Source organism: Panthera tigris, chromosome A1 (genome assembly GCF_018350195.1).
Source record: "Panthera tigris isolate Pti1 chromosome A1, P.tigris_Pti1_mat1.1, whole genome shotgun sequence".
Taxonomy (NCBI): Eukaryota; Metazoa; Chordata; class Mammalia; order Carnivora; family Felidae; genus Panthera; species Panthera tigris.
The window spans coordinates 132,506,429-133,659,861 of NC_056660.1; the positions used below are offsets into that span (position 1 = coordinate 132,506,429).

Below are 1,153,433 nucleotides of genomic sequence, written 5' to 3' on the forward strand. Positions count from 1 at the left end.
AGCAGACACAGAATCTGAGGCAGGTTCCAGGCTCTGAGCTGCCAGCACAGAGCCTGCTGTGGGGCTGGAACTCACACACCACAAGATCATGACCTGAGCAAAAGTCAGGGGCTCATCCGACTGAGCCATCCAGGTGCCCCCACTTAAAGATTCTTAAATTTTGTATGCTACCATTGCAAGGAGGTGAAACATACAAAATATACTACTCTTGGTGCATTTTGGTGCCACTGCCTCGATTCCTGCTAAGTTGCCAGCAGTTTAACCTTGTATTGCTTTTACATCCTCAGTGCAAGTGTCAACGAAGTGAAAAAGGTCAACAGAGTCTTAGCATTATATTGTAAATTGTTTTGACCTTGCGGACCCACTGAAAGGGCCTTGAGTACCCTCAGGGTTCTGGGGATGGCATTTTGGGAGCAGCTGCCTTCGTTTCACATACTTGGTTGTCCCTCATTAGGTTGCAAGTTCCATGTGGACTGTCCGTAACTGTCTTTTACGTGCCCTTGTCTAACAGTGTCTGGTATGTAATGCTCAATAAATATTAATGTTTATATAAATATTGTAAATAAATAAATATCTGCGAAATGAGCGAATAAATGGCAAGTTATAAACAACCACTGCAGAGCCTTCATCTTACTGCCTCCTTTCTTAATTCAATCGGAACTTAAAGGTTGTGTAAATTTTTCCAAGTTGTTTTTAATTAGGACGCCGGCCAATGTTTTCAACAGTTGGGCGGTTTCAATAGTTGGGGCGGGGAAGCCGCCTGTACGTGATCATGACCGGCGATAGTTTAGCCAAGCATTAATCTGTGATGCCCGAGAGGCATTCCTCCTTCACCGCCCCAGACCGGCAGGCCAGGCCTCTTGGTTCCCCAGTTCTACCTAGGGTTAAAGACGGGAAAGACCTGGGTCTCCCCAATTACGCGAGCACAGAAATGTATTCAGTTGAAGCGAGGGGGGATGGGGAAACCCATAAAAATTCTGACGAAGACAAGACTAACAGGAGCTACGGCCTCGGGCACCCGGGAGCCCCAGGCTACAGCCTCCGCGGACCCGCCGGGTTGCCGGGGCGACGCTTCCGGCAGGCGCGCGCAGCCCTGGGAGCAGAGGAGTTGCGGAATGGGTGGCTAGACCTGCCCGCCTCCGTGAATTCGCCAGCGGGAGCGCGCGCGTGGCCGCGCGTACTTCGCTTTCCCGGCTCCGTCGCTGACGCGTCGTAGACGTTGGGGAGCGGGAGACAGCAGCAAGCGGGTCGGGATGAACCCCGGCGGCGGCTTCGGGTTGGCTTTAGGCTTCGGCCTCACCCCTACGGCGGTGATTCAGGTGACCAATCTGTCGTCGGCGGTGACCAGCGAGCAGATGCGTACGCTTTTTTCCTTCGTAGGAGAAATAGAGGAGCTGCGGCTCTACCCCCCGGAGTAAGTGCTCGAGCTTGGCTGGGGGAGGGGCGCGGGCGCCATAGAGACCTCGGGCACCGAGGCGTTGGGGAGAGCGCGGACGGGGGCGCGCCGTGCCCGTCACGTGATCTCCCGGGTTTACCTTGGTGCCCATGTTTGATTAGGGCACCCCGGCGCTGGGGCCCTGCGGTTCTGCTCTCCTTGTTAGTCTGACTTTGGGGGTTAACCTCTGCACCGAACCGTTACTGAGAATGTAGAGAAGTTGTTTATTTTCGTGCCTCCCCGATTTGTGGTCTCCGCTGGGTCCTCGTATTCAGTGTCTCTCCTTTTTCCTTTTTCTTCCCGAACTTAAGATGGCCGCAGGTGGGCCCGGAATAGTCCTCATGGCAAACGCCTGTTAGCGTTCTTGTAATGTAAAAATCGCGGAGACCGCGCCGGACGAACTGTCCCACTTGTTAGGGCTTTAGTGTCAGGCCGTTGTGCTGATTAGAAAGCCTGCGGTTGATGACAACTTGGAATTAGGGCTACCATTTGTTCTCTAGGGTGGTGTTCACAAATTCAGCATCTTCTTGTCTAATCTGACCGAGCCCATCCATGTTGTTAAAGATCATGTCTTTTCGCCCTTTTGGCAGCAGATTAAAATTTCCGCTTTGAAGGTCACACTGTCCTAAGCCTTTCAGAGAAAGTATTAGTCGGTGAAGGATTATCCCTGGTGTATGCTCTAAAAGTCTAGATCTTTATTGGCATTTAGAGCTTGCGGCCAATTCCCAAGTATGTATTTTGAAGTAAGATTTCCCTTGTATAGTACTGTGTACTCACAAAATTTGTAAGGGTTTACGGGTTCACATTCTTACACGCATAAACTTTTTTTTTTTAATGGTAGAGCTTAGAATTTTAAAATAGTATTTTGTTCATTGTTTCAAAATCCTTTGAAGGAAGGACTAGTAGTTGCCCAGGATTTCTTTCTTTCAAAAAAATTGGCTTTGACTTTTTCGTTCATTTCATAATGATGCACGTAGACCTATTTTTCTTTCGGTTTCTATGTGTAAGTATATCGCATAGCTACGGTATAAGATATTAGTAAAAGTTGGTATTTGGATTTAAATTTAAATTTTACTTTTTAAAGTTACTCTCTTTTTGTTTTGAAATATTTAATGCAAACTAAAAAGTTGAACGAATAACACCCACGTTTCCTTTACCTGTATTCTTTCTTTACCGGTTGATTTTTTTCTCTGTCTCCCCCTCTAGCTGTCTGCACCCTCTACACTTCCTCTTTCTTCCCATCTTTTTCAAAGTAGTTGCAGACCGCATGATTATTTTTTTCTCAACACTTAAGTCTCTCTCTTCAGAACAGGTACATTCTCCTACATTACCACAATACTATTAACGTGTCTAAGAAATTTAACATTGGTATATATAACAAGGAGTTCATATTTAAATTTAACCAATTATTATAATCATTTTTTTTCTTTTTCTTTTTTTGGTCTAGAATATAATTGGAAACCACCACTGCATTTAGTTGCTACCTCCTTTAATCTAGAACAGTCCCCTGTTGCTTTTAAAAAATATTCCGTAACAGTGATATTTTGTTTTGTAGTTTGTTTTGTAGAATGATGCATAATCTGGGTTTATATAGATTGTTTCAGATTAGATTGTTTATATTGATTAGATTCAGAGAATACATTTTTTGTTCAAGAATACTTCATCATAAGTGCATGCACATACATATTTATTGACTAGCTGTGGCATATATGGCTTGAATATCTTATTTAACTTTTGAAAATGATTTCTGCTATCTTTTCATTTAAGCATTCAGAACATTTCTTAATAACTGAGAAGTACTTGGAGGAGTGCTGTAGCCTTAGGAGTTGGATTCGAGCACTAAAATTTTGTACATGAACCCTTGTAAACTAACCTTGCTTTCAAGGTTGTGGTAATAAGTTGTCTCATAGGTAGAAGAAATAGTTCACAATGCCAACATAGGATCACTTTCATTGTTAAAACCAGGGTTAGGGTGGCAATATGCTGCCAGTTATAATGTGACCTTAGTAATGGGCTGTTTATTGAAATTAGATTTTCATTACTTGGAGTTTAAAAGTCAAAAAGAATAAAAAGCTTTTAAACATGGTGGAGTTAGTGTGTCACAAACTGTGATACATTTTGCAAAATTGTAACCTAAATATGACACATATGGGCCAGGAAAAATTCTTCAGTTTTTCCTTAAGTGCAGTCCCTTCCTGCTTTTCAAAAATATTGCCATGATTTAACAGTGTGTTTTCTGCTCTATAATGAAGTTGTCATAACCTAGTCTTTATATTAAAGATATATTTGTAGATTTGAGCTAAAATGGATAACATTGCAATAGTAGTAGTATTGAAGACAGATATGATTGTTTTGCAGTCTCTTGGAAACTGTATTTTATGATTAATGTTTGGAAGCTGAGTTAGTATTTCATTTGTTTTAAATTTGGAAATATATTTAATAGAATGGGAAAATCGTTTCTCATTAACATTTTAAGAATTAAGTTGCTAATATGACAATTCAGATTTTAAATCTGACTTTTTTGGAATGAGGCAGTGATTCAGTTTTTTAATTTTTAAACATTGAGAATTAGTGTAAATATTCATTGTACATCTTTAAAATTCTCAATTGTGATCCTTTTTTGTGCAGCCGGCTGATAAATATCCAGAATTTTTTTTTAGCTTGTTGCACAACAAATGAATATCACGTCATGAACACCTTTTTATGGCAGTAAAAAATTTTTTTGTAGTTTTTTTTCAGTAACCTTTTTTTTATTAGGTATAACATACATACAGAAAAGTGAATGGATAAACATGCAGCTTGATGAATTTTCACAAAGCGAACATACCTGTGTAATCAGCATCCACATCAGGCTTATCTGCACCCTAGAAGTTTCCCATTGTCCCCTCCAAGTGACTAACCCCCAAAGGGTAATCCTATCCTGATTTTCAACACCATTTCTAACAACATCAACACCTATGTTGATTTTTTTGCTTACTGGTTTTCTTCACTTCTGTGGTCTTCAAAAATAGTAAAAAGCAAGGGAAAATGTGTTAACTACTTATTTAGTTAAAAAAAAAATAGAATCAGTATAGTCATTTTATGAGACATAGAGAAAAAGAAACGCCACTTAAGATCTTGCCATCCTATCAAAACCTCTCTTCATTTCCATGTATTTGCCTGCAATCCTTTTTATATGTGCTTATTTTAATGTAGTGTAATAGAATGATTTATACACTGATAGTAAACTTTTTCATTCAATGTGTAATAAGCATTTTTCATATTATTGTGTCTTATTTATAGTAATAACATTTTAAAGTCTGTAATTATGTCTTGTGTGTTTTTGAAATTCTATCACTGGATATATTGGTCACTTTTTTGGTGTTTTGAGTTTGTGGATTTTAGCTAGAAATGTGTATTTTTGATTGTCCACAGTGATTGGAGTGCCTTCTGGCATTTGATGGGCAAGTGTCAGTAATTCATAAGAAAATCTTAACATAAGGAAAAATTGTGCCATCCAAAGTACCGCTGTAGTCCTACTGGGAAATCCTGTTATAAATTATGTGTCAGTTAATATTTTTATATATAAGTCCATGTACTTTGTCCATGCTTTGGATTATATCCTTTTTGATCTAACAATACTGGGTATATTATACCACATTGACTTTTAAAAAATTGTAGAGTGCCATTACCTGTTTAATGAAAAATAAAATAACCAGTTAGGGCCCACAAAATTTGATGCTCAAAAAAGTTGGTTCTGTAATTTATGCATTAAACTCCTAGTCAGAAATTTCTGATTTTTTGGAAAAATGATTGTAGAAAGTTTTGCATTTGAAAAAAGAAACAAAATTGGATTCAGCAAATGAGGTTAAAGTAAAATCTTCTATACTTGGATACTGGTACTTTGTTCAGAAGCATACACTTAGAACAAATGGAATATGTAACATCCTTTTAAACATTAAAAATTAATTAAATTTAAGCTTGGGTGACTTGGTTGAGTGTCCGACTCTTGTTTTCAGCTCAGGTCATGATCCTAGGGTCGTGGGATCGAACCCTCAGAGGCTTTATTGTCCCTAGTTCTCTCTCTCTCCCTCAAATTAAAAAAAAAATTTTTTTTAATTAAATAAAATTAAAATTCTAGGTCCAAATTACATTTATCTATTTATTTTTGTAAAGTTTATTTATTTTTGAGAGAGAAAGAGCACGTGCAAGCAAGTGGGGTAAGGGCAGAGAGAGAGGGAGACTGGAGACAGAGAATCCCAAGCAAGTTCGGTGCTGTCAGCACAGTCCAATGCTGGGCTCTGAACTCATCAACTGTGAGATCATGACCTGAGCCAAAATCAGGAGTTGGATGTTTAGCCAACTGAGTCACTCTGGAGCCTCCAAAATTACGTTTAAAAATAATAATTCTATTTAATTAAAAAACTAAGTCTATTTAAAAGTTTACATTTATTAGAATGAAAGATATAATTATAAAAATTGGAAACAATGACTTATAAATACACATTTGTTGAGAAATTCATCATGTGTATTTAGACTTGCCACTGTATTGTATTTTAGATTATAATGTTCAAAATTAAAGTGTTAACTGTAAGCTGAACTTTATTTTGTATTTTTAGAAAGGTAATTGGAGATGAAGATACAGAGAACTTCTTAGAGCACTGTGTAAACCATACCTAGGTATCCACATTCCTATGATAATATTGGGTCAGAACAGATCAACCTTTTCAACCCACTTCCTGGGCTTCTCAAATCTTGGTAATGGTAGCCTATCCTAACGTGTAGCTGCTTTACTAACCAGTGTCCTATTTCCTACTCCTCTAGATGTTTTAAATTTGAAGCGATGTGGTTTTAAGTAGGAGTATCGGAAAGTGCGTTTTTAGTTTTCAACAGTGACCATTTAGGTTTCCATTCTCTCATAAAAGGACCTGTCAGTTTAGGCATGTCATCTCACTGGCAGTTTGTTAGGCTTTTGCAGATTTCAGTGCTAAAAGAGAGTGTGCTTGTAATTGCTAGGGCTTTAGTAGCTCATTATAATTATATTGTTTTTTGTGTGTGTGTGAGGGGGGTGGTTTGCAAAAGACAGAAACACTGCTACCCAGTCTGGCTCAAGTAGAGGTAAAATTATTAAAAAGATGGATATATCTCTAAATTAAAATAAGTAGGCCTCATGGGAACTGGGACTGGGAACCAGAAAGATACCAGCATCCAAGGTGATTATCTGCCTCTTCTCACAGGCTTTATTGTCCGCTCAGTTTGTTTCTGTGTATCTGCTCTATTTTCTTTGCGGACTTATTTTGTACTTGGTCATCTGGCATCTGGCCCAAGCCCTGATTCTAAGTGACTTTTCATCCCAAGAGAGAGAATCTCATTGTTGCAAGTTCATTTGATCAAGCCATCCAAATGATAAGCTATTGGTTAGCCAGTGAAATGGGCCTTTGTGTCATGTGACTAATCAACTGTGACTAGAGGCCTCCCAAAATCTGATGAGGGTTTCATCTAAGGAAACTGCTAAGGCCTGTGCTGAAAGTGTATAGAATGTCTTGGTAGCACATATAAGGGGGGGTGGGGGGGCACCTACCTAATCACTTTGTTATCTTAAAATGGCTTTCTAGAAGATTTGTAAACTTGAGCCTTGAATAAAAGTGAAATTACCATTCAAAAAGGAGAGGTAGAATATCATAGGCAAATGGAACAACACGTGCAAAGATGGCCCAGATATTCAGAATGTGTTCTGGAAACCACACATATTTCTAATGCCTGGATTTTGGGGTGAATTTATATGATAAAGCAATAACAGAAGCATGTCTTTGAGGAAATTTAAGCAGTGTGGAATGACATGACAAAATTTAGGGTTTAGAAAGATCACTCTGGCAGCTTTTGTGAAGACCATTATTAAGTAGTTCAGATTGGAGTCATTGTGATTTTTTTTAGGAGCCATTGTAATAATCTGGGTGAGAAATGATGAGGGCCTGAATTAAGGCCTTGATAATGACAGTGTTAAAGGGATTAATGTGTACAAATATATGGGATGCAGTCTTCACAGGACTTTATGAAGAAGAAGAAGAAGAGTGAGGGTCAAGTATGGAAACAACCCCCAAATCTCAGTAGTTTTGTAAAAACAGCTTATTTTTAATGCTAAGCTTGCAGAGTAGGGAACTCTATTCATTGTGGTTGCTCACTCTGAGATGAAGCTGATGTAGCAGCCACCCATTTCTTGAATGTGGCTGGTCACTGTGGCAGAGGAAAAGAGCCAAGCGGTGGCCCTTAAAGCTCCTGAATGTCGATTCTGCTCATATTTAATTGGCCAAAACAAGTTGCATAGCCACACTTAACTTCAGGGAACAAAGACATGGATTTTTACCATGTAGTCAGAAGAGATTTGGAAATGTTTAGGGAACTGTACTAATGATGGTTACATTTAGTGACTCCAGATTCATAACATGGGTAATACAGTGATGTTTTTAACTGAGAGATGAAGTATAGGACAGGGACCAGGATTGGTGAGAAAGAGGGATGATGAATTTATTTTAGACCCAGTAAGTTTTGGGGGATGGGCCCTGTGACCATCACTGTGCAGTATTCCAGCAAGCACCTAGATCTGGGAGTCTAAAGCTCAAGAAAAGCTTCAATTGGAGATTGGGTAATGTAAAGGTGAGTTAAGTCTAGAGGTGAATGTTTTTACCTAGTGACAAATTCATAAAGTGCTGGTCTTAGTTGTTTGGAGGTTGGGGTAGTCATTGTTGGAGAGTGCCTGTGGAAGCCTGAATTGGATAGGCTTAGATAGGAGTGAATTGGGTTGGGTTGGGTGAGAAAGAGGTAGTTTGATTTTGTTAACTTGTATTACCCTGTTTATGTCAATAGTATAAATAGTTTCAAGTTCTAAATGCAAATGTGTTATCACAGTATTTTATTAATAGCATTAATATGTGTGTTTAACCATTGTCAAGATGGATATGTTGCTTTATGTAAAAGATTTTTTTTTAATTTTGAAAACGGCTTCTATTTGTGGAATTGCTAATTAAATAGTACATTAAGATGCTTTAAAATTCTATATTAGTTGAATGAATAAGGTTGCATGAGATTTGGATTTAGATGATTAGACTTAGACTGAAGTCCCATTTTTGCCGTTTACTCAGGTTAGGATTATGGTCAACTTCTGTGATCTCTTTTGTAAAGTAAATGCCTTACTGCACAACGCAAATATGATATTTTTCAAATGGTCTATTTGTTTATTTTTTAATGTTTATTTATTTTTGAGAGAGAGAGACACACACAATGCAAGTGCAGGAGGGACAGAGAGAGAGAGACAGAGTCTGAAGCAGGCCCCAGGCTCTGAGCTGTCACCACAGAGCCTGATGCGGGGCTCAAACCCACGAGATGTGAGATCATGACCTGGGCTGAAGTCGGATGCTTAACCGACTGAGCCACCCAGGAGCCCCTGGTCTCTCCTGTTTTAGTGTGAAATATCTTAATGCTTTAAAGGACTGTATATATTATATATTAGGTATATATTTAGCTTTGGTGGCTTTTGTCCTTGCTAAAGACAGTTTTAGACTTTAATTGAACATAATCGTGGACAGATTGACACATCACTGAGATATTTTGGAATCTAAAAAGATGGATTCATATTCTGGAAAAACTGCTTTCATCTGGGCTGTGTCTGGTTTGCCAGACTGAACTGAATCTGATAGGATTTAGAAGGGTCTATGCTTTTCTGGGTATAAAATATGTAAAATTTTGTTTGTAAAATCTTTTGTCTGGAAAATCGCAATGCTGCCTAGGATAAAGCAGTGTAGTATATGCAAAACACCTTAATTTTCATACCATGATGTCTGTCTGTAAGATTCTGGTGAAGTTTTTAGTTAAAAGGGTTGGAAATGGTTACAAAATTTGAAGTCTTGAGGATTGGGGCTTCTATAAAGTGATTGTGCCTATTGATGATGTACTGGTTGAACATTTTTGGATTAAATCAACTGTTTTCATGTTTCACTCTGATTAAGTACTCATTAATTTACATGTCAAGTTTTTACCGATGAGGTGATAGGCCTTCCTAAATTGCTGTCAGCCTTTGCAGGCAAATTACCATTAAAAGACTAAATTTTGCCTGGTGCAGCCACTCCAGACAGCAGTATGGAGGTTCCTCAAAAAGTTAAAAATAGAACTTCCCTACCATCCAGCAGTTGCACTACTAGGTATTTACCCAAAGAATACAAAAATACTGATTCAGAGGGGGTACATGCACCTCGATGTTTATAGCCAAATTACGGAGATAGCACAAATGTCCCATCGACTGGTGAATGGACAAAGAAGACACACACACACACACACACACACACACACACACACACACAGTGGAATATTACTCGGCATAAGAAAGAATGAAATCTTGCCATTTGCAATGAAACGGATGGAGCTAAAGAGTCTTATGCTGGGCGTATTAAGTCAGAGAAAGACAAATACTTTGTGATTTCACTCATATGTGGAATTTAAGAAACAGAACAAATGAGCAAAGGGAAAAAGAGACAAACCAGGAAACAGACTCTTAACTACAGAGAACAAACTAATGGTTACCAGAGGGGCTGTGGGTGAGGGGATGGGTTAAATAGGTGATGGGGATTAAGGAGTGCACTTGCTGTGATGGGCACTACCAGGTGATGTATGGAAGTGTTGAATCACTATATTGTAAACTTGAAACTAGTACTACACTGTATGTTTACTGGAATTTGAATAAAAACTTTAAAAAGGCTAAGTTTTCATGTCTTAATGAAGACATTAATGAAAGACATTTTCATGTCTTAATGATTCTTAGCAGTCACAATTCTTGTCTTGATTATGTAAGACTGTGTAAAGATCTGAGAAAGAAATTTCAAATGAAAATGACAAAATCAGCCAAATGTTTATTAGTCCAATTGTTTTTCTTTTTATTTTGCAGCAACACACCTCTTGCTTTTTCTTCCAAAGTATGTTATGTTAAGTTTCGTGACCCATCAAGTGTTGGCGTGGCCCAGCATCTAACTAACACGGTTTTTATTGACAGAGCTCTGATAGTTGTACCTTGTGCAGAAGGTTGGTATCTTATTTGTTTTTTTTCTATTATTGTAATCTCTGTCCTGTGTGTTACTACCTTTGGCTTTCCTAGAAATTGGTAGGTAGATAGTACTCTGTTGTGTGTGTGTGCGTGTGTGTATGAATGAAATTTGGAGAAGGAAATAATTTTTACCTAATAATAAAATATATTAAAATGGTTGACTTATTACTTTTATATGCTTGAGATTTAATAGCCAAACATTTAAAAATTTCATGAATTACTTGGCTTCTCTGGTTTGCTTTTGTTTTTTGTAGTTAATTTGCAAGTTGTAAACGAAGGTTTCTGAAATTAAAATATTAGGGTGGTAGGGGAAATTATTTTTAATATGTAAGTAAGTGAGCATTTGCCCCTATATATACAATATTAATTGTATTACATAAATAAAAGCTATGCATTTTGCCAAATTGGGGATAAATGGTATTTGTAAGAAAAATATTCATAATTTAATCTCTGACGTATCCTCGTAAGGTAATTCACCTTGTTACTGGGACCATTATTTTATATTCAGTGTGACTGCTGTGCAACTGAAATTTATGTTTTTATTTTAATGGCTTGCTTTTCTTGGAGGGTAGGTTGGGTAATTGAAGAAAAATAATGGAAAGTAATTTTCCAAGGCCTCCATCAAGGAAATAGATGTTGAAGATGGGAACAAGGCCAAAGCCTTACAGAGCTAATTATTACTAATACTTATTTTTTAGTAACTTCTATTTACAGAGTCATTCACATATAATAGGCTGTGTTGAATTTGACAGTTCTAGTGTGTGATTAACTTTTATTCAGAGTACAGATTATGGCATGTGTACATGGATTTTAGAATAGGTTATTATAATTTAAATGTCTTTAAAACTTGTTTTCACTAGCGGATGGTAAATGTTTTACAACATAAAAAATTTACCTGGAACAATTTAATGAACTTTCATATGTCATGTTTTAAAAACAACCTCTTTTAGAAACCAGGTTAATATTAAAATAACCTAGTATATGGTAAACATTGCTGTGCTTCGAAAGTTTTATACTTATTTCAGAATGCCTATTCTGGGATGTCAAAAACATTATAGTTAGATAGAGTGAGTTCCATTCTGTTGGTTTTGAAGTCCCAGAATAGCACATTCTGTATTTTTTCAGATAAATTTGAAAGTCTTTTCCCATGCCTGGGGGTTAGAATGGAGTAGGGGGAATAAAATGGGTTAAAGGTAATTATTTGCTGAATCCCCATCCTTACCTGTTGATCTGTAAGTGGACCGTGAGCCCACAGTTGGAGAGCAAGGTGAGAAAGCTGGTAATGGTTTAGTTGTGCATATCAAGTTCCTATCAGTTTCATGCCAGGTAAACTGCACGGGAAAAAAGAAATTAGTATATTAATTGGGAATATTAATCATATCTGAAAATTATGCCATCACCAGCACAGGACCTTGTATTATGTTAGCTCATTACTGAATTGGAAGGAAGAATACTTACCAGTGTTGCTTCGTTGGAACCTTGCTATATTCCATTGATTTTTTTCATCTATTTGAGAAGCCCAGACCGTTATTTGTCATAAGTTTTCAAGGTTATGGGTGTGTAAGAGGTTCCCTTTTTTTGTTTGTTTTGCTTAATAAAGATTAATAAATACAAATTTATTATAATAGCCCTTGAGTATTACTAGTGTTGCCATTTTGAGACCATTTCACTGGTTTTGAGCATGAAAGTTTAGTTGTATTTTAGAGCACTGACTGATAAAATAATTGGTATTAGAGAAGCATTCAGATACACATTTTTCACTAGTTTAACTAAATACCACAGAATGACTTTATAGAAACTGAGCTATGTTACAGTGAGCTGTCAAAGATCTGATTATGTGCTGCAAGCAAAGTTATGATGTATTGTTATACTAAAAGAGTAGCAAAGTGAGTTTGAAGTAAACCAAAGTGAAGAGTTCCCGTGGAGTAAGTTCTCTTAGAGGAGATGGGTGCTGTAAACATTCTTGTGTCAAACTTTACTGACTGCATTCTTTCTTTGATGTTACAGAAACAGCATTATGAAAGAAATGAGAAAACCATAGAAACAGTTTTAAGAAAATTTTTTCAGTTTCTTTGAATTTGCTGTTTTTGTAATGCAGACAGTTTTGTAACAAGCTCCTAAAGCTGTATAAGTAATGTTTGGTGTGTAAGTTTCATACAGAGTAAGCATTAACTATTGTTAATGAAACATGCCATTTCAAAATAAAATATACTTTCATTATACTTGTCCAAATATGACCTTTTTGTTGTTGCGTGCATCTCAGATTTCTTTTTTATAAATGTTAACACTTAGAAAAAGATAAGGTCAAACATAACAAGGGTGTCAAGCCTAATCATCAGTCGTAACTTTATGTCCACATTTTCTGGTAGATGGATTTTGACTATTAATTTGGTTTTGTATGTTTTCTCTATGTGATATTTGTGCATTATTAGATGACTAGACTGGCCAAGGCAGACCTGTTACACTTGCCTGAGTTAGGCATTGTTTGCCATGCCACTAAACCTGCCGTCAAGTGAAACCTTCATTGGGGAAATGAGATCGGAGTCTGAACCGCAGAAGATGGACGCCCTGTCTCTGTTTTTTATTGTTTTACTTTAATTTCATTTCTTTTTCTTTATTTTGTCCCTTTTTTTTGTTTTTGTTTTTGTTTTTGTTTTTGTTTTGTTAAATCTCTTTCACTTTAACTTGTGAGCTGGTTTTCCAGTTCTTTGTAAATGGTATTCCATTAAGGGTTCATAACATTGCTTTGCAGATTATATTGGGAGATGATTAGCAGAGCTCAAGCTTACGATAAAGTAAATTTTCATAGTAAACTAGGATACAGTGTTGTGAAGCTCAGTGAGTCTTAATTGGTATTATAGACTGCACAGGTACATTTTGTTCTCAAAACACTAAAACACTGGTAGAATTGTTAGGAACATTTTGTGATCTCATTGCAACATTTTTGCAGTTTTTCTCCCAAATCTACATCTTTCATAAAAACCAACTGATAGCTTTTAATTTTCATCCTTCCCCCTAGAATTTTAAGCATACAAAATCCTCAAGGAAAATAAGTAAATTTCTTAGAAAATAACTTAATTCCTTGACTTATAAAGACTTTTACTTGCCTGCATGGGGAATGGATATTTGAGAAGCTTGAAAACTTACTTTCATGTATGTTTCTCTGCTTGAATTTTTTGAAAAATTTTCATATGTTACCAGCTTCTAAATGGAATCTGAGGATTAGGATTAGTACTTAATTTTAATACCGTGAGAGCTCTTTTTCCTCTCAGTTGTCTTTGAGGAGTATAGTTTGGGAAAAATGCTAAATGCTTGTTTGCTTTATACTTTTATATACTCTGATAGTATTTGGAAGGTAATTTTGATAGAATTCTGTCTTGGAAGTTAAGCAATGGGACTTTTTTCTTCAAGGATCTTTAATGGTAATTAGAATTAAGACGTGCCTATTTATGGTTAGACTTAATATTTATAGTAGTTTATTACTACTGTGATAGGCAGGGAGAGTCAGACAACCTATTGATAAGTGAGTCTTTGTAATATTAAGTATTCAACTTTTAGCCTGTGTTGAATACGTTGTGTAGTTTTACTATACTGTCTTGTAGACACTTATGCTTATTTAATTGACAAGTAATTCTAAATTGGGAACATTAACAGATTGAAACTGTTTATTTGTTTTTTGGGTGCACACATTAGGGTAATGAAGCATAAGATTTACACTGTGGAACCTCAATTGATTTATCAAGATGTGTTCAGGTTTTATAAGCATTTGAAAAATAATACGTAAAATGGGTCCGGTAGTAATATAAATAGCTTAGTATATATGTGGGTATACAGATACGTGTATTAATACCAATAACATAAAATAAATTCTTGTTATTTCATGTCTTCAGTAAGGCCTACCTACATTTTATTTATATTTATGCATGTTTAAAAAATTCTTTGCTTGTGCAGAATTTACATGAAATAAAAAGATAACTGTTTTTGAAATTAGTACATTAATGGAGACTTACATGTGCAAAATTTAGGGAAAAGGCGTTTGTTAAAGCTAATCAAATGTAATTTTTCTGTTATAACAAAGGTGTAACCATTATTTAAAGCAAAATTTAAAAGCTGTCTTGAATTCGATCCATGTTTAGAGGTATATGCAGATAATATTGTTTAGAGATTTATCCTGCACATCTGGTTGTTTTAAATAGAATTTCTTCCTCTAAAATCCAGCATGGTGCTTTTGAAACGTACTCCATATGCTATTTCCAATTTAGTGTGACTCTGTACACTGTTTTAAATTATTTTTGAAGACTCCATAATGGAAGTGTATAGCCAACTACCACATAATTATAAGTAGTTCTTCTAAAATTGATATCTGTAGTCAGATTTTTAAGAACTATTTTAGTGGGGGCGGTAAGAGAGAGGACACAGTGGGAAAACGTGTGAAAGTTGCAGTTCTTATCAAAATTAATTGGTTAGAATTTAATAGTTAAATACAGCAAATTGAACTTATTTTAGAGTAGATTTTTCATTAATTGTAGGGATTTTTTTCTTAGTGTCTAAGAATATTTTAGTGTTTTTGTTGTTATTTTTATTAGGCAGTTAAGATACTTACAAGCAAGACATTTAGGCATTAACCACCCCTCTTCAGACAAGGATACATAAATTGGTTCTAAAAGTCAGGAGTTTAAGAAGTTTCCTGAGACTAGGGAACTTTTATTGACTAGGGAACTTTTATTGTTAGGAATTCTCAAAAATTTTAAGTTTCCCAAGGCATATTCTTTGAAATTGGATTCTTTTAGGCGTCTCTGACCTAGTTGGTGAGATGTCTTCTTAACTGGATGGGTGTAGGCTTCCTTTTAAATTGAAGCTGATTGCTTGCAGTAGGCTTTTGTTTTTTTCTGTCTACTTGAAAGTGAATGGAATTTATTGGGAGGTTATTAAAATTGTTTGCATCACCAGTAGGTAGGTTTAGTAACCAGGATAGGGGCACCCATTAAGGAACAAATTTCAATTCGCACATATTTGTTTTTCCTTTTCTTTTTTTTGACTAATTTGGTTATTTGCCATTTCTGGGGATTAAACTTTAAAAAATGTTCTTCTTTTCTGTATCTGATGTTCTGTGTGCTATTAGTGATGCAGCCAACACGAACGGTTGTCATGTGTAACACAACTTTCGATCACCGCGAAAACACCGTCCTGGGAAAGCGTCCATGCTTGATATCGTTTGGTTCATGAACATTAAGTTTCCAGTACAGGTGACCCATAGCTCAAAGTGTTAAATAATTGTCTACATTATTCAATTTTTAAAATAATATTCCATTATTGAGATTGTTAGTCTTTGAAGTTTTGCTCACTTTTATTTTTCCTAGTAGAGCAGGATAAAAGGAAAGACTTAAGTTCTTATTTATTTCTTTATACAGATCTGATAGATAGATTCATTTATTATTATTATTTTTTAAGTGCAAGGGTAATTGTAAAGTCATAGTGTAAAGTTTGTGTGGTGTTTCTGCTTTCCATAATGTTTGGAACTTGCCTCTGCAGGTAAAATTCCAGAGGAATCCAAAGCTCTCTCTTTATTGGCTCCTGCTCCAACCATGACAAGTCTCATGCCTGGTGCAGGCTTGCTTCCCATTCCGACCCCAAATCCCTTGACTACAGTAAGTATTACACACCCTTTTTTGAAACGGATTTATGTTTACTTGTGTAATTAGCTGAATAAAGAGCTTAGAAAATTATTTCTGTTTAAAACTTTTTTTAAATGAAAAGGATTCAGAATGTCTACTTAAACCACCACCCCCCCCCCCCCGTTATCACTGACAGTTTAAACTGACTTTCGGAATTACTTCTGAAGTAATTGGCATTCATTTAAATTTGAGAACTAAATAGATTATTCATTAGAAAATCAGTTATTGACACTTAGCATTTTAGATCACATGGGGAATTGGAAAATCTAGGTAACTGTATTCCCCATTTCATGAAGACTAAATCTATTAAAGTAAAATAAAATGACCCATAGCTTTGTAACAGGAAAAAAACCTCTGAGAAACATTTGTCTGATACTGAGAAAATGTAACAAGATAAAAACATGGCAGAAATATTTTTTTCATTAACTGTGTACAATTAAATAGGAATTTATTACTGTTTTTGTAATTTCTAGGAGGGGTTAAAAAAGATTTTGCTGCTACTGGGCTCTTGGTTTTTTGTTTTTGTTTTTGTTTTTGTTTTTAGAGTGAGAGAAAGAGAACATGTGCATGAGGGTGGGAGACAGTGCAGAGGGCGAGAGAGAGAAAATCTCCAGAAGTCTCCATGCTCAGCACAGGGCTTGATTCCACTACCCTGGAATCGTGACCTAAGCCTAAATCAAGGCTCACTTGCTCAACCAATTGAACCACCCAGGTGCTCCTGGGCTCTTGGTTTTTATGTAAAAGATTCCAGTCATATTTAATTTAAAGAAGGGTCATTTTTCTTCAAAAATTAATGGAAGCCAAAATATAAAATTCACCTTAATTGCAAGTTGTATCTTAGCTTTGTGGTTTTAGATTATTAGGGGATGAACTAATACTAGCTTTATGATAGTAATTTTTTTTTTAAATACTTCTTTTCTTTCTTATTTTTAAAAATTTTGAGTAATCACTTCACCCAGCGTGGGGCTTGAACTCACATCCCAGAGATCAAGAGTTGCATACTCCACCAACTGAACTACAAACCGCCCCCCCCCCCCCCCCATCTCTTTTTAAAGTAAGCTTTGCCCCTGTTGTGCTTGAACTCATGACGTGGAGATCAAGGGTAGCAGGCTCTACTGACTGTATCAACTAGGTGTCTTGGGATGGTAGTTTGTTTACTCAGGTTATAAAAGTGGTCTCTGAAACTTTGAAATGCACAATTTTAGTTCTTGTTTGCATAAGATTGTTCTGCTGGAGACCTGCATTGTGATCCGTGGTGGGAAAATGCTTTTTTTTAAAAAAATGTTTATTTATTTTTGGGAGGGAGAGAGACAGAGCATGAGCAGGGGAGGGGCATAGAGAGAGGGAGACACAGAATCCGAAGCAGGCTCCAGGCTCTGAGCTGTCAGCACAGAGCCCGACGCGGGGCTCAAACCCACACACTATGAGATCATGATCTGAGCCAGTCAGATGCTTAACTGTCTGAGCCACCCAGACACCCAGGAAAATGCTTTTTTTTAAAAAAAAAAAAATTTTTTTTTTTAAACATTTATTCATTTTTGAGAGGCAGAGAGAAACAGAGCATGAGCGGGGAAGGGGCAGAGAGAGAAGGAGACACAGAATCCGAAGCAGGCTCCAGGTTCTGAGCGGTCAGCACAGAGCCCAATGCGGGGCTCTAACTCACGAACTGCGAGATCATGACCTGAGCCGAAGTCAGACGGTCAACCAACTGAGCCACCCACGCGCCCCCCGGGAAAATGCTTTTTAATAGAACATCTGATCATTTGAGTTGGGCTTTTTAGAAATTTTTTAGAAAATTTTAATTTGGTTATTTTGTGGTATATTTTACCATATAAATTTCCGGATCACTACCTTTTTCTCAGACAATATTGTCTTCTTATCTTGAAAATTCTTAGGGTTTATTTAGCAATAGCCTAAAGTTTTTATTTAATTTGTTGCCTTGAGAGGAAATGGTTTTCTCTTATTTCAGCTGTAGATATCTATTACTTTGAAATTTAGTTTATGAAGAACATATTGAGTGAGAAAACAGGGAAGTGGCCCATTATGACTTGGTGCTTGCTTACCTCGCTGACTTTTTTTTCTACCTGTTTTCCTGGCTTACTTTATATTGGCCATATTAGTTTTGTTGTTTCTTGGATGTTACAAGCATATTTTTGCCTTAGGACTTTTGTACTTCTGTATTCATCTCTGCCTAGAATATTTCGTCTTCAGGGAGACCATAGTTTCTATGTCAGAAAGCAGAAGTGTTACATCAGGAATCTAGATCATCTTTACCCCATCAAAGACCAAAAGGGTAAATACTTCGGTTTCTTAGACCAGAGCTGGAAAGTAGACTAATAAAAAGAAGGGTAATTTTATTGTTACAGAGCATCCACATTCAACAGAACTTTCTGCTGTGCTGGAAATGCCTGTATCTGTACTATTGAATGTGGTAGCCACTAGTAATACGGGGTTGTTGAGCACTTGAATCGTGGCTCTTGTGACTGAGGCTCTGAATTTTAATTAAAATTCAAACAGCTGTGTGTGATTAGTGACAGCCCTATTAAATAGCATAGGTATATGCAGAATGGTATAGTAAAAAGAGACAGAAAAATGTTCCTAAAGAACTGAATGATCTTTAAATTTGAGAAACAAAGGGGTTGGATTAGATGCTTTGGAAAAGCCCATTCCAAGTCTTTGTATATAGTGTCCCAGTGGAGAAAATTTGCAGATCAAGGACATTGACAACTGGAAAGGCCTGTTTAACGCTTTAAATCCATGCAAAACTAATAAATAATAAGACCCATATTTGTTATTTAACTTAATGGGATGTAGTAATTCTTTTGCACAGTAAAAGAAATTTAATGTTATGCTCAAACATCTTTGTACCTTATACAATAGAAGACAAGGGGTGAGGGGAAAAAAGGAGTGTCAGTACAGAAGCAAACATGGAGAAAAACTAGGCTCAGATGGTGGTAGTCTTGATTCATAGAGATCACTCACTCACTCTGAACTAAGATATTTTGTACAACTTTATGATAACTTGAAATGGTAATGCTGAGCAATAAATCTAACATCTGTTAGCAAGATACCACAGATTATAGTATGTGCTACGAAGAACAAAACAGTGATATTGTAGAGAGTAAATGAAGCTTTATATAAAGTCAGGGAAAGCCTCTTAGAGGGGATCAGTGACATGATGCCTGAAGGATTTGACTGGCAGAAGCTGGGAGAAGAGTGTTTTGGCAGAAGGAATGCCAAATGAAATGCATCAGGTGGGAAAAACTTGTGTTTTCAATGAATAAATAGAATGGCAGTCCGTATAGCTGAAGCTTTGTAAAATGGGGGTGGTGGAAGTATATGTTGTGAGATTTTGGAGAGAGAGATAGGGTACTGATTATAGGGCTTTTTGGCCATGGAAAGGAGTTTGAATTTTATTCTAAAGATAATTAGAAGCCATTGGTTAGTTTTAAGCAGGGTAAGACATGACTTTGACATGTTTTAAGAAGATGATACACAGGCCACTTGACAAGTGTAAGTGATAATTGTTTCATCAACTTACATTTTCACCTTTAGGAAGTCTTGTTCTTTGGTATTTGCTTAATCTTAGTTTGTAACAATATACAGTCAGTGCTCAAAATTTTCTTAAATTGCATAAATGGAAAGTTGTAGTGTTTTTTTCCCCCTTGAAATGTCTTCACATTTTTCTGCAGAATTTTCCATTTTCAAACTTTGGGATCTTTTCTTTTCTAATTTAAGTTCACATTAAAAACATGTTCCTTGGGGCACCTGGGTGGCTCAGTTGATTAAGTGTACCACTCTTCGTTTCAGCTCAGGTATGATTCTGCAGTTTCGTGAGTTCAGGCCCCATATTGGGCTCTGTGCTGGCAACATGGAGCCTGCTTGGGATTCTCGCTCTCTGCCCCTCCCCCATTCACGCTGTCTCTGTATCTCAAATAAATTTAAAAAAACTTCCTTAATGCTTGAACTAAAAACTGAATTTAATTATGTTACGAAAGATCATCCAAAGGTTTTTTTCTGTTCCTACCAGAGTATAAGTAAGTTTAATATTTTCAATTTCTTTTCTTAGGTAAACTTTGTACCTGTTTTAGTTTTAGTCTTATATAGTGGTTCCCTGCCTTTACCACTTGGTAGCTCAATAGCTTTGGGAAAATCATTAACTTCTGTAAGTCCTTTTATTTGTGAAATTGGCATAATATTCATATCTATCTTCTAGGGTTAGCAAAAGTTAGGAGCCATGATTATTAACTATTAGGAACTTAGTCACTGTTGCTGAATGCCCAGGATGCACTTGATTCTCAATATTTGTGAATTCTGTGCTTGTGAATTCACCAACTAGCTAAAATATGTTTGAAACCTCAAAATCAGTACATGGCGGAACATTGCTTGATATGTTCATTTTCAGCTAAGTTCAAACAGCAGTACCCTGCCTTCTTGTCTTACCTGTAATGCTGTAATATTTTTTGTGTATTTTTTTTGCTGATTTTGCTTTTTAAGCTAGTACCCAAGTATTGAAGTGCTGTCTCATGTTCCTGAGGGGCTGGAAGGCTGTGATGGGCCTTACGGAGAAAACCCAGGCATTAGATAAGGTTCATTGAAGCACTGGTTGATAGTGCTTCTGGCTGTGAGTTCAATGTTAATGAATCAGCATTATATATTACATTAGGTGTCTTTAACTAGAAACACATAAAACAAGATAATGCAGTTATTGGTGATGAAACTGTGACCAGAAGCTTTCAGGAACCTAGCCCTGTATTTTCCCTAGGAGTGATAACATATTCAATAATCCAGTTCATGGCAACTTCATAGTACATAACTACTGTGAAAATGAGAATTGACTGTTCATTTTTAGTCTCAAGTTTGAAAGTATTTAAAATACCCAGATAAGAATTATGTTGTATTTCTGGGGTGTTTTGGTGGCTCAGTCAGTTAAGTGTCTGGCTTTGGCTCAGGTCATGATCTTGTGGTTAATGAGTTTGAGCCCCACGTCAGGCTCTGTACCCACAGCTCAGAGCCTGCAGCCTGCTTTGGAGTGTGTGTCTCCCTCTCTCTCTCTCTGCCCTTCCCTGATTGCAATCTGTCTCTCTCTCTCTCAAAAATAAATAAACATTAAAGACATTTTTATGTCTTTAAAAAAAAGAATTAGGTTACATTTCTAATTGTACATAGAACTTCTGTGACCTCACTTTCAATAATTTAGACACACACCTGGACTCCCTAGTCACTTTCCATTCTTGTTGAGTTGATTGTTTCTTTTTAAGATTAAAGAGTGGTAATGTTTGATGCTAATAGAAAATATGTGTGATTTTTTTGTTTGTTTGTTTGTTTGTTTTTTTGTAGTTGGGTGTTTCCCTTAGCAGTTTGGGAGCTATACCAGCAGCAGCACTAGACCCCAACATTGCAACACTTGGAGAGATACCACAGCCACCGCTTATGGGAAATGTGGATCCTTCCAAAATTGATGAAATTAGGAGAACAGTCTACGTTGGCAATTTGAATTCCCAGGTAACTAATTTAAGAAGAAAGTGAGTGGTAGGACCTCTTAATCTTTTCCCATTCTTAAAAGTCCTACCGATTGATAAAATAATATTTACCTAATTTTTAAAAAAGAGTATACTTTATTAAAGCGTGACTTTGTTTCTTCAGACAACGACAGCTGATCAACTTCTTGAATTTTTTAAACAAGTTGGAGAAGTGAAGTTTGTGCGGATGGCAGGTGATGAGACTCAGCCAACTCGGTTTGCTTTTGTGGAATTTGCAGACCAAAATTCTGTACCAAGGGCCCTTGCTTTTAATGGAGTTATGTTTGGAGACAGGCCACTGAAGTAAGAAACCCTAAACAAAGAAATTTTAATGATTTTGGAAAAACTTAAAGTATTGCTGATATAATTAAGGCCTTTTTTTTTTCTTTTTAATAGTAATTGGCAATTTGTGGAAAGGAAGACTTTGTGTTAAGTATAAATGAAATACATGGGTTACTTACCATTTTAGTCTTTAAAGTTATATTTCACAATGTCTTATTTTCTATTTTATAAGATCTGATTTGATGTTAACATTATTTATATGCTTCGTGTAATGATTGTAGGTCTTTTTCTATAAGCTATAATAAGATTGGTTTTGCTTTATAACTAGACTTACAGATGATTTAACATAGAGTTGAACTTAGGTAATACAGTAATGAGAATTTTGGTAAGTCCAAGATCCCATGAAGAAAATAGTATTAAATATTTAGAAATGCTTTAAATCATACATTTTGAGTTTTAATATTTTCTGATATTCTTGTTTGCAAAATGAAAAGTTGGTGTAGACTTTACATGTTCAAGACCAGAAATTCTATTTCATGCAGATTATTGAGGCAACAGTTTTATCTGAACTTCGTAGGTAATTGCATTAGTTATACAGCTTGATCACGATTCAGGTATGAAAGGATAAAAATCTCTTTCTAGTGAATGCTTGTCTTCTCAATGTGAAAGGGGTAAAGCGAGACTCACCAAATTCATTTATGTGCATCAGAGAAACCACTGTAACCTGCTAGGGAAGAGTTTTATCAGGTGCTTCCCACGTTCAAAGTTATAGCTGACTCACCCATGGTTCACAGTTGATTAAAATTGTGCACATAATACACAGCTTCCCCTTCAACCTCCTGGGGTGCAGAGCTATCAACAAAATCTTGTAAGACGAGAAATGATTCATTTTAATATTGGTGTTAGCATTTTAATTTATTATAATTCTAAGTTGTGTGGAAAAGCACTTGTCCTGGTATATTGAAGTTGTTAAAGAAATCAACTAGGGTTCAGTTTTTCCTTCTTTTTTTCCTTGCTTTTGACTTTGTTAGCAAGAGGTAAGGATGGGTGATAACGAGAAGAATTATGGTTTTGATGTTGGTTTTGGTTATTCTGTATTTAGCTGTATTGTTCTTAGTGTGCTTTCAAGCTGTCCTCACATGTAAATCTTTGTATCATGTAAACATTTGTTTTATGTTTTGTAAAATATGGTGTGTATTTGTGATATGCTAATATTTTTAATTTAGAATTAATCACTCCAACAATGCAATAGTAAAACCCCCTGAGATGACACCTCAGGCTGCAGCTAAGGAGTTAGAAGAAGTAATGAAGCGAGTGCGAGAGGCTCAGTCATTTATCTCAGCAGCCATTGAACCAGGTAAGGCAATAGTGTTGTTATATAGGTCACACTTTAAGATCAGAGAATCGTAGAACTGGAAGGAATTTTAGAAATTATCTTGGTTAGTCCCTTCATTTTACAAGAAGACTGAAACTCGAGAAAGAGTAAGTGACTTACTAGTGTCTAAGGTCAAAGAACTGCTTAGCCCAAATGTGTTTTCCCTTGATACTGAATTTTAAGGCACATTAGCTTGAGTTAATCAGTTCTTTATATTTTCATAGCACAGTTAGTGCTCAAAACTGATTTACTTAAAGCAAGGTATAAATGTTATTGTGAAGCTAAAAACAAGAACAAATACACTTAAAATGTTCTAATTGAGAAGATTCACTTTCCTTCAAAGTTTTAATTTTAAAAATAGGAAAGAGAACCCATGATTCAGAAAAAACACAGGGACTGTTTTAGCAAGATAAAAAGGAACACCTACTGAGACTTTGTTGCTTTTACTAAAAGTTAAAAATCCAAGCAAAAATGTGTAGGTGGTTTACAGTTGAGCACATTTTCTAAATTAGCACTCAGAATTTAAGCTTCACTCTAGCAAAATAAATGGAGAGAAGATTTACAGTCACTGTCCTAGGAATTACAGACATGTTATAATCGTACGTTATGGCAGCAACAAAATACTACGAACAGCTGTTTATAATCATCTGGTTTATATGTACTGCTGCAGGGTGGCTGCACTCAACGAGTTTATGCAATGACTTTCTTGGATGTTTCTGAAGGATAATTGCACAGGAGGAGGATGTACAGAGAGTAGGCCCCTTGCACTATATGTGGTACATTCCACTTGTGCCTGATTATTAACTGGGATCTTTAATTGTTCTGAGCTTACACTGCAAAGTGGTTTTTTCCTCCCAGAGTCTGGAAAGAGCAATGAAAGAAAAGGCGGTCGATCTCGTTCCCACACTCGCTCAAAATCCAGGTCTAGTTCAAAATCCCATTCTAGACGAAAAAGATCACAGTCAAAACACAGGTGAGAACTTCTGCTATCATCTTACAAAGTTTTGTTGTCTTGTATTTAAAATAGTTAAGATTTTCTGAGTTTTTCTTTAAATATCAGAATTTAGAAACTTCAGCGGAGTTCAGGAATTATGGTTCCAATTAAATGTTTCTTTAATTATAATACTGTAGTTAAGAATGAAATTTTATCTAATCAGTGTATAATTTTTATGATCTCAACTAATTTTCAGTTTTAGAAGTTGGTTTTCTTTTGTAAGGTGCTCTAATCCTGAATTTTCTACGACTAGACCAGCCTTCATACAGAACCGGCAGAAACTTTTCATTCTTTTTATTGAGAAAAGGGAACTCCACCCAACCCCCTGTCTTCTCAAGGCTTGGGGTATAGAACTTCAGATCTTGGTTTCCAGTAGTTACCTATCTCTGGTCCCATGCGTCAAATGGGGTGCTTCACATTTTTGGTAACATTGATGGTAAGAGCCTTCTGCACCCACTTTGGGAGCTGAAACACAGGAGTAACTTGGCAGCTGTAGCTCCAGCTGTTATGCTTCAACTCTGTTTCTTTTCTATTTATCTTACTTTTTGTTTTTGATGTTTCTTTATTTTGAGAGAGAGAGAATGTGTGCGTGTGAGTAGGGAGGCATAGAGAGAAAGAAGAATCCCAAGCAGGCCCTGCGCTGTCAGTGGGTAGTGCATAGAGTGGTTTGATCCCACAACCGTGAGCTCATGACCTGAGCCAAAATCAAGGGTTGGATGTTTAACTGACTGAGCCACCCAGCTGTCCGTATTTATCTTACTTTTGAGTACAGTTCTATCCTTTTAATTTTCTTTATTAAAAAAAATTCTGTTTCATTGTATTTAGTCCAGAGTGGACCTCAGAATGTACTCATAACTTGTGACAGCATCTTGATTGGAAGTGTCCTAAAGAATCGTGGCCAAAGTGATAACTTCTATTGTCTTCTTTAAGATACGGAGGGAGGTGATATTGAAATGTGAAATCGTATATAATGGATCCTAATTACGTGTTATATGTGCGTGCATGCTGCAGTCTAAAGAGAAGGGGTAGAGGAAGGTGTGTGTGTGTCTGTGCTGTGGTATTAGAGGAGGAGGAGGGCTCGAGGGGAGGGAAAAAAGGAAACCAGTATGTGGTATGTTGAACCTCATTAGCAAGCTCAGTTTAGTCTGTTTTTCTACGATACCAAGGAAATTAAAGCAATGAAATGGAAAAAAAAATATGATGTTCTTTGTTTGACTCTAGTGAACTATTCTTCTAGCTATTTACTCGTATATACTTTTCTGTTATTAGTTTGTAAAATCTTGTTGGGGATATGGTTTTACTGTTTCCCTTCAAGGCCTTTCAGCAAGGCAAGTTCAGATCCAAGTGAAGGAAGTTGTGTCACGTACAAGAAACAAGGCAGTGCCACAGGAGCCAGAGTTGGAGAAGGAAAGTGGTACAGAAACAGTGGTACTAGGTTGTGGATATTTCTGCAGGTTGACAGGCTGTGATGAAGGTAAAGGAGTTACAGGAAATACAGAATTGAGCTGAAGAGTAATTACTTTTTTTCTGAAGAAAAAAAGAGACCCAAGACCTGAATCTCATTTTGTGTTGATGACAAGAGGTGTGCTCCAAGTCTGATACCTTCATGGTTTTCTAAGGTTGGAAAAAAGCAAAACTTGATTAACATTTGTTTCCTTGATGAGGTCTGTGAATTCAGATTTATCTGTTGGAGTATATTATTTAATTCTGTTTTAAGGTGCTTGGTCTTATTTTAGGTTAGGTATATTTGGATATTTTCCCTTTCCAAGGGTTAGTGGGAGAAGGATTATTCAGTCTAAAATGAAATTTATGAAATAAATATTTAAAGTAATTTGTTAATTGTTCTTAATTCGTGAGAATGCTTTCCTGTAGGTCTGACTACATAGCAATAGAAATTGCTTGGGGTTTTTTTTGTATTTTTTTAAATGTTTATTTTTGAGAGAGAGAGAGTGGGGGGAGGGGCAGAGAGAGAGGGAGACACAGAATTTGAAGCAGACTCCAGGCTCTGAGCTGTCAGCACAGAGCCCAATGTGGGGCTTGAACTCAGGAGCTGTGAGATGGTGATCTGAGTCAAAGTCGGATGCTTACCCTACTGAGCCACCCTGAATTACTGGGTAATTTCAGGTGTTCCAGAAATTGCTTGTTCTTGACATATACATGCACATATATATATATATACCTACCACTCACATAGATTTATTTTATAAATTTGTACTATTTTTATATATGTAGAACCACATGTGACCTTTACTGAGCTCATAAAGAAATACAAAAGAAGATAGGTTCTTTTTAAGGGGACAAAAAAAATTCCTTACTCAGAAACATTTGACTTACGGATCTTGATATGGAGGAACCTACTCCTGTTGCCACTTCCCTGGTAGGGGAGGAGGGGGATGGTAGGCATTTCTTGGCTTCCCCTCCCCTGCTAGTTGGATTTGATACCAACCTCAGCTCTGGCTCTCCCCCACTAAACTTAATAGCAGGAGTGTGAGTTTAGAATCCTTTGCTTTTGAAGGCCTACCCTCTTCCACTTTCTCAGCATTCTCAGATGCTTCTAGAGCCTTCCTCCCCACCAACACCCCTGCGCCCCTATCCTTTCCCTGTTCCTTCCCCTTTTATAATAGGAGGTAGGAAGGAGTTTTTTGTCACTTTGACCTTCATGAGTAACCTTGACAGACCAGCATGGGAACTCTTAAGACATTTTATAGTATTTTAATGGGAAACAGCGGACTTAGAGTTGAACTTTGATGAGACATAATGGTAAGTTGCCCTGTATTTGCAGTTTAATTATAAATGCAGTTTTGTATTTTATGCTAAAATAAGATCTCCTAATGATCACTGAAGTTTTTATCTGTGGTTAGATTAGATTTGCTTTTGACTTGAAGCTTTTAGCGATCCTAATCAGAACACTTCTTGTAGGTGACTAGTGGGTGAGATAGGGACTTGAAAGTATTTAATGTCAAAATTAAAATACTACAGTAATTACTCTTGGGACTTTCAAACTCTGAGGACCATAGGGTAAGATATGAAGCCACGTGAACAGTGTTTTTTAAATTAATTTTTACTTACTAAGGCTACACCTAATTTTTTAAAAGGTGTTTCTTTGTTTAAGGTTGGAAAGCAGTGTTGGAGGAAAACAAAATTACTATGTATATTTTCAGTAAGATTAACTAGAACAGAAATGTTAAGACTTTCAATTAAGTATATAGAAGCAAAGGCCTTATAAAATATTACCATTATGTGGATTCCTATAAATGGATTAAAAAAGTTTTCAGTTTTGCCTTAATATCTAGTACTTGACTATTAGTAATAAAGATGTCTACAAATTGTGACTTACCTTCTTGTATCAAAAATGTGGTATGAAGATGAACGTATAATTTTAAAGCAATATAATAGATGAGCAATTCAGTTGAGAATTAGCTATTAGAAAACAAATTTTAACTAACTGAAAAATGTGTTTAAAAAACAAGATTTCATTAATGGAAAATAGGAGATTTTTCTGGTTTTTTAGCATACCACAAACATTTAACTGTATGTATTTTATAGATCTTTGTTTTTAATTCCTGAAAACATGACTATCAAGATGAATTTTAATTGTATAAAGCATATTTGTGGAAGTTTATATGATGTCCTTGGAATATATAAAGATAGAAAGTTTTCACTTATGTTAATTATTAATAGTGATGTTATTGAGCGTTAAGGATCTTAAGCATTTACTCTGTGCCAGACTGCTAGGCAGTCTTCCGTGTATCATCTGACTCAGTCCTCATGACAGCCATAGGTGATGTAGGTATGATTTTGACTTCTAACTTTATAGACGAAGAAACTAGGCTTAGGGTAATGACTAGCCGGAGTTCTCAGAGCCAGCTAGTGTGTGGCACAGCTGTGTCAGAGCCGGATTGTTTCACTCCAAAGCTGGTGAGTCTTATCACTTTGTTATTTAAGTCGTGTGCATTCAGTTTTGTTATATTTTAATACATAGTTGCTAAGATATGACATTATGAGAAAAGTCACGTCACATAAGTAAGATTTCAGTGGGAAGAAGGGGCCTAGAGAATTTCAGAATTGGAGTAAGAGTTAATTATTTTTCCTTCAAGAATTCCAGTAATAAAGGTTTCTTTTAATAGCTGTGTTTATGTAGTTATAAAATCAAGGTCTTGCGAATCCAACATTTAATTATATATAGCTTTAACTCATGAGTGATGTTTACTTTCCTGTCACACTAGCAGCATAATTAGCACTGTGCATCCTTAATACATTCTTAGTATATGTTATGACAAACCTTTCACAGCCATTTAGAGAAACCATTCAGGCATACAACCACTGTTTCTTGTCGGACTTTAACCACAAGCTGTCCTGTTCCATGTAAGTCAAGAGTTAAATTTAATTTATGCTATAAAAACTTGTTCTGTGAGAGCAGTCCTATAATAATTGATATGTAATAATTAGCAAAGGAAAGCCAAAAGCCACACTTGGATATACCAGCTTCAGTCTGACATAGAAGAGAACTTAATTTCTTTCTCTGTCTCTGTGTTCTGGATAATGAACTATTTGGTAAAGTTGCCAATAAATAATTTATTTCAAATAATCTAAAACATTTCATAATAGAGAATTTTAAAATACCGATAAATACTGTTGGGATTGGTTTAAAATTTTTCTTACCTGAAAGACATCTTTAATTTTTAAAAACAAATTCTAAGAGTAAGTTTTGACGTTCCAACAACTTGTTTTTCTTTAGGAGTAGATCCCATAATAGATCACGTTCAAGACAAAAAGACAGACGTAGGTCTAAGAGCCCACATAAAAAGCGCTCTAAATCAAGGGAGAGACGGAAGTCACGGAGTCGTTCACGTTCACGGTGAGTTTTGGGGAAGTTAGTGTTAATTTTTTTATGGCTTCATTTGTTAAAAAATTACTGTGGTTTAGGTTTTTAATGGGAGACATGCAACTTATTTCTGATTGTTTTAGTAGTGATTAATATTGATTGCCATTGATTTGAGTCTAATGATCAGAATGACTCTTGAGGTTTCTAAAATACTTAATTGAGCCTGATAATTGTTTCATTTAGCAGCTTCATGTGCACCTGGGTTATATAGAAATTATTATGTAATGTATTCTAAGCTAGTATAAATTGTTTTGTGTTGATAATTGTTGAGGACAGAGAGGGAGGTCCTTTTTGGGGAGTAGAATAATTTTAGTTGTGAATTTATTTATTTATTTTTGTTTTTAAAGGGACAAGAGAAAAGACACCCGAGAAAAGATCAAGGAAAAGGAAAGAGTGAAAGAAAAAGATAGAGAAAAGGAAAGGGAAAAAGAGAGAGACAGGGAGAAGGAACGTGAAAAAGAAAAGGAACGGGGTAAAAACAAAGATAAAGACCGGGAAAAGGACCGGGATAAAGACAAGGAAAAAGACAGAGAGAGAGAGCGGGAAAAAGAGCATGAAAAGGAGCGAGACAAGGAAAAGGAAAAGGAGCAGGACAAAGAAAAGGAACGGGACAAGGACAGATCCAAAGAGATAGATGAGAAAAGAAAGAAGGATAAAAAATCCAGAACACCACCCAGAAGTTACAATGCGTCAAGAAGATCTCGTAGTTCCAGCAGGTTTGATAATGCTTAAAATTTTTACTGGTGACAAATGAAAACGTAAATTATTCCATGCAAGAGAAAACAGTCCAATAATACGAGAACATTTCCTTCTAATTGCAGAGTAAACATTTCTCTCTTAGAGCATTTGCCACAGTGTTGAATCTGTGAGGAGAAAGATAACGATAATCGGGCAAAATGATCTGAAAAGTTTTAACTGTTGTTTGTAATCCACTGTTTTAACCCTGGTGGTGGCAGTGGCTGCTATTGCTTATTTTCTTGGAGGATGAGGTAGCAAGGGCGAGTTTTTTCTTTCTTTCTTTTTCTTTCTTTCTTTCTTTCTTTCTTTCTTTCTTTCTTTCTTTCAAATAGGGAAGAATCGATCTCAGACTTCTATATTTCTTTGGAATGATATGGTAAATTTAATATGCAAAATGATTACTAAAATTGCAATTTTAGTCCTTTTTGTCTTTTTAATTTTTACTGCTCTCTTTTCTTGAGTGAGTGCATGATGTTTAAATTTTGGTTTTCGTTTATCTGTCAATTTTAAGGTTTTGCTTTTTTCTTAGAGATTGTTCCCTCTATTAATAAGTACACTGCCACCAGGTGGCAGCAGGTTGCCATAGTAACAGCTGCAAAAAAGAGGACCTTCCTTGATTCAAGATTATCTAAACCTGTATCCATTACTCCAGAGGATAATACCATAACTGATAAACGGAGGTTCCTAACTTGTGTTAAGCTAGATATTAAAAATACATGTGTTAGCCAGTGTTATGTATACTTTAAATGTGGTTTTGCATAGAAAATAATTGGAGATGAATGTATATTTCCTGTTTTTATTAACTTTAGGCTGTTCTTAATACCAGTCTTTGGTTAGGTAATACAAGATAATTGCAGGCATTTATTGAATGCCTTACCATATACCAGATTTTGTCTCAGCACAGTTTGTCATGACCTACCTTATTTAATCTTCACAGTAAGTCTGTGAAAAGACTGTTACTATCATGGTTTCAAAATATGAAGAAATTGAAGCTTAGGGGAAATTCTCCATCTGCTCTGCACTTTCATATTAGAAGTACAGTAGCTCTTTTCTCTTCTTTTTAGGAGGTTAAGTTTAGTTGAGAGTTCTATAACCAGTACTTGGTACCTGCTTTTAAAAACTGCCTCAGAAGGATGAAGTTGAGAGCAGCAGTCTATGTTCAAATGGGGCTTATAATAGATGGCTGCCATATTTTGGCACACTGGACCTCTAACTGAAGAATAACTTGGCCTCATTGCTGTGGATACCAGTTGAGCCTCACAACTGCCGCTCCACTGCACAGTGATTTTATTGTCACATATTCTGTCGTGTTTATGTGGTCATTTAGTCACTGCCCTTTGTAACACAAATACTGTTTTGATTCCTTTTAAATTCAGTTGCATTTACTTTTTTGTTGACTTTGAAATGTTTAATTTTTTCAGGGGCCATTTTAAGTTGCTTGACATTCAAGAAAGTTCAGATATTCACATTCCTTCTTAAATATATTCTTAACTAGCCACTGGGGCCTGGAGAATAAACGCTGACTGACATCCGTTTCTAAAGGTTCAGAAGTGTGGAATGTTTCATGCTTTCACAAGAGCTTGGCGAAGAGTTACAGTTTGTTAGCTTTTAGCGTTTTTCTGTTTCTCATGTGCTCTGAATTGTTGAGTACACAGGAAACATTTTAACTGCTCAGAAAAAGAGTGTGCTTGGTATTTTTATTTTCAAGATTGTCCCCTAATCTGCATTTTTTAAAAAAATTTTGATGTTTCAGCAGAAAATATTTATTGACACTGGGTTTGTGTGAGAGACTGTACTTGGTGCTTTACAAGTATTATCCTAAATCCTCATCACAGCACCACAAGGCATGAGTTATTAACTCCGTTTTCCAGTTGGAAAAATTGAGACTCAGATTATGTAATATGACCCTAGTTATGCAGCTGATAAGGTGTGGAACCAAAGTTTCAATCTAAGTCTAACCAACTACAGTTACTCAAACTACAGCTGACTGCTTTTTTTCTCAACAAATTGACACTCTAGATTGCTGTCTTTCCAGCCTTAGCTCTCAATGACATCAGGTATTAGTCATTAGATGTCCACCTGTACATAGTGCTTCTTGAGTGAAGACTTAAACTGGTCAGAGTAGAATCATTTTGTGTAAACAAGTAAGATACACTGACATTCTCATGCTGTGAGATAAGTACCTCCCGTACTTGTGCTGAGCTGTTAAGACATGGCATTAACTGAATGGAATATCGTTACCTAATTTTCACTTTAGTCAGGACGTGTAATTTTGGGGCGTCATGGAACTAAAATTGGGTAATGGATGAGAGAGCCTTAGGTAGAATTGGAATTGTGTTTCCAAAGGTCTTGAGGTTTTTTTTAAACATCTGTATCTACCATATCTGAGCATTATCTAGTTTTTTTTATATTTTATAATGATAGATGTTGGCAAAATGTTTTATTAGCCTAGAATCTTCTTGCTGAAGTGGTATGGAGGACTTGAATTCTAGGGGATTTGGTTCTTTCACCTATATGGCCTAATAGTCAGGGCTTCTTGTGAGATAGATCGTTAGACATATTAATTGTAATTAGTATGTTCCCCTATCTTATCCCCTGAATTATGGACATCTTGAAATTCATTGTTTCTCATTTGGCCAGGTTTTCAATGAAGTAATTTTGAATATGCATCATTTGCTAACAAGTTAAGCAAAATAGTTTTTAATAATACTAAACAATGTTAATCAAGGTAGTAATTTTTTATTTCATATTTAAACCCCAGGCTTTAACTGTTTTACTTTTGTCCTAGCAACTTGTGCACTCAGTTTTAAATGAATAGAGTAATAAAATGGTAGGAAGTTGGAGGGTAAAACAATTTCTCTGTAAAGGGAATTAATGTAAATACTTTTTTAGAGACATTCTAAATGCTCAGATCTGATAAGTTCACTTTTTACAAGCCAACTTAATCTTTTAGTTCTTGAAAAGGGCCTATTACCTTGTTAAGAAATAATCCACAGTGGGGCAGCGAGGAGCTAGAAGCATGACAGAGGATCTGGATACATAAAAAATGTTTTAGATGCTGAGGAAGAACCTATTTGAGAGAATCAGAAACATCTAGTATTCTTTCTATTTAGGAAATTATTGTTCACATAAACCAGATGAAAAGGTCTTCTACCTTTTCTATTATGAAATCTTAGAACGTATTTTCCATGTCTATAAAATTGCTCAGAATTTGACCTGCACTGAAATGAGATAACATGAGTTTAAACTAACCTTTTAAGAATACTGTTCACTTGAGAGCATTAAGGATTCTTTTGCTTTTGTATATTTGAATTGTCCTGTATTTCAATTGCTATATTTTTAAATGACATATTTTCATCTTTCAGGGAAAGGCGTAGGAGGAGAAGCAGGAGTTCTTCCAGATCACCAAGAACATCAAAAACTGTAAAAAGGAAATCTTCTAGGTCTCCATCCCCTAGGGGGTAGGTTGAAAGCATGTGCTAAATCCAAGGACTGAAGTGGGGGAAGAGAAATTTTCTTTTTAATCTATTTTTAAACTTGATTTATTTATTTTTATTTTTTTTAATGTTTTATTTATTTTTGAGAGAGACAGAGTGTGAGTGGGGGAGGGGCAGAGAGAGAGAGAGGGAGACACAGAATCCAAAGCAGGCTCCAGGTTCTGAGCTGTCAGCACAGAGCCTGACGTGGGGCTCGAACCCGCGAGCTGTGAGTTCATGACCTGAGCTGAAATTGGACACTCAACTGACTGAGCCACCCAGGTGCCCCTGTTTTTATTTTTTTAAGGCTTATTTATAGAGAAAGAACATTAGCAGGTGGGGGGCAGAGAGAGGGAGAAAGACAACAGGAACAGAGGAGGGCACAGAGGGAGAGAAAGAGAACACAGGCAAGGGAGGGACAGAGAGTGGGGGGGGGGGGCAGAGAGAATCCCAAGCAGACCCCATGTGGGGCTCAAACCCACAAACCTTGATGAGATCATGACCTGAGCTGAAGTCAAGAGTCGAATGTTTAACCAACTGAGCCACCCAGGTGCCCCCATTTTTAAACTTTCTATTTTGAATGAGTAATGTTTTATACATTTTCATGTTTCAGAAATCACAACAGTATAAAAAGTTATTCATCAATAGGCCTTAACTTCACCTTTGCACTCATCTACTCTCTCCCCATAAGTAATGACTTCACTTTTTTGTATTGTAGATCCTTTCAGTTTTGTGTATAGGTATACAGTATGGAAATAGTTTTTTTCCATATTTCTTTCATAAAAGGTAGTACAAAATACACACTGTCGCTCCCTTGCTTTTTGTTACCCAACTACCTGGAGATCTTTACATATTCATCGGAATGTTGCTTTGTTCTTTTTAACAACTGCGTGGACTCCAACTATGTGGCAGTAACGTGGTTTTATTTAACCATCCTGTGGTAGAATGGGTTTTCTTAATTTTCCTATTGTAAATGATACAGTACTGTAATGAATAGCTTTGAACTTACTTTGTCCTGTGCAGGTGCATGGGAAAATTCCAGAAGTGGTATTATTGTGTCCGAGATGAGGCATGTTTGATTTTGAGGAGCATTTCTGTACTGCCTTCCAAAAGGATTGGCAGCAGTTTGCACTTTAACCGGCTGTGTATGAGAGTACCTGTTTTCCTATAGCTACAACATACTATATTATTAAAGTTGTGGATTTTTGTCTGGCAGATAGATGAGAAACGGTACCAGTATCTAGTAATTCTAGTTGCATGTCTTTTAAGAGTGAAGGTGACCATGTCTTTATATATTTGAAGGCCATTTTTATTTCCTGTGAGTTGTTTGTGTACGTAGGCCGTTTTTCTATGGGATCTGGTTTTTGTTTGTTTTCAAAATTTTCTTATTTCCAGAGCTGTTTTTTGTGTTCTTTTTTTTTCTTCTTCTTTTTTTTAGCTCTACCCCCATTGTGAGGCTTCAACTCCTGGCCCCTGAGATCAAGGGATGCTCTTCTGACTGAGCCAGCCAGGTGCCCCTGTATTAGGGAGATTATTCCTTAGTAATTTGATACCAGGTCTCATTCCTAGTTTGTCATTTGTTATCAGAAATTACTTACGAGACTTGATTATACAAGTTCTTGATTTTTTTTTTAAGTTTATTTTGATAGAGCGTGTGAGCACGAGTGGAGGAGGGGAAGAGAGAGAGGGAGACCAGAGAGAATTCCAAACAGGTTCCACGCTCAGCACAGAGCCTGACTCGGGGCTCAAACTCAGTAACTATGAGATCTTGACCTGAGCCAGAATCAAGAGTCGGATGTGTAATTGACTGAGCCACCCAAGTGCTTAAAGTTTTTGATTTTTATATGATTTCTCAAGTTTTTTCTTTTTTTTCTATTTTTAAAAAATGTTTATTTATTTTTGAGGGGGGAGGGAGGGAGGGAGGGAGGGAGGGAGGGAGGGAGGGAGGAAGAGGTTTGAAGCAGGCTCCATGCTGACAGCAGAGAGCCTGATGTGGGGCTTGAACTCACAAGCTGCGAGATCATAACCTGAGCTGAGGTTGGACACTTAACTGACTGAGCCACCCAGGCGCTCCCCCCACTGCCCCGCCCCAACCTTTTTTTAAAGTAAACTCTGTACCTAGCGTGGGGCTCAAAACTCAAAACCCGGAGATTGAGAGTTGCATGTTTTACTCACTGAGCCAGACAGTGCCCCTCAAGTGTTTGCTTTTATGACTTCTGGATTTTGAGTTATAAAGTTAGAAAGGTCTTTCCTAGAGAATCCCTGCCCCCAATTGTTCCTTTTCATACTTTATGGTTTTAGTTTTTGCATTCAGGTAAGGTTTCCTATTGATCAATACCATTTCTTAAAAACTCAGCTTTTCTTTTTTTTTTCTTTGTTTTTTTAATGTTTGTTTATCTTGAGAGAAAGCGTGCATGTGTGTGAGCTGGGGGAAGGACAGAGGGGGGAGAGAGAATCCCAAGCAGGCTCCATGCTGTCAGCACTGAGCCCGATGTGTAGCTTGATCTCAACACAGGACTGGGCTGGATCTCATGAACCGTGAGGTCATAACCTGAATGGAAATCAAGAGTTGGATGCTAAACTGGCTGAGCCTACCAGGTGCTCCAAAAACTTAAATTTTCCAACACTAATTTGATATGTTGCCTTTTCAGGTACTGAGTGTTTCTATTTGTGTTTGGGTCTGTTTCTGGACCTTCTCTGGAGTGGTTTGATGATTCATGCCAGTGCCCCATGATTTTTATTATTCGGTTTGTGTAATATTTTTTTAACATTTAGTAGGGTCGATTCTCCTCCACACTTCTGCTGTTTTTTTGAGCTTTCTTGACCATTCTTGTGTGTTTTTCCATTTGAACATAAGAGTCAGTTGTTGAGGTTCTAAAAGTAAACTCTGGTGATGATGTGAATTATAGTTGCATTAAATTTCTTTCTTTCTTCCTTCCTTCCTGCCTGCCTGCCTTCTTTTCTTTTCTCTTTTCTTTTCTTTTCTTTTCTTTTCTTTTCTTTTCTTTTCTTTCTCATATTTGTTACTTTTTTCTTCCCACTTAAATTCAATTTAGTTAACACATAGTGTATTGGTTTCAGGAATAGAATTTAGTGATTCATTACTTACATACCATGCTCAGTGCTCATCACAAGTGCCCTCCTTATGCCTATCATCCATTTAGCCCATCCCCCACCCACCTTGCTTATCAACCCTCAGTTTGTTTTCTGTCTTTAAAAGAGTCTCTCTTGGGGCGCCTGGGTGGCTCAGTCGGTTAGGCGTCCAACTTCGGCTCAGGTCATGATCTCACGGTCCGCGAGTTTGAGCCCTGCGTCGGGCTCTGTGCTGACAGCTCAGAGCCTGGAGCCCGTTTCAGATTCTGTGTCTCCCTCTCTCTCTGCCCCTCCCCTGTTCATGCTCCGTCTCTCTCTGTCTCAAAAATAAATAAACGTTAAAAAAAAAAAAAAAAAAAGAGTCTCTTATGGGGGTGCCTAGGTGGCTCAATTGGTCAAGCATCCAACTTTAGCTCAGGTCATGATCTCATGGTTCATGAGTTTGAGTCCCACATTATACTCTATACTGACTGTGGAATGTGCTTGGGATTCTCACTCTACCCTTTCTCTTTGCCCCTCCCTCACACACTCTCTCTCTCTCTCTCTCTCTCTCTCTCCCTCTCTCCAAATAAACAAATAAACTTAAAAAAAAAGTTAAAAAAAATTTAATCATTAAAAAAAGTCTCCTGGTTTGCCTCCCTTTGTATTATTATTTTTCCATCCTTCCCCCATGTTCATCTTTTTGTTTCTTAGATTCTACATATGACTGAAATCATATGGTACTTGTCTTTCTCTGACTTATTTCGCTTCGTGTAATACACTCTAGTTCACTCCGTCCACGTCATTGCAAGTGGCAAGATTTTATTCTTTTTGATCGCTGATTGTATATATATGCCACATCTTTATCCATTTATCAGTCGATGGACGTTTGGACTCTTTCCATAATTTGGCTGTTGTTGGTAATGCTGCTGTAAACATTGGGGTGCATGTGCTCATTTGAATCAACATTTTTGTATCCTTTGGGTAAGTAAATACCTAGTAGTCCAATTGCTTGGTCACAGGGTAGTTTATTTTTAACTTTGTGAAGAACTTCCATACTATCTGAGTAGCTGCACCAGTTTGCATTCCCACCAGCAGTGTAAGAGGGTTACCCTTTCTGCACATCCTTGCCAATATCTGTTGTGTCCTGAGTTGTTAATTTTAGCCATTCTGACAGATGTGAGGTGGTGTCTCATTATGGTTTTGATCTAAATTTCCCTGGTGATAAGTGATGTTCAGCATTTTTTTCATGTGTCTGTTAGGCATTTGTATGTCTTCTTTGGAGAATCTTCTTTGATAAGTTATCAGTTCTTTATAGATTTTGGATACTAGCCCTTTATTTAATATGTCATTTGCAAATATCTTCTCCCATTTTGTCAGTTGCCTCTTAGTTTTGTTGATGGTTTTCTTCGCTATGCAGAAGCTTTTTATTTGATGAGGTCAATCATCAAAAGTCAGCACTGAGCCCGATGTGTAGCTTGATCTCAACACAGGACTGGGCTGGATCTCATGAACCGTGAGGTCATAACCTGAGTGGAAATCAGAAGTTAGATGCCTAACCCACTGAACCAATTGTTCATTTTTGCTTCTGTTTCCTTTGTCTCTGGAGACATGTTAAGTAACACCTTGCTACAGCCGAGGTCAGAGAGGTTTACTTCCTGTGTTCTCTTCTAGGATTTTGTTCCTGTGTTACATTTAGGTCTTGGGTCCATTTTGAATTTATTTTTGTGTGTGGTGTAAGAAAGTGGTCTAGGTTCATTCTTCTGCTTGTTGCTGTCCAGTTTTCCCAGCACCATTTGTTAAAGAGCTTCTTTTTTTTCCATCAGATATTTTTCCCTGCTTTGTTGAAGATTAGTTGACCATATAGTTTTGGGTCCATTTGTGGGTTCTTTATTTTGTTCCATTGATCTGTATGTCTCTTTTTATGCGAGTACCATACTGTCCTGATAATTACAGCTTTGTAATACAAGTTGTGGTCTGGAATTGTGGTGCCTCCTGCTTTGTTTTTCCTTTTCTTTCTTTCTTTTTTTAAAAAAAAATTTTAATGTTTATTTATTTTTGAGAGCGGGAGAGAGCACTAGCCGGGAAGGGACAGAGAGAGACAGCTCCAAAGCAGGCTCTGCTGTCAGCACAGAACCTGATGTGGGGCTTGAACTCATGCACTGTGAGATCATGACCTGAGCGGAAGTCAGATGCCTAACCCACTGAACCACCCAGACGCCTCTTTTTTTTCTTTTTCTTTTTAAAAAAGTTTGTTTGTTTATTTATTTATTGAAAGAGAGAATCTCAAGTAGGCTCCATGCTGTCAGCACCGAGCCCAGTATGGGGCTCGATCACCACCTGAACCAAAACTAAGAGTCAGAAGCTTAACTGCCTGAGCCACCCAGGCACCCCTTGCTTTTCTTTTTCAATATTACTTTGGCTGTTTAGGGTCTTACCAGGTTTCATACAAATTTTAGAATTATTTGTTCTAGCTCTGTGAAAAATGCTGGCGTTATTTTGATAGGGATTGCATTGAATGTGTAGATTGGTTTGGGTAATACAGATATTTTAACAGTATTTGCTCTTCCAATCCATGAGCATGGAGTATTTTTCCACTCCTTTGTGTCGTCTTCATCTTTTTTCATAAGTGTTCTGTAGTTTTTAGAGTACAGATCTTTGACTTCTTTGGTTAGGTTTATTCCTAGGTATCTTAAGGTTTTTGGTGCAGTCGTAAATGTCATCTACTCCTTGATTTCTCTTTCTCTTGCTTCATTATTGGTGTATAGAAATGCAGCATTTCTGTTTGTTGATTTTATATCCCGCGACATTGCTGAATTCGTGTTTTGGCAGAGTCTTTCTGGTTTTCTACATAGCGTATCATGTTGTCTGTCAAGAGTGAAAGTTTGACTTCCTCCTTGCTGATGTGGATGCATTTTATTTCTTTTTGTTGTCTGATTGCTGAGGCTAGGACTTCAAGTACTATGTTGAACAACAGTGGTGAGAGTGGACATCCCTGTGTGTTCCTGACCTTAGGGGAAAAGCACTTAGTTTTCCCCATTGAAGATGGTATTAGCTGTGGGTCTATATGACTTTTGTGATGTTGAGGTATGTTCCTTCTATCTCTACTTTCTTGAGGGTTTTTATCAGGAAAGAATGCTGTATTTTGTTAAATACTTTTTTTTGTATATTTTGAGATGATTGTATGGTCCTTATCCTTTTATTTATGTGGTGTATCACATTGATTGATTTGTGGATATTAAACCACCACTGCAGCCCAGGAATAAATCCCACTTGATTGTGGTGAATAATTCTCTTAATGTATTGTTGGATTCGATTTGGTAGTATCTTTTTGAGAATTTTTGCATCGATGTTCATCAGGGATATTGCTCTAATTCTCCTTTTTAGTGGGCAACAGTTGGATTAACTTTATTAACTTAGAAGAAATTTATAGATTTATTAATAAATAAAGCCTTACGATGGTGAGTCTATCCAGGAACATGGTATATATTTCTACTTATTTAAATCCTTTTTTTTTTTTTAATTTTTAAAATTTTATTTTTAAGATAGAGCAAGCAGGGGAAGGGCAGAAAGAGAGGAGGACAGAGGATCCAAAGCAGGTTAGGTGCTCACAGCACAGAACCTGATGCGGGGCTTGAACTCCGGAACCGAACCATGAGATCATGACCTCATCTGATGTCGGACGCTTACCTGACTGAGCCACCCAGGCGACACTAAATCGTCCTTAGTATTTTTTAGGAGTGCTTCAGTGTTCGTGTCATACAGATTTTATGCACCTTCTGTGTTAATGAGGTCTTTTGTTGTTAATGAGGTCTTTTCTTTCATTATGTCCTCTAATTGGATGTTTTGTGCAAATGAAGGTTATTGATTTCTGTATATTTATTTTTCATCCCATCACCTTAATAATTGGTCAGAGTTTTTCAGTTGGTTTTCTGTGGTTTTCTTGGTATGGAACAGAGAAATTGACAAACTTTGCCAGAGTGTGAAGAGGGGCATGTTTCTCAGCAGGTGTCTTGTGTTTATTTGCTTGTGGGTTATTGTTTTTAGGTGAGAATAATGGAAAGCATAGGATACTATAGTTGTGGGTCATATAAATGTATTTTTAATACTTTGCTCATATAAATTAAAACTTTACTATTATGAACTCAAATAAGACAAAAAGATGGGTTCACAAAGTCATTCCCTCCTCATTTCTTCTACCTTGCGTCCTATCCACCTTCTGTAAGTGATCCATTGTTTTTATCCTTGTGTTTCTTTTGCAAAATTAAGTAGATCTATCTTAGGATTTCTCCTTCAGAATAGACAGCATATACAATATATATACTGTGTGTGAGTGTGACTGTATGTAGCCCCACTTAAACTTTGGGTGTGTGTTTTTTTTTAATTGAGAAATAACCCAAATATCATAAAATTCACTTGTTTAAATGTGCAATTCATTGGTTTTTAGTTAGGTTCACAGTAGTGTCCATGACTAGTCTGACTTACTGTGTCTGTGGATTTGCCAGGTCTGGACATTTCATATATGGACTCATGCAGTACATGTAGTGTTTTGTTTCTGGCTTCTTTGACTAAATGTAATGTTTTCAAGGTTCATGTTTTACCTTGTATCAATACTTCTTTCCATATGTGAGCAATATTCCATTGTGTGGATGAAGCTGCGTTTTATTTATCCATTCTTTAGTTGATGAACTTCTTCGTATTGTTTCTGTGTTTTAGCTGTTAAGAGTAGCTGCTATGGGGGCGCCTGGGTGGCCCAGTCGGTTGAGTGTCTGACTTCAGCTCAGGTCATGATTTCGCAGTTTGTGAGTTCAAGCCCTGTGTCGGGCTCTGTGCTGACGCTCAGAGTCTGGAGCCTGCTTCAGATTCAATGTCTCCTCCTCTTTGCCCCTCCCATGCTCATTCTCTGTCTCTCAATAATAAACGTTAAGAAAAAAAAAAAAGCTGCTATGAACATTCATGTACAAGTTTTTGTGTGGATATATGGTTGCATTTCTCTGGGATACCTGTCTGGGAGCGGTAATTGCTGAATCCTGTGGTACTCTCTCATTATCTTGTTGAGTAACTGCCAGACTGTTTTCACACATTTACCTTCCCAACAGCGATGTGCAAGGGCTCCAGTTTCTCCACGTATTCACCAACACTTGTTATTGTCTGCTTCTGATTATAGTCATTCTACAAGAGTGTAGTAGCATCTCATTGTGGTTTTGATTTGCATTTTTCTAATGAATGGTGATGTTGAGCATCTTCTTGTGTGCTTAATTGACCATCTCTACCTTTGGAGACCTGTCTTTGCAAGCTTTTTGCCCATTTCATATTGGGTTATTTGTATTATTTATTTATTTTTTTTTAGTGTTTTATTTATTTTTGAGAGAGAGAGACAATGTGAGTGGGAGAGTGCCAGAGAGAGAGAGAGAGAGACACAGAATCCGAAGCAGGCTCCAGGCTCTAATTGTAGTTCTTTAAATTCATTTCTCCTATACCAGATAAATGATTTGCAAATATTTCCCCTATTTTGTGGGTTGTCTTTTCACATGCCTAAAGTTTGTAATTTTGATGAAGACAGATTTATCTATTTTTTCCTTTTGTTGTCTTTGCTTCTGGTGTCATGTCCAAGCAATCACTGCCAAATCCAGTGTCATGAAGATTTTCTCCTATGTTTTCATCCAAGAGTTTTATGGTTTTAGCATCTACATTTAAGTGTTTGATCCAAGCTTTTTGAATCAAAAAAACTTTGACTCAGGTTTTTAATATAGTATAAGATAATGGTCCATCCTCGTTCTTAATGCAGGAGGATATCCATATCCAGTTTTCCCAGTACCATTTGTTGAAAAGATTGTCCTTTCCCCATTAAATGGGTTTGGCATCTATGTCAGAAATCATTTGAGCCGTATATGTGGAAGTTTATTTCTGGAGTTTCTGCTGTATTCCATGGGTTTATTTTCAGTCCTTATGTAATACTACACTGCTTTGGTTACTGTACCTTTTGTGTAGTAGGTTTTGAAGTTCGGAAAAGCTTTGACCTTTGTTCTTTTTAAGATCGTTTTGTTGATTTGATGTCCTTTAAGATAGTACATGAATTTTAGGATGGGTTTTTCTATTTCTGGTAACAACAGCAATGGGATTTTGATAGGGGTTGCATTGAATCTGTAGGTGGCTTTGGACACTGTTGTCATCTTAACAGTATTTAAATCTTCCAGTCCATAAACATGGATATTTATTTATTTGTCTTCATTTCTTTCAGCACATTTTTTGCCTTCTTGGTTCAATTTATTCCTAAGAATTTTATGCAGTTTAATGTGGTTGTTCCTTTGACATTTAAGAATTATGTAGAAAGATATACTATGTGGAGTTGCACACATATATTTTATTGTACCTGAAGTTTTAGTTATGGTTAAAAATCTTTCTTTTTGGGGCGCCTGGGTGGCTCATTCGGTTGAGTGTCCAGCTTCGGCTCAGGTCATGATCTCACAGTTTGTGAGTTCGAGCCCCGTGTCGGGCTCTGAGCTGACAGCTCAGAGCCTGGAGCCTGTTTCGGATTCTGTGTCTCCCTCTGTCTCTGCTCCTCCCCCACTCGTGCTCTGTCTCTCTCTCTCTCTCTCTCTCTCTCTCAAAAATAAATAAAACATTAAAAAAAAAAAATCTTTACCCAGTTAGTAAAGAAGTTCACCCATGTTTTCTTCTAGCAGCTGCATTTTATTTTAAAAATTTAGGTCTCTGATCCATTTGGACTTATTTATATATTATGGAATGAGATAGGAGATGTAGATCCAGTTTTAGCACTTACCAGATAATAATCCAATTGTCTCCAAACCTTTTACTGACAAAAGATCATCTTTTCTTCAATGATTTGAGATGCCACCCTTGTTAAACTAAATTTTCGTATGTATTTAGATCTATTTGCTAAGTATCTTTGTTTTCCTGGTCTTTGTCTTTATTTTTATTTATTTATTTTTTAAAGTTTATTTATTTATTTCAAGGGAGAGAGGGGAGCACAGGGGGCGGGGGGAGAGAATCCCAAGCAGGCTCTGCACTGCCAGCACAGAACCCGATGCAGGGCTTGAACTCATAAACTGTAAAGTCATGACCTGAGCCGAAATCAAGAGTCAGGCACTCAGCCAACTGAGCCACCCAGGCGCCCCCTGTTTGTCTTTATTTTTAAACTATTCATAGTTAGGAGAAAAAAGCTTAGAGTTCCCTATTAAGGTTGATATTTTAAAGTAGAAGGTATTATACCTCTGCTCTGAGTTTTTTTTTTTCTCTCTAATTCTAAAGGTATATTATTTTTATACATGGAACTTGTTCCTTTAGTCTTCTTTTAACTTTCATCTTGAATCGGTGGGTGTCCTTTTAATGGTGAATGATGAGGGCAGTGCACAGTAGGTTGTTTGAAGTCTGAAGTTTTGCTAGTAGTCATTCAACCCTCCATGGGAGCTACCTCTAATTCTTTATCCTTTTCATTCCTGTCTGTTGATTCATTTTTTTGCTTTGAAAAAGTAGGTAAAAAAACCACTATATTTTGTTTTATTTTAATCTCATTACGGCAGATAAATTAATCTTGAACTAAGAAATTGAAAAAACTAAATTGTGTTTTATGTGAACACATGGTGGCCTCTGTGTATCTTTAAAAAGCTAATTGGGGTATGGGGTGGAGTAGGTGGGGTTATAACATCCGTTTGTATTACTTGGTCAAACCAGGTTACTGATACGCTTATTTACAACGTATTAGTGTTAGATAAGGCTGTTTTGTCAACAGCATGGTAGGTCTTTAATTTCTTATTCACTGGCATATATTCTCAATATTCTTATAGCAGAAATAAGAAGGATAAAAAGAGAGAAAAAGAAAGGGACCACATCAGTGAAAGAAGAGAGAGAGAACGTTCAACCTCTACAAGAAAGAGTTCTAATGACCGAGATGGAAAGGAAAAGTTGGAGAAGAATAATACTTCACTTAAAGTAAGGAACAGTCATTCAGTGTTTAGGCTTTGAATAATTAATAATTGATATTGTTATTTTTATACAGAACTAGTTTCAGGCCAAAAACTTCTTGAGAGCTATAGTATCTTGTATGTTTTTGGTATTCTTTAATGTTCAATTGATAACTTTTTTAAGCTGAAGTTTTGAAGGGATGAGGTACGAGCTAACTGAAACTCAGACAAATGCATTCCTTATTTTAGAGAGTCCTAGACTGGCATACAAAAAGACTGTCTATAGGTAACGTAGATTTGATTTTTTATATAAGGTTTCTGATTGGGGCCATTTTCCTCAGAATATATCTGTTTCCTGTGAAATACATTTGTTTCAGCAAATTTGACAAAACTTTTTTCATCATTGGTTTTATAATGTATACTGAAATTAGGTTTGTTGAATTAGAATAATCAATGGAAAAGCAAATTCTACCAAGTTGGTTTTTTTGGATAAATATTTAACTACTTTTGAATTACATTAATTCTTTTGTTATACCAGTAAGTGTATTTGTATTTGGAAATGAATTATGAGCTCTGGAGCTTTCATGTTCTGGTTTTATTTACGCTTATATTCATAGAGATTTAGTATCATTGTCAAAAATATTGATACTGTCTCTTGAGCATCACCGTGTGTCAGGCATTGTTCCACATGTTCTCACGTAATTCTCCTTTAACTAAGGGCAGAATTGGACTGTTCTTAAGCAGTCTTTGCTAGGATGAATTGTGATTTCCTTTTCTACAGTCTCTGAATTTTGCTTCTTTGGTATGCAGATTACAAATCTATCCTGGCATCTTTGGCACCTATTTAACTCTTTCAACAGATCTGTCCCACTTTTTCAATTAAGTAACATTTTTTGAACACTTAAACTTTCTCAACTATTTTATTCTAATTTACAATTTCCAGAGGACATACTGATACATGTTTGTGTATCTTATTTATCTGAAAAGATAATGGGAGAAAATACTGTTTTATTAAGCTCACTGAAGTACATATACTTTAGCCATAACCAGATGTAATAGCAGACAATATTAAGTGTACAACTTAATATTCATTGTAGGAGAAGGAACACAATAAAGAACCAGATTCAAGTGTGGGCAAAGAAGTAGATGACAAGGATGCACCAAGGACTGAGGAAAACAAAGTCCAGCAAAATGGGAATTGTCAGCCAAATGAAGAAAACCTCTCTACCAAAACAGAAGCAGTGTAGGACTGACAGATGCACCTCTAAACACACGCTGGAATAAAATCCAAAGCTATTAATTCTTCCAACAAGATGTTATACAGTGAAGAAATCCAGTTGAGTATGAAGATATGAACTAACAGCTTTTCTAGTTGTTAGGTGACTTTGTGGCCATCTTGTTACTGAGTAAGAAAATAAAGCATGGACATCGTGAAAATAACAGGTGTTACCCAAACTCCTCATCTTCTACAATTTGTGCATTTCCATGGTGGCTGACACACTTGTCATGTGGTTTGTTAGTGTTTGCCAAGAACCATTGCAAATAAATGGGACGTCAAAGATCCAAATTTGTACTGTCCACAGAGACTGGAGATAAGCATTGGAGGCTCTTTTAAAAAATGGTTGTTACTGAATTTTGTATTGTTTTACTTTTTTTTTTTTTTTTTTTAATTTCAGTATATACAGATTTGATGATGTGCTTGAAATCGGTGCAAATATATACACACCCTTGTAAGTGCAGAGTATGTAAGAAGTTTTAACATTTACTTCACAGGATTTACGGTGGTTGTGTTAAATTCTCACTATTGTGTTTTCTTTTGCTCACTGTTTAGGACAACAGTTTTTTGTTAAAATAGTTTTACAGACTAAAATTGCTTAAATAAGTGGATTAACAAACAACTGACAATGCATGCTACTGTTCTCTTTCAAAAGGAAGAGCAACTGTATTGAATACTAATAATAATGGATTAGTATTCAGCGTTTAGAATCATTGGGTCTCCTCACAAAGTAAGCATTTCCTTTTGAACTTTTGTTGACATTTCCAAGCTTATTATGAATAATATTGCAGTGTGTGTTGTCAGCTGTAGGTGGCAAAGGTGCCATTATAAAAAGAAAACTGGGTTTTCAAAACGGGCTATGGGAGCACAAGCTGAAGCTTTAGTGCCTTCTACAATGTGGTATACTGTTTTCTAGAATTTTATATGTGCTAGTCATTCTCAATTCATACGGAACTTAGATGGATATTTCATTCACTCCCATAGAGAAAGTGTCCAAAATAGTGTGTCAGAGAAGAGCTTCTTACATAGCTCACCTAACATGAGGGAAGTCCTGCTTTTAAGAATGACTTCAGAGCTTAAAACAACAATGCAGTTTTGGGACCATCAGTTTTATACTGTGATAATTGAATATGAAGCATGTTCTTACTTTACTTAAATCAGAGCGAACACTTTCGTTGTCTCCATTGGATGGCCTTAATTATTACCTCTTAATCATCTTCTCGTAAGTGATGTGCAGAAATTATATGTAAAAGAGAACACGTGAGATTATTTGTTTTAAGGATGTGTTTACTTGAGTTTAAAATATAGGTCATCCGTTACTCTTAGGCTCACTTTTTGCAGGAAGTATGCAAGTAGTAAAATGACAACATTGCTAATATTTTCCCCAAAGCCATAACTCATAATTTCAGAAATCTTTTCATTATTGTTATATTCCCCCAAAAGTTATACCTTTCAATTAGCATGTTATTAAAAAAAATCAAGTATAATTATTTTAATGCAATCTAATACAATCAAATTACTCCGTTGCCTTACCTCATGGGAAGAGTTACTTATAGATTTAAAAAGCTGAGTAGCACATCAGTTACTTGGTTTCAACTTGAGTTTTCTTTTAATGTTCATACTATTGAAACTTAAGTATTTGATAGAAAATGGAAAGAATTGCCCTTATTGCAAGTAATGAAGCCTGGTTTGATTATGAAGCTGCTTAATTACTCTTCATGTGTTCAGAATTACTGTGTTTTTTTTTCCTTTTTGTCACCGTGTACATTAAAATTTTTGAAAATGCTTTACTATGTAAAGTATAGATGGTCATTTTAATCGTTCAACCACATACGGTTGGCTGGTAAACAGCTTATTCTGATACAAGAATGCTTGGGTGCATATGGAAAGATTGTGAGTGTGTGTCCTGCATCAACAGCTGTCTTATTTATAATATGTTGTAGAATAGAGCAAATGTTTGAATCTTTGTTATTTTTAGTACCATTTCTCTAATAAAGCTAAGTATTTTAGAGGAGAGTATTTGTTTATGCATTTCGAAACAGCATCTTAGTTTATCATGTCTGTCTTGTTTTAGTTGGCATAGAAATTGTTTCAATGTGGAGAAAACATGTTTGTGTGGTGTTTTGAGTTATTTCTTGTACTCTGGACTCAATGTTTCCTTTGTTGGCAGTTAATATAATTAGGTTCCTGCTACTAATTATTTTTCTTGCTGATGATATTCAGTTAAAATAATACTTCTTTTGAAAGACACTGATTTGTAAAAGGAGGACATGAATAGGAATATAGGAGATCCAGAGAGAATGAAACATGTTCTTAAATGTGTTTATGGAAGCAAAGTTTTCTAGGGTCTGGAGGTATTGGAGTGAGTGTGTGTGAGAGAGAGAGATTGAGAGAGAGGGAGAGGGAGAGAGGGATAGGTTTTCTTTTCTTTGTTCACTTATAGGAGCCTGGTAGGTTTCCATTTATTTGTTACTTTCTTTCAAGGTATTTTGTTTTTTCTTTAAGACTATTCTTTTTCATCCCAGGTAGATGTCAGGAAAACTTGAGGTAAGGCCAAGAAGACAGTAATTTTATACTTGATCCCTTTTTTAATTACGTTTTTTTTTAGCTTGATTATACAGAGAGTACATTCTGTTCCTTAATTGTGGTTGCTATTTATCATTCTAGACAAATTCTGTTGATCCTCCTGTTTCTTTTCGCAGTGCATGATGAATTATTTATATTAAGGTGGACCTTTATAATGTGACCAGTTTTATGTGTGAAAACAAGTATAAATCCTTAACTTCTGCAGTTGACTCTGTATTATTTCTCCATCTAGTCTAATTTATAATTGCAAACACTAGTCAACTTGTGATTTTGTTTAGAATTCTTACATTCAATAGTTTCAATCTATGCCATGTTGATCTTCAGAAGTGTCAGAGGCTTAAATTTTGACATGCTTAAAAGAAAAATTCAAGTTTACAATCCTTTCTTGTCAAGAAAGTAACTTCATTTGTGATATTATTTGCAGGACCTCATTCATTGCTATATATATGTTGCTATCTTTATCTTAAAACTTTAAAAAGTCTTTAAATCAGCCCTGAAGATACTATTTAATTTTAAGAATTACAATATGTAGTAATAGGCCCTTAATCATTTAAAAAAATCTATTAGAAGTAATATGATTTGATAAAATCATATTTTTATGATTAGTCTTTTTAGTGGTTGACTTAGCTATTAGTATGAATCCTTTTGGAAGGATGCATTAAATAACATTTCAGTGCATTATTTCTTACGTTTTCACTAAAAGATAGTATCTGATTTTAACGGACTGGGTTATGAAGTAGAGCAGTGTCCACAAAGTATGTTCCTTATATGTTTAACTATTTTTTCTTTTCACTACCTACATACTTAGTATCCTCACGTTTATTTAGGTAGTGTAATAATTCATGTAAAATGGTTTATTTTCAAATTTCAAAAGTTAGGGCTCTTAAAAGGGCTAAATTAGATTTCTGGAAGCAGTAGCAAGTATAGTGTAATATAAAGTCTTCTAAAATAAAATTGACTTCCTTACCTAATTTTGGGTCTGTGGGTGAGTTTTTCTTAAATACGCTCTTATTGGTGATTTTGCCTGAAGATTGATACCTTATTTTAAAAACAAAAGCTAAAGCTATTGATGGTTTTTTGGTCCATATTCAGTTAGGTTGGTAGTAAGTAATAATTACATTTCTTTCCATTCTATTTTAAGGTATTTTTGTATTTCCTAGCAAGTAATTTATCATAATAATTAGTTTATATCTAAGATAACATTTCTTGATATATTGTTTTTAAACACAGGGTTTTAGTTTGTTTCCTGATTTTTAAATTAACTTTGTATGTAGCTAACATTTTAATTTTGAAAATTGCCAACTTGTGGGAAACTTCACATATTTTACTGCTAAAATTTATTTCCCTGGGATTGGAATGGAATAGTAGTTCTCTCCATTCTTAACTTTCTTTTGCTAGATAATTTCTTGACTCTATGTGCAAGTTCAAATTTATGAAAATCATGCTGAAAGAATTAGAATTGAAGAGATGGAGTTCCATCAACTTGAGGCAGCGTGGTAGGCAACGAATGGTTGGGGGGGCAATCTGCAGAACTCCCTGATTTCCACAGAAGATTACATCTGGGTGTATTGTGTCGTTGTATAGGTAGTTCAGTTTAATAGTTAAATATTCTTCTTCTTAATCTTACAATAGTGTTCTTTACATGATGCTATGGGTTATCAAGGGAAGAGTTTAACATGTAAACATAAGATGCTGCATAGGTCGTGTATATTTATGTGAGTAGGGCTACTTCTAAGTGGTACTAGTAAAGATTTATCAAATGATGCTGCTATTGTGTTGCTATATTTTTAATAAAATGAAAATCTTAAAATCTCACCACTGTTGAGTAGTAATTTCACTTATTTCTGAGACATTTATTTACCTATTTATGACTTATTTTTTATAACTGAAAGGTGGTAATGGGCTCTTCTAGGGGTGTGTCGTATCTTTCTGGTTTTGGTTTATAAGTGTTGTGCTAGCCCAACAGGATGATGTGGAAAATGTTCCCTCATCTTCAGTTCTCTGAAGGACTTTGTATCAAATTGTCATTACTTCTTCCATAAATGTTAGGTAGAATTTCACAATAAAGCTAACCTGAGTCTGGAATTTCCTTCTCACATTACAAATCAATTTGAAAAGTAGATTTAGGATTATTTATGTTTTTTCTTCTTCTTCTTCTTGAGTAAGCTTTGGTGTTTGTGCATCTTCAAAGGAATTTGTTGTCCAGTCTATTCCAAGTCTGTTCTAACTTGTCAAATCTATTGGCATAAAGTTCATGGAATCTCATTCCTAATATTGTTAATATGTTTTTTTTTAAATCTGTTTATTGATTTAAAATAAGTCAGATTTTGCTTTCATCAGATTTCCTCTGTTGTTTTTCTGCTTTTTATTTCACTGATTTCTGCTCTTTGTTATTTCTTCTGCTTATTTCAGAATTTATGTATTTCTTCTGCTTATTTCAGAATTATTTATTTATTGCTCTTTCCTAAGTTTAAGTTTTTTTAAGTTTTTTTTTTTTTTTTTAAGAGAGAGCATGAGCAGGGGAGGGGCAGAGAGAGAGAGAGAGAGAGAGCGAGAGAGGAGACAGAATCTAAAGCAGGCTCCAGGCTCTGAGCTGTCAGCACAGAGCCCAACACGGGGCTCAAACTCAAGGACTGAGATCATGACCTGAGCTGAAATTGGATGCTTAACTGACCGAGCCACCCAGGTGCCTCAATAACTTGTGGTTTTTAGGTGGTTTTAGGTTTTATTGTGTGTGAATTGTAATTTGTCATAGTCTAGTTTAAATTTTTTTTTTTTTAACGTTTATTTATTTTTGAGACAGAGCATGAACGGGGGAGGGTCAGAGAGAGGGAGACACAGAATCTGAAACAGGCTCCAGGCTCTGAGCTGTCAGCACAGAGCCCGACGCGGGGCTCGAACTCATGGACCGCGAGATCATGACCTGAGCTGAAGTCGGCCGCTTAACCGACTGAGCCACCCAGGCACCTCAATGTCCTAGTCTAGTCTAAAGTGTGAGCTCTTTTTCTAGTTTAAAGTGTGAGCTGGAGTCACTGACTTGAGACCTTCTTTTCTGATACAGGTATTTTAATGCTGTGAATTTCCCTCTAAGTACTGCTTAGGTACATTCAACAAATTTTGACATAGTGTGTCTTTGTTTTTGTTCAATTCAGAACACTTAATTTCCCATTTGGCGTTGTCTTTGATCCATGGGTTATTTTCAATGTGTGTTCAAATATTTGGGCATTTCCACGGATCTTTGTTAGTGACTCCTAACTTAATTCCATTTTGGTTAGTAAATAGTTTGTATGATTTGATTCCTTTTAAATTTTCTAAGACGTTCTTTATGGCTTACAGCGTATCTTCTTAAGTGTTCCATATGCACTTGTTAAGAATGTATCATATTCTTTTTGAGTGAAATAATCTGTAATGCCAGTTAGGTCATGTTGACTGATGGTTTTGTTGTTCTTATCTTCTATGTCCTTACTGATTTTCTGTCATTGCTAATTTTTAAGGTTGGGGTCTTGAAATTCCTTGATAGATTGTGGATTTTGTCTTTTTTTTTTTTTAGTTCTTTCATGTAGTTCTTTCTGATTTTGCTTTTGTATTTTGAAACTCTTAAGAGCTCATGAATGTTTGGGATTGTTAATGTGCTCATGTTGAATTGACATATCATTATTTAGTTGTCCTTTTATTCCTGGTAATATTCTTTGCTTCAAAATCTTCTTGTTAGGTTAATCCTAGCAGGAATTTTTTAAAAATTTCACATTAGCATAGTATTATCTTTTCCTATCCTTTTACTCCAGACCTGTTTGTGTTTATATATTTTAAGTGTGCATTTTGTGGGCAGCATAGATTTTGGTTTTGCCTTTTTATTTAAAAAAAAAAAATTCTTTTAAATGTTTATTTTATTTTTAGAGAGATGGAGGGAGGGAGAGAGTGGGGGAGGAGCACACAGAGGGAGACACAGAATCCGAAGCAGGCTCCAGGCTCCAAGCCATCAGCACAGAGCCCGACGCGGGGCTCAAACCCATGAACCGTGAGATCATGCCCTAAGCTGAAGTTGGACACTTAACCGACTGAGCCACCCAGGCACCGTTTGCCTTTTTCTTTTTTAATCCAGTCTCCCTATGCCTTAGTTGGGAGTGTTCAAACCAGTTGCATTCAATGTGAATATTGGTGTCATTATAATTAATTCTACCATCTTAAGTTTTTGTCCCCCTTTTTATCTGCCTTCTTTTGGACTACTTGAATATTTGTTATTACTCCATTTCATCGTTTTTGTTGTCTTCTTAGCTACAGTAACTTGTGATTTCTTTAAATAATTTTTTTTAATGTTTATTTTAGAGAGAGAGAGAGAGACAGAATCTGAAGTAGGCTTCAGGCTCTGAGCTGTTAGCACAGAGCCTGACTCAGGGCTCAAACTGATGAAGGGTGAGATCACAACTTGAGTTGAAGTCGGACGCTTAACCAACCGAGCCACCCAGGTGCCTCAATAACTTGTGATTTTTAGGTGGTTTTAGGGTTTATTGTGTGTGAATTGTAATTTGTCATAGTCTATTCTTAAGTAATATGCCACTTCATTTATAGTGTAAGAACTTTGCAATAATGCTTTTCTATTTTTCCTACTTGCAGTTTGTGCTTTTTTTGTTAGGCATTTTACTTCATACATGTGTTAAAGTCCCCACAATACACTGTTAACAAGTTTTGATTAAACAATTTTAAAGAGATTTTGAAGAAGGGAAAAGTCTCAGATATTTACCTATCTACTTAGAATTTATGGTGTTCTTCATTTCTTTGTGTAGATCCAGGGTTCTACTTGGTACTGTTTTCCTTCTGCCTGGGACGTCTTTTAACATTTCTTACAGTTCAGGTCCGCTGGTAATGGATTCTCTCACCTTTTTCAGGCTGAAGTTTTTATTTCAACTTAATATTTTAAAAGATATTTTTGCTGGGTATCGACTTCTACAGTGACTGTTTTTTCCTTTTCACTTTCCACTGTCCACTGGTTTACTTTGTTTGCAGCAAGAGCTCTACTATTGTTATTGTTCCTCTACCCAGAAAGTAGCCTTTTTCTTGTGATCACTTTTTTTTTTTTATGCAGTTTATTTTCAAGTAATCTCTACACCCATTGTGGGATTGAACTCAGGATCCTGACATCAAGCATCACATGCTCTTCTGACTGAGCCAGCAGGTGTCCCTTCCTGTGACCACCTTTAGGATTTTCGCCTTTCATTGGTTTTAATCAGTTTATATGCCTTGGTATTGTTTTTTTTTTATGTTTAAGTGCTTGCGGTTCCTTGTGCTTCTTGGGTCTGCATGTTTTGAGTTTTAAGTTTGGAAAATTTTTAATCATTTCTTCAAAAACGATTTCTTTCTCCTCCCCTCTTTGTAGTCTCCTATTAATGTCTGTTGTCCCGTGAAGTTGTCCCACTGCTTGCATCAGTCTTTTTTTTCAGCTGTGTGTGTGTGTGTGAGAAGAGAGAGAGAGAGAGAGAGAGACTTTGGATACTTCTATTGCTATATCTCTTGCTATATATTTTCTGTAGAGTCGAATCTGTTCATTTTATCTAAGTATATCTATTTCAAAATAACCTCAAGCAACTTTATATCTTCCATGTCTCTTCTACATATTTAAATGTAATTTAAGCATATGAAAGTGGAAGTCTGCTGTTAGCCTTTCTAACCTTATTTGGCTCCATACTTTTTACTGATTCTGTCTATTATTCTCTACAAAAAATTTTGATCAGAGTCTTGGAAAAGATCCATGCAAGTGATGGGTCCTGAAGCTTAAACTTTATTATTTTCACAGTAAATCCATCTTAGGGCCTATTTAAGAAAAGAGGAAGGACAAGATCTCAAATGGAGGTTTCATTCCAGCCTCATTAGACTGTGCCATGTGCAACGTGGCCAGTGACACCCGATTAAGGAAATAGTATTTACAAAGAGTTATTATTTCTTGATGGATCATAAAAGCTCATTTGCTTAAAGGTTCAGTGATGCCACTCAGCCAGGAGCTTGGACCCAGTGGACCTCCTGTGCTCCAGGGTCAGGCAGCCTGGTCTACCAATAGCCCCAGGAACACCCTGGGGGTTGGGGCATCGTAGAAGTCTCACTTTACAAGTACCACATGAGCTGAATCTGTGGTACATGTTTTTGTTTTTCTTGTCCTAATTTCAAGCGCCTACTAGCTTCATGGTGTAAGAACAAGCTAATGTCAGAAACTTGAGTAGAGGTTAATCTGAATACATCTTAATCAGGGTAATGTGATTATAAAACATTACAAAACTAACCATGTAAGGTACAACCAGCAACTCAGATTGTTGGCATGATAGAGTATGGCGATAGAAGCACCACTGGAATTTTGAAATTCTACAGCCAGTCTGTTTGATTTCAGAGTTCTCTAGGTTCCTATGTGTGTAGGCTCTATCCGTTCTTAAGAATAAGTGATAGTAAACAGTGAGCAGTTAATAGCAATAATAATTATATTCTGAAACTGCTTTCTCTGAAACAAGGAATCTGGCAGCTTCTTACAGAAACTTTGAAATCCAGGGAGGTTGTTCAGGGCTGCTGCTGCTGTGAGCCTCTTTGTTGCCTTTGTGTGAATTAGGAAAAGGTGCTGCTTCTGGGTGATGTAAACTCATGGACGCTTGGCTTGGCAAATGGGGCTCAGATGAGTTCAGCCTCCCTTGTTTCCGAGACTGGGCATTCCTGTGCAATAAACAGACTACACAATTGTCTGTGAGGCACCAGTGACTGGAGGTGGCTCCAACAAGTCTCCCTGCAGCCACAACATCTGGCTGGCTTGTTCGGCAGGTAGAGGCACTGAGATCAGCGAGACATTTCTTGGTGTAAAAAAGGATAAAAGCCTGACTGTGAAATCCTGAGCCAATATAAATATGCTGCAGAGGAATAAGAAAAGGTTCACATATAACACTATTTTAGAGCTTGAAAGGATTTGGGAAATGATATGGTTCTTCCTTTCTTGCTCTTTAATGGATGGGAATCCCAAAGCTCAGAGGAAATGAGTAGCCCCACGTTGACCGGTACAAAGTAGCAGAGTCTGGCCAGGGCCATCAGCAATTTCCTATCCTATCCAATGTTTAATTACTATTTTTAATGGTACATTAAAACCCATCTCAAAAATGCAGATAAAAAGATAAGTTTTCTGATTCAATGAGTAAAACTCCCAAACATCATCATATACAGTATTTGGAAAAACACAGTTTTCATTTCCGTAAAATCATGGCTTCTGGCAGTAATAATTCCATTACTCTTGATGAACCAACTGAGACTTCCGAGTTAATGCAATTTGTGTTCGAAGATGTCCTAAAAGGCTGATGTAACTTCATTATCCGCGCATGACTGTTAAAAGTACTACCGCTATTAAGCGATGAGAACGTCTTCTAACATGACTGTAATAGGATTTTCTGTTCTTTCAGGTCAGGTGGCAAAAGTTTAATGAGCAATTTAATTGCTTGAAGAATTCAATATGTCTTATTTTTTGCTTCAGGGGTTGGGTAACATTGGTTCAGATGAGATATGAGAGTTTTTACCTTCGGGGAAGAAAACCGCCTTAGAAATCATGTCTAGGTTTTCCAGATCCTATATTGGGCCTAACTTCACTCCTTACTAATTACTCTTCATAAAATCTACAAAACTTGGAGCTACATTTCATTTTAAAAATTACTCACTTTAGTCGAGTGAGAGTCAACCACCACAAACTGGGTGGCTTAAGACAACAGGAAACCATCCTCTCAGAGCTCTAGTTCAGAGGCCAAGGGTCTGAGACCAAGGTGTTCTCAGCGCCATGCTCCCTCTGAAGGCTCCAGGGGAGAATCTGTCCCAGGCCTTTCTTTTAGCTTCTGGTGCTGCTGGCAATCCTGGACTTCCTTGGCTGATTGATACGTCACTCCAGGCTCTGTTCCGTTGTCATATGCCATTCTCCCTCTAAGTGCCCTGAGTCTCCTCTTTTAAGGACACTAGTCCCATTGGAGTAAGCGTCCTGATTAGTCCAGTATGACCTCATCTTAACTAATTATATCTTCAGCAACCCTATGTGTGACTAAGGTCACATCCACAGGGGTTAGGAAATGAACATATCTTTTGGGGGGGATATAATTCTACATACTACAGCATGCAACCTTACTCCTATGAATACAAAAACACTAAGTAGTTATTAATTACCTTTCTGTGGGGCTCTTTGAGTCAGGTGAAGGTGGGGTGTGAGGAATCCTCTTTTACATCAATCATTCTTGTCCTCACAAAGCTTATGGAAAAACTGATGATAAATAAATCACTTACGTATATAAGTCATAGTAGGTATTCATCAGAAAAAAAATAGATCTGTATAGGACACAGTTCACATAATGTGGTCAGGGGAGGCCTGAGGATATACATGTGAACTGGAAAAGGTTGAAATGAGCCAGTGATGGGAAAGGCAAGGAGAAAAACGTTCCAGGTGGAGGCAACAGCAAATACTAAGGCTCCAGGATGGGAAAGAGCTCAAAACTCCAGGTCCTGAAGGAACAAAGAGGGGAGATGAGAGAAGAGGAGATCGAAGATGTAGGCGGGGTCTTAACCTGATGGGTGATACCTGCCTCCCCAGTTTTTTTGTCCGCAACACTGCAGCTTAGAAATATGGGTACATAGATGTATATGTACACACGCACACACACACACAAGTGTATGGTAAAAAGAAGTTTTTAGTTACATTTTGGAGATGGCATCTCAGGATGCTAATGTATCATTTTAAAGCCATGAGAAATAGGTGAGATTTGAGGAAAGAGAGTAAAGGAGGAGAGTGGGAGCAAGCCTTAAACTGAGGCCAAACCAGGCAATCACTAAGTGTGTTAGTCACATTATTTTGTGCCTACCAGAGCGCACAGCGCCAATGCTACAGGGTGTAGTGAGCCGAGACTTGGCATCCCAGCAGAGCAGCATGTGAATTCTAACCCTGATTTGTCCTAGCTGTGTGACTGGAGCAAGTCCTTAATCTCTCTGAACCGCTGTTTCCATATCTTTAAAGTGGGATCAGTATTACCTACTTCACAGAGTAGGTTGTAGGTAGGCTTCACTCAGTACTTGTTGGTTTCCTTTCCCTTTCCCCCTGGGCATGTATTTCAGGGCTTGGACGATGGGGGAAGCAGAGAGGGCAAAAGAAAAAGGTGCTTTAAAGCAACTTGAACTTATTTAGTGCCTTGCTTAACGCCATACAAATATCACATTATATATGATGTAGATATATAATTTAGTAGGTTGAGGGCTTCTTCTGTTGAGGAAATATGTGTTCCTTTGAATCGGGAGACCCCAATCTGTTGCCACGTGGGCCAGTCTCCTCTTCTGTATGCCATATGCCTGCTGGCATTCTTTTAAAAAAAAAATTTTTTTTTTAATGTTTATTTCTGAGACAGAGAATGAGCGGGGGAGGGGCAGAGAGAGAGAGGGAGACACAGAACCCGAAGCAAGCTCCAGGCTCTGAGCTGTCAGCACAGAGCCCGACGTAGGGCTCAAACTCACAAACCATGAGATCATGACCTGAACCAAAGTCGGTTGCTCAACCAACTGAGCCATCCAGGTGCCCGTATGCATTTTCATTTTATTGTGAGCTCTTTTTTTATTAAAAAAATTTTTTTAATGTTTTTATTTTTGAGGGAGAGGGACACAAAGTGAGAGCAGGGGAGGGGCAGAGAGAGAGGGAGACACAGAATCTGAAGCAGGCTCCAGGCTCTGAGCTGTCAGCACAGAGCCCGAAGTGGGGCTTGAACCCCTGAATTACGAAATCATGACCTGAGCCAAAGTATGACACTTAACCCACTGAGCCACCCAGGTGCCCCAGAGATAAGCTATTTCAAAGGGTAAGTGGCTAGTGTAAACAAGGGCACCAGGAGCTGATTCTGGAATTTTCCTCTTTTCTCCTGAGTTTCAGTAATCCAAAGTGTCTCCTAAAAATCCATCTTGCAGGCCCAGGATGATGTCTTCGGATGTTAAGCTGCTGAAATCAAAACCACAGAGATTATCAGTTAAATAAAAGCAAGTTTCCTCTGCTTGTTTCAAGCTGAATAGCTCTCAACCCAGTGTGCCTCCTGTGAGTGTGTACGTGTGTGTGTGCGTGTGTGCTGAAGGGCTTCTCTGAGGTAAAGTGAAGTTCATGAGCCGAGACGGAGCTGAGCTGTCCAAATTGGTTTCAGCTGAGGGCCTTTGTTAGTGGAGGCCACGCTCCTGCTATCCGTCTTGTTATTTTTTTCATTTTCTCTCTGAATTCATTTCTTGAGCTTGGGGCCTCAAAAATAACAAGCTTTTAAAATGACTGAGTATGCTCTCAGGCTCCACAGAGCCCAGCACCGCCTGCTTTGTGAAGCAGGACTCTGGGTCCTGTTTTCCAGACAAGTCCAGTAGAACAGTGGGAGGGGCCCATGTCTGTTAGCGCTCTCAGCTGGAGGAGGAGGGAAATGAAGGTCAGGAGGGCAGGAAAGGCGTAGGGAAATGCTCATAAGTAATGCCTAAATTCTCAAGCATTGTCTTTATTATTTATTTATTCAACATTTATTCATTTTTTGAGAGAGAAAGAGCACAAGCAGGGAGGGGCAGACAGAGAGGCAGACACAGAAGCAGAAGCAGACTCCAGGCTCCAAGCTGTCAGCTCAGAGCCCGATGTGGGGCTTGAACTCACAAACCGTGAGATTATGACCTGAGCTGAAGTCGGTCGCTCAACTGACTGAGCCATCCAGTCTCCTGTCAAGCGTTCTTGAGCAGTCTTCACATTGTACTGAAGTTTGAAATTGCTGGGCACATCCTTTTTGGTAATGGATTCCTCTTAGGTTCTTGCTCATTCTCTCTGGGACCACGGGATAGGCACCTGTGGGAAACTGCCAGACACTCAGCCAGGCATGGCCTCCTAAGAGGGTTTTGTCTTCCTTAAGGTCTGCCCCACCACAATTTGCTCTAGACCAGAGTCAGAGTCAGAGTGAAGCACAGCCGGGCGCAGAGGAAATATCGCCCTTGCGCAAACAATTGCCGCAACAAGGTCCTGAAGTGTCTGGATCTGGGTGCTGTGTGTGGACAGAGTGTGAAGGGTTGAACTGGGGCTGGGGAAAAATTACTGATGGGGGAGCCCCTTCTGGCAAAGACATCTAGGCGAGTCTCGGTGGGCTGCTGGCTTGCTCTTTTGTTTTTTTCTCACCTTTATTTTTAATTTTTATTTCTTTTAATTTGGAGAGACAGAGAGAGAGAGAGCGTGCGCAAATGGGGGAAAGGGGCAAAGGGAGAGAGAGAGAGACTCTCAAGCAGGCTCCATGCTTAGCGGTGCTCCATCCCACGACTCTGGGATCATGACCTGTGCCAAAATCAAGAGTTGGATGCTCAACTGATTGAGCCACCCCGGCGCCCCATGGCTCGCTTTTTAAGACAAGGACAGAGTGGTGGCCTACGGTTAACCAGCTGCAAAGCAGAGCTGCCTGAGCAGAGTTGAGCAGAGTGCTGAGCAAGGGCTCCAGAGCTCGGGGGCCAGGGGTGTTAGAAGGGATTTATTTGGTGAGGCCAGAGGACGTGCCCCCAACTATGTTCCTTGAGAGAACTCAAGAGCACGCCCTTCACCAAGCTGATGAAGGCGTGTGCTGGGGAGGAGGGGCTGGGCATTCCTGAGAAGCTCAGGGAAGGCTGCAGGTGACCTGCTTCCACCAAACTGGCCCCTCCAGTATCACTGGGGATGATAGAGTCACCAAATGGCAGACGTGAAGTGGATGGAACTAACCTAATAGGCAGGGGAAAGTCAACGCTGGTTTATAATGATAAAGACCATAGAGAGGTGCTTTAACACCCAAGAGTCGAAGTTATAAAGTGAATGTTCTCTTCTTTCTCTGCAAATCACTGTTGACAGTCTGGTGCTTGTGCTTCCGTGACAACCTGGAGGAAGCTGGCTTGTGGAGGGAGTAAGTGAGGCCGACACCCATTGGTGAGTACAGCTGAGGGAAGGGGACAGAGACAAATGGAAGGTATTTTTAGTGCTTAGGTCCAATCATACCTGAGGCTGGCAGCAGCCCTGGGAGTTCCAGTTATGAGAGCCTATGAAGTCCCTTCATTTGTGACTCAGCTAATTTGAATTCGGTTTCAGCTCCTTTCATTGGAAGAGTCCCCTCCTGATGCAGGCCATATCCCTTTTTACATCCCACGTTCCCTTCTCCTTCTTTCTTTCTTTCTTTTTAAATGTTTATTTATTTTGAGAGAGAGAAAGAGACAGCGTGAGTGGAGGAGGGACACAGAGAGAGACACAGAATCCGAAGCAGGCTTCAGGTTCTGAGCTGTCAGCACAGAGCCCAATGCAGGGCTTGAACCCACAAACTGTGAGATCATGACCTGATCCAAAGTCGGATGCTTAACCGACAGAGCCACCGAGGCGTCCCTCTCCTTTAAATATATATGCTGGGGGTGCCTGGGTGGCTCAGTCAGTTAGGCATCCGACTGCAGCTTTGGTCATGATCTCATGCTTCCTGGGTTCCAGTTCTGCATCAGACTCCCCGCTCTCAGTGCAGAACCCACTTTAGATCCTCTGTCCCCCTCTCTCTGCCCTTCCCCCACTTTCTCTCTCTCTCTCTCTCAAATAAACATATATATATATATATATATACATACATACATATACCCTGTGTGTTCTAGGCACACCCTGCTCCCCACGACTTGGCCCCTTTCCTGTGTCCTTGCCTTCTCAACGTGGAATATTATCTGCTCCCCATCCTCTCCGATCCCATTTCTCCAAGTCCAAATCCACTTCCACAATGCCCAACGCAATGGGTCTCCTCCATGAAAAGTTCTCTCAGATATTGTCTTAAGCTGCGTGGCCTGCTATAACAAAATATCACAGACTGGGTGACTTATAAAAACAGAAATTTGGGGCGCCTGGGTGGCTCAGTCAGTTAAGCGTCCAACTCTTGGTTTCAGCTCAGGTCATGATCTCGTTCATGAGTTCAAGCCCCACATTGTGCACTGTGTGTGGAGCCTACTTGGGATTCTCTCCCTCCCTCTCTCTCTACCCCTCCCCTGCTTTCTCTCTCTCTCTCTCTCTCTCTCTCTCTCTCAAAATAAGTAAATAAACATTAAAAAAAAAACCCTAGAAATTTATTTCTCACAGTTCTAGAGGCTAGGAAGTCCAAGATCAAGGTGCTGACATGGGCTGGTATAGGCTCTCTTCCCAGTTCCTAACTGATATCTTCTCATTGTATCTTTACTTGGTAGAAGAGGCTGGGGTCTCTCTGCAGCCTGATTTAAAAGGGCGATAATCCCACTTAGGAGCGCTCCACCCTTATGGCTTAAGTCCCACCACCTAATACCATCATCTTTGTGGGATAGGATTTCAACATAGGAATTGGGATGGGCACATTCAGAGCACAGTAGATATTATAGTTAAATGGTTAGATACTGTTCCTTTCTGTGGGCTCTGCAGCTTGGTCTAAAACATTTCAAAGTAACAAGCACGTATGGTGATCAGAGAGCTGTGGTCTTTCAGAAGTGGATACACTGTGCTCTTGTGCAGGACCTGCCCACAGAGCCCCAAGACGAAACAAGCATCACACCATTTATCATAAAAATTGATTTTTCTCCACAATGTATTGCTAAGATATATCCATCTTACTTTGAACTTGGAATGTGCTGCAGCACAAAAATCACAATAAGCATTTAGCAGCAAGGTCAGTCGAAGGTATTGATGCTCAGAAACATAAATTGTTTCACTCTGATCTTAGAATCAAGAATGGTTCTTGGTTTGCACAAAACTCTCTCCAGGTTTGCACAAAACTCTCTCCAACTATCTCAGCCTTTTTGTTGAACATTATTTGGGAGGAGGCTTAAGGGCCATAGTCAAGACCCACGAGTTCACAAACCTTTTTTTACTGGCTTGTACTAATTTTGGATTCATGAGTTGAACTCAATATCAAAATATAGCAAACCAGCCCAGTTTTGTCAGCTATAGAATTAGAATATTCAAGAAGAGGCACGAGGGCGCCTGGGTGGCTGGGTTGGGCATCTGACTCTTGGTTTCAGCTCAGGTCATGATCTCGCAGTTTATGAATTTGAGCCCCCCGTTGGGCTTTGTGCCCCTGGAGCCTGCTTCCGATTCTGTGTCTCCCTCTCTCTCTGCCCCTCCCCCGCTTGCACTCTGTCTCTCTCTCAAAAATAAATAAACATTAAACAAAATCTTAAAAAAAAAAGAGTTGGTTGCTTAATCGCCTGAGCCATCCAGGTGCCCCAATGATGTTCTTATTCTAATATCACCACCACACAAGTCCCTTTACCTTCCTCCCCCTGTGCTGTAATGATCTATATGACATCTGCATCCAACAAAATCTCATCAGACAATGTTACAATTTTTGTGTTCAACTGCCATATATATTTTAAAGAACTCAAGAGGAGAATAATAGTCTATTATATTTGCCATCTTGTTTCCATTCCTTTGTTTCCTTTTGGTATTATTTCCCCACTGTTAGAACAACTTAATGAATTCTCTTAGTTTCTCTTAGTGTGAGAATGCCTTCTCTCCTGAGAGATGTTACCCTGGATATAGAATCCTGACAGTTCTAGCGGCATCTGGGTGGCTCAGTTGGTTAAGTGTCTGACTTTGGCTCAGGTCATGATCTCATGCTTCATGAGTTCAGGCCCCACCTTGGGCTCCAAGCTGACGGCATGGAGCCTGCTTGGGATTCTCTCTCTTTCTCTCTCTCTCTGCCCCTCCCGTGTTCTGTCTCTCTCAAAATACATTAAAAAGAAAAAAAATTAAAAAAAAATCTATAGATATAAAAAAAGAACCCTGATGGTTTTTTTCTTTCAGACTTCCAAAATATTGCCCTCTTCTTTCCAGTCTCCAGGGCCTTGGAGAAGTCTGCACTTACTCAAGACATTTTCTTTGCCTTTAGTTTCCAGCAGCTTGATTATGATGCGTCTGGCTGGTTTTTTCGGGTTCATCCCATTGGAGTTGCTGACCTTCTTGAATCGGTAGGTTTGTGTCTTTCACCAAATTCAGGAAATGTTCAGCTATTGTTTCTTCAAAAAAAATTCTTTTATAGCCTACTCTATTCCTCTCCTCCTGTGACTCTGATGACATGAATGCTTTTAGACCTTTTGGTATTTCGTCTTTTATTCTCTTTGTTGCTCTAATTGTATAATTTCTACTGGCATGTTCTTACGTGCACTGGCCCTTTCCTCTGTCATCTCCATTCTGCCAATAAGCCCATTCCATGAGTTTTGTTTGTTTGTTTGAGATTTTCCATTTGGCTCTTCTTCCTGTCTTCTATTTCTTTGCTGATACTTTCTTTTGTTCATTTCAAGAATGATCATCCTCCTGGGTGCAGGAATTCTGTGATAGCTGTTGTAAAGTCTAAATCGGATAATTCCAACGTCTATTTTGTTTTTGTTTTGGTATTGAGTTGTATGAGTTCTTTCTATATTTTGGATGTTATCCCCTTATTAAAGATATCATTTGTTGGGGCACCTGGGTGGTTCGGTTGGTTAAGCATCCGACTCTTGGTTTCGGCTCAGGTCATGATCTCTTGGGTTCAAGCCCTGCATCGGGTTCAGCGCTGACAGTGTAGAGCCTGCTTGGGATTCTCTGTGCCCTCTTCTCCGCTCTTCCCCCACTCACACACACTCTCTCTCTCTTTCAAAAATAAATAAATAAACTAAACAAAAAAGATACCATTGGCAAATGTCTTCTCCCCTTCAGTAGGTTGCCTTTCCATTTTGTTGATGGTTTCCTTCCCTGCACACAAAAGCTTTTTAGTTTGATGTAGTCCCTAGTCTGAGGAGATGGATCCTGAAAAGTGTTGGTAAGGCTGATGTCCAAGAGATTACAGGCTGCAAGTTCTCAAGCAGCATTTTGTGGGATGTGGTTTCAATGCCGGTTCATTTTCAAACCTTTGCAGGGCTATTTAGATCTGTCCCGTGTGTGTGCCATCAGCCTGACACTTGGGTGGTGGTTTATCTCATAGCGCAGCTCTCCAAGTCGTTGTTATGCTGGTTAGGATTAAGTCCGTGCATGGGCAGCTTGGCAGTAAGTCCAGGGGTCATCAAGAGCTCAATGGGACTGATTTTCCAAGCTCCTTTCTCTCTGTGACTCCTTCAGTTCTTGCCAGTTCCCCGGGGAGTCTTCTATCCGCTATTTCCCACAGAAAGCTGTGGCTTTATTTACCTTGCTCTAAGTGCACGCCCCCAAGTGTGTTAGCCTAATAGACTGAGCACTGAGTAGAGACACAAGAGATAAAAAAGCAATGGAATCTGCTCTGTTCGTTTGGGAATACAGCTCTCTGATTACAGAAGAAGTTTCTCCCCCAGAGTTTTAGGTGTCTGCAGACTGCTTTTGCCAATACTATCGCTACCAAGAGACTCCATTTACTGCTCCTAGAGCCGGCTGTCTGCTGGATGGACTGTGGCTCCTCCTCCGGCAACCCCCGCCCCCCCACACCTCCGCATGCAGGCAAGGGCATGCAGGAGTGAAGCCAAATGGTAAGCTCTCTGCTGGTTCAGGGATTCTTCAAAGGCTGATCTTCTTCCCCAGCCCTCCTGCTACTCTATCAGATCGCTGGGCCTGGAGTTATGTCCAGGTTTAGTAACTGCATTCTGTGGGGGAGAGACAGGGGTGGACCGCCTATCCTATTTACCCCAGATCTGCAACCCTACTATTCAGAGATAGTAGGGTGTTTTCTTTGTGTGTTTTCTTTGTGAACATACACACGAAATTGGAACCACACCCTGTGTATAGTTTAGTAGTTTAGTTTTTACAATATCATTGTGAGACTTTCCCCAAATATTAACATAGGAGTAAAATATTTTAAATCTGATTTCAAAGTGTTACGTACTTATTGTTGAAATACTGGGTAAAGGAGAAAATCATAAACAATAAAATAAAAAGGATGTGCAGTCCCACCACCAGAAAGAACTGTGAACATTTTGATGTATGCCCTTCCAGGCTTCTAAATACTTTCTGGATATAAATTAATGTACACACTACTTTGAGACTTTTTTTTGAACTTGCTAACACTGAATATTTTCCATACTTCTTCAGCACATTTTGAAGGGCTGTGTTGTAATCCATTACATGGATGTACCAGAATATATCCTAATGTATTTAAATAACCAGAATTCGTTGTAAATTTAAGTTGATCATACTTTTTCTTAGCATTCATAGAAATGACTCTTTTTGTGCATCTCTGTTTTTGTCCTTAGGATAAATCCTAGCATATTATTTCTAGGCCAGACGTTTTACACATGTTGCCAAGTTGTCCTTGGAAGAGATCATACCTATTTAGAATATTAACATACCCCTACACTTATGCCAAATTAGTTATCACCATTTAAATATATATTCTAGGGGTGCCTGGGTGATTCAGCTGGTTGAGCGCTGACTTTGGCTCTGGTCATGATATCACAATTCTTGGGTTTGAGCCCTGCATTGGGCTCTGTGCTGACAGCTCAGAGCCTGGAGCCTGCTTCAGAATCTGTGCCTCCCTCTCTCTCTGCCCTTCCCCTGCTCCTGCTCTGTCTCTGTCTCTCTCAAAAAAAATAAAATAAAAAAATAAAAATAAATAAAAATACATATATATTCTAATTTGATAGGTTAACATAGGCTATTAATCAATTCCATTTCATTACTATTTTGTGTATACTATTGAAAATATTTTATGATTGAATAATATTTCACAATGTGATGGAACATTCTTTTATAATTGGACATTTTTTTGTAATATTCTACATAATTGTCCCACAAATTTGTGTCTCTATCTTTATCGATAACATTGGTGTTATCTAATGTTGGTATATTTGTATCTGTCATCTACCTAGCGTAGCTTTTCCTACAGCTCTCTTTACTGTAGATTTACTGAATGAGCTTATTGGGTCAAAGATTATTCAATTTTTCCCTTTTATATATGTAAATATATATATATATGAGAGTAAAATGTTATTATTTTATATATAATATATATAAAAAGAGAGAAAGAGAAGCTGGGGGAGTGAGAAAAAGAGAAAGAGAGAAGCCTGGAGGCTATTTCTTTTAAAAATTTTTTTTAAACCTTTATTTATTTTTGAGAGAGAGAGAGTACAAGCAGGGGAGGGGCAGAGAGAGAGGGAGACACAGAATCCAAAGCAGGCTCCAGGCTCTGAGCTGTCAGTATAGATACCAACACGGGGCTCGAATCCAAGAACTGTGAGATCATGACTTGAGCTGAAGTCAGATGCTCAACCCACTGAGCCACCCAGGCGCCCCAAGGCTATTTCAAAATCTAGCCTTGGGCATGGTGTCTTGGGTCATTACAGTAGCAGTGGCTTCAGGGAGAGAAGAATGTAGGTGTGTCTGGAATATAGAGCCCATATGATTTCCCCATACACCGGATGTGGGGGTGGTGAGTCGGTCTCCACAGGGTGGACAGAGAGACCTTTCTACAGTGTAAATTTCAAGAGTAAACAGCCTAAAACCCTTCAAGAGCTCCCCCTCATTCACCAAGAATAAATGTCAAGGTTAAACTTTAACAGAAACATTCTGGGCCCTCCATAATCCAGCCCGAAGCTGTTGTCATCTCGCCATTTTGTGTTTTACACCCTAGTCACAATCAAACATTGACCTCTCCCCTGTCTCTCTACACCCTGTATGAGGCAGCGCCTGCATTTTTTTCCTTCTAAAGTCTTTCCCAATTCTTGGTATGTTAGTTTCCTGTTCCTCCTGAGGAAACTGACACAAATCTTGTGGTTTAAAACAACAGAAATGTGTCCTCTCGTGGTTCTGGAGGCCAGTCCTAATCAAGGTGTTGGCAGGGCTTTGCTCCCTCTGGGGGTTCAGGGGGTGGGGGTGGGAGGACTTTTCCTTCACTTTCTAACTTTTAGTGACTCTCGCCGTTCCAAGGCTGGGTGCCTCATCCAATTTCCTCTGTCCTCACTTGGCCTTCTTTTCTGTGTGTGACACATCTCCCTCTGCCTCCTTTTTACAAGGATGCTTATGATCAGAGTTTGGGCACAGTAGGATAATCCAGGGTAATCCCCCACATCCAGATCCTTAACTCAATCCCATCTTTGAAGACCCTTCTTCCTTATATGGTGGCATTTCCAGGTCTCAGGGGTTGGGGCCTGCCATCTTTGAATAGCCATTGGCTACACTTGTTGGAGGCCCTTAGTGAGGTGAGTTCTGGCACGGAGTTCCTTCCTCTGCAGCGCTTACACACTCGCTCTTATGACCCGTTTTCCAGTGGGTGTTCGGACACAGGTGTTCCCTCTACACTTCGCTCCTCAAAACCGGGTATCGTGCCCAATTACCGATCACTGTTTTTCTCATCACAGCTGATGGTCAGGGCACAGTGATGGGTGAGTGAACGAAGATTCATGCAGCAGGGTCTGTAACTGCTATGTGCTCTTGAGACTTAATCATCTTAGGAAAATTAAAGTAGGATTGGATTCCTCAGACATCTGCTCAGTGGCTTTCCTGTTTTCTTTTCATGTCCAGCTGTTGTATTAGATTATCTCCACTCAACAAACCTGCTCAGTCTGGCCTTGGGCCCAGTTATAGCCCTTGATAAACATAGCTATTGCTGGATAGAAGGAGAATATATGTTGTCCTTTAACTGGTATATGGAATCTAGAATTTAGTATTTTTTTTTAATTAAAAAATATTTATTTATTTTTGAGAGAGAGAGAGAGAGAGTCGAAGTGCAAGTGTGGGAGGGGTAGACAAAGAGGGAGACACAGAATCTGAAGCAAACTCCAGGCTCAGAGCTGGAACTCATGAATTGTGAGATCATGACCTGAGCTGAAGTCAGATGCTTAACCGACTGAGCCACTCAGGCACCCCTAGAATTTAGTATCTTTGAGGTTATCCGGGTGCTAAGGAGGCTGGTCATGGTGCCTATTTAGAACATCAGATCTCAAGATTATATGTGAGGGTAGCAGGACATCCCAACAATGACCCTTCCTGTGTTATGTAGGTAATCATGGTATTGTGTCAGAAGGCAAGTAGGCCTGTTAGGACATTACTTGGAAGTTACTTTGACCTTGCTTATAAAAAAATCTGTGCATTCTTCTATTTGTGTTAGGATTTAGCTGGGGCATTGGCTTACATGGTGTGTCACATGAGGTCAAAATAATCTCCCAAGTTTCTACTTGCCAAATTGTTTCTGATTTTATTTACATTTCCCAGGACTTAGTCACACATGGCTACGAGGAGAATAGGTTCTTGTGGCTAAAAAGCGAATCAGTGTCATTCTTTTGCAACAGGTTTTGTCAACCCCCAAAAGGCACAGTATTTGATTTTCTTCCTTGAAAATTAGTTTCCTATCCTTTTCTCTCTCTGTTCCTTCGATTATTGTGAGCGATATTTGCAGACAACAGTGCCCTACTTTGCTATATTTAAGTAAGTCAAATTTATTATTGACCTATTTTGACACAGACCAGACACACTTCAACATGACGCTAGTTGAAAGCATATGTTTTTAAGATCCCTATGGGGCAAACTGCATCACATTTTAAAATTCTTGAGCAAAGTCTGGGTAAATGGAATGATAAATTTCCCCAGCTGTTACAGAAATGCAATGATTTGTATTAAGAATCTGCCTGAATGCAGAGTCCTGAATGAACTCTGTCTTTTTACTTATGTCCTTCCTTGTGTACTCGCAGCTTGTCCCCAGTGCCCCTTAGGCAGCCCAAGCCCAAGGAACCCGGATCTCACTTTTATCAATGAGAAAATCCTAAATGTGTTGACAATGAGACATCCGGTAGAGAAATTGAAATTGAAGAGGAGAGGGGAAATGGAGGAGAGCTGTAGGAAAGCTCTTTCAGCTGGGTTCACCTGGGTCCCTTTAAACTTGCTGTCACTTCTGACATTTTTGCAGTGACTGTCACTAAAACAGGCATCATGGGCTGTGCTCTGCCTCTTGCTGTGTGTGAAAGGGCGGGGAAGGGCAGGAAAGCAGCGTGCTCAGTCGGAGGAGGGGGCAGGGCGGGGAGGAGCTGGGTAACAAAGAGCTGCCTGAGAGCCCAGGGCACCCAGGTGGTTTGGCAGTAAACAAGGGCCTGCTGTTGGCATGTATTCGCTGGGATCCTCTGCTGTTACCGCCGCCGGGTAGTGGCGCTCATTGCCTGCAGGTGCCTTTAGAGCCTCCCCCACACCCCCACGGAGGCTGGGCCTCTCAGACCTGCCAGCACTGGAGGCTCTTACCTGGCTCCCAGCACTCGCCCAGCCAGGCCCTCCTCAGGGGAGCTCTGTGGTGGGTTAAAATGAGGAATTTCTCCAGTGAGACGTTTGCATTTATTTTATTTTTTAATTATTTATTTATTTTTTAAATTTATTTTTCCTAATATGAAATTTATTGTCAAATTGGTTCCTATACAAAACCCAGTGCTCATCCCAACAGGTGCCCTCCTCAATGCCCATCATCCACCGCCCCCTCCCTCCCACCGCCTGTCAACCCTCAGTTTGTTCTCAGTTTTTAAGAGTCTCTTATGTTTTTGCTCCCTCCCTCTCTAACCTTTTTTTCCTTCCCCTCCCCCATGGTCTTCAATTAAGTTTCTCAGGATCCACATAGAGTGAAAACATATGGTATCTGTCTTTCCCTGTGTGACTTATTTCACTTAGCATAACCCTCTCCAGTTCCATCCACGTTGCTACAAAAGGCCATATTTCATTCTTTCTCATTGCCAAGTAGTATTCCATTGAATATATAAACCACATCTTTATCCATTCATCAGTTGATGGACATTTAGGCTCTTTCCATAATTTGGCTACTGTTGAAAGTGCTGCTATAAACATTGGTGTACAAGTGCCCCTAGGCATCAGCACTCCTGTATCCCTTGGGTAAATTCCTAGCAGTGCTATTGCTGGGTCATAGGGTAGGTGTATTTTTAATTTTTTGAGGAACCTCCACACTGTTTTCCAGAGTGGCTGCACCAGTTTGCATTCCCACCAACAGTGCAAGAGGGTTTTCCGTTTCTCCACATCCTCGCCAGCATCTATAGTCTCCTGATTTGTTCATTTTAGCCACTCTGACTGGAGTGAGGTGATATCTGAGTGTGGTTTGGATTTGTATTTCCCTGATGAGGAGCGATGTTGAGCATCTTTTCATGTGTCTGTTGGCCATCCGGATGTCTTCTTTAGAGAAGTGTCTATTCATGTCTTCTGCCCATTTCGTCAATGGATTATTTGTTTTTCGGGTGTGGAGTTTGATGAGTTCTTTATAGATTTTGGATACTAACCTTTTATCTGATAAGTCATTTGCATATATCTTTTCCCATTCCATCAGTTGCCTTTTAGTTTTGTTGATTGTTTCCTTTGCTGTGCAGAAGCTTTTTATCTTCATGAGGTTCCAATAGTTCATTTTTGCTTTTAATTCCCTTGCCTTTGGAGATGTGTTGAGCAAGAAACTGCTGCAGCTGAGGTCAAAGAGGTTGTTGCCTGCTTTCTCCTCGAGGATTTTGATAGTTTCCCGTCTCACATTTAGGTCTTTCATCCATTTTGAGTTTATTTTTGTGAATGGTGTAAAAAAGTGGTCAACATTCATTCTTCTACATGTTGCTGTCCAGTTCTCCCAGCACCATTTGTTAAAGAGACTGTCTTTTCTCCATTGGATATTCTTTCCTGCCGTGTCAAAGATTAGTTGGCCATACTTTTGTGGGTCTAATTATGGGGTTTCTATTCTATTACATTGGTCTATGTGTCTTTTTCTGTGCCAATACCATGCTGTCTTGATGATTACAGCTTTGTAGTAAAGGGTAAAGTCCGGGATTGTGATGCCTCCCACTTTTGTCTTCTTCAAAATTACTTTGGCTATCCGGAGTCTTTTGTGGTTCCATACACATTTTAGGATTTCTTGTTCTACCTTCGAGAAGAATACTGGTGGTGCAATTTTGATTGGGATTGCATTGAATGTGTAGATAGCTTTGGGTAGTATTGACATTTTAACAATATTTATTCTTCCAATCCATGAGCATGGAATGATTTTCCATTTCTTTGTATCTTCTTCAATTTCCTTCATAAGCTTTCTATAGTTTTCAGCATACAGATCTTTTACATCTTTGGTTAGGTTTATTCCTAGGTATTTTATGCTTCTTGGTGCAATTGTGAATGGGATCAGTTTCTTTATTTGTCTTTCTGTTGCTTCATTGTTAGTGTATAAGAATGCAACTGATTTCTGTACATTGATTTTGTATCCTGCGACTTTGCTGAATTCATGTATCAGTTGTAGCAGACTTTGGGTGGAGTCTATCGGGTTTTCCATGTATAATATCATGTCATATGCAAAAAGTGAAAGCTTGACTTCATCTTTGCCAATTTTGATATCTTTGATTTCCTTTTGTTGTCTGATTGCTGATTCTAGGACTTCCAACACTATGTTAAACAACAGCGGTGAGAGTGGACATCCCTGTCATGTTCCTGATCTCATGGGGAAAGCTCTCAGTTTTTCCCCATTGAGGATGATATTAGCTGTGGGCTTGTCATAAATGGCTTTTAAGTATGTTACTTCTGTCCCCACTTTCTTGAGGATTTTTATTAAGAAAGGATGCTGAATTTTGTCAAATGCCTTTTCTGCATCGATTGACAGGATCAGATGGTTCTTATCTTTTCTTTTATTAATGTGATGTATCACATTGATTGATTTGCGAATATTGAACCAGCCCTGCAGCCCAGGAATGAATCCCACTTAATCATGGTGAATAATTCTTTTCATATGCTGTTGAATTCTATTTGCTAGTATCTTGTTGAGAATTTTTGCATCCATATTCATTGGGGATATTGGCCTGTAGTTCTCTTTTTTTGCTGGGTCTCTGTCTGGTTGAGGAATCCAAGGAATGCTGGCTTCATAGAATGACTCTGGAAGTTTTCCTTCCCTTTCTATTTTTTGGAACAGGTTGAGAAGGATAGGTATTATCTCTACTTTAAATGTCTGGTAGAATTCCCCAGGGAAGCCATCTGTTCCTGGACTCTTATTTGTTGGAGATTTTTGATAACTGATTCAATTTCTTCGCTGGTTATGGGTCTGTTCAAGTTTTCTATTTCTTCCCATTTGAGTTTTGGAAGTGTGTGGGTGCTTAGGAATTTGTCCATTTCTTCCAGGTTGTCCAGTTTGTTGGCATATAATTTTTTATAGTATTCCCTGATAATTGATGGTATTTCTGAGTGATTGGTTATAACAATTCCATTTTCATTCATGATTTTATCTAATAGGGTCATCTCCCTTTTCTTTTTGAGAAGCCTGGCTAGAGGTTTATCAATTTTGTTTATTTTTTCAAAAAACCAACTCTTGGTTTCGTTGATCTGCTCTACAGTTTTTTTAGATTCTATATTGTTTATTTCTGCTCTGATCTTTATTATTTCTCTTTTTCTGCTGGGTTTGGGGTGTCTTTGCTGTTCTGCTTCTATTTCCTTTAGGTGTGCTGTTAGATTTTGTATTTGGGATTTTTCTTGTTTCTTGAGATAAGCCTGGATTGCAATGTATTTTTCTCTCAGGACTGCCTTCACTGCATCCCAAAGCATTTGGATTGTTGTATTTTCATCTTCATTTGTTTCCATATATTTTAAAATTTCTTCTCTAATTGCCTGGTTGACCCATTCATTCTTTAGTAGGGTGTTCTTTAACCTCCATGCTTTTGGAGGTTTTTCCAGAATTTTTCCTGTGGTTGATTTCAAGTTTCATAGCTTTGTGGTCTGAAAGTGTGCATGGTATGATCTCAATTCTTTTATGCTTGTTAAGGGCTGTTTTGTGACCCAGTATGTGATCTATCTTGGAGAATGTTCCATGTGCACTTGAGAAGAAAGTATATTCTGTTGCTTTGGCATGCAGAGTTCTAAATATATCTGTCAAGTCCATCTGATCCAGTGTATCATTCAGGGCCCTTGTTTCTTTATTGATCCTGTGTCTAGATGATCTATCCAATGTTGTAAGTGGAGTATTAAAGTCCCCTGCAATTACCACATTCTTATCAATAAGGTTGCTTATGTTTGTGATTAATTGTTTTATATATTTGGGGACTCCCTTATTCGGTGCTTAGACATTTATAATTGTTAGCTCTTCCTGATGGAGAGACCCTGTAATTATTATATAATGCCCTTCTTCATCTCTTGTTACAGCCTTTAATTTAAAGTCTAGTTTGTCTGATATAAGTATGGCTACTCCAGCTTTCTTTTGGCTTCCAGTAGCATGATAGATCGTTCTCCATCCCCTCACTTTCAATCTGAAGGTGTCCTCAGGTCTAAAATGAGTGTCTTGTAGGCAGCAAATAGATGGGTCTTGTTTTTTTTTTTTTTTTTTTATCCATTCTGATACCCTATGTCTTTTGGTTGGAGCATTTAGTCCGTTTACATTCAGTGTTATTGAAAGATATGGGTTTAGAGTCATTGTGATGTCTGTAGGTTTCATGCTTGTAGTGATGTCTCTCATACTTTGTGGTCCTTGCAACATTTCACTCACAGAATCCCATTTAGGATCTCTTGTTGGGCTGGTTTAGTGGTGATTAATTCCTTCAGTTTTTGTTTGGGAAGACCTTTATCTCTCCTTCTTTTCTGAATGACAGACTTGCTGGATAAAGGATTCTCGGCTGCATATTTTTTTCTGTTCATCACATTGAAGATTTCCTGCCATTCCTTTCTGGCCTGCCAAGGTTCAGTAGATAGGTCTGCCAGTAGTCTTATGGGTCCCCCTTTATAAGTTAGAACCTGTTTATCCCTAGCTGCTTTCAGAATTTTCTCTTTATCCTTGTATTTTACCAGTTTCACTATGATATGCTGTGCAGAAGATCGATTCAAGTTATGTCTGAAGGGAGTTCTCTGTGCCTCTTGGATTTCAATGCCTTTTTCCTTCCCCAGATCAGGGAGGTGCTCAGCTATGATTTTTCAAGTACACCTTCAGTCCCTTTCTCTCTCTCTTCCTCTTCTGGAATTCCTATGATATGGATATTGTTCCGTTTGATTGCATCACTTAGTTCTCTAATTTTCCCCTCATACTCCTGGATTTTTTTATCTCTCTTTTTCTCAGCTTCCTCTTTTTCCATAATTTTATCTTCTAATTCACCTATTCTCTCCTCTGCCTCTTCAATCTGAGCTGTGGTTGCCTCCATTTTATTTTATGCCTCATTTATAGCATTTTTTAGCTCCTCATGACTATTTCTTTGTCCCTTGATCTCTGTAGCAATAGATACTCTGCTGTCCTCTATACTTTTTTCAAGCCCAGCAATTAATTTTATGACTATTATTCTAAATTCTTGTTCCATTATATTGCTTAAATCGTTCTTTTTTAAGTTTATTTTTTATTTTTTAAAATTTACATCCAAATTAGTTAGTATATAGTGAAGCAATGATTTCAGTAGATTCCTTAATGCCTCTTACCCATTTAGCCCATCCCCCTCCCACAACCCCTTGAGCCACCCTCAGTTTGTTCTCCATATTTATGAGTCTTTTTGTTTTGTCCCCCTCCATGTTTTTATATTATTTTTGTTTCCCTTCCCTTATGTTCATCTGTTTTGTCTCTTAAAGTCTTCATATGAGTGAAGTCATGATTTTTGTCTTTCTCTGACTAATTTCACTTAGCATAATACCCTCCAGTTCTATCCACGTAGTTGCAAATGGCAAGATTTCATCCTTTTTGATTGCTGAGTAATACCCCGTTGTATATACATATACCACATCTTCTTTATCCATTCATCCATCGATGGACATTTGGGCTCTTTCCATACTTTGGCTATTGTTGATAGTGCTGCTATAAACATGGGGGTCATGTGTCCCTTCGAAACAGCACACCTGTATCCCGTGGATAAATGCCTAGTAGTGCAATTGCTGGGTCGTAGGGTATTTCTATTTTTAGCTTTTTGAGAAACCTCCATACTGTGTTCCAGAGTGGCTGCACCAGCTTGCATTCCCACCAACAATGCAAAAGAGAATCTCTTTCTCAGCATCCTCGCCAACATCTGTTATTGTCTGAGTTGTTAATGTTAGTCATTCTGACAGGTGTAAGGTGGTATCTCATTGTGGTTTTGATTTGTAGTTCCCTGATGATGAGTGATGTGGAGCATTTTTTCATGTGTCGGTTGGCCTTCTGGATGTCTTCTTTGGAGAAGTGTCTATTCATGTCTTTTGCCCATTTCTTCACTGGATTATTTGTTTTTTGGGTGTTGAGTTTGATAAGTTCTTTTTAGATTTTGGATACTAACCCTTTATCGGATATGTCATTTGCAAATATCTTCTCCCATTCTGTCAGTTGCCTTTTAGTTTTGCTGATAATTTCCTTCGCTGTGCAGAAGCTTTTTATTTTGATGAGGTCCCAGTAGTTCATTTTTGCTTTTGTTTCCCTTGCCTCTGGAGATGTGTTGAGTAAGAAATTGCTGCGGGCAAGATCAAAGAGGTTTTGCCTGCTTTCTCCTCGAGGAGATGGCTTCCTGTCTCACATGGAGGTCTTTCATCCACTCTGAGTTTATTTTTGTGTTTGGTGTAAGAAAGTGGTCCAGGTTCATTCTCCTGCCTGTCACTGTCCAGTTTTCCCAGCACCACTTGCTGAAGAGACTGTCTTTATTCCATTGGATATTCTTTCCTGCTTTGTCAAAGATTAGTTGCCCATACATTTGTGGGTCCATTTCTGGGTTCTCTATTCTATTCCATTGATCTGAGTGTCTGTTCTTGTGCCAGTACCATACTGTCTTGATTACAGCTTTGTAGTATAGCTTGAAGTCTGAGATTGTGATGCCTCCTGCTTTGGTTTTCTTTTTCAAGATTGCTTTGGCTATTCGGGGTCTTTTCTGGTTCCATACAAATTTTAGGATTATTTGTTCTAGCTCTGGGAAGAATGCTGGTGTTACTTTTAAAAAAAATTTTTTTTTTTAACGTTTATTTATTTTTGAGACAGACAGAACATGAACGGGGGAGGGTCAGAGAGAGAGAGGGAGACACAGAATCTGAAACAGGCTCCAGGCTCTGAGCTGTCAGCACAGAGCCCGATGCAGGGCTTGAACTCACGAACTGCAAGATCATGACCTGAGCTGAAGTCGGACGATTTAACCGACTGAGCCACCCAGGCACCCCGAATGCTGGTGTTACTTTGATAGGGATCACGTTGAATATGTGGGTATAGTGAATATTTGGGTAGTATCAACATTTTAACAATATTTGTTCTTGCTATCCAGGAGCATAGAATCTTTTTCCATTTTTTCTGTGTTCTTCAATTCTTTCATCAGCTTTCTATAGTTTTCAGTGTGTAGATTTTTCACCTCTTTGGTTAGATTTATTCGTAGGTATTTTATGGTTTTTGGTGCAACTGTAAATGGGATTGAGTCCTTGATTTCTCTTTCTGTTGCTTCATTGTTGGTGTATAGGAATGCAACTGATTTCTGTGCATTGGTTTTATATCCTGCAACTTTGCTGAATTCATGAATTAGTTCTAGCAGTTTTTTGGTGGAATCTTTTGGGTTTTCCATATAGAATATCATGTCATCTGTGAAGAGTGAAAGTTTGACCTCCTCCTGGCTGATTTGGTGCCTTTTATTTCTTTGTGTTGTCTGATTGCAGAGGCTAAGACTTCCAATACTATGTTGAATAACAGTGGCAAGAGTGGACATCCCTGTATTGTTCCTGACCTGAGGGGGAAAGCTCTCAGTGTTTCTCCAGTGAGGATGATATTAGCGTTGGGTTGCTCATATATGGCTTTTATGATCTTGAGGTCTGATCCTTCTATCTCTGCTTTCTTGAGGGTTTTTATCAGGAAAGGATGCTGTATTTTGTCAAATGCTTTCTCTGCATCTCTTGAGAGGATCATATGGTTCTTGTCCTTTCTTTTATTGATGTGATGAATCACATTAATTGTTTTGCATATATTGAACCAGCCCTGCATCCCACGTATAAATCCCACTTGGTCGTGGTGAATAATTTTTTTAATGTATTGTTGGATCCAGCTGGCTAATATCTTGTTGAGGATTTTTGCATCCATGTTCATCAGAGAAATTGGTCTATAGTTCTCCTTTTTAGTGGGGTCTCTGTCTGGTTTTGGAATCAGGGTAATGCTGGCTTCATAGAAAGAGTTTGGAAGTTTTCCTTCCATTTCTATTTTTTGGAACAGTTTCAAGAGAATAGGTGTTAACTCTTCCTTAAATGTTTGGTAGAATTCCCCTGGAAAGCCATCTGGCCCTGGACTCTTGTGTTTTGGCAGATATTTGATTACTAATTCGATTTCCTTACTGTTTATGGGTCTGTTCAAATTTTCTATTTCTTCCTGTTTCAGTTTGGGTAGTGTATATGTTTCTAGGAATTTGTCCATTTCTTCCAGATTGCCCATTTTATTGGCATATAATTGCTCATAATATTCTCTTATTATTGTTTTTATTTCTGTTGTGTTGGTTTTTATTTCTCCTCTTTTATTCTTGATTTTACTTATTTGGGTCCTTTCCTTTTTCTTCTTGATCAAACTGGCTAGTGGTTTATCAGTTTTGTTTACTCTTTCAAAGAACCAGCTTCTGGTTTCATTGATCTGTTCTACTGTTTTTTTGGTTTCGATTGCATTAATTTCTGCTCTAATCTTTATTATTTCCTGTCTTCTGCTGGTTTGGGGCTTTTTTGCTTTTGTTTTTTTTTTTTTTTTTTTTTTTTTTTTTGCTGTTCTTTTTCCAGCTCCTTAAGGCGTAAGGTTAGGTTGTGTATCTGAGATCTTTCTTCTTTCTTTAGGAAGGCCTGGCTTGCTATATATGCAGCCTTTGCTGCGTCCCAGAGGTTTTGGGTTGTGGTGCTATCATTTTCATTGACTTCCATATACTTTTTAATTTCTTCTTTAACTGCTTGGTTAGCCCATTCATTCTTTAGTAGGATGTTCTTCAGTCTCTGAGTATTTGTTACCTTTCCAAATATTTTCTTGTGGTTGATTTTGAGTTTCATAGTTTTGTGGTCTGAGAATATGCACGGTATGATCTCGATCTTTTTGTACTTACTTAGGGCTGATTTGTGTCCCAGTATATGATCTATTCTGGAGAATGTTCCATGTGCACTGTAGAAGAATGTATATTCTGTTGCTTTAGGATGAAATGTTCTGAATATATCTGTTAAGTCCATCTGGTCCAATGTGTCATTCAAAGCCATTGTTTCCTTGTTGATTTTTTGATTAGATGATCTGTCCATTGCTGTGAGTGGGTGTTGAAGTCTCCTACTATTATGGTATTACTATCGATGAGTTTCTTTATGTTTGTGATTAATTGATTTATATATTTGGGTGTCCCACATTTGGCACATAAATGTTTACAATTGTTAGGTCTTCTTGGTCTATAGACCCCTTGATTATGATATAATGCCTTTCTGCATCTCTTGATACAGTCTTTATTTTAAAGTCTAGATTATCTGATAGAAGTATGGCTACTCTGGCTTTCTTTTGTTTACCATTAGCATGATAGATGTTTCTCCATCCCCTTATTTTCAATCTGTAGGTGTCTTTAGGTCTAAAGTGGGTCTCTTGTAAACAGCATATGGATGGGTCTTGTTTTCTTATCCATTCTGTTACCCTATGTCTTTTGATTGGAGCATTGAGTCCATTGATGTTTAGAGTGAGTACTGAAAGATATGAATTTATTGCCATTGTGATGCTTGTAGAGTTAGAGTTTCTGGTGGTGTTCTCTCGTCCTTTCTATTTTTTTTTTTTTTAATTTTTTTTAACGTTTATTTTTGAGACAGAGAGAGACAGAGCATGAACGGGGGAGGGGCAGAGAGAGAGGGAGACACAGAATTTGAAACAGGCTCCAGACTCTGAGCTGTCAGCACAGAGCCCGACGCGGGGCTCGAACTCACGGACCGCGAGATCATGACCTGAGCCGAAGTCGGCCGCTTAACCGACTGAGCCACCCAGGCGCCCCTCGTCCTTTCTAATCCTTTGTTGCTTTTGATGTAAAAAAAAAAAAAAAAAAAAAAAAAAAAAAAATATATATATATATATATATATATATAAAATTTCATCTTTTCTCCCCTCAGAGAGTCACCCTTAATATTTCTTGCAGGGCTGGTTTAGTGGTCACAAACTCCTTTAAGTTTTGTTTGTCTGGGAAACTTTTTCTCTCTCCTTCTATTTTGAATGACAGCCTTGCTGGATAAAGAATTCTTGGCTGCATATTTTTCTGATTTAGCACACTGAATATATCCCGCCACTCCTTTCTGGTCTGCCAGGTTTCTGTGGATAGGTTTGCTGCAAATCTGATCTGTCTTCCCTTGTAGGTTAGGGACTTTTTTTCCCTTGCTGCTTTCATGATTCTCTCCTTGCCTATTTTGTGAATTTGGCTATGATATGCCTTGTTGATGGTCAGTTTTTGTTGAATCTTATGGGAGTCCTCTGTGCCTCCTGGATTTTGATGTCTAAGTCTTTCCCCAGGTTAGGTAAGTTTTCTGCTATGATTTGCTCACATAACCCTTCTACCCCTATTTCCCTCTCTTCCTCCTCTGGGACCCCTATGATTCTTATGTTGTTCCTTTTTAATGAGTCATTGATTGCTCTAATTCTTAAATCATGCTCTTTTGCCTTAATCTCCCTCTTTTTCTCTGCTTCGTTATTCTGTATAAGTTTGTCCTCTATATCGCTGATTCTCTGTTCTGCCTCGTACATCCTTGCCGCCACTGCATCCATCTGTGATTGCAGCTCAGTTATAGCATTTTTAATTTCATTCTGGCTATTTTTTACTTTTTTCATCCCTGCATAAAGGGATTCTAATCTATTTTTGACTCCAGCTATTATTATTATCGTGATTCTAAATTCTGGTTCAGACATCTTGCTTGTGTCTGTGTTGGTTAAATACCTGGCTGTCGTTTCTTCATGCTCTTTTTTTGGGGGTGAATTCCTTCGTTTTGTCATTTTGAAGGGAGAAAAGGAATTAATGAGGTAGAAAAATTGAAATTAAAAAAATTAAAATTAAAAAAATATTAAATTTAAAAATTAGGGGCACCTGGGTGGCTCAGTCAGTTGAGCGTCCAACTTCAGCTCAGGTCATGATCTCGTGGTCTGTGAGTTCAAGCCCCGCGTTGGGCTCTGGGCTGACAGCTCAGAGCCTGGAGCCTGCTTCATATTCTGGGTCTCCCTCTCTCTCTCTCTGCCCTCTCCCACCCATTCTGTCTCTCTCTGTCGCTCAAACATAAATAAACACTAAAAAAAATAAAATAAAATAAAATAAAATTAAATTAAATTAAAAATACACCCACACAAAAATCGAATAGGTGATGCTAGATCCCAGGTGTGTTTTGGTCTGGGTGTGGAAAGTGGTTTGACAGATTACAGAAAAAAATCAAACAAACGAAAAAAGGGGGGGGGGAGAGAAAAAAAAAGGAAATCGTTTGAGAATTTGAAAAATGAATACACTAAAGTAAACTAAAATACACAAAAGTAGAGAATATAGTAGAAAAAATTATAGAAAAATATTTTTAATAAAAATTAAAAAGAAATATGAATTTTTTCATTTTCTGTATTTAAGAAAAATGAAAAAGAGAAAAAAGGTAAAAAAAGAAAAATGGAAAAGACAAAAAAAAAGAAATCATTTGAAAATTTGAGAAAGTGAATACACTGCAGTAGACTGAAATAAAATGATGGGAGTAAGATAGAATTTGAAAAAATTTTCTTAAAAGCAAAAAATATAGTAATAAAAATTAAATAAAAATATTTTTAAAGGAAATTGAAAGTAAAAATGAAGTTGTTCTCTTTCTGCATTCAAGAAAATGAAAAGGAATGAAAAAGAGAAAAAAAGAAAAAAAGGAAATTGTTTGAAAATTTGAAAAGGTGAGTACACTGAAGTAGACTAAAATAAAATGATGGAAGTAAAGTAGAATTTGAAAAAATTTACACAAAAGTAAAAAATATAGTAATAAAAATTAAAGACAGATATTTTTAATAAAAATTGAAAATAAAAATGAGTTTTTTCTCTTTCTGTATTTAAGAAAATAAAAGAATTGTAAAAGAGAAAAAGGAGGAAGAGAGGAAGAAAAATCAAAGAGATGAGTCTGCTAACAGATTGAAGTAGGACTGAAATTGCTTCTTTTTCCCCTAGAGGTCAGTCCAGGTACCTCTTTATAGTCCATAAATTAAGCCCGCGGTGAGGTTTGTGTTCTTGAAGAGTGAAGTTGGCCCAGTTGGGCGGGGCTCAGTGTAACAGCTCTGCTCTCCCCTAGATGGCGCTGCTAGCCTACTGGGGTGGATTGTGGCAGTGGTCGTTGGTGCACATGCGCGGGAGTGGTGAAAAATGGCGTCACCCAGCTACCCACTGTATTCTCTCAGATCAGCAGTCGCGCACCGGTCCTCTGTCTTCAGCTCTCGTCCACTCCCCGCTTTTCCACTTTCTGTTAACAGGCCCCAGGCAGTACCTCTCTCCCAAGTTTCGTCTCAGATGCGGCTGTTTTCCCTGGTCCCTTACTTCTGAAGGACTTCGGCTTTGACCCACTCCGCCCCTCTGCGGGAGGGTCTCACCGAGCGATGGCCGAATGAGCAATGGCCTGATGTCGGCTGCACCCAGGAACGCCCGCTGGACCCTGCTGTTGCCCATGCCCTGAGATTGCAGCCATGTGCCAGCCCGCCCCCCCAAAAAAATCACGAGACAGTGTAGCCTCAGCGTTTCAGGGACCATGGAAAATCGCAACCCACATCTGGCACCAGCCTTCACCCTCAACAATCTTGCCCCAGCACCAGTGAATGTGGCTGCCTTCCGGGGTCTGCTGGGACCAGGTGGCTTCAACAGTCTCTACCAAATGTCCTTCCTGCAGTGGAACCACTTTTCCCCGTGTGGCCCGAGAACCTCCCGGATCCCACTCTGTTCCTGGGGATTCACCTTTCCCGCCAGAGCACAGCCAGGTATCGAGCTGTGGAGTTGCAGCCTTTGCGCTCCCCTTGTTTACAGTCTTAATGGAATTTAAACCCTCTCCTTTCTCCTTTCTCCCTTTTTAGTTTAGTCCCTGGGGCTGCCTCCAATTTTCCACTTTCTCTCCAGCTGCTTTTGGGGAGGGGTGCTTTTCCCATATGCTCCCCGCCTCCCCAGTCTCCGTCCTCTCTCCACCTGCAAAAGCGGTTCCCACCTTTCGGGGCTTCTTGCTCCTCAGGTTCAGTTCTTTGTGTCACCTGCTGAACTCTGTGGTTCAGGTTGTGCAGATTGTTGTGTTAATCTTCCAATCGGTTTTCTAGGTGTGTAGGATGGGTTAGTGTTGGTCTGGCTGTATTTCATGGACGCGAGACACACAAAAAGCTTCCATGCTGTTTCGCCATCTTGGCTCCTCCTCTTAAATCGTTTTTGATCACTTCATTAGCTGTTGCTACTTCCTGGAGTTTCCTTTGAGGAGAGTTCTTCCGTTTCATCATCTTGGGTAGTCCCTGGGGTGGCGCGGAACTGCAGGGCACTTCCCCTGTGCTGTCTGGAGTAACTTGTGTTGGTGGGCGGGGCCGTGGTCAGACCCGATGTCTGTCCCCAGCCCACCGCTGGGGCCACAGTCAGACTGGTGTGTACCTTATCTTTCCCTCTCCCAGGGGCAGGACTCACTGTGGAGTGGTGTGGCCCCTGTTTGGGCTACTTGGACACTGCCAGGCTTGTGGTGCTGCTCCCATGGGATCTGGCGTATTAGCCGCGGTGGATCCGCAAGGTGCACAGGAATGGGAGGGGCAGGCTTAGCTCACTTTGCCGTCAGTGGTCCCCTGTGGGAGGTGCCATGCAGAACCGGGAGGGAGGCAGACCCCTCGGAAGGATGGATCCACAGAAGCACAGGGTTGGGTGTTTGCGCGTTGCAAGCAAGTTCGGTGATGGGAACTGGTTCCCTTTGGGATTTTGGCTGGGGGATGGGCGAGGGAGATGGTGCTGGCCAGTGCCTATGTTCCCGCTGAGCTGAGCTCTGTCTTCCAGGGCTCAACACCTCTCCCTCCCGGTGTCCTCTCGCCCTCCCCACTCTCCGAGAGCAGAGCTGTTGACTTTTAACATTCCAGATGTTAAGTCCCACTGGCTGTCAGAACTCACTCCGTCCGGCCCCTCCGCTTTTGCAAGCCAGACTCTGGGGGCTCTGCCTTGCCTGGCATGCTGCCCCTCCACCGCCCCGGCTCCCTCCCGCCAGTCCATGTAGCGCGCACCGCCTCTCCACCCTTCCTACCCTCTTCTGTGGGTGTCTCATCTATGCTTGGCTCCTGAGAGTCTGTTCTGCTAGTCTTCTGGTGGTTTTCTGGGTTATTTAGGCAGATGTGGGTGGAATCTAAGTGACGGGCAGGAGGAGGTGAGTCCAGTGTCTTCCTACGCCGCCATCTCCCCAAATTCCCGAGACATTTGCATTTTAACAATGAACATAAATCTGATTTTTACTATTATTTTGTAAATATTGTTGCTGAAGTATAACGTCCATACAACAAAGTACCCAAGCGTTAAGTGTATAGCCTGAATTCTTACGAGGTAAAGTCACAACCCAGATCAAGGCTATTATGTTAGCAGCAACTTGTGCCATGTCTGGGTCACCCTGTTGTCAAAGGTAACTGCCCTTCTGATTTCTGTAACCACAGGTGAGTTTTGCCCATGTTCAATGGCTTTATAAGGTATATAATTTTTGGGAATCTGGTTTCATTGTTCAACATTATGTCTGTTAGAGTTATGAATGTTACTGCTAGTCGTGTTATTCTTTTTCCTTCCTTTTCCTTTCATTTCATTCTATAGTACTCAATTTTGTGAAAAAAAAAAAAAAACCTCATGGTTTATTCACTGTATTGTTGATGAACATGTGGGTTGATTTTGGCTGCTATGAATATACCTCTATGAATATCCTTACAAATGTTCTTTTTTTTTTCTTTGAATAAATTAGTTTATTTAGTTTTTTTTTTTCAATATATGAAATTTACTGTCAGATTGGTTTCCATACAACACCAGTGCTCATCCCAAAATGTGCCCTCCTCAATACCCATCACCCACCCTCCCCTCCCTCCCACCCCCCATCAACCCTCAGTTTGTTCTCAGTTTTTAAGAGTCTCTTATGCTTTGGCTCTCTCCCACTCTAACCTCTTTTTTTTTTTTTTCCTTCTCCTCCCCCATGGGTTTCTGTTAAGTTTACAGATGTTCTTTCATATACATGTGTGCAATGGTTTTGGGGATACATCTAGGAGTGGAATTGCTGGGTCATAGAGTGTGTATATGTTCATTGGACTCATAATGGACAATTCCCTGTGTAGTTCTCTACCCAGTGACATTCTCACCAGCAATATCAGTCCCAGAAACTCCCACCTCACTAATTTGGGGGATTGTCAGGTGTTACCAATTGGTTTGTTTTAATTTTCTCCACTCTGCTGGGTAGGTAATGGTGTCTCATCATAGCTTGAATTTGCATTTCCATGGCTACTAGATGTTGTTGAGCATCTTTAATAGTCTTATTGGCCATTTCTGTATTCTCTTTTCTGGAGTGTCTGTGCAGTAGACAATAGATTTCTGTGGATGGTCTGTGTACTCCCATATCACATATATTAAAAACATATATATACTATATATTAGATATATATAGTTAATTTTTTAAAGTTTTTTTAAACATTTTTATTTGGAGAGAGAGAGAGAGAGAGAGAGAGCAAGTGAGTAGGGGAGGAGCAGAGAGAGAGGAAGATAGAGAATCCCAACCAGGTTTCACTGAGCACAGAGCCCGAGGTGGGGCTTGAAGTTAAGAATTGTGAGATCATGACCTGAACCAAAATCAAGACTTGGGTGCTTAACCAAGTGAGCCACTCAGGTACCCCTATACAGTTAATAATTTTAAAGCATAATTGGGATAATGTAGCACATGCTAGTGACATATTGAAAGTTGGCTCCAATTCTTGATCTCTCCATTTATTCAGAACATTTGCAGTATGATTTTCCAAATCTTTTATCAAGAGGCAGTATCAGTCTTTGCTGGCCTTGTGACAGGTTTTGGCCAATACAATGCAGTGGAAGTTCTGATGTGAGGCCTCGAGAAGCCCATGTATTTCCATTCTCTCTCCACTCCTGCCTTCTCCATGATAATAAACCAAGGCTGGTCTGATGCAGAATGAGTGAGTGTAGGAACCTCAGCTGGTAGCCAGCAATCTAAGGTAGTCCTTGCCTTAATAAGGTAGTCCTGTCCTTAATGAGGTACTCCTTATTAAAGGAAAAATAACCAAATTTGGTAGATGAACATAGTATTATATTATAATTTGTATTCTTGATTACTAGTAAAGTTGAACATTAAAGATGTATTTAATAGCTCTCGTTCATATCCTTTGCATAGTTTCTCTTGAGGTTTTCCTCTATTTGCAGAGCTTTTTATATAGGAAGGATATTAACTCTGTGTTGCGTGCAGAAAATTTGTTTTTGAGTTTGTTGTTTTCCCCCAAAGTTTATTTATGGTATCTCTATATTAAAAAGTTTTAAATTTTTATTTAGTTACATTATTTTAGTTACATGTACTAATATTTTCCTTTATAAATTATTTCCTTTTGTGCAGTACTAAGAAAAATAGTCCCATTTCTAAGATTATATAGTTAAATACCTATTATCTATTAAAGAACATAAATATTCTAAGGACTAAATCTCTAATTGTGGAATATGGCTGTTTGGTAGGTGTTAAGTAAGATAATTGGGACAGGGAACCAATACTAATTATGATGCTTTTATGTGCCAGTGACAGAAACTCTGCTTCAAATTAGTTAAAAATAAAGACAGATTTTGTTTCACATAATAAGTTCAGAAGTATGACAGAGTCAAAAAAATGTTAAGTCAGCAACTCAATGGATTTGTTGGCACAGACCCAGTTTTTTTCCATCGTGCCACATTGCCGTTTGTGGGATGCTGGCTTTGTCTTCGTGTGGTTTTTTCATGGCTGCAGTATGGCTGCCATTTAGCCAAAGGACAACAGATTTCCTTGTTTTTTCCAAGAGTATCTCTCCACATTGAATATAGGCCCCTCCCTTCAGTATAACTGGGTAGTCTAAGGTCAGGTGCTCACGCATGGACCTTGATTGTAGAATGCCAGTCAAGGTTTCTCTTATTTCTATCAGGACTCTCCTTTGGGAGCTAGAAATTGGACGATTAAATATATAACATAATTGAGGTTCGGATAGAAAGGAGGAAAGAGGGGAAGGGTATTGGACAGGTCACCGACAGCCGTCACTCTAGGCCCTTCTAGGCATACCTTAAATTGGATACCATTTCTCAACGTGTAGCCTGAAAAAATTTTGTAGCCATTTTCAATGTAGTCTAAAATAATGATCAAGTTTGGATTCAGCTCAACCTTGATTTGGATTGAGGCTCTGCTTTTTATCATCTGTAGCATCTGCTGTAGCTTATTCAACTTCTCTAAGCCTTTAGGTTCCCCATCTGTAAAATATGAATAACAGCTATCTTGTTTGGTGCATACTAAGTCCTTAATAAATGGTATTTATCATTATGACCACTCATAAATCAGTTCAAAATTCCAATTTCCTTTGCTCTTTTTTGTCTCAACAAGACATTTGAGTCCATTCATGTTTAATGAGCTTTAGCTTACTTTGAGGCCAGTTTTATTTATTGATTTTTTTTTTTAAGGTTTTATTTTTAAATTTTTTTTTTTTAACATTTATTTATTTTTGAGACAGAGAGAGACAGAGCATGAACAGGGGAGGGTCAGAGAGAGGGAGACACAGAATCTGAAACAGGCTCCAGGCTCTGAGCTGTCTGCACAGACCTGACGCGGGGCTCGAACTCACATCCCTCACGGACCGCGAGATCATGACCTGAGCTGAATTCGGCTGCTTAACTGACTGAGCCACCCAGGCGCCCCTAAGGTTTTATTTTTAAGTACTCTCTGAACCAATTGTGGGGCTCAAACTCACATCCTGGAGATTAAGAGTTGCATGCTTTAGGGACTGAACCAGCCAGGCGCCCTGAGGCCAGTTTTAAACACTGACCTGGCTTTTTTTCTTTCTGATAACACTCCCGTTTGCCCTTCCACTAGCCTTCTCTTTCTCCTGTACACTCATGAGTTTGGGCGTTTTCTGCACTTTATACACAAATGGCCTTGATCCCACCCTTCCTACCCCCCCACCATTGAATTATGGCTGACTTAACATTTTGAGGGTTAGCATTTACAAAAAGATGATTCTGTCTGTGGTGACACTGCCAACTCCCCAACACGCATTAAATCATCCTTGGGTTTTATAATAAAAACCAACTGCCTTTTCTCATTTGAAACTAATGTAAGCAGAGTTCTTTAATTTATCTTCCCTCATGCTTATCAGGTGAAGCCAAGCTCCTCTCAGGCATCGCCTGTGTGTGTGTGTGTGTGTGTGTGTGTGTGTGTGTGTATGCTGTCTTTCCCCTAACAGGATACAAAGCATTCTATTGTTCTGACCGTGAAGAATGGGTCTCAGAGGTAGGAAGACCGAGAAGCAGAAAGCCTCCTTGTGCTTTCAGTCTGGGGTGATGAACTGGGGCCTCCGTGCACACGGCAGATCAATCAGCACTAACGCTTGGGTCAGGACCAAGTCGGTGTTTCTGCAGCCGGCAGCCATGATGGCCTGGTCTTGAGCTAAGGCAGTGTTGCTTTCCCTTTTAGTGATAGGAGTGACTGCCTCCTCATTTATCCAAACACTGCATGAACCATGTGGACCTCCAGAACATGCCACAACAGAGTTATGTGTCGTGATTGTTACTCATGGGTTACTTTTACCCAAAGACAATGTGACACCCCCAATATCTTCAGAAGCATTTGGATATTCTTGCCATTGTTGTGTTTATTTTTTCTCAAGGGAGCTTCCCCATTAGGCCATAAGATTGGAAGGTGCTACCAACTCATAATTAAGCATATAGGCTCAAATCAGCCTACCCATGTTACTAGTTGTATAACTTTTCGCAAGTTAATTAACCTCTCTGAGTTGTACTTTTCCCATATGTACAAAGAAGAGAACAATAGCCACTTGTGATATCATAGAAAACTACTTAGTCTTTGTCCTAGGTTGCTGGCATAGAGCTCCAAAAACCCTTGTAATCTGCTGAGTGATAAGAGTGTTCAAGTGCCTTTTATTCTAATGAAATGACTCTTCATGGGCCCTTAGATAGTTTCATGATGGGGGCCAGTCTCCAGAAAGACTAAGGCTTGAATAGAGGATTGGAAATCTTACCCCACCTCTTGACTTCTAGAGCAGGGCAATGGGGGCTGGGAGAGGGGTTAGAGATTGAGTTGAGTCACCAATGGCCAATGATTTCATCATGTCTGTGTAATGGAACCTCCGTCTAAACAATGGGGTTCAGACTCTTCGTCTGGCTGTTGATTTGTATCCTTTATAATAAACTGGTAATACTAAATAAAGTGTCTTCCTGAGTTCTGTGAGCTGTTCTAGCAAATTATTGAAACTGAAATGAGGAGCTGAAAACTCCTGAAATTTGCAGCTATGTTAGACAGAGAGTGGGTACCCTGGGCACCCAGTACTCGCAACCTGCAGTCTTGTGGGGCAGAGCCCATAAACCTGTGGGGTCTGATGTTAACTCCCAGGAGTTAGTGTCAGAATTGAACTGAATTGTGGAACACCCAGTTGATGCTGGAGTGTTGGAGAGCTGGTAAATGGTGTGGAAAAAGCCCACACATTTGATGTCAGAAGTGTTGTGAGTAAAAGCAGCTCCTACCACTGAAGAGGTAATACTGAAAAGTGTCAAGCCTGGGGCCTGACTCACAGTAAACTCCTAACAAGTGTTAGTGTTGATAAGGGTTAGAATTATTATTATTTTTTTAGCCACAATGAGAACAATTCATGAACAGATTATACCTGCTTGTTCACTTGGGAATTACTGTCTTATTTCATCTTTCCCAATTGTATAGTTGACTTTTGTTCAAACATTCAGCATATCATCCATTTCTTGACTCTATGTTTTGAAGACTAGTCACCACTACTCATTTCTTTGTGGGATGGCATTGACACTTGTTTGTTTTTTTTTAAAGCAATTTCTACATCCAGTGTCAGGCTTGAGCCCATGACCCCAAAATCAAGAGTCACATATTCCACCGACTGAGCCAGCCAGGCACGCTGGCATTGATACTTTCAAATGAGTATGGAGAAATACATCTTTGTAGGTTAATAGAGAAAAGCAGCATTTTGAATCAGCTAAAAGCCTTTTTGTTTGTTTGTAATGTCTATTTTCCTCTCTGAGTTTGTCTTCTAGAGAAAGAGCTCAGGTTTGATGCTCTCTTCTCCCGCGGCTGGCATGTGGTTTTCTGTGTCGGACACTCCCTGCACCGGGAAGGGCTGAGAGGCAAGCCTGGGCAGGGGTAAGAGGGTAGCACTTAGTCTTTTCTGGGTCTCGCTGGACCATAGGGACAAAGTGTGTATGTGCAGAGGCTGGCTGGCGTCATCACGTGGTGTTGAAGATCCAGGCGCGGCCTGCCTGAACACCTTAAGACAATGAAACTGCATTCGGCATGTGGCCTGCATAATTGATCTCATCCTGTGTGCTCTGGGATGAAATTAAGTGGTGGCTTGTTTGTGTCTCTGAAACTTCCAGAGGGCCTTCAATTTGGCTGGCTTGTGTTCTGCTTGCACAGTAGCTTTGCAGAGCGCACATTTCTGGGAAGGCTGGACAGAGGTGGAGGACCTGTGGGGCGGAGTCTTCAGCCTGGTGTTGGTGGGAGCCTTCATCCAGAATGGGGTCCAGTCCTCTGCTTCTCTGTGCGGTCAGGAGGATGTAACTCCGCGGCCCTGCTGAGAAGGCAGCTCCACACAGTTGTGGAGATGTGCCTGGTGGGAGGTGGGGAGGTGGGGAAGGTTTTCCTGCTACATGTCACTCAGAGGCTATGGCTGAGGTCTCTCCTGTCATGGACAGGATCTCCTTCCTTCTGTACTCTGTCCCCAAGGCCAGCAAGAGGCACTGACTTGCCTCGGTCCTGCAGGGCCAGGACTTGGAGGAGAGCTCATGGATGGCTTGTGCTTGGGGAGCATCTTGAAGTGCCGGGGCTGAGGGCTATGGACGTCTAGAGCAGGGCTCTCCAGCCACCATGTACTTGTGCACCACGTGGAGTTCTTGTTAGAACATGGCTTCTGCCCCAGTAAGTCTGGGAGAAAGTCCGAGATGCTGTGTTTGTCACCAGTTCCCTTGTGTTGCTGCTGGTGGTTCTGGGACTACACTGATAGGTAAGGGTCCAGAGCAGAGGGTCTCAGGCAGGGGTGGGGGCACCCAGCAGCAGCGGCACCCACGAACCCACTACAAGTGCAAATGCATGCATTTGATCCCAGTTGCACTGAAACAGGGATTCTAGATGTGGGCCCACAATCTGCATTTTAAGAAGCCCAGCAGGTGATTCTGATGTTTGCTCAACTTTGAGAACCGCTGGTCTGGGGTATGGGCCCACTTTACCATTCTGATATCACCAATGCATGTTTTCTCAGAACAACAGAGGGGAAGCTTTTAGAATATTCATGTGTCTTTGCAATAGCTAGGTTGGAATAGAAAGTCTCTTGAACAGGTCACATTTAACCATGCCCCATGTTACTGCCTGCATATGGCTCTTGCCATGTGGTTAGTAGCCGTGAATAAAGAGGGGGAAAAAAAGAAATACCTGTAGTTACAAAAGAATTCCTTGTTCACTTTTGAAAACTCATAGAATACTGAACACTATAACCGCGGAAGTGAAGTTTCTTATCTTTTGTCTCTCATTTCCTGTGGGAAGTAACCATGGCTGACAACTTGCCATGTAATATAAACCCCTGCTTTTTTTTACACAGCTAAAGACCTGCACACAAATACATTATGGAGGGTCCTTTTTTTTTTTTTTAGGGTGGGAGAATGTTCTTTTCATTTTTTTCCTCTAAATATAATTGTTAAGTTAGCTAACATACAGTGTATACAGTGTGCTCTTGGCTTCAGTCGATTCCCATGATTCATCGCTTACATGCAATATCCAGTGCTCATGCCAGCAAGTGCCCTCTTCAATGCCCATCACCCATTTCCTCTTCTCTCCCATCCCCACATCCACCCTGAGTTTGTTCTCTGTATTTAAGAGTCTGTTAGGGTTTGCCTCCCTGTCTGTTTGAAACTATTTTTTCCCTTTTCCTTCCCCCATGGTCTTCTGTTAAGTTTCTCAAATTCCACATATGAGTGAAAACATATGATATCTGTTTTTCTCTGACTGACTTATTTCACTTAGCATAATACCCTCCAGTTCCATCCACATTGTTGCAAATGGCAAGATTTCATTCTTTCTCATTGCCAAGTAGTTTTCCATTGTATATATAAACCACATCTTCTTTAGCCATTCCTCAGTTGGGCTCTTTGCATAATGTGGCTATTGTTGGTAGCACTGCTATAAATATTGGGGTACGTGTGCCTGGAGGGTCCTTTTTTAAATACAAAAATTAGCGTGTCCTACACACTGTTCTCCAATTTGTTTATTGCAGCTCACCTTCTTCCACAGGTGTGTGGAGTTTTCTGAAAATCTTGGGCCAGAAGGGAGCCATTTCTGTGACCCCATGTTGATGTGGAGGTAGCCTGCCAGGGCTCTGCCCCACAGAGGGCTCTGGATGGGGAGCAGGGCGTGAAGGTTCCTCTGCTTCGGGAGAGCTGCATTCTGTCTGAGGTGTCTCCTGCCTCTGCATGTTGCCCCAGAGAGGGGTGTTGGGAATGTGCATGCTTCACTATCTGCTTCTCCTCCCTCTGTCCTTCTTCCCATACCCATCTGTTGGGAAGGACAAACCTATCTCTTCTTCTTCCTGTTTAATAAGATCCATTCTGGACTCATCTCAAGTGCATTCTGCACTGTGAAAGAAACCTGATCTGAATTGGCTAGCTGGGATCCTAATAAAGAAGCAATGACTGTTCGGCCTGGTAGCAATCCCTCTGGTTAGTTTGAACGTAAACAGATGGCATACATTGTGCTGGACAGACTAGAGGAAGAGGCTCTAGGCTGAGCTGCAAGAAGTGACTCCCAGAACAACCCTGCAGAATTAGCCCAAGGGTGCTGCTGCTTCAGCTGGGATATTCAGGAAACCTCTGCCTCAGGTGCAGGACCACTTGGCCTCAGCTAGCACCACTCCAGCAAAACGTGTCCCTGTGTTCTGCCACCGAGGATTTGTGTGTCTCCTGTGGTGTGTCTGTTTGATGGAACCCTGGTAACAGGGTGGGGGGGGGCGGTGCTGAGATCTAAGGAGATCAGGAGAATGAGTCTTGCTTTCCAGCCTGTATGTTCAGCAAGGCAACTGGGGGGTAGAATGATAATGCCTGAGACGATCTTCAGTATCTACAACAGAACAGCTGATGACTAGGTAAAAAAAAAGGATGAAATTCTGTTGGCTTAATACTCCCCTGTTACTGTTATCATTGGAATTCCACAGCTACCGTGTCCTTAATCCTCATGGGTTTAAACTTTTCTAAAACTCTTACAATCTCTGATACTTAAGGGATGTGTCCTTTCATTGTCCTCCACAGATGCTCATTGCTGACATCTGCAGGCCAGAGCTAGGTGCTAAGGGAAAACTCAAAATGAAAACAGCGATGCCTGGGCCCCAGGGGATGTGCAGTCAAGTGGGACTCAGAGGGGCTACCTGCTAGTAGTAACAGGCACTAGTGAGCAATCACAATGTACAATTGAGTGGCTGTTGTGTACACATCATCTCATTGATGCCTCAGCACAGTGCTGCCAGATAAAGATTATTTGTCCCTTTGGATAGATGAGCATTGTGAATTTCAAAGGGGTTGGGTAATTGATCCAGGTCACAGCTGACGTGGGCGGACTGGAATTTGAACCCAGAACTGGTTTCAGTCAAAGTTGATGCACTTTTCACTGTATCCCACAGCTTCTACTACTTGGAACACAAGGACACATTCAGTCTAATTGCATTTTTACAGATTTGAACCAGGGTTAGCAAAGTATGGCCCATGGGTCAAATGCAATCTGTTAAACTTTTTTTTTTTTTTTTTGTAAATAGAATTTTTTGGAGCACAACTATGCCTATGTGTTTATTGTATAAGGCTGCTTTTATGTTACAGTAGCAGAGATGGGTAGTTAAGACAGAGTCTGAATAGCCTGAAAAGCATGAAATATTTACTATCTGGCCTTTTATAGAGTTTGCCCTGATTTAAACAATTCCAAGAAGACTCCTGTTTATCCTTCATCTTTATCTTTTTTAAACTGTATTTATTTATTTTTGGAGACAGAGACAGAGAGTGAGTGAGCAAGTGGGGGAGAGACAGAGAGAAAGGCGGACAGAGGATCTGAAGAAGGGTCCATGCTGTCAGCACAGAGCCCGATGTGGGGCTTGAACCCACACACCATGAGATCATGCTTAACCAACTGAGCCACCCAGGTGCCCCTATCCTTATCTTTAAATTAAGGGCACAGCAGACTCCTCATTTGCGGACTTAACATTTGTTTGTGTCTATTTGTGAGCTCGCCCAGGCATGCCTTATGTGAAACTGGGAAGTTTATTAGTGATAACTAAGTGTTCAAGCCCCAGTTCTGCCCCTAACTTGCTCTGTGTCCTTTGAGAAACTACTTTATCTGCCTAAATCTGTTTGTTCTCGTTTATCCATTCACTGGTTCACAAATATTTATTGAGTACCTACTAAGTGCCACTGACCTATGTGTTGAAGACCTAGCAGAAGGAAACAAAGCTCTGCCTTGCTGGAGTTGGCATTCCACCAGGTGGAGGCAGACACTAAGGAAAGAAGGAAAGTTTATAGCATGAAGATGACAATAAGTATCATGAAGGAAAACAGCAAGAGAGGGGGACAGGGCGGGGAGAGAGGGTATAGAAGGGCCACAGTTTTAAATTGGGTGGTCAGGGAAGCCCTCGATGAGAAGGTGATCTGATTAAAGACCAGAGGAACAAGGAAAGGAAGTGACCAATGAGGAAACATTCCCGGCTGAGGTGAGAGAAAGAGCAAGAGCCCAAGGTAGAAGTGGGTCTGGTATATTGGAGAGGTAGCAAGGAGGTCAGAGCGAGTGGAGCAGAATAGACAAATGGGTGCACCATGGAAGGAGGTCCAAGACGTGTGGGCTACCCTCACCTCTCACGTCTTTGAAGTTACTGTGAGGGCTTTGGCTTTTACTTTTAATGTGACAGGAATCCAGGGATGCCTGGGCGACTAGTCAGTTGAGCGTCCAACTGCAGCTCAGGCCATGATCTCATGGTTTGTGAGTTTGAGCCCTGCACCTGTGCCGACAGCTCAGAGCCTGGAGCCTGCTTCGGATTCTGTCTCTGTCTCTCTTTGCCCCTCCCCAGCTCATGCTCTGTCTCTCTCTCAAAAATAAATAAAACATTAATGTGGCAGGATGCCAGTGGAGAGCTTTTGAGGAGAGAAGGCCATAACCTGTTGTATGCCTTAAATGGTCTACTTGGTATCACTGTGCTGAGAAGACATTGGAGGCAAGAAGGGTCACCAAGAGCAGAACAGTGGGACCACTTGAGTGAGAGAAGATGGGGGTGCCCATCACAGCAGTCGTGGTGAGGTGGTGAGATTTGGGTGGATTCTGGAAATATTTTAAGGTAGATCCACCAGGATTTCTTAACAGACTGGATGTGGGGTTTGAGAAAGATTCAAGTTTTCAGTCCACACACCAGGAAGCGTGGGGCTGCCAAGTTTGAGATGGCCATTAGATAAGTGGGGATATTGAAGAGGCAGTTGGATATATGAATGAAATACTTGAAATCTATGTTGTGGAGGAGATGCTGTTAATGGAAATGATGAGGTCCAGGGTGTGACCACAGGAGTGAGTAGCTTAGGTCAGGTGGAGGACAAGAGCTTTAGGATGTGAAAAGGCAGCATATTGGCAAGACTGTCCATGAAGATATTGAAAGCACTGTTGGAGAAATTAACAGTGAGCCAAGAGCGAAAATCGTACAGGAATGAGAGGAGATGTTGGGGCTCAGTAGATGACTATAACCAGGAGGGATAGTGGGTGGGAATGGTGTGATGCCATAAAATCAAAGCCAGGGGTGGAGGGTGTCGAAAGAAGAAAGGTCTAGAAGTGGCAGTGAGGAGCGGATGACAGTTACTGCATCTTCACTCCAGTGTTTTAAGGGGTGTGAGGGAGAAAACAGCCACCACTTGAAAGGGCTGCAGGCGAAACAATATTCTCAGGTTTTAGTCAGAGCAAGAGATGAAGGAGATGGTCCCAGAGGAAGCTGAGAACAGTAGAGATTTCCCTGAGGACTCTAATGTGACCCAGCAGGTGCAGTAGAGATTTCGGAGGCTTGGGCTCAGTGATGGTGGGAGAGAGGATCCAAAAGGTGAATTCCAGATGCTCCAGGGCCCTGGCCTTCCTGCCACGTGCAGTGGCTGCTGCAGCAGGAGAAAGAACCTGTGGTCACAGGCAAAGGGTGGTGGCCAGGTGTGAGTAGCTGGGGGAAACAGGGGTGGGGGGGTGGGGCGTGCATGCTGCTGGAACCTGCCGAATCCTGGGACTCCCTCTTGGCTCCTGCTAACCAAGGTGCCACGGCTGAGGGAATAGGTCTTTCTTGGGGTATAGAGTGCTTTCCTGTCTCCCACCATCGGAGGCAAGGAGGTCACAGTCAGAAACAGAAGAAACTCAGTGTAGTTTAGGAAAAAGAGAGTTTGCTGGCAGATTGCTTGTGAGCTCCAAGGTGGCCTGGACCTCTGCAGCGGGAGCTCACGGCTCCTCTTTTGGGTCTGCCGCTAAGACTCTGCAACCAAATTTGAGTCTCCCTTGCTCTCAGGTCAAATTTGGGATTTTGACTGGCTTAAATGACTGAATCAGGGGGTACAAGGGTGTTTCCAGGGGAGCCACCTCACTGGACTGTGGGGCAAAGATGGGGGCATTCAAAGAGATGAGAAAATGAATATGATCAGTAGAGACTCTTGCTGAAGTGTCTCATTCATTAAACTTAAAATTCTCATCTATCAAGTGTGGGATGCTGATAGTATTTGTCTCATTCAGTTGATGTGAAGATTAAATGAGCTGATGTATAGACAACATTCAGCACAGTGCCCAGTACCCAGTTGGCACTCCACACATGGTTGCTGTCATTTCTAACATCATGGCGTCTAATGATTTGTCATTGTACTGAGGGACCAATTTGACTTGTTCCTACTGTAAGTGAACCATTCAGGTGTAGAAATCTGGGGAGAAGGCATGTGTGTGCTGGGCAGGATGGGCACCCTGGGGTCTGGCTAGGTCCCCAGCAGGACTCCCAGCAATGGACATTGACATTTCAATGTGGCTTTGTTGTTCTTTACATGAGTCTGAAAGAGCATTGTGTTTCTCATTGTATTTTATTGCTTTTTATTGAGGAATCATATCCTATAGAGACTTGCTTGAACGTGGGGACCCCTGATGGTCTGGGGACTCATTCCCAGCTAATGCCAAGGGTCTCTGTGGGTCTCCTCTTGGTGCCGACTGCTACTGGCTGCCATGGCAGCCCCTTCATCTCCCTGACCTTCACAGCTGACCTCCACTAGCTTGCTTTTGTTTGGTTTCTCACTCAGTTTCTATTAGGACAGATCTTGAATGTGAGCAGCCATGCATTCACCCTTTGGATAAGAATTTTAGTTCTTTTATTTAGTTATTTAGGATTTATTGGCTTATATATCTATCTGAGCGCTTTTGGATGAATGTGGGCACAATGCATAGGTGTGCCCTCTATTGTGTGCTTTAAAGAGATCATAAATGTATTGATGGAAGCTGTGTGATAAGAAAAATGTGGTGTGTGCTGGAATAATTTTGGTTCCTACTGAGAAATCCCGAGGATGCTTAAGTGCACTGAGTCTGTAATGTATTATTGGAAAGGAGACTATTATAATTCAGATCACAGTGATTTGCAGCTACTGCAAGGTCACTGAGACCCATTCTGTGATCTCCTCTCAGATGTCTCAGGTAGCAGAGAATGCTAAGCTGTGGATATCAAATACTGATTTTTCTGATTTCTTGCTTTATTGCTGTGGATTTTGCTGTAAAACATGGGCACAATTTTGGGGAAATAAACTGCTGTGGAATTGAGGAGCAAAAGTCCCAAGGCATTTTTGACATGAGTCATAAATAATGCACAGTTGTAACTCGGGGAATATATGATAATAAAAATTCTCTGGGTATATTACTGATGACATTATTTGATCAGTTTATTCCAATGTATCCTATCAGATGTCTGAAAAAAGTAGATAAGTGACCATAGACAGGTGTTTTAAAATAGATGATTTAAAAAACATTGGAGTTTTTATGCCTACCCTCTAGTGACACACAAAATTTCTGAAGCCAAGTGACTTTTCCTCATTATTATGAATGACAAATGATGAGCTTCACATAAAATTTCTTATCAGGACTCGTATTCGATTACAGCTGTTTTTGAATGGGGCATGAAATATACTGGTCGGTCCTCTTTAGAATATCATAGTATTTTGTCACTTTACTGTCTCCTGTTTTGAAGGATTTCACGACAAAGCACATACTTTATTACTTTACGTGGATTTTAAAGATACATGGTGAAACCCTGCATTATTATTATAAAAGGAAGTCAGTTGATTCAATTTGATTCTTGGAACAGGAAAATTTTTAAAGTTATCTTAAGTTATCAACTAAGTTGCGAAGAACCGTCTTCAAAAAAAATTTTTTTTGTTTATTTATTTTTGGCAGAGAGAGAGAGAGAGAGAGAGAGAGAGAGAGCAAGCATGAGCGGGGGAGGGGCAGAGAGAGAGCGAGACACAGAATCCGAAGCAGGCTCCAGGCTCTGAGTTGTCAGCACAGAGCCTGACGCAGGGCTCGAACTCACGGACTGTGAGATCATGACCTGAGCCGAAGTCGGACGCTCAACCAACTGAGCCACCCGGGCGCCCCAACAAAGAACCATCTTTTTATTGATAGAGCAATCCATTAGGGTAAACATGATATACACACTGAATTTTATATAGGAGAAAAGATTTTGATTGTCACAGACCATAAAATGTGGTGCCCAGAGTCACCAATTAACTTAATGCTACACTGAAAAATAAATTGTGAACCTGCTTTATTCCCTCTTCCATGGCTCTGTGTTAGATCCCGTTTCTCACCCATGTTGGGTCATGATGATTTGAACAGCTCCTGGGCCTCAGTGGGGTGACTTACCAAGCAGTTCTCCCCCAAGGCATCAAGAGAGAATGGAGAGTGTTTATAAATGTGTATTTGGGGCAAGATCCAGCCCTGGAATCAGGATGCCCCTTCACAAGTGAGCCAGACCAGTTTTGCTATTACTTATCAAAGCTGCTGCCAGTGGCCAGACCGAGATTACAATAACCCTGGGCATTGAGCAACCATTTGGCCCCAAGCAGAGATCCCAGTACACCCCCCAAGAAGAGAATGTGGATTAACTTAACATCTAACTCTGAGCTCCTGCCCCAAGAAGACAGTTGCTGTTTGTGTGAGTCTAGGTGTCCCTTTCCCAAAGCAAGGTATTTTAATCCCCATGGAATAGTTGGTATCTACATGGAGAGCTTCAAGGCAATTGCTTTCATTTTTTCCAGTTGACTCTTTCATCTCTCTGCCTTTACACAGACTCTTCCATCTGCCTGGAACACCTGTCTCACCAGCCCTTCTCCTGGCTAATTTCTATTTGTCATTCAGAGCTTGGGTTAGAGGCCTCTTCCCTAGGGTCACCGACCTGGCTTAGATGCATGGCTAGCCCTCTGTACTTCTGCTAGTGAAGCCCTTCCCACTCCACATTGGAATTTTGGTTTGAATCACTATGTCCAATGCTAGGCTATACATTTTTTCTTGGTACTTTAAAAAATTGTTTCTGTTTTCTATTTAAATCTTTAATTTATATTGATTTCCTCTGGTGTAAAGTATGAAGTAGAGATCTAGCTTAAGGAAGAATCCTTCCCTTAATCCTTTCCTTACCTACATCAAGAGGATCACTACATACTCATTCAGTACTTATTGAGGGACCACAATGTATCAGCCACAGTAGTTGATGCTGGGGAGAAGTGCATGATATATGGCTCCTGACCTCAAGAAGCTCACATTCAGTGGGAAAAGACCTAACTGCAAGCAATCATTAGACCACACGAAAGTGCCATTTTTGTAGGTCAAGAATGATCAAATATTGAGTTTTTCATGTAGTTGAAACCAATACAAAATAAATGCACTGTCTTACCTTGACTTTCTCTGAACATGGAGCCCCGAGATAGATACGTGCAGTTTATTTGGAAATGATTCAAGGGGGCATACTAAGGGGGGGACCAGGGGAGTGAAATGGGAAAGGAGACAAAGTCAGTACACAAGGATGCTTTTGGAGTTGGCCACTGCTGCAGCTGCTGGTGCTCAGTCCACTGGAACTTCTTTTTTTTTTTTTTTTAAGTTTTTTTTTTTTTTTTAATGTTTATTCATTTTTGAGAGAGAGAGAAAGAGCCAGAGCATGAGTGGGGAAGGGGCAGAGAGAGAGAGGGAGACACAGAATCTGAAGCAGGCTCCAGGCTCTGAGCCGTCAGCACAGAGCCTAACGTGGGGCTCGAGCCCACAAACTGAGATCGTGACCTGAGCTGAAGTCAGATGCCCAACCGACTGAGCCACCCAGGCACCCTAGTCCACTGGAACTTCTAAGGGACTTGATGAAATGTGAGTCCGAAAGGCCTGCACAGGTGATGAGAAGGGAGTACCCACGAGAAGGGAGTAGCCCTGAGGTGTTTGACTCCCTGAATTTCTTCCATTTGGCCCATGTGTATATCTAGTGGGTTTCTGTGGGTGTTCCATTCTTGGCTTTAGAGAAGGCCCGGGCCAGGCAGTGAGAAGCCAGCAGTTTGTTGTTTCTACTACAAACAACAGTAGTGGTATATCTAAAGAGGAGTGGTGAATTCTGTGGAGGTTTGGCTGGGAGGGAGAAGGGCTTAGCGACTAGAGAAACAGAAGAGGGGAGGGTTGAGCTGAGCCTCCAGGACTCCTGGGTGCCCCCCCCCAGGTTGAAGGGGGCTGGTATTGGGCATTCCAGGTAGAGGGAGCCATGTGGGCATAAGCTCAGAGGCACAAAACATGCTATATTTGGAGAATGTGAAGCAGATATGGCTGGATTATAAAGCTTGGGGGTGTCAGGGGGGATGTGGCTGGAGAGACAGGCAGGGGTTAGATCAAGAAGCTGACTGGGAGTTGTATTCCTTTTCTTGGGTGACCATAACAAAATGGTAGAAACAGGAGAACTTGAACAAGAGAAACATATTTTCTCTGGGTTCTGGAGGCCACAAGTTCAAGATCGAGGTGTTGACAGGCTCGGTTCCTTCTGAGGCATGGGAGGGAGCATCTGCTCTGGGCCTCTCCCCTAGCTTCCGGTGATTTGCTGTCAGTCTCTGGCATTCTTCTGTCATAGAACCATCACCCCCATCTTTGCCTCTGTCTTCACATGCCTATCTTCAAATGTCCTTTTTTTTTTTTTTTTAAACGTTTATTTATTTTTGAGACAGAGAGAGACAGAGCATGAACGGGGGAGGGTCACAGAGAGAGGGAGACACAGAATCTGAAACAGGCTCCAGGCTCTGAGCTGTCAGCACAGAGCCCGACGCGGGGCTCGAACTCACGGACTGCGAGATCATGACCTGAGCCAAAGTCGGATGCTTAACCGACCAAGACACCCAGGCACCCCCAAATGTCCTTTTTTTAATAAAGATACCGGTCATACTGAATTAGCACCTACCTTAATTATTTCATTTAAAAAAAATGTTCTTTTTTAATGTTTTTATTTATTGTGAGAGAGAGTGTGACACAGCGTGAGTGGGGAGAAGCAGACAGAGAGGGAGATGCAGAATCTGAAACAGGCTCCAGGTTCTAAGCTGTCGGACACAGGGCTAGAACTCAAAAACTGTGAGATCATGACCTGAGCCAAAGTCAAATGCTGAACTGGTTTAGTCCCCCAGGTGCCCCTAGTGATCTCATTTTAACTTGATTATCTCTCTAAAGATCCTATTTCAAAAATGAGGTTATGTTTTGAGGTACTGTTAACATTTCAACATATGAATTTGGGAGAGGGGCAGAAATCAATCCATAATAGGAGGGAAATAAGAAAATGTGTTGGGAATCAGAAGTTGAACTGAGTAGCCTCTCCTGAGCTCTGCTAAGATATTGCATCCCATCTCCCCACACTTTGCTTTGGGCCCCAGGGGCTAAGTGCCACTTCCTATACTTGGACTGTTTGCCTCCCCAAACTGCTGAGTTCAGCATCGGACAGCATTTACATGGGGCTGGATATTTGAACAAAGGGCTTAAATGTCTTTAAACATCTGAATTTGCAACATCTTTCCCAGGCTAGATCACTTTGTTTCAAATTTCATCCCTTGGAGTTGTCATAACCCTTTTATTAGAATTTGTGTGTATGTCTGTGTTGTTAAAGAAGGCTGGTGTTAGCGGGCCCAGGTGGCTTAGTCAGCTAAGTGTCAGACTCTTGGTTTTGACTCAGGTCACGATCTCGGTGGTTTATGAGATTGAGCCCTGTGTCGGGCTCCGAGCTGACAATGCGGAGCCCGTTTGGGATTCTCTGTCTCCCTCTCTCTCTGCCTCTTCACCACTTGTGCTGTCTCTGTCTCTTTCAAAATAAATAAATAAACTTAAGAGAGAACAAAAAAGAAGGCTGGTGTTAATGAGCTTGGACTTGATTGGGTAGGAACTGAGGAGATATCGAAGAGTTTTCAGGCAAGAATGACATGACAAAATTAGTGTTTTTAAAGGATCATCCTGGAAAAAAAAATAAAAGATCATTCTAAAAGCAGGATGAAGAAGGAATTTGAAGAAATCAAAACTGGAGGCAGGGCCCAGGATTATGACTCAGACTATCATTCAGGTGAGGAACAATCAGAGTGTAAATAAACTAAGTCATGGGTGCATGGTAGGTGCCCCCCGGAATTTTCAAAATACCCGTGTTCAAACCCCACCTCAGACCAACTAAACCACAGTCTTTGGAAGTAGGACCCAGACACTGGCCAGTTTTATAAATGCTCTCTAGGTGATTCCAGTGTGATGTCAAGGCTGTCTGTGAACCAGTGCCCTTAGGCAAGGCAATGGCAAAGGTTAATAGCAGATGGAGTTAAGAGATCCTAAGGAAGTAGAACCACAGGTTTTGGCAACCAGTTCAGTGCAAGACTGATGGGCAGGACAAATATGGAGGGTGAGTCTGATGTTCTTGCTTAATTGAGCACTACTATGGCTACCAGATATACATTATCAATTTCTAAAGAATTAGAATATTCTTTTTAAGCTTATTTATTTTGAGAGAGAGAGTGAGCAGAGGGAGGGGCAGAGAGAGGGAGAGAGAGGATCCCAAGCAGGCTCTGCACTGTCAGCATGAGCCCGACACGGGGCTTGATTGCAGAAACTGTGAGATCCTGACTCGAGCCGATATCAAGAGTCGGACGCTTAACCAACTAAAACCACCCCCAGCGCCCCAAGAATTAGAATGTTTTGAGGTACACTAACACCAAAATTATATTAAATGTGATTATGGGATGCCTGGGTGGCTTAGTCAGTTGAGTGTTCCACTTTGGCTTAGGTCATGATCTCATGTTTCGTGAATATGAGCCCTGTGTTGGGCTTTGTGCTGACATCTTGGAGCCTGGAGCCTGCTTCAGATTCTGTGTCTCCCTTTCTCTCTGCCCCTCCCCCTTTCACACTCTGTCTCTGTGTCTCTTGCCCAAGATTGAATAAACATTAAAAACAAAACATTGAAAAACCCCACAAAACAAACAAAAACAAAAGACAAATGTGATTTAATTTTTGATTCAGAAGGCATTTGGGATTTTCCATAATCTGTATGGGATTGTTATGTGTGTAACTGAGTTTCTCTACAACACTACACTAGATGTCCATGTAGAAGAAGGATTGGAGCACAGACTACTGCCATCACCATTTTCCTGTGGTGCCTTTCACTTGCCTTACTGTCCCCCTCAGAAACCTTTAGTGACCCACCAGTGTTTACATAATAAATTCCACATTCCTTCCCTGGAATTCAAAACCCAGTGCTTCCACCCATCCCTTAAGTAAACCCATTGCTCAAACTGTTTTCTGTAGGTTTTAGAATATTTTACTATAAATTAGTATCAGTATTGGGTATGTGATATGCAACAGGCACTGTTTGAGGCATTTAAATCTATATTCTTCCTAGTTCTTCTAACAACACTGTATGGTTGGTTGGCTTTATCAACTCTCTTACATGTGAGGAAACTTAGGCTCAGCAATGTTATGCAGCACCCCCTAACTTCAGCTGGTTAGTAAATAGCAGAACTGGATTTGAACCCATGACTGTAGCTCATATTATTACTGCCCCACCACACCTTCCTCTTCACTGTGAGTGTTCCAGCCTCTGCCATTTTGCACATGCTGTTATTTCTTTGTGATGTGCCCTTCCTCCAGGTGTGTGCTGGTACGTGTTTCACAACTGGCTTTCTCACTGAACTTCTGCCACGAGTATTGGTTGACATTTTTATTTACATCAATAAGGGTTTCAGAACTTCACTGTTCATCAATGGCATGAGGGACTTTGCTGAATTACATAACCATTCTCAAGTGCTGGAATATTTCTTCAATTTTTTGGTGCCATTCACAATGTGACAACTACCAACATGTTTTTTTTAAAAAGATTTTATTTTTAAGGAATCTCTACAACCAATGCAGAGCTCAAACTCACGACCCCAAGATCAAGAGTTGCTCATTCTTCCAAGCAAGCCAGCTAGGCACCCCCCAATGTGAAATATATATATAAACTTAAAAAAAATGTTTATTGATTTGTGAGAGAGAGAGAGAGTGTGAGCGAGGAGACAGAGCATCTGACACAGGCCCCAGGCTCTGAGCTGTCAACACAGAGTCCAAAATGGGGCTTGAACCCATGAACTGTGAGATCATGACCTGAACTCAAGTTGGACGCTTAACCAACTGAACCACCCAGGCGTCCCTAAAAAATTTTTTTTCTTAAAGTTTATTTATTTATTTTGAGAGAGTCAAAGCATGAGTGGAGGAGGGGCAGAGAGAGGGAGAGAGAGAGAATCCCAATGAGGCTCCCCACTGCTAGCACAGAGCACAGGGCTCAGACTCCCAAAACTGTGAGATAATGACCTGAGCCAAAACCAAGAGTCAGATGCTTAACCAACTGAGCTACTCAGGTGCCCCTACATACCATAATGTGTGTGTGTGTGTGTGTGTGTGTGTGTGTGTGTGTGTGTATTTTTTTTTTTTTTAAGCAGGCTTCATACCCAGTGCAGAGCTCAATGTGGGGCTTGAACTCATGACCATGAGATCAAGATCTGAGCTGAGACCAAGAGTTGCACACTTAACCAACTGAGCCACCCAGGTACCACCAACATGACATATTTTAAAGCTGAATCTATGTTATTAAGATTTTCCCATGACTTTCTTAGGTCTAAACAACCAGTGGAACAATAGATCAAGCCCTAATTCATAGCATTGCAGATTTCTGCTATGTAAATGCTCCCAGCATGGAAGAAATTTGGAAAAGATGTACAGTAGCACATTATATGATATTATTATATATATTATGTATATAATAGATATTAATGCCATATATTATTGTGTAGCATATCCACCATATAGATGCAATAGATGTAAATAACCTGAAGAGCAGAGATTACAGTGAAATAATTAAGAAGCCATGGGTTCTGAGTGTTTAGGTAATATATAATATTAAATTAAAAATACAAATTATGAAATATTTAATTGTAAGACTTTATAAGTTAGTTTTTAGTAATGGCTGCATTTAACAACTGGCTGACAATATTCCTGAAAAATGTAGCAACCAGATCTCACGAGATAGCGCAAGCTGGCTCCCACACACCCCTGCTGTTCCTCCTTACCAGTGACTCAAATTCAACTCAATCCGCAAGGTCCGGCCAAAACCCCAGCTTGCTCTAAGACCTTCCAAGTACACCATCAGGTCTTTCTTTGCATAAATCCTTCAGTCCTTTTAGTTGATACCTGTCCTTAACACCTATCTGACACCATTATTCAATTCTGTCTTTTATTTTTAGAGGCTCTGTTGCATCAACACTATGGTCAACTCTCTGAGGGCAGGGGGCTTGCTTTGTACCTTTGCACTTTCTGAAAATAGTTGGCATAATCTTCACACATGAGGTACTTGATATTATGCTGTTAATTTAGTTGCTTTCTGGATAAATTAGCTATGTGCAGTTCTATCCTCTCCATTTGTCCCCATCTCCTAAAGATGAGCACAGAAAAAGCAAATGGGAGTCTATTGTATTTGCATAGATCAGACATCAGTGACTTTAGAGGTTGCAAAACTCACTTAGTGTGACCTTGGCACACACTGTTCACATCTCCAGACTCTCTTTCTTTGAAAAGATCATCCTTTGGCCCTCAGAGCCCTGGGCAGCCCACATCCAAGCATCATTACCGTATGGCGTTACTTGCCTCCCCTGAGTCACCTCATCCTTTTCTTATGCAGGGGCTCTGTCTACCTGTTGAATTTTGAATGAAAATCCAATGAACAGAAGCTCTGCACTGAATTCTATATTTTGTTCCTTGCTGTGCTTCCATGAATATAAAACACCAAGACAAAGGGGAGAGTCAGCAGGTAGAGATCAACACTATCCATATTTAATGGAAAGAGAGCCTGGCTTCATAGATGGGAAAAACCATGTTAGAAGAAGGCCGAGTTCGGTAACTTGTCCGTGCTTGCTGAGCCTCTGGCAAAAAAAGGAGTATATATCTTATTACAAATTTTCATGAGTTGTAGTACCATCATTTTAACTCCTAAGGAGAAAAAAACCCAAACAAGTAAGGGATTAAATAATGATTGGTAATCAGGAAACTTCTTTCACGTACAATGGAGTACAAAAGTAGGGACAGGGATCTACATCTTTCACCAAGAATTTAAGCTCTCTGTGACTGGGCTGGCCCAGTGCCCACCAGTTTCTCTCTTTAGGAGGTAGACACTGGAACACCCAGTCTCCATCCTCTACCAGAAAGTCACAGGTTGTAAGGCAGAAATGCTGGAGATAGTGGTCTCCCTACCTGTCACTGGGTGTGTGGTTCCCACTGTGAAAACCACAGTGGCTCTTGGCAAGGCTCTCCCAGTGAAAGCATATCTCAGCAGTTTCTTCTCTGGTTCTCTATGGTTTTCAACATCTTTCTCAGGAAACTCCTCTGTCGGCAACATGGTCAGTAGCAGTAGCTTCAGTTACAGCACCTGTAGCTCTCAATAGCTGTGCCTTCCAGAATCCTTTTCAGGGCTCCTGGGATCTCTCCTGGGTCTCAAGACTCTCCAGGAGATGCCACATCTCTTTGCAGCTGGGCAGACGCCATCACTTTTTCTGCATTAAATATATAAATAGGGGCACCTGAGTGACTCAGTTGATTACGTCTCTGACTCTTGATATTGGCTCAGGTCATGGTCTCACATTTCCTGAGATCGAGCCCCACATGGGGCTCCTTTTGCACTAGACATAGGAACATTAATGAAAATCTTCTAGAAAGATCCGGAAGCTCCCAACCTACACTCGGTAGGACAATGGGCTGCTTCTTGTACACACTTCTGCCTCCTCATTTAACTAGTTGCTCATTGACTCATTCAACCACCCACTCAATATTTGTTGAATACCTACTATGTGCCTGGCATGGAGAGTTAGAAATAGTGCTCCTTTTCAAGGTGCTCACCGTCTAATAATAATTGTTACTGTTATGTCAACAACAACTGAAAATACTTATAGAATGCTTAGTATGTGCCATTCCTCAATACCATTAGGTATTGAGGTATACCATTAGGTATACCATTAGGTATACTCTCATTCTTCCCCACTTGCAAGTGAGAAACCAAGGCACAGAGCTCCCCGTGTTCACACAGCTAGACAAATAAATAGACACTGACTACTTCATGTCATAGCCCGGTGATGGAGAGAAGTCCCTGGGCAGACTGTATATTCACAAGTCAGTTGTGATTCAAACATAACTTGCTATATACTCATACCCTTTCCTAATTCTAGGATTTTCCAGAGGTAATGTCATTTAAAAAAGAAAAAATAAGGGTGCTTGGATGGCATAGTCAGCCGTCTGACTTCTGCTCAGGTCATGATCTCCCAGTGTGAGTGGTGTGAGATTGAGCCCTAGTTTGGGCTCTGTGCCAAATGGTAGCCTGCTTGGGATGCTCACTCTCTCTCTCTCTCTCTCTCTCTCTCTCTGCTCCTCCACTCATGCATGCGCTTTTTCTCAAAATAAATAAATTAAAAAAAAAAGAAAAAAAATATTTTTAAGAGAAACTAACAGGAAATCAATAACAATAAAATGAGAAAATCCTCATCTAAAATGGAAAAAAACCTTCAGTTTTAAGATTGGCATGACCTTTAACCTACAGGTGTCTTTAGTCATTCGGGCAAAGTTCAACCCCATTTCTGGAGAAATGGTCTTTATAGGCTGAATTAGAAAGAGTCTGAGAGATCTGTGATTGTTAAGGAGCTCTCAGGAAACCTTCTCAAAGTAGAAAAGGTGAGGCACATGGAGCCCCTCTCCTTGCGCCTGGGAGAAAGCCTTCTGGTGGGGGGTGGGGTGGGGGGGGGAACTCCTGGAGCAGCAAGGCTGCTCTCACACTGTGCATCTGCAGAGCTGCACCTCCCACCAGTGTGCCAAGTTAATCTAGCAGCTCTTTGAAGGTGAAGCGATGCCAGATCTCCTTGTGCTAGGCTTTTAAGGACTGAAAGAGGGCATTTGAACATAAATCAGATGACCCACAGTTTGAGAGGCTTAATCAATGCACGCTCTGGCTATAGCCACATGATACCACATCCCTCATCGGCTCTATCAATTCAGAGAGGAAGAAAAGTCAGTACAGTGCAACCCCCCGCTAAGTTTCATGAGATTGGAAGAAGTCCTTACACTGATCTCCTCAGCCAGTGGTTTTCCTGTCATGTAGCAATGACAGCCCATAGTTGGTTTCTGTCTTTTGGGTGATAATCTGCTTTGAAGATTAGCTAAGAACACTTGCTCTGAGAGCTGAATCCTCCTGGTGGTTATTTTTCCACACTAGTTGGGGGCATGACAGAAGTTTCTCCTGTTGGCAAGAACAGAAGATGATGCCAAAAGGAAAGAGTTTAATGAGCTCTTGGCAGTGATTGTGCACTTATTTTTAGAAGAAGAGCATTACATTCCAGTGTGGTTTTGCAAAGCAATAATTCTTTGTTGTCTTCTTCATAGCCATACTTTTCCTGACTGTGGGGAGACAGCGACAGTAAATCACTTTAAGTAATACAGGACATTTAATGAAAATTTTTTGTTTGATGCTAAGAGATTGGAGGAGGCTTTGCCAATTATTTTTTTGCTTTTATTTCTTCAAATATTCTCTCTTTTTCTCTCTCTCTCTCCTCCTTCTGGGACTCCCATTGTGCATCTGTTGGTATGATTGATGGCGCTCAACAGGCTTCTTAGATTTTTTTCATTTCATTATTTTTTCTTTCATTTTCTTGGACTGGATATTCTCAATGGACTTATCTTCAAGTAGTAACATTTTAATTCCAGTTACTGTAATTTTCAACTCCAGAATTTCTATTTGGTTCCTTTTAATAATTTCTCTCTTTATTGATATTGTCCGTTTGGTCAGACACTGTTCTCACGATTTCCTTTAGCTCTTTGAACATATTTAAAATAGCTGATTTAAAATCTTTTTCTAGTAACTCCAGTATCTGGACTTCTTCAGAGACAGTTTCTATTGAGTGTGTTCCCCCCCGTGTATGGACCATAATTTCTTGTTTTCCTACAGTTTTTTTTAAGTTTATTTATTTTGAGAGAAAGAGAGAGAGAGAGGCAGGGAGGGAGAGAAAATCCCAAGCAGGCTCCATGCTGTCAGCACAGAGGCCAATGAAGGGCTTGATCTCATGAACGATGAGATCATGACCTGAGCTGAAATCAAGAGTTGGATGCTTAACTGACTGAGCCACCCAGGTGCCCCCATATCACCCAACTTCTATTTATTTATTAAAAATGCTTTTTAAGGTTTATTTTATTTTTGAGAGACAGTGCGAGACGGACCCAGAGCACCAGCGGGGGAGGGGCATGGAGAGGGAGACACAGGATCCGAAGCAGGCTCCAGGCTCTGAGCTGTCAGTACAGAGCCTGACATGGGGCTTGACCTTATAGACTGCAAGATCATGACCTGAGCTGAAGTCGGGCACTTAACCAACTGAGCCACCCAGGCGCCCCAACAACTTTTAAATGAAAACTGGATATTGATGGCATTATAATGTATGACTCTGGAAGTAAGATTCTCCATCTTCCCCAGAGTTTGTTGTTTCTGCTTGTTTTCATTGTTTGTTTTCTAGTGACTTTTTTGGCCCAGAGTTTAAGTCTATATTTTTGTCTTTTGTGACCACTGAAGTTTCTTTTCTGTTAGCCTCGTGATCAGTTAATGAGTGCATACAGATTTCATTGAAAGTTTGGAAATCGCATATCTCCTATTTTTGCATAGGGGTTGTCTGTGGGTGTTGGGATCCACCTTCAGTACTCAGCCCAGAAGTTTGTAAGTCTGCCTGAGTCTTCACTTCCTGTGTGTGTGCAGAGTTCAGGTCAGCCAGGAATGAGGGCATAAGGCCTTCTCAGGTCTTTCGTGAATATGTGCACAGTCTCGTTTATGTATGTGGCTTTCCAGATTACCAGGAACATGTTGGAACTTTTCAAAGCCCTTTTGCCCCAAGTGTATTATTTCCCAGACTTTCCTCCATGCTTTTTTTCATTTCATTTCATTTTTTTTTTAGTTTTATGTATGTATGTATGTATGTATGTAATTAAGTAATCTCTACTCCCCAGCATGGGACTTGAACTTATGACCCTGAGATCAAGAGTCACTTGTGACTGAACCAGCCAGGTGCCCCTCCTCCATGCTTTTTAATCTATTGTTCGTTCCAATTGTGAATTGTAGATGTTTTTACAACATTTATAATCATAACATTGTAAGTATTTTTGACAAATGCCCCTTGGATAGTGGTTATCTTGCTGGGGGTGTTCCAGTAAGTGAGAAAAGCATGCCCTTTGAGCTGGTCTTTCAGGGAAGCACAGGACAGATCAACTGAGGACAGTTCTTGGCAAAAGAGAGTCATTCTGCTCCCTCTGGTATCAGTACTGATACTGGGAATGAGGGCTGTTACTTTCAAGGCAACTGTTAAGCTGAGGACAAGTCAACGGGACTAGGGTAAATTAAAATGCCCCAGAGCTCACTGTTCTTACAGAGATTCAGCCTTTTTTCTTGATTAAGTGCCCCCAAAGTTGTAGCAAGCTATTGGTTCGTTTACAGGGTTCCAGAGAAAGTCGATTCTGACAATTTTTGCCAGTGTTTAAGTTGCTCTTACGGAGGAGTGGACTTTTGCAGTTTCTTACTCTGACATTGTCACTGGCACCACCTTGCCTGTTTTTCTCCCAGGGTTGTTGGACCTTATTCTTGTATTCTTAGAAGTTCTTTCTCTATTACAGATATTAATACCCCATGATCTTGTCTATAAATAGTTTTGCCCAGTTCATCTTTTGGTATTTTACTTTGTTCATGGTGCTTTGGCCTATGCAAAAGGTTTGATTATTCTATTATCAAATGTACTAATCTTTTCTCTTATGGATTTGAGTCATAGTGAGGAAAATTGACCCTCTCTCTAATTCTAGATCTGTTTACCGATGTTTTCTTATGGTATTTATATAGATTTAAGTTTTACATGTAAATCTTTAATCCATTTAACAGTGTGTAGTGTGAGAAATGGATCCAATTTTATCTTTTTCAGATAGCTAGTCAGTTACACTCTTAGCGTGTATCTTTCCCCTGTGCACTTAGGCCTATATCTGAATTTTCTGTTCTATTGCATTGGTTTCTCTAGTCATGTGCCACCGCTTAAAGAGGCTTTATTTTATATAAGCTAGTTTCCTGTCCTGCTCACATTATTTTTCTTTTATTTAGGTTCCCCCAACCTGGCTATTATTTATTTTTCTTCCCAGGAAACTTTATAGTACACTTAGTTTGTGCCAGACAAAAATTCTAATGATATTTTACATTGGGGTTGTGTTAAACTTATGTATTACCTTCATGGTAACTGATATGCCAAAACATGCTGTATTTCTCTACTTTTTCAGATCAACTTTTGGGACTTAAGGGAGTGCTTTGTAGCTTCTCTCATACAGATTTTGGGCATTTCTTAAGTTTGCACCTATGTGTTCATGGATTGGAAGGACACATACTGTTAAAATGTTGATACTACCCAAAGTGGTATCTACATATTCAGTGCAATCCCTATGAAAATAATTACCAGCATTCATCACAGAGCTGGAACGAACAATCCTAAAATATGTATGTAACCAGAAAAGACCCCAAATAGAGAAAGCAATCCTGAAAAAGAAAACCAAAGCTGGAGGCATCACAATCCCAGACATCAAGATGTATTACAAAGTGGTGATCATCAAGACAGTATGGTACTGGCCCCAAAACAGACACTCAGGTCAGTGGAACAGAATAGAGAGCGCAGAAATGGACCCACAAATGTATGGCCAACTAATCTTTGACAAAGCAGGAAAGAATATCCAGTGGAATAAAGACAGTCTCTTCAGCAAGTGGTGCTGGGAAAACTGGACAGCGACATGCAGAAAAATGAACCTGGACCACTTTCTTACACCATACACAAAATTAATCTCAAAATGGATGAAAGACTTAAAAAGGAAGCCATCAAAATCCTAGAGGAGAAAGTAGGAAAAAACCTCTTTGGCCTCAGCTGCAGCAACTTCTTACTCAATACATCTCTGGAGGCAAAGGAAACCAAAACAAATATGAACTATTGGGACCTCATCAAAATAAAAAGCTTCTGCCCAGCAAAGGAAACAATCAGCAAAACTAAAAGGCAACCAACGGAATGGGAGAAGATATCGCAAATGACATATCAGATAATGGGTTAGTACCCAAAATTTATAAAGAACTTATCAAACTCAATACCCAAAAAACAATCCAGTGAAGAAATGGGCAAAAGACATGAATAGACACTTCCCCTAAGAAGACATCCAGATGGCCAACCAACATGTGAAAAAATGCTCAACATCACTCATCATCAGGCAAATACAAACCAAAACCACCATGAGATACCACCTCACACCTGTCAGAATGGCTAACATTAACAACTCAGGCAATAACAGATGTTGGCAAGGATGCAGAGAAAGAGGATCTCTTTTGCACTGCTGGTGGGAATACAAACTGGTGCAGCCACTGTGGAAAACAGTGAGGTTCCTCAAAAAGTTAAAAATAGAACTACCCTATGGCCCAGAAATTGCACTACTAGGTATTTATCCAAGGGATATGCTGTTTCAAAGGGGCACATGCACTCTAATGTTTATAGCAGCACTACCGACAATAGTCAAAGTATGGAAAGAGCCCAAATGTCCATTGACGGATGAATGGATAAAAAAGATGTGGGGTGTGTGTGTGTGTGTGTGTGTGTATACACACATGTACACAATGGGGTATTACTCAGAATCAAAAAGAATGAAATCTTGCCATTTGCAGCTACGTGGATGGAACTGGAGGGTATTATGCTAAACAAAATTAGAGAAAGACAAATACATGACTTCACTCATATAAGAACTTTAAGAGACAAAACAGATGAACATAAGGGAAGGGAAGCAAAAATAATAAAAATGAGGGGGACAAAGCATAAGAGACTCTTAAATACAGAGAACAAACTGAGGGCTGCTGGAGGCGTTGTGGGTGGGGAGATGGGCTAAATAGGCAAGGGGCATTAAGGAAGACACTTGTTGGGATGAGCACTAGGTGCTATACATAGGGGATGGATCACTAGAATCTACTCCTGAAATCATTACTGCACTGTGTGCTAATTTGGATGTAAATTAAAAAAAAAAAAGTTTGCACCTATGTATTTTATTTCATATTTTGATATCATAAATGGGCATTCTCTTTCATTCTGCTTCTTTGTATATGTAAAGTCTATTAATTTTGGTTTATTGATTTCATAATCTGCTATTTTATTATTATAAATGATAGTTTTTCCACGAGTTCTTTTGGGTTTTCCAAATATAAAATAATAACAGCCTCTGGGATATCACATTTTGGTGGTTTTGGCAAGGACTGTGAAAACTCCCTGATGACCAAGTTCCGGACATCAATATTTATTAATAAGACCCATACACCAACGTTATCTCTCATGCCTTTCGGTGTTTCTTATGGCATTGCTATGATCTTAGGCCTAAACTAGCCTCTGGAAGAGAATTTAAAAAGTGACATTATCAGGACACTTTGTGTCTACAAATACACATATGTAAACACTCACTCACATACACAGTCTGTTTTGTGTTTGAGAAATGAATGCATGTAGAGAGCTGAAGATGTTCCACCCAATGAGGTTACCAGGTAAATGAGTGTTGAAAATGACCTCACCCCCTCATTACCATTTGCCGAAGCTGGGATAATAACTCCTGAAATTGTGCTAATGCTCTTGACTCTTTCGATGCAATTTTGTGCTTCACATTGTTTTCTTCCTTTTACAATTAATCCTCTGGCACCATGTGGGTGGTGGTGATCTCATTCCAATTTCCCAGAAAACCAGGCTACCCAGGCTAGTCAGCTGGCTAAGGGTGAAGCAGGGATTAGAACTCAGATTTTCCGTGTTAATGTCTATTCTTTCCAACATACTCAAATACCCGCAAACCCTTTTGTTGCTATTAAACCTCATTTCTTACCTTCCCTCAGCGGAATGTGGAACAGCTGCTCAGCATCCCCTATTATAATATCTCTTCATATGTATGAATCCTGCGATTTTGTTCCCTTCCAGCTTCCCCTTCGGCAGGTTAAATCGCCCCGATTCTGTTCCTCGTAGAGTTTATCTCCCACCTCTTTTGTCAGCTTTAACAAAGAGGTTGTGACTCTTGGGTCCCTGCTCAACAGAGCTCTTCCTCATTATTTTGTAACCTTTATACCTCCTTCCAGGGAGAGTTAAATAAAGCCTGTGGATTTTTGATACGAACGTCTGGCAGGCTCGCGCTCACACAGAAAGGTTTCCAGCAAGGCTCACTGATGAAAGCTTCGCTTCAGTGACTGTGGCTCATTCATGGCGGATGAAAGGCAAGAGCTCCTTGGCTCATTCCAAAACCCACAAATGGGGACGGTGCCCACGCAAAGGTCCAAATTCCAGAGAAAGTCCCGTTTTGGCAGGAAGAGATGGGTTGTCATGAGGATATTTAGAAACTAGGAACCGCTGGCTAATTACTTCAGGTGAATAATTCATTTTTTTGGAAAGACACTGTTCTTTCAGCTTGTTAATCGTGTGTAAAAATTATCCTTGACCTAGAATTTCATTATTGCACCTGAGCCAGCCTGAAAATTAGAGAAATTAAATGCCATAAAATAGGAGTAGTAAAAAGGAGAATAAACCTTGAGGGTTAACAGCCAGGCGATGTTCTGGATGTTAAAGCATGAAGCATGTCAGACATGCTTCAGTGGTATTTTAAAAATGACACCAGATTCTACTTCTCTTTCGGGATTCCCAGCTTTTCTTTCTAGCTGCTTCTCTCTGTACCCACAAAGAAGGTGTCAGGTTTGGATGATGGGGGGCACACCATCCATCAACCAAGTTACTCACTTTCCCTTTCTAGGAACGGTAAGTAGCTGTCACTCTCCTTCGGAGAGCATTGATCTGTGAGTCAGGGAAATGGGTTCACGGCTTACACGAGCAGCTGGTGCTTTTTTGTGAAGAAAGTCCCTCTGCAGCTGAGCACCTAGCCCTCCCTTGGATATCCTGGTTGAACTGTCACTGAGCCCTTCAGGAAAATGTAGGAAAGATGGGCTTCTGAAAGGAAGGTGCTCCTCAAGACTAGTGTCATCCCAGATCAAGCAGAGCAAGAGGGAGAGGTTTGAGACAGCTTCTTTCATGTTCCACATCTTAGAGTGAAGATTGTGACTGACACTGATTCCTTATTTGTTTGAAAAGAATTTGGGGGTGCCTGGGTGGCTTGGTTGGTTGGACATCTGACTCTTGATTTTAGCTCAGGTCATGATCCCAGGATTGTGGGATCGAGCACCATGTCGGGCTCCATGCTTAGCGTGGAGCCTGTTTGAGAATTTCTCTCTCTCTTTCTCTCTCTCTTTCTCTGTCTCTTCCTCTGCCTCTCTCCCCCACTCAATCTCTCTCTCTCTCTCTCAAGAGAAAGAAAGAAAGAAAGAAGGAAAGAAAGAAAGAAAGAAGGAAAGAAAGAATTAGGATAATGAATGAGTGCAGAGAACTTTCCAGAAGGGAGAAATGTGGTGAATCAAGGGTAAAGGTGTGAATGATGAGGCTACTTGAGGGCCAAGAGTCTACCTCACCTGGTGCACGGCAGGGCTGACAAGAGAGGTTCTCAGAAGCATGGTGAGTCAGGTGGGGCCTCTGCTGCTTCCTGAGCAGGGAAGGGACATTTATAAATGTGGTGTTTTGGGGAAAGAGTCTGATGGTGGTGTGCAGCATGGTCTGAGGAGCAGCTGTGGGGATGAAGGGAGAGGATGACCCCAGCATCTATCATGAAGGGACTTTGCTCTGACCTGTGACAACAGGAAGTGTGGTGAAGTGGAGGAAAGCGGTCTGGGCAATAAAAGGATGACATTTGAATCCTTGTTCTGCTTTTGACCAGCTGGATAACATTAAGAAGCACTTCCCTGAAGGAGTCAGGGTTTCAAACTGGATGTGGCCTGTGTATCACTTTTCACCCACAGATGTGTCTACACTGGCGAACACAGTGCTGTGGTTTTCATAGTCCCCACCAAGTTTCTCTTGCGTCACACTTTATTTCTGTATTTTTTAATGTTCATTTATTTTTTGAGAAAGAGTGCGTGTACATGTGAATAGGGGAGGAGCAGAGAGAGAGAGAGAGAGAGAGAGAGAGAGAGAGAGAGAGACAGAGAATCCTAAGCAAGCTCCATGCTGTCAGCGCAGAGCCCAACATAGGGCTAGAACCCATGAACCATGAGATCATGACCTAAGCTGAAATTGAGAGTCAGAACACTTAACCAAGTGAGCCACCCAGGCGCCCCTGCTTCACACCTTCACATCACCAGCCTGGCCCCTCTCAGTGTATAACCTCTGCTCCCAATCTTATTAGAACAGGCATTTTTATGTCTGCCTGGTTTGCTGTTGCCTGCTTCAGGTTACAAGTTCTTAGGGTCGGGAAACTATTGAACTTCTTTTCTTCTAGCAGAATGTTAAGGGCAAATTAGTAATTAATAGTTAGGAGTTGATAATATTCAAATATGTAAACATCAACCCTCTTTCCTCCCTTTGCTTCTTCTCTACTTTCTGGGGAAATCTACAGCAGTTAAGAAGCATGATTGGGGACGTATGCTTAGGTTAGATTCCATTTTACCTTTACTTACCCTATTCAGTTTGGACCTTTCATATATTTAGAGCCCTAGACACGTCAGTACCTGTTTAGAAGGAAACTGGTTCTGGCCCCTTTTGTTAATTTAGGACAGTACCTTGGTAATTGTCATAAAGAGCAGACTTAATGTCAAAGCAGTGCAGGAAGGGATCTAGAGATAGTCAGGCTCAATACCTTTTCCAGAAGAAAGAACTGAGACTCAGACAGAGCAAGGGACTTGTTTAGTGCCCCATCTCCATGACTGGAGCCCAGTATACTCTCTGTTGAGTTCCTGGCTTCTTTGGCTCAGTCACATAATATTTGTAAGAGGCTATCTTCTGCTTGGGGCTTGGCTCAAGACATTCATCTAAAGGTAATTAAATCTTTTAGATCGAATATCTATATTGAGTTGTTAAAATTGCATTTAAAAATGGGAGTGGTGATTTTTTTTATAACTTTTTGTAATATTTGTATTTATTTTTGAGAGAGAAAGAGGCATAGAGCTGTCAGCACAGAGCCTGACATGGGGCTCGAACTCACAAACTGCAAGATCATGGCCTGAGCTGAAGTTGGACGCTTAGCCAACTGATCCACCCAGGCGCCCCAGTGATGTATTTTTATAGACCTAAAAAAAATTTGTCCTAGGCTTATATTCCCAAAAGATTTAAGAATGAAGTCACAGAAACCAGATGATTTAAAAAATGTAAAGATTAATTTGATTATCCTACAAGTCCAAGTATTTAAATCATATTTTGAGATCATTATTTCATTATGGTAAATGTTTTTTTCTTCCATTTTATTTTATTATTTAATATGAGTCATTTTATTGTTCTCCAAGGGTATAACTTTTAAATGAGTTAAAATGTTATATCACATTTTCCTTTATAACATGCAATTTAATTATTGTACTTAATTCACTTAAGTGTTCATTTTCAGACTCAATTTGTAAGTGTCTTTCAAGTTACTGGACATAGAACTTCTTTTTCCTCATCATTCTCTTTTCTTTTACTTTTCATTTCCTTTCCCTCTTTGTCATAAAGTAAATTCTTCAGCATTATCTCTTGCTTGCAGGTTTTCACAGTTGTAGCCCATAAGAGCTAGGAGTGACTGGTGAGGTCCTCCTGCCTTGGGGTTCCTGACCTATTGTTGGCTTACACGTGTGAAGCCCTAGATAGGCTTTGGTGGGGAGCTTTTATGGGGACCCTTGAAATTGTGTGTGCAGTTTTGCATTCATGACCATTTCTCTGGGAGGAGGGTCTATAGCTTCATCAAATCCTCAGAGGTATCCTTGACCCTATTAAGTGAGTGTCATTGATGAGAAAAGCAATGCCCAAGAAGAGAAAATAGCTCATCCAGGACCATGTAAATAAGTAGGGACAGACTCAGGGGTACAAACTAGGTCTTCTGACCTCCAGTACAAGGTGTTTCCTGCTGCGTTACAAAAACAGGGTTAGCTTCAGTTAAAAAAAATTTTTTTTTAAATGTTCACTTACTTTTGAGAGTGGGCGTGGGGCAGGGGAGACAGAGTGCGAATGGGAGAGGGGCAGAGAGAGAAGGAGATACAGAATCCAAAGCAGGCTCCAGGCTCTGAGCTGTCACCACAGAACCTGATGTGGGGCTTAAACTCACGAACTATGAGATCATGACCTGAGCTGAAGTCGGACGCTTAACCGACTGAGCCACCTAGGCACCCCTGGCTTAGTTTCAATCTTAATGGAGTAAGTTTATGTACAGTTTTTATGTCTTCTTAAATCTGTATGCCACAGATGCCTAAGGAATTAAAAATAAATTACTAATAAAATCAGAAAAATGAAAACATCTTATTGACCAACCGAGACCAAAATGCTAAGTTGCAAGTATTTGGTTTTCCTTCATAGAAAATTTCGCCTCCTCCCAGTAGGCTGGTATCATATATATCTGAAGACAAAGCGAATGAGGGAGGATGGGGGACAGAGAGAAAGAGGCAGGCAGGGGGTTCATGAGTGTTGGGGGTGTGGGGTGGGGGTAAGCCAGGGAAAGAATAGTAAAAACTTCCAAGTAACCAAGTCCTTTCTCCTCCCTAACTTGTAATGGATGATGGGGCACCCTCCTTTGGGAGAACCCAGAATTTATTGAAATTTCCAAAATACTAGCTCTGCCACTCCTCTAAGTTAGGTAAGTTTATCAAAGTGAGACTTGCAGCCGCTCAACAATTGTCCATAGGGACACTGCTCATCCCTGCAAGAACCTCCATGCACTGAGCACTCTCTCGGGAAGTTTGCCGGCACCAGTCAGCACCATAAATGAAGCTGGAAGAGGACAGTGTTTGAGGAGCACTCTTAGCACCTCTCCTGGAACACTCCTCCCTGACTCCTAACCCTGTTGGGTTCTGAGAGCCCTCCCTTGTGCTGCATGACCTGAGAAGAATCTTCTGTCCTGTTTTCCACGTTTGCTTTGAGTTGTTTGATCAGGTAGTAAAGATTTTAACTTCATTGTCCACATGAATGCAAATGACCAATTATCAACTCCTTCCCAACTCTGATTGTGGCCACCTCATTGATTGTTAACCATGAATGGATTTTCCTTTCTCTTAGAGCAGAGGTGCAGTCTTCAGTATGCAGGGAAAGGTGCCTTTTTTTTCCCCCAGTGGTGATAAAGATGACGGTTTAATCTTTTTTTCTCATGCTCTAATATAATAGAATCGAATCATGCCCAGGCAGTTTAATCATACCTGTCAACATGGTGGCTGTAATTCTGTTTTATTAGCAGTATTTAAAAATCTGCGGAAACTCAGATTACTCAACTGGCCAAACAGCTTGACATCTCTTTCCAAACAACCACAAAAAATTTAAATCAGGTCAAAGGAAAGGAAGGAAGCAAGGATGACAAAGTGACTGAGTCTATGACAGAGACCTTTTGGGCCAGACCGTGTGACTCCCTGCTGCTTGAGAGGGGGCGGGAGGGCCAAAGTCCAGAGAAGCTGCAGAGGGGATGCCATCCCTGAGCCTGGGCCGCTGACCACACACCCTTGAGTGAAATGCTAGTGAGACTTCAGGTTGGTTCCAGGGAGGGTGTTGATGTCAGGTCTGCTCTGGGGCTTTCCAGTCTTTTCTTTGTCCTGCTTTGCTCCCAAGACTGCATGGACCTCAGGGTTATTTGCACCTCCATGGCTGATGTGTTGGGTGGGTTTTGACTCTGACGGGCTCCTGGTCACCCTTTCCTTTGGCCTTGCGAAGTGCAAGTCCTGCTGCTGTACCCCTTCCCTGAATTTGCCATCTTTCTCTAGGCTTTCAGGGACAGGCAGTGATTTCAGGGGCAGGCATCCAATAGATTGGCAAGACTAAGGTCTCAGCAGCAAACAGAGGCATCTCTTTCAACTGTCTGCAATTTAGCAACATTTACTAAGCCTCTGGCTATGGTGGCAACCATATGGTGTCATGTTCTGGAGCATACAGCATTTGGTGGCAGCCTACTATCCTCAAGGGGGGCATAGGGATGAGGTTTTAATACAACAAGACCATGATTTTGCTTGTGGGAAACACCATCTGCCAGCTTCCGTTTCCATCCATAGGTGGAAGGAGCAGGCAGGGTGGTACGTAGCAGGCAAGCTTAAGCACTTGCATTTACTTGGCTAGTGGACTTTGGGTTTGAGTTCAAAAGTTAGGTATCACCCTGTGAACTTGCCACCATACAGATGGCCAGTGTGATATATAAGTAAATCCAAGCACCTGATGGCAGAAACTTCTTTGGCTTCTAGAGGATTTTATGGCAGAAGCTTCTTTGGTGGATTGCCAGAGATTTTTTTTGCATCATTGACATCAAAATTAGATGGAAGGGAATCTTGAACAGCCTGGCAGCAGCAGTGTGTGTGTGTGTGTGTGTGTGTGTGTGTGTGTGTGTGTTTGTGTGTGTGTGTAAGCATGTGAAGAACCTTGGCTTTGATATTGAAAGGAGGCTAGCCTTATAAAATTTCAGGGGCAGCATTTGGGGGAAGGCCAAGAAGTAGTTAAAAAGACTTACGGTTTTTTTTTTACTAAAATATCCACAAATATCCAGTAGAATGTGACCATTTATGCCACCACCCCAAACTAGACAGCCTGGTAACAGAATCTGAGAGGAACTGACAATAATTATAAAGCAGTTGGGATTAGGCTAGGAAAAACTACTCAAGCTCTAGAGTTGTTTCCAAAGCAGACCGTCTTAAAAAAATGTCAAGAGGTACTGCGTATCCCACTACTCTTTATCCTCTCACTCTGAGAACTTTGGTCCTATATAACTTGAAAACGATCAGTTGCATTTTTTTATGTCCCCCTCTTTGAGGATTGAAAAGTACATATTTTTTCCCAGGTGTTTCCTTTATGCACTTTACATATCTAGGCGGAGCTGGAAAATCTAAAAAATCATGTGAGACTGAAGTGTGTTTGTGTGTGTGTGTGTGTATGTGTGTGCACATGCGCATGTGCATGCACACATGTACATATAATAGCACTGTATATTCTGGGAGATGTAGTCTATGTACATATAATAGCACTGTATATTCTGGGAGATGTAGTCTTGTGAATAAAGCACTAGTTTAAGTGTGGGCACCTGGGTGGCTCAGTAGGTTAAGTGTCAGATTTTGACTCACGCATGGTCTTCCAGTTCGTTTCAGTCCCCTGTTGGGCTCTGTGCTGACAGCTCAGGGTCTGGAGCCTGCTTCACATTCTGAGTCTCCCTATCTCTCTGACCCTCCCCAGCTCATGCTCTCTTTCTCTCTCAAAAATAAACATCAGAAAAAAAAAAAGCATTAGTTTAGGAGCAGAGGCAGGAAGCGCATGCTGGGAATTCGAGTCTGTCATGTACTCCATTGGTTCAAGTATGAGAGAATAAGGAAGAAGAGGTACAAATAGATACATCTGCAACAAATCAGTGATCATTAGATGAAAACCCATACAAAGCCAAGAATTAGCCTGGGAGATTGGCATATCACACTGTCTGTTGACAAACTCTGAGGCCAGATAGATGTTTCATTCAAGGAAAAAAGAACAATGACATGGAGCACATGAAAAAAAAATTGTGTGGAGCAATGGAAAGGATATATGATCTGGACGCTCGGAGGAAAAGTATACCTTTAAAAATCATCTCCCACAGAACCCAGAAGAAAATTTCATAAGGTTTTTTGACATTCTTGAAATAGTTCAAGAAGACTTGACCTCTATGAATCAGGAGAGAAAGCCAGAAGTGAAAAAGAGCTGAAATGAAAAGACAGTCGAATAAGATAAAAAGGCAGTTAGATGAATCAAGAGAGGATTGCTCACAGCTGGAATGTCTTTGCAGAATTAACAATTACATTGAAGGCAGCAAAAGCAGAATTGAGGTGACAAAAAGCTGAATTAAAATGTCTCAGTCTTTTTAAAAGGAAATATATTATATGAAATTAACAATAATCTGGATTTTAAAGTCCATATTGTAGTAATAAAAAAACCTGCACGTGAATGGAAGAGAAGAAGGAATGTGCTGAATTTCCTACCTCAAATAGAGGCAACTGAAAAAAATGCAATATTCTCTTGGTTTTGATGGAGAAATATAGGCTGCAGAATTATTTACAGAGGTATTAGATTATTTAGTGCAATAAAAAAAGCTAATTTCCAGAATTCTGGAGAATATAAATCAATACCAACTGAACCAACATAGAATGAAAAAAAAAATCAAGATAGTAAAAAACGTAAAAGTAAATTAACACCATGAAAACCTGGAATACTGTGATGAAAATAAGAAAATCCAGCTCAGTTGCAATAGTAAGTATAAATGGGATAAAATATCCTCAGTAAATGAGGTTGTGTTTCATACTTTGTCAGAAAACAGAATCCAAACTTATGCTATTGAAAAGCAGTAGACTTAAAGTGAAGCAGATAATTAAATGTAAAAGGATGGGTGTAGGTATATCAGATAATTGAAAAAAATTAAAAGCAGGGGATAACGTAAATACAATAAGGTAGAATTTAAACAACCAACGAAATAAGGTTAAATAAGATGGGATCGTTTATATTAATAAAACAAATTATTGTTAAAAATATATAACTGTCATGAACTCTTATGAACCAAATAATATTGCTTCAAAACATACAAATCAAATAATGTTAGAAATAATGTAGAAATAGAATCTGAACAGCATCACTAATAAGGTTACTTATTATATATACATATTCTTTTCAAGTGTCTGTGAAAATATTATTAAAACACCTAAAATAGATCTCAAAGAAAAGTAAATACATTTTCCAAAGACTAAAAGTTAATAAAACAACCAATAATAGGCATTATAAAACAATTTCCTAAATATCTTTGAGGTCAGGTGGAAATAAAGCATTGTCTCAGAGCCTTATTTTTTTTCCTTTTTTTAAAAAAAATATTTATTTATTTTTGAGAGAGAGTGAGAGAGAACACAAGCAGGAGAGGGGCAGAGAGAGGGAGATACAGAATCCGAAACAGGCTCCAGGCTCTGAGCTGTCAGCACAGAGGCTGATGGAGGGCTTGAACCCACGAACTGTGAGATCATTACCTGAGCTGAAGTCAGATGCTTAACTGACCGAGGCTCCCAGGCGCCCCATCCTTATTTTTTCTTGATTAGAATTTTCTACTTCAGAATATTGTGGAGTCTTTTTCTCTTAATATCATTAAGAAAATGCTAGAACAGCCATGTTCTTAGATTGGTTTAAATAAGTCTAAATAAATAAATGTTTAAATGGTTTAAGCAGTCTTATCTGCAAGTGTCTCCTGAGATTTCTAAATGTGTCTTCTAAGTTTACTAGAATGCCCCATCCCCATTAAGAACATTACCGCTTTCAATACAAAACAAAATAAAATGGACAAAACTCAATCTCCCAATCAAACAAAAGAAAAAAACCAGAACAGTGAAAACAAAACAAAATCCAACTGAACACAAACCAACCCTCCAAAAAATACTGAAATACAGCAACACCCTGTCACCACCACCACAACCCCTGTATCCTTGTGATCCCGCATGGTGCAAGAACTTTTTCAAACACACATCTTTTCCAACTCTCCAGTTTGTATGGTGCCACCAGCCCCTGATTGTTGTACTTATTTGCATGACTTACCTGGCCTTATACATTTGGATTTGCAATCCTTGATAAAGTCTAAGAGTTCAAAGAGAGATTCTTATTTTCTTCTTTGAGTGAAAAGCTATTGGGTGGGAGTTTGCACTCAAAGAGTCTGCTGGGGGAGGGGCTGGAGCCATCTTCCAAGTGTAAAATAAGTTCAGATAAAGCCTGCATTGGAAGGGCTGCAGGGAGGCTGTGCCAAAATTCTAAGCAAGTGTGACTGTTCTATCTGGATTGGGAGGTGAGCCAACTACACCTTCCTAAATCAAAACAGAGAAATGGAAGGAAGATTTATGCAGTAATGGGTTACAGATTTATTAGAATGGTCTTAATATTTCCTGTAGGCACTGATATTCTGAGGTTTCTAAATCTATCTTTTGGGTATATTTAGTTCCTAGGTATCCTTGCATTCATTCATTTATATTGGCCTCATTTTTAAAGGATTTGAGGCAATTACTACCAATGGGTAGAGAGCAGTCTGCCCCAGAGACAAGCAAAAAGAGAAGTTTAAGATTGATCATAAAATGGAATAGAATCCAGTTTGCTTTTTTATTAGCACCTGTACCGGGAATTCTAAACAGTATCGGTGATAAAATATTCCTTCTTGTCAAGATGGACAACTCTATCATTTATTTTAAATACAAACAGTATCTGTATCTATTTAAAATAGGTGTTTATATTTATTTTAAATCATGCTTCAAAACTGTGTATCGTTTCCTATAAATTGTAATGTAGTCAGTGTCAGTGCTTCATTTGTAATACAAATTTATTTTCAGTGCAGAACATGTGTGCTATGCCTATAAAATAATGGGTCACATTTCTATAGGACTCAGCCCGTGACTTGCTTAGATAAATTACCTGGGTAAGTTGCCCTTGTCTTCAGACCATTCATCAGCCATCACTGATAGCCTACTCCTAGTTGCTCAGTTTAAGGCAGATGAACTAAGAAATAATAAAATTCTCAGTATATGCTAGTGTTTCAAGCCTGTACTTGTTTTTTTAAAGAAAGACCTTTTAAAAAAAATTTTTTTTAATGTTTGTTTATTTTCGAGAGAGAGACAGAGAGAGACAGAGCACAAGCAGAGGAGGGGCAGAGAGAGAGAGGAGGACCCAGAATCTGAAGCAGGCTCAGGGCTCAGAGCTGTCAGCACAGAGCCTGATGCGGGGCTTGAACTCATGAACCATGAGATCATGACCTGAGCCATAGTCAGACACTTAACCAACTGAGCCATCTGGGTGCCCCTAAAGAAAGACCTTTTGTAAGGTGCTTATTTTTTCAAGTTTATTTTTTATTTATTTTGGGGAGGGGGGCTGCAGAGAGAGAGGGAGAGAGAGAATCCCAAGCAGGCTCTGTGTGCTCTCAGCAGAGTGTGATGAAGGGCTCGATGTCATGAACAGTGAGGTCATGTCCTGAGCCAAAACAAGAGTCAAATGCTCACCTGACTGAGCCACCCAGGTGCCCCTCAAGCCTGCATTTTAAAAAAGTCAGGAAGCATCACCCTAATTTATGTCTTTTTTTTTAAGTTTGCATTTATATCTAGTGATTAGTAGAACCAACATTGTACCACATGTAGACTCAGTGAAATATTGGTTGAATGATTTTTGTTCCTAAAATGGTGCATATCTATAATTTATCATTTGTATGCATTTAATCCATTTTAAATTAGCCCTCAAGCAAATTGCATGTAAATTATCAGCTTTCCTTCATCAGACTGGGATTTTTATCTTCCCTTAAGGTAAGCAAATTTCACCTTTTTGTTAATACAGTACAATCTGTCCTTTAACAATGATGGAATTAAGGGCACCAACCCCTGTGCAGTTGAAAACCCACGTATAACTTTTGATTCTCCCACAACTTAACTACTAATAGCCTAATGCTGACTGAAGAAGTCTTACCCATAGCATAGTCTATTAACACATATTTTGTACCTTATATGTATCACACACTCTATTTGTACAATAAAGTAAGCTAGAGAAAAGAAAATGCTATTAAGAAAATCATAAGGAAGAGATATCTTTACAGTACTGTGCTGTCATTATTATAAAAAATAAAACAAATAAACGGACTCCTGTAATTCAAACTCGTGTTGTTCAAGAGTCAACCATATTTGCTAGGTGTTTTATTTATGCTCTCTCTCTTTGTGAAAGGAAGGTGAAGCCTGTAAACTGAAAGCTTTTTCACTCTTTGATGTTTTGTTATTTTCAAGAGCTAGGAACCAGGCTCCCAGGAAGGCAGGATGATGTAGTCACTTGGCTTGGAAGTACTAGTCATCTGCCTATGTCTCTCTCTCTCTCTCTCTCTCTCTCTCTCTCTCTTTTAAGATAGATAGATAGATAGATAGATAGATTTATTTGTTTATTTATTTATTTATTTATTTATTTATTTAGACAATGAGCAGGGGAGGAGCAGAGAGGGAGGGGGGGGTCAGAGGATCCAAAGCAGGCTCTGTGCTGACAGCAGAGCCCAACATGGGGCTTGAACTCACAACCCACGAGTTTATGACCTGAGCCAAAGTCCAATGCTTAATTGACTGAGTCAGTCAGGCACCCCTGCCTATGTGACTTGGTTAGGAAGGTGTTAAAGTCTTGACTCTTCTTTGGGAAAATTAAGATAAAGTAAACATATTTTAATAAAATGTAGTACATTCTGTACAGCATTGTCTTTGGTTATGGGCCCCAAGGACAGTTTACTTTTCAAGAAAGTTTTCTGGTAGGAAGTGACCTTCTCTGTCCAGGTGGAATATCTGCCTGTTCCTGTGGGCAGTAGTATGTCCATGACAAGATAGGACACCAGGCATGAGTATTTGTGCCACAAGAAGAATAGCGGATGGTCTAGGACTGAAGACGTTGACCCCATCAGTTAGATAAGCTAAAGAGAGGTTTATTCCTTGGCCATAAATTCAGTGCCCTTGTTGTGAGTTGGTCTGTTACCATCAGTCAATGAAAGGGACCTAAGGGGTGCCTGGGTGGCTCAGTTGGTTAAGTGTCTGATGTCGGCTCAGGGGTTGACAGACAGAGGATTGACCGACAAATTTTGGAAAGACCACAAAAGACTGGCATTGGGGTATAAAAATTGCTGATTCTCAGAAGGTGAAAGAGGGCCTCAGAGTTTTCAAGCACCTTTTTAGGGCATAATTATGAATGTGACTCAGTGTATCTAATTATTCTTGCAGATACATTCAAATCCACGACACATTTTCATTGGCCACCTCTCCTTTTTTAATGCTCATGTCAGAGCCCTTAACAACTTGATTCCCCACTGTTTGTGAGCACACAACCAAATGCTCAAGCAAATGGTACAGCAAGGGCTCTATTAAAACTCTTTAACAGCTGGAGCCCTGATGCATCGGTACAGATGTGGACACCTGGCACAGCTGTATCAGTGTGTGCAGGCTGAGAGCCGGCCCTGGGGTAGTGAGGCCTGGGCTGACCTTGGAAACCCAATTCATTCATTCATTTGTTTATGAGAGAGAGAGACAGCAAGTGAGTGAGGGGCAGAGAGAGAAATAATCCCAGGGGAGAGAGAGAGAGACAGAGAGAGAGACAGAGAGAGAGACAGAGAGAGAGACAGAGAGAGAGAGAGAGAGAAGTGGGGCTTGAACTCACGTCCTGTGAGATTATGACCTGAGCTGAAGTCAGATACTTAACTACTGAGCCACCCAGGTGCCCTGAACTTGGAAACTTTAGAATGTCTTTGTTGGTTACTCTACCCCGAAAGACATAGATATGAATAGATATGCACACACACACACACACACACACGCTATCAGAAGTGAAATTTATCAGAATTAGATTAAGAGTCAAACCAAGGCAACAATCTAAAACAGGCACCAAAAGATCATTGGAATGAAAGGGAAATATGATACCTGTTAACTCAGGGCTCCTTTCATAAAGTATAAATTCATTCCTTTTATTGAAATAAACAGTACTCTTAAGTGAAAGTATAAGGCCCTGATCTGATTCTCCTGGGTGCTTCTGTATGGTGCAAGATTCACAGTACAAATACACATTGTACCACCAACTCGGTTACTTACCAGCTCATGATTGCCTGAAGTCTAGATCGAGTTCCACTGAGAAATTGAAAGTGGAGAAACCATGGTGTGTTGCTCTGTACCAGACTTGGTGACAGTGGCCATAGAAATCAGAGATTCCCAGTAGTTTGTCACCAGTACATACTGATGAGATGTCGTAAGTGACTACATGTGTGCTATGAGATATTGTTACATCCAGCCCTAAGGTGTCAGGGCAAGACCTGTGGGGGCAGGAGCCCCTGACTCATCTGGGGCTCCTTGGAGGGTGGCCCAAGTGGGGCAGGGTCTCATGGTTTCCCTTTGGTCCCATTGGGTGGCAAATATGATAAGCAGCAGGCAGCACTCATGAGTGGAGGTTGATGAGCTGAGTGAGGGCAGAGTCCTACCACCCAGAGAACTATGTCAGCAGCCAGCTGTGGAGCATGCTGGTGCCACTCATTGTGGACAAGGGCCTACAGAGTTGTTGGAGAATTTGTGGTTTGATGCCCAAGAAGTAGGTGGTTGGATATAGGGGAGGGGCAGAGATTGGACAAGCTTCCTGTGGGCTTAGTTCCAGGTCCTGCCTCAGCATCAGACTAAGTATATGTATCAGTTTCTTATTGCCACTGTAACACGTTACCAAAAACTTAGTGGCTTAAACAAAAACACAGATTTTATTGTCTTACAGTAGAACAGGTGGTGAGAAGTCTGAGATCGGTTTCACTGGACCAAAATCAAGATGCTGGCAGGGTTGCATTCCTGCTGGAGGCTCTAGCGGAAAATCTGTTTCCTAATTTTTCCAGCTTCCAAAGGTCACTTGCATTCCTTGGCTCATGACGCATCCCTCAATCTTCAAAGCCAACAGCATGGCGTCTTCATTTTTTTTTTAATATGAAATTTATTGTAAAATTGGTTTCCATACAACACCCAGTGCTCATCCCAACAGGTCCCTCCTCAGTGCCCATCACCCACTTTCCCCTCCCCCCACCAACCCTCAGTTTATTCTCAGTTTTTAAGAGTCTCTTATGGTTTGGGTCCTTCCCTCTCTGTAACTTTTGTTTCCCCCCTGCTTGTCCCCCATGGTCTTCTGTTAAGTTTCTCAGGATCCACATAAGAGTGAAAACATATGGTATCTGTCTTTCTCTGTGTGACTTATTTCACTTAGCATAACATTCTCCAGTTCCATCCACCTTGCTACAAAAGGCCATATTTCATTCTTTGTCATTGCCAAGTAGTATTCCATTGTATATGTAAACCACAATTTCTTTATCCATTCATCAGTTGACGGACAGTTAGGCTCTTTCCATAATTTGGCTATTGTTGAAAGTCCTGCTATAAACATTAGGGTACAAGTGCCCCTATGCATCAGCACTCCTGTATCCCTTGGGTAAAGTCATAGGAGTGCTATTGCTGGGTCATAGGGTAGGTGTATTTTTAATTTTTTGAGGAAGCTCCACACTGTTTTCCAGAGTGGCTTCACCAGTTTGCATTCCCACCAACAGTGAAAGAGGGTTGTCGTTTCTCCACATCCTCGCCAGCATCTATAGTGTCCTGATTTGTTCATTTTAGCCACTCTGACTGGTGTGAGGTATTATCTCAGTGTGGTTTTGATTTGTATTTCCCTGATGAGGTGTGACGTTGAACATCTTTCATGTGCCAGTTGGCCATCTGGATGTCTTCTTTAGAGAAGTGTCTATTCATGTCTTCTGCCCATTTCTTCACTGGATTATTTGTTTTTCGGGTGTGGAGTTTGATGAGTTCTTTATACATTTTGGATACTAGCCCTTTGTCCGAATTGTCATTTGCAAATACCTTTTCCCATTCTGTCGGTTGCCTTTTAGTTTTGTTAATTGTTTCCTTTGCAGTGCAGAAGCTTTTTATCTTGATGAGGTCCCAAGAGTTCATTTTTGCTTTTAATTCCCTTGCCTTTGGAGATGTGTCAAATAAGAAATGGCTGCGGCTGAGGTCAGAGAGGTTTTTCCCTCCTTTCTCCTCTAGGGTTTTGATGGTTTCCTGTCTCACATTCAGGTCCTTCATCCATTTAGAGTTTATTTTTGTGAATGGTGTAAGAAAGTGGTCTAGTTTCATTCTTCTGCATGTTGCTGTCCAGTTCTCCCAGCACCATTTGTTAAAGAGACTGTCTTTTTTCCATTGGATATTCTTTCCTGCTTTGTCAAAGATTAGTTGGCCATACTTTTGTGGGTCTAATTCTGGAGTCTCTATTTTATTCCATTGGTCTATGTGTCTGTTTTTGTGCCAATACCACGATTACAACTTTGTAGTAGAGACTAAAAAGTCTGGGATTGTGATACCTCCTGCTTTGGTCTTCTTCTTCAATATTACTTTGGCTATTCAGGGTCTTTTGTGGTTCCATACACATTTTAAGATTTCTTGTTCTAGCTTCAAGAAGAATGCTGGTGCAATTTTGATTGGGATTGCATTGAATGTGTAGATAGCTTTGGGTAGTATTGACATTTTAACAATATTTATTCTTCTAATCCATGAGCATTGAATGTTTTTCCATTTCTTTGTATGTTCTTCAATTTCCTTCATAAGCTTTCTATAGTTTTCAGCATACAGATCTTTTGCATCTTTGGTTAGATTTATTCCTAGGTATTGTATGCTTCTTGGTGCAATTGTGAATGGGATCAGTTTCTTTATTTGTCTTTCTGTTGCTTCATTATTAGCGTATAAGAATGCAACTGATTTCTGTACATTGATTTTGTATCCTGCGACTTTTCTGAATTCATGTATCAGTTGTAGCAGACTTTTGTAACTCCACTTTGGGTGGAGTCTATCGGGTTTTCCACGCATAATATCATGTCATCTGCAAAAAGCGAAAGCTTGACTTCATCTTTGCCAATTTTGATGCCTTTGATTTCCTTTTGTTGTCTGATTGCTTATGCTAGAACTTGCACCACTATGTTAAACAACAGCGGTGAGAGTGGACATCCCTGTCGTGTTCCTGATCTCAGGGGGAAAGCTCTCAGTTTTTCCCATTGAGGATGATATTAGCTGTGGGCTTGTCATAAATGGCTTTTATGACGTTTAAGTATGTTCCTTCTATCCTGACTTTCTCGAGGGTTTTTATTAAGAAAGGATGCTGAATTTTGTCAAATGCTTTTTCTGCATCAATTGACAGGATCATATAGTTCTTATCTTTTCTTTTATTAATGTGATGCATCACATTGATTGATTTGCGAATATTGAACCAGCCCTGCCGCCCAGGAATGAATCCCTCTTGATCATGGTGAATAATTCTTTTTATATGCTGTTGAATTCTCTTTGCTAGTATCTTGTTGAGAATTTTTGCATCCATATTCATTGGGGATATTGGCCTGTAGTTCTCTTTTTTTGCTGGGTCTCTGTCTGGTTTAGGAATCAAAGTAATGCTGGCTTCATAGAATGAGTCTGGAAGTTTTCCTTCCCTTTCTATTTTTTGGAACAGGTTGAGAAGGATAGGTATTATCTCTACTTTAAATGTCTGGTAGAATTCCCCAGGGAAGCCATCTGTTCCTGGACTCTTATTTGTTGGGAGATTTTTGATAACTGATTCAATTTCTTCACTGGTTATGGGTCTGTTCAAGTTTTCTATTTCTTCCCATTTGAGTTTTGGAAGTGTGTGGGTGCTTAGGAATTTGTCCATTTCTTCCAGGTTGTCCAGTTTGTTGGCATATAATTTTTCATAGTATTCCCTGATAATTGCTTGAATTTCTGGGGGATTGGTTGTAATAATTCTATTTTCATTCATGATTTTATCTATTTGGGTAATCTCCCTTTTCTTTTTGAGAAGCCTGGCTAGAAGATCAGATGGACTTGACAGATATATTTAGAACTCTGCATCCCAAAGCAACAAAATATACTTTATTTTCGAGTGCACATGGAACCTTCTCCAAGATAGATCACATACTGGGTCACAAAACAGCTCTTCATAAGTATGAAAGAATTGAGATCATACCATGCACACTTTCAGACCACAATGCTATGAAACTTGAAATCAACCACAGGAAAAATTCTGGAAAACCTCCAAAAGCATGGAGGTTAAAGAACACCCTACTAAAGAATGAATGGGTCAACCAGGCAATTAGAGAAGAAATTTAAAAATATATGGAAACAAATGAAAATGAAAATACAACAATCCAAACGCTTTGGGATGCAGCTAAGGCAGTCCTGAGAGGAAAATACATTGCAATCCCGGCCTAGCTCAAGAAATAAGAAAAATCCAAAATGCAAAATCTAACAGCACACCTAAAGGAAATAGAAGCAGAACAGCAAAGACACCCCAAACCCAGCAGAAGAAGAGAAATAATAAAGGTCAGAGCAGAAATAAACAATATGGAATCTAAAAAAACTGTAGAGCAGGTCAGTGAAACCACGAGTTGATTTTTTGAAAAAATAAACAAAATTGATAAACCTCTAGCCAGGCTTCTCAAAAAGAAAAGGGAGAGGACCCAAACAGCATGGTGTCTTCAAATCTCTCTCTGACTTTGCCCTCAGTTTCTATTGTCATGTCTACTCTGACTCCGACTTCCCTGCCTCCCACTTTTCCTTCTAAGGATGCTTCGGATTACACTGAGTTCACATGTACAACCAGGATCATCCTTCCATCTGAAGACCCTGGACATTAACCACATTTGCAAGGTTCCCTTTGCCCATGTGAAGTAACATATTCACAGGCTCCAGGGACTGCAACACAGACATTTTTGGGGATTTGTTATTCAGTGTGCCACGCAGGTAATGGCTACCTTGTCTGTTTTGCAGCTGATTGGCCCTGAGGGATGACTTTCATGCCCTCCAAGTTAGAGGGTTTTCATTATTTTGGAATGATTATTGTCACTTGGTGTAAAAATCCGTTCTCATGATTAAATACATTTCACTATTTTTTAATGTTTTTTATTTTTATTTTTTATTTTTTATTATTTTTATTTATTTTTTTAATATGAAATTTATTGTCAAATTGGTTTCCATACAACACCCAGTGCTCATCCCAACAGGTGCCCTCCTCAATGCCCATCACCCATCTTCCCCTCCCCCCATCAACCCTCAGTTTATTCTCAGTTTTTAAGAGTCTTTTATGGTTTGCCTCCCTCTCTGTAACTTTTTTTGCCCCTTCCCCTCCCCCATGGTCTTCTGTTAAGTTCCTCAGGATCCACGTAAGAGTGAAAACATATGGTATCTGTCTTTCTCTGTGTGACTTATTTCACTTAGCATAACCCTCTCCAGTTCCATCTATGTTGCTACAAAAGGCCATATTTCACTCCTTGTCTTTGCCAAGTAGTATTCCATTGTATATGTAAACCACAATTTCTTTATCCATTCATCAGTTAATGGACAGTTAGGCTCTTTCCATAATTTGGCTGTTGTTGAAAGTGCTGCTGTAAACATTAGGGTACAAGTGCTCCTATGCATCAGCACTCTTGTATCCCTTGGGTAAATTCCTAGCAGTACTATTGCTGGGTCATAGGGTAGATCTATTTTTAATTTTTTGAGGAACCTCCACACTTCTCCAGAGCAGCTGCACCAGTTTGCATTCCCACCAACAGTGCAAGAGGGTTCTCGTTTCTCCACATCCTCGCCAGCATCTATAGTCTCCTGATTTGTTCATTTTAGCCACTCTGACTGGCATGAGGTGGTATCTCAGTTGTAGCAGTATCTTTCTTGACATATCCCCAAAGGCAAGGGAATTAAAAGCAAAAATGAACTCTTGGGACCTCATCAAGATAAAAAGCTTCTGCACTGCAAAGGAAACAATCAACAAAACTAAAAGGCAACTGACAGAATGGGAAAAGACATTTGCAAATGACAATTCGGACAAAGGGCTAGTATCCAAAATCTTTAAAGAGCTCACCAAACTCCACACCCGAAAAACAAATAATCCAGTGAAGAAATGGGCAGGAGACATGAATAGACACTTCTCTAAAGAAGACATCCAGGTGGCCAACAGGCACATGAAAGATGCTCAACATCACACCTCACCAGGGAAATACAAATACATTTCAATATTATGTTGCCAACAAAAAGAAAGAAGAGTGGTTAGATGTTTTAAGTATAATTTTCAAGTTGTGAATTTTTCGATGGGTATAAAACCTATTTTAAAATTTGTGTTATAATTATATGAACAAAATTTCTCACCGATGTGACTCTCATGCATTTGAAGGGTCATTATTGAAAATTCCTGGTTAGGAATTGTGTATAGCCATTTCAGCCTTAGAATCTAATATAAGATTAGGTTTGTTACCTTCATGAAAACAAGCTCAAGATTCTCATTGAAACGTGTAAAAAAATGTTGGGGGACATTTTAATTCATGTTCAATATTTAACATCTTTGCTAATATTTTATATCTTACTTTTATCATGATTATATATATAAAACAAAGAGACTGTAAGGAGGATTTTACATCAAGTCCCAAAGAGATTATGCTTAAATCTCTCTCATATTACCTCAGCAGGTATTCAGGTAATGATATTATCATTATGTATGGGTGGATAATGTGCAAACGAGCTGGGGAGAATGGTTGTGAGTGACCCCATCCTTTGTGATTGTGTGGGACACAGTTAAAATCGTTTCAAAGGAAAAATTACAAAACAATAGAAATTCCAATACAAGATCAATTGCAATGCTTAGAACGCATAATAAATCCCCTAATTTGGCCATAAAGAAATATTTTACAGCTTTATAACTTTTATTCACAGAACATCAGGTTTTCCCCATTCCTACTAGGAAATGTTGAACAAACTCTTACAGACTATCATTCGAAGGGGTGCCTAACTATTAGTCTTCTGTGGGTGCCTCATATATCTGCCTTTCCAAATCAGTTTTGGAAGTTTCCTGAGATTCATCTTGGTTATAAGATAAATCAATAAGTTCCAAAGATATTGAATCTAATATCTTTGAGTAAATGAATATTTTAGTAAAGATTGTATGGATACATTTATTTTTATTAAGAAACCCAGCAGAAATAACCCATAAGCCCATGTCCTGTAAGGGTGATCCCCATTTCTACCGCTCATGGGCATGGAAGCAGGGAACGGGGTGCTGCCCAGGGAACCCTGGGAGGGAGAGAGCAGGTGTGGGTGACAGGTAGGGATAAATTGTAGGGAGGGAGGTCACGTGGTGGACCTCTGGTCTTCCTCTGCTTTGGGCACATGCCTCTCTCTTCCAGCTCTGTCATCCCCCCACTTCCAGAATCTGGAAACTGGGGCACCGCATGCAGCTTTTGGTCCCACCCCACCTTCTAATGTAAACAGGCAAAGCACAGTCCAGGTAGTTTTCTACCTTGCTTGGAGCTGATGCAACTTTTTTCTAGTTTTCGGTTCTTTTTCTTTACCGCCTTGTCTTATGGTCTATGCCCTGGGCCCCAAGTGGATGGCTCTCTCAGTAACTGAAGTTCTTTCATTCTCTCAGAGACCCAGAAGGCAGATCCCCAAGGGGGTGCATTTCAATACTTGGTTTATAGTAAGCACTTAACAAAAACTTCAGATTGAGTGAGTGGGTAAGTGAAGAGGTGTGTTTTCTGAAACAGATTAGATTACACATTAAATCTTAAGAGAAAGTTAACAGAAGCAGAAACGTAATGGAGGTGAAATCCTTAGGTTTCATTTTCTGGTTCACTTTTTTTAACTTGTACTTTTAGAACTTAATTATCTTATTGAAAAAGTTACTTAGGCTCATTGCATACGTTTTTTTAAGAGTTACAGAAAAGTTTACAGAATAAAATAAAGATTGTTTATAATCTCTTGTCCCAGAAGTAATCACTGCCAACATTGGTGTGTATTTTGCTGGACTTTTTTTTTTTTTACGTACACAGACACACCCCAGACAAAATATACCCACACTAATTTTTTTATACTTTTACAAAAGTGAGATTCTATGATGCTTTTTTAAAGATGGAACTCTTAGCAGTACATATATAACAGTGCATTAAAATGTCATGTTAATATAGATCAATTATCATTCTTATATTTTAAAGGGGTTTAAATATATACACATATAAATAAAAAAATAAAAATAGAAAGAAAATAAATTTAATGTAAATAAATGCATGTATATGTGTGTATATATGTATATATGTGTGTGTGTGTGTGTGTGTACATACATATGTGTATGTATAATACATTAACAAAAGCAAAGAGGCCTAGGCTTTGGCAGAAGTTTCAAAGGGCTGGTGCCTTTTGTTAGGATTCAGAAGACTCATGTTTCAAGGTCCCAATCTCTTGCCTCTTGTTGGGCTTGCCTGAGGCATGGGGGTTCAGAAAGGCTGGGGCATCTCTGGACCTCCCTCCTTTGTGGGCCCTTGAATGAGTTAATTACGTACCTCACACTAGTTATGTACCTCACAGGGTTATTGTGAAGGTTAAGGAGTGTCTGTCACAACTCTGGATGCTAATAGTGATCATCCAGTAAGTGTTAATTCTGTCTCCTTTGAATTCTGAAATGAGAATGATTCATGTCTCTAGGCCTCCTGGGTTTTTTTTTTTTAAGTGAAAAATATCCACTTTATAAATAGATGAACTGAAATGACTGATACACACACACACACACACACACACACATATACATATATAAAATTATTTATTTACTTTGGGGAGAGAGAGAGAGAGGGCATGAGCAGGGGCGGGGCAGAGAGAGAGGGAGACGTAGAATCTGAAGCAGGCTCCAGGCTCCAAGCTGTCAGCACAGAGCCTGATGCGGGGCCCGAACCCACGAACTGCAAGATCATGACCTGAGGGAAAGTAGGAGGCTTGACCAACTAAGCCACCCAGGCGGCCCTGAAATGACTGATATTTTAATAGTTACGTCAGAATGAATAGCGCAAGGCCTCCCCACAGAATCTTGGCCGTTGGCGTGAGGGCAGAGCCCCCCGGGGTGGCCGGCTGTGAGTTCAGTGCAGCAGCGAGGAGGTTTGCCACACCTCTACGTCTTTATTCTCTCCACATCTGCGTAGGCAGTCACTTCTAAAGCTGTCATTTTGTAATATGAAGGGCAGCAAACAATAACTGCTACGTAGCCCACGCTGCTGGGTGAGCCCTGCCTCCAGCTTTTCTTTTGTCTTGAAAGGCTGGAGTCATATGGGGCAGGATAGCCCAGCAACAGGACCAAGGGCACAGGCTTCCTGTGAGCCCCAGCAATACCTGGTTACCCCAGCATTGACGGGCACAAAGACTAAAGTCAGCATCGTTTGTGACAAATATCTAGTAAGCCCCACTCTAGGTTTAATAAATGAGGTGGCAGAAGGTTTTAGGTTAAAAGGCCTAAATCCATTTAACGCCTGGATGGACATCCGAATTAGGTGACAGGTGAGTCACGTGAAAGTCGAAGCAAGAAACGGTCTCTTGCTGAAGTGAATGTTTGCACTGAGATGCTGGTCTCCGGGTCATTTCTTCTACTTTCCAGTCCCCACATTTCTGGGGACGCTGTAGGTGCCCACCTGGTAAATGTTTGTTAATTTATTGTGTTGAGGGTTTTAGAATTACATAAAGCATTTTCTCATTTAGCAATGTGCAAAACAAGGTGTAAGTGTGGTGTATAAAGAGGTCTGCATTTGCGGGTGAGGAAGGAATGTAGAGGATTAAAGACAAACGTGTGTGAGTGGCTTGTTTAGGTGAGGGGCAAGGGTGGCCCCTCCTGACTCCTGGACAGAGGACTCTGCCTTCAAGCCCTGGCACCTCAGTGTTCCCTGAGTGTGTCCACGTCTGGGGAGCCCAGAATGTTGCAGGGCTTCAGTTTGGGCAGAGAATAGCAAAAGCAAAGAGGCCTAGGCTTTGGCAGAAGTTTGCCAAAGGCCTGGTGTCTCTTGCCGTGATTTTTAGACTCTTCTATCCTGGGAGGCAGTGGGAAGAGGGTGGGGAGGGAAAAAAATGATGAGTCCCCTATTCTTCCTTTTCTGTGACTTGGGGATTTCCCGTTTATTTATTCAACAAACACTCCATAGCGCTGGGCCCGGATATAGAAGCACTTCAGGGCATGGCAGGCCCTGCCATGGCCCCCATACTATGTGACTAACACATAGGAGAGGCAGGTGCATAATCAGATGGTTACTATCTGAGGTGGTCATTGACATGGAGGCTGTGGCCTGAAGGATGGTGGAAGATGCGGCACACAGGGCCATCCGGAGGACTTGGGGAGGGTGGGGAGGGAGGAATATTCCGACAGGGGCCCAGGAGGGAGGAAGCAAGCATGGCCTGTTCAGTCAGGGACTCAAGATCCTTCTGCTGGCTAATCTGCACATCTGGAACAGGTGTGGTGGAGGTCAGGAATGGGAGACCAAAGGTGATTCATTTCCTTTCTTACTTTCCTTTTCCCTCCCCTCCCCTCCCCTCCCCTCCCCTCCCCTCCCCTCCATTCCCCTCCCATCTCCTCCCTTCCCCACCTACTTTGAAACCTCTCAGTTTATAGGGACTTCCTCTAGCATGGAAATACGGAGACTCAAAAGGACCAAATAAACACTCCCTCAACCAAGCACTCAGACCCGGAAGATGGCAGTTTACTTTCACCTTGCAGAGTGGTTCTCCAGGGCTTGTATGCATCAGAATTGCCTGGCCGGCTTGTGAAAACAGATTGCAGGACCCACTTCTGGGGTTCCAGTCTCAGTATGTCTGGTGTCAAGCCCACAAATTTGCATTTCTAGCAAATTCCTGGGGTGCTCCTGCTTTTGATGGGTGGACCATTTTAGGGCAATTTGAAATTTTTTGAAAAAAATTTCTTAATGTTCATTTATTTTTGAGAGACAGACAGAGACAGTGTAAGCAGGCGAAGGGCAGAGAGAGAGGGAGACACAGACCCTGAAGCAGGCTCCAGGCTCTGAGCTGTAGGCACAGAGCCTGATGGGGGCTCGAACTCACAAAATGTGAGATCATGATCTGAGCTGAAGTCAGATGCTTAATGGACTGAGCCACCCAGGAGCCCCAGAGCAATTTTAATTTTAAGGCAATTTGCCAGATCCTTGTTAGCCCTGTGCTGGCTTCAGAGATGGAGAAAGAGAGGAGACATGTATAACAAGTATTAAATGGAGAAATGACATGAATAAGACATGAAAGGGCATATGTGAATTGTTGGCGGGTGTTGTGGGGACACAGAGGGTGTCTGTACCTCAGCTTCCTTACCTATAAAATTGGAATAATACCCACCTAATAGGGCTTAAAATTTTTACTAATAGACTTTTTTTTAGAGCAGTTAGGTTTATAGAAAAATTGTACAGAGAAAGTACAGTGAGTTTTCATGTACCTCCTTCTCTCCCCATTTATGTTGTACATTCTACCTGTTTTGACAAATGCATGTTACGTATCCATCATCACTGTAGAGCAGTGTCACCACCCTAAAAATCTCTGATGATTCATGTGTTCGTCCCTCCCCTCCTCTCTCCCTCACAACCACTGATCTGTTTACTGTCTCCACAGTTTTGCCTTTTCCAGAATGGCATACATTTGGAATCCTGTGTGTAAACTTTGCAGACCAGTGTCTTTGATTTAGCAATATGCATCTAAGTTCCTCCAAGTCTTTTCATTGCTTGATAGTTCATTTCTTCTTATCTGAATAGTATTCCATTGTCAGGATGTGCAAGCATGCTTACCCATTCATCTGCAGAGAAACATCTTGATCACTTCCAACTTGTGACATTTATGAATAAAGCTACTATACACATCGTGAGCAGGTTTTTGTGTGGATAAGCTTTCAAGTCATTTGGATAAATACCTAGGAGCATGACTGCTGGAAAATACTGTAAGTCTCTATTAAGCTTTGTAAGAGACTGCCCAACAATCTTCCAAAGTCACTGTACCATTTTGGCTTCCTACCAACAATGAATGAGAGCTCCTTTTTTTTTCACATCCTCACCAGAATTTGGTGTTGTCAGTATTTTGGGTTTTGGCCATTCACAGATAGGGTTTTATAAGGATTGGATAAAATAGTGGATGTAAAGCTCTGAATATGGTGCCTGGGACAGAGGCAGAGCTCAGTATCTAGAAGCTATTCCTGCTGTTTTTCAGTTCTTTTCCTCCTTTCCCCACACCTTTCTGCTTTTCTTGGCTTATTTCAATCCCATGTTTTCTCTGAGGCAGAGCTCTGATCCTTAACCTCTGAAAACCCTCTCCTCTCCTCTCTGCCAGTCTCTCCTCCTTATAACACCTTCTGTCACATCTAATTAGACCTGTGACATCTTCATACTTCCAGAATCACCTTGATGTTGTTGAATTAGTTCTCTAGAGAAACAGAACCAGTAGGGGGTGTGGTGTGAGTGTGTGTGTGTGTGTGTGTGTGTGTGTGTGTGTGTGTGTGTGTTGAGAGAGAGAGAGAAGAGGGGGAGATTTATTTTAAGGAATTGACCAACATGATTACAGAGCCTGGCAGGTCTACAGTCTGCAGGGTGGCCGAGAAGGCTGGAAACCAGGAGAGGAGCCAGTGTTGCAGGTGAAGTCCAGAACCATCTATTGGAATTCCTCCTTGCTTGGGGGAGGTCACTCTTTTTGTTCTATTTATGCCTTCAGCTGGTTAGATGAGGCCCACCCACACTAGGGAAAGTTGTCTCATTCAAAAAACACCTCCACAGAATGTCCACACTGTGCCTAGACTACAGTGTCCACGTACTCATTCATACATGTCTGAGTGTGGCTGTGAAGGTATTTTTTTTTTGGATGAGATTAACATTTAAATCAATAGACTTTGAGTAAAGAAGATTATCTTCCATAATGTGGGTGGGCCTTATCTAATCAGTTGAGGGCCTTAAGGAAGACTGAAATTCCCTGAGGAAGAAGGGAGTCTGCTCCAAACTGCATTTGGATTCAAGCTGCAACGTTAACTCTTCCCTAGGTCTCCAGCATGCTGACCTCCCCTGCAGATTTTGGACTTGGACCCCCATAATTGCATGGGCCAATTCTTAAAGTCATCTCCCCCTCTCTCTCTGTCTCTCTCTCTCTCTCTTTATCTATCTATCTATCTATCTATATCTAAACATACACATACAGATGTGCCCTTCCTATTGTTTCTGTTTCTCTGGAAAACCTTGACTGTTATCCTGTGGTCAGATGGATGTTGGCTCACAAGAAGAGAACTAAAGCAATTAGGGTGATGAATCCTGCCATTGAGAGCAATAACCTGCTGCACATACTGCAGAATCACACATTTTCGGAAATACAAGGGTTCTTGGCAGGAATAATGTGTAGTTGGAAGGAACAAAGACTTAGAATCAGAAAGCCTGGGTTTGAGAGCTCACTCTGCTGTACTTGGTGTGATCTTTGGCGAGCCGGTTAACTTCTCTGAATCTCAGAGATTCTCTGAATCTCATCACTCATTTCTAAAATGATGATAGTTATGTTACCTCCCTGGGTTTTTGGGGCAATTTGATGAGCTACCATTTGTGAATATACCAGTATTTTTATTGAGCTCTACTGTTTGATATTATTAGCGGGGAAGCTTAGACTCAGAGATATTAAGTAATTTATCCAAGATGAGAATGTAAAGCCATTAAGTGTTGTCTTTTTTTCTCAGTGCCCTGTTGGTGGCTCATCAGTGATGATAGATGTAACATTTCCTGAGCAATCACTATGTATGAGAAACTGTGCTAAATGCTTTGTAACCATTTCTCCCCTCAGTGAAACCTTACAGAGTTGGTACTTGTATCAGCTTACACTCAACACGTAACAAATTACCACAAAGTTACTGACTTAAAACAACACCCATTTTTTATCTTAGATTTCTGTAGGTCAGAAGTCTGGGCACAGAATGGGTGGGTCTTCTGCTTAGGGTCCTATAAGCCTAAAATCAAGGTAATAACAGGGCTGGGTTCCTTTCTAGAGGTTCTGGGGAAGAATCTCCTTTGAAGATTCTTCAGGTTGTTTGTTAAATTCAGTTTGTAGCTTATGGGTGTAAGATCGGCATTTTTTTTTTTTTTTTTTTTTTTTTTTTTTTTGCTGACTGTCAGCTAGGAGTTACTCTCAGTGCCACCACATTCCTTGCCACTGACCCTATGGGCAATTCACAACATGGCTGGGGCTTCTTCTTCCAGACCAGCAGAAATGTCTTTGACTTAGTCTTCTGTGGCCAGCTGGAGAAAATGCCGCTTTTAAAGCACTCGTCTGATTAGACCAGGCCCACCGAGATATTCTTCCTTTCTTAAAGTCGGCTGTGCCGTATAACATAACCCGATCATGGGACTGAAATCCATCATATTCACATTCCTGGAGGTCATACAGGGCTCATCCAGGAAGGAGTGTGGGTCTTGGGGCCATCTTGGCATTCTGCCTGTTTATTAACATTTCCATTTTAAAGGTCAAGAAACTGAGGCCAGAAAGATTAAACAAACTGTCCCAGGTTGCAGAGCAGTAAGTGGAAAAGGCAGAAGTCCAAACCCATGCTCATACCCACTCTGTTACACTGTGTCTTGCTGTTACCAAGGCCTTTCCCTGGAGTCCCTTGGGGTTCTTGAGAAACCCCACTCTCCTGACCGTGAGGAGGTCTGTAGTGCTGGGCCTGCCAAATCCCTATTGGAGATGGCTAGCCATGCGTAATTACTAAAGTTTATCTAGTAAACGATACTGTTGTCCTAGAGTGCATTTCTCTTGGTTACTATGATGCCTTAGGTCACTGAAAACATTTTGGAGCCTTTAAACGATGTTGTGAATCCCAGAAATTTCAGGCAACCTGGCTGCTGTGAGAGCTGATTATGTCAAATGGCCTTTTTACTCCTTTTAAAAAATTTTTAAAAATATTTTTTTATTTTTGAGAGAGAGAGAGAAACAGAGTGTGAGTGGGGAAGGGGCAGAGAGACAGGGAGACACAGAAGCCCAAGTGGGCTCCAGGATCCGAGCCATCAGCGCAGAGCCTGATCTCACGAACCATGAGATCGTGACCTGAGCTGAAGTCGGACACTTAACTGAGCCACCCAGGCACCCCAGCCTTTTTACTCTTCTTAAAAAGGTATTGTGCTTCTACACAGGGAAAGCATGTGTCCTCCTGTGCATACAGTTCTCTCCCCTTCCCCCACTCCCACTGATTTCTTTCTTTCTTTTTTTTAAATTCTTTTTTAATGTTTATTTATTATTGAGAGACAGAGAGACAGGGAGACACAGAATCCAAAGCAGGCTCCAGGCTCTGAGCTGTCAGCACAGAGCCCGACACGGGGCTCGAACTCACAAACCGCGAGTCATGACTTGAGCTGAAGTCAGACACTTAACCGACTGAGCCACCCAAGCACCCCTCCCCTGCTGCTTTCAAGGAATCATGGTGAGAATAGCAGGTACGTAGACAGAAATGAAGCCATCTAAGTGGAGCTTATGATTGATGATGCCTCATCACATGGCCATGCACCCGCCATTTGCTGCTTCATGGTCCCTGTGCCCTCCGCTCTGATGGGGCAGGTGTGGACCTGTATGCTGGGGCTGGGATTGTAGGAGGCAGGCTAAGTGGGGTGTTAGTTTCTATAAGGTTGCATCCCTGATGCTCACGGGTGAAATAAGCAGGAACGTATCATGCTTGCATTTTACAATCTTTATTCACTGTTGGCCTCTAGGAGAGATTGACAGGATTGAGTAAAATAATCATAACCACTCACAACATTGGCTTTAGCATCCACTGCCTTGAAGATGATCCTTGAATGGTATGACTTCAGGGCTTTGGCTTGAATTCCTCAGCTTTAGTACAGAAAGCAGGAAAAGTGGGTGTTCTTTGTTTGGAAGTCACAGCCCCCAGGGACGTGGTGTTAGTGTGCAGAGGGGGATGAGCAAGTCTTTCATGGAGACAGGTTCTGGTCTCCTCCGAGAAGCACATTCAGAAGCAAGATGTATGGTTTGTAGCAACCCAACATCTTTCCAAACCAGGTCTAGTACACAGACTTCCTCCAAGATGTCCCCGTCTCACTCCTTGGAAGATGGGCTCAGGGAAAGGAGAGGACAATTCGGACTCTGTTAGCTCAGCAACGCTCTGTGCTTTTGTTGTAGGAATTCCAATAGTGACAAGTGGATTTATTTGCCTTATTTGCCAGGGCGGCTCAAACCACCCAACCGTGCCCTTCTAGCTCCATTGACAGGCATGCAGAGAGGGGTGGGAATGTGGAAAGTGTGAAAGGCCTGCCACAGAAAATGGAAGGCAGGAGGATATGCCTGTGTCTGGGCTAGCCAGCAACGTAAAGGGAGAAGCAAACAACCCTTTTGAGCGCTATTTGAACTCTGTGCGTATGTGTGACTGCCTAATAGGAATGCACTGTGGCTCCCACCCCCTCATGTGTTACCTGCACGATTTCACCCTGGCCTCCTTATAGTTCTGAGCTCCTTCCTCTACTTGGATTTTATGATTCCTGTGCCCAAACACAGGAAATGGTCTTGAACATTCCTATGCTATTTGATATGCTATCATTCTCAATGTAATTCTTTTTTTTTTTTTTTTAATTTTCATTTAAATTCTAGTTAGGTGACATACAGGGCAATATTGGTTTCAGGAGCAGAGCTCAGTGATTCACCACTTACCTATAACACTCAGTGCTCATCCTAATAGGTGTGCTCCTTAGTGCCCGTCGCCCATCTAGCCCCTCCCCCCACCTCCCTCCCTCCATCAGCCCTTGGTTTGTTCTCTGTTGTTAAGAGTCTCTTATGGTTTGTTTCCCCCCTCTTTTCCCCCCTTCCCATGTGTTCATCTGTTTTGTTTCTCCAGTTCCACATATGAGTGAAATCATAGGCTGTTTGTCTTTTTCTGACTGTCCCGATGTAATTCTTAGTGGCATTGGTGAGAAAGTGCCAGATTCACCTTTCCATCTTCTCTTCTCTCCCACGGGGATCGAGGGCTCCACACCACGCTGTCTCCCTGTTGGGTCTGTCCATGCTCTGACAGAAGGAGACTGCAAGTCTCGAGGAGGAAGGAAGGCATCTCTTTGGCTTTGGTAGCGCCTCTGGCTTCAGCGAGTGGCTCCGTGTGACAGCGGGTAGCCGTGGTTCCCGCTATGTTGTGGCAGCTTCAGCACCAGGGGGCATGTGGGCTCCCTGGCTCCCAGCTGCTGGTGGCTTTGGTGGCAGCTTCTCCAACACTGAAACTGAGCGTGAAGGTTCCGTGTAGGAAGTGGCTGCAGCTTTGTGATCTTTGGGTACAGTTCTCTTCTCCTTGGTGCTCCTTCAGCCACATCACACCTTTTCTCTCTGGTTCTCCCAGCTCTTCTACAGCTTCTATAACCAGTGCCCTGCATTTGCTCTTTACCCTCAAAATATCCCCAGGGGTTTCATTTTCCTCAGTGAACACTGATCCATGCAGGCATTTTGTCGAATCCAAGACGTCTTCATTCTGAGCCAGGGGCCCCTATTTGCTTGCTTTTATTCTCTTAGCTTCCAGGTTTAGTTTGACAACTCTGTTGACTCTTCCTTTCATGATTAAGAACCATTAACATTATTATTTCAGGGTTAAATTCCTTTTTTAAGGCAAACAGTCAAGAAAGTGACGAACATGTCAGTAAGCTGTCATAATGAAGCCAGGGAAGAAAGCATAGGGGAGTACACAGTGATAAAAATCTGCTCCTGCCCTCAGTTCTGACATGCCTATAGTCGCAAGGAGGTCAGCCATTAGACAAGCTTTGTTGGAATATGACTGGCTCTGTCAGCCGACTTTATTGCATAGGCAGCTTGAGCTGTTGCCGGTTGCTCTACCAATTTTCCTTAACCTGTATTCTATTTTAAAGTCAGATGGGAAGGGGGATGTGAATATAGTTTACTTGTGAAGAATCCATCAGGGCATTAGTGATGGAGTGGTATTTTTCAAATGTACATGTACATATATTATTTGAAGTACACGTTTCAGATGGGAAAATTTTTTTGAGAGAGAGAGAAAGAGTGAGAGAGAGAATGAGTGGGAGAGAGGAGCTAAGGGGGAGAGAGAGAGAGAGGAGAGAGAATCCCAAGTAGGCTCCCTGCTCAGCACAGAGCCTAACACAGGGCTTGATCCCATCATGTACAGGATGGAATCCAAGTCTCTCCATGACCGGAATCCTAAAGCCTCATCCCTCACCAACTCTCACATGCTCACAGTGTTTCCCGCACAGACAAGTGGTACATACATGATGGGGATTCTGGAAATTTAGTAGGTAGGAGGGTCATGAGATAGGACCAGGAAGACTGTTCTAGCTTTTGTGTGGTTAATGAATTGGAGGAGGCAAGCCTGAAGTGGGGATGGTGGTTTCAACAGCCAAGTGAGAAATAAAAGGCAATGGGGGGCATCTGGGTGGGTCCGTCGGTTAAGCATCTGATACTTGGTTTCAGCTCAGGTCACCATCTCACGCAGTTGTGAGTTGGAGCCCCGCATCAGGCTCCACACTGACAGTGCAGAGCCTGCTTGGGATTCTCTCTCTTTCCCTTGCTCTCTGCCCCTCCCTCATTTGTGCTTTCTCTCTCTCAAAATAAATAAATAAACTTAAAAAAAAAAAGAAATAAAAGGCAAAGAGAGCCTGCACTAAGGCGGGGGCCAAGGGGATATGTTAAAGGAATCAACCGGTGCTGGTGTCTGCCTGGATGTGGAGGGAGCGGGATGGAGGAGGTTGTGAGGGAGGGGAGAGAGAAGGGGCCAAAGAGGGCCCAGAACATCCACTTGGGTGTCCAGGAGGTGACAGTGTCAGTAATTGAGATGGGGAGCCTGGGAGGAGGAGAAACAGGTCTGGACAAGCCCTGTTCTGTGTCCATTGAGGACAAAATGCCTGCAGCACATCTAGGTGGCAGTTTCACTGGCATCCAGGACTATGGGTCCGAAGATCAGGAGAGGGCTGTGGCAGTGAACCCTGGGTAGGATATTTGACATAGGTGGGCAGGAAAGGTCATTTGGAGAAGGAAACATTCAAACAGATACTTGCTGTGAAATCACATGCAATCAGGTACAAATATGTCACACAAATAGCTAGCCCGTTCTCCACCTGTTTTTCCTAATAGCTGTAGAGCCATGGACTGAGGTTGGGAGGAAGTTGTTCACTGACAGGTAAACGCATAACCTCCCCTCTCCTCTTGCAAGTTGTGGGTAGCAATCTGTTCATCTGTGAACTCCAGTGGGGAGTGAGGCTATTGGCCCTGAACTTGAGTGTGTTTGGAGATGGCAAGATGCCCCAGTCTCCTGCAGCTAATACCTCCAGCTTCTCCCTCCCACCCCTGATTCCGGCAGAAAGCGCTCCAGGTCTTCCCTAGGGCTTGGCTCTAGTCTAGATCTGGCCGCAGGGAGCTCCGCTTGGTGCAGATATGCTCCTGAACACTAGGGGGCTCTCTCACGAACTAGACCCATCCCGAAAGGCGTCTGGGGCCAGGTGTCCTCTGAGGATGGTTTACCGCCAGAACGTGATGTAAGGGATTGAAGCATTATATAGCTTATTCAAGCTCAAATTACACTTTTAATTTGATGTAAAAGACACCTCATCCAATAAATTCAATGACAAAGACAAGAACATTTCATAAAAGTCTCATTTCTCTTTTTTACTGATCTTGGTCTTGAATTATTTGTTGAGTGAGTGAATGAATGAATGAGTACTTATGCAAAACCCCAGGAGAATTTTCAGGAAAGGCTGAGAATGGGAAGCAAAGCAACTGCTATTTTCCTGTATTTGAGGCAAATCCCATCAGAGTGTTATTTTCTACTCGAAATGACCCTTGTTCTTGTCACTGCTGATTTATACAGAGTCCTTCACTGGTTTTTTGATAATGAAGCCCTCAAGAAGAAAAGGGTATCTCAGAAACCGAAGCTTGGGACCATTTGTACGCTTTAAGTTTTCAAAGACACATTGGAAGGGTATTCTCTTGCTGCTTCAATGTCAAGGAATATGTTAGACTTGTAAAATGGAGTTTATGTTAGTCAGGATTGGATAAAATAATATAAAAAACCAAGTAAGTCCAATGGGTAATAGGGAGAATGGCTACAATTTCTGGATAAAAAGCGTCTTTTCAAAGTCTTATTTTAAAAGGGAATATGTTGTTCGTTTCTTGTAAGAGGTTGTTCTTTGATGTCACTGTCTCTTTAGCATACTGTCTGCTGAGCCAGGGCTATTCCAGGCAATATGTCTTGGATTATTGGTCCACAAATGCCATATTCTTGCTGCTACAATCATCTATTGAATCCTTAGGAAGTAGGCTGTGTTCAGCACCAATTTATATAAAAATGGACAATAAAACAGGCCTGAAGATGCTCTATTCTTCTCTGTTAATTTTGTTACCGTTTTATGTCATTGAATGTGATTTCTCAAGTCCTGGTTTGTGGGGAAGGGGCAAGTGAAGATGAAAATTGCAAAAATCCACCATGTTTCAACCAATAGGCAAGTTTGGTAAATTCATTGTTTTGCCAGCTTCCAAACAGCCCCCGCGAAAATTTCATACCTGGCACCACTAGATGTCACTAAACAACAAGCTTCTCAGAACAATGACTTGGAAGATTGAACATCCTGCTCCCCTCCTTTCTATTAATATTTTACAACTGTATTTGTACTGTATACATTTTCCACATCATTATTTTGAGTCTTTTACATTTAATGTGACATTCATTCTTAGGAACACAGCTTCATCCTGTTTGACTGCAAGCCCGCTTATTCTTTGGACAGGGATAACTCCTCTAGCCCATCTACTGTGTGGCAAGAGAATTGACATTTCATTTGCTCTGAAACTATGGTGGTATGGTCACGCACGATTCTGTTTTCAACGTTGATACAATGCTTGTTGTCGGATGTGTTTGGGCTGATCAGGTGCAATGTAAAAACTGCAGGCTTGATTGCCTTGTTTATAATTTAGGCTCCTCAAAAAGTGTAAGGCTGTCAGAGATCATTGTGGTCATCAGACAGGGCCACCATGTAAACCATCTGGGGACAGTGAAAAACCCATTCTGGCTTAAAGACCTCTATGGAAAAAGGTCTCTGCTAAAACAAAACCCCTTTCTTTGATGCCCCTTAATTCCTTTATCTTTCTCTAGGCTTTCTTGTCATATTTTCTGTGACAGCTCTCAGGGGACCAAGGCTAGCGAAATTTTCTATGCCTTGGGAATATCTATCCCCATCAGTAATTCAGACAGAAGGAAGGAGAGCTTGTCGTGTGTCCCAGAGGGACCCTTCAATTGTGCATTTGATGTTGACAGCTTTCTTTGTCATGAAGAATGGAATTCCGGGGTGCATAGATCACACGGTCTAATGATAAAACTTTGGAGTTACAGCAGGCTTTGCGATTTACAGAGCTCTTTCACATCTATTACCTCACTTTATCCTCACAACCATCTATTAAGGAAGGCAGGGTGGGTGTTTTATTTCTGTCTCACAGACTAGGAAACAGAAGCTCAGAGAGGTTAAATGGCCAGCCCAAGGTCATCCAGATATAAGGTGGGGTTGTGACACTTAGTTGCATCTCCAGGTTCCTGGGCTCTGACACACCCCTCCCCGACCCCAGGACACCAAGCTGATTCCTGCAGTGACATTGTTAGGGGCAGCAGGAAATGGACTTGTAGCAAGGCTGCTTCTGCAAAGGTGGCAACGAATTGGAGATCTGGTGCTGGAGAACTCAGGGTAAGAGCAGACAAGTCTCTGGTTTCTCTCTTGCCAACTGCCCACCTTCCCATGGCACCTGCCCAGGGCACACCATCATCTGGAAGACTGCTTGACTGGCACTGCTTGCTGGTTCTGCTCTTTAAGAGATATGAAAAAGATGGGGAATGCAGAGGAAGCTGGTAAAAGTACCTCCACAATTGCAAGGTAATTTCGGAAGGAAAGGAGGTCAAGAAATGCAAAACTGAGGAGAACTTGAATATTGTTGTCAAGTCAAAACGCAGACTTACTCTCTCCTTGGAATTTAAGAGGAGGCAGAAAGAAAGGAGTACATAGAGCCTCTGTGGGACCATTTCCTGACTTTCCAGACTGTGGGTGGAGAGCCACAAGGGAGAGGCTCTGGGAGACTTCTTTTCTCAATATCAGGGGTACTGCCTGACTGAACTCCATCTATAAAGCATTTCGTTAACTTGTTGGAAAACATCAGGTAATCACTAAAGTACTCTGTTAATCTGTTGAGTGGTGGCATCCCTTTGCTGATGAATAGAGACTTTGAAAAATACTGCTTAATCAACGGTGACTATGGAGCTAATTTTCAACTGCCTCTGATAATTTGACTGAAAACAGAGCTGAAACTTCCCTCCTCTTAAGCCATAGGATGTTGGAACTGAAGGCACCTGTCTGGTGTTATTTCTGAAAGAGGCCCTAGCCACAGAATCCACGTGTGTGGATTGCAGAGTACCTTGCTTTCAGGGGACAGTCAGAAATGCTAGTCTTTCCATCAGATGCCTAATTGTTTCTAAGATCCACAATGAGTGGCATTTGAGAAACAGGCTGTAATGTTTGCCTTTGCTTTCCAGGGTTGGTTTTGCAGGACTCGCCCCTCAGTTGTCAGTGGTTCTTGACCTTGGCTGTACATTAGAATTGCTTGGTGAGCTTTATAAAATTGCTGATACAGGGGCTCCACCCCCAGATGTTCAGATTTAATCAGTTTGGGGTGGAGCCTGGACCCTGGTATTTTTAATAAGAGCCCTAGATGATCCTAACGTGCAGGTCAGTGTTGAGAACCACCGTGTCACATCACCTCAACCAGAGACACTTCCTTTCCGATGCCCTCCTCACGGGTGTGGGTCACCGATAGTCCTAGTTAGCATAGTTTTCAACTGCATAGTTTTTGTTTCAATGAAAGAAATTTTATCCACATAGCTAAGTGTAAACATCCACTAATCAGTAATTATTCTATTGAAAAGCTTGATCATGGGGCGCCTGGGTGGCGCAGTCGGTTAAGCGTCCGACTTCAGCCAGGTCACGATCTCACGGTCCGTGAGTTCGAGCCCCGCGTCGGGCTCTGGGCTGATGGCTCAGAGCCTGGAGCCTGTTTCCAATTCTGTGTCTCCCTCTCTCTCTGTCCCTCCCCCGTTCATGCTCTGTCTCTCTCTGTCCCAAAAAAATAAAAAAATAAAAACGTTGAAAAGCTTGATCACATTTTAATGCTAAATTGAAATATATAGCATCACCTAGATGTAATTTATTCCTTGATTTAATGTAGTGTTTCTCAAAGTGTATTTCTGACAATTCATATCAGAATCATCTGGGGTGCATGTGAATATGCAGGTTCCCGGGCCCCATTCCAGACCTACCGAATGGAACACTCTGGGTGGAAACCCAGGAATTGCATTTGTGGTAGTTGTTCCAGGGGATATGAGAGAGAGCACCAATGCTTAACTGGTTTTAATCAGTATTAGCCCTATTTGTCCTGAGGGCCTTTAGTAAATGTTAGCTCTTGCAGCGTTCTTTTTTTTTTTTTTGCCTGTTTGTTTGTTTGTTTGTTTGTTTTTGTAATTGCAAGGCTTCTAACCTTGTAGCCTCCCATACTTCTTCATCAGTCTTCATCATAGACTTTTCTGTCTATAGGCTGTTTGCTAATGAGAGGGATGGCCTAATTTAACCTTTCTGGCATTCGTGACCAACTGAAAGTTCTTTGTATCTTTCCTCAATTCTGTCAAAATGCAGAAAAAGAAAGAAAAATAAAGTAGCAGCATGATGTCACTGGCCTGCTTGAAAACCCCACGATTGTCTATTTTCAATTAGCAGTTTCCCTGCTGGCTGGCCTCTAAGTCTTTCCAAGTTTGCTCTGGTATCAGGTATCCAGCTGCTTAGTGTTTCTGGTTTATTTGCATCAAATAGTCCCTTAATAACTATCTCTCTCAGGATCAAACACCTCTGCTTTTTGGCAAAGTTTTCACTCCAGGGTTTAGAGCCAAGCTCTACCCGTGATACTAAAACCCAATTATTACAGCACACAATGTCCTTGTAAAGTAGCTGTAAAATGGTATCGCCATGCACATGAAATCTTTCAGAATCTTGTTTTGATGTTGTCTCTCTCCTGGTTCTGGTATTTCCAACATGAAACAGATTCTGGGTGTCTTCCTTATATCTTTACATCATACTTCTCTAAAAGAAAGCTGCTTTGGATCTAATTCCTAGTTACACTGAAGAATTAATGAGATGACTTCTGATTCAAAGAGTCAAAGTGAACATGTGCTAAGGGACACTATTCCCACATCAAGGATACAGAAATGCCTGAAAAAAAAAATTATTCAAAGTCACGTGAAAGGAAGCCAAGCAGAAATCTTAAAAATGAGAAGTAAACTCATAGAAATAAAAAAAAAAACTCAATAAAAGGGTTATAAAATAGTTTAGACATAGGTAAAGAGAGAATTAATGATTTGGAAGCCAAGATTCAAAGAGGCAATGCCTGAGTATTTTCTAAATATGAATGGATAATGTTCTAGAAAGAAGTCAAAATGCCAAGAATAATTTAGGAAGAAAAAAAATCCTTTAGTAGATTCCACTGTGGTAGAATGGCAGAATATAAAATCCTAAAATTCACGAGAGAGAATTACCTACAAGGCCATGACCATCACACTTGTAGCAGACTTCTCATAGATGTCAAAAAACAGTGGCTACTACTCTGAAACACCAAACCCAGAATTTCATACCCAGCTGTTAAGAACTAATCTAAGCCTATTCAATCACTGCCTTATTCTTTTGATAAATTAAGAGGGCTTCCAGAGATTAGTGGTGAGTGAGGTTCTCTTCTGCATAATCTTACCACCAAGTAGGATGTTATAATGAAAGCAAGTCTCAGACCAAATTCTGCTGCACTCAGAAACCTTTTTGGTAAGCGGGCACACACACAAAAAAACCCATTTTACCTGTTTTTAGAAAATCAAAGAAAATCTAGTTCTGTAGGCTTTAGACATTTCTCCCAATGCCTTGCATAAAATATTCCCTCGAGACAGATGTGATGATTTTCTAGAAGTAGGATATTCTTGTTGGATCCAACGACAGAGTTTTCTATTAAATTGAATGCAGGTCAAAAGGGAGCCCACTGCTCTGTGGGGGGATAAGCTGTTAGGCTGGCCCAGTTCTAAATCCTATCCACGTAGGAGCAGAGGAGGTATCTGTACCATGTTTCTAACCAATCCACATAGCTTGACCACCAATTATTGCAACAATAAAAATTTTTTTTGTAAAATTATGCTAATTACATGCTCTCTATGATTTTAGATAGCAGTATTTCCAGGGCCTCAGGGGAGTGAGACTTCAATGGGATTTTTCACATTCTAATGAACCACTCCTGGAGGGTTTATTATTGATTAGGATACTGCTAATCATAACCAACCAGGACCACAGATTAAAACCAGCATATATTCATAGATATATGTCATGCTATCTTTGCTGGAACATTTTAAAGTAAATTATAGACTGTATAACACCAGGCAAATGATATTTTTAAGAGTTAGGGCAAAACAAGGACATTTTAAACATAAAAGAACTTGGAGAGTTTGCCACTCACAGATGGAAAGAGCTAATACAGGATGTCCTAAAGCAGGAATGCAAATGAGCCTGGAAGGAAGGTATGGGATGCAAGAGTGCAAGAGGAAGACAATAATTTATGTATACGTTTAAGCAAAACTTAACTAAAATTCTGGTTGTAATAACAACAAAGGTTTGAGACTGGGTTCATTTGCAAGGGAAGTTAAAGCAAGCTAATGTTTGTGAGGTGAAATGCAGATATCATATAAATTGGTTTAGTTGTAAAAAATATGTAATTAAGGGGGTCCTGAGTGGCTCAGTGGATTGAGATTCCAATTCTTGACTTCGGCTCAGGTCATGATCTCACAGTTCATGAGTTCAAGCCCTGTGTCGGGCTCTGTGTTGACAGTGCAGAGCTTGCTTGGGATTCTCTCTCTATCTCTTTTTCTCTCTCTGCCCCTCCCCTGCTCATGCTCCGTCACTCTCTCTCTCGCTCTTTCTCTGTCAATAAATAAATAAATAAGCAAACAAACTTAAAAAAATATTTAGTGAGGTATGCATTTTGAAATCTACAAGGGAATCACTAAAAGAATAGAAATAGAAAGCAAGAATTTTAAACCAGGAGTGGAAAACAAAGGACTGTAAATATAAAGTTGTAGAAGAAAAAATGGACTGAAGGACATGCCCCAAAGTCCTGGTAGTGATTCTCTGGGAGTGAAGGTTCTGGGTGAGAGTGCACATCGGGGGATGAGGCTCATGAGAAAAAGAGACAGCAAATGAAATCACTAATTCTGCATGGTGGCAGTATGGACTTCCAAGAATGTTGTTACTTGGTGTTTTGGGGTATTGTTCTGAAGCGAAGTCTTAAAACAGGAAAAACACGTTGCACCTTGGCATTAATGTAGGTGTAAAGCTGGGAGCCCATCAAGGGCTCAGATGAAGGAAGAACGCCACAAAGGCAAGGACCAAGTGTTGTGATTGTTGTATGAAGCTCATAGTAGTTGCTCAATTAGTGCTCTTAGTTGCAGGTTTGACTCTAAATGCTCACCCTCTTTATTCCTGGGCATTTCAACCCCTTTGCACAGCTTTCTTTCTCACAAGGTCCAAGGTTATTCTTGTCATTCTCTGTATTCTTGACCTGCAGTTTCTGCGGTCCCTGACCTGACACCCCTGCAGTGATTAGAGCTCTTTTAGCTCATCGCAGAATGTCAGGCCTTCCTGTGTTTTCACATCGTTGGGGCCAGCGTTGAGGACTGGGAAGATGGAAAGGACAGATCCTCAAAACCTTGCCTTAAAGACCAGCTCCCTGTGCTGGTCAGGACACCTAGGTCAGGATACCTAGCAGGCACCTGAGGTCAGGCTGCCCCCCAGGCAGAGCCGTTTCTGGACCCAGGACACTGAGGCAGCTGAGAACAGACAGTGAAAGGAAGGCCGCATGTTTCTGACAAATTGTCACCTCTGCTGATGGGGTATTTGAGGAGGCACAGCTCCCAGATGCGTTTGCATTTTAACACGTGACTTGGTCCCAGGAACACCTCTAGGATTCAAGACAGCATCTCTTTAAGGTGAGATTTGAGTACCTTGAGTCTAAGGGGCGGGACATCTGTGGCAGGGGCGAGATCATGACTTACAAGTGGGTAGCCCTGGCTTGAACCCCTTCCTGGTCCTGCTGACCCCAGCTGCTAAGTCTTCTCAGAGCAGAGTGCCTTAAGAAGCCCCTGTCCCATTGGCCTCTGTCTTACCCCATCCATGCCACTGTCCCTCTGCTGGCTGTAGGGTTCTGGGACAGAGAGAATTCCTTTCTGGGAGGAGCTGGGTTGGGCAAGAGCCATACAGACTACGTGGATTTGCATCCCTGTCCTGCCACGTACCAGCTGTAGACTTGGGGCAATTACTTAAACTCAGTATATCTCAGTTTCTGCATCTGTGAAATGGGGATAAAAATGGTACCTACCTCATAGTGTTTCTGTGAGGATGAAATGAGTTATTTTATGAGGAGTACTAAGGACTGCTAGCAATTCCTGACACATAATGAGTATGTGTTCATTAAATATATGGAACAGTAGTGTGGAAGTGAATGCCGGGGGGACGGGGGCTCTAAGGAGCAGTGAATCTGATACATAGGGATTTCAATTTGCACTCTGCTACCTACAATCTATGTGCCCTTGGACGAGCCTCTTCAAGTCTCAGTTTATCATTTGTAAAATGGAGATTGTACCTGAACCAAGTGCTTGTGAGAATTAATTGAGATAAGAGATGTAAAATGTCTAGCAGGGTGTTTGTCATACCTAGTAAGTATTCCATAAATGTCTCACTGAAGATTTAACTTGTGTTTTGCATGAGAGATGAGATCAGCGTGGTGAAAGAGAGGCGGCTTTGTCCTTTGGGAGGGATGGGCCAGGGAGAGGAGAGGTGGGGAAGTCATGGGGAAGGGGATGGAGTGCAATGAAGGGATGGAAGGAGCAGATGAGAGCTCTGCTCTCTGAGGACAATCAGTAGCTTTCTTTGGGTGTTGCAACATCGATTGCATTTCAAAAAGGAAAGGAAAAAAATCTGCTTACTCTCGGACAGCATAGCTAGCATGGGACCAAGAGGGCCAGAGGATTCTTACCATGTGAACTGATTCTGCCAGAGAGCTCCTGAGAACTCTGGCGTCTGGGGAACAGCTGGGGAGGGAGAGACAGAACATCAGCTATGAGCTGCTTTCTTGGGAACCCATGCTGTGGGTGGGTATCCTGAGCGAAACTTGACATTGAAGTCAACTGTCTTCCCTCAGACGACCAAGGGCACTGGATCACTGCAGGCTAGATGGGGTCTTAGGCTGGGAATGAACACATTTCAACAACCCCTCTGGTGGCAGCAGGGAAGCAGGATGGGAGCAGACTGGTGCTCTCCTGGATGAGTGTGGAAGGCAGACTGGCTGTTACCTTGAGGCTGTAGTTAGGAAAAATACTGGACTTGTTGCTGTAGGTTACGTGGGTGATTGTGCCAGTTTTTGTTTTGTTTTTTAGAAAAGAGGGAGAGTGAGGCTGCGTGAGAGAACCATGCTCTGAATTAGAGGAGAAGGTCTTTCTTCTTATATCTTTTTGGATGAACAATGAGAGGGTTCTTTAATGTTTCTGGAGTTCAGGAAAAGTGGCTGTTCTGTGACAAGAAATGTAGGAGCCGGACACGTGCCCTTTCTCACACAGCGTTCCTACAACACATATTTGAATTGTTTAAAAAATGTTTATTTGTTTTTGAGAGACAGAGAGAGACAGAGTGTGAGCAGGGAGGAGCAGAGAGAGGGAGACACAGGATCCAAAGCAGGCTCCAGGCTCTGAGGTGTCAGCACAGAGCCTGACGTGGGGCTCGAACTCAAGAACTGTGAGATCATGACCTGAGCTGAAGTTGGACGCTCAACCGACTGAGCCACTGAGGGGCCCGTACAACATGCATCTGTAACCACTTTGAAATTTGTCTTTTACTTCTCCCATTTAATTATCACACCATCTCTGAGAGCCAATATTTCTGTCCATTTTAGAGATAAACTCGAAGGCTGAAGAGGCCCTAGGAACTTGCTCCAGGTCTCATGTGGATGTGGTGCCGTCTGATCCAACATTCCACGTTGTTTCCAGGACCCTATTATCCCCATGAGATTTCACTGTTCTTGGGTGACATGTTCCTTATGTTGGAATTGTGTATAATGGCAGTTCTGTTGTGCAAATTCATTTTCCTGTAGTGCTGGGAGTGTAGGCTGAAGTCCATAAATAATACATAAATTAGTATGTTGAGCTGATTCCTGCCTTTTCTTCTACCAAGCCTTCAGTTCTCCCTGAGATCAATAGAGCTTAAAAGAAAAGAAAAAGCCAACTCAGCTTTTGTGTGGATCCTGGACCTTGCTCTCACACAGAGCCCCTTCCTGGAGTGGAAGCCATGCCTGACAGCTCAGCTTTGTCGTCACTAATGAGTGGGGACGCAATTGTGCATTCAGAATCTAGTAAGGACGAAGCCAGCACACTTGGATCCACACTGCTGATTAAACACAGTTGAAAAGACCTTTCTTTTTGAGGGGATGTTTAAGAGGAGAGGCAGAGAGAGAGGTGTGTGAGCTCTGTCTGTGTGCACAGTGCTTCCTCTGAACCAGGGCTGTGCCAGAGGCTGCCTCACTTTCCGTGGTGGAAAGCAGAGGTGAAATCGCACAGATGAAATAAAACGAAAGATAACCAAAGAAGAAAACAGCAACAACTTAACACAATCAGAAATAACAACAATGTAAGGACCCATTGGTCCCACTCAACGTCGGGAAGAAATGACCCAATGAGAACGTAGAGCTGCTGTCAACCCAAAGGTGGCGCTTTGGTGCAAAAGGTGGGAAAAGGCACTCCCACCGGGCACACATGGTTTTGTGTGGGCTGCATTTCTGGACTCACCCTTCATCCCAGCCCCCTTATGCACGGAGCCGACTCACAGGTGTACCTGGGCCCTGAGTGTCCAGGTTGTATTGTCAGCTTTTCCTTTTCTCAGATTTTTCTCTTTTAAACCAGGCTCAGTAGCTACTATTTTTCTAGAGCTATGAAGCTGCAGCCTCTGACTTGATATGTAGATAAAAGATTTTGCGGGGATAAGAGGTAGAGAGAGCTTTAATGAGAAGAGCTTAGACCATTTTCAAAGGTCCTCCACCATGCACAGAGGGGCCCAGAGCTGGCGGAACATTGGGGACACACAGTGGGTGACACGTGGTGGCAGTGGGCTCTTGCTTGTGCGAAGGCCTTGCTCTGATGAGCAGGGGCAATCGGGAGACTGTTTGAACAGACCAAAGAAAAATATCAAAAGGCAAATTGGAGTCAGGGAGAAAATGAATAGCCCATGATCTCCAAGGGAGATTACAGAGGTAATGACAAAGCAGTCAGGTTTTAGAAGGTGTTGTTATGCCAAGAAAGGTAATTTTGTTCAACTTTTTTTTTTTAAATGGAAAAGAGGATGAAGAGAGCAGAACCAGTTAAATCATCATTGTCAGAAAAAAGATAAATCTTTCATTAGGAAACATTTCTTTGCATGCCCTTTTGACATTGAAGAATATATTTGGTGTAAGGATGTGGGGCTTTATCAAAACTGTAATATGCTAAAATAAACAAAACCACGGTGTTATGTTTTATTGGAGAAGAGCAGCCATAAAAAAAAAAAAAAAGAAACGGAAGAGAACTTTCAAGATTAATGGTGTGTTTTCCCTATAGGAGCTTTGCTCTTTTTAATCATTTTTAAGATCCCTACTCATGGATGTTTGCACATTCAGCAAACACAGTTGTGGATAACGAAAGGGGCTGCCTTGATGCCCTAGAGGTTCAGGTCCAGACTCCTATCTGGAGTCTTTCAGTGCCTGTAAAGCTCCATTCCCTAAGTAGGTTTCTCGTCCCATGCCACTGCTGAGACCTGGCTTCTGTCCTCAGAGGGTCCGCTCACCTCCCCACCACCCTACCGTCCACCTTTTCGATACCCCCAACTTCACCCAGGCACCCACAGGCCCAGCCTGCTTTTCATTCTGGGACCCATGGGAAGGGACACAAGGAGGAGGCAGTCAGCTGCCATACCGGCTGGCACCTGCTGCTTGCGGTGGGCTCCTGCCTTCCTTCTGCCATCACTTCCCTCTCCATGCCTTCCCCAGGCCGGATTGCGAGTTGGCCCAGTATCCTGTACTGGTGTGGTGTCTCACGACCCCTGCCACTGACTTCCCGAAGGCTGTCACAAGTCACCTGTGCACTGTCTTCCCATCTCTTTTGCCGGAGCTCTGCCACTTGGCAGGATCTCACTCATGACCTGGGCTATAGTTGCCTGTTCCCTGCCCATTGTCAGCCTCCTGCTTCTCAGCACACTGTCCACTGACTGCTGGGCTTCCTTCTTGTCTGTAGCTGGGTTCGAGCCTTGTTGTCCGTCCTGTTCTCATGGACAAATAGGTTTCTTGGTGACCAAACCCCTAGTCCCACTAATAAAACTCTACCCCAGTAGAAAGAGTTCATGGTTCATTTTCGAGCTCTGCCGTTAGCACAGCATCTTCTGTGTGCCCGGTCCACTCTCTGGTGGCTTAGGCTCCTCAGCCTCCACTCATTGGTTTTGCTTCACCACGTGTCTCCATTACTCCTGTCGTGAGCTCCTTTATTCCTTCCCCTTCTATGTGGCACATCGTAGCCTGGCTGTCTCTTTTTGTCTCTGTCTCTCCCTTTCCAATTTCTCTCTCTGTCTCTCTATATTTATATAGAGACATATGTAGACATTTTTTTCTTTAATTTTTTAAAATTTATTTTTGAGAGAGCACAAGTGGGGGAGGAGCAGAAAGAGAGGGAGACAGAAGATCTGAAGTGGGCTCAGCGCTGACAGCAGTGAGCCTGGTGTGGGCCTGAAACTCACAAATCACAAGATCGTGACCTGAGCCGTAGTCAGACGCTCAACCACTTGAGCCACACCCAGGAGCCCTTAGACATTTATTGACATATAGTAAAGGCTTGGTTTGCAAGCATAATTCGTTCCAGAAACATGCGTGTCATCCAAAGTACTCGTATATCAAAGCGAATTTCAAGAACCATTGCTCAGCTGTGATCATGTGATGTTTGGCGACACGCACTACTCATAGTGCAAGACCTCGCTCATTTATCAAGTTAAAATGTATTAGAAATGTTTGCTCATCTTGTGGAACGCTCACAGAAGAAGTTACTCCCAATGCAAGATTTTACTGTATAGAGAGAGATATTACGTGCAGACATTTTCATATAGATACTTCTCTAGGGCTGTGGTGAACACTACCACTGGACCCTGCCCAGGTCCTCATTACTGGGCCAGGGAGGCCATCCTCCAGCTGCTGTGAGCACTGCCTGCTTATAGCTACTCCTTTCTCTAGAGCATTTTCCGCTGCTGATACAAGAGCAGGTGCCCCAATTCCCGGGGAGGTCCATAGCTGGTTCCCTTCGTACAAAACTAAACCTTTCCTGAGGTCACATCTTCGCTTAGCCCTTTCCTCTTTTCTATACTTCTTCACTTGCTCCCTCATAGGTTTTCCTTTCAATAAAACACGTGTGTCTGAATCTTTGTCTCAGGCTCTGCTTTTTTCTTTCTTTCTTTCTTTCTTTCTTTCTTTCTTTCTTTCTTTCTTCCTTTCTTCCTTTCTTCCTCTTTCTTTCTTTCTTTCTTTCTTTCTTTCTTTCTTTCTTTCTTTCTTTCTTTCTTTCTTTCTTTCTTTTTTTATGTTTATTTATTTATTTTGAGAGAGAGGGAAAGCAGATGCATTAGCCAGGGGGAGAACCAGAGAGAGACAGAGAGAGAATCCCAGTTTCTGCGCCTTCAGTACGGGGCTTAACACAGGGCTTGATGCCACAAATGTGAGATCATGACCTGTGCCTAAACCCAGTCAGATATTTAATCGACTGGGCCACCCAGGTGCCCCAGCTCTGTTTCTAAGGAATATGACTTAGATAAAAACTCAGTTTACTTCTCTATAAAATGATGTAGGAACCTGGGTTAATGAGCTCGGAGGTTCCTTTCTGTTGTGATAATCCAGAGTTCTTTTGTTATGTATATTCTTACTTCTATTTTGCAAACAGACAAAGCTTAGAAGAAAACTGGTGATAAAAATTGGACTAGCTTATTATTTGTGTAGCTGATTAGACAACTGACAAAAACTAAGGGATGGCTTGGCCAGTTAGATTACAATACTTACTTTGATTGCTTCTGGCAATAGGATTTGAAGAAGTCTAGTCATTTTATTAGCACATATACTAAGTCCATGCAAAGTTCTTGTCTTGCTGAGCCCTGCAGACATTTCAGGATGCTGAGTTCTTGCAGTGTGGACCTAACTAGTCACTTCTACCAGCCTGACTTGTTACCTGTTGACAGGGCAGGCATTTGGAAGTCTCATGTGGTGTTCTTTGCATAGAGCAATTTGTAAGTCATTCAGAGCAATAAGCAGGACGTGTTCCAAATTATTTATATTTAGAAAATGTTCATTGCGCATGTGGCTATTTTCAATCTTGGCTTGGATCATGGAAAATCTGAAGGTGAATTAGATCATCAAAGTTAATGGCACAAACAACCCTGCAGACGAAAGGATCTTTCTCCAAATTAAAACTCTGTAACATAGTTCCTCCAGCACAAGGGTTCTAAGCATCCATTATTTCCCTTTTGTATTCTTGACCATTGTCAAGTAGCCATGAATTGCTTTCACTTAGGAAATCTTGCTAAACTAAGCTACTGCACGGGTGATTTTTGGTTTGGAACTCAAGACCTGACTTCTCTCTTTTATACTGACCTTATGTTGTTAACATGAAAGGACACTCAACACTCAAGTAGGTGACCAGTCCTTTTTTTTTTTTTTTTTTTAGTGAGATAAAATTTAACTAAAAAAGCAAAAATTAGTAACTGTTAATTACTTATTATCACTTATTATTATACTTCATATCACTTTTCACATTGAAAATTTTATAACATACGTTTCCTAAATTTTTTTTAGTGTTTATTTATTTTTGAGAGCAAGCAAGAGTGCGAGTGGGGGGAGGGGCAGAGAGAGAGGGAGACACAGAATGCAAAGCAGGCTTCATGCTCTGAGCTGTCAGCACAGAGCCTGAGGTGGGGCTCAAACCCACAAACTGTGAGATCATGACCTGAGCCAAAGTCAGATGCTCAACCAGCTGAGCCACCCAGGCGCCCAACATTAAACATTTTCTAAAGTAATAGTTGAAACGCTAAAATTCTATTAAAAGTTGCATTACAGATCATACAGAATTATGTATATTTTTCTATTGTTACATTGAGATTTGATGAAATTGTTTAAAAAACACAGGCCAAAATATCCTGTTTAGGTTTTTTTTTTTTGTTCTCGTTTTGTTTTGTTTTTTAAGGTTTCCAAGTAAAATGCAGGACACCCAGTTAAATTTCAATTTCAGTTACAAAACACATATATATATATTTTTTACTATAAATATACCCCAAATGTTGTGTGGGATGTGCACATACTAAAAATAAATCAGTTATTAATTTATCTGGAATTCAAATATAACTGGGATCCTGTATTTGTTAATGTTTATTTATTTTTAATTATTTATGTATTTATTTTAAATTTACATCTAAGTTAGTTAGCATATAGTGAAATAATGACTTCAAGAGTAGAATTCAGTGATTCATCCTCTACACATAATACCCAGCGCTCATCCCAACAAGTATTCTCCTTAATGAGGGGCTGACCAGTCTTAGCCATCAATGGGAGATAATAATCCCCAAAGTGTTCTATGGGAATTGCTTTGGGAGCCCTTGCTTGGCACACCTCCAACAGGGCTCCAAGTCAGCTCCCAGTGTCCCCTGAAATGCACACAATTCACCAAGATTATAGCAACCCTGAATTCAGAAGTAAGTGGTTCTCGGGTGCTTGTTGCTTTACATCTGCACAGTTTTAGGCAGAGACCTTCTGTGGGGCTTGTATTTCCTTGGGCTGCACTTTTAATGCTGATGGCAGTGCTGTGGTAGAAGATGGAAGGACTGTGAAGAATTGATATCTACACAAGGGCTGTATACTGACAACATGACCCTTTGCCAGAGAGAGCCAAGGAGTAGACTGCAAGCTCCTTTTACCCTTTGCTGTGTTTGTCTTTGGTTCCTATTTCTTAAAAAGTTTTTATTATTTTTATTTTTATTTTTGAGACAGAGAGTGTATAAGTGCAGAGAGGGGCAGATGGAGAAGGAGAGAGAGAGAATCTTAAACAGGCTCCATGCTCAGTGCAGAGCCCAACATGGGTCTTGATCTCACGACCCTGGGATCATCACCTAAGCTGAGATCAAGAGTTGGATGCTCAAACAGCTGAGCCACCCAGGCCCTCCAGTTCCTATTCCTCGAATCCAGAGCCATCTGTCTCCCAGGGTCCAGGGTCCAGGACACGTGGTCTGGAATGGTGCAAGGGAGCTAGGACCAGGAGGCAGGCCAACTGTACAGGCCACACTGTACAGGCCAACGTGAGCTTGGCCAAGCCAGTACTTCCCAGGCAGAGATTTCCTCATCTGAAACAGAAGAGGTTGAGGAGAAATGTCCCTTTTAATGAAAAACTTGTGTTGTTTTAGACATGGTAAAGCCCCAGAAATCAAGACCAACTTCCTCATTGATAGATGAAGAAATGGAGCTCAGTCACTTCTCCTAACTCCTGAATCTGTACTCAGAGTCACTTAGCAGTCCAGCTGTCATCACCCTGACTACTTACTGAGCACCTACCAGGTTTGGTGTCTGTGGCCTTGTCACCCACCCTCATCTTTGATGATGTTGGCAACTGCTAGTCAGTTTCAGAGTATAGTTTGAAAGTGGACTTTGAGTCCCGCTGGACAGTTTCTGGCACCCAATTTGCATGCGTTTTTGTGTCTAGTGTGGGTAGAATGGATATGTAAAGAAGAATTAAAATTTTCTTGTGTTCTGGGGCACCTGGGTGGCTCAGTTGGTTGAGAGTCCAACTCTTGCTTTCGGCTAAGGTCATGTTCCCACAGTTGTGGGATTGAGCTCTGCATTGGACTCTGTACTGGGTATGGAGCCTGCTTAAGATTCTCTCTCTCTGCAGCTCTGTTCTGCTCATGTGCTTGCTCTCTCTCTCTCTCTCTCTCTCTCTAGAAAAACAAATTCTAGTTTTCCTAGCTCTTGACACACCTGCAGAAAGGGTAATGGATTTGATATTACAATACTCAGTTGGGGGTTGGGGTGGCTCTGGACATAGACACGCTGGGACCCTTGGCTGTGGGCCTGTGCCCTGCTCAGAGCACAGCATGGTGGTGGCAGAGAGGTTGAGGAGTATGACACCAGATTGGTGATAGAGGGTGTGGAGTGTTTCTCAGCACATTTCTTAGTGATACTGACTTAAAAGGGCTGTGGAGCACTTCCTTCAAAGAGCTTGGTGATTACTCGGCAGGGATGCTGTTGTGAGTTGTCTTCCAGAGGTGAGCTGAAAGAAAGCTTACAGCCCTATGAGGATGGAATTAGAGCACAGGGATCCAGGGGAGAATCATCCCAAAGCCCTTGCTGGGAATCACTTCAGGTATGAGGGTGGGGGCAGAGAAGGAAAGAAAAACAGAAAAACAAACCCAAAGGAAACTTTCATAAGTGAAGCTTTGTAGCATCCCTTGGTGAGTATGTCCCTTTCCGGGCAGAGGGGGGAAAGAGGCTAGCTCCCATTCAGGGCTATACCTTACTTGGGGGAAGATAGCAGGATTTTCCATCAGTAAACTTAGGAATTTTGAGATCCATAAATTCTCCAGAAGAATGGGGAATTGAGTTTGTATTCAAACCGTTGAATAAAAACTTGATTTCCGAGTCTCTTGTGTGGGTTGGGATAAGGATGTCTAGGGTGCCTCACCTGGACAAATGAGTCATGGAAACACCTCATCTATCCCCACCTTTCTTCATCTCAGAAATCCCTCACATGCCAGCTCAGACAGGTGAGTATGCACTTCTTGTTTTAATTCTTCCACTGAAAGGAAACTCATCATAGTATCTCTTGACAGTGGTAGATTTGAACATTCCATTGCGGTACAGGCTTGGTTGGTAGAAACTGCTTCTTGGCACGAAATTAATCATGCCTCCCCTTGGTCATTGTTTTGTTATCTAGATTGCCACGTTCACATTTATTGACTTTGAACATGCTGTCATTCAAATTCCCAAAAAAAGCTATTAGCTCTCAGCCACTTTCACTGTCCCCTCACCAAGGGTTTTCTTTTTCAGTTCATTCTCTTGTTGATCATATATAACAAAGCTCTAGATTGCTTCATATTTGTCTAAATGTTCTCTGCTTTGTTGGTATGAGCTATGGCCTGTCTTCTTTTTTCTCTCTATAGTCGGAGAAGGTCAGTTGTAACACTGGGTTTTTCTGTGTGTGGAGGCTGGGGATCTTCTGAGACTCTCTGAAGCATTTTCTGGTACTGTCTGGCCTGCTCTGTGCCTGGAAACCTATGGTTGCCTAAAGGTGAGGGCTTTTACCAGGTGGAAATAGTTAGATGTTCCCAGTAAGTACAGAAAAACTAGATTGGTAAAGACTGGCCTGTCCTCTTTGAGGATCTGCTTGCTCCCTAGAAGCAGTCTATTTTGTCCCAGACCGTGATTCCCTAAAGCTCAAGGTTACAGCACAAAATTAACTTTGGCCCTTCAGAAGAGTAGATATTGATATTCCTTCCTTCTACCCATCCATCCATCCATGCATCCTTCCATCCATCCATCCATCCCCTCACACATGCATTCATTTATCCACATGTACTGAGCACGGACTACATCACAGGCCATATACTAGGCATGGAGTCAGCACCTGTGAGATGTGGGTTCCTAACCTCTCTTCTCTCTTCTTGAGCCCCACTTCTCTTTGAGAAGCTAGAGGCCCAAAGAAGACTTAAGGAGATACAAGGAGATTCATACAGACACTTAAGAAGATCACAATTGAAAATAAGTTTATAATAAACACTTCCAATTGGGGGACAAAATGGAACATCCTCATTTAAGGACTTTATGGAATCTGAGGCCATGGGGTGGGAATGGGGGTAGGAAACTGGGAGATGGTGAGAAGTAGCAAGCTTCTTTCAAAAAGCACATGCTTGGATCGCCATTTCTCCTTGTACTTAATTGAAGTCAATATACTTAATTTACTTCAATTTACAGAAGAGAGTGAGAGTTCTTCACATTCATTACAATGGGGCCTGGATTTTAAAAAAATTCCCCAAACTGACAGTGTCTTCTCTGCTGTCCTGCCTACTGCAGCATTCAGTAAGCTTCTGTCTCCTTTGCTCTGCCTCAGGTAAATTCTTTCACTACCTGCCACTGGCCTCCACCCAGTTGGGTCGCCCCACATGTGGTGTCTTGTACAGGCAGTCTCTGCTGGGCTGGGACTCTCCCTGGGTGCTCTGGGAGTTTGTGGGGATTTTTCCTCAGTAGACTGACTCTAGTTCTCCTGTGGGAACTGGTTTCCTCCTGCTGAGATTACTCCTTCATGAAGATCCGAAGCCCTAGGGGGAACCAGTGGATGGCGTTTGCCTGAAACGGGGAAGAATTTCCCCTCATGCTCTCGGAGGGATCCTTCCCTCTCCTTTCTCTTTCTGGTCCTTCTGCAGTCTAACCCTAGTACTCCTCAGACAATGAAAGTCTCTGGACAGGGCAGCCCCCCTGTGTGGTCTGAAGCTCTGAGGGTGAGCAGGTCAGACTCCCTGAACTTGTGAGGGTGAAGGAAGGTCTGCTTTCCTCTCCTCTCTCACTCTTTCCCCCCTGAAGTCTCCATTCCCAATGCACGGTATAATTGGTAGCTGAAGCTCGTCCAGGGGGAATTTGCACATGGTATAGACTCGGTTGAGACCCTTCCCTGATGCTGGCTATCCTCTGCCTTGCTTTTATCAGACCACCCTCCTTTTCTCCTTTGTTCCTGTGGATCCAGCTGCCATCTTGATCTACAGGCATAATATGTTACTATGCCTCTGAGTAACTTCCTCCCTCAGGGTCCTTTAAATACAAGGATGATTTTCCTGGAAAGAAACCTGGTCATGGCTATCCTGGCTTCTTCCCTTCTTAGGACCCCTAGCCTCAATACCCATACTAATTATTGGTCCCCTTCCCTTTAATCTCTGTGGCAAATTTATCTCTTTTCTTATCCAAAAATTCCATGTATGACTGATGGTTCAACAAGGATTCTAGCCCATACCATTAGAGTATCCCCTCCCCCTAAATTCCATGGAGCTGACCACCAAGGAGTTTCACTCAAATCACCTATCTGCAAAATGATATAATACCATGCTCTGGTCTGTAACTGCATAGAAACCCTGATGGAATGATGAGTTTAGGTAGGGACAGCATACCCCCTCTGTCCAGTGTGAAGCAGCTACCGAAGATGAGGCCTCCACCAAATGTCAAAGATTTGTCATTGTCGATCTGTCAGGGGGAATGTGGAGGCCCGTTTTAGGCAGTAGACTTGAGCAACGGAGACCTGAGTAAGGCAAAAGGGCTGGTAGTGACCACTGGGCCGAATGTAGGCAGGCTCATCGAACGACCCACCTCAAAATAGTCCTAGGGCCTAGCTGACCCATGGGGCTTCTTGCAACCAGGCATAGGTACCAAAAAAGGAAAGTTCCATTCCTTCTCATACCTTCTTGCTCCCCCACTTAACTATAGCCCCCCATCGCTGCCTCCTGGCAGTCTCTCCTTTGCTGTCCTCCCGCTGCTCTTTTGCAGTATGTTCAATAAATGTCTATCTCCTTAAAAAAAAAAAAAAGCCAAAAACCCAGCTTAGAGCTGATTTGGAGGCGTAGGTCCTTCTGACACTATTTCTGGTCTCGTTCCTGAGATGGATGCAGTTATTTTTACTCTCACCACTCATGGCTTACAGCTCACTGATTCTGATAAATGGGGAGTCTTTTCTTGGCACACCCTGTAGATCAACTTCTGGGACCTTCTCTCCGTTGGGTCTCTGGCTGCTCACAGAGGAGGGACTCTCACAGAAGAAGAGAAGAGAGATTAGTCAGCAGGAACCTGCAGCTTGACTCTGTGCCCCCTACCCACTACCCGGCCATTCTGCAGACCACTGTCTTTAAGTTATGCTCAAATTTTTCCTATTCCTGTGCTCGTGAACATCCAGGGTTCTTCGGCCATGCCAAACCCTCTCTCTCAGGGAAAGTGAGCCTGGGCCAAAGGTGGCAGAGAGCTCACCCCAACCAAAATACTGATAAACTAGAGGGTTGTGCCCAGGGATGCAGGGCACCCAATAGTAATACAACTCATGGTCGGCCGGACACTTTTTTCTTTTTTAATGTTTATTTATTTTTGAGAGAGAGAGTTTGAGCAGGGGAGGTGCAGAGAGAGAGAGGGAGACACAGAACCTGAAGCAGGCTCCAGGCTCTGAGCTGTTAGCACAGAGCCCGATGTGGGGCTTGAACCCACATGTCGTGAAATCATGACCCGAGCCGAAGTCGGATGCTTAATGGACTGAGCCACCGAGGCACCCCATCAGCCGGACACTTCTTAACAGCAGATAGGGAAGCATGATGGGGTTTGCAGCATCTCATCCAGTTTCCTCGCACCAGCTGCTGGAGTCCAGGAGAACACAGCCCTACCTCTGTGCTCTCACTCCTGCTCCCAGAATATGCTCTTTCTTCCCAGTGAAAGTTTCTCGGGTCAAGTTGCCCCAAGTTTTACTTACTCTCGGTCCTGGAGAACCTTGCTCGTTTAGCCTGGTACCTGTCAGTTCTGGGTGGGATTTGCCTGCCTCCAGGAAGACAGGGTTCATCCAGTCCAGCTGAACACTGAGTACATAGTATCTACTTAATGAATGCTGGTTGAATGGAAGGCAGATGGGGCTGAACACAGGGATGGTCTTTGCCACGTAGAATTCTTGAATTCCGGAAATGATTTTCATGGAGGGGAACATTGCCTTGTATATCGAGAATGATGGCCTGGTGCAGATTTATTACTCACTCAGTTACCCACAGAGCAGCTGGGGTGGGTCATGTGGATGAGGAAGTCTGGGGTTGAACAGGAACACCTAGTGTGCCTAGTGTGCCCACACTGTGATATTAGAGGAGCATCAGGGGGTCTGAGCAGCTCAGGAGGCCTCCGAGAAGGGCGTAGGCTGCCTAAAACCCCATCAATCTCAGTAAATGGCAACAGGGCTGGCTGCATAGTTTGCAGGGCCCAGTTCAAAGTGAAAATGCAGAGCCCAGTGTTCAAAAATTACTAAGAATTTCAAGACAACGACAGCAGAACATTAAACTAAGTGTGGGCTGTGTGTGACTGCTCAGGCCACATACCCATGAAGCTGGCTCTGGGTAGGAGTCATCAACTGTCCCATTTCAAAAAAAATTTTTTTTAATGTTTACTTATTTTTTGAGAGAGAGAGAGAGAGAGAGAGAAAATGAATGAATGGGGGAGGGGCAGAGAGAGAGACGCAGAATCCAAAGCAGGCTCCAGGCTCTGAGCTGTCAGCACAGAGCCCAATGTGGGGCCCTATCTCATGAACCATGAGATCATGACCTGAGCAGAAGCTGGACGCTTAACCAACTGAGCCACCCAAGCGCCCCTAAAAAAAATTTTTTTTTAATGTTTATTTATTTTTGAGAGAGAGAGACAGAGAGTGACTGGAAGAGGGGCAGAGAGAGGGAGACAAAGAATCCAAAGCATGCTCCAGGCTCCGAGCTATCAGGACAGAGCCCTGTCCCATTTTTGAAAGTAGCTGAGTCAGGTCCTCTGTGAGGAGGTCCCCTTTTACTATCTTACTGGCCCATTGCATTAAGCCCACTTTTCTCTGGTTCTGGACCCACCATGTTTGTTCGATCTTACTCCCCCCTCCATTGTTAGTTGTTCTCTATAGCTCATAATGCTGTTAGTGTTCATCTAGGTCTACCGTGCCCCTGGGAGAAGTGTTTATGGATGTTATCTCTCTAATCTTTTCAGAAGCACTTGGTGTTGTTTCTACCTCCATTTTCTAGAGACAAAAAGTGATTTGGCTAAGGCCACATAACTGATAAGTGATAGAACCAAGATCACAATGTCTTCAAAAAGCCATGCCCTTTGCATTTACCACCTAGGCTTCAAGGACATCATTGTGTCTTGTTAACTTTTGTGTCATTATAAAATCGGCAATACGTATGTGTGCGTGCGTGTGTATATTCATATTGAAGGCCAGGGTTTGTGACAAGAAAAGCAGACAGAGATGAAACTAGAGATAATTAGGAGTCTCAGCTCCTAGGTAGCACTCTGCTGACATCAGCACAGCGCCATCCTGTGGTTTCTGAGTAACCTGAAAGAAAGGTGGCTGCTGTATACTAGGAGCCCTGGATTTCGGGGCTCCACTGAGGTTAGGGGTTCCCTGACTCAGGCCTGATTTTCATGTCTTCCCACCTCTCACAGGGACAAAGCCAAATGCATTCTCCTGGCTCATCATCTGCCTCAAACTCATCTCTTCTCCAGCTGGGGGTCTGGGCTGACAATGTAGAAACTAAACAACGTGGTATTCTTTCTTTTCCTGAAGACTCAGCCAGAGCAGGTCTGGATCAGCCATCTCTGCTCCTTCCCCAGGGCTTCACCCTGACCTCTGTCAGCCTTCCAGAGGGCCCCTCCCAAGCAGAAGGCAGTCCCAATTGCGTCCATCCCTCCAGGAAAGAGAGGAAAGAGCAAATGAACACCCAAGTAAGGAGATCGTTTTTTAATGATGCCAAAGTTTCCACTTACAAATCTTGAGAGGTGAGAAGGGCATAGGAGGTGAGCGGTATTCTAGGTGAGGCTATTGTGTGTGGCTGAGGCCTTATTTTATGCTTAATTGGATCCCTTTCCTTTGGGGAGCTTGCAGGAAACTGGGAGGGCGGGTTTGGCCAACACTGTAGAATTTATGTAAAATAAAGCCGCATTGCCCTCCTGCCTTTTTTTTTTCCCTCCTGCTCTTTGAAGCAAGACTCACACACACACCTCACCGAGCTTAACACACATACTCCACTGTGAACAGGTATGTGGCCCAACGCCTTTGGCTTGGAACGCTGTTGTCACTTCCCAGGCTCTTCACAGCCTGGACTCTTCATTAGGCCTGGCTCTTGGTGACTTTGGCGTCCTTGCATCCCTCCCGAAGAGCCTCTGCGTCTCTGAGCCGGCCCCCTGATTTAGGAGGCCCGAGGTCACACTCTGCTCTCATCTTCCTTTGTGTGGGATTAGGTTAGTGCATGTGTGAGGCTTGGGATCTTTCTCAGCCAAGCTCCTCTCCCACTGGCTTATGATGACGAATAAATTGAGAGGACTCACAGGGATATTCCGTAGATTCTTACTGTTTGGGGGAAAGGAGTTGTGCTGGCAAATCTCATTTTGAAACCGTCACTTCTATGTCCAGAATATTCAGCAGGACAGGTTTTTACATAAATAATGTGGACAATTGATTGTATGTGCTTGCTGGGCCGAAAGGGATTTCCTCTTTGGAATCACAATTTAAGCGATGAGATTCTGAGAACATTGCAAGCTAACTGGAGTTTCCATTTGGAAGATCCTTTTCTCTTGAGTCCTGCGTGAGCTGGTTCAGGTTGCATGCTGTTTTGCTCATCTCCTTCCGTGTTTAGGAGCAGCAGAGGCAGGAAAAAAACCTGCCCTTCTGATGTTTATTTGACTGTTGAGGCAAATTGTTTGTTTGGTGAAAAGAACAACATCAAAGACCAAGGGTCTCTGAAATATTGCTCTGTGTGTGTGTGTGTGTGTGTGTGTGTGTGTGTGTGAATATAGGAGTATTTTTTGTGTATGTGAGTGTTCACTTGCTTCCATGTGTGATAGAAAATGAGACCTGAATGCCAAGCTAAAAATAAAGAACATTTTATAAAGTATTATTTTCTTTTTTCTTTCCTCCCCCACCCCCCCCAAGGCTGCTACCTTTTACACTTTCTTTGTAGCGCCCGCTGAGGGCCGGTTCCCTGGGTCTGTGCACACTGTTGCATTGTCATGTTTATCTTTCCATATAGAACTGCGCTGGAAAGACAAAAGGGAGGATCAGGTTGCCTGCCTCTGAGGGAAGACAGAAGCCAGCTGAAATGTGAGACTGTGGTTCTGTCTACATGTCTGACTGTAGAGAGTGATTCTAGCCGCTGGCCTCAGTGCTCAGACAGTGCCTCCAAACACAGGCAGGCGTCCACAGGCCATTAGAAAAACCATTTCTCTGGAGTATGGGTCTGCACAGGGAGGATAAGGAAAAGGTGGTAAAAGACTGCCTGAGACTGTAGCCACCAGAGACTGCTGATGAAAATTGTGCATAGCTCAAAGAGCGAATAGCTCTCAGTTTTCAGTGATTGCACTGGATTTTGAAATTAAACCCAGTGGGGAGAACATACCTGCCTGAGCTTCAAGAGAGGCCAGGGGCTTGTGGACTTGAGAGCTGAGAGCATCTATTTTTCAAGCCTTCCCTGCCATGTGCCCAGTCTCAGGATTGGCGATCTCTTGTTAGCCATGCTTTGAGGCAGAGACGAAGCCCATTTTACCCCTCAAGAGGGAGGGAAAAGGGATGGAGGCTCAGGTAGTAAATCACAGCCCCTCTTTGGGTTTGTCCACATCTGGGAGGCTTTAATCCTACTCCTCAGGCTACACTTAGGGGTGACATAAACTGCTGAAAATAAAGACCAGCTCTCAGAAAGCCTTAAAGATTTCCAACTGGATTAGAATTTACCCAGTGCCAAACCAACAGAGGTGCTGGTGGCTTCTTTTTTAGCAAGGGCAGTATTCTAAAGTCAATGTGGAGGGTGAAAATTGCATGTAGCCACAATTGTGCTGGTGAATCCCACAAGTCACTTGCAAGGTAGGCTTCAAGATACTTAGAGCCATCCCGGATAGGAAATGGTCCTTCTCAAAGCAGAGGGCATATATCCCTGCTCCTGTGGAGCTCATTGTGGGGCCTGTGCTCTTTGATACCAGAGGGGAGCTGTTCTCCCCCCTCTCATCCAGCCAAGTGCACATGCTTCAGTTTGTTTAAACTGAATCTGTAGGACGCAGTCTCACTGCACCCATGCGTGGTCCAAAAAATATGCGTTTGCTATGTGTGGAGGAGAAGGGGAGACTGAGAGAGGGATGGAGGGGGGGAGGGAGGGAGAGAGAGAGAGAGAAAGAGAGAAGAAACCTCTCTCTTAATATCCTTAGCCTGAGCTCAGGGAAACTTTGGTTTCACTGTGACATATTTACAGGACCTCTAGCTAACAATAATAGTGAATATATTGCACTGAAAATGTGAGAGGCTCCGGTCTAAGCATTTTCCGTGTTTTAACCCATTCAGTATGTACGGTAACTCTGTAAGGTGAACTTTATTATCCCATTTTATAGGTAGGGAAACAAAGTCTTAGAGCCCATTCACAGCTCTGTTCCTGTGGTAGCTTAAGACGAACATGGCCATCAGGAGCGTGCGGGCAGAGCTCCGGAGAGGAAATGAAACTTCTGGTTTCTTTCACAGGGTGCACTGGGGATGTTGCAACAGGAAGTCCCCCTCTGCCTGGCCTCTGAGGCTCAATGATGCAGCCAGAGTTAGTTGCCTTGCTTCTCCATCTCTGGGCTTTTGCATAGGCTAGTCCCTCTCCTGTCCCTCTCTCCTCTTTTTTTCCCATGGGAGCTTTTACCCATCCCTCCTTGGCTCTTGGAGCTGAATCAGAGTCCCCAACACCTGCCTCACCCCGTCCCACAGCTTCCACCCACTTCGTCTTGTTCCCGGACCACATCCTGAGGTTCTGCAGAACAGGGCTGCTGACTTCTTCCCTGCTCTCTCCCCAGCCCTCAGCACAATGCCTGGCTTACTGTCCTTAGTCAGTGTGCACTGAATGGATGTCAAGTAAGTGAAGAGCTACAGGGCATCACTTCTTATCCAGTTTCTAAAATATAGGCACCTTTCATTTAATATCAATAACTCACTTCCAAAAATCAGATGTTCTGGGGGCACCTGGGTGGCTCAATGGGTTCAGTGTCTGACTCTTGGTTTCGCCTCAAGTCGTGATCTCATGGTCCTGAGATTGAGCCTCATGTAGGATTCTGTACTGAGTGTCGGGCCTGCTTGGGACCGTCTCCCTCCCCCTTTCTCTCTGCCTCTCCCCTGCTTACTCTCTCTGCTTCTCCCCTGCACACACACTCTCTCTCTTTCTCTCAGAATAAATGAATAAACATTAAAAAATTTTAGAAAAATAAGTAAAATTAAAATCAAATGTTGCACATGAACATGCTAACCAGGACCTATTTCATATTATTTAAAATGGGAAAAATTACGCTGTGTTATGCATCATTTCCAAATTCCTAACCAACTTCCTAAAATGTTAACTGAAACATAGCAAAACATCTACATGCAACTAAAAGACTCTCATGTTAGGTTGTAGAATGCTTAAGACATTCCTTCCCAGTCCCAGACTGTTAATGCAGCTGCTGACAAGCAACTTGTTCTGTGTGTAGTAAATCCTCTCTTCCAGTGCCATGGCTTCCCTCCCTGGCTTTATTTTGTTTTCCAAGTGTTGCTTCAACACTTTCCCAAATCTTGGGAGTTTTGTAGAATACAAAGCAAAAATCAGGGCCAATCACCCAGGGCTTCTGGGAATACATTTAGGTCAAGGACACAACAGGCAGAGGTTGGCTCACACAGAGTATGAATTCTTACCAGTGGAATTTGGAATGTAACTTAAATCTTTCCCTACATATTGTTTTGTTAAAAAAATGATGCATTGACTTTCGGAGCTATAAGTAGAATTTTTTTCTAAAATTCCTACATCGCCTGAAAAATATTTTATTTATAGCCAGTACCTGCCTTCCTCCTGTTTTTCCTTTTATTTTTCTTTCCTTCTTTCTTTCAAAGTGATTGATTCTATAAAATGTGGGTACGACGTATGAAGGCATTCAGAATATGCCACTGTAGCATCAGGATTATTTTGAGCAGAAGACATTTAAAAATCCACACATTCGGGAAGAGGCTTTCTCTGCACTCCCCTTACCTGCCTAAAAGCACAACCTTCCAAAAGAATTCAACCATCACAAATTGCCTTTTAGGGGAGGCTTTCCACATTAAGAGGGAAAGAGATGAGAAGTCAACGGTGGGTACGGAAACAGACCTTAGTAAAACAAAACTTACTAGTTTCCCCATATATTTCTCAGTTATTCTCACTATTTATTGACATTTAATAAGACATTAAGATGTATATATGTTCTACATTCTAACCACTTCTTTTTTTTTAATTTTTTTTTTCAAAGTTTTTTATTTATTTTTGGGACAGAGAGAGACATAGCATGAACGGGGGAGGGGCAGAGAGAGAGGGAGACACAGAATCGGAAACAGGCTCCAGGCTCTGAGCCATCAGCCCAGAGCCCGACGCGGGGCTCGAACCCACGGACCGCGAGATCGTGACCTGGCTGAAGTCGGACGCTTAACCGACTGCGCCACCCAGGCGCCCCCATTCTAACCACTTCTTGAGCCACTTTCTTTGTGAGCTCCCACTTAGGTAATTGAATAAACTTTGTCTCTTCTTTTGCTAATCTGTCTTGTGACAGTTTAATTTTCTTGCCACCAAATACTGAACCTAAGAGGGTAGAGGAAAAGTTTTTCCTTCTTCATGCCACAAGTTTTTCCTCCTTGATCCCTGACAATTCTGCAATGCATGCCTCTGTTTTCAAACTTTAGAAAGAGAAAATTTATTGAACAGATGTCATGATATGTCATTGCTTACTATGCCTGAATAGAACAGAGCCCTGTCTTTTCTGAAATTTGCATGAATAGTGATGCCTACATGGTTCACCTGTCAGTCTTCTAGGGGCCCCAAACCTGTGCCCAACTCTGAGGCCATGACCTTGAAGTAGGATCAAATCCTGGTTGAGGAAGCTGCTTGCATGGCTCTTGGGTCCTGGCCATCCTTCTATGTGTCTGTACTATGGAAATACTCAACATTCTTGCTTCATCAGAATTTCTCCATTTGATTAGGACACCCAGACCTTGGTTATAAAAGCTAATATCTTATGATAGCAAAGACACTGATACTGGTTTTTCTCTTCTTTCAACTGGTAATAGAATCCCTGAATTTTAGCTGGGCATAGAACGAAGATACATTGCCCAGCAGATAGGTGTGGCCATATGACTTGTTCTCACCCGCAGAATGTGAATGGAAGTGATGTATGTCACCTCTGGGGTGATATCTTTTGGAAGACAGGAGGTCAAGAAAGATCCTCAACTTCGTCAAATAAGCTGTTTTGTCCAAGATGGGTTCTGTGCAAACTACCAAGAGATCACAGTTGCACAGCTCACCTCTGGTGAAACCAGGAACATGTTCAGCCCAGTGCCTGGAATGAAATAGATCCTCACCAGATACATATGTGTTGAGTGAATAAGTGGATAAATACATGAGTGGAGTACATAGAAATCTAGGTATTCATGATGAAAGGTGGTCATCTTTACTTATTCAGGATAGATGACTTATGAACCAGACTGTCTTAGTTCATCTTTCACTGGCTACTACTGTTACCCATACCTCTCCATTACCTGTATGAGATCCTTCTAGCTTGGTCATGGTAGCACTGTCCTTATTTTGTGGGTCCATCCATGCATGATGCTGATCCTAACTTCTCATAATGTTTAGGGGCCAATAAAGAAATAGAGTTGAAACTAAGACATAATATTTGTGGAATATATTCCACCCTGTTCTATATCATAGCCAGTTTCTTTCTTTTAAAAACTTGTTCCCTGGGGCACCTGGGTGGCTCAATCAGTTAAACATCCAACTTTGGCTCAGGTTGTGATCTCACAGTTTGCGCGTTTGAGCCCCGTGTCAGGTTCTTTGCTGACAACTCAGAGCCTGGAGCCTGCTTCGGATTCTGTGTCTCCCTCTCTCTCTGCCTCTCCCACCCTCCCCTCAAAAATAAAATAAACATTAAAAAAATTTTTTTAAGTTGTTCCCTAATCCCAAGTGTAAATTACCAAGTAAAGGAACAGAAACTCATTCTCTGTGTAGCAAAAGGTAAGTATCATGTCTTGGGGTAACATCCTTTCCCTACACAAGATAAGAATTAGAAGGGCCCTGTTGGAAGCCTACCAGGACCAGGTACCAAGAAGTGAGGGAGCCTTGAGATGTTAATTTCCTTGTACCTGGTGTGGACTGGTTTGAACTTCGCTCTCTATAGAATGAGGCTTTGGGGTGAATAAACCCTCCTGTACAGGGTCTCTAGCCATCCAGGAAGGGAGTTAAGGCTGATATAGTTAACAGAGGCCTCTGAGCAGTTTGCCTACCTCCTTAGCACTCTGTCCTTGGATTTTATCTTTTTTATTTGGAAAAATTATCACAAGGACACGAAGCCTAACAGCATTGATTGTCTTGATAGTTTGTTGATTAAGTCCAGGAGATGCTGGCAAGTAAATTGTCCCTGCCCTCCAGCATGATACAATAATTAACTCTAATACTAACAACGAAAAGTTAATCACAGCATGTGCAAAGCCAGGCTCTCTTTGTCTGCATGCAAAACCTCTTTCCTACCATGTCTTCAAGGTGTTAGCTCTGAGACTTGGAACAGGTTCTTTGAAAAAGAGCCCTTCCTTCCAGTAAAACTGTTCCACATATTATTATTTTAATTTAATTAGGTTTTAAAAAGGTTAGCCATGACATTTTAATAGCTTAAGCTCACATTAATATTCTGAGAATACTGTTTAGCCCAGCCACTTGTGATTCGAAAGGATGTTTTTCCAGAGAAGGAATTGGCTTTTAGGGCAATTACAGAAAAATAGCTTTCATTTGATTAAGATGGGTATCTTGCTATTAAAAGACAGTTATTGAAATAAAATACGTATACAATATTGAAAAATGCTAACCCGTAGCTTGATATTATTTATCTAGGAGAAAGGGAGACTGGGCAGTGTGTTTATGGAGATTATCCCAAAGGCAGCTAATGTCCTTCAGCAATGAGCAAATTAGTGATCTGTGCTAGTGACTTGCCGTGTGTTGTCAACCTAATGTTTTATTTATTTGCCTGAGAGCTGCTGTCTTCATTAGGGAGTTTAGAGAGCAAAGCAAGATGATATTTACTAGCCTGGCAAACTAATAAACTCTGCTCATGTGTCTTCTTTTGCTACTATGGCTAATCGTGGTTTTTCAAGAAATAGCCATTCAATATGCTAATGGATCCTCTGGGAACAGGATTAAACCATAACTTCCTGTAGAAGGAGGCAGCAAGGAACAGGTCATTGTTTCATGTGCGGCTGGCTGACATGTGCCAAGCATTGTGCTTGTTCTGGCGGTAAGGAGATGCTGAGGCCGTGGGCCAGCTCCCCAGACGCTCACAATTAGGGAGCTGGCAGTGATGATACAGCTACCTCTCATTACCCAGTGTAATAGGCGCTATTCTCTCCCAAAAGCAGCACAAGGGACAAATAATTAGTTCAGCTTGGTGGCATTGGAGATGGCTGCAAAAGTAGGGAGGAGCTGGGGCTTGAGGGCTAGAAAAAATTTGCCAGGAGAAGGAGAGGGAAAGTCATGCGAGACCGACTATTGCTTTAACTCCCTGGTTGTCTAAGTGTGGTCTCTGGCCAGCAGCCTCGACATCACCTGGAACTTGTTAGAAATGCACACTCTCAGGCCTCCCACAGGACTGGCTGAATCAGAAAGTTTGTGGGAGAGTCGTGTGTGTTAGCAGTCTGCATTTTAACCAGCTTTCCAGGTGATTCGGAGGCTCACGTAAGTTAACGATGTGCGTATTGATGGCCCCTCCAGTTAACTGTGGAAGTTTGACTTGACCAGAGCTTTGAGTTTGATGGTGGAGTAGGGAAGGGTGGAAAGATGGGGCACCAGGTAACAGCTTGGAAAGGTCAATTGTGATCAATTACAAAGGAAGGATGGGGAGGATATTAATATTTATATTAGCTATCTGTATGTGTGAGTTTTTAAATAATAATGATGGTTCTAGAGCCAGGTAATAAGAACCAACTTGCACAAGCTCAAACAAAGAGAAAATTTATTGAAAAGATACCAGGATATGTCATTGCTCCCCAAGGGAGAATTCAACAACCAAGTCTCAGGAAGAGAGATATTTTTTTCTTTCTCTATTTCGTATTATTTCCTTAGGATAGATTCCCAAATGTAAGATTACTGGTTCAGACAGTGAGCAATTTCATGGCTTCTGATGTAAATGGCCCAACAGCTTCCAAATGGTTGTAGCGCTATTCGGGGCCTCGGGTGTTAAGTGTGAACACCAGTTTCACTGCATTCTTACCAATCTCCACTCTTGTGTTTTTAACTTGATGGGGGGAAATAACATGCCACGATTGTTGCTTGCACTTTGTTATTTACGAAGTCAAATATTTAAAATTGTGCTTATTTGCCAATTGCATGTTTTACTTGAAAAGGATTTTTTGGCCCTTATTTTAGCAGGAGAGTATCTCTGCTCTCCAGGGACTCAGGATAAAAGTATTTCTAGCAAAATAAGGAGGAAATCACACTAGTTTTGGTTGCTATAGAGGCTGTCAGCTTATTACCACTGGCCACACCCTCATTCGCTAGCAGCTGAAATGTCCCCCAAGTCAAGAAACTGGGTCCAAATCTCAGCTCTGCCACTTAATGGTCTTGGGATTTGCTCTCAATTTCTGCACTTCTGTAAGCCCCGGTTCTCTCATCTGGAAAATAGGAATAATCTATATTACCTACCTTCATGATAGTTGGAAGATCACAATGAGGTCAGGTACTTGTAAATGATTGATAAACTATAAAGAACTGTAAAAATGTCGGCTGTCACTATTGTGACATTGGCTTACCTAAGTGAGCAGTGTCTGTGAGGCCTGAGGTCATGCTAGATTTGGCCTTCTGCTGAGGAGCTATAAACAGAAACATACCTGGTCTAATTCAACTTTTTCACTTTTTGCACAAATGGGACTCAATTCGTAGGTGCAAATTCAGGAAAGGCATGGTGATATTTTAGGTATTCTTCCTCTACCAGTGGGTAACAGGCTTCACAGATATGTGGAAGGGCCTGAAGTTTCCTCCCTCCCTTTCTTTCTCTCTACCTTCCTCTCTCCCTTCTTCCCTCCCTTCCTCCCTTCCTTCCTTCCTTCCTTCCTTCCTTCCTCTCTCCCTCCCTTCCCTCCTTCCTTTCTTCCCTCCCTCCCTTCCTCCCTCCCTTCCTTCCTTCCTTCCTTGCTTCCCTTCCTCCTTCCTTCTTTCCTTCCTTCTTTCCTTCCTTCCTTCCTTCTCTCCCTTATTCCTTCCTTCCTTCCCTCCCTCCCTTATTCCTTCCTTCCTTCCTTCCTTCCTTCCTTCCTTCCTTCCTTCCTTCCTTCCCTCCCTTCTTCCTTCCTTCTTTCCTTCCTTCTTTCCTTCCTTCCTTCCTTCCCTCGTTTCTTCCCTCCCTTCCTTCCGCCCTCCATCCCTTCCCTCCTTCCTTCCTTCTTTCTTTCCTTCCTTCCCTCCCTTCTTCCTTCCTTCTTTCCTTCCTTCCTTCCCTCCCTTCTTCTTTCCTTTTTTCCTTCCTTCTTTCCTTCCTTCCATCCTTCCTTCCTTCCTTCCTTCCTTCCTTCCTTCCTTCCTTCCCTCCCTCCCTCCCTCCCTCCCTACATGTGGCAAGCACTAGGAATACACAATAAGCAAGAGCCAACCCAACCCTCACTCTGGTGGAGCTTGCATATTTATGCAGAAAGGAACGCCGGCTGTGTATTCTCATGTTTGACACAGTCCTCAGTAGACTGAACAGTGCTTTACAGTTTGCCATAGCTATGCATGCATTTATGCATCTGGTCCTGCCACCCACATCATCAGGAAGACGGAGAGGCACAATCTTTTGAAGTCGGAGAGGTTAGGTGACTTGCCTAAGGTCATGCAGCAGATTAAGTTGTGGGGCCTGGCTATGTGCCTTTCCCCTGGCACCCAGGTCAATGCCTTTTCCATGGCACCACATTGACCAGCCCTTTTCATTCTCATGTTTACAGTGGGTTAAACTTAGCTCTGCTTTGATGAAGGAATGGAAATGACGGATTCCGCAAGAGAATCCTAGCTCACCTGAAAAGTGGGTTGGCTTCTATTGTGTGAAATGTAGTTTCACATGTAATTAAAAAAAGAAAACCCAGCAGCCAGAAATTAAAAAGCTAAAGAAATAAGAAGTGCTGGGAAGTCTCCAGTGACCTAAAAAGCCAGACAGTGAGGTCAGAGGGGCTGCAGAGTTGGGGAGGGGCCTAGTGGCTCAGCTCCTCTCTCTGAGGGAATATGTCCCCAGCCATCAATGGAATTACAGGAGATAGTTCTGAGGGATAAAGGGAGATAAGTGAGCCTGACAGAAAAGCTTGCAGAAAATGGAACAAAACTAGGAAAAGATGAGATGGGCTAAAAAAAGAAGCTCGGGAACCTGGGTAAGAGAAGCAGCTTGCAATTCCTTGTCTCTCTTCATCGTGGTGGGAGAAAAAAGGTGCAGTGTTCGTTGCCAGCCCAACAGAGGGAAAGGGTCAGTCTGAGACTTGGCCAGCGATGGAAGTTTTACTCCTTCTTGCAAGCCTCTCTGGACATCGTGGCTCTCCAGTGGATGAGTTACTCGCCTGATGGACCCTGGACCCCACAGGACTGTAGATCCCCCAAGGGCTGAGCTGCCATGTTCAGCTTTCAGCACCAGAATGCAGCAGACTGCCCCTGGTAGAGCCAGGTTAGCCAACAGGTATCATATCTGTTTAACATGTTAAGGTCGGGCACCTGGGGGGCTCAGTTGGTTAAGTGTCCAACTTCTGCTCAGGTCATGATCTCGTGGTGATTTGTGAGTTTAAGCCCTGCCTCAGGCTCTGTGCTAACAGCTGGGAGCCTGGAGCCTACTTCAGATTCTGTGTCTCTCTCTCTGCCCCTCCCCTGCTTGCACACAGTGCCTCTCTCTCTCTCCAAAGTAAATAAACATTAAAAAAATATGTTAAGGTCTTCAGAACCTAACTGAGATATTTTTTTGACACAAAATAAGAAATGAATACTTGATATATACCAACTATTTCCTGACTCCCGTGAGGTAAGGAGTAGACTTGGGGAATTAACTCTGGAGCATGAACACACAGATGAAGATGTGGAGCAATTTCCCTATAAATCAGGTCAATGTGAGTTTTTAAAAAATCCAAGTTTCTGAGAAATTGCTTCCTTCTCTGCCTTAATCAGAAGTATGGTTTGATCGTTGGCTCCTAAGTCTGACATGGGCTATATCCTTCTGCCTCTCGGTGGGCACAAATAGCCAGCTCTCTGGCTTTACTTTCTGACACCTGAAGTAGAATACAAGAAAGAACTCTTTTCTGTATCTCCCTCCCTACTCTCCTCTTCCACATTCTCCAGCTTCATCCATACTTTTAGGCTGGAATAATAAGACTTAGAGACTTAGAACTCAGATGTCAGCTGCCTATTAGAGAAATTATCTCTAATTTCTCTAGAGTTTGGGGGCCACTTCCACAGTTGGCAGTCCAGTAGAATGACTTGAGCCTTCCTCTCCTTCTTGGGAGCCATTGTGCCCTCATGTCTCCAGGAGTTGTACGTAGCCTTGTTTCTTCTCTACCTCCAAAGTCCTGATTCTGTTGAATTCTTTTTTAATCTCTTCCTGTCTTTCCTCCTGTACACACTAACTTTTCTGCATATCATATCCCTACATGGGCATATCCCTTTCTCCTCTAGTTCTCCAAGGTAGCCATGCATGTAGGCCATGATGTGCTGTGGTCTTTATTAGAGGACCATGCATATTGAAGCTGGTTACAATGCCATATCACCTAAGAGATGATTAAAAAAAATTTTTTTTATGTTTATTTTTGAGAGACAGAGAGAAAGAGAGACAGAGTGCAAGTGGGGGGAGGGGCAGAGAGAGAGGGAATTCCAGGCTCTGAGCTGTCAGCACAGAGCCGGATGCAGGGCTTGAACTCACAAACTGTGAGATCATGGCCTGAGCAGAAGTCGGACACTTAACCGACTGAACCACCCAGGCGCCCCTACCTAAGAGATGATTTTTTACAAAACTAGAAAGAATTAGATATTAGACACTCCTGTTGTTGGAACTTCTTATTTTTATTGGTCCTGTTCCCTACCATGTTTGCTTTAGTCTTCCACTTTCTTTCTCCTTTCTCACACCTCTCTTTTCCCTCTCCCCAATCACTTTATCCTCCCTTGCAGATCACCTTTGGAAAGTGACTCCCAGGAAGAAGGGGAGATACTGAGCTGAACCAGCCCCAATTACTCCTTTTTTTTTTTTTCCAATTATGGGGCACATTGGGGAGGAATAACTCCCAGGAGAAGGGATGAGAACCAATGTGGAGAAAGGCTAGGAGGATTTGTCATCTTGGGAATTATCCTAAGTCTGTTGAAATTTGTTAGTTTGCCATTCTTTATTCTCAGCCTAGCCAGACTAGCTTTCATATCTAAATGTAAAAACAGTGGCCAAAAAGAGTCTGTGATTTTCAGTGCTTCACTGAACAGATACTTTCATAGAACATTCTCCTTTTGCTTTTTACTGCCACCATTCTTTTTCAGATGTCAGGTGTAACATGCCAACCAGCAGGCATCTTGAACCTTTATTGTTGGCTTTTGTTTTCCTCTTATTTCATGACAGCTATCATTTAAAATCAACATTTATTGAGCACCTAATGATAGCTCTGAGCTAGGAATGGTGGAGTATATGAATGTGATTCAGACATGCTTCCTGTCCTCAAGGAACTCATGATCCGATAGGAAGTAAATATAAGGTTGTGCTATAACTTTTAATGTGCTTCTGAAGACATTATACTGTAACACATAACAAAACAGAAACTCACCTGTTACGGCCAGATTTGCACAGCTAATAAGTGATAGACCAGAATTGGAACCTAGGTTTTCACTCTTGGTCTTATCTCCTTCCTGTTTCCTGTTCCACTCTTGGTGTATCACCCCTGCTGTCAGCACTTTCCAGGAAAGAGAAACGACTATTCTGAAAGGAGTATTCTGAAAATGACTGGATTTGTTCTAGATATAGAGGAAACTCATCAGCTCTTGGGAAAAAGAATATGTTGTGGAAGATAGTAGCTTTCCTCTTTTCCTTTTTTTTTTCTTAAAAGGCAGTGTCCAAAACCATTTCAGCCTCAATATGTCATATCAGGATGATTTTTGGGAGAATTGTACTCCAGGGAATATTTAGTTGTTTTTTTTTTTCTTTTTTTGTTTTTTTCTGGTTACCTAGATGTGAGTTGTTGTTTTCTGAGGGTTCTTTTCCTACTTTTGGGTAGATTTTAAAGCAAATGTTACTTGTTTGAGTTGAATAATTGTTGACATCTCAGAGGTCAATCAGTAAATGTTTACTGAATACATTATTAGGCAAATTATATAATAAAGTCTATTTTGACACAATTCACTATTGTTAAAAGCTTATGTTGATTTCTCCTAGTGTGAGAAAACCCAACAAAGAAGATAAGAAACATGAATGTACAAAGCCTGTGAGGTGGTGCAATCCTAGAAAATAGAGAGGTGGAACACATACTGAGTTACTTTTCAACACCTCCTAAGCCAGGTTTTCATACCACAGCTTTATTTTCTTTATTCAGGGCTTTGTACACTCCAGAACAGCCATCTGCCATTTTGAACTATATGTATGCTTCTGCATCCAGAGCCACAAAACAGAGAAATGGAGATAATCTTTATCATTATTGTGTTGCTGATCTGTCAGCTCCTGAAGACTGCCCTATTTCTGGATCTGCTTCCTCATTGTTGGGTCACATTGATTTGAGGCTTTCAATTATTTGCACAAAAACCAAACCAAATACACTTATCTACCATTTTGGATTGTCTCTTTTCCTGGACTCTCCCATTAGCATAAACAATTGAGAGTTGGATAGTTCTGGGACTCCTGTCTCTGATAGTGCCAAAGTTTTTCTGTGGTGCTGTATACAAATTATCAAAATGTGTGGGGGTCATTTCTCTGCTCTGGTCACAGATACACGTGTGAAAGTTGTGTGTGTATTAAATTGTGGCAAAAACAATTAATGGTGGTTAATATAAATTAACTAGCCCCTGGAATGGTGTCTGGCATAAAATGCTCAGTAAATATTTGTTGACTGTCTGACTATAGGTCTCTGATAAATGTATTTTACATTATTATTTCTTTCTTTAAACTGTCATTATGTTATTAAATACTTGCCCTCATATGGCTTACTGGGTTTAAATATGTCTTATCATATTACTGGGTATTGTTTGATAAATAATAGCATTGTTGTTTGACAATAATAATGATAGTTATCATTTATTATTTTCTACGTGCTAAGATCTGTGATAAGTGTTTAATATATGTTATTTAATTTCATCTTGTTAGATTTCTATAAGGTATTATTATCCCCATTTTATAGATGAGGAAATTGAAGCTGTTGCTTTATGAAAACATTCTTAACTTTAATATATTCAAATTTATGAATCTTTTTATTTAAGAATCATTGTTCTATGTGTCTTCTTTAAGAACTCTTTCCTTACTCTAGGGTGTAAAATACATTCACTTAAATTCTCTTTTAAAAGTTTTAATATTTTGTTTTCGACATGTAAGACTTTAATTTATCTGGAGTTGATTTTTACATTTAAGATGGCTTAGGGGGTCCCTTTTATCTTATTCCATATGGAAAGTTATTTTATTTTTTAGCAGTTTAAAATATATCACCTATATGCAACAATACAAATGAATCTGCAATATGACGGCTAATGATAAGAATAGGTCATGAACCAAGGGTTATAATGAACCAGATTCCTGTCTGTCTGAGGTACTGGGGGGAAGGAAATAAACAAACCCAAGTCTAAAAGCAGTTAAATGACTTGCCCAACCTCACTTGGCAGGGAAAGTGGTGGAACTGGGACTCAGAACCAGTTCATCCAACTCCAGATGCCAAGTTTTCCATTAGACAAGTGGGGCACAGTCAATTCAGAATCTTTCTAGAAACATACCATTCTTTATTAAGGTATGAGCATTTGAGATACGCTATAATTCCTACTGCTAAACCAAATACCATACAAAGTTAGTAGGCTCTAGAACTCACTCCCTTCCTGAATCCCTGAGGTCCATGATGCATTAGTTACCTCCTCTCTCCCCTGCATATTCTTCCTCTGTGTCTTCCAGGTTCCTTTCTAATATGGCATATACTTGAGTTCTTGAGTTTGCTTGGATATACTTGCACCTTTGCATCTTGATCGAAGAAGCGCAAAACCCCCCTTGATCACATCCACATCCCCCTCTCAACACATGAAATATCCTAATATAATTCTCCCCTCTTTGGCTCCCTCTGTACAGAAAGCTGTGTGGGAGCAGGGCCAACTGCCCTATTCACTGTTGCACCTAGTCCCAAGTGCAATGGCCAACATATAGTAGGCCCTCAGTAAATGTTGGTCTAATGAATGAAGAAAGATGATTATGCTTACCTACTTCTCATTCACTGTTTCTAGTTTCTGCCTCACCCCAGTCTTTTAAACGTGTCATGTTTTGTTTTTTTGTGTTTTTTTGTAAACAATAGAAATTTATAATTTTGGATGCTGGAAGTCCAAGATCAAGGTGTCAGCAGGTTTGGGTTTTTCTAAGGCCCCTCTCCTTGACTTGCAGAATGCTGTCTTCTCTCTTTGCCCTCACATGGCCTTTGCTTTGTGTGTGTGCACATTCCTGGTGCCTCTTCCTTTCCTATCCTATTGGATTAGAGCACCACCCTTCCGACTTCATTTCAACTGCATTACCTCTTTAGAGGCTGGATCTCAAAATACAAGCACCCTGAGGATTAGGGCTTCAACAAGACCTTTGAGGAGACACATTTCTGTCCATAACAAAGACTTACTGAGTTACTTACAAATAAGCAATGAATCGGGTTGTTAAAAATGATCCTGATACTTGAGGCTTCAGCAGGGTCCAGTTTGCATTCTGCTATGAAGCCTGGCAGCCATGTATATTCATGTACCTATGGCATCTGGGTTTTTTGGCAGTGTAGCCTCAATTCTTCTATGTGGTGGCGTTGTCAATAAAAGTGCCCCATTTTGAGGTGAGAGATTCAAAGTTACTCTAGATGGGTAGCTGGCGATTTAATAAGCCAGTATTGTTGCCAGGCACACTGTGGCCATGTGTTTCCGTTCTAGTAACTGGGTTCTTGCTTCTTTCCTAGTTAGTAAGCTTCTGCATCTCATTTGGCTTCCAGTAAACAGGTCCCTGCTCAGCCAGTTCCTCAGGCAGGTGTCCAGGGGACATGAGCCCTGCAATGAGCCTTGGTCCTCTTGACTGAGTCCCTGCCACCCCCCCCCACACATGCCCCTGATGTATTTCTGCCTTCAGCCATCAACCAAGAGGCTTCTCTGTGCAGCCCCGAGCCCAGACTCCCTGACACATAGCCTCATTCTTGCCTCCTACTGGGGCTTCCCAGGGAGCTATCTCATATCACTCCAGTCTCTGAATCCTCTCATCTTTTCCTTGCTTGCTCTAATACTGCCGAGCCCCAGAGGGACCCAGCACCCATTTAGGATGTCCTTAGAATCACCTGAGGCAGAACCACTGATCCTCGGATTCTTGTGTTCCATGAAGAATGGAAGGCTGGGTTAGAAAGGCAGGCAAGCAGCAGAGAGGAAAGCCCCAGGAAACTGGCAGTAGCCATGGTGTTGTTCCAGGTCCCACACCCAGATGGGAGGGGAGATTTTATCTCGGTGGGAGTGGGTGACCTGAGCTGAGGAGGGTGTGTGTATGTACTGGGGTGCAGGAATCATATCTTACTTGTCTTTTTATCCCCAACACCTGCTACAGAGCCTGACACAACAGGTGATCAGTAAGTAGCCGTTATGGAATGGCATGAACACATTCTAGCCTAAGCTGTGTCCCCAACACCTCATGACCCTGTGTGGTAATGAACTAGTCAATTCACCTTTGAGCTTTGTCTGTTTAAGTGTAGGTCATAGGGACTTGCATACTGTTGTTTCAAGGATGAAATAATTTAATGCACATGGGAATGTGACATCAGTAGCCTCCAACATTTTCCCTCATGTTCCTCTATTAGTAGGAAGTTTAATATGCATCCCTCTATATCTATATATATCTTTATCTCTCTCTCTCTATATATGTATATAGATAGATGTATATTTATATATATATAACATGCATGTTCTATTATATATTTACATAGTATATGTTTTTAATGAACAAGGCAAACAATAGACATTGTAATATATTCGTTCTGTAACCCATTGAATAATCTTGTATACCCTTGGGGTGTGTTTATCTTACTTTGGATATCATGACTGTAAAGTCTGATATACACATGATACACATGGGGGAAAAGATGAGATGCTGAACTGCTCTTACTCCCAACACTTCTGACATCAAATGCATAGTGTCTTTTCCAACCACGTCAGCTCTCTGACACCAGATGTGTCCCACTGTTCCATTCAATTCTGACATTATCTACCTGGAGTTAATGCCAGATCCTATAAGTTCAGGGCTCAGTCCCACAAGACCGCCCCCACTTTAGATGCCAGTCACAAGCCCCAGATTTTCATTAGTACTTCTGACTAACCAACTGTAAATTCTGGGGGTTCCCACAACTGCCTCCTTAGGCTTGGTAATTTGCTAGAATGACTCACAGAACTCAGGAAAGTTCTTTACTTGCTTGTTTATTATAAAGGATACAACTTAGGAACTTCTAAATGGAAGAGGTGTATAGGGCAAAGTATGGAGGAAGGGATACCTAGCTTCCATGCCCTCTCCAGGTACATCACTTTCCCAGTACCTTGATGTGTTCACCAACTTGGAAACTCTAAATCCCATTGTTTAGTTTTTTTTTTTAATGGAGGTTTTATTACATAGGCATGATTCATGAAATCATTGGTGCATTGGTGATTGAACTCAATCTCCAGCCACTCTTGTCTCCCCAGAGGTGGGGAGGGGGTGGGGACTGAAAGCTCTAACCCTCAGAGTTAGTTCACAGGGTTAGTTCCACAGGCCAACAGCCCCCATTCCTAAACTATCTAGGAGCCCATCAAGGGTCATCTTATTAGCATAACCTCAGACTGGGTTGAAAGGGGCTTGTTATGAATAACAAAAGATGGTCCTATTACCTTTACCATTCAGGAAATTCTGAAGGTCTTAGAAGCTCTGTGTCAGGACCAAGGAAGACCAATATGTATTCCTTATGATATCACAGATGTCTATGAATTGCTGCTCACATTAGCATTTCACTGGCTGAAGAGTAATGCCCATTGCCCATTAAAATTTGTCTGACTCAATAAAATACATCATCTCCATGGTAAAAATACACACCAGTTCCTCCACCCCATAGACTGAGTAAAAATTCTTTCCTTTAGAAATGCTGGTCGTTGGCTCTCAAGCAGAAAAGGTTGCTCACCACTAGGTTAATGTCATTAGTAACCATTTGTGTTTTCAGAGATGTAAATTCTTGGGCTTGTTAAAGCAAAATGCTCCCCAGGGTACTATAAACAGATGTTGTGGAGGCATTATCCATATTAACAGAGAAAACTTCACTCTTCTTTTGCTCCATCAAGGAAGTTACATTGGTAATAAGCCAAGGTCTGCTGATACTTTCATTTAACATGTCCTCACTGAATGTCAGGCACTGGCCTAATCCCTGGAAATGAGAGTACACATGAGTAATATGCGTTTTGCCTTTGTGCAATTGACACATGAGCTGAGGTGAAAGACAACAATAAACACGTGGAACAATTCTGTGGCAAATCCTCTCAATGCTGATATACAGAACTGTAGGGGCAAGGTAGGCACAGAACCTCCTGAGAGTCAAGGAAGCTCCTTGTAGAAGTGTCCCTGTCAGCTCTCTCTGAAGGCTGAGAAGACTTAGGAAGAGGGTGTATAAATGGGCGATGGGACAGAGTGGTGGAAAGCATGGGTGGGGAAGGGTTTGGCAAGCCTGATGGCTGAGAGGAAGCTAGTGTGGTTGGAGAACAGTGAGCTGGGGGAGAGGGGAACAACACACAGTTGGAGCGGAAGACCCTTTGGGCGCCTGGGATGGGGGATGAAGAGAGGTATGGGATAGAAGCAACAAGAAAAAACATAGGCTGATAGTTCCACATTTCATCTTTCTATATTTTCTCCTAGTAAAGTTCTGAACAACCTCTTATACCCCACTTTTAGTCACCCACAACCCCCACCTGCCACCTCGTTGTCCCCAGTGGGGAGCTGGGGCAGGAAAGCAGCAAAGGCAGTTTCTGGAAATGAGTTTTTTTCATGTGAACGTTCCTCAGAGGCTTCCATTGCATGGACAAGATTAGAGTATTATACCGACTGCAAAGAGGAAGAAGCTGCCCAGGTTCTGCTTTGTAATATCAAAATAGGATCTGAATATCAAGACAGTGACAGTGTCTTGAGAGAAAAAGATGTTTTGAGCATTTATGAGCTAAGATCCTGTACTATACAATGGCCAAAAAGGATGGGAGCTTTCTCTACTCACAGAAATGAGGTGTTTCTTAGGCTGCAGGGCAGAGCTGAGGAGCAGATCAGGGTCTGGGCCCCTCACAGAGTGTGGTGACATGGGCTTCCAGAAAAGTGGGAGCAGAAGAGTAAAGAATGAGTCTTAGTTTTCTGTCGGAAGAAATAGTGCCCTCTCTGTACACTTCTTGCACCCTGAAGGACTGGCATGTGGGGGAAAGGGAATGAATCAGGTTGAAAGGAAAGGGGTGTTCTCAGGTCAGAGTGAGTTTTCACTTAAAACAAAGAGGCAGAATGGGTACTGAAAAGGCGAGGATTGGGGGACTTGTTTTTCATGGGCTGTGTCTTCTAGGAAAACTTGGAAGTCAGTCTTGTGACTCCTCTTGTGAGAGGAGATCAGGTCAGGAGAAATGAAGCATAGAGTTGGTACACAAGATAATCAGAGGGATTTAAACATCTAGGTCTGGGACCAGGCTGTGTGGCTTTGAGATGGTGGGTTTATGGGGCAATGAGGCTTCTACCTTCAGTAACCTGGGAAGGACTCAGACTTCCAGGAGGAGCCTTGACCAGAGAAGCAGGGATTCCTATCGGCAACCTCTTATTGAAGGAGTATTTATGAGATTGTGGCCCCTGAGATGGAAATGATGGTGACAGGCTGTGTCAAGTCTTGTATCCTTCAGAGAACCTTATGCTTTATGTGGTCCCTACTAGGCACTTAGAAAGTGTGTAATGAATGAATAAAATTGTGCCTTCACGTTGTGTTAGTTTTCTAGGATTTCTGTACCTGATGGCTTAAACAACAGAATCTTTTCTCACAGTTCTGGAGACCAGAAGTCAAAGATTAAGGTGTCCATAGGGTTGGTTCTCTATGAGGGCCTTGAGGGACAATCTATAGGGGCGGAGGCAGACTACCCCAAGATGGGCCATTCTTGCATGAAGATTATTTTGAGATCCTGTGGGCTAAAGAGAAAATTTTTCCTCTCCCTTAACGATGTAGAAGAATATAAACTGGGAGTCTTTCCCAGAATAAGAGTTATTAGCAGAGCCAAACACTATCTGAGTGGCCCATCTGTATGGCAGGACAAACAACTAATTACCAACAACTAATTACCTACCTTTTCCTTGTTAGTTTGGGATGACATATAGACCTCATTTTGCCTGTCTTTGGAATTTCCATGTGTATGTGGATTCCTCAAATCCATGCTATTAAACCTGATTTTCCCCTGTTAATCTTTCTCATTTCAATGTGAGTCTTAGTCTAGCTAGAAGGACTTTGGAGGGGACAGGAGTTCTTTCTCCCTGTCAGCTCTTTGCCTTCCTCTAGCTTCTGTGGTGTGCCAGTTATCTTTGGCATTTGTTGGCTTGTAGGTACATCACCCTGATCTCTGCTGTCATGTTCAATGGTGTTCTTCCTGTGTCTCTGGCTTCACAAGGTTGTCCTCTTATAATGACACTAGTCATATTGAATTAGGGGCCACCCTACTCCATTGTAGCCTTTTCTTAACTAATTACATCAGCCATGACCCTGTTTCCAAGTAAGGTGACATTCTGAGGTAGTGAGGACTTCAGCATATGAACTTTTTGGAAACACAGTTCAACCCATAAAACCTGTCTTTTTGAAATCTAACCCATTATAGTGTCCCATAAATACCCTGTGAAGTATGACTGAAAGACACTCACTTCTTCCCAGCTCCTCTTCCCCGTCTAACTCCAGGCTGCCATCTACTGCTCTTAGCCCTTGGAGCTGAGTTCACACTTCTCATGTGCAGAAATGTAGCTTTATTAACCTTCCTTTAGCTGTACTGACTTTCTACCTCCAGACACTGTGGTGACTGATGCAGGAAGCTCAGCCAGTCATGTCTGGCTTGGCTCAGTGAAGTGCAGTGATTTCTCAGTTTACTTAGGCTTAAGCTCAGTCAGATGCAGGCGTTTCTCCCTCCCTCCCTCTCCTTAACAAGGCAAAACTGTTAAGGGATGTCATGGTGTAGTGGTCCTTACAAGGTATCTGGATTTGTGCTCACTCTGGGCTGGTGTCCATATCCTCCATGCTGTCTGGTCTTGCTTGTGGGCTTTTGCTGAAAGTCCCTCACTGGTATCCACCAAAGCAGCCCGGGCCCAAGTGTCAGGACCATGCTTCCATCCGTAGCTGCACCTCATCCTCAAGTGTACAATACTCATAAAGCTCTTTCCCTGGAACGTGGGAGAGTTTGGCTGCTCTCCTCTCAGCTGCTGGGGTCTCTAGGACCCTGGAAGGCTGTCTTGGGCACCAGTGGCCCAGATACTTTTATAGTAATTGGAGCTCTCTGGGTTTATCTGCCTGGTTTGCTAGTGTCCCAGAGCTCCAGATAGAAAGTCAGCACCAGCCTCTTTTATGCTGGATTTCCTGAAACCTACTTGAGGGTTCCATTGTCTCTTTTCACAGGACCCACTGTTGGTTGACTGTAATTTCTTATCTATCTTTAGTAGGCTGTAAGCTTCCTGTATACCTTTGTACCCCCTGTATTTAGTATAGTGGCTGGCATATCATAGGTGCTCAGTAAAATAACTGTTGAATGAACGGTTCTCCAGCTATCTTCTGAAAAGAATATATGACATCTAGGGTGGATGATATGTCTTAGGAGTTACAACGTACTGGCTAAATCATGGACTTTGGAGGTAGAACAGACACTTGTCCAGATCCCACCCCTGCCTTTTGCTAATTGTTTCACCTTGGGCAAGTGACTTTTGCTCTATAACCCTTAGCTTTCTCAGACATGTATTAGAAACTCCTTCATAGGCTGAGATTGGCTTTAAATCAGACGATGTACATAAAACATGTAGTATGCTTCCTGCTGCTTAAGTAAGTGCACTATAAATGACTGCTTTTATTATTACTGTGCTTTCATTAGCTTCTGTGAACCCTTCTGAGCTTTCAGATAAAATGATTACTGTGAGCTCTGGAGGAGGGGCCAATGCTGCTTGGCCTCAAATTCACACTTAGATGGTCATGGAGAGTTGGGTTCTTCAAGCTGAGCTTTTGTAAGCTCTGGAAAGGAGGATGTGAGAGCAGCCTCCACCCTCGGTTCCCTGAGAGCAATGGTGATCCTGCGTTTGATGCTTGCATGCCAGCTGGAAGGATGTGTAATTCTGGCAGTGATTCATGTTCACATGTTCAGATAGAGGGATGAAAAAGTTACTGTGTTTGAAACATGAAAACCACTTTTTTTTTTTTCCTTGGAAGGGACCTGATGATGAAATCTGAACTGCAAGTTCCAGAAGCAGCAGAGATAGATCAAGAGATTCTAGAATGTCAGGGAGGAAAAGATGTATTTTCCTGGCAGGAGTTGCTTTTGGAGTTTAGAGTGTAACTTTCTCTGTGACCATTGATCATGTGCTCTAATGACTGTAATGAAACAGGGCGATCTTGCTCCCTTCTCCTATCTCTACTCTCCTCTTGGCCAGTTAAGTTTGGCAAAGACAGTATGGAGTGGGGAAGTGGTGACATCACTGTTTTCTGTCTCTAGGTCTATCTCGAAGACCTGCTCCTATTTTGCACAATTAGGTCTCACTTTGTTGGGGAAATTGTCCAAGGTGCCATTCTATTCCGAGTACTGCACTTTTATTTTTATGAAGGAAATCGAAAGGAATCTAGCAGGTCTGAAGTTGTAGGTGAGTTGGCAAGGAATACCAACATCTTTATTTCTAAAATGCACCAGAGGAAAATAAAATCACCCAGGAATCATACCCACACACCAAAAATCAATCTTACATTCGGAGTGGCATTTACTGGAAGAAGCAGTAAAATAGAAGGCTGAGCTCCAGGTACGCCTTTAACAACTGGCTGCCTTGGTTTTCCTGTTAGTAAAAACAGGGACGATACCAATCCCACTTAAACCATTGTCAGTTAACTAAGCTTGTAATAGCAATAATTGATAATACTGTAGAGTATGTACCAAGGCTGTCTTCACAGGAGCCCTTGGAGGTAGGTTTTACTGCTTCCATTTTACAGGTAGAGGAAACTGAGGCAAAAGAAAATGCAATAATTTGCCCTAGTTTGTGCAGCCAAGCAGTGCAGGATGAGGACTTGGACCCAGGTGGTCTGACCTGGATTTGTCTGGCCCTAACCATATCCTCTTCCTGCTTCCATCACAAAGACCTTCACTGGCCCCTGGCAAGTAGTGTGAGGTTGCCCTCAGTCAAGTGAAACGGAGTGGGTGCTGGAAACGTGCACTTTCTTGATAAGGGAAGCTTTACTCTGTAAGGACCTAAGTCTCATGTGAGCCATTTGATAAAATCTTTCTATAAACATCTCTCTTCTACTCTTAAACAGAGGGTACAAAAAATGTCATAACTGTTTATACCCTAATATATGCAGCCTACCTTGCATACTATGTGCCAAAGCTGTTCCAAGTACTTTGTCTGCATTATTGCACTTGAGTCTCTCATTAACCAGAGAGACAAGCCCGGATATTAACTCTTTTTATCTAATAGTAAACATGAGGCACAGAGAGGTTAAGTGCCTAGCCTTGGGTCACATACCTATGATGGAGCCTGCATTTGAACTCAGGCAGTCTGGCCTCAGAGTCTCTGCTCTTCCTGACCAAGAGTTCTGAATTGCGACCCAGTGGAACATGCAGGGTGGCATGATGGGAATGGGCGTCTTTGTTGCTTCTGATCTCTAAGTCTGTGCCAAGCCCTGTGCTTGGAGCTTTAGGAGCCCCAGCCCACCCATTCTCCTCCATGGGTCTTGCAGTTACATGCAGTGGTAACCTCATTTTATAGCATAAGGAACAAAGACTTAGAGAAGTAACTTGTCCAATAGCACATAGCTAGTTAGTGGCAAAGTTGAGGTTCTAATTCATGTCCATAGTACCCAAGCTCATTCTCTTTCAATACTACAATCTGCCTTTTGAAGCTGGCTCAATAAAAAAGACCTTCAAAGGTGGCTGGTGATTAAATGAGGTTACCCTTCGAGGTATGCCCACTGTAAGCTCCTCTGTGGCTGTTGTCCTGCTCTGCTGTTCCTGCCTTCCCAGTTCCAGGCCCGGGGCTCTCCCTGCAGTTCCCTGGTCACATAGGATGAGCAGGGGCTGAGAGTGCTGCTTGGTGTGATATCCATTTCATCATCAGACAGCCTGCCATCTGGGATGTGGTATCACAGCAGGAAGCACAGAGATTAAATTTGGAGTTTGGTACAGGCATAGGGGTCTAGTCCAAAGGAGTCAGCCGGCTATAAGGCAAGTGGGGACCCAGAGGCAACAACAGCCATCTGAGGCAAGAGTGGGGCCGGACATTGTTAATTACACCACCTCACAAATATTCCACCATGCTTCTTTCATGTTGGTAAAGCCCTCCTCCAATAACAAAGGCCCAAAGTACCAGAAGATCACTTTTCCAGACTCCTTTGCTGCTATAGGTAATCCTAGGACACAGTCCCAGCCACTGAGATGATAGGGGAAGTCCATTGGAAAGATTTTTCTTTTTGATAAAAAGAGTAAGATACACGAAGAAAACTTTCTCTCTCTCTATCCCTTTCTTCCTGTTCTGGATTTTATTGTGTGAGATACTGGTGCTTAGACCTTGTAAGCATAAGGCCCAAGATTGGAATAGAAGGAGAGCAGAGCACCATGCAAGAGCAAGAAAATGGTGACATAGCTGGCCACTACGACCATGCTAGAACCACCTGCCCCTGTATTTTGTGTTCTGTGAAAAAATATGATTAAGCCATTGTTAGTTTTGTATTAAAGCAATGGCGCACTACCTCAGATGGTTTCACTGAATCCTCTGTATCTGTAGCTCCTGTAAATGGCACTGCTGGACCACTGACAGTAACCTCCAGCTACAGCCTGGCAGCTTACAAGGCAGACCTAGAGCAGTGCACCACAGACATCTAGCCCGGGCTCGGGTGAACAAACAGGAAACAGCACCGCCTGGGGAGAGAGGGGAAGGGAATGTCTGATCATACTCTTGGCCTCTCCCTGTTTGAAGGTACTCATGTTCCTTTGCAACTGAGTGAACTATGTTTCAGATTTTTTGGTTAAAACACACTTTTTCCATTTTTGCACCCTCAAAGGTGTGTCAGCTTTTAAGACAGTTTGTTTTTTGGTCACTTCGTTTCGTGGTAATTACTTTGTCTCAGTGTTGATGAGACGGTCTTTTTTTTTTTTAATTTTTAATGTTTATTTATTTTTGAGAGATAGAGTGCGAGTGGGGGAGGGGCAGAGAGAGAGAGAGAGAGAGAGGGAGACACAGAATCCAAAGCAGGCTTCAGGCTCTGAGCTGTCAGTACAGAGCCCGACGCGGGGCTCGAACTCACGAACTGTGAGATCGTGACCTGAGCCGAAGTCAGACGCTCAACTGACTGAGCCACCCAGGTGCCCCTGATGAGACAGTCTTAACCTTGGCTGACAGATATCAGATAACTGTTGCGCAACCAGCCAGTCATCACGAACTGTGAGATCTTTGTCACTTGAACATCTCCTTCCTCCTCCTGGGGTCCATGGCTGCCAGCTGACTATTCAAGAGACAGAACCAGCATTCACTAATTTGGCAGGGTGACCCATACTTATGCCACATTGGTAACATTGAAGGCTGGGACTTGGATGGAAGGGCATTTGCCAGGTGGAGACCCAGAGGCTTGACAGCCTGCATCTGACTGGTCTTTGCTCTCATGTCAGCCTTTGAGCAGGTTGGGGCACAGAGCAGGGGCTCATTACCTGTCTGGGGGACAGACAGATGGGGGGCCCTGGAGGACACTGACTGAGCGAGATGGAGGAGCCCTCCTGCCACATTCACCTCCCACCTCTCACAGCACAAGCGTAGTGCACAGGAACTCAGAAGGCAGAGGTGAAAAGATAAGAAGGTGGGATGGGGAGACGATCTAGGGAGAGTTTAGAAGTCAACAAAATTTAGGAGCTTGAAGCAAATGGCATTTGAAGTTGTGTACTTACTTGGAAGAGAAACCAGGGAGAACAAGTCAGTTAGATGACATGCAGTTGAGACTTTTTCTCACACAAGAGCACCAACTTTGTGAGAGGGTTTTTATCATGAAATGATGATGGGCAAAAGCCTTAAAGGAACCCAGAAAAACCCACTTCATAGGCAGAAAACCAATTCTGGTGAAAACAGAAGACTGGAAAATTATTATTGAAAAGGTGGTTTTTCTGTGGTTAATCACTTCACATCTGAAAGTTGGGTTTTTTTCCATTGATGTAATTAGTGATTACATTTTCTACGGGACATTTTTCATGTCAAGCATACAGTGACTCCAAAGAAGAGGAAGGGGGGAGCTTTGTGGAAACACAAAGAAGTGCTCATGCTAATACAGTGAGGGGTAAAATTGGATTCAGCAGAGGTTCCCTTCTTGTACCGTAAGTTACTCTTAGAGCATCAGCAAGCATGAGCTAATTTTTTAAATGTAGTTGAAACCTTGTGATAACACACCGCTTGGGATGGCCAAGTGATTCGGCTGTGATGGAATTTTATTAGTTCAGTTCAATTCGCTTAATCTCTTTTCCTCCTGCCCTCCCTCTCTATGTCTTCCTCTCTCTCTCCTCTAGTGGGTGTTAGAAAAACTCAGATGAGTAAGACAAAGTCTCTATCCTTATACAGAGAGGGGAGAGTACACCATCATAAGATGATCCAGTGTGGTAAGTATTGTGAAAGGGGTAAGAATAGAATGATGGAGGAACACATAGGAGAGGCCAACAAGATAACCATGGTCAGGACGCTGCTGATACTAATGTTAGTTTCAATGGATGAGTAAAACAAGTGGTCAAAAGTTAACAAAGAGATTCCCAAGGAGAAAGTGAAATAAAGAGAACACATTTGAAGCATTAGCTCCAACGAAGACTTTAGCAGCCACAACCAAGTAAGTAAAACTGTGAGAACTCCTCTCATAAAGCTCACCTCAGACATCATGGCCTCTCTGAAAGCCTTTGGTGAACTGTCCTCAGGGGCTTGGGCATGTTTGAGCATCATAAGCCATTCTCTAGAGTGGGAGTGAATTGTGGAGGTCTCTGGAAGTAGGGAGATGGCACATATCTCCGTAGGTGCCTGGTTAGGACTCCCGGAGATTGGGACCATGGTTCTGTCATAAGCAGCTGGGTGTGCCCCTTTGATGGGGGGTCCTGGCTCCATGCTCAAGTGGCTCTTTTGTATGGGATGTTTAGCCATTCATCTCCAGGTTGTCTACCCACTCTGCTGCTGCTGTTCTCCCTTGACCCTTCTTCTCCCTGCTTCTTGCGTTTGAGCATCCTCAAGGAATTTCTTCTCCAATCTAGGTCTACTTGGCATTTCTTGGGTAGCACCTTTTCTTGACACAGATATGACAGTGTATGTGCCATCAGTCACTCAGTGTCTGCTTTGCCCAGATTGGGGCTGTGGCATGACACAAGAGTAGGTCTCCACTGACTGACTGGTACTGGGGATGAGTTTCCATCGCTGACCATACCCTCAGTCCTGGAACTTCCAAGAGTTCACACCTTGGCTCTGAGGCTAGCTAGACAATAGGATTCCTACATGAATCTACCTTGTGCTGCCAGGTGTGATTCCTCCATAATGTGGCATCACAGTTCACTGCCATTAGGATTTTACTCTCTCAAACTATTACTGCTTTGCAACAACACTGTCATGAAGAAGGATAAACTGTGAGGGCTATTTTTCCAAGCTTGGGGAGTGACTGGCTCTGCTACAGAGGCTCTCAGTCTGCGGGGACAGCAGCTCAGTTTTGCCTCCTCAGATTCTCAGGGCACGGAGAGGCTGCTTAATGCTTTTCTTGCTGTAGCAGACTTCATTTTACTGCTCTCATTCCACTTGTTACAGTTATAGATTGCATTCCTTTTAAGAGTGTTTCTTTTGCATCACACCACCAGTTCTCATTTTCAGAAATGAGGAATAGGAAGCCCCAGGTTAGGGGTCCAGCCCAAGGTCAAATAAGACAAGTCAGTTCCACAAAAACCTTGGTCCCCTGTAACACCTGCCAGCTGGTTCCTGGAAACCCTCTGAGGTTGCAAAGCCAGCCCTCTGGGAAGGTCCATCCCCCACCATGCCCAGTGTCTCTCCTTTAGGTCACTTGGCATTGCTGAAGAAGTAAGATTCCATCTGAGGGTGGTAAGTTTAGTCTCAAAATCACCCTGTAGAGCTACTGAACGTTGGTGATTTTGAAAAGTCCCTTCAGTGTATATGCTAGTGTGTTTATTGTCTATAATAGGTCTCCATCCTTCTGCTTTTGGCCAGGTCTTCCAAGGCAGCATATACCTATTCTGGACCGAGAAGGATATGGGTGATGTTTCTCTAACTTCAGTCTTATGCCCATCTCTCTTATTTTGACTTCATGTCACCCAGACTATTATTTACTGAACTTTTGCTTGGAATCAACTGAAACAATTACAACATAAATGCTCACCTTAATCCGGTCCTAATCAATGACATCTCCGAAATCACATGTTAATTATATTACTTACATTATTCCTAATTAGCATTGAATAAATTCAGAATAGCTATAATAAAATATTTGCTTGTATACAAATTAAATCCTCATACACACCTATAAGCACATATATACCAAGCATACTTTGTAAAACACAGACATAGAGAAGCTTTCAGTGACTAGAATTCCTTCTACCGCACCAGAATCCATTCTATCCAATTGATTCACCTGCACTCAAGATAGGACTTCTGGAGGATTCTCCTTGATGCAACTCCTCCTGATGCTTTATCATTGTAGAAACCAAGGTCACTTTGAGTTTTCACAAATGACTAGACTTCAAACTCCCTTAATTCAACAAGTATTCGAGCACTTATTACGCGCATGGAGCCATGTGAGGTACTATGGTTGGGTCACTCATAGTCCCACATTTAAGCAACCTGTTTTCCCTGTAAAGTTAGAGAACACAATGGCGAAGGAATGCAAAGTCCCATTTACTATGATTTGGTGTCATGCCAGAAACCTCAGATAAGAAGTCTTGACTAGGCTGGAGGTCTAAGGGGGAACTTCTCCCTCCTCTGAAACCTAAACCACTTGATTACCCATAAGTCACATCAGAGGATAGAAAATGAAGCAGATGAGAGTACAGAGAAGAAAAGAGAGAGAACTGACTGGATGGCCAGACTTCCTTGTGCCCATTAATATCTACCATGTGTAGAGAAACCACTGATGGGTGGACTTGGAACATCCTGTGACCTCATTCTCTAGTGTTCTCTAGTCACATCCTGAAATCTCTAGTCTGGAGCACTCTGCAATCCCTGAATGGGGAACAAGAAGAAGGGATAATGGGGAGGCCTGTCTACAGAAAGTGGCATTGAGACAGGTCCATAAAAGGTGAGGATGTTTCCAAATGCATGAGTAGATTTCAAGTTCTATTTTGGGACAGAAATGTTGGTTCTTTCTGCCATCACCTCTGTGGCCAGCCTCCATTCTATATCAAAATACATATTAAGGCCACAAATATCCACAATGGGAAATTATTATGGTAGGGGCCCCTGGAATAATCTCCCCTAAGGCCCAGGTCCCTCCAAGAAAATGTCACTGTGTGATGAGACATTCTTTTGTCACCATTCTGTTCTGTAGAGCAGGAAAAGTGTGTAGCTTTAGCTATAAGCTGGTTGATGCACATTGATTGGAATACTACAGTTTGAGTTGAAGTGTCAGTGCTGCTATGGGCATTTTACTGTGTCATTGTCTTCTAGCTGTATGTATGTTTTGTAAGCCTGAATTTGAAAGTGTCACTAAGCAAGAGTCAGGACCAAACCCAGCTGGTGCTGTTTGAGAAGTCCAGTGCCTGTCCCCCAGGATCAGCCTGAGGAATGAGAACAGCAATGGATCCCTGCCACTGCTTTCACCTTCTGGAATGCTGTAAAATGTTGGAATGGCACCACTGCCCCTTTCTAGAATTTGTATGAATGTAATTCTGCCTAGAGTGGTGGGAAATTATAACTCTGGACTCTCCACTTTATCTAGGGACCCTTCCCGTTCCTCCCCACTCGGTCTGGGGAGATAGAGAGACAGAAGGAAATCTGTCTTGGGTTTTATCCATACTGTGAATCTGGCTCTTTGTTCAAACTCCCATTAATGTAGAAGAAAAAGAACCAGCTTTATTTCTACCATAGGAATGAGTAAATTAGTCCTTAAACAGATAAATGCAACATTGACTCTGCCATCAGGAGAGAATGGATGACTGTTTAAACAACAGAAACAACAAATGGCATATCATAACACTTAGGAAAGACTCAACTGAAAGTTGTCTGCAACCTAGTGATTGCTAAAGGCCATTTGACACATCTGTCACTTGAAAGAGACAGTCTGAGGGACGTGCTCCACATCACTTTCACTACATCCTCTCAGCACGATCTGTATATTAATTCAGGCTTCTAAGAAACAGCACACCAATGCTTTTGAGCTCCCTAAAGAAAGGTCTCACAGGAGTAAAGACTGAGGTGTTAAGCTTTTGAAAGTCCCGAGAGTTGATACAGCAAAGGGTCATTATGCCATTGTTTTAGTATCTTCTGCATGTCTGTTTTTGAAAGTGTCACTCATTATATGATGCATTTCTGAAATTCATTGCTAGGAGACATTGATCTGGTTAGTTTTTTAATTCTCTCAACAAATCTTTATCGAATGTCAATTGTGTGCCAGGCACTGAGCTGGGTATTAAAACATGGGTGAACTAGTATGTTTTCTTTTATTTGATGGAAGCACTATATAATGCAAGGTGTATTCAGTTTTGCTGTATCTGGCAGGGACATCAAACTAAATTGAGCATGCAAGTACATTGACTACTTTTTTCCAGGTACAGCACTTTTTTACTCTTTTCTTTTTATTATTGATGACAACTATAGTATAAAAAAATATATTCTCATTTAAATATTATCCTCTGGTACAGAAAAGTTTATAAGTTGTTTGTTCTTCATCCATCTTCCAATTCTACTCCTAGGCATAATCACCATTAACTGTGTGTTGTGTATCATTCTAGCAACTAAATACGTACAAACACATGGACACACAGAGACACACATTATCTTTCCTTCCAGACACCTTACACACACATACTGACATACCAAGGCAAGGAGATTGGAATGGTCCACTCCAGGTGCAGGTGATAAGGAGGTGCACTGTTAGAAGGGGTTGTAAAAAATAATGAAATCTAAGTCAGTCTATTTTTTTTTATTATATGAAATTTATTGTCAAATTAGTTTCCATACAACACCCAGTGCTCATCCCAAAAGATGCCCTCTTCAATGCCCATCACCCACCCTCCCCTCCCTCCCATCCCCCCCATCAACCCTCAGTTTGTTCTCAGTTTTTAAGAGTCTCTTATGCTTTGGCTCTCTCTCCCACTCTAACCTCTTTTTTTTCTTTTTTTTCCTTCCCCTTCCCCATGGGTTTCTGTTAAGTTTCTCAGGATCCACATAAGAGTGAAAACATATGGTATCTGTCTTTCTCTGTATGGCTTATTTCACTTAGCATAACACTCTCCAGTTCCGTCCACTACAAAGGGCCATATTTCGTTCTTTCTCATTGCCATGTAGTACTCCATTGTGTATATAAACCACAATTTCTTTATCCATTCATCAGTTGATGGACATTTAGGCTTTTTCCACAATTTGGCTATTGTTGAGAGTGCTGCTATAAACATTGGGGTACAAGTGCCCCTATGCATCAGTACTCCTGTATCCCTTGGGTAAATTCCTAGCAGGGCTACTCCTGGGTCATAGGGTAGGTCTATTTTTAAGTTTTTGAGGAACCTTCACACTGTTTTCCAGAGTGGCTGCACCAGTTTGCATTCCCACCAACAGTGCAAGAGGGTTCCCGTTTCTCCACATCCTCTCCAGCATTTATAGTCTCCTGATTTGTTCATTTTGGCCACTCTGACTGGCGTGAGGTGATATCTGAGTGTGGTTTTGATTTGTATTTCCCTGATGAGGAGCGATGTTGAGCATCTTCTCGTGTGCCTGTTGGCCATCTGGATGTCTTCTTGAGAGAAGTGTGTATTCATGTTTTCTGCCCATTTCTTCACTGGATTATTTGTTTTTCAGGTGTGGAGTTTGGTGGGCTCTTTACAGATTTTGGATACTAGCCCTTTGTCCGAATTGTCATTTGCAAATATCTTTTCCCATTCTGTTTGTTGCCTTTTAGTTTTGTTGATTGTTTCCTTTGCTGTGCAGAAGCTTTTTATCTTCATGAGGTCCCAAGAGTTCATTTTTGCTTTTAATTCCCTTGCCTTTGGGGATGTGTCAAGTAAGAAATTGCTGCGGCTGAGGTCAGAGATGTCTTTTCCTGCTTTCTCCTCTAGGGTTTTGATGGTTTCGATGGTTTCCTGTCTCACATTCAGGTCCTTTATCCATTTTGAGTTTATTTTTGTGAATGGTGTGAGAAAGTGGTCTAGTTTCAATCTTCTGCATGTTGCTGTCCAGTTCTCCCAGCACCATTTGTTAAAGAGACTGTCTTTTTTCCATTGGATATTCTTTCCTGCTTTGTCAAAGATGAGTTGGCCATACTTTTGTGGGTCTAGTTCTGGGGTTTCTATTCTATTCCATTGGTCTATGTGTCTGTTTTTGTGCCAATACCATGCTGTCTTGATGATTACAACTTTGTAGTAGAGGCTAAAGTCTGGGATTGTGATGCCTCCTGCTTTGGTCTTCTTCTTCAAAATTACTTTGGCTATTGGGGCCTTTTGTGGTTCCATATGAATTTTAGGATTGCTTGTTCTAGCTTCGAGAAGAAGCTGGTGCAATTTTGATTGGGATTGCATTGAATGTGTAGATAGCTTTGGGTAGTATTGACATTTTAACAATATTTATTATTCCAACCCATGAGCACGGAATGTTTTTCCATTTCTTTATATCTTCTTCAATTTCCTTCATAAGCTTTCTATAGTTTTCAGCATACAGATCTTGTACATCTTTGGTTAGATTTATTCCCAGGTATTTTATGCTTCTTGGTGCAATTGTGAATGGGATCAGTTTCTTTATTTGTCTTTCTGTTGCTTCATTATTAGTATATAAGAATGCAGCTGATACCTGTACATTGATTTTGTATCCTGCAACTTTGCTGAATTCATGCATCAGTTCTAGTAGACTTCTGGTGGAGTCTATCGGATTTTCCATGTATAATATCATGTCATCTGCAAAAAGTGAAAGCTTGAAGTCAGTCTATTTTTATTAGCACCATGCACTAGCAATTCTAAACAATGTCCAGGATAAAATATTCCTCCCATGGGTTGGACTCCTCCATTGCTATAATATTGGACATACGCACATAGGCAAATGCTTATGTATACCATATACATGCAGGCAAATGTATAAATATGTATTTTTATAACATATATTCTTTGCCAAATGCAAATGGAATAGCATTATGCATTATTCTTTTAATACTTTTCTATTGATTTATATTGGACTTCTTTCCACATCATTTCTTACATATCTGATTCTTTCTCAATGACTGTCAAATATTCTGTTATATGAATATATCATATATTTTGTATCCAAGCCCCTTAGTTTTTCACTATTAGCATCAGAAGTAAAGGAGTTCTGCTAATCCAGGCTGATAGTCTTTTCTTTTATTATATAGATTTATCTCATTTACATTTATTTTTATAACATATATTTGTTGCACTTAATTTTATTCCACTATTTATTTGGTTATAGTATATCTATATTTTCTGTTTATATTGTTGCCTTAAATTTGGGTTTTTTTGGGGGGGCCATTTGTTCTGTATGTTCTTTGTTTTGCTTTGTCTTCTCCTACTTCTAATAATAATATTTTAGCTTTGATATATTTAAAGCTCTATTTCTTGTTTTATTAATGTTTGACAGTTTTTACCTCATCAAGAAAGAAGAGGGAAATATATTTTTCATACTTCCTTCTAGCTTCTTCTCCTCATCTTACTTTTTATAATCTTTCACTATTTCCTAGATTTATAACTTATACAGCACTGAGTTCTGGAAAAATAATTAAATAGTCAGTGGTAACTGACAGTCCTTCCATCCATGGCTTTTCTGTTCATGACATGACTGCAAATATTTTTTACACATCTGTGGGTTGGCTGGATTTTGCCATTATGTCTTTTCTTTTTTAAGAAAGGCTCATACTTGACTTCATCTTTGCCAATTTTGATGCCTTTGATTTCATTTTGTTGATTGATTGCTGATTCTAGGGCTTCCAACACTATGTTAAACAACAGTGGTGAGAGTGGACATCCCTGTTGTGCTCCTGATCTCAGGGGGAAAGCTCTCAGTTTTTCCCCATTGAAGATTATATTAGCTGTGGGATTTTCATAAATGGCTTTTATGATGTTTAAGTATTTTCCTTCTCTCCTGACTTTCTCGAGGGTTTTTATTAAGAAAGGATGCTGAATTTTGTCAAATGCTTTTTCTACATCGATTGATAGGATCATATAGTTCTTATCTTTTCTTTTATTAATGTGATGTATCACATTGATTGATTTGCGAATATTGAACCAGCCCTGCAGCCCAGGAATGAATCCCACTTGATCATGGTGAATAATTCTTTTTATATGCTGTTGAATTCGGTTTGTTAGTATCTTGTTGAGAATTTTTGCATCCATATTCATCAGGGATATTGGCCTGTAGTTCTCTTTTTTAGGTGGGTCTCTGTCTGGTTTAGGAATCAAAGTAATGCTGGCTTCATAGAATGAGTCTGGAAGTTTTTCTTCCCTTTCTATTTTTTGGAACAACTTGAGAAGGATAGGTAATATGTCTACTTTAAATGTCTGGTAGAATTCTCCAGGGAAGCCATCTGTTCCTGGACTCTTATTTGTTGGGAGATTTTTGATAACTGATTCCATTTCTTCATTAGTTATGGGTCTGTTCAAATTTTCTATTTCTTCCCATTTGAGTTTTGTCAGTGTGTAGATGTTTAGGAATTTGTACATTTCTTCCAGGTTTTCCATTTTGTTGCCATATAATTTTTCATAGTATTCCCTGATACTTGCTTGTATTTCTGAGGGATTGGTTGTAATAAATCCATTTTCATCCATGATTTTATCTATTTGGGTCCTCTCTCTTTTCTTTTTGAGAATCCTGGCTAGAGGTTTATCAATTTTGTTTATTTTTTCAAAAAAACCAACTCTTGGTTTCAGTGATCTGTTCTGTTTTTGTTTTTTGTGTTTTGGATTCTATATTGTTCATTTCTGCTCTGATCTTTATTATTTCTCTTCTTTTGCTGGGTTCGGGGTATCTTTGCTGTTCTGCTTCTAGTTTCTTTAGGTGTGCTGTTAGATTTTATATTTGGGATTTTTCTTGTTTCTTGAGATAGGCCTGGATTGCAATGTATTTTCCTCTTATGACTGCCTTTGCTGCATCCCTAAGGGTTTGGAGTGTTGTATTTTCATTTTCATTTGTTTGCATATATTTTTAAATTTCTTCTCTAATTGCCTGGTTGACCCATTCTTTAGTCCAAGAATGACCCATTCATTCTTTAGTAGGGTGTTCTTTAACCTCCATTCTTTTGGAGGTTTTCCAGACTTTTTCTTGTGGTTGATTTAAAGTTTCATAGCTTTGCGATCTGAAAGTGTGCATGTCCATCAACTGACGAATGGGTAAAGAAGATGTGGTTTATATATACAATGGAATAGTACTTGGCAATGAGAAAGAATGAAATCTGGCCATTTGCAGCAATGTGGATGGAACTGGAGGGTATTATGCTAAGTGAAATAAGTCAGTCAGAGAAAGACAGATATCATATATTTTCACTCATATGTGGATCTTGAGAAACTTAACAGAAGACCATGGGGGAGGGGAAGGGGAAAAAAAGTTACAGAGAGAGAGAGAGAGGCAAAACATAAGAGACTCTTAAATACTGAGAACAAACTAAGGGTTGATGGGGGGTGAGGGAGAAGGGGAAAGTGGGTGATGGGCATTGAGGAGGGCACTTGTTGGGATGAGCACTGGGTGTTGTATGGAAACCAATTTGACAATAAATTATATTAAAAGAAAAAAGAAGGGCTCATACTTGCTCTTTTACCAGATTTTTTGCATTATTAAAACTGTCTGCTACCTTTAGATATAAGGCATATGTTTCTTGGGCCATACATTTTTCTTATCAGAATTCTGTAGATATTGTTCTACCAATTACTGGCATTGAATGTTAGTACAGAAAGGGCGGAGGTCAGCCATTTTCTCCTTTGGGGGAACATGCTTTTAATTCCTGAATGCCCATAGGATTCTTTTTTCAATTCTTGAACTTATGGATCTCTACTGAGATATGGCTCAAATTTGAGACTGTATTTTCCTTGAACAAAAATTCTATTTTCTGCAGATCTTAATCAATGGTTTTATGTCTTTTATGTCAGAAAAGTTTTCTTTTTGTTATCTTTGAATACTTGTTCTGTCTTCCACTTTAGGAAAATCAGTTATGCACATGACAAACCCCAAGTACTTCACTTCTCTCTGAAGCCAATCTATTATCTAATCTTTTATTTTTAAATTTCTTTTTCATTTATTTTTATATGAATTTTTTAAGCTCTATCTCTACCTTCCTATCCCTGTGTTTTCACTGTTATCTATTCTTGCCACCTGTAATGTGATTTTCATTCCTGCGCTTTTATCGTTATCTAAATTTCTTCCAAAGCTACTTCAATTCATATTTTCTTTCTTTTTACTGTTTCATACTCTAATCTTTGATTCTCTGATTTCTTCTCTTTTCTCTCTGTCTCTCCCCAATACACCTAAGTTCTCTTTCTTTGAAAATAGAGTTAATATTTGAAATATGATTCTCTTCTCTGAAGTGATTCTCTTTCTGAATAGTTTTTTTAAATCTGCTTATCATTTGGTAGGTTTGTTTCTTGTTACCTTTATGTAGGTTCCGGTTTTCATTCTTTGTGCTAATTAGTGAAAGGGATAAGTTAACACAGGAGGGAAGTAATAGGAGGAAGTCTTGAATGTTGATCTGGGGAACATCTTCTCAGAATCCTTCACAGAATTCTCTTCTTCTGCCCCAAGGTCATGTCTTTCCTCAGGTTTTTGCTCTTCCCCATTTGGGGAGAACAGATCTCGCTGATGGAAGGTCACTCTGGCTTAAGGAAGTACTTCCAGCTCCCAACTGATTGCTTAAACATTCTGTATAATAAAAATTCAGTTGAAAAACAAACCTACCCCACACTTAACCACTTCCCTGAGGAATCTAATCTTACTGTTTGTTTTATGTCCTTCTTGATGAAGAATGTATGCATATATAACTCTATTATTCAGTTAGTAGTGTAGTATCCACATGCTTGAGTTTACTCCCTTAACAATATATACTGGATGTTGTTTCGTATTAGCAGATATTAATCTGCTTTACACTTGTTGATAGCTGTAGAGTATTCTTTAAGACTCACACTCAGGACACACTGAATAATTCTGGCTTTCTTAGCACATGATTCCTACTCATCATGAGGACGTTTTTTGTTTTTTGTTTTGATTTTTTTCATTTTTGTTTCTTCCATATGTTCTCCTACCTCATGGCTTGCTTGAGTAGTCAGAATCCCCTGAAGGCCTTGTAAGGGGCAGAAGACAGAGCCAGGACTGATCCTCTTCACTGAAGATGAAAGAGATGGTCATAGTTCTTGCTCAGACCTCTGTCTGTCCAAGCTTAAAGGGCAGGACTGTGTGAAACATGGCTTTGATTATATGATAAAACAGATATTATAATGGGAAAGGAAGTTATGTAAGGGAAAACAGTACTCCAGATATCTTCATTTTCTCTCCAGTGCCCTTTGTACCACAGGAAATGGAAACACAGACGACACCAAAGTGTGTTTTGTTTTGGCCTACCCAGAAGGTTGGCTTATACAGCTGGCTTCACTTTGTACTTAATATGTTTTCCTTAAAAACAATATAGTTCCATCTGAGATTGGGACAAAAGATAAGTTAACAATATCAGATAGATTAAATAAATAAATTCAAGAAGAGTTGAGATAGACCATTGGAAGTTTTAACCTCAGTGAGAGAGGTGGTTAAAACACAAATCTTGGATCTGATCTCCCAACTTTTATTTATTATCTTTTATTCATGAAGGCAAATAGAAACTTCTCCAGGGAGTTATTTGGAATGCTTTCCCTGGTGAGGTAAGGCTCTTTCTTCCCTGTGGTGCTTTCACATGGAGTAGGATTCAGCATAAGCAATCTCCACACAAACCTTCTACATTGTTGCCTCTACATATTGCAGATCTGTTGGTTGTAGTGGGAGTGGGGGAAGGTGGGCACTCTTATTTAAAAAGATCTTTAAAAAAATGTATTAGATGCACTTACTGTACACCTGGTACTGTGCTGAGCATTTTACCTGCATTATCTTATCTAATTTTCCCAAACAACATGATGAAATAGATAAGAGTCTAGGATCAGATTCCAATTCTGCCAGCTCTTAATTCTTGGCAAGATTGTTCAACTTCCCTGCCTGTTTTCTCATGTATGGGGGGATGGGGAGGGATAGTGCCCATCTCCTAGGACAATGTGAGGATTAGAAGTGATGGATGGAGAGCATCCTAGTCAGCACTCACACATTGTCTGATTATATTCATATTATTACTCTTATAAATGAAGAAACAGGGGCCCACAGAGGGAGAGTCTTTTGTCATGTCACCCAGCTATTAACGTGGAGCCTGGCCCCAGACCCTGGTCTGGCTGATTTCAGAGACTGAGCTTTTAAACACAGTGCTGTCTGGATTCTTCATCATGCCCAACATCAAAGCTCAAATTTGGGGCTCAAAGCTCTTTGGGATCCCATGTACTCTAACAACACAAAATGCCTTTGAACTTCCAATAAGAGATGTATTGCTAACAATTATATTCATGTTGAATCCTGGTTTTCCTGCTTCCATAATATGAATAATTTTGTGATTGTGCCTTTCTTTCCTGTTCAGTATTTTCATTCAAAGACTCATAAGCACATTTCGATCCTATTTCACTCTCTGGGATCCGTATTATTCTTTCAGAGTCCTCAACTGTTTACTATAGAATTAAGCCATAGCTACAGTAACTCATAGGAGGAACTCAGTAACCATTTCTTAAATATCAATTGGAATCTCACTAATAGGTGTCCCTTCACCAATTAGTGCATTATTATTCTTATAAGTGTTTTGCTTAGAACAAAAGATTGTTTTCTGTGAGGCCAGGTTGGTATTTATGTAAGAATGTTGTTTTTGTTTTGTTTTTTGGGGAGTGTGCAGTTATATAGACAAGAATAAATATATTGTTATTTAGACACACTATATCTTTTAAAAAAGATAATGCTTCAAATAAAGGGAAGCACAGTTGATTCTCATTTTTGAGGTAATTATATTCTATAAAGTTGTCGCGGACACTGAATTAGTGAATACTGAACTGTCGTTCCTGGAGAAATATGGGGTAGGGTTCTTGTGAGCCTCTGGTCACATTTTCATTAATCGATCAATACATAACCTTGTTTTAGATGTCTTTCTGGTTAAAGGCACCTTATTTAATATATATTGTTGACTTACTAACATTGAATTCGTGGCCAACAGCACTGTAACTCATGCTTGAATGAAGCTTATCTAACACATGTATTTTTTCCTTAGGTCACAGCATAGCCTTCTTGTGGTTAGGAACACTGGACGGCACTTCAGCACTTTTAAACAGTGAAATCACAAATAGAATGCAAAAAAATGTAGCATTAAACCTTCACTTGACCCTTGAACAATGTGGGAGTTAGGGGTGGTGACCCCTCATGCAGCTGAAAATTCATATTTAGCTTTTGACTTCCCCAAAACTTAAATACTTGTAGCCTACTGTTGACTGGAAACCTTACCGATAACATAAACAATCTTTTAGCATATGTATATTATTATATACTGTATTTTTACAATAAAGTAAGGTAGAGAAAAGAAAATGTTGTTAAGAAAGTCTTAAGGAAGAGAAAATACATTTACAGTACTGTATTCATTGAAAAAAATTTGTGTTTAAGCAGACTGCATAGTTCAAACCTGTGTTCTTCAAGGGTTAGGTGTATTATGAAAAGGACACTTGCTTGCAGTGTGACAGCTGAAACAAGAAGGCAGAGTATCACTTGTTCCATCTCAGCAGAGGGAGCGTGTGCACTGGGCAACTTAAAAATTTCACCACTCTGTGCATGTATAGGAATGACAGCATGAGTGCCCCAGGTATTGATTTTGAGGTTACGAACAAATCTTAGCAAGTAGGCAAATTTGCAAATATGCAATCTGCAAATAAGGAAGATTAACTTTATTTTGCTTTCATAATGTCCCTTCTTGATCAGTTCAACTTTTAATTTGGCAACTGTGGTAGATTGATTGCATTAATGGCCTCCATGTTGGTCTCCCACTATCAGGCTCTCTGTTTTGTAACCCTTGGTTCCTTCCTACTTTAATTCTAGGCTTAGCCATGTGACTTTGCTTGGCCAATGAGATGCTCACAAACCAGGTGCAAGCAGAAGCTTGAAAAGCATATGCACATTCCCTCTTTCCCCCTTGCACCCCTGTCACCAACATGAGGACATGCTGGGCTGGCCCATAAGAGGGGTGTGAGACACACATGGAGGAGAGCAGAGTTGTCTCAGACAAGGCCATTTAGACCAGCTGGCCCACTAGCTGACTGTAGATGGAGAAGAAAGCCCAGCTAAGATCAGCCAAACTTGGCTCAGATCCACCAGCACCCAATCTGTAGACCACAGGAAATAATCAATAGTTTTAATTTTAAGCCACTATACTTGGGGGTGATTTGTCATTATCTCACTGCTGCAGGGACTTGAGTATCTTCAGTTTTATCTGCAGACTTTAGCGTTCTAGATCTTCCAGAAGAGCATCATGCAGCCGCTTCACCTGAAGATAAATGCCTGTTGCTCCATCATGTGGGAGGTGAAAAACATCAGTTATTTCAACACAGACCAGAGAAGATAGAAGAGAAATACTGGTAAAGAAGGAAGGGCATTCGTCTGGGGCAGTACTCAGAGTATAGTTTTCACCTCCACTTTCCCATGTCTTGATGTGTAGCTGCCCATTCTCTTCATTTAACTGTGGCTTGGTTAGAATACAACCTGTTTGCTCCCTCTCTCTCTTTTTTTCTCCCAAATTCTTCCACTGGTAAGGGTGGTTATTTTATTTACTTTACACTGAAAGAAAAAAAAAAGGCAGCAAGGGAGAAGGAGGGGTAGAGGTGGAAAGAAGGGAGTGAATTATGTACAGAAAATAATTTCTCTTGTTTCAGCCTCAGAACATGAAGGGAAATTCACAAGGGGTGCAATACATCAATAACTACAGTATAATCCTCTAGAAAAGCTGCTGGCCCCAAGGCATAATAAAAGTTACACTTAAGAATACCATAAACCTTTTAAAAGTCACATTTTGAATCAAAATAATTTCCTTATAAAATATTAATTCTCAAAATGAGTTGTAAAATATGAACACAAAATAGCTGAGGCTATTTTTATTTTTGGCAATAAAGCAAAACTTTCTTAGAGGAAATGACAGCTACTAGAAGGTAGTTCTGAGAGTGAATGAGTGCAAATGAGTGTGAAATTCCTTGGCTTCTGTTCTCTCTTTCAGTCAACGGTCCCTGAACAGGACCCAGGCTCTGCGCTAGGCCCTGCAGGGGACCAGACTTTCCAGAGGAAAGTCTTAAAATACACAAGGAATTCAAAATGCAGTGCCAGGGTAACTCATCCCTCTTGGGTTGTTCTGAACTTATTTCCCAGATCCTGGCTTTTAAAAATGAAAAGATAGATCTGAGATCATGATAAAAATTATAGACAGTTATTTAAAAATGTAGAAAAAAGTCAACTTACTTACTGAAGGACAGCTCTGAGTAGAACTGAAAATTCTGTAACTAACTGACAATTACCTTATGGAAATTTATGCTAATATGGTACTTTACAGTTAATGGTAAAAGGATCAGTTTCCTGATTTATAAATTTCACTGTTGAGATTTTTGGTACGACAGATACTGGTTTTACAGTGTATTCCTGTGATAGCATGGAGTCAGATTCCCTGGGTTCAGGTCTTTACCACTTAACTACCAAAATCTGTAGTTTTAGGTAAATTGTTTAAGTAAATCCTCTCTGTGCCTCAATTTCCTCATCTGTAAAATAGTGACAATATCAGCGGCTTCATATGTTTGCTGTGTGGATTGAATGAGATTGTAGGTCAGTTACTAATAAATATATATGTTCCATCAACTAGGAAACCATCTGGCATTTCCCAAATCCATCCCCTGACCTATCTCCAGTGCTGGTTCCAGGTCTACTGACATTCATGTCCTCCTCTTCTTTTTCCCAGTAACAGGCAAATTTTAGGTGTGATCATTAGAGTCCTTTCCCACCAGGAACACTGCTCTCCTGGCGAAAAGCAAAATCAACACAAATCCTTCCTGATCTGGCTGACTATGCCTAATGCAGCTTCTTGTGTGGGAGACGGGAGGACGCTGGTTATTGAGCAGCTATTCCCAAGCTGCTGCTGGATCCTGTAACACTGCTCTCCTGATTCGAAGCCCTCCCCATCACCTCCTGCCTCAACTTCTCTGCTCATCTGCTACAACCTAGAAATTCCCTCCGGTTCCAGATTTAAGAAATTCCTGCCTTATCAGGGCTGGGCCCTGGTGATGACATTTTCTGGGGCCATTTAAAGTATTCGCTTACATTTCTGTGCTGTACTCGAAAGTAACTGCCCCATAATGCTTCATAAATTTGTGCATTTGTATTTTCCCTACATTAAAACAACCTGCTTATTTACAACTCCAAATCTCTGGGGATTTCCTGCTCAACCCTAGGAAATCCTATGCACCTGGTAGACTTTGACCCCCAAGTAAACTAAATTTCCATCCTTGTTTCCCTCCTACCTCTTTTTCAAATCTAAGTACAGTTCTGGCCCAGAGCCTCAGGCAACTCCCTTTCAGAGTCGTAGACCAACCTCCTGATTGACGGTCAATAGATCAATTCTTATCTCGCCTTATTTCACTCATGCTCTTTTGAGCTGTTGTTACACAAACAACACAGAGTGTGGGGGTCACCAGGGGTAAGGATAATTTAGAGTCACAGGATGAGGTGCAGCTTGGAGAGGCTAAACTTCAGCTGACCCAGCCTCCAGCCATAATTCTACGTCGCCATCCACACTGACCTTCATCAATCTTTTCTCTTCCAATTAGCCCCCTTCCCTAAAGAACAGTGACTTGCTCACAGCTACATGGTGCCCAGTACCAAAGGTGATTAGGAGTTAGGTCTCTAAGTAGTTCTTCCTTGCCCTAGGAAAAAATTCCCCCTGTTTCCAGAAAATGCAGTTTAAAACTAAGCAAACAGAAAATCTAGGAGGGAACATAATGACATTGCTGTGAGACAGAGCCACACATGTAGGATGCTTGTCTGGGGGAGATAAAAAGTATAGAGGAAGACTGAGCTAGACTGTATGACATTATTTAAATAATAATAGTAACAGTGAGGGCTAACATTTACTAAGCATATACAGTATGCCACACATTGTGGCAAGAGGTTGCCATATTTTAGCCCATTTTGATCCCCCTGACAATCTGTTATTCATTAAAAGGCCTATATGCTTGCCATGTGCTCAAGAAATAAAAAAGAATATGGGTGTGACAGCGATAACATTTTCAACAGATTAAGCCAGTGTATTTGAATTTTTCTCCCCATAGTGCCTGGCAGCCATTCTCTCCCCCAGTCTAGCTGAGAAATGGGGATATGACATTGGAAAGTCAAGGATAGAAAGGAAGAGAAAGTGGAAATCCTATTTCTTCCATCCCTGGAGGCTATGGGAGGAAGAGAGGATAAAACAGGGGACTGAGTTTATAAAAATATGTGGGTCCTGACCTGTTTCCTCTGGCCAGAGTCTGGGGGGATATCTGAATGCTTTTTTTTTTTTTTTTAAGTTTATTTATTTATTTTTTAGAGAGAGAGAGAATATCCCAAGCAGGCTGTGTGCTATCAGTGCAGAGTCCCATGTGAGGCTTGAACTCATGAACCATGAGATCATGACCTGAGCTGAAATCAAGAGTCAGACACTTAACTGAGCCACCCAAGAGCCCCTATGTGAATGCTTTTATAGGTAGGGGATGAATGTTATGTGGAGGTGCAAGTTGGTAGCAGAAGAGATGTTGCTGACATATTCTGTTTAGGACTCATGAAGAAGACTTAATTGCAGAATGAACTACAACCTGGGGTTGCTTGGCTGTGGGGCAGAGAGAAGGTCAGAGTGAGAACTCTGGAACCCTGAATAGGAAAACATGGATGCAGCAGTTTCTGTAGGTTAGTGGAGATGGCTGGCTGTCTCCCTACTCTTAATTTCTTTTTTTTCTTAATAGAATTCCAATTTTGGAATAGAAATGCACCCAGTTGAAAGACTATATTGCAGTTAGATATGACCATAGAACTAAATTATGGACAATGAAATGTGAGCAAATGTTTAAGTGAAACTTCTGTGATGGCTTTATAAGGGAGACCAACCCAGCAGGGAGACACTCCCTGTCCTTTCTTCCATTGCTTGGGAGCTGGACACAGTGGCAGGAACTCCAGCTGCCATCCTCTAACATGAGGTTATCTGGAGCATAGAAGCATGCTCAGCAAAGCACAAACATGCAGGAAGCCTAGGTCCCTGGTGATTTCATGGAGCTACAACCCTGGACTGTACTTTTAGGTTTTTTTAAGTGAGATAAGTATAATCCTAAGAGTATTGAGAATCTACTTTGAGTAAAACTGGAGAGACTGGGAACAGGTGGGAGTGAGGAGACAGATCTACAGTGGTTATGGTGAAGCGGAAGTGCAGCTATGAAGTGTGTGACTGGCTTCTGAGTCTGTGGATCAAATGGGAGTCATAGCCAGATTTCAGGAGTTCACAGTCACAGCTCACTCAGCTGGGCTTCTCAGCAGAGAAGGTCCACCAGGCCACGATTTAGCTAAGAGACCTTAGCACAACACAAGAAATAGGCAGAAAAGGGAGACCGGAGGAATTAATAGATATAGGTTGTAGTGCAGAGACATGCACAGGTGCCTATTAATTCTCCAGGGAGCTCTCTAAAGGCCAGCTGTCATGTGGGGAGGACAAACACAAGGAAAATGAAATGCTGGAAGGCTGGCTATTTATCTCTTCTAAGTGTTTAAGTGTAGGATTGAGTTGACTGTCACTAGATTGGATTACATTTTCTTTCTTTCCTTTTTTTTTTTTTTTTTTTTGGCAATAGAAATTGTGAGAAGAATCAGATCAGATTTGGGGGAAAAAAAGATACTAACTACATTTGTTTTGCAGATATGAGTGTAATGCTTGCATTGGCTTTACCACAATATGGGTACTAGTATCCCCATTTCACAGATGAGGAAACTGAAACTTGGAGCAGCTCAATGACTTTAAAGTCATATGGCTATTAATTATGTTCACATTGAATAATTCTATTTTCAATACACTTTAGGTGTAGAGCTCCATGGGCTTCAGTCCAAGAGAAGAAGGACTGATGGCTGCCACAGTCATGGTCTGCTGTTACATGCATTCCATGTCAGATGGTGGTCAAACTAGAACTCATTTTCAGAGCCTCACCAATTTCCAAACTGTTTTTTGCTAGATCATGCAGCATGTAGGAACTGAGTGGTCTGGATCTGACTCCAAAATATACCAGCATACAGACATGAGCCTATCATTCTTGGCTACTGAGACTGTCAATGTATAATTGATTTTTGAGATGAAAGCCAAAAGCTATAGATCCACACATAAAGTGTGAAAACTGAGTCTAATAGATTTAAATGGTACTTATTCATCAGGGTACAGCAGAAAGGAGGTATTAATGGCCAAAACTAAAACACTGATCTTGGATCCTTGAGCAAGTTTTCATGGTTTGTTCAATGTTTCATTTCATTGGTTTGTTCAAATGTATCATTCATTTGTTCAATCATTCATTCATTCATCAGATATTTTTTTGAGAGCCTATATCAAGCCAGGCTCAGAATGAATGAGGCAGAAAATAACTGGCTATGTAGAAGCTGATCTGTCAATGCTCTCCTGTGCTTTTATTAGTCTGCCACTTTTCCTACCTCAAATAACCCAGTTATTCCAGAAAATTGTATTCAACCCCCTAAAATAGAGGCCATCTAAAGCACAAACATCCTGTCAACTAAAATGTCTAGGGTAAGTGAAAAGATGTGAAGAACGTATCTATAGTTCCTCCCAAAGGACTGATATTTTTCATTTCTTAATTTCTGGAGTTTAGTTCTCTAAGCCATTGATAAGATTTATATTTATCATTTATACCTAGCTGTATTTATCTACAAAATTGTTAAATGAACATACCCTTTGACCCAGCAATTCCACATCTAGGAGTTTATCCTTATGGATATACTTGACTATGTGGTGAAATGTAGACACACACACACACACACACACACACACACACACACACACTGTAGCATTGCATAAAATAGTAAAAGTCTGGAAAACACCTAAATGCCCATGCATATGGAACTGATGGAAAAATTATAGCATATAGTGGAATATTCTGCAGCCATTAACAAAAGTGAAGTAGAACTATAGATCTACTGCTATAAATCTACCACGGCATAGTTTAAGAGATGGGAGTATGAATACATACTATTATTTTAAATAATAGTTCACTGGGTGGAAAAATTTATAGAGGGAACCAAAAATTAAAGAGAAGATTTTTTTCCTTATAATTGTTGGAAAACATATGCTAGGTGAAAAACCATGAATTTGTACGATATGCCCTGAAGTGTGTCTGAAATCAAATTGGCTCCCTATAATAATACTGACAGTTACAGTCAGCCACAAGTTTTAGTGCTGATGACATGGTTGAGGTTAGTGCTGATGACATGGTTGAGGTAAGCAAGGTTTAAACCATGAGTCCAGAGATGCGTGGCTGCTGCCATATACTGTGCTTGCTCTTCATTGGATGAGGTGGGAAGGTGTCTGGGAAAATACTGAATAGAGTTTAAAATTTGGAAACCAAGGTATGGAAGGAGACAGGGAGGCACAGTGAAAAGTCATGAGTTGAAGACCCTGGACTTCATGAGGAGGGGTGGAGAGCCCCCTTTCTCACTTCTTTCTTGTTTCTTTAATTTTTTAAAAATGTTTATTTATTTTTGAGAGAGAAAGAGACAGAGTGCAAGTGGGGTAGGGGCAGAGAGAGAGGGAGACACAGAATCCAAAGCAGGTTCCAGGCTCCAAGCTGTCAGCAGAGAGCCCAATGTGGGACTTGAACTCATGAACCGCGAGACTTGGACTCATGAACCACAAGATCATGACCTGAGCTGAAGTCGGACGTTAACTGACTGAACCACCCAGGTGCCCCACTTCTTTCTTGTTTCTTTTCCTGATATTCGGTCGGCAAGGAAGGCTCCGAGGAGAGAGGAGCTGCCCCATCATTCATGTTTGGAGATGAGGAGCTGAGGAAGGGGAAGGAAGAGAAGACAATAGCTCCCTTACCAGTTGCCCTCTGAGAGGGCAGTCTCCCCAGTGTCCTCATGGCGCCAGCCATCTCTGTGTGCCTGACACTTAGGATTCATTAATCATTCCATTGGACAGATTCATGATGGGCCAACAGTTCAGAGTCACCATCTCTCTTATGACTAGAATGTAAACAGAATTAAATATTTGCAAAAGGCAACAGATGGCTACTTAGAATGGTCTCACTTACAGTCATTAAATGGGGTCTTTTGAAACCGAGCACCTGGAATATGGACATTCCCTTTCCAGGAAGGAATTATGAGGTTTGCCACACTATCCAGAGCCTGGTTCCCTATGTTCCTCCAGAGTCCCAAGCAATTTTTCCACAATTCTTTGCACCAGGTCCTGTGTATCTCCTCCCTAGCATTGGTGAATCCACCATGAATCCTGCTTTCTTCCTCTCTCTGTCTCTGTAGCAAAAGGGACTCATCTCATACGGTTGAGATGGGCTGATCTCATTGGTATGCACTAATGTGGGCTGATGCACTAATTGTGAGCTCCAGAGAGTGAAGGCAGGCATGCCAGCTGTGGGGCATCTCTAAGGGACACCTGTTTTGTGATGAGAAGCTTCGGCTGCTTTGGGTGAGCAGAACCATGGGACACGGAGCCAGGAAAAAGGCCAGGGTTCAGAGGTTCTGCCCAATTGCTATCTTCTTAGCATCATAGAATCTTACCACAGGGAAAGATTACAGACACCAGGACTCAATTACATACTCAGTGTTTCATATCTTTGACCTACTCATTCAGCATCTGCTTGCATACTTCTAGTGATGGATATCTCACCACCTAGGAAGGAAGTCCCTTCCATTTTGGATCCCTCTCCTGCTATCATTTAAAATTCATCTCCTTGTGACTTTTAATTGATATATGTTCTACTCATGAAATAATACAGAACAGTTTTTTTCCCAGATGATAACCCTTTAGGTATACAAAAGGAAGAACAAGTTTCCTCCATCTGTCCCCACCCCTGAAGTCTCCTCTAGGCTGTGTATCTTTAGTTTCCTAGACATCTCATTTGGACACACACTGCATTTATCAAGAGTATAAGGGGTATCTGTGTGGCTCAGTCGGTTGAATGTCTGACTCTCGATTTTGGCTTGGGTCATGATCACAGGGTAGTGGTATCGAGCCCTGCGTTGGGCTCTGCACTGAGCAAGGAGCCTGCTTCGGATTCTCTCTCTCTCTCTCTCTCTCTCTCTCTCTCTCTCTCTCCCTCTTCCTCCCTCCCTCCCTCCCTCCCCCTCCCTTTGCCCCTCTCCCCTGCTCATGCTCTCAGTCTCTCTCTAAAATAAAAAAAAGAAAGTGACAGAGTATCATATAGTGGACAAAGCATAGGCCTTGGAGTCAAACAAGGGTTCTGTAACTACATTAATTTCAGAGCTTCAGCATTAAAAAGGTCTCTCATATCCATCGTGTCTCTCAGCACTGTCTCCTCTGTGAATCTGGGACTTTACCCTTGTCTGACAACTTCCAGCCCTAGGAAGAACCTTGCTAGGGGTGATGGTTCATTTTATGTGTCATCTTGATTGAGCCATGGATGTTGAGATATTTGGCCAAATATTATTCTGGGTGTTTCTGTGAGGGTGTTTTTGGAAGGGATTAACACTTAAATCTGTAGACTGAGCAAAGCAAATTGGCCTTCCCAATGTGAGTGGGCCTTATCCAATCGGTTGAAGGCATGAATACAACAAAAAGGCTGACCCTCCCCCCAGTAAGAGAATTATTCTTGACTAACTGCCTTTAGTAGACACGGGCTTTCTTTCTGCCTTCAGACTCCATCTGAAACATTAGCTCTTCCTGGGTCTGAAGACTGCCAGCCTGTAGACTGGACCCATACCATTGGCTTTCCTGGTCCTCAGACCTTCAGACTCTGATGAAAAGAAATCATTAGTTTTCTTGGGTCACTGACTTACAATGCAGATCATGGGACTTGTTTCTATAATCATTTGGTTCAATTTCTTACATCTATCTATCTATCTATCTATCTATCATCTATCTATCTATCTACTAAAATCCTGTTTGTTCTGTTTCTCTGGAGAACCCTGATTGATACTCAGGGGAAGTTGCATTCTACATTGACTGAGAATCATCATTCAATACACTAAAAGAGTGGTGAGCAAACAATGGCTGTTTTTCTTTTTTTCTTTTTTAAGAGAAAGAGAGGGGGCTGGCGGGGGGCGGGGGAGAGAGATAATGAATTGGGGAGGGTCAGAGGGAGAGGGAGAGAAAATCTTAATCAGAGAATCTTAATCCATTTTGGGCATCATGATTGTGAGATTATGACCCAAGCCAAAATCAAGAGTCAGATACTTAATAGACTGAGCCACCCAGGTGCCCCCACTGCCTGTTTTAAATAGAGTTTTACTGCAACACAACCATGTCTATATATCTATATATCTATGTATCTATTTATATCTGTATCTATGTATCTATATATCTATATCTATATCTATATCTATATCTATATCTATATCTATATATGTATATGTATGGCTTCTTTCACATTACAGTGACAGAGGTGAATCATTTTGGCATAAATCATGTCTTCTGCAAAGCCTAAAATATTTATTATCTGGATTTTTCCAGAAAAAAAAAGTTTGCTGACTTTTGTTCTACAATATAGTTGTTTGGTCTACCTTGCCCTTTCATGTTCATTTTCTCTTTTTTGACTTGCTTCTTTTCTTTATTGTCCATCTCTAAAATGTGGGCATGTCCATCTCTGACCTTGGGGCATTTAGCTCCAAGCTGGTTTCTGGCATGTCACTTAGGAGTCACTGCATTAGAGAAGATGAATTATTTCTAGAACCATTTGCTTATTGGTCTAGAATTCCTAGTTCTACCACTATCAACTATAGATCAAATATGAGGAAACAGACTTACAGTAAGCTGAGAGATTGAGGTGAGATGTAAGAAAGAACTTCTCAATGATATTGGTACCTACAGGTATCATTACCTTCTGAATTTCAGGAATTGTACCTAGACAGCCTTGAGATTGGCTCAGGAGTAATCTGCATCATTTAATTCACGTGTGATTCTGTTCTGAGCTGGAAGAATAGATTAGATCTGTGTTTTCCAAAACGTAGTATGGTTTGCATCCAACTAATAGTATATAAGATAATTTTAGATAAGTGGATCAACATTCCTTATTTTAATACTAATATCCTAATTTTAATTATTTTTTTTTCTAATTTTAATTATTAAAGAAATATTCCAATTTTAATGTATATTAGAAAAAAGTATAACTTGACCATCTAAGCTTTAATTTTATGGTGATTAATGCCTAGAAGTGGACTAGATAAAAACTAATCAATATGCAATTGATTTAAAGAAAATAGTAAATAAATAAAATTATAGGTATTATGCAGAAATGGCAAAAATCATCAAGGTGGAACACAAATGAGTGAGGCTGGGGAAATACTGGACTCAGCCAAAGGGCTCCTACCCTCATCTCTTGCTTCTGTGACCTTGATAAGAGTTTCAACATAATATAGGTCTTTGAGGTCTCTTTCTTCCCCACCCCCATTGGAGTGATTGGAGAGATTTGCCTGGCTAATGTGATTTTCTGGTGTTTGGTGCTGAGGCCCTGCAGCCGACCTGGGTAATGAAGAGCTCATCTCCCTGGCAGTAGAGGCAGCTTATCATCTGCGGTAAGGCGAGTGATGCGCGGCGGCTGATGAAGATCGAATGGCCAGGCCTGCAGTGTTATTAATGCCAGCACTGGATCTGTGTGCATCTGCAAGTGGAACAAAGTGAGATGCCCTTCACTTAAGCCCACGAGGACAATGAAAGCCCGCATGCCGCTTGGATGGAAGCCAGAATGGGGCCTGTTGTCAGAGTCAAGAAATTCATCAGAGATCTCTTAGCAAGGACTGAAAAGAAAAAGAAAGATGGATGTGCGTTGCTCAAGTGACAGCAAATGAAAACTTCGTCCCTTGCTCTAGAATGCACTTAGGTCCCTGCTTCTCCAGCAGATTTAGGATACAGAGGCCTGAAAAGGTCCTGTGAATGCCTGTGGTTCTCTGGCCACAGCATGGCCTTTCTCCTGAGCCATGGGCCTGCTTGCATTCTAGGGTCAGACACAAGGGCTCTCAGGACATTTCTGTACAGATGTTAGAATTCTGAACGTGGGGATGTGTTGCCAAAAGAGGATCAAAGTGTGAACACCACTGACAGGGTAAAGTGATAGTTGGGATCCAGATGATAGTAAGATACCTGGTGCAAAGTTTGCAAATTTAAAGGAGTGGGGGTGGTAAGGCAGTTCACATAATTTGAAGTGGGTCAGGTGTGTGTGGCAATGGGAAGTGCTAGAGGTCATGGCATCCTGGGTGCCTGTGCCCCATTTAAAGTGGGCAGCCATTATTTTTTGTTTTTATTAATTTTTAAATTTTGATTTCAGTATAGTTAATATGCAGTGTTATATTAGTTTCAGGTATACAGTGTAGTGATCCAACACTTCCGTACATCACCCAGGGCTCATCATGACAAGTGTGCACCTTAATCCCCATCACTTACTTCATCCATCCCTCCACCCACCTCTGCTCTGGTAACCATCAATTTGCTCTCTGTAACTGAGGTAACTATCTGTTATTTCTCTCAAGTTCTCTATAGTTGAGAGTGTGTTTCTTGGTTTGTGTCTCTCTCACTGTCTTTTTTCCCCCTTTGCTTGTTTGGTTTCTTAAATTCCTCAGATGAGTGAAATCGTATGTTATTTGTCTTTCTCTGACTCACTTATTTGACTTAGCATTATACTCTCTAGCTCTATCCATGTTGTTGCAAATGGTAAGACTTCATCATTTCTTATGGCTGAATAATATGCCGTTAAATATATATATATATATATATATATATACATATATACATATATGTATATATATATATATCTCACATCTTCTTTATCCATCTATCAGTGAACATTTGGGCTGCTTCCATGTCTTGGCTGTTGTAAATAACACCAGCACATTGTTATGAAGAGGGAATCCAGGCCCTTGTTCCTATATCTCCTGAGGTTTCAAGAGAAGCCATATTAAAAAATATATAAAATATCTCAATTAAAAAAATTTTTTTTAAGGAGTAAAGAAAAACAAAACACAAGGCTGATGACACAAAATATGTACATGGCCTACGTGTGGCCTGTGGGTCTCTGTGGTAAACAGAAGGTTGGCACCCCAAGATATCTCTGTCCTAATTTCCAGGACTTGTGAACATGTTATGTTACATGGCAAAGGAGAATCAAGATAACAGATGCAATTAAATTGCTAATCAGCTGAATTTGAGATGAGGAGATTATCTTGGATTATCATGGTGAAGCCAATGTCATCACAGGGGTCCTTAAAATTGGAAGAGGGAGGACAGAAGAGTTGCTGTCCAAGTGATAGGTGTGAGAAAGAATCAGTGCAGTGTTGCTGGTTTTGAGGATGGAAGGAGACTAGGAGCCAAGGACTGGAGGTGGCTTCTGGAAGCTAGAAAGAGTAGATCTGAGACACACAGTTCTGTCTTGGGGGCAGTTTTGGAGCAACGACCCATAGGATTTCTGGGTCAGTAGTAATTAGCTTACCATGGTGGAGATTCCTCAGTGCTCAGCTGTATTTCTCAGTCTCCCTTGCAGCTGGGTTGGGGTCACAGGGCCAATGGGATGTAAGCTCAAGTGATACAGGCTATTTCCAGGCCTGGTGCTTCAATAAACCCAAATGATGTCCAGCTCCTCTCTATCTCTCCTCTTTCTCTTTCTCTTCCCACCACCCCCCCCCCCCCAGCTCCTGCTACTATGGTGACCCTGGAGGCTTTGCATTCTAGATGATATAGTTATGAGATGGAGGAGGGCTGTCCTTCCTGTGTTGTGAACAAGAAATAAACTTTCATTTTGTTGAACCAGTAACATTTTAGGATTGTCTGTAGCAGTGTTACCTGTTACACTTGTTGAACCAGTAACATTTTAGGACTGTCTGTTACCAGTGTTATCATCAAGTATTAAGTCCAAATATGGACCAAATGACATGGGGGAGTGAATGTGGACAGATAAGTGAGTTGGGAACCCAGGAAGGAGTATGTGTGTGATGGTTCAGAGCATAACCCTGATTTCCAGGTGTGACCTATAAACCTCTAATAGGAACAGAGCATATGTATATGGGAAATAGAAGAACACTTTTAAACTTTTAATAGGCATACATTTATTTGATTATACATTAGAAAACATTTTACCCAGTGTGTATGCCCACTCTGTAATTTCACAGATATTTTTTGCTTACGAGTCAACTAGAAGTAGACTTAAAGAAAAATATTAAATAATAAATATGCAAATGATACATGGAAATGGAATAAAACTGTGAAGGTGGCATTTGAATTACTGGAATTTAGGGACTATGAAAGTAGGCCATAGGAAAACAGAGGAGGCTTGGTATATATTTCTGAAAAGAACAGGCAGCTGCCATGGTTTTTGCTATGGGTAAGTCACATATTTAGCTCTAACATTTGAGGACTTAAGGGGGACCTAAAATAACCAGCTTCTTGTTGCCTTTATAATGATGCTTAACTTCCTCAGGCTGGCATTCAAGACCTTCTAGATGTCTAGTATATAACAGTAACTTAACTTGCCAATTTAATTTCTATTGGCCTCTGTCCATGATTCTACCACTTAATTCCACCCACCTTGCAAGCCACAGCTCAAATTCCATTTCCTCCATGAAGTTTTACCTTATTGCCCCCAAGTAAAAATGATCTCACCCTCTTTAAAAGTCTTAGGGTACCTATTCCTGCTAACAACCAGACATACTCTCTTGAAGTAGAGTTATTTGTATAAATGTCTTGCCTTCCCATTTAAATTATAGGCTCTTGGATAAGATTGAACTTATTCTTACAATATTTCTTTGAATCTTTCACCCTTCCAGATAATTTTCAGTAACATACAATCAACATGTTTGTTGTAACTTTTTGTTGTAAAACATCTGTTTCTCATGCTTCAGAGATTTTCAGAGCACAAGCCAAAAATTGCTGGATATAGCAGAATGGAGCTGTACTATGACATGAGGGTGATTTAATGAGCTTTCTGTTTGAAGAAACTTATAGGCTCTAATGAAGATGTCTGTTGGGAGTGCCATGACGCTTGCTAGTACCTCATTTATTCAAAGGGTCATGTTGGTGAAATGCTTTCAGGCAGGATGTTAAAGTAATGGTAAAGTAATGCTGAAACAAATAGACTTCAAAATTAAATAATAAAATTTTAATCTCACTTATATAATAGTGACAGCAAACCAGCTCCTCAACGTGGTTATCCAGGGACCAAGATTCCTTCCATTGTGTGGTTTAGCCATTCTCTCAGTCATGTAATCATCTGCATCCAGTTGGAAGATTATAAAAGAGAAAGAGAAGCAGGTACTCCCACTTTTCAAAAACTGTGGTCAGGAAATCACACACACACATGATTCAAGCTCGCACTCTCTGGGTGAAAACTTGTCACATGGTCATATCTAGATGTCAAGGGGATAGGATAGTAATCCCTAGGTACTTCCTATCACAATCCTTAATTAAGGATTGGAGAGTCTGGGTGGATGACTAACTATCTCTGGCACACAGCTAGGGCTAGCCCATCAGCTGTCTTCCAAGATTGGCCACCACTTAATTTCATTTACAAGAAAATGTGGAAGAGTTTGGGAAATAACAGGAACAACAGATGAAAACGCAGTGGAATAGGGTTACCTGAGAAATATGTAAAGCATAAACAAAACCCATCTGGGTCCCTAAATTCCTGTCTTCATCTTTTAGGAGATGAAGAAAGACCTAGCACCAGTCCTAGCACCCAAGTATGTTGAATTCTGGAATAGGGAAGCATGGTAGAGTGTGGCTCTTCTAACCTGTGTGCTTCTAAGAAGAGTCATTTGGGGATTTTGGCCAACTGGGAGAGCACGGTTGCCAGGCACTTCCATCTGACTGCTGGCCACGCTCCACTGCTTCTGTGACTGCTGGGTATGGGAGAGAAGAACTGATAGCATTCACTGACTTTTAGGGGGAACCCTGTATTTTTTTTTATTGCATTTTCACCTGTTCTCTTCTTTGAACTTGGTGATAATTTGGTTTAATAGGGAATATTACCATTTAATAGACTAGAAAAGTGAGGTGTGGAAATGACCCAAGACCTCACATGAGTGTCTGAGTCAGGACTAGACCCTAAATCTTCTGACTCTATATTCAAGGCCCATTTCATTATGACACAATCTTCCCTCTGGGAAACAGGTGACTTTTGGTAAAAATGTGAAGTAGGTCAGTTCTGTCCTTCAGTCTTCCACGTTTTCTTTTCTGTGACCTTTTGCTCTCTCAAATATCAGTTCCCTAATTTTAATCAAAACTTGCTCTGATCCCTGTGTACTATGCCTCTCCTGGAGGCAGTGGCATTTTTTTCCTAGGCTCAATAGAGATGTGGCTCTATTAGTGGGCATCCTGTGGGAGGACATTGGTGAGCCTGAGGGCCTGTCCCAGTGCCTAGGAAACACAATTAAACATTCGCAGGCTTCATAAAGCCACTCTGGCTTCAGCCACCATTATCGTAACCATCATTACTTGTCAGAGCATAAATCACAGAAGTCAAATTTCATAGCTACGAAGGATTTTAGAAATTACCCAATCCAGCTTTTTATGATTGGGTAATAAATATTTGAGTACTTGAAAAAGCGCTCACTCCCAGTAGTGATCAGAGCAAAGCAATTAAAACAATAAGACAAGGTTTGTCCCTATCAGGTTGGCAAAAACAAAAACATGTCCAGTATTAGCAGGCATGTGGGAAAATTTCGCTCTCTTGTATAGTGTTGTATGAGTGTAGATTAGTAGCAACTTTTGCTGGTACAATAGCACATTTCAAGGCAAAAATTGGATCAGTGAAAAATGAAAAAGCAAAATTTTAAATAGCAAAAAAATTTAAAGCAAAATTAAATTGGCCCACCAATTACATGTGCATGAATCCCTATACCTGTGGAGGTATACAAAGTTATGTGTTCATGAATTATCAAGATTAATTGTAATAATGAAAAAATAAAGAAAATATAAATATATTTTAATAGAGGATGTGTTAAATTCATCAGTGAACATTAATATTGCTGTGCCGTGGGATATTGTGTAGTTATTAAAATTAATGAATTAATTCATTAAAAATAATGAATTAGAAATGTAAAATGGATAACACTTGGCATTTCCTCAGAAAGTTGAACAAAGAGTTACCATATAACCCAGCAGGATAGACCCAAGAGTATTGAAACATATGTTCACATAGACATTCATTTGAGTGTGAATGTTCACAGCAACATTATTCCTACTAGCTAAAAAGTGAAAATAACTCAAACGTCCATCAGCTGATGAATGGGAAAGCAAAAGGTGGTATATTCATACAGTGGAATATAACTCAGCCATAAAAAGGAACGAAAGCATTGATTCATGCTACCTTTATGCTAAGTAAAACATTATGCTGAGTAAAAAAAGCCAGACACAAAAGGCTGCATATTGTATGATTCCATTTATATGAAATGTCCAGAATAGACAAATCCACAGAGATAGAGAAGTAGAATGTTCATTTCTAAGGAATGGGAAGAAGGAAGAAATGGAGAGTAACTAATAATGAATCCAGGGTTTCTTAGGGCAGTGATGAAAATGTTCTGGAATTAGGTAGTGCTGATGGCTGCAAAACCTTGTGAACAATATAGTAAAAGCCACTGAATTGTATACTTAAGAGGATGAATTTTATGTCATGTGAATTATTAAAAGAAAAAGGATGTGTTAGATCTATTCGTCTAAAATACAAAGTTGTCCCTGATACACTGTAGGGTTAAAGAACAAGTGGTTGAACAATATATAGCTTACTTTTATGACATAATATAACATAACAAAACTATATCAGTTATTGTCCAACCAGAAAGATATAAAGCTCTATAAATATTTAAAAGAGAGGGAGTTTAATATAGGACATTTCTTACAAAGGTAAAAATCACCTTTATATTGGAGAGACAAAGTTAAGAGACTGTATTACTAGAGCCCAGGTGCTAGGTCTCTAATGTGGAGGTCTGTTCCATGGGTGGGGGCTGAAGCCATAGAGGAATTAAAACTATCAGAGATGCCAGTGGGAGCAGGGTGAGTGGGGGAAAAATACTTTGGCTTCTCTCTTCCCACCTTCCTATCTTCTCCTATCATCACCTATTGGTCATTTCTACTCAGGAACCAGGAGGAAAGAGAGCCTAAGAAATGTTGTAGCTCCAGAAGTACAGAATAGAGCAACAGAGGAACAGAGAGTGGATATTAAGAAAACAGGCTTAACCTGTATGGTATGTTTCTTTTACGACCTGGCATCCATCTTCTTAGATCTGACACAAGGCACGTGTCATATAAACCAAAGATGTTCTCACTCTCTCAACAAGGGGAGACTCAAGTCCTGTCAGTTGTCATTGTCCATTTCAAGTACATACGTTCTCGTTGATATTATCTTTCCCAAAGGTATCGACGTGGCTTCTCATACTCTGGTGGCTTATTGACTTAATTGTAAAGTTAAACACCACCAACAATTATCCTGAAAGATAGGAGAATATGAAAAAAAAGGAGAAAGAAATAAATAATATAACTAAATATTCAACCATCATTTCTGTAACTGGTCATGAGACCACAGTTGATATTTATCATGGTTGATATTTATCATTCTTCTACCACCCATACCCTCTTGACTTCTGCCTAACTAGCACTCCACTGGATTGGGGGTCTTGTCCTATTGGGGTGACAAAAATCACAATTCCTAGTGGCTCCGACTCTTTAATGGCCACTCCTTTATTGGATTGCTGTATTCTTCTATAGATTTTTATTTGGAAGCACTAATAGGCATCCAAGATTATCCTCTCCAGTGATGGCTTATCTGCCTCCCAATTTCCCCTTGGTTTTCGAAATCAACCCCATTCTCTGTCTGTTGACCCAGTGACAAGAAGAAATGCAAATAACTGGATGGAAGTCTCCCCTTCTTTTTCCCTGTGGAAGCCTTGGAAAAAACTCCAAGATTTCAGGGACAGGAAGAAACCTCTGGAAATGGATATAATAGTGAATGGGACCAGTCCTCACCCCTCAGTTCTCCAGCCCAAGTGTTCTGGCTACAGGGAAAGAGCATAAGCCATTTATTGCAGTGTAAAGCATAAATTGGATCCTATAGGATGGTACCCAAATTCACAGGATGCTGTCTCCCAGCTGGCACTCTGGGTCTGTAACAAACCATTCTATCTGGCCAGCTTCTTCTGGTCAATTGAATTCCATGAGTATGAAGCCATTGTTGCATCCCCTTCACTATAAAATGTATTACTTGCTCAGAATGTATGAAATACCATGTTGATAAATGAGGCATTCCCTAAATCCACGGACATTGGTTCTGACAAATATGCAAAGCTCATTACACCAGGGAAGTCCGAGCATCTTGATGTAATTGAATGTAGGCAGTTGAATCCAAGTTTCTATCAACCAATCAAGGAAACTGTTGGAACTGTTTTCTGCTACATGATTCAGATCATTAAGTCTGGAATCTTGAATAAGTGTGCTCTTATTGACAATTCAGTTTCATCTGATGTTAGTTTTTATTCCTTGGCTGTCACCCATAGAATCTGATTGCACACTTGTTCTCCAGGTTCCCACTGATAAGAATTATCAAGATCTTACTTTTCCTCTGATGTATAAAATATCTTTTCCCAGAGCATTCTTTGTGATTCTGCTTCTAGTGGGATTGATTCCCATTTATGACTCCAGAGGCAACAAGAACTAGTAGGAGTGGGTCTTGAGGAGAACAATATCCCATTGCAAGAAGCTTCCTGGGGTGAGATCATTGCATTTAAGTAGGGGAAATCTTGTTTCCACAGATAGGGGAAGATGGACTGTCTCCACAGAAGAGGGAAGTTGAGAGGGTTTGATGGTTCAAGGTTGTAAGTGTGTCAACCCATCCAAATGTCACCTCTCAAGGGTCAGGATCCCAGTCATTCTCAAATAATGCTCTGACATTAACATATGAGACATGGCTAGATTTCATGTTCAGCTTACAATGTGATTCTGCAACATGTGCAGTTATATTTGGGCCCAAATCTTCACACATGTCTACCTAGTGGCTAATGCAAAGTAAGAGATTCTTTTAAATACACCAAAGTAGCTCATTGGTTCTGTAGCTGTGCCCGAGCTTATAGTTTCCTTCTGTAAGCTCTCAGCACCTTTGGAAGCAGAAGGCCACCTAACAGCTTGTAACCAGTTGAGTGAGGGAGTTATTTGATTTCCCAAAGCCTTGTCTTAACTGGCATAATGTCTCAGGCAAACTTCAGTTGATAATTTAAATAAAGATGTTGCCAAATGCACGCCACATATTACTTCCATTTGCAACAAGATCATCACTATATTCATGTTCTAACAGGTAACAATCCACACCAGAATTCTATTATGAGAATTTGTTTCTTAAAACTACTCCAAGAGCTACATCAGTCAGGAAAATAGAAACTTCTAGAGTTTTTAAAATAGAATGAATTTATGATAAGATAAAGTACTGAACACTACTAAACTGTACACTTAGAAATGGTTAAGATGATTTTATAACTGGGGGCACCTGCGTGGCTCAGTCGGTTAGGGATCCGAATTCAGCTCAGGTCATGATCTTGAGGTCTGGGAGTTCGAGCCCTGCATCTGGCTATGCTGACAGCTCAGAGCCTGGAGCCTGCTTCGGATTTTGTGTCTCCCTCTCTCTGCCCCTTTCCACTGACACTCTCTCTCTCTCTCTCTCTTTCTCAAAATAATAAATAAACATTTAAAAAAGATGATTTTATAAGAGAATCTAATACAGAGAATTGACTTCATGAGATGGAAGAACAGAGAAACAAAAGATTTCGAGCTCATCCAGCAATTAGCAACCATGGGAAGCTGCTACCATCTCTCTGCTAGAGAGACAAGGACAGAAGACAATATTGACAGGTCTTCAGAACTGAAGTCCTACTCTGGGAGCTGAACGTGGTGGGCTTGTCACGTGGGTCCTGAAGCTATGGTTAAGATGCCATAGGAAGCAGAGGGAGGCTTCTTCCTGCCCCCCTCCTTCCAGTCTGCCACCAGTGCCTTCCATTGGCAGAGCTGACAAGATGCCCACAAACAGAGAAGCAGAGCAGAGGAAGGACAAAGAGGCAGTTGACCTGTGTATGTGTAAATGCATAGAAAAAAGTCTGGAAGAAATATAATCCAGTAACAAACTAGACTTTATCTCTCAGAGGGGTGCAGAGACTTGTAGACAGTGCCTCTCGGAGCATCCCCGGCCTATGAAGAGAGCACCCTGTTGGATTGCCAAGGGCAGAGGCCACTCTGGGCGGGCAGACACATTTGGCCAAAAGGAGTGGTGAGTGGGCATGGGCGTCTCCAGTCAAAATGGGTCATGCATGACCCCCTGTCTTCTGTGATCTAGCTCTGGCCCAGGAGGAACAGAGAGTGATGATGGCAAGGCCAAAAGCAGAAGAGAAAGGTGGCTGTGCTTAGTGGTGAGAAGTGGTTTTATGGCTCGGAGAAGAGTGAGTCCAGGAGCGGGTGTAGGGAAGAGGGAGGAGAGGGAAGAGCCCAGTACAGACCCACCACTGTCTGTGTGTCAAATCCCAGCCCATCTGTACTGCTTAGGAAACAAGAAGCGGGGGGGAGGGGGGTAGGACGGCGGGGGGGTCTGGACAGGAGTGTGGATGCCTCACAATATTTGGCCCTCCTTCTATTTGGCTATGTCAGTTCCAACATGTTCATGCCACTGTCTTTTACGGCAATGCAAATCAAATATTCTATTGGGTCAGTGCAGAGCAGTCATTAAGTGGCCTGTCTCGGGGGATTGGATGCATCTCTGTCGTCGAACTGGTGCTTTCCTGTCAAGCAGGCACAACTCTGGCCACAAAGGCACAGTTATTTCATGACCTAGACTCCACCACGGGCAGTGACAGAGGTGTCCTTGTAAACGCCAGTCTTTGCTCTGCATAGATCAGCACTTGGCATTAATTGAATTACGTAAACATTCTTTTTTTTAATGTAATTATGAGGCAATTGCTGATGCAGAATACATCTATTTTTTTCTGGCTCTTTCTCCTCTGTGTTTAAGGGGTCACGGCAAGGTAACCCTCAAATACTTTGCCATCTTGGGAGTGCCCTGAACAGGAAAATTGTCTGAAGAGCAGGAAGGAATCCCCTCACTTTGACAGGTCTGTGGGATCCCTCTAGGGCTTAATTACTCTTGTCCTGTGTTCCTCTGTCGCTGGCCAGGAGCTGAGGTGAGGACAGATACATGGCCTGAATGTGTGCCTTCCCATTATGGCCCCAGTTGAAGGAGAAGGAGCTCGTTGCTGGGCCCCAGGAAGACCCGGGAGGCCTGGCCCAGCCCCCACCCCCCAAACCTGGTGCGGTGGGCCACTGAGGCCTGTCCATCTGCCACACTGCCTTGGTTTTAACGACATTGGTCCATGTGCTGCTGTTGATTCCTAATGATGTGCTCGAGCCCGGCTGGCTGACGTGTTTATTCTGTGGCTGCCAGGCTGGTGGAGACGGGTCTTTCATAAAGAATCACACTCCTTTCAAGTTTAGTTTGCTTTTTGCCCATCATTTGTTTTTGCAAACATTTCGGGATTAATTGAACACTCTTCCCCCTTCCAACCAAAACACATGCTCGCCTTCCCTGTGCAATATGGCAATCTTGGCATTTGAGTATCTGCACTCTTTCATTTCTGAGTCCCCAGTGCTGACAGAAGACTGGTCTCAAGTAACCCCAGGCTGCTGTGGTGGAAAAAATGGTGTTTCATTTAAGATTAGCCTCTTCAGTTTCTGTCTCTGAAAAGCTCATTTTCTATAAATCTAGGCTTGGGTATCTTCAGGCTCACCTCGAGCATGCGACTGCATATCTTTTGCTCGTCTTTTTAATTATAACTATGGGTTTGGAAGCTTCATATAACATGTCATGTTTTGAGTAAGTGAAGAAGGGGAAAAGAGTCAGCTCTGGGCATCTTTAAAAGGTGTCAAGTAAAAATTGTTCTTCTCTGACACTTTTGCTATTAAGACTTGCTGGAAAAAAGGAGCTAGGAATTGAAGTGAATCGTCTTCTTTATTTCTACTATTGCACACCCCATTTAAAAAATAAAGCAAAAAACTATCAACTCCACTATCATCCTCATTCTCCACTCCATCCTGGCTGCTCAGGAAAATCACCTGGAGTGTTTAAAATTTTATGCATGTGTGGTAATCTGAATAATAGCCTCCCAAAGATGGTCGTTTCTAATCCCCAGGGCTGTTACCTTCCTGTGATTAAGTTGAAGGATCTTGAGATGTGAAGACTGTTCTGGGTTATCCTGGTGGGCCCTACATGTAATCCTGAGTGTCTTTAAAAGTAGAAAAGGGGAGCAGGGGAAGAGAATAAGAGGGAGATACAACTACGGAAGAAAAGAACAGAGAGGTGCAACATTGCTGGTTTTGAAGATGAATAAAACAGGCCTCAAGGAGCAAGAAAACAGATTTTCTCTGAAGTCTGTAGAAAGGAAGAGAGCTCTGCTGGCATCTTGATTTTTAGCCCATTGAGGCCCATGTCAGACTTCTGACCTATGGAATTGTGAGATAAATTTGTGTTGTTTCAAGCCATTAAGTTTATGATCATTTGTCACAGCAGCAAGAGAAAACTAATGCATCATGTAAATTCACTGTGGTCTAATCAAGCCTCAATTTGGAGAGGTGATCCCAGGCATCAATAAGTTTTAAAAGCTCTGCAGGTGATTCTCACATGTGGTACGATTGAGCACCAGTGGGTCGCACTGTCTTCATGTCCTTACATTTCTTTGCTCCTCAGTCCCCTGCAATCTGGCTGCTGCTCCCACCACTCATCTGAAACTCTTCTGACACAACTGTCACCTCCTTGTTGACAAATCTAGTGAATACTTCTCCCTCCTTACTTTATTCAACACTCGACACCATTGGCCATTTCCTCGTACTGAGACATGGAGATTCTACTAGAGGATCTTTGGCTTCCCTGATGCCTTTCCTGTTTGCCCTTTTACCTATCTGGTGTTCCCTGTGATTCTCTTCAGCGACTGCTTTTCTTCAGCTCAATCCTTAAGTATTGGTGCTGTGAGGTTTCCATCCTAAAGTCCCATCTCTTCTCACTCACTCTCACTCATGCTCTTCCCAGCGTGTTTCATTTATCACTTTGGCTTCTATAATGATGCATACCTAATCTAAATCTTCTGCCTAAATCTTGTACTTTACTTTCTAAACCATATATTCAAGAGTCTACTTCAAACTCAGTATTCCAACACCAAACTCATTTTCCCCATCTTAATTCCCTTTCTCTGTGTGTGGCCTTCTTATCCATACTGAAATTTAAGCCAAAAACCTGGGAACCATCCTGTCCCCTCCTTTGCCCTCACTTCTTCCTTCCCTAAGTCTAATTAATTACATCTTTCCATTGACTCAGTATCATCCTGACTCAGGCTACTTTGTCTCTTCCTGATTATCACAACAGCCAAAGCCATCTCTCAAAAATGAAAATGTTATAACTCTACATACAACACTTTAACATCTCCTTCATCCTTAGGAATGAACTCCAAGCTTTTCACTCATCTTGGAGACACAGTGTCACCTTGCTCCTGTTTTGCTGTCTAACATCATCTCCTCCCATTCTTGGCCTCTTTATACCTGCCCGCCATCTCTCCAACTCTATGCCACAGCCATTGGACCTACTTTAGTTGCCTAAATGCATCATGCTTCCTCTTGTCCCAGACTTTGCACATACTGGTCTTTCTGCTTTAAACATATTCTTTGCTCACTCCAAGACTAGCCAAATCTTCCTCATGTTTCAGCTTAGCTGTTGCCATGGACTTTTGTCATTTTTGGCTGTATTCAGCCTTTCTTTAGCAATCAAATTGCTTTCTGGATAAGAAACCTTATTTCCTGTGTGTCTCTTTGGTTATACGGTAAAATGAAATGTCTGCCCCCATCACAGAACCAAAAGGGAGTTAACTCTCCTCTCATGGCTGTGGTACAGTCACATAGGTGAACTCTGACCTAAGCTGGTCAATCAGATGCTTTCTTCCAGGACTGTGAATCTTGTATAAATATGAAAGAAACAGGATGAAAGAAACAGGAAGTCCTTCATGCCCCTGGCAGGGCTCTGACTGGACTGTTCTGTTCAGAGACTCTGCCTGGGTTCCTATTTCCAAACTCTTCAAAACTGCCTTGATTTGTCTCCATAAGCCTGCTTCTCTGGCTGCTCCATTGATTCTGCTTGTGTTCAGTAAAACGAACTGTGAGATCATGACCCGAGCCGAAGTGGGATGCTCAACCCACAGAGCCACCCAGGTGTCCCTACATTTCTTTATATTTAAGTTAAAGTTGGCTTCTGGGTTTGTTTGTTTGTTTGTTTGTTTCTATAAAGTATTTTATGTCTCCTTAGCCCTACTATGGGCTCATCTTTATTATAGTAGTTACTATAATGTATTAAAATATCACTGTACTTTTCCGTTTGGCCAAGCAGACCATAAATTTCTTGAGAGCAGGAACAATACTTTGTTCATTAACTGTACACCCAATCCAAGTGCAGTGGCTTATGTATAATAAGCATTTAATAGCAGTTGGGGAATATATGAATGCAATTCATTCTTCGATATGAACAGAATAAATGTGGAAAAGATTCATCGTCTATTGATTTCAATGTTTCCCATACAGGCTATTGCCAGCTTATATATCATCATCAGAAAGTTTAATTAAGGCTTCCTCTGCCAGGTGGCAAAAACATTCAGGTAATTGTGCATTATCTGCACAATGAAAGCCCAAAGCAAAGAAATTAAATCCAAACTAAAAAAACCAAAACAAAGACTTCCCCTTCTGGGTAGCTGGAGAAGACATACTTTTCCCTATGCTACCCACCGCTAAGTACAACACACATTTCTTTTTTTCTTTTTATTTTATTTTTTTATTTTTGGGACAGAGAGAGACAGAGCATGAACGGGGGAGGGGCAGAGAGAGAGAGGGAGACACAGAATCGGAAACAGGCTCCAGGCTCCGAGCCATCAGCCCAGAGCCTGACGCGGGGCTCGAACTCACGGACCGCGAGATCGTGACCTGGCTGAAGTCGGACGCTTAACCGACTGCGCGACCCAGGCGCCCCTACAACACACATTTCTAGGAAAACATCACTAATCATTAGGGAAATGCAAATCAAAATCGCAACAAGATATCACCTCACACCATCAACAAAAAGATAAGAAATAACAAGTGTTGGTAAGGATGTGGAGAAACTGGAATTCTTATGCACTGTTGGTGGGATTGTAAATGAGTGCAGCCAGTATAGAAAACATGGGGAGGTTATTCCAAAAATTGAAGTCAGAACTACCATATGACCCAGAAATTCCACTTCTGAGTATATATCCAAAGGAAACAAAATTACTATCTGAGAGAGATATCTGTACTCCCATAATCCTTGAAGTATTATTCACAATAGCCAAGATGTGAAAACAACCTACTTGTCCATTAATGGAGGAATGGATAAAGAAAATGTGAGATACATGCACACACACACACACACACACACACACACAAGAAAAAGGACATCTTGCCATTTGTGACAACATGGATGGACCTTGAGGGCATGAGCTAAGTGAAATAAGTCACAGAAAGATACTGTATGATTTCCTTATATGTGGAATCAAAAAAAAAACCAAACTCATAGAAACAGAGATCAGATGTGTGTTTGCCAGGGGTGGGGGGGGGCGGGCGGGAAGGGGAGCTGGGGGCTCAGGAAATGGGAAGGTAGCCAAAAGGTACAAACTTCAAATTATAAAATAAATAAGTTCTGGGGATATACCATACACATGATGACTACAGTTAACCATATTGTATTGTATAATTGAAAGTTGCTAAGAGAATAGGTCCTAAAAGTTCTGGTCACAAGAAAAAGAATTATCGTATGAGGTGATTATTGTGATCATTTGACAATGTATACATATATCAAATCATTACATTGTATACCTTAAAATTATACAATGCTTTATGTCGATTATATACCAGCAAAACTGGAAAAACATAAAAATGTAATGGCATACATAAAAATAATGTGTAATTAGTTATTAGGGAAATGAAAAAATGCTGCTGAGGATGTGGAGTGATTAGAATTCTTATACATTGCTGGTGGGAGGGCAAATTGCTGCAATCATTATGGAAAATGGGCAGTTTTAACTAAAGCTAATCATATACATATATTATGACTATAAATAAATGGAGAGACATACCATGTTTGTGGATTGGAAGAATCAACATGATAAAGATGTCAGTTCTCCTCAAACTGATACACAGATTTCAAACAATTTCTATCATAATCCCAGAAAAACTTTTTTTTGGTAGATATAAACGAAATTATTCTAAAGTTAATATGGGAAGGAAAAGAAATTAGAATCGCTAAAACAATTTGGAAAAGAGTAAAGTGAGTGAAAACAGTCTGCATGATTTCAAGATTTACATAACTACAGTAACCAAGATTGTGTGGTATCAGTGGAAGGATAGACCTACAGATAACAGACCCACAGAATAGAGAACTCTTAAATAGACTCACATAAACATGCTCAAATGACTTTGGCAAAGTTTCAGTAGTAATTTAATGAAAGAAATATAGCCTTTTCAACAATGGCATTGGATCTTGGATATTCATGGGCAAAAAAAAAAAAGAAAAAAAAAAGAAAAAAAAAGACTCATCCCAAGTTTTCACACCTTAATATAAAACTTAACTGAAGACACGGATAAATTAAAATTGAGAGCTAGAAAAAGATATGTCATGCAAACAATAACAGAAAGATGGAGTGGCTTTATTAATACCAGACAGGGCAGCCTGGAGAACAAGGATTACTACAAGCAGTAATGGGTCATTATATAATGATAAAAGTATCAATTCACCATGAAGAAATAATTCTAAATGTGTGTTCGGGTTTTGTTGTATGTTGACAAAATAAGTAGTTGGTCATCATTATTAGTTTTAATAGCTTCAGCATTGTAAGCAGAATCTAAAAGAAAACTATCTTTTGATAGCTTTCAAAATGAACTCCTAGTTGTTTCTCAGTCAACGAAACATCTCTTGGAATCACGTATTCTTCTGCCATGATGTAGGGTAGGAATCTTGAGCAAATATGGCAAATGGCTTCTGACAGGCTGGCTCCTGATTTCTGACCCTAAAAGGTATGAGTGTTTGAAGCTATAACTCAAGCCTGGAGTGAGCAATCATAAATGACCTCACACTTATTGCCCTCAGTCCCAGTTTGCAGCATGCTTTTTGCCTTCCAACTTAATGAAAAAAAAAAAAAAATCTATCATCTCTATCTCTATCTCTATCTCTATCTCTATCTCTATCTCTATCTCTATCTCTATCATCTCTATCTCTACATATCTCTATCTAGAAACCAAAGCAATGACCTTAGAAATTCTCTGAACTCCCTGCCTCCACAGCCCCCTCCTTATTGGCAGAAGGAGGCCTTGATGAGTGAGTCTTCACCTGACATGCTGCTAGGAGGCATTTCTTAAGTTTCCTTCCTTCATGGGATGGAGAGTCATTACCTGATTCTGATTCCTTTTGTATTTCCTCACAGGCCAGTCTATTGAGTGGCTTCTGGCCCATCTGCCAAATGTTCCTCTAAATCACAGAACGGAATATATGGAGGAATATCAGTAACCAAAAAGATGTTGGTAGATCGCTGCAATAAAATGAAACCATAAGATGAAATTATTAAGAATAAACACAAGTCAAGTATTTATATATAAGAGATCAGTGTCTTTGTAATGAGCATACAGGAGGCCAGTGTAGGGAACCCCTGAGGAAACTGGCAACATGGTCACTATCTGAGAGGGAAGCTAGTAAAATTCAGCTTAAAATGCACGAGGACAGAGAGCACACATGTACCACACGTACAGACAGACCCACAGACCACCCTTACTCATGACAATCAATGCAACAACCCCCAATAAAATACATGCAAACAGACAGCATGTTAAAAGACTAATATTATGTGGTCAAAGGAATTTATTATATAAATCCAAGTCTGTTTTCATTATTTATATATTTATTAATATATTTCACATTAATTGATATAAATAGAAAAATCATATGTTTATTTCTATGAGTGCTGTAAAGGCTTTTGAGAAAACTCAACATCCATTCTCCACTTTTTAAAAAAAGAGTTTAACAAAATGGGAATCAACAGATTCTCTATTATGCAAAACCCAGTATTATGCATAACAGACAGAGTGGAAGCATTCCTATTGGAATCAGAAACAGAGAAGATACTGCCACTTGTATTATTTCCCATGGTCTGGGGGTATTCTTCAGCACGATTAGAAAAGAGAAAGAAATGAGTGGTTTAAAACTCGAAATAGAGGACATAAAATTACAGTTATTATAGTTATTAGTAGATAACCTAAGTATTTGCCTCAAATATCCAAGGGAGAGTACATTGAAATTCTGTTACTCTCAGGGAATTCTGAACAAAGATAACTGAACAAAGATCACATATGGAAACCACTAGCTTTCACATGTGCAAACTATAATCAATTAGAACAAGAGACCCCAACAACAAACACAAAATATACAAAACACTTAGAAATAGCCTTAACAAGAAATGTACAAGATCTATAGAAAGAAAACTTTCAATACTAGTGAAGATCACAGTAGGACATTTGAGCAAATGAACCATGTATTGAATGAATAGATAGGGAATTTTATCACCATAAAGGTATTAATTCTCCCTAAGATGTCCTAAAATTGTAATACACTTCCAATAAAATATAAATCAGAGGTTTTTTTGGAACTAGGCAAGCTAATTCTAAAATTTATATAGAAAAATAAACAATCCAGGAAAGCCAGGAAAATTCTTTTCTTTTAAAAATTAAAAAAAAATGTTTATTTATTGGGGTGCTGGGGGGGCTCAGTCAGTTAAGCCTCTGACTTCAGCTCAAGTCATGATCTCGGGGTTCACAAGTTCAAGCCCCAGATCAGGCGCTGTGCTGATGGCTGGGAGCCTGGAGCCTGCATCAGATTCTGTGTCTCCCTGTCTCTCTGCCCCCCTCCCTCTCACGCTCTGTCTCTCTCTCTTTCACACGTTTGCACATGTGAATTAATATTTATTAATGTTTATTTATTTTTGGGAGAGAGAGAGAGAGAAAATGCAAGTGGGGAAGGGGCAGAGAGAGGAGGACAGAGGATGGGAAGAGGGCTCTGTGCAGATAGCAGCAAGCCCTATGTGGGGCTCCAAATCAGCAACAGAGATAGATCATGACATGCGCAGAAGTCTGACACTTAACAGACTGAGCCACCCAGGGGCCCTGCTACGAAAATTCTGAAAAACAAAAACAATAGGAGGAGACCGTTTCTGCCAGATATGGAAACAATATTCAAAACTGACACTGAACCTTAAACAGACTAATGGAAAAAAAAAATAGAGAGTCTAGAAATAGACCCTCCACACATGGGGTTTATTGTGTGACAAACATGGCTATTCCAGTCAGTGGTGGGCTGAGTGTTAGCACTCAGCTCCATTCTTAACCTTCCTTGCTCTCATGTGCTGGAAGTCAGTACGCAACATTTACAGACTCCCTCATCATCTTCCCTTGGTTTTCTGTGAATGGGTGGCATTGGTCGGGATGAAGAGGCAAGAGTAAGAAGAAACCAATTTTGTGCTTCCGGTGCCTCTTCTGGTTGTGGTAATACCATCAATGGCAGGCAATTTGGGCTTCCCCAGTATCAGTGAGAGTGGTAGTGGTTTTAAAAACATCCTTAAAGTTTCTGGATTCCTGCTCAGTGTTTTCAGTGAGATTACAAAAACGCAAATGACTGGGTTGCCCACAGTTCAGCAGCAAACATCAACCTGTGGTTTCCAGTCCAGGGCACTGGTGGCTTCATGACCCCTGAGTAATATCCCTTTTCCCTTTGCTTCTTCAGGCCATCAATGTCTTTGTCACTAATTCATTGCATTAAATTTCCCTGTGCTTGAAATCTCCAGAGTGCTTTTGGATTTCCTGGCAGGACACTAAGTGATACACAGAGAAAATAAAAGTATTCAATAAACGATATTGGTGAAAATAGGTAGTCAGCCTCTGAAAAAAAATAATAAATAAGTATGGTTCCCTACATGACATCTTATCAAAATAGGTTTTAGATGAATCAAAGATTTGGATGTAAAAGAAGTTAAGTCGTAAAAGTACAGAAGAAAGCCTAGTGGATTTCAAAAATAATAACCTCAGAGGGAAGATCTTTCTAAGATATTCCAAATTAGAGACATTTGAACAATTTAATTCCATAAAAGATGTTGGCATGCCAGAAAAAAAAATTCCCAGCACAAAGGAAATCAAAAAACAGGAAAAATATTTGCAATGGATATCCACAGACAGACACCAGCACCCCAACAGAAAATTCAACAAAGGTCATGGACAGAAGGTTTGCAGAAAGGATAGATGAATGATTTTTAAACAAATCAGAATTCAGTAGCGAAACCATCTGGTTCTGGGCTTCTGTTTGCAGGGAGGTTTTTAACTGCTGACTCAATCTCTTCAGTCATTGTCAGTGTGTTCAGATTCTTTAGTTCTTCTTGATTCAGTCTGGATAGATTGTGTGTATCCAGGAATTTATCCATTTCTTCCAGGTTGTCCAGTATGTTGGTTTATAGCTGTTCACAGCAGTCTCTGATGATCTGTTTAATTTCTCTGGTGTCAGTGGTAATGTCTTCACTTTCATTTCTGATTTTATTCACTTGGGTCTTTTCCCTTTTTTTTTTTTTTTTGTAGTTACTCTAGTTAAGATGTGACAATTTTGTTTGTCTTGGACGGGGTTGGATGTGTCTATTACCTCGATGATGGTGATGGGATCCTGAGTGTGTGCATACGACCATGAGTGTCTGCAGATGTCCAAACTCCTCACATTGTACACATTAAATATATGCAGTCCTTTGTATATCAATCATACTTCAATGAAGCTGTTGGAAAATACTCAGTCTCATAATAAGTAAATGCACACTAAAATCACAGTAGATACCATTTCCACCTATCAGATTGGCATAACAAACAAAAACAAAACAAAACAAAAAACAAAGCTTGATAATGCACTCTGTTGATTTTAAAATATAACCACAAATTCTTTGATACTCTTTCCCCTATAGAGAGGGAACTTAATTTTCCTCCCTCTGAGGAAAGCCCAATGTCATCTGGTGTTAGTGACTCGCTTGTAATGAACAAAACACAGTAGACATGATGGTTTGAGACTTCTGAGACTAAGTCATGAAAGGTCATGAAAGGCTTGGCTGTTTCCCACTTGCTTTCTCTTTCTTGGGTCCTTGCTCTGGGGAAAGCCAATTGCTGTGTCATGAAGACACTCAAGGAGCCCAATGGAGAAGGTGACATGGCAGAAACTGAGGCATCCTGCCAAGCAGTCAGCAAGGAACCAAGGCTTTCTGTCCATATTCATTGAATGGGATATTTTGGAATTGGATCACTAGGCCCCATTAAGCCTTTGGATGACTGCAGCATTGGCAACAATGTTGTGAGTGGCAGCAAGGCAGAACCACTAAGCTAGGCTCTTCTTACATTTCTGTCTCATAGACACTGTGAAACAATACATGTTCTTTTAAGCCATTAGTTACTGTGGTAATTTGTTACACAGCAATTGCTAACTAATGAACTCACTCGTGAGTGTGTGGGAATTGGCACCCTCATGATTTGCTGGTAGGAATACAAATTGTACAATGCTATAGGGATATATAAGACAATACTAAGTAAAATGAAAATGTAATTTCACATTTAGAAATACATCCAGAGATATACTCACACAGGTGTGAAATGTCAAAAGTTTATTATTTAATAAATCTATGCTTATTTAAGTCCCATTTATTACAGTATTGTTTGTAATGGCAAAGAGTGAAATCTACATGTATGTTGTTATTGGGACTATTTAAACATGATACATCCACATGACAGAATTCTACACAGCTGTTAAAAGGAATAATGTAATTCTATAACAAGGAACAAAACAACACATATGGTACTATTTGTGTGATACAGAAGACGAGAGTATGTATAGATTTTCTTTGAATGGATACGCAAGAGACTGCTAACAGTGGGGATGGGGATCAAGGAGTGCGAGAGAACTTTTTACCATAGGTTCTTTTTGGCTATCTTTAGAAAAAAAAATCTTACCATGTGCATGCATTACCTATTCAAATTATTAAATAATTGGAAAACCAACATAGATGAATGGTCATCCACTTAAGAGATAGTTTCTAAACGTGTAGCTGATGTAGAACTGGAAAACCTTCAGCTACAATCATGAAAGTGGGAGAATATTTTCAAGCCTGGAATCTAACTTCAGAGAATTATAGGCTAAGCCATTGTATTTCCTTCTGTTTAGAGAAAGAATAGATTTATAGGAGGTGAGTAGTCTGCTTCAAGTCTAGCTAAAGAGAAACTGGAGAGCAAAGATTTGTCAATATTTACTCAGACCAAGGGAGAAAGGAAGTATTTAGTAGACATGCATAGTTTAATACTAGGGAGGAATATTTTATATGAGTCAAGCAACATTCAGTTCCCTTGGTTTAGATTCTGTGCTCAACTGAGCAAACTTTCAATTACTAATAATTACTAATTAAGCTTCCCTAGGTTTTTATAAGAGATCCCTTTCATATTAGACACAAGTATTGTTATCCCTATAGCACTGTAGATCTCATTAAAAATTTTAAAAAGGCATTTTAGGTTATTGTATCAATCTTTGAAGAGTTAGATTTGTGTGAATCAGGCCCCACAGCCTCAATAGCAATGGCTGCTCTGACCTGATGAAGTTTCTTGACACACAAAATTGAGGGGCAGCATCCACTTAGGTGCCATCTTCTTCTGTGGCCAGTGGAGTGGCCAGTCTCTCTCTCTTTTGGACAGATGAGTCTCTTATTTTTAAAGATTTTATTTTTTAATTACTCTCTACGTCCAACATGAGGCTTGAACTCACAACCCTGAGATCAAGAGTCACATGCTCCACCGACTGAACCAGCCAGGTGCCCCAGATGAGTCTCCCTTTTTGAAATGTAATAGGGATATACAAAGCAAAAGGGAGAGCATGCCAATAACAGTTCATATGAAAAATCCCTGTGTGATCTGATGGTATGGCCCAGCTAAGAAAAGAAGGTTGAAGGAGAGCTCAGTTCCACAGTTGTCAGAGACCAGATAATGAGAAACCATCAGCTCCTGGGATTCCCTGGTAATTCATTTGGAAAACTTTCACCTTTATAATTTGAGAGGAATATGACCTAATATCCTTGCAGGTTCCCAGAATTTCTGAAGCCATGATAGGATATCATTTGCACTTTAAAACACATGCATAATAAAAGTCACATTGAGATTTGAATACTGGAGTATCAGCTAGGCACAATCACGAGCTAAATGATTTAAATGATGTAAATGTCATACCAACCTGGTAGCATCAATCCAGATTTTTTTTTTTTTGCCATTACCAAAGGACAAATTACTATAAGGTATGTGCCTTTACAGTCATCACGAATAGTTAAAACTGCAAGGGTCAACTTGGTGACTGTCAAAAGTCAACTGTACTTAGCCCAGGTCTGGGCACCTCACTTAAAGAGGATTGCTGAGAGGGTGGGAAGGTTGGACCGGTGTCCACCCAAGCATTTACCCATCCATTCACTTACTCATTTATTTAACTCACATTTGTTGAATATCTCCTATTTGCCAAGTGCTGTAGTAGGTTTTGGGTAGTCTGTTATGGGAACTCTAGATATACTCCCAAAAGAGAAGATTTTAAGGGGACATGGAAGCTATGTGAAGAGGGACGAGGCTCATCTGTGTTCTTCCAGAGGGCACAACTAGAGACAGTGAGTAGCGGATAAAGAGCGTCACACTTGGCATAAACTGCAAATGAACTTTTTGACTTTGGATTGAGGTGACCAACAACGGAATCCACTGCTTTGTAAGACAGTGATCTTCCGGCCAGTCAAGGGAACTGTCAGAGCACAGATACAGAAGGAGGGGCCTGGAAGGACTCAATGAGCTGAGCAAGATCCCAGGGCCCAGCACCCTTGGCACCCGGAATGTGAGTCAGCCCAGCCAGCCCACCCTTATCATGTAGTGATTTAACTTTTAAACTCAAAGCTCCATGATAGGTTGTAATTTATAATTTTGATGAAACACATGCTTCAAGGCTGACATGTGGGAGTGAATCCCTGAGCTAGCAAGCAAATACCCACATCTGAAAGAAACTTTGAAGTTTGAGGCTGGTGGAGTGTGGTCACTGTGGTCAGTGCTTCTGGTAATGAGCAAAAAAGTAGGGGTTCCTATCAGCAATATGAGGTTTCAGATAAATTAGAGTGGCAGTTAAATTCAGGGGTGATGTGGATCCATGATATGAAATTGTTTCATTGAACATTCTACAGTTTTGGCAATCTGCCTCAGAGGTGTGTGGGGATATGTTCAAGAAGGACAAGAATATTTTATACTCATTCAACTATATTCCTCAGTGTCCCTTGATCTTTGTCTGTAAATAATTTGAGCAATACTGGTTATGAAAGAAGGAGAAAGGATCCTTAATAAAAATCTTACCACTCAGGTAAGAAGTATGGGGAAGCAACTTCACAGAGTCTCAGGATCCGTGGCTTCCCTGCAGGTCTGTACAGGAAATGGAAGAATCTGGCTCCATGAGACTTGATATTCCAGGGAGGTGTGCTACAGTACAGGTACATCCAAGCTGTTTCAGCCTTTCTTTTAAGGAACAGGCCTATTCCTGTCATCTCTAGGCCCGAGGGACTGTTTCAATGTGAACAGTTTTTCCCAGGATACCGAAGGCAGTTCAGGCTTAAATACTGAAGACATAGGCAGACTTTCAGGGGATGACCCCAACCTCTTGAGTTTCCCTTTTATAAACGTTCTTAAAGCACAATTCTTGGACCACCAGCATCTGCATCACTGGGGAACTTGTTAGAAATGCAGACTTCCAATCCTCCCCACTCTCTCCCTTCCAGATGTACTGAATCATAAACTCAGGGGGTAGGAGGGGTATTAGCAATTAGTGTTTAACAAGCCCTGCTGGTGATACTGACGAGCGCTAGAGGTGAGGAATGGTAGAAGATGTTCAAGACCAGGAAGGTTGGCTTGGCTTTAATGGTTGGTTTATGTCCAACCTGGTCTGTCCAGGCTCTGTGCCGGGGAGGAGAGTGCTCACGGAAGCCAACAGTGACCCACACCATCTCTATTTGCATCCAGAATCTACTGGGTTTTCTGGCATTTCCTGGAACACAGAACAGTAAATAGAAAATGTTGTTAGAAGCTTTCTGTTTGCAGGCTCCTGGGTGGCTCAGTCACTTAAGCATCTGACTCTTGATTTTGGCTCAGGTCATGATCTCACAGTTTGTGAGAAGGAGCCCTGCATTGGGCTCTGCACTGACAGAGCCTGCTTGGGATTCTCTCTCTCCCTCTTTCTCTGCCCCTCCCCTGCTCACACTTTCTCTCTCTCTCTCTCAAAATAAATACATGAATATTAAAAAAAAAAAGAAGAAGAAGAAGAAGCTTTCTGTTTGGCTCCCTGTGGCCTTGCCAAGGTTGAAGTGGCACCCAGACTATTCACAACTGGAAAATGGAGATGTCAGCACACCCATGATAAGTCCTGACCAGTGATTCATTTTGCAGAAGTGTGCCGAGACCCCCAAGCCAGCTGCTTTTTTGCGTATTTCTACCTGTGAAGCTGTCAACACAGCACTTTTTGCCAGCTCCAGTTTTAGTTGGGAAAGCCAAAGCCCAGCCCTTTATATGATTCATACCTTTTATTACTAGAATTTACCAAATTAAATGTTTCATAACTAGAATTCTCTACTTGTGTGTGTGTGGGGGGGGGTGTGAATGTTGTTCACCTAGTAAATTTTTCAATCATAGTCATTTTCCTCCTCCCTTAGACACTTCCTTCTTGTTTTTCGTCTTTATTGCAGGCTTTGTTTATGTGACAGCTGTTTTACATTGAAATAAACAAGCACCCCACTTCGGGGGGAATAAATGTCAGGAGAACAGCAGGAAGCCTGTTTCTTCCTGTTACATCCTATCCCTGCTGTAAATGTGTATGACCACTAATGACAAGTCCACACCTGGAAGCTAAGAGGTTGCCCACATTTCCCAAAAGAGCCCAGGGATGGGGGAGGTCTGAAGTATAAACCTCCAGTGGACCTTACATAGCAGCGATTGATTCCGCCCACTCTTTGTTTATGTTTTCAGTGTGTTTGTGGAGTCATAAACAGAGACTGCCCAGAGGGAAGGGGAGGCTGAGGAGGAGTGTGGAGAACAGGAGGACTTGCATTTGGGTCTGCAGCCCCTATGGCAACAGGTCCATAATAGAGTGGTTTGTGACGTGGGGGAGAAGTCCCTGACACCGCTGGATCTCACCTGCTTAAAAACATAGACTATTTGTCAGTTCTCAAGTGTCATATTTCCAGGTGGTGCTCTGGTTAGCAGATGGTTAACTGCTTAATGAAGTCTGTTTCTGTTTTTATTGATGGCAGCTGATTTCAGACCTTAACCCTGTAATCTCTGCTCTCTTTCCTACAGTCTGTGGGAAGGAAATAGGAAAGGAAAGGAAAATAAAATACCGAAATGCATAGAGTATGCTCAGAAATTCTAATTTTGGAGTCCTCAGTACATGTTCTGATTAGAAAATGAACCTTATAAATTTAAGATGTGGTTCCCTCTGGTTAGAGAGGGTGGGGGAGGTTCCCTGGCATGCTCTCTCCTGGGTGGGGTTCTGGGGGCCAGATGAGGAGCCGGCCCTAGTTACACTGCTTAATGGATCTGTTATATCTGGGCTTATGGATAAAAGTGGGTCTCTTCCTATAAACCTCTGTCTGGTAGTTAAAGAAAGGGCAATCTTGCATGAATAGAACAATGTGGATTGGCCTTTACCTGGTACACCGACCTCATTCTAGTAGTGTGCGTGTTTTTATACAAAACGTCTGTGCGATAAATAAAGGTCAACAGAGCAGTAGGCAGCCTGCTTCATCCCATTATGTCCTTGTCTCATCACAAACCAGTTTAGCCTCCAGAACTTCCTGACGGTACAAAGCTTTCAGGGTGGCTTTGCCTCAGAACTCTGGGTGGTACGGCTGTCCCACTGCTCTATTGATAGTAATTTTCCTGAACAGCATTCAGGATCCTGGTGGGAGCTGGGGTGGGTGAGATGGTAGCTAAATAGTGGAGCAGAGGCTGACTCAAGTTCTTGAAGGGTCTTGTGCCTGCCCCTACAGGCAGCCCTGACATGGAAACTGCCCCCTTCCAAACAAAATGCGGGAGGTGTGCTGGAGGTGGAGGGCTGGGGGACGGCTGGCAGGGAGTTGGCTGGAGGAAAGATTCATGACAGTATATAGGTATGAAATGGAGGATATTCCTAAAGACATGGAGTCCCCAGAGCACATCAGTGTTTTATGGCTCTCAGTATTCTCCCATGTTAAATCCCATTAGGATGAATCACAGGGGTGGGTCTGAAGGTAACAGGTATTGAACACTTGCTATGTGGTAGGCATTGTTCGTAATACGTTGTGTGCATGGTCTCTTGGAGTCCCTAAAACAATGGATTCTCTCATTTCATCCTCATAATAATCCTCTGATGTAAATAGTCTTATTGCCTGAAATTTCACAGAAGAATGAGTAGAGGTTAAAGAAGGTTCCTGGAGTCACACTGGTGGTTTAAGTGGAGAACCAGGGATTCTAACTCAGATGCTATAAATCCAGACTGTACACTTAACCACCGTGAAGAATCAGTCTCAGACTTCAATGTGCATCCAGATCACTTGGAGATCTTGTTAAAAGCAGAAACTAATTCCACTGGTCTGAAGTAGGGCCTGGGATTCTGTATTTCCTTTTTTTTTTTTTATAACGTTTATTCATTTTTGAGAGACAGAGAGTGTGTGATGGGGGGAGGAATGTGTGTGGGGGTGGGGAGGAAGAAAGGGAGACACAATCCAAAGCAGGCTTCAGGCTCAGAGCTGTCAGCACAGAGCCCGATGTAGCTCTAACTCACCAACAGGGAGATCATGACCTGAGCTAAAGTTGGATGCTTAACCGACTGAGCCACCCAGGTGCCCCTTCTTTTTTTTTTTGAGATAATTTTTTTATTTTTAAGTAATTTCTACTCCCAATGTAACACTCAGACTCACAACCCCAAGGTCAAGAGTCACATGTTCTACCGCCTGAGCCAGCAGGGCACCCCTGAGATTCTGTATTTCTAACAGGCTCCCGAGTGATGCTGGTGCTTAGTGGGCTGCTCCAGGCTTTGGGCCACCCTTAGACAGGAGATAAATGATTTGCCTATGAGCCCAGGGCCTGGACTCCCGTCTCCAGGAACAGCAGCCTGTTTCACATTGCGCCACCCACCCTGGCCACTCTCTTCTCCAGGAAGGAGACTGGAGAAGGTATTTCTGGAATTTCCACTGTGACATTCGTTCCCAGGCTGCAGAGAAAGCCTTGTATCCACGACTGTGCAGCTTCCGCCTCCCTGTTTTCATAACCGTAGGGGCCATAGTGTGCAACAGCAAGAACATAAGAGCCATGCTGCTTAGAGCTGTAGATTCACGTCCTTGATCCCGACCCTCGGCTCTGCCCTTAGAGTCTAAATTCTGTCTTATGGCCACAGAAGACATTTTTGTGTGTCTCTTGTTTGTACTAGTGAAATGGAAACAGTCCTGGATGGGAAGGCAGCGGCTTGAGTTCCATCCCCAATTTACTTCTTCATTTGGTCAGTGATTGGAAGCTAGAAGCTTAGCCTTTCTTCGTCTTCATTTTCTATATTGCTAAATGGGGCTAATAAAACTAATGCCCAATCTGTAGTTTAGGAATACTCCAAAGATTAAGGAACTTGCGTTTATAGAGCAATTTGAGCTCCCTTGGAAATAAGTTCTTATTATGGAAATGTATAAATAATAATATAATTATGGCCCAAATCTGTGAATGCCTTCTGTGGCATTCAGCCATTCATTAGGCTTAATGACCAAGCCTTTCTCTTTGGTTTTAAAAACCTCTCCTCATTACAACATTTCCCTGAAGTAGTCAAAGGAAATGGCCTGCTTGAAATTCACACTCAATTTCACCATCAGTCAAACCCCACTTAAGTGCCAAGACACTGCATTTTTAGAGGATTCCACGTCACCCATCCAGGCTGGAGCAGTGTGTGTGGCTGGGCTTCTAAATGGAAACAGTCAGAAACGGATGCACTCAATGCAGACCGGCTACAATGGAACTCAGACTGTTTCTTTGTTTCCCTGAGAATAGCCCGTCTTTTGGTCAGTTCCCGGCGGGTTCATATTTGCAATCGCCAGTTCTGCGGGCTGCATTACTTGGAACAGCCAAGAGAAAATTCTCTCGGCGGGCATCCAGAGCCTGGGAAGGACGCAGGCTGTGAGAACACGTCTGACAGGCACTTTGAATCTGTTATCCAAAGTGCCACTTCTCACTTGCTCTGCAATACACAGAGAAATTGTTCTTGTCTTAGGGCAAGATTGCTTTATTCTGAAAGGCAGAAGTTCACCTGGCGTATTGTCTGCCAGGGAATCAGGCAATCACGTTGAGACGATATTTTACCTTGTACATGGGCTGTCTTAACCATCTTTCAATCACTTCATTTTACAATCTTATGTTTTACTTCCCCTGTCTCCTGACATACAGCATGGACTTCTCATGCCTTTTCCCATTTGATTTTCATTTGTTCCCCTGTCACATGCATTGTGAAGCGAGGGGTTCACATTGCTGGTGACCAAGATGAGGGTTCAGAAATCATTTATACTGAATGATACATTTAGTATATCATTTATCCACAGCTGGAGCAGGGCTGTGCGAATCCTAGTGCACTCAGAGACCTACAGCATGGATTGGTTTGTTTGTCTCCTTCCAAAGAGATTATCTGTGATTTTCATGTAAAGGGATGAAATGGTGAATGGAGTCCACAGCTCTTCCAGTGACACTTTGTCTAAATAGTCCTTCTCATGCGGACTATCTCCCGAGGCTGCTCATTCTGGTCTGCTTGTCCCATTTGTAGTTTTAGTCTTGCCCTTTCTCTAGGTCCCTTCTGCTTCCCCTTCTCCCTACTTTCTTCTCTTTTTCTTCTTCCAAGTCTTTGCTTTGTACCTGGGAGAGCCACCCATTTTCCTTGCCACTGTACTTAGGATTCTGGTTTCTGAACTGTCTTCCAGTAAATCCCATCACAGAAATCTAGGTGAAATCCACTGTGCCATCCCAACATGGCCACCTCGATTGCCCTCCCCTCTTTTGTTTGCAATCAAATCTTGAATAGTCCAATCAAATCTTGAATAGTCAGAATTGACTGTTACTTTTCCTGGTAGGTTTGAATCCATCATGGTGCTAGAAATATGAGAATATGCCTACAGGGGCTGTGGAAATGAAATCAAACATTTTATAAAGGGCAGAAGTATCATCGCACCCAATCTGAGTTCTGGTTCTGCCTAAATTGGCCAGTGCTGTGCTTTCCTGTTCCTGCCCTGCCCTTTCCAGGGAGGCAGACGGTGAAGGCCCATGGGGAATTTGTTTATTCTAAAGTTCAGTGTGGCCCATTCTTTTTTTTTTTTAAGTTTATTTATTTATTTTGAGAGAGAGAGAGAGAGAGAGAGAGACATTGAGTGTGAGCAGGGGAGGAGCAGAGACAGGAGAGGGAGAGAATCCCAAGCAGGCTCCATGCTGCCATTGCAGAATCACATGCCAGGCCCGAACTCATGAACCATGAGATCATGACCTGAGCTGAAATCACAAGTCAGATGCTTAACTGACTGAGCCACCCAGGGGCCCTGCAGAGTGGTTCATTCTTGCTGGCTGGCCAGAATCTGACTCTTTCTTGAAAAGTTTTCTCAAGTTGCCTGCTTCCTATCACATGGAAACATGGGTTTTACAACCAGCAGGGAGGTTCTTCTTCTTAATGGCTGTTAGACTTTGAGCTTTGTTCCCCCATCTATAAAATGGAAATGATACTATGTGCCACATGGGATTGCTGTGAGGCTAAAACAAAATAATCTATGTGAAATATTTAGTATAGAGTCTGGCATATATTACGGCAATGCTAATTTACTAGTTCAGTCATCAAGTACCTACAAAGTATGGAAATGAGTTCCATTTATGACATAAAAGTCCCCTTGCCCACCCCTCCTCCACAACAGTCCTTCCTAACTATACTGAGCTGCATGAAGTATTCAGTTCACACATCACTCCTCCCTTCTCCATCCCCAGCTTTTGTTTCTGGTCCTGGATACTGATCTTTTCCAACAACCTAGATAGAGCTCGATTTGACTGTATATGATCCAACTCCTGCAAGAAAATATCTCTTTTTTTCTTGACAGTTTTTTTTTTTTGCCTGTAAAGAACCATAATAATCATCATTGTTATTATATGAACAAAAACCCTCTCAAGACTTTTGGGGAGGGCTTGCCTATGTGGCTTTGAAATGCCACATTTATATCCACAAAGAGTTGACATCAAGCAAACAGAATATTTCACATTTTCTTCACATTAAGGGACTTTCTCTCACTTAACTAATTCAGTGCATTTGGTAAAACATATTTTCAAGAGAACTTTTCCAACACTAAAGCCAACTGCTAGATAGTTTATATTTCTTCCTAATAAAAACACTCACGACACTGGCCTGGTTCCTCATTTATATGTTCCTGCTGGTAATATATACTTTAGAGGCACTGTTTCACTTTCAATTTAAGTGCTTTGGATTTTAGGGAATTGAGTTTTGTTTTGTTTTGTTTTGATTATTTTTTTTTTAGGTGGGGGTGGTGTGTGTGTGTGTGTGTGTGTGTGTGTGTGTGTGTGTGTGTTACTGCCTGCCAACCAGTCTGCCTTCTTCCCTGCCTCTCTCCTTTCTTCCTTTATATCCTTTTTTTCTTAAGGCTACTGTTCCCAAATAAATGGATGGTAGTTGTATGCTTCTCAAAGCCTCAGCAAGATTCAGCATCTATTAAACTCCACAAAGTCCTTCTTAATCATTTAAAATATGGATGATTACAGCATGGCCTGATGTCAAGAGACCTGTCCTAGCTCTAAATCAGGTGATTCAGTGGTCAATATACTGACCCTGTACAGGTCATTTGCCCATAGTCACCAAACCCTTGATTTTATTTGACTTACCTAAATCAATTATTTGGCTTCAACAAAGCCAAATAATTTTTGTTTTTTCCATTGGCCATGGCTGTGGAGGCAGCCATTTAGAAAACTATTGAATAGATGTACCAAGAGAATGCTTTTAAACCTGTCTGTCAAAATTAGAGTTAGTGTCAGAACAAGTCAAAATTGCTTTGAATGAAATCCCTGGGTTGGTCATTTTTTTTTATTATTGATTTGATTGCTTTGCTTGATCAAAATACCTATCAAATTGACCAAGTGACCAATTTGACCAATAATGTACACATGACCCTGAATTGACACAGGAGTTTATTCAAAATGGTCACTATAGCAACTACATTTATTCATTCATTTACTCACTCATTCAACACAAATTACTGAGCATCTTTTTCTGTTCTAGGTGTTCTGGGAACTGGGGATGTAATAAGGAACAAAACAGTCCCTGCCCTCATGGAATTACATTCAAGTGGAGATACAGACAATAAGCAAGAAAGTAAACAATCCATTTAGCAATTTTAACATAAAGAAGTGCTCTAAAAAAAAACAAAGCAGGAGATTAGAGAGCAGTAAAGGGGATCATTTAATATTGAATGGTAAGGGGTAGCCAGCCTGGGAAGGTCACGTTTGAGCCAGCCACCTTCAAGTATGGTGAACCCACAAGGCTGTTCTCCTCTCTCAGCCTGCCCACACTTTTCTGGAAGGAAGCCTGGAAATGTAAATTTTTAATCAATTTCTCTATCATGCAAAAGAAACTACTTCTAAGCTGGCCCACCATTCCTGTTTCTCAGAGCTTTCATTTCTGTGGGTTTTTACAAATTGTAGAATATGGTATGGATGAGCAGATTTTTCTGAAAGCCACAGAAAGTATTTTGTGATCTCTTCTTTGTTCATTCAAACATGACTTCTCTCCTTTTATTCCCTTTTTGATTTAAGAGCCCCTTTCATTTTCCCACAAAATAATGGCCACTGTAAACAGAATTTAAGCAAGTACTCAGGCAAAAATCCATTTCAGGAAGTAGAGATGAAACAGTTGTACCACAAATAAAGTCTCTTCCTTCCCAAATCCCGTTTCTCAAATGGCATTTTAGTCAAATCCCCCAAACCTTGCTCCAAAAAAGCAAATGCCTTTGAAATTCTTCTAGTTCCAACCATGAAATGTGTCTTTTGTGAGTTTTTGGTTTCATTTCAAAGATTTTTTTTCCCTCTCTCATTGAAATCCTCTAAATAAAGTATCTGAAGCAGTTGGGATTTTTTCCAGTTTGTTTAGTTGAACTGAAGATGCTAATTGAATTTAGGAGTTTTTCCAAGAAGAGATCATGGCTGCATGAATGCATCATTGCCTGCCCATGTAGATTCAACACGTCTAAAGGAGCAAGAGACTTAGTTCCGTGGGTATAGGGAGGTAGATTTGCCCACGGTCTGGGTTATTCTTCAGAAATAATATTAGCAAATAATATCTATTAGTGATTTTCATATGCCAGCCATTGTACCGAAAACTTTTTAAAACTATGTTTTATAACTCTGCGATTATCCTCATTCTGTAGATAAGGAAACTGAGACACAGAAAAGTTTAGTCACCATCCCAACACAGGTAGAAAGTGGCAGGACCAGGAAGGAATAAATCCCAGGAAGAATGGATGTGAAACCTACCCTCTTAACCTCTTACTCTGCTTCTCATTGGTAATCAGTGAGAGTTTTGGGAGGTAAATAATCAGCCAGTACGCACTAGTGTGACCTTGTAGGTTGATTATGTACTAGCATTCCTCCTGATTGGTTGGTTGATATCCCATTCTGATTGGTTGGTGCCCATACTACATCGATGGTTAAAAACTTTGGTGGCTTTCTATGGTGGCTTTAATCCATTTTCATCATTCTCCAGATAGAGACGGAAAGGTTTTTTATTACATGATATCCCATCAAAGCATCTTGAGGTATTGCCAAAATGGTTGATTTCTGTGATACTGCTTTACCTAGTGTTACTGATCAACCTTCTTTGGTCTTCGTGCATTTCCCCCCACATTTTCTCTCTCTCTGTAGATAGATAGATGTAGATACATATATAATCATATCTCTGTATCTGTCATGGAATATAATGATGGTCTCTGTGGGTCCAACCTTATCTTTTGCCTCAAAGAATACATTCAAATACAATCTCCTGGATAACTTTCAACTGAACTCTATTCATTAAAAATTTTTTTTTTTAATTTTTTAATGAATTAAAAAAATGTTTACTTATTTATTTTGAGAGAGAGCACACGAGGGAGGGAAGGGCAAAAAAAGAAAGGGAGAGAGAGAATCCCAAGCTGGCTCCATGCTGTCAGTGCAGAGCCTAATGTCAGACTCCATCTGACAACTGTGAGATCATGAACTGAGCCAAAATCAAGAGTTAGACATTTAGCTGACTGAGCCACCCAGGCACCCCTTACCTCACTTCATTGACCACTGATACTGAATGATCTATAACTATTTCTATGCTTGTCTTCTCTCCTAAGATACTGACCCTTATTCCAAGCTGTCTATTATATTGCCTCAATAGCTCAAGCTCAACGGGCCCAGAAATAAAGTTCATTATCTTTCCCCCAAATCAGTTCTTTCTACAGTATCCTTCCTCCGTAAATCTCATATTGGTTAATGCCAACATTATCAACCTGACATCCCCAACACTGATACCTGTCTCCGTTACTCACATTCTAGTAATTATCAAGTTTTGTTAATTTTACTTCTGAAATCTCTCAAATCTGAGTTCTTCTCCCCCCTTCAACTTTAATGCAGAGCCCCTCATACCTCCTATCTCTCCTGGATTTCTTTTTAAGTATAATACGCATAAAGGAAACTACACACATCATTAGAGTACAACTGAACATACCCATGTCACCAACATCCAGGTCAAGAAGGTCACTATTACAGCACAACCTTGCCTTCTCCATGGCTGTAGTCCCAGATTCTACTGTTGATGTTCAATCATATCATGGCTCTGATACTTAACAAAATTCAAATATCCAAGGTTGTATAGCATTTTAAGCCATTGTTAGTTTTGTATAGTGTGTGTGAATCATCTAAGAATACAGTTTAGTAAATGTGGAGAGGAAGAGTATGGGCCACTGGGATTGAGAAAAGAGAGTTTATCTGAGGGGTGAATGTTCTGAGAGAGACGTGGTTGGAGATGCCGAACTTGTCTGCCAAAGGCAAGCTGCCTGCCCCATGGCTTTGCAAGAGATGGGCTGCTATGGGAACTAAATAGGGTAACAAGACTCTCTTCCCCTCACATGTTCTGTTCCCTGTTTGGATTCAGTTATTTGTTATAAAACTGGAAGGAGTCAGAAATAATAACAGCAGGAAAAAAAGTCAGAGTGAAACTCATGAGGCCTTCAAAGTCAGAGTGAGACCAAAGAATTGAAAACTCACTTTGGTTAGTTTATCTAATTCAGTTTAGACCAAATTCATTCTCAGCCTCCTAACACATCAAAGTTTGATTCTCTGAATTGAACAGAGTTTGAGGTGAGAGCCTGAAAGATATGTTCCTTACCCTTAATTAGGTCCACAGGAGAAACCTCTCAATGCAAACTTTCTGTAAGTTCATCATGGCTTTTCTGGAAGGGCTCTTTCTTTCACTTTAGGATTGCAGTTTGTACCCTCTGCTAGAGTAAGGCTTTTGACCCTTACTGCTACTGTTCCACCTAGTTAAATAGGTATTTGTTGAGAAAAACTCTATCTTTCTTTATGGCCATTAGAAGAACATTCAGATTTATTTTTGATTTCTAGAAAATAGAGTAATATTACTGGTCAAAAATTGTTTAAAAGGGCCTCCCCTAGGCTAGCATGAATGGAGAGAACAATTGTTAAAATTGTTGCATGCCATGGAGTTATGTCATAATAATTTTTAAGCTCAATTGAATGGTGAGAAGAGATTTTCAGTTGCAATTTTGTTGCTCTCAATTCTACCAGACACTATTCAGTTGCCCTTGAACATGTCAACAAGCAACTCAATTGCCTCCGATTTCTTCAGGAACAATTAGATTGCTCCTGAGTAACTCAACTAGCTCTCACTTTCTCAGAGCTCAGTTGCACAGAAAATGAAGGACATGTGGTTAAAGAAATACTCAGTGGATGTCAGGGAAGAATTCATCAGGTGCCTTCTGCACTGCGAAGTTGTCAAGCTGGGGTTGGCAAAGAAAACACTGAAAGTGCAGTAATGCTTATATACCACTGTGCTCACCACGTGCTGTTCTAGGGAGAAAAGGGGAGGCTAGGTAGAAAGACCATAGTCTTTTACTTCCCTATCTCAATTCTTTTTGTGGTTATTGTCTCTGACTTGGGAGGTGGGGAATCCACTTTCTCTTCTGGATCTATGTAGTCTGTTGGGGGCCTGCGGGGAGGGCATTATCCCAAGTTTTAGAGGTGGAACATATGATCATGGTTTAAGCCAAATTACTGCATCACATTTCCCTGGCCAGAGTGATGGATTCAAGAGATGTATGTGATCCAATCTGATCCAATTAGAATGGAAATCAGCCTTTTAAGAGAGCTTGGCAAAAAGACTCTTGCTTTTTCTGCTATCTAAATAGACTCTTGGTTTTTGTCTACATGAGAGGTTTTAGCTGCTATGTGCACTTAACCACCATAGGGAGAGAGAGAGCTCAAGCTGTCAAAGGTCATCGTGCAGTTTGAGCATTAAGCCAATGCAGCAAGAGGCTCAGCCAAGGGATGGTGAAAAACAGTTAAAATGAATTATTTGATCCCTGAGCCTAATTGTACCTGAAGCCAGCTCTGTACCCCTATATCTTATAGCCCCACACCCAAATTTTTTGTTAATAGATCAGGGTGAAATGCTCAGTAGATCGTGACAAAAATAAATAAATAAATAAAAAGGTTGAGTCTCCAATCTGAATCAAGTCAGAATGAAGAAAATTGAGGCTGGTAGAAAGAGAGCTATAGAACTAGTACAATATTTATGGGGGAAGGGGTGGTTGGATTCTTCCTGTGCATGCTCTTCATTTTCAGGATGATACTCAGCTGGATGAAAATTAAAAACAAAACAAAACAGTAAAGATTTCCAACTGCTTGGCCCCAAGTAACCAACACAGTTCCCAATTTTTTAGTGAATTGATGTGCTGTGTGAGTGACCTGGTCAAATCAAGTAGAAACAGACTTAAGTCTTAAGAATGCAAAATACATAAAAGGTAGCCAACAGCACTGAAGGATCTTAATGTGAAGCAATGGAATGGGATCGAGAACCCTTTATTTCAACCCAAATTGTGGCTTGCCTTGAGAAAGAAAAAGAGCAAGAATTCCATGGAATACAATTTGAAGCAGAAACAACAGAGGGCTTGGTTGCTGAGAACAGCCTGGAGAGACTGTGGGAGAGGCTGATTCTGGGATACAATGTGAGGGCCACAAAGAAAGTCCCTTCTCGGACCTTAAGGTTTTGCCAGGAATTTGGGTCTGTTGAATGTGACAGGCAAAAATGTACTACCCAATAAGAATCTAATAGGAAGCATGAAATTGTGAAGCCATGTTACTTGGCTCCAAATACTGCTAGACGTTTTATATGACAATGACAACCACTAACTTGTATGTGTGTGTGTTTATCTACATACAGATATAGATAAAAATGCCCTTGTCATCATCATCTTTATCATGGTGGGCAATATGAATGATTCCACTCAAATTCTCTTTCTCTTCTTGTTTGCCTTCCGATTCTTCAGATGCTGGAAAGCTACAACCAGTGTTTTGTTAAATAACTCTTAAATTTAAGGTTTTTGAATAGAGGTAGGTTTCTTTAACTAGATGCACCCAAATGAGATTTGAAAGGCAAAAATGATGTGTGGGACACCTTCTGTTTTTGCAGTATTTTGCTGATATCTACACTTGGGGAGGGACTGGATTTCTCTGCAGCAAGATTCCAGTGTCCAGTCACGGCTTCATGGGTATTGAGAGGTAGGTGATCAAATGTCCATTTTTTTTTGTTTTTGTCAGTTCAGATATAGTGGGCCTTGGTATCATCTTAGATCTTCCAGTTGCAGCAGCAGTGACAACTTCCCAATTCCTAGATCCAGTGAGGGTGCTGTTTGGGAAGTCAGCAGTTCCATTTGGAGCTTTGTGAGTCCCTATCTTGGAGACTGAAGCAGCAACTTCCCTGATGGCTGAGTCTGCAAGGTTGTTCTTGGAGGCCCAGCCTATTCCCACTACTCTAAACTTTCTTGTTGCAAACACCTTTGACCCTCTATTATAATCTGTTTCTACTTAAGATACCTAGAGTCATTTCTGTTTATTGACCCTGACTGAGACAATCACCATGATCAAAAGCAATTATGAAGAAAAACTTCACAAAACTCTTTCTCTTCCTTTGAAAAATTCATACACTAAGACAAAGAACAGATACATGCCGAATTAAATGGGATGAAAAGCAAAATTGAAATATTATGTATAGATCAAGGAGGTAGAGAATCAGTGCAGAAAGGCAGAGAATAGAGAAAATGTCTGAATTTGGTGTACAGGCTGAGTGGGATGAGGAGAAATAATTATGACCAGGTAATCCACAAGAAAAAATGAAATTAGATTCTTACCTTACAGCATATACAAAAATTAACTTGAAATGAACCAAATACCTACATGGAAGGCTAAAACTCTGTAATTCTTAGAAGAAACAGGAAAAATTTTCAACATTGGATTTGATAAGGGTTTCATAGACACGGTACCAAAATCACAGGAAACAAAAGGAAAAATAAGTAAGTTGGATTTTATCAGAATTAAGTTTTATGTGTTAATGGACATTATCCAGAGTGAAAAGGCAACCTATGGAATGGGAGAAAAAATTTGCAAGTTGTATCTAATAAGGGATTGATATTGATAATATGTAAAGAACTCCTATAATTCAATTATAAGAAAAAAACTGATTTAAAAATAGACAAAGAACTTGAATAAACATTTCTCCAGAGAAGAAGTACAAATAGCAATAAGCACATGAAAAAATGCTCAACATCACTAATCATTAGTGAATGCAAATCAAAACCACAATGAGCTATCTCCTCACACCCATTTGACTGGCTATTATAAACAACAACAAAAACAACAGAAAACAAGTATAACAAGCATATGGAGAAATTGGAACCCTTGTGCTTTGCTGGTGGGCATTTAACATGGTGAATCCCCTGTGGAAAACAGTATGGTGTTCCTCAGAAAATTAAAAATACAATTATTATATAATGAAGTAATTCCGCTTTTGGGGCATAAACTCAAAATGAATGAAAGCAGGGATTCAAACTCAGACATGCTCATAGTAGAATTATTCACAATAGCCAAAAGGTAGAAGCAACTCAAGTGTGTATTAATGAATGAGTGGATACATAAAATGTGGTATGTGCATACAATGGAATATTATTCAGCCTCAAAAAGGAAGGAAATTCTGACATACACTACAACATGGATGTACTTTGAAGACATTATGTTCAGTGAAAGAAACCAGCCATAAAGGCATGAATGTTGTATGATTCCACTCTTACCAAGTACCTAGAGGAGTCAAATTTATAGAGGCAGAAAATAGAATGGTGGTTGCCAGGGATTGAGGGGAAGGGTAATGGGAGTTCATGTTTAATGGGTACAGAAAATTCTGGAGATGGATAATGGTGATGGTAAATACAATGTGAACGTACTTAGTGCCACAGAATTGTACACATAACGATGGTGAAAATGGTAAATTTTATATGTATTTTACTACATTTTTTTAAAAAAGGAAAAATTTTGAAGATGGGTTTCATTAGAAAATTGTGGAAGAGGGAAATGCCAGGGTGGTGTGTAGAGAAAGGAAGAATTAAGAGGCAGAAAACAAAATAGTGGTAGATATATTTAGGAGGTAGCTTGGGGGTGGGCTTTATTATTTCAGAATTGTCTTGTTTGAGACTCAATTATCACTAAACTTTCAAAAAAGCAATATATGCGTAAACTTCAGTAGTGTTTTTTTAGATGATAACTAATACATTCGCCCAATGTTGATGATACATGTTACACTCAAGGCAGAAATTCATGAATCTCTCATGTCCATTTTGAAATCTCAGGTTTAATTCCACAGTAGGACATTTTAAAATCCATTTTACAGTGTAAAGTAATAATAAGAATAACATTTGGAAACTGACTTGAAGTAATTGTCCAGGTTATCGTGTATTTTTATTGCTCTAATTTGTCTCTGGGACATCATGGTGAAAGTTTGATTCACTTACGGAAGATAATCTGTTAGGAAGAAGTGCCAATGATGTTTGTAAAAGGAGCTGTGTGTTCAGGAATACTTTGATTTCAAAGTAATTAATTCCAAGGGGAACCTTTCTGAGATGAAATAGGGAGGTTATTTGGTCATGAGAGGTTTCATAGTCCTGAAGAAAAAAGGAAGCACAATTCTTTTATTAAATTGACATTGCACCAGGAAAACAGGCTAAAAATGATTGATTGCAAATATAATGTAGGGGATAGAAGCATCTGGTTCAGACATAAATAACAAAGGCTCTTCAACATATGGCACTAATTTGCGTTTATGCCTATGTAATCTCACCTTTTCAAATTGCTCTTTCTCAAGATGGGCTGTTCTGGGAATCAGTGTGGAGCCCTAGCAGGGGAGAACAAGTATCTCCTTGGCCTGTTTCTGAAAGGAAAAGCATTCAGTCTTATTACAGGGACTTGTGGCAGGTGTGTGTTTCTGGCTCCAATTCACCCATAATCACAGCTGCCAACCCAAGACTGGGATAGTATTAATTCTAGTGGCCTTGATTAGAAATCAGACTGCAAGTGCTAAGTGCAGAAGTGCTTCAAGGTTTAATTGAAGCTTAAACTCTCCTTATTTCTAATGCAAAACTGAAAATGGAGCTTTGGCAAAGCTTGAAAACATGGGGCTTTTTAGACCTGCATCTCCATGCCAAAGGGAGTTAGGCTGTATGTAGCTTTAAGCAAACCGCAGAGGACTCAATAGCCCTTTCAAAGTTGGTAGCATTAAGTTGGCCCTTTCATTGGTGACTCATCCAGAAAAGGGGAAGTAAGATTTCCTTACCCTTTTGGGGTATGCTGGTCTTGAGGAATTTGTACTCCCAGACATTGATGTGAGCTCCAGGCCTTGGTCCTCTGCCCTCTGCTCCTAAGAGCTCACTGAATAAGGAAGCAGAAGACATACATTTGCAGAGAAGATGATAGATATTCAGGTGACCTCAGATAATAGAAAATAATTCTGCCTTTGGATTTAACTGTTGAGAAAATGTCCCCTCACTCTCTCAGGAGATGCTACGTTTAAACCTTCCTTCTCTCACTTTTCTGAGAAAAGGGCTCTAACCCCTGCCATGATCCAGAGTGCTTCACTCTCTGCTTGACCCTGATTCAGGACAGCTCAGTTACTCAGCCCATGGCCGTCTGCTGCCATAACCTTCTACGCCATTTCAGGTTGCATCCTTGAGAATAGCAAGTCTTGTTCTTATGAACAGCTATTCTGTTTTCTCCTGGAAGAAACTGTTCAACTTTTTGTGACCCTTTTCTCATAAATCTAATTTTTATATTAAATTTTTCTTGATAAAAACAGTTTCTTTCTGGAGCTGAATGGTTTCTTCCTTGCCTCTAGCCAGCTGCTGACCGTTACTTGGAGTGGAAGTCTGACATGGTGCTCTAAGTGTTTAGGGATAAACATGGAGCTTTACTAACTCCAAATTGTCTTATATAGATTCCTTCTAACTTTTAAAATAAATATATTTTCATTTTTCAGCTCCCTTGCTTTCCATATGAATTTTCTTGACAATAAATTTCCATGTCTTATCTCTTTGCTGGCACAGGAACTTCTATTTCATGTACTGATCTACAGAAACACAGCAATTGACTTAATAGAATTTTTCTCCCTCAGAAATGGCTTGAGTGGGTGTTTCAAGAATGTGTAGATACAACATACAGTTCCTCCATTTTTTTCTCATACTTGAGAAACCTCATTTTGGTGGCTAATAAATTTTAAAATACTGATTTTAGCTCAGATCTTCTAATTAGGTAGCTCATCCCATATTCTAAATTTATCTTCCAAAGATTTGTTATCTCCCTGAAAATCAGTCAGCTGAATAGTAGATGAAAATATGTTTTGGATCCATAACAGTTCCCTGCTGCAAAGAATACAAACAACCAACTGAAATACAAACAAACCACACTTTTATGTCCACAATATTTTTACCTGTAAATGTGATGGTTACTAAAACACCTACATTCCTCCAGGACACTGCTTTTCACAAAGAGTAATACCCATTAGGGTGAGAAGGACTGGGACTGATTTAAAGAACGAAAGATGAATTAAGGAGTATTTGTGCGAAACTCTGTGTGACTAGTCTTATTCTAGAAACTGAACTATATTTACCCAATTTATAAAGTGTGGCCGTTTGCATCTATTTCTGGCAATATTTTGGAAATGCCAAATTATAGCAGCTAGAATTTTCAGACTATAGACTGAAAACACAGTCAAATGCATCTGGTAAACATAACGGCTACTTTTTGTCTTTGGTAGCAAAGGTTGTTGAAAAATCTGCAGGGAGACGGAAGATGGAAGGCTCTGGGCACTTAGTGTTTTCTGCAATGGAGTTGAGAAAGCCAGAAGCAGTTGTCGTCCTGGGAAAGAGGGGGAAAGTGCCTGAAATACACTCAGTCTGCGTTCTTTCATTGTGATGTTTTATGTGATTTAGCTTTATGGAATGAGTTGTTTAAAAAAAAAAAATGTTTGGTGCCAAATCTTTGATTTGACATAATGAAATGAGATCTTTTTTTATGTTTTAAATATTTTAATTTTATTTTTGAGAGAGACAGACAGACAGACAGACAGACAGAACATGAGCAGGGAAGGGGCAGAGACAGGGAGACACAGAATCCGAAGCAGACTCCCAGGGTCCGAGCTGTTGGCACAGAGCCCAATGCTGGGCTCGAACTCATGAACTGTGAGATCATGACGTGAGGCAAAGTCAGATGCTTAACCGACTGAGCCACCCAGGTGCCCCATGAAATGAGTTTTTTTAAAAAGTAAATGTTTTTACAGGAGTTTTAAAGGTTATAAAGATTATCCTTTACCAATGATGGCTCTTCATTCATTTAATAGTATTTGGGGGACTTTATATGTTTACTAGGAGGTAGAGAGAGCACTTTGGCTTTTGTGAGATGTCTAATTCTTTTTTTTTTCTTGTTCTTCTTCTTGTTTTGAAAAAGAGGCACCAAACCATAAGATAGATAATGCGAGCAATATCTAGGCATAGTTTGTATATAGACAGCTTGACAATATGGGAAATACAGGTAAACAAATTAAAACACGACTTAGGTAAATAATCAGTAACAGATGAACCCTGGGGGTAAGTTCTGTTTTCTTTGGCTTTTTGCTTTCCTGCCCCTTTTTAATTCCTCCCAGATTGTCTTTTCTTCCTGTCTTTGCCTGTTAATATTACATGATAGCACAAAACATGAACCTTTAGGAGGCCATACATGATCTCCACCTCAGATCTCTGTGGGACCTAATTTCTGCCACTTATTCTACAATGGTTTGCATTAGAGTTGATGTGACCTAGGTCCTGATTTGACTGGGCTGTCCAGACTAACTGCTTTTCCTAATAGCCCTCTTTATTTAGCATTTGTCCCAGGTTTTTTGTTTTTGTTTTTCACAAAATCTTACAATTAATAATGGTGTTAAAATAAGCCAGGATGGGTTTGGTAGACCTCCATTTTGCACTTCCCTCTTCTTCCCAGGTCTCATCTAGTAGTGTGTGTGATATGCCTGCCCTGAACAGAGTTCTTGTTTTAACACACAGTTAAATATGAATAGGACTAGCAGTAACCCCTCTTTTCCCGAACAGTTTTAGGTACGGTGTCAACTAACATTTCCCTTTCAAAGACAGCAAGCAGGACATTTATTGATAAAAGCAGGTGCTTGGGAATACAAGTAGTGAAGGACAGGCTTGCTCATACCAGCTCATGGTGGTAATGAAAGTGATTGGTGCTGTTGTTCTAGCTGGACACTGGTATACCAGCCAGTGGTGCCACAGCCTCTAGGAGCACGGGTCAAGGGCTCCAGGCCACTGGGCAGGATGGTCAATGGGAAATTGAGAAAATTATAAGTTGTACCACAAATATGTCCAGAAAGCAAGCTGAACGATCCTGCCAGAGTGCCTACAGAGAAGATTGTTGGAATGCTTTTGTTGCCATACTTCTCTCATTTGTCATACGGTCCAAATCAACGTTAGTTTAGTTTATTGTTTGGGAACACTTTTCATTTTGCAAAAAAATCTTGTTATTGCATGAGCTTTATTATTAATGAGCTAAAATCCACATGAAACTCACCACTTCAATGAATTTAAAATGCCTAATTCGTTAGATTTTAGTACATGCACAACGTTGTGCAACCATAAACACCATCTAATTCCAGAACATTTCTATCACCCCTGCTGTTGTCTGGCAGCCATCATTCTACTCTGTGTCTTTATAGATTTGCCTATTCTGGATATTTTAAATACATAGAGTCACAGAATATGAGGGATTTTGTGTCTGGCTTCTTCTATTTAGCATAATGTTTTTCAGGTTCATCCACATTGTAGTATATATCAGTACTTCATTCCTTTTTATAGTTGAATAATATTCCATGGTATAGGTTTACCACATTTTGTTTATTCATTCATCAGTTAATGAACATTTGTGTTGTTACCATTTGGGGGCCATTATAAGTAATGAGCTGTGAACATTTATGTACAGGCATACCTCAGAGATATTACAGGTTTGGTTCCAGACCACTGCAATAAAGTGAATATTACAATGAAGTGAGTCATATAAATTTTTTGGCTTCACAGTACATATAAAAGTTATGTTTACATATATTCTAATATACTCTAGTCTCTTAAGTGTTCAGTAGTACTGTGTCTAAACAAATACACCTATCTTTACTTAAAAAGTACTTAATATTAGGGTGCCTGGCTGACTCCATCAGTAGAGCATTTGACTCTTGAACTCAGGGTCATGAGTTCAAGCCCCACATTGGGCATGGAGCATACTTAAAAAATACTTTGTTATTAAAAAACACTATCATCTGAGCTTTCACCCAGTTGCTATCTTTTTGTTGGTGGGGGGTTCTTGTCTCAGTGTGGATGGTTACTGACTGGTCAGGGTGGTGGTCGCTGAAGGCTGGGATGGCTGTGGGAACTTCTTAAAATAAGACAACAGTGAAGTTTGCCATGTCAGTAGACATGTCCTTTCAAAAATGATTTCTCTGTAGCTTGTGATGCTGTTTGGTAGCATTTTACTCACGGCAGAACTTCTTTGAAAATTGGAGTCAGTCCTCTCAAACTCTCTGCTGCTTTCTCAACCAAGTTTATGTCATATTCTAAATCCTTTGTTGTCATTTCAATAATCTTCACAGCACCTTGCCTGAAGTAGTTTCCACTTTAGGAAATGATTTTCTTTGGGGCACCTGGTTGGCTCAGTCAGCTAAGCATCTGACTTCAGCTCAGTTCATGATCTCACAGTTTGTGAGTTTGAGCCCCGCATCGGGTTCTGTGCTGATGGCTCAGATCCTGCTTTGGATTCTGTGTCTCCCTCTCTCTCTGCCCCTCCTCCACTCTCTCTCTGTCTCTGTCTCTCTCAAAATAAATAAATGAACTTAAAAAAAAAAAAGAAACAACTTTCTTGGCTCATCCATAAGAAACAACTTGTCATCTACTGAGGTTGTGTCAGGAGATTGCAACAAGTCAGTCTCATCTTCAGGCTCCACTTCCAGTTCCAGTTCTCTTGCTGTTTCCACCACATCTGCAGTTACTCTCTTTGCAGAAGTCTTGAACTCCTTCCTCTAAGTCATCCATGAGAGTTGGAATCAGCTTCTCCCAAAGTCCTGTTCATGTGGATATTTTGACCTCTCTACATTAATCGCAAATGTTCTTAATGGCATCTAGAATGGTGAATCCTTTCCAGAAGGTTTTCAACTTATTCTTCCCAGATCCATCACAGGAATCACTATGTATGGCAGCTATAGCCTTATGAAACGAATTTCTTAAATAATAAAACTTGAAAGTCAAAATGACTCTTTGATCTGCAGACTGTAGAATGGATGAAAACACCATTAATCTCCCTGTACATCTCCGTCAGAGCTCTTGGGTGACCAAGTGTATTGTGAACAAACAGTAATATTTTTAAAGGAGTCTTTTTTTCTGAGTAGTAGGTCTCAAGAATGGGCTTAAAATATTCACTAGAACATGTTGTAAATATGCTGTCATCCAGGCATTGTTGTTCCATTTATAGAGCCCAGGCAGAGTAGATTTAGTATTACTTTTAAGAGCCCTGGGATTTTCAGAATCGTGAGTACTGGCTTCAACTTAAAGTCACCAGCTTCATAAACCCCTCACAAGAATGTCAGCTTGTGCGTTGAATCTTTGAAGCTGGGCATTGACTTCTCTAGCTATGAAAGTCCTAGATGGCATCTTCTTCCAATCTGCTTCATCTACACTGAAAATCTGCTGTTTCCTGCGACACCTGGGTGGCCCAGTTAGTTGGGCATCTGACTCTTGTTTTTCGCTCAGTCATGATCTCAGTGTTCATGAGATTGAGTCCTGCATTGGGCTCTGCCCTGACAGCACAGATCCTGCTTGGGATTTTTCTCTCTCCTTGTCTCTCCGCCCCTCCCCTGCACACATGCCCACGCTCTCTCTCTCTCTAAACAAGTAAACTTTTTTTAAAAATTAAAAACAAAGAAAATCTATTTAATGTAGCCACATTGGTTAATGATCTTGGCTCTACCTTCTGGATAACTTGTGCAGTCTCTACATAAACACTTTCTGCTTCACCTTGGCACTTGTATGTTTTGGACTTGGTGTCATTCCTTAAATCACATGAACCAAATTTTGCTAGCTTCAAACTTTTCTTCGGTAGCTTCTTCACCCCTTTCAGTTTTAATAGAATCGAAGAGAGGGCCTTGCTCTAGATTAGGCTTTAGTTTAAGAGAATATTATGATTGGTTTGATCGTCTCCCCAGACCACTTAAATGTTTTTCAAATCAACAGTTAAGTCTGTTTGGCTTTCTTATCATTCATGTGTAAACTGGAGTTAACACTTTTAATTTCCTTCAAGGACTTTTCCTTTTCATTTACCACTTGGCTATTTGGTGCAAGAAACTTAGTTTTAGGCCCATCCTAATGTTTGACATGCCTTCCTCACTAAGCTTAATCATTTCTAGTTTGTGCTTAAAAAAATTTTTTTTTAATGTTTATTCATTTTTTTGAGAGAGTTAGAGCATGAGTGGGGGCAGGGAAGAGAGAGAAGGAGACACAGAATATGAAGCAGACTCCAGGCTCTGAGCTGTCAGCACAGAGCCTGATGCGGGGCTCAAACCCACAAACTGTGAGATCATGATGTGAGCTGAAGTCAGACACTTAACCGACCAAGTCACACAGATACCCTTCTAGTCTGTGCTTCGAAGTGAGAGACGTGTAACTCTCTTTTTCCACTTGAGTACTTAGAAGCCATTGTAGGGTTATTAATGGGCCTAATTTCAGTATTGTTGTGTCTCAGGGAATAGGGAGGCTTGAGGAGGAGAGAGACAGAGGAATAGCAGATTGTTGGAGCAGTTAGAACATATACAACATTTATTAATTAAGTTTACTGTCTTATATGGGTACAGTTCCTGGCACTCCCAAAACAATTACAATAGTAACAACAAAGATCATTGATTATAGATCAGCATAACAAATATAATAATAAAAAGATTTGAAATCTTATGAGAATTACCAATATTTCTACCAATGCTGTTGGAAAAATGGCACCAATGGACTTACTCAAAGCAGGGTTGCCACACACCTTTTTATCTTTTTGTAAAAAAAAAAATGCAGGCATCTGTACAGTGAAACTAGGTATGCCTGTACAAGTAATTGTGTACATATATTTTCTATTCTTGTGAATATATACTTAGGAGTGGAATTGCTGGATCCTATGGTTACTTTCTAAGGAGCTGCCAAACTGGTTTCCAAAGTAGCTCTGCCATTTTATATTCCCACCAGGGTTGTAAGAGAGATCCAACTTCTCTACATCCTCATCAGCACTTATTGTCTGGTATTTGATTTTAGCCATCCTACTGGGTGTGAGCTGGTATTTCATTTTTTCATTTTGATTTGAATTTAGATAATGACTAATGAATTATGTTGAGCATCTTTTCATGTGCATATTGGCCATTTTTGTCTCTTTTGGAGTATTATGTATTAAAATCCTTCACTGGTTTTTAAATTGGGTGGTTTGTCTTTCTATCATTGAACTGTAAGTGTTCATAACATCTCTGGATATTAGACCTGTAACAGATATTTATGAACATTTTCTTCCATTCTGTGGGTTGTCTTCTCACTCTCTTGATAGTGTGCTTTTGTGCACAAATGCTTTTCATTTTGATGAAGCCCATTTTATCTATTCTTTTGTTGTTGTCTTTTTGGTGTCATAGTTAAGAAACCATTGCCTAATCCAAGGTCATGAAGAATTACACAGATTTTCTTATAAGCTTTTATAGTTTTAGCACTTAGATTTAAATTTTTTATCTATTTTGAGTTAATGTTTATTTATGGTGTGATATAATGAACCAAATTCATTCATTCCATGGGGATATCCAGATGTCTCAGCACTGGTGGTTAAAAAAGCTGTTCTTTCTCCAGTGAATGGTCTTGACATCCTTTTCAAAAATCACTTGATCATGGTTATAAGAGTTTATTTCTTGACTCTTTCCTTGTGCCGGTACCATAGTATTTTGAATGCTATAGCTTTGTAGTCTGTTTTGAAACCAGGAAGTGTGAATTTCCTAACTTTGTTCTTTTGCATGGCTGTTTTGGCCAAGGTCCCTGAATAGCCTTTGCTTAATGTTTAGGTATTGATGGGACAGGGATTTCCTTCAATGCCTAGAACCAAAGAAATCACGTAGTCTTTGCAGAGGGGTTTTGTTTGTGTTGGGGAATGCCTTCAATACTTAGTGGGAAATTAACAACCGTGTCTCAGCCTTTACTTCTTGCTTCTGCAGAGACTCAAATTCATTCAAAGGTGAGGGCTTAGAGCCTTCTCAGGCTCTTTCCTGAGCCTGAACACAGCTGAACCAGAGTGTGACCTGGGCATGTATGTGACTTCCTTTGTTCCCTGGGATATGTCAGATCTTTCCTAAGCCCTTACTTTTTAAAAAACATCTTACTCCAAGACTTTCCTCCCAAGCTTTTTGGTTCATCTATCATTTGCTCCAACCGCTACTTAATTGAACCAGGCAATAGAGACTAAAACATTTGCCTGTGAATATTTTCTGCAGAGTCCTTGCTTCCTTGCTTTAGCACAAGATGAGGGTTCCAGTCAGGTCAGATGAAGACAAACCTTTTGAGAAACTCCTCCAGAGAGTACCAGCTAGATCAACTAAGAACAATGTGCAGGCAATGCCTGTCCGTTCTCTCCTCTGCTGTTACCAGGAAGGTAGAAGGTTATTTTCAGGGCTACTGTTGAGCTAGTGACTAGGAAACAAGCACAAAGTGAGGTTACACAAGCTCACTGTTCTTACTGGGATTCAGATAGTTTCTTGAATAAGTGCTTCCTGGGTTGCTGAAAGCCTTTGGTTAATTTTCAATGAGCTCAAAAAGTTGGTTATGTTTTTGCCCGTTTTTTTTGTTGCTTTTATGGAAGAGTGAGCTTTTGAAGTTCCTTATGTCCCTATTTTGTCTAGCAATAAGCTTTTTAAGTGCACATGTTTAATGAAAAATTAAAAACGGAATTTTAGTTTCAAAAAAAAAATCAATGGTAAATGTGTGATGTGAGCAAAAATAATTTTCAGTTTTACCATTCACCATGGGGTCAATGATGACATCTTTGACCACTGAAAAACAGGAGACATGTATTTGCCAAAGAGCTATTAACCTCTACTTGAAAAGTTGATAGTTATTCTAAGAATACCATGTTTAAAGACAGTTTAACATGTATAGCTGCAGAAAGTGTGTTTATACATCACTCTGTGAAGTATGATTTTTCTTTGTATAAAATGATTCTTTCTATAAATTAATTTCTCTCATTTTTAATTGCAAACTCTCTTATGCATATACAAAATAAATGAAGCGATAACTGTCAATGTGTCATGTCCATTAACAAAGAAAAAATTTGCAAATGGATAACTGATGCCTATTTTATGTCCATGACATCAGATGCTTCAGACAAAATCAGCTGAGTTAATACCAATAAGGCTTCATTTTTTACATAAAATTAATGGAGTAAAAGTAAAGGTTTTAGAAGGTTGAATTTGAAATATCTGACATCATAATGAATTTCACTTGTAAATACAGTTCAAAGATTTAACATTGAAGAGAATGATTTGTTTTTGTAGTCACAATACAAATACAAATTTTGGTAAGGCACAGAATCATAGCAATAACATTGTTCTTACTAAATGAGGAAACTATGGAGCAGAAATGTATTTGGAATTGGTTGTATACATGCATAATTCATAATTGTGTATTCAAACAAGCTGCAGTGCCCTACCAATAAAAATAGAAGTTGTAGTTGTTAAGATTTACAAATATTTTTATATATGCAGAAGGAACTGAACTACAAAATTTTTTGTGACAAAGCTGGTGCTGAATTTAGAAAGATATTTCAGTCTGGTTGTATGTGTTTTCTGTCTTTATTGTCCATCATCAAAATTTTAAGCCTTTAGAGAACTACAAATCCACATAAGTGACCTACAGTGGTATTATATTACTTTGTAAATGACTCCTTTAAATCTTGGTTGCATTTCAAATAGTATTTTTAAAATAAAATAGCTTTAATAATAAACAGACAATGTATTTGACAAGTTTTATCCTATAAAATGGTCAAAAAATTACTCTGAACTGAGACAAAAAGGAAGCATATGTGAAAACATGGGGCTCAAATATTTATAACATTTCAATATTAAAAAGTAGAATTAAGGGGGCATCTGGATGGCTCAGTTGGTAGAATGTGTAACTCTTGATCTCACCGTTGTGAGTTCAAAAGCCATGTTGGGCATGAAGCCTAAAAATTAAAAAAAGTAGAATTGAGAATACCTTTCCTTTTAAAACAATTTGCAGTGAGCTTCTCATCTACCTTAACCCCTGTATGGACTGTATTTTATCATCTAAAATTAAAAAAAAATTTTAATGTTTATTTTTTGAGAGAGAGACACACACACAGATCAAGAAGAGGGGTAGAGAGAGACAGAGACACAGAATCCAAAGCAGGCTCCAGCCTCTGAGCTGTCAGCACAGAGCCTGATGCAGGGCTCGAACCCACGAGCCAGGAGATTGTGATCTGAGCTGACATCAGAAGCTTAACTGACTGAGCCACCCAGGCACCCCTCTCATCTAAAATATTATGACCTAGAGAGAAAAGTCAGTTGATAGTGTCAACATTTTCAAATTTAGTAACTATAAATACAGTTTTGAAAATATTACAGTAAAATGTTAGGAGAATTTTAAGACTAATTATGCTAAATAATTACACTTTAAGCTAAAAAGCTTCCATACAATGAAGGAAACCATTAAAATGAAACAGCAACCTACTGAATAGGAGAAAATATTTGTAAATCGTACATCTAATAAGGGGTTAATATCTGAAATGCATAAACAACTCCTACAATTCAACAGCAAAAAAGCAAACAACTCAATTTAAAAATGAGAAGAGGATCTGAATAGACATTTTTTCAAAGAAGACATTTGAAAAGATGTTCAGCCCTATGAATTACTAAGGAGATGCAACTCAGGACCACAGTGAGATATCATCTTACACCAGCCAGAATGGCTAGTATCAAAAAGACAAAAATTAACAAGTGTTAGAGAGGATATGAAGAAAAAGGAGCCCTTGAACCAAGTTGGTGGGATTATAAATCTTTGTAACCACTATGGAAAACAGTGCAAAGAGTCTTCAAAAAATTAAAATTAGAACTACCATGTGATCTAGTTATTCTACTACTGGGTATCCAAAGAAAATGAGAATACTACTCTGAAAAAACCAGATGTTCCCCTATGTTCATGGAAGCATTATTTACAATAGTCAAGGTATAGAAACAGCTTAATTATCCATTCATAGATGAATGGATAAAGAAGATGTGTGTGTGTGTGTGTGTGTGTGTGTGTGTGTGTGTGTGTAATAGTGGAATATTACTGAGTCATGAAAAAGAATTAAATCCTGCCCTTTGGGAAAGCATGCGTGCACCTTGAGAATATTATGCTGAGTGAATTATGTCAAAAGGAAAAAGAAAATACCGTATGATCTCACTTATGTAGAATCTAAAAAAACAACACCCCCAAACAGGAAGAAAGCCCCCCAAAAACAAAGTAAAAACCCAAATGATCAAAACAAAACAACAAAAAGTCATAGATACATAGCACAGATCAGTGGTTACCAAAGGGTCAGGAAGTCAGAGGGATATGCAAAAGAGGTGAAGGGGATTCAACTGGGAGGTGATGGATAGTAACTAGACATTTGGAGATGATCACTTTGTAGCATACACAGATGTTGAATTATAATTTGTGCACCTGAAACTTATATAATAAAAAAGGTATATTCAGAAAGGTAATTGTGACATTATTAGAAACAGATAGGACTAAAAAACTGAGTAAAGTAAATGAAACTGTCCCAGAAATCCTTATGTGATTTTTTAATATTCAGGTAATCAATAAAAGGAATTGTTAAAAATTTAAATTTAAATGTACATGGATATGTAATTTTATTTTGGATACATTAATCTAAATTTTCTTGGAAGTTTTTATATTGGAAAATAATTTGGTTAGAATTTTTTTGTAGATCCACTACTATATCAACTTGTTAATAAACAGTGTCTAAAATTATAATTTTTTTAGAGACTCTTTCACTCTCAGTGATGTCCTCATTTGGATGACAAATTACATAACCCTAATTATAGTATTAATCATGTATCACCATACCTGGACTTCTGGGTTATCATTGTAAATCGATACATTGTGTTATCTCTTATCCTATAAATTCCACCAAAATGACTGTAAGGGAATAAAATGCTTTAAAGCCAGAAAGCTAGATTAGAAGCGCAGAGACACAAAAAATGTGCAATAGCAATAAATTGCTACAAGATTTTAAAGGAGATGGGTGCAGATATCTGATTAAAAAGAGTCCAGAGGCTTCAGCCTAAGTGCCTACTGAGGGGCAAGCCTGTCCTGTGCAGAACCCTGACAGCTGCAGGGCTCATAGGAAGATGGGGTGAGTTGTGGGGCTGAAAACCAGAAGAGAGTCTGAGAGTCTTGACATGCAGTCATTACCAGCCTTTCTCACGTAGAGTTCTGCAAGAGAATTAGGTCCTACAGAGAATAGTTTGAGTGACTAGTTTTTCAGTTCTTCCAAGAATGGCACACAGTGCTATTTAAAAAAAAATTTTTAGTTGTTTATTTTTGAGAGAGACAGAGGGAGACAAAGAGCAAGCACAAGTGGGAGAGGGGCAGAGAGAGAGGGAGACACAGAATCTGAAGTAGGCTTCAGGTTCTGAACCATCAGCATAGGGCCTTGTGCGGGGCTCAAACTCAAAATCATGACCTGAGCTGAAGTCAGACACTTACTGGGAACCAGTAGCCAGGCACCCCAGTTAGTGCTATTTTTATGCATAAGAGAGAAGTTCCTTCATTAACTACAACGGATGTCTTAGTGCATCAGAGCTTGAGTGTCTTGCAGTGTCCAGCTGAGAAGGAACAGCTGGACTCTCCAGGGCTTTCTGTACCCTGAGCAGCCACTACTGAAAACACTGACTTCTCAGGCCCTCTGACTCTTTCTCCACCCAACGACCATATTTATACTTTCTGAGGCAGAAGATTAGAAGATGATTCCTTGGGGAGATTGAAAAGCCACAGAAGAAAGAACTACAAATATTGACAGTGAAACCTAGTCAACAAACCCTGTCAGACCCAGAGTATTTCCAAGCAGCATTTTTGTATCTCTTTCTCATGTAGGAGCAATTGTACTGACCAGAGCTCTCCAGAGGAACAATACCCAGAGATGTGTGTGTGTGTCATGTGTGTAAAGAGATGACTTAAAACAAATTAGTTGACACACACACACACACACACACACACACACCCCACCACAGAGATGAGCAAGTCTCAGGATCTGCAGGGGGACTTAACAAAATGGAGATCCAGAAGGACTAATGGTTTAGTTCCAGTGTGTGTCTGAAGGTCTGAGAACCACGAAAGCCAATGACATAGTTCCCAGCCACAGGCCAGCAGACTCAAAGACCCAGGGAGAACTAATATTTCAGTTGGAGCCCAAAAGCATGAAAGAATGACCTATTACTGGAGGGAAAGTCAAGCCACTTTGTTCTACTCAAATTTTCAACCAGTTTCATACCAAAAGCATGTGATAATTCCTACGACTGAAGGACTACATCTCGAGACATAGAGGGTCCATCAAGTTCACTGCCCAAAGAATAACAATATTTTTTAAAAAGATCCACATCAGTGTATATTAAAGGAGGGAAAAAGCAGGTCACATACAGAAGATCAGGAGTCAAAATGACATCAGGTTTCACATGAGCGTCTAGAAATCTTGAAGGCACTGGAGCCAGACCTTCAAAATCCAAGTAAGAGTGACTATCAGCCTAAAATTCTTAACCCTACCAAATTACCAGTCAAATGTGAGGGTAGAAGAGAGACATTTTCAGACGCTTATATTCCATGCACACTGTCTTAAAAAACAACCAGACGATGTTTTGTAGCAAAATAATGGAGCAAAATAAACAAAATCAAGACAGGAAAGGACAAGGTCCAGGAAATGGATCCCAGGGGAACAGTGAAAGCCTGGGTGTGAACCAGCTCTGAAGGGGAAAAAACCAGGGGATGTCAGGAGGGAAGTTTCCAAGGAAGAAATGGGACCAATAGACGACATGGTGAGGCTGATCTAGTGAAGAAGAACACTGAGAATGATTCTGTAGAACTGTTAGAACTATAGGAAGAATCAGTGAAAGGTATGTGAGAAATTAAGCAAATAGAAAAACAATGAGATCGATGAAAGGAAATTAGACACATTAAGTGGCTGAGCAATACACAGGGTTTATGCATCCATAATCGTTGGCAGATGGACAGTAGAAGGGAGGAACCACAGAGAAATACATATGTTTGTAAAAGAAATATATTCAGCAGTAACTTCCCAGCTCCAGGGGTGCGTCCAGCTCTGTGCTAGGCTAGAGACTGCAGGTGAGGAAGATGTGCCTGCAAGGATCGTGCAGCCCAAAGGGTTAGATGGAAAAGTAATTTTGCTAGTAGGATGTTCCCAGACTTTTCCTCAGCCCTTGCTTACAGGTGTGCCTGGTTCCTTTTTGAATGCCTTGATCTCTTACATGGTTGGCAGTTTACACTTGCAAAATGATTCTTGGATTTTCACTGCAGGGTTCTCATCATTGGGAGCTTCCATTCTTTACCTATTTGTTTACACACCATTAAGTGTTGCATAAAGTGAGGTATTTCTGGAATTCTAAATTTCCTCCCCTGACACGAGAGAGAGAGAGAGAGAGAGAGAGAGAGAGAGAGAGAGAGAACTATATCTTCGAATCTGTAATATGCTCCCTCAATTGTTTCACTGTCCCTTCCCTGCTCTTTACTTATCTTCTGGCAGAAGGTGAAGAAGCTCCTTCAGGCGTGCCGACTTCCTTAAGTCTCTGGTGATACAAGCGTTCCCCCGGCATTCATTCATGTGAAGCAGTCATGATGGGTCTCACAGGGAGGCATATCTGATCCACTTGATTCAGAAACAGGATGAGTGTCCTTCTTGAATACACCATTGGGAGGAGGACTGGTGAGGCCTGACGGTGGATGACATCCTTAGCAAGAGAGAAGGACATTTGGTGAAAGGAAAACACGATAGAATAAAAGCATTCATGCTCTTCTTCAGAGAAGGAAATCTAGAATAACTCTGTCTGGTAGAACTTTCTGTGATGTTGGAAATGTTGTGTGTCATCCAATACCTTAGCGGTGGCTACTGAATACTTGAAATAGGGCTTGTGTATGGGGCCTGGGTGGCTCAGTCAGTTAAGTGTCTGACTTTTGATTCTGGCTCAGATCTTGATCTCGTGGTTGTGGGATCGAGCCCTGCATTGGGTTCTGTGCTTACAGTGTGGAGCCTGCTTGGGACCGTCTCTCTCAAAATAAATAAATAAACTTATAAAAAATGTTCTTCAGAGAGACTAGAAATTTTATCTTTTCTCCCTCCACTCTTTCAGTTCTTATACTAGAGAATTACATGGGTCCAGGTGCCTGTATAGTCACATACTTCCGTCAGTCAGTGTCATTTGTTGGGTCTGTCCTCTGTGCCAAAGTGCAAACTGACACGGTGAGAGGGGTTCCACAGAACGCTGTGCATTCAGATCTTCCTCTCAAGGAACTGCATATGAAAAGAAATGAAAGCATATTCATAGAATAATATAGTGAGAACACATGAATAGAGTAAAATCTCTAGGTACATAATTAATGAAGGTTCATTAAGTAGAGAGATTAAGAGAATTGGGTCACATTAATCAGGGGAAGTTTGTAGGGAATGATCCAAAGCCAGATTTGGAAGGTGAGAGATAGTTTAATGGAATGGCATGGGAATGCCTCCCCCATGGCTTGCCCATCTTGTCTGAGGATAGGCGTGGCTGGGGCTTGTGTATCTAGTGTTACTTGCATTGGTTGTTGGTGTGACTGAAGCAAGATGGCATTACAGTGCAGGCCCTGTTGTGTTGAGTACAGGGGAGGCAGGGGGCAGGGTGGTGCTCTAGGATCCTTCTTTTTGAATGCCAGTTTCCAAGCCTACTTCAGATCAGACAAGGGTACAGATCCTTCTGCAGAACAGAGTCAGGTAGTGTGTTTTGAAACAAATGACTTGCTGAAGAGCAGATCCCCTAGAAAGTGCCAGGAAAGGAAGCAGAGCCCTTGGGGTAGAGTGGCCCCTTGTGGACCACTGGGTGGTAAGGGAGGGTTAGGGATCCAGGAGTTGCCTACAAGGGGTGGGTGGAGGGGTGTTACCCACAGAATGGCTGCTGCTTTCAAGGGGCGGCGATGGGGCTGGGATGGTGGGCGGTGGAGAGGGGCATGAGTTCAGGCAGTTAGGACATGGTGTAGCAAGTCCTGTGGGGGGAGGGAACACACTGGGGCCCCGGTGACAAATTTTGCCGAGGGCACGTGTGAAGACTTCACAGAATTGTGAGTGACATGCGACTTTTGAATTGGGTCCTGAGGACTGTGCGGTGGTTTTCTAGGTGGGAGGGCATATCAGACAGTGGTACAAGCTGGTAAGAAAATGTAGTAGCATGAAAGGGATGATGTGTCCAAGGAGGCTGACTCTTCACTTTGGCGGAAAGGCCCTTCCTCAGGGGCTGGAGAAAGAAGAAAGACATTCTGGTTTCCAGACTCGTATAACTTCAGGAGCAGAGAAAACCCAGCTGCTTCTTCTTCTTCTTCTTCTTCTTCTTCTTCTTCTTCTTCTTCTTCTTCTTCTTCTTCATCTTCTTCTTCTTCTTTTTAATATGAAATTTATTGTCAAATTGGTTTCCATACAACACCCAGTGCTCATCCCAACAGGTGCCCTCCTCCATACCCATCACCCACTTTCCCCTCCCTCCTACCCCCCAACAACCCTCAGTTTATTCTCAGTTTTTAAGAGTCTCTTATGATTTGGCTCCCTCCCTCTCTTTTTTTTTTCTTTCCCCTCCGCTATGGTCTTCTGTCAAGTTTCTCAGGATCCACATAAGAGTGAACACATATGGTATCTTTCTCTGTTATGACTTATTTCACTTAGCATAACCTTCTCCAGTTCCATCCACATTGCTGCAAAAGGCCATATTTCATTCTTTCTCATTGCCAAGTAGTATTCCATTGTATATATAAACCACACCTTCTTTATCCATTCATCAGTTGATGGACATTTGGGCTCTTTCCATACTTTGGCTATTGTTGAGACTGCTGCTATAAACATTGGGGTACAAGTTTGAAAGTGCTGCTATAAACATTGGGGTACAAGTGCCCCTAGGCATCAGCACTCCTGTATCCCTTGGGTAAATTCCTAGCAGTGCTATTGCTGGGTCATAGGGTAGATCTATTTTTAATTTCTTGCGGAACCTCCACACTGTTTTCCAGAGTGGCTGCAGCAGTTTGCATTCCCACCAACAGTGCAAGAGGATGAGAGAACCCAGCTTCTAATTTGTAGGAAATCTGGCAGTGTGCTGTCAATCCAGACTGTGGCAGACTTTCCCGGCCCAACTTAGTGAGCTCTTCAATTATCATTTATAAGGAAAAGAAAAGGATTGAGGGGGTATTTGCAGGTTTAAAGGGACTTAAATACATCTTTTTTTAAAATAGGCAAGACTAAACTATAGTTTTATCACATGGGTGAAAATCTGAAGGAACCAAAAAAGACTTTTCTAAAAATCAGAATGGTAATTACTTTGGGAGAAATCGAAGGGCTTTTGACCAAAGCTTCTGGGGTGGCTAGCACATTTCTGTCTACTGACCTGAATGGTAGTTATAATGGTGTTTGCCTTAATGATTTCACTAAGGTATACATTTATTTTGGGGGGTTTCCTGAATTCCTGGGTGAGAAGTTTTAATGAGTGATGCTTCTCCAAGAGTGAACTGACTTTCCTGCAGAGGTGGGTGTTACAGATGGAAGAGATCTTGCTGGCACCAACCCCAGGTCCATCTTAACTGAGCCAAAGTGACAGGGACAGGCAAGATGGGGCATGCTGACTATGACAGGGATCAGCTGGGCGGCATCCTGGCTGCCCAGAGCTCTGGAGCTGAAGCCATAGTGTGCTTTGCCTGGGGAGCCATTACCTTCCAAACTCACCTTTCCAAAAACAGCAACTTGTATTTAAAAAAAAAAGGGGGGGGAATAACAAACAATATCCAGGACATCAGTTTCTCTTGGCCAAAAAGCCTCAGATCTGTGCATCCTACTTTGGAAGAATAACTTAATTTTAGGTAACTTGGCTTCAAGTATATCCATTCACTCTTCAGTTTGCCTTTAAAAAAATTTTTTTTAATGTTTATTTATTTTTGAGAGAGAGAGACAGAATGTGAGTGGGGGAGGGGCAGAGAGAGAGGGAGACACAGAATCGGAAGCAGGCTCCAGGCTCCAAGCTGTCATGTCAGCACAGAGCCCAACGCGGGGCTCACACTCACGAGCTGTGAGATCATGACCTGAGCCAAAGTCGGATGCTCAACCGACAGAGCCACCCAGGTGCCCCTTCAGTTTGCCTTTTAAGATGGAGATTGATGTGGTCCTGTGGCAGGAAAAAAAAAACCCACCCATGAAAACCCTCTGTTTTTTCCTTTTACTAATAATCTATGCATCGTGCATGCCTGGTGTTAAGTTTCAGATCACATCTCCCAGTTCCTGAGACCCTCACATATGTTTGTTTTGTAGCAAGGAGTTAAGCATCTCACACTGTGGATTCCAGCATGGAATGTACATGACCACAGCTACACTACCGATATTAAACAGGAATAATAATATAGCCATAGGTAATGCGGTTAAACAAATAGGTCTCCAGTTCTTTGTCTTCTTCAAACACCTAATGCAGATGTCTCTCTCTTTATTAGCCGAGTGCTTTGCTTCTCTGTCTGCCCTTCCCCTGGCATTAGTAGAAGCAATGTGTCTTGAAGAGTGCTTTCCCATAAGGAAGGCTGTCAGGCTCTCTTAAATATAAACAAGTGAAAGTAAGGACGGTTTTTGTGCATGTGGTGTTTTTGATACTGGTCCCTGTAGTAATTCAGGCTTACTTGTTTTAATGAGTAAGGTTTGGACCTTGCTCTCCCCATATGTATATTAACTCCTCACACAAAGGCAGGGTGGATATGGTGTGAATAACAAATCAAGGATCAGAGGCTGCAGGTCAATAGGGCCTTCACAGACGAACACTGTTCAATGTTACAGCCAAGGTCAATTGAAACCGTAATGCTGCTTGGCAGAGGGAGACAAGACCAAGAAAGGGCCTTCAAAGTTGTAAAGAGATTAGCTGTCAAGAGTTAACCAGCATGTGTTAGCTATTTTAATAAAAGAGAGCTTGCTTTGTCTCCCAGTTCATGGGTTTAAGCCCTGCATCAGGCTCTGTGCTAACAGCTCAGAGCTTAGAGCCTGCTTCAGATTCTGTGTCTTCCTCTCTCTCTGCCCCTCCCCCACTCATGATCACTTGCTCTCTCTCTCTCAAAAATAAACATTAAAAAAGAGGGCTCACTTTGAATACTTTTCATGCAGAACTCTTATGTAGAATTTGTGGAAGACTAAAATCTCCATTTTGTAAAATCTATTTTCTTTTGGAATGGGTCATTCCAGATAGCCAAGCATTCTGAATAGCCAGATATTCGTCTAGTTAAACACAAAATATTTTTTAAACCATATTGGTTGATAAACTTTCTGGAAAATGTTTTACACAGTCTCCTGAATGGCCAATTGAAAGAATACGCACTTCGGAGGGCAAAAGAGGCAGAATACTCATAGTCCCATTTACTCATTGAGTGTCCTTGGTTAATTATCCGTACTGAGTCTCATTTTCTTAATATGTGAAATGGGTATAATCGCACTATATAGTAAGCATTAAATTAATCGCACTACATTGTAAGTACTCTTCACTATTGGCTTCTCTGAGGCCACCAGCCTGGCTCTAATCTTCCATGTGTTAGGTAAGCATCTGGGAGAACACCAGTACTTAGAAGTGGCACAGAAAGTTTGAAGAATCCTTGATTTGAGAGGTTTTAGAGAAGACTGGGGTGGTTTGTTAAGGCTGGCTCTAATGACTAAGTAGGCAGCATCTCTGTGGTGTGATTGAGAAGGTTGCCCTACCCCCACTCTTCCCCATCTACCTAGAATAATTCGGATGCCTCTTTTGAGATCAGATTTTGATTCTTCAGAAATTTCTTCTTAAACAGAATCTTGGAGGATGTGGCAGACATGACAAATCACCAAAGAGTTAACCCTTGAAACTAGGTCTCACTGCCCAGCTTCAAGGAGTGTCATTAGTTATAGCTTCCAGCAGTTCTGAGAAAGGAATTTCTGTCGTTTGTAAGACATCCAGCCTGTGGCCTTTTGTTATAGCAGTGGAAGGGACTAGGACACTAAGAGTGGGGCAGAGAACTCTACCCGATTGAATGAGGACAAAAAAAAAGGTGGTGAAATTTCCAGGCAGCCAGGAGACAGTTTCAGGAATCGGAGTTGGAGGGAAGGGAGTGGTGCAGGTGAACATGCCTTCCACAGGCTGAGGACTGGAGTTTGAGGGGATCCCCTTAGGGACAGAGACAGGAACAGAAACAGAGGGAGCAAAGGAAGTAGCTGAATAATGCTTTACATAGATGATCTCCAACCTTGCAACAACTCTACAAGTTTGGTACAAAAAAGAAAAAAAATGAGCCTCATAGGAGTCAGGTAACTTGCTCAAGCTAGTGAATGGTGCAGTTCTGTCTGAAAATAGATCCTTTGCATTGAGAAGTCTCCGGAAAGAATGAGATGAAAATTTATTACTTTTTTTTGTCTGCTTGTCATCTTTAGCCTTTGGAAATGGGCTGTCATGTAATTACCTTTCTCATTATGGGGGTGGTGATGGGAAGGGAGGGCCGGGCTTGGGCCAGCCTATCAAGTGACTCAGAATCCTTAGGCCTAGTGAGTTTTCTGGGGAGGCACGTGACCCAAGGGGACCATAGTTTTCAGTGATTGATACGGATGTTCGAGGCCGGGGGGTTCTCTTTCTTTTTACTGGGTTTGGAAGCCAAAAGAGGGTGTAAACCTGGAGCTACTGGGGGCATCTTTCCCATCATATGGAGAAAGCCTGTCTGAGGATAAAGGCTTCATGATGCTAGAATTTGAGGACACTTTATTTTTATCTTTTCTAATTTGAGAACACTTTGGGTACATGAGAAAAATGTATTCTTTTTGATTCCTTGAACTATTTTTGAATCCTCTATTTATTATTGCTGTGTGTTTTGACTAAAACAATGCCAGTTGCCCACATCTATCCTGTTGCTAAAACTGATATTGCCTCTGAAAAGTGTTCAGCTGCTAGTCGAAAACTAATGTGATTTTTTGAAAACAAACATCTGTTTCAAGAAAAGATGGCCTAATATGGTTTACTTCTTAACGAGAGACCAATTATAAACTTGTTTGTGAGTCAAAAATAGCAATTTCTCTTCGATTTGTCAAGTTCCATAATACCTTATTCTGATGTAGGGTATTTTAAAAGAGAAATACCTAATTTTGCAAAAAGTTGAGCATTACAGAAATATAATTGCATTGTGACCATTGGGTAGCCACACCGAGCAGGGTTTCTCAGGGTCTGAGAAAAAATGAAAATGAAGATAGTTTTAAATTCTAAACCTCTCCAAAATGATGTACTTATTTCTGATAAGTTAAAACAGTGTCACCCTTTGCAATTGCTCCTTAAAGTTAGGGAGAAGTAGACATCTGGGAAAATCATCCCAGGAGTTGGTCTGCCTAGGAAATGATCTATTAGTGGCAGTAACACACAGACCCAGGTGTTTCCTACTTTCAGAAAGGGTTTTAGGTGATTCCCTTCAGAGGAACCTATCAATCTGATAACAGTACCTGTTATCAACAGATACTCTGTTATTTTGACAATGGGGAGGTTCAAAGACAAGTCTTAATGACTCAATACAGAATATTACAAAAGAAAGGTGGTTGAATATTAATCTCTACATGGGATGAAGACGCTGTCTTCAAAGCATCAAACCATTTTCTGGTTTGCAGGTGGTTGCTTTTTGCAGTATGTTCACAGAGTGAAGAGAGAAAGAGAGCTAGATCTCTGGTGTCTTATAAGGGTAGTCTCCCATCATGCACACTCCACCCACACGACCTCATCTCAACCTGATTATCACCCACAGGCTCCACCTCCAAATATCATCACATTGAGGGGTGAGGTATCAACATGTGAATTTGGAGGGGAGAGAAACACTCTGTCCATAGCACCATCTCTTGGTAATTCTAAATTTCCTTTGTATATATTGAGACTATGTTGTTAGATGCATATTAGTTAAATTTTTAAAAACATTTTATTTAATTTTTTTCTTTTATCAGAGCATAATGGCCTGTTTTATCCCTAATATTTTGCCTTATTTTGCCTTAAACTTTATTTTGTGTAAGAACAGTATTGTCACCCAACCTTTCTATTAGTATTTTCTTAGCACATCATTTCCATCTTTTTAATCTTTATTTGTTGTTAACTTCTAGGTGTGACTCTTTCTAATAGCTTATAATTGGATTTAAATATTATATTTTTTAAAACACAACCTGAATACTCTTGTCTTTTAAACAGAGAAGTTTAACCCATCTATATTTGATGCAAATTCTTATATATTTAAATGGATTTCTGCCTCTTATTTTGTGTTTTTAATATATTATTCTTTTGCTTTTTTTGTTTCCTTTTCTGACTCCTATTGGATTTCAACTTTTAAAGAAATTAACTTTTCATCCTTTTACTCATTTTGGAAGTTAAACATTTCATTTATATTCTTGTGGGTTTTTTGTCTTTAAAGTTTTTGACATGAACACCTGACTTAAAATCTAAATTATTGTTGGCTGGTATCTTGGTTCCATCCTATTTTAAGAACAGTCAATATCATTTATTATTAAAGCATATTTTTTAAAAAAATGTTTATTTTTGAGAGCACAAGCTGGGGAAGGGAAGAGAGAGAGGGGAACAGAACATCTGAAGCAGGCTCCATGCTGACAGCACAGAGCCCAATGCAGGCTCAAACTCGTGAACCATGAAATCAAGACCTGAGCTAAAGTCAGACACTAAAATGATTGAGCTACCCAGGCACCCCTATTAAAGCATATTTAATTTGCCTACAGAAAATGAGTCTCTGCTCATCATTGCACCCAACTCCTTCTCTGTGGATTCACTTTCCTTCTTTCTGAAGTATGCTTTCCCTTGGTCCTTTCATCGAGGGCTTGTTAGTTGAACACTTTTTCAATATTTGTTTTAAAATATCTTTATTTTGGCCTCATTCTTGAATTATAGTTCCTTTGGGTATACAATTATAGGTTGCCTGTTATTTTCCTTCAGATCTGTGATATGATCATCTTGGATTCTATGTGTTAGTGATGAGAAATGTACTATCTACTGTTCTATTATAGACCGTCTGTTCTCCCTGGTTGTTTATAAAGTTTTTCCCTTGATCCTTGCATTCTGAAATTTCATTACACCGTGATTCAGTGTACTTTATTTAAATTTATTTATATTTAATTTGCTTGGGGCTCAGTATGGTTATTCAGCTTAAGGATCAGTAATTTAAAAATTCAGGAAAATTAGGGGTGCCTGGGTGGCTCAGTCTGTTAAGCATCTGACTTTGGCTCAGGTCATGATCTTGTGGTCTGTGGGTTTGAGCCTGTGTTGGAATCTGCTGACAGCTCAGAGCCTGGAGCCTGACTCACATTCTGTGTCTTCCTCTCTCTTTGCCCCTCTCTTGCTCACACTCTGCCGCTCTCTCTCCTCAAAAATAAATAAACATTAAAATTGTTTTAAAAATCAGGAAAATTAACCTACTCTTGTCTCAGATAATGGCTTTCATCCATTATCTCTAGACAAGTGGTCGGTAAACTATGGTTCATGAACAAATCTGGCCACTGCTTGTGCTTGCCAATAAAGTTTTACTGGAATACAACTACACCTATTTGCTTACCTATTGTTTATGGCTGCTTTTGTACTACAACTGCAGGTTTGAGTACTTGTGACAGAGATTATATGGCCCACAAAGAATAAAAGATTTACCATTTGTAAAAATTTGCCAGTCTCTGCTGTAGATTTTTTTTCCTGGAGCTTATACTGGACATAAGTGGACTTTTCATTCTATCTCTTGGGTCTATTAATGTCTAGTTCTACATTTCTATAACTTTATTTCTCTGTGCTGCATTCCGGGTAATTTTTTTCAAGTTCAGTATTTTTCAGTGTGAAGTTCAGTATGTTGTATTTTGTGTAACGTTTCTGTGAATGTGTATCAGGATTCAGGGCTGGTTAGCTCAGTCTGCCAGGTTTCAAAACCAGAAGTCTGCCTAGCCTGTAAATACAACATGCTAACCCGAGCACTAGTGGCAGTCATCAACAAATAATCTATCTAATCATCTGATGTATTAGAGTTCTCCAGAGAAACAAAACCAATAGGATATTTGTTTGTTTGCTTGTTTGTTTGTTTTATAAATTGTCTCACAAAATTATGGAAGGTGGTTAGTCCAGAATCTGCAGAGTGGGCCTGCAGCCTGGAGATTTGGTGAAGAGTCAGTGTTGCAGTTCAAGTCCAAAGGCAATCTGCTGCAGAATTCCCTCTTGCTCAGGAGCAGTCAGTCTTTTGTTCTTTTCAGGCCTTTAACTGATTGCATGAGGCACACCTACATTTTGGTGGGCAATTTGCTTTACTCAAAGTCCACCAATTTAAATGGTAATCTCGTCCAAAACCACCCTCACAGAAGCATCCATAATAATGTTTGATCAAATAGTGAGCACCATGGTCCAGCCAACTTGACATGCAAACTTAACCATCTCAAGTCCACCTTTTGTCAACTTGGCACCCATATTCATCTTCTTAAATCATGTTTAATCTCCAAATAAAGGTAATAAGGTCAGACTTATGCTTAACATGACACAGCTATCCTGCATGCAATCAAAAATGCACTAACTCTTTCCCCAGAAAATGATGCAAAGTCCATGGTAATGTGTATTCTTCTCTTTGATAACCCGTAACTGAGATATTATGATGTAAAGTTAACAATTATTAAATACTATGATGTAAAGCCAATATATCTTATGTGATAAGGGAATAAGAGAAGAAAGGCAACAAAGACATGTATTATACACACACACAACATTATATGTACACACAAACATATTCATAACGAAGTAAAGAAATTCTCATTTATAGTCCTTGTTTCTTTAACTGGTCACATAATTATAACTGATATTTAGAATATTATCTTTTACTATCCATTCTATCTTCCCTTCACTCTCAGCAAATACCTCATCTAGTCATGGTTCTTGGCTTCGTGGGATGATCCAAATCTTCATTCCTGAGTGATCTGAGCCATTAGTAGTCCTTCTTGGATTAGATTGTTGTAGTTTTCCATTGACTGTAATCACAACACATGGTAACTCTAAGAGATATCCTAAAGGATCTCCTGTATCCCAGGAATTCTTCCTAATCTCCAATGTGGAGTAGCTGTCCAATTTCTCCTTGGTCATCAGGATCAGTTGCCCCAGTCAGATTTCTTTCTTGCTTGTTGATTTAGAGGCCAGAGTAACTGGGTGGCACTCTTCATTTCTAGTTCAGTGCCTAGATCATTATTCAGTGCACAATCATTATTGTGCCTCCTGGTGGAAGTGTTCCTCCTGTGGGAATTAAAACATCTAGATCAGCAGAGCACAAAGTTGTAGAGACAGAAATAAAAAATTTTGCTTATCATTCTCTTCGGGTAATACTAAAAGGTACCATCCCATTTCTATCCCTGATTCTTGGACCTGTGAATTTTGGCGATAAGACAAAAAAATATCCTATATTGGACACTTACACACAGCATGTACAGCCTTTTGGAGAACCTTGCCCCAGCCCCACAAGATAATGCCATCTAGCTGGTGCTGTAACTGAGTCTTCCAAAGGCCATTCCTCTGTTCTATCACGGCAGGTGCTCCAGGATGGTGGGGAATATAGAGAGACGTGGATTTCATGAGGATGGACACATTGCTACATTTCATTTGCTGTGAAGTGATTCCCTTGATCAGAAGCAGTGTTGTGTAGAATACCATGACAGTGGAAGAGGCATTCTATAAGGTCATGGGTGGTAATTTTGGAAGAAGCATTGTCAGCAGGAAGGCAAATATGTATCCAGGGTAACTGTCTCTTTTTTTTTCCTCCTGGAACACAATGTACTAAGTCAAGTCTCCTTTCTAAAACTGTGTATAATCATAAACACAGCTGGTGGACTTGTTGCAGGTACCAGAAATAAACAGGAACTATGGGAAGCCCATGAAAGAATTAACACTATTCAAAAACCAGGAAAAATGTACTAAGTCTACATGATACCACCGAAGTCACAGAAGTATTGAAGCATTCATATTCCAAAAATCAATCTGAGCTACAGAAATGATTAAGTAAAACCTGTACAAATACATACTAATTTCCCCTTGCACTAAACATAGCCATCTTCTAAAAGGAAATACCAGTGACCCGTATTTATAAATGCAAATACTACTTTTAGTCAAAAATCAAAGTCATTTAAAGCAGCTGATGAAAATGCCATTTAAGCCATTACAATGGGCAACAAGATCACAAAATCATTGTCAAAGTAGAAGCTTGTGTGAAGCTTCTATATCATCCCAAGGACTAGTAGACTGGTCAGGCTTCATAGACCTCAGATCATCATTACATCCTCACATTTCAGGGTCCTAGTTCTTTTCTGAGCAACACTGCAACAAAGAAGAAAAAGCTGTGGTAAGGAAAATATACTATACCATGATAAGGATTGGTCTAAAGTGTTAGGTGTAAAAGTTTAGTATTGCTGTATAGATGTAAGCCATTTAGGTCGAGTACCTACTGAATACTTGCATCTGTTAGTGTTTTGTGGGTGACTCTGGGGAAGGACAAGAGACATTAAATACTGTGAGATGCTTCAGCTGAAAAGACTTGGATAGCCAACCATTAAAGCCCAAGATGGTGTGCATCTCAGGGCTCAGTCATGCAGTATCAGCTAGTAAGGAGTACGTGTCTTCTACACAACAGAGCACTGATTAGCAGAAGAGGCGGTGATTGCAGCAGAAAGTGGGGAATTGTGGGGTGCTGACCAGAAGGCTCTCCACCTTTAGTAGCTCACATCTGGAGCTCATCCAGGGCTGAGCTCACATCTGGAAATAGTATATATTATTTGATTCTAATTTGGATAAAATCTTTTGATCATTGAAACCACCAAGTCATTCTGCTGCCTGAAGTAAGAACTTCCTAGGAGGCCTAGCCCTCCTTCCCCTCTTCACTGATAAATGCCATGCGCCATGGGGCTCTTAATCTTTCTTTGTCTATAAGTACGTACCTTTAAGGCCTGGACTGGGCACCCTGGAGCAGGTGGTATAAAGGGTGTGAACGGATAGGATGACAAAGAGGTTCTGCTCTGGGAGCAGCAGATTTCCTCGTGTGTCCTCCTGGCCAGTGCATTCTCCCTAAGTCTGCATTCCAGGCATCCCTGTGCCTGGGACTTTTAGCTGTGCCTCATCCTTTCTGCATCTCCTGTTCTCTGCTTGCTACTTGCTTGACTGCTGAGGTAGGCCTTGTACTTCCAACTCTGTCCATTGTCCTTGATGGCTTTCATGGTTTCTCTGAACTGTGATACCAACAGATCTGTCATATTAGTGGGACTTTGAATCTTAAACACCACTGACACCTGAATGCCCTGGATTATTTCACTGGGGAAACTGGCACAGGAAGATAGTCGTTGAAGTGGTGCCCTCAGGTGCATAGGGCTGGCATTCTGCTCTGCTTGGCCTTTCCATGTGGCTATTCCTCAGAGCCCTGTTCTCAGCCAGCTTCTTTGTCACCTTGACCTAATTTAATCTCATTGACCCCTGTGGCCTCCACCTCCATCTTTTCTCTTATGGATCCCTAGTCCCTCCTTCAGGTTCCAGATGATGAGCTGGCCAGGGACCCAAGTTATAAGCCACACAGGCTCACTCAAGCAAAATGTAAATTACCAAAAATACATTGTGTAGCTCCCAGAGTTGTTGGAAAATCTAAAGAATAAGACTCAGCAAATGGGCTAGAAGAAAGGGAAGCCAAAGTTGAGCAGCATTGTGAGTCTAGGGAGGTCCCTGCTGCCCCAAGTACTGGACACTGCTGTTTGCACCACCAGAGAGCATTTTCCCTTGGAAAATGGGAATTGTTGCTGTCTGCAGAGTGAACATCATTGTCCTTATTTCTTTAAGTTACTCATTCCTAATTCAAAGTCTCAGGTGGGTGCATTTGATTGGCCAAACCTGCATCATGGGTACATATCCTAGGTATAAGGGGGCTGAAAAAGCAAAATCTGACCCTTTAAGATTTTGTACTGGGATGTGAGCTGTCTCTCATTGGGACTCATACAGTGGGGAACTTACCTCTATACAAAGTAGGAAACATGACAATAAAAATGAGGAAAGGGAGAGGAAGGTACGAGAAAGGAAAAAAAAAACCTACCCAGAGACATAGGTCCAATTGCTTTTCAACTGTTCAACTTCATTAGATCTACAAACACCTTGGATTATATTTGAGGTGAAATCTCCATCATTTATCCCAAAATACTCTTTTTCCTTCCACTGTCTTTCCTTTTTTGATATGTAATGGAAATCATTCATCTAGCCACTCAAGCCCCTATACTCAGGGTTATTCTCCCTTCTTAAACCCCCTGGTCATCAAATCCTATGGGCTATATGTTACAAATGCTTCTTAAATCATTGTTTCTTGCATAGATTACACAGGCACGCCCTAAATATTCTTCCAACCTCTACCATCACATCATGGCCCTTGACACCATTGCCACCCCATTTGTGAGATTATTTACTGTCTGCTCCTCCTCATCTCTAGTTCTGCTTTGCTCTGCTCTGTTAATGCTCTCTCTTCAGTCTAAGAGTGGAACAGTGAGAGGACCATCTATAAATAAAAAGAATTAAGTTGTGTGATCACAACTCACATCACCACTCTTGGCCTTTTCTCACTCTGAGGTGAGGAATGTTGGGGAGTGGCAATACTCTTCTGTAAAACCGACTGCCAGGAAAGAGTAAATTGCATAAAAAGGATGCGAGGCCAAGTACATCAAATTTCTTACCAGGCCATGCTGACTTCTCTCGGCTCTGGCATGGTGCTTATTCGTATTGGTCAGCTAGGGATTTGGTAATAACCTCTTAGATAGTGCCCAGAGGACCATACCTTCTAGTATATACCCTTTTATGCCTCTAGCTCATTGAATCTTGGCTGGACTTTTGCTTCCCTTTAACCAATAGAAATTGGCAGAAATGACCTGATGCTAGTCCTGGGACAAAGTCTTAGAAAGACTTGGTAGCTTCTACTTCTGTGCTTTTGGGAAACCTGAGTTGCCATATTCGATCTGTGGTTACCCTACTGGAGAGACCTCGTGGAGAGGTTGTATGGGAAGAGACAGGCTTTGAAATTACTTGGGAAGTTAGAGAGTTTCCAGCTGTATCCAATCTTCCACCTGTCTCCACCAAGGCAACAGTTCTTATGAGGGAGCCAACTCGGATGATCCAGCTTCCTCTTGCCCCCAGATGACTGCAACCCCAGCTGACATCATGTAGAGCAGAACTGCCTCTGAGTCCAGTCAACTCCCTGAATCATGAGAGCAATAAGATGATTGTTGTTTAAATCCACTGTTCTGAAGTGGTTCCTTACACAGCAACAGATAACTGAAACAGGGGTCATTGATTATGTGTGTGGTCTTGTTTAATTATTCATCTAACTGAATTCCACTTCTAGGCATTTAGTACATTTTCCTGTGGGCTAATACTAGCTCTTCAGTGCAGAACTCCTTTAGTTCACTGTCAGCACAGGGCTTTGATTTTTTAAAAGATGGACTCATTCCATGGCCCTTATCGATACTTGAAGCCCAGAAAAGCACACACATGACAAAACTACAAGCTTCAGGCTATAAATTGAATGGGCCAGTGTCCTCCTGCTCTTTTCTCCCTCAGACTTAGAATAGCACAATTACCTTGGCCAGTGAAGATAGTTGTTTAAGACCCTGAAAGAGATAGATCTAAAATTCCTTTGGTGAGAAATAAGAACAATGATAGGAGATGAGGGGCATTTTAATTTGGAGAAATTTGATGAAATAAGAGGGGAATAAAGGAAACCCTCCATATCAAATAATGTGCGTCATGTTTAAAGATGCTATTGTAAGACCCATTGGCAGCAAGGAATGAATCCTGTATTATGTTGATATTATATTCCCCCTGACATAGAATAAGGCTGTCACTGGGGAACAGTTGTCTGACCAGGGACTGTAATTCCTAGCACTCTCTGCACCTACGTGTAGTCCTAGGGCTGGTTCTTGTGAATGGACTGCCAGCAGAAGTGATGTATTACTCTGAGCCCAGGATTTTAAGAAGTCGTTATGCCTTTTCCAGGCTCTCTTTCTACTCGTGCTAGCTGGACATGAATGGCTTCAAGGTTCCAGGGGATGAAAAAACTTCCAAATGGAAGAGACCTCGATGTATGAGTTCCAACAGGGAGGTGAGTGGTTTACCAACTAGGAACACTCACTGTGAAGTGTTACATGGGAGAAACAAATTTTTACTGTGTTTGGGCTTTTAAAAACTTTAGGCTTATTGTTACAACAGGTGGCATTCCCTTGGTGAATGTGGTTGTTCATTCTTTTAATTTTTTTCATAGATGAGACCATTACTAGTTTTGAAATTGTGGGGAATTTAACTCATTTTCCTTAGCCTCTGTTCTCACATCTATAAAATGGGGCTAATGCTGTGTATCTCATTGGATTATTATCATGCTAAATTAGGTATTACAATGTCCCATCTATTACAAATTGTCCTGTACTAAGTGCTTTATAGTTATCAAATCCTTCCAGTAACTATGAAATAAATTCTGTTAGTATCTATGTTTCCTAGGTGAGAAAAGGGAAACTTGGAGGGCTGAAGTTTTTGTCTGATGTTACAAGACTAGTGACTGCAAAACCAGGATTTCAACCAAGGCAGCCTGACTTTAGAGGCCACATGCCTAAGCACTAGACTGCTATCATTAGGCCCAGCACAAAGCCCAACATAATAAATACACAATAAACACAATCTCATTTTCCTTCCACTTCAAGGAAAGAAGCAAGACAAAACCTAATTATCAATATGTATTGATAATACGTATTAATACCTAATATGTATTGTCAATACATATTATTAGTATGTATTTGTGGCTAAGTGTACAACACACACAGACACACACAGAAACTTGTGTGACTTTGCCTTTATCCTCATTTGGTTTGGTGTGTTCAAACGGGAAGCAAACTAGAATTTCCTTGCGGTCACTGCCAATGCTGCCACTAGCACATATAGGCCCTGTCAACTGGGGATGTTATTTTGTGCTCACAGCCCAGCTGCAGCTGCATGGTCAAAAAGACCAGCAAGAACACTGAAGAAATGAATTCCAAAATGACTAATGCATTTTAAAGTTGCTTGTGAAACATTCATGCTATCGACCTGCTGGAGGAACATTGACAGAAAACCCAGCTCCGGATGAACATGACTGCAGGAAGTGGAGGGAAGGCCGGGTCCCTAAAGTCTTTCTTATTTCGCTTATTATACCACATATTTCTTGAAGCAAACTAGTTGCAAGCATCCAATCTGAGCTATAGCTTGGAAATAGACTGACCTTCATAGTTTTGGTCAGGTGGCATTTTATATACGTGAAGTACTTTTTAAAACATTACAAACCATGATAGGAGTGCCAGTGCTTTCTCTAAAGTCATATTAGCTATTATTAGATTGTCTACAGAACCAAGCTCAGAGTGCTTTTTCAAAAAGGTACAGCAATTTCCCCCATTCTAATTGCTGTACCAGGAGTAATTTGTCTTCTGGGGTTTGGAGCTACTGAACTACTTTCTTCTTTTGCCTGAAGTTTTATCAAGGCAATATGCTTAATCAATGTTTGCTGATGTTTATGGTCTAATGCTTACTGACAGCAGGTGCAAAAAAAAAAAAAAAAAAAGTAAATTCCCATCTGCATAAAAATCTTCCTTAAATTCACCCGCATGCTGTTTTGCTGTAATTTTAGCAGACAGGTGATTTTTCATGGCACCTTCATGCGTTGTATCCCCTCCGTGGCTGGCTCCATTTCCCTACCTGCTGTTCCCGGAAGCTGTGCTCTTAGCTCCTTTCAGATTGTCCAATCGGCGTGTTGATGAACTTTCCTTAGTACTTGGTGTTGATGTGCTGGTCCAGGAAATAGACACCCTCCCTGAGTAATTTAGAATCTGTTGCTAATCCATCAGTTAAGCCAAGCTAGAGGTAGGCTATGGAATTGTACCTTTTGGAGAATAGCAGAAACCCTAAAATAGCTTCATTGACCCATAGGATCTATTTCCAATGGTCTACAACGGAAGGGAATTTAACCAAGGGAAGTCCATTAACCTTGATGATAGTCACTTGGCTAATTATCCATCAAGATCTTGGAAATGTGCACCTAACCACAGCCTCCTTGTCATCATTCTTTGTTTACTGAAGCAAGGGAGGTGGCTCACCTTTCTGCTCCCCATTAGAGAAGGGCAGTTTGTAAACTGAAGACAGCAAACAGTGCCCTAGGCAGGTATTTTTTCACTTTGGCATCATTTCAGTTGGCCTTCGATTCTTTTAGGCAAAGGGAATAGTTTGTCATCCATTTCTGCTGAAGAGTAAAGAAAAGGGGGAGGGCTTGGCCTCCTGGAGAGACTCCTCTTGGCCCCTCTGGGTTATCAGTGCCCTCTATCAGCTTGCATGTCTATTCCTGTCCTACCCATATGCAGGATTGTGCTGCAAATCATGCGAGGTCCAATGTAGACCTTAAATTTTAAAGTGTTATATGAAGTTAAGGCATTATTTTACTCTGTAGAAATAAAATTTTAGTGGCACCATGCAAGGACAGCCTTTGAATCTCAGGCAACTATAATAAAGACAGAAGAATGAAACCACAACACTAAGTGACTGTTTAGTTTGCTTGTTCTTAGGGAACTTACACAACTGCCCTAAACAGAAGCACTCCAAAGACTCTCTGAGAATATTATAGTTATATTTAAATGTAACTGAGTTGTTAATACACCACTGCTGTTTCACTACGGCTGCTTTCCTCTCCCCACCATACATTGTTTCTAAAACACTGCACGACAATCATGCTAAATCAGCTTTAAAAAATAAGAAAAAAAAAAAAAGGGATGAAAGAAGAAGATATCAAGCCCCTCTGGGGGTTCAAAGGCTAGACATAAAACGACAAGCAAGTGAGAATTAAACAAAGCTTTGTGAGAGAAATCTCAAAACAAGATGCATCAGAACCAATAGAAATTCAGGATCAATTGTGTCAGCAGATCAAAGACAAGACCTAGCCTAGTGAAGAGCGTTAACTATCATCAGGGGAGATGCATCCTACTTCCTAGAGTGAAATAGACACTTTCCTTCTCTATGGTGATCAGGCTGCTTTTGGGTAAAGATATCCAAATTGAGGAATGCACATACATGTACCCATAGATTGGGGTTAGAAACTGAGAAAAAGGTAAATTAGCTTTGTAAAAAGCATTCTAGAGAGCTCAGATCCTAAAGATTATAGAAGCTAGTGTTGATGTCCTTGTTAAAGGAGTTATCCTACCTAAGCAGGATCTATACCCCATAGGCAGGTATTTTGTAGGAAGCTTTCTTTTCACTGTGCTTCAATGAGTAACCCTTGCTGCTTATCTGGCAGATAAGCAAAAAACCTGTTCCTCAATTTTAATTTAGCAGACTTAAATAAATGCATTGTTGGCTGAGAATCAGGACCATGGAGTGATGGTAGCAGTCATGGTAGAAAGACTTGGCAGGAGTAAACTGCACAGATTTGTCCAGACTCTATTTAGACACCTGCATTAGATGGAGGGTGATAGACTGCCAGTACCCTGCCTGGCTGCCAGGAGTCTATATTCATCTCAGTACTGGAACATTTAAAACAATGCTCAAAATGAACCGTCCTATCCATGCAGTACGAGTGATACATATACCTACAAAAGTAAAAAGCTTACAAGTATAACTATAAAATTGAAGTCCTCTGAATGTTGATCTTTTTGGTTAAGGTAAGAAACAGTACTCTTGTATCAAGATAAGACAAGGGCCCATTTTCTTGATGGCTCATAGTCAATAGTAAAAGAATTGTTGATTCCTAAGGCAAAGGATGGTGTAAACAGAACTAAAGCCTCATGAACAACAAGCGCGATTAAACGGGTGATTCAGACTGCAGCTAAACTTTCATATAGTGGTTATTAAGTAGAATAGAAGAAAATAGGAAAATGGGACAGATTAGCTGTCAACTGAATTTTTGTGTAAACTCTATATGGATTGTGAGAAGGAAATAAATTATTATCACCAAGGGGTACTTGAGAAAACAGACTCCGAGAAGTAAGACCAGCTAACCTGCTCTATGGGACAGACAGGTATGTCTTGGGTGATAATCCTGTTTCTGATTGGTTGGTCACCTCATTGTAACATAGCGCCTCACTGCTGTTAAATATATGTTTGGGGAAAATTTTTTTATAGAGCTAGTCCTGTAAGTCTGTAAATAGGTTGATGTGGAAAATTATGACATTCTAGGCAGCTAGTCTTTCCTCAGCCTTTCTAAAAAATTTCACCATCAATAGAGTTTAAGTAGAGGATGGGTGAGAAACCCTAAGAATTCAGGTAAAACTTGGGCCTCACCTTAGTGTCTTCGCCTTGAACAAAGAGCAAATGGTATTATTATCAGTTAGAATAATTTTTCCTATAGAGAATGTATTCCATTCACAGCAGTCACCTAACACAGTTCTTGCTGAATGAGGATATAAAAGACTTAAATGAATAAATGAGCTAACTGATTCTCAGAGAATTTTAAAATCTCCCAGTCTGATTGTGGCTTTATCTATTGCTCCTCGAAGTGCTTTAAATTTTTGCTTTATATATTTTAACACCATATTATCATATGTATACAAATTTAAAGCAATTTTTTCTTTCTGACGAATTGAACATTTTATCACTATAAGGTGTCACCCCTTATCTCTAATAATGCTTTTTGTCTTAAGACTTACTGTCTTTGACATTAAAATAGTCATGGCATTTTTATTTTGATTAATGTTTGGATGTTCTATATTGTTCCATCGTTTTACTTTTCATATTCTTATATTTTTGATGCTATCTCCTATAAGCATTATATCCACTTGCCTTCTGTAAACCCTGACTGGTTATCTTTGTCTTTGAACTGAGACATTCGGTGAATTTAATGTAATTGTTGTTATATTGGGATTTAAATCTACCCTCCTATTATATTGTTTTTCTTCCCATTCTTTGGCCACTTTGGGGGTTGATTTGAATAGTTTTTGTTGATTATGTTCCTCATCGTACTTCTTCTGATTATCTATTGTTACATAACAAACCACCACTAAGAGTAATGCCCATTTTAGTTTGGTTGTGATGTGAGTTGGGGACTCAGAAGGACCTAGGTGGGCAGCCCTTTCCTGATTTCTGAGATGGTTGTCTGCATCTCATCCCAACTCCATATTTACTGAATAATATTGACAGCTTGAAGTCTGTCTTGGTGGCAGTGTTTATACCATGAAAATTGGCAAATGCTACTATTCAGGGCTTCCTCCTCCTTCCACGGAGAAGTAATGTATAGAACACTATTTTGACCATCGTGTTTAGCAGACAGACCATACAGATCCCTTTGTAGGACCCAGGGAACAATAAGTTCCCACATGGTTTCTGGTTGATGGGGTTAAGGGTCCATTATAGAGGAATCACATAGTAACTGGTTCACTTAGAAGGGTATGACAAATAAAACTGATGTTTCCCTATATACATGTTCCTCAGTCCAGTCATATTGGGGCCAACACTAAAAAAAATTATACCTGCAGGGGAGGGAGTGTATAGCAGAAGCTGATGAACTCTTAAAAACAAATGTATTTTAAGTATTCATAGAAATTAAAGTCAGGGAAGGAAAAGGTAGACAAAATATATCATTTAGAATAAGAATACTTTCATTAAAGAATTAGTAAGTCCTTAGTGATAGTTAAGAGCCCAGAGAAATCAGTACAGTAAATGGTGAGTTGAGTTCCTATTAAAAGACCATATATGGTTTATTTATTGGCTCTAGACAAGGTTTGTACTCTTTTTTTTTTTTTTTTTTTTTTTGCCTCACATACTTGCAAAGTAGGACTGAAAATAGCTTTCACCCACCTTACTGCCTCACAAGTTCCATAGCATGTTGAGGTAATAAATTAGGTTAAAATAGAAGTTCATAAGTATCTGTGAATTACTTTGATTTAGGAAGAAATACCTGTGTGTAGTATATTGTTATATGCATCCAGAGCCCTGCGTCTTCTTTGAGTGGATTCAATTCCTGTAATACCCAATTAGAAAGTCTCATAAGTATATGAAGGAAGTAGATTCTATGGAAAGCCTCACTGAAGCACCATGGGAAACAGCAGAGTGGTTGACTTCCCTCACCCCAACAACATGGCTATCGTCCTAGATTATACAGAAAAAGTCCTATTTTATAGCCACTACCTGTGCAGTGTCTGTTCTGTAGTGAACTCAGGGCTTTTCCTTACTTCTCCTGGGCCTTCGTTACATTAACATTTGAAAACCTATTTTAGGAGGTTGAACTTTAAGCTGCTGTCTCAAGGAACCAGTCATATTACATGTATTTTCTGTTCTGATTCAAAATTACAGAAAAAAGCCAGTTACAAAACAGAAAATATGATCCCAAGTTTACTAAAAACATAGATGTTGTCAAAAATATGGGAGGCTAGGGGCACCTGGGTGGCTTGTCGGTTAAGCGTCTGACTTCAGCTCAGGTCATGATCTCATGGTCCCTGAGTTCAAGCCCCGCATCGGGCTCTGTGCTGACAGCTCAGAGCCTGGAGCCTGTTTCCGATTCTGTGTCTCCCTCTCTCTCTGACCCTCCCCTGTTCATGCTCTGTCTCTCTCTGTCTCAAAAATAAATAAACGTTAAAAAATATGGGAGGCTAGTTTCAAATATTTCTATGATTATTTCAGAGCAGTGGGATTATGGGTGATACTAATTTACACACACACACACACACACACACATATATATATATATATATATATATATATATATATATGGATATCCTAAATTTCAAAAATGAAGATGTATTATCAGAAGAGAACAACGCCCACACAATGCCCCATGTTTATGCCTGGCACCTTTCAGCAGCCCCAGATGCCCTCAGATTCACAAGATAGTACCTTCAGGAAGGAGGGGTAGGCATGTGATTTGATTGTCCATCAGTAGTGTTAAAAATTTCATATCTGAAATGTATTCTGAAAGCATCTCCCATATAATACTCCTCACAGCTCTACAAGAGGCTTTCCCTGAGATGATGAAGTTTTAGGATGAACTGATGCATTGAGTCTCTGTTGACAGTACAGGTTTTCCATCTCCGTGTCTCTTACTTCCTCTTCTGGTTCATGCTGCTTCTTTCCATCCTTAAAATCCTATGGCTTGTGCACACACAGCTTGCCAGCTGGATCAGAGTTATGGCAAACTAAACATTGACATCATCTGGCCAAACCCATAGCCAAGGAAATGAACATGCCTGATATATGTGTGTCCTGATTTACTTTGGAACGCCATTCCACGGCTCACAAAAAAGTCAGTTGTACTTTTTCCATATTGCATCCCAAAACCCACATACTCCTGGCCAAAGGTTAGGCTGTTTTAAGTGGTTGAGGAAAGCCAGAAAAACCTGCCACATCATATGTACTCTGAACTGTCTGATTAGGGAGAGATTATGTATTTGATGCTATGTTTTGAATATTTCAACTCCAGGATTTCCATTGTAGACTGTGTGACTTCACCTGGTTATAATTTGCATTTTACTGAGAGTCAGCAGAGCGCTAACCCCTTAGGAGACATTACCTCATCAATCCTCCCTTAGTCCTTGGGGAGAGATGGGGTCAAGCGTGATAGGGAAGAGAAAGCAGACATCAGGCTTCTCTCTTCACAATGTGACTCAGAGGCATGGACCCTGGTTCAGAGAGGAACATGGACTCCTGAGTCCATGGTGGGGCTCCTGCACCTGTGAGAAGGCATCAGGGAAGTAGCTCCTTTCTTACAGTGAACCCCCTGTTTGTGATCCATACAGTGGATTCAAGGACCTTCTGGTGGTAGTTCTGTTCTTTGTCTCTCTCTTTCCCTACAATTTCTTTAATTTCCCAGCATATCCCAGATCCTTTTAGAGTTTAACTCAAACATATAAACTATCTTATTTTGTCCCCTCAATGTCATTCTGTGTTGTGCATTCTCTTTGTCTAAACTGTAAACTTTTTATGACAGGGATGGTACTTTATGATTTTTGCTGCCCAGCACGGCACAACACCCACCCACCTCTCACTACCTCACCCCTCCTCCCTCTACTCAGCATGGTTCTTCTGACTGCTTAGTGTGTGTCACCCCCTGTAGATTGCAACTTCCTTAAAGGCGGGGAATTTTGGTTCATCTTTGCATCTCAAGTGCCTTGAATGGGGTCTGGTACCTAGGAGGCCTTAGGAATGAATAAGTATTCATGGAAGGAAAGAACGAATATTTGTAGGAGGAGCTCAGTTACAGTGCAGATGTGTGCTTGCTGAGTGACCCAGCACAAGATCACAGTTGACAGCTTTTGGGTGTATAGAGATGGCGAGACTATTTTATTTTATTTTGTTTTGTTTTATTTTTTTAATGTTTGTTTTTGAGAGAGAGAGAGACTGAGAGATGGAGCACAAGCAGGGAAGGGGCAGAGAGAGTAGGAGACACAGAATTTGAAGCAGGCTCCAGGCTCTGAGCTGTCAGCACAGAGCCCGACGTGGGGCTCGAACCATGAACCGTGAGATCATGACTCAAACCAAAGTCAGATGCTCAACTGACTGAGCCACCCAGGCATCCCATGATGAGCCCATTTTAAATAGAGAATAGAGGAAGGAAGCACAGAAATATAAACTGAATGTTGCCTGGCATGGAAGAGGGCTTTTCATTCCAGATGATGTAGAAGAATGGACCATGTAACAGAGGTACTAGGGAGACTAGGTACTAGGGAATAGGACACTGTGCATATGCATAGACTCGAAGAGTCTCAACATTAGCAGGATTCTAGGTGAGTAAACAGGGTTTCAGAGAGATGCAGTAATTTACTTAAAGTGCCACAGCTAAATAATGTCTGAGCTGATTTCTAATCAATACAGCATATTAAATGATCCTTAAGAAATTTTAACTCAGGGGCGCCTGGATGGCTCATTTGGTTGAGCGTTCGACTTCGGCTCAGTTGGTGATCTCGTAGTTGATGAGTTTGAGCCCTGCATTGGGCCTTGCACTGACAACATGGAGCCTGCTTGGAATTCTCTCTCTCTCTCTCTCTCTCTCTCTCTCTCTCTCTCTGCTCCTCCCCAACTCGCATTTTCTCTTTCTCTCTCAAAATAAATAAATAAACTTAAAAAAAAGTTTTAACTTAAAAATATATCTACTAGGGCCCACATCTGGTAAGCTTCCACAGTTTCTCAGAATCCCCAAAGTATCTTAGCTAATTCTATAGTTAGTGATTGTGTAAAATCAAGTGCGGCATTTTGTACAGCTTCTGGTTGTATCCATTCGAATCAAGTTAACCTGGTTTGGGTAAACAAGGCAAACCTTACAGAAAGACAGAAGTTCCAAAAAAATAAGTGAATAAAATTTAAAAAAAGAAGAAGGCAGAAGTTCCTAATATTAAAGAGTACCTAGGTACCAATCCATCTGAGCCAGTAGATGCTAAGAATTGCCTACTGCCTGTGAATGCACGAATAATCACCCTGGCAGGGTGCTCTTCAGGGCCTGCTTTGTGGCTGTCTTTTGAAAAGCTGAGCAGGGATAGAATCAGGTGCTTGCTACCAGGCTGACAGCTTGAGCACTGCTTCCTGATAAGGAGCAGGGCAGGATTGCTGTGCACTTCCCCTGTGTGGGCTCTGAACTAAGGGTAATGATTTCCTTCTCTACTCAGAGCTCATGGTAATCCCTGCCTGTAGCATGTCTTTCTGATCTCCTCTCCTCTAAGGCTGGTCGTGTGAACAGAAAATAACCCTGGAGTGAACCCAAGAGGTTCCCAAACAAAGTAAAACCTCCCTTTCAACAGTTGGAATCAAGTTGATACTCTTTGTGTTAATACACTACTTATACTATGAAAATATTAACTTTGGTATTATAGGTTCATTCTGGAATAGAGTACTAGAAATAAGTCTTTCTTAGTAGGAAAAGTTAGTGCCAAGGGACTGCTCATTACCAACGGTTCCTTGTTCCTTCTCTCTTCTCTGTATTCACTCTTTTATCCTTTTCTCTTGATGCCCCTTTCCTCTTTGCCTTCCCCTCTTCCCCCCTCCCACTTTCCCTTTCCACTCCACTCTCACCTGAGTCTTAGGTCTGCCTGGGACACTCACAGCCACCTGAAGTCTGTCAGCAGCCGGCAGAGAAGTTCCTGGCTTCTCCATTTGTCACAATGTGCTTCAGTAGGGTACTTTCTCTTTATTCAGATAAAATATCCAAGGCCGTGGTCTCCTGTTGCTGCTGTCCCAAATTACCACAAACCCAGTGGCTTAAGACAACACAAATTTATTATCTTATGTGTGGAAGAAAAGAAGTCCTAAAAATCAAAGTATCACCAGGGCTGAGTTCCTTCTGGAAAATCTATCCCTGTGCCTTTGCAGCTTCTAGATGAATTTCTTGCCTTGTGATCCCTTCATCTTCCAAGCCCGTAGTATAGATCTTCAAATTTCTCTCCCTCCCTCTCTCCCTCTCATTCTCTCTCTCTGCTTCCGTCATCACATGATGGCTTCTCTGGCTCTAGCCCTCCTGTTTCCTTCTTATGAGAAGGAAGAATCACATTTGTGATTCTATTGGGTCTACTCAGATAAGCCAGAATAGTCTCCCAGTCTCAAATTCCTTAATCACATCTGGAAACCCTGTTCTGCCTTGCCACATGGACATCTTTGGTGGCCATTATCTTTTCGACCACAGCTATGAAGCCAGTGGCCTCACAGGCAGGTTACTGACTTGAACATTCTCATTTAAAGAACAAGCAGCTTTACATCCTCTTGTGGGAACAAGCTCAGTTTCCGAAAACAAAACAGATGAAACACATGTGTAGGGTCTTGCCAACAGACAAGACTGTAGTTGCCTGTGGGTGAATTTCAGTCTCCAGTGGTTTGGTTTGGGGAAAGATGGAGCAGCAAGTATGGTCAAGCAGAGCTTTGGAATAACCCCGGCTCCGAGTTTGAAATCTAGCTCTCTGGCATCTGCTATAGGATCTTGGGTGTGTTTTCTTAATTATAAGCAGAACTCTGCTTAATTACAAAATGGGTATGGTAATTCTTTCCTCATAGGGTTGGAAGACTAATACAATTATGTATATAATACGCCTGCTATGGCGCCTGGCACATAGAGGATGTTTCATAGAAGTTACTTCCTTTACCTCTTTCTTTGGTGATTCGATTAAAGGTCAAGAATGAAATTGCAATGTGGCCCAAAGTAATTAGGTTGAGAGTAATCAAATAGATGCTGAGCAGTGGAATTTTAAAATAAACTCAGAGGATATACTTACACAATCCAATGGGAACTGACAAAATCTATTTCTTCTCCTCTGGCTTCATTCTAATTATATTTTATGTCTCTAAATTGAATGCGGATATGTAAGGGAAGACTCGACCTGTCTCATGTCTATACCTGAAGAATTGTAGACACATAACAAGTATTTCTCACTCTCAAGTTTCACAGATACACAACATCTGAAGATTCAGTGGGTCTTTAGGAAGCATCCAGAACAACCTCTCAACAAATGTCCTCACTCTTTACTTGTCTTTATTTAAATGCTTTCTGCAATAAGAAGTTCACAACCTTTTGAGATAGTTTGTTGCATTGTTGGCCAATTCTTATTAGAAAGTTCCTCTTGGGGTGCCTAGGTGGCTGAGCCGGTTCAGCGTCCAACTTCAGCCCAGTCATGATCTCACAGTTTGTGGGTTCATGCCACACGTTGGGTTCCATGATGGTGGTGCTTGGGATTCTTACTCTCTCCTCTCTCTCTGCCCCTCCACCATTCATGCTTTTACTCTCTCTCAAAATAAATAAATAAACTTAATAAAATAACAGTCTGACAAAAGCATACACCATGAGCCTTGTCTTTTCTAAGTTAGAATTCCAAGGTTTCTAAAACTTGCTGTCATTTACTATTCTTTTTAGGTCTTTCCAAATCTTATGGTTGCCTTTCTGTTACTGTGCCCTAGTTTATCAATGTCTCCCATAAAATAAGTCATCCAGAGCTAAACAGAGTATTCTAGATGTGGTCAAATTAGTGCACAGTGTGCTGAGACTTTCATTTTTATTGGATCTGGCTGACCTTTCCATTGATGAATTGTAATTTCATCAGTTTTTAAAACATTAGTCTCATAATTCTGTCATTTGCTTTATTCTGAGCTTGCAGTGAATCAATGCTCTATAAACAAGCATGTCTTTTCCCCTATCCTTACTTTCCCCATTGATTTAGTATAGTGTTTGTTGTACAAACAAAATTAAAGAGGTTGGATATATATGAAATAGGTGATCCAGAATCTTACTGTGCCAGCATTTGCAATTTTCAATTGTCCATACTCTTTTTTCCTTAAAATAATTTTTTTTTTATTTGAGAGAGAGAGTGTGAAGAAGGACAGAGAGAGAATCTTAAGCAGCCTCCACACTCAGCATGGAACCTGATGTGGGGCTCAATCCTATGACCCTGCGATCATGACCTGAGCTGAAATGAAGAATTGGATGCTTAACCAGCTGAGCCACCCAGGCGCCCCCGTCCATATTCTTTTTAAGTCCTCACTCATAAACTTCTACAAATTTTATATAGTTTCCAACATTACCTAGAAAAATTTTCATATTCCCACTTTAAAGACTAACATGTTAACAACATTTTCCATGCCGTTACATTATTTTTATACCCAAAAATACATTAAATTCCATAGTAAGATGTACCATATTTACTCAGCCATTCCCTATCTCAGACCTTGAAGTATACATGTACATATACATGAAATGTTTTGCCTTGGCGAGATTTTAACATAGTCCTTGAAATCAATGACTTTTTGGACCCAGATCAGGATTTTATGTTTCTCCATTTTAAATATCCTTCTTTTTAATTTTTATTCCTTGTGCAGATCACTTCTCCAGTCCCTCTGCTCTTAATGTCACCTTTCAAGTCTAAACAAATATTTGAGAGAAGTAAGAATAAGACTTTAGGTTTTAATATCCACACTAATTCTACAATTACTTCATAACCGTGTCGACCGGCAATAGAAGGCTTTGTCATGCCAGCCTAAGAGCTCCTATTTCAGGGGCAGTTAGGAAAACCATCCCTACCCTTAAATGCTCTTTTCTTACTGGCCAGCTGATGCCTGTAATTAATGGAGGCTGAATGGTTAAGTTCCTTGGCCGGGCTCTGGGTTACTTTCACTTACTACATTCCAATCTTGTTATGGAAGGCTCTCAGTGAATACTTAGTAGTAGAAGGAATGAAAAAACATAATTAAAGATAAGACTTAACAATTTAAATCAGCCTGGGGAGATACCGCTTCATTCACACTAATGAGTAAATTGCTGGTATTAGATATTTCCCTGGGCACAGGTTTTACTACAAGAAAGAAAGATTGTGAAGCAGTCTAGTTCTGTTGGAGAGAAGACAGTAATGTTTTGGGACACCTCAAACAGGTACATTATAATCTTGCCCAGGGCCAACCTTGGACTTTACAAACCCAGACTATTAGGGCTGTAAGTAACCACAGAGACTTGGAATTTGTAAGACTCTTGGATACTACCCTCAAATGCATGAGACGTTTTACGGCCTTTTACAATTTTTGACTTACCTGTTTCACTTGGGCTGATGCTACCAAACAAGAGAACTTGCCTTTCGTATTACTACAGAAACATCTAGTTGGGGGAGGGGAGCTGGGAGAACAACGGGAAATAGTAAAGACTTGGTAACATCTATACTGAGCTCTGCTACATCTTTACTCAAGAGCTAACAGGGTACAGATGGTGGATTGATATCCTTTCCTGGTATTCATCATTCAAGTCAAGCCCTGACTTTTGAAAAGGAGTATTAGAGTGACCCACTGTCAGAGTTTGCCTAGGACTTTCCTGGTCCTAATCCTGAAAGTTCCATAGTAAGATGGCTGTGTCCCTTGGCAGTGGCCTTTGGAAGGTAAGGGGAAAGTTCTTCTCTATCTCCCCTTTTTGGGTTGACTGTTAGTTTTGTGTGGTGTGACCTAAGAAGTCGTGCCAAAAGAAACTTCCCTATCCAAACTTGTGTTGTCTACTGATCTGTCAACTTGACTGAGATACCTTTGGAGCCTAAATGATCATTACTAGAAAATTATTTCTAGAGAATCATCCAGAATCATCACAAGTGCTACTGCAGGTTAAGTCATTAGTATTCCCATTCAGATTTGTATGGGTAAGTTTTACAAACCATCACCTAAACAATGTTCTGAAATTAGGGGACAACAGATAGGAATATTTTAATGGGCCAAAGCAATTAGTAAATCAGGGAATGGTGCTCTAGTAGAGGCCTCAGTGGTACTTTCTGTCTGCCCAGGGCAAGAAGAGGCACTGGCTCTCTTGCAAGGAAGTTATCAGTTAATTATAATCCAACTTATAATGTATGTTGACTCTTCTTTAAGTTCCAGAATAGAGATACTCTCCATGTTACCAGCTCAGACTTTGAACATTTACATGATGAGTCAGATGGCGTTTTCCCTCTTAGCACTGCACAGCTTCACTGCCCGTTTTGTGTGGGTCTCATTGATTAGACTAACGTCAGATAACCTCCTGGTGGCCAGCTATGTCTTTCTCTTCTTTTCTCTTTCCCTTCTGTTTTTGCTATTCGTAGACTAATTCATTTCTTCTTCCCTCTACACATACTCTTTGTAACTTCTTCCCTTTTCTTCATTGACAGTTACCTCAGAAAAGTCTTTTTTTAAATATTTTTTTTAATGTTTATTCACTTTTTGAGAGACAGAGACAGAGTGCGAGCAGGGAAGGGCAGAGAGAGAGGGAAACCCAGAATCCAAAGCAGGCTCCAGGCTCTGAACTGTCAGCACAGAGCCCAACACGGGGCCTGAACTCATGAACTGTGAGATATGACCTGAGCCGAAGTTGGACACTCAAGCGACTCAGCCACCCAAGTGCCCTGAAAAGTATTTTTTTTCTTTTGATGTATTATTCCCTTTTCTTCCTTATGTCCCTTTACAAGCATATACATTCCTGTATATGTATGTGTAGACATGAGATTCCATACACACACAGACACACACACACAGGGATATCTATATCCTCACAGCTTGCTCATATATATCTGTTTCAAGTAAGAATGAGGGGCAGGGATATGAAGTTAAATTCAACAAAATAAACACTCAAGCCCTTCTATTTCTAGAGTATTTGAAAGTGCTCAGGAGCTTTTCTTCACAATTTTTATGAAAATCTTTTTTTATTTTTATTTATTTTTTTATTTTTTTATTTTATTTTTGGGACAGAGAGAGACAGAGCATGAACGGGGGAGGGTCAGAGAGAGAGGGAGACACAGAATCAGAAACAGGCTCCAGGCTCTGAGCCATCAGCCCAGAGCCTGACGCGGGGCTCGAACTCACGGACCGCGAGATCGTGACCTGGCTGAAGTCGGACGCTTAACCGACTGCGCCACCCAGGCGCCCCTGAAAATCTTCATCTGCCCCTTTATTCTCTACTATTTAACCAGCTTTTCCTCAAGCAGTAGTACTCAATAGAAATAATTTCCTACTCGTTTTTCCTTCTTTTCTTTTTTTTCCCTTTACTTAAAAAATGATAACCAGCATCATAGCAGCAACTTTTTCCTCTTTTTTGTTGTAAATCTAAGGCATATGCAGCAATATTGCATGTTAAACAAGGTTTTGTGGACTAGGTGGAGATATAAACACCATTTTATTAGGAATGATGAGAAACAGGGAAAGCAGGGGGTGAGGTGACAAATACAATGGGACAAGATGTTTGAGACACTAACAGACACATGCACATTAGGCGTTTGAGATGCGATCCTTTGCTTTTGGAAGCACCTCAGAAATCTAGAGACCTCAAATCTGGCATGGGCTTGAAAATAGAGGGTGGAGGATTGGAGCACCTGGGTGGCTCAGTTGGTTGAGTGTCTGACTGTCGCTCAGGTCATGAGCCCATGGTTTGTGTGTTCAAGCGCTGCGTCGGGCTCTGTGCTGATAGCTCAGAGCCTGGAGCCTGCTTCAGATTCTGTGTATCCCTCTCTCTCTGCACCTCCCCTCACCCCTGCCAAGCTTGTGCTCTGTCTCTCTCTCTCTCAAAAATACATAAACATTTAAAAATTTTAAAAAAAGAAAGAAAGAAAAGAAAATAGAAGAGAGGGCCCCAGTATGTTCTGGCAAGTTCTCTCATATTCCACTCATTCTGGCCTGAGATCATAACGTCTTCCAGACCATAAGGAAAAGGGGTATGTTGGTCTTGCCCTTCCCTGGGGCCCTGGCTGCTGGAGTGAGGAGGGCAGCTCTGGGCCATCTGGGTTCCAACCAATTGATTTAAATCGCATTTGTATGCCAGAGACTTCTTGTATTTTACAAAGGTCTTTTTATTAATTCACATGGCAAACCTGTAAAACGTAGCTATTATCACTATTTTATAGATGCTAAGTAATTTGCCCAAGTTAATAGTATATTTGACTTTTCTTTCTCCCTCAGCTCCAAAGAATCAAAGCCTTGTTGATTTTTGCGTCGGCAGACCACTCATACTCGTTGATTCCTTTTCATTCCACTGTTACCCCTCCCCCCATTCCAGGCCTGGGTCACTTCATGCCTCCACCCCTACAGCCTCCCACCCACCCACCTGTCTCCATCCTGCCTTCAGCTTCAATGTGTCTAAACACCCAAATGTTGCTGCTAGGGTTCACTGTTAGATTCATTGTCATTACACTGCTCTAGCTGTATCATTTTCCTCTTCACACATTCGAGGACATCACCATCCTGCTGCAGGATCGTGACCAAACCCTTCAGCCTGGCATTCAGGGTCTCCTGCAGCATTTTCTCAGCCTACTCTTGCAGACTTAGCTCCCCACACCTGGCCTGACAGTCCAACTCTTCCATTCCTTTTACCTGAAAACTCTTGAACTCCACATTCATACTTCTGCTTATTATGTTTCCCAGCTGAAATTCCACCTCTTCTCCCCTCTACCCATCTCAATCTGTGCAGCTCAGACCTCACCCTTCTGTGAAAAGTCACCCTTAGGGTCTATACCAGCCCTCGAGTATTAATCATGTAGCTCCGACTGACATCTCTGTCATTTCTGTTTAATATTGTTACTTTCCTCTTTATGGTTATGAACTTTTCATGAATTTCCCCATTTTTCATGTTTTTCCAGTTATATAGGCACCTTGGAGGCAAGAATTAGGTTTTCTACTGTTTTGATGTAGCACGATAATATCTTGAAATATTAATCTTTGTGCTTTTGTTTTTCTCTTGTCCTTGCAAGTGACTTTCCCCCTCTCAGGCAGAGGCATCTACATTGCCTTGGGGAGAAAAATAGAAGCAAGAGAAAAATCCAGAAACTCTTCATGTTCCAAGTTTCCTTTTTAACTTCTGAAACAGAGTTTTTGAGACTCAAAAGGGGAATGCTTTCTACTACAGCCAGAGTTTATACCATGACAGTGGAATTGGAAAGAGGGCTGGGCATGTCGCCCATGGTCCACTTGGCACAAGGAGGCCTGCATCTGCCTCAAGACTCTTCTGAGACCTAGTTAAAATGCTCTGTGTAGATACCTTCTACCAATACCGCGATCTGGGACACTCCTAGAAACATGAACCCTGAAGGAGGGTGGAGAGCTTTGATACCCTGGAGGACATGGAGGTGGGAAAGGAAAAACCCAGCCCGGAGACTTGGGAGGACACACATTGGGAAGCTCCTCCCTGTTACCTTGTATCCTGTATCTGTGCTCACCAAGATGGTAGCCACTAGCCACGCATGAGTGTCGAATACTTGAAATGTGGTGTGTGTGACTAAGGAATTGAATTTCAATAACCATGTGTGGCTAGTGGTTACCATATTGAACAGAGCAGTTCTAGAGTGCCTGACCACAGTCTATCTGATTCACGGTGTCTAGCACCATTCCTGATGCATAGTGGGTGCTCAATAAATATTTTTAGTAGGAATTAATGATTCACACATTTTAAAAGTAATACATACATGTTGACCACCAGTTCAAGATAGACCTAAAGTCTCTCGGCTTCAATGTTCTCTGTTCTACTGATCATACAGAAGCTCCTGTGGTTTGGTCCATTTAAAAAGCTTTACAGGAATTGATTTTTCTAGAGGTGTATAATTCCCAAACCATTGACATCAAAAGATAGCTAGCCATTTAGCCTGACAATCCCTCTACTGCTTTGAATCTGAAAGCACCTAGACCAAGCTTGCCAAAGCTTTAAATAACTCTCTCTGTACAACCCTAAAGGGAACTTGGGTAACATACTTTTTCACTCTTCCTGGTTGAGTTCAGTTTTGTTTCCTATTTGTGACCTCATTGTCCCAGTTCTTCCCAGTCTGTGCATAAAGAGATAAAGTCATATTGATATTCAAGTGATAGCAGTGGCTTCAGCCCCTTGCTAGGTCTCTGTGTCCTTATCATGATTTCTACCACCTTATACAAGAACACTCTTGAACCAGGCCTAGCTGCTTGGCCTCAGGACTGCTTCAAGCCCCTGGGGATGTCCAGGTTCCAACATGGAACAGGGCTGATCTTTGCTTTTCTACCTGGTCTCTGAAGCAGCTGCTGATACTCCAAGTCCCAATACAGGTTTCATTTTGTTTTGTTTGTTTTGTTTCAGGGAACATATATCTTTCAGCTTCTGGCTCTTCCCCCTCCTTTGGGGATCCAAACCAGTTCTTTAGCAGAAGGATGAGACTAAATTAAATAATCAACAAATAGCTGTGGATTCTATTATATATAAAAACTAATTTTTTTTTCAGTCAGTACATATTAAATATGCAGCATGCTTACTTCTCAGGCAAGACATCTTCCATGTCTGTCTTCTTTGTGCAGGACACCAGAAACTCGAGTGTCTCAGTTCATGAGAAGATAGAGACCCATAAGGATCACCAGTTATGCCAGCAGCCAGAGGATGAAACTTAGGTGGGGCGCATCTGGGAAGAATTACAAATCATTCCTTGAATCCAAAGGTGATCAAATCTTAGTGTGTATCAGAATCACCTGGAGGGATTATTATAACACAAATTGCTGGGCTCCACCTGCAGAAGGCTCCACCTTGTTATGTAGTAGGTCTTGGGTGGGACCCAAGAATTTGAAGTTCCAACGAGTTCCCAGGTGGTACTCATGCTGGTCTGGAAAACACACTTGGACAACTACTGCCTTCATCATTTGGTGACTAGCTTTCTGGAAAATCAGTGTATGAAAGCCTGACAATTCTCCAACTTCACTTCATCTTAGTTTTCTCTTATTGTAAACCTTAGTCCATAAAGACCTTTCTTGCCTGAATCCAAGAAGACAACAACTTGGACGAGAATTCTCAGTACCTTCATTCTCAGTTCTAAAAAAATTGTTAGTTTTTTTCAGGGTTTCTTTAAGCTCTCAGACATCTTGGTTTGTAGGTGGTAGAAAGCAGTGATTCACTGACAAATCAAGGCATTGAGCAGTTTGAGTAAATCTCTGTAATCTCATGGTAAGGACTTGACTAATTAGGCAGAGCTCTGCTCTATGAGTCTACAGGAATGAGTCCACTGTCAGATGGACATTGTTATCCTAAATTATTCCAGAACAAGATTGGACAATAGGACTCCCATGCTTGTCATAATTTGGGTAAAATTTCCCAAAAGCCGCAAAACGTTTACAAGGTTTAATTAATCCATTAGAAAATTCAGTTATCTTACAGATGTTTTATCCACATGACTTTAAAGGGTCAGCTGGGTAAAATTTTCAGTATCACCAAATGTTTTTGCAACAGGAAAACAAAGCTTCACTTAAAATGTTTTAAGAACCTAGATTTTTCTCTATGCTTAATCACTCTTCTGGTCAATAAATTCTACTTTCCGTGATCAAATGTCACTGTTGCAATTTAAACTCACTTCTTCTTGTTTCTATTTCGTATAGTGCGGGTGAGCACTACTGTTAATTATCTGTTGGTAATTACTCTTAATTTATTTGAAGACAGCTAGTCACTCTTTATCTTTTCCTTTTTCATGCAAAATTACCTCCAACCCTTTAGAAAGCGTACCTCATAGATCCTAATTTCAATCTCCTTAATTTGTTCATAACTGTCCTCTAGACCCTATTTTTCCCAGACCTTTTTTAAAAGCCCAGACCCAGACAGTGAATCCCTGGCTCCCAACGGATGTGCCCTCTTCACGTTGGCCCTGAGGAGTGAAGGTTCCTAATCCTGTGATTCCTGCACTCTCTGCCTTGTTGTGCTAAGTCTCTATCCCATGCAATGGTCGAGCGTCAGGTTTGAGGATCGTGGTGATGTTGCAGAATTCTGTTTTTTTTCCCTAGTCATTTATTTTTTTATTTTTTCAATATATGAAGTTTATTGTCAAATTGGTTTCCATACAACACCCAGTGCTCATCCCAAAAGGTGCCCTCCTCAATACCCATCACCCACCCTCCCCTCCCTCCCACCCCCCATCAACCCTCAGTTTGTTCTCAGTTTCTAAGAGTCTCTTATGCTTTGGCTCTCTTCCACTCTAACCTCTTTTTTTTTTTCCTTCCCCTCCCCCAGAATTCTGTTTTTAATAAGTATTTTTTAAAAATACTTGAATTCAAAGAATCTTTTGGATTTATACAAATTGGTTCCATTTGCCATTAAGTAAAATTAATATTCATTTCAATTAATGAATGCAAATTTGTCTGGTGCATTTTCTTTCCTTTTTTTTTTTTTTTACCGTTTATTCATTTTTGAGAGAGAGACGCGTGTGTGTGAGTAGGAGAGGAATAGAAAGAGAGAGAGAGATAGAGAATCCAAAGCAAGCTCCACACTGTCAGGGGAAAGCCTCATGAAGGACATCAACCCACAAACCATGAGATCATGACCTGAGCCGATTTCAGACACTCAACTGAGCCACCCAGGCACCCCATGTCTGGTGCATTTTTATTGCTGGGTCACTCTGATTTATTTTAAGGTGTTTTTCATAAACAAAAGTGAAGGCAACTCTCATGGGTATATGATTATATATATATATATATATATATATATATATATATATATATATATAAATTGTGAGAAACCTATTGGTCTAGGCTTTTCTCCTAGGGAAAAATCAAGATATAGGTAACAATTGCATTGTCCTTCATCCTAATCCAGCACTACCCCCTAGTCACAGCCTCCTCTCTCCAGCAGGTTCTGTGTGTTTCAAATCCATTGACAGCAGTTAACATTCTTCTGTCATTTTCCTGTTGTGAGAGAACAGGATGCAGAGGAGGTTTCTTCTCACAAGTTACACTTAGATCAACATATGGTCTAAAATGCTTACAACTGGTAACTTCATTTCTGCTTACTCATCTTCGGTGCTATTGTTTCCAATTTTTCTTCTTCATGTATGTATATATTTTGCATTTTCAGAATATATTGATATTACTGTTATTTTAAACAATTACTTTTTGAAAAAGGATTTTTTGAAAGAGAAAATAAAATCCTTTCCTTGTATCTGCATATTTACCATTTCTGGCTCTTTTTATTCCTTTATGCATTTCCATCTGCTATCATCTTCCTTCTGCCTGAACAACTTCCTGTAGCATTGCTTATAATTCGTGTTGGCTGGCAGGGAGCTCTGTTTGTCTGAAATATCTTTAGTTTGCCTTCAGATTTGAGGGTGTCTCATGGGTAACAAATTTTAGATTGCTGCTTTGTTCCTTTCATACTTTAAAGGATGACTTTCCATTGTCTTCTGACTTGCATAGATTCTGACCAGAAGCTTGCTAAAAACTCTTCCTCTTCCTCTTTACATACAATATCTTTTTCCTCTGATTTAAAAATGCATTTCTTTCTCACTGGCTTTAGCAACTTGATTACAATGTGCCTTTCTTTGTGCTTATTCTGCTCTAATTCATTGAGCTTCTTGAGTCTGAGTTTCTAGATTGTATCCAATTTGGGATTTTTTTTCCATTTTTTCTTTTAGTATTTTTTGTTCCTTCTCCCCTTTTTGTCTGAGACTCCAACTGCACATAAATTAGCCCCCTTGACAGCGTCTTGTGTGTCACACCCGCTGTCTTCGTATTCTTCCAGTTAGCTTTCTGTTTCATTTTGGTTATTTTATTCATAATCACTGAACTTTCCTCTTCAGTGTCTAGTCTTCTATTAATCACATGCAATGTATTTTTCATTTCACGTGTTTTTTTTTCTCCTTGAGTCTTTGGATCTTTTTTATATGTTCCTTTTTTCCCCCCATATCATGGTCATGATTTCCTTTACCTTCTTAAACATATGTAGAGTTTTACAACAGCTGTTCTAATGGGTTTTTTGTTTGTTTTTTGTTTTTTGTTTTTAGATTCTTGTCTGCTACTTCACTCTCTGTGTCATTTCTGTGTCTGTTTCTGTTGATTGAATTCTCTCCTGGCTTTAGGTCTTATTTTCTTATTTCTTTGCATGCCTGCTAATTGGTTAATGGATGCTAGATGTTGGTGAATTTTGCATTACTGATGGCTGGATTTTGTGGTATTCCTCCAAATAGTGTTGGATTTTGTTTTGGCGCCCAATTACGTTACTTGGAATTAGTTCAAAGCTTTAGAGAGTCTTCCTTTTAAATTTTATTAGGGTAAGTCCAGAACAGCTTTTAGTATAGGCTGAAGGATATCTGAGGATTCTACTGTTATGTCTTATAGGTTATGATCACTTTCCATTTTTGCTCTGTGTGAACTCTAGAAACTATTTTGCTTACTTCTTCCTGATGGTTATTTCCCTGAATTCATGTAGTTTCTGCTCAGACATGCACAAATTAGTCCTTAGCCAAAGACTCAAGGGGAACCCTCAGATTTTGTGAGCTTTATCTTTGTGCATATAGTTCTCTGTCTCATAAATTCTTACTGCCCTGATTTCCCGAACTATTCTTTCTGTACCTTCACCTTGTAGAGACACTGGACTCGTTTGATTTCCCCTTTGTGCCCTGCAGCCTGGAAGTACTTCCTGGCAGTAAGTAAAACAGTTGTTTACCTGACCTTGTTTGTTTCCCTTCTGTTAGAAATCACAGTCCCTTGATATTTATTGTTTAATGCCTGCGTGGTAAGCAGCTTCTAGGGTGGCCCCCAATAATCTCCACCTTCTGGTATTCATATTTTGTGTGTCCCCCTTCTCATAGGTATGGGCTGGATCTGGATCTAGTGTCCAACCAATAGGATGTGATAAGTATGACAGAATGCCCCTTCTGTGATCACAGAAAGCTACAGAAGACTATGACTTCCTTCTAGCTGGCAGGCTGTCTCTTGCTTGCTTTGATGAAGCCTACATGGCAAAGAACTGAGGACAGCCTCTTGCCAGCAGCCAGAGAAGTGGAGGCCCTAAGTCCACTTGTCCACAAGGAACTGAATCCTGCCAGCAAGCACATGAGCAAGCTTTGAAGTGGATCCTTCTTCCACTCTAGCATTCAGAAAAGGCCACAGCACTGGCCAATACCTCAGCTGTAGCCTTAAGAGATACCCTGAGCTAGAGGCTCATTCTTGGTGTTAGTATTGTGGTAATTTTGTAATAGTTAAACCATGACTGGATTCCTGAAACACAAAAGCTGTGGGATAATAAATGTGTAGTTTTATAAAGCTGGTACATTTGGGGGATAGCTGCTCAGCCATAAATAACTAATATAGTCTGAAAATCATTGTTTCACATATACTGTTTTTGTTCTGCCTTTTAAGGCAGGAAGATAAATTAGGTCTTTGTTACTTCATTATGCTCAGAAAGAAGTACAGATTATTCAAATGAGAATCTCTAGAAGTGTGACCTAGACATCAATAGCACATAAAACTCTTCAGGTGAATATTCCACTACTCAGTATTTACCCAAAGAATATGAAAACACTAATTAATTCCAGAAGCTATAATGCACCCCCTAAATTTACTGCAGCATTATCTACAATAGCCAACTCACGGAAGTAGCCTGTGTCCATCAATCCATGAATGGATAAAGAAGATGTGGTGTACATATACAATGGAATATTACTCAGCCACAAAAAGAATGAAATCTTGCCATGTTCAGCAACACAGATGCATCTAGACAGTATAACGCTAAGTGAAATAAGTCAGTCAGGGAAAGACAAATACCGTACGGTTTCATTCATATGTAGAATTTAAGAAACAAAGCAAACAGAGAAAAAACCAGACAAACCAAAAGATAGACTCTTAACTATAGAGAACAAACTGATGGTTACCAGAGGGAAAGTATGTTGGGGGGGGGGGGCAGGAAATGAATGAAATAGGTGAATTAAGAGCACACTGTGATGGGACACTGAGTAATATACAGAATTTTTGAGTTGCTGTATTTATTATACATCAGAAACTATACTGCAATTAAAATTTAAAAAAGGAAAAAACTTCCAGGTAATTCCAGTATACAGCCAACTATGAAAGCCACTGTCTTAGATTAGTAATTTTTACCTTTTAATGTTCATGTGAATCACTTGAGGATCTTGTTAAAATCAAGTGTTTGATTTAGTAGAAATGGAATGGAACCTGGAATTCTGTCTTTGCACCAAACCCCCAGATCATGCTCCTGGTTTGTGGACTACACTTAGAATAGTAAGGACTTAGATTATTGGGTGCCTTCTGTTTATTCCATCTATGGAGAAACTTGGAACAAATTTCTAGTATCTGTACCAAAGAATATTTGAGTAGCTCTACCCTCCTGTTTAAAAACACCCCTCTTCAGGGGCACCTGGGTGGCTCAGTTGGTTAAGCATCTGACTTCAGCTCAGGTCATTATCATACAGTTTGTGAGTTCAATCCCCGCATTGGGCTCTGTGCTGACAGCTCAGAGCCTGGAGTCTGCTTTGGATTCTGTGTCTCCCTCTCTCTCTCTGCCCCTCCCCGACTTGTGCTCTGTCTCTCTCTCTCTCAAACATAAATAAATGTTTAAAATAAACCCTCTTCATTAGCTGATGTCTCATTCATAAATTCATTACTTCAAAAGATATTTATTTTATATTTCTTGTATGACAACTGCTTTGCTAGATGAATGAGACACAGCACCTTCTTCTCCCCCCACCCCACCCCAGCTCCCTTCTAATCTGAAGCATTCTGTTTAGTGGAAGAAGTAGATAGGTGAGAAAGTATATGACAAAGCAGGTTCATAAGGGCATAGATAGAAGCACAAATTAATTACAAATTCTCTTTTAGGGTGCAGAGTTCAGGAAGGCTTCTAAAAGAGGTGATATTTGAAATTTGGAGTTATGAGTGGCCTTCCTTCCCTGTATGTACGTTGGGCAGCAGCTTTTGAGAGAGCGAATCCTAAAACATTTACTCCTTCGTCCTTTCTCTGCTTGAGAGCCTTTATCTTGGTATCCCTTGCTCTCATGCAAATTGGGTTCCTAGTGGTCCATGCTGAAGTCCACACCCTGAGAGAGACATACAGATTAAGTCCCTTCTGTAGCCCTCACTGTCTTTACCCTCTTTATTTAAGCAAACAAATTTAAGAAATATCTTTATTTTTTCCTCAAGTCAGTTTTATTATGGAAAAGTTTCAACTGCCAAAAACTACCATGTTTCATTTTTATCTCTACTCATTTCTCAGAAGGTGGGATGAGGAGTGGAGTGGATAGACAATGACATGTTTCACATTTATTTTATCCCATAGCTGAGTTCCTGACTTTTCCCTCTAGGGGAATTCCTTGTTGTGAAACTTCTTTCAATGCTGTCCTGAAATATTTCTGATTAACTAATGAAAATAACAGATGAATTTAACTATGTAGAAAACAAAGCAAGAATTTCTAAGCTTTATTCAGATGGGATCATAAGAGATTGTTCGTTTATTTTTTGGAATAACTGGTGCAGTCTAGGCTTATGAACGGAAAACAACAGAGTTTTTCCCCTTGAGGTGGAAAGATCAGTCCCTCAATATTTCTCCACAATTAAAAAAATTTTTCTTAATGTTAATTTATTTTTGAGAGAGAGAAACAGAATGTGAGGAGGGGAGAGGCAGAGAGAGAGAGGGAGGCACAGAATCCGAAGCAGGCTTCAGGCTCTGAGCTGTCAACACAGAGCCTGATGCTAGGCTCAAACTCATGAACTGAGAGATCATGATCTGAGCCAAAGTCAGATGCCACACAGGAGCCCCCACAATTTTTCAATAAATACTGGAGAGAAGAGCAAGACACCATCCTCCTCATAGAACTTGAGGCCCTTTGCCATTATTTTGTATTTGAGTCTACATCAAACTCAGGATCTCTGTTAAAGGTACGGCTAAGGAGACGAGAGCTGGTAAGTGGTCCAGCAGATTCCTTATGTCCACTCACATATTATAAGAGTATTGGAATCATAGAACCAAATAAGAAGCATCCAGGTTTGGCAGATTTATTTTTACCTAGCTGTATGCAGTCACTGGTTGACCCTCCTAAAGTCTAAAGAAAGAATCCAAGTGAATAATTGCTGTTTGATGTCCATAACCCTGATTGTGATCATGATAAAGAGAATAAGTAGGGCAGTGTATCAGTTAGCTTTTGCCGTGTAACAAACCACTTCACAACTTAGTGACTTAAAGCAATAAACATTTATAATTTCTTACTACCCTGTGGTGGTTTTCTGTTTGTTTGTTTGTTTTTTTCTTTCCTTTGGGTTTTATGGGCCACTTCTTACTTAGGTCAGCTTAGCTGAGGCCAGGTAATTTAGGCTGGTGTTGGTCAGATGTCTGAATGATTTAGGAGTGGCTGGGATAGAGCCTCTGTCCATTAGGCCTGTCATCCTCCAGAAGGCTAGCTTGGGCTTGTTCATACAGAAGAGTTCCCAGAGTACAGTAAGAGATGTAAACTCCAATATGCAAGCAGTTTTCAAGCTTCTGCTTGCATCACATTTGCTAATGACCTATTTGCTAGTTACATGGCCACGCCCTGATTCAAACAATGAAGAAATAAATCCACCCTTGATGGGAAGAACAGCAAAGTCCTATTGAAAAGGGCATGCATATAAGGAATTATAATGTATCTAAGGCAGGCACATCTTCTCCTGTTTTCAACACCCTGGTTGAATCATCCCATGCCTCAGTTAGTCCAGGCAGCCATGTAAGTACAAACTGGCCACTAATGGTAATTTTCATAGTTACTTGCTCTTAATCTCCAACCATATACCACTAGGCTTCTTTTGCACCTCTTGTCTTTTGGCAGAAACATCTAATGTCTCTGGCCTCTGCATTAGGCTGGGAAGCCCATCTATGACATAGTCATCAAATGAACCATTCATTAGTGTGTAGGCTAATCCCTAGTTTACGTATCACTGCTCTTGAATTTTTTCATGACCTCTTCAGGTGGATGTAGATGAATTCTTTGCTCTATGGTCTCAGATCTTATTGTTCATAATTCTAGGTTGCCCTGTGATGTCACATAGAAATCTTTTATCTATCACTCCCATTGAGCCATAACGGAAAGGCATCTTGTCACATTCATCTTGGTATTCCTGGTGCTTAGCCCAGGGTCTGGCTCACAGTAGGCATCCGGTAATTGTTGACTGAATATATGATACACAGCCTAAATAAGCTGTACTCGGGGAGTTTATGATTTGGTTGGAAAGACAATACATTTAACAGAAATCAAAATAGATTTCTCTCATGCTGGAAGAAAGGCCTGGGAAACATGTAGAGAATAATATAAATTATATGCTGTAAGAATCAAGAGAAGGGGAAAAAATAGTGCCTGATTCAGTTTGTAGCCTCTTAGCCACCTTAACCCATTCCTTTCCCAACATTAATTTTTGTCTTGCTCTACCACCAGATTTCATCTGTCATCATTTTCCATGGCTCTGGAAACAGCCACTTTGTGTCCTCATCCCCACCCCAAACAAGTTACTTAATTTCTGAAAGTCTCAGTTTCCTCATCTGTTTTCTGAGGATCTGAGAGGATTGAATAAGTTAGGACACCTAAAATCCCTTGGCATGGTGCTCAATAAATGACAGTTTTATTAATGTTCATAATATTGTTATCGTTACTACATTTCCATCTCTGGTCCTGCTTCTGTTGGGCCTTGCTCTTCCCTTCCTTGACTATTAAAATCACCTTCTCAAGACTTTCCCTTAATTCATCCTGTAACTTTCTCTGATTATCTTCTCTCTCTTTTTTAAAAGACTTTATTTATTTTGATAGAGAGAAAGAGAGAGAGGAGAGAGAGAATGAGTAGGGGAGGGGCAGAGGGAGAAGAAGAGAGAGAATCTCAAGCATTCTCCATGCCCAGCATAGAGCCCCCTGCAGGGCTCAATCTCATGACCATGAGATCATGACGTGAACTGAAATCAAAAGTCACATGCTTAAACGACTGAGCCACCCATGTGCCTCTCTTATTATCTTTTCTAAAGGATATATCTGACCCCTTCTTTTATATGCTTTGAAACTTTTTTCCCTTCCCTTTGCCTAAAGAATCAAGTTCAGACTTCTCAGCTTTCCTCCAGCAATACTAGACAATTTTCAGTTCTTTGAATATGCCCTGCTATCTTAAACACCCTTGCTTCGCACAGAGGCAGATTTGCAATGACGACATGAGGCTTATGCTCCAGCCTCTTGTTTGCACAAGTACCTTCCAAAGCTTGGAATGTTCTTCAGGCTTCGGGGAGGAAGGAGCCGCCTAGCTAGGAGCCTGAGCCAAGGAATACTGTTGCATCAGACGGTGGTAGTACTGGGACCACAGTAAGAGCCAGCGTGCTGCCCCCCCCCCACGTCTCCATCTGCCCAGACCTCAGTGACAGTTTGCCCCTGGCAACCTCACTGCGCCTCTACCTTCTCTGTCTTTGACCCCCTGGAGAAGACCTGGACTATGAGCCACTCCACTCTGCTTGGGGGGCATTATGACTCAAGCTCCTCCTTGCATTCCTACCCCAAACCCAGGGTCACCATCAGGGAATGGGGAGCCTCTCAGGCTTTCCTCTGCTTGAGCATGAAGCCATAAAGCAAGTTACAGATGTGGCATGACTGATAACAAAGTTATGAAACCAAAAGAAACTTCTAAAACCATTAGTAACAAAAAACAGATGTCCCTCACTCATACCACAGGAAAGATTGAATTGTCTCCCTGGTCTGTCTGCAGAAAATATAAAATCAGTCAGACTAGGGGGCCAAAATATAGGGGGGGAAAGTATCATAGAAGTGGGTTAGGCAGTTAATTCAGGAATAATAATAACAGCAATAGAACAACATGAATTTGTGATGTTCATGGTATTTAGCAGCTTTTGAAAATTTGAAATTTTATCTACTTTTATATTTGTGAAGTTGCTTTCCTTCTTAATAGAGAACCCAAAATGCATTATTAACTTTAGCTCCCATAAACGGAATCTGCCCCTATAGTACACATGGGTTCCTTGTTTATAAGGTACTTATTTTTTCTGAAGATACAATTCAAATGTTGTCACCTGATATCCCCTTTCCTGCACTATCACTGAACCTTGTACATGTACCATTCCTGCTATACATGCACATTCATCAAAAATCGTTTATTCTCTCCACTTCTTCAAAGCTGGGAGGCTTCTTTGACCCAGGTTTGTGTTCCCTACGCCTAATGCTGTGTCTGTCACATAATTGCTTCATCAACATTGAATACATGAATGAATGAATGAATAGCTGGATAGACTGGACAGGGAGTGGACATAATCACAAGGAGTTTCATGAACATCTGGAATTTGTGTGATACCTTAGATGATTACCATTTAATTTTGAAGTGAAGTATGAACATTCTAGATAGTGATGTCAGCATAAACACAAGACTTATCGGGGGTGGGGAGGGTGGCAGGAAGAAGGGATGACAATAAGGATCTTTCTGGGATGCTGGAAATGTTCTGTCTTGATTATAGTGTTGGCTACCTGAGTCTGTACATGTGCTATCATGTGTTAACATGTGTCAACTGCATATCAAAAGAAAGAAATTTTATGAAATGATAATTTTTAAAATAAAATTTGCCAAGGCCAGACAAAACTGGGTATTTGTGACAGACTATAAGGAAATTAATTTGATTCAAGTCTTTATTATTTACATAATCCAATTTTTAAAATAGAATGAAGCAAATGATTTATATTGGGAAATGGCGGGAGAGAAAACTGAACAGGCACAATGATAGGGCCTTAAGTCAGGACTGATATCTAACTGATCCACTATGTAGCAGAAAGACATGCAGGTTAGGAAATCAATCAGAGATCACAATGAGCTTAGATAACAGAGATGCCATTACAATACAGTGAGAGTCAGAGAGCAGAGACAGATTGAAGGCAAGAGCTGACAAGAATTTAAAAAATTTTTGGATGTAGGGAATGGAGAGACAGTCAAAGAAAACTTTAAGCTTTTGGATGTGCAGAGGAGCAATGAGACTGCTCTTAGGAAACATGGTAGGATTGAAATAGAAAGTGGTTTGTGGGAAGAAGAGAAGGAAGCTGGATGGGGCACCTGGGTGGTTCAGTAGGTTGAGTGACTCTTGCTCTTGGCTCAGGTCATGATGTCATGATTCATGAGATGGATGGAGCCCTGCTTCGGTCTTTGTGCTGATACCATGGAGCCTGCTTGGGATTCTGTCTCTCCCTCTCTTTCTGCCCCTTTCCCGCTCATTCTCTCTCTCTCTCTCTCTCTCTCTCTCTCTCTCTCTCTCTCTCAAAATAAATAAATAAATAAACTTAAAGTAAAATTTAGAAAAGCAAGTCATTCAAGACAGTTCCTTTCTCACTGGAGTACTTATTATGTGCTGGGCTGTGTGCTCAGCACCTCACCTGCCCCACACCTCCTTTAATTCTTCTCAGTAATCCCACGAGGCCCATCCTCTTGTTATCCTCATGTTGGAAGTAAGGAAACTGATGCTCAGAGAACTTAAGTAATTTGCCCAAAGTTATAGCTCAAGTTTTTTTATTTTAATTTTTAAATTTACTTCTTTATATCGAGGTGTGGGGTTGCAGAAAGAGAATCCCAAACAGGATCTGACCTGTCAGGGCTCCAACTCATGAACTGTGAGATTATGACCTGAGCTGAAGTCAGATGCTTAACCAACTGAGCCACCCAGACACCCTTTAAACTCTTTTTTTTTTTTAACTGAAGTCTAGTTGATGTATGGTATTAGATTAGTTTCAGGTGTACAAGAGAGTGATTCAACATTTAAATATATTATGAAATGATCACCATAGTAAGTGTAGTTACCATCTGTCACCATACAAAGTTATGACAATCATATTGACTATACTCCTTATGCTGTACTTTACATACTTGTGACTTTTATAACTGGAAGTTCGTACCTCTTAATCCCCTTCACTTATTTCATCCATCATCCCACCCGCCACCCATTCTAGAAACTACCAGTTTGTTCTCAGTGTTTATAAATCTCTCTTTTGTTCTCTTTGCTCATTGTGGTTTTTAGATTCCACGCATAAGTGAAATCATGCAGTGTTCATCTTTCTCTGATTTATTTCCCTTAGCATAATATTATCTAGTTCTATCTATGTTGTTGCAAATGACAAAATTTCATTCTTTTTTAATGGCTGAGTAGTATTCTGTGTGTATTTGTTTATTGATGGACACTTAGGTTGTTTCTGTATTTTGGCTATTATAAACAATGCTATAAGAAACATGAGGGTGCATATATCTTTTCAAATGAGTATTTTTTGTTCTCTTCAGATGAACATCCTGAAGTAGAACTGCTGGGTCATATGGCATTTGTACTTAATTTTTTTGAGGACCCTCCACACTGTTTTGCATATTTGCTCTACTAATTTACATTTCCACCAACAGTGCGCCAGGCTTTCTCTTTTCTTGACATCCTCCCCAACCCTTGTTATTTCTTATCTTTTTGATACTAGCCATTCTGACAGGTGTGAGGTGGTATCTCATATTTACTTTTGAATACATTTTCCTCGTATTTAGTGATGGTGAGCATCTTTGCATATGTCTGTTGACTCTCTGTATGTCTTTGGAAAAGTGTCTTTTTACATCCTCTGGCCATTTGTTCATCAGATTGATTATTGGTGTTGAGTTGTATAAATTGTTCATGTATTCTGGATACTAACCTCTTATTGGATTTATCATTTGCAAATATATTTTCCCATTCAGTAGATGGCCTTTTTGTTTTGTTGATGCTTTTCTTTGCTATGGAAAAGGTTTTCATTTGGATGTTCCCATTTGTTTATTTTTGCTTTTGTTGCCCTTGCCTGAGGAGGCAGATCCAAAAAGAGTTCTTTGAACTCTTGGAGCCTCTGGATGGCTCAGTCAGTTAAGCATACAACTTTGGCTCAGGTCATGATCTCATGGTTTGTGGGCTCCAGCGTCGCGTAGGGCTCTGTGCTGACAGCTCAGAGCCTGGAGCCTGCTTTGGATTCTGTGTCTCCCTCTCTCTCTGACCCTCCCCCGTTTATTCTCTGTCTCTCTCAAAAATAAATAAACATTTTTTTAAAAATTAAAACAAAAAGAGTCCTTTAAACTCTTAAAGTTGACTAGTACTTCTTGCCTCTCTCCAATAACCTAAAACTACTTTTAGGTCCTATTTGTTTAAAAGTATTATTAAGAAAAAAATGTCTAACGTGGTATACAATGCTTAACAGCATTACTATTACATTACATTACAATTTCAAGTGGCTCTTGTTTACTCTTGTTACTCCATTTTGTACCAACCTTGCTTAGTTTAATGAAGTAGTTTTTATTGTCTTTTATACACACGGTGCATGGTGGAGGCTTTTCGCCGGAACCCAGGTGCTTACAATTTAAATCTTTCTAGAACTGTTTGCATCTCTGTCAAAAGGATCCATTTCCCAGAGTTCTCTGTTGTTGGCTCTTTGGAGATGGAATGCACATTCTGTGCAAAGTATGAATGTGCACTCTTTCTCTCTGGCCCAGGTAGGCTAACCAAAACTATGTCTTGCTTGGCTTCATTTCTCTCGGTATGTGGCTTTCTGCCTTTGCCAAAGCCAAGGATGAGTGAAGCAGTGAGTCACATGAATGATCATTAATGTTTTCTTGACACATTGGAAGGGAACTCACACATGCTTATGTTTCTTTTCTTTTAGCTGATCCTTCTTACATAGAGCAAGAGATCAGGGCAAAAGGATGTGAATCACTTGGAAATGATGAACAGTGGCCTCTGGCCAAGAAAGGGGTATGTCAGGTGTGTGGTTTTTCCAAACCTAAAATATTTGCTTTCAATGCACTTAGCACGGTTATAATTGTAGGGTGTTAAACTCTTAGAAGTGTCATGTCTACCCAGCACTCCACTTGATGATAATAATAAAAAAAATAACAGCTTTATTGATATATAATTTACATACTTACAAAGTGTGTTATCATTCTCACTAATTTAGCCAGTAGTTGTCACTTTCCATTCCTTCTTCCTCCAGCCCTGGCAACCACTAATCTACTTTTTGTCTCCATGGTTTTGCCGACTCTAGATATTTCATATAAATGGAATCATATAATATGTGGTTTTTTGTGACTGGCTTCTTTTCCTTAGCATATTGTTTTCATGTTGTAGCATGTATCAGTAGTGCGTTATTGTTTATGACAGAATAACATTCCATTGTATGGCCATCCCATCTTTTGTTTATTCATTCATTCATTGATGGACATTGAGTTGTTTCCACTTTTTAGCTATTAAGAATAATGCTTCAATGAATACTCGTGTACAGGTTTTTGTGTGGAAATTCTCCTGGATGTAGACCCAAGAGTGGTATTGTTGGGTAATATGGTATCTCTGTTCAGCTGTTTCAGAAACTGGATGTACCATTTTAGATTCCTACCAACAGTGTGTGAGGGCTCCAATATCTTTACATCCTTACCAGCCCTTGTTATATTTGTCTTTTTTATTATGGCCATTCAGTAGTTGTGGAGTAGCACCTCATTATGGTTTTTAATTTTATCATGGTAAAATATACATAACATAAAATATACCGTTCTAACCATTTTTAAGTATACAGTTCAGTGGCATTAAATGCATTCACAATGTCAAGCGACCATCGTCATGGTTCATTTTCAGAACTTTTTCACCATCCCAAACAGAAACTACCCACTAAATAATAACTAATCACTTCCCTCTGTCCCTTCATCATAGTTTTAATTTTTGTTTTCCTAACAGCTAATGTTTTCCTAATGGTTGATCATCCTTTCATATGCTTATTGGCCATTTGTGTATCTTGTTTGGAGATATGTCTGTTCAAATCCTTTACTCATTTGTAAGTTGGGTTATTTGTCTTTTTATTGTCAAGTTATAAGAACTCTCTTATATATTCTGGGTACAAATCCACAAGATATATGATTTCCAATATTTTCTCTGGGCCGTCTTTTGCTTTCTTGGTGGAGAAACCACAAAAGTTTTAAATTTTGAAGAAGTCTCATTTACCTATTTTTTCTTTTGCTGCTTGTGCTTTTGGTGTGGTAGCACAGAAATCATTGCCTAATCCAAGGTCACAAAAATCTACCCTTACATTTTCTTCTAAGAGTTGTATAGTTTTAATTCTTACATATAGACCTATGATCTCTTTTTAGTTAATTTTTGTTTATAGTGTGAAATAGAAATCTGAGTTTATTGTTATATGTGAATATCCAGTTGTCCCGGTACCATTTGTTGAAGACCATTCTTTCCCTTATTGAATTGTCTGACACCATTATAAAAAGTTAATTGATTATAAATGGACTTTCACAATGATTCCATTGATCTACATTCCTGTTCTGCCAGGACCACACTGTCTTGATCATTGCAGCTTTGTAGTAAATGCTGAAATTGGGAAATGTGAGTCCTTCAACTTTGTCCTTTTTCAAAATTGATTTGATTCTTCTGGGTTTCTTGCATTTTCACATGAATTTTATCATCAGTTTGTTAATTTCTGCAAAAAAAAGTCAGTTGGGATTTTGATATGGATTACATTGGATCTATAGATCATTTTATCTAGTAGTATTGCCATCTTAATAATAATATGTCTTTAGATTCATGAAGGTGGGGTATCTTTTCATTTACACAGGTCTTCTTTATTTTTTTTCAGCATTATTTTATAGTTTTCAGCATAGAAATATTGTATTTCTTTTGTTACACTTATTATGAAATATTTCTTTCTTTTTGATGCTATTATAAATGTCACTGTGATCTTAATTTCATTTTTGGATTGTTCTCTGCTAGTGTAAAGAACTATAGTACCCCACCTGCCCTCTTATCTGAAGTTTCATTTTCTGCAGTCAACAGTACTCCAGAAGCAGGTGTTTCTCCTTCTGACCTATCACCAGAAGGTCAGTAGTAATGTGACACTACATCACAATGCTTTTGTCGTTCACCTCACTTCAACTAATCATGTGGGCATTTTATCATTTAACATCATCACAAGAGGAGTGTCGTACAATGTTTTGAGAGAGGCCACATTCGCATCATTTTTAGTAAGCTGTATTGTTATAATTGTTCTATTTTGTTATTGTTGCTATTCTCTTACTGTGGCTAATTTATACACTTTATACGTATAGCAAAAAACAGCATATGTAGGGTTTGGTATTATCTGCAGTTTCAGGCATCCACTTGGAATGTATCCCTCTCAGATAAGGGAGGACTAGTGTACAATTAATTTTTGAATACTGATATTGCACCCTGCAACCTTGCTGAGCTTATTTATTCTGACAGCATTTTTGGCAGATTCTTGAGGATTTTTTATGTATAAGATCAAGTCATCTACCAACAGAAACAGGTCTACTTCTTTTCCAGTCAGGCTGCCTTTTATTTCTTTTTCTTAAATAATTTCACTAGCTCAGTGAGTGTTTCAGATCCAATTCAAGAAGATTCAAAAGAATTTAGAATTTCTTTTGCCAGAAGAGGAAAAGATCAGGAAGGGCAAGACCAAGAATATCTAGGAACCTACTGTCTTGCTAATAAATCTATTTGTTGATCTTCCTATTTCCTCATTTCCCACTTAAGCCATTTCTTCTCTGACCTCCCCATTTAGGAAGCAAAGTATATTTGAGGCAGGGGACTTTTATCTTTTCTTTTAAAATGTGTGTTATTGGAGGGGTGTCTGGCTGGCTCAGTCGGTTAAGCATCTGACTCTTGATCTCAGCTCAGGTCCTGATCTCAGTGTTGTGAGTTCAAGCCCTGTGTTGGGTCCATGCCCAGTATAGAGCCTACAAGAAGGAAGGAAGGAAGGAAGGAAGGAAGGAAGGAAGGAAGGAAGGAAAGACAGAAAGAAAGAGAGAGAGGAAGGAGAGAGAAAGAAAGGGAGAAAGAAAGAAAGAGAGGGAGGGATGGAGAAAGGGAGGAGGGGAGGCAAGAGGGAGGGAGGGAGAAAGAAAGAAAGAAACACAAAAATGTGTGTTTTTTAATATTACCCATATCCTGGTGACCAGCATTCGTTCAGTTCTCTTTTACCCCCTATCTCCTATCTTAACCTAAACCACCATACCGGATACAGAAGGCAAGAAAATGTAAAATTTAAACAGTAGAAACCAATGAACTTGGTTGGGTTGCTTTTCATTTATATGCCTGGACTGGAATCCCCAACCATCAGAATAATGAATATCAGTTTTTCATTTTTGGGTTTCTCACCCTGATTTGGGATATCTCATTTTTTATTTATATTTATTCCCATCTATGTCAATGTTAGGAAATAAACATCCCAACTTGGAGGCTATGTTTACAATTGGGCCTCTTCCACACATACATTATTTAGCCTCCTCATTACCTGGCCAACGTAGAGGATTTAAAGCATCAACATAAATCTGATTTTAATTTTCTCCCAATAAGAGCTGAAAAATATGTCTAATTATAAGGATGCTGTAGAGTAGAATGGGAGAATCCTCAATTCTTGCTAATAACCCTGACAAGTCTGAAATAATGTGTTATTTTTGGAATCACCATATTGCACTTTGAGCTAGTTTTCAGGGAAGGAGCTATACAATAAAGGCAAGAATCACCTGCTACAAGAGCAGTCCTGGGTTCTGGTTCTTCTGCACTTAGCTAGCTGTGTAGCCTTGGCTAAGGTAAGTCGCTTGAGATCTCCAGGCCTGAAATGAAGGGATTAGACTCAAGAATCCCTGCGAGCTCTGACATTCTGTGAACCTTTGATTCACGTGTGCTGCACGCAAGCCGAGTACCATGTCATTTCAAGAGGTACATGACTTTCAGAAAGCAGAGTGTGCATGTGGTGTGATCACAGCTGGCAGGGCAGCAGAGCCTCTTGAAGGAGGGCACGTCTTGGGTTTGATTTTAAGTCTGTACCTATGAGTCTGTACAGTCTTTACCTTCAAAGACCACAGAGGAGGGAGTGACCATATGACAAGATGTCATGAAGTACGTTCTACATGAGAATTGTTTTTTCCAGATTATTATTGTTTTTAATTATTAATGTTTATTTATTTTTGAGAGGGGGGGGAGGGAGAGAGAGGGAGATAGAGGATTCGAAGCAGGACCAGTGATGACAGTATAGTCTGATGCTGGCCTCAAACTCGCAAACTGTGAGATCATGACCCGAGCCAAAGCTGGACACTTAATCAACTGAACCACTTGGGTGCCCCTTTCCAGATAATTCTTAAGAACACAGTTCGTCTAAGCAGAAGGCATTGTAAACTTAAAATTTCCTGAATATTGCTGGCATACAGCCTAGAGATCTTCTCACTGATGTTCCTCAGTCTAATGACCACTCTGAAGTAGGAGCTGATGGGCCAGGTGAGGGTCGCAAGGAAGGGACCATAGCTATGGGCTTAGAACTCCTGCTTACTGTTAGGTAATTGCACATCCCCATTTGCCCAGGACTGTCTGTTACCCCAGATAAATTATTATCTGTTACCCCAGATAAATTATTAATAGGGCCCTTTTCCTCTCTAAATTTCCCTGGTTTAGATAATAAATTATATAATCACCATAAGAGGATATTTATTCCTAGGTCCATTTGCTCAAGCGGGTTTTTTAGTAGTAAAATAATTTAAATGTTATTCAATTAAGTTCCTCACTTGCTTCATTTTCTTGCCTTAATAGCCATATTAGCTTCCATTTATTCACGCAGCACACACTGAGCCAAGATTTTATGTAGGAAATCTTATCCACAGCATCTCAGTAGAGGGAGAATTATTCACCCTCATTACAAATGAGGAAACTGAGGCTCTGAGAGGAAAAGCAGCAGATCCAGGATTTGAACCAAGGTCTATTGGCATCAGAAGTCTTTTGTCATTGTGCCTCTGTGAGTTCAAACAAAAGAATATTTTTAACTTCAAGAAATGAAAATGGTCTCATTTTATTTATTTATTTACTTACTTTTTTTTAGTACTATAAAATCCATTTATTTAAAAAATTCTCCAGGGACCTACATGGCTCAGTCAGTTAAACTTCTGACTCTTGATTTCCACTCAGTTCATGGATCTCATAGTCGTGGGATCAAGCCCACACTGTTCCACGCTGAATGTGGAACCTGCTTGAGATTCTCTCTCTCTCTCTCTCTCTCTCTCTCTCTCTCTTTCTCTCTCTCTCTCCCTCCCTCTGCCCCTACCCTTCTTCCACATATGCGTGCTCTCTCTCTCTCAAAAAAAACCCAAAAAACCCAAGTTAGTTAGATTTATAAGTGAGTTTTGTCACCTTTTAAGGAACACATGGTTTCAGTTTTATATAAATTGTCCCACATGATAGTAAGGATGAAAAGTTCTCTAATTTCTGTTATAATCTTGATAACCTACCTTCCACGACGTGGCTGTTTTTCTACCTCTAGAGGTGCAGTTTGTTCTCTCGGTTCTCATATCAGTTTCTTGGGGGTTCAGAATGATTTGATATTTATCTAGCTGTTCAAGGGACAAGGCAAGCCTCGGATCTCCCTACTCCTCTGCCATCTTAGCTCCTTCTCCTTCACTTGTAATAGATTCAGAATGGTGATAATAAAATGAATGAAGCACTGCTAGGAATTTACCCAAGGGATACAGGAGTGCTGATGCATAGGGGCACTTGTACCCCAATGTTTATAGCAGCACTTTCAACAATAGCCAAATTGTGGAAAGAGACTAAATGTTCATGAACTGATGAATGGATAAAGAAGTTGTGGTTTATATATACAATGGAATACTACTTGGCAATGACGAAGAATGAAATATGGCCTTTTGTAGCAACGTGGATGGAACTGGAGAGTGTTATGCTAAGTGAAATAAGTCATACAAAGAAAGACAGATACCATATGGTTTCACTCTTATGTGGATCCTGAGAAACTTAACAGAAGACCAAGGGGGCGGGCAGAGGGGGAAAAAGTTACAGAGAGGGAAGGAGGCAAACCATAAGAGACTCTTAAAAACTGAGAATAAACTGAGGGTTGATGGGGGGTGAGGGAGAGGGGAAAGTGGGTAATGGGCACTGAGGAGGGCACCTGTTGGGATGAGCACTCGATGTTGTGTGGAAACAAATTTGACAATAAATTTCATATTAAAAAAAAAAAGAATGAAGCACTTCAAATCCTGGCAACAACACTCATTGCGTATTCTCTCTGTTCCTCAGTCTCCCCTTCAGGAAAATGGGGCTGTTAATAGTTCCCACCCCATACAGGTATTGTCAGGATTAAGAGCTAATACATGTAAAGTGCTTAGAACAATGCCTGGCACCGTGAAATCTCTCAATACAAGTTAGTGATTCCATCACCATCACCATCATTATCACCATCATCATTGATAATTGAATGTCTTCGCTATTACAATTTCATTAAGTACAAAATATGTAAGAATTTTATGTTTTTACTGTGTAAACATATGTTTTCCCTCTCCTTATGAACTGATTTATCCTTCTTTGAAAAACTAAAGGGGTCTGTGAAAGTTATAGTCTTCCGATGAAGAATTGGTAGTTAACTATTGACTTGATTCAGCATCATAACGACTGAAAAACCTGGAAAGTCATTGAGAATCATGTAGAAAAAGATTTTCAAGTTGTTCTACTTTTTAAGTAATCTCTCTGCTCAACATGGGACTTAACTCATGACCCAGAGATCAAGAGTCACAGGCACTGTTGACTTGAGCCAGCAAGGCGCCCTGAAAAAATTTTAAAGTTAAAAATAACTTTTTTCTTATTACCCAGATGAATAACATGTTCATTGTTATATAGATTCTTTGTGTGTATTTTTTTTCATATGTAGGTATACATATACGTATCAATGGAAATGAGATTAAACCAAAATAGTTTTGCAGTCTTTTTCCACTTTGCGGGGTATTTTTAACCACTTTCTGTTTCAATAGTACTCATTCCATTTCTAACTATTTTTGGCAGCAGAACTAATTTTCCAAAAGAAACTGATAAAATTGAAGCTTTTGATGTTGAAGCAGGAATGTGAGACCCAGGGCCCCACCTACTTAGGCTCCCATTGGCTTTTATCCTTTCCCACCCTTCACCCAATCACCCTTGAGGCACCACCAAGGAATCCTGAGGCTGTGCCATAATATATTTAACCAGTATCTCTTCATTTAGATTATTTCCAACTTTTTCCTGTTATAAAACACACTGCAGTGAACATCTTTGTAGCTCATCTTGGCACATATGCTTATTTATATATGTATTTTCTTCGGGTGTTTTTTACAAGCAGGAATTCTGGGTCAAAGGATATATGTATTTTAAATCAAATTTTTAATCACTATTGCACAAATTGTCTTTTAGAAAGTCTGTACAAATTAACAGGCTAACCATGGGTATTTTCATAAAAAGGAAAATCCTGGCCAATGTATTGATTAATGGCAAAATCAGAAAATTTACAACCCATGCCAGGTATCTTTAAATTAGTACAGGAAATTAGTACAGGAAGGAAGAAACCTCCCACTCCCAAAAGGATTTCATTCTTAAATGCTTACAGAGAACTTAAAAGCAAAGGCCCTACCCTTATTTTATAGTGAAAATAAAAAATGGGGAAAATTTTGCTCATTCCTATGAACTGGGCTTAGGACAGTTTTAACACAGCAAACACTCTTAAAGTAGGAATCCAAAAGAGCCAAGTAGCCTGAACATCGCTGGCATTTCTATGGACATTGCTGGTAAGACCAGATACATCCTGACCATATCATGTAACTTCACCCAGCTTGATGATCATACATGATGCTTACTGGGTCCTGAGCCCAGGAAGTGGTCTCACTTCAATGTAAGGGAGAGTCCTTGAAAAAGCCATCTAGGACTCCTTCCATAAAATCACTTTTGGCTACCTGAAGGTGCTGTCTTGCTTTTAGTCATCTGCCACATCATCAGCCCTTTAACTCTTAAATGCTATGGTGTTGGTGAAGTCACACTGGGTGGGGACAGCAGCCTTGGGTGGTGTAGCCTTAAAGCATCATCTCATTCAAGTTGGGTAAAATTTTGGCTTGGGGCACCTGGATGGCTTCGTCATTTAAGCATACTACTCTTGGTTTTGGCTCAGGTCATGATCCCAGGGTTGTGGGATTGAGCCCTGTTTGGGGTCCTGTGCTGGGTGTGGAGACTGCTTAAGATTCTGACTCTCTCTATCTTTACACCTCTCCCCTGCTCGCTCTCTCTCTCTCTCTCTCTCTCTCAAAAAAAAAAAAAAAGAGATTGGAGATTGGATTAATTTCTCCAGGAGATTCTTAAGTTTGTTTGTTTGTTTGTTTGCATTGACTATCTTTAAAAACCAGTGAAGTCTCTTATAGATCTCTCTGCAGAGAGAAACTAACTTGTTGAAAAAGTTGGTATGGGGTACCTTGGGTACATAGCAGTGCTATACTTTTCTTTGATTCCTCTTGTTACAGTAGGTTACTAAGAGTCCTTGTATTAGCATTGTGCAAAAATTTGGAAAGTATTTTTAATTAAACCAAGTGAAAGTCTTGCCATAGATAATTTCCTAGGTATAAATGATCCTTTGGTTTCTCTTATGTCATTGCTGTAAAATACTCCCACCTCCAGGCCCCATGCTGCGCCTGGTCGGGGGTACTAAACTAACTGCCTTTCTGAAGACTCAAGGAACATCACATCAACTTGACTCTGCTCTCCTAGAGTGTCAGCACTGGCTGCACACTGGAGTCTCTTGGAGAACTTTACATACAGATACCTGGATCCAGTCCCAGATCTTCTGACATAGTTGGCCCGGGATAGAGCTGGGCATGGGATTATTTTAGGGGCTCCCTAGATAATTCTCATGTGCAGCCAGGATTGAGAATCCAGACTTCTCTGATTTCATAGGTTTGTCTAAGAGTTGGATTGAATGTAAGTCAGTTGGAGGAAGCTGGGAAAAAGAAAAAGAAAGAGATTGGAGGAGAAATAATTTCTCTATTTTAAGAATGTCTGTTTTGCTCTCCTAAAATAAATACTGGGGCAAGATCAGGGTTCTTTGTCATCATCAACTTAACTCCCCTGGAGGGAGGTTGAACATCAGGGCAAAGACATGGGCAGTGTGGGAGGAGGTCATTTGAAATTAGTTATCAGTTTAACATAAGTAACGCCTTCTTACAGCATCATTGCTATATGGCCAGAGTGGGTAGAACTTGGAAATCATTCCAAGCTAAATTCTTGGTAATTCAGAAGAAGGCCTTTATCCTCTGAATCAAGCACTTAATGATTTAATTTGTCTTGGATCTCATTGTGGAGCTCATTACTAAATCCATCAGGACCCAGAGGGTGTCAGAATGATTTAGCAGTCTTATAAATTTCTCTATATTCTCTGGTAATTCTCATCGTATGTTAAATGCTGCAGAATGGCAGGAAGATATAACTTATCAAAATGACTGGGGATGACTTTGAAAACATCTTTTTTTTTTTTTTCCTAGAGGAGAAAAGAGCTGTGGAAAAAAAATCTTTTAAATCCCCAAATTAATATTTAACTAAGTTAGCAGTGAACCTGTTCTCATTCAAGCCCTTGATTGCTTTGTTAGAAGTAATTGCTTATCTCAGTTTGAGAAGCTTGGTTGAAGGAGGTTGGTTACTCCCTTTCATGTCTTATTCATACAAACTTTTTTGTTAAGTTTTTTAAATGCACTTTAGCTCTTAAAATTTTGTGAATTAGATAGGAACCTACAGAAGGGAAGAGGTATGCTTTATTTTTTTTACATCAATATATTACTCCTATTAAAAATAACATTCCCACTAATGTCAAATGGTCTTTTGGTACCTAATGATCTTGACAAGAACAAATACAACTGCGCAGACTTGGAATTGAGAGAGAATGTGGTCATTTATCTGTGGTGCTGTGGGAGAGGCATTTTCCTTTTCAATTTTCTCCCTCCATTTTCTTATTACAATTACTGTTTGGGTTCATTATGACAACTTCCATCATTATGACTTTCCCAGCTCACAAGCTGGAGAAAGATTAATGGTACAAGAAAATAGTCTTTGGCAATAGAGCTACAGCTAGCTGTTAATATAGCAGAAGTACATGAAATCCATTTATAAGATTTATGCTTGTGATGGAGAAAGTGGTATAAGGTCTACCTTATGTTAAGATATAGAACCTGAACTATTGACAGAAAGCATGTACATTTCATGCATTCATTCACTCATTCATTCAACAGATCTTCAGCATCAGTTATCTGTGCATGTCACAAGCTAAGATAGAAACAAACCCTAATCAGACCCAGTCTGAAAGGGATGTGAGGTGAGGAGGATGCACGGGGTCAGGGGGAGGCAGGGAGAAAGGGTTTTGCCCCTTACATGGTTTTGCCCATTCTGAAGGTTAGAATTTTGATTCTCATTATCTGGCAGGAATCCTTGGGTCTAGGTCTATATTAATAGACCTAGATGTTGTTTAACACAAAGCTTAGTTGAGAATAACTCAATCTATAAATGAGACTGCGTACTAATTCATCCTATAGTACACAAGGAATAAAGGCTCTACGGTGAGTCCAATAGGAGTCTCTAATTCCTCCTCACCAAAGAAATTGGTAATCCTTTTATAATTTTCGTGACAGAAGAGTTATGGTCCAGACTGGGCTATTTTCTTCTAATGTAGATGTGTATCTATGTGGTATCTTTTTGTGACGAGTTTGAAGGTGCTGCAGGTCTCTTACTAGTAGCCCCAGAGAGTTATTAGATGTTGTTTCTTCACCTTGGGAGGGAGTGCTCTGGGCCTTGTTTACAAGAGCTCTCCACATGTTCCCTCTGTGGGATTTTCTTTCTCAGCCCTATGGTTTTGGGTGGGGCATTTAAAAAAAGCTTTGAAGCAGAAGAGTCATATCCTACTTTTAGGTCTCACTGTAAATGCCTATGTCATTGCTCAGCGATGGGGAGTTGGGGACAACTGTTGTGCAACGGCATTTAACACCTTCCCCGGTGGAAATACTTTGGGAGTAAGCTCAGAGATGTTGCCCTTAAATCACTTCTTGCTCAGTCTCATATAGGTTATAGTCATTTCCAGCCGGGCCCTGGAAATGCAACAATAAACAGCAGTATCCCTGTCCCCAAGGATTTTAGAGTCCAGTGAGGAAATCAGACAACTGTATAAGTGTATGATCAGTGCTGTGATAGAGGTATGCAGGTGGTGGTGAGCTACTGTGGGATCACAGAGAAAGGTTACTTAATCCTGAAAAGCTAAAAACATTAAAAACTATGTTAAATAGCACAATTGTAAGAAAGTTGATCATTCCAAAATGATCTTTCTCCAAGATTTTATAGTTCTATTTTAAAATATAAAACTGGTCAATCTTGTGCTATGTTTGTCGAGGTCATATCTTGTTATCATTCAATTTCATTAACTCTTAAACGTGAGGTGCATTAGGAGGTAGTCAGGAATGATTTCCTACAAGAATCCTATCAAGGCAGGGGCTTAAGGAAAAAATGACAGTAAACCAGAAAAAAACAAGAAGTGGATAGGAAATGTTCTCTGCAAAGGAAACAGTGCTCACAAAGGCCAGGAGAGAAGAGGTGATGGGTCAGCAAAGTTGGGTCAGTGCTTCCCATGTGGCATTGGGGAAGATAGCTTAGGGCAGAAAAAGAATGAGACTGAAAAGGGGAGCAGAGTGTGATTATGGAGAGCCTTAAGTGCTGAGTAAGGGGTTCAGAGTTTATTTTGAAGACAATGGAGGAGTGGGGGATAATAAAAGCCTTTGAACAGGAATGGGACAAGATCAGAGTTGTATGTTAAATAGAACATTCTCGCAATACCCTGGAGGAGAACTTGAAGGGACAAGGCTGGAGGCAGGAAGACCGAGGGCAGGCTGATGCTATAAACCAGGGAAGGGAAGCTGGTGGCCTAAGCTTAGGCAAGGAGAGTGGTGGAGAGAAAGAACTGAGAAACTAGGCAGATTGTTACTTGAACTAGATTTGGTGACTGGTGAATAAAGGGATGAGGGAGAGGGCAACATCCTCCTTAGGCATGGCCTTCAGCCTATGGTTCCTGAATGTGACAAGAGGAACAGTAAGCATCCACTAGAAGGAAATCAACTATAACAAGCCAAATAAACAGAGATGCTCCCGCCCTTTATCACGAATACCGCAATTTTAATACTTCTACGTTATCCCTTGTCTTTTAAAATTTTATTTGGGGGTGCCTGGGTGGCTCAGTTGGTTAAGCATCTGACTCTTGATATTGGTTCAGCCTGTAAGCTCACTGTCATGAGACTGAGCCCTGTGTCAGACACTGCTGAGCATGGAGCCTGCTTGAAGTTCTCTCTCCCTCTCTCTCTCTCTCTCTCTCTCTCTCTCTCTCTCTCTGCCCCTCCCCCACTCAGGCTCTCTCTCCCTCTGTCTCTTTTTCTCTCAAAATAAATCAACTTTATTTTTTTATTTTTTTTTTTTATTTTTTTTTTTAACGTTTATTTATTTTTGAGACAGAGAGAGATAGAGCATGAACAGGGGAGGGGCAGAGAGAGAGGGAGACACAGAATCGGAAGCAGGCTCCAGGCTCTGAGCCATCAGCCCAGAGCCTGACGCGGGGCTCGAACTCACGGACCGCGAGATCGTGACCTGAGCTGAAGTCGGACGCTTAACCGACTGAGCCACCCAGGCGCCCCAAAATAAATCAACTTTAAAAGTTTGTTAATTGTTTTGCATAAGTAACATAGTCGCATGGTTCAGAAATTAAAAAGCCTCAACAAGGTATACGTTGAAAAGCCTCCTTCCCTCCCTCCCTCCCATTTACTTGTTTCTTGTGTGATATCTCCAGGGACTTTATGCAGATACCAGGAAGTGCAAGCATGTATTATTCCTTTTTTCCACAAAAGCCACCAGCATACTTTACACTGTGATCTGTACCTCGGTCTTTTGTTTTGCTTTGTTTTGCTTTGTTTTGTTTTGTTTTTTAACTGAATAGTATATCCTACATAACTTTCCATATCAATGTAAATGGAGAACAACTCTCTTATTTTTCTATTTATAGGTGTATAGTATTCATGGATATATAGTTGTTTATTAAGCTGGTTCCCTGCTGTGGACACTTGGATTGTTTTCTTGCTATTATGAAAAATGCTTCAGTAAGTATGCATTCATCATTCTGTACTTGGGTGTATGTATCTGTTGAAATGGGCTTGACATATCACAGAGAAAAAGCATTTATAAATTTGTTAATAGAACTAAATTTTTATTTTATTTTATTTAAAGGGAAACTGAAAAAAATTTTAATGTTTATTTATCTTTGAGAGGGGGGGGGGGGACAGATGTGAGTGGGGGAAGGGAACAGAGAGGACGAGACAGAGAATCCGTAACAGGCCCCAGTCTCTGAGCTGTCAGTCCAGAGCCCGACACAGGGGTCAAACTCATGAACCGTGAGATCATGACCTGAGCCAGAATCAGACACCTAACTGACTGAGCTACCCAGGTGCCCTAAAAACACTATATTTTAAAAGTTGATCACTCCAACACAGTCTGGAAACTTTCTTCAAGATACTTTGTATTCATGTATTAAGATATAAACATAAATCACACACTATGTTTGGAGTGGTATCATACTGTTACTGCTCAATTTATTAACACAAAGTGTTAATACTGCTCCACTTAAAAAAATTTTTTTTAATGTTTTTATTTATTTTTGAGACAGAGAGAGACAGAGTATGAGCAGGGGAGGGGCAGAGAGAGAGGGAGACATAGAATCCGAAGCAGGCTACAGGCTCTGAGCTGTCAGCACAGAGCCCGACGCAGGGCTCGAAACCATGGATCGTGAGATCGTGACCTGAGCCGAAGTCAGACGCTTAACCGACTGAGCCACCCAGGCGCCCAATACTGCTCCACTTTATTAACACAAAGTGGCACATATGTTATAGCAAGTTGATAACATGTGAAAGTAATTTGGGATATCCAGTGCTTCACGGAACGTGGACTTGGAGTCCCTGATAGCCTATTTTTTGGTACTAATAAATGGTAGCTTTAAGTCACCATTTTAGGTTTTTTTCCTCATATTCCTTAAAACACCCAACTTTTTAAGAGATAACAGTTCCTTGATGTTTGCAAGTTGTGGGCATGTAAGAGGAGATACATTCATTATATGTTCAATATCTCAAGACTGACTATTGCTAGTATTTTTTAAACCAGGAGCTGATCAAAACAAACAGAAACAAATATAAAAAAATATTTCCTTGGATCTGGGCTGTTTTTATAGATACAAATGAGTTTTAGATAAATGTGTCTGATTTTACATATTTTTGATAGATCTTCTGTGGACACAAGATTGCTTTTCCATTCAAATCTCTGCTGTGTGGAACCCACCTCTAGCTTAGATTTCAGAATGCAATTCCCACGAGGCATATACCTCCCCAAAAGTATATCTGTTCTTTCTACCAGTTGGCATGGGTTTGGGATATTGATATCCTATGAAACAGTGACAGTCTCTCTGCCAGCTGAAGCCACACAACCCTTCCTTTCTGGCAATATCCAAGTCAAGGAACCTTGCCTATCTTAAGTCTAAGTCTGGAATTTGAGCCTGTTGAGTCTGTGGTAGTTTCATTTGCTTTTGATATTTAGTCAGTAGGAAAACTGAGAGGATATTGAATGTCCCTTGGCCTTACTTAGAAGCATAGATACTACTTGGATTATGAATATTCTCAAGACTTTAACAACAGAAGGAAAATGCTGTGGCAAAAAGGGAGGGTTGTCTTTGGTCTTCCTCCATATTGTCTTGCTTATTGTTAACATAAATCCACTGCATCCCTGCAGATCTACTCAACGTGGTGTCTATTGACCATCATTCAGTGCCAACTCGTCTTCCCCACCCCTCTTATTCCAGAAGTTCATATATGTTGTTTCTCGCTATTAAACTGTCCCCTAACTCCCTTGCTCTCCCTGCCATTTTTCTGCTATTGTGTTCTCTCCACAAGACAATGACTCTGCTCTATCTTAGCAATTCATAAACCTTATTATGCTTCAGAATCCCTGGGAGTGCTTGTTAAATCTCAGTCAGGGTTTATAAATCTGCATTTTAATCAGCAGGCTCCACCTGGCTCCCCAGGTGATCCCGACTTGATGAGGAGACCATACTTAGAGCAGCCCTTCACTCTACTGCAGGAGAACAGCACTACTCTTCTGTTAAGGAGACCTGGGTTTAGGTCTACCCCTGCCAGTCCTATGGCTTTGGGTAAGTCACACCAATTCCCCGTGCTTCTACTTCCTCCTCTGAAGCATGGAGACCAAGGAGAGAAATTGCACTGGAGTTCTTCAACTCCTTTGCCCCATTGACTTTCCTTCTCACCTGCTTAGGAAACCCCAACTTGGAGTGGCCTTATCATCTACCTTTGCTTCTGGGCACCCTGGCTATTGAATGAAACTTGAGAAAATCACAGATCCAGGCTGACTGATGCTGCTCACCTGAGCTCGCCACACCGTGAAAACACCACAGTACTCCAGCCACTCTCTTGTTCTGCACAAGGACCGTTCCAAATGTACCTTTCTCTCTTCAAACTTCAGAGGGAGGAAGGGGTTATGAGCTAAGGAATGCAAGAGGCCTCCAGAAGCTAAGAAAGGCAAGGAAACAGATTCTCCCCTACAACCTCACAAAGGAACCAGTCCTGCAAACTTGTTGGGTTATGCTTAGTGAAACTGATTTTGGACATTTGGCCTCTGCACCTACAAGAGAATAAATCTGTTTTGCTTAAAGTCATTAAGTTTGTGGCAATTCATTATAGGAGCAAGAGGAAACAGATGCCACAAAGTGAGATCACTTAGGCAGCATTTGTGAAGAAGTCTCTTGAAAGGTGTTGCCTCTGTGTGGTTTTGTCTTCTACGGATCTACAGACAAGGCGCTGATGCTGCATCTGAGACCACCACTGGGTTGTCCTCAAGACTGGAAACAGGAAGTGCTGGATGTTGAGAGAAGAGCTGGAACCCATTAGACAATGTGTCCTTTGCTATATCTGACCAGAAACACTTTCAGAAAGCAATGGCAGCTTTGTCACTTTTGCCTTCTGAATCTCATAGAAGTTCTTGTTTTGGCCAGCTACAACCCAGATAGGGAACAGAAATCATAGTTCTGGGACGTACAGTTCCCACCTTAACCAAGCTGATACAACACTTTCATCCTGAAATGACCTGATTTTATAGGTTTTCATCTGGGCTTTTCCTCTCACTTACGTTATGGCGAGAGCATTTTCCTGTCATTGAAAATTCTTCCAAACTAATTTGGAAGAAATTCTGATGACCCATAATTTATTTAACCATCCCTCTGTTATTGGTGACTTAGGATGTTTTCTTTTTTTTTTTTATTTTTTCCTGTGTTACTAGTAGTATTGCAGTAACTCTCCGTGCATACAAATCTTTGTCAGTATCTCTGATATTTCCTGGGAATGGATTCCTAGAAGGGGGATTACTGAATTAAAGGAAGTCAATTTCTACAAATTGTGATGATTCCTGCCAAACTGCTCTCCAGAAACGATATATCAGCTTTCACTCCTATTAACTGGGCCCTGGCAAGCATCGAATATTGTGTTTTAAATCCATTCAGAGAGGCACTTCTTGACAATATCTGATGCTGGTGATCATTATAGCTCAAGACTTGGAAGTGAGGTGAGTTGGCCACAATATTCATCTGCAGCTGGCTGGAGAGGCTGGTGACACTTCCTTCCTTTACCTCTGTGGGCACCTGCATCTTCAGGAGCTAGACTCGTGGTGAAAAACAACCTGCTTCGATAGGCAATACGGCACTTTTCAGTCAACAACTTGGGTAAATATACTACTTACAATTAAGTATGACCTGAAGAAATACTAATATAGAAGGAAAACTATTCCTATCTAACAAATAAAGAAACACATTAAGTGAGCACCAATGATTTCTCTAGCTCTAACTAGCAAGTCCCTAACAGATTAATAGTTAGCATTCACTTCCCTGAAGTTTTCAATCATTATTTAGGACATTTTGAAGCATATACATTGTACCAAAAACTAGATTCTGCGTCTAATATGGGAAAAGCATACTCTTTGGTTTACAGTTAAAACACTAAAACACATTACCTGGCTAATTCCCATTGCAAATATTTGAATTAATAAGGATGGTTTTATGGCTATTTTAAATCCTCTTTTTGATTCTCAGCTTTACTGCAACAGAAATGAAAAATAAAACATGATTGCATATTGCTGAAGTGACCCAAGGAGAAAACCTATTACATCAGAGAATTTCGTGCAGGGAGTGATTAAGCAGTCTGTCTACATGTTTTCCCAAATTTGTATTTCAGCTGAAATGTAATGGTTAGATGGATAAGCAGTAATTGGTATATTGAGAAAAGAAATTAATACTGACTTATCTTCTCTCCAAACTGCAAAGTTTATTTTTATATACAATCTCAGAATGCTAATAAAATAATCTAGTTTCCATTTTTTCAAAATTAGAGATGCCTGAATTTGTGATGACAGTTCTGCTTTATGAAAGCCTATTTTAGAGTTATCAGACTGTCTGAAATCTTTAGAGAGTCTCTGCATTAAGTAAGCCAACCAACAAATAACCTCTCAGCAGACAAAATCACAGAAAGCTGAGCTACAAGAACATGGCAGAGATGATGAGCGGTTCTCAGGGTGGTCCCTAAACCAACATCAGAATCACCTTGGAATTGATCAGAAATGCACATTCTCAGGGCCCTGCTCAGACCTATTGGATCTGAAACTCTGGGGAGTAGGACTGGGCAGTTTGTGTCTTAACAAGCCATCTGCTACATGCTGAAGTTTCTTTAAGAGCTACTGATCTAGAATGTTGCTTTCGTTGGGCTGGCAAGGAAGCCAAAGCCCAGAGAGGGCTATTACTCCTTGAATCACAGGAGAAGTTAATGGCATAGTAGGACCAGACTGCCTAGTCTGTAGACAACCTCAATAGTCCTTTACAACATGTGGCTTGTCTGAGATACCCAGTGAGGATGAAAGGGTATTTAGCATGCTCTGCCAGTCAGGCAAACTGTGTGGCAACTTTTTCTAGAAAGGAAAACTTAATGCTACAAGAAGCAACCTATACAAAGCTTAGCTATAAAGAAAATTTACTACTGTGAAACAGCCAACCAAGTCTTCAATGAACTAGATGCATGGACTATTACTATACCTCTTGATTGGATATTTTAATCATAAGTACTAGGGAAATTTCTCTGTTGAGATCACAAAAATTCTCATTGAGGTCTGTATAAAATCTATCCAGTTATCCATCTTGTAAAACATAAAAAATAGTGCGGCTATATGCCTTGAGGGAATTTCTCTGTTCAAATGACCTTATTCATTGGAGGCAGATGAAAAAGTAGGGAACGTTTGCCAAATTACATCTGCATAGTTTATCTCTGTGATTTCTAACGAAAGGGAACTTTTCTAATTTTTTTTTTAACATTTATTTATTTATTTTTGAGACAGAGAGAGACAGAGCATGAACGGGGGAGGGGCAGAGAGAGAGAGAGAGACACAGAATCGGAAGCAGTCTCCAGGCTCTGAGCCATCAGCCCAGAGCCTGACGCGGGGCTCGAACTCACTGACAGCGAGATCGTGACCTGAGCCGAAGTCGGACGCTCAACCGACTGAGCCACCCAGGCGCCCGGAAAGGGAACTTTTCTATTTCTAAAAGGAAACTCTTGATATACTATCAATGGGAAGAGAATATGATGTAACTGATTTTTGTAGTATATTAAGAAACTCATAAATGAAAAGGAAAAGATCAAATAATTTTAACTCATATTTGACCTTATTAAATAATTAAGTTTCTTTTCATTTAATCAAGTTGTGTATCACCAGATGGAAGAAAGGATTTATTTGATTGAAATTCCTTTGCAGTCAGCAAGGACATCTTCAGCATCACAAATATCAAGGATATGATACCTCCATTTCAACAGGTTCCCAGTTCAGCGAGGCTCAAATGATCCATGTGGCATTGTCTTTGCTAAAATATAGGTTTATCTGCACAACATAAATACATATTGAAAATATGCAACACATTAGCAGTTTTCTTGATGTTGTGGACATGACCTATGCCTTAAGAAATATTTAGAGTGAATGCCTATGAAATTCTCATATACATTCAAGAGTACTGCCATAATAATGATGAGACTATGAACAGACCGTTCGCCCAGTCCAATAGAAATAGAAAGTGAAAAAGAAGGAGAAATGGAATGTGAGCCACATATGCAATTTCAAATTTTCTAGTAGCCATTTAAGTACAAAGAAACAGGTGAAATTAATTTTAATAATAATTTGATGTAAGTCAATATATCCAAAATATTATCATTTCAACATGTAATCAATATAAACATTCCTAATGGGATTTTACATTCCTTTTTGTATTCTTTGAAATCCACTGTGTGCTTCATACATACAACACGTGTCATCTTGACGAGCCACATTTTAAGTGCTCAGCTAGTCACAGGGGGCTAGTCACTACAGTATTGGACAACATGGGTATAGACTCAGTAGTCAATTTACCTATTTCTAGATGCTTCCCTTAGCTTACTTTCACCCAAATCCTAACTTCCAAAGTATCAGCCTTACCCTCTGATGTCTGTAAGGGACTCTTTTGAAGTACCTCTTGGTTTCATTCTCTGTTCCTTTTTTCTCCAGTTTCTCCTTAGGTCCTCAGGCTTTAAATGCTAGCCATAAGCTGATAACTCTCACATTTGTGTCTCTACCCTAGACCTCTCTTCTGAGCTCCAGATTCTCATTTCCAACTATATACTCAACATTTCTTCTTGGATATTGAATAAACACCAAAAGTGTGATGTCACTAAAATAGGCACTGACTACCAACCCTAGCATAACCATCGTATTTGCTTCCCCATAAGCTTCCCTCTTGACAGTAAATGGCACTACTGCCTTCACAGTTGTTCAGTTAGATACCTCTCTGTGCCTCACACCCACAGCCCACATCCAATCCTTTAGTCAACTCTGTTGGCTCCACCTCCACAATGAATCTCTATTCAAACTCCTCCCTACCTCCATTGTTATAACCTGAATCCAAGATGCCATCATCTCTCTCTGGATCACTGCAACCAGCTCTTAACCGGTATCTTGCCTATAGTCTGGCCACCATTAAGCCACCAGATTGAGCTTTACAGCATACATCATATCATATGTTCCCCTTGCTTACAACTTCTCCATTGCCAGAGCCCCTGGGTGGCTCAGTCAGTTAAGTATCCGACTCCTGATTTCAGCTCAGATCATGATCTTACTCTTTGTGGGTTTGAACCCCACGTTGGGCTCTGTGCTAGCGTAGAGCCTGCTTGGGATTCTCTCTCTCCCTCTCTCTCTCTGCTCCTCCCCCATTCATGTGGTCTCTGTCGTTCTCTCTCTCAAACTTAAAAAAAAAACTTTAAAAAAATGTTCAACGTCATTAGTCGTTAAGGAAATGCAAGAGAAGCCTACAAAGGAATACTATTTCACATGCTAAAAAGTGTCTATCACAAATAAAACACACAAGAGCAAATGCTGTTGAGTTTGTTGAAAAATGGGAACCCTCATGCCTTACTGTCGAGAATATAAAACGGTACAGTCACTCTGGAAAACAGTTTGCAGTTTCTCGGAATGTTAAACAAAAAACAACCATACCACCTAGCAATTCCACTTCTAGGTATCTGCCCCAGAGGAATGAGAACATTTTTCCACTAAGAGATTTGCATGTAACTATTCATAGCACCATCATTCATAGTAGCTAAAAACTGGAACAACCTACATATTTATTTACAGGTAAATACATAAACAAATGGTAACACATGCATACAGTGGAACACTATTCAGCAATAAAGAGGAGCAAACTACTGACATGTGCTATGGAACCTCAAAAACATGCCAAGTGAAACAAGCAAGACACAAGAAACTATATATTGTATGTTTCCATTTATAGGAAATTTCCAGAAAAGGCAAATTTATTTTATTATTATTACTTTTTAACGTTTTTTTTTATTTTTGAGACAGAGAGAGACAGAGCATGAACGGGGGAGGGACAGAGAGAGGGGGAGACACAGAATGGAAGCAGGCTTCAGGCTCTGAGCCATCAGCCCAGAGCCTGACGCGGGGCTCGAACTCACGGACCGCGAGATTGTGACGGACCGTGAGATCGTGACGGACCGCGAGATCATGACGGACCGCGAGATCGTGACGTGAGCTGAAGTCAGACGCTTAACCGACTGAGCCACCCAGGCGCCCCAAGAAAAGGCAAATTTAAAGAGGCAGAAAGTAGATTAGCAGTCGGAGAGGGCTGAAGGTGGGAACAGGGAATAACTGTAAGTGAGCCATGAAGAATCATACTGGAAATATGGGAATGATCTGAAATTGATTTATGGCAAAAAAATTGATTTATGGTGATGATTGTGTCCTTCAGTTTAAACATTTAAAAATCATTGAATTGCACCCTTGAGATAGGTGAATTTTCTGATATGCAATATGTGCTTGAAAAAAAATGTTTTATAAAAACACAAAAACTTCTCCTTACACTGAGAATAAAACCCAGACTCCTTACTGTGGTCTACAAAGCCCTACGTGATTGACCACTACCCATCCCTCAGACCTCATTTCTTGCTAACCTCCTTTTTCTCATCATACCTCATGTAAATTGGTCCTTTGTTCTACCTCTCTAACATGCCAAGTTCACTGCTGTCTTACTTAAGGTGTTTGTTGCTCTGCTAGTCCCTCAGTTTACATGCCAGCTTCCTTCTCCACACTCAGGACTCAGTTCACAGCACTTCCTCATCTCCACCAGAGCCAAAGCAGAAGCCCTTACTAGTCACAGCCAGAGTTCTGTGCAACATTACTAGTTTCTTGTCTCCACGGCCATGACCAGCACCTGACATTACGTTATCTGCACTTACAGCTGTGCTCTGAATGTGCCCCTTTCCAAATTCATGTGTTGAAATCCTAACCCCCAAAGGTGAAGGTTCTAGGGAGGTGGGGACTTTGGGAGGTGCTTAAATCATGAGGGTGGAGCCCTCATGAGTGGGATTAGTGCCTTTATTGAGGAGGCTCCAGGGAGACCCTTACCCCTTCCACTATGAAGGGCACAGAGAGAAGTCTGTGGTGTAGAAGACCGCAACCACACAGGCACCCTGATTTTTTCCTTCCAATCTCCAGAACTGTGAGAAGTAAATTTTAGCTGTTGATGAGCCACCCAGTCTGTGGTATTTTGTTATAGCAGCACCCACAGACTGATACATGCTTATGACACATGTCAACCACATGTTTCCCCTTGTAAGCCCCCATACTCCCAGTTGAGGGACTTATCCGCCTTTTGGACCCTGTTCAGAACACGACATGCTGACACACAGGAGGCGCTCACTAAGCCAGACCGATTGATTGACTTGCTAAATGTTTGGGTGTTTCATTAAATGCTCTGATCCTCAAATTATTCTTCGGTAAAATAATAGATAATAATTGTATCTATCCTTCTTGTCTCACAAGGCTGTTTGTGAGGGTTAAATCAGAATTATGTGAAGCACTATGGACACAAACCTAACTGTTCTTATTTTTACGAGATCACCTCATGATTCCTTTGGACCATCCGCCTGTTTACATAGTTTGGAGGCAGGAAACTACTGTAAGTGAAAGACTGAGTTAAACACTCTGTGTACTTCAGGGAATGGGAGATACAGCATACAAACAACCATTCTATGCAGTTATCCAAGGAAGCCAATACTCTACTGCCGTGTAAGATAAACAGTGCCCTTTCCTGTCCCCTAATTCCATAAATGAAAGGCGACTTCGTACAACCTCATAGGAAGCCAGTTATTCTGGTGACAATGAGGAATCTGTAGGGAAGTAGGTCTGTTTGCTTGCCCTTTGCCCTTCCCATGTAAAGGGGGACAAGGGCAGATCACTTGCCATATTAGCTAAGAGTGCAAAACCCAAAATTCTACAGATAGGAAACTGGACTTCAAAACTGACTCATTTCACATAAGTTACTAGACAGATATCAGAGGGTAATAACTTCTTGCTGCTGTTTAACTAAGCTGCTAAATATGAAGTTATCCTCAATTCCCCTTCTCTTTCTTTCAGTTTTTCATTCTTTTTCTTTTGTTTTATATATATATATATATATATATATATATATATATATATACACACACACATACACATAGATATATACAATGTAATACATATATACATTATATATGTATATAATAATGTTATATATAGCATTATATATTATATAGTATTACTTAATTGTGTCTATACATTATATATATAATATATATAAAGACTTGATTCACTTAGAGCAGTTTTATGTTCACAGCAGAGTTAAAAGGAAGGTCCAGAGATTTCCCATATAACCCCTGCCCCTACACATGCGTAGCTTACCCCATTATCAACACCCTCACCACAGTGGTATGGCTGTTACAACTGGTGAACCTACACTGACACATCACAATCACCCAAGGCCACAGTTTACATTAGGTTTCACTCTTGGTGTTGTACATGCTATGAGTTCAGACAAAAGTGTAATGACCTGTATCCATCATTGTAGTATCATACACAGTATTTGCACTGCCCTAAAAACCCTTTGTGCTCTGCCTATTCATCCCCTCTGATTTTTTTACTATCTTCAAAGTTTTGCCTTTTCAGAAAGTCATATTGTTTGAATCATACAGTATGTAACCTTTTCAGATTGGCTTCTCTTACTTAGCAATATGCTTTTACATTTCTTCCGTGTCTTTTCATGGCTTGATAACTCCTTCCTTTTTATGAGTAATATCCCATTGCCTGGATGCACCAGAGTGTGCTTATACATTCCCCTGGACATTGAAGGACATCTTGGTTGCTTCCAAGATTTGGCAATTATGAAGAAAGCTGCAATAAACATTCACATAGAGGTCTTTGTGTGAACGTAAATTTCCAACTCCTTTGGGTACATTTCAAGGGATGCAGTTGCTGGATCATATGGTAAGAGTGTGTTTACTTTTGTGAGAAACCATCAAACTGTCTTCCAAAGTGTTTACCGTTTTGTATTTTCACCAGCAGTGAACGAGAGTTTCCATTGCTCCACAACCTCTCCAGCATTTGATGTTGTTACTGCTGTGGGCTTTGGCCACCTAATAGACTTCTAATGGCGTCTCCTTGTCTTTTTCATTTGTATTTCCCTGATGGCCTATGATGCGGGGGTGGGGGGCATCTTTTAACACACTGATTTTCCATCTGTGTATCTTCTTTGGTGGGGTGTCTTCTCAGGTCTTCGGCTCCTTTTTAAATCTGGTTGTTTTTTTTGTTGTTGCTGTTGCTTTTGTTGCATTTGAAGTGTTCTTTGTACATTTTGGATAACAGACCTTTATCAGTTGTGTCTTTTTTTTTTTTTTTACATTTATTTACTTTTGAGAGACAGAGGGAGACAGCCTGAGCAGGGGAGGGCAGAGAGAGAGGGAGACACAGAATTAGAAGCAGGCTCCAGGCTCCGAGCTGTCAGCACAGAGCCCAACGCGGGGCTGGAACCCACGAACCATGAGATCATGACCTGAGCCAAAGTCAGATGCTTAACCGACTGAGCCACCCAGGCGCCCCTCAGATGTGTCTTTTATAAATATTTCTCCCAGTCTCTGGTTGTCTTCTCATTCTCTTGATTTTGTCTTTTGCAGAACTGCAGTGTTACATTTTAATGAAGCCCACCGTGTCAATTGTTTCTTTTGTGGATCATAGATCGTGTCTTTGGTGTTGTTACTGAAAAAGTCATGGTCATACCCAAATTCATCTAGGTTTTCTCCTGTGTTCTAGGAATTTTATATTTTTGCATTTTACATTTAGGTCTGTGATCCATTTTGAGTTGATTTTTGTGAAGGGTATAAGGTCTATACAAGATTCCCTTTTTCACATGTCAGTGTCTAATTGTTCTAGCACTATTTGTTGAAAAGTCTATCTTTGCTCTATTTCTTTTCCTTTCTAAAATGTACATCTTTAGTAGTTTCGTTGAAAGTTCTCTTGAGAATTATTTCAAAAGCAATCAAAATCCTTCTTTCCCTCAGACTAAATACAATTTCCCAACCACCTCAACATTTTAAAACTTTAATCCCCGTATAAATTCTTTAATGCAACAAGAGCTTTTTGCCGTTAAAATTGTCATTTTCTTGTTGCCCTTTAACTCAAATCTTAGTTTTTTAGGAACAAAATAACTCTGCTCAAAATATTTTCCCCTTAAAAATTGAGATTTTGGGGGTGCCTGGGTGGCTCAGTTGGTTGAGTGTCCAACTTCGTCTCAGGTCATGATCTCATGGTTTGTGACTTGTGCTGACAGCTCGAAGCCTGGAGACTGCTTTGGATTCTGTGTCTCCCTCTCTCTCTCTCTCTGCCCCTCCCCTGCTCGCTCTCTCTCTCAAGAATAAATAAACATTTAAAAATTTTTTTAAAAATTGAGATTTTCTAGTGCCTTTTAACATTCAGTGCTTCTAATGTCAATTTGATACCCAATCGATTGTCAATGTACATCATCTCACTCACTCTGGAAACTTTCTCTTGATCCTTGGTACTCTAAAATTTCATCAAGATAGATCTGTTTCAATCCGTTTAGTGTTCTGTGGGTTCTTTCAGTCTGAACACATGTACTTTTATTCAGCTTTGGGAACTTTTCTTACAGTATTTATTTGATGTTTTGTCTCTGCCTTTTTATTATTTTTCCATTTTGGAGTTCCTCCTAAAGCACCCCCACTTTCTTAGTTATAGTTGGTCTCCATGATGTGGGCTGTGGTTTCTTCTACCAATGAGATTACATCATCTTTGTTTTTTCAGGATTTCTTCAAAATTTCTGGAGTACAATAACATACTATTTCTACTTTCCTAGGGCTGATTGTGTGTGTGTGTGTGTGTGTTTCTTGTGATTTGAGGCTGGAGGTTAGAAATACGTGACTAATCTGTCATATCGATCTAGGCTCTGAAATGATTATTTCTATAAGGCTGGAATTTGTCTGCTCACAAGTGGAAGTTCCCTGTTTGAGATTTCACAATGCCTTCCTCAGACAAAATTTTGGAAGAAGTATAATTTTTATGGATACTGAATACAGAAGTTATTCCTTTATTGCTGTGGTTTCATGTAAGTCAGCCATGTCCATTCTAGTCTGCCACACTCCTTCCCAGGTTCTACTTTCTGTTAATGGTTGTGAGTGCTTTCCACATTCTCTTATTTTGTGTGGAATATAAATGCAGTCACCACGAGGAGGCTAGGTTCACCTTTTCATCCTGTAATTCTTGAAGATCTTGAAAAGAGACGGTCTTTAATGTGGTTCAGGGATGGAGGCTTTTTAAAACATGCTGCTTAGAGAATTAACCTTATGTCAGTGACACCTTTCTAAGTTCTAAACATTTTAAGGGGAAGAGAGATCATTAAGGAAAGAAAGAGGTCATGCTTTCTACTCCATAGTCCTGGGAACCAGTCAAAGGAATAATAATGTTCCAGCCAGAGTAATCAGAGCAGATATGGCTAATAGGTTTCAACTTGAATTGAAATAAATGATTGATAGGGGCTGCCTAGAGCACAGCTGTGTTGGAAAAGATTGTGAGGCCACATCTGGGTTCACAGGACAAAGTGTGATTAATGATGTCTGCCATGGTTATGAGAGGAGGTGGTGGTGGTAGCCATGCCATGTATATTTAATCCCTGAATAAGAGTCTTCTGATGAATAGAACTATTCATCCATGAGGGTGCCAGATTGCAGTTAGAAGATTATGGGCATGTTCTGACAGCATGGAGGTAAGATGCTAATGCTATTTGGACTGATTTTATTCAGCTTGTAGTCAGAATGATTTCCTGAGTTAGCAGTGCCAGTAAGTTGGAAAATAAACTGTGTCGTATTTGTACATCTCCTGCTTAGTTCAAACTTAAGCACAGGACCATGATGCATCCCAGTACAGACAGAGATGTGATGTTACACAGAAAATTGGGATAGTAAGCTACTTGGATTCTCATTCTAATAAAATCTTCCTGTGTCCTAAAAGGCAGGGGTGGATCCTTTTTCCTTTTTCTTTTTTGTTGTTTATTTTTCAGAGACAGACAGAGACAGCATGAGTGGGGGAGGGGCAGAGAGAGAGGGAGACACAGAATCCGAAGCAGGCTCCAAGCTCTGAGCTGTCAGCAGAGAGCCCAACGCTGGGCTTGAACTCAAGCCCTGGATCCTTTTTTCATTTGCTTTATTTTATACTTCATTAAGGGGCGCCTGGGTGGCTCTGTCGGTTGAGCGTCCGACTTCGGCTCAGGTCACAGTCTCACAGTTCGTGGGTTTGAGCCCCACATCAGGCTCTGTGCTGACCGCTTGCTTAGAGCCTGGAGCCTGCTTCAGATTCTGTGTCTCCTTCTCTCTCTGCCCCTCCCCCGCATACGCTTTGTCTCACTCTGTTTCTTAAAAATAAATAAATGTAAAAAAAATTTATTTTATACTTCATTCAGTCATTATAGAAAGATATAAAGAAGAGAGTGGTGTTTACCCATGATACTGTCAGAGATAATATTGCTACTATTTGGGTGTAGAACCTTCTAGACTCTCTTCAACGTATATGATTGAAATTAACGGGGTCATAGTGTGCATCCTGTTTTCAGCCTAAATTTCAGCCTCTTTCTAAGTTAATATTATAACTGCATAATAGTATGTAATAGATCATTAATACTTTGTTCGATCTATGTATCATATTTATTTAATCAAGCTTCATAGATTGTCTCTCATACTTTGGTATTGCAAATAACACTTTGGTGAATATCCTTGTACATAAATATTTGTGCACTACTTATTCCCTTAGAATAATTTTCTAGAAGAGTATTTCCTGGGCCAAATTAGTAAATTTTTGTTTTCATTTTAAGAGTTTTGTTACTGTCCTCCAAAAAGGCTAACAATATACTTAATAAATCTTGAAGAGAATGACATAGAAAGCACAATAAAGTTGTTAAGATCACTCCCCCGAATGAAGAGCCTGAACTATTCACCACCCACACAGCCTCTTTTCCTACTTCACGGATGTTTACATCTCTTGATCATAGAGACCGTTACAGTTGGAACTACAGCAGCCGGTTCAGAAGCAGGGAGAAGCGTTCGGGGCCTATGGAGTGGAGCCAGATATGGTCATAGGGAGGGCTTCCTTCCACCCACCAAACAGCTGCACGGTTCCAGCTGTCCCAGGACTGCTGAGCACCCGTGAAGGACTGAGCATTCTTTCCTGTACTTCCTAGAACATGCCAGGCTAATGCTGACACATTATGAAGGTCCCCAGTTACATCCTATTGATTAATCTCTGAGGTTACCTGCAGGCATGCAGAGTTTGGAAGGCTGGCAATTGGAGGGCTGGTGGAGTCTGGAGGAAGACTAGGCTGCTGTTCCTTAAGCGGGGAGGCAGAAAGCTGTCCCTCAGCTGGAGTGAATATTATAGGAAAGTTGGAGTTCATGACTTCCTTCTGAAAAGGCTTGAATTGTTAATGGGTCAGGATGGTGGGTTTTTTTTTTTTTTTTTTTTTTTTTTTTTACCTACATACGTTTTCTTTCTTCATCCCGAGACACAGCTCTTTATCCCATTCCATCATCTTCTTTTTTCTTGAATTTCTTTTTGACCTTTAAGAATCCCCTTTGTCATTTGTGGCACTTGAATGAGTATTTGGTATTGTGAGGAAACACTGGAATAAATAAATCACAGTTAATGACATCAGAAATCATAGTTCAGATTATCTATGACAAGTAGGAAATTAAACTTCAAATAACCTATGCCTACATGGTTTAGGGGAGAAGTTGTTTTTGTTTTATTTTCAAATAATAGCATTACTATTTAGTTATTCCAGCTTCAAAGGTTTCATTCTCCCCATAAATTGTCGTATTGGTGCCTTTCTGAAACTAGAAACCAGAGCAGCTGGGACAACTCCTTCTGCATATTGGAAAACATAGTGAGCTAGAAGGCACAATGGGCGGCTGCTGGCTCACAGGATGTGCAGATGTGTTTCTAGACACACCCAGTCTTAGTAGGTGTCATGAACAGCCAATATCAGTGATAACAGAGCTTAGTTTCAGACCTAGAAAATTCTAGTGGGCAAACACACACACACACACACACACACACACACACACGCACACACACACACCTCCCAGGAGACTAGAAAAAGTCCAATTACTCACATTCCATTTGTTTTTTAAAACCATGCTAATTGTAGAAATTTGTTCTTTCTTTCAAAAATAAAAAGTAAAGAATTTAAGAGTGGGAAAAAACCAAAACAATTGGGGAATCAGAAATATATTGAAATTTATTTCTGGAAATGTTTTGCTCTTCATTGTACTTGGAGAATTGTAAAGATTTTCCTCCGTTTACAAAAGTAGTGCCTATGTGTTCATTGCAGAACATTTGGAAAATATGGAAGTTTTAAAAAAAAATTTTTTTTATGTTTTACTCTATTTTTGAGAGAGGGGGAGGAGGGGCAGAGAGAGAGAGGGAGGCACAAAATGCGAAGCAGGCTCCAGGCTCTGAGCTGTCAGCGTGGAGCCAGACGCGGGGCTCAAACCCACGAACCCTGAGATCATGACCTGAGTCGAAGTCAGACACTCAACAGACTGAGCCACCCAGGTGCCCCTGGAAAATATGGAAGTTTAAAATTACTTGCATTCCACCCACCCAGACACCCTTCACATATAGGCAGTTTTGTTTCCTCTTCTTTGTATCTAAATATGTAAATAAAATTTCTCCTCCTTCGTTATCTTCTTCTAAGTTTGATCAGATTTTTTTATGTACTTTTGATTCCTATTTTCTTCACCCCAAATTTTATCATGAGCAGTTCCTTGACGTTTTTGGTATTTAGTTAGCAATTATTTATTGAGTGCTTACCATGAGTCAGGTATTTTTCCAGGCACTGGAGACATAGCGAAGAAGAAAAGAAACATGGCACTTGTTGTCTTGGACTTTGTAGTCAAATGGGAAGACATGCGGGTAAAAAGCAACTATTATGGAATAAGGTAAGTATCACAATGTGGAATAGAAAATATAGGCCAGTAGCACCTAACTGGAAAGACTTTCTTGAAGAACAGAGCAGACGCCTAAAGGTGGAGAAGGGTTTGCCAGCAAATATGATTGCTTTTATGGCTACATAATATTCCGTAGCATGAACATGCCACTGTTTAACTAGTCTCTCATTGGACAACTAGATTGCATCTGATTCCTTGCCATTATAAATAATAATGAGAAAGTTGCATTTAAGTCTTTGTCAACATTACTGATATTTCCTAGTATCAGATTTCTAGGAATTTCATTACTAGGTGGAAGAAAGCAAGCCTTATGCAATTCCTTGATACATACTGCTAAATTGCTTTTCAGAAAGACTTCTCTACACTCACACCTAGGACATGACATCACCCGTGGGACTACTCTCTCGCTGCGGTTGAATATTAGCATTAGTTTAAAATACCAAATTGATAGTCGAAAAATATATTTTACTGTGCTTTATTTTTTTTAATTACCAGAAAGATGAAACATTCTTTTCTATATGCATTAGCCTTTTGGGTTCTCTTTTAGTATCTCTTTATGCCTTATACTCAAGTTTTCTATGGGAGGTTCATTTTTGTGTATGTTTTGATCTTTGGGAACTATTTTTATATTATGAAGTATTTGGTGTGTGTGTGGGGGGGTGATTTTAGGAATGTTTGCTTTCCAGATGTATCATATTATTCAGATCATTTGTTTCCTGTCACCAAGAATGGAAGTTTATTTACTGAGCATATACACAGAACAAGGTTGGTAGAAAACTATGCACTTGAGCTATCATCTTGCTTTAGAGTCTCCTGTTCCAAGTGAATGACCATGGGAAGCCATCTAAATAAAATGTCAAAATTCCCATACTGGGCAAATATGAAGACAGAAAGGGATTTAAGATAAAAGTGACTCTTTATTTACTGACCTATCTAGGTCCACTGCCTATCTTTACGCACATACAGGGAAAGAAAATGCCTACCTAAAAGTATCTCCCATTTCTGAATGGAGGACGGGTCATGAGTTGTAAGCCCCAGGGCTAGGTCTCTGGGTTTGTCTTGACCACCAAGACAGAGGTTGGTAAGTTGCCCCACCTGGAAGTAGCAGCTGTGGGGCTCAAGAAAAAATTGGACATTTAAAGTAGGTCATTAAAATGTCACACATCATGAAGCTTCAGCCTGGGGCTGAGGACTCAGGGTGGGGACCAAGAGAGTAATACTGGGAATTCTTTATCTACCACAGTGCCCAGGACAGATTCTGCTTTACAGCCTGGATCAGAAAGTCTAATACAATGGTGGTTTAAAAAAGAACTTAGAAATCAGCAAGAGTGCTATATAAATTTTCAATCTGTGACTTAATCCTAACCTAAGAATAACTATAACCCAGATAATTTCTTTCTGCTTCACTTGTTGGCCCTATCCTTGAAATTTTGAAATTCCTTCTTACCAAGCTACACATAGATTTGAATCCTTTTTCAATAAACATGGACTATGATATATAGAGTTTGGTAATGTGCCATTTAACTTGACATCATTTTAAAAACATTTTCCAATTCATTAACTATTCTCCAAACAATGTGACTGTATAGTTTTCCACTAAATAGACCTATCACATTAAGTTGACCATTTTTATTTTATTTATTTCTTTTGTTTCAGGTTTTTATTTAATTTCTAGTTAACATACAGAAAATTGACCCCTTTTTAAACTTTAATTTTTTTACATTCTTTTTTTTTTTTAATGTTTGTTTATTTTTGAGAGAGTGCAAGCAGTGGTGAGGCAGAGAGAGGAAGACAGAGGATCCAAAGGGGGCTCTGTGCTGATGACAGTGAGCCCTATGTGGGGCTTGAACTCACGAACTGAGAGATCATGTCCTGAGCAGGAGTCGAATGCTCAACCAACAGCCATCCAGGTGACCTATCCCATTTTTTAAATTATAATAAATTCTATACTGAACATCTGTGTGAGTACTTGTTTTAAATGCATTTGTGATTATTTTGTTAGGATAAAAATTAAAATTGGGTTAACCTGGAGAATTTTATCCCAGACATTTATATTTTTAAAAAATTGGTGTTATACTGTACATATTTATTGTCACTCAGATGTTTCACTTGGCAAATTGGGAGCATTATTCCATGACATTAAATATTCATTAAAAACATTTTTCTTTAGTGAGCCACCTCGGTGGCTCAGTGAGTTGAGTGTCTGACTCTTGGTCTCAGCTCAGGTCATGATCTCATAGTTTGTGGGTTTGAGCCCCACATCTGGCTCTGCGCTGATAGTGCTGAGCCTGCTTGGAATTCTGTTTCTCCCTCTCTCTCTCTCTCTCTCCCTCCCCCCTTGCTCAAAATAAATTGATAAACTTAAAAAATTTTTTTTTCTTTAGTGGCCGTATGATAGTTCATTTTGTGAATATGCTATCATTTATCATTTTTTAGCCATTCCCTATTATTAAAGAATCCCATTATTTCTACTTTTTTTGGTGTTCTAACATCTTTATATATACATTTTATCTAATTAAGAAAACCGAATAGAATAATGAACTTTGTCATCCTATTATCCAGCTTCAAAGATTATCAGCACATGGCCAATCCTGTTTCACCAGTAACCTTCAAATCCCTATTTCCCCATGGCATATTTTAAAGCAAGTGTCCCAGAACATTTTTGTTTCAGAAGGCATAATAAGAAGGGGATCATTTGTGGCAGGTAACAACTTTACAGGGGGTTTTGTTGTTGGACATTTCTCAATTTTTTAACTCAGTAACTTGTTAGAAAAAATATCAGAAGATTGACAAGAAATAGAAAACAACATGGTTGAAAAACATGGTTCTCAACTAAACACACTGTTCTTAATTTTAGTTTAGTAAATTTGAGGTTATGCCTGAGGGCACAGGAGTCATCACTTGGATTCTCTGGCCACAGGCTGTCTGAGGTAGAGGAAGTAAGCGCTTCTCTTCCTAGATAAACAAGTGTCACCTCTGACTTTTCATTAATGGGAAAAAGAGGAAATGCTGAAAATAGCTGGAAGATGTTTTTACTTTACAACATGTAGAAAATTTTCTGTAAATTCATGGTATGCTTTTAGCACTAAAACTAGCAAGAGAACAGAGTGAAGGGGTGGTTCCTATGAGGAGAAAAATTGTTCACAGTAATCCTCTAGAAAGTCAGTAAGAGGCTTTTTAGAGTGTGGTGTACCGCATACCCACCCACTTTGAGCCATGCGGGGGAGACCAAAGCTATAAACACATCCCTAAAATGTTTTAGTACGTCATAGGTCAGATATCAGTAACAGCTCCCCTTCTTGGAATTCAGCAGAATTATCTCTGCACAGAAAATCGTCCCCTTCTTCCTTATCCACATACTTGGACTTCCTCTAAGAACCTCCTTCCTCACCTTTTGTTACTCAGCAAATATGTGTTGATTACTCACAAGAGATCCAGCAAAAGATGAACTGCTTGCTTTTAAGTCATTTATTTTTTACTGTAAATATTATAACCAAATTACTTTTAGAAGCATAGGACCAATATTTCTCTGGTTCTGTTTTTTCAGTCATCCGTATGCTTCCTTCTTCCCTCATTGACTTTAAGTGCTTCAATTTCTCTTGGAAGCAATCAGATTCAGTCTTCCTGTCTTCTCTTTTTCTTTTTGTTTTCTTGTTTCTGTCTCCCACCATTCATTCATTTTCTCAACTTTGCTGTATTGTTAGGCCACCATCTAAGATGTGATTGGATCTTACCTTCTAATGAAACTCTTTAACTTCTCTTTCTTGTAAAAGTAAAAACAAAAAGCACTGTCAAGAGCGTCTTTCACCCTTGAAATTATTGCTTTGGTTTTCTGCTGGTCGAAAGTTAGCCTAACTCAGGTGACATTATTTTATCTCTTTTTTAATAATCATAGGCTCTAACTAGAAAAGGAAATTTTGATGAGCTTTGCTTTGTAAACCTAGCCCATTTTCAAAGGAGCTTTACGTATGAAACCATGGTTCAGTATTGATTGCTAGATAGAAGCCAGATTTCCTCATAAGAGAGGGAGTTGGAGAGGTGGTAAGATGGAGAAATTTCTCCTAGATTGGGGAAGATTGTTCCCCAATGTAATTGCAGAGGTAGTACATGTCTATATATACATACATATATTTTTTTTCCTCACTCTCTCTCTCAATTTCCACTAAGATTTCTGAAAAAAGAACAGAACAGAAAAAGAACAAGGATATGCTTTAAAAAGAAGAGAGTTAGAACTTGTGGAAAATTGCTTTAGCAGTAGCCTGGAAAAATAGGCAGTTACAGGAATATTCCTTAATCAGAAATAGCCAAAGGTGTGCCAATTGGGGAAAGTGGTCCAGAAGTTTGAAGTTTGATTCTTGGGAACATAAAGAGTTAGTTAATTGTGTTTGAACTCAGGACAAACCCAGGATTAAATTAAGCACTGATTGATTAACAACAAAGATTATGAGAAGGGAGGACATAACTGTATCTAGAATCTTCTATTTCTTTAAATGGCTTCCTACTTATATGTCCTATTTAAATAGCAGTTAGTCATATTAGTAAATATGTGTGCTTGTATGGTTGAATAGTTTTACTTTCATATAAAGAAGTATAATTACTGGGGGAAAATTAGTATTAATTTTTATTTCTCATTTCATAATGCCTATGGGACATTATTTTGGGGGAGCAGCAAAGTCATAACCACCAATAGTTTTCTGACACCTGATCCTGTTTATAGTTTAAATGTTTATATTTTAAGTGCTATTAATGGAATAAAAAGTCCTTTAAAGACTGACCTTGGAAACCCATAGTTACAAATGATAGCAAATGTTAGGCTGACATAGTTGCCTTTTTCATAACAAAAATCATCAGCAATATTTTAAATTATATGATTTGATCCCATACTACGCATAGCCAACATAATTGGGTAATACTTTTGAAATATTATCTGATGCATTTTTTTGGTTCTTGGACAATCTTAGTCCTGTTTTCTTCCCATTGTATCAGTGGCATTTCCTGGTAGGAAGTATTAAATGCAGTATAGAATAAAGTAATTTTCACTTTCAAGAAAGTTATTAAAGTCCAGAGCAAAGAGAGTGGTCTGAAAGCCAAAACATTTTTGATTTTCAAGAGCTCTTAAAGCTCTTATGATAGAATAGGTTTGGAAGAGTCTGAAAATTTGGCTTTGTGTATGACGTTCTATGCCCTAAATTGATATTGTTGACATAATAAGAAATACATAACAGTATGTGTTCTTTTTGGTATAAATTTAGAGAATTTGTACCACAAACTCTAAAATAGCTCCATGTCTACTATGGCCCCGTGGTGGTGGACCAGGAATGACCGAAGGAAATGTCCAGGGTTCTCAGGATTCTGCCTACCATAGTGGAGGATAAGTAAGCAGCTAGGTGGAGAGTAAAGGAGTGATTAGCAGATCGAGAAGGAACAGAGATATTCAGGTTGTGTCGGTCAACAACTAGAGACTGTGAAGGGCTTCAGATGTTAGCAATGGATATAATGAAGGCAGAGTTTCACGTTCAAGATCGGGAAGGATGAGCTACACTTGAGCAGAATCCACTGTGAGCACTGGACACTAGAGGAAGCAGTCTCCCTGCCAGGACCACATATTAGCACCCCTGGAACCTGGACCATTTCTAAGGGAAGTCAAAGAGGAATGAGTAGAATTCTGGATTTTAGCATATACCAAAAAAAAAAAAAAAAAGTTTTAAAATAGAAAAAACTACATTTACATGAATGACGGCAGATTAAATCTGCCATAGGCAGAAATGGGGACCCATCGTTCATTTCAGTTAACAAAAAAATAGTTTTCGCTTTACACGTATGAATCTTATAACTATGTGAAATTCAAATTTGCAACACAAATAATCTCTGTCCACAAAGAGCTTACAACTTTAGAGAGACCTTTACACCTAAAAGTGTTCTCCAATAACAACCCAAGACCAGAGTGAAAGGGGCATCAGAGACATTCCGATTATCTACACGAATGTTACGTTTTTTTCTTATTTGGTCCCTGAAGTGTTTGGCACACCTGACTCCTCCCTGTTTCTTGAAACCGCCACTGGCATTGATCTGGGGATCCAGAGATTTTGCTTTCCTTGCTTTTTCTCTGATCTTTCTTTTCTTTTGAAGGACACTCGTTCTTTGTGTTCCTGCCTGGGTTCTCTGCCTTTTCCACCCCTGTCCCTGGGGAATCTCATCCATGCTTTGGTTTTTCACTACTGTCAATGTGTTCTTGACCCTCAAAGCTCAATCCTCAACCCACTTCTCTCTCTGTTCAGAATCCCAGACGTACATACTCAGTTGTCTCTAGAATAATTTTGCCTCAGTATGCCACAGCCTATGAAAATGATTATTTCCAAACTCATCTCTCTATGACAGAGTGCCTGGCACAAAATAGGTGTTCACATATTTACCGCAGACATCATGTATTATAATTGCCTGTTGTGTTGTCCTTCTCTACCAGATTCTAAATATCTTGAGAGCACAGATAATGTCTTTCTCAAAACCTGTTGCCTCCCCAGCATCCAGCACAGTGTCTATCACTTAGTAGATGCCTCAATGCTTCCTGAATGAAAGAGGATAGAAAATAAATCCTTGGAATTTAAAGAGGGAGAAGTGATCCTAGGACAGAGGTCAGAGAGAATCTATGGGAGCATTCTAATTACTGTTGTTGTATAACAAATGATCCCCAAACATAGTGGCTTAAAACAACCATTTATTTTGCTTCTGATTTGGGAATCAGGAATTGAGCAGGGCTTGGTGGGGCAGTTCTTTCCTAGGTTGACGACCAGGGCAATCATCTGCAGGTTCTGGAATGAATATCCAAGATGTCTCTCTTGACCAGTAATTATGCTAGGGCACAGGTGGGTTGTCAACCAGAGTGCCTAGACATGGCCTCTCCAGCATGGTAGTCTCAGGGTTTTGGGGCTTCTTACTTGGTGCCTGGCTGCCCCTAGAGCAACTATTCTAAGACAAGCAGGTAGAAAGTACAGGCCATTTATCACAGGGTCTTGGAAGGCATGGAGCATTCCATTCCCTCTGTTGTATTCTAATGGTTGAAAGCAAATCCCTAAAGGTCAACCTAGATTGGAGGATAGGGGACCTCTACCCCTCCTCCCAGTGAGAGAATTGTCAAGAACTAGAGGAAATGTTTTAAAGTTGCCATGAGGGAGATTGGATTTTAGTTAAGTTTGGACATATATATAGAATTTGAGTAGTTGTTGGATTTGTATGTGTAGAAAGGAGGCTAAATAAGATTCTATGTACATAGAAACCCAAGGGGACAAGAGTGGAGTAGAGGCTGAGTTATAAACAGTGAATAATCCATTTTGGCATGAGCATAAGGTTTGTGGAAGGAGGTTTGGAGGGTGAACCTGGAAAGAAACTAGGGCCTTGCATGCTAGGCTAAGAATTTTGGCCTTTATCTTATTGACGTGCAAGAGAGTGTGGCATGATCAAAGTGCTATTTCTGGAATATTAATCTGGCATGGGGATATGCACTAAGTTTGAAGGGCTATACTATAAGCTAGGAAATCACCTAGAGGGCTATTGCAGTAATCTCAGAGGTCATGAGGACCTGAGTCAGGGAAGCAGAATTTAACCTGGGGAAGAAGAGATGAATGGGAGAGTTATGGGAAAGAAAAATCAACAAGACTTGATAAACAAATGGCTATGGAAGGGTCTTGACAGCTGGAGTGTTGTGTGATTCTTATAGGGGAAATATAATGTATCTCGGGTCTCCTGTGTTGGTGTTGATCTGAAGAATTCTTTAACACCTAGGAAGGTAACTCTTGCTCCTACATTGGGCACTTAATTGAATAAGTACAATTAAGGGATACCTGGGCAGCTCAGTCAGTTAAGAGTCTGACTCTTCATCTTAGCTCAGGTCTTGATCTCAGGGTTGTAAGTTTGGGTTCTGTGCTGGGCGTGAAACTTACTTTAAAAGTAAATACATACATACATACATAAAATTAATATTCATCCAAGCAGTTTAATACGCAAGATTAAGTTTTGAAATTACAAGCTACAATATTTGGGAGAAAACATCAAGCCGAGGCTTTCAAAATTTCTCCCTTGTCTCTTTTCCCTCCCTGTCACCTGCTTAATAAATATCATACTGAATTCTTGTATTAGATACCACCATAACTGTGAATTCCTCATGTTTTTCTATATGAAGATCACTGAAAAATAAAACCACACACACACACACACACCACAACACAACAATAACAGAAAGCATAACAACAATCAACAATTGAACCTCATACCATCTGGCCTTTTACCCTATTTGAGAAGAGCTGTTGACTTCCCTTGTTGACAATCTATATTTCCATTAGTATGAATGAGCTGAGCTACTGAAATCACTCAATGTTTTTATTTATGGCCTATTCTACAGCTTTCAAATTAAGCTTATATTTGGTATTAGTAGATATTCATTACCTTGTCTAAAGTGCCATTTAAAAAACTGATTGCTTGGGGATTAGATGGCAAAGAAGGGAACATGTCACACTCAGATGCTTCGCCCTATTCATAAAATGTTACAGTTAGACCTTCTCCTCTATTTTGTATACTGCTGCTTCTACCAGTGGACCAGGCAAACTGTCTTTGGATCTTTCTGTTTTAAAACAGTTATCAAGGGGCACCTGGGGGGCTCAGTCAGTGAAGTGTCCAACTCGGCTCAGGTCATGATTTCGTGGTCGGTGAGTTCAAGCCCCATGTTGGACTTTGTGCTGACAGCTCAGAGCCTAGAGCCTGCTTCAGATTCTGTCTCTTTCTCTCTCTGCCCCTCCCCAACTCGTTCTCTCCCTCTCTCTCTTAAAAAATGAATAAACATTAAAAAATTTTAAAACAGTTGTTATCTTGTTGCTTGAGTAAAGCTTTTGCTTTCTGTAAAATAACATGCATGCTGACAGAAAGACATAAATAATGAACCACTAAAGCAACATTCTAGCTAGCTAACACAATTTAAGAGACTTATTTATGCTGGATTTTTTTATTAAAAAAACAGGCAATAAATGGAAAGGGGGAAGAAGCAACCCACTAGACATGTAAAACTAAGAAATAAACAAGTTGTTCCCCACAAAGAACATCCTGTGTACGGATGCCTGTGAGGCTCAGAAATCATTCAGTACTGGAAGCTATAAACCAAGTCTTCTCTGAGGTGATTTCTTCTCCCCAAAGAAGTCGTAACAGGTATATATACAGATCTATAATGCCTTTCTGTTGGGGAAATGAAAGTACTTCCAAAACAATCTCATAACGTTGTGATGGAGGAAATGATGGCAGGTTTTATATTACCCCCATCACACAGGTGATGGAGGCTCTGATAAATGGCATCAGTGACAAAATTACAAATAGATGCTAGGTCTTCTGATGTACAGCCAGGACTTCAGAAGTTAAATGAAAAATGTGTTCCTATTTTGTTCAGCCCTTCCTCATCTTGGAGAGAGAAACTATCTCATTGGTTTTAAACCTTGCTCATTTCTACACAGATAGGTATCCCCCCCACCCCAAGAGAGGCCTCCTGACTCAGATTTAAAAAAATTTTTTTAACGTTTATTTATTTTTGAGACAGAGAGAGACAGAGCATGAACAGGGGAGGAGCAGAGAGAGAGAGGGAGACACAGAATCTGAAACAGGCTCCAGGCTCTGAGCTGTCAGCACAGAGCCCGACGTGGGGCTCGAACTCACAGACCATGAGATCATGGCCTGAGCCGAAGTCGGACGCTTAACTGACCAAGCCACCCAGGCGCCCCTCCTGACTCAGATTTTAAACTTGAATCTTAGATTGCAAAATGATATCACAATTAATAAATGCTAAGATAAAAAAATTAACAAATACTTGGAGGGTTCCCTCCATTTGTGTAACAACAGCTTTATGATCATGAGCTCATCTACCAAATCTTTGGTTACTACAGTTGTTCACTCCTGCTTGGAAGTCATATACCCCTTTGGAAATCTGGTAAAAGCTGTAGGTGACCTTCCCCAGAGAAATGCACATTCACAATTACAAGAACTCTCGAAGCCAGTACTACCTTTGAAAGGTCCATGGATGCCCTGGTTAGGAACCAAATATAGTAGAAAGAGCATAACTTGACCAAGACCTCGAATTAAATCCTAGCACCACCTTACTGTGTGACTTGGAGAAATACTATTTAATTTCTTGGTACTAATTTCTTTATCTGTAAAAATGGGAATTGTACCCTCAAATTGGGCTTATTGAAGAGATTTTAAAAATAATGCATATAAAGCATTTGGTACTGTGTCTGGCATATATTGTGTGCTCAGTGCATAATTCTTTTCCTTTATGAGATAACTAGCAGGGAGATGACTGATGTTTGGAGCAGCCATCCTGAAACTGATAGTCACGCCCACTTCTACCTGATGGCTGCAAACAGCACGCAGGGGACAGATTAGTACAATTAATCAAGAGCTTGAGAGTTTTAAAGTCTGAATCATTGTAGTTTACTCTGTTAGCCAAATCAGTTGATACTCTTCTCACATTATGATGGTTCCTCGGGGTGTGAATTTCATCTTCCCAAGAAAGAATGCACAGCCCCCACCTTTCTGTTTCTTTTGCCCTCAGGGTACAGTCATGTGACTTAGGCTCTGCTAATCAAATGCGCAGACTGAGATGTAGATGCAGAAGTGATTTATGGGAGGAAGCAAGCTGGGGGCAGGGCATCCATTTTGCTGGTGCAGATGGTGGGAGAGGCAGTGTGGTTCTGAAATCAGCAGGAGTGGCAATCCCCTTTCCAGCTGGTTCTGTGTTGAGGTTCTGGGGGTTGATCCTGCACACTCCAGAGCCTGTTTCTTCAGTGCTTCCAAAGACTTTGAGCATTCTGTCTTTTGAGTAAGTCACTTCCTACCTTAACCAGATAGAATGGATTCTCTGGATGGCTTCTGAGAACACTGATTTTCACATACTGCCACGTCCCACCATTTCATTTCATCTTCCTCCCTGCCCAAAGAATTCTTTTGCACAAAGTTTGCAACATGGCTAAGTGCTATAAAAGATCCTAATATTCTTACATAGGAATGGGGTTTCCATATGAATGGAGTTTTCTATAAACAAGGCCACAGACTCTTTCCCACCATGACTAGTGCCCTGAGTCGTATTCTTGGGTTCTTGTAGCTTACATTCACCTTTCCTGCCTTGCCAACAGGCTGGACCAGTGAGAAATCTTAGGCGCTTCTCAAATATTCCATCACCTGATTCACATCACATGCAGGTAGTTCTTATTAGTTTGGCTGTTGTAGGAAGGCAGATAGTTGGGAAGAAACTTCAGTGAGCATGACCATGATAGCGGTTTGAGCTGACGATTTTTAAGCAATTATTATTTTATTAAAATGAGGGACTCTTTAGGAATGAAGCCACTTTATTACATAAATAGATTTTTTTCCCCTCCTCCTAAAATGTTTTGGCTTCTAGTCTTAGACTGAGCAAACTGTAAACACAGAATTTTAGCATAAGTGCTTTAAAGTCATGTGATAGCAATAGTCCCATGCACTTACTCATTAAGTATTTATCATGAACCCTTCTATGTCAGACATGGTGCAAGCTGTTGGCACAAGTAAGGTGCTAGATAAATAACATTCTTTAACCCTCAAGACCCTCATAACCTAGTAGGAAGACAGACAATTCTGACATAGTATGGTGTTAGGATCTATTTCTGCCACAACTGGAAATATTTTTTTTTTTCTGCCAGGTCACTCTTTTTCTCAAGTATTAACCTCCATTAAGAGAGACCCCTATGTATACCTGCAACATTAATGGTTTCCTAAAATCTAATGGAAGGGGTACCCTTATTGAGGTCAGGAATACATGTTGAAGTTTAGTATTATTCATCGCTTTCAATGGCATACAGATGCCTTCTTCCCACCTGGACTGGGTGACCAGAGCACTCAGATCAGCACACCTGTATTTTTTTTAGAGTTCCCTGGTAGCAAGGAGTAGCTAATTTTAGCTAATTCATTAAGAAGAAAGTTTTTTTTTTAAGTTTTTTTATTTGAGAGACAGAGAGAGAGAGACAGAGAGAGAGAACAAGCAGGGGGAAGGGCAGAGAGTGAGGAGAGAGAACATCCCAAGTAGTCTGCCCTCTCAACACAGAGCCCAATGTGGGGCTTGAACTCATGAACTGTGAGATCATGACCTGAGCCAAAATCAAGACTCCAACGCTTAACTGACTGAGCTGCCCAGCTGTCTCTCAGAAAGAAAGAAGTTTTATGGGTAGTTCAGAGAATCAAAGGAAAGGCCAGAGAATAAAACTTGACAAAGTACTGGAACCCCAGCAGCTCTGGACCTAGTTAATGGGAGATAATTGAGAGCTTTGTCCAGACACCACTGTCCTTAAGTTATTCTTCTCAAGATTCAAAGTTCAAGGATATCCAACTCCAGGATTAAGGCCATCAAGGCTGCTCGAAAGGAAATAGGTGATTCTTAAAAATAAATTGGGATGCTCTTACCAAGAGGAGGCAGGAGGGGTATAGGGCAGCCAGATACCAAATATGTCTACCATTATGTTTATGTTCCAAGTATATGGTTCCCATGGCACCAACCATGGATGTTTTCCTGGGCATAGCATTGATGTTGTTACTTACAGTTGTTGCCCTTTACCTCAACTACCCCACACTAGTCCATTTGTTGAGGTCAAGATAGGAAAAAAAAACATTTCCCTTGAGTAGGGAGAAAGGGGTTCGGTGATTGAGGGCTGGAATTGTTCTCTATTTTGGCTGCGATTAGATTCTCCTAGGGACTCTTGCTTTTTAACACTATTTTGTTTAATCTAATTTTAGATTTAAAGAAAAGTTGTAAAAATAGTACAAAGACTTCCCTAATGTCTCTTATCCTGCTTACCCTAAAGATAACAGGTTATATAACCATAATAGAATTATCAAGAAGAGGCATTAACATTGGTGCAATATTATTAACTAAACTACAGACATGATTCAGGTTTCGCCACTTTTTCCACGAATGTTCTTTTTTTTGTTCCAGGATTTTTTCCAGGATCCCACACTGTATTCAGTTGTTACTTTGTTTCTGTAACAGTTGCTCACACTTTATGTTTCATTACCTTATTTCTGTTGAAGAGTACTGATCAGTAATTCTGTACAGTGTACAGAATTGGGGCTTGCCATATTTTCTTATGATTTGCATTTTACATTTTTGTTAAGAGTACCACAAAAATGATGTGTATTATAGCAAGGGGTTCAGAATGTTGATATGTCTTACTATAAATGATATTTAATGAGTAGGTTGAGGGGCGCCTGGGTGGCTCAGTCGGTTAAGCAGCCGACTTCGGCTCAGGTCATGATCTCGCGGTCCATGAGTTCAAGCCCCGCGTCGGGCTCTGTGCTGACAGCTCAGAACCTGGAGCCTGTTTCAGATTCTGTGTCTGCCTCTCTCTGACCCTCCCCCATTCATGCTCTGTCTCTCTCTGTCTCAAAAATAAATAAACGTTAAAAAAAAATTTAAAAAAAACATTAAAAAAAAAGAAAATCTTGGGGATGGGACACCAGTATACTTTAAAGTTCTATAGGTCATTCCAATACACGGCCAGGTTTGAGAACCAAACGGGAACAGTATTTTTGTAGCTTTAATGTGGCTACAAATTCCCCATGAATCTGTTAAGATTCTGATACAGTAGGCCTGGGGTGGGGCCTCAGATTCTGCATCTGTAATAACCTCCTAGGTCGTCTTATTGGCAAACCACACTTTGAGGGGAGAAGGACTAGAACATACTATTTCCTCAAGTACAAAAAGCCTTCAAAGTTAACCCTAAGGTTGCAAACTGGCTCAGGGCTGTGGAAGGAGTTGCTACTTCCTAGGTTAATATTCAGCATCATTTTTATTTTCTAATTAGTTGGGGTTGGTGGTGGAAGGAACTACGTGCCATGCAATGTAGACAGAGTCAAGGAAATTGCTGTAAGAATTGAAAATGGAAAACAGAACCATTTGACTCTGACAGCAAACCACTATAATGAATAAAAATGAGTAAATGTGTTTGTGTGTTTTCTGTTTCCTAAACAGGCAAAGAGTACTGAATAAATCTTTTTGAAAAATGAAGAGTGATAATAAAAGAACATTTCATGCTGAAAGCATAACAAAAAAATCCCAGATGTGAGTATCCATCTTGTCCATCTTGGAAAGACAGATGCAAAAGATTGGAGTCTTCTGTGGGAAATAGGTCACCATTTTGAATTCTGTTTAAACAGAATCCTCAAGGGAACATCATCCTCCGTTCTTTTTGTATATTAGCTCAGGTTTTCCAGCTGTTTCTGGAACATGCATATTCCTGCCCAGCTGCTGAACTATCTTGGTCTCTCCCAAGGTAGTTGTATTCTAAGAGAAGAGGAACAAAGTGGTCCAAAGAGACGCACACTGCCATCAGTCAGGCTTGTTCTAGTCACCTTCTACAGAACCATGCATGTTTGCAGCATAAAATGGCCCTTTGATCTCCAAGTTAGGAACATCTTCAGTAATCCTTAAGTTTTAGTATACTTGAAACTTTCTTGGAATGGAGCTGAAAAAATGCTGATTCCCAGATCTTGGGTGGGGCCAGGGAACCAGCATCCTTTGTTCCCTTGCTTGCCTCCTGGTGATGTGATGCAAATGTTCTACATACAATGCACTGAGAAACCTTGGTCTTAGAGATCAGATCAGCAGCATCCTCCCCTTTTGGTCCATTGTAGGCTTATTTTAACTTGCTAACATAGCTTAGTTTCCCATTCTTCTCAACCTCTAGGTCAGAAACTCCAACAGCTGCAATTCGAGTTATTACTCTTCTGCACTTACACTTTACAGCCATCATTTAAACATTTTCCTACTTATCTTCTGGAACCTTGTACTGTAGCCCTTCCTTTCCTAGAGCCTCAGACACAAATAACAGCCTTAGAAACTGTGGAGCTTTTCCTCCCAGCTGAGTGGTCAGAAACAGCCATGGTCTGTATTATGCTACACCTTCTAGTATAAATTAGAACCCCCCAGCCTAGGCCACTTCAGTACCACCTTTTCACTGGTGTTTATTTTGTCTTGAAATTGCATTTCATTGGTCAAGGATCAGGCACATCCATCATTAATAGTGATAATTTAAAAACCTACCAAAAGTACCATCATCTTCAAAATCCAAAGATAGTATGATATTTAGGAGTTTTTAGTGTCGTGAACAGGAACATATTTACTTGTCGTTTTGCAAAAATGTTTATTTGAAGTTGGTGATGCTCTAATTTCACGTAGGTAAGACAAAGGAGAGTTGATTTCAATTTTATTAAATCCTAACCCTAATCCTTAGGAGGAAGGTCAAAACAATGGGACTGGACTATGGGTGTGATGACTTTTCCTCCAACATTCTCCATCTCAGAGAGACAGAGCATGATATTCACATAGCCTCACCCACAGAGCAGAGACTGGCAGAGACAACAGAGACTCCCAGAGGCAACGTCTCCTGTTACCTAAGAAAACTGAGGCAAGTTTTAATCACTGAACACAATGGACACTTATTCAAGTGCCTGTCCTTGAACCAAGCACTTGGGATCATGTCCAGCACAATGTATGGACACTGATGACCTTGTCCTTTCTAATCTGTAGGCTGGTCTGGTTCTGTCCTAGGAAGCTACGCTATTGGCTCCCTAAGAGTTATGACTAAGTCATTTTTATTTTTCTGGCTCTTGCCCACAGTGACAGGACAGAAAAAAAAAAACATACTTTTATACCTAACATTAGGAGCACTTATGAGATGTGCTTCTGGTGGGGTACTTTCTTTGCCACTGAGGATGATGATTATAATTTATCAGATAAGAAAGGTGAACCACAGGATTCTGGAAAATCAAAACTGATTTTGTTCCAGTGGTTTGGCCATACCTCAGCATTTGTCTCTAGGACTAATTGTGATATTTCAGGGGAATTAGCCTGACTTTCTGATCACCTTCCATTTATAGAATCATCCTTTGAGTTTGCCCATTTCTTTTCTGGAAACTCTCAGCCTGAACCACAGTCATAGTTTCCTTGTGGGGCAGCTGTGGAGATGACTAGGTACACTGATTTCGACTGCATGTGACAGAATGGAGTGTGAAATACATTTAGCTGATCACAAGTAGCATTTTTATTTTCAATAATATAACAAAATTCCAGACTTCATTGCTTATAGGAACTTAGTGTAGATATTATTTTGTGGAATTTTATTTGTATTTGTATTGATATGTGTCACAAGTTACAAAACAGATATGCAGGGTTAAGGTCTAAAAAGTTAGATACTGATCTACCACTTGATTTTGATCTATAGAGGCTAAAAGCACAAACGGTGGGGTCAAACTGCTCAAGTTTGAATCCTGGCTCCATCACTTGCAAGCTGTGTGATTTTGGGCAAATTACTTAACTTTTCTGGGCTATAGTTTCCATACATTTCACACATGTATTATGAGAATAATAATAGTGGCTACCTCATAGGGTTGATGTGAGGATTAAGAAAATTAACATTTGTAAAGTGCTTGAAACACATTGTAAGTGCTTTATAAATGTTTGCAGGGGAAAAACAATCTGTTCTCCACATATCCTTTCATATTCTTTTACATATTGAATCAAGACAACAACATTCCGGCTCTATGGATTTTTGTAATGTAGCATATAAATATGTACTTGAAAAAAGTGGTCTGTTTTGAATTGCATTTTACTGGAATGTGTAAGAGTTCCCCAGAAGCAGACCGCTGGGTTCAAACCCCAGTTCTGTCACTCACTTGCTGTGGGACATTTGGCAAGTTATTTGACCTTGCAGATCCTCAATTTCTTTATCGATAAAGTAGGGCCAATACAGTCTATCATCTTAGGTTGCTGCCAAGGTTAAATGAGACCATCCATAGACAGCGTTTAGGGTTCAAGCAATAATAGCTATCATTTCTCCTGTTAGGAATTCAGATCATGTCATTGCCTCTTCTTTCCCGATGCACTGAGAGGCACCCCCTCCTTCTCTTTCATGTGAATGGTTTGCTTAAGTCCTCATTTCACTTTGGCTGTGGTGAATCAACCACATACGGCCTCGGATAAAGACCAATACTCCCGACTAGAAAAGCAATTGGGAGGCCCAGGGCTGGATCCTGACCACCCCACTGTGCTCTCTCTTCAGCCTTGCTGTCACAACTTAGCCAAGTCACTAGAATTGCCCTTTTGCCTCAGCAGGTACTCACATCCCCGCAGATAATCCTCAAGTGTCACAATGCAAGCCTGACAGCCAGAGTCCTGCTTTGCAGTATGGCTGTCCATGGCAATAGGGTTATGCTATATTTCTTTCCCCTTCATCTTGGGAGGAAACTGATCAGGACAAAGCTTGCTGTCCAATATAATGAAGTGCTTTGTGTGATGTATCACTTGTAAATACCGTGATAGCATAAAAGGGCTCATTAGCTGAAGGGGCTATCAACTGGAGTCCTTCAGTTCTTAAGGATATTGGGCAAAACTGTTCTGATAAAGAGAAATCTGAGATTCTTGAGGATTTGTTCACTGTTTTCCTGTAACTCCTCTGTCCTGCCATGGCACATTGTTCTCATAGCACGACTATAGCTTTACAAAATTAATAATGGAGGTATATTATGCTGCATCAATCTCTTTTTAAAAAAATTTTTTTAACGTTTTATTTATTTTTGACAGAGACAGAGCATGAGTGGGAGAGGGGCAGAGAGAGAGGGAGACACAGAATCCAAAGCAGGCTCCAGGCTCTGAGCTGTCAGCACAGAGCCCTATGCTGGGCTCGAACTCACAGACTGTGAGATCATGACCTGAGCCGAAGTCGTACGCTCAACCGACTGAGCCACCCAGGTGCCCTGCAGCATCAATCTCTTGCTTGACCATAAGCTCCTGAAGGGCAGGGGACCTGTCTTACTCACCTTTGTGCCCCCTGCAAGCACCTGGCACACATCCCAATCACTGTCTGTGGAATTTAATCAGGTTGAATTTATAGCTCAGGTTGAAGTGCCAGAGCTCAGAATAGGGCTGGAGCTGAAGGCACGTTGAGGAATCATTTATCTACCACTGCTGCACCAAATGCTCGCTTCCAAGAAATTTAAGTCACCCAATCACCCTGCAGGATGCATTCTCCAGGACCAGGGAGGGCCTTAAGGCAATTCTTGTGCCTTTGGTGCAAGTTCTTTCTTCTAGTTCTTAGAGGTAAGGAAAGCGAAGCACTTGTTTTTGCATCCTGCTGGTTTAGAATCCAGGGCTAGCAGACAGTCAACTGCAAATTGTAAACTCTTCATGCTGTTTAGCGGGTGTGGAGAGGCAGGCAATGGTTAGCGCCACAGAGCCCTTTCTAGTTCGACTTTGTGTAGGATTGGGCACAGTACTAGGCACATTCTCGTTCCCAATTAAATACAGGGGCATGACTTAAACTTCAAGTTAATAGACAAAAATAAGTAGTTTTTGGAAAACTAACCATGTGTCCAAGCCAGGCACTCTGCTGAAGCTTATATACATACACATAAATATTTGCTCTAATTCTGCCTATAGCCTGACAAGACAGGTATTAATGTAATGTCTCTATTTCCAGCTGAGGAAACTGAGGCCAAACGAGTTTAAACGGAGACACCGTGATTGGAAATCAGGTCTGTTTAGATCCATCCACTCACTATACCACGGAGTTTCCCTCGTTCTCCTCCAGCAGTCTAGTGGGTGCGTGTGTGTGCGTGACTGTGTTTCCTTTTAAATTTCTACTTCTGGTCAGTTTCCTCAATTCTAATTTTTCGAAACAAAGTCCAGTTCTTCTCCAAGGTCTCACCGCCCCCTCAGCCATCTCTCCCTGGCGTTCCAAGGCCGGCCAGCCACTCCTCCGCTAAGTTCGGAGTCCAAGCCTTTGGCTCCGATTCCAGGCTCCAGGTGCCCCCTCCGCCACCGCCTCTCCCCAGTCCCGGGGGCCCCAGCGCTCTGCCGGATCCCTTAGCCCGCGCCTCGCCCCGCCTCCCCTACCTGACGCCCGTGCGGCCGGGGGCGCCGCAGCCTCCGCCCACCGGCGCGCCTGCCCTGCCATTGGCTCCCCTGGCTGCCCGTCTCCTCCGCCGGCCCCGCTCCTGCCCGGAGGCAGGTTTTGCTGGCGAAGCCGCAGTCCCGGCGGCGCGGGCGCAGCTCGCTAGGATTGTGGAGCGTAGAGCGCCGGCTCGAGCTGGCCTGTCCCCGCGCGCGGGAGCCCCGGTCGGCCGCCAAATCTGGGCGGCTGGTAACTTGGCGGCGGGCTCCCGCGGCCGTGCCGCGGCCATGTAGTCGCCGGCGGGGCTCCCCGCAGCCCGGGAGCGGCAGCGAGAGCGAGTCGGAGCCGCGCAGCCCGCAGCTTTCCCTGGAGACGCTGAGTGCCCGCCGCGTCCCCGCTGCCCCTCGGGCTGCACTTTGGGCCCGAGAGGGAAATGGGGGAGAAAGTTTCGGAGGCGCCGGAGCCGGTGCCCCGTGGCTGTAGCGGCCACGGCGCCCGGGCTCCTGCCCCTGCGGTGGCCGCCGCATCCTCGCCTGGCGCTTCCTCGGCCGAGTCCTCCTCGGGCTCAGAAACTCTGTCGGAGGAAGGGGAGCCCGGCGGCTTCTCTCGAGAGCAGCCGCAGCCACCGCCGCCGGGCGGCGCCCTAGGCGCCCCGCCGCCCGCCGCGTGGGCTCCCGCGCGCGTGGTGCTTGAGCTTGGAGTCTGTGCGCCGCCGCCGCAGCTCCGCGGAGGAACCGCGCCGCCCGCGCCGCGGGGCAGCAGCGCGTCCCAGGAGGAGCAGGACGAGGAGGTGGGCCCCGCCTTCCCCCGCTCGCCCCCCTCCGGGTCCCTGCTGTCGGGAGACCTCAGCTCTCCACTCCGCGCGCGGCCCACGGCTGGGCGCCCCGGGGCGTGGAGAGGGGGAGGGACCCCAGGTGCTCGGCCCCGAGCCCGGGGTGATGGCAGTTAGGAGCCTCCCTGTGGGTCATTGACTTCTCATGGCTGTTACCTCCGTGTGTGTGCCTTCATGTGAGGCCTGATCGTGTGCTTTTTATGTCAAAACAGCAAACTCCTTAATGTTTGTGTCTGCTACGGTGGCTCTGTGAATGAGTGATCTGGACGCCCGGCTGGTCCCCACAACTAAGATCTTTTCCGAAGTGGGCGTTGCTTCCCGCCGAAGCTCTCGGGCGGAGAGGGAGTGTGGTGAGGGGATGGGTGTGAGGGGAAGAGACGGTGTGTCTGTCCTGGCGGAAGAGTGGGAGCGGTACCCGTGGAGTTTCACAGGGGCGTGTCAGTGACGCCGGCTCCCCGGGATCACCTGCGAGTGGTTTTGGCTGGTCCCCGCAGCGTCGGTCCTCTGAGAGAGCGGGACTCCGAGCTCTCGGTCGGCGCCACTGTCGTGCACGCCTGCATCTCTCATTCGGACTTGTTCCTGGGTGTCCAGATGCGCGCTGGTTGCCAGACTGGATAGAGAACCCCCGATTTTCTTCCGGGAGACTGTTTCCATCCTGGTCTCCTGGAAGAACGTTCATCCAAAACTTGTGGGTCGCGTCCTGACACATTGAGCGTATGACTTTGGTGTCCTCTAGATAGCTTTCCTTGGCTTTTTTTTTTTTTTTTTTTTTTTTTTTTTGGCAGCGGGTGTGTTGGGGGAGGGCTTTGGAGCACAGTTAGAGAAGCATAAGGTTCTTCATTATCTTTTAGATTGTTTGCTTTGGAGAGTTGTGGCTAAGTCATTTTGTTCAGGCAGGGCTATAAATAAAACATCGTCCTAACATAGAGTCCTTGTGAAGTTAATTCCTCAGTGCCAGAGTCCTATTTTTTCTCCTCCTGGATGGGGTTAGCTTTAGTAGGTAATTGTCTTTATCCCTCAGAATGTGTACGTTGAGGTCAGTGTCCTGCCAGTGGCCCCCAGGGACCTCATTCTGGAGGCAAAGAGTGGATCTGGCACAGGGTGAGGGGAGTGATGTCCTGGCGAGGCAGAGATGGAGCAGTGCTGTTTGGTCGATGGCCAAGCTTCTGGCAGTAACCATGATCGATTTTCCAGTGCCCTGGAGAATTGCAAGGATCCTGGACAGGTGTTTGGAGACTTGCTTTCTGAGGTCTGAGTTATGAGCCTTAGGCAAGTGGTTTCATTCCTCTGAGGTTTGGTTTTATCTGTAGAATGAGGGGTTTGAACCAGGTAACTTCAAGTTAAAGTTCATTTCCACAGAAATACTCTTTTTTGCTGATCAGGAATTTAGGATGGATCATATGTTCAGATTGATCCTAGGGACGGAATGCCAGGAGTTAAGCTGAGTGCCATACCTGCCACAGAACTGTCAGAGTCCCTCAGTGGTTGCATCTCATTTTTAAGATGTCAGGCATGTGCCAGGTGTTTATCCTGTGACATCTGCCTCAACTTTCAAGATGAGCGCACTCGTCATTGGGCAGCTGGGGGTATGCCCTAATTCACTGATTTACTAGTAGATTCTAATTTAGTGTTGTCATTGGTTGAGAAGATGCCCAGTGTTTTCTCTGTAGCTAGGAGAGGTTGCTCTGGGGTAAATGACACAGTCTTGCATATGGGTGGGGCAAGCAAGGAGCTTCTCACTTTTGATCCCAATTCTGTAGCTGATTTATTGCCTGGCCTCATGGTGACAGTGTTTTACTTCCTGGGAAGAGATATAATGATAGCTTATTTCTCAGGCAATGCAGTGAGGACTGGTTGATTGAAACACATTTTGGAAAGTGGAATGACTAAATAACATTGGTCAGTATTTGTGAAATCTCAGAATTGGATGTAAACTGATACAGTATTGCAATTTATTGTGTAACTGACTCTGTGGCAGAGGTTGCTGGAAGTTATCTAGGAGTGGAAATCTTGACTTGGCTGTGAGAATTTTAAAGTGAAACTGTTAACTGTGGAGTTTTTTTTTTTTTCCTCCTCAGGAGCCGAGAAGTGGTAGTCTTGGTGAAAGGCGTTAAAGTCCAGTGTGCATTTTCTGGTTTTACCTGGGTGACGGTATGGTGCAGTGATTTTTAACCTTTTGTGGGATGGTAGGCTTCTTTGAGAATCTAATGTCAGCTCTCCACCGGCTCCTCAGAAAATGCACACAACTACAAGCACCATTCCAGAGGGTTCAGTCAGGAACACTGGGTTGCAAACACAAAGTTTAGTGGGAAGACATGGGTTTGCTTCCCAGCTCTGCCGCATTAACTGGCTGTGGGATTGTGGACCGTTCAATTAATCGTAGCCCCAGTTTTTTCACCTTTAAATGAGAATCACAACAATAGAGTTGTTAGGCATTTTATACCTGCGATTTTATGTAATCCTAGCACACTAATATATAGCATGAAGTGCTAAGTAAATATTAATTTTTCAAGTTCATTGGTGATGAAAATCTTGTGACATGGAAGTACGAACTTGGGCTGGCTTGTTATTTTTATGCGTAATTAACCTGCTACTCTGAGAGAACCTGAGGCTGTGTCTCCTCAGGTTATTTTCATTATATTAGCATAAGCTGGGAAACAGATTTCATTTGAATCAGGTCGTATTATGGCAAGGCACTGTTAGAGTAATGTCCTACTATGGCAAGGTGCTGACTATAATGCATTAAAAGGCTTAAGTGCAATGCATAAAATGGAAAGAGGTTCATTTAGATCTTTAAATTGTTGTGTCTAGCTTGGGAGAGTCATTGTTTTCCAAAGTGTTTTTTTTTTTTTCTTCTCATAATAACTTACTGCATCACTTTTTATTTATTTATTTATTTTTATTTTTTTCTGCATCACTTTTTAAAAAGCACCAAAATTCTAGATGCCTGGGTGGCTCAGTCGGTTAAGCACCCGACTTCTGCTCAGGTCATGATCTCATGGTTTGTGGGTTCCAGCCCCGCCACAGGCTCTGTGCTGACAGCTTAGAGCCTGGAGCCTGCTTCAAATTCTGTGTCTTCTCTCTCTGCCCCTCCACTGCTCATGCTTGATCTCTCTCTCTCAAAAATAAACATTAAAATAAATTAAAAAAAACAGCAAAATTCAAATATGTGGTGTATAATTGCAGTGCTAACTTGTTTTTGGCAACCTTGTTGAAGCTGATTTGAGTATATCAATAGTGTTTGACCTATTATGTATTTTATCTTACTATCAATATTTGTGTGAACTTACTAGGTATCAGAGACTTAAATCAGCCCTTTACACTTTTGTTGCTTAAAAACAATAAGAAGGCAGTGTTTGCATTCTTCTGTATTTAAACACCTGGGAGTTAGAGATGGTGCATATCATGCAGTTAATAAACTGCATCTGACTTCCTCCGCTGCTTCCCTAAGCCTGTGCATTTGGAGTCTGCGGGTGTTGAGGGTTGGTGGCTCTGTCGATCTACAGGCATCTATCTAGATTGGGGGACTGTTCCTGTGACCACATTTCTGAGATTTACTTGTAGGCAACTTTGTCCTGTCTTTTCCCAAAGTACCGTGTGATGACACTAATGAAGTACTCAGGTACCGTTTGCTGTCTATCACTGACCTCCTCGGGGGCAGGGATTTTGTCCTATATGCCTAGCACAGTACCTCTAGTATATTAGTACGGACTCAGTGAGTATATATTGAATGAATGAGGAAAAAAGGACATCTTTGAAAATAGTTATGCGTTTGATTGAACGGTGACTGTGTGTGTTTTCATTTGTTGTGTATGTTGTGAATTATGCCCAGACCTCTAGATCTCTTATCAAAAATACCTCATGGATCCAGGTAAAAAAAATTTTTTTTGATCCAGGTAAATTTTGAACAAAGCTAAATCACTGAGGATCCACTCAAAATACCTTTAAAGGGACTTGTGTATTAAGTCCGCTTTTCACTGTGTCTATTAGAACTTGAAACTTTGAAGGATTCTTAGAATGGCTGAAAAAGAAAAAGCTTAGTGGTTAAAAGGATTTTCAACTCCATATATAAAGTGGCTCATTTATACTCTCCTATACTAAAAGATTTGTTTTATTGACGTACGTTGGGGAACAGTTTCCTGCGTGACAATAGGCACAGTCATGGGATGTCTTTGAACTGTTCTATTGAATGGTGTTTGAGTACTGCTCTTAATAATACCTGGGATGTGTTTGTGGGATTCCTGCACACAGTAGTGATGCAGTACATGAATTTCTGCTGTTCATTGTTTAAGAAAATAAATAGCGAAAAACAACTATGAATTCAGTAAAGCTTTTCATTGAGTTTGAATTTTATTTTATTATTTTTTTAACGCTTATTTATTAGAGAGAGAGAGAGAGAAAGCATGAGCATGGGAGGGGTAGAGAGAGAGGGAGACACAGAATCGGAAGCAGGCTCCAGGCTCTGAGTTGTCAGCACAGAGCCCTACATGGGGCTTGAACTCACAAACCGTGAGATCATGACCTAAGCCGAAGTTGAACGCTCAACCGACTGAGCCACCCAGGCGCCCTGAGTTTGTATTTTATTAATCACAGCAGCTACATAATTTGAACAAAAGCAGTGCATAAATCTTGGTGTATTTATTATTTTATCTCCTTTTTTGACTCACTATTTCGATAAGAGAGTTGAGAAAATCAGTCAACCAATATATATTGCATGAGACTCTAGTGACGTATTGGCCTCAGCATTATGGACATGAAAGTGGATGAGACAAAGATAGTTTGGACCCTACAAAGCTTCTAGTGTAGTTGAGGGAGATGGTCACACAACACACGATTATTAATTAGTTGGTTTCAAAGGAAGTAAATGGAACAGAGGAGCAGGCTGTGAGGGAGTGTATCTATATCATGGAGCTCTCTTAGTCTGGGAAGTAAGAACTGCCTCACTGAGGAGGTGATGTTGAGCTGAGACATAATGGATGAGCGGGGAGATAGCTGGGAGATAACATGGGTAAGAGCCATGCAGGTAGCTGGAGGCCCTAAAGTGGGAGAGAGTATGGTGGGTCTGCGGGTTGTTTGGCATGGAGGAGGGGGGAGCATAACATCAGATGACCCTTGAGAGTGATGCAGCAGCTGGTGCTGAAAGCCGTTGAAGGATTTGAATCGAGATAGTGGTATGGTGAGATTTGTGTTTGGGGAGGGCAGGAAGCATGAAGCCCACCTGTTGGGAACTGCTTGTGTAGCCTGCTTAAATGTTCCAGGATTGGAGCTGATAACCTAGAAGAGGGCATCTTAATAAATGATGTGTACATGGAACAGGGGGCTCCTTCCTGGTAGTTCAAGTGCCCCAGGTAAACACATGGCAAATACTGTAGAAAAAGAATTGAGCTCTCTTCAAGAGAATACCATAGTGTGAATATTAATGCTCCTTTTCACTGTGATGTTGCCTTAAGCCTACTATTTTCTTGAAGGAAAAACTTTATTAATGGGAATGGTGACTGAGAAGAGGGCCTTGGAATAGCTCATTTCCACAGTAAATTACAGAGAAATATTTACCCAAGGTGAATACAAGGGGAAATTGCCCTGAGATTGTATGAGATTCCCTGTCGGTGGGAAGTGTGGTGTTGGTGAGCTAATACACATTATGAGAATCTAGCTTGTTTGCCTGTATCTTCCTAGAGAAGGGCTGATCAGCATCAGAGAACTAAGGATTTTGCCTTTTCCACCTCTGGTCTGAGGTATTCTAGGGAAAGGTCATATTTATATTTTGCCACTGTTTTACAGTTGGTGACAAACCTATGTATTAACTATGTATTACAGTCAGTGATAAAGCTGTGTATTAGATTTAGTGGATACAATGTATGAGTCCCATTGTTTCTCACTTTGTCCCTTGGAGGAAGGTTGTGGAAGAACTATAGTGTGGGGTGCAAACATGATACAGTGTAGAAAGAGCCTTCTCACAATGAGAAGGATCCATAATAGGGTGGCCTGGCATTGAAGAAAACTGAGTGGGTGTGTGTGTGTGTGCGTGCGCATGCGTGCACGCACATGTGTATCTTAAAAGAGATGCTTGTCCTTTTTATACGAAAGAAACCTCATGTCATTTATAATCACATTCTCGTGTTCTGAGTGTTGTCAGGAAGGGGCATGTGCTCCTCTCCTTCATCCCTTCAGGGCTAGCAGCCAGTTTTTCTCTGCCCTGGGTCAGAGTCAGTAGTGCCTGAAGGTACGGACTGATGACACTGAGCCACTTACACGTTGTGTGACTTTGGAAAGGTTTTTAATACTGAGACTGTTTCCTCATCGGTCAAATGGACATGGCAACATTTATTGCAGAGGGTTGTTAGGAGAATTAAGAATTATACTTTATGTGAAGTAGCCAGCATGATGCCTTGCACATAGTATGTATTCCGTAGCAGCATTTGTTATTACTGAGCATGAGGAGCTGGTTTATGCAGAATGGCTATGACATAGCCAGGAATAATTAGAAGCCTAGCGGTCCCTTCCCTGATGGATTATGCTACTAGCATGTTTTGTTGGTAGTCATGACAGGCCCTTTCATTCATGAGTAGGTAGATGTGTAGCACAGTTAATCACTTTTAATTTCATAGAGCATTTCTTATAATGTACTAACAGGAAAGCTTTATGGTGTATGGTTCATTAACCCTTCTATTAAGATATGATCTCTCTTTTACTCATGGAACTTGCTCTTAGTGATCATTTATTAATAATATCCTAAACAACTGTATGAACATGTAAATTACTGGCTTTGCACAGGGATTTAGTTAGAAGGCAGCATGTCAGTTGTATGGTGAGGCTGGTGAGATGATGACCATGCACTTAAGTATCCAAGGTAATGATTTGGAGGCTGAGAAGGGAGTAATAAGACCAATCAAATGATTTTTTGGAAGCCAGCTTTGGTTTATATATGAGTTAGGGTGGAGTGGGGTAAGGCAGGTGGTCCAAGGGCCACCCCAACTTCACAGAGAGGAAATCTATTAGAAGTGTGATTGTACTTTTAAAAGTACAAGAATTAAGATATGTAAATTGTCCCCTGCCTCCCCCCCCTTCTGTTGTGTCCCTTTGGGGCAGTGTAGACATGTCAACCTTTAAGGCAAAAATAAAAACAATCTAGGAGCACTTTTGATAAAATTCAAATGCTACTGCAGGGACTGTACCTCTCACCACCCTGGTGCTCTGTCTTATGAACCTGTTCAGGCTGCTGTTTATACAACTTTGCATTGTTCAGAGATTCTTGTTCTCTTTTATGTCTCTGATATTTTGTCTGATTTCTTGTCTGGTACTGTTCTCTTGGGTTAAAGCAGAACATAACATAAGATTCAACAGAAGTCTTATCCTCCACCGGCTTCTGTGTACTTGTCTCTTTCATTATCTGTCTCCATGAACTCTCACCTGGTTCGTAATTCCTGGGAAGGAAAGGAGAGAAAAGCCTTCCCCCAAAGGGGAAATGTTGGTTCAGGACCGTGGTCAGCGGCACACATACATCAAAGTCACATTTCAATGTATAGAACTTGTATGCAGTTTCTGGTGGTCCCTCCCACTTAATGAGGAGCATTCACTGCTTATTTAATGATTTGAATTCATAACTAGCCACGTGTGTCTGTGAGACAGCCTATGAATTTGTACCCTAGACTTGTACTCTTCTGCCAGCCCATCAATTTCTCTCTTGGACACAGTCGATATAATTTTGATTATGATACTTATTTCCACTGAGCCTTTCAGCCCCAGTGGTTTGTACTGATATTGGGGGCTGAGATGAGGTGGGGATGTGTGTGAGAGAGAGGAAGTACTGTTAGATTGGCTTTCTTTTCTTAACTAATTTCATAGGCTATCATGTGGAAAATGAAAATTTAATTTTATTATTCTTGACGCTGTAATTTAGTGGTATTTTCAGTGGCTGGCAAGCTCACAGGTGCACCCAATTTAGTTTGGGTAGTTGAATGTACGTTAATAATCGCACATTGGGTGTGGGTCCTTTGGCCTCTTAGAGCTTGGTCAGCTACATTTTCGATAAGCTGAGAAGTTAGGTATGTAGGTCGCTCCTGTCTGATAATTTTGTGCCTTTCTGTGTTTTAAAAATAATGCCATCATATCTCTGACTTCTGGTGTTAACATTTGTCATTTAGGCATTTCTTTATGCAGAGGTGGACACACCTTCTGCGATGCAGGAAGGGACCGGGTGCATCATCGGCGGGAGGGAAGTAAAGTAAAATTGAGTTAGAATTGGTTAAAATTTTATGTCACTGAACATGTCATTGAGATGTATATTACAGAAATTACAAATTTAAAATTGCTTCTTAGGGCAGTCATTGCTACCTAAACTACATTAAGGTGTTGAAATGAGATGTAGTGATGATGAAATCTATTTCGTGTATAAAAGGTTAAAGGATTATTTTCACAAACAAGTTCATTATGAATAAATTGGCTCTGTAGGAGTGTTTATAGCTCCTACACATGTAACATAAACTCAAAATCTGCTTTGTTACTCCCATAGTTTTAGCTGGAGTGTTTAGTTGAAATCATCTGAAGCTTAATTGAATTTGTTTGATGCTTATTTGAAGTCATCACCTCAGGCTTGTGGTTTTATTTTTTATTTTTTGAGGTTTATTTATTTATTTTGAGAGACAGAGGAAGCGGGGGAGGGCCAGAAAGGGGGAAAGAGAATCCCTAGCAGGGTCTGAGCAGTGCAGAGCCTGTTGGGGGCTTGAACTCACAAACCGCAAGATCATGAGCTGAGCCGAAACCAAGAGTTAGAGCCTTAACGGATTGAGCTTCCCAGGTGCCCCTTGTTAGGCTTGTTTTAAGAGAGCTGCTCTGGGGATTCTCCGGTGTAGGCAAGATGAGGAGAATGTTTGCTCCAGGCAGAAGGGCAGCCCAAGATGCTTATTTGGAGAAAAAGGACCATTGAGAAGTTTTACCTAGGGAGGAGAACTTCAGTCTCATCTCAAATGAATACAGTACCTATCAGAAAGACTCAAGAAAATGCTGACCTTTCATTTTTGTGGCTCTCTTGTGACTAGTGAGAAGTGCCAGGTAAATTTGGTGCAGTTTTAAAGACTAAGCGAGTGCTGTGTGAGCATGGGAGAGTGATGGAGAATGTGAGGCAAACTGCCTGTCAAATAAGAAAAGACTATCTTCTCTTTGCCTTGTGTTATGGTACTTTAACTTATTCTTTGAAATAGTACTTTTGTAAATTTTATTTAATGTACCACTTAATTTCCTTGGAATTTCTTGGCATTTTGTTCTACGTACACTGATTAGTTATCCGCACAAGCTGTTAACTGCTGGCTAGGAAGAGAAGTACAGTTAGAGTGGTTCTAAGATCTATTAGACTAATTTCAATCTGCAGTGACGGGTGGGTTTTAGGCATGGTGCAGATTCACTATTAGAAGAAAGAAAATGGAAATTACAACTTTGAACTCTTCATTAAGAACAAACAAACCCTTTTGTTTTCATGAGTTGCACTTTGGAAATTAGAACGTTTCCACCTGGAGCAAGCTGAGTGTAACGATTTTAAAATTAGGGAATGAGACCAACTGGGAGGAGTTATGCCAGTAGAGAAGCAACTTGACCATTTGGCAATTTTTTCTTCCCTTTCCTCTGTAGCTTGGCTGCTGGCATTTTAAAAAGGAACATGACAAACCATGTTAGTTGGGAGATTGTAGTAAACCTTTAGTTGAACAGAATATTTGGCGGAAAGGCCTTTCTCGGTTATGGAATTGTATGACTCAAAAAATTTTAAAGCTCTTTTTGCTCTCACTTTTCCCCCTATAACGTCCTGGTTTGGTTTTTCTGCCGTCCTATTCTGTGAACAAGGTACCTTTTTTTTTTTTTTTTTTTTTTTTTTTTAAATCATTTGACATCTTGTTCTGCTTTAGGGCTCTTGCTTTGGGCATCAGTCATCTTTGAAAACCATTGAAGATGTAAAAGTGTTTAAGCGGAGGTAGTGAGGATAAAATTGCATGTAGTCTTGATGAAAGTAGACAATATTTTTTTTAATTTTAAAAGTTGAAGACAGTGGACTATGTTGTACCTCTGAAACTAATGAAACGTGCATCATCTCTCCTTCCATTTAGAAACAAGTGGAAGGTAGCAGCAGAAGTTCTTTTTGTGAGGATTGTGCTGCACCTCTTTGTCTTGGGTTGTGCCAGATCTCATCTATATTGTCAGTATCTGTACAGCACTTAAGTTTGGACAGCATTTTCTGCTATTTCATTGGTTTTCTCCTTCCCATTTTGTACACTTTTTTTGTAGTATAGTTAATAATTGATCTCTCTCCCACTAGATTGTGAGTTCCTCTGAATGGGAACAGTGTCCTGTCTACTCGAATCCCCTCAACAGGGAGAGTGAACAGTGTAGAGTGAACAATAACATGTTGCACAAAATGGTACTTGAGCCATATTATGTGTTAAGACACCATTCTGAGGGCTGTACATGCATTTATTCACTGAACTTTTACCCAGGTCTGTTATTTATTTTTGAGAGAGAGAGAGAGACAGACAGAGAGACAGAGAGACAGAGAGAGTGTGAGCAAGCACAAGCAGGGGAGGGGCAGAGAGAGGGAGACACAGAATGTGAAGCGGGCTCCAGGCTCTGAGCCGTCCGCACAGAGCCTGATGCGGGGCTCCAACCCACGAACCATGAGATCATGACCTGAGCTGAAATCGGACACTTAACGAACTGAGACACCTAGGTGCCCCTACCAAAGTCTTTTAAAATCTAGTAATTTGGTTGGTTTGCACTACCCTGCTGTAGCTGTAGCTCAGTGGCCTTCTCGATGTTAATGGAGGAAAAGGAAGGAACAGGTTCGAGGAGACTGTTGAAGAACAGTGGACCCTTAAGGGTCCCTGTTTGTTCTCTGTGTATCCAAGATCCTAGCACAGAGCCTTTGATGCTCTGCCAAGAATAAATGAATGATCGTTAATGAAAATGCCACTTAGCGGAGGGGTCCCTGTGCCTTTGCCATGAAGAGTTTGGATTAAGTGTCTCTAGAAGTTAAAGTCAGGGCTAGGATTTAAAGCTATGATCTTGGGTTTTAGGTCATCAGTTAATAGGCCAGGAGAGTTTCTACAAATGAAGGTTTTAAACCATAAACCGGCTTTGGGAAACTGAACAATCACAGTTGCAGCAGTAAGCCATTATTGGCCACATGTTTAAAGTCATTATTTTAATTTCTTATGAAATATTGATAGCCAGCCTTAAAACATTAACAGTGATGCTGGGCTGTACTCACTGGTGCTTAGGCAAAAGCTGCTGTCAGTGCATATGTGTTGTGGGAATTCTGGCAATTGTGTAAGTAGTGGCTGAGTGTTAGCTGAGAGTTTGGGAGGTCTGAACACTGTCTTGGCTTGTTACTGGGTGGATTATAGCTTACAAGGTTTTCATGTATGGTGAAGTAAGATGTCCTTTTTAGCTCCAATTTTTTGTTTCCCTCTTACTACAGAAACATGACAATTTTACTGTTGTCATTAGCATGTAATTTGTTCTAAAAGTTTTTTTTTTTTTTTTTTTTTTTTTTTACAAACTTGGTAGGCAAATGTGTTTTCTGATCTGTGGATAGGCACATATTCTTGAAAGGAATTCTCACAAGGATGTTTGCCCATAGATCTTTCCTTTCAGATTATGCTGATTTGAACATACAGAAAAAAAAAAAAGTTTCATGTTCCTCTTTTATTCATCTTTTAAAGTGATTTGGTATGTTTCTGTCATTCATCAGAATAAATTGAGGGTACTACCTCTTATCTCCCAGTCTTGCAGAGGAGTGTAACTCTGGATAACAAGGTCAGTTTTGTTATGTTTGGGCCATGTTTGGGCCACGTGTCCCATCATAAGTTTATCATTCTGATGTCCTAGACCAGCAATTTCTGATTTGATAAAATTCTTTGATTTGAAAAGTTTGTATGGTCTCTGCCTTACCTGGCCGCCAGGGCTCTCTCCTGCACTGTTGTGGATCCTACCTGCCCAGCCTTTGGAGTAGACTATTTTTACTTACTTACTTACTTATTTACTTAAAGACGGTGATATCTCTAGCCTAAGCTGTTAGCCTTAGCTGTCAGGCCTTTTTTCTAAGTTTGTTTGGAAGTCCATTGTTTGGAACTTGGAGTGTGAAGTCCCATAGAGATGGAGTTTTAAAGGGTGATTGGGTTTCCAGCCTATAGAAGTATAATTAACCCCTAGAATGAATGGGATACTGGGGAGGGGCCTCTTTTCCCTATGGTGTTGGGGGCCGTATAGCAGCTTCTGGAGGTGGATGCCTGTGGCACAAGTAATCATTGGTGTTAATTGTCAACATCTGCCCATGTGGCTGATCAGGGCCCTAGTGAGCCAGGGGAGCACTCTCAGCCTGTGCTTTGGGGCTCCTCCTGGAGGTGTGGCAGTGACCTTACTTTGTCTTAAGGACACTGTCATGGATGCCCGAGACTCCTTCACATACTGGGAGCAAATCATCTTAACTAGAAGCAAAATGTCCCCTGGCAGTTTTCAGTTCATTTCTAAGGGGGTAGACATGTGAAGGCCGAGAATATAAGGTAGAAGGTAGTTACCTCAGAAAACCCATCAGAATACCTTTTAAAATAAGCCAAGTACTTTTAATAGAAATAAGGGAAATGGTCTTTTTTTAAAAATTCTGCTGTGCTTTTTCTTTTAGTTTAACACCCATCACAAGAATTACCTAGTTCCTGTAGATGAGGTTTTTAGTAATTGCACATATCCTCCTTCCACTGGGGAACTTGCACATAAATATGTGATTTCTGGGGCCTCTTTCTTTTCTGAACCTGACTCTACAGTGTGAGGAAGGGTGGCTGCATCCCTGCAAGTAGAGGATGTTTGTCTTCCTAATGTCTAGAGCTGCTGGTTTTCTCTCTCCCATGTGTCCACCCTCCTCTCAGGAGAGGGTGACAGCTAGGTTCTGGAATTCGTGCAGCTGGTTCATGTCAAGAGATGGAGAAGGCCCCCAAAGAATCGCTCGCAGCTGAGTTCCACCAGTGGGATGGTTCCATCAGAGATAGTCGGTGGTAATTAAAGAGAAAGTGAAACACGGACTTTAACAAATGATAAATACAGGTTTACCAAGTGATAGGAATAAGCCCTGCTGAGAAATGTCAGGGGGTGCTCACTTTATACTCTTGAAAATCCTGTGATCACGTGGGCACGGTCTTGAATTGTTCAGATACTATTACCTGCGGTTCTTAGGAATTTATTTTGACACTTAAGGACGTCTAAGAATGTAAATTTAATTACTGCTGCTGTTCTGTCCGTGGGCTTGGATGTAAAGTGGCAGATTATATAACAAAATTATCATGAAATTTAAAAAAAATCTTGAACAGACTAATTTGACTTTCGGGGGTGGGGCAGCTTTCCATTTGTGGGTAAAACAGCTGCTCATTTAGGATCTATTAGGAAACTAGGGCCTGTTGTGGTGGTTTGTGGAGGGAGGCTTCTTTTGTTTAATTAAAAAAATTTTTAAATGTCTTATTTATTTTTGAGAGTACAAGCAGGGGAGGGGCAGAGAGTGTGAGACAGAGGATCTGAATCCGGGTCTGCACTGATAGCAGTGAGCCCGACACAGGCTTGAATTAAAAAACCAGGAGATCATGACCTGAGCCCAAGCCAGACTTTGAACCGATTGAGCCACCCAGGTGCCGCAGGGGAGGCTTATTTTAATGTGAACTTGCAGGCTGGGGCTATATTTATTATTCAAGTATAGGAATGGTGCCTCTCTTGCTGTGGCCTATTGGCCAGAAGGGGAGGAAATACGGAGGGGAGGGGGGCTGGATGAATGGATGGACATAGAATCTTGGAATGTCCAAATGTTGTCTTAGTATGTTTTGATAATAGGTGCTGGTGAAGATGCCCTTGGAGATGGGATGTAGGACTCCTGCCTGGTACCTTAGCTGCTGCTGACAATTCTTGTGGTGGGGTTGAGCTGGTGTGCAAGGAGATATTTGTTGAAGCTGCTTCTTGCAAAGCTCTGTAGGAGTTGGCAGGTGGGAGGGAAGGAAAGGATACGCAAAAGAAATTTAAAATATCTGGTCTGTGCCCAAAGCAACACATAGTCAATTTAGGAGACAGCATAAGTGGAGTGAGTTGGTGTGAATGTGCAGTACACTATCGACACGTGAAAATGTGGGTCAGAGTAAGTAATGTCAGTAAGGAGAGCGAAAAAGAACTACAGAATCACCCTGATGGGATTTACCCTAAAGGGTTTTCCTGGTGCCTTGAAGATGGAAATAAGAAGAGGGGATGAGAAGGTTGTACCAGATAAAATAATTTGCCCAACAGATGTGTTCACTAAGAAGGAATAGGAACTGGTAGGTGGTTTTTCCCTCTCCTATGATTCATTCCTTGTGCCCGTGTAATGTAAAATTACTAGTAAAAAACACTACCAGGATGGTAGTTTTCCTTAATACCAGTTTTATTTATAGCTTCATAACTTTCTAATCAAGATTATTTTTGTTTTAAAGATTTATCTTTCCCTAGATAATTAAACAATGTTTGCGACTAATGCTGTTTTAGTCATTGTCTTAAGCAACTTGGTGTTTTTGTTGGTGAGGACAGAGTTCAGGGAGAAAGTAGGTTTGGTAAGAATTTACCAGATAAGCCCTTTTGGGTCCTGTCTCTTGAGGATACCACTTTATTTCCTTGCTTTGGGTTATCTTTTGATTTCTCTTTCCTTGAAATTTGCCAAGTGGAGAGCAATGATGTTTTTGGCTCAGCTGGAGTTTCAGACATTTCCTCAATCTTTCTTTCTTTTTTTTTTTCTTCCTCTTCAAAACGCCCTTGCAAAGCTTGAAGAAGCTCTCGCCCTCTTGGTTTTTGGCAGGAATCATGGCCTGTGTGTGAGTGGGGCTCCTGACATAGCTGAGGATTTGTCCTGGCAACCCGTGATCCAGGAGCTTTTTGAAACTTCTGAGCTATGTGGGCTTGTTTCAAGGCCTCAGTACCCCTTGGTGAACTGGTTTTATGAGGTGGATCCTGTGATTTTATAAGGCAATTTCTGCAGGCTGGTCAGGGGAGCTAGTTGGAGGTGCGGAGGGAAGTGAATCTCCTGCGGATAAAACCTCTCTATAAAACTCAGGGGACTTGATGTCTCCTTCAGGATTCTGTAAGCATGGGAGGAAATTGCTTCTCTAAAGAGTTAGTGATTCTGGTCTACTGGTGTGGGGGACCATGTGTTATATGATGGCTGCTTCCAAAAGCCACACAAACTTAGAAAGCAAGGCAGCAGGGGGGACTGGAGAAAATGAGTGGACTTCAAGAGTGGGGAAAGCTTATAGGAGGTGGTATTAAAATGTGCAAACCAAGGTGGAATGATGAGGGCAGTTGTGCTTTTATAAGGAACATTAAGCTCCCAAATGAACCTTCTCTGAGCTCTGTTCTCTCTTTCCTGGCCCAGCATATCTTCCCCTCACTCTTCCCTCGGGAAAAATACCTAAGCAAGCAGTCTGCGAGGCCCTGGGTGTGTGGCCAGTTCCACTAGACCTTCAAAGATTCTCTGTCACGGTCATTTTTAGCATAACCACAGTGTGTGCTCTGGATTTGTGAAATTTGCAATTACAGCTATGCTATTAATTTTAACTCCAAGAACCATTCACTCTCCTTGCACAGTGCTTGCAGACAGCTGGTCAATGCATGAAATGATAGAGCCAAAGCTCTTCCTCTAAGGTGGAGTTGTCTGGCCTGAAAAATCAAGAAGTTTATTGGCCCTTACTGAAATGATAATTTGGGATCACTGGAAGTCTTTGGCTCTTGAGGAGGGTGATGATAGATCCCCATCTTTGTTTTCTAAGGTTAATCTGTCTTACTAGAGGTTATCTGTGTTGCAGAACAGAAACCCATTCAGGGAGCCCTGGTCTGTCTATTCTTTGAGAAGGTCCTCCTGTTTTTTTGAGCTGGCCGATTTCTTGTGGACCAAAAAGGTGTGGTACTTTGCACACCTCCCACCATGAAGGTGCTTCTTGGAGAGTGTTTTGCGGAGAACGGAAACCTCATTGTCCACCCTCGGGGAGAGGTCTGCTGACCCCTCCAGGTCGGAAGTGGTGGGGTGCTTCTCCTGGGGAATCTGTGTCTGTAGCATCTTCTGCTTTGTTTGTGGGGGGCAGCTGTTGCAAATTAATCTTAAAGTGATTAAAACTGTGTCTTGCTGTGCTTTTTCTCTCCTCTAGTATTTGAAGCAGGAACTGAGGCAGTAGTGATTTCTTGCCTTGCATGTCCTTGCCTGGGAGAAAACTGAAGCAGTTTGAAGTATAGATGCTTCTCAGTCTCTCTATAAAAAGTCTTAATTTACAGAACAGAGAGTGTTGACATGCCTCTTGGGATAGAGGGTGTGTTCCATTGGAGAGAAGGGAGAGAGAAAACAGGCTTTCTTGGAGGGGAAGGGAGCAAGGCTGGTATCCTTGATCGTCTTGTTGGCAGCATTAGGCCAGGGAGAAGGTCGCTGGCCACCGGGTGGGCCTGGGGAGGCTGGATTTTTAGACAGCGGGTTTCCTGCCTTGACAAGGATTCTGGGTGCTACCTGAGGGGCATGGAATCATGGGTGTGTTGGATTTCAGGGCCCTCAGGGTCTGGTTGGCAATGAGGATGCAGTAGCAAGCATGAAAGACTTTGCTTTGTGTGACATGACTTGGAGGGACCAGTTTTTCACCAGAGGCCCTGGACTCAATTAATTTGATTTCAAGAAAATACTTTTTTTTTTTTTTTTGGTATGTCCGACTTCGTGAGTTAAGGTTTTATACCTGCTCTACTCATTAGCAAAACGTTGGTTCCTGTAAGTGTTGTAGCCCCATAAACTTAAAATTTTGTTTCTGCCATTTGTACGATTTTACTAAATATCCCAGTATTATAGTCCAGACCAATAAGACACCTAACGCTTCCTGTCTTTATGCTCAAAGGTCTTGTGCTTCCTTCCAGCCCTCCCCTTTGCTCACCCCCAGCAAGTCGGTGGCTTATGGCGTAGGGTATCATCCACACTGAGCGTGCACTGAGCGTGTTGCATTACAATGTCTTCCTTCGCCAGACCGGGAGCTGCGTGAGAGCAGAGACCCTGTCTTGTTCATCTATGTACTCAAAGCTGCTGCATTCCAATGTGTAGTAAATCTTTGAGTCAATGGGTGTGTGGGAGAAGTTGACTCTGCAGCTCAGGAGAAGTGGAAGCTCTGTGACCAGTGGCAGCAGTGAAAGACTGAATTTCAAGCTAGAGCCTCCTCAGCTTGCCTTGACGATCATGGGTGGTGTAGCATGTCCGTCTCTCATTTATTCTCTGTCCCCATGTCGAGGTGAACAATTGAATTCAAAGAAGAGAGGACTTAAAAACAGGGTTTTTTTGTTTTTAAGTTTTAAATATTGTATTTAAATATTGTATTCAAGTTTTATGTCAGAATTCGTTTCTAGACGTCTGGCCCTGCTGGCCGGCCAGTTGTCACTAATGAGGCAGAACTGCCTGGAATAAGACCAGTTCAGCCTGGCTGAACATCTGAGTCCATTGCCTCCGGGCTCCCGGTTTTCTCCCCTGAGAGTACTGGTCCAGGAGAGGGTGAAGACCAAGGCTTCCTTGGACGTGAACCACTTCATTTCTGGATTGACCAGTTTTGTGAAGCTCCGGGAAAGACAGGGTCTTGCTTTCTCAAGCTCCCAAGATGAGTGGCTGGCAAGGGCTTCGGTGTATTTGGGTGGGGATGCTGTGTCTCCGTCTTCTGAATGGGCAAACGTTTAAAAATGTTTGTGGAAGCAAATTCTGGAAAGAAGACCAAGACTTGATTGTGTAAATAGTTGGTAAATACTGCTCCTTTCTTTCCTTCTACTAATTAATTTCCCTGACAGCTTTCCTGGCAGCTCTTATCCACAATTGGTTGCTGAATTGCAATGCGCAATTATCTGTGTAATAACATGCTATAAAAACATATAAAGCCAGGAAAAAATGGCTTCCACCAAAGAGGCTGAGCCTTGAAAATAGACACCTTGCACATTCACATCTGGACTGAAAAGACAACATCAAATCTGTCGTTAATGATTTAATTGAATTTCTTCTTCCTAAAGGTAAAAGAAAACTTTAAATTTGAGTGTGAGATACTTAAGTTACCTAGAGATAAAATCAGAATCAGTAGCTCATTAAAATATGGGGTTTTCTGTTGCTGTTCTGTGTATTCTATGACAATCTTGAATGTTGAGAATGTATTTCAGTCTAGTACTTATTGAAGGCCTACTAGGTGCTGGGCACTGTGCTGGTGCTTTGCATACATTACATTTTTAATTTTTTGGAATTAAATTTTTTTTAAGTAGAGAGGGACACCTAGGTGGCTCAGTCAGTTAAGCGTCCAACTCCTGCTCAGGTCGTGATCTCAACATCCATGAATTCAAGCCCTGCATGGAGCTCTGTGTTGACAGCTCAGAACATGGAGCCTGCTTTGGATTCTCTGTCTCTCTCTGTCCCTACCCCGCTTGTGCTCTGTCTCTCTCTGAAAAATAAACATTAAACAAATAAAAAAACAAATGAAAAAATAAAACAACGAAGCAAACTTATAAAGGGAGAAAGACCATGCTTGAAAATCTGGGAGCACAATAAGCAAACAGCAGTTGTGGTTGAATAGGGAAGTTGGTGCTATGGCTATATTTGTGGTCTCAACCTGGAGCACATCTGATTCCCCTGTGGAGCTTTCAGATGACAGGGTTCAACTAGGAGATGCTGATTCTGTGTGCTTGTGTCTGTTCAAGGCTGCCAGGTGGTTCTGTGAGTGGCCAGGGGTGTAGGGGCATTGGCTTTGTCCCTGTTGGCTTGTGGAGAAAGATGTGGAGACATTTCCTGAGAGCCTCTTATAAACACGAGCTGTGCTGGATGGTTTGCATGTATCATCCTTTTCATCCTCAGTGGAAGTCCACAAGGTTTAGTCGCCTCATTTTACAGCGGAGGAAACAGGCGTTACAGAGAGCTCACTGTTGGAGCCTGGTCTTGTAGTTAGTGACTGGTACAATTTTTACTTCTCTGTCACCATTCAAGTGTCTAACTTGTGGTATTTGGATTTTTACTGACCTTCAGCTTTGACCCAAGGGCTTTGCATAGAGGACACTGACCATTGTCTTCGGAATAACACCGGATTTGGCATATTTGACTCTCTTTACATTGTTCATGCATATTTTGTAACCTGAAGGTTCCAGGTTGTGTGTGTGTGTGTGTGTGTGTGTGTGTGTACCAATATGAATGTCTATTTACAGAAATGAACACTCCAATTAGCTGGATGTGAGTTTGGATGTTTACCCTGATGATTGTTGAGTAGATCTTCAAATAGCAAGGCAGCTATTAACATGTGTAATTCCCATTAGAATGATTGTGCTTTTCATTTTGTTTAGTAGTGTGAGAATTGCTAGTGAACATTTAACAAAAAGAGAAAGATTTTTTTTACTTAATTTTGTTGAACTGATGACTATTTTGAACTATGAGGAGAGAGGAAATAGAGAAGGAAGCATACCTGTCTGCCTTTGTAGGACATCGGTGTCTTTGTATGATGTCCTAAGTTAGGGAAGCTTTTATGAAAGCACATTCCCTTCATGACAGTGCTCTGAGTGCCAGCCTTTCCTCCCAAGGCAGGCCTGTGACTCATGTGAAGGGTGATAGAGGTAATGAAAATAGTGGCAAGAAATGCAGAGAGGTAGAGAGTAAACACTTGTCTAGTATATTTTTGTAGTCATCTGTTAGTTTTGTTTTTTTTTTTTTTTTAGTTATTTATTTTGGGGGAGACACAGTGAGAGCATGAGCAGGGGAGGGGCAGAGAGAGAGAGAATCCCAATGTAGAGCCTGACTTGGGGCTCGAACACATGAACCATGATTTCACAACCTCAGCCAAAATCAAGAGTTGCACACTTAACTGACTGAGTCACCCATGCGCCCCAGCGTTGTGATTCTCTAACAGAAGTATGACCGTTAGGTGAGAGTAACTTTTATAGGAATAACAATAGTAGTTGGTGTTATACTTGGGAATTAATGGGGTTCCTGCTTCTGAACCTAGAGCCCCTCATTGTGACAGGGGCTCACTGGATTCTGAATTCGGGCTATGCCACCTGTGCAGCTGGGACTTGGTGAGCAGGGCCCCAGGGTGTATGTATTTCACTTCCTCAGAGCTGTCATGTCTTATCAACCTTTCGTTAGCAATATTTTTCCTCCCTGAAAACTCATAAAAATTCATGCTGTAATATCAGTGCCTGCAGGATCCTGTAGAATTTCGTTGAGCTGCTTACACCCTTTTCTCCTAATAGATAATGTTGTTGTGTTCATATACAGGGATACAGATGTGTGCTTATGAATCCATATAGGAGGCTCATGTATATGCCCGAGAATGTTTTCTGAGGGAAATAAACTCATTCCTCCCCCCCACCCTGGTTCAATGTGTCCAAGACAATTGTATGCATATTCTCAAAACATTGGATTCTGGTGAATATTTTAAATTTCATTAACCTTATATATATTTTATCAGATAACTTTCAGCATATCTGTTTATTACCGTAATGATGCTTTGCTTACTTGTGTATCTGGAGAGAAATAAAATGAGTGTACTTAATTTTTTTAATGATAAATTTCTTTATCAAGGTCACCTTTTATGTTAGAAAAGATTTGTAAACTCTTACCAACACTGTGTACATTCTTGTGCCCTTAAATTAAAAAAAAAAAGTGTGTTGTTAGCCTAACGTATTATACCAGAATTTTAGTATTTTAAATATAGGTCATAAATTGCAGGAAACATTTAGGTTATTACTGTTTTCTCCGTTTGATAGAATAGGAGAGGGACAGTATTTAAAAAATAAATGTTACCCTGTAATTTTAGCTCACCGTTACTGAAATAGTTTGTAGGGAGAATCATATGCCATTATGCTTAACTGCGTAATATGAAATCTTGATGAGTATCCAGTGGGTAGCTTGTCCTTTTTTCCGATAAAATCGCTTTTATTATCAAGTGATTATATCCTGTGGGTGTGTATATTTGTGAATGGGGAAAATATGTGCAACTCAACAGTGCTAATTTTCTTCCACCCTAAAACCATATGGTAATAGGCCTGTGAGTACATCTTAAAAGCTTAGTAAAATTTTGAATAAAGTTACATAAGCCTTAACCTTTATTATGGATAAAGAAGTTATCCACAGTTATACTGTGAAATGAGAATGGGGCAGATCAATGTGTAATACTTGGTGTTCTAGCAGGCAGCCCTAACTGATGACCTTTGGAAAAAACAAAATCCTATGTGGTGCTTCTGGTAATAGAGAAGGACTTAGCTCTGTGGCTAGTAATTTCATTTAGGACACATTAATGATGTATAAAATGTGACAACATTTCTATGAACTTTATGACAAAATATTGTTAGTGCTTTTTTCTTGAATCTTTTCTTTATGCCTCTTTGTCCATTCTTTTTTCCTACATCATATGAGGCCAGTTCTGTTTTTATGGGTCCCATTTCCCTCCCCCCTCCCCCCTCCCCCAGGACTCAACACAAGTGATAACTCATTTTGTTAGAATGGTAGCGATCTCAGAAGTGGAGGATTATGACTCCACTTGGGGCTTAATCAGCCTGAGCAGGTGCATTCTAAGGAAGAGAGATACTGTTTTTAATGCAAATGTCCCCCCTTATTCAGAGGAAGGGAGACATGGATAGGAATTGACACAGCAGTTAAGTTGGAATTGTTTCTAAATAGATTGTTTTTTTTTTTTCCCCCTGAATTCTCTGGACACCAGCAGCAGTTTTGTTAATAAATGGAAGTGAAATATAAAGGAAGAGAAGTTGAGGGTGACTGTCTTAATTTTTTGCTCTAAGGGATCACAAAAACTTAAGAAAAATGAAGTCAGAGGCTTACATAAATACAAGAATCCTAAGTGGCATAGCATTCATTTTAGAATGGAATTGGATTTGGGATCCTAGATAAGAGGGGATGGTTATATTACACTGCCCAAAGCCTTTCTGGAAGGCAGCTTAACTTAAAGGGTCTGAGCCTTCACTGTGAGGGTCCAGAATTTTTCCTCTTCTTCCTTTGTCCTGAAGTGTGCTACTGTAGGAGAAGGCAGACAATTTTTTGAATAGTGTGGAGGAACTGTAGTAGGCTGAATAATCTATGGCTCTCTGTTAGGCAAATACATTAACTTTGGATTTTAGACCATATTTTTGACTGAAATGGCATTAGCCATGTTCTCGTTATTAGGAAGTGGTTACTTGAGTGTTTAGAATTATTTATTGCCCTCTATTTTTATGTCACTGATTTTTTTTTTCTGTGCATTTCAAAATAAAAATTATTCAAAGAGAAGTCACCAATGTGTCCTTCCAAACTTAACTATATCCATATATTACTCATTAATTCCTTCCTCCATCTGCTCCAGAAGTTGTTATTGAGCCCTTACTATGCCCTAGGCCCTGGTAGTGGTACTGGGAATACAGTAATAAATAAGTAAAAGTCCATGACCTCTTGCATAGAAGGGAGACCAACAAAACATTAAACAGGTGTTAGAGGGGACATCTGCAAACTTGATCTGTAAGGCTCCAGATAGTAAATATTCTAGGTTTTGTGGGCCAGGTGGCTTCTGTCACAACTACTTGACTCTGGCTTTGTCGTGTGAAAGCTGCCATAGGTTATGTGTATGGGTATGGCTGTGTTCTAGCAAAATGCTATTTACAGAATGAGGTGGTGGGCTAGATTTGGTCCGCAGTCCCTAACTTGCAGACCCTTGTTAGAATGTAAGATGCCTTGAAAAAGAACATGAAAGGGAATCTGGGGTATTGGGTGGGGGCAAGGAGTATTGGCGCTTTTGAGGGGTGGTCAGGGAAGGCCTGGCTGAGAAGGTTACTTAAGAATAAGATGGTGTGCTCAGGCATGTGTGTATCATGACTGTGTATCAGTCATGTCTATCTCTGTATCATGTGTGTGTATGTGCGGAGGATGATCCATACAGACGGAACAGCCGGTATAAAGGCCCTGAGGTAGCAACATACTTGGAGAATTAAAGGGATGGTGAGAAGGCCAGGGTGTTTGTAGCTGAGTGAGTGAGTGAATGATAGAATGGGAGATGAGATGAGATCAGATGCAAAGGTGGGGGCTGAGGGACAGGGCCACAGTGTGATACCTCATCGGGCCTTTACAATTAAAAACATTTTTTTGTATTTGTCACTTGGGTAGTTATTGGAGTGTTTTGAGTAGAAGAGTGAGTTACACATTTTAATTTTAGCAGGATCACTGGCTTCAGGGTGGGCAGTAGACTGTTGGGGAGCTTGAGTGGAAAACTGGCAGACCAGTTAAGAAGGTTATCAAGGTAATCCAGGTGGGAGAAGGTGGTGCTTGGACTAGGCTCCTGGTGCTGCAGGTGGTGAGAAGCAGGCAGGTCTTGGAAGTGCATTGACCCATAGACCAACAGCATTTGCTCATAGACTGGAAAAGGCATACGAGAACTGGAGGAGTTGAAGACCCCACGGTTTTTGGCCAGGTAAACTGGAAGGGTGGGGTATCATTTACCGAGTGGGAAAGATGGCAGAAGGGCAACCAGCTGGACAGCCAGCCTGTACAGCCTGCATTCTAGCTGCACAGAGTCCCTGGCCCGATGTAGTACATAGCCTGAGATTCAGGGCTAAGCACACTTATGTTCGCGTGTACCCTGGGAGCCACCACTGTCCATTTAATAAGGATGCATTATGTGGCTGTCCATGCTAGGGTTTGCTCACAGCCTCCTGTTTGTTGAATTTGTGCTTGATGTTACTGTGGGCTCCTGAGAGTCCTCGGTTTCTAAGGGGCAGGTGAAGATTCCACATACAAATTCTTTGAACTTTTTTTGATTCATAAAGTTGGTAGAAGAAATGGTGATATCCAGTGGATCATGATGCAAGCCCTCATATACAGGGAGGTATGTGGACTGATGTTTGGTGTCTATTTGTGGATTTTGTAAAAGAGTCATGGATTCCACATAATATTGATGGTTCTCACTGTGCTGCTTGGACAGAGTGCAACACCCTCCTGCTCCACTGTTAGTGTGCGTATAAATAACATGTAAAATTCGGTGCCAAGAAGCAATTGAGGACAGTCATGCCTGCTTAGAATGTTCTGTAAATTGTCTGCTGAAACATCTGCGGATTCTTTCATGAGTGCATTGCCAAATTTATAACAGTTAAAGGGCAATAATGATTTGAAGACTGTAAGTGGTGGTTCTTGTTCCTAATAAGGCAGATGCTTTGGCCTTCATCTTATTAGGGAATTATGCCATCAATATTTAAAATGCTCTGCTGTATATTATAGAAGGTATTATGTCCTTTCAAGGGGTGGGGTTGAGATTTCTAGTAGACATATAAGTGCCGATGTCAAGAAGGTCGTCAGATAATTGCTTCTGGAGGTGAGGAAAGATATCAGGTAGGAAAATACATTTGGGAAGTCATTCATGATCCATAAGGTATTGGAACCAGTAGGATTCCTCAGGGAGTTAGCATAGGTAGAAGAGAACCAAATCCTGGGGTACTTTTGGAGCTTATCGGTTAAGAAGATGAATTAAGTAGTAAAGGAGATGAAAATGAATTGCCAAAGACGAGATTGAGGAAGAAAACCAGTGTTGTCCTGGAAACCAAGACAAGATAGTGTCTTGAGGAGGAGGAAGTCTTCAGCCACATCCAGTGATGCTGAAAGATTGGGGAAGGTGAGACAGAGTGTCTGCACCGGCATGGAAATCACTGATAACCTGCATTAGAGTAGGGTGGATAGAGTGGTATATTCATCAGCTTTTTAGATGGATGGCTGCAAGTAATTAAACTAAGCATGTACACTTTGGGCAGCTGTGACCCATATTAGTGATTGCCATTTTTCTTCTAATCCTGTATCATTGTGATTTTAGTATTAGGTAAAGAAAAACAACTTTCTAGAGTGAAATGCAGAGGTTAGTGACTTAAAAAGCTGATTAGGAAGATTTAAAGCTTCTTTTACAAAACGTTGGTCTTTCCCCATTGAGCCATGTGACTTGGGGGTCCTGTAGTCACTACAGTGTCAGTGATTCATACCATGCTCTTGCAGATTTTCTGGTAAGTTGGACAGATTTATTAAATAACCTTCAGCTTCCCTTGGACACGGTGCCATCTGTGCATTTTTTTTTTTTTTAATGTAGACCACAGAGCTATGAAATGCGATTCTTGTCACTAGACCAAAGGTGGGGCACTTGTTGTGCATCTGTTTAATTAAAATCACATGTTGATTATGTACAGTTAGATCATAACATGGTCAGGTTGGATTTCTTCCTATTGCTCTTAGGGGAGTTTTTCCATGTGCTTAGAGGGATGAGTTAATAGATCAGGAAATTGGAGCAAAGGGCAAATTAAAGGGAAAAGGGAAAAACCCTAAAAGTCACGGAGTGGTTTACTATACAAGAACGTATGACAGCAGGTCTATACAACAGCTGGAAGAGGGCCAAAACTTGATTCTGGATTTCGTAGCATTATAGCAGCCTAGGCTAAGAAAGTGGAGCCTTCCTTGGTATTGAGCTCTGAAAAATTTTCCCGTAACATAGGAAGCCTTGAATGATGAGTGCACAAAATCTTTAACAATGTGCATACAATATATGTTCCAGTTAACTAGAATTGCATCTAACATTGAGGGAAAATGGGAAAAACACGATTACATTAGGGGCCCAGACAATGCTGTCATTGGTAGAGAAAACCTGCCTAGTGATATTCCGTGTTGTTAGTTTCAGTTGTCTCTGTGTGTTTTGACAATGGAATACAAGCTGAAGATTTCTTTTAGACATTAAGAAGCCTACTGGGGCATTGTATGTTTGCATGGATAACCGCCAACATGGGGGTGGTGGCGGCGGAAGGCAGGGGGTGACGCAAGAGAGGTCTGTGCTTCTTACCGGAATCCCTTTAGATAAAAACGTCCTTGGCATATAAACAAAAGCTCTCCCTTCCCTCAGATTCCTTCAGAAGGCTGGTCGAAATTCTAGTTTTGATACTGATGGTTTTGGTACAGACTCAAAGGTGAAAGTGTGAAGAAACACACGTCCAGCAAGGTCCTTCATCTGATAGCTGTGTGTTCAGCCCTGTGGTGAGCCTGGCAGAGCTCAGATACATACCCACCTGTGGATCGGCCTCTTTGTAAGCCTTTTTTCTTTCCAATCCTAGCTGTCTACCTTCCTTCAAGTTGTAGCAAATTACTTAAAACATTTCATATTTAACATTATGAACCGTTTCCACCTGGGCCCATTCATATCCCCATTTATCTCAGCAAAAGAATTTCTGATAATGCTTCAGTGTGTTTTACAGCATATGCAGCACCTGCTCTCTGCCGGTCTATCATTGGTTGCTTTGGGTATAACTCGATATTCCCTGTAACACTAGTAGATATTGTCAGGCCACTGAGAATGGTCTGCTCCCTTGTCCCTGCCTCCTGATGGTTACATTTGAATATATTTTTCTTCTTTAATTTTTTTCAACGTTTTTTATTTATTTTTGGGACAGAGAGAGACAGAGCATGAATGGGGGAGGGGCAGAGAGAGAGGGAGACACAGAATCGGAAACAGGCTCCAGGCTCCGAGCCATCAGCCCAGAGCCTGACGCGGGGCTCGAACTCACGGACCGCGAGATCGTGACCTGGCTGAAGTCGGACGCTTAACTGACTGCGCCACCCAGGCGCCCCCATTTGAGTATATTTTAAAGGTTATTTATTTTGAGAGAGACTGTGTGCAAGTGAGTGGGGGAGGGACAGAGAGAGAGAGAGAGAGAGAGAGAGAGAGAGAGAGAGGAGAGAATCCCAAGCAGGCTCCATTCTGTTAGCATGGAGCCTGATGCAGGGCTCATTCCCATGAACTGTGAGACCATGTTCTGAGCCAAAATCAAGAGTCAGATGTTCAACCAACCGAGCCACCCATGTGCCCCTAAATAGGAATATATTTTTATTTACTAACACTTGAATTATTGCCTCAAGTATCATGGATAGAATGGTAAGCTTTTTCAGAATGGGGTGGAGAATTGAACATCAATTTTTAACCTGCTAGGTATGATCTTTTAAAAAAAAAGTTTAGTTTGAGAGAGAGACATTGCGTGCACATGTATGAGTATGGGAGGGGCAGAGAGAGAGAGAGAGAGAGAGAGAGAGAGAGAGAATTCCAACCAGGTTATGCACTGTTAGTGTGGAGCCCGATGTGGGGCTTGAACCCACTAACTGGGAGATCATGACCTGAAGCAAAACCAAGAGTCAGACATTGAAATGACTGAGCCACCCAGGTGCCCCACAGTGTGATGTTTATTGATGAGAAAGGACAGTTTGAGGATGGTAGCTATTCTCTCTGGCCATCATTTGAGTTTTGAGTAAAAGAATTCCCCAGCCCCACCCCATAGCAGTTAAATCCTTTCCTCTGGGGTGGATCCTGGGTACCGCTTAAGTCCCCAGATGATTCTCAAGCACAGCCGGTTTTGAGAACCGCTGCTCAGAATGTAGTGATATCGAACCATAACTGGTTATACGGAGTTGATGGACCCTTAAAGTGATTATTTTTTTTTTCTACATCCTGCATCCTGTTTCCATGAATGTACATAGGAAAAAGATAACAGCTCTACACATTAAGTGAGAAACAGTAGTAATTTGAATTTTCTTATTTTGGCGCGGTTTGGGTAGGACATAGATTGACCTTTATCGCTGTTCCATCTTGAAAAAGAGACGTTGATACAACATGAGCACTACCAACAAAGTTGTAGGGGGAGTTGAGTAAAGATGATAAAACAAATTTGTAAACACTAGCATATATTGAAATTCAAACTAAATATGGAGTTATTTGTATATTAAATCATTTCTGTGAAGGCTCTTTGAGATTATACCTGAAGACCTCATCAACGGGTTTTTAGCACAATATACATACACATTTGGACTATTGGGGCTGTTGATTATTCCAGGATCTCTGTTTCTTCATTCAGCTCAGTTTGCCTCTGTAGAGAGCATCAGAACTTAAAGGGGGAAAAAAACTGGTTCCAGCAAGTAATCTCTCTAAATCTCTGCTTCCTTTTAGATTGCTAAGGCTGCTGACTCAGAGCCAGCATTACAGACAGAGTAACCTTGCTGGACCTTAAAGGTGTTGCATTCGGGAGCAAGAGAAGGTGTGTAGGGCTGTCATCCTCTTACTTAGTACTCTCAGACTGCTCTGCTTTGTTCTGTATTTCTGTAGCTTTCTCCACCCCGCCCTCCCTCGCTTTAATTTGTTGCTTTTAATCTGCCATAGACTTGGAAGTCAAGGGATCAAATTAGATTTGCAGATCAAATAAGAGTAAATAGACGGTCAGTAAGGACCTAAGGACCTTTCTAAAGAATAAAATCTGGGGGTTGCCTGGGTGGCTCAGTTGGTTAAGCATCCGGCTTCGGCTCAGGTCATGATCTCACGGTCCGTGAGTTTGAGCCCCACGTCGGGATCTGTGCTGACAGCTCAGAGCCTGGAGCCTGCTTAGGATTCTGTGTCTCCCCCTCTCTCTGATCCTCCCCCGTTCATGCTCTCTCTCTGTCTCAAAAATAAACATAAAAAAAAAAAAAGAATAAAATCTGGGAATTGCAGGGAGTTGCATCTAGAAAGATGAGTTTGGTTAATTTCCACATGGTGTTGGGGTGGGGGTAAGGAGTATGTAAAGCATTGTAGTGGGGCCTTGGAATGAAAAACATTCTGGAATTTGGAGTTGCCATGTTTTATATATACTTGTATCTATAAATCTGAATCCTGTGTTTCAGGATGAAGTCTTAGTGAGTGTGGGAGACCCAAGTTAGGAGAATGAATATGAAGATTTATTTAATGACTTTTTCATGATAGGTATTGTTCTCCAAGCTTCACATGTAGCAAATCCCCACCCCCATCATGTGCTCTAAAGCGTAACTTCAGATATAAAGCCATTTGGTGATGGTTGGCAATAAGGAGCCAGACTAGTGACAAAGACTAGGAGGGTCCTAGAACAGATCCTTCCCTGGTGCTTCCAGAGGGAACGTGGCTCTGCCACGGCTTTGATCTCAGACTTGGAGCTGCCAGAACTGTGAGAGAATACATTTCTGTTGTTTAAGCCACTATTTTTGTAGTGCTTTGTTACATTGGCCTGAACGGTTTTTCCTGTATTTTTTTTTAAATCTGTATTAGGAAACTAAGTATAAAGTAGCTCTGCTGGAGTGACAGATGTTGGAGGCATTTTTAAAAAACACCAATCCCAATGATGCCATTGATATCATTAGTACAAATGATGGTAGTATTACTGGGGGATGACAGTGGTTGTCCACTTCCCAACACGTCGGTAAGTATACAATGAAGTCTATTTTACATATATGTGTGTTTTACGTATATTTTAAATTTCTGTTGTAAGTGAATTTGAATTCGTTCCCTTAACCAATAATTGATACTAAATTTCCTTGCTTTCTCTTTAGATTACCTGAATTAGTGATCATGCATGCTAATTCCTGGGGTTTGGCAATATACTTGAAAGCTCCAGAATTTTGTTTGACAAGGTCTGTTTTGACCTCCAGGGCCACATATATTTTGCTTTCTATCATACATATAATATTTGAAAAAACTTTTAAAGGACTGTGTACTAGTCTACACTGGATGTCTTTGATGTCCCATGTTCACTGAGGCTTCCCTGTGCATATCACCTAGCACGCACCATTGGGGTTCAGGTACCTTCCTTTGAGAAGCCTGATTCTGGAGCTCTGGATTTCCATTTTCCCTTGTATGGGAAAAACTCTCCAGTTAATTTTTTTTTTTTTGAGGGAAGTATGGCCCTGCCATTTCCATAGTGGCTATTTCCATAGCAGCTGTTTTTTTTTTAATTTTTTTTAATGTTTATTTATTTTTGAGACAGAGAGAGACAGAGCATGAATGGGGGAGGGTCAGAGAGAGGGGGAGGCACAGAATCCGAAGCAGGCTCCAGGTTCTGACCTGTGAGCACAGAGCCCGACTCATGAACTCTGTGAACACAGGCCTGGACTCATGAACTCTGAGATCGTGACCTGAGCCGAAGTCGGACCCTCAACCCACTGAGTTACCCAGGCGCCCCCCCCCTCCCCCCCCCCACCCCCCCTGCCTCCTAGCAGCTGTTTCTGACTTTTGCAGAAAGGTGAGAATGCTTTCTGTTTAGGGACAGGATTCTCTGTACCAGCACCTCCCTCTTTAACACATCACATTTTTGTGTTTGAAGGCAATTGAGGTACCAGGTACTTAATGGAGAATACAATTAGGAATTAACAGCCATTCATTGATGTAATGCTAGATCAGGAGCATAATAGTTACAGAGAATTTTTAAAGAATATGTGGTCAGTCTAGTTTTTGTAATTAAAACTCATTTGTTATCCTCATGCCTTATTTGCACATCATTTGCTCCAATTTACTATATGACCAATTGTATATTGGTCTGAGTTAGATGTTTCCAAAGAGCCCTCGGACATCCTAGTGGATTTTGATGGTGAAAATGTTAAAATTTTAATAATCTAAATAATAATTAAAAAAAATTTCAAATATAGTTCATGGAATTGGAGGCTAGGTTATGTCCACCCTCCCCCCCCCCCCCCCCCCACCAACCAGGGTATCTACTTTATTAAAATTTATTAATATATGAATCTCTGATTCTTATAGTCTGAAATTTGTTGCTGAATCTCTTTAGCTCACCAGACTGAGTTTCTGAAAACCTACTTTAGACCCTTGGAATTGGTTGTTTTTAATAGTCCTTTGGTTGGAAGCTGTCAGCTTATACCCAGACACACTCTTGAGAAAAGTCCCTTGAAACTCTTACTGACAGTAAGGATTGTGTTGCACAGTGGCCTCATTATGAGGACACAAGGGAGCAATTTCTCCCTGGTCTGGGTCCTGAGAGTTGTGTTGCTTTAGAGTCACCAGTTTGTTTGTTTTTTATGAACGTTGCTTTTCATGTAACTGATCTGTTGCTTCCTCTTGTTGCCTAGGAACATTGTAAAAAAGCCTAATTTGTGGCCTTGCTATCTATAGTGCGTAGAACCTCAAATCCTAGGGTGTTGTGTTTCGAGTTTTTGAAAATTAAACTCAGTCTTGGCCTCATTATTTTTAAATAAAAAAAAAATCCTTATCTCTTTTCCCTTCAACTGATTTTTTTTTTTCTTGGAGAAAAATGTACATGCATTGTGAACTGCCTTAAAGTGCTTTTTAGGATCTACATAACCAGGGACAAAATAGTCCTAGGAAGCGCTCAGCGACTGGAAGCACATTCATTGTATTCTTCTCAGCAGTGATTAACAGATGAACAATATTTGATGGAAGCTGTTTGTCCCTCTCTTGTACCCCCTCCCCGTAGGTGAGAGTGTATCCGGGCCGGGCCCAGGGGATGGCCTGAGCAATGGACCTAGACTCTGACCTGTTATCCGGCTAGCCCAACCAAGTCCATGCTTCTGAAACCCAGCCTGAGCCTGTCTGCTTCCCTATCCTAGACGGTGCTCTTCAGTGCTCCCTGTCAGTGGCCCTGCCCCAGCAGTGGTCCACATATCGCGGGACGTGCTGAAAATCCCAGCGTGCCACCAGGATGCAATCGCTGCCAGCCCAGTGTTGTCTTAGAACATCTTGGGGTCTAGGTTCATGGGTGAGAGGTCTGTAGGTTCTTACTCTTACACATCAGTCCTTTTAGGCTGGATTATGCTATAGGTAGAAGCACCACCTGGTCTTCCCAGGGCCATGGGGACAGCCTGAGTAGCCTCTGTTTCCAGGCTTGCTTGTAATGGTTTCCAAGAGGAACAGAGCTCAGGCGGTTTCCATGGGCAGTTAAATGTGCTGATCTGCAAAATGATACATGCCACTTCTGCTCATATCTCCTTTTCTAGAACTTGTTAGTTGGCCTACAACCAGGAAGTGGAGTGCTGTTAATAAGTGCCTAGAAGAGGAGAAAACTGGAAATGTATGGTCAATCGCGTTAATGACGATCGCGCTAAGTACAATCACATTAATGACTATCATGCTAAGTACAGTCACATCAATGACTGTCACACTAAGTTGTGAAATTAGTATGATGTTTTGTTGTTTATATTCCTCTTCCTACCTTTGCTCCCCTCCCTGCCCCCCAAGCCTGCGGGGGGAACCAAACCACTTTTCTAGAATATGTGCTTCAGCAAAACAATGTAAGAAATCAGTAAAGGGATGTGAACTGGAACCAGGTGTGCAGTATTGCAAGTGTATACCAAACGAACTGTCTACTGGTTGAGGATGGGTGTTAGATGGGAAATTAAACTGGTTGAAGCCCATGTGAAACCAGACCTTGCGAAAAGGGAACTTGGTCCATAAGATGGGGGTTCTTAACCCGGAGTCTGGGGAGATGTCTGTAAACTCCCTGAAGTAACCAAAGAACAATGTGTGCCTATGGTGAAAGGAGTCAAGGCTTTCATCAAGTGTTCAAGGGCATATAGGACCATACCTCAGACATAAGGTTAAAAATCACTGCTGTAAGATAAATACAGACCTTAAGTCAGACCAAGCCCTGTGGACTTGGGATGCTAAGCCCAGGCAGGAATTCTTCCCAGGTGACCCCTCTTGCTCTCATTTGGAATGGACACAGGTGAATTTCATAGGCATGGTTATTATAACAGTGCCCAGTACAGGCTGATGGAATATTCCACCAAAGCTAATTCAGGAAAAGCAAGTCCGTGAGGGCCTGGAATGGTACATTTGATGTACGAGCGGTGGCTCTTTGGATGCTAGGTTATGAGCCAAAACTGCTTCTCTGTTGATCTGGCCTAATCTAGATGCAGACCAGCAGAGAAAAGTTGTGTTTTATATCCTTGAGGTTAGGATCCCTGAACCTTGTTTCTTCTCACCCAGCTTTTGACAAGTATTTAGTGGTAAGAGTATTGAGATTGTAATTACTGATGACAGCTGGGGTACTGATTTTCTGTGTTGTATTTTTATTAAGACACGTAGGGTCAGGAAAATACTAAGCAGAAGGCTGTGCTGCCTTGATGTGGAGGTAGCTGAAAGTGTGTCTGGGGAGACGCCCCCAAGATTGTTGTTAGAATTCCCACCTAGAGGTGGTAGTGCTCTGGAAATCCTGATGGCCTTCTAGATTTTGTGTACAGGTATATACTTGAAAAACAAAACAAGACGTGTCTCAGAGTAGACTTACAAATTAGTGGTTTTTCTACCTAATAAATTTTAAGCTTTTTCATGTTAGAAATACTCTACTTCTGTTTTAAGTGATGTCCCATTGTATGAATATATTATAATGAATTTCTTTTTGGATACGTGGATTGTTTTCACTTATTAAAAAAATTATGATTGCACACCATGCTGTGATCATACTGTGACATAAATCGTGGCTCACATGTATGATCTTCCTCTCAGGACAAATTCCAAGAAGTTGCATTGCTGACATAAAGAGTAGATACATTTTGGAGATGTCGGATATGTATGCCATATTGACCTTGAGAAAAGCAATATAATGTTTGAGTATTTTTCTCATATTTTTCTTTTTTGTAATGGTATTATCTTTGTTTAGAATTTGTTAACTTCATAGATGAAAGTATTATCCCATTGTTTGAATTTGAAATTTTTTAATACTTGTGAGGTTGAAAGTTGTGTGTGTGGGAAGATGATTAGTTTTTTTCTCTAACTTGATTATTTATGTCTGTTGACATTTTAATTGGGTCTTTTTCTTACTGGTTTGTAGGAATTGCATATATGATTACAACAAGGATCGTTTCCTGTCAATTTTAGTGACATTAATACATTAATGGGATATATTAACAATTTTAATGTATTTTGAAAATATTTTTCTTATTTTAAAAGTTTATTACATATCTACACCTTTTCTTCTGTTTTCGTCAAATTTTTAGGGATATTTGTTTCTACATCAAAGACTTGAAGGGGCACCTGGGCGGCTCAGTCGGTTCAGCATCCAACGTCAGCTCAGGTTATGGTCTCACCCTTATTGGCCTTACTGCTGTCAGCACAGAGCCCGCTTCGGATCCTCTCTTCTCCTCTCTCTCTCTGCCCCTCCCCACCTCTAAATAAACGAACAAACAAACATTAACAGCCCCTTCCCCCCCAAAAGACTTGAAATTAGCTCCCTAATTAGTTTTATGAATTTTCATGTTGTCCTTACTGTTAAACTGTATGGAAGCTCCTACTCAGGGATTCTTTAACCTTCTGTGTGTTCATGAGCTCCACTGGCAGTCTGGAGAGATGAGTGGTGTTCCAAGGAAGGGGTGGTGGCTGCGATTCACTTAGGCAAATGGGAATGTATGACCTGAAGAGAATTAACAACAACAAAAAAATTACTAAAGCTGACAAAAAGTTCTGTCTCCTTTTTATTGTCACCATGTGCTGCCATTTCTGAGCAAGTCAGAGAATGAATGCTTTTCCCTACCAGGGTGGATCTCTTCTACCTCTTACCCTTTCATTATATCACTAGGATGTGGACCATTGCAAAACTTGAAATGCATAAAACAAAAGAATTACAAAGTAAACCAATTATATTGAGATACAGATGTCAAAATAGTAAAAAAGTATAATATAAGAAAAGATTTGCTTTATTAACGCATTGACAAGTTCTAGCAGTGTGTTTAATAATTCTAATTTCAAGGTACTGAGGAGAGTAAATGAGATTTCAAGAGTTCAAGATACCAAATTATAATGAAATCTGAATATTTCTATTGGTGACAAAATCCCAGGCATTGAAACTCATATTATAGTTTGTAGTCCACCTTGATAGTAGAAAAGCTAAATTTCAGAGGTTGATTGCGGGGGGAGAGGGGGAGGAGAAAAAAAGGTGGAGTTTTATCATCCCAGTTCATGGCTCCCTGAATTCTATATTGGGGTAGCTTGGGGGGTCTACATCCTAAAAGACCCTTTTCTGAATGGGATGCTTAGTGTAGCTTTCATTATAAGGAGTATTTGTCAGCCACATGATACAGTGAAATAAGATCAAGAGTTGGGCTGAATGGTCTGTATTTTTGGTTAGAGAAAATAAAAAAAATCAAAGTTGCCAAGCGAGGTAGAAAGAGATAAGAGATACTCTGTGAGGCTGGGATTCAATCTGCCCATGCCCAGTGAGTAGTGTCCTGCATACAGTGCATTATACTAGCCAGTGCAGGGAGCAGGAAGCAAGGCACAAGGCCTATATCAAAGAGAAGTTAGTATGGTGGGAGGAGGTGACATTTAAGCAGAGACCTGAAGGGATGAGGAAGAGCCAGCCATGTAAAGAATGGGAGACAAGTTTGGTGAAGAGTTTGTAGGCACTGAGAACCACATGAGCTGAGATTATAAGGTAGAGGGAAGACATTGGCACATTTGAGGGTGGGCAGAAGGTCATTGTGGTTTAGCCTTGAAGGGGGGGGCAGGGAGGAGGAGAATTCAATGGAAGAGAGTTGGAGAGGAGGCAGGGCTGATCACAGAGGACCTTTTGGACCTTGAGAGGATCATTAAGTTATGGAAGAAGGCCCTGGTGCATTTCACACTTGAGGGTCATGTGTTCAAATTGGTCTTGAAAAGGACCACTGGATTCTGGGTGATGAATTGTGTGGATGGGGGCATGAAGCTAGGAGGTCGGTGAGGAGGCCATTGAGGTGCCTAAGTGGAGGGAAGTAACACAGGAGATGCAGAAGACGGGACTCAGAGTAGAAAAAGAGGACTTAGACTAACAAGACTGAGTAGCGTGTGTGAGGCAGAGGCAAAAATCAAGGATGATAACTGGTTTTCGCTTGGAGCCTTTGGGTGTCATTTACGGAGACGGTGAAGAGGAACACTTTTGGGGGAAGCAGTAGTTCTTTAAGGTTCTGCTTTGTACATATTTAGGGCACTCGTTAGAAATCCAAGCACGGGGGCCCCAGGGTGGCTCATTCGGTTGAGTGTCCAACTCTTGATTTCAGCTTGGGTCATGATCTCATGGTTCATGACTTTGAGCCCTGCTTCAGGATCTGTGCTGACATGGAGGAGCCTGCTTGGGATTTTCTCTCTCTGTCTCTGTCTCTGTGTTTCTCTCTCAAAAAAAAAAAAAAATTCAAGAACCAAAATTCATAGATAATTGGGTACTTGAGTCTAGAGCTCAGGGGGAAAATTTCTGACTGGAGATAGAAATTTGTAGTCACTAGCATATAAATAGTGCTGAATGGCATAAGAATAGATATGTTATGGGGCACCTGGGTGTCCCTGTCCTATGAGCTTCTGACTCTTGATTTTGGCTCAGATCATGACCAAGGTCTTGGGATCAAGCCCTGCATTGGGCTCTGTATTGAGTGGGGAGCCAGCTTAAGATCCTCTCTCTCCCTCTTCCCCTTTCCCTTGCTCATTTTCTCTTTCTCTCAAAAAAATAAAAATAAAAAAAAAATAAAAGAAAAAGATACTTTGCTAGATAGAAGGCATAGAGGTGACAAGTGGTCCTGGTTTGAATCCAAGGACCTCCAGGAGGTACATGTTTGAGAGAAAGGAAGAGGGAGCAGAGAGATAAGGAAAACCTGGAGAAGATGATGTCTTAGGAGCCAGGGGAGGGTAGTGTTTCAAGGAGGGAATGGTCCATGGGGACTCCTACTGAGAGGCAGCTCATGTTAAAACTGGGAGGAAAAAAAAAAGTTTGGGGTGTGAGGCAAGGGAAGGTAGAAGAAACATACATCTTGTTTTGTAGCTTTGACTTGGGAATGAGCTAAGTGTTTTACATAAATGCAAACCTACGTTAAAATTTAAAAATGATTGTGCCTGTAGTTAATAACGTATTATGCATCTAAAAAGTTAAAAGGGTAAAAACTCATGTGTTCTTAACGCAATAAACAACAAAAACCCTTAAAGATAGAAAAAGTAATTATGTATCCTGCCTTTACAAATTGAATTGTACCTCAGGATACCCGAATGATTGATATTTTACTTTGTAAAAATATTTTAGCCTTTGAATGCAGAAGAATTGCCAGATACAGAATGTGACCATTTTGCATACACTAATAAATTAAAGGATTCAGTAATTATAAATAGCTACTAACGTCACAGAGGCAGTCAGACGTTATGTACTTCTTGATGGAAGTTGATGACACCACCTAGGAGGTATTCTAGCACAAAGGAAAAAGAAAATAAAACCTTGATTCTTTTCGGCTCTGGATCTGCCGTTTTATAAGAAGTACAGGGGAGAGAGGGACCTGTTAAATGACACCACAGGAGTGCAGTCAGCAAAATCTAAACCATGGGAAACTGTATACAGGATGAATGATACTGTTTCTTCAATAAATTGCAATGAATTATAACATGGAGTAGTGAACTAAAAATTGAAGAAATATTTAAAAACGTATCAATCATTTGCAGTGTATCAATGTTATTTGCATCTTTTTCATACGAACTAAACTTTTTATGAAAACTGGGGAAATTGAGCATCCACTAGAAAGTTATTAAACAGTTGCTGTTCATTTTTTTAGATATGATGACATTGTGGTTAGGTTGAAAAAAATACCTTTTAGAGAGAGATACAGAAATTTTCATGGATGTAATGAAATGGAGCCTGGGAAGGTGGGAAGTCATCAGGGACAGAGGAAACTTGAATGACCATGAATTGATAATGGCAGCTGGATCACTGTCTTTTCTATTTTTGTCTAGATTTGGAATTTTCCATTTCTTTAAAAAATGACTATTCTCTATCAAGAATTACTAGATATGATTTTGGTGTTATTATGCATAGTTCTACATTCTGAGAATAGTCAATTTTGAGAGTATTCAGATAAAATCAGTGGCAGAGCACTTAAATGCTTTGAATTGCATTGCACTGTCTCTTACAGTGTCTACTCCCCACTACTCCAAGGAGTTTAGGATGGACATGGCATCACCAATACTTGAAGTACCGTGTTCTGTGGTTTCTATGTTGTTATTACTCATGTAGGTAGGAAGCTGGAAAGAGGAAACACCATGTCCTTAGTTTAAAACTGAACCTATAGATTTGTATGTAAACCATTATGTAAATGAGGATTTCTGAATGAGTACCATTTTATTTCTCTTTTAGTGGACTGAATGATTTTAAAAAATATGTATATTATTATGCACACAGACAAACACACAGTTGACATAGGTTTCTGTAGTGATTTGTGTTCTGGGAGAAAAATGGGTTTTGCTTTGGTCACATATCTGGTATTAGAAAATTAAATATGAGAACACTTAGAAAAAAAGCTACGTGGTAAGTTTTTGTTTGCTACTCCTAAAATGTCAGGGGAAGCATATTTTCTTGGAAGAAGGTACCATTTGGACTCCTAGGAGTGCTGACTTAGGAAGTCTTTGCAGAACTTATCTTATTATTGAGCTAGTATCTGTTGGAACTATTGATTTGCCCTATGTGAGATTGTGTGTTATGATATGCACATCTCCTGTTTACAAAGTTTGTTTCTGAACATTAGTTACAGTCACACGTAAAGTTGAAGATCGTAAAAGGAGTCAAAAGGAGTGAGAATCTAAAAAGTGAAATGAAACCAACTAGATATTTGTGGACTTTAGTGAGAAGTGTTCCTCTGTGTTAAATGTTCTGTTGTGCAGAGGACGGGTACCCCATAATCCATTACCCTCAGACCGGGCATCAGGCCATCAGGCTGCCGTGTTTTGAAATTTTTCTTCGATGATAACTGGGTCTTTTTGATGGTTGTGTTTCGTTCTTTTAAACAGATTTTCCCTTTTGACATACTTTTTGTTTTGCTAGTCAAAATAAGTTTTCTTTCTTTCTTTGTTTTTTTTCTAAACCTATTCCTCTGGGCTCAATCTACCTCAAAAAAAATTAAATTGTATTCCTTCTGTTTAAGTCATCATTAAGTATAAATGCAAATGGAAAATCCATTTACATTCCTAAATTGTTGCTGATGTTTCTAAGGGATTTAATGGAAAAGAAAGAAGAACACGGCTTGATTTTTATTATATTCAAGAGACCCCAATAGCTTTCAGAAGTAGAAAATGAATTTCTACCAAGATTTGTAATACTCACTATTTTCCATGAGTTACTGTGTTCTGTATTCTAGACCCCTTTATGTAAACAAAAGTGTTCATTAAGAAGACTTTTTTTAAGCTATGTATGCACTTTGATTTTTTAAAAATTTTAATGTTTGTTTATTTTTTGAGAGAGGCAGAGCGTAAGCAAGGGAGGGCCAGAGAGAGAGGGAGATACAGAACCCAGAGCAGGCTCCAGGCTTCGCGCTGTCAGCACAGAGCCCGACATGGGGCTCAAACCCACACACCAGATCATGACCTGAGCTGAAGTCGGACGCTTAACCAACTGAGCCACCTAGGTACCCCTGCACTTTGATTTTTAGTACTTAGAGTGTAGTTAATAAACTGTCGGGGAAAACTTCAGTGTGACTTTTTCCTTTTTTCAGATTTGAAAGGAAATATTAAGATTCTGTTAGATAAATGTATGAACAATACCAATAGCTCTTAAATTGTTGGAGTAGTTGCAAACAGCTTTATGTAATAAGGATCTATTGATCAGACTCTAATTTCGCTGAGGCTTATATTTGAACAATATTTAGGAGATTATTGACTATTTATTGCCAGTTTGCATGTAGGTAGAGGAAAGGATGGAAATGGTTATTTAAAAATATTTGTTGTGTCAAAGCATTTTCTGTGGGTGGTCTCTGTTCACATATTCCTACCTTCTTAGTCTAGTCTCTTTGTTTATTAACTTACATTATTGAGAGAGAAATCTCATGGTTCAGTTCAGTTTATGGATTGTGTCTCTCTGACGGAGGTAACTTTGTGGCTTTATTCCTGTTCCAGAATGGGGACATCTTATTGGATAGGGTTGACTTTCAAGGGCTGTAGGTAGGGATGGTCAAGCCTATAGCTGGTAGAATCCAAAGTATCCAGAATCCAATATAGGTCTGGAGCTGTGCAAGAAGGCACAGTTCTAATGAGTTAGTATTCTTTGTTTTAGAAAGCTACATTTGAAGTAATTGATTGCTTTTTAATTGAAATGGAGTAAGATGTCCTGTATAGGACATTCCCTAGTTTTCTGAAATGTACTTGACCATGTTCTAGCCAGGTTCTAACCTCTTAGCAGTAGGCTGGCATGGCCACACTCTTCATTTTGGGAGGTGATTTATCAAAGGGTAGTACATGGATGACTGTATCAGAGGATGGGAACCAGGTGGGACCTTAGAAATCCTCCAGAACGGGGATTATAGGTGGGGATTGATGAGTGGGTTTCAGGGAGGTGGGTGGTGACCCACCTCCCCATACTCACACATGAGTTGTTAAGCATGGGTCTAATTTGGTTTTTTTTGGCAAGAAAAGCTTCTGGGTATTTCATTACAAATGTGACTAGGAAAGGTTAGAATCACTATAAACCCAGCTCTTTGATGTTACAGATGATGAAACTAAGGCCCAGAGAGATGAGAAGCCATAGTTGAAATCATTTTTCTGAGTCATCAGAAAAATCTGGATTAGGATCTACATTTCTGTTACTCCTTGTTCATTGTTTCTACAGACACATTGACTTTATAGATCATTATGTAAAATGTGGCTTCCTAAATTTAGTTCTTTTAGACCGTCAAGTGGAAGGGAAAAAAGTTACACTAGTTTCGCAGAATGAAGAGCAAAGATCATGACTAGGCCAATGTTAGTTTAATATGATGAACACTGAGCTAGGAGTGGTGGACTGTTGGGAGTTACAGGGTATTTATTTCAGTTCGATGCTTTTCAAATACGTGTTCACTATCCCAGCCAGTGGAACATGGTTAGACAAGCTGTTTGATGCTTTCACTAACTTAGTAAATGTCTGCATGTAAAGAGAGACTTGCATGCAGTTTTTTGTCCCAAGTAGTTAAGTGTCTTTTAAAAAAAAAAAAAGTTTTTTTTATGTTTATTTATTTTGAGAGAGAGTCGCATGGGAGGAGCTGAGAGAGAGAAGAGAGAGGGAGAGAAGAGAGAAAGAGAATCCCATGCAGGCTCCACATTTTCATAGTGTGGAACCTGATGCAGGGCTTGAACTCATGAACCATGAGATCATGGCCTGAGCCAAAATCAAGACTCGATTGCTTAACCGACTGAGGTATGTAGGTGCCCCTAGTTAAGAGTCTTGAAAGTGCTCTTGTAGTACTTGCTTAGGGGCCCCTTTATTGTTTAAAAAAGGAAAAGCAAATTAGGTCTAAAGTTATGGTATTTTGTACTAATAAGCCATTTGAAAGTGCTTGGAATTCCCTGGCAACCTTTGCAATTCTGCTTTGAATTTTTCACTTTTCAAATATTGATGACCTTTATTTTGTTCTTCAAATTCTAGTCCATTCCACCTTTCCTCCCCCCTCCTCCTCCTCTGGTAGGACCTTCTTCCCAGATTTGAAATTTTCTCCAACTTGGGTTTTAAAATATTTTGCAGAGAAAAATTTTCTTTATCCTTGTAAGGCTTAACATAATTGTGTTTTTGTCCTATATTGCTAATGCTTTGGTTTTACTCCAGGTTAAAATGTTCTGGAATTGGGATTGATGGCATGGAAATTAAAAGGCATTTGCTAATCATTGAAACAATGTACCTTTTTTTGTACATCTTCCTGCACCTCCTCCCCCACCCTCGCCATTGTTTGATATTCATTCTCTCTACAACATGCAGTGGATAAATCTTAAAAACCCTTCTTTCTGCCATTCAATCAGATATCTGGATAAATGATCTTTTCGGTCATTAATCATTGATAAAGGATATACTTTTTAAAGTGTTCAGTGATAAATCATTTTGACGGTTTTTGGAGCCCAGGATTTATCGAGATGCCACTAGTTATAGGCAGACATCAGAAATTGAATTGTGACTGAACATACTTTTAAACTCTCAGTTATGGGCTCTGATTTTTTTTTTTAATATTAATTTATTTTTGAGGGAGAGAAAGAGAGCACAAGTGGGGGTGAGGGGAGAGAGAGGGAGGGAGGGAGAGGGAGACAGAATCTGAAGCAGGCTCTGAGCTACCCAGGTGCCCCTAGACTCTGATTTTAATCCTTTGTTTCCTTCAGGGCAGAGTCTGTGAGGGTCTCTCAGTGCCAGAAATTAGGTTCAATTGTTACCTTTAGAAATGTGACACTGGGGGCGCCTGGGTGGCTCAGTCGGTTGAGCATCCGACTTCGGCTCAGGTCATGATCTCGCAGTCCGTGAGTTCAGGCCCCGTGTTGGGCTCTGTGCTGACAGCTCAGAGCCTGGAGCCTGTTTCAGATTCTGTGTATCCCTCTCTCTCTGACCCTCCCCTGTTCATGCTCTGTCTCTGTCTCAAAAATAAATAAACATTAAAAAAAAATTTTTTTTTAAAAAGAAATGTGACACTGTAGGGTCGCCTGGGTGGCTCTGTCAGTCGAGCATCCAACTTCGGCTCGGGTCATGATGTCGCGGTTTGTGTGTTCGAGCCCTGCGTGGGGCTCTGTGCTGACAGCTCAGAGCCTGGGGCCTGCTTCGGATTCTGTGCCTCTCTCTCTGCCCCTCCCCCACTCACACTCTGTCTCTGTCTCCTTCAAAAAAAAAAATAAACATTAAAAAAAATTTAAAAATGTGACATTGTATCATTACTTGTCATTTTTGCTTATGTAGAAATAACAAAAAACATGGTGATAAAGCATAAATCCGGGGGACTTGTTCTAAAAAGTTAGTGTTATACTACTTTAGAGAATACAATGTTCATTATCTATTTTCATAGAGATAATGTTAATTTTTTTGTTCATCTGTTTGAACATCAAGTATTAGTCATTCTCCCCCTTTATTTCCCTTTTAACTCCAATTCATGGTTTGCTTATTCCTGAGCTTCACTGGATGACATCATTGGTGCCGTGAGCACTTTATGAAACCATTTATCACAGCTGTAAGAACAGGCCCCATAACTCTAGGATGCTGTAGCCCCAAGCAGCTGCCCAAGCTGACAGAAGCAAATGTCAGACTCGAGATGGACGTCCCAGTTATGTGTCAGGTCTAGGCCTAAAGCCTCTAACATTTGAAAGCTTAGCATTACCAATGTGATTGAAAATTCAAATGATGTTTAATAGAACCTTTAAATAAGGTGTCCAGTCTAGCTGTCTGTCTGAGTCATTCTTAGTAATTTGAAACTTGGATGTTTGCCCTCTATTTACAAATGTAATATAACATTGACTGATTTTTTCCAAGTATACTTAAACTGCCATCGTGAGACTCAGATTTGGGATTATGAATGTCAGTGCTTCCTCAACACATTTGTAAATGATCTTCCTATACTGCATCCCTGGCCAAGTAAGCTGCCTGTTCCTAACTTGTGTCCCCCATTCTCTTCGAAAACACTTGGATGTTTTTTAATAGTTTGTTTCCAGGATCACTTTTTGGGACATCATTTAAATATTTTGTATTTTTATAACAAATTGTAAAATCTTTTTTTTTTTCAAGTCTATTTTTATTTTTCAGAGAGAGCAAGCGGGGGAGGGGTAGAGAGGGAGACGGAATCCCAAACAGGTTCCGTGCTGTCATCGAAGAGCCCAGTGCAGGGCTTGAACTCATGAACCATGCGATGATGACCTGAGCTTAAGTCAAGAGTTGGATGGTTAACCAACTGAGCCATGCAGGTGCCCCACAAATTGTAAAATCTTTAAAGAAATGGTGAGTTGGAAGAGCCCTCTCAAAAACTGGTTATTCAGACCTCTGATTCACCCTCTGTCCCCATTCCTGAACAGCTTCCCTGTGTCCTTGAGTTCAGTACCTAAACAATTTCAAAATGGCTAATAAAACATTTTTACCAAATGACTTAGCTTTTGTTTCTTTGGATTTTTAAAAAAAGTTTAATATCTATTTTTTTCACTTTTATGTATACTGAAGTTTGAAAGTTACCATACATGTTTTGCATAGATCAACCATTCATGAAAGAGAAATTCCATAGAATTATCTGCACTTTTAAAATAAGGAATGAAAGTTGAAATCGTTTAAATAATCTAACTGGCCTAAATGGTATATAGTTTGAGTACTTAGTGTCTGTGTAACCAGGCAAAATTCATATGGCTTAGGGATGATGGGTTTCAGGCTCCCTTACTGTAGCACAGGAAGCAGAGGCCCATTAGATGCTCCCACATGGCTAACTTCTGTGTCTGTTGCCACTGGTGGGCTATAATTGCTTTTTGAGAATTTACTAGACCATTCATTTTTCATGCCTCTGCCTTTGCTATCTTAAACATGAAGGGAAAAGGCTGAGTTTTTGAGTTGAACTTTAGAAATAATACAGGTCAAGGTAGGAATTCGAGCTAAGTCTAATAACCTTCACCTTAATTACACCTGGTAAGACATTTGCATATTGATGTTCTGCACTTTGAGGGAAATGTCTGCCTTTTAGTGGTTAATGTAATGTGTGTGTGTGTGTGTGTGTGTGTGTGTGTGTCTGTGTGTGAGAGAGAGAGAGAGAGAGAGAGACAGAGAGAGAGAATTACACTTAGTATTTACATGCTGTTTCAGAGTTGGTGGCAATGTGGTGACTTTGGCCATAATATTTCTGGAAATCTTAATCCTGACGCTGCTTTTTGTTATAAGTCCATGGCATTTTAAGGAAGCTTTCCTTGGTTATTTTTACTACAGTTTGCTGTGCTATGATTAGAACAAGAAGATCTGGGAAAGTTGAAGTTGACATGGCAGAGATTCAGCTAAGCGGAGAAAATATTTGGTGAAAAAAGAATCAAATATACAGGATACCCGAGAGTAAAGTCCAGCAGAAGCAAGAAAATAAAACAGGGTGCCTGTGTTATGTCTCCTCCACAGTTTATATTTTGGTTTTTATACCAGGAATGCCTTAGGTGTATATTTAAACAGGAGGAGAAAGTAACAGCTTAGTGATTTAACTTACTTTTCTTTTAAAAAATGAAATGATTATATCCTGTCTGTGGCATTCCTATGGAGTTTTTATACAAGTCACTGAAGAAAATGGTCTTGTTAATTTTAATATTTCATTGCAGGCTAACAATCTCAGAAGAAGAGATTGGTGCTTGATGGAAGTGTATCCTGAGATATTTTTAAATGAAAGCCTTGTCAAATATTTTATTTTCCTTCTGTGTTTCGGTATTCAAATTGTCACCTAGTGGGATGACTGTAGTGTAGTTGATTTACCAACGTGGCTAAAATGAAGTTGCTTTTTACCTTATTTGCAGGATAGTCATACGTGTAGAATTAATTCTAAAGCAAAAATCTTACAGTAAGAGTTGTATGAATCGGGACACCCGAAATTAAAAGATTAAGTTTTAGAATACCTTTATTATTTCATTTTTCCAGTTAAAATTGCTTTTCTGGCTGGGTAATTTAGTCATACCTTCCAAATTGTAATAGGGTTTATACTTGGGTTTCAAAAAATATATAAAGAATGTGGTGTTCTCCACGTATGCATGTTCTCTCCGGTTGGGAGTACAGGGTGTTCTTTGCTTTTGTGATGCAGTGTTTCCTGGAAGTCCTGGCTGCAATACTGTGTTAATTCACTTGGATGCCATACCAGTTATATAGACGGTACTTGGGCATAGCTGCTCTTGGGAAATGCTGACTGACCTCGAGCTGCTGAGTTTTGTTTCTGGGACGTGTTCAGGGTTGTCTGGCAGGTACATGGATAAAGCATCAAAGAAGAGGTGGGGACAGTCGCAGTATCAAGGTCTGAGCACAGGTTGGAGCAGAGGCTGTGCTTATCCATGGGGTTGTATAGAATAAGATCTGTACCCTCACTGGGTGTAGGGGGAGCAGCAGTGGGCTGTCCCCTCACCCAGTTGGTGTTTCAGGGCCAGCTCTGCTGCATTTTGATCCAGACGCCTGGCCAGTCCTGCTCACTTTTCCTGCATAATCTTTCTTTGTCCATTCTTGCAGCTTTCCTCATTACTTAGCAGTTAGTTTCTTCTCATTGAACTGTTGGAGTCATCTCAGCTCAGAGGTCACGTCCACTGGGAAGCCTTCTTGGATCCCGTGGACTGGCCTGGGTGCCTCTTCGCTGTGCCCTTGTCCCTTCCCTAGACTGTAATGGCCTGCGAGCTCCCCTGTTCCTCCCACTAGTCTTGAGGGCATCACGTGCTTCTCTCATTTTCAGTGCTAAATCCTCAGCGCCTGGGAGGGCTAAATAAATTCCTGCTCAGTGTGCTTTTCAGGCTGTCCTCCTTATGCTTCCTGAAGTCCTTAGTGCTCCTGGTTCCCTGTGCTGTTGGAGCGTGTCATTTTTCTCCGTTGCTCACTGCTTGCCCATCACCATGTCACTTTCAGGGCCTGTCCCAAGTTAGTGTTTTTGTTTTGTTTTTACATGCCAGCCTTTCCTTGTCTGATAGTCGAATTGAACGAACTCTAGTTTACCATGTGTTTTAGTCACTCATTGCCACAATGATGTGGGATAAGTAACTCTCATAAATCAGCTTATTCAGTCAGGGTTTGTGCTTGGACTTGGGTTCTCTTGGGTGACTGTGGATTGGCTGGTCTAGGCTGGGGGATACTGGTGGCCCTGCCTCGAGCCATGAGTTAGGCTTGGGTATGCTGCATAAGTGTTCGTTTTGGGGTCCCAGGCTGAAATGGGCCAGGAAGCATTTCTAAGGGTGAGAGAATACTAACCCGTTCTCTGGAAGAGAAGGTAAGCCCTGATTGGTAGCATTTGCCCATTTCTGTGGTGTATATACTCCCGTCATGGCTGATTTCAAGCACCCAGTATGACGTCACCAGGAAGAGCTGCCCAAATAGCACACCATTATATGCTATTTCTCATCATACGGGTACAGCAGACAACCTCAAAAACACATGTAATAGTAATAAAGTATTTAGGAAGTTAGGAGGTTCAGTACTTTGGTTTTTAACATAATTTATTTTTAAGTTGATATAACTTAATTTTTATTAGAGGGTTTAACAACTGACCTATAAATTTGTGTGACAGAGAGTGTGAGTGTGCAAGCACCCGAGTGGGGGAGGGGCAAAGAGGAAGAGACAGAATCCCAAACAGGCTCCGCCTGCGAAAATTTAAGTTTCCCCGAGGTTAACACGAATACCTGATGTGCCAGAAAGATCAGAACTGGCACCTTGTCACTTCTCTACACATTCTGTTGGTCAAAGCATGTCTTAGGGCAGAGCTCAAAGTCAGTGGAAGGGGCAGCACACTGTGTCTGGAGGGAGGATGTGCACAGTCACACGGGACAGGGGTGGGACGTAGGGGGCAAAGAGTTGGTGCCTGTGACTCAGTCCACCACACACATTACCTCCTGGCCATGTTACATGTGGCGATGATATCTGTGTTAACCCTCTCTTTGAAAAGTTTAAAGCGTGCTTCTTATGGGAGAACCTGGGATATAAATTCTGTTAGCAGATTTGCTTAACATAATTTTAAGTGCCATACAGTCTAAGAGCTGTAACTCAGGAAAAATTTGGGATTATAAAATGAAATCTTAGTTTTTCTGTATGTTGTGAGGTTTGGTATTTCCTTGTAGATTGCTTCTTTATCATTCAGAATCTTCTTCTATGCTTAGTTTTCTCTAAAGACTTTTGTCTGATATTAATGTTCACTCTTAATCTCCCTTTATATTTTGGCCCTGTGTGTCCCAAGTAGTACTTACACCTTTGTAATATATTTGCTAAAGTTTTTCTTTTCTTTTCTTTTCTTTTTTTTTCTGATGGTTGATTGACTAATTTGGGATATGAATCGTGATTTTCCACTGATGAGTTAATTACATAAATTTCAGATCACTGAAATTTATTAGATAAATATTAGATCATTGGATAAAAATAGATTACTTTTGTGTAAAACAAGGAACTTCTTAGAAGGAGTTTAAAAAAAAGCCCTCTTTACTATTGTGCCAGTTAGAATTAAAAAAAATTTTTTTAAATATTTATTTTTGAGAGAGAGGGCGCATGCACGCGCACAAGTGGGGGAGGGGCAGAGATAGAAGGAGACACAGAATCTGAAGCAGGCTCCTGGCTCTGAGCTGTCAGCACAGAGCCTGACAGGGGGGCTCAAATTCACGAGCCATGAGATCATGACCTGAGTCAAAGTCAGACGCGTAACCAACTGAGGCACCCAGGCGCCCTTAGAATTTTTTTAAACCTTAAATAATATATTTGATGTGCATTTACATCACTGTGTTGTCTCTTGGTGTACAACCAATTATCCCCACATTAGCAACTTAAAATTTGAGCATTTATTATCTTACACTTTCTGGTAATCAGGAATTGGAGTGTGGCTTAGCTAGGTGCCAGGATTTTCATAAGATTACAGTTGAAGTGTCAGCCAGGCCTGTGATCTCACCAGAATCCTAAACCGGAAGGGGAGCCACTTTGTAGCTTATTCACGGACTTGGTGGCAGGATTCAGTACCTGGTGGTTGTTGGACTGAGGGCCTCACTTCCTCACTGGGTTTGGGCCAGAGACCTCTTTCCGTTCCTTGCTACATGGGACTTCTCCATTGGGGATGAAAGTCACAGTCTTTTTATCACATGATCTTGGAAGTAATAACCATGATGTTTGCCACGTTGTCTTCATTAGGAGCCAGTCAGTAGGTCCAGCCCATGTTTAAGGGGATAAATTACACAAGGGGATGAATAGGAGGAGGTGGTGATTGTTGGTGGCTATTTTAGTGGCTTGCTTACAACAACGATATTGTTGTATCTGGCACCCTGTAAAATTCCCACTTTGAAGATACAGAAGTAAGGGATTGGAGAGATTAAATTTTTTGTTTCAAGGCCAGGATGCCAGCATACACTGCGACTGGTTCTTCAGCTTGGAACCTTTTCCCAAAAAACAATGAGGTCTAAGTGATGCTCGGATGCAAACGGCATGAAGGACGTGTTCATTGTACCATATCACCCTGTATGGTGTCATTTATAAAATCAGTATTGCATAGATATGTGTCCTGATGAATGATGGAATACTAATCTTAGTACCACATTCTTAGCTCTTTCTGGTCTTGTTTTCTTTGTATGCATTTCCTTAGCTACAAAAATACGGTATAATATGAGAAACACATTTAAATAGTTTTCGAGTTTGGGGTGCCTGGGTGGCTCAGTTGGGTAAGCGTCCAACTCTTGATCACAGATTGAGCCCTGTATTTGGTTCCATGCTGACAGTGCGGAGCCTGCTTGGGGTTCTGTCTCTTCGTCTTTGCCCCTCCCCGACTTGTGTGCTTGCACGCTCACACACTCTCTCTCTCTTTGAAAATAAATGGAAAAAAAACATAGCTTTCAAGCTTGAAAATCATCTGTCAGCTTAGATAATTTCTATTGCTCCAAGCTTTTAAAAAATGGTTGATCTCCGTTGCCTGAATCAGAACAATAAAGTAATAAAACTAATTCATTGACAAAGCAGTTACAATTAGATTGTCTTTATTTCCAGAAACTCTGATAAAAATCCGTATGTATCCATTTATCTATCTAAATATCCATGGTGCCTAAGAAACAGAATTCAGTCTTGAATGCGGCCTGAGAGATAATGACCTAGTTGTTTGTTTTTTTGACAGATAGTTGGTTCTTTGGTCCTAGTAGGTCTTAAGAGTCTACTTCCCTGAGTGTCTGTCTTTCTTTCTTTCTTTCTTTCTTTCTTTCTTTCTTTCTTTCTTTCTTTCTTAATGATGTGTTTACTTTTGGTGATTTGTTCATAAACTAGGACTGCTTTTCACTTTGTTTCGGTTCTTTGAAACGATTTCTTTAAGGCAAACTTTTATTTTAGGCAAGTATTACCGTTGCTTGCTTCACTCTTTGGAATACCAGCTTTGTCTTGTCAGGGTGGATCCTGATGCTTTGAGAGGCCACGTGGCTCTGTTCTTTAGCACATCTTCTGGGAGTACTGTGTGTAGTACTCTATGGTTGTTCAAAGGGCAGAGCTGTGCTAGACCCATACTAGAGTCTGAGTTGCTCATTCTGAAGATCAACCTCATTGAACTGGTGTCAAGAGTTAACAGTCGGTATAAGGACTGAGAGTTGTCACTAACACTCCTCTTTGGGTCTCATCTCCCAGGGATGTAGTATACATTGATCTGAGGCCAAGAATACATGTTAATTCCTAACCCCACCAAAACCCAGTGATTTCTTCCTTTTGGCTGTTGTTCTCCTTCTCTGTGGTAGAGGTGGCAGTTGTGGGAACTTGGGCGTTTTCAGTATTTGTCACTTGTCTGTTCTCACTGTTGTTGCCCTAGTGACCAACAAATCTTTGTTGGTTTCTTGTCTCTTGTCCTTGGTTTGGTACGTGGTTGACTGTAACTAGTAGGCTAATTTTCTCCCGTTGCCAGCGTCATACTCCGCACCAAACCTGTACAGGTTTTCTTGACCATGACATCAAATATAACAACTTCTTCGTTGCAGTCAGGGCCCTTCCTAACCTGGCATTTGATCCACTGTTTCCAGCTCCCTAGCCACTGTCCTGAGCAGCATGAGTCTGCGGGTCGTTTCTTCACAGGCCAGGTTTATTCACATCTCCTTCCTTGGCTTGTGCTTCGCCAGCTTCCTCTCACTGTGGCATGCCATCTGCTCTCTTTCCCAGCCCGGATTTAATCCATCCACCAAACACCAGCACGGGGGCTTCATCCATGTGACTTTGTCTGATGGCTGTGGTTGTTCATTCAGCTCTTCCAATCCTGATTCCTTTCCTATTGGGTGCTTATAATCTATAGCACACCTTTTCTGTATTTTTCTCATGATAGTGTGTCTTGTGCTTCGAATGAATTGTAAGTTTATGAAATTCTAACCTTCCCAAACAATATGGGTCCTAAATGGTAAGTTCCATAATGGAGGACCCTGTCTGTTGTTGCCCCCCCCCACCCCCATAGGGCCTGACTGAAGCACATAAGCATCTCAGGTTCCATTAAAGGATTCAGCACATGCATAGTGAATACTTTTTGTTTTGCGAGACACTGTACTAGATATTTGTCCTCGATTGATGAATGGATGAATGAAGTGTCTGTCCTCATGGGGCTTGCAGTCTGGTCAGGGAGGCAAGCATTAAATAAATAATGTCGTAAATGCTATGAAGGAAATGGTGTACTGTGTAACGAAGAGTAGGGGGACTTGGCATGGAACTGTCATGAGAGATTCTCTGGGAGATCATGTTTAATAAAGTACTGATGTTAAAGGTCTGTATAAAAAGTAGAAATACAGGATAATTCTCCACTAGGCATCCAGAAGGGAGAGTAGTATCCATTAAACATCCTGGACCGTTAACTCTTTTTGAAAAGACAACCTGAAGGGCGCCTGGGTGGCTCAGTCGGTGGGGCATCTGACTTTAGCTCAAGTCACGATCTCACAGGTTGTGGGCTCAAGCCCTGCATCGGGCTCGGAGCTGCTGTCAGCTCAGAGCCTGGAGCCTGCTTTGGATCCTGTGTCTGCCTTTCATTCTGTCCCTCCCCAACTCATGGTGTGTTTTTCTCTCTCTCTCAAAAATGAATAAACATTGAAAAGATTTAAAAAAAAAATAAAAAGGCAACCTGAGGTGGTTTGATTCTAAAGGACTGTGCTTGCTACGGGGTAGGTAATCTCTCAAGGACTGTGTTTGCTGAGGGGTAGGTAATCTCTCAGGAACTTCGTGAAGGGACTGAGGACCCAGTAATGGTGATGGGGTGGTCAGAGAGGAGAGGAAGGGGACCTGAGGACAAGTGCTGCAGAAGGTGCCTCCTGGCAACTGTTGACAGAGAGAAGAGATGAAGAGGAGAGAGAAAGGTTCAGGCGGCAATGGAGATGGGAAAAAAATTAAAGGTTTAATTGTAGAATTACTCTTTCAGTACAAATTAAGTAGCAGAGGTAGAAATGGATAGAGGAAAGAATAACTTAATCATTGTATCAACATACCATTTTATTGGAACAAATACATTTTCATGTTGCTGGTAGGTGGGTTTATTCACAATTATTTATTTATTTATGTATTTTTTAAAGCCGGAAACCAGATTCAGCAGAGAGACGAGAGAATCACAAAATTAAATGTGGACAGTCTGGATTGCTAGTATGTGCTTTCTCTTGATTTAAGATGTTTAGTGACTAAGCGAATACTTCATGATTTCCTTTCATTTAGTTTTTAAAGGAATTTCTAAACAAATTCTGGTCTGTCCACTTCGTTGCATTGATCTGATGGGTTTTGATGAAAATCTATAGAACGAGTTATAATGGTGTATTTTTCAATAGCAATGATAACCGCTAGTATTTATTGAGTACTTTACTAAATGCTAGGCCTTGAGCTGATTTGTTACTTGATTTAACCTTCACCACCAACAGTCACACTGTGAGGCAGACAATGCTTTCAGTCCTTTGAGTCAGCTCAGACATTTTGCAATATAATTGAAGTTTTGGAACGTTGTTGTTAAACAACTGAAGGCCTAAAACTGCCTTCAGTGTTAGGGTATTAACGATTTCGTTAGAAGATTGCCACGTTTTAAAAATACTCGTCTTAGGGGCGCCTGGATGGCTCAGTCAATCGAGTGTCTGACTCCAGTTCAGGTCATGATCTCACGGTTCATGAGTTTGAGGCCCACATCGGGCTGTCTGCCGTCAGTGCAGAGCCTGCTTTGGGATCCTCTGGCTCCCTCTCTCTCTGACCCTCCCCTGCTAGCGCTTGGTCTCGCTCTTTCAAAAATAAATAAACATTAAAAAATAATAAATAAAAATAAAAATACCTCTTAAATTTAGAAGTCGTGGAACTTTGAGAGAAAAATAGGCTTGAGCATATTGTAGTTGCAGGGGCTGACGGGACCGGGAAGCCAACTGGATTTATTTAAGTTCTGTAGCTAGGTGGTGGCCAAGCTGGAACTAGAATCCAGGAATTTACTTCCCAGTCCATGTTAAAGAAGGTAAAGAGACCATTTTAGACCAAGTTGCTAAGAAGAGCAGTGAGCAGTAAACGTGGATATGAAGAGATGCTCTTTCTAGGAGACAAATTGCCAAAAACTTGATGTGAGGCAACCTTTGGTCCCAAGTTTACTTTTCAGGAAAGCTGCCTTGGTTTGGCTGCAGCCTGCCCTTGCAGCAAATGCTCAAACTAGGGTGTTCTGAGAGAGAATACAAAGAAAGCATTCCCAGTAGTTTCTCGAATCTCAAGGACCTCGTCCCCCACGTCCCAGGTTGGGACACAGGGTGCATCACTTCCCGATTATTCCATACCTCCTCGTGTGTCATAATGCGGTGTGAAGCCCCTGTGGGGTAACATTCGTGATGTGGGATTCGCTCATTAGCAAACAGGCCCAGCCAGCTGAAGTGTGGTATCCCTTTGCTGAGTCCTTTTTTTTTTTTTTTTTTTTTTTTTTAACTTAGGAAATATTTGTGGAAAATTTAAGCCCTTAGAAATTTATTGGCTTTGATAATCCACTAGTGGTGTATGAAAGTTGGGAATGCCATTTTGAAGGAGATGAGTCAAGAGCCAGGTAATGATGAAAGTGGTGCCCATGGCTTATCTGAGGCAAGAAAGGCAGTCTCGGTGAAGGCGGCCACTAATGGGCCAAACGCCTGGAGGTGAGATCTCGGGAGAAGGGGCCATCTGAGGGTAGGGGCCATCTCTGCTATGTACTTAATAATGGGCCCCTGCTCAGGGTTTGTCTTTCTTTTTTAAAAAAACCCTGAAATAGGAATGCTGTCTGTACATTATCTTTCCTAAGCTTTGTCTTCTCTAGCATATTTGCCTCAGAAATGGCCTGTTTGCTTGCTGATGAGTTTGGGAATGTTGTTAAATCCCGCTTCATTATATTCCACATTTAACCCTTTTCCATTTATTCAGTAATTGAAATAGCTTCCTGGGTATGTTCACTCTGTTTAACAGTGGAAAATAAGCTTGTGCGTATCACCCATCAGTCACAGGGTTATCTGGTCTTTTGTAATTGGGGAAGAGGAAGCCCTGAGGAATATTGATGAGAAGACAATGTGGGTGGGAGTCTAGATTGGATTGAAGAAACTCTGATAACCTCGCTTGATGAGGTTCACTGGTTTTTTCCATGTAATGGAGAGGCCATTCTCAGATAGTCTGTTTTATTAGCTAAATGAATGCTTTTTGCATTGCAAGCGCATCTTCTTGCTTATGTGACTTGACTTCATGAAAAAAGAATACCTCTCACTTTTAAAGTACTCAAATGTGTGAGGCTCACATACATTTTATAAATTACTAAATGAAATGTTTTCCTTTTCTAGTGCCTTGGAAAGGAAAAATGCTTTTGTTCATACCTGTGAGATCTAATTCTTGGTTATATAATGCATGTAAGTTCAAATATTGGATATATTGGCTTCATTTTTCCCTAAGCAAAATTGAATTTTGAGAGCTCACCTGTCTTATTTTGCATGGTGGTATCCAATATCTGTTGATTTCATGTATGTATTTTTACAGTTGTAGAGTAAATATTATTTACCATCTTTCTAAGAAGATATGTTAAGGTAAGACCCTTAAAAGAAAAATGTTTGTTCCAGAGGTTTTATAAATTATTTCTACTTTATGGACCAGCTGCTGATCACCTGCATGATACTGATCTGTCTTCACCTTTTATTAATGACTGAATTTATTTGCTATTCGTTATTGTTTGGTATTTGGATGTCCAGCCTGAATCGATAGCCTATCTAGTTTACTGGGTGACAAGCATAGATAAAAATTATTGTTGTCTTAACTGAAGACACTGTCTTACACCAAGAAGAATATCTTCAGTGTCTCTAATAGTTTAGCAATCTGCAGACTGATCACAATCAGACCATGCCCCTATACCCCTTCCCATTCTAATTGTATCCTCATAAAATAAATATAATGCTACCCTCATATTGCCTGGAGAAGAAATTACAGATTCTGTATTAATGTGCTAATATTCTGTTTCTCTCCGATTCAGTAGCAATTTTTTTCTTGAGCATCTTATAACAAAGTGAGGTCGGTATTTGTAGTCTAATTCCCCGTATACATTTCCAGTTAATCGAATTTTGCTTTTGTAAATGTATGGTCCGGAATGAAAGATGCATGTGGAAGTACTATCAGCAAGGGAAGTTTAATTTCCATTCAGCTGGAGTTCGGCTTATTTCTATATGCTCTTTCTTCCTCCTTTGCTGCCTGTCATTTTCCTTGTTAACCATGAACGTGATGGGGAATGTGCCGTGGTTACTGATGGGTATGTGGGTTCTTTGGTCTATCCCAATGTGATAGGACATAGAAACAGTTAAAAAATGGAAACCACTCCCCGCAGAAGATGGCAAAACAGAAAATAAAAGAGGAAGGTAAAAAGTTGAGGGATACTTTGTTTAAAAAAATGTCCGTAGTGCTCTTGTTTGGGGGAGTAAGTTTGTGTTAAACCAGGCAAAGAATGATTGCATTCCTATTCAGTGTCTGCCTGTGGACATTTATCTGCTGGGGACTAGAAAGCTTTGGATGATCACTTTGCATTTTCAGTGCATGGTGCTTTTGCCCTTGCTGCCCCTTGAGAACCAGCTCATCACATATGAAGAGAAGTATTTAAAAAAAAAATTTTTTTTTTAGTGTTTATTTTTGAGGGAGAGACAGAGTATAAGCAGGGGAAGGGTAGAGAGAGAGAGAGGGAGACACAGAATATGAAGCAGGTTCCAGGCTGTGAGGTATCACTACAGAGCCTGACATAGGGCTCAAACCCACAGACCACGAGATCATGACCTGAGTCGAAGCTGGATGCTCAGCTGACCGAGCCACCTAGGCGCCCCTGAAGAGAACTAGTACTTGGAATATCAGTAGTGTATTGGTAGAGCCGGAAAATAGGAATAGATGAATATAAGCTACGTTATTCCACTTTTAAAATTTGCATTATGAAAATACATAGGTTAAATGGTTGGTCTTTAGTCAGAATTGTGAGCATACCCTTGATGGTCCAGCCAACCATTGCAGGTGGGCCTGTCTAGACCAAAACAAAATGTAGTTTCGTTCTGGAGAAAACAAGGGCTCACAAAGACTGGGCTGTTTCCAACAAGATTTTATGTAAGTTTAACTGTTAATTGTAGAACGGTTATGGAGGTTTTTTTTTTTTTTTCTCTTTTTAAATCAATATCAAATTAAAGCTAAGCAAGTGGAATTGTCAAGGCAACAGCTAGCATATAGTCCTTCAAGAAAACGCTGTACTGGAAGAGAACTAGTAACTGATATTTTTAAACTGTACTTGGAGAAAAGTGGTCTTTTGTTTAAAACAAAACAAAACAAAAAGGCATTATGAACCTGCAGGGTATGGTGGGAAAAAGCCTGGTCTTTGAGTCCAGACACTGTGTCTTTTCCAGGTCCATCATTCCCTCATATTTGCATACCCCTTAGTTACCAGACAGCGTGTCCCGGCTCAGAGTGGCAGTAACAAGTAGGAGATTGTACCGCGACAGCTGCATGCAAGGTAGGTAGGTGGGAAAGCTATTCCTGTCTGGTAGCTGGGGAGTAGCCAGGCGGAGACTTGAACTCAAGTCCTCCGATTTCTAATCTGTTACCTGTGATAAACCACATTGCCATGTAGTATCCATCTCATCTGGATGTTGTAGCCTAATCAGACCACGTACATGCAAGCTAATGCTAACAGGCATTTTGAATGGCCCTGACATCCAGGATTAAAAGACGTCTAGGCCAAATGGTGAGCAAAACAACTCTTTATTTTCCCATGCAGATTGTATTTAAAGTCAACTGAGCTTTATATATGTCCTATAGGTTCTAACTTAAATGTTGATTGATTTTCCTATGATATTGGTTATAGTGAATGCCATTATGTAGTCATTGAGTCATGTAGTCATTCAGAAAACTGTGATCAATTATATTTCCATGTTTTTCATAGACTCGAGGGATGCAAAGAGGAAGAAAGCATAGTCTTCATGAGTAGTTTATAGCCCGTAAGAAATACCGAACAGATGATTCTAAGGCTGTATAGGTTATGCTGCAGTAAAGGTATAAATAAAGTCCCTTGGGATAATCTTCAGAGAGACAAGGTATTGGTTCTGGGTCTTACAGGGTCAGCAGGAATTGGTTGGGTGGGAACTGATGGAAGGATGGCCTTGGCATATGGCACCGTGCTTGTGAAGTCAGAGACGTGGTTCATCATTGTGCATTGCTCAGCGTTTGGGAATCACTGTGCAATTTGATGTGTGTGAACAGTAGCCTCTTGCTTCTCCCAAACCAAAGGGCTGTCGGATGGTAAAAGCCAAGCCTCAACTCCTTTCCTGCCTTACAGTGATGAGGACTTATTTAAAGAACATGTAAAAAAAAATTGTTTTTTAATGTTGGTTTTTGAGAGAGAGACAGAGAGACAGAGAGAGAGAGACAGTGCACAAGCAAGGGAAAGGCAGAGAGAGAGAGGGTGACACAGAGTCCAAAGCAGGCTCCAGGCTCTGAGCTGTCAGCACAGAGCCCGATGTGGGTCTTGAGCCCACGATCCGTGAGATCATGACCTGAGCCAAAGTCGGAGGCTTAATTGAGTGATCCACACAGACACACCTAAAGAATATTTTTGAGTGTTTAATGAAACATCACTATGTTGTGTGCAGCACAAATGGAAATTTGTGATAAATGTAGTAAGGCTGGCCTGACTTGCTGATTGTGGTGTAGGAAATACTGTCTTCATGTCACAGGCCAATGGTTTTTGCAAGCTTTGGGAAGGATCTTAATTTTTGAAATTCAGTTGTTTTTGGATGGCAGCAAATAGGTTGGAAATACTTTTTGTAAGTAACTATTTTGTTTATTACCAGGATAGAAGGGATACCATTAAATTTTTTGATTCAGACTCTTGAGTAGTCATGCTTGGATTTCCCAACCCCAGCATGAATTTTTTGAGTTAACTGAGTGAAAGAATATATGTTCTAAACAGTTTAATTTCTCGGGGTCCCTGGGTAGCTGAGTTGGTTAAACATCTGACTTCGGCTCAGGTCACGATCTCACCTTTCTTGAGTTCAAGCCCCACATCGGGCTGTGTGCTGACAGCTCACAGCCTGAAGCCTGCTTGGGATTCTGTGTCTCCCTCTCTCTGTCCTTTCCCCGCTGGCCTTCTGTTTCTCTCCCTCTCCCTCTCCCTTTCTCTCCAAAATGAATAAACATTAAACAAACAAAAAAAAAAAAAAAGAAAAAAAAAAACAGTTTAATTTCTCTAAGCACCAGAGAAGTAGTATCTCAGTACTGTTGCCTGGCTAAAATGTGTAAAATGAGATATTGGTATGTGGTTTGTTTTTATTTTCTAAGTATACCAAGTTATTAAGTTTAAACAAAGCCCTCCTAAAAGATATTACTTTTTTTTAATGTTTATTTTTTAGAGAGTGCTAGTGGGGGAGGGCCAGAGAGAGAGAGGGAGACAGTGCAGGGCTCGAAGTCACAAGTCTCAAGAACATGACCATAGCCAAAGTCTGATGCTTAACCGAATGAGCCACCCAGGTGCCCCAAGGAAAGCCCTGCAAAAAGCCCTTATTTCTTATGATCCTTTAGTCCCCACTAATAACTGTATCAATTAGGATTCAGCTTAGTGTTAAGAGATACAACCTGGAGGGGCACCTGGGTGGCTCAGTCGGTTAACATCTAAGCATCCACCTTCAACTCAGGTCATGATCTTTTGGTTGGTGAGTTCGAACCCCGCTTTGGGCACTATGCTGACAGCTCAGAGCCTGGAGCCTGCTTTCGGTTCGGGGTCTGTCTCTTCCTCTGCCCCTCCCCTGCTCGTGCTCTCTCTCTCAAAAAATAAATAAATGTTAAAGAAAAATTAAAAAAAAAATTGAGATACAACCTGGAACCAGTGGCTTTAACCTAGAAGCTCTGTTTTTCTCCCCGACGGATAAAGCTAGGTGGGCAGTATATACTTAATACAGTGACTCTGGTGTTCCCTCAGGGATCCATACCTTTCTCAGCTTATTGTCCCCATCCTAGGTGTGTGTATGTGCCCTCATGGACCTAGGATGCTTGCTCTTGCTTCAGTATGCCTCTGCATTCCCAGCAGGACAAAGGATATGAGTAACACACATTCCTGCTGTCTGTCTGACTAGAACCTACCGAACCACTTGATTGTTCCTGTCACTTGACAGAAATGTTATATGGACTTTCCTTGTTGCAAAGGAGTCCAGAGAGTGTAGATTTCTTTTTTCTTTAGTGGTGCCTATTGCTGTTCTGAGATAAATCTGGACTTGGCTAGTGAGAAAGAAAAATGACTATCTGGTTGGCAACTGTAATGTATTACCCTACCCAATCTAAGGATCTTCAAGTATGCTTATTCAGAGCCTGGATCTTGTATTCAGAGCTTAGAGATGGAATTAATATTCCTTCCAGCAAGAGGTTGGACCGAAAAAGAAAATGCAAATAAAGCTAAAGTAGACACCTGTATTTGCCTTTAATAAATTGGGAAATCAAACAGGCTACACAAAGAATTTCTTAGTATTTTTAACTGAAGGGTGTGTTCTCAAATATTTAGCAAAATGGAATTCCAAGAGCCAGTGTCAATTTTAGGTTTACCTAGTTTTTATTTGGAAAGCAACAGCAGCAAGTAATAATACTCTCTTTTATAAGCTTGTTTCCCCCTGCCCGCCCCCCCCCCCCACCGAAAATACACTGAATGGTAACTGAATCAAAAGGGAGCCCTCAGTATAGGTGATAGTTTTCATTGGTGGTGATAATCACAGTAGGTCTGTTTGCCCTATACTGTGCATGCTATTCAGGGTACTATTTGACCCTTCAGGCTTTTTTTTTCTTCTTCTTGTTTTAAACACTTAAAATGTATCAGGCACTTTTTTTAGGCTCTAGGGATACAGCAGCGAAGAAAATAGACAAAATTCTCTGCCCTCAGAATTTGTAATTTAGAGTGTTAGGTAAGCTCTTCATAATCTAACAATTGTTTATTTTATTTTAATTTTTTAAAATGTTTTTTATTTTTGAGAGAGAGAGAGAGTGTGAGGAGGGGAAGAGCAGAGAGAGAGTGAGACACAGAATCCAAAGCAGGCTCCAGGCTCTGAGCTGTCAGCACAGAGCCTGAAGTGGGGCTTGAACCGACGAACTGTGAGATCATGACCCAAGCCAAAGTCGGATGCTCAACCGACTCAGGCGCCCCGAAAAGTATTTTTTTCTTCTGACATATTATTCTCTTTCCCTTCTTAGGTCCCTTTACAAGCATATACATTCCTGTATATGTATGTGTAGACATATGATTCCATACACACACAGACACATACACAGATATCTATATCCTCACAGGTTGCTCATATATACCTATTTCAAGTAAAAATGAGATTTTGAAGGAGATTTGAAGCTAAATTCAACAAAATAAACACTCAAGCCCTTCTATTTCTAGAGTATTTGAAATACTCAACTGACTGAGCCAACCAGGCACCCCTGTTTTATTTTAGCGAGAGTATGAGCAGGGTAGAGGGGCAATAGGAGAGAGACAGAGAGAGACAGAGAGAACGTGCCAGAGAGAATTCCAAGCAGGCCCCTTGTCTAGCACTCAACACAATGCAGAGCTTGATCCCATGACCTTGGGATTATGACCTGAGCTGAAATCAAGAATGGGATGTTCAAACAACTGAGGCACCAAGGTGCCCCTGTTTTTTATCCCCCCCCCCTTTCTAAACACTCTTGGGACTTTCACTGACTTTTATTGCCCTTTCATTTTGCTTTTCTTTCTTTTTTCATGTTTGTTTATTTTTGAGAGAGAGACAGAGCACGAGTGGGAGAGGGACACGGAAGAGGGAGACACAGAATCCGAAGTAGGCTCCAGGCTCTGAACGGTCAGCAGAGAGCCCAGCACAGGGCTTGAACCCATGAACCGTGACATCATGACCTGAGCTGAAGTCAGATGCTTAACCGACTGAGCCACTCAGGCGCCCCTCATTTTGTTTTTCTAACTTGAAACTTCTACTGGCTGTATGTGAGACATAGTGGTTAATTAATTGAGTCCTAGTCTTCAATTTCAGAAAGGGAAAACACAGGCAGTCAAAAGTTGTGAGCAGAAAGACATCTTTAGAGTCTGTCAAATCATTTCATTTTAAGCTCTTCATTTCACAGTTGTGTCATGTAAGGTACCTTAATTACAGAATCCTTTTCTTTTCCTAATTAAATATTGTAATACAGTCAAGGATCTTAATTCTTTAGGCATTTCATAATGTGTTCAAGAGCACTTAATATTTTGAACTTAGGGCACATAAAAAGTTGATTTTAAAATTAAAGGGACAGTGGTATTATATAAGAGCTGTAGTCAAGTAATGAGAACGCTGGGCATGCTGGGTGCCTTTATTGCTCCAATCTGTTGAGAGAGAATGAAAAGAAGACATTGGGAAAAAATTTGGGAGACTGTCGATAGTTAGCTCTAGAATGTGCTTTTTAAAAGGAAGTATTTGATCTCTTAAGGATACTTAGTGATAGCTTCTTTAATAATTGTGATCTTTCATTGCTGATCTATTATGTGCCTGTACTTGGGTTGTATGCTGCTTTGGGTACTATGGATTTTCTTTTTTTGTAAATTAAGTCATCAGTCCTAACTAAGATGTGCCTTGTTTGGAATGGTCTTCATCTCTTCATGGAATTTGGCAGGTGCAAATCAGTCCATTAACTTGGTTCTTCATGATACCTTCCTTCAAACACCTGAGTACCTACCACCTGCCAGGCTCTGATTTTTCAGCAGTAAACAAAATAAATGTAATTCCTGCTTTCATGAAGCTTGAAATCTAGAAATGGAAGACAGTTTAGTAAAATAAACACATCATAATGCCAAATGGTGATAACTGCTATGGAGAAAAATAAAGCTGCAGATGAGAAGTGACAGAGGAAGCAACTATTCTTATTTTTTGGTCACTGCTGTGAAGTCTCCATTAGCAGATGATATTTAAATAAATACCCAAAGGGAGTGAGGGAGTGAGTCACATGGCTGTCAGGGGGATAGGATATTTAAGATGAAGGGAACAGAAAATGTAAAAATCCTGAAATGAGAGCATGTGTGACTTTTGATTTGTTCAAGGAACAGCAAGGAGGCCACCATGGCTACCATGCAGTGAGCACGTGACAAGGAAGTAGAAGATGAGCTCAGACAGATAATGTCCAATCATTTAGGGACTTAGGTCCCATTTTAAGAACTTTGCTTTGTATACTGGTTGAGAAGAAAGGCTGATGGGAGGTTTTGAACAAAGGAATGGCTGATACTTTTTAAGCCTTATGGCCAAGATCATGCTCACTGCTGTGGTCATAGATTGTGGGAAGCAAGGTGGAAGCCGGAAGAGAGCAGGTGGGAAGTTATGTCAGTAACACACGTGAGAGAGGATGGTGCTGGACCAGGCTGATGGCAGAAGCCAAGGTGGCGAGTGGTGGTTGCATCCTTCGTGCCTTTGGCAGATCCAAGGATTTGCTCGTGGATTTGGATATAGGGTGTAAGGAAGAGAGGAGATAAACATGCCTCCAAAGTGTGTGGTCCAAGTGATGCAAATAGAATTGCCATTTACCAAGATGTGGAAGATTGCTAGACGAGAAGGTAATAAAATCAAGTTTGATATTGAAGGTAGTGACTTTGAAGGCAGGCTTATGAGACAGTCAAGATGAACATACATCTTGTAGGCAGTGAGAGACAAGAATCTGAAGTTAAGAGGAGAGGTCACAGCTGGGAATACTGACTTGGGAGTTATCAGCCTGTAGGAGGCACTTAAAGACATGGGGGTGAATGATGTCACGAAGGAAGTGAGTGTAGGTAGGGGAGGGAAGGATTAGAAGAAGCTAAGACTTTTCTAAAAACCAAGGGGGAAAATAGATGCACAGGTAGTTCAGGAAATGAACACAAACTTTACCAGTGTGTTCAAGGAATTAAAAGAGAAGATTGAGAATTATGTTAGAAAATGAGATTATAAAAACAAATGGAAATGTTATAACCGGTTAACAAAATAATCAAAATAAAGAACTTAATAGGTTTAATGGAAGATTAGGCTCATTCGAAAAGTTAACCAAACATTCTTACCATATGATCCAGCATTTCACTCCTTGGCATTTTTATACAAAGGAGTTAAACTTAAATCCACACAAATCTCTGCCCTTAGATGTTAATTGCAGCTTTATTCATTATTGCCAAAACTTGGAAGCAACCAGGATGCACTTAAATAGGTGATAGGTAAATAAACTGTGATAGGGCCAGACAATGAAATATTAATCAGCACTACAAAGAAACTGGTTATTAAGTCATGAAAAGACATGGAGGAACCTTAAATGCATATTACTAAGTGAAAGTAACCCATCTGAAATTGTTACGGGTTGTATGATTCTAAGTATATGACATCTGGAAAAGACAAAGTGATGGAAACAGTAAAAACAAAACAAGGGGTATTGTTTTGAGGGGGGGTATTAGGTGAAGCACAGAGGATTTTTAGGGCAATGAAACTACTCTGTATGATGGTATAATAATGGATACATGTCATTCTACATTAGTCCAGACCCATAGACTGTAGAATACCAAGAGTGAGCCCTGATAGAATTTGGATGACCATGATGTGCCAGTGGAGGTTTGTCATTCGGAACAGATGTACCACTCTGATGGGGAATGTTGTTAATGGGGGGAGCTGTGCATGTGTGGTGGACAGGCGCATATGGGAGATCTCTGTATTTCCTCTCAATTTTGCTGTGAACCTAAACTCTTAAAAAAAAAAAAAGGCTCTTAAAAAAAAATAAAGGTAGAGCCAGCCCTATGCAAAATTTTAAAAAGTTGACTGAAAGGTAAGTCCTATGAAGGTCTTCAGACTGAAGCAGTGAAAAGAGCTGAAGAGCTCTATGAAATATGGTGGAAAGATCTAACATAGACATAAGTGGAGTTTAAAAGTAGGGAAAAGGGAAAGTAAAACAGAACAATATTTGAAGAGATACTGACTGAGCATTTTTGAAAACAGGTAAAAGGAATGGGAGAGGAATTGGATGCAATATATCTATATAACATTGTTTTGAGGAGGTTTTTGTTTTTTGTTTTTGTTTTTGTTTTTGTTTTTTTTTGTGAAAGAAGGTAGAGAAATTGGGTGAGGGCAAATTGGACAAACCTGACAAGCAGGTTTTTTCCCCTGCTAGATACTAGAGCATCCTTGTATGCTGATAGGAATGTTCCAGGAAGGAGACAGTTGATATCAGAGAGGGGAGACAGTTGCTTGTATTGTGTCCGTTAGTGGGTAACATTGGCTGGGATCCGTGGCAAGAATAATACCAACATTTCTGAATACCTGCCCCCAAATTTCTATTTGGATTTAAATTACATGATTAACAAGGAAAGTAATCTATTGTTTCTGTAGCTCTGTCATTGATTTGGTCCAGTATGAAGAGCATATTGAAGCAAAATTCTTCTCATGCCTCACTCTGGTGATATACCAAACACCCACACCCCAAATCCTGTTAGGTATTGAGATGCCTACCTAAGATCCTGGGCCTGATCTTTGGTGGCAATATTTGAACTGTAGACTTACTACGAGAGCTGACCTGGCAAACAGACCACTGAGTCTCGAATTACATTCACATATTACTTGTGAAAAAAAAAAAAGGGCAAGTTATTTAACCTCTTGGATCCTCTGTTTCCTCATTGGTAAATTGTGGTGGATGGTACATTACTATCTACTCTGTAGAGTTATTAGGATTATTGAATGAGTTAGTGCATACGCATTCCTAGAATTGCGTCTAATACGTAGGAAATACCTAATAAATGTTTCTTGCTACCGTGTCTGGTTTTAGGAAAACCTGTGGGAAGTGGAAGAATCGTTCTCACAAAAAATACCAATGTCTGGGTTTTACCTTTTATTTAAAAAAAATTTAATGTTTTTTATTTATTTTTTAGGTAGCATGAGTGGGGGAGGGGCCAAGAGACAGAGGAGGACAGAGGATCCAAAGTGGGCTTTGTGCTGGCAGTGGTGAGAGCCCCATGTGGAGTTCCAATGAACTCCCGAACCACAAGATCATGACCTGAGCCGAAGTTGGGCCCTCAACCGACTGAGCCACCCAGGAGCCCCTGGGTTTTATCTTTTAAAGTTCTAATTTATTTGGTCTAGGGTCACTTATTCTAATTTGTAACTGGGGTTACACTAGCCCTGGAAGTCCTTCAGCATATCCCTGCCCTCAAGAAGCTTTTATTAGGCTTAAGTTTGCCAAGACATTTACATATGTGATTTTGGTTGAACTTTTAAAAACTTGGCTCCTATTTTTATTCTGCATGACTTTGACATGTCTGTGACAGTAATTAGGCTTATCTCCACAGACCCCAACTGGCTAGAAAAAGTATGTATCATTCTTGTTTCCCATGTCATATCTGGTAATCTATATTCTGTCTGATTCTTTCATATGGAACTTTGTAGTCTGGGAGAAATTGCAGAAATCACACCAAATGAATTGTGTGACATGCCAAAAATAAAATGGAATATTCATTCCTGCACAGTTGCTTTTTATATGACTTCAAATGTGCAGCCTTTGGGACAATGTTATCACATTGACTCCATTATGGCAAGAAAAGCTAATTTAGTAGAGAAATTGGCTGGAGTGTCTCCTCTAATAGAAATAAACACGAAACCACTTTAGTGTCTCCTCTTTTCAAGGACTGCTGTTTTTTCATAAAATTTACAAGCCCACAGATGGATACAGAAGCCCCTATAACTCATGTACCTGTGACTTCATCATTTTTGAGATTATTTCTCTGGGAATTAACAGTACTAAGAAATGTGGGGCCATTTTAAAATCACAGCTTGCAAATGAAATTTAGTATTACATTTTTGGCATAACTAGTAATAGGGCCAGATGAGTAAATAGACATTGATACTGCAGTGTGGCAAGTGGTGGGGTAAGAATAAAAGCTGGGTTGCATGGGGGAGCAGGTCAGCTCAACGGCGTCCTGCATGATGTTGAGGGTAGCACAGGGAGAGAGGCACCTTGCAGACTAACACCTGCAGGATGAGTAGAGGTAACCAGGTGCACAGGGAAGAGTGAAGTATCGGGGTGGGGGGCACCATCTTTTGGATAAAAGGGAGGAGCATATGTTGGGGGCATGAAATAGTATGGCCTGTGTGAAGTTTGATCATACATATTCATGCCTATCCTGTGTAACCAAGAATGGCTTCACTGTTGACTAAGAAAAATAAACTTATTTGGCTAATCTTTGTGTACAGTCTCCCTACCCGTGGTTAAGACTTACACAAAGGAATGGAATAAGGAAATGTACAGAAGTTTTCATTCATTAGTTGCTTTCCTTTCAGATGGTTTATCTTTCGTACCTAGCTAAGTAGTCCATTGAGAAATGGTGAGTTATTCTCAATATACGTCTGTGATATTACTGCCCATGTCTTTTTCTTCTGTGGGAAACATTCCTAGTTTTGTTGTTCTTTTTTCTTTTCTTTTCTTTTCTTTTCTTTTCTTTTCTTTTCTTTTCTTTTCTTTTCTTTTTTTTTTTTATGAAATTCAGTCCTATTTTAGGATACATGATGATCTTTGCTTCTTACTACATTTATGTTGGCCCTTAGGCTCTTTTCTTTCAAGATGTTATGTGGCCGGCATGAGAGCCCCCAGTACTACTGCCAGCATCAGGCGACGCAGTGACCCTCAGCAGCCACAAATGAATGGTTTATCTCAGATTCTCATCTAGTCGTGCTCTGTCTTTGTTGATGTGGAGTTCCCACTTCACCACTTAAGACCGTCGGTGGATTTTATTCTGTTGCTCATTTTACTGCCCAGACTGAAATCTTGGGAACATTACCTGTGTGGCTAATACTTTGTTCTGTGAAAAGGGATTGCTGCTGCTAATAGCATCTCCAGAAAATGGTGGTTGAATATGATACTCACATTGTCAAAATGCAATTCATTATCACCTGTTTATTGTAGTTTGGAATGGTTGGGGTCACCTCCATTGTTTACCAACACAGAGACCAGTATTTGAAAGAGTTGCATTTTGAGGTTGGCTTTAACAGTCGATAAGTTAATTTTTTCTAATCTATTGAAATTGAGATTGCTTACTTTATTGAATCGCTTCCTGTTCACTATGTATTAAGGAAAATCTTGCACTTGAATTCAAATGAGGAAGGTATAATTCTGTGGGATCAGTGCATTGGCCCATGCCTTTGCACCAAATGCCAGACCATTCAGAGCATCATCAAAGTGGTCCAGTTTGAAACAATTGCATTTTGTCATGAACGCAATTTGGGGTTTCAAGGAAAGAGCTATAGTTAGAACTCTTATATTTTCAGCTTTATATTCTGTAATTAGACATCAATACCCATGGTCAGGAAGCTCACTGTCAATCATTCTGAAGTTTGAATGGATTTTATATTTTTATAGGTACTTTGTATCCTGAGAAAGTTTTCTTTCTTGTTCTTCTGGGTATTAATATCACCTGTATTTAATTACTTGCTTGGGCATTGTAGTTCTCTTGACAGTGGCAAGTACATGAGATGTTTGATACCCAGTCTCCAGGCTTTCCTTGCCCATTTTAGCAAGGGTTTAAAGGATGGCTTTTCTGCTTAGGTTGGTAATTTGTACCTAGTTAAGAAGGACTGGAGTGGATTGTGGGAGATGCTGAGGGCAGGAATATTAGTGGGAACGTAGCAACTTGACCACGTGCCCCAGTAGGGTCTTCCAGAAGAGAATCATCTTCTGTAAATTGGAGGCAGTGATGGTACCGCCCCACAGGATGGTGGTGAAGTCTAAATGTTAATTCATATAAAAGGCTCAGAACAGTGTCTGGAGCATAGGAAGCATGGAAATGTTAAGGGTTATTGGTTTGGTATAATTTTGCTTGAGAGAATTGCCAGGACATCATACTTAACGTCTCAAGAAAACTGTTCATGCTTGTAAAATAGGATTTGCTTAACATTCATAGGTAATAGAAGAAAGACATCGGGAGTAGGAGGAAACCTAGCCTTGGCCCAATTAGATCTCCAGCTACTGGTTGCTCAGCAAGGAGGTACAGCGGTTCTTAGCAGAGATCTTCTGATAGAGAGTGGAGGATTCCAGTGGGGAAGAAATAAGAAAGCTACTCTAGACATGCTGAGGAAAAAAAGAACTGGGGAAGTGTCCAAAGCTCAAAGAATCGGAGCTTAGTGGATATAGCAAGAACACAGCATCTGCAGTGTGAGTTCCTGTGCCTAATCCTCAGTCTGGTGCCTGCCCAGGAATTCAGCTGGAGGAAAGCTGTAGAAGCAGCAGGAGAGAGCTTTCCTCTCATCCAACATCGGTCACATTTCAGGCTTAGTTCTTAGTGAAACTGGTCTCAGAGATACATGGAGAGTTTTCTGAATTTCTAGCCAGGTGTGCTCTGGGACTGGGATATTGCCTGCATACTAGCGATTGAGAAATGTGATGTAGCTTAGTGGTAGGGAGACAGGGTCCAAATTCTTGGTGATATAAAAAGAGAAGATAGCAGTAGGTCTAGTGAAGGTTACCAGTTTTCAGAGGTTCTTTGTGTGCTTGGAGACTGCAAGGCTAAAGCATGCCAGAAGCCGTTTGGGGTGAGGTCACCATTGGGAATGTGGCTGTGGGAGGGAGCTGGTAGAGATAGAATACAAAGCATGGCGTACTGGAACAGGGACTTGAGATTCTCTCCCTGGATTCAGCCCTGGGGGTGGGCATGATGAGCAAAGACCAGAAAAGCACAAGAGAGCCAAGGCTGTCTGGCAGGTTCTTGGGCTGGCAAATCCCACGGGTGAGGAGAGTATGGACTTGGGGCTCGTGGCTGAAGAGTGAAGAGAGATTGTGCACAGTGCCCAGACTGGAGAACAGCAAATTGTTGAGAGTCTGTAGGGCCCTGTGAGCACCAAGGGGAACTGTTTCTGCAGCAAGTGAGCTAGCACAGTGGGGAGCAAGGAGGAAAGAGTTACACTGGTGACCTGTGTCAGGGGGTGCTGGCATCTGAAAGAGTGTGACATTTGAGTTGCATCTTGAATGAAGCATAGAAGTTCACCAGGAGAAAAGGAGGCAGAATTGGAGGACAAAGCTTATCTCTCAACTTGAACTTGAATGTTTGCCCAGCTTTTCGGCAGTAGGGAAAAGCGATAAGAGATGAGCCTGAGAAGCCAGGTTACTGCTGGGACGTGCCAGGCTTTCTAATGCCTTGCTTAAGATGTGGTAGTTTACACTGCAGAATTGGGGTGATTCCCAGTGAAGGTGTGGCAATTAACCTTCTGCACTACTTGGTTAAAATTTTTGTGAGGCTAGTACAGAAGTTGACAGTTCTGTGTGCCCTGGTCTTATTCAATAGGAAGCATAAGAACAAACACTCCAAGGTCAAATATAATATAAATGGCTCTTGGAGTTACTTTGACTTTGAATTAGTCACAGCTCTATTTTTCTCCACTGGTACAAATCACCACTGCTTGGTAATGTATATGTCTAATTAAGATATTTCAATGTTTAATGTGGTGGTTGTAGTTTGTAATAATCTACCAGTCCCTAATTTTTGTCTTAATTTTCTCTTGAATGGATCGATTCTTAGAGAGCTTGTTACAAGTCGAGACTGTGGAAGCCACTTACTGATGAGATCTTATGAACAAGAGCTGTGTGATCATATCTTAGATCAAATATGCTGGTTTAAAAGGAAATTTTTGCTGGAGAAATTCTCAGAAAAACTACTTTTTATTGAAGGTGTATACGAAAAGACTAAGCAAGAGATTTTCTTTTCACTGAGGATTCCAGGCAGGGTATCTCCCCAGAACTAGTGTTGTCTTCTTTATAAGGACATGCACAGAGTCTGTTCCAAAGATGGTGAAAGGCTCCAATGAGGGGATTGGTTAGAGAAGGAAGCGTGAATTTTTTTGTTCTTTTGTAATAAGAAAGGCGAGATAAAGCTGTTACTTGAAAATTTTGGAACAAACCAAAAACATGACTCATGTATTACAGCTTGCCTGGGCCAGTGTCCATTTACACTTGTGTCAGCATAATTATTAATAGTGCCCCCTTTCACTCTAAAGTATACCACTTTGGGAAGAGAAATTATTTTGTCACCTGACCCATATATAAGCCTCCCTCCCTGCTACAACTCTTAGAACATTGTATGTTGCTGGTTTTGTTTTTTTAAATGTCTGTTTATTTTGGGAGACAGGAAGAGCAGGGGAGGGGCAGAGAGAGAATCCTAAGCAGTCTCTGTGCTGTAAGCATATAGCCCAACGTGGGGCTAGATCCCATGAACCATGAGATCATGACCTGAGCCAAAACGAAAAGTTGGACACTTAACCGACTGAACCGCCCATGTATGTTGCTGCTTAATCTTTGACCAAATGTATGAGGCTTTTGTTTTTTGTTTTTATATGTATATATCATTACTTTAATGGTGGGCATGCCATCTCATAGTCTTTTTCACTTAATACTCTTACATTTTTCTACATCACAGTTTTGCCTTTTTTCATTACTATTGTATCAGGAATGCATTCAGCTAAAACTGAACTTATAGTGGCTTATACAATAAAGAATTTGTTGATTTCATTTAGTAAGAGACCTGAAAATTGATCGTCTGGGGCTGGTGTGACTGACTGCTCAGGGATGTTCTTAAAGGTGGAGACCCTGTCTCCCCATGCTGCCATCTTTGGGGTATCGTTTTTATCATCCTGTGGCACGTCAGGCATTGCCCCTGTTTTCCATTGGGAAGATGGGGGAAGGGCTAAGAGCAAAAGAGGCCCTGCCAGCCAGATTTGTCCTTTTGTAGGAATTTTTCTCGAAGACCTATCCAGTAAATTGTGCACCTGTGTTACTGGTTGGAATTGGGTCCCATGCTTACCTCTCACTGCAAGAGTTTGTGGGAAATTTTAAGTTTCTGTAATGTAGGATGACAAGGAAGATGGGACTTGCTTTTGGGTATCCTGTCTACCAAACTCTGTCATGGCTGTGGATAATTACTTGGCTGCAGGAGTCTGGTTGTTGTAATAATTTTTTTCCCAAGAGTTAATTTCTGCCACGCCACTACAAAACCATGTAACATTCATGGCTGAGCAAGGATTAGGAGAGGTTAAATTAAACTCCTTCAAAGAGTGAGGTACAGTGGATCTTACACAATGTCCAACTTAATTTCTTAATTTAATTCTGAAAATAAAGCTGATTCACCAAGTCTTTCAAGAGCGTGTATTTCATTAGCTTAGATTGTGTTAAGCATGACCGATTCTACTTCATGTCATTAAAAATTGGGGAAAAAGGCTGTTCGAGTTTTAAAAGCATCTTGTAATGTCAAATATCTTGGGTTGGCAAACCAACTTTAATGCCTGGCATTTTTAGCTGAGCTGGGAACTCACCAAAGATGTACATGAACATGCTAATTCTTTTAAATCCTTGTCAAGTGCCTTGATTTTGTTTAATGTAAACGCACAGTGTCATTTAGGTAATATCTGGTGCTGCTGTGATTCCAAACCATGTTTAGTCAGTGTTGGATACAAGTGATGAAATGTAATTGACTTCCCTAGCTCCCTTTCCCATTCTCAAAGAAAAACTGTCCCTAACCACTGCCCTTGGGGATCTATAATCTTCTTTTATAAGTTGAAAATTTTGTTGGATGATAGATCGTTCCTTTTTGTCTACTTATCCTTTTATCCCATATTCAATTTTTGTGTTCTCCCCTCTTCTGTAAGCAGTCACTTTAATGTGCATTTTTTATTTGAATGAGCTATTATGAAATATTTTGAGTGTTTGTCTATATTATATATTATATTGCTAGTATTTATACTATTTTCATTTTTAAATATTATTTATCCCCTGGATGATGGAAGAAAGTAAGAGAAAGGAGAAATATCTTAAAATGCATGTAAAATAAATATTTCCTCCTTTTTTTCACTCCACATTGTGTTTCTAAGACCATTTCCATGTTACATACATGTACGTGGAGTCTTTGTGTCTAACTTCTCCCTGAGCTTTATCTACCCCATTTTATTCTCATTGATGGGTAGTTGGGTTGCCTCCTGACCATGTCCGGCATTTTTCTCCTCGTTTGTATTACCCTAAGATGGCATGATGGTTGTCTCGTAGGGCTTTTTTTCATGTGCCATGGACACACTGTCATAGCTTATTTCCTGGCTCATGCTGCCTTGGGAGAGGTGCATTCATCAGGAAGGCAATCAGTGTCATCAGAATGTGGCCTCTCCCAGACCCTGGGGTGGAAAATGGTCTGCTCCCTTTCCTGGCCACCAGAAACAAGGCTCCAATGATCATTTCTCTTTGTGTTGCCTTATAGACCTGTGTGAGAATTTCCATGGGACTTGAACACTGGAGCAGAACTCTTGTGTCATGGGATAATTATATATGTCATTGTATTGAAAATTGTGCCTGCGTGCTCTCTCTAGTGGTCACACCACGTTCATTTCTCTCACCAATTTTGTGAGGTCTTCCCCTCCCCTTACCTAGCTGCCCTTGGTATCTTTCAGCTTCCTGCTATCTGCCAATGTGAGTGACGTAAAGTAGTGTCTCCTGATTTTAATGACCGTTTCTGATTTCCATTCTGTTTGAGCTTGCCATCAAATGTGTGTTTCTCTTCAGTAAGCTGCTGGTTCACATCTTTTGCTCATTTTTCTACTGTACTTCTCTAACTTTTGTTGATTTGTGAAGGTTTCTTGTATATTGTAGAAAAAAATCCTCTGTCAGTTTTATGCCTTTAAAATATCTGTTAACATTTTTTCCACTGTTAATTAACTTATTTTTTCTTGTTTTTGTAGATTGCTAGGCCAGCAACATGGATCTTTGTGTGTGTGTGGGGGGGGGGGGTGGGTGGGTGCGTGCGCGTGCACGCACATGCGTGTGATTTTTTCAAAAAGCTTTTATTGTATCTTAATTTTGAAGAAACATTTCTACTTTACATGTTAAGAAATCACTGTGCCAGAGACATAAATTGCTGTATTTTTATCTGTTGGAACTATAATACTTGAGGGTTTTTAAGATCTGTAGTGTAGTTTAAACCAAATTGAAATAGAAGTTGAAAGTTTAAGCTTCTTTTATAGCTTTCCAGCCTTCCGCTTCATTAGCATAACAAAGCGGTCATTTACATGAAACTGTACCTTGCATTTTTAAATTTAGTTAAAACATTTAAAACAGCATTATATGGTATAAGGCTCTCTGGGATACAGTTATTCTGAAAAAAGTCATGAGATGCAAGTGTATTTATTCAGCTTTGTTTCCCCAACAGAGAACTTGGATGTATAATATAAGAGTGAAAAGTTGACAAGAATGTGGCTAATCATCAAGTCATAGAATATATTTTGCCTTAAACATATGAATGAGTATACTGTGTGGGAATTTTGAGAGTATACACTTGGAAATAAAATTATTAACCTTTGCTGGAAAAAGTGGAATGAGTAATTTCTTTTTTTGAGGAGGGGAGAGGTAATAGCTCTGGAGACAGTAACTGACTTCCTTTTGTATATTTTTAAAAAAATTTTTTTTATTTTTAAGAGAAAGTGCTAGCAGGAGAGAGGAGCAAAGGGAGCGCGAGAGAGAGAGAGAAAGAAAGAGAATCTCACTCAGGTTCCATGCTCAGCACAGAGCCCAATGCCTGGGCTTGGCCCCATGACCCTGGGATCATGATCTGAGCTAAAATCAAGAGTAGGATGCTCAACTGACTGAGCCATCCTAGGTGCCCCTAGCTGGCTTCTTTTCAATATAACCAGGGGCCAACCACCTACTCAGTTCCTTGAGAGAGTTTCTCTGGACCCTTTGGGCAAAGGCATAGATAGAAAACCATTTACTGGCATGTCTGCATGGATTACAAAAGAAGGAAAAATACCAAATTTCTTGTTTGCTTTTGTTTCTTATTAAAGAGAATGATAGGATGATCAGGAACAAATCTGAGTAAGAGGGATTAGACACCTAAGATGAGTGCAACGATAGGACGCAAGTGCTTTTGGTCTCAATGAGTGCAGATTCTTTGATTTGTATGAATTGCTTTCCAGCATCCTGAGAAAACCTCTAGATGGAATTGGTGAAAATAGAGTTCATCCATCTTTCAAAGCTCCGGGGGAGTGAGAATGATGCCAGAAGTAGAGACAGTGGTGTCTAGTTTCCAAAAGGGATAAGAGGTGGATTCCGCCATGTTGGCATGGATTCCAGGCAGAATTCCAGACCGATGACTGAGTAGGTGATCAGGCTGTTAACAGTCATTAAGTCCTTGGTTGTGAACAATAGAATCCAACTCGGGATAACTGAAATACCCGTGGGTCTTATCACAGGATATTGGACGTCTTGAAGGGAAGACTTAGCTGGTCTCAAAATGGCAAACACCACCGGACGGCAAACAGAAAAATAGAGCTAGCCTGTGTACTGAGGGAAGGGAGTTGTTAGAGAGCTGCCGCTGGGACCCCTGCTATCAGACAGTCCCTGCTGCCTGCTGGAGTCTGGACTCTGCCACCAGTATGCATTCTGAATTGCCATTGTTTTCTCTGCCATTTCTTACAAGTTGCAGTCCTAGATAGGTACAGCTGTTTGCTGAACTTTGGTAATTTGTCCATGTTCTAGCTGCCTGGGTTTTGTGAGACTTTGCCTATATTTAGCTTCCTTTTTATCTTCCTTGGAAGGAGGGAGGTTCGCACATCCCCACCAAGTTCGTCTCACTGCAGAACCCTCAGCCGTAGGAAGACTGTTGAGACATGGGAGAGCCAAGAGGAATGACAGATGTTCACTGGAGTAGTGATAGAGAAGGAAAGACCTTGCCTTGGGAACCAGTGTATGAACCCTGAGCCGGTTATAGCAGATGAAACCTACCTTTTTGATGAAGTTCTTTAGTTTTAATGGTACAAAAATTTGTTACTCTGAGTCTTAGGCCTTTGCTGCATGCTCTCCAGAAAAGGCTCATGTTCCAGGCATAAGTGATTGAATACCTCCTCTCTGAGAATGTTGGGTAATGGGAGTGATACCTTGAGGCATCTCAAGGGGGGATCCTCTGGGCTTCTTCATGGCTGGGCCCAGAACATCCGGGGCTGCTCATCAAATCTGCTGTTACAGTTACACGGGAAGGGATAGTGAGTGCATTGGAACAAAGAGCTGAGTCTTTCAAGGTGAAATTTAATAGGGAGTAAATACTACATCTTGTTCTGATGTTCACAAAATCAACTGCATATATGTGATGAATAAAGAAGTCCACACTTGACAACATCACATGTGAAAATGCCTGAGACTTTTTAGCCGAATGGAGGCACTATATAGTCAATATGAGTTGGGTGTCTTTTTTTTTTAAAAAAAGAAAAACGTGACCTTAAAGTGTGCTCATGGAAATAAAGGTCCTTCACAATGGAGACATTTTCCCTATTTTTTTTTTTTTTGTGGATCTGATGACATATGAAGTATTCATTGATTCTTGCCACACACAAGAATGCTTTGGGGACAGAGACTCACCAAAGTGCAAGCAGAGGTTAAAGCATGGTGTTTGAAGGGCACTTAAGGCAGTGAGTCGTTACCTGGGAGACATAGCTGCTGCCTACAAAAGGAGGCAGGTGTCTGGAGGCACCAGTAGGTGGTATAACCACAGAGGACAGAACCGAAACCAGTGGATGTCATTTTCTTTGTAACACCAAGAGCTGGCTATACCTTGAGAAGAAGTAAGTTGCATGTCACTTGTGACCACTAATTGTGACCAGCTAGACTGTTGGGGAAATTAAAACATTTCACCAATATATTTGCCCACATTCCTCTCGCAGACCTTAGGATTCCCTGGTTGTTGAAGTTCCCCAAAGTTCTTTACTCACAATGCTATTCAACAATTTTAATATCCAAATGAGGCTAGTGAAAGGCTCAGAATAGCTTTCAGACCTGGGCATATTAATTCGTCCATAAAGCTGGAAGGGAAGGTCTTAATAAAGAGCAACATGAGACGATAAATATTTGATTTGAAAAGGTAGGATCATAGACCAATCACAGCACTTGCTGAGAGGGAGGTTTTTTCTTAATTGGCACCCGGCTGCCATAACACACGTGGCAAGCTCTTCAAGAAGCTTGTCTTTTTCAGATTTAAGGTGTTTTCCTTTCAACTTTTTATCCTCAAGATGTCAGTATGTTGGAATTGCCTGGCTGATGAAGTAAATTCTAAAGGTAATTGCTAAGGGAGTTTAACTTGCCAGACACCTAGAGACGTCTCTTTCATACTTTGAAAAATATAAACAAGGTGCAAAATAATAGTTCTGTCAAGAAAATTGCATATCGATTCATCATCCAGTGTTGGGAATTGAGCTAAAGAGTTTGTTCCTGAAACATCTTTTTGAAGGTCAGTTCATGAAGAAGCAGCTTTTAGGGTTTTGTATACTTTGTGGCAAGCGCTGATGGCCTTGTTTCTCAATGGACAATTATTGAGGGCCTCCTGCAACCATTGCAACTGGGGAGAGTTCTGGCATAGCTACTCAGATTGGAAATGAAAAGTTTAAGAAGCGGTATTTTCAAGGTTTTTGGCCTTTACGATGCAAACAAGTGCATGTGTCTTCCTCAGCAGTAGTATTTGTTGAGAGAGATTAGCATAAAAGTAGTTAGCTTGCAGCGTGATTTGAAAATTACAGCCTTGTAAAGGATCCCCCAGTTATGATGGCTGGAAACATGCAATCACCAGAAATTGCACTGTAAAGTCTGTACTGATCCCTGGATGAATTGCACTCCTTTGGCACTTCTCCTCTCCATCTCTAACCTCTCTTTTCATGTATTGTTCTGGGATAATGAAAGACTGTCTGAGGGTAAACACTGCCAGCTCTCCATTTTGGATTTAGTCAAAGCTTGTGCATTTGTTTATATATTCAAAATATGGCCAGCAACAGTTAGTAAGAGCTTACTCTGTGTTAGGGCAGCAATGGTGATTAAAAAAATATCTTACCTGAAGCTCTCAGTCTGGTAGAAGAGATGGTAAGGAAATCTGGTCTGTTACTTCTGCTGTGTGAAGGGAGCTTGGGATGCCCGGAGGAGGGGTGTGTGTTTGGGAATATGTTCCCTGGGAAGGGATGCTTGATCCTGGTCTGGAAAGGTAGGTGAAAGTTGGCCAGGCACATGTGGGGGAAGGGTAGCCGCTGGGCGGAGTTCAGAACACATCGGCAGAAGTTTGAAAGAGGAGGGAGAGAGGGCCGGCCAGGGGATGTGAAGGGGAAGCCTGGGGTTTTTGAGCTTCTGGTCGGGACTCTTGTGGTATAGCTCAATCAGAGTCCCTTGATGAACTAGTTAAAAATAGAGATTCCTGGGCCCATTCCCTCCACCGTCCCCTCAGGTCAGAATCTTTGGAGGTAGGACTAGGTCTATTTGATGATGAAGTCTGCCAGAGTTTGAGAACCATCTTCTTTGAGAATTGGCAGCACTGAAAAAAGGCAAGCTGCCGAGTGCCGTGGTCAGATGAGGTCTTACAAAGAGGACTGTAACAGGGGAGGCAGGCTGGAGTTTGTGATTGTTCAGGACAGAGGTGAGGGGAGAGAGAGAAGCTGCAGTGGGGGTGGGGGAAGGGGGAAGGAGACCGATTTGAATCCTATTTAGGAGATAGAATCGACCAGACCTAGTGACCCAGTGCCTATGTCTCAGTTTGGACAGCTGCTCAATTTCTGGTAGCAATCGGGGGGCTTTGTGTTCAGGAAGATACTTCCGGAGCTCTGTTCTGGAAGCATTCATGGTGGCAGATGGAGGCTCAGGGCAGCTGCTATGTGACCATTTGACATCTGTTTTCCTACCTAAGAAAAGAAGCATGTTAGAAGCCCTCTGTGTAGTCCCCACTGAAGATGACGCTTGGTGAGGCTTCCTGTGTCCAGTCGGCATCCTCTCATATCTCTGCATCACTGCTGAAGTTCAGTCAACCTTGTAGTCCTCCAGCAAGCTTGTTGTATGAAAGGCCTCCATAGGTACACCGGTCTAGCTACTCCAAGGAGGCGGAAACTGTAGGCTTTTTGTAAGGTTCTAGGCTTTCCAAAGGTTGCCAGCGTGTATACACCTTCCAGATAATTTACACAGCAGCTGCTTGGCCCAACTCTGGGCAGTACTGTTGCTTGTCTCTGATGATTTGGGGCTGATGGTGGGATTCATCATCCTCCAAAGCCTGCATTTGGAATCACTAAGCTCAGTGCAGACGTCTGCCTTTATATTAACCACACTTGGTATTAGTTGTTACTTTTGTTATGCTTCAGTGTATGAGCTCCCTGGGTGTAAATTATGTCCTCACTCCCATTTGGTGAAGAAGACTGATGTCGTACACCTTGAAGAAAGAAGGGTAACCTTATGTCCTTAATGGAGAACCAGTTTTAATTGTGTGGATTGGGCCTCTGGCATTAGCTTAGAAATGGTGCACCTAAAAGGGAAGAGCAAGCTGGGGAAAGGCTGGGATGCACTTGTGAACCTGGGTCACGTTCCACTTACGGTTTCCTGACTCTTTTCCTCCTGGAAAGACACACTAAATTGAGGCAGAGTTGTGTTGACTCTCTTTTTTTTATAGGATTCACTGGTTGGTAATTTAATTTATTTGGTTGCCTTGGAAGGAAAGACGGGAAGAGCCCGGCAGCAGTTGCTACACCTGTATTCCTTGCTGTCATTCATTGTCCTGCAGGACACCTCCTAACCTCATTGACAGTCCCCTCTGTGCCTGCTGCCAGCAATCCCCCCAGTAGTAATTAAAGAGTGAAGGAGAATGTCACTTCTGCTTCTCCCTGAGAGTTCGTGCTAATAACCACAGATCTGATTTTAGGGCAAGGCCTTTCCCCTCCAGCTTCTTTAAATCCCCTATTAATTCAGACGCTTTATTTACTGAACAAACAAGCCGCGATTTCACAGAGAGTAGTGAACAGACGCTTTACTTCTGGGGGGAGAAGCTCTTTGTGTTATTATGCTCATGCCGAAGCAGAAGACGTTTTCCTTCGTTCTTTGTGGTGTCATTTTAACCACCCCCCCCCTCAAAAAAAAGCATATCTGAAGTAGAAACAAATGAAGACTGCAGTGATGTCCTGGTGGTTTTAATGGAACTTCTGTTTACCGGAATGAGCTCTCAGGAGCCTTCCCTACAGAAGGGAGTCCCCTTGAGTTGGAGCAAAAGCATATGGGACCAAGCTGCTCTGGGGAGCCCCAGGGCATGAGCTTCCCTGGGGCAGTTTTTGATACCCTTCTGTGTGACAGCCAGCTCCTCTGACTCACCACTCCTGCGTTGGTTGTGCCCACAAGGTGGGGTGGGGGTGGGGGGACTTGGCAGAGAGAGTATATATTTGGTTCCATGAAGGTGCTAACCTTGAGAGTTCATGAAACACACTTGTATTGGGCCACCACATTTACCATCACAAAGCACTTCCCACACTCAAAGTCTTCCAGGGCTAGAAGGGACCCTGAGAAATCATTTCCCCTTTTCTCATTTATCGGAAAATGCGGGAGATCCGGAGACATGAAATGACTTGCTCCAGTGTAGTAGTAGTTTCTGAGCCACACAGCGAGGACTTGAACCCTTTCCAGCTCTTTGCCCAGGAGTGCTGGGGCCCATTGAGGAGCGGACTCCTGGGTCTTACCCCAGAAGACGGAGTCACCATCCAGGAGAGGTGGGAGTCAGCAGCCTGCAGTGGAAGCCAGCTTGGCAGGTACTCCCAGCACACTGATGTTGGAGCCCTGCTGAAGGAAGGCCTCACCTGCAGACTTAAGTCCTGAATGTGCCTCTTTGGCCCTACCTGCTTTATATTTGTGCTTCTCACACTACAGGGCTCAGTTTGGCTAACAAGAGGGAATTGCGGGGAGAGTCTGGATGTTCCAGGAATGCGCGGTGATGCTGACAAGTGTGATTATTTAATGCTGACCTACGTGTACCTCTGTCATCTGCCCTCTTCTCCCAAACTGCCTCTTCCTTAAGGGACAACAACAGCAAACTTATTTTCACTTGTCACTGCTTTGCTGCACATCTCTCCTCTTACTGGCATTCTCTACCCCTCCACTAGCTTTACCATCATAAACCCTTTAGTTCAGGATCATTTTGGGGGATGGGTGATGACAGCCAGACCATCAGTTAAGGTAACTCACAAGTAAGCAAAAGGCTGGGATAGCTGAACATTCTAGTATGTGGGTGTGTGTTAACTGCTTTAAAGTGTTTGTGCCAGTGTCTAGGCATTATGTCGTGTCATAAATGTACTCGCTCCATGACCTACATAGAAAGCATCCAGGTTGGATGGGTCTCTTGCCAGTCTCTGTGGTGAAACTTGCACATGGACAGAGTTACAAGGCTGCCCTGTAGATCAGAGCCAAGGGGAGTTGTAGATGGACCCCCACCCCAGAAATGGGTTAGAATGTGTCAGGATGTGCCTGGCCTAACGTGCTTGGTGCCTAAACTGCGGGGGCACCGAGGTTAATTTCATTGGCGTTTTCATTAATCCCATTAAAAAATTTTTTTAAGTGCCCTCATAATCTTGTGAGTCCCCGAAGGACAGCGTGAGGAATCACCTAGACAGTAAATGTCACACGTGAAAGATTCTGTTGGTGCTGACGCTGATAGCAGTGAGTCGCATCAAGAGATAAGCTAAAAACAAAGGTGGGTTCGGTTTACTCAAGGCTCTGGAGTCGACCTGGCTCAAATTCTAGATCTGTTGGACTAGCGTTACAACTGGTAAAAGAGAAAATAGTAAGACCTATCTCTGAGAATTGTTAAATTAGAGAATAGATATACAGAGGTGTATGTTCAGTACAGTGGCTGACATAGAGTAATGAGGAAATAAGTGATAGGAATTGTTATTTTTGCCTGAGAGAGTGCCATTGGTAACAACCTGCTTGATGATATGAAGAGTGAAGGGGGGTGAGAAAAAATGATGACAGGAGTAAACTAAAAAAAAATCTGGATTTTACTTCCTCAAAGGTTGACCTTTGAAGGGGTTGTTTGTTGATATCTCGGTTATTCTTTGGCTGTTCTTTTGGCTGGTAGTCACAGGAAGCCCTGGATGGAATGAAAGATGATGGAAGAGAGGTGGTGGGTTGTCAGAGGAAAGGAGTTCTTGCTACAGGAGACCCAGTGCTCACCTCAGTCAGGAAACAAGATCCTGCTTGTTAGAAATGGGTATTCACTTCTGTCTAATAGATGAGCGGCTACCTCATGTCCGAAAACACAAGCTCCTTTTTCTCTAGGGTTTTATCAGCATCGTTTTGGATCCTATTTAAAAAATTAAACTCCTTAATTTCCCCCCAACTCTAGCTCTGGAAGCTAGCCCTTTAGTATCATGTAGGTTGGAGCAAAACTACCATCAAGATAAGAACCAACATGGGGCACCTGGGTGGCTCAGTCAAATTTCTTTCTTCAGCTCAGGTCATGATATCGCGGTTCCTGAGTTCGAGCACTGCGTCAGGCTCTGTGCTGACAGCTCACAGCCTGGAGCCTGCTTCACATTCTGTGTCTCTCCCTCTCACTGCCCCTTCCCAGCTTGCACTCTGTCTCTGTCTCTCAAAAATAAATAAACATAAAAAAAAAAAAAAGATAACCAACATGAGTGCCCCATTACTGTTCCTTTCCTTTAATACTTATTCAGGTATTTTGGACACTTCGATGCTTTCTACTGCCTGTTGACCACTTATATTGAAAAAGTACATGTAGTCCTGTTTCCCAGATGGAGCTAGCATCTAGTCTCTTAATCTGATAAACACCTGTCTTCAAACTCCTGTTCTTACACGGACTATCCTGTTCTCTATTATTTGACAAAACTTTAAGCCTTTCAGCTTATAGCATTGAGGCTGATGGGTCACCCAATAGTAAGAAGAGAATAGTGTCGCAAAGATGACTAAGTTGATACACCAGCATTTCTGGAGCAGATTTCCTTGGTCATGTTCTGGATAGATGCACATGGCCTGCCTTGGCATCATGAAGGTTGTGCATCCCCAGGGGCTCACCTGAGACTGGGGCTTGGCTTGCCACAGGGTAAGCTAGAGCCCTGTGACATATCTTCCAGCTCTCTTTTCTAGCTCTGAGGGAACCAGTGGGTGGCCTGAGATAATGTAGAAACTGGTATTCATATTGATCTGAGACCAAAATGTACCATTCATGGTGGCAGACAGATTGGAGTGGGGGGTACAGGTTTATGGTGGGAAGACAGGTGTTTTGCCTTAGGAATCATGGAATCGGGGCATATGGCATATGGGTCTTAGGTATTTTTTACTCGAAGTACTAACATGGCAGCCTGTTTTAAAAAAGGCACAGTAGGGTATTGGATGCTCAAGGAAGGTCAGTGAGTTTTGTCCCGTACTTCCGAGGAAAGCCTAGGCAACTTTTGCTCTGCAGGCCTGTTGTACTGTTTTTCCATCCATCTAGGGCACAGATCTGAATGGCCCTCTTCCTGCATGGCCGTCCAGGAACATGAAGGTAGACAATGCAACTGGGGGAACGGACCGTATGGTACAGTTGTCATGGGAAAAACTTAGTTATTTCTTGAATCTTGCAGCTATAACAAGAGTGGTTTTTTTTTTGTTTGTTTGTTTTTTTGGTCTTTTTTAGGTTCTATTCTCGAAGAGCACTAGTTAATAATTCACACACACTTAGCAGTTAAGTAGAAATTTCATTTGAAGCAACACTAGTTTCAATTAAATGTGTTTGGAAATCAGGTTCATAAATTGCTCTGGAAGGAGAGAGGCTGAGAGAGAGAGAGAGAGAGAGAGAGAGAAAGTGTGTGTGTGTGTGTGTGTGTGTGTGTGTGTGTGTGTGTGTGTGTGTGTAAAACTATGTTTTATACATAAACATTTGTCTAAAATTGAGGATTGAAAAATTTCCTAAAGGTCTGGTTGCCAGTCACCTGTCTAATTAGTCATACGTATAAAATGTAACAGTTCCTTTGTCAATTACAAGCAGGTAGAGTTTGCATTTTTATCCCAGTGTTTCTGGAACTGATGAGGTCTGGTAATTTTTGAGGGCTTACAGTAGGAGAGGAAGAGTTAGGAAGGGGGCGGTCATTTTTCTTGACAGTTTAGAAATGCTACAGAGAAGCCGCCTTTGGTGATGGCCGGTCAGCACCTGCTGTGCTCTTGCAGGGATGTAAAAGGGCATGCTGGGAGCCTCTAGGATTCTAGTAGCTCTTACAGTGTAAGAACAGGAACAGATGGGTGTGGGCTGGGGACATGTAACAAAGTTACTCCACACATGGCCACATGAGTTCTATAAAGATAATCTGTTAAATTCTAAAGGACCAGAGAACATAAAACAGAAAGAGCTAAAAGCAGGACAGAGGTGTTAAGAAATAAAATATTTGCCTCGTTGTTTCAGTGGACACACACATAGTTGATCACTTTGCTCTTACTACTTTCCACAGAATTTTTTCTTAAATCATTAATAAGACTAGGGAAGAAAAATCTCCCCACAGAATGATACTGGTTACATAGATGTTTCATAGAAAGAGTCAGATTCACCATAATTTTGTCCTTTGTTGGATCTTGGGGAGCCATGTTTAAGAGATGAAGCTTATCAGACAAGGTTGGGCGTGTCCAGGGTGCTATGGCAGTAGACTGGAGGAGATGGGTCTTATTACTGTGTTCATTACTACAGAAAGAGGATGTACTTTTTATTGAAGTTGGCTTTGGAGGGAAGAGTGATGGTTGTTTCCACCAGAGCATAGAGGTTAAGAATATCAGCATTATTGGGATGCCTGTCTGGCTCAGTTGGTGGGGTAGGTGACTCGTGAATGCATGGCGTTGAGTTTAAGCTCCACACTAGGTTAGAGCTTACTTAAAAAAAAAAAAAAAAAAAAAAAAATCCGGTGTTAGAGTCAGACTACCTAAGTTAAAATCTTGGCTCTGACAATAGTTTTGTGACCTTAGGCTAGCATTAACCTTTTTAAACCTCAGGTTCCGTGTCGATAAAATGGAGATAATAAACTTAACCTCAAAAGGTGGATTTACCATGAACTGAATTGATACATTTAAGTGTTTAGACCAGTATCAGTAAGGTAATCCATGTTCAACAAATGTTAGCCATTATTAGTTGCTACTGTTATTGTTGTATTTTTGGTAAGGCTGTGTATACTTTGAAAAGTACATGGAATTTTTATAGAAATGGTTTTTTCTAAGCAAAGCTGAAAATTCCTAATGAATTTATTAATGTGGAGATTTAAAATAAGATAAACAATTTGTCCCAGAAGTAAAACCTGTTTTATTAAGATTGAAAGGAATGTCTCCAGTTAATGTTTCTCAGCTGTCGCTTGCTAGAACAAGGTTTTCCTCCATTAGCTCCGATGCCACAGTGGAACTTAAAAACATTGTGCAGTATTTCAGGGGCACCTGGGTGGCTCAGTCAGTTAAGCATCCAACTCTTGTTTTTGGCTCAGGTCATGATCTCAGGGTTTGTGGGTTCCAGACCCGTGTCCGGCTCTGCACTGACAGTGCAGATCCTGCTTGGAATTCTCTCTGCTTCTCTCTCTGCCCCTCCCCAGCTCTCTCTCTGTCATGATAAACATTAAAAAAAAAAAAAGTGTATTCCACAATACCAGATTTCCACTTGTATGCCCCATGTTGGATTGCTTCCTTAGCAGCCTGCAATCAACTCCTTGCCTGTGTTTCCACCCCACTCCTATCCCTACATGTTAAGCTCTTTTTAAAAAAAAAAATAGGGGTGCCTAACTGGCTCAGTCGGTTAAGCATCTGACTTTGGCTCAGGTCATGATCTCACGGTTTGTGGGTTCGAGCCCCGCTTTGGGCTCTGAGCTGACCCCTCGGAGCCTGGAGCCTGCTTTGGATTCTGCGTCTGCCTCTCTCTCTGCCCCAGCCCTACTCAGGCTCAGTCTCTCTCTCTCTCTCTCTCAAAAATAAATAAACACTAAAAAGTTTTGTTTGAAAATTACTTCATAAGTTCCACTTTCTCCCTACTCCATTTCACACTGCCTCTGCATCCTCCCCACAGCCTTGTAAGACTTTGTGAGCTCTATGGGCAGAGATAATAGCATGTATGTTTCTGATATTGTCAAATACCTAATTTGGCACCTTATACGGAAAGCATTTAAACAAAATTGAAACAGTACAATATAGCCATCATATTTTACTCTTATTTAGCTAACCTTTTTATTTTTAGTGGTTTTCAGTTGATTGCCATTTGTAAGGGTGAAACTCAAATCTGCAGAGGATGTTCTATTCAAAAAAAGTTATTGGGGCACCTGGGTGGCTCAGTCAGTTAAGTGTCTGACTTCGGCTCAGTTCGTGATCTCAGTCCGTGAGTTCAAGCCCCATGTCCGGTTCTGTGCTGACACCTCAGAGCTGAAGCATGCTTCCAATTCTGTGTCTCCCTCTCTCTCTCTGCCCCTCCCCCTCTCATGCTCTCTCTCTCTCTCTCTCTCTCTCTCTCAAAAATAAACATTAAAAAATTAAAAGAAAATTTTTTTAGTTGGATTGATAAGAGTCCTAACTTCAGTTACCTGTCTGAAGTTGTTACAGTTCGTAACTTTGTCATAACCTTGTTTGGTTCATAACTTTCCTTCTGCTGCTTTTTTTTTTTTTAAGGATAAAGGTGATTTTCAGAAAGACTTTGATCCTCAATTCAGTTGGTATTTTCTGCCATATCTTCAAGTGCTGTAGCAGTTTTCCAGGTGCATATGTACAGCACAGAACATTACCTTGTATGGCATAAACTGTCGGAGTGTCTTTATAGCCAGGTCTTACATCCATGAGAATTGTCAAATTTTTCCACTGTTGGGTAAACCTTTAGCTTGGTTTGGACATTAATGCAGTGTGACTCACGATCCTAAGGTCATGCTAAGTCCATATCCATTTTTAAGCCCAGTTCCCTCTAGGTTCAGATGCCTTTGCCTTGCAGCGCATCTATGCCAAGAAGACCAAAGGGGCCGACCCATTTTCTAAGACCTTGCTACAGTGTTACTGACACTGGGCACATTGGTAAGGGTGGTTGCAGCTTTGACACACTTACTCAAACAGGTATGAAGTAATCTTAGGAATGTTCTGGCAGTCATACCTCCTAGTAGAGCACTCTCTGGAACCAGCTCTGTTCATGGTTTTAGATCAAGTTTTAGACCTGAGCTTTACCAGCCAGGCTAACTCCTCACTATTTTGTAGAGCTGAATTCTTCAGAGGTTAAACGTGCAGGGATGGCCAGGACCCTGTGCTCTGGTGCAAGGGTAAGCACGAAAAGGGGTGCTGGGTCTTTATGTCTTTATTCTGTTACCTCGGACAGGAAAAGTATCAGTCCTTCCACAGACTCTCTTACATGACTGGTGAGTATTGCAGAATCTTTCCCATTGCTTCTGGAATGAGACAAAGAGAAAGGAAGGATTGTTATATCGTAATAGACTACCTTATGGAAAAATGATTCCCGTTCAGGGCAGTGATTGCCTGGTCTGAGAACTAGGATGATTTCTTGGGCCCTTTTAGGTGATGGGAGAGGTGGGAAAGGATCTTGCTTGGACCAAGACTGGCCACCGTGGCCAATAGAACAGATCGAGTGAAGACCTTCCCATGGAAGTCACTCCAGTCACTGAAGAGGAACATTTTGTAAAATTCGGTTTAAAAGGTCTACATTTAAATTTATGTCCCTAACCTTTCCTCATCAGAGTAAAACCACAAAAGAACTTAGTCCCGGCTTTTCAGGCTTCTCAACGTTTATCCTGTCATTGGAAAAAAAATTTGAAAGGAGGATCTGAGAGTCTCTTAGTAGCAGTGTCTTTAAGAGCAGTAACCGCTCTGCTTAAACAGTTTCTTTTTTGCAATTTAAGCTTCAGTGAAAATGAAGACAGTTGGCTACTTTGATCTTAATAAAAATGCTTCATATTCGTGGAGACCATTAATTGTTACTTAGTATTCTTTTCTTCAGACTATCTGCTCTCATGTTGCTTCCTCATTTTATCTTAGGTCTCTGCTGAAATATCTTGTGATCTCTTAGAGGCCAGAATCGATTTGTACCCTAGACAGGATTTCTTTAGTCCCAGGGGAAGAGGAAGGTCGGTTTTCCTTGAAGTACTCGAATTTAGAGCCCCCACTGACAATTCTCCCTTAGTCTCCTCTTGTCGCTCCTTAAGATGAACTCCTTTTACTCTTTTTTTGCTGAGCTTTTCCATTCTCAGAGGCTTCTCTATCTCTTACTGTGCCTTCCTTCTGAAACTTACTACTGTTCTACCTTGCCTGTAAAACTTCAGCCTAGCACCTCACTGTTTGTTTGACCTGCCTGGATCTTAAAAGTTCAAACCGGTTGGGAATTCTAGATCTGCCCTTGACCAGCCTGTGCTAGTTACTTCAAGGTGCTTGTCCCTGAAGTTGTTGAATAACATCTCCAGTGACTATGTAACCTTAGCTCTATATGTCTAATTAAACAGCTCACTTATTATCCTGACAGTCATTAAAAGGTACAGGGTCTGGTACTGTAGTATATTGAACAGTACTACCTGCATGGGAAGCTTAAGTATTACAAGGGGTAACAGCATCTCAAATTATATTCTTCAGATCTTATGGACTAGCAACGTAGATATTTTGGGTTGTTTTCTCACATGATTTGGGTGCATCTAGAATTGGCCTCCTCTGTTGGAAAGCTTTACGTATATTGTAGGCATGTGATATGGAAACTTTCTGGGGCAGTCAGAATCCTGCATTAATCATTATAAGTAATAATTAATCTGTGTGGGGTGATGGAAAAGCTCTGATTTAGGGAAACACTTTTCCTGTTCCCCCACTAACTGGGCATTTGACCTTAGATGAGTCATTTAGATTTTAATGCCTCAGTTTCCTCATTTGTAAAATGTGACCCATGATACCCACCTAGGCTACTTCACAGGGTTACTCATTTGAGGATTAAATAATGAATAAAGAAGCATTTGAAAACCTTGGGAATATTTCATTAGTATAAGGTATTTAGTGCTGGTAATAAGGATGACAATCGGGGAATGAGATTAATTTTTATGTTTCTCATATTATTTCAGAAGCCACATAACCTTTGTTGACAAACTGTAAAAGTTTTATAAATTTTTAAAAAATCTATCTATCTATTTATTTTTTGAGAGAGCAAGCATGGGAGCGAGCATGAGCAGGGGAGGGGCAAAGAAAGAGGGAGGCACAGAATCAGAAACAGGCTCCAGGCTCTGAGGTGTCAGCACAGAGCCGGACACAGGGCTCGAAATCACGGAGCTGTGAGATCATGACCTGAGCTGAAGTTGGATGCTTAACCGACTGAGCCACCCACGCATCCCTATAAGTTTGTTTTCATTTTTTGAAGATGAGAAAGTAGCTGCTGTGGTTGTTTTCTGGTTATTGCTTCCCACCCTTGAGCTAAAATGTCATATGCCATTAACTATCAGTTTTCACAAAATTTTCATACTTCCTTTTCTTTTCTTACTGGGATGTTCAGAAAGATACCTCATTGCTCCCTTCTCTTGCCTTGACTGTGATTACTTCATCCAAGCTGTTGACCCTTTCTGGGCTTTCTTCATGTACTGGTTTGAGTTGTGAAAGAAGAAAATGAAGTTAAAGAATTTCTCTTCCAGTCATGTTTCAGATGGTGACATTTAAGGCAGGCTGACCAATAGAACTTTTGGTGGAGTTGTTTTTACTTAAAATTTTTTTTAATGTTTATTTATTTTTGAGAGAGACAGAGACAGAATGTGAGTGGGGGACGGGCAGAGAGAGAGGGAGACACAGAAGCAGAAGCAGGCTCCAGGCTCTGAGCTGCCAGCACAGAGCCCGACCTGGGGCTTGAACTCCAGGACCATGAGGTCATGACCTAAGCTGAAGTTGGACGCTTAAGCGACTGCACCACCGTTTCTCACCACCTCCACTGTCATAACCCGCACACCGCACCACCTTGTGCGCTAGGGCTCCCAGTGCTGATCTCCCTCTTCGTCCTTCCTGACATCCGTGCCTTTTTTATCAGCTTGTATCTTGTATAAAGCATAAACTAAGTCCTGTCACTCTTCTGCTTAAACCTACCAGTGTCCTCAAAATGCAATTAGGCTAAAACCACACTTACTTTTTTTTGCCACCCCCAGGCCATGCGTGACCCAGCCCTGTTCGCCAGTTTTTGACGCTCCCCCCACCGAAGCCTTGCCGGCTACATTCACCCTCCTGCTTCCATCCTTAGTACCTAGCTCTCGTCTCAGAGTCTTAGAGTTTGCTGTGGTTTCTTCCTTAAAGGCTGTCTGCCTTAGATCTTGTGGTTGTTTTCTCCTCATTATTTAATTCTCAGTCAGAGGTGGACTTCCTCAGAAAAATGTCCTCACCGCCCTAGCTGAAGCAGCACCCCCGTCCCCCCAGCCCTGGCATTCTTGAGCACAGGCCCTACTCGATTGTCTCCAGGGAACCTCCTGTTCTCAGGGGTGTGCCTGGTTTCGCTGATGTTCCTCCATCTCCCTGTACTTGTGCTGGAGTTGTGAAGGCGCTCTGTCTCAGTCACCGACTCCGTCAGCAGCGCCTGTGTCACGGTAGCTGTGCCACAACTGGTTTGGTAGGAACGAACCATTGGACGGTGCAGCTGTGACTGCAGACGGTGTGTGAAGGGGCCGCCTCATTGCTGTTGTGGCGGTCCTTGGTACTGTCCGTAGCCTGGTGTCCTTAGGCCGCTATGGCTGTGACCCTACAGCCATTTCCCTCCCTCCCTCCCTCCCTTGTAGCATATGGTATTAGGGCTGAAATGGAAATGGCCAAGTTTGTGTTTGCTCTAGTGGGAGTGCAGGTAATGATGAATTATAGTTTGAAAAGGAGACTTATTTAAAACAAAAAACATTTTTAATGTTTTTATTTGTTGGAGAGAGAGCATGAGTGGGGAAGGGGCAGGGAGAGAGGGAGACATAGAATCCAAAGCAGGCTCCAGGCTCTGAGCTGAAAACAGAGAGCCAGATACAGGGCTTGAACCTGTGGACTGTGAGATCGTGACCTGAGCAGAAGTCAGATGCTCAACCCACTGAGCCACCCGGGCATCCCTGAAAAGCAGACTTAAACTGCCTTTACATTTGTTAACACCAAGATGGTTGATAGAAATTTGTCTGCTAGTTCATGATGGAAAATCCTGGTAGTTTCTCTTTCATTATCCTAACCTTATACAGATAGTTGTTCTTTGTTTCCTAGTTGATATTTTCCCAATCTTGGTGAAATCCTCTAAGCCTAAGATTTCGGTGTGACCTGCATAAATGTTTTTTGACTTTTGTGTTAATGTTGTGAGAACTTGTCAAAACTGGGCAGCCTGTTAGAATTTTATCAGCCCCGAAGTCACACTGAAGTAGAAAAAAATGGCTTATTGCAAGGCTTTTTTAATAGTTCAAAATATTTATTTATTTTTTTCGTTTTAAACTTCCCAGTGCCATTCTTGTACAGACCATTTAGGAGTATGCCTTTCTAGTTGATTTTTCCTAAAGATTGTCCTGCGTGGAAGTAACTTCTCCGTGTGTTCTTCTGCCTCTGAATATTCAACTGTACTGATGTAAAGAAAGACTGAGAGCAAATGCTTTCCCTGTATGAAATGGGGCTCTGACATATATATATATATATATATGTTGTCCCTGTATTAGGATTTCTGGATAGCATGTACAGATACTTTTGTTTTCTAAAGCAAATTGTTTAATGTGTGTTTGTGGGTTTTTTTGTTTTGTTATTTTTTTTTCTTTGTATTTTTAGTCTTTGTATATTAACATACTGAGAAATAGACCTTTGGAATGATTTAAGACTATAATTAGGAAATATGTTTTTATTTTCTTATTTTTTAAATTTATTTTAGAGAGTGTGAGCAGGGCAGAGGGGAGGGTGGGGGGAAGAGAGAAAAAGAGAGAAAGAAAAAAGAGAGAAAAAGAAAAGAGAGAGAGAGAAAGAAAGAAAGAAAGAAAAGAAGAAAGAAAGAGAAAGAAAGAAAGAAAGAAAGAAAGAAAGAAAGAAAGAAAGAAAGAATGAATCCCAAATTGGCTACATGCTTAGCACAGAGCCCTATGCAGGGCTTGATCCCACATTCCTGGGATCATGACCTGAGCTGAAATCAAGAGTCAAATGCTCAACCAACTGAGCCATGCAGGTGCCTCAGGAAATAAGTTTTTAATTTTTGGTGTTAGATTGTAAATATGGTTTGCCTTTAGTATTTATAATAGAATGAAGTACATGTACTACCTTAATCATTAATGTAATCATTAATATAATTTATTGTTAAAATATTGATTATCATTGCTAATGACTAGTATTATTGAAGTCACTACTAATGTGTCTTTTCATATTTTAGCAGTTGATGATTAAGTTTGAATTGTAGTAAGCGACTCACATTTGGTCAGTACTGCGTAGGTTGGATGTGGATGACTTTGGGGATAAATTCCATGGCTTGCTTTTTTATAAATGTATCTTAAATACATTCTAAGATGGTGGCATTCATGTCGGATGTCTTGTGGTACCTGGCTGTATTTTCTTTTGGTGGTGTTTTGCCTCTGTTCCCATTTATAATCACTAAGGTGCATTCCTAGGTCTCTCTCTGCAGACCCTCTTAGAACTAGTTATTGGTTTCACTCCATGATTTTCTTGCTGGGGTGGATCTCACAGAAGACAAGCCAGTGCGCATTTACTCGTCTAGTTTCCTGTGATCCATTGGACCTTGATTTTCTGATCTTGAGTTTCTTAAGGGCTTAAGGCTACCACTATTTGAATTTAGATGTTTCTTTAGTTAGGGTTTCATTTTAAAGAAAATTTTTACTCTTTTTTTTAGGGCTTGATTTTCAATAAACAGCATAAATGTTGGAAAAAGAAATGGATTTGAAATGGAAGGAATAGGTCAAGTCCTCATGCTGGATTTCACAGCCTTGAGCAAATCGTGTAACTTAATCTCTGCACTCTTACCAGAGGGATGTAGTGGGCGTACCTACCTCATAGGTTGTTGTTAGAATAAAAATTGTATATATGAAAATGCCCCAGAAATACTAGTTTTCACCTCTCAGAGCACCCTACTTTGCCAAAAACTGGACTTGCTCAGTTCAAAACTTTTTAAAAATTAAATTGACATATGGTTCAAAATATACTATATTTGTATTTTCAGTTTGTATTGGCTTTTGTATTCACTTCTATTTGTATTTTATGTATTTTTCTGTTAGTGGGGAAAAAAATTCTTGGTTTAACAAGTTTCATTAAAGGAGGGTTGTTTTCTGCAGGCAACTATGAGTCCTGAATGAGTCTTGCTTTTAGGAGCAGACATTGAACTTTGGTGATTGAAAAATTAGCTCATGAAGATTTGCTCCTTGGCCTTCTGTCTTTCTTCCATCTGGAGGTCTAGCACTGTTGGCTGGATCTTCTGGGAGTGCGTAACTCTCCTGACACAGCATGGAGGTCCTTTATCCCAGGCGCTCTCTCAGCTCTCTGATGTGGGCTTCTCTTTATTGACTTACTCCCACCAAGGACTTATTTAGAATCTTCTATGAGCCAGGCTCCATTCCAGGCTCTGGAGATAGTCTTTCCTCTCACTGACATTCATGTATAGGGGATGAATACCACATAATGACACATGTTGCCATTCAGGTGGAATAAGTGCTGAGGGAAACATAGGGTAGAAGGGGCAGTGAGACACCATGTGTCCGTGAGAAGGGATAGGTTGAGTAAGGAAGGCTTTTTGTCAGGGTAACATTTGAGTGGAGGCCAGAATGAAGTGAGCATGCCAGCTTGTAGGATATTTGTGGCAAGAGCCCTCCAGGCAGAGGAGCAGCAGGTGCAAAAGCCCTGAGGTAGGACTGTGTTTGGGGTAATGGAAGAAAAAGAGGTTGATGTGGATGGAATAGGTAAGCAAGGAGGGACAGAATGGTAAAAAAAGGAGATCAGAAAGGTATCAGGAACCAGGGATGTGGGACCTTGAGGCTACTGTCAAGATTTGGGCTCTTATATTGAGTAGAAGGGAAGCAACTGGATGGTTTTGACATGATATGACTTAAATTGTAGGAGTATCGCTCTGTCTCCTGTGTTGAGAATGGACACCAGGGAAGATGGATGGGAGCAAGGAGGCGAGTTGCAACAGTTGAAGAGAGAAAGGACCATTGGCTTTGACCAAGAGGAAGTAACATGGGGCTGGAAACTGGATGTATTCTGAGAGTAGGCCTGTCAAGATTCGTTCCGATTCGGATGCATGTTCTTGTGAGTTCCCCTCTCGACAAGGTGGCTGGCACAATACGTCACTTCATGTCTCCAGCCTTTCAGGAGAGCGTTTCTCACAAGTGGTCATAGGTCTGGTGAGGGAAGTGTCAGTAGGTCGCCAGCTCTTGAAGCAATCCTTTGGTGCTGTGAGGAAGGTGCTCAGATCCCAGCCAAGAGAGGCAGAAAGAAGATGGCATGGATGTGATCAGCGTTATCTGAAGCTCACTTTGCACAGCATTGATGCCATCAGCAACCTTAAAAATTATTCCTTTAAAAAAAAAAGTCAATAAAATCACTATAATACTGAAGGCATTACTTAGTATTTGAAGGAAGTATAATCATTCTCCTAATAAATGTTCTACATTTTGACAATATCTATGTTTATTAGTTGGATCAGTGATGGGAGGGAGATTGAGGCATAGGATACAGGAGCAGCAAGGTCACAACTTTTTTTTTCCAACCAGCAACCATGATTTCTCAGGGGGAACTCAACAGATAGGTCGCAGTGGAGTGCTGCTGGTGTTTTAACAGCTTGATTTTTTTTTCTTTAAAAACATTTTTTTAACGTTTATTTATTATTGAGAGACAGATACAGAGTGTGAGCAGGGGAGGGGTAGAGAGAGGGGGAAACACAGAATCCGAAGCAGGCTCCAGGCTCTGAGCTGTCAGCACAGAGCCCGATGCGGGGCTCGAACTCACGGACTGTGAGATCATGACCTGAGCCAAAGTCAGTCGCTTAACCAACTGAGCCACCCAGGTGTCCCATATACCATAAAGTCCATACAATGTAAGTGTGCAATTCAGTAAATCACAGTTGTGCAGCCATCACCATAATTTAGTTTTAGATCATTTCTGGAACATCCCTTGTGTCCCCTTGCAGTCACTTCCTGTTCCATCCACCCAGTGAAGTGGTTTTGTTATGCGTAGAAATGTCCAAAGTTCAGAAATAGCCATTCAGTTTGTATATAAAAGATCAAATCAGGAAAAAAAAAAATGGTGTGTTTATCTGTGTTCCAGTTGGAACCCTGATAGCCATCAGAAAATGTGAGCTGCCTGGAAACCCAGAGATGGTAATATTTTGAGTCACAACTTTTATAGGAACTTGAAGCATTAACACATGTGAACACTGTTAGCTTGTCCAAATTTTGTATGAAGTGTAAGAATGGTACAGGTCGATGAGGTTGGTTGCTGTGTTTTTGTAGTCTCCAGGGTGGAAAATGCCAGAAGGCCAAGTGGACTCATTTTTGCCAACACTATAATCTTGTTCCTGGGCTTTGTGATCCAGAATTGATAATTAAGACACAAATTGGAGTGCCTGATTTTTTTTCTTGTAACCATTTATATCTCTTTTATTATGCCATGTCTGTTTGGAGTGTCAGTCATTCTTTAAAAGTGCACTCATTTGGGTTGATTCATTTGTCGATGAGAAAAATAGGTGTAGTATTGAGTACTTCTTAAGTGCCAAGTGTTCAGCTTTAGTTTCCTCACCTGTGAAAAGGGACTCCTAACAATCATCCGCAGGTTGTTACAAAGACTACATTAGGTGATACATAAAACTTAGTCATGGTGTTTAAGAAATAACTGTTGAGGCGGGTCTGGTTGGCTCTGTCAGTTAAGCATCTGACTCTTGATTTCAGCTCAGGTCATGATCTCAAGATTTGTGAGTTGAAGCCCCAAGTAGAGCTCTGTCTGTGCTGACAGTGCTGTGCCTGCTTGGGCTTTCTCTCTCTCTCTCTCTCTGCCCCTCTCCTGCTCATGTACACATACTCTCTCTCTCTCATAATAAATAAATTAACTTAAAGTAACTGTTGAGTGATAGCTTGCCAGTATTCTATTTCCTGTTAATCCTGTCTATAGTACTGTGCCCCAGTTTTTAGCTCTAGGCTGGACTTGGGATTCCCTGCAAGTTCCAGCTTTGCACCTCCTCCCCCATGCTCCCTGCTCTACTTAGCCCTTGTGAAATGCCTGCACAGGTCACCATTGTTCCCAGGCCTCTGCTTTATCCTTGCGTGTCTTTTGTGTCTTCTCTTACTGTGCCTAAGAACCTGGAGCTTTACTGTCCTTTAAACAGACAGTCAGAAGTTTCATATGTTTTCGGGTACTGGGTGCCCTGGAGGAGGGGTCACTTAGCATGAGGGTGTTTTTAGGGCTTTCTGATCTGGGGTCAAGCTGTGAATGATTGGTGTCCTCCAGGACACGGAAACTGCCCTGCATAAGCTTCATGGTTCCTCTGGGGGCCTCGCTCCTAGATGGGGATCCCTTCCAAAATTCTCCAGAAACTCTTTCTGGAGAGTGGATTAGTGGGAGGGGCAGATTTCATGGTTTTTATTTATGTGTGGTAATTTGGAATTCTGCTTGCACAGATTCATTTGAGATCATCTAAAGATTAAATGTACTGTGTGCTGTCTGCATTTCCCCATAGCTTCCTTTTTTTTTTTTCTCTCTCTGTTTTTAATGGGTATAGCACGAGCATGTTCAGAATGATAACGACGGAAACCTCACCGTAATTAAATACATGTGCTGCTTTAGTTCTACAAAAGTCCCAGGTGTGTTTCTAATCTCGGCTCTACTAGTATGTAGGGATTTTTTTTTTTAAAGATGGAAACAAAAGATATAAATGATAAAAACAAAATCTGAGCCAAATACATAATTATACATTCGAATGCTGTGGTATGATTTTGGATGGCAAAGTCAAATAATGTTTCACAGGAATGGTCTCAGGTTCTCTCGAGTCTGCTCTGACACCTCCATTTAAGATGCTATGAAATGAAAACCTTGTTGACTCCAGAATCCTGTTTTCAGCAAGTGTTCTTATAGCCATATGCCTGGCATTTACCATTAAACATTATTTAAAATCTGAGCACTCAGAACCTTGTGACTTACAATCAGAAGACATGTTTCCATGGTTCCCTTGGAATATTCAGTTTGTTGCAATGAGTTAATCAGTGACTCAACAAATATTAATCAGTAAATTCAAAGTCCTTTTCTATATTGTAATTACAACAGTTGACGTTTTTCGGTATGTGCTATGGGTTAGGCAGCCTGTGTACATTATTTTGTGCCCTCTTCTAGCACTTCTCAGGAGCACGTACTGTTGTCCCTAGAATACAGGTGGGGAAGTGAGATGAAGTTAACTTCCCCATGGTCACACAAGCTATAAATGGCAGTATCCAATGCCAAAGCCCCATGGCATTAACATATACTGTACGTTGCATAACAATCAACTGGGAAGTTGATTAATATGAAGATTTCTGGGTGCTGCCCTGAGATTAGACTAGTAAATCTAGCTGCAGCCTAGGAATCTGCAGTTTTAACAGCCTCCCCTGTGATACCAGTTGAGTTGATCCAGGAACTTCCCTGAGAAACAAAAGTCCCCAAAATTGTTTCCATCTTCAATATGACAAAAGACTTTAGGGTAACAGAGAGACCCTCACAATCTAATTTATGCCAGTGATGATGACCATAATCCATTCCCCAGAGTAGAGAGAACTCACTAAAGAGTTCAAGGTGAGTTGGAAGACAGAGCCAAGCCCAAAATACCCCCCTTATTCATAACACTATGTGAAATGGGAAGGTGATTTATAATTTGAAATTTAAATTTATTGTGAAAGGAAATAGCACTTGAGGTTAATAAGACAGGTTATTTTATATATTCTTTTAAGGAATGTTAATTGTCAGGAGTCTTGTCTATAACTACTTTTTACTGAATGATATTCTGCAAACATGGAGAATTTTCTAAGAAAATGTGTATGGATGGATGGAACAGAGAAATAGTAACTTTTTGTTCTTTAAAATGATCAGATGAAGCCCTTGAACCAGTGAGTGATTCATAAACATTCTTCACCTTCTGTTAGTCCATTTCTTTCTTCAGACTAGACATTTGAATAATTGCCATTATGTAAAAAGGGGATTTAGCTCTCTGGGGATGATCCAGCAGACTTTGACTGGGATTTATAAATAGCCGTAGCTGAATTACTCTGTGTCTATTAGATGTTTTGATACAGAACACTTTGCACTTAGGCCTCAGCTGAACATCTAAAAATAGTAGTAATAATAATGCAGTTTCTTCATCGTTTGATGTAAGTCAAAATCTACCAAGGCAGTGCTAGTCTTTGAAAACTCTTGTAATTTTTTTGTTTTACATTAAAATTTTTTTACTGGGGCATGTGGGTGGTTCAGTCTGTTAAGTGTCCAACTCTGGCTTACGTCATGGTCTCACAGTTCATGAGTTTGAGCCTCACATCAGGCTCTGTGCTGACAGCTCAGAGCCTGGAGCCTGCTTCTGATTCTCTCTCTGCCCTACTCTGCTCATGCTTTCCTGCTTTGTCTCTCTCTCTCCCTCTCTCTGTCTCTCTCTGTCTCAAAAATAAATGAACATTAAAAAGAAAACTTTTTTATTAATTGACATACAATGCTATATGAATTTTAGGTGTAACAATGATTGGATATTTATATACGTTATGAAATAGTTGCCAGAATAAGTCTACTAACCATCTGTCACCATACAAAGCTGTTATAGTATTATTGACTATATTCCCTATGACATACATTATATGCCCATGTCTTATTTAATAACTGGAATATTGTACTTCTTCATTCTCTTTACCTATTCTCTCTTCAATCCCCCCATTCCCTTCCTCTCTGGCAACCACCAGTTTCTTCTCTGTATCTAGGAGTCTGTTTCTGTTTTGTTTGTTCCTTGTTTTGTTTTTTAGATTCCACACATAAGTGAAATCATACAGTTTTGGTCTTTCTCGGGCCGACTTATTTCACTGTGTGTAATAACCCATCCATGGTATTGCAAATGACAAGATACCATTCTCAAAGCTGTTGTAATTTGTACTTGAAATTATACCTGCCCTTACTCTGAAAGCTCTGTGGTGCTCCTGAACATTGAGACAATACAACTTTATTTCCTGGGTCTTAATGTGTTTATTTCCCCGTAGGGAGGCCTCCACCTGAAGAGAGCTCAGTCTGTCTTAAGAAGATTCCAGTAAAGGGCCAGAGCTCTTGTGCTCTTGCATTCCAGTTCCTCCTCATGGAGTCCTATGAACTAGCCACTAATGTTGAAAATGTAGAAAAAGTTGATCTTCTGTGGACTGGAAGTAGCGAAATGGCTTGCATCCAATAGGTTCGAGCTTACTGCTCATTTGTGCCAATTTTCAGGCACCTCGTGTGGTGGTGGTGGGAGCTGTGTGTTCCTCATACCTGGGACGGGCTGCAGGTGAGGGAGGATGGCACTTGATGGTTGTATGAGTCTGCCAGAGCTGCCACAACTAAGTGTCAGGGACTTGGGGGCTCCGACAGCAGACATTTATTTCCTCACAGTTCTGGAGGCTAGAAGTTCAAGTTCAACTTGATCTTGGACTCAGATTTTATTCTGAGGGCTTGTAGGTGACCATCTTCTTCCTGTGTCTTCATGTGGTTTCTTCCTCTGTGCTTATCTGTGTCTTAACTTGCTTTTTTTTTTTTTTTCTTTCTCAAGATACCAGGCCTATTGGATTAGATGCTACCTAATGACTTCATTTCACTTTAATTGCCTCTTTGAAGACCCTGTCTCCAAATATAGTCACAATCTCAGGTACTGGGGTTTAGGATTTCATTGTATGAATTTGATGGAGGAAACAATTAAGCTCATAACTGGAAACAAGTTGAGACCCTGGAGTGATAAACATGGAGGGCATATACTGTGGTATATGAGCAGTGCGGTAAAGAGCAGTGCCTTTTAAACTCTCTTTGAAGTCTTTGAACTCTTTGTGTTGACTTCAAAGTGTTGATTTCTTTGCCTAGCATGCCCTCTGTAATGCTCCATGAAATAGTTACTACAAGATCAGAGCCTTTGTTATCATTGGTAATACTAACAGGTACCATTTGAGTGCCCATAAGTGCTAGATCTTTTGTACATCTCACTCCGGTCTTCCCAGAGAAGGGGATGGTTCTGGTAGATCTATTCAACAGATGAGAAGACTGGAATTGAAAGAAATAACTTTTCTGAGTTCACACAACTACCAAGTGAGAGTCAGACCCAGCTGTGCAAAATTTGTCTGAGTTAGTGTCTTGGCTTAACCACTAGCTTGGGTCACACTTAACTCTGTCTGAACTGCAGTTTGTTTTTTCTTGAAAGGTTAATTTTTTTTAATGTTGATCTTTATTTTTGAGACAGAGACAGAGCATGAGCCGGGGAGAGGCAGAGAGAGAGGGAGACACAGAATCAGAAGCAGGCTCCAGGCTCTGAGCTGTCAGCACAGAGCCCGACACAGGGCTTGAACTTGTCAACTGTGAGATCGTGATCCAAGCCAAAGTCGGATGCTCAACCGACTGAGCCTCCCAGGCACCCCTTGAAAGGTTAATTTTTAAGTAATCTCTATAACCAACAGAGGGCTCGCACTCACAACCCCAAGATCAAGGGTTGCTTGCTGTCTTGACTGAGCCAGCCAGATGCCCCTGCACTGAAGTTTCTTGATCGGTGAAGTGGTCTGGGTGTGAATGTCTCCGTCACTGGGTGCCAAAAGATGACAAGAGTCTATGAATGGGCCTCTCAGAGTCTCAGTGAGCCGTGGCTCATGTTGTATTTTGTAGGTAAAGGCAGGATTGCATAATGACACAAACATTGTCTTGTTGGAATGCATCACACCTAACTGACTTCAGCGAGCAGCTTGAATTCTGAACTTTAGTGGCCTTTTCTATAAAAAGGACAGTAGTGACTGGCATGTGGTAGCCAATGTACCCTGTTCTGACTTCCTTTTTAGGACTGACTTTGTGGTTGGCTTTCTGCATCGTCTAAACTTGGCCTTCTGTTTATAAGCGGGAACAGTCATTCTCCCCTAGTCACAATGAACTGCACGTTTGGCGCTTGTTACGGTCTCAGCCGGGTTTTCTGTTGTAAACCCATTTATTAGCCATTAATCATTGAAAACAGTAATGATGACATCCAAAAGAAGTGAGTTTCAGCTTCCATACGTTTCCTTTGACCATAAGTGAATTTATTTCCTGGGGTGGTGGCATTGTTTGAGAAAATAGAAATTTGTGTGTATGTGTGTGGGGGGGACACATTTAAAAATGCTGAAATTTTAAAATAATGTGAAAATGGGATAGGTATTGATTAGAATTTACACTGAGAGATAATTATGGACTGTGCCAGTAGAAAGCATATAATTTTCTCTGTTAAGACCTCAACTGTTTTTCAAAGCTAGGGTTCTCTTTCTTTCATGTCTGTTAATCTTTTCTTTCTAAAAGCACCCACACCATTTTTTTACAGGTGGCTTTTCCATAGAAATTTTCCATGAAATTCTTTAATTTTTCTTTCTCATAAAACTGACACTTTACACTTTTCCAGAAAACCACCAAGAATATCACAGACACCACCCAGACTTAGCCGTTGTTGATGTTTTGCTTTCTTTCAGATATTTTTTTTTCCAGATTCTCCATATCCTGCAGCTTCAGAATCCTTCATTGTTCTGCCTTACAGGTAACAGAGGATGTATTATTTGAGCTTGACCATATTACCTTTAGGGACATTGAAGCCTCAAAGTGCATTTTCAGAGCCAACCTGACATTCTATTGATCTATTTCCTACTGAGTTTTATTTATAGAGCTCATTTTAAGCAATTATATGAACTCATTGAAAATCCAGTGAAATTCAAAAGAATTTAATGGAATTGAGTTGTACAATGTTCATTTTACATGTGAATTTTGGGTTTGAGTGCAGTATTAAGACTAGTCCCATATCAGTGTGTTGATACCAAAACTGACTCACCGGAGAATGGATGTGGGGAAAAAAAGAATGAACAGGGTGTTGACATCTCCACTTTGTGACGTACTAGCTTTGTGATTTCTATCCTCTTCAAGCCTTTTTGGGGACCTATGGGTATTGCAGTAAGGTGATCGTAGACTTTAGAAAATGAAGCATTTCACCAACATTTGGTACCATATAGGCAGGTGGACTGCCAGCTGTTTTAACTGTAGGACTGACTCTTAACTTCCGAAGCTGGCCACCAGATGCCTTCATACCTTTGGCTCTAATATTATAAGAGAAGGAAAAGTGCTGGCCTCTGCTACCTCCCTCCTTATGTTGTTGAAGTCAGGACTTGCCCTCTCTGGAACTGGTGGGACCTATCTCTGCTTTGGTCCTCCTTATAGTGCTTTAGCTTGATCTTCTTCCATGTCTTTCCTGGATTTATTCATTTTGAATTCTAGAAACTGCGACTTCACATTCAGGTTCATTCATATCTGATATGCTTAGAGGAAGCAATGGTTGATGTGTGTGTGTGTGTGTGTGTGTGCGTGTGCGTGTGTGAGATACAGACACACTCTGGATTCACTGTAACTTCTCTACGAAGTTCCTAATCTAATTTTGTTAGTAGTATAAATTAGTAGCTGGAATTGTTGGAAAACAGGGATATGAAACTGTGGACTCTTTTTAGTTGAAAAAACATATTATTTTCCTTCTCTTAGAAACATTGATTTGTTTTTGTTTGTCAGAGACCTCATTCTTCCGGTTTCCTTACCGACTGCTTGGTTATAGCCAGTGGCCTCCTTATCTTTGTTTCTTTCCCTCACAGTGAGAGAACAGCCAAGCTCTGGAATTGCTCCCAAACAAGGCTTCCCCGAGATGGATTTATTTTATGAGTCATTGGATCTGATGATTAAAAAGAAAAAAAACAAAATGTAGTTTAAAAAAAATCCACAAAACTTTTCTTGATGTCTGATATTTGGAGGGAAAAGTATACCCATTACATGTGTATAATTTGGTGAATTTTCTCAAAGTATGTAATCCCCATATACCCACAACCTGTATTAAAAAAGAGACTACTCGGGGCGCCTGGGTGGCTCAGTCAGTTAAGCGTCTGACTTCAGCTCAAGTCATGATCTCTCGCAGTCTGTGAGTTCAAGCCCTGCGTCGGGCTCTGTGCTGACAGCTCAGAGCCTGGAGCCTGCTTCCGATTCTGTGTCTCCCTGTCTCTCTGCCCCTTACCTGCTTGTTCTCTGTCCCTTTCTCTCAAAAATAATAAACATTAAAAAAGTTTAAAAATAATTAAAAAATAAATAAAAAAAAGACTACTCTTCCAGGTGGCCCCCTGCGTCCCTTCAAGTCAGTGCCCCCTGACAGAGATACCTTGGAGCTGTAACCCTGTGCAGTAGTTTGGCTTGTTTTTGCACATCATGTCAATGCCATCACACAATATGCCCTATTGTATCTTGCTTCATTTTCCAAATGTGAAATGTGACATGTGTGGGAATTATGCCTGTTGTTATGTGTAACAACCATGTATCCTTTCCCCTTTCTGTGTGGTATCGTATTGCGTCAATTTCCTATTCCTGTTGTAAGGAAGTATCACAGCGTTGTTTCCAGGGCACAACTTACTCTCATACAGTTCTGCACATCCTAAGTCTGCAGTTTCACTGGGCTAAAGTCAAGGTGCTGGCAGAGCTTCTGGGTTTTGTAGGCTCTCAGGGGAGAATCGGCTTCTTTGTCTTTTCCAGCTTCTCATGGCCACTGGATTCCTTGGGTTGTCAAAGCATGTCACTCCAATACTTGCTTCCTCTTCACGTCACCTCTTCTGTCTTCAACTTTCCCTCTGCTTTCCTCTTAAAAGGACCTGTGTGATTACGTTTAGGGCCCATCTCCACATCCTTAACTTAATCTGCCCCTAAAACATCCTTTTGCTATGTAAGGTAGTAGTCACAGGTTCAAGGAATTAGGGTGTGGAATTTGGGGAAGGGGGCATTTTTCTGACTATCACATCCATTATGTGAAGATATTTATTTTTTCCTTCTGCCATTAATGACCTTTTTGTGTTGTTCATACACACACACACACACACACACACACACTCCATTATGTATGTATCTAGGAGTTGGGTGCATAGTAATGTGTAAGTTCAGCCTTCGGAATCCGAACTAATCAGTTTTTTCAAAATGCTTGTAGCAACTTAAACCCCCTTTGTTTCAGTATTTAACCGATCTGTAGCTCCCATTTTAGACCCTTTGTAAATAATCCAGGATCTTTCAAAGAGTGTTTATGTGAACAGAGTCCTGAGACATACTGTAGGAGAAAAGAAGTACTCAAATAGATATGGGAAATACTGGATCCTGCTAGGAGATGCACTTTGCAAATGAACCATGTTAAAGATTTTAAGCCTAATTTTTGTTTGATTTGTTTCTGAAGTGGGTTTGACTTTGACTCAGTTTCCCTCTGTTGAAATCTCAAAGAAAAAGAGTTCAAGGGAATACTCTGAAAATTCTAAAAGAAAACCATAACTTTTTATTAAACTTGAAAAAAAATGCTTATTTATTTTGAGAGAGCATGCATGAGCAAGGGAGGGTCAGAGAGAGAGAGAAAGTCCCAAGCAGGCTTCACGCTGTCAGTGCAGAGCCCAACAGGGCCTTATCTCATGAACCAGGAGATCATGATCTGAGCCAAAATTAAGAGTTGGCCAGTTAACTGACTGAGCCACCCAGATGCCCCTATTAACCATTTTTGAGAGAGAAGTTTATGGTTCACAGAAGAGTTGGGAGGTAGGTACAGAGATTTCCTCTATGCACCCCGCCCTCACACATGCACATTCTCTTCCATTATCAGCATCCCCTGCCAGAGCAGTATACGTATTTGTTACCATTGATGAACCTACGTCAATACCTCACCTCATGGTCACACCAAATCCATGGTTTACCTTAGGTTCTGTGGGTTTGAACAAATATAACATGACATCCATCATTACAGTATCATGCAGACTGATTTCCCCTAAAAATCCTATGTTCCATCTGTTTTTTCCCACCCCCACCTTCCCCACTTCTGGCAACTGCCGATCTTCTGTCTCTATAGTATAACCTTTTCCAGAATTTCTTATGGCTGGAATCATACAATATAGCCTTTTTGCATGCTTCTTTAACTTAGCAACACGCATGTAAGGTTCTTTTATGTCTTTTCATGGCTTGACAGCCCTTCGCTTTTTAGTGCCAAATAATACTGCACACTCTGGATGTATCCGTTTGCCTACTGAAGGACATCTTGGTTGCTTCCACACTTTGGCAGTTACCGATAAAGCTGCTGTAACTTGCCATGTACAAGTCTTTGTAGGGACATAAGTTTTCAGCTCCTTTGTTTAAATACCAAGGAACATGATCGTTGGACCATATGATAAAAGTATGTTAGTTTTGTAAGATGCTGTCAAACTGTCTACCATGGTGGCTGGGCCATTTTGCATTCCTCCCAGCAACAAGTGATAATCCCTGTTGATCCACATCCTTGTCACATTTCGGTATTGTCAGTGGTTTGGGTTTGGGGCATTCGCATAGGTGTACATGGCAACTCATTTTGTTTTAATTTTCCATTTTCTGGATGGCATAGGATGTGAAGGATCTTTTCATGTGCTTATTTGTATATCTTTTTTGGTGAGGTGGCTATTCAAGTTTTGGGCTGAGTTATTAATCAAGTATTTTGTATTCTTGTTGTGTTTTAAGAGTTCTTCATGTATTTTGGATAACAGTCCTCAGTCAGATATGCCTTTTGCAAATGCTTTCTCCCATTCTGTGGCTTGTCTTCTCATTCTCTTGACGTTGTTTTTTTTTTTTTTTAAATTTTATTTATTTATTTTAAGAGAGGAGGGGGGATAATACAGAGACAGAGAATCCCAAGCAGGCTCCACACTGTCAGTGCAGAGCCCAACAGAGGGCTCGAACTCACAAACTGCAAGATCATGACCTGAGCCGAAACTAAGGGTTGGATGCTTAACAGACTGAGCTGCTCAGGTGCCCCTCCTGATGTTGTTCTTTGCAGAGCAGAAGTTTTTAATTTTAGTCAAGTCCAGCTTATCCCATATTTTTTTCATGAATCACACTTTTGGTATTACATTTAAAAAGCCATTCCTATACCCAAGATCATCTAGGTTATCTCCTGTGTGCTAGTAGTTTTATAGTTTTCTATTTTACAGTTAGGTCCAAGATCTGCTTTGAGTTAATTTTTGTGATCGATGTAAGGTCTGCATCTCAATCCAATTTCTTACGTGCAGATGTTGTTCTGGGACCATTTGCTGAAAAGACTGCCTTTGCCCCATTATGTTGTGTTCCTTTGTCAAAGGTTAATTGGCTATTTATGTGGGTCTGTTGCATCTTTTCTGTCCTGTCTCATGGACCTATTTGTCTGTCCTTTCACCAGTATGCTATGGTCTTGATTACGGTAGCTTCATATTAAGTATGGAAGTCTGGTAGTGTCAGTCTTCCAACTTTGTTCTTTTCTTAAAATTGTGTTCATTACTTTCGATGTTTTGTCTCTCTGTAAAAAGTTTAAAATTACTTGGTCCATATCCACAAAATAATTTTCTGGGAATTTAAATTGGGACTGCCGTGAACCCATAGATCAAACTGGGGAGAACTGATGTCTTGGTAATAATGACTCAGGATGATTATTGCTAAAAAAGTAATGGGAAGTTGTTGTTACACTTTTAGGAGGTAAAACCACTAATTATATTGGAGTACTCTCTCTTTAATGTAAAGACTAGAGAAACCATCAGAAAATGGGTTTCCCTTAGTGTGGCCTGTGATTTGGGGGAAAAATTATTTGTATTAGTGTCATCTTAAGTTTTGCATCAGGAAGCTCATTATAAAAAATAATTTCTACTTCCTGGGAATATTTTTGGTGTGATTGATTCAAAAGTGTTTGTCTTGGCATACTTCTTCTCTGAGTTTCTCCACACATTCCCCTGCCTCTTAAAGGAATATCTTGCTTCTGGTTTATTTTTTCTCTTGGTTGGTTTGTTTAGTTGTGTTTTTCTTGTTTGCACCTCTGGTCTGTAGGGGGAGCTTGGCCATCAGATCCTAAGTGATAAACCCTGAGCTAGAGGGAAGTAAAGGTTTCCATGGTGTGTAGAGTTTCCTGGTGAAGCCTGTACTGAATCCTAAGCTGAGTCCTGAAGGATGAGGACCCAGGATTTGATGGGGGCTTTCTAGCCAGGTAAGGGAGGATGAACAGAAAAGATTCATTTTAGGTGGAAATGCCGCTGTTAAAGAAAGAAAGTTGGCCAGCATTGCTGCCCCCACCCTCACAAAACGAACTGCCTATTTCTGTGGTCTTTTAAACATTTCCTGTTTAAAGAATTATCTTATTAGGTAAAGGACAAAGAATTTTTAATGTTATAAAGTCACAGCTTATGCTCCTGTCCCTGAAGAAAAGCCTCCTTTGGCACTTTAAGCTTTGACTATTTTCTAACACACTGTGAGTGAGAAGCATAACCAATGTATTAGTTTTGACATATGGTTACACCCAGTACAGCCTCAGCCAAGTCGTCTCTGGGGACTATAAAGGCACAGAGTTAAATTTCCCAAGTTGGAAAAGAGGCTTTCAGAAATGAATTTCTCGCTCCACTCTGAGCAACTTCACTGCTATTTCCCTGGGGAGGTTGCTAGGCATTTAATAGATCTCCACGTTAGAAAATTCTTCCAAGCATTTCGGTACGAGGTATTTTTTTGTGTGCGTCCTTGGCCTCTGTTTGGTGTGGTGGAGGCTGCATCTTATCTCCTTTATGCTCCTATTTATGAAAGGTTTTTAGAAGATTATCTCTCCCCATTATCATTGGGATCGTCCTCAGTGTTAGTTGTCTTAGTCATTCCCAGTGAGTCTTAGTGCTGCTGAGATCGAAGGAAGCCATGTGACAGCGGAGTCTGGGCCTGGTTCCCACCCACCTCCACACAGCTGTTACCCTTCCTGCGTCCCTGAGCTCTTGCTGGGGCATGAGGGACTTCGCTTCAGCTGTGACACTGTTTTGTTGTTCTTGGCCATTGCACAGAGGCTCACATCCTGTAGGCTTTAAAAAGTGTCTTTCTTTCAAAGACTCTTTTCAGTACCTGTGGGGTTTATGTGGTATGATACATATGTTGAAAACTAGTTTTTTGTTTGCCAGGGGCATAAAGCATAAGCAAAATGATAAGGGGACATAGTAAAAGGTATTTTTTGAAAGACCTTAAAGTTCACGATTAAGTATGGGTGGTTAAATTACCAAGTCTTCTTGCTCATGAGATCAGACACATGGCCTCTTCTGCGTCCTGGTGTGTTGTTAGTTTAGTAGAGGCTTTTCTTGGTAAAGGCTCTTTAGAAATCTGCTGGACTCGAGGGCCTAGGATGAGCTCAGGCGTCCGGCCTCGGCAGACGATTATAAGCATGACTGGCTCTGTGTGTGGAGTCATGTCAGTCCACACCCCTGAGGTGTGGGATCCCGGCTTTGGCAAAGTCAAATGGTGTAAACATGGCTGCCGTTTGCAGAGAAAGGGGCTGTGGGCTTGGTGGACAACCTTAAAGATACCTACTACAGATTGTCGTATTTGGTAATAATACAGTTTAATTGTTTCCAGAAAGACCACCGTTTGAGCTTTACATGAATTCCTAATCTTCCCAAATTTACATTGATTCTACCTTGTTGCCATAATGCTTTGTTATCTTCATTTTCTCTTCCTCCTCATAATTACCCTGTATATGAGGTCTTGTTCCTTCTCTGTTACTCTCTTTGCCAGTCAGCTTTTCTTCCATGCCTCTTGCTCGACTTCCAGTCGAGTTCTTCCATAAACCTTGTTTTGTTTTTAATACCTTTGTCTTTCCCACGCTTCACCCACCAGCTCTGAACAGCTTCGTCCTTCACAGCGAGTACAGTTCTATCCTGGCATTTTCTAAAAAATAACTAATTTCCAGAATTTTCTGGAGGAAAAACAATGGCTCTTTCTAATACAAAATGGTTGAAGTGAGTTATGGAAGTGAACTGCATGTGTTTGGGATTTTTTTCCTTGGGAAGCTAGGAATCCAAGTATAGTGGCTGTTGCGAGATTGCCTTGCACTAGAGTTTACTACAACCAAGCAGGTACAATCTTGGTTACTTCCTTATGCTTGGCAATTTTCAAAGCTTCCTCAAACCTCCAGAGTTTCAGGGGAGGCTGTAACTAATTCTTTTCTGGGGAAATATAAACCAACTAACTCAATTCCTAATGAGCTTTCTTCCCAGTGGGAAATCACAGTGAAATAAAGCTGGCAAGTTTTTAAAGTTTTCTTTTCCTCCTTAGGTCGGAGAATTTCTTATTTATAAACTATCAGTTCAGTAAATATTAAGACCAAATGTTCAGAGGGTTATATGTTATCCTAAACCTTTTACAAAGTGAGCTGAAATAAAATATTCTTGCCTCACCATTCAGTGTTTTAAAATTTTGTTTTCCCTGTACCATTGAAATTAGGACTAATACCAAGATCTACTACATTGTTAAAACAAAGTGTAATTAAAACACTTTTTTTTCCTATTAGAATATTTGTGTTTTATTTTAGAAAAGTTTGTTATCAAGCTGCCTGAATTTATGTGTAAGTGTTTTTAAGCATTAGCCTTACTTGCCAAATACTTAACTCGCTTGAGGGCAGGAAACAGTTACCTTTATATAGAGATGTTAAATATCAGTGGTAGGAGCAAACATTCCTGTTTTCATAGAATAATAATAATAAGTAGCTAGTGTTGGTTGATCACATAGTATGTGCTTCTGAGGCTAATGGGAAGGACTTTGGAAGTTCATTGTGAAACAGGATCTCAGATACTGGTTAGTGAAAGATGCTTTCTATTTATTTTTGAGAGAGAACGTGAGTGGGGAAGGGGCAGAAAGAGAGAGAGACAGAGGATCCAAAGCGGGTTCTGAGATGACAGCAGAGACCCCAATATGGGGCGGGGGCTTGAGCCCATGAACCCTGAGATCATGACCCTGAGCCAGAGTTGGACAAATAACTAACTGAGCCACTTAGGCGCCCAGAAAGATGTTGTTTAATGTGAGCTTAATAACATTTTTTATCAGGAAAGATATTTTGATTTTTTTTTCAAATGCACTTTTGGCATCTAACAGTATGAGCACTTTATAACTGTATATGATTTGACAATTATGTTATGATTTCTTATTTATAAATTAGATGGATTTATATTTCTTACACTATTACTTTTAGAGTTTCCATGTTAAGGTTGTGCTGGATTTTATAAAATGAAATGAGAACCATTCCTTGATTTTTATTTTTTCTGTTCCATGTAACATTTTAAAAAGCATAAAAATTCTCTTAAGGTTTGATAGTGCCCTCTTGTAAAATGTTGTCAACATTGTCTATTTCCGTACATTTATTGAATTGTGCAGAGTCTACTTCTCGAGTCAATTTTGACAATTTCTATCTTCTTAGGCATCCTCTTCTTCATTGAGCATTACCAATTTCAGCATAAAATCATATATATTCCCTTATACTTGTATTAAATCTCTTTTGTCTCTTTGACTTCTATCCATTTTCTTATTTCCAATGTTGTATAATTGTATTTTCCCTCTTAATGAGCTTTGCAAGAGGTTTCTATATTTTATTGATGTTTTCAAAGAACCAGCTGTTCCACTGCTTATATTCTAATCCCTTAATTTCTGTTTTATCTTTTTAATGTTTCTTTCTTTTGCTTCCCTTAGGTTTATTTGATTTTCTTGTAGCTTATTGAGTTGAATAATTGAAAATTTTATTTTCTTATTTAATAATGAAGATGCTTTTTTAAGGTGACTTATTCTGATCGCCTCTCCCCTCAGACTTTAAATCTTTCCTTCCATCTTCACTCTGAGCTGATGAACTTGATCCCTACATTGATGAGAAAATTGAAACAGAAGAGAGCTTCCAGAGAGTGCCCCACCCAGTGTCTCCACTCCTGTCGTTTCTTCCTGCTCGTTGCTTAGGTAACCATGCATGCTCTTCAGAGAATAGTCCTAATTAACTAATCATGCTCCTGTCTAAGGCCAGTCCCTGTCTAAGTGCCCCCATCCTGTCTCCTCTCGCCTGGTCAGAAGAAACCACCCCAGGTGAGTGAGGGCTTTGAAGGATTGTTGGTTAAGGGTACAAACTTGCAACTGTTGGATAAATAATTTTTTGAGAATCCCATCCACATCACAATCCACATGATTACAGTCAATAATACTACATTATGAACTTAAAAGTTGCCAGGAGATTAGATCTTAATCATACTCGTGGCTGGAAAAAGAAATAATTATGTGTCACAATAGAGGTGTTAGGCAACAGTGGTGGTAATCATATTGCACTGTATAAATGTATCACATCAACATGCTGTACACCTTACACTAGGTTAGATGTCAGTTACATCGCAATTAAAAAAAAGAAACTACCTTATGAATTCTCCGCACTCTTACACCACAGATTTTCCCTCTTCTGTATCATGCTTGACTTCACACAAGCGTGCTACAATAGTTCCATCTCCATAAACCTTCTCTTGCCCTGCTTTCCCACCAGATGTTCACAGTTTCATTGCTATATTGGGCAGCCTCCTCCAAAAAAGTCATTTTTATTCATGGCCTCAAATTCATCTTTTCCTAGTCTCTTGAACCCAGTCTATAAGGCTTTCAGTCCTCTTACATCATAGAGACTATCTTGTCGAGGTTATCAGTTACCCCTGTTGGTCTTTGAGGTACAGTGGTCATTTCTTAGACATCATATGGTATGACAAGTCCTTCCTCTTTGGTCACACGTTTGTCACTTGCCCTCCAGGACATTTCAAACTCTCGGTGGTTCTCTTTTGCTGGTTCTTGATTCTCTGACCTCTTAATGTTGGAGTACCCCAGAGAATATTCTCAGTCCTCTTCTCTTGTCTATTTTTACTCTATTCCTCATGATCTTATGTGATATGATGACTATGACCCATAGACTCATGGCCACAGGATTTACATCTCTAGCCCTGATCTCTCCTACACTCTAGATGCGCATATCCACCTGTCTCTCTGTATGTCTGTTTGAATGTGTGATAGGCATCTCCAAGTTAATGTGTCCCAAACCAAACTTTTCATCTGCTTCTGGATCCTGTTCCATAACTCTTTTTTATCTCACTCAATGGCTGCTTCCTCTTTCCAGTTGCTCAGGCGATGCTGAAATCGTCCTTGGCTGTTTATTTTCTTTTATGGCACATCCACACCATTGGACAATTCTATTGGGTTTACCTTCAAGTACATCCAAGGCTGGTCTCTCCTCCCTTTCTTTACTATCACAACCAGGTCGGAGTCACTACTGTCTGTCTCTGGATGTACTCCTGTGGTCTCTAGATGGTCTCCCAGCTGCCATCACTGCTCACTATGGTCTATCCTCAAAAGAGCAGCCAGAGTGATCCTTTCGAAATGTGAGTCAGATCAACCTGCTTTGCTGCTCACGATTCTGCACTTGACCTACCTTGCCCTCAGAGTGCAAGCCTAAGTCCTTACACATGGCGTGGCCCTCGTTAACCTCTCAGACCTCATCATTTCCTGTTTCTCCCTCCCTCCCTTCTTCCCTCCACTCCACTCCACCCATGTGGCTATCTTGCTCCTCTTGGATGTGCCAGCTGTGTCATTGCCTCGACCCCTTCTGTGACTGCTGCCAGCCTCTAGGAGGCACATTCCCTTCAAGTCTTCACCAAATGTCATCTTCTTTTGAAGCTTACACTGCCCTATTTAAAATTGCCGCCCCTTCCCCCCTTCTCAACCCCATTTACCTCTATTTTTTTTTTTTAATTTTTTTTTTAACGTTTACTTATTTTTGAGACAGAGAGAGACAGAGCATGAACGGGGGAGGGTCAGAGAGAGAGGGAGGCACAGAATCCGAAACAGGCTCCAGGCTCTGAGCGGTCAGCACAGAGCCCGACGCGGGGCTCGAACTCATGGACCGCGAGATCGTGACCTGAGCTGAAGTCGGACGCTCAACCGACTGAGCCACCCAGGCGCCCCTCTATTTTTTAAAATTACTGTTGACATGGTGGTTTTCATCACCTATCAAATTATATAATTTACTGTATTGGTTTATTACCTTCCTCCCTTCCTGGAATATAAATTCTGGGACAGCAGGGATCTTTGTCTTGGTTTTCTCCTAACATTGCCTGATGGCGTGAATGACGCATGGCACATGGTGGAAACTCCTGCATGTTTTTCAAGTGGCTGGTGAATGGAGGCTGTGGTTTGGCCGTGAGAAATACTGGCTGCAGTTCATAAATACTGATGTTCAACGTGTTCATTGTCCTTAGTTCCTTAATAGTTTTCTGGGATTTATAGTGTTGTTCTGAATGGAGAGAGGGAGGTGGTCACACTTGAGATAGTAAGGGGAGGTGACCAAGGAGCAGTGTCCTCCTTACATCCCAGATTAGTGTCTCAGGCACAGGACTGGACAGCTGCTATACATTTTAGCTCAAAAGGGATGTGCATAAGTCAAACAAGTGGTAGAAAAATTACAAAGCAACTTCCCAGCTTTGTTTTTTGTTTTTTAATTTTTTTTAAGTTTATTCTTAGAGAGAGAGAGAAAGAGAGAGAGAGAGAGAGAGAGAGAGAGAGAGAGAGAACATGCACAGAAGGAGCAGAGAGAGAGAGGGAGAGAGCATCCCAAGCAGGATCCACGCTGTACGCACAGAGTCCAACGTGGGGCTTGATCCCACGAACTGCGAGATCATGACCTGAGCTGAAACCAAGCGTCGGAGGCTTAACCAACTGAGCCACCCAGGTTCCCCACAAGTTCCTGGCTTTGTAAATAAAGTCTATTAATGAAATCACTTAATGATGTGATATGAGTAGAGATATGGGTATATTTCTGTCGTATCATGCTGTGACACTTTGCAGATTCTGACAGTAGTTTGTGCTTTCAGTAGACTTGGTTTGGGGAGGTACTACGAATATTCACTTCTTTCTGAACTTCAGTGACATTGAATGAGAAGTTGAGAGAGGCGGTGTCAGGAAATTATGCAGACACCATTAAAAAAATTTTTTTAATGCTTATTTATTTTTGAAAAAGAGGGAGAGAGAGAGTGAGCACTCACACACATGAGAGCGTGCAGGGGAGGGGCAGTCACAGAGGGAGACACAGAATCTGAACCAGGTTCCAGGCCCTGAGCTGTCAGCACAGAGCCTGACACGGGGCTTGAACTCACCAACCGTGAGATCATGACCTGAGCCAAAGTCGGATGCTTAACCAACTGAGCCCCCTAGGCACCGCTCCAGACACCATTTTTAACCACGGAGTTCATGGAAGCCTTTGTCCAAAATGTTGGTTGATCATTTCTGAGTTTTAGAAGATTCTTCCTTCTCTTGCTTATCCAAATGATTTTTCTGAAACACAATGAGATCTCTTTTAGAATTCTTGACTCTGGCTCTCCTGTTAAGTTTGATTTATTAAGTGGATAAGAAATAGCCCCGAGCTGAGTTTGTTTCTCTTCTGTGGAAATGGTAGTGCTATATGCTAGAGTTAGTAAGAAGTTTATCTGTGGCACTGCTGACTTTGCCCTTTCAGAGTACTTCCTTCTAGAATTCCTTAAAAAATGATGTGGAACCTTAGTGAGAAGAAAGATGCTAAATATTCTCCATTTTTGATGATGCATACAAGCAAAAAGAATTTGATAAGGGGAAGCAGAAGCACTTTATACCTTATGAAACACTTGAGCTCTCTTTGTGGCTGGGCAACTTTAGGAAAATGGGAATCTTCAAAGGTGGTACTTGTGTGCTTTTCCCAGGAATGATCTCACATTGATTTTTGTTTTTCCTTTTTAATTAGACGTCTACAGGATATTTTTCTCAACCAGGTCATTTAAGCAGAAAGACCAAATTACTTAAAATCAAATCGGATTTGATGAAAGCATTATGCTTTATGAGGCTGACTTCTCTTAGTCTTCTCTTTAAAAAAACACAAAAAAACTTTGGGAGGAACATTTGGTGATGGTGAAATTTACACCAGGCACACTCTTCCATGAGCCATCTCTGGAACACCTCCCTGCCTTCTCCCTTTGCCAAATCCATGACTAGGCTATTTCTGGGGATGTAGGCTGAAGGGAAAAAGGGATATTTTCAAAGTTTGACTCAAGGATATAAAATGTGTATATATCTATATTATCTTTATATTATTACTATATATATGCTATATATAAATTATATGTAGTATGTATATTACTATATAAATAAATATATATAGAAATTGTCACTTTTAGTGGAATTATTCTCATTTCCCATTGTGATTCCACAGTGGCCCACCTTACTAAGTAAGGTATCATTTTTCCACCTGGCAGATGAAAGTGTTCTTGTTGTTCCCTTTCTCTTTGCCTTTACAGCAGTTACATCAGTGCTTAGTTTTTGATACTTGGTTACAAGTTGTACATTTAAAGGTACACTTGCAAGGTGTGCAGCACAAAACCCAGGGCAGGGTTTTGTGTATTGAGCTGTCTCCCTGGTAAGCCAGGATGTCACAGCCAAAGCAAGTTTTAAACTCAAATGTAGTAAACTATCCAGGTTGAGTTCTGACTGCTAATGATGAGGTAGGGATTTGGGTTTAGGTCATTCTTGCCATAACTTAGAAACTGGAAAGTACATGCATGTATTAGGAAATGAAGAAACCTTTCAAGTCGTGTTACCTTCAGTAATCCCTCTGTAGGCTTATTACCATCCATTTGTTTCTCTTTAAATGTTCCATTTTCTGCTTAGAACATTGAAAAGTGGTTGTTGACTCATTTTTCATCTAAGTCCACCTTGTTCTTCATGAAATATTATGTCATTTTTAAGACAGAGTGCTGTTTCTCTGTTAAGGATTTTACTGTTTTTCTTTTTAAGTTTCTCTCAGTTTTAATTTATATCTTCAGGAGGAAGTGATATGCTTCTCTTATTCAAACATCTATATTAATCTTTCATTTGATATGAAGGAATATTTTTTAAATGGCTTCATATTTCTTTTCTAGCTTCAAGTATTGGTCACAAATTTGTGTTTTAACAGCAATTGCTATAGTACATGTGTGAGCTATAGTTGTAGGCTTCAAGAACATATGCATATTTTACCATTCTCTTTACATTCTTAATCTCATTTTTAAAATGATTATAAATATTGGATGTGCCCATGACTTAGTAGCATGTGAAAGACTCCTTCCCCACAATGGATAAGATGCCTTATGATTCATTTCCTTCTGATGCCTTCAGAGTTTTAATGATTCTAATGTCAACAAGTTAAGAGTGCTGAAGATAAGCATAGTAGTAGATGTTCAGCTTTCTAGCTTTATGCCACTTTAGGGAAGGTATTTTTTTTATAGTATTCACTTTGAAAAGGCAACAGATCCCTAAAAATGTCTTAAATGCCCTGCCCACAGCCCAGGTATGGTGACACTCTAAAATTTCTGCCTTCCTTTCAGTCTGCTAACTGGTCTGCCTAGCCTTAAAGTTTTTTGTGTCCTTGTTTCTACTAAAAGGAAAAGAGTATGAGGCCAATAGACAATGCAGCTTATGTGAGTTTCCGTTTTCACTTTTAAAATGTGAACATTTATTGTGTACTAATTCTGTAGTGGGCACAGCTTTGTAGACGCAAAGTTGAATTTAGTTTTAGTCTTTGTTGTTCATAGTATTTGTTTATTCATTAAACAAGTATTTATTTTAACCTACAGTAGGTTAAAAATATGTTTTATATACTAACATTGTATATGTATGTGCATATATGTAGTATGTATACATATAACTCATTTATATATTGACTTACACGTGACTTAGATAGGGGTAAGGGATAAGCAAAACACCAAAGCTAGTGGAGAGAGCAATGTCAAGGAGTAAATTTAGATAAGGTGGTCAGGGAAGTCAGGGAAGCTCTCAGTGTGAGAAGGTGACATTTGAGCGAAGACCCTGAAGAAGTAGATAAAATCCATCTTGCCTAGTGGAAGAGATAGGCACGCAGGAAATCTAATTTTGATGGAGTAAGAGATCCCACAGACATAGGTGTGTTCAATACCATTCCAAAGTTCCAGGAAGACTCGTTGGGGGAGAAGGCCTCTGAGTGGGGTCTCAGAGGAAGAGCATGAGCAGAGACTCAGCGAGGTCCTGTGAGATCTGATAGCTGCTTGGGGATTCCTACTGAGTAGTGAGAGAGGCTGGAGTGGTAGAAGATGAATTTGGAAGGTGTTTCGGGTTGGTTTAAAGAGCATCAGGTATGCCATGCTGAGGGGCTTTGATTTGATTGTATAGGCACTGGAGGGTTTCAAGCTGGAGAGTGACAGGATCAGATCTACATTTTGAATAGGTGATTCTGGCAAGGACTGGAGCTTGATTTATGGGGAGCATGACAAGATAATGGAGGTCATTTTGGAGGCTTTTGTAATGGTTCTGGTGAGAAATGTTGACCTCACCTGGGAAGTGGTAGGGTGGGGGTGACTGAGGCTTAGGGGTTGTAGAGGTCAGGATATATTTGCCAGGTAATCTCAGTAGAGTTTGTTAGTGGCATATGAGAGGTAAAGGTAACCTACACTAAGAAATATATTTTATAGCACAACGTAGTACACATGGTACAAATATACACCTAATTGATTATAGAACATGTTGGTGAAAAAAGTTTCACGAGTCAGTTTTTTACCTTGGAGTGTGTGGTATATTCTGGTATTTTCCATTTCATTGTATTTTGGTATCTTTAAAATGCTGGCCTTGACTTGCTTAATTGAGTCCACTGATGGGACATGACTCACAGTGTAGAAAACACCTGCACAGGCTTCAGGTTATTTCCTAACAGACAGGTGTCTCCCCCTCTGCTCTGAATTTTTTTAGCATCATAGTGTCAGGTCTGCAGACACCTTCCACTTGGTGGAGAAGGGAGATAGTGTGCTGAGCCAACTGATGACCTCTCAGTAAGACAGTCACAGAGGAACATACAATGTCACCACCAATTGCCTAGAAAATGTATCTTGGCTGATAGGGTGGCTAGTTGTGCTGGAAACATTATATGAGTTTTTGTTATTTTAATGGAGTGAGTGGGGAAGGAAAGGGATGTGATCATTGTTTTTCTACTTTCTTTGCTGCTAACATAGGTGTCCTCATTAAATATAGAATGGCAGAATTTGGAATGCTTCATTTGTGATGTTTGCCTATGAGACCCTGAATTGAGTTCATGTTTGAAACCATTTGTTGGTTTGCACTGACTAAATAACTTGAGTTTTGAAGACTGTAAAATGGGAGATAATACCACCTGCCTGATTTGTTTGTTTCATGAGGATTACATGAGATAACATATAGAAAGTACAGAAAACCCAGGAAACATATTCTAGATAAATGACTACTGTGATTTTCTTCATGTAACTAAAATATTATCAACACAGAACTACTTTGATCATTTTCATTAGCACTAGGAAAGATGTGGAACCTTTCTGAGCTTTATAAATAGAATAAGATAAAATTAAAGTTGGTGTATGCTGAAATTGTTAGGAATGTAAATTTCCCTGAAAAATAGAAATGCATTTCAGTTTTAGAAGGAAAGATATTAAAGTTACTTCCAAGTTGAGATGATTCTATAGGTAGCTTTGGAAAGGTCTTTGTTCATTGCATTAGTGTATCCTGAATTTGCTTAGAATGACTAGAGCTTTCAGACAGTACTAGCATATGACACATACACAGTGTTTATATGTGTATATACATATCACATATGTGTACCTGTATGCATCTATATGTGAATGTACACACATGTATGTTGTATGTCTACATGTACATGTGTATGTATGTATATACGTATTTGCGTGTGTTTATGTATGTGTATACACCCGAATATTTCAATATCTTTGCTGCAGTCCTTTGGTAAGTTTCCATTGCATTTTGGATGGCGAAGCTTAAATTTTTGAATATACAGTATCTTTAAATGATGGGAGGGTCATGGTTGTAAGACATTAGATTTCTCTAGAATAGTGAAAGAATGTAGTTCAATGAACTCACTGGTAGAAGCATGTGGACTTAGGTAGCAGAGCACATCTTCACCAGAAGAATTTTATTGAGACCAATTTTTCCAACACCTTCAAGTAAATTGGAAAAAAAGAAGCTGAAAAGAGCTTATTTCCTTTTGGAAAAAATTGGCAAAATATTCCTTCACACAAGTCGTGATGGCTTTATTTACATCAGTAGGTGATAGATAGAACTGTCTAAAGAAATACCACCTGGAAGTCAGTCCCCAGGATTTGGGTTGAGAGGTGTGGAAAGGGTGAGCTAAGAGAGGAGGAGGAGAGGGGATTGTTGAGTGCTCCCTGGTTCCTGAGTTTCCCGGTGCACCATTTGCCTTTTTGTAGTCTCTCCTCTGTTGTGTAAACACAAGACCATGTTTTGAGTGAAGTTAACTGAAGTAAAAACATAGTATTTAGCTCTTAAATCTGCTTTTTGGAAAAGGGAAAGAAATGGAGCAGCACACAACCGGCCCATTGACAAAGGAGGATAAGAGGAGTGTGTGTTTTATTCCAGTGAGTCCAGTGATCATGCATTTAGGGATATTTAGTTATGCCTTTGGTGTTGCAATCTGAGTAAGAATGGGGGGGGGGCTTATCTGTTACATGAAGGAGTACGTTAAAAATCAGGTGTGAGGGGCTTGCATGTGTGTGAATGTGGATGTTTAAATCACAAAGGAAAAGTGTGAAGGAGCTTTGACTGAAATTGAAGAAATGATGACATTAATTAGCTCTATTCCTTGGAATTCTCTCTATTAACAATTGGGTACAGGGGCGCCTGGGTGGCTCAGTCGGTTGAGCGCCGACTTCGGCTCAGGTCACGATCTCGCGGTCCGTGAGTTCGAGCCCCGCATCGGGCCCCTGGGCTGACAGCTCAGAGCCTGGAGCCTGTTTCAGATTCTGTGTCTCCCTCTCTCTGACCCTCCCCCATTCATGCTCTGTCTCTCTCTGTCTCAAAAATAAATAAACGTTAAAAAAAAAAAAAAAATTAAAAAAAAAAAAAAAAACAATTGGGTACATGTTTTGATTCTTTTACAGTGCATGCCCAGGCATTTGGTCTGCGTGCAGTGTCCTTTTTTTTTCCCCCCATAATGAAACGTATATTAACTATGCAAGCCCTTCATGGAGCAGTGTTTTAATCATTCTCTATTGATTTATACATCACTTCAGTGCTGCCCATCGAGGGCCTCTTCTTCTAAGTCTGCTTTACTCAGATTCTCATTCTCTCTACCTGACTTGCATAATGCTTTGGGACTGTCTTCACATATTTTTTTTTTTTTCCTGTGGGAAGCAGTCATGATTAGGAAGCCACAAAAGGTCAGCTGTATTGTTGCTTTCTCTCAGCTTTCTGAGGTGCAGAGAACAAATAATGGCATTAGAGAAATATTGTCATTGTCCATAACTGATAATGAGTATCAGGACTTATTTAAAATTAATCAGTGCTGAGTTTCGAGCTTTGGCATGAATCTGAATGATTTATTGCAAACTGCTGATGCCAAGAGAATGTTTTGCATTTACCAAAGGAGAGGGGCAGTGACCAGAGGACTGTCCTTGTGCCTGAATTTCTTTCAAGGGGGACATTTTAGGCAGGGCCATGAGCAGCCTTATGAACAGTGTTGTCCTTTGAACCTAGGGTTGCTGCTACAAGCTGGCCAATACAGTTGGGAATATTTCTTTTTTCTTTTGTCTTAATGTTAATTTGAATGAGAGAAGTTGTAGATCTGGCTGATAGGGATGAAGGATGCCTCCATGGACTTGCATAAATAACTCGAATCCCTTGCCCTCCACCTGCAACTTTGAGAATCTCATTTGGATTGAAAGACTGGAGCTTGATTTTACATATGAAGAAAAGTCTGCTCACTTCATTATTATTCATGGTCAAATCCCCAAATCTCCTCCCTGAAGAGATGTATTCTTCCCAGCAAATTAAAACATCCTTTTTTTTTAGAGGCCAAATGATGATGGTGTCAAGTATTGATGAAGATGAATAGGTAATTCTTTTCTCAATTTATACATTCCTTCTCCCCCCCACCTACTGTTCAGGATGGGGCTTGCTCGTTTAAGCCAAGATCCAGTAATTTATTTCCTCTCCCCTCTGTAAGTTGTACGTGTTGTGTTAATCTCCTGGTTAGGTAATGGAGGAAAATATTTGAAAATGTGATAGCTCATTATAAGGGCATTTGACATAGGCATATTTGCTCATGACGGATTGCTGATCGGTGGTAATTTAAAGGGATTCTGAACAGTAGTTAAGGTAGAACATTTTCCTTGCATTAATCAGTTAAGATCAAGATAGCGTAACTTACAGATACCTTTCAAATTCTCTAAGTAAAATGCAGATTTTGCAAGCTGGCTATTAAGTGGGTGTACACATACCTTAGGCTTACCTGTTGTGTTTTTTTCCCTGCTGCTTAATCAAATTATCCTGAAAGAAGACATGGGTGAACAACCTGCCATTTACTTTATGTGTACATACCCTTAAAAAAGGGAATAAAGTTTTTTAAGCACATTGTAGAAAATGAAATCTGGGACTAGACTAGGATGCTGACTTTGAAGAGTGTCATGGCATTGGGAATAGAAACAGATATCACATGTTAATCTAAATAGGTATTGGAACTTTGGGATGTCTGTAGCAGTGTGATGTAGCTACACATATACCTTAAACTATGCATTAGCCCGCCTCTGAAAATTATTGGGGTGGTTATGTTTTCCTTTGTGGGAAAACATCGTGGATGTGCCCCTGGTGAGTAATTGTTGTTTAGAGGCATTTTGGAGCTCCCAAAGAGATGCACGATTGCATAATAACACTTCAGATTCATCATGACATGCTTTATGATAAAGCAGCATTGGGTGCAGCTTTGCAGTATCCGAAGATCAGAGCAGCTGTTATCTGCAGAGCCACTGGGGTGTATCTGTCAGGCGTTTGCATACAGAACAAGGTGTTTCAGTTAATGTGTCATGATAGTTTAATTACATCACCTTTCTTGGGAGTTTGCTTGATTCCTGGTTCAGGAGCATCCAGTGTGATGGCAACCTATCGATTTTTCTTTCTTTAACAGCCTTCACTTCTTATTGTTTGGTTAGGTTGTATCTGCTCATTTCTAAAACATACATAGGGGGAAAAAAACGTGCCCTTCATCCTACTTAACTTCCCTGTGGTATTTAACCTTGTTCTTTAAAATCACCTTGTCCTGGTGTGTGTGTGTGTGTGTGTGTGTGTGTGTGTGTGTGTGTGTGTTTAAGGTTTATTTATTTGCTTTGAGAGAGACAGAGTGTGCACACAGAATTGAGAGAGGTACAAAGAGAAGGAGAGAGAGAACCCCAAGCAGGTTCCACACGGACAGCATGGAGCCTGATGTGGGACTCAAACCCATGAACTGTGAGACATGACCTGAACCAAAATTAAGGGTCAGACACTTAACTGACTGTGTCCCCCAGATGCCCCTACCCTGTCCTTCCCCACCCCAACTCTTTTTAATATGAAAGGTCAGCTTCTCCTCTGGTTTACAGTCTTGGCATTGTCCCCCCTCCTAACCGTTGGTGGTCTCTCTTTCATCTGTATTCCCATTTCACTTATTTCTCTATTGCCACCTTCCAAACGGATTGCTTCTGCCTGATTTCTTTCTAGTTCCTCCTAGTTGGTTATTCACCAGCTTTCTTGACATCATCCATTAGGGTGTCCTGGAGGCATCCTCAATCCAAATTGTTTCAGACCTCTTTTCTTATCTTTCCTCCAAGCCCAAGCTGTCCCCTCTCCTCCCAAATGAGAACTCTGTAGGGATCTGGAACTTCCTTTTGTCCTTTGCCTTCTTTCCAGTCAGGCACGCAGACTTGCCATTTTATTTCCAAAACCTCTGCCAGCCTGCTCTTCCCCCTTTCTGCCAGTGTTGCTCTCACACAGGTCCTGCTTTGTCCACAGCCTTCCTTCCTTGCTGTCCCCCCTCATGGCTTCTTTCACCATCCAGCTCACCTCTTAGACACTGGTTGCTGTTGTCTTTCTGAAGTATGTGCTTGATTTGTTCTCTTTTCTAATTTTTTTTTTCTGTCTTCTGATTGAAAACTATTTGGTTTCCAGTTGCCTTCACGATGCCGCTTGCCCTTGTCATCACTGCATGCAAGAGCATTCACATACGGCTCGTCCCTTCTTTTCCAGCAGCAGTTTACTCTTCTCTGTCCCTACCCCACCTTCTGGCTCCTCGGTACTCCTCATTCCTCCTGCACACCATGCACTTGGAGGCTTCCCCGCTTTGCCTGTGCTGTGGCCCCTGATAGAAAAGCTTTGTTATACCTCCTCGTTCTTGAAACCCTGGCTGGGTCAAGCGGAACTCTTCACTGAATGCTGTTTATTCCTGGAGCGCTTGGCGCACTCGTCCACCCTAGTTCTTGCCACTTTGTGCTGTAGTTATCTACGAAGCTGATATTTTACTGCGGTATCTTAAAGGTGGGGACTGTGCTTGGTGGGCTTTGTACCTCTGGTGCCTGGTCCATGGCAGGTAGGCACTGGTCGATTCGTTGAATGAACAACCGAATGGATACACGCTCTGTTGGTGATTCAGCGTCTCAGTGTGTTGGGACCTGGGAACAGAGCTTGTCTCTTTTTCGATTTGGGTGTTGAGCCATGGCCCATTCTAGCTCAGTAGGAAAAGAAGCAGGTCACGTGGGACCGTGATGGTCTGTGGAGTGAGTTGATGAGCTTTCTTCTGTCTTCTCCCCATCTACATTTTTCCTTTAGTATTGCTGTCATTTGGTTTCAAAAGCTCGTCTTGTGTTTAAAAATGGGAGAATCATTTTTTCTCTTCCCATTGGGAAGTCCTGCTGTTCCCCAAGAGTCCCTTCCTCTGCTTTTTCTTACTGTTGTATCCAGGTCTTTGTTTCATTATGTTTATGTTTTTATGCTTCTTTCGCAGCCATGAATGGCCTGCCAGGTCCATACTTGCTGTATCACAAGCCCATTTGCAATTCCGGTTTCTACAGAGCTGGCAAGCACATCTACCCCAGTTTTTGTTTCAGCAACAAAAAAAGTGGTCTCCTCTTGTCTGGCAAAGCTAGATAATCACATATAAAACATTTTACTAAACATGTCCTTCCACCTGTTCTCTCCTTAAAACACACAAACACACACACACATGCACAGAGAGTTTTGTGATTTTATTTTTACAAATATTAGGTCATAATTGTATTTTTAAATAAAATTTTAAGGGGGAATATCAGAAAATGCACATTGAAATGAGGCTAAGTTAATGCTCTCTGAAATGTTTTTGTTGTATGCCTACTGGATAATAGTCTAAAATGTTTTAGTGAGATGTGTGGTCAAAATTTTCAAAGTTACTGTTATTCAAAAAAAGTTTCTTAATGTTTGTTTATTTTTGAGAGAGCACGAGCAGGGGAGGGACAGAGAGAGAGGGAAACACAGAATCTGAAGCAGGGTCCAGGCTTTGAGCTGTCAGCACAGAGCCTGATGGAGCCTGATGTGGGGCTTGAACCCACAAACATGAGATCATGACCTGAACCAAAGTCAGACACTTAACTGACTGAGCTACCCAGGTGCCCCAAAAGTTACTGTTAAATAGTAATACAAAACAATTAGTTTCTTCAGTATTTTATGAATTGCTTACTTTGTTCATGAATCCTTTTTTTTTTTTAATGGTTATTTATTTTTGAGAGACAGAGACAGAGCGTGAGCAGGGGAGGGGCACAGAGGATGGGAGACATAGAATCTTAAGCAGGCTCCAGGCTCTGAGCTGTCAACAAAGAGCCCAATGCAGGGCTCAAACTCATGAACTGCGAGTCTATGACCTGAGCTGAAGTTGGACGTTTAGCCAACTGAGCCACCAGATGCCCCGTGAATCCTTTTTTCTTCTTCTTTGTTTTTTAAATAATCTCTATGCCCATCTTGGGGCTGGAACTCATGACCCCAAGACCAAGAGTCACATGCTCTACTGACTCAACTAGCCCAATGTCTCTCGGGAACCCTTTTGTGACAAAACCACTCTATCATAGGAGCAGTGCTCTTGGCTCTCTTTTCACCAAATCTTTAAAAAAAAAAAATACATGGTTCAAACTGCTTTTCTCCTCTCTGTATTAAGTCACCTTTTCTTAATGAAAAGCTGGGACTATGTTACCTTATATTTAGTCACACATGTTGTGTAACTCTTGTGTAGTTCCCGTGTGTGTCTTTTATAATTCCCCAATTCCCCAAATTAAACACTTTTTCCATTTTTTAGAGCATTCTGCATGACAAGTAGAATTGTAGACTTTACAGAACCAAAAGGAGGGAGGAAGAAACAGGCTTAGATGATTTATCCAATTCCTTGATTTTTTTTTAGGGGAAGAAGATTGGGCTTTCCAGAAAGGTCCTATTTTTAAGTAGACCTAATCTCCACTCATGAGCCAAAAGGAATTAGGAGGCATGTAATGAAAATGAGTCTCTGGAAAAGATAATATTTGAATGAAAAGCAAAATGGTACCTCATAGCAATAAAGTTATGCCTTTCCCTAAATGCTTAAGATTAAATGCCGCATGACTTTGATATGTGGCTATGGAAAATATGTGGGCTATAAATAAATGAATCATAGATATATATCAAGCACTCCCCCCTCCCCCCGCCCCCGTTTCTCTCCATTGAATTCGTGAAGCCTGAAACATGCCGTATTATTTTAGCACTCTCTTTCTCTGCAGGGCATATATAAATACTAGGAACTCAGTAAATGTTGTTATTGGCTGGTAAGGAAGAATAATCCACAGACCTTCAACTGGGTTGGCAGCTCCTGAGCCACTTGAATCTCACATGGAGTCCAGAATGTTGGGGATTTTATTGTGTGATGGGAGACCATTTCCACATTGCACTAAATTTCTGAATCTTAACTGTTCTGTCTCCTTTGCATCAGTTCACATTCCTTTTTAGTTAGAAGAACTCAGCTGAACACTGTTCATTGGTGAATCTCTGTGTGTTCTGGTTGACTTTTTCCTGAGTATGTTCCTGAGCTCTTCACTTTCTGGAATAGTGCTGTCCAGTAGAGCTCACGGAGAGGGTGAAGTGTGTACTCTGCAATGTCCCCTGTTGTAGTCATTAGTCACAGGTGGCTTTTAAACTCTTGAAATGAGGCTGGGGCAACTGAGGAACTGAATATTTCCTTTGACTTAATTTAAGTTTAGCCAACCACATGTGGTTAGTGGCTGCTCTATTGGACAGCACAGTTCTAGAAGCTTGAAAACACGTCAGTTCGTGTTTCTTTCTGTCCTGTTTTGTAGCTGTGTGTCCTCAGTCTCTCCCCACCCCTTGCAGGGATACGGTTTCTGTCTTTGTTCTCAGGAGTGCTTAGTTCTTTCACCAGATACATCCTGTTAGCATGTGCTTCTCCGCTCTAAAGAACATTCTCTGCCTGGTTCTGAGAACTTGGCTCTTGGAAGACACTGGAGACTATGAGAAAGAAGTTTGAAAACCCCCCCGGTGTCTAGTTCACTTGTCATTCATGTTTTCCTTTTGACAGTATAAATGCAGTTTGTATAGAGAAACTGAACTTATTTAAAAAATGAAAAATTCAAGCGAATCTTTTTTCTTACCAATATCTTAGGCAAAAATTGTTTAAACCATTGAAACTAATGACAAGTGCTCAGCTTGCACTCTTAGGACTATAGAAAATGTTTCTATTCAGAATTAATCATATAAAATAACCACACTTAGTATAAGGATGAGGTTAAAATGCAGGTTTGATAAACTGACATTTCATGCCAATTTTATTTTAGTTCAGTTACTATCACCTGTAAAAAGTGATGCCAGAAATATTAGTAAATGTTACTTTTACATGCACGTATGCGTTTTGTCTTCTGCAATACTGGTATTTGAGAAGACAAAGACAGAAGGTCGGTTTTCAGCTGCCTGGAAGAAAGACAAGGCTAATATCTAACCTCACATATCACATAATAAATTTATTAAAAAATTCTACGTGTTTTTCTTTCCTAGTAGATTATACGGTGTTTACCCTGGGAGCCATAGGCCTGGAGGTTTTGTGGAGAACCTGAAATTATGACCAAATTTTAAAAATTGAATTGTTTATGTATTTATTTGGCGGGAGGAGTTGTAATTTTTATAGAATTCACAAATAGGTTCAGCTCATCCTGATATCACTCAGTCCAGGCCTCATTCCATAGTACCTTAACAGAGAGGAAGCCCTCCATAAATCCTTGTGGAATACCATTGGAAACCATGTCTTTCATAGGAGATACACTGCCTTTTCTCTTTATCAAGGCAGAAGAATCAATGATGACCTTCATTTTTTCACTGCTTCTGACCTTAGCTTTCCATGGTCTCCATGATAGGATGACACGGGACATTTAGTCCTGGAGGAGACAGCAGTGGGAATTGGGGGATCTGGAGAAGGTGATTTTCCCATTTTCCCTGCTTGCTTTCTGTTGAAGCACACTCCAGTGCAAGCCTCAGCACCTTTGTATTGTCCCTTCCTTTCCAGTCCTTATCCAGGGTGTGTGACTTATGTCTTAACCTTTTCTCAGAAGTTCGACCTTGGAATGTTTAATGATATCTCCCGAGTATCACTTATACTCTCCAACTAGGAAAGGGGCGGAAGATGTAAAATGCCAGGAGATGGAGAGTTCTTTTGTAACCATGCCTTGTCTGTTTTTGTTCTTTTGTGTGTGTGAGTCTTGGCTTATGTGTGCTTCCCAGCCTGCTGGTAAACTCACGTGCACACAACTGGAGCTGTATCTCTACTCCGGGCTAGTCACAGAATTATTGTTGAATAAAAGATTAAATGACCCAGAGAATCAATTGTAAGTTCTGAACAGAGGTAGAAAGGCAACAATAACTACTTAGCTATGAAATTGGCAGTGGGTTAGTGTCAGGGGAATGAATCTCTGCGAGAGTTACTCTACTAGAGTCTTTAAGTCTTTCTTGGAAAAAGCTTGAATGTGAATAAAGAAAGATGTAAGTAGCCCTCCCACATTCCTACAGTCAGGTACTGTTAACAGTGGTCCATTCCTTTCTTGGCTGTTCTTCGAGGCTTCTGAGCTGTGCTGCAGTGAAGGGCCTGTCATGGATGGTGGGAGAAAGTAACGAAACTGTTTTTCACACGTGATGCATGGAAGATGGTTGGCAGAGATGCAGATAGCAACAGAGGGAAGTACTCTTCTTAAATATCATAAACAAGAAAACCTACGAGTAGGAACTAGGAAGTGCTATATTTGGTCAAACATGCTTGTGGCCTCTTAATTACATTTGGGCCAGCTGAATCAGTGTGGAGTTCGTTCCATGAGGTCACTGTGAACACATCATTCTTACAGCACTTGTACATGTGTGTCCCCGTGCATGCGCACGCACACACACACACACACACACACACACACAGTCCCCTAGGTCAGAGGATGTTTGACATTGAGTTACCTTTTGCTGTGTAAGAAGTGATCCCCCAAATTCAATTGCTTAGAGAGCAGAACAACACAAAGCCAGACCCAACAGTATTAGGATGTTAGTTAGCATTCTAAAGCTTTCTTTGTTATCCAGGAGCACCCCAGTTGGGCGTTTCTGGCTCAGGGTCATTAGTGAGATTGCAGCCAGGATACAGTCATTGGCAAGACTGCTGGGGGTGGGAGCATCACTGTCAGCTTGAGGGTGCTGTGACTCATGACTCAGGTCTGCCTTCTGACTTTCTGATGGTGGCAAATATTGAGCTACTTTTATGCCTTTCTCATTTGGAGCCGCGTCATCTTTGTGGGCTCTTGATAGTTCCCTTTCCTCTAACTTCTTTGACCTTTTATTTGTAACTTAATTATGTGCCATTGTTGATGATTACATTTTTGTAGTGAGGTACTGTCACTACATAAAATTCTGTAATGTAAGAATCCTGAGAAGGTTTTGTATAGATGGCTTCCCTCTCATTGAAGTCTTGAATTATTGATATCTTCATTGTCATTTTCCTTCTTCTTCTTCTTTTTTTTTTTTTTTTACCTCTTGGTTTTAATTAGCTACAGTGATAAAAGATGCTTTATCATCAAGTAAAAAAATGTCAATTACACTGGGTGATGCGTATAAAGTCATTTCTAAGTTTTCAAAAATGATTCTGAGAGCTGACTTTCCTGTTATTTTCCTATATTCTTAGTCATTTTGGAAATGAGGAAATGGTGCATGGCTTCCCATTCTGGGTGCAATATCATTTATAAGCAACGTCAACGTAAAGTTAATTTTCCCTTCCAGGTAATTTGGTCTTTGCTGTCTGCTGCCAACCTGTTTATCCACATGTGTGTCCTGTTCTTGGAGTTGAGGCCAATTTTTGTTTACTTTCCTTGACTTCTATCCTTGTTGGGACAGGAATTCTTGGACTGACAAGGGGAGAGGGGTATATCAGGAAGAAAGAGCAACAGCGCATACAGAATACCTGGGCCCTTCCTACCCCAGCTCCATGGCATTTTTCACATAGTTCATCCTCCTATCCTATTCCATGAATGGAGGGATTTTAACCTTGCTTCACCCTCCCTTCCCTTCCCTCTCAATAGTGCATCTTTTTTTTTTTTTAAAGTTTGTTTATTTGGAGGGAGAGAGAGAGAGAGGGAGGGAGAATCCCAAGCAGGCTCTGCACTGTCAGTGCAGAGCCCGATGTGGGGCTCGAACCCACCAACTGTGAGATCATGATCTGAGCTGAAATCAAGAGTCGGAGCTTAACCAGATGCCTGTCAGTAGTGCATCTCTTTTACATTTTTTATTTTTTAAATGTTTTTATTTATTTTTGAGAGAGAGACACAGTGTGAACAGGGGAGGAGCAGAGAGAGAGGGAGACAGAATCCGAAGCAGGCTTCAGGCTCCAGGCTGTCAGCACAGAGCCGGATGCGGGGCTCGAACTCACAAACTGTGAGATCATGACCTGAGCCGAAGCCAGATGCTTACCCGACTGAGCCATCCAGGTGCCCCAGTAGTGCATCTCTTAACTCCTTAGGTTACTTACAGCTAGTAATACCCTCAGGTATAAGTAGGCATTTATGTCTGTAACACATGCTATGGGTTGACTGTGTCAAGCCTTTTGCTCAGTTTTGGGGGAGCAGATAAGAGATGAGGATTCAGAGGGGCAGCAGACATAGTAACTAAGAATAGGATTATTTTCTTGTGTAAATGGTAAAATAAAACAATTAGCAAAGCAATCTTGTAATTGTTTTCCTTTGAGCAAGGAGAGTTAATTTCACTTACTTTGGCCATTCTTCCCATTGCGGTTTTTGTTGGTAGCATTTATGGAGGAGTCCTCCTCACTGTCTCGTGTATGCCGCTTTGGAACTTTGTTGTGAATGATTGCTAGGTTTCTTAGTAGTAGTCTCTCTTGAGGGGCTACAATGGGAGCCTACACAATCCACGTATCTGTTTTGGGAATGCTTGGGCAATCCACTCCTTGCTTCCAGGCCTCTGGGGTCCAAGTGTGTGTTTGGGGAGATGGTTGCTTTAGGATTAATCACCCGCATTGTAAATTGTAAAGCATTGTAAGTTGCATTGCATTGTAAAGCATTACATTCTGATGTAAATTCTGTTTTAAGAAATGTTTATTTTTTGAGAGAGGGAGAGAGAGCTTGGAGCTGGGGCAGAGAGGGAGGGAGGGGGGGAGAGACAGAGGGGGAGAATGAATGAATGAATGAATCAATCAATCAATCAATCCCAAGCAGGCTTGATGCTGTCAGCTCAGGGCCCAAAGCGGGGCTCGATCTCACAAACTGTGAGACCATGACCTGTGCTGAAATGAAGAGTTGGATGCTTAAGTGACTAAGCCACCCAGACGCCCCTGATGTAAATTCTTAAAGGAGGCAGAGAAAACAAGGTGGAAGTGTCTGAGAACATAATTGAGGTTGGAAAGAATAGGAAGTTGCTGTATATCTTGTCTCAGGACATTGGATGATGAATTCTGAGGAGCACAGTATAGTAATATGTGCTGATTTAAAATTTTTATTTTGTCTGTTCTGGAGACTCCTTAAGCAGGTCCTGCATTGTGGAATGCCAAAAACTGCATTGTGGAAGTTGTATTTTTCTCCTTTGATATTTTCATGAAGCATCATCTCCCAGAAATAAAGTGAGCACTTTGTGCATTAGTGTCTGGCACGTAGAGACCGTCTGTAAATATTAATTCCCTTTCTCCTTCCTTATTTTGCAAGCTATTTCCTTGCCTCTGTCAGCCTTCCATGGGTCAGTGGATTTGTTTGGAGGCTTTTATAGCATTAGGAGTGGATGGGGTAGGGAAGTTCAGTGAAAACATGGACTATAGAAACAGAGAGTGGAAAAGGAAGCAGGCTCAGTGAAGCCTCTTGCCTCCATCCAGGTGGCCCGCAGCCTGGGCCAGCTACAGCAGGAAAGTCAAGCTGCTGGTCCGTACCTAGGTGCTAGAGCCCATGCTGTCTGTACAAAGGTGGGATGGGAAACAATATAGGAGGACCTTGGGTCTCACAGCTAGCCATGGATCTCCGTCTTCATTGGCCCCTAGCTCAATAGCTTGGCTAAGTCACTTAAGCTCCCTAAGCCTCAGTTTCCTTACCTGTAAAATGGGGATGGAAACAAGACCATGTCAGAAAGTGGTCTTAAAGGTGAGATGAGATCTGTGCTTAAAGCAGATAGCATGGTCCCTGGCATGTGGCAAGAGCTGTGCCTAGCTGGAGGAAGGGTGAGTGGATGGGGACTGTAGGGAAAGGGGACCTTGTCCAGCCACTTTTCTTGCTTTTACTCAGATGTGCTGAGCTCATTCTCACTTAGGGCCCTGATGCGGCTCCCTCCTCTCCATCCCTCAGGTTGCTGTTCATATGGGCCCCTTTCAGTGACATCCTCCTTTCATTGCCCACATGATGCAGTGTCCCACATCCTGTCCCATATCGTGCTGCTGCTTCTTTACAGCCCTAGCCCCCCTGAAGAAGGGGACTTGGCTTTGCTTACTGTTCTCTCCACAGGGCACAGTGCTTGACACATAGTAAATGCTTGGTAAATTTATGGAAGAAATGAGGCACTGGCAAACTTGTTTGGTCAAGGGCCAGAGAGCCAATGTTTGAGGTTTTGAGGGCCACATGGTTTCTGTGGCGACTGTTCAACTCTGCTGTGCCAGGTGGAATGCAGACAGTATGTAAATGAAGCATGGCTGTAGTCCAGTTCACTTTTATTTGGCATGTGGGATATAGTTTGCTGATCCCTGGGATAGCAGTGAACGGTGAAGGGCAGGGACAGACCTTGAGGGCTGTGGTGGTTTGAGCTCGGTGAGAGTTGGGTCCTCTCAGCAGTAGGGTGTGACTGCAGCCATTAGAGGAATATGTGAAATGGGAAGACCAAACCCATAGCCCTGGTGGGCAGGTGCAGCCCGGCTCCTGGGAGCAGGGACAGTACACATGGACGGGAGCTCCACTGATCAGATGAGTCCAGTAGGTGTGGCCTTGTAAGTGAGAGTTCTGCTTCCGTTTGTTGCCAGCTGGCTTTTGTTAATCTTTCTTTCTTTTTTTTTTTTTTTTTTTTTAATTTTTTTTCAACGTTTTTTATTTATTTTTGGGACAGAGAGAGACAGAGCATGAACGGGGGAGGGGCAGAGAGAGAGGGAGACACAGAATCTGAAACAGGCTCCAGGCTCCAAGCCATCAGCCCAGAGCCTGACGCGGGGCTCGAACTCACAGACCGCGAGATCGTGACCTGGCTGAAGTCGGACGCTTAACCGACTGCGCCACCCAGGCGCCCCTGTTAATCTTTCAATAAACACTTACATGGAGGAATTCATTGTTTAAAGTCCCCGTGTAAGGAGAAGAAATCTAATTTACCTACCGATGAGAGCCGTGGACTTTTTTTTGAAAATTTATACAGTGTACTTTCCATGTATTAGGCATGAAGCTATTCCCATAAGCTTGTACATGTAACTTTACAAAGTTTCATCTTCGTGAAAGAACAGGTTACTTTAAAGAAGGTTTGTTCACAGTATAGATTCGATAAGTTAAACGTGCAGGTATTCCCACCTGCTTCTAACATATATTTGCAAACACATCTTCATGAAAGGAGGTGTTACCTGAAACATGCATTATATGCTGTGCAGCTTCACTGAGGTAAGAATAGATCTATTCCCACGTGCTTCTACACGTACATTTACAAACATATCAGTGAAAGAAGATGTTACTTGAATGAGGGTTTATACATAACAGTGTAGTTTCAGTGAGGTAAGTGTACAGCTTTTCCCATATGCTTTTACCCATATGTGTAGAAACTTAATGAAAGAAGATGATACGAGAACTGTAGATTTTTTTGAAAGGAGGCACTGACTCCACCTGTGGAGGGGTTGCTCTGTTCTCAGGTAGATTTCAAACCCAGACATGAAAGTTGCCTTAACTTGCATGTCCTTGACTCCAGTCTTTAGATCCACGTGTGTTCAATGCAGAGCCCTTCTCCCTTCTGCCTGTGAGTCTCTGGCAAGAGTGGAGAAATAAAGACCTGGGATGTGGCAGCCAGGCTGGGTCAGATGCTGACTATGAAGTTGCTTCCTGGGTTCATTGGCCAAGTCAATTTCAGACATGGTCAGATATCCGTGTGTGCGTGCTTTCCTAGGTGGGGACCGCTTGGCACTCTAGCTTGTCAGGAGCTTCCTGGGAGTTCTTGTGTATTGCCTGGTTTTGTTTTTGTTCTTCGATGGGAAGAGAGAATTGCTTCCTTTTTTTTTTTTTTTTTTTTTGGCTCACATTAGCTATATTTAAAATAGTAGTTTTAGAATTATTGTTTACAGACCAGGTTAAAAAAAAAAAAAAACAAAACCTGATGAAACTCAGACCTTTTCAGCCCTTCTTGGTTGCTGTGTGGATTGTATTAGTGGAACTCTACCCAATCCTTCGGGACTGTTTTGAGAACTCAAGGGATTCCTCTTTTGGAATTCTCTTTTGTCTGTTTTTATTACATGGTGGCTTCTGGTGAATGCTTCCTTTAGCAGAATTGTGAACCTGTACCCAAAGGCAACATCTTTTCTTTCCTCGATTTCGTATAGTTGCTGGGAATCTCCTGATTTGTTTTTTGCTCTTGTAACCTGGAGAAGAGTTTTCTTCCTGGGAAGCAAGGAGGGGATCAGAGCAGAGGACTCCCATTCTTCTTTGAAGAGTAGGTACAAACATGTTAGGAGGTTCCAGGGATGGTTGGTCAGCCAGTCAGAGTTTCCGATGACAGTGTGATCTGTAATCAGAGGATCGGAGTGATCAGAGGATTTCTGACCCACGTGAACAGTAGAAAAGGAAGAAAAGGTAAGATGATGCATTTTCTGCAGTATCTACCAAGCTGTTAATTGTCTCCTTTGTCCTTCTTGTGTCTCTTGTTGCATCTCCTACCCCTTTCCTTATCCCTTTATACCTCTTTCTCTGGCATTTTCTCCTTCTCCTTTGAGAACTCCAGTTCCTGTTCCCCTGGGGGGCTGGTAGGTTATACCTGGCCTGACTCTTGAGGACTGGGGAGTTTAGGTAGTGGACATCGGCTTGGGGTTGAACCCTATGAAGGTGTAAACTGGACAAAGGGAATCTGGGATATTGGCACCATTATTTAAACTTACAAAGCAAAACCTAAATCTTCCCAGTAGAGGCAGGGCCAAAGTGTCGCAGTTCATCAGGCCACAGACAGGAAGCCCTGAGACCCAGTGCCGTAGTGGGATCTGGTCCCCAGTAGCCTGCATTTCAGAGGCAAGAGTCAGTCAGAGTGAAGCCCTGGGCACAAGGCAGCCCCCAGACCTTGAGTTCCAAGGGCACACGCCAGGGACTAGTTATTGAGAAGCAGACTCAGCCTGCTGAGTGGGGGCCGACAGGGCAGTGACTTCCCCAGAGCTCTTGCCACATCACTTACTCCTCTTTCCAGCTTCCTCTCCCTCCCTTTCTCCCTCCATCCTTTCTTTCTCTTTCTTCTCCATTTCCCTCATGTTTCTGGGTTATTTTTTTTCCCTCTTGAAGAAGAAATAAAGCTGCTAAAAATAGTGAGCATGACCTCACCACCCCCATCCCCAGAGCCCTCCTTCAAGGTCTCTATTTTCCAGTTTCTCAGTGACTGTTCTTCCGTCCTTCTAAATGGTTTCTGTCTAACCAGGTGACGGAAGCCTCCTGACTTCTGAGGACTCATGACTCATGATTCTTGGGAATACTTTTCTTAACAATATTTATTTTTGCCGCTTGGGTCAGAGTTTGGTTTGCTGCTGCTATCCATGTAGACTTGCTCAAACATCCCGTTTTTCTTCTTAATGCGAAAACATGAAATGAATATTAATTTATATGTTTGTTCAGGTAAAGAGCTTAAACATTATTTTACAAGGAGAGCACATTTTGAAGTCCTCCCCCCCACCCCCACCCCGGAAACTTGTATAAAGTTTATTTTTAGCCTTAATAGATGTTACTTGAAAAGAAGTGCTAGTGCTTGATAACCTTTTTATGGTCCTCAGAAAATGAACTAGGTTAAGAGAAGGAAGGGGGAAGAGAAGAAACATTTGCGTGTCTTCTCTTGCCAGGAGCTTTCCATATCGATATGTTAACTTAATCCACAGAAATGCTGTGAGGGAGATAGAATTATCCTTATTTTATAGATGAAATTATAATTGGATCTCCCTTACGTGGCCACATGGCTGAATGTCCTCCTGGCTGTGGGCTTGCCTCAAACTGCTGTCTTCTTCCTCTCCTCTGTTGATCCTCTCAGGAAGTAGGAAGTGATGCCCTGCGCTATTCCTACAGCATCTGGCCCATGGTGGGCAGTTTGTGCCTCAGGAAGGATAGATGATGAGGACCAGAAAAGTTCTAGTCATGCTGTGTGGTGCAGGTGGTGAACCTGAGGACAAGTTGGTTGAGTTTGAAAAGTCCCGACCCAAAAACAAAATTAGCAAGTGTTTACATACCACTCTGTGCTGCATCTGGACTGGCATCTGAGTATCTGAGAAGACCATAGTCTGTGCGAGTATATACAAGTCACGCCCTCCCCCCACCTGCCACATTTCAGGCAAGAAGTGGTAACAGCATTTTCAACCAACACAGAAAAGAAATAAATTAGGTGCCCAACCATAGCTCTGTTCAAAGCCACTTGTAGTCCCTAATACCCAGTCCATCCTTGTACTGGTCATGTTTTTTGATGGTTGGGTTTTTGTGTCTGCCTCCTACACTTGGGTAGAAGTGCCCTAAGGAAGGCAACTGTCCATTCTGTTCTCGGTTTTTCAGTCCTTAGCCCAGTGCCTAGTCCATAGTAGACATTTGGTTAAAACATATATTTAGGGGCACCTGGGTGGCTCAGTCCGTTAAGCGGCCGACTTCGGCTCAGGTCATGATCTCACGGTCCGTGAGTTCAAGCCCTGCCTCGGGCTCTGTGCTGACAGCTCGGAGCCTGGAGCCTGTTTCAGATTCTGTGTCTCCCTCTCTCTGACCCTCCCCCGTTCATGCTCTGTCTCTCTCTGTCTCAAAAATAAATAAACGTTAAAAAAAAAACATATTTAAAACAATCTTGGGTTAATAGAGCACGTATGAATAAAAAGCCATAGAAAATCATACAAATCAATTAGGATGGTGAATATCAGGTTGCAGGAGGCAAAGTACGTAAGAGTGTGATAGGTCGGCTGTCATAGGCAATAGGTTGTAGGTCTGGAAATTTGGGTTCTGGTCTGCATTCATACACGATCTATCTTTGTAAACCTGGGTGGTTGGCTTGATTTGTCAGGGCCTCAGTCTTGCAAAAAGCAGAAAATTAGACTACAGGTGATTTTTAGATCCATTCTACTGCTAATATTTTGTGATTCTATAACTCTGACTCAAGAATTTCAGCTGCGGAAGCCCTGGAAACTTCTTTTGTAGACTGCCAATTAGGATAGAACTAGACCATTCAGATTGGTTGACATCAAAGCCTAAGATCTATTCTTCTCTAGGGAGTCTTCTTGGATCAGAGATGGAAGAGGAAATTAACCTTTACTTTCTGGGGCTTCGTGTGCTTTGCTCTGCGTGCCCCTCTCTGAGGCTTTTAGGAACAGTGGAAGAAACTTGGGCTTTGGAGTCAGAAATCTTGGGCTTGATTGCTTTTGTGTACTGCCTGAGAAGTTGATTAGTGTGGAGGGGCTAATCTTACTGAATATATTTCCTCATTGGTAAAATGGGAATAATAATAGTACCTCCTTGGAGGTCTACTCCCTCTGCCAGAGGGGAAAGTAGGCACATAATGTAAAATTTCGTGGAGTCATGAGAATTTTCCCTCTGACTTGATTGTTTTTTAGGATTTTATTTTTAAGTAATCTCCATACCCAACATGGGGCTTGAACTTACATCCCTGAGATCAAGAGTCACATGCTCCACCAACTGAGCCAGCCAGGTTCCCCTCCCCTCTGACTTGAAATGGTGGATAGTTGAGAGTTGAGGAGTGTATTCTCTTCCTGCTTTGTTAATTGTGGTCTGAATCTTGAGTTACGTCGCTGATGGAGACATGATGCTACCAGGGGAATTTAATGACTTTAGATAAGTAAACAGTTTCAGGCATAGAGCAGATCCCTAAATAAAGGTCAGAGAAGCATCGAGAATATTAAAGTGACAGGAAAACAGGTGATACATATGCAAAGTCAAATCAGTATATTCCCTGTGCTTTCCCCAATGTCATGGTTCCTAAACTGAAGTTTGCAAAGTGCTACGTTTAAAAAAACTAACATAAAATTAGATTTTTTTTTTTTTTTTTTACATCTGTGGGCTATTGAATTTATTGCTTAATGTAAACATCACAGTTCAATGCCTGCTGTGTGGTGCTCTGTCCTTGGGACTGATAATATTGCTGGTGAGGCGTGTGTGTGTGTGTGTGTTTAGAGATGTTCATAAGCAAAGGAATTGACTTTCTTGAAGTTGAGTTGACAGACAAAAGTGGGATAGTGCTATCAAAGTGCTAATTTACATATTTCTCTCAGAAGAGAAGAAAGAAAATCAATTCTCATAAGAGATGAAGCCAGTGGTGTGCTCTGTTTAGGTGAATGCCATTGTAGTTTGATCTAATAATGTATTTTAGGTTGTTTCTGAAACACTTTCTATTTTGCTAATTGAAGTTTGTGATTCAAAGAATTAATTAAAAACTGAAGATGGAAAATGATACTGGTATCTAGTACATCTCCCAGTTTAAATATGTTCGATTGATGTATTATTTTTCAAAACATGGTGTTCACTTGAGAAACTGAATTGCAGTAAACAGCGAACTAGGTTGGGTAAATGAGAGTGGCTGGGAAAATTATTTGCTTAACAAACTTGTTGACATGATCACTTTTTGCTACGATTCCATCTGTGCTCTGCCTCTGTCCCTTTTCTTGTTCTTACAAGGTTTTAAGATGACCTGAAATAATACATCACTCAGCAAGATGAATAACTTAAAACACAGGTAAAGATGCACACATGAAAAGCGCGGATATGACAGCATTTTTTAACGGCAACGTGATTGACATTTTATGCTGGATAATTCTTTCCGGCTGGGGGCTCTTCTGTACCTTGTCCTGTGCTCAGTAGCACCTGTGCTCTCCAGCTAGTAGCTATCAGTGGCATCCTCTACTCCTTTTAAGTTGAGAGAAGCTAAAATGAGACATAGCCAAATGTGCCCCTTGGTGGCACAATCACCGCCACCTGGAAAACACTGCTAAAGAGGATGTTTCAGTCCATCCCACCTACTGCAACAGCGTACCATACACTGGTTGGCTTATAAGCAACCGTTTATTTCTCAGAGTTTATTTCTCATCCACCTGTATCCTCTTGGAGGCTGCTGAGCCCAAGAGCAAGCCCCTGGCAGATGTGGTGTCTGATGAGGGTTTGCTTCCTTGTTTATAGAAGTTCTAGCTCTGTCGTCACTTGGTTGAGGAAGCAAGAGAGCTCTGTGAGATCTCGTGTATAATGGGCTAATGCTATGCAAGATGACTCCACTTTCGTGACCTAATCACTTCCAAGTGGTCCTGCCCCCAAACACCATCACACAGGGGTTAGTGTTCAACATATGAATTTGGGGGGAACACAAACGGTCCGCAGCAGAGGGTAAAGTGGAATCCAGAGTGAAGTTTGTGCAGCAACCGGGCCCATGGAAGTCTTGATGGAGATTGGACCTACCACAGTTGGTCGTGATGGGCTGCCCAGGCTTTGCCCTGTGATTTCTGGCGGTTGAATGAGAGAACTGTAATGAATTGTGTGGGGTTTCCAGGGTACAAGCAGACTATAAGCCAGCAGAAGCACACTTGATAGTACTGCAGAGAACCTAACAGCTTTTCTCCAGGTTTCTATCTCACCAACCAGAAAGAAGCTTCTGGTCGGCAGGGAGTTTTGTCTGCTGTCGCGCCCAGAGGCAAACTTGGCACATAACTGCTTAACAGAATTGTTTCATTAAGAGGATTCTTGACACGGAGGGCACTAGAGGTCCTTCCTCACTTGTTGATACATGCAGAACTTCCATGGCTGTTTCTTACAGTATCATTAAATGGAAACATGCATTCTGGGTGGCACAGTCCACAATGAGAGTCAGCAAAATAAATGGGCCCCCCTGCAGCATGGTCCAAGATGGTAGCTCAGTCAGTGTCTGACTCAGTCTGTGTAGTTAGATTTTAAGATGCTGGGGAAAGGAAGGTTGCATATTCTTCATGCAGTGGTGAGCCTGTGAAATGTTTCTTCTCGATTTGAATAGTGTAGAATAGAGGTAAGAATTCAGAGGTGCCATTCAGAAGGGTCAGGTGAAAGCTGTATGCTTTACCAGTCAACAAGCTGAGAGAAAGCGGAACTTGAGCTGAGCTACGGTGACAGTTATGGGCAGCATTCTTAGTTAATGAGTGCTTTAACGTGCCAAGCACTGTGTTAAGCCCTTTTCATTCATTATCCACCTGTATCCTCCCCACCTCTTAGGCTCATACTTGAGAGAGGAGTCAAGTAGTTTGGCCAAGGCATGGCACTGTGATGCTGCCCCTGAGAGTTCAGATTTGGGTTAGGCTCCTTCCATACAGCTGTGCCTCATGCACGCTGAACACCCTATAGCTTGAGAACCACAGCTGGAAATAATTGTAAAGCAGTACAAGCCAAGTTCTCCTCTGAGCCATAAAGAAAAGTAAGACAACTCAGTAAAATCGTAATCCGTTTAATTTCCTTGCAAACCATTTGTGATGAAGTACACATGCAGAGATGTTTGCGAATGAGGTGACTTCCTCTATGGCAATTTCAATAACCAGCGCAGCTAACATTTATTCTACACTTACTATGTTCTGTGCATGTTTTAAGTGCGTATAGGAATTCTTTTAATCTCCACAACAACCACAGGAGATAGTATTACTACTAACGTTTTGTGGGTGAGGAAACGAGCATAGAAATAGTTAATTGTCTTAATTAGGATGGTAAACGTTGACTTTTCTAACTACTGCGAAATTAGTATGAATATGGTAATGACTGTCTTAAAGATAGAACTCTATTCTGTCAAATTTTAAAATGTTGTTTATAGGTTTTGGTTTAAAAGTAAATAAAACCCTGTGAAGTACAGTCAGTTCGGGTTGCTCATTTGATTCCTTTTTGGATGGAGGCAGTAGAACAGGTAATTAAGATTATAAGCATAGTCTATGCAATTTGTTAATTATTCATTTCATACCTTAAGTTTCTTAGAATATTTAATATCAAGAAACAGAATAACTGAACCTGGTCTTCATAACCCCATGTTACTAGTCAGTCTCTTACTCTTTTCTTTTCTGTGCTTTCTTTTTTTTTTTTTTTTTAGCATAAAAAAGACTACTGGTGAGCCTCATTGTGTATGCAAGTGACATTGATGATCCAGGTGAACTAATGAACTTTGGCCTTAGGGCACATGCATTCTGGATGGGTCTTTAAAATGCATGTCCCACATCTTGGGAATGAATGGGGAATTACAGCAAAGAGAAGAGAGTGTAGGGAAAGGCTTGGATTGATAGACACAACTGAATATGCTCGTTAGGATATAGTTAAGAGGCCGCATAATTCATTATTTAGAAATCACCTTCAGAGGCAGCGGTGTTAAAAAAAATTAGCATATTAGTTTGTATATAGAAAGATTCTTTAAAAAGGTGACGTTTGCTATAACCTCAGGGTCTTTTTCATACATGAAACGTTCAATTTTGTCAAAATGCTGTGGACTGCAGTTAGCATTTTCACCTTGAGTAACATTTAATGTAATCTTATTCAGCTTTGTCCAACAGTAAAAACTGTTAATTGTACGTGGTCTTTGTTTTTTGGTTATATTTTAAATGAAATACCAGAGATTGCCATTCATTTGTTCTTTCAACCAATGTTTACATGGTGCCTTTTATGTAGAGCAGTGGACAAATGGAACAGACTAGTATGTAATTTCATGCAACTTAGGATCTAGTGGGAGAAGGAAAACAAATATAGAAGATCTAACATGGGGTGAGAGATGCTAAAAAGAAACATAAAGAAGGGAACGAAGCAGTGGGCATGCTGTTTTACACAAAGCAGTTGGAGAACCCCCCATGGAAGACTGACTATTGAATAGAGACCTGGAGGGTGGGAGTTTGATGGGGGGGGGGCAGAGCATGATAGCTAATATCTGGAGTGAGTCTCAAGCAGAGGCCATGCTCAAGGTAAGGGTGCTGGGTGGGAAGATGCCTGGAGCACCGAGGTGCAGTAACAGGCCAAGGTGGAGCAAGTGAAATAGTAGGTGGGATCAGAGACTTGTGAGTAGAGGTGGAAGGACCCGTAGGGCATTGCCAGGACTTTGGGTTTTGCTCTGGGTGAGGGGAAGGGGAGGCCGGAGGACCCCAACAGACAATGTGGAGCATCTGGCTGGCAGGGATAAGCTTGGTAGCAGTAGGAATGGGGAAGTGATTGGATTCTGCATATGTGTATTTTGGAGGTTAGTTTAGAGGAATTGGATATGGAGTGAACACAGAAGTTCAGAATAATTGTAAGGTTTGTGACTTGACTAGCTAGATAAAAGGACTTGCAATTTCCTGAAAATGGAAAAACGGGTTTATGTCCATATGATCACTGTGATGGTGTAGAAACTGTGAATTAGAGAACTTGTGTGCTCGAGTGTGAGTGTATCTGGAGGGGAGGTTGGAGAAAATAGTTAAGAAGGCTGCAAGTTGAATGTTCATTGAAAGTTTGGATATGCCCTTTTAGAAAGAGAGGACAGTACTCCTGGGGGCTGTAGCCATAGAAGAATAAACCCATGGTCTGTGTTTGGAGATGGTGGTGGTGGGGATGGCAGAGACACTAAAAATAAGATCAAGATTCCTTGGTAATTTGCCTTTACCTGTATTTTCATTCATTCATTCATTCATTCATTCATTTTATTTATTTATTCATTCATTCAATTTATTTTTTGAGAGAGAGAGAGAGAGCATGAGTGGAGGAGGGGTAGAGAGAGAGAGAGAGAGAGGGAGAGAGACAATCCCAAGCAGGCTCTATGCTGTCAGCACAGAGCCCTACTCGGGAATCGATTCCACCAACTGGGAGATCATGACCTGAGCTGAAATCAAGAGTTGGATGCCTAACCATCTGAACCACTCAGGCGCTCCTACCTGTACTTTTAATTCATTTTCACTGATGGTAGAAGCCATATTGTGACAGTGATGGGTTCTTCTCTTTTTTTCAGCCTGAGCATTGTAAACAGCCAACAGTGAATGGAGGTGATAAACTCAAAAAACACAGATGCGGAGTTCTGGTGATAAGCTTCTCAATAGGACTGAGAATTTTGGAAACTTTGCACTAAATGTGCATCAGACTTCTAGTAGTTGTATTATAGCTTCTGTACACCCTTTGTTCTCTAAGATGCTTCCATGCTTCCTGTGATAGACTGCTAGCAACAGAAGTTGTTGACATGTATGTGGTGTGTTTGGTCCCTATCTGTCTGACTTCGACATTTCATGATATGCCACCGGACCTCTTCAAACTGTTTTGTGGTCCTTGGAACTGCAGGAGGATGAGAAAACTAAACTGGGAAGTTTTGAGCAAATGGGATCCACCACAAATCAATATTTGCTATTGGCGAATGAGGTAAGGTTGTGTTTCTGGAGAATGTGTCTTTGCAGGCTAGTTTGTGGCTAGCAGCGACTAGGTAAGTATGTGACAAGGGAAGAGGGCTATCTCTTGATAGGAATGCATTGTCTGCTTGGTGACAAAAATTAGAAGTCTGTGAAGCAGGCATGATAAGTTCAGGCTTCATTGTTTGGTTTAAAGACCAGCTCTGTCGTTAGCTGAGCTTCCTGTAGTATAAAGACGTGGGGAGTTTGGAAAAGTTGGAAAACATTAAACAGGAATCCTTTAAAAGGCTGTGTCTGAAGTGATAAGTTTGATGTCTACCATAAGCTCTAGGGTGTGATGAAATATTTGCCATTGGAGTATGAGTGTTTGAATCAGGACAAAAAAAATGAAAAAGAAATCGCAGGGCTGCAGTGGACCATTTTGAGAAGCTTTGACTAATTGTAGAAAGAACATTGAGCCCCTGACAAGCCAGCAAATTTGGAAAAATGATCTATTTAGAGAGAGCCCTGTTGGGATTGTGATTTGATGTGAAGAAGGAAATGGGATCCTGGAACATGGTGCTACGCTTACAGGTTTTTCTCCTTAGACTGTGTTTGAAACGTTGACAGCCCTCACAGTTCACTGACTCCATTTTCCCAGATTTAAAATAATACTCCCCTCTTGAGGTTGCGGTTCTGATTAGAAATGCCGGGTTATGGACTAATAGCTCATGGCTATATATGTGATGAAATAGATTTTCTTTTTTGTTTGTTTTCTTTTACTTTTTTCTTGATTTCCTTCCTCGCCTGCATTTGTTTGGAAATATGTAAGGAAATCACATAATTCTTACTTAGGAATTATCTTCCTTCTTATTTTTCCACCCTCTGTTAACTTGTGATATAACACTCTTCCCCAGAGAGAGTAATTGTAATTCTGCAAGCTGAAAAATTTAACTTCAGGTGAAAAAGAAGTAGCAGAAGTTGATGAACCCTTAAACACTAAATATTTGTATTTTATGCAGCTGCCACTAGTAATTGGGAGAAAATAACTAAGTGGAATGGACTCTAAGTCACTCAGATACTCTCAGGGGTTCTGGATGCATTTACGGGATCCAGTAGCTGGCTATTGGGGAACGTTGTGTTGAATGTCTGTGACACATTGCCACCTTGTGGCTGCAAGCTTTCCTTTTAAGGCAGAAGCAAATTCCTAGTATTGAGTCCACATGGTAGAATCTTATTTTATATTTTCCCTACTATTTATAATTCAAGGTGATAACGAAAGATTTGAGACACTTAAAAGGATACCTGTAATACAGGGTAGGAGAATTGAAGAGAATGTCCTTGTTCTCAGAAGAGGCATATTGAAGTTTTGGGGGGGGTGAAGATCCATAATGCGTGCAACTCTCCACTGTGTGGGTGTGGGAGAAGACAGAAGAAGAGAGAGCAAAGATAGTATGGCAAAGGTGGTAAAGGGAATACGGGTGCTCACTGTCATTGCCAAGAAAAAAGAAAAAAGAAAAAAAAAACAGAGTAAAGGCATAAAATGGAGCCATGAAGGAGGCAAAAATAACTTCTACATTGTATAATGATCAGACCACATTTGAACCACTGATTGCTTTCTGCGTTTTCCAGTAGCTGATGTGTCACTGTCCAGGGTTCTCTTGCTCCAATTTTGTGTCCATAAGGTTTGAGGCCAGAGTATCTAAAATTCGATACAATTCCTTCTTAGAGGCTGTCCTAAGTAGGATGCTGTTGTAATGAACAGCAGACTCAACAAATAGCTTCCAAAAGTACAATCTGGGATCTTTTCCCTACTGATCTGGTTTGATCCTGGAGTGGAGGCACTGCTAGTTTTTCGAGGACCTCTCACAATAATACTAAGTGGCCATGAAATACAGTAAGAAATGGACCAGTATTGAGTTTGAGGTGGTTACTTACTGACAAGTGCTTGAAGCCCAGATGTTGGGTGTTACTAATGAATACAGTGAGCTTGGGGGAGCACACATCTTGTAAGAGCTAAGCCAGTAAGGTCTGTTTTACCCCACTGCGCTTGGGAGGAGTTACTCATAGGCAAGGTTAAATTTCTTTTTGTGCCATCGTTTTGAGTATGCTGCACCACGTAGGCAAAATAGATCCATGATAGTGCCAATCTGCAAAAATTCAGACAGATATAACCAGATAGCTGTTTCTCTACCCATGAACACAAAGCAAAGCAAATCTCAGTGAAGCATCCCTAAAAATGCTCAGATTTGAGCAGCGCTACTGAAGTCTTGTCTGAATTTAAATTTCTACAAAGTTTTTTTCTGTGGCATTTGGAATTTCCACGAATACCTTTTGTACTCCTTTCTTGTTCTTAATAACCATCTGGATAGATGTATATGCAAATGAGTATTTTTGTCCTCAGTAACCATCTATATATATATATGTATATGTATATATATATTGCATATATACTCTGAAGGTGAACATTTTAGAAGATGTGGCCCTATTCAAGTTTGAAAGGTTTTCTTAGAAAAGGAGGACAGATCTTGAAATAAGTGTTGTGACACAAGGGATTCTTTTGTAGAAAGCTGTCTCTTGAAGTGATTTTAGTTTCTCTGATTCTTGTGACAGGTTTTCTTTTAAAAGGCTATAAAGTGATATAGGGATGTATTGATTTGCATTAAGGGATGCGGTGCTTAGAAATTTCCCTTCCCTGCATGTATCTGTGAGCACCAGAAGCCTGTGGATTTTCTTTTGTGAACTACTAAAGAAGTGATCTATTGATTCTCTATAGAACAATACTACTCATTTTTTAGAGACATCATGGCCCACAGAAAGACATATACCTTACACAGTGAGTAAGGACACACACACACACACACACAAGTATAACTTAATCAGGCGATTCATGAAACTGTGCTTTTCCTTTGTTGGACTCTAACAACTTCTGCTACATTTAAACAAATCCTGGTTAGATCTACTAAATTTGGTTTCATGACCCACTAATTTGTTGGGACCCGCACTTTAAACGTCACTGCTGTTGAGATTTTGCGGTACGCCAGAATGTGCTCCAGATGTAGGACACAATAGTGAAACCCTGAATTCTCTAAAGTAACCACATTAGGAACAGGCTTGGGAGAGAGGGATTTGGAGAAGGATAAGCAAGGGGGCTGGTGGGTGTTGAGAGTGTCCTCAGCCTGTGATGCCCCTGTGTTTGTCTCTACAGCTTGACCACATACTGTCACCTCCGCCCATGCCGTTTCGGAAATGCAGCACCCCGGATGTGACTTCTGGTCCTGCAAAGTCACTGAAGTTTAAAAGACAGCTGAGTGAGGACGGGCGAGAGCTGCGGCGGGGAAGCCTGGGAGGAGCTCTCACAGGTGAGTCCTGAATGACGGACGCACAAGAGGAGGAATTGCCTTGACACACTGGCGCGTCCTCCCAGGTGGTGTGAAAATTGGCCTGCTTTGGAATGGGCCTGGCCCTCTGCAGACCCTTTGGTGAAATCTGATGCAATCCAGAGAGCAGTAAAATTGAGAATTTTATTGTTTCAAATTTTTATTTAAATTCCACTTAGGTAACAAACAGTGTACTCCTTCCTGGTGTCAGGCATAGAATTCAGGGGTTCATCACTAATTTATACCAGTCCTCATCCTAACAAGCTAAGTGGGTGATGGGTCTTAAGGAGGGCACGTGTTCTGAAATTGAGGATTTTACTGAGAAAGTTGACATACAACAGAAGGGACCTGTTAAAGCAGGTGTGTGTACAGATTTTGGCAAATTTATTTACTTTTTTAAATGTTTATGTATTTTGAGAGAGAGAGCAGGGGAGGGGCAGAGAGAGAGAGAGACCTCTGCGGGTCTCTTCGCTGTCAACACAGAGCACCATGTGGGGCTTGATCTCACCAACTGTGAGATTATGGCCTCAGCCAAAATCAAGACTTGACTGATTAAGCCACCCAGGTGCCCCAATTCGGCAAATTTTATACACCAGCGTAGCTACCACCACAGTCGAGATATAAAACCTTTCCTGTGCCCTGTTTTTGTCTTTCCTGCTCTCCTCCCTCATTTCTTGGCCCCAGGCGACCAGCGATCTGCTTTTCCTCACTGCAGATTCGATTTACCTCGAGAATTTAACATTAATAGAATCAAACGTACATGTTCTTTTGTGTCAGGCTTCTTTTGCTCAGTATGTTTTTAAGATTCATCTGTGTTGGTGCATGCATCAGTAGTGTATATTGAACTTTATTAGGAACTGCCAAACTGTTTCCAAAATTGTACCGTTTTACATTCCCACCAGCGACAGATGAGCAATCTAATTGCTCTGCATTCTTGCCAGCTTGTGGTATTGCCAGGTATTGAGTTGTTTTTTGATTTTAGCCATTTTAATGGATAGATAGTCATATCACATCAGGGATTTATTTTGTATGTTCTTGATGACTTAAGTGGTGTTGAACATCTTTGCATGTGCTTATTGGACGTTCGTTTATCATTTGTGAAATGTCTTCACAGCTTTCATCCTTTTATTTTCCTTCTCACCCATTTTTCAATCATGTTGTTAAATTTAATTTAAAAATTTTTCGAATACAGAGAAAACACAAATCACTTGTATTGACTTGAAACATAGCCAGCCTAAGATAATTTAAAGTGCTTTGAAGTAACTCACCATATAAATTTTTCATATTATTCAACTTTAAATCACTGAAGGTTATTTCTTTTTCTTTCTGAGTGCCTTTTTCTGTGAATATAAATATCTTTGGACAAACTGGTTTTTATTTTATTATTCTTTATATGTTTGTTTTTGAGAGAGAGCATGCACATGTGGAGGAGGGCCAGAGCAAGAGGGAGAGAGAGAATCCCAAGCAGGCTCCACACTGTCAGCACAGAGCCCGATGTAGGGCTCAGTCTCACAAACCGTGAGATCATGACCTGTGCTGAAATAAAAAATTGGGCACTTAAGCGACTGAGCCACCCAGGGGCCCAAGAAACGGATTATTAAGTCCCAAAGCAGAGTTTTCTCTGTGTATGACAGGTTTTCTCTGCCAGTTCCTAAATGGTCTGAAAAGTAAGTTGAGTTATTCACATTTTTTGGAGAATCCTGGATTTTGACTTCTGAGAGATAAATTTCTGGTAACAGCAAGGATTCTGTCATAGGCTCAGTAGACTTTAGAACATTTGACCCATTGTGGCATACTGCAGGGTGAAATTGATCTCAGGCCAAGGGGACGAAATTCACCAAAGACTGCTTCACTTCACTAAGTTTAGGCAAATGTTCATACTTGAGTTATACTGATATTCTTTGAACGCTTGTGAGGATATTTTTCTTTGCTTTCCTTTACAGATTGAGACCATTTGCTTTTTTAAGTGGGAGATCCTAAACATTGTTTAGTCCAACCCTTTTTTGTAAGTGGAGAAATTAAATCTTAATGGTTAAAAGACTCATCCCTTTCCTTACTCATTTCACTTAGGAAATTTACTTACTTTGGTTATACTATTTTTGACCAAAAGGAGGGGCAGTAATGATTCTCTCCAATTTTTGCTAGAGGAGTACACTTAAAGCTTTAAAACAATGCAGAGGTATAGCTCTTGATGCAGATAAATGACCTGAGTCATGAAATTTGGCCTACAGCTTAAAAAAAAAATCTGAAGTTGATTCCCATTTCATAATCTCAATAGCTCTAGCAATCCTACTCTTAAAAACTTAGCGTGCTATATATACAGTCTATTTTATTTTATTTTATTTTATTTTATTTTATTTTATTTTTTTAACATTTTTATTTATTTTTGAGACAGAGAGACAGAGCATGAATGGGGGAGGGTCAGAGAGAGGGAGACACAGAATCTGAAACAGGCTCCAGGCTCTGAGCTGTCAGCACAGAGCCCGACGCGGGGCTCGAACTCACAAACCGTGAGATCATAACCTGAGCCAAAGTTGGCCACTTAACCGACTGAGCCACCCAGGCGCCCCTGTTTTATTTTTTTATATACACCTTTACATTTTTATATATACTTCTATATGATTAAATTTCAGGTTATGTAATTTTCAAAAATGTTTATTAGCCTGAGAGAGAGAGAGAGAGAGCGCTTAAAAGAATCTCATGAATGTCAGTTTTTAAAAACAGTTTCTTGTAAGTTTGATTAGAATATGAAGAAAACATTCTAATTGGTCCTCTAAATAGCTTAGCTAAGGATTTAATGAAAGAATTTATGCCAAGCCCTTAGCCCCGCCATGGGTGGCTATGAATATTATGTGCAGCATGGATTGAATTTGTGTGTTTGCACTTGGTGGGGAACTTGGGCTTCTGAACATCAGCTTGGACCTTTATCCATTGAGTTTCTATCTGTCTCAGGCACTGTGCCAGTATTGGGTTGCAGTAGAAAGAAAACATCATTTCTGATCTTGAAGAAAGAGTTTCTACTAGCATTAGGCACCTGTGAATTATCACATGTGATCTTACCTTGGGATATACTTGTTGCTAAACTTAATTAAGTCAAAGTGACTGTTTTTGCCATCAGAAATCTGTACCTGATATATTTTGTAACACCAAGACCAGCCATCTTCATATTGCTTAGCTTTGTTTCAATCTAAAAGACTCTTTTCTTTGGCAATTGTTTACTGCTTTTTTTAAAACAAAGATTCTGTGAAGGCTTATAGCTTAAAATTTTTGCCACTCAGTTATCCTTGATAAGTTTCATTGAACTCTGCTTTTTGAGGGGAAGATCTATGATGTTTTCATCTAGTTGTCACTAATAATAATGAGAGCTAACCTTGAGAGCTTGCTATGTAGCATGCATTGTTTTTAGGGAATTATATTTATTGCCTTAATTTTTTCTTAAACATCTTTATCCCCCTATGAGGGGCAGTCTTATCCCCATGTTACAGATGAAAAAACTGAGGAACAAATAGTTTGACTGAATTGCACAAGATCATGGTGTTCACAAACAGCAGAGCCAAGATTTGAGCCTGAGTGTTGTGGCTCCAAAGTCCATTCTTGTAAATACCGCACTGTTCGTAATGCAGTAGGTACCCGTAGGTTTCTAGTAAACTCCAGCAGGGTTAATTGGAGTGAATGCTAGGGGGGAAAATCTTTGCTCATTTGGAATCCAGGGCTGACTCAATCTATAGGGATCCTGGTCCCTTAATTGCAAAAGTAAATTAAAACTATACAATTAATAATTAAACAATTAAACATTTGTTAACCCAGCCATTCTATGTCTCCCATTTCATCACAAGGAAATAGTTGTGAATGGGTGCAGAGAAATAACAATAGTGATATTTAGATCAGCATCATTTATTAGAATTAAAATTGCTTATCATCTAACTACCTGGCAAAAGATATTGGCTAAATGTATTACAGTATACACATAAAATGGAAAGTAATTGTAAACATTAAATATCGTGTAGTAAAAGAATATGTTGTAGCATTGACATAGTCTCCCAATATGTTTTTAATATGAAATCCCATTGTTCAGTGGTCTCATGGCCTTGATTGCTTCCTAGGTCTTGCTATAAATGTAAGGAAATAATTGTATATATAACAAGGGGGAGGAAGACAGTTCCTGGGATGATTGTTGACTGGGTTCCCTTTAAAAATGGGCACATGAAGGATGTTATGGCGTTCTTTTACACCCTGCAGTTCTATCCATGAGACATGTTTTGCCACTGAGATTTCCTGAGGCATTAAGTGGTTTATCAGTTGGTGACAATATTGTATAACTACAAACTTTCATTGGCAGACAAGTATTTCTTATTTACGTGGTTGCAGGTCAGCTGGGTTTTGGATCATTTTGTCTGGGCTCTGCTAGGATTGGGTCTAGGATGCTATTTGAGTCCAGATTTACACAATGTGTCTGTCTTCTTTCTTGGACCAGCAGCTAGGCAAGGCATCATATTCTGGTAAAAGACAGGAGCATGAGAGTGCATATCCACCAGCTCAGGTATGCTTCAAGCCTCTGGGGACATCATGTCTTCTAATTTTGTATTGGCCAAAGCAAGTCACATGGTCAAGCCCAGAGTTAAGGGGTAGAAACATGTTCTACCCACATGGTATCTAGGCCAAGATGCAGATATATAACACTAATGCAGGGTAGCAAAGAATTGGGACCAATAATTCCATTTGTCATAATTAGCCTCTCTCTCTCTCTTTATTTTTCTTTTGCCTTTACCTATTTTTTAATTATTACAGTGATATCTGTTTAATGTAGACAAATGTAGACAAACTATCAGTACTTTTTCTTTTTCCAGGGCTAGCTTTTAAACAACAAACACAGAGTTGACAATATTCAACTCTGCCTGATTTTTTTTTTTTTAATTTTATTTTGGAGGCTAAAGCTATCTTCTCTCTTTATGGCCTGCAACTTGCTAAGTAGGCAACCAGAAGCATCATGTAAACACTGAGCTTTGGGAACCCCCTGATGAGTAAGAGGAGTGTTATTCTAATCATTATACAGACCCTTAAGTCTAGGCATAAGTATGTGGTAATGTACCTGACAGTTCACAGCAAGGGAGCTGCACAATGAAGGACAGAACCTCAGGATCTTGAGCCCTGGCTTCTTGATATGCGAAGCAGTGTCCTCAATCCAGGTCCTGAATTTCACAACTATGATACATATTGGAGCCCTAATGGTCAGAAAAGGCAGGATTCTTTTCCTTATGAGGAAAGTTGTGTTTTTCAAAACTTACTGGCTTGTTTGGAGTGTAAAACAAAGGAATCTATATATGTTTGCAAGTTGCATCTAATAATAATAAACCAACTTTGTAGATAGTATAAACTAGAATTTGTAACAGCATCGTGGTGTTCTATCTTGGGGAAAATATTGAGACATTTTTCTTTCTTGGACTATGGAAATCAGTTTGGAATAACATCTGAAAAATTTTTTAAAAGCATTTCAGAGTGAATTTTACTTCAAGATGGAAAAGAAAAACAAACAACCCTATCCTAAAAAAAGCTTTTTTTTTTCTTTTCTTTAAAATTAACCTGGTGGCCATTGTGTTTTAGTGCTGTGTAGAGGTTAATGGGTTTTCCATCCTAGAGCCCTCCTTAGCTTACTGGGTGAGACCAAGAATTCAGATTAAAGTAAATTTACATAAAATAAGACCTCATTTTTTATGGGTAGCCTTGGTATTTAGCAAATATTGCTCCTAAAAGTTCTCCTTGATGCCCTAGATTTTTTATGTTCATAATTTCATCCAAAGAATGCCTATACAATGATGATGTGTGTTAGAATGCCATAACAAGCAAACCAAAATCTATCAGTGACTTATCACAATGCTTATTTATTTCCTACTCATGTACATGTTTTTGGTTAGCAGGCAGCTGTCTTCCTCATGCTGAGTCAGGGACCCACGCTCCTTCTATCTTCTGGTTTTGTTCTTCCCTATGGCCTTAATATACTTTGCTTCTGGATGATAGAAGTAAGAAAAAAAAAAGGAGAAAGCTTTCTGTTTTCTTAAAAGTCCCAGCCTAGAAGAGACACATCTTCTTGTCCATTCACATTCTTTCTGTCAAGATTATGTCACATGGTCACAGCCAACTGCCAGCCTAGTGCTGCTCTTGGGAGAAGGTGAGGGGACTAGCATGGTCCTTCTGGGCCGTTGCCTATTTGTACAGCTACACAAGAGTCAATGGCAACATGGCGCTTACTGAGTTGGGGAAGCCTGAGAGAGAAATAGGTCTTACTAAAGAAATAGAATGTGGTAATTTCCCTTCGCTAACTGTGTATGTCAGGACTGTGGGATCGCAAAAAGGGAGAGTTGTATTTTGAGAAGGAAAGAATTGGCTCCATGTCAGGAAGATGGCTCTAAATGGTTATTGGAATCTGCAGTATGGTCACTGATAACCTTGGGGACAGTAGTGAAGTGGGACGAAAAGCTAGAATGGAGTGGATTAAGAGCAAAAGGTAGTTAAGGAATGAGAGGTAGCTAGTGGGTAGACAGTTGAGTGTAGATAGCTCTCTTGAAAAGTGCTGCTGTGTAAGGGAGTAGACACATTGTGGGAGCTGGAAAACTTTAAGGGGTCAAAAGGAGACCTCTTAGCATGGGGTCCATGTGAGCATGTTTGTCAGGTGTTGAGAATGGCAGTGAAGAAAGCCAAAGTAAAGGGCTTCCGCAGGAACCTGGCAAGGTATCCAGAGTACATGTAAGAAGGTGGGCTTTTTTATGGGAGAAGGGGCACTTCCTTTCTTGTCATCAGAGGAAGGAGGCGAGAAAGGATGCAAAAGTGGATCTGTGTCATGGAATACTATTCAGCAGTAAAAAGGAATGAACTATTGATGGGGATGGCGGCCTGGGTGAATCTCCAGAGAATTAGACTGCATTAAAAACAAAAAAAAGCTTGCTGTATAATTCCATTTGTGTATACAATTCTCAAAGTGACACGCTTGTAGGAATGGAGAACTGGTGAGCAGTTGCCGGGGCTTTAGGAGGGGGAGATGGGAGGGGAGTAAGTGTGGCTCTAAATCGATGACATGCGGGATCCTCTGCTGATGGACATGTTCTGTATCTTGACTGTGTCCAAGTCGTTATCCTAATGCTTATTGTACACTATGGTCTTGCGGAGCGTTACCGTTGAGGAAAACCCGGCAAAGTGTACCTGGGTTCTTTCTGTATTATTTCTTACTACTGCATACAAATCTACTTTTATCTCAAGAGAATAAGAAGTTTCATTTTTAAATGTCCGATTTCCATATCACTGCTGTCAATAAATTTGCTTGATAAAAGGTAGGTAGTTTAATAGATTTGTAGCTTCGCTTTTCTCCATGCATGCTGAGACCCCTGGGTAGCAGTTGGGAGGGTTATATGGGAGTCGAGTAGAGAGGGAAGTCACATGGCCTTGGAGAACAGGAAAGGAGCTGTAAATGTGGTAGGATTGCTTTGGAGCTTTAACAACCCATTTAAAGTCTGAGGTCATGAACTGCAAGTGAAGGCTATTGACACGTTTGAGGAAAAGGTAAGGCCCCAGTGAAATGTGTGTAGTGGGAACAGTACTTCCACAGGACATGGATAGCAGAGAACCCAGATTGAGGGTCATGTGAAGGTAGTGGTGGGGAGAGTGGGGTTGAGCTGTTTAAGAACGAGTGGAGTTTTGGGGCCTTTGGTGGAATTTCTCAGTGGCGGAGCCAAAGCCCATGGGAGTTTGGAAGGAGGAGTGGTAGTGGGCACTTGGGCATGTGGTTGTATTGGGGACTGAGCACTATGTGGGCTAAGTTGGGTTTACCCAGGCCCTGAAGGATGAGTGCAATGTTAGTATTTTGATATATGGCAAAATTGGAAACTCTTAGAGGGCCAAGACATTTGCAGTTGTTGTAAATGGTGCTCTTTTGTGGTACTTTCCATCTGGGTTCTTGGCTCTTGGACAACAGAGAAAAAAAAATCCCGGATCCACTGAAAATTCACACTCAGGGTCGTACTGGTTTAAAAACATCCTATTTTGATTTGTTTTGCAATTTGCCAATACTTTAAAAATTGCCAGACTGGGGGCTCCTGGCTGGTTGGTTAAGCATCTGACTCTTGATTTGGGCTCAGGTCATGATCTCATGGTTCATGTGTTCCAACCTACATCACGCTCCATGCTAAATGAATAAATGAACCAATGAATCATTGAGTCGATGAATCAATGAGTCAATGAGTCAGTGAGTCAGTGAATCTCTCTCTCTCTCTTTCTCTCTCTCTCTCTATCTATCTCTGGGCTGAAGGCATGTAACTGGGAATAGGAATTTTTTTTTTTTTACATTAGTTGAGTGTTCTCTTAGAACTTATAAAATTGTATAGTTCATCAACAGTTGCTAAGGAAGTTGGAGGATGTCTACGCATTTTTCTGAGTCACCAAGCAGTCAAGAGGCAAATCCATTAGTACCTTCTTCCTGGTGAGAGTGCCTGCTTTTAAATAGTCTTTGAAATCATTGCTGTCTTCACTGCCCCTATGTCATTCTGTGTCTTGATGTTTTGTTGGTATCTAGGTGTTCTAATTACAAGATGACTCTTGTGGTGTATTTTTGTTGTGCAATCTCTCCTTGCCAGAGTAGGCATAGCTCCAGAGACTTGAACTTAATGGGGTATGCAGCCACTTCCTTTGGCAGGTGCTGCCTCCCAGTGTCTGTCAGGAAGCCTTCTGCTGTGGCTCATCTCTCGTGCCGGTGGCCCACCAGTGTGTCATTGCTTCACCTGACAGAGTGATCACAAGGTGGTTCCCGGACCCTGGTGCCCTGCTGCCTCAAACTGACGTGTGGCCACCTTGTTCTGAGCCAGGCTGCAGAGACCTCTTTGAAAGTCAAATACATATCTCTTTCAGGCCTCTTGGACCAAGGAGGCCTTCTCAAGAGGTGAGGATGTCAGGCATGCTGGGAGAATTAATTAAGGGATGAGTCTAAATGAGGACTTGAAGAATCAAATGTGTTTTTCTTATACTGGAAATCAGATGAGAGACTAGGCTGTTTGCTTTGAAGTAGTGTGATTTCTTATACCGGAAATCAGATGAGAGACTAGGCTGTTTGCTCTCAGAGAGTGCTGGGAGCCATGCTAGGTCAGCAAATCTGGCTTTTCAGAAAGCCACTTGGCAATTTTATACCAGATAGAAGGACTTCAAAATTAGTTCTGAGTGTTAATTAAGATGTTGATAGGAGACTCAGTTTCCCTTAAGCCTTTTGAGGTGCCTTCTGCAGACCAAAAAGTCGCTTGGGTCTTAAATCGCTGTTGGTCTAGAATTTCAAGGTCACTAGGGTAGGAAAATCAGTTGAATACTTACATAGAACTGAACCATTCTGACTTCCAAAATTGAGTTGGCCTTCTTGACCTTCAGCTGGGTGTGGTGGATGTGGCAAATCCAATGTGGTAAGGTCAGTTTTTGCTGGTATTATTTCATTTTATTTACTTTTAAAAAATCTTTTATATGTTTATTTATGTTAAGAGAGACAGAGCGAGTGGGGGAGGGGTAGAGAGAGAGAGGGAGACAGAGAATCCCAAGCAGGCTCCGCACTACCAAGCACAGAGCTGGATGTGGGTCTTGAACCCACAAAACCGTGAGGTCTTGACATGATCCGAACGAAGAGTCACACGCTTAACAGACCGAGCCACCCAGGAGCCCCAAGTGCTGGAATTATTTTAAAATAATTTGTATTTGTCTAGGCTTCTGGGTGACTCATTTAGTTAAGTGTCTGACTCTTGACTCTTCATTTCAGCTCAGGCCATGATCTCATGTTCCATGGGTTCAAGCCCCACATTGGGCTCTGCACTGAGAGTGAGCAGCCTATTTGGGATTCTCTGTCTCTCCCCTGCCTCTGCCCCTCCCCAACTCGTGCTCTCTGTCTCTCTCTCTCAGAATACATAGATACACCAAAATAAAAAGTTGTATGTGTCTAAACATGTAAGGAAGCTCTCTGTATCAATGAGACTAATGAAGAAACTTAACAGAAACAAACCAAAGATGCATGAATGTTCACATGAACAAAGCACTAGGCTTCCTCATTCACCCTTTTGGTCTCTCTCTTGCTCCCTTAATGTCTTGCCCATATTTTTTGTGTTCTAATGTGGTTCTATAAATAACAGACTTGGGTTATTCCTGAGAGAAGAATGAATTTATTGAATCCATGTATCAAAAATTCAAGTTGTGTGTTCTTTTTTTTAAAAGTCTAGTTATTTATTTTTGAGAGAGCACAAGCAGGGGAGGGGCAGAGAGGGACGGAGAGAGACAGAGAGAGTGAGAGAGAGAATCTCAAGCAGGCTCCATGCTGTCAGCACAGAGCCTGATGAGGGGCTCGAATCCCTGAACTGTGAGATCATGACCTGAGCCAACACCAAGAATTAGACTGTCACCCGACTGAGCCACCCAGGTGCCTGAAAAATTCAAGTTGCTTGTTCTTAAAACTTACTTTAGAAGAGAAAGTTGATTTCACTTGGAGTTGTATGGTTTGGTTTGGCATTTTTATCAAGGGGTTGACTTTTTGAAGGGGGATTATCATGTTCTTTTTTGTTTTCTCTCTGCTGATTTTATATTTTTGTACATTCCTGAAAATTTGTTTTGCCCTGATAGGGTGGACTGAGGCCAAGTGTGGCTGGACATGGTTTTCCCATCCTTTATGCCTTGTGTACTTTCAGGTTCTGAAAGGCGTGCAGATTCTAAGCTTATCTTCTCAGCCCCATGTATGTGTCATCTATAAAAGATGGATTGGTTTTAGCTCCCTGTGACACTTTTTGGTATATGTGAGGATGCCACAAAAGTTGAATTGACAGTATTGTAGTTAAGAGCATGAAATATAAATTTAAATAAGAGAAAATCAGTATGGCCCATTAAATCCCACAGACAGCACTCTTAGTGGGGGGGTGGGGGGGGCACCCGGGTGGCTCAGTCAGTTAAGCGTCCAAGTTCAGTTGATTAAGTGTCCGACTTCAGCTCAGGTCATGGTCTTGTTGTCCATGAGTTTGAGCCCCACGTTGGGCCCTGTGCTGACAGCTCAGAGCCTGGAGCCTGCTTCAGATTTTGTGCCTCCCTCTCTCTCCCTGCCCCTCCCCTGCTCACACTCTGTCTGTCTGCCTGTCTGTCTGTCTGTCTGTCTCTCTCTCTCAAAAAATAATAAAAAATAATAATAATTAGTAGGGAGGGGGAGATAAGGTTGGGGAATGCAAGGGAGATGGTGGGTGCTGCCATTTCATGCCACCCTGGAGCCACATGTATGCAGTTGGATATGGGCGACTGGCTCTTCTGGTGACATTGTCTTAATGTGTGCAGTGAAACGTACCACATCTGCTCAGAAGTGCACGTGAGGTGCTAAGTGCTCATGGGCCGGAATCCTCTGGACAACACATGCGTGGTAGTGGGGTGCGATGCAGTAGCGTTTGGGGGAGGCATGGATCAGAATGGGATACGTGGAGTAGACTGAATGGGGTTTCAAGATGGAAAGCAAGTGACTTGCCTGGGTGACTTGGTAGCTTATGCCCTGCTCTTATGGGAACCATGAAATGGGGCTCAGAGGCCCAGATGCTGATGACAAGCATACCTTTAAGTAAAGCGTGGCTCGGTTTCTGATGCCTAATTTCATCCTCTGTAAAATGAACAGGTTGGATCAGACAGCCTCCAAATCCCTTCAAACTTGAGTAGTAAATAATTTTAGTTACCAAGATGAGATGGGGGGGGGGGAGTCTTTGCAGAGACCGGTTTCCCTTCATTTTCTCCCTTCACACGTAAATATTTTGTCTACTGTTGAGCTCGGAAACCCACTGTCTCCCCTGGAGGAGCATTCCAGTGATGTCCTGTCACCGGCCTCTGAAACTGAGTACCCCAGGCCATCTATCTCTTGTTTAAAGCTCATTTTCAGTGGCGAATCAAAGATCAAGAATGTAGACCTGTTTTTTACTTCCTGGGTGGAAACCGAAAATGAAGCTGACTGTATGTCAACTCCATAGTAAGAGTATAAGGAAAGGAATGCAAATGCCACCAACCGGGAAGTTTAAAGATTTATAAAAATTAGTGTTCCTGATATATTAATGACTCTGGTGGTGGTAGCCTGCATTTGTCATTGTCATGTTCCATTGTCATTCAAGTACTTAATCAACGCCTATTGTCAGGGCTACATTTATTTTCTTGTGTCTGCCTCGCCAGATCATTTCTCTGTTCTTTGACAGTACTGTGTCAGGTGCCCTGCATCACACCAGGGCCAGAAGGGAGATCTTGAGGGTAAGCCCTGTCCTTGATTTTAACCCATTGCTGACTGGCTCACTGCTGGGAGTGAGACTTTTGAAAAGTACAGTATTATTTAAATGTCTGTTTCCCTCTTTCTGAATAAGACCAAGGTGGAATCATTCCTACCCTACATGATTAATCCTGTACCAAATTAGGCTTGAAGGATTTTGCATAAGGTAGCAGAGTTACCATGTTCCAAGTCCCTGTGAGAGAGAGGCATGTATGTATGTTAAGTAACATACATGGACGTTTGGTAAGTGTTTATACATATGCATGCACGCATGGCTCTGTGCCCTTGATTTTTATTTAGTGTCTCATAATTTCGGACACGCCTGTAGTTTTGCCTTACATCACTCTAGAGGACAGGAACAGTTACGTATGTCAGTGCCCCCCCTTTTTTTTTTAACCTCAAACAAATTTCGCTGGGCTCAGAACAAGGAAAAAGGGGTTAAACTAGTCTGATAAATTTGAATTCTTTCTTGAGCTAAGTACTGAGAGCTGGGTCACCCACTCTGTTCGCCTTGGTTGCCAGGAATCTCAGAGCAAAAACGTTTTGTTGCTCTATTTTTGCTCCATTGCACTAGATTGTGGCTGCAGTGGTACATATAAATAATTTTTAAAAATAGGGGGGAAATAATACATGCACAAACTCATAGCACTGAGATGCCTACTTATGTGTAAAAAAAAAAAAAGGGAAGTGAAACTCACGATCCTTAACTACATTCAGATTCCATTCCAAACACCTTCATATCACTTGCTGATTCTTCAACAGCCCTACTTTAACTCTCTCCTTCCATCGTATATTACTTTCTTCTTACAGGATGGATCACTCTAAATTTTCTATTATTTGTGTACCTATCATCCCTTTTACTAGTTTATAAATTCCTTGACATTTTCCTTGTTTCTTCTAAGCAGAGTTTCCTGCATTGCACATATTAAGTGCTCAGTAAATAGGATGGCCAGACAAAATGCATGACACCATTAATAATATCACATAGACAGCTAATCCTATTTTTAGTATATGTATGCCCATTCTGAAATTTGGGCACTAAATTCACTAAATCCAGTACAGATTTATTTGTACTGGAATGGATTTAGGGGTCTTATATTTTTATTTGCAAAATCCGTCAGTAAATACTGGAATGGTTTTGTGTCTAGGCATCCTCAGACATACTGTCTTTTAGGTACATGCATGGTATGAAAGGCAGGAGGTTAGAGCCCTTACACATGGATGTCAGTACAATATCCTTTTCTAATGTTTTCTTTGATCCTCTGGCTGCTTAGTCACCTCAGAGACAGGATTATCTCTGTGGACAACCCCAAGCAGATCTGGTATGTGATGACTTCTGATGTATGTAAGTCTGGATGCAAATGCCCCACTGCCATTCTTTGAACAGTTATGGTCCTCTCTGTGGATTCAAATAATGGGAGGTTAAATGCATTTAATGGAACTATTAGAAGAAAATGACCAGACACTCAATTTTTTTTGCCTTTTTATATTTTTATTTATTTAATTTTTAAAATATAATTTATCGTCAAATTGGCTTGCATACAACACCCAGTGCTCATCCCAACAAGTGGCCTCCTCAATGCCCATCACCCATTTTCCCTCTTCCTCCCGCCCCACCTCGCTGTCCACCTTCAGTTTGTTCTCTGTATTTAAGAGTCTCTTGTGGTTTGCTTCCCCTCCCTCTCTGATTGTATCTATTTTTCCCCCTTCCTTCCCCCGTGGTCTTCTGTTAAGTTTCTCACGATCCACATTTGAGTGAAAACATATGATATCTGTCTTTCTCTGACTGACTTATTTCATTCAGCATAAAAGCTTCCAGTTCCATCCATGTTGCTGCAAATGGCAGGATTTCATTCATTCTTACTGCCAAGTAGTATTCCATTGTATATATAAACCACATCTTCTTCATCCATTTGTCAGTCGATGGACATTTAGGCTCTTTCCATAACTTGACTATTGTTGAAAGCGCTGTTATAAACATTGGGGTACTTGTGCCCCTATGCATCAGCACTCCTGTATCCCTTGGGTAAATTCCTAGTAGTGCTATTACTGGGTCATAGGGTAGTTCTATTTTTGATTTTTTGAGGAACCTCCACACTGTTTTCCAGAGTGGCTGCACTAGTTTGCATTCCTGCCAACAGTACAAGAGGGTTCCCGTTTCTCCACATCCTTGCCAGCATCTATAGTCTCCTGATTTGTTCATTTTAGCCACTCTGACTGGCGTGAGGTGGTATCTCAGTGCGGCTTTGATTTGTATTTCCCTGATGAGGAGTGACGTTGAGCATCTTTTCATGCAGACTCAATCTTGAGAGATGGCTGTTTAGAGGGTGACTGGGACAACCGAATGGCTACCTTCCCCCACTTCAGCACCAAGCACACTGATTTCCCCCATAATCACGGCTGAATTCTCTAAAAAGGAATGCCAACTAGTCTAGTGATACCATTATTTTAAAACATGAAGACTTGACCCTGGAGCTCAAGGCTACTTGATGTCATCTAAGCTTTCAGAAGAACTCAGTGAGTAAATAATAGACCAGAAATGAAAGGGCTGAATTCCAACCCTATACCTCTCATTAATTTCTAAGCAGTGCTGAGGCAATCATGATGCTAATCTGGGCTTTAATTTTTCTCTTGTTAAAAACAATGGCACTATTTTGTTACGTTTTGGAAATCACTTAGTGATTTCTTAGGACTTAATTCAGGGCATAGGGTTGGTTGCAGCTTGGATAATACAGGTTCTTAGATTCTGTTGCTTTTGAACCAGGTAGGATGGACATTAATTTTGCTACTAACAGAGGAAGGAGAGCAGGCTACAGAGTTCCTGATGGAAGTCTGTCTCTCCGGGAGTGGGGACTTTAACAAAGTGCCATTTGAAATCATGGGGAGATCTATGATATGGTATTTTTGGAAGAAATCTTTCATAGTTGTGTTCTAGACTTTTTGCTTATTCATTAATTAGTATGAACAAACTGGAGACAAAATACTCGATTCTTCAGAAAGCATACATGGACATTGTTTTTGGGGAGGAAGAATTTGAAATCTATTTGGAGTAAAAGCTTGGAACTAGAAACTGTTCCAAATAAATATATGTGGAAATACATTGTTATGAGAATTCAATTGTGTATAGAAGTTTCCTTGGGTAAACAGAACTTGTTAAGAAATTTGTACTTGTCTGGAAATTTCTGCTTGGATTGTGATAATGGAGTTTGTTTTATCCCCTTCTGGCTGCCTTTGTTCTTTTTGTTTCTCTTGTAAAGTTCCTGATGGCTAGCTCCTCCTTGCTCTCTGTCATAAGTATTTATATGTAGGGCCATTGTCAGAAATGTTTAGCATCCAGGGCTGCTAGTGACATTTGAGTGTGTCAATAAAAGCATCTTAGTGTCCAAAAGAATGTTATTGAATAGGATTCATAATTTCTTCACAAAGCAAGATGCTAAGTACAAATTGTTATCTAGTGTTTTGAGGCTAATCAGCCTACCTTGAAAATAACCAGTATTTTGTGGAGGTGTTGGACTTTTTTGGAGATGCATTTTAGAAGTGAAAGTCAAACCCAAGAAGAGTGACATTTAAGGTTGCTGCATCTTTGCCATTATTGTTACAAAGCAAACAACGGGACTGAGTTTCAATATATATTTTTTAAAGTTTTTTTATTTTGAGAGAGAGAGAGTGTGAGTGCATGCATGTTGGCAGAAGAGGAGCAGAGAGAGAGAGACAGAGAGAATCCCAAGCAGGCTTTACACTGTCAGTTCAGAGTCCAACGTGGGACTCCACCTCATGAACCATGAGATCATGACCTGAACTGGAATCCGGAGTCAGATGTTGAAGTGACTGAGCCACCTAGGCACCCCTGAATGTGAATATTTTTCTAGGCAGTGTGCCACCGAACAGTAATGGGAAAATAGGAACCCTGGTTGAAATATAAATGAGAGACAAAATAGAGAGTTAGTATGCACAGATATAAGCGTATAATCATGTACAAGTTCAGTAAGTTCTGTGTACTGGATGTGATGTTTGGCTGAAAACACAGATGAAGTCTAGTCCCAACTGACAGAGTTTACAGTGGAGAAGAGCAGGCTATGTATAGCAATAAATGAGACTCTCTACACATGCATCCACATAGGAATAGGTAATATGATGGGGAAAGTGGAGGCCATTAGTGCCCTGGAGTATGGATTCAGTGCCTGTGATGGATGGATCAAGCATCCTGGCGGGGGACCTAAACCACCACTAAACACAAATTGTGTATTCCACACTGTGCTGGGCACTTGATGTGTGTAATTTATTGACATCAGCTCTAGAGGTATGAAACTAGAGCTCAGAGAGGAAAAGGAATGTATCCAGGGTTCTCTAGTTAATAAATGGGGAAACCAGGATGCAAACCTTGTCCGACTGGTTTCCCTCTCTATGCTCCTGAGTTTACTTGATGAATGAATGAGAACTAGTTATCCCCAAAGTGCCCTGTGCTGGAGAGAATCTGGTCCAGTCTGGGGATGATGTCAGGGAGGAGTGCCCTTGGCAGGAAGAGGTGTTCAGCCCTGGAAAGAAGAGGGGATAAGTCATTGTTTATCCCAAGACTTGTCTTTGTCAAATGCTAGTAGAGGCTCTCTGCTCATATACTCAGTTTGTCCTCCCAGCCACCCTGTGAGATTGGTGTCTCATCTCCATTTCACAGAACATGCACTGGGAACTGGGGGGCAGGAGATTAAGTCTGACCAAGGCATGTAGCTGCTACACGGTAATAGTCAGGCTTTGAATTTGGGATTTGAACCTTGTGACTGGAGCAAAATGGTAATGGACTTGAAGTCAACAATTTCTTGAGTTTAAACATGGAACATATTTTCAGGATCCAGAGGGGGCAGTGAACATGTTTAGGTGAAAAGAAATTTTGAAAAGAATTGGACAAACTGGGTTGGGAAGTCAGGGTATGACGGGGAAGGAGGAGATGACTCCTACTCATTTGGTTGGTATTTTGAAGCGCACACGATTCTGGTCCTCCTGGGAGGTTGTAGAAAGATGTGGAGGCAGATGGGGAAGAGGAAGGAGCAAGAGGAAGGGAGAGGGGGGAGCTTGACAAGTAGTTTAACAGCTGCTCCACATAGCCGCAAACTGACTCTGAGAAAAAATGGTTCTATTTATTTGCCGTTTCCGTCCATATATCTTCTCAACAGCATTCATCAATATCTGTCATTTCCCAAGGGGTTTAGGCATGTCTAGCAATTCATTCTGCTGAATTATATTTCAATACGCGGATGGAGGGAGGCCAGATTGCAGATGTTAACTCTGACCTATGCCCAGTGTTGCCTAGACACAGCCAGTACCCATCTCCTGGGTGCCCCCACGCAGGCTGCCATTCCAAGCAACACCACTTGGCATCAGATTATTTTGACCACGTTCTCATTAGAGTGGGCTGTATGTAATACTTGCTGAAAAATTAATTTTAAGTTGTCCTATAAGCCTTTGGTCTCTACAGCTGGAGCTTAGGGCAAAACTATTATGTATTTATTTTGTTTTTTTAATGTTTTTTTATGTATTTTGGGAGAGAGGGAGTGCAAGCAGGGGAGGGGCAGAGAGAGAGAATGCACTCAGCGTACAGCCCGAAGCTTGGTTTGAACTCATGAACCACGAGATCATGATCTGGGCTGATACCAAGAATCGGATGCTTAAGTGACTGAGCCACCCAGGCATTGATAAGAATTTGAAATACAGATAATCATCATCAGAATGGAGACATCTTGGTGGTCTAGGTGCAGTGAGGATTTGCTGACCAGGACTGGGTCTCACTGAAGAACAGGAGAGTTTGCTGGACGTTGCTACACCCAGCGATGTGAGTGGTTGTAACAGCAGGAACATTGCAGTTTTGCCAAGGTCTAGCTCATGTATTAGTTCACTTGATCCTAATATCTTCCCTTATTAGAGTTTGCAAGTGGTAATCATGGTGGATGAGAAGAAATATTTGTTCTTTAAGAGCAACTTAAAAGGAAAACAAAAGGAAGGAAAAAGGCCAAATATATTTCTCTGTAAGTATGGATTCAAATTATTCCACTTAAAAATGTACTGTGTAGGGGAACCCGGGTGACTCTGTCGGTTGGGTGTCCAACTTCGGCTCAGGTCGTGATCTCGTGGTGCGTGGGTTCAAGCCCTGTGTCGGGCTCTGTGCTGACAGCTCAGAGCCTGGAGCCTACTTCGGTTTCTGTGTCCCCTCCCCCGCTTGTGCTCGCTCTCTCTCTCTCTCTCTCTCTCTCTGTGTCTCTCTCAAAAAGGAATAAACATTAAAAAAATTTAAAAACGTACTATGTGTTGGCATTTTCCCCCTCTATCATAAAGTGACAAGGGTAAGGACGCCTGGTTGGTTCAGTCGGTGGAACGTCTGATTTCTGCTCAGGTCATGTTCTCATGGTTCTCGAGTTCTAGCCCCATATCAGACTCCGGGCTGACAGCTTGAAGCCTCGAGCCTGCTTCGGATTCTCTGTCTCCCTCTCTGTCTGCTCCTCCCCAGCTCTCTCTGTCTCTCTCAAAAATAAACATTAACAAATATTTTATAAAATGGCAAGGGTAACTGTGATTGAGGGTGAAGAGAGCACCTTTGAGTCGTGTTACTATATGGCTTACAACTAAAGTTGCTTTTGATTTAAACCTGCAGCTGCAGTTGATTGGCAATGGCAGCTAGAGATGGCTTGTCCAGAGGCTTTGATTTCTGTAGTGCAGACATGGATGTTGTGTTATTTTTCCATAGTCCCTGGAGCTTTCATGGTATACAACTGGCCTTTAGTGACTCCCTGAAACATGTGTCATGTACCCAGTCTGGGCTTGGTAAACTGTTACCTTCTGCTACCTGCTCTTTCTTCCGGCAGATTTCCTTTTAAAGCATCCCCTTAACTTTCTCACCAGGCCCTTGTGGTTAGTAATGTTGCCCTGCCATATGTTAAATATAGAATGCTGGTGAGGATATTCTACACAGTGAATTTGGGCATCTCGGTTGGATTTGAGTCTTGGAGCAAAACCAAAGTTTAGCGATGACTGCATTGTGCTGTCATTTAGGTTCAGACTTTGATGTCCTTTTGGTGTCCTGTACTTTGTCTACCAGCCTCTCAGAAGACATGCATGGTCTCTCTATTGAGCATTCAGTTGCCTTGTCAATTGGAGATCCCTGTATAGTAGGTGGTGATGTCTTTAAGGACTTAGGGTCAAGGCTGTGCTTTGGACTTTTCTTGTGTGAATGAACAACACTTTTTTTTTTTTTTTCTTTTAAGGCTAGAATAGTAGTTCAGTATAGGAGTCAGTGAACTTCACTCTCTGGTCACAGGTCTGCTGGTTTCTCAAATTATATTTATTTGTGCCATTAAGAAGAATGATTTAGCAGCATTGTCGGTGATGTCTAGGTATAGTTATTCTTTTGCGGTGGGACAAGAAATTGGAAGTCAGTCACCCATGCGAGAGGGAAGATGGAAGGAACCATGTCTCTGTGTTGTAGTAGCAGTGAGCTGAAGATGAATAAAGGGAGGCTATAATTGCCTGTGAGTACGACAGTCGCCGTGATGAGGGAACCAATGTTTAGGAGTGAGCAGTGGAGCAGAGAAGAAGAACGCCTTGATGATGATGGAATATACTTGAGGACAGAGGCTGCTGACTCATGCATTCTCCCGGATTCGGCCAGTGACTTCTGACCTTTGACCCTTCTCCATTTCTAAAGTTGGGAGTGCTCTGGGAAAAACTCATTTCCTCTGACTTGCAAATGATTCCAAGGGGTTAAGTTATTTAAGTGTAATTTGCAAGAGCAGGTGCTAATGTGGTGTAATGGGGATACCTTCTGAACAGCAAAAAGGACCCTATTTTTTCTTGGGAAGGCGAATGGTTTCAGCCAAGTAAGTGAGGGTTGGTGTGTGTGTGTGTGTGTGTGTGTGTGTGTGTGTATGTGTGTGTAAATATACATTATAAAATTTACCATTTTAACCATTTTTAAGTGGTCTGCGGTGTTAAGTACATTCACAATGTTGTGCAACTGTCCCTGCCATCCATGTCCAGAACTTTGTCCTCTTCCCGACCTGAAACTCTGTACCCATTAAATAGTTAGTCTCCATTACCTCTCTCCCCAGCCCCCAGTATCCACAGTTATACTTTCTGTCTCAATGAAATTGACCATTCCAGGAACCTCATAGAAGTGGAATCATACGATATTTGTCCCTTTGTGCCTGACTGATTTCAGTTAGCATGTCATCAAGGTTCACCCATGTGTAGCATGTGTCAGAATTTCCTTCCTTCTTAAGGCTGAATCTTATTCCATTGTACGTATATAGTACAGTGTTCTGTTTACGTGTTCGCCTTTCAGTGGATGTTTGGGTTGTTTCCATCTTTTGGCTCTTGTGAAGAATACGACTATGAACTTGGTATACACATATCTGTTCAAGTCCCTGCTTTTAGTTCTTTTCTGTGTATACCCAGAGGTGGAATTAAGCAAGGGGAGTTTTAGTAGGAGATGGGGAGGGTAACATTTTGGGATGTCCCTCTCCTGCTGAAGTGGTGCATGTGAACTTCAGGGAGCCTTCTTGGAGAGCTTCGGTAGATGCTCAGGTCAGCAGCAGGATGGTAGCCCACATGGAAAGATAAAGAATGAAAGAGCCGAATGTGTGGCCCCGTCTGCCTGCTCCTGGCTCCAGCATGGTGGTCACCTACCATTGTTCTTTTTGTCCCCAGCTCCTTTACCCCTGGATCGCCACCCCCATTCTCCTTCCCTCCCTCTCATGGCTCCCCCCACATCACCAAAACCCTTGAGAGCCACACAGCTGCTGCCTCAGCTTCCTTTTGTTCCTGGTTGGTGCCTTAGAGGGATAAACAAACTTTTTCAGAGTTTTATGTATAACTGAGCACCGGAAGCCATATCTAAAGACTGCTTTGTTAGTAGTTACTAGCTCTTATTTTCCCTTTGATGGCTTGTTTGTAGTCCAAGAGAAATAACCCAAAATGTAAGACTGTGGACTGACGGCTAAATCTATGTTGCACTTCAGGTGATAAGGAACTTTTTTACTGGAAGCTTTTAAATCTAGTCAGGTACCATTATTCCCTGATGATAAAGTAGTTCTCCAGAGGCTATATTTAATTCTTTATATAGCCATTCTGCTAAAATTATTGCTGACCTGGTATTTTCCTACTTCAGAGGGATACTTGAAGCTTTGGGGTGCTTTGCAAGCATGTATTTCATGTTTGAAAGCATGCGTTTATGGAAGTCTTCTTGTTTCTTGGGATTCAGGGTAGAAACAAAGGAAAACACTCTCCAGTAAAGAGACCGTATGTAGCCTAGATAGAACCGAGGTACATTCTGGGTGTAGGCTTGGTAATCTACTTATTTTAATATATTATCTCAAAAGACTGCACATCTTCCACTGTGTTAAGTAGAGATCCAGTGACCAGAACAATAACAATAACAATAACCAATGTAAAAACATTCAAGTAACTCATACCTCTGTGGGTGAAGCCTGACAAGTGCTTACATTGTTCTGGCCAATTGATCTCAGCTTTATTATGGACCTCTATTTATTGCCTCTAAATTTCTAGTTATGTCAGTAGAATATATGTAATAAATGTTATAATGAACATACCAGAATTTTTAAAATGTGTTTCCAAAGAGCACAGGGCCAATCACAGTTCCAGTTGTAACAAGCAAGCTCGGTTTGGTATTAAAATCAAGCGGCCAGATTGGTAGGCAAGCTCACCTCTCATACAAGAAATTAGGAATGGTATTATCCATTAATTTCCACCCTGCGCAGCTGAATAATGCAGCTGACAGATGCTAATTTTCTTAAATTGTAGGCAGCAAATGATGCATGAATACAACAGCAACACGCTTTTTAGAGGCTCTTGGTAGTCATCAAAAAGCGAATTTATATAAAGTTTGATGTAGCCACTATCAAGTATGGCATGATGTTAGTGCCTTCTAATGACTGTCTTAAATCCATCTGTTGTCCTCTTTTCCCTATTAACGCTAATGGGGGTCTAGGCAGGAATAAAAACCTCCCATGTGCTGTGCTAACAGACCATTCAATTTATAACATTCATGTGATTCCTAAGGATAACACTCATGCAAGAATAATGACATCTAAAATTTAACCAGTGACAGGATTATAAATATTTTATTTCATATGTGTAAAAGTGTTTCCTAATTTAATTATTTTTCTCCAGTGGCTTAATACAAGTTTATTTCTTGCCCACCTTATAATCTGCTGTGTTTTGGGTAGCGTTTTGTGTTTCTTATTTTTGAGGCTGATATTATTAAATGGCCATTATATAATGTTTTTTCTTTTCAGATTTTAGCATCACCCCGTAAGTGATTTTACAGCTGAGGAAACTGAGGGTTGGAGAAGTTCATGATTAAGTGATGGAATTGCTTTTGGGGGTCAGAGTTGGCACTCAGTAATCTGACCATAGAATCAACCACAACTAGAGTAATTTTTACCATTATTGGCAAAATTTATTGTTTTATGTCCTATCGGATTTGAAGATTGTATGAGATTAATACGTGGACTAAATTGAAAAATTTAGTTCAAACTGAATTCAAAAACTGATGAGTTACTGCACATCAAAATGTCTCCTTTGGGTTTGGGTCTGTTGATGTAATAAAAAGATCGAAGCCTGACAGAGAGTCTCTCCTTGACCAAAGTCTAGCCAGGCTCCTCTGAGCCCTCCTTCTCAACTAGGCTTCAACCTTAACCAATAAAGACATGAACAGGCAGTAGCACAGGTTGAAGGTCAAGGTGATATCCTTAGGATGACCCTAGTCCTCTTAAAGTGCCTGCCGGAGAAAACTCAAGACTGTCAAAATTTTTGTTTGTTTGTTTGGGCTAACAGATAGGGTCTCTGTCTCTCAGCCTGCGTGGGAGGATAGAATCTGAATTTTCAATATTTGCCAGCTGGCAGACAGAGTTGGCCTGATCGCAGTTACACTGACTAACCCTTTGTAATTTTTCACTTCCCTGACTCGACTGAGCCCCTGCTGGCTCCCTGCCCCACTCCTTAATTCTTCTCTGAAAACACTCAGTTATTGTGTTCAAATGGAAGGTGAGTTCAGTTCACACTGGGCTCTTTTTTCCTGTTGAGTAGTTACTACTGATTAAAATCTGTCCTTACCACTTGAACATCACGCCTTGTTTTTCTTTGACAAGGCACACATCTGGCCTTGCTACCTACATGAGACTGACATATGGTACGGTAGCGTAAAAAATGTACGTGGTTGTGGTAGACAGAGTGACTTACGAGGAGGGGAGCACACGGGGGTCCCGTTAGCAGGGGTCTCTGCTTGCTTTCAAGTGCCCTTTGAGATCTAACGAAATTGAAGGGTTTGGAGCACGCTTCCGAGTCTGTGGAGGGAAGGGAGGCGGTTCAGCTTGCCTGTGCCCCTCCCACCTGAAGCGTGCCTGGGTTCACCTAGCAGGGATCCTAGCGTGTGAATTTCCTACATTGAGGATTTATTCGAGAACTCTCCCTGCTTCCGTTCTGTTCACCCAGTGGCACAAAGGGAAACTTTGCCGGTCACAGCTGCCATGACTTTCATACTGGGACCCTGTATGTGTCCTCATGGTTCCTTTTGGCTCTTTGCTTCCCCACCCAGACCCACCAGAGATTTCCTATCGTCAGCAGAGCCTCCCTGATGTGGCCCCAGCAGGGGAAGGAATATACTCCTGGCTACTTGGCCATATTAGATTAGGGAGCACATATTTTGATAGGAATCATTAAAAGCAATGTTATATATCATGTTCAGAAAGTAATAGAGAATAATTTACCAAAACACCTATACCAGCCAGCGTTAGCTTAACTTAATATTTGCCACATTCTTCAGCTGTATTAACAAAATTAAATATTAAATTTATTAAAACCACAAGTGAAAACTTAGTTCTTTAAACTTTTAAGTTCAACTCATGACCCCATTATCACCTGTGTATGATTTTTAAAACAATAAAAATATTAGAGCATACTCCTCCCTGGACCCATTCCCCATTTTCCCTGCCAGAGATTACTACAATTCCAAATTGGCTGTTTATCCTTTCCATAAAGAGATACTCTTCTTGATTTTAATATTATTTAATATTTTTCTTTTTTTGCAGTCTAAGAACTCATTGCCCTGTTTTGTTGCTAGGGTGGTAGGAGATGATGTTGATGGAATTAACAAAGTTCTCATGATAATCTGAGTAGTGATAGTAGTATATTGACTATTTCCAATGCCCCAGGTTGAGTGCATTCAATGCATTATCTCATTTAATCCAGTCTGCTACCATTTCTCATCTTTTCCGAAAAGGGGGCTGGCTGTGTGCCCTCTCTGGGTGTTAGAGTTCAGATAATATTCCCTAGTACACCATAGGGTTGTTAAGATGTTGGAAGTGCCTGGCATACAGTAAGGCCTCAATGGATTTTTAGCTATTATGCTATGCTGCGAATGAAATTAAAGAAAACAATTTGTTTAGTTTTATTCTTAGCATTTTAGAATGCTTGATTCAATTTCTTGATCAAGCATGGGTCAAATAGTGTAGTTTGTCTGAATTTCAGGCAACAAACATTTATTGAGCACTTACTAAGTGCCAGGTACTGTGCCTGGTAGTGAGGATATAGAAATAAATACATACCTTTTTCTTCTTGAGGGTTATAGGGAGATAGTCTAACAATTATTTCCTAAAAGAAAAAGAAAAGGACTGATTTATAAAATTTTTCAGTGAACTGAAATGTTTGCATTGTAAGTTTTTCTATTGCTAATTAAGTTCTTCAACTGTTTTTGTATCTACCCTTAGTTTATTTTTGTGTTTTTTTTTTAAACGAAGCACCTGGGGCAGAGCTGTGGTGAGGCCATGGTAGGTTTTCTCCATCATGTAAACCTGGACATAACGTAGCTTCTCTACCTCCTACCAGGATTCTTTTCTGAAATATGAACAAAGAAAATATAAAACCAAATATAGGAAAAGAAATAGAAGGGATTGGAAGAAAAAAAATCCACGGGTTCTGATTATGGAGGTTGGTACATTATTAACAAATGATGTCTTTCAAATAGAGTTATTTCTCTCTTAAATCATTTATTCATGTAATACTGATCTTAATATTCTTAAATGTAGTCTCTGGTTTTATTATCCTTCTTTATTAATGTCCTGCCTTTGGGTCTAAAGGGGACAGATTGCCCAAAGCCCCTCATACTTCAGCTTTTAGTTCATGTTTTAAAATAAGACTAGGAAAAAAAATAAAAAATCTGGACTTTAAATCAGTGGTCTATCTTGTCTGAAAATGTACCTGAATGTTTTTGAGGTGGTGACCAGAATCACAGAGGGTAATTATGTTTGAATTTTCAGTGGTAGAGTTTGTGCTTCAATTAATGGGTGTTTGCCATATTTATTTGTTTGGAAAAGTTTATAATCTCTTATGTGGGGACAAAAATCAGTATGATCCCCTTTTTGCAAGAAAATACAGGTTGCAGAAAGAAAGCCTGGCAGAAGATCACTGAAATGTTGATAGTGGTTTTCCCTGGTGCGATTTTAGATGACTTTTTTCCTTTATATTTATGTTACCTATTTGTGAGTGAAAAGAAACCAAATCCACGTGAAAATGATACTTACCATTTTTACTACTGTTTGGACTATATAGCTAACGTTTACTGAGCGCTTTAGTTAAAAAATTCTTTGATGCCCTCAACAATAGTCAACCGCATTCTCTCCATTTTAGAGACAGAAAAACCAAGTCCAGGAGAGGTTGACTAACGTCTTCTCTGTTGTCACTGAGGCAAGATCGGGATCTCAGAAGCAGATCTCATTTTCTGTAGGGTGTGCTTTCACTATATAATGGTGCAAAAGAGAAATTTTGGCAAAGTAAGTGTTTCCTTTGCCATTAAGATACACATTTCTGGGGCGCCTGGGTGGCTCAGCTGGTTGGGCATCCAGCTTGGGCTCAGGTCATGATCTCACAGTTTGAGTTCGAGCCCCGCATCAGGCTCTGTGCTGGCAGCTCAGAGCCTGGAGCCTGCTTCAGATTCTGTGTCGCTCTCCCTCTCTGCTCCTCCCCTGCTTGCAGTCTGTCTCTTTCTCTCTCCAAAATAAGTAGCATTAAAAAAAAAGATACACATTTGTGAGAGTACTTGAATTCAAGAGTTAGACCTCGTAGCATGGACAGTGATGGCAGCTGCAGCTCACTACTGTACTTGGATAGTGCTGGTAGTTACCATGCACACTGCTAGTAAATCACTTTATTTTTTTTTTTAATTTTTTTTTTAACGTTTATTTATTTTTGAGACAGAGAGAGACAGAGCATGAACGGGGGAGGGTCAGAGAGAGAGGGAGACAAAGAATCTGAAGCAGGCTCCAGGCTCTGAGCTGTCAGCACAGAGCCCGACGCGGGGCTTGAACTCACGGACCGCGAGATCATGACCTGAGCCAAAGTCGGAGACGCTTAACCGACTGAGCCACCCAGGCGCCCCAGTAAATCACTTTATATTGCAACACTTATTAACCAGTGGGATAGGCTTGTGGGGTGCATGCCTGAGGAAGAGAGTGAGGCTCTACTACGAGGAACAGATCTGCCGGGGAAAATCACATATTGTCTCGGCTGCAGGGCCAACAGCCACATGTGATGCATTCTTCCATGTATCTGAGAGGTATGTGGCTGGAATGCTGATCCTCCCCTCCCCAGTCCTTGGATGAGGTTCTCCACGTTGCCTGCCATCCTTTCTTTGTGCCTGTTTGTTGTTTGAGAAAGACGTGCCCATTTGTTCTTTTATCGTTCTGTGGATATTTCATGAGCACCTACTATGGCCAGTCGTTGTGCATGTATTAGGGTGAAACGGATAAAAATCAATCATGGTTTCTACTTTAACTGAGCTCCATTACTGTGTGAATATTAACATCCATCCTAACTTCCTAAAGTCAAGAAGCCTTATTTCTTGGGGCACCTGGGTGGCTCGGTTGGTTAAGTGTCTGACTCTTGGTTTTAGCTCAGGTCATGATCTCACGGCTTCATGGGTTTGAGCCCCATATTGGGCTCTGTGCTGGCAGCCCAGAGACTGCTTGGAATTCTCTCTCTCCCTTCCTTCACTCATGCAGTCTCTGTCTCTCTCAAAGTAAATAAATAAATGCTAAAAAAAAAAAAAAAAAAATAGGAGTCTTATTTCTTGGGTGTTGATAACTAGTCCAGTCCTTGTGGTGAGGAAGTAAGGCAATGTAAATTGATTCAACTGTTTGACTTTTAAAGGCATACCAATACATTAGAGTTCAAGGTTGATGTAAATTGCTCAGTGAACCTAGACTGACATTGATGTCCTGATTTATGCAGATGAATACCATGTGTGTCCTGTGGACATGGTTGGATGACCATCAGTTCTTCAGACAGAGGAGCTTTGAGAAAGAGGCACCAGCCCCATTTCACCTTGACAGAATTCCAACTCTTTGTTTTGTTGACCATGATCTCCATTTTGTTGACTTTTTTCTGGTTGATTTTGAGATCAGTTTTTCGTAGTAGATATTGAAAAAGTCCTTGTTTGAACGTGCTTATGTTTCCTTCTGTGATGCTGAGAATGTTTTATGGGTTTATATGCATCCTTGGCAAGTTCCTATGGCATGGGCAGAAGTAACAAGGGGCTTTATCCTGTGCTGGCCAAAAGGTACAGATGCTGGAGGGGAGGAGGTTTACTTGGGTTTATGTGGGAAATCAGGGTCACAACTTGCCCCTGGATCTCCTGACTTAATTAAAACAGCATTACCCTTGTTGCTGTTAATAAATGTAAGGAGTGTGACAGCAGCAGGTTAGAAGGATGGCCAAGAAGGGACTTGCCCTTGCCACAGAATTACTGATGTTTTGCCTGCCGCTTACACTGTCTTGTTTCACCCCCATAGGGCGGTACCTGCTTCCAAACCCCGTGGCAGGGCAGGCCTGGGCCACCTCGGCGGAGACGTCCAACCTCGTGCGCATGCGCAGCCAGGCCTTGGGCCAGTCTGCGCCCTCGCTCACCGCCAGCCTGGTGAGTGTCCTCTGCCTCTTTATGCAGAGCATCGGGTGATACCGTCTCTCCACCTCCCTGGGGACTATTTTAAGTTTATTGAGTTTAACTAGGTTTGAACTTACAACCACATTTAACGTTAAGCACAGATTTGGCAATGTGCAATATTTTGCTCTGAGTGTGCTAATTTTTTCCAAGGCTTGTCTCCATCCCTCCCGCCTAATCTTTACCGTTTGTTTCTACTTGACTGTCTCCCCTCTTCCTTCAAAAGAAATGAAAATATTTGTGAGATTTTTGTCTTAAATGCCTTATTTGAAAATAATTCCAAACTTACTAAAAGTTGCAAGAATATGAAAAATCAGTAGAACATGGTGGGTCCTTACCTTGATTCAGCTATTAATCTCTTGCCAAATTCGCTTTATCTTCCTTGTATATATGTCGATGTAGATATATACCTATGTGTGTATATGCATATATATGTCCACACACTCAGATAATTTTTTGAACTGTTTGGGAGTAAACTGTATGTATTATGGCCATTTGTTATCACAGTTACGAACAGTGGCAAATTTATGGCTGCCATAGCCTTTTATGTATGCTCCATTCTGTATTTCAGTTTAATCAATTGGCACAATAATGTCCTGTATGGCATTTTTCTTCAGCCTCCAGTATAGGATTCAGTCTGGGGTCATATATTGTATTTAATTGTCATATCTATTCAGTCTCTATCAATCTGGAAGGTTGCCACAGCCTTCCTTTGCCTTTTATGACACAGACATTTTTGAAGACTATAGTTCTCCCAATGAAAAAAAATGTAATGTTTCTCATATTACACGTGTTTGATATGTGTAATGTTTCCTCTTGGGGAAAGTCACATTTTGCATTCCAGGCCAGAATAGGACATGGGTGGTGATGTTTCCTTTCAGGGCTTGCCTCATGCAGGCCCCGAAGTCAGTCTGCCCTTCATTGTGATGTTAATTTTGCCACCCCCCCTCCCCCGCCCCCATCATGGCAGTGTTTAATTTCTCCACCGTGGTTTGATTTTTTCCTCTTGCAAACGATAAGCATTCTGTAGAGAGATAGATTTCAGGCCATGTGAACGTATTTGGTCAAAAATTTCCCCTAGATTTCTCATCCATTGGTGACACCTGTTTGTTTGTATGTTTGTTTGTTCCAACCTCAGCACTTGATCCGCATTTACCACTTGGCAGGTGGCACCCATATTTGTATATATGTTAGTAGTTTGGACTCCTGAATTTTTTTTCCAGTGTTTTCAGTGTTCATCTTTATTTTCTTTAAAAAAATTTTTTTTTCTTTTTTTACTGTTTATTTTGAAGAGAGAGACAGAGACAGAGACAGAGCCTGAGCAGGGGAGGGACAAAGAGAGGGAGAGATACACAGAAATCAAAGTAGGCTCCAGGCTCCGGGCTGTCAGCACAGAGTCCAACGTGGGGCTTGAACTGAAGATCCATGAAATCATGACCTGAGCCCATCAGATGCTTAGCTGACTGAGCTGCCTAGGTGCCCTTCATCTTTATTTTCAATCACAATGCTTACTAGAATTTTTTTTTTCTCCTGGGTGTATTACTTCTCTACTTCAACCTTTGGCACAGCCTAGAAGTCTGTACAAGTTACTTTTGCTCTAGTGGTAGAGTTGTATGGTATGGGAATAGGTTTTTAAACATGTTTTACTGATGATAATGCAAATAATAAATGAGTGCATTGCGGTGCCTTGTAATCTTATGCATTGGTAATGAATAAGTTGGATATTTGAGAATTATTCAGTAATCAGGGAGATTTGATTTAGGTTGAGATTCTAGTCTTGCTTTTGCCATTAGGTAGCTGTATAAACTTGGGCAGATCACTTACTTTCTCAGATTTTATCAACTCAGCTGTACCTGCAAGATGAAAAGAGGTATTGAATCAGTCTCTGGAATTCAACTTCGGGATTCCCTGATTTTGCTTCTAGAATAATAAAGATTATGAACATAGTGAATAGTTATCCCTAAAAAAGTGTCTTTCAGAAAATTTATGACTTCAAAATTGACTATGATTTTCAAATCAAAGTTCATCTTTTTCCTCTCATGAAAATTTGGAGACTTATATTTAAAGGTATGTTTACAATGATAGTAGTTAGCATTTGCCTTCATTCCATCCCCAAGTTCAATTTTAGTTTTTCTTCTTGGGCAATTATATTAAAAGCTTATTTTACTGAAAGTGTTTATTTTTAAGGAAAGAGGGAAATTCCTCAGAATTAGTGGTTTAAAAAAATTTTTTTTAATATTTATTGTTTTGAGAGAGAGAGCGAGAGCGAGCGAGCAAGCAGGGTAGGAGCAGAGAGAGAAGGAGACACAGAATCCTAAGCAGGATCCAGGCTCCAAGCTGTCAGCACAGCGCCCAACTCAAATCCACAGGGCTCTAATCCATCCGCAAACCGAGAGATTGTGACCTGAGCTGAAGTTGGACGCTTAACCAACTGAGCCACCCAGGTGCCCCAGTGATTTTTTTTAAACAGAAGTGTTTTTTGGTCACTGCAATATTACTCTTAACACTTAGTTAGTAATCCTGTATGTTTATTGCCAAGTAAATTATTCTGATTAAAAAGCACTGTTAAAGGGAATATATCTTACGTAATACTGGTAGTCACGTAGTCAGAAACAGAAATTGATTCATTCATTCTTAAAACACATGTCAGGTGACCTAAGGCTTGGGAATAAGATAAAAAGATAAAGAGAGCTATTAATAGAAAATACAAAAGAGTACTCTCTAAAATCTGTCTGATGAGATTCTTAGCAAAGTGTCATTAAATTACTGGCTTATCTGCCTTGCAAGTTTTTCCACTGTTTGCTTGAGAGCAAAACTAGAAAAAGTGCTAAAATACCATCGAGAGCAAACTTAAAATAGTACCTGGCACATAACCAGTCTCAAATGTTAGCAGTGTAATTACTTCTGTTGCTAACCTATTATGGGTAAGCTTGAGTACAGAAGCCAGGCTATGGTTAACCATTTATGCCGGACAGTGAAAGTTTAAAATGTAACTTTCATCATATCTTTCCTTTAGAGGTTTCATTGCTTCCTGATTATAGTTTAAGGAAAACTGTTTGCGGGCTGTTTGACCAAGTCATCTCCCCTTGCACCCGCCCTCCTGTTCCATTGTTGAAAGAGCAGTGACAGCTGGAGGAGAGCTGCCAGGCAGAGTACCATCTTATTTTCCTCATAGTTCTGCGATCTGCCCACATTTCTGGCCATATTGCTGATTTCGGTATGTCACTCAGTCCAGGTTAATGACTTTTTTGGCTTTGGATACCCTTTGCAGAACCATTACAGTTAATCTGTTTGCTGTTTCTTGGATTGGATGACGTCTAAATTATCTTCCTGATTACAACTGTCTATCTCTGTAGTGATAGAGAATGATGCTCCGGAGGTGGAAAAGTCCACTTGCCAGAACTTACTTTTTCCTTTTTCCTTTTTTCCCTTTTCCTTCTCAAAAAGCGATGTTTAGCGTGGTGCACTGAGCAGTACAATGTGCTTCACCCTGACCCTCTTTCCAGGCCACTATCCTCAATCCCCTTGCCACCTCCCTTCCCGCTCCCCCATCTCAGAGCCCCCCACCCCATCTCAGGGCTATAAATCACCCTTCCTCCTGACTCTTGTTTACCATTGTGCACATCGGTTTTAGTTCTTTGTGTTGGTCCCTAATACCCGCTGCTAGACTGCAGGCTCCTTGAGGGCAGAATTCCTGTCTCCTCTGAATCTGGACCTCACTGCTCCTGGCACAACTCCTTGCATGTGGGAAGCATTCAATAAATATGGTTGATGGAACAAATAATTATTCCCACAAAGTGACAGATGGCTTTAGTTGCAAGGCAAGAGTGATGTTGCAATTCTGTGTGCTGGAACGGGTGGCCTAATAAGACCATCCATCTAAATACCTCTTTGTTTTTGTCGTTCTGTGTGTTACATTTGCCGTTAGCCTTGAAGTCCATGTAATGAGCCAAATTCCATGTAGTTTCACACCAGCCACTCAAAAAATAGGGTGACCCAGTTCGTCAAGAGAGGATCACTGTCCACATTCAAGAAAATGTGGTTAATATGCTTGTAAGGAGACCTCATATGGTCCCGTTGATTTCACTGTTTTGTGGGTCCATGGAAGAAGTAAGTTGAAGCAATGTGTGTCGTCAAGTGTGGAAAAATTGGAAAAACTGGAATCCAAGTGATTTATGTCCAAATGACAGCACTGCACTTGATAAAACAGAATTTCCTGTTCAACACAACAATAAACATTTCTGAAAAGTACATACTCTCAACCTGAGAGGTATTGATATGTTAGTAAGATATAAATGAAGGCCTCGTGGTTTGGTAGGTATGAATTTTAGTAAATGCATGACCTATAGTGATTTAAATGCCATAGGCACGCTTGAGGGTAATGCTAACTACCTTCTCAAGGAGGAGATTAATTCCTAGCCTGAAGTATCTAGTTTTCCTTGGCAATGCTAAATGTAGTTGTGCTCCCTCTCCCAGACACATTGGGCATTTCAGATAAATGGCACGTTGCCAATTCATCCTAAGTAGCCTGGTAGCTGGCAGGATACATGCTTAGCCAGTGTCCGCCTGCTGGGACACCAGCCGGGAGTGCTGATGAAGTGTCAGATGTATACTTCATATACATTAATCTGAAGAGGGGAAAACTCATTTCCCCATTTGCTTCTTCCATCTTTCTGTCCCTCCCCACACACATGGGTAGTTTATCAAAGAAGTCAGAGTTGTCAAAAGCAGGGGGATTTATACAGATGCTGCTTTCTGGCAAGAAAGATGGAAATTTCAAGAGACAAAAGCAGGACCAGTGGTAACTTATTTTTCTGTAGGAAAATAAGGTTGTAAGCCTTGGTGATTACAGTTTAAAAATAATATATGTGGCCCTCAAATGAAATCCTCACTTCTTTTGTACTTTGGAGTAATGGACAGATGGTAGAAACATGGTAAAAACTAGTTTACAGTGTTTTCCCCCTGTTTTCTGTTTGATTTGAATCTTGAGCCTCCTCTGCTCATGCCCGTAATACATTTTCTCTTGTTGAGGTCTTCCTTGGCCATGTTGTTTGAAACAGTTCCCCCACATTGCATGTTGGACACTCTGATTTACTCCTTAGCTTTATCCCCATTCAGTATGCTACACGATTGGCTTATCTTATTACATATCTATTAACTACTCTAATGAAAAATTAATGAGAGTAAAGAGATTTTCTGTTTTCCCAGCTGTCTTCCCAGGACGTAGAATAGTGCTGGCACATAGTAGGTGCCCACTGAGGACTTGAAGAATGCAGAAGCGAAAATATTTCCTTTCTGTATGTTTTCAATGCCCTAGAATGGGTTGTTGGTTTTTTTGTTTGTGTGCTCATTTTTAATCTGTGATAAACTTTTTAGGCTTATGTTATTTTTTTGTATTTATTTATTTATTAAACTTTAAAAAAATGTTCATTTATTTTGAGAGAGGGGGTGGGGAAGGTCAGAGAGAGAGGACAGAGAGAATTCCAAGCAGGCTCTGTACTGTCAGTACACAGCCCGATGCAGGGCTTGAACCCATGAACTGTGAGATCATGACCTGAGCTGAATCCAAGAGTTGGATGCTCAACGGACTGAGCCACCCAGGTGCCCCAGGTTTATACTGTTTAGCCTAATCAAGAAGCTCTTCAAGCCAGAGAGCAGTTAACCATGGAAAGGACATTCAGGAAGTAGACTTTAGTGGTTAAGTTGGAAAAAGGGAATGAGGGGGGAAAGCAGAGTGGTTAAGAGATCATCTCCACTCTCTAGTCCTTAATAGCTGTGTAAGCCTTGGTTTCCTCATCTGTGAAGAGAGGCTAATGGTTGTAACCTCCTCAGGTTATTGTGAGGATTACATGAGCCAACTCATGGGCAGTCCTTTGTCTGGTGCCTGTCACTTAGGAAATGCTGATGTTGGTCTACCTGGGGTTGATCAGAAAGATGTTTCCTTGGGGTTGTCAGGCTTAGATGAGTGGTATTATCAGCAAGGAGGGAAATGAGCCCTTTCTCTCAGATCACCTGATAATGAGCCATAGTGTAACCTTTTTTGTCCCTCTTGCATGTTGGTGAACCAGCTTGTTTCTTTCTTGCTCATTTTCACTTAGTATTCATCAACAGGACAACCTGGGAGAAGATACTTGCTAGAATAGCTAACGGTTTTGAAAGAGGGAAGTGCTTTCAAATAATGCTCTTCAGCTCTTACTGTTAGGTTCAGTGGTATAATTTCATGTTTCTTCAGTGACCCTTTTTTTGACATAGTATCCATTTCTTTTAATGAAAAAATTACATTTCATGATGTACTATGAATATTAAGACAAAACTATTTAAACTGTAATAGATTCAAAGAGGGTTGATGAATATTCATCTTTTCCATTTGCAAAAATGCATTATGAAGAGTCAGGGAAAATTCACTAAATGTATGCAAAAGTGCATTTTCCCTTTTTAATTCATTCACAATGCACTGGCATAATGTCAGCATTTATTTAGAGTACGGACTTTATTTGCAGTCATTTAATATTATATCAATACTTCATTAGCCTTATAGCTCAAAAACAAAAACCTGAGCTGAAGTCCAATTAGTTAACTCCGAGAGAGGATCTGTTAAATATTGATGGAGGAACAATTTGAATGCCCTTGGATAGATTGCTTAACAAAAGTTGTAGAATACAACTATGAGTTAGCATTTCTTCTTACCCACTGTGACTCAATAATTTAAAGGCTGCATAATACTTGAATGTGTGGATTTCTCAAAATTTCTCCCTTTAGGTTATTTCCAAGTTTTTCCTATTGCAGATAATGGTGCTGAACAGGCTTTTAATAAGTCCTGGTTCACCTCTAATTACGTTTCCAGGGTAACTTCTTGGAGTAGAATCGCTGTGGCAAAGGATGTGAGCATTATGAAAGTTCTCTGTACTTCTGCTAAATATTGTTTCTATGAACACTGTCCAGACTTATGCATTCATATATTGAGGAAGTGCATTTCACTACACCCTGGCCAGCAGTCAACATTGTCATGTTAAAAAAAAAAAAAAGAACTTCGCTTGTTTATTGGAAAAATAACTATTGTAAATTTGTCAGGTTTTTAGTGAAGTTGATAAGGTTATTTGGCATGTTGAACTCTTACATCAAAGCCTCTGGATAAAGCAAATGTGAAGTTAGGCTTATCCTTGCTTCTTCCTGTAACTTCCTTCCATTCCCTAAATCAGCTTACCATACCAACTGTTGGTAACCTGTGTTGCTCTTGGGATATAAGAACTCCTGAGTGTGATTACAGTGTATGTGGCTGAAGGCATTATTCCATAGTTCAGAATTTTTTTCATCTGGAAAGTAGTAATCTCAATTGTGAAATAGTGCCTTCAGCTGTGGACATTATAATCAGAGTCTCAAGAGTGCTTATATTCCAGGAGTAATACATCTCCGAGTTATTACCCTCTGAGCTAGGTTCTGTTTATAGTGAAGGGATGAATTTTCATAACTCAGTGCTGAAATAGCAGTAGGGAGCCCTGAGCAGATTATTATAGGTCAGGCCTAATCCATGAAGATAAATCTCATTATAGGCTCACCTGGGCCCATCCACAGAGTGGCTGGTTTAACAGGAGTCTATAAATCAAAGATCAGATTAAAATTGAACTATAAAATCCTTGTTATAATCCAACTCCTGTCCCCGTGAAGAGATACTCTAAATGTGTCTCCTTACTCTAAACGTGCTGGGGTACTCTGAGAATAATTAGCAGAAAAACATATATTGAGTGTGTTGTGATTCAGTCTATTAATGAGTGAAAAACTACTTATTTTGTCAGGTGGAGAGGCAGGGTTTTTTTTTTCTAAAATGAAATTGCAGCCAGAAGTAGGCACTTGAAACTTCTCCTCTTAGTTTTCTCTTCCTTACATTTTCAAAGATTAAAAAATAGCCATGACTTTGTGTGTATGTTATCCTTCCTGGGAAGGACGGGATGGATGCCTGCTGAAGCACCTCTCTATGTGGGTGTGACTGGACAGACTGGTCAAGTGTGGACTTCCTGTTATCAAAGTCATTTGAGTGGCAGTGTGATGAATGGTGCCCATAAATATCTTGTGGAATTTCAAGAGTCAGAAGGCGTGCCCTGTTTTAATTACTTAACATCATACAGGGGATTTAAATGAATTTATAACAGTAATACCATATAAATGTTTAGATATCATTGTGTGTGTATGTTAAAGCTTAGGTTTCATTTATTACCCACTTACCCAACTAGTATACCTGTTTAGGAGTTCGTTAACCTGTTCATTATGAGATGATCCAGAGAATGCCAAGTCTTGGCATCTCAGCTGTCTTCTCTGCACTGTAATTTTTAGCACCAAGGGCACTGCCTTATATATATTTAGTGCTTAGATGATAGTTGTTTATTCATAAATGTTTAGGTCTGTAATTGTAAGAATTGAGAGTTTTCCGAGGCTCCTGTAGTTCTGCTTCCTGGAGCCTGGACTAGTTGAATTGCTAGGCTCTCAATGATTTGAATGGGCCCTGTGTCTCGGGAAATGACTGAGATAGAGGTGGTCAAGCAGTTCTGGCTGCCATCATGGAAGTGTCCGTTGGTGCACTGGTGGATAGATGCTGCTCTGGTGAATTCCTGGTGTGACACAGCTTGTGCTCTTGATCCCCTGATAAAATATCAGCCCCTGACATTGCTGTCTCATTGTCTCATTGTCACAAAGATTCTGCAACCCTGGAAAAACCCCAACAAGCTCATAGCAATTAGACAGTGGTTTCTGAGAGAGAAGGTATTGGGATGTAACATTTCCTTTCTTGGGAAAAAATGTAAAGTTATCATTTTACTTAATAGACTTCTTAGGAGACTTTGGTTATTGGGGCTCTGGAAAAGCTTGCATGTCTTGATACTTTTCCTGCTGTATTTTTTAGATATATTTTGGTGGTTAGTGGAATGAGTGGTATTGGTGAATACATTTATTTTTTGTTCATTGACACCTGAAGTATCAATCTAGTGTTGGATTCCAAATCTGTGTGTATTTTGTTATGCTCATTTATCAGTTAATTGACTATTAATGGAGTTCTTATACAATTGGTATTAAAACCTACATAAAAAAAAAAAAAAAGGAGAGAAGAGGAAGGAAAGCTTCCAAATACTTCTATGAGGCCAGCATACCCTCATGTTCAAAAAATAGCAAACAACATTCAGCAATACGTTAAAAGGATTATCACCATGATCAAATGGGATTTGTTTCTGGTATGCAAGGATGGTTGAATATTTGCAAATCAATCACTATAATACAGTACATCAACAAAACAAAGGATAAAAAGTAAATGATCATCTTGACAGATGTAGCAAAAGCATTCAACCAAATTCAACCTCCGTTTATGGTAAAAACTTTAAACAAAGTGGGTTTAAAGGAAACATACTTGAACACAATGAAGGCCATGTGTGAAAAACTCACAGCTCACATCATACTCAGTGGTGAAAAAAACTGAGACCTTTTCCCATAAGGTCAGGAACAAGACAAGGATATCTACTCTCACCACTTTTATTATATATAGTACCAGAAGTCCTAGCTACAACAAGCAAACAGGAAAAAGAAATGAGGCATCCATATTAGTAAGGAAGAAGGTAGCTGTCATTATTTGCACATGACATGATAATGCACACAGAAAATTCTGAAGACTTCAAAAAACTTTTAGAAGAAATAAATGAGTTCAGCAAAGTTGCAGGATACAAAATTAATGCCCGGATATTGGTATACTTTTTATACACTAATAACAGAGTAGCAGAAAGGGGAATTGAGAAAACAGTGCTATTTACATTTGCACCAAAAAGAACAGAATACCTAGGAATAGACTTAACTATAGAGGTGAAAACCATAAAATATTGATAAAAGAAATTGAAGACAAACAAATGGAAAGATACTTCACAGATTGGAAGAAATAATATTGTTAAAATGTCTGTACTCCCCAAAGCAATCTACAGATACAACACAATCCCTGTGAAAATACCAACAGCACATTTCATAGTACTGGAACAAGTCACAGTAACATTTGAGTAGGACCACAAAACACCCCACACAACCAAAGCAGTCTTGAGAAAGAAGAACAAAACTGGAGATGTCACAATTCCAGATTTCAAGATATACTACAAAGCTGTAGTAATCAAAACCATATGGTACTGGCACACAAATGGACACATAGATGAGTGTAACAGTATAAAAAGCCCAGAAATAAACCCATAATTATATGGTCAATTCATCTCAGACAAGAGAGGTAAGAATTTATAATGGGGAAGACAGTCTCTTCAACAAATGGTGCTGAGAAATTTGCACCACTTTCTAACATCATACACAAAAATAAACTCAACATGAGTTACAGACCTAAATGTGAGACCCCACACTGTAAAAATTCTGGAATAGAACACATGTCATGTCGCTGACCTGGGCAATAGCAACATTTTTCTTGATTTGTCTCCTGAGGCAAGGGAAACAAAAGCAGAAACAAACCATTGGGACTCTATCAAAATAAAGCGTTTTTGTACAATGAAGGAAATCATTGGCAAAACTAAAAGGCAGCCTGTTGAATGTGAAAAGATATTTGCAAAGGACTTATCTAATAAATGGTTAATATCCAAGATCCCTAAAGAACTTAACAACTCAACACCAACAAAACACAAATAATGTGATTAAAAATGAGCAGGGGGTCTGAATAGACATTTTTCTAAAGAAGATGTACAGATGGCCAACAGACAGATAAAACATGCTCAATATCATCACTAATCATTAGGGAAATGCAAATCAAAACCACATGAGATATCACCTTATACCTGACAGAATGGTTAAAATCAAAAGCACAAAAAACCCACAAAATATTGGTGTGGATGTGAAGAAAAAGGAACCCTCCTGCGCTGTTGGTAGGAATGTAAATTGGTATGGCCACTGTGGAGAACCATACGGAGGTTCCTCAAAAAATTAAAAACAGAAATACCCTATGATTCAGTAATTCCACTACTGGATATTTATTCACAGGAAACGAAAGCACCAATACAAAAAGATATATGCACCCCAATGTTTATTGCAGCATTATTTACAATAGCCAAGATATGGAAGCAACCCAAATGTCCATTACTAGGTGAATGGGTAAAGGAGACGTGGTGCCCACACACAAACACATACATAAGTGTGCGTGTGCACACACATAGTGGAGTATTACTCAGCCAAAAAAGGGATGACATCTTTCCATTTGTGACAGTGTGGATGCAGCTAGAGGGTATTATGCAAAGTGAAATAGAAGGAAGGGGATGGCAGGATGGGTAACATGGGTGAAGGAGATATAGGCTTCGAGTTATGGAACGAATAAGTCATGTAAATAAAAGGCACAGCATATAGTTGATCTTATAGTTGATAACAGTGTCATAGTATTTTGTGGCGACAGATGGTTGCTACACTTGTGGTGAGCATAGCAAAATGTATTGAGAAATTGAATCACTATGCTGTACACCTGAAGCTAAGGTAAAATTGTTTGTCAACTGTACTGAAATAAATAAATAAAACGTACCTGATAAAGATGTGATGCATCATCATTTTTAAGGAGCTTCAAAGCTAGTTGAAATGAGACTTGAGAGAAACCAGCAAAGTGGAAGGAAATAATGTGTTGGATAGTGTGCAGTTTTGAGAATTTGTAGATCTGGAAGAAGGATGTGGGCTACAGGGCTCTAGCAAGGATCGTCAGGCAAGCCTCAAGGTGTAGTGGAATTAAGTATATAATGAAACAGGCTGGGAGTGGTAGATAAAAATGGACAGTGTGGTGTGAACAATGTTGTTTTTTCTTAGTACAGTGTTTCTAGAATAGTCACAGAGGCAAAGGACCACATGAAGAGCCAGAGGCTTATGGCTGTGAGTGACAGAATGGTTTCTGACTTAATGTGGATCTTGAAAGACCACTGCTGTCTGTCTGTTAGTAAGAAGAATGTCCTGTTTACTTAGAAGATCTCCCAGCTGCAAAGTCTGTTATCTGAAGGTATTTTAGTCAAAAGGAAATAATTCTTAATTTTTGTTGGATTCCATGGCTAGACGGTAATAATGGCTTTCTGGATTATATCTTTTCTTTGTGATCTGGTACTATTAATTTGTTTTTAAACAAAGAATGGGACACTGTGCAATTTCAACTCACCTATTTGTGATCTAAATACTTCATTGTTCAGGGCTCTTGTTTGTATACGTGAATGTCTTTTTTGTTTTTAATTTTTTGAAATGTTTATTTATTTTTGAGAGACAGAGGCAGAGCGTGAGTGGGAGAGGAGCAGAGAGAGACACACAGAATCCGAAGCAGGCTCCAGGTTCCAGGCTCTGAGCTGTCAGCACAGAGCCTGATGGGGAGCTTGAACTCACGAACCATGAGATCATGACCTGAGCCAAAGTCGAATGCTTAACTGACTAAGCCATCCAGGCCCCCCCCTTTTTTTATTCTTAGACATAAGCAATGATAACTTTGAGCCTCTTCTTTTTACACGGCTCTGATCAAAATGTTCTTAATTAAACTTTTAAAAACTTCTTTCTTTCCCCTATTTTCTGGAAAACATCTTTTGACAGATTCAGGTGATGGAAAGTCATGAGTTTCTCATCTTTAAGTGCTTCTAAGGTTTGGTGAAACAACTTTGGCAGTAGTGAACCATCTTCCATTTCCCAAGGACATCACGTTCCTAGTCTCATGCCCATCCTTGTTCTGGAAAGAGGATAACTGTGTATCTTCTTTTTTTTTGCCTGACCAATACAGCTCTGTACACATACAATGTCTCTTCCGGGAAGCCTTCCCTGACATCTCTCCTCACCCCAGCCTTCTCTGAATTGTGCATATCTAAAAACAAAACATTTATCACATGGGACTATAAGGGTGTTTTTGCTTATCTTCCCCTCCTAACCTCTTTTGTCCCCAAGTGGTCTGATTACTGAAAGGGCCAGGATAATGATCTATAGTTGATAAAGAAGTGAGCCTAGAGTATTCATGGGATGGCCTCTTAGAAATAACACTCAATGAAATATGAAATTGATATTAGGTGTGTCCATAGCACCTTTTTACATTTTAATTGACCTTCAAGAGACTTGTTTCTGAAAATGAATTCTGGAATTGGAGAATCTATGGATAGTATATACCTTAGGTCACCCCTTTTCCCTTGCCTAGAGAGATGGTGCACTGCAGTGGCCTTTATCTAAATGGTGTTCCTTTTTTACAAGCCCTTGATTTGGAATTTAATTCCTGTAAACAGTTAAGAGGAATGCTTAAGAGCATGAGCTCCAGAGCCAGGCTGCCTAGGTTGGAATCTGGACTTGAGTACTTAATAGTTGTGTCCCTTTGACCAAGGAGCATAACCTCCCTGTGACTCTGAAAAATGGGAATATTAATGGTGCCTATTTTTTTGTGGTTGTTGCTGACATCAGGAAGCACATGAGAAGAGCACAGTGATGTTAACTGGTACCATTTTGTTCAAGAGGAGTAAGCTCACGTATTTATTAAACCAGGGAACTTAAGTTTTATTAAATGCATGCCTGAAGTTTATGATTTAAGGAATTGATGAAAGTGGTCTTGCAAAGATAAGGTTGTCTCTGATTATTTTCAGACAGCTGTAGGCCTACTGTCTTTTCTATAGGATAGTTTATAATACATGAAGCTTGTTTGAAATTAAAAGTTAAGAAAAAGTGTAAACTGGTATTTTTAACAGGAAGTAAACTTTTAGGGATGATATCCTGAAACAAAAGTAGAAAGGCAACCCAAAAAAAAAAAAAAAAAAAGGAAACCCCAACTATTTTTTTTTTCCATTTCCCTCATTAGATTATAGAAAAGGCTTATCAGGATCTTGGTCTTCAAGAGTCTTATTTTTTATCAAATACATAAGTTGCTTTCTTTTGAGTTGACACTTTGTATACTACTTACCACAGTGCCCTTGTATCCAGGCCTTTGAAATAGCAACATCTATTTGAATGTACTGTTAATTTTGCCTTCATTTTTTGCCATGGCCAAATTTCGCTATCATTTATGAAGTTGTAACAGAGAGCCTGCCTTTGGGATTCTAACATTTTTGCTGGCTCACACTGTCAGTGAAGCATTTTTGAGCGCACCTCCCTACTATATGAATATATTTTAAAATTATTTACATGTACTTGAGGTATTAAAAAAATCATCGACCTGTGAATCTTTACTAGGAAGCTGTTGGAACATTTCCTGTAGGGTTTTAGCAGGGGTCTGGAGGCAGCTCTGTTTGCCAACGTTAACCATATAGCTGTCATGTCACAGAGAAGTACGGGGAGTCCTCGGATAGGTAATGGGTAAGGTGGAGTTTATGTGGAGTGCCTGAGGCAGTGACTATTGGCTAACTTGTGAGGAAGTATTTTAGCCATCAGAAATAGTGTGTATCTGCTGAGCATCAGCCTGAATGTCAACTTAGGAAATGTACTAAAATCCCCAAAAAAGAAGAAACACAGAAAACGGCATCCAGTACTCTTACATTTTCCCCCTAAACCCAAATGGGTTATATTGTGTACCCCTGGGGCGTCCATATTGTACTTTGTAGATTCTTGGAATAAACTACAAGGTCTGCCTTCTAAACCTGATACAGTAGAGTTTTATTGATTAAATGATGTTTTGAATGTTCAGCGAGGCTGCCTTTTCTTTTTAGGAAAGGTTTTTTAAATTTTATTTGTAAATGGAAGGAGTAGCAGGTCTTTGCTACACATGCCATTGACTGCTACTAAATTGACACAAATGTTGACAGTTACTGTGAGAACTGTTGCAGAGCTAATGATGTTAATTAGAATGTAACATGCCAGTAATTGTATGTATTCAAACATCATACCATCACTTTTTGTGTTTTCTTCTCCAGATGTAAGACATTCATTCATTTGTTGCTTGAAAAGCTGCAGAATTATAGCTAAGATAACAAATAATTGCCTGCAAATGAAATTGGTTCTTTAGAAATATGCTCTAATTGGTTGGCTATGGAAAAGGCAGAAACAAATGTTAGCATGTTAAGCATATAAATTAGGAACATTGCTTACGAAATCCTTAGTTTTGGGCTTTTCATTTAAATAAGCCTTCTTATTGCAATTAATATTATCGTTTGGTTTATGAACCTTAAAAATATACTCCCTCTCAGCATTTCTTGAAGTTGTAATTTAGCTTTCTTATACATGTTAGATGATTTGCAATTTAGATTTCAATTTGATTTCCATTCTTTAAAATACCATTTTTCTTGTATTTCATTTTTATTTAAAGCATGATTCTCTGTATTTGTGGAAGCTAGGCATAAACTACTAGAAAAATCAAGCTTTTAAGTAAGCCAGGAACATAAAACATTTTAATAGGAATTTCACATAAGTAAACTAAGTATTTGAGGGTCTAGCCAAAGAATTATGGTTCTTTGGAAATAAACTTTATGGGACATAGTGTTCCTAATTTACTTTCTCTTATAGTTCCTTTAAAAGAAATAGAGTTTCTTTTGTTGATTTAAAATCCTCACCACTTCTTATGTATGTAGAGTGTTATATATGCCTTTTCCTGATGATTTTAGGACCATATCTACTTGAAGAGAGAGTTGTGGTCTCTGTAGTTTTTTTAAGGTTTTTAGTATATGTATGTATGTCGATGTGTGTGTATATAATGTGTGTGTGTGTGTGTGTGTGTGTGTGTGTGTGTGTGTGTGTGTGTGAGAGAGGGCACTAGTCGGGGAGAGGGGCAGAGGGAGGGACAGAGAATCTAAACAGTTTCCATGCTCAGCATGGAGCCCAACATAGGACTCAGTCTCATGACTGCGAGATCATGACCTGAGCCGAAATCAAGAGTCCGACGGTTAACTGACTGAGCCACCAGGTGTCCCTATATTTTTTTCCATTGAAAGTTTTGATGTGAATGTTTCTGTTGTAATTGGAGTGTGTCTGGGTTCCCGCCCCCCCCCCTCAAGTTGTGACCCACATAAATCAGCCCGTCACTTACGGTACCCTGACCTTAATTCTGTAGGACTTGCAGTATGTATATCCTTTTCAGTATATATACCCAATCCATCATCTGGCTCTATCTAGTGTGATGTGCTCAGAGGGGAAGAGTGTTTCTTTTAAACCCCTCTTATAATGATCACTGCATAATTCTGCTGGCAGATGCTGTGTTTTGCCTATTTTTTGCTAATATTTTTGTTCAGCATTTAAGGAGCTCCTGTTATCCTTAGTATATAGGTCCTGTCTTGGTTTATTTACTGACTTTAAAAAATAGCAGATGATGATGAAAAAGACTGGCATGTTTAGGGTTGGGAAAGTTAAGACTGAATTCTAGTACTCAGCTCCATAGTTCTGGGCAATTGTCCCTTAACCTCCTTGAGGCCTGGTGTCTTCATCAGTAAAATGAGAATAGTTAATCCTGCGTTTGTCATAACACTTCAAGAATATGACCTAACATACATCAGAACTAACTGCTAAGTACTTGGCATTTTTTGTGTATCTATTTCTGGGCTTCTCTTTCTTGCAGTGGGCATATTTGCCTGCTTCTGTGCCTACATCACACTTTTCTTTATTCCTGTAACTTCGAAAGTCTTATTACTAATTGGTCAAGAAAGTTTCTTCACGTTCTTTATGAGTGTTGGCTGTTTTGGCATTTTTATCTTCTGTGTAAATTCACTAGTGAAATTCTGCAAGCTAATTAGATTTTGATTAGAAATACGTTAAATCCAGAGATCAATTTGGGAAATTGACATTTTTATGATGTTCAGTTTTACTATTCTAGAGTGTAGTATATTGCTCCATTGACTTAGGGCTTTTTAAGTGTTCTCATCTACAGAACGAATTTGTATATCCTCCATTAGATTTATTCTTAGGAATTTAAATAGCATCTTTCAAAAATAAAAATGTATACCTGTTTGCTAATGTATGGAAACTGAACTGGCTTTTGATATTTAAAAAAATTTTTTTTTAACATTTATTTATTTTTGAGACAGAGAGAGACAGAGCATGAATGGGGGAGGGTCAGAGAGAGAGGGAGACACAGAATCTGAAACAGGCTCCAGGCTCTGAGCAGTCAGCACAGAGCCCGACGCGGGGCTCGAACTCACATACCGCGAGATCGTGACCTGAGCCGAAGTCGGACACTTAACCGACTGAGCCACCCAGGCGCCCCTGATATTTTAAATTAACTAAGCTTGCTAATCTTTTCTGATCTTTACAGATCTGTAGATTGGTGGGACGGGGGGCTTTTGTAGACTCTGATGATGTACAAATAATAACAGCTTTGTTTCTTCCTTTTCCAGTCTTTATAGCTTTTAATTCTCTTTTAAAAATCTTACATCACTAACCAGTACTTCCAGGATTATGTGGAAAGGGAGTCATACCGTGCATCCTTGTCTTGTTTTTAAACACAAAGGGAGTGTTTTGAACATTTCATATTATGTATGATGAATGCTTCGGAGACTTTGTTTTTGTTTTTTATTTTGGAACCTCTTTATCAGGTGAAGCATGTTATTTTTTTTTTTTAATACCAATTCTTTTTTCGTATTTGTTAATGTTATTGATATGACACTTTTGAAAAAAAATGCAACGTTGTCACGGCAAATAACTTTAAAAAATACTTCTGGGGGCGCCTGGGTGGCTCAGTCCGTTAAGTGTCCGACTTCGGCTCAGGTCACGATCTCGCGGTCCATGAGTTCGAGCCCCGCGTCAGGCTCTGGGCTGATGGTTCAGAGCCTGGAGCCTGCTTCCGATTCTGTGTCTCCCTCTCTCTCTGACCCTCCCCCGTTCATGCTCTGTCTCTCTCTGTCTCAAAAATAAATAAACTTAAAAAAAAAATACTTGTGTACATTCATTCTACTGTTTTGTTTAGGTTTTTGCTGTGTTTATTCATGGTATTAGCTGGTGCTTTCCTTAGGTTATGTTAGCTCAACACCATGAATTAGGAATATATCCATCATTCCTGTGATACTACAATAAGGGTGCATACCAAGTCACTTGCTCTGTGGCACTTGTCAGTAGTATTTATTTCTTGCTGCGGGTCTGTGGGTTGGCTTGGGTTTTGGACTGTGGATGTATGAGTTGGCTTGGCTCTAATCGGTAGGTCAGAGCCCTGTCTGCCTTGCATGGGACTACCGTGGGACCCAGCATGAAGGGGAGCACTTGCCTGTGGAATGGTTTTCTCCTAATGGAAGTTGGAAACTCCTAGAGGGAGGAAGAGAAATACCGACTACTTAAGGGTTAGGCTCAAAACAGCCCAGTCTCCCTTCTACCCATTGGCGAAAGCCAGTCACGTGAGTAAATCCAGCGTCAGTAGGAGAGAGGAAGTGCTTGCTAAACCATAATTTTATCTATGACAGGAACAGTTCCTTCTTTGTCTAATCTCTGAAGGAGTTTGTTTAAGAATGGATTGATTTCTTTCTGGACTGTTCTGAATGTTACCTAAAAAGGAGTCTGGACCTGACTGATAATTTCTTTCATGGGGCACTTCTGCCTGATCCCATTTTTAATTAGTTATTGGACACATCAGATTTTTAATTTCTTCTTGAGTCACTATGGTATTTATTTTTTTTTAAATTTTTTTAACGTTTTATTTATTTTTGAGACAGAGAGAGACAGAGCATAAACAGGGGAGGGTCAGAGAGAGGGAGACACAGAATCTGAAACAGGCTCCAGGCTCTGAGCTGTCAGCACAGAGCCCGGCGCGGGGCTCGAACTCACGGACCGCGAGATCATGACCTGAGCCGAAGTCGGCCACTCAACCGACTGAGCCACCCAGGTGCCCCAAGTCACTATGGTATTTAATAGTTTTGTGTGTATCTGGTTATTCTATTTGCAAATGATGTGTATGGCGTGGCAGCTGTAGTTTTGATTCCTTTCCCATTCTTACTATTGTTTGGTTGTGTTTTCTTTCTTAACACTTTTTTCCCCCTCTGTTAGTTTTGCAGACACTTGTCCAAATTAGTAATTTAAATGGCTCTGGATCTCGTATCGTGCCTAGATAGGTATTTTTTCTTCTCAGATTCTAACAATGTGTCTCATACTTTCTTACTTTTATGGATGAATTTTTAATGTTTAAATCTGTAATCTGGAACTTATTTTTATTGGTAAGTAAAAGCGCATTTGAGTATATTATTCTGTGTCCAAGTGGGCTAGCTAGTTATTCCAGCACTATTATTGAACAGCTGCTTCCCCCCCCACCCCTAATTTGTAATACCATATTTAGCATGCACCAAATTCCCAAGTATGTTATGGGTCTATTTCTTGACTCTGTTCTGTTCCTTTGATTTGTCTCTTTGTGTTGGTATCATACAATCTAATTCCCGAAGATTCATGCTGTTTTTAACATCTAGCAGGGCTGGTAGGGGAGCCTCATAACTCTTCTAGTTACATTTATTTATAGTTAGGTTTATTTAAAAAAAAAACTTTTGTTAACATTTATTCATTTTTGGGAGACATCGTGAGTGGGGGAGAGGCATAGAGAAAGAGAGAGAGGGAGACCCAGAATACAAAGGAGGCTCCAGGCTCTGAGCCACCAGCACAGAGCCCAATGCACAGCTCCAACTCACAGACCATGAGATCATGACCTGAGACTAAGTCGGATGCTTAACCGACTGAGCCACCCAGGTGCCCCTATTTGCAGTTACATTTAAAAGACTGGCCCTCATTTTAGCATTTTTTCTATCTCTGGAAATAATTTCCTCATTTTCTTTGAAAACCAGTGAGAGGAAAAAAAAATCATCCCTTGTGAAAATAGTAGACATCTGCTACTCTTATAAATCATAGTTCTTTTGGGTTGCAGTGGGGAGAGAAACTGTCTTTTCTCTGGTCAGTTTCCCACATCAGCCTCCTGGCCTGTGTACTACAGAGCTTTGGGGCACCATTTACTGAGACTTGTAATGTGCCAAGTTCTAGTGTAGTGGTGTAATACCTAACCCTGGACCTTGGCGCTTCCTGGAGTGGGGCTCACTGATTATTTTTGCCACCGGCTTAAGAAACCAGAGCCTCCCAATAGCAGGTCTCCAAAGACTGGGGATATTTTCAGAGAATGTGCGCATGTGTGGTCCGGCACTGCCTCTACATGTGGGAAACACCTCCTTTGCCAATCTCAGGGGCTCCTGCTTTGATTTCGTGAAGGGAGTGACCAAGTTACCTTGTAGCTTGCAGTTGTGAAATCCTAATGCCACCAACTACCACACTAGCTGTACAGATGTCCTGTTTCTTGGTGGCTGCATCGGAAGAGCCAACAAAAGAAGTGAAAAGGTAATGACCATACCACTTTGCTGGCATGAGCTGTTTTCCCAAAGTGTTGTTTTTCTGAATTATTCAGAACGTCCTCTGCCCCTCGTGCGAGGGCAAAGGATGGGCTCCAAGGGGGATGGGCACTGATAACACACAAGGAATAATTCCCCTCATCCATCAAGCCTGACAACTCACGGATTCCTTGCTCTGTCAGAGCAGGGAGAGGCTTGAGCAGGATTGAGTGGTCCCTACTTGTCTGGCATTTTAAAGAAATCTGAATTTGGTATGAAATTAACTGGATGCCGCTGAAGGTGCTGGTGGCAACAGTTCCCACTGAAGTCCTAATCCTAGAGCCTCTCCCACAAGGCAGAAGGATGTGACAAACGTGTGTCTGAATTATGACCATCATCTGGGCCTGTCATTGCTGAAAGCTCTTCATTAAGATGAAGAGGTTAGGAATCCAATATCAGGGCAAATGATGCCACATCTTTGATTGGCCAGAACTTTATTTACCTTTCCATCCTGGAGTCTTAGATCCAGTTGATCAATTAGGAAGTTCAGGATTAGATGACTTCTCTGTTCTTTATTTTTTGTTCTAAAAAGTTAAGTTTATTTTTGTATCATAAACTTATAAATCCCCATAGAACATTTAAAAAAAAATTTCTTAAAAGGTAGGGATAAAAGTCATGCATACTATGCAACCATTCTTAACTCCTTTTCTCGAAACATAGTTTGTCTTTTCGTGCCCTCTGGTAACTTGTGGTAGCCCATAGACATTCCTCTGTGCTCACCTGTCCTGTTTCCCCCACATCCCAATTTTGGGCTAGTTACTGGTCTGATTTCTCATTTCTCCCTTTGGTTTCTTTCTGTCTGTTTTCCTTCTCTGTAGTTTGTAACTCTGACATTGGAAGTCTGAAGGTTTTTGTGTCTCAGCGGGAGCTAACCCCATGTCCCGGGTGCCACAACTGATGGTTGGTACCCATCTTTTATTCATGTGATCTCTTCCCTTTCCTTCTCCTACTTCTTCGTGCCCCACTTTGCCATCACAGAGGGGTTTACGTCCTTACGCTCATACGAATTGTGGAGCTGAAGGCTCTCTGTCAGGCATCCCCTTTTCTCTAGACACGGGGGAGTGCGGGGGGGCACCTGGTTCCTGAAAGGAAGTGTTGCTCTGGCAGCTGCTCCCCTAAGACTGGAGTCCTCTGCTTCCACTGCCATCAGCCCTTTTGTGTTGGCTGCACCGCTATCAAAGCTGATATCCCTAGATATCTCTAGATGGCAGCATCTGCCTCCCTCTGCCTTGAGGCTAGAATAGAAAAGGATACTTGACTGTAGTCCCAAGGATGATGTGAGTGTTGCCGCCTGGTCTTTGTGACAAGTGTCTTTCCTTGCCTTTCCTTCTGCTTCCACGTGGGTGTTAAAGTCCACAGACAGTCATGGAGTTGGAATATCCAATATACCCTTTTCCTGTGTTCTTCAACGGTCCACCTTGCAAAACCAGAGACTTGAATGGAGCTGTTCAGTCGTGTTTTATCCAGTGAAATTTTGTTGTGAGGAGCATTGCTTTAAAATGTAGCTAGGGGGTGGGGGGTGCCTGGGTAGCTCAGTTGGTTAAGCATCTGACTCGATCTTGGCTCAGGTCATGATCTCACAGTTCATGGGTTCGATCCCCACATCTCTGTTTCTGTCTCTCTGCCCCTTCTCCCTTCTCTCTCTTTCTCTGTGTCTCTCTCAAAATAATTAAATGAAGTAAAAATTTTTTTAAAATGTAGCTTGAAGTTTCTTGTTAGTTATTCTTTAAAAGGTTGCCCATGAGGGCTGGTGGGTCGGGCTGCGGGAGGGACACCGGAGCCGATGTGCTAGATGCTGGACTGGTTCTCTTAGTTCTTAGCTGGTGCTCCAGTGTGTGCAGCTCTGAGTTCATCGTGTGTAACTCTCTTGAACACTGATGTCAAATATGTGGCCCCAAATCCAATTATGTTGTTTCCTGGTTCAGAGTACTTTCAAGATAATTACAATGTAGATTTGAAATCAAGTACAGGAGAGTGTTCTGCTTTTTAAAATATGTATTATTATGTAGAAATGTTTGACCAGTTGTAATTTTTTTTTAACCTGCCTGTACCCCAGTGAAACTTTGGCTGCTGGGGAGCCCAGCAGGGCTGTGTCTCTGTGTCCTCTGTTGTCCTAGACCCAGGCCAGCATGCTCAAGTTTCTCCAGAAACCTCTCCTTTACTAATAGCATCCTCTTTGCCCTACATTTGGTCGTGGTTCCTGATACCGTAGCACAAACCATTTATCTCAGAATATTTAAACACACATTCTCTCTGCCTTAACTTCTGTGTTCCGGTGGAATTGTGTTCAGTTGATTTAAACAAAATATTAAACAGCTCAGCGAGCTCCTGCATTATATTGGATGTGGTGCCTGTGTCCCGGGTCAGCCTTTTCTCTGCTGCTGTGGAAATTAAACTCAAGCAAAAGAGATGAGCTAGACTCTGAATCGTAAGATGCCTTTATGTACATTATTGTGAAATGTGCAGGTTGTAGATGTGCTCCTTTTTCTGAAGGATATTTTTTTAAATGAGACCCAGAGTTTCTCCCAGGGTTAGGAGAGGTCATTTCTTTTCTTTTCTTTTTTTTCACGTTTATTTATTTTGAGAGAGAGAGAGAGAGGGAGGGATGGAGAGAGAGAGAGAGGGAGGGATGGAGAGAGAGAGAGAGGGAGGGAGGGAGGGAGGGAGGGAGAGAGAGAATGAGCAGGGGAAGGGCAGGGAGAGAGAATCTAAGTAAACCTCTACACTGTCTGCTCAGAGCCTGATGCAGGGCTCCAACTCACGAACCGAACCGTGAGATGATGACCTGAGCGGAGATCAAGAGTCACATTCTTAACCATCTGAACCACCCAGGCTCCCCAGGAGAGGTCATTTCTAAGTGTAGCCCCACCAGAGCTTCCTTGTGTGCAACTTGTCTCCTTCACTCTGCCTTCTTCCTTGGTGCCTCCGTCCATAGTTTCAAACTGAAGTGCTCCCCTCCCCCACCCCCGCCCCACCACCAACAAAATGTGGCATTTAGACAAAGAGCTTTGAAGTCAGGGAAAGGCACATTAATTCATCCGGGAATGAATTTACGTGGAACTGGCTCTTCAGGCATTTCTTTCGAGATCACTAATCAGAAATGCTCTTGCTGCCTGTTACTTTTCTAATAAGCAGGAGAGTCTTAAGTTCCATGTAAGTAGGGGAGCCTTATGGTCACCCATGACACCAATACAAATTTAGAATTAAATAGTTACAATTGGCAGTCAGTCAGCACCAATCTCTAGTGTCCTCACTTGGGAGTTAATCTGCCTGGGAGGAGGGGAACTCTCATTCATTTTACTGATGTGATCCTTCTTTCATGCTGCTCATTTACATTTTAACAGTAACATTTTTTTTTTTTTAATACAGGGATGTTTTGGGGGGAAAACAACTTAGTAGCCCACAGTGTCGCTATCCCTGTTGACATTTTTATAAAAAGTCATACATATATAATATTAGAGAATTTCAAGAACACAAAAAGATACGAAATTAAGAAATGATTTACTTGTCTTCCTTGTCCCTCTCCCCTAAGGTAATCATTGCTAATTGTGTCTTGTTACTTGTAGAAAAAATGACATATGTCTCCATATGTCTCCATATTTATGTCTCCATAAATATATGCAATTACATTTCTTTTTGAAATTTTGAACAGAGTTTGGCTTCACTTTTTAATTTAATATGAAGCTGTGTCATATGAGCACAGAAAAGTCTCCTGTGCCCCCTTTTAATGGTGACACAATATATCATCGCATGGATATACCATTATGTAAATTGCCCGACCAGTCCCCAGGGTGTGGACTCTGCAACAACTTGGAGATCCCTGGAGCTCTGACCTATGTGACGTCTGCTGGGAGAGAGCTCGCACACCATTATTTGTAGCTGGAGCATGATTTGTGGTTGTTGGTGAGGTAAGTTTTCTCTCTGTTTAATCGGGATGATTTAGGAGTGCCTTGTGTTCTATTCAAGAAATGCCAGCTGTCGTAACATATACTCCGTTTTTGCTGATGTAGAAGTTTATTTACTATTGTTGTTGCTTACTTCTCTAAACCATAGAACTTTACTTCTCCCTCACCTGTGGGCCTTTTTGGCAGAGATGTGCACTCTTCTACAGAGCCCTTCAGGGACTCCGGCTGATAGAAGTTCAGCTGTGTTTTTGTTCTTTCCAAGTTCCCCTGAGTGTTGACACCCCAGATAGTATATGGGGAAGGATCGCATGGGAAGTGTTAATGGTCTGGATCTTGAAGAGCGGTTCGTATCTACCCCATAGTCCATTGTCTGGAACTCAGTCTTGTAACCTCACCCAACTCTGAGAGAGGCTAGGAAATGTCTTCTAGCGGCATACCCAGAAACAAAGATGAATGGTAAATAGACAGTTGACACGACCAAAAGCATGAATGGGAGCACTACCAAAGCATCACCTGTCACTTGACGTGGTCCTCTCTTTGGATCTTTGTGGTACAGGTTCCTCTGCTTTTCAAAAGTTCAAGTTACCACCCTTCATTTCTGCAAAGGACCTGCCTTGGTACCTGTTTTTACTAATCCTCTAAAGAGGATTTTCAATTTTAGGAAAACAAGCTGAAGGGGAAAAGTAGTGTTCAGCATTTGTTTTGCCCCAAGCCCTTACAGAGGCGGTGAGTGCCCCAGTCTTGAGAGTGGCGCAGCCAAGCTCCTCCCCTCAGAACTACACTCCACCTGGCTGCCTTAGGCTGCCATAGCTTTGAACCGTGTCTGTGAACACCCGCCCTTTATCTTGGGCTTCTTTTAGCAAGATGTGTACTGAGTTATCAGAAAAGCCTGAGAGGTTGTTTTTTTGGGTCTGGGCATGCTCAAAAGGTTTTCCATATAAATTAATGGTAATTGCTTCTTTGCTTTACAAACCTTGTTGGCTTACGAAAGGTTTCATAGGAGCACTCTAGGATAGCTGGGGAAATCTGGATCAAGTGTGCTGGCTAGTTCATCCAGAGAGGATGCTTTCTCCTCTGCTATTCCATCCTTTTGCCTTCCCTCCCTGCCCTCCTTCCACCCTCCCAGTTCTTTACTGACTGTGATAGCATAGTGGCGATGCAGAGGTCTTAATCCCATGTGTGACAGAACTTGAAAAGAAAAGAGAGGAAGCCGAGATGGGATGGGAAGGTTTTTGGCCGTATTCCCCAAAAGGCTTTCCCCTGAAATCAGAAGTTAGAGGATGCTGCCGTCGCTGTATACAACAACCGTGTGTCTGTTCTGTCTGTCCTTCTGAGACTGACTAATTGCAGGATAAACATCACTGGGGGCTTTCCAGGTGATAACTTTCTGCACAGAGGAGGGCCATGCATGTACAGGATCTGGGCAGTGGCCCAGAGAATCTGCCAGGCAGAATGGCTCGTGTTGGCTTCTCTATTCTGCCACCAGGGCTCCCTGACAGTTGGTCCCTGAACGCTGGAGAGAGATGTCAGTAATGGTCTGCTGGCGAGGGCCTCTGATGGGGGGGGGGGGGGGGGCAGTTGTCCCAGCTTGGCTGTGGGAAAAAGTGAGCAGTTAATGGCTGAATGCAGCCTGCGTATTTGAGAACTCAAGATAACATTTTACTCTGGATCGGCACTCTTTTTTTTTTTTTTTTTTTAAATGATACCATTTTAGGGTAGGAGTGAAAAATAACAGCTATATTCTTGGTGTATGGATATGTTTGCAATGTGAGAAATAAGACACACTTGTCCAAACACATTGGAACTTTAACTGAGAAAATGATCCAGGAAATGTTTAAAAAAATAGGTATGTGTCCTTCCAGCTCTCCCTCCTCTGCCACTTTTTCTTGTGTTTATTCAAGTAATTTGGATGCATACCAGAGCTTGGGCAAGCCTCAGAGTATTTCTGATGCCTTGATAGAACATACCATACAATCTGGGTAGGTTAACATCTCTTATCTTACGCATTTGAGTAGTCAGCCTGTCCAGAATGCGTTTAATCTGGTCACCATCTTGATTTAGTCATGTGACGGGTCCTGGGGCGATAGTTTGTCAAAGAGGTAAATGGACACATTAAGAGGCATAAAAAGACCTATTTTGTTGCTCTCCATTGATGAAGTCATTGCACATCCTTAAATAATGCTACCTGTCAGGTTTTTGGACACTTTTCTAAGAAAGGAGAAAAGATGTTGAGAAGATAGCTGTGAGTGCAGCAGGGGCTGACGGAGGACCTGGTGGCTTTGGCAATCAATACCATAATTGTGTGCCTGTGCTATAATTTATTAAAGCACCTCAAAATATTTTACAGGTGAGCTCAGGAGTGCTCTAATTTTACAAATGAAGCAATTGATGGCTGACTGTAAACTGCTCCTTATACACTTTCTTGATCTGTGTTTGAGTCAGGAGGCACAGAACAGCAAACAGCAAAATAAAAAAAGACCAGTGCGGGCCAGTTGGATAATGGTGTCATCTTCTGCATTAGAACACCGCCGATGAGTATGATTACAATACAGCTGGTGGGTGCCGAGCTGAGTGCGGAGCCACACCAGACCAGGAAGTATGCCAAGAAACAATCGATAGGAGATGTATTACCGAAAATTAATATTCTGCTGCTGAATTATTCTTATTGATTTAGGGATTTTGAAAGCGGCCATAGATAATTCTGTGAACAAAAGCATTTGTATTTCTGGAGCAGAACACCAAAATAACAGAGGAAATCCCATCTCTAGCACGAAGCATGGCTCAGGAAACACAAAACTTGAGTTATGTGTCCTCAGGAGGACCTATGACTATTCTTGATGTGAGAGGTGGTTATCTCGCAAAGCCACATGTGGTAAAGCTTCATTTTATGTGGTCAGATCTTTAGTAGAACCTGTGTCTAATCATTAGAAGAAACATTAATAACATGAAAGGAGAAAGGAAAACTATCAGAGATTGGCAATGGAAGGTTCCGGTTTGCTCCGAAGGGCAGCTGTCCTGCTTTGCCCTTGGAGCACGGTGATGCTGAGCCACTGGGGGTGAATGTCAGTGGGTTTGGGGAGCTGCTGTCCTTGACCATGCCTGACTACCTCTCATACTCCCTTCATTCCCCCTCCTCCTGGTGTTCTGCTTGTCTTCCAATGTCCCCACCTCTCTTGCAGTGAAGGGTATTATTTATAGCAGATAAAAGATGAAGCACTGTCACTGGGTCTCAGTTTTCATGTCTCTAAAATGAAGGGTTTGAAATGATTTCCAGCTCTGAACAGGAATGATTCTGAGTCCATCTAAGACTGACTGTCCTTAGCGAAGCACTTCCTGGAAAATGTTCATGAGACCTCTCTGTAGTTATAAGAGTTTTTAAAGAACTATAATTCCTGATAAAAAATATTCTTGAGAAATCTTGCTTAGTATAGGTTATTGACCATTTACCACCTTTTTGTGTGGAGCTTTTTACCTAAAATATTTTCTATTAAGTCAAAAAAACCCACCATTTTTGTCTGCACTCTATTTCCACAAATATAGCAAAAAAAGTACAGAAAAGTTTTGTAATTGGTGAATTGAGGTAGAGTATAAATGCATTTGTTGTTGTATTCTTTTAAATTTTCTGTAGGGTTCAAGATTTTAAAAATAAAATATGGCTAAAAAATGGAGGGTAAAAATGGGCAGGGGTGTTTGCCCTTAAGGATACTAAAACAAATTACAGGAAGTGGTTTATTAAATGACTTTCTCAAGGGCAATCAAGAGCTAAGTGTAAGAACCTGGAATACATTCCAGTTGTTCATCCCCATTCTTGTGCTTTTTATTTTTAGGCCTTGTTTCCTCCCTAAAATAAAGTCAGATGTAGGAAGAAGTTCCCTCCAGGTACTGCTTTTGAGCAAAAGTTTTTGAGCCTGGCAACATTGCTGTATATTTCTGCTTACAAATTATCCCAATGAGCAAAGCAGGAGATGGGTATCTGTTTTATAAAACTGCTGCTTGAATGGCACTATGTAGATATTTCATCCATTGAGAAGAGGTGGGTGGTTTTCTTCTGAAGCTAGAATTTTCATTTCTGAAAGCTTGAACCAGAAAGAGGTGTCCATGGCAAACAGTAGTTAGAAGTGAAGGAAGGAATGGTAGATACAAATCTATGCCTAGTGCACTCTTCCACTATTTCCAAAATGGAATGTTCCCTCGGAAGGGCACTGGGAACAGAAGAGTCTAGAAAGTCTTTATTAATTCTCTCGGAAATTTAGGAGAGAGGTGTTGAATACTCCGTGTGGTCTTCCTGATCCCAGGCCTTTGTGGGCTGAGACAGGGGCAGCTTTGCGTGAGCAGACAGCGGCACTTACCTGGTCCCTTTCCTCATTTCCTCTCTCTCTTTCCTTCTGGGACTTCCGGGAAGGAGGGTCTCCAGATATTTTTCAGAGTCTTAGGATGTTACCTGACCTAGTAACAAACTATGAGATGCAAATAACTGTTTATAATTAGCGCACACCTCATTGGTGTTACAGTGCTTGTCAAAAGCTGAGAATCTTTTACTCTTTATAGTCAGTGCTGGGTGAGCACTATGTGGATCATCAGCTTGGCAGAGAGGCCATCCCTTTCATCCAGGTCTCAAGCAAGCACCGTCCTTGCTTGTGTGGACAATGACCGTGCATGTTTCATGACCTTTGGTTGCCCCTTGTGCTTCATAAAGTGTGATGAGCAGCTGGAGGCATGCAAGACACCCACATTCTGATAATTTACAACCTGACCACCTATAGACCTCTGGCACCATAGATGGGGCAAACTCTGTGTTTCCTCTTAGATTACCCTCCTCTGAAAAGTAGTTTCCCTGACCCTCATCTTCATGAACACAGAGAATCTAGGGTTGTAAAAGCTTAAAGAAACAGGATGAAGTGCACTAATGTAAACTAACGTAACGTGCACTGATGTAACTAATGGTCTATTGTCCAGTAGGTGGCGCATCAGCAAATCTCATTTGCAACTGAGAACTAAAGATGTTGAGGGTTTTTTTTTCAAAATAAGTTTTAATTATAAACTTTATATACAGATTGTTGTACAATTATTTTAATAAAGTGAAATAGTAAGTGAAAAGTACAAAAAGCAAAGCTGGCTCCTCCCCTTTAGTGAAGTATCAAAGGTTTGTTCATATCTCCCAATTAGTGATGCAGTAAGTGAACAGTCTTTAAAATGGTCTCAGGGAGACTGTAAATTGCTGCACTAGAAACCAGGACCCCAAACAAATCAGGCCTGAGTTACCACTGCCCAAATAATTGCCCTGCAAGAGTGAACACTGAGGAGCCAGGACCTTCCAGCAAACATGGGCACCCATAAAAACATGGTTGAAGTTATTCTAAAAATAGCGGTAGTGTAGCAAAATCTCTCCCACCTCCAATTAAGTAACAACAGGATGATTTGCGAACTCTAAAGCACGAAGTTAGAGCATAAATAAATGGTGCATATTGCATTAGAGAAGTGAGCCCTTCTGTTTCTTCCAACACTCAAACTGCATTTCAGAGTACGTGTGGGGTCACTTGCTTGTGTGTGTAGAGAGCAGGTTCCGCCGTCCCACACTGATGGTCCATCCCACGTGGAGTTACTGGTCCCTCCAGTCATAGAGGATCCTAGGGGCCTTGTGCATTGTCGCCAGTGACGCCATTGACTGCCTCCTGCAGGCGTTTGTGTCCTCCCGGGCCTTCAGCTTCAGGGGCGTCAGGCCCTCCGCCCCTGGTGCTGCAAACTGCAGGGACGTGCCTTTGGCGTGTGCGTTTCCTCCTCCGGGATCTGCGCAGTCGAAATGTGCACAACGTCAATCTCATGGCGGCTGTCCCCATCCAGAAGCAAGATGCATCCATAATGCATGTAAGGGAAAGGCATACCCTACATTCAAGGTGGTTTACTAAGTCAAGTGGAAAAAAGCAATTGGACTACTGAAGGCTAATTTTCTGTTAGCAAAATGGCAGGAAGAACTTTTTAAAAGCTAGTGTCTGGTTGAAATTAAAATGCTTTATCATGTCACATGGAGACTTGTTCCACATTTGGGCTGCAGATCACTGCTGGACGTTAGAGAATATGTTAATCTTGGTAGAATCTTGAGTTCTAGGGAATAATACATGGTAGGTGTTTGGGTATCTTAGGTTTATGTATTTGAATTATGTTAAGAAAATGTTGAATGCTTGAACAGCTGGGGCCATGCTTTCCAGTGACTTAAAAAAAAAAAAACATTTTACTGGAACCTGGTAGGTGTAACTTCTTGAAGAAATCATATTACTGGAATGCATTATTAGAAACTCTACTGCATGTGCAATTAAATACCACTGCTAAACGAGTAACTCCATGCTAAAAGTCTATTAGTTACAGTTTTTATACTCAAAGATGGTTAAAGATGTTTCTTCAGAAGCATGCAAAGGAAGTGACTTTCTCACTTCTTAAATGCAAGTATCCCCTTGTGAAACTGGTACATAGCTCTAAAACCTGTATTTCAGAAGACAAGTAAGGATTGAGAGAAAATCCTGCTTTCCTGTAACACATTAGAATTTTATTACATATTTTCCCTAAAGAAATCTATATTGTTACTGATGGCTTAGACTAAGGAATCTCTGTGTATTGTTTCACAAAATGGACCCAGATTTGATCTATTAATATTTTCAGTAGGTAAAACAGTCATGATACGCATAGGCTATTATATCTACTTTTCTTTAGAGGATAGTTAAATGATATAATGAATGGGCTTTTCACAGATGTCCTTTTCTCCTGCCTCAGAGGAGAGTGGTGACAGGCATTCACGGTTGTCAGGTGAGCTGTGAAATCTTCACTAGTTTGGGTAGCACTGGAGAAACCTCAAGAGGAAGAGCTGAAGAATCCTGTTTGCTTTTAATAATTGAGTCATGTAATGTGTTTAGTAAGGCCAAGACCGAGAGGACTTATCCCGTTCACTGAACTTCAATTCTAGAGGAAGATTGTGCAAAAAGTGCCTTGTCTTTCCATGAAAATGTTAAGTCTTTGCTGAAAAGAGATTAAAGTCATATTCTTTTATAGCTACAGGAATTAATCCTTCTTTTCCTTTACTGTTTTCCATCACTGTCTCCCCCAGCCCTTTTCTCAAGTTTTATAATCTCTTGTGCGGAAAATTATAGGAACTCCATAGTGAGAAGTCCTACTACCCCCTGGCTTAGTACTCCTGTGCCCTTTAGACCCATGGTTGCCTGACTTCTCCCTACAGTGCAATCACCTGGAGAGCTTCAGAAACTACTGTTGCCTGGGGCCCACCCTGGGAGATTGTAATTGAATTGATCTGGGTGTGACCTTAGATTTTGGAATTTATAAAAGATCTTCCAGTGATTGTAATGGGCAGATAAATTGGGAAATCTCCCTTATTCTCCGCATGCCTTTTGAGTTCATCTATCCTTCGTACTTGGGCAGAGCAGCTCCTTGAATTTATGTCTTTGTGTCTCTACTGATATCCTGTGCTTTGTTTCTGTGTCTTGGGATCCCATGACTGCGTTCGGGTGGGACTGAGTCTTTCTTTCCTTCTCGTGTTCTCAGCATTCATCATAATGCCTGGCTTATAGTCAATGTCCAGCAGTTGGTTTTTGAATCAAGGGGATACACACACACACACACACACACACACACACACACACACACACAAGATGTAAACAAATTGATTCACATGCTTCTGACTCAGGGCAGTTGTATTGCCCAGGTAGATATTTCTCCTTTACTTGAAGAGCACAGATTTTCTAATCTGCTTTCTTTGCTCAAAGCAATGATAAGTATATAAAATTAAAGAGGAATGTGTTCTGTTGTGTGGTATTAGCTAAAGTCACAAAGGCCAGCTTTAGATAAGAGGACAAAGAAGGGCTAAGCCTGTATTCAATAAAGCTCAAGGAAATGATTGTCAAATGTTGTCAGTTTCTAACAGAATAATTCCCCTATGGTCTTACTTACAGAATATTAATTTATCTAATTGATGATAATCTGGTCAATTTATTGTAGCATTAAAAATGCAAATTAGTTACCACACCACAATATTCACTGATGTGCCTGAGACTTTTTAAATTTTATTTTATTAGGTGATAATGGGAGGCATAATTGTTAATGTTTGATTCTGGCAAAATACAATTAGTTTCTGTGAAACACATTGTGCATTAATGATATCATTAAGATTAATGGATATAAATGAATGAGCAAAGGATCTCAAACAGAACGTAGTGACTTTATATCAGTCTGTAAAACTTGAGATAGATTCCCTTGATTTTTAAGGATAATGTGCTTGAGCTGCGTTCTTAGACTACAGAGAAACTAAATCTAAGAAATTAAATCACCTCTCAGCAAGATCAGTTTTCAAACATTTACTGTCATGTTTTGAGAATATTAATTTTTGTTAAAGCTACTCCTTAGTTTTACCTAAAGAACTATTTTAAAGACAACTTTTAATAGTAATTTCCAGGTCCTTTATGTATAAAGGCTATGTATATTTTGTTGTTGACAAAACCTAAAGGTAATGTATCACTGTTCTTTGGAATTAGATATGATTTCGTGGTGGTCTTTGTAGAACAAGATGTTCTACAATAGAAATTTATTGCATTTATCATATTGAAATATTAAGAAAGCTAGACAAGTGTTTTGATTTTTCTTGAGCTAAGAGAAGGAGAAAGAAAAAAAACAGAGGCTTCTCATCAAACTCTTCTGGAAGAGTCACAGACTAAATGTGTGACAGAATCCCAAGAATCACATGGTATTTTGGATATAAATGCATGACTGTATGTTCTTGAAGTGTAGGACACTTAACCCCTAAAACAAACAAACAAACAAACAAAAAGCAAAAACAAAAAAAAAAAGAGTTTATCTGTCACCTGTACAGTTGAAATTTAAACAATGTTTTCAACATCATTTTTCTGATCTAGGTAGACATTAATATTGTGTGATTGGGCACTGCTTCATGTGACTTCTCCCTGAGTATTTATCCTTGGTCTGACCTTCATTTAGTCTTCTGTTCGTCCTCCTATATGCATATCCAAACATGGGTATGCACACATTTGTTTTTTATTTGTGTGTCTCTTTGAAGGTCTGGCAGGGGAGCTCTTGCCCTTGAATTTCTGTTAAAGCATCGGTGGGATGAATGGGGACGACAGACGAGGAAAGGGGAGGTGTTTTGGAGCTCAGCTGCTGTCTGGGCACTGGTCTCTGACTCAGAAGTTCGAATCCTTTGGTTTGCTCTGCCTTTTTTTTTTTTTTTTTTTTTTTTTTTAAGCTGATTTAGGACTTTGGGCTCTTCTGTTAATCTCATTGCCTCACTTTCCTTGTTGGTAAATTGGGCCAGTCTCTTGCCTGGCTACTTTGCAAGAAACTGATGAGGATTAATGCAGTAGACTCTGGAGCACATTTTGTGTTTTTCTGAAGAGCACGTTTAAAGGGAAGAGTTCGTACGGTCGAAAAGGGAGAGTTTCTCGACAGAGTTCATACCGCCGAGAAGCAGTGTTGTATCATGTTGCTGTGTTACGCGGTCATGTCCCAAGGAGTACTCCTTGCCGTTATCTGAAAAGGAGTTGCTGGAAGCAGCTCTATGTCTGTGCCCGTTGGAGTTGAATGATGTGTTAGTGCAGGGTGATGGAAAGAAAGGCCAACCACATGTGGGGTTCAGTGGAGTCACTAACAGGTTTCACGCACAACGTCTGACTTAGAGATGCTTGCCTGAAACAGGCTGAGGTGTTTCTTAATACCCTTTTGTGTGTACCTCTTAGCCTTACTTAGCTCCAAAGTATTTGTGAAAGAGGCACCAAAAGCGCTTGGCTACGTGCACACGATGCAAACAAGACCCAGAAGAGGTTCCCATTCAAAACCTCAGGATTAATCTACATTGGTGTCTCAAGGTTGAGTCAGGCTGTAATTATGATTGTAGGGTTTAAAGCAGTTAGCTTGCACACGGCTCTTCATGTCTGTATCGTAAGCGTGTCAGTATAAACATACAGACCTAGAAAGAATGCTTACTACTTCATGTATGCAGTCCGGCCCTAATTTCATTGAGCATGCTGTCCTTGGTCACTCAGGTTCTAAATTCCACAGTGACTAGCTTGGTTTTTCTCCTTAGAAGATTTTTCCGATCCCTCCCTCCCCCCCTGCCTTGTGCTTTCTTTTATTTGAGAATTGTAGCTAGGTTAACATTACATTTAACCTAGATCTTAGCTTCCTGTCAGCGTGAGATTAAGAAACAGTTTAGTGTGCGAGGTCTGAAAGTGCTGTTGTAATCTCTGATTCAGTAGCTATACTTGAAATAGGGACAAGTCAGTTCCAAATTTTTCAAAATTATCTTGCTTCATTTTTTTTTTTCTTTTTTTTTTTTTTAAATTTTTTTTTTTTAACGTTTATTTATTTTTGAGACAGAGAGAGACAGAGCATGAATGGGGGAGGGTCACAGAGAGAGGGAGACACAGAATCTGAAACAGGCTCCAGGCTCTGAGCAGTCAGCACAGAGCCCGACGCGGGGCTCGAACTCACATACCGCGAGATCGTGACCTGAGCCAAAGTCGGACGCTTAACCGACTGAGCCACCCAGGCGCCCCTCTTGCTTCATTTTTTATCTCTAGGTATATCTGGTCACTTTAGGAATAATTGTAGGACTGTCTCTTTGCTTCCAAAGCTCATGAAATATTTAGTTGCTGCCAGGAGTGTTATCATTTACATATACACCTACTGACTTACTTGTTTCTAAAGTTCATCTGGTTGATAGGCCTCCTGTAGAGTCAGGACTGCCAATGTCACTTCACTCATCTACTCTGATCTTGATGTATCTATTAATATTGAAATAGAGGAGTTTGCTAACCACTAGTTCACACTCCCAGTGTTAGCTGTGTATCATTTAGAGATGAAGGGGCATAATTGAAAAAAATATATTAGAGCTGTTTCCAATTGTCAGATCTTCATAAATGCTCTCGTATGAAAAAAATGAAGTTGTATTACCCAGTTTTATTAGAAATGCTATATTTTGCTGGATCCGTGTGTTCGCAAACTAGAGAATATTTTCCTGCTGTGATTGATGTTAGGGCATTTATGGGGATAGTCTGCTATATTTCATATGTATATGAGGATGTCATTGTTAAAATGTTCAAAAGAAAATTATGTATGTGATTTATATTTTATTATTTCCTTCTAGGATGTAATTTTTTCAATACCGTGATTCCTGTCATATTGTCAGTAGTGATTTGATGGGTAATATGCCAGAAATAATTAGATAAAAAAAAGGTGACGCAAACGTCAAGACAATATAGCTTTCTTATGAAAAGCCCTGAGCGAAATCATGCATGTTACATTGTAGAAATCACCAATTGCATACATTTAAAGAGTCTTCAGGATTACAGGCGGGATGGAAAATGGAGCTAAATGCAGGCAGCGTGGGATGCAGCATATTTTATAGGCATATGCTTGCTGCTGACCCCCACCTGCAATTTCTGCTAAATGAAACATGTGTTTTAGAAAATGCTACTCTTGGATAAATTCAGACTTTGGTGTATCGTCAGTGGGAAGGTGTTAGATCCCTCCCCTTTCCTAGGAGTAGGAAAAATTCTGTCTTTCTCTAGAAGGCAGGCAGCCCATCCTTTGTTTTAGTCCTCTTCCTTACAGGTTTGAAAATTTTGCTTTGGGGAGAAAAAGACATATAGTGTGAGGTAGTTCTTTACCTTTGTTGACCGTAGAGATTAGAACTTTATTTTAAAATTTCAAATGACATTTAAAATCTAGGACAAGGGAATTCATGATTTCAATGTTGCCTCCTGAGCATACTATCTCCTGGGACTTTGAACAGAATGGAACCTGCATCCAGGTGTCTTTTTACTTTTTGGGCATTGATGACACTGGTGATATATATCTGGTTCACTTGCATGCTACTTTAATGAACAACAAATATTGCTAGAGATTAGACAGGAGTAACTTCAGACAAGAATCTTGTCATATTACAGTATTAATATTAGGCACAAAGGAAGATGAATGTCCTTTGGCGCCAAGTATGTAACCTGTTCTCAGAGTTGGCACGCAGACTGTGGTGTGCGTTTCGGCCCCCGCGCTTCAGCCCACCCCTGGTGTCAGCATGCTTGCTGCTTTCTGACTTGGGAGAATGGCAGTGAGAAGCGACTGCTGGGGAGCTGAGCTGTGTCCTCTGCCTCTCGCGTGTTCCTGCTCAGGGCGTAGGAGCCTTAAAGCCAGAACGTGGCTGAATGGTATGTGTTGTTGATACTCTGCAGGCTGATGTGGCCTGAAAGATAATAGAAGAGGAAGGAAAGTGTGGACACATGGCTATGGGGCCAGGAGGCTCCGCCTGAAGGACAGTATGGTCAGCTTCCCAAACTTCCCAATTTCCTCCTTTCCCTATCTTCCTCATCTGAAGCCCATTGTCATATCTTCAATTTATGTGATAGAAACTGAAGCTCCAGGAAGTTAAGGGACTTGCCCCAAGCTACCAGATTCCTCTTTGGCAGAGCCTGGGCAGGGACGGCTCTCTGTGCAGGGTCCATTCTGCTGAGGATGCTGGAGAGTCACGACTTCCAGAAAATGAAGGGAAGTTTCAGTATTGCTCCGAACAGGCTGAACAGCCTCGCCCTGAGTCATTTCACCTAAAAGGAAGGGGAGATTTAAGGAGTGCCTTCCGTGGTAAATTCCAGAAAAGATGAAGAGTATTGGACCAGGAAATTAAGAGCTGCCAGAAAGCCCCACAGGTGAATGGGGGTGTGTATCATGCCTGATACAATAACTGAAAGGTTACCTTTGGTTGTGTGGAATTTACATGATCGTAAAAATATTACGCTGTATTTAGAATTGAATCGTTTTGGAGCCGCCAGAAGCGTAAAGAGTTGATCAAACTCAGAGGGATTCCCCTGAGGCACAGAGACATCTAAGAAGAAAGCAGAGCCCATCCTCCATAACTTGTCTCTGGCTGCCCTCTTCTTCCTCCTCCTTCCCCAGGGGTCCTCTCTAGCTTCTTTCCTGAAGCAGTGGAAACGCTGCTCCTTTGCTCTTTTAGAGACACATGGCCTGTGGAATCTGACATTCCTTAATGCTCTTTCTGATGTGCTCTGACCAGTGACACCTTACAACGTGGTAGTTTTTCCTTAGGAGCTAAAAATATCTGACGCCTTCCATGTGTTTTCATTCACCTTGGAAGTCCTTTTTCCTCCTTTGCGTAGACCCAAACAGGCAATAAGGTGGTTGGGAACCAAAATTGGAGCCGGTATCTCAGTCTGCCTTTCCTTGACTGTGTGATCTTAGGAAGTTACTTGACTTCTCTGAGGGTCAGTTTCCTCACCTGTAAAATGGGGATAATATCTATTTGATATAGTTGGTCTAAGGATTAAATGAGATGAACTGTGTGAAGTACTTAGAACAGAGATTGGCACATAGTGTGTGATCAAGAAGTGTTGACTATTATTATTTAGAAGTAAAACATGGAGGAAAATAAAGTGCAAAAATTGGGGAGGAATGTAGATGTAAACACGGGAATGTATTTTTGAACAGATCTCCCAGCCACATTGGTCATTGGCATTCAGGGTTTACATTGCAGTATGATTATATTCACAATAATGGAGAGTTGTATGCATTCTCGGGAATAGCCTGTTTCTCCTTTTAAGTTCTTATGGCTTTGATATTACTTTTTCTTAAATACAGACATGGTCATTGGCCATTGACATTGATCTTATGAGTGGAAAAAGTAATCAGTTAATGAAGAAGGATTTGTCTACTTGGCCACATACACTTAACTGGCCAATGCACATACATAAAAGATACATGCATCCTTGGTCTATTATCTAAAAGTAACAGACAGGCTATGGTGTTTAATGCATTTTGTGGCTGTTTGTCTACCTTACTCAAGCAGAAGTAGTGATCACTGCCACACATGTACAAGAAAAGACGACGGCATGATCCCCCCACAGATTGTGCTGATAGTACTAGAAATCATGTTTGGAGTATCCTGACCACTCTTACTGATGGGATGAGGGACAGGGAACAGTGGCATTCTTCTGACACTGCTCTCTGTGGCTGATGTGAAGGGAGAAGCCTCTTCCTCCACCAGGAAACGGTTCTCTCAGTCCTCTCTGATCTGGGCCTCCTTAGCTTGTGTGTAGGTGGTCCCAGGGCCAAGACTGGGAGCTGCTGGTAGGGAACGGATTAGGTCGGTGCGGTGCGATGCGATGGGCAAGGTTAAGTTTGGAAACTTCCGCTATCTTAGGAATGTATGCATGTATATATGTATGCATGCATGTATTTATTTATTTACTTATGTAAGAGAGAGAGAGCATGTAGGCAGGGGAGGTGCAGAGAGAGAGAGGAGGACAGGGGATCCAAAGTGGGCTCTGTGCTGGCAGCAGTGAGCCCGTTGTGGGGCCTGAACCCACCAACCAACCATGAAATCATGACTGGAGCTGAAGGCGGACACTCAACGGACCGAGCTACCCAGGCACCCCTCTTAGGTTTTTAAAAAAACCTCCTCAAAGTGTTCCTCGTGGCAGTTTTTCAGTGAACCTTAAGTTGCTGCAGAGTGGATATAATCAGAACGAATGTTTACTTTGGGGTAACCAGTGTGAAACTAGTGAAGAGAGGTAACTTCTTTTTAAATTTGTGAAAAATTTAAAAAGTTAAATTTAAAAAGTTAACTGACCAGCTAAATCAGATGGCAAACCTGTACCCTTATACCAAACGATATAACTGTAGACAGGAATTACAAGATCTCAGTCTACCATTTTGTTGAGAATGTGTGTAACCTTATGCTGTCCCCACTCCATCCCCGCTCCCATTTTGCTCAATCAGGATTAGAATTGTTTTTGTTACTGTGAGCCATTTATTGGAATGATCACTAAAATTTGAATTTTACCCATATTGCAGTGTCCATGGATTTTGAGTGTTCTTTGGAGTAAATTATGCCTGCAATAGAGTATGCATGGGGTGTATTCATACAAATACCTTTTTAAAAAAATCAAGTACTATGAAGCCCCTGGCTTTAGAGTATAATTAATGACAAAAGCTAAGAAATTTTATTTGAATACACATATAAGAGCATTAAACACTGAGGTTGGTACTTTTTGAATTAACTCACAATATTGTGAACAAATTCCATAAAGGTGTTAAATTGCAGGAAAGAAGAGTTTATTAATGGAAATTAGGCTAGATCCTAATTATTACCTGTGAATAGTGTCATCGCTTGAAGTTTTTATTGCATTTTAACACATGGCTTATCCTGATGAGAAAATATATAGCAAAGGGTAAATGTAGCAATTTTCCTTTTACTATTCCCTCTGCTAAGCCATTATTGCTGGATGTTATTTTTCAGCAGCCTTTCATTTTTGTCCCAAATGTTTTTGCCTCTGGCTGGTTTTATTTCTTTAAAATGTATGTATCACTTCTCAAAGTGATACATTTTGACAGGTAATCGATATTTTTTCATACTAGATTTGATGCTGCAGTGGTTCTAATCTTCATCTTAGACTTAGTTAATGGTTGAATACTAAACTAGATTTTTATCTCAAAATATTCTTTTGTTAAGAAACATACTTTCCTCCCTTAACCAAATTCCTTTTTATCACTCCCACCCACCAAACATCTGTAGCTGCCTCGTGCCTGGGATACACAGAGTCAACTTATCTGGGATACACATCACTTGACTCTTTGACAGGGTGTCCTCGAAATGTCTTGAGATAGCATTTGCAGCTAGCTTACCCAATTGGTCACAGAAAAGATACTTCTGGCCTCTGCTGGTTTTTTTTCTCTCTCTTCTTCCTGGCAACCTATATGAGCTTTATTTCAAGGGGAAAAAAATCTCTTCCCTTCCTTCTCTGTAGGGAAAACTTGCTGTACCCTCCCCTAGACCCTGTTTTCGCTAGACTGATCAGCACAATGAAGATGGCAGTATTCGGAGCACAGGCATGTGTAAGGACCCCGGCTTGGCTTTTGCTCTTGAAAGTTCAGGTTCTTAGGTCATTTTTTTTTTTTTTTTTTTTTTTTCCTTTTCCTGAAACCAGCTAGGAGTTCCTTATGCCTCTGTGCACAGATGACAGTGACAGTCTAAGTTGGTAAATATATTCTTACCTGCTGCCAAGGCACTTTGTCTAAGATGCCACTTCAAATTTCAGGCAACTGTTCGTGCTCCTCTCTCAGGAGGGTGACTTGAGGGAGAAAGGTCAACAACTGTCATACCTTTTGCTTTCATTGAAGGAAAAGGTCTCCCTTTTGCAGGAAAAGATTCAAGTACAGGTGGGCCTGTCAAGAACGGGGACCTATTTCCACCAGCTTGGCAGATCTCTCACAGGTAGGAAGCAGACCTTACCCTCCAGGCTTTCAGGCTTTTTCTTTGGGTTGTTTCCTTCCTTTTTGTTTGCTCGTTTTCCTTTTTGTTTTGTCCTTCCACGTAAATAAACACATACGGTTTTTTGAAATCGTTTTCAAACCATTGTTTGCAGTAGAATTTTTGGTGCCTTTTGGCTTGCCCACGCATCAGTTTGGTGCTCGCTCTTTGCTTTTAGAGATTGCACTACTTCTGTACATGGGAAAGAGAACTAAAAACTCCCTGGGGTTTTGTTCCTTAAGTGGTGTCAAATGTGCACACGTAAGTGGAAGAGCACACTGACACCCTTCTCTGCTGATGCCTCTGCCAGTGGTGGCATTTTTCGACAAGGTTTCTCTTTGTCTGAAGATACATGCAAAGACTGTTTGGGAACATAAAATGCAATCAATTTTCCTCAGTGGTTAGATTCATAAATCCCCAAGCTATTTTTAATGACATAATCTAATCAATTGATGGCACGCCTAATAGTGTGTTGACAGCCAGAAAGAGACGGGAAGCTCGTGTAATAGCAGATGGGTGGGTAAGGAACCTCTAATACTTCCTTCCCCGCCCCCCACACTTAGACGTCAGATATCTGGGCTAAGGTAAAACCCAGGAAATGTGGACTTAAAAAAAAAATGCTCTTGTCTTACTCCCTTTCATTCAAGAGAAAGTCTGTCTAATGGAGAGAGTGAAGGCGAATGTGGTTTTCAGATGAATTGCAGAGGGTCCTAGAATCTGCCTCCTCAGAACCCAACTATAATCTCAATTTCAATATCTTGAGAATAGAAATCAAGGGAGAATAATTTATTATAAATTGGTAGTATCATATATCGTTACTCCTGGGCCAGGCCAGTAATGAAAACTTAATATTCATCTCTTGGTTGCTTTGAATTGAAATCAGATGAGGAGGAGCGGAGTAAACAAGATGAAACAGACTGTGAAATTGCACATGATGGGAATCTTTTTTTTTTTTTTTTTTTTTTTTTTTGCTGCTTATAGACTGTAAATAGGTTAATATTCCAACTAATGATGGCTCTTAGAATTTCTTCTGCCTTTTTACATTTTGGTCAGGTATCAACAAAACTTAAGTTACTATCAGGAGGGAAATTGTTACCGAAAATGTTTCTGTCTTTGGGCCAGGAATCCACTGGCAAGGTATTTATGTAAATGAATGGGCTTTCACCCTGGGAAGTGTGAGGTGTTTTGCCAAGGCAGGAAGAGCAGCCGCCCAGAGCCCTCTGTTTTCAGGGTTTCAGGCAGCGTGTTCTGCTCCGTTTTTTTCTTTGATGCCATCAGAAAGGATGAGCGGCAGGCACAGTGGTGCTGCTTGGCTGACCAGCTGTGCCCTGGTTTTTCACCGTCCCAGTCAGTGGCTGCCTTTTACGGAGGTGTCTGTCACCCCTGATTTACTTAGCCGCTTTGACCTTATCGTTGCTTCAGAAGGGGCTTGACCCACAGCCGCTGCCGAAAGCCATTTACGGGTTGCCCGGAATGCCAGAGCCAGCATTTTGAAGGAGAAGGCGAAACTGAAGGAGAAGGCGAAACAGGGATCCCACGATTTCCCCCTCTGATAGCAGGAGCCGACTCCTCCTGGCTAAACGCATTAGGTACCTGAGCCCACTTGCTGCGCTCTCCCAGCGAACTGCAAGCCTCCGTGATCTCCGAAGTTGCTGGAGTGCATAACTAAGTGGGACCAGCTGACTCTGGGCTCCAATCAGCTAGAGCGTGATGTAAGTGTTCAGCAGCTGCCGGGCTCTGAATTAGCGTGCCGAAGTAGAGGTAGTACAGCATGGCTAGACTGTTGTGAGGCTCAGAGAAAGCGGAGGGGGAGATGGATGAGTCCAGCATTCTAAGACGAAGAGGGCTCCAGGTAGGAGATGCTTCCGTTCTTGAAATATAGCATCACGAGTGGTCTGCCATTGCGGGTTTCAAAGTTCCCTTTTCATTCCTGGACTGGGCACAAATACGTGCACGGTTCTTCGTATCCACTTGGCGATGTGATGTGCTAAGTCTCTAGTTACGGGGTTCGGTGACATATCACAGGGTTCAATGAGAAAGGCTGTTTTGCCAGAGACAATAGATAGGACTCGGAGTTTGGTACTTTGTGGGTTGTTTTCCTGCTGGGTGTTCAAGAATAGTTGAATTGTGGCTGGCGGTGACAGCTGATGAGCCGATTTGGCATTCTGTCAAGTGTCTGGGAAGTCTGTGGAGGGTGGCAACTCCATTCAGTTCTGGGAACACAGGACTCACTTTTGTGTCAGGATCAACCTCCGAGCCGCAGCAGCATCTGTCTGATGGCCTTGCAGATGTGTGCAGCTGCTGGGAGTTTTCTTCTGCCAGTGAGATGAAAGTTTCTGCTGGTAGTTCAATCAGAGTTGTCTATAATTTGTTTATGTTGAGATGAGGAAAAGATACGTTATCTTACTGCCTTGATGATTGTGCCCGAGTTTCTCTAATTAAATTACTCCGGCTTGAGTGTAGAAATGTATTCCAAGTTAAAACTTGGCAAATCAGACAACTTGAAAAAACAAAACAAAACATCTGCTTAGTTGTTTGTAAGTTTCAGGAAGCCAAAAACATAAGTATGTTCAAAATTAGTATGTTTAACTCCTTGATAACTTTTTCCTGTATTTAGGTGGTGTTTTTATTTTTTTTCTGAAAGAATCTAATCACTAGCCATTGTTAAACTCTCATTCATTATTTTTGAAAAAAAAAAATTCAAACGCATGCTTGATCGTACAGAATATATAGACAGGGCATATCTAGAAATGCTTCCAGATAGTCCTTAAAAGTCTTTGACTCACAGCTGGTCTAGTTGTCTGCTTTTTGTTCTCAGTGTCAATTACTAATTCAACTATAATTCATATTATAATATTGTGGGCAAATTAAAGGATTATCTGCAGGTAAACAAAAGAGGGATTAAAGAAATTGGGGTTAAATGTCATCTATTGTTCCCAACCTAAGTAAACAGACTGCCTCTTTAATGATTTTCACTGTGGTCATTGTTTTGAATGTACAGTGCTGTTAGTCACTGCTGTGGATTTCCTTTTCTTTGTTTTCATCCCATCTATAAAGTTCTGGTAATGCACAGCTGTTTGTGTGGCTCCGTGTCCTCTTTGGGGTCATTGGTTAAATATGGAAAGTCTCTTTGTCAAAAAGATGATAAGCTATTAAGCTCCTAGGGGTTCTGCTTATTCATCAATGGCAATTCTGCTAAGTTTTCTCTTTCCTTTAATGCATTTTAGATGATTGTTTAATGTGTATTTGATAAGAAACTCCTTTTCGTGCTTCATTTCTCTAGTATACATTCTCATCACTTTGGAGGGCATGATTGAAATATGGTGCTTTTGAGGAGTCTAGATCTCACAGAACTTTTAATTTTAGAAATAAATCATTGTGGTTATTTAAAATACTAGAGTTACCTTTTATCTAAAAGATTTGTGACAAAACAAAGGAAACATGGCTCATTAATACAGTACTTAGAGTGCTGGGTGGTCATTGTACTTAACATACTTTTACTATATCTGCCATAATCTATGACAGAATGGATAGAATGTCTGATTTCTTTTATGAATGAGAAAAGTCTTCATGCTGTGAGGAATAACAATATAAAAGTGTCTAAAAGTTCTGCCACCTCATGGTTACAACTTAACTTTGACTAAAACCTATTTTTCTTTTACTCCCATTGTATCTAATATTTTTTAAAAGACATCTCTTATACAGAGTAGCTATTTTAAGAAATTGCTGTATAAGGAATCTATTTACAAAATACAAAATTTAAGCATGTGTTTGTATTAGGAACGATGTCACCGTGGAGTTCGTGAGAATAACGCCACCTAGTGAATTTAAGAATTAAGTTAATTTACAAATACACACTATTTGAAACATTTCAACATGCAAATGAGATACATCTGTAGTGGTGACGCTAGGCTGAAACCTACACATTTTGTAGTCCTGATACAGACCCTATGTTTTGCGAGGTAATCTTGAGCAAGTCCTGTACCCTCAGCATATGATTATTTTTCCATCAAACGCACATTGTAGCATAAGACCTTTGAGTGTAGTAAGTAGGACAGAAATATAAATGAGGTTTTTAAAAGTTAATGGCTATATAATAAGTACACTAGCATATGGTAGGCACTCAATAAATACGTTGTTGAAAAGCAAGGGCTAATATATCTTTTTATAACATATATCATAATGAGCAAGATGAAATAATTAGATCTTTACTCCATGAATACTATTTGAATTTGTTTTTAAGTGAGAAGAATCAGCAGTAAAGACAGTAAACACTGTTTATTTACAGGGATCATTTTGACAGGACTATAGGATTTTGTACAATAATAAGAGTCTGTTGGTGTGCCGCACTGAATAAATGCATAGCGTGTGGAACAGACCAGTTTTTTAAATAACATAAAGCCTAGTCAAAAATCTGGAGCACACAAATACTGTAATTCCATACGATTGAATTTTATAATAATGTAGCATGTGTTTGGAGTAAAATAATGCGGTACGTGTTAAGAACGTATTTTTCCAATTTCAGTACCTCTAGCTCTTAAAACACAGGAATACTAGTGGTATTTTTAATGTTTGGTCTTTGGGAAATTATTTTTGGTCAGAACATGTAATTTCTCAAGGCATGACTACCTCATAAAAGGGCAGCACAACTGAGTTGTTCATCTGAAGTGACTGCACTTTTCCGTCTTTTCTGTGGACTGTGTTAATATTTCCAGTACTACTGATAGCCCTTCAATCACGGCCTTGGAAATGAGAATGGGAGAAAGAGGCCCCAATGGCTTCCACTGTTGGAATCTGGGAAACTTTTCAGATTGCATCTCAAAACATGGGAAATTCTGACGGATGGATGGGCTTGGGCAGACCTTGGACTTGGGGCAATTTGAATTTCTAGACAGGTCTAATGCATCAAAGGATAACTGGCTCCTTTCAGTGCTAATAGTCCTCATACACGGATCATATTTTTTGGCTGTCAGGGAAATTAATTGTTTCGGTGATTTTTGTTACATGTTTCCGTTGTATTTGTTTTAATGAAAGTGTCCCTTATCCCTAATGTGATAGCTCCCAAGCCTGGAGAAAAATGAATAGGCATCGTTAAAGCAGCAAGGAATCACTAAAAGAGGGAGGGGTCTCCCAGGGAGACATCCTAGGGTTCCTCTCCTGTCATCCACTTGTGTTTTGCTTTGCCTGGTATCATCTGTTGATTTCCCTCCTCCCCAATTACACATGACTGTTTCAATCCACTTCCAGGCTCTCATGTGCAGCTAGAATGTTAAGTTGTTTTTCCTGTGTGGTGGAGTTAACAACAAAACCTTTTGAATTCAGACTTCTAGGTTTTGTTAGGTTTTTTGTATTGTTTGTCTCCCCCTACACCTGGCCTCATCTCCCAACCTTAACTGAAACAATAACAAAAACCTAACATTATTACTTTGGCCTAGGCTCTGATTTCCCACCAACCTTCATCTCGAGTTCAGTTTTAGTAAGCAAAGAAGCAGGTGGATTCTTGTGTTCTGACTGGGTGCCCAGCTTCCTCTGTTTCTCAGTCCTTGAATGTAGGTCATTCAAGTCCTGATGTCTGAGTGCGTCTTCTCTGTCGACTTTAATGTGATATTGGATGTGTTTACACTTGACCTAAAGTTCCATGGCAGTATCATTGTGTGGGACTATTACTGTGTCCTCTTTCATTTGAAGACTCTGTATAGTTAGAGGGAGGAAGTTGAGTTAGAGGATTAATAATAAAAAGTTATGATAGTAATACTTGGGGATCAAATACTTTTGTTCTTCAGAGGTTCCAGAAAGGCAAAGAGGCTTCTTTGGGACAGGAAGAATCAGGATGGCAAATGAACTTTTGATAGTGACGAGTACTGCTTGATTAGACCAGCTGTGGCTGTATCTGAAGGGGTGTTTCTTATCCATTGAAGAAGTTCAATTTCTGTCTCTGAGATGGAGATAAAAAGTTGTAGTTTCCTGATTCACAGAGGATAAGGATAGAATGTCCTCCAGATCTCATGTTCACTCAGATTTCTATTTTATACTGAATTTTTCTTTTTTTAAGAAAAAATTTTAAAATATTTATTTATTTTTGAGAGAGAAAGAGAGAGACACAGAACATGAGTGAGGGAGGGGCAGAGAGAGAGGGAGACGGAATCAGAAGCAGGCTCCAGGCCTTGAGCTGTCAGCACAGAGTCCGACACAGGGCTCAAACTCAGGAGCTGTGAGATCATGACCTGAGCTGAAACCAGACTCCTAACGGACTGAGCCACCCAGGCGCCCCCTCAGTTGTTTTCCTTAGCGCCTTTTTGTAACCGTGTAAAATAAGCAGATTTGAATAGTAGTTCCTCTTCTGCCCCTCCTTATTCTCTGATGCAGCTTGACAAACCAGAAAACTGTCATCTCAGGATTTTTGTCAGTGAAATACTAATTCTTCAAGTCATCGTGTTCCCACCCTTGATTTCTGCTTCTGTGGCCTGCTGTCCCCAAGCCCTAATAATTCTATAAAAGTAAGTCCAGAGTGGAAGGCTACCCTCTTTTGCCTTCGAACTTCTGAGGTATCTGGTATCCCTTTGTGTTCAGGCCCTTCTCCAATCCATGCTGGTTGTCAGCTTGGATGCCCACACCAACCGCATGGTTTAAATTTCCCATGTGATTTATTATCGACCTCTGGATAGAGTAAAAACGTACCTGACTCTTTTTAATGTAGCCTCAGTCTCCTTTTTTGGTTTCATTGCCAGCTTTTTGCCTTGGAGAACCCTTTCCCATCACCCTCTCTCTCCAGATGCCATAGGTCACCTTCCCCTAAAGTGTTCTTTCCTTATTTTGCCCAACTTCCTGCTGCTCATTAAGGACTACAGCAAATTCTCATTCTTTAATGAAATTTTCCATAATTACTGCATTCCACTCTGGACTTGATAAGAGTCAGCATCTATTTTATTTGCACACCTAGTCCTGTTGCATGATGCGTTGTTTTAAAATTATTTGAGTGTCCTACACTGAAATTATAAATCCAATGGAAAAAAAAAAGAAAATTCATGATTTTAGAGTAGATTATGTGTTCAGTGACAATGAATAGCTCTGTAACTTCAGACAAATTGCTAACTACCTCTGTAAAATGGCAATAATAAATAAGGTATTTGAAGGTTGGAGGAGGTTATAAATCCTGTAAGTGCAGTATCTGGCACAAGGTACTTATTTTTTAATTTTTTTTAACATTTATTTATTTTTGAGAGACAGAGAGCGTGAGCAGGGGAGGGGCAGAGAGAGAGGGAGACAGAATCGGAAGCATGCTCCAGGCTCCGAGCTGTCAGCACAGAGCCCGATGTGGGGCTCGAACTCACAGACCGCGAGATCATGACCTGATCGGAAGTCAGACACTTAACTGACTGAACCAACCAGGTACCCCTGGCACACGGTACTTATTAAGTTAACCTTAGTACACTTCCTCTGTATTGCCACAAAGCCTTGCATAGTGTGATTTTAAATAATTAAATGTGGGTATCAGGCAGGATCCAGGCAATAAAAGATGGTGTTCATGAACTGGATAATTTGTGGCGAGTTTAATGAAAAGGAAGGTGTAGGCAGGGTACAGGTAAAGTTTAAGGGATGATGGAGTACTAGAGGCTAGAAGCAACAGGGAGCCATCACCTTCACTAGGCCTGAAGGAGGGAGGTGGGGAGCAGTTGTAGAACCTCAAGACAGAGAAGGCCAGTGACAGGTGCCTTAGGTGAAGCTGTATAGCCAGCCCATGGTGATTCTGCAGGGAGGTGCCAAAGGAACATTGCAACCTTATTTTCCCCCTTCCTTCTGAACTCTTCTGCTCATTGGCAAAACCCAGTCAGAAGCCAGATGGGCAAGTGAGTCCATGAATGTTATTCATGCAAGCAGACTTCGAGGCCCAGTACAGAGTGGGGACTGGATGGGCGATGGGAGTCCACGCAGCATGGCATGTATTTAGCATGTGTTGAACTGCTCCCTGCTCTTACTGGCAGCATTTTGCTAGCCACAGTCAATGTTGACATTTTATAGTGCAGATCTCTGGAGGCTGAACTGAGTTTAAGCATTTGAAAAGATTCAAAGCTGCTTTTTTGTGCAAAGCCCTCAACCATTTCCCACTTACATGTAATGATGTCTTTCTAGTCAGCTCTGGATCCTCTTGGGAAAATGTTCATCCCCTTCTGCTTGAGGATCTGAAGCACATGGGTCTCCTTTGAATCAATAATGCAGGACATCTGCTCTTGAGGTCCTGCAAGCAATCTCAATTTTGAATTGCTCAGCTCTTCAGATGGTGGCACAGAGAAGCGAGGTGTGAGAGGCATATGCCAAGAGATCTCTTCCCATTCATCCGCCAGCTTCCCTGGAGGTCTGCCCTGTCAAACTCTGACTGTCCATCTCTGCTCTCCCCAAAATCCTTTTACAGAGTTACGACTTCACATCATGTCCTTGGCTCTTAGTGAGAGTTGCTAGAAGAAACGGCTTTGAGAGCTGGTCTCTGTGCTTTGTGTAAAACTCCCCTTGAAGTCCTCTCCGTTATGATGCGCATTGTCTCTTACATTAGGCCCACATGATAAATCAGCTTAGCGTTCACAACTCACAAAGGGCCTTCCTCTCCAGGTGAACCGGTTTGCCTCTTTGAATCAGATAATGAGAACTGGCTCTGTCTTGCCTCTTTCCTCCCAGTGATGAGAGCAGTTTCATACTCGGTTACAGTGGCTCTCTACATAAACATAACCACCATTTCTCTGCCTAGTTCCCTCTTTTAGGAGTTACGTGACCTTATGTATTATGTCTTTTAAAAATCCCAAGTTGCCTGAAAAGGTTTTTCTGTAAGAACTGAAAGTTTAGTGCTATTGCACTTAAAACAGTGAAATCATTTCAGGAATGATTTTAGAAGAAGACAAAAGGAGATGGAAAGACCAGCTAATCAATAAACTAGGTAAACTATAAAAATTGTGAATTACATGAACTTCCAGAGATCAATATGCATGCAGCCACCAATCATTTTATCGCCGACACCAGAGCCTAACGAAATTAAAGTGTTTGATTTTACTTGAAACTTAAGTTGCAAATAAATTATGAGTTACGGGAGAGCTTTTTCAAGTGTCTTAGCATGTATTTGTCTTGGAAGTGAAGGCATGGAGGTTGGCAAATGACTTTTGAGACATGCATGTTAGAAGACAATATTGCCGTTAAAATCATGGTTTTGACAATTATTTCATGATGGGGGAAAACGCTGGCACTAATAATTTGAAGTGAAGAAAGGTAACTAAACCGTGTTCATAATGCACGTTTAATCCCACAGAAATGCAGGGTGTGTACACATTAGTCTGTGAGGCAGGGATGAGAAGCTGGAAGGGGGGGGGAAGAGAAAAAAATAATGCATCTAACATATATGAATATACCTAACACAGGTTAAGAATGCATTTTGTTCTTCATGTAAAACAACAGGAAGAAAAGGCACTGAAAGGTTAATTGTATCTTGATGGTGGGATCTAAACATTTTTCTTTGAACTGGTCTATGGTAAGCATCTATTACTTTGTCATCTTTCAAAACTGTGGGATTTGGGGGCCTAGTTTTAATTCTTTGGCGTTGTTGTCTAAGAAGAAGTTTTATACTACTCAACAACATCAATGAGAAGCTCTTCAAGACGCTTTTTTTATTTTTTATTTTATTTTGTGCATCTTTATGGAATTGAGAAAGGTAAATCAATTCTAATGTGATACCTAGTTCCAGACCTTAGGACGGTGGTTCAACTGAATCTGTCCTTTTGAACTACCCTTAGAGCTTCCAAAGCCTGAGGCCTCGATGCAACCTGTGTGAATTAAATTAGCACCTTTCAGCTGTGTGCAGCCAGGATTGAGCCCCTCTGCCCCAAGGGGATTACTTGTCCAAGGAACCCTAAATCATGGAACCACTACTTCTGTATCTCCAGTGCAAGGTTTGACAGACTTCAAAAGGTGTGACGGAGGTTTGGCCTCCTTTTTTCCACTGAGACATTGGTTTGTTTTTTCGGAGAAGGAGGTAGATGCACTCCGTGTATTTGTTTTTTTGACTTCCCAAGCAATAGCAAAGATTGTCATGTGCGAGCTCAAACCAGTAACAAACTCAGCTCCAGGGGGGATTTATTAGAGTGGTGCGGCTGGAGGCAGCCTTAGACCATTACCCTGAAAAGACCCAGGGCACTGGTGGTGTCCAGGCCCACTTTTCCATTTTTTTAAATTGCTGGGATATGCCCCATCATTTGCATCTAGAAACCACCTCAAGAGCCTGGTAAGACCATTACTTTATCCCTTGAAGCATGGTCATAATGCTTAGATATTATACACCTGTGGTTTGGAACTCTTAACTCTAGATATTCTTCAGTAGTATTCTTGTTGAGTTCTGCACACGTTTGCTATTCTACTTAGATTGTGAATGCAGATGGTTTTGATTCTGGCAGTCAAGCATGGAAGTCCATTCTTTGCCTTTCTTTCAATAAATGTATCATAATAATAATGATAGTAGCAGCAGTGTATTTTGACCAGGTTGGTGTCAGATCACTGAATATTGGGTCTTGACACTATTGGACTTCCCATCCCAGGCTCCAGCGTTACAGAATGAGTGGAATATGGTACTGACCCACGAGGGGCTTATCATGGGGGAGATGCACGGCTGTTGAGGCAGCAGCCAGGGCTGGGTCCTGCGTCTGTCACAGGGCAGAGGCATACACTACGGGGCTGGCTCTGCTGTGGGAGGCACAAGGATTTGTGCAGGTGAGGATGTTGCTGCCTGGTGGTGATGAGTTAGGAAGGGTGGTCCAGGCTGGGGAAACAGCCAGGCCTGCGAAAATTGGGCTGGGTCTACCCTTTGGAAAGAGCTGCAAGGTAGTGCGTGGGAGAGACAGGTGGTGGCAAGCCAGAGGCCCAAGAGTGATGCCATGTTGAGGCATCTGGAGATTACTGTCGAACAATAAGAAGCCATTGAAAGATTGTAAGCAGGGGGCAGAAATCTTTTGCCAGCTGTCAGCTGTGGTGTCACCTGTGCATGAAGAATGCCTGGGAAGAGGCCAGGAACAGCTAGGTTAGGAGCAAGGGGGTGAGGAGTGTTGCCACTGTGTGGACACTGTGTCTCTGAAAGTAGAGAAAAGGCGCTTCAGTAGAGTTAATGCATGGTGACCTCTTGGGATGGATGGGGAAAGAGCTGGGAGGAGCCAGGGATGATGGCCAAGTCAGATGAAGACCAGAAATAAAAGTGATCTGGGTGGTAAGAAGATGATTAGCTCTGAGCATCTGGAGTTTAAAGCAGCTGTGGAAGCCCTAGAAGCACCTTGTAGGTAGAGGTGTTCAATAAGCAGTTCGGACATATGGCCTTAGACTTCCTTCCGCACAGAGGTCAAGGCTAGATATAGATTCTGAAGTCATCTGCGTTAAATAATTAATCAAAGTACAGGATGAATAATGAGAGAGTACAATTTCTCACAGCCTAATAGATTTGTTAGAATAACTTTCAAGCATTACTATAACATGTATTTTAACACTTATTTTGCAGGGCTGGTTATAATGATAAAAACAGCAAAGCAGTTTTATGCTTTAGTGTCAGGTCTTGAAGATATATCCAGTTTTGAAGATGTGGGGTTTTGTGTGTGTGTGTTTGTGTGTGTGTGTGTGCGCATGTGTTTTTGCAGATTGCTTCCAACTTTGACAACTTGCCTACGGGTCTCATTTCAATACAGTTTTGAAAAGGCAAAATGAGACATCCTAAACTAGAGGCTGTAATGGAAAAAGCAATTCATTCTTTTTTTTTAATTTTATTTTTTATTTTTTAAAATTTACATCCAAATTAGTTATCATATAGTGAAACAGTGATTTCAGGAGTAGATTCCGTAGTGCCCCTTACCCATTTAGCCCATCCCCCCTCCCACAACCCCTCCAGTAACCCTCAGTTTGTTCTCCATATTTAAGAGTCTCTTCTGTTGTGTCCCCTTCCCTGTTTTTATATTGTTTTTGTTTCCCCTCCCTTATGTTCATCTGTTTTGTTTCTTAAAGTCCTCATGTGAGTGAATCATATGATTTTTGTCTTTCTCTGAATAATTTCACTTAGCATAATACCCTCCAGTTCCATCCACATAGTTGCAAATAGCAAGATTTCATTCTTTTTGATTGCTGAGTAATACTCCATTGTATATATATACCACATCTTCTTTATCCATTCATCCATCGATGGACATTTGGGCTCTTTCCATTCTTTGGCTATTGTTGATAGTGCTGCCATAAACATGGGGGTGCATGTGTCCCTTTGTTTTTTTTTTAATTTTTTTAATGTTTATTATTTATTTTTGAGAGAGAGAGTGAGAGTGGGGGAGCAGCAGAGAGAGAGAGAGAGAGAGAGAGAGAGAGAGAGAGAGAGAATCTGAAGCAGCTCCAGGCTCCGAGCTGTTGGCACAGAGCCCAACATGGGGCTCGAACTCACGAACCGCAAGATCATGACCTGAGGTGAAGTCAGACGCTTAACCAACTGAGCCACCCAGGCACCCCGCCTGTGTCCCTTTGAAACAGCATACCTGTATCCCTTGGATAAATGCCTAGTTGTGCAATTGCTGGGTCGTAGGGTAGTTCTATTTTTAGTTTTTTGAGCAACCTCCATTCTTTTTTAAAAAAAAAATTTTTTTTAACATTTATTTATTTTTGAGACAGAGAGAGACAGAGCATGAACGGGGTGGGTCAGAGTAAGGGAGACACAGAATCCGAAACAGGCTCCAGGCTCTGAGCTGTCAGCACAGAGCCCGACGCGGGGCTCGAACTCACGGACCATGAGATCATGACCTGAGCCGAAGTCGGCCGCTTAACTGACTGAGCCACCCAGGCGCCCCAAGGAACCTCCATTCTTAAATGAAGATGATGAGGTTGGTACCATATTGTTTGAAACAGTGAGTGAATTTAACACCTGTGTGAGATTACATCAAATTCAACAAAGACTTTTCCTTTTCAATGGAATATCTGTAATTGAAGATAGGGGGTTCAGCCAAGAAAGACAGATGGCATATGTACAACCTTATCAGTTTTCTGACACACTGTTGCCAATTTGTGTATGTATACACAAAGACATTAAATCACATTGATAAAAAACTGAACCCTTTTGGGAGTTATAGGTAGGATGCATTACAATGAGCATGAAATGATTATAGAAAACATGAAGTAGTTTTTAATGGATTGTTTTAGGTTAGTGATCATAGTTAGATAGCAGCTACATCTAGAAATTCATTTTATAGGATTTTCATCATAATGATGTTTTTCCTGATGAGATAGTGGTACTTCTGTATTTTCCAATTGCCTCTTCTTTCAATTTTAGCATTGTTCTGAAAGTGAAGGTGGAATTAGACCATTGATTTGACTGTTTACACTTTTCCCTTAAAACTTTATTCTAAATATAAATTATTGAGCTCACAGATTCTTTTCCCGTTAACTGTTGAGCAATCCAACTAAAAGATACGGTAAATACAGATCAAATTTGGATAGTGTGGTGGATACAATTATTCTCTTAATTGTTCAGTCCTCTGTATACATTCACTCCCCTGCCCAGGCCTCATGGCTTCATCTCAGGCAGAGGTACTTCCCCTCAGTTGACTTTGGGCTCAGCTATGTGACTTGCTGGGGCCCATGACCTGTCAGTTAATGAGTCACAAACAGAGGCTTGAAATAAGGTTGTGCTGTTGGTCCTGCCATCTTGCACTTTGGTGATTTACTGTAAGAACAACATGCACTGAGTAGCCATTGGGTCCCAGAACAAACCCTCATCGAACTGACCTACAGTAACCTGGAGCCAGGAGCCAAGCCTGGGAAACTCAGAGTCTACCTGCAGACATGCCACTGTGAGAATAAATGTTTACTGTTGTAAGCCACTAGTTTTGTATGGGTTTATTACCCAGCCTTATGGTAGCAGTGATGACAATACAGGGAACAAGCTCATGTTGTGGCAAAGAGCGTAAGAGCAGTGGCACTGAAATCTAGTAGACTACTGTGTGGATGTTGAACCAATGCCTTTTGCCTGGATTATCCTGGGCATACTGCTGTCATCTAAACTTCAGGTTTGTCATCAGTCAAATGGGAATACTACTTACGCCCCAGGACTGCTATAAAAATAAATAAGATGTACGCATGTAAGTTACTTTGAGCAATGTCAAGCAGCTAGTAAGAAGAACATAGTAAGTAATCATGGCCATTTTCACTGTATTTCTACATAGCTGAGCCTCCCTCTTCTTCTGCTTCCCTTGTACTGTGTCACTCTGCCACATCGTAGTTGTGTGACTCTGGAGCAGGTTAAAACTTTCCTGTGGCTTAGGGGTGTGTGTGTGTGTGTGTGTGTGTGTGTGTGTGTGTGTGTGTGTGTGTGTTTCCCTATAATGTAAGAGTACTAACACTTACCTAGCAGGATTCTTAGTGGACTACAGCAAAGGTAGGTAAATATCTAATTGTCTTAGTTCAGGCTGCTATAACAAAATAAAACAGACAAGAGGTCTTAAACAACAAGCATGTATTTCTCACACTTCTGGAGGCTGGGAATGTCAAGGTCAAGGTGCTGCAGATTCCATATCTGGTGAGAGCCATCTTCCTGGCTTACAGATAGATACCTGCTGGTTCTATCCTCACACAGTGGAGACAAATCTCATTTCTCTTCCTTTTTTTTTTAAGGGCATTAACCCCATCATCAGGGCCCCCGCTTCATGACATAGTCTCCCCCTAGTAATCTCCTGACCTCCAAGTCAATCATATTAGGGCTTCACCATATGACTTTGCCTGGGGGCAGGACACAGGCACAAACATTCAGTCCACAGCACTAACCGTGGCTGAGTGAGAGGGCACTTAGTAAAAGTAGCTTTACTATTAAGTTTACTATCCATACATTCTCATCATTTCTTTAAACTCAGGTGTCCATTCCTAGTTCTTGAATGCCTCTTACGAGCCAAGCATAACACTCTGTACTTTGGGCTTACCTCTAGGTTTCTAGAATCTCTGTTTTTATTGAAAGGAAAGATAAAAGGGTGGAGCACAGAGAAGGAAAGAGCAGAAGTACTGCAGTTGGAAAGGCATGATATATTGGTAACATCATTCAAGTATTTAATATGTGTGTATTATACCTTTGCTCCTATGAGTGTTAAAAAGTAGCTCCTTCAGTGTTGGGGGGGGGGCATGCCTGGGTGGCTCAGTCAGTTAAGTGTCCAACTTCAGCTCAAGTCATGATCTCACGGCTGGTAGGATGACATCTAAAATGGGCTGGTGTTTATAGCTCATCTGTATTAATCAGTGTGGCAAGATGACTTCTAAAATGCCTTTGGTTTAAATGGACAAAAATAGCTAAGTTTACTTTTTGCCTATGGAAAAATGTTTTGATGTGTTGGCTCTCAGTCTACAGACTTTTGCCTGTTCTTCCCTTTTGTACAAATCTTGTGTACTGTCTTGTCTGTTCCCTTTCTGTGTGTGTGTGTGTGTGTGTGTGTGTGTGTGTGTGTGTCCACTGACCACACCAGCTGTGAGATCCTGGTACTGCATACTTCTCTATCCAGAATTTGCTCCATAGAAAGCCTGTGTCCTCAACGTTCTTGCTTTGAAATTACTTTGATGTGTATCAGCTGGAATAGATTTTGAGATGCTGGGTTTTAACATCTGTGTGCCACTTTCTCTAGAAGCTAATTGACTGATTGGGGTTGGAGGAGACATGAGAGTCTATACATTTGACCAATTTCAGAGAGCTTACCTTGCAAGCTATTGAAATGCAAAAACAGATTACACTTAGAGACTCGGAGAACTCACAGTTCAGTTCTTTGTTTTCTTCTGAAAAAATAAGCATTCAAAATTCATGCACATTCTATTATTCATGTGGTTTATATTTAGGTTCTGCTTATATGTCTAGATAAATCTTATCACCATTATTTAAAATTTCATGAATGAAACGTTGCATCTCTAATGCCACACTAGCCTAGACACCTTTAACCAATCAAAGTAACTTGAAATGCAGCCCTTAAATGAGTTCTTGTGTGTGCCTGTGTATATGCATTTACATATGTCATTGCCTTATCTATAGCTGTTTTTTTTTTTTAAATCTACTCTGTGTGAAGTGGGTGAGAATTCAAAACAACCTAATTTTGCCCCAGAAAAACCTGAATTTTTAGTATGTGGTGCTTATAAGGCTTCTATGAAATAGAGTGTTGATGTCAAAGCACCTCTCATTGTTTGATAGTTGTTACATTTGTGGTCCTGATACAGACAGGACACCTTTACTGTGCTATCCATTCACCTGCCTGTTCAAGGCAGTCATTGGCCACCTGTCATGTGTCAGGTGCTTGAAAAGAATCTGGCATGTCAGCAAGGCGGTTCCTTTGTTATTCAGCCTGCTCCCCAGCTTAGCTTTCCCTGAACACTTGATGCCTTCAGGAATCCCCTTTTTCCTGAGCTTTGGTCACATCACCCATATCAGAAGAGAGTATAATTTTCCTAGCCAAGTCCAGAGCCTGTCTACTTCCTGTCTACTACCTCTTGGCACTGACACTGACTTTTCTTACCAAAGCCTCCAGGACATGAGGGGTGGACTAGCCAGTGATATGTGTGTGAGAAGGAGCATGGAGTGTGGTAAAATCCTTTGTGTCCTCGGTAGTTTTGGTGATGGTCTGAATTAAGCTTTCTGTTACCTTCTGTAAGCCATATGGAAATTTATCAGGTCTCTTTGCCCTGTTGGAGGTTCTGTAATTTCCAAGTAGGAAAAGTTGTTCTGGGGGAAAAAACCCACAAATGTTCATGGGGATTTTGATAGAAAATAGGGCCCGAGTGTATCTGGGTTCATGCTTACAGCAGAAAGGAGTTGCACAAATTATTGTGATTCGACGCTTTTTCTTTTTGGAGTTATCTCAGTTTTGAGTCTTTTCTCCTTTTCCTTCTGGGCCTTCAAATGTGTTTCATTGGATGTGCTGGGGTGGGCGGTGGTGGGGCAGTGAACAGTGGCTGTATCATTTCCTGCCTCCTCATGCCAGGAGGTGTCTTTCATTATTATAGTCCTTCCTGTCATTGTCAGATGCTTTCCTTAAGTTGTTCTCAGCTGAAAACTGGTGTGAAGTCTGGCATTCATCATTAACATCTGGCCCCAGCCAGTGTGTGTTTGTGTGTGTGTGTGTGTATGTGTGTGTGTGTGTGTGTGTGTGTGTGTGTGTGCACGCACATGCATGCTTCAGGGTGTATGTTGGTTATGAGCTGTTGGTTTTTGCTTTCCACCATTTACTCCCTTTGGTTTTCTCAGTTATGGACTATGACCTTTTAAACCTCCAGGCACACATTTAATCTTCTTTCTATCTTTACGGTAAAAAAACAAAAAAACAAAAAAACAAAAAAACAAAAACAAAACAAAAAAAACACCAGCATTGCTTTGAACATAGTATAAGAATGTTGATTTGATTTGAGAAAGTATCTTTGTTTTATATATCTCTTCACTTAAAACAGTGATCAGCTACATTCTTCTGGTACTTTGTTGCTTCTGTTCCTATGATTAACTTAACAGTTACAGGAAGTGCTTTTAGGTCTTCATCATTGGCATTGTCTCATGGGAACATTCATTCCCTCACCCACTGGGTTTTTTATCCTGTGTTTTTACTTCGTACAAAGCTGGGGATAGAAGGACCAACAAGATACACTTCTTGTCATCTTGTGGGTGCTTACCACCCAGAAGTAGAGAAGGCAAACTAGAAACTAGACAATTGAATGCAGAGTGATACATGCTATGATGGTTAACCTGTCACAAAGTTGGTGCTCCGTGGATGGGTAGATGAATAGTGTAAATATGCAATAGGATGCCATAGGGGCACATAAGAGGACATTTACCCAGTGATGGAGTGATCAGAAGCATGACATCACTGATGAAGGTTGGCAATTAATTTCTGTTCATATTTTGGTCTGTTCATGTTAAGTTTCCCGAAATTCAAGGGGAGATAGACAAGAATGTATGTATGAGCTTGGAGACATAAGGACAAGAGTGGCCTGGAGATAGATATTCAGGTGGCATTGTCCTGTGGGTGATGACCAGAGCCATGGCAGTGGATGAAATCACCCACTGAGAGTATGAGGTACGAGAAAAAAGAAGGATCTAGAAAATAACAGAATTAATCGGGTCCTACCCTGTGCTCTTAGAATAACCATGGTAATCGACATAAATGTAACGTTTATTGGGCTTCTGAGTGCTTTCCATGTGTCAGCTCATTTCACTTCTACAGCTGCCCCTTAAGAAAGATGGGATTATCCTTAGTTTTCAGAGGTGAAAACTGTGAAGTGAACTAACCTTTCTGGGTCTCATAGTTCATTTAGTGAGCAAGTAGCAGAGCCTGGCTTCAAAACCTGGATGCCTAGATTCAAATTTAGGTGGTTTAAACATATTCCTAATGGTCTTACAATTGTTTTGCTTCCCTGAATTGGGCACAACAGACAGCCTGAGTGATAACTCTCATCTATTATGACAGGTTCAGTAGAAGTTGTATCCAGCATAATAAGGAAGCCCAGAGATGGGATGCCAGTGTGTCCATGTAAAGTAAGCTAGATGGAGATGGTGATGAGTTCCCTCATCCATAGTTTTACCCTGGCCTTGAGGAGCTAAAGCTATGTTGTATTTTTGAAACAGTAGGCTTTGATATTAGTTCTGAATAGTTTATCCATCGAAGGCAGGGTGAAATAGCGTCCATTGCCCTAAGAGACAGGATGGCTTGGTCTCTGGAAGTGCATCTAGTTTACTGATAACTTGGGTCCTAGAGAAGATATAGCTAATCCATAATTGTAACTCATAAATTGTGTCATTATATCCGAAAAGGTATATTGTGGCTTAAAATCCCCGGACCATTCTCTTAAAACCTGGAAGGACTTTGTAAACTAGTTGGCATATGGAAAGCCATGCTAATAAACAGAGAACAGTTAGTAAGGCAAAAGAAGAAGAAGAAGAAGAAGAAGAAGAAGAAGAAGAAGAAGACGACGAAGAAGACGAAGAAGACGAAGAAGACGAAGACGACGAAGACGAAGAAGAAGAAGAAGAAGAAGAAGAAGAAGAAGAAGAAGAAGAAGATGATTTTAAATTTTATTTGTATTTAGGGTAATTTTAGTTCTTGGAAAATGGGGTAAAGACAAACAAAGAGCTCTGGAGATCAAATAGTTTCCAGGAGTAGGTATTACTTTTATTATGACAAATAACTCAGTTGGAACCTATAACTGCTTGACTTAACCAAATTGAGATCCTATTGAGTTAGAAGATGTGGTCCCCTGATGCTTAATACTTTGCTGGTATCCATTCCCCCTTTGCTCCTTCTTAGCAGCCCCTGATTTCCATTTGGGGGAATCCATGGGGTTTTAGAAATGTGGACCAAGGTCTGGATCGAGAGGGGCCAGTGGCATAGATTGGGCTGATGATCCTTCCTATTCTCTCCCATTGACCACAGTGATGGCAGGGACTGATGGAGTCTGGCAGAGTGGACTTCTGTTCCTTTCCTGGGAAGGCTGATGCCAAGTTGCTCTTTCTCACTGGACATTAATTAGGAAATACATACTCTCAAAAGTAAATGCCAGGTATTTTGGATGTGTGAAAAAGCATGCTGTAGGAAGATGGAAATCCCATGAAAAGCAGGGCCAAAGGATTCCAAGAAATCAGGTTTGTAACAACGGAAGCTGCTAAATCAAAGCTTGTCTGAAGCAAAGCCTCTCACTGGACTTCTCACTTATGCCACTGGGTGAATCCGTTATATCGTTGAACCACTTTGAATTGGGTATTTTGTTCCTTGGAACCACTTTGAATTGAATAGTGGAACCATCACTATTCTGTAGTTTTCATTTGGTGATTTTCTTAAGATAGCTATTTTTCCTTTAAAATATTTAGGCATTTTTATCTTAATGCCAAAATAAATTTAGTGGGTGTTCCCCTAAAATACTTTGCATTTTTCTTCTACAAAGACGTCTTTATTTTATTTTACAATGTAAGTAGGTTTTAACATATGAGTGTTTTGTTTATGAAGAGGTCCGAGGAAATACAAGAATGGGATTATTAAGGGATGAAAATTTATTTCAGTGACATTTGCAATGAAAATGATAAAATATTTTCTTTGAAGGATTAGTGTATTTGTGCTAACCTCTTAAAAGCAGGCAGACGTTTGTTTGGCAAGGAGAGAATTACTAGGCTCATCTTCGTCAATGATAAGTTAGCCTCAGTTATTATAATTATATCTTAAGTGATTTGATGGTGACAAATAGCTGACGTGGCAAGTGAGCATGAAGCTTTATAGTGTTCCTGCCTTTTATCACTTCTGCTCTAAATAATTGTTCACATCTGTCGCCAATAGATGTAGCTGTGTGAGGATTTGGATGTGTGGAACAGGAAATCCTGGCTAGTGATTTTTTTTTTTTTATCCTTTCTTTTCTGTCTTTTCTTCCCAGGTTTCCTCTCCTTTCCAGTGCATTGACTGTATGAAGTGTTCTCATTATGAAATGCTGTGCTTACAATGGCAGGTTGAATTCCGTAATTGATGTGGCCAGTCACGCTTTGGTCCATAGCTGCCTTTATTCACATGGCCTAGGCAGCTTGGATGCCTGGTGTGCTCATGGCAGAAAGCTGAGTCAGATATGTGGAGACAGTTGACATCCATGCTGTCCAACCCAGTGTCAAGTTCTCTTCACATAAAGCCTGGAGATAGAGTGAAGTTTTGGGGGAGGGTCTCAGCCTTTGCGAAATAAGAAAACTGACTCACCGACAGTGATTGGGATGATTGGGGTGTCCTTATTCTGGGTTCCCTTGGTTATTTCGGGCATCTGTGAATTGAGATGCAGCAAAAGTGGCATTCTGTGGCCTGGAGGTTGACCATGAAGCATTCTTGGGGAAGTGGATGGAGATTGTGAGGGGTCTGTGGAAATTTGCCCGATTTGCTCCATTTTGCTTCCTGCCCCATGAGGAGGCCAAGGAAGCAGGAGAAACCCCTCTCTGTCAGCTCTGCACCAAGGAAACATCTCTGCTCTCTGCCTGGAGCAGTCTACGCCCTCCCACTTCGTCTGCTGCTTGAATCTTCACCTTCATCTTACTTCCTTCCCCATCTTGGCAGCTCTCCCATGACCTGGCAGTCCCTCTCTCTTTCCCTCCCTTTCTTCTCTCTTGCCCTCCTCCCTCTTCCTCTGCCCCACTTCTCTCTTTTCTCCCCTGCCTTTTTTTCATTTACTCACCTCCTCCTGTTTCTTGAGTTTACTTGGACATACTTTTGCCCAGAGCAGCAGTTTTCTACTGTCAACCCCCAAGCCTGGGTCAGGTCCCCATCAGATCAGATGGGAATTGCCTGTTCTCTTGTCTCTCTCTATCCCAGGAGTCTGTAAGCTTCGTGAAATTTGGGAGATTGTCTTACTGCCTGTTAGATCCCAATTGCATGGTCAGACGTGGTATGATCAGTAAAGCTGGTTATTGTCAAGGGCTAGGTTCCAGACGTTTTTGATTCTGTGTTTTTGAGCCATTCTGTTAGAATTTTTTTTTTTTTATTGTGCGTGTTTTTACAATCAGAATAGGAAGCTTAAAAAGGAAATAGAGAAAAGCTATATGTGAAATAAGGGGGCTCTCTCAAGGTCTGTTCAGTTGTTCACGGGGTCTCCAGCAAAAAGCATATTACCTCACAGGCATGAGAGAATTATTTGTAGTGGTTACATCAGCCAGAATAAAGATGATGAATTTAAGATTCTCGTCCCTGCACATCCTGTGAGTCACTGCAGAATTCCAGGTAGAGGATTTGCCTCATTTGCTTTTTGTTGTTGCTGTGAATCCTCCAGGGTCCAGGTTTTGAACTTTTCTGTAAGGAAAGTGTCCCTTTTTCTTCAGCGGCTAATGTCTGAGGTCCTGAGAATGAGAGAAGCACAGAATTTTAAGTCCAAGAGAGAAACCTTAGATTTTTTTTTTAGAAACCTTAGATTTAATCTAGCTTAATTCCTTCATCTTTCAGCTAAGAACACTGAATCTCAGAGAAATAAAAGTGACAGAACTGAAGTTATCAAAATACTGGCTCTCGGAATCAGTGTTTGAATTCGTAGCCTGCTCACCCTGCCCTCTCTTGCATAGCAAATGCTTGAGTTCTTTTGTGTGGTTGTGTTGAACTTTTACATAATGACTTTGTAAATAAGAAAATAGTCCTTGCTTAACGGAAATGATCCCATTTTCAGAAAGTTTGTGAATATCCTCCAGTGAATCTTCTGATTTAATAACTAAATTGCAAAAGCCTGTCCCAAGTTGTTGCCATGCAGCATTTTCTAGACTTTGAATAAATATTTATTAACTGTTTTCATTTTATATTTTGGAAGTGTGAAGCCAAACAAAAATATCTTCAGGGGGTAGAGGCATAAGATACTTACAGAAAGCCAACCATGGGCCCTGTAGGGGGTGGGGGGGGGCTCTTGGTCAAACTGGAGAGCATGGGTCCTGCTTTAAAAGGATTCAAATTCCATTTTTATTTGGAAATCCTAAACAGAACATAACTATGACCTTTGAACCTTGTGTTTGAGATTCCCTTCAAATCTAGGCCCTCAAAAAAATTATATAAAGAATTCATTTTAAGCCCCTTAAACAAATAAAAAACAGGACAAAACCTTGTAAAACTGCATCCAAGTGGGAGGACTCTTCTCTTGGAATATGGGAGAGGGTTTCTCTTGCCCATAGAGGTTACTCAGGCTGTATTTATACTCGGTGCATGTTGTAAATTTCCCCATAGATGGTAATCTCCATCTTCCGTAATTGAGAATGGTTTAAAATTGTTCTAAAAACACATGAGAGATTTTAGCACAGCATTCCATCTGGGCCCTGGTTTTTTGTGTGTAAGAACCATAATCTTACCTATTTATCTCACTATCTACCTGCGCAAAGACTCTGCAGAAAGGCTTGGAGTAGAGAAAAAGAATCTCATAGAGCATCGTCGTAAGTAGGGCTTAATCGAAGAGTGGGCAGGGGCAGCAGCGTAGTTGATAAGGCTGCCAGGCATTTTGAACGAACCCGTTAGTTACAAATTTTTGTTACGCAAAATTTAACACTCATGGCGTGAGCCACGAGGATGCCGCAAGTGGCCTCGGATGTATTCTTTTTGTGCTGGCCGTTGCTCTTAGAGGACAGTTTAATTTGTGTGAGATACTGCTCCAACTTGCTGTCTCTTTCATTCCTTGGGAAATGACTCTTGCGAGTCACCATTTTCTTAATGTGTTAAAAACCTGTGCTACATATCTAAAACCCTTTTTATTTTTATTAGCACCACACATCACTGGATTATTATAGTTGTGTGCTCCCCTTCTCTCTGTTGAGTCTCTCTTTGTGTTAGCATTATCGTGGTGCAGATTACCTTCTGAAGATAAGCAGTAACTAATTGTGGAAAAATGCTTTGTAAGACGAGTGTCTGTCTATACCATTCTTCTGACTGTTTACAGATTTGCCAAATGGTTTTGCATTGTTTATTTAGAGCTAGAGGGGCTCTAGTGGAGGTTCACCTTGGTCTCATCTTCCTATTGTAGAGCCCAATAAGGTTATCTGACGCTAGCTGAACTCCTATTATTTTAACAAATAACAGTTTCCGTGAACAGTTCTAGTATTGGGCTCAATGTGGTAAAATATTTTAGAAATACATAATAATAATAACCTTCCATAGTAGAATGGATGCCTACTAAATATTAGATGCTCTAATTATTAGATGTTATGTATATTAGCCCTAATTCTCAAAATGACCTGGCTAGGCATTATTAAGGCCATTTTATAGGAGAGGAAAATGAAGCTGAGATGCACAGTAAATTGCTGGGACTGCATAGGGCTTGTCTTTGTGGGTATAAACCTGTATTTCGTTGACTTTTACAGTTTGCCCTTACCCCCATACCATCGTCTGGTCCTCTATTGCTCCAAAGCGATTTGGTAAGAGGGACTGGGCTGGAAGACATTTTGCGTAGCTGAAAGCCATTAATTCGCCCTACGTGTTTTCACCAAATTAGAAACATGGCTACATCTTCTACATGAAAATATCATTGCAGTGCAGAGTAGCAAAGCTCATTGGTGTGTGGTAAGTTTACAAAAGTTGGACGGATGTGTCTTGCTCTTGTTCAAAGGACACCCTAATAAAGTATAAATGATCTTCCCTCCCTAAACAGAATTCCCATCATATTCCTTTTGGCGAGTGAGGGCAGAGGTATGTGGAAAATATGGTGGGACGAAGAGTATAGTACCGTCACATTTGGAATTGAAAAACAAACCTGATTGACACCCTCTTCCTCACAGGGTTATAGTGGGTGGTGTCTCCTGGTGAAAGCCCAAAGCAAGGCTGAGAGAGGATGGTTAACAAATCTTCAGTTGTTTTGTGACCCAGCTCCACCCTCCCTGCACCTTTCTGGTTCCTTTGTTCCATGGTGTGACTCCCAAGACTGGTGGAGCTGTAAGGAATCGCTTCTGCTGAAGGGTAGCATTTGTTAAAGCCATCGCTGGTTAAAGAGAACTGTAAGAATGCAAAGGCAGTAGGCATGTTTGATGGGGCTGCATAACCAGTGTGGTAATTTAGGTCACATTCTAAAAGATGAACCTAGGGTAAATGTAAATGTTGGAGTCATATGGGTCTGAGAGATCCCAGTGTGCCTGTGTACATTTAAAATCTTCACTGAAAAATCACTTCCCCTTCGCTTTTTCTTTTTTTTCCCAGTGGTCATATTTCTATTAAGTATTCCCAGAGCTGTCTGTGATTCTGTGGGAGAGCTGATTGGATTTTTAAAAATAAACAAATAGGACTACAGAAATATCTTATGAATAAGCAAGAGAACGCGCCTGCTTTTATCAGTTCTTTCTAGTTAGTGTCACGTGGAGGGGGAAAGTTCTCTCACAAAAAGTGGGCGTCTCACATATGTTAAGAAATGTTTAAATGTCTGTCCTGAGTTTGCACAGCGCTTACCGAGTCTCAACAGAGAGTAAGAGGAGAATGTAGACTTCCAAGTAGGCGATTTGGAAAATATTACAGAGTGTTTGGACATAAAGTTTTCCAGCTCACTGCTTCACGGACGTTTCTGCCTGTGGGAATAGCTTTTTAAATGAATGGAAGGAAAAGGCCTGATTCCTGTAAGAGTTTTTGTGGAGAAGAAAATCAGAACTCTTTTCTAATTATATACCTTATGTTTTGAGTGGGTGGAAGAGACCCTTAGGTATATTGCATTGAGCACAAAGTGCATTAATACAGCAAAGACATTTAATTATATATTTAATAGACTACTTACAGAGTCAGCAGAAATTAAACATTTATAACAAGTCGTAGTTTAAAATAAGCTAGTGAAGTTGCATAAATAGGTTCACCACAAATTTTGCAAGCTTGCCTTTTCCAAGAAGGCAGGGACAGTATCTTTTTAAAGTTAATTTTGTGCCCACACGATCTAGCACATAGTAAAGGCTTATTGAGTGAATATGGGTAAGAACTAGAATTAGACATCAGACACGCTCTGTCTAGACTATATCCGTATCAGTGGTCACTTGTACTTGTGGTTGGCATGTGTATTGTGGAGCCGTAGCTGCATAACAAATCATCCCAAAACGTGGCTGCTTCAAACAAACATCATAGTTGTTGTAGGTCAGGAATTCAGATGCAGCTTAGCTGGGTGTTCTGTCTCATAATCTCTCACAATAAAATTGAGGGGTTAGCTAGAGCCCCAGTTACCTCAAGGCTCCACTGAGGGAGGACGTGCCTCTAAGGTCACTCAGGTGGTGGTTGGTAAGATTAGGCTCCTTGCAGGTTGTTGGAGTGCGAGGGTCTCCATTCCTAACTGGGTGTTATTGGGGGACCGTCTCTTGCTCCTTGTTACATTGTCCTCCCCATAGGGCAGCTCACAACATGACAGCTCCCTTTCATCATAGTAAGAGAGCAAGAGAGGGTAGGTAGGACGGGAGTCACAGTATTCTGTAACCTAATCTCAGAAGTCATGCCTCATTCTTTTGTCATAATCCAGTCTTGAGGAGTAAATCACACACAGAGGCAGCCTCCCCTGTTTTATAACATGGTCATCTTCTACATGCCTTGACGTTAGCTCCTGTCACATTTACTGAGTGTGCTGAGTGTCTGTGTGTGTGTTCTCCCTTACAAGACTGTAAGTTCCTTGATGACTAGGACTTTATCTTGTTTATTTTTGTGTCTGCAGTACATGCATTTCTGGGCACTTAAATGTTTAAAAAATAGTAGAACCCCTGAACTGGAGAAAATGCATGCTGAGCTGGACTAAATGGTTCTCTTAATTTGCCTTCTCCTCAGAGCAGAGTTGGATAAGGTTTTGAGGGCAGGTAGGAGGTGTGTGGAAGGAAAGCCAATCTAAGATTGCTGCAGTGGGCACTGGGAATGTCATTCTTTGGGGATCTCCTGAGGTACATGTTGAAAGAATCCGTCCTGGAATCGTCCATTTGAAGGACTCTTTAGAGGAAGCTGGAGTTTTATAAACCACCAGCTCCTGTCCCCTGTTGCTTGAAGGTTGTCCCGGAGGAAATAAGTTCCTTCTCACTCTGGACCCTACAGGCTACCAGGATCTTTGCTTTGTTTTGTTTGTTTTGTTTTGTTTTGTTTTGTTTTGTTTTGTTTTGTTTTGTTTTTACAGGCTACCAGGATCTTAAAGAATGGCTGGGGCAGGAGTGCCTGAGTGGCTCATTTAGTTAAGCATCTGGCTCTTGATCTTGGCTCAAATTGTTATCTCATGGTTTGTGGGTTTGAGCCCTGCATCAGGCTCTGCCCTGACAGCATGGAGCCTGCTTGGGATTCTTTCTCCCTGTCTCTCTGTTCCTCCCCAGCTCGTGCATGTGCACATTGTCTCGCTCAAAAAAATAAATAAACTTAAAAAAATTTTAAAAGATGAAAAGAATGACTGGGACAGAATTAGAAGGGTACACAATATGTATGTTTGAGATGAATGCTGTTAGCATTGGGTTTGTCTGAGCTGGCTGTAATCCCCACCACAGCAGAGATTAAAGTCAGAAGAGATGTAGGGGGACTCAGAGGGACACGACACAGGCCAGCTGTGGTGTCTCCTCCATGTACAATGGGGGACTGAAGCCTGGTAACAAGTAGGATAGAGGTAGCCCTCAATGGTCAGGATGGGAAGGTTCAGGAAATGACTGTGTGACCCTTACCTAGAATTTAAATGGATAAATCCTTTGTGCACTAGTTTTCTGAAATTCTATCCTATTTTATTTTACTATTTCCTCTTGAACAAAAGGAGAAGATATTGATCTCGGTTTTGAAGGGTTATTAATTGCCCTCACATGTGCCAGTCAATGTCAGTGCTGTCTGGAGGAAAAGATTAGAAATTCCTGTGTGTTGTCTTTATCAGGAAGACACATACTGACTGATTGCCTTTCTGATTTTAAATCTGATTTTCTTTTTATCTGGTTATGAATCAAATACTGTGCATTGCACAAAGGCAGTCCTTATACCCATATTATCGTAGGAAGATCTTTTGATTGTGCTTTGTAGGAAATTGGAATGTCCTTGTTTTAAATACTGACCTAGACAAGAGTTACATGGCCAGTTGTTAAATGCAGTCTTTTAAAAACAAAAAGTGAAAAGTTTATAAAATACTCCAAAGGATAGAGACTGATAGAACATTCTATACTTGACATCTTGAATTAAGAAACTTTTACATTTTGTCAATTTTTTTTTCAGATAGGAGTTAAAATAAAAGCAATTGAATGTTCTAACAAGAAAAATAAATGTTAAAATAAATATAACATGACCAAAAACTCCCTTCCCAGGCCTTTGTTTCTTTATCTACCCTCCTTTCCAGAATTAACACCCCATAACCCCTCAAACTGATGTGTTTTCAATTTGTTTGTATTTTCCGATACATATTTTGCAAATTTTTTTCATTCAGATTTTTTTTGATGATCTATGTTAATTCATATAGATTTAGTTCATTCATTTAATTTTTTTTTAACGTTTATTCACTTTTGAGACAGAGAGAGACAGAGAATGAATGGGGGAAAGTCAGAGAGAGAGGGAGACACAGAATCTGAAACAGGCTCCAGGCTCTGAGCTGTCAGCACAGAGCCCGACGAGGGGCTCAAACTCATGGACCGTGAGATCATGACCTGAGCTGAAGTAGGACGCCCAACCGACTAAGCCACCCAGGCGCTCCTTTAGTTCATTCGTTTTAAATACTGACTAGTATTTCATCTTCAGATTGTCTCACAATTTCTTTTATCCTTTCTCTTAGTAATAGATGTGTTAGTTGTTTCTAGGTTTACCATTACAAGCATGCTTCAGTGGATCTCACTGTGTGGATTTCTTGCTTCCTGTATGCAAGGACTATCCAAGGGCATGTGCCTAGGAGCAAAAGTACTGGTTTCCATTATATACATATTTTCACCTTGAACAGATGCTGCTAAAAGTGTTGTCAAAGTGCTTGAACCAACGCACACATCTACAGCAGATTGTGATTTCCTTTCATATTCACCAGCACCTGCTATTTTGAGACTATTTTGACTTTTGCTTTTTTCATGGATGTAAAGTGATTATTTTGCTCTTTTTAAAAGAATTACACTAAAGAGGTTGTGTATCTTTTTATAGGTCTAGTGGCCATTTTAGGTTTCACCTTCTTTAATCTGTGGGGTCATATCTTTTGCCCATTATCATTACTTGTATGAACTCCTATATTTTGTGCATTAGGAATCTTATTTTAGTCTGCTCCTGTCTTTAACACGATGTCATTTCATCATATAGAATGCTGAAATTATAATGAAGTCCAATTTATTGATATTTTTTAATGAGTTTTTCTTTGCATACACGTTTAGGAAATATATTCCTATTCATAGATTAAAAAATAGCTCATACTTCATTTTTTCTTCCAAAATATTTATAGTTGTGTTTTGACATTAACTTTCTCATTCATCTGTTTTTTTTTTTCTTTTAAGTATGGTTTGTCGTATGGATTAAATTCCTATATTTTCCAGGTAGAAAGTGAGTTTTAACTGTACCATTTACTGAATTAGTTTATCTTTTCTTCATTTGGTTCTCTATCTCTATTTTTACTACATTCCCATCTGTGCAGGGGCTTTTTTGGGTTCTCTAGGCGCCCCAATCTGTTTGTTTATTCTTTGGTGAACACCACATGATTCAATTACTATGGTTTTAAAATAAAGCGTGACTTCTGTAGGGTAAGTCCTTTATTTTTGTACTACTTTTATTCAGAATGGATTTGGATTTTTTTGGCTGTTTAGGCCTTGAAGTGGATTTTAGAAACAATTTGTCTAATTCCCCTAAAACAAATCTACGTGGAATGTTGATTAGAATTTTAGTGACTCCTTGGGGCGCCTAGGTGGCTAAGTCGGTTAAGCGTCCGGCTCTTGGTTTCGACTTAGGTCATGACCTCGCGGTTTGTGGAATCGAGTCCGGTGATGGGCCCTACGCTGACAGCACAGAGCCTGCTAGAGATTCTCTCTCCCTCTTTCTCTGTCCATCCATCACCCTTTTAATACATAAATACACTTAAAAAATAAAAGAACTCCAATGGCTCCTCAAATTAATTTGGGTACATAGGAGTCTTCCCATGTATTTATGACATGTGTCCCTTAATTCTGGTACTCATTTGTACCCATTAAACTGTTTTACAATTTTCACTGTATAGATCTGGTTCATCTCTTTTTGTTTTACATGTTTTTCTGTACATTTTTTCTACTGAATTGTAACACTGTATTAATTTAAGGGGTGCAACATAATGACTTGATACATGTATGTGTTGTGAGATGACCACCACAGTAAGTTTATTTAACATCTGTCACCTCATAGTATTTTTTTTCTTTTGATGCAAACTTGCAAGATCTAATCCCTTAGCAACTTTCAAATATACAATATTGTTGTTAACTTTGGTCACTATGCTATACCTTACATCCCCAGAGCTTATTTATCTTATAGCTATTAGAGCTACACCCATTTTGCCCACCCCCACACCCCCTACCTCTGACAACGGCCAAACTGTTCTATCTATGAGTTTGTTGTGGGTGTGTTTTTTTATTCCACATATAAGTTACATTATACAATATTTGTCTTTATGCCTGGCTTATTTCTCTTAGCCTAATGTTCTCAAGGTCCTTCCGTGTTGTTGCAAATGGCAGGATTTCCTTCTTTTTATGGCTTAGTAATAATCCATTCCACTTTTTTTGGTTCATTCATCTATCCCTATACCCTTAGGTGGTTTCCATGTTTTGGCTGTTATAAATAATAGTGAACGTGGAAGTCCAGATATTTCTGCAAGTTAGTGATTTTGTTTTCTGTAAATATATACCCAGAAATGGAATTGCTGGGTCATATAGTAGTGTTATTTTTTAAGTAACATTTTTTTTTTTTTTAATTTGAGGAGGGGAGAGGCAGAGAGAAGGAAAGAGAGAGAATCCTACGTAGGTTCCACACTGTCAGCACAAAGCCTGATATGTGGCTCGGTCTCACGAACTGTGAGATCATGATCTGAGCTGAAATGGAGAGTCGGTTGCTTAACAGGCTGAGCCACCCATGTGCTCCTAGTAGTGCTATTTTTAATTGCTGGGGGAACTTTCATACTGTTTTCCATAGTGGTGGCCCCAGTTTACATTCCCACCAACAGGTGCATAAAGGGTCATTCTAATGAGTATGAGGTAATATCTCACTGTGGTTTTGATTTGCATTTCCTTGATAATTGGCGGCGTTGAACATCTTTTCAGTTACCTTTTGGCCACTTACATGTTATTTCATCTTTTAATAGGTGTATTTATAGATACCTCACAGCTTTTATTGCCATTGTGAAGTCTCTTTTTTCCCTTTTATGTTTTCTAGTTGGTTATTGCTGGTGTGTACAAATACTCTTTATTTTTGTATGTGATCTTGTATCTAAACTCTCTTCCGAGCCCTTTTAGTTATTCAAAAAATGATGTCTGTAGATTCTCATGATATTTTAGTAGCAACATTCTGTCAGCTGCAATTGGAATAGCTTCCCAATTATTTGCTTTATCTTTTTCTAACTGCATTGGTGAGGACTTCTAGTACATTGTCAAATCATAGCAATATAACAATTCTTACTTCGTTGTTGTGCAGCTGGAGAACCCTATACAACCTCTTTTTTGTAGTCTTTAATCTTTCCTTTTGCAGTCTCTGTTAGACATACATTAAAATTTCATATTCTGCCTTCCATACTGGTAAATACCATTCTGCTCTTCGACATTTTGGTATTCCTTAAAACTGTGCTGTGTTTAAATATCAGAATAACGGAATTGATGTTGGTGTCCTATCTTTGACCTAAGTCATAGGTCAGTGGCTTCACTGATTCTTGGTTTTCTTTCCCAGCTGCTTGGCCCTTTTTTCCCTCCTCTCTTCCCCATTCCTGGTCCCTTCCCCATAAACCTCATCTTCCAACAACAGTAGGACCTAATTAGAGAGCTTTGTCTCGGCTAGTTTTTAATTCATTGGCATCTCTAGACTATGTTACAGTTTTCCAAGGGGGCATCTTTATCTTACCATCTATTTTTATCAAAGATAATTGGAAAGCAGTGGTGTTAAGGAATGAACTAACTGGAGCCACTAGAAGCCAGGTGAAGGCTGGTCACTGAGCATGACATCACATGAAATTAATGATTTACAAGGAGAATATCTGTTGGTGACAGCAAGGTCCTTGACCATCTCACACCCTTCAGAGTGTGAGTGGCCTCAGTGACTGCAGGAAGAACTCTCTGCTCATACAGTCTGTTTCATATAGAATACTGTGCTGCATACAGCCTGTTGAAGCCAGGACATCGCTGAAATTGCGGGGCATGTTGTTTGAGGCCGTCCTCAATAGAACTGGACTTTCGTAGAGCCGTAAGGTTTTAGTTTTAGTAGGTATTTGTGTGTCCTTTATAAAACGTCTCAGACTCCTTGAAGTCACTGAACTTAAAAAGCCAAACTGATTAATCAGTACTGCTTTGAATAAGTGGTTTGATACATCTGGTTACGATTGGTTGTGATCGGTGAGAGGTTTTTTGGGTGGGGGGTAGTGATAGAAAGCACAGACCCTGTGGCCCATCTGTCTGGCTTTGACTCCCAGCACCACTTCTTAGCAGGTCTCTATGACCTCAGGCATGTTATTCAACCTCTTTATACCTTATTTTCTCCTCTGTAAAATGGGGATTATCGCATTGTCCAAGTCACGAAGCTGTTACGAGGATTAAAGTAGTTGATACATGTCATCTACAAAAGAGCCTTGCACACAGTGAATGTTACATAAAACTATTAACTACTTAAAAACTCAGGTTCAGGAGAATACTTATTCTCCACCATGGCCCTTGCACTTTGAGACATTAAAATATGCTGTGCTGGTTTTTCTGTGGTTGTGGTTACACAAGAAGAGAGGCTGACGTTTGGACAACTGTTGCTCGTGGCTCTAAGTCATGGGATAGATACCCTTGTTCCTTCAGGAGTGCTTGAGTAGATAAATACTCCTCTGGGATTAAGTGTTAAGGAGTTAAAGACAAAAGTCTTACAATGTTTCCTTAAATATCTGTTTCAGCTGCATAAGATTAGCACATTTTTCTTGGCAAAGACCACCTTTTCCTTTTCTTGCTGGAATATTTTTTTTTTTCTTCAGTGGCCTTTAGTGTTTTTCTTCCCAAACACTTCCTCTGAGGCTTCTATGTTTCTGTCATCTGCCCTCATTCTTTTCCCCGGGCACTTCCCTCCCACTGGTTCCCATCCTCTGACTTAAATAAAATAAAATAAAGACAAACAAACAAAACACACACGCGCGCGCGCACACACATACAAACTTGTTCATTGATTGTTTAGCATGTTTCCTTCCTATTTTGGATTCCCGTGGGTGTCTGGGACAATTAGAGTGGAAATGCCCTGGCAGCATGGGAAAGTCAGTGTGTCCCTGTGGATAGACGTGGCTCTTATAATGCAGGCAGGACACGTGATTGATGGGGTAACAAGAAACAGTGCCTGAGTCTGGTGCACTGAAAGCAGGCTAGGAAGCCATCTGCTTCTGTTCTGCAGTCACTGCTCAGTATTTTCAAAGAGGTTAGTTAGCTCAGGATCTGCCTTACAGTTACATCCCTGGAGGTATGAATTGTATACTTTTGCTTTAAGTGAGGACATTGGTGGTCTCCCCAAAGCCTGGAACTCCAGGGTCTAAGCTTTATGGCTGTATTTACTCACACATGGAGAAAGTGCTCAAAATCCTCATACAATCAGTGACATCAAGTTTATAACTAGGAGTGAGCTGGGTCCACGTCAGAGGCCCTAGAAACTTTATTGTTTACTCATGCCAGGCATGTGCTGAATACGTTCGATCTGTTACTTTATTTCACACCCTATGGACGCAGCTCTTGTCCCCATTTTACAGATGCAGACACGTGTGGGTCTTCAGACCTTTTTCAGTGTGACAGAGTGCCTTTCACATATGCTATGTGCACCTCAGAGAGCAGAGAGCAGCATGGAACTACTAGTAAAGAATCCAAAATTCATTTTTTTTTTTTTTTTACGTTCTCCAGATAAAAGTAGGTTTTGGTTAACAGAGTGGAAGACGGAATGGCAGCGACATGACCTGAACTTGAGGATCGTTACATTTGTACCTGTTTAAAAGTTCATGTCTTCTAAGCATCCAGAGCCTTATTAATGAGAGCGAGTGACAAGATGACCTTTTATTCATATCCCCACTCAAGGACTCACAGCGAGTGTGCTTGTGGTAAAAGACGCTGTTGTCACTGTGTTATGGGTTAGCAGTGTTAGATCAGGTGTTCGGTACCGTAATTATGATCCACATGTGTATGTAGGCCCTTAATCTGTCTGACATATGAATGTTTGAGATAAGCAACTGCCAGGTGAGAGAGAGGTCACTTACACACCATCCTACCTTAGTCTGCAAAACCAGACTGCTTTGTCCTTCCTGGGCCCCTGGCCGTCCTCTCCACACCTGCTAGAACAGGTGAAATAAATCCAAACAGCTTCGAGGAGTCTAGTACATCCTCCTGCTTAATTTAAACCCCAATCAAGTGTAATTATCAGAGCCGTATTACTTGCTGGCAATAATCTGCTTTGGGTACAACTCAGAGCTATGTTGAAAATTTTATTTTGCCTTCAGAAAATTGGTTTACCTTAAAAATTTCCCCCCAGATTTCCCCGTGGGAAGCTGGTTCTCTTCATTTAGGTATCTTGTAATTTTTCTCATAAAAAAATGTGTGGCATGTGATATCATTAGGTTTTTTTTCTAAATTGAAGAGACTTAAGTGGGTTGACATATGTGCTGCAATATAATTGTGCTGTGTTTTTGGAGCTCAAGACAGTAATTACATCCATAAACTTATTGTCTATGGTAAAATATGTTAACTGGTCGTTGACATAAAATTCATTAATTCGAATCAATATGTAATGTTCTGAAAAGCTCTAACAAAGGATCATTGACTGATGGGTAGAATACAGTCAGAGACCAAAACATCTATGAACTGCTGTAAACATAAACATTTCTAAATAGCAAGTCAATATTGGGATTCCCAAAACACACATATCATGAAGCCTACAAGAGATTTGAACTATGACATGAGCCCATGAACTGAATTTGCTTGTTTTTAAACAGGTTGCCTGTATATTTTTGATCTGTACAATACTGAGCTGACACTCTGAGAGGATCTCAGAATTTCAAACCTTCAGATGCTTCCTGCCTAGTCACAGGTGTGGATGCTGAGGTCCAGCAGGGCTGAGTGACCAAGGGCCCACTTCTGTGCTTGTAGGAGACTGGCGCTCAGGTCTGCATTTCCCACTGGACCTTAGAGTGCCAAAGCTCCCTCTTCATAGCATCTTAGATTCAGTACAGACTGACTTTTGTCCTTTCCTAATGTTCAATAACTTTAAAAGGCAAATTGAAGGATACTTGGGCTGGGAAATGATGTTGAACTTCCTTAGGAATCCAATCCCAGGATTTTTCTTTTGACTGGAGACTGCAGACCTAAGAAAATCACGTTAATGTAAAACCTTGACAAAAGCACAGTGCCCATCATTAGATACGTGGTGCTTTACGGATAATACCTAATTTACCCCTTCAGTATTTCTGGGAAGCAAGAGCCAGAAGAGAGAAGGAGCACATGGCTTCTCAGCTCAAATAGTTGGCCTCTATTCCCTTTAAACAACTGGGCATTCCTATAGTGCTTCAGTGCTAATGCATGTACCATATTCGGTTTGGTAATGGCAATTTTTTTATGGGTCATAGTCTTTTTTCTTTTTCAATCCCAGTACAGTTAACATGGAGTGTTACATTAGTTTAGGTGTTCAGTATAGTGATTCAGCAGTTCTATACATTCCTTATTGCTCATCAGAATAAGTGTACTCTTTGTTGATCTCCTTTCCCTGTTTCACCCATCCCCCGCTCCCCCCCACTCATGTCCCCTCTGGTAACCATCAGTTTGTCCTTTATAGTTAAGAGTCTGTTTTTTGGTTTGTCTCCTTTTTCTCTGTTCTTTTGTTTTGTGTTTTAAATCCCACCTATGCATGAAATCATATGGTATTTGTCTTTCTCTGACTGACATTTCACTAAGCATTATGCTCTCTAGTTCTATCCATTTGTTGTAAATGGCAAGATTTTATTCTTTTTTATGGCTGAGTAATAGTCCATTGTGTGTGTTCCATTGTGTGTATAGGCACACACACAAATACACACACACACACATACATAAATACATACCACATCTTTATCCATTCATCTATCACTGGACACTTGGGCTGCTTCCAGAATCTCACTATTGTAGATAATGTTGCCATAATCATAGGGGTACATAACGTATCTTTTCACGTTAATGTTTTTCTTTGGGTAGTTACCCAGTAGTGAAATTACTGGATCATATGGTAATTCTCTTTTTAATTTTTTGAGGAAACTCAATACTGTTGTCCACAGTGGCTGCGCCGGTTTGTGTTCCCACCAGCAGTGCACGAGGGGGTGTTGAGTTGCAGAAGTTCTTTATATATTCTGGATACCAACCTTTCATTGGGATGTTACTTAGAAAGGGAGATTTTAACGGTGGAGCAACACATGCTGTTGAAGAGACTGGACTGGGCGGAGAAGAGAGAAGCGAAGCAGTCCCTGTGCTCGCTGGTGCTAACTTTGGATTATAGCTTCTCTTTGACCCGCAAATCAGTTTGTACCTCTCCCCCTTCCCCCATCATCTCCCTCCCCCACCTTCTTTGTCCCCACTCTGCCTTTCTCTCCACCCACTTCTCTTCTTTTTACCTCCTCTCTCTTCTCCCTCCCTCCCACCATCCCTCTCTCCCTCTCCATTTTCCCTCCTTCTTCCTTTCTTCTCATCTCCCTCTACCCATCTCCTCTGCAGACTTGCATCACAGGGCTCCATGCCCATTGGCATCAGGTTGGGGTAGGCCCAGTGAGCAGGAACTTGGAAGCAAGGAGGGAGACTGAAGAATATGATAGAAGTCATTCTCTGGCTCCCTTCCCGTGGCATTAGCCCAGGCTGGCTGAATGCTCTTCTGAAAACTAAGGGCACTTGTCAGTGACCCTCTATACCCAGCTCTGTCTTACACATTCTAGAAGCAGCTCTGTTCCTTTGCCTGTTCTGGCCCAGCGGTGATGAAGCAGCGCTACTGCTTTTACGTATTTGTAAGTAATTCCACTGTGTTTTCTTCACACCACCCAGTCTGAGTTCTGCATTCCGTTTGCTGCAGGAAGCCTGGCTGAAACATTGGGTATGAACCATCGGGTATACTTGTGCATCATGTGTATAAATGTGCTTCATTTATTGGTACGATAATTATTTATCTAGCCTCCACCCAGTGCCAGGCAGAGAATACATGAGTCCAAACTCCTGGCCTTGTGGAGCTTATAGGAAATAAAAGATGAGCACATACATGTACAACATAATGTCACAGAGTAGTGATTGTTAGGAAGTAAAGGAGGAGAAGGAGAAAGGGAGTGTTGATAGGGGGCTGTCTTAGGGGAGGGGACTGTGGGCTTTCCTGAATGCAGTGAATGGGCATGCTTTGCACACATACTCCTGGGAATGGTTTTTAGTGAAGAATCACAGGGAACCTGAGTTGAGAATCTGCTTGAAGAGCTCTAGAAACAGTACAGAGACTAGTGTGACCAGAGTGGAGTGACAGATGCAGTAGGTTGGGGAGCATAGGATCCAAACATGTTCTAGCACTGGGCTCGCCAGGGCTTTGGAGGCCCTGGAAGGACTTGGTTGAGTAGAAGGGAAATATACTGGAGAGTTTGGAGGAAGGGAATATTGCATATGTTTTACAGGGTGGTTTTGTCTCCCTCTGGGAGAGTAGACTTCTAGAGACAGCAAAAGTAGCAGAAGGAATGTGAGATATTGCCGGAGTCTGGATGACTCGGATGGTGGTATGCATTGAATTGTGTCTGCCCCCAAATAGGTTGAAGTCCTAACCGTGTATTTCAGAATGTGATGTTATTTGGAGATAGGGTCTTTACAGAGGTATTCAAGTTAAATGGAAGATGTTAGGGTGATCCCTAATCCAGTGTAACTGGTGTCCTTATAATAAGGGGAAACTTGGAGACAGAGGCAGACCTGCCTGAAGAAAAGATAGTGTTCAAAGACACAGGGAGAGGAGGGCCACCTAGAGGCCAAAGAGGCTGGGACAGATCCTTCCCTCACAGCACTCAGAAGGAAACACCCTGATTGACCTCTTGACCTTAGACTTCTGGCCTCCAGAACTATGAGAAAGTGTTGTTTAAGCTACCCAGTGTATGGTATTTTCTTGTGGCAGCCCTTGCAAACAATACAGATAAGTGGCTTGGATGAGGTAGATAATGGTAAAAGTAAGAAAGGTTGAGTTCGAAATGTATTATGCAGTTAAAACGGATAGGATTTGCTGACAGATTAAATATGGGTGAGTGGCGGGGGCGGGGGGAGGGTTGGTCTCTGGCCCAGGAGATCTGAGATTAAGAATGAGGCAGTAAGGTTGACCCAAGGTTGTTGGTTAGAGCAGTTGGGCGAATGTTGGAGGTGAGGAAGGCTGCAGATGAGGTGCACTGAGGAGGACAGATTTCGGGGACAGAGGTCAAGAATTGGTCATGGACTCATCAAGTGTGTAACCCCTGCTTGATGTCTCAGAGTAGCAGTTGGGGTTCAGGGGGAGATGTTAAGGCAGAGTCATAAACACCAGTTTAGGGTCACCACCCACTCTGCCTCCAAATAACCATCACAGCAGCACCTGGGCTGCTCACTGCCACCACAGGTTTTGTGGACACCCCTGGTGGCACACAGATGACTGCTGTCAGTACGCAGATATTTTTATGGTGTATTTAATATATTTATCTTAATATACATTAGAAAAAATGATGGGGCACCTGGGTGGCTCAGTCACTCAAGCATCCTACTTTGGCTCAGGTCATGATCTCACTATTCACAAGTTCGAGCCCCGTGTCAGACTCTGTGCTGACAGCTTGGAGCCCGGAGCCTGCTTTGGATTCTGTGTCTCCGTCTCTCTCTGCCCCTCCCTGCCTTGCACTCTGTCTCTCTCTCTCAAAAATGATTAAACGTTGAACGTTGAAGAACACTTTTTTTTTTTGAGAGATGGGGAGGGGCAGAGAGACAGAGAGACACAGAATCCAAAGCAGGCTCCAGGCTCCTAGCTGTCAGCTCAAAGCCCGACGCGGGACTTGAACTCACGAGCTGTGAAATCATGACCTGAGCTGAAGTCGGACATTCAACTGACTGAGCCACCCAGGCAACCCTGAAAAGAAATTCTTAAGAAAAAAAGTAACTAGCGGTATAAAGCCAAAATTTCAAGATAGTATGACTTAGACCATTGTCAAAAGTGGAAATATTTCATTTTTTTTTAATGGAGCCATCTTTCAAAGTAATTAAAAGAGTAGCGTGCACAGTAGATGTAATAGACATCGTGCATGGGAAAAATTACTAAGTGAATGTTTGGAGTTTGGGATACAACCTAAAGTGCTAGGGTCTAAAGATTCCCATCTCATCGCCATCTAAGTACCAAGTCCTTGGTGTGGTTTTGAACCGTACGTCAAATCCATCTGATTTGGTAGCTAGGGACCGGCATTTGTTTAAAAAGAAACTACACTAGATGAGAAACTAGAGTGCCTTGTTGGCAGTATTGTCATGGACTGTTGCATGACATGAAATGTATTTCTCACTGAGCATTGCAGTGGCAAAAGTCAGAAAGCCCCTGTGTGAGGGTTTGCTTTCACAGGTGGGAGTATCCCTTCCTTTACCCCATTTTGGCTCACCTGCTCTTGACAAGATTACTCCCCATCTTCACAAGGCAATTAATTATGGAGGTTTTCATAAATTATAGTGGGATTAGTTCTATGTGTTTCAGAATCCTACCATGTCGTAATCGAAAATGTGTTTCCGCTTCCAAATGGTACATTTCTTGCATTACATGTTCATTTGGGTTTTTGATCCTTATTTTGATATGCTTATAATCGTTAAATGCCCTGAGCTTGTGAATTCTTTCACTCCGTTTGTTCTTGGGGAGTGTCTTGACTTTGCATGGGCTGGATTACTTTGTAGACATGCAGGGGCTCCTTCGCCAGCACCTGTTGGCTGTAACTTCACTGTATTTTGGTGGACTGTTTAGTGAGCGCTTCAGATGGGAGTGAAATCTATTCATCACAGGCAAAACGATGTGTCCGAGTTCAGTGAAAAAGTTTATTAGCTGAACATGCACGTTGATTCTTTCCAAAATGAAAATTGTTTGGACGGACTTCTAAGAAGTCGTCTGGGAGCCCTTCACACAATTATGTCTATTGTGTTTGTTTTCTTATATTAAAATATCTAGTCTAGAAATGTCCCATGGTACATTCTTGTTTTTACAATAATGGGGCTAATGACAAAATTACAGATATACTTGGTTTAAAGTTTTTCTTGTGGCTCTAATTTTGAGATACAGGATCTTATACCTGGCTTAAAGAACTAGTGATTTTAGTCATCTGATGTCAGCTACTAAATTCACTGGACACCTCTTATTTCATGCCTGATAAATTGTTTTCCACAGAGCATTCTTGTAAGTGTGTTTGTGTGATGCAAATTAGGCTAAAGTACTATGCCATCAGATCTGTAATGTTCAGGGAACAATAATTTCTTTAAAAAAGTATGATCTGCAGTGTTAAGGGATGTTTCTAATTTCTAAAATGACTTACTTAACAGGAGAAGCCTTGAGGAAAGCATTTAGCATGGAGATGAAATGTGTCTCATTAAGTTTCCAGATTATGCACATGTCAACACTTCCTATGTCATTTTTTAATAGTTTATTTACATAACCATGGGCTGCTACTTTTATTAGTGGTGGTTATCACAGCAAAAGGATTTTGGTTAGGTTGACCTAAGCAATATAATGTTTCCACAAAACTGATGGTGAGGTTTCTACCCCTCCTTCTCCCGCCCCCTTCCCTTGCAGTAAAGAACCCCTATTTACATATGTAAATTAAGCTGCTCGGTGGAGAGCCCCGTGGGCCACCCAGGTCCAATCTGTTATTTTGCTGATGTTGATGGAATTAGCCAGGAGGTAAATGCTACCCAGAGACTGATGTCTCAGTCTGCAATGACAGATACCAGAGTCTGAAGGCCGTCATTTAGGAGGAAAAATGACTTGTTGGGACTCAAAGTTTGGGAAAAGAAAAGTCACAAATTTTGTCTTTAATGTTGGCCTGAATGATAGAATTCACTGTTTTCCTTGAACATGGAAAACTATACTTAGAATTTTTTTTTATATATATATATAGGATGTTGGTTTCCTGTATTACTGTTAATAAGAGCCCTGTTTACTTTTTTAAAAATGTCAAGTATTTCATAATTGACTTTATATAACTGCCTGTACTCAAAGACGTGTTGTTTGTATTTCCCCTGGATGTGTCAGGGAATCTGGCCTGTAACAAGACTGGAAAATGGGAAAGAACAAGCTTTTAAATTAAGGTCTCCATAAAGTGAAGAAGCAGGCACGTCTAGCTTCTAATGAATTACATTCTTCTCAAAAGCTTTTATCCAAGACATGGCAATGCACATCTTTCCACAAGGCCTCAGTGTCATCAAACTAATTCCAGAATATGTGAGTAACTGACCGCCACTACCTTCCCCCCCCCCCCCGCCCCGTGATAGAATACAATGTGACTCTTCTATTGAAAATTAAGATTAGTTTAAGATAGGAGTCACATGGAGAAAAACTTGGTGCGAGCTGTGCACATTTCCTTTATTTTCACTCCATATGCGATTCATTAAAATGACATCAATCCTCCAGGCTGTTCTTTGGTTTCTATTAAGATGTATTACTAGAATCTGTATAAATGTATTGATTATTTCATACACATATTTGTTCACTGCAAGCAGACTGTTGTCACAGATTCATCGCACTTGATGATAAATGAGATAAAATGGAAACCAGGTTTCGAAAACCCACCTACACCCTCCCCTTCCCCCCCTCCTTGAAGGATGTGGTTACTCTCTTTAAAACCCTTCCACAGGGGAGGGAGTTTAAGATTCAGATTCTAGTTTTAATATCAACATCTGCCCCCTGCTGAGTTCATGGTGCAATTAGCTAATTAAAAAAAAATAACATTTTCACCTTGCAGTCAAGAGAAGAGCAATAAACCACAGGCCTAGGATTTAGTTAATTTGCACATTGACTGTAATTGTATATTTAACGCCAAGATTAATTTTTTTCCTGATGAGTGGAAGCCTGGCACTGTGCATTGGAACTCTTAAATCAGTTGTCATCGTTTCTTAGGGAGGTTAATAAGGGCACATAGATCTCCAGATATATTAATGAGGATATTTATTTATTTTTATCTAATGACTTCTTTTAGGGAGAAAAACCATTACACCACTTTCTGATAAACCATTAAATTTAAAGGAGAATTTTCAAACCCAACTAAATAATCAAGTGATTTAAAAAACCTAAAACTATCTCCCCTGTGAAACCGTTGATTCCTTATGGTGGGAAATCATATTCAGGTTTTGTTTGTTCGTTTGTTTTTGTTTTGCCAAATATTCAGTGGATTAATGAGCATCATTTTTGTTGTTAAACCTTCGGTATATTTTCTAGGTCAGCTGAGATTCAAAACTATTTCCTTGGACTCCTTGAGAACAGGGTAGGGAAAGAATGCATGTTGGCAGGGCAGTGACTAGGAAAACCACAGTCCTGACTTGCAGTGCGCTCCTTAATGACATTTCCTTTCTGAAAGGTAAGCATTCTACTTTGGACACTGGAAATAGTGATTGTTGGCATTTCAAGTGGCTATGATTGATCCCTATGTTAAAAGTAATTGAGCTGTTACTCCTAGAAGAAGAAGAATTCATAAGTATTGTAATATAGATACTGCCTTCTCGCCTAAGTAGGTCTTCTACTGGGATCTGTCAATAGGTTGGAGACAATGCTAACATTCATATGAGGGGCGTTTTGCTCCCTTCCTGGTCCCTCAGTTGGAACTGGGGCTTTAAGCCCAGGGAGTCTTTGAGACCTTCTCTCTCTGTTGCTTTGATCTCATCATCACTTCAGTTGATGCTCACGGTGGATCGTGTTTGCTGCTTAAATTCTTGAAAGAATGGAGATGTGAAATTGTATATAGTTTATGTGGACCCCGATTCTAAATTTTTTTTTTTTTTTGGTAAATGTGTTTGGCATAGAATAAGCAAGGGGGAAGTATTAAGTCTTCCTGTGAGATCCATGTGTCCTGTATATATACAGGGTCATTAATAGGACTGGACTAAGGAAAGACCACCCTTCTATATAGATTACATTATTAGCTTAATGCTCAATCTTGATTGGAGCCAATAAGATTTAATTGCACTCAGGGTCAGAGATTTTGGTGACTGTCAGACGCCAGGCATTCTGCCAGGATGATGCAGACAGGCCGCAGACTCTTCATGGTTTTGAAGAAGACTGTGATTCCTGTGTCATTTTGGTGATACCCAAAAGGGTGGCAAGTCTCACTGTAAGAATGCTCCTTGAATGCCTTTTGTTATTCCAGGAAGATTGACTTTGTGCTCAGGGAAATCACATTCCAGTTTTCCTTGGTATCCTTGGAATATAATTAGAGACAGTAGCAGATAAGGGAAAAAAATGAAGATTTGGTGGGAAATGCCTGGATACTGGGCTGTGTTGACAACTTTATTACTCACATGTGTATATATATAGGGCTCATTTTAACAAAAGGACTTGAACATGGTAGGTGCTTCTATGGGGGAAAATGTGGTGGTGTTGCTATTGGATGTCAGCTAAAAGAAACAAGTACAGTGCCGTTAAACGCTGTCCCTCTCCCTTTTCTGACCATTTGCCATCATCCCACACCCCACCTTCTCCCCTTCCCATCTCTTGTTCATGCCCCATCTTCCATTCACTGTCAGGAAGGGCAGCCTCCGAAGAGCCATTTCAACTCCGCCCGACATCGGCAGAGACTAGTGGACCCAGCTGCTTCAAAAGTGAGTGTGTCCCGTTGCCCCAGGCGGCGGGTGTGCATGGTGGTGTGGTTCCTCTGTGCAAAATGAAGCTGTGGGGTTTTACATATGCTGGTGTATTTGAAGCTCTTAGAGGAAGCAAAGTCTGCTCTATGAGTTCAAGACCATCCGTACCAGCGGAGTTCTGGTTTTAACAACCAGCCCTGAAAACAAACAAAACCCTGATACGTAGCATTTGCTGGTTTCTGTGGATACTCCTACCACAGCCAATTTCAAGTACTGCTGTGACGAAACTGACCTCAGAGGTGGAAAGAGATGCCTGGTAGAGCATATGTACATAGTTTTTCTACCATAGAGATGAAATTGACATAAGCCCTAGTAAAATATAACAAAATAATTAGGCAGTGAATCAGGTTTAAAAAAAATTTTTTTTAATGTATGTTTATTTTTGAGAGAGAGTGCACGAGCGGAGAGTGGCGGTGGGTGGGGTGGCAGAGAGAGAGGGAGACACAGAATCTGAAGCAGGCTCCAGGCTCTGAGCTGTCAGCAAAGAGCCCAAGGCAGGGACTTGAACTCACTAACTGCAAGATCATGACCTGAGCTGAAGTCGGACACATAACTAAGTCGCCCAGGTGCCCCAAAAGTGAATCAGTTTTAAATATCTGTTACCTTTGTTTTCACTATAATGTATTTAATTATGAGTTTAGATATTTTTTAAAATAATTTTTTAATGTTTATTTACTTTTGAGAGAGAGAGAGAGAGAGAGAGAGAGAGAGAGGGCACAAGCAGGGGAGGGATAGAGAGCGGGAGACACAGAATCTGAAGCAGGCTCCAGGCTCTGAGCTGTCAACACAGAGCCCAAGGCGAGGCTCAAACTCACGAACTGCGAGATTATGACCTGAGCCGAAGTGGGACGCTTAACTGACTGAGCCACCCAGGTGCCCCTCAGTTTAGATACTATTAATTCATAAAAATGGCTGTGTTCAACAGCAGACGTGTACAACTCCTAAGGTATTGAGACTTGGTGAGGGTGGGCTCCAGGGTTACATTTCTGTGTTATATATTTGTTGAGAATACTCTTATGACAGTTTGGTCATGCTCCAGTCTTAGGTTCTCTTTAATAAATAGCAGTATCCACAGAAGAGTGGCTGAGGTTTTGGGTAAAGCTTGCTAATCCCACACACCTCGAGTGTGCCTTCTGCACACAGACTTTCAGTAAGCAAACATGTACCAGCAAATGGGCACAAAGCATCCTGTAGCCTGTCCTGTAAACCTGTCCTGTAAACCTGTCCTGTCCTGGTGAAATCCCTGCTTTCTGGCCTCCAGCCAGATCTTTTCAGCAAATTCCACTCAAGGTCAGTGACCTAACAACTTTACAGAGGCAGGATTCTCTCACCTTTGTAATGGGCATCTGACAACAGGGTCCCTTGACCCAGCTGCTGGATATAAGGCCATTGAGCCTTTGGTCCTCAGGTACCAGTCCTGAGAGTAGAAGTTCCAGACTTCCCTAGATTCTTTTTTTTTTTTTTAAGTTTACTTATTTTTTTTTTAATTTTTTAAAAAATGTTTTATTTATTTTTGAGACAGAGACAGAGCAATGAACGGGGGAGGGTCAGAGAGAGAGGGAGACACAGAATCTGAAGCAGGCTCCAGGCTCTGAGCTGTCAGCACAGAGCCCGACACGGGGCTCGAACCCACGGACCGTGAGATCATGACCTGAGCCGAAGTTGGATGTTTAACCAACTGAGCCACCCAGGCGCCCCTAAAGTTTACTTATTTTTGAGAGACAGGGAGCACACAGGGAAGGGGTGGATAGAAATAGAGAGAGAGACAGAGAGAGAGAGAGACAGAGAGAGAGAAAATCCCAAGCAGGCTCTGCACTGTCAGTGTGGAGCCTGACACGGGACTTGAACTCGCAAACTGTGAGAGTATGATCTGAGCTGAAATCACGAGTCAGATGCTTAACTGAGCCACTCAGGTGCCCCAAGGCTTCCCTAGGTTCTTAAGCCCTGTTCTTGCCAGAAAAAAGAATATCTCTAAATTGATTTTGCCTCCTTACCTTAAATACCACTAGTTTCAACAACGAGAGCCTGTTTATTACACCCATTATGCCAATCCGGAAGCCACTGATTTTGACTTCAGCAATGAAAACCCATTTCGTGATGCCAATTGGCAAAACCTCTAGTGTTGACTGAAATGTGGATACCTCTGATGTAACACTAGTTGACCACTCTGAGGTAGTAAATTGTGATCAGGGCCACTGACAGTGGTATAGGGGATAAATATAACCAATGCATAAAATTACATTGCTTATGCTGAAATATTTGGAAGTGGACTCCAGATGTCATAGCCCTTTGTTACATTTGTTAAGTGCCTAGGGTGTCCTCTCCCCAAGCTCCTTCAGATGATTTGCTTTGGTTCATAACACGTGTGATGAAGTCATGGAAGTTCTGTTGGTGTGTGAGGGGAAGAAATAAGCCAGCTTTGAGTACGTTGGATGGTTTCATCATGTGAGAAGTGAATTTTGCTGAAGTAGAGCACAGCTCAGAATATACGAGGTCTTTCTTGGACCGCACCTAAGAGTTTTAGCTATTGAGGTACTAACGCATCATGTTATACCCAGTAGGTCCCCTTGGTCAATGGTGTTGTAAGGACTCCACTCAGCATGTGCTTTTGTTCCTCCTCTTTGTTTCTTCTCGTATTCCTTTCATTCTTCCTTGGCATTTTTAGAAATACTGTGCCTCACCATGCAATGTATTCCCTATTACACTACAGGTTACCTGATTTTCTTTTAATGGCAGCGAGACTCTTTTTGTTGTTTTGTTTTGAGCAAGAGTCATAGCTTCTTTTTCTAGATAGACTTTAAGAAGAAGTTATCAAACTACTGTAAAGAAGTTACCTGGTACCTTAATGTGCTATGTGAATAGGTTCAGCCATGTTGCCAAATAAGGTTTAAGGGTTGAGTCCTTTTCTCCCCCAAATGCCACAGTACTAGAAATTTGAGAAGAGCCTAAAAATCTTTACATAGGAAGTGATGGGGGAAGCCACTGTTAGTTGTGTGGATATGTTACTTGGACAATAAATAGCAAATGGAAATGTGCATCTGTGTAGCCAGTGACCTTTCATTATAAGCACATTGCTTTAGAATCTGCACTGTATCATTTTCAATTCAGTAACCTGAGCTGTAGTAAAGAGCTCTTGCAAATTACAGGTGCCCACGTTCTGGGGGTCAGAAACAATTTATGGTAAACCAGCTGCCAGATCTCTTGAGGGCCCTGATTTTGTTGGGAGTCGGTGTTGTGTAATCTTGAAGGAAGTGTGATCAGGTAGAAATGTTCAGTTTCCCTACAGCAGTTAGATGGTGGAAGAATATACTAGCCTGGGCTGTGCATCGGGACTTGCCATAAACCAGCTTTTGGGGTAGCCATTTAACACTGAGCCCCCATTGCTCTAGATTTCTCATCTGTTAAATGAGAGTATATGAAGTGTTCTCTTCATCAAGCCAAGCAATTATTTTTCTTTTCCCTCAAGGCTATTTATAACTAGTCACTTCACCATTTAGTCTGAGATTTTTGAATGGCATTTCTCAGTCCTAAAGCCCATCTATCTACCAATGACATCATTCCTCATTACTTGCAAAGCATTATTATTAGGAGTCTCCTATCAGTGTCTTCAGTGGAAGTTAATTTTTAGAACAGAATTATGTTAAAGCTATGGGGAAAATATGGACCAGACATAAGGGGCTCATTGTCTGCTCAAGGAATTTGCTTTTTTTTTTTTTTTCCAGTCTGGATTTTTTTTTCTCTCAGTCTTAGAAAGGCTTTTGTGCTTTAAGTATAGGAAAACAAGCTTTTAAATCTGTTTTATTTGAATAAGAGTAAAGGGGTAGGAAGAAATCAAAGGTAAGTAATGTACCTCTGATTGGCTAAGCTTGTCCTCTGGGAATTTCTAAAATGTCTTTCACTTTGAGAATATGCTCACCTGTCTATCCCACAGTATGAATGCTCTAACACAGTAAATGAACAAAGAATGAAGCAAAACGAGCACTAGGAATAATAGTTCAAAGACCACAGTGCAGTTATTTGTGGAACTGGTAAAGGCCTCTGTTAAATAAAAATCAATTTGATATGGGAGCATCAGGGACATGATCTGGGGAGACGGGAGGTCCACGAGGAAAGAACACAGGAGAAAACAGAGGATTACTTTTCAAATCCTCTGGCATTTCAGCACAAAAGGATGATGAAGAGTTATTCTCAATGAGCTGTCATTTTCTGTTGGTGGCTTTGCTGATCCAGAATAAATAGGTTCATAAAGATCATACTTAAAATTAGAGCATGTGAGAGTAAATAGTGGTAGGCATAGCATCTAATAAATTTCAAAACCAGAAGGTATTGGAGCATTCTGTCCTCTTTTATTTTATTTTTTATTTTTTAATGTTTATTTATTTTTGACAGAGAGAGAGAGAGACAGAGCATGAGCGGGGGAGAGGTAGAGAGAGAGGGAGACACAGAATCCAAAGCAGTCTCTAGGCTCTGAGCTGTCAGCACAGAGCCGGATGCGGGGCTCGAATTCACAGACCGCGAGATCATGACCTGAGCCGAAGTTGGACGCTCAACCAACTGAGCCACCCAGGCGCCCCTTATTCTGTCCTCTTTTAAAAAACAAGCCAAACTTACCCTGAATGCACAGATCATCCAACTACCAAAAACCCACATATAATTCCAAAATATATTGTTTTAGTCTGCTGTCGGGCCTGAAAATATTTTATACTAATTCTCAGCAATTTCTCTACCTTTTTCTAATGAGAATAAGGTTTATAAAACCTGGGCTCCCCTGCTGGGAAAATCAGCCCAGAGCTATCTCAGGGCAGATGGTCTTCTTTTCTCATGACCGTAAACACTTTAAGATTGATCCTTGTTTCACTTTTTTACCTGTCTGAAGAGTAAATGTCTTGGAGACCTTAGAAACCAGAAGAGGCAAGAAGCTATGGTGAGCAGAGTTCACGGTTGCATAGATGATGTGGAATAATGGCAATGTGAAATCAGGGCATTGTGTTTCTGTCTGTAATAGCAAAAAAAAAAAAAAAATAGGTTGATTGTTGAACACTAAGGGATTTGGTTTTAAAATATCTACCTTTTTGAGCCTTATTATGTATGGAGTTGCTGGATGGTAATGAATACACGTTCCTAGTCCCAGGGATTTCAAGTGTTAAAGAGTAATTTCTTTTTTGGAGGATGTAGTACTTGTTACCCTAGTTTAAGGAGGTTGGAAGACGAGGAAAGGTTGGAGAGACCTGTTGGTGTCATGATTCTGGGGGTATTTTAGTCGCATGAAGTGTTGTATTGTGTAAACTTTTTTTACAAAGGCTTTTAGAGGTGGTAGATTTCCATCAGAAATTTTTGAGGCAGTTTATAGTTTTTGTTTGTTTTCACATCAGCCATCTACAAATTAACGTTGGTGACACTTAAAATGGGCAGGAGTCCATATGTGAAACTTACCAGCTGTGTCTTTGGACCAACCATCGAAAGAAAGCCTCAGTTTCCTCCTCTGAAAATTGAGGAACAAAATAATACTCGTCTTCTCAGATTGTTTTGAGGAGTAAATGAGATCATGGATGAAAAGTTTTTCCCACACAGGCAGTTAAGGACTGTCCAACAAATTGGAGCCATCCTTTAAGTTATGATTACTGTTATCATCGTTGTTATTTAATTATTATTCAACCAGAGTTTTTTTCTTATTTTGTAAAAAAAAGGGTTATTTTACACCAGCTGATTTTTTGAGGTAAAATGTCTGCATTGTTAAAAGTGTGTACTTAGGAATGCGTACCATACACTCAGCAGTCTGTTAGGTGTGGAGGAATGCTCCTCACAGGACTGGCTGCTTACCTTCAGGATTGTAATATAATTAGCAAATAAATAAAGCCAAGGCAATAATAAATTGTGTGGTAAACAGTATTAGTGCGGTATTGATTTTGAATCGAAATCTGTGAGTGGCAATCAGAAAAGGCCGCCTAGAGCTCGTGAATTTTCATCTGGTCTTGAAGGAGGAACAGGACATTGTAAGCAGCATGAATGTAGACATGAACATTCCATACTGCCCACAGTTAAGTTGTCCGCCAGACAGGAATGGAGGGAGTGTGACGTGAGATTGGTATGGAAGGCATGGCCTTGAGGTGACCCTCCATGGGGGGGGTGCACACAGGCTTTGAGATCAGGCACATGTGTACTGGCTAGGATGCTGAGGGAAAGGCTCGTCTTTCCTCATCAGTATACTGGGGGAATAATACTCTCTGCCTCATCACGAAGGTTGTTGTACCAAAGTGGCCTCTTGCAGCCATCCCATAGAGTTGGAAGGCTGTTTAGGGGAGTAGACTGGCAGCTCTTAGTTAAACTGGGTGTGGTCTGCCCCACGGCCCAGCCGTCTCAATCTGGAAAAAGTGGCCTCTGTCCAAGGACATGTGCACAGATGGTTCTTGCAACACTGTCGTTCCAGAAAGTTTGGGGGCATTGTGGGTGTACACAGTTGAGAGTGTGACTGAGAAAATAGGCTGGATGCCTCTGTGTAACGCCCAGTGGTTGGAAACAGCAGCCGGGAGGCCTGTAGCAATGAGGAAAGAGCCTAAAACATGTCACTGTGTGTAAACAAGTTTAAAACTTCACTTCTCTACTACCGCACTTTGATTGTCAATTAAAAATAGATGCACAGCAGGGCGCCTGGGTGGCTCAGTCGGCGCCTGGCTGCAGCGTCGGACGTTGGCTCGGGTCATGATCCCATGGTTTGTGGGTTCAAGCCCCATGTCAGGCTCTGGGCTGACAGCTCAGAGCCTGGAGCCTGCTTCGGATTCTGTGTCTCCCTCTCTCTCTGCCCCTCCCCCACTCGTGCTTGCCTCTCTCTCAAAAATAAATAAACATTAAAAAATAAACAGACACACACCATGTAATTGACATTTTTTGGAATTCATGCAGATAGCTGAATACCCATCCAGGGCATTTGAAAGGTTGCTTGGTGTCTGGGAATGAGTGGAAAGTAGTGTCAAGTAAATAAGCTGACGGGTAACCATCAGGGGCTCTGGGCTGAGCAGAATGATAAACCCTACCCTATCTTCTCCACTTGAATGTCCGCAAGCCACCGCCATCTTAGGCCAGGAGGTAATGTTGTCACGGAGACTCGTATGCTGCGCAAGTGAAATCAGCTTGGTGTGATCCTGGAATAGCTAACACTTACACAGCCCTGGCGTGTGCCCCACATGGTTCTGGGTGCTTTATACCCTGGGCTAATTCCTTCAGTCCTCACAGCAACCTTAGGAGGGTGGTACCTTAAGCACCATTTTGTGGGCGAAGAAACTGAGGCATGTTCTGAGCTTAGATTGCCTACACAAGATCCCACAGCTAATAAGTCAGAAGCCAGCATTCAAACCCAGTCAGTTTGGCTTGGAGTCCCAAAATTCAACGTGAGATTCTTCTTGGCCATGAAGAAAAGAATGAATCACTTGTAATGTGGGAAGACATGATGCTCTGAATGTGAGGTCTCTTGTCATAGCTGAGGGAGGGAGGAATAGACAATTTCCCATACATGGTGCCCTAGGCATGTGTCTGGCAGTTGGAACTTTGTGGACACTTTTGTTTTTCATTGTGTATGTTGAGTGTCTCCATGTATATCATACTTTATGTTGAAATATCTTACACATTCCGAAGTATACAGCTTGATGAATTTCTACAAACTGAACAATCCTGTGCAGTGAGCATCCAGACCCAGAAACAGAACAGGATGGGCGACCCCACTAAACAAAAACTTCTGTCATTTTTACTGGGCACTAAGTTATGATGCTGGAGAACAGCCTCATGAGGACTATAAGCCTTTACAAGCAAAAACAATCGAAATATAAAACGTTCTAAAAAATTGCTGCAGTGGTTGGGTATTTCTAAAGAATAAGAAAAAAAAACCTACTTTTCATTGATTTTACGACAGTGAGTTGCTTCTGTGAGGTCTGACTGAGGAGCAGAGACAACTCATGAAGGAAAGCAGGGAGGTCTTTCAGTGAATTGCCGGCAACCTCCTGTTATTAAAGCGTACAAGAAATGGAGCAGTGGACGTTAGTTAGACATAAATAGATAAAAGCTACTATGATTTGGATCATAAGGAGGATCTTCTAATGGGCAGATCAATGATATTTTCATCTCTGCTGGCAGTTTTTTTAACTCTATTGGGCAGCCATCTTTGATGTTCACTCTCAACTCCTGAGGGCCCCATTGGTCAGCTATGACAAGAGACCTCACGTTCAGAGCATCATGTCTTCCTACATTACAAGTGATTCATTCTTTTCTTCATGGCCGAGAAGAATCTCACGTTGAATTTTGGGACTACGCTTATATGGTGATCTTCTCTCCGGCAACCTGTGTCCAGTTCACTGCCTCTGGCAGGAGAGCACAGAGAAGTTAAACAATCGTACAAGGTCACAGAGCTAGGACAAGGGGAAGCCAGGGCTCAGAAGCAATTAGTCCCTGTACTTGGCCTCCATGTTATACGCTTGGCCACCACCATCGTAGTGATGTGGTTTGAAGTGTTCGGGTTCGGAGCTGCTGGCCAAGAAAGAATTCTAAAGTGCAGAAAGGTGATTTTATTACAGCATGGGGACAGGACCTGTGTGCAGAAAGAGCTGGCCTGGGGTTGTGAGGAGTGACTGAGAAGTTAAGATTTTCTGTCCTGTGGAGGGGAAGGTGGTGTCAGGGTCCCAGGAAATTGAGTCTCTAGGTTCCTGGAAGGTTGGCTATTGATAAAATTCCTTTTTTCCCATGTAAATCATTAAGACAGTTGCAGATTGATGGAGTCTCATGTCCTGCATGACTGTGATCTCTACGTTAACCATTTGTTTTTCCCCTTTCCTTGGTTCTTGGGCAGCCAGGAGTGCCTGAGGAATGTCACACATGTCCCGCCTTGGATGGGACATGGGGAGGGTCGCAGAGGGATAGCTTGTGCTTTGTCCTCAGCTTGCCTTTTGCTCTCTCATCATTAGGAAGGGCTCTGCCTCTTTCCCAGGGGGTGCCCTGTACCCGCCAGTATTTCTCAGGGTTCACAAGGAAGGCATCTGCTATCCTTAAGGTGTTGTTCTTTTTGTCTGAAGTGCCAGATACATCCCTTGGCCTACATACCACTCTCTTCCATCTGGTCATCCACTGCTATAAATCTCTATATTGCTGCAAAGTGTCCGAAAGTGTTTATTCTCCTTATCGTTCCTGTGTGTGTTTATCCCAATTTATGAGGATTTTGGCTTTGACAGAATTCCACACTCCTCTAACAATTCAGTGAAAAATCGAGCAAAAGGCACCCCATATTTTTTTTTAATCCTAACATCTCTATACTTAGACACATACAAGTAATTCTGAGGGAAGTGGATTCTACTCATTCTGTAAGGTGTGATATAAAACCACTACTAAAGCATTCATATTACAGTGCTAAAACGTATCTTTTGGAATTCAATGCCAGTAGAATATGCTTAGCATCCTTTTTGTAGTCAGATATTGGGACTTCGTGTTCTGATTGAAGGTTAGTACAGACTGCTGCCTTTTGAAGAAATCCTACCTAGTCTTTTAAAACATATTTTTACTGAGATATGACATATATTAAAATTTTTTTCAACATTTATTCATTTTTGAGACAGACAGAACATGATTGGGGAGGGGCAGAGAGAGAGAGAGAGAGAGAGAGAGAGAGAGAGAGAATCCAAAGCAGACTCCAGGCTCTGAGCTACCAGCACACAGCCTGACGTGGGGCTTGAACCCACGGACCATGAAATCATGACCTGAGCTGAAGTCAGACTGAGTCCTACCCAACTGAGCCAACCAGGCGCCCCAATATGACATATATTTTAAGCTTGATATTGTCCTACAGATCTTAGACATTGATTCTTCTGTAAGAGTAACACATACCCAGAGTGTCTGGGTGGCTTAATTGGTTAAGTGTCCAACTTTGGCTTAGGTCATGATCTCCTGGTTTGTGACTTCAAGCCCTCCATCGGGCTCTCTGCTGTCAGCACTGTGAGCAGAGAGCCCACTTGGGCTCCTCTGTCTCCCTCTCTCTCCCCTTCCTCCACTTGAGCTCTCTTTCAAAAATTGACATTAAAAAAAAAAGAGTAACACGTACCCAAAATGTGCAGATGTCAATGAACTTTTATAAGTGACTCTACCCATGTAACAGCCCCCCACAAAACAACAAAAACCCCAGTTTTCAGAGTTGCAGTTTTCAGAATGTTTTAAATTTCTATTGTTATTTTCAAAGTTTTATGTCTTTCCTGATACTGCTTTCCAGCACGTGATTCATTATCCAGTTTGGTTTTGTTTGCCTTTGATTTTAGAAAAGGATGGAATTGGGTTTCAAAACACTGATAAAAAGAAGAACAAACATAAAGATCACGGTCAATGTGGTTTTCAGCATTTCAGTTGCTGGAATTTTTACTTTAAGTCTGCTTGCAATGTTGCAACTGAAAACATTAAGGAGGAGAAAATACTTCCTTTGGCCCCTTGGTCTTCCTGAAAACAGGTTCTTACAGCAATGATCTTTCTCCAGTTGTTTTTTTTTTTTTTTTCCCAGCTGGCAAAGGTTAAGTATGTATACATAGGTGCATTGAATGGTTGTAGCTCAGCATCTTTTGTCCTTACGTGGATTTTTCCCCCTAAAGGGCTTTAAAAAACTGGTAAATTACATTTGTTGACTTTTCTCAGAGTCATCAGAGACATGTGTGACACGTAAATGACCAAGATGAGATTACCAATTTATTTGGAAGAAGGGGGTAGGAAATCTTTTTAATTTGGAGGTGAAAAGATCACAGAATGGGTTAAGTACAGGTTATCCAGTTTGGCGCTAGATTTACGATGAATTACCGAAATCGTGCTTTTGTCTTCAAGGATTTCTGTATCCTGCTTGCCTCCATATTCCTCTAGCCCTTAGGCAAAAAGAAAAGCATAAACAGCATCGCTAAAAAAGTAGTTTAGACATTTAGCCAGGCTATTCTTATCCTGCCTGGGGATTCTGTGGATCCTAGTGGTGTTTTGGAAGGACTTTGTTTCGTAGAATGCTTGGAAAGAGCATCCCCAGCAGCTCAGACGGCTTGCTGGCTAATGCTCGCAGCCCAGGCTATCTTGTGGTAAGTGGATCGCATATTTAGATAACCCCATTGTCTGTTTTGACACTTGTATGTGAATTTTTGAGGGGTGGCAGTGCATTGTCATTGCATCACACACTTTTTCCTGCTTCCTGCTTCCTGCCTGCAAAAGAGATTTAACAGTGATGTGCCCAAGTATGGTTTTCTTTGTATTTATTCTCCTCAGGATTCCCTGAGCCACTTGAATATGTGGATGGATGCCTTGCATCATTTTTTTTTTTTTTTGGACAGTCCTAGCCAGTGTCCTCTCAAATAAATGTCCTACCTCATTTTCTATCTGCTCCTCCTAGGACTCTGTGTATACCTACTTAAGCTGTTGGATATTGTCCCACGGGTCTTACAGGGACTTTTTAGCTTTTGGATTTGTTTTGTTTTGCTTCTCTTGGTGATTCATTTTGGAAAATACCTATCATTTTGACTTAAACTTTGCTCCACCCAGTTGGCTGGTAAGTCCGTTTCATTCTGGTGTCTTATCTTTTAGTGTAGCCTTTTCCCTTTTGTTCTTCATTACATGACTGTAGTTTTTACCTCTGTATAGAAATCTCCTATATGTTTAATGATGTTGTTGTGCATGTTTGCCCCTGTATCCTTTAGCATAGTTACTTTTGAGTCTTTGTCCAGTAACACCCAGATCTTGGTTATCTGCCCGCCCATTTGCATTGCCTGTTTCTCTTCTTGTCTGTGGGTCACCACCATACCGAGACCCAGCTCAGGTGAGAGCAGAATTAATCAACACCCCTGTCAAGGTGTGTGACATAGAAGAGACACATCTTCTCCGGACCTGTGTATTATTTACCTCAGTTTCTACTGATTTATTCAAAATGTTTGACCTACTCAAAATTATGGACTCACAAAGAAGCAAAACCTCCTATTCCTAAGGTTGACGACAGACTGTTGCTTGCTGTTCCCTTAACAGTCAAAACCAGCTAGGTCAGCTACCACATTGTAGTTTTAAAAAATCATTTAAAAAGCTGAGAGCATAAATTAACCTGAAAAGAAAAAAGTGATAAACTTTCTTTATTTTTTTCGCTCCATAATTTTTTTTGTAATTTTATTTATTTTGTTTTTAATTTACATCCAAGTTAGCATATAGGGCAGTAATGATTTCAGGAGTAGGTTCCAGTGATTCATCCCCTAGGTATAACACCTAGTGCTTAGCAAGTGTCTTCCTTAATGCCCCTTGCCCATTTAGCCCATCCCCCCACCCACAACCCCTCCAGCAACCCTGAGTTTGTTCTCTGAATTTAAGAGTCTCTTATGTTTTGTCACCCTCCTTGTTTTTATATTATTTTTGCTTCCCTTCCCTTAGGTTCATCTGTTCTGTATCTTAAATTCCACATGAGTTAAGTCTTTGTCTAATTTTGCTTAGCATAATACCCTCTAGTTCCATCCACGTAGTTGCAAATGGCAGGATTTCATTCTTTTTGCTGCCGAGTAATATTCCATTGTATATACATACTACATCTTCTTTATCCATTCATCTGTTGATGGACATTTGAACTTTCTCCATACTTTGTTGTCAATAGCGCTGCTATAAACATTGGGGTGCATGTGCTCCTTTGAAACATAACACCTGTATCCCTTGAATAAATACCTAGTAGTACAATTGCTGGGTAGTTCTATTTTTAACTTTTTGAGGAACCTCCATACTGTTTTCCAGAGTGGCTGCACCAGTTTGCATTCCCACCAGCAGTGCAAGAGTCCCACCTCTTTCTCCGCATCCTCGCCAACATCTGTTGTTGCCTGAGTTGTTAATGTTAGCCATTCTGACATGTGTGAGGTGGTATCTCATTGTGGTTTTGATTTATATTTCCCTGATGATGAGTGATATTGAGCATTTTTTCAGGTGTCTGTTAGCCAGCTGGATGTCTTCTTTGGAGAAGTGTCTATTTATGTCTTTTGCCCATATCTTCACTGAATTATTTGTTTTTTGGGTGTTGAGTTTGGTAAGTTCTTTATAGATTTTGGATACTAACCCTTCTGATATGTCGTTTGCAAATCTCCCATTCTGTCGGCTGCCGTTTAGTTTTGCTGATTGTTTCCTTCGCTGTGCAGAAGCTTTTTATTTTGATGAGGTCCCAATAGTTCATTTTTGCTTTTGTTTCCCTTCCCTCCAGAGACATGTTGAATAAGAAGTCGCTGCAACCGAGGTCAAAGAGGTTTTTGTCTGCTCTCACCTCTAGGATTTTGATGTCTTCCTATCTTACATTTAGGTCTTTCATCCATTTTGAGTTTATTTTTGTGTATGTTGTTAAGAAAGTGGTCCAGGTTCATTCTTCTGCATGTCACTGTACAGTTTTCCCAGCAACCATTTGCTGAAGAGATGGTCTTTTTTTCCATTGGATACTCTTTCCTGCTTTGTCAAAGTTTAGTTGGCCATACATTTGTGGGTCCATTTCTGGGTTCTATATTCGGTTCCATTGATGTGAGTGTCTTTTTTTGTGCCAAGTTATAAATTCTTGAAGCAAGAGGCCCATGGCTAGCTCTCAACCATGGTGGAATGGTAGGACAGGGAGGAAACAGCCAAACCTACACTTTTCATGTCTTGTTTTTCTTCATATCTTCATTCATATTGTTGAGAGTAATGGTATCTTGTGATGGTCTACATCCTAAGTGGAAATGCAAGTCTCATAAATAGTAAATAATGTTCAAGGAGATCAGGAAATCTGCCAGTGGTAAAAAGAGAACAAAGATAAGTTCTTGGCCATTGATAAATAGGAGACCAGCTCTGTGATTCCATTGCTGTTATAAATATAGACATAGTAATAAGGTTTTTTTATTAAAAATTTTTTTAATGTTTGTTTATTTTTGAGAGAGACAGAGCATGAGTTGAGAAGGGGATGAAAAAGAGGGAGACACAGAATTCGAAGCAGGCTCCAGGCTCTGAGCTGTCACCATGGAGCCTGACACGGTCCTCGAACTCACAAACTGTGAGATCATGACCTGCGCTGAAGGTGGATGCTTAATCGACTGAGCCACCCAGGCACCCCAATAGTTTTTTTTTTAATTATTTATTAAGTGGGTTTATCTGTCACTTGAACTCTAGGCCTATGGAACAGCAGTGTTTTTATGCTTTGTGTTTAATTCTTTGGAGATCCGATCCCTGTGATGCACAAGGGATTTGTTTGTGTAGCTCTCGTTTTCTGTCTCCCGTTGGATTAGTTGTACAGTCTTGCACGGCATAGTAGGAGACACTTGATTGAATTACAGCATAGGTCACCTAGCTGTTTCATCATAGTGCAATACAAGACTGTGAAATTCAGAGTGACTGAGTGCAGTAAGTGGCATATTGCACAGGAATAATTTTTGTCTCTGCTTTTCTTATGATTGGCCTACCATTGTACTAAAATGAGGGCTCGGTGAAACTGCCTTTCTCAGAACATGTTGGATCCACATGCCTTGAGTGGGGTTTCCCCCCAGAGTGTTCCAGGGACCCATTATTTTGTGGAACACTGCTGACTGTGCCCCTTGATCTTGTTAGGTAAAATGCTAATAATGGCAAAAATCCTGACTTAAGTAAATGCTCTGTGCTGTATTTAATTATGTGCTTCCCCGGCTTAATTGAATACAGAAGTCAAGGAACTTTAAGTTTTTTATTTTCAATGGATAACCGCTAGCAAAATTCTTTGGGAAATATTAAATCATGTGGACCCTGTTCCTGTTTATGTCAGGGAATATGAATAATTCACATTGACGGCCATTCTGTACGCCTGGAAAACCTCCTCCCCACCGTTTTCTGATGGGGAAGCTTTGATTTTTGAAGGTAAGAGGAGCTCTAACCCAGATGCCTATCTGATGACAGCATTCCTGTTCAGTGTTTCCACTTAGAGCCGTGTTGGCATTGCAGCACTCTGTCATCATAGGGTATATGGTCTCGGCTGCCTAACTTGTCCAAGGACTGTCCTAGTTTGCTAGTCCAGGAAAATAAGCTAGGTCAGCTGTCATATCCCTCCAAATGAAAAAAGACAGCTCGCTGCCTAGACTGCAATTGGAAGGAAAGGTCAATCAATATATTACCTTCCCTTCGGTGTGTTCCTTGCCTGCCGGCTGAGTTGTGCCTTCTCCGTAGTGGTGGTAATCTCTCCTGCTAAATTTTATTTTAACCTTGCAAATAGGTGAAAGGAAGGGCACAGTTAATAACGTCTTCTCTTATACACCTCTGAGCACATTATTTGGGCTGAACCCTGTCCTCCCGCCAACCCCCCTCGCCCCAAGCCCAGCACGGTCCAGTTTAGATGGAGAGTTATGCAAGTAGCTGGTTTTATTTATTGTGGGAATTTCTCCTAGAGCTCGGTCATGCTCTTGCACAGACAGAATGCAAACATTTTTGTGATTTTTGACAGTGGCTGGGATCTGTGTGGAATAGGGGTTTTTCAAAACATTTCTCAGTCAATATGTTTACCCTCCTTCAGCAGCCATGCAGCGTGACATGGAGCATCACCGATACTTGAAATAGACTGCAACAGGAGGTCAGAATGGAGCATGGATTTTCCAACACAGCATGTTAGATGAAATGATTTTGTGTACTTTGAAGTGGAAAATTCAATCAGAATTTTCCACACTTTTTAGTTAAAGCAACACTGTTATTTATTGATGAAAGGTGGACTGAGAAAAATACAGAATGCAGCATAGGCAACAGATCTAGCCCTGTCCGTGGTCAGAGCAAGAAATACCTTTTCACTTGCAATTTAATGAAGCCCACACATGGTAAAAAGGGTCTGGTTAAAATATGCAGGGTAGGATGCGGGGAACATATGCCGACTTGTTTAGCATGTGTGTGGATAAAAATGGAATCTGGCTTTCTTTTTAGGAAGTTTGGTTTCCATTGCGATGGACTTCATGCTTGAGGAAGGGCATTTACATCCTCCTAGGTAATCTGTTTTGGCTTAGTTTCAAAGTAGCTGAGCTCATTTGGAAAGCACCTCAGAGTATCAATAGGAAATCCGAAGACAGATTCTTTAAGCTTTCATTTAAGCAGGCTCAGAGAATATTTAATTTTTTTTGTTGGTTTTCATCTGTCCTTTGGTGCACAGAGGATAGATCAGCATGACTACCTATTGTGTGGAGGAGCACTTTATATTTTTAAATTGCAAAACTTTTAGGTTGTAATGTCAGATTTGTGCATGAATATTTAGAATAGAATAATAACCTGGTATTGGCATGCTTGATGTATGCCAGTCACTTATCTAGGTACTTTATGTGTATTACTTCATTGAATCCTCATAATAACACTATGAGCTATTATTATCTATGACTTGCAGTGAGAGAAGAGAGCCACAGAGAAGTTAAGTACTTTGCCCAAGGCCATACTCCTAAACCAGTATTTTTTTTTTTTTAATTTAAAATTATTTATTTATTTTTGAGAGAGAGAGCGAGAGAGCGAGCAAGCATGAGCACACAAGCAGGGCAGGGGCAGAGACAGAGTGAGGAAGACACAGAATCCAAAGCAGTCTCCAGGCTCTGAGCTGTCAGCACAGAGCCCCACAGGGGCTTGAACTCACGGACTGTGAGATCATGACCTGAGCCGAAGTCAGATGCTTAACCGACTGAGCCACCCAGGCACCCCCTAAAACCAGTATGCTGAGCCATTCTGCCTGGCTACCTCTCTGAGGCTCTGCCACTTAAACACATTCATCCTGGTGAGCCTAGGCATGTGTGGGTTATCAATTTGATTCAGTCAGTGTATAGCATTTCCCATGAAGGATGTTTATATTTACAGTTTGTCTTTAAAAGAGACATAAAATCTCTTCTATGTGGAATCCACAAAAAACCCAAACTCAAAAAAACAAAACAAAACCCAAGAATGGTGGTTACCAGGGGTGGGGTGTATGAAGAGATGTGGTTTAAGAGCACATCCTTGAAATCAGTAGATAAATAAGTTCTGGACTTGTAGTATACAGTACAGCACTTACAGACCAGGAAACTGTATGATAAACATGGAGCTGACTTGCTAAGAGACAGGATCTTAATTGTTCCTACCACTAGAAGCAATAATAATTACGCGACACAGTAGAATATGGCAAACATATTGCAACATAATGTATCAAATCAACATGTTGCACACCTTAAACTTATGCAGTGTTCTATGTCAATTATACCTCAGTTAAAAAAAAAGATATAATTCTTTAATAGTCTTTTTTACTTAGGTACTGACTGTTTTGTTCTGATAAATAATTCAATTCAGTGTAATTAAGTTTACTTTCTCTTTTTTAAGGTAGTATTTAAAAGGAATAGAGCCCTTTAAGAGCATTAGTGTAAATTCATCAGCTTGTCTAAGTAGTGTGGCTTTGAAAGATAGTTTAGACCATCACTTTGTATTCTTTAATGATCTAAGGTTGGTTCCCCCTCTTTGTTCATGATATTTTATAGTATTGCCAGGGTTTTTTTTTTTTTTTTTTTTAAGGTTTATTCACTATAGTTTCAATGAGATAAGCATACGGGTTATTCCAATATCCTACACATATGTCTCGTCAGCGTTTACTATTAGTGTTGTTTGTTTTTATTCTATAGATAGTGAGTCCAGAATTAACTGTCAGTTTCAGGTTTCCAAGGTAATCCAGTGTAATCCATTGTGAGAACACAAAGCTTCTGTGTAATATAGTAAGCACGTCAATACAATAAGGTCTATTACGCTTTTTATTTTTTCAAAGGAAGAACCTAATAAGTGTAATAGAAACCAAAGTGGAAACCACTTAAGCTCACCCCTGAATTACAAATGGCGACATTCACATGTTATAAAGGGAAAATCTTCCTGCTTGGAAATTGCTTTATTTTTTCAGTCAACAAAAATGAGAGGCCATCTTATGAAAACTTTCTTAGGTTTCAGACTTAAACATCCACCCGTTTTGTAGTTCTTGTGATCCAAAAAGATCACAAGGGATCATTTTGACTTTGAGAGAAGGATTTTGTCTTAGCAGTAAAAGCAGAATTCAGTCTTTGGGAAGAAGCAATTAAAAACCCAAAGCCTTTTATTGCTTTTGATGCTTAAAAAAAAAAAAAAGGCAAAAACTTCACTGCACTGTAATATTTTCTGCTAATTAACTGTCACAAATGTGATGCCATTAAGTTTGGAGTCTCTTTAGTTAACTTCAAAGTCATTAACACACGCTGGGCAGCCCTCCCAAATCTGTTTTGGAGAAAGGAACTGCATCGACAGATCTGTAATCAATGTTGTCAAAGTTTTGGTTTCTCATAGAATCTAATGTTAATTTAAGGAGCATTTGGTCATTTTCCTTGGGTACAAGCTCCAGCCCTTCTGATGCTTGGAGTTGATGGCAGTAGGCTGTCGTGATGCCACATTGGCTTTTGGATACACCGCCCCAAAGGTGACTAGAAAAGGTTTGCAGGGTCCCTGGAATATATTCAGCTGCAAATAAATACCAGAAAGACCAATAGTAGCTTAAACAAATAAGGATTTATTATTTCTCACATGAAAATGTTGGTTGAATGTCCATGGCTGGTGCCGTATATGGAAACAGTGTTGGTCATCCTCCCTGAGTGTTGGCTCTGCTATCCTTTACAGGAAGCCTCTGACTTTGAGCAAACCACAGCCTAACTTTTCCAGTACTCAGTGTCCCCATCAGAGAAAATAGTGGTAACCCTTTCTGTAACTGCAGGGCAGCATCAAATCTTTGGCAGAATCCTGTATGAGAAAACATGTAGCATGGTGCCTGGCGCTTACCAGAGCTGACCTGATGGGTGGCACTGTGGCAGCAGGCTCAGCAGTGACAGTGTTCATGGTGGTTCTAGAGGGGGAGGCGCGAAGCAGGAAATAGGAGATGCCGCAACTCGTGTTTGTCCATCTTGGGATTCCCGATTCCAGCATCTTCCAGCTGGTGTTATTTGAAACAGCACATTGGAGAAAATGATTTTAAAGAGTCAGATACCATATCCTTTATCAACTAGGACCACTTACTAAGTAAAATATATCCCCTCCAAGCCACTTGTTTATTTTATCCTGTGACCTCTTTACAATAAATTCCAGTACCATTAAAGGCTTAAGTCACATTATTGATTATTTGAATATGTGTGTCATTAATCTTCCATCACCCTCGTACATTTTATATGTACATTTTAAGTGTTGTCTTTTGCATTTAGATGGAGGAGAGTGTCTGAGGAGAGCAGACTTGTGGGTATTAGCTCCATACAGCCCTTCAAGAGCTCCCTGGAGCTGGTTTGCCAGTAAATTTCTACACTAAAATGGGCTTTCAGAAGAGTGGCTGCTGGGTAAACTCTGAGGTGTCTTCAGTAAATAAAAATGATTAATCTCAGCTGAATAAATTCACTATCACTGGTCAAATAGTCTCATCCAATTCTGGTTCCTGTTTCTATAAAAAGCCCTTTTCTTTTTGTATTAAGGTTGTCCGTAATTTTAATGGAACATGTGAATTATTATCTGATTTCTAAAAATTGGTTCATAAAAGGATATTGATTCTTTGAATTAGGGGCAGTTGAAATATTGTTTACGGGCAAACTGGTCTCCTCTGATCGAACCTGGAAGCTACCGTCAAGAAAACTTATGCTAAATCGGTGTTAAGATACACTTGTTAAAAAATGATCACAATGCTTAATAATTGCCCCCAGATGGGACAGTGATATCAGTGTAGGAATGCAAGGGATCCAGAAGGTAAAGGTGAAGATCTGTTAAGGCGGGGGGGGGGGGGGGGGGGGGGGGGGGGGGGGGGGGGGGGGTGTGCTTTGTAATTGCTTCATTTTTATTCCCAGTCATTGACACATTGTCCTGGGTAATGAGAAGATTCTAAAATCAAATAAGACTTTTGAACATTGAAGATGTTCGCCAGCCACTGTTCTATTGAAGAATCCTATAGAATCATACCGATCCTAAGAGGTATCTTATATCCACTATATTAACTAGCTTTTAGAAGCTTATGAACATTGTAGCTTTTATTGATTCCACGGAATTGTACCCAACAATAAGCAATAAAAGTCGATGGTAACTTTTTTCCCATATAGGGGTGTGCAGATCAATATTTTGAATTTACTATAATTTGCGGGTAATGGATGGAAGAACTGAAAAAAATTGCAAAGCCTTGTGGGGCACAGCTGTGCAGTGTTGCCTTTTTATCTAAGCTCACTGTAGGTCACAGGCTTTCCCAAGTAACAAGAAACATAGTTAAGTGGCCAGGCTGATATGTGAATTTATCAAGGTCTTCATAAGACTCTTCTAAGGGAAAAAAGAAAATCACAAAACTTGTCCACAATGACCTTAATTTTATAGTCCTGAAGGACCTCTAAACTTGCACTGTCTTCAAGGCAATTAAAATTCTAAATATCTAGCATTTGTGGTTGATCTGCTACGGGCATTTTCGTGATGATTCGTAACAGTGTGTGATTTCACTGAAGCTTGATTTGCTTTGAATCTTCCAGGTTGTTCACAGAACTGTGTCCAGATTCCACACTGAGCGAGGAAAAGTAGGGATCCTGTGTGCCCCCTCTTTGATTTTCCCCCGTTCTGTGTTTATCAGAGCTCTTCACTTGTGCCCTGGGTACCTCATGTCATGTGTGCCAAAATAGCCATAGCTGACATGTCGGGTGCTTTCGTGTTTGAGAACTGGGCTAAATGCAGGACGTGTGTTCTCGTGAATGTTCTCAACACCTTATGACATCAATTGTCATATCTTCATTTTATAATTCAGGACACTGAGTCCTAGAGAAGGTAAGGAAAGTTTTTTTAGACGATATGTGTATGTGAATCTAGATCTTGTCCATTTAATCATTCTCAGGTATACAGTTAGCTTAAATAAGGATTTTTTTTTTCAGTCTAAAGTTTGGTTGATCTAATGTTTTCTTGTTTAGCTTCTTTTGTTCTGACAGACTGTGGCTCCTTTAACTGGATCAAAAGGAGTTTGTTTAATTTCAAAAAGAACACACTTTCTCTTGAAAGAAATAGTCCTTTGTTCTTAGAGAACAAAATAAGCACATAAAAGTTCACTTTGCTAGAAGCTACTAATCTTGAAGAAATGAATGCCCTTCGTTTAGTATATAGTAAACACTCAGTAAACTGGAGATGTTATTAATATAACAACCCGTGCAGGGAAGTGTAGAAACTGACCTAGGAGGTAGATTTCCCTTATATAATACTGATTGGGGAACGCACTGTGGATGCAAATGTCTGATTCCCAGCCTTGATTTTTTTTGAAGTCAAAGAGGTAACATGTTTAGAAAACTTCAGGAACGATTGAAAGCAGCTGGTAAAGGAAGCCTGTTTCATTGGTCATTTACTCGGGATTAGCTGGAGATTTGACTTGTAATGCTTTTTCAACTTTAAAAGGTCTGTGTTAAAAGTAACGTGTTTTCAAGGCTCTGCTTAGAATAAAATCAATCTATAAGAAATGATTTGTGTGAAATTTGCTTAGAAAGAGCCTCAGAAATGTGTTAGGACCCCTTCCTGAGAGTGATTGCCAGTGTGTTATTAACTACGAATGCAGCTCGATAGCCGACATGAGGCAGGGTCCCAGTGCAGACCCTGCAAGTCTTCCTTGGGGATGCAAAATAATTAAACTGCTCTGGACTCCGGCTGATGTGGATTCCAAGAGGCTAAGCCATTTCCCAGCTCTGTGACCTTGTGGAAGCTACTTAACCTGTCTGTGTCTCGATTCTGTAAAATGGAAATACTAGTGTGCATGAAATAAGATAATGTATGTCAACACACAGTAAATGTGAGGGACTGTTATTAAGTGGATGAGCTTAGTAAAGAAAAACCATTTCCACCCGTGTGTAGGAATCAAGTGGAAAAGGGGTTTGTGATGATTGATGTGTAACTTTCATGTAAGAAAGACCCAGGATGCTGACCCTTGCTCTTACCTTACTCTGGAACTTTCATCTCCTGTTCCTGCCCATCAGGGACCCTGTGGTCTAACTTGAATAGTTTTGCTATCCCCTCATCCACCTTCAGATTTCTTTTAACTTCTGAAAGGTTCTCTGTGGCCCTTTTGAATGGCCCTTTTTCCTAATCTCGGCATGGCACCTTGCCCTTAGCTCCTAAGGTTTTAAACCTTCCCATTAGTTAAGCATTTATTCTCAATGCTTGTGGATCCAGCAACATTTCTCTCATGAATCTGCTCCTCCCTGCCCTCCCCACCGCCTCTTCCTTGGTCCCTACTCTACCGTGCTTGCCTGACAACTTCATAAACCACCTTATTCCTTTCCTGTTTGTCTTAAGTAAGACATTTGACACCCTTATGCCAAAGTGATCCTTTTTAAGATGTAGATTTGACCATCTTTTTCTCATATTTAAAATAGTATAGGGGCACCTGCACAGCTCACTAATTTGAGCATCTGACTTTGGCTCAGGTTCTCACGGTTCATGAGTTCGAGACCCGCACAGGGCTCACTGCAGCACAGGATCTGCTTTGGATCCTCTGGTCCCCTCTCTCTCTGCCCCTGACCTGCTCACATGCATGCACACACAAACTCTGTCTCAAAAATAAATAAACATTAAAAAAATTAATAGGGGCGCCTGGGTGGCTCAGTTGGTTAGGCGACTGACTTCAGCTCAGTTCATGATCTCACAGTTGATGAGTTCGAGCCCTGTGTCAGGCTCTGTGCTGACCGCTCAGAGCCTGGAGCCTACTTCAGATTCTGTGTCTCCCCTCTCTCTGCCCCTCCCCTGCTCACGCTCTGTGTCTCTCTGTCTCTCAGTAATAAATAAACGTTACAAATTTTTTTTAATTTAATAAAATGTTGTAGGAGCTCCTCATTGCCTATAGGTTAAAGGTAGACTCTTCAGAAAACTTTGTGATTTGACTCTATTTCTGCCTCTGTTTTCTTGTCCTGTGGGTTTTTTTCTTTCTACCATCAGTTCCAACTTTTCCCAATTTACAAAGAGCTGTGTACTGTTTCATTCCACCCTACCTTGCTACATTAATTCCCTTTTTTGGAATACCCATTTGCTTGACTCCTGAGATTGCCTACCCAACCCCCAGAATCTGGCTCCTGAATCATGTATGAGAGATAGCACCCAAGACCCAGTGTCCGTGGTCTGTGTTGTGACTGCCATTAGCTTCCTGGGGTTAATGTTCCTTCTTTCCTGCTAGCTCTCTTGGAAGAGGTAGGGAGTTCTTTCTCAGGAGCCTGGAGCAAACACTGTTTTGCATCTCGTGTTCTCAGATTGAATCACATGCCATCTTTGAACCCACTGACTGGCCAAACAGTGAACTTTATCATTACCTTCACTTAACCTGAGGTAAGCCTTGAGGTTGAGAATAGTGTCTCTCGTCTACCAGATGTTGTTATCGCAAATGACAGGGAACATCGCTGACTGACAAGCAGTGCTCACCCTCCTTAAAGAAAACTGATGACCTCCCCCTCTTGGTCCTACTGCATACTATAAAAAGACCTCTATTCCAGGTTTTTCAACACTACATTTTACAGCAAATGGAATCCTTTTTCCCCCAGGAAAAGGCTCTTATTAAAAAGTGTGTGATAGAATAAAGGACACCCATTTTGCCTGCTTTAATCCCTGCACATGCCCCTTGGCTTCACCCTCGGTAGAGCATTTTGACTTAGGTGTTTCTGAAATTACAGAACTCCAAGTAAATGGCTTCACTTTGACTTCGCTCTTCTTTAAAGGCACCTGTTCACACCTGTACCTTTCTTCCTCTTTAGAGGAAAGACTGCCCTCTTTTGTTACTAATTCCAGCCCTCTCTCCATGTGTACTCATTCAGACCCCCTCTCAGCGGCTCACATCACCCCTCTGCCCACTGTCTGACATTTTCACAGTGCTTCGTAGGGGGGAAATCGGAACTGGATGACTCTGGTTTAGATTTTGCTGCCAGCATCGCCTAGCTTTGTGGCTGTGGGCAATTGCAGGTCCCCCCTGGGCTTTCAGTGGGATAACTTGAGTGTCCTGTCAGACAGCCAGGTGACTTTGTTATAAAATTCTTCGCACGTTTATTGGTAAGATCTTACAAAACCAAAAGAGACGGATAGCCATACTGTGATATCTTAGAAACTTTGTAGAACGAACCTGTAAACCTAATGCCAAGACATGAAGATGATAGCTGATTATTTGGGTTCATAGCAGAAAAAGCCAGCTTGGCAAGAAAACAAGATGATATTTACCTTCTTCTGTTATTCAAAGAAAGTGAGTATGGGGTTTTGATCAAGTAAGATTGGTATAAAAACCCAGCAAGCATTTTGTGTTTGATTTTTGTGGTGCATCTTGTTGAACTTTACTACCGCAAATAAATACATTTAAAGTGCATCATGGTTATAGATACAAAAGCAGAATGAAATAAAACCTGCAAGAAAGGGAGATCCTTTGGGATTCTCCACCCCTCTCACATTCCCACTGAGGGATTTTAGTGATTTTTTTTTTTATAGGTCGAATGGTATGAATGTCCAAGTATATCTGTGGAGGTGAACCTACTGCTTTTCCAGCTTTCCTGTACAAGTTTTTAATGCAGAAAACCAAGGACTTTATGGGCTGTTCACTAGATTTTTCAAGTGTTGTTTGAACGTAGGCTGCTGTCGGCTACTACTCTGATTCTAAACCAAGTGTCGTGTAAGATCTGTTTCTGTAGTATGAACTTCTCTGACCTGTGTGTCTGCCTTCACAAGTGACTTTCAGATATGGAGGCCAGAAAAACGGGGCCAAAATAATTTCTTTACAAGAGCCAGTTCTTGGATGAATCTGTACTTCTAGCTAGTTGTGCACCCTTCCAGGTAGAGGGAGTTCCACTCGGGGTACCTTTCCTTGCCCTATAGGGCTTCCCACTTGCAAAGGAAATACCTGAAAATCTAAAAGGTGACTCTTAGTGACAGTTAGAAAACTAATATACCGGGGCGCCTGGGTGGCTCAGCCGGTTGAGCGTCCGACTTCGGCTCAGGTCATGATCTCACGGTTCATGAGTTCGAGCCCTACGTCGGGATCTGTGCTGACCGCTCAGAGCCTGGAGCCTGTTTCGGATTCTGTGTCTCCCTCTCTCTCTTACCCTTCCCCGTTCGTGCTCTGTCTCTCTCTGTCTCAAAAATAAATAAATGTTAAAAAAAAAAAAAGAGAACTAATATACCATAAAGAAAAAAATCCAAAAGCGAATGATTTATGCAAACTCATTGTCCTTTAGTGGAGGTTAGTTCTTTTAAGTCCCCTTAACAATTTACTCAAACAACTCCCCGTACATCTCCAGGAGTGGGGTTCAGGCCTTGGCATTTTAAAAAGCTCCCTGGATGATGTTAATGTGTAGCCTGGCTACGTTCAGAACCTGTGCTTGGGGGCACCTGGGCGGCTCAGTTGGTTAAGGGTCCCACTCTAGATCTCAGCTCAGGTCTTGATCTCACTGTTCAGAAGCCTACTTAAAAACAAACAAACAAAAAACACTGCGCGAGCTGAATTACCTCATCCCCTTTTATTTTCTCTCCACCGTTAGCAGTTACACGTTCAGGTTAAACTGTGTAATCTCACACCTGGTGGTATCTCTTTTCACGTGTGTGCGCCCATGTCCCCAACACTGCTTTTAAATCTGCCATCTTTTGTTTCCTCCTTAGGAGCCCCTAACATTGCCTGATACGCTGCCCTGCACATCCTGGTCCTTTGAAGCCTCTCCCTAACTTAATAGTTCGTCTGTAAATGCAGAGTAGTTGTACTAACCCATGATAAAATGGTGAGCCTACCAATGACTAATTAAGGAATGATGAAATGGGGGAAAATAAACTTTAATGATTTCTGGAGAGTAGTGAGGAAATGGTATATGCTAGACATTGCCATTCTATTTGGGTTTTTTGTTAGTTTCTTCTTCTTCTTCTTCTTCTTCTTCTTCTTCTTCTTCTTCTCCTCCTCCTCCTCCTCCTCCTCCTCCTCCTCCTCCTCCTCCTCCTCCTTCTCCTCCTTCTCCTCCTTCTCCTCCTTCTCCTCCTTCTCCCCCTTCTCCTCCTTCTCCCCCTTCTCCTTCTTCTTCTTGGAGAGAGGGTAGGTTGCAGAACTTCCATGTGTCCATGTTACTTTTCTTGGAGGATATTCCTTCCAGAGTACGGGTCTTGGTAGATGTGGCCCCACCTCCCCCTTTGCTGGTGAAGGGAGCTAGTATTCTTTTTCTCTGTTTCTTGACAGCTGAGGCAGAGACCCAGCTGTGATGACCCTAGTACTCACAGGGAAGGGGAGCCCATCCGGAGCAATGCGGGAAAGGCACAGGGACAGTTAAGATCTATTCCGTGGAGGCTGGGCTTGAGTTCAGGTTCAGTTGTGGGGATGTTCTAACTGGGCTGTTTCTAGGGTTCACTTTTCTGGTTCCTGTCCATTTTCTGATCGTCTGTGATACCATCCTGTCATCCGGTGTGAGAGCTGGTATCTACCCAATAGATAGGTTTTTTTTTTTTTTATTTGTAGTCTTACTCAGTTTCTTTTGTTTAGAAGAATCATAATTGCAAAGCACCTGGGTGGCTCAGTCACTTAAACATCTGTCTGTTGATTTTGGCTCAGGTAGCGATCTCAGGGTCGTGAGACGGAACCCTACCTCGTAAGATTCTCTCTCCCTCTTCTCCTTCCCCATTCGCGTGCACGTTCTTTCAAACAAAAACAAAACAAAACAAAATAAAATGAACCATAGTTGCTACGGAGTGCAAAGCATCATTTAGCAACATGTAGCATGAGTCTTCCCACCTGAAGATTTTAAATGTTAAGGTGCTCCTGACAATGCATAAAGGTGTGCATCTTTCTCTGTATGTTCTCACTCCTCCTGTCTCAGCCAGCCTATGGTTTTACATACCATCTTAGACGGTAATGACTCCAAAGGGTATCTGCAGCCCCGACCTCTTTTCTGAACCCAGGTTAATAGAAGTCCATCCACCTCTTTGGAAATTTCTATTTGGAATTCTTAGAATCATCTTGGACGAAACATGTCCAAACAAAACTGTTCTGCCCTCCAAGTATATTGGTGCAGAAAATGTTTGACTTTTCCTTGATTTCTTTCCCATTCTATATAGGTTTTTTTTAATATATAGATTCTATCAAAATGCGTCTCAAATCTGACTGCTTCTCTTCATCTTCAGGGATGGTCCTAATCACAGTCTTCTTTCACATAGATTACTTCTGTAACCTCCTAAAAACTGGGATTAAATGTTTCCTTAAAAGAAGCTTCGAGTATTGAGATTTTCATTTGTTCCTTCCATTCTCTGGCCTTTGCCTTCCCTCCCCACCAGTTTTCCTTTCTCCCTCTCTCTCTTCTCTTGTGCAAGAACTTTTTAAATTTTTTGAAATAATTTTAGATTTATAGAAGTTTTAAGACACTTCACTGTACTTTTCCACTACATAATTATCTTATATAGCCTTAATACACTTGGCAAAACTACAAAATTAACATTGGTACGTAATTAACGACACTTACACTTTATTTGGATAGCAGCAGGTGTTTTGCTAATGGCCTTTTTATGATCCAGAAGCCAGCTCGGGATCCTACACTGATTGCATTTAGTCATCCTGTCTGCCTTCTCCTCTGATCTTTGACAGTTTCTCAAATGTTCCCTGTTTTTCACAGTCCTGCCAGTTTTAAAGAGTACTAGTCAGGTATTCTGTAGAATGACCCTCAACTCGGGTTTGCTTGATGTTCTTTCATGATTAGACTGGACTTAGGGATTTTGAGAGAGAATACCACAGAGGTGAAGCCCCTTCTCATCACATCCTATCAGGGGCACATGAGAGCAAATGACTTACCAGGTGGTGTTAACCTGGATCACTTGGTTAAGACCTTGTCTGTCAAGTTTCTCCACTGAAAAGTTATTTTTCCCTTTCTCTTTTCTATTTTTGGAAGTCAGTCACTAAGTCCAGCCCACTGTCAGGGGGAAGAGAATTAAGCTTCACCTGTTACACAGGGGGATATCTACATATGTTTTTGATAATATATGTAAATCTCTTTTTTCTTTTAAATCATAAACTGACCCATCAAAGAATAGCTCAAAGATCCCCTAAACATATGTAGCCATCTTGTTTTATTTGTGTATGTGTAACTATTAAATGCTTATTAAATAGCATATATTTTTAATTATCATTGTGGAAATTGCTTGTACATATTAAATATTTCAGTTTTCTGTATTGTTTTTATGAATAAAACAAGTTATTTTGTCCCTTTGAGGCCAAGGTTGGCTAGGGGAAAGGGTCAGAATCATTTGTTTTATTTATTTTTTTAATGTTTATTTATTTTTGAGAAAGAGCGAGAGAGACATAGCATCGGTTAGGGGAGAGGGCAGGAGGAGAGAGAGAGACACAGAATCTGAAGCTAACTCCAGGCTCTGAGCTGTCAGCACAGAGCCTGACCTGAGCCTGAGCCAAATCCACTGAGCCACCCAGGTGCCCTGGGGCAGAATCATTTGTTAAGGCTCTTTTCTTCATGGATTCCCTGGGAATTCTTTTACTGGATTTGAGGTACCGTTGTTTGTCCTCACTCTTATCCAGGAATTACAAGAAGGTAACAGTATTGGGGCACCTGTGTGTTCAGTTGGTTAAGCCTCCGACTATTGATTTCCACGATTGTGACCCAGATCAGGATCTCAAAGTTGTGAGATTGAACCCCAGCTTCACCCTTATACATACATGCTAGTTAGCACATTCAGAAAGGGGGGGGGCAAAGGAAATTGTACTGTCCAGCAAGTAATGATACACAACACTTCTAAAATATTAGAAGTCACTGAGTAATCAGTTGCAATGAAGATCTTTTTTTTTTAATGGTTTTTTAAATTATTTACTTTTGAAACAGAGAGAGACAGAGCCTAAGAAGGGGAGGGGCTGAGAGAGAGAGGGAGACACAGAATCTGAAGCAGGCTCCAGGCTCTGAGCTGTCAGCACAAAGCATGAAGCAGGGCTCGAACTCACGGACTGTGAGATCATGACCTGAGCTGAAGTCGGACGTTCAACCGACTGAGCCACCCAGGTGCCCCGACCATTTTTTAAATTTTAATGTTCTCTTTTTTTTTTTTTTTTTTTTTTTTTGAGAGAGAGAGGGAGGGAGGGAGGGAGAGAGAGAGAGAGACATGGGCTCAGCCGGGGCTCATGTTTTACCCAAAGTGGGGCTCAAGATCACCTGATGTGGGAGATCATGGCCTGAGCCAAAGTCATATGCTTAATGAATGAGCCACCAGGCGCCCCTAAAATTTTAATGTTCTTAAATGTAGTCTTAGGAATTTCTTTAATCCTGTGATGATTAATAACTCCATGCTGTTTAGTTCAGGTTCATATATCTGGTACTTTTTCCTCTTTGCCCCACTCTTCTTCCATCTCCCAATTCTTACCTGATGCTAAATTATTAACACGTGTTCCACATACACTACACAGAAGCCTTTGGCTTATGGCTCCAACCAATGCCATATGTCTTATCTAATTATCGAGGCACGTGTTAGCGACGTTACCCTGACATCAAGAAAATACAATGAAGACACATACACACTGTACCACAGGGGCTGTGGCAGCCTCGATGCTGCTCTGAGTGGTGCAGACTGGGCGTTGTGTGGTCCCCGCACGTTAGCCACTCGCTGCTCCGGGTGCAATTGCCTAGTGCTCCTGGTATCTGCAGCCTTTTGCAGCTCCCCTTCACAAGGTCTTGGCCACCGCACATTCGTTTCTCTCACTTTATTACCATCGCATCTGATTCCAATTTGCTGCCAAATTGAGTTTCCAGTCCCGAGTCTGACATTCAAACCGTCAGGTGGATTAGCTCCTTCGGCTTGGTTAGCGGGAAGCTTCAGGTCAGTTGGCGGTGGCCTATTAAATGTCCTCTGCTCCTCATCCTGGAGCCTCGGCTGCCGTCCCGCGGAGTGGCAGTGCCGGGTTACCCACTGTAACCTTTCTTCTTGTTTAGAACTCCTCATGCCAGACCTATTGGAAAGACTTCTGATTAAAAACAGAGTTGGTTTTTATCCCTTATCCTGCTGTTTCTGCGGTTTTTCTCGGAGCAGAGCAGCTGGCTTATGGTCAGGTCATTGGGTGGAATATGATTGATTGAACTATTTGGCGATAATTCATTTGGCCCTTTCCCTCTGAGTGATCTGTTTGTGTGTAGAGTTGAAATAACACCTAACTTATTCTGTTATTTATGATAACACATCGGCTCCGCCTCCTTTTCTTTCTGTGCCGATGTCAGATCAGCTCACAGGACCGCAGTGTTGACTGACTGGAGCTCCAGGCCTTTGCCAGGCATCAGGTTTTGGTAATTCCTTTCCAAAGGACACAGTCTGGTGAAGAATGATTTCTAGGGAGGTCTTCTCTTGCTTCTTTTCTTTTCTTTTTTTTTTTTTTAACTTGAATCCAAAACAGATTTCTCAGTGTTTGTCATAATCAAAGATATACATATGGAGAATCACTCATTGATTATTCTATTTACATTTCAGTTCCCAAGGAAAACAGTCTTGGTCAGAGACTTTTCTCTTGTCATTAGGGGTTTTAGTAAATGAGGGTATATTTATGTTTGACAGTGAGGCATCCGAGTTGAGCAAACACTATAATTTCTTGGGGATAATCAAGGATTTGAGAAAAAAGCAAAACAAAACAAAAATACAGCATTTCACCACTGAACCCTGCGGCCTTTGAGAAGGAAACGTTAGCTGTTGAGCGGAGGAAGAAGGTCTGTTGTTTCTAAAATGGTTGATTTTTTTTCTTCTTGTAATTAAACAGTGATATGATTATTGTAATTGTATCTGGATATGTTTGCCAGTTAATGAGTAAAGCGTGCTATATTTAAAGCAGCATCCTCCCCTCTGGTCTGCTGCTTCCAAGGCCATGTTCTGGAAGCTAGGCTGGAGTAAATTGTGTTGTTTAGAAGATCTGCAGGCTGTGTCCCTGACACACAGGGATCCACTAAAAATAAAGGACAGAAAGGCGAATTTGAAGCTGAGGGGATAATGTTCGAGCTCTGGGAGGCAAGAGGAAAAAAAAGTCATTATAGGAATGAAAACCCAAATTTAGTTGAGTCTTTCAAATTTATACTGTGTTCTTTTAGAGTTTAAACAGCCAGATGACTCATGGCTTCCTATTCTTTAATTACTGTCATCAAGTGATCATTCCTGAGAACCCAGGCATGAAGATATTCCTGTAACCCTTTTTTGTTTGTTTGTTTGCTTGGTTTTTTAGTTTGTTTTCACAGCTTCCCCTATAGTTAGATGGATAGTGATCCTAATTTGTGATAAGGATGAGAGCACCCTTTTTTAAAACTTAAAAGCACTCTATTAATTGTTGCTGTCTGGCATTAGACATTCATTATCCTAAGTCATAAGTCACTCTTATTTTAAGAAATAAAACCAGAAGGAAACCTTTTGCTTTATTTAAAAAATATGTATGTATATATAATCTTTGGCATGCCCATTGTTTTGCACGAGTTTATTTCTGCTAGGGGTAAATAGTCTGATTTAACTGCCTTTTTTTCATTTCACCTTTCATTTAATTTTAATGTATTATTTCTGCTCCTCCTTCTATCTCTTTCCTTTTGGGGTTCCTCTGATTTTGCCTTCCTCTGATTTTTCCCTATGCTCCAGTTTAGGTCCATGTAACTCAACTCAGTATTTTGCTCTCTTGCTTTGAGAGGATTAATGTCTTTTCTGTTTTGGAATTTAGATAAACTGTGTTTGTAGTTCCAACAGAGTGTATAAAGAGAGCAGTGTAAGGGATCCAGAGTAACATCATGACATTAAAATCTTCGCATTGTGGAAAACGGCAAATCAAGCATAATGAAGAATGGCACATTTTGTGCCACCCATTGGGTGCCTTGCTAGTCTAAGGTTAATGTAGCCTCTCATTTATTTGTTGTGTTTTGTTTTTCTTTTGCAGAAGGAGTTGAGTCTCCCCCGAAGAGGAAGTTTGTAAGTAGCCTAATTTTGTTTCCTTATTATTATTTTGTACAGTTCGTTATGTATTCTCTGACTTGTTAAGTTTGCAGTGACAAATGGAGGATAAATGATAATCAACTGAATTAAGAAAACAGACACTTTGCATTTATTTATAAATGTCAAATAATGATTTCAGTATATCTTGAAGGAAGTTGCCAGCTTTTTTCCTTATGGGCATCGTAAACCAAAATGTTTACTTACTCCTGGGAGAATCTTAATTTAAAAAAAAAAATTCTCTTATGTCATCAAGCAAAACCATTATTTGGTCTGCAGGTAGTATGAATTGATCTGAATCAAGAATTAGCGCCCTTCTATGTGATCTGGAAGTCTATGATTGTTTTTTTATGCTATGGATTTTATGCTATGGATTTTTATGCAAAGTAAGTGATACCCTTTTGCGCTGATGAAGGCTTTGAATCAGCTAAACTTTCTTTTAGGTCTGGATCTTACCGAATTGATTCACGTAATGGTCTTGTTTTAAAATAGCGGATTTATGAACCTTAAGTTGATTTCCTTATAGTTTGTTTCAACCTTTTGTTCTGAAGGCTAATAATATATTTGCATAAATGCTAGTTTTTTACCATTAGCAAGTTGCAGAATGAAATGTATTGCCTTTAATGTTCCACTAAATTTAGAGTAGATTTCTTGTCAGCTAGTACTGTGTAAGGGCTGCTCTAGAAATACTTGGACTTGGTATCTGTGCTGAAGAAATGAGTGGCTGGGGCAATGTGCTTTTTATTTATTTATTTATTTATTTATTTATTTATTTATTTATTTATTAATGTTTATTTATTTTTGAGAGAGAGAGAGAGAGAGAGACAGAGCATGAGTGGGGGAGGGGCAGAGAGAGAGGGAAACACAGAATCCAAAGCAGGCTCCAGGCTCTGAGCTGTCAGCACAGAGCCCAACATGGGGCTTGAAGACACAAACCATTGAGATCAGACCTGAGCTGAAGTTGGACCCTTAACTGCCAGAGCCACCCAGGCGTCCCAAAGGGCAATGTGCCTTTTAAAGACTAACTATAATATTTCAGGTACATTTATGCAGATATCAACTTGGAGTATTGGAAATGTATGTGGTAGCTGTTGGCAGAGAGAATTCATTTTGTTGACTAACTTTTGGGTTATGTCAGCCGTTGCATCTGAGAACCAGAACTTTACCCAGTTACATTTCAATACTGTCCATTTTGGTTCTTAATGTTTCACAGCTTTAGGCTGCCTGGAGGATGCTGGACCATTTTTCTTGAAGAATGTGTCTAGAAAATTTCACTCACTTCCAACTTCTATCTCTGTGTGCTAGAAGTTAATTGCTTAAAAGTTGGCCGTAGGAAATGCCCTTAGAATCAAAAACTTGCCTTCTTCTGAATCTTGATTAGGACTCTCACCTAGACTTGGAGACATCCAAACATTTTGATATTTCTAATCATGATTAAAAATAAGAAATTAGAAAAACAAGTAAAACTACATGAAATAATAGAAAAAAATCTCTTTTCTCTTGTACCTTTATTTAATGCTAACAGCATTCTAGGTTTGTCTTTAATGCTTTATCTGAAAACTCTATAACTTTAGTCAAATCTTCCTTTTAGCCTATATAAAAGATTGCATTTTTTTTTTTCAGTTTCTCAGTATGTTTTTTGTACATTTCTATTAAGGTAATGTTAACTACAAAATGATTCCCTATGCCTATTAAAGGGCTGTATTTCCTTTTGTAAAATCTCCTTATCTCCATATCTCCTTGTTTGAGTCTGTTAATGGTAGCTGATAGCTGTATATTGATGGGAAAATAGAAGGTAAATAAGATATTTAAATTTATCTACTTCAGAGCTTAGAATCTTTCATGAATGAAAAGGATGATAACGTAAGTTTCTTTGGGATCCATGCTTTGAAAATTTAATGAGAGATATAGAATTACATTTAAGCCATTTAAAATCTCTTCCCTAATAAAAACCAATTGATCTATCAATCAAACGATGGGAGTAAAACATAGCATAAATCTATCTTTTTCTTTTTAGTGAATTCTGGGAAAATTAATACTTCCAAGTGAAAGAAACGAAAAATAAAGATGCTCCTTTGTATTTTTTATTAAAGACAAATGTTCCCCAGAGAATTAATGGTCTATGATAGAGATGTTTTGGGACTTAACACTACTCAGCATTTTCGGTGACCCCATCCCAAATGCCAGTGATTACTCTCCTCATGCAAGGTTGTTTTATGACTTTGAGAAAAAGAAAATACTTTAAAAAATAATAGCTAGGGTGATTTTAATACAAATCTAATGAGGAAGGGCACAAGTGGTGCTGGCCAGCATAATGGCACCTAATTATTAAACCTGTTAACACTTGGTCAGTTTATTAGCTGGTTAAATGCCTCCAGCATGAATGTTTTCAGATCTTTTAGTATCTTTTCTCTGAAAGATTGAGGATTTGATCCCTCTGTTCTGTTGAATATTCTCTCCATGTTAACAGTGAGCCACTGCACAGGGTGATGTATTCCTCATGGTCTGTAGTTACAAAGCAATGTGATTGAAAGTGTCAGAGGGTGTGTACCTTCAGAAAGGCTGTGTTCTTGGAAGAAGGTGCCCGATTGTATTATATCCACCGCCTCTACTTTGTATATCTTGAAGCATGATATTCTGAACATGCATTGCCATCATTCAGGCACTTAGGGATTTATCAGATTTTTTTTTTTTAATGTGGTATCGTCTTAAAGGTAATTTTCATACCTGGAATCATGGTAACTTAAGTTTTCTAAACGTAACAGTTAACTCTTCCACAAAACAACACAGAAAATAGGCTTTTCTTTTTATTACTCATTAAAAGCCTAAAACAAGCAAGTTGTACTGCATTCTGTCTAGAAAATAATCCAGTACTCCAGTAATTTGTATTTTATGATCGTTTTCTCAAGAACTAACTTGAAATCTGTGTTGTTTCAAATATGTTTTAAGAGGTTGTGACCATTTTGTGTGTGTGTGGTACAAGGGGCATCAGAGGAGAAGTGAAAGATGCTTTCCAAGCAAGATATTCCTAAATTACCCATGACTCCAGATCAGTTTTCCAGAGGCTTTTCCAACCCTTGTTCACCTTCAGAGTCCCAGATGCCGTCTCCACTCTGGCTGCTCAGATAGCTAGACTTGAGCTAGTTGTCTTCTTCCCTTCAAAGAGTACCCATGTGCCGGTGCTTGGTCCTCGATGCTTCTGGCACTTTCCCTCCCTTTCTCCTTGGAACTAAAGCTTTTGTACTCTCTGCTCTTTCTCCTCTTAGCAACCTGTCAAGATCTATATATCCTTTGACTAAATCATGATATAATCATAGAACAAAATACTGTACAGCAGGTAGAATGAATGAACTGGAGCATATGTATCAACACATGTAATTATCAAAAACAGCATGCAGAACAAAAAGGTAAAAGCAAATTGCACAGGCAAGAAAGTGTTTACATTATAAAAATTAAAAATAAGCAAGACAAGACAGTTTACTGTTTGTGGATGCAAACATGTACAATAAAAATATCAAAAAGGCATGGGCAACAGATGTACAGTAAAGCTTATCAGTGGAGGAGAAGAAAGAAATGGGATTTGAGGGGCCTCCCCAGGGGCTGTCACATATATGATTAATGTGGTATGTACATGGGTGTTTAGAGTATTCCTTCCACATTTTGATATTCTTGAAATATTTTATTTAAAGTGTAGTAATTACATGAAGGTAATAGTCAAACTATTTTATCCAGATGTAGAGATTTAAAAATAATTTGAAGAGAAAATTAAGTAACTGTTAAACTATTTTGAATGGAAGGAGAGAGCGTACCTGTAGTGATTTTTGTTTTATTGTGTGTGTGTGTGGTTTTTTTTTTTTTTTGAGTTCTTTTTTTATTCATTTTTGAGAAAGATACAAAGGGAAAATGGGAGAGGAGCAGAGACAGAAGGAGACAGAATCCCTATCAGGCTCTGCCTTGTCAGTGCAGAGCCTGATGCAGGGCTCGAACTCATGAATCATGAAATCATGACCTGAGCCGAAATAAGAGTTGGAGGCTTAACCAACTGAGCCACACAGGCACCCCCTGTTGTTGTGTTTTTTTTTTTTTTTTTTGTGACATGATGAAGACTGGCCCCAGTGAGTATGGTTTTACAGTGGTCAGAATATCTGTTGTGGCAGGTACTTCCTGGTTAGTGCCAGAGCAGCATGATAAATTTTGGTACTTGAGCAGGAAAGGAGGAATGTTTTGACATCCAGTTAGAGAACTAGACTTGTTGTCTTCAGTTTTTAGCCTTTTAAGAGAAGTGACTGTTCTTTAATTCCTACAAGGTGCCTAGCACAGTAAGGTGCAGAGTGTGGATGATGGTAGATCTCCCCAGCCAGACTGTGAGTGTCCCAGCTGAGTAAACTGTCCTGCTTTGGGACTCAGTTCCTATCACAGTGTGTTGAGGACTAACAGTGATTCCGTGGCCCATGCCAGATCTTTCTTGGTTTAAATCAGTGTGGAATACACAGGCTCTCTTGACGTTATTTTGTTTTTCTGGTAACAAGGACTCTACACTGTCCATATTTATAAAAGTGCTAATACTGCCATGGGGTCCCTTATCTAGTCCTTACCCATATTTACATCTTGGGTCCTGAAATGACTTTTCAAAGTAGAAAAAACTCTCTGGGAGGTGTTGATTTTCAGAGAAGGAAAGTGGTAAAAAGGTAAAAACCCAAGATGTGAGCTAATGGATGGTTGGGAGCAAAACCAAGGTCTCCCTGGCTGCTACCCTTTATTTTGTTTTAAAGACCCCTTTCTGTTTTGTTAATTGTCCGAATAAACAGCTCTGGGGACAAAGAGAGCTTCTTTTTACATGGAATTTCCTGGGGGGGTGGGGGGGGGAGGTGCTGGAGATTGGCTGGAGCCACTTCCCTGTCCTCCAATCTTGTTTTTTTAGCTACCTTTCGTATTTCGTTATACAGAGAAGGAAACTGCTGTGTATTCTAGCAGCTGAAACGTCAGGCAGAAACTCCCCCTCATGGGCACACAAGTCCTGAAAAACAGTGTTTCCGCCTGCTGAGCAGTTGGGAGTCTTGAAATTCCTAAAAGACAACTTCGGGGTCTTGTTTTATTTTAATTTCTTGATCTAGCAATAATAAATACTAGTATCCAGTAACTGTTCCTCTCTGTAGAGTTTTGTCCCTTCTCCATTAACGCTGTGCTTTTGAAAAAAAAGTTTTTTAATGTTTATTTATTTTTGAGAAACAGAGCACGAGTGGGGAAGGAGCAGAGAGGGAGGGAGACATAGAATCCGAAGCAGGCTCCAGGCTCCGAGCTGTCAGCACAGAGCCTGACATGGGCTCGAAACCAAGAACTGTGAGATCATGACAGTTGGCAGCTCAACCAGCTGAGCCACCCAGGCGCCCCTCACACTTTCCTTTTGTTATGTCCTTAGTCTGGAGGTAGCCAGAAGTGACTAGGGCTGGGCACTGCGTGCCTAGATAGTTGTCTGTTGGCCTCCCCCTTCTTCAGGTCTGCTAGGAAGCCCACCCCCCTACCTACAAAGAGGACAGGCATCTCAAATACATCTGCCACGGTGCCAGACATCCTAGTACTAGAAATCCATTCAGTTGGATCTTAAAGGGCTTTTCTTTTCAGTGTCTCGTTGACTGGTACATACCTTTGGGCAGCTTGTCACTGAGCTGTGTTTAGCACAGCAGCAGACGGTTCATTAATGGAATGTCTTTCTGGTGGACTGATGGGAGATGAGGCAACCAGAGAGGGGAGCAGCTGTCAAGAACTGTTCTGCCCCACGTGTAGGTTAATAAATGTATCAATGGGTGGCAAACTTACCTTCCTTCTTTCTAATTTTGGCTCTCTTGGGCACGGCAGGAAAGGAATGGAAGATGAGTAAGCAACAGAGGGAGAGTGTTGTCAGAGGGTGGCCAGGATGACAGAAGCCAGAGGACGCTCATGGTTGTCAGAAACTTCTGGGTGGAGCTGGGCCTGCTGGATGTAGAAGATGGTTTATCTTACTGTAGATATATTGGACTGAAGGTCCTGGACTGGTTGGAATTTATCATTTCGAGACCAGCTAGGAAGTGGCCTTCTGTGTCATTGAGTAGCCTTGGGTTGATGTCATTGGCATACATAGAAATGTGTATTTTTTTAAAGTAATTTGTAAAGTTTATATTCTTGAGAGAGAGACAGACCGGCAGGGCACGAGCAGGGGAGGGGCAGGGAAAAGGGAGACACAGAATCTGAAGCGGGCTCTAGGCTCTGAGCTGTCAGCACAGAGCCTGACCAGGGGCTCAAGCTCATGAATTGTGAGATCATGACTTGAGCCGAAGTGAGATGCTTAACTGACTGAGCCACCCAGGCGCCCAAGAAATGTGTAGTTTTTAAAACAGAAGAGTTCTATTCCCTCAGTTGTATTTTAGCCAGAACATACTGCCTTCACGAACTATTTAGAAAAGTACTCTGAGTAAAATGAGTAGTTTCAGTCTAGAATGCAAGGAGAGGGAATAGCCTTCATTTTACAACCCAGTTGAATTAGATTTGTGGGATTTTCAGCAAGGTGAAGGCAGCATTTCCTGAAACAGACGGAAAGGGCTTACTTGGAGAAAAATAAAGGACATAGTAAAACCACACTTGTATTTGGATAACTTTTAAAATAAATTTAGTTTTCTTTTCAGTACTTTCTTCCCTCCCACCCCCCACCCATATTGAAGCAAGAATTCAAAATATCCCTTGTCAAAGGCAAGTGGAAGTCCAGTGTCCTTTTGAATGTTAGAAACCCAGAAACAAAACGAAAGAAAAATTGAGTGTTGCATCTGAATTAGCATTTAAAGTGGCATGTTTATATAAAAAGAGAATGGTGTAATATATCCTGAGAGTAAAGAGAGGATTTCAGCCTGTGAAAGAATGTCAATTGCATTTATATATTCATCGAATAGCCAGTTTGGTATTTGGCATATATTTGCAGTGGCTTTTAACATGCTTGTATTCATCTTCTGTGAAGTGGGTGGGAGGAGATCTACTGGATAGAAGCAACATAGGATGGATCTTCTTACCTTTGAAACCTTGAGGAAAACCTTAATTTTGCTCCAGGGCAGGAAGGGCTAGGTCCCCCAGGGAGGTTTATGCATTCACATTTCCAAAAACACTTGAGAGTGCAAATTAGAATCTGGAGGAGGGGAAGTGGTGGGGGGGGGGGATAGTTTGGGACGGAGCTTATGGACTTTCCACCAGCTGTCAAGGTGAACCTAAAATATCATTCCCAGTTGAGAACAACTGCTCTTAGAGCTTCAGGGTATATGGTGGCAAACTGGGTTTCTGGATGCCCATAAGGCCCAAGGGAACGTTCTCTACTTCACATTTACTAGAATAACTTTTAAGGAAAAATGAGTCAAACAGGACTTTGGAAAGAGTTTTCAGTGTGCAATCCTTTTCAGCAAGGCTTGTGTAGGGTGACCCCCTAAGGCCACTTGATGGATGTTTCTCACCAAAAGCTACTTCTCCAGTCTGTAACTCAGTAGGCATTTCAGAGCCTGGAGTTGAGTCACGTTGCCTGGGTTTCAGTCCGGTCTCCACCATTTACCCAGTGCTGTGACCTTCAGACGGTTACTGAGCTTCTAGGTGTCTTTGTTTCCTCATTTGCTTACTCATTTGTAAAATTTTTTATTTTCATTTATTTATTTGCTTAGAGAAAGAGTACAAGCCAGGGAGGGCAGAAAGAAAAGGGGAGAGAGAGAGAATTCCAAGCAGGCTCTGCACTGTCAGAGCAGAGCCAGATGTGGGGCTTGAACTGAGGAACCATGAGATCTTGACCTGAGCCAAAACCAAGAGTCAGATGCTTAACGAACTGAGCTACCCAGGAGCCCCAGATGGAGAGTGTTTTGAAAATTAAATTAGTTAACATTTGTAAAGCGTTTTAAAACAGTGTCTGACATACTATATTATGTAAGTGTTCTGTGAAACAGAACATACTGGGAATTAAGCCCTCCCTGTACCATCCTCTCCCCCATCTCTTATTTTTGTCCTGTAGAATTAGGCCAGAGACTGCAAAGTAGGCAGAGGAAGTTCCTTTAAAGCCAGATCATTTGCCTAGCATTTTCTAAAAGACTGTTCCCCCCCCCCCCAGTTTTTGTCAATGGTGAGGTTTTAAAGAGGCATTTGGCCCCCATATCCTTGGGTAGGTCTTTCCCCCACATCCCATGATGGTCAAGCCTGGTAACAGGAGGTTTCCAGGTGGCTGTGAGGACAGAACATATACATATTCTGGCTTTATATCATCACGCTCTGCGGGCACTTTTTGTGCTCAGTGGCCCCTTTTCCAGAATAATCTACTTATCCTTTTTCTCAGTGTAGTATACAGATCACTTCTTAAAATTGTGTTTTGGGATAGGCAGGTGTTGAGGAAAATGAAGTGGGGTATTATATATGTCCATATGAAAAATTTTAGTCAGGATTTCATACCTAGAAGAAACTTGAACAGAAATATGATGGAACATGCCTTTGAGAAATGTAGAACTAACAACACAGAGGATTTGAGATTTGCTTGTATTCAGGATAGTTCTGTGAACTGGGATCAGAATTTAGAGTTCCTACACACAGGGATTGGAAGGCAACCTTTCCGTTTGAGGAGTGTAATACAGTTGAGTTGGAAAGAGATAATCAGCAAGGATGGGGGTGTGCTGTCTTCTGAAAGACATGAATTTTAGCATCAACATCCACAGTGTGGTTAAAACAAATGGTAGACACCACACAGTATGCTTGACTTCACCGTGCTTGTCATGATTTCTTTGAACATTTTGGAAAGCTTAGCCCCAGCTCTTCCTGAGTGTTCATACTTATACTTAAAGCTGCAACCAAAGGGAAGACCTCCAGGCACATGCCAGATATGCCCGGATGTGAAGTTTACTCAGACTGATAAGGAGACTAGGAAGAGCCATGCTGGCGGGGTGTGGTAGGCCCAGCCGCAGTAACAGGTGTGCCCATTATCCAGTCAGACATGAGTGGAGCAGCTGAGTTCTGTATTGTCCTCTTTACCCTGGGGTGTGGTAGTGAGTCAGGCCCTCTGAGGGGAGCCTTGGAGAGGTGGGTGGTAGCTGGAAGACTGGGCGTGCGTCTTGGTGTTTCACCTTAGAATCTCTGCCCTTTCCTCAGCTGTTCTGACTCCAAAGAATTCAACCCCCTGCTCTTTTTTTTTTTTTTTTTTTCTTTTTTCTTAGCTCCTTGTGGCAGCTGACTGACCTAATCGGCTGGGGCAAAGTTATTTTGAGTGGTCCCTCTGTTTTTCTGAAGTAGGGGTCCCACATGAGAGCACCTTGGTGGGTCACTTCTTTTATTTGAACACACATGGATTGTCTTTTAACGTGTTGTTATATAAAGTCCCCTCTCCTGGGATGAGTTTGAGAGCTTCTCCATGCTCAAGTTTTGGAACCTAAGACGTGTCCATTGAACATGCCCCCCATTGTACACTTCTCTTCCCATGGTCTTCTGGGATCTTCTTCACCTCCTAAGTCACCCAAGTAACGTGTGATGGGTACCATAAGGAAATTCAATGCAGATAGTTCTGTAAGGAGGGGGGAAGGTTTCATTAAGTATATTCTATGAATTTTATTTGCATGTGAAAATAGGTGACATCAATTTGACCTAGCACAGAAGAATAAATTTTGATTTTTTCCGAAATGAATATTGTAATCATAATAAATTCAAATATGCCTATTATATGGAGGGGAAGATTTTCAAATGCCTTTTTTCTAGAACTGTAAAACCTTTCAAGATATATTTGCATATTTTGTCGATCTTTATGTGACAGTGTTCTTATTCTGTTAGAAAATATTAGTGTGGCATATGCTTTGTGCTCTTGACTGTATAGGAAAAGTGATTTCTAACTTGTGTTGTGTCATCCAGATCAATGAGATTAACATTGGGATGACATTACCATTGAGTGCCAAACTCTTAATAAACCGTGATTTTCCAATGAAATCTTTTTTTTTAGTTTATTTATTTTTGAGAGAGAGAGAGAGAGAGAGAGAGAGAGAGAGAGAGAGCGCTCACACACAAGTGGGGGAGGGGCAGGGAGAGACAGAATCTGAAGCAGGCTGCGGGCTCTGAGCTGTCAGCACAGAGCCAGACACGGGGCTCAAACTTCCAGACCCCGAGATCATGACCTGTGCTGAAGTCAGACACTTAACCAACTGAGCCACCCAGGCGCCCTTCCAATGCAGCCTTACAATGTTAATGTTGGTGGTCGTCTGTGCTTTTCCGTAGGTCAGCTTTGAGACAGAGCTTATCTTTGGGTTTCTTTTTATTTTTTGAAAACCATTCGCTTTGAGAAGTTGGCACCATATGACATCGTATGTAGCTGCTGTGAAACAAATGATAGCGTTTGTTGCAGGGACAGTGAGGACCTTCCCCCTGTGCTGGCAGCAGGACAGAGCGAGGGGGTGTTCTCTGTTTCTGAGCTCTCCTTGGCCTCTCTGCTGAGGCAGTAAATGGTATTTGCTCTGCATGGAGCACACGAGTGAGTTCACCAGTGGTTTTGCATTTCAGGGTATAAAGTGTAGTGTTTAGTATCTTAACAAATCAAGAATCAATTATCTGGGAGAATAAGCAGAAGGTTTTTTATGTCTAGGATAAATTAGTTTAAATGCTAAAACCAGTCCTTGTGGATTAAAGAAGCACTTGGGAGCAATGGAGTATATTTTAAAAATGCACTTGACATCATATCCTGAAAAGAAATTAATAGATCAGTACATGGGTTTCATGTCTTAAGGGAAAAATGGTGGCTTTTTCTTAGGTGGGATTCCAAAGTATTGCCAATTTGTATGTAAATGCAGTTGATTCTGATAGAATCGTAGGGAAAAATAGTGTCATCAAACATCTGGTTAAAGCTTGCTAATTAATTATTATCTTTGAGAATTCAGGCCACTTGGCTTTATTCTCATTTTTCTTTCTTTGTTTTTTTTTTTATTGAAAGATGTGGTCAGACTTACCTTGAAAACCACAGGAGGAATAGTGATGGTGGTGATTGTCTCGGGATATACTTAAAAAGAGAATTACAGTGAAGGTAGTGGAAATTGGTACCTCTTGAGGCTCCACCAAATCTCTCCCTCTCCAGCACATACCTTTGGTCCCTGATTTAACACTACCCAGGCTGTATTATGTTAAGTACCCAGGAATTTTGAATTTTATTTGTATTACTCCACTGCATAATTTTAAACAAAACAAGCACACAAACCCTTCAGAAACACTTCTCATGAAATCCCATGTAGCATGAACCAGTTTCAGCTGTACCCAGAGCAGTAGAGGCCTACATGGTCTACCAGTTAATATTTCCCCCAACAGCTAATAATTCCCCCCTGACATCTTTCAGAAAAATAAAATAGATTTATGGAAGCATAATTGGCATACAGTAAACTGTACTTAATTTAAGGTACACAATTTCATAAATGTCTTATGTATATACTTGTGAAACCACCACCATATCAAGGGAATGAAGTAGCCATCCTGCCCAGAAGTTTCTTTTTACTGATTTATTACTCCCTGCGTTTTCTCAAATTTTAAATAAATGGAACAATACTGGCGGTACTTTTTTTTTGGGAGGGGGGAATCTCATTTCTTTCACTCAGCTTAATTATTCTGAGATTCATCTATGTTGTAGCATATGTTAATAGTTCATTCCTTATTGCTAAGTAATATCGTATCGAATGGGTACAGTTTGACTATTCACAGTTTGATTAGCCATCCGTTTGTTGATGGACATTTGGGTTGCTTATACTTTGGGGCCATAATAGATAAAACTGCTATATATGATTGGTAAACTTTCTCCCAATTTGTGGCTTGTGTTTTCAGTCTCTTGACAGCATCAGTTGAAGAGCAAATGTTTTCAATTTTATTAAAATTAAAATCTGTATTATCTGTATTATCATTTTTTTCCTTCGGTGAATATACTTGTGGTGTTGCATCTAAGCCATCTTTACCTGACCTAGGTCACAAAGATTTTCTCCTGGTTTTTTTTCCCCCCAGAATGTTTATAGTTTGGGATTTTACATTAAGTCTGTAATCCCTTTTGAGTTAATTTTGTATATGGGTGAAGCATGGATTGAAGCTCATATTCTTGCAAGTAGTTATCTAATTGTTCCAGCACCATTTGTTGAACAAATGAACCTTTCTCTGCTGAATTGTTTTTTACCTTTGTTGAAAATCACTTGCTCTCACTATATGTGTGTGTCTTTTTGCAAACTTTGTTCTCTCAATGACCTATTTGTCTTTCCAGCAGTACCACAATGTTTTGATTATTATGGCTTTATAATAAGTCTAGATATTAGGTAGTGTTTGTTCTCCATCTTGATTTTTTTCCAGAGTTGTCTCGGCTATTTTAGATTCTTTAATTTTGGAATCAGTTTGTCAGTTTCCACAAAAAGAAAAACCTGTTGAGATTTTTATTGGAATTGGATTAAATTTTTATATCAGTTTGAGAAGCTGTGAAGAGTTTTCCAGTGGTTGTTACAGTGGAACTCTAGTCTTAGAGATGGATTAGGAAGAATAAAGTGTGAGTTGTTACAGTGTGGAGAGACTGGGATGGAGTTGTCCCTCAGGATGGACTGATGGAAGAGCTGAGTGGCCCAGCTGTGGGAACTTGAATTGAGGAATGAATGGCCATAAATGAGCACATACTTTGTCGAAAAAAATCCCCTCAAAGAAGCCCGAGAGCAATGGTTGGGTGGTTGGTTCGGGGAGCAGCTCAGGTAATGATTTCAAGGTGAAGTTAGAGGGATCTAGGCACACTTCTTTTGGAAAGAAGTGTGCAATGGAGAGCTCAGGGTCAACCTAGTATGGGAGGGAAGGAGGAACACATGAACAGATGAGATTCTAGAACCTCATGTGTGCATGGAAAGCTTATGATGCAGAGGATAGGAGTAGCATCATACTGTATGCTTGCTGCAATGACTGAGTCTCACAGAACAATGAAGGTCACTTGTGCACTTGAACTGGTGGTTGGTCTAGAACAGCAGTTCTCAGCCAGGGGGGATTTTGTCCTGTAAGAGGACATTTGACAGTGTGTAGTGACATTTTTGATTGTCACAACTACTGGGCGAGTGGGATTTATCATCTAGTGGGATGCTGCTAAACGTTCTGCAATGTTCAGGAAAACCGCCCCCAACAAAGTCTTATCTCCCCAAAATATCAGTAGTGCTCAAGTTGGGGAGCCCTGGTCTAGAGAGGAAAGACTAGAAAAGAGGGTGGAATGGGAGTGGAACTGATAGATTTCTCTGGCACCTCATGTCCTTATTGTCTTGAGGAGAGGTGATCATGGACAATTACCCAAGATGATCAGGAATTAGTCTGTGGAAGTCTTCAGAAATGTTTCCAGGAGATATCTAAAAAAAAAGGCTTTACCAAATAAAGCTAGTTTAACAAAAGCATGCCTTGACTACAAATAAATGGAAGAAATGTTGAACATCTGAGTTAACTTGCTTAAGAAGAAAACATTTGTTTGAACATTGGGCCATAGATGAATATCAATTGGGATACCTTTGATTGCGGGTAATAAAAAACCTAACTCAAAGTGGTTGAAAAAATAAAGGAACTTTACCAGCTCACGTAACTAATAGTCCAGGCTTGTGGCAGGGGTTGGTCCAGAGGTTCATGGTTGCCACAGGACCCAATTTCTCCCCCCTTGAGGCTTCCTTCATAGCTCTATGTGGCTGCCAGCAGTTTTCATACTTTTTTTTCTTATTCATTCCCACCAGGAGATGTTTTTTCTCCTGTCATTGTGAGTTTTTCTTTGAGTAGGCCATCCTAAACTATGTGTCCCCCTTGAATATGGTAATATTAAAACAATTCTTTCACTAGTTTAGACTGGTGCTCTCCAGTATGGTAGCCACTAGCCACATGTAGCTACTGAGATGTTGAAATGTAGCTAGTCCAAGTTGAGATATGAAAAAATGTGGAATAGCTCATTAATAATTTGTGTATTAGCTGTATGTTGAAATGGTGCTATTTGGGGATATTCTGAGTTAGAATGCTAATACATGATTAAAAATACTTTCACCTGTGTCTCTAAAGTTTTTTTACTGTGACTCCTAGAAAATTAAAATTATAGAAGTGGCATTAAGTTGTAGTTCTTTTCAACAGAACTGGCTTAGACTATTCAGGAGTCCCTGGGAATCCGACCCACCCAAACCACATGGCTAATAGACATATGGGAGAGAGATGGGATGGATATTGGGCAAGCAATTAAACAAGAATACTGTGATGACTGGCATAAGCAAAGAAAGAAATATTTGTTTATTTGCTCCTCTTTCACTGAGGATGAATGTGTGGAGACACTGCCCTACTACCGCTAATAAGAGCTAATCATTGTTCCTTAAATATATTTTTGAAAATTACAAAATTAATAGGGTGCTCCTGGTAAATAGTGAAACAACACAGAAATACACTCAGAGGATGTAAATAATTCCCATCCCTTCTAATCCCTGCCTCCACTTACAACCCTGGGCAGGTGTTGTCAGTCTCGTCTGTATTCCTCTATTCCTTCCTTCATGTACACACGAGTGTTTTCAACTTCATTGTTGTGTTGCTGCTGTTGCTACCGTTTTAAGGTGGGATTCTAGCACTTACCCTTCAGTTTGCTTTTCTTACCTCACCAATCTCTTCCAAGTTGGCATCTACAGATTTATCCTGTTCTTTTTAATAATTGCATATTATAGATACATCACATTTCATTTAATCGTTTCTCCATCAGTATGCTTTCGTGCTATTTCCTGGACCCCCTCGTCCTCTACCACACAACAAACAATGCTGCAATCAACATCTTTGTACCTGTGTCCTTACGTACTGGTCCTTTTTTTTTTTCCTTCTATAGGATAGATTCCCAGAAGTGGAATTGCTTGGTCAAACGGTATGTGTATTTTTAATTTTCACAGATAAAGCTAAATTAGTTTCCTCAAAGGAATAGCCAATCATATTTGCACGTAACAGTGCCCATTTCTGACATTCTCATCTGCATTAGATGTCACTGCTCCTTTTGATGCTTACCAATCTCATTATCCCTGGTCATTCATTTACATTTTCTTCACTCTTGTGGATGTTGAGAATATTTTCATGTGTTTAGTATCCATGTGAATTTTCCCTTTCTTCACTGCATATTCATTTCCACTGTCCATTTTCCTGCTTGGTTGTGTTTTTCTTTCACATATTCTGGGAGCTGCAGTGTCTTAGAAACGTTAATCGTTTGTTAGATGTGTGCAAATATATCTTTACAGTTCTTGTCTCTGTGTGTGTTGTCTTTTGCCAAATGAAAATTGTTAATTATTAATTAATCAAATATGTCTGTCTTTTTCTTTATTGCTTCTGAGATAATCTGTTTTGCTCAGGGTGGTGTATCCATCTCAAGGTCATATAAATATTTTCTTACATTTTCTCCTCAAGTTTTAAAACATTCAAGTCTTACTGCAATGTTAAGTTTTGCACATGATATGAGGTAGGATTGTCTTTATTAATTTCTCGTTATTACAAGAACCTTTATCATGGGGTTGAAATGTTATTCTTGTCACATATAAAGATGCCATATGTATTTGGATCTATTTCTGGACTCCGTGTTCTGATCCCTATCTATTTCTGGGCCAACACCGTTCTGCTTTGAATGCAGTGGCTTTCTAGTGAGTTCTAATGCCTGGTAAGTTCTTCACTGGTCTTAACACTTTTCACTGTTGTTTTTAGCCATTTTTTTTTTCATATTGTGGTTAAAATAAATTTAAGACTTAATGTTGGGGGGTTTTATCTCAAATGTTTTGAACATGAAAGGTAATATAATAATACATGATAGATACAATTTAAAAATTAATAATTCTCAGTTTGTGGATCTCTTTGCTTACTGTTCCTAATTGGAAGATATTTACTGATAAACAGAGGCCTTATTTTGTCTGTGAATTGATTCTTCGTATGTGATTTCACGTTGTCTTTCTGATAATTGTACAGCTACCATAAGATGGAGAAATGGGGGTTGTAGGCATGCTATGTTGCAATCTATCAAAAAAATAGATTGTCACATTAAAGATAAAGTGATTAATGTTTTCAGTGACTGTGACCTTATAACACTTTATATTTCTGTTTATGCGCCGAACTGTAGAATACACTCATACCTGGATTGGTTGATGGGTACATCAATAATGTAAACAAAGAACTGTAGACATGCATATCAAACCATGTATTTTGTGATCTTTTGTGATTTGATTCTTCTAAAACTTTAATCTTGACATAAGAAATTGTCACACTTGAAGTGTTGGGTAATGTCTCATGTTTTATGTGTTTTTGATAATTCTTAGCTTTGTGTTAATGTGTTATTAACTTAATTGTGTTCACTGATATTCTCAATTGCCTTGTGGAAACTTTACTCATAATACTAAATCACTAAATACCTTTGGTTTTTCTAATGGCATTTGAAAATATTGTAGCTAAACACTAAAACTGCCTGTGATTAAAAATAATCATAACATAGATAGATACATATACAAATACACATAAGGTTGTATTTTGCTTATGAAAGTAAAGGGACATTCCCATATAGGTTCCATGCATGTTTACTTGGTTTATTAGAAAAAAAAAAAACACATTAGTTCTGTAGCCAAAAATGAAATGGTGAAATAATTAATGTATTGTGATTATTATTGAATGAAATACTTGGAAAAAATACAATTATGTTTTAAAAAAATGAGATTCCTTGTACTTTTAATGGTATTATAATTCAAATAAATGAATTGGTATGGCAATTTTTGGCATGCGTATGAATATTAAAGACAGTAATTTAGAAAAGAGAGGGGGAATTTATTTAAATTATTCACATTGAGACCAAAAAAAGGACTTAGTTTAGTTAAATTTAAACCATCTGTGTGAACTTAGACTCTTCATTAAATCATAGCCAAATATAATTTTTCCCCTCTGTTCTAAAGAAGGTAACGAACAGTTAGCTCCTGGCTTCCCTCCAGCTCAGATATCCAGTACCATCCTACACACTCCCCACGTAGCCTGATTCTGGCCACTAATATTACTTTCCACTAAAGGTCAGCAAGACTTTTCTAGGAACATAACTAGATGCCATGATTAGTAGGGAAAATTTTGTTAGTTTCAGATTGGGTTTGTTTGTTTTTGTTTTGTGCTGAAGATCAAGGATGCTTTCAATAGTGTGTGGAGCTTGAGCTGTTAAGGTCAGATGAACCAAACTCAAGGAACTCCTTCTGCAAACCCATAGTGGAAATTTAAGTGACAGAGGAAATGGTAATGACAAGCCATTGAAAAAGTTCAGCTTACCAAAAGCCAAGGGCAGATCTTGTTCTGTCATAGGTGACAAATGACAGAAACTCTGCTAAATAAAAGGCATATCATGTTTCTGGTATTTTGAAATAAGCCATATTTTGATCTGAACTCAGATTCCATTTCCTGTACTCAAGTTTTAATCAGGATCAACATTGACAGTTGATAAACATAAATACAAAAAGATATAATTAGGGTATATTTTAAATATAATCATGTATGTAAATTCTACATTGTTAATTTTAAAATAAAATTGTTCTTAAATATATGTAGGCTATTTCAGGAACTGAAAATAACAGTAGAAAACAATAAATAAGGGTATCGTAAGAATAATAAAGGAATTTGTTTTAAACAAATAATGTCAAACATTTAAGACTTTAACTTGCTCCACAGCTGCTTGATCCTAGAGACTCTGGAAGATGTGTTTAAAATAGGAGAGAGGGGCACCTGGGTGGGTCAGTCAGTTAAATGTCCAAGTCTTGATTTTGGCTGATGTCATGATCTCATGGTTTGTGAGTTTGAGCCCCGTGTGGGGCTCTGTGCTGACAGTGAGGAGCGTGCTTGGGATTCTCTCTTTCCCTCTCTTTCTGCCCCTCCCCTGCTCTTGCACACTTGTGTATGCCTTCTCTGTCTCTAAGAATAGATAAGCATTGAAAAAAAAAAAAACATAGACAACTTTTCTGTTTTTGTCAAACAAATAAACCTGACCATCTGTGGTCAGAGGTTGGAGTGACTACAGGAGTCCACAGGTGGTGATAAACAGAGTTTTTTGTTCTTGAAGCCAGAAAAACTGCAGTTGCTACAGTGTACTAACATGTTCAAAACACCATTGCAACCAGAGGACTTGAAGTCCTGCACAGAGAAGAGACAGGTGTTAGAAGGGACTGGAGGAATGTAGGGGGAGATACCCCACATCCACACCACAGGGAATAGAAATCGATGTCTGTGTTGATGTAAATGAATCAACTAAGTGTACATTGAGTCTCTGCCCTTTACATAAAGATACTAAGAGGGACACCTAGGTGGCTCAGTCGGTTAAGTGTCCGACTTCGGCTCAGGTCATGATCTCACAGTTCGTGAGTTCGAGCCCCGCGTCGGGCTCTGTGCTGATGGCTCGGAGCCTGGAGCCTGTTTCAGATTCTGTGTCTCCCTCTCTCTCTGCCCCTCCCCTTCTCATGCTCTGTCACTCTCTGTCTCAAAAATAAATAAACATTAAAAAAATTAAAAAAAAAAGATACTAAGGAAATGATGATATTACCATGCTGACTCAACAACAGTAATATACCTCCCAAAATGTTTCAGGTATTAGGTTCAAAGCATTTTTCCTGAAGGCTAGGGACATCATTCCTGGCCCTGATGAGATGAGGTAAACTGGAACCCACCTTAATAGGTATTCTTAGTCTGGATCAAGCTAAAGTCAAACAGGCTTATGAGATACTACACTTTTGTAAAGTGAAAAAATCTGAACTACCAATTAAAACTGGATCAAGGTGAATATTTTGTGCAGATGATCCATTTAAGATTGGTAAAGGTTGCCTCCAAATGACCAAGGTAAAATATAACTTCACTTAACACTGTAGTAATTTAATACCAGTCCCTTGTTCTTACTAAAATTGTTACCCTCACTGAATATCACTTTTGTGTGTTTGGCATCATCTGAAATTGTCTCAAAGTAGAATATCACCAACGTCTCGTCTCTATTTTGCTTGAACGTACCACTAGAATATGTTAAGCCTTCTACACATACAGGTCGAACAAATACCTATAGAACAGATCCGCTGTAAGTGTGGGACTTCTGTAGTGCTTCTCTTTTAAACAGGTCTGTTGGTAGTAAAATGTAGTATCATCAGAGCAGATTTATTTCTTTTGGAGTGAGATCCCATCCTGTCCCTGGGCTGATGGCAGAAATTATAAATCAGCTGTAATTGTGATGTAAGCACTTGACTTTTCTGCTGTCAGGGTGTCTGTCCATTAAAAACTGTGTCGAGGCTGCTCCGTTCTTTCAGGCAAAGCCACTGGGTCAGTAGTCAATGACCGTTATTCTCTGTGCCTTAAAGAGGAGTATAGCTGCTTCTTTGGGGAAACCTTTTGTGAGCTGGGGATGTGTACTGCCAGCTACCTTGAACTCCCAGGTTATGTTATGGCAAAGGACAAGTTTTAAAAATGATACATTAAATTTGAACCCTAGTTATTTGTTATACCTCTAAATGTTGAAATGTCAGTCTCCCTGAGTTTTTGTTGTCATTTCTGCTACCATCCAAATTCTAACAAATGAAACAACTATTTGGAAGAAAAAAAATGATGAAGAACCACTGGTACCCTCTCCTACTATTGGATTTTTCAAAGACCCTCCCCTACTATTGGATTTTTCTCTTACAAACGGGTAGGGCTATTGAAATATATGTGTAGAAAACTTCAAAAGTGAACCTGTCAAAGCAGTAGAATGTAAAGATATTTTGAATATAATTGCAGTTGAAAAGAATATATATAATTGCAGTTGTATTCAGTAGTAGAAAAAAAATCAAAGAATTTCTCCTTAATGCCATCCCGAGGTGTGGAATATGTTGTAAGAATGTGTAGAATATTCACACGAAGGAGCATATCTCAGCATTCTCCAATTTAAGATAGCACATGTCCCCCAACCTTTAATTTATCTGACCAGGTCTCCACCAGATCTGTTAAGGCCCCTTCATTTTCATCTTCTTAGACATCCAGCCATGGAGCATAAGATCACATTTGTAGGGACACTGTGACTGAACAAATATTTTCCTTTACATGGTGCTTTCAGAAGAATCCTTTTATCTTCTAGAGGGCTCCTTGGATGTCTGGACAATGAAGAATCTTAGCAAGCTGTTTCTATACCAGAACCCTTGGAGCTTAACACACTTTGAACTAGATTGCTCCCCATTGCAGGGCCACAATAAAAAGTGGGGTTTTTCATAGTCCTTGCATTGATGTTTGCAAAGCCAGATGGCTTTGTAAAATGAGCCCCAAAGCAGTATAACTGATTAAAAGAAATGCCAGGTAGTTGAAGGCTTTCGTACCCAACGTGAGCCTGGCAGAAAGAATTGTTCTCTTGAGGTACATTAATATTGGGCAATCTCACTCCCATCTTTAGGGGTCAGCCAATGACAATTGAGACAGGTGTTGGCAGCAGGAGCCTTAAAAATGAAGGCTGAAAAAAATATCTCTAGCCAGCCATGGGGAGACCTGCCTCAAAAAGAAATGAAGCAGACCAGTGACGAAGTGCTTTGAGGGTTAGAGGTGCTTTGCGAGGTTGTAGCTCACCCACTTTGAGTTTTTCTCTCATTCTTGGCTTGTATGTACTGTATCCTAAATCTGCATGTGCCTGAAACCTTAAAGGTTCCATTGCCTCACATCTCAGGGCTGCTGTCATCCTGCTTCTCTGTCAATGACTCTGTTGAGGATGCCGACGCTCCCGCTTTTTTTTGTTGCCCGTATAGAAATCATTCTGCTCATGCCTGTAACCCTGAGCACTGACCTTAACCTAAGAGCACAGTCATCTATTTCAGGTTGTTTGGTGGAAGACTGATGGAATCTGGCCTTGTAGGTAGAGGCATTCCGGGATGTAACAAATTGTTCTCCGGCTTCATAACCCACCATCTGATGATTGGGAAATGGGGTTCAGAGCAGAAGCAAGCTCTAAGATGAGCTTTAAAAACCTGTCATAAAAAGAGGTAGCTGGCCCTGAGTCTAGTTTTTCCATCTTCAGAAAACACTTTAATCCTGCAATGTATGTTATATGATAGAGGCTTGAAAACCAGACCGTGTCGCTTTTCCATTTCCTCCCTGCATCTCATTGACGCATCAGACTTGGTGCTGATGGGCTGACAGGGCAGCGATGGGACTGCTGTTCCATTGAAACATCTAATTTCTGAAGGGTTCGTATATCTTAATCTCTCGGAACTTCTGTGGGTCCTTTTAAAGAGGGAAATAATTCAAACCTGGAGGCGTTTTCAAGAATTGTTTTTTTGGAATACACTGATAGGTGTATTCCTATTGTCAATTTTTTTGAGTAATAATGTATAATTTATAGTATCTGAATAAGTTGCAGCCCATTGGTTTTTGTAGAAAATAATTTAATACTTGTATCAATCACACAGGTGGCCATTGTAAAACTAGAAAGTACAGCCTGGAGAAAATGCATTCAAAATTACCCCTTATCACTTAAAGAAAAGAGATTTGAAAAAGCAGAGAATATAGCTTTTGCTTGTGTCTTTTGATGCATTAAATAATTTTTCCTGTAGGTATTTACAATGTTACAGTCTCCTAGAATTTAAGAAGTGGAGTAGCGTTTTATTTTATTGTGAAAAGTCTTAGATCACAAAGCATTTATCGTTTGTCCTCATCATTTCCATTGTAGAAAGAGAAGTATAAAGGATAAAAGTTTTCATCCATAATCTCACCATGTAAAGATAGTCCCCTTAAGCATTTTAGTATATTTCTCTTCAGGCTCTTGTTAAACTCCTCATTACTTGATGATTATTGATTCTTACTGCATGTTTTCTTTCCAGCTAGGAAGTACTTTCTGGGGCTGACCAGTTGTATATGAGCTGAGTACCCTGCCCACAATATTTGCTGTGCCTCTCAACAGAAACGCAATGAGGGTGGACTGCTGGACCATTTCTAATGGTCACGCATAGTCATTCAGAGAACTGAGGCATTTCCTTATTTTCATTCATTGTATAAAATTCCAAAAGCTAACATTTTTTTTCCCTACAGCTGTTGACAATATTTGTTTAGGCTCAAGGAAGCTTTTACTTTTTATGTGCAGCAAATCGCTTCTCACAACACATTTTAATAGGTTCCAGCAGTCAACAAAGAGATGATATATTCATTTAGGGAATAGAACAGATTTTCTTTGTTTTGCTCTAACACTTGGGGTTTTATAAGATTTTCCCAGCAACTAGCACTGGAGCCGTTTGTAGCCAAGTTGTGGTTGGTGCAGTGATTTATCGATCAGGGAGGGTTTCCCAGAGCTGGTGGGAATAGATGATTAGTGTAACTCTGTACATGCTGACCTGCTGGAACACAGGCTCCCTGGGTCCAGGAGATTTGTCTCCCTGCTGTATGCTCTGTGCCTAGAACCTTGCCTGGCAGGTAACGGTTGTTCTACAAATATTTGTAGAATATTCTTTTGTGTTTTTATAGCCCACATTTCCCCTACTGCTTAAAAAACCCTCTCATTGGCTAACCCATTACTTAAGTTATTCCAACTTTTAATAAGAATGTCATGTGCTCCATGTAGGATGGTAAATGTTGGGTCCTCAACTTAATGTATTTATGTCTAGTGAAATTGTTATTTCATTTTTTGCATTTAAGTCTTTTATGAAAACAGATGAAAGTGATAGATTTGTTGCTGATTGATATTTTAATGTTTTTCTAGTCCTGTGTATAAAGAGCTACAATATAAATATTCTTTAATGTTTATTTATTTTGAGAGAGAGAGATAACACACAAGTGGGGGGGAGGGGTAGAGAGACTCCCAAGCAGCCTCTGTGAAGGGCTCCATCTCACGCGAGATTAGGACCTAAGCAGAAACCAAGAGGGGGACTCTCAACTACGGAGCCACCCAAGTGCCTCCCATATAAATTTAATATTATCCTGCATTCTAATTTACCCATTTTGGTTTTGTTGTCAAGGAGAATTTTAAGCATAGGTGATGTACATTTCCATTTACCAATCTGAATTGAATGCCAGAAATAGATACCTATTGAAAGTATGCTTCTGTTGCTCTGCCTTGATTTCCCTTTATCACAGCTTTACTGGGGGGAGGGAACAGGTAACACAGGTGAATAAAACAGACACTAGTTGATAGGAATAAAATAAGCTATTCACAGTCAATACTCCCATCTTTTTGAATACATTTATCTGAAAATTAATATTTTGATAGATGAGAGAAAAAACAAAAGAGATAGGAGGAAAACAATAACCAATGGGTCTGTGGCCAAAGAACACCATCATTTCAGGTGGGCTGTTTTGTGTGTGTGTGTGTGTGTGTGTGTGTGTGTGTGTGTGTGTGTGTGTGTTTATTTCTGAGAGAGAGAGAGAGAGAGAGAGAGAGAGAGAGAGAGAGAGAAACAGAGACAGGGGCAGAGAGAGGGAAACACAGAATTTGAAGCAGGCTCCAGGCTCTGAGCTGCCAGCACATAGCCCAATGCTATGGCTCAAACTCATGGACTGTGAGATCATGACCTGAGCTGAAGTCAGACGTTCAACTGACTGAGCCACCCTGGTGCCCCTAGGTGAGCTCTTTGTGTAGTAAAAGTATAAAGGCACATTTGAGACTAATAAAGACTAAATTCATGGTGGTGGTTACCTCTTGGGGGAGAGAGAGGAACCAAGATCATGGAAGGGGGTGGGGGCTTCAACAGTGTTTATTTTTGACATAAAAAATTGAGTAGCTGATACACAGATGGGTGTTCATTTTGCTAATCCCCTAGTTTTTTTTTTTTTTTTCTTAAAACAGTAAATGATAGAGAGTGGATGCACATAGAAGTGAGATTTTTCTCCACTTCACTTTTACTTGTTAAAAGGTTTAGCTTTGTTTACCAGCTTTTTCAGCCTCTGCTATTTCCAGTGTCTTCCAGCCAGATCCTGTGGCACAAAGGCCAGGGGAAAGAGAGAAAGGAGAGGTGTCACCAGAAGTAGAGAAACCTATTTAAGAGATATTGACAGCTAGAATACATTTAGATATTTGAACTTTCTGAATCATGAGAAGTGAATGATTATCATGCCTCCTCTGCATAATCATTTACTCTTATTTTTCATTGACTGAGATACTTGTCTTTCCGCAGAAGCCTCTAGCAGCTACCTATTGGTGTAGTTCTATCACATGCAGACTTTGAAAGAGAGGTATCCAACTTGGCAGTGTCTGACTTGTCAATGTCTTGGTCACAGTGGTAGATGATCCTTGTTAGGGTGGAGGGTGCTATGGCTTTCCCTCATTCTCACTCTGGCTGTTGGTGAATATTCCTGAACCACCCCTCAAACATGCTTGGCAGGAACCTCAGTTATGTAAATGATGGTTATAGACAATGATGGGCCTTGAGAAGTCACTTGAGGCATTACACTTGAAAGAAAGGGAGCTAGAGGCTAGAAGTTGGAGATGAAGAGGTCAGTGGGGCTGGATCTTCATGAGGTCTGTGGGGGAGCATCTATCTGTTCCAGGACTTTCTCCCAGATTCTAGTGGTTTTCTGGCACTCTTGGGCAGTCTCTGGCTTGTAGATGCTTCACCTTCATCTCTGCCTCCATTGTCCCATGGCATTCCCCCTGTGTGCATGACTCTGTGTCCAAGCCTTGCCCTTTCATAGGGACATATTCCTTGGACTAGGGGCCCACCCTAATGACCTCATCTTAACTTGATCATCTGCAGAGACCCTATTTCCAAATAAGGTCACATTCACAGGTACTGAGGGTTCAGACGTAAGTATTTTTTGAGGTGCATAGTTCAATTAGAAAAGCCCCTTCGTTCTCATTCCCCTGCTCAAATGTGAAAAGCAGATTCCACCTGCCATTAGATGTTGTCCAGCTCAAGCTTGTTGTAGTCTGTGCAATGCCCCCTTCACTGAACTACTCTGGATGGACCACCACAGGGATAAGACAAGTTACTTGTTACCAAGAGAGCTATTGAAAAGTGCACTTGCCAGAGAACAAAGCCAGAAAGAAATAGGAGTTGGTCCTTGCTCTTTTTCTTTCTGCCCAGGCTCTTCTGCACACCTCATTAGAGCAAAGAGTAATCTATCGAAATCTAATCAATTTCACTTTAGGTGATGGCAAATGAATACTATTTCTGCTACCTTACCTGTGAAGTGGTCCTCTGTGGATAAACCTGGAAACCTCCCACTATTCTTAACATTGTTTTTTCTGAGAGTTGTGATCTGCTGTCTTCACTTTAAAGATGCACCTTTAGATCACAGCCTCAGATGTTGTTAAGATAAACTGGGGAAATGGATCTGGCCAGGACTGGAGGCCACAGTAGCTTTCTCCTTCCCATGTCAGGGTACTTGGAGCAAGATGCAGAGGGACGCTCAGAGCAAGTGTGCTCTTCCCTTCTAGAAGACTGCCATCCTTGGCAGTGATGTCTGGTGAGCAAGGCTGGACCTTCAGGTGCTTGAAGGATTCCCTTGAGACAAGGCTCATGCCCAGAACTGGAACGGGCAGAGACACAGAGACATCCATCTGTATACAGAGTATCCATGATTTTCTTTTGGTTTACTGATAAAATTCTGATTTTTCTCATGGTTGTAATGTACTCAATTAAAAGATATAACCTACCAGCCTTTTTCCTTCACACCTAGGTAGAGTTATGACATTACATTTTGGCCAATGAGAGCTAAGTAAAAGTTGCTCAAAGGATAGACAGTCCTGCAACCGTCTTGGTCCATGAGGTGACTACCAAGGATGGTTGAACTGAAAGGTAAAGGTGGCTTGAGTCTGTTGATTTGGTCCCAAGACACCAAGACTAGATTCCCTGCTTCTGAACCTCTTTTACATATGGAAGCAGTAAGCTATTTTAAGGTACATTTTTGGGTTACCACTTATATGCAGCTACACCTAATTGTAACTGGTCCAGAGATCTCCACAAGAACCCCAATCACTGCCCTTTTAGAGTATATGGTATATCAGAAAGAAAAGACTGGTAAAATGAAGTAAATGAAGTAAAATGACAAGTAAAATGAAGAGAATTTCTTCCCAAGACCTAAAGATGATCTTGTCTGTTGTGCCCCATGACATTTTTTCCCCAAGGCATCTTTTATGTGAGATAGAAGACTCTGAAACTGTGTCCTCTTTAAACTGCTCCCTTATGTATTCAGAACTCTGTTTCCTAAGCGTGTAGACAGTGTTAGTCATTCCCATTTTTTGCCAGCCAACATTGACATTAAGGAGTACCCCCATCTCGGTGGTACTGCACTGTTTTGAGTATTACTGCTTTTACCGTTGTTTTAGAAAGTTGAATAGAAAACAGAAGAGAATGTGCTGATACCAGGGATGAGAAGTGTAGCTCTCATAAATTTAATACCCCTGATACCAGGGGGGAATTATTTGGCTTTCCAGAAAGGATCAATATTTAGATTCAATCATACATTGTACTTGGGCTGCTGGTGTGTGTAGTTGAGAGCAAACGAAGAGAACAAAATGAAAGACTGTGGACAGATTGGGAGTGTATCAATGAGGAATGATTAGACAATTTGAAACTTTTATTTTTTCTCTCTCTCAGGTAATGAAAAATTTCCTCACAATATGTATATGACTCTTTGACATATTTTTTTTTTTAGGAATGTATGAAGCAGGAAAGTAGAGAATTGCTTTTATAGGTGGGTTCATTATCTTTTTAGCATCTGATTCTCTGATAGAATGTAGTGAATTGGTAGAAAGCCAGGATGAGTGAGGCTGGTTTGGGACTTCACAATCGCCCCCTGTGAGGAGGGACAGTAGGCATTTACAGAGCTGCTATGGCAGACAGAAGGTTGAAGACCTGATATTATGGGCAAGACCACTCCATGCTGCTGAGTAGGATAAAACAAGGTTTTTCCAAAGCTTTCTTTATCCATCTTGAGTTCCTCGTGTTTCTCTACATCTCTGGATTCATAGCTGGCCACTAGACATGAAGATTTTCATGCAGGTCTGGGTTTAGGGGAAATAGCTTCTACTTGATCTCTACGCAAGGTCACTTTCTGAATGTCTTCTTTAAAGTCACAATGATGTGAGACCCAGAAAGTAGCTATGACTTGAGGAACTTAGAAGACAATGCTGTCCATTTGTGCTGAAAGTATACAAAATGTCACATTTTCTCATGGAGTATGTTTTCTCTTATTTTTCTGAGGTTTCACACATTTATCAGAGCATTTAAAGGTTCACTCTTAAATTTTTTTTGAGTCTTTATTTATTTATTTTTGAGAGACAGAGACAGAGCGTGAGCAGGGGAGGGGCAGAGAGAAAGGGAGACACAGAACACAAAGCAGGCTCCAGGCTCCAAGCTGTCAACACAGAGCCCGACGTGGGGCTTGAACTCACAAACTGTGAGATCATGACCTGAAGGGAGGTCAGATGCTTACCACACTGAGCCACCCAGGCAGGCCTAAAGTTCATTCTTAACCTCATTTCCCCTGAAACTATTGATTTTATCAACTGCGTGTTTACCTTTGTAGCATTTATCAGGATCCTAATTCTTTGTAGTAGGAGAGGAATTTGTCCCCTGTTTTTGGATAAATGTGCTCTTTCCTTGATTGATTGAAAGACTGGAGAGAGGTGAGGTTGCTAAAACGAGTCTAACACTGATTCACACTTTTCTTAATGCATTCCTGATGAAGTTACTATAGTTATCAGTTGAACATAAAAAAATATTGGGCATGACATGATACTGATTTTCATTTATTAATTTCTAGTTATTCTGCAGCAATGTAGAAACTTTAAAATTTTTTTTTTTTTTTACTTAAAGAATTTTTAATGTTTATTTACTTTTGAGAGAGAGAGAGACGACACGCAAGCCAGGGAGGGTCCAAGAGAAAGGGAGACACAGAATCTCAAGCAGGCTCCAGGCTCCGAGCTGTCAGCACAGAGCCCGATGCAGGGTTCAAACACAAATTGTGAGATCATGACCTGAGCTGAAGTCAGATGCTTAACTGACTGAGCCACCCAGGTGCCTCTAAAATTGATTTGTATGTTATTTATCCATACTATCCCTGGCCTACATCACCAAAAATACTCAGATTATATTGAAGGTAGTGTTTGTTGCCAGGAAGGGATATATATATTCGGATGCCATGAAAAAAAAAAAAAAAAAAAGAGGACAGCATTTAGTTTCTTAAATGCAGGACTCCGTTTCTCCCTGAAATTCCCACCCAGTATGGGACTATTGACAACTGGTGATTTTGAGGGATAGTATTGCCACTTTTTAAAAGTATCGTTGACCCTTAAACAATACAGGGATTAAGGGTGCTGACCCCCTATCCAGTCACAAATCTGACTATAAATTTTGACTTCCCCACAAATTTAACTACTAACAGCCCACTTTTGACCAGAAGCCTTACCCATAACATATACCATGGATTAACCTGTATTTGGTATATGTATTATATACTATATTCTTAAAGTAAGCTGGAGAAAAGGTGTTAATAAGAAAATCACAAGGTAGAGAAAGTACATTTTGTAGAATGGTACTAAATTTATATAAAAAAAATCCACATATAAACGGAAGCACACAGTTCAAACCTGTTTTTCAAGGGTCAGCTGTACATAGAAGAAATTTGGAAGTCATGTTATCTTCAGGAAATTATGGAAATGCTATAAAAGGAGGTTAGTCTCCAGCATTTTTTTTTTCAGGGGTCATGATGACTTAAAGGCTTTCTTCAAAAGATAACCTAGCTGGTAGGAAATATAACTGCTTCTGAATTAATGCACATAAAATCTTAAACATCGAGGGCTTTGTAATAGCTAAGGCTGTTTGTCAGATTTCAGTTTGAATTCTTCTTATTTTTTTAAATGTTTATTTTTGTGAGAGAGAGAGAGAGCAGAGTGAGCAGGAAAGGGCCAGAGAGGGAGGGCACAGAGGATCTGAAACAGGCTCCCTGCCACCAGCAGAGAGCCTGATGCGGGACTCAAGCTCCTGAACCGTGAGACCTTGACCTGAGAGGAAGTGGGACACTCAACTGACTGAGCCACCCAGGTGCCCCCAGTTTGAATTCTTTGAGAGGTTTCTGGAGATGAGTAGCTTAGCAATCTTTATCAGGAAAAGCTCTTCAACCTTTCCTAGGAAAGATGGCAAAAACTGATCAGCTTTAGACAAGATTGGCCTTTTCATTGGGAATCCCTGTGCTCGGAGAGAAGCCTAGAAATGAAGGTCTTGTTTTGACCTCTGGCTTACTTAACTGGTAATTTCGTAAGATGCTTTTACTGTTTTATTATTTTATTGCAGTTAGATAGTGTGGTTTCAGAAGTGGAGGTGATAGAGACCTCTAGGCCATAACCCCGTAAGGTTGTGTATTTCAGGAATTAACATGGTTTGCTTTCTTCTGAAAATAAGAAGGGAAGAGTGGAGAAAGAAGGAGATGAAATAAACTCATGTTAAAATTGTGCTTGCACTTTGAATTAAATTCCCTGCATGACTGGTTCTTACTCAGAACAGCAATGATGAAACCTTGATGTGAGGATTGCAGTGGAAACGGAACAGGCGATGAAGGTCTTCTCCATATTGGTTGGTAATTAGCTATGCATGGGTCATGGGTCGATGATTAGTTCTGTTCCTCAGAGCATGTCTGCAATCTTTGATATCTACTTAAGCTATGTAAATAATTTGCATAATTTTTATTATGATTTTTCTATTAATCTTTGGTAGAGTGAAAGTTGAGGTTTTTCTCTATGACACACCATGAAATTGAGCAATTAAAGCCGTTCATTTATTCAAATCCGCGCTTGGCTAAAATAAATTTCAACAAAATGCCGTGTTGGGCCTTTGAAAATACTACTTAGTGGTTCTTTTGCATCCTGTAAACATAACTCTTCATTAATATTTCTAATTGGATAGAGATATGCTTTCGTTCTTACAGAAGTCATATTGTGAAACCCGTAGACACCAGGAAGCCATTTGGTGTCTTTGGAACCAAGCTTTGGTTTCTCAAAGCCTAATGTGACTTTTACTTGTCTCAAGTTTCTTTCCATTTATTACCACATTTAACAATCAGTGAATTGTGTCGGTATCTTAGTAACTGCAGTAGCCTGAGTACTCTTGTTTCTCCTAACTCCCTATCCCTACATTGTACTTACATGCTCCCCCTATGTGGAAAAATTTCTAAGGAAAAATATTTCAGCGATGATGAAGCATTGTTTTTAACAATCATGAGATTTTGAATGGTGCCTACCTTTTTTTGAGCAAACTTTCCCTAGCCAAACCTATTAATTTTTGGTTGTTCCTAATTCCTTTCTTGATCCAGCTATTTGCAGTGGTTTGGTCCCCACGTATTTCTTTCATAGTTGCATGTCACTTCATAATTAAATAGAATAACTCACCCCTTTTAAACTGTACTTATTTTCTAGCTAAGTGTTCTATTCTGGAAACTGTGGACACATGTCTGGAATCCCTGACATTGTGTATGAATGTGTGTATTTTATTATAGCTTTCATATGATTCTCCAAAGCTTCCTTGGCTGCCAGAAGTTAAAGATGATTTTTTTTCCCTCATAGGGACATTTTTTGTCTAACTAAATTTTAAGCTTCTTGGGGCACGGTGCTTTACCTCCCATTTGTTCTGTATGGAGTTCACCACAGCAGAGTGGCAGTGTGTGGGAGACTGCTGATTGATTTTGGTGCTTCCCAAACCAGTGTATGCATGACCTTTGAACAGTGCAGGAGTTAGGGGTGCCCAGCCCTGGGCAGTCACAAATCCATGTAGAATTAACACTCTAAGAACTAACTGCTAATAGCCTGCTGTAGACCAGAAGCCTTACCCATAACATCAACAGTAGGTTAGCATGTATTTTGTATGAGATACATATATGTGTGTGTGTGTATATATATGTGTGTGTGTGTGTGTGTGTGTGTGTGTATAGGGTATATATAAGAATAGGGTACTCTATTCTTAATGTAAGCTAGAGAAAAGGCAATCATAAGGAAAATAAATTGACAGTGCTGTACTGTATTTATGAAAAAAACAAACAACTGTATATACGTGACCCTGTGCAGTTCAAACCCATGGTGTTCAAGGATCAATTGTCGATTGAGATGTTTCAGTTAGAGGCTCTCCTCGAATTTAAATGATGTATAAGCTTTTTTAAAAGAGAAATGTTTTCACGGTTGCAACGTTGATGTAAATATATTTTTTAAATTCTTTTTTTAAAAGTTTACTTATTTTTGGGAGAGAGAGACCCAGAGTGCGAGCAGGGGAGGTGCAGAGAGAGAAAGGGAGACACAGAATCCAAAGTAGGCTCCAGGCTCTGAGCTGTCAGCACAGAGCCCGTTGCAGGGCTTGAACTCACAAACTGCAAGACCATGACCTGAGCCAAAGTCGTACGCTTAACCGACTGAGCTACCCGGGCACCCCTGAATATATTTTTTAAAAGATGCTTTATTAAATAGGAAGAAAAAGGCCAGATATAAACTCATGTTTAACACTTTTACCACTGCAACTAAAACAAATTAATACTAATACAACAAAACTGCTGAGAATAACATTTATAAGAATATTGGTTTAATATTACATATTAATGATGGTACTTTCCTACACACTAAATCATTCTTAGGAATACAAATCTGCTTTTGGCTGATAGGCCACCTGCTTACTTTTTTTTTTTTTTTTTTTTGAGTTGGCTTATTTATCATATGCAGTGTAGAGCTCAGTTCTGCTATGACTTTTCTGACAAAAAGCCTTTCATGATGGTTCCGCAGTGCTCCATGATATCATTTGGCCCTCACCTTACTTGTGTATTTAGTCCTCTGGTTTTTTCTCATTAGCTCAGGAAAATTGAAATAGTAATACTTGGCCAACTTGATCATTACCACAAATGGAAATATGGCACTGAAATCATGAAGCAGGCTGAATTTAAAAGATAGTCATTACAGAATTCATATTTTTAAGACTATTAATAAAATATAAACAAAAATTTTTTTAAATATTTTTTAATGCTAATTTATATTTCAGTGAGAGAGAGAGAGACAGACAGACAGAGTGCAAGTGGGGAATGGTTAGAGAGAGAGGGAGACAGAATCCAAAGCCGGCTCCAGGTTCCAGGCTCTGAGCTGTGAGCACAGAGCCTGACATGGGGCTCGAACTCGTGAACTGTGAGATCATGACCTGAGCCAAACTCGACACTCAACCGACTAAGCCACCCAGGTGCCCCATCAACAAAAATGTTTATTATGTATTGAGTATTCCTCTCCCTAAGAATCTTTTTTTTTTTTAATGTTTGTTTATTTTTGAGAGAACGAGAGAGACAAAGCGTGAGCTGGGGTGGGGCAGAGAGAGGGGGACACAGAATCTGAAGCAGGCCCCAAGCTCTGAGCTGTCAGCACAGAGCCTGACGTGGGGCTTGAACCCACAAACCTCGAGACCTTGACCTGAGCCAAAGTCGGACGCTCTACCAACTGAGCCACCCAAAGGCCCCTCGTTATGAATCTTTTTTAGACTCCAGTTTGAGGAATACTGGGATAGAATATATGAAGGGCCAGAACTGGTGCAAAATACTTTTAGTACATTAATGGATAGGACTTGATTTATATAAGTAGATTGACTTAATATTCACACTTAAAATAGATGCACCTGGCTTAATTAATCCTTGTCTTCATGTTTTTTATTGAAATAATTATTTGTCCCTAAGCTTTGTATTTTTTCTTTTATTTGTCTTTTAGTTGTCTCTTATTCAAAACCCGCCTTTGCTTTTTGTTGTATTATCTCCTGCCAGTAAACTAGCTTATCAGCAAAGGAAGGATCCCAAGGGCATGGGTGGGGAAGAATGTTAGCAAACCATGTGTTAATGAGTTAAAAGCTGGTAGACCTCTGTACTGGGTAGAGATATGGTATAGTGAGTGGAAACATGGTACCCTTTAGTTAGTGATTCCATGCTTTCTCTTAAGATGTTTCCCCAAAATCTCTTTGAAAGTAGTAACTACTATAGTTAAAACCATATGCTTTTTTCAGGAGGTAATGTTATCTTCTAGTCCAATTCTCCTACTTGGTAGCTATGTTGCTTTGCCTCTGTTAAAATGAAGATGATGGAAATGAGACTATCATGAGGATTCAGTGAGATAATACATCAAAAATGCTCTGCACAGTGCTTGGAACATGGTAGGTGCCAATAAATTTCTGCCCACTCCTAGTGGTAGTGCTGGGACTATAAGAAAGGGATTCGAAGCATATGATTATATTCATTTTACATGCACAGTGGACAAGTAAAGGGCTGAGAACAGGCTTCCTCATTTCTCGAGTTAGTCTTTGGATTTTGATTCTAGAAGGTGATGTACTTCTATGATCATTAGCTCTTTTGTGAGAGGAAGTAGCATCTTCCAAGGTGCCTATGGAGGCCAATTATATTGTAACCTTGCAAACCTCCTTGCTACCCAGTGAATCTGCCCTTGTGCCCTTTTCCAACCTACACAACTGTCAACCCCTTTAAATTCTCTGCACCATCTTTCCAGTGCTGTCCTCTCTTCCATTTCTGTCCTAGGGGACCCCATGGTGACCTTTGCCAACTCAGTAAATAGCTCAATGCTAACGCAGCGGTGGCTGCATTCGCTGCCTTTGTTTGGAGCTGTGTGTTTCCCTCATTGCCAGGAGCCTCTCCATAGACATTTTTCTCTCAGTCCTTAATTCTGAGGCTAGGTTGTCTTATCTTCATTTAATAATGTGAAAACCAAAGCCCAGAAAGGTTATTTAACTTGGCCAGCATCTCACAGCTAGGATAGAGACTTCAAACTCAGGTTTTCCTCACTGCTTAGACTCTGTCCTTTATTTCTGAATGTTCTGTTATTCCCATCTTAAAAGAAGCAAGTGTTGGGGCGCCTGGGTGGCTCAGTCACTTGAGCGGCTGACTTCAACTCGGGTCATGGTCTCATGGTCTGTGGGTTTGAGCCCCACATTGGGCTCTGTGCTGACGGCTTGGAGCCTGGGGCCTGCTTCCGATTCTGGGTCTCCCTCTTTCTCTCTGCCCCTCCCCTGCTTGCTCTCTGTCTCTCTGTCTCTCAAAAATAATAAACATTAAAAAAAAATTTAAAAGAAGAAAGTGTTAATTTGGTGGTAATCTATTTGGGGTGAATTAGATCAATGGGAACTTATTTGTAGCAGCCTGAATTTAAATCCTGGCTTTGCCACTTAATAGCTACATTACCTTGGCCAAATTACTTAACATCTCTGATCCTCTGTTCCTTCATCTATGGGAGAGAGTCATCATGGCATCCGACTCATGAGTCGTAAAGATTAAGTGAAATAATATTTCTAAAAGCATTTGAGCAGCTCCTGGTGTATATTAAGCCTCATGTAGATATGTTAAACATATACAGTAAAGTGACTTCAGGATGTAACCTCAGTGAAAAGTCTTCTTTTTAAAGAAAAGTCTTTTTTATTTCTTCTCCACCAATGTCTTTTTCTTAGGTAATTCTTATCTCTGAGCTCCCCTGTTGCCAGTCTTTGCTTTTATTTATTTATTTTTGTTTTAATGTTTGTTTATTTTTGAGAGAGAGCGCGAGCGGGGAAGGGGCAGAGAGAGAGAGAGAGGGAGACACAGAATCCGAAGCAGGCTCCAGGCTCTGAGCCGTCAGCACAGAGGCCGACTTGGGGCTCAAACTCACAACCTGTGAGATCATGACCTGAGCTGAAGTCGGACACAACTGACAGAGCCACCCAGGCGCCCCAACCAGTCTTTGCTTTTAGAAAGTCATAATACTGAAATGTTGAGGTCCTTGGTTTTAAGCTCACGATCTTTAGCAATATCTTCCTTGTTATTCAAAAGTCCTTTAAATCATTTCTTACTTACCCAGTCGCTTTTACCTGGACCACCTCTTTAACCTCTGGCCTCCTCAGTATAGCATCAGGCATAAAGTGAAAAACATGAAAAATGTTTATCTTTTTCTTCAATGAAATCTCCCTCTTCTGTCCCTCAAACTGTTCTGCGAATGACAAATTGCAATAAGCCTTCTGGCATTGGAAGTGAAAGGACAAGAGAACATACTTTTCTACAGGGAACATACACAGAAAGGCGGTCCTCTTCTTTTAAAACATTTTTCATAACATGTTATGACATAAATATTTGAGTACCTTCTGTATGTCAGGCATTGGATTTGAAGGCATTCGGGAGGGGCAGTGAATTAGGGCACACATAGCACTTTCCAAGTTTTCTTTTTTTTTTTTTATTTTTTAATGCTTATTTTTGAGAGAGAGAGAGGAAGAAAATACACAAGTGGGAGGGGCAGAGAGAGAGGGGAACAGAGGATCTGAAGTGGGTTCTGTGCTGACAGCAGAGAGCCCAATGCAGGTTTTAAACTCGCAAACCCTGAGATCGTGACCTGAGCTGAAGTCAGGCACTTAACCACCTGAGCCACCTAGGTGCCCCTTGCAAGTTTTCTAATGAAAATTCAATTTGGGATAACACGATTTCCCAGTAGATGGGATCAGGGGCCTCCGTGCACTTTCACATGTGTTCCTTTATTTCTATACGGCTTGAATATCTTTTCACCGTGGAATCTCTGGTACCTAGCAATATCTGGCATCTAGTGGGCACAAAATTAATGTTGTCAAAATGGATTTGTAATTAATTTCGGTACAATGGAGGATAACATTTTCTTTCCATTTTGCTAACCAGTTACTCCCTCCTGCCATTGCTGAATTCTCTCCCCACTGATTTGTTAAATCTCATATGTAATATATGTCTTTTATGGTCTCTTCTGTTTCAATGATCTGTATTTTCTTTAACTGGGACTATACTGTATTTAACAACTAACCATATATCTTCATATTTGCTCTTATTTTTCAGGGTTTTATGTGATAGGTTCCTCTGTTTATTCTTTTTTTCCCTAGGTAAATGTTAGAATCATATTTGGGGTTCACCCACCATGCCACAGTTCCCTAAGTGGAATATTAAAAGTGTACATTTCATTTAGAAGGAAGTATCATCTTAAGCTATGTTTTATCCTTTTAGGAACATTTATTTTAATGACCCTGGTATTTCTCTTTTTGAAGTGTTTTTTTGTTTTCTTTTCCTTATGATCACATGTTTCTCCTTAAGATATCTTGAAGAATTTCTTGATTTATTTTTTAAAAAAAATTTGTTTTAAATCCTATATAGTTAGCATATAGTGTTGTATTTTTTTTTTTAATATTTATTTATTTATTTTTAGACAGAAAGAGCTCATGTGGAACAGGGGCAGAGAGAGATGGTGAGAGAAAATCCCAAGCAGGCTCCGCATGGTTAGTGCAGAGCCTGACTCAGGGCTCCGTCTCACAAGCCATGAGATCATGACCTGAGCCAAAACCAAGAGTCAGACGCTTAACCAACTGAGCCACTCAGGCGCCCCAGCATATCGTGTGATATTATTTCAGGCCTACATTGTAGTGATTTAGCAGTTCCATACATCACCCAGCGCTCAGGATGAGTGTACTTGTAATCCCTTTCACCCATTTCACCCACCCCACCCCCCACCTCCTCTCAGGTAACCATTCACCTTGGGATATTTTCATTTATTTTTATGTGGATAGGGTTTGCTTATAAACCACATTTTAGTCACTGATAGCAAAACTGTTGGATTTTATATTTGTGGGCTCTATCCAAGCTACTTAACTCTTTTATTTACTCCAGTAGTTTTTCAACTGCTTCTGTTTGGCTTTTTAGATAAAAAATTACATACAAATATCAGTTTTTATCGTTCTTTTACAATATTGCCTGTTTGCAAGTAAACATTACATAATAGTCATGATAGGTGGTTTCTTCCTGCACTGTTTCTAGTACTTTATTAAGACAAATCTGACTGTTAGTGTGGAATATACTCTGTGATGTAAGAAGGATTACACTTAACAGAGCCACATGGTTTGGGGCACCTGGGTGGCTCAGTTGGTTAAGTGTCCAACTTTGGCTCAGGTCACGATCTTGCAGTACGTGAGTTCAAGCCCCGCGTCGGGCTTTGTGATGATAGCTCAGAGCCTGGAGCTTGCTTGGGATTCTGTGTCTCCCTGTCTCTCTGCCCCTCCCCCACTCACACTCAGTCTGTCTTTCCTTCAAAAATAAATGAACATTAAAAAAATTTTTAAACAGCCATATAGCTGAATTTCTTTTTTATTAATTTTTTAAATGTTTATTTATTTTTGAGAGAGAGAGAGAAAGAGTGTACGAGTAGGGGAGGGGCAGAGAGAGGGAGACACAGAATCCGAAGCAGGCTTCCAGCTCTGAGCTGTCAGCACAGACCCTGACTTGGGGTTCAAACTCAGGAACAGCGAGATCATGACCTGAGCTGAAGCTGGACGCTTAACTGACTGAGCCGCCCAGGCGCCCCTGAATTTCTTTTAAGTTATGTGGTAATTTTGTCACATAATGCCTTGTTCATGTTTGAGAGTCGCTTACCATCCAGAAAGAGAAAATAGCTTCGAGAGATGAATAAATTGCCTGAATATAATGGACTGTTCCCTTTTAATATGAAAAACACTGTCTTGGTTAGTTCTACAATGAAAATGCTAATTTCTATGTTCTAGTGGTGAGTTTAGAGGGCATTTGGGCAAAGACCCACCATACTATCAGATGAATGGCCAGGGGGGCGTCTACACAGGGGAAGAAGGAAGCAGGCTAAATCCCAGCAAAACTGTAACCAACCTGGAATCCGCTGAGGCCATGACTGAATGATGGCAATTAATTCTCTATCTGCATAGAAGATGAAAAATAACACTCTCTGGTAGAAGATAGCAACATTTAGACCTTACATTTTTAGTTGGGTAATATTTCTCCCAAGGGGATAAAAATTGGTTCTTCAGGGGTGAAAAATACTAAGGTTTACAGTGTTCTGTGGGTCTGTAAGGGCCACAATTCACAAAAAGATAATACAGTATATCTGTGTTACTAAAATGTCATGGGAGGGGTGAGAAAACATTGATGTAGAGCTTCTTCATTTTTTATTTGATAATCGGAAGTTATAGTAAGTTATGCTATATGACCTGAAAACAACGTAAAGACAATGTAATTTATAGTCACAATTTTGTTCCAGAGATTGAAGTTAGAATTCACGTACTCAAAAATAATGTGACTAGTATGTTAAAGAAAAAATAATGAAAAATTGGAAAATTTCACCAGAGCATTGAAATTTGTGGGGGGAAAAGCAGCAAATAGAAAATTTGATAACTTAAAAATACAATATCCAAAATTAAGGACTCTCTGGATAGTTTTAATAGAACATTAGACACAGCAGAAGACAGTATTAATAATGTGGAGGGTAGGTTAATAGAAAATGCCCATACTGAATCAAAGAGAAGACATAGTATATGCTTGTGTTTCTACTAGCTAAAGATTGGAGAAGCTTCACATTTTCCCATATTCCTGCTAACAAATAGATTTTTTGACCCTGTTTATATTTCACCAATTTATGTGTAAAGTGATATTTTATTGTTAGCTTAATTCACTTTTCACAAACAAAACATTTTGTATTGTTTTCATTTATTTTGCTATTTAGATGTTCTTTTCTGATATATCTATTGAAATGTCTATTCATATGCTTGCCATTATGTCTCTGGGGTTGTTAGTATTTCTATCAGCTTGTACATTTTTTGTACATGAGCGATATAATCTTTTGTTGTCTCCATTACAAACATATTTTGTAGATGTGTGCATAAAACTTTTACTACCATGCTATTTTCTTTTGCAAAAAAGAATGTTGGTTTGTATGCTGGAAATTAGGCTAGACTATATAAGATGATAAACAAAAAAAGCTTTCACAACCTGATTCTAAGGTAGTTTCGTGAGAGTATAGTTATTATTTTATTTTCTGTGTTCCAGACTGTCTTACATACAACTTTGGGTGTGCATGTATCTTATAATTACACTGGTAATTTAGCTTGTTTGACATGAGCTGTTGGAGATAACTTTGTTATCAGCTCAGTTTCTTCATAATTTTGTTTTTGGTCTTGGATTAATTGTGTTGGATTACTTTACACCTAGAGATTAATTAATTAATATAACCGTCCTCTGATTTGCAAGTAAGGGCTTATTTAGGTAAACTCAGTAGCTAGTGTCTTTCTTGCAGTTCGAGGTGTCACTGTTGACACTAATATGAGGATGTGTCTATGTATGATAGAATGCAAGTATTCCATGTAGATCTAAAATTGTTAGATTATTGGCATATATATGTAGGAAAAGTTGCCATTGATTTCTCCCTGTCATGGCAAAGTAGCCATGATAGATATCATGCCTCTGTTTCTTTAAGGGTAATTATATTATGAAAGAGAGTGAACTTGAGGATACTTATTTAATTTGACTTTGAAGACTGACCATCCCAGTTCTCTCACTTACCACCCACCCTAACCTTGGGTAAGTGAAATAACCTTTTTAAGTCTTAATTTCATTATTATTGATATGAGTCTGATAAATGTGTGCTTCATGGAATTGAGTATGGTAATGCATGTCATATGGCACGTGCTAGCCCAGAGGAAGCACTTATAAATGTAAACTGTGGTTAGCGTTTCTAGTAAAACATGTCTGTTCACATTGTGCATAACTTGTAGAGTTTTGAACAAAGAGTTACGCAACATGAAAGTGGAGATTGGACTCCGATAGTAAGGGGTATTTAAAGATTCTTCCCTGTCCCCTCAACTTGTTACTGCCTTTAAAAAGTAAGGAGTGAGTGCAGGGAACTTCCAGGTGCCTAAATAGCTCTTGTTGTCATTATTTTGTGGAATCTGTAGCATAACAGCTGAAATATACTTATTTAAAATTAAGGTAGGAGCAAATTCCAAGAGGCTTCTTAGTTTAATGGAATTGCTTGGTGAATGGACATCCTGAAGTTTTGTCTTTAAGCAAAATTATTCATGCTTAAAATTTTTAAATTTTTATTTGAGTATTTCTTATTCTATCTTTTGAAATACTGGGCTATGAATTATAGTACTGAGAAATACATGCTTACAAGAAAATCACTGTCTTTTCCCTATGGTAACATTCTGGAATGTTTTGAGGTTATGCTTGATGCCTTTCTTTCTTTCTTTCTTTCTTTCTTTCTTTCTTTCTTTCTTTCTTTTTGGGTTTTTTGTTAATGTGTATTTTTGAGAGAGAGAGAGAGAGCGTGCGAGCGAGTGTGAGCGGGGGAGGGGCAGAGGGAGACACAGAATCCGAAGCCAGATGATTTTTTTTTCCCCTCCAAGGAGTGTCTTTATTCAGGGTGATCATAAACATCACAGCCTCTCTTCAGGAGTTAACTTAATTCCCCAGGTCCCCAGATATACCCAAGTCCTTTAGAGCTGGCACAGAGGCAGCTTGTTTGCTGTAGCATCTAAGGATGAGAGAATGACCACCCATGCAGAAGGCTGGCCTGCCTTGGCTTTCCCATGTAGTTAGGAGCCCAGGGGGATTCATCGTTCCTGGTGGGGAGAGGCTGCACCACCCAGACAGGTCTGAGTGCCGACAGCAGAGTGAGTTGAGCCTTGTTTCCCAAACAGCTTCTTGGCTGTGGCCACTTAAGGAATGGACCCTGAAGCACGATGGGCCAGGTGGGCTCCCCCTGGCAGCCCCTTGATATCCTAGCTAGGGAAGTCCATATGTGTAGAGCCAGCCCTTGGCATACTTCGGCAGGGGTGAGGTGCTGTGGCAGTGGGCCAGATTTGGCATCCCAGTAATCTAGGATCTCGATGACCCACTCCAGATTGAGGATTGTGGCCATCTGGGAGAGCTGGGCAAACTTGTCTTGGATGGTCCAAGTGGTCACTCTGTCAGCCCAGACCCTGACACGGAGCTCGAACTCATGATCCATGAGATCATGACCTAAGCCGAAGTCAGACACTTAACCCACTGAGCCACCCAGCTGCCCCTCTTTCCTTCCTTCCTTCCTTCCTTCCTTCCTTCCTTCCTTCCTTCCTTCCTTCCTTCCTTCCTTCCTTTCTTTCTTTCTTTCTTTCTTTCTTTCTTTCTTTCTTTCTTTCTTTCTTTTTTAAAAATCAAAGTTAGAGCATGATAAATGATAGAAATTTCAAAATAATTCTGAAGTAGCATGAGTGTGTTTTGCATTTACTGGTCTTCTCTGGAAAGTCCCTTTCAGTTTCTAAGGAACCTCAAAGGTTCTTGTGATGTTAATCTTACATATCTTACATAGATGGCGAGACTTTTTAAAAGACAGTTAATCCTTTCCCCCGCTTTTTCCTCTATGCATTTGTGTATGATTTCTATTCTTAAAACATTGTAGGATATTTTCTGATTTTTACCGCTTAAAAATAGTTCACAATTCATACCTCATTCTGAATGAATGAAAGCAGCTAATTGCTTTCTGCATTGCCATATGGCTCACGTTTCATTTATTTCTAAAATGAGGTGTTTTATTCCTTTTTTTTAACCAGTAGAAAAAGTTGGTTCTGAATGGCCTATGTGATAAGCGCTGGTTTATTTTGTATCGTTGTTTCAAAGGTCACAGTCACCTACTGTTTGGTGTTCTCAGTGTCTTTAAAATAAAATTCTTCAAAACCATATTTAGATTATACCCTTTTGCTGGCTAAAAGATTTCTATCATGATAATGAAGTTAAAACTTTTATTAAGTTGGTGGTAATTTGGCTTGAAATGGAAACTTTAGGTTAGAGTCATAGAAGACACCAGAACATCTTTCTAAATAAAACTCTTTCTTTATAAGAGATAACATTTGTTCAGTATCTACCAGAGCATCTAGCACAATACATCTCAAATCTCTCTCCTCCCTCTTCCTTTCTCCTTCTGCTATCTGTGTACTTTGTTATTTCTGATGCCTCTTTTCCCCAGAGTTGTAGAAACACAAAAATTTATAATTTTATTCTGTTTTAGTTTTTACCGCTGTGTAATAAACTGCCATAAACTTAATGGCTTAACGCAACACCTATTTATTATCACACAGTTCTGTAGATCAGAGGTCAGAACAGGGGTCAGCTGGGTTCTCTTCCCAGCTCACACGGTTGGCAGAAGTTATTTCCTTATAGTTGGAGCGCTCAGGGTGGCTTTCGTCATCTTAGAGGCAGGTAGAGGCAGTTCTCTGAGGCTGCACCATATTTTAAGGGATTTACCTGATTTGGTCAAGTCTACCCAGGATCTTCTCCTTCTGAACAGTTCAAACTCAGAGTCAGCTGATTCGTAACCACATCATGGGAATAATATTCCACCGTCTTTATAGGTCTGCCCACAGTGGAGAGTGGAGGGGGATTATATAATAGTGTAAGTGGTTAGAGGCCTTTGTAGAGTTCTGCCTACCATTTCCTGGGCTAAAAAGTTTAAAAAAAAAAAAAAAAAACTTTAGAGACAGAAGAACATGAACGTCTGTTGACTCCCTCCTGGTTGCTAAGGCATGGGCTTGGGATGTGACCTCCGTGTTACAAATGAGCAAAAGTTAGTTTCACAGAGACTACATCAGTGGCCGAAGTTCTCACTGAATTCAAGAGCCACACACAAAACCATGGAGATGAAGCCTCTGAGTGACTGAGAATCTCATTTTTCGTTGTTTGTTTGTTTGTTTTTAATAAACAGCCACGAGTTTTCAAATGAGCTGCTTTTCAACTGTTCAAATGTAGAGGGGTTGTTGAAAACCTATAAACACATTTCCCCAGGGAAATGGTGGCTATAAATGGTGGTGAGTTCCCAGGCCAAATCACAGAATCCAGCTTACCACGTACTCTCCCGGTGGTTGTCATCAGAGCAATCTGGAACTCCTCAGGTCCTAATCCCTGAGTTCCCTGGAGGCAGTCAAAGTTCCTGGCAGTGTGCGGCTGCTGTGGCTGTCTTGTGTGGGACCACTCCTCGGAGACAGAAGTCCCCCGGGCCCTGGGCCACGCCGGGGAGGACACGAGCAGGTGCTGCCCCTACGCTGTAGGAAAAGCTTCCAGCTTGGAGAAATTGGGATCACAGTTTATCGATTATGTGCTTATGTCATATGCTATATACAGAATCTTAGTAGCTGAATTACCTTTTATACCGAATCAGTTACATAGTGATAGCAAGTTTTTAAACAGTGCCATTAAACTTGCACAGTAAGTTGTGTGTGAAAGTATTTGACAATTGTTTCTTTCTTTTTGTTTGTTTATTCATTTTCTTAATGTTTTTATTTATTTTTGAGACAGAGAGAGACAGAGCATGAGCAGGGGAGGGGCAGAGAGAGAGGGAGACACAGAATCAGAAGCAGGCTCCAGGCTCTGATCTGTCAGCACAGAGCCTGATGCGGGGCTTGAAACCACACACCGTGAGATCATGACCTGAGCCGAAGTCGGATGCCTAACCAACTGAGCCACACAGGCGCCCCTGTTTATACATTTTTGAGAAAGAGAGAGAGCATTAACAGGGGAGAGGCAGAGAGAGGGGGACAGAGGATCCAAAGTGGGCTCTATGCTTAGATCACTGAGCCTGATGTGAGACTCGAACTCAGGAACCGTGAGATCATGACCAGAGTTGAAGTCGGACACTCAACCCACTGAGCCACCCAGGTGCCCCGACTATTATTTTTATCCCTCAGCTAGTTTTCTTTCACCATGTTCTTTTAAGTCTGTGCAAAAAGCTAGCTTAGGAGGCTTATCTCCGACTAACATCTACGTGTTAGGTAGCATAGTTTAAAAATCAGGCAGCCTCTCCTCTTCACCTGCCCATCTTGAGTTCCATCACGTTCTTCCTGTCTTTACAACGAGCTTGAGAAAAGAGGGGAGACGTGAACGGTTCCCAGGGAATCCCCACAGGAAGAGGGAGCCACGCTCAGACTGATGTGTGCAAGAGAGTTGAGGTGATGTTCATGACTGGAATACAGGAGGAGCTGTAGGTGAGGAAGGTCAGAGTGAAGGAGGCTGGGGAGGGAAAGAACGGAAGGAAGGCAGGCTGGGTTTTCTTTCTCTTGAACTTTTTGTTGCTGGTGCTTCGTTTCCTACCCCAGCATCATTCCTGCCTTGTGACCTGGGATGAAATCATCCAACCTGATGAATCTGGGGAACAAAGTGGCCATGTTTGCCTAAATGTGAACTTTTTTTTTTTAGATCCTCAGTCTTACGTTCTTTTCCTTCACCACCTCTGGTAAAATAAATAAATAAATGAATTCTGTTTCCTTTTGATCTTCATTTCAGGTTCTTCAACGTGTATGGCTGACAGCCTTCAAAGGCATGATGCAGACATTGGATGTTTTATTCAGTGTATTGCCACTCTTGCCCTTTGGTGCAGCTATTCAAATTGCTTTGCAAGTGCCTGAAAGCTTGTCATGCATTTTGCCAACAGTAAATGACAAGCGGTAATATATACGGTGAATATGCCGGGTGTATAAGAAATTACTGATGCAGGCCTCTGTTTCATGGAAGTTTGTTTGTTCCTCATGTAATGCTCCAAGTTCAATCTAAATTCCTACGTCGGATAGATTCAGGTCTTACCTCTCAAGTAACACGTGGAGTCAAAATAATTGAGGATGCAATTATGAGTGGGAAAATATAAAAAGCACGTGGTAACTTTTTAAACAGATTGTTTTTAAGAATTCTGTGCCCTTGGGACAAATGACATCCCCTTTTTATTCCCCGCCCCCCCTCCTTTAGGATATCCACTTCCTCTTCCTTGGCTGCAAGTAAAATCTTTCGAAGATCATTACCTTAGTGCCCCCTAATGAAATGTAAATAAAATGAATGATTACAGTTTGATTATGGGTTCAGTATTTATGAGGCTCCTGGTAACTTGCTGCATAAATTTAAGTGTGTGAGTAAATTCTCTTAGGGACAGTCAGTGGGAGAGTATTTTATTTTTCTTCCCTATTTTTTATGATGTACTAATTCTTTTCACCTCTGAATTCTTTATTGTTGTTTCTGCCCTAGAAGAAGTAGGACCCTGGAAAATGGATATATTTTTTTCTGGGTGACTTTTATGGTCCCTGTAGGGTCTGGACCAGCCCTGAGTTTCTGCCTGATGCTGACGTGTCATGGGAACATTGATATAAAGGAATACAGCTTTTCTTTTAATTCCCATACTGTGTGCATCTCCACATAAAGAAAAACATATGAACATTTCTCTCCTCTACGTTTTCTCATAAAGCACATCGAATTTCAAGCCTGTACTTTTACAGAAATCACCAGGGAATGGGTTAACACTATTCTCTGATTACTTAGGGATATCAAGTATTTTAAGCTTTCTCCTCCACCATCTAGATATTGGAAGTTAGCCTCCCACTCACTTCATTGCTCAAGACCGCTTTACCCTGCAGTCTTTTCTTTCTGGAAGAATTATTGTACTGACACTTCCAGACTCTTCTCTGACATAATCGCTGCCCATCCTGCAGAGCCTTTTCTATGGCAGGAGACGGAATAACCCTTAAAGCTTGTGTGTGTTAACCCAGCCCGGTTGGGTCCTGCAGTAAGAGAGAGTTGAATTCTCATTTGGATTTGAATTCATGGGTCCATTCATGTTGTAATGCTGAGTCTCAAGAATCCTGCTGTTGGGGAGGCTTTGGCCTCTGATGTGTGGAGGGCGCTTGGAATTGAATGAAATTGGTAGAAATACATGAACGCTTATTTCATTACCTTGTGCAATGTGGGGTATTTGCTTTTTCTTTCCCCTGCAAGATACAAAGGAAAATCGAATATCTGGAGGACAGGCCTCTCTTATGAAGTGACTGTCCCTCTTATCCACAAAGCAAGTGTCACAGGTCGCATGCCATTCTGACTCCCACGTCTGTAAAGAAGGGAGTGAGCTGATGGAGGAGACCACTGGCATACAGTACTTATAAAATGCTCGGAGACTGAGTTCCCAAGTGGGCTGAACAGACAGAAAAGGAAAGGCAAAGGTGAGAACCAATGTCGTGTTCCGAATTGGAGTATTTGTCAAGGAACCAAAGACTAAGTTCTGTTGGAATGTGAGGATGATAAGAGATACTTACAGTGTGATTCCAGGTTGTAGGTTTTTGGGAAAAGGGTAAGTAAGACCTTACTGGTGTTCACTTACAAACTCTCTGTGTAGAGTCCCCCGTAGTTTCTCTTGAGTAATTGTCAGATGTTTGGTATGATGACCAGTTATCAACATTTGTCATCTTATACTTCTTGTTTCCCACCTGCTGACATCCAAAGCCTTTTTGCTGGCTCCATTCCTGGTACAGGCAGAGCAAAGCCCTTGAGCCTCTCTCTGTTTACCAAGGTAGCTCTCAGCTTTCCCCCGAAAGCAGTGTCCAGGCCACAGGGTTACCGGTGGCTTTTTGTATATGATGCCTGATGTATCAGTGGCTGGAATGGAGTTGGGTACAGTGTGGTATGTTGGACTTGTCACGATAGCCTGGAGTCATCCTGATTCCTCCAACTAAGGAGGTAACTAAGCCTTCTAGAAAGAATCCCTCAGTTCAATTTGATGCCTTCCCCCACTGTGACTATACTTGTAATAATTTTGTCAAGTAATAATTAACTCTTTGTTGTGCATTTATTGAAGGCCTCCTATGTGTAATCAAGCATTTTGTATAAAATAGTAAAAAGAAAAGGCATGACCCCTGCTCTCATGTGGTTTATATTAATACATTTTATTTAAAAATGTATCCTGATGGTTATAGATGTTCTGAAGGAAAGGAGCAGAATGTTCTAGGTGAGGATCACGGTGGCTCTAATTTAGATTGGGAGGTCAGTAGCACAAGTGATATTTGAGTTGAGTTAAATATTTTAATTTAGTAAAGTAGAAGAAAGGCATTTTGTTCTAGGATAAAATTTGCAGTTCTGTTTGATCATAGAGATTTCAAGCAGTTGAAATCATTGATCCTTCATGTTTACTTAAATTTTAAAGTGCTAACCAAGGAATAAACTTTACATGTTACCCAGAAAGCCAAATGGGATAATTCAAAATGTATAATGTGTTTATAGATAATAACCCATATTAAGGGGAATAATATTGGGGATGAACAATGAATATTGTGGTAAATGGTTGAATATGGAAAAAATGGGGGTTAGAAACAAATGTACCACTAGAGAATGAAGATAATTATTTTGGAAAAGGAAAAGTCTGCATTCAAATCCACAAACTTTGAGTAACTACTGTGTGACAGAGTATGTGCTAGGAGACAAGTAAGATGCTGTGACACCCTTCCATGAGTATACCATTTCAGAAACAAGTGACATCCTTCAACAGTCCTGAAAGCCAAAAATGCTCCATATACTGTTATAGGAGGTATTGTTTTTTGGAAGGGAGTAGGCATTTTAACACAATATTGTCAGTTTTAGGTGAAGTAAATAAAAATAAAGCTAATTAGGATCTGAATGAATCTGTATTGAATGTTATATGCTATAAATATAGATATATATTTCCATCGCACCTTCCAGTACTTGAGGAACATTTGTCAAGGGGCACCTGGGTGGCTCAGTTGGTTAAGCGTCTGACTTTGGCTCAGGTCATGATCTCGCTGTTGGTGGGTTCGAGCCCCGCTTCGGGCTCTGTGCTGACAGCTCAGAGCCTGAAGCCTGCTTCAGATTCTGTGTCTCCCTCTCTCTCTGCCCCTCCCCCACTTGTGTTCTGTCTCTCTCTCAAAAGTAAATAAAAGTTAAAAAAAAAATTAAAAAAAAAAAAAAGACATTCGTCAAATCAATCCTCCATTAGACTACAGAAAGCAATCTCAGCAAATTATCCAGAGCATACTGTTAAAGGTTCTCTACTCTTCCTAGCTGGGTAACCTTGGACAATTTAATTACTCCCTTTCCACCTCCCTTTCCTCACTTATAAAATGGGAATAAGAAGAGCAATACTTGATAGTGTAGGAAATAGAAACAAATGTTAAGCTTTTAGTGTAATACTAGAAATTAATAATGTTTTCAGGAGTTTTTGAAATAATATTCTCCTAAATATTAGCTAAAAGAAAAGCAATTAGAAGGTAATGAACAACCCAAATGTTACAAATTTTTAAAATTCAAGTTCTGCTCAGGATAAAATAAATAGTTTACAAAACACTTTTCAGCATATTTTTATAGAATGTATATTTTGTGCTTTCAGGTGACCCATTTCCACATCAACCTCAGTGATCACTTGATATTCTTGCAAAGCTTTTTGCTCTTGACATTTTGTAAGATGCTGATTTCAGCAATTCCTAATGGTCCTAAAAAAGGTGCTGTATTTGCATTGAGACATTAGAGTATTATTTAGCTCTTTCTGGAAGATAGGGGAATTGGAGAAGGATTTTCATGTTTCCAAAAAGTAAATATGTGCTTTGAACTTTATTCTCTTTTTAGTTTTGCTTTTTGGGTTCACAGTGCCAGACAGGTCAAGTTTGATTGTACTTGGGGTATAGCTCTTACAAGTTGGGAGAAAATAGTGACAATGAGGGAGATGAGACCAGATACACTCTTCTTAAAAACCTTACAAGATATACATTGGCAAAGATGTGAAAATGCCACATTAACAACAACAGAGAAATTTCTTGGCATTGCTTGACCAATCAAAATAGGGGTAAGGCCTAATTTTCTCTTTTGCAGACACAAAATGCCTAAATTCAAGCAGATGTGTTGGCAAAGCAAACCTGAGTCTTCTGAGTCTTCTAGTTGATCCCTTTAATTGCTTGGTAGAATTTGGGATATCAGGATGAAAATCAATTTAAAGGCTGTTGTTGGGTGCCTGGGTGACTCAGTCGGTTGAGTGTCCAACTTTGGCTCACGTTAGTGGGTTCGAGCCCCGCATCAGGCTTTGCGCTGACATCATAGAGCTTGTTCTGGATTCTCTGTCCCCCTCTCTCTCTGCCTATACCCCACTCACGCACTCTCTCAAAAATAAACATTGGGGAAAAAAGTTGAAAAAAAAAAAGATTGTTGTTAAGGCAAATAAGTTTGGACCAAATGTCCCTACCTCCCTCTCTTCCCCGGAATATAGCCAATAATATCTTTTCTGAAAAATTCTACTTTTAAACCAAGAAAACATTTTATAATAAAGCTAAGAAATATTAATTTTCTTTATTGTGGTATTTTGACTATAGTAGATATTCTATAAATGTCAGTTAAAGGAATGATAGTTACCAAACATGTGTTATAAAGAAATAACATTTCTGGGGGACCTGGGTGGCACTGTCGATTGAGCGTCAGGCTCTTGGTTTTGGCACAGGTCACGATCTCATGGTTTTATGAGCTTGAGCCCCATGTCGGGCTCTGTGCTGGAAGCTCAGAGCCTGTTTAGGATTCTCCCTCTCTCCTTCTCTCTCTGCCCCTCCCCCACTCATGCTGTCTCTGTCTTCCTCAAATAAATAACTAAAAACTCAAAAAAAAAAATTTAGAGGGGAAAAAAAAGGAAGTAACATTTCTTTGCTCTGGTAGTCTCCATAGCATGCATTGCAGCCATTCATGTAATTCTGGTACTTTGTTAACATGATTTTGTAATTTATTTATTTATTTATTTATTTATTTATTTATTTATTTAGCTTTTCTGTTAGCATGAGTTTAAAAAGCAGAGAAGTACACACATATGGGTCATCTCTAATGGATTCTCAGATCGCCATAACGTTTTATAACCAAACAGTGTATTTGACTTGGAATTTGCAAGATATATCAGGGAAAGAAATTTCAGAAAGATGAGCATTTGTAAAAGAAGAATATAGAGTGACCTTCACTGATGATGCAACCATTTGTGCCCTTTATACCTTGTCTTCCCCAGGTTTCAAAACTTAATGTCCATAAATGTTGATGATAAGGTTTCCATAAAAGAACTTAGCTAAGCTCTTGTATACAGCTTTTTTTATGTTTAAAATTTGCTGCTGATCATCTGAATTTTTTTTGACTGCTTTAAATGTACCATCCTCCCTGCCTGGGTGACTGAGTCAGTTAAGCGTCTGACTTCAACTCAGGTCATGATCTCACTGTTCATAAGTTTGAACCCCTCATCAGGCTCTGTGCTGACAGCTTGGAGCTTGGAGCCTCCTTTGGATTCTGTGTCTCCCTTCCTCTCTGGCCCTTCCCCACTTGTAGTCTGTTGCTCTCTCTCAAAACTAAATAAACATTAAAAAAATGTTTTCATATTTTTTTTTAATTCAAAGTTACCATTCTCCCCTTCCTAGTTAAAAGGTAAGATTTTTACTTGTGAATCTTCACATTACCTCTTTTAGGCGTCTGTAATTCTGACTCACCTGCCCGCTCTTGGTCCCAGATTTTAAAAAAAGAAATCCTTTGCTGTGGCTTCTTCTTAAGATCCTGTCTCTGGATCAATGAAGAAATCTTTTCCTGTCCTAGACTCAGAAATGTTGTCTGATTTCTTGCCTTTTTTCTCTTTGAAGGGGAAAAGGGACATTTCTCATCCTTAATCCACACCATAGATGTCTCTTAAATTAAGGATTCAGAATGTGAGTCTGCTGTGAAGGACTAGTTAGGCTAGTGCATGGAGAATGAGCGTGAAATAGATACCACTCTGCCTTCAGTGGTCAGCCAGAATCCTGGAAGTGGAGAGATTTTTACATCTATTTATGAAAATCTCACAGAACTTCACTTGAAAAGTATTTAATTGTATAATTCACAACTTGAAAATTAGAAAAAAATTAAAAATCAGCCATCGTTAGGATGGCCTATTAAAGAGGGCCTTTGAGGAAGATAAAGTTCTTCAGGCCACATATATTTAAGCAGTTAACAAAAATGGAAAATATTGAGGGTAGGGCAATTTTCCATACCGCTGATGATCCGTCCAAGCAGGAGATAATCATGGTGTTGCTGAGTATGGAAATAGAAAAAACTTTTTTTGTCAGTTACCTCCTCTGGGAAGTGCTTTATAGTTTGTGAAGCTTTTTCCCAAGTCCTGTGTAATTTAACCTAATGTTTCTGTGTGTTGTCCACTTTTGACGGAGTTTTTTAACGAGTACCTCCAGCTTACCTTTTGGGTTATGTGTCTAACATGTATCTAACCTGATGCAATCTGTTTCCTAAAATGCCATTGAAATCAGATTTTGGTGTGAATCAAATTTGTTGAGTATATTACCTAGAAAAATGTTCCTGGAATCATTTGGTCAAATAACTCAATGTCTGTACTTTATGATCTGGAAAAGGATGGTGCACTGTAATAAAATGAAGTAGTTGGAGTCAGAAAATCTGATTTACAGTCCTGCCTCAGTCACTTAATAAACACGTAATGTGAGGCAAGTAATTAATTATTTTGGTCTCAGGTAGCTCTGTAAAATTTACCCCTGTAACTAAGGATGCTGTATTTTCTGCATATTTTCCCCTGGATCTGTCATTTTATTCCATTTTCTATTTTTTTCTGGTTCTGATTTAATTTTGTTTTTTTTTTTGTTTGTTTTTTTTGTTTTTTTACTTTGCTTCATTTGTTACTTTATTAAATGGCTATTTAGTAGTGTATGTGTGCCTTCTTATGTATTGCTTCAAATCCTGTGTGGAATGCAGCAGGGTATAAATAACTTTCTAAAAAGAGGGAGTATGTTTGAAAAGTGTGTGAGAAAGCTGTAAAACCTCTAAAATAGATTTTTTGCTTTTATGAAAGATGCAGCTTGAGACTTGTAGGAATCCCCATATTCACAAGTTTGAGGGATTTTCACAAACTGTGCACATCCATGTAACCAGCACTTAGGTCAAAAAACAGAACATGATTTGTACCTCAGGAGCCCCTTTCTTTATTTAAAAAAAAAATTTTATTTAATGTTTATTTATTTTTGAGAGAGACAGAGACAGAGTGCGAGTGGGTTAGGGGCAGAGAGAGAGGGAGACACAGAAGCAGAAGCAGGCTCCAGGCTCTGAGCTGTCAGCTCAGAGCCCGATGTGGGGCTCGAACTCAATAGCTGTGAGATCATGACCCGAGCCGAAGTTGGATGTTCAACCAGCTGAGCCACCCAGGCACCCCTGAAGCCCCTTTCTTTAAAAAAAAAAAAAAAAAGTTGATTTATTTTGAGAGAGAGTGAGAGAGCAAGTGGGAGTGGGGGCAGAGAGAGAGATAGAGAGAATCCCAAGCAGGCTCCATGCTGTCAGTGCAGAGCCAGATGTAGGGTTCACACTCATGAACTGTGAGATCATGACCTGAGTCGAAATCAAGAACCAAATGCTTAACTGACTAAGCCACCCAAGCATCCCTCAGTACCTTTTATGTCTTAAGGTAACTTGAGCAAACTAAGTAGATGACAGTGATAAACTGTAAGAAAGGGTCTTATTTTGCGGGAAAGGAAGAACAGGAGAGGACAGGAGAGAGAAAAGGGACAGGGAGTGGAAGATGCTTGTGTCCTGATCTTCAGTCATTGTGCCCCTCTGAGACACGATCCTCTCCTAAGTCACCTTGCTTCACTAATATCACACCCATAGGAGGCATTGAATCTCTGTTCTTCAGTGAATGAACACATACAGACACCTTCATTTTACTCTCTGAAGTTGCTCTGTGAAGTGATGGAGAATCCTTAGACTCCATTTGGCTGCATCTCGCAAAGGCCTGCTTGAAAAGTTAATTCCACTTCTTAAAGATAGCCATAACATTGAAACCTGACTCTTCATCTCCTTGGCACGCAGAACATAAAACTGGTTCCTCCTCAAACTTTTATTCTATCCTTCCCCCCACTTCACCAAAGAATATCATTCCTAAGAACCCAACTTACCAGTGATTCATCTCTGCATCCCCTATAATGCCATGGTTTATATAAACGCTTAATAAAAATGTGTTCTAGGGGCGCCTGGGTGGCTCAGTCGGTTGGGCGGCCGACTTCGGCTCAGGTCATGATCTCGCCGTCCGTGAGTTCGAGCCCCGCGTCGGGCTCTGTGCTGACAGCTTGGAGCCTGGAGCCTGTTTCGGATTCTGTGTCTCCCTTTCTCTGACCCTCCCCCGTTCATGCTCTGTCTCTCTCTGTCTCAAAAATAAATAAACGTTAAAAAAAAATTAAAAAAAAATGTGTTCTATTTCTGCCTATCAGACATATGACCTTCTTCAGGGCCATTAAATGACCTAGCCTTGACCCAGCTTCAGAGGCTTTGCACTTGCTGTTCTCCCTGCCTGTGGTGCTGTGTTGAAACTCTTCATCCTTTTCATTCTCCCTTTGAATTTTTTTTTTACATTTATTTATTTTTGAGAGACAGAGTGAGACAAAGTGAGAGTGAGGGGAGAGGAAGAGAGAGGGGGAGACACAGGATTGGAAGCAGGCTCCAGGCTCTGAGCTGTCAGCACAGAGCCCAACATGGGGCTTGAACCCACAGACTATGAGATCATGACTTGAGCCGAAGTCCGACGCTCAGCTGACTGAGCCCCATTTTTCGTTCTCCCTTTGAAGCTCCTGCATCACTATGATTTCCCCACCCTGACCTGAAGGCACTATCTACTCCCAGAGTCACTGACCGTCCTGTCACCTATGATGGCACCTGCACAGCACGTGTCCTTATCAGAAACAATCTTATTTATGTGCTTACTTTGTTTACCCAACTTAAAAGGATTCCACAGGTGGGTTTCTGTCTTACCTGCTCCTGTATCTGGTATGCTTAGAACACCGACTGTTGAGTGAAATGCGTGAAATGAATGATAGCAGAAATGAGAGAGTGAAATTGTTCATAACGTGATTTTTACCGGATTATGTGAGTGATAAAAGAAGATGACACAGGGGCACCTTGATGGCTCAGTCGGTTAAGCATCCCACTTGGGCTCAGGTCATAATCTTGTGGTTCATGAGTTCAAGCCCCTCATCGGGCTCTCTGGTGTCAGCACAGAGCCTGCTTCGGATTCTCTGTCCCCATCTCTCTCTGCCCCTCTTCCACTCACACTCTCCCTCTCTCTCTCTCTCAAAAATGAACATTAAAAAAAAATACACATGCACCTTTTCTGAAAGTTCTCCTCAACCATGCACAGCTTTTAGAATGTGTAAATAATTGAACATATATAGAAAAAGATGCTCTGGCCTCAGGATTATGTCCACCTTGCTTTGCAAAATTCCCTATCTAGGTTTCTGGTCGGGTGTGGCCTGGAGACACTGTTAATTAGGTTTCTGTGACTTACAGATACTTCTGGGGCTCTAGCTATAAAAAGTCTTTCCCCCTGAAAACAGGACAGAAGCATATACATATGCTTACGTTGGTAGTATTGCTGAGAGAAGAAATAGGGAATAAAAAAATGAAACAATAATACAGCATTTTTTTTCCTTAGGCGAAGTGTAATGAAATCAGAACCAAAATGTTTAAAACTGGTTGATGATGCTGTGCGTCCTGCAGAAATTGACCCTTAACTTTATAGCAGTTTCTAGAGCCACACTATTGATTTGTGGTTGGTTAATTCTGTATTGTGAGGGCTGTATATGCATTGTACAATGTTTAGCAACAACCTTGGCCTCTGCACACAAGATGCCAGTAGCTGCAACCCCCTTCTCTCCAGTTGTGACAACCAAATATGTCTCCAGACATTTCCATCTCTGGTTGGGAACCACTGTTGGAGAGTTTACGTAGAAGGACCTAGCCTTAAGCCATGCCAGTGCGTTTGTGCAAAATCTAGACTTCCACCATTAAGGAGACAGTGTTGTTCCCTCCCTGTAACTGTAGAAAGCTGCTTAGCTTCAGCCTTGTGCATATGTCTTCTCAGTTATACCAGTAAGATTTAGAACAGTGTCCTCCTCACCTCCCACCACCACATTGCACGAGACTCTAGTGTTACTGTAGGTTCCTCCTGTGTGCACGTGTGTGCGCAGCTAGTTCTGGGTGTGTGCCTTCCAGCCAGCAGGGGCCTTTCTGGGTCTGTATGTAGTAGCTGAACACATCCTGATTCTCCAGGTTCTTGGATGCCGCTCTCTGAGCTGCAGACACAGTTCAGTTATTTAATACTGTGGAGAGCTATAGTTATAAGAAAAGGGAGGGCGAGTGTCCTCAGTTGGTAGTTTCACCAATATAGGGAGAGTCGTTCATTCATCTTTCAGCAGAGTTTTTTTTCTTTTTAAAAAAAATTTCTTTAATATCTGTTTATTATTGAGAGACAGAGACAGAGCATGAGCAGGGGAGGGGCAGAGAGAGGGGCAGACACAGAATGCGAAGCAGACCCCAGGCTCTGAGCTGTGAGCACAGAACCCGACGTGGGTCCCGAACCCACAAACCCCAAGACCATGGCCTGAACCGAAGTCGCACGCCCAACCGACTAAGCCACCCAGGCGCCCCCCCTCCTTTTTTTTTTTTTTTGATGTATAATTAACTTGCAGTATTATATTAGTTTCAGATGTATAGTATACTGATTAACTAATTCAGTACATTATGCACTGTCAAGATAAGTGTGCTCTTAATCCCCTTATCTGTTTTACCCACCCCCAGCCCCACCTCCTCTTTGGCAATCACCAGTTCTCTGTGTTTAAGATTCTCCTTTTTTTGTTTTTCTCTTGTTTGTTCATTTATTTCTTAAATTCCCCATGTGAGTGAAATCATACAGTATTTGTCTTTCTCTTATCTCACGTACCCTCTAGGCCAATCCATATTGTTGAAAATGGCAAAATGCCATTCTTTTTTGTGGCTTAATAATATTCCACTGTGTGTGTATACGTACACACATAAATATGAGGCCTGAAATCGTAAAACTCCCAGAAGAAAACGTAGGCAGTAATTTCTTTGACCTTGGCCTTGGCAACACTTTTCTAGATCTATCTCGTCAGGCCAGGGCAACAAAAGCAAAATTAAGCAATTGCAATTATACCAAAATAAGAAGCTTCTGGACAGTGAAAGAAACCATCAACAAAATGAAAAGGCTGTGTATGTATATGTGTATATATGTGCATATACGTGTGTATAACACATATTTACACAGTGCATCCTCTTTATCAGTGTATTGATGGACGCTTAGATTGCTTCCATACCATAGCTATTAGAAATAATGCTACACTAAACAAAAGGGCATGTATATCTTTTTGAATTGGTGTTTTCATTTTCTTTCGATAAATAGCCGTTAGTGGAATTATTGGATCCCATGGTAGTTCTGTTTTCAGTTTTTTAGGAAAACCTCCATGCTGTTTTCCACAGTCGTTGGACCCACTTGCATTCCTACCAGCTGGGCATGAGGGTTCCTTTTTTTCACATCCTTGCCAACACTTATTTCTTGTGTTTTTTATTTTCGCTATCCTGGCAGGTGTGAGGTGATAATCCCATTGTGGTTTTGATTTGCATCTACCTCATGATGTTCAGCATCTTTCCAGGTGTCTGTTGGCCATCTCTCTGTCTTCTTCGGAAAAATATCTATTGAGGTCCTCTGCCTACTTTTAAACGGATTATTTGTTGCATGATTTGTATGAGTTCTTTCACCTTATGGGAGAGGCCATTTGCCAAGTATCTTCTCCCATTCGGTAGGTTGCCTTTTCATTTTGTTGATGGTTTCTTTCACTGTCCAAAAGCTCCTTACTTTGGTATAATCGCAATTGTTTAATTTTGCTTTTGTTGCCCTGGCCAGAGGAGATATATCTAGAAAAGTGTTGCCAAGGCCAACATCAAAGAAATTACTACCTACATTTTCTTCTGGGAGTTTTACGGTTTCAGGTCTCATAGTTAGGTCTTTAATTTTGAATTTATTTTTGTGTATGGAAGTAGAAAGTAGTCCAGTTTCATTCTTTTGCATGGAGCTGTCCAGTTTTCCCAGCGCTATTTGTTGAAGGGACTGTCTTTTCCCTGTTGTATATTCTTGCCCCTTTTGTCTTAGATTAATTGACCATATAAGTATGGGTTGATTTCCTAGCTGTCTATTCTTTTCCATTAATCTATGTGTCTGTTTTGGGGCCAGTACCATACTGTTTTAATTACTACAGCTTTGTAGTGTAGTTTGAAATTTTAGCAGATATTTATTGAATATTTGTATGGACTGCTGTTGACACTGGAGTTGCAACACACCTTCTTGGAGCCCACATTTTTATAGGGGAGAGACAATAAATGAATATAAAATATGTCCAGTGATAGATGTTGAGGAGAAGAATATATTAGGATGAGAAGGAAACAGTAGATGGGGCGGGGGAGGGCGGTGGTGGGGCTTGGAATTTCAAAAAGCCTCCTCGGGGAGATTGTAAAAGACATTCAGGAGCAGGATATTTGGACGTCTGAGGAAAAAAGAGTTGGAGGCAGAAGGAGCAGTAAACGCAGAGGCCATGAGATAGAAATGTGTTTGGTGTACAGGAAGGACAGTGAGAAACAAAGGAGTTGCAGGGAAGGAAGCCAGGGAGGGTGGGTGTGGGTATGCCCTGTGAAACTTTGTAGGCATGGTAAGAACGCTTCAATGTTTTTAACAAACAAAATTTCAGACGTGTACTGTGGAGAACGGTATACTGAACCCTTCACATACCCATTATCCAGGTTTAATAAATGTTAATATTAGATTACTGTGTATCTAATAAATAGTAATATTAGATACAACATGGTATCTTACTCTCCATCCTCAGATTATTTTGAAGCGGAGCATAGACACTTTATTTTACCTGTGAATATTTTTTATATGTATCTCTAAAAGTTAGGAAGCTAAAAGTGATCCTGATTCCAGTGTTATTCTTTTTAAAGATTGTTTTAAGTTTGTTTATTTATTTTGAGAGAGCAAGCGAGCAGGGGAGCGACGGACAGAGAGAATCCCAAGCAGGCTGAGGGGTTCAGACTCACAAACCATGAGATCTTGAACTGAATCCACACCCAAGAGTTGGATGCTTAACCGACTGAGCCACCCAGGTGCCACCCTCTGATATTATTCTTAAAATAATATTACCGCATATCCAGTCAGTGTGTGTGTCTGTTACACTGAGTATTTCCAGGTATTTGATTATGTGTTTGTTTGGTGTCAGGACACACAAGTTCATATGTTGCAATTCATTGATTTGTCTCTTTAGTCTCGTTTAACCCCTCTGTCTCCTTCACTCCCCACATTGAGCAATTTGGTTTAAGATACCAGGTCCTGTGTTGTGGTTTTTGCTTTTCCCAGGCTAGCTCTTTTGCTGATCACTTCTCTTTGTCCCTATATATACTGTAAATTGATGCTTTGGTGTGGTGGCTTGATTATATCCGGGTCGTGTGGCTTTTTTAGTAAGACTGCTTCGCCTGTGTTGCACCAAGAGGCATAGAACAACCACTTGTCTCTCTATGATGCTATAGTCACATCATGATCATGACCACAATCCATTGACTTATTAGGGTTTGAGAAATGATGATACTCTAATTGTAGCACTCCTTCTTTATTTACCAGTTGGAATATTTATATAAAGAATCATTTTTTCATCTGTGAGGTGCAGTTCATAGGGAAATCAAGATAAGTGGTTGATTTTTCCCTTTCCCAGCTTTCAAAATTAATGGGGTAGTTCCCTAGCATCTTCTAAAAGGGGCCCAGGCTGGCTGGTTCCTTCCTCCCTCCTTCCCACCTTCCTCCCTTGAACTCATGGCCTTAAACACTGGGTATGTTCTAATATGTTGCCATTGTCACAACTATTGATGCTTGGTTTTTTGAGGTTTGGGCCACGTTTGCTAGGTTTTTTGCTTTTACACAGAATGAGAGGGAAACTCTTGGAGGGTTTTCAACACAGGAGTGATATTCTGGAAAAGATCACTCTAGAATCTGTGTAGCCAACAAAGTATAGAGAATGTCAAGGAGGAAGTGGAGAGATCAGTCACAAGGAAATTATAATGATCCAACCTGGATAGGACCCTTGGATCAGCATGGTTCAGGGGGGAAAGAATGGTAAGAGTCAGGATATTTTACCTTGCAGGGAAACTTATTTGGCAAGGACAGGAGGATAGGGAGTTTGGGTTTGGATATTTTAAATTAAGGGTATTAAAGGGAACTTCAAGTGAAAATATTTTGTGGTCCATTGGTAACGTGGAACTGAAATTCACTTAAGACCTGTGTAGAGAAGTCTGTTGAATAAAATTCTAATGTGTCTCCTAAGATGAGGTACTTTAAGAGATTAAAAAATTTAGAGAATTTAGCTTTTTGGGAGGCAGAGTGGAACCAACCTACCTCCCTTCCTCCCTTCCTCCCTCCCTTCCTTCCTTCCTTCCTTCCTCCCTTCCTTCCTTCCCTCCTTCCTACCTTTCCCTTCCTTCCCTCCTTCCTCTTTCCCTTCCTCCTTCCTTCCTTCCCTCCTTCCTTCCCCCTTCCTTCCTTCCTTCCTTCCTTCCTTCCTTCCTTCCTTCCTTCCTTCCTCTCTCATAACCTGGCTTGTGCCATACTTCCTTTCCGCTCTCCCTGATTTTCCTGAGTTGATCCCCCCTTCTTTGTGTTCTATTATATCTTTATTGTTTCTTATTGTTATGCTTTTCATATTAATTTAAATGACTTATTTACATTCTGTCTGGCTGCCAATGATCATGAGCCAATGACCGTAATCCCAGCATGGATTTGTTGCCTCTGAAAGGTAGGATTGGTTAGTTTTCTGTGAGCCCCCACAGAAAGAGAAGTTGTCACCTAGTTAACAAACACCCTAGACCATGTTGGTAGGTTAGGGGTTAGAGAAGGGTTCCAGGAATATCTTATGAACCTTCTCTGGCCCACATGTACCTTTGTAGAATTAGAAACAGGTGACCCTTTAGAGGGGTACAAAGCTGAGAGTAACTTAGTGAAAATGGAAAAAAAAAAAAAATGGGGTAGAAGCTGCCCAGAGCCATGCAGCAGGCTTGGCAAAGTAGGAAGCAGGCTGGACTTCAGCCTTCACTTACTTTTTTGCCCAGCACCTTTGTGCAGCCTTGAACAACTGCACATGGCCTCCCTGCCAGTGAAGGCCTTTGGGATAGGGAGTGAATACACCGGAATCTAACCCTAGTACTGCCTAGTTGTGTGTTGTTTTCTTCATCTGTGTGAGGATGGAATTTGACTTCATAGACTTTGAAATGTAACCGCTTGAACACAGTCGTTTGATCACAGATTTGCGGTGTGCCTGTGGGCTAGCAGCAGTGCTTGAATATTCTTGCTAAAATAAAACTTCATTTGATCAAGTACTTCTAGGCAGACCACTGGTTACTGAATTTTAAAACACTTTAAAATACACGAGAAGAAATGAGTCAGCTATGTTCTTCCTGCACCACAATGCAAGTACACTTAGTCCCAACTTATGGATAGAACGAAACATTGTGTTGCTGAAATAAATACGAGATGAAACTTTCAGGCTTCCAAAACATACGTTCTCCCTTTGCTTCCTTAATCGTGTCTGATTGCTTTTGTCAAGTGTAGTAGCACTGTGAGGTTCCTAACAGTTTTCAAAAATAGAAATACAAGCTCCTATCTCTCGCATTTCCACTTGGTATTTCCCATTGTAGGGTTTTGCCTGTTCACACAAGGCTTTGCCTCACACCAGAGTTCAACATCCCCCAAATTAACACAGTTAGTTTATTCCTCTTTCTGATGATTGCCTTATATAGAAAAAAATCTAATTGTTTTCATTCGGCACCATTCTCCCATGTCTTTCTTGTGGCACATGAGTGATTCTGTTAACTCCACCAAGGAAAGAGTAAGCGGAACTTCCTAAGGGTGTCCGGATTCTCTCTGAGCGCGTCCCTGGGAGATGGGGAATGGTTGAGGTTTGCCGAGATAAACTCTTTCACAAGTACGATGCTGCTGCTTTATTGTTTTGTTCCAGTCCGCAGGATGAAGGGACTTTTCATCTCACCGAGGTGAAAACTGGGTCTGTGAGTGGAGCGACTTTGTTTAAAAAAAAAAAAAAAAAAAAAAATCAGAAACCAATTACTTGATATGCAGAGCTGAAAGCCTCATTCCCTTAACGAAATCAGTGCTGTGTGCACTGCCGTTAACCTGAGGAAGGCGGCTGACATCTCTTGATTACGGCTAGAGGTGGAAGGACCCAAACTTGCAGGATCCCCCTCCCCCTAGAGAGATTCTTAGTCCAGTCCTTTATAGAGGTTCGTTTTGGCTCTCTGTCATCGCCGGGACGCTGGCAGGGAATGTGTGCATTGGTTACAATACAGTGTGGTAACATATAACAACCATGAAAGCCCAGCGGGAAAGGCTACAGATTCCGGGGCTGACCTTGGAGTAAGTATTGTCTGTCTTTAATATTTTAATGCTTTCTGCATGGCACTCGCTTTCCTGCGCCCAATAGCTCTTTAGCATTTGTTTGTACTGACAGCCTCAGAGCACTGCAGTGTGAGGTGAAGGAACGTGTCTTAAATGCATGGCATTTGTTTTCAGCTCATGTGGAAACCCAGACCTGCATTTTGCACTGCAGTCAGAAGAGAAGAAGGTTTTTTGTTGTTGCTGTTGTTTTTTGTGGTTTTTTTTTTTTTTTTTTGCATATTTAAAGTTACTAAACCTCAGTGCTGGAAACATCTTAACAGCTCATTGTGAAAGAATGTATCAGCAGGCCTTGGTGTAGCTGTCTTTTTCTCCTCTCTTACTGTTTGTTTATCCCCACGCTGCCTTTTTCTAAAGAAAGGCCTCTGTCTGCATTGAATAATAGAAGACATTACAATGGATTAGAGTACAAGAGAAGGGTTATTGGTAACATTCATTAGATGTGATCCATGTTTTATTTGTGCAACAGAATATTAATGAACTGTAGTGCATTTTGAATCCTCTCTGCACTGTCTCCAGCCACTGCATGCAGTGTTTACCTAGTTGAGATATGTGTTTGCTTAGCTGTTTTTTTTTTTTTTTTTAACCCATTAACTCATCCAACTGCCTTCTAATCTGATGTAGCCACATGAAAATGCCCACATCTAATTTGTGGCGCAGAAGTTAAACATCTGTGATGCAGGAAGCGTCAGCAAATTTTTATTTTAAATCTCTTAGTCAAAGATGCAGAAGTCTGTGCTTGGCACACTTACCATAATAAACAGTAAAATAGAAATGTGGTAGAAAAATAGAAATAGCCCTTTTTTCTAACTCCTAATAAAGGTAGAAAATTGCGTGTCAGTTGAGATTCATACAATCCAAATCATTTTATACTCGATTACTTCCAGGAAGAGCCTGCAGGAAGAGTACTGTGCCCCGTTCCGAGTATTAATTATTCTTCTTGAATTCTGGAGATGCGTCATACGAGGGAACTGACTTCATAATTAAATAATTAATAAAAAACATGGCATATCTCAAGTGATGTGAATACTTTTCTAATCAATTCTCGCACTAAAATTTGACGCTGATTTTATACTAACAAGTACTCACTTAGAAAAAGTTAGAGGGCTCTTAACAGCCTTCTTGCTAGCTGTGGCATTTTTCATAATGGACATCCAAGCGGTATTTACCTATTGCCCTGACATCTGTCCCCATCTCCACCTCCACCATGGCATTCGGCCCTCACTGTCCATATGCAATATCTCCATGGCACGCACTCCTTCTTCCACTTACCCCTCCTCTCTCTAGCGTTCTGGAAGTGCACAGCTCACTAAGATGCCTATGCTTCTGTGTTCAAGACCCGGGAGCACTAACCCCCGATTCTGGTTGTGCCACTTCCTTGTTGCTGTCTTTTGGACTTAGTATGTATCATTTCACATTACGCCTTTTTCTTTCATTTTTAGCATCTTTCCATTTTAGAAGGAGACATTTGAAAGTAACTTCTCAATATACAAATTCAGTTGTATCAAATGTTCTGCCCGTAATTTGAGAGTCTGAGGTATGCCACAAATTTTATGACTTTGTCAATGATGACACAGTGCATATGGGTCACCCAAACACAGGGGCTTCCCTGGATTTTGTTTTGGCTCAGGCCACACCCCCTGGGTCTAGCTTCTAAATGTTACTGTGCATTTAAAATTGATTACTTCTCCCCCTAAGGAGCTTGATATAATAGAAATAGGGATCACTCTTAAATGTCATTGTAGTGTTAGCCTAACACTTTGAGCATTTCGCTTACCTTGAAATGTAAAATCACTCTTAGGTAGACATAGTTAATTTTGCATTCATTCACGGAGAAAGGTAATTCTATAGTCTTGGGGTAAATTCATTTTCTAACCACTGCATGGAAATGTTATAATGGGAAATCTTATCACTCATTTTATTAAAAGCAGATTTAATGTTTATTGTTTTAATTATCTGGGGATCTTATAATACACCACATATGTGGCATAGTTTTTGAATGTTCTCCCATGAGACTGTACTGTTTTTCTTTCAGGAGGGTGTATTCTGTAGGCCTTGCAGCGATCACCCTTACGGTAGCATATTTTATATTCTGTAGACAGAACTCGATTTCCCATCTGACTTACCAATAACACACCACGAAGCACTTTCTGATTCCCCTTTTAAAAATTGAAATTTCTGGATGTGAGACATCAAATACATATGTATTTCAGATATTAATGAGTCATTAATTTATTCAGAAATCTCTGATATTTAGATAGCAGATGTGTGGCCTTACAGTTTCTGAGAAAGTAAGTAGCTTTTTTCTTTCTTTTTCTCAATTTAAGTATAGAAATTGGTGTAAGTACAGAAATAGTTGGTAACACATATGATACCTGTGTCAGCTTGGAGACACAGAGTGGGTTCCATGCATGTCTATGCATGTCTATTTTCAGAACACAAGGGACAGATAAGACTGTACTTAGGTTAAATCACGTCTGTGTCAGTAGACATTCCTGAGAGCTTTCCAATGAGCTGCTAAGTTAGAGTACAGCATGTTTAAGAGCAGTGGCTTTTGAACGTGCTCTGACTGTATAAGGAAATCAATTTCTTAGTTTCTTAAATACTGCCACCAAACCAGAGAATGGCTTTAAAAGATAAAAACAAAAACAAAAAACAACTTTGTTGAAACATTTTATTAAATAAGTGGGAGCATTTTGAGCAGTAATTCTATGTTTCAGTTTAAGACGAATACAGCCAAGTCTCAATTATCCATATGATGGGAAACAAGGATGGAACTGAAAATGAGATAAACCCAAGTCTGATTTTAGCCATGGTTGTCATTTCTCTGTTCAGTAAAGGGGACAACCAGCTTGAATCATCCAAGGTACTGTTCCATTCCAAGACCCCTTCTCTGAGATAGGAAAACATGGTGTGGTGTAGTCATGGCCATTACAGGGGCAGGAGAATGTTCTTTAAGAAACTCATTGCACCATAGTGTGCGTTTGTCTGCTCACTTGAGCCAAAGAGTTGGTACCAGAGTGCCTAGCTGATTTAATTTTGATTTGGCGATGTAAAAATAATTGGAAATAATTGGATATTAGCTTCATACTTTGATCCACGGGTCAAATTTTTACAAGTAAGATATGTGACAAGTGTTAAGTTTTGTGTCTTCCCTAAAACAAGAGACAGATGAGTCCAAAAGGAAAAAAAATTCAAGGAAACATAGGCTCTCCACTCTGATGAATATTTGAGAGCTGGCTGGTCATTGTGCTTGGTTGTTTGGATAGGTTGGTGGGGGTGGGGACCGTAATGGTCTTTTGACAGATGAAATTGAAAAAAAAACCTCTCGAGAAAGTACAATAATTTGTAGGTATATGTAAGAAATTTTGAAGTTCTCTATTATAAACGTAAGTGTAAGAACACTTTTTGCCTTTGCCCCCGGGGATTACAGAAAATGTTGTTGGGTGTTTTTCACTGCTAAGTGCTTAAAAACATATCTTCCTATTTGGAAATGTTTGCTGCTCTGCCTTTTAAAAACCACTGTATTTAACTTGAATTCTATTGTCTGGTAACTACTTCCCTCTAGTTCTACAGTTTTACAATTGATTGTTGGTCAGAAATAGAATATACCGAGTAAAGCAGGGCCAAGTTTTCCCAGCAAACACCACAGAAGATACCTCCCACGTTAGCTTTGTGACCAAGAAAAGGCACAAATGCAAATGGCAGCAGTAGTTTTAAGGATATCAGTATCAGCAGGAAGCCTTGCCCTTGTTCTCTATTTTAGAGCTGGAAAGAGGCAGGTGATGAGCTGATTACCTAAGGGCATCGATAGGCATGCCACCGTGGTTCTGGCCTGAAGGGAACACGGTCGCTTAGATGAACGTTGCTATTTTACTGCCACCATTTCCCCAATTGGAATGACATTATTTTAACTTTCAGTCTCACTCCAAGGAGCCTGAGTCCAACCCCATCCAGCCCAGGCAGCCCCTGTAGTCCTCTCTTCGCTTTTCACTTCTGGAGGTAAGCGCACTCCAGTGCCACCGGCCCTTGGCTGCTGGGTCTCTCCCTTCCCTTCCCCCACACCCTGCATCAAGTATGGAACCCTTGGGACTCTGCAATTCACAGTGAACAGTCCTTTCCCACTTGTCGTCTAAGTGTTAACAGAGAGAGTGAGGAATCTGGTTGAGTCGTTTACAGATGATTTACAGGAGCACCTGGAATATGTACTGTGCTCCTACCATTCAGTTCATCTTATTTATGCTTCTGTTAATGCCCAGTGATGAGTTGTGTAACTCCTGTGTGTGTATGATGGTTTTTCCTGTTGCTTTCTCAGGAGATGATCTGCTAAATTGTACAAAATCTGATCCGCCTCTTATAATACAACTTATTACAATTTCTAGAAAATATTTTCTAATTCGTGTTAAAGCACCACAATATGTCTTGCCACACATTATTTTATGTCCTGTTATTTGCAGGACAACTCTTTTAATTATCTAAAAGGATTAGGATTTTTGATCTCTTGTAAAACTCCTGCTACCTCCCTACCCTCTTGCTCACTGGCTGATGCAAATGAATACTTCTCTGGTCTTTAGAGAAAGATCTCCAAGGAATTCTACTTTTACTTTAGCCCAGTTTGTTAAAAGAATGCCTGTTAGAAGGTACTGTTTACATTGTATGTATAATGCTATGTTCTATTAAGATTTTCATGAATTCAAAGCCTGGACAGAGTGAGTCTCCCACTATTTAATGAGAAGATATGCATACCGTATCCAGTACCCCCCCCTTTTTTAATCCTAAGAGAGAAAACGAATGAAATTCTCAGTTGATAGAGTGACTTAAATTATTTGTTATTAGTGAATATATTTTTTTGCCTATATGCAAATTAATGAAAAACACTAGCCACTCATGGCCATTTCCTTAAAAATAGTAACTCACAGGTTTTATGCTTAGATGGTATCAGTGGGTCAATTTAACCTATTTGTTTCTCTCATTTTCTAAAATAAGACTGAACTAAAATCTGTGAAGAATTGACTGGGGGAATGAATTAATGACTTTGAACTTTACTTCTACTCTTCTGATAGGATTAAATTTATTGTAAAAGTGACTTTCAACATGAAAGTTCCATGTAATAGCTTTCATAAAGCATATAATATATGCTCTCTGAATATAATAGATCCTGAAGCATAGGAATAGTTTTCTGACAATCCAGAGAACTCCCCTACTCATGTAAGTTGTCTATTTTTGGTGATCCAACCAAAAGTAATTTGACTCTCTACTGAATTTTTTCCTTAGTGTAACACATGTCTTCATTAAAAGCTTACACTCCCTTTTCTTTTTCCTTCCTGAAGACAATAAACTATTCAGAATCCAAGTGCTATCAACAGTAGAGGAGAAAAGAGTATCAGACAAAGGTTGTGGTAGCTCAGAGGAGGGTGAAGGTTTTTTTTGGAAAAGGAGAGTGTTTTTGTAGAAAGATTTATGAGACCTGGTGATATTTGAGCTGGACCTTGAGAAATAGTGGTGTTTTGGGGGCGGCGGTGGGAAGGATGGTTGTGAAGGACAAAACCAGGCTGAGAATAAGACAAAGTGAAAAAGGTGAGCAAATGTGGCACATTGGAGAAATGATGTGTGTAGCCAGAACATAGGATGGATAAAGGAGAAGAAAATCAGGAGTTGTACAGCGCTGGATACGGACTTAAAAAAATAATGTGGGATCATGTTACTTAGAGCCTTGAACACTGAGCTAAGAAGTTTGACTTATATCTTGTAAGCATTCCAGAGTTTTAGAAAGTTTGTTGAATAAGGAAATGACCAATCAGAGCTCAGACTGAGGAAAGTTACCTTCACCAGGTATTAAGAATAGGCTGGATTTTGGGTACAAACTCGAGTGAGGCTACTGGTACACTATTTCATGAGTAACAAGTCCCAGATTATGACAGGTGCAGTGAATTGAATTAACATGTGAAAAGTACACTATAGTTGACCACATGCTTTCATACACATTGTCTCATTCCATTTAATCCATCATGGTAAGACCGAAGGGAACATTGCTTCCATTTGCCGATGAAGATGCCACCACACAGAGATTAACCAGCTTTACTAGCCTAGGATTCAAAATGAAGTCTCACGTTTTTCCACCGTGGCTAACCTGAGATACATACTACTCTGAGATCATTTGTATTGAATTTTAATTTCTGGTTTACGTAGACTTGTGACCTCCTTCAGTCATTTTTATTTCCCCAGTGCTTCTTTCCGGAAGTGTTTGAGAAATGTTTATGAATAAATGAATGACTTGGAAGTAGAAGATGGATTTCTTACATCACGGCTCACACACAAACCACCAAATAAACATCAAAAAACATTTGCTCACATACAATGGGTTGTACTTGTCATTCACAGACCAGGAGTGTGAGACACTGTCTCCTCCACACGGTCATTGCGGGATCTGGGGGGCGGGTCTTCAGCACATGCCTTCAAGTTTGCCCTGGGTATCCGCATCCGGCTGGTGGAATGGAAAGGAGTGTGGGAGATGGTGGACTGCCCGACCTGAGGATGGCACACATCAGATCCACTCACATGCCATTGCCCAGCATTTTCTATTCTGACTGCATCTATGGCAAGCAAGGCTGGAGAATACAGCTTTCTCGTGCTGTGGAAACAGAGGAAATGAGTTTGGTAAACAGCTAGCAATCTTGATCACAAAAGTCGATGAAAGAAAGGTGCCCACGGTTGCTCTTTAGTAGATAATTTTGAATCAGGGATTTGCACTGAGGTTTCTAGCATTAATTGAATGGACCCCAAGGCAGCAGAGTTGGAGAGGGAGGAAAATCGAGTCACGGTGAGTCTGGTCTTGAACACCCTGAGACCTCCCGAGGTAGTGATATCTGGTTGGCAGCACGGGATGAAGCATCTCTAACAGTGTGCCCCCAAATAATGGCCTGGTATAAATTGTAGCGATTGCAAATACGTTCATGCTGTTACCACGGAAAGAGATTTATTGTAACCATGCACAGATTTTTTTTTCTTTGTGATGGATCACATTTCTTTTTTGTTCTCATCTTATGAGTGGGGTTTGCCTGTCTGGGGGAGAGCGGTGGTGGTGAGCATTCACAGTGTATGTGCCCTTTAGAGGTGCTGACACATGGTTTCTAAATATGGCAATGGAAGATTCTGTTCCTTTCATAGTAAACCCCTGGAGGCAGGCGATGCTGAGACGGGATTTAGCTCTCCAGCTTAGGCTTCCTGAAGGTTGCCCAGAAACGAGAGATCTGCAGCTTCTAGGGCAGGGCAGGTGCTAAATAAAGTTCAAGTTTAGTTTGGTTCGTCTTGGGAGTAAAACCTTGCACTGCGGCCTGGAGGCCCCAAGCGGGGTGGCCTAAGGGCACGACTTTGCTAAGGAAGTTTTCTGAATGTGGGAGAGGCTGCCTCATCAAACCTTCAGCTTCCTGCCCCTGGATGTCTCGTAGGAAGGCCAGTCTTAGCTGGAAGGATGTGAGGTCATTCCTGCAGCCAGCAGAGCAGTAGACCAAATGATTCCCAAAGGCCCTTCCATCCAGAAATTCTGACACCTTTGCTGTCCTCCAGCAGGGCTGGAGAGGGAGATACAAAATACACAATACGTCCACAAGCTGTAAAACGCACGCACACACACACACACACACACACACACACACACTCTGGCCCAAATTTTGGCTTATTAGTACAGATGTGACAGAGAATATCTTAAAAACCTTAAGTGGAATTTATAATATGCCTTCACTCTCCCCCTTCTGAGGCAACTATAGCCACTCAGAATTTCCACAGTCCTCAGTACTTCATAAATTGATGACAGTTTAGTGGCTCTTCATATAATGATGATGTCATTGCCTCATGAGTAATTTGGATATGACCCTTGTCAGCTCCTAATCTCGACTCTGATCAAATAGTGAGGTTCCAAGGGAAGCTGCCTCATTTTATATTCTCAGTGTCTTTCTTGACACCTGTCCTGCCTTGCCCTCAGTCGGGACGCGGTGAGTAGCCGGGGGCTGGCTGTCTTTACTCAGTAGCTGCCTTTCTGTTACGATACAGCAGTGTTCTTTTTTTTAAAAAAAAAATCTTTAATGTTTATTTTTGAGAGAGAGAGAGAGAGAGCGGGCAGGGGAGGGGCAGAGAGAGGGAGACACAGAATCTGAAGCAGGCTCCAGGCTCCAAGCTGTCAGCACAGAGCCTGACGTGGGGCTCAAACTCATGAGCTTTGAGATCATGACCTCAGCCGAAGTCAGAGGCTTAACCAACTGAGCCACGCAGGTGTCTCGAGCAGCGTTCCTTTGTATTTCCGTTTCATGCCCCGGCTTCTCAGCGGATGGCAAGCCCGGGAGCATCCACGGCACTCTGTACACTCCTACATGACGTCTTCCGTCCTTTGTCCCGCTCTCCATCTGGTTCATGGAGTCTCAGGTATTGGACACACAGTCAGCGAGAAGTCAGCGAGAAGGCGGCATTCCCTTTCTTCTTAGACCTCCTGAAGCCCTCTTGCCATGTTTAAGGTGTGGCTTGAATCACACATGACACATTGCCGGTAGCACACAGTCCTAGTTTCAGAGAAGAATATTCCCACCATATTACCACTCTCCACAAGGACAGTGTTTATGTCTATTTTTTTTTTCACAGATGTATCCACAAATAGTGTCTGATACACACGGTAGGAGCTCCTACTGCTGGAAGAACGACCATTATCTGTGGGACTCAAGCCTGTTCTGATGTTTTGGGTTTTTTTTTTTTAAGTATTTTTATTATTTGTTGTTTTAAATTTTTTTAATGTTTATTTTTGAGAGAGAGAGAGACAGCGTGAGCAGGAGAGGTGCAGAGAGAGGGAGACACAGAATCCGAAGCAGGCTCCAGGCTCTGAGCTGTCAGCACAGAGCCTGATGCGGGGCTTGAACTTGTCAACCATGAGGTCATGACCTGAGCCGAAGTTGGATGCTTAACCGACTGAGCCACCCAGGCACCCCCTATTTGTTATTTTATTTTATTTTATTTTATTTTATCTTATTTTATTTTATTTTAGAGACAGAGTGAATGTGAGCTGGGAAGAGGGACAGAGGAAGAGAGAGAGGATCCCAGGCAGGCTCTATGCTGAGCATGAACCTGATGTGGGGCTCGACCCCATGACCCTGGGATCATGACTTGAGCTGAAATCAAGAGCTGGTGAATGACTGAGCCACCCAGGGGCCCCAGTTATGATGATTTTGTTTAATGTTTATTTTATTGATTTTGAGAGAGAGAAGGAGAGAGACAGAATCCCAAGCAGGCCCCACACTGTCAGCACAGAGCCAGATTCAGGGTTCAAACTCCCAAACTGTGAGATCATGACCTGAGCCAAAATCAAGAGTCAGACATTTAGCTGCCTGAGTCACCTAGATGTCCCCTCAGTTCTGATGTTTCTAACCTGTGCTCCAAACATGGCATATATTTATATAGTATGTGCGTTTTAAGAATGGTGTTGACACTTTGAGAGGGAGGGCATGCATTTTGATTCATTCATAAATATTAAATGATAGCCATCAAAATGTAAAAATTGGTCAGCCATTAATTATAAATAAAACAAGGTCCAAGGCCGAAGAAGACAGGCATTATTAAAGAAAGGTGAACCTCAGAGTATATTAGAGACTGTGCCTGGCTGTGGTGAGGGGCAGAGAAAATGATCTAGAAGTCATGGCAGATCCCACACTGAAGAGCTCCATCACTTGAAGGAAAGGTAGTCCGAATGTTAGCTCCATAGAGTGGAGGCCTTTTTCCTCTTCTCGTTGCCATCTCCCTGGCACCTAAGAACACTTGGTGTATAGACGCATCATAAAACTAGTTACGTGTCATTGAACGTGCTTTGAAGCAGCAAGAGATCTCTCAACTGGTGACTTCGGGGGACTACTCTGAGAAACCAAAGCCTTTCAGTGAGTCTGTATTCCCTCCTAGTGTGATTCTAGTCTAGTGTAGAGTTGGGTCCCTGCTGGCCTTCTTCTCCAGGCCTCCTGTTCCCCGATGCCCCACATATTCCACCTGGCTAGCTTCCTTCATTGACATTATCTGTCAAGTCCTGGGGAAATGGAGTTTGGGACCCCAGCACGCTGAGTCATAGTGCCTGAGTCTTGGTCATTGCCCCTACATCTGCAAGTTCTGTGACTTTGGACAAGTCATGAACTTGATGGACCTTCATTGTCTGAACCTGCAAATGCCCTGCCTCACTGTTAAGTTCACAACAAAAATAATAAATAGCTTATAGGTAATTTAGTGTAATAAATGTGTATTTGCAAGAATGGGATCTATAGTGGTCCAAAGGGTAATGAGAAGGACAGGTAGACGATAGTTTAACAGACAAGGGCATCAGGGTCAAATGTCACCTAATTCAGTTTTGTTAAGAGCTTGTCCGTTTGTCCTTTTGCTACTAGAAATATTCCTGGGTACCCACAGCTGCCTAAATGCCCCTCACTTCACTTGTTGCCATGGTGAGGGACAGACATAAGCAGTATTTACCAAATACATGGCAATATGTTGTGATTTTGTGTCTTCTTTTCACAGAGAACCTGTAAGTGTGAGAAAGCCACCTGACTGCTAAACTCTTTTTGTTTCATTAACTTTGTAGCATGAGGACCGTTTCCATTTCTTTTTTATTCTAGTTTCTCCCCTTTCACTCTGTGTAGAACATTGAGAAAATCTGAAAGAAGCTGGTACCAGATGGCAATTTTTTTGTACTCTACAGATTCCAGTTCCTGTGCTTTTGTGAATGTGATGGTTTAATGAATTGCCTTATGCATCCTTGAGTTTTATTTCGGCATTGCTGTGTAGGACTGAGTCTGTCTACTGCAGACACTCCAAGCAGAGATGAGCTTGATTATGAACACTTTGCTGGTCCTGTGGGTGTGGGTCTGGGCAGAGATGGGGAAGCTTGGCATCAGACATCGTTGGTGGGGTGGGGAGGAGGTTGGCGTCAGACATCATTGATGGAGGGGGGATTATGGGGGGGAAGTGTGGACAGGCCAGTTAGCACTCCTCTGGGCCCCACCTCAGTTTCTCCTGTTACTAGTAAGTAAGGCTGCTGGAGGCTGCTGTTACTTGTAAGAATCCGAAGAAGGAAGAATGTGATGATATGTCTCTTGTATGCCAGGAGGGGGTGGGTGGGCGTAAACTCATGTGCAGTAATGGGGAAGGATGGGTCTAATAAACTTGTTGCAGAAAGATGCTCTGATAGTTTTGCTTTGACTTTCTTTTACTGGAATCTGTTTATTTATTTTTTTTAACTGATAACATAAACTTAGGTGTTAAAAAGTTACCGAGTCTAGGGAATGAAGTCTTGTGAAGTCAGGTAGTTAAGCATAGCTTTCAAGTTCACTTGGGTCCCTGGAAACCATTAGTCCTTTCACTGACAGTGGTCATGGGTCTGGGGGGGTGTACATGTGCCAGGTCCTGGGAATGCTTCTGGAGCCTTGGTCTTTATCAGGATTATTCTCAGTTTTTTCTTTTAATTTTTTCAATGTTTATTTAGATCTGAGAGAGACAGAGTGCAAGTGGGAGAGGAGCAGAGAGAGAGGGAGACACAGAATCCGAAGCAGGCTCCAGGCTCTGAGCTGTCAGCACAGAGCCCGATTGGGGGCTCTAACTCACGAAAGGCAAGATCATGACCTGAGCTGAAGTCGGACGCTTACCCGACTGAGCCACCCAGGTGCCCCATATTCTCAGTTTTTTCTCAAGTGTTCACTTTTTCTCTTTGGTTTACTGACTTGGATGAGAAGCCATCCTTACTTAGACATTTGCATCTCTATTAGCTTCGTTTTCATTTGTCCAGAACTTGCTGCATACCCAGTGCTGTTCTTAGTCCTTCACATGTATTAATTCGCTGTCCCTGTGAGACAAGGATACTGTTGTCATTTCACAAACATGAAAACTGAGGCACAGAGAAAGTTACATGTAGTGACCACACATCTTTGTTTGCCCAGGTTCCGTTCAATTTATGCCTGTTGTCCCAATGTGATTTTTGAAAGTGCCTTCCTTGACTTTCAAACCCTCCAAGTTCGGACAAGTTATACCCACCTACCAATGTCAAGAAAGAGGCCTGATCTGGTTCACAGTAAAGCATCTGGTGGGAGAGCCCACATTCTTACTCTGGCATAAGTACTCTGTCTACATTTTCCTTCAACACACTGGAGTTTGCAATCATTTTAAATTTGCATTCTGAATAGAATATTCTATTTAAAGGGGAGGGATTTTGTTACTCTGTTTGGAGCTCATCTGCTTGGTTCACTATACAAGTAAATTTTTCAGTCCTCTGCTGAGAGTGTGGTTATGGGGCTGGAGAGCATCTTCTGAGTTGCGGCGCCCTATTTTTCTCTTTTAAACAAATTTTATTTTAGACAGAGCCTAGATCATGTGATGAAGGTTAAATTGGTTTCCCTTGGAAATCAGGCCGTGGGTCCCAGCGGCTCTGCCATCTACTGCTGCTCTAACCTGAGAAGCCTGTGGAGGATTCCCTCAGCCAGGGCTGGCCTGCTTACACCCTGGGGGTGGCCCGCGGCTCACCATTGCTCTGATGGCCCCAGGCCCTTTGAGCCCTACTAGAGCCACAGCACATCAGGCCACTTCCTTTGTAGCACTCACATTAAATGCTTGCCTGGACCTACCACTCCGGAGTGGTTTATTACAGTCTTTCCGGGCTAAATACTAAGACCAACTTGTTGAATTTGGGTTTTAGAATATATTGAAATTTCTCTTTGGAGTTTTAACAGTTAGCTCTTATTTACTAGACCATCTTGGGCAAATGAAGAAATTACTTCGTGCTGTGTGTGTGTGTGTGTGTGTGTGTGTGTGTGTGAGTACTGCGGCAAGGGGGGAGAGGAGGGTACTGCCCTATATCCCATTTTGTTGCCGCATTGCTTTGAGACTAGAAAAAAGAAATTTCACATCGTTTTTTAAAACCTATTTCCTATACTTAAAATGCTGCTGCAGCCATTAACACCCACCCTGTTGATAAGAGAATTAAGTTGTGATATTCCTTGAAAGCATGAGAAGGTGATGATAATATGAAGTACGGAGGTGTCTCTGTAAGTGAATACAAATGCGGAATTAAAACATTCTTAAGTTTCTCCAGCAGTGACATGAGGATAATACCACCTCTTGGAGGTGTTTTAAGAATTAATTAGGTGATGTTTGTGAGAAGTTCTAAGATGACTGTTCTGTTTTATTATTATTAGCTTCGTATTGTTCTTGGAAACACAGTGTAGAAAATGAACTGCAGAACCCAACCTTTGTAAGAAGGATGTTGCATATTCTCACATGACAGTGATTGATGAGATACTATGAAACTGAGAAAGCTGTACTAATGATCCCAAGTGAATAGGAGATGAGCTAAATTTCATGGGTTCTTCTGCTTGTCTACTACTATTCTCATGACCATATGCTCCACTGAATTATTACCGGATCCGGTGAAAACAGTATGGAGATCCCCCAGAGTGAGAGAACATTTCTTTTCCAGCAGTGGTATCAGAATTGTTGTTTTTTTCTTTTCTCTTTATATAAAATATGCATTTGGCTCCATCTTAACCAAGTTCTGAGTTGCAGTCCTTTTTAATTCCTCCCCCTCTGTGGTATGTGTGTATGGATGCATGTGTGTGTATCGTCCATGAGGACGTCCTGTTGATTCTTTGTCATCTACTTCGCTTACTCCCTCTTTGTACCACCTTAGTCGGAGCCACTATCATTTACCCCTGGATTTGTGTAATAGCCTCCTAACTTAATGCTTCATTTCAAATTGTGCCCTCCCAACAGCCAGCTCTCTGAGTGATCTTCGTAGTGCCAGACACTCCCCTGCTCAGAGCCTTCCACTGCCCGCCCTCCCATCTCCCATGACCTCACTTCCTGCTGCCTCTCGCTTATTTCCTTTGGGCCACATTGGGCTCTGGTTTCTCTTGACTGTTCCAGTTGTGTCTGTGTCAGTGCCTATTGTCCTCTGTTCCTGAAATACTCACTCCTATGGAGGAATAATACAGTCAACACCCTTGTTCACCTCGATTCACCGGTTAGCCCTTGCCACATTTGCTTTATCTTCCTGCCTCCTTCCCTCTTAGCCCCTGGATGTATTTCAATTTTTGTTCTTTTGCTGATCCATTTGAGAGTCCTTTGCAGACATTCACTTTACCCCTAAATACTTGAACATTTATCTCCGAAGAACAAGTACATTCTCTTTCATAAGCATATCATTATGTCATTATTATACTCTGAAGTTGAACATGATTATAGTATTATCTGATATGCAGCCCGTATCACATTTCTCCAGTTAGCCCCAAAAAGTTCTTGAGAGTCGTATTTTTAAATCCAGGATCCTGTTAAAGATTATATATTCTATTTAGTTGTCCTATCTCTTTAGTCTCCTTTAATTTTTAACAGTTTCCCCAGTTGGGAAGGGTCTTTTCCTAACACTGACATTTTTCAAGAGTGTAGTACAACTCTTTTGTTGACTGTCCCACAATTTCGATTTATCTGATGGTTTCTTTTTCATTAGATTCAGGTTAAACATATTTGGCAAGAACAGATGATGATGCCTTCACAAGAAAATTGTATTGGGAAGCCCACAATCCAGTATCTGCCAGATTCTCCCCTTGTGATGCCACCTTTTTTGCTTTATAATGTCTGGAGTGACATTTTGAGTCCACATGGATAATATCTTCTTCTCAAGCTTTCACCGAGTGATTTTTGCATTCGTTGGTGACCTGAATCAATTATGATCTTGCCGTTTATCAAAAGACAGTTTTCTATTTCCATTATTATCTATGGGCTTTCAGTTAAGGAAGAATTTTTCTCCTTCCCCTCCTCCCACTGTTGGGAGTATTACTACTGATTCATGCATTTCTAAAGAGTAAAATAGAAAAGAAGTATATATTTGATGTGTACTGACCCATGACCGTCATTTCCTTTTTTTTTTTTTTTTTTTTTTTTTTTTTTTTTTTTTTGGTCAGGTTGTCTCAAAATTCATCAGTGGAAATCCTTTCAAGCTGACTCCTAGGTCCTTTTGACATCACCCTCTTAGTTTTTAGCCTTTTTTCATTTTCCGGCACAAGTTGTGGCTGTGCAGTAAAAGAGGATCCTGATCACTGCAACAGAGATGCCCTCCTCAGCCCCACCGTCTCCTTTTAACCTGCATCATGTACATATCCCCATTCAATATGTAACATTTTACTTGTTGTTTATCTTACCCACCTGGAATGAAACCTCAACACTGGCAGGGGCTTGCCTATTTTGCTCCCCGCTGGGTGCCCCATGACTGATACATAGAATATCCCCAATAAATAGTTGTTGGAGAAAATGAATGAATTTATCCCTATCTTGAGTCTCCATCAGGCTCTTCCAGATTAGCTGCAGCTTTTCTGTTCTTGACCCTGAGATGAATTGGGCTGCAGGGAGTCCTCACTCGTACGTCTGGATTTCATCACAATTATCACCTGTAGTGGTCCCTCTTGCCTTCGGATTCTGGTGATACTTGAAACTCTTATGAACAGCGCATCACAGGTGACGCTCTGGGGCAGGCACTTGGCAGTGACCATGGAAGCATTATGATGCGGTTCTCTGTTCTCCAGCTACTCTGAACAGACGGTCTGGCTATTTTAGAAATAACAAATGAAGCACTTGCCATTATGTGTTAGAATTTTTACCTGGGTACTGATGTTGGGAAACAAAAATTAAGGAGAACAAAGGCTTTATTTTCTAAATGAACAAATAGTCATTCATTCGGGACATAATACGTTAAAAGCCTTCATGGGATTTACAAAGCCTTAAGAGTTCTTATTCTTGAAGAGTTTCTATTCTAGTGGCGATGATAGGGAATAAGAAAAGAATATGGGGCAGGAATTGCACATTAACACCTAATGTAACTGGTGGGTGTAGTGGGCTGAACGGTGGTCCCAAAGATAGCAGAACCTAATCCCTGAAACCTGTAAATGTTATCTTAATGGAAAAAAGTCTTTGCAGATGTGATTAATTTAAGGATTTTGAGATGAAGAGATTATGCTGGATTATCCCAGTGGGTCCTAAATCCAATCATAAGAATCCTTGTGAGAGGGAGGCAGAGGGAGATGGGGCACACAGAGAAGCTGGAAGAGGCGAGGGACAGATTCTCTCCTAGAGCCTCTGGAGGGAACATAGCCTGCTGATACGTTGCTTTGGGCCCACGATACTGATTTCAGACTTCTGGCCTCCAGAACTGAGAGAGAATACATTTTTGCTGCTTTAAATCATAGGAACAAAACATGTTAAAGTGTACATTCTCTTATCTGCGTGGTGTCTGTGGAATGACCCTGTCAGAGCTGCACGGTGAGGACTGTTACCTCTGGTCCCCTGAAGCAGGGGTGCGAGGACTGAGGGAGTCATGTGAGTAGAACCAGCTTTCCTGATTCTGAGGCCACCCAGGGCCGCTCTCACCCAGGCGTCCTACCTCCTTCCCATATCCAGCGCTGATGAACAGCACAGCCTGCTCATAAAGATGGTCCACAAGAGACAGGCCTATGAGAGGCGGGACCCAAAGTCATTCTTTTTTTTTTTTTTAATTTTTTTTTAAATCTTTTGTTTATTTTTGAGACAGAGAGACAGAGCATGAGCAGTGAGAGAAAGAGAGAGAGAGAGAGAGAGAGAGAGAGAATCCTGAAGCAGGCTCTAGGCTCTGAGCTGTCAGCACAGAGCCCGACGCCGGGCTCAAACCCATGAACTGTGAGATCATAACCTGAGCCGAAGTTGGACACTTAACCAACCGAGCCCCCCAGGCGCCCCCAAAGGCATTCTTGTGTGGTAAAGGTATTTGACGAGTCAGATGACCAGCCTGTTTCCCACATTCCAAGGGGCTCATTGCCTCTTCAAGTGGCTGTTATTTAAGTGGCTTCCAGATTTTGGATGCCCTGGAGCCATGTGTGTGTCCGTGTGTCTGTATTTGCCTGGAACAGAGAATCCCTTGCTGTCTCATTGACAGTACCTTTTAGCCCATCTCTTGGAACCATCATCTGTATGGTTTCCATGTGCTGGGTGGCTTCCTGGCACATTGCAGGCAGTGGGATCTGGGGAAGCCTGCCCAAGCCTTCAGAGAAAAGCCACCTAATGAACTACATTTCTAGTCCTCCAGCACTCTTATCCCTCCTGGAAAATGCTTGCTGTGGCTCCCTCTTTCTCCCTGGCAGCTACTAAAATCCCCCTGTTGCAGAGTCTGCTGCAGATGTATGTTCTAGGCCTCAGGGCCCTTCATGCTGCTCCCCCCTGCTTTCAACCACTGATGATGACTCAGGTCCCTCATCTATTCAGCAATCATTTTGCTTCCGAGAGACTGGTGTGGTGCTGGGAGAGATGAAAATAAGTGGGATTCTGTCCCTCCCCTGTGGGAGCTCTGATCTGTATGGGAACCAGACAAGGAAACAGCTGGACTGAAGTGTGACAGCAGTGATAGGGCAGTGATACTCCCCATGCGCCTCCCTCCTCACGGATATTAGGAGAACAAGCAGTGTATTTAATAGAGGGGACTCTGCAGGCTCACCCAGGAACCAGGACATGGAAGAGAATCCCTGGACCGTGGCATCCTGTGGGAGCATCTGAACAGTTAGCACCTCCACAGTGCAGATATGGGTTTTCTGTGTTTATCCTGTCTGTACCTGTTACCTTTCTAGAACTTGCAGCATTATCTAGTTCATATGGGTTTCCTAGTTAGCTCAGTGTGGAGTATGAGTAACTGAGAGCCCCTTTTATCCTTTTAATAGTCACTGACCACCATCCTCAATTCCTATGCATCTATATCCTTGTATCAATGATGGGAGGTATACAAAGAGCTAAACTTAGTGGTACCTGGGTAGCTGAGTCGGTTATGCATCTTACTCTTGATTTTGGCTCAGGTCATGATCTCATGGTTCGTGAGTTCGAGCTCTGCATCAGGCTCTGCACTAACAATGTGGAGCCTGCTTGAGATTCTCTCTCTCTTCCTCTCTGTGCCCCTCCCCTGCTCTGTCTCTCACCCTCTCTCTTTGTCTCTCTCAAAAAAAAAAAAAAAAAAAAAGCTAAATTTTATAGACATAGCTAGAAACCAGCAGTCTGAGAGCTTGAACAAGAACCAAAATTATATGGCATTGGATGATACGTGGGGTCAGCCTCAGAGATCTGATAAAGACGGTCTCATCTTTGTGACTCTGGGGTTCCTTTTGAATGTGAGGCATTTTGTAGAACATCCACATACTCTCTTGATTGAAGGTATCTCTTGAAAGAGAAAAGACAGAAAGCAGAAAGTGACTGTGAACTCCAGAACATTTAAAATTGTCTAATTTATTGATCACAACAACAGCTGTAGGCATTGAAAAAAAAATGTGCTTCTCTGCATGGCTTTGTTCATTCAGGCTCTTGGCAGTGTTGGGACTCACATACCTCATAATAGCTTCAAGAGCAAGAAGCTGCTCTTCACCTTAATGACCCATCAGGTTGTACTCTGAGCTTACACTGGCATTGTTTCCTTCCGAAGAGAAAACAAAACAAAACAGAACAAAAAACAGATAACAAGTCACCAGGGCTACAGAAATCAGTGAGATTCCATTTGATGCTATGTTGTGTAGTGAAAACAGAACTGAAGACATTTAACAAAAAAAGTAATTTATTGTTTTGTTAGTTTCTGCCTAACTTTGTGCATGCCAGTGGCATTTTGATAAAATGGTGGTGACTGCAGAGGATTTGAACTCTGTACTTGGAACTCTGTTTATCCTGTCTCCTAAAGCATTTTCATTTCTCTTCTTTACTTCTTTGGCGCTTCATAGTGGATTTTATTTTTCAGTTTGAATCTGTTGTGTAGCACTGCTATAAAATCGCATGTAAAATTTTCTATTTCTTATTTTGAGGCACTGTGTTATTCTGTCTTGAAGTTTGTAAGTTTGGTTATGAATGAACGTAAGAGAAGGTACACTTTAAAATTATTGTGGTCTTGTTAGCACAGCATTAAAATAAAAAATAATTGGGGCACCTGGGTGGCTCAGTCGGTTAAGCGTCCAACTTTGGCTCAGGTCATGATCTTGTGGTTCGTGAGTTCAAGCCCCACATCGGGCTCTGTGCTGACAGCTCAGAGCCTGGAGCCTGTTTCGGATTATGTCTTTCTCTTTCTCTCTCTCTCTCTCTCTCTCTTTCTCTCTCTCTCTCTCTCTCTCTCTCTCTTTCTACCCCTCCCCCACTCATGCTCTGTCTCTCAAAAATAAATAAACATTAAATTAAAAATAAATAAAAGTAAAAAAAAAAAATCATTTCAGGAACGCAAAACACTCCTCTGGTCTCCCCTTCCTTCCAAAAATGATAGCTTCTTAAGAGCTCCTGTATTGGGTGGCAGTTGTGTAAGTTATAATAATGAGAGTAAGATTTACTCAGTGAAGGCAAAATTTAAAATGTACCCATTCTAGTTTATTATTTGTTTTAAAAATCAGCCCTTAGCGGGGTGCCTGGGTGGCTCAGTCTGTTAAGCATCTGACTCTTGGTTTCAGCTCAGGTCATGATCTCACAGTTCATGAGTTCGAGCCCTGCATTGGGCTCTGCGCTGACAGCACAGAGCCTGCCTGGGATTCTCTCTCTCCCTCTCTCTCTCTGCCCCTCCTCTGCTCTGCCACTCAAAATAAATAAACTTAATTTTTTTTTTAAATCAGCCTTTAGGAAAGCATCTCAAAACTTTTGGCAAGTTGTAGCATATCAACTGGTCAGTAAATACAACCATGTATGGTTGGTTTATTCTACTAATATCAAAAATATCAAGAAAGAGATGTTCTGGTTATCTTGCAACTTATTTTGGTTTTAAGTAACGATTCACTTAAACCAAGAGGTTTATTGGAGAGAGAAGGAGAGCAGGGGAGGGGCGGTACAGAGAAAGAGAGGAGAGAGAGAGAATCCCAAGCAGGCTCCACACTGTCAGCATAGAACCCAATGCGGGGCTCAAACCCGTGAATCATGAGTTCATGACCTGAGCCAACATCAAGAGTTGGACACTTAACCGACTGAGCCACCCAGGTACCCTGTGTCTGAGGTTTTCAACTAGGATGTTGGTCTGGTGAACTTGGTAGTTTGGTAAGAGTTTCGCCCATAGCATGAATGGAGCAGAAGGAAGCCGCACAGCACAGGAAAGAGCGAATAAACGCCAGAACGGAAGGACAGCCTTGACAAGCGGAAGAATGCATAGGTGTTAGGAAAGATGAGTCAGCAGACCTTGCGAGGGATGGAGGCATTCTACAGATCGGAGGCATTGTAGTATCTCAGAAAAAAGGGAAGTTATAAGAAAAGTCCATTTTCAAGAGCATCGTTTCATTTTCGCCATGTTTATAAGGTCGGATCTGAACATGCTGCTGTAGTAGCTATGTGGAAACTTCCGGCCTGCTGCTGGAGACAGATCCCAGAGCTGGGAAGCATTGCCAAGACTTCATGCATAACGTGGGTGAAGGTGTGGGAGATATCATCAGACACTGAGGACTCTTTCCAATTGTGAGTGGGGAGCAAATGATCTGCATAATCCACCTTGTTCCTTTGGTTTGGGTCCAGACTCAGGGGAAAAAAACAGGGAATAGTAACCAGTCCGGGGAACAGTGACCAGCCCTGCAGAAGCATGTCACACTGCAGATGACAACTGTGATTTCTTGAGTCCAGGTAACTGCAGAATAAGCCTAAATTTGGAGATTTGGAGAGACACTTAAGTAGTCTAAAGTTCCAGTTCCGGCCACCTAGAAATGCCCCAGAAGCCAGGCAGAACAGCCCCTCCTGCTCTTGATGTCAGGAAGGAGCCTGAGGAATTCTAACAGTGACAAAAGTCTTTGTTTTACTTGTGGAGGTGCACTGCAGGGCATTGTTTTTGTTTGTTTTTTTTTTCCTCAAGAAAGAACAGAACTATGCTAATGAAAACATAGCGCAGGAAGGAGATCCCTAAGCTCAGTTGCAGTCATATGTCATTGGGCCAGGAACTTCAAAGGCACGGTTTTTTTTGTTTTTTTTTGTTTTTTGTTTGTTTTTGTTTGTTTGTTTGTTTTCTACAAATTGCTGCCTCTTTCTTGTACCTCGCAATTTAATGGAACACGTGACTTTAAAGGAGGGGGAGAGGGGGCTTGCATTTAAGCCTCCTAGTGGGAGGTACTTGGAAAACGTTACCTCGAATGGCTGAATATATTGATCGGGTGAATGAGATTGAATCTTGATGGTTTTATTCCTTGGAAATTATCAGTTCAAAGTAGAAATTTCCGTTTTGGAAAGCCATTGGACTCTAAGTCAGTTGCTCATTTCTGTATTCTATGGATGGCTAATAATAGACGCTTCATTCTGACCACCCTTTTGTAAGATGGACTCAGACCTCCATGCTGAGAAGGATTCTGAGACTCTCTGGGAGACTTCGTGGGTAAAAACCATCATTAATCAACGAACAGTACAATGAACAATGTGGTCATAGGGATGAGGATAAAAGCGACAGCACCTGTGCCATTGACTTGCCAATGGAAACTGTGGCCCTAAATTGGCATAGTTGCATTGAATTTATTTTGACAGAAATTGGCCAGGAGCCTCACATGTTTCTGAGACAAACAAATGAACCAACAAGCCAAACAATGCCGTCCCTAACTTGTTATACCTGGAGAGCATGCATTCCATCACCTGATAAATTGATAAATCGATTTGGTGTTGAGGGATAAGGAAGGCTAGGGCCAGCCTTATTTTTACCCCTTTTAATTTTGGGATTTCATTTTTTCAAGAGACTCTCTGACCCACTTTGATTCTGAGGGTTGCGTAGTGGTATTGCTTCTGGAGAAACATTAAACACTCAGCGTCTCTGCCAAGATCAATTTGGCTCAGTAATTGTAAAGTGCCATACACTTTAGGGGCACTTCTCACATACAAACTCTAATTGATTCCTCATAAAAACTCAGTTAGGAGGCCATTTTTACTTTGTTTATTTGAACTTTATCCCATTATTTATTTCTTTGTAGTGTTTGAGGCAGCCCCAAATGCTCTGAGTTCTCCACTCTGTGGGAAGAGGTAGGACAGGTGGTGTAATACAGTTGTTATTCCCATTTTATAGGCAAGAAAATGAGAATTTTCAGAGATGAAGCTACTTGTCCAGAGTCTCACAAACGAGTAAGTGGCAAGGTCACTACCCACTTTCTCCTTGTATCATGGCCTTGCACACTTAGCATGGTGCCCGTGAAATGTTCTTTTTCCTTCATCATCATCTGTCTTACCCCATTCCGAACCGTGACATCACTGCATGTGTGCGTCCGTGTTCATGTTCACCTTTAATCTCTCTGTATTTCTTTACCTGAAGGGGCTGAATTTGATCTTAATACGGGTTTGGTAAACCGTCGTACTTGGAGGGTCCCTCAGAGATGTAGTTAAGTGATATGAATGTGTCTGGACACTGTTACCTGCATAGACAGAAAAGTTGTGTCATAAAAGAGTATTTAAGAATGACAGAAATTTTTTTACTATTTATCAAAGTGTGTATATCTCACGTCATCATGACAGTCTGTTGGAATCTCCTGTTGGTAGTCGGGAAGAGCTGGCGAGTCCTAAAAATATGACACTGATAAAAATCACTTAGAGGGCTGACATTGGAAACAAAACTCATGTTCCTCTTGAGAATGTCATATTGCAGCTTAACCCCAAACCTTGGGCTGTCTTGGCTTAGTTACAGCATCTCGCTTTGACAACCTTTTGTTCTCCCTAGCTGATATTTTGGCAGCAGATATCAGCACATCAGTTAATGTACTTTCCCTCCTATAGGATCTCATTTGACTAGTTATGGTAGCTTATATTTTCTCCCTCATTAAAGTGCCTGTCTGCAGTTTGTTCAAAGGAGCCCGCAACCCCTGTTGGAGGGGAGTGCCCTTTTGCTGATGATTAATTTGCCCAACTACACAGACCTCATGGTCTAGTTAGATTTAGTTTTAATATCAGTCTAAAGTACACTAAAATACATACCAAGTAATGTTACCCCATCTATCAGAGAATTATAGCTTTTATTTAGTACATGGCATCTATATAGCATTTTTATTTAAGGAGCTTGGTGGTGACAGTTGCTTCGTGTTGCTGCATTCATTTCATAGGGTAGATAAGTAGTTTAAAGGTCTGTCCCTGGCACAAAAACAGACAGTCACATCAAGGGAACAGAATAGAGAACCCAGAAGTGGGCCCACAAACGTATGTCCAACTAATATTTGACATAGCAGGAAAGAGTATCCAATGGAATAAAGACAGCAAGTGGTGCTGGGAAAACTGGACAGCAACATGCAGAAAAATGAACCTGGACCACTTTCTTATACCACACACAAAAATAAACTCAAAATGGATGAAAGACCTCAATGTAAGACAGGAAGCCATCAAAATCCTCGAGGAGAAAGCAGACAAAAACCTCTTTGACCTCAGCCGCAGCAACTTCTTACTCAGCACATCTCCAAAGGCAAGGGAAACAAAAGCAAAAATGAACTATTGGGACCTCATCAAAATAAAAAGGTTCTGCACAGTGAAAGAAACAATCAGCAAAACTAAAAGGCAACCAATGGAATGGGAGAAGATATTTGCAAACAATATATCAAATAAAGGGTTAGTATCCAAAATCTATAAAGAACTTATCAAACTCAACACCCAAAAAACAAATGATCCAGTGAAGAAATGGGCAAAAGACATGAATAGACACTTCTTCAAAGAAGACATCCGGATGGCCAATGGACACATGAAAAAAATGCTCCACATCACTCATCATCATGGAAATACAAATCAAAAACACAATGAGATACCTCCTCACACCTGTCAGAATGGCTAAAATTAACAACTCAGGCAACAACAGTTGTTAGTGAGGATGCAGAGAAAGAGGATCTCTTTTGCATTGTTGGTGGGAATGCAAGCTGGTGCAGCCACTCTGGAAAACAGTATGGAGGTTCCTCAAAAAATTAAAAGTAGGACTACGCTACGACCCAGCAATTGCACTACTAGGTATTTATCCAAAGGATACAGGTATGCTGTTTCGAAGGGACACATGCATCCCAATGTTTATAGCAGCACTATCAACAATAGCCAAAGTATGGGAAGAGCCCAAATGTCCATCAATGGAAGAATGGATAAAGAAGATGTGGTGTGTGTGTATGCATGTGTATGTGTGTGTATATATATATACACACATATATACACATCTATATACGTATATATATGTGTGTATATATATACATATATATATGTATATATGTATATACATGCATACCTACACACACACAATGAAGTATTACTCGGCAATCAAAAAGAATATCTTGTGGGGTGCCTGGGTGGCTCGGTCGGTTGGGTGGCCGACTTCAGCTCAGCTCACAGTCTGTGGGTTCAAGCCCCACATCGGGCTCTGTAGTGGCAGCTCAGAGCCTGAAGCCTGCTTCTGATTCTGTGTCTCCTTCTCTCTCTGCCCCTCCCCTGCTGTCTGTCTGTCTGTCTGTCTCTCTCTCTCTCTCAAATAATAAACGTTAAAAAAAATTAAAAAGAAAAAAATATCTTGCCATTTGCAACTACGTGGATGGAACTAAAGGGTATTATGCTAAGCAAAATTAGAGAAAGACAAATATCATATGACTTCACTCATTTGAGGACTTGAAGACACAGAACAGATGAACACAAGGGAAGGGAAGCAAAAATAATATAAAAACAGGGAGGGGGACAAAACATAAAAGACTCCCAGTTTTGGAGAACAAACAGAGGGTTGCTGGAGGGGTTGTGGGGGGAATGGGCTAAATGGGTAAGGGGCATTAAGGAATCTACTCCTGAAATCATTGTTGCACTATATGCTAACTAACTTGCATATAAAATTTTTTTAAAAATCAGAATAAATAAATAAATAAGTAAAAATAAATAAAGGTCCGTCCCTTTGCTGCCAGTGAGCGTGTGTGTGTGTGTGTGTGTGTGTGTGTGTGTGTGTGTGTGTGTGGTTTCAACATCTCTGTCAATGTAGCTTCTTGATTACGAGCATATGGAATGTCACTAGTGGTTAGTTTCTGCTGCATGGCAGCATTTGTGGGTGAGACCCTGAGTAAAGTCACCATGTCAATTTAGCTCTGGAGGCATTAGTTGATGTCAGTTACCTTCGTGTGGCTTCTTCTCTATAACAGATGGACACCAGTTAGCTTTGTTCCAGAAATCTCAGTGTATAACTCTGGATCTGATCATTCTCAAAATCTTGACAGTCTCTGGGATTTGGGATGCTGATTAAAAGGTGAAGAGACCATTTTTCAATTCAGTATGTCTAGCCCTCGCTCTGAGATGTTTTACCCTACCAGTTTGTGAAGCACACATGCCTTTGTCACTTGCTTTAATGGACTTGGGACCAGTTATGTAGTATTTGTGAATCCCAGTTTCCTCATCTGTGTAACAGGGAAGTTAACACATATCTTGATTGTGGACAATTGAGCACAAGGCACAGAGAAGAGGATGAGTAAATAGTAGTTGTCAGGCTAAGGAGGAGATGGGCTTATAGTTACCTCATTATGTTATATTTCGTTGTAACAGAAGAAGGTCTGTTCCAGTGGTAGAAAGCCTTCTGCAAAGTCTGCAGGATGGAAGTCCTGGAGAATGTCAGGGATGTAACCTATGGCATCAGGTTATAGGCATAGAGTATAGAATATCACTAACTCTAAAAAGAGGGCAGAGAAATTCTGAGCAACGTGTCTCAAAGGGTTTCAGCCGTAAGTGTTGAGGGGTGACACAGGTCTGGCCTTCATTCATACCACACTCGCTCATTTTGAGCATCCGCTACTGGTGAGGCTGTCTTCTAGGCTCTGAGGATATAGCAATGACCAGCTTGGAGAAGGTCTCTGCTTTCATGGAGTTTCTATCCCAGTGGGGTATGGGAGCAGGAGGAAAGAAGATCTACCATAAAACAAACCGGAAGAATGATGGAGAGTAACAAGTGATTTGCAGAGAAATTAAACAGGATGGTCTGATGGCTTCTTTTCCTCTGAGGGAGTGACCTGTAAGCTGGACCTGAGTGACCAGAAGAGGACAGCCATGAGAATACCAAATCAAAGGCATTTCAAGGGGGAAGACAAGTAGGGCAAGAGCGTCTTAAGACCTGTGTGGGCAGGGGGAGGACATACGGACGAGGGCATATGGATGAGATAGGAGATGGGCAAGGCCAGGACTCCAGGACTGAAGGGCTTCTGTAATCAGAGTCAGGGATTGGCTTTTCCCTAAGCCAGAGGGGGAAGCGCTTGAGATTTTGAGGTAGGAGAATGATGTGATATGATTGGCATTTTCAAAGTTTCCTCTGGCAGCTGGGTAGTGGAGGGATTAGACTCAGTTTTGTGGCTTAGGAAGCAATCTGGAATAAGAGATAGGGGTGGCCTGGACTAGGCCTTAAATGGGGGAGTTGGAGAGAAGTAGTTGGATTCTGGCTGTTCTGATGCAGGGTGCACAGGACTTGCCAGGGGATGAGTTGGAAATAGGGGGTTTGAGGGAAAGAGCAAAATCAAGGTTAGTTTTTAGGTTGTTGGCTGGAGTGACAGAAAACATGGTAGGTCTGTTTTCCAAGGTGGGGAAGGCCTGGGAAGGAACAGTTTGTGGCGGAAAATCACGAGTTTGGGTTTGTCCATGTGAAATTTGAGATGTCTCTGTGATACCCAGGTCGAGTCTAGATTTCCCAAGAAAGGTTAAGTCCAGAGAAGCAAATTTGGGACTTGACATAAGGCCATGGGACTGAATGAAGTCAACTAATGGGAAGTGGTTCTGGGATAGATTCCCAAGACACCGCAGATACAGATGCTCCCATGAGGAGCTAAAGGACAAACGGCCAGGGATTAGAAGGGACAAGAGATGCATACTTTCACAGAAGTGAAATCAAGGAGTTTGAAGCAGAAGAGTATTCCTCTTCAGAGTGCTGCCGAATGGTCAGGGCTGATGTGACCGTTGAATTCAGGGGCCTGTGGTGAGGAGAGCAGGTAGGTTGCAGATGCGAGAAGAAAGGCTGGACAAAGGAAAAAGACCCTTGTGATATCAGCAACATGATGGGCTCTTGATGGTCTTTCTGGAAAAATTGGGGTTCTTGGTCATTGCCTGACACCTGAGAACTATCCAGTTTGATAACCTTTTCCTTCCCTGTTAGCACATCGGGTTTATCTTCAGTGCCAGCCGTAGGTGAGCAGGAGGCCTCAATGATTTCATAAGTTTTCTTCAACCTGTAGCTTGCCTGTGCATGTCTGCATAGTTGAACAAGGCCTTTAGAGTAGGTATGATAGGAGGCCAGGCTTGAAGGAAGGGTGAGATTTGGGTCGGAGGAATAAGGGTGTGGAGGATGTGGAAGGAAACAGGAACAGTGGGGTTAGAGAGAAAATGAGCAGTGTATTTAACTCGGTAGTGACAGCTCCATTATGTAGTACAGTAACAGTGGAAACCCAGGCTTCGCTTATTACTTGTGTCCCACCTACTTTTCAAAGAGATTTGAAACCACCCACATGTAGATCCACATGGGAGAACCAGTCATTCATCCTACAAACAGGTATTGATTGCCGGTAACGACCCCACAATAGAGGCTGGGCTACCAAGATGGGTGACCCATGACCTTCCCTCAGGGAAGACAGACATGAAAACAGTTAACTGTAGTATAATAACAGACAAGGGGAAAGAGGATTAATTCTGTCTGATTCAGTTTCAACAGGGAGCTCCCAGAGGAGATGCTTTTTGGCTCTAGAAGGATGAAAAGATGTCAGTATGAGAAGAGGAGCCAGCAGGGAAGCCACTCCTGGGCAGAGAGCATGGCAGGAGCACATCAATCAGGAGGCCTAGGAGCGTGTGTTGTGGTTACAGCTTGGGAGTCATGGTTCCTGGTGAGCCCAGCAGTAGGTGATGGAAGGCAGGTGTTAAGTGCTGAGACTGGAGAGGGTGACTGAGACCAAGCTGAGCTTTCTGTTTGTGGACAGGAGGGATTATAGGTTTTGTTTTGTTTTGTTTTGTTTTGTTTTGTTTTGTTTTGTTTTGTTTTGTTTTGTTAAAGAATAGTTTATCAAGGGTGCCTGGGTGGCTTAGTTGGTTAAGCATCTGACTTCACCTCAGGTCATGATCTCATGGTCCATGGGTTCAAACCTCGCATCAGTTTGAAGTTGAAGCCCGCTTTGGTTTCTGTGTCTCCCTCTCTCTCTGCCCCTCTCCCCCACTTGCTCGCTCTCTCTCTCAAAAATAAATAAACACTAAAAAAATTTTTTTAAAAAGAATAGTTTATCAGTCATCTTAGATACCTTTTGGCTTAAAATGAAAAGTTTTTTAAAAAACTTTTATTTATTTTATTTTTTTTTAAGTTTATTTTGAGAGAGAGAGAGACAGAGCATGCAAAGCAGAGGAGAGGCAGAGGGAGAGAGAGAGAGAGAAGAATCCCAAGGAGGCTCCACACTGCCAGCACAGAGCCCGACCTGGGGCTCGAACCCATGAACCCGTGAGTTCATGCCCTGAGCCGAAATCAAGAGTTGGACGCTTAACCGACTGAGCCACCCAGTCACCCCTAAAACCTTTTTATTTTGAATTGAATTTATTTTTTGTAAAGCACATTTAGATTCACAGCAAGATTAAGGGGAAGGTATGAAGGTTGCCCATATACCTGCCCCCCTCCACCCTGACCCCACACATAGATACCTCCTGCCCCTCATCACCATCCGCCACCATAGCGATACCTTCGTGTAACGGGTGAATGTATGCTGACACATCGCAATCACTCAGAGTCCTTGTTGGCATTAGAATTCACTCTTGGAGTTGTACATTGTGAGAGTTTGGACAAAAGTATGATGACTGGTGTCTACCATTAAGGTATCACACAGAATGTATTCACTGTCCTATAGTTCCTCCATTGCCTGCCCATTCCCTGGCAACCCTTGATCTCTTTACTGACTCCATAGTTTTGCTTTTTCCAGAGTGTCGTGTACTTGGAATCCTACAGTATGGAGCCTTTGCACACTGGCTTCTTTTACTTAGTCATACACATTTTAAGTTCCTCCGTGTCTTTTCGTGGCTGAGTACCTCGTTTCTTGTTAGCCCCCAGTAATACTCCAGTGTCCGGCTGCACCCGAGTTTGTTTATCCATTCACCTACTGAGGGACATCTTGATTGCTCCCAAGTCTGGGCAGTTATGAATAAAGCTGCATACACATCTGTAACATAAAACCTATATGCAGGTTTTTGTGTAGACATAAATTTTCCCTTCCTTTGGGTAAATCCCAAGGAGTGCAATTGCTGGATCACACGATAAAAGTATGGTTAGGTTTGTAAGGACCGTAGGTTTTTAAACAGAAAAATAATTGATCTTTATTATGGAAAGCAAGTTTGTAAATGAGCATTTTGCTCCCCCCTCCCCCACTTATTTCTAGTCCTGTGTATGCATATGCTGAGAGAAAACCACCCCATAGATGAATTGCCACCATATCAAATAAAAATATCCAAAACTCATATTCTTCCTTCCCCAACACTGTCTGTATTTTGTTTCACACAAATATGCATGTGTGTAGCATTAGAGACCTCTCAATATCTTGAGTATGAAATTATATAGATATATTACATTCCTCATGGTACTTTATGTGCTAGAGAAAATATTTCTTGATATTTGTGTGTTTAATAGCATGAAAGGATAAAATGTACTTCTTAATAGGTATGTTTTAGATCACGGGTATTTTAAAGTCAAATGTGTGTATACAGTTTATGTGAAAGAAAACAACAGGAGTGCCTTCTTTAGGAAGATCTATGTCTTGTAGATGACTCTTTTTAGCCTTCTTAAGGGAATTTAATCTTTTTATGTTTATTTTTGAGAGAGAGAGAGAGAAAGAGAGAGAGAGATAGCATGAGCAGGGGAGGGGCAGAGAGAGAAGGAGACGCAGAATCCGAAGCAGGCTCCAGGCTCCGAGCCGTCAGCACAGAGCCCAATGTGGGGCTTGAACTCTCACACCGTGAGATCGTGACCTGAGCCGAAGTTGGACGCTTAACTGACTGAGCCACCCACATGCCCCTTAAGTGAATTTATAAGTGAAAAACGAGCCACTCTTACAGTTTAGTTGGTATAACCTTCCTTCCTCAGTATACAGCACATAGTGTATGCTTATGAATTTTGTGCAGTTGATTTTAAAATCAGAACCCTTCAGAAGAGCTGGATGCCTGAGTGTCTGAAATGGTTTAGGACATAAACTGCTAAGAAATAATTTCAGTACTCTTAAACAAAATGCAGTTCTCCTTAATTATTCTATATTCCTTATGTACTACAACTGTAGTGAAAGATGTCTTTGTCTTTTTCTTTTTTCTGTCTCCCCATACCCATGCGAAGTTAATGGTTTAAGGAAAATACTCCAAGCCCAACAGATCATGTCAAATATTTGGTTTGGTAGGATTAATATTTCACTGCAGAGCGACAGTGGGAGCGCTGTCCTAGTTTTAGGGATGATTATGTAAACTAATGAGCCCCATCCGTTAAAAAACTTAGAGAAAGAGAAAGCCATTTATCATGTGGACTATACTGACTGTACTTAGAACACACTGGAGTAGGTATTAAATGCTTACGGTGGGGTTACATTTAATTAAAATTGTTCTTTTTGTGATATTAAGGTTAATAATTATGACACTGTGCAAATGTTTAGTTTTTCTTTCTTTCTTTTTTTTAAGTCTCAATGGTTTGCTATTCTGTGTCTCATTTCCCCACTGGCTTAAAATTGGCTTTTCACTTTACCATGCTTGGCATTGTTTCCATGCATGACAAGGGATCTAAAGAATTACACTTGGCTGGGGCAGTTGTAATTGTGGATCTCAACCACTAGAGGGAAGTGGCTCTGTTATTCGTTCTAGGGAGAGAAGGTGTTTAATCTCTCAAATTCACCTATTCATTGACCCTTAGCCCGGAAGGGGTTGTCCTTAACATTGGGACCACCTCTGCCTCTATTCCAGAGAAGAATCTGTGGGAAGGAAAAGACAGAATTAAGGACACTGATCTAGGACTTGGTTTATATAGTTATACCTACCCAGAGTGTGGAGTCTATCCACTTCCTTCAAGACAGCTCCCAGTGGATGAGGAGCTTTGCTGGGGAAAGTGAGCTGTTCTTCCAGAAGCACTTCATCTATTCGTTTTCAAGTAACAGCATGAGTAATACTTTTAAAATACCAGTCACTGCTCTCAACCCTTAAAAAATACTAACATAATCCTAGCAACAGTCCTATGAGGTAAATATGCTTATTCTAATTTTGCAGAGTAGGACACTAAAGTACTCAGAAGTTAAATAACTTACCCAAGATCCCAGAACTAGTATGAAATGCTGCTGGAATTACAACCTGAGCAGTGGCTCCAACCCATGTCATCAACCACTGTGTGATCCTGCCTCTCCATGTACACCCAGTTTTCCGTGTATGAAGAGACATGCACAGAATTATGACCAGTTTGAGTCTGCAAAGGGGAAAGATATTTAGGGTCAAAAAACAGAAAAAGAAAACTGCAGAATCAAAATTTATGCCATATTTTATCTATGAAAACATACTTTTTTTTTTTTTTTACATTTTAACATACCTGAAATCAGATTGTTAGCTTACAGCTTTATTAGATGAAATAAGATATTTGTCTGAAAATATAACATACTGACTCCATTAATCATTGAACAATCACAAAAATGTAACTTTGGGGAACCATTTCTATTTTAGATCTTAGCACTTCATGAGAATTCCCAAATATGTGTGCTGATTGCTTAGATAAGAACAAATAGAAAATACAACATGTTTCACTGGAAAAAAGGTTTAATGTGGGATGTGGGAGCGTTTGACAGCATGTCAAATGGGACTTCCAAAGATAAGAATCCCCAGAACTTTGACATTTTAAAAATGTCCCTGAATTCTGCTTCTCACTTCTCCAAAGCACCTTTTCACCACGTCTGTCTCTCCTCACCCCTTCTAGTGCGTAATCTGCTTGAGGGCTATTTATTTTCCCTTAAGGAAGTCAGTTATTTACATTAAAATAAAAAATCATAACAGTAAGAACATTTGGGGAGAACAGTTTGTCTTCAGTGATTTTGCCCAGTCATTGATCAGTCGAAGTTCCCTGTCCCATGGAAGTACGTGACAGCCCAAAATTATTGAAGCAAATGGGGCACAGTCTGTGGTATTTGAGAAAGGCACACCAGCATTGCCGGTATATGGGTCTAGCCAAGAGCTATATTGACACACAAGTGTAGCCATGTGAAAAGACTATTTTTTATTGTAAATTGTTATTCCACTCCACCACCCCCCCCCCACTGACATTTTGAAACCACCTCTTTTGAGGAAAGAAATAGCGTTTCAGATAAACTCTTAAGGGAGCTCCCAAGAATCTGCAATTAAATATTTACACTTGGCAAAAGTGGTTTCAACCGCTGTGTTTTAAACGATATTTGTATTCTGTGTCTCATTTTCATTAATTTTTTAATCTATAGTCAGAGAATAGACTACACACACACACACACACAAACACACACACACACTGCGAATTTTGCTTTTGTAGCTTTATTCTAGATTTCTCCCTTAGGGCTTGCTTTTTTTTTTTTTTTTTTTTTTTTTTTTTTGCTCTCCACCAAGCCTGCACAGGTTTTAGAGGGAGATGTAGAAGTGGTGAAATTCAGAGTTTAAGTTTGCCTGGTGTTGACAGCGCTGTGGAAGTTTCAGTGTGACAAGTTAAAATAATTAAATAAGGTGAAACGTATGGATTCTCAGGGGATTGCTTTTACTCATCTCATGTTTTGCTTATTCTTTTTTAACAAAGAAATTGAAGTAAATTTTTAGATGGCCTTGGGAACCCAAGTAATTGTTTTGAAATCAATAATACATTTTATTTAGAAGTATGTTCTATTTATGAAGTCAGTTTTCATACCCAAATTTATAGAGCAGTCTGACCACAGCTATTCTGTATTACTTCATCTCAATTCATGATAAGTTTATCTGATCGTATTTCTCTGTGAGATTTTCTTAAAAATTACTTAACTAGTCTTGGAAACTTGTAGATAGGAATCTAGTCTAGAGTTTCCTGGAATCGGACAAGTAGATTCGATGTGACTTGACTGGAAAACAGATGTTATTTACTTATTTTTTATTTACTGGGCTTTTTCTAGGACTATAGTGTGTTAGGATTTAGTTATTCCCTCCTGAAATACTTATCCTTTGGGTGAAAAATAAAAATAAGCATGATTCAGAATTGTGTCAGTGAAAACTTCTCAAGACAGGACTCTGAAATACAGGACCTTAGATTCCTACCTCACTCAAAGAAGCATTCATGGCCTCATCTACTTTGAGGTACTGATTCAGGTGGGAGAGGGATGTTACAGATTCTAGGCATGACATTCTTCCATACTTATTATGCATTTATAAAAAAATGGCTGTCTGGGTTGCATGCTCTGGTCTGTTTATCTGTTGTTTTCCACCTGTTCTTTTATTTGCTTCCCTTGGAACTAGCACATCGAAAAAAAATTCGGTAATTTATATCGTGGCTCATATTTATGAAACATGGCAAAGACTTCTTTTCCCCTCCCCCTCCAAAATTCTCCTTGTTTGGGTACTTGCATTAACTGTGGGGCTCAATCCACAGACCACATGGTGAGTGATGGATATTAGACCCATCTGGAACTTCCATTGCCTGTTTTATATTTTATAAGCATATCCTAAAACGCCCTTTGTAATTTGGTAGACTAGGCCAGAGCTCTCCAGTTAGGTAAATTACGTGCAGCAGGCTTTGCTCTCCATTAAAGTTGAAAATAACAATGCGTCATTTTGGGTACCCGACAGACACCTGGCATGTCACTGAAGTGAAACTGTTCCCATTTCTGGGACAGAATCACTGAATGGATCTTTCTGAGCCATGAATTCCACAGTATTGTTTTGTTTTTTTTTTAAGTTTCATTTATTTATTTTGAGAGAGAGAGACAGTATGAGTAGAGGAGGAGGTAAGGAGCATAGAGAGAGGGAGAGAGAGAATCCCGAGCAGGCTCTGCGCTGTCAGCATGGAGTCCAATGCGGGGCTCGAACCCCTAAAACTGCAAGATCACGACCTGTCCACAGTATTGTTTTTAAAGCTCTGGTACTAGGCACTAACAGAGGATAAATAAAAGAAATTATTACTTTGCAGGGTAGAGAAAGGACTTTGATAATGTCACATGACACCCAAAATGCTCACTGAGGATTATGTTTATCTTTTAGCCCCTAACAATTTACTGTCCGGTGTTTTTGAACAATTGAAGTTGTCCCTCCCTGAGCTGCCACCAGAGACAGCCTGGACCTTCCCACTTCTGTGTGTTTTCTTATCAACCAGTGTTATTTGAAGGGAATTGGAAGATGAGTTGGCAAGTCTGTGTGATGTAATAATGGAAAAAGTAACTAAAGATGAGGAAATACTGTTAAAATGTATGATGTATTTTAATGTATATTAAAACAACAATAACAGAAATGAAAGTAAAATAAATCACTTATGATGAACCGTTTCCAGTTTTGCATGACATATACACATCTTTTTCTGTATGCACACGTGTTTATGTGATACATAGTTATACTGCTGGGTATGCTACAACTCCTACCATAGTTACACTACTTCTGTTTTGTTTTTGTTTTTTTCAACACAGGATATTGCCATACTGTGATATAATTTATAAGGATGACTTTTGCTGCCTGCATAGTTAGTAAATAAGCCATCTACCCTTGATGCCTGTGTGAACGATAAAACGGTGTCTACATCAGGGACTGAGAGCCCTTTCTATGCGAGGTTTTGAAGCTTCACTTCTATTTTTCTTTAATAAAGGGGGGTGGGGAGATGACTTGGTGGCCATTACTCTCGAGGAGCCTGTCTCCACATTCTGATTGGTATCATTCACTAAACATACCCCTGTAGTTGTAAGTGGGCTCTGCCCTATTCTTCGTAACTTTCTCTAAAACTTTCAGTTCCCCTTCAAGTATAAACCCTGCTGGGTATGAACATCGTCACCATTATCCACAAAAATGTTAATTCTTAGATCCTCAGGTGGGCGGGTTGACTGCAGAGTAAGAGCAAGATCAAGGTGTGGAAATGGGCATTTGCCAAAGAGGAAGAGAGGCACTAGGAGAAGAGACGAACACATGAGCTGTGTCTGTTCCTCCTAAATGGGCGGAGGGTTTTGCTGGGCTCATTGACATACCTGAGCCAGGAGCCCAGGCTGTGAGGTGGTGGCCCACAGGTTGCAGACCTTGAGCAGCTCTTTCGCGGTGCTCAGAATTCTCATCTATTCACTGTGGTGGGGTGGGGAGCAGTGTGTGTTGATCATGTCCCCAGAAGGATTGAATTTCCAGCCGTGGAAAAAGATCACCCTGTCTAAGTTTGGTTTTAGTCATCTTTTCAGAGGATACAGAGTAACACTGCACTTACTTCAGCCATGTTTGTTGAAAAGGATTGTAAAAAGCTAATAGTTGTTTTTTGGTTCTTTTTTTTTTTTTTTTTTTTTTTTAATTTTTCAATGTTTATTTCCCAGAGAGAGAGAGAGAGAGAGAGAGAGAGACAGAGCATGAGTGGAGAAGGGGCAGAGAGAGAGGGAGACACAGAACCTGAAGCAGGCTCCAGGCTCTGAGCTGTCAGCTCAGACCCTGATGCGGGACTTGAACTCACAAACTGTGAGATCATGACCTGAGCCGAAGTCGGTTGCTCAGCCGACTGAGCCACCCAGATGCCCGGTTTTTTGGTTCATTTCTTAATGAATCATCAAAATCTGCCTAAAAACCACAGACTTAAATATTCATTGTTCTTTTTGTTTATCATCATGAAGATTGTCAGTTATGACAGTGCTTTAAAAGAAAAATCATCCAACCAGTTGACAAAAGGCAGTGTGGTTTTGGAAGCGTCCCCCTAGGGCTTGTATGTAGAAGTTAAAAAGAAATAGAAAAACAACAGGTTCGTGTATGGTGGGGTTTTTTTCTTAAACCTTACAAAATAATGTGCGTGCATCCATGAAATCTGCTGAGTATCTATGACGTACTTAGAGGCATACACAGATGAATAGAAACTATCCTTGTACTCAGAGGGCTTAAAGCCTAGTGGAGAATTGGACCTGTAAACAATTGTGCTCTAGTAAAAAGACTGGCATAAAAGAAGTGTTTGTATGTATAAAGTTCATTCGAGATCCAGGAGGAATAACTGTTAGGTCTGCAAGAGAAAGTCAGGCTGACTTAGCTGGAGAGGTAACCTTACATCTCTCACTTGAAAGATGTGCAGAAGTTTTCCAGGCAGAGGAGATAGAAATTCTAAGAACAGGGAACAGGGTGTGCAAAGGCAATGAGGTATGGCACAGCTCCCGCATCTGGGGAGCTCACAGTAATTCAGTATTTCTGACATGTATGTGTTTTTTCTTTATTATTGGAGCATAAACCATAAGGGGGTGAGTGTCAAAGGATGAGGGAGGAGAGATAACACGGGACTGTATTCATAAAGTATTCGACTTAAAGAGGTTTTGATTTCCCCATAAAGAACCTCTCAAACTCTAATGTGCATAAGATTCCTTCCCTCCCTCCCACCCCACCCCCCCTCCACACTTTGATGGAATGCAGATTCCTGGGCTTCATGCCCAGAAATCCTGAGTCACTGGGTGTGGAGAAGCCACCTCAAATCTGTGTTTCTCATAAGCACTCCAGGTAATTGAATGATGGTCGGACAGAAACCGTACTTGAAGAAACACTGCTAGAACAGTGGGGAACCACTGAATTTTCTTTCCCAGGAGAGACAGTAAAATGATTGTGAGCACAAGTTAGTGCTGTGGCTTTGGAGGAATAGATTGGAGTGGAGAGGGTGAGGATATTTTACTAACCCAGATAAAGGGTGATGGAGGCCTTGACCAGGGGGCCCTTTGCAACGTGAAAATCTGCTGCTCTTATCATTTTATGTACTGTGAGAGCTTACCCAATTCACTTTGCTCTCAGTTTTTAATATTCCCAACTAGTGTATTTTTGTAACATTTAAGTGAGATTTTTTTTCTACTCTCTTGAGTCTTCTATTTCTGTTGAGTACATGTCATCTGGCCTTATTTTTCTGTTATCATTGATGTATTAGCATTCTTTATCATTCTGTATGTCCTTCATTTCCTAAAACCCGCCTGTAGAGATCCTTCTTATATCACATCCATAGATACTCCTCTGTCACCCATCTGCCACTATATTGGATGACATGATTGACTGTTGCTATAGCTCTTAAAACTGGAATAACTTCTTTTTATTTATTTATTTATTTCACATTTATTTATTTTGGAGAGATATATAGAATATATAGATATATATTATAGATCTATATTATAGAATGTGGGGGGGAGGGGCAGAGAGAGAGGGAAACAGAGGATCCAAAGTGGGCTCTTTGCTGACAGCAGAGAGCCCAGTGTGGGTCTCAAACTCACTAACTGTGAGATCATGACCTGAGCCAGAATCCAGAATCGGAACCTTAGCCAACTGAGTCACCCAGGTGCCCTGGAAGTTTTTTGATAGCTACTAACTAGAATATACTTGTCTCCTCTGATGTGTCTTAACAATATATTGGTTCAAAGAATATTTCTGTGGTTGGAACCAGAAACTTGGTCTCTGCCTTTCAGCCCTCACAGTCTAGCTGAGTAAAGACAGTAAAATCTGAGTTATCTAGCCTCATGGGAAATAACAAATTTGTGTTTGTTGGGGAGAGGGGAAAGGTAGTCTTAAATTACTCTAATAGGATATTTTGAAATTAGGAACATCGTTTTATTTTCCTGCATACATGTGAACTAATATTAAAATAGGGCTTGCTTTTTCAAAAGTAAATGATTTTTCTGAGCAATGAAAGAAGAAAGGCTTCATATACAGCACAATGAAGTATTTTTTAGAATTCAGAATTATCCCCAGAAAATGCAGTTTGACCAGTCTGCAAATAACATGTATATTCAACCAAAAACACAGCTCTGTATGGATTTATAACCCAGTCAGCTTTGAAAATACCCATTTGCCCAGTTGCCATAGACAGGTAAGGATTTATGTGTAGAAACAGTTATTTTTCATTTTTAGATTATGAAATCCTCTGAATAGGAAAGACTTCATTTTTAAAGCAATTTCAGTATTTCTAAGGTTTTAAGGCTTTTACATGTGCATTTTATTTTGTCAGAAGATGCCAATCCAATTTTAAGAAAAAGTCCTTGTCAAAGTGTATAGTTTTAAGTTTGTAAACTCTTCAAAGTATTCTAAAATTCGCAGGAACATGAAATTTCAGGCCATGGTAAAAAAGACTGTCAAAAATATGGCTTCTGGGAATGGAGTTTTTTTTCCCTAATTAAAAATAATAGGACTCATTGTTAAAAAATATATGTGTGTGTGTGTGTGTGTGTGTGTGTGTGTGTGTGTGTGTACCCACACACATATATATATGAATAAAATCATCCATAATTCTACACTTACAGATGGCCACTAAAAAGACTTTGTTTAGTTCTTTTTTATTCATATACACTCACATATTATGAACAAATTATATCATAACTGCTCCATTTTGGGTGGCTTTCTTTACACATATTTCAGGAGCATTGCCCATTACCTATATTTTGCAAATGTGGTCTTTGTTTCCGATGGCTACTGTAACAAATCATGACAAACTAAGTGGTTTAAAACATGTATTTATTTTTGTAGAGTTCTAGAGGTCACAAGTCTGAGATAGTTTCCCTGGGCCAAGATCCAGGTATGTCCAGGGCCCAGCTTCCTCCAGAAACAGTAAGGTGGAATGTGTTTCCCTGACTTCTCCAGCTGCTTTCTAAAGCTACATTCTCCGCATTGCTTCCTCCACTTTTAAAGCCAGCAGGGTAGCATCTTGCTTGTGTCACACTGCCTTCTTCTCTAGTCAAAACTCTCTCCCCCTCCCTCTTATAAAGACACTTAGGATTACTTTTAGGGCCCTCTCGTAATTAGGATCATCTCTCCATCTCAAGACCCTTAATTTAATCACATCTTCAAAATTCCTCTTGACACACAAGGTAACATATTCACAGGTCCTGGGGATTAGAACCTGGACGTCTTTGGAATCCATTATAGTCCATCTTTATTGGTTTTATAGTGTTTCATTTTATGGCTATTTCAGTTTTTACTAGCATTTGCCTTCATAAATTAACATTTATTAACATTATCAACACCTTGTACCTTTGGGGTTTTTTGCCCATAGTATGCTAAGGAATTCTGAGATTAATTTCCATATGCATGAATGTTTGTGTATATAGTTGATTGTATAAGTTCCAAGATGTCAGTTTATAGTTAAAATGTCTATCTGTATGTGTATATTATATGTATATTTTGTAGCAAACATATACATTTATATGTGTGTATCTGTGTATATGAGAGGTATGTGTTGGTGTGTGTGTTTCCATTCTCCAGATAGCTTTCTAGATAGTTGGCAGGGAGAACATCTCTCCTTATGCTCTTAGCAGCATTGAGTAGGATCTTTATTTTAATCTTTGCCAATTAAACGGGTAAAAAGATACGAGTGATGCTTTGAGTGCATTTTTATGATGACTTATTAGATTGAACACTTTTCATTCTAACCACTGTATTCCATGAATTAATATTTATTTTAATAGCTTTATTAACAGTGAAAATGACGGATAGTAATAGATGTAGGTCCTAAAGTTTGCTTGAGAACTTGGCTAAAATATTTTGTGTCTTAAGTTAAATACTAGCCTGTGATTTGTGGAAGAATTTGTATCAGCTTTAGCAATGGGATAAACTTTGGATTGTTAACAGAAGCGCATGGTTTCTACCTCTGTCTGTATATGCTCCTTATGTGGTACTTTGTTGGAAACTCTTAACTCTTACTTTAATGGGATAGTTTTCCATAACTTTAGATGTCTGACCTGGAAAAATATTCAAGAAAAAAAGAACTGATAAATTAACTTTAATCTTACATTACAGAAAGGTCTTAGTGTCAGCTACTAAAGGGCTAAATATAACTACCCTGACCCACTTAAACCAAATTGACACTTGTGATAATTGTACTGTAATTCATGCTCAGGAGCTGGATAAGAAATGATGAACCTTAGACCCAAGCTTCTGGGTCAAGAAACTCCAGGTCCTTGACGTTAATTCCAGATTGAGAGACTATTACAATGATTAGTAACTGAGGGTCACTGTTACATTCAAAAAGCATTTAGCATTTCATATAATCTAATTACATATATGTATATGTATACATGCATATAGCTACATATGCATGGTCTCTATTTTCTGAGATTTTGAAATCTGTGACAGTAGACCTGCTTAACTGATACAGCATATATAGATAATGAAATGGACTCATGAAATTGAATAGGAATAGATCAAAAAAGCTTTGCCAAACATATACAAGCTGAATCTTCAAAATAGCATTATTCTCTACCTGACTTTGCTATCAAATATCTTTCTAACCCTGAGCAAATCTTTTTTTCCTCTTCTCCTTTCTCTAACATTCATGTGAATGGGTGTATTGAGGATTTAAAGATGGAGGAGATACAGTCCCTTCCCTCTTACCCAAGGGGGATTGATCTGCAAATGAACAGAGATTTTGATGTGGTGGGAGAACCTTTTTTTCTGCGGAGGCTGTCAGGAACAGAGGCCATTAGAGGGATATTCAGCGTGGTGGGGTTAGGGAGCCTCAAAGGAAGGCCACCTAGAACAGGTGGCAAGAAGTTCGGTCTTAAAGTGAGATGGGAGTTAGCCTTCCGAGTTTGTCAGATGAGGGGGGCTGATCTCCAAGACTTGTTCTCTGCTCTAAGATTGGATTGCTTAGTTCTGTTAGGGGCCAGTTTTTAGTGGATCTTCGAGCCGCCGGTTTAGGATGGAGAAGACACACTGCTCTCTGGCTCCCTCCCACTCATCTCCTGTAGGATGACCCTTGCTGCCCTATAAGGATGATAGACCTTTTCTGTCCACGTCTATCCTGGAGCTCTGACAGACTAAGTATGCAGCTCCTCCCGGGATCTTCTCTTGCTTGAAAGCCAGATGATGGAGGGCTAGGGTAACACGCTTGCAAGCAGTGATTATGACACCCAACCCCGTCCTCTGTGCTGGGCTGCCATAATGCATGTTCTCCTCCTCTTCTCTGTGTTACACATAAAGGAGTCCCTCGTTTGAACAGTACTTCATTGCTCATAATCATTTGTTCTCTCCTCTTGGGTTTTTGTAAGTTACTGGTTATTTCCTACATTTCCTGAGCCTGTGATTCTCCTGGGATCCAAGGAGTACCTGAGGAAAAATGTTAGGTTCTCTTCCCGTTCTAGCCACTCTTAAGCCTGTCCTTTGCTCTCTCAGACCTTGTCCTTCAACTCGCCCTTGGGGATTATGCAGTTCTCTGCCCAACCTGCCAGGAAACATAAATCAGTTTTATTGTGTTTCCTTTGGTTTATCTATTCACTTTATAAATGTCAATCTACCTTGAAATATTGTTTAAAGTTTTTTTTTTCATATTCCCAGGATAATGTAACCTTATTTATTATCTATCTCTTGGTGTTCAGCATTCAAACTTATACCTACAAGTTAATTTTCATTTACCTTTTTATCTTCTTTCATAGTTTGGTAACATGAGCAAAAAAATGGTTTAATAACACTAATAGAGTTTTCTTTCAACATACTCCACATCTCTAACTCCACCTTTAAGTTTTATTCCTTAAGATGTGCAGTGATTACAAGGATTGCTTATTCAGGATGGGCAATTTTCTCTTCACACTTCTACCCTTCAATTCACAAGACAGCATTTAGAAGCCAAAGTAGACCTGTAGGTGTGGACAGCAGTGGGGAAGTAGTCACTTCTAGGTGTTCTAAAGATGGGGATTCATAGAGGTCAAGTTTAGTTTACAGCACAGTCCCCAGACTAGGCCAAGATCAGGCAGAATACCTTTGGAAACTCAGTATCAACACCACTTTTCATTGTGTCTTATCATTGGAATCGGCCTTGTGGCCAGAGTGTCAGTGCAGGGAGCCACTCACCTGCACTTGAAAGCTTAGTTTCCCACAGTGTTTAAGTTCAGGGGAGGCTCGAGGGATATTATCTTCAACACTGTTGTATGTATGGTGGGAGAAAACCCTATTGCATTGACATGGGGCAGAGGGTGGGAAGCAGAAGGGAGAATTCAAGTCAATGAAAAGAACATGGAATTCTTTGTTTGGGGGGTTGGTGAACAGTGAAGAATTTGACCCATTCTTAAGTACTCATTTTATCCTAAGCCAGCATTTCGGTAGCATGACAAGGTTATTTTTCATTGTCATTTACCTTTCTTATAAAAACAATGACTGATAATATCATCTGATTAGGTGAATGAGCATTCTGGATCACAAAGCTTGTCCATTAATGTGTAGGCTTAGTTATTGTGCAATAAGTAGAAAATCTTGCTAAATATCTGTATATTGACTTAGACTGGCTGTAGTCTTAGGAATTTCCAATAATCTCAATTTCCTCTTAGTTCTTCACCCAGTTTTACTGCACTTGCAACTAAACTATACTCTAGTTTCTGCCCATGTAATTATTTTGTCTGTACAAAAATGTCAGTAGTTCTGACAATTTTAATTCTTGTGTTTGCTGACTGCATTATCTTCTGAATCATAAGTTCTCAAATCAAGTCAAACAGGTTAGAAGACAAGTTACACTTGAGCATCACACCTACTCTTATCTTAAATGAATGTGGGAATGTATCAGCCACTTTCTCTGTATTAAGTAGTTCATTTCTGGCTCCTCACGCATTTTGCCCGTTTTTATTTTTTTCATTTTGGATACAACCCACATTTTCCCAAGCCTTTTAAGTGCAAAAACTGTGTTAAAGTATATGTAGTTTAAAAAAATTATGTTTTTTCCCATCCTTTTGAGAATTTTCAGGGTGGGTTACTCAGAATGTATAGGGTGGAGATTGTAATGACACCTGCTCATAGGCCAGGATATTTATCATTCAGTTAAGAGAAGAAAAATATGTTTTATGCATTTATTTACCCATGTTAGTTATCATTGTTGCTCAAATACCTGGGCTTTTCAGGAAGAATAGAATGCAAGAGTTGAGAAGTAGAGAATCATGAGGTCTTGGAACCATCCAGAACTTGATGTCTGTTCACTGGATCTCCTTCAGGTTACCTCTACTCAGACACCCTTATAGGAGGTCCTTTCTTGTTTTTTTCAGTCTTTTTCATCTTCAGATCCAAAGAGTCTTCTGCACTATTAATTCAGTATTCAAGGACAGTTGTCAAGCTCCCTAAATTTTCTTTCTGCACTTTCAACACAGTTTCTTCAACATGTAATTTATTATTCTTTTTTTAACTTTAGAGAGAGAGATAGAGAGACAGTGTGAGTGGGGGAGAGGCAGAGAAAGAGGGAGAAGAGAGAATCCCAACCAGGCTCCGCACTGCCAGCATACAGCCGGATGCAGGGTTGGAACTCACAATCTGTGAGATCACGACCTGAGCTGAAGTCGGCTGCCCAACTGACTGAGCCACCCGGGTGCCCCTAATGATGACATTTCTTTGCTGTTAAGACATAAGGAATGTTAGTACTTCTCTTTTCAGTTACAGAATATAGATAAAAATTAATAAGAGAAATTCTTTAGAGCTTCATTCTCTTAAAGTATCTTCATGGAATTCTTAAGAAGTTGCGATTCTTTGAAAAAAATCAATTGACCTGCTACCACTAATCATTTTAGGGCATCTTAAGGGAAACATAGATACCAAAGCATCTGAAGTGTCTCCATTCAAAAAGCATTTATTAACTGCTTGTATAAATCAGGAACTGTCAGATTTGGGGAATACGGAAATCAGTAACACATGACTTTAGCCTTGAAGAATTCACAGACTCATATGGAAGATGGAAGACCGTAGTAAACAGGCACTTACCATACAATGTGACCAGCACTGCATAGAGGCATGTTCAAGCCATCACCATAACAGAGGGCATGGTGTGGGGTGTCCTCTGCTCTATTCCCATTCCTTTTAGTATTGTATTCTGTTAACTTCTGTGTATTGCTAACATTTATATACATTGTGTTCTAAACACTGCTTACAAGGCCTTATGTATGCCCTCTCATTTATGGTAATCTCAGACGTTGTCCTATCCTGAACCCCCAAAAATGGGGAAAATGGGCAGAAATTAAGTGACTTGCCTCAAGTCATAGTAGTTGTTGGATCCAGAATTCAGACCCAAAGTTGTTGCTCTTAACCAATGGTCTATCCTACCATTCTAAGAGGGAGACATAATTACAAGCAGTTCTCACCCAGGGGTGATCTTGCCCCCAAAGAACATTTGGCAAAGTCTACAGACATTTTTGATTGTTACAATCTGCGACTAGGGGCTGGAAGGCGGGATGCTGCCTAAAGTCTTCCGGTATACAACACAACCCCCCAAACAAAGAGTTATCCAGCCTAAAATGTCCAAGTACTGAGGTGGAGAAATTGCTTTGGAGCTTGGTAGTTTGTGTCAGCCTTTAAAAATACTCTTTTAGGGGCGCCTGGGTGGCTCAGTCACTTAAGCATCTGACTTTGGCTCAGTGGTTGGTGAGTTTCACCACCCCCCCCCCCCCCCAAGTCAGGCTCTGTGCTGACAGCTCAGAGCTTGGAGCTGCTTCAGATTCTGTCTCCCTCTCTCTCTGCCCCTCCCACACTCGTGCTCTGTCTGTCAAATACAAATAAACCTTAAAGAAATTTTTTTAAATACCCTTTTAAATCCTTAAAAGCCTGTTTTTACAGTGTGGAGCAAAAAATACTGAATCAAGTTCCCAAGCATCTGGTGAAGTGTATTTTGTCACTTGTTAAATTGAGAAAAATATTGCCTTCTTTGTCTACCTTAGTAGATTTCAAGGATCTGAGGAGCCTCAGTGAGAATTTCAAAAGATGATGCATAAGAAAGCCCTATACAACAATGATCAGAAATTCCTAGAGTCCTTGGGGTGAAACTATTTCTGGGAGTCACAAGAATTAGATAAAGAGGATCCCAGAGTGCACTCCTGTTGTCTGTTTACAACTCCCTTGTCAGCTGACCTCTCTTCCCTTGTCACTCTGCTTGCTATTTAGGTAAGCAAGTTTGTCTGCAGTATTCACTAGGTGAACTAAACCATTTTTTGAGTCTTTTTTTTTTTTTTTTTTTTACTAAAATCTTGTTTTAAAATTTACTATCTCTCACCGTATTACGCCAATTTAAGGCAGCAAATTTAAATTCTTTTTTTTTTTTTTCTTCCGTATAGACTTTTACACAAGCATTTGCCTGTTAGGGGAGTTCTTTGAACACCATGCCTTTCTTCCAGATGAACAACAGGAACGTTGATTTCATCTTCCTTTCAAGTTCTAACACATGTGGCAGGAAAATAACTCTAGCATTTGTTGACTAAGTGCCAGGGAGCGTCTGTACAGGTAGGAGCTGGCCATTCCCTGGATTTGTTGCAGTCCGCGAAGCCAACAGCTGTGCCTGTCGTAACTCATCAACTGGATGTAAACTCATAAATCCAGTTGACTGGGGTTTTAGGTGAGTGTGGCCTCCCCTTGGCGTGCTTTTCCTACAAACAGCGTCCGGGTGAAGAGTAATTACTGACTTCCTAGGAGTGTTTTCATGGTGATCCATTCTGCCGTGAATCACAGACCAGCCCTCAGGTGCGCCCAGCGCTCACCTCAGCGGGTGCGGGCCGCGGCTGGATTGATTGATTGATTTGGGGGGAATGATCCAACTGCGGCTGCGGGCCGGGGGCGCGGCGCGGGCCTGAAGATGCTGGGGTCCGGGGTGCTCCGGGGCCCGCGCACGGGTCCCCACCCCACCCCACCCCCAAGCCTGCCCCCTTTCCCATGAGGCCCAGCTCCCGGGGGAGGGTCTGCCGGTGGGGAAGGGGCCCCGGCCCAGCCCCTGCCGGCGGAGGCCGCACAAAGGTGCCCTGTTCAAGTCCGCCTATAGGCCCGCTCTCTGCAAGTGCTTTTAAGTTTCCTTTTTTTCCGAAGGGGGAGAAGAGGCGCTTTTTCCATTTCACTTCTTTTCCTTGTATGTAGATACCAAAAGGAAACACGGCACTGGGCATGTTCGGATGTTGAATGGTTTGCTGATAAGCAGCAGCCTCCCGGAACCGAAGCCTTAAAATAGTCGTCGCCCTCCCCTCCCACCCCCCGCAGGAGCTGCAAATGGTATCTGCCAAACAGATGACAAAGTACCTTGGACTGAATCACACACAGACAGCATTTTGTGCAGAACGCACGGCCCAACTCTTGTAATTACTGTTTATAGCTGCCCAGGGCTGACCAGGAGAGGGCAAACCCGAGAGGAAATAAGTTTCCTGAGCCTTGGAGAAATGGCTGTGTGTTAATTAAAGGCTAGGGGTACTTCTCAGACAGGCTCCAAGTTCTTGAGATCACAGTTCACAGCACGTTTCCTCTGGAGGGAGTGAGTAGATAATTGGGATTTTTTTTTTCTTTTTGTTTTTTTCTTTTTTCTTTTTTTCTTTTTTTTTTCTTTTTCCGTTCTCCACCCCCCCGCCTCCTCCCTCCCTGGTCTGGCCTTATGGCCTTGAACCCGCAGTGAATTGAAGAGAGAACGAAATGGATATGTCTGACCCCAATTTTTGGACTGTGCTCTCAAACTTTACTTTGCCTCATTTGAGGAGTGGGAACAGGCTTCGGCGAACACAAAGGTAAAAACCGCGGGGATACTTTGCCTGGAGAAGGGAGTGTGTTGGCTTTGGAGGCGGCCAGACTGCCTTAACAGCTGGGGTTCTGTTTAGACAGTGGCAGTTTGAAAAGTTTCTGCCCTGCCAGGGGGCCGCTGTTTCAGGTATTCTGTCATTCTCGTGGATTTCCTGGGTAATCCTGATGGCCTGTACTTCCAGAGTTGTTCTCCTTTTGAAATGTGGTTCAGGAGGGGAAGGGTTGTGAGTGGAGGGGAGAGAAATAGAGGAGGAAGATACTTTGTCTCTCTGATGGGATCTTTTCCAGCCCTTTCCTTCACCCAGATGTCCGAGGACGCTTCTGCTTTTTGTAGAGCCTCTCAGATGTTACCTTCTAGTAAAGACTTGACCTTTATAAGGTGCAGATGTGCAATGCAAAGAAAGCTCAAGTTAGCCTGCTTCCTATTGTCTGTTTAAAAGAGACAGGTCCGCGTAACTTTGCCGTTGTTTGTTTGTTTGTTTGTTTGTTCTTGTTGGTTTGCTGACATTTATTCCTAATACAGGTTGGCCTTTTCAGTTGGTAAAATACCTGACAGAATAGGTGGAGGCCAAGACAATTTTAAAACCAGGATGAAGCTGGGGGCAAAAGTGAAAGGCAGTTCCGAGATTGAGAGGAGATGATTTTAAAGGAAGTGTTTCTCTTCTGTGTCTTGTGTCCGGCACAGAAAGGTGGCATCGTTGTGGTTTTAGAGGGGCATACCTTCTGAGTTGCTTAAATGTAGATTCTTCGTTTTTCTTCCAAACTTGGCTTGGACATACACGTGCTCATATGTGCGTAAGAGCAGCGGTGCGGTCAAATAAACAGGATGCTGGCTATCAGATTTGGAGCTTCTGAAGCTCTGGGCTCCAGTGTCTCAGGGACACAAGAAATGGTGTACTTTCTTGTTACATCCGTAGCATCTTGTAGTATAAGTTCTGGTACGTAATACTTTGGAAAACTTTGGAAGGTTCCCATGGTATTTCTTAGATTTCAGAAGCATCCTGGAATACTCACAAGTGTCGTGTTTTGTATATGCGCATGCACACACACACATATAAAACACACACATGTATGTCTGATAGTGACTAGATTTTAAAGTCATACTACCTTTAATGCAACTTGAACAGAGTTGGTACCAGTAAACCGTGTGAGATTCTCAAGTTGTGCCATTTATGTAAGGTAGCTGTGCTTTTCTTGTTCTGCTGTATATATTCAGAGACCTTATCTTTTGGTGTTGGTCCTTTTTGTTCGAGACGTATCATCCATGCACCTCTCCCCCAGCAAAATAAACACGAGTAGTTAGTTGATGAGATAATGCTGTCTGTGAATAAGACCACCGCTTTCATGGCAGTAAAGTCTGTAACTTCTTACCTTTTCAGTTTGTCGAGGGCCCTTTGGTTTAGTCCTGGCTATGATGCAATCTGTACTCTCACCTGGAGCCGCTTCTAGAGAGCCGTCTGCTCTGACGTCACACCTGTGTGTCTGAGTCTGAAAAGCAGCTGGAGCCTCTAGCCATCTACCTGTTGATAATACTATTGAGCGAATTCTCAGGCCAGTCTGACCCTGACTTTCCAGCCCAGGGGATTCTAGTTCCAGCCCAGAACACGCCAATTCAGACAGCTCACACAGGCAGAGAGCCCACATTCTGAAGTCACTTAGGTTCTTCCCAGCAAAATGGGAGAGTGTGGGAGGGCTTTCTCTACTCCTTAAGTCATAGACCCGTTTTTTTCAGTTCAGGGAAACAGAAAAGGGGATGGATTTTCTTCCCTCCCTTCTATTAGTGTAGGTTGTCACAGCCCATCTGTTACTGGGGATTTCCAGGATTCCCAGAGTTTGCATATAGGTGTCTTGAAGATCCTGCCTACACACATCTACTTAGTGGTCTCAAAGACCGGCACTACTTTATATTTATTATGGAGATTGGGAAACTTGAAGGGCAGGTGTCTTCCGGTCCAGGGCGATGTATGTAGTTGTTGCATTCTCTTATTATACAGTGATCAGTTCCAGCTCTGTGTCCTTCCCTAAGGACATGTAGCATATGCTTACAGTGGGACTCTTCCCATTCTGTGACCTCCCTTCCCTGCTCTAAATCCTGTCTCCTCCTCCAGCTCCCACATTAACCCCATTCCTCAGCTGGCTCATCAGGTTCCCTAAATCTGTCCTTTCAAAAAGACCTCGCTGTCCTCAGGTTGTCCTTTAGCCAGTCTCATTGTGGGTGTGTCTGGTGTTCAGGTGAGGACCCCTTGCCCTCGCCCTCAGGTCACGTGCCTTAGCCCTGGGCATATCTCTGTGGCGCAAGCCGAGCTTTTCTGAACACTTGCCGACTTGGTCTGATGGATCATTCATTTTACGTGTTTTTCCTAGTTACTTGTTCTGATTAATTTAGTAACTTCGGGAACCTCATCCTAACCTTTTCTTTAATATCAGCTTCTTGCATCTATCAAAGACTGAAATCCAGCTTGGAGCATGTGAATGAACATCTTAGAGCTCTTTGGGATAGGATGTTTATACCACTCAGACAAAAGAAGGAGAAGGCGAATGGTTTCCCATTCTCGCCTTAAGTCTGTATTGTATAGGCCGTTGTCATCATGGAAGCCTTTTTGGTTTGCTCCTTCACATTTGCCTTGCCAGTTCAGCATGGCTTGGTTTGCTCTGTCAGAGGGAAACTTTGAAGTTTTGAAACTGGGCCTGCCTGGGCCTATAACTTCTAACTCCCTGAGTTCTTGCACAGAGGATCCTGCAGACCTAATCCCGGGCCTAGATTGTTACACAGTATTGACGAACTGACAGCCTGAATTCCTTATCCTGAATCCCAAAGACAATTTATTGTTCCCTTCATTCTTTTTTGTCCTGACTGTGATGGACAGCACTTGTCTGGGTGCACACTGACTTTGTGTTTTGCTGTAAAGCTCACATATTCCATTGGAAACTGTGTGTTTTTTTGTCACGTCATTTTCATTTTAAGGGAAATTTTCTTCTTTTAATTTTATAAAAATTTTTATAAATATTCTGTAAAGTCTTAAGCCCTTCAAAATATCTTTACTTCCTCTTGCCTTGCTGTCAGATTCTTTGAATGATCACAAGTGACACTGTCTTAAGGTTTATACTTCTAGGGAAGTTTTGCCTGGAAAATACCTCATAGCTTCTGCCAATAAACTACTAGCAAATCAAATCTAGCACTGTATAAAAACAATTATTCATCATGACCTGTTGGTCCCAAGTCTATGCACAGGTGGTTCAACACCAGAAAATCAATCAATGGAATCCATCACATAAATAAGCTAAGTAAGCATTATCACAGGATCACAGAAAAATCCATTACTCACTCATATGACAAAAACTCTCAGAAAACCAGGCATAGAGGGCCACTTCCTCAAGTCGATGAAGAATATCTACTTAACACAGCAGTCCTCCCTAATCTGTGGTTCTACTTGGTGCAGCTACCAGTGGTCAGCCACAGTCCCAAAGCAGATGATAGCGGCCGAACACTAGGTCACGATGCTTATATCATTCGCCTGACTTCATCTCCTCGCATAGACACTTTGTACATCATCCCGAGAAGAAGGGTGAATACAGTGTAATAAAGTTTGAGAGACAGGCCATATTTGCCTAATGTTGATTACACTATGTTATAATTATTCTATTTTATTATTAGTTACCGTTGTTAATCTCTTACTGTGCCAAATTTATGAACTTTATTTTATTTTGGATGTAGAAGAAAACGGTGTATATAGGGTTCGGTACTCTTTGGCATCTTTTGGGCTTCTTCTGGGGGGTTTGAAACATATCCCTGTGAATAAAGGGAACGGCCATAGTGAGACACTGAAAGTTTTCCTTGCTGAGATCGGGTAGGAGGCAAAGATGTCCCATCTCATCAAGCACTCCTTTTCAACCGGACACAGTTTCTTTTTTGATGTCTGCCTTGATCTCCTCTTTCCCCTTCTCATTTCATCAAGGCTGACTCAGTACAGCCATTCACCTGCTGCTTTGAGGGACAGAAATCTACAGCTGCTTCATGTTACCACTGATGTCGATGACCTTTTTCCCCTGTTGGATTAAAAACTTTTGTGGGGAGGAAGATCAGGCTGCTCTTTGATTTATATCACATATGTAAAGAGAGGGCTACCATTGATTTATAAGTATTGCTGCTCAGTTTTGAGGTGCGAGTTTAGTCTTAATGATACACAGTCTAGAGAATCTAGAAGATACTCGATTTTTAACCTTAATGGTCAGAAATCTGTCATGTTTTCATTGGGCTGACCTGATGCTATCCAAATCTCAATGACACCTAAATCGAGTGTCATTGTCCATGCCAATGAGCACCTTGTGACTCAGTTAATCACTTGGAACAAGTTTCCTAATGTATTTTGCGAGAACTCATGGGCTAAAAGTTGCTTTGGGGTTTTTTTGTTTTTGTTTTTTCTTTACTTAAAAGTTGTGTACTTTATTATTTCTCAGTTTTATTCTTTCATTTTTTTTTAACGTACATCCAAGTTAGTGGGCATATAGTGCAACAATGATTTCAGGAGTAGATTCCTTAATGCCCCTTACCCATTTAGCCCATCCCCCCCCCCCACCACAACTCCTCTAGTAACCCTCTGTTCTCCATATTTATGAGTCTCTTATGTTTTGTCCCTCTCCCTGTTTTTATATTATTTTTGCTTCCCTTCCCTTATATTCATCTGTTTTGTCTCTTAAAGTCCTCATATGAGTGAAGTCATATGATTTTTGTCTTTCTCTGACTAATTTCGCTTAGCATAATACTCTCTGGTTCCATCCTTGTAGTTGCAAATGGTTTTTTTTAAATGTTTTCTTTCTTTCATTTTTTTTTTTTTCTGAATTCATATTACTCAGCAGTTGCTCCGAACAGCAGGTACATTCAGGGATCTTTAACTGCTGAATGTATTGAATTTTTATGTATGCTTCATCTTCCTTTCAGAAACATCTGTAGTGTTTGGTGAGTTTTTCTTTTTGTTTTCGTCATGAATATGTGTCTCTAAAGAGTATGAAGAATAAACTTCTGTCTTGTCCTGACATGTGGGGTATTAGTGAATTTGTACTCACCCCTTTTATGGAAAGTCCCATTAAATCCACGTTTACTGAGCATCTATTGTGTGCCTGAGCACTGCAGCCCAAAGCTGAGTCATAGAATTGCCTTCAATGAGGACATGCAAATGAATCATTGCAAACCAGGGCAATAGAGAAGTATTTATAAGGTACATATAAGCCATAGGAGTGGCCAGTGGGGAAGAGAGACTTTGGTCTCAAGGAGCCAAAGGAGAAGCCATATGGAAAAGACAATACCTCAGGGAGGTTTTGAAGGATAGGTTTCTTCTGTTTATCAGACCGAAGGACAGGGCCATCCCAAAGGGCAAAAGAAATGGTGTGTATGAAGGCACAGTGGCCTTAGCAACAGAGTTCAAGGGACTATACATAGCTCAATATTGCTGGAGCATAAAAAACCAGAAGCATAACTCAGTATTGTTGATGCATAAAGTTTGCAGAGGCAATGCAGTATACCACAGTGGTGAAGAGGGTTGATCTAAAAGCCAGTTCACCTGGGTTTGAATGAGATTGGGCAAGTTCACTGGACTAGAGTTGCTCCATCTAAAACCAGGGACAGGTAAATTACTTACAGGATTGTTGTAAGGAGTAAAATATGCTCATATGAGTAAAATGCCTAACACAATGACTGGCACGTAAAAACTCTCAGTAGATACTCAGTATTCACATTGTTTCCATCGTTACAACAAGGGGATGAGTAGTGGGCGATCAGGCTAAGGATGAGAGTTGAGGCACTTGCTGTTTGTGGGAGCTTGCTTGGCCTTTACCCAAAAGGACGAAGGCCTATCTGGCAGCTTTGGGGATTTTAGGTCTGTGAGAGGAGGGTGGGACCTGGAAACCAATGAATGAGTCATTGCAGTAGCCTACCGAAAAGGTTATGCAGGCGTGAGGAAGGAATACGGTGAGATTATGACTTTGAGAGAGACAAAGGGTATCAAGTTGATAAAAACTGAAGAACCATCGACTCTGAGAGACCAGGAAACGTTGCATAGTGGCCCTGGGGATTGTGACCTGGGAGATGAAGGAACTACCTTTACAAAGAGGCGTGGGGGAAGGGAAGACCAAAGAACTTGTACTCATCTCTTCGATCCCCAGAAGCCTGATTAATCTAATTTATTGAGCATCTAATATGTGCTGAATGTAAGGAAGTGTTCCTTCCTTCACTCAGCCAATATTCACAGCACCAATATCTTGGGCTGGGCAAGGATTATAGTGGTGAACAAGACAGAGTGCTTGGGCCTTGCAAATAAACAAGCATCTAAATAAATCAATTGTCCAATGGTGATCAGTGTTCCAAAGGCTTATAAGTAAGTGCTGAGAAGAGAGAGTAACAGTGTGGGGGGCTGCTTTAGATCATGTGGTCAGGGAGTGTCTTTTGAGGAGGTAGATAAAACTGAACAGGAGACCTAAAAACCGTGAAGGAGCCATTGGTGGGAAGCATTTGGGATTGGCATCTGGGAATGGCAAAGGCTCTGAGGCAGGAAACAAAGAGCCCTAGACAGGCCGTTGGGGGTGTGGGTTTAGGGCACCAGGGAGGCTGGACCAGAAATAATAAGCTCGAGAGTCATCATTAGGGCCATCCGAAAAATACAGTAGATGAATCTGTGGGAGAATAAGGTTGCTCCATTTAAGGAGTGGGCAGAGATTCAGATAGGTACAGGTACAGAGACTTGGAGGAGAATCTGGAGTGTTCTCATGGAGCTCCAGCGAGGAGGACAGGCAGCAGTGTCACTGCACAGAGAGACAGCAGGAACATGTGCGTTGTGTCTGACAATGGGGAAGGCATGGGTGACCTCAGCACCAAGAGCAGAGGCAGTGACAGGGTGGGGGTGGGGCTGGGGCTGAGGCCCAGGAGCCAGGAAATAGTAGTCAAGTGAGGAATCGCAGACCATGGGTGGTAACCACTCTCTGCGGGTAGCTACCTACAGCAGTGACACATCATCGTGTCCCAGCTCCTGCACATTCACAGCCGGCCCGGCAGCTCTGTTCCCTGAATCATATCCCCTTACTCACTGTTGCTCATTTTATTGTCTGCCTCATCGCCCAAATGGGCAATGACAGTTTCCTTTTCACCACCTCTCTGGAAGCTCAGGCTCTGTCCACAGCCTTATGAGTACCTGTCACTTACCACTCTTGCTTCACATCACAGGCTCTGAGTGCCCGAAGCTCCCTCCCCCTGCCCCCACCACTTTGTGTTTTCCGGAGCTTGAGCTCTGACTCTCCCCGAAGTGTGTTCCTCTGGAGGCTGAAACCTGGTTCACTCACTGGCTTCCTCTCATCCTCTCCATGCCTGACCTGCAGGCGTGGCCCCTCCCCGAGTCTCTGCACCCCTTTCCTCCCACTCGGAGCTCTGCCCAGGCCTGTTTCATCAGTGCTTCCTTTCATCCCTCTCCTTTCTTCAAGCTCCAGACTGTGTTCTCTGCCTGCTGGATGGGACTGCCTGTCACTGCAGGACTCACCCTTTGGTTTGCCCCTCAGGGTTAGCTCTCTCTTTGGTAGCATTCCTTGAGACCCTCCCTCGGTGGATCCTCCTCCCCCAACCTAATAAGGCATCCCCTTAGGGAAGAGCAGAAAGCCAAGTCCCCAGACCTGGAACAGCCAGCAGCTGTCCCAGTGGTACCTGGGGAGATCCTGGCTGCCCCACGCCACAGCAGTCTGTGTGTCCTGTACTCTAGTAAAGTTTACCACGTACAAAGGACGTGAGCAGGAATATGTACATGTCGAAAATAACGCTTTTATTCTCTAGTGTGAAGCTTTCAATAGGAGATTGCAGACTGTTTTGCTCCTTGAATAGGAAGGTCTTTGGGGGTTGAGAGGGAAGGATAAAGAAGAGAGGAGGAAAGAAATGAGATGGGTGTGTGTGTGTGTGAGAGAGTGCAAAAGGAGGATTTAAAAATTAGTGCTTTAAAAATAAACCATTATAATATAGAGTCTGTGCTCCATGGGCAGGCATGGGCTATTCATTGCTAGAACTTGTCAGCACTGGGAGGAGTATATCACCAAGTTCACAGTGACAGGGTAGAACATTATATGCTTTTATGGCTTTGCTTGGTTCTCTTTACACTTAGATACTGTTACCAGAAGCCTGGGTGATGTCTTTAAAACAAGAGAGTCGGACACCTCAAGATGGAGAGTATCTGCCTTCTGGGCTAAGAACGGAGAGGTGCTGGGGTTAGGAAGTAACTTCAGTCCCTATGTGGAAATGGGTCCTAGAGGAGAAAACTTGGAATAGGACTCCTGCATAATTTGGGAGACTGGAAAGAGGCTGATTTCTCCGGGAGATTAAGACTGGAAGTCCCGAGTCCCCACCTCACCCCCATACACACCCATCTTGTGTGTGTGAGCATGCACAAGCTATTTTAATCTGAGCTGTCTTTACTACATGTAACCTAGTCATTTGGGAGTGACGTCATGGTAACTGAGTAATCCCTTTGAAAGTTAAGTGGTAGAGCCAAGATATTAAAATAGTCCTGGGGCTACCTGGATGAAAGTGGGCACGGGGTGTGTATAAATCCACTTATTAGAGGCGCAATCTCTATCAGTGGAAGTCTTGAGTATATAATAGCAAACTGGGTTTTTGTGGTACGTGGGACATTGTGTAACTTGAAAGATCTCTAGAAGTTCCCATGGTCATTAACACTTAAGTTCTGGTACTTTATTTTCTTTTCCTCTGTCCTGGTAATCAGGAAAGTTGTTTGTAAATTCTGAAAATGTTGACCTGAAACCTCATTAATAGAACAAGAAGATCTGCAGGAGGTTTAACGACATTAATGGCCATTGGACATGCTTATTAGAGAAGATAGTTATGCCAAAATCAGACTGAAACATCATATGGTGCTTTTGGCTTTTACTTACTTACTTACTTATTTATTTATAAGGCCTGAGCAGCATTTGAAGGTATAAACAAACTGGTAAGGAGATTAGACAGCCATTAATGTTTATCTCTTAAGCTTCACATTGCTTGGGTTGTTACAGAACCCTGACACTTGCTACATTCCACTGACTTGGTGTTCTTAGATTTGTCAGTGGCTCAGATTGTGTTACAGTGTGGGATCCCTTAGGAAACTAATTGTAGGCAATATATAGGCAAAATCCGGATCGTGGCATATGCTCGGCCACCTACCATTTGTGTTGTGAAGTTCTCAAGTAAGCTTTTAGCTCTTAAAGGTAAGAACCAGCTTCGTGTCCCTGGAAACTTTCTAGCGTGATGTGGCATTTCAAACTGCAGATATCTTTTGGAGATAGCATATTAGTTTCTGAGTGAATCACCTGGGCGGAGCTAATGAGGAACTGATGACCCTTGCTGAGGTCTCCTAGGGTCATAGAATCAGAAAGAGAAGAAAACTGATGGATTCACCAGGGTCATTTTGCCATAGGAGTATTTCCTAAAGCTGTCTTTGCTATGGTTTATTCTAATTTTAAACATTACAGTGCATGTCGGTGTCTCAGGACCCTGACTTTGACCTTAGCACATTTCTTTCTTGAGTCACTATTAGACTATTATCCAGCCACTGCCATACTGATTGGCTGCTAAATTTGAAGAAAATCACTGAATCCATAGCTTGCATAAAAATCACCTATGTCCCTTTAACATGCATAGCTTTTCAAATGCTAGATGATGGATATCTTTAAATTAGAAATCATAAGTATTAAATGTTCTATTTTTACATATACATGGAGGGGTTAAGAGGAAGAGGTATGTTTGTCATGGGAGAAACTGCCTGGTGAATAAAGTAGTCTAGGAAATAGGGTAAATGAAACCTTTGTTACTGTAAAACAATAGCCATTAAGTGACTATTATGTAATGTTATTTCTTACGGTTGATTTGGAATGGTTTGTTGATCTTGAAACTTGAGATAAAATTCCTGTAAAAATACTACTTACATTTGGCTGATCTCACGACTTTTGATACAAAATCAGACTTTTCCAAGTAGATTATCTCTGTTAGACACTGAGCTCTAGACATACTGAAGCCATGTCAGATAGATTTTTTTTTTTTCCCCACCTAAAGAGTAATTTTATCCACTTGGTGTTCTCCATTTGAGTACGCATCCAAATAAACACAAATATTTGCTAATCCAAAAAATGGTTCATTGTAAAATTAGCCTATGCTTGCTCAACCTCTCCAAAAGGACACACAGGTGGCAAAACAGCTGATAGGCACACTCACCTAATTTGACAGTTTGAATGGATGATGATGAATTTGCGTTTTCCATAAAAGATACATTGTTTTTTTCTTCTCAAATTTTTTTAAATTCTAGTTAGTTTACAAACAGTGCAATATTGGTCTCAGGAGTAGAATTCAGTGATTCATCCCTTACATACATCACCTAGTGCTCATCACAGTAAGTGCCCTTCTTGGTACCCATCATCCATCTAGCCCATCCCCCACCTACCTCTCTCCATCAACCCTCAATTTGTTCTCTGTCTTTAAGAGTCTCTTAAGGCTTGTGTCCCTCTCTTTCTCCCCTGTCCCATCTGTTCATATGTTTTGTTTCTTAAATTCCACGAGTGAAATCTTTTGGTATTTCGTCTTTCTCTGAATGACTTATTTCACTTAACAGGGTCTATCTCCATCGTTGCAAATGGCACGATTTCATTCTTTTTGATGCTTGACTAATATTCCATTGTATATATACACCACATCTTTTTTTTTTTTAAGTTTATTATTTATTTTGAGAGAGAGAGAGCGTGCACGTGAGCTGGGAGGGGCAGAGAGAGAATCCCAAGCAGACTGTGCACTGGGGCTCAAACCCACTTACTGTGAGATCCTGATCTGAGCTAAAGTCAGATGCTCAAACCAAGTGAATCACCCAGGCACCCCTCACCACATCTTCTTTATCCATTCATCAGTCAAGAGCCCATATGGGCTCTTTCCATAGTTTGGCTGTTGATAATGTTGCTATAAATTTTGGGGTGCATGTACCCCTTCGAATCCATATTTTTGTACACTTTGGGTAAATACCTAGTAGTGTAATTGTAGGATAGTTCTATTTTTAACCTTTTGAGGAACCTATATACTGTGTTCCAGAGTGGCTATGCCAGTTTGCATTCCCACCAGCAGTGTGAGGGTTCCCCTTTCTCTGCATCCTCACCAATACCTTTTGTTTCTTGTATTGTTAATTTTAACCATTCTGATACATTCTTAAGCAAAGGAAGTTTTTATGTTAGATCTCAAATGGCCTCAGGGATCAATAGCAGAACTCAGAGGAAGGGGTAATTCAGGGGTGTTTTAAGTCATAGTTCTTATGGTAGATTCACCAAAATGAGCTTCTATGCTTACAAATTATAATTTTCTATATGTTTTAGTATTGGATATTTGGGGTTAGATGTTTGGACCAGAGAGTTAATAAGGGATAATTATTGCCAATATTTTCACTGTGACCTATAAAATTTGTATATAGCATTCTTTTTCTTTTTTTCTTTTTAATTTTCTTTTCTTTTTTTATTTGAGAGAGAGAGACAGACAGAGAGCAAGCAGAGGAGGGGCAGAGAGAGAGGGAGGCAGAGAATTGGAAGCAGGCTCCAGGCTCTGAGCTGTCAGCACAGAGCCAGACGCGGGGCTCGAACCCACAGACCACGAGATCATGACCTGAGCTAAAGTCAGCCGCCCAGCTGACTGAGCCACCCAGGTGCCCCTATAGCATTCTTTTTCAATAGTTGTCTTCTCTTTCATTAATTTTAGATAAGTTAGCCTTGCAACTCTAGGATTTTTAAGGTGAGAAATTAATAGTGGTTTGTATAAGCCTTCTTAACAGGAATCCAGGCTCAAGAATTCTGTCTTCAGAACACTTCTTAGATCTTAGTGGTTTTGAGTTCATTTTACCAGCTTCCTCATTGCCAAGATGCCTTCTAGGTACATAGACTTCTGTTTTCTTTGAAATTGTGATTGATTATAAATCATTTGATGGCTTCTTAAAAGAATCTCTTTAAATATTAGAGGTTGTGGTTTGCCTTACCTTTTAAGGACTTTAAAATTAGTCTGTCTTCTTATACCAGGCCTAGGGTGATTTGGGGAGTCAGAAGGTACAGATAATTGAGCTGTTTGGATATTAATGTGATACAGGCTTTTGATGTCATTCCTAGGAAATAGATTCCATGGAATGGGTTCCAGGTTTAAGGTCCATGAGGAAAAGGGTTCTGACTCTTGGCACTGATAGGCATATTCAGAAATGTTGTATTCAAGCCAGAGTAAATATATAAGCCGTTTACACTTTCTTTCGGTTAGGAGAAGTCCCCTCTAAACACTTATTTTGGCATTAAGGAAGCTCGTCATGACCTGTTGTTCCAGAAAGATTATCGTTTTCAGTTTGAGCCAGTTTTCTAGTTCCCGTGTGAGTGGCATGCCCGGCCCAGAGCTGAAGAAACTCAGGCTTGCTTTTCAGCTCTTCCATTCTTTTAGGTGTGTCCCACAGGCAGTGGCCTGTCGCTCTTTCTTCGGCCACTTGACAGGTTTGATTTCAGATCTATTTAGTAAGAAACTAACATGTTTGGAGGGGATTCATGGCCCAACATTTATGGACTTTGTTGGGAAGCTCCAGGTGGGTGTATATCTTGAACTCTATGTTAAGGCCTGTTAGGCTAACGTGATTTCAGTTTTGTCTTCTTTGTTGTGTTTTTCCTTCTTCGTAGACTGGGTCCTTTAGGATGTCTCAGGGGTTTGATTGGGACGGGATAGGCCCCTGATACTCAAGGCCGTGCAGCTCCTCTTTCAATTTATTTTCTTTGGTTAACGTAGTACGAAAGAGGAGTCAAATGATTAGAAACTGGGCCCAAAGCTCAGAGCTGGGGGATTAACCTCTGAAACATGGGATGTTGTTTATATTTAAAAATATTTGGAGGGGTTATTTATGATTTATGCATCTCTGTGTGAGCCAGCCTTTTCCTGCTTTGTGGCTCGTGGGTAGCCTGAATCACCTTCTGAATCCTGATAACCTCATAGCCTAGTTTGGCTACATTTGACTTCTGTGGACAGGGTCTGTGGAATCATCGCATTGCCTCATTTACTCACGTACGTACCACATATTTGTTGAGTACCTTTTATATGATGAGGGCTGTGGTTACCACCTGGGAAACAGATGCATGTGGCACGATCCTTCCTTCTGGTGGGTTAGAAAGCAGTGTAACCAGGTAATTACAGCGGCGTCTAATAACCGGTAGGAGATGTACCAACATCAGCAAAGCAAGACAAAGAGGCGGAACATGTGTTGAGGAAGTTTGTCACCTCAGTTTCACCCTATCTGTAATATCTATTTTACAGAAGAAAAAATGGGGGCTTAACAAAATCAATTAACTGCCTGAATCTTGCCAGTAGTAAGAGGTTAATCTGGATAGAAATTTAACTGTCTTCTTCTGTCTCCAATGGAGTATAACTCCAGCAACATTCTAATTATTGAAAATGATAATTGTAAAGTAAGATTCTAGCATCTCAGGTTTTACGGTACAGAATCCACCTGGCAATTTGAAGATAGGTGTGGGAATACAGAGCCCTGATAATTTTCATCTTTGCAATAGAAATGCCACCTGCTTGCTGTCTGAGGGAAGAGAGTGAAAAATAGAGGTAGGTTTTGCTTTGTGTTAAAATGCCACTTGCTGATTCCCTCTCCCATTAATGGAAACTGTGTATGTATTCTCCTGTGCTTTCCTCATCTTAAAGCATCAGTCTATACTGGTATTTGAGTGGGTTGGTAAAATTGAGGTTTTACTTATGGTATAGCTCCCAGCGGCTGCTATCTCAGAGGCCTTTTGAATGAGTAACACGGCTGTCCCCAAGCTCACTTTTCTGAGATTTCTCTCTAAATATTATAAAATCCTGTGCGTTCACATGAATGTATGTATTAGGAACACATTTCACAATCCTTGCTGATCTTGTAATAGTGTACATACAGTTCATTTCTTCTAAGGACACAAGTTGACAATACAGTTTGAATGCCAAAAAACGAAAAAAGATCAGTTGGGATTTTAGAGATGAATTGCTTACAGGCTTCTTCCTCACTTTTTAACAATCTAATAATTGGTTTTGAATATGCTGGTGCTAACTACCTTTTTTTTAAAAAAAAAAAAAAAAAGCGGGGGGGGGGAGATGAATGGAAGGCACTCACTTAAATACATCTTTTCCTTGGGAAAGTCATTGTATTTAAAGAACTAAGAAGTAACTGCTTTGCTCTGCATAAAACAATTATAAAAAAATAGAATAAGGAATCTGTAACATGCAAAAGGCACAAATACTGTATCCGGGATTCTCTAAACGACAGAAATCCTTCACTGGCCATCTTGTGGCTCTTACTGGTACAATATCTGAGCTGTATTTGAGGGAACGGCTGCCCCTTCCTGAGGAGGGAGTGGAAGAAGCAAGTATTCCCTTCAGATGCTTTTTAACATTTTCCTTACCTTCGTTTTCACTGCCACTAACCCAGGCCTAGGCCTTCTCCAGATTGCTTGGGACTCTAGGTTGACCGCTGATATTTACTTGCTCTAGAACAAGTCCAGGGCGATAGGTATGTTTTGTTTTGTTTTAATTAGGTTTATTCAGATCCAGTTTAGAGACAGTAAAGCCATTCCTTTCAGGTTTGCGGTTCCATGAATTTTGACAGACAGAGTCCTATGACCACCACCACACTTTTCCATACCCTCAAAAAGTTGTAGGTGTTCTTTAATTGTTTGATACTGCTCATATTGGATTAGAATAAGGTGTCTTGTTTTTCTCACCCCTTCCTTCCCTTTTTAAAAACTTAGTTTCCATATTTTATTAAGACTATAGGTTCTTTTTTCCCTGATGTCCTTTTTCTATTCTAGGATCCCAGCCAAGATACAGTGTTACATTGTGTCACCCTTTTCAAAAATCATTTTGATGAGGAAGATGATTAACACAGAGTTTGATGACTTGGTTAATAATATTCAGGAGGTACCAGGAAAATGCATCATGAGATCCCTGAGAGGAAAGCATAAACTGCCGAAATCGTGGTACATGATTAATGTATAATAGCACCTTGATCCTACAAAGGTGAAGAAGTTGTAAGAAATCAGATTAACTATTTCCTGCTGGTCAGATTTGTTTAAAATAATCTGGAGGTGTTTATTGGGCCATGAGGTGGAAGGTATATAGTTTAAGACATAAATTATGAATGTTGGAAAATAAATACAGACATCCAAAAGGAATCTTGGAGTTTTTCACTGCAAGTGACAGCAAAACAAAACATACATTTTATAAACGGTAAACTCAAGATACTTTAATTGCTTTGTAAAATAATTTATTGCTTCTTACCAGTATTTTTAATTTTTGAGAGAGAGAGACAGACTGGTGTGAGCAGGAGAGGGGCAGAGAGAGAGGGAGACACAGAATCCAATGCAGAATCTAGGCTCCGAGCTGTCAGCACAGAGCCCAACGCAGGGCTCAAACTCCTGGACCACATGATCGTGACCTGAGCTGAAGTCAGACAGCTAACCAACTGAGCCACCCAGGCACCCTTAACTGAAGAACAATTTTAGTCTCAGTGGAATGTAGATAGCTTTTAAGGTGAAACGTGAACATAATGCATGCTGACGACAGAGAATGGAGAAAATACCAACAACTATAGAGTCAAAAAATTTCCCCAGATTCTAGTACTCAAACATTCCCAGTATTAAAAATATGCAGTTATCATTCCAAGTTTTCTTTTCCGAGTGCACGTGTATATACCACAAAATTCGTATTTTGTATCTCCTCTTTTATGAGCTGATTTTTTTCCCTTAAAGACATTCTTTTAAATAGCCAGCTTTGGGGTGCCTGGGTGTCTCAGTCGGTTGAGCGTCCGACTTCATCTCAGGTCACGATCTCGCGGTCTGCGAGTTCAAGCCCCGCGTCGGGCTCTGGGCTGATGGCTCAGAGCCTGGAGCCTGCTTCCGATTCTGTGTCTCCCTCTCTCTCTGCCCCTCCCCCGTTCATGCTCTGTCTCTCTCTGTCTCAAAAATAAATAAACGTTAAAATAAGTAAATAGCCAGCTTTACAGTGGTATAATATCCAGAAAATTTGAAAAATACCTCTAACGTACAAGAAGGTACATAGGAATTATCTATGAAGTTGTGTGGAAGCATGAAAACCATGGTCTGAAAGCCACTGAGCCAAGGCACAGCCTTACCATACGTGGGAGTGTCCATGGCCAGCTCCCTGGTGTGCAGAGTGGGGCCCAGGCCACTGACACCAGTGATGTCACCTTAGATGGTCTCACATTTTAGGTCCTGTTTTTCTCCACTTGTATTCAGACCTTTCTTGAAATGTTCCCTTTAAAAATACTAATGCTAACTCCGAAAGATTCCAATTACCATCTCCCCACAGGCTTAAATGTTAAACCTCAAGATCTAAACTTTATCCCTTATGGATGTGAGCAGGCTCGCCAGATGGCAGGCCAATTAATATATTTTTGCAAGGTGTAGAAATGTTTTTTCTCCATAGGGGAACAATGAATCCATCTGTTCCACATCTTCCTTTCCCCTCTGTCCTTTGGGGAAAATCATCATTTAATTTTCAGAAATAATTGTGCAACTCTCTAAGTGCTACTTTTGCTTTTTAAGGGAGATAGTTTTAATAATTGAAACTTTTTCTTACTGTGAGAATTTAAAGAGGCCTATGTCATGGATTAAGACATGTGGCCATCTGAGTTTCATCCAGGTTATTATTTCCTTTTTTTTGATTGTTGGGCCTACAGAATTGTGTTGAAAAACTCATTCAGGGAAGGTGTCACTTGGAAAAGGCTTTAAGAAACATGTAGTCAGACCCCATTATTGTAAGATGACAAAACTGACGTTCAGGTACAAAACTTTGAAGCTGGTCAGCAAGTTGGAACCTGGATGGTCTTGGATCCTGGTCTTCAGGTTCTAAACTAGGACACCTGTGGTGAAAACAGAACCTTCACCTTCTCAGGAGGCATTAAAAGAGCAAGAACTTTGAAGAAGGTTCAAGTGGAAGCAGGAGTGCGCACATTGTTTTTGCCTCTTCCTTGATTCCCAGGCGCTAAACTGTATGCATCACTCTTAAATTTTCTTTACATACTCAAGTGGCTTTTCAGATCAGCAGGTGATGCTTAACTGTTTAGTGTCTGTGTATTGCCTCCAACTCTGTAAAAGTTCCTGAAGGCCAAACACCACATCCTTTTTTTTTTTTTTTTTTTTTTAAGCACTTTTATAGTGTGCTGTCTGGGCATGAAATGAATGAATTAGGAAATATATAAGTATCACTGGTAGTGTTTTACAGAGTTCTCTCTGGGAGTGTTACAGTTCTAGGAGAGTGACTACAGTATAGCTTTGTGATCATCTGACACATTATAATACAGAATTGGGTTCCTTTTCCCTTCTGGTATAAAGACGTTCGGTATTGAATATTTCAGAAGCTTCTTTTGGGAGGAATGCTTCACCTGCATCCCTGTTTTACCAGCATTGATGATGTCTGCCATAATGTGTCATAGGTAGGCATAGATCGATTAATGTTAAGCTAGAGCAAGGATTTAGACTCGTCTTTTTTTTTTCTTTCACATTGACTTCCTTACCTGTTTTCAACCTAAGAGAACTTTTCACATGGAAACAATTTACACTTTGGCTTTAGACATACCTTGGTTGGAATTCTGACTGTAACATCTGGATGTGTAGTAGGCAGGTCACCTTGCTTTGGATACATGGTTTCCTCATCCTTAACTAGGAAAAATAATCACACTTTTTGTGCCTCATATAAAGTGAATTATGAAGCACTTAGGTCAGGGCTCTGTAGACAAACTACAGCCTACAGGCCCAGTCTGGCCCACTGCCTGTCTTTGCACATAAAGCTGTATTACAACTCAGCCACATCAGTTCATTTAGGTATTAACTATGGCTGCTGGTGCTACAGTAGCAGAATCCAGTAGTTGTAACATGAGACTCTGGCCTGCAAAGCTGAAAAATGTGTACTCTGGTCCTGTATGGAGGATTTTGCCCACCCAGAACCTCCGGCAGGGGCTAGCGCTTGTAGGCACTCGGTCCATGTTAACCCTCCCATACCTTTAGTCTTCCCGTTATTGTTTCAAGTTCCTTCTTTCTCTTTAGGCGCTCTGTAAAGAAAGATAGTTCCGGTGTGGCCTTCTCAAATAACATTCCTTCCAAAGCCCCTCTCCACCTCTGTAGTATGGCCAAAGCCTCAAGCCGTGACACAGGACAGAACACGCTGAGAGAGGTATCGACACAACTCACACACCCTGTTATATAGCCTGTCTGGACTTGAACTGGGTATTGAGCATGTTGCAGGAATAGAAATTGCTCTAATCTAAGAGTAAATAAATACAGGCATTCTATGTACATGGCAACATGTCTCTGTTTAGTATTTCTTACTCTCTTACTAGGAGTGCCCAATGTATACTTCTTCAAAACCTTCCCAGTAGAACCCCTAAAACTGGAATTTTTTTCACTTCTAAAAACAATCAAAAATTGCTACAAATTATAAATAACCATGTTTAGCGCAGGACCTCCTGAAACCCTAAAGCAAGAGTTTTCCGACTGACCTCACTCCGAGCCATTGAAAAGAGGAAGTTCTCAAAGGAGCGATTAGACTTTTTTGTTGTTGGTTTATTTTGTTTTGTATTTAAGCAAAATGAACTTGGAGTTCTCAGCAATTTTGATTAGGGACGCCCTGGTGTCTAGTAGAAAACTAAGATGGGGAAAAGACTGGTAGAATGTGCCCAATGAGGATTTCATGATTGATGGGTACATGCCAACTCCCACACATGGTAGAGAGAAACATGGCGGGGTTGGGGGGGGGGCACATCTGAGAGCTGTTAAGGGCAATTATGCATGTTTGTTATTTTTTATTTTTAAAGTGTATTAAGAAAAGTCTTTTTCGGAATAATGAAGGGATTTTTCCCCCCTGTATTTTAACATTATCTATGTTTCTAAAAAAAAAAAAATAACGTGAAGAGATGTTAAGAGCATTACCCAAAATTCTGTAAAGTCCTTCTTGCCTCTCTTTGCTCTTCTTTCCAACACATGTCAGTGTTTCTAGTGCTTCTCTACAGCCCTGTTAACTTTTATCCCAACGTGTTATAATTCTGGGTACACTTATCTGAATTCCCAGCTGATAGTAAATGTCTTGAGGCAGAGAGTTTATGCCAGCGTGGTACCTGGCACATCATAGACAGTTGATCGAGGTTTATTGAATGAAAGCACTCCACAGTGAGCATATTCATGCATATAGGCTTTTCTGTCTTTTGGAACTATTTCCCTAGGATAAATTCCCAGAATAGAGATTTCTAAGCCAAAATGACGTGCACATATTTATGAATCTTGATATATAATGCCAAGTAGCTTTTATGTCTACTTGAGGCTCCTTCCAAGTTTGTGACTCTCCCATTGCATGGTGTGTTATTACTAGATTGGCAGTCTGGGTGTTCCACATTTTCCCTAGCAAAAGAAATAGAAGGAGTGTATAATATCGCCGCTTTTAAGTCTGGAAGGAACACTGCATATGCTTTAGGGTGAAAAGCTTCTACAAGAATGAATATCCCCTCCATGGAACTTAGGAAATGGAGGGAGGGAGGCAGCAGGGGCAAGGGATAGGATAAAAGACACTGTTACAGTGACAAAGAACTCCTGGAGTTTTATAATTGCTCTGAACCTTGGCTATATTGTTATCAGTACTTGAAGAAAACATTTAGATGAATTTTATTTGCTTCCCCCCACCTCCCCGCTCAACACATACTAAATGTTCAAATATGAAACATTACTAAAGGCAAATTGCTGTTAATGCGCATTCCAAGGCCTGCTTTTATCAAGGTTTGAAACGTTTTGTGTAATGTTTTATGCATTTCCATCTTCATTTGATCTGATTTGTGTGCGAAATAAGATTGGATCTCTGTGCTGTGACACTGGGTAACCATAGCTTTTTTTGAGTTGGATATTTTGCTCTCCCTCATTTAATGTTTGACTAGCTCATAAATTCCCAACAATAAGTAGCAGTATCTCTCTCCCTTTTGGTACAAGTATGCTGTTAATGAACAGCTATAGAATCACCTAAATGCCACCTTGTAGATGGCATATAAAGTTTGTAGGGGCTAAGCTGAATAGAGCTAGGGCCATGTTCAATTAAAAATGCCCTGTCCTGGGGTGCCTGAGTGGCTCAGTCGGTTAGGTATCCGACTCAGATTCGGCACAGATCATGATCTCACTGTTCTCGAGTCTGAGCCACACATTTGGCTCTTGGCGCTGACCGTGTGGAGCCTGCTTGGGATTCCCTCCCTCTTTCTCTCTGGGTGCCAGTCCTGCTCTTACAAGTGTGCGTTCTCTCTCTCTTTCTCTCTCAAAATAAATAAACCTTAAAAAAAAAAAAAATGCCCAGTATGGAAGTTGACGATTCTAGTGAGTAGGAGGGCTCAACAGATGTTCTAAAGAATTTATGAGTGTTCTGTGTTATATATTCCATAATATATGATATGATATATGATGTATCTGTGTATATGTGTGTATGTGATATATCATATATTTGTGGGTATGTGTATATATGATTCACCTGGCTAGGAAGTAAGCAGTGAAAAATGTGCTGGTTTTTCATCACTTCCTGAGCCTGTTGCTAGTGAAGCAAGAGTGTATTAGAACGAACCACAGCCACATGAGCATGGTAGAGGCTCTTGTTACCTTGACCGTTTGCCTTTGGAAGGACCCAACAGCCAGGACTTGTGGGAATGTGGACATGTCCCCTGCTCCTTGTGTAGTAAGTTGTGTCCTTACATTGGAGGAGTCTGTGTCCCTCAGCATCTTGCCATCAGAGCAGCATGACCTCTTTGTCATAACCACATGTGCTCCCCTAATGAATGAGGGCCATGAACATGCAGAAACCATGAGCCAGCCACACCTCCCTACTGACCCGGCTTGAATTAGGTTGCCCAACTGGAAAATGAGGTCTTTGAAATAAAAAGAAGTTAAGGAATAATATCAACAAAGCACTTCTCATTTGCTAGTCTTAAAGTCAGTCTTCTTTGCTAGAGTTTGTGTTTTAATGACAGAGGTCTGAGTATGTTCCAAACAAGAGGGGTAGCAAGCTGAGTTTATCCTAATCCTTTCAGAGAATGGAAGCCATTGTTTCACATTTCCTGCCTACCTCCTTCGACTTTGCATTTTCGAGAAAAGTCTTTTGGAAGAGAGAGAATTATGAATGCTCTTAAATGTCATGCCATTTGACTGTTAAAACACCGTCTCAGGATAGTAGCTTCTGATGGAGAGGCAGGTTCTTGTTTGGCTTTGCAGTTGTCGTATAAATGCCTCCATGTAAATCTAGATACAGACTTTTAGCCTAAGAGACCTGTGATTTGACTTGTCCATCTCCTTAGGAAAGGTAATTCATGTGACTGTAAGAAGGCTTTGTAAACGTAGAATCATTTTCAGGTTGGAAGACCCTCTACCAAATTTGATAGAAGCTTGATGCATAGGCTGTAAGCAGGTTTTCCTCCCTTAGTTGCTACTATGGATCAGTATCTCTTCTTGCCTCTTCTAGAGTTTGCATGCAATTTTCTATCATGGTCATTTATGCTCATCAGTATGAAACAGAATCATTGTAAATCATAGCCCTTTAGGCACATTTTTTTTTTCCTTCTGTAATACTTGAGACCATAGAATCCTATTCAGAAGAGATGAAAAAACAATCCATCATTTTTTTAGTGACCCACGGAACTGACATAGATGTGGATGGCAAGGTCTCCTTGTCTCCTTATCTTTGGGCTTCATCTTATAGTTTAATTCTTTTTTTTTTTTTTTAACTTTTTAAAGTTTATTTATTTATTTATTTAGAGAGAGCTAGAAACAGCATGAGCAGGGGAAGGATAGAGAGCAAGAGGGAGAAGAGAGAGAATCCCAAGCAGGCCCCGCACTGTCAGGACAGAGCCTAACATGGGGCTTGATCCCACACACTGTGAGACCATGACCTGAGCTGAAATCCAGAGTCAGATGCTTACCTGACTGAGCCACCAAGGTGCCCCTCATCTTATATTTTAATTCTGAATGCAAATGAAAATGAAGCTCCCTGGGGGTTGTCTGGGTGGCTCATTCCGTTGAGCCTCCAACTTCGGCTCAGGTCATGATCTCACAGTTTGTGGTGTGGGTTCGAGCCCCGCGCATGGCTCTGTGCTGACATCTCAGACCCTGGAGCCTGCTTCAGAGTCTGTGTCTCCCCCTTTCCTTGCCCCTCCCATGTTCATGCTCTGTCTCTCTCTGTCTCTCAATAATAAATACATGTTAAAAAAAAAAAAGTTAAAAGAAAATGAAGCTGTCTGTGAAAAAAAAAAATCAGGTTTAAAGTAGCCAGTTACCTTTATTTGTGTAAGTCCAAATATATCACGTTAAATATGGGAGGTAGAATAACTATAATATATTCTATTTTAATGTTTTTACATACAATTATTAAAAGTTATCTTCATCAGGAAGGAATGTTTATGTAATTATTATAAATTGTCAGAGTTATTACTTGAGATGTATAAGTGTATTTATTACCCGCATATTTAATGATATAATTCAGATAATTAGCGTAGAGACGGCAGTTTTTTACTTTAATGTTGTACTAAGATGAATGGTTTGCCTACTGTTCACATTTATCTGTAGCACAGAACTCATCAAAATATATAGTTACTACAAAAACAAAGTAAAATATATCTGTCCTGACCAGTAGCTCATGCATAAGTGTTTTATTCTCTTTAGAGTCCTAACTGTGCCACAAAAGCAAAGTGAACTCTGGCTGGGTTCCATATCCCTGTGCACACGCACAGGTGAATGTCAATGTATTATAATCATCTGGAGGGGCTAATAGGACCTCTTGGTTCTCCATTTAGGGTTGGAAACTTAGACATGGTGCCAAGATGTGTCATTGCCTCTACCCATGAAACTGCATGAAAGATGGGGGAGTTTCTTTCTAGTTTTCTTTAGGTCAATCTGCATGAAAACTACCTGTCAGAATTAAAAGTGGTAAAACTGTGCATTCTGTAAGAATGGTAAGTTTCTTCCTCATGAGAGTTTTCAGTCTCAAAGCGGTTTGCCATTTGTCAACGAGTAGAGACTTGGATGAAAGAGTTGTTTGGCTCCTAGTCTGTGTTAAGCACTTCAGATAAGAAACATCCTTATTTCCCAGAAGCCACCCCTTAGGGGATCATCTCTTATGGCTACCTCCAAGTTTAAGAAGCTCTCCCTAAAGCAGGGGAGATTTCATTTGGGGGATGAGGCTTGGGAAATGGAGTTTGGTACACTCTGCCCTACCATTGTCTGCACCTGTTTGTTCATGAATTCAGTAACTATTAGCTGAACACCTTCCCTATGTTGGGCAGTGTGTTGAGAAGGCCGTGGTGAAGGAGACAGATGGTTCCTGCCATTGTGAAAGCTTGCAGTTTCATGGGGAATGTGGTGGGAGTGGGTGAAGAAGACACAAAGATTAACAGGAACTTGCTACATTGTGTGTGATTGTGCCTCTGTGTCTACCTCTCTTAGCCCTCAGGAGGGTGGGGAGTGCGGGAATACAAAACAGTTTTGAGAGCATCCCGTGGCCATGTGACAGAAAATGAGTTATCGGGGAAGTAAACCAGGTTGGTGGCTGAGAGAGGAGCCAGCGAATGGTGGAGAATATTCCAGGTACAGAACCCTGGCAATGAGACCTGAAGAAATTGTATTAGGGTGCCAGAGGCCTGAAATTTACTCCCCTGGTGGGAGGTGCTGATGAAGGGTTTTACCTAGGGCAGTGAGTGATTAGATCCCATTTGCCCATTGGAAAGATTCCTGGCAGTGGAGGAGGAAGTGGAATGGGACAAGGAAAGGCCAGGCTTCCAGGCCAGAGATAGTGGCGATACGACTGCCAAGTTGGTGGCAGTGAGCTTGAAGGGAGATGGAATCCACAGGACTGGATGACCAGTTGGATGATTATAGTGAGGAAGGGTGAAACTGGAAACACAGGAAACAGGACAGCAAAAGTAATAAATAATTTTGGTTTACTCCTATAGACACCCAAGTTGCAGTGTACAGCTGACTATTGGGATGCAAGGATCTGGAACATAGGAACAAGTTCCAGGTTGAGGATTAAGAGTCATCCACATAAAGATCAATGTTTGTTTGTTTGTTTGTTTGTTTATTGAGAGAGGAAGCATGAGCAGGGGAGGGACAGAGGGAGAGGGAAAGAATCTGAAGCGGGCTCCACACCCAGCATGGAGGCCAGTACAGGGGCCCCATCTCACAACTGTGAGATCATGACCTGACCTGAAATCAGCAGTCAGACGCTCAACCAGCTGAGCCACCCAGGCACCCCACATAAGGATTAATGAATAGTGTCAAAGTTGATTACTGTTGAATATTTCTCTTCCTGGAGTCTTCAGTATTTAGGGCTGCCTAGATCCAGGGCAGAATCTTTTGTGCCTTCTGTGTTCCCAAGTGAGATGGAGGTGAGGATAGGAGATGATTTTCACATGATCTATGTAGTGAAACATATACTTAACCTTTTTCATAGGTGTGTGTGTTTTCTTTTTCTTGGGGGTTAACATTTAGGGTTTAGCCATCTTTGATCACAGAATCCTCCAGCTACTGAAGTTTCATGGTACTGCTGGCATTTTCCTCACAGTTAAAAGTATATTGGGGAACCCCACCATCATGTATAGTCTGTCTCTAAGGAAAAAGAAATGAGTATGAAAAGAGATGATAGGAGTTGATTAAGACATTGGGGTTGCAGAATTCTGTGGCATAGTCATAGTGTTCTTTGTTGTTTTGTTTGTTTTACTTTTTTCACCCTCTTTTTCTTGACCAGCACAGAAAGCATTTTGTATTCAGAAGTCCTCAGTTGGTAACATGATTTCTGGGTCCATAAAGAGGGAAAATGAGGTGGACAGAATGGTAGTTTTAGAAGGAGAACATGTTTGCTTATGTGGGCAAAAGGGTAGGAGGAAGCGAAATAGAAATTCATTCTTGTTGAGTTGATAATCTCATGTTAATCACATCATTGAAATGGTTGGCTGTGTTTTGTACAGTCTATACAGAGTTGGTCCTAATTCATATGAAAGGAAGACTTAGACATTTTTATTCATTTTGAACTCTGAATTACATACTGCAGAATTTCGTGTAATAAAATCTGTTGAAGTTGAAAAAATGTAGACATGTTACAAAGTTGGAAGTCACCACAATTTCATCGTTAAATGTGAAATGTTATGTATATTTAGGAACATGTAGAGAATTAAAAATCCAAATTCCAAATTAAGTACATATTTTTTTATTACCTAAATGTTTCATATATATGTGAATAAATATCACTCTTTCACATTTTTGTAGGTCATTAACAAATAATTTCTCAGGGCAATATGATGTAAAAGCTCTGTAATTAATTCAGTAATTCCATGATGCATTACCTCTATTCCGTATCTCATTCATTTTATGGTCTCGGGCAGTATTTGACGGTTTAAGGTTGTTTTCCTTTAAAACTTTGGCTTGAACCAGGTTAGTATGAGTGAAAACTCTGAGTTGACCATCTGATGGTTATTGGATAGCTCTTGTAAAATGACATATTCATCAGTTTGGTTTTTGGAGAGGTAACCATAACCCTGGTGGCAGAAATAGATCATCTGAGTGACATTTTAAGTCAGAAAAAAAAAAAAAAAAAGCTTTTCGTTTCTGTCATTCATCATTGCAGAGCACTCCTGAGGCAATCAGTAAGACTCCCAGAGGTAATGTTCGGAAGAAGACCTGTTTTGTATATAGTAATGAGATTGTGGTTTTAAACCCATCCATTCTATTTTGTAGTTTGAAGTGGCTTTAGTTCGAAACATTAAAACCATATAAGCTTTGTGTGTTTGGAGCTCCCTAGGTTTTGTAAATGTTCTTTGCCTCAGCACTTTCCTATCTTGAGTCCTAGTGTCACTTTCTTACAATGTCTCATTGTAGAGAGCCTTGGGTGTGTCTCAATGGCTATATTTTTATTTAGTATCTTGGTTCACTAGAGCCTTGTGCTAAGGAGGCCAAGGTTATGAGTGTTGATCCCATCCCAGTCAACCTTTAAAGTGAAAAGTGTTTTCCCTGTAGGTTCAACTGGTGCTTCAGAACTGGCTGAAAATATTTGACTATTTTTGTTCAAAGTATGGATGAGGCTGCCCCATTCATTAACTACACTGGAGAAAATAAAACTGATGTCCATCGGGTGAAATCTTTCCAAATGGGGACAGTAATTTTTTCTTGGGTGAAAGAAAGCATTTACTCTTATCTGTGGGGGAAAACACATGCATTTCAGCAGACTTGTTTTAATGTAAGTTCCAAGAGAATGGAGACCATCAGTCTTCGTAGTACTACCCCATCCTGGTGTGCTCGGCATAGACAGAAATGATCAGCTCTCAACGTCTACTGCAGCGGAGAACGCTGGGCATTTTGTGGAGTAGATGGCAGAGGGGGGTCATCTCTTCCACCTATTTAACCTGATTTATTGCCTTTGAATTTTTTAATAAGGACATATTTTAAGCTCTGTCTGGGGACTGAGAGCTCTGATCATTCATGCAGTGAACTTTGAATAAGTTGATAAGATTGGCTGGACCCTATTACCATAATGGATGGTGACTATTTGACATTTACAATGGAATGCTCCATTTGCACTAAAATAAGTGAATTTGTATTTAAAAATAATTTACCAGTTGTTTTTTTTTTTCCCCTACCAGACCTAAAATAGAGGTCATTTACATTCAAAGCTAAAAAATAATAACTGCATTCGGACTTAGTGAAATTTATTGAATACATGTTAATTCGTGCGGCCCCATTAAACCAGATTGTGTTGATCTGTTAGCTGGAGAAAGAGCAGGAGTCCTCTTACTCTCACGGACCTCAACTCTAAGTTACTAGATTTTCTGAATACACAAGGATTTTTACTAAGTGCACATTGTTTGTCAGGCCTTGTGACCTTCCTGCCGACTGAACTGCTTATAGGTTAGATGGTGGTTGTCTGTGCTGTTCTGGTTTGAAAACTGATTTGTGTAGCTCTTCCTGGTGGAGCATTAGGTCACTGGTATCCTTTGCTGCCCATGATGCATGGAAGTGAGTCAGTGGAAAATTCACTTACTCATCATGACCTACTTCTGTCACTTGCGTTGAAGGTGCGCTTATTTGTCAAAAGCCATCTGTCCCCCTTCCAGAAACTCTTGCCCAATTGCTACTTTAACCCCTTAGCCTATAGGTTCTTTTAGAATTTTCGCAGTTACTTGAATATGTCTATCAGCTACACTGTAGTAGGTGTAACCTGTTTTAAATTGACGCTCGGAAGCCAGAGACAGTCTGATCTTGTATGGCTCTCAGCGCATTGCAACCCCCCCCCACCCCCACCCCGCCCCGCCCCGCCAATCCCCAGTCACTGCTTTTCTAATGAAGATTCTAGGCCTTTGAGGAGAAACTGTAAAATGGTAAGTTTCAGGATTTATTAGGAGCACACTCTCCCCTCCCTCATTTTCAGTAGAACTTTCCCTTTCTCATGTTTAGTAGCTTATTCTTGGGTTCATTGATCCAGCAAGGTTTAGTCAAGGGTGGCTTTGTGCCTGGTCAGTAGGGTCACAAGAAAAATAAGATCTGTGCTTCTTGCCTGCATGCAGTTTATACTCCCCACTAGGAGAGTTGCAAAGAGTCATTTTAAAGTAAGACCAATTTTAAATTCCATTTTAAATGTGGGGAAGTGTGGAATATTCCACTCGGAGACCAAAACAAGGATTACTTCTTCATTTTGTTGTCAGATCAGTCCTGCCTCTCTGATTGACCAGAAGGTTCACCCTTTTCACACAGTCATACATGTCATTGTGTGAAATTGTGTACCATCGACCTTTATGCAAGTAGGAGAGGCTTTCTTGAGAACAGAATTCTAAACTGCACAAAAGGAAGTGATGTGTATTAATTTATATATTTTATTAAGTACACATACACACACACACATACATGTGTGTGTGTATGGCAACTGTAACCATATAAACATATAGTAACAGATGTATTGCTATTTCTTTCATGTCCAGTATTCACACCACAGAGGATTAGAAATTAAATGCCATATTTACACATGAAACAATGTAAAGTTCAATTCAGCATTATTTAAGGTATAACTATTTCATCTCAGAATAATATAAAAATACTTGTTTCCCTGATCTAATCAGTTTACAGACTCTCAAGTCAGGAATGAATTATTATACCTAAACTAAATGTATAGAGGGAGTGAATGGAAACCAGCATTTGATGATAGAATAGTATTCTTCTTGAAATCCATGTCATTCTTGGCTCTTAATGACTGCTTACTATGAACAACTCCTCTTAGGAAAAAAAAACAAAAACAAAAAACATTTTTGCCTACTTGATAGCACTTAAAAAAAAAAAAAGCAGCACCTGTTTCCATTAAAATAACCAAGTGGAATTTTGTTTTCTGCTAACTGATGAAGTTGTGAATATTAATGTATTTGGATCTTAATTTCCTTGTGCTGTTTTCAGATTGTTACTGATACCTCTCCTTTTGGAGGAGACTTTGTAGAGAAAACATTCAGGTTCAGACCGAGCTCATTGGTTTACATTTATTACAACATAGGCATGGTTTATATTGCTGAAAATGTTCTTTGCTTTTAGACAAAGAACCACAAGGTTTTGCTCAAAGACATTAGTGAAACGGCCAATTCGAAAGTAAATAAGAGCTAGTTAAGCTGAGTTAACAATGGAGAAACAGTGATGTGTGGTGCCCTGTGAATTTTGTCGCGTTAGAATGATCTAGATTTTGCAACATGATAACTGATTAACTTTGACCATACTGTGGGAAGACAGTCGGCTTGTGTTCATTTGCTCCTTGCAGCTTTATCTTTGCTTTTGCAACCATTTTCTGTGATAAGCAAAATAAATTAAAGTTTCAAAGGAATCCGTTTGTCAAGTAATACAGCATTGTGACTCTCCATCTACATACACAATCTATCTGGAGGTCCATATAAACAATGAAGTCTAAGAACAGGTTTTTACACTGTATTACATTTCATTATAGGCATAACCCTGTTGATCTGTTTGGTTCTCAATGAAAGAGGCCCTTCACGGCAGCTTACTTTTCATAACAGACCCCATTTCAAACAAGAGATTAGAGATTAAGCCAGTTGGCCAGTGACTTAAGTATAAAATATCTTATCTGGGCTTTGCGCAATCTCTTCATTTAAAACTACTTACCTAAAAGGCTTATTTCTTTTGTTGTGGTGTCATCACAGGCCACACCTAGAGAATTTAGAATTGTTTCTTAGAGCTTATTCAGATGTTTTCTGCTAAGCTGTCTTTAAGTAAGGTATTGAGAAGCAACATAACCTTTCTGGGCCATAACCTCCAGTGTGATGGGAATGCTCTCTGTCACCACAAAAGCATGGCATTTCTGCAGCCTTTGGAAAAGTCTGAGGAGGGAAATCGATGGGGTCCCTGCCAAGTGGTACTTGTGGGCATTTGAGTGGGTCGTGGGGAGCTCTGTAGTAGTGATTCCAAAACCACAAGGTCTCCCTATTCTCCCTTTGGTGCTAGATTCCTAAGTTATGCCCCGCCCCCCCCGCCCCACCCCTACCGTCTGTTCTATAGCCACTTGTTCTGTAGTGGGGACCAAGGGTAGGTAATAACAGATGATTCATTCCATATGACTAACCTCCAGCACTGGGGCTTTCTTAACGTGTGACAGTGTGATTCTAGTTAGCTTCTGCATTGCAGCCTCAACTTCTGTACGTGTTTGGCACATGGAATGTGAGACACGTTGTGTTCCAATGCAATATGGTAATCACCACCTGAATATAAATTCAGTAATTAAAGCTCCAAAAGAAGCGACGATATTTAACACGAAATGCTGGGAAGAGTTGATGTTTATAGAGCTGTTTGTTGTTTCCGAGTAGCTGGCTTTGTCTTCCACTGTATCAGTAGTGTGTTCTACGTGGCTATCCTAAAAGGATGGTCTTGATTTATGGAGTGTGTTTACGTAATTGAGGGGGTTAGCTGAGAAACAAAAAAAGTTCCCTTGAAGGACTGAAGGACTGCTCATTTAGAGGGAGCCACTGAGGTGATCTGCTTTTACTTTGAAATCTGCGCAACCACAGGGTCGTATTTGGTGTTTTCATTGACATTTTAGGTCCAGGAGACCTGTTTTCCTCCTGGCTTTGCTATTGGTTGCGTTGACCAAGCCTGCCAAAGTCTGGCTATGTCTCTCACATCATTAATAACTATTAGAATTGTCTTGCCCTGGCTTTGATTAGCACTACTGTGACTACACTACCAAAAGCAATTGGATGGTAATTAATTAAAGGGGTGCCGACGATTCCTTCCCTTTGCAAACATGTGGTCAACATTCTGTGCTGGCTTTCTCTTTTCATGTTTTAATCCTGGCTCTGACAAGAGATGAGCTTTTGCTAAAATACGAAAACGACACTTATTAATGATTTTTCTGAGAGAGACACTTCACTGGTATTCTTCATCGCTGTGAGTGAGTTAACGTTGGCTGATACATCACAACCAAGGTGATCCGGTATGTCATTTTTTTTCCACTGTGAACGCTTTCTTTTTTAAAAATGACTTTATTGAGGTATGGTTGACATAGCAAACGCTGTACATATTTAATGTATACCACTTGATGAGTTTGGAGATAAGTATATATGTTCGTGCAACCGTCACCACAATCTGTGCCCTACTACGGCTCCTTGATGTAGCCCTTCTGAGATGGTGAAGGGAAGTGGAAGCCAGCAGTGGCTTCCTCACCACTTGAGTTGTTTACAGTCGAAGCCTATGTGGGATAATGAGGCCTGATCTAAGCTGGGGTGTGGTATTCCTGGATGCCTGCAGTGGGCATAAACATCTGTAACTGGCACTTGCCAAGCAAGCATGGCTCTTGTGCTCAACTCTGTCCTGCTTCCCTTTATCCCCAGCCACATACTTGCTCACCACAGGGTCTGTCATATTGTACCTCTTGGAGCCCTGCATTGGAACAGAGGAGACACAGGTCATGGCCACTCACAAGTCGCATGAAGAAACAGGAACCTCTCTCTGCCTACTCAGGATCGCTCAGCCCTTCTTCTAGGCTTGGGCCCTCCCCTTCTTTTCCCTTGAGGAACAGGGCCCACAGGCTCTTTTGTCCTCAGGGCAGGGTCTGGGTGGCAGATTGCCTCCAGGCTGCCTCCTGCTTCTACTCGGAAACCAGAACTCAGGACAGGCCCTCTAAGTCCCAGGAACCAGACTCTGCACACAAAGATTTCTTCTCCTTTATACTTTGCATTGTCCTCCAGGGGAAGGAATACTACAAATTATTATCTTAATAAACTATCATGTCAAGGACACATACGTCTTCACTTTCTACCACCCTCCATTCCTCTTGGGAATCCTGGCTAGCAGTATTAAAAAAAACCATCTGCTTTTCTTTTCAAATCACACACACATTTTTCCAGATGAAGAGGTTACAACATTCAGGATTGCAATTTTGTGGAAACATGTGCACGCACACTTAAACTCCCATACTCCCGCTGCTGACGAGTAACCGCCATTATTGTTTATGTACATTTCCTTCCAGTCTTTTTTTTTTTTTTTTTTTTTGCCTTTTCTATACTTTAAACACGTTTGACGGCAGGTTTTGGACTCTACGTTTGTTTTTCACCTTTGTCTTTGTAAGTGCTTTTGGAATAATGTCCCATCTTGTGGTCGTGGCATGGTTTATTTCACTACTTCAGGGTTTTTAGGAGATAAGACTGATTGTCATCAGTTCTCTGCCATCTCAGAAAAATGTCCAAAAAAGGGATGTGTACATAGAGTGGATGGTAAAACAGCTAGATTATATACAAAAAACAAAACAAAACAAAAAAACCAAAAAACCTTCCCCAGAGAGGAGACAGTTAATTCTAGGTAATTGTTGAGTGATCTTGAAAAGAGAAAAGTGAGGGAGCCCTTGGGTGGCTCAGTTGGTGAAGCATCTGACTTCAGCTCAGGTCATGATCTCAGGTTTGTGAGTTCAAGCCTGCATTGGGCTCTTTCCCTCTCTCTCTTACCTTCCCCTCTCATGCTCTCACACTGATTGTCATTTTTTTTTTTTTTTTAAGAGAAAAGTAAGTGGGCAAGCTCAAGGGTCTTGCTCCAAGTTCCAGCTCTTCTTACCTGAGGGGGGGAGGGGCGGGGGGAGAGGGGAGACCTTCCTGGCTCAGCCTCTGTCTTTGAGCCGCCTGGGACCAGCCTTTCCTTGCTCAGTTTGGGACTTTTTCAAACCATTTGATTTCAGGCCACCGTGACTCAAACAGAACTAGGTCTTTATTGTGGGGAAGATTTTTAAAAATAGATATTTCATTTAGTACATAAAAAGCATTTACAGGACAGAATGACCAAAAAAGGAGCTATATCCTAAGAAAAGTTGCCAACTCTTATTTCTATTCCTGAACCTTATCAATTTTTAAAAAACCTGTTAGAAAGGGAAGTAGTTTTCTTCATTTCTCTACAAATTGATGAACTTTTTCATAGATGAGTTAGAGATTAATCTTGTTGAGGTAAAATCGTATCTTGCAAGAGGAGGTAGAAAACTAATCAAAGTTCTTTGTCTAAGAGGAAGTTTTCACAGTTGAAAAATGACTCATCTCTGAAGCCGGGCTGTGATGACGAGGGCCAGGAGGATTTGGGGGGATAGAGTTATCATTCATAATTAATACATCATTAATTCTTCCTAACGATGATGTCAGACTCATTGCTGATTCTTTGTTGTTGTTGCTTTTGACTAGAACACAAACATTAATTATTGGTTCCACTGGCATTTGCTGTAATATAATAATTACATTAAAATTATTTTATGAATGGAATTGTATGTCTTAGTTTAATAGTGTATTATGGGCACATTAACCATCTTGGGACCTCTCCTCCCCCCTCATTACCTGTTTTATATTTCTCAGTGCTAAAATGATTCCCATGTTAGGTATCTTTACTTTATATTGTACTTCACTTGAGAAAATGCCTTAACCTGACTCAGATGAGAATCACTTGCCTACCTGGATACTGAAAGCTTTAGCCATTGTCTGTCTGCCTGCCTGCCTTCCTCCCTTCCTCCCTTCCTCCCTTCCTCCCTTCCTCCCTTCCTCCCTTCCTCCCTCCTCCTCCTCCTCCTCTTTCTTCTTCTTCTTCTTCTTCTTCTCCTCCTCCTCCTCCTCCTCCTCCTCCTCCTCCTTCTTCTTCTTCTTTTAATCTTTATTTATTTATTTAGAGACCGAGAGAGGGAGGGAGAGAAAGAATCCCAAGCAAGCTCTGTGCTCTCATCTCAAAACCTGCCACAGGGTCTGATCTCATAAGCTGTAAGATCACAACCTGAACTAATCAAGAGTTGATGCTTAACTGATTGAGCCACCCAGGCGCCCCTAACAGTTACATTTCTAATTTAGATGATTATGTGTTGATTTGTTTCATTTTATTTTACTTTGATTTTTTTTTCATCATGGCTACCTAGTTTCTGTCAAACCTTGGGTAGACGGGGGTGGGGGGGTGGGCAGGGGGTTGTTGGTCGCTATTTTTTTTTTTTTTTTTCTCAAATACACAGTGTGGCCTAACTGAACAATGGAGCTATTTTAAAACTCTGGGAAATGTCTCCCTCCCCAGATTTCCTGATTGCAAACTCATATGCGCATCTCTTGAGTCCTGGTACCAGTGCTCCCTTTGCCTGAGGCAAAGACATTCTTGAAAAAATGCTGGGGGATTTTTGGTGGAGTTGTAAAGCTGCCTACAAGACAAAGGAGTTAACACAGGAAAACCCACGTTGAGGGATATAACCATGGAGGGAGTTAGAAGATAACTGATCTACTGAGAATTTATCACCAGGTGACAGTCTCCAGATTGTAGAAAGGGGACATGACCTGTCACTACCCACTCTTCTGCTTTCTTTTACACTATTTTAAAATATTGTAACTTTCAGATGCAAAAATAAACCTAAGTTTCTAAATTTATTTTGTTTACAAATCTAAATAAATTTGTGTAATTTTTTTAAGTAAAAAGAGAAATTATTTTTGTCATTTGAAAAACATACCATCAAATATTTGGTGCACTGCCCTCGAGGCACATTAGCTAATGGCACAAGGTGTTTTTGCTCGTTACCATATAATTGTGTGAGTTCAGCAACTTTGGTGCCTACTGTTAACAGTCAGTGTAGCTAATATCTGAAGACCCAGGCAGAAAACACTCTGTTAACATAAGTGAGCCCTGTGATTTTATGATTATACTGTGAATGAAAATATGATGTGACCACAAAGCCAAAGGAATGACTCACTTGGTAGCTATTGACAGATTTTATTTTCAAGATGGTTTAGGTGTATTGTTGTTTTCATGAGTGTTATGTTCTTTCCGCAGGGTTTAGGGTCTCTTTAGGAAAACAATAAGTAAAAGTAGCCAGTGAAAAATTTCACCTTCACTTCTTTCATCCAGTGTGCGACTGATTCTCAGTAAGTTGAAGCATCTGAATTCTTGTCTTGATGTGCAGTTTAATTTCATGTGAGCAGATCACTAAGGATCCTTTTCAGTGTGGTAATGTTGCACAGGGGGCTGCTATCTCTCCGTACCATTGAATTGCTACTTAGAAATGTTGCCATGTGAAGGTCAGAGTCCCTAACTGTAATCAACAGGAATCCAGGAACACAATGGACAGGAACTCTGTGAGTCACTGCAGGGAATGCAGAATGAGTTTGGGTTGGTTGCCTGGTGAATATGGTGAAGAGGCAGAGTGGGTGTGTTACTCAGGAGCTCAGGGTTCTTACTTATAAGGACCAAACCAGGCTAGGGACGAATGAGGTCACCTCTTTGAACACAAGGCTGGCCTTATGAGAAATAGATGGCCGTGCCTGTCAGAGGCATGCCGGTGGTTTCAAGGTGAGTGAAGCCAGCCTTCACCTTTTCCTTGGTAACTGACGCTTTCATGGCATGCCAGTTTGTCTGAAACCCTGCCGTAGCTCTAACATTTTCTACGGTGCAGTGAAAGCTCTTTCTACACACAGACACATTCTCATACATGATCTCTTAAAGTCTCAGAGGTCATTCGGGAGCAAGAATGGGGGCAGATGCCAGACTAAAGGAATGACATCTTGAAAGAATAAATGGAACAGAGAAATCCAAGATTCGGGGTCACAAGCTTCTGGAAGTTATAAATATGTACATTTTATAGTGAGGAATTTGTTTTATTTTGAGACCTGTCATTTGTCACTATTTCAACGTAAAAAGAAGTTTGTCTCCATAGTACATGCAATATACCCTTTTATGCTTTGTGTCTTCTGGCCAAATTCCAAATGCATATTACAACATGGGCCATTCCTTTTCTCCAGAGCCACTGCTCATAAACATGCTTCACATCGCAAATCTGATTTCCGTATTCTCCAATACTGAAAGAGTCAGAGTTCTAGAAATAGGGAAAGGAAAAAAAAACATATGGAGCATGATCCAGAAATTTAGGTTTAATTTCAAAATCTATTAAGAAACAGTGGAACAAAAAAGTTTGATTCATACACGCTTAAGCACAATTCTTTTCTCTAGTTGGGTCTGTCTAGACCAGCTGGTTTGGGCAGGGATAAGTAGAAAGTAAGTGCCTGTTTGGCGTGGCTGATCTATGTGTTGGGTCATCTGCCTTTGGATCCTCCACAATGCCCTGTGGAGATGGAAATGTCCATATCAGGACCTCTCACATGTCTGTTCGCCATGAGCCTGAGCACTATATGGAAGTATATCCCAGGATAAAAAGCAAGCTCCATGTGGTGACATCGGCATGTCTGTCCATCCAGGTCAGGCTCACTGCCTCCAGAAAACTCTCACTGTCTGGTGTGAAACTTGATGAGCTGATCTCCCTCCTGTGTTTGAACATTGGGCTGTAGGTGCAAAGGTCTGCTACCCCCAAGATCACCTACCTCCATCTCTTTGGCGTGCGTCTGTAGTTACCAAGCTCGCTGATGTATGCATAGGACCAGAATGCTGAGATACTAATTTACAGGGATAAGTATAGTTATTATTGAGCTGCACTCAATAATACTGTTCTAATTCTCTGTCTTAGAGACACTTTAACATAATGACTGAAAGCACAGGTTCTGAAGGCAGACGGTCTGGATTTGGATTCCCCTTCCACCACATACTCTTTGTGTGATGTTGCCAGACAAGCCTCTAGACTTCTCACTTCTTTGGTTTTTCACATCTGTTCGATATGGATAAAAATAAGTCCTACCTCAGAGGATTGTCACGAAAATTAAACCGTTTCTTGGCACAGACTAAACACTTGTCAAAGTTAGCAGTTATTGTTATTTCTGTTTTTTGTCATTCACATTTGGGCACACCTCTCTGCAAAGCTAGCCGCTTCCCCTGTATGCTTGGGGGAATATTAGCAGAACAAGGCATGTTAGTTAGGTGACTTAAATGATTCATGGCATTGGGCAAAGGTGGACTGATGCACATGGTTTTGACAGTGGTCTGAAACAGTGAAGTCTGTTGGGTAGAGTCCCTTGTATGTCCCTCTACCTTGCCGTTGCCAGTTTGAAGCCCTTGGCTTGACTGGCCCAGTGCTTGGATTGACACTTGAACCTGTGGTTTTTCAGCTTTTGTTTTCTTTCTTTCTTTCTTTCTTTCTTTCTTTCTTTCTTTCTTTCTTTCTTTCTAACCATTTCTTTTTAAATGATTATTTATTTTTGAGAGAGAGAGCTGGGGAGGGGCAGAGAGAGAGAGGAAAGAGAGAATCCCAAGCAGGCTTCGTGGCATCAGTGCAGAGCCAGACGCGGGGCTCCAACCCACGAACCGTGAGATCATGACCTAGGCCGAAACCAAGAGTCAGATGCTCAACCAACTGAGCCACCTAGGCGCCCCATGTTTTTCTATGTTCCTAAAAGCCAACCAATACCCCTTCATGTTGTTACTTTTTTTTTTTTCTGTAACTGTGTTAATATTGTCATTTACTCTCACGTCTTGTTGCTTTAGACCTAGCCCCTTTAGCTCTGGAGTAATTCATTGTATTGCCTTAGAAGTTAATTCTGTAGGTAATCTTAGGCTTCTTGTTCTAAGATCCTTGAGGGAAAGCCTTAGTGTAACATTCCAAATATTAAAACATTTATGCACGAAAGAAGGTATGCAAGAGAGGAAGACCAAAATGTTTTATTTTGATAACTAATGTTTATGGAGCACTTGCTGTGTGCCAGGTACTATGATATTTCTTTACGTGAGTTACCTTAGTTTCTACATAGCCCTCTGAGGTAGTTCATATTCTTATCCCTATTCTACAGAATGGTAAATTGACGCTTAAGGGGGTTGGAATTGGAAACGAGATCTACCAAGGGTAAGTCCTTATATTTGATAGCCATCCCATGAAATCTAAAAAGTAGCTAGCTCTCTCTCTATGCAAAAGAATTACTCTACACTCATAAGTAGTAGTTACGTATATCTCTGTGTCTAATGCAGATTTCTAACTTTGATGGTGCCCTGCTTGTAAGAGCCCTGTGACCTCCCTCGTGGCCCCGTTTGCCACTAGTTATTACTGCGGCCTTGGCACACACCACACCACCTTCCGGAGCTACATTGCTGTTTCTCAGCTCCCAAACGACAAAAGCAAGGTGAATTTGCTACCCAGACTGAATACCGAGCAGCTAACTTACTGGCCAGCATCTTCTGGTATCTCCCTAGCCCTCCTGTCTTTAGCAACAGAATTGATTCCTGTGGCCAATTTCATCTTTGCAAAATGAGAGACCCACTAAGAAAACATCAGTGGATACAAATGAGAGAGAAGGAGAAAAAAATTGTCCAGTTAAAGGAAAACATGACTTTTTTACTGTACTTTTCACCAGAGTAGTCTGTTCTTCCTTCCTTTAGAGGGCTGTATCCTTTTCATATGGGAAACAAACAGCAGGGGCGGGGTGTACGTGCTTTAAGTATGGGATTAGCAAACAACTCCTGTTAATATCCATTTGGCAGTTTTCCTGTTGTTGTTCCATCTAGGAAACATTTTCTTCTACTTCTGCCCATTATCATAGTTTTGACACTCCTGTCATTAACAGAATGTCATTTTGCAAGATACTGAATTAGGCACAGCTAGCAACAAAGCATACTGAACAGAAAGATAATGGCTTTTTGCCACATGACTTTTCCTCGCAGAAAAGCACAGAGTGGAGCTCTCCTGTCAGCTGTGCCTGTGTGTGTTTGTGTTCTGACTGGGGGCACGTGGAACCAGGGGCAGTTCACTTGTGGGCAAAGCGCTGTGCCAAATTTTGGTAAACGGAAAATGATTTAGAGCTGGAATCATGTTAAATAGTCCCAATGCTCATTCTGTGCTTGACATACATTTCTGTTGAGTGCCGTAAAAGGAGGTCGGGTATTTACAGAAGCAAACTCCTCTGCCTTTTATGGGTCAGAACCGAGTGGCTCCAGTGTCCTCTGAACCAGAAAGAAGGAACGAGCTTTTGATTTTTATGGGTAGCTTTGAGCTCTGTAGCTAAAGGACCCTACCAGACTAAAATATATCCACCAAATTAAGTGTTTCTGGATGTAGCAAGTTAAACAGATTTAATTTCTATATGGACAAGCCTGGAACAGGTAAAACATAGTCATCAGTTCAACTGGTCTATATATGTCCAAATGAAATTTGGATATAAGAAAATCTTACCAGCAATGTGCGCCTGGGTGGCTCAGTCAGTTGAGCTCTAACTTTGACCCTGGTCATGATCTCACAGTTCATGGGTTTGAGCTCTGTGTTCGAGCCCGGATCCTGCTTTGAATTCTGTGTCTCCTTCTTTTTCAGCCCCTACCCCTCTCACAGTCTCTCTCTCTCTAAATAAATAAATAAATAAACATTAAAAAAAAGGTGGGGGGGCGGGTAGAAAAATCTTACCATCGAGCTTTATGAAGGTGTTGAGCATTTCTTAAAAGCAACAAAAGTAGAGACTGTAGGTACAGGAGAAAGAAGTTAATAGTATAACTTTATTACAGTATTTCCAAAAAGGCAGAGCAGAGCAGATTTATTAAGTCTATACTGTGGTTTGGTGCTGCTACCCCTTTCTAAGGTTTTTTAAAGATTTTACTTCCTCATCACTGGCCAACTGAGAAAAGTTCAATGTTATTCAATTAAATCGATGAAAAGTAATTTTTATAGTTGGACTTTGAGTTTGGTTTTCTGCTTCTTAGAAAAAAATGTATCGTTATGAGTTTTATGTATATCCACTATGAAACATGAGAGCTTAAAAAAGTGTGTTAAAGTCACATATTTTACCACCCGCCCCTTCTGCCCCAAGGCGCGCGCGCGCGCACACACACACACACACACACACACACACACACACACACACACTGGAAGTTCAGGAAAACATTAGTTTGTATTTGTATTTTGTTTATTCTTAACTCCCCAACACATTGTAGGCTTACCTTCAGTCCCTGTCTACTGGTGCCCTGAGCACAACCAAAGACTTAAGTGTCAGTCTCCGAAGGGTTTGACCCTGACCTTTTACCCAGTTACACAACCTGAAGTATTTGACCCTGAGCCTTTACCCAGTTACAAAACCAGGACTACCACCCCCACCGATCCCCCACCTGTCTCTCATTGCCACTCAGCCTAGGGGATATCAGCTCTTCAAGCCTTGCAGAATAGTTAGACCATGGTTTTGGATGACTCCATAAGGTGTTTTGGCAAGATCAGCCCTTGGAACAGTTTCCCAAGATCTAGCACATGCCCTTCAGCTCTTAGATCAAAATTAATCATCCCATTTCCCCAGCATTGTCTTCACACCATCATACCAAGGAGGAGCAGTCTTTATTTTGTGTCTTCTGTGTGAGGTTTGAGCTCTTGTGTCCTGCAGGGAGAATCTTAAGTTCACAAGTCATTTGTATCTCCTCCTTGACTTTTCTAGCCCTCAGGTGTCCTTCAAATCCATCACCTGGCCTCAAGTCTTAGCATTCCTGAGGGGCAAATGGGCTAGGTATTTCCTGTGATTTTGTTGCAGGTAAATTGTCCTAAAACAAATTTCTCAGGTACTGAGACACTCCTCGCTTGAATCACTTTTTACTTCTAACATTTTTAGCAGTTGAGCTTTCCTTGCTACTGTAAATATCCCTGTCATTACCAAACTCCTGCTCAACTTTAACCTTCATATTATGCCTCTCTCTTAATCCCACTGACTATCCCTTTGTAATTTTACTCAGAACAACGTGTATGTAGGTTTTTCCAGTAAGGTGTGTCACACCATACATCCAGCCCCACAACACTGTCAGTTCTTTGTGTTTTCTCAGTTATACGTGACCTTGATCAATGTAGTAGTATTAGACAATGCAGTAGTATTCTAATATCATCTTGGATCAGTTGTATCTTATAAGTTACACAATGTTGGGGCCCCTGGGTGGTTCAGTCGGTTAAGCGTCCGACTTGGGCACAGGTCATGATCTCGCAGTTTGTGAGTTCGAACCCCGCATTGGGCTCTGTGCTGACAGCTCAGGGCCTGGAACCTGCTTCGGATTCTGTGTTTCCCTCTCTCTCTGCCCCTCCCCTGCTCATTCTCTGTCTCTCAATAATAAACAAACGTTAAAAATTTTTAAAAAAATAAGTTACACTATGTGGCACAAATTAAAAACTTCTTAAAAACTCAAACTGTATTAAGTTATTCAAAAATAGTTACTGAATCTTGAGTGAAATTATTATTTTCTATATTTTTCCCTGTGTCCAAAGAGATTGACCATTACATAAAATGTAGTCTTTGGCGTCAAGGAGCTCGTCCCCCCTCCTAGATTATAACCTCCATGTAGAATCCCTGGTTATGTTTCCTAAATGAATGAGTGACTCCACAATGGGTGCTGTGCTTGCCAATGTCTCTGTGGAACAATGTGGTGAATGTCAGCCACCCATCAGCCCTGTGCCTGACAAAGGACATTAGAGTTCACCATACCAGCCACATTGCTACGTCTTGTTCTGAAATAGCTACAAAATGGACTAAGAAGAAATAGGATTAGAAAATGTTTTATGTCAGGCTGATCTCTGAGGTGAAGGGATTATTTAGGGAAAACCTGCGAATGGAAGGATAATTTGCCATGCACAGTATATACTGTGCAATTCTAGTGCTTACTATTTATGAAAATAGGTTTCAAAGCTGATTGGGATTCTGTCTCACGCTTTAAACAGCAACAGATTTTGGATGGTACCTTTCCTCCAGATTCTGCCATAGAAGGCAGTTATCTGTGAAGTATTCTTATCTCTTTTATACCTTAAACACTTGGAGACTGTTTTCTTCGTGTTCTTATCTCCCCTAGTACTTTATACATAGGAAAAGACATTCCATTAATATGTTACACTGAATAGTGTCTTGCTAATATCTGTGTGTTCAGCCATCCCTCCCTTCCTCTATGAAGACAGAAATTTGGGCCAGACTTCAGTATGGGTTATCTTAATGGATTAGATATATTTCCAAGAAGTACCGTGAACAGTAATATGTATTTTTTCCTATTGATTTGCCTCAGAATTTTTGAAAGCTTGGAGACCTATGCCTTGCTGTAGGTACGTAATTAGCCAAAATTTTTCACTCATAGGTGAAAACAGTGTGAGCAGCTATTCATTTCCATTATAATGAATGCCTTTAAAAAGGAATTTTTTCCCCTAATGGAAAAGTTAAGTTCAAGTATGAAGCCAATGATATCCATAATAAGCATTCATAATTACATACCCTACATAGCTGTGGACTAGGGTCATTACATAGGTGCGGGAGTGAAGAGGCCTGTGGCACGCAGGCTTGGTTGTCACCACACTGTCACTGCTTGCTACTTCTCCTTTTTTTTGTTTTTGTTTTGTTTTTTTTTTTGGTGGTGTACAGAAGAACATGGACTGGTATAATGCATTGAATTTGGGGGCCATTAGTTATTCAAACAAAATACTCAAAGTACAATCACAAAGAGTGGGATAGATTAGCCCATCAGCTTAACCTCCTAACTGGCCTCCCTATTCCTCCTTTGATCATTTCCATCTGGTACCTGAACCCTTCTTTTCTTTAGACAAAAGTCAGATGATGTTCAAAACCTTCCAACGGCTTTTCTTTTCCCCCAGGCTAGAGACTGGTCTCCATGCTGTGGCCTCTCAAGCTGCTACAGATATGCCCCTGCTCTTTCTCCACTGTCTCTCTGGTGCCTTTGGCTCACTCTACACTTGTGTCAGGCCTTTTGCTCTTTCTGAATGCTGGATGCCTCATCCTTCTGTCCTCATTCACTTCTTACCTCCCCAGTAAGTCCTTTCCTGACTGCCTCTTTACAGGTGTGATTCGTTACATCTGCCCTCCCCGTCCTACCTTCTGAACTATATTTTCTTTCTTTCTTTTTTTTTTAAACTTTTATTTATTTATTTTGAGAGAGAGCATGAGTGCCCAAGCAGGGGAGGGGTAGATGGGAAGGGAGAGAGAGAGAGAGAGAGAGAGGGAATCCCAGGTTCTGAGCCATTAGCACAGAGCCTGATGTGGGACTTGAGCTCACGCACCCTGGGATCATGATCTGAGCTGAACCCAAGAGTTGTACCTTTAACTGACTAAGTCACCTAGGCACTCTTCTGCACTATTTATCTCTAGCGCCATCTCCTACCATATATATTATAGTATAGTATAAACTTTATAAAGTTTACTCATTTTTGTGTTTACTATCTGCTTCTTTCTCCAGCATGTAAGCCCCTTGAGGGCAGCAGGGATTTTTACTGTTTAGAGTATACTTAGCATATATTAGGGACTCCGCAAGCAATTTGTTGAATGAATTATAGAAAGCCTAGGTGGAGCCTTGATTTCACAGACCATAGTGGGATGCCAACAGTGCTTGGCTTTACCTTATATCACAGAGACACAAACACTCATGCGTGGATCTCTGCCACTTTCTAAACTGTTCAGGAAAGGGGGTACATCTGTAGCCTTGAAGAAGCCTCAAGAAAGGGGAGATTGATTTACATCAGAAAAGCAAAAAAGTTCCTGGGAGAAGACAGTGGTATGAAGGTAGAAATGGGGAGAAAGACAAAGCAGTCTCTGAAGGAATAAGTAGGATTTGGGGGGAAGGTGTCTACACATTTTTAAGGAAGATTTGCTTTATGTTACTTACTATAATTTTTCTTTCAAAATACAGCTCGAATATACTTTCTAAGGCTTTTGCATGGGATTTGCAAACATGCAGAGGCCTAGATCGTTCCTGTTGCAGAAAAGGAAAAAGAAATGTCCATGATATATATAATTTTAGTGCATTTAAGAATTCTAAAATTTGCTTCAAATGAATAACCTAAAACAGGAATGAATTAGACCCATATTTATGTTGCCATGGTTAAATCTCAAAAAATATAATGTTGAGAGGGAAAAAAGTAGGTTGCACAATACCTATAATTTGTAGTGTGTACTAAAGTATAATTTCTGCAAAAGTCAAAAAGTGTGACTGCCACAGAAATATAAAATGACCATGTTAAAGCTTTTGTTATTAATTAATGAGGGTAGTTGTAATATATTAAAAAAGATGAAAAGATTTTGAAACTCAGATGCGTATCTACATATATATACGTATATATATATATATATTTTTTTTTTTAAATCAGGAATGATGCCATGAATTTGCTAGTAGATGTGCAAAACGGGTTATTATGTTGTAGGACAATGTTATTAAGTGTTAGGGATCATCCTTCCCTAGAGATTATCACTTGTATCTCTACCATACAAAATTTGTTTGCATTTTTGTGGGCAAGAATCATTCGGCTTACTACCAGTTTTCTACATTTTGTCTTCTATCCCTACAGAGTTTTAAAATAGCCTAGTCAGGAAAAAGACCATGGAAGCTGTCCACCCTTGGACATCCCCTGGGGAGCCCACTGTGTAAAGCCTAATGAGCCATTGAAAGGAAAGCCGTCCAACTCTTTTGCACATTTGCACATGTTTATCAGTTTTGCCTGGTACGTGATACCATTAGTGAAACTGTAAACACGGACACACGTGTTGTTAGATGCACGTAAGTGTGCTCAAGTACCAAAATGAATGGGAAGGCTCCAGGCCACACTTGTTTTCAGTAGTTGTCTTGTTGGGAAGTGGAACATGTTGATTGGTTTGCATGTAAAAGGATACCCTTCCCCCATCTCTGCTCTATGATTGGAAACAAATATGACAAGGTGATACCGTTCATTCCCAGCGGTAGAAATTGTTATTTTTCTGTATTTTCTGTATTTTTAAAACATCTTGGACAATAGGATAGTAAACTTCCAACTGTTTTTCTCATGTGGTTGTAGCTCATTCATTGTACAGACATGGAAACTACAGCTTGCTTGGTTTATAACAGGTATTCGGGACTACCACCTGAGTTAGACAGTCTCTGTCTCCCAGTCATGCCCACCTTCCTCCGCTTGGGCTTTCCCTTTTGTTGAAGGAATATTCAAATAGTCTGATTCTGTTAAGGTATTCACAATAACACCTGTCCACATCCAGTGAAGCTTTGGTCTGTAATTGGTCTACCGCAAATTTATCAAATTGTTCAAGACGAACTAATAAATTGGAGCCTAGCATCTCTAAATTCCTGGGGCCCTCCTCCCACAGGTCACCGTGCCATCACTGCCTCTTAGCCGTGGCCAGTCATACGTTACACTAAGCCTTTCAAGTCAGCTGTGAATGTTAGAGATTACTGCCTATTGCGGTTTCCCCTCTGCAGCATGTCTAACTGTGGTCAGACGTGATGAGTATTCATGTCTCAAAAAGAATGTCATTTAAAATTAAGCTGGATTGCAGCTACTCAGACCAGTTGCAAAAGGCCACAGTCTGGTAGGCCTTGCAGCTTTTACAGACCTTGTAGGGGCATAATTAACAGGTTTCTTCAGCCAGGAGAGATGTGACAGATTCCGATGTGAAATATTTACAGGTCCTACCAAGGCCTTCATGTCCTTAGGATAAGGACATCCTGGGCAGATAGAGAATATGGTTACTTTGGACCAAAAATATGTACACCACATTCCCCTCTCCCCCTTCAGCTGCGTAGCCTACATAAATCTTTTCCCTCACACTTTTTTTTTTTAAAGATGACTTAATTTTTTTAATGTTTATTTTTGAGAAAGAGTCAGCGCATGAGCAGGGGAGGGGCAGAGAGAGAGGGAGACAGAGAATCTAAAGCAGGCTCCAAGCTCCGTGCTGTCAGCACAAAGCCCGATGGCCCGATGTGGGGCTTAAACTCAAGAATCCCAAGATCCTGACCTGAGCTGAAGCTGGACGCTTGACCGAGTGAGCCACCCAGGCACCCCACCTCACACTAAGTCAGCCCTGACTTCGATGATGAAATGTAGGATCTGTCTCTTTATCTTCCTAGCAAACAGAAGGCACTGTTTGCAGTCACTAGGAAATCCAGCAGTTCCTTGCGGAATGCTTTGGTGATGGGAACCATGAGCTCAGAGCAGCAGGAGGGGTGCCCTGGGCAATCCTCACATCACCTGCCTGAGCCAAAACCATGCAGACAAACACTTCCTTGTGCTGGCCTTGTGTCACTCTAAAGCATCTCCGCCCCTTTGCACATCCAGCTGCAACATTCTTCAAGAGTGTTCTGTCCCTCCCTGCCTTGCCTCCCAACACCCAGGGGCTGGCCAGTCCCACTGACTGACAAGTGCTATCATTGCCTTTCCACCTTCCATTCTTCTCAGATCCCAGGCCCACCCAGTCAGCAGTACTTGTGTGTGTGTGTGTGTGTGTGTGTGTGTGTGTGTGTGTGTGTGTCTGTCTGTGGTTGGTCCATGGGGGAAGGAACCAAAGGAATGAGGTAAAAAGAAATACTTACTTGGCATCATTATACTGTGTCCTGACCCACTATTTGTTTTTGCCTTTGTCGCAAGTTGTCTATGGCTGTCTTCTTGGGCTAAACTCAGATTTTGCAAGTAAAGAATTTGTGCCAGTGTGTCACCTTCCAAACTGGTAGAACAAACTGAGATGTTATCCAGAAGCAGCGTGTCTCCATGTGTTGCTTCAGGTGGTGAACCGGAGAGGAGGTGGTACCTAGTGGGGAGTGGACATTCCTGTGTTTGGCTTCCAGATCCGAGCACGGGCAGGGGGAATGGCTTCCATTCCTTTTTAAAGAGTGAAGCAGAAAGAATGCATTATGGGACGAGTAGCTGAAACTTGAATTACTAAGTGTTTTACTTTGCAATCATGGATCTTTGTTCCAAAGGCTGAAAACTGGAGAAGACTTTTTACAAGCTCAAAAATTAAACAAGGATAAATTTTAAGCAGGCTAAGATTTCGGCTCCACCAGAAGTGACATTCCTATTTTACCTGGTAAGACAGCCCCTGTTTCTCCCTTGGGTGACCCTGCTTGAGAAAAAGCAAGCAAGCTGAATCAACTTAGTCATGCTGGTGGTAGGGAATGAACCTTGATTTGTCTAAGTGGCCATGTATCTACTCTTTCTTCACTTTATGAATTAAATGAGTGTGGCACAGTCACCACCACAAGGGGAACCTGCTTCTTACTTGGATGCCGTGAGCTTCTCCTTACATCTTCTGGAAAGAGTGTGATAACCTGGATGAATACATGATGACCCTAGAGGTCAGCTCAGCATTTTGTACCAGCGTCATGTGTGGGCAGTGCCAGGTGCTGTGGCAGTGTGGGTAGCAAACATTCATAGGTCCTGCCAACTAGGAGTTGTTTTACTCTGGGTTAAAATCAGCTTTTAATTCATTTATTGGGAATCAGGTACCTAGAGCAATGAAGTTAGGTGACTGTCTTCCCTACCATTGGAAAATTGTCTGCAGAATATCTCAGGGTCCCAGGTCTGTAAAAGTGCTAATGTACATATCAAGAATTGATATTTTGGGGCTAAATACAGTATAAAATATCCCTTTACCCTTAAGAATATTAGCAGCAAATAAATGAATTTGCGAAGCCAAGTCCCTAGTTCGTGACTGTATTTATTTTGTGTATGCATAGGAATCTGTCTTGGCCTGTATTGTGTAAAGTCTGGTTTTGTGTATACATAGGAATCTTTCTTGGCCTGTATTTTATAAAGGCTGGATTTGTATTTGTTTAAAAGCTTCCTGTTTGATTGTGGAGAGATTCAGGAACGTTTCAAGTCTGTTATAATTTTAATACTGTCTGTACCTTCATGCTTACGATCATATAGAGGTTAGAGAAGACCCTTTCAGCTTTGATTGTTCATAGCATTTGTCAATAAGATATGCCTCTGATTATTTAAGGTTTTGTGTAAAATATTCCCAGCATCTTAATTATGGTAAAGTACTGAAATTCTTTTTTTTTTTTCAATATGTGAAATTTATTGTCAAATTGGTTTCCATACAACACCCAGTGCTCATCCCAAAAGGTGCCCTCCTCAATACCCATCACCCACCCTCCCCTCTCTCCCACCCCCCATCAACCCTCAGTTTGTTCTCAGTTTTTAACAGTCTCCTATGCTTTGGCTCTCTCCCACTCTAACCTCTTTTTTTTTTTTTTTTCCTTCCCCTCCCCCATGGGTTTCTGTTAAGTTTCTCAGGATCCACATAAGAGTGAAACCATATGCTATCTGTCTTTCTCTGTATGGCTTATTTCACTTAGCATCACACTCTCCAGTTCCATCCATGTTGCTACAAAAGGCCATATTTTATTCTTTCTCATTGCCACGTAGTATTCCATTGTGTATATAAACCACAATTTCTTTATCCATTCATCAGTTGATGGACATTTAGGCTCTTTCCATAATTTGGCTATTGTTGAGAGTGCTGCTATAAACATTGGGGTACAAGTGCCCCTATGCATCAGTAATCCTGTATCCCTTGGGTAAATTCCTAGCAGTGCTATTGCTGGGTCATAGGGTAGGTCTATTTTTAATTTTCTGAGGAACCTCCACACTGCTTTCCAGAGCGGCTGCACCAATTTGCATTCCCACCAACAGTGCAAGAGGGTTCCCGTTTCTCCACATCCTCTCCAGCATCTATAGTCTCCTGATTTGTTCATTTTGGCCACTCTGACTGGCGTGAGGTGATATCTGAGTGTGGTTTTGCTTTGTATTTCCCTGATAAGGAGCGACGTTGAACATCTTTTCATGTGCCTGTTGGCCATCCGGATTAAAGTACTGAAATTCTGAAACAATTTGCTTTTAACTTTTTTTCTTGCACACATACTCCTAAATGAAGAATCCTTTTTTCTTTTACTCGAAATTGCATTCGTGATCACTATTTTGTAAAGACCACAAGTCTTTACAGAGAGTAGGCAAACACAGGATGAATGTCATATAAACTTTTATTGTATTTTTATATTTTTGATAGTGACCAAACAAGTATATTCCATTTGCCAGTTTTATTTAGACATTCTTTTTAAGATTTTTTTTTGAGTCACTTTTTTTTTTTTTTTCCTGAGAGAGAGCGCAAGTCGGGGAGAGGGGTAGAGAGAGAGAGAGAGAGAGAGACAAAGAATTTTAAGCAGGCTCCATGCCTAGTGCATAGCCTGACACGGGGCTTGATCCCATGACCCTGGGATCATGACCTGACCTGAAATCAAGAGTCAGACACTCAGTCGACTAAGCCACCTGGGTGCCCCTGAATCACATTTTTAAAATCAGTACTTTTCAGCCTTTCCTGGTAGACTTTAAATAACTGAAATAGTTTTGAAATTTTCTTCTGTTTTTCTTTGTGTTAAATTTAAATTGATTTTGCTTATAGTAGTATATTAGTCATTCTGTGTATTTGTTAGGAAAATTCTGGTGTTTTTTTTAAATTTTCTTCAAGAAATACCATTTTCTAGTTTTTCTTTAAGTTCACATATTTCACCAGTATCCCTGTTTAAGGTAATCATTAGGTTAATATTTCTGTTGATAGACATTTATTATTCAAAATTTTCTTTACATACATAAACACCAATAATTGAGTGTCAAGAGAAAATCTTCATAAGTGATTTAAATCAAATGCTAAATGTAAAAAATAATACAGGTGGCCAGTTTTCTGGCAGTTAACTCATATTTCAGTTAATTTGCTCAAATTAACAAATAACTTTGCTGAGATTTCCAGGGTATAAATCTGTCATTTATAATTTCTCTTATTAATGTTAGCAAGTTGGTATGTTTAATATTCCTGTATTAAAATGAAAGAAGACATTCATTTGAATTAACACTAAATAAATTATACAGTGTCTTTTTAAAACAATCATGCTATCTGGTTTAATGATTGTGAATTTAATAGGTCAAATACGGTTCTTAATAGATGAGTTGATAATATCACAATCCACCTTTATAATTAAGTATCAAGAGTCTGTTCTTAATCAGCAACTTCTTTAAGGCTGAGTAAACATGATCTTAATTAAACTCCCAGATAATGCTAAGGGATGTTGATTGTTCCAGTAAGGAAAATAAAAGATGCAGCCTGACCTTAACAAATTATAAATATGGGAATGTTGATAAATGATAATGAGCAGCAAACATTGAAGAGAGAGGATTGGTTCCCAAGTCAATATTGTTGAAAGGAATTGAGTTTGGTTCTGAAATGTGTTATTTGAATATTTAGAAACGTTCCTTTCTGTGTCCACAACCCCCAATTTAGAAGTCAGGTGAAAATTTCTCTTTGAAGAGCCTGTTATAACAGGTATATTCTGAGTTAAAGAAGACATTACACTAAACGTTTAATGGTGGTGGCGGGCAGCCCTAGTGTAGAAGGGTAGAATCACAGTGCCCTGAACCTGCCGGGTTTTATTCCCCTTTTTCTCACTACTATACTGATAACAGAGAGTGAAGCATCAGTCTGTACTAAAGGAGAGGCAGATGAAAGGGAGATAATATTCTCCTCATCAACCAGTTTTGCATGTGTCTTATTCTTTGCTGCTTCTGAGACTTACTTTGGAATCAAGATAAGCATTTTATAACTTTGCCCTGGCAGAAACAGGGAAAAGTAGCTGCCGTGTGTCTATAGGTAGCAGTTTATTGAGTGGGTACCGGGATCAAAACAGTGGGTCATGTGCCTCTGGCAAAACACTTTCACTCTTACTTTAATACCAAGTGGAATCTGTTTTTATGATTCCAAAGTGTTTACCTTAATAAGGAATTTGAATATAGTATACAAGATGAAAAATGAATCAGTAGTGAAATACCTATCTCTTCGGCATCAGCTGTTCTGTTGACAAAAGGCACAAATAGGAAATTTGTCTAAATAATTAGATTTTTAATTAGTGCATCATTGTAAGATTAATGTCATCGCGCTTCATTGCATGTAATTTTGTATTAGGAATTTCATGTCAACAAAGACGCTACCTGTGGTTTGCTGATTTGAATCCTTAATTTATCACTTGGGTGTATGGCATGTCAGCTATTTGCAGTCAGGAGTGGAAAGACGGCATTTAATTATAACCTCACTGGTGGTGCGGAATATTGATGGTGTTATGCTATATGAATACATTATATTTTCTAATATTCAAGAGGCAGCCACCCATCAAATGTTAGTGAGTGTATATTAACTTGCAGAAGTTGGAGCAACAGCAGGAGCAGACAGGTTGCTCAGCCTCTGGTGTATGTGTATGTTGAATATACCTGGACATCGCTGATGTTATATTTGTTACATTTGAAACTTTGTTTTTGTTTTTCCTTTCTGACAGTTGCCGAACAAGCAACCGGAAAAGCTTGATAGGCAATGGACAGTCACCAGCATTGCCTCGACCACACTCACCTCTCTCTGCTCATGCAGGTAATTAATTACCCTTTCTTAAGTTTTGTTGTACTTCTTTTTGCTGGCTCTTAAAATAATCCAAGCATTTTGAAATTCAAGTGTGCCTTTATATCATACTTTGGTTTTCCTGTTGCTTTATCACTACATTATTCTCGCTGCTAAGTGAGCCTAAGCCTCATCCTGTCTTGCAAAGTGTTTGGACTCTGAAATTAAGAATGTCTTTGTATATGGGATCCTTTTTGAGTTATTCATTTCTCCATTTCTAACTGTGTAGATGATGCAAGCCATGTTTCCATGTTGGGACTGTCTTTGTGGAATGCATATGTGTTCATTCACATGAAGAGAATTAGCATTAAGAACTATAGAGGAGGAAAAATAACTTTTTCCCTACCTTTCTAAGTTCTCCACTGGGAATCTCATAACCAAAGACAGATTAACCAGAGAAGAGCAAACACATTTACTTAATAGAAGATTTCCATGACACAGGCATAGAGGTGACTAACTTGAGTCAATTAATGCTAGGTCTGATGAAGAGTAAAACGTGCAAAGATAGGACAGAAGTGAACTAGGTCTAGTAAACTAGGGCACATTTAGCAAGGGCTCTGTGTTCACAGTCTTCTGTGTCCCTTGTCTGCTCCTTTGTTCAGGGTATAGGGAGGACACCTCTCACATGAGGACTTGATGTGCTTTCGGTCCAGGTCCAAAGAGCCTTGCTGCACATGCCATTTCTAATGTTTGTTTATTTTTGAGACAGAGAGAGAGAGCACGTGTGCGCGCGTGCGAGCGGGGGAGGGGCAGAGAGAGAGGGAGACACAGAGTCTGAAGCAGGCTCCAGGCTCTGAGCTGTCAGCACACAGCCTGATGCGGGGCTGGAGCTCACAAACTGTTAGGTCATGATCTGAGCCCAAGTCAGACGCCTAACCGACTGAGCTCCCCAGGCACCCCTGCATATGCCATTTCTTGTATTTCTTCAGCTTAAAATATTTAGTTTGTCAAGATGCCCTATTTTGACACCATGGGTCTTAACCTCCAACAGAACTGTTCAGCATGTTTTCTCTCTAAAGTTGAACTTATGTATTACTTACATTTGCTCTTATAAACAATGCTGCTGTAAGCAGTCTAGAATGTACCTTGTATGTGTACAAGAGTTTGTCTAAAGTTTCATCTGGCAGTGGCATATATAACTTATTTGTTACATCTATAATCTTTATAGGTACAATGAAGATTTAAGAGGCGAGACTCTTGGCCACAAGTACTAATTTTTTTAAGTTTATTTATTTATTTTGAGGTGGGGTGGGGGGGGGGGGGTAGGGGGAGAGAGAGAGCGAGATTGAGAATCCCAAACAGGCTCTGCACTGTTAGCACAGAGCCCACCGTGGGGCTAGAACTCACAAACCGTGAGACCATGACCCGAGCTGAAATCAAGAGTCAGACACTTAACTGACTGAGCTACCCAGGTGCCCCTGCAAATACTAATTACAAGGAAGGTATAGCCATATTTGAAAAACCATGCAGTGAAGACTTATTGGTATTGTTGTGGGTTTTTGTTTGTTTCTGCTTTTTTTAAAAAAAAAAATTTTAAAGTTATGTCCATGATGGTGCAAGGAAGAGAAGGGTCAATTCCAACCAGGAAAGTATGGGAGAGTGTGAAGGAGCCACTTGATTGAGATGTTAAAAGCCAGGCAAGACTTGGGCTGGCAGAAATGGGGTGAGAGAAGGGGAATTACTAGTGTGGCTGCTGTGGGGTATTGTGTGTGTTCGATTGTAAGAGAATATAAAGGTGGAAAGAGAGATCAAAGTCAGAGAGTATAAGGGATTCTGATTTTGAGCGCCTTTCAAGGACTTTGGGGAGGATCTGTGTTTTGGGAAGCTGTCTTCAGGATTGTGAAGGATGATGGGTGCAAATGATGAGTGATTAAGCCTTAAGTCATTGCCCTCTGGTGGGACCTCTAACCCTGCTGGGCTTTCCGATGATACTCATTTCCTATTTAAAAGGAGGACTGTATCTCTTTCCCAGAGGCAGTCCTTTTGCTCAGGGATGGTTTCTAGTCAAGAGTAGGAGTTACTATAGCATGTTTGGGGAGAATAAAGGAGAGAGAGAGATGGTGGACCTTTTGGAATGAAATTTGTTTTCCCTTTAGTAATAAATAAAAGATGGCAAAGTAAAAAAGGTGAAACATGTACTGATAAAATGGTGATCCTGGAGCAAAATCACTGAGGTCCAGAAATGCCACTCTAGACAGTCCTAGAAAGCATATTCTAGACTGTTCACAGCAACACTGTTTGGAATAGCAGAACATCGGAAGCAACCTAAATCGCCATCAGTTGGAAAACAGATAAATGAGTTGTGGCATACTCGTCCCAGAACATCGTGCATGCGTATCCACATGGCCGAAGCTCATAGGGCTGGGCAGAAAGAGCAGAGGTCGCAAAAGAAAATTGGTGAAAACATTCCTGAAGGTTGGCATCAGGCTACAAAGAATATTTTGTTTAGGGATACACACACACACACACACACACACACACACACACACAAACATGTATGTGTATGTATATATACCTTTCTTGTAAGAGTCTAAAGGAAAACGTGATAAGTTTAAAGGCTACTTTCATGACAGTAGTTACTTCTGAGAAGGTGCAAGGAGGGTATCATTGGGGGGAGAGATAAACAGTTGGTCATACTGTATTTCCAAAGCTGCTTGAGGGCTACCCAGCTATATATATATCATTACCATTTATACCTTGGAGATTTCTATTACATTATTGTCCTCACAGCACAAGGTGACAGAGAGGCAGGCAAGGCCCAGTACCTACCTGGAGGCTGGACTTGGGTCTCTACATTCCTCGTGCACGGTGCCTGGCAGTGTATACAGGTGCTAAGTATATCACAAATTTTATTTCTGCATAGAATTCAATGGCGATGAAAAAATGGAATCCTGCTCCTCTTGGTAGTGTTCTGTCGTCATTGTACCCTACTTTATGGGCCTGTTGATTGGTGTCTTATTGCTGTGATTTTCTTCATTGCTAATATTGAGATTCGAGAATAGGTGGTGAAGACTTTAATGATCCTTTTAATTATTCTTCTTTTTCACTGTGTAGACTTGGTGTGAATTCTTTTCTCTTCAAACATCGTTTTAGTATTAAATCAGAGGAGTGGGCAGAGAGAAGCCGGTCTTTCAGGTTCTGAGAGCATTTTTCCTTAGGTTGTAGAGCCAGTAGGCTTTTATTTGCTCAGAATGAGCTCTGTCAGACTTGTTTTGTGAGAAATGGCATTTATGCAGACTGCTAGTTTCCTATTTATGTATAATAAGGGGATAAAATATGAATTTGTTTTAAAGCTTGTTTATGTTGAGAGAGAGACAGAGAGTGAGCACAGGAGGGGCAGAAAGAGGGAGAGACAGAGGTGCCTGGGTGGCTCAGTTGGCTAAGCGTCTGACTTTGGCTTATGTCATGATCTCGTGGTCTGTGAGTTCAGACCTTGTGTCGGGCTCTCTGCTGACTCCTCAGAGTCCATAGTCTGCTTTGGGTTCTGGATCTTCCTCCCTGTCTCTCTGCCCCTTGCCTGCTTGTGCTCTGCCTATCTCTCAAAACTAAGTTAAAAAGAAAGAGAGAAAGAGAGAAAGAGACAGGGAGGGAGGAATCAAGGAATCCCAAGCAGACTCCACACTGTCAACACAGAGCCTGACACAGGGCTTGAACTCACAAACCCTGAGATCATGACCTGAGGTCAAGAGTCAGACACTTAACCGACTGAGCCACCCAGGTGCCCCGAAAATGTACGTAAAATAAAGACCTCCTGTCTTGATGATATGAATGCCTGCCGATTTACCATGCCTTTTTATCTCTTATTGCTACCTCCTGTGTCATGTGTTTGATACACAGAATGCCAGGTGAGAGTTCCTAAATGTCTTTAGGAAAAAAAAGACAAGAGAAATAAAAAAAAAAAAAAAAACAGTAAAGAAAAGAAAAACTGCCATCTCTCTGTGCTTTCTGACCCAAAAGATAAAGTTATACTTTCTCTCTCTCTCTCTTTTTTTTTTTTAAAAGGTTGGTATTATGTGAATGAGGCCACTCATCACTGGCACATGAATTAATACAGATGAATTGGTAGAGAAGAGAACATGAATTTATTCATGTGGCTGTGTCATTTGTGCTCTAGGGAAAAAGATACTGGCATAGTCTTCTGGAGCTTATCTCTAGAAACAAAATAGTATTTGTTGAGAGCCAGGGATTCCTAAAAGAGCAGTGAATGGGAGTCCCATTAAAAAAAGAAAGGTAGAAAATCACAGGCTTCTGGTTCCAGGAAGATTCTAAGTATGAAATATAATCCAGAAGCCCCAAAGGAAAAGACTCATGTATCTCTCCTAACATGAAAATTTCTCTGTAATAAACAAAATCAAAAGAAAACAAAGTGTGAAAAATATTTTGATGCCCATAATTGATGAATATCTGATTGCCTTCATGCACAAAGAGCTTGTATAAATTGATGTGAAAATGGCAAATGCACCAGGAGAAAAATGGGCAAAAGATGTAAACGGCGTGTCACAGAAAAAAATTGAAATGTCTCCCCCCAAAATATGAAATGATGATTTGTGGCAATCATAAGAGAAATGTGAACCAGAATAATTAGAGTACCATTCACCTAGTATACTGTCAAAAATTTTATAAAATGGACAGAATCCAGTGATGGCAAGGTTGTGGAGAAACAAGCCCTTCCACATGACTTAAGTGTTGATGTGAATCGGTACAACCATTTTGGTTAGCAGTTTGACCTGTTGGTAAAAACTGCAATTGCATTTACCTTTTGTCCTAGCACATTAATCTCTAGGAATTTATCTACTGATATCCTCACAAAATAACAGACAATCACAAGTCTGGCTACTTGTAAATAGCAAATGGAAAGTTAAGTCGTTACCACTTTATCACTTCACATGTTCTTCAGTAGGGGACCAGTTTTGTAGAAAATGATTGAGGCATATTATCCAGTGGTTTATATGGTTGTTACAAAGAATGAGATAGACTTTTTTGTTCTGATACTACAATGATGCCCAAACCTGGGGGCGCCTGGGTGGCTCATTTGGTTAAAGCAGGTCTGACTCTTGATTTCGGCTCACATCACAATCTGATGGTTCATGAGATCGAGCCCCACTTCAGGCTCTGGGCTGACAGCATGGAGCCAGCTTGGGATTCTGTCTCTCAAAATAAATACATAAAATTAACCTTTCAGAAAAAAGAATGATGCCCAAGACAGATAATTGAAGAAATACATTCTGTAATTTTATATGTGTATGTGTGTTTTAGACTGCATATATGCATGCATACACAATTTATATATCATGCATATTCATAGGAAATTTTTGGAAGGAGAAAGGAAAAACTTAACATCGTTTATCTTTGGGCAATAGGAAGGTAGGGAAATTAGCTTATAGTGGTTTTATAATCAAGCCTCTAAAAATAAAGCCAATAAAGAAAACAAAAGAACCACCTGCCTTGGCTTTCTATTGCTGTGCAATAAATTACCAAAGATTTAGTGGTTTAAAACAATATCCAGTTCTTAATTTTATGGTTCCGTAGGGCAGAAGTCCAGGTACACTTGAATTGTTTGAGCTCAGGGAGCTCTCAGGGTATCATAAGGCCCAAATCAAAGCAAGGTGGCAAATCACAAGCACTTAGGTTCCTAGGAACCCTTCCCTGGTTTTTCTGGACATCATAAAACCAAACTCACAGTGTCTTGTGGGCTGGGCTCTCGTCTGTAGACAAAGAAGGCGTCTCCTTCCAAGCTCATGCAGGTTTTGGACAGATTCAGATCCCCGCGGGTGTAGGAATGAGATCCCTATCTCCTCTGCACCATCAACCAGAGGCCACTTTCATCCTCTCCAGGCCACTTTCCTCCATCTTCAAGCCTACAATGACACATCCAGCCATTCTCGTGCTTCAGATCTTTAACTTCTCCTGCCATCAACCAGAGAACATTCTTTCTTTGAAAGACCTTATCTGATTGGGTAGTGGCTCCAGGCTTTTTACATTCTAAGAGCAAATGTTGCCCTCTTGCCAAAATACCTAGCCTTTTGTGTCTTCAAAAATTATTTCAATGGGAATTTGCAGGTGACTGCTTAGATTGATTTATAAGAATGTGTCTGGAAGGAAAGATGAAAAGGAATCTCATGTTCCTGCTCGATAATGCTAGGAATTATTGCAGAAGGGAAATTTTCCATAGGTACATATATGGTTAGTATGTTGTTAGAAAAACTTTCATAAAATACTTTATAATTATATGGGTACCTCATTTCTGAAGGATGAGTCATTGTTTTTTGCTGCTGGTCTGTTCACCAAGCTCCTCTTCAAAGCTTCCTCCTAAAGGAGGCCCATGGGGGTAAAAATAAACAGAGAATTGGACAGATTATAGGAAAACCATATAGTTCCAAGTAGAAGTTTACATGTGAGACGCATTAGGATAGGCACATGGGGGTTGGGCAGCACAACAGAACCTCTCACATCCCACTCTTTTTCTTTTTTCTTTTTCTTTTTTTTTTTTTAAACATTTATTTGTTTATTTTGAGAAGGAGAGAGCACAAGCAGGGAGGAGCAGAGAGAGAGAGGGAAAGTGAGAATCCCAGGCAGGCTCTATGCTCAGTGCAGAGCTCGATGCAAGGCTCCATCCCATGTCCTCAGGATCATGACTTGAGCTGAAATCAAGAGTCACAGGCTCAACTGACTGAGCCACCTGGGTGCCCCACGTTCCACACGTGTAAAGAAGTCCTTGTGAATGTTGTGGTCCATGTTTCATTATCTTCCTTCCTCCCTGCCACTGGGGGGTAAGGGGGGTATTGACTTAACAAATACAAGTCATTGCACAAAGTAAGGTAGAAAGTGTGGGATACCATGTACCTTTTTTTTAGTAAATTTTTCTTATTTCAGAAAATTGTGAGGACCTTCCTCTTGTGGACTTGTTTGGAGTCTCTCTTTGAGCCCCACACGAAAACTGGTGTCACCACTTGACAACATGCTCTCCCTGCATTTACGCTGTATCAGTGTTCTCATTCATTAGCCGTGACACTGAATTGGATGGGGTATACACAGTGGTTTTTGCATACAGGCATTGCTGATGCAAAGAATTGGGAGTAAATAGTCTGGCAATGAGCTAGAGACAGGGGAAAAAAAAAAAAAAGCACTGTGGAGGTGCCTAGGTGGCTCAGTCTATTGAGCATCTAACTTTGGCTCAGGCCATGATCTTGCAGTTCATGAGTTTGAGCCCCATGTCGAGCTCTGTGCTGACAGCTCAGAGCCTGGAGCCTGCTTCAGATTCTGTGACTCCCTCTCTCTGCCCCTCCCCTGCTCATGCTCTGTCTCTCTCTGTGTCTCAGAGATGAATAAACGTTAAAAAAATTAAAAATAAAAAAAGAAACACTGAAGTAAAGTTCAGAGAAGATGGTCTGGAGTAGACGAAGGGGAACGGGCATTCCAGGGTGCCAGACATGGATTTGAGCATCCCTGATGTTGGTGAGGAACTTCTTAATAACCCCCTGTGCTGAGACAGGAACCCCAAGCTTGGAATATGTGTAGCTGGGTAGTAAGGGATTTGGTAAAACCTGAAATGTTGGCCCTGGGTGCCAACCAAGGGCTTACCAACATCCACATGACTTTGTGCCATTTTAGACAAATGGTAAAATCTCGTAAGAAATTTTGCAGGCCTTGTGTCTGTGACTCTGATCTTCCAGGCTGGTATGGTTAAAAAAACAAAAGGTGCTACTCCGATTGTAGCAAAGTGAAACTGATAGTTTGTAGAAAATAGAAATTACATGGAAAACATGAATCTCCTATAAACTCACTCCTCAGAGATAATCCCTGCTAACATTCATTGTGTCTCTTGTCCTTTTTTCCTATATGTGTGTGCATGTATGTCAATACATGTATACATGTATGTTGAAACTGCCATGTTCATATGCTGCAACTTTCTATTTTAGTCCACCCTTGTCAACACTCATGGTATAGTTTTTTAGGTTCTATTAATATAAGCCAAACAATATCATAGTATTTTTTACCAATTTTATTGAGATATAATTGACATATAACATTGTATTTGTTTAAGACATACAACATAATGACTTGATCTTTGTATATGTTGGGAAATAAGTGTAGTTAACATCCATCACCTCACATAGGTGATAGGTTTTTTGTGTGTGATAAAAACTTCTTAAGATTTACTCTTAGCAACTTTAAATATGCAATACAGTATTATTAACTATAGTCTCCAGGCTGCACATTTACATTCCAGAAATTTTAGTTGGAAGTTTGGGCCTTTTGACCACTTTCATCCATTACACTTACCCAGCCCCCACCTCCACCCCTACCCCCACCATCTTCTGGCAGCCACCAATCTTGTGCGGGTTTTTTCCTTCGATTTTGTTCTCTTGATGAGTTTTTTAAGAATTACGTTTTTCTAAAGTCCACATATTTCTGAGATCATACAGCATTTGTATTTCTCTGTCTGACTTACTTCCCTTAGTATACTCTCCCCAAGATCCGCCCATGGTGTTGCATATGACAGGATTTCCTTCTTGTGTTGTGGCTCATAGTATTCCTGTATATGTATACCACATTTTCTTTACACATTTATCTCTTCATGGGCTCTTGAGTCGTTTCTGTGTTTCAGCTATTGTTAAGAATGCTGCAGTCAACATGGGCTGCTCATATCTTTTTGAGAGGGTGGTTTCATTACCTTCGGATATATACTCAGAAGTGGAATTACTGGATCATAGCTATTTCTATTTTCAGTTTTTTGAAGAACTTCCATCCTGTTCTTCACAATGGCTGCACCAATCCACATTCCCACCAACCGCACCAAGGGTTCCCTTTCTTCCACACCCTCACCAGCACTCATCTCTTTTTGATAATAGCCGTTCTAACAGGTGTGATGTAAATATCTTCACATTTTTATGTGCATATTTTAATCTTTTGTAATATCACTGATTTTTTTTTAGATGGTGCCTTTTGAGTAGTATATAAGGCATTTCTCTTATTTTTAATTTTTTTGTGGTCCATTCTGTCAGTCTTTTTCTTTCTGATTTCTTCCACTTTTGTTGCCGTCATGTCTAGTTGGTGTAGAGTTTCATTTTTTTTTAACAAGGCTGGTCTTGCTCTAAGAATTGTCTCCTCTGACCTCACTGTTTTGTTTTTTTTTTAAGTTTTATTTATTTTTGAGAGACAGAGAGACAGAGCACGAGCGGGGAATGGGCAGAAAGAGAGGGAGACACAGAATCAGAAGCAGGCTCCAGACTCTGAGCTGCCAGCACAGAGCCTGACGTGGGGCTTGAACCCCCGAACCGTGAGATCATGACCTGAGCCGAAGTCAGACGCTTAAGCAACTGAGCCACCCAGGCACGCACCCCTGACCTTACTGTTTCTCCTGCTCTCCTCATACTTCACAAGTTTAGTATCAGTTACATGTTTCTTTACCCTCTCAAACTCTTCATCTATTGTAGAGAGTGATGGTTTTCCCAAGAGGGAGTGGGTTTTTGAGCAACAGGAAGATACACTTATGTATTTCTCTTCGGGTACTTGTGGTACCAGGTTTGTAGGTTGCATACCAAGGGAAAGCTGTTACTTGTGAATTTTAGTTGACTGGTGGGAACAACTTAGAAATCAGTCATCTTTAGGTATCAGTGAAAATTTTCTCCTTAGATAAAGTGAGACTACGGACATTGCTCTGAGTGTGATAGTACGTCTGTTGCATTTATTTTGTGACTTTCCTGCACAAGGCTTCAGCCGGTTTCCCATGTTTGAAACAGTATTTGCCAAATTGTTTAAATCAGCTTTGTAAATCTTTAATAAAAATGGTCATTCGGCAAGGTACTCACCTCCTTTGGCCATATACACATGATGGTACAAGACAAATGGTCCCCTTGCTTCTTTGTATTTGGGGAATAGGACAGAGCAAGATTATGTGCCCACAGAGTCATAGCAAATTGATTGTTAGCCCTAATGGAAATGGTTTCATGATGCCCCATATAACCACTCTTTGTTCAAAATGATAGAAACTTTCTTTCTTTTTTTTTTTTTTTTTTTTTTTTTTTTACTCAAGAGGAATCTCTGATATGGTCACTCATTACCTTGTTTACCTAATTTTAAGCAAATCTCAATTATACCAGCTTAAACTTGTAAAACCTTGTGTTCAGTCCAGAGCATCTGATGTCATCAGAATTTCATTTTATGGAGGTTAAAATCGGCAAATCGTACAGTCAAGTGAAACATCACCTTGGAATCATCTGGTTTTATTAAAATCCTCAAAGGCCTCAAGACCAGATTTCCTAATCTAGTACATTTGTCCAAGCTATGTAATTTCACAATTCATCTATTCTGTGATTTCAAGTACTTCATAAATCAGTTTCTCTGAACTGTGGAGAATACTGCCTTTCTTATTCCATGCTGCATTCACAGTTCTCTGTTTGAATTCTTAGCCTTTGTGTAATTTTCAATTGTTGGCTTGAGTAACGACACATACTGCCCTTCCTGCTTAAGGAAGAGTATGATAAAATCAGATGGACTGACGTCAGTCAGTGTATTTTCCTAGGTTTTGGTATTGCTTTGTGTTGAATCACTAATTGGAGGTGTATACCAACATCGTTAATATTTCTTAATTCCTTCATGCAGACCATCAGCCCTGTGACTTGAGTTTATCCTTTTGGTCCTTTGAGAAGACTATAATGTGTATATGGAATCTGTTCCTAGTATTAATATAATGATTGACATCTTTCATATACTCCTAATCTCTCAATGTAGAATTTTATCTGAATGGCCTTGGATTTAGCTTTTTTCCTCTCCATCATAAATTGAAGCTTTTGAAAGCTCCCTTTTAAATTTAATTTTAAACCTCCCCTGTGTTAAGATAAGTGATATTAGTTATTTATTTTTTTTTTTACAGAACATGGCAGCCCCTCAGAAAGATTCAACTCCCTCATCCACTGGGGACAGTTCTTCATTCATTTTTTTAAATCAGAGTTGTATAACTTTTTTGTGTTTATGAATTAACTGTGGATTTTCTTTGTTTTGGTTTAGTTGGTAAAGTACCAGTTGGATCTTAATTACCTATTTTTCAAGTTAGAATTGATAGTGTTTAGTGGTATATCAGGTGTGGGGTGAGAGGGAGTTGATCAAATGTGGCATGCATGTGTCTTGCTGAGAATATGGATGGCCAGAAGGGGCATTTCCTGAGATGGAAAGCATAAAAAGAATAGGTTTGAGGTAGTGCTGAAAAATTCACTTTGCTGCGTATTGGGTTTAAGATGCCCGTAATCCATTTGCTTGACCTAAAGAAAATTATTTGATGGGTCTGAAACTCAGAGGATGAGTGAGTCCATAATACCAGTTTGTAAGCCATTCATTCATTCATTAACAGTATTTAAAACCTTGGGAGGGAGTGAAATCAGTGAGGGAGAGAGTTTGGAGTGAAAAGAATACAGAACCCGGCAAGGTGGGGGTGCTGAGTCTACATTTAGAGGTTCTGAGAGGACGAGTCACTAGCAGGAAACTGAGAGGCAGCAACCTGAGAGGCAGGAGAGAAAGAGGAGAAGGTAGTATCTGAGAATTAAAGAGAAGACAGAGTGCCCAGAAAGAGAGAGTGTTGGATTTTAATATCAAGACCTCAGTTTCTACAAGGCACTTAACAAATATTTGTTGAAAGAATAAAGAACTTCATAAAGAAATGCACAGAGCTTCATGTGACTTTGATGACCAAAAACATAGCATACTCCAGACTGAAAGCAAGACTTGTTCCCCCCTTCCCACCCCCACGCAAAGAGAAAGTCCTCTGAAGTACCTAATTACTTTAAAAGCCCTACAGATTTTAGTGTGTTGTCTTAGGAACTTTATTTTGAAAGCAGTTTTAGCAAATCTTTCATTTCCCTTTTCCATAATATAATCTGTTTTAACCATTGCTAAAAGCTGAGATGGACCTCCTGCCTTTCATAATACTTTGAATGTTGGGGTGCCTGGGTGGCTCAGTTGGTTGAGTGCCCACCTCTTGGTTTCAGCTCATGTCATGATCCAAGGGTTGTGGGATTGAGCCCCGAGTCGGGCTCTGCGCTGAGCGTGAAGCCTGCTTGGGATTCTCTCCCTCTTTCCCTCTGCCCCTCTCCTCTGCTCATACACTCTCACTCTCTCTAAAATTAAAAAAAAAAAAAAAATGAGAAATAAATGTTTTTATCGAAACAAAATAGTTTGGATGCTAAGGTGCTGTACCACCTCCCAAATCCACAGAGCAGTCAAACCAAGACAGTGTTTGACCAAGATGAAGGAAATCTGAACTGTAGAAAATAGACGTTGGAAACTCTTGAAGTTATTTTTTCTGTGAGGAGAGAGATTTTTACAAATTTTGGAGAGGAGAGGATTCTTGAAACACAAAAATCTCAAAATAGCCTGTTTTCTTGAAAGTTAGCGAAGTAGAAAAATCTTTTTAATTTAGATTTTATAAATATTACAATTAGAAATTAAAATAATTATCTTATCAACAGTGTTTACTTTGGGATTAGATATTTTCAGATTTAAACCTTACACAATGTGGTAATTAAACACTTCACTGTTTTAAAATAGATAAGTGACATGTATTATTAGGTCTTCTAAATCTCTGGAAGTTTATGTATTCACACTGGCTAAAAAAACATTCTTTTTTTACCTATCCATTGAAAAAGAGGAGATTGCTGAATGTTTAGGGTTGCTTTCATATCAACGTATATATTTAGGTGATCAAATAAATGATCACCTAGAACATAAAAAGGTACATTTAAAATCCTTGCTTAAATCACTGCTCTCTTCACCCTCACGGTTTTCAGAACTTGATGGTCTCAGACTGGACAGCTTTGGTGATGGTCACAGTGACTATGGTGCTTCTGACACTCTCTTCACAAGCTAATCCCCGAATTATCTCTGAGCTTACGTGTATATACAGACTGTCTTCTTCAGCCCATTAGCTAGCTAAGAGTGTCTGCATTCGTATCACAGAAGAACAGACTGTTCCATAGAGACCAAAGAACTTGAGTCAGGGGTCCCATTAGTTCGGGATCAGCCAGCTGTCTACATTCAGTGTCAATGCCCCTGGTAGGAGGTGAGATGCTCAACGTGACCTAAGTGGCCTGTACCTATCAGGCAACCTTAAGTAAGGGAGGCTTATAAGTCTATATTTTAAATTCAAGTGTCTGTGTTAAAGAGCATTTTCTTAAATATGCACGGTAATGCCGTCTCTGTCTTTGAACTTACTCTGGCATAATTATAATTTCTGCTTTCATGATGCTTTAATGCAGATTTTTGTATTTATGGCAGCAGTGTGTGAGTACTCCTCCAGAAAGCTGTGCAAATTGCAGGCTTTTGAAGTTCTAAGCTTTTTTGTTAGGGGTAACAGGGGTAGTGATGGATCTTGTCATGAAATGTTAAGGTGTACATACACTGTGGCAGGCATCTCAAGTTAAGAGGGTTCAGCTGGGGCGAAGATGAGCCCATCAACACTCTTGCATTGCAGTCAACAGCAGATTCGGTAGCGGTGGAGAAAATTTAGAAGAACATACATAACAGAAGAGTCATACAGTGTTTGGGAAAAGAAATGATCTTCACTTTTAAGTAAAGAAATCATTTATATTTTATAAAACTGTCTTCAAAATTTTTTTTTTCTGTTTACAAAAGCTGTGCATGTTTATTATAGAAAATTTGGAAAATACAACAAAGTATGGAAAAGAACACTCAGAATTAAATTAGAGAAGAACCACTCAGAATTAACTGCTTAACATTTTGGGTATTTGTCTAAATTTATTTATTTTATATGTGTACATCTGTTGTGATATTGATGGCACTTTTGTCTACATAAATTTGTGCATAAAATATAAACTTAGTTATATATACACACATACATTTGTGTATCCATGTGTAAGTAAGGGATCCTAGATACAATTTGGTGTCTAGATCATTTTTCTTTCTTGTTTTGAGATTTTTACATATTATTAAGTGTCCTTTTTTTTTTTTTCAAATACTTGGTTTTAAAAAGTACAAAATATTCCATTTCATGAATATGCCATGGTCACCTTCCCCTAATGAATATTTTGGCCGTTTTCCTGTTTTTTGTTCTTATAAGTATGCTATAGTGAATAACATTACACGTAAATTGTTGTGATCAACCCTGATTAGTTTCTCAGCTCAATCTGGGAGGGTATTCTTTAAAGTGCTGGCCTTCTATTGTCTTGTATCTGCATGGTTGGGCCATTCGTTATTGTCTTTGGTTGGTCCATTCGTTATTGTCTGCTGTAACTTTCTGAGGCCCTCGAGTCACAGATTGTGTCCACAGGAAATGCTCTTTAATGCTTGCTGCAAATGACTTTTAATAAGCATCAAGAATGTGTTGTGTAGGCACCAAAATAACTTTATACGTATCTAAGTACATCTCAAGTGTGTTCCCTCTCGGTGAAACAATAGCTAGTTCTGTTGAACTTCCGGGAACTTTGTGCCCAGTGACATCATGGTGGCCGGGTAAAGTTAGTGAAGTAAATGAAGAAGGAACCATAGCACAGAGCTACAGAGCCCTTCACACTTCATGCTATGCCCCTGCTTCCCCAGACTCTCAATGTAAAAAGCCCCAGCTGCTATGTAACTCTGATCCTGCCACCCGAACCCTTTTAATTTTCAGATCTCAGACGACCAATAAAGTATTAAATGGTATATGTAATAAACACTGGACCTTGGGGTTAAGATCTGGATTTTAGCTCATCTCTTCCATGTATCAGCATTGCTACTTTGAGCAAATCACTCCCTAGATCTCAACTTCCTTCTATATGAAATGTAACTAAGAGAACTTGACCTTGCTACCTCATTTAATTGCTTAAATGTGACTATATTTACATTATTGTAAAGTGCCACACCAGTGTTAGGTTTTCAGAAACTTATTACGGCATTATTTTATGACCAACCTGAATTCATGATGATGTTAAAATGAAGGATACCATGGTGTGTAAATACAGAGCAAATTAGAACACAGGCTTGCTGCAGTCTTCAGGTGGGTTGCTGACAGGGGAATGTGGCGTCCTTATTACAGACCCCGTTGGGATGCATTTGTCCTAGTCTTTGATATTTGCATTTTGGCATTCAGCATTTGGAAGTCTCTCAGCTGTGTACTTACTCTGGTTTAGAGCTGGACTTGGGAAATGAATAGCATTTTTTTAAAAAGTCAAATTCATTGGATCAGAACCACAGCGGTTCCAGAGGGGCTGCACAGGGATAGGGAGTGGGAAGGGGTATTTAGGAGTGTGGCTCACTGCCTCCTATTCCACCTTTGCTTCAACCAGAGAAGATCAACCTATGTCACATTTTGGGGTACAGACTCATCTTTTGCCTCAGCAAAAGGTTTAGTGTGTGTACATGCATGCACGCACACATGGCATGTTTAAAAACCATTTTAGTAAACTGAGACCCAGTGCAGGCAAGTGTTAAGGATCTCATGGCTCGATGGTGTCAGAGCTAAGTCTGGCACCCTACTTCCCAGTTAGCACCCTTCCCAGGGGGACCTTGTAATTTGACCCTGAAGATTTCTTTTGTAGGGATCAGGGAAGAACGGTAACATCCCCGGAGTGAACTTTGATTCATTTTTCTTCCTTGCGACTGACAGAGTGTCTAGATCAATGGTTTTCTTCTTTTGCGTTTCTTTTGTACTAGACCTTGGGCCCCACACCTGAAGTAGGAGGAGAAAAGGTCACTTTCCACACATAAACACATAGGTTTATAGGCATCTTGTTGTTATAGCTACCATTTATGGTGTGTTTTAAGGATAGAGAAAGTTTTCAAATTATTTTAGGAATGAATGAAGTTGCCGTAAGACATTAAATGAATAACTGGTAGGAGATGAGCGTGTCAATAGTGTACTAAATTTAGACCCCACATGACTAAATCAAGTGAAGGATGGTCAACAGGAAATGGCACCTGGCTGGTAAACAAGTAGACTGAGAGAGAGAAAGTTTCATTTTCAAGAAAACTGTGCATCCCCTAACTCCATCGCTGCCGACTCTGCTGTCGCCGTCCCCTTACTGGTGGAGAATCTCTCATATAGGTGCACCTAAGAATTTCCCCCAAAGCATAAACATTCCAGACTGGTCCATCTATTAAGGTATCTGATGTCAGTAAATGAAAAACAGAATTTAATAACATGGACTATGTTCACCTTTTTTTCATTAAGATATAAAGAAGTTGTATTTCAGATTAATTTTCTTGTAGTTCTATGGCCAAAAGTTCTGTGGTTTGCTATTAATCAAGTATGACTTTGAACAGTTTTTCTCATTTTCACTTAGCTTTAATTTCCTTTTCTGTTAAAGGAAGAGATTGGATTATATGCATTTATTCTAATACTCTTTCTTAATATTTATTCCAAGGCTGTAACTCCATATTTCTAGTTCTTTTGTTTTAAAGAATTTTTTTTTCACGAGTTGTTATCAAGATGAATTCATACTGGACTTTGGTTTTTCATTGGGGGCGTGCTTTTAGTATTCTATGGTTTGGTGAAAAATAGTCTCTCAGCATCTAAAATATTAAGGAAAAGATTTAGGGTAGGAGAGTAGATTGGACTCTCCAGACTTAAGACAGATAGGGGGCATGGCTGAGTGACCCAAAAGCATGTTCTTGATATGGTCACAGATATCATCTGAGGATGGATATTCCATTTGGAAGGACTTACAATGGGAGAACTGGTTGTCCTCTGGTCTAGGCCTCCCAGGCACACTTTGAGAGCTGTCCCTGTGTTTATCTGGCTGGAGTAGCAATACCTCTCAGTTTGTGGTTTGTCTGTGAACTGGAGCAATTGGGCCTAAAAGTCTTGTTTTGCACATGTGGACATGTTCTAAGAATTCTACAGTAGTTACCAGAGTGACCCCTCCAATCATTAAAGGAATGAATTTAGTTTTGAAGGATTTGAGAGTGAGGGAGCGAGCAGTCGGGTGGTGCGTGCGTGTGTGTGTGTATGTGTGTGTGTGTGTGTGTGTGTGTGTGTGTGTGTGTGTGTGTGTGTGTGTGAGAGAGAGAGAGAGAGAGAGAGAGAGAGAGAGAGAGAGAGAGAGAGAGAAAGAGATCCTCAGGCAGAGAATAAGCCCCAGTTCAATGTTTACAGATGTAAATTGTTTTAAATTGGCCAAATGTAGGAATTGAAGCAAGTTCCTTGATTGGTATAAAGCCCACTTCCTTGTAGGATCAGTAATTTGGTGTGGGAATTGACACAGTCTAGCATCCTTGAAATTGAAACAAAAAGAATATGAATTAGCTCGTATTTGGTGCTTTTGTGTCATTATTTCAGTAGGAAATGTGGGTTTTAAGCTTATCACAAGTCATTTCATTTGACAGCTTTGATTTTCAAAAGAGAAAGGCCAAATGTAAATTCTTCTCCTTTCTCCGGAGACCCAGGCAGACTTTTAACATCAAGAGATGTACATACTTCCCCTGACAACAAATTTCCCATAAGCAGTAGCAGTCTGCTTTGTCAGGGGCTCTGTGAAGCTGTAGTAATTCACTTCTCCTGTTCTCATTGTTGACATAAATGATGGATGTTCATTTCTTCTGGTGATGTGAGGCCTTAACTATTTCTGTCATGATTATGTGTGCCTATCTAACCTGACTCCTGCTTTAACATTTCATTTCCTGAAATTGTCCTCACTAGCAAGATAGAAGTTACAATACCTAAATTTTAGTTGCTGACATCAACATACCTCAGTGAGTGCCTGACTTACATGTTATGTGTTTGTTAGTCATGCTTTTCATTGAAATATCTATAACATCCCGCCATCCCTAATTTGTAAAAGTGAAGTAACACGGGAGATAAAGCACATATCAATGATTGGTCACATATTTAGGAAGAATTACCCTTACGTATGACATAGAATCTTGTGATTCAAAAACAGTCAACACATGGCTAGACTTAGAAAAGGTATCACAGCCCGATGGGCAGAGACAGAGCATTTCCACAAGACTGTGGATTTCACTTTCCTGTACTACATACCCTGATATTAGAGACTTTATACCTAAGCCAACAAGCAAAATATTTAGCAGTCACCTTCTACCACCGAAAGCTGCTTTTTGAGTTTCCATAGACATCCATTGTCCTCCCAACAGCTTTATCTTTCTCTATTTTATTTGAGAAACTACACTTAATAGTATTAAACATCTACCTCAGATAAGCTGAGGATTCATTAATTAATTTATAACAAGCTATCTTTTTGGTGGGGAACTATGAATGGAACAAAAGCAATAATCAAAGATACTATTAATGAAGATTTTCCATGTGAGAAGGAGAGATCAAGTGAAAAAAAAAAAAAATAAGGACCAAAAATTAAACTCTGCCCTGGATATAGGGCAGGGTTTTATAAGCAACAATGGGAAATACACCAGCCCACTTCCGAGCAGAAAAGAATAAACTGATTGCTTATAAAGGAATAAAAGGTATGCTGGCCTCAGACTTCCCTTCCACAAATTGCCAGATAATGATGTTGGGGCCAAAGAACTTTATTTGCTAAGATATTATATGTATATATGTATGAATGTATTATCATTCATTTGGGGCCACATAAAATTCACATTTCATGTCTCTCCTGAGAAACTCACTTGAAGATATTAGCTAAAAGTTAAAGAACTGAAGAATTGGAAAGATGGGGTATAAAAGCAGTATGTTGAACATTAATAGAAAAATGAAAGTTTGAAAAGATAGTTTAAAAATATAACAGTGTTGGGGCACCTGGGTGGCTCCATTGGTTAAGCGCCCGACGCTTGATTTGGGCTCAGGTCATGGTCTTGTGGTTTGTGCGTTCGACCCCACATTGGACTCTGTGCTGGCAGTGCAAAGACTGCTTTGGATTCTTTCTCTCTCCCTGTCTCTCTCTGCCCCTCACCAGCTTGTTCTCTCTCTCTCTCTCTCTCTCCCCACCCACCCCGTAAATAAATAAATAAATAAATAAATAAATAAATAAATAAATAAATAAATAAATAAATAAAACAGGGTAAAAAATGGTTCTCTAATAACAGGATAGATCTATAACTCATATCAGCCAAGATGAAAGACGGAGGTATGACAGAAGTACACATATGCCACGTTCCTTGGCTTACTTTGGGGAGTGGGGCAGGGAACTAGAGTTATACTTAATCCTTTTGCATCTATTAGTTAGCAAGATAGGTATTCAGGTGTGTTTTTTAAACATTTAAAGAAGATAACGTAGTAGTGTGAAAAGCAGTGATTTCCTCATATGTCACAAATGGGAAAAAGAAAGTACTCCTACAACACAGAGTAGGCTCATCCAAGAATGCTGATTGATTTAATGTTATAAGCAGTACTAATACATCTGAGCAGTGGGTCAGATGTTCATCTGAATTGATGTTGAAAGAGCACTTAATAAAACACCACCTCCATTTTTCCTGAAAATGCTTTGGAAATGAGAATGCACAGAGGATCCCGTAATATAGTAAGACATATCTAATGTAGATGAATAGCTGGTATCTTACTTTTGCAAAATACCAGCAGCATTTTATTGAAATATCTCCCCATTAATATTTAACTTTATTCTGGAGGTTCTTTGTAGTCAAGCAACACACGAAACTGAAAATCTAGAACTTAAAGCTCATAAAATGTGTTGTATTCAGATGACATAAATAATCTACAATACCCAAGAGAATTAAGTGTGTAAGTATTAAAATTAATAAAAGTATTCATTAAATGGATTGTATCCAAGATGAATATATAGCAATTACTCTTGTATATTACCAGCTGTAATCAGAAATGATAAAGAAAGGAATCAATTTGTGATAGCATTCCACTCTCTTTTCTCATACCCCCTTTCCCACCCAAAGAATGGGGCATAAATACCATGCCTTTGAAGTAACCATAGAGACACTATTCATTGGGGAAGAAGCTAAATATCCTAATTTCCCCTAATTAAATTACAGTTCTGAAGCAATTCTGATCCACATCCTCTTGATTATGCACGTGTGTAACTATTTTATTGGAAGCATCACATTCACTCTGTAGTTTAAGCAGAAGAGGAGTTTATTAAGGTATATTAGGTGGCTCACAGAATTTTCAGGAGGGCCAGAGAGTGAGCATTGAAGGTCACATAGCCTGGAAAAACACGCAGACTGCATCATGGTACTGTGCAGGGCAAGCCCTGGCTACTGGTGTCCCTGGTTCCTGAATTCCAGAAACTCAGACACTGTTGCCTGCACCCCCTGTGAAGAGGGGTGCCCCTGCCACCACTTTTGCCACAAAAAGTAGTTACTTTGTCACCAACTTCCTCATATTGTCTTCTTTTGAGCCAAAGTTGAGTTTACCAATGAGAGCAAATGGGCAAAGCTTCGCCTTTGCTCTCATTGCAAGGACCAATGGACTTAATTGGCAAAGCTTGGCCTTCGCTCTCATTGCAAGGAAAGCTGAGAGTGTGGGTGGTGGCACAATCTTGGGAGGCAGCCCTGGTGATATGGGAAATCCCTCTTTTATAGGAAGGCTTCTCAGAAGATACTGGGTGAACATACCAATGACACATACTTACCATGGTAATTGGACGTAATGACTCTAAAGTACATTTGGAAGACTGTGTAGATACAGTTGGCCACGTAAATTCAGGGAGCTGGACCTGACTCCCTGAGATTACTACACATCACAGGGTGATGACAATGCAAGCAGTCATTCACACATGAAATAAAAATTGACAGGGATTGATAATGATATGCTGAGGGGGAATATCACACACCCCTGAGAGAGTTTAACCAGCAAATGTTATTGGGAAAATTGGCCATCTCTATGAAAATATGTGAGGTGAGCTTCCTTCATACGCCGTACTAAAATGATTTTCATACAGATATTAAGTGACCTATAAAAATTAAACCCTCAAAAGTAAAATTAATATGTACATGAGTATTTTACTTAGGATGAGAAAAAAATTTCTTAGCATGAAAAAGTGGAAGAAATTGCTAAGGAAAAGATTGATAATACAAGTATATTAAAAGTTTAAAATTCTTGAAAAAAAAAGCTTAAAATTTTTTAAGTTAAAACCACTATAAAAAGTTAAAACAACAGTAAGTGAGCAGATATCTCCAGCAAATATAATGGGCAGAAGTTTAATATTATCAAGTCATAAAAAGCTCTCTTTAAATGGATGAAGGAAAAAATTGTAATACCCATCTACATAGGCAAAGGACATGGACAGCTCACAAAAGAGGAAGTAGAAATGACAAGTAAACACATGAAAAGTTTGATCTGACACTAATCAAATAAATGCAAATCAAAACAATGAAGTACCAGTTTCACCTGATTTGCAAATATAAAAAAAGCATATACACAGTGATAATAATCATATCTGGTGATGGTGTAGCTAGATGGGTATGCCTAGCACACTAATGTAAGTTCATAATTTTTTTAGAAAGCAGTGTGGTTTTTTGTCAAGAACACTCAAAACAGTTTCTATCACTTGAAATATTATTTGCACTTCATGAAATATAATTGAAGTTAATCAGAAAAATACTCAGAAATACATATTTAAGGATATTAATTGTAGCATTACTTATAATAGCACAAAAAATGGGAAACACCCTAAATATTAAGTAGTAAGAGGACTAACGCTTACATTGTAGTCCATCTGTATAACGAATAATTTGTAGCCATTGAAAAATCATCACAGCGGGAAAAAAATTTAATGGCATGTGGAAATTATAATTACAACCTAGTCATTAAAGAACAGGATGCAAAAACTGAATACGGTTTGTGATCCTATTTAAAAGTACATTTGTGGGGCACCCGGCTGGCTCAGTTGGTGAAGAATGCGACTCTTGATCTAGGGGTCATGAATTCGAGCTCCACACAGGGCATAGAGATTTCTAAAAAATAATAATAATAACAAAAGTATGTTATGATGTACGCACTATCAAAAGAACAGAGTAAAGAAAAATACCACATTACATTAGTAGGATTACCAGTTTCACTTTTATATTTTATTTTCTAAGCCCTCTACCATGAGCACCTTTAGAATCAGGTTTTTAAAAGCTATTTTAAAACTGAGCAGTTCCTTTTCTGTGGATTTTAAACATTCCACGAGCAAAATCTCATGTGCATATTGCTTCTACCGTCACCATCTGCCTTGAGTTTAAAGCAGTTAAACAGTTATATGTTTAGTATTTTCCAATATTAGTAGCAGTGCTAAAGTTACCCCCTCAGTCTAATTTATCCTTACTCAGCCCCACAGTGGTGATGTGCATATGCTTCTGTGTTCCACCTAACTTCACCTAGAAAAGCATGTATCTGCCACAGAGAAGCATAGGATCTGTGTGAAGATTGGAGTGTTTTTTTTTTTTTTATGACAAATATTGTTAAATAAAAATGGCTTCGGGGCAAGGGTGCGTGTTCTGTGCTTTAATTGCCGTTGGAAAAACATTATGAAACTATTTAGCAGAACTTCTTCATTTTCTAGTTAAAAACATGTTCATTAGAAGTATCCTCAGTAAAACTGGTTTGTGCTAAGAATCAAAAGATTGTAAATCCTCTAGCCTGTGATGGAGAAAACAGTTTTGTCCTGTTGTAGCTTCTTGTCATAAAACGGGAAACCTACCCCTTACTTACGCATTGTCTTTGATCTCATCCATATTCCACCTGAGAGCACATTTTTAACTAGGAGGCTTTTAAGTCATTCTATGAAGTTATGAGCTATTATAACATTTAAAATTTCTTCCTTTTAGAATTATAACTTGATTTGAGTTGATAAACCAAGTGTGGATGTTGTTATTCATGTTTATTTTATGTCTCAGGGAGACAGAGTCAGCAAATCTTACTCCATTTCTCTTGGGAAACTAGTTCAGGTCCAACGTTGGCTGAGATTCACTGATGACGTACTGGGCATGACACCACTCCCGTCCCGCTCCACTAAAACCATCATTTCCCAGGGTCAAATCCAATGATTGCTTTTGTAAAATAGTGTCATTCAGCCTGAGCGTCCTGCACAATTTAATGTCAGGAACCGTTTCCTACTTCTTGAATATTTCCCTTCCCTTGATTCCTCTAATTCTTCTGTGTTTCCATTCTTCTTGTTGGTTCCTTTTTTGTGTCCTCATCCATTTTAACTGTTGGAATCCCCTGGGTTACATCTTTTTTGTCACCCTTGTGACAAGTGCTCCCTTTACCAAGGCCTGCTGCTTTGTGCACGTGGTGATTTTTCCTACAGTTTTATGTTGAGCCTGAACATTGCTTCCGAACACAGATGCCTGTTTCTGTTTGCTGGAGCTTTCTCCATATGAACGTGTCCCACCAGCACCTCAAATCCAACTGTTAGTAAGCAACTTTATTATCGTCAATTCTGTTCTCACTTTTGGCCATGTCATCATACCTGGCCACCCAAACTACTAGTCTCATAAGCATCTTTTGTTAGATCTTTCCTGCTAAGTCTTCCTTTCCCCCTGAAATGGGTTTCACCTCTGACACTTCTCCTCACCCACTAGTTCAGGACTTTTGCGGTAGAGCAAGGACTGGGCTCCCTCTTTATGCCTGCTCTCACTGCCTGTGTCCACCTCCATGAAATTTCTCTTCTCTGTTGAATTTTTTTTTTTTTTTTTTTTTAGGCACATGAACATAATTATTTCTTTCAAGAAAAACATTGATGGATGGTCATGACATACACGAGGGTAGTGGTTTCCAAGCGTGGTCCCCAGAGCAGCGGCAGCTCCTGGAACTAGTTATAAATACAAAGTCTAAGGCGCCAACCCATACCTACTGATCAAGTAACTACGATCGTGGAGCCCAGTAATCTGTGGTCTAATTCTCAAGGTGATTCTGGTACACTGTGCAGTTGAGAATTACAGCTCCATAAGTTCTGAAGCCTGACTGCACAGAATCACTTGCAGAGCTTTAAAAAATACCAGGTCCCAGACCAATTAAATCAGAAACTCCATGTGTCTGACCTGCCATCAGTATGTATCTTTTTGAAAGTTCCCCAGGGGATTTTGATACATAGTAAGGTTAGAGAACAACTTAATCTATAAAATCCACTTTCTTTGGCAGAATCCAAAGCAGTGTTTCTCAAACTTGAATGCACATTGGAATCATCTGAGAAACTTTAAAAATGACCCTGCCCCTGGGGCTCCTGGGTGGCTCGGTCAGTTGAGCGTCCGACTTCTGCTCAGGTCATGCGTGCTCTCACAGTTCGTGAGTTGGAGCCCTGCATCAGGCTCTGTGCTGACAGCTCAGAGCCTGGAGCCTGCTTCAGATTCTGTGTCTCCCTCTCTCTCCCTGCTCATGTTGTGTCTCTCTCTCTCTCTCTCAAAAATGAATAAACTTAAAAAAAAAAATTTAAAAATCCTGCCCCATCCCCAACCCCCATTCTGATTTAATTGGACTGATATCTGCTTTGTCATTGGCAGGTTGGTTGGTTTGTTTGTTTTAATGTTCCCTGGACTATTTTAATATCAATCCAAGGTTAAGAATCACTGTTCTAAAGCAGGATTCTGAAACTTTAGTGTGCCTGAGAATCACCTGGAGTACTTGTCAAAAATAGGGACTCCAGGGGTCCAACCAGATGCAGAATCACCTGGAATACTAATTAATTAATACTACTATTAATTAATTAATACTACTTACAAGTATTAATCTTCATCCATTCTCTATGTTCCCCACCATTCACTGCCCTGCCCTGCCCTGCCCTAATTTCCTGCAACTTTCCTTTTATGACATCAAACTACTTGGCATTCTTTAAATGTGCTTTGCTTAAATCATTGGGAAAAAAATGTAGTTTGTTAAAGCTAGTAAATGGTCTTTAATCAGTTGATTAGTCATTTAGAAAGGAAATAAACTGGACTGTTCTCTCAATCCATACACCAAGTAAATCCTATATAGATATAGAAAAAAAAATTAAAAAGAAACCATAAAGCACTAGAAGAAAGTATGGCTGCATTGAGGGAATAATTTGGAAGTGGGGAAGGCTTTTCCAAACAAGGTACAAAAGTTAAAAGTCATAAAGGAAGATGGTTGATAAATGTGATTAAAAAAAGATTTCTCCTTGAAAAAGTTAACCATCACCAACATTAAAACATAAGAACTGGGGCACCTGGGTGGCTCAGTCGGTTAAGCTTCTGAGTCTTGATTTTGGCTCAGGTCATGATCTCATGGTTCGTGGGTTTGAGCCCCACATCAGGCTCTGTACTGGAAGTGTGGAATCTGCTTGGGATTATCTCTCTCTGTCTCTCTTTCTGTCTCTCTCTGTTCTTCCCTGTGTGAATGCATGCATGCTCTCTTTATAAATAAATAAGAACAAATGGGAGAAACATCTTCAGTGTATTGACACAGCTGCCTCAGTGTGTATAAATACAATAAAACAAGACAGATCAATAAAAAAAGATTAACATAACAATTCAGAAGAATGAAGTAAGAGCCAGGTAATTTGTACAGAATGAAACACAAATGGTTAGCTAACATAATTAAAAAATGCTCAGGTTCACTCATCACGTAAAGAAATGCATATCAAAACTACGATGCCACTAAAATCTTAAAAACAATTCAGCATTGGCAAGATTGAGAGGATGTGGTGCCCCGTATGCTACTAGTGAGAGCATACATTAGTGCAGTGTTTCTGGAGAGCAATTTAGCCATCACACCAAAGTGGAAAATGGACACACGTTTGGACCCAGCAGTTCTGCTTTTAGGAATTTAGTCTTGGAAATAATCACTTAAGTGTTGTTGCCTCACAAACTGTAGGCCCCCCTGCAAAGAGGGGAAGGAGAAACTGAAGAAAGAGGCCACTCCACATCAGGAAGTGGCAGCTTTAAAAAGCCAGGGAACTTCCTTACAAGGCTGGCTAGAGGGGCCTCAAGATGGGTAGTTCTTTGCGTCACAATCAGAATCTTACAAGCTTATCTAGACGACTTATGGGTTCAGTCACGAATTGAGTCCATTCATTCTCAACGCCTTACTCTGTCTCAAGGCTGTATCCTCAGAACAGCTTCCCCTGTGCAAAGTGTACATTCCTAGGATAGGGGAGGGGATAAGGAGCCTCCGATTACCTGGGTCTAGTTTCCGGTCACATGGCGGTCACATCCTCAGAATGACCTCTGTAGAAAGTATTCACAAAATACTCACTGAATCATCAAAACACTGATATCAGTCTAAATATCCATTAATAGGAAACTAAGTAAATTATGGTTCAGGGCATACTGGAGTTTTATATGATGATAAAGCTGATGACAGAGATTTAGGTGTGGTGACATAGAAAGATGTAGATAGATTATTAAGAAAAAAAGCAAATTTAGAACTATACATATATCTGGCATGGTATTATTGGGGGACTTTTTTTAATATTCATAATGCATGCTTGCACATCTATATGTGTTTCTGGATAGATCCATACCCTGTCAAAAGAGGTTGCAACTGAAGAGTAAAAGGGCGGGGGGGGGGGGGGATAATGAGTTCACAATACATGTTTGAATGAATCCATGAATGAGAGTCAGAAGTTGGGACCTATTTTTGGTCTTTATTGTATACCTCCCTGAACTTTTTTTTTTTTTTTACTATGTGTATATAATTGCTTTTGTAATAAAACTAAATCTAGGTAAAATTAAGCTGTTCTCTTTGGTACCCTGTCCCTTTGTTCAGTTTCCTCTGAACTTAGACTTAAAAGTCTCCTTTAAGTCCTTCATCTACTACTTGCTCTGGAGGTTCAGCTCAAAGGTCTCCTCTGTGTGGCCACCCATCCATCTTCTGAATTCATGGCTTCCTCAGTTTATATCACATAAGTACAGTATCTTACTATGTTATGTTCCGTGTTTCTTCCCTACCTGATGGGTGAGAGCATTGTGGTCAGGGATGGTCTGATTCATCTAACTTTCTCCAAAAGCCACCAAGAGTCTTCTTCTGATAAACGTCTCAGTCTTGTCTTTTCTTTATACATATACATATTTTTTAATGTTTTATTCATTATTTGAGAGAGAGAAAGAGAGAGAGAGGGCACAAATAGGGGAGGAGCAGAGAGAGAGGTAAACAGAGAACCCGAAGCAGGCTCCAGGCTCTGAGCTGTCAGCACAGAGCCCGATGTAGGGCTCGAACTCGGGGACCACAAGATCAAGACCTGAGCCAAAGTCAGATGCTTAATCTTCTGAGCCACCCAGGCACCCCCCACCTTTTTCTTTTTAGTTTATTTGTTTATTTTGAGACAGAGAAAATGTGTGTACAAAAGCAGGAGAGGGGCAGAAAAAGAGAGAGAGAGAGAATCCCCAGCAGGGTCCATGCTTACCACAGAGCCTGACACCCAACTCGATCCCACAACCATGAGATCATGACCTGGCCCAAAATCAAATTGGTTGCTTAAATGATTGAGCCACCCAGGTGCCCTGTGTCTCAGTATTTTCCTCTTGAGCTGCTAAGCACTGGTCTGCGTTACAGTCCCACTTGGTCTGTCACTTGAAGTGATTGGCCATTTCCAACCCCTCAGGTATTCTCAGAACACGAAGCTCTAATTTCACCGCAATCTCCAGAATTGCCAATAATCCATTTCATCCGTCATCACTGCCAACATCAGTTGAAGGAAGTCACTGGTATCGATTACCTTAGACTTAATGGATCTAATGAAGGATCCAGCATATAGTGGCCTTTTCCCCCGCTGAACTTTATGGAGATGTTATTGATAGATAACCTACATAACTTTAAGGTGTACACCATAATAATTTGATATATGAATATATTATAAAATGATTACCACAATAAGGTTAGTTAATATCTTCATTCCCTCACATAATTATCTTTTTGTTTTCTTTTTTCTTTTCTTTTTTTTTTTGGTGTGTGGGGATAACATCTCAGATCTCTTCTCTAAACTTTCAAGTATATAATGCATTATGTTAATTACAGTCAATACACTGTACATTAAATCCTCAGAGCTTACTCATACCTAGAAATTCATACCCTTTGAAGAACATCTGAGCATTTTCCCCAGTCCCTAGTAGCCACCATTCTACTCTGTGCTTTTATGAATTGAGGTTTTCTAGACTCTACATATAAGTGAGAAAGTACAGTATTTGTCTTTCTCTGGCTTATTTCACTTAGCATAATACCCTCAAGTTCCATTTTTGTTGTTGCAATAGACAGGGTACCCTTTTTTATGACTGAATAGTATTCCTATATATATAAACCGCAGCTTCTTCGTCCACCAGTGGGCACTTAGGTTGTTACCATGTGTTGATTATTGTAAATAATGCGACAATGAACATGGGGTGCAGATACATTTTTGAGATAGTGATTTCATTATCTTTGGGTAAATACCCAGAAGTAGTGATTTCATTACCTTTGGATAAATACCCAAAGGTGGAAATTTTGGTTAGTATGCTATTTGTATTTTTAATTTTTTGAGGAACCTCCATACTGTTTTCCATAATGGCTGCACCAGTTTACATACCCACCACCTAGGCACAAAGGTTTCTTCTTTTCTACATCCTTGCCAACCCTTGTCTCTTGTCTTTTTCATAGTAGTTACTGCAAAACACGCGAATGATATCTCACTGTGATTTTGGTTTGTGTTTCCCCGATAATGAGTGATGTTGAGCATTTTTTCATGTATCTGTTAGCCATCTATACGTATTTTTTAGGAAAAAGTTCATTTAAGGTATTTGCACATTTGTTAATTGGGTTGCTTGTGTTTTTACTGAGTTGTATGATCTTATATATTTTGGGTGTTAATTTCTTATCATTTAGATGGTTTGCAAATATTTTCTTCCATTTGGTAGGTTGCCTTTTCGTTGTGCTGATTGTTTCTTTTGCTATGTAGGAGTTTTTTAGTTTGATGTACTCCTATTTATTTCCTTTTGATTTTATTGTTTGTACCTTTGGTGTCATATTCCGAAAATTATTGCCAAGCTGATATCGAGGGGCTATTCTTTGTTTTCTTCTAGCAGTTTTACATTTTGTGGTGTTGCATTTAGTTAGGTAAGGATTTGGCATGTGATTTAATATTCCAAAACTTATACCTGTTGTGTAGCTCATTTTTCCTTCAGAGGGCCATAGAGACCCTGTCGTGCTGTTGAAGAAGACTGATCACTTTTTCCCCTACCTCAATACACTTCAACATACCTGAAGGGTTCGACACATTGTAATTAGTAACTGTGGCCCCTTAAGATAGTGACTGTCTAAAGGTTGGCATTTGTGCAGAGAGAATCAATGAGTTGTGTGTGGTTTGAAGCAGGCTCCCCTCACCCTACCCATCAATAACTTATGAATGTATGCTAAAAGTACCATGGATGCGTATATACAACACAAATGAGGACCCGAATGGACACATCTCTGTCATGGAGAAGGCCAAATCATGTTTTTCTGTAAGGAGGAATGATAAGGATAATTGGAGTGGTCTTATTTTTGCTTCTGATAATTACGTGTTGCCTCGAGGCCCCTGTGCATTGATTTCAACTGTTCTCATAATTGTAACTGTTCCAGTATTACATGACCCGAATACTGGTGTTCCGCCTATGAAAAATGAAAGGAGATAGATAGTTTTAAGGCTAATATCTCATTCATATACTGTTAGGTGGTGATTGAAATGAAAACTGGTGTTCTAGCTTTGAACAATCAAAAGATTAAAGTTGATAGTGAACGTGAAACAAGATTATGGTTAACGAAGGGTTTTTTTCCTTACATTCTATGGAGATTTCTGGTCTTAATCTGGGAACATAGGAATGATACACAGCTAAGCTTGGGGTGGAGGGAGTGTTTCTGTTTGAGAAGAAGGGAGAAATTGTGGAAGTAATCGAGTGTGGAGGAGGGTAGCAGTAGGATTTGGGTAGAGGAAGTATATGATTGCTTTGATAAACCTAAGAGGAAACCTGTGGGCAGGTGGGATTTCCAGAGTGTTGACATGGTAGGATGCTCTTTGTTTGGTTTGATAGAGAAAGAATTTCAAATCTTACTCCTTGGAGTGAATCTGTAAAAGGGACATTGAACTAGTGTACATGAAACAAGAAGGAGGGAGGTTGCCTTATGGAAAGAAATGGAGAAGTGGAAAAAAATGCAAAGCTTCCTGGTTAAGAGCTCTAAAGGCCAAATGGAAGTTTTGGATCTGATTTATATATCATATGAGCAAATTCTAAGCTCATGGTTCCCAATTCTGGCAGCATTGTACAATCATTTCGTTAAAAAAAAAAAAAAAAGCATTGGGACCTGGATATCAGCATTTTTAAAGCTTCCCAAGTGATTCTGTTATGCACCCCAAGTTGAGAACTGTTTATTGATCTAAGGATATGAAAGAGGAGAGTGGAAGAAAAAAATACTAAGGCAAAGTCTCAGGACCAGGGAATTTCCAACATTGGGATGGTTTCTGGGAACTGAGCGTCACAATTCTGATTTGTTAGATACTTGGCACATTTCATATTATTTTATAATGAATCAATAGAATTGAATGTCTTTGATTCTTTGAAGTCTGAACCTGTTTCTGGAGTTAGAAACTGAAAATGCTTAGGTAACTGTTAAAACAATAAACATATTTTGCTTCTTTCACATAGACTTCCTGTGTACAAGAAGCCAAAGAAGCACTTAGAATTTGCTATATGGGGCCACCTTAAATTGCACATGTATTTTTTAACTGTAAGAGCTGAAAAGAAAAAGTTTATAATAGAGAATACATTTAGATTATATTTAGCAAGTTACATGGATGTGCACACCATGCCATTTAATACTTCCTCTTTGACTAGAAATTACTAAGCAGTTGAAGCAAACAATCTGAGAGGAAACAATTTCCTGATAGCACCCTCCTCTCTTTTGTAGGTAAAAAGGGAAGAAATGCTTTGTATCTAATTATGTTCAAGAATTGAAATCCTTTCATGTAAAATAGAAAAAAAATGCACACCGTAGGTTACATTCTTTAACTCCATCTTTTATCCTGATTCAGATATGAATTAATTATCTAAGATGAAGGAATGCGTCAAGTTTCATAAAATTGCATGAACCTTCAGAATATCTGTTGCACTGGCTATGTTCTTAACTTCCCTTTTTTTGACCTTAAAAATGCTACTCAGTAACTTTAAACAACAGCTAAAAATAATCTCTATTGTGGGAAGATGAATTACTGTAGATGGGAGGAAAACATAAAGTATCAACTTTCTTCATCACTCTTGACATTCACCAGTCTTTACTCGGGATCACCTTGAGATGTGACATCAATTCAGAGTAATAAGGAAGGGTCAATGAAAAGCTAAAACATTCTCAAGAACCCATTATAACACATCTCCAAGGGCTTTGTGTCAATGCCGCAGCATTTCAAATAGAGTACACGAATTCCAGAGAACAGCTTCATGAAATGGAGACAATAGGCATCTGCAAGAGTCTTATGACATAGAAGTTGACCTGTTACTGGATCTCTCTTTTACTCCCTACATGTTTCCCATGCTGCACCCTCACCACTCATTGCTTATGTTTCCCATGCTGCACCCTCATCACTCATTCCTTAGAAAGCGTCACATGTACATTGGGCAAGAATCTGTTGTGACACAGTGTATTCTCCACAAGGTTTCATTGTTGAGAGCTCACTTTTAGTAAGTAATTTTGATACATTGAAGGACTTTGGTTTAAGAAAGTGTTTTTTTTTTTTTTTTTCCCATGAATTTGGATGCAGAATTGGTTTTTCAAGATGAGTCTAGAGCTGGGTGATGTATAGAGTTAGCTGCCTCTATCAGATTTTTGGCTCTTTAGGTCTTGTTGGCCTCTTTATCTATTGTAGCAGGTAGCTCCAAGCTCTGTGCATAAAAAAACCTAATACATAATCATTGAGTTTTTAAAAAGCTGTGTGTTTCTAGTTTTCTATATTGTAAGGACTAGGTTAGGCACTGAGAATCCAAAATACACTTTCTGTGTATCTACATGTATAACTAGAGTTCATCGTCTACCAACATTTAGAATTAGCGATTAGAAGAAGAGAGAAAGGGAATAGAGTACATGTTGTTAGATTCCATTTAGTTTCACCCCATGGTGACAAGTAACAGAATGATTGAAGTTATCATTACTCAGACTTCATTGTTTAGCCTGTAGAATTTTTCTTCTCTATAAACCCTTCACCAGCACTGAGATTTGAGTGTCTGAAACAGATTAAGACTATTCAGTCTGCTAGGCACTAAATAATGTGAACTGGAGGGGCACCTGGGTGGCTTGGTCTGTTGAGTGTCTGACTTTGGGTCAGGTCATGATCTCACAGTTTGTGGGTTCGAGCCCCATCAGGCTCTGTGCTGACAGCTCAGAGCCTGGAGCCTGCTTTGGATTCTGTGTCTCCCTCTCTCTCTGCCCCTCTACCGCTCACACTCTGTCTCCTGTATGTCTCAAAAATAAATAAACATTAAAAAATTTTTTTAAGAAATGTGAACTGGAAAAATGTTACTTGCTTTCAATAACAAAAACTATTAGAGAAGTTTTAAATATTTAATCAATATAAATGTTATGTGAGAACTGCAACTAAATATAAATTGCATATAATATAGAACATGAGTACATTTTGATAGATTTGAAATTATTTGAGGTGATGTCTCTGTAAGTAAAAGAGCCTAAAGCCTACCCACGTAGTCTGTCTTATACTCCCAAGCTCTCTCCTCCCTTGGTTTTCTTCATCTCAGTAAATGCCACCATCTACTCTTTTGCTTAGTCTTGAAATTTAGGAGTCCTCTTTGTTTCTTCTCTTTCCCTTATCATCCCACTCAATCCACATTTTCAGCCAGTCCTATTCATTGTCCTGCTAGACACAGCTAGCATCTGCAGTTACCCTGTCCATATTGCCATCATATCTTACCTTATCTGTGCAAGTAGCCCCCTAACTGATCTCCCTGGTCCACTCATGCCTGCTTAGAGCCATCGGTCACAGAACACTAGAAGGATCTTTCTAAAATGTAAATTAAATCTTATTATTCCCTTCTATGTAGTAGAGGATTGATAAATATTTATTGAATGAATTAATCAGGGAGATGCTAGTGAGTAGTGATACTGGCTGCTGGAAGATCAATAAGCAGGAAGGGACAGGGAAAAGCAAAACAGGTTCGGAGAGCCCATATTTTATGAAAACTTTGGTTCATTGTCTATAATGCTCTGTTTACTTGAGAACACAGAGAAGTCTACTTTCCATTTGTTGGCCTGCTGTGGACACTTCACAGCCTACCCAGAGATAATGCCACTGATGGCCAATCAAGGTTTTTCTGTGTCCACTTAGATTCTAAACAGCTGCCCAGCTTTAATTAATATCCCACAATTATATCTGGAGAGGAGCCAGTTGCTGAGACAGCTGTCTAAGTGAAGGGAAGATCTTTTTTTTTTTTTTTTTTTTTTTTTTAACTTTTCTTGTGTTAGCTGGGTCTGGTAGGATGGAGTCAAAGTACTCAGATGATTGGAACTATTGTTTCTGAAAGTTCACTCAGCCTAAGGTTCCTGCATAACTGTTCCAGTGCCCATCTTATCTGTTGGCATCCGTGTTGGAAAGAGATCCTAGGTTGGATTCTTTCCAGTTTGCTCTCAGGGCTTACTTTATTTTGGTGTGTGTGTGTGTGTGTGTGTGTGTGTGTGTGTGTGTGTTTGTGTTTAAAGTTTATTTTTGAGAAATAGAGAGACAGAGCACAAGCAGGGGAGGGACAGAGAGAGAGAGACAGAGACACAGAATCCGAAGCAGGCTCCAGGCTCTGAGCTGTCAGCACAGAGCCCAACATGGGGCTTGAATCCACAGACCACGAGATCCTGACCTGAGCCGAAATCGGTCACTCAACCAACTGAGCCACCCAGGCGCCCCCTGGTCTTAGGGTTTAAAGTAGTGGCCGTGTGTTGCTGAGAATCTCCTGTGGAGCTATAGGAAACACGGTACTGATTGTTGTAGTATAAAACGGCACAAGTCATTTAAGCTGATCATCAAGTAATGACAACAAGGACTCAAATGGGGGCTTACTCTTTGATCCACCAGGAGTTTCAAATGGCAATTATCATTAATTCTTGGATTCCCTCAGTCCTGATAGAAAATCAAGGCAACCAGAAACTATCATTTTGTGAACAGACAGCTATTAAAAGCACATTAATAATCTGTAGTGGGTATAGCATATGCCTTTTAAATAGATTTGCAGCTTGTTTCTCTGTGGTGAAGACACAGGACTTCTCCAACCTAATTACAAAGCAATCAAACAATTTAATTAATCTGGAAATCACTTTCTTAACAATAACTGCCTCTACAATGAGGCACCCTGTGCAGAACCGTTAGGTAAAGCCCCAATTTGTTATATTGCTTGTATGTTGGCCATTCTAGCCCTCCCCCCAACCCCACCCCTGGGATCAGAGAGTTAATTACCTACCAAATGCCTGACCACTACTAAGGTTTACTTTACCAGGTCAAAAACATCAGCGGCAATAACAACATCCTATAAAGTGTCCTAGTGCTCAGACATCCAAGAGCCAGCAAATCCCTGGGAGCAGCAGGGTTTGAGTTATAAGCAAGTGCTGCACATATGGGCAGAGAATTAACTGGCACCAGTTTTCGCTTGAGAGTCTCTCAGGTATTGCTTTGCAGATGGGGGGATGAATTCAGAGAGCAGTGCTGTGAGGAGTGAAGGTCATGTGTAGGACGCCGGTTTCAGTCCGTCTTGCTTTTTTATCCTGGGGACTCGGTGTGCACATCCCTGGCAGCCTGGTCCTCATTTCATGAGTTAAGAATACGTATATAAGATGTGCTTTTTTTGTGTGTTCTAGGTTAGTGGTATTTTGAACACTGTAAGGTTTTCGAGACTGAGTAGGTAACCTGGAAATCAATTTTTTAAAGTTTGTTTATTTATTTATTTCAAGAGAAAGAGTGCATGCATGACTGAGGGAGGAGCAGAGAGAGAGGAAGAAATCCCAAGCTGACAGCACAGAACCTGATGTGGGGCTTGAACCCATGAACTGTGTGCTCATGACCTGAGCCGAAATCAAGAGCCAGATGCTTAACTGACTGAGCCACCCAGAAGCCCCAGAAATCAATTTTTATTCAAATAAGAACACAGACTTCAAAGTTTGACTCCTACCATTCTAATCTGCTAATCTTGTTATTTCTCCCTAAGGAACATTGAGGAATATTCTGTAATAACACAGAATAATCTACAGAATACTCATCCGCCCTTTTCATCTCCTAGTAGTACCATGCCACTTCTCTCTCCAAATTCCCTACTAATGGGCAGTCGTTGTCCCACAGTGGGCAGTCAGTCACCCATAGTCTATCCATATTGGAAATGTTTGGTCACTTGTAGTCTGTAATATTTTCATTACTTCATTTCTAGTCCATCACCAATTATGCTAGGTTTGCTCACCAAAATATTTTTTCTGTTGGCCTGTCAGGTCCTAATCTCAGCACCTCAGCTCCTCTTCTTTGGCTGCTCCTCTGTCCGCCTAACACATTTATGCCATCTATTGAGACATCTATTGAGGTTAAGACATCTATTGAGGCCCTCCTCTGGGTAATACCAATAAACGTAGTTCACAACTCATTGGCTCTACCAGTCTGACTCCCCTACTGCCAGAATATCTGTCTCTACTGCATTGCCCTACTCCCTTTGGGTCGTTTCTGTCTCCTTCCTGAGGTTCTTCCGTTTCTTCTTTTGAGCTTCCTGAACCGTCTTCAAATTAAGCTGTAGTTTCTTCTCTTTAATGAATTGTCAGATATTCTAGTTCAGGCCACCATCATTTTCTCTAATATCCCATACCTTTAAGAGCCTTTGTGATAGTATGTGGGGGGGGGGGGTGTGTGTGTATACACCTTGGCACTTAAATCTAGACCTGCCATAAAACAGGAAGAAAAGATCTGTTATTAGCAAGATTTTGCAGATGGCTTTGCAGTCTTAAGTTTTGGAATTTGTGTTTGATTTTACAGCAATGTAGTGGATGAGAAGAAAATGAGGAATATTTTCAATCGATTGGCTTAGAAAGGCAGCACAAGATGCAGAGGCAAAACCCAAAGATTGAAAATGGTTAATGGTTGGGGTGCCTGGGTGGCTCAGTTAAGCATCCGACTTCAGCTCAGGTCGCGATCTCACGGTTTGTGGGTTGGAGCCCCGCCTCGGTCCCTGGGCTGACAGCTCAGAGCCTGGATCCTGCTTCAGATCCCATGTCTCCCTCTCTCTCTGCCTCTCCCCCACTCGTCCTCTGTCTCTTTGTCTCTCAAAAATAAATGAACATTAAAGAAAATAATAAAAACAGAACTATTTAATGGTAGCCTTGATTTTTTTTTTTCATTAAGAGCAGAAAATTAACCTATCTCTTTATATCTCTGTCTCTATCTGCTCATCTTCAAAGTGAGGGGGTTGCCATGTATTGTAGGATGTTACATGGCTTCCTAGGGACCACTCATTAAAATCTCTAAAAGTGAGAAGAATTTTAAGTTCATTCCTTGTTTTTCCCTTCTTTAGATTCTTAAAAATATTTAATAAGCTCTCTCTAGTTCTAGTTGATCTCATTATAATTTCCAGATGTAGTGTTCCCTTTACAAAGAACATGGGGCTAAGAATTTGGTGCCAGGTTTCATTATTTATTCTCAATGAATTGGGTAGCAGAGATTGTTAGACCTCTCATACCTTGGCTTCCAACAATTAACTGTTTTGTTTTTCCTAATAATTTAGGAAATCTATATGGGGTGTGAGCAAAGTGAACATTTTTTTTCCCCCAAATAAAATCTACACTAAGATTTTTGGCATTAGATTCATTTCTCTTTAGGAAACAAAACTTTTAGCCATGTTGAATTTTTCAAGATCTTTCAAGGCTGTGAAGAGTGATATATAAGCTAAGTTGGGAAGAGATGGGGCAGGGAGAATTAAGGCTGTTGGGAGAAGTTGACGGAACTTAATTTAGCTGTGTAGATAAATGGACGGAAAGAGTCCTGGCTTACTGGATGGCGAAAGCAGAATACATTTCTCCAGGGGCCCAAGGAACAACAGATGCAAAGACATGATAAATTTCATTGCAGCAGAGGGAAAAATGCTTCTAGATTCTCTGTCCATAAAGAAATGGGCTTTTCAGCGCTTCCTATTCAAATGGCTTTAATTGTGCTGTCTGTCATAAAGTTAATGGCATCTGTTGAAGACATCAGTGTAAACTTTGCAACCTTAAGTTAATTGAAAAATTTCAGTAGGGGTATAACCAGTCCAGAAGTCCTCAAGGTAACACTAAACTTATCCTCTTTAATGGGTTAGTCTGTTCTTTTTTGCACACAGGTTATAAATTGTTTACAGCTAGGTACTGACTGGAACATGCAATCTTGTATGCCTCACACCTAACTACAATTGTCACTTCCGTTATAAAATCAGTAATGTGGGAACTGGCTGGCTGTAAAGGATTAAACAGATCTTCCTGATTTATTTTCCGTGTTTCAAGATCGTACAAGCTTAGTTTGCAGCTTTCCCTCACCTCCTTATTTAAACCAGCTACAATTCCATCCGGTCCTCAGATAATTCTGCCAGTCTAATTAAACATGCAGAGGGAAGCCGGGTGGTCTGGAGTGTCCTGAACTGCCCCTCACCAGCTGCCTGCCAAGCTTTCTCAATGATCAGCAGCAGGTTGAGTGTTCTGATGGAGAAAGTAACAAGCCCCCAAGGAGCTGCTCTCTTTACAGTGAGCGGTCTGTGCTCCCCCTCCCCCGCCCCCCATGGAAGGATTTAAGAACACCCCCTGCCAGCCTTTGTGTGATAGTGGCTTTTAAAGCCTGCCTGGCCAGTCACAGCCCAGATGCTTAGGAGCAGGGGGACTGTTGAATAAAATATTGATAAGGGCTAATCCTGCTGGGCCACTTGGGCCATGCTGAGAGTAAGCTAGGTCATTTGGCAGGCGAGAATTCTACCACTGAACCACCCATGCACCGAGCTGGGTCGTTTGGGAAACAGGTCCAGACTGCTGGGTTCTTCCCAGGATTTTATGATCAGTTCTGACATTTCCACCTTTAAAATATGTACCCTGGAATACAAGGATTCATTTTCCAGAATTCAGACATGTACCCGGTTTCTGTTAATAAAAAAATACTAAGGCTGCTTTTTCTAAAGTAGAGAGCCCCCACCCATTTCTAAAGTAGAGAGCCCCCCCCCCCGCCCCCGCCACACACACACAAGTTGGAGCATACACTTCTATTTCCATCACCTGTTTAAAATGTTAACATCTGCAAGACTAAGAATCAAGACACGTGTATATACGTTATTCTATAGTCCTGAAATACTGAGGTTATTAATCTGTGGAAGACTGCTGCTTGGTGATGGGTGAGTGTGCTTATTTATATACCTGTGCACTTGGAACGCTGTGCTGGGACTCAAGCCCATTTGCTCTCCCGCCCCCCCCACCCCCCCCACCCCCCAGCCCTGCTGCCAGCAAAACTAAAACATTCTTGGAGATGGACGTTTGACAAAAATGTACAGAAATGCATTACTTGCAAGAAGATGATTCTGGATGTGGGATAGGAATCATGTTGTGATTTTTCCCTCTGTTTCTCTTTACAGGAAACAGCCCTCAAGATAGTCCAAGAAATTTCTCCCCCAGTGCCTCAGCCCATTTCTCATTTGCACGGAGGTAAGGACTTCCTTTGAGTTGAATAGAAAAGTGTTTTGTAGAAGATCCTGTCTCCCGAACCTCACTCTTCCTCATTCCCCGCTGTTCCCTCCTGTACCTCTGCCTTCTGCCTGTGTGATCCTACCCATCGTCATATACGGCTTTCTCTGAAGCTCCCTGCCCAAAGATAGCTTTGGACCACTGCAAAACTTTGTTGTAAACACTCCTGCTTTAAAAGTTTAATAATGATATCTGACTCATGCTAGAGTTACATGGACCTCTCTTGGTCCTTTCCTAGATGGTGGATTCCCAGTGAGGGCAAAAAATGACTGTTTCCATTTCTTTCTCTTATCGCCGGTGCAATGCCTTGTGCTTGATGTTCAACAGATTATTACTGAGTTATCTGAGCTTACATTATAAGGATTTGATTGATTTACATGTCCTGGTGCAACTGTTTTTTGTTATTATTGAAATACTTTTTTTTTTTTTTAAATGACCTTTCTTGGGGTCGCAGGGTATAAAGTCTAAGATGGCTCTTTATGTGAGAGAGTGAAGCCACCAATTTAGTAATCCCCCTATGAACTATAGGACATTTTATGTTTTCTCTTCCTATCTTAGTTAGAATTTGACACCAAGTATTGAAGATACATGTTATTTCTAGGTCATTCAGTCACAAGAAAGTCTTGTTGTTCAGAGGATCATGGGCATGTGATGTAACATCACACCTTTTTTGTTCTGGATCTTCTACTGGAAAAACACAGAGAACAAAATGCCCCTTCAGCTATAGGTCTCTGAATATTCAGGACAGATTCAGTTTATGGTCTGATTGTCCTGCATGTTTGCTCATTTTTCTCAGAGACCTAACTATACCATGAAGTAGATTAACATAGCACTAATAAAGACTTGTGTGTAGGTTAAAAAAAAAATGGTTTTAACACATGTTACTAGGCAGCAAAACCTGGAGTGTCCTCACTGCCATTTGTCAGCACGTAATGCATTTACATTACTAAATCCAGAGAAAAGGATCTGTTGGCAGTATTTTCAGAATTCTCTGTAATTAAGATTCCCTTGTAAATGTCACACATTCCCCACTATGTGGTAAATGCCTGTGTGTGTAAGGTTCCAGGCTTCACTGTGGGCAGGACACAAGAGTATAAGACATGCTCTCTAAGGAACTTGAGACACCCCCCCCCCCCCCCGCCTGACTTTTGGCCCTTTTCCAGCTTTTCTTCTTTTAGCAACTTGTTTTAAGCACTTAAAAAAAAAATGAGAAAATTAACAGGTCCCGAAAAGCCTGTGTTTGCCCAGTGAATATTAATTCATGATAATGCTGCTACTCTAAGTGGAAAAAAAAAAAAACCTTACAAAAAATTAATAAACAAGAACCCACCATAGCCTTTAAAACATATCTCTTAAAAGAATGCATTTCATCACATTAAGTAGTAAGAAAAATGCAAATCTCATTACAACGTGCATTTAAGCATGACAAATCATAGTCTCTTCATTCTGCCTTATTTATAAAAATGAAGAAAACCTGATAATTAAGTGGGTGACTAGAGGATAGGGCAGTTTGGTTTCTTTGCTATTTAACAAAATACACAAACCCCCAGGCATATGCTAGTTTTTGACCAGTAAACCTTCAACCATGACACAAGATGAGCACAGAACTCTAGCCCATTTTGCATGAATTTACAGATGGACCTCCCTCTACAGTCTTCAAAAAGTATTAATTTCAATTAGGACATGAGTGATCATCTTTTTAAACTTTTATTCAAGTAAACAGAATCCTACATTTGCTATAAAAACTCAAATTGGTGTATTTTTATATAACCTCTCGTGTATCTGTCTTCCATCTTAAAGTTGATTTTTATTAAGGAGACATGGAACTCGTGGGTCTCCATTCCCTTCCATTTGGTATGCATTTTTGAGCCTTCAAGAAATAATACCATTTTTGAGGGTCTCACATTTTATTATTTTGTATATTCAGTTCAGCAGAGAAGAGATTGCTGCATTTTTTAAAACTATTCTTGAGTGAAGGGATAAAGATCAAGTTTATTAATGTTTTCTCATCTTATATATGTAATAATAACCCACCAGTAGACATCCCCTGTGATGTAATAGTTTAATTTCAGGCTGGAAAATATGACACTCACTTGCTTTCTGCATCATCTAGTACATATATTAAAGGTAAAATTCTCATACTGATTTTTTTTTTTTACCACTGTGCTAAAAGGCTGAAAATGAGCATTGTAGTATAGTAAATATTTTTACTTTGCTAATAACTGTGATACTGATTTACAATCCATCCGATTACAGAATTAACATTTTTTTTCCTGGGTGAGAAGATGGAGGTAATAACATTGTTCTGGCTTTCCCGGAAGGTGTGGGACTTATTTGGAAACTGCTTTTACTTAGGTTGGAAATATGGAGCCCTGAATACATGCCATAGGTGTTTCCTAGTTGGCTTGTTGTTGCTTACCAGAGTAAATCTCAGAATGTATTTGCACAAGCAAATTACTAGAACTCAGCAATTGCCTGCTGAGTTCGGGTCATAAGACACTTGTTGAGTGCTGGCATAGTTCAGCTTGTTCCAGGATCAACCAGAATGTCAAATGTGTCACTCCAGGTGACTTATAACAATTAAATAAATAAATCTTCTTCCTCTTCATACAATTATAATAGCCAGGTTGATACTGGGACTTTTCATTCTTCATTGTACACTATATTAATCTAAATTTTTGTGAGTCATGTTGAAATACTGGGTTTTTGTGCCAATCTTTCTGTATTCTGTGTTCTCATCTGATGTTTTTCGCTTCTTATTCACTTAGTTTCACATTGAGAGATTTTTACCCACAGGAGAAAAAAAAAAAAGGAAAAGAAAAAAAATTACTCTTTAAAAAAGCCTTGTTGCTTTGGCAAGGATGAAGTCTGTCTTCCGATAACATTTTATTGGTAGCTACTGCAAAGAAAAGACAACATTGTTAGCAGGATCCAAATTGCACTTGTGTGATAGCCTTCTTGAAAAAAGAGGGCATGCTCTCTCTTAAGTACTATATGTAGCGCATATAGTAACAGCTGATGTGCGGTTGTCATGGTAATGAAAACGCAATGGTCTTTTGTGCTCCATTTGAGTAAATAGACACAGAGAACTTGGGGAACTTCATGAAACATAAATTATTTCTGGTCCGTGGATGCACAGGGTAGTAAGTACAGTCTTGTTTAAACATCTTTTAGTTGTGTATTTTCCAGAGTAAGCAAATGTAATTTATGTTTCAAAACTAATAAGAACCTGTCTTTTCTTGGAATTGTTCATTCATGTGAAATATGCTTATTGATACCTGAGGGAAAGGAGAGTTAATGAATCACAAAACAAAATCATGGTGGGGGAAATGGTGTCCCTCGTTCTTTCCAGAGACTAGTTTCTGATAATTGCTACTAAATGGACTGAATAATTCTTTTAAAAATCATATCATTTTTTACTTTTAAAAATAGGAGGTGTTTAAAATATAAAGTACACCATGGAATTTTAAGTCTTCAATAAGTAGCCTAATAAAATAGGACTCACCTGTGTCCATCTTGAGAACCATGTTATTATAATTATTGTCTTTTTAAACCTTTAACATTTTTAATTGCTTAAAAATATTTTGAAAGAATGTATGACTTAATTGTTCCCATTCCTTGTATGTGGTATATTTACGAACACTTTATTTTGCTTCTTTTTTTAAAAAAAAAAAACATACTTGATTCATTTGTACTCCAATCATGGTCACAGAAATGACAGGTAAATTTTACTGAAATTTTAACATTGTAGTATTTCTGTGATTCGTCCCCTTCAATTTCTCCATTTTGTCTTTGTGGACCATTTGCATTTATTGGAGGCAACATCCATGGTAGCCTGTGATTATATTTTCCCTTGAATGTAATTTAGTCTCAGATGTCAGTTTTGTTTTTTTTTTTTTTACATAAACATCTAACTGTGACATTTCTGAAATTCAAGTCTAGTGCTGTTGAATCCTCTGACTTCAACTTACTGTGAATTGTGTCTGTGGTAAATTTGGTCCGCTCTTATCTCTCATTTGGTAAATTGGTATAATCACGCATTACAGAAAGTCTACATATGATATTCCCATCTAAAGAATGCAGTAAGGCTCTTTATAATGTGTGTTTTTACTGTTTTTCCCTTGGCAAATGTGCATGTGTTTGTTTTCACAGTGGTATATGGTTTTGAAGTCACAGTCTTACTCAGACAGAATAAATAATAAAGTAATGATTCCAGGAAACCAGAGATTTCAGAAAGTTCGCTTTTGGGTGTTCCCTTGCAATAGTATTGTCTCTACTGCTTCATTAACTCATCTGAGACCCTTGTAATGACCCTCACTCATCACCAGAATCTACCCCAGAGGTTACCCTATGACCATTTGGAGAGAAGAATCACTCTCTTCAAGGACTCCTGACAGTTTTGCCTCTGTGATGGGGCCACGGTTGTACTCTGTGCATTAGGTTCTGTCACTAGTGGAGAATTTTCATTCTGCCCCTGCCATCACTGGCCAGAATGGGGTGCATACTCAAAACCTGTGCAAGGGGCTTTGGTTCCAACACTTTATGAAGCCAGGTCATGCCAGAAGGCAGTAACTCTTAAGAGATTCTAAGTATAGGGTCAGTCCCTTTTTTTAGTGTGAAAGTAATTTGCTACTTAAGGCTCAAACCAGCCTGGAGCCTCACTAATCCCTTCCCTAGATGTGATGAGTAGGACACTTGCCTTGAAAATAAGTGGAGCATCTTTAGGATGTAATGGAAGTCCCCACAGGCTCTTGTACCTTGCTGGAATTCAGGTACAAATTCCAAAAGATCCATGGCCTCGGTTATCAGTTTCCAGCTACGAGTATTTTTCCTCCTCCCTTTCTGTTTTTATTCATTTGAATCTGCTGAGTCTGACCATTGTAATTATCCCCAGTATTCATTTTGTCAAAGTGCGTTAGTGAGAGATCAATAATATGGATCAACCCATTCACTTTCTCCTTGTTTGGGTGTATTGATTCAGTTTAAATAAAAGTCAACCTGCTGTATAATGTTTGTTTACTCTGGCCCTTGCTGAACATTTCCTCATCCTCACTGACTGTATTTGTGTCATTCGTTTGGCTGAAAATACTCGGTTTCCCTGGAGTTCCCATGCAGTGGTACTCCAGTGTTGGCCAAAGCTAATCTCCCTTTCTCACCAGGACTGATGGACGCCGCTGGTCCTTGGCTTCTCTCCCTTCTTCTGGCTATGGGACAAACACCCCCAGCTCCACAGTCTCTGTAAGTGCCTAACTTGTCTCATCCTCCTCACAGCCACACGGCTCTCTTACTCTGTTACATGGGAGATGTTTTCTCTGGGTGTTTCCTGGTAGGAGGGAGAAGATAAATTCTGCATGTCTGCCACTGTGAATGGGTTACTTCTCACTTGATGAACTGACAAATATAAAAAGGACAAACTCTCTGGAACAAGCTTTTAAACCATGGTGCATAAATTGAGTTAAGTCAGTCCCAGGATCGCAAGTTTGGAGGAGATTGGGAGCTTTCGTTTTAATACCATTTGGTGTAGTTTGGGGGTGGAAATGCAATCTGGTTTTATTGCTTTGGTTCCACACCAGCGATGTCTGTACTGAAAATGCCATTAAACTTTGATGGCCTGGGTCTTATTTTCTTGTGTGCCTTAAAAGGAGGGATTTTTGTTTGTTTGTTTGTTTTTGTTGTTTTGTTTCTTTGTTTTTCTCCTCCAAAGAAAAAAAATGGCAAGCCTTAAATGTGTACCTTCTAGGTAAGGTGTTTTTTAAAGGGGAGTTTAAAAGAATTTAGTTGTAAGTTAAGACAAGGAGACAAAATGAAACCATGAAAATGGAATAGAGGAAGAAGGATACCCTTACCCCAAACTGTAACATTTCAACAAGAGCCCTAGCAATTAATGGAAACAATTCAGTAAGTTAGATAGATGCTTTCTCAGGTTAAATTAGTGGTGTTGTGGGATATCTGTCTTTGCCAAGCTTCAGAAGCTGGTGGTCATTTAGAAAGACCAGGTATGTTGTAGGTATTCAGTGAATACCTAATGGAGTGGTCTGAATGCCCTTGAACCAGCCGGAATGTGGACTTGATGATTTCAGATTTCCTTCTAATCTAATACATTTCCATCTTCATTTTGTCAAAATCCGTGGTCTTTCGTGTAGGGTTTTCATCCGTTGGTTTGTTGGGGTGGTGCTGGTTATTCACAAACCCCAACACTGTGCTAAGCATATAGATTCAGCCATGTAATAGTACTTGCATTGAAAAGACGCTACAATTAAGTTTATAAACTAACTGGTATCACCACTGCTTTATATTATGTGTTTCCAGAATTCCGTATGTGGTATAATGTGAGTTTTCTGGAGCACCTTTAATACTGCCATGTTAAAATCTGATGGATTCTTTTTACCATCTCCTTGGTCATTTTTTGAGAAGAGGTAATTTATTTTCCTATCCTCTGTTCCATTTTGCTGTGGTATGTGAGCTTATTGTCCATTTAGATAATTTTGGTGAAGCGTCCTGACAGTCTTGAGTGGTTTCAGTGACAAAGAAGGCTCACATCAGGAAAATGTGCTTCAAATTTGTAAATGGTTTCAGTGGATAAAACTGTCACTAAAAAACAGTGAAGTTACCCTTGGCTGCTGTGTCCATAACCATCAATTTTTTTTAAGGTTTTTTATTTTTTTTTTGATAGAGAAAGGAAGGGGGATGCCTATGAGCAGTGGAGGGGCAGAGAGAGAGAGAAGGGGGGGGGAGAGAGAGAGAAAGAGAGAGAGGAGAGAGAGGAGAGAGAGGAGAGAGAGAGAGAGAGAGAGAGAGAGAGAGAGAGAGAGAGAGAGAGAATATATCCCAAGAAGGCTCCGTGCCGTCAGCCCCAAGCCCAACATGGGGCTTAATCCCATGAACCATGAGATCATGACCTGAACTGAAATTAAGTCAGATGCTCAACTGACTGAGCCACCCAGGTGCTCCTGGTTATTGGTTATTTTAGAGGTTAAAAAGTTGGATAACTCCAGTGTGAAAATGAATGCCAAAACTGATCGACCAAGGAAAAAAAAGGGTAATTTCCTGAAATTTAAGTATTGTTCTTCTACAGAATTTTTGGCAAGTCTCTTGTCTCCAAATTCTTCATTTCAGCTATATGACCTTGATTTGCCCTTCAGTCAAGTTTTATTGTGGTTTGGATGCAGAAATTTGTTGCTTGTAGGAAAAATAGAGGAGAATGCAAGATCTTTCATCGTTCCATCTCTAGTAAATCATACACCATTTTAAAGAGCAAATCTCTTTAAAAAGGGGGGAATTAACATAGAATTGGACCTTGTTTGGTACAAATAAAAAAAACCAGTTGTTTGTAAGCATTTATTATGTGCTGGGCATTAGTCTAACTACTTAGAATGCATTATAATCCTTGTTTAATCCCAGCAACAGACCCTGTCGTATAGTTGATGTTATTCTCTTCATTTTATGGATCAGAAACTTGAGGCACAAAGAATGAACTGAGGGGCTTTAAACAACCCCCTTGTTTATTAGTAAGAGTACCCAGTAAATGGTCTAGACTCTGGGCTCATGGGTCTTTTGAAGGAATTTACATGGTGTTTCTTAAAATAAACCTTTTAATTAATGAACATGACCTGGCCATCTGTCATAATGGAATTATCACCATCCTTGACTTCCATATGTAGTCTAAAGAAGAAACCACCCGAGACAGTTTATAGTTACACACACGCACACACTCACACACACACACACACGCTCTTTCTGTTTCTAACCAACAGCTTCCAACCAGAGGTAACACAGTATTTCTCTTACATGTTTATTAAAGAAGGTGGCACATATAATTATTAACCTCATATTCCCAATTTTTCTTCCAAGATAGAATTTTAACTTTCAAAATTACTTTTTGCCAAAAGAGGTAAGGAACTGTTAAATCTGTGAAGTGTAGGTTTTGCACACCTAACAAAAGTTCAATTATCTCTTTTCCCTATTGTTGGTAAAAGTAATGAGTGAAGATTTGACAAGCTCTTTCTCATTTCTCTTATTTTGGGCGAGGGGGGGGGGTCTTGTCCTTTAAATTTTGGGGCAAAAATTGTGCAAAACTGCTTAGTAGTTTCATTTCCTTTTCTTTCTTTTTTTTTTTTTTTCAAAATATGTATTTTACTTTATTTTTAAATAATCTCTGTACCTAGTGTGGGGTTGGAACTCATGACCCTGGGATCAAAAGTTGTATGCTCTGCTGACTGAACCAGCCAGGTGCCCCTCTTCTTTTCTAAATCTGATCCGAGTCTCTCTCAGATTTTCACTTTCTGGGTTAACTGTTAGTCACTTAGTCAATCAGAAATGCACTTTAGTTATTGTTTTGAATAGAAAGATAGAACACAAAATTACACTTTGAATATATAGCTTCAGTTTGACATATGATTGTGTTGTTAGCTGAATTCCAGAACTACTTAAGCTGAAGTGTAAACATCAAATCTTTATCCTTTGGGTATTATAGCAACTGTAAAACTGGCAAGTGTTAAAAATGCTGTATTCTGAAATTGAAAAGATTTGGTCATAGGAAATTAATCAGTCCTTCCAGAGAATATTTAGTATTGTAACTTCTTTTAACTTCCAATTTTGCCATTAAAATTAATTTGTGGAACTTTTCCAAGATAATATTAAGATCATAAGTTTTAATTTTAAAATAAGTAATAGGGAACCACAGCAGTAGGAAGACATTCCCCCATATATTTAACAGATAAATCATTTTCTACAGAAGGGAAAGAACGGAAATAAGAATATAAATACCTGTAAATATATGAGGTATGACTATAAAATGGTATTCCTTTTAATAAATAACAAGTAAAAAATGACACATGCTTGTGAATACTGTCCTTTGCAAAACGGTTATCTGGAGAGACGAAATGATACCATTATTCAGAACATTTTGGGGGAAGTCTTCTGCAGCTTTTTTATGTAACTCGTTACTCTTGGAAAGTAGGTTTGATTTAGGACACTACTAGAGTCATACGCAAACTAATTGGGTGATGAGACCCACTGATACCACATTTAGAGAATATGCGAGAAATACAAAATGATGAGACACAATATATTGGGAAACCCCCAGACAAATGATTGAAGCTCTCCTCACAGCAGTGCCCCCCGAGTTGCTTAGACCAGTGGAGGCATCTTCTCAACAAAGTGTGCAGTCTTGAGAGCGGCCTCTGTGTCTCTGCTGTCCTGCAGCTCTCACTGACTTTGAAAGTTCTCCACTGAGCGAGTCCCTGGTCTCTGCCGAAACCTATCCTTGGACTTGTCTGTTGTCAAGTATCAACTCCCTTTTAGGGCTGTATTTGGTATCTTTGGAACCCCTGGGGCCATTTTGCTGGCCTATGGTTGTCCCCACTGCCATAAACCCATCCTGTGTCACTTGGATTTGGTGATACCCTCGTCCCATTTGGACACTGCTGTTCCACCTGAGATGAAACAGGCTTTCTTCCCGGAGGACCTCCCTGCCTCCTCGCTTTCTTAATAGTGTTAAGGTTATAACCCTCACTCACGCCACCGCATCGTTCATTTTGCCATATTCTGTAAACCCAGGGCACATAACTTACTGAGTTCAGCTGGATGGCTGGGTATTTGATATGACCACAAAATTTTCCTTTCAGAGTCAACACTTGTAACAGTTTGTTACATTTGCTATGGCTATTTTTAAAATAAATTGTTATTTTGTTTAATAAATGTTAAAGATACAAAGAAAGCCTTTCCCATCCAATCCCTTTCTCCTCCTTGCCTCCCCAGAGGGAACTAACTCTCCTGAAGTTGATTTGTGTGGTTTCCATGCAAGTACAGGCCCTAGATACTTTATGTGAAACTCTAGAGCCCAGTGAGTCTTGGAATTAATTTTCATGTTTTAGAAAGGTAGCATGATCCCTGTACTGTACATAGCAGCCCAACAGCACCTGGCCAGCAGTGCATAATCAAATATATTAATATTTCTGCAGCAGCCTTGAATCTACAGTCATACTAAGTGGATTAAATACATATTTTAAATAGCTTTCCAATCAGTCCGGTCGATGCCATGCCATCACAAGGATTACTGTAAACTTATGAATAACCTTCAGGGTTTTAGGGTTTTGAAATCTTGGATACAGAATTGTGCATATCGATTTACCTCTGAGACCTGTGTATAGATTTTTAATTCTATTTTTTTATTTGCTACTTTCCTTACCTTCACTTTATCATTAGTGCATCTCTCCTGCTTGCAGTGATTTCATAATTCTTTTCCTGATTGCTGGAGTTGATTTGGTTTGTGTTTTATTTGTTTCTTCCTACTGAAAAGTGTTTAAGACTGTGCCTGTTCTTTCTGAGTGGAGATTTGGTTTATCTCATTACTCTTTCTAGTAGCGTTCTCATTTTTATGGCTTATAAAACAGTCTCATTACATTATAAAAATTCCTCTTTGTCTCAGTATGTACTTATAAGGTGTTTTATAATTTCAAGGTATGAGGGCATTTTTAAGCTTTAGTCATTAATTTCTAGGGTTGCTTCATTGTGATGCTTCAGTGTTTATGAAGTGTATTATTAACCTAATGACAGGTTTAAAAAAAAACCTGCTAGAACTGAGATTTCAAATGAGTGTTACCTTTACAAATATGCTTATTCTAATCATGGTTCTGTTGCTCAAAAACTTCTCCATTTTGTTTTGTTTTGTTTTGTTTTGTTTTGCTTTGCTTTGTTTTGAGAAGTGCTTGTTGAGTTTACCTCTCAGGAAAAACAAAAAGAAAAGTCTGTTTGCTTTAGAGTTAAAATTCTTATATTGATTAAAAACTGTTCTTTAGCTATTCACTTTTTGTACATTACGTTGTCCTCATAACTATTGAGTGACGTTCTTCAAAAAGCAAATCTATATGCAAGGGACTAAAAACACTCAGCACTACTGAAGCTACTTTAAAAACAAACAAACAAACAAACAAACAAACAAAAAAACGTGTCAGCCAGAGAAAAAAGGGCAGAGAAATCTGCTTTTTAAAACAATGACATTGGTGAGAAAAGTACATTCTTCATCGCTTCCCCTTTTTACGCAGGGCACATACTGATGTGTCAAAGGGCAGCATGCTTTGTAAAGGAAGGTCTCTCATTACTTTATTTGTGATCACACATCCTAACATTCATTTTATGTTACTCACCTGAAAGTCACAGTGTTTGATTGTGAGTAGCGGTAGGAGCGAGGTACCATACTCAGTTGAGAACTAATCTGTCATTTCATGCGCCCAGGTTCTCTGGTTGTCACTTTCTTACAGTGGCTTTGAGTGGATCCTGCCCATTTTCAGAGCCTGAGTTTCCTACAAGAGAGGAAGCTATCTTCTGGGAAATGGTCTCATAGACAGCTGAGATGAAATATAGAAGGCATTTTGACCTCTCAGAGAAAACAGCAAGGGTACACATTTAGACACTAATTATTATAGTTCTAACATGAAAAGGCAGTAGTATGAAATGGTGATGTCCCTCCCCTAGGTTCACTGCTTTGCTCGCAGATTCACTTGTCTTTCTTACTGAGGTGGTCCCCTAACCTCACTGTGGTTTCTCGTAGTCCTCCTCTTCCTCCCAGGAGAAGCTGCATCAGTTACCATACCAACCAACGCCAGATGAATTGCACTTCCTGTCAAAACATTTTTGTACTACTGAAAGCATTGCCACGGAAAACAGATGCAGGAACACCCCCATGCGCCCCCGTTCCCGAAGTCTGAGGTGTGTGGACCTGATTGAAAAATGTTACTTAACTGGATTATCTGTTTTTAACCATTTCTAGGGAAGCCTTTGGGTGGTCCCATTCATCTCAGTGTTAATTGATTTGTGAACTTCTCTAAATAGAGAGTGATTTTCCCATCTCTATGTGATGTTGTTAATTACCACTGAAAGGCATCTTACTGTTTTTCTTTCAATTTCTCTCAATTTGCTAATTGCTATAGTAGCAGTAATCATGATGGACCAAAGGGACCTCCTATAAAGCCTTCTTGCCATTGGAAATTCCAAGACAATCTAATTGTGGTGTAGGAGCACTTAATGCTCTTATTTTAGGAGAGTTAAGCTTGGCTAAAAAGGAAGGACAGCAAAAATAGAGGATTTTCGTTCCGATGCCACATTATAAAAGTTCACCCCTATTTTTCATTTTTTCTTCACATCATGAGTTTTACTTTTTTCCAGGAACATGAATGCATTGTTAGGAGTTTGTCTCCGTTGAATTTTGACATTTGGTATCTCTTACAGTTTTGTTTTTTAGGAAGCAGACTCTAAAACAGATTTGTGTTCAGGATGCTTAGTAGGGAGTGCTCAGGATTTATACTTGTAGAAAGAAGGCAAGCAAGCAAAATGGGGCAGAGGCAAATGAAGCCGTCACACAGCTGACTCCACAGGGGACTCCGGGGATGGCATGACCTGTCAGAGTTGTGCTTCTGGGCCAAGTGGCCTTTTTTTTTTTATCCCTACCTCAGTCCCTGGGTGCAGCACCCTGGCAAGGACGTGGCTTGGATGGGGTGGCTGCATCTGAGGCCATCTTTGAAGGGACTGATGGCTGAAGGCTTCTACAGTCCCAGCAGCCGGGTGACAGGTCCTTCTCTGCCGGACGCTCAAGGCAGTTTGTCTCCGCAGTGTGATATCTTGACACTAGAGTTGGAATACTTTCCTGTTTAAGATTTTATTATGAAAGTAGTTTGTCAGGTGTTCAGTTGAACATCTGAGTTTCCTGAGGAGGGTTTTCCCCTTTGTATTTTTTTCAAAGTAAGCTCTACACCCAACATGGGGTTCTAATTCAAAACCCTAAAACCAAGAGTCCCATGCTTTATTGACCAAGCCGGCCAGGTACCCTCCCCCTGCTTTGTAGTTTTTTTATTTAGCATCATAAACTGATAGTAAATGTAGCCACGCTGAATAATTTGGGAATGAGTTATTATTTTGAGTTAGGGAATAAAAGACCAATTTTACGAATTCATTTAAAGGCGTTGTATTTTACCACATGGGTGCCCATTTTATGGTTTTATGAAAGGAGCTCCTTGGGTATCTGGTGCAGGCTATGTTCTCCCTGGAATGTAAATACTCGCACTGACGTTGCACGACTGTATACCACGAGGAACACACACGAACTGCTATTGAAATAATGAAAACGCACAACAGTTCTCTGCCTCTCTTTCATATTGTCCAAAGTGCTTACCTCAGCATCCCAAATAGGTTTTTGCTAGGCCAGAAAATGGATTTCAGTGGCGACACCTGTGCCACGGAAGACTCTGAGACCTTTTCAGTGGTACACGGCAGAGCTCAGGTGTACAATAAAAGTGTGAAATTACCCTGTTCGTTGTGTCCTAGATGTTGCTGTTCATAATGATCCTATTTTGTTTTATATTGCAATTTATTAATTGGTTTCCAAAACGACACAAATGCATCCTACGTACAGAATATAAACTCAATTTAAGAACGTTTCTGAACTAGTTTTGCATTGTAGCTGTAATTATTTTGTGGCATTCCATTTCTTAGGCTTCCTTTCTGAAATCCTCTCCAGGGTGTCACCATGTGTGGGTATGTATGTACGTACTAATGACTGATTTTGTAGTTTATCGCCTAATACACTTCTCTTACGAAGGTTGTATAGTCCTTTTGATCCAACCAATTGTTTATAAATAAAAAGCTTATTTTCATTTCATGCTGAGGCAAGTTTAAAAGGGTAATTTGCTTTGCTTGCAGCCCCGGACGTTCTCCCGCCTGCTGTGACCATGAAATAATTATGATGAACCATGTCTACAAAGAAAGGTTCCCAAAGGTAATGAATTGAATCGAAGATGCCTAGCATCAACGAACAGGCAACCTGGGTGTAGCGTGTGTAAGGTGGTTTTGTTACGGGAAGTAATGGTCCAGTCTAGTAGTAATGAGCTGGGCTTGTGTAAAACAGCACCATAGCTTCTGAAAAAGGTAAAATCACTCAACATTTTTTAAAAATGGCTGAGGACTAGCCATATTTGCTGTGTGAGCTGCCTCTAAAATGAATCCTGCTGCTTGTCCCACCCACTGGGTAGGCCTGATGAGGCACCCCAGGGAGAATGAGCCTCTAGACCCTCATGTTCCCTCTGCCCTAATCTGGGCCCCGTTGTGAATCCTCAGGCAGCAACTGTTTTACTTCGTTAGAAACCTATAGAGTAGTATGTGGTGAATGTCTTTTGTTTTGTTTGTTTGTTTTTGAGAGAGAGAGAGAGAGAGAGAGAGAGAGAGAGAGAATATTCCAAGCAGGCTCCACGCTGTCAGCCCAGATCTCTTGTAGGGCTTGAGCCCACGAACCGTGGGATCATGACCTGAGCCAAAATCGAGTCGGACGTTTAACTGACTGAGCCATGGAGGCGCCCCAACTTCATTTTTCTTTTCTGGGACTTCCTATCTCTTGAGCAAGTTGATGTCTTCCCCTATTAATTTAGAAGGGAGGGTACAGTTGCAGTGTTCCCCACTGGGCTTGCAAAAGGAATGCGAACTGAGCCAGGGAGGACTTGTCGAAGAGTTGTTGCCAGACATCCTGGCTGCAAAAGCCTGCTGTTTGATAGTTCCTGTTACCTAGTATCCACGGCCTTTGCACTAGTATCCCCGCACATTTGGGAGAAGACAGTCTTTCCATTGTGTTCCTGTTCCTCCCCCACTACTTGTGTAGCCCCAGGCAAGAAAACGAAAGGAAATCTCTGGTTTCATAAATCAGTAGCAAAATGCTTATTATTTGCAATGACCCCGACATTGATGTCATTGATTAAAGCTGTCTTAGCTATTAATTACATGTCACTTGTTCACCGGGGAAATAGGTCCTGACTCACGTAGTTAATGCTGGTTAGGATTTTAGAAGGGGAGCAGGAGGCCAAGAGAAACCCCGCCCCCTCATAGACAATATAAGCAAAGGATACTGATTAGGCAGTAGGGCGTCACAGAATGAAATGAAGGTTGGAAAGGAAATTTTCTATTTATCCTACCTAGGGAATCTCCTTGGCTTTTTACATGTGATACAGCTTTTTGAGAGAAGGATAAGGATAATATAAGATGCTTGTTCCTGGTACATTATAACCTACTGAACAAAACAACTCTTGCCTATCCTGTGGAATTCTAGCAGCAGTCTGAGTTTTGAATAGGTAAAAACATAACCTGATATTTTTGAGCATCCATCTGAAAGAAATAGCCCAAGATCTAAAACGAAAGCATAACAATTCACGGTATTGTTTGACTTGCAGAAGCCTTTATAGACCATCTTATATTTGATAGGACAGAAAAAACAATTATCACCCTAGGGTAGTCACTTTCCCTTGTATACCTCAAATCTTTCTTCCATGTGATGAGGCTGCTGTTGCTGCTTAAAAAAAAAAAAAAAATAGATTTCTTTTTTCACAACAGTTTTAGGATCACATCAGAATTGAACAGAAAGTACCAAGAATTCCTGTATACTCTGATGCCCCCCCAGCCCCCTCCCCGACATTCACACCCTCCTCCCTTCAGCATCCCTCACCAGTTAAGAGTCGATGAACCTGCAGTGACACATCATCATCACCCAGAGTCCATAGTTAACATTAAGGTTCACTCACGGTGGTGTGTATTATGTGGGTTTTGACAAGTATGTAATGATGTTATGTATATACACTGGTAGTTTCTAGAAACTAACAATTTGTGGAGGTGTCTGAAGATGCTCACTAAATGTGATGATTGAATTGTCCACTTGTGTGTTTTGTCGTCTTACATCTGTGTGTGCGTGTCTTCTCTAAATAGGCCACGGCTCAGATGGAAGAACGTCTGAAGGAAATTATCACCAGCTACTCTCCTGACCACGTTCTTCCTCTAGCAGATGGAGTGCTCAGTTTCACTCACCATCAGATTATTGAACTGGCTCGAGATTGCTTGGATAAATCCCACCAGGGTCTCATCACCTCACGATACTTCCTTGAATTACAACACAAATTAGATAAATTGCTGCAAGAGGTATGAACCACCATATAAAGTTTTCGGATTTGTTTTGCTTTTCCCCTGAAAAAAGAAAAATTTCATGAGTGCATTTGCTTACACATTGTAACCATGAGATAGAGTTCATATTCCAGGGAAGCAAAGAAGAAAAAACTGATTGCTACTTGCTGTAAATTGATTCTCGTCATCATTTATAGTAGTAATAGAAAGTTAATGTAATAACCTTTACAGGAACCTTGGGACCCAACAATCTATGGCTCTGGGATAAGTGGATTGTAAGGGATTTTCAGGCAGTGATTTTCCCCCCACCCCCACCCATAAAGTTATAAATTGCCTGAGTGCATGTGCGTTATTTGATGATGCTATCTAGTTCTAATATCTGGAAAAGCTAAATGGAAAATTGCTGGCTCCTTCCAGGCCATGTGTCCTATTAATTAACTTGCACATGGTATTGGGTAGTAAATGGCAACTTAAATTCTCATTAGTGTCAGTTCCTCTTCTAACAAAATGTCCAATTTCCAAAAGACAGATAAACACAGGTACCTGTCTAGGTCTAATACTTGAATGCGTAGATCCTGATAACACCCAGGGCAGGAAGGAATGTGTATGGTAGAATGGAATTAATGCGTATACTGCTCTTGTGACTGAAATTGATCAGCCACAGCCTACAAGTAAAACCTATTTCGTCTCTATATTTAGATATATTGTATTTCTCTACCCCATAGGGCGTAAGTTATGCCCATGTCAGCAAAAACCATAGATTGTTTTTCTAAGCATGAATATGTAAATAATTGCATGGAACTGGAAGAAAATATTAGCATCCTAGTTTTCTGGAAATTCATCTGTATTTGCCCCTACTGAATTGAGTTCTGGCAAGATGAGAAGATGCCTCTCTGACTAGAAGTCACTATTTTTCTTTCCCATCCAGACATCCCAACAGAGTTTTCTGTACTCTGTGCCCATTTCTCATATTTCACCCTATTGTAGTTCATTAAGGCAGTGTTTCTCAGAGTGTTTTAGGGGGTTGAATACCTTGTTTTTGTTTTTCATTGTTAATTTCCAATTTGTCTTGCGCTAATTCTCCTATAAATTAAAATGAAAATAAATTTATAGGAACATGCATTTGGGTGTGCAAGAAATGTTAAAAATGTAAGAGCTGCTAAATGCTTGCACTCAATTTTTGTACCTGTGTCATCACAGATTGGTAATAGCTCAGGAACCAGTCCCAGCATAGGTGTCTGTGTGAGCAGGGATTTTGTCTGTTTTATTCATCTTGTGTGGTGTCTGGCATATAGAAGAACTCTTGAATGAATGGCTTCTGACCTCCCCTCATTTAACTCACTGAAGTCCACTGTCCTCCTTACTGTCTTGTCCTCTGGACATTTTACTGGAACAGTTCTCTTTTACTGGAATATTATTATATTCAGCAATATTAATATCTTCCTTTTCTCTCTTCATAACACCCCTCCTTTTCAATTCTTCTTCTGTTGTTGTTTATTTATTTTGAGAGAGAGTAAGGAAGGGGCACAGGGAGGGTGAGGGAATCCCAAGCAGGCTCCATACTGTCAGCACAGAGACCGACGTGGGGCTCGAACCCACAAACCATGAGATCATCACCTCAGATTTCACCTGACCTGAAATCAAAAGTCAGAAGCTCAACATACTGAGCCACCCAAGAGCCCCAAGATATTTTTAGTGCTTGTGTTTTTTCTCTGCTTCTTCCAAGAGCTCTTCCTCTATCTTGTGTTTTCTGAAAGTTAGTTTTCCCATCATCTGATTTGTGGCCCACTGCTCCTCCCTCTGTTCTGGTGATCTTGTTGGCTCTCTTAAAGACCGATGAACTCTAATGGCTTCCTGTTTGTATCTCCAACCAGCAGCTCTTAGCTTTCAGATTCATGTGTCTGCCTGGCTAACGAGTATCTTTCCACATGGACAGTTCACTGAGACTGTAGTCCTGACTCCCAAATTCTTAATTCTCTGTGGCTGTAAGAACATTTATTTAATAACATTCCTCACTGGCTCCTTTCTGTCTATAAGTAAAAACCCTAAGATGGCACATTGACCATAGTGCAGTTTCATGCTCTGTTTGGGGTTTTCAAAGAGGGCTCTTTGAAGAACATGGATCACATCCCAATCGTCTTCAACCCCCTGGTACCTAGCACTGTGGCTGATACTTGCTTCCTCAGTAATTATGGAAGGAAGGGAAGGAGAAAGAAGATATGTATATATGCATGTCAAAATGCTTGATTTATTACAATTTATTGTCAAATAATTCACTTCTGCTGTTCCTTTTAATCCAACAGCTCCCCCCAAAAAGGCTAGGAACGCAATGCATATTACTTGCTATGAGAATATCTTGAAAATGACATTTGTTAAATGGTGCATTTTGAAACAGAAGAGGCAGATAAGAGAGTAACTCTGTAGTCAGTCTCTGTGAGATGCTCCTTCCTTAATTCCACAGTTCTGTCCCAGGATGTTACCATAATTACTAGTTTAGTCCTGTGTTTTTCTTTCCTTCAGAGGCTTTCCCTGAAAGGGATAGAATCAATATCCAAAGCTGTTTACATTGAAATCCTGCCACCCCCTTCCCCCCACCACACACATTTAATTTTGTTTCTGTCTAATAGACCTGGCAGATTGTTTCATGGCAATTACAAAAAGAAAATTTTGGGTTTCAAAAATCATCTGAATATGCCATATAGCATAATATAATTGTTGATATTTAGAGAAATTTGTCTTTTGAGCAGAGAAACGTGTTTACTTGTGGTATGAAGAGCATTGTTGGGTTGTCTTATTTATCTTCACGGATAAACATTTTCTTCAGTCCTTGTGTGAAAATTGAAACTATCTTCAGAATGACATTGACAGTGTCCTTCCAGAGTTTGGAGCTAAAGAGTCACAGGGAAGCTTGTGCCTTTCAGATGGAGTCCTTATTGTGGGAATTTCCTTTACCTTCCACAGGATGCAATTGTTGTTAGTTCCCAGCTGTGACTTTGTGTGCCTGGTATCTCCTGGCTGCTTTCCCCATTGTCAGTCTTGTAGACCCAGGCAAGGTCCCCCTGTGGCTTTGAGCAGGTTGATTTAACTGATGGCTTTTTAAAGTCCTGAGGTCTAGGTCAGTTCCAGATGAAATGCTTGATGTCTCCATTTGTTTTCTCACCTAGGTGTATTTAGCCAAAGAAAATAATATCCATAGGAAACTATAACCTACTTTCAAATATGGGTCTTAGTATTTTTTGTAGCAGCCAATACTTAAAATATAAACACAGGGTATCCATTAGTGTTGGTGCTTGCTCTTGGCAGCCTGGAAACTTTCTTCTCATGCTGTGTGATTTTGTTTGGTGTTGTCTTAACAGAATTCCTCCCTCCCCAATAATGTTAGTATATAAAATATTATTTGAGTTAATACAACCCATTGTATGTTCTGGCTTTGGTTATAGCTGATAATTCTTAGAAGTAAGAAGTAGGAATGAACTGATTATTTTTAGTTTAAAAAAAATTTTTTTAATGTTTATTCTTGAGAGAGAGAGAGCACGAGTGAGCTCGAGTGGCGGGGGGGGGGGGGGGGGCAGAGAGAGAAGGAGACGCAGAATCCGAAGCAGGCTCCAGGCTCTGAGCTGTCAGCACAGACTCTGACGTGGGGCTCGAACTCGTCAACCACAAGATCATGACCTGAGCCAAAGTCAGATGCTCAATGAACTGAGCCACCCAGGCACACGATAACATAAAATTTAAAAAGATTTAAAGTCAAATTTTACTGAGTTGAGTGCCTAGGTATAATTTATTCAATATGCAAAATCAAATTGGTATGAATATATCCACGTATAAACGTTATCTCCCTCACATTTGAAATCAGCAGTGCACACTTCTTACAGGTCATAAATAACAAATTTGTAGGCTAATCATGGTGCACGTGTAAAATATATTTCATGACTGTGTTAAATGTCCAGCATAACAAAAGCAGCCCTTCACTGTGTTAGCCATTTCATAGCTAAAGTTGCTTTATCTGGTAAATCAAGGTCCCTTATCAGCCTCCCACTCCACTTATATCATGTACTTAATGCATCATAATCTCTTAATCTCTCCATCATTCATGGTTCACATTAGGAGTTTTAACATTTGATTTTTACACACCGAATAGATCAAAGTTATGCAATTGAAATTTAGCTAATAGAGCCATTTTGTAGGTAAAGAATTTTAACAGTGTCCATTTATGAAGAGATAATGTCCGCTTATCTGTCTGTGAAAGGTATTTTCTAAATCACTTAATTTTCAGAGATTTGTAATTATCTAATTAGCGTGCTTTGCTGATTTCCTTTTCCACTGAATAGAGCAACTCTGTATCATCTTTCTTGTAGGCTCATGATCGTTCAGAAAGTGGAGAATTGGCATTTATTAAACAACTGGTTCGAAAGATCCTAATTGTTATTGCCCGCCCAGCTCGATTATTAGAGTGTCTGGTAAGTTGCCCCTAGATGTGACTCCATTATTTACTGTTAACTGTGGGAAAGCAGTGACCATCAGAAACTTTCAGTTTCTTTGGCTTCGAAGACTAGAGTTAAATGGAAAGAGTCAGCAGGAACTACAACTTGTGAATGTCTATGAGGACATCCTGATGTGATTTTTGTTTTCTGGTTTGAAGTAAGAGTTCTAGGATTTGTGCTGTATTCAGTGATAATCACATCACATTCTGGTCAAATGTGAAAGATAATCATGAACTAATGTGCTTGTTAACCTTAGCATAGATACTGGGTGACAGTTAATTTAAAACACTTTGAGCCTTACTTTTTTGGTGTTGGCAAGATGCAGAGAAAGGGACACCAGCAATATGATACATAATAATCTATAGTTATTTATCATCTGTTTTTAAAATGTGGCATGTTAGAAATAAATGCTAGGCAGCAACCAGCTTGGGCAAGTACCCCAGCGTCTCATACAGACCTCAAGAAGTGAGACTTTCAGAGATTAGTTCATTTTGTCAATCATTTTCCTATTTAAAAATTTTTGTTTTATGTAACTCTGGTTGAAATTTGAGTCCACACTGTGAACACACATGAAGCTTTGAGCCTGAGAATAGTTTTAAGGGGCTTAGCACTGTATCAACACTCACTTTTAAGTTCTGCTAACATCACACTAAAGTATTTGCAACACTTCAGAAATATTTGTACCCCGTGCAGTACAGCTTTGCGGTATTACACATGCACACACATACGTATAGGGTGGATTGCTAGGGTTTTGCCCTTATTTTGATTAAAATTCATAGCTTTTTTGTAATAGTGGAATGTTCACTGCCCCCTAAAAAATATACCAGTGCATTGAGAGTCACAGGAGAAGGGAAATCTTGAGACAGGGCGGGGCATGGTGGAGTAGGTCTTTCCATCAGTGGCCAGGACCCTTAGAACCACAGAATCAAAAGCACCATTTGGCTTTGTCTCTGGAAGGATAAAGGGGGAAAAATACTCTGGATGCTTCTGGGAGGAGAACTGTGTGACTGGCAAATGCCAGCAAAAGGAAGTCTGATTTTGTACTGTGTCTCCCATTGTACTTTTTGAATTATGTACCACATGCATGGACTTCCTGCATTTGTTTCATTTGAGGGAAAATACCACTTAGCATTCTAACCTGTTTCTCTGGACAACAGCAGATACGCGAATAGACAATCTTGCCCTAAAAGAGGAAGTGAATTTTTTCAGTCATCGCTCCACACCAGAAGAGAAAAAGTAAAAGTATAGCCTCTCAAAGATAGAAATGAGTGAGCTCAGAAGTAGAATTGAAAACGTTGCTGTTTTCAACACTATTTGAAGCTCTGTTGAAACTGGAGCTTTAGAGTTTTAGGGAACATTCCCCAACCACTGGTCTTATACCTACTGTTTCAGGCTTGTGCTGTGTATCATTGTAGGTTTACAGAAAGGACACTGAGTGTATACGCTCCTTTGGCTTTACTCTCTTTACAGCGAGCTTTCTTTATACATAGCCTTTAGAAACCCTTGAGTAATTCAGGTGAAATGCTGATATTCTAAAGTTGCCTATTTGAGGCATTAATCAAAATGGGTAACATCCTGGGGGGATAACATTTAGGAAATACAACTGAAAGTAGCAACTGTCATTTAAGTCCGTAAACATAATTGTTTACGACACATAAACCCACGGCATCCATCTAGAGTGATGGAATCCTAAAGATTTTTATTACATCCTAGAAGTAACAGCCAAAGGGAGTAAAATACATGAGTAAGATGTGCTACCAAATTTTTAAAATAGGCACTGGTAATCGAAAACATTAATTTCATATTTTTCTTTCTTCATCTTCACATTACGGGAGTATTAACTTTAGGATATACTGATAAAATGGTAATATTGAGATTTTAAAAAATGTTTTTGGATACCTCTGTACTAATGGAGTTTCCTGCAAAACGTTTGAGAATATATAATCTTAGCCTTACTCCTTTTGTGGCTGTTTATGGAGAAGGAGAAACTGAATCTTCTGGATAAGATTTCTGGATTTTATTTTATTTTATTTATTTTACTTTTTTAATTTTACTTTTTTAGTTTATTTATTTTGAGAGACAAAGAGAGCAAGAGGGGGAGGCGCAGAGAGAGAAGAGAGAGAATTCCATGCAGGCTCTGTGATGTTAGCGCAGAGCCCGATGCAGGGCTTGACCTTACGAACCTTGAAATCATGTTCTGAGCTAAAATCAAGAGTTGAATGCTCAGCCCACTGAGCCACCCAGGCGCCCCCTGGATTTTAAAGTTTTAATCAAAAAGCATAATTTAAATGTTAGACTTGTTCATTTCCAATGAGATAGATTTCTTAAATGGAGCATATACAGAACCTCCAAAGTTACATTACGAGGAATTTGGAAGTGGTCGTTCTGTGAGTTACCAAGGACTTAAATGTACTGCCTCAGAATATGAAAGGCTTCAAATACAAGGTGAGAATTATATACTTTTTAAAATCATTTGCTTCCTTTCTGCACAAACCACAGCCATGTATATCCAGCAAATGTTACTGTGAAAGGAATTGATGCACTAAAACCTCAGAGAATTTTGGCTCAAGTTAGTTTCCATCTGTGTTTGTCTTCTGCTAGGAATTTGATCCTGAAGAATTTTACTACCTGTTGGAAGCAGCCGAAGGCCATGCCAAAGAGGGACAGGGTATTAAAACTGATATTCCCAGGTACATCATTAGCCAGCTGGGGCTCAATAAGGATCCTTTGGAAGGTGAGTCCCTGGGTTGGGCTGGCCTTTTACTTGCCTACGCTCTGTGACTTCATACAGGAACTTAGCAGCTCTTTACTTTTGCCACAAGAAAAGGTGAACATGACCTATTTTGTGTTGTACCTGCAGTATAGGGATAGGCCTTGAAATCCTAGAGGCCTGTCAGCCTGACAATGCCAGAGTGTCCTGAAAGGGTTTCGGTTTCAGCTTTCTCTTTTTTCTCCAGCAAAGCTCCGTTGGGTTCTCCTCAAGTGCACTTGTACTTTTGAAGATGTTGCTAAAGAAATTAATTATAATTAAATTAAAAGTGACATTTAAAGGAATTGGGGAGTAATGCAACTGATGATAGATATAGATCGGGCGCAGTGTTGGTAGATCTGTTTTTGCACGTAACAAAAAAAATTACGAAAAAAATGATAATATACAGGAATGTCCGTCGGGGGGGAAATGTTTTTTAAAGCGTATGAAAGCATTTGTGGTCGGTTCAGATGAAAAAATACATCTGATGCTATTAAATACACACAAGACTAAGCACCCTGTTAGCGGTTCTTTAAAAAATCTAATACTGGTAAATGACCCCCCCCCCAGCCCCCTACCTTTTCCTACTCGTTACTGTCGGGGTGGTCATTTAAAACACTTGAGTTACATACTGCCTAAAAAGAGTCAAAAACAATCATAGGCTCCTCTATTCAAAATTGTCTTCCTGGTTCATTAAATTGAATTTGCAAACAGTGTTTATCTTGCTAAATTGTTTGTAATGATGGTGACTGTTGGCACAGATATTTTCCCATCTAAAGCCAGGGAACCTGCTGCTCTCTGCCCTGCTCTCCTATTTCCCCTGCTTTGTTTGCTCTTACGGCCATCCGATCTTTGCTTCCAGTGAAATGATGCATGCATTACTGGGAGATAATGCCAGATAAATTTATACTGTACTGAAAGCAATACCACAACAGATTCATCACTTATCAGAGACTGGTGGCTGCTTTTCTGAAAAGTTCCCTGGGGAGAGATTTTTCCCCATGGCTTTTAAATTACCATCTTTACCTTTTTGAATCATGAGTCTTCAGAAATGGTTTAAATCAATGAAATAAAAAGGGCAGATGTTTAATGGTATTCAGATGAGTTTTAAAAATCTCTTCAGGCATTACAAAATGATGCCTTAGCTTCCTGCTTCAAAAGCTGACTCTTGGTTCCATTCCATTACTACCCACTGCTTGCAAATAATATGTATTTCTCAGATAATAGTTATTTAGCAGAAATCCTATTTAAAACAGAACCATCTTTTAATTTGTTTTTTTATGAAAATAATTGGAGTGGGGAGGCTGTCAAAGTATATTATAGTGACTGTTCACGCTGGTAGAGTTAAGGTTGTTTCAGCCCTTGAATTGTAGAGCGAGTGAGCGCTTCACACTTTTCTTACCTGGAGGGAAATAACACTGTAGGCTGAACTTTGGTAGGTGAATAATCTGAGTACCTTTATAGAGACTCTAAATAAATTTTAATAGTGATCTTGGACCAGTTTTATGTTTAGTAATGCAAATTTATCACTGGGAGTTGTGTTTTTAACTCTTGACACTTTGTTTTCTTGATTCAGATCTGAGGATCATTTTTAATCGATTTAATATCACTTAGCCTGCTGTTATTACAAAATCTGGTCTCCATTTGTTTCCCTTCTTGTCAGCATCTGCACTAACAGGCCTACAGCCTGACCTTTGAAAGTCTGGAGTGAGGGTGTGGAGTGGGAATGCCCAGGTCTGCACCCCGGGACCAGCCCTGCAGGCTGTGACCTTGACCATGCAGTTGATGGGCCTCTTTGTGCCTCAGTGTTCTTTCCCTGAGACCAGGGTAGTAGTACCTATTCATAGAGATGTTTTTAGCATTATGTGAGTTATTTCTCTACCCAGGATACAGTAATGCTTAATAAATGTTAGCTACTATTGCCTTTTTATTCAAACAATATTCAAGTCAGTCTCTTCCTTGAGAATCCCTCCGACTGAACACATTTTGGTTCACCTACCAGTCCAACAATCTAAGGTCCTAGTCAGAGAGGATGTTGACATCACTGGAATAACACCAAGGAAGCACGTAGTTAGTACTGAGCTCATTTTTAGTCTTGAATTTCGGCTACTGGTAGCCGAAGTCTACACTAAGTCTTCACTTAGTGTAGATTCTGGAGTTTATTAATTTTTATCTGGAGACAACACTCCATTGTTGTTTTGCTTCCTATCTTTTATGTGTAATCTCTCCCAAAAAGGATGATTATAATTATAAGAATATGAATACATGAAATGAGAGCCTAAGCACTCCTTTTAGATGCATACAAAAATAGGTAACTAAAAACTGTAACTTATGTATAAGTTATTATATATATATATATATATATATATATATATATAACTTAGCATACACGTTCAATTTTGAAAAATTAGAAAATGCAAATTACCTGTGGTCTTACCACTCAGAGATAACTACCTATCAAAGTTTTGGAGGGAATTCCTTCATGTTTTGGGTTTTTTTTTTAATTAAACATTTTTAGGTGTAGAAATTAAAATGAACATAAAATGAATTTGGTTTCTTCATTTACTTAGGTAGACTCAGAGATGTGTTCCATTGTGGATTGAGTGGTTAAATGCCTGTGTCTTTTTGTTTGTTTCTGTTTTTCTTTTTTGTTTTTGTGTCTTTTAAGCAGACCACCAAGGTATTACTTTGTCAGGCATGTGGCATCCAGCCCATGCTGGATTGTAATAAATAACAATCAGTATTCAGTGAACACTTAATTTTTGTTAGTCAACATGCTAAGAGCCTTACACGAATATCCTATATCGTACTTATAAGAAACTAGTAAAAGATGAATACATTGTTCCCATCTTACAGAGGAAGAGCCTGAGGTTAAAAGGTCCCTAGTAAGTGCTGACTGTGGTGACCCAAGCCTTCTCATCGTCAAGCGTCTCTTAACAACTATTACTTCCTTTGTGACAAATTGCAAATTCTTAATATACCGGGAAGGGGATATTGCTCAGTGGATGTGAAAGAAATGGAGCAAGGAATGCTCAGCCATAAGTTGAGAATCATCTCTGAGCTGTGGTCAGTGTATCTTTGATGCCTTTCAGAGCCTGGGAAGACTTGCCTGTCTTGAGAATCCTATCATAAGAATAATCATTGACACACACACCTGCCCCAACCCCACCCCATGGTGATTGTGTCGACTACTGAATCCTGCTAGCTGAAGCAGAAGCCCAGCTCTCAAGTACCCGTGTCTAGGTGTTCATAAGAAATAGGGTTCTATAGAAGGGCATATAATGAACAATTTCAAAAACAGCAGCTGGTGGTTCTTACCATTTTTGATTAAGATTTTCCCATGGGTATATTGAAGTAGAGAGTAAAGTGTTTTTAATATCAAAGATATTACTTCTTATCTAGTTATAATTGTTGTATTTTTCTTAAACTTTGCTTTTTTTTGTTTTGTTTTTAATTTAGAAATGGCTCAGTTGGGAAACTATGACAGTGGGACAGCAGAAACACCAGAAACAGATGAATCAGTGAGTGTAAGTGTCTTTCTTGATGAAATATGTTGGTTTTTCTGTTTATCAACATCTGGAGATTTGGAGTGTGTTAATTACTTTGTCTCTTCACTAAGCATGTATTGTGCTTCTATCTGCAAGGCAGTAAGCATATAATTTTAGTCCTTTTTTTCAAAGAGAAAAAAATTAATAAAAAGAAATCATGCATGAAAAAAGAAAAATGCTAAACTTGAATATAAGATCAATGATGAAAAAGGGCCATGTGCTACTAAACATACAGAAATTGACCTTAGTCTTGCCAGTCCAATAAGATCTCCCAAGGAAATGGCGCAGGAGATGGGGCATGAGAAGTTGCTAGGATAAGAAGGAGCAGGGGGAACATTCCAGGCCCAGGGAACATCCTGGGCAAAAACTGTGCCACAAGGGAGCAGAGTGCATCTGAGAGCAAGGGCAAGGAGACCACAAAGATTGGAGAGCTTGGGTAAAAACCTGACATACAGGTCCTTGTTGCTCATCTTTGTCAAATCTTTTCTTTCAAGGAACAGTGGGAAGCAGGTGAACTTTGGGGGAAATGGGTGTGTTTGTGGGGTGGAGACAAGTAGACAGGAGGATGACCCAATCAGAGTCATGGCTTCCAGTCTTCTGACTACAGTCCAGACAGTAGATGAGGTGAGGGGAACACACAGGGGTGACCACGGGGAAGCCACTCAGGAGACTATGCAGTGGCACAGGTGACAGTTTCAGGATGCCGTCATCCTGGGAACCAGCCTGGAGCGAGTTGGGGGTGGTCAGAAAAGAGAGGTAGCTGTATTGCCTGGGGGCTAAGAACCCAGGCTCTGGAGTAACATTGCCTGGATTTGAAAGCTGGCCATACCTCTTGCTAGCTGTGGGAATCTCTGTGCCTAGTTTCTTCTTCTGTAAAAAAAAAGATAAAAGATTAAATGAGATAGTTTGTGTTAGATGGTTAGGTCAGTGCACTACTAAATGCTAAATAAATGATAGTTGGTGGGTGTTTTGTTTGTTTTTTGAGAGAGACAGAAAGTGCCTATGAGCTGGGGACGGGCAGAGAGAGGGAGGGAGGGAGAGAGGGAATCTTAAGCAGGGAGCCCTACGTGGGTCTCAGTCTTGCAAGTGTGAGATGAAATCACCATTTAAAAGCTCAACCATTTAAGCCACCCAGGGGTCCCAATAGTTATTTTTGTTAATTCTATCATATTTATTACAATTTTGAATGTGTTTAGATTTAAGTTTTTTTGGGGGGGGACAGTCACGCAGAGCCATCAAACTAGCAACTATATATATGGTGTGGAATTTTGGGGCACTCAGAGGGATAGTTTTGGGTGGAGTTCTGAATGACATAGGAATCATCCGTGGGCATGAATGAGGTCACCTGGGTGCAGAAAAGTTAATGAGACAGGTGGGCTTTGAACAGCCCAAAGCTTGGGGACCCATCAGAGTGGAATAGTGGAACAAGTGCATGGTCCTTGTCCCGATTTACATTTTCTGTGATGGGGTGTTAACAGTGATGACTGGACCTAAGACTTGTGTCAAAGGCCAAGGGGAAATAGAGGACAGAAGCAGTTGTTGGGTTGAGCAACTAAAGTAGCCCAGAGGCCAGGGTGTTGGGTATGTTACCTGTGGGACACGGAAGTCATCCAGGATGGTGAGAGAACTCGACCAGAGAGGAAGGTGGAAAGCTATGTACCTAAGTCTCCAAAAGATGAATGGGACAGCATGTTAGCGCATGACAGCCTCGGTTTGGAGAGGGTGACACGTACCTTAGACTCATAGGATTTCTTCTAAAATAAGAGGAAGGGAATCCTGGGCTCCACAGGAGACGCAAAGAGGCTGTCACTGCTCACTCCTCTCAATGCTCAGATACATGGAGTATGAGAGAATTAAAACATAACACTTTGCTTATTGTTTTCCTTTGAGCTCAACTTTTTATTTTATGTTTTTCCTGAAGTTTATTTACTTGTTTTGAGAGAGACAGAGAGGGAGAGAGAATCCCAAGCAGGCTCCACACTTACAGCTCAGAGCCCAGGGAGGGGCTCGAACCCACAAACCAGGAGGAGATCAAGATCATGACTTGAGCTGAAATTGAGAGTTTGATGCTTAACTGACTGAGCCACCCAGGCACCCCTGAGCTCAACATTTAAAGAGCTATCTTTTTGAAAATAGATATTTAAAGCTTCGTAAGAATAATGATAGGGAAGTAAAGAAAGGCACACGGGTTGTCTGTTCGAGCATCTTTGTTGCCGACTATCTTTTCCAAACAAAAGGTACCGCAGAAAGGACACAGACATTCTCTGGCCAGGGACAGACCAGAGTTCATGTATCCATCAGCTCATGTAGAGCCACAACAGCCCGTTCTTTCCCGGCTGACTGAAACCTGAATTAAGGCTTGACGTTTTGGACTTAAGTCTCAAAACATGAAAACACCAGGATGAGGCTGACAAGAATAGTTTACAAAGGTAAATTAAACTTGGAAATTTTCAAAAGCTTGGTGCCTTCATCTCCCGGAAATGGGGGTTCACGTACATGAGACTGAGGCTCTGTCATGAGAAGTAGTGGATCAGCACTGCTGTGCGGCATTGATCTTTAAAGCTGTCTCTCAGGTTCCTTTGGCTGCAATACTGCACTTCAGCGTATTAAACACCAGAGCATAGGGTTGCCTGGGTGGCTCAGTCAGTTGAGCGTCGGACTTCGGCTCAGGTCATGATCTCATGGCTTGTGAGTTTGAGCCCCACGTCAGGCTCTGTGCTGACAGCTCAGAGCCTGGAGCCTGCTTCAGATTCTGTCTCCGTCTCTCTCTGCCCCTCCCCTGCTCACGCTGTCTCTCAAAAATAAATAAATGTTAAAAAAAATTTAAAAAAAAACTGGAGCATATCATGCTAATATTATTTATGTTGCTGTTAAAGTCATTGTCTGGAGTTTTCAGGTATTTTCTAACTTCCATATTTTGTTTCCAAGAGCTCCAATACTTCCTTGAAACTTCAAAGGAAACCTCGGGAAAGTGATTTTGAAACGATTAAATTGATTAGCAATGGAGCCTATGGGTGAGTAATTCAAGAAAACTCTCTATTGTATCTTAACACACCTGAGTAATGTATTCTTCACATTTATTTTAGGCCAAATAGATGTCATTAGGGACTTGAATTTTCAGATTACCGCTCCTTCACTGGTGGCTATAATGTGCGGCCAAAATCATTTTTCATTTGGATACTCCATCAAGAAAACGTATCAAGTGACCTGGAGTTATTTTAGAGGTATGGAGAAGGAGGCTTTATGAAGTCATGGAAGGTTTTTATATAAATCCCTGTTTCTGCCTCCTTTATTCCACTGTTTTGAGTGCCGTAGTGCCTACTCCTGGTTGTAAATAGGCATACACATGCATCTACCTCTGGATATATATAATCTTTATCTCTAAACATATTTACACTCCTATATAGCATTACTACTTAAGAATTAACCAGTACTTTGCAGTCTTACCACCAGTCAACCTTGTGAGACAAGTACTGCAGTAAAAAGACTGCTTGAAAACTTAGAGCAGTTCATTTCCTTTAGTCTTTATATCACACCAAGGTTTTGTTTTTTTTTTTTCAGTTGATGTCCGTACTCTGATCACATTAGTGGTGCCCCTTTCTTTTTTTTTAATTCTTTTTATGTTTTATTTACTTGTTTTTGAGAGAGAGAGAGAGAGAGAGAGAGAGAGAGGAAGGGAGGGGCAGAGAGAGAAAGGGAGAGAGAGAATTCTAAACATACTCCAGGCTGTCAGCGTAGAACCCAATGTGGGGCTCGAACTCACGAACCGTGAGATCATGACCTCACCGAAACCAAGAGTCAGACGCTTAACCAACTGAGCCACCCAGGCACCCCTGTGGTGACCCTTTCTTGATTCATTTTCATAGACATAAGCTTTTCTTCTCACAGTGTAGGGTCAATGGTGACAAGATCCTTCTGAGTTCCTTAGAAACAGGAAGGGTAATTAATACACATATTGTGTCCTGATCCATCTTAGACAGCCCAAGAGCTCTAGTTTAATTAAGTATTAATCTCAATTCCATCTGTATTTGGAGAGCAATAAACAATCCCATAGACATTTATTGCCATTTGTCACACATATGAGCAGATGAGATAAAAGTGATTTCTGTTACGCCACAAGGGATGTTTCTCCTTACGACTTTTTTTTTTTACCTAATATTTTCCACACCATTAACTTAGTGAAGAGCTTAAATATTTGTGAGTCCTTCCTGTGCTTCACTGATTTATTTTCAGGATTATGTCAAATGGTATATTTCCTGATACAGCTTATAAATGTTTTGATATTTTATTTTTAGAATATTTTATTTTGTTCAACGGTCCTTTGAAACTTGTCCCCCTAAGGAAATTATTTGGGTATAGAGTTGTTTGTGAGTTTCATTTGTTTGTTATTTGGTTTTAGTTCGTTTTAGTTTTCAAGATCATGTGAGGATTTCTTCCTTCATTAGGGAAAAGACTGAACTTAGATTTAATGAGTCTATGGGTTTGAGCCCTGGTAGACTTTATTAGCAGTGGAATTCTAGAATAAGATGATCTGTGAAGCACCACTTGTATAAAATTTGGGCATATATCTTAGCACTATTTGGAGTTCTAATTGGTTGAGTAAACTCATTTGTAGTGCAATTAAACCACTGTATAGTAGATGAGGTATATCACACTTTAGGGAATGGCTGGGAATATACAAGAAGTTAAACAAGCTGTGAATCACTAAACACCCAGGATGCAGGCCAAGCCATTAATGGGCTTACAAGCTGCCTGTGGGAGCTTCTGCCCATCAGCCAAAACTTTTTGCCTCTTTTGCTCTTCTCAGATTTAATCTCTCATTACATCTCTGACAGATTTCCCCTTCATTTTAATTATTTTTAGTTCAAAATTTGAATGGGGCTCTACCCATTGGTCCACCCAGTCAGGAGACTGACTGTAAGCTTATGTGTTCCAGTGGAACACTGGGTAGATGATCTGGGGCTGTTGGAGGTTTCCTTGACATGTGTCACAGTCTGCCACTCAGCATCTGTGGCTCAGAGTGACACCGATGCCTTGACTTTGTGAAAATTGCCCGGCCTGGGAACTAACCCTCTCATTAGGAGGGGCTCTAACACATCAGCGTTTTCTCCGCATCATACGTAGTGACGGTTCATGTTATGAAGCCAACCTGCTAATTTGATAACATCCAGTTTCCTTCTCTCCACATTACATGTTTCGGATCCCTGACTGGAAGTTAGATGTCCCTTAAGGCCAACTCCACTTCGTAGAGAGCTAACACTTGCCGTGTGCCCGGCACCGTGTTGGTTTATATATACTGTCTTCTCGCAAGAGCCCTGGGTGGTGTCGATATTATTTCCATTTAGATGTGGGGAAAGAGAAGCTTGGATGCATGGATGGCCACAGGTGTGCTAATTCTAAACAGTGCTCTTTCCTTCTCTCAGTATTCTTGTTACAACTTAGAGCCATGTTCATTGGGTATAGAAGGCCTTCTTCTCGTGATTCCACCTGGATTTTTCAATTACGGCTTTGAATATTTTCAAAGTGAAAGAATAAAATTGACTTAAAAGATTTTTAAAAACGAGGTCCAAACCTGGGTGGCTCAGTTGGTTAAGCATCCGACTTCGACTGAGGTCATGACCTTGCATTTCATGGGTTCAAACCCCGCTTGGGGCTCTGTGCTGACAGCTCAGAGCCTAGACCCTGGTTTGGATTCTGTGTCTTCCTCTCTCTCTGTCCTTCCCCTGCTCGTGCTTTGTCTATCTCAAAAATAAATGAAACATTTAAACAAAATTTTTTTAAAGACTAAATTTGAAAGGCATGACATCTCCCACTTTACTTTACCTTCTGGCTTTGCTGTGCATCAGTCTGTTTTACTCCTCAAAAGAGGGGGTTATTTACCTAAGAGAGCCGTGAGACCCATGTGTGCGGGTTGATAGCCACCCCTCTCTCCTTGTAGCCTTTTTTCTAACACATGCACTCTTGTTCCCACGTACAGATCTGCTCGCACGGATTCACGTATTGCCTCTCAGACTTAAGCATAATTTTATACGCATCAGACATTCACACTCCCGAGAGGACTGATTCATTCTGCTCTAGATCCCATCAGCTTCTGATTCCATTTCTCCCCACCCTCTCACTACTCAGTTCTGCATGGGTGGAATGAGTAAAGCTTGGCTCACAGAGGACAGTTGCCTCACCCCCTTGGGTTTTCTTACTTTAAAAGCAGGTCGGTGTAGGAAAAGAGACCCAGAAGCAGCCTTTTCAAAGAAAGCGAGGAAATGTGGGGCTGAATCAGTTCAGTCCAGTGTTAGAATTTGGCTGGTTTACACCTGTGCTTAGCGGCGTTAGATGTCTGTCAGCTGGCTGCTGTTTGTCTCTTTCAGTCTCTGTCTCTCCTCTCCACTGACTTAAGTAGATCTGGAATATGAACTTACAGGAAAGGAGGAAAGGTATATGAGAGACAACAGTTATTACTAAACAAAGAGATTTATAGATTTCAGCATTAAGAGTAATAGTCCTAAAGTAGTATGGTATTATAAAAACTGAATAATATAAGAGAAGCAGAAATCCAGCTACAGCAAATTCTAATTAAGAAGCCTAGTTGACTTTTGCAACTTGATCAAGATATGTGTGTCCTGAGGCAGTGATGTCTCAAGCTACCTATAGGATTAATTTCAGTTGATTTAGGTAAATTCTCCTAGGGATTAACTGATTGTTTTAAGTACATCATAGCAAGGGAAAGCAAAAAGATCAAGTTTTACAAATTGCAAATCTGAGAATAAAGATACGAGTCCTTTTTCACATAGGACCACTGAGAAACCTGGTCTGGATGCTGGTCAAATTAGACCTGAGGCATCTTGCTACTTTGTTCTTTCATTAAGTCTTAGTTCTGTTCTTCCTTCTCCACTTCCTACTGTTCATAAACATATTGCTGAGCAGTTGTTTATGGAAGAAATGGTGATGGTTGATTAAAAATCTAATGCCAGCTATGTGACAGTCTAAAGTGAAGTTCATAGTATCATGTCTGAGGACCCTCAGCACTATAGCTACTCAATAGTAAGTACTCGAAGAAGAAAGGGAAAGTAAGCTGTATTCCACTTGACTGTCAGTCATAGGCAAGTTATTATCTAAACATACTATTTGTTTCAACATTTCAAATTCTAATTTTCATTTTAAAAAGTAAATTCTGTTTCAAAAATTCCTCCTCATAACAATATGTGTTCACCATTGCTTGTCTTCTATTTCTGAGGAAACCAGGTTATTTTCTGTGCTCCCTTATATCTGATTCAATATCTGTCTGTCCTCCTTCCAGCTTTTCTCTAGGAGAAGCTCAGGGTTTAGGGAGGGTGAGGAGGATCTTGATTTTACCCAATCAGCATTGGGAAAAGAAAAATACTGTAAAAGCCTTTAATCTGACCTAGAAAGAATGAGTCGTTGGTTAGTTAATTTAGAAGTCAGTCAGAGTAGGAAATCATTTTAAAAAGATGCATACTGTAGGGGAACCTGGCTGGCTCAGTTGGTTAGGCGTCCGACTTCAGCTTAGGTCATGATCTCATGGTTCATGAGTTTGAGCCCCACATCGGGCTCTGTGCTGACAAGAGCCTGGAGCCTGCTTTGGATTCTGTGTCTCCTTCTCTCTACCCCTCCTCCACTCATGCCTGTCTCTCTCTGTCTCAAAAATAAATAAACACCAAAAAATTAAAAAGATGCACTCTGTAAACATTTTAATTTAATGTAATCTCAATATGTGTAAATTAACTAGTCTTTTTTTTTTAATTTTACAATGCGTGTACACAAGTGGGAGGGGCAGAAGGAGAGAGAATCTCTCTTTTTTAAAAAATGTTTACTTAGTTTTGAGAGAGAGATAGTGCATAAGCAGGGCAGAGGGAGAGGGAGACACAGAATCCAAAGCAGGACCCAGGTTCCAAGCTATCAGCAGAGTTCAAACTCAGGAACTGTGAGATCATGACCTGAGCCAAAGTTGGACACTTAATCCACTGAGCCCCAAGAGAGACAGAGACAGAGAGAATCTTAAGCTCTACACTCAATGTGGAGCCCAACACAGGGCTTGATCCCATGACCCGGGGAGCATGACCTGAGCTAAAATCCAGAGTTGAACACTCAACCAACTGAGCCACCCAGACATGCCTACTAGTCTTTTGATATAAGGCCTTTTTAAGATAGCCTATATAAACCACACTTGTAATACATCATTTTTGTTTTCCACTTTTCACTGCTTTTAAAGGTAACGTAAGAACTTGAAGCAATCTGAATGTAGGAATCTAGATTTGTATTATTTTGTCAACTTTAGAAAACCTTCTCACCCATACTAAAATAGGAATTTTATTTGGTAACTCACGTTTAACACATTTATCGTACTTTCCAAAGCATCCCACTTGTGTGTGTGTGTTTTTTTTTAATGAACAACAGAGCTTTTCCTTTTCACACTCATGTTTCATCAGTTTAAATATTTGTTGAAATTAGTTAATCCTGATATGAGGCCTCACCAGAAAAACAGGTGTGGAGATAAACCCAGCTGATGGGAGCCCCAGCATTTGGCGTCCTGAAGAAGACCCATGGCCCCTGTGGAAGGCGTTAGCTGCCCAGCTCCCTTGTCAGTTTGTTGTACAGCGGGAATAACAGCACTAGATTGTTCCTTGGGTTGGTTATCTAACGTGTGGATAAAAGAGATTTTCTGTATATGGTGAAGGAAGGAAGAGAAGACCAAAGAAATAATAAGGAGTAAAAAAAAGTAAAGAAAAAAAAAATTGAATAGAGACAAAATGATGTGTGATTTTGCAAGTGAAGGAGAAAGATGGATACAATATGACAAAGATACACATACACATACTTGACAGAAAAGCGATTTGCTAGTTGAACACTTGAGCGAAATGCGTGAATACCAGTTAAACTGAGATTGAATATGCTAAGACTTACAGAAGTGGATTACCCTGACATCTTGGTTCAGCAGGGAGCTAGGGTGTTCTAGTGGCCCTTACATTCTTTTTAGGAACAATGAAAATAGTGAGATAGGCATCTCAGAATAATCCCTCATTTTAGGAGGCAAACGTTGGAATACTTTACTGTGAATGATTGCTGTTTGGGTAAATTATTACTTATTTGAGCATTTCCTAACAGTTCAAATGTATTCTTCCACAATAATGACAAGTGAGGAGTAACTTAAGAGAAAATGAGCTGATCGAAGACATTTTCCTTGTTGCTTATCATTTCAGGTGAGGTTTTAAGCCTCCTCCTCTCTTTTTACTTGTTTGTTCCACATCAAGGTTCAGGGAGTCCATTGTCTTTCCCCAGCCAGAATTGGTTCTAGAGTGTTTGAGTGAGTCTTGCAGCAGAAATTTGGTGCAACGTCATTTTACAGTAAAGTTGGCTGTCACCTTGGCCATGGGGTGGATGGAAAGGAAATGCAGTGTATTATTGGTCCCCTTTTATGTTGGGAGAGGAATTTTCTGTTAAAACAGGCATAGGTGTAAATCATGCTGAGGTCTCTTCATTGTAGGACAGCCTCTTTATGACCTAGTACACACTTATCATTTATCTGGAAATGTCATGGGGAGTAAATTACCTTCAAACTGGAAGCCACCTACCCTAAGAAGCTTTGGTCCTTTTTTCAGATATCATTGGTATCATATAAAAAATTATTGTTTTAGTCATATAGTCAGTGACATATATCTAACGCCAGAAAGGATGTAGGTCATGGTATGTGTGTACTTTTGTTAATTCTTTTCCTGTTCTGACTTAAATACTGAATTTTGTTTGTGGAAAAACTGAAAACATCAGCTACGTATTGGGAAATAGCTCACTCTGGAAACTGTCCATTTCCATCCTTGCCATGAAGATGAATGTGGTGCCTTATGTACAGCCGATTACCTTTATTGAAAGATTAAGAAATAAATAAACCTAGCTGTAAGCTTTTGCCTTGGAATGGTATGTAGGTAGCTGCTAGGATAGCTTGTGTGAGCTGAATTCCAACTTCCTTGTGAATGTAAAAAAATGTTGACGATCACGTGGTTTCCTGTACCCAGAAGCATCCTCACCTCCCGTGAACTCCAACTCTTATGCTCCTTTTCAGGGCAGTCTACTTTGTTCGGCATAAAGAATCCCGGCAGAGGTTTGCTATGAAGAAGATCAATAAACAGAACCTCATCCTCCGAAACCAGATCCAGCAGGCCTTTGTGGAACGGGATATCCTGACTTTTGCAGAGAATCCCTTTGTTGTCAGCATGTACTGCTCCTTTGAAACAAGGCGCCACCTTTGCATGGTCATGGAATATGTGGAAGGTACATCAGCCTCTGACACACAGAACGTGACCCCTGTATCCAGAAGCTGCTTGCTCCTTTGTGCAGCTGAGGCTTTCCCTGTTGTGCTACCCAATGGTTGTATCCACCTAGGAACTGAAGCCAGGCACTGAGATGGCTGTCTTCCCAGTCATTATCTTCTGATAATTGCTTGTAAAGTGCCTGCTCTACTGTAACAAAGGGAAAATTAGTGCTTTTTGGAAAATGGTGGTTTTGCTTTTTTAATAGCTTTTAATCCTAACTACCTCCTCTCAATTGGTCATTACAGTTAGGATATAGGTGATGGAATTTTTCCTACCTACTTTCATTAAATAACATAAAATCATTCGTGACACTGAGTTTCTTAAAGAATGAATTAAAAATGCATTCTTTGTGGTCTACGGTATGAAATTAAAAACGAGTTTAGGGGAAAAGGAGATACAAGTCAGGAAAATCTAGCGCTACTTTTTTTGACATTTATGGTTTACCTTTTAAATGTTCTTATTTCCATCAGTTTTACATTCAATTTCTGCATGTTTGGCCATGACTTATTGAGATAAACAAAGTTAATAAAAGGCAGAGATGAGGAAAGGCCAAAACAATCTTCAAAAGCATCTAATTTAAGCTCTTGTAATTGAGCAGAATCCCAAGACTATAAAATTCTAAGAAACATTAACTATCATCTAGTTCGACCTTTTCATTTTGCGGATGAGTGAACTGAAACCCAAGAGGTGGGAGACTTACTAGATACTTTACTAGTAGACACAAGACAAAAGCGTAGCGTGCCTGATTTCTACCTGTTTCCCCCCACCCCCACACACACCAGCACTTGGCCTTACTAACCTTCATTGTGGTTATGATAACTAACATTTATCACACATTTAATAAGTGTTGGTAATGTCCTCAATTCGTTGCATATATCACCTCATGTAATCTACTTAATAATCTTACAAGGGGTGACAGTCTTACTGTCATGATATTAGAGAAGGGTGCCAAGACTAGCTTCCCTAAGATCTCTCCACCCGTAACGGAGCCAGGATTTGAACTCTAGGAGCCTAATTCCAGAACCCATGCTTTATACTGGTGTATTTTGTTCTTCAAATTTCATTTCCACTTTGAAGCCAGATCTGCTCTTAGGAGAACTGCTACCGTAAAAAAAAAAAAAAAAAAAAAAGATATATATGTGTGTGTGTGTATGTGTATGTTTATGTTTCACAGTCCCCACTTAGGAACTTGGTATACTGTGTCTGTGGGTAGATGCTATTTTATAATCTGCACTGATGGTCATCTTCAATCCTAGCTGATACTATACCTGCTAAGTCTTGTGTCTGTGTTTTATAGGAGGCGACTGTGCTACCTTGATGAAGAATATGGGTCCTCTCCCTGTTGACATGGCAAGGATGTACTTTGCGGAGACAGTCTTGGCCTTGGAATATCTACATAATTATGGAATTGTACACAGGGATTTGAAACCAGACAAGTATGCACACTGAGGAAACAGATCTTTTTTTTCACACCATGCAGAAAGTTTTCTTATGTCTATAAAAATGTTTTCTTTTAATGCTGCTTTGCGCATTTTAAAATTGTCCTGTAATGTTCCCATATGACTTATTTTGGCAGTATATATGGTAATGTTTATATAGTACTTTAAAGGTTCTGGGGCTTATAATAATAGCTTCTAAGGAACAAAAGAAAAAGATGATGATAAAGCCAGGGTTAATTAAATTTTTAAAAGTTTGTTTTTCATTATGTTAAGTTTTGAATCATAGAATGCTACAAGTTGCTTTCTGGATGGCTTTTGCATTTGGTATTATATACTTAGATAAACCTTCCCTACTCCAAGATGATATATTTGATATTATATAGTATCTCACCATTTAATGTAAAAGTTTTAAACCTATGTGACGTTCATTTTAGTGTCTGATTTGAGATACACATAGACTTTTTCCCCCAAATGACTATTCTTCATCTTGACACCATTTATTAAATTTTTTATGCTTTCTCCGCTAATTTCAGACAGCTCTATAAGCATTACATGTAATATGTAAAGATTCTAAGTGTGCTGAGAACTATATAAAATTAACTCGTGCTCATTCCAGAAAATTTGGAAGTACAGAAAAAGATTTTTAAAAATTCATTCATGGAGCGCCTCGGTGGCTCAGTAGGTTAAGCGTCTGACTCTTGATCTTGGCACAGGTCATGATCTCATGGTTCGTGGGTTCAAGCCCCACGTCGGACTTTGTGCTGACAGTACAGAGCCTGCTTGGAATTCTCTCTCCCTCTCTCTCTGCCCCTATCCCATTTGTGCTCACACTCTTTCTGTCTCTCTCACGATAAATAAAAACAATTTTTTTAATAAAATAAAATTTAAAAATTCATCCATGACATTACCAAAGACAACTATTAGAACTTTGGAATATTTCTTTCCAGTAGATATTCTTTCTCTTTACACTTCCTCTATTTCTTTAATTTTTTAAATTAATTAAAATTTTGGTTTTTCCCCTTAAAATGAATTTTTTTTTAATTTAAATTCATAAAGCTGTCAAATGTGAATCCTTTGCATACATAAGAAATTTACATTTTGTGCTTAATAAGTAGAAATTTAAATTCGAGCCATAAGTTGAAATCTTAAACAATAGTACGTTTTTCTGTCCAAGTTCTTTATCTTATGTCTCACTTAAACCTTGGACAGATTGATGTGGGATTATTGGTAATCAATCCTTTATTATTTTATTATTCTGAAAATAGATGTCAGAGTCCCACACTAGAATTTTTCTAAGAGTTCAGACCTATAAATAAAACTGTATGTGGCCGCTCCAACAAAGATTAGCTGGACCCTGTGTCTGGCCCTCCCTTGTGAATTACACTCATGAGCCAGATGCCCCTGTGTAATATGCTCTTGTGATTTCATCTCTTCTCGGGCTGGGTTCTATATTGAGATTGATACCTCTACACTAAATAGACTTAGGAATTGATAGGGGAAGGAGAAATCTAAAAAAAGAAAAGAAAAGAACTTAAAAGCAAATGTTATAATATGTGTCCTTCTGCTTCATAGTTTGTTGGTCACCTCCATGGGGCACATAAAGCTGACGGATTTTGGATTATCCAAGGTGGGACTAATGAGCATGACTACCAATCTTTATGAAGGTCATATCGAGAAGGATGCTCGAGAGTTCCTGGACAAACAGGTAAGCTTGCACGCAGCCCAGTTCTAGAGGGAAATACAAAGTACGATATTGCCAGCAACATTCCGAATCAACTTGTATAAGCCAGCTTCACATTAGTGCTGGGCGTCTAGATGTCTGTATAAGCCTTACGTTTAATAAAGTGCAAATTGCCTCCATTTTTCTCCCTGGGCCTCTCTGAACTGTCCGTTCCTCCGCATTCCTCCCCCAGCATTATGGTCTATTAGCAAGACGAACGATGTAATTGCGCACAAGTGAGAATGTGAGAGAGACAAATGGAAAACTGTTTTTGTAAGGAATTCAGGAGTCTCAGTAGAGTACTCATGAAACTCATGATGCATTGTACAATCCCGGGTGCTAAAATCCCAGCCATGGCCCATTTCCCTTTAAGCATGCCTCATTACCATGTGCCCACAATCTGTTCATTGTAAAGTTACTTAAGGTAAACACATCTCAACTGTCAGGCTTTGATAAAGTAACCAGGATGTGAATATATTTTGGTCATACAAATACTAAAACTATCTCTGGTGGCAACAGATGAAGAATGCATCATTCTTTTAAGCGTTAAAAATGTTTTTAATATTGTGGAATAAGTAGAACCACCAAACAGGGTCAGACCCTCAATTTGAAATTGCACGTTATGCATAGTTTAACATTAAAGCGGCATTTAAATTTCCCTTTTTTGCTGTTTAAATATTTCATTGCCTTTGGGGTTATGGATGCTGACTTAATAATTGCTGTTCTTAAGTTCTCTGCCCATGTGGTTGAGCAGGTACACTCTTGGCAACCTAATTGGTGTTTAGCCATCGTGTTCATTTTGATTCATGTCTAATGTTCCAATTATTCTAATATTGCAATCATCTTTTAGGTCTGTGGCACGCCTGAATACATTGCACCAGAAGTGATTTTGAGGCAGGGCTATGGGAAGCCAGTGGACTGGTGGGCCATGGGGATAATCCTCTATGAATTTCTGGTTGGATGCGTGCCATTCTTTGGGGACACTCCAGAAGAGCTGTTTGGACAAGTCATCAGTGGTAAGTATCTTCAAGCGACTGTTGGAAAGCAGCTCTTTAATGTAATCCTGCGGAGTATTGCCGTCTTCACTACTAAAATGTCAACCTTTACCAAACAGTTTAGCCAACACATTAAAAGAACTCACTCATCATAGCCCATAACTGACTGACAAATCTCAGGAGATCAATTTGTGTTGAAAATTGATCTGAGGAAGTTTCGTTAACATGGAATCTGGCACGGCGCTGGCGGTGTAACCGATTTTTATGGTGTGCTTTTTCTGCAAAAGAAATTCACGTGGGATTTGCAAATTATTTCCTTTCCGTCCAGTCTTCCTTTCCATCATAGGAACGTGGCACCAGGGAAGAAAAGGTTAATGTGGGTCACATTTACATAAATGGGGGGAAAATAGCTAATGGCACAGTGAAGAAATTAACAAAAATGTAATAAACCCTAAAACAAATGTCTACCACATAATAAATAATGAGGATGGGAAGGAAGCAAATTTAATTCACAGACTGTTAATGATTTCATTGGTGGTTGTTATGGTGTAATGTTATTTCTATAACAGCTGTTCATCTTTCATTTAAAATTCAATAACCTTTAGATCTTAACCTGCACGCTGACCCTCGCTATTGTTACGCGGCTTGTGGCAAAACTAAATGATAATTAAATAGGCCCTATTAGTACCCTACCTGCTGTTTTTATAAAATACCCCGAAGCATATCAAAAAGGCCTCTCCTCCTCAGAGTTTTATCAGTCATCACCGACACCTCCATCACCCACTCGGATACCGTCTGGACTGTGCTACAGGGCCCAACAGTGGAAAGAGAGGGAAAATGCGAGTCGCTACGAGGAGTCCCTTAATCACAGCGTTATTCTCTATCGTTGACTTTGCAAGCCAGGCATATTTGTAAACTTTAACAAAGTAGATTTGTGCGTTGCCTGCAGTGTATAACCCTTTTCTACAATATCTGAGATGTTTATGGATTTATAACTAGGCTGTTTGCTGATATACCAAGGCCTGAATGGCAGGAGGAATCAACTGTTTAATTAACACAAGCAGCAAATGCTGGCTTTGTTCTCGATGCCTTACGGCTCAGATGCATATTCATGTTTTATTTTCCAAATCAGATTTAAACTGCAGCAGAGGAAGCTGGAGGCAGGCACACACAGAAATAACTCATGTTTTTATTGCATTTCCATACACACAAGCACACACACCTTATCTTCAGGCAAACTCCTGTGGAATGTAGAACATGTTCTCATATTTATGGCAGATTTTGAATACTTCCATTACTATGATTACTTTGGATTTCTTTGTCTTCAAGCTTAACACTTTGGCCTTTGATTTGTCTCTAGACATAGTTATTTTTGCAAAATTAACTTCGTGCTTCTCAAAGCTGAAGAACTCTATGGCTGTGGCCAAATTCTCATTTAAAGGACAGTAGCAGAGAAAAATCTTACTGTCTTGATACCCTGTACAAGCAACCACCTGAAACAGAGGTGTTTAGGGTTTCCCTCATATTAAGTCCTCTTAGTGACTGGAAGGAACAATTTGTGGTGAGCCAGTTCTGACGCACAGAAAAAAAAAGATACAAAGAATCAAAAAAGGAAATGGAAGGTGCTGCTTGTTGAAATATTCTCTCCCTGCCTTGTTGACAGCTGTACTGTTTTATATCTCATGAAACAGTACTTCTCAAACTTGCTTATGCCCAACTGACATCCCTGTCAAAATGCAGATTCTGATTCAGTCTGGGATGGGGCCTGAAATTCTGTCTTTCTCACAAACTCCCAGGCCACATCCAGGCTGTAGGTACCCGGACTGCCATTTGAACAATGACATTGTAAGCTCTGTGTCTCCTTTCTAGATGAGATCAACTGGCCGGAAAAGGATGAGGCACCACCCCCCGATGCCCAGGATCTGATTACCTTGCTTCTTAGGCAGAATCCCCTGGAGAGACTGGGAACAGGTTAGAGCACATATGTTTTAATTTTGCTAATATGCAAGAAATAATGTCTTTGTGGAACATTAAGAGGTTCTTGTTTGTGTTTTGTTTTTGGTTTTTTTTTTTTTTTCTTGCCTAGGAAACATCTGTTGGTTGATGTAGGACATGACTACAACACATTATAATAATCATATTTTGGGTTTTTTTTTTTTTTTCTGGTTCAGAGCAATATGTATGCTAGGAAGGTTGGTGATTGTGTGTCTTTGATTTTTTTTTTCTCGTTGTTTTTTGGTTTTTTGGGGTTTTTTTGCAAAGCAAAAGTTATTTGTTTCAATAAATAAAATTGTCTGGAAGAAAACCTCAAGGGCACATGTAACTCTTCTGTCCTGAAAAGCATGCATCTTAAATAATTTAAAATAGATGATTCGAGATGTACAGCTTTTTTTGTAACACATATATTCCTAGAAGGATTTGACCCAGCACGTTCTGTCTATAGGCTTTAAAATGGGTTATCAGTCCTCGAACTAATTAGTTTCTGGAAATGAGTGTCAGAGGTTTGAACCATGCTGTCTCATCATGGTGATCATACCGTAGCCCAAGAAAGAGGATTAAAACTATTGGCTTTCAAGATTAAGGAGATAATAGATTTGTTTCTTGCCGATTATTTTTTCCCAGCTGTTCCCCATACAAGTTATGTTTCAGCCAGTCATTTTCCTTTTCTAATATTCTGAATGGACAGTGATCCCAGTATAGAGTCCCAACCTGCCCTAGTATGTAAATTTATCTAGATGGGACTAAATATTAAATATAAGTACAAAACACAGTAGACAATTCCCATAATTTTCACCTGTGAAAATTTTTGTCTTGATGGGTTTTTTACTCTGAACTGTTTCATTCTACCTCATTGTAATAGAAATATCAGAAAATACTGAAGAAATCATTCTCTCCCTCAGTTTTCCCAAGGCAAAAATAATTTGCAGCAGCTCCAAATACGTATCTTCTATTTTTCCCCATTTTTGCCCACAGCTTCCCCAGTTGGAGGGCTCCATTCTTGCTTAAATATGCTCGGCTACTAGAGTTTATGGTAATGCATTGAAGCCCGTGGGCCATATTTTTGTCTTGGAAATAAAGTTTGATTGAAACACAGCATTGCCATTCACATGCATTGTTTATGGCTACCTTCATGGTAGAGTACCAGAGTTGACTCATCAAACCTGCCCACAAAGCCTAAAGTATTTACTATTCGGCTTTTTGCAGAAACATCTCTCATGGTCTGCATTAGAGAATCAAACAAGATTCAAACTGCAGGCTCACTTGGGAAGACTTCTTTGAGTTGAGCCTCTTACCGGAGGACCATGTGCATTTTTGCCTTTTGCAGTGGATGAGTGGGCCTTCGAGTAGGAAAGACAATATAAACGGAAGTTAAGGGCACAAACTCCACGGTCAGATTGCCTGCATTTAAATCTCTGTTGTGTGACTGTGGGCAGGATGTTTCCCTTTCTGTGCCTCATTTCCCCGTCTGTAAAATGGAGCTTAGAGAAGTACCCGCCTTTTCATGAGGATAAAAGATCATCCACCGTGGCTCTTAAAACCAGGTGTGACACTGCTGGCCCTGGTATTGCCATTTTAATGTTCTGCCCGTATAATCTCACACTTTCCCCCTTTGGACATACAAGATACAGAAATGGCGGTGGTGCCCCTGTCTTTGAGCTGATCGAACTCTTTGAACAGAGTACTTTATATTTCTTCCCTCCCCCCTATCTGATTTTCCTTTGTCTGGAGTAACTAGCAAACTCGTTGCTCCCTGCCCTCTGTGACCTGCAGTCACATTTGCTTTCTGGCTCCAGGGATGTGAGTAGGTGTCAAAGAATGGGTGTCAAGGCCCGTGCAAGGCAGAGTTCTGAGGCGTGATTTCTGCTCGAGCCAAATAGGAGAAGTGGCGGCATTTTCAGACAGCCTGCAACACTGCAAATATCTGTTTACGTGTGCTCGTCAGCTGTCCCGGGGAAGCGTTGGCCTGAGATACGTCTAAAGACGACGTTAGAATCGGCACATCCCTTCCAAAGAGCCCACTTATCTTCTGTGTTCTTGGGTCGGCTTGGAGAGTGTCCTCACGGAGTCTTCTGCCTGCTGCCCTCCTCTGAGAATACTTGGGAACTTGACTGGGCTGGATTTGACAAAACAGGGTTATGGTGATGGTCCACGCATCCATGTTTATATGTGATACGCTGTGTGTTACCTCTCTGCTCATTTTTCTCCCTGCTACTGCTACTTGGGTTCTTTTCGGGGTTTGACTATTTGAGAAGCGCATCTCCTAGCAGAAGCTCAAAAGAGACATTTAAAAGGCCCTGACCCAGCTCTCGGTATTGTCGAGAAGTACGTGCCAAACAGACAGGTCCCATGTGACAGATCCCGTAGGGTCCAGAGAACGAGGCTGAGAATCCCGCAGGCCTGCCATGCTGCTTCCAATGACAGCATTTTGGATTTAATGCATATTTAGCGGGCAAAATAATGCACCGTGAAAATGTGCGAATTCACATTTGCCCGAGAGACTAGAGAGGCTGAGAAAAAGAGTGTGAAGAACATAATGGATGTTTAAGAAACTTCCATGAAAGGAGAGAGAACCTCAAGGGAGAACATTAGGGCAAAGGATAACTTGCAGTTGGGAAACTTGTCCTCCTTGAACTAGACTTTTGAACTCGTGAAGTACTGAATGGCAGCCTGGTTTGTCAGACTTTACAGCTGCTCAGATGCGACGAACTTCCACCCGTGTACCAGCTGGGAGGTCTTGAGTGGCTTCTTCTTTACTTGGGTCACAATTTCCTAATCTAGGAAGGTGGGCATGCTATATACCTCACAAGATTATGGCGAGGACTGAAATTCAGTATGTTCATGAAGACACCAAGTACATTAACGTAATACGTAATAGGAGCTCCAGATACGATCAGCGCTCGCTCTTTCCCTTTCCCCATCCAAGCATGGAGTTGATGCAATGCCTGCTTTGTGGGGTTGCTTTCAGTGATTTAATTGAAGAGAACTGGATGCTTCTAGCGTCTCGGGCAGTACTTGTCCAAGTCAGCCCTCCTCTGCCCGCTGCCACTCCTATTGCTGTTGTGGTCAACATCAGACTCCACTGTGTGCCAGAAACACAGAGAATGCCTATGTAGCATCCTGGATAAAGATTCCAATCAAATGCTTAGTAAAGAAGAATCTGTTCTTCCTTTTTGGGGGTGACTTTCCCACTTTGCTCTTGCCCTGGCTGGGTTTGGGGCTCCAGTCTGCACCCTGTGCTGTAGTAACCTGACCGGCAGAGCCACGTCTCTGGGCCACACAGACAGGTCCCCCACCCCAACACTCAGGCCCATTTCTCCTTCAGTTTGCATTTCTCATCCTGGTTTTTTGTTTGGTTTTGGTTTTGGTTTGGTTTTTGGTACCACACTGAGGACAGAGTGGGAAGCATGGTGACAACTTCACGAGAAAGGCATTTACGTCACACCTACAGGGCATCTCCTGGCAGGGAGGTGATGAGAGCCTGTGTTAGTCCTGTGAGAAATACTCCTTCGTGGTATTTTTTGGGGACTGATTCTTCCTTACCTCCCTCCTCGACAGTGTGTGTGTGTGTGTGTGTGTGTGTGTGTGTGTGTGTGTGTGTGTGTAAGGGCAGAGGCCTGATTCTCACACTTTGATTGTCTAACCTGTGTACCTATTTCCCTTTACCTGGGGCATGATATATTTTGATGGGGCCTGCCCTTTCAAACCCTCAATAAAATCATGAACTAAATTAGGGGCGCCTGGGTGGCTCATTCGGTTAAGCGTCTGACTCTTGACTTTGGCTCAGGTTATGATCTCATGGTTCATGAGTCTGAGCCCCATGTCAAGTTCCATACTGAGAGTACAGAGCCTGCTTGGGATTCTCTCTCTGCCCCTCCCCCCCCCTCGTGCACGCACTCACTCTCTCGCAAAATAAATGAATAAACTTTAAAAAAAATAAAATCATGAACTAAATAACTATGCTGATTGGCAAAAAAAAAAAAAAAAAAAAAAAAAAAAAAAGCCTAAAACTTAGGAATGGTACCTGATTTTCATCACATGCTTTATAAATCTATGAAACAGGCTTGCCAGTTTCTTACCTAAGAATCTGTGATCCACAGAATCGAAGTCCTACCTATGTTAATGAGCAATCCAATAAAACTGAATGGAAACCATTATATACTATTCAGGAAAAATTCATCTTTATTAACCTTATCTCCGGCGGAAATGTTGCTGTGAACACATTTTGTGCCTTGTTAGAATTTCTTTTTTTTTTTTTTTTTTTTTTTTTTTTTTGTAATGAGCAAGTCTCCTTTGGGCCAACGTGTGTGCACATCCCCAGGTTCAGCATAATGTGATTTTAAGTGTCCGCATCATTAACCTTTGAAAAATGGAGGAAGTCATAGAAAAATTAACAAAGGAAAACTGTGCCATGGCAACTGCTGTTAGCAAAATCAAATCGTCTTCCAATGAATTATGGGAAAATTTGGGTTGGGAGGGGTTGTCGTAGAATGAAAAAGTAAGATTTGCATGATTCTTTAATTTATTTCTCTATTGATTTGAAGTGTTGGCAGGGGGAGGTGTTGTCAAAAGCTTTGCTGTGAGGGTAGTTTAATATTTTCCTCTCTGTTCTTTCCCTCTCCTCTGCACCCCAAGGTGGCGCCTATGAAGTCAAACAGCATCGATTCTTCCGTTCTTTAGACTGGAACAGTTTGCTGAGACAGAAGGCAGAATTTATTCCCCAACTGGAATCTGAGGATGACACAAGTTATTTTGATAGTACGTGAATTATCTGACATAAAATGTTGTTTGACCTTTACTTTGTAGAAAATTATCTCTGCTCATGATAGAAGTTTCTAGTCTTGAGCCTATGAGTTCTTTTTTTTTTTTTTTTTAACATTTATTTATTTTTGAGACAGAGACAGAGCATGAACGGGGGAGGGTCAGAGAGAGAGGGAGCCACAGAATCCGAAACAGGCTCCAGGCTCTGAGCTGTCAGCACAGAGCCCGACGCAGGGTTTGAACTCACGGACCGCGAGATCATGACCCGAGCTGAAGTCGGATGCTTAAGAAACTGAGCCACCCAGGCGCCCCGAGCCTATGAGTTCTTAAACATAATGCTTTGATATAGAAACTCTTAGTAACATATCTAAATTAAAAGCTGAAATTCTGAGTGATTGGAACTGTTACCAAACATTTCTCTGCAGCTCGGTCAGAGAAATATCATCACATGGAGACTGAGGAAGAAGATGACACAAATGATGAAGACTTTACTGTGGAAATAAGGCAGTTTTCCTCCTGTTCACACAGGTTTTCAAAAGTAAGTGAAATATGGCAGAAACCTACAGAGTCTTTCTGGAGAATCTCCCTCAGGCCAGATAGTTGGCATTTCTAAATAGGCGAACAAGATTGTAAAAATCACCTCTGTAGTGTTTTAGTGCTTGGGGTCTCCTGTGCTTAAAATTCCTTTTAGCCTAGGAACAGTGACCCCACCATCTTGATAATCCAGAGTCCCTACCTGCCTGTCTCACTCTCCACAAATGGATATCTTTTTTCTTGGAGACGCAGACTTGCACTCACAGTATTATCTATGGAGAACACGAGAGCCATATATGTTGACCTCACCCTGTGTGACTAGGTTTAGTTCCTTGCCAGACTGTGGAGGCATCCTCCCCTTTCTCTGACCCTTTTTGTTTGTTTGTTTGTTTATTTGGTTTGACAGAGAGAGAAAGAGCATGTGCGGGGGAGGGGCAGAGAGAGAGGGAGAGATTCCCAAACAGCCTTCAACAGTGCACAGCCTGACAGCAGGGCTCGATCTCACAAACTGAGTCCATGATCTGAGCCAAAATCAAGAGTTGGACGCTTAACCAACTGAACCACCTAGGCTCTCCTCTCTCATCTTTTAATGAAGAACATTGAGCTTGAGGTCACTGTGTGCATAGCCCCCTCCTAGTATCACATGGAATACAACACAAAGGAGCAGTCTGAGTCCCTGACATCAGCTAGGACCCTTGGGGATTAGTTGATGCAGAATAAGAAAGTCTGGTAACCAGTGACAGAAAACATAAGTTATATGAAAAAGCCTGTAGGAAGCCAAGCTCGAATTTTGGAAATGGGAGAAGGTAATAAAATCGATGTCTGAAATGGATGCTTTTTACTGATAGTGGTAAGATTAAAACACACACACACACACACACACACACACACACACACACACACAGGCAAATAAAACGAAGAAACCTGATAGTCCTGAGACTGGAAGAGCCCTAGGAAAATGGAAACAAACCTAAAGGGCCCCCTGCCTGCCTCCCTTGTGATATTTTCAGTAGCTATGCATTTTCTGTTGCCATGGCATTTTGCATGATGATGTTCAGCTTTTCTATAACACATAGGGTTGATAAAGTGTTCATACGTTTTTCTATGTGGCTCCCTAGATACAGCACATCTGCATGTGGGCTGGCACTGACCGCCCTGTTTATAGGAAGGCCATGGAGAGGTGAGGTTTCCCTGGAGGAGGTGGTGGCCGGCCTACCCAGAGCCAGGACTGAAGCTTTGATCACACTGAGTGCAGGCTTTCCCCAGTGCCTGTTCTCTGGCCCATCCAAGCCAGGCCCTGGACTCCATTTCCTTCCTGTTGTCTTCTGTTGGTTAGCCAGCCTGGTCCTCACCCTAGTAGACCAATGGGCCATCTAAGGGTACCCCACCCATGAGAGCAGTGAGTGGCTGCATGGCACGGTAAGGATTGCTTCCTGCACTGGGCTCCCAGCTCTGTATTTTCCCTTCCACCTTTCCTGTGGGACCACAGAGGTCTCAGGTTTGCCTGAGCTCTGATCCCTTTCAGAAATGCCAGTGCCAAGCTGTGTGTCTGTATATGTGATTTATAAGCCAGAGACCTCTGACTCATAACCACATACGTACTGCATCCCCCCACACACTTCTTGAACCAGGTAATTTATTCTTCTGTTTGCACTCAATTCCAATTCATTTTTCTCCTTCCCGCCCCTGACTGGTGGCCATTAAAGCTTTCTCTCTGTGATTTTCTCTTTCTGATAGACATCATGGTTAAAAAGTAATCTAAGGTGTGCATTGATCCCCCGGCCTAGAAACCCCAACGCGTCTATGGATTTTGTTTGCAGATACAAAGTCCATAACAAGACAGGGCAAGAGGGTGATGAATTCATAGCTTTTGCTCCAAGAAGAAAAAAAAATACATACATTGACCATACATCTCAGGACTCAAGTAAACAGTATCGGAAAGTACCTTCTAAATACATGGTCCCAACTGAAACTTTAGTCATACTCTTGGGCTTTACTCCCAGGGTTTGGGTTTTTGTTTTTTTTCTGACAGACTCTTTCAAGAAGATATTAATAAACCCTATTGCTTCACCTCGCAGGTTTTCAGCAGCATAGACCGAATAACTCAGAATCCAGGAGAAGAGAAGGAAGAGCCTGGAGACAAAACCAAAAGCACAACATTGCCATCCACAGAAACATTCAGCTGGAGTTCGGAATATTCGGAAATGTATGTGAAACGTCTGTTAAGAAAGGTCATGTGCAGTTGCTGCTAGAGCAGTGATTCTTAAGCTTGAGTGTGCATCAGAATGTCCCAGAAGCCCTGTAAAAACACAGGTTGCTGGGCCCATTCCAGCGTGTGTGATCCACTAGATCTGGGATGGAGGCTTTGTAATAAGTTCCAGGAGATGCTCTTGCTGCTGGCCCAGGGACCACACTGTAAGAACCACTGTGCTAGACATGTGTTGGTTGGGTGTATCCAAGTTCCGTTCTTACCTAATTTCCTCCAGAATTCTCCTTGAACACCGTTTCCTAGTATGGATGTATATATGACTTTGTTTTGTTTTTAATTAAGGCAACAGTTATCCACATCCAACTCTTCAGATACTGAAAGCAACAGACATAAACTCAGTTCTGGCCCACTTCCCAAACTGGCTATTTCAACAGAGGCAGAAAAAGATGAAGGTGCTCCCTGCCCCAGGGACCTGCACGAGGAGCCCGAGGTCACCACTCCCGCCAGTACAATCAGCAGCTCCACCCTGTCAGGTAAGCGCCCGTGTGCAGTGCCTGCTGTCCACACGTCACCCACCACGTTGACAAGTGGTGGCTGGTGTTCTGAGTCCCGGGCTGGCCTAACCAGGTGGTGGCAATGGCTGTTTTGTGCTGCTAGACTCCATCCATGGCCCCATGTCAAAGGCTCGGGGGATCAGCTCTTACAAACTGAGGTCCAGTGTCTCAGACCCCTCCTTATTGCGTCCTCATACAGTAAACCCTTCTTGTTTCAGTTTGACCCAAGAGCCAGCCTTAGCTTTCATGACTGGGTTTCAGTAGGATTCTTTGTCAGCAACCAGAACCACACTAAAGACCACTTTCTCTGTTGTTGATGCAAAAGCAGGTCTCACAGTGTAGTGTCTAACTGAAAGTTAGGAGTAAGGAACTGTACCAAATAGTGACACGCTCGAATTACCCTCAAAAATGGCTTAAATCACCCACAAGGTACAGCGTAAGGCCAGCTCTCCTTCTTGTGTCAAAATGGATGGTGGTTTCTTCAAAGGAGGTGGTTTTTGTTATGGGGCCATGTTGTGCCAAACAACTTACCTCTTCACGCTGGACTCTTAGTGAGTGCAGCACGATGCTTATTTTGTGAGATTCCCAGATGCTGTCTGTGCATCCAGGACTGAGGGGAGGAGTGAGTGAGAAATACCAGCACAATTCAGATTGGTATTTTATGTGCATATGAGGCGCCTCCACTATAGACATGTTACCCTTCCAGTCTCTGGGTAACTGGAGTACAGAAACTCCTGAGACCTCTTTCACTGTTTGGGAGGCAGTTAAACGGATTAGGCCTCTCTCTTTTTCTTTTTTTTTCTTTAATTTTTTTTTCTCTTTTGAGAGAGAGAGGAAAAGCACGAGCCCAGGGAGGGTCAGAGAGACAGAGAGGGAGATACAGAATCTGAAGCAGGCTCCAGGCTCCCAGCTGTCAGCACAGAGCCCAACGCAGGGCTCGAATCCACAAGCCATGAGATCATGACCTGAGGTAAAGTCTGACGCTCAATCAACTGAGCCACCCAGGCGCCCCTGGATTAGGCCTCTTCTTTGAGAGCACTTTATAATGTCACTTTTGTGTAAAAGTAACCTTCCTGACAGGAGTGACAGTATCTTCACAGGTTTTTAAAAAGGCTTAATGTATCATGGATATTTTCTGGCCTTTAATCATGGAGGTGTCTTCATTAGGTGATCAAACTTGAATTTCCCTCAGACCAAGCCAAGTGCACTTAGAATATTACTTGGTTTATAACAGTTTTATGCACAGCATATCCTTCTACAGAGCAATGTTCGTGTATGCTTAAAAAAAAAAAAAATGAAACATGGATATGGCTTAGGGTTGCTGCGATAAATGTCATCATTAAGCTCTCTTCGATATGCTATATTGATAATGCTGAACGATTCCAGGAATTTTTATGAACATTTTTTTAACTAACTGAATATTCATAGTGTAACTTTTTAAAAATCATTTCAAGGAAACTCATTTTATAGGCTAGGTTTATTTCAGCCTCACTGAAAAGTTTGCCTCTGTGGAAATAATGTGGGTTGTTTTTTTTTTTTTCTTTCTCTGTCTTCCTCTAAGTTCTGTTGCCATGTAGGATAATTGCCCTTATCCTTCCTTTTTTATAAAACCAAGAGAATAGCAATGTAGAAGTAGTGTAGAAACAACCTAGGGGTCCAAAATTCTTAATTATGTTTAGTTCATCTTGATAAATCAAATGGAAGTATCTCAGTATTTTATTTTTCTCGTTACTAAGGTCTCTGTTTCCTAGTTTATTATGCTCTCAATAGAATATACTCACCTCTATTTAAATTTTTTTTTTTTTTTAATATGGTGAATCATTGGTGATCACTTAGTCTCTTTGCCCTGGTCCCCATCAGCAGTGTCGGAGGGAAATGGTATCTAAGCAGTTGATTGATTACTTTCATAATTAAAAAAAAAAAAAAAAACTGCTTAGGTCCTGCCATGCATTTTGATTAATTGATTCAAACCACCTTTCTGTCTCCCCCATATACACACTAAAAATAATCAAAGACCTTGGGGGCTGCACAGAATAGAGAGATGAACTGATTTGCTTACGGCCAAGGGTAATTAGGAAATCTGAAAACCGTGACTGTAGTAAAATTAAATTTCTTGATTTTTATATTGCTCCGCCATCAAAAAGAAAGAACCCTTGACATTTACAGAACATTAAGGTGACATTATCCACTATTGGCAGAACAGAAACGTGCACTTATATCCATTGCTCTGGAAGGAGGTGACAGAGGCAAGGGGGCAGGGATGCTAAAAAAGAACAGTACCTATTCGCACTCGGGCATTTAGGGAAGTACAATTTCATACCTCTTTCTCTTTTTTCACGATCGTGTTGCATTTGAATCGGTGAAAAGTAAAAAGTCTCGAAGTCTTAGGTGTAGTGCTCGAGTCAACCAATTATTCGTTGTGAAGAGATTCGGTTTTTCATTTGTCAGAGAGCCCATCCTACCAGATTAGCAAGGAGAAGAGTGTGTAACTTAGCCCAAAGTAAGCTTAAGGTTTCGGAGATGAGGTGTCTGAGTCACGAAGCAGTTTTTATCAAGTCCTTGAGCTGTTGATTTCTTGATTTAGAGGGAATTGAGTAGATGGAGTTAAGTGAGGTTGAGTTTGGAATATAGGAGTAGGAAGGCTGCTGATACTTCATTTAGGATTGTCTTCCTGGGTCTCATGGGTGTCACGTGGAGGTCCAGCTCTTTTCCTGTACCCACAGCGCTCTCTCAAGTCCCAAGCTTCCTTTACCGAGGACCCTGCCCATAGGGTCTCTGTCACCTCCTAGGCACAGAGGCCAAACTTGAGCTGTGAAGTTGAGTAGTGGATTCAGCAGCAGAACGGGATTGTGAATTAAGTCCTATCCAGCCTAACTATTTCCTAGGCTTTAAAATGTGCTGGTTGGTCTTTCAAAGGATCATTTATAATGGTATTAAATTCTCTGCATGGATTGTGTATCTTAAGGTGATGATAGTGTTGATGGTTTCTAAAGCACAGGGGGCTTGTAACAGCATTTAGAAGTCAAAATGAGATGAGCATCACTTTTTCCGGATGGACAAAGATAAACTGTCAGTGATTACAAAAAGAAAGAAAGAGAACTGATAGCCTGTGAAAGAGTAGGAAAAACCCAAAGTGGGTGGCTGTTCCCCTTTCCTCTGGGGGACTCCACATGTTATTTCCGCTCAGAAACGTTATTTATTCTTGGTCCGTGTGGTCACCCAGGCAGACATCACTGATTTTCCATTTTTGCATCCTCCCACGTGATTCTCTTGTGATCCTCTGCTGAGGGGAGTCCTAATTATTTTAAAACAAACAAGCAAACAAACAAAAACCCACCTTTCTGTTAAGGGCTAAGAAACTTAAAAATAAAGAAGGCGTGGCTGGCTGAGACGGGAAAGGATCTTACCGCTGGTGCAGTAACCTCAGGGCAGATCAGGAGATGATACACTGTCTAGAGAAAAAACCAGGAAGGTGCAGCAAGCCATTGTGGAATGCAGTGAGTACTGTCCTTTGTTGTCCTGGGAGGTTTGCAAGGAGACTTAGGGCATGAGAAGTCACAGGTGATGCTTGAGGCACTCTCCTGTGAGTTACATACGTGAACCTCGTGCAGTCTAGTGCAGTCCAGGAAGAGACTAGGAGATGACACAGTCCCAAGTCTACGTGAAGAAATGAGGTGATGTCCACATGTCCCAAACAGCATTACCCACATGTCCACATTATTCACAGCATTGCTAATGATGACCATTAATATCACAGGATCATTTTAGTATACACTGGGTGGTCATGGTGTTCATAAGGTGGTGTTTGCTTCAGAGCCTTCCGTGGTTGGAAGCAGTGGGGAGGAGTTGTCGCTACAAGGGTTCTAAAATCGAAATTCTGTAAAGTAGTGACTCTTGTAGTTAAGTGGAGTCATTGAGAATTAGCAGACTTAGGTACAAGGAGAATGAAACCTGGATGGATATATATGTCTTTCATCCCCTTCTCTTCCCCATCACCTTTCTCAAACCAGTCATGTGTTTTTAATGCTTGCCTGGCGCCATATGGATTGTTGAGCCACCTGGGAGTACGTTTCCCAGGTTGTTCTTCCTTCTTTCTCTCTCTTTCCCTCTTTCCACCTCTCCTTTCTGATTTCCCTGAACGTGTTTATCCCTTCTTCTTTGTACAGTTGGCAGTTTTTCAGAGCACTTGGATCAGATAAATGGACGAAGCGAGTGTGTGGACAGTACAGATAATTCCTCAAAGCCACCCAGTGAACCCGCTTCTCACATGGCTCGGCAGCGATTAGAAAGCACAGAAAAAAAGAAAATCTCGGGGAAAGTCACAAAGTCCCTTTCTGCCAGTGCTCTGTCCCTCATGATCCCAGGAGGTAGAGAGACATCTACTCGCATGAAATTGTGTGGTTTTGTGCATGTGTCCCCCTCTCCCCAGTTTGGAATGCTGATCGAGATGCAAGATTGCTAGAAGCAGTAACGGGCGGTACCCAGCGCATCTCTCCGGAGTTTCTCCCTGCGGGAGCTCCGGAGCTCCCAGACAGCATGTGTCACTGATTTCTTCTTGCTTCTTTCTGCATCAGGAGATGAGGCAGGCTTCCTTCCCACACAGCCTGATTTCTTTTGTTTGTTTTCTTTCCTTTTCTGCTCCCCCCTCCTCAAATTAAGTGGTAAATTTATCTCCTCTGAATCATTTTTCTTCCCTAGACTATGCATCATTTATGTACTTTACTGAGTTGTTTATAGCATATGTGTTGGAAAGCTAAGTACAGTTTTTCCTCTTCTAATTAATGAGGAGAGAGATATGGAGAACATAAGTTTTTCATTTCTGGGGATGCAGAGAGTCACAGACAGCCCTGAAATTTACAGATTTTCCCAACCCTGTCTGTTGAGTTATGCTTCCTCCTACTGGTAGTCATTTTCTCCCCTGTATTGGAAGCCTGGGCTTAATTATGGTTTTGTGGAATTGCAGTATTTTTATACACCTGGGCTTTGCCTCTAGAAATCACTAAGTCTACACAATTCCCCCAGAAGTGAGAAAACATACACCCTGGTGTTTGTGACTTAACACTCAAATGACAGCCCGAGAGTGGAAGTGGCAATTGAATTATATTGCAGATGGCTTGCATTTGGAGGAATACAGACCTTGTATAAAAGGAATTGTTTACAGTTTCAAAATTTCCTGTTTGTGCAGAAAGAAACTTGATACAAACAAATGCTCATTTGGGGGTATTGCTCACTCTAGCCCACTCTGTTTTCTGGGAGGCGTCCCATTCGGCACCGTAAAGTAACCATCTATCTCCCTAGTTTGAGTGACTATTCATAACTCCAAAGCAGCAGCAGTTGGAAAGGTAAGTCCACTTTTGAAAGCTGGTGAGAAAGCCCACGTCTTGGTAAGGTAGAGCAATTGTTTAATACAGGGCGATAAGGGAAACTGTCATGCCACAAAGGATGGGGACTTGGCTTTCCAGCACTTTGGATGTGTGTATGTGTTTCCACTCTGTCCAGTTCCCACTCGCATGGTTACAAGTTCCCTGCCCACCAGCATGTGTCTCTTCACTTGGCCTTGTGATCTTTAGACAAAAGGTAGCCAGTGAAAGAGTACCAAGAGTGCCACATGCAGTCCCAAAGTGAAGGAACATCGCTAGTGATCCACCTAGCTTTGTTCCACTTTGACAGACTTAAGAATCGGAAGAAATGATAGTGTGGGCACTGGCAGTTTGCTGTGGCTCCCCTGGTGCTCACTGAACCTGGTGAGTCTTCAGTAACGCTGGGCACATAGTAGCCTGCCTCTGACTGAGCTCACATTTAAACTTCAGTATCTTTAGTGGATCATTCTTTTTGTCAAACACACACACAATTTCACGTGACCAGTTAATTAAGATCCGTTTAGACTCACGTGGATGGAACAGTGATATCAACAATAAAAGCGTGTTTGCTTTTAAAACAAAAACAGAACAGAATTGGTATTGTGGTATTAAGTTTTCTTAAAATTTCTCTATTTCACCTGTATTATCTTTGAGAATCATTGTTAGAATTGTAGGTACTGTATGAAGCGGTCAGTTGTATTCATAATAATTAGGAGTGATTGTTTCATAAAGAAATTGACATTTCACTGTTGTCTTGATCAAAATCACTTGAGTACTAGTTCAGTAGTACTGTAAAAAGGAACTCTTAACTTGATGGATTGTTTTCCTAATCACGTATGTTTGAAAAGGACCATGTTAAATTTGTTGATTTGGAGCCTGAGAATCTTTTACTAGAGTCTCCTCTGTGTAAAGTCTCTTCTCTGTGTAAAGACATACTTGAAATTTGTGCATCTCTGATTTGTTTAAGGACAACAAAATATACCAACTAAAGCTATCCCAGCCAGGTAGGAACTAAGTTTTGTGTGTGTTTTAATTAGCATAGAGAATGAAGAAATTCTAACCTCACAGAATTCACTGAAAAATTAGTTGCAGTACAGACACTTTCGAAGTCTTCTTAATATCCCCTGTTTGGAAAGCCATCCTAGTTAGCAATATAAATATTTTTATATTATTTCTTGATGAGAAATGAATGGATTTATTGTGTGGCTGAGCTCCCCATCATTGCAGGGCTCATACAGTGCGGGCTGGCTGCATGGATGTTTGTGTGATCAGCATCGGCTCTAACGACTGGCTTCTGTGTTGCAGATATGTTTGCCGTTTCTCCACTGGGAAGTCCAATGTCCCCCCATTCCCTGTCCTCGGACCCTTCTTCTTCACGAGATTCTTCTCCCAGCCGAGATTCTTCAGGAGCTTCTGCCAGTCCACATCAGCCCATTGTGATCCACAGTTCAGGGAAAAACTACGGTTTTACCATCCGAGCCATCCGTGTGTATGTGGGAGACAGCGACATCTATACAGTGCACCATATTGTTTGGGTGAGATCAACAGCCTCTCATCCTTGTTACTTTTCATTCCCAGCCAAACTGGACAATGAATAAGTTGGCTGAGGCATATTTATAAGCAAACAGTTTTTCTGCTAAGCTGGCTTTTGGGACCTGTTTCATGCCCTTTCCCTTTATATGGTGGCATTGAATTGAGAAAAAACTAATAACTTCTCATAATTCTGTCCAGTTTTCATATTTGATTGTCCACTTTGCATACCAGCATGGTAGAAATTGTCAAAGATGGTCCTATTGGCACCCTTCGTTTTAATTTTTTCCTGGCCTTCTTTTATTAAAAAACAAACAAAACTAACTACCTTTCCCACTCACCTGAAATTTTGTAAGTAAGTGTCCTATTTTAGGATGATGTCAGAAAAGGAATAATAACCATGCCTTATTGATTTCCTCTTAGAAGCTTAGGATCATTTGCTAATTAACCCAGAATATTGTCCCAGAAGAAACAGTAGATGTTAAGGTTGCCATTTGTTGGCTGATCAATCTATACTCTTTTCTTGGACTTCAGAATGTTGAAGAAGGAAGTCCAGCATGCCAAGCAGGACTGAAGGCTGGGGATCTGATCACACACATCAATGGAGAACCAGTGCATGGACTTGTCCACACGGAAGTTATAGAGCTTTTGCTAAAGGTATTATCTTTTTTATGCCCATGCCACACAAGTAAAGGTCATCAGAAAGAACTGGTACCAAGAGTTCTCTACTTAAGTTCTAGAATTCTCTATGATGCATGCATAAACAGTCTTATTACTGAGGAAGTATTCAGTGGTTTAAAGTCTGATAAAAGGTGAAGAAACAGATAATATGAATTTGCTGGTTCTATATATCATGAAAAAACATGGCCTTCTATCTGCACGATCACTTCTGAATTTAACTTCTTATTCTAAATTACGAATAACAAGAGTTCTTTTTCACTTTATGAGCCTTACATAGTAAAAGCTGTTGGGAAGTCACCTATCCTAAAGATGGTTTTCTTCAGGGCCATTCAGCAAGTTTTATTCCAGTACAATGGAAGATGAAGTGGTATGAAAATGAGGTCAGATTTGAAGGTTCAGTCTGAGAGTTGGATTTCCTTTGAAAAATAGAAATGGAAATATATACACATACACTGTAGATGACAGAAGTAAGTAGCAATGGAGGAAGGGGTTCTAGTAATCATTAGGCCCTCACACAAATGATTTTGAACATAGAACATTTTCTGTTTTGAATGTAAGCTGAATAAAGCCCATGGAGTTAAGATCACAAGATGCGTGAATGTGAGTGGAGAGAGAAAATCTACACTGATCCTTCAGTTCTCTTATTTGCTGTGTCACCTGCTGACGGTAGAATATAAAGTAACAGCTCCAAATATGTCTCTTGTAAAAACAAAGACGAATTTGTACTTGATTTTAAATTTGTTCAGAAAAAGAAGTCAGTGATCAGAAATAGAGTCTCTAATTGTAAGATTATTTTACAAATCATCAGATTTATGGATGATCTCTTGCTTTTTGGGCACTGAAAGGGGCTGTAAGGGAGTTGTATACAGAGAGGTGTGAGCCATGGTTTCAGATAAACTACAGTCTGTTGAGAGACAGAACATAAATATGTACCTGCCATTTAGATAATGTACATTCAGACGCTTTTCAGAGCACTCACACTGAGCCCAGTTCCATAGTACATATTAGTAACACAGGAATGAAGGTATAGTCCTTGCCTTTGAGAAATATGGGAGATATAGGAGATGTATGGAAGCAGATGAAGTTTAACTTAGGACTGTCGCTGAGGGAGGAATGTTATACTTTTGGAGAGAATATTCTATGAGTGGGGAGAGACATCACAGAGAAATTTCATTGAATTGAAACAGGAAAGAAAATTAGAAATTTAGAAGGCACTACAAAGAAGTGGGTGTGCTAAGCCTTCCAAAAATAAGTGCAGTTAAATGACTTTTCTCCTTTTCTGTCATTCCCCAAGCTAATATGAGCGTATTCTTTAAAAGATTAGGGTTGGCTTAGGTTCTGAGAGTAGTAATAGCAGGCATATTCAGAGGTCCATTGCGAAGTAGCAGGTTGTAGGAAAGTTATTGCCACTGATTAATTCACATTATTAATTAAATTTTGGTCTTGGGCTCAAAACCAAAGTCTGTAGGGGGTGGCGCCTGACTTTGCTGTCATTCATACCTACCGGTTGATGATGCAGGGGACATCTTCCCATGTAGTTCCAGAATTTACCCAATACCTGGGATATACAGGTGGGTACGCAATAAATGTTCGTGGAATTGAGGTGAATGCTGGGGTCCTCTTTTGCTTTCTTTCCAAAAGTTACCATGGAAGGGGTCAAATACCCCACTTCTACTTTTGTTGGTCTTGACTCATGTCTTAATATGCAGGCCGTTCAGTTTGTCAGTCAGCTTGAAAGGGCTGGGGTTAGTCTATACTTTCAAGTATGGCTATTGAACAGAAAGAGTTGACACCGTGGGTACAACCTGAGGTTTTCAGTTTAGATCACCATCTGTCCCTGGTAATATTCTTTGTCCACCTGGTGTGGAACAACTCTCTCATAGTAAGAATCCAAGAAATGGGAGGCAGGGCATTGGGATCCCTTGTCTGTGAAAGTCGCCTGATAGTACTTCGGGCTTTGCAAGACAAAATTCTGGACAGGTTATAAAGACTCATGAGTCTGACCAGCAGATTCTCTCACAGTACCTGCTCCTGTGGTCCAGGGGTGCCCCATTGCTGGCTCACAGATAGACCCCTTTGTTGTTGTTGTTGTTGTTGTTGTTGTTGTTGTTGTTGTTGTTTTAAGTTTATTCACTTATTCTGAGAGAGCGTGAGATCTGGGGAGGGCCAGAGAGAGAGGGAGAGAGAATCCTGTGCTGACAGCGTGGAGCCTCACACAGGGCTTGAACCTACAGACCGTGAGATGATGACCTGAATCGAAAACAAGAGTCAGATGCTTAACTGACTGAACCACCCAGGTGCCCCTTGACCTTTTTGTGAGTAAGAGTCCAGGAAGGTTGTTTTGGATTTTTCCCTCCCTCTGTCTTCATATCCAATACACATGCCTTTGGCTCCTCCGAAGTAGGTTAGGCTCCTCCGAAGTAGGCAGACACAAGTGTTGTTTGTCTCTAAAACGCTCCTTGATCTGTTCTAGGAGCTCACCCTTTCTTTTAGATAATAAGTCTGTGTATTACAGTGAGGTTTTCTTAGTTGTTATTCATCCTGCTAGAGCTTTTTCCAGTCTTCGCATTAGCATTTAAAAGAAGGTCAAGGGATTTTCATTGGTAACATCAGCTTGGCTCTCTACCTTCTTTGTAACAGTATTATGTTACATGCAACATCGCTTCATCCACAACCTATCTTCCTATCACTTCCTGGGTCTGCTCATAAAATCAGAAGAAGAAATAATAAACTGAAGTGTATATATCTTTAGAAAATAGGCATTTGTTTATCTTGCTGAGACATTTGGTTATTTCCATAATTTATTTTATGGAGTGTTAGATATGATCGTGGATTTTAAAGCCTGCTTCTGTGAAATTTGAATGTATATTTCTCCTGAAGGTGTCTGGCAAAGTGTCTTAGCCAAATCCAATCCCATTCATATAGTTTTGTCCTCCTCTGGTTAGGGAGCACCTTGATTCCTGGATCTAGTCAGTGTGTCTCTGAAACTGTGTAAACAAGCCATATTGGAGAGCCTTAGCACCCTCCGGAGCCATGGCCTGCTCTGTCGCAGAGCCAAGCAGAGGGTCCTGCCTCTGCTTCATAAAGGAAGCACTCGAGAGGAGCGACCAATGTAATGAAACAAAAAGGATACGAGGGATTTAATTATCTTTCCAGTGAACTGTGTAATCATGCAGCTTTCTTCCAAATTTAAACAGCGGTTCTTGGACAGCGTGTAAAGGGAGTAGGATCAACACTGGGCATCCTCGTGACATCACTCGTGGAACATCAGGGTAGTGGCTATATTTTGGTATTCTCGGATACTGTTTACTTAATGTTGTTTTGTTTTTTTTTAATGTTTATTTATTTTTGAGAGAGGGCGAGCAAGCATGAGCACACAAGCGGGGCAGAGGCAGAGAGAGAGTGAGGAAGACACAGAATCCAAAGCAGGCTCCAGGCTCTGAGCTGTCAGCACAGAGCCCAACGTTGGGCTCAAACTACGAACTGTGAGATCATGACCTGAGCTGAAGTCAGGCGCTCAACCTACTGAGCCACCCAAGCACCCCTCTTGATTTCGTGTTCTATACTTGCGAACTACTTCATGAAATGTCATGGCACCTTAGGAAAAAGGTGGAAGAGCCATCGCTTGAGGCTGCTGTATATCTGTTTAGAAGTTCATATGCAGTACAATATCTTTCAGATTGCAAACGGAGTAAGCATTTTCCACATTTGACGTCTTCACATGTGGTCTCGTTTACTCTCACACCTTCCAAGCAGACCTGCTATGGGAGCACTAACTCATATCCACAGGGAAGCTTGTCCAAAGTCACTTCTCATCATAGATCTATGGAATTACAGAATCAATGTGTTTCTCCAGTTCACTTCCCCATTGGCTCTGAGAATCCCTTCCCGTGTGCTCCTTCAGCTTTGCCTCACACTGGTCCTGCCGCAAGGAGGTGATCCCCTCCTTTCTGCTTTTGGGCAGCTTTCTAAAAGAACTTTGTAAGAGCAGTGAAATCTCTGTGCACTCACTGTAGCGATGGATGGAGTCCGTATTGACGCACATGATAACATGCCCGGCTTAACCTCTCTAATCTGGAAAACTCTCAAGTAAACCAGATTGCTTTTTTGGGATAGTATTAGTTTAAATACCCAGCACATAAAAGCAGCCCTAAAACTTCATTAGTCCCTGCTTCACGAATTTCCTTTCTATGAACTCTGGGGAGCCTTTAGATGTGAAAATGGAGGCCATCAAATAGTGTCATTATGACCATCCTTACATACTCGCCAAGTCCTAAAAACGTGCAGAGCGTTGTGTTAGATACTGAAAGGTCAGTCGCACAAGAGACAACACATAAGAATATTAGGTAATAGTGCTTTACGTAGCTGAACCCCTATAATCCTCACTTGCTGTGAAGCAGGTCCTGTAAACAACATTGTTCCCATTTTACGGATGAAGAAAGCAGCAGAAATTTAACAAAGCAGCCCAAGGCTACCCGCTAGGAAGGAGCAGAAAAGAGGATTTGCACCCCACAGTGTGGCTTTGGAGCCCGTACTTGGCATGAGTCCACCAGAGTACGTGGAAAACCAGTGGCGAAACCAAGTCTACAAAGTGTTAAACATAAGGAGCCGACTGTAAATCTAGCCCACATTCTGAAGGAGAGATGGCTTTCCAGGGGGGCTGAAACAGGGGTTATCTGTTCAGGGCTGTGAAGGATGGGTGGAGAGTTAGTGTATGGGAAGGGAGTGCAGGGTGGGCTCAGCAGAACAAAGAGGGTGTGTGCAAATGCAAGGCCAAGAAAGCTCAGAGTGCTTGAGGTACACAAATCAAACTAGAGTGACTGGAGCCTGGGTTTGTATATGGGATGGAGTGTGCAGGCTGGCTGGGGCTGGATTGTGGAGGATGTGAGTCACAGCAAAGACCTAGGCCTGCAGAAAGCGTGACATTCCCCATGTGCATGTCGCAGAGAAAGGAATGTAAAAATAGTCTATCCAAGGCCAACTGAGAAGTTAACCTGGAGCCAGACTGAGAGGAAGAGATGGTTAGCCTGCGATTGTATTCAGTTCAGCCAGCTTAAAATAATTTCCCTCGCACCGTGCACAGTTTATACCAACAGTTTACAGTAAAAGTGAACAAATTGAACACTTAACAATCCGCCGGCACCATTTTTTGTTGTTGTTTTTTTAAACAAGTGCCACAGAATTTCTCTTACAAGAGTTCGCTCCTTCAGAAGAATGTATTGAGGATAAATTGACCCAGTAAGACACATTGCACTGAGTTCAGGCAGCCCTCCATGTAGCCGATGGATCCACCAGGTGGCAGGCTTTACGATTCTCACCCTATTGTGGATTAAGTTATTTTTCCCGTCATTTACCATTTGCATGATCGTTAATGCTCTCAGTGAAATATTTGCACTCTGCATCTTGAGTGTCTGTAGTTCCTCCTTAGGGAAGTTTTCTGAGTGTATAGGTCAAGCAAACTGTCCTCTGCCATATATAGAAACAAGAAAGAGAAAACTGGGTTTGGTTTTTAATAGGGGAAGGGAACATTTGTACAGAACGCAGTGATGTGCTCTGATTTAAAAACCCTGGCTGTAACTTTTCTGATGAGATTTGTTCATCATTTATTTTTATTTCCTACAACGTTTATGCTAGTTTTATATGTCTTCCGTTTCTTCTTGACAGTCTGATGCATCGCTCATTCCCTATATTGTCCAGAGCCTGGTTCCTTCGCCACCACCCGTTAAGTCTGAGCCATCTACTCTGCCAGGGGCAGGAAAGGTGGCGGACGATCAGGTCACGCCATGCCTGTGAGGAGCAGGCAGTGGGGGTGAGGGGCAGAGAGCCAGGTGTGGGCTCTTAAGACGGGCTCTGTGACCCTGAGAAAGAAGGAAACTCAGCATCCCTGAATCTGTTTTCCTCATCTATAATGAAGGGTAACAATCCATTCTCACCTCACAAGGTCGTATTAGAAAAAAAAAGACAAAAACAAAACAAAACAGCCCTCATAATTTGGTGGTGAAAGTAAAGTGACAGAATATATGGAAATAATGCTTTAATGCTCAAAATGTGCTTTAAAAAGGCTGAATGGCCTTGTTAGCCTCTTACAGATAAAGATAGAAAAACCAGTGGTGAATTATGCTAGAAAGGGTGGAATTGGATTCAGGCTCAGTGACGTGCACAGTGGGACAGCCCCAGTGGACATATGATGGCTGTCTGTGTCTACTCTGTGTATGAATGTGGAAAAGGATTGAAAGAATTGCAGTGAAAGATGAACTCCAGCCATATTTGTTACTTTTTCATTCACTTAAGGCATATAGGAGAAACTGAAATTGTAGTATGGCCTCCCTCAATTTGTGCAGAGAAGATCTCCTTCCACACAACCTCCGTTCATAGGCCTTTCATGCTTTTAAGCTGAATGTTCTGTTTAAACAAGAAATGGAATCAATCTTTGTCAGATAAGGGTTTATTTTCGAACTTTTGGCATTTGCATATAGAACGTACAGTTTGTTCTTGCAGAATATTTTTTTTCTTTTGTTCCAGTTCAAATCTTATTTATTTTTTTTTTTTTACAATTACGACATTAGGTGTGAGATTACATGTTCTTAAATACACACACAAAAAAACCTCTAAAATCATTCATAAAATACTAAACTTACACGAAAGTGGATGTAAGACATGAACAGGTCATTTCCTAAAAAAAAATAGGAATGACCAAAATAAATGAGACAATGTCAAAGAATGAAGATTAAAACTCGTTGCAATTTATTCGTATAAAATTGGTAATGTGTTTAACATTAATACTCAGTTCTGACAAACCTGTGATAAGAAAAGTCTTTATGTGCTGCCAGCAAAAGTATGTATTGACATAAACTTTCTGGAAAATAGTGTATTAGTATATACTAAGAGTCTTTAAGAGGTTTAGGGCACCTGGATGGCTCAGTCCGTTGAGCGTCCAACTCTTGATAGCATCTCAGGTCATGATCCCAGGGTCATGGGATTGAACCCTACATTAGGTTCTGCACTGGGTGTGGAGCCTACTTGGAATTCTCTGTCTCTCTCTGTCTCTCACTGTCTCTCTTTCTTTCTGTCTTTCTCTCCCTCTCCCCGCCCACACCGCCCCTCTTTCCCTTTCATGCACTTTCTCTCTCTAAAATAAAAATTAAAAAGTTTGGATAGACCCTTTGATTCACATATGTAATCTAAGGGAAATGACAGAGACTAGGACAATGATTTATGGAGGGTGATATTTATGGCAAGTCTTAAAAGAACTGAAATGTAGGAAATAATAGTAGTAGGAAAATAGTTGAATTTTGATTCACCCATCTCATGGAATATTATACAGCAAAAAAAAATTAAGTTTTTTAAAACTTTTTAATGTTTTTGAGAGAGAGAGAGAGCACTAATGGTGGGGGGTGGGGGGGTGGGGAGAGAGGGAAACACAAAACCTGAAGCAGGCTCCATGCTCCGATCTGTCAGCACAGAGCCCTGCATGGGCCTTGAACCCACAAACTATGAGAACATGACCTGAGCCAAAGTTGGATGCTTAACCAACTGAGCCACCCTGATGCCCCCAAAATTATGTTCTTAATGACTATTCAGTGATGTGGGAAAGGTTTTTCAAGTTCTATAATGAGAAATGGAAAAACAACATAAAACTAAATATTAGAGTAATTAAGATTAAAGTCGTTGACAACGTATGACTGTGTGCATGCGTAATACATACATGCCTAAAAAAAGATTAGGAAATATTCTGAAGTATTACCAGTGTTAGCTGGCAATAAGTTTCTCAATGATTTTTATTTTTACTTATACTTTACAATTTCTTCTTATAATGTCATGTATTACTTCCCAAATTGGAGCAGCGGGAGCTGGTGGTGGGGGTAGATGTTAACATTAAAACAATCAATCCCCATTGGTTTGGTCCCTGCCCCCACCATACTTAACTCCCCATCTCTTAGTACCACTTACAGCTGAATTGCTAGGCGTTTTTTGGGTATAGAACTTTTAAAAGACCCTGCTCCTTATATTTCTTATCTTTTTGAGGTAATCGGGGCCATCTGTGACTTTGAAAGGACATGTTTTTCCCCTGGTTATTAAGAAATTCAAGAAGAAGTCATTAATGCTGCAGCAAAGGGGATCAGTTCTACCATCTGCCCAGGGCGCCCCTCAGCCTAGCTTCTGACTCCACTCTTCTGTCGACCTCCAGGGCCTGCCCGGCAAGCCCTGTCCCAGCACTGAGTGAAAGTCCCAGAATTCTACCAGGAGTTACCTCCCCATACATGACCTGGTTAAAGAAAGGCTGTTTTGTACTCGCTGGCGTAAACTTCCCAGCTCTGCAAGCTGACAGGTTTTATGGTGCCAGCAAAGGAATCTTTTAAAATAATTAAAAATAAAAGTCTCTTTCAGTTTTGCTGGTCTATGATTTCTAGGTCAAAGGAAAAACACAAAAAGGAGAAAAAAGAAAAATAAATCAACCAACAACAGACAGCCCCTGGGCTCATTTATACTTAACTACATATGGATGAAGATCACTGTTGTTTATAGAGTGCTTTGCCTCTGTCATACTTGGTGCTGCAGGCTTTACAAACTCCATCCCGGGTAATCCACGCACGAGCCCCTGTGAGATAGGTGTGATTCTACTGCTGGATAGTGCAAGTATTTGAGGCACAGAGAGGAGAAGCAACCTGCTCAGGGCATAGAACTTGGATTGAACCCACGTCTGTGGAGTCCAGAGCCTGCCCTCTCAAAGAATCCGGACATTTTGCCTTCGTGTTCTGTCAGGGTGCCACTGCTTAAAAGGCTATTTAGACATGGAAGGCTCTTGTATGTATGTCCTTATGTATCTTTATTTGTTTTTGAACGTGCTTTCCCACTTCTGGTCCCGTGTGCTCCCAGATTTTCCCTTTAATAGCACCCCATTTTTTTTTTATAGAGTGGAAATAAGGTCTCAATCACCACCACCCCATTTGAAAACACGTCCATCAAAACGGGACCAGCCAGGAGAAACAGCTGTAAGAGCCGGATGGTGAGGCGGAGCAAGAAATCTAAGAAGAAAGAAAGTCTAGAAAGGTTAGTTAAAGCAGGATTTTTGTGGGGTTTTAATATGCCCATGTTGGACCAAAGTTACTCCTTAATTTAAACAATTATATATGGGAAAGACTCATTTTTCTGTGAGAAATTTGGTGCTGTGGTTCAAATACTAATACATTAAAGTTCACATTCATAACAGCATTTTTCACAGTGAAAAGATTTCCATAGTTAGATCGCAGAAGAATTCAGATTGCATTTTTTTTTTTCCTGTATGAGTACCATGACCAGTGCTTTGCTGTTTGTTGGATTTCAGGTGAGTTGAATGTGAGGCCCCAGGCCTTCAGGCAGTTTTTAGCATTAAATGTACACTCAGTAATGTCTTTTACATTATCTGAGAACAAACGATTGCTTTTTTTTTTTTTTAACAATTGTTATTTTTTTAAATGCCAGATACTCTAAAATAACTATATCTAAAAAGCATCCACATAAGCTTAAAAATAAAGGTTTTTGCTTTACTGACTGCAGATGTAACTGGCTTACACATTTGCGATCTGGGAGGCGCTGCGAGTCCTTTTGTACTCTCTGCAGACGCCGGCAAGATGCGTGTGTGTGTTTCTGGTGGGGACATTTCTTGCCAGGCACCTGTCTGGATGGGCTCCCCATGTGACACCACAGCAGCATCCCCATTTGGCCTGCTTGGATCTAATGTGTCTGATTGTAGTAAGAGGGGTTTTGATGACAGAAATGTGGAGAAAGAAGCAAATGAAAAAGGGGTGCTTATTCACTCCAGGAAAGACAAAGTCCTGCAAGAAAGGAAATGGAATGATGCTTCGCATGGCCTAGCTGTGAACAGTGTTTAGAATATAAAAGAAACGCTCCGCCTCTTTTCTAACTGAAAGTTTTGTTTTAGCTCTAGAGGGAGGCATAGAAAAGGGGGAAGTGTATTTGGTCAGAAGGTGGAAGGGGGTTGTGTAAGAGCCTAACTCTCATCTTCTGTCCTAGGAAATCAGTAGATCGTTTCTAAAATTGAAAAACGAAAACTTAACGAGATAACTTAGCAATATGCAGACAAATAGGAGAAGTAGCTAAAGGAGTAGAAAGCGGTTTCTCTGGGGAGTGGGCCAAGGGCCGAGCAGGGGAGTTGCTGTCTGTCATTAGGAACTTGATAAAATGATTTCATTGTTTAACCCAAGTACATTTATTGCATTTATTAAACTCAAATAAAGCACACACACGAATTCTGAGGTGTGGTCTTTTATATTAATGACTGATTCATACACTTTTCTTAAAGTGTGCTTTAGATTTTGATTGTGCTTTAAGTTAAACAGAACACACTGTTTCAAAGGGGTGTAGCAGCATGTAAACCTTTGCTTAAGCTCACTGGCGGGGAGTGAGGCTTGCCTGACCTTAAAGGTGAAAGAGCTCTCTACAGCCATGTGTACTTCTAAGTCATCAGAAGTTTTTTTTTCCCCCCTTTAAGATAAGCTTGTTGAGCACTAAATACTCACTTGCTTCTGCTGCAGCTATATAGTGTGTGGTGCCCTGCTGATATGATAAGCTTCAGTTCACCTTTGTCGCTTTTTCTATGTAAATGTACCGCCTACATGGTCATTAGGAATATTCAAGAACCCACAGTGGAATAAGCACAGCAAACAGCTGTGGGTACAAAACACCCTCTTCATAACCCTGACAGATAAATAAATGAATATATATTTCCTATGTTTTCTATTCTTCCTATTTTGTCGCTTCTTCTTAAAGTATTCGGAATTAAGAGAGCTTCCGTTGTACATTAGCAAAGACCCTTCTTTTCTGAGTCATAAGGTTGTTAATATGGGAGTGGGAACCTACACCTTAGTGTGGGGTCTGACACCGTGTCGCTGTGCTGGCACAGAGGTGTGAAACTGAGTACACCCACATTGTGGGGAGACAGAGGGGCCCTCTATGTAGAATCTGATTCCTTTGCTTTTATTTCCGCTCTAGGAGGAGATCCCTTTTTAAAAAACTAGCCAAGCAGCCTTCTCCTTTACTCCACACCAGCCGAAGCTTCTCCTGTTTGAACCGGTCCCTGTCATCAGGGGAGAGCCTCCCAGGCTCCCCAACGCACAGCTTGTCTCCCCGGTCCCCCACGCCCAGCTATCGCTCCACCCCTGACTTCCCATCAGGTGAGTGAGTCTTCTGGCCCAGACAGTAGGGGAGAGGTCGGAGGAGGTCAGAGTCACTATCCGAGCTCCTGAGGGATGGGAGGCTTATTCCAGCGTAATGAAAGAAGGTGTAAATGAAAGGATAGTCATAAGATACGTCTATTTAGACCATTAAGGCAGGAAATACGGGGTTGAACCCTGATGTGGGGGGAGGTTTACCTGAAAAGCATTTTTTCAATAGAGTTAGATGCTAAGACAATTTGCTGACCTTGATCTGACCCGACCTACAACCATTTGGGTTGGAAGCATGGAAAGAAAAGGGATGGAGTCCTTTGCTCATGGCTTTTTGTTTCCCACCCCCAGGTACTAACTCCTCTCAGAGCAGCTCCCCAAGCTCTAGTGCTCCCAATTCCCCAGCGGGGTCAGGACACATCCGGCCCAGCACCCTACATGGTCTGGCCCCCAAACTCAGCGGACAGCGCTACCGTTCTGGAAGGCGGAAGTCGGCTGGCAGCATCCCCCTCTCCCCACTGGCCCGGACCCCCTCTCCAACACCACAGCCCACCTCCCCTCAGCGGTCACCATCCCCTCTGTTGGGACACTCTCTTGGCAATTCCAAGATCGCTCAAGCTTTTCCCAGCAAAATGCACTCCCCTCCCACCATCGTCAGGCATATCGTGAGGCCCAAGAGTGCAGAGCCCCCGAGGTCCCCACTGCTCAAGCGCGTGCAGTCAGAGGAGAAGTTGTCTCCCTCCTATGGAAGCGACAAGAAGCACCTGTGTTCCCGCAAACACAGCCTGGAGGTGACCCAGGAGGAGGTGCCGAGGGAACAGCCTCCGCGGGAAGTGACCTTGCAGAGCCTGGAGGAGAATGTGTGTGACGCCCCTTCCCTGAGCCGCGCCAGGCCTGTGGAGCAAGGCTGCCTGAAGCGTCCTGTCTCCCGGAAGCTGGGGAGACAGGAGTCTGTGGATGAACTGGACCGAGAGAAGCTCAAGGCCAAGGTGGTGGTGAAGAAGCCAGATGGTCTCCCAGAGAAACAAGAACCCCACCAGAAATCCCATGGACTTGGGAGTGATTTAGAAAACCTCTCTACTTTTAGGCTGGAAGAGAGAGAGAAGAAAATCTATCCAAAGGCTTTAGAAAGGTCAAATCATTTTGATAACAAAGTGGCCTTGCACGAGGCCCCATCCGTGGGCAGCCTGCTGAAAGGGGCTCTTCACAAGCAGGCCAGCATTCGGGCCAGCGAGGGAGTGACCTTGGAAGGGGCAGCGGCTGGCCATGGCCCGGCACCTGGGGACCACAGCCAGGGCATCTGTGACTTCAAGCACACCTCTGCTCCTGGCACCCTCCAGGACACTCTCTGCCACTCGGCTGATAGGTCCAGCTCTGGGAAGGGTGAAAACACGGAGAAGGCCTCCCAGGCCAAGGAGTGTCTCCGATGTGAGAAGTTAGACAGCAAACTGGCCAACATCGATTACCTCCGAAAGAAAATGTCACTTGAAGACAAAGATGACGGCCTGTGCACTGTGCTCAAGCCCAAGATGACGTCTAGTGCCCACGAAAGCCTGCCCGGGAACCCCGTCCGGTCCATGGGTGGACAGCAGGAGGCCCCAGTGGCCTCTGAGAGCCGAGCATTCATGAGCAGTGCCCACACGGCTCAGATCAGCACTGTCTCCTTTGTCCCTCTCAAGGCACTAGCTGGGCGGGTGGACGGTGGAGTAGAGAAGCCGGGCTTGGTTGCTCCTGAGTCACCCGTCCGGAAAAGCCCTTCTGAGTATAAACTGGAAGGTAGGTCTGTGTCCTGCCTGAAGCCAATTGAGGGCACTTTGGATATTGCTCTCCTGTCTGGACCTCAGGCCTCCAAGACAGAGCTGCCTTCCCCGGAGCCTGCACAGAGCCCCAGCCCGGCCAGTGATGTGAGGCCCTCTGTGCCACCGGCTCTCCCCAGCACCGGGGGCAAGAAGGGTGAGACGGCGGGTCAGAGGGAGCCTTCCCCTGCTGGCTTCAGGATTAATAAGTCCTACCTGCTGGAGCCCCGGTTCCCACCCCCCAGTCGGGGTCTCCAGAATTCACCAGCAGCTCCCGTGCCTTGCTCTGACCCAGAGCTAAAGCGGGATAGGAAAGCTTCCCATGCAGCCAAGAGCACAGTGACGGTCATGGAAAGCGATCCCCAGCGGAGAGAGGGGGGCCCCAGCAAACACCAAAACCATAGCCCTGACACCAAACTCCTCCCCTCCCTGGGGTTGAACCCCCACAGCGCGGACCCATCCAGGTCACGCAGCCTGCTGCTGCCTGAAGGTACCGCCTCAAGAGAGAAGCCGAGTGGGAGGGAATCCTCTGAAAGGGGCCCTTCCACGGCCAGAAGCGAGCGGTCCGCTGTGAGACCTGACTCCCACAGGGATACCTCTGTGGAGTTGTATCCTCCAGAAGCTGCTAAAACCAGTGACAATTCCAGAAATCTCCCCTCTGGGGAAAGGACCCGTCCAGATTCCTACACTCAGACCCAAGCCCTGGAGAGAGCATGGGTACCTTGTGGGAAAACAAACCACAGAGATGGCCGAGATGAGGTGAGGCCCCTGGCGAGGGAGGACTCCTCTTTGAAGTCAGCAGGGACTCCTCGTGAGAGGGAGCTGGGCAGAGGAAGAGGTGGCCCGGAACCCCAGCTAGAAGCTCCTCCCAGCCGGTGGTCCCTGCAGCCACCGGGCACTGAACGTGGGAAGGGAGCCCAGCTCTCTGCTTTCCCATCCTTGCCGAAAGACGGTCCCAAGGAACCGGAAAGGAAAGAACAGCCTCTACAGAAGCACGTCAGCAGCAGCTCTCAGCCCCCGCTGGTGACCAAAGAACTGCCCAGCCTGGCCACTCAGCAGCACTGCAGCTCCCCAAGCCACTCCTCAGGCAGAGAGCCGGGGGGCAAGCCCTGTACTACAGAGCCCAGCCTGGGCCTCCAGGGCCCTCCCAGGCCCGCTGCAGTGCATGGTGAAAGCAGCAGCCCCAAGTCTGGGCCTGGCCCCGACTCCAGCCCCGCAAAGTCTAAGCACCCTGACAAGGCCCTCTCCTCCCAGAAGCCAAGCGTTGGGCCTGCAGCAGGCAGAGAGGCTGCGGCCCAGCCGCAGGTCAGCCCCAGCCGAGAGGGGAAGGACAGCAGTAAGGGTGTGCTGGAGGCCTTCCCTGCCCTCCCAGGCTCCCAGAACACAGCCACCAATGCGATTAGCCAGGGAGGAAGTGGACCCTCAGTTCCGCTGCTCACCGAAGGGGGTCCTCTAGACCCTAAGCTAAAAGCCACCAGTGGCAGGCGGTCCCCAGAGGCACCAGAGAAGCCCACTCATCTGCCGCAGCAAGGACACCCAGGAGGGGGTGAATCGGCGGACCAGAAAGTTGCCCCTGTCAGTGAAAAGCAAAACGTGTCTCCAAAGCACCCCAAACCATCCACTGTGAAAGATTGCCCCGCTGTGTGCAGACAGACAGACAGGAGTCCAAGTTCACAGGCTGCCACCGCCACGGACAGGAAGTCTGAGGGGAAGAAATGCACTGAAGCACTTTACGTTCCAGCAGACGGCGGGAAGCTTGAGGCCAGCCTTTCCCCGGCACCCGGCGAGGCCCGGCCAAAAGGCCCAGAGAGGCCGGCAGCTGCTGTCGGGAAAGGCTTGCCAGAGGCCAAGGGGAAAGTGCTGAGTCCCCAGAAGCCGCTGACTGAGGCAGGCAAGCCCAGCGGCATGAAACGGTCGCCCTCGGCCACCGGACAGAGTTCTTTTCGATCCACTGCCCTCCCAGAAAAGTCTCTGAGCTCCTCCTCCAGCTTTCCTGAGGCCAGACCCGGGGCTCGAGAGGCTGCTGCAGCTAGCGGTGACGAGTCTTTGGCCAAGACCAGCGGGGCTGCGGCTAAGACCCTGCCCGGGGGCGATGGCAGAACCCACATGACAAAGAGTGACTCTCTGCCATCCTTTCGGAGCTCCACCGTCACCCTGGAATTGCACCACCCCAGCCCGCCTGTGGCAGGGGGAGCCGGCCACCGGGACAGGGCCCTGTCGGTATCTGCCACCACAGGAGAAACCAAAGGCAAAGAGCCTGTCGCAGCCCCGCCCTCTCAGACTAGGAAACAGAGCGTGGGCAGAGAAGTGACCAAGGCATCCCCAGCTCCAAACCCTGACCGGCCCATCGCCCTTTCTTCTGAGAAGGACTTTGTGGTGCGGCAGAGGCGGGGGAAAGAGAGTTTGCGTAGCAGCCCGCACAAAAAGGCCTCGTAACGGGGCAGGCCCCAGGCCGGACTGGGGAGACCCGACCTGAATGTGTACCTGAGTCTTGACTACCTTGTGAAGCCAGCACTGTGTGGGAACGCCCGCCGGGCAGAGCCTGGAGCCCCTAGGCAGAGGGGGAGAGGGAGAGAGAGACAGAAAGAGGGGACCTTCTTCCAATTGCCTTCCCAATTGTAACCCATAACACTGTTACCAGAGAGGGTTTGTACGAAAAACGAAAACAACAACAATAAAGAAACACCTTTACAGTGGAGGGTTGTTGAGGATAAAGATTTTCTCTGTAAATACCTAGCAATGTGTTTGGTTTGGGATGTAGAGTGATACCTTGCTGCTGATGGCGTTGTTTACCACAGCTTTTTCTTTTCTTCTCTTTTCTTTTTTTTTCCAGTAGGATTTTTGCTTTACCACTTATCATCACATAGTAATGAAGCAAAATGGTTAAAACCGGGTGTATGTAAAAGTATGGATACACTCATACTCGTGTGTATATACACATCCACCCACATGTTTTGGTCTATGGTTTCAGAGAATATTTCAAGACTACATTTTCCTAAGTTAAAACATTCTGAGTAGAGTTCAAGATGAAAGAAAGCCCTAAATACAGTAGATGGTGAGTTTGTGTGTGTCTTTTTCACCCAAGATTTTGAGAGTACTGTATCTGCCTACCTAGATTTCCAGATCTTAAAGCAAGAACTACTCTAATCACTGCATTTGGACTCTTCCTCCATTAGGAATGGCCGGAACAAGCAGAGCTAACCATATTCATGTCACAGTCATCGCAGTGGACACTTGATCTTGGGTCCAACTGTCTGAAAGGCCAGTTATCCTTGTCTGTGGGTATATATGTCGGGTCTTCACCCTGGGTGTAGTGGAGGCTATAAACACACGTCAGCTTTATTTCTCTCACTTTCCCTTCTTTTCACGCTCTTAAACTCAGGCCTTGATGCTATGAGTCACTAGTCCAAGAAGCACACATTTTGTAGTAGTCTTGTGCCAGCCCTGCTCTTGAACAAAAAGGAAAATTACTGGCCACACGCAGATCTAATAGTACTTAAATTGAGTAATAAGCATCAGGCATTGGAAGAGGTTTTAAATTTGCATTTTTGAGAGAAAGGGGGGTGGATTTTGGCATCATAGCATATATATTAATGAATAATCAGGACATCAGATACATTTTAATACATAGCTGGGGCCTTATGTTGTAGATGAAGCTTGCTGTTTTTAGCAAGTTCCTGGGTTTCACATTCATTTCTGATGCATCGAGTAGCTCCATACATTTCATAACATGATCTCTTTATTTGTATGCAAAAAAAAATACCGTATTAATAAAGAGCAGCGTTTTTTAACAAAAAAGACTTGGTGGAGCTATTTGGTGCTTGAATGTGACTGTCCTTTTTACTTTTGCTAAGCCTTATTTAAATTTTGTATACCATGGAATATGTAGACTTCGTCAAATCATTTTAGTGCTGAGGGGGTTTTTGTTTGTTTTTGTTGCAGTTGTCCTGGAGGCTTGTTTTGTATTGTAAGACGGCACTTGCTGACCTAAGTACTAAGGCACTAAGAGAAAATACACACAGATAAGTATTTATAAGATGTTTGGGATCCATAGCAGGATTTTCTGTTTTGTTTTTCAAGAGGGAAAACAATTACCAATAAATACAAATTCAGCACCCAAACCCCCTCGGATGTCTTAGTATCTAAATCATTCATCTAAAGCACAGCCTGTGGATTGTAAATTATTTAGCAGGGCTGTAAACCCTGCTCCAAAAACAAAGGCATCACTTAACTGACTGCTGGGTTGTCCTTCCTTGTAAAATGAGTTGGCAAACAGAACAAAAAGTCCCCCCACCTTGCCCCTGTTTTCCGCCCCCCGCCCCCGTGTAGTTTTAGCCATTCCCCATCACTACGTTGTGAAATGGTAGAAGAAACGCATATTTTAGAAGAACTTAAATGGGTTTCCAAAGTGGTCTCAACATTTATAATTCATATCTGTGTTTGGCAGTTGTCATAACCCAATCATCTGTACTCAGACATCACGACAGGTGTGTCGGGGAGGGAGTTCATGGTTTACAGCCTTTGCTTTTTAACTGTCCAGTTTCCTTTAAAGCACAACTAGCTGCTTGTTTACAAATGATATTTTTATGTATATTTTGTATAGTGTATTATCATTTTGGCCAAATATGTTTTTGCATTTTGGATGGGTAAAGAGTACTTAAGGTTGCATTCATGTAATACCTGTCTGTTGTTGTAAACCTCTCCAATCAGCTGGTAGAAATTCTCCTGTGTTCTATTTGGTCAGTCTCCTGTGATTGTAAGATGTGCTCCTTGGTAGTACTCCCAGCTGTAGATTTACCAGCTTAAAAGTTTGTTAGGATCTGTGCAATAAAGTGTTTGCAGTCTTATTTTCTCTAAGAAATTCCCTATGGATGTCATAATTGTTGTATATTGAACAAATATTTATACTTATGCAGTTGCATAACATTGAAATAAAAATTTAGCATGAAAAGATAATGACTAATGTTTTTCTTATAAAGTGTTACTGAATATTATTGTGTATTATGGGAAGCATGGGTTTTTTGCAGGTTGCTTTTTGTTAATTGGACTGGTTTGCTTTTTTTTTTTTTTTTTTTTTTAGCTTACACAAACATGTTCTATTCTTGAAGATTAAGCCTCCCTATAATGCCTTCCTACGTTTTGTACCAACCTTATTCCTTGGCCGCAGAAGTTACCAGCTTCCACACCAAGGTCGCTATCTTTTTTACGGTCTCTTCCTCAGTGAAACCATCTCCTTCAATTCCCCTATTATCTCCTATTACCTTCCTCCATCAGTTACCAATCAGTTACCACTGTGCCCTGTCATCTTGCATTTCCTCCTTTCCTGTGTGTTTTCTCGTCATCAAAAATCACCGAAACTGGCAGGAAGGAAAGAAGCAGCCTAACATTTATTTTCTGCCTTATATATATAAATATGTGCATAGTGCTGGGCAAGATGCTTTTCATGTACCATCTCATCTGAGCCCCAAACCAGATGATAGTGGCATCCCCGTTTTACAGATGAGGACGCAGGCCCAGACAGGCTCTGCTGTTTGTTTAATATACACCCTGTAAAGAGAATTTGGATTAGAATCCAGATTTTTTCTGGCTGCAAAGCTCTTGACCTTTCTAAACATTACCAGGTGTCATGTAATTGAATTCAGATCTAGGCTCCTCTGTGAATGATCTAAGCCATCTCATTGTCTCTTTCTTTACATGCAGAAAAATCATACGGTGCAAAATTACACGTTTGGTGATCGGTGGGAAACCACGAGCCAAGGAAGCTAATTATTCTCTGTAGTAGGGCTCCTTTATTAATTCTAATTCATCAGCAGGCAATTTTCCATCTAGCATCTGGGGATTCATAACACAAATGTCACATGAAAAAGTGCATCTTTATTAACTATAGAAATTTGCTTCCTCTGTATCGGCCAGGCCTTAAGGAACTCAATGGTCAGGCAACACTCTAAATCTATTTACCCGTCTATCGGTATGGTTTGAACTCATGGCTCAAAGTGATCATTTGTGTTCCTCCTGTCTTCTACCTCTACCTTAGTGAATATTACATCTTCTGTATCTACAAAAGCTAGAAATGCCCAAAATGCGTTGTTGAAGGTCAGTTTCATGACTTTTTGCATATGGAAAGTCAGTCAGTCTGGCTCAGGTTCAAGTTCTCTGACAGTTCCGACTCCTTGGACCCGGGACGGGAATCTTAGCAGCAATCCTCACAGAAAAGCAGCATCCTCCTACTGATTTCTGGGATGTGTGTTCCAAAAGACAAGATGGCCATCTCTTGTCACAGGCTGGCCGCGGGACTCTGTCCCAACACGTGGATGCAGGCAAGCATGTCAAAAAGGGAACCTGCTCCCAAATCTGTCGTTCCCTATGTATTTGGTGACCTGCCAGTCAAGTCTTTTCAGACATGGAGAAAAGAAAGATATGTATGATTACTAGGTACTTCCCCATACTGCTTTACAGAAAGTCTGGTAACATTATAAAGCGGAAAGCCTCTCACAAATACTCATCTGCTGTTTCATTACCCACTGCCCGGAGATGGCTGTCAGTAGCCAGGAGGTGAAGAATGAAGATGCTTATGATGCCTGAAGCAAGCATGTTGCATTTACTGCGTCTTCATATGTCAGGCTGGCATCACCATATCCTCCAGCTCTAACCTGTCTCCAGAAAAATCCTTTGCCTGAAAATTCTGCGTTTTGGAATACACGCGCTGTGTTACACAGTGCTGTGCCGAAGTGACTTTCCCAGGCTGGAGACAGATTTCTACTTTTTGGGACTAGGTGCCCATCCACATCCATCCGTGTGATGCTGTCCCTGTAGTGCAAGTCCCAGCTCCGCGGCCTGCTGCTCTGTTCACATGGACATCCTTAGAACAAGCCTGGCTGTCTGACCTCAAAGAAAAAGAGCAACTGGTGAAGCTTGGGCTTGACCGTTTGGATTTAAAAACGCAAAGCCTTGGGGCACCTGGGTGGGTCAGTGGTTAAGCGTCCTGATTCATGGTTTCAGCTCTTGTCATGATCTCCCAGTTGATAAGTTCGAACTGCACTGCAGCCAGCATATAGCCTGCTTGGGAGTCTCTTTTTGCCTTTCTCTCTGCCCCTCACCTGCTGGCTTTCCCAATCAATCAATCTCCCTCTCTCTCTCTCAAAATGGATAAATTAAAAAATGTATATTTTAATTTTTTTTTAACATTTATTTTTGAGAGAATGAGACAGAGCATGAGTGGGAGAGGGGCAAAGAAAGAGGAAGACACATAGGCTCCAGGCTCCAAGCTGTCAGCACAGAGCCCCATGCGGGGCTCAAACTCACAGACCGTGAGATCAAGACCTGAACCAAAGTTGGACACCCAAGCAACTGAGCCACCCGGGCACCCCTAAAAAAATTATTTTAATAAAGTAAAAATAAAAAACACAAAGCTTTAGAAAAAGATTGCCTCCTTTTTTGCTATCTGTAAATTCTCACATCCAGTGACCTCTTTATTCTTCTTGCACCTTTGTGAAAAAGCAAAAAAGTCTTTAAAAAACAGCAAAACTCATTGCATAACATGGTCATTGAAGGCGAATTAGAAATACAGAAGAGAAGAAAAATGAATCCCTGCCATCCAACCAGCCGCTCATCATTCTTCAATTTATATAGGTTTTTAATTTTTTCAAAAACCTGAAATAGTAGTGGAGGTGAGGTTTGCTGACCTCTTCTGTTTAGCATTGAATCACAAATATATTTCAATGTCTATAAATATACTGTGCAATACTGTTCATAATGGCTACATGGCATTTCACTTTATGGGTGTGCTATATTGCTTTCATTCACGTGCACGTGCATAGATAGCCAAGAGCCTCTGATGCAGACGATTGGGTCGTCCCACCAATTCTCAGCCGGCTTATGCCTGAGTTCATTTAATTTATCCCCACACTTCCTTTTATCCCCCCTCCCACCCTCTAGGCAGCCATGTTAATTCATGGTTTATCTTTTTGTGTTCTTAGAAAATACTGGTATATTGTTTTGTATGCGTGTATTTTTAATTTATAAAAGCTATGTTAATATGTCATTTTGGGTTGTTTTTTTTTCCCCATCAAGCTCTCTCTCTTGGCCCAGAAACTGGCCCCTGTACCTGAAGGGGGAGGAGAGACCGAAGACAGTGGCAGACCACTCCAGATTGGTAGGTGGCAGGTTTAATAAGCAAGGAAACTTACATATGAGGCTTGCCTTGGGTGGCCCCAAGACAAGTAGATCGCTACACCCATGTGCTAGAATCTTAACAGTTTATATATAGAGGCCATAACTGGGTTCAGTCACGTGTACCATCCAGATCAACAGAATGTTGCTTTCTTAAGGCTGCTTCTGGAAACCAGCTCCCACTGTGGGAATGGGGGCGGGGGGGGCATAGAGTGTACATTCCAACGACAGGGGAGGGCATGAGGAGCCTCTGATTGCCCAGATCCTGCTCATGTGTCAACCAGTAGTCCTGTCCTCTTGATGACCTCCTCCAACACTGTATGTTTAAGATTCAAGTACATTGCCATGGCTGTATCTAATCCATTGCTTGTGACTACTGTATCATACCCATGGTGGGCATCTTCTACACCTATCTACCCATTTTCCTAGTGATGAACACTCAAACTGCTTTGAACTTCCCCCTCCATAATGTTGCACTAAATATCATTGTGGAGATGTGAAATTTTCTTGGGAAATACACCCTAGCAGAATTCGCGGGCCACATACTTAATTGGACTAGTTGTTGTCAGAGGGTCCTAGAATGGCTACACTAGTCTATGTCTGTAAGCCATGCATGCAGTTCCTGCAATCCCACATCCCACCGGTGCTTTTATCCAGCTCTTCCTTTTTTGCCAGACTAACAGATCGAAACCTTTATCTCATTTTAAGTTATATTTCTCGATTTCCTAGTGACACCAACAGGTTTCTAATGTTGTTATCCCACCCAAGAATATAGAATATCTCTGCATTTGTTCAGATCATCCCCTAATTTATTTGGTCATGTGTCTATTGTTGGCTATTTAGGTTGTTTCCAAAGACCAGATAAAGAGAAAAAGGGAGACCCAAGCTGTTTATAAAGCCCATGAAAGAACACGAAGGGAGAAGGAGTAGACAGATGGCTACACCAATGGCCACCTGCCTTCTTACCTTTGTGGCTCTAATACCTTGTCTTGAACAGTCAAATGCTTAGAGGATATTATCAAAATTTGGGGGGATGAGAGGAGGAAGTTCACTGAAGTTCACTGTTTAATCTTTCATGAACAGTCTTTCATAATGGCTTTTAAAAATAGTCTGTGTAGATTAGTTCTTTCCTTTTTTAAAATACGCAATATCCAGTAAATGATTTCATATCGTAAGTAATGGGATGGAATGGGAGTGGGGGACAGGGCATAGGTGGGAGAGCAGGGAAGGTTAGCAGCAGAGTCTTGTGGCCTGGAAGTTGTGGCAAGAGACTAACAGGCTTTCTGCCCGGGATGTCTCACCCTTGGATTTGAAGGCTTCTTAGCCCCTTATTCCCATTTTGTTACAAAATTTCCTCTTATAGAAAATGGAGCAGTTCTTCAACTCATTTGATGCATGGAGCCTTATATATGACTCTGCCATTGGTTGATAACACTTAAGTTTAAGGAAGTATATTTTGCGTGAAATCATTTGGAGTAGAATCCAGTGCCAACCCCAGTCTAACCAAATTCCAATATCTGACCATGGGGCAGGGTGGCGGGTAGAGGAATCTGTTTGATAATGAATGCCCAGATGTTTCTGGTGATAAACCACTATGTAGGAGCCACACCTGCCTGTCCCATTCTCCTGTAGCCTTCAAGCTTACTCCCCCACCCCCTTTTCAGACATTCTAACTCTTAATATTCCAGGCAACTGATTCTAGTTAAATACCCAGGTTCCCCACTTGTGACTTGCTTAGAACCAATCCCTTGTTTCTTGCCATAACGCGAGTTAATTTTTTCTTTAGCATTCAAGACAGATAGAAACAAGGTCAACCACCCCTCTTGCATCTTATAATAATACACAAAAACATTGAAAAGCCATTTATTTCATACTTTTGTAAACTTCAAAATTACAAATGACACTTCTTGAGGAATTGGACAAGTAGGAATGGTATGACAGCTTCCTGTCTTGAAATTTTACTGATCATGCCTGTGTTTGTGTCTGTGTTATGTTCAGTTAGCAGTGATGGCTGCTGGCTCTGGGGAAAGGTATAATTTGCTATCAGATTGTGGGAATTGCAGCTCACACAGAGAGTCCTCTGTGATGGAGGCCAGTCAACTTTTATGGACTTCAATGCTATTTGCTTCAGTACACTTTGAAATGCAGGGTCAGCTCACTGAGCTACAACATGCAATAATAACACATTTTTATAGGAATAGCTTGTCAGAGCAGTAACAACATACGATACATAAAACCAATAAACACACCGTGTCTACAGATTCTATCCTAGTAACCAGGATAAAGCAATAAAATTGACAGCAGCTATCAAAAAGCTGCCTTTCTGACTTTGTAGGGTGAATTTACTGTTGCTTAAAACAGAGGAGCTGTCACAAAGCCTTAGATCAGTGTGCAGTTACAGAATAGCAAGTTGCATTACAGGGAAGGGGCACACCCCTGATAAATGAAAGCAAGATGGGCAATTACATTTTGCTAGGGCTTAGGACCCTACCATCTATCATGTGATGCAATCTGCATCACAGATATTCCACAGAATACTTTTGTTTCTGTTTTAACACATTAACCATTACGGAGAACCATGTGGCTATAGAGTGGTAAGACAGCGATTAGTATATCGTCTCTACAGCTTAAATCCTGCAGTCAAGAAAGAGCTTAAATTTGCTAGAATGTGAGGGAACTCAGTGCATTCTGGTTCTGTCTTAGACTGGATTCATAGAGTGCTGAGTTCCATCCTGTCTGATATGGATGAAAGAAGGAAGGAAAGCATGAAACCAATAGAGAAGGAGGGAAGCACAGAGAGAGAAGGAGAAAAGGAGAGAAGGGAAGAAACAGCAAAGAAAGAAAAAGGAAAGAGAAATAAAGAGAAAAGGGAGAGAAGAAGGAAACAGCATGGTTTTTGCACCTTTGTGGTCACTACCAGGAACAGTTCCCAGAGTTTCCAGAGCTGATCATTTAATTTGGTACAAGCAAATTAATGAAATCAACAAAACAAATGAACTATGTGTCCTGCTACCTTCCTGCCTGAATCCTCAAAGGTGAATGGCTCTTGCACAAGAGTGGGCAGCATGGGGTGGTGTAGTTAGCAGGGATGCTCTCTCTCTTGACTCGGGAGGGTTGGCTGCCTGAACTTATAAACTAACACTGCCTTCACGTCCCTAGAAAGAGGGGTCTTTGGTGCAGCACCAGTAAGGAAGCTGCCTGTTCCACACACCGACAGAGGCTGGCCAAGGCAGCCATGCCCGCTTCTGCCTTAGGTCCCTTCTGAGCCCAAAACTCAATGAAAAAAGTCTCAGTCATTGCCAGACTCAAGGCCAATACCAATACAGCAGTGGCTCAAACTGGCCTTCTCGGAATGTTGTTCCACCCTCCTTAGGGCCAGGGAAGGAAGAAAGGGGGATGATGGGTGTGTCCCCATTCCTCATATTTCTAGCACTTACTTCTTCCACACACATCTTTAAGTGACTGCCTCTCCAGGGCTCCCTCAGGAAAGCTGAGGAAAACTTCCTTTTCAGGCACCTGTTTTCCCAAACACTGATACTCAAGATAATTAAAGCAGCTAATTGTGTGCTGTTTCATTGCATTAGCAGAGTGGTGCTCTGCCTGTGCCCACTCACCAGGTCCCCGGGCCACCTAGAGCTCAAGGGGATATAGTACCCTTTCATCTCTGCCACCTCTCTCCACTTTGAAGGAAGGATGCCTTTGAGTTGGGAGTTACCTGAGAATGCGGAAGAAGGTGAAGGTGTAAGCTCTCGGACACTTTGACCTGCTTCCAGAAAGTAAGGGGGAAGGGAAAGGCCCTTCAGAATAACTTTGAGATAATATGCCTGCTAATAGGCCCTGGGTAAACTGTGGCCTGGGAGTTAACTGGGGTACCTACTTCTTAGTATTTCTCACAGTGGGAATAGGGTGAGACCAGTGAGACACCCACCTTGGGTGCTAAATTTAAGGGTGCACCAAAGAAATCAGTAATGAAGATAATATTTTAATGCAATATTAAATTAAAAAAGACTAATGCAAAATATCAGCCATGAACAAAATACCAAAATTTTAAACAGAGGCAGGATCAGTATTACTGATTTTTCCTTTTGCCTCAGGCCCTAACATGGTTCAGCATGGGACTGTTTTGGATGCCGTTTTTAAAAATTTTGTTGTTTTATTTATCACAGATTTTTTTCATTAATCAAAAGTTTTTAAAATATTGCATTAAAATATTTTTGTCTTGATTACTGAGGTTTTTTGGTTCCCCCTTAGATTCTGTGCCCAAGGCAAGCACCTCTGTCCCTTTACCGTGTGTTGTTAACCAAGATTTTCTGGGAAAACTTGGCCTCCCACCTAGTACTACCCCCCAAAAATCCCCCAAGACTACAAGACAAGCAGAGCAACTGCAGGAGAGGTTTATGGCATTTCTTCACTATTTCCTGTCTTTTTTGCCATTCTTGAGGGATATAGCGGTAAAGAAAGGTTGGTTCCCAAGTTTCCACTCTGTTAATATGTCCCACTGTTAGACCCCCAACATAAGGGCTAATAAATTCTGATTGGATATGAAAGTTAATTTTATTTTGATATTCCAATCAGATTTTCATAACTTGAGTTACCACCTCTAGCCTAAAATTTGTTACAGAACTTAAGGTCCTATGAATGCAACACCCTGAATACAAGAGATTTCAGCTCTTGTCCACCATTCCAGGTCACAGAAAATCAAGCCTTATAGGAGTGGACCCTTTGGGTCTTGCAAGGCCTAAATCCTAACACTTTCCTCTTCTCTGTCCTTTCTCTCTCTCTCTACATTCAATGGTCCTGTCTAATCTTTTCCACTGGTACAATCATTGCTGACACCCCAGACTCAACAGAAACTCACTGAGCCAGAGTATTGTGTTGTGGACAGCTAGAGCACAGTGATGCTTTCTTCCACTGGTTTTCATTGCAAATGCACTAGCTCGATTGCTATCCCAGGTGAATAGACTTTTGAGAGATGCCCTGGGAACCAAACCACCATTTATCTCATAGTTCCTGTGGGAAAAAAGCTTCTAAGGACCAGACATTCAAATGAGAAGAGCATTTGGGCCACAGCCATGTGTAAGGTAGGATTTGTAATATAAGACCAAGCACACAAGATCGGTAGGAAACTTCCGTGGTTCTGAAGTGAGAGTGGCCAATGTAGCAAAAATCCTAGATTGGGGGTTGGGGGACTGGTGGGGTGGTATTTGCTTTTTGGTTTTTCTTTTTTGTTTTGTTTTGTTTTGTTTTGTTGTACCTATTTACACCCTAGTGGAATTGTAGAGACCTTAGAGACTTAGAATTAAGGAGATAAATGAAGTTGATTTGATGTCACGATTCATTTCTCAGCCTCTTCTTTTAAATTCCCTTGTGTATTCCCTTTTTCATTAAAAAAAAAAAAGCAGTGAGACTTTATCCTCAACAAGTTTCTCAAATGACTGTCTTACTGAGGACCCAGAGCCAAGCACGATGCCCAAGCTGCAGGAGACAGAGTTTGGACTGGGGTCACCAGTGCCGCCAAGTTGTGGTTGTTGGTCTCCTTTTAGGGTCAGGGTAGGCACTGCTTCGGAAAGTGTCCATGAGTGGAAGGAAGATCACCTCCTCGAACATTCCTCTCCTGGCCTTTCCCTGCCACAGGTCCTCCAACCACCTTTCATGTGAGCAAATAGCTCTGTGTCTCTCACAGCTGTTGTTTGGTCCCCTGGTCCTAGTCAGTTTACATTCCAGGAAGGTTCATTAGCTCTGGGACTCAGAAAAGCACAGCAAGTCCTGTCCAGCTGCAGGAACCAATCTGAAAATTCTGACAGCCAACAACAGACAACAGTTCCTTTACTTGGGGCAGTTTCCCTAAACACATTCATTTGCCATCTCCAGAAAGCTTCAGCACTAAATGTGCTCGTATTTCCACCTGAGGAGGAATTTAACTGAAAAAATGAGCAGAATGGCAATGAAGAATAAAAATACTATAAGAAAGAAAATGCCCACAGCCGTAATCCCACAGGACAGTTCGACGTCATACAGCTTAACTCCCGTTAAAGATGGAGGGTTTGCACACATGGTTTCCTCCACACCCTCAAATTTCTGCAGGTTTTCTTTGTACCATGTTATAAAATGCATGTTCGAACAAGTGCAGTCCAGGGGATTGTGTCTTAAGTTAATGGTGTTCTGCCGGGACAGGGTGTGGAGGAGAAGAGGTGGGATGGCTTGGATGCTGTTGACGGCCAGATTGAGGTAGATCCCCTGAAGATGGCTAAGAGCATCGATGCTATCGCCCGTCAGGCTGTTGTAGCTTAAGTCTACGTGACTCATTTTTCCAAGGCTCTGGAATGCTTGCTTGTCTATGGAAAGGAGGTCACAGGAGGATAAACTAAGAACCTCCAAGCTGTTCAAGGGCTGAAGTAGGTTGGTCTTTGCGATGCGCCTATCTTGAAAGTGATTCCCCTGTAAATTTAGATGGCGGAGATCCACCAGGCCTGCTAGAAGGTGCTGATTGCTGGTATCCAGGAGACAGTGAGAAAGATTCAGAACCTGTAGGACACGGAGGTTTTGAAAAGGACTTTGTGGAGCCTTAATGTGCAAGTGGGTAAATGCCAAATCTAGATGTTCTAACTGAGGACATTCTTTGAATGCCTGACTCTGGAGACCAAGAGGCTCATTGTAGCTCAGGTTTAGGTATTGTAAGTGGGGCAGGTTTTTGAGTTGCAGATTGCAGCAGTCGGAAGCTTCTATATCATTGTGGCTTAAATCAAGTTTCTGAAGATTTTCTAGTTTTTCCAAACACCCAGCACCGAAGTCAAGTGTTTTCATGTTGCCTTTGATAGAGAGGTCTGTGAGGGATGGAAAACTGGCAGCATTGATCTGACACAATTGGTCAAAATTATTTACATTGAGAACTAATTTCTTGAGAGCATTCATACCCTCAATCCCGGAGGGCAATGCTTTCAGGTGAGTTGCCGTCAGATCCAATTCCTTAAGTTGAGTGAAGCAGCGAAATGTGGTAGATGAGATATTAGAGAAGTGGTGCTTCTGTAGATTGATGCTTTCCACAGACATTTCACAAAGTCCCTCAAACATGGCTGGAGTAAGGTCTTGGTCGTCAGAGTCTTCAAATGTCCCCAGCCAGAGGGACTGAGCAGTGGAGTTCTGTAGACCTTTCAATATAACAGACAAGTTAAGAATCCCTCCAAATTTCAAACTTTGGAAGCTTTTTGAATGGAAAGCTCCAGGCTCAATGGCTTTAATGTCATTGCCATTGAAATTAAGGCTTAGGTTGGTGGCCTTGTCCAGAGCATTCATGTCTTCACTCGAGATATAGTATATAGCGTTATTCTGAAAATCCAGGACTTTCAAATTCTGTGTTGGGAAGTTCTCTGGGAACTTAATGGAGGAAATATGGTTGCTTCCAAGATGCAAACTTTCCAACTGTTCCAGATTATACACTGGGATAAACTCGAGATTGGATATTCCTGTTTGGATTAAGGAAAGATGCTTCAGCGATTTGGGCCCATTAAATGCTGTTTCTGCCATGAATATCAGGGGATTTCCAGTCAATACAATTGTGTTCAACTGATGCTGGTATTGAAAAGTGTCTTCATGTACCCAGTTAATTTGGCACCTTAAAAATTATTTAAAAATAATTAATTAGAAAAAAGAAAAACTCTGTCACAGTGACTAGTATTAACAAAGCCATCTTTTGTGTAGAGTAAAAACAGTATGTATCGTTATTTGAGGTAAAACATTAAAAATTTTCTGCAGTACCAACAGATTACCTGTCGAATTAATGACTAGCCTCAGTTCCGAACACTCTGATTTAGAATTTTTTCCAGAAATCTTATCCCTTTGGATTGAACTCTCAGAGGTTTGTTTATAGAATCTAGAGAACAGTTAGTCATTTGACTTTAGGGAAAATGGAGGTATTATTTACTGTTGTAAGTAATATACAATATGTAGTATATAATGTATACTATAGAACAAATGATATGTGATATATGTATCTGTGTCACCCAGGACAAGTCACAAATTTTCTCAAACTTTTGTTCCATCTATAAAGTAAAGAAGTGATGAGTGCTTTAGGCAATGGCTGTTAACCAAATGATACATATGAAAATGCTCCATAGAAATATGGAGCAGTACAGATGTCATCCTGGTAATGCACCTGAAAATACTGGATTATGCATGTGTGAGCACATGCATGCAAGTGCGTGCACGCGCACACACACACATACACACACACACACACACACAGCTACCCTGGAAGGCACTAAGGGAGTTCCTCAGAAACACATTAAAGGAGCTCTGAAAAAGAAGCTGGAATCCCTAGGACCAAGTGAGCCCTGGTCACTTGTCATATTTGCCAATATCTGCCAGTCTTTGATGGCCTAAAGCCTGAGTTAAAATGAGCCACATGTACCATGGCAGGAGACAAAGCTTGGGGTCCAAGCAGGGTAGGAGGTCCTATCAAAAACCTACAGACCACCAAGATCTTCAGAAGGGATCCTTTCAGTGGATCACCTTAAAAAAAGAAGGCTCATAGAGGGTGACCTTGAGGATATGTGTTTATCTTGGCCCATGGCTTTAGATGGAGCAACAAGGATAACAATGAGAAAAGTCTCCCCCTGGGATTCTCGAACCATCAGTTTCCACTCACGAGGGCTGGGATCTGAACTGACACTACCTCTGTGGACCTCCCAAAAGGAGCCCAGGTAGAAAATTGAGTCTAAAATGGCCCCAGAATGGTAGTGACTTCAGAGAGCAGCAGAAGTGAAGAGAAATTTCTTTTTGAGTGATATACCTATTTAATTAATTTGTAATAAAAAATACTTGCAAACCTAAAGTAAAGATAGTAGTACAATGAACTTTCATATACCACACGGGTGCAGCAGTTCTCAAGATTTTGACATATATACTTCCTTGCTTCTTCTATTCCCTCCTCTCCCTCCTGAAGTGGTTTAAATCAAATCCTAGACATCCCGAACATATTTCACTATGCATCTCCAGAAATATTTAGGCTTATTGTCTGTAGCCATAATGCCATGGTCTAATCCCAGGAAAGTATTTTATTTTTTTAAAATTTTTTTTTTAAATGTTTATTTATTTTTGAGACAGAGAGAGACAGAGCATGAACGGGGGAGGGGCAGAGAGAGAGGGAGACACAGAATCAGAAACAGGCTCCAGGCTCTGAGCCATCAGCCCAGAGCCTGACGCGGGGCTCGAACTCACGGACCGCGAGATCGTGACCTGGCTGAAGTCAGACGCTTAACCGACTACGCCACCCAGGCGCCCCCAGGAAAGTATTTTAAACAAAGATTTACATCAAGTTCCAAAAGATAAATGAGCTCAAAATAAAACTTCACTGAATACATAAGGGCAATTCGTTAGCCAAAATCAGTTTAAAAAAAATGTTCTACAGGAACACCTGAGTGGTTTAGTCGGTCAAACGTCCAGCCCTTGATTTTAGCTCAGGTCATGATCTCACGGTTCATGGCATAGAGCCCTGGGGCGGGCTGCACTCTGGCAGCACGAGCCTGCTTGGGATTCTCTCTCTGTCTCTCTCTGACCCTTCCCTGCTTGCCTGTGTGTGCATGTGCTCTCTGAAAATAAATAAATAAACTTAAAAAGAATTATAAGTATGTTCTGCATAATTAAGTGAAAGAAACAACAGATACCAGAATTATCAGATATATCTCATAATACATATATGATTTGGAAAGAATATGTGATATTCCTGATATATATTATCAGAATATATCATATATTTAGATCAAACATGCATTTGACATGTTTAAAGGAAACAGTGTGAACCAATAATAGGAAGAAGGAAAAACTTATTAAAGCTGATCTGATATATCTGAAATGAAAAGCCATTGAAATTTATTGAAATAGGAAGTTAATGAGATTGAAAAGCCAATGGATAGTTTATACAAGAGATTAGCTGAAGATGGTATTAATGGACTAAAAGGGGATACGAGAAAATTACCTAGAATATATTCCCAAACACCAAAGAGGTGGAAAACAAGAAAGATATATTGATGTTACAAAGGATGGATGAGAAGACGCAATGTAAATCTAATCAGAGACCCAGAAGAAATAAAAGAGTGACCAGGAGCAAGACAAGTTTCAAACAAATAATGGCTAGACTATTTTAGAATTGATGAAAGGCACTAATCACAGATTCAGGGAGTCCAAGCATCTACACAGTGCAGCCCTGTGATATGAATGCCAAAGACAAAGAGAAACCATTGAAAACACCCAGAGAGAAAAGATCACCTACGTGTGCACAATGATTAGACAGACAGGTGACTATCTAACAGCAAGAAGGCACAAAGCGAATGGTAGCATCAAAGGGCTAACTAAGAACAAAAAACCGTCACTTGCAATCATACCAGAAAAGACTGTCTTTCAAGAAAGAGTAAAATAAAGACATTTTCAGAAAAACAAAAACCGAGGGAGTTTAATCCTAAGAGGCTTTCCCCAAAGACATTTTGGGGGATGTACTTCAGGAAAAAAGAAAAATTATTCTAGAGAGGAAGTCTGAAAAGCAAGATGGAAGAATGAGCAAAAAACCCCAGAAAACATGTTGGTAGAGCTAAAGAAATGGTGGCTGTTTAAAAGAATAAAAATTGTATCTGATTTGTGGCCAGATAAAAGGCAGGGGTTAGAGGACTAAGGAGAGGGATTTTAGGAAGTATGAGGTCATATTTTTTATCATCTTTCGAAAATAACAAGAGGAAACTTAGAGTCTTCTATCTAGAGAAGCTGTCATGGCCCCATGCACTCCTTCAAAATGTGGTCAAATCCATTTCATCTAAAAATGAGAAGTGGTAAAGCAGAGGGCAAGTAAATGTCCTGGGGGCATACTAGGTAGGTAGCAGAGTAATCTCTGTCCCTATCTCCAAGGGCAAGACTTTGTCTCAGTGCAGTGGAATCTTGGCCGGGGAGGTGGCCTGGGGTCATTTGGGGGACTCTGGACTGAGAGTCAGCAGAGCAGAGACCCAGTTGCCTTACTCTGTGACCTTAACCAAACTCACAAAATCTCCTTGAGCTTTCATTTCCTCATCGAACATGAGTTGGACTGTAATATTCAGCATGCCTACCTCCCAGTGGTGGTTATAAAGATGAATATAGTCTTACGGATGTGAACGTTCTACTACCCTGGGCAGAAGCTGAAACCGAACCACCTAAGAAATAGAGCTGCTGCAAGGGATACACGCCTCATACACATGCAAAGCCCTTTCCCCTCTTACACACACACACACACACACACACACACACACACACACACACACACACAAAATCATGTTGCAATTCCCTTCTGGTTTCTTCTCTTATTTTCTTGTAATACTTCTGCCTTCTGGTTCACAAACACTGGTTCAGTATTTGGAATCCTGACTCTGCTTCTAAAATTAAATGATGGAACTATTTTCCCAACTTACAGGGGAAAAAGTTAGTGGCTTATGTGTTTCTTCTGTAAATGTTTCTTAAAATGTTATCACCCAATAATAAACTACGCTAACATGTAGTATAATAGGGCATCTGACTGAATGAAAGATTTGTCTTTAGTATTCCTTAAAACCTCTTAAACAACAATGTTGATGCAGCATCGTTTGAAAACAATCCACTCTTCTGTTCAGTTATTGGGTTTCATTAATACAACATTTCACCTGCATAAAAATATTTCATGGGGAAGAGTAAACACACAGTATAGGTAGAATGCCCCTGTGCTCCCAAAAGAAGGTCCTGGAAACAATTTGAATGCAAGTTGTATTATTCCATAAGTAAAACATCAGCCACGCACAAGTAACTCAGATACATACCTGGTTAAGTCCAAAAACATAAGATCTATGAGTCTGGTGAAAGTTGTATTTTCAATTACAGGCAAGAAATTAAAGCCAAACTCTAAAAATTCTGTTGTGTTTGGTAGAGTGTCAGGAACTTCTGTGAGACCTAAATTTTCACAGTTATATGTTTTGTTGGCTTCTTTCTGACAAGAGAAACAACGGAAATTAATATCAGAGTTGGTAATTTGATTGATTAGCAAAATTACACATATTTTATCCTTTGCACAGCAATCCCACTTCTAGGAATCTTACCAAATACACACCTGCAAATACCCAAAGTGACTTGTGCATAAGATTATTTATTTTAGTATATTTTTGTAATACCAAAAGGTAGGCAGTCACCAGATTATTCATCACTGTAGGACTAGTTGAACAAAATATGGTCCATTCACAAGATGGAATCTTCTGCAGTTGAAAATGGAATGAGTAGGGTCTCCACATGTTAATATGGAGTGACATCCAGGCATATTGTAAGGTGTAAAAAGCAAGGTGCAGAATGAACTTATAGTATATACAGTATATGGTATGTCACATATAGCATACTGTATGTGTATTTCTTACATTTGCAAAGAGAAGCCATGGGGAAAGGCCCCACATTCATTGCCTTGAAGGGGAAAAAAGGAACCAGATAGAGAAGCAGGGAAGGAAGACTTATCTTGATTATACTTTCACAGTTCTGATTTTGGATGCATGGAAATGTTTTATTTCATTTTGAAAACAGATCAACTGTGCATTAGCATCAACAGAACAAGACAATCAAACATTTCACAGTTTCTGATGGAGACAGATTCCTGCCCCCCAGAAATTAAATTTGAATACAAGACTTTAGGCTTAATTTACAGCCTACAAATGAAACGAGAGGTTTAAGTTAAAACAGCCTGCACGGTAGCTGTCAGCCAAATGCCCAAGGCGGAGCATCCTGTAGAATAACTGACTTTGTTTTGTTGACATGTGAATGGTGTTGGGGAAGTAGAGAGGAAGGTGGATGGGGCAAGAGGAGACTGCTCCTGTTAAAAGAGACAGCAATAGAAGCTCTTTAAGAGATACAACCAACAACAGAGTAGCCCTCGTTTTGATTCTGATTCACATGAAGCATCAGGAAAAGACATTTTATAGACTATCAAGAAACTTTGAGGACACGATATTAGAGAATATTAAGGAATTAGAAATTTTTGAATGATAACAGCAATGTTCTTATTCTTTTGAAATGCATTTTGAAGTATTTCTGCATAAAAGGACTTGATGTTTGGGATTTCTTTTAAAATATTCTGGGCATGAAGGAGGGGAGGAGGGGATACATGAAATCAGTAGGCAAAATATCAGTGATTGTCGAACGTCGATATATACATGGAGGCTCCTTGTAACTACTTCTGTATCTGTTTCAAAATGTTCTGTCCCCATCCTCAGTTGCAGACAGTCCTGCTTAGCTGGGAACAGAAGACTGAGCACGTTCTCCTTTACTATGAAGCCTGATGTTTTAGAGATGTCACATTTTAATTGCTTTCTGCTTTACTCCAACTTGTGCGTAGTGGTGCACTTTTTGTGGGTACCGCGAGCGTATGCATGCTCACCTACTGGATATCACGTTTTCTTCTATATTGTGATAATATTATCAGTGTTACTGATGACAATGCCATATTTTTATTTCCTTGTAATTCATTCCTCATTTTATAGACCCAACGTCCTCCAGGCACTGCCACAAATCCACCTAATGTCCTTGAAATTCACACTTCGCCTTTAAAACTTAGGATGTAGCTGACTGGTGGGAAAAACACATGTTGCCAGACCCCCCCCTTGTGCCCATGCTCATGGATGGCCCCAAGAGGAAATGAATGTAACTTCCCCAGTAGCTGCTAAGGTTTGGAGGAGCTTTGAGAAGACATTTCCCTTTTTCTGGCGTGCACTGGCATAACTGATGTCACATATACTTGGAGAAAGGGACCTTTCCTCAATTTGTCTGGAGCTATTCTGGTCCTACAGCAAAAGGCGCCACGCTGGCAATTCCCTCCTTCTCCTGAATATATAAGCGCCCGTGACACCTAAATTAGTCCTCTTCTGTGCTTTGCTAAGCACTTTTACTGCATTAATGTGATTCGGAAAGTTGAGAATCCAGCAGGAGCTCTATGGAGCCAGTGGCCTGAGGGAGCTTCTAGCAAATGGAAAGGCAGATAAACGAAATAGCTCAGTTTTATCCCGGTGAAAAACAGAACTAGTGGATAACATTACCACAGAGTTCTGAGAAACCCACCATAAGCCGGTGTCATACATTAATCTCTACTTAGGTATGAACTGCAATGAACTCTCTGCCCTTGATTCCTGGGAGAACGAGGCAAATGACAAGCATTGCAGCTTATAAGAGAATTTAAAAAGCAAGCACATTTTGGAGAATGTCCTGAGCTCCACCCACGCGACCCTTCCCCTTTGGCTCTCGTATTCACATTCTTGTACACTCACAGTTACTATCACAGATGGTGACATGAAGTGTCCCATGCTCTGGAATCACTCAAGCAGCATTAAATCGTTTCCAGTCTCTCGAATTTTTTTTTAAATTTTTAAAAATGTTTTTTATTTATTATTGAGAGACAGAGAGAGAACATGAGCATGGGAGAGGCAGAGAGAGGGGGAGACACAGAATCTGAAGCAGGCTCCAGGTTCTGAGCTGTCAGCACAGAGCCCGACGCAGGGCTCAAACTCACAAACTGTGAGATCATGACCTGAGCCGAAGCCGGACGCTCAACCGACTGAGCCACCCAGGAGCCCCACCCCCTTAAAAAAATTTTTTTTTAATTGTCTCTCAAATTTTTTTTTCAGTATATGAAGTTTATTGTCAAGTTGGTTTCCATACAACACCCAGTGCTCATCCCAACAGGTGCCCTCCTCAATACCCATCACCCACCCTCCCCTCCCTCCCACCCCCCATCAGCCCTCAGTTTGTTCTCAGTTTTTAAGAGTCTCTCTCAAATTTTTTAAGGCAGGAAGTACACATACACACACACACACACACACACACACACACACACACACACACACTGTTGTTCTCATTCCTTTTTTTGTTGAGAGTAAATTGTAGACATCATGACCCATTACCCCTAAGTCTTCTGAGAACAAGGACATCTCTTCTATAACCACAGTGCCAATGCCTAATTGAGAATATTGAACATTGATACAATGTTATTATACAGTGTACACATTTTGGCAATTGTCTTAATATTATCCTTTATAGTAATTTTAGTAATTTTGTTTTTTCTAGTCCACGTTCACACATTGCATTTAGTTTTTGTGTGTCTTTAGTTTGAGGCAATTCCTTAGCCTTTTGTTGTCTCTCATGGCATTGATATATTTATCAATAATACACACACACACACACACACACACACACACACAATGTCCCTCACTTGAAGCATCTTTCCTCATGATTTGATTCAGGTTATACAGTTTTGGTAGAAATACTACATGAGTGAGGTTGTGTCTTTCTCACTGCCAGGATCCTCACAAACTTTTTGAGAGGGAGTCGTGATGAGTAGAGCACAGGATTCTAGGACTGCAGCATGACCCTGCAATGGAGAAGGGACAGGATGCAGAGAAGGAATATAGGACTGGGCTGGCTGCCAGGGTCACACGTATAGTTGCTCCTCCAGGCAGATACCCACCCCTGCTTCTGCAGCCCCCGTGGGTCCTCTGAACACCACGTGACTACTTCCTGTCAAAGCAGCCTTCATTCTCTAGCCCTCAGTGTGGGGTTATTGTCGAAAATCACCTTCTCCCTCTCCTACTTTTGCAGGTCCCTTCTTGATGTGAACCCGTGCAGCCAGGAGGGCTGTGCAAGGAGACACGGCATTCACAACAACCCCGTGCCTACCCCCGGTCCTAAGTCATGGGCCATTTCCTCAGGACCTGCTGTGCACTGGGACCTGCACCAACCACTTTGTCTCCAGCTTCATATCAGAGCCGTCCCTTTTCCACAGAGCGGGACTTGTAAGTGTTAAATCTGTGTTTGCAATCCCTTTTCCTTCCAGGTAATTCATTTGCATTTTTTCAATCAGGATCTTATTTTGCTTCCTTCTGCTGTAACTCTAACTCTCTGCTATCCCATTGTATTTTCTCGTCTCGAAAGTGTTGAAATCATTTTCTAATTTTGAACCTTTTGAGTTTCACCAAGTGCTGATTCCTACCCTTCCAACGTCTCCTCTGCATTCGGCATACACAGCAGCCAGCGACCCCATGCACAGAGTCTGGCATGCAGAACACTGAGCCTCCCTCCAGAGTTAGCAGTGTGACTGCATCAAATCCCAGAGTAACAATTACTCTCTGAAAATAAAACAAAATATTCCCAAGAGGGCACAGTCCTAAAATTTCATTGTTAACCTGACTCCTACAGGCAAAGGGCATCCCAATTATATGCAGTTCATTTTCTATGTATCTTGAGTCAGACTGCTTGGGTTCAGATCCCAGCTTTCAACCACTAAACTGTATTCTCTGAGCCTTCTTTTTCGCCTATAGATGGGGGATAACCTTCTTTGTGGGCCAACTCGGCGGATTAATGAGACCATGTATGCTGAGCACTCATAAGAGGAGTTTGTGTTTTACTGGTTCATCACAATATCATTGTTTAGAGCTCTTCAGAAGCCTCTGTATCCGTGAATTTGTGAACTTGGAGTTCTTCCAAAAAGGAGCTCCACTAGGCATTTCCCACCCCTACCTAGGACTGAAGAAGGACTGTCTTCCTCCCATAGGTTTGAGCGGACAGGATAGCCACCATTGAGCCCATCTGAAATGAAGAGGCATGTCTACACTCCAGTGTAATTATTCAAGAGTGTATCTAAAGTGTTACCAGAATTCAGATCACAGAACACTGTATTTCACTTATGCTTTGCACATCTGTCAGCCTCCAAAGACCTAGTCCTGGCTCTAATTTTGTTACTTATGGTTCACATGCATACAGAGAAAACAATAGAAGAATATAACACAAGAAACACACACATACAGAAGAAAACAACAGTAGAATATAACAGTGGAAGATTCCACATGGAGTGTTTATGGAGGCTCATTATATTTTTAGAGCTTGTCTACCTTAGAAATATTTTTCAAACAAAAAGTTTTACTAAAAATTCATCTTGACTCCCACTTCACATTGTATGCAGAAAACAATTCCAGTTGGTTATAGCTCTAAATGTGAAACCTAACAATAGAGATAAATACAAAGTCAACTTCCAGAAAACAGAGGATAATACTGTCATGGCCTCAAGGTCGGCAAATTTTTTTAAACAGGACAGAAATGCGCTGAGAATAAAGGAACAATTATAAATCAAGCTGCATTAAAGTTAAGAACTTTCTGTGTCTCTCATATACACATGCACACGTAGATATGCAAATGGCTAACAAAGTTGAAAATATACTCAGTCATCAGGAAAGTAAAAATTAAATCCCAAGAAATATCATTATTCACCCATCAGAATTGTTAACATTCTTAAACAAACAATAGCAAATATTAAGATGGGGAGTAATCAGAATTCACATACATTGCCAATGAGTATAAATGGGTACTAACCCTTTGGAAAACAGGTTGGCGATACCTACTGAAATTAAATATATGTATACCCTATGACCCAATACATCCCCGCCCTGGCAAACGCCTAATAAAGATTTGCATATTTGTTCGCTAGAGACAGAGATATGAATGTCCAAAGCAGCAGCGTTTATAATAGCCAAGAAATGGACAACAGTGCAAATGGCCACTAACAGTAGGATGAATAAATAAATAGTGGTTCGCTAGTACAACCGAATACCATTCAGCAATGAAAATAAGCACATGATTGCTGTATGCAGCATCTTTGGTAAATGTCCCATATTTACTGCTTTGCAAAAGAAGCCAGACACAAAAGACTATACAGCATGCGGTCTCTGGTATATAAAATTCACAAAGAGGCAAAATCTTTCTTTGATGATAGAAGTTAAGAGTACCGGGTGCCCCTGCAGGCTACTGACTGGGAATATGCATGAGCGGGCTTCTGAGTTGCTGAAAAGGTGCTATTTCTTCATCTGTGTGCTGGGCACACGGATGTGCTCGCTTTGGTAAAGACTCATTAAACTGTACACTTAGGATTGGGGAACCTTCTGTATGTATGTTTTACTTCATTAAAAGGTTTACTAAACTCAAAACAAAGCAAAAAAAAAAAAACCCAAACAAACAAACCCACCTTTGTTTTCAAAATAGGGCCTGATAAGCTAGTGGGGGCCACATGAGCACACAGACAGTATGTGGTTAATTCTGCTTCAACTGGAGGAGAGAACAAAAGAGGGAAAGGAAAGCCAGCATGAGGGCCAGGCAGGCTAGAGTAATGTGCACTTGAAAAGGGGCCAGACCCTTCAACCCAAAGCTTCCTCTTCCACCACTTCCATTTTTATTCCACTTTCTGCAGCCCAGAAGTTCCTTACCTTCAGGAACAAACTCTCATTCATCTTGGTAACCCCCAGGAACTTCCCAGTACACACATAGAGTGATGGCTGGTAAACAGCCTGAGAATCCTGCTGCTGAGAACTCAGACACAATAGAGGATATAAACGCAAGTATAGATCCAATGTTAATTGCATTGGTTCCAAAGCATTTAAAATAAGTCCTTTCAGAGGGAGGGCTGCAGTCTCGCCTGCAGAGGTTTCAGTCTCACCTGACTTAACCGAAAAGGAAAGCTCTTACTGCCACATAGGGACAGGCCTGGAGATCCCGGGACCCTCAGCATCACTTTTGCCACCTGAGTGTCAGGGAGGCCTCAGAAACAGGCAACAAAAGGACTAGGGTGTGGTCCCTGTTTCTCTCCCCTCTACTCTGCCAAAGCAGGAGCCACTTGCAAAAAGCAACTGGCAACTCTGGAACCTAATGTCTTCAGTAGGAAGCTAGACTGGTCCACCATTTCCATGGGCTTTCCAGAATCTCCCAGGACTCCCGTGTGGGCTTCTGAAGGGCTGTGCGGGCTTTGCAGCAATGCAGGGATTTAAGAGTTGAACTGGTAAGCTTCAGAGTGGGGTATTTAAAATAGCCTGGTTCCCAATAAGCTGGGAATTGGAATTTAAGTGTGATATTATCCTACCTGAGGATGTTGGCAGATGGTGGGTAGCATACCTACCTGGTCACTGAGGAGGTGGTGTTCCCACTCCTACCCTCTTATCATGTCACCTACACGTATGTGTGTAATTGACCTTCTGACCTGAGTGTTGAAGAGAGAGCCTTCTGGGGCTGATAAAAACCTCTTACTTGACCCCTTCTGTTGCAGGCTGCTTTGTGTCATTCCCAAATTCATATGCTGAAGTCTTAACCCGAGTACTCAGAAGGTGACTTTATTTGGAAAAAAGAGTCTTTAAAGAGGTAATTAAGTTGAACTGAGATCATTAGGATGGGCCCTAATATAGTATGACTGGTGTCCTTATGAGAAGAATAAATTAGACACATACAAAGGGAAGATGATGCAAAGACACAGAAGATGACCGTCTACACAGGGAGAGCCAATGAACGAGGTCTCCGAAGAAACTAACCTTGCTGACGCCTGATCTTAGACGTCTAGCCCCCAGAATTATGAGCAGTTTCTCAGTGGGAGGAAGGTTGCAGCATTTTAGAAGATGGCAAGGGACCCCCTCCAAGAACTTCCCACGAGTTGGTAAATATTGTTAAGGCCAAAACAGAAGATGCAGTTTGGCTCTGTTCTCCAATGTTACTCCTGTGGGTCAGTAAAACAGATGGAGGGCTGCCCAATTCGAGGAGAAAGCCAGACTCATTCAGAGTGATCTCTATATGCTCTAAAACCTGGCACAGGCCATCTTCGCTAATCTCCAGGAAACCAAAAAACTGTTTGTGGAGTAGTGGCCATATGCTGGGATGTTGGACAAACAGCACCTCCATTCTGGAAGCACATTTGGAAGGCTGCTCTTTGTACCGAGACCCTGTTGGTATCTTATGTCTCAATTAAGATCGTTTCGAGGGAATTGTTTGTAGAGGAGGAAAACTCTCACTTCTTCCAACAGATAATTTTTGAGATCATCCCCTGGCTGAGCTCTATGGCTCCTTCTTCATTCTAAAGAAGAACCTTTCTCCATACCTTGTCACCCTTTTAAAGACAGTGAATATAGGGAGGCCAAGGCTCAGATAGGACTGCGTGCTGAATCTCAAAATTTCCAGGCAGTTTAATCTGGATAAAGACAAACAGTTTGGACTCACCTCAGTGCACATCTGATCCGAGGAGGTGAAGGCTTTACAGCTGGCAGAAAACATCACTGCCAACAGGAAGCAGCCGGCACAGGGAGCCATCACCCGAATGAGGCCACCCCAGCTTGGTGGGCTTATCTTGTGCCTGGAGCAGAGAAATGGAATCAAACTCTAATGGCCTCAGTTATTCGGCAGGCAGAGAAGTGCTCAGAAGGGTGATCTGGGAACAAGAAATGCTGTTGATTGCTCAGCTGGTTCTGTGCTGCAAAAAAAAAAAAAAAAAAAAAAAAAAAAAGGAAGTCCCTTTTGCATATCACCAATCCTCCTTGCCAAAAATAGCTGAGAACCCAGCCTCAGAATGGCCCAGTGTGTTTCCTGGCAAATATGAATCAGTTGAGCGCCCCTCTGGGGCTGGTCACCCGGACTCTCAATGGGATGGTTTCTATGGACATTAGGCCAGCTTCAAGAGTTTGGCTAATTCCAACAGCTTCTGGTCTCTTCGGCGAGACAGACTATAGAAGCAGGAATCTGTCCTCACAAAGGAGGCCACTTTGTTAGTTGTGCTAGGTGAGTGACCTGGACAGATGCAGCGGTGTGCCTTGGGGGCAGATGGAAGGACCGGGTTCTGCAGTGGCACCTGCTGAGGTGGGTACTGGAGCAGGAGGGAAAGGGCCATCCCCAGAAAGGGGCTGTACCCACTCTTTGCACCTCCTCTGCTGCCTCAGCCACCCTGTTCGTATTTCCTCTGGTCTTGGTCCAGAAGGAGGACACATCCATCCTCAGACCCTGTGATTCAGACCGGCTAAATCAGCTGGGGTGGAGTCCCCTCTTTTTCCCTTTGAACCCGACCCAGGGAAGCAGGGGACACTGCTGTATCCAGAGCATTCTGGCTGAGAGAGCAGAGTTAAGGATGTCAGTCTTGGCTCTCTTTCTTCTTGGAAATAGCTTGAAGCAGGATTGCACTTGCCCTCATCATGGTGCAAGATGTGGTAGTTATTAAAAAAGGTCAGTTTTCAAACATTCCTCCCTGGGCTGAATTTAGCTACTTCAGACGTTGTTTCCCAACCTTCTGGCATAGAGGGCCTGCTGGGCATTGCTTTTCTTCCACGTCATTTCCAAGAGTCCCGTTCTTAGCATCAGAGTTCAGAACAACTTGAGATACTGCTACCACTACTGTATTATTTCTGCTAATAAAGTCATTGTAGGACCTACCATTTATCGAGCCCTTATTGTACGTCAGACCCCAAGTGGGATTCTTTTGTATGTGTTCATACCCTTATCCCTTTTTCTACCAGAGAGATGCTATTATTTCACCCACTTCATAGATGTAAAAACTGGTGTGGAGAGAAATTCAATGACCTCTCCAAGGCCACACGACTAGAAAATGGTGGATGAAGGCTTCAGATCCACTGTCTCACTGTGGAGACTGTGCCATTACCCTCCAGAGTTTTAGAAAGAGTTTTGCTTCCTGCAGGAGAGAAGAATGGGTGGGATAAAGAAAGTTCTTCATCTGAAGGTTTCAGAGCAGATGCTAAAAAGCCGAGTGGGTTGGAGAAACTATGGCCCCAGCACTGTGCTAGGGCTTTCCTAGTCTCCCCTAAAACGCCATCCTTATCAATAGAAGCAGTTCCAAAGATGCTTTTGGCAACACATGGTTCAAGCAAACCCAGGCTGATGATAGCCGTCTTGCTTTAAAGGCCTAATCATGACGAGAAGCAAGAGCTGGTCTTAAAGCAGGGGAGTTTTCAGCCTCAGATCCATTGGTTGTTAACTGAGTGAACTTGGGCAAGTCATGTCACTTAAGTGAGTCTGCTTCCCATCTGAAAACTAGAACAGGAAGTGCAGTTCCTGTTCTGCCGATCTCACAGGGTAATTATGAGGATCAAATGGGATCATACATGTGGGAATGCTCTCTTGACCTTTAATCCTTACATAAATACGAAGAAGGTGTTACTCCTCTGATTAACCAGTTCCAATGTCATGTAAATACCTCTATCAGGAAATTGTCTCCTGCCCCAGAGATGTTGAAAAGGTATATTACTTTTCTTTTCAAAAAAAAAAAAAAAGGTTTGATGGCTCAGTTAAGGCCATAGGATTTTGTCATTTTCTGAGGCCACACTATTTGCATCTGATTTGCATGTGTTTGCATAATGGATTCAGAAGACTCACTGCAAGTGTATAAGACCAAAAGAAAATAAATGAATATGAGTGACCTTCTGCCACAGCATTCAAATCAAATATTCGGGGCATAATACCCTGAAATATGAAACAGATTAAAATTTAAACTATTGCAAACAGATGGGAAGATAGGTTTTAGAGTTCATAGGCAAGAGTGAAACCCTGATTTGGTGCCAGGTTGTAAAGAATCACATACTCTTAAAGGTCACCCCATCCAATGATTTTCATGCCTGAATTCTTTCCTCCACACCCCTTGCCCCACCACTTTCCATAGACAAAACATACACACTACACACTATGTTACCTTCCAGTCTATTCTTTTATTTTTTTAAATGTTTATTTTTGAGAGAGAGGGAGTATGAGCAAGAGAGGTGCAGAGAGTGGGAGGACAGAGGGTCTGAAGCAGGCTCCACGCTTACAACAGTGAACCCGATGCGAGGCTCAAACCAAGGAACCATGAGATCACATGACCTGAGCCAAGGTCACATACTCAAACGACTGAGCCCCCCAGGAACCCCCCTTCCAGTGTATTCTGAAAAGCTTCAGATGACAGAAAATTTGCTGTCCCCCAAGAAATTGTTTTGGCAAAATTTAACTGTATAAAACTGAAACCCTTAAATTTCTCTCCAATGATCCTCCTTTCCTCAGGCCAAAAGAACAAGTTCCAGCCCTTATCTATCTGCTAGTCCTTTAGCTACTTGGCAGTAGTTAGGATGCCCCTGAATCATCCCTTTTCCAGATTAAAATTTTCTTGTTCCTCCAACTGTGATATACGTTCATGCATCATAAATCCCTAACAATCTCTCTGAATATGTTCCAAATCTCCCAAGAAGAGCAGTGACTTGATTCTAGCTCTAGGTTTGCCATTAATTTGTGTGTCTCAATGTCCTCCTCTGTAAAGTGGAGTTGGACTGTAAGGCACTTCGTCATCTTCATCTAAAAATCCCATTTCTCTATTTCAAAACAGTGATTTCCATTTTACTTACATAACAATGATTGGCGTGAGCCAATAAAATGGAGTTACACTTGCTCCAGGTGGACTTGCTCCTTGGCAAACATGAAACACAGACAGCTTTGGCTGGAACAATGGACATCACGATTGCTGCATTGCTGGTTAATTGCATTGCCATTAAAGGATGGTCACCTGTTTTAAGAACCAGTTCTGGGGCACCTGGGTGGCTCAGTCCGTTAAGTGTCTGACTTCGGCTTAGGTCATGATTTCACTGTAAGTGAGTTCGCGCCCCACCTCGGGCTCCCTGCTGTCAGCGCAGAGCCCGCTTCAGATCCTCTGTCCTCTTTCTCTGCCCTTCTCCCATGGGTTCTCTCCCTGTCTCAAAATAAATAAACCTAAAAAAAAAAAGACCCAGGGGCGCCTGGGTGGCGCAGTCGGTTAAGCGTCTGACTTCAGCCAGGTCACGATCTCGCGGTCTGTGAGTTCGAGCCCCGCGTCAGGCTCTGGGCTGATGGCTCAGAGCCTGGAGCCTGTTTCCGATTCTGTGTCTCCCTCTCTCTCTGCCCCTCCCCCGTTCATGCTCTGTCTCTCTCTGTCCCAAAAATAAATAAAAAACATTGAAAAAAAAAATTAAAAAAAAAATAAAATAAAAATAAAAAAATTTAAAAAAAGACCCAATTTGTGCAGGGATCTGGAAAGAGAAAGCAGATGGTGAGAAAAGGCACTAGAAACTCATTTATTTCTACTGGCCAGTAACCAGGTCAGTTATTATGCTTTTATTCTACCACATTTCCATGCACTTCATCCCTTGGGTCAGCCGCCACCCCATAGGTAACTCCATAAACCTGCCCACTTTCATGTCTGGGAGTCCCATGCCTTCACTTGCCTGTGTTTCCATTTGATTATAGCCTGGGGAGGGACTTGGGGTCCTAGGATACCTTGCTTGGGTCTTCAAGCCATTTCTTAGCGACAACCCATAAGCTAATATACTTTCTTTCAAGGGTTTGCAAGCCCAGAGATGCTTTTGTGATCCAACTTTAGCAAAGAACTAGATGTTTAGTTTCCATTGTGGCTTATGGACACCAGGTGGAGTACAACTGTCCTTTTCCATTTTTCTCTTGTACCCATGTTTAGTTTTTGTTCTGCTTTTGGGTCATGCCTGCCCTTCCCCCTGGTTCCTCTCCCACCCCCAGATGGTTAAATCAACTTGCGTCTAAAATTCTACTTACATATGAATATTCTAATGCATTTTTATGATCAATTTTATCCTTTGTTGTTATGTTTCTCCATAGTTGTTTATTCATTTTACTAAACTATTAAGGCTTAGAGTGGCAAAGGCCTGGAGTAAAGTCCTCTTTAAGTCATCCCCACCTCTCTTCCAGGGTTTCCTGGGGTGCTGCTTTGTGGGCACATCAGAACAGAGTCCTCAGGGCTTCATGTCCTGCTCTACGCTGCTGCCTTTCAGTTGATGGTTCTTGTGAAGTCACCAGGCTAGCCAGAGCAAGCACTGCTGATGCTCTTTTCCCACCTGGAGAGGAGACCTGACTCTCCTCATATTCTGCTTGAGTTCAAGCTCATTTATGTTGCTGGTTTCACAATGCCACCCTTGATCCTCCTGTTCCAGAAGTGCCTATTTCTGTGCACTGTTGTTGATGATGCTGTCGCCTTCCTCACCACCACCAGTGACAAAGCAGACACAGTTATCCTCATATGGCCTGTGAAGCTGACTGCCCAGGGCATCCCATCTCCTCCACAGAAACACCCCAGGTCTTCTTGGCTGCTATACTCAGAGGTAAAGGGGGAGTTCTTCTTGCCCAGTCCAGGGACGGTTTGCATTTCCTGCCCCAGGGTTCACTCCTTTCTGAGATGACCAATAGCGGAAATATCCACCCCCTGGAATTACAACCACTTAAACTGATTTAAAGGTTATAACATTTTAAGCTTATAGCAGTTTAAAAACTGATGTTTTAAACTGGCATTTCCCCAAATCTATGTTTCGTTATTATCGGTGGTCATCTGGTTACACATGCAGTTCATGGTTCTGGAAATATGTGTAACATATTAGAATATTTGTCAAGTTTTAACTTCCAATTACCCATAAGTTCAGTGCCATTTACTAAGTTTTCTTTTGTCTGGTGTGTTTTAGAAAGGCATAAGTGTTAAAGGCATCCTTAGGGTTTTCCTCTCCAGCTTTAAATGAATATATTAACAGGCACTGGGATACAGGGACTAGAGAATAGGACTGGGAATTGGGATTCTGAGATAAACCCTTAACTCTGAAAGAAAGTGGTCTTAATAGTGGTATATTAACATCAGGCATTTAAAGCTAAAAATAAGCTTTAATATAATCTAATCCAACCCTGTCATTTTTTCTTTTAAATCTAAGATTGTAAAAGAACATGAGCGTGACATTCCCAAGAGTTGAGATTATTCATATTATTGTTCAACCATTTACTTTTAGCCCTTCTGGAACATTTTTCACATCCTGTCTCTTGTCAGGCTTTTTACTATGAGCACCATATTAGATTAAATTCCCATATCTCTTTGCAGTGAAGCATTGGAGGAACAGATTTGCTGAATGAGAGGCGAGAGGCAATTTCTATAAATGGCAAGATGGCACCCTTTCCTCGTTCTAGTGGACCCCAGAAAAGTCCTGTTGGTATGAGGAGAAGCATTTGTTGAGGGCGGGATGGTGGTGGTTTGAGGGAAGCTTTTGTTCATTCCTCTGCACCATGTGCAACACTGACTTCCTCATGGAGTGGGATTAGTGTCAGATCAGAGTTCCACAGCCTTGACGGGTTTCCATCTTTGGACTCGGCTACCTTTGTGACCTTCAACAAGTCATTAGCCTTTCAGGGTCTCAGCTTCTTCTATAAAAGCAGCGTGCTTGTGAAAAAAAGACTAACCAACAAAGAACTATGAGGCATCATTTATTATTTCCAGCTTAAGGCATGCGTGGGTGCCCACCTTGGTCCCTTGCCCCCATTCAGGTCTCTGTTTCTAAGAAGCAGTTCCTCTGAGGGCAAAGTAAAGTGAGGGGCAAAACTAAAGAAGACTCCTTATAAAATATATGCAAGGAACCCTTACTGGGAAGGTGCCGCCTACTCTTATAAGCACTTGACATGCATTATGTCAAAAAATCTTTGACACAACAACTTGTCAAAGAAGGTCCTGTTGTTATCCTAGATTTATGGGTGAGTAAACTGAGGCCAGAGTGGTTCAGGGATACGCTCAAGGTCACAGGTCAGAATTTGGAGGATCCATACTCCTAATTGGCTCCGTGTGATGCCAGCGTCATGATCTTTCACCTCACCACACTGCCTTTCCAGAAATTCCCTTGCTTGTAACAGAAAAAATTCCAGAACCCCAGCCATGTGGCAGGAAATTTGCACAGTGTGTATGTCTCAGACAGTCAGGTTCCAATTCGAGCCCTCCTAGTTTGTTGTTGTGTGCAGGGATTCTCCTGGCACTTATTTGACAACCACGTTTTCATAGGACGGAGAGTGTATTTGGAAGAGACGTCAGCCCTAGAAATTAAATCAGCTGGGCTAAAAGCAATCAAGATGCCATCTGGACACACTCTGACTTCCTGCCCAGAAGATAAAGACATCTGGACCTAGTAAATGCCAAGGACATGCTGACTTGGTCCCCAGGTCTGTGGGCAGCTCCTTGCTCCACACAGATGCATTTTCTTAATTGTGCAGAATCCATGGCTCTGAGCTACTGCTGGGGCTGCTGAAGGCTTGGTGCGGTTGACTACTAAGGGCTTCCCTGCTCACAACCAGTGACTACTCGGAGAGGCATTGACTTTCCACTGCTAAGGAGATGAATTGACTGCAAAGGCCACTGTAAATAGTCCTCTTTAATGATGGAGTGGGAGGTGACTGCCCCAGACCCAATTTATTGTTGTGATTAGGGCACATCATGGCTGCCGATTGGTAAGTAGGGCCGAGGGGAAATATTTATACAAACAAAGAGGCTAATTAAGGGGGCTCCCCAGGTTTGCCTACCCGATCTGTGCTTACTGCTGCCTCTTCCTGTGAGGGAGGCTGTCTCTAATCACATGAGGTCTTGAGCCATCAGCCTGCCTGTGGGTGCCCTGGGTGGAGGACAGAGAGGGCTTTGGGGAGGAACCGAAGAACTAGAAGTGAAAGGTTAAGATTCTGCACAGAGAGCTTTTCTTGTGGCAACATCTGAACACTTGCACATGTTTCTCAAGGGATGAATCTCACACACCAGCTTCTATTTTAAAGCACAGCTTGACTCTCTCCAATAAATGCCCAAAGCTACCGAATTTGGCAGGGCTGGGACAAACCTCCCCCCTTTTACTCCCCCAGAGAAGCAATATTGGCCCCAGTTAGACTCCCCAGTTAGACTCCAAATAGGTCTCTTTTAGGTCTTGCATAGATGGAACATATTGAAGATTGTTGGTTTTGGGGGAAAGACTTGCTAGTCTAGGACAGTTTACATTTGGGAAGCTTTTTATTTCTTTTTTTTTTTTTAATGTCTATGTTCTTCATTTATTTTTTAATGTTTATTTATTTTTGAGACAGAGAGAGACAGAGCAAGAGTGGGGGAGGGGGAGAGAGAGAGGGGAGACACAGAATCTGAAGCAGGCTCCAGGCTCTCAGTTGTCAGCACAGAGCCTGACATGGGCCTTGAACTCACGGTTCGTGAGTTCAAGGCCTGAGCCGAAGTCAGCTGCTTAACCTACTGAGCCACCCAGGTGCCCCGGGAGTTTTTCATTTCAAAATAATGAAAAATGTCATGTTTCTAAGTGTTTACCAAGCTACTATTGGCTGTGACCTAAAAAAGAAGACAAAACCACACCCAGTAGTAGGAGAATATCAGTTCAGATAGAGAGTCGTCCAAGCCTTGTGTCCCTCTGGCCTCTGTAGTCAGGAAAAGGGCCTTGCGATTATTTTCTTACCTGTCTCCCACTTCATTTCTGTTGTACTCCCTTTCTGAAAATCTTTTTCTTGTAAGGTTTGTCAGTTTTGTTAGCATTCCGTTCTTGCTTCAATCATCTTTACCTCTAACTTTTCTTCCTCTTGGATTTTATATTTCTTTTTATTTTTGAACCTCATCTTTACTTACGGCTTTTCATCATCCTAGCACCCCATGTAGCCCTTACTCTTAAGCCCTTACTCTTAAGACCTTTTTTTCCTGTGGGATCATCATGTTTCTTGGTGTCTGGAAGGCCGAGACAGCGCCCATTTGCTTTCTCTCCGTAGGCCCCATTCTTCCATGACCTTGCAGAGTTGCCCAGATGCCTGATCAGGTCAGCAGCCAGCACAGTGTAAAGGAAAGCCGCCTCACATCTCAGCTCTGAGCTTCCTCCACTTTTGAGGCTGGGACCCACTGGTCACCTGAGCCTGGCCAATGGGATGTGTGCCTGGTTGGAGATAAATCAAGGCATAGAGGGTCCTGAATACCTGAGAGGCACCATGCCCCACAGCCCTGACATTGACCAGCATGGTAGACGATTCACCTCCAAGATGGTACAAATTCAGCTTTTGGCCTTTTGTTTTTCAAATGAGACACAAACATGAGGAGCCTGTGGGGAAGAAAATTAGAAGTCAAGATCTGGTCTTGGGATTTTCAACAAGAGAGAGAAAATCCATATTATATTTCTTCTATTTATTTTTAATGTTTATTTATTTTTGAGAGAGAGAGACAGAGAGAGAGAGAGAGAACATGAACATGGGAGGGACAGAGACAGAGAGGGAGGCATAGAATCTGAAGCAGGCTCCAGGCTCTGAGTTGTCAGCACAGACCCCCACATGGGGCTCGAACTCCCTAAAAGTGAGATCATGACCTGAGCCGAAGTCAGATGCTTAACCAACTGAGCCACCCAGACAACCCCGTATTGTATTTCTGCATAAACATATATTGTGATCAGATCAGCCATAAATAAACATCAATGCTATACAAAAAAATGTCTTCACATGGAGATACAATCAACAGTGGCCAAGAATGAGAAAATTATGATAGCTTCTGTTTTAACATAGTCTTCCTCTTTGGAACACAATTCCTTCCTGTGGCAGTCTATTATTAACAATCAAACCAAAAAATAAAAAAATAAAAGAAGAAGAAGAAGAAGAAAAAGAGGAAATTCTAAAACTTCCCCTTCACTTTCTAAATCGGTTTAATTCATTTTAAACGTATCATATGTACCAGGTCAATTGAAATTGTTACACTGATAATATAGAGAGGTTTATTTGAACAAAGGACCCGGTTTATCCATGACTGCACTGCCCATTCCTTTAAACTGTAACCAAATCTGGTACGTTTTTTGATGACCTGATTTTTCTTTTTTTTTTTTTTTTAAATTTTTTTTTCAACGTTTTTTATTTATTTTTGGGACAGAGAGAGACAGAGCATGAACGGGGGAGGGGCAGAGAGAGAGGGAGACACAGAATCGGAAACAGGCTCCAGGCTCCGAGCCATCAGCCCAGAGCCTGACGCGGGGCTGAAGTCGGACGCTTAACCGACTGCGCCACCCAGGCGCCCCGATGACCTGATTTTTCAAAAATTAACAATACATGTCTCTGCTGTGTAAAGTGTAGCTGACTTGTAGCTTTGAAACATATGCCCATTAAGTATGCAAGAGCCAGCAATAAATCAAACAAATGATCAAAAAAAATGTTTGCTTCATGAGTCAATAATGTCACAGCCACTGTTGGAATTATTGTAGAGCTATCCCAAGGTATGGTTTTCTAAGAAAGATATAGGGCCTGGGCAGGGGCAATGCAGTTTTGTAATGTCTGGAGAAGTCAGCTGTGATGTCACCATGTGTGCTGATATGAATGACTGAGCTACCGCCCCCATCAAGACCCAGGACAGGTTGTTCTGCACATGCTGGTTGAGCATCAGGCTGTTTTTCTGCAGGAGATGGAGCAGGAATCTGGATCCCTGATGAACTGAGTGACTTCCAGGGCAGGAGGTGGCTCATTCCCAATGTAGAAATCTACCAGGACAATAGCCTGACCATTGTTCACAGTTCCAGAATCGATGTACCTTTTGTTGGCTTGTCAATATTTTCTTTACACTTGCAACTGCAAAATTGGGATTGGAAATATTTTTGTTTTTCAGTTTTTTTTAAGTTATGATTTAGAATGCTAACTCTTTATCCCTTTCATAAGGAAGTTTGAAGAAAAGTTACAAGAAAATAGTAATAATATCTAGCACATAGTGTTTATTTTTGCCAGGTACTGTTTTAAGTGCTTTACAGATATTTTTTTCCTTGAATCTTCATGACTACTCTCTGAGTAGAGAGTGGGTAAAGAAACACAAGAAAGGTAAGTAAATGGCTCAAGGTCATTCAGTGATGTGTATGAGATGGGGCTTGAACCTAGGGAGTCTGGTGCCAGAGATAAAACAGGAGAAGTAAAGTGACAGGGAAATCTGAAGACGAGAAAAAAAGAAACAAAAACCAAAAAACTGAGCAATTGAGTTTTCCTAATGCTTTATAGAAAGCTTTGAACTTTGTTCTCTAACCCTGCTCCCAAACCACTTGGAAAAATCTCTTAGGACAGGATCTGAACTGAGACCAATGCCTCTAAGAACAGAGAGGGATCCAGCTTTCCACTGAGGGATTGTATATGGAGAAGGATTGGGGTGAAATTCGAAAGACTCTGCCCAGCCACCCTGTCACCCCAGGACTTGGATCCACTGTCTCTTTGGGCTAGAAATGAAAAATGACCATTTGATCACGGTCTCATGCTCAAGAGCAGAGCAAGGGGGGGGGAATCCCAGCCCACTGCTTTGTGACCCCAGGTCAGCCTTGTTCCCTAGCCACTTTATTGTCCTGTGCTCTCCCAATCCCATGCTATCTCATTAAACAAAAGTCCCGTTGTTTAGGCTAACTCTACACATCCTTCTGAACAACAGTGCCCGAGAGAAACGATCGGAGCCGTGCAAGTAGTTTTAGATTTTCTTGTAGCCTACTGCAACAGACCGAATGCTGGTGTCTCCTTAAATTTATGATAGTATTTGTAGGTGGGGATTTTGAGAAGTAATTAGGTCATGAAGATGGACCCCTTGTGAAGTGATTTGTGTCATTTTAAGAGACACAAGTGAGATGATCTCTCTCTGCACCAAGTGAAAATAGCCTAAGAAGGTAGTCCTCTCCAAACCAGGAAGAGAGCCTTCACCAGACACTGCATCTGTCAGCCCCTTGATTTTAGAGTTCCCAGGCTCTGGAGTTGTGAGAAGTAAACGTTTGTTGTTTAACCAGTTAGTTGATGGTATTCTGTTATAGCAGACTAAGACACCCACGTTAAAAATTTTTTAAATGTAGGTGACATTAATTTTAATAATGTATTTTATTTAGTCTGACATATCAAAATGTTAGAGTTCCATGCATCATATACATCCTTGTAGTCATTGTAAAATGATAATGAGATACTTACCTTTTATTTTTCATAGTGTGTATTTTACACATATACCACATCGCAATTTCACAGTACATTTTCATTTGAAATTCTTGGTCCGTATGTAGATTTCACAAAATTTATAGTTGAAAAGGGAGATTGACATACCCAACGTGTTCCAAGCATAGTTGAAAGCTTTTCAATAATTGAATAGAGTATGAGCTTTTGTATTTACATGAATTAAAGAAAATAAATATTGCTTTCTTATTTGCACTAGTCACACTTCAGGTGCTCAAGAGATCCATGTGACTAGTGTCTACTGTATTGGGCAGCATAGTTTTAGAGGCTAGCGATACACAACACTAAATAACCACGGGTTCATCAGTTCACATTAAATACGACCTAATACCATCATTAGTTACTGTTCCTCTCTTCGCTGGTCGCGTTGGGCCAGCAAACGTGGAAACTTCTTGGGCAGGCCAGAAGTTTGGTTTTGGGCACCAGATGGTATCTCATTAGTTCCTACATAGTATCCGGCTATTGGCAGTTATTTTGCAAATGTTAATCCTGCCACCTAGTGACCACTTTCTGAATGCCACATGGAGATTACCGTGTAGAAAATTCCATGTTGACCTCTGCATTGGCGCCCCTTCTGACAGCTCTGAGACTTTGTCCTGCCTGGAGATATACCATGTGACACTGTGCAGTTTTGCCGTGACTTTAGTTGTGCCTGGAGAATGAAAGCTGAAATGTCATTTCATGTTAATTTCATGTCTTCTCTTCCCCCACAACAGTTTATAAAGTTCTTGGAGTCCAGTGAACATGGCTCAGGAGCATCCTATGTGCCAAGTATTGTGATGGAAGGAGATGACTGCTGTCCCCATAAGGGTTAGAGTCCTCACTCTTCTTTTGATTTTGTGTTATAGTTCCTCAATATTCTGTTTACTTATATGCCTCCCTTCTTCACTGAATTGTGAAATCTGTGAGGACCATGTCTTGCTTGTTTTATCCTTACTGCCTAGTTTGGTGTCTTTCTGACAGATGGCAGTTGGATGGATGGATGGATGGATGGATGGATGGATGGATGGATGGTATAGCTATAAATTCACGGCCCTTTTCAGCGCTCTTACCGAATTTACCCAGTCGGGGTATTTTCCCTTTTCTACTCTCAGTATGAACTATGTTGTCTTTTTTCCCCTTTTCCTCAGCTTCCCCTTTATTCCATTCTATGTTTAGCACATACTTAGCACATGACATTGTCTTGTGCATTCATTGCATTGAATTTTGAAACTACAAAGATGAATTTGGCAACTCCCTAACGTTTACTCACCAAACTTTCAAAGCTACTTGCACCTGTGTATGATCCCCCTTGGACTCACTTCCAGGTATGGTCCGAAGCCCCTGGACCATGCACTCGAATCACCTGGGAAGCACTGACTGATGTCTGGGTCCCAGCTCAGGAAATCTGACATCATTTGTCTTGGGTGAAGGCTGGTTATCGAGATCTTAAAATTATCCCCAGGAAATCTTAAATGACAGCCCCGATTGAGACCTGCTTTCTGCATGCTTCCCCTGTCAGCCGTGTCAGGCTTCAGCCAGCAACTGCACCCTCACTTGCATTTCCGATTTTTTCTATTCTATTGGCTCATTTTCTAAGTCACACACAATGCCCTACGCTCTGCTACTTAAGAACAAAAAAGTCCTCCCTGGGTCCAATATTCCCAGCAACTATCTATTCTATTTACTTTCCAAGCCAAGCACAGTTCAAGAATAAGTTGTCCACACAGGCTATTTCTGTCTTCACTCTTTTTTTTTTTAAGTTTATTCATTTATTTCGAGAGAGAGAGAGAATGAGTAGGGAAGGGTCAGAGAGAGGGGGGACAGAGGATCCAAAACGTGCTTCTTGCTGACAGCAGAGAGTCTGATGTGGGGCTCAAACTCACAAACCCTGAGATCATGACTTGAGCTGAAGTTGGACACCTAACTGACTGAGCCACCCAGGCGCCCCTCACTCTTAAGTCTTCTCCACGCTGGGTTCTGCTCCCCAGCTGATAACAATGTAGTTCAAAAATACTCACCTCCCTTGACCTCCAAGACCCCATCGTCTCCTGTTTCTTTCTTAAGCTATCTTTCTTCCTGACCTCTCACTGTTTAGAGTTCCTCAGGATGTGGTGCTCAGCTGTCTTCCTTTTCACTCCACTTTTCTTTTATTTCTTTTCTTCTTTTCTTTTCTTTTGTTTTCTTTTCTTATCTTGTGTTTTATGAAAGAGAGAGAGTGTGTGAGTGTGTGAGCTGGGAGAGGGGCAGAGGGAGGGGGGGCGGAATCTTAAGCAGACTCCATGCTTAGCACAGAGCCCAACGTGGGTCCCATTTCTACAACCACAGGATCATGACCAGAGCTGAAATCAAGAGTCAGATGTCCAAATGACTGAGCCATCTAGGCGCTCCAATTCACTCCCTTTCTTAAGCTTTCCAGTCTCTGGGACCCCTGGGGTTTATACCTGCTCAGACCATTCCATCAGTTCCATACCTGCATGTCTAAATCCCAATTTGGCCTGCCTCTCCCTCAGGTGTGTGATAGGTCTCTCAGATTACATGTTCCCAACTGAATCTTTTCTTATAGTGGTTCCCATTGCATCAGTGTCCTGTGGCTTTTGTAACAAATCACTATGGTCAGATTGGCTTAAAGCAGTACGCATTTATACTCTCACAATCCTGGAGGCCAGAAATCTAAAATCACTTTCACTGGGCTGAAATCAAGGTGTCAGTAAGAAGGTATCTCCTCTGGATGTTTTAGAAGTGAATCTGTTTCTTGACACTTTCAGTTTCTGGAGACTTGTAGCATTCCTTGGTGTATTCATGAGGGTTTTCCGGAGAAACAAAAGCAATAGTGTGTGTGTGTGTGTGTGTGTGTGTGTGTGTGTGTGTGTGTTTTGAGAGAGAGAGAGAGCACAAGTCAGCAGGGCACAGAGATAGAGAGAGAGAGAGAGAGAGAGAGAGAAGTGGGGCTCACCTGAAGCAGGCTCAATCTCACCCGATGAGCTCACTTGAACTCACGAACCATGAGATCATGACGTGAGCCAAAGTCAGATGCTTAACTGACTGAGCCACCCAGGCGCCCTGTGTGTAGTTTTATTATAAGGAACTGGCTTATGCAACTATGGTGGGTGAGAAGCTGCAAGATCTGTAAGCTAGAGACTCAGGAGGCCCTATGGTGTAAGTTCCAAGTCTGAGGGCAGGAGAAGACAAATGTTTTAGTTCAATTACTCAGGCAGGAGAAATTCCCTCTTTCTATGTCTTTTTGTTCCATTCAAGTCTTCACTTGATTGACTGAGGCCCACCAAATTAGAGAGGCAATCTGCTTTACTCATTCTTCCAATTCAAATATTAATCTCATCCAGAAACACCCTCACTGACACACCCATAATGATGTTTGGCCAAATGTATGGGCACTCTGTGCCCGGTCAAGTTGACGCATAAAATTAGCCGTCACAGTTGGCTTGTGACCCTATCACTCCAGTCTTCAAGGCCAGCATCTTCAGTTTCAAATCTCTCTCTGTTCCATTTTCTTATTGACTTCTCCTGTGTGTGTGTGTGTCTTTTGATCTCCTTATAAGGACACGTGTGTTATATGGATACATGTGATTACATGTGATTGCGCTTAGGGCCCGCCCAGATAACCCAGAATAATCTCCTGTTGTCAAGATCCTTAAATTATCATGCCTGCAAAAACCCTTTTTTTCCAGATAAGATAGCATTTACAAGTTCCAGAGATTTGAACATGGATATCTTTGGGGGGCCATTATTCAACCTACTATACTACATTAGCAAAGGGCACTTTAATCCGCTCGGTTTCTTAAACCAGAACTTTAGGACTTAACCTTTGTCATAAATTCTCCCCAACACCATCTAATCCATTTACAACTCCTATTATGTTCTATTTTCTAAATAATCTTTAATCTGCTCAGCTCTTTCCATCTCCTCTGCCACCAACCCCATATAAAACATAAAGTTTTTTCCTGACTATTTTAATGGCACACTATATCAATTGTAATTGTGTGCATGTGCATAATTTCCATTATTTATGAATTTTCATAAATTTTATAAATAACTCATGTGTGCAGTTATTTGTAGAGAATCTGTCAACAGTCACTAATTTATAAGTTCCATGAAGGCGGGAGCTTGTACATGTTTGTCCATCATTGAATTCTATTCTATTCTATTCTATTCTATTCTATTCTATTCTATTCTATTCTATTCTATTCTATTCATTTAGTGTTTATTTTTGAGAGAGAGAGAGACAGCATAGGTAGGGGAGGGGCAGAGAGAGAGAGAGAGAGAGAGGATCTGAAATGGGCTCCATGATTACAGCAGAGAGCCCAATGCAGGGTTTGAACTCACAAACTGTGAGATCATGACCTGAACTGACGTCAGTCGCTTAACTGAGCCACCCAGGACTCCCTGTTCATCATTATATTTAAACTCTAGCATAGTGTGTGGTATAGATCAAGTGCTCAGTAAATACTTATCACATGTGTGAATGAATAGATGCCACATTTCCTGCCATGGAGGAGCTCTGAATCCAGCAAAGGAGCCATTCAATGGCTCTTGACCTAAATGAATGTATTTGTTTATTCAGATTATTTGTATCGAGAGCCCTCTATATGCCAGACAATCCAGAAAGAATCCACAAGTTAACAAATTATGTAAAACTCCTTGTGCTCATGGAACTTTGCATTTTAGTGTGGGGAAAGACAGGAAGTGTAATAAATATATAATAAATGCATTTGATATATGTAAATGTGCTCATATATAACATTAGAAAGTGATAAATAAGAAAATAAATAGAGCAGCTTAAGGGGGATTTGCATGCCCTTGCAATTTTACAAGGGGTAGAGCTTCATGAGAATTTGATATTTGAGAAAAGGCCTCAAGGACCTGAAGGAATGAGTCATGAATATATCTGGGGCAACAGCTTCCCAGACGGAACTGCATTTGAGGAGGTCTCTGAGGCAGGAGTGGTCCTGGTTAGTTCTGGGGCGGGGAGGATGCCAGTGTGGCTGTGCTGAGTGAGTGCAGCTGAGAGGAGATGGAGGTGAGGGCAACTGCTATGGGGACCACACTACATGGGACCTTGTAAAACCATGGAAGGACTTCAGATTTTCCTCTGAGTGCAAAGAGAGCTATCACAGGATATCCAGCAGAGAAGGGACACTTGCATTTGACTGACATTTTGTTTATTCTTGCTACTCAAATAAATATTTATTTTTTTTCTTTGTGTTTTTATTTAAATTCCAGTTAGTTAACAGCGTAATAGGGGCTCCTGGGTGGCTCAGTTGGTTAAGCGTCCAACTCTTGATTTCGGCTCAGGTAATGATCTCATGGTTCCTGAGATCGAGTCCCATGTTGAGCTTTGTGCTGACAGCATGGAGCCTGTTTGGGATTCTCTCTCTCTCTCCCTTTATCTCTGTCCCTCCCTCACTTTCTCTCTCTCTCTCTCTCTCTCTCTCAGACACAATAAATAAACTTAAAAAAAATCCATACAGTGTAGTGTTTCAGGTGTAGAATTTAGTGATTCATCACTTAAAAAAGTATCCCTCTGCTGTGTGCACTGTAGGTGAGCAAGGAAGCAAACACAAACCTTGGGGGAAGTTATTTCAGTAATCAAAGTGAGAGATAATGGTGACTTGGACCAGGGTGATAGGTAGCAGCAGAGGTGGTGAGAAATGGGCAGAAATGGCTATATTGAGAAAATAAGGCCCATAGGATTTCTGGATAGACTGGATGTTGGCGGGAGGGTGGGGGACGGGGAGATGTGTGTCAAAAATGACACCAACATTTTTGGTCTGAGCAACTGGAAGCTAGACTAAATTCAGAGTTTTGTCTGGAACTCCTACCCCAAACATCTTAATTCCCTAAAGTCACTGGAACAGCTCAACAGCCCTGAACTTTCCAGACAGCTGCATGGAGCTGTCATCCATCCTTCCCTGGAGAGTGTCTGATCCCTTCCCTAAACTTACGTCCTACTCCTCTTTCTGTCACATCTGTGCACAGGGGACTCGGTCAATTTGCCATCAGCACAATGCTCAGCCCACATTCCAGCTGTGACACACTGTTGCAGTGCATCCTGGGACTTCCTCTTGAGGTTGGTCTGACACTGTGGTGTTCCTTTGACCCTGGGCTCTGTGTTCACACCCAAGGCTCCAGGAGGTTGGCCTGATTATTATTTTGCAAAGAAAAGTTTCTCCTTGTTCTGTTCCAGAACAGTTGAGGTCATTCAGTAGCCCCGAAACTCTCTGCTGGCCCAGGTGGCCTGGCCAAGTGCCATTTGAGGTAACTATGCCCTGTTTACTCAATTTCTTCCTGGACTTTTAATATTCTCATTGATGGGGCTTTGGACTAGTTTATATGACAGGCTCGGTGAAAAGACCATTCCGTTAAGAAGCTGCAGCTGTTAAGAGAGAAGGCTCATTTTCCCTGCATATGTGCAGTTATGTGGGTATGCGTATCGGGTGCTATAGGGCTTTGGGAAATGTTTTGGAGAGTCAGTGGCAAGAACAGTTGTCTAAGACCTTGTTTTGACCCAGTCGCTCACCCCACATAAGCCTCTCAGCAAGTAACACGAAGGGGTCAAGCATCTCCTGTGTCTTCCCCCATGAGACTCAGGAGTGTCACTGTTTCTCCTGCTTTTCAGTTGGCAAGAGGATCCTGTTTGTGTGTGCACCTGTGTCCATGAGCCCGTATGTACACGTTCTTGGAAAGAAGTCTCTGGGGGGACTAAACTGAACTGACTCCCAACTGTTCAGGAGCAGTCAGTGTTTAATTTGCCAGCTTCCCCTTAATCGCACCCACAAGCTCTTCCAAATTCCACCCTGCCCCCCCATATCTCAGTATTCACCCAACTCTTGCCTGCCCTGCTCCCATGGCCCCTGCCCCTCCCCCACCTGGTGCCCAGTCTGACAAAATGCAATCTGGGTAGGCTGTGCAAAGATCCTGGAAGGGGGAGCGGAAGGCCCCTCGGGTATGCAAATGAACCGGAAGTGCTGCAGTCGTCTGCTTAGGGAGCTGAAAATGGTGAAAAGAGGTGTGTGTTCCTTAGAGCTTTCAAAGTCATCTGACTCGAAAACTGCTCATGAGGGGGACCGAGAGGTCTTTGGGCATGTCTCGAAACCTCTGGACATATGGCCTTGCGCTCCCCAGAGTAACATCTGAATTCACGCCTCCTGTGAGTTGTGGTCTTATTGGGGGACTCAAGAAGGGTTGGGACCGGAGCCAAATGCCAGGGATTCCACCTTCTAGAAACATCCCGTGAACTAATGCAGAGCTGAGCCAGCCTGGGCCAAACTGTTGGGGCGCTGATTCAACACAGCTCATCGTATCTGGCTGAATTTAGCTTTGCTTAGCATGTAATCAAATTAAAGTGTGAGAAGATGTTTTTCTCCTTGTTTTGAAAGTGGTTGCAGCAAAACCCTTTATGAAGCCTTTACTCTTCTGTGTACTATTTAGACTTGGTGGGGTCAGTGGGAGGTAGGTGTGATTTTATTTAGGACAGCGTGGGCTCTGGTGACACCATTTCTTCCAAATACCACACAACAGGGAGAGGTAACAGCCGAGTCTGCAGGGAGCTTGTCTCTGGGAATGCGAGTGGGGAGAAACACTTCTGAGCTCTCGTACAGCAGAACCCCAGCGTTTTGTGTGTGTGTGTGTGCGCGCGCGTGCACGTGTGCTCCTGGGGTCTAGTTGATATAAAACTCTAGAATGCTGGAATGTCCTCTGATAAACTCCATGTCAACAGTTGTTTATTTAGCATTTGCTTTGGGCCAGGAACCATTCTCAGGGCTTTGGATGTATTAGCTTAGATTTACAAGTTACTGACTATGTTAACAAAAAGCAAGTTGCCCAAGAGTATGCATTGTGTTCTTTTGTTCCTATAAGAAATGAGTATATTGTATATATATTTGCAGGGGAGGGAAATCTACCGGAAGGGTATCTCCTAAAATGGTATAGTGGTTGCCTTTTAGGAGACTGAGAGACTCCTCAACTGAGAACTTGTGGTGTGGGAGGGAGAGTTTTCATTCAGTACTTTTTTCAGAACTTTTGGTCTGTTTGAATTATTTTTAATCATGTGTGATGTATTCTTGTTTCAATAAAAAAATACATTTATTTTGAAGGAGAATGAAATGAAACTTTATAGTCCAAGTCAACTTTGTGGATCAGATGCTAGGGCTGAATCCTGGCGATGGACAAGTGCAAGGTAGTACAATGGTTACAGTACCAGGGGCAGGTTGCAGGGGGGAGGTTTGTGGAGGATGGTTTTGACACAAAGAAGCCTGTAAGCTATAGCTCCGAAGTCAAATTGGAGGGAGAATTGGAAATAGCAGTTAAAGTTCACTTGACATGAATCACTGTCAAACTTAAATGTGCAATTTTGCACCTGTAACTCTCCTGCGATGTATATATTGTTCTGATTCCAAGATTGCCTCAGCCTGCAAGATTAGCCCGCCTCACTTTGTCATATGACTAAACTGAACCCCACTATGATGTGATTGTTACCACTTCTACAGATAGTCAGAAGTTTGGCCCAGTCATCTGATCCTCACATACATAGATGGACATTACTGTGCAAGTGTTTTGAGAGGTTCAAGGCAAATGAGACCCAAGCCTGCCACTCCGAGGAGCCCACTGTCTTAGAGACAACGCATGCACCATGAACTCTAACAGAGGCTCCAGTGTTATAACTTCGGCCAGAAGAATATATACAGGATTATGAGGTTTCAGAGAAGAGAAGGGTTGCATTAGTCAGGAGGCATTTGGGGACATTTAAAAAGTGCTTTGCTTGCCATTTGGGATTTTGCTAGAGGGAAGGGAAGATAGTTCATGCAGGAGAGTGGCTTCAGGAATTTGAGCATGAAACATGGTTAGGAAACTGATAAGGAAGTTTGGTTGAAATGCTAGGCATTTGTTTTTTTTGTTTTTTTATGAAATTTATTGTCAAATTGGTTTCCATACAACACCCACTGCTCATCCCAAAAAATGCCCTCTTCAATACCCATCACCCACCCTCCGCTCCCTCCCACCCCCTCGTCAACCCTCAGTTTGTTCTCAGTTTTTAAGAGTCTCTTATGCTTCGGCTCTCTCCGACACTAACCTCTTTTTTTGTTTTTTCCTTCCCCTCCCCCATGGGTTTCTGTTAAGTTTCTCAGGATCCACATTAGAGTGAAAACATATGGTATCTGTCTTTCTCTGTATGGCTTATTTCACTTAGCATAACACTCTCCAGTTCCATCCATGTTGCTACAAAGGGCCATATTTCATTCTTTCTCATTGCCACGTAGTACTCCATTGTGTATATAAACCATTAGGCTCTTTCCAGAATTTGGCTATTGTTGAGAGTGCTGCTGTAAACATTGGGGTACAAGTGCCCCTATGCGTCACCACTCCTGTATCCCTTGGGTAAATTCCTAGCAGTGCTATTGCTGGGTCATAGGGTAGATCTATTTTTAATTTTTGGAGGAACCTCCACACTGTTTTCCAGAGCAGCTGCACCAGTTTGCATTCCCACCAACAGTGCAAGAGGGTTCCCGTTTCTCCACATCCTCTCCAGCATCTATAGTCTCCTGATTTGTTCATTTTGGCCACTCTGACTGGCATGACGTGGTATCTGAGACCTGAGAGCACAACTTCATCCTTAAAGATAGTAGAGTTAATTAATAAACACTTATTAACTTAAAATTTTTTTAATTCGAGTGTAGTTAACATACAGTGTTGTATTAGTTTCAGCTATATAACATAGTACAACTTTTCTATACATTGCTCAGTGCTCATCAGGGTAAGTGTGCTCTTAATCCCCTTCACCTCTTTCACCCATCCCCCACCCACCTCCCCTCTGGCAGCCACGAGTTTGTTCTCTGTAGTTAAGAGTCTGGTTTTTGGTTGGTCTCTTTTTTCTTTGTTTATTTTGTTTCTAAAATTGCACCTATGAGTGAAATCATATGGCATTTGTCTTTCTCTGACTGACGTATTTCCCTTAGCCTTTTACTCTCTAGATATATCCATGTTGCTGCATATCTTAAGATTTAGTCTTTTTAATGGCTTAGTAATATTCCATTGTATATATATACATCACATCTTTTTTTTACGTATATATATTTTTTATAATTTAACTTTATTTTTTATTTTTAAAATTTACATCCGAATTAGTTAGTATATAGTGAAACAATGATTTCAGGAGTAGATTCCTTAATGCCCCTTACCCATTTAGCCCATCCTCCCTCCCACAACCCCTCCAGCCATCCTCAGTTTGTTCTCCATATTTATGAGTCTCTTTTGTTTTGTCCCCCTCCCTGTTTTTATATTATTTTTGTTTCCCTTCCCTTATGTTCATCTGTTTTGTCTCTTAAAGTCCTCATATGAGTGAAGTCATATGATTTTTGTCTTTCTCTCACTGACCAATTTCACTTAGCATAATAACCTCCAGTTCCATCCACGTAGTTGCAAATGGCAAGATTTCATTCTTTTTGATTGCCGAGTAATACTCCATTGTATATATATACCACATCTTCTTTATCCATTCATCCATAGATGGACATTTGGGCTCTTTCCACACTTTGGCTATTGTTGATAGTGCTGCTGTGAACATGGGGGTGCATGTGTCCCTTCAAAACAGCATACTTGTATCCCTTGGATAAATACCTAGTAGTGCAATTGCTGGGTCATAGGGTAGTTCTATTTTTAGTTTTTTGAGGAATCTCCATACTATTTTCCAGAGTGACTGCACCAGCTTGCATTCCCACGAACAATGCAAAAGACATCCTCTTTCTCCACATCCTCGCCAACATCTCTTGTTGCCTGAGTTGTTAATGTTAGCCATTCTGACAGGTGTAAGGTGGTATCTCAATGTGGTTTTGATTTTTATTTCCCTGATGATGAGTGATGTGGAGGGAGCATTGTTTCATGTGTCGGTTGGCCATCTGGATGTCTTCTTTGGAGAAGTGTCTACTCATGTCTTTTGCCCATTTCTTCACTGGACTATTTGTTTTTTGGGTGTTGAGTTTGATATCCAAACCAGATAAAGGGTTTGGATACTAACCCTTTATTTGATATATTGTTTGCAAATATCTTTTCCCATTCTGTCAGTTGCCTTTTATTTTTGTTGATTGTTTCCTTCTCTGTGCAGAAGCTTTTTATTTTGATGAGGTCCCAGTAGTTCATTTTTGCTTTTGTTTCCCTTGCCTCCGGAGACGTGTTGAGTAAGAAATTGCTGTGGGCAAGATCAAAGAGGTTTTTGACGGCTTTCTCCTTGAGGATTTTGATGGCTTCCTGTCTTACATTGAGGTCTTTCATCCACTTTGAGTTTACTTTTGTGAATGGTGTAAGAAAGTGATCCAGGTTCATTCTTCTGCATGTTGCTGTCCAGTTTTCCCAGCACCACTTGCTGAAGAGACTGTCTTTATTCCATTGGGTATTCTTTCCTACTTTGTCAAAGATGAGTTGCCTATACGTTTGTGGGTCCATTTCTGGGTTCTTTATTCTGTTCCATTGGTCTGAGTGTCTGTTCTTGTGCCAGTACCATACTGTCTTGATGATTACAGCTTTGTAGTATAGCTTGAAGTCTGGGATTATGATGCCTCCTGCTTTGGTTTTCTTTTTCAAGATCGCTTTGGCTATTCGGGGTCTTTTCTGGTTCCATACAAATTTTAGGATTATTTTTTCTAGCTCTGTGAAGAATGCTGGTGTTACTTTGATAGGGATCGCGTTCAATATGTAGATTGCTTTGGGTAGTATCGACATTTTAACAATATTTGTTCTTCCTATCCAGGAGCATGGACTCTTTTTCCATTTCTTTGTGTCTTCTTCAATTTCTTTCATAAGCTTTCTATAGTTTTCAGTGTATAGACTTTTCACCTCTTTGGTTAGATTTATTCCTAGGTATTTTATGGTTTTTTGTGCAACTGTAAATGGGATCGATTCCTTGATTTCTCTGTCGCTTCATTGTTGGTGTATAGGAGTGCAACCGATTTCTGTGCATTGGTTTTATATCCTGCAATTTTGCTGAATTCATGAATCAGTTCTAGCAGTTTTTTGGTGGAATCTTTTGGGTTTTCCATATAGAGTATCATGTCATCTGCAAAGAGTGAATGTTTGACCTCCTCCTGGCTGATTTGGATGCTTTTTATTTCTTTGTGTTGTCTGATTGCAGAGGCTAAGACTTCCAATACTATGTTGAATAACAGTGGCGAGAGTGGACATCCCTGTCTTGTTCCTGACCTTAGGGGGAGAGCTCTCGGTTTTTCCCCATTGAGGATATTAGCATTGGGTCACTCGTATATGGCTTTTATCATCTCGAGGTATGATCCTCTATCCCTACTTTCTTGAGGGTTTTTATCAAGAAAGGATGCTGTATTTTATAAAATGCTTTCTCTGCATCTATTGAGAGGATCATATGGTTCTTGTCCTTTCTTTTATTGATGTGATGAATCACGTTAATTGTTTTGTGGATATTGAACCACCCTGCATCCCAGGTATAAATCCCACTTGGTCATGGTGAATATTTTTTTAAATGTATTGTTGGATCAAGTTGGCTAATACCTTGTTGAGGATTGTTGCATCCATGTTCATCAGGGAAATTGGTCTATTGTTCTCCTTTTTAGTGGGGTCTCTGTCTGGTTTTGGAATCGGTAATGCTGGCTTCATAGAAGGAGTTTGGAAGTTTTCCTTCCATTTCTATTTTTTGGAACGGTTTCAAGAGAATAGGTGTTAACTCCTCCTTAAATGTTTGGTAGAATTCCCCTGGAAAGCCATCTGGCCCTGGACGCTTGTTTTTTGCCAGATTTTTGATTACTAATTCGATTTCCTTACTGGTTATGGGTCTGTTCAAATTTTCTATTTCTTCCTGTTTCAGATTTGGTAGTGTATATGTTTCTAGGAATTTGTTCATTTCTTCCAGATTGCCCATTTTATTGGCATATAATTGCTCATAATATTCTCTTTTTATTGTTTTTATTTCTGTTGTGTTGGTTGTGATTTCTCCTCTTTCATTCTTGATTTTACTTATTTGGGTCCTTTCCTTTTTCTTCTTGATCAAACTGGCTAGTGGTTTATCAATTTTGTTAATTCTTTCAAAGAACCAGCTTCTGGTTTCATTGATCTGTTCTGCTGTTTTTTTGGTTTCAATAGCATTAATTTCTGCTCTAATGTTTATTATTTCCTGACTTCTGCTGTTTTGGGGTTTGTTTTTACTGTTCTTTTTTCAGCTCCTTAAGGCGTAGGTTAGGTTGTGTATCTGAGATCTTTCTTCCTTCTTTAGGAAGGCCTGGATTGCTATATGCGCAGCCTTTGCTGCGTCCCAGAGGTTTTGGGTTGTGGTGCTATCATTTTCATTGACTTCCATATACTTTTCAATTTCTTCTTTAACTGCTTGGTTAGCCCATTCATTCCTTAGTAGGATGTTCTTCAGTCTCCAAGTATTTGTTACCTTTCCAAATTTTTTCTTGTGGTTGATTTTGAATTTCATAGCATTGTGGTCTGAAAATATGCACGGTATGATCTTGATCTTTTTGTACTTACTTAGGGCTGATTTGTGTCCTAGTATATGGTCTATTCTGGAGAATGTTCCATGTGCACTGGAGAAGAATGTATATTCTGCTGCTTTAGGATGAAATGTTCTGAATATATCTGTTAAGTCCATCTGGTCAAATGTGTCATTCAAAGCCATTGTTTCCTTGTTGATTTTTTGATTAGATGATCTGTCCATTGCTGTGAGTGGGGTGTTGAAGTCTCCTACTATTATGGTATTACTATTGAGTTTCTTGATGTTTGTGATTAATTGATTTATATATTTGGGTGCTTCCACATTTGGCGCATAAATGTTTACAATTGTTAGGTCTTCTTGGTCTATAGAACCCTTGATTATGATATAATGTCCTTCTGCATCTCTTGATACAGTCTTTACTTTAAAGTCTAGATTGTCTGATATCAGTATGGCTACTCCGGCTTTCTTTTGTTGACCATTAGCATGATAGATGGTTCTCCATCCCCTTATTTCCAATCTGTAGGTGTCTTTAGGTCTAAAGTGGGTCTCTTGTAAACAGCATATGGATGGGTCTTGTTTTCTTATCCATTCTGTTACCCTATGTCTTTTAATTGGAGCATTGAGTCCATTGACGTTTAGAGTGAGTACTGAAAGATATGAATTTATTGCCATTATGATGCTTGTAGAATTGGAGTTTCTGGTGGTATTCTCTGGTCCTTTCTAATCTTTTGTTGCTTTGGGTATACACACACACACACACACACACACATTACATATATTTATATATATATATTTATATATATATACATACATATACATATATACATATATAAATTTTCATCTTTTTTCCCCTCAGAGAGTCCCCCTTAATATTTCTTGCAGGGCTGTTTTAGGGGTCACAAACTCCTTTAATTTTTGTTTGCCTGGGAAACTTTGTATCTCTCCTTCTATTTTGAATGACAGCCTTGCTGGATAAAGAATTCTTGGCTGCATATTTTTCTGATTCAGCACACTGAGTATATCCTGCCACTCCTTTCTGGCCTGCCAAGTTTCTGTGGATAGGTTTGCTGCAAATCTGATCTGTCTTCCCTTGTAGGTTAGGGACTTTTTTTCCCTTGCTGCTTTCAGGATTCTCTCCTTGCCTGAGTATTTTGTGAATTTGACTATGATATGCCTTGTTGATGGTCGGTTTTTGTTGAATCTAATGGGGGTCCTCTGTGCTTCCTGGATTTTGATGTCTGTGTCTTTCCCCAGGTTAGGAAAGTTTTGCACTATGATTTGCTCACATAACCCTTCTACCCCTACTTCTCTGTCTTACTCCTCTGCGACCCCTATGATTCTCATGTTGTTCCTTTTTAATGGGTCACTGATTTCTCTAATTCTTAAATCATGCTCTTTTGCCTTAACCTCCCTCTTTTTCTCTGCTTCGTTATTCTCTATAAGTTTGTCCTCTATATTGCTGATTCTCTATTCTGCCTCGTCCATCCTTGCTGCTGCTTCATCCATCCGTGAATGCAGCTCAGTTATAACATTTTTAATTTCATTCTGGCTATTTTTTACTTCTTTTATCTCTGCAGAAAGGGATTCTAATCTATTTTCGACTCCAGCTAGTATTCTTATTATCGTGATTCTAAATTCTGGTTCAGACATCTTGCTTGTGTCTGTGTTGGTTAAATCCCTGGCTGTTGTTTTTTCGCGTTCTTTCTTTTGGGGTGAATTCCTTCGTTTTGTCATTTTGAAGGGAGAAAAGGTTAATGAGGTAAAAAAATTGAAAATAAAAAAATTAAAATTAAAAAATATTAAAATTAAAAATTAAAAACACACCCACACAAAAATCAAATAGATGATGCTAGATCCTAGGTGTGTTTTGGTCTGGGTGTAGAAAGTGGTTTGACAGATTAGAGAAACAAACAAACAAAAAAAGGGGGGGAAAGAAAAAAAAAGGAAATCGTTTGAGAATTTGAAAAAATGAATACACTAAAGTAGACTAAAATACACAAAAGTAGAGAATATAGTAGAAAAAATTATAGAAAAATATTTTTAATAAAAATTAAAAAGAAATACGAATTTTTCCGTTTTCTGTATGTAAGAAAAAAGAAAAGAAATGAAAAAGAGAAAAAAGATAAAAAAAGAAAAGACAAAAAAAGAAATCATTTGAAAATTTGAAAAAGTGAATACACTGTAGTAGACTGAAATAAAATGATGAGAGTAAGATAGAATTTGAAAAAATTTACATAAAAGCAAAAAATATAGTAATAAAAATTAAATAAAAATAATTTTAAAATAAATTGAAAGTAAAAATGAAGTTTTTCTCTTTCTGCATTCAAGAAAAAGAAAAGAAACGAAAAGGAGAGAAAAAGGGAAAGAAAGAAAAAAGGAATTGTTTGAAAATTTGAAAAGGTGAGTACACTGAGACTAAAATAAAATGACGGAAGTAAAGTAGAATTTGAAAAAATTTACACAAAAGTAAAAAATATAGTAATAAAAATTAAAGACATTTTTAATAAAAATTGAAAATAAAAATGAGTTTTTTCTCTTTCTGTATTCAAGAAAAAGAAAAGAATTGTAAAAGAGAAAAAGGAAAAAGAGGAAAACAAAAATTGAATAGATGAACCTGCTAACAGATTGAAGTAGGACTGAAATTGCTTCTTTTTCCCCTAGAGGTCAGTCCATATGACTCTTTATAGTCCATAAATTAAGCCGGCGGTGAGGTTTGTGTTCTTGAAGAGCGAAGTTGGCCCAGTTGGGCAGGGCTCGGTGTAACAGCTCCGCTCTCCCCTAGATGGCGCTGCTAGCCTACTGGGGTGGATTGTTGCGATGCTCCTCGGTGCGCATGCGCATGCGCGGGAGCGGTGAAAAATGGCGTCAACCAGCCACTCCGTTTGTTCTGGATCAGCAATCGTGCACCAGTCCTCCGTCTTCAGCTCTCGTCCACTCCCTGGTTTTCCATTCTCCGTGACCAGGCCCCAGGCAGTACCTCCCTCCCAAGTTTTGTCTCAGATGCGGCTGTTTTCCCCGGCCCATTACTTCCGAAGGACTGTGGCTTTGACCCGCTCCCCCCCTCTGAGGGAGGGTCTCACGGAGCAATGGCCGAATGTCGGCTGCACCCAGGAACGCCCGCTGGACCCTGCTTTTGCCGGTGCCCCGAGACTGCGGCCAGGTGCCAGCCCACCCCCCAAAAAAATCGCAAGACAGTGTAGCCTCAGCATTTCAGGGACCATGAAAAATTGCAACCCACATCTGGCACCAGGCTTCACCCTCAACAACCTTGCCCCAGCGCCAGCTGCCTTGTGGGGTCTGCTGGGACCAGGTGGCTTCAACAGTCTCTACCAAATGTCCTTCCTGCAGTGGAACCCCTTTTCCCCGTGTGGCCCGAGAACCTCCCGGACGCCACTCTGTTCCTGGGGATTCACCTTTCCCGCCAGAGCACCGCCAGGTATCGAGCTGCGGAGTTGCAGCCTTTGCGCTCCCCTTGTTTACAGTCTTAATGGAATTTAAACCCTCTCCTTTCTCCTTTCTCCCTTTTTAGTTTAGTCCCTGCGGCTGTTTCCAATTTTCCACTTTCTCTCCAGCTGCTTTTGGGGAGGGGTGCTTTTCCTGTATGCTCCCCCCTCTCCAGTCTCTGTCCTCTCTCCGCCCACAAAAGGGGTTTCCTAACTTTCGGGGCTTCTTGCTCCTCAAGTTCAGTATTTCGTGTCACGTACCTGCTGAATTCTGTGGTTCAGGTTGTGCAGATTGTTGCATTAATCTTCCAGTTGGTTTTCTAGGTGTGTAGGATGGTTTAGTGTTGGTCTGGCTGTATTTCATGGACGCAAGACCCACAAAAAGCTTCCATGCTGTTCCACCATCTTCCCACATCTTCTTTATCCATTCGTTTATCACTGGACACCTGGGCTGCTTTCCTAATTTGTGTATTGTAAATAATGCTGCAGTAAACTTGGGGTGCATATATCTTTTTGATTTAGTGTTTTTGTATTCTTTGGGTAAATACCCAGTAATGGAATTACTGGATTATATGATAATTCTGTTTTTAAGTTAAAAAAAAATTTTTTTTTAACGTTTATTTATTTTTGAGACAGAGAGAGACAGAGCATGAACGGGGGAGGGTCAGAGAGAGGGAGACACAGAATCTGAGACAGGCTCCAGGCTCTGAGGTGTCAGCACAGAGTCCGACGCGGGGCTCGAACTCACGGACCGCGAGATCATGACCTGAGCCGAAGTCGGCCGCTTGACTGACTAAGCCACCCTGATGCCCCTTCTGTTTTTAAGTTTTTGAGAAACCTCCATCCTATTTTCCCCAGGGGCTACTCAACTTTGCATTCCCACCGAGAGTGCAAGAGCGACTTTTTTTTCCCTCCACATCCTCACCAACACTTCCTCTTTCTTGTGTCTTTGAAAACACTAACTTTTAAAAACAGGGAGTTATTATGGTTTTTAATAATTTGTATCTAATTCCCAAAATATACCAGGCAGCTTAAAATAGCGTATGTAACACTGTGCTATATCTCTTGCGAACATTAATATGTTCCCCATTATAAAAACCTGTGAGATAAGGATTATTACTCTTTTCCAAGTTCACATAATGAGAAAGGAGCAGGTTCAAATTAATGCCTTTTTTTTTCTCAGATACCCAAGCCCTTTCCACCACACCTACCTACCTCCTTACTGAATTGTTTATAATATTAATTTCCATATATCTCTGTTATATTAGTGTTTGGAGATAAGCATTGTCATTTGAATTTGTCTGAGTTTCCTGGTAGAAGAGAAACATGGAAAGGTAGGTAGGTAGATAGATATGGAGAGATTGGCACAGACTGAGAGGTGAATAGCTTATGTTAATACATATTTTTATGTATTTAAGCAAAAATTTTAAATGGTAAATTTGATGAGTTTTCCACTAAAAAAGTCAAATTGGGATAAAGTAAAAATATTTGAAGTCACCGTAATTGAATTCCAAAATGTTTTAAAGTATCTTGAAGGTGGATTAATTAAAGCACTGAATCCAATCTCCCCACCTCTGCTTCCTTTATGGACAGGTCTTGTGATTCTGAAGGTGATCTCACTCATTGAAGAAAAACTTATTGATCAAAAGACCCTTCTATGTGTGTACAATACAGTAATCCCATCTCTCTCTTCCATGCTCAATGTTGGTGTATTTTTTGTCTACACCTCTGGATTATAAACTCCTTGGGAGTGAAGACTCTTCTTGTTCTCTCCTATTTTTTGGGGAAACTGATCAGGGTCAGGCCCATCGTGTGCTCACTGATTCATGCCAGACAATCAGACGTGCTTTCAGGCCATGAGAGGAGACGTCCATGAGTAAACAGGGGGAAAAAAGAAGACAACATGGGTGCCTGGTGGGAGAGGCTGGTTGTGTAAGAGGGTAACCAGCTCTGTATCCTCACTGTCTGCTTACAGGACCTCTTGTTTATTACCTAAGTTCAAACTTTCCTGGAGATGCCAGCACCTAATGTCATTTCCCTCCCCCTCCAGTACAGACTAGGGACACAGGTGGGGTGATATGGCATCAGCGATCTGCCTGATATCAGATTGGGGTGGATGTGCAAGCAGATGTTTGTTTTTGAATGACCAGACAGGCTGTCTCCTGAGATCTGACCAAAACTGGAACTTGGAGGAGATTCAGCTGGCTTTGGTTCAAACCAGACAAACTAAAACAATGCTAACAGCCAGGGAAGGAGTCTCAAGACCCCGCCGGAAATGCCTACTCACCTTCAGCCTGAAGTCCGTAAAGTATAAACACGAGTATGTGAGCAGCCTTTGAGTCCTTGTGCCCTCCGTCACTGCATAGAACCATGCAGAACCGTTCTTCTATGGGGTAGAATGATGGCTGCAAATTTATAAATAATAACATTAAGTGGTATTGCAGCTAGGTGAACATCTGGTAGATAGAAATGACAGAAGCAGGGGCACCTGGGTGGCCCAGTAGGTTGAGTGTCTGGCTTTGGCTCAGGTCATGGTCTCATAGGTTCCTGAGTTTGAGCCCCCTGTCCGACTCGGCTGGGTGCTGTCAGCAGGGAGCCTGCTGCTTCTCCTCTGTCCCACTCTCTTTCTGCCCCTCCCTGCTGGTGCTGTCAAAAATAAATAAACATTTTTTAAAAATGAGAGAAGCATATTCACAATATAGAAGATTCTTAGGTTGTGGAAAATTAGTCTAAAATTAGAGAAATCCTAAAACTGCCATTTATTGTCTATTGACCCTGACCATAATGTTAGGTACATATAATTGTGTGGACTCAGGTGGGTGAAAAAGATAATATCTCTGAGACGGAAATAAAATGGAGTGGAGAACTGGCAAGGATGTTGTCCATATTTGTTAACATTTTGGAAGCAGGTGGTCTGCTAAGTCTAGTGACAAGCCACTATGGTGCCTTTGGACCTGATGCCTCATCCCATGTGCTTTAGACAATCCTCCTTTCGGGTTACAGCATAAGAGTTAGCTTGAAGCGTAGCTGCCAGGCCCATTTCATGGCTTTCTGTCTCTCTTTCACACACACACACACACACACACACACACACACACACACACACAATTTCATATGTGTATGAGGGAGGGCACGATGGAACATCCAATGTGGTTTAGCTTTCAGGACTGTAAATGAGAGCCTCTTTGTCAGTGAAAAGCAAACAAAACAAACTGGCCTGGGGTCAGCATGCTCTGGAATGCAGAATTGTTTGTCGCCAAACAGCCGCCTGATGTTGGGTTTACATAATGTTTCAGCAAACCGAAACAATGAGGACATTTACCATTAACTCTTGGCCTGAGCCATAAAACCAGAATGGGGAAGATCAGGGTCATTAGCTCTGATTCTTGAGACCCTGAAAACATAGCTCTTCCCAGGTCAAAACAGCTACTTACAACAAGTCATACAAATTTATTTAACACCTAGTATTATGCCAAAGACTGTCTGGGTAGGACGATGCAAAGGCCCAAGCCCTTTCGTAGGGTCAGACAGATTTCCAGGCCTGCACTGAGATCTACCTAGCAGGTAGAGAAACTAGTAACTGTGGGGTGTCATTGTTAACGTGATTTTCTATTTAGACAAAATGCCCTGGGTGAGTATAAACAGAAGAGAGTGTTCAAGTTCACCTGTGGAGTCAGAAAAATTTCCAAGAAGTGGTAGCGTTTGAGATGAAGGGTAGACATTTGCTAGGACCACAAACTGGTGGTGATGGGGTGGGCACAGAGGTGCATGCTGGACACCAGGATAAATAAGGGCATGTGTGAAGAGCATGGATTTTCCAGAAACTACTAAAAATAACATAGTGGTGTCAAATGTTGTGGTCAGAATAAGCACCCTCTTGTGTGTATATCAGGCCAGGTGCTGATATTTTATCCTGGGCAAGGAGGAATGCCAGTGGAATATTTTGAGCTGAGGTAATGATTTGGCCGTGTTTGTGTCTTAGATCAGTGCAGTGGCCTCAAGGCGGACAAGTGGGAGGATGGGTGACTGGAGCGGGTGAAGTGGTCCTTCGGGCATGGGTTTGGGCAAGTTTTCCTGACCGGAACACACTGTGGAGTTGTTAGGCGCAGGTGAATCATCAGAGGCCTGCATAGGCAGCCATGGGATCTATGAGGGGAGCAGTGGGACATCAGGAACCAGCTGTATGGTCAGCCCTCGCTCCACGCAAATGGCAGGGTTCAGGAATTGCTCTGTGAAGCCCCCGGGCCTCACCTGACTTCTGAGAGCTGTCCTCAATGCTGGGCAGTGGGTTCACCACTGCTCTGGGGCGTCAGGGACTGGAGAGCCAGGCTGTGTCAGCTTTGAGCAGTGCATCTGAGGTCCTGCTGCCTTGCCAGTGTCTGGAGCATAGCAGTGGGTCTTAATAAAAGATTTGTTGATCGAGCAGAACCCAACACTAATATAGGAGCCGGGGGTGCAGCAATGACCATATCACACAAAGCCCCTGTCTTGGAGGGGCATGTATTCCAGGTGGTGAGACCAGCAGTCAGCAAAAGAAACAAAATGCGTAAAAAGCTGGATGGTGAAATACACTGGAAAGAAAAAATACGGTGGTGAGGGTGGTTTGGAGTTTTAATGAAGATGTTTAAGAAAGGTTTTACTGAGCAAAGACCTGCAGGAAGTTGGAGGGCACCCATTAAGACATATGGGAGAAGAGCCATCCAAGGGAAGAGTCTGGGCCGAGATGTCGAATGGGGCGTGTTGGCACGTTGGGAGCAGCAAGGGGACCAGCGTGGCCCCAGAGAAGTGACTGAGGGTTTAGCGGGGTGGGAGGACAAAGCTGGGAGTTTGTCCTCCGCTCTGAGTGTGATGGAAAGTTCAGTTTGCTGTCCTTGCTAGACATGGGCAGCAGGAGCCAATGTCCTTGAAATAAGAAGTAGGAGGACTGCTGTGTGTTAGAAGGGCCTACAGATAGCAGCCACAGTGCCTTAATTTTTGGGATGCAGAGGGAGATGGGAATATGGACTAATATTAGATATCATGGAGTTACTCTTAATTTGCTTAGGTGTGATTATCCTATCAATAGAATGGGAGAATATGTAGGAGAATGTCCTCATTCTGAAAAGAGGCCGTAGTTATGGGTGAATTGTCATGATACCAGGAACTTACTTTTTTTTTTTTCAAGTTTGTTTGTTTGTTTGTGTATTTAGAGAGAGCATGAGTCAGGGAGGACCAGAGAGAGAGGGAGAGAGAGAATCCCAAGGAGGTTCCCTACTGTCAGTGTAGAACGTAACTGGGGACTTGAACCCACAAACCATGAGATCATGACCTTAGCTGAAGTCAGATGTTTAACCGACTGAGCTACTGAGGTGCCTCAGGAACTTACTTTGAAATGATTCAACACACATACACACACACACACACGCACACGCACACGCACACAATTGAATGGATACATATATACATACATAATACCAAAATATAAACCATTGTTGCATCTGTGTGGTCTGTACATAGATTCTGGTTGTACTAGTCTGTCAACTTTCATTTTAGAAAATTTTGATTTTGAAAAGTTGGGAAAGACCCTTTCTGCTATTGTCCATTTTTCTTGGCTCTGCTTTTGGTTGCACTTACTTATTCTCATGAGATTCTGCCTAGCCCCGTAGGCAATTTATTTACTTTGGATCAGAAATGTTTACCTCTGGAGGCTTATAGGAGACATGGAGCGTAGGGATTTGGATGGGATATCTTGTGGGTGGTACTCCAAACACTTGGCTGGCGATCCTGAACAAGATAGGTCTCTCAGTGGACAGATCGTGTGTGCCTCCCAATTTTAAGACACTTCCATGCATGGGGAGGACAAAGAAGAAATGTAGCTTTGGGGAGACTGATTCCTCTCTGGAGTGCGTGTTTTCCCTGATGTTGTGGTTCTAAATTATTCTGCTGTTTACCTGCTGTGTGGCCTGACAAGAGGGTAATGTGATTTAGAAACTCAGCAGTCATCCAGAAAGTCTGTTTCCAGTCAGGCGCTTACCAGGCACTGTCAGGGGATTGGCCTGTGGTATATTAAATCCCAAATTTAGTCCAGAGGCCAATATATCTGCAAATGTTAGAAAAGTTCAGTTGCCCTTTGCATGGGTCTCATCAATTCCATGTGGTATTTTCCATGTGAAAGTAAGAAGTAGTGCATCCAGAAAGCTGGGATTAGCACCCCAGGTCTCCTGATAAGATGTCAGCATATGGTTAAGATGTGAACATTTATATACACACACACCCTGTGTCAGCCACACAAGACAAAAAAAAATAACTCTGGAAAAATAACTTAGATCTCAGAGAAAAGAAGAATGTAGGTGGTAATGTATAAAGGACTTCCTAAAAATGAAGTTTTTCACAGTCTTTGATTTAAAAAAGTCTTTTGTTCGCTGTAGGAATAACAATAAAAGAGAAAAGTCATTTGAAGCTAAGTGGGGAAGTAGAAAAATGAATTGTAGTTCTGTGTATTCTCAGTCCAGTAATAATAATAATACTAGCAACTGTAATGCCAGTTAACATTTATTGAGTGCTTACTGTGTGCCAGGCATCGTAAGCACTTTTTACATTTAACTTATTGAATTCTCATAATGACCTAGGAGGTAACTATTATTATTATCCTAAGTTTTAGAAAGCTGAGGTCCAGAGAAGTGAAATAACTTGTGTGAGGTCCTATGATGAGTTATGACCAGATAAGATCTATCAAGTGGTCTTTTGAGGCAAGCTAAATAAAACTGTATTGTATTTTTGTAGAGTCCCATTTTTACTTCCTCCTCTTGCCATGGTAAGGCTCGTCTGATCCCTCTGCAGGAGGGAAAAATGCTTTCATGACTCACTGTTAAAAAATTAATGTTGTACAGCAGGACTTATATATTTGGAATAAAACTTTCACAAAACACTTTTACTATATGTGATACACTTTGCTATTTCCCATTGTATTCTATTTCATTTTAAGAATGCTGATTGTGACACGCTCATGGATTTTATGTCTTGCTTAATGATTTAGAACCCATTGTTTAGAAAAACTCTTCTTTAGTTCACTTCACTTTTCACAGTCATCTTATGAAGTCGGTATAATTTTAACACCCGTTTTACAGATGAGAGAACTGAGTTAGTATGTTCAGGGTTTATGCAAAGAAGCCAAAGTCTATACCTTATACTTGAGATTATATATTTTTCAAAACAGACATTAGTTATGTTAAAACACAGCTTTGTAAATTCTTATGAGCTTAATACATTGTCTGTAGCCTGAATAAATACACAGTCTTGTACATCCGGGTATATGGGCACTGTTCTAGATCTAATACAAGAAGATGGGCCTATAGTTTATCAAAGGTAAAGTAACTAAAGTTGTGGTAGCTTTTAGTTATTATACCTATTTCATCATTTGATTAAATAATTACAACTTTTGTCATATGGAGATCTGAGGAATTCTTTGAGATCAGAGTTGCTTATTTTCTAGGAAAAGGATTGAAACACAGAGGCCACACCTTCAGAAGTGTGGTTAGCAGACTCATCTGGGGATTTGTGAATTACATATGTCGTTTTGTCAGCCTCCAGTGAAATTTCAGCGTATGTATCAATCATTAGTAGGCGATGGACCACGCAGCATGACACATTCCACTTGTGCTCTCACACAGCACACGAGAGTTTGTCACCAACAGAAATTATCAATATTTCGTATTACCTCCCAGTATTACAGACATTTCAAAATATCATTCATGCTTATCAACTAAACTGAAGTCATGCTAGTTACCAGAGCCACCATTAGATCTTGGTATTGAATGTGCTGATGGAGAAGCACACGTATTAGTGCATCACAAATGTTGTTCTTAATATTTTGGTCATTGCGTTTCAGTATAATTTTATGTTTTCGAGTACATTAGAAAATAGAAATAAGAAAGGGTCCATAGGTCTTACCAGATTGTCCGAGTGGGCCATGGCTCCGAAATGCATTAAGGCCTTGACTAAAGGACGGGGGTGGAGGAGCTTGAACATCAGCTGATGGTTCCTGGAGACCTCTTTAGAAACAGGGCCTATTTCTAGCCCCTCAGCATCAACATCATTTATTGTGATGGTTTGGCATATGGAGAAGTGGGCTACCTGCTCTTTCTAGGCAATGTGGAAACTGATGGGAGCCAGTTCTTTGGTCCTTTAAGTTTTTTCCTCTGGTCTCTGAGTCTGTCCCTTATGTTCACTTTCCTGTTTTTGCCTTCTTCATTGATAGGACTCTGCCTCTTATATTTGGCACACAGAGGCATGAAGGAGTTTTAGAGCTACCGTTTTGCTGAATTTAAGTGGAGGAAGTCACCTTTGTTTAGCAGATACCCATTGTTTATGGTTTCAACAACAACAACAAAAAACCCAACTGACTGATTTTCTTGTCCAAGTAGTGGGAAAAACCTACATTTCTGGGCTGAGTCCTGGTGTTAGTCTTCCTAAATATTCATGTTGCTTTGCAGAAGTTAAGGGCCAGGGAAATGACCAGTGATTTATATTATTGCTAGACCTGCATTACAGTGCTGGGAACATTAAATAATAAGTAACACACCTACTCTCTCTCAAAAGTCTCTGCTTTGATAAAGGGTTGCAATGGTTTTCATTAAGTCTTGTGTTAAATTTAGCCATAAAAATGTTCTGTATATTTACAGGAAAATAGGTTATTGTGTGTTCTATGAATTGACATGTTTGACAAAGCTGAATTATTCTAATCTTGGGATCATCAGGATTCACAAAGTTTAATTTACCTCTGAAATTCCTTTGAGATGATATATACTCCCTTCTATGATGTTATCAGAGTTACCTCTGATTGAATAACTCCATTCCTTTTTCACAATCTTAGCATGTTCCCTCTGTTGTCAGTAGAATGATGGAGTTCAAGATGCTTAAAAGGGGGCCCAGGGTTTCATGGTCTGGGCCCTGCTACTTCTTTATGGCTGACCATCTTCCCCCATGTTATATAAATTTCATCCTTTCTAAGGTCCTTGTATTTTCCTGCACTCATTCTGACTTCAACTACCATGACTCTGCATAGGTGATTCTTTCTCTTGCTCTATTTGCTTCCTGGAAAACTCCTATTGGTCCTTTAAAATCTCTTGGGCATCACTCTCTTTAGGAAGACTTCCCTTTAAAAAAAGTGGTTTTAGGGGCGCCTGGGTGGCTCAGTCGGTTAAGCATCCGACTTGGGCTCAGGTCATGATCTCACGGTCTGTGAGTTTGAACCTGGCGTCAGGCTCTGTGCTGACAGCTCAGAGCCTGGAGCCTGTTTCAGATTCTGTGTTTCCCTCTCTCTCCGACCCTCCCCCATTCATGCTCTGTCTCTCTCTATCTCAAAAATAAATAAACATTAAAAAGAATTTAAAAAAATGGTTTTAATTCCAGTATTGCTAACATACAGTGTACTATTTTCAGGTGAAACTAGGTGAAACTAGTTTCAGGTGTACAATATAGTGATTCAACAATTTCATCCTTCACCCACTGCTCATCACCACAAGTACCCTCCTTAATCCCCAAGAAGACTTCCCTTGTATTGACCTCCATTCATTGGTACCCATCCAATAGAGGCTGGAGGATCTGTGTTGGCATATTAACTGGTGGTATTGCTCTGAATGCATTAAAATGGCTTATTTTCAGAGTTGTAGCCACCTTTAAAATGGAATTCTCCTGGAGGAGAAAGAGAGTGTCTTTATCTCTTTATTCCAGGTGTCTAGCATGAGACAGGTACTCTTCTGATTTTGGATGAAAAAATATAATGATCATGCTAACCTAACTGATGGTGTGTTGAGAGGATGGAGTAGTAAAATTCAAGCATTACATATTACATATCATATGGGTCACTTCTTGTGTCCTTCCTTATGTACTCATAGCCTAACTTTTGACTCCAGCCGTTGCTGTGACAAGTGTGTGCACTTGTGACCCATCAACTCCTTGTCTCACCTGCACCACTTAATTCTTGCTTCCTGACCTAGCGCTTCTCTGATGCTTCTGCTTGCAGAGGCCAGGCCACTCATTCTACCCTATGCTCACACTGGAAGTGAGAGTGATCTAAACCCTATGGGGCAATGGCGGTAATTGCTGGGTAAATATTACCCAGTCCCTGCATTCCTCAGGAAGACACTGGGGGCTCATTCTGCAAGACAGGTCAAGTATCCCAGGAGGAAGGAGCCTCAGTTGCCCATCCCAGTGACTATTTCAATAAAAGGTCCGTGTATTGGCTTCCCCTCCTTACCTGTTTCAATCCGCCTTTACTCCTGTACCTTGGAATCACTTCCCAAAAAAATGATCTTGTCTGAGGCTCTGCTTTTGAGGAAACCAGACTAAGTCAGAGCCCTGATTTAAAACCAGCCTCACTATGTTATATTTTTCTTAGCTTGAGCGATGTTTGGAGACTATTTGCAAGTCTCATAAAGTAGCCAGATGGTATGGAATACAAATAAATAGGATAGCATCCCCTGAATTTTGTATAAATGTGCTATAAAGTATGTGATGCTTTGTGAGTTAGGGATTCTTATTTCCTTCAATCAGGAGACAGACTCAGACAGTTGTTCAGTTTTGTAAAAACACTTCTCTGTAATTCTACAGCTGTGTCTTAGGTGGTAACTGATAGTGATGTTTTGATCACAGCTTTACAGATGGTGAGGTCCTAGACACAGCAGCTTTCTCTGAGCAAGTGAGAGGCCCTGGAAGACACACGCCTTTCCCATAGGTCAGCGTAAGGAACTTGGATGTGAAACTCTATGCTAATACTAGTAGGCTGGATGGCTTGCTCTGGTGTGTGTGCGCGTGTGTGTGTGTGTGTGTGTGTATGTGTTCATATGTATTTCTTTTTTAAGCACGAGGTATGGATTCCAACCTCCTGTTTTAAATATCACAATCCTTGGATTACAAATAGAAAAAATACTTTTTTTTTTGAAAAATGCAAATTATTAACCTGTAAAATTGGCATCTGAAACCCTGTGCATTACCAAGTGGGTAAATTACAGAATTATTGTATCCTTTGCAGCTTAGAAGAGACACTCAGCGTTACTCAGAGCTGGAGACCCAAATAATTTCTAACACAGCCTAGGCCTTTGGAGTCCCCTTCTCCTGGTCCTGTGGTACACCACACTGCCTTTTCTTGAGGATCTTTCTTTTATTTTTTTAATTTTTAAGAATTTTTAACGTTTATTCACTTTTGCGAAACAGAGCAAGACTGAGTGTGTGGAAGCAGCCATAGAGAATACTGAAATGAATGAGCATGCCGTGTTCCAATAAAGCTTTATCTACAAACATAATGGCAGGCCTGATTTGGCCTGAGGGCTATCATTTGCTGTCCCTTGTTTTATACCATTGGTGTTACAGTGATTTCTACTTGTTGGTCGTAAAAAGGCTAATGGGTCTGGGAGAGTTAAAACCGCCGCCCCGCCTGGTGGTGAGCTGGGCTGTTGCATCACAGCACACATGTGATTGGGCTTCCTTCCAGGTCTGTGTATGGTCAGACTCTGAGCCAGCAGCCAAGACAGTGAGCCTGGCACCCACGGTGCTCCAGTTTCCAGAAAGAATCACGAATACCCTTCCTGTGCAGATAAAGGAACAATTGTACTACAGGAGAACTTACTGGAAAGTAACGTGGGGTCACCAGGAAGGAAAAGGAATTCACTCCTCAGTCACAGTCTTCAGTCTGGTTGGGAGTCACTCAGACTTGGAAAGGTCAGTTAGGATGCATGTCTGATTTTGGCAGGCCTCTAGGGCTCTGCACTCACGGAATAATACCTTGGCTTTGGTGATTACAATGGCACACTCAGAGCTTTCTTTGGCTGCTCTGGCCATCCCTTCCTCCTCACAGTCAGGTACATGATTCCTTCCAGTATTTCACCCTCATGTGTCATCTGCCCATGCTAAGATTTATTTCTGTCAACTAAAATCTCCAGTAGACTCAGTTTGCCTTCTTTCAGTTTTATCTTTCACAAACCTTGACAACATGGCTTTTGAGTCTCATACCCCGTGCTTCCCATCCCTGGGATCTGGTCTCAGGTTTGAGGCCCTGGAAGACAAATGTCTTTGCAGAAGTCGATGCAAGGAGCTGGGTTTGAACCCTATTATGCCAGTGGACTGGATGAGTGTCCCTGTGTGTGCACATGGGTACGTGCATCTGACTTAAACCTTCAAATCATAAGATCACCTTCCCCTTGGGCCTCTCTGCTCAGCGAAGCTCCTTCAGCAGGCTTGGTGCCCTCAGTTAGATTCAAGAGTGGGTATTCTCTGGCTGTCATTCTCTAGTCATCTCTCCTTCTCATTTTTTATCAGGTGGATCCACATCATGGTCTGTTTCAAAGTTGAAGGAGGGGCTTTCAGAGGCTGGATGACTTTTTCAACGGATTTAATGATCTAATACTAAAGAAAAGTACATGCATTACCTGTTTTGATGATCAGTTGGCCACACTGGATACTGGTCATAAAAGCTCTTAATGGAGGTCTAAATTTTTAGTGTTGAAGTGTTTTAGGGGAAAAAAAAATCACACATTATTATTATTTTCTCCAAGTAGCACTCTGGCCCTTAGGGAAAGGGATGTTGGTCGTTATGTGAGAGGAAGCAGAAATGAAGAGGAAGGAAGGAAGGCAGGAATTTGATTATTTCTTCATAAACAGCTGATTCCTTTAGCACCTGGCTGTGGCTCCTGCTGCTGTGAGAAGAATATCAATGGCTTTAATATTCCATTGTTTGTGGCTGGAAAGCATTTGCTTGCTCTTCTAAGCTGCTTGGCTCTCAGATTGGCAACGGGGCAGAAAATGTGGTGGATATAAGAAGAAAACAAGCCAAAGTGCTTTAAGTCAGGTTAGCTTCCCCTTTAAAGCCCATCTGGGATTTCTTTCTCTCTCCTTTCTTAATAAATCTGTTTGATTTGTAGCTATATTTCTCACCCTGAAGAGTGGCATATTCTTCAGTGTACAGGTTCTATTGTTCTGCTCACGTTATGGTTTTTTTGTTAGTATTTTTAATGGCCTACTTTGTTTTGACGAAATCCTATCTTCTTCAGTAACACCAACGTTGACGAATGATTAATGAATACAAATGAAAAAACCACTCTCAAAACAGAAGCTAGAAAAGGTGGGGGAAGAGCCAGTGGGCAGATGAATTTGAAATGGCTCATTACCACAAGGTGGCGCTGTTAAAACACCTCATTTTAAAGTCCTAAAAAAAGGTTGCAAATAAAGAAGGAAAACACAAAATTAAAGACCCTTTCATAAGAAAATACTTGGTATCACAAGAGTGGAGTGAGCATGTGTGATGTTATTTGTGCGTGCATGTGTATTGAAGATATAATCGTTACGGGGAGAAGTGATAGAATTGTGTTTGTTTTTTGAGAGAGGTGTTTAATGATTGATACTCTCATAATTCAAATGGTAAATATTTTTATTGGGTTTTTTAAGTATGTTTAATTACAACTGGGTCCTTCCTGGAGTTTTCTGCAGCATGACATTGTGGACATCAGAATGATAGGTTAAATTCACCATTGCTTAATCTACTTGCTTTCTCCATAGAGAGCTTGCACACTAGGGGCATTTATTTGAAAACAATTAGTGCTCCATTAGGGGAAACATGAGGCTAGCAGGGTCTCAAATGTTCTTGACTGCTGTGGGAACTTGGTGTGTGGAAAGAGGGTAAGTTAATACAGTACTTGGAAAAATACTTCCTTACTTTAAAACGTGTTGTCTATTATGCGACTCCCTTGATGCCACTACTATTGTTGTTAAAAGTGAATGTTTTCATGTTTGTGCATTCTTTGTTTGTCTAGAGTATCATTTACTGATGGACAGAGAGATGAAAAGCTGATATTTTTCAGGGTTGTACTTTGAAGGAAAGGTGTTCATATAATGGTCCAGATCATCTTACTCCTGAGCAAAGGCAGGAGTGGAAAGTTATCTAACACAAGTGAGTAGAAGCACCCAAACTATGCATGGATGTTCCCTTACTCCATCCTCATAGCAATTCTCTGAATCAGATGATGTTAATATCTCCATTCTCAAGAGAGGTTCTGAGATGTTAAGTAACCTGTCAACTGTCACAAAGCCACCGTGTGGCACAATCAGGAGTTGAGTTCAGAAATTATTCAAGGGAGGATATGCAAGGAAATGAAAAGGAAAAGGTCTAGGCTGTCTTGCAATTTGTATTTAGACAAAGCCTGATCACATAATGTGGATCTCTTTGAAAGAAAAATAAACCTGCTTTCCCTACAGCCAGATGAGGGCTATAGGTAGAGTAATACACACATGCATGTACACACATATATATATATATTTTTTTCTACTTCTCATATGCAATTTTCATCTCTGTCTTAGCATAACTATAACATTTCCCACCATCCACAAAGCGTGTTCCGTGAATTTTTACCATAGCTGGGGGAAGCACTACAAGTTGATCATGAAAGCTGTAGCTGTGATATCTCCCAGATAACTCATACTACAGAGGCACTGACCCAGCTGGAAATGCAATTCATGATAGAGAACTCAACTGATTTCTGCTTCAGGAAAAATTACGTTAATGGGAGTATGAAACTCTGACGACAGTGATACATGCTAGATACTCCGTATGCTGGCAGAATCTGAGCCTATAGTAATATAAAAAATCCTCTTTATTGTTTTGAAGTATCTGAAAGAATTATATGTCTATAATTAGACTTTATAATTGAATTCTATTTAGGGTAGTAGTATTAAGCCTATATTTTGCAAAGATACCTGTGTGTCCATCTGGGAAATTGTGTGGAAGGAGATAGTTTGTATGGGGTGGGGGTGATGGTGGGTGTGAAGGGAGTGTAATGGAGGAGGTGGACTTTGGTCATCTATCTGAGCGTATTCTGGAGCAGGTTGGGCGATTTCTTATACATATGGTATTTTGTATATGTGGGATATTTGATTTTGGTGTCAAGTCCCATAGTATATTGGGAATCTAAGTGATTTATTTAGGTTTGTTTATGTATGTATGTATTTATTTATTATTTTTATTATTTATTTATGTATTCATCACACAATCATACTTAAAATATTCAAATATTTTGATGATTTGTTTTTAAAAATGAGAAAAGATGCCCTGTGACCTCTGGCTTTCAGGATTGAACGTGACACAGTATTTGGAAAGAAAAAAAATCATTATAGATCTCAGAGAGGTGCATCACAAAGGATTTAAATTCTTAGTTTGATATATATAAGAAAAGGAAAGAATCTCATTCTGTGATGACAAATCTTGAACCAGCCCGAGGCTGACTAATATAGAAGTAAAAGCACCAGGAAGCATTTTGACAAGCCGCAGACCTGGGTTTTATGCTGCAGTTTTGAATGGTGTCCTCTAGTGGTTCGGAAACAGTGACAGGAGTGTCATTTATTTGGCTGTTTCTTGGCTCGTTTTTCATTCCTGTATGTTACAAAGGGATCTCACTGTAGAGAAGGGAATCAGAAGACCTGGATCAGCAGGCAGCCTGGAGACTTTTTTGTTTTGTTTTGTTTATGAGAAAGGTATGTGGCTTATCTTCTAGCGTACTACTTACTAGCTGTGTTTTCAGGATAATATTTTTGATGTCGAAAAAGTGCTTCCTGCCTGGTATTGCACTTGCACTGTTGCCATTTGTGTTTTGCTGCAGTTGAAACATGGTGTGACTTGGTCTAGTTCCCAGCTCCTGGAGACCACAGGAAGCACAGACAGGTACCTGCTTGATTCTCCACGGCTGCAGATATTCCCCAGGGTGCATCAGGTAGCACACACTGCACTTCCTGTGTCATGCCCACGTCCAGCTGTCAGGCCCTCACCCAGAGGGCTGGGGGAGTACTTGGGACTATTTTGTTGATTTGGACTCAAGGTTAAGCAATTGTTTTAGATCTGAGGAAACTTACCTTAAGGAATATTAAAAGGTCTCATGAAAAAGTTGGAAGGATTGGCTCCATGTCGGTTTGTTAATGAGACTTGAGTCATACTTATCTTGGTAATTAATCGGTTAATAAATGATTTCGATATGATATTTCCTTTTCTTCTTAAAAGTTTTTCCCTGGCCGTAAAGGGTTGCCAAGGACATGGTGGTCTTTGGTGATTTCCTGTGCACCTTTTGCATTTCTTTTTTTTAATGACACTTCCCCAGTATGGAGAAGCAATAGAGGAAAAAGGAAATCTAGGGAAAATAATCAAATGCAGGATCAGGAATCAAGCTGAGATTTTTGCGTTCCATGTTCTGTATACTGCTTTGGCATTGTTAATAGCAAGCTAAGTATTTAATAGCTAAGCAACAAGAACTTGAGACTCGAGCCCCATTTTTGAGATTCACATACACCAAAAACTATTGGGAAGCAACACCTGAAGTGTACATTTATTACTAATTTATTTACACAAGACCTCATTCTTTAAGGAAGTTAGTGGTTTGCAGCAATAACATGTACAATAAATAATAGCAAAATATGAAACAGAGGAGCTGGAATATGTATTTCAGGACAAAAAGCCAATATGAACTTAACCAAAGGACTTCAAGAATGTTCCATGAGGGCTCATCAGCTGTTACAGTCCTGCCTCCTGTCTGGCAGCAAGCCAAGATGAGGCCAAGTGTAAAAAGGACCACAGGCAGAAAGTAAGGAACATGGAAGCCTTCCCTGACAAACACATCCTCTCTGAGTGCCCATAATTCTCACCATTCCTTAATCACTCATTGCGCTGAACACTAGATCATGGAGAAGCTTAAGAGGGTTGATTTATCTGCATATCAAATCACTATTAATTGTTACAGAATGGGGCCTGAAGCAGGTACATTTTGTTGGCAAAAGGGGGTTGGGTCAGGAGCTTAGCACCCTCAGGCCAAGTCCCAGGTGGGCACGTACCCCAAGGGCCTCGTACATGGTGGGGGACAGGCAGTGTGAGAGTCAGGAGCTCTGATTACAAACAGGATCTGTACTGTAGCTTTCTTTTTTCCTTTAATTGGCACTGGTATAATAGGATTTCAAAATAAAAGGAAGCCAAGGATTTATAATTGCTTTGTAGAGAAATATTTACCCTTATTTCTAGGAAATGAAAGAAAAGTGGGTAGGGATGTCCTCTTCTTATAGGAAGATACAGATTGCTTGCTTTATTTGGCATCAGCTACAACCTGTTGGCCGAATTATAATTTGGCCAAGTCAAGAAGACACAGGGAAGCAAAGGATTCAGGCTAGCAAAATTTTATTTCGGTCTTTTACAGACTTTTGTGGGTCACGCTGTGATGCAAGGAATAGGTATCTGCAAACGACCTTTGATGCCTTCTCTTCTCTGGGTTGCCTAGACAGTGATTCAGCTGGTCTGGGGGACTTCCCTGTCTCAGGGGGAGATGTTGTGCCCAAGATCAGCTTCTCACAGGGTGGGTGACTTTTCTCGCGGCAGGAAGGCCTGCAATTCCACATGGGCCTCAAGATCTCTGGATGATGGGTGGCTGGCTTTCTTGGGCAATTCTGATAAAGTTAGCATCTAAACACAGCCCTCCTAGCAACAGGAATCTGTCTGCACTTCCTACAACAAGGCCACTTTCTCCTGCATATCCTTAACAAAGGTACAGAGGAAAGGGGGTTGGGTTTCTTTACTGCACAAGTAAGCCACGGTGCTTGTCTAGCAGAGTGCCCCGGCCACTCTCTATGGGGCGAAGAGTGACCCCACCTTCTCTCCACTCCTCTTGCCTAACTGTGCAAGCCTCCACTTTCCTCAATAAAGCCCTTTCTTTAACCCATATTCTGTGATGTCGCAGTTCCTCTAAGGTCCGTGCGTGACAGGTTGCGATCCATGAGACTCACCTTTAGAGCAGTTGTAAAGGCAACAGGAACGATAGCCTTTGTAGCCCACATTTAAATTGTGACCCAGAGGTCACTAGAATAACATAGCAAAATGGCATTTTCTTCATGATTAAAAATCCTCAGAGTGCCTGGGTGGCTCATTCAGTTGAATGTCTGACTCTTGGGTTTGTATTGGGTCATGGTCTTGTGGTTCTTGAGATCAAGCTCTGGGTCAGGCTCTGTGCTGTTGGTGCAGAGCCTTGGGATTCTCTCTCTCCCCTATCTCTGCCCAGCTCTCCCCCCCCCACCCCCCACCCCACCCTGCTGCCGCTGCCTTTAAAACAAAACAGCCCTCTTCGGTTCAAGGTTAGTTCTGGACCTGGAGTTAATTGACTCTGCTTAGGCACCATTTATAGCCTCACAGGGTAGAATGTTCCCTCTACTTAAATTCTAACTTCATTCCTGTTAATTATGTTGCTCTCTGTAGGTAAGTATTAAGCAGACCATAAAATGCAGCGTTTATGGTCAGATTTCATATGGGGACCTGAGTGAATGATGTACAACACTGTAGATAGTTTCATTAACATGATCACTCTCACTAATGAATATTTACCCACCTCACACTGGGTGCTCTGCTCTGTTGACTGCATGCTGAATGATCCTAGCATTGGTAACAAATACAGGTTCCAGCGTTGTGGAAACAGTAAAGCCTTATGCAAGTGTAAAGTCGTCACTCAGTTTTATTCATTTTATTGTTGTTATTGTTGTTGGAACACTGGTTAATTCAATTCTGTCCCCTGAATTGAACTTTAACCAGGATTAGTTTTTATGACAACTAAGGGCATTGCTCACCAACGAAGGAAAATAAGGATTGAATTGCTTTTCACACGTCCTTTTAAACCTTCTGTCTGAATATCATAGAACTCTGCTATTTTATTTATTAATTTATTTTTAACATAGTTTATTGTGTAGATTCAAATAGGTCTTGAGACTATAGTGTTCCCTAAAACAGAACATCTGCTTGTAATTAAAGTATTATGTCACATATTCAGCTCACTTATGGTTATAGAGTGCTATCTACCACTTTCCATATTAACAAAGGACTTTATTAAACTGTAGACAAAAATCTAAATCATTACATGAAATAGAACAATGAGCACTATTTAAGTTGAAGTGCCATCCAAAGGTAGAGAATTACAGTAATAGATTGGGAATTATGCATTGTAGGAAGATTTGTGCTCTTTATTTCTTATTTTATTTTATCACAGAATTTTATTGATCATTGATCATAATCTTTAGTTGAAGACATGTGGTTTAGTATTTTTAATAGAATAATGAACACCTGTGAAGTCCCTGTCCAACCCCAGAGCAAGGCCACCACCAGAAAAACAAACAAAAAAAACCCTACTCTTGGGGTGCCTGGGTGGCTCAGTTGGTTAAATGTCTGACTTCAGCTCAGGTCATGATCTTGTGGTTTGTGGGTTCAAGCCTCACATTGGGCTCTGTGCTGACAGCTGGAGCCTGGAGCCTGGAGCCTGCTTCAGATTCTGTGTCTCCCTTTCTCTCTTCCCCTCCCCCACTTGTGCTTGCGCGCTCTCTCTCTCTCTCTCTCTCTCTCTCTCTTAAACATTAAAACCTACTCTTACCGCTACTCATAAATGGTGAGTTAACCTGTAGCGCCCCTTCCTGGTTGTTTCCTTACCATCAGCAGCAGCATCATTATTATTTCCTTGAACTGATATAGTGGCTATTAAATTTTGCCCCCATAGGCCATGTAAACTGCATGCCATAGAAGGTTAAGCTAATATAACCAACCAGTACTGGGTACTTCGGTTAATCAAACATGACCACGCTCCTTTGGCAGTACTGTTTTTGCAGGTGTAGTGTCAACTGCGTACCTACTGAGAGAATTGTACTTCTAGCAGGCACATCCCATGTTCTTGAGGCTTCTTGACCATTTGAGTGTCATCCTTGGTTGATTAGTTCATTCATCCATTCATATATTCAGAGAACATTTCCTGAGAGCTAAGCGCTGGGCTTGGTGCTAGGGCTTCAAAAGCCAAACTGAGGAGGCAGAGTTGCAGAGAGGTCATTGTAATTGGAAGTGAGAAGTGAAAGAAAGCTGTGTGCAAAGGGCGTTGCTTGGGTAGGAGAAGGTGAGGGCCACTCTCTCCGTTCTGATAGAGCTAGTGGAGGCCACCTAAGGAGGTGATGTGTGTCCTGGGGATTTTCCTGATGAACAAGAGATGGAGGTTTAAGGCAACACTGAATAAAGTTACTCTAACGAAACAGAGGGAGATAGCTGCCCCTCCCTCCTCTGAAAGCCTGCTGGCTTTGTCAAATTGTTCATACCCGCCACTAGCCAGAAAATGAAAGTATAAAACTACTTGGAGACCTAGTTCTAGGCTGGGGTTTATTTCGTGCATACACTATTAGAAGTAAACTTTGTGAACAAATGGAATGGTGTACTTGCACGGTCTCAGAACGTGCAGTGGGCAGATATAACCAGCATGCAAGCACACCATTGTGAGAAGATAGGTGGTTGCAACATCTTTACTAACCCCAAAGATAAAAAGGTGTGTGGTAATTCAGTAATATCACAGTGCTATCCTGGAAGTACTTGTCTTCTTGTCTGTTACATAGGCACTCAATTCTGTGTCTTTTCTACCACAGAAATACAAAATGCACTTGGAAAAAACCCAGAACCAAACAGAAAACAGTGTCTCCTGAGGTTTCTCCTTTATCTGTTCCCTGGAGATAATGGGGAAAGACTAGTAAACCAAGATGAGAACAGCATCATTTGGGTGTACAATCCATATAATGATGCCATGACAATAATTCTTTGTTTCTTACACTAATCGAGTCAAAGGCTTATAATAATGTGATTCTGAAGCCAGAGCAGACAGCAGATTTCTGTGGACCATAGTCTCTCAATTAGATTTCTGTGGCTTAGCTACAGGAAGCCATCAGAAGTTAAAGACTTAATTTTTCTCATGGTGTTTCCTAAAGAAACATGAGCAGTATGCAGTTTTCCTAACCACCTCTCCATCTTGAAACATTTTGTTCTCTCTGCTTTCTGCTGCCATTGTCAATATGGCAATTCATTATTGCAGTCATGATGAATGGGCTGATGCTGTCTTTGTTCTCACTTTCCTGAATTATCCTCTAGTTAGGGAGAACCTGCACTGGTCTTGGGAGACCCATAGCTTATCTGGACTGGCCTGATACCTGTGAACAGTCCTCTTTGGTGAGCACCTGGACTAGGTTCCAGTTCTCCCTCCAAACTTCAGATTTAAAAGCACTCCCATATCACGGTTAAAAAAAAAAAAAGCCATTTCAGTAAAATTTTTTTCTGAGCTGATGGGCTGCTCTCGTGGCATGTCCTGGAAGTTATTGTGAGATTTCAAAGAGATCATTTAGTACTCAGGGGGCAAAGGTGGGACAGTGTGGTAGTGAGTAGTTAAATACAGGGCAAAGTGACCCTCTGAAGATTTTGGAAGAGTCATCTTTCATGCCACAGCTGTATATTCTTGGCAGCATTAAGATGGTATTGTCTTTTTTTACTTATTTTGACTCTGGGGGCCGTCGGAAGGTGGACATTTTGATATTCTGTACTTGGCCAAGCAGTGGCTACTTACCTTCAGCATCGGTGCCCTGAGAATAGGTCACAGCTTGTTACGACACCGGTAGGATGTGGCAGGAAGGCCTGGAAACCCGACAACCTAGGGTTCAATTTCTGTATCCTCCTTTGATTTTTAAGATGAGTGGGATTCGATTTTTTATTCATTTCACTGATGTCACGTTTTCACTGATAAAAGTGAGTGGACATGTCATGTTTACCTCTTCCACCTTGTGGGACAAAGTAGGAACAAGCGGGGGTGGGGGACAAGGTGAAGAGAGTCCGTGTTCATCACTCCACTAAGGCCATGGGGAGGGATGTATCCCTTCTTTTCTCGCTGAGGACACAAGTTCATAGAACAAAAACATTAAAGTTCTCCCTTGAGTTGTAACTGGGTTATATAAGGCCTTTAATAGGCTTTACTGAGTTCTGTGCAAATACTAACTCATTAAAACCCATGATGTAGGCACTATTATTATCCTTCTCATTTCACAGAAAAGAAAGTAACTTGCCCAAGGTCACACAGCTAGTAAGATGTGGAACAGGGATTCAAACCCAGCAGTATATTCTGGAATCTGCACTCTCAATTGCCATGCTTGGTTGCTACTCCTCCACCTGGTGCTGGCTGGTTCTTCTCTAGTACCTCTTGGGAAAGCATATGTTCCATGTTTGTTTAAAAAAAAAAAAAAGGCTCATATAACCTCTTAATAATAGGATGTGATGTCATTTTGTGCCCACTGCTTTCCAGGTAGTATTTCAAGTGGAGTGAGTCCTGAGCCTAAGAAGGGCTACTCATGATTGGAAGGGTACCACCGACAGGGATTGTTGGCCTTCTCAATGACAAGCCTGCCCTTCCTAAGATTTAGGAAACTTGTATCCATGGGCTTTAACCCCAAAAGTATAAACAAAAGAGGAAACAAAGTGAATTGGCTTCTCAATTGTAAACTCCAAAGGAAAGTATAAAAAAAAAATCAGTGGTGGTGTTTTGATAGTCAAGGTCAAAGAATTCATTTCGCTTTTCAGAATGAAACCACTTTTACTGTGTCAGACTTTATGGCCTTATATAATTTATGTACTCCCCTAATGTTGGTGGCTCATGGAAACTCAGTAAAGTTGCTCTAGGAAACCATAATCATCGATTTATTTGAATTCTGGATCCTCCTCTGGGGAGTATGTTTATTGCCCCCTTTTATACTCCCAGTGTGCCCTATGACATCTGAGCAGTGAGTATTTTCCCCTAATGTGGCATTAAGATTAAAGACCCTAACTGTGTTGATTTGTAGCAAAATGAAGTTTGTTGTTGACTTGTTTGACTGTCCTTGTCTTTCATTTTATGTTGCAATTTAGGGTAGGGAATAATTTGCTAAAACGTCTTGTCTCATCCTTATGAATTTCAGAAAGCAGATTGAAACAAAGACCTATCTCAGATGGTGGTGCTTCCTGTTTTGTACCTACTTTGAAAGTCTCATTTAACCTAATATTGAGACTCTCTGAGCACTCAACTCCCTAGTTTCCCTGGTGCAACCTAGGTAAACATGCTGGTTGGTGAGTAAAAGTTGAGGAATGGGCAAAGAACAACCATATCTTGAATACCTATTATGTGCTAAGAATTATACTAGTGTTTACACACATTTTCTCACTAAATTCTCAAATCAATCCTATGATGCAGTTCCAAATCACCCCATTTTATGACTTAAAAAAGCAATATTCCAAGATTTTGAGTATTTTTCCCAGGACCTCAGCTAACTATGACTGAGATACAAACACAGGTCTGCCTGGCTGCACAATGCATGTTGCTTCCACCCAGCAGGGCTCACCATGAGTCAGAAAAATGTGAGTTTGTCCACATATTCATTCATTGCACAGATTTTTACTGAGCCTCTGCTATGTACCAGGTACTTACCTAGTCTCTGGCAGTCCAGTAGTGTTCAAGACAGAAATGATGACTATTCTGAGACTTTGCCTTCAAGGTAGAGATGGTGGAGACAGGTTGAGAGATCATACATAGTACATAAATTAAAATTTCATGATCAGTGTTTTTATAAAAATAAAGCAGGAAGATATAAGACAGCAATGGATGATCAGGGACAGTGTTGTTGAGCAGGTGACACTTGAGTTGAGCTTTGGATGGCCAGAGGAGCAGCCGTTTGGAGCAAGAGCTCCTAGGCTGAGGGATGGTGGGGGTTGCTGACTGAAAGCAAAAGTGGTGGAGACACCGGGAAGGGAGAGCAGGTAGGAGGTGTGGTTGGGAAGGCACTTGGGGCCAGGATCATGTACAGCCTTGTTGACCAGAGAAGACATTTGGATTTAAGAGTCCCCTCAGAGTATTAAGTGGGGGAGTGATATGATTTGTTCATTTTTGAAATTCAAGGAATCGATTGAAGGGACTGTCCTGGAGACAGTCAACGGGACGAGCTGCTGCCTCTAATATACCATGTGGTATTGCATATGAAATGGGTGCCTTTGCATATCAGTTTTACCCTTGATAGAATGAGGGCAACTTGGATTCCATGTTTATGTCTAAATATCATAATAGTTGTAAAATGTAACAGAGAGAAGATTATTTTATTCACAAAATAGCACACATGATAATATATATGGAGAAAGTGAATGCATTATTGAGAAAAATAAAACTTGAATAGACATGCCTTGCTTGTTCCTAGAAGGAACAATTTACTCAAATTGTAAGGCTATCAGTTTTTTTCCAAATGATTCTAATAATTTAACACAATTCTAATAATAATGCCATTTTTTTTGGAGGGGGAACTGATAAAATAATTATGAAACGCATTTGAAAGAATAAACAGTGGTAATAATGATGGGAAAATTGCCTTCTGAGACGTTAATATGGCTTATAAAGCTGTCATAATTAAAAGAGATAATAGTAGCATAGGAATCAGGAAGAAAATCTGTGGAGTAGAGAAATGATGCTAGAAATGACCATAAGTGAATATACAGTTTGGGTACAAAATCGATAAGTAATCTAAAAAATGAGTTATGAATTTACAGATTGTTTTGTAAATGGTGTTTGGACATTTGATTTAACAAATTATAAGAAATAAAGTACATATTACACCAATGAGTGCTAGATAAATGAAATATTGAAATGTAAAAAATACTTTGACGTACAAGAAGAAAACTTAGATATTTTTAAAACCTTAGAGAGAGATTCTTTTTATGGATAATGACGATGACATTTTTAAAAATTAAAAAAAGGAAAAATATTTAAAAATTAAAAAAAGAAAAATTGGGAGAAATATATTTAATACATTAATTTGGCAAGTGATTACTATATAATGAGCCCTGAAAGAAAATCAGCTATGTACAGGAGTAGAGATTTTACAAAAGGACTCATGAAAATACCAAAACATATGAAAAATGCCCTGCCTTGGTGCTAAGGAAGAACAAATAAAAGATCAGTGAGATATTATTATTTCCCCTTTAAAATTGGCAGAGATGATCAAATGCTAACACCCAGTGCTGGTGTGGGGTAAAGGACACTCTTTAATACGTTGCTGATGGGAATGAAAATTCATATTGTCAAGGCAATTTAGTAATACGTGGAAAATCTATGCCTTGTTTCTAGTAATTTATCTTAAGGATGTAAAAATATGTGTAAGAAGTCAGCTATTAGGATATTTATCTCAGCACTCTGTGTAAGAACCAAAGTGTCCCAAAGGAGGATTGATTGTACATTATGGTGTAGGGATAACAATGGAAAACAGTAATTAAATATAATGTGGTAGACATGTATAGATGGGAAAGACCTCCACAAAGCACTTCAAATGAAAATACAAAGCTTATACAGCAATATGTTAAGCATGATCTCTGCCCCCTTTTTTGTTAAACTGTGGGTGTATGTGTATTAATGTGTATAGAAGAGGTTTTGTCAAGTTGTCTCTGAGCGAATGTGATTGTAATTCGTTTTGCTATCCTTTTTACATATCTAATTTAAAATGTTTCTATTGTGAATGTATTTTAAAACATTGTAGCTAAGAACGTGGGCTCAGATGTTCAGATGGACCTGTGCACATCTGTCTAGTGTCCTTTGATACCGGTTAGCTATAAAATGCACCTCATACTAATACCTACCTCATAGATGGTTGTGTTAAAATAATGCATGAAAAGCCATAGCATATTTTTGTCATGGCTAGTCCTGTTAATTATTTATTTTTACTTTTTACTATTACTATTTTCTCAATAATTTGAAAATATTCTTTTAAAATAGAATGTATTGGCTGTATAATTCAAAGAGGATTGGATAAGCATCAGCTCATCTTCTTAGAGGGTCAAAACCTATCTATTCGCTTATTTCTCACTTGTCCCAAATGTTATCTCTACATTGTGCAATGCAAGTTCCACCAGCCAGGACAAGGCAGTTACCACTTCTCGCCAGGATTATAAAACCCCCTGGACATGACTGTTTCTGGGTGCAGTCCTTGAGAATCCCGCTGCTCTACAGTTTCAGTTTGTAAGTTGTCAGATTACTTGATTTTGGAAAAGAAAAATAGACAAAGAATGGTAGCTGAAAACACCGCTATGTGTTTCCCTAAATAATGGATAAGCAAGATAGACTGTACTAAAGCAATAATGGGGCATCTCAGTGGCTCAGTCGGTTAGGCATCTGACTTCAGCCCAGATCATGATCCCGCGCTTCGTGGGTTCAAGCCCCACATTGGGTTCTGTGCTGACAGCTTGGAGCCTGGAGCCTGCTTCAGATTCTGTGTCTCCATCTCTCTCTGCCTGCCCCGCCCCCCCCCCCACTTGCACTCTTTCTGTCTCCCCAAAATAAATAAATATTAAAAAAAATAAAGCAACAGTGAGGGCCTTTATTTTATATATTATATATATTATATATATTATATATATTATATATACATTAATAATTTATTGTCAAGTTAGCTAACAATCAGTGTATACAGTGTAGTCTTGGCTTCGGGTGTAGATTCCCATGATTCATCACTTACAACACCCTGTGCTCATCCCAACAAGTGGCCTCCTCAACATCCATCTCCCATTTTCCCGTTCCCCCAACTCCCCACCCCTATCAACCCTCAGTTTGTTCTCTGTATTTAAGAGTCTCTTATGGTTTGCCTCCCTCTCTGTTTGGAGCTTATTTTTCATTCCTTTTCCCCATGGGCTTCTTTTAAGTGTCTCAAATTCCACATATGAGTGAAAACATACGATATCTGTCTTTTTCTGACTGACTTATTTCACTTAGCATAGTACCCTCCAGTTCCATCCATGTTGTTACAAATGACAAGATTTCATTCTTTGTCATTGCCGAGTAGTATTCTGTTTGTGTGTGTGTGTGTGTGTGTGTGTGTGTGTGTATATATATATATATATACATATACACACACACATACATCTTCTTTATCCATTCATCAGTTGATGGACATTTTTTAAAGTTTGTTTATTTTGAGAGAGAGGGAGAGAGAGAGCATGGAGGAGAGACACAGAGAGAGAGAAAGAGAAAGAGAGAGAGAGGGAGAGAATCCTAAGCAGGCTCCATGCTGTCAGCAGGAGGCCAATTTGGGGCTCTACCTCAGGAACTGTGACGTCATGACCTGAGCTGAAATCAAGAGTCAGATGCTTAACTGACTGATCCACTTAGGTGCTCCAATAGTGAGAGCCTTGAAAAGTTTGGTTTGGTGCAAAGATTTTGTGGTACAAACACGGTACATTTGCTTCCTTGTGAAACATGTCCAGAAAGGGGCGGGGGACCAGTCCATGGGTTATCTATCACATGTCCTTGTTCAAACCTATGGTCATGCCATGTATGTTTCAAGAAATATTTCCCAAAGCAGTGCTTCTTAGGCTTCTGGTCAGTCTGGGGCTTACCTGGGGCTTCAGATAAGGCTTAAGATAAGGAGGAAGGAAGAGTTATGCCTTTTAGATGAGTGCCTAATTGTTAAATTCTTCATTCCTCATTCTTTTCTCCTCTTGTTCAATTACTCCTTCTTCCTCCTTATCTGTGAAACACATTCATCAACTGTTAGCACTTCTTCATTCAGGAATGGATAGATTTAACAGTTGTAAGGAGAGCTTGAGAGCTTTATCTACACACATTTCATAGTTTTGATATATTTAAACACACTGGTCGGTCTGAAGGCAGCAGGGAGTAGGTGGGTAATGAGTTACAGCACTGCTTTGCCTTGTTAAGGAACATCACCAGAATGTTTAAATGGGGTTTCCATCTAGTCCTATATGCTGTAAGTTAAGAAAGTGGATAAATCTCTATAACTGGCTGGTAGAATTTTTTTTTTTTCCATCAGGCATTCATTTGAGTCACAAAAGAAGAACTGGATCCATTAAGATATATGCAGGTTGACAAGTGGCTTATTTAACTTAATACAGGAAAATATAAAATAATGGAAACTAGGTCAAAAATGGCAAAAAGGATTAGGGCTTGAATAGAGACAGGCTTCCAGACAATGAAGGGAAGGGGATCTGGCAGTAATAGTGTCTGTGAAGCCCAACCCATCAGCTTCATGTCTGGCAGTAATTAGGAGGCCGAAGGAATACTGTAATGAATCAACTGAGGACAAGAATGGAAAAGAGAAAGGGTTGATAGGCTCTGTGAAGCTGGATGGCCTTACAGAGGAAGGGGAGGACTTGCAGGAGGCAGTCCCCCGAGTTAGAAAGAGACAGCAGGAGAGCCTCTTCTCTGTCCTCTTTGTGGGTGGTCGGGTGACGGACATACCGGAGAGAGGAGACAGAGTGGTCAAAAGAGGAAGTGTTGGGAGGGGCGGGAGGTTACCTATCACGATGACCTGTGGGGAGTTCAGGTGCTACCACTCATGACTTCCTCCGGTTCCCTGGCTTGCCCCCTGTGGGCCTTGTGGCCCACCTGCCACTGTTAATTTCCATCCATCTTTTTGAAACTAGACTCGAAGGAAGAGTTAGCTCCTTACTAGGGTCCGTCTTAGTTAGGACCCCTCCATCTTTTCTAACATGCTGCTACTGAATCCTTTCTCCCCGCAGCCTCCTGCTTCCCAGGGAGGGCAAGCACACTCAGACATGACAGCTTTTTGGACTTCAGCACTGGGTTCTCCAAGACTTGCCAGTCTGTTCCGTTATTTAACCAGGACGCCTACCAGCTGGGTTGAAGAGTGCAGCTGGATGTCTTTCAAGGCTCATCTGAGCTTCAGCTGCAGTGTATTTTTTGTGTTTGTCTACATCAGGGTTGCCAGTTCATGCTGGGAAGCTGCGCAGGAATCCTTTCTCTTCCATTTGCTCTGCAGAACACCATGTGCAAGGCGGTGTCCAGTCCACACTCTGAGGCAGTTAGGATTGCTACAGAAACAGGGGAATGAACTGTGCGAAAAGAACCATAGGCTCAAGTAGACATGCTGAGCTCTGGAATCTGAATTCAAATATGGCTCTTCCCTGGCATTTGAAACAAACACAATATCCCAGGAGGATGAGAAAAGCATGGTCCACATGGTGTCTTTGTTGAGTCAGTCCTCAGCGGGGTGGGGGGTGGGGGGTAGGTGCGGTGAGGCTCTGAGGCCTCTTGGGGTATGAGAGGAAATATCAAAGAGCCTGGCTTAGCAAGGAGGGAAATTAACTCTCATGGGTCACCTGGCATGCCTGTAGTATCCTCCACCAGGAAGCACTTAGGCAATGGCCTGCAGTTGTCTTATTGTGAGGACAATCAAGTGGTTCACATGGATGCTGTCTCCTAACAGGCCTGCGTGACAGCTTAATGCCCAGCTATAGGATAGCGGATGCTGTGATTCAGAGATTTTTTCCATGTTTGTGTTTTCAGGACATTTCCTAGCTACCAAGACATATGTATGCAAGCTCAGCCATTCCTTTGAAAACCAAAGCTAATTCGCTCTATCAGAAATAAGCATTGTTTGGGGCATGAGAGGTATAGCCACAAACAAAAGAGATATCAGTTCTTGCCCTCCAAGCTCATACATTCTTGTGGGTAGTCAGGGAAAACACAAAATAGGGTATTACTTATAGAGTATAATGGGTGGTGATAAGTGGTATTTAAAAGAAAGATGAGAGGGGCATAGGGAGTGTCAGGGAAAGGGTTGAATTTGATGGTCTTGAAATATCCAGATGACTGGCAATACACAGACGTAATTTTAAATATCCAGGATTTTATTTTCAGTTCTCTTGTAGGTATTCATATTGTGTTAATAGCAATGTTTTCCTATAGTGCATTGTAATTTTCAAAGCACTCTCATACCTGTTATTTCCACAGTGGAAAGGGAGTGCCTCTGCCAGTTTCACATACATAAGTACTTAGCTCCGTTCAGGACTGGATTTGAGCTCTATTGCATTGGACTTAACAACACATTTAGGTGACTTACTGGAAAAGTGCTCCTTAAAGTTCTCACATTGAACTTTATCAATCACTCCATCAGGAAGCCAAAGGGCAAGATGCTTCCCCAGTGGCCTGGAGGACTCTTGAGAAGCTCTGAAATGAGGAGTCCTGGAACACAGCAGCATGCTAGTGTACTCTCCCACTGTCTGGGATAGGTCTCTGCCATGGAAGCAACAGAGAGCCTTTGTAAACCATCACAGTCATGTACACAGGGACACTCCACAGTCATTGTCACGCCCAGGTGCTAACACCCCATCTCCAACTCAGCTGTGCATTTTTCCTTGGGCATCCTAATTTCACACCAAAGTCATTTTGTCTAAATGAAGCTCACCTTCCTTGCTTGCCCCTTCCATTCTGGCTTCTTCTCTTGAGTCTTAAATCTTTGAGCACTCCTTAGATACCCCTTTGTGTTCCCCCTCCACGTAGGAACTTGTCCATTCTTCACATCCTTTCTTCCAGTCACCTCTGGGCCAGGTCAGGACTTACAAACTCTGAACAAATTTCTGAATAATTACAACGCCCTCCTCTTTGGTCACTTCAATTTCGGTGTCATTTTGAGTGTTCAGCTGCTCACCCTTCCTGAGCACAGACATCATCCCCTTGCCAGACCCATCTGCAAATTCCTTGCAGGTTTTCGTTCTCTGTGCTTGCTGCTCATTGCCCCTCCCACCGGTCTCCAATGAGAAGAACCAGTCCCTTCTCTCTTTGCCCTCTCTGAGTCTGACTCATTCATCACATTCTTGCTCAGAGGCAGCCTCCTCAAAGATAGGCTTGCAGATAAAATACAGGACACCCAGTTAAATGTGCACTTCAGGTAAACAAATACTTTTTTACCATAAGCATTTATCAAATATTGCATGGGATATACTTATACTAAAAAGATTATTCATTGTTTATGTAAAATTCAAATTTAACTGGACATCCTTTATTTTAATTTGTTAAAACTGGCAACTCTACTGCAATAAGTATTCCTTGGCTACTCTGTGTAGTTCCCTGGGCTTGATGCCTGCGGAAAGCCTATAGCACTCACATCGTTGAATCTTTGTACAAGAGGGTAGGGTATAGGCGGTAAATCAAAAACTACTGCTTGCATTCTTGGAATCAGTGATCACTCAATACCTACTATGTTTTACGAAATGTGTAAGGCATCCTGGGTGCAAAAATAAACATAATGCCTGTTCTCAATGGTGCCTGGCTAGAGCAGCAGGCCTCCCTAGCGCACAATTACAGTGCAGCATTTTGATGGCCACTATACTTGCTATGAGCTGACTTCTTGGAGGAGACGGGTCTTGAAGGATGACTAGGGAGGTAGGAAGAGGGTGTCTCTGGACAGAGAGAGAAAGATAGGCAGACACCCAGGTGAGAGAGAGATTAGGGTACAACCAGGAAGTTGGTAGAAAGTTCATTGTTGTTCTCGAGGAAGTGTGTCTATAAGATAACACGTGGTGTCGTCTGGAGGTTTGGTCAGTATACATTTCTCAGCATACCACTGAAGATGAAGTTTGGAAGGTTGGACAAAGACCAGATCATGAAGATTTTGTAGCTCACACTTAAGAGGCTGAGCGTTATCCTGAAAGCTGTGGAGAACCACTGAACCTTTTAGAGAAATGACACACTCAAATTTACATTTCAAGGAGGAACTCAGAGAATAGCTTCAAGGGGTACGACTGCCAGAAGGGATACCAATGTGGTGGCAGCTACAGTGATTCCGGGTAGAGATGTCAAGGGTGCTGGGATTTAGGGGTGGACATGTTCAGGAGATCTGAAGAGCGTAAAACATCAACGGGACCTGTGGCCAAATTGGACACGTTAGGTGATGGACGGGGGAGGAGTGAACATTTCTGGCATGGGCACCTGTGGGGATGACAGAGATATCTATCTAGGTAGAGGGTATAGAAAGTTAAGTAGGTTTGAGGGGGTGAGGATTATGAGGAGATCTGTCTGAACGTGTTTTATGTCACACTTGGCATTTATTATATTTGGTTGTATTTTGTTCCTCATCTTTTCATGTGCTGTGTTGTCTCCCCAGGTGGACTCTGATCCTTCTGAGGTCTTGGACTGCATTAACCAACCTGGGGATGCCCCGGAGCCTTTAACTCGTTACCACCCCTTGCAAGTTCACCTCACCACACGCGGCTATGTGAAGCTCCAAGCTAAAGCTGCCAGCAGCTGTAAGCAATATGGTCTGCGTCGTTGCTCATGGCAGGAACTTTGAGCTGGGACACAGTTTCATTCCGTAGATGTATTTCTCCTCTGAGGGAAGCCTAACACCCGAGCTGACCTTGCCCCCTTCTGAAAGGGAGGACCATATCTCACAGTGGCAACAGGAGGCTGCAGGTCAGTGGGGTGATGACCGGGCCCTCAGAGACCCTGCTCTCTCTCTTTACAAAACCCCATAAATCCTTCCAAAGGGAGTAATTCCCTCAGGATCAAGAGAGTCCTCCACATTCCTAAAATCAGTGAAGGCAAAATGTACAGGGATTTCTGAGAAAAGTAAATGTGGTGTGAGCATGATCCCTGGGTGTTACTGTGCTGCAGAGAAGGCCCCCCCTTCCCCCCCCGAATGGTGTTCTTTGCTCTCAAGTTAACTCACGCACTGGACTTGGTCCAAGTACATTTTGTTTCTTGATTTCTAGCCAGGCTTCTCTCAGTTGTGGTGCATTCTCCTCTTTGCTCCCCTCCCTCCCCCGCCCCCCTTCTCTCTTTTTATAATTATTTCAGCTTTTCCATGTGACTGAACTGATACAGAGGAAAACCCACCAGCTTAGGTAGGGCTTCCACCCGAGTGGGGCCAGAGGGACTCTGTGAACGGCTGGCCCCTCACTCAGCAATGGCCTGCATGGCAAGGTATGTCTAAGAGCAGCTGAAGCAGAAAGCGTTTGAACTCTGCCCCTGCCAAATGACTTCCAGATGTGTAAACTCCAGCCTCCCTCTGCTCTCTGACTGTAGCCCTGCCAACATACATCTGCAGATTTCTGGTGCACAGGAAACATGAAAGAGTATCTTCTACAACATCTGTTCTCTTTCCCCAGCTCCCCACTCTGTCTTCTCGGACTTTGCCCTATATTTCATCTCCTCCTAAACAAAGTCATTAAGGAATCACTGCACAACTCGCCTTGGCCCATAGATGCCATCTCCCCCCTTCTCCCCCCAGAGCCTGTTCTTGGCTCTCTGGACGTTTGGCCAAAGCAACACTAGAATCATTAAAGACATGTATTGACTTGCTGCAGGAGACGAAAACCAAGTTTTCTCTCCTGGGCAGGTGCCACTCCATAAGCTGTAAAGGGAGATTTTGGCCACAAGGAGGACCGAGCAGAGACCTGAAGATGAAAACACTGGTCTCCATGAAGAGTGTGCCTGCTTGCACACCCTTGGGAGAAGGTGAGGTCTTCAGGAAGAACTTTTTTCTATGGACATTCAGTTTCTTGGAACAAACCAAGCAGGCTTCTCTAAAATTGGAAGCATTTATGTGCAGAATGGGTTCTTTGCCTCTCCCCCAGCCCCTGGGGTATGGCACCTATCAGGCTAAGAGCATAGAAGAGGACCAGTTCTTAAAGTAACTCAAAGGGGGATGAAAAAAATCAGAAACACTTTTAGCAAAATGGAGCAGGAGATTTTTATGGAGGCATTTACTCTCATTAAGAAAATGATTTGACTGCTGTGTAAATAAATGCTTGACCTTCATTCTGCCCTTCATCCATATGGACCTAACACTCTCTCCAGGCCCATCCCCGGGGACATGGAATGGAGCCAAGTGACCAAATCTGGGACAGGGAACTAGGGTGCACTACAAAAGGGAGCAGAGAGTTGAAGGGGCCTTTGGGCTCCAGGGCCCGAGAAAGGAGCAGTTGTAGGTGAGAGGTCCTTGCTGCCCCAGGTCCCGTGTCATAGGCATGCAGGTCCACCTGGGAGCCTGTGGGGATTGCAGAGGTTAAGGAGATCTGCTCCTGATTATGCACCCAGGGTGAGCCTCCCAGGAGGCTCCAGCGGTGACTTCCTGGACCCTGGATAAGACCGCCCTGCCCTGTAATCTGAAGGGCAGAGTGGAGAGCCGGTAAGATGTACGTCCTGCTGTAATAGTCCCGAGCATCTCCGTCTCTGGCTCTCGGATGGAGCCCTAAGATTTGGCTGGATTTTGCTACAGTAGCCTCCCTATTTGAAACAAACAAATAAACAAACAAATAACCAGTCAATACAAACCACACATCGGTCTCATACTTCAAGTAGAACTTGTTGCAGAAAAACAAGTGGGAGAGATAAAGCTCTCCCTCCATCTGTGTCTTTCCATGCAACTTCCCCAGAGACATTGGATTACCTCAGTAGTTAGAGTACTCCTTCCTAAAGAAGAGCAGAATCTGTAAACTCTTTCATATAAGGATGGATGGGTAAAAAGGGTAAACAAGCCTTTTTCTGCCTGAGAACTGATCTTCGTTTAACTGTGTAGCTCTATTATTTGGGCAACCTCTTTGGGAATGCAAACTATACCATATTGCTGAGGATAAAAAAGATCCCTGACTGGACTGGGGAGCTGTATCTGGAGTGGGTGGAATTATAAAGAACCACAAATTTCTGCTAAGGACACCATGCTTTAGGCTTTCCTAAGTGTGGTGACATTTGTGATGGGCACCCTGTAGGGAAGTTGGAAGCTATGCCTGGGACTTGTTACAGGAGATAATGGCCCCTTTGAGGAGTGAGGATTTTAAGTCAGGTTAGCTCCCATACTTGCCCACTGTGGATCTCATCCCTTGTGCCTGAGCTGTCCCTGGGGAGAAGTCAGTGGTGAATGGCTGTGTGGGCTGATATATGGGCTTTCAGTGAAGGAAACCACTGATGCTGTCCTGATACTTGACCTGTGGTCCTGCCTCACATCCTTCTGGGTACACCACTTGTGGCCTGTGATCGTCTTGTGAGTGAGAGTGTCTAGTTGAGGCTAAGAAAATGATCTTGGGTGGTTTGGAGAGTATAACTCGTTGCCTGTTAAATTGTCTCCTGTCTCCTTTGCAAAGATAGACTAGTGGGTGGAAGACATACTTAGGGGGCCAGAAACCTGCGGAACGTGCCTCAGATCACACTCAGAGGACATACTCTGTCTTTAGGACTTTCAGCCTCACCTCAAATGATGCCCAGGAAGAAAATGGTTGTTATCTGATTTTGCTTTGCATGTACCTATCACCCAAAGCTGTTGGAACTATAAATGTCACAATGACCTCCCACCTGGCCCCTGTTATAAAGGCTCTAACTTCAGAACTCAGGGAACAGGTGTGAAAGTTTCCATCTTCTAAGTTTATTCCAATTATAAACTCAGTTAGTAGAGAAATAACTAATGATTCTACTGTGAGATGCATATGGACCAGAATTTCATTTGTCACCTATTCTCTGTACTTTTCTCTAACCAGAGAACAGTAGCAAATGACATTTATGATTTCTTGGTAGCAGTGTAAGGTCAAGACATCTCTGTATTTCCCTATCTTCCATACAGTTGCCCTGGTAAACAGCCACAGGTCACTTTGGGGAAGGAGGGAAGCAATGTTTATTGTATATATTTGTAATAGGCTTGTGGGGCTTTTCTTCAAGGAAGACTGCTTCTCCTTCATTCAACATAGACATACCTTAGACATACCTTGCCATGGGCTTACTTAGCCCATATGTGTATGTGTCTGTCTGTGTCTCCTTTAAAAATTAAAAAAAAAAATTTATTTATGAGAGAGAGACTGTGAGCTGGGGAAGGACAGAGAGAGAGGGAGACAACAGAATCTGAAGCAGGCTCCAGGCTCTGAGCCGTCATCACAGAGCCCCACGCGGGGCTTGAACCCACAAACAGTGAGATCATGACCTGAGTCGAAGTGGGATGCCTAACCAACTGAGCTACCCAAGCACCCCTGTCTGTCTGTCTGTGTCTCCTTGACCTCACTCCCCCATTGCTTGACTTCATGTAATTGATTGACTAACCTTTCAATTTCAAATATAATGTATTGATGTGTCATCGATGAGTAGAATTAGCCCAAATGGTATGTTTAACTTCACTACTCGACTAGGGTACCAAAAGAACATGTGATGTGGTAGAGGGAAGAAAACATGGTGGTTTGAGTGAATACCTTTGTGATTGCTAACACATTTGGCAGGTTGAAATGTTTATGTTGTCAGGCAGTTAACTCCTGAGAATCAACATGGTTGGATTATGAAGCCATTGAGATGTATAGCCCCTGTGTAAACAATCATCTCCAGCACTTATGTTACCATGGAGGAATGCAGGCCCAGTGTTACCATTACAGGTTTTCAAGATAAACTGAGGGTTCATTTCTGGGTTTTCTATTCTGTTGTATTGATCTGTGTGCCTATTTATATGGCAGTACAATTATGTCTTGATCACTACAGACAGCCTAGGAAGCCATATGGAGGTTCCTCCTAAAGTTAAAAAAAGAATGATCCAGCAATGCACTACTAGGTATTTACCTAAAGAATACAAAAATACAAATTCAAAGGTATCCATGCACCCTGGTGTTGATAGCTTTGTCAACAATAGCCAAATTATGGAAAGAATCCAGATGTTCATTGACTAAGGAATGGATAAAGAAGATGTGGTATGTATATACAATGGAATATTACTCGGCCAGCAAAAAGAATGAAATCTTGCCATTCATAATGGTGTGGATGGAGCTAGAGAGTATTACTCTAAGCAAAATAAGTCAGAGAAAGACAAATACCATATGATTTAACTCATAGGTGGAATTTAAGAAATTAAAAAAATGATCGTAGGGGAATAAAAGAGTGAGGCAAACCAAGAAACGGACTCCTAACCATAGAGAATAAACTGATGGTTATGAGAGGAGGTGGGTAGCCAGGGGAGGGATGGGTGAAATAGGTGATTAGGAGTGCGCTTGTTGTGATGAGCTCCCGGTGTGGTATGTAAGTGATGGATCACTACATTGTATACCTGAAACACTGTATGTTAACTAACTGGAATTGAAATAAAAACTGAAAAAAAATTTAATTGTGGCTCCTTAAACACACACATACAATTACCCCCCCCCCCAAAAAAAAATGTCTTTGGGCCAGCTTTGTTCTGCAGGCTGCCAGTTTGGGGCTATTGGCATATATAGAAGAAGGGGAAGATGAATCAGCCTTTACTGAGCACCTACAGGCCATTGTTTGTGACCTCATCCTGGGATAAATGTATTGTCAATGTAATTTTCTTTATGAAGAAACTGAAACTCAGGAAGGTTAAGTAACCTAAGGTTGAACAAGAAAATTGTGGCAGATTCAGGTAGAAGTCTTCAGATGCCTGAACCTTGACTCTTTCCACCCTATCAAGCCAAAGTCACTGCTCTCCATGGTGTGAATGAGCTTTCAGTTTTCTTCAGAAAGTTTCCGAGCTAAAATTGAAGTATGATTGAAGTGACTCTTTTCCTCTCAACTTGGCTACCCAGTGGTGTAAACAAGACAGAGTGACGTTTGCAGTTGTTGGGGAAGCATCCTTGGTGTGGCTCCTTGGGGAGTGCTCCATGGTGTCTCATCCTTGTGTGCACAGTAGCTTCCTTTCAACTGCAAGTGCACCCCACACAAACTCTTCACTTCTGCTTTCCCCCACACTGGCTTGAACACCCCTGTTAAGAAACATTATGGGGGTGAAGGAATTTCAAATGAGGATAACATTAGGTTGGGAGCCCAGGATAGATGAACTTTTCTGCCTTGTGTCTTACAACCTGGCAGTGCCTATGATCTTGTTTGGTATGCTCTCTGTCCATAGGCCTGTTCCCCAATTTGCTCCCCCAGGACAGTGAGATTGTGTGAATGGGAGGTTTGTGAAGTGGTGTGAATGGGGCTCTTAGAAATGAGGCCAAGAAGGCTTAGTTAGACACACAGGCAATCAGTCACACCAGCTGCTTGTCCCCTTCTAGTTTGTAACCTGAAGAGGCTTTTTTGTTATTATTCTTATCATTTATTCTAGCTGTTCTTTTATGTCTTTTCTTAATCACTTCAGTCTGCATTTCTCCCTATTCTTTTCTCTTACTTGGGGCTTTATTTTTTTTTTTTTAATGAATCTTAAGAATTTAAAACTTGTATGTCTTATACCTGGTTGGTAGATTGAATTATGTTTTTCATGATCAAAACAACATTGCCTGAATTCTTCAGAGTCAAAATAAATCTGCCCCTACAAAATGGAAAATTACATAGTTAAGTGTTTTGATGGTCTTTGTGTCATTGAGAATTAATATAAGAGGATGGCAGAGTTAGTAATTTGGCAGGTAAAGTAACTTTGTCCTGATTTTGGAACAAGTAACAGGCTTGGGTACTTTTTTTTCATGCAGTTCTGGGCACACAGAAATGTATGACTTATATATTTCTATTCATTTTCAGTTTAACTGAAAAAAAGAGCAAACATTGAGGATTAAACTAATAGAAATTGTTTATGAGATCTGCAAATTGGTTCTCAGAAAGCTAAACCAGGAGAGAAATCAAGCTATCAACAATTATTATTTTTAACCTTCTTTTTCTAGTTTTCAGTATCATTTTATAAAGTTAATTAAAACCTTGAATCATTTAGGAATTGCTTTTGACTGCTACTAATAGAGGCTCAAAATAACAGTGGCTTAAACAAAATAAGACCCCTTTCTCCCTTTTATGTAAAACAGAAGCAAGCAATTCAGGACGAGTACAGGGCTCCATGGTCATTAGGAAACCAGGCTTGGCTCCTTCTATCTTTTTGTTCCTCCACCCTTAGTCTGTGTCTTCTATGTTCAAGGTTACCTCACTGTCACTAGATGATTGTTGGAGCTCCATCCATCACTTTGGCTTGTAGACACGAGGAAGAAGGAAAGGAGGTGGGTAAAGGCACCCGTAATCAACTCTTTTCAACATCTTTCCCTGAAACCATCCTGAATAACTTCTCCTTAAATCTTACTGCCTGCCTGTATCTGTAAGGGAGGTTTGTAAATGGGCACATCGTAGTGTTTAACTGTGTATGTGTCTTCGACTAAGGAAGAAGGGAGAATGGTTCTTGGGTGGGCAAATAGCAGGTATGATGCCACTTGGTGTGGTTCTGCTTCCGTCGCTGTGCGGGCTCACCCCTGGGTGTGGTGGTGAGGGGCAGGGAACAACCCAAGCAACAGACTACCTTCGGGGAGGCCCTGAAGCTCAGAGGGAACTCATTTGTTTGGTAAGAGATGGTAAGGTGAGAAGGGGATCTCACCCCAGGTCTGTCTGGCTTCAAAGAGTCTGAACTTGGAAGTTGGATGTTATGTTGCTACAGACCAGGTTGGCAAAGAAGGGGCAAAAATGGGGAGATATAGAGAAAAGAGGTGATAGAATTTTTTTAAAGCTTAGGTTAGTACATTGCCATAAAAATAGGAGACTTTCGTACCTTGCTTCTTTCAGTTAAAGTAATGCTTTTGAGATTCATCCATGTCGTTTTATGTATTGGTAGTTTTTTTTTTTTTTTCCTTATGTTAGAATAGTGTTCCACAATTAATCTACCTTCCAGTTGATATTCACTTGGGTTGTTTCTAGCTTTTGACAATTATTAATAAATATGCTGTAAGCATTTATAGTTTTTTGTGTGAATGTATTTAAATTTTTTTTTTTTTTTTTTTTTGCCTAAGTACCTAGGAAATGGGTATTGATGAGTTGTATGGGGAATATAAATTTAACTTTCTAAGAAATTGTTGAAGAGTTTTCCAAAGTGGCTGTACCACTTACTAAGTTTACTGGCAATGTAAGACATTTCCAGGGGCTGTACATCCTTGCCAGCTCTTGGTAAGGCCAGGTTTTTGTTTTGTTTTGTTTCGTTTACATTCTAATAGGCATTTTGTGGTATTTCAATGTGACTTTCAGGTACATTTCCCTAATGACGAATGGTTTTAAGAGTCTTGGTATTTATTTGCCCTCCGTGTCTCTTTGATGAAGTATCTTCAAACCTTTTGCCCATTTTTAATTAAGGTTTGTTTTCTTACTGAGTTATGAGGGTTCTTTATGTACTCTGGATACCAGTCTATTATAAGGTAAGCATTTTGTGCATATTTTCTCACAGTATGTGGCAACTGTTTTATGCAACAGAAACTTTTAATTTTGGTAATGTCTGGCCAGTTTCTTTTTTCTTTTTTTCATGCTTTTTGTCTCCTATCAAAGAAATCTTTGTTTAACCTAATGTCTAGAAGATTTTCTGTGTTGTTTTCTTAGAAATTTTATGGAATTGGGATTTGTCACTTAGGTCTGTGATCTGTTGAGAGTCATTTTTTATAGGTGGTATGAGGTATGGATTGGGGTTCATTTTTTACATAACGATTTCCGAAGCGTTTCAGAATCATTTGTTGAGAATCCTTTCTTCCTACCTTGACACCTTTGTCAAAAATCAGTTGACCAAATATGTGTAGGTCTATTGCTGAACTTGATCCTATTCCCTTGAGTGCATTTATCCTTTTGCCAGTAACACAGTATCTTGGGCATTGTAGCTTTGTAGGAAGTCTTGAAATTAGACATGACAATTCTTTATTGTGAAATAGTAAAAATACACAAACAACATACACACAGATACATACATACATATGTACATACATACATATATGCATACATATTGGTCTCTGCCCCTGAATCCTAGCATACCGCTCCTAAAACCCTTGTAATTTTTTTATTAAGATGACTTATTGTCAGATTGGTTTCCATACAACACCCGCTGCTCATCTCAACAAGTGCCCTCCTCAATTCTCATCACCTCTTTTCCCTCTCCCCCACCCCCCAACCACCCTCAGTGTGTTCTCTGCATTCAAGAGCCTCTTGTGGTTTGCGTCCCTCCCTCTCTGTTTGTAACTATTTTTTCCCCTTCCTTCCCCCATGGTCTTCTGTTAAGTTTCTCAAGATCCACATATGAGTGAAAACATACGATATCTGTCCTTCTCTGACTGACTTATTTTATTCAGCATAATACCTTCCAGTTCCATCCACGTTACTGCAAACGGCAGGATTTCATTCTTTCTCATTGCCGAGTGAGTAGTATTCCATTGCATATATAAACCACATCTTCCTTATCCATTCATTAGTTGATAGACATTTAGGCTCTTTCCATAATTTGGCTATTGTTGAAAGTGCTGCTGTAAACATTGGGGTACATGTGCCCTGTACATTAGCACTCCTGTATCCCTTGAAACCCTTATAATTTTGTAAGTGATAAGAGCATCTTTTGTAAGTGAAAAGTAGCATCTTTTGTTCTAATATTTGGTCTTTAACCCTGGTTCCAGACCTGAGCCCCTAAATCCCTTGTAATTTCCTAGGAGTGTCTTTTGTTCTGATGAGGCGACTCTGGGTAGGCTCCTGGATTGGGTCTGGTCACCAGAAAGACCAAGTCATGATCAGAAGCTTGGAATTTTCTATTCCACCCCTTAGTCTTCAGACAGGGGAGAGGGGCTGGAAATAGAGTTAATGATCCATCATGCCATCGAGATACAGCCTCCATAAAAATCCCCTGCTGCGAGAGTAGTGCACCTGGACAGGGTATGCAGTTCCACACCCCTTCCTGCACACCTTGTCCTGTGTATGTCTTCATCTGGATGTTCTTTTGTATCGTTTATCATATTATTTTATTTTTATTTGTTTATTGGTTAAGTTGATTTGAGAGAGATAGGGAGAGGGAGGAGGGAGGGAGGGGAGGGGAAGGGGCAGAGAGAGAGGGTGAGAGAGAATTCCAAGCAGGCTCTGTGTCTTCAGCACAAAGTCCAAGGGAGGCCTCCATCCCATGAACCGTGAGATCCTGACCTGAGCCAAAATCAAGAGTCCGATGCTTAACCAACTGAGATACCCCGGTGCCCCTAGAAACTGTGTTTAAATATACTTGATACATTTTGCCTCATAGTCCTTCTCATACCATCTATATAAAGAGTTTGTACTTTTTCAGTAAAAGGTGAGGAAATCAAAGTTTAGATGAATGAAGTAGCTTGTCCAAAATAATGCTGTAAGGAGGGATTTGAAGCAGGCATGGTGGGGGGCAGCTTCACCTGACCACGGACTTCAGACCTCACTGGTCTCTTGATGTGTCAAGTCTGGGTGAGGCCTGGTGTAGCTTTCCCCATAATACCTCTTTTCTGGCACTCAGTGGCATGGGAAAAGGTCCCACCCAGTGTGGGCAGAGTTGTAAAGTGGATGGTGGAATCTTTTCACTTTGTACTTGGCTTGTAGACCTGGAAGGTTAAGCTCCCTTAGGTTGACTGAGCAGTATCTATGGGCTGGTAGAGCTTGCAGCTAAGAATCCTATGAAGTACTTAGTAGAGGACCCACACCCCCAACCCATACATACTTTAGGTCACAGGAGGGATAGAGAGCCAGGGGCACAAAGTGGTGGAAAGGGAAGAATGAAGTAGCGAAAAGGCAAGCAGCACATCAGTGGGTGGAGAAGGGACTAGTGAGGGGGTGTGTCTGAGAGACAAGAGCTTTGAGTAGTCTCCTCTCAGGTGTCTCTTACACAGAATGTGTAGCCTGGAGGCCTAGGAGCATGAGTATCTTTCTGGGAGTCATCGCCCGGGGAAAGTCTGGGGTTTAGGGAACAGTGGCTGCAGAGCGGGGCCTCTCTGGGGCTTGGAAAAGCTGAGTAGGGTAGAGCTGTTCAAGGAGGCTCCTTCTGTTTCTCCACTTGCTGTTCCCTGTACTTTTTTCTGAACACTGACTTGATGGTGTCCATAGGGTATGCGCGGTTCAGACTCAGGAAAGCCTAGGGATCGTATAGCTTCCCTTTCCTGGCTCATCCCGCTGACTGTCTCTGATTGCATTTCCATGGCCCATGTTCTGGGCTGGCCTGGAGGCAGGCAGGGGACTGACTCCCTCCTCCCGCTCTCTCTGCCCTAGCAGTGCCCATCCCGCAATCACTGCTTATTACCCACGGCCTGGGAGGTAAAGCCTTTCATCCGAATGTCATCTCTGCCGTTTCTTATCACAGAACATCCTTATCGCCACAATTTCACTTGCTGGGAATTGTTGGTACTCAAGATCCTAGTGGTCAGCCCCAGCCACCGTTCTGATTTCAGTGGGAAAAAGGGACTATTTCCTGATCACAGGAAGATTTGAAAATAAAGAAAAGAATAAAGGGAAATAAAAGTCACCTATAACATGCCACCCAAACATCACTACTGCTAACATTTTGTTGTATTTCTTTGTTCCTTATTTTTAAAAATGCAGTCTATACTCAAGGTTTGTATCCTATTTTGTCAGTTAATATTTTATCAAGAGCTTTTTTATTCTGTCTTTAAACATCATTTGCAGATAAATTATTAATGGCTACAGACTACTGTATTATATGGATGCAGAAGTTGGCCCACCGTTGTTGGACATTGGATTGCATGTAGGAAAGGTTCCTAGAGTTGGGATATGGGGGAAAATTGGGATGTTTTAAAGACTTGTATACACTGCTGAATTCTTTTACAGAGAGGGTCACTGTGTGTGCTGGAAGCAGAAGTACCTGGGATTGCACATCTAACCATACAAGCAAAGTGTATTTTTATCCTTGCCAATTACACAGGTAACAACAATTCCTTGAATCAATCAATTCATTAATCAATCAATGAGTGTTTATGAGTTTCAGCTCTGTCACTTACTATTAATATGTCCTTTGACATTCCAGCCCCTTTTCTGTAATGGCACAATGGGGAATTTAATAGCACTTCCAGAAAACATGTAGAGTCGTAACAGCTTCTTTGCTTTCATTTCAAGGCACTTCTGATGATTAAATGAAATAAGTAATGTAAAAATATTTTGTAAACCTTCCAAGCGTATCAAGACCTGCTGTATGGCCAGTAATATTTGAGGCCCTGGAGGGAGGAGTGATGTGAGGAATAAATGGAACAGAATTCTTATAAGTGAAGAACTTTAAAAATTGGTGCTATTCTACATGTGGCATCATTACAGCAGCCATGTGTCCAGGGTTTCCTGGAACTGTCTTCCTTTTCCGTGCAGATTCCACCTGTCAGATGCATTGTCTTGATTTTTGGTTCACAAACAGACATAATGCCTGTTTTATAGGAAAGTTCATAAGGTTCATTGAGGTTAATGGGTTTAGGTATATCTGTAATTATGTTAACATTTTTTTAGTTTTGAAAGATGAGAAAGGCTAGTTGTTTGAACATGGTACTTTTTTCACTTCTGGTAAGCTTGACACATAGGGTGTGTGTATGTGTGTGTGTGTGAGAGAGAATATATATGTATATATATATCATATATATTTACATATATACAGTAAATTTTTTCTAAGTACATTTATTTTGAGAGAAGAGAAAGCACACATGCAAGTGGGGGGAGGAGCAGAGAGAGAGAAGAGAGAGAATCCCAAGCAGGCTCTGTGTGCTGTCAGCACTCAAAACCCAATGTGGGGCTCGAACCCACAAACTGTGAGATCATGACCTGAGCCAAAATCAAGAGTCAAGCGCTTAATCAACCGAACCACCCAGGGGCCTCTACATACCTATTTTTAATTGGTAAAATCTTCTCTCTCCTTTCAGGAATAGTATTTACATGATCAGTTTCATTTCTCCCTCCTTTGATATAAAGTTGATTTTGAATCAACTAAACACAAAGGAGTGCCTTGCCTCAGATAAGCTCGCTTGCCCTTTTCTTTTCTTTTCTTTTCTTTTCTTTTCTTTTCTTTTCTTTTCTTTTCTTTTCTTTCTTTCTTTCTTTCTTTCTTTCTTTCTTTCTTTCTTTCTTTCTTTCTTTCTCTTTATTTTGTAAAGTATACTTTCCGGAAACTTGATCCAGCCAAGCAAAAAATTTCAATCCTAGCCAAAAGTTTGTTCTCAATTATAAATTGATATTATCCTATAGTCTTGTCCCCAAAGGAATACTTTTTGCTGAAGATAAAGATTCTGTTAAAGAAAGCATTTTCACAAGGAAAATATAACGATATTGTTTATATAGTGTTTTGAGTGGGGCAGCACGTTTAGCCCATTGGTGTCCACACACGCAGGGATCCTGAAAGAGGAACATGTGTTATTCCCGGTGATTACTATGTCAGCTGCAATCCTGTGCTTTCTCTCATGCAGAACCATAGGGTTAATGGATTTTGATAGGCAATGTGTGCCCTGCGTCTTATCATACGTAAGAGTTTAAATGAGTGCTTCATTAAAAACACACTACTTGTGTGGCAAATTATTCTTGGTCTTTTCTGACCTAAACAGTAAGCAGAAACCTCCTAAATTGTGTTTCCGAGGGTCTGCTGATCTGACTGTACCTGACATGAGCATAAAACCAAACACCAGCGTTTCTAGCTTCACAGGCCTGCACCTGGATTCTGAGGCCTCCCTGGATGGATGGGCCTTCTGGAAAGTAGATGGGGAAGCTGAAAGAGATGGGGCTCTTCTTCATGCTTGGTCATCCGTCTCCCTCCTCTTATCCTACTCCTCTTCTACCACTGAGGGGCCCTCTTTGTCCTTCTCTTGGGAACCAGAGGATCCCAGGATGGGCTGCTGTTGATGGCCAGGCACTCCCTTAGTTTACCATGGAAACCTGTACCCTCCTTCCCTTCTGCCCCAAGGCCAAGTGGGAGTGGTGGGGCCCATATCATCTAAATATACAGAAAGAAAGTTTTCAACAGATGCTGTACTGGGTAGATAACTCAAGGAATTAGTAACACATGAATAATGACTTGGTGAGGCCTATCCTGTTCACATGCTGGAAGTGTCGAGTTTCTGCAGTAGCCCTCTGCTGACTGCCTGACTGAAAAGTGTAGCCTGAGTGAGCAATGATTTTGATAGGAAAGTGTTGGGGCACCTGGGTGGCTCGGTCGTTAAGTGTCCAACTGCTGGTTTCAGCTCAGGTCATGATCTTTTGGGTCGTGAGTTCGAGCTCCATGCTGGGCTCTGCGCTGACCGTGTGGAGCCTGCTTGGGATTCTCTGTCTCCCTCTCTCTCTGCTCCTCCCTTGCTAGTGTGCTCTCTCTGTCTCTCTCTCAATAAATACATAAACTTAAAAAAAAGTGTTAGACCCCTTAGATAGGGTGGGGGTGCAAAAAACGACGAACAACTTTGCTGGTGGACTTTATAATGCCACAGGTCTATGATCTTGTGCTGATTTGCATGGCCAGACTGGCTTGCCCTCTGTATGAGTCAGGTTTTATCAGAAGAGCAGAACTGGTAGGAGACAGATATTACCAGAAGGGATTGGTTTAACTGTTGTGGAACCTGAAGTCCATGAGGAGGTGGTCTGGGAGGAAAGATCAAGAACAGGTTGGAATCTCCCAGGCACAGGCTGAAGCCGTTAAAGGGAGGCAAGGAGGGAAGCTCCTGTGAAGGGAGGGCAATCATAGATCAGATGCAATTTGGAATAGGGTTCAGGGAGTGCCCGAGTCTTCCTTACAGGGCTTCCACTGATTAGGCCAGACCCACCAAGATAATCTTACTTAAAGTCATTGGGTTAGGGATTTTAATTCGATGTACAAACCCCTTCATGGCAGTGCCTAGATTAGTGTTTGATTGAATAACTAGGAAAAGGGGTGTACATGCTACAAATGGCTGCCCCCTCATCTGTCCTCATTATCTAGCCTACCCATTCTGACATACCAAAAAACCATCACTTCCTCCCCCGTCCCTCCATCCTTCCCTTCCTTCATTCCCAAAAAGATTCAAAACTTTTTGAGACTTAGAATTTGAGCGTTTCCAAAGTGCAGAGTGGAATTTTTAGATTGCTTTTCATTGGAACAATCAATTCACGCCTTAAGGTAGGACCGTGTCAGCGTATGTTCTCCACATCCACGTGCCCCTTTGGCCTTTTCCCTCCATCTCAAGATGACTGTTCATCCTGAGACTCAAGGCACTGGCCACTCTATGTGCTATCCCAATCCCCAGATCATTCCAAGCTGGGCTGTCAAGTCCAGGAGCGTGGTAGGTAGGCAAAGAGAGATTTATGTAACTAGGGAATCAAACAGCCAACACTCAGAAGAATGACTTTTAATATGGAAATCTCTCCCCTGGCCAAATCTGTGCACATGGAACACCCACAACAAACAGGGCTATAAACAATGGCAATTGTGCTGACTTCACAGCACACACAGATGCGGCAGCTTTTTAGATGCATTTGAACAAAGGGATGAATCAAACTTGTTGTTGGCAAACAATCTCACATTGTCTTCCCCTCTATCCCCTCAAATGGGGCAACATTCTCTGGACTCTGAGAAGCACTGAAGGCTTGGGTGTGAAGCTCTTTGGGGCAGTCAGTAGATAAATGCCAACTCTCCCAAGATCCAGACTTACTTGACACTTGATCTGAACAGTATGAAAAGAGGGCAGCCTTAAATGTGATCCAAAGAATTTTCATCTTGGGAAGGTTCTTTCATCAATACGCAAGTCTAGAAGTCTGATCTGGGGGACGTGTGAAACGTCTGACACATTACTCAGCCCAGTGCCTCACACTGGGAGGCCATCCACCTTTTTTCCCCCTCCTCAGTGTCTAGCTGATGTAATGACACGTTTGTGTGATTACAGTCTGTTATTTACCATAAGATGACAGTGCCGGGGGGCGCCTGGGTGGCGCAGTCGGTTGAGCGTCCGACTTCAGCCAGGTCACGATCTCGCGGTCCGTGAGTTCGAGCCCCACGTCAGGCTCTGGGCTGATGGCTCGGAGCCTGGAGCCTGTTTCCGATTCTGTGTCTCCCTCTCTCTCTGCCCCTCCCCCGTTCATGCTCTGTCTCTCTCTGTCCCAAAAATAAATAAAAAACGTTGAAAAAAAAAATTAAAAAAAAAAAAAAGATGACAGTGCCGGGGGTGGGGGCTAAGCGACTTAAGTGCAGGAGCTGAAAATGCACAAATCATTTACTATAATGACTGCACAACCTTGGAAATGATCGGCGGGATCAGAATGCCATGACAGAGTCTTTTGTCTTAGGCCCTCAGCGTCTAATAGCAAGGTGGTGTCCAGGTTCTTGCCTTGGTAAGAGAATCTTTAATAGGGAATCCAGGTCTCTTCCTTCATGGTCCTGGGAAGAGATACTCAGAATGCTCCCTCTTCTTTACTCTTTCCTTCCTGTGATCTTAGATAGATATGGGCAACTTTTTTTTGATAGAGCCAGATAGTAAACATGTTAGCCTCTCTGGGCCACGAGATCTCTCTTGCAACTATTCAACTCTGCCACTGTAACATAAAACTCAGCCACAGCCGACATGTTAATGAACAAGTGGGGCTGTGTTCCAATAAAACTTTATTTATGGACACTGAAACATTTGAATTTCATGTTATTTTTACTGTTGATAAGATAATCTTTTGATTTTAAAAAACATTCTTGGCTTGTAAGCTGTATTTAGCCCACGGGCTGTAGGTGTTAAACTTTGTCTAAGAGCATCTGTGCATGTCACTTGGAATTTGGAAGGGAGGTAGCTTCAGGGTTCCTTCCAGATAATAGGTCCTGACATTTGGTCAGAATCGCTAGACCTGGTCTTAGTTTTCTCATCTGTTCTCTGAAGCCATCCTTATTTCCCTAGCATCCTGTTGGTGGAATGAACTAATGGTTGCAAAGTCTGCAGAGAACCACGTATTCAAGTTAAAACATCTTTTTTCTTTTTTTTTTTTGACTGCCATTTTTCTCATGTTCATTGTGGTTTTAAGGCATTTTGTTCCTTCTTAGCCACCTGTACTGAGAGTTTTGTTCGTTTTGAGGATTGTAGTGGTTTGAATGAGATAAGCATGTCATAGATTTTGGGGTGTGAAAAGTCACTGAATGTCAACATGCTGACGGGGCCGTTTGAGGTTTTGCCCGTGCTACTTCAGCCAGGCTGGGCACCCAGCGGAGTCCACTTAAAAGCTTTGTCTTGTCCGTTCCTCTGCTCTTATCTCTGCATAGAAGGAAACCTTTCTCTGATGTCTTTTCATTTTCACTGTCATATATTGCTTTTGTGAAACTTTAAATGAAAGAAAGACTTTTGAACATCTTTGTGTCAGACATGGTTCCATACTTGAAAATGTAATAAGGTCTTTGGATAACATTTCTTGTGAGAATTTAACCACAATTTGTCATTTTTGTTTTCCTTAGGTCTTAGCCACCTTTAACATGCTTTTCATTTTGCTACCTCTGCTCAGAGGATTGCAGGCCCCCTGACCTCAAATAAAAGACCAATATTGAGGGGTAAAGAAAAGTGAGAGTGGTCACAAAGGGCTCCCTTCGCCTTTGTCTGCACAGATCCTGTCCTTACAAAAAGAGCTGGAAGATAAGCTTGCAACACTTTGTTGTCCTTTTAGCAGAGAAGAGAACTACACCAGCAGTGGCCTCTCCCTGATGGTCTTGGGCAGAGGAAGACAGAAGGAAATAATTTTGTCCATTTTCATGCATGGAGGTTTGTGAAGGATTTCGAAGTACAGTTGATAGTAAATTAGGTCGAAAATCATAGTGTCGTTCTCCAGTCAGATGGCACCTGGCCTCTGATAATGCTCAGAAGCTTTATCATTCACATGCAGAACTTCAGCAGGCAAGGCCCAGCCTGCTCTGCTTAGACACACAGCAGAACCCAGGGCTGCGTTGAGCCTCCAGTAGGCTGGGAAGCAGTCAGCAGCCCCAAAGAGAGTTCTTTGGCCTGTGCTGTTCTTGCTATTACCGGTTGTTATCTATCTGTTCAGGGTCATTTTCAACACAAGGGAAACAGCTTTTGTGTGTTCCACCCACTCACAGGTGGGTGGAGACAGCCTTGAGTGCGGCACAGGTTTTTCATAGTCCAGAGTGTAGGGGTTTTGAGGGGGTTCGGGATTTCTTCACAGCGACTAAGAATTTTCTCTTCTTCAATTCCACTGTCACCTGCAAACGTGGCATGATGGCTTATGCCACACTACTTGCCACAGAGGGACTTGGTGGCATGGGGAGCGTGGTTCTGGGCACATGCCCCTGTTCTTTCTCCCCACCTGCTGCACCCACCTGCAAAAGTTAGTCCCTGCATGTTTGTCCTACCTTGTCTCTTCAACACATCCATGCACACACACGTGTGCATGCACACACATAATTTCACGCACACACATAATTGATAATTTCCCACCCAAGATCAAAGGCCAGCCATGATGCTCATCCACAAACTACACAGAGCGTGATTGCACGTAGACAAGCACGTGATAGGAAAGGCAACTGTCATACTGAGATCAAGTGCACCTCTCAGAACGTGAAGCCCCACGCACTTGTTCCTCTCATTTGCTGGTCAAGTGAATCCTAATCAAAACAGTTTGCATTTCCGTTCCGTATCTTACCTTGCATCAAGAAGCAGAGTGATTGGTGCCATGTGAAATACGATAAGTGTTCAGTTATTATATCAAATAGTGATTGAGTGACTAACATTCAGACACAGAGCTAGAGATAAGGGATAGAATGATGGGAATAAATAATGTGCCATGAACTAGACGAGTCAGTAATTAAGTCCTGGGCAAGTTACTGAACTTCTCTGGGACTGGACCAAATCCCTGGTATTGGCTCTTGCTCTGATAGTGTAAGAATTCAACAGACATGGGGGAGAGGGATGGAAGGATAGCTTGGGGGTCAGTGGCAAAAATGACTCCTGAAAGGATGTTCTGTTGGGTGGCACTACTATCCAGAGGGAAGAGTAAGAAGACATAAATAAGACATTGTCCACCTGGACACCAGGAGAAAGCAGCCCATTGTCAGGGCGAGCTAACTAGGAGTGGAAGTTTTCTTCGAAAAGTGGTCATTTATTTCACGGTAAGATGCTCTTCTGTCATGCAGATCATTTACAGGAGGGGAAGAAAGGCATTCTCCTCTTGGGCTGGCTGTTGTCTTGGCCATGTGTCTCTTCGCTGAATAGCCAACGGGTCTAAGTACCTTTCAGCAAATGGGTGTTGCTTGAATTTTGAGGATTTAGAATGTAAGCAAAACAGAGGAGGAAAAGCGAATCTTGCAGCCACTAAAAGCAGCCTTGAATCATGATCTTTAACGTCTTGGTGTGTCTGTCTCTGTTTCTTTGTGCCTGTAAAGGGGACTGATCACATTCTGCGTGTGTGGGTAATGACCTGTATTCTTCGGAGTGGTCTCATAGACCTGCTTATTTCACTCCAGCGGGGAGGAAGGTAGGAAGGAAGGCAGGTGCTAATTTGCACCCATCCTTTGGTAATGGGCTGTCTTGTGAAAAGCCTGTCGGTGAGAAGCTTTTGGCCTATGGTCCTAGTCCATCTAGGGTGACTTCTGCTTCATCTTTGAGGAGTCTTTCAGCCTTGAGGTCCTTCAAACTTTCAGCAGGTATAAGGTGGTCATTATAAATATCACTGGGCCTACTCACTGCAACATTCTGCATGTGTGAGCTGGACCTATCTCTAAGGAATGGGTCACTCATTACTGGCACGACAAGCTCTTAGACACATTAAACATCACTGAAGCAGGCCTGGTGGGGGCAGTTCTAGATGCATAGAGTTAGTGCTTCCCAGGTGGGGGGCTTTGCAGATAAAGAACCTAGAGTATGTAAGTGGTTGGTTCTGACATCTAGTTATCTGTGACCTTTTCAGGATGAACTTAAGAATGAAACAGCAGTTGTTGTTTTTTTTAATTTTTTTTTTTTTATTCTTGATCCCAGTAGAATGTTGAAGGAGTCTTGCTGTATTGTGCATTGAAAGCCCTCATTAGCAATGCAAGCACTTCAGAAGGCAGGGAGTGACTCATATAAGGTCCAGAAATAGTACTGAGGAAAATTGCTTTTATGTAATTTTTTCTCAGAATATCACGCTGTGGATACTTACCATTTCAGCAGAAACACGTGGAAAAGATGACATCTTCCAGGGTCTGCAGGGATGCTCTGGGTCCCAGAGCCCTGTCACTGACTCCATGGCCTTCAGATCCCCCAGAAGCTTCAGGGCATCTGTTGAGGCACAGCGGGGCAGAGAACAGGAAAGGAAAGCCTAAGAAGTGACGTCTGTCTTCAAGTTCATTAGTCCTACGTTCAGCACACAAACCCCGAAGTGGTGACACTTAGGTTTATTTTTTATCAGTTTTGTTATGCTTCCAAAAAAAGACGCTTGAAAAAAAATTTAACTGGGGGGTAAAATAAATATAGAATGTACCATTTTAAGCATTTGGCAGTATATGGTTAGGTGCCATTAAATACATTCACAGTATTCTGCAACCATTACCACCATCCATCTCCAGAACTTTTTCATCTTTCCAAACTGACACTCTTTACCCATTAAATAATAACCCCCCACTTCCCTCACCCCCCCAGCCCCTGACAGCCGCCATTCTACTTTCTATCTCTATGAATTTGACGACTGTAAATAACTCACATAAGTGGATCATACAGTATTTGTTCTTTTGTGTCTTGGCTTATATCACTTAACATAATGTCCTCAAGAGTCTTCCATGTTGTAGCCATGTTTCAGAATGTCCTTTCTTTTTAAGGTGGAATAATAATCCTTTGGATGTATATATATCATATTTTGTTATGGGCTGCTTCTTCCTTTTGGCTATTGTGAATAATACTGCTGTGAACATGGGTATATAAATACCTGTTTGAGTCCCTGCTTCCAATTCTTTTAGCCTTCTGTCCAGAATTGGAATTGCCAAAAGTGGACTCTTAAGGATGAAAAGGGAACAGGGGAGCTTGAGTGGCTCAGTCGGTTAAGCACCTGGCTCTTGATTTCGGCTCAAGTCATGATCTCATGGTTTGTGAGTTCGAGCCCTATGTTGGACTCTGTGCTGACAGCGTGGAGCCTGCTTGGGATTTTCTCTCTCTGTCTCTCTTCTCTCTCTCTGTCTCTGTGTGTGTGTGTGTGTGTGTGTGTGTGTGTGTCCCTCCACTACTTGTGCTCTCTTTCTCTCTCAAAATAAATAAATAAACATGAAAAACAAACTAAAAAAGACTAAAAAAGAATGAAAAGGGAAGGTCCTGAAGGGAGTAGGTCATATGATTTGTACTATATGAACACACTGGGAGAGCACTGGCAGAGGTAGGTAGTCCACGAGTTTGAACCTAGAGGGACTACTGGAGGTGGTTGCCCAGACAGAGTGGGGAAGGCAAGAGGGGGTGGGGGTTGATCTTCAAGGAGGTCAAGCTCTCTATGACTTGAGGATTAGATCTTTTTTTTTTTAATGTTTGTTTATTTATTTTGAGAGGGGGTGTAGAGAGAGAGGGAGAGAGAGAATCCCAAGCAGTCTCCACACTGTCAGTGCAGAGCCTGCGTGGGGCTTGATCCCACGAATTGCGGGATCATGACCTGAGCCAAAATCAAGAGTTGGACACTTAACCAACTAAGCCAAACAGGTGCCCCAGATTAGATCTTTAAGAAGTCCTTCGTGAGGTTGTGGCCAGCTTAGTGAGAGCTCCAGAGAGATGAGCCAGGGTCAGCACCTACAGGAGCCATTCGAATGCATACCGCCAGGTCTCCTTGCAGAGCAGCTCTTCTCCCCTGTGCTGCTGGGAAAGCCCTGCGACAGATACCTTTGGCCCTTGCCCAGAGATGGTCCAATGCCATGGTGTCTCCTGGTTCTTCCGTATCAGAAGTGAGGATGATGTCAGAGTGTTTTGGTCTTTAAGCTGTTCTGAGGTGGTAAGGACGGGCATGTCTCCTGCCCCTTTGGAGCCAAATCTGACTCTGGAGTTGAACACATGTCTCCTAAGGGGTCCCCAAAAGGGGGCTTTGCTGTGTGCCACCTCCCAGCTGTGAAAAGCCACTGGGTGAGAGGGCACATGAAATGGGCACAAGCTTGCAAGTTAGGGCAAAGGCTTAGGATAGTCAGTGTTGGTGGCCCGGAATGATCCGACCTGGCACCAGGACACTCCCTCTTTGGGACAGACCCAGCCAGTGCCTCAAGGAGCTGCATTCTTTTTCTGTGCTGCCTCTCCCATTAGGCAATGACTACAGCACCCGAGATAATGAACAATCTTGGAAAGATTAGCATTCTGCATACTTGGTTAAAACATTTTTTTATGCAACTGGTGTTCTGCTTTTTCCTAGAATCTTTGCCTCTCTAAGGACTAGTCCTTCCTCTTACAAAGTGAAGAAAGAAAGGGATCCAAAGGAAAAAAAAATGTGGTCCATAGTAACTTTGAATTAACACCCCAAGCCAAGTGATAAAGATATATTCTATGCTTCAGAGTTCTGTGTGAGAGCCCACCCAGATCTTTGCTTCATTGCCTAAAGGGGCCCTTTGCTTTAAAATAGCTTACACTTCAGGCCTGGGTTTCAAGAGGATTTATTAGTCAGTGGCAAGTGGGGCGTTTGGCCCCATGACAACTTGGAAGGTTTGCCTTTGATTTGGAAAGAAGGACAGCCCATGTTCTGAATAGAGAGAGGGAAAAGGGGACAGAGTTCTCAGCTGAACACTAATGAAAATAAGATGAAGCTACTTCAAAAAGATGTCCAGCCAACAGTCGATGAGTACACTTGTGTGTGTGGCAGACATTTCGAGCACGGTCATGTACGGGAGCGGACTGACCGGGACAAATGGGTTGCTCTCTTTGAGAGTGTCAAGGCAGCTCTTACCAAAATATTTTTTCCCCCAGAATTAAAAACGAAACACAAGAGATAATGCAATCTGTATATAAAGACAAGGATGCTCCTGTTGAAATGTCTAGACCGCTTATATTTTGCCCTGTGGCCCCGTTAGATTTGAGAACAGGAAAAGGTACAGATTTTTATGGAAGTTACATTGGGGGTCAGATGCTAAAAAAAAAAAGAATAGAAATTTGTTTTCATGGTTCACAAAGCAGTAGGAAGAAGTCTGCTGTAGGAATTGAGGGAAATGGGACTAGCTTTGGCCCTGTGGCAATTTTGGCTACTCAAAATTAGAGGTATTGTTTTACCCATTGAGCTACTGCTTTCTCATTTTATGATGGGGTAGCAGTGGGTGGGAGGTGGTAGGGCCAGATGTCTTCTGCTCCTGATTCAGAGGGCTTCAGAGATCTTCTGAAACCTCCAAAGTAGTTGGCAGTGTGTTATGTCTTTGTGCATATGGACGTTTTTCTGAAGAAGGCTCATTGCTTTTGTCATATTCCCTAAAGTGGTCTACAGCTCTCCAAATGTTAAGAACTCCTGAACGGGGTCCCCAAATATCTTAACAGTCTGTGAGCATGCTGTGGCACATCTGTGATTTAAAGATTATTCTGGTTTATTCTGAGAGGGGTCTGTGATGGTGTTTTCCCTAAACCTGTTATGTTTTCAATGTAACTTGAGAAGAGTTGTAGGTACATGCTGTGGTCCACTCTTGTTGCCTGGTCTCTGCTGGGCTCTCTGGGGAAGCATAATTAAGAAGTAAGAGGGGTGCCTGGGTGGCTCAGTCAGTAAAGCGTCTGACTTCAGCTCAGGTCACGATCTCCTAGTTTGTGTGTTCAAGCCCTGCAATGGGCTTTGCACGTGACAGCTCAGATCCTAGAGCCTGCTCAGATTCTGTGTCTCCCTCTCTCTTGGCCCCTCCCTGGCTCACATTCTTTCTCTCTCTCAAAAATGAAGAAACGTAAAAAAAAAAAAAATAGAAAATGGGAGTCTTGAGCCCCTGTAATCTTCCCAGTTTCTGATTGTGTCCCTTCATCCCAGCCCAGCAGGGGGCTCAAACGGGCCCCACTGTGCAGCCCTGTGGTCCTGCTCTATACCTGCTGCTGCTGGGTCCCTTTCACCCTCTTTCCTGTCCTGCACCCATATCTGCCCATTCCACGTTCCCTTCTTCAAATGACTGACTGCATTTGAAAAGGTAAATGGGGAGTAATCTTGGGGCAGGCGAACATTTTAATACGTCTAGGACACCCTCCGCCTCTGGTGAAGGAACATCTGCTGAGTTATTTCTACACGTAGAAAAAGGTGGAGAGGGAGTGGTGTGTTCTTATTGAAGAGGAGAGTTCCTGGGGCAGATTTTCACCCTGGGTGAACTTGCTGGGAACGCCCACAGGAGTGGCACACCAGACTGTTCTGCCCACGAGCATTTGAAGAAACAAAATGCAATCAAATGATCCTCTGTTCGGCATACACAAAATTCACTGTTTCAAAACACTTTCAACGTGACTTTTGTGCCTTAGGTTTCTTGTTCCAAGGATTTTGCCCCGCCCAGCAGGGGATTGCTGAGTATTCTGAGAACTGTGTCTTCTGCCCTGAGTGTGACCTTCTCAGTGCAATACCAGGCTCCAGGGATGTTCACAGACAGAGTCCGGGCTTCTTCATAGGAGTAGGAGTGTGGGGTTGTTGGGGGTGGAGATAATTCTGCCTGTATTACCAACTGCTGTTTATTAGGTGACATTGACAACTTTGCTTTTCTTCATTTGTGGGGAAAATGTTTCCCTGAAACGGCACCTGGGATTGTCTGGTTCTAAGGCACAGGGTCAGGTGAGCTGACGTAGAAGCTTCTAGATCAGTGCTGTTAAAAGTTAGCTTGTCTGAAAAAAAAAAAAAAAAAAAAAGTTAGCTTGTCTGTGCTCAGCACAGGTTGCTAAAAGCATGAGCGAGGGTGTGATAGACATTCCTGTGTCTCTTACAAGCCACTGTCATTTTGTTTTTGGAGGATAGCAAGTTGAATGTAAGCCAATTGGAATTCTGAAAACCCTGGAATTTCTTTTCTCTCCTTCCTCCTTCCTTCCCTCCCTCCCTTCCTTCCCTGAAGTTCTTCTCCATCTAAGACATGTCAAATGCATTTTTTTAAAAGGAATTATTTGTGGCTACAAATTCGTGGATTCCATCTTACACTTCTTATCCTTAGTGTTTCAGGTACATATCAACATGAACGTGTGTGGCCCCACAGTTCAGTTCACTATTTATGAAGGATGCATTTCAATGAGTTTTGAAAGTCGGGACTGTTCATTATTTCCCTTCTGCTTCATGATCCTCTTTTACCAGCTTTAGCATTTTCTCTAGAGTATTTTAAGAAAAAAAAATGTATAGAAACATTTCTATTCACATCACATGTTATCAAAGCCCTCTTGTGGGATGAGGTTTAACTCTTGAAAGGGGCTCTTTGATAGCTAAAAATTTGGTGTTCAGCGATTACTGCTTTTTGAGAACTCCAAGTACACCCAGCATTGCAGTTTTTGAAACAATCATCTCTTTTCTCTGGTTTCTCATCTCACTTGGCTCCTATAGAGAACAGAGACAGGCCCTCTGTTTCTGTTGAAGTAGAACAACACATTTATGGTCTAGCCGGAAGTACAGAGGTAGGTTGGCTGATTCAGGCTTTCTTTTTTTTCTCTTTTTCCCCCCAGCTGAAAATGTGATATGGGTTTGTTATATGTTTGTTTAATCTTAATTCAGGCTCATCTATAAAAATCCTGGTGGGAGACAGAAAGCAAAGCTTTAACATATGTGTTGAACTTGGAATAAGAAACTTTAATCGTTGGAAAAACAGTACTGTGTAAATTTCAGATTGCAAGTAATCACAATATATTCAGACAGTGGCAGGAACATTTTAGTTTCCATTTTAATATTCAGTTCACACAAGCATGCATTAAAGTGACCTTTTGGATGCATGTTTTTCTCAAAAATTTTTAGGCTTATGTTTATTTTCTTTGACTGAAACCCTAGTGGCCTATATGAAGTCAAGCAGATGTTTTCCATTTCCAGAAGGTGCACCTGACTGTCTGCATAGGTTTGTTCCTGGCCAGCTGTTTGCTCGCAGCATCAGTGTAGATTTTAACTGCAGAGAACAAGTAAAAGGCTCTGTTTATTGGGCTCTAATGTGCTGGGCTCTCAGCAAAGTGCTTTAGTTTCATTAACTGATTTATTAGTTACATGATCTTATGAGGCAGGTCTTCTTACTAGGCTATTACTTTATTGGAGAGGAAACCGCGGATCAGAGAAGGCAACTTTACACAGTCACAGACATTGAAGTTAGAAAGCAAAACTGGGGTTTGTGACTACAAATTATTACTATGTTCTATTGCCTTAACGCACGTGTCAGTTGGACCCCTTCTGCCACTTCAGATATGAATAATCAAGATTGCCTTGAAACTCACCCCTACCCAAAGATGTAAGGAAAAGTCCAGTAGAGTTATTAACTTCCTGGGGGCGTATCTTGTCTTCAGGAGAGGTAACTCAGATTGGTGATTCTGAGTGTGGGCTGTGCAGCATTTCATCAACCTGTCGGTGCCTTCTCTTCTCTGTGTCCAGTGTGGAGATAAGAGAGGTTCCTCCCTTCAGAGGGTGGTTATGAGGATTAAATGGTTTCATCCATGTAGCATAGGGCAGCTTTGCAGATCAGCCCTTAGGATTGCTGTGGATGTTACTTCTGGATCCATGGTCCTGCTTCTGCTAAACGTATTCGGTTTATGGAAGGTCTCATCTTTGCATACCTGGGTCCCACCCCCATGCCAACTCCAATGCAGAACTCATCCTTTTTCAATTCCATAAACCTGCCAATACTTCTCCAGGCCTGTGTGTGTGTGTGTGTGTGTGTGTGTGTGTGTGTGTGTGTGTACGTGTGTATGTATGTGTGTGTATTCAGTAGGTTTTTCCAGGGGTTTTGGGAAACGAGGGGTGTTTAAATCTTCACTTCCATGACATCATGGAGCTGTCATCTGATAGCAAGCTGCTTCCCTCGAAGACATGCTTGTTGTGCATCCCCCCAAGGGTTCCATCTTTCTTCCTGGCTCTGTGGTCCCTGCAACAGGACAATTGGTGGCCTCACAATGCTTCTCTTCACTGCTGCTTCCCCCCGCTCAAGGTAGGAGCTCATTTTCTCAGGGAAGAGAAGCAGGGAATGAGCAAAAAGGTGGCAAGGGCTAGAGAAGAGAAGGCAGGCAAAGAAGAGAGGAATCCATTAAAGCTGACCTGACCCGTCAGATGAAGTTTGGTTAATATAAATGGTATGTGTGTGCGTGCATGCCTGTGTGTGTGTATGTGCGCACATGCACACACATGATTGCTTATATAATGACTTTTTTAGTGGCATAATTAATGCATATGAAATAATCGTGGTTGGGAAATGTGGAAAATATGGACAAATCTAAAGGAGATAAATAAAATATTCATAATCTTATGATACAGAGAAGTCCTTGCTAAAATATTGCTGTGCCTCTCCACTCATCTTTGTGTGGCTACACACATACCTGTATAACATGGTTTAGACCAGAAATGACCATATGCCTGCCCATTGTTGATACCTCTGTTTAGGCTAAAGTGAAGTGTGTGTGTGTGTGTGTGTGTGTGTGTGTGTGTGTGTGTGCGCGCGTATTTTTCCTTCTGACAGAGTGAACTTAGTTGGTACCTTTCTCTGGTCTTTCCAATGTTCTCAGAGCCTATGCACCTTTGCAGTGATGTCACTGTTTTTCTCAGCTTGGACACGTGCCTCTCAGTATTTACATCCCTACTTACCCTCTTTCAGGATGCCTTCTTGACCAGTTACTTAAGTGGAAACCGCCTCAATTCTCTGTGCCTCACCTGGCCCCACTGGTAGCTTCTCAGACAGGAGGGCCCGTTTGCAAAAGTTTTGATATGTGGATAAGCAGCAGCAGGAGACCCCTCCTGTTCCTTCACAGGTGCCTGTGAAATGGATCATTTCAACATTCAAAAACAAAGCAGCGTAATATGAGGCTCGGAGATAAAAGCATAGGTTCAGGTCCATTTCTTTAGCCACGGTTTTTTGCATCTACTAGATAGGATATTAAAAGCAAGACCTTGGCTCAGGATTATTGTAAAGATTCAATGCGATAAATAGGGAAGTGTGCTTAGCATAGCGCATGTGATACTGAGAGTACCCGCTTTATGAATGTAATGGTTCACCAACCATAAGACCATAGAACCAAGTAATATGCAGTATTCAAAGGATATTCTCCCAAGGTGAACCATAAAGGTGGAACTCTCCTGCAAAGAATAACTGACCTGACGATGAATTGAAGTGAAATTCATAGACCAATCCAATAGTAGCAGTATCTGTATGAGTACTTCCTCTATCCTGAGCATTTCACAGGGTTTCATTTAATTTTTGCTACAATCCTGTGAAGTGGACACCATCGCTTTGTCACTTTGAATAATTGAAATCCCAAAGGCTTAAGTGATAAAAAAAAATTCATTTTCTCTCATGATAGGAAGTTCATGAATTAGAGCAGTCTGCAAAGTTGGTTGACACACTGACCCAGAATGCCAAGTGCAGCCCTGACTCTTTGCCTCTCAAATGCCATCCCCGTATGTTGGCTTCAGTCTCAAGCTAGAAGCAAGATGGTGGCAGGAGTCCCACACATCACAGTCAAAGACCACGAAGTCCAGAGTGAGATTGTGTCTTTGTGTGGCTCTCTCTCAGAAGTGAGAATAATTCCCCTAAGTGTCTATAGTGGGTTTTCTTTTACATTTTATTCTTCAGAATTTTGCCCCTTTCTGAACCAATCATTGAAAAAAACAAATGGAATTACTCTTAACTCAGTCAGGTTCACTCTTGGAGTTAAGAGTGGCATTAGCTGCCATGCTTGATGAGAGTGGGTGGATACCTGGCAAAACTGGGGTCTTATTAAGAAGGAAGAATGGACACAGGTTTGGCACCCAGTAGCATCCAATGAAAGGATCATCCCTATTTTTCAGATGAGGAAACTGGCAATCACAAAATTTAAGTAAAGTATCTGATTTCCTGTGGCTAGCAAGGGGCAGAGGCAAAATTGTAATCTATGATTCATGTGACTCCAATAATTACACATTTCTGAAACCGCTAAATACATAGTTGGCCTGGTCTTTTGCAAATATTCCCATCATGAAGGTATGGTTGGAGCAAGATTCTTTCAGAAGATTGTAAAGGCTTATGGATCTTTTGAAACCCAACACGTGGCAGTGTGGAGTGCTGAGAATACCGTGTGTAGCCGACGTGATCTGGCACAGAGCCAGAAGTGGGGTGGCACTTCTGGGGACACAGTGGGGGTGAAAAGGCTAATGCTTCAATGGAGACATATTGTACAAAGGGTGTGTACGGTTTTGTGCCAGAGTCCAAGCTGTCAAAAGGATAGGGAGACAGAAAGTAGTGTCCCCATTAGACATCAGTAATTTTTCCAGTGCCAGAAACTTCCAGGCTCTGTATTCTTCACAAATGTCTACTTAGCTGTTCATCATGAGATCAGATAGGGGTAAATACTCCTCTCATCGATATACATAATGAAAAGGAGAATCTCGGGGAGTCAGTTTAGCCTGAGACCCCACAGCTAGAATCCGAGTTCTTCCACAATCAGGCCCATGGATTCCATCCTTGACCTTCCCCTTGCTTCACTTGCACTCCTTGACTGTGTCTTCAACGACAGCCCGAATGCCAGTGGTGTTTAGGTCTAGGTTTCGGACTCCTGCCTTTTGCCATAAACTCCAGGACTTGGTCCCAACTACCTGTGGACACCTTCATTGATTACCTCAGAGGCTTCTCAAATTCAGCCTGCCCAAATGAACTTATATCTGCTCCCACCAAAGCCAAAACTGGAACTTTTGTTTGTACTTCATAGTCTTTTGAGTCAGACACCACCATCCAGCTGGTAGTGCAAAATAGAGCCCTTGGAATAATGTTGACGCCTGGCATCTAAATGACATCCGCACGGTCTCCATGTCCTGATATTCTTATTTCCCTTTATCTAGCCATCTTCCAGCTCTCCATCCCTGTTGACTTTGTCCTACTTCAGGATTTCATGCTTGGGCTCTTTCAAGAGTTTTTGCCTGTCCTCTCTCGTCACGCCCCTTCTCTCCCCCATCAAACTTGTCCTCCACATTGCCCTTGAAGTTATCTTTCTGAAACACAGACATAGTCATATCACTTTCCTGAGTGAAGTCTTGACAGGTTCCCCAGTATCTGCTGGATAAAGTTCATCCTCTTCAGAGTCTCTCATAAAGCCTTTCATAGTCTTGTCCCAGTTTGCCCTTGGCAGACTTTCTTGTACCCTAGAGAACTAATGCCTGTCTTTCAGGACCCAGCACATGTATTCCTCCTGGTTCCCTGTGCTTGTGGCATTACGTTGTAATGCATATTTTCTTTTTTAGGCTGTGCCTTTCTATACTGTGAGGATCACAATTTTCTTTCTATTTGTGTCTCCTATTCAGCTAGTAGGGCCTGGAAGATAAGTGTTGGAAATGAAATAACTTCTTTCTGCTTTGTATCTTTGCATGGTTAACATTCATGGTTAAATGCTAAACTAATGAATGCCTATGTTTTGGTTTCTGGGTTTTTTTTCTTTGTTGTTTTTAAACCTTCACACCATTCACATAGGTACACATGTCCCTTTTAGCAGTTCCTATTTTGGGTCATGATGCTCTCACCCTCAGACAACAGTATGGATGATAGTGACCTTTGTGGTCCCTGTTCCTTGAAAATCTATCCCGATATAAATATGTTGGATGTCATGAGAACCATCAGCCTCAAGTTTATACTATGTCCCTCATTGCTGCACATGTATTGAACCATTTATTTTAATTATTTCAACAACAGAGTAATCTTTGTACTACTTTTTCCCCAACTTATTTATACATGAGGAAACTGAAGCACAGAGGTTAGGTACCTTGGCCAAGATCATACCACTCAGTAAGTGATGGAGCAGGGGTGGGAAGCAGCTGGGTCAGATGTCTTTTGCTCATGATCGAGAGAACTCGGTCTGTCCTGTTCCAGAGCTCATGATCATGACCACTAATGGGCTCTGGAACAGTTAATCATTTGTTTTTACAAGAGAAGGAAAGAGGGAGCGAGAAAAGGGAGAGAACAGAGAGGAAAAGAGAAAGACCTATAGCTATACATCAGTTTATACTATATTTCAAATGACAAGGTCCTTTTTCTTTCCAAAGTATAAGCAGAATGATGACTATACCCTGATGTTGGTCAACCCTGATGTTGAAAGTGGATTTGAGGGCACCAGGGTGGCTCAGTCGGTTAAGCGTCCGACTCTTGGCTTCTGCTCAGCTCATGATCTCCTGATCCCTGAGTTCAAGCCCCTTGTAGGGCTCTATCCTGACAGCTTGGAGCCTGCTTGGGATTCTCTCTTTCCCTCTCTCTTTGTCTCTGCCCCTCCCCCATTCATGGTCCCTACCTCTCTCTCTCTCTCTCAAACTAAATAAACTTAAAAAAAAGAAAGTGGATTTGATTTTATTCCTTTTCTTCTACGCTACTTACCTAGGCATCCCGTCTCCCCCATACACAGCAAAAGTTTAGTGCTTTTCTGCCTGAGGGTTTGAAATGCTCTGACTCCCTAGAAACCCAGGTTCAAATCCTAGCAGAATGCTTATACTTTGGAGAGAAGAAAAAGGACCTTGTCATTTGAAATATAGCATAAACTGATGTATAGCTATAGGTCTTTCTCTTGACTCTCTTCCTGTCTGTTCTCTCCTTTTTCTCCTTCCCTCTTTATATACATTTAACCTCGAGTTCTCTCTGTGTCACTGCTATTGTTCATTGGGTTTACAGTCCTGTGCTTTTGCTCTGGGATCATTTTTTCCACGTTGTGTATTCTTTCCTCACCGAGAAGGCATGCCCCTTATATCCATGCCTGCGAGTTTTCTCTCTGCACTACTACTTAGGATACAATGTTTGATATGAAATATGTGCTAAACAGTGGCTTGGGGACAGGCTTCCTGGTGGATAGGAAACTGTTTTCTCCAGCCAGCCTTCCATGGTCCCCTGTTTGTTAGAGGGGTGATGAAGTCCTTCCTGGTTCTGTGGATCTGCGTTTTTGCTTCCAATCAAATGTCCCTACTTAAAATCAGTGATACTATGTCAAGGTTGCTCCTGAGAAGTAGGACAGTACCCTGAGATGGAGGAAGTCATTACTTTGTAGAACTGGAGGAGTCCTAGGACTGATGTGTTCAGATTACAGAAGATAATGCCCAGCGAGTCTTGTGAGGAGAGGGTGGGCATATTTAGGGACTCAGCAATGATATTTCTCTTCTTTTAATTACTCTCTAACTTATTTTTCTCCACACACGCTTAAGGCCTGCTCAGGCTTCCCTGGTGGAAGGAGTGCTTGAAGGTGGCATAAGGAGGGAGGTAGATTACAAACTGTGTGGACTCAATCTCACTAGAATCCACTTGGTGACAGAATATTGTTTGCTAGATTCTGTGCTGGAAGGTTCTCTTTTTACTATGCATTGTGATTGATACTGAGTCAGTTAAATCTCATCTCTGATTGTGGGAGGCAGAGAGGGACAGGGAACAAAGAAACACATGCATACATACAAATTTCTGATGACTCATTGTTCCACCGTGTGCAAAGGGAACCACGTTTTTGAATTCCCAGCCTGGCGCACATGTGTTCCTCACGTGCTCCCCTGCACCCCCCTTCCCTGTCTGCTGCAGGCCTGTTGTGGAATCCTGAATCCTGGGGGACCTTTGTAGTGCTGCCCTCAGGAGAGAGAAATCCTGCTGCAGGCTACCTCCCTGAGGCTGGAAAAAAATGGAACCTCCATCTCTGGCCAACTGAAGCACGGAATGATTCATTTCCTGTCATTAACAGAGTGAGAAAGATGTCGTTCACAGAGTTCTTTAAGCTGGAAAAGCACATTATGCTAAATACTCAATTTCCTGATGGATGGCATCAGCCCTCCTAATTTCCTCTCAGCAGCAGCGCTGCTTTTGGATGTTTGAGATTCTGGAGGCCGATGGAGCACATACTAAGTGGTTCAGGGGCTCTGTGTGCAGTCAGAGGGGAGAGAGGATATTACGCTACCTCAGCCCTGGATTAACATCGTGACGTCAGCTTTTCCCTGAGAGCTGTAGCGATGTTTAATCCTCAGGTTGCTATAGAATCTTTCTAAATATTTAGGCATTGGATCTCAGGTTAAAACTGGAAGGTACAGGCTTACCAGGGCGTAAATCAACTGAAAACCGGTACCAAAAACCAAACTCCCACTTAACATTGCAGTGGGTGTGGGACACCTGGGTGGCTTAGTCCGTTGCATGTCTGACTTTGGCTCAGGTCACGATGTGGTTTGTGAGTTTGAGTCCTGCATCGGGCTCTGTAGTGACAGCTCGGAGCTTTCTTGGGATTCCCTCTCCCCGCTCTCTGTCCCTACCCCTCCTGCACTCTCTCCCTCTCTCAAAAGTAAGTAAACATTAAAAAAAAAGTTTAAAAAATCCTAACCCTTCTTAGGATACGAATCTTTCACCTAGAAAAACAAGTTTGTGTCAAATAGTCCATTTACTTCCTTCCCTTTTTTGATATGATAGGATTATATGGTCATAGATTTGAATATTTAAGATACTTCTTTGCACAAAGGTCAAAGAATTTCATCTTCTTTCCTATCTAGTTGCAGAATGCCTTCAGAAGAAACAAGATGGTAACTAAATTTCCCTTGTTATAGGTGGCCAAGGCCCTGAAGTTGGAGATTAAGTGATTTGTTGGAGGTACCACAACTACAGTTGGGATCTGGTGTAAAAACACACATTCTCTTGCACTGTTCAGTGCAGATGGTACTTGACATTGATAATGCATCTCAAGTGACTCCTTATCTCTGTGTATGGTATACCTAAAGAATACGCCCCAGGCTGCAGATTGGGGCTCAGCCTTTTTATGCTTGGGGCTTCTGCATGGCTGATTTCACCCCCGTGAGAGTGTCATGATGTTGGCTGTCACCAATGGCTATCCCCATTTTGCCAATGAGAAAACCGAGACCCAAGGTCTTACAGCTGCCAGAGACTGCAGTAGGGTTTGGACACAACTCTACCTGACCCATCCTGTATTAGCTGCGTGTGGCACATAGACAAACAGATATATGAACGTGAAACAGATACAACAGGCGTGTGTTCATCGTTCACCAACATCGACGGGGAGTCAGTATTCTCAGAAAAACTGAAGAGTAAACATTTAGGATCAAATTTGATTTGCTGGTTCCTAGTTACAGTAAAATTGTTAGCGTCTGTTTCCTTTTGGCCAGAGTTAACATTCTGAAAGAAAGAGAGGGTTGTTGTACACAGGGTTTTTCTATGAGTGACGAAAGGATGGGAGCCCCAAGGGAGAGGAGGCTGGTCGAAGAGGACTTCTCCACAGTGTGGCCTCAGTGGCCTTGATTGTCTTAGGAGAGATCTGATTTTGGGCAAGGACCCTGGGCAGAGTGAGAGAAGGGGCCCTAGGCAGCTGTTAACAAGATGTAATTAGCCTTGAAGGGCCCAGGAACCTCCTGACCTGGGGAGGATACCATCTGAAAGCCAGAATCTCAGCAGGGGAGCTGAAATCTGAGAGAGGGCAGAGAAAGCCTTCCGACATGACAAGCTGGGAAAGGGGGAGAGTTACTCTGGGTTCAGGCCATCTTTGCTGATCTGGTAAGAAAAACTCTAGCTTGGGAATCAGAATGCTCTCCTGGTATCAGCATCACTTGGGAACTTCTCAGAAATCACCTGCTCAGACCTTCTACCACATCTACTAAATCAGAAGTGCTGGGCTGGGGACTAACCAAACAGGTTTTAGCAAGCTGTCCAGGTTTTGCATGTACCTCATCTTTAATCTTTGAGAAGCATGGCTGTAAAATAGACAGGGCCATATAGGTTATCTCTGCTAACAGAATGAGAAAGAAGCTTGTCACAGGTAAAATTTTACATTTGTTTGTGTGATTGTTTGACTAATAGCCATGTGCAGTACTAGGCTTTAAATGCACACCACGTGCCAAGGATGGCTAGATGTTTACCGGGCACAGAGGAAGACTATGTTTCCCAGCCTTTCTGGAAGTGTAGTTGGCTATACGGTTGGGTTCTGGCCAATGGGATGTCATGGAATCCATGTTAAAGCATGGATCCTGAGAGAGACACTGCCAGCCTGTATGAGACTATGAGAACAAACCTGTATTGTATTAAGTACCTAAGATTTGGGGATTGTTTCTCACAGCAGCTTCTATTAACTGGCCTGATTAATACAGACTGTAAGCAAAACAGCGGGAACTAACTGGTCCAGTGTTGGCTCACTGTTATATCCAGGTTTGATATTCAGAATGTTAACCATTGCTGTGGCCCAATGAATCCACACGGACACTGCCTTGAGCACTGGGTAGGATCCTGGAGACCCTCTGCATTTCTACGTTAACTCTTTAGTTGAATGATTTGGGGGAAATCCAAGGGTTCCAGAGGGAGGAGACATTGCGTGGGAGAGTATGGAAGAGCTTCAATATTTTAATAGCGTACATACCTGTGGTGGTGCATGCCAATTATATCACTGATGCTTAGCACAATCCTGGCACAAGTAGGTGTCCAATAAATCCTTTTATTTTTTGAGTTTAAACCAGATAATTTGAATTTAATGCAGCCAAGGTCCTAATTGAGCATTGAAGGTACAAATTGCAGACATCTGTTTAGAGTCTCTCCTGATGTAAATAATCCATGGAACCTAGGGACGTCTATATGGGCTCCATTTGATTTATTTGCCCTAAAGGATGAACGAGGACCTCCTTTTACAATTGTGAGTCCTCGATCTTCGTTGGGTTTCCAAATCCTTTTGGCATTTGATGAAATTTACAAGTTCCCTTCCTAAAGGAATGTAGATATACACATAAATGCAAGGATGTGGATTCTTTTCAGGGGATTCATGTGTCATTTGAGCTCCATTTCCAGGCATGAACAGTAAAACATGGAGAAATGCGGTTTCTGGAAGTCGCTAAGTGTGCTCCAGGACTTGCTTGCCTTTGAGCAAAGAATACATATAACTCATAAAAACAGGACTTGGGAGGTTTCTGCGGCATCTGTAAATTCACTAACGTTTGCTTTCTCAGTTCCTGTCTTGTAGCCTGTAGTGAATAGTGTCATAAACTTAAAAAACAAAGCAAAACAAAAGGGTTTATGGCTTTGTATAGAAACAGGTATTAGCATTCACGTCATAATTTGTAAATGGGTTTTGACTTACACACTAGGGCAGTGTATAAAAACCCACACGTTATGTCCACGCACTTTCTTCTCTGTCTCTGATTCTTCTTAGAGAAACAAGAGGTTCTTCGCACTGCCAGAGCCTGTTTATTTGAACACCCACCATTGGATATAAAAACTGGATATATTATATATTGGATATAATATAATATTATATATTGGATATAAAAACCACCCACTGGATATAAAAACTGTCGGATGGTGAGCCCTGTCGATCTGAAGGGAGGAATTTGTGGCAGGTGGGCAGTTGAATGACTCACTTCCCGACATTGGTACAGTGGGAAAAATCTCATTCATAAATGTTCTCTCACTTGCAGCCACTTTAGCTTTAGGAGGTTTTTATTACTGGGTCATTCCAGACCCTAAAGAGTCTTTGGCATGATCTCAAGGGATGTGAGGACACTTGTTATTCCACAGTGTAGGGCCACTCTAGGGGCCAGAGATAGACATTCATCCTGAAACAGAGGTTGACGTGGTGCCAGAAAAAATGAAGTGGCAGTTTTTTAAGGTAATGCAAACTCAAAGTAACCCTTAGCAAGGTTAAAAAAAAAACTTATGGCTGCCTAGACCTGTTGCTGTGAAATGAGCCCCTACATTTTCATGTCTGAGAATTAGGTATTTTAGGGAAAGGGGTTTAGAGAATCTCTGTAGTTGGCCACAAGCAGATAGGGCGTGCTGTGTAGACGTGCTATCCAGACAGGGGCTGGCAGTGCTTCTGCTTGGCTGCAGCAGGTCTCTGTGGACAGGTGCAGCGAGAATAAAGCCAAAGGTGGGTCGAGGAAAAGGCTGGACGCACTTGGGAGCACCTCAGCAAGAATTTGAGCTTCATTCCATGAGCCATAAAATATTATTCAACATCTCAGCATGTGAGAGTGAGGGAAGCAGTGGCACAATTTGTCCAGGAGAGAAGCCAGGAGTGGCACAGACTGGACACATTGGGTGTGTGTGCCCAAACAGATCACCTACCCGGGTCACTTTGCCTTGAATCTGCTGTGAGTTTGCTCCTCAGACACTTGGTGGTTGTCACCCTTGTGCCCTGGAGGAGCCCCATACACGTACACACGTGATGGGCTGGCAAGGCTGAGCCATGGGCAGAGGTTGATTGGGGAGGGAGAACGTGGTACCAGGAGTAAGGAAGGTAAAACAAAGGTCGGGGATGAGGTTACAGACAAAACTGGAACCAGAGAGAATGTCAGGGGTCACAGAGTCAGAACCAGTCAGGAACAATGGATCCTGTGGGTTTTGGAGAGCCTTAGGGTGGGGCTCCCTAGAACCAGGCCATGAGGGCAGAGCAGCGGTCTCCAGATAAAGAAGCATCCCGTGTTGGGCCTGTTACGGGGCTTGTGCTCTAGCCCATGGGTTCCATGCAGGCCTCAAGCAGCTTGATCACCATGTCACCAAGCCTCAGAGAGCTTTGGTCACTTGCCCTGAACCACACACATCCTGACTCTACCAAGCTTGGAGCTCAGACTCAGTCTTGGATCTGTTTAGTGGTCATGTGGGAACTTAGGTAGAACTGGCTTTGGTGTTCATCTTGGTATAACATGAAATGGGGGCTGGTCTTTCCCTTGGGGTGCAAGCCTACCTATGTGCTAAATGGAGACCCTGACAGGTCCCAGAGAAGCCTGAGACTGTGAAGGCTGGAGGTTTTCTGCCTTCTTTTCTCCCTGATGGCAGATGCGAATCTGATAGACAGACTTTGTATGGAAGTCCGGGATATGATGGCCTTGAAGCTGGGCCGCCTTCTCCCTCACTGAGATCCCTGGCATTCTTTGAAGCAGATGAGTGCTTTCATTCCTCAGAAAGAAAGAAGGAGAAAGCAAAAATTGGGTGGAGCACAGGTCATGAGAGCATCTTTTTCTGGGGAGATATGTTTTGTGTTTTTCTCTGGAGCAACTTTGAAAGACTGCTGATCCGAGAAGGGGTTCTAGAGTCAGAATGTCTGAGTTTTATCCTGGCTGTATTGCTACCTGCATGCCTGAGCTTGGGTAAGTTATCAACTTTCCCTGACCCTCAGTGTCCTCATCTCTAAAAAGGGCTAATGATAATAGTTTCTACTTCATGCATTTGTTTTTAGGTTTGAATGAGATGATACAGGAAGAGGACTCTATTAGTGCCGGACATAGAGTATGCCCTTAGAAATGTTAGTCGCCAACAGGATGGTGATAATGACCTCAGAGTCTATACCCAGTTTCACATTAGCAAAGAGGCATTTCTCATAAGCAACTGGGAAGGTGACACCGAGGAGGGTTATGTTGGTGGGAGTTGATCTTATAAAGAGCAAGAACTTGCCTGGAGGGGTGAGGGTGTGCCACTCCTGAAAAATTACTTCCTAGCTGGTGAACCTCATGCTCTTGGATGACTCATTGGCAGAGGTGAGCTGCACGGTCCATAATGAGGAGCAGTTTCGTCCCCTCCTGTGGGACTGGTAAAGCTATAGACCTAGTGTCAGGGGAAGGAGGTAAGGGGCTGGCACGGAGGGGGAAAGGAGGGGGCAGGTGGGAGAGAGAAGCCCTGGCTAGAAACCGAGCCAGAAGCCTATCTCAAACAGAAGACAGCTCATGAATCAACATGAAAAGTCCCCCCAAAAGGCCAGATGTGCGACCCCATGAGAAAGTTTATCCTCCAGATGTGACATTTTAATGCGATTAAAACAAGCCTTGACAAAGTTGAGCCAGACAGGGGGCAGAGGGTAGGGGTGGTCTGTGAACTACAGATTCTTTGTGAGGTGAAGAAAATGTATAGGAATTCTCTCCAAAGCCTCAGCAGACTTAGTATAGACCAGTAATTGTAGACTTAGTATAGTTCTAATGAGAAAGCGTTTTAGTTTGGCAAACACATCTGTGCTGCGTGTCCCAAAGCCCAGCAGTATTCCCCTGCTTGCCTTTTGAACTCTAAGAAGTGGCACAGCAAACTCCAGTAATCACAGGAGATTTCAGATTGCCAGTGGGTTTATACCAGAAACATCTTAGCACAGGGCTTAAGAAAACCTCACACTCCAATTATGTGCTGAGAAAGGTCCCTGGGTGGAATTTCCTTAAGAAGAATTCCAGTGTTTCGTACAGAGAGTTCAGCAAGCAGAGGCCATTTTGACGTTCTGTTCTAAAGCCAGTGTTTTTTGCACAATTTCCATGGAAAAGTGGTGAAAAGTTCTGTGGCCATTAAGTTTCTGTGATTTTGGACCGCTTTGCCTTCTAGCAGGGGGGCACTGGTAAAGAGGATTCTAAGACAGTGAGCTATGTGGAAAAAGCAGGCAGATTTTGAAAATTTGAAAATAACACGCATTCTTGGGGTACATGTGACTAGAACTCTATTGTGTGGTTTGAAGTGCTGGGTTCTTGGACTGAATTTTCAGCCTCTTCTTACTGTGGCCTTTGTGAACAGATCACTAAGTCTTTGTCATGGTTCTTGCAGTAGCAAAAGAGAACAGAAAATAATTCTTTTCCTCGATAGTAGCACTAGGATTGGACGAGAGAGGGTGAGCTCTCACTTGAGAAGCTGTGTGTATGAGTATATGTCCGTGGCATTTTTCTGTGGCTTGTAGCAGATGCAGCAGTTCTGCAGTCATCTCAGGTTGTACAAGATCACCAAGGCCAGGAGAGGCAGTAGGTATAGACGAAGTGAGCTGCCGGTGCTGAGGTATACACAGACAGCACGTCTGTGTATGCCTACTTCTAAGGCAGGGTCTAGTTGGTATGAGTATGCGGGTAGGTATTGTTTCGGTATTTATTGTTCTAGACACTGTGCAGGCCTGAGTTTACCTGTTGGGATAGCCTTACCAGGCAAGGGTAAAAGCCCTAGAAGTTTTGAGGTGAACAGATTCTGTGTTAGAGCCAAGATTCTTCAGGAGCCAGCTCACTACTGAAGCTGTCTTCCAAAACAACATGAAGACTTACTACTTACTAACTGTGTATTAAGACACAGGGTTCCTATTGAAGGTTCCTATTGCTAATTGGACAGAGTGTCTTAGATCCAGGGTCCAAAGCCCTGAGAGCTCCAGGAACTGACTTCCAGCTTTTAGCATGGCATGCTTCGTCCTCGGCCAACCACACTTTTCCCATCCCTCCTACTGTTGACAGTAACACTGAGTGATTGCCTCTTGGGTATGTCTCTCCTCATCCTGTTTTCTGGTTGCTTTCATTCTGGGTAGAGCCTCAGCAATTCTGGGGCAGAAGAAGAAAGAGCCGTCACTTGGTCCTGTGGGGTTCTGTTTGCTGGCACATCCTGTAGAACAGTGAATACTGTGTTCAGTCATAAGCGCACTTTGCCCAATGCTTCTCATTCTCTGTCCTGGGTATGTGTGTAGGCTGCTTGTCCTAGCTCCCTGATGGTCGGGAGAGACCATTTGAGTAGACCTGGCAAATGAGTTGTGAGTAAAGGGACACGTATCACCTCCCAGTTGGAAGATCTCAGTGCCAATGTGAGACATTCCAGAGCTCTCCCTTCTGGGAAGCACCCAAGATGGTAACTTGACTCTGATAAAGGGACCCTTTCTGCTCACCTGTGACAGAGACCTGCATTGCTTGTAAGTGGCTCAGATTTTGGAGTTTACTTGTTAGGGCATCATACCCTGGCCTATCCTGACCAAGGAAGGCAGTTACCTTTTATGAGAATCCAGGGTCTTCTTTCCCTGTATTTTGTGTTTTTAGAGTTTCTAGAAAGGCAATTCTAGTTTAGAATATCACTACCTCACCATAGTCCCCACCCTGCTCCCAAGCTTTCCACACCTGGCTGAGGCCATGCCACTTAGGGCAATTTGCTCTTTGTATTTTGGGGCCTTTGCTCTCTAATTTTAAAACAAGGGATTGGGTGAGATGGCCTCCAGGGCCACAGCTGGCCCTCTGCTCTGCATCTCAAAGGAGAGCTGGTGTCCTAGGTACCTATTCTGGTAAGGCTAACATCCTGAGATGATGATGGTAGAGTTCATGGATCTTTCTCTAAGGCCACAAGAACTTCTGCCATCTACCCGTTCTGTCTCCATAGTCTTTGTGCATTTTATTCCTTCTGCCTTCATCACTGGGTTTCAAGAAGCTCCATTGTCACGTCCCCAGACAGGACTTCCTTGAAGTCCAGTGTAACACAGTTTGCTCACTCTCATGTCATCTACTTTCACCTTCACTAGGGCCCTAATAGTGCTTGCAATGGTCACATTTCTTTGTTAGTTTACTGTTTATTGTCTGTTTCCCCTTCCAGAAAATAAACCGCCCTGGAGAAAGGACTTTGTCTTTGTCGTTCATTCTTTTAGCTCCTATGCTTAAAACCAAGCCTGACACATGGTTCTCAATAAATACTGGTTGAATTATTGCCTCCTATACGAGGGTCCATGGAAGGTAAAGGGAACAGCAGCCTGGGCATACGTGAGCTGTACCCAATGCCATAGTAAGCAATCAACTGCCCATGCACCTGCCCTTCTGGGCACAGTATGCTTTCAGGAGCTGGTTTGTTGGGAGCCTAATCAAATTAGAGGCATTTCCCCTATTGGTTCCCACATCTGGAGGATGAAACTCATAGAATGAATTCAGGAATACATTCAAGGTAAAGTCAAGGTAAAGTTTGGGGGATTTTCCAGCAATAAATTCACAGTCTGCCTGTGAGCAGCAGGGCAGCAAACAGGAGACAGGATGAGCTGGCGTAGGACCCCAGGAGCATGGGCAGTCTTTGTGCCTCTCTATCTCTGGATGTAGACATGGCTCAGAGTAAACGATGCTTTATTTAATTGCATAGAATGATTACAACACTTGGGGTGCCTGGATGGCTCAGTTGGTTATGTGTCTGATTCTTGATATGGGCTCACATCATGACCACATGGTTCATGGGTTTGAGCCCCATCTTGGGCTCTGCAATGATAGTGCAGAACCAGAACCTGCTTGGGATTCTCTGTCTCCTTCTCTCTCTGCCCCTTCCTTGCTCATGCTCTCTAAATACATAAAATAAAATAAAATAAAATAAAATAAAATAAAATAAAATAATCTTTTTTTTTTTTAAAGGAATGATTACAACACTTAAAAGGAAGGGCTTTTAAAGAGATGCCTCCATTCACAAGATGCCCACAGTATATGCACTTGGCAGTAAATTTCCAAGGGAGTATGTGAACATTGGTTTCATAAAATCTTGGTCTTCTTTCCATTATCCATTATCCCTTTAAAAAATATATCTATTCAGTAATAGCCAGAAAGTGAAATAAAACCCTGACAATAGAATCTCATTTAGTTTTAAATGGGAGAATAGACTAGCATCCAAACTGCCTTGCGTTGAGTTGGAAAGAGTGAGTTTGGGAGCAGACCAGTCTGCCTTCTTTTCTCACTTCCAGGTGATATGAAATATAAAAGAACATTGAAGAACTGGTTTTCAGAGTTCCCAGCTTTTTAAGAAAATGTTCCTTTATTGCCAAACACCTGGTCTGTTGGGTACCAGTAATGTCATTGTACAGCCTACATGGATGTTAGGCCCAAAGTTGGTTAGGCAAATTGAGGGGGTCTGTGAAATTGACCAGGTGTTTTGATACTATCCTTAAACTTCTGGAGAATCACTGAATCCAAATGTCTAATTCAGAAATTAGAACAAATGTACTCTTAAAAAAATGGGCTTTTATGCATTATGCATTCTTCCTTTTCTTTTTTCAGAACATGAAGGGAATGGCCAAGCAACTGGCTCCCCTTTTTATACCAAGCCATTCCCGGTTGCACGAGAGGGCTTCCTACCACCCAGGGGATCCAACCTGCATGCGATTCGACCTGCGAGCGTGTTGGGCGGCGCTTGGCTCGATTCAGAGAATCAGGCTCAGCCTACTCTCCACACAAGGGCCAGTTTATTCGGCTCCCACTGTTGGCAAAGCGGCAAATTGCTCTTTTGTGGAAGTTGGGGAGGTCACAATTGGCTGTCTGTTTCTTGACGGACACACTAAAGAGGCAGGGTGGCCTCTTTACCCCAAGCCCAGGACAAGCATTCAGGAGCTTTGCCTCCTGCTGTCAGCTCTCCCACTAAAGGGCCTTGGCCCTTCTGAGTAGGTCAGCTAAATCGCCTGTGACTCAGCTCTTTTCTTTGCAAGTTGAGGGTGGTCAGATTAATGTGGGAGCCCTGAGGCTCGTTTGAAAAGTCCTTTGCAAATGCCAGCTCATGTAGAATGGCTGTCTAGTGTATGGTTTGGGGACTGACACAGATGTTGGGGAATTTCCCTTTCTTGGCTGGAGTGGTCTTCCATGTAGAAGGCAGGGCTGGCCTGCTACAGAATTCCCTTCTTCTTTTCCGCTTTCTCTTGGGACCTGATCCCCATGGTTTGGACTCTACCATTGCCACTCAGAGCCCACAAGCCCTACCATGTCCTAAGTCTCTTCTCACTCCTCTTTCAGATAAAAACTCACTTTTTCTAAGTATGAAAGAATTTGAACATACAGTTTACCTAGAAGAAAATTTAGTAAGTCAAACATCACATGGAATAAATGCAGAGCTTTGAAAATAATTGAGGAAATGAAAATGCAGACAGCTTAAGTTAGCGGAAATAACTTCTCACCCGTAGTGGGCTAAGGAGACACACACACACACACACACACACACACACACACACACACACACACACTAATAATAGTTACACTCTTGCTTTGAGTGATAGGCTCCCCTCAAAAGAAAGAATGGTTTGTTAAAAAAAAAATTCCATAGCAATGAAGTCTGTCAATAAATATGTACATAAGACAACAACCATCCAAATGGTGATCGGTAGAGTAATATAACTCTGGTTCCCCATCACTGTGAAACGTTAAATACTGGTGAGGCTCAGAATAGGGAGCCAGATTGAGGGCCTGCTTGGCCACTACTCTAACAAGCCATTGACCCTGGTAGGTGGCTGTCACCTTAATAAGGCATATTGTAACAGAAAGATTAAAAATTACTGTTATAAACAACTATTGAAATGTTAATACTTAGGTTCATGCAAACATATGATATACGTGACATAATCTTTATTGAAAAATATAAGCAATGGTTATAACTGTGTAAACAGATATTTGTCATGTCTATATGACTCTCCAGAATGCACTCAGAGTGATGAACAATGATGTGAATTTGTTTCCATATTTATTATAGAACAGGAAGCTTTATGATGACATTGGTAATAACAAAGCAAACAAAACAAGACACCACCACTTTCCAGTATGTCTCTCCAGGATAGAGAGAGGGATTTTTACTTCTCTCTTTGCCTAGCACATGGAACATAGTAAGTGCTCAGCATACGTTGGATAAAAGTCGAATGAAATCCAGTCACATCAGGAGCAGGCTTTCTGTCATTGAAGCTGTGCCAAGTATATTGACCAGCTAATATATAGCCACACCCCTCCCTACCTTCCCTACTTAATACTTTTATCCATGTCGGATTCAGATACATCTACAAGGCTCTTAAGAAAGGAATTAAAAACAATATGTCAAGAGTGGAAAAAGGGACTGGCTGGTTTTGGTGAGAAAGTCCTTTATTTGCCGTTCAAATTATACAGTGAAGTCAACTGAGTAAATGTCTTCTAGTGGGCCTTGTACTAGCAGAGCCTAGACAAGTCTAGACAAGTCTAGTAGACTTGTCATGATGTCCTGTCATGGCATCTCTTTGTCATGATCTGCCTTGTGATGTCCTGTTAGGACTCACAGGGAAGGGAGAGCCATGCCATTGTCTAACTCAGACTTCTGAACGAGCATGATTTTCTCATAACCTCATGTGATAAGCTGAGAGTTTCTTGAAGAAGAAAAAAAAGAAGGCACTCATTTTAAGGCAGGAAATAGGATGGCTCTTGAGACTAGAAGAGGGAGGGAGAGATTTTGTCTCTTCTAGGCTCAGAGGTGACATCAACATTTTGGGGTTGGAGGGGAGTGCACGTCTCAACATAATATGGTTAAGGATTGAAGTTCCTTCTGTCCCAGCTACTCTGGCATTGGGGTGAAGGTGTCCTATTTCCTTGGAAATGGTATGAGTGTGTGCAGGTGTGCATGCATGGGTGCATTGTGTGTGGGTGTGGGTGTGTGCGTGTACTGAAAGTATAGTGTAACACACTACAGTAGTGTTGGGAGCCCTGGTTACAATGATGTAGAGTAAACAGAGCTGGTGTAGCATGTAGGGAGAGAGATTTCCTCCATTTACTGAGAAAACAAGATGTTTCACTTTAATCAGCGGAGGTGGAATCTTAGCCCAGATTTACTAGAAATTAGCTTGAGGGAAAAGTTTTGTGCTTTATGGGCAGGGCACCATTTCAGGGAAGCAAGAGTGAGGACCTAAGAAGTTGTGAGGCAGGGAGGGAGGGAGAGAAAGATACAAGGGGCTGTGTTACAGAGCAGAGAGCAGCTCCAAGCACTAAGCTCCAAGCACAGGTGACTTCTCCATCACATGTGATGTCTTCAAAGCAACCTTATGAATAGGCATCTCAGAACTGCTCACCCCCTGCACTTCTTGTGTAACTGGTCATGATGGGAAACAGCTGGAGCAGCCAGTGCTTCTGGGGGTACAGCCATCCAGTGCAGGAGTCTCTCCTTGCTGGTTTTGGCATGGAGGCCCGTTGGTCATGGTGGTGACAACAGCACCAGTAGGGGCAGATGTTGCACCTATGAGGACATGGCTGAGGCTCTGTGGCTAGAAAACAATGGACAAGACATGTGTCTAAGACCTCAGACTTGAGCGGCACAGATAGGCTACCGCTGGTGGGCACGTTTGGATTACTGCAGCTCCTCAAGACCTTTATCTTGCATCAAGCTGTCGGGATGCCCATTGTCATGCTTAGTTCTGGCATTGTTATAGCAGTTGGCAGAGATTGTGCTGAGCTCTTTCAATAATACCAAGTAATGGTTCCGGCAATGGCAGCAGCAGACAAGTTGGCCATTCCATGGAGGATGCAAAGATTGATTTGGGGATTTTCTTTCCATGGGGTGATTATCAGGACTGATTCCCTGCTGGGTAAGCATTCTTAGCATTTTGGGCTTATCCCAGGTAGAGGAGACAGTCACTCATTCCTCATAAGGAAACTTGAAGTCATTCAATTAGAATACTTAAAGATAAGTGATCTGGTTTTTATCTCCCCACACAGTGGAAAGGGACCTATCCAAGATTAGCAATCATCCCCAGAGCTTGATCACATTTGTCTTGAAGAGGAATTCCCTTGTCAAGGTAAAAAGAGGGAATATAGAAGGTGGAAGAATAAAGAAAAGGGGACTTACTATTTAAATGTTCCATGGTAGCAGGGGTGCCTGGGTGGCTCAGTTGGTTTAGTGTCTGACTCTTGACTTTGGCTCAGTTCTTGATCCCAGGGTCCTGGGATCGAGCCCCGTGTCATACTTCCTGCTGAGCATGCAGCCTGCTTGAAATTCTCCCTCTCCTTCCCTCTGCCATCTCCCCTGCTCAGATGCTCATTCTGTCTAAAAAAAAAAAAAAAAAAAGTCAGTGTTCCTTGGTAGTGATTGTGTTTACATTGGTACAAATGTGATAGCACAAATGAGTTATAAGTTGTGAGGGCTCAGCACATGTATTGAGACATAGGCGTTCCAAGTGTTCAGCTTTTAGCAGCAGCACACGCAATATATCTGAGTCAGGAGCCCTGGGATCCGTACCCTTCCCATCTGTAATGTCTTAGTTCACATGTACCATGCTATTTTTGGGGATAAGTAATAATTGACTGTGGAAAACTTGAATGACAAAATATCATATGTGAATGACAATGACCTTTTCTCAGTCACCAATAAATATTTACTAAGCACTAAATTCAGTTTTTTTTAACTATCTTTCTTTTTTTTTTTTTTTTTTGAGAAGAGAGAGACAGAGCATGAGTGGGGGAGGAGAGAGAAAGAGGGAGACACAGAATCCGAAACAGGCTGCAGGCTCTGAGCTGTCAGCACAGAGCCTGAAGCAGGGCTTGAACTCACGGACCGCGAGATCATGACCTGAGATAAAGTCGGATACTTAACTGACTGAGCCACCCAGGCGCCCTGCACTAAATTCAGTTTTAAATGGCCTTCGGTTTTAGACCCAAACCAGGGGTTTCATCTTGGTGTTATATTTTTAAACTTTGAGGTTAGATTCAATCAATAAACTTTTCATTTAGAGAATCTGACATTTCTCTCATGAGCACAATCAGTTAAATATAAGATAGCAAAATTAAATTCTTACATGTCAGACGCTTTCTATCTTGAAGACTAGGTTTGCTTTCTTGGTTTATGAGGCCACCAGATCTTCTCATCTGTTTAAGTGGCCTAGTCATCTTGGTGAATTTATAGCTGTGGCTACTTGAGAAAATGATAGCATTAGGCCACAAAATGAATAATTGATATGAAATGTGTATTGATTAAGACCCAATCAATGAAGAATGAGAAAATTTATGTTTTTGTGTGTGTAGAAGGAGTTTCATATTATTTGGAGATGGAATAATATATCTCTGGGTTTTGTTTGCTTTCTTATTTTTCCATGCCTACATATGATCAGCACTTATTTTCTTAGTATCCTATGGTTATTTATCACATCCTGTTTCATTTTAAGGCTGTTCATTTTACATCACTCATCTTTTTCTCCTAGGTTTTAAGCTCTAAGAGGTCCATGATTATAGCTCAATTTCCGCTGTAGCCCTCACACAGTTCTAAATTTAATAATTTGAGAGTTTTGGTTGTATAAGAACTGACATTTCTAGTAAATTCTCCAGAATTGGCTAAGGACATGTTTAAATCACCACAGAACTCTGTAGCCTTTTAAAAGTATTCTGACACCTTGCCTTGAATCACATCTCATTGAAGATTCCTATAAATTATTTCTGAGCAGGTGAACGTTTTTGAGTGTCACATGTGAGGAATCATCTGGGAAAGACATTGACTTAGCACTTCTCAGTGCTACCAGAGGTACATTCCCAGGTTGCCTCATTCCAGAGCACATTGATAATGTCTGCTAATGTCTTAGATCTTTGAGGAAAGCATAACCCCATGCATACCTGCTTCCTCTGAGCAGACTTCTTTATTTGCTTGGCAAACACTGGTTCTTGTGCTACCCTGAAAACCAGGCTGAGCCCAGGTATCTGACAGAGAGGGTTCAGAAATGCTTCTGGAAAGGAAAACAGGATATCCAGATGGCCTGGAGCCAAGTTTTAGGTTGAGAAGTACTGCTACTCTTTTGATCTTGCATGTTCAGCACCAGCTTTTCTATGGTAGGCTTCTGGTAAAGGTCCTGGGTACTGTTAGCGCCTGTGACCTTCCAAAGTCATGGTAAGAGATAAGACTTTGTAGAGAGACAGCATTGTGGAATTTAGATCGAAGACTTTTAAAGTAGTTCTTACATGTTCAGGGCAGTCATCTCTGTTTGTTTGGTTTTGTTTCTCGTGGTTGTTTTGAGCCATGAGTCCCCAGATACTCAGCTAGGCATTAAAGGTGATACTGGACAAGGTAGAATTGGACACCCAGGTGACCTCTCAGCCCACTGGAGTCTTGGATGGGCAGGAAGAAGGCGGCTGTATTATCACCAACAGATCCAACCTCTAGGGGGGTGGTGGTATAGGGACATGTGTGACCACATGGTACTACTTTTCTTCTTCTTTCAATTTTGAGCTCTCCAAACCCTTTTGAAGGATAACCCAGTGAGTTCCTCTCTAGGGTTTTGAGAAAAGCGTCCCAGAGGAAACTGTGCACTTCAACTATGCTCCCTTGAAGAAAAGAAAAATGTACCCTCCAGCCGTGGCAGCAGCGTGAGCACTTACCACAGCAGCCTTTGCAGGGGTCTTAATCAGCACTCCCCATTTGGGGAACCCGCCCCTGCAAGTAGGCTCCCCCCCCCGCACCCCACCGTGTCATGAATATGCATGAATTTGGCTATAATTAGGTCACAAAGCAGATGTTATTAATCATATCATTACCTGGGGAAATGATCTATGGTACCATATAACTACCGTACAAGGTCTTATCCGCACTTGGAGCTTCTTGCTTTCATTTACAAAGAGACTGTAAAGGAAAGCCTAGTATGAAAGCTGAAATACCTGCTTTCTGTTTAAAACAGGGTTCTCTCAGGAGCAGACGTTATCTGGCACGGGAGGGCTCGCTTTCTCGTGCCAACGATGATTAAACAGCAGTAGCTAGAAAACAGCGCTGATACCCAGTGCCCACTGCCGTTTCTCATTATTGTCGGAATGTCTTCAATTGCCCAGGGGTGTATTTTTTTCCTTGTTGCCATTGGTTTAATTATGGCAATGCCATCCTATGGGAGAGAACTAATTAACCTTCTGTCAAGAAATCAACTCTCCTATATTGTATGTGACATTAATGGCTCTGTGTGTTTCAGGGCAATTTTTTAAAGGTACTTTTCTGTTTTGTTGTTACTGTTGACACCTTGAGAGCAAACAGTTTTCTAGCAAATACAGATGTATGCAACTCTCTGAACTTTCTGTGGCTATTGTATTGCTGTTAATAATTAGAAGTAAAATGATGGCACACAGAGGGTAATTTAGTAAACCAGAAAACATTTCTCACAGGAGCATTTACTACCTGAAGTAAGTAGAAAGGAGAACTGGAAGTGAGGAGGGAGAGGGAGGGGATAAGAAGGGGCAGGAAGCTAACATTCACTGGGTCCCTGACACATATAAGGCAGTTCAGAGCTCCCCAAAGTGGGATTTATTCTTCTCGTTGTAGCGATGAGAAAAGTCAAGGTTCTCAGAGGTTGTAAAAGTAAAACAGAGCCAGTGGTCACACTGAGATTGGCATGATTTCAAAGCCTGGGCTTTTTGTAGAGAAGCAAGTAACAGTCCTGCCGCGCATGATACCTTCCCAGGCATTTTTCTGTCTGTGATAGCCCTCACTGTTCCCAGCCGTCCAGTGTGTGGTTTCCCTTATTATAGCAAATATTGAGGTCTTTATGTGATGAACTGTTTTAACTTTATTCCCAAATCTATTTGATATCACGTCTTGTTTTTTTTTCTGTCTTTTCTCAGTCCCATTTCTTATGCCATCTTTTACATTCACAGTGGTTGTCTTAACTCCTTTCTGAAAGAGCATGAGATGTAAGGAAATACAAATAACGCTCACAGTTACCCACTATGGTAAATGTAGTCATTCTCTTTATCTGAGAGAAGTCAGTTGCCTAGATCCCACACCTAGAGGAATTGGGCCCTGACCCTAGTTCTTTTGGTCCCATGCTTGTTTCACCACACCGCGTGGCTGATTTTTAAAATTACTGATGATGGAGGAGGGAGCACCAGAATCAAGGCTATATTGAATACATAGCTTATACTGAGGGGTGGAAGAATAATGCGGTCTTTGATGAAAAAGAAAACAAACCAGAAGGAGCATTTTTCACCTGTGTGGTGAACCAAAAGCTAAACTGGACATAGACTATTATTAGAATGTTTCTGTAGATCCAAATACATGAATTTTTGTGAACTAGTTTTGTTGTTTGAGTCTATTAATTCACACAAGTATAGGAATAGTTTACATACCTGAGTTGGTGACCAAGGTCTTCTTTCTTTAGTAGACTCTTGAGTGTGACTCCGTCCCCATGAGAACCATTACTAAATATTTACCTTGGATCTTCTGAATACAAGGCGCTTTATATAATTTAAAGACACAGCATCTTCTCTGTTGAGGTTAAAAAATAATAGTAGATTTGCATCTGTTGTTAAGCAAGGTAATGGACAAATAAGTGCTACTGCTTAACGGGTAACACTTGAATCCACATCTGTATATAAATAGCCTTCCTTTTCAATGTTTGAGACCTCTGGAAAAAACCTCAGAGATAAAGTCAATCCCACCCCCTCCTGCTGTGTACATGAGAAAACTAAAGCAGAGAGAAGGAAGGTGGTTTGTGTAGAGTTACCCACTAGGCGATAGCCTCTTGTGAAGCCTGGACTTACCTTGTAGACATTTTTCAACAAATTCCTACACTACAAATCCATATGGATCTTGTCAGTTGCTTCACTGTGGGAAAATCAAGGAGAGCTGACCTGCTGCTTAAGGTGACATTTCTCTAGCAGTGTCCCCAGCTAGTCCTTGGGTGACTTTTCCTGTCCTAGTTCAGTCATAAAACAAATGTCACTCGTCCCTCCCACCTAAGAAGCTGAAAGCTGTGGAAGAAGTAGCTTCTGAGTCTTGGAGGTGATGCCTGATAATCATGTATCTCCCTTTCTAAGAGGAAGTAATGCTGAAGTGACTTGGTCAGATTTCAGGACATTGAAGGAGCCACGTTTTCTAGTGGGAAAAGCATCACACATGGGCATAGCTGTCTGCTGCTTCCTCGATGTGAATGATGTTTAGAACAAGAGCTTTTTCCTAGATTTGTTTCTCTTGCTCTTCTGTCACCATGTTGCCAGGTAAGTGGGATCTTTTCTCTCTTCTCACAGAAACGTTTATTAGAAAGTTTTCATTACATTTAACCTGGTGGCTGGCAAGGAAAGGCCATCCTGCAGTCTTCAGACTCTGTTACGAGTCTTGTCATGTCTACCAGGGGACTCTGTGGGTAATGTGCACCTGGCAAGTAGTAAGGTGGAGTTTTATTTCCGGTTTTCCATTGTCCTATGTGCACATCTGCCATAGGAAAGCACAGAGCTGGAGGTAAGGGATAGGGTGGGGTGGGGGATGAGAATGAGGAGCAGTGCTTACTGGGCCAAGGCGGAATTGGAACCTTTCTGTATTATTCTGGCTATATTGCCATGTCACTGTCTCATCTTGCTCTCTCACATAGCTCCCCTTGGATGCAAATTAGGAAGCATTTCTCCTGGGGAACTGCACTCAGAAAGGGCAGTCTCAGGATGGAGACAGCAGTGAGAATGTGAAAAAAAAAAAAAAAAAAAGAAAGAAAAAAAAGAAATGAGAGACCAGAGAGAGACCCCTCTGTGTGAGCCCAGGATAGACACTGGTTTGAAATCTGCCCCATTTCTGGATCTTCTAGTAATTGATTTAAAAAATGTCCTCTCTCAGCCATTTTGGGCTGGGGTTGCTGTTAACTGCACCTGAAATGACTGTAAACCTGTCGACGTGATTTCCAAGGTAGGGAAGTGTGGAGGAGGAGAGGAAAGGAGGAGGGCAAAGCACGTGCTCAGCGCATGGCCAGACACAGAGAAACTTTGCTCATTTCGCATTCTGTCTACAGATGATCTTCATTCCAACTGGCCCGCTCTCCCACCCCTCTCTCTTCTTCCTCCTTATCTCCCTCCTTTCATGTTCTCTGTCCCTTTCACTTTCAGTCTCTCACTCTTCTGTCTTCCAAAGTGTTTTCAGGGGCAATATGGGTTAATGACAGTGTCTTTCACTTTCATGGAAAACAGTGCTGAGTTCAGGTCCCTATGTTAGCAGTCCTGGGATGTGACCTTTTATCCATGACACTGAAGCACTCACAATCTTGGTTACCTGTGTGTAAAAGAAAGATAATCCCTGTCTCACAGAAAAAGTGGGGAGTTGAATAAGACAAGCACATGCAATTCGTAGTCCCTAGCCTGTGCTCAGCACACACATGTGTTCTCTTTCTCTTGCTTTGGTGACTGAGAAAGTACGGTTTAGCAAGTCCTAGATGGATGTTGAAACATTTATTCAAAAGTAGCTAATCTTATGTAAATGGTGTTTCTAAATTGCTGCCACATTTTGGAAGGCCTAGAGTTTTTCTACAATTAATGAAAACACTTTCTCAAACAACTTCTGAGTAGTAAGAATCCCAGTGAAAGAGAAAAATTTGGCTTTCGAAAGAGATACTGATGAATTTCCTGATAGTGTCTTTTCAAGTAGAGCAGCTGTGATACAGTGACATGATTTTGCTCCCCTAAAACATAGGGGGCTAATTGGAGGATACCTAAATTAATTCTAAAAGATATCATTATTTTGCCTGGAGTAAGTTTAAAACTGGAAAATACTTGAAATCATATGTTTTATTCAATATCAAATTCTTTATGTTTATGGTGAGGAGACTCAACAGGTTTTCTTCTGGACCTTTGAGAAAATGGACCTGGGTACATGGCAAGATCTAGGTCTTTGTGCTGCTTTCCCATGATAACCAGACGCTTTTCTTAGAAATAGTTGAGCTGTCGCGTTTTGGCAAACTCATAATATCCCCTCCTTAGCAGTAGAGGCAGGTTAAAGCATACGTTTATAGTTGATTTTATTTTGAGTCAGTTGGGCAGTGCCTACTGTGTGCATGCCAGAGGGAGGTTTTACAGCTGAATGTTCTATTCCGGTGTGTTAAGGTCTCTGTGGTCTGTTTTAGGATTCCTTCTCAAGTTTATTAACAGTTTTATATATGTCATTTGTTTCCCATTTTATGCTGTTCCAAATTTTAAACATGCCACAAGTAATTTCCTTTTCTCTTCTTCTTTTCAACCTTATTTATTTTCTTTGGAATGCTCACAGACACGTCTTATGTTCTGAGGAGCTGTCGGTTATGTGACCCTCTGGGATCAGAGTGATTTTGACCATGAGAATGGGCATCTTTGAGATCTCATGGAAAATGGCTCTACATCAGCCGTCTGGACCTGGGAAATGCCATCCCATTGTTCCACTGAGTGAATGTAGGCCACACAGAGACAGGATGATGGATATGCCGTGATTCTTTGATGCTACGGAGGAACAGTTTTTAAAAATAACTTTGTATTTTGGAAGAATGTTAGATTTGTAGAAACCTACAACTGCCAAGAGAACACACAGAGTTTCCAAACATTCCTCACTCATTTTTCCCCCATTGTTAACATTTTACGTCACCACAGTACATTTGTCACAACTAACAAATCACCATTGTTACAGTACTATTAAGTAAACTCCAGATTTTATTTGTATTTCACAAGTTTCCACATTCATGTTCTTTTTCTGTGCCAGGATCCAGTCCGGGGCACCATGCTGGAATTGGTTTTCACGTCTTCTTAGTCTGTGCTCTGTGACAGTTTCTCAGTCTCTCTGTGGTGTTTAGGACCTTGCTGGTCTTGGGTTCATGGCCAGGCTTTGTTGATGCTCTTTATTTTGCATGTGTTTGATGTGTTTCTCATGCTTAGACTGTGATTATGGGTTTGGGGAAGAAAACCACAGAGAAGGACCCTCCTCATCCACTTGACATGTTATTGGGGGCACATGGTATCTACATGATTTTCACTGATGAGGTTAACCTTGATTGTTCGGTTACAGTAGGTTTTGCCAGCTTCTCCACTGTAAGGTTATTATTTTTCCTTGTCTATAATCTTTTTTTTATGCAAATCACTGAGTCCAGCTCATGCTCAGCGTGTGATTTAAGCTCTACTTCCCAGAGGGGGGAATATCTCCTTACAGTGTTTTGAATTCTTCTACGAGAAAGATTCATCCCCTCTCTCCAAGTGATTTTTTGAGGTGTGGATGTAATGGAAATCCTCTGAGTCAGTAAGAGGTCCATTGCTCTTTGCTTGGTATAAGTAGAAACTTGGATTTTTCTATGGGGTTCTTTGGGATCATTAAGAGACAGGAGGAAATTTCTGAGGTAGTCATTTCTGCACCACTGAGACAAAGGGGCATATTTTTTAGATCCTCTCTGGCCTTTGTTCAAGCATGTTTTCCCCATGCACCCACCTAGAGCCTGTACCACTCCTTCAAGACCATACCTTCTGGTATCCAGGACCCTGGAATTCTCTGCCCAGATGGCCCCGAGCCTACTTCCAGGACCTCTGTGGTCCTCTTCTTCAGGTCTGTCTCCAGAAGGAAGAGTGGGCCACTGATAGGCAAATTTCTAGGCCTAGGGATAATTAATGGCTACTGTGGACAGAATCTGGATATGCAGTCTGGGTTTCTACATATGTGTGGATAGATGTGCAGGAGCGAGCTAGGTTTGGGAAGGCAAGGGGACAGTCAACAGCTCAGAGGCTGGGATTGCTTCTCCCGTCGAGGCCACTCACTGATGTCATGTTCTGGTCCAATTCTGAGAATTCTCATTTCGAGTCTGGCTATTCAGGTTGTTGGAAAGGTGTAGCTGTTAAGAAAGGAGAATAGAACATAGTTGAAGAGTTTGCTGGGCTTTATAATTGAGATATATGACATGGGGACCTCTATTTATACTCTTGCCCTGGGCTCTGAAAATATTTGAGATAGCCAAAAATATCTGTTTATGCACAAAACTAGGTGGAGAAAATGTTGGGGCTTTTGGCCATATCTGCTTCTCACCTCCAGCACTCTGGAATGCCATGCCCTCCAGATAACAGCTATGGCCATGCGTATGCTGACTCTTCTTGGGACACAGACTGTCTTAAATTCCTTGAGAGGTCTGAGTCGAGGGACTTCTCTGCTGTCAAAATAGAGGCCTTGTCTTTGCTCTTGTCTACCTAGAATTCCCTTTTATTCACTTAAATCTGTTTTCACCGCTCTTTACCTATGCAACCCTCCATTACCTGAAATTCTCCTTTTCCCATGAAGTTTTCCTTAGTTATTCAAATCTCTTCTTCAGAAAAGTGATACTATTACTCATTTGTAGATGTGGCTCCCTCCAGGTCACTCTTCTTTTCCTGTGCACACTTGGAATGCAGTGGCCCCAGACTCTAGGCTATCCCAAAGCACAGTGAGCTGAGAATTTAGCATGGCTTTATACTCAGTGTGGCTAAGTATAACTATTCTACTTTAAAATCTATTTAAATCAGAAATATTTTGGAGGAACGCTGAGAGAAATGCTTAAAAACGGGTACAAATTGATGGTTATTCACTAATCATTATTGATTCCTTAATCAAATCATGATTTTCTCCCAGGATTATTAGCATGTTTCTTATAATTCCTCTACAGACATGTGTCTGATTCAAAAGTTATTTTGGGGAAAGATGAGGAACTGTAGGATTTCAGGTAACCCTGGGAGGTGCCAAAACCCTGTGATCAGATCTGAATCAAAGAGTTTTATTGGCTCTTAATGGTGACTTTTTTTTTCCAGCCTTGCCTGGGGCCTCAGTTCTTCTCTTTCTTATAGTCTCTAGTCTCTTCGTGTTTTTTTTTGTTTTTGTTTTTGTTTTTGTTTTTTGTTTTTTGTTTTTTTTAAGTACTTATGAGAGAATTGCCTTTTTGTTTTGGGGGCTAAGCCAAAATCCATAGACGGTAATGTAACCAGAGGATGATGTCCAGATTAGAAGGAACTCTTCCGCCTTTCTTGCCTCTCCTAATGCTTTTATTCAGTAAATTATTAAAGGTATATTATTCTTACTATTTTTTAACAGTTTTGCTTCTCGAAAGACAATATATTCCTCTTCTGTGTTTGCTAATTATTTGTTTTGAAAATAGGGCCAGTGGCTATGATAAAAGGTACCAAGGTTTAAATATAGAGTTATGAAGTGATTTCAGGGAACAAACTGAGGGTTGATGAGGGAGGTGGGGAAAATGGGTGATGGGTGTTGAGGAGGGCACTTGTTGGGCTGAACACTTGGTGTTGTATGTAAGCGATGAATCATGGGAATCTAAGAAGCATGAGCACACTGTATACCATCTACGTTACCTAACTTGACAATGAATTTTATTAAAAAAGCTATGAAGTGATTTTGCTATGAAACTTATACAGCGTATGTTTTCAATTTTATGTAATTTAACATTTAGTTACATTCCATCTTGCATTGACTTGTTGCTTTCATTCATTCAACAAATCTGTATTAAACATCTACTGTTAGGCTGTGTTCTAGGTGCTGGGAATATAGTAGTGAACACACAGGTAAAAATTATTGCTCTTGTGAAGCTTCTATTTTAAGGACCCAAGACAGTAAAAAGAATTAAGTAATATGAACACTTTTTTGGATGGTGTTAAGTGTTAAAGAGAAAAATAAAACAGGAAAGAGGGCTGGGATGTGCGGGTGGGGAGTTGCAGTTTAAATAGGATCATTTGGGAAGGCCTTACAGCAAAGACTGATGGAGGTGGGGGAGCAGGACACTTGGATCTGGGAGAAAAGACATAGGAAATAGCAAGTTCAGAGTCATCTAGGGAGCAGGCCTGGTGTGTTTGCCAAGCAGGGAGGAAGCAGGTGATGACAGCAGTGAATGATGGGGGTTACAGAAGATAACACTGGGGTGCCAAGTGGGGGCCAGTTTGTGTGGGACCCACTTTGGCTTTCATGCCAGTGGGATGGGTGCCATTGTAAGGGCTGGAGAAGAGCAGTAATGTAATCTGACTTAATTTTCAAAGTGTCACTGTGGCTGCGTGTGGAGAAGGTTCCAGTTTGAGCAGCAAGAGAAACCAGTGGCCTGTCTGGTCTAGAGTCTGCTGCGATACTGTAGGGGCAGGGTGATGGTTTGGGCCAGGGTTGGACATTGAACAGATACTGAGAAGAGTTCGGGGTGTAGAGATACTGTATATGTATGCTTTTTTAAGAAATAACAGGTTTGTTTAGATATACTATCCACGACACCCAGTTAAAGTGTACAACTCACTGGTTTTTAGTATATTCACAGATTTGTGCACTCATTACCATGACCAATTTTAGAACATTTTCATCACCTTAAAGTATCCCTTAGCCGTCACTGCTCAATCTCCTTTCAGTTGGGCAACTGAGATGGGGAAAACTGTAGAAAGTACAGGGTTGGGGAATTATCGGGAGTTTACTTTTAGGAGCACCTGGGTGGCTCAGGTCATGATCTTGCGGTTCGTGGGCTCAAGCTCCACGTCGGGCTCTGTGCTGGCAGCTCAGAGCCTGGAGTCTGCTTCAGATTCTGTGTCTCCCTCTCTCTGCCCCTCCCCCGCTTACATTGTGTCTCTTTCTCACTCTCAAAAATAAATAGACATTAAAAAAATTGGAGGGGCGCCTGGGTGGCTCAGTCGGTTGAGTGTCCGACTTTGGCTCAGGTCACGATTTCACAGTCTGTGAGTTCGAGCCCCGTGTCAGGCTCTGGGCTGATGGCTCAGAGCCTGGAGTCTGCTTCCGATTCTGTGTCTCCCTCTCTCTCTGCCCCTCCCCCGTTCATGCTCTGTCTCTCTCTGTCTCAAAAATAAATAAAAAACGTTAAAAAAAAAATTGGAAAAAAATATTTTTAGAAATGCTAATTTGAGATGCCTATTAGATATTTAAGTAGAGAAGGGAAGTTGGCATTTGATACGTGCTGTAGAAGTTCAGGGGAGGAGATGTGGCTAAAGATGAAAATTTGGGAGTCATCAGCACGTATCTGTGAATTTTTTCTGAATGAGATTATTAGTTCCTGGAGGTCATTTCATACAGTGTTGCCCACCAGGTTGCAAGGACCTTCCCTACAGACATCCCATGTTCATATAAATAAGTTCCTGCATAGAAGTTGGCCTAGCCCCCACTTCTGCCAAGCTTGAAGCCCAACCAAGATGTCAGGCCCCACATGGAGGAAGCTGGTGACCAGCCTCATCCAGCTCTTGTAAACTCTCCTGTCTCCTTCCACAGCATCACAGCCGCTCAGTCTGGAACTACTCCTTGGCCCACTGTTTGCATTTTGTTTCTCCCTACCCACCTCTCTTCCAACAATTGGATCTTTTCTGATTTGTCTCCTTTTTAGTATGTGACCTACAATATTATCTCCTCAACTGTGCTGACCCTTGGGTTGTCAGATCAGACACTCCAATCCTCTCCCCCTTAATCTTGCTGTAGAAGAGTCTGAGGAATGCCTGTCCCTATTCAGCCAGAGCATGATCGTTTCACCTGCTGCGCAGTACCTCCCAGGCAGTTTCGTGTTCTCAGCACCACTGACAGTTTGGGCTGCACAAGCCTTTGTTCGGGGGCTCCCCTGTGCACTGTAGGGTGCTTAGCCCCACTCCTGGGCCCAGATGTCTCCACATGTCAGTAGTACTCCCCCACCAGTTGTGAAAAACAAAAGTGTTTCCAGACACTGCCCACTGCCCGCTGTCACCCGGGGGGGGGGGGGGCAAAGTCCCTTCTTACTCCATTTGAAAAATAGTGCCCTAAGTGAAAGTGTGGTAATTGTGAGTGTGGTCCCTTCCACCTCTAAAATTTGGTTATTTTATATCTATTTCAAGCAGTCCTTCTCTCATTAATATACCTAACCTTTTCATTCTGTTTGCTGTGTTTGACTCTCTACACCATGACCCCATTCACTTTTCTTTCCCTCTTTCACTTTTTCTTTTTTTCCCCCTTCTTCTCAGCTCATCTAAGAGCCATCTGTGAGTCACAGAATGGTGATGCTCCTGGAAAATAAGTGCAAAAATTAAGGCACATCTACATGTTGTGCAAGAAAAAGGAAAATCAAAAGTTTTAATAAAAAAAAATTTGCCCTGAAAAATTAATCTTAGTCATCTTTAAAGCTCTTATCAGAATCTGTAACGTCATCTATTCAGTTCCGGTAGTCTTCAGATTCAAAATCTTCCTTAGTCGTCAACATCAAGTGAATGAAAGCACTTTTGGATTTAATTTAACGTTGTTGCCATTGATTAATAGTATTGTAAGAGTATGGCTTCCCACACCCAGGGTCCACCTTGGCTGTGAAGGGATTGTTTGGGGATAATACACTTGAAATTCCAATAAATGACTTTGAAATGAATTCTTGGGAATAGCTTCTAAGCTGGTGGCAGCATCTGCTTTTCATGATTGAATTACAATATAGAATCGGCACATGGAGGCAAGTGGTGGGTTTTGTGGGACTGAGGGTATTCCAATGTGGCTTGTTTTTTTTATTTTATTTTTTTACATTTATTTATTTTTGAGAGATAGAGTGCGGGCAGGGGAGGGGCAGAGAGAGAGGAAGACACAGAATCAGAAGCAGGCTCTTGGCTCTAAGCTGTCAGCACAGCCCCTGACGCGGGGCTCGAACCCATGATCTGTGAGATCATGCCCTGAGCCGAGGCAGGATGCTCAATTGACTGAGCCACCCAGGCTGCCCCAATTTTGCTTGTTTTTTAAAGAAAAACAAGAGAGAGCACAAGCAGGGGAGGGCTAAAGAGAGAGAGAGAGAGAGAGAGGGAGGGAGGGAGAGAGAGAGAGAGAGAGAGAGAGAGAGAGAGAGAGAGAGAGAGAGAGAGAATCCAAAGCAGAATCCAGACTGAGCTGTCAGCAGAGAGACGGACATGGGGTCTGAAATCACAAACTGCAAGATCATGACCTGAGCTGAAGTTGGACCCTTAACCACTGAGCCACCCAGGGTCCCCTCCAATGAGGTTTTAAAACAATTTTGTTTCTATCTCAGGAGATGAAACATTGAGATGAACAGTGTTACAAATGCTTCCTGGCCTCACCCAGAAGCATCAGTTACATTTTTCACTAAGTGCTCCTTTGCTAGGTATTGTGAGGAGTTAAAGCAATCATGGTCCTTAAGTAATGTTCTATCTATGGAGGCAGGCAAGAAAAATAGAAAAATGTACAGGAAATGCAAGTATGTATAACTGCACCTACATTTCTGTCATCCTTAGGGCTAAATAATTGTTGCTACTGGGAAAAAGATGAATAATGAGAGCCAAGTGGGGTCAGTCAATAACCCCCCAGAATAAATTGCTAATCAGAAGTGGAGCTAGCACAGGCTGATGAATAACAAGGTTACTTGATCTGAAGAAAGAACCTGCTTCCCCTCATGTTCGTAATTATATCAATATAGGGAAAGAGACAACTTGGCTTTCACTGGGTTACAGCCAGATGATGTTGTAAATCAATTACCGGTTCACAGGCACCCTCTCCTATGGTCGCCTGGTGGGGATATAAGCAACAGCTGACCCCACTGTGAATTGCTTCTGCAGCTTAATGATTGCCTTTGTACCTAGCATATGTCTGTGCACAAGAGCTTGGGCTCAGATCCGAGGAGAGCCCTGCTTTCAGAGCTTACCGTGCCCACTAATTACCTGGAGATCTTGTTAAAATGCAGATTCTGGTTCAGTAGGTCTGGGGAGGGGCTTGGGATTCTGTTTCTAATAAGCTCCAGGTGTTGATGGTGCTGCTGATCGATCCATGGAACACGTTTTGATTGGCAGAATATTGGGAAGGAGAGTCTCACAATGGGAGAAACAAGTGGAATTTGAAAGGACTGGGAATTGAAGTGAGAAATGAGTGGATTTCATCTTTCTCTCCAGTCCCTCTTGTTCTGGATTTTTCTCTTCTTTCCCTTCAGGGCTGTCCACCTCTTCGCTCCCCTCCCCCCAACTCCCTTTATACACACACGGCCAAGAGATCTGCATTCAGTAACCATGGTCCAGAACCTGGACGGAGGTCTTTGTCACCATTCTCCAGATGTTTCTCACATGCAAATCAACTTGAGATTCACTCGTTTATCATCTTGTAATTTTTATTTTTTCAAAAATATAATTTATTGTCAAGTTGGCTAACAGTGTATACAGTGTGCTCTTGGTTTTGGGGGTAGATTCCCATGATTCATCACTTGCATACAACATCCAGTGCTCATCCCAACAAGTGCCCTCCTCAGTGCCCATCACCCCATTTCCCCCTCTCCCCAACCCCCCATCCATCCTCAGTTTGTTTTCTGTATTTAATAGTCTCTTACGGTTTACCTCTGTCCCTCTCTTCTTGAAACTATTTTCTCCCCCTTCCCTTCCCCCACGGTCTTCTGTTAAGTTTCTCAAGATCCACATATGAGTGAAAACGTATGATATCTGTCTTTGTCTGACTGACTTCACTCAGCATAATACCCTCCAGTTCCATCCACATTGTTGCAAATGGCAGGATTTCATTCTTTCTTGTTGCCAAGTAGTTTTCCGTTGTATATATAAACCACATCTTCTTTATCCCTTCATCAGTTGATGGACATTTGGGTTCTTTCCTTACTTTGGCTATTGTTGAAAGTGCTGCTGTAAACATTGGGGTACATGTGCCCCTATGCATCAGCACTCCTGTGTCCTTTGGATAAATTCCTAGTAGTGCTATCGCTGGGTTGTAGAGTGTTTGATTTCTTTGAGGAACCTCCACATTGTTGTCCGGAGCGGCTGCACAGGTTTGCATTCCCACCAGCAGTACGAGAGGGTTCCCGTTTCTCCACATCCTTGCCAGCATCTGTCGTTTCCCGAATTGTTAATTTTTAGCCACTCTGACCGGTGTGAGGTGGTATTGCAGTGTGGTTTTGATTTGTATTTCCCTGATGAGGAGTGTAGTTTATCATTTTTTAAAAATGACTTCATAGTTATCTTTGAGCCTGTCTTTTTTTTTTAATTTTTTTTAACGTTTATTTATTTATGAGACCGAGAGAGACAGAGCATGAACAGGGGAGGGGCAGAGAGAGAGGGAGACACAGAATCTGAAACAGGCTCCAGGTTCTGAGCTGTCAGCACAGAGCCCGAAGCGGGGCTCGAACCCACGGACCGTGAGATCATGACCTGAGCCAAAGTCGGACGCTTAACCGACCAAGCCACCCAGGCACCCCTCTTTGAGCCTGTCTTAATTCAACACATAGAATTGTTACATGCTTGTGAATTATTCATGAATTATTTTTGTTGAAGAGAGACTGTATCTAACAAGATGGCTATTCTACGAGAAGTGGAGTAAAACTGCTTTTTTTTAAAGGTTTTTAATTTTTTTTAATATTTGTTTATTTTTGAGTGAGAGAGAGAGAGGGAGGGAGAAAACGAGTGAGCAGGGGAGGGGCAGAGAGAGGGAGACAGAGGATCTGAAGCAGGCTCCACACTGTGAGTGTAGAGCCCCATATGGGGCTCGAACTCATGAACCCGTGAGATCATAATCTGAGCTGAAATCGAGAGCTGGCTGCTCAATTGACTGAACCACCCCAGAGTGGAACTGCTTTTTACCTGGACACCCAGGCACTTGTAGATGCCTCTGAACTAGAACCCTCCCTCCCTCAGTCCCTTCGCACACAGCAGCTCGTTCTCCAGGTCCTAGACAGCCTGTGGGTGTCTCCGGGAGCTTGTTCCAGATGCAGAGTTCTAGGGCCCTGTCCCAGACCTATGGAACCAGAATCTGCATTTTAATGAGATCCTCCCTTTCACTTCTGAGTATGTCACTCTCCAAGAACCACATCTGTCATGCCCTCGCCGTGTGTGTAGAGGCCCAAAACTCAGGGCCCCAGTGTCCCTGTTGAGGAGAACAGACGTGCCTGCTGCCCTCTTACTTGCCTTTCCTCTCTGTCCTCATGCTGCAAGTTTCATTCTGTCAGATGGTGGGGTAGCATGATTCATCCCGTGAAACCACACACTTGTTGGGTGGAAATTTTTCTCTTGCGAAGCCACGTTCTGCTTAAATGAATGTGCTTTTGGGTCTGCACTGATTCGCGAGTGCCAGGTGCGGTGGCGGGCGGGGGGGGGGGGGGGGGGGGGGGCGGTGGGCAGCCCTGGACTCTCGCTCCGGTCGGCGTGCAGGGTCTGGCTCACTGTGGCTCTGGTGTGGTATCTCGCATTCTTGTCCTTGGGTTTCTGCTCTGAGATGGCCGCGTGATTACCACGCTTTGGCTCTCTGTTGCTTCTTTCTGGAATATCATCTTGACAGCCCAGATTTCATGAATGTCCCCATTGATGAGTGGAAGTATCTGTAGTCAGAAATGAACATGCCAAAGGCTGCTCAGACTATTTTTCCCCCTGCAGCTTCCTGTCATTTGTGGTGTTCTCTTCATAAACCACAGGGCTCGGCAGTAACTAGCGGCTGTTTACAGAGCTCTGGCGGTAATTAAGTCAAATTGGATCTGCTCTCTTAGTATGGTGAGGGCATACACTGACATCTATTATGTACCGGTGGGGTGCGGGGAGAAAAGCAATTCTTGTCAGTTTTGATACATGTTCAAGCTGGGGAGCATGTGAAGGAAGAAGGAGTTCCGTGGGTGAAATCAGAGTGCTGTGTGGGAAGCAGACCTGCCTTTGTGACTCCCAGGAGCTGAGCTGAAGAGTGGGGAGGAAGGGCCGGATGTCTGGTTGGCATGAGAGGAACATGCTGGGGTGAAGGGGGACACCCTCCTTGGAAAGTGCTGGCTGGATTGGAGAGGGACTTCGTGGGCAGTGTCAACACTATCTGTGTGAACGTCCCAGAAACATCCCATGGCAAGAGGCAGCATCACCCCAACTCCAGCCTGGTCATGCCTTGTCACTTAATTAATTTTTGTTTTTTCATAAAATTGATCACCTTCTGGAGTAACCCTATTTATTTTGTTACTCGCTTAGTGTTTGTCTTCTCCACCAGAACTTTAGCTGCATGAGAACAGGGACCTAACTTGTCTTGTGCATTTGTATACGTTTTGTGCTTGGTACTGTGACTGCAAAATACCAGCAGCTATAACAGGTTGGCTGCCGTAACGAGTTACCACAAATGGGTGGCTTCACACAGCAGGAATTTATTCTCTCCCAGTTCAGGAGGCCAGAAGTCAGAAGTCAAGGTGTGGGCAGCGTCGGATCCTTGTGGAGACTCTCTGGCACACTCCCATCCATGCCTCTCACCTCCGGTGGTCGCTGGCATTACCTGGAGTTAGCTGCGTGGCTTCTGGCTGTGTCACTCCAGTCTCTGCCTCCAGCGTCACATGGCCTTCTTCCCCATGTGTATCTCTGTGTGTCCTCTTCTCTTTTTATAAGGACATCAGTCATTGGACTTAGAGTCTACCCTTTTCCAGCATGACCTCATCTTAACTAATTACATTTGCAAAGACCCTGTTTTCAAATAAATTTGTATTCTGTCGTTCTGGGTGGATGTGGATTCTTTTTTTTTTTTTTTAATGTTTATTTACTTAGAGAGACAGTGAGCGAGCACAGGGGAGGGGGCAGAGAGAGAGAGAAAAAAAAATCCCCAGCAGGTATTGCACCATTGAACTGTCAGCATGGAGCCTGATGTGGAGCTCGAGCTCATGAACCTGTGAGATCATCACCTCGGGTGAAATCAAGAGTCAAACACTTAACCAACTGAGCCACCCAGGGGCACCAATGGGGAATGTGGATTCTGGGGGAAGCGCTGTTCAACCTACAGACTCTCGACAAACATTGTTGAATAAGTGAGTCCTATGAGATTTCCTTTAACCTTCAGGTTTAAGCCCCAGAACAAATAGAGGACAGAAAGAAAGAGAGCAGCTACCTATGGTTCTAAATAATCTTGGGGCAGTTCATTCTGTCTGCTGAGTGCAAAAGCCCATTGTTCTCAGGAATACTCTTGTAGAAAGACATTGGAGAAGGAGAACTGTGTTTTACTATAGGAAGATGTATAGATTTTTAAGCACAAGTAGCTCTGATGTCAGCAGGGCTCTGGGATTAGCTCCCCATGTGCAGCTGTGGTGGGGGTGGGGTGCTCTGATGCTGGACCTAGTGGTAGGATTCCCAAAAAGCTGAGTGAGCTTGGGGTACAAATAAGGAAGGATTCAAAAGAAAATGAGAGTATCTTTGCCCTAAAAAATTATTTGAAAAAAGCTCCCAAATCATCAGAGGGGGGAAAAAGGAGAATTCAGTCGGATTTCTTTGTACTTAAGCGATGGTTTTGGATTGTGTTCATTTTGAATTTTGTATGGGTTGGGGGGTGCTATAATGTCATCAGTGCTCTCCAACAGTTCAATCCAGGCCTCTTCAAATCCCTATATTTCTGAACCCTCAATCAGAATAAAGTATGGGCCTGGAGACATAGCTGCTCTTGGTAAGCTGTTGGTAGTTTCTGTTTAGTGAGAGGTTTTAGTAAACTCTTCAAGTTTGAAACTGGTTTATGCAAGATAAAGCCCAAAATAAGTATAGGACAATGAAAAGTCAAGAAGCTCTGCCTGACGATATAGAAGTCACCTTTCTTGAGACCAGAGTTGCATTTCTGAGGGATTGGCCAACCAATGACCAAGGGCAAAAAGGAAGCCGTGTTCTGGTGGAGATGCCCAGGGGGCTTGTAGTATTTGAAGTTCGGTCAGAGTAGAGGATGATAGCCTTTTCTTCTCCCACAACATTTTGGCAAGCCTGAGAGGACCAGGAGGCAAGTAGGTCACACCACCTAAGGAGTGGCCTGACCTGTGCACCCTTGGATGGGTGATGTCTAGTAGCCAATTGGAAATTTTCTCTCTGCATTCTTTTTCCCTTGAGTATCCCCTAGCCTCTTTATCGTTAGACATTATATTCTGGTCTCAGCCACTCTTGAGGAGGTGTTCATGTTCAGGGAAAAAGAGACCAGAAAAACTAGCTGTGAGCCAGCAAGTAATGACCCACAGAAAGGCTAAGTTGCTGAGAACAGCGTGGCTCATAGAGGTGGCAGGTGGCAGTCACGACAGACTCATGTGGATGTATCTCCAGAAAGATTCAGAAATAGTTGAGGGAGGAAAATTGTCCAAAGAGTGGGCTTCTTGAAGTTCTGCAAAAGGGGATCTCAGATGGGGTGATGAAGGCAGGAATGAGTCATGACAACTCAACAGATAGGAAACCTGGAGTGCACACTCATTCATATTCTTCCAGAGCTGCTGGGTTTTCACGTTCAGTGTATCCTGATTCCCGTTGTCTGCTGTTGCATTTCCCCCCTCAATTACCGCTCTTCACTGACCAAAGCTAATTGGCTTCTCCACCTGATCTGTGTGTTGCTCCTACAGTGCCACAGGAAAAAGCACTGCACCAGCAGCGCTCAGATCAGCTGCTGAGGTCTGGCAGCCAGCTTCACCACCACTGTGTGTGGGACTCGTGTGGGACTGGGGCTTTGCCAAGTCCCGCAAGGCAGTCGGTGATGTTCCCTAGCACAAGTGCCGTCCGTGGCAAGGCATTGCCTAGAAGGGTAATTAGCATGAGAGTTTTTAAAGTGTTCTTTAATTCAGAGTAGCTGCATTGGCTTTCATGTAAATAACTGACAATGTCCTGTTGAGTGGACTCTGCAAGTGAATGTTTTAAAGCATGTGTCCTCTTAGAAAATAACTGGAAATTTGCACACATTTGCATCGCGTGATTATCATACATGAGAGGAAAGTGCAAACATGGTCAACTGTGGTGACTGACCTGTACCCTCCCCTTCATGTGAAGAGGTTTGCTCTGTTCCAGGGTGAGGGGGGCCCAGGGTTGCATGAGCTACTTGGACGTGCAAAGGCCTCTATGGGCACCTACTTGATCCCCAGGACCCCCTCTGCTTCGGAGTCAGTGAGATCTTCTGCTCTGCAGTAGAAGATTGAGTTTGAACTTTTTATGGGTTCTGATAACAGCTGGGGATTCCTTTCCCCTTCTGTTTTCCTGCCACCCACAGCCTCCCAAGAGGCAGGATAAAAGAGAATGTCATTGCTTTTCCTTTCTTCTCTGGCTTTGATTTCCTCCTCTTTGTGTTTCTGAAAACTTTAAAACAACCAAACAAATAAAATACTACAGGTCATCTCCTTGTGAGCTTTTCCCTCCTTCTGGTGTTTCCCCCCTTTTTCTTGCTGACTTTCTTCTTAGCTCCTCATTCTCTTTTCTCTCTTTTTAGGAGTTAGGACTTGGGTTTGGCTGTCTCAGAGTAGAACAAAGACACGTGGCTCAAAGTAGATAAATGTTTCTCTCTCAAATGACAGTATGTGCTGGTGGGTGATGAGGAGGACTGGTCAGCTCGGCTCCATGTGGCAGGCTGGGGACTCAAACTTCTTCTAGTTTGTCTTGCTGTGTCTGTGTTCTTGGCCAGTGTTGACATTCCATGCCCCCCTACGTCTGATTTCTCTCCCAAAGGAAGGGGCAAGGATGATGTGGAGATAAAGCACAAGCAGGTAGGTCCTGAGATTTATCTTCAGCACTTCCACTCACATTCTTGTGGCCACATCTAGCTGCAGGTCAGGTTGGGAGAGCTCATGTCTAGCTAAGTAGCCAAGGGTTCAGTTAAAACTAAAGGGCTCTGTTATTAAAGGAAAGGAGTAGTGAGCGATGTGAGGAGATAAATAGCCATTCCTGCCACACCACTTATGCTGTTAAACTCTGTGTTGAAAATGATTGAACACTGGGGCAAAGCAGACCAGACTGCAAGTTGCAAATGGGGAAGAATAAGGAAGGGAAGAAACTGTTTCAGTAAGTCCCAATTTATCAGTTGCCTAATGCATAAGTATCCATATACTGACCCCAGAACTACCACTCACCAGGTTCTGTGGGGAGCGTGAGGAATTAAGCATCATGGACATTGATGCCAAACCAACATGGCTGCCAACCCCTCTCCCTAGCACTTGCTGTTAGATTTTGACAAGTGATGTAACTTCCTTGAACTTGGATTTCCACACGTCTTGAGGGGGAACGATAATGCTGCCTACTTTATTGTGATGGTTTGACATAGTACGTGAGAATTGATTTTTATGATGCGTGGTACAAGGTGAGCTCTCAAGAAACACTGACCAGAGTCATTTCCCACAGAAGTTGTTTTGAAAGCTCTGTATGATGTCCCTAAATCACAAATCCACACGTGGAAATGGCAGTTGCAATAATGCCCATGATGGAATGGGGTGGCACTGAGGAGCTGCAGGAGCTCCCGGTGGACCCTGAAAGAAGGAGCTGTTTTGGAGGTTTAGACTGGAGAAGACTCTGAGGACAAGTAGCCTGTTGGGGAGGTAATCCTGAAAAACACTGGTAGAAAGTGGGGAAGTGAGAGAAGAGAAGGAAGCCAATGAGGGTGTTATTGAGCAGGTTACTGGGATGCGTAGCCAATCCTCCTGAGGAGTTCTGGGAGACCACATGGAAATGTCTCAGGTTGTTCCATTCAAGGAGATAGCAATCCACCAACTTCTACCAGTTATTGGTAGAGGTATGCTCCAGGAGATGTTAACTCCCTGGCATTTCTTTCTGCCCCACCTTCTACTGAGTGGGCCAGAGAAAGTCATCAGCCCAACAGCCGTGGTTCATGCAGCTGGAAGTACTGGGTTGGTTAGTGCCAAGGGGACATAGGTGAGGTGCCCACAGGGTGGCCTCAGCTCTACTGGGTGGCCTAATACAGGGCATTGACCTTCCAGCTATGGTCTGGGGTTGGTGCCTCTGGAAGAATGCCCACGTGCTTGCATTTTACAGCTATGCTGCAGCTTTATGCATTTGAGGATGATTCAATCATTTGCATCTTTTCATAACAACCAGATCCCATTGGTAACTGCCATAAATCAATGCCCAAGTCCTTTTTAAAAATTTTTTTAAGTTATTTATTTTGAGAGAGAGAGAGAGAGAGAGAGAGAGAGAGAGAAAGCAAGTGAGCAAGTACAAGCAGGGGAGGGGCAGAGAGAGGGAGAGAGAGAGCATCCCAAGCAGGTTCCACACTGTTAGTGCGGAGCCCAATGGGGGGCTTGAACCCAGGAGCCGTGAGATTATGACCTGAGCCAAAACCAAGAGTTGGTCGCTTAACCCCCTGAGCCACCCAGGCGCCCAATGCCCAAGACTTCACATGGAGGTTGACATGATGAGCAACCTTGTATCTCATGGGTCCAGATAATGTGCCAGTTTATCTTACAATGTAAAGGCAAGATTCCTACTGTACTTAATCACAATTTTGATCACAGTGGATTGAGTGCTTTCCATGAACCATGCCAAACACATTGCTTGGTGATCTTATTTAATCCTTAGCACTTTCCCATAATCTATATGTTATTCCCATTTTACAGATGCAGAAGTTGAGGCTTAAAAGGTGGGACAAAATGTCAGGTGATTGCTTCCTTGCTTTTGCAAAGCAAAAACAAATGCCTATCTCATGAATATATTGGGGAGCATAAGTGAGTTTGTACAACATCTCCTTCACTCTCCAGAACGGAGATGTCACACCCACCCACATGGAGACCTCTATCCTGTCCTGCTCACCCTCTAACTTTGCCTCATTGCTCACTCTTATCCTTTTGTCCTTTTCTTTCTTTTCTTTTTTTTTTTTTCTTGTCAAATCTCTTAAGCCTGGCAGAAGAGAGAACCTTGCTACAGGTTAGCTTGTCAAAGTGCTGGCGTGTGCAGTGAGAAGGAGAGCAAAATGAAGCACCTGGGATTTCAGAAGGGATGTCTCCACCGAACGGCACCAGTCTTAGTGTGTGGCCATCTCTATAATTGAGATGGGGACTGCTCTGTGTAGAGGGCCAGCCTTTCAATTTACTTGAAAAAGTAAATCTACTACTTCCAAAAGGTCTTCTTCCTGTTGAGTAAAATCAGAGAGCTCAGATCAGTAATGGCTTTCTGGTCAGTCTGCCGTAACCCCGTCAGAGCTGGCCCACCTGGGATGCCGCTAAGTGGCTGTGATGTGTTTTACCTTCCTGGCCCTTTTTCTAGGCTGCCATTATGTGCGCCAGTGGGGAGAGCAAATTGTGTTACGTGGACATATTTCCAATCTGTTAGCTCAACAATTCAACTCCTTTTGTACAGACTGGTAAATAGCCCTCAGATGGTAATGACTTCTAATTGTAGCCAAGGAGGAGAAAAAAAAAATAATGGAGCCAGTTATTTTGACGTACAGAACTTCATCGCTGCAATCCTTGGAGCAGTCTGGTTCTTCGGAACAGTCTGCCATCAGGATGCATAAATGAAAGGTCTGATTGAATTTGCACTGGGCAGCTCTGGGGAGTGAATATATTGGTACAAATCCTCGGATGTTCTGGGGCTTGCTTGTTAGCAACTGGTTACTCCCTGCGGTTTCTCTCCTATAATTGTGCACTGCAGGCTGGCATGAGGGGTGTAACCTTCTTTTGAGGTGTGAAAAAGCATTAAGTTGTGCCATTATTTTGAAGTCATGACTAACACCGAAGTGAGCAAGATGGAGTTAAATATACTCAGGCCAGTTGCGCTAAAAGCTTTTGCAGTCACTTCTTTTTTCCATTTCCCAAAGCACCCTTGCAATTGCTTCTTTATGTTTATTTTTATTAAAAATTTTTTTTAATGTTTATTTATTTTTGAGAGAGAGAGACAGCTTGAGCAGGGCAGGGGCAGAGAAAGAGGGAGACACGAATGTGAAGCAGGCTCTGGGCTCTGAGTTGTCAGCACAGAGCCCAACGCAGGGCTCAAACTCACGAACTGTGAGATCACGCATGACCTGAGCAGAAGTCGGACGCTTAACCGAGTAAGCCACCCAGGTGTCTCACATTTGCTTCTTTATAGGCTTTCAGTAATAAAGTCTGCATGGCAGTTTATATATGTATACAGATACATTCAAAAAATTTTGGTGGTGGTACAGGTCAGAATAAAGCACCAACTTTTTTTCAGAATTACACTTCATTTGTTTATTAAACCTTAATTGAGCAGTGACACTTTGCTGGGTCCTGTGCTGAATACAAGTACATAAAGACAAACAAGACATAGACTCATATTATTACGTGTAAAATAATTTAATATTGGCATATTGCATGATTTCTTGGGTGTAAATAAAGTTTACAATTCGTACAACTTACCTACATACAAATAACAACCCCTTCCAAAGCACTAATTGTATATAAGATCTTCCACAAACACAAGGAGAGGATGTTTTTATTGTAGATATTAATATTGAAACTCCAAATTCCTCTGCTATAGGCCTGCAGTGTAGAATTTTATTATATTTTTCTTGGGCCCAGAAAAATTTCTGGAGCATAGGACACTGGTGCATATGAATGTTGGCAACCTGACAGACTTAACTGTGTTGTCTTCACGCTTTGCTTTTCACGTTCTTTGCAGTGAGAGAGATGCCTCTCCCACTGTCCAGGCTTACCTCCTGTACCTTTTCTCCAAGTCCCATCTCTTCTGACCCCTCTGAGTTGTCTGTCTTCAGTGTTTGCACCCCTTTATGCTTCTGCACAAGCTCCCTTCAGATTGAAGTGAGTTTCAAGATATCACGGGATTCTCAACTCTCCATAGTAAAATCCCCCTTCCTGACCCCCAGTCCCCAGTTGTTAACTGCCGTATTTCTTCCTTTCTCTTATAACCAGTCTTCTAGATTGAATTATCTACACAGATTTTCTCCTCTTCTTCTCGCATTTTAAGGCCACCATCTGTAAATGTATTTCCATCATTTCACTAAGAAGACTCCCACCAACTCACTAATGATCTCCTTGTTGCAAAGCTAATGAATGGCTTACATTTTGATTTTACTTTCTCTGCCCCATTGATACCATCAGCCACGCTCACCCTTTTCAACTGACTTGAACTTACTTACAAATACAAGACATACTCGAGGTGCACTGTTCCATCACTGAGTGGTGATTCAGTCACCTCCTGCTGTCTGTGACTCTCCAGGATCACTTTCTTTCTTTTTTTTAAATGTTTTTATTTACTTTTGAGTCAGAGAGAGACAGAGCATGAGTAGGGGAGGGGCAGAGAGAGAGGGAGACACAGAATCTGAAGCAGGCTCCAGGCTCTGAGCTGTCAGCACAGAGCCCGATGTGGGGCTCAAACCCACGGACCGTGAGATCATGACCTGAGCTGAAGTCAGACGCCCACCCGACTGAGCCACCCAGGCACCCCCAGGATCACTTTCTTAAGGACCTCTTTTTGATAGTTTCTTGTTTGTTCTTGCAGAAATATTCAATTCAATATGCAAAAAAAAAAAAAAAAACCCACACCCAAGGAGATTATGCCTCGCATACTGTTCTTCAACCCGCTCTTGTCATGTGATTTATGTTGAACATCCTCACCTCTCAGCACATATAGATTCTGGATTTTGAAAATTCAAGTGTCTTGTTGAAAATTCCCTCCTTCTGAGAGGTTGTGCTCTCTAGACCACAGCACTCCCCTTCTTCCTCTGAAGGCATCTCCTCAGTCCCCTTGGCAAGGCCCACTCCTAGCCCCGTTTAAGGGGTCAGAGTCTCAGCCCTCCCCTTCTCCATGGTAGGTGTCCTCTCCCATGCACTGTCATGTGCTATCGATTGACCCATGTTTACCTTTTGTCCACTTGTCTTTCCTGACATCCATACTTACGTGTCTACTGCACACTTCCACAAGAATGTCCTGCCCAATGTGCAAGTTAGCACATCAAAAACTCTGCTGCTTCTTCTTCTTCTTCTTCTTCTTCTTCTTCTTCTTCTTCTTCCTCTTCTCATTCCCTAAATTTTCTTTTCTCTCTAGTTTCCTATCATAGCAGATATGATTCCCTCCTGACAAATTGCCAAGCACAGATGTTTGGAGTCACCCTTCATTTCTCTTTTCAGCTTTCACATGTACTCATCAATTCTTAGATTTCAGCTCCTAAATATCTTTTAAACATAGTGCCTCACTTACATCCTTGTTGTTATTCCCCTAATGGACGTCATCATGATTTCTCCTCCAAATTTCTGTAGTAAACCTCCTAATAAATAACCCTTCTCCACTGTAATCCATTCTCCCCACTGAAGAGGGTTATTTCTCTGACACAAAACATGACAAAGTCGAAATTTCTTCATGTGGCTAATAAGAGACATCAAAGCCCAAACCTTGTTTGTCTGGTCTCCTGTCTCATTTTGTTGTGTCTGAATTTTACACCAGCCCGTTTGAATTTCTTTTGGAGGCTGAACCAAGCTGTTTCTCATCTCTGGGCCTTTGCTCATACTGTCCCCTTCTTCCAGAGCCTTTCATCCCCATCCATATTCCTCTTGCTGCACCATGATTAACTGTTTAACTGTTAACCACCTTCTGGTTTCAACTTAGAGATCATTTCCTTTAGCAAGATTTTCTTCATTCTCTCCTAAATCCATTTCTGTACCCATTTTATATGTCCACATATAATCTCCTTCTCACTTCTCCTACATCTCACTTATTACATTTCTAATGACAGTGCTTTGTGTTTGTTTCCTTATTTTTAGCTACCTTTATGCTGTAAACCTGTTGATGACAGCAATCATGGTTATCTTATTTGCAGCTCTATCCGTCTATCCTATTGCCTAGCCAGAGTAGATTCTCATTAAAAATACATAGAATAATTCATGAGATTATGCCTCAGCTTCATGAGAGTTGACAATTCTTTCTAGATTTTATTTCTGTTGATTGGGATGGAGATGTACTTACGCTGTAGCCTTCCTTTTTCCCAACCCCTGACTATCCTTAAATTCGACATCTTTTTATTTCTTTGGAGAACTCAGATGGAAACTGGACTCCTAGGTCCTTCCTTAATCAAATTAGGAAATGCCTAATAACCTGTTCCAGTGTTTGCCCTAGTTTATATGCACATCTCTTCTGTGGTCCTGTCCTCCCAAGAGACAGAGGGCCCAAGGCCATATCTGCCCTTGGTGTTGGAAACCTCTGCAAGTACAACTTGTCATAGTCCTGGAGCTGCAGTATCATTTTGCTTCTCAGGAGACCCCTTCACCATAGCTCATAGATGATGATGGCATTGGCCTAGCAAAGACCCGAATCCTAGAATTCTCAAGAGACGATTACATGCCAAAAGGGAAATTGGGAGGGTAAGAAGAATACAAGATGTCAGGGAAAATTAAAACTGCCTGGCAATTTACTACAGGGGTAGAAACTAATGACTGAAAGAAAAAAATGTGTGCAGCCAGAAGGGTGATGTGCCCGTTGAGCTCTCCTTAAAGGACACCGTCAGGTCCTCTGTATCCTGGATTTAATCACTAGAGCTGGCCTGGGGCCAGATCAGCACAGCTTATAGAACTTCATGCTGCTTTTACTTGGTGTTGGAAAGATGTGATGGACCCACAAAACATTTTGGATGTAGCATTTATAAGATTTCTGATTGGATTTAGGGAATGAGAGTGGGGGAGATTGGGAATAGGTTTCTACCTTGGATAACTAGGTAAATGGTGGGCCCCAAAGTTGATTTGAAATTAGAAGGTAAATAATGTGATTTTAGACATTTTTGGTTGGAGTTCCCTGAAGGATATTCAGGTGGAGATACAAGGTTGTAAAGCTTGTGAGAAATATTGTGCTGGAGATAGAGGTCTGAGGATTCCTCACCAAAGAAGTGGTAAATGAAGTCAGAACAACAGAAAAATTGGCTCTTAATTTTCTTTATAGATGGTAGTGCAGGCACAGGTCCCCCATTCAACTCTGCCTCCCCTTTGCTGCAAAGTTTCAAGCCAGGTCTTTCTGGTCCCGGGGTCCAGCACCATCTCCTGAAACCCCAGCACAGACAGATGTGGTACCCAGGTGCCTCTTTGTGCCTAGAAAGGGAATCCAAGAGTGAGCATGTGTAGCATGAGAAAAGCAGAATAGCCCTCACCTTTTAGAGGCAGCTGGAGGCAGAGGAACTCACTGGGGAAACAGAAAAGGACCTTTCAGAAAAGCAGGGGGAGCTCCAGAAGAACATTGTCACAGAAGCTAAGGTAGGAGAGCTTCAGGAACAGGAGGGTGTTCAAGAAACAACTGTGAATTTCCTTCAGAGATGGTAAAATGAGGGTTGCCTTGGATATGTTCTCACAGAAGACAGTGACCATAATTGCCCTATTGCTTGTTGTTTTCTAGGTTATTTATTTTTAATGAAGTTTCTAGAAGGAGGTAGTGTAAAGTAAGATGGAAGGTTTTCCTTGGGGAAGTCTAACACTTGGGGGAGTTGGCTACTTGGAGAAAATGCATTTAACGTGATTCACATACCAAGTTTTATCTGTGTATGGGAGGCCCAGTCAGCTCCTCTCAGACCTTCATGCCTGCGGATATTATTTCATTGGCTTTCTACCTTGAGCAAGACAGCTTCCTTAAGTTTGGCTCCATATTTGTGAACTCTTTCCTTCTATCATTGAGCCTCCTACTGACCACAAAGATGGGTACATGTTTCTTCAAGGTGACTTTTTTTTTAAATAATGTTTTTGAATATAATTTGTTTTGCTTTTAAAATCTTTAGGTGGATTTTATTTGTTAGCTCAGTTTTAGGTTCACAGCAAAATTGAGAGGAAGGTACGGAGGTTTCTCACATGTACCCTGCCTCACACATCCAACAGCCTCCCCCACTATCAGCGTCCCCTACAGCATGATATATTTGTTATAATTGATGAACACTGGCACCAATTTTCACCCAAAGTCCATGGTTTACATGAGGGTTCACTCTTGGTGTTGTGCGTTCATATAGGTTTGCACAAATGTATAATGCTTTTTGACCTGTACGTTTGGACTAGGTTACAAAGCTAAGCACTAAATTTTCAGTTTAGAAAAACTCAAATAATGTGGGAAATAGCTATCCTTAATCCATCTCTTGAGGAAGAGCTTCAGAGTCATGGTGAAAGTCATGGATGGGATAGAAGGTCAATGATAGCTGCTTTGCATGTTACTTTGTAATTTTTTAAAAAGTCATTTCTATATTTTGTCCATAGGAGTTTTGATGAGGCTGTGTCCCTAATATTCTCTGCAAATAAACAACTGAGTCAGAATATTCCGCTTGGATGAAAACCCTCCCAAGTACATCTTCTCTTGCAAGCACTGTCAACGCGGTTCTTGAAAGTATGAAGTGGTCATTACAGCTACTTGGGGCCATGTTTGTTTCCAGGACAATGGAAAGGGAGCCTTGAGTATCCAGCATTGTGTTAGGTGCCTCCCACACACACATTATTGCATAGGTATCATTATCCTCATTTTAGCTGGGAAGAAACAAATGATCAGAGAGAGGAGCCAGTCCAAGGGCATATCGTGCAGGTTGCAAACATTTACGACGCATGAAGTCCCCAGTGCAGAAAGATTTCTTTAGAAAAAGATGAGGCATACGCTTGGTTTGGGGAACACGGTGCCTTTATCTGAGTGTTATTTTTGTTTCAGTACCATTAACCACAGTATTTTTCCAGTGAGATACTGATGTTTTGTCTTTTTTTCCCCACTTGCTCAAATGACTCAGAGACTTTTAAAAGCTTAAAGGTAATTGATTAAACTGTCCTTGTAAAAGTGCTGTGAGATCAAGAAGGTTTGACTGTTCCAGCTTATTTTAAAGATGAAGAATTACATTTTTAAGATGATTATATGTTCCTTTTGATAAAGCAAAAACATTCACAAACGCAGGTGTGGTTTCAGACTGGTGTGTTGAACTGGCTGCCAGCTGTGGTTAGCTTGTGGTAACAACGCTTCTACTCCCTAGGGAGAAGCAAGTCCTGAAGGATCTTAGTGGGTGAAGGAAGAGAAGGTGAGCTTAGTGGGCCACCCTTCACATGCAACTCAACACTGCCTGAACCTAGAAGGCTGTAAGTAAAGACTTTGTTACTCACTGATGGCTAAGAAAGGACTTAGGAGGCCCTGGGAAACATCAACTGAAGTTGTATAGCTACTTGCAGTCTTGTCTGTCTTTCTTTCTTTCTTTCTTTCTTTCTTTCTTTCTTTCTTTCTTTCTGTTTATTTTTTAGAGAGAGAGACAGACAGAGCATGAGTAGGGTAGGGGTAGAAAGAGACAGGCACAGAATCTGAAGCAGGCTGCAGGGCTGCGAGCTGTCAGCACAGAGCCCAATGTGGGGCTCAAACCCACCAACCACAAGATCATGACCTGAGCCTAAGTTGGATGTCCAACTGACTCAGCCACCCAGGCACCCCTGCAGTGTATTACTTCATCTCTCTGAAGGCATCCATAATTTGTATTGAACTAATAATATTCACTGACTCTTTTTTCTCTGTGTCCTTTGCTGCTTCCCTCACATCATCCAGACTCTACACTTCCTAAGGTCAGGACCCACTTCTTCTATCTGCATTCACTATTTTACACCAACTCAGCAAGTACTGTCTGGAAGCTGATGACTTCTAAAGCTGTCTTCAGCCCAACTCCTCCCCCAAGCTACAAATGAGTTCTAATGGCCTCTTTGACATTTCCTCTTGATGTCTAATAGAATCCCAAACTCATCATGTCCAAAATGGACTGATTTCCTCATCTCCAACCTGCTGCTTTTCATCAGCTCATTTGTTCTTTTTCTATCTCAGTGAAAATCTGTCTTTCCAGTGACTCAGGCTAAAGAATTTTTGAGTCATTCTTGACTCCTCTCTTTTTCTTACTTTCTACATCTAAACTTTCAACAACAAACCCTATTGGCTCTGGCTCCAAAATATATCTGGAAGCCCACCACCTCTTAACATGTATATTTCTATCATTCTGTTCTCTTACCAGCTACTGTCTTCTCTTACTACCCTGGTACCTACTGTCTGTTCTCAACATAGCAATCAGAACTGTCCTTTAAAGTGAGATTTAAAAGACGTGTTCTTCCGCTTGGAACTTTTTGGTTGTTTCCTTATCACTGGTACGCAAGTAAAAATCTTTAAAGTGTTCTGTAGCCCTCACTACCACTGTCCTCTTACCACTCTCTGTGTGGCTTACTTGGCTCCAGCCACACTGACCTGCCTGCGAGTTCTTTAACATGCCACATACAACTGTCCCTAGAAGGGGTTATTAAAGCACATTTCTTTGCCCCACACCCAGAGTTTGGGTTTTATTAGGATTGAGGTGTGACTGGATAATTTGCATGTCCAAAAGATTCCAGGTAATGTGGTTGCTGATGTTTTAGGATCATACCTTGACAACCACTGGTAGTATGTTGATAAACCAGATATCTGGCTAGGTGGATGGAAAGCCTGATTTACAGCGTCTACCTATTTCTGCACTGTGAATACTCCCACTGTGGCTGTTGTTAAGCTCCCAACATGCATCATCTGGCTCACAAAATTCCTGGAATTAAACAATTGGCTCTCTTGAGCATGCCACCAGAACGGGGACCATTGGTCTATAATGGCTCTCTAGGTCCGGCCTGGGGGAGAGGTCGGGGAAGAGAGTGATCACTTATTCTGCACTTACTATATGCCAGTCATATAGTATGCTGATGTGGTCCTTGATAGATAATGTTTCATTTGGCCCTTATAACAAACCTATGACATTACGCCTTCCTATTTCCATTTTTTCAGGTGAGGAAATTGAGAAATGAAATGACTTTTTTCTGAGTCACACAACAGATTTGAATTCAGGACTGCCGGAACCCTCAATCTCTCCCCTTCTAACAAAACAAAACCAAAAAAAATAGTACCCTGATGCTTTGGGTGGCATCTTGTCCTGGGGGCCAGGAGATGAAAGATGCGGGAAGCTAAAAGTAACGCACAGCATAGGTATAGATGTAGTCTGAACTTCAGGTGACTAAAATCTCTTCAGTTGACTCTTTGGAAGGGGGCCCTGATGAGTAAGCCTATACATGAAGCAGGCTAACTATGTGGTATCTGCAGCCCTCATTGCTGATCACAGCCCATGGGCCAAGTGCAGCTAGACAACATGTTCTTTCCCTTAGTTACTGCCTGATAATCCAGGAACTAGTAAGTGGAGATCAAAGGAGACTGTAGAGCTCATATATTGAGAATTCTGGTGCCAGGTGCTGAAATAACCTTCCTTTGAGGGCAAGTAAATTCTCTCAATTGATGGGACAGAAGTTGCTCCAGGCAAAGGCCCCACTTGTTCCCCTTGCTTAATTGCCTCACTACCCTCATTCTGGATCGAGCTTCAATCATTTTACTTTCTAAGCTTGGAAACCCCTGGGACAGGTTTCCACTGGCATGCTTTGCAAGCAACGGGGGCGATTATCCAGGCATCAAAATTGCTTTTCTCAGGTCTTTTCTAGCCAAGCTCAGTCTCTCTTCCTCCAAATTGCCTGGAACACTGCCCTTTCCCTCACCATCCTGTGCCGGTAGAGACCTGGTCTCAGGCTGGGCGGTCCAGCTGTCTGGCTCCATTGAAAATACTTGAAACCTAAATATGACAGACCTTATGCTAACCCCAATGTCCAAGGCATTGCAGAACAAAGTCCAGTGTGATGAAAATCAAGTTTCATGTTCTTCACACTTTTTATTAGGTTATCAAATGAGTAGTTTCTGGGCTCCAGCTGCCCCAGAGGCATTTCATTAGGGCAGAAAAGTAATCCTGAGGAAGAGCAGAGAAGTTTCCATCTTTTACAGATGGGTAAGCAAGGGAGAGTCCATTTCGTTTATCATTACTCATTCATTCATTCATTCAAATGCCTTTATACAAGGCACAGTGGAAAACTAAAGAATAACATCATTCTGGCTGTCAGAGACCAGAGCACACTTCTTGGGAAGCTTAGGAAGGATTTTTGGAGATACAGTTATGGGAACATGGCAGGTAGAAGGAAGGAGAAGGCCCAAGACAGTTGTGAACTCAGAATGTCTGAATGTCAGAATGCTTTTTACCTATCTTTAAGGACAAGAGTCAAGTGAAGGCCATCAAAAAGTAGAGTTTTCCCAACTTGATCTGCTCTATCTTAGGGCTTTCTTATCAATCCTCATGGTGGATTGAGAAATCTGCTGCCATTTCCCTTTCTCCTAGTAAGGCCTTCTATACTTCAAGGGCAAAGAACAGAAAGTAACACAGTGCTTTCTGTCAAATGAAAATCACCTCTGAAAAAGTGAAGACTATTTTTTGGAGTTCACATCACTACTTCTTATCTGCCAGGGGTCTTTGAAAGAATCTTCTAGCAGATAGAGTGCCAAAATGTCACCTCTACTCTGTTAAAACAGTTTGGACAGTGGTTGTAGGTGTCTAGGCAAGATGGCTAACTGATGCTTAGCAGACTAAGCAGACTCACCCACCCAGGTGCTGGCATGGAGAAGCAGTGGTGACTTAGCTCCTAGTGTGAAAGAAGCAAGGTGCTGGGAGAAACAGGCTAAGTTTATTTTTCTCAGTACCACTTCACTTCCCTGAGGTAGAGTAAGAAAACAAGGGGAGATAGACCAGGATTGCTGTCTCAGTGGAGCCCCCTCCACTTAGGATGTTAGAAGTGATGAAGAAGCAATTGTCCTCTTATGCACAGAGAAAGAAAGAAAGCTGGCAATGTCCTCAACAGAGACTGGGTGAACTTCTTCTACCAAGAAGAACCATTATAAAACATTTCAAGCTGGGCATTTCTTTTTTTTCCTTCTGTGAGATGTTGAGATGGGAAAAACTTACCTCACAGAAACTTGAGTCCCTGGCAGGCCAACCCTGAGTGGGTTCCACTGACAGTCGTTTCTGGGAGTCATGAATAAGAAGAGGTAAAAGAGAAAAGGCCTGACTCAGTGAGAGGCAGGGCTCTAGGACCTCTCAGGCTTTGGGATAAAGTGGATTTAACTTGGTTCCATCTCTCCAGCACATTCTTAAAAGAAGAAAGGACAATGGGGATTTTGTGCGACAAGAGTAGAATAAGGCTGGGTTTGTACTCTCTTATGCATTCAAAAGAGAAAGAAGGAAAGAAGGACCAAATATGGAATTGGACTTCGTTTCCAAGCGGGAACCTTCATCACTTTCATCAGTAGCCATCTGGCACGCAGTGTTCTGTGGCGTTTCTCTAAAATGACTGGCAACCTCCAACAGTTTCCTTGGCACTGCCACTGAGAAGCCTCAGTTCTTAGCAATGTGCTAGAAATAGTCAAAGCTCAGTACCGGCAGGTAATGGTGCTTATGTAATCAGCATCGTCTTCAATCCCAGAACAATGAAGCCCTTGCCCCTGTGTGCTACCTCCAGACGCATATTCAGAACTTGTTTGTTTTGCCTCTGTCTCACGAGGCTTCTTGAAAGAGATGCCAGCAATAGGGAAAAATTACACACACACACACACACACACACACACACACAAATCGTCCGCTTCTTTGGGTTCCACTTCACTATATTCACATATCCTTGTAGCACGGATGACATAGTACTGTAATTATCTATTTATATAGCTGTCTCTTCCAGTACATTTTAGCACTTAGAGGAGAGAAAATACATCCATTTCATCTGTTTATCCTCATCACAGAGCACAGACGCTCAAAGAAGATTTAGATGGACAAATGTTTCGGCTTCATGCTACAAAGCATAACACTTTGTACAAACCTTTTGTACAATTGGTTTACAACAGTTGAACCAGTCACCCCTTTTCAGAATATAAATGATACTCTTCACTTTTTAAGGAATAGGTGGTTCTGAAAAGGACTTTTTCCCCTCCTAACAAGTATCGACCTTTCCCAAGGTGCTAGGCGAGGAACCAGCTGAACACCCAAAGCAAGTCTGACCAATAACCCAGGACGCTTTCTCCAAGCAAAGATATGTTCTGGAGCTCTAGGCAACATTTGGAACTGGCAGTTTGATCTGATTCAATCCAAGAATTTATTCAGTTTTTCAGGAGACCAAACGGAATCTCTTAGCATTTTGGAAGAGAAAAAAAATATACACATGAACAGAAACACACACAAATTTGAGAGACCCATGAAAGTTTCTGATGATTATGTAATAAGAAGTTTACTCTGTGCTGGAGAGAATGGGAAACACATAGAACGAAGGTTTGGAGAGATCTAAGATCTCTGAGGAGAGGAGCCCTTAGAATGGAAAGCTTCCGTAACATTTTATGGAAAAAAAACTCTGAGTGAGCAAATAACATTCGTTATTCGATTTGTATATCCAAAGAGAGCTCTAGATACTTGCTTTATGTTACCCCTGGTTTCTAAAGCTGCTGTTCCGTCTGTATGTCTGTGGCGCATTAATACCCAATGAAGTTGAATGCCTTGCTGAACAAAACTAGTACTTCTCTAAAGTGTGTCTCTGAACCCCAAGTGATGGCTGAATTATGTGTAACAGTGTTTGATACAGCAAAATTTGTGGGGGGGGGCGGGAGTGAAGAACTTGGACTTTTATCTTAGAGACTGTCGTCATAGTTTTTGACCTGTTATAGAATTTTCTTGTATACATTTTCACACTGAATACTCTAGTGTGGAGTAACTTCTTCAGTAGGCAGTGCTTGCCGAAACGATGTAGGCTCTGATAATATTTGTTTGTGTTGGCATTTGGATATCCTCCTCCAGACTCTACCTGTGGAAATTTCATCATTAAAATGTACATGTAAATCTCAAGATAATTTGGAATATCTGCACAAAACATGCATTTCCCACTTTATTGCCCCCCAAATAACAAAGATGTTTGGTGTGTTAAATTTGCTAGTTTGGAAATCATTAAGCTTGGAAATCATTAAGGCTCCTTTTAAAAGCAAAAGAAAATTCCTCAGTATTCCCCTGGGGATCCCCAGAACCCAGTTTGATGGACATTGACTTAAGAAATTAAAGTTTTAGGGACACCTAGATGGTTAAGTTGGTTGAGCATCCAACTCTTGGTCTCGGCTCAGGTCATCATCTCATGGTTCGTGAGTTTCAGTCCTGCATTGGGCTCCACCCTGTCAGTGTGGAGCCTGCTTGGGATTCTCTCTCTCTCCCTCTCTCTCTCTCTCTCTCTCTCTCTCTCCCTTTTTCTGGCCCTCCCCTGCTTGTACTTTCAGTCTCTCTCAAAATAAATAAATAAGCTTAAAAAAAGGAATTGAAGTTTTAACTAATGAAAATATCTTTAAAAAGGGAATATCAAGGACCCATGCTTCCTCTGATGATCAGTTGAGGAAACATCTAGCAATTGTGTGGTAGTTCTTTATAATCAAAGTTATGAAGGAAGTGGAGAACAAAGTTTATACCTCTAAATGAGTTCTGTTGAACTCTACCCTCCAAAAGGGAACGTTTTGAATCTCAATTAAGTAAATGGTGGGAAAGAACTAATGGTTTCTCATCTGAAAGACTTAAAGATTAAAGAGAAGTAAGCGTTTGAATTATACACAGATAATTATTTTAAGCCTCACTTTAAAAGTATCTTACAGAGTGCTGTATAGGCATTTCTCTTAAAGCGTGAGCTTCCATAATGCAAGTTGTTACCTTGCAAATCATTTATAATGTCAATTAATTAAAAGACAGAAATTGAATGATGTGGACCCATCGTCTGGAATATGTGTGAAATTTGTAACTAGCATCCCCAAATAAATCAAAGCTCTCCAGAAAAAGTTGAAGTACTTTGTTGAATAGCTGATCTGGGTTTCTCTGTTTCACAATGGTGTTTGTGATGGAATTGCCAGCTACATTGTCGAGGGCAGAGGTGACAGAGATGATATGGAGTCCTCTGAGTGTGTGGAAGGAAAGGCTGATAAGAAAGTATTTACCTTTGTTCAACCAACTTATTTGTAGCTTGCAATAACAAAATATACACAGAAGATGCTTTGTTTATTGAACTATAAAAACATTTTATTATGCAAATGTGAATGTCTCTTGCCTTTAACAGATTTTTCCTCCTTTAAAACAAATACCATTTTAAACATTTTATGATACCTGATCCTTTTAAAATTGGAATGATCACGTTACTCATGGACAGGCTGATTTTAATATTGTTATATTTTTAAAATTAGGAGCTTTCTATTCCCTTGTAAATGCTGATTGAATGGAAAAGTGTTAGTAATTCAGTTGAATAATAACTATAGTTGAATCCTGGCTGTTCAGACTATGATATCATTATGACAGGATGCCATCCACATTGCGATGGCAAACTCGTAAAAAAAATTTTGTTTTTTACGTGAGAGAGAGTATGTATGTGCCTACACGTGTGTGAGCAGGGAGGAGGTTGGAGGAAGGGAGGAAGGGAGAGAGAAAGAGAGAGAGAGAATCCCAAACATTCTTCATGCTCAGCATGGAGCCTTGTCCAGGGCTCCATCTCACAACCCTAGGGTCATGATCTGAGCCGAAATCAAGAGCCAGATGCTCAAATGACTGAGCCACCCAGGTGCCCCTCTGATGGCAAAGTCTTAATTTAAAAGACCCCATACCTGCAGAGAAAAATCTGTATTCAAGGCTTGATACTTCTGAGCACCATCTCCGAATTCTTCTTTATGTCCCTACATTCTGTATAGCAGTCTTCCCCTGGTAACAGAAAAACAGACACTTTCATTTTACCATACCAGTGTTTATGCTGTTAGGTATATTTAGAATACTCCTTCTTAATTCATTATGGCAAAATTTTGCCCATTTGGGCCGGTTTAAATGTCGTGTTCTCCAAATCAATCATCCTTGTGTTTTTTCTTCATGCCGTGTTGACTATGGTATGATTATTGGACTTCTATTGACCAATATAGTTCCATAGTAGCATGAGAATGTAGATTTTGGAGACAAAAATATGCTATAGTAGATTTACAGCTCACTCTTGGAAACTGGCTCTGAAGTCTTAAGCAAGAAATGGAACCACTAAGGCTCAGTGTTCTCAAAGTAAAGTGGGATTTACTAGCCTTCAGGAAGTTTGTGAGGCCTAGAAGAAAATAATATGCAGCGTGGTCACTATCATACAGTAGACACTCAGTAAATGGTTAGGGTGATTTTTTCCATATGTATGTTTTTTTCTCATTATATCTGACCCACATGAGGTCAGAGACTGTCTTACCCATGTTAATAAGCCTAGCACATTAAACCTAGAGTACGGTAGTAGCTTAACAGAAGTTAAGTGATGATTAAGTGATTGAATGGCAGAGAAAGTGAAAGTACCTCCCGAATCCTCAGCTTACAACCTATACATTTAAAGTAATGAGAAAACCTTATACCCATTCGTAAAGCCTATGGTGCTCTTTTTCTTTATAATATTAGCTTATCCAATTAATTAGAGCCTGATACTAAGGAATTTGAAGGCTTTGATTCCTAAACAAAGAAGTTAACTGAGGATATCCTTAGCCACACTGAGTTATTTAGAAGTGTTGACTACTGTTCTCCTGGCAATTTGGAGTGGGGGTGGGGGGAGAGTATGATCAGCACAGTAACACTTAAAAATAGTCAATCAGTATATTTGCCTATTAAAGGTGGGAATTTTACTTTAGAAGTTATATCCTAAAGATTGTACTAAGGCTGGAAAACTGACAAATCATATAATCAGAGAGGTACGGGATTATGACCCAGGACTCCCAAATCTTAGCCCCTTGTTTTGGATACTCTGACTGTGATGGTTAATTTTATGTATCAACTTGACTAGACCTCAGTGCCCAGATATTTGGTAAAACATTGTTCTGGATGTTTCTGTGAGGATGTTTTTAGATGAGATTTACGTTTAAATTGGTGGACTTTGAGTAAACTTTATTGTACTCTCTGATGTGGGTGAGCCTCATCCAAATGGTTGAACACTTGAAGAAAACAAAAGGTAACCTTACCTGACCAAGAGAGAATTCTTCTTCAGACTACCTTAAGACTTTATATACTACATTGGCTTTTCTGGTTCTACAGTGGGCTATCTCTGGACTCAGACTGCAGCTCCTTGAGTCTCCAGCTGCCAGACTCTCCATTTGATTGTGGACTTGCCACACCTCCACAATTCCATGAGCCAGTTCCTTGGGGTAAATCTCTCTCTATATATATACATCCTGTTGGTCCCCCCACCCCCGGAGAACCCCAAATTAGACCTATAATTTTACAAACTGATGGTTATTATGTTACTCTCATCTTGTGGCATCATTAAGCAAACTCACCCCAACATTTATCCAATGATTTTTAGAGTGTTTCCCAAAGGATCCTAACCTGTTAGACTATGTACCTGTCCAGTGGATTGTCTGCATGAGTTACTCGGGGAACTTGCTAAAATTCACATTTCCGGACTTGACTTGAGACATTTTGAATCAAATCTGGGGCTAGCTAATCTGTATCTTTGACCAGTTCTTCTGATTCTAGTGCACATAAAACTTTGAGAACCACTGGTTTCTATGATGTGTTTTTTATTTGCCTACACAGTGAAGGCATTAGCGAAGAGCCTCTTTTTTAAAATTAAAAAAAAGTTTTAAATGCTTGTTTTTTTTTGAGAGAGAGGGGATGCAGAGGGGCAGAAGGAGAGGGAGACATAGAATCTGAAGCAGGCTCCAGGCTCTGAGCTGTCAGCACAGAGCCCGATGCGGTGCACAAACCCTTAAACTGCGAGGTCACGACCTGAACTGAAGTCAGACACGTAACCTACCGAGCCACACAGGTGCCCCAAGAAGAGCCTCTTATAACTAAAACCCCCAATAGCGACCAAAAAAGAATTCAGCAGTAGGAGTAACATACTTAGATGATAATTTCTGTATTATACATTTTCTTTTCAATATGACTTATAGGTAGACTATTTATTTCTTTTAAATAGGGAATCTGGTTGTTTTCATTGGATTGGAGTGTATGAAAGATTCAAATTTAAAACATCATAGAAAATAGCCCAAAGTATAATTTAAAAAAATTCTAAGGTTATAATTGACATATAACATTATTTTAGCTTCAGGTGTACAACATAGTGATTCGATAATTGTATATATTGCAAGTCGATCACCTCAGTAAATCTGGTGTACATCCCATACTTGGTTACAACTTTTTTCCTGTGATGATTTTTTAAGTAATTTTTTAAGTTAAGTTTAAACTCTTAGCACCTTTCAGATATGCAGTACAATATTATTAACTATAGTCACCATGCTGTGCGTTACATCCCCATGACATATTCTTATTTTATAGATGGAAGTTTGTACTATAATTCTTTTAAGGGCAATGAGGAAAATACTAAGGAAATGTATAAAGATGCAAAAGAGATTGGAGGGTGACCCTGAAGGCCATGAAGAAGAAACAGGTGGCTGTGTAGAACAGCAGGCAAAGACTGACTGTAACCTGGGGCCTGGGTTAGAAGTGCTCTTGCAGGAACTGATGGAGCACACACAGTTTTTAGCTTCTGGCTGTTGCCCATCCTTAATTTTCTAAAGAAAGGTGGAGGGAAGAAGGAGCGGGATGGACCCTGACTCTTGTATAGATGCCAATTGTGTAATGTATAACATATGGGGTATGCTTTTCATCAACACTATGCCAAAAAAATTCTGACCCACCTGGCTGAGAAACGAGTGGGTTTACGAAACAATTAGCATATGGAATAGATTATGAAGAAAGTCATCTTAGCATCTGGTTTACTGAAACCCCACATTTCCTATAACTCTAGGACATAAGAAGAACAATTCCCATAACAGATTAAGGCCAATAACATTTGAAGAATGACTTATTTTGACCCAGGGTGACCCTTGTATTTATTAACATGGTATTGATTTCCTGTTTGCTTTTTCTGAGTCAACATGGAAAATGATCTTTAACCCCTAAAAAAGTTACGAGGGCTAGTCAGACAAATGAATGTGGATGAAAAGACTCTGATTCTCTATATTCATTTCGACTTCTCTGTGTGCTATTCATACTAGTTGATGAATTTTTCAGAGAGAGACTCACTGGTTAAGTATAGAGTGCTGACAAGTAGTAAAGTTTATCTTAAGAAGCTCAAAAGCCCCATTATCTCCCCCTTTTATATCCAGAAATTTTTGGAAATCACACTGTAAAATCTTTGGAAGTTTAGCCTATTTAAGATATTTTTAAATCAAAGGGGTCAGACTCACAATTTTTACTCTTCATAGAAATCTAGACAAATTATTTAGCAATTTATGCAGAAGTATGTTAGTTTAGAGACCTATAAATTCTAAATTTAGTCTTAGAACCTTTGGGAAGAGAGTTAACTATGAAAAAAGAACCCCAAATCCTGTAATTGCTATTGGACAAACAAAAAAAATACCACCTCCCCTAAACAAAAACAAAAACTAGTTGTAAAATCTGAAGGCACTTTTAATTTTGTCTGGTTCATGGGACAGGGTAAAAACTAAAATGCAAATAATTCATCAGCAAAGTTGTTCTAGTCCAGAGGTTGACACACTGTGGTCTGCAGACCACATCCAGCCCACCACCTGTTTTAATACGGCATGTGAGCTATGGTTTTTACATTCATAAAGTGTTGTAAAAATATGATAAAGAAGACTATGCAACAGAGGGCATGTGTGGTTGCAAAGCCTAAAATATTTACTATCTTTCTCCTTCCAGAAGAATTTTGCTGACTCCCATCTAGTCTAAGTAAGGAAGGATACAGAGCGGTTCCATCATCTCTGTGATCCCAGGCAAACTGCATGTCTGCTGGGAGCCTGCTCTCTTCTCTGTGACTTTGGGGTGTTTAGACCTGGCAGTCTCACAAATAAAAGCAAATGGGGGGAATGTCTGAAAACCAGCACCTGCAAATAGACATTAGTTGGTGGTATCATCAAAAACATGTAGCCTCTTTCCATTGAAAAATAAGGGTTTTGATGGGGCTGCTTTTAAATTTGACACAGGCTTTTATTTTGTAGTGATATTATTTTAGGGACAGCCCTCTTCATCACATTATTTGAGCACATATTGGACATCACCCCCAAATTAGACTGTGGTATTTTGGACCACGTCTGAGCTATGGCTTTTCTTTGTTGGGCACATGAAGCCTTCCTTCGTAGATTGTGCCGGTTATGCATGGAAAAGTAACTGTGCTTCTGAGTGAAGGAAGGGGACACTCTTTAGGATAATTGAAATTAAACTCCTTTTAAGTAAGTACCCTCACTTTGGAGAATATGAAGGTGCCACGAGGTCCTACGCGCTGGGAAACCACAAAGGTTGAGACACAAGTGACATGGCCAATGTTTAGAACAGAAGACGAGTGGAAGTTAAGATTTACTTCCTCCTGAATGCTGAGAAAGGGGGAAGGGTACCCACAGCCTAGGCAAATAGAGCCACGGATGTCTAGTGGCATGGGACAAGCAGAATGCGCCATTTCAATTCTCAGCAAATCTAACTCATGAAAAGGATTATATGAGTTAACACCTCACACACTCCGGATCTGGGCTAACCACTTGATGTGCTTTATCTCATTTATATCTTCACACCCACGTTGTGAGGTAGACATAATTCTGTCCATTTCATAGGTGAAGACATGGACCAAGGTTACAGAGAAGTTAAGTAATTTGTTGAAGGTCAAGCTCGACAAGAGAAACCAGGAAGTTCTCAGGAAGAGAAGAAGCAGGGGCTGAGCAGGCAGGAAAACAAGCAACTAGCCGAGGCCCTCAAACCTCAGCCTTGACCTGTAAACATCTGGATTTTATCCTCCTGGTTACATGTGTCACCCTGGCGATACCCTGTCTTAGTTAGACTAAGAGCCCCGCTGGTGGTGATTACAAACCTGACTGAGTAGTGTATTTGAGGCAGAGGTTGAGAGAGTTGTTGCTTTGTGTTTTAGTTGCTGGAGTGCAAATCAGTGACATGAAAAATAAACACATTTTTCTCTCTTGATTAAAGTAGGTTCTTTACCAGTCGTTAGCTTTGTTTACTTGAGAGTAACAAAGCCTCAAATATTTTACTTCTCAGATTGTTGTGAATTTCTGCCCATACACTTCTCCCCAGTAAGTAGTAATTCAGGTAATTCAGGGGAGGGCTTGCTGTGTATGGACTCATGGTTAGACAACCACCCCATCCCTGTTTAGCAATATGTCAGATGAGCATGTCCTAGTAGTTTATAGTGTTGGGCATGGAAGGAATTTCAGGGAACGTTTAGTCCAGTCTCCCTTATTACTCACAAAAGGAGACTGAGATGCAGAGAGGCCATGTGATTTGTCCAAGGTAGTGCAATGCGTTTGGCAGTGTAGACCAAGTAGTGACCATGAGCTGTGCGCCATTATATGTAGCCCTTGCTGCCTCTACATGCCCTCCCTGTCTGCAAGAGAACCAGATCAGAGTCCCTATAACAAGGTATCTTTTGAGGAGTCTATCTGGCCACTTGGTGGCAAAGTGGCTACGTGGGCCTGTCCTTGAAAGGCCAGTGGCTCATCCTCACAGGGTAGATATCGACTCTAGGTATATATTTGCTTTTCCTGTCTGCACAATCTCAGCCAGCACCATTAACCAGAGACTCACAAAAAAGCTTGACTGACAGATAAGGATCCTATTTTGGATCCAACTTTATAGCAAAGGAGGAGTGGGAGTGGGATTAGGACCATAGTTCCTGCCAATCTTCCTGCATTCTACACCATCCATCATTCAGAAGGAGCTGACCTCAGAAAGTCCTGCAATCATTCAAAGGCATGGCCGATGCACTGGAGGCAGCTCTTTGAAAGGCTGGAGGGCTATCCTTTAAGTTGCAGTTCAGGCATTAAATCACAGCCCTCTCTATGATATTGTGTCTCCAATAGGAAAAACATGTGAGTCTGGGAAACATGAGTAGGTCAGTGGGAAATCACTCCCAATGACCCTGTGGAGATTTTGTGCTTTCTGTCCTTGTAACTCTGGGCCTGAAGGCTTACAGATCATAAGCTTTTGTCAGAGGCCACCATCATGTCCTCTTGAAGTCCAAGATACCTCTGCTGCCAAGCACTTTAGACAATTTGTGTCCAGGAGCCAGCAGGCAAGAAGAGGTCACCACCCTGGCAGCAGGGGCAGTAGAGCTGTTTGCACCCTGGGGCCAGGAAGAAACGTGCACTCAACCTTCTGATCCACTTTGACATCTGCCAGCATACCCTTACCCCACTAGAGCTGTGAACAGATAGGGGCAGCCGTTCACTGCCCAGAAGGGTGTGATTTCCCAGAAGGAATGAAAGTTTGGGTTGCACTGCCAGAAAAGTCACCAAGATCTGCCACAATGATAGCGGAGGGTGAGGGAGTTTTAAATGGATAGTGGAGGAGAGAGAGGGTAAGAACCAGCTATGGCCCTGAGACCACTAACTCTGAGTAAGAGATGCTGTCCAAGAGCCATGGAGGAGCATGTCCCAGGCCCGTGTACAGAATAAACTTCTACAGCACAGGTGGAGTGTGGTGGCCATGAAAATGAACTCTCAGACTTCCTGCTGTAGGAGCATACATGACTGAAGCCTCCAGCTGCTGACCCACCACCATATTCCTCCTGGACCCTTGCTTCCACAGGCTGTTTTCAGCCAGTGACCAGTGCAGTGGTGACTAATGCAAGCCCTTTCCCTATAAGATACGGGAATCCTCTGATGGGCAACTTTGGCTTGAGTACTTCCCATTGGCCCATCCAAGACTTTCTTGTATTTTCTGAGGCTCTGCCTGCCCAAACTTCTTCCCCCCTCTCCTTCATAGGACTCAGACCTGCATTACAGTTTAAGGTTCTTCTCTACCTTATCTAGCTCCCTTCCTTGTTTCCTTTACAGGTGCTTCCTCCAAAAGATCTCTTGTGTATCTAAGCCTCTCTTGGTTTCTACTTCTCAGAGGTCCTGAATTAACACAGACGTGCTCTTGACCCTCTCACTGAGTCTTCTGTCACTGATCCTGGGTGTGGGCTACCATCTGGTCTGTGTCTTCCTCTCTGGCCCCCAACCCCCAAACAGCATTTCTCATTTGTCCTTACAGAGTGGACATCTCCTGAAGGCCCCCTTTTTGCTCTGTTTTTTCTACTATCACCTGCTCAGATTTTTATGTTCAAAATGTTGAATTAAAGCCCATAAATCCTGCTCAGTGGACTACATGCTACCCTCAGTCTCTTTACTTGAAGTGCCTGCTCTGTGTCATAGTGAATCCTGCATCACTGAGGGACATCTTCAGAGGTAGTGGCCAGTCCTGTTCTGCAGACACGTGGAGATCTAGGCTTACCATGGCCTTGTAGTGTTCCTCATGAGTTCAGCACTCTTTTCAGGTACACATTTAATCCCTACAACAGTTCCATGAGGTATGGAATCTTAGTATCCTCTTTTTACAGAGGAGGAAATAAGAGAAGATCCTTTAACTAACTTGCCTCTGAACCTACAGTTAGTAAATCCTATGGAGGCAGGATCTGAACCAAGGCAGGAGGTGGAAGAGAGAAAGGAGATGATAATTAGAGAAGGAGATTAGGTCAAAGGAAGACTTCTTTTTGGGGTCCTCCTTAACTTACCAGTCACAGTTCTGGACCTACATTTTTGGTTTGTTTTTGTTTTTGTTTTTAAATCAAGAAAATGCATGTGTTACACCACATGATTTGCTGCTTGCTTATTCATTTGTTTTCTTTCTTGCTTGTTGGTTTGTATAGTGATAGCAAAACACCCACAGAGCTGTGAATTCTCTGTGACTTTTAGTCTCTCTTGCCTTGTCTCCTCTCAGCTTTTCTACGGTTGGCACCTAGGGCACCATAGCTCTGGACAGTTCTTAGTTGCAGATATACCGGCCACTCCTATAACCCTGATACTGTAATAATCTGATTACTTTCTCTCATTCTTTGTTTTTAAACAAGAATAAGGAGGATATACAAATTCTTGTAAGACCCTGCACAACACAAAGCAAGGACAGATGGATGATTTTTGCATCTGAGTTTCTGGACACCATGTGTGAACCCTCTGGCAGTAGCATGTGTGTGCAGGGTAGCAACTGGGATGGAACCTTCTCAGTGAGGTCCCTTCATGTCACCAGCCTGGGGCCCTTGTGACACCCAGCATGTTGGAGCAGAGTTAGATGGAGCCTGGGGGATTTGAGCAGGTGGGACAGAACAAAAGGACAGAACAGAGCTGATCAGCTTTTAATGTCTAGGCGGCTAAATCAGGATTAACCTTTTTTGCCTTTTGTGCTGATGAGATTCAGAGAGCCCTGCACGTCGCCCAGCTTACAAGCAGACTTTCTGCTAAATAAGATTTGGGTCATAAACAGTAGCCTAGATATGCACCACTAGTTACAAAGTAATGATGCCCTGGAATTGAAATCTATATGTTAATTTCAAATTCCGTTTGAATTAATTGGACTGATATTAGGGGAATAAAAACCTTTGTCGGTTTGTTTCAAGCTTTGTCTTAATGGGAACGGTAAAACACCACATTTTTTTTCCAACCTCATTTTTCACTGTATCTTTTGATGGTGCCATCTTTATTCCCACAGAATATTAAGTACTTGATGCCACCTGTTTGTCCATTGTCTTGTGTGCAGTAGGTGCTTAAAATAGGTATCAAAAACAAGTCTCTATAATTGTACCAAATGGCTAAGAATGAATCCACCTCGGGGGATGTAATATTTGTGATGTTTTACTACATGTCAGGCACTTTATTTTCTATGTAAAACTTTTTGCTTCTTTAAAAAAAATATTTATTGATTTATTTTGAGGTAGAGAGAGAGAGAGCGAGCATGTACAAGGGGGGGCAGGCAGAGAGAAGGGGGAGAGAGAGAGAGAGAGAGAGAGAGAGAATATCCCAAGCAGGCTCTGCACTGTCAGTACAGAGCCTGATGTGGGGCTTGAACTCACAAACCATGAGATCATGACCTGAAATCAAGAGTCAGATCCCCAACTGACTGAGCCACCTAGCCGCCCCAACCTTTTTGCTTCTTAAAACATCCCATGTTCAAATGAGGACTCTGCCATTCAGAGATGTTAAATAACTTGCTTGTGGCAGACGGTAGAACCAGCATTCAGATTCACATATTGTGACTTTAAATCCAGCGCTTTATTTCTCCCTTGCGTTTGTGTGTTTACTGTAGAGACTCTGTGGGAAAGGGCGAAAAGACCATGGCTCTGATAGCAGAAAAACCCTTGATCAATAGGAATCTCTGTGGCTACTGTGGTTGTATGACCCTTGGAAGCCTCTTAATCTCTCTCTGTCTCTATTTATCTTTAATATGGTGATAATTTTTAACACACTGAGCTGTTTTAGTGATTACTAATGTGTAGTCCTGAGATAGTATGGGTGAAACCATTAACATGTTGTTGCCTGTTCATAGTTAGCTCTCCTTCCCTGGCACTGGTTCTTAGCTCTTTTTGTTGCGATGGCCCTTCCTGTTTTGATCCAGGACATTGTACATTGTTAGCGGAGCGTCTTTATGGGGAATAAATTTTTAAAATATCACCCTTTTTGAAGCATGTTTCAAACCTCCTCATATTGTTTCAACATATCTCCTCTTGTGGTGGAGTTGCACTATATACAAGTGAGGTTTCATATGAAAAGAGAAATAAAGTTGATTGTGGGCTGGTGGCTTCCTGATCGATATTCACTAACGATAGGGCCCTGGAACTTGACTAATGGCCTTGTATCTTATCACTATCTAAACTCTCCTAATCATTGCTCAGTTATTTAAGGATTCTTTTTGTTCCAGTTTTTCTGCAGATGTGGCCAGATGTGTCCAAAAGGCTTGGGCCAAAGTTAAAAACCCTGTTAGTGTTAGGTTTGGGATATTTGGCGAGGTAGGATGTAGGATGAGATCTCAAGGTTAACTTATAAGGCTTGACCCCACTTCTGATAACCCAGTGCCTTGCATTGGGGCTTGTGCCATCAAAGAAAAGCGCTCCATCAGGAAGCGTTTTCAGCCTTTCACCTCACCCCTTGAAAGGGCCCTAGATGGACCCATCAAATTCCTGTCTGTAGGAAAAAAAGGTACAGCCAGTTTTCAGGCCATGTATAAATACCACATGAGCTAATTTGAATATCTAATGTAATAACTGTGCATATTAGTGGCTCCAGAATTAGACTTGTCTCATACTAAGGAATCCAGGTATCAGCAGAGTTGATGAGTTCATCATTTAACGCACACCTTTATCTCTCATTCCTGTTAACATTATTCTTAACTTTCCTTCAGCTTTATCTTCTTTTGATTATTCCAGCTACCTGTTGTCGTAGGATAGGCTGTAGCTTTTATTTCCTACAAAGCAGTTATTCCTTTTTACTTACATAATTATAATCTCCCCTATAGATGCTTAAGCAGTACAAGATGTTCACATAGAAAAAACTTGCGAATATATAACAGAACCATTTCCTTGCTTTGTAGCATTACATTTGACCTTAGGGGCAAATCATGCTTACAGTGTCCTTTGTCCTCTGAATCAAGCCATATAATTTTCATCACTGTCAATCCTACCCAGTTGTAAATAAAGAAAGAAAATAACACAATGCACTGATTTGATTACATAAACATTGGGTTCTAGCCATATCACACACATACCATCATGTGAAATATATCATACACGAAGGCTTAAACCTTTGTAACCTGAGGATTTATTCTGTGTCCACTTTATTCATCTTTGTTTCATTAGTTGGAGGTTGGTGATTGTGCACAGATTACTGTGAAAATGCCCATTAGCACCTAGGGAGTCTGAGAAATGACTTGGGCGGATGTAAGCAGCCGATGCTGATTTGGGTTAACAGCCTCTGTGTTTCCATGGCCACATTCTAGAGCTGATTGAAAATAAGGTTGTTTGTTCCATCACCCAGAACTTATCATTTATGTGCATATTATATTTTGTGTAAGGATATATAAACCTAGACAGCAATGTAGGTTACACAGTTAACTTGTAACATTGATTTTCACAGGTGGCCAGGGTGGGAGTGATTGTTAACCTTTTATACTTAAAATTGTATATTGTTTGAATTGGTATATCATAGTACTTTTTAAAAAAAATCCAAAAAAAAAAAAAAGAAAAGGCAAAATATGATTTATAAGGAAAAAAGTAATGAACTAAATCAGTGCTTAAAATTGTGCATATAGTTCACCTGTGGATTTTGTTCAACTACATTCTGATTCACTTGGTCATGGGTGGAGCCTGCATTCTAATTGATGCATTCTAATAAGATGCAGGTGACACCAGTGCCGTGTACCCTTCCATGGATCACAGTTAGAAGAGCAAGGACTTAGAACTGGAAATAGATAACCAGACTTGGTCTTCACATGAAAAACAAGAAGGAAGTAGTGTTGTTTTTTAGTTTTATATCAGTTCCTCCTACAAAAGGAGGGAACTTTCCAGAAATTTCTCAAGTCCAGATTAAAATCCTTTTTCAGACCAGAGCAGTAGCTTATCGGGAGGTTGGTTCCTTCAGCACAGTGCTCACACAGAGTAGGTATCCCATATAAACAATGACAGTGAAATCACTCTGGCATGCATTTCCTCTGAAAGCATTTGCTTTAGAAGAATTCATTGCAGCCTGTTTCCTCAAAGAATTTATGCTCCTGTTGTAGAAATAAGACTTAAAAGTCATCTGTGCCTGGTGGAAAGTAATGCTGTTTGTAGGAAAGTGGAAGATAGGGCAGCTCGAAGGCAAGTGTGAGGTAAACACAAGACACATGCAAAGAGCTTGTGCATTCACAGGCTGAATTTGGACTAAATTCACAGACCCAAAAGGGTTGGGTCATGCAGAGAGTAAAGAAAGGTTGACTCTCTAGATGCAGTAGTTGTTTCTAGAAGGTGACTCTTGGGTGCTTGAGAGAAGCTGAGAGTTTACTAGCTTCAGGTTTCATGCAGCCCAAATGGGATTAGCCACTGATTAGCTAGGAATTGCTGACCAGGATTAGCTCTGTTGAGCGAAATCTCACTCTCCTCATCACATCCTCCTATTCAATTACTCTGACTAAAATAAGTATTTGAGTCGTGTCTGCCAGATGGTCAGCTTTCTTTGCTCTAGAAGAGCTCTTCATTAAAGTGGATTAAGGAGAGAAATACTTGGTAGGAAATGTATAAATAAATGAATTGCTTATTATATCTTTGTACTATTATTTGAAAATTCCATAAGGGACATGGAAAAGGACAGAAATACTGTTCAAGTCAAATACCTAATGTTCTCAAAGTAGATGAGGCAGACAGTGGGCCAGAATGTCTGCATCTTCAGATTTCACATGGCAAGCATGGCTTAGGGCATGCTAAGTTGGTGACTTATTTGGAGTATAGACTTGTTAGTAGTATTTTATCCATTGTCATTCACATGGGTAGCTTTTTAAAAAAATTAATTAATTAATTAGTTAATTAATTAATTTATGAGACAGAGACAGAGCAGGAGCAGGGGAGGGGCAGAGAGAGAGGGAGACACAGAATCGAAAGCAGGCTCCAGACTCTGTGAGCTGTCAGCACAGAGCCCGGCGCGGGGCTCAAACTCACAGACTGTGAGATCATGACCTGAGCTGAAGTCGGACCCCCAACTGACTGAGCCACCCAGGCATCCCTGGGTAGCTTTTTTTTTTTTTTTTTTTTTTAATTTTTTTTAACGTTTTTTATTTATTTTTGGGACAGAGAGAGACAGAGCATGAACGGGGGAGGGGCAGAGAGAGAGGGAGACACAGAATCAGAAACAGGCTCCAGGCTCCGAGCCATCAGCCCAGAGCCTGACGCGGGGCTCGAACTCACGGACCGCGAGATCGTGACCTGGCTGAAGTCGGATGCTTAACCGACTGCGCCACCCAGGCGCCCCCCTGGGTAGCTTTTTATAAATATCAGCATTCTCGTGTGATTTTACAATGTGCATTTTTTTGCACATGACTTTTCATTTGGGAGACCCTTGTTTTTCCAGTGGGAGGCAACGTGTAATTTGTCGCAGTCTGGTGAGATGAAAGGACCACCATAATGGAAATTGGATTTAAAGCTGTTTTTCAGAATTGTGTTCATGGTGTTAGGTTCGGGCTACTCACATTACCATATGCAATTCCAATGTAGCTGGTTGTTCAAAAAAGAGGAAATGGATTTTCCACATTTCCAGTTAGCTGAGGTGAATCGGTGACAACTTCATTCAGTGACCCAGTCAGGTCTGTGACCAGTGACTGTATGAACAGGAAAGTGTCACTATGTGAGCATTTGAGAATTAATGCTAACCTTACAAAAAATCAGTAAATTCAAAGCTACTTGAATTTTCTTTGAGTTAAGGATTTTGATTAACCGTATTTAGTAATTCTATTATGCAGATTTACCTCTTAGATTGTATATAGGTACAGCGTTTGGGAACATGGGAGGGATGAGATTGAGGATGGAGGTACAGACCCTAGGAGAAACAGAACTGTCCAGAGGCTATGGACTCAGCCCTGGAGACAGAATTCAGTTCCAGATTCAGATCGTAGTCCTTTAGCTTAACCATCTCCGTGATGTTGGGTGAGTTGCTTAACTGAATTTCTTCATCATCAAAATGATAATTGAACAACTAACATTTTGAGAACAATTACTGGGCATGAGATAGGGCTCTAAGCACTTGCTGTGGACTACTTCATTTAATTATTACCAATAGGAGCAACTTCACAGAGGTGTGGGGGAGGAGGGTAACTGAAACAGCGCATATAAACCACTCCATCTATGCAGTGGTTGCTGCTGATGGTTGTGACTTTTGCTGCCCTTATCATCATCATCTTCACCACTAGCTAGAAGGAAGTCTACATGTAAAGGAGGGTGACACTTTGCTTCTCATTGAGCAGAGTCTATCACTGGCTGTATTTATCAGAGCTAGCAGTTAAAAAAATTTTTTTTAATGTTTATTTGTTTTTGAGACATTGCAAGAGACGAGTGTATGCAGCAGAGGGTCAGACAGAGGGAGACACAGAATCAGAAGCAGGGTCCAGGTCCTGAGCTGTCAGTCCAGAGCCCGACGCGGGGCTCGAACTCACGAGCTGTGTGATCATGACCTGAGCCAAAGTCAGACACTTAACCACCTAAGCCACTCAGGTACTGCTCAGAGCTAGTAGTTTATAAAGTGCCAACTGAGAGGCACCGGATACACTGGATATATTTGAAAGATGTCAATGATGCTTTTCATTCTTCCATAGATAATTTAGAACTAAATGCCTCCCGAACTTGTTTGTATAACCACTTCGTCCAGAACCTTCCCCAAATATCCACGGGTTCATTGTACATATTGAGTCCTGAAGTAATGATGTGTTTGACAGTTAGTTATTTAGCATGAATAACACGTATCTTCAAATGAAGAAGCATTCATTGGTAAGAAGAAAGATGACCATAGCTCCCTGGAGCTCGTAGAGCGTTCAATTATGACCATTCACCTCACTATACAGTCTAGTTACCTAAAAGAAGCAAACTATTCTAATGGTACTAAATAAAAATGAGCATTATCTTCACATTCATTTCACACATGTTTACTAGTGCCTCTGTATGGCAGGCACAGTTGTAGGTTTTGGGAATATAGCAGTGAATGCCACAGACAAAAATTACTGTACTCTGGAACTCACGTTCCAGTAGACACACACTTGCACAGACAGAAAATACATACACACGTACATAAATATGTACATACATATGTGTAGGGTGTGTGTGTGAGAGTGTGAGAGAGAGAAAGAGAGGAGAGCACAGCTAGAATGGAAGGCCCAGGATTAACGTTTTAAATGGGGTCCCAGGGAGGGACACTCTGAGGAGGTGCATTTGCACACTGATAAACTCAATCATGTGGATTGTTAGAGACACAGCTTTTGCTCTCCGCCAAGATAAATGACACCCACGGTGTATTTTTGGGTGCCCTGAAATACTTACCATTAGATGTGTTTCCCAGTGTATTAATATCGTGTGAATGTGAGTTAGCCGGGATAAATGACCCACAGGGGCAGATGACAGAGTACCTCATGGGACTGCAGATCTCTAACTCAGCAGCAGTGGCAGGCAGCCAGCCCTGGACAGTGCTGAGGAGTGAGACTGAGGGTGCTAGGGCTCAGCCAGCACATGCTTAACATTTCAACCATCTAGGAAGACTTCTTCATTTTTATATCTGCCCTCCTTACTTCCAAACAGTGTTAGGCACCTTTCTCCCAGCTTTGTAGACTTGCCTGCTCCAGAAGGCCTTGGAACGTCTGCCAGATGGGGCACTTGAATTGAGCAAGGTGGTGGGAGAGAAATGGCCTATTAGCTCTGCCTATTAAGAAATGGCACTGTGAGCATATGTCCTACTTCCTTAAGGAAGTAATCTAAGTTTGTCAGCTGTACTTAAATTTTATATTCATTCTACTTGTTGATGCCTCAAGTTAGTAAGCATTTTACCTTTGTTTTGCTCTATCCCATTTTAGGATTTTTGAAATCGGAAAAAGAACTGTTATCAACTGTAGATGTTCCATTTTCACTTTGTAAAAAAAAAAAAAGACTCCTAATTCATGGCAAATGTATTTATTGTCTCGATTTCAGTTCTTTTAATTGTACATAAGGAAAGTCCTGACGATAGAGTAAACCTAATTTAGGATAGGGAAAGGGATGGGAGGAAGTGCTGTGGCCTCTTGAGACATTTTACGGTACAAAAGGGTGTTTTTATTATAGCACAAAGACAGGACCCGTGGGGAGACAGCTGCGTTGCGAGTGGAAGGAGTGGCTGATTATATAGGGTTTTCGATCCTCTGGAGGTGAAGGTGATGTTAGGGCTCCTGGCAATTGAGTCTATAGGTTCCTGGAGGCCTATTATTAAGATTGTGCTTTTCTTGTAAATCATTAAGACAGTTACAAACTAGAGAGGAGTTTCATATCCTGCATGACTGTGATCTTTATCAGTTGACCATTTGTTTCCCCCTGACTTTGTTCTTAGACAGTCATGAGTGCCCTAGGAATGTTACATGTAGCCCACCTTAAGGGCACCCTGGGGGGATGGCAGCTCAGTTTACCCTCAGCTCACCTTTTGCTCTCTCATTGGCTTCCATTCTTACCTCTTCTCCCACTATGGTCTACATGGGAAATTAACCCTATGAAAGCCTCTCACTCAGTCTTTCCTGTTGCTGACCTAACAGTCTCAAGGGGTTAAAGCGTTTTACACACACACACATACACACACACACACACACACACACACACACACCACTTAGTAAGCCCTTTAAAATACATAATTAATTTTAGAATCTCTTAAGTAAGTTTTCTCAAATGGAAAAGCTAATATTTCTAGGAAGAGAAAATGACCAGCATGGAGAGTGTCATATTTGGGTTCAGCAAACTGTATTCTGAATAGTGGAAAACCTATAAAAGACAGTGAAAGCTTTAAAAAAAAATCCCTTTTACCCATTCATTTCAAAAATGTTTTAGTTTTTTTTTGAAATTTACAATGGCCCTGATACTACTTGCAAATTTCATTTTGCAATTAGTTGTTCTTGTGCCTCACTTATTTTCATTTAGTCTCCTTCATTTTTAAGTTCTACAGGTAGAATTTGTTTGCAGCTGCTTTTTAATATAGGGCGATGGGCTTGAAGTGTTTGTATGTGTGTAGTGAAGAAGAGATGAGCCTATACTTCTTCGATAAGGGATCTTTTATGTCTAATCGACTTCTGTTTGCTGCCCGTTAAGGTAATGGGTTCACTTAGCTGCATCAGAAGGAAACTTGTGCTCTCTTTCCTCTTCATTCCTGCCCCCATCCTGTTTATCCATTGTTGATGTGACCATCTCATTTACAGAGAGTCTTATGTATCTCCCTCTCTGGGCCCGACTTCTCTCCTGAGCTCTAATTTCATTTCCCTCTCTGATAACTTGGCGGTCCTATGCATATTCCACTCGAGTGCATCTAAAACTGTGCTCATCTTTCTCTAAAGTCCCACTCTAGATTTTCCTGTTTCCTTCAGTGTGCCTCCAGTCTCACTGCAGCTGAAAACTTCTTTCTGCTTTTGTTTTCTTTCCCCTCCCATCCCTAACATGCACAGCCATCAATCAGAGCCCCATGCCATTGACTCCTCCATTCTCTGTCTTCCCCTCATCTCATTTTTGTGTCTGACCGCCAGCACCCCAGATGTTGACCCTATTCTCTTCATGCCTGGATTATAGCAAAGACTGTTGGACTCATCTTCCCTTTTGCCCCCACTCACCTCTCTTTTCTCGTTTATTACCATCTGGTTAATATGTATGTTAAGGATGGGACTCTACCTTAGAGCTCTTGTATCCCCAGAGGAGAAATTTTCACAACACAGCATTTGAATCCTTTTTTTTTTTCAAAAAGACAAAAGGTCATTTCTGATATTTGCCATATGTCTCTGGTTCGAAATTTGAAACTGAACACTGTGCAGACTTCAGGAAGTAATGTTATGCAGATAGGTTTATTTTCTGTGACTATTAGTTGACTAAGGTGATTTCTAAGGTTTTTCTCAACTTGTAAATTTCTCAGCTCTAAATTTCCATGATAATGGTACTGTAAGAAAATTTATTACATGTGCAGTGCAGTGTGGGAAAATGTATAATTAGGGTGCTAATACACGTTTTTATTTAAAAAATACTTATTTAAATTTTGTAAGAACATCTTTTTGTCTTAGTTTTTCTAGTTAGTGAAAATTAAAGATTTTAAATTTAAAGTTGTACATTCAACTGGACAGAGAAAAAATAGATTATGAAATACCTAATTTAAGCAAATATTCAAACTCAAGAAAAAATATTCCAGTCTGCCAAATGGTCTTTTAAAGAAACCAGAGTAGGAATGCCTGAAGTTAACTAACAGTAGTTCTTAGTCATAGTAGGATGCAAATCATTCACTTTGAGGAAAGTCTTAATTTATTTAACCTTTAGCTTTTTGATGTGAAGAACTTGGGAGCATATCACATGTATCTTTTAAAATGTTTGCCTCGATGAAGCACCTGGGTGGCTCAGTCAGTTAAGCATCTGACTCTTGGTTTTGTCTCAGGTCATGGTTTCATGGTTTGTGGGTTCAAGCCCCACATTGGGCTCTGTGCTGACAATGCAGAGTCTGCCTGTGATCCTCTGTCTCCCTCTCTCTCTCTCTCTCTGTCTCTTTCTCTCTCTGTCTCTCTCAAAAGTAAATAAACCTTAAAATGTTTGCCTAGAAGTATGACACCAATACTTTGGATGGAAAACAATAGGTTTTTCCTATGCCACAGTTCCATATGGACTTAGTTTTAAAACATCATTGTATCTAATAGCAAGTAATGACAACAATAACAAAACAACAAAATCCATCATCATTACCACAGAACCAACAAATGAGAACCCCTGTACCTTTCTTGGACTAACTTAGATCCAGTGTTTTCTAGTGCTGCTCAACTGGGAAAGGGAAGGCAATGCTGTCTTATTTCTTAACTGACTTCTTTTCTCTATCCAACTCTTGTCTGCACATATCACCCATTGTGAAAGGATCCCTGAGAACACTACTCGACTTTTGTCTCCAGAGATGATTCATTATTCATTTCTGCACTGTTGTTGAAATTATAATTGCTTCTTCTCTGCAGGATGTCCAAATCTGCATCAGGACTATAGTCTGCCATGAGAAGGTAAATTCCTATGTCTTTATGGTGGGTATCACATATGGCCCTTTGAATCATGTAATTGAACAAATCCTCAAGAAATCCAGACCATCTTAGTGGCCTGATTTTACATTCAAAAATAGAGGAATCATGTGGTAGAATGATTCTCTGTCCAAGCCACTGACGCCTGGATTGTACCCCAATCCCTTCCCAGAAACAATTTTTACTGAAGTTACCAATGACTTCCCAAATTGCTAAATCCATTGGACATTTTACCCATCTTCTGTGACCTCTCAGTGGTCAACTGTTCCCTCTCTGAAAAATGTTATCTCTTGATTCTCATGATATCACGTGCTTTGGAATTCTTCCTTCTCCTCTGGCAGCTCTTTCTCAGGCTCTTTGAAGGTATTTCCGTTTCTTAGCACCCATTAATTGTTGGAACCACAGGGCTCAGTCTTGGGCCCTTTTCTGGCCTTCCTTTATGCTTTCCCTCTAACCACTTTCATCTACATCATGGTTTAAGTCCCAGCTAGACAGAGACAAGGCCAGAAATTCAGCCTCAAGCTCACTTGAAGACCAGAACCACATATATGAACGGATGTTGTAACGTTCACTTAGGTGTACCATTGATACCTCAGTCTTTTCCCCACAGGTGTTCTTCCCAGTTTTCCTCCTTGACAGTATGTGGCACTTGTATCAGCCCATGGGTATGAGCCAGAAACTGAAAGTCATCTGTGACTTCTGCCTCTCATTCACTCCCCACATCCTGGTGGCTCTTGGTCATCGCATATCTTCAATCTCTGTCTCCCTCTCTTTGCCTGCCCCATCCTGGATCACCCCCAAATCGCATTTGTCCTGAAAGTGCTTCTACAGCTTCCTGCCTTGAGCTTCCTAGTTGTTCTTCATCTTCCTACCAGCTCTTCAATTCTCATGCCTTTGTCCTCTGTATCCACAATGACCTTTAACACTTCAAATAACCTTTTATTCCCTTATTTACATCTTGCAGTGCCTTCTCATTGCATTTAGGATGGAACACAAGGTCTTCAATGTGGTTGGTGTGCAAGGCACCACGGGATCTGGCCCCTGCCTGCTTCGCTGGTGGTAGGTGGTGCTTCTGTCTTCTTGGCTCAGGATAAGTTCTTAGTTACTCTTTTTTGTTGTTGCTAAATCTGCCCCCTCCCCTACTTTGTTGAGATAAAATTGACATATAACATTGTATAAGTTCAAGGTGAACAGTGGGATGATTTGATACACTTATATATTGGGAAATAATTATCACAACAAAGTTAGTTCACACATTCTTCACGTCACATAACTACTATTTTTTGTTTTTGTTAAGGTGAGAGCATTTAAGATCTATCCTCACAGCAGCTTTCAAGTATGCAGTAGTGTGTTGTTAATTGTGGTCACCAAGCTGTACATTAGATCTCTGGAATTTGCTTTATAGGTGCAAGTTTGTACTCTATGACCAGTATGTTGCATATTCCCCACCCCCTGGTAACTATCAATCTGCTGTTTCTATGAGTTTGATATTTTAAGATTCTCTGTATAAATGAGATCATACAGTATTTATCTTCCTCTGGTTTATTTTACTTAGCATAATGTCTCATGGTTCATTCATGTTGCTACAAATAGCAAGATTTTCTTCTTTTTTAAAAATTTTTTGATGTTTATTTATTTTTTAGAGAGAGAGAGAGACAGAGACAGAAACAGAGACAGAGCACCAGTGGGGGAGGGGCAGAGAGAAAGGGAGACACAGATTCCAAAGCAGACTCCAGGCTCTGAGCTGTCAGCACAGAGCCCAATGCAGGGCTTGAAACCGTGAACTGTGAGATCATGACCCGAACCAAAGTCAGATGCTCAACTGACTGAGCCATCCAGGTGCTCCAAGATTTTCTTCTTCTTATTGGATGAATAATATTCCTCTGTGTGCATATGTGCATGTGTGTTTGTATTACATTTTCTTTACCTATCCTTCTATCTATAGACATATAGGTTATTTCCATGTCTTGGCTATTATGAATGATGCTGCAGTGAACATGGGGATGTGCATATCTCTTTGAGACAGTGATTTCATTTCCTTCAGGTAGATACCCCAAAGAGGGGTTGCCGATCATATCAAAGTTCTATTTTTAATTTTTTGAAGAATCTCTGAACTGTTTTCCATAGTAGTTGTACCAATACACATTCCCACCAGCAGTGTACCCGGTTTACTTCTTCTCCATATATTCACCAGCATTTGTTAATATTTAAAAAATCATTTTATTTAATAGCAAATGACAACAGTAGCCATTTGTCTTGTGTTTTTGATAATAGCCATTCTAACAGGTGTGTGGTAATACATCATTGTGGTTTTGACATGCATTTCCCTGAGGCTTAGTGATATTGAACACCTTTTCATACACTTGTTGGCCATTTGTATGTCTTGTTGGGAAAATGTCTCTTTAAGTCCTTTGCCCATTTTTAAAAACTAGATTTTAATTTTTATCTATATGTTGCTATTCAGTTGTATGAGTTCCTTTTATGTTTGGATATATATTTGGTCTACATATAATTTTTCCTAAGTTGCCTTTTAATTTTATTGATTGTTTTGTTTGTTGTGCAGAAGCTTTCTAGTTTTAGGTAGCCCCTCTTGTTGATGTTTGCTTTTATTGCTTGTGCTGTTGTTTTCTTACTCAAAAAATCATTGTCAAGACTGATGTCAAGGAGCTTCTTCCCTATGTTTTCCTCTAGGAGTTCTATGGTTTCAAGTCTTAATTCATTTTTAGTCAATTTTTGTAGTGGTATAAAATAGGGTCTGTTTTCATTCTTTACCACATGAATATCTAGTTTTCCCAGTACCATTTATTGAAGAGTTTATGTTTACCCCATTGAGTAGTCTTGATTCCCTTGTCATATTAGTTGACCATATATGTGTAGGTTAATTTCTGGGCTCTCAATTCTGTTCCATTGGTCTGTGTGTCTACTTTTATGCCAGTACCATATTGTAGCTTTGTAGTAGAGTCTGAAATAAGGAAATGTGATGCTTCTAGCTTTGTTCTTCTTAAGATTGCTTTGGCTATGTGAGGTCTTTTGTGGTATCATGTGAATGTTAGGATTGTTTTTCTTTGAAAAATGAGATTGGGATTTTGATAGGGATTACATTGAATCTGTAGATGGCTTTGGATAATGTGGACATTTTAACATATTAACTCTGATTCATTAACATAAAATATCTTTCTGTCTTCTGTCTTCAGTTTTTTCATCAGTGTCTTACAGTTTTCATTGTATAAATCATTCATTTCCTTTGTTACATGTATTCCGAAGTATTTTATAGTTTTTGATTCTCTTCAAATGGTGTTGGTTTTTAAATATCTTTTTTAGATAGATGATTGTTAGAGAATAGCCAGAAAACAGATTTTTGTATGTTTATTTTGTATCCTAAAACTTCCCTGAATTCGTTTATTCTAACAGTTGTTTTTGTGGAGTCCAGAATTTTCTATATACAAGGTCATGTCATCAGCAAACAGACACAATTTTATATCTTCCTTTCCTCTTTGGATGCCTTTTATTTCTTTTTCTTGTCTGACTGTTTTGGCCAGGACTTCTAGTACTATGTTGATGAGGGGTGGTGAGAGTGGGCACCCTTCTCTTGTTCTTGATCTCAGAGGCAAAACAAGTGCCTGTGTTGTGGCAGGGGCCAGTTGCAGACATACAGTTAGTGGTGAGGACCAGGCTCAGCCACAAGGGCTTGAGTGCACCGGCAGCTGCCAGGGCTCCAGCTGTTGGAGGGTACTCCTCTGCCTACGGAGTTTCCCCACAGGTGTTTTCAGCAGTGAAGCCCGGGGCTGAGAATTGGGCCAGCAGGGTGCAGGTGCGCAGCTGGAGGAACCAGCTGCAGGTAAACCAAGCAGTGCAGGCCAGTGACAGGAGTCAGGGCCAGGTCTGGGCCCACAAACAGCTGTGAAGTTCCTGGTTGTCGCACGCACCCCCGTGGCTCCAGGCTCTTGATCTGATTCCCACAGTAAATGCATGAGAAAAATCCCTTTCTTAGTTCTTAAAACATACTTTCCCCATCCCATGGGGCTTGGATTCCAGTTCCTGGAACACCTTCCCCCAAGTTTTGCTGGCAATACCTCTTCATTCTTTAGTAATCAGCCTAAAAGTCTTGTCATCCAGGTCTCCTTGTTATAATCCCTTACTAATACCTTTTTTTTTTTCCACTCCTAGGACTTTTCTCATCCTGTATATATTTGAGAAATCAGCTGTCTCATATCTCACTCCCTTGGAAACTTCAAGCTGTAAAGGTTCTCTCTCATTCACTCTAGTTTTCGTTTTCTCTTTTCTTAAAGTGCATGTAAACACCACAGGGCCCTGGTTGTGCCCATGTCTTACAAGCCCCCACAGTAGTGAAATCATGTTGGTAGCTTGCAATCACCCATGGTGAGAGTATTTACCCTATGGAAATTATTAACTATTATGATGAGGCACCCCTCTCCCCAGTTAGTTGTTAAGCTTTTACCACCAAACCACTATACGCGCGTGCGCGCGCGCGCACACACACACACTTTATTGACCTATTGAATTAATTGAGGTTTGTGCTAACTAGCTTATGCTTTATCTCAGTTACTATCATTATGTCACAGATATTGTTATACAGGTAAGAAAATAACTTAGGCATTGCCAGACTCTCATCACTTGTAACACATATGTAACATAGTTGGCACAAAACAAATATTTGTATACAACTGAAAGCATAACTTGGGGAAGGTAGGTCCTCAAAGGAAATGTTGCTTATCCTTCTATTCTCTTCAATAAATAAAATCCTGTTGATGACCTCTTGGAACAATCTGAATGTTAATCATCTGTTTTAAATGTTTTTAAATCATAGGACATATTCATGTTTTCTTAGCATCCTAAACCCTAATACCTTTCCCACAGCAGCAATAAATAATATAAGACAGCTGAATATTATGTAGACAGATTAATGGGAATAAATATGAGTGAAAAGTTGTGTACCAGCCCAAATTGTCTCTCAAGTGTAAAGGCAGCAGACTGACGTTGTCAACATGAATTCCTTCAGAGAAATAGAGTTCTTTTAAATAATCTACCCTCCTATGAAATTCAGCCAACCAAGAGGTGAATCAAAATGAAGAGCACATGGGAAAGATGTTGTAAAAGAAGTGATATTCATCTTCGAATCCTTTTAAAACTTGAAACCACTATGAGAATTTTGATGGTAGAGCTGAATCTAAATATTATAGGCATTGGGGCACCTGGGTGACTCAGTCAGTTAAGTGTCTGGCTCTTGACTTCGGCTCAGGTCATGATCTTATGGTTCATGGGTTCGAGTTCCACATCAGGCTCTGTGCTAGCAGGGTGGAGCCTGCTTTGGACTCTGTCTTTCTCTCTTTCTCTCTGCCCTGCCCCCACTCATGGACCCTGTCTCTGTCTCTCTCAAAATAAATACACTATTAAAATATTACAGGCATTGTGCACGTAAAATGATATAACTAACAAAAGGGATGTGCAGGAAGGTTAAATGGGAAGAAATGTAAAATGAATACATTTTCTATAGGGAATCCATGGATATTGCCTAAAGTTAAAGAAAATTGTTCTTTCCTTAAAAGATTTCTTAATGTATAATCATATTTTATTTTATTTTTACTTTTTTATTTTATTTTATTTTTTATATTTTAAAATTTACATCCAAATTAGTTAGCATATAGTAAAACAAGGATTTCAGGAGTAGATTCCTTAGTGCCTCTTACCCATTTAGCCCATTCCCCCTTCCATAACCCCTCCAGCAACCCTCAGTTTGTTCTCCATATTTATGAGTCTCTTTTGTTTGGTCCCCCTCCCTGTTTTTATATTATTTTTGTTTCCCTTCCCTTATGTTCATCTGTTTTGTCTCTTAAAGTCCTCATATGAGTGAAGTCATATGATTTTTGTCTTTCTCTGACTAATTTCACTTAGCATAATACCCTCCAGTTCCATCCACGTAGTTGCAAATGGCAAGATTTCATTCTTTTTGATTGCTGAGTAATACTCCAGTGTGTGTGGTGTGTGCGTGTGTGTGCGTGCGTGTGTGTGTATATATATATATATATATATATATATATATATATACACACACAGACATATATACATATACCACATCTTCTTTATCCATTTATCCATCGATGGACATCTGGGCTCTTTCCATACTTTGGCTATTGTTGATAGTGCTGCTATAAACATTGGGTGCATGTGTCCCTTTGAAACAGCACACCTGTATCCTGTGGATAAATGCCTAGTAGTGCAATTGCTGGGTCATAGGGTAGTTCTATTTTTAGTTTTTTGAGGAACCTCCATACTATTTTCCAGAGTGGCTGCACCAGCTTGCATTGCCACCAACAATGTAAAAGAGATCCTCTTTCTCCACATCCTCGCCAACATCTGTTGTTGCCTGAGTTGTTAATGTTAGCCATTCTGACAGGTGTGAGGTGGTATCTCATTGTGGTTTTGATTTGTATTTCCCTGATGATGAGTGATGTTGAGCATTTTTTCATGTGTCAGTTGGCCATCTGGATGTCTTCCTTGGAGAAGTGTCTATTCATGTCTTTTGCCCATTTCTTCACTGGGTTATTTGTTTTTTGGGTGTTGAGTTTGATAAGTTCTTTATAGATTTTGGATACTAACCTTTTATCTGATAGGTCATTTGCAAATATCTTCTCCCATTCTGTCAGTTGCCTTTTAGTTTTGCTGATTGTTTCCTTTGCTGTGCAGAAGCTTTTTATTTTGATGAGGTCCCAGTAGTTCATTTTTTTGCTTTTGTTTCCCTTGCCTCCAGAGACATGTTGAGTAAGAAGTTGCTGCGGGCAAGATCAAAGAGGTTTTTTCCTGCTTTCTCCTTGAGGATTTTGATGGCTTCCTGTCTTACATTGAGGTCTTTCATCCACTTTGAGTTTATTTTTGTGTATGGTGTAAGAAAGTGGTCCAGGTTCATTCTTCTGCATGTTGCTGTCCAGTTTTCCCAGCACCACTTGCTGAAGAGACTGTCTTTATTCCACTGAATATTCTTTCCTGCTTTGTCAAAGGTTTTATTTTTAAGTAATCTGTACACCCAGTGTGGGTCTCACACTGATCTCACAACCCTTGAGATCAGGAGTCACATGCTTTACTAAGTCAGCCAGGCTCCCCCTAAGAAAATTGTTCTTATTTCTTAAAGGTTTTATATGTTATATTTTTAACATTGGAAGAATCTGTCTAAAATTTAGCTATTTCTTTAATTTCACTATTTCATCTGTTAAATTCAACTAAAATTAAACTCAAGCTTTTTATTCCAAAATAGAGTATATAATACAGATGCATTTTAATGACCCATAAATATCTACCTATCCATAAGTTTATCTACTCACCTTTTATTTATCCATATTCATAAAGAGATGTGTAGAAAGTTGTCTATCAAACATCTCTGGTAATTTGCGACATTGAAGTGATTTTTTTAATTCTCTGTTATTGATGCTTGGTGAGCAGGCATCACTTTTATAAGACAATATATCCTTTAGGCTTCAAATAATCACCACTTTATTTATTGCCCCAAATCTGATTATGAAGAATTCAGACTTAGATAAAATATCACCTAAGCAGTAATTTTGTTTTGTGTGATTTAAGTAAACATATTGGTGAATATGGAGTCAGTTCTGAAGTAGTCTTAAAGTGTAAGTAATTTGAATATTGGAAATGAACTCTCTGCTTTGAGTTCAATTGAGTCAAAAGTTTACCCAGTCTTTGCTCTCTCCATTAGTGAAAAACACTGGTGAGGCATCCCAGGGCATGTTCCTGAGAAGCAAATGATAGGATTTCCCCATTTAGCCACCTTTGACTAATTATGCTAATTATAGAACAAGCTGCAGGGAGCAGGCAAGGATAATGACTTGAATTTTACTCTAAGGATTAGTTATGAGTTGCTAAACAGAGGCCCAGGATGGACTGTTAAAACCGTTTCTGTATCTGTAATAAGTACCTGAGAAAGGAGAAGAGAAGAATGGAGAGCTTTCTTTTAACAAAAAGCTTTAGAAATAAGGTCTAAAACCACTGTGAACTCAAGTACCTATACTTGACATATTTTACTTTTTTTTAATGTTTTATTTAGTTTTGAGAGCAAGAGAGAGAGACAGAGTGCGAGTGGGGGGTGGGGCGGAGAGAGAGGGAGAGAATCTGAAGCGGGCTCCAGGCTCTGAGCTGTCAGCACAGAGCCTGAGTGGGGCTCAAACCCATGAACTGTGAGATTGTGACCTGAGCTGAAGTCTGATGCTTAACCGACAAGCCACCCAGACGCCCCTATACTTGATATATTTTAACAGGTATAGCAATACCTTGAGAAACATTGTCCTCTTTCATTGGTAAATCATATAGCGTTCCTCATCTTGCTTCATGCCCCACCCCTCCATCTCATGACATATTTCCCTTTCTCCAGGGCAACTGGCGTGGGAATATTTTCTTTGCAAATGAGTCATGAAAATGAAAATATTAATTTATTTGAACTGGTAACAGTATTAAAATGGCTTGTGTGCTGTTTTCATTTTTCACTGTGTGCTGACACTCAAAAAACCAGATAAGGAATTTTTTGGCTACTGTTGATTTTGAAATAGGATGGCATTTTGGGTTAGGATCTGTGTTCTCTGGTCGCAGTGATTTCACTTTTGGAGTAACTCCTTGCCATGACTACTGCATGCTTTTACTTTCCAAGGGCCCCCGTGATGATTTGAAATCACAGATTTCTAAAGCAATCATTGCAGTCTTCTATTAGTATGGTTTTCTGTTGCCTTTTGTGGTGAAGGTAAACTATGTTAGTTGTTTATTTGTTAAAGAATCTTTCACGCACTAAAGACCTAACTACTATCTTTAACGTTTGTTTTATTTTAAAAACATTTTTAAAATGTTTATTTATTTTTGAGAGAGAGCGCGTGCAAGTGAGCATGAGGGGCAGAAGGGACAGAGAGAGAGGGAGACACAGAATCTGAAGCAGGCTTCAGGCTCTGAGCTGTCAGCCCAGAGCCCGATGCAGGGCTAGAACTCATGAATTGTGATATCATGACCTGAGCCAAAGTCAGATGCCCAATCTACTGAAACACCTAGGTGCCCCAACATTTGTTTTAATGGGAAGCATTGACTTGACATTCAAGCAGTAAAATTTTTAGACCACAAGTCACTTTAAAACAGTGGGTTGCTAAAAAGGTAGAGCTCTTTACTGAGTTTATAGTGAACACCTATTATGGGCAAGGGTTATCAGGAGGAAACAAAGTACCTACCCTGTGGGGGTGGGGACATACAACATGTCAAGGAACATATAAGTGAAACTATTAATAAGATACAACAGTGTATGTTTGAGTACTGAATGGTTGTATCACATATGCATGTCACTGAGGGTCTAAATCCATTAAATTTTTCAACTGAAAGACTATACTTTAGTCTGTCCAGACTGTCTTTACTTAAATCATTTGTCATGTACTCTCACGTATCAGAAAGGAGATATACATAGGAAATGTATAAAAACTATTTTCTCATATTGAGATTTTGAAGAGTCTTCCTGTGAAAGGAAACACATGCACTGCATATCTAAATTGTTTATGCTATTACAGTTTTCTCTTTTAACACGTTGCACATAACAAGTAATTATCGATTAGTGGTGGTTGGAAAGGATGCCGTATAAACCCTTTTCCAACAATGGTTTTTAGAAGTTATTTGGGCCTGCACCGAAGACTTACATCACATTTAAGTGCCTTATAGTTATTAAGCAAAAATGGTCAGAGAAATACTTCAGAGACTTTTCTCCCAGGAGAACCGCACTGTTGGTTCTTCTCTTCTTGCCCTCTTCCAGGGAGCGGATAACTCACATTTTTATAGTAGAGCCATGTGAACACTAAGGCATTCATTGTTTTGGATCGTGGTGAGGCTAGTTGTAGAAAACCTCAATATGGGTGACAGGTCTTCCCTCACTAGTTCCTCTCTAGGATTTTCTTCATGTCCTCCTGTATCATTCCTGTTAGTATTCTCCCCTGTGGTTATCCGGGTCAAACTCAGTTCCTCTACCTTTCGTCTAATTCATCCCTTAAGTATTAGCCCACATTCATTCTCCTTGCCATCCTCTGTCCCCAGAGAGTCCTGATTTGGTTTAGACATCCACCCTCTCCCCCATGGCCACGCCCTTCAGGAGGGGCTGACCCATCCCCACTCCCATAGACTGGATTCTGATTGGTGGTTTCAGTTTGCTTGCCAGTGATTGGTTCTAGCATGGCTTGTGATAGGTTTAGGGCAATGCTACATGAAAACAAGTGTTCTGTGGGAGTAAAAGCTTTCTTATCCTTACAAAGGATAGAAGGAAAATGTGGCTTTCTTTCTGCTTGGGAACATTGTCATACTTGGGTATGATACCTGGAATATCTACCTTTTGACCTAGGTAGGCAGAGTCTGAGCATAGAATCAATACCTGGAAGAGAGCAGATCCTAGAGAATTATAAGAAGGTAGAGATAGAGCAGAGGTCAGACACCTGTTTACCATAGGGCCAGATAACAAATATTTTAGGCTTTCTGGCCTATGGTGTGTGTTATAACTACTCACCCCTCCTATTGCTGCACGAAAATGGCCATGGACAATACATACATGAATGGCCAAGGCTATGTTCTAATAAACCTTTATTTACAAAAAAAAAAAGGCAAAATAAATAGGCCAGATTTGGTCTGTGGGCTGTAGTTGCTAAGCCCTCAACTAGAACCTACCTTGGTATGTATTATAGTCCGTTTCTACTCACAGTGCTTCTGACACCAAATATGTGGAGGATTTCTCTCACGCAGTCATTTCTCCAACTCTTCACTTACAACTAGGTGTTCTATAATTCAGTTGAATTCAGACACTAACCACTGGGACTTAGCACAGACCACACAGGTTGGGGGCTCTGTCCCATAAAATTGCCTCCACTTTGGATGCCAGTCACAAATCCCAGACCACCATTTCTTCTCGCCACCTGGCTATAAGTCAGGGGATTCCCACAACCCTGTCGTCCAGTCCAGTCATTTGCTGAATTGTGTAATGGGACTGTTGGTTCCCAACCTTCTCAGGAACTTTCTTGGAGTAATCTGAAACAGACCCCTGTATACAGAGGGCAGGAGAGACCTAAGAAAGGGTCAGGCCATTCCACATTGGTAGGTGGTAGTTCTAATAAGCACAGGGAACTTACCTACGGGGCTTGTCTTGGGTGGCAGCGAGATGAATGGATGCCCGCACCTGCCTAGTAAATCTTAGAAGTTTATCAAGAGGCTGTACCAGGTCTAGTCACATGTAGGTAACTTTAACACCACATCACCATCTCAAGGCTCTGTCCTTGGAGTAGCCTCTGGAAGGAGGAAGGCAAATGGAACCCACATCCCAAGGACAGGGGGAGGGGTGAGGAGGCTCCAAGTGTCTGGCTCCAGCTCATGGGTCATTTGGAGGTCATGTCTTTTGGATGACCTTCCCCACTGAGAACTCAGAAAAACACTTTACTTACTATTATGGGTTTATTATAAGACAGTCAGTTTTGGAACACATAAATGGAAGAGATACATAGGCCAAGGTATGGGAGGAGAGGTTGTTCAAGAATTTATATCATTCATGAGTTTCTTTAGAGCTTGATCTCTATCCCTCTATCCTTTTCTGGAGGCTTGTAGGTAGGGCTGAAAGTTCTTTTTTTTTTTTTTTTAAATTTTTTTTTTTTTCAGCGTTTTTAATTTATTTTTGGGACAGAGAGAGACAGAGCATGAACGGGGGAGGGGCAGAGAGAGAGGGAGACACAGAACCGGAAACAGGCTCCAGGCTCCGAGCCATCAGCCCAGAGCCTGACGCGGGGCTCGAACTCACGGACCGCGAGATCGTGACCTGGCTGAAGTCGGACGCTCAACCGACTGCGCCACCCAGGCGCCCCAAGTAGGGCTGAAAGTTCTAATCCTCTTGTCACTTCGTCTTTCTGGTGACCAGCCCCATCATAGGGCTATTTGCCCCCCTTCCCACCACCCCCCCCCCCAGGGCCAGGTCACCTCATTAGCATAAACCCCAAATGTGATAGAACAGGGCTCATAATGAGTAACAAAAGATGCCCTGATCACTCAGGAAGCCTTGAGTGTTTTAGGAGCTTTTTGCCAGCAACGAGGGACACAAGACCAAATATATTTCTTAATACACCACAGTGTGTGTCTAGAGCTTCCCTATATTTGTACTTCTTTATATGTGAGACCATGCATTTTTTAAAAAATTTTTTAGCGTTTATTTATTTTTGAGACAGAGAGAGACAGAGCATGAACGGGGGAGGGGCAGAGAGAGAGGGAGACGCAGAATCGGAAGCAGTCTCCAGGCTCTGAGCCATCAGCCCAGAGCCCAACGCAGGGCTCGAACTCACGGACTGTGAGATCGTGACCTGAGCTGAAGTTGGAGGCTCAACCAACTGAGCCACCCAGACGCCCCGAGACCATGCATTTTCTAATTGATTGAAAACTCTAATTGATTTTCTAGTTTCTAATTGAGTGTGTGTTTTTTTTCCTTATAACCATAAGCATCCTCATAATCTTGAGATAGTAGGATAAGACTCATCTTGTCTGCTCCTAAGTAGTGCCTATATTGCAAAAGAAGCCTTTCGAAAACAATATCCCTGTCTCTGTTGCTTAATCTACTCTTGTTTCTAATGACCCAAATCTTAGGCTTGAACTTAAACAGAACTCAAGTTAGTAGGAGGTGAGTTATTCTAGGACAAACGAGGTCTCACGGAGAATCCTAAATGCCATTGTGTTAGAAGTTGCCCACCTTACAAGTAGCACTGGACAGAGTGTGCTTTGTTGTTGTTTACTTTGATTGGTGGGGTGATGACTGCTGACCATTCTAGACGTGGATGTTCCTATTAACTTTTCTCGCCAAAGGTCTGGTTCTGATATCTTTGCTGTTCCCCATCAGTGCCACTTGTGAGCTTCACAGGGCAACAGAAATAGTCGGTGTGACTGCTCTTCAGAAACAGTGACAAACAATTCTGTGAGAGAAGAGACCAGTGGTTTCCTGAGAGAGACGTAATGAAGATGCTCTGTGATTAAGTCCTTCCAGGCTTGGACACTTCTTGCTTCTAGCCTTGGTATAAATCTTCATAATGTAACTATGAAGTTTGTAATTAAATTCTTCTGGCTACTTTGGAGTATACCAGGAATGTTTTAATTACTTTTCATGGGTTATTGTCATTTATTTCCCCAGGGGGTGCCTCATTTGAGTAATTCCATTCTTTTGGATTACATGTTACTATTCCTAAAATAGTTATTCTCAACACATTTCTTTACCTCTCATATTGTATTTTTAACTAAACTCAGTGCACAATCTCTTTGAGGATCATTGTGTAGGAGGTCCAAATACTGTTAATTCTTTTGAAATAGATGAAAGCTACAAGTAAGCAAAAGGACACATGAGAAAGAAAACTTAATGGCAGAGGCAATGAAAGGAAGCTGTTAAATTTTTCAAAACTCAAAAAAGCCTGCCAGATAATAGATTTGATGAATATATTAAGTCCCTGACCAACACATCTTCAAGAGACTAGAGGCTAACTTACTCCATCTGCGTTCGGGTTTGGACTTGGTATTCTAATTGTCCTTAATTTGCTCTTTAGTTCTACCTTTGTCCTCCAGATATTCAGTTAAATTGTTTTTCTTGGATACAGGATATCTCAGATGATGAAAAACAAAGTAAATGATGTTACTATCTGCGTATGTTAGCAAGTAGCACATCCTCTTATCAGGATGATGGTTTTACCATGCCATGTGTTCTGTGACCTGAAATTACAGTCAACAGCCCCTGGAAGACCAGTAACAACAATCACAAATGGAATTCCTGGAGAACAACTAGCTTATCTTTCTGTAGAAGGAAGTCCTTAGGAGGGCCCTATCTATATATCTGCATAGTGAAATTTAGAATTCTTTATCTCTTCCATCGATTTGAAGCTTTGGTGTTGTCATCTCTGCCTGTATCCATGCTGGAAACACTTGGATTTCTCAGTTGACCAGAGAGTAGGGATAGTTTGTGGTCCAGGGAATGACTCAAGAATCCAAACAGAAAAACAAAACTTTCAGTCTTATGCAGTACCTGGTTCCATCTTCATATCCGCAGGAGAGTCCGTTTGATGAGTTTCAGTTAGAGTTTCATGAGTGGATGTGGTCTGCATATGGAAGGTGGAAAAAAAAAATAAAAGGTCAAATGAAACATCAGAGAGCAAGAGGCAGCCTTGTCTGACTGCCATCCTTTTTTCTGCCAAGTCAAAATACTGCCTCGATGCTCCTTGGCTTGGAAGGATATCCAGGGAAGAATCTTTCTTCCATAGCTCCTTATTTTATATTCCACTACTTTTTGAAGTTTCCAGGGCTGTGAGGTTTGGATTATTTAAACTGAGAAAATAATAAAGATGCTTTGGATCTTCAGTTTTTTTTTTTTTTTTTTTTTTTTTTTTTTTTTTTTTTTAGAAATCATAACAGAAATTTCTGAATTTCTGCCCTTAGGGGCAGTGAACAGGTTCTGATATGTTTGCTGTTCCCCATCAGTGCCACTTGTGAGCTTCACAGCAGTGAATAGTTCACATAGCTTAGGTTATATGAACAGTTTTTATTTTCTCTAAGCACAGAGAGCAGCAGAGGCTGGGGTGGACAGGGAAGGAAATGGTGGTAGCCCTGGGTGTTGTATTTTACCTGAAGTCAGAGCATCTCTGTCTGCTTTGTCAATAAAGGACAGCTTACAGTTAAACCTCCCCTCCTCTTGTTTTTTCTTGGTAAGCACAGTGAGAAATTGAAAGTGAAATATTCTTTTTCTGTTATCTTAAGGAGAATTAAGCATAATGATTTTTTAAAAATTTTTATTTAATTTACATCCAAGTTAGTTAGCATATGGTGCAAGAATGATTTCAGGAGTAGATTCCAGTGGTTCATCCCAACAAGTATCTTCCTCAATGCCCCTTACCCATTTAGACCATCCTCCTTTCCATAATCCCTCCAGCAACCTTCCGTTTGTTCTCTATATTTAAGAGTCTCTTATGTTTTGTCCTGCTCCCTGTTTTTATATTATTTTTGCTTCTCTTCCCTTATGTTCATCTCTTTTGTATCTTAAATTTTTCATATGAGTGAAGTCAAATGTAACTGTCTTTCTCTGACTTACTTAATTTTACTAGCATAATACCCTCTAGTTCCATCCATGTAGTTGCAAATGGCAATATTTCTTTCTTTTTGACTGCCAAGTAATACTCCATTGTATATATAAATGACATCTTCTTTATCCATTCATCCGTCAATGGACGTTTGGGCTCTTTCCATACTTTGGCTATTGTTGATAGTGCTGCTATAAACATGGGGGTGCATGTGTCCCTTTGAAACAGCACACCTTTATCCCTTGGATAAATATCTAGTAGTGCAATTGCTGGGTCGTAGGGTAGTTCTATTTTTAATTTTTTGAGGAACCTCCATACTGTTTCCCAGAGTACCTGCGCCAGTTGCATTCCCACCAGCAGTGCAAAAGAGATCCTCTTTCTCCACATCCTTGCCAACATCCTTGCCAACATCCTTGTTTCCTGAGTTGTTAATGTTAGCTATTCTGACAGGTGTGAGGTGGTATCTCATTGTAGTTTTGATTTTTATTTCCCTGATGATGAGTGATGTTGAGCATCTTTTCATGTGTCGGTTGGCCATCTGGATATCTTCTTTGGAGAAGTGTCTATTCATGTCTTTTGCTCATTTCTTCACTGGATTATTTGTTTTTTGGGTGTTGGGTTTAGTAAGTTCTTTACAGATTTTATATATTAACCCTTTATCTGATAGGTCATTTGCAAATATCTTCTCCCATTCTGTCGGTTGCCTTTCAGTTTTGCTAATTGTTTCCTTTGCTGTGTAGAAGCTTTTTATTTTGATGAGGTTAAATTTTTCTTTTGTTTCCCTTGCCTCCAGAGACATGTTGAGTAAGAAGTTGCTGCGGTCGAGGTGAAAGAGGTTTTTGCCTGCTTTCTCCTCGAGGATTTTGATGGCTTCCTGTCTTACGTTTAGGTCTTTGATCCACTTTATTTTTGCGTATCATGTAAGACAGTAGTGGTCCAGGTTCATTCTTCTGCATGTTGCTGTCCAGTTTTCCCAGCACCACTTGCTGAGGAGACTGTCTTTATTCCACTGGATGTTCTTTCCTGCTTTGTCAAAGATTAGTTGGCCATACGTTTGTGGGTCCATTTCTGGGTTCTCTCTTCTGTTTCATTGATCTGAGTGTCTGTTTTTGTGCCAGTACCATACTGTGCTGAGGATTATAGCTTTGTAATACATTTTGAAGTACAGGATTGTGATGCCTTCAGCTTTGTTTTTCTTTTTCAGGATAAGCATAATGATTTTTTTAATTGCTTAAAATATCATTTAAATACACTGTGATGGGAAATAGAGATACATTTTCCAAGGTGAAGGAACTATCTTCCAAGACTTGCTCCACTCCTCCTTGCATTCCTGCCTGTCCCAGTTGCCTACTATTTCTTATCAAGCATAGCAAAATGTAGGGACCATGTATCCCCTGAAAAGGGTTAGGTATGTGTTTTGTATAAATACAAAGTGTATAAATATATTTGAGAACCTAATGAAATAGTTCTTGATTGGATCCAAGATGGAGTCGACATTGTAAATGCACATCCTGTCAGTCCCTGGAGAGAAATGAATCTCTGGTTGCTGAAGATGCTGGTTTATTTTCATCTGACCCGATTGGAAAATTGAGAGTAGAGTATAAAATTATAAAAAGAAAGAGGATGGAGACTTTCAGAGAACAAAGCCTACTGCCCGTTCCTTAATATTGATCTTCCCCAAAGCTGCACTTTCTCTTTTTCTTTCTTAATCTAAGGACTCTCCATGGGCTTTCTCACTTACTCCCATAGCCTCAGTTTTCTACTGTATATGCTTCTAATTCCAAAGTCAGGATCTGCAACCAAGATCTCTCTTCTGAAATTAAGCACTATATTTGCAACTGTTTCCTCACCTTGTTATCAGATGCCTCAAAGGACATGTTTACACCTCAAATTATTATCTTACTCCTCAGACATTTCTATCTTTCTTAATGCTGTTGATAGTCACACCGTATACCCCATTGCACAATGGTTCATTCAACCTCAGAAGGGAAGCTCATATTTATTAATTCTCTTCATTCTCAAAGTCACCCTTCTAACTCTGGTCTTAATCCTTTGTCCACTTGTCTGTTGTTCTTATCTCCTAGATGAATTTCTGCCATTGCATCTGAACCCTGATCATCATCATTTTTTTTTTTGGACTTACTGATATGTGTAATTCACTGGCAATAAACCATATAAATCTGAAGTCTGTAACTGGAGAAGTTTTCAAACCATTGCCATAATAAGGGTAATGAAAATACCCTTTGTCCTCAGAAGTTTCTACATGCTCCTTTGTAATATCTCCCTCGCTTTCCTCCCCCACATACCTCTTTTTTTGGGTAGTCATTCTTCTACTTGCTGTTGTTATAGGTCAGTTAGCATTTCGGAGACTTTGATGTAAGTAGTACAGGTCTGCTGGCTCTGAATTCTTCAGCTTCTGTATGTTCTGAATAAGTTTGTATTTAATCTTGGTTTGGGAAAGATATTTTACCTGGGTATGAAAGTCTACATAGACAGTTTGTCTTTTCTTTCAGTCTTTCAAAAATGTGCTCAATGCCTTCTGCCTTACATTTTTTCCAAGGAAAATCCTGCTGCCATTCTTGTCTTTGTTTCCTTGTATGTAATGTTTCCCCTCCCTTCACTTTTATGATTTTGTATTTATGATGTATTTATCATAACCAGTTAGGTTATGATGAACCTTGGTGTCATTACATGTATGTTTCTTGTGCTTGTGGTTCATGTATCTCTTTGAATCTGTGTGTTTATTGTTTATAAGCATCTTTGAAAATTTTTCTCGATTATTTATTCAAAATTGTCTTTTGTCCAACTTCTGTTTCTTTCTTCAGGGACTCAATGCATCCCACAGATCACTAATACTCATTTCAGGTTTTTTTGGGGGGGGCTTTTTTTTTCCTCTCTGTGTGTCATTTTGGATAGTTTCTATTACTATGTTTTTGGGTTCATTGATCCTTTTTTCAGTAGTGTCTAATATTCTGTAATTCTATCCAGTTTATTTTTCATTTTAGGCATTGTATTTTTGTTGTTGTTTCTAGGAGTTCGATTTAGGTGTTCTAAAAATATATTTTATATCTCTATTTAACATGCTCAAATATTCCTCTACTTTGACATTTGGGCATTTGGATTATAGTTATCACTTTCAAGATACTTGTTTAACAATTCTGTAATCTCTGCCATTTCTCACTGTGTTTCTGTTGATTGATTTTTATCCTTATTATACACTTTATTCCCCTCCCCCTCCTATTCTGAAACTTAGAACCTCTCTCCATGCAGGAATCTGGGTAATCAAGGTTCCCTTCATTTCTACCCTTTCTTTCAGGAGTCAGAGTCTGACACTGCCTCTTCCAGTGTCTGAAAACCTAGTTTCATGTATCTTGTCTAGTTCTTTTTAGCTGTTTCAAGCAGAAGGTTGAAGCTGGCTCCTCCTATTCCATCTTGGTCCCAACCCAGTGTTTCTTTTATATAATTTAGGTTTCTACTATCGCTTGAATTAATTGTTTGGAATCTCTAATCTAATTGTGTCATTCTCCTAGTTAAAAATCTTTGGTGATAATCTTTTACTTTCAAGTAAAAGTTCTAACCTGTAGTAGAGCATCTAAAGCCCTTCATATAATGTCTCTTTCCACATTCGTTTTAGGCCATTACTTTTTCCTTTCCTCATGCTACCTTCTAGACACATAGACACCCTATAATCAAACACACTCAGTTAACCACAATTCCTGAAATATACCATCCTAGTTTTTTTTATTTTGTTTTTTTCTTTGTGCATACCCCTTTATCTTCTCAGGCTGTTGAGATCTTACCTACTCTACAATACATGTGTCCTAGTTCAAATATAACCACTACTGCAAGGCCTTCTATGACTTTCTCCCGACTGTCCTCAGCAAGATTTTTAGTCTGTTGTTCCCTCTCCAGATATTTTCTGTTCCTTATGGAGCACTTATTGTAGTACTTACTAGTTTGTCTCACTAGACTGAGAATGCTTCCTGAGTAGAACTTGGTAAATTTATTCTGTAGAAGGCCAGATGATAATTAATTAATTAATTAATTTTAATTTTTAAATTTATTTTTGAGAGAGAGAGGGAGGGGCAGAGAGAGAGGGAGATAGAGAATCTAAAGCAGTCTCTGTGCTGTCAGTGCAAAGCCTGACATGGGGCTTGAACCCATGAACCGTGAGATCATGACCTGAGCTGAAGTCATATGCTCAACTGACAAAGCCACCTAGGTATACCCAGGTAGTAAATATTTTAAAGTTTGAGGGCCCTACAGGTCTTTGCTGCATATTATTCTTTGTTTTTCTTTACAAACCTTTGAAAATACAAGATTCGTTCATAGATTAGCAGCCAAGCAAAAACTTTCTGCTGTAGGCTGTAGTCTGCTTAGAAAAGAGAGGTTATTCCGTTGGTCTATGTGTCTGTTTCTGTGCCAATACCATGCTGTCTTGATGATTACAGCTTTGTAGTAGAGGCTAAAGTCTGGAATTTAGACCTCCTGCTTTGGTCTTCTTCAAAATTACTTTGGCTATTTGGGGTCTTTTGTGGTTCCACACAAATATTAGGATTGCTTGTTCTAGCTTCAAGAAGAATGCTGGTGCAATTTTGATTGGGATTGCATTGAATGTGTAGATAGCTTTGGGTAGTATTGACATTTTAACAATATTTATTCTTCCACTCCATGAGCATGGAATGTTTTTCCATTTCTTTATGTCTTCTTCAATTTCTTTCATAAGCTTTCTATAGTTTTCAGCATACAGATCTTTTACATCTTTGGTTAGGTTTATTCCTAGGTATTTTATGCTTCTTGGTGCAATTGTGAATGGGATCAGTTTCTTTATTTGTCTTTCTGTTGGTTCATTATTAGTGTGTAAGAATGCAACTGATTTCTGTACATTGATTTTGTATCCTGCGACTTTGCTGAATTCATGTATCAGTTCTAGCAGACTTTTGGTGGAGTCTATTGGGTTTTCCATGTATAATATCATGTCATATGCAAAAAGTGAAAGCTTTACATCATCATTGCCAATTTTGATGCCTTTGATTTCCTTTTGTTGTGTGATTGCTGATGCTAGAACTTCCAACACTATGTTAAACAACAGTGGTGAGAGTGGACATCCCTGTCATGTTCCTGATCTCAGGAGGAAAGCTCTCAGTTTTTCCCCACTGAGGATGATATTAGCTATGGGCTTTTCATAAATGGCTTTTATGATGTTTAAGTATGTTCCTTCTATCCTGACTTTCTTGAGGGTTTTTATTAAGAAACGATGCTGAATTTTGTCAAATGCTATTTCTGCATTGATTGACAGGATCGTATGGTTCTTATCTTTTATTAGTGTGATGGATCACATTGATTGATTTGCGAATGTTGAACCAGCCCTGCAACCCAGGAATGAATTCCACTTGATCATGGCGTATAATTTTTTTTTATATGCCGTTGAATTCTATTTGCTAGTATCTTATTGAGAATTTTTGCATCCATATTCATCAGGGATATTGGCCTGTAGTTCTCTTTTTTTGCTAGGTTTCTGTCTGGTTTAGGAATCAAAGTAATGCTGGCTTCATAGAATGAGTCTGGAAGTTTTCCTTCCCTTTCTATTTTTTGGAACAGCTTGAGAAGGATAGGTATTATCTCTGCTTTAAATGTCTGGTAGAATTCCCCAGGGAAGCCACCCCTCCTGGACTCTTATTTGTTGGGAGATTTTTGATAGCTGATTCAATTTCTTCACTGGTTATGGGTCTGTTCAAGTTTTCTATTTCTTTCTGTTTGAGTTTTGGAAGTGCATGGGTCCTTAGGAATTTGTCCATTTCTTCCAGGTTGTGCAGTTTGTTGGCATATAATTTTTCATAGTATTCCCTGATAATTGCTTGTATTTCTGAGGGATAGAAACCCCAGAAGTAGACCCACAAAAGTATGGCCAACTAATCTTTGACAGAGCAGGAAAGAATATCCAGTGGAAAAAAGACAGTCTCTTTAACAAATGGTGCTGGGAGAACTGGACAGCAACATGCAGAAGGATGAAACTAGACCACTTTCTTACACCATTCACAAAAATAAACTCAAAATGGACAAAGGACCTGAATGTGAGACAGGAAACCGTCAAAACCCTAGAGGAGAAATCAGGAAAAAACTTCTCTGACCTTAGCCACAGCCATTTCTTACTTGACACATCCCCAAAGGCAAGGGAATTAAAAGCAAAAATGAACTATTGGGACCTCATGAAGATAAAGAGCTTCTGCACAGCAAAGGAAACAATCAACAAAACTAAAAGACAACCAACAGAATGGGAAAAGATATTTGCGAATGACATATCGGACAAAGGGCTAGTATCCAAAATCTATAAAGAGCTCAACAAACTCCACACCCGAAAAACAAATAATCCAGTGAAGAAATAGGCAGAAAACACGAATAGACACTTCTCTAAAGAAGACATCCAAATGGCCAACAGGCACATGAAAAGATGCTCCACATCGCTCCTCACCAGGGAAATACAAATCCAAACCACACTCAGATACCACCTCACGCCAGTCAGAGTGGCTAAAATGAACAAATCAGGAGACTATAGATGCTGGCGAGGATGTGGAGAAATGGGAACCCTCTTGCACTTTTGGTGGGAATACAAACTGGTGCAGCCACTCTGGAAAACAGTGTGGAGGTTCCTCAAAAAATTAAACAGGTCTATCCTATGACCCAGCAGTAGCACTGCTAGGAGTTTACCCAAGGGATACAGGAGTGCTGATACATAGGGGCACTTTTACCCCAATGTTTATAGCAGCACTTTCAACAATCACCAAATTATGGAAAGAGCCTAAATGTCCATCAACTGATGAATGGATAAAGAGATTGTGGTTTATACACACAATGGAATACTACGTGGCAATGAGAAAGAATGAAATATGGCCTTTTGTAGCAACGTGGATGGAACTGGAGAGTGTTATGCTAAGTGAAATAAGTCATAGAGAGAAAGACAGATATCATATGTTTTCACTCTTATGTGGATCCTCAGAAACTTAACAGAAGATCATGGGGGAGGGGAAAGAAAAAAAAAAAAAAGAAGAAGTTAGGGAGGGAGCCAAAGCATAAGAGACTCTTAAAAACTGAGAACAAACTGAGGGTTGATGGGGGGTGGGAGGGAGGGGAGGGTGGGTGATGGGTATTGAGGAGGGCATCTATTGGAATGAGCACTGGGTGTTGTATGGAAACCAATTTGACAATAAATTTCATACTAAAAAAATAATTTTAGAAGATGGATTCTAAACTGAACACATAAACACATTTAAGATGGTAAAATATTTGTTATATGTATTTTACCATAACTAAAACTTAAGACAATAAAGAAAAACAGGAAAAAAAAAGAGAGGTTATATTTCATTCTTTTACCCAGTAGAGTGTCTGACCCTGAGAAGAAGCTCCATAAAAACATATAGTTCTTTAATAATGACCGTAAAACCTCCTGTAATATTTATTTTAAATTTTTAATGTTTATTTTTGAGAGAGCAAGATAGAGAGACAGAGCTCGAGTGGGGGAGGGGCAGAGAGAGAGAGAGAGAGAGAGAGAGACAGAGACAGAGAGAGAGAGAGAGAGAGAGAGAGAGAGACAGAAAGAATCCGAAGCAGGCTCCAGGCTCCAGGCTCCAAGCCATCAGCACAGAGCCCGATGCGGGGCTCGAACCCACGAACTGTGAGATCATGACCCTAACCGAAGTGGGACACTCAACCCACTGGGCCACCCAGGCACCCCTCTCCTGTGATATTTATATACTTCATATGTGACAGTAGCTCTTCTAAGAACATAGGTTTTACCATTTGGTTTGTGCAACATCAGGTCATACTGTAAGCATCATTTTATAGATTAGGCAATGTTGCCATGAAGAAGTTTAGGAATTTGCCTAAGAAGTTAGAAAAGGAGTAGTAGGGGGACAGAGGCAGTGAAGTTAGAAAGAGAGTAGTTTAGGGACAGTGACAATTGTATATGTTCTTGCTATATTGGTCTTAGCTCCCAAAGAGGACAAAATGTCCCTGCTGAATTTGATGTATTCAATCTCTCTCTCTCTCTCTCTCTCTGTCTCTCCCTCTCTGATGGAAAACAAATGTAGATTCACAAATGTAGATTGTAGAGTCTTTGACCTAAGTATTCATCAGTTTCAAGGATAAGTAACCACATCTGCTCACTTTTATGTTTATCATATATAGTTTGGACAAAATATCAAAATTGGGTTTCTAGGAATATAGGCATTACTTTTTAAAAATATGAAAAGTCTGGTGTCCCTGGGTGGGTTAGTCAGTTAAGCACCCAACTTCAGTTTAGGTCATGATCTTGTGGTTCATGAGTTTGAGCCCCCACTGGGCTCTGTGCTGACAGCTCAGAGCCTGGAGCCTGCTTCGGATTCTGTGTCTCCCTCTCTCTCTGCCCCTCCCCTACTGTCTCTTTGTCTCTTGTCTCTCTCTCTCTCTCTCTCTCAAAAATAAAAATAAAACATTAAAAAATATATATAAAAATATGAAAAGTCTCAGATGTATTACCATCACCATTTTCTCCTTAAATTCTAGAAACTCTATTCCTCCTTAAATATAATAATATCCTTCAAACAAAACACTTTGTCTAAATTGGTTTTCTGCAGTATCAGATTTAGAAGCTGAAGAAACATATTATTTGAAAGCCCACACACAAATGTTTTATTTTTTTTTAATTTCTTGACCAAAAAGGAAAGGATAATTGTCTTTGTGTTTTATATAAAACATTACCTCATAGCTGTCAGTTTGTGACAGAGTGAACTCATGTGTGCTGATACTAAGAATCTTGATGATGCTTTTTGGGAATCCCAACAGGCTAGACTCGTTAACATTGTGGAACTGAAACTCCAATAATCAATCAAACCATCATCATGAACCAAAACACCCTCAATGCAGCTGCCATTTATAATTAAGTGGTAATGATCTTTATAGGAAAGATTACAGTGGCATAAAAAGCACCTGCTGTCACAATTAGCTTTTCAAAAAGCAAAGGCTGTTTCACTGCCATATCTTTAAATAATAATTATTATTAGGCCGATTTAAAGCAAATTAGTAGGCGGTTTAGCGTTAAATATACAATATATTTATGTCAAGAGCACTATTGTAAAGACATTTAATTTTCCTCACTGGAAATTCAGTGTGTTTTATCAGATGACAGCTATGCTCCTTCCTGAGTTGAATTCTGCCGTCCAGAAGACAGACAGAAGAGGGTCTTGGGGAAACAGAGGCTCTGAACCTGAGGTGGGCGCCTGCCCAGGCAGGGAACCATTCTTGGGAATTATGTAACTGGTGTTTATTTCATTTTCTAAGCATGAATCTCTTTGGCTTTTAATCACTGACATTTCTCCTTCCTTCCAGCATTTTATGTTGGTTATATCATTGTATTCCTGAAAATTGTTATTGACACCCCAGCAAAAAAACCAATAAAAAAATGATGCAATAGCAGCATAAATACGGAGTATAGATGGGTTGTTACAGGGTGGTCGCTGCCAGTTCTCACAAATGTCAGGGTGACCTCTGAGAATTAGGGAAAATTGGAGTTATAAATGTAGTTTGACATGCCTGTAAAGCAGATTCCTGTATTGTGTTCTTGTCTGAGGACACATCATTTCTAATCACTGGTCCAGTTTAAGTCAGGTTTGAGGCTGAGAACTGAGAAGACTAGGGCTGTGTCAGCTTGGCTTATCAGGGAAAACTTGGGAGGGGACAGTTATTGAGTCCCTACCCTTGGCTTACTTGTCATAAAGCCATACACCTTCCCATAGGATAATTAACCATCAGGTGATGGGGTTGGGGGTGGGAGTTCCTGTACTTGACTCAGTTCAAAAATGAATTCACACATATTTTATGTGGGGTGCAATAGCATATGCCCTGGCAAGTGGGGCTGAGAGGTTCACAGCTTGTTTTATCTAGCAAATGAGGTCTTTGGATTACCATTTAGTTGGTGAAATTGATCACTTGGTAATGCATTTCTAAAGAGTTGAGCAGATGCCATAGGTAAGTGGGAATGTTTATTTTGCTCATCACGTATTATATTTATCTACCTATTTTATTTTTCACACATACAAAAAATGGCTTCCTGAGAGAAACAGTATCTAGGTAATGATTTGCCCATTTCTGCCTCTTTAGCATGAGTTGCATTCAATGACGAAATAGATTTTCTCCATGTCATTGATCATGGGTTAAATTTCTGTGGAAATGACATTGCTTCTTTGAGATCCTATGGAATCTCAAACTCACTGGAAAGAGGCTCCTTAGATGCTCTCTAATGCCATTGACATCTTTATGTGTTCCCACTTGGAGACATTTTTCTTTAGTTTCTATAGCATTTGCTCTCCGGTCTTATTCCTTTTCTCTGTGAACAGTGTTGCATTTGAACCCCTTCTGTTCACTTCTTTTCCACTTAAAGGCTCCCCTAGCGCCTGCCCTAAGATTTTCCTCACCACACTCTCTGCTTGGAGAGGGTCTTGGCATCAACTTTCACCCTCTAAGTTTATCCTTACCTCAACTCTTGTTCAAGTTCCTGGCTTCCATTTATTGTTGCTATTTACCTTCATTCACAGCAGCCATTTCAGAGCAACATGCCCTAAACTTGCCATCTTTCTTCCCAACCTGCCTGCCTCTCTCCTCCTCCTTCCTTTGACAACTGCTCCTCTCCCTTCCCAGCAGCCAGGCATGAATTCTCAGCATCAACCTGGATCCCCCTTCCTCCTTCCTATCATCCTCCCTCAGTGACCCTGCCGTGTCACCCTCACTTCTGCAAGGACATGGTGTACCAGAATGGCTAAAAACAGTGTTCAGGAACCAGAGGTTGGATGCCTTAATGGGTGCCCTGAGGTAATCTTTAACCTTTCTGTGCCTCAGTGTCTGCATCTGTAAAACTAAGATACAAGAACTTACCCCAAAGCACTCTTGTGAGGATGAAATGAGTTCCTTACTTATTCTCAGAGCACAGCGACATGCACAGGAAACACCCAAAAGATGTAAGCTGTTATGATTGTTATTAGTTGTTGCGGGTGCCCCCTCCAGTTCTCCCTGTGATGATGTTGATCCAGGCACTTGTCATTTCTTGGTTGGACACTGGAATAATTCCTGATTGACCTCCTCATCCCCAGGATCTTGTCAGTCCATTTCACCTTACATTCTGCTGCCAGAAATATCTGGCAGATGGCCAAGATTTTTACTCTCCTGCTCAGAAAGATTTAACTTAGACAATAAGGTCTTTAACTCCTTTGTTTGTCCTTGAAGATTCTGTACGATTTTCCACCGCCATTGACCAGTATTCCCTTGCAGGGCCCTTTCACCCCAGCCAAGGTGACTGTTATACTTTTCTCCATTTTTGTTCTGCCCACCTCCTTGCCCATCTTGCCCACCTCCTTGCCTTTGCTCACAGGGGATCATCAGCCTGGATCCCCTTCCTCTTCACACTCTTCCCTATGTGGCCAAGGATTCTTTGTTTCTGAAGGCCTGCTCACAAGGCTCTACCCATGGAAACTTCTTTTATCATCTCCATGGCCCCACAAAAGGTATGTGTCCTTCATTTTATCTCCCATAGCAACTTATTTATATAGCTCTTATGATTCTTTTTACTTTCTGATACATATTTTAGTTATGTAAGTACCTTGATTATTCCTAGGTTTAGAGCACATTTATACTTGATGCAATTTTAAATTCCTCTCATAGGTACATAATGCCTTACTCATAGGCAGTGGTCAGTACATAAACATGGCATGAGTGAGTGATTCTCCCTGAGTCTGTGTGTCCAGCAAAGGGCATTCAGGTAGGAGATGCCCAATATGTCTTAAAAAAGGAACAGAAAAAATATATATATTCTTTATTCCCAGGCAAAATTATTTATTTATTTAATTTATTTTTTAAATTTAAATTCCAGTTAACATGTAGCGTAATAATGGTTTCAGGGGTAGAACCCAGTGGTTAATAACTTCCATATAACATGTAGTGCTCATCTCAACAAATGTCCTCCTTAATGTCCGTCACCCACTTAGCCCATCCTCCCTCCCCTCCAGCAACCCTCAGTTCTCTGTATTTAAGAGTTTCTTAAGGTTTGTCCCCTTCTCTGTTTTTATCTTATAGTTCCTTCCCTTCCCTTATGTTTGTCTGTTTTGTTTCTTAAATTCCACATGAGTGAAATCATGTGATATTTGTCTTTCTCTGACTGGCTTATTTCACTTAGCATAATACACTCTACTTCCGTCCATATTGTTGCAAATGGCAAGATTTCATTCTTTTTGATCACTGAGTAATATTCCATTGTATATAGGTATATACCACATCTTCTTTATACATCAGTTGATGGACGTATGGGCTCTTCCCATAATTTGGCTATTGTCGATAGTGCTGCTATATAAACATTGGGGTGCATGTGCCCCTTCGAATCAGCATTTTTGTATCCTTTGGATCAATACCTAGTAGTGCAATTGCTGCATCATACTGTAGTTCTATTTTTAATTTTGTGAGGACCCTTGATACTGTTTTCCAGAGTGTCTGCACCAGTTTGCATTCCCACCAACAGTGCAGAAGTGTTCCCGTCTCTGCATCCTCACCAACATCTGTTGTTGCCTGAGTTGTTCATTTTAGCCATTCTGATAGGTGTGAGGTGGTACCTAATTGTGGTTTTAATGACAAAATTATTCATTATTCACAGCAAAGCCTCTCTGACTCTTTCTAGTAAGAGTTGCATTTGAACTTACAGAAGCCACAGCATTTGGGAGTCTACATAGACCTTATAAGGAATGGTCCAATCCCCTGTGGGAAAAAAGAGGCCCAAAGGGGAGAGTGGCTAATCCAAGATGGCAGATCCAATTATCAGTAGCAGAGTATCTCAGTGGCTAAGACTGCTGGTGAGTTCTGTACTCTTGGGCTCATTGGCTTCCCTTTCGATTGTTCTAAAATAATCTTTTTGTGGTCTAGGAGTAGTAATCAGAGAGTTTGAGTCAAGTTTCTTTCCATCTAAAATAATTTCCAAAGGGAAAAATTATTCGCCATTTATAAAGAAGTTATAATTAGCATAATGGTACATCTTGAGTAATGAGACAATTTAGACTGCTGAATATTTGTGCTACTTAAATATAAGAAGTGTTGGAAACACTGCAAGCAATGTGGTAGGGAGATGTTAGTGTACATGGCTTCTTACTGAAGTTCACTTCACAAAAACTTTTCATATGCAGGTCTGGTTATTTGTACACACCTTCCCTTCTCTTCTATTACAAAGTCGTTGTTTCTTTCCCTCTTTTTCTAAGTGTCATTTAGAGAATGATTTCCTCGTCTATTTAGTGTAGATATAGTGTTAACCTCATTGGATCTATGAGAATTTAGTAAGAGAATGTGCATAAAAGCACCTAATGCAAAACAAGTACTTAGTTACTATGATTCTCCATTTCTTCTTTGTCTCCATAGAATATATGTTGCCATTCCCTACTGTTTGTTCAAATTAGACATGTCAATATCTCCTAGTAGTTTTCAGTTGCTCCCAAGCAGAGCCTTAGAATCCCTTTGAGCACTACCCTCCAGGCGGTACTATCAATCAGATGGGATTCACACGAGATAAAACTTATTTGTCTTCCTGTCCTGGTAAATGAGAGATGATTTTTCTCCCACTTCTAAATATGGTTCAACTACATCGGTCTGCTTGTTTCTACCCCATCTCAGTCTAGAAGTTTGCCTTCTGACTTTGGTTTAGTTTACGTTCTAGTCGTATTCTCTCTTGGTTTCTATTTCTTTTTCCATATTCTAAAAATATTTCAAAGAAACAAAAAATATGACTTAACTGGGCTTGGATATATAAAGTTATGCTATGTTGCATTGATTGTCGTAACTGTATTAGTTTGGTTACTCCTCCATTCTCTCAAAAGAAAAGTATTTCCCTTTTGTTTTACCAAAAAATATGAAAGATTGTAGCCCAAAACGCATTTTTTGAAAATTTGAAGACCAGGGTGAAAAACCAGAAGTGAAAGAATCTGAATGTAATATTATGTAGACAATTCCTATAAATCAGAGAGACCTTGGTTTGAACTTATACTCGTTTTGAATTTTGGAATACGTCGAGTACTTTCTAGTCATTAACTATAATCTGTGGAATCAGAATAAAACTTTCTCCTGGTTATGAGGACTTACAAGAGATGGGTCATGAAGAGTGCTTTCTTAACACAGAGCCTGTCACTGAAAAAGGATTCAAACAATCACAGAAATTATCATTAATTTATCCAAGTGTATTTTCAGTGTCAAAAACAAGGAAAGTAATTCTGTAAATTTTCTACTGGAAAAATAGCATCTTATTTCCTTCTTGTGAAAGAATGCATGACCTTTGACAAAAATCTCAAACTTTTAGAAAGCAAAAAAAAATTGCTTAATGAGCTAGTTTGCCAGACATTGAGAGACCAAGTGGAAGATCTTTTACATGTGGATCCTCTTTCTTTCTTTCTTTCTTTCTTTCTTTCTTTCTTTCTTTCTTTCTTTCTTTCTTTCTTTCTCTCTCTCTCTCTCTCTCTCTCTCTCTCTCTCTCTCTTCTTTCTTTTAGTAAAATAATTACCTTCAAATAGTCTACAGAAGCTAGGATGATCTTGTGGAAAATAACCTTAATGGTATAATGGAGCTGAGTGTTA

The 1,153,433-nt window shown here is 41.0% G+C and overlaps 3 protein-coding genes and 1 long non-coding RNA gene across 12 annotated transcripts; 2 read left to right on the forward strand and 2 right to left on the reverse strand.

Moving 5' to 3' along the window:
- Positions 1–1,145: 1,145 nt before the first annotated feature.
- Positions 1,146–47,739, forward strand: SREK1 (splicing regulatory glutamic acid and lysine rich protein 1). Of its 5 annotated transcripts, none has more exons than XM_042987705.1 (12): positions 1,146–1,414; positions 10,350–10,483; positions 16,038–16,153; positions 21,521–21,685; positions 21,827–22,005; positions 23,211–23,341; positions 24,218–24,332; positions 29,092–29,211; positions 29,586–29,954; positions 33,342–33,437; positions 44,336–44,477; positions 45,547–47,739. In XM_042987705.1, exons 1-12 carry the CDS (start codon positions 1,254–1,256, stop codon positions 45,694–45,696), a joined length of 1,878 nt encoding a protein of 625 aa, XP_042843639.1. In that variant the 5' UTR covers positions 1,146–1,253; the 3' UTR covers positions 45,697–47,739. The 5 variants fall into 5 exon arrangements, with proteins under 5 accessions (XP_042843639.1, XP_007079949.2, XP_042843652.1 ...); XM_007079887.2 differs by having other exon boundaries at positions 1,147–1,414; positions 44,333–44,477; XM_042987713.1 differs by lacking the exons at positions 1,146–1,414; positions 10,350–10,483 and adding exons at positions 12,945–13,075; positions 15,628–15,751 and having other exon boundaries at positions 44,333–44,477.
- Positions 47,740–374,772: 327,033 nt separating this feature from the next.
- MAST4 (microtubule associated serine/threonine kinase family member 4) lies at positions 374,773–937,393 on the forward strand. Of its 5 annotated transcripts, XM_042987724.1 has the most exons (29): positions 374,773–375,129; positions 519,705–519,858; positions 548,011–548,135; positions 663,958–663,989; positions 822,037–822,125; positions 860,568–860,637; positions 865,836–865,914; positions 872,228–872,385; positions 874,372–874,447; positions 876,415–876,624; positions 880,965–881,066; positions 883,692–883,824; positions 887,299–887,366; positions 890,316–890,401; positions 897,460–897,668; positions 899,007–899,145; positions 900,721–900,853; positions 901,719–901,884; positions 903,733–903,834; positions 908,497–908,619; positions 909,048–909,160; positions 911,235–911,362; positions 911,708–911,898; positions 916,086–916,286; positions 918,585–918,814; positions 919,344–919,466; positions 928,405–928,541; positions 930,483–930,664; positions 931,007–937,393. In XM_042987724.1, exons 1-29 carry the CDS (start codon positions 374,773–374,775, stop codon positions 934,885–934,887), a joined length of 7,797 nt encoding a protein of 2,598 aa, XP_042843658.1. In that variant the 3' UTR covers positions 934,888–937,393. The 5 variants fall into 5 exon arrangements, with proteins under 5 accessions (XP_042843658.1, XP_042843656.1, XP_042843657.1 ...); XM_042987722.1 differs by lacking the exon at positions 916,086–916,286; XM_015536569.2 differs by lacking the exons at positions 374,773–375,129; positions 519,705–519,858; positions 548,011–548,135; positions 663,958–663,989 and adding an exon at positions 771,027–771,461.
- LOC122239237 lies at positions 607,684–614,464 on the reverse strand. Its single transcript, XR_006218189.1, has 3 exons — positions 614,326–614,464; positions 611,252–611,418; positions 607,684–610,508 (listed from the first exon to the last, which is right to left on the reverse strand). It is a non-coding gene; the product is annotated as an uncharacterized LOC122239237 (long non-coding RNA).
- Positions 937,394–944,776: 7,383 nt separating the features above from the next.
- Positions 944,777–960,903, reverse strand: CD180 (CD180 molecule). Its single transcript, XM_007079885.3, has 3 exons — positions 960,661–960,903; positions 952,431–952,597; positions 944,777–948,232 (listed from the first exon to the last, which is right to left on the reverse strand). Exons 1-3 carry the CDS (start codon positions 960,748–960,750, stop codon positions 946,504–946,506), a joined length of 1,986 nt encoding a protein of 661 aa, XP_007079947.1. The 5' UTR covers positions 960,751–960,903; the 3' UTR covers positions 944,777–946,503.
- Between the last annotated feature and the right edge of the window lie 192,530 nt (positions 960,904–1,153,433).

Bases quoted from the DNA above. Each gene is read 5' to 3' on its own strand.
- SREK1 (XM_007079887.2), top strand. From the start codon at position 1,254: ATGAACCCCGGCGGCGGCTTCGGGTTGGCTTTAGGCTTCGGCCTCACC. The intron at 1,415-10,349 runs GTAAGTGCTCGA...TTTATTTTGCAG, and splicing joins CTGCGGCTCTACCCCCCGGA to CAACACACCTCTTGCTTTTT. The intron at 21,686-21,826 runs GTAACTAATTTA...TTGTTTCTTCAG, and splicing joins TTGGCAATTTGAATTCCCAG to ACAACGACAGCTGATCAACT.
- MAST4 (XM_042987724.1), top strand. From the start codon at position 374,773: ATGGGGGAGAAAGTTTCGGAGGCGCCGGAGCCGGTGCCCCGTGGCTGT. The intron at 897,669-899,006 runs GTACATCAGCCT...TGTGTTTTATAG, and splicing joins GGTCATGGAATATGTGGAAG to GAGGCGACTGTGCTACCTTG. The intron at 900,854-901,718 runs GTAAGCTTGCAC...ATCATCTTTTAG, and splicing joins GAGAGTTCCTGGACAAACAG to GTCTGTGGCACGCCTGAATA.
- CD180 (XM_007079885.3), bottom strand. From the start codon at position 960,750: ATGGCTCCCTGTGCCGGCTGCTTCCTGTTGGCAGTGATGTTTTCTGCC. The intron at 952,598-960,660 runs GTGAGTCCAAAC...TTCTCTTGTCAG, and splicing joins CGGATCAGATGTGCACTGAG to AAAGAAGCCAACAAAACATA. The intron at 948,233-952,430 runs GTATGTATCTGA...ATAATTTTTAAG, and splicing joins ATGTTTTTGGACTTAACCAG to GTGCCAAATTAACTGGGTAC.